The sequence below is a fragment of the Geotrypetes seraphini genome, chromosome 17, assembly GCF_902459505.1.
Source record: "Geotrypetes seraphini chromosome 17, aGeoSer1.1, whole genome shotgun sequence".
In the NCBI taxonomy this organism is placed as follows: domain Eukaryota; kingdom Metazoa; phylum Chordata; class Amphibia; order Gymnophiona; family Dermophiidae; genus Geotrypetes; species Geotrypetes seraphini.
The window spans coordinates 4,182,154-5,150,807 of NC_047100.1; the positions used below are offsets into that span (position 1 = coordinate 4,182,154).

Sequence of the window (968,654 nt, forward strand, 5' to 3'; positions counted from 1 at the left end):
AAGGATATAGAACTGATCAAGGATATAGAGAACATCACTTTGCGTGGAGACACAGTTCTACTTGGGGACTTCAACATGCCCGATGCAGATTGGAACACACTCTCTGCGACTACCTGTGGCAGCAGAAGAATATTAACCTCCATAAAGGGTACACGACTCAAACAAATGGTACTGGAGCCCACTAGAAACCAGGCAATACTGGACCTGGTACTCACCAATGGAGACAGCGTCACAGAAGTATCGGTAGGCGATATGCTGGCCATAACATGATATGGCTTAACCTCAAGTGGGGTTTCTCTAGATCAAATACAGTGACGAGAGTCCTCAACTTTAGAGGCACAGACTTCGAACGCATGGGAGATTTTGTCCATCGGGAGCTGCAAAACCAAGCACAAACTGACAATGTGGAGAATATGTGGTCGACTCTGAAATCCACTCTGCATGAAGCAACAAATCGCTACGCAAAAACGGTCAGCAAAAGTCGGAGAAACAAAAGACCCCAGTGGTTCAGTACTGAAATTTCGGACCTCATTAAGGAGAAGAAAAAAGCATTTATTGCCTACAAACATTTAGGAAAGCAGGAGGTAAAAGAAGACTATCAGGACAGGTCTAAAGCTGTCAAGAAGGCAGTCAGAGAGGCCAAGCTCCAAATAGAGGAGAATCTAGCACGGAACATTAAGAAAGGGGATAAATCCGTCTTTAGGTATATTAGTGACAGGAAAAGAAACAAAGATGGGATAGAACGACTCAGGAAATCGGACGGGAATTATGCAGAATCGGATTCCACTAAGGCCGAACTACTAAATGAATACTTCTGCTCGGTTTTCACCTGTGAGGAGCCGGGATCCGGTCCACTTTTACGGAAAAGGGAAAGCCAGAAAGACCCGTTTCAAGACTTCAAGTTTACGCCCAGTAGCGTCTACTGCGAACTTTCAAGACTCAAAGTAAACAAAGCCATGGGACCAGACAACCTACACCCCCAGGGTGCTCAGAGAGCTGAGGGAAGTCCTGGCGGAACCATTATCTGTGCTCTTCAATCTCTCCCTAAGCACGGGAAGAGTCCCCTTGGACTGGAAAACAGCTAACGTTATTCCACTCCACAAAAAGGGCTGCAGGACAGAGACGGCGAATTACAGACCGGTAAGTCTCACATCCATAGTATGCAAACTCATGGAAACACTGATCAAACAGAAACTTGATACAATCCTGGATGAAGAAGATCTACGTGATCCCCATCAACATGGATTTACCAAAGGCAGGTCCTGCCAATCAAATCTGATTAGCTTCTTCGACTGGGTAACAAGACAACTGGATGCCGGGGAGTCCCTGGACGTAGTGTATTTGGACTTCAGCAAAGCTTTTGACAGCGTCCCACACCGTAGGTTATTGAACAAGTTGAAATCGCTGGGATTAGGGGAAACACTAGCTGCATGGGTTAAGGATTGGCTGAGCGGTAGACTTCAGAGAGTGATGGTAAATGGTACCCCATCCAAAACATCGAATGTGACCAGTGGAGTACCACAGGGCTCGGTCTTGGGTCCAATCCTATTCAACATATTCATAAGTGATATGACCCAAGGGATCAGAGGAAAAATATCATTGTTCGCCGACGACGCCAAACTGTGCAACATAGTAGGTAAAAGCACTATGCCTGACAATATGACACAGGACCAACTACTATTAGAACAATGGTCATCGACTTGGCAGCTTAACTTCAATGCTAAAAAATGCAAAGTGATGCACCTGGATAAAAGAAATCTGTGCAGGACTTACACGTTAAATGGTGAGACCTTAGTTAGGACCACGGAAGAACGGGATTTAGGAGTAATCATTAGTGATGACATGAAAACTGCCAATCAGGTGGAAAAGGCTTCCTCTAAGGCAAGGCAAATGATGGGTTGTATCCGTAGAGGTTTTATCAGCAGGATGCCAGAGGTCATAATGCCACTGTACAGATCCATGGTGAGACCTCATTTGGAATATTGTGTTCAATTCTGGAGACCACATTACCGGAAAGACGTGCTGAGAATGGAGTCAGTTCAGCGGATGGCCACCAGGATGGTCTCGGGGCTCAAGGATCTTCCGTATGAAGTAAGGCTGAATAAATTGCAGCTGTACTCACTTGAAGAACGAAGAGAGAGAGGGGACATGATCGAGACATTTAAATATATCACGGGTCGTATCGAGGTGGAAGAGGATATCTTCCGTCTTATAGGACCTTCTTCCACCAGAGGGCATCCGCTGAAAATCAGGGGAGGGAAATTTCATGGTGACTCCAGAAGTATTTCTTCACTGAGAGGGTGGTCGATCATTGGAATGAACTCCAAAGGCAGGTGATTGAGGCCAACAGCGTATCAGATTTCAAAAATAAATGGGATATTCATGTGGGATCTCTAATGAGGTAAGGGCAGGGGGTGGTGAGCAAAATCAAAGAGAAGGGTCAATAGAGTGAGCAGACTTGATGGGCTTTGGCCCTTTTCTGCCGTCATTTTTCTATGTTTCTATTTTTCTATGTTTCTAAGTGATGCATTTTGTGTCAACGACTAGGATTTGAGCTCAGAGATGGAGAAATAGAAGTTCCGAAAAGTTCTTGGTGTGAAAGCCCGGCTGGCTCAAATGATGAGTGCTGGGTTAGTAACAGGAAGCTGTGGGTTTGAGTCTCAGCTAAAGAGTAGGACTTAAATGTTGAATTTTGTGTCAACGCCTAGGATTTGAGCTGATATGGATAAACAGAAGTTCCGAAAAGCTCTTGGTGTGAAAGCCCGGCTGGCTCAAGGAATAAGTGTTGGGTTAGTAATAGGAGATTGTGGGTTCAAGTCTCAGCTAAGGAGTAAGACCTAAGTGATGCATTTTGTGTCAACGACTAGAATTTGAGCTCAGAGATGGAGAAATAGAAGTTCTGAAAAGCTCTTGATGTGAAAGCCCGGCTGGCTCAAAGGATGAGTACTGGGTTAGTAACATGAGGCTGCGGGTTCGAGTCTCATCTAAGGAGTAAGACTTAAATGTTGCATTTTGTGTCAACGCCTAGGATTTGAGCTGATATGGATAAATAGAAGTTCCAAAAAGCTCTTGGTGTGAAAGCCCTGCTGGCTCAAGGGATGAGTGTTGGGTTAGTAACATGAGGCTTCGTGTTTGAGTCTCATCTAAGGAGTAAGACTTAAATGTTGCATTTTGTGTCAACGCCTAGGATTTGAGCTGATATGAATAAATAGAAGTTCCGAAAAGCTGTTGGTGTAAAAGCCCGGCTGGCTCAAGGGATGAGTGCTGGGTTAGTAACATGAGGATGCGGGTTTGAGTCTCAGCTAAGGAGTAGAACTTAAATGTTGCATTTTGTGTCAACGCCTAGGATTTGAGCTGATATGGATAAATAGAAGTTCCGAAAAGCTCTTGGTGTGAAAGTCCGGCTGGCTCAAGGGATGAGTGCTGGGTTAGTAACATGAGGATGCGGGTTTGAGTCTCAGCTAAGGAGTAGAACTTAAATGTTGCATTTTGTGTCAACGCCTAGGATTTGAGCTGATATGGATAAATAGAAGTTCCGAAAAGCTCTTGGTGTGAAAGTCCGGCTGGCTCAAGGGATGAGTGCTGGGTTAGTAACAGAAGACTGTGGGTTCGAGTCTCAGCTAAGGAGTAGAACTTAAATGTTGCATTTTGTGTCAACGCCTAAGATTTGAGCTTATATTGATAACACCAAGTCTATAGGGGGAGGAGATAACTGCACAGACATAAATATAAGGTATTCTATCATGGATCTGAGCATCACTGGGCTTCTTAATTGGAGGTGTCAACTTATAGAACTGCCCCCAATGAGTTTTGACCTTGTAAAGCTCATTTCGCTCTTCATTGCTCCAAGTACAAATTTGATTTTAAGTTTAACTTTTAACTGGCCTGGAACTCAGATCTGGAAAAGGTGAGTAATGAAATCTCAAATCCAGTCCTTCAGTATCTGGAAAAAAAATGGCAGTTATCCCCATTGCTTTCCTCAATAAACTTCCTTGAATGAGCCAAAGTAGACTTTACCATTCCTGGTGCATTTGGAAAACTCCAGCAAGAATGTCTCAGCCAAGTAGAGTTTCAGATTTCCTTTTGTGACCTTCAATAGGAACTGATTCTGATTTCTCCTGCAGCTGCCGTTTTTGGCTGTCAGCTTTGTGCCTGACCCATAGAAATGGTTCTTAGAAAGGAAATCTTTAATTTATTAACTGAAAATGTTATGCAAGGAAAAATAGCTCTTAAATAATGGATATTAACAGACCACTTCATTTTGGTTCCAAAGTAGATTGTATGGATTTTTTTTTGACCCTGAAGCTTTTTTTTTTTTTCCTGCCTCTTGGATCTGGGCCTGAGCTCTGGTGCCAGAAGCCTTAATTCTTAACTATGCAGAGATTCATTCTCTCTTTTATAACCCTCTTCCAGTCATTGCAGTAACTATTCTTAGCCTTTTAGAGCCCTCCCATCAAGATCTTAAATGTGACCACTGGGTGTAATGACTATTATGGTATTCTCACCAACCTTTCCCTCTCCACTCTCTCCCCAGGGGCAATGAATGCCACTGATCCAAGGAACAGAAGACCTGACCTGGGAATTGAACCCAGATCCCTCCACATATCTGTATATAACACTGGTACTGAGACTGCAACCCAGCCTGGCAATATGATTTCTAATTATTTTTATTTATTTTAAAACATTTTTTTATCTGCCTTTATCCAAGGCGGCTTACGAGTTTCCATACATAGTAAAATTGCAAAATAAAAAGTTTTCATGCAGAATAAAATCACAAAATAAAAAGACATACAATAAGGAGAGGAAAATACAGAGTTACAAAAGTCTGTTTGCATAGTCACAATCTGGTCCTTTTACTAAGGCCGGGGGGGGGGGGGGGTCGGGAAGGAAAGGGGGGAGGAGAAGAAGGCCACCATCACCCCGGGTACCATTTACCCTCACTACACCATCGATACCAGCGTCCAATTCTATCCATACCCAAACTCCACCCATAATCAGACCTATTTTTCGAGTAGGCACCGTGGTGTAGACACCTACATAGTGACTACTAATGTAGGTGCTTACCCGAAAATTAATTTTTTTAAAACATTTTTAATTGGGTTTTAATGGTGCTGTTTAATTAACAGTGCCGATCAAACAGGTTCTCTTTTACTAAGCTGTGGTTAGAGGTTTCTACCATGGCCCGGGGCGCTAAATGCTCCAACGCCACTCCAAGGAGCAGCGTCTGAGAATTTAGCACCTCGGGCCACAGTAGAAACTCTACCGCAGCTTAGTATAAGTGTGTGTGTGTGGGGGGGGGGGTTAAGTTAAGCGCCTACATCAATAGGCGCCCTGATCTAGGTACCTCTATAGAATCAGAGCTAGAATGTCATATATAATAAATCAAAAAAATATCTTTGTCAGGTTGCAAAGAGTGGATTTATTCCTCACAGCTGAAAACTGGACCATATCTCTATCCAGAACACAAGTTTCTCTCTCTCTCTTAAAACTGTAGACGGCCCTAATCTGTATGAATTAAAACCAACATCAAATTAGTTTAATTAATCAGGAACAATCTATTTGTCTTGATTGAGCTCTTTTGCCCAGTTCTGTAATACCTCATTATGTATGTATCACTATTTCCTAACTATCTGCTTTATTTGTGTGCGAGTTCAAATTGATAACACATCCTTCATTCAAACATTGTCTTCAAATCACCATGGTTACTGGCATTTATTTTTCCTGCCTGAAACGGTCCAGCATGTTCATCTGTCAAACATGCGAACGGAGAACGGACCTCATCGCACGAACGACTGTTCTATTCAGACCCATGCTTCACAAATAATTGTGCATGTCAAAAGACCGACACTCGTTATTTGTCTAATATTATCCCCAGAAGTGGGTACATGTCCTGCACTCCATTGCAGAGTGATTCGCCCTTATCAAAGTGGCATATACTGGTGGCAATTTAGCCAACTGAAATCCTGGAAAAGCAGGGGTTGCGGAATGGCCTTTATAATCGCACTGCCAGAGAACTAGGTAAAGAAAGAGCCTTTGGAGGAGCGAGAACAAGAAGTATCGTGGGATATTACCCAAACCCATCACAGACAATGCTATCATAACCTCTTTACAACTCTGACAGCTAGATCTTGATGGGTGCTTAATTATAATTTAGAGAAACATAAGAGTTTTATCTATTGAAAATGTCATTGCTATTTATCTAATATAATAAAAACCCTAAGCGCGCATGCGCACTGTTACCTGAGTGTTCCGTTTTCCGTGAGCTTTAGGTCTCCGGCAGGTAGGAGTGCGCATGCGCGCTTAGGGTTCTGTTTTCCATGCTGTTGTTCGGTCTGTTCCCTGCTCGCCTTGCTGTACTGTATTTTTAAGTTGAAAGACGCGGCGGTGGTTTTTCCGTGCTGTTGCTCGGTCTGGCCTGCTCCCTGCTCGCTTTGCCGTACTGCATTTTTAAGTTGAAAGACGCACGGTGGCTCCTCTCACGATCCCCGCCTGTGTTGGACTTCCGCCGCAGGTGGGGATCATGAAAGGAGCCGCCGCTGCGTCTTTCAACTAAAAAATACACTACGGCAAGGCACGCAGGGAGCAGGCCAGACCGAAGCTTCAAAAATCCCAAAGGCGAGCAAATCCACTGCCCGACAGAGGGCTCCGTTTTGAAGCTATGGCTCTCATTGAACTGCCAGTTGGCCGGCTCCCTTGCCGGAGTTATTTTTCAGTTTACAGGTACCGCCGCAGCTCCTCTCACGAGCCGCACCTGTGTCAGAGAAGACTTCCGATGCAGGAAGGGATCGTTAGAGGAACCGCCGCGGCACCTTTAAACTTAAAAATAACTCCAGCGAGGGAGCTGGCCAGACCGCGGAAGAGTAGGGGGGATGGAGAAATCCTGCTACTGCACAGGGAAATGGAGGGGGAGGGAATGCTGTGGCCGCTGCACAGGGAAGTGGGGGGGAGGGAAAAAAATGCTACTGCACAGGGAAATGAAGGGGGAGGGGATGCTGCTTCGGCTTTTGCACAGGAAAGTGGGGGGGAGGGGAAAAATGCTGCTGCACAAGGAAATAGAGGAGGAGGGAATGCTGCTTCGGCTTCTGCACAGGGAAGTGGGAGGGAGTGAAAAAATGCTGCTGCACAGGGAAATGGAGGGAAAGGGAATGTTGCAGCTACTGCACAGGGAAGTAGGGAGGGAGACAGAAAGAAAGGAAGAAAGACACAGGGGCAGGGAGAGAGACAGAAAGATAGACAGACAAAGGGGGCCAGGGAGTGAGACAGATAGAAAGAAAGACAGCGGGAGGGAGAGAGACAGAAAGAAAAAGACAGGGGTAGGGAGAGAGAAAGAAAGACAGGCATATATTCTAACAACTGTTAATGTAACGGGCTTAAAGACTAGTATTTAATTAAGAGCATTTCCCCCAGTTGAGAACTTCAGTAATTTGTAATTTAACCAAACAGACATGTTGCCGATAGATTCTTAACTGCCCAGATTTTCAAACAAGACAGGCATTGGACCAGGGATGGACACACTCAGTCCTCCTCAAGGGCCACAATGCAACACATATGCATGAGATCTATTTGCATAAAATGGAGCATAAGAACATAAGAATAGCCTTACTGGGTCAGACATCAAGCCCAGTAGCCCGTTCTCACAGTGGCCAATCCAGGTCCCTAGTACCTGGCCAAAACCCAAGGAGTAGCAACATTACAGAATCTCAAAGATTAGCAAGATTCCAGAACCCCAAATAGGAGCCACATTCCATGCAGAATCCTCAAGGAGTAGCCAGATTCCGGAATTCCCAGAGTAGCAACATTCTGTGCTACCAATCCAGGGCAAGCAGTGGCTTTCCCTATGTCTTTCTCGATAACAGACTATGGACTTTTCATCCAGGAAATTGTCCAAACCTTTCTTAAAACCAGCTATGCTATCTGCTCTTACCACAACCTCTAGCAACGCGTTCCAGATCTTAACTATTCTCTGAGTGGAAAAAAAAAATGTCCTCCTATTGGTTTTAAAAGTATTTCCCTGTAACTTCATTGAGTGTCCCCTAATTTTTGACGACGTGAAAAATCGATCCACTTGTACCCCGTTCTACTCCACTCAGGATTTTGTAGACTTCGAACACATCTTTTCCAAGCTAAAGAGCCCCAACCCTTTTAGTTTTTTCCTCATACGAGAGGACCGCAACCCTGGTGAAGGCAGAGCATGAACTAGATCTCACACATTTCCATTGGGGAAATCCTGAAAACCACTCGGGTTGCGGTCCACGAGGACCGAAGTTGCCCACTTATAAAATTAGACATACTGGGACCAAGGGCAGAAATTTGGAAGGGCGAGAGTCTCCCAAATGCAGCTTGGCAGACGGTACTTTCTTTAACTTTGGACAGCTTTGAGGCCCCCTGTAGCATGACGGCTCAGGGCAATTGCACTGTTTGCATGCCATTAACAGCAGCCCTGATTGGAAATAGTAAGATTCCAGTGGCTACTGTTTGCCGTGAAGATGAATGGTACGGTGATATTTTTGAAAGGCTAAAGAGCAAACCATTGGGTATACATTCAGCTGCTCTGGAGAATATTGTGCCTGTAGGTCGAGAATCTGCTGCAGTGAATTTTAGGTAGGAACCTGCAGGGTTTGCTGAATCCCTTCACTATTTCCCATTATACAGCTCTTCACTCATTTTTTTCCTTTTCCGGCTGTCCTCCCCCCCCCTCCCCCTCCCCAAACCAAACATTCCATCAGCTTGACATGTCTTGCTGGGAATCAAGATTGCTCTTCATTTGGGAGGTTTTACATGATGGGGGCAGCGTATGCAATATAACGTCATATCATGTAGGAAAAAGAAAATGTACACTAAATTCCCCTGGGTTGACGTTTCTTGCTTTGCAAACGGTATTTGCAGAGAAAGAAACAAAGACAACAGCTTCCTATAAAGCAAATCTTCATTCTTTTCTTCGAATCAGAGGCAGTGTAACAGCTATCATGATACTTCTTTCAACACCTTAGGTGGGAGGAGGGAAGGAGAGAAAGGGGTATTAGAAGGAAGTCCATTCCTTATAGGTCACAATTCCTTAAACAGTCTCATTATTGAGGGTTTGATCTGGAGATGCTGGGCTGGGGGGGGGGAACTTGAGAGCTGGGGATGTTATTGTAAGTGAGGACCAAGCAGTGAAACCCAATATTGTACTCTGTCCTACCACCTCTCCTGGAAGCGCATTCCAGGTGTCCACCACCCTCCGAGTGAAGAAGAACTTCCTAGCATTCGTCTTGAATCTGTCTCCTTTCAGTTTTTCTGAATGCCCTCTTGTTCTTGATGTCCCCGCTAGTCTGAGGAATCTGTCCCTCTCCACCTTCTCTATGCCTTTTCATGATTTTATAAATCTCTATCATGTCCCCTCTAAGTCTCTGCTTTTCCAGGGTAAAGAGCCCCAGCTTCACTAGCCTTTCAGTATATGAAAGGTTTTCCATGCCCTTTATCATCTTTGTTGCTCTTCTCTGGACCCTCTCGAGTATCGCCATATCTTTAAGGACCAATAGCTATTCACAGCCCACTTTTGGCAGCAAGCATCAGATGGTGATCGAGCCCACAGGAACGGCAGAGTATATTGCAATTCTTGGTAGCTAAAATTTAATGCTAAGAAATGCAAAGTCATGCATTTGGGCTGCAAAAACCTAAGGGAACGGTACAGTTTAGGGCATGGATCTCAAAGTCCTTCCTTGAGGGCCACAATCCAGTCGAGTTTTCAGGATTTCCCCAATGAATATGTATTGAAAACAGTGCATGCACATAGATCTCATGCATATTCATTGAGGAAATCCTGAAAACCCGACTGGATTGCGGCCCTCAAGGAGGGACTTTGAGACCCCTGGTTTAGGGGGGGTGAAGAACTTATGTGCACGAAAGAGACTTGGGTGTGATTGTATGTGATAATCTTAAGGTGGCCAAACAGGTTGAAAAGGTGATGGCGAAAGCTAGAAGGATGCTAGGAAGCAAAGGGAGAGAGGTATGGCCAGTAGGAAAACGGAGGTATTGATACCCCTTTATAAGACACTGGTGAGACCTCATTTAGAATATTGTGTACAATTCTGGAGGCCGCACCTTCAAAAAGTTATAAAAAGGATGGAGTCAGTTCAGAGGAAGGCTACTAAAATGGTGCATGGTCATCGTCATAAGGCATATGGGGACTGACTTAAAGATCTCAATCTGTATACTTTGGAGGAAAGGCGGGAGAGGAGAGATATGATAGAGACGTTTAAATACCTACATGTGCATGAGTCGAGTCTCTTTCATTTGAAAGGAAACTCTGCAATGAGAGGGCATAGGATGGAGTTAAGAGGTCATAGGTTCCGGCGTAATCTGAGGAAATACTTTTTTACCGAAAGGGTGGTAGATGCATGGAACAGTCTCCCGGAAAAGGTGGTAGAGACAGAGACTGTGTTTGAATTCAAGAAAATGTGGGACAGCCACATGGGATCTCTTAGGGAGAGGAAAGAGATAATGGTTATTGCGGATGGGTAGACTGGATGGGCCATTTGGCCTTTATCTGCCATCATGTTTCTATTTGTTTTCCTCTAATGTTAGTAGTTGTAAATTTATAGATAAGAACATAAGAATAGCCATATAAGATCATATCAACAACAGTCCATCTAGCCTGGTATCCTTCTATAGAAGCCAATCCAGGTCACAAGTACCTGGCAGAAACCCCAATAGTAGCAACATTCCATGCGGAATGCCTAAAGGGTTGCAAGATTCCGGAACCCCCCAAATAGTAGCAACATTCTACGTGAAATCCTCAAAGAGCAGCAAGATTCCATGCTACAAATAGCAGGGCAAGAAGCTGTGGTTTCCCCCCCATGTCTGTCTCAATAGCAGACTATGGACTTCTCATCCAGGAACTTGTTCAAATCATTTTTAAACCCAGCTATGCTAACTGCTGTTACGATATCCTCTAGTAACGAGTCCCGGAGCTTTACTATTCTTTGAGTGATGGTAATACTCTGGTAATACGGAGGCCCATGTCGTAGAAACCTACTCCTATAACTGAGGCACCCAGGTTCCATTGCAGAATACCTGCGTAATCAGGTATAAGCGCACCTAACATTTAGGTCCCAACCTTTCACTGCCATAGAGATGGCAGAAGTACAAGTGCCTGACTCTTAGTTGGGTTTTCATGCTATCCTTAATAAATATATACGAGAGAGGTTTACATATAATGGAGGCGACAGGCATGCAAATCTGTCCCATGCATATTCATTAGGGTTATCTTGAAAATTCAACTGGCTGGTAGTCTCCCAGGACACGTTGGAGAATCATTGAGCTGTATTCTTGAAAGCAGGGTCCTGAGGCACCGTTTCTCTTGAAACTGAACCATCTGCCACAACAAAAGGAGTTACATGGAAGAGGAAGGGACCAGGACACCCTGGATCAAAACTCACTTCATGTCTGCAAAGGCGTAAAGTTGCCTTCTGCCTCTTGGTGAGCTATGTGCAGTATTAAATAAAGCGCTTGCAGCGGTCAGATTACTTTATGGAGCCAAACATAATGATCATGTGACACTTTTCTTTATCTTTGAGAATCAAATGTAAATATTCTTATTCAGGCTCATAGAGCTTTCTACACTTTATCTTCACTCTCTTCTTTTCCCTTCTCAACCCACACAAAGCTACGGTCTGTACAAAGTTCTGTGGTTCAATTCCTCACAATCTGCAGATTTTTGCTGCGTTGTTCCTCCTCTCTGGAAATCCCTTCCCCGGGACCTCGGACATGAAGTTTGTTATTAAAAATGTAAAACCGGTCTAAAGACACTGTGGTGAATGGGGGCACTGCTGTTTTCAGTATTGTTGTGGTTTTTTTTTTTTTGGCTAATGTCCAGTGGAAGACATAGTCTTTCTACTCATACCCTTCCCTTTTACCAGAGAATGTGTTGAAATCAGTTAGCTTAGCAGGGTTTAAAAAAAAGGCTTAGCTAATTTCCTAAAATAGAAGTCCATAGGCCATTATTGAAATGGCTTGGAGAAATCTACTGCTTAATCCTAGGATAAAATCTGTTTTACTACTTGGGACCTGGGTTGGCCACTGTTGAAAATAGGTTACTTGACTACATGGACCTTTGGTTGTCCCAGTATGACAACTCTTAAGTTCTTATGGTTTGTTACTGGATTATTCACTAACAGCTTTGTTTAAACCTGCCTGTAAACTGCTTGAATATGATTTTTTTGGAAGGCAGTATATCACACAATTCAAAATAAATAAATAAGTCTGTTTGATGAGCCCTTGAAAGAAGCTGCAGGGCTCATTCTACTTCCAGCAGGCACTAGACAGGTGATTATTTGCTTACAATCAGCATCGCAATTGCGATAAAAATGGTTTGCTCAGAGCAGGGTAGAAGCAGATAAGCTGCCACTGCTGGAAAAGTGGACACAAATCCACAGAACACCCTTAGTGCAGTACAAAAGAAAGAATATGCATTTATATGAAACTATCCTTTTTCAAGAATCTCATCAATACACTGACATAATGCAAACCTGATCTTTGTTCATAACTGGGAAATGCACCCTCCATAGTCTGATCATGTCTGCTTATGTTTTTTTGAGCCATAAATCACAGGATGATATATCCGACCCCTGAAACGACTGATTGGTTATTGTACCACGATAGAACGCATCATACAGAGCAGCATTTTGGCATTCTGGCTTAAATTCTAGCATTATCTCACACTTAGGAAATAAGAGACTTATTTTAATAACCGAGCAGCAAATGAAAACCAGATTGCTGAAAGGTTTCAATATACCTCGCGTAAGCGGTGTAACTCTCGGGCACAGAGGCTGAGCTTGGAAGGGCTGTAAGAGGCTTTATGAAAGTCTGCCTGGATGTTTAAGCTGATATAATGCTGCTAATAAAAGATTTTACTTTGTGCTCTTCATCTTAACAGGATCTCGGTGTCATCAGAAATCACAGCCCTGGCTTTTTTGCTTTTTTTTTTTTTAACACTTCCTCTTGGATTAACAGAAGTATAATCCCAAGGTGTTGTAGTCCATGAATTTGCCAGACCACACAGATCCTTTCTTCGGAGTAAGATAGCAACGAGAAACTGCATTTTAGAAAGATGGTCGTCCAACTCAGAATATGGACACTCAAGTTGGTGGTACAACAGGATCTGCCATTGTCCGGTCTGTTCTAAAATACATGAGAAATGTATGTCAAAATACAGGCGATGTCAAGCGTGAACATCCAATTTCTACAAAATAAGTGAATTTTCTCTTATTTGCTTTTCTGGACAATCTACCAAATAAGGGGAAAAATTTGCTTATTTGGCAAACTGATATTGCATTAAGTATGCCAGGTCTGGCTTAACCTATGGATCAGGTGAGGCCCTGGCTCAGGGTGCCAAAATCCCAGTCCAGTCTACTTTCAAACTTCTAGAGAGAAGATGCTGGCCCTGAGCCAGTGGCTTACCTGGTCCAGCAGGGGTGGGGGGACTTGAGAGGGAGGGGAACATACTGGATCATGAGGGATGGGGGGAAAGAAGGTGAGAGATGCCTGATGGTGGGGGTGGAGGGCATCAATGCAAAAGTTGGCTCAGGGTGCTACCTTGAACCAACCCTTGGGTCAGGGCACTGCCATTTTGTAAGATGTCGGTGCAGAAGCGGGAGTAGGTGGATATTCTCCTGCCTCTTTTCAAAATATGTGGGGTTTGTAATTGCCACAAACTGAATTAGACCCGGATATTATCTGGGAGCCACCATTATTCAGGGCTGTGCCTGTCACTCAGATAGAAATCTAGAAACATGAAGACAGATAAAAGGCCAAATGGCCCATCCACACTAACCATTATCTCTTTCTCTCTCTGAGAGATCTCATGTGCCTATCCCAGGCCCTCTTGAAATCGTCACCTGTTCCAGGAGACTGTTTCACGCATCTACCACCCTTTCCGTAAAAAAAAAGTATTTTCTCAGATTATTCCGGAGCCTATCACCTCTTAACTTCATCCTATGTCTTACGATTCCAGAGCTTCCTTTCAAATGAAAGAGACTCAACTTATGCACATTTACACCACACAGGTATTTAAATACCTCTATCATATCTCCCCTTTCCCACCTTTCCTTAAGTCTGTCCCCATACGCCTTATGACGAAGACCACGCACCATTTTAGTACCCTTTCTCTGAACCAACTCCATCCTTTTTATATCTTTTTGAAGGTAAATCCATGTATCCAGAATTGTGCACAATATTCTAAATGAGGTCTTACCAGAGTCTTACACAGGGGCATCAATCCCTCCTTTTTCCTACTGGCCATACCTCTTCCTAGGCAAGAGGACTGGATATAAGAACATAAGAACTGCCATCTCCGGATCAGACCCATGGTCCATCGAGTCCGGCGATCCGCACACGCGGATGCCCAGTCAGGTGTAGTTTTAGTCACCCATATCCCTCTATGCCTCTCGTAAGGAGATGTGCATCTAATTTGCCTTTGAATCCCAGCACAGTGGATTCCTTAATAACCTCCTTTGGGAGAGCATTCCAGGCGTCTACCACTCGCTGCGTAAAGCAGAACTTCCTGACATTTGTCCTGGACTTGTCCCCCCTTAGCTTCAAACCATGTCCTCTTGTCCGTGTCGCGTTGGACAATGTAAATAATTTATTTTCCTGCTCTATTTTATCGATGCCTTTCAGCATTTTGAACGTCTCGATCATGTCCCCTCGCAGCCTCCTCTTCTCAAGGGAGAACAGTCCCAGTTTCTTGAGTCGTTCCTCATATTCCAAGTTCTCCATATCTCTTATTAACTTCGTTGCTCGTCTCTGCACCCTCTCCAGCAGTTTTATATCCTTCTTTAGGTTGGGAGACCAATGTTGGACACAGTATTCCAAGTGTGGTCTGACCATTGCTCTATAAAGCGGCATTATGACTTTCTCCGATCTACTCGCGATTCCTCTCTTTATCATGCCTAACATTCTGTTTGCTTTCTTTGCCGCTGCCGCGCATTGTGCCGACGGCTTCAGGGTCCTATCTATCAGTACACCCAGGTCCTTCTCTTGTTCGCTCTTACCCAGAGTTGCGCCTGACATTCTATACTCGTGTTCCTTATTCTTACTACTTAAATGCATTACTTTGCATTTCTCCACGTTGAACTTCATCTGCCATTGCTCTGCCCATTTCTCTAACTGATACAAGTCGCTCTGGAGTTCCTCGCTATCCTCCTGCGATCTGATTGCCCGGCATAGCTTTGTGTCGTCTGCAAACTTAATGATCTCACTGGATATTCCGTCTTCCAGGTCATTGATATAAATATTAAATAGGATCGGCCCAAGCACTGAGCCCTGGGGCACACCACTAGTCACTTTCTCCCAGTCTGAGAACTTCCCATTTATGCCCACTCTCTGCTTTTTGTTTTCCAGCCATTTGCCTATCCACCTTTTTATATCTCCCTCTATTCCATGGCTTTGTAGTTTCCTGAGAAGTCTTTCATGTGGAACTTTGTCGAATGCTTTCTGGAAGTCCAAATATATTATGTCCACCGGCATTCCACTATCAATTTGCTTGTTCACGGTCTCAAAAAATTGAAGTAAATTCGTTAAACATGATTTCCCTTTCCTGAACCCATGTTGACTGGGTTTCATCAAGTCGTGTGTATCTAGGTGCCGGACTATGCTATCCTTGATCAGTGCTTCAACCATCTTTCCAGGGACAGACGTAAGGCTGACAGGTCTGTAGTTGCCCGGTTCCCCTCTCGATCCTTTTTTAAAAATTGGCGTGACATTCGCTATCTTCCAGTCCTCTGGTATCTGTCCAGTTCTGATTGTCAGATTGGCAAGTTTTTGCAATAGCTCTCCGATTTCAACCTTCAATTCCTTTAAAACTCTCGGGTGAATTCCATCCGGTCCAGGGGATTTGTCACTTGCTTGGATGGTTAACTGGCCCAGCACTGAAGAAAACTGTGCACCGATAACACCCAGCTCCACTTCTGCTCTGTCCCCAGACTGATTAGTGAGAATTAGCCTGGAAGGAGTAGTTTCAGTTTCTACCTGTGCCTCAGTGTGGAACACATGATATATATGCGCCAACCCTGCTGTCAGCGATGCAGAATGTGGAAGAACATAAGAATAGCCTTCCTGGGTCAGACCAATGGTCCATCAAATCCAGTAGCCCATTCTCACGGTGGCCAATCCAGGTCACTAGTACCTGGCCAAAACCCAAGAACTAGCAACATTTCAGAATCCCAAAGAGTAACAAAAGATTCTAGAACCCCAAAGAGTAGCAAGATTCCAGGATCCCAAAGAGTAACAAAAGATTCCAGAACCCCAAAGAGTAACAAAAGATTCCAGAACCCCAAAGAGTAGCAAAAGATTCTAGAACCCCAAAAAGTATCGAGATTCCAGGCAGAATCTCAAAGAATAGCAACATTCCAGAATCCCAAAGAGTAACAAAAGATTCTAGAACCCCAAAGAGTAGCAAGATTCCAGGATCCCAAAGAGTACCAACACTCCATGCTACTGATCCCGGGCAAGCAGTGGTTTCCCCATGTCTTTCTCAATAACAGACTATGGACTTTTCCTCCAGACCTTTCTAAAAACCGGCTACGCTATCCGCTCTTGCCACTACCTCTGGCAATGTGTCCCAGAGCTTAACTATTCTTTGAGTGAAAAAAAAATTTCCTCCTATTGGTTTTAAAAGTATGTGTAACAGTGGCTTTTCTATAATTGCAAATATACTTTCAGCACATGTAAATGGAATAAAACCATTGTAAAGTCACCTGCCTGCTGCCTCAGCCGAGTCAAATTGCCCAGACCCAGATTGGGGACCTGAACGAAGTCGACCATTCTTTGCCTGTATTCACATTCTGCAGCCACCGAGACCTACCAGGAATCCTGCCGACAGCAACGGGGTCCCATCTGGTCCTCCCCCCTGAGTTGCATGTATGTGACTCATACACCTCTATGCGCAGCAGGGAGGTCAGAGGAGGCTTCCGACATACGATTGGTTTTCCTAATCTGAGTTATAGTGTGAAAAAAAAATGCTGCTTTGGCATTTCGCAAAACCTATTTGTATTCCTACAAAGGATTTAGTCCTTACATTTTCTTATCCTGCCCGTTTGCCGCCTGAAGTGCAGTGGGGAAACAAACAGTTTTCTAATATCCATTTGTTTTGGCATCACATTTAGTGCTTTATATTATCTGGGACTGCAGCTGCCTTCCCCCATTCTTCCTGTAATTGCTCATATCATGCCCTGATAATGGATACATAAAACATTATTTGGGGAGGAAGGGTAAGAATCCTTCAAATAACTACTGAATAATAAGCAGTGGAAGGGCCTGGTAGCCGTACGGTTCGTGAATAAGCTACAGGGAATGCATTTAAAGTTATAAGCCGTGAGAATGATTTAATGCTGGTTCCAGCGGAATGCTCGCCTCTCCTCTGTGATAATGGACAATGCCACTTCTTAGTTTACAAATGGTAACATTGTTGCCTGACTGAGTTCCGCTGGTTTCCACAACCACTGCCCATGGCGAGAAAGGGAGAAGGGCAGAGGGAAGCCGAGGATAAAAAAGGAAGGACGGATACAGAAAATATTTTTACTTCTTATTCTACCTTTCTGGGAAAGCAAAAATAAAAGAAAATGTTTTTAACGAACGCACTAATGGCAGGAAATAAAAAGAAAAATGTGCCAAATACAGTGCTTCCAAGTTTAGCTGTTGAACTGGTTGGTGGTAAGAGCGACTAGTGTACCCTGGTTTTAAGAAAGGTTTGGACAAGTTCCTGGAGGAAAAGTCCATAGTCTGTTATTGAGAAAGACATGGGGGGAAGCCACTGCTTGCCCTGGATCGGTAGCATGGGTTTTTGCCACGTACTAGTGACCTGGATTGGCCACCATGAGAACGGGCTACTGGGCTTGATGGACCATTGGTCTGACCCAGTAAGGCTATTCTTAGGTTCTAACTCTGTAGGGTCTAAAAAAACCTATCCAATAGGTGGTGGTGAAGAGCAGTTTGTGGTAGGGATGACTACAATGTGAGAAACATCTTAAAAAGCTGAACTTTAATCAATCAGACTGCTATTGATCAGTTCTCCCTTCTCCTTCCAAGGCACGTCTGGAGTTTACCAGACAAAGGGTCATTTTGCTCAAGGCATTAAGCCCTTAGTGCAGGGTTAGCATATGTTAATAGGCTACTGCAAGTGGCATAAAAGTGTTTTGCAATAGTTTGCCTATTGCATGAGCTAACCTGCACTCTGAGCTCATTAACCCCCTCCCTCCCCCCCCCCTTTTAATAAAACCGCTATTGCGGTTATTATCATGCCGAAAGCTCCACGCTGCTCCCAACGCTCATAGAGTTCCTATAAGCATCGGGAGCAGTGCGGAGCATTCAGCGCAGCTCCATGTGCTAATAACCGCAATCATCATTTATTAAAAGGGGAGGGGGGGGGTTCTCCACCACCTCTTCTGGGAGACTTTTCCATGCATCCACCACCCTTTCTGAAAAAAAGTATTTCCTTAGATTACTCCGGAGCCTATCACCTCTTAACTTCATCCTATGCCCTCTCATTGCAGAGTTTTTCTTTCACATGAAAGAGACAACTCATGCGCATTTACATTACGTAGGTATTTAAACGTCTCCCCTTCAAAGTATACAGATTGAGATCTTTAAGTCTGTCCCCATACGCCTTATGACGAAGGCCACACACCATTTTAGTAGCCTTCCTCTGGACCGACTCCATCCTTTTTATATCTTTTTGAAGGTGCGGCCTCCGGAATTGTACCCAATATTCTAAATGAGGCATCGATGCCTCCTTTTTCCTACTGGCCATACCCTCTTCTCCCTATGCTACCTAGCATCCCTAGCACCATCAGTGCTCCAGAGAGGCCACATGATAATATTTACCGTGAATCTCCTAAAATCCCAGTTGCGCGACTCCCGTGATGGAACCGCTGGCTTATATCATTATAAAGCTTGCGATTGGATTTATTGGGATCTTGTATGCACCTCTGCCCAAGATAATAGATTGAAACAAAGAAGATGAAAAGTGTCCCGACTACAACAAACTCATACTAGAAATTCAGGCTGAATATCTTATTTTTTTTGAGCTTCATAAAACAAATAAAATCCCCAAGCCCAAGTATCCAAGGATATCTATCTGCTTAAACATCTCCCGATATCTAATCTAATCTAATCCTTAGGTTTGTATACCGCATCATCTCCACGTTCGTAGAGCTCGACGCGGTTTACTATATACTAGAAAGGAGCCCACATCTCCCCTCCTGCACCTCTTTGTACTGTAGCTACATAAAAGTCTCATATTTGGTAAGCCCAGAAAGTCACAACAGTCATATTAAATAAAAAAAAAAAAAAAAAGAAAGAAGACGACAGCCTGTTTATCTCTTTGGTTCAGTGCCGCAATAAGCATTAACAGCAAGAGGAGTGATTTCAGCCCCCCGGGGGAGCAGCTCTCTTTAATTGCAAAGTTTCTGTCTCAGGTCTTCAAGATGTGCTCAGTTGCTTTACTCAATAACCGCGTGGCAGAAACGTTTGTTGCTGTTATTATTTTCAGACCTGGAGAACAAAAAAAAAAAAAAAATGAGTAACCTGGGTAAACTTTTCCCTTTTGCTCAAGAGGTACACACAGGCCCTAGGTCGCACGCACTTCTCAATTGAGGCCAGAGGGCTATGATAGAAATGCTTTGATCGGTAGGATTTAGGAATGGTAATCTGTTCTACTTTTTCCTCTTTTTAATTGATTCAACTGTTTGCTGATGTCTATCTGTAATGCGGATGAGAAATGTCCCATGTTACTCTAGCCACCATATATGGATGAGAAGATAGTGGTTGTTGATTTTATGTCTATTGTGTTTTATGGAAATTTCTTATGAATGTTTGATATTGGAAACCCCTGAGATATTAGGTGGTATACACAATTTTAAAATAAATATTTTGGTGCTGTCCCCGAGGGTTGGAGTGTGAGGAGAGATAGAAACATAGAAACAGACGGCAGATAAGGGCCAAGGCCCATCCAATCTGCCCACCCTAATGACCCTCCCCTACCTTTCTCTGTGAAGAGATCCCATGTGACGATCCCATTTTATCTTAAAATCAGGCATGCTGCTGGCCTCGATCACCTCAAGTGGAGGACTATTCCAGCGATCAACCACTCTCTCGGTGAAAAAGTACTTCCTGGCGTCACCCCTGATTTTCCACGGATGCCCTCTTGTAGCCATGGGACCTTTGAAAAAGAAGATATCTTCTTCCACCTCAATACGGCCCGTTAGATATTTGAACGTCTCGATCATGTCTCCCCTCTCTCTGCGTTCCTCGAGTGAATATAGGCGAATGCAACGGCAAATGTCATAACATGCTGGACATCAGTCAGGTAGGCAAGAATCTAAGTCAGGATGACATGCAATGAGGGTTTTCAGGGGATTCAGTGAATCCCCAGCTCTACAGCCCTGCTTTAAAAACAAAATATTTTTTTTTGTTTACTTATAGCTTGATTTGTTGAGATGGCAGCCTGTTCAACCAGTCAAATTGTACCAAACAAAAAGTAAACAGAACAAAATAAAAAGCAGGTCTCTTGAGCTGGGGATTCTCCGAACCCCCCTGAAGGCCCTGACAGTACTGATCTAAATTTGATTGGCTGAGCTGCAGCTGCCTATTGACTGCTCAACCAATAGAATTCAGAGCAGTGCCCTCAGGGCCTTTAGGGGGTGGGGGAGGAGGATTCTCCAGAGCTTACACTAAAGATGGGACGGGAACAATAGGAAGAAGATCATGAAATAACAAGAGCCATGAAACCCAAGCGAGCACAACGTTTCAGTGTCAAAACGCTGCAGATAGATCAAGGGGAATGAGGATGGAGTAAAATCCTTTGGATTTGGCCAGGAGCAAGCCATTGGAGACTTTAGCAAGGTCAGTTTCTGTGGAGTGAAGGGGGATGAAGGACAGCTCAAGCCGAAAGGCAAATCGAGACAAAAGCGGTAGACAGCTCGTTCTAGTAGTTTGGATAAGAAAGGGAGAAGGGAGACGGGGCGATAATTGGAGGGGCAGATAGGGTCCAGCGGTGGCTTTTTCAGGAGTGGTGTTAACTACAGCATGTTTGAAGGTGTCAGGTGGAGAGCGATATAAGGATATGGCAGATAAGGGAGATGACAGTAGGGGAGACAGGTGGAAAATGGGATCAGAGGAATGGGTATTGAGTTTGGAGGAGGAAGAAAGAGGCAGGATTTCCTCCAGTGATTTCCAGGAAGGAGGAAAAGGCAGCAGAGGACGACAGAGGATCAGCAGGGCAGGCAGGAGGAGGGAGCGATGATGGAGGCAGATTGGTTTAATACCTGCTACAGAGAATATTTCAACAGTTTCACTATACTACTGCATTTTTCATCAGGCAGTGTGATGTAAAAAGAGTCTATCCTTGGAAATATTTTTATCGCTCCACTTGCCAGTTTTCACCAATTACTGTGTTTTACATTTTCAGGGCCAGCAAAATTGCAGTCCTTTTAACATCTGCTCATGTAAGAGTTCTCAGCTTCAGCTTAATAAAATGATGGCTTTTTAAGTTATTGTTCAGAAAGCACTGGCTTTTACCATTTACTGCATTGTATGAAGCAAAATAACTGCAAAATCTAGAACTGTCTTTGCACATTGTAACTCACTGAAAGCCTCAAAACGTTAACAATATTGTACCAACGCTGTTAGATGGTTTATTTCAGCTTCAGTCCCTGACGAGAAGTGAAACATACAAACATGATGGCAGATAAAGGCCAAATGGCCCAGACACAGTATCTCTTCCTCTCTCTAAGACACACATGTCAAACAAAAGGCCCAGGGGCCAAATCCGGCCCGCCTGGCGGTTTTATGTGGCCCTCAGTGACTGTGTCGCATCCAAATGCCTGTCTGTGCAGCCCTTGGCGCTCCAAGCTCCTCGCCATGCTGCCTCAGTATCCATTTGCAGGCAGAAGGACCCAGTCCCAGTGTAAAAGCTAGGTTGGAACAGGGTGGTCCACAGAAGTGCCTGACCGTGCCACAGGTGTCTCAGGGCAAGGAAGGATCTATACTAGAAAAGCTATGCCGGGCAATCAGATCGCAGAAGAATAGCGAGGAACTCCAGAGTGATTTGTGTCAGTTAGAGAAATGGCAGATGAAGTTTAATGTGGAAAAGTAATGCATTTAGGCAGAAAGAACAAGGAACACGAGTATAGAATGTCAGGTGCAACTCTAGGTAAGAGCGAACAAGAAAAGGACCTGGATGTACTGATAGGACCCTGAAACCGTCAGCGGCAAAGAAAGCAAATAGAATGTTAGGCATGATAAAGAAAGGAATCATGAGTAGATCGGAGAAAGTCATAATGCCGCTTTATAGAGCAATGGTCAGACCACACTTGGAATACTTTGTCCAACATTGGTCTCCCAACCTAAAGAAGGATATAAAACTGATGGAGAGGGTGCAGAGACGAGCAACGAAGCTAATAAAAGGTATGGAGAACTTGGAATACGAGGAACGACTTAAGAGACTGGGATTGTTCTCCCTTGAGAAAAGGAGACTGTGAGGGGATATGATCGAAGACTTTAAAAATACTGAAAGGAATCGACAAAATAGAGCAGGAAAAAAAATTATTTGCAATGTCCAGTGTGACACGAACAAGAGGACATGGACTGAAGCTAAGGGGGGACAAGTCCAGGACAAATATCAGGAAGTTCTGCTTCACGCAACGAGTGGTGGACACCTGGAATGCTCTCCCAGAGGAGGTTATTGTGGAATCCACCGTTCTAGGATTTAAAAGCAAACTAGATGCACATCTCCTTACGAGAGGCATAGAGGGATATGGGTGACTAAAATTACCCTAGGTGTACACCTGGCTGGGCCTCCGCGTGTGCGGATCACCGGACTTGATGGACCGAAGGTCTGATCCGGAGATGGCTGTTCTTATGTTCTGTCCCTGTCACTGCCCCGGACCACCATCCCCTTCACCGCCCCATCCCCATTGTTCCCTTCACTGCAGCATCCATATAAGCCTCAGTACTGCAATATTTAGCTTATTCCTTCCTTATAAATCAAAGTTCTGGCTGCTGAACTAGAGAAAGAGATGTTCAGCTGGTAGGGCTTTGTTTATACATTTTTATCAACACAATTAATATACTACTTTATCCTAAAGCAAAAAAAAAAAAAAGGAAATATATAGAATTTTTTTTTTTCTACCTTTGTTGTCTGGTTTCTGCTTTCCTCATCTTCTCATTGAATTCCTTCCATCCACTGTCTTCCTTCTATCAACCGGAAGCTGTGTCAGAGGACAAGCTTCCGCCTACACACATGCGACCGCAGGCAGGCAGGCTTGGCCGGCTTGAGCAACTTACTTTACTAACGCACCACAAAGGTAAGGGAGGGAGATAGATTCGGTATGTAGGAAGGAGGGAGGGGGCCACGCACGTTCCCTTCCTTAACTGCGGGTACAAGGCCATTCACCGCTCCACGGGGTGGTGGATGGCCTTGTCCAAATGCCCGCAGTGAGCACTTCCCCCCCCCATTTCGGCGGGTTATCTGTTGCTAGCCGCGGGTAACAGCCACTGTGTCATTCGCTAATCTATATTTCTACTAAGACTAAGTATCTTAATAGAAAATTCAGCCCTCGACTTAGCCTGTGTCTTAGATTTCGGCACCCCCTGCTCTAAGAGATCCCACGTGACTATCCCAAGCTTTCTTGAAATCAAACACAGTCTTTGTCTCCACCACCTCTTCCAGGAGACTGTTCCATGCATCTACCACCCTTTCTGTAAAAAATAATTTCCTTAGATTACTCCAGAGCCTCTCACCTCTTAACTTCATCCTATGCCCTCTCATTCCAGAGCTTCCTTTCAAATGAAAGAGACTTGATTCATGCGCATTTACGCCACTTAGGTATTTAAATGTCTCTCTAGAAAAATAATAATAATAATAACAATATATAAATCAACCTACAATCAAGAAATGTTATTAGCCAAGTGGTGGAAATGCCCACTGAAAAACCATTTCCTTATAGTGGAGAAAAAGCCTCAACTTTGTTTCATATGCAGATGGCAACCCAATGAGTTTTTCAGCCCTTCTTATTCTGTATCATGGGCAAACAACTCCACTATTTTTCAAAATAGGAATAGGAGGGAACTCCCTGAAGCAGCCATTCTTTGGTGAAACAAGGGCCTTGTTGGACTTGGATACCGGTTCCTTATCTTCACTCTAAATGCCGAACATGCAGGAAGATCATTGCCTCGGATCGCGATCCTGGTTCTATTAACTGCTGTGAAGATAAGTGTAACTTTTCCTTAGGTTCTTTTACCTGTTCCCTGGGATATGTTCCCATTTTGAAAGACATCATTTTTGAAAAATAGTGGAGTTGTTTGAACCATGATACAGAATAACTGAAAAACTCAATGGGTTGCCGTCTGCATATGAAACAAAGTTGAGGCTTTTTCTCCACTGTAAGGAAATGGTTTTTCAGTGGGCATTTCCACCACTTGGCTAATAACATTTCTTGATTGTAGGTTGATTTAAATGTCTCTATCATACCTCCCCTCTCCCGCCTTTCCTCCAAAGTATACAGAATGAGATCTTTAAGTCTGTCCCCATACACCTCATGACGGAGACCACGTACCATTTTAGTAGCCTTCCTCTGAACCAACTCCATCTTTTTTATATCTTTTTGAAGGTGCAGTCTGCAGAATTGTACAAAATATTCTAAGTGGGAAAAGAAATGTTGTGAAATGACGGCTGCCGACTTAACTTTTTGATTTGAGCTGTCTATGGGCCAGCGGCTCAAATGCAAGCTCACAATGAGGGCCATTTTTGATAAGGAAGTCTACAATTTTTAAAAAACCTGAATCTTTTCATGTAGGAAAACCAAGTGCGTCATCTTACTGTACAGACTTTATACAACACGTTGAGGTATTGTGACATCATTAGCTTCTGTCACGTGACCACAGGCAGTAGATAGAAAATGGCCAACACTGATGTTTCGTTTCATCAACGCACTGTCATTGAATTCCTTGTTAAAGAGGAAATCCCCACTGCAGAAATTCTCCGAAGACTTCAGCATGCATATGGAGATGTGTGCATGGGTGCTAGCAGTGTTAGGAGATTGGTGAAACATTTCAAAGATGGAAACACGAGCATCCAAGATCAGCGTCGTTGCAATTGCCCTTGCATTGGCTGCATAGAATGCAACAAGGAAAGGGTTGATGACATCATTAAAGAAGACAGTTGCGTCACTGTCAATAAAACTGCACCAAAACTTGGAACAGGATACAGTGCAGTGCAGGAAATGTTTGAAAGCTTAGGATATTGACAAGTTTATGCCGGCTGGGTCCAAAGTTTTGACCGAAAACCACAGAATTCACAGAAAAATCATCACTCAAGACCTTCTTCAGAGATATCGAAATGAAGGAGATGATTTTACGCACCCTGCCTACAGTCCCGACCTGGCACCCTCTGACTATCTACCATCTTTTCGGCTTTGTGAAGGAACAGATGCGAGGCCAACACTACGAGACGATGGAAGGACGTCCATAAAGCAGTGCGTCTGTGGCTTCTGGCAGCTGGAACGGAGTTCTACTGCAAGGGAATTTTCAAGCTTCCAGAACGATGGGAAAAATGCGTGCAGAGAAATGGCAACTGTGTTGAAAAGTGAAGAAAAGTCTATACATTAAGATGATGTGCTTGTTTTTCCTACATTAATAAAATTCAGATTTTTTTTTTTTTTTTAATTGTTGCTCATTAATTTCAGTAACTTTATTCACCATTTTAGACCACAATAATGTGCATCCAAATCGGCAGCATTTAAATGTGGGAGGAGCCAGCATTCTAATGGAATGGCCACATAGACATGCCAACAGAACAGTTGGGCACCTTAGAGGGCACTACTGTGAACTTCACATAAAAGGGTGCCAGATACACATCTCACCATCTGACCCTTATAATTTATGCTAAGCCCTCTAAAATGCAAAATGCAGCGGTCAAACTGATCTTTGGGCTGAGGAAGTTTGACCACGTGATACCCTACTACCGGCAGCTGCATTGGCTGCCAATGGAGGCGCGCGTAAAGTTTAAATTTGCTTGCTTCTGCTTCAAAACATTACACGGACTTGCCCCTAAATATATAACTGACCTTTTCGTCTTCTCAGCCAACAGACACAAGAGAAGCTCACATTCCAACTTCGTTTCCCCCCCCCCCCAGTGAGAGGTTGTAAACTGAAAAAACACCATGAACATCTTCTCTCGCACCAAGCAGCATCATGGGGTAAAGACCTAGAACAATTGCTTTCGCCCACTACTTATGAGGAATTTAGGAAACGTCTGAAAACACACCCGCATAGAACTTCACGGTATTGCGGTATATAAGCTGTTATTATTATTATTAAAACTCCCCCAAAACCTACTATGCCCACCTGTCTACCACCCCATAGCCCTCATGACTGCATGATTTTGGTGGGCTCACACTTTCCACCATAAATGTTGTGGTTAGAGTGGTTTATGCTTTGGCTGCACCTCTGTAGTTCACTAGCCCATCTACCAGGCTACTTAAGACATCTCTGTGGAGTTCTACTACGCTTTCCAATACCAGGTGCTGGTCTTCTAGACACAGGTATGTACTGTTTCATTAAGATATTTGGGGGGGGGGTGGTAAGAGGGTCAGTGATCACTGGGGGAGGGAGGTCACACCTTAATATATCCAGTAGTCATCTGGTCAGTTTGGCTACCTTCTTGGCACTTTAGACACTTCTAAAACAAGTCTAGGTCAGAACATCTAAGTTCCTTCCAGGACATCTTGCGAAAGATTTGATTATCGCCACAAGATGTTCAAGTCTAAGTCAGCCCAAAGCCCACCTAAATCCAAACCAAAACACACCTCTAACATGTCCCGCAAGACGACTATAATATTTGATTTGAAAATCGGCAAGTGCCGATTTAGATGGTTTTGTGGATGTTTTTGTGTTTTGAAAATGCCCCTAATAGTCTTCACAAGAAACATCAACTGCACATTTTTCCATGAACCTTGTAAAAAGATGAGAGAGTCTAAAACTGATTTCCCCGAGGAAGGTTATCAAAAGCTTGTAGTGTTAATCATTCATTAGCTTTATAAAGAGATTATCTCTCTCCAGTTCATAGTTGGGTTTTTTTCTTTCCTATCTAATAATATTTGGATTGATTTTTCAAGAACTTTAATCTGTGTTCCTGAAATTCAGATTGACTCAGAGATGCTCAAACTGTGTCATTAGCTCTGAACTCTGTTTCAGATTTTTGGAACAACTGTACAGAAAATTCTTGACACTCTGGGAGACTATTTTCACTGAGATTAAACCAGTATTTTCTTATACAGTACTTATTTAATAAAGCTGTAGCATGAATAAATGTGGTCAGCCATTAAATATTCCCACTGAACCACTGTAGTATGTGTGTATTGGGGGGGGGAGGGAGATGTTCTGTGTTACCCCTAAACAGTCACCTACAGCAGTGGCTCTTAAAGGTGACCTGGGGACCACCAGCCAGTTTTGTTTTCAAGATAAGAAGTTGCCTCCGCTGAGGCAGACCAGAGGTCCATCCTGCCCAGCGGTCCGCTCCCGCGGCGGCCCCTCAGGCCTAATTGCCTGAACAGTGTCCCTGACTAAGATATCCCTAATAAATATGCATGAGACAGATTTCCATGCTTGTTATCTCCATTATACATAAATCTCTCACATTCATATTCATTAGGGATCTCTTGAAAACCCGACCGGCTAATATTTCCTCAGGAGAGGTTTCAGAACCACTGGTATAGAGCTCTGGTTTTCATGCATTGTCTCCTTTGTATGCAAATGTATCTCATAAGAACATAATAGGAGCCATACTGGGTCAGAACAATGTTCCATCTCGCCCACTACTTTCTCTCCACAGTGGCCAATCCAGGTCACAAATAGCTGGCAAAACCCCAAATAGTAGCATTCAAATAACAGATAGGATGATAACGATATTTGTACCATCCAACGAAACATCTTATTTACTAAGTAGCCGAGAGGCAGAAAGCTTGTTCTTTTCTAATGTATACAGTCAGTATCCTGAAAGGCAGAGAAATAAAAAGACAGCTATTCCCATTTAAATCAGAATTTTATACTCAAGGGATTTTCCTTGGCTGTTATAGGGGAAAGCACCCTTCAGAGATTCAAGAAAAGGTTAGGTAAGTACCTGCTGGACCAGAACATACGCAGGTAATGCTAGACTCAAGGAGGGCACTGGTCTTTGACCAAGGGCTGCCATGTGAACGGACCGCTGGGCACGATGGACCACTGGTCTGACCCAGCAGTGGCAAGTCTTATGTTCCTGTTCCCTCCCTCTTATTGTAATATGGTAATACCAGCTGCTCCATCTTTCTAGAACAGGCTAGAAGCTGCAAGAGTCATCAAGTTCCACTGTTTTCAGAAATGGCTCTTGAAATCTATGCAGGGACCCATACTGCGAGGTTCCCACCTGCCCTACACTCACCTTTTAAATATGATCAAGCACCGTTCTCCTTAGATAATTTAAGCAATTAAATGTCCTTATTTCCTTCTGCTGCTGAAGTGTGCTGTAGGAGGAGAAGCCATAGAATTCTGTCCCAAAAAGTAGCTGTTTCATTAAGGCAGGGGTGTCCAATGTCGGTCCTCGAGGGCCGCAATCCAGTCGGGTTTTCAGGATTTCCCCAATGAATATGCATGAGATCTATTAGCATACAATGAAAGCAGTGCATGCAAATAGACCTCATGTATATTCATTGGGGAAATCCTGAAAATCCGACTGGACTGCGGCCCTCGAGGACCGACATTGGACACCCCTGCATTAAGGTAACACAGGTGTCTTATTGCCTATATACAGTAGTGCTGCCTGATTCAGGGAAAAAAAGTTTGATTTGATTTGGCTTATGGAATTGATTTTTTTTTTATTCGATTTGCTTTTCCCACCCAATCATGTGTTGTTTTTTTTCAAGCGTCCTGGTGAAACATAGAAACATAGAACATGACGGCAGAAAAGAGCCACGGCCCATCTAGTCTGCCCCCACTAATGGCCCACCCCCTAACTACCTCCATGAAGAGATCCCACATGCCAATCCCATCTTTTCTTAAAATCTGGCATGCTGCTGGCCTCAATTACCTGTTGTGGAAGATTATTCCAGCGGTCAACCACCCTTTCGGTGAAGAAATATTTTCTGGTGTCACCATGAAATTTCCCACCCCTGATTTTCAACGGATGCCCTCTTGTTGCCGTGGATCCTTTAAGGAAAAAGAGATCCTCTTCCATCTCGATACGGCCCGTGACATATTTGAACGTCTCGATCATGTCTCCCCTCTCTCTGCATTCCTCGAGTGAGTACATCTACAACTTACCCAGTCTTTCCTCATACGGGAGATCCTTGAGTCCTGAGACAATCCTGGTGGCCGTTCGCTGAATAGACTCAACTCTCCGCACATCTTTTTGATAATGCGGCCTCCAGAATTGTACCCAGTATTCCAGATGGGGTCTCACCATGGATCTGTACAACTGCATTATGACCTCAGGCTTACGGCTGACGAAACTTCTACGGATACAGCCCATGATTTGTCTAGCCCTAGATGAAGCTTTCTCCACTTGATTGGCAGTCTTCATGTAGCCTCTTCATCCACCCCATCCCCCTTTGCCCTCTCCAACCCCACGCTGGCTCTGTGGTGTAAACAAAATAAACAAAAAAGACTTTTCCTCTCCATTAGCTTCTAGCTCATGCTTGCTGTCTACCAGCTCTGGCAGGATACACATTTTAGATCTGACGTATTGTAATCACAAAAAAGAAAACAGCATTATTTTTTCTATTTCACTGTCATATCCAACATTTCTGTTTCTTTCCCCACTGTCTACCATCTCTCTTTCTTTCTTTTTGCCTTTCTTTCTTTCTCTCTTTTTGTCTTATGCCCTGGGTCAAACCTCTCTATTCCCCTCCACTTAGCATCCCTCCCTTCCTCCCCTCCATTATCATGTGCAACATTTCTTTCTCTCTCCCCATGCACCAGAATCTCTCCCTGCCCTCCACCCTAGGTCTAACATTTCTCCCTCTCTCTTCTCCATGCATGTCTCCCTCCCCTCCACCATATGCAGGATTTCTCCCTCACCTGCATCTCTCCCTTCCTCTCCTCTACCCCATGTCCAACAATTCTTCCTCTCTCCTCTCATCCCCCTGTGCAGCAGCTTTCCACCGACACTCCCCAACCCTCCCCTCCACCCCCAGAATACCTCCGGGGCTCTCAGTGGCAGTGGCCAGCTGGCAGAGGCAGTGCTAAGAGCATTGATTTTTCCAGCCCTTTCCAATATGAACTTACAGAAGTGGAATAACCTGAACCACCCCCCTCCCCCCTCCCTCCCCTTTTGATGCCTCTGCGCTCTCTCGCCATCCTTTCTTGTGTTCTTATTTGACTCTCTGCACCAGTCTCTTTTGGCCTTCTCCCCCGTCTCGGCATTCCGTTACACCCTCTCGGTTTATCCTCCTGTTTTTCTTCTAGCACTGGATGTGACACTGCTGAAACAATCGCTGCGCTGTCTTTTCCAGGTTCACTTGTCATGTGAAAATTAGCAGCAAGTTTCCGAGTGAGGCATTTAGGTGGAAAAGTGTTTCTTGTCAAACACACTGCCGACTGACCCGACAATTTATTGTGCATAAAAATAGGTCAAACTCCACTTCCTAGCCATTTTGCAAGTAAAGAAAATCTTGCTTTCAAAAAGAGAGAGAGAGAGAGAGAGAAAAAAAAAAGATCTTCCATTTGTGAGCAGCCCTTATGCTTTTACAGCAGTCTGTGCCTGTGTTAATGTTCCAATCTCATTTGCACTCAGAATCCCTTGGCTTGGCTTTAATCTTTTGCATGCCTCCTGCAGTCATGCTGTCCTCTCAGATTTATCTGTAGACTTTCTTTGCATTATAGAATAATTCTTAGAACTCATTAAGCCCACATCCACCCTAGCGCCTACATACCAATGGGATTCTATTTTGGATAAACTCTCAGGTTAAGATTGTTATGGAGACAAAGTCCACATTTAAGCTTCCGAGGGGCTTGATAAAGGCTTTTCCTGGCTTAAATAATGCCCCTTGAAAAACAAGCTTCCTGATCTCTTCTGGTAGTTATCTGAGGTGCATAGTAATTTTTGCTTTTGTAAACGGTGCTCTTTCATTTTATGCTCTTGCTGCATGGATTACCTATATACTGCTTTTGCCAATTAAATTGAATACAGAGCAATTGATAAGGGGTAAGACATTATTCCAGCTGCGTTTCACAACTTAAAGCCACAGAGCTATGAACTTTGCTGTGTCTGTCTTTAAACTGTGGCCTTTAGCTGCAAAAATAAATAAACTGGACAAGCTGGTAGCCCTTTTAGCCCTTACCCACGGTACCATGGATCTATGGCACATATGTACACACAAATGGACAAAAACAAGCATAGGCAGTAGGACGGGGCCACTGGGACCTATAAATTGACCAATATTTTTCAGCGTTCGGCTGCAGTATCGATTGAGAGTGTGTCTGAATTCAAGAGGGCCTGAGATAGGCCCGTGGAATCTCTCAGAGAGAGAAAAAGAGATAATGGTTACTGTGGATGGGCAGACTAGATGGGCCATTTGGCCTTTATCTGCCGTCATGTTTCTATGTTTGTTAACCTCATCAGTGATGTCACAATGGCTTGACTGTCCTATACTTAGTTCACTTTTACTACTTTTTGATTCTAGAGAGGTGCAGTAGTTAAAGCTACAGCCTCAGCACCCTGAGGTTGTGGGTTCAAACCCACGCTGCTCCTTGTGACCTTGGAAAGTCACTTAATCCCTCCATTGTCCCAGGTACATTAGATAGCTTGTGAGCCCACCAGGTCAGGGAAAAATTCTTTGAGTACCTGAATACATGTAAACCATTCTGAGCTTCCAAGGGAGAACGGTATGGAAAATTGAATAAAATATGGTCCTTGGTTCTTTTCCTGTCTAGGTGTAAGGGTCGCACAGAGGATAGTTTGGTCCTAACACCTGGGCCCACAGTTCACTTGTGTGGAGTACTGTGGTATGGAGATGAATGATGTCAAAACAAGCTCTTGGGAGCAGGAGAAAAGGGATGATTTAGTAATTTACGAACCCATTAGCCTGGCTTGTAGAGGATTTAAAGGATGCGTGCTGCTTTATTACGGCAAAGTATAGCAGAAAAAAATGAAAGCATATTAGTGACAAAGCAGCTCATTTAGCGATGCTTAAGCCATAATTAAATCTCACTTCAGGTTCCACCTGTCTCTACCTCCTGTTAATTTGACTAGTATCTCACAGAGGGAGCGAGCGCTCTTCTGAGAGTTAACCTAGCTGTCGGCATCCTTTCGTTTGGGTTGATGGTGCTGCAATCCCAAAGGCAGATTACCATGTATTCAAGAAATTGAAGGTAGGTCTACAAAATCCTAAATGGAGTGGAATGGGAAAATGTGAATCCATTCTCCCCTGTTTATTTGGAACTTTACTGCAGGTTTTACAAAATTTAAAATATGAGGATAACTCCCCCCACCACATGCAATAAAATTAAAAAAATAAACTGACAGAAGGGATCTATAAAAATTCCAAATATAAACTCTTCTGCTAGTTAATTGCATCAAGTTCATATAAACCTTTAAATCTCAACTAAAAGCCTACCTTTTAAAAATGGCACTTGATGTGACCTAATTGGATTATTCTTACTTCGGTTAATGCCTTTCTTCTTTTTATAACCTTTTCCATTTGTTGTTTTTTCCTTCTCGTCTTCTGTAAGCTTTGTAAACCTTTCCTTCCCCTGTTACCCTATTTGTGTTCAGTTCATTTCCCTTGTCTTTTGGGGGGGGGTTTTAATTGAATTTTTAACTTTTGCCCTTTATTTTATTCTTGTAAACCGCTTTGACTTAACTTTTTTTTTTTTTTGTAAACAACATCCCAACATGACAAAGTCCAAACTGGTTTACGTGCCCAGTTAACGCAGCCATATCATTCAACAAAGGGTGCCCACATGTTATCAAAGGATTTCAACTGGCCATGTTTAATAGCTGTAAAGCTGGTTCATAGACAACGGCGCGAAAGACAAAGGCGCGCCCGGACAATTGAGACACGCACCGCTCAAAATTACTGTTTTTAGGGGCTCCGACGGAAGGTTTTGTTGGGGAACCCCCCCACTTTACTTAATAGACATCGCGCCAGCGTTATGGGGGGTTTGGGGGGGTTGTAACCCCCCACATTTTACTGTAAATAACTTTTTCCCTAAAAACAGGGAAAAAGTGAAGTTTTCAGTGAAATATAGGGGGTTACAACCCCCCCAAGTCCCCCACAACGCCCCCACAATGCGGCGCGATGTCTATTAAGTAAAGTGGGGGGGGTTCCCCCCCACACCCTCCCGTCAGAGCCCTAAAAACAGTAATTTTGAGCGGCGCGCACCTCCGCGCTGCGCTCAATTGTCTGGGCGCGCCTTTGTCCCGGCGCGCTTTTGACCTGACACCGTAAAGCCAGTGGTCTCCAATGCACGTCCCAGGGCCACATGTGGCCTCCGAAGTCCTCTATTGCGGCCCTCAAACAGTTGGGCTAAAATGCTCTTCGAATCCTGTAAATGTGTTAATTTCAATCTTGCCTACTTGGTTTAGGGCTGCTTTTGTTAAGGCATGTCAACCAATTTAGCGCAATGCGAAAGATTAGCACGCGCAAAGTGCCAAACAACCAAACATGTCCCAAGCTCCACTTACAATACTACGCACTCCTTAGCAAATTAGAAAATGTTCACACTTTTCCTTATGTACTTTCTAATATCATAACAATTCTTGTGTAATCCGCCTTGAACCGCAAGGTAATGGCGGAATAGAAATCACTAATGTAATTATAGACTAGGGGGGTCACTCCATGAAGTTGCATGGTACTTTAAAAAAATAAAAATAAAAAAAGAGAAAATCTTCTCTCTCCAAGTTCCAGCAGGATCTTCATTCTGGTGATATTTTCACATGGTTCTCTGACTTACCACCGCATCGCCTCCTTTTCGTCACTTTTGGAGTAGATCGGACTTCTGGTGTCTTGCAGCATCTCCGAAACTTGAGATCGTTGGTTGTGAATGAGGAAAGTCTGAAGCTAGCTTCTCTCTGGGCTGTGGTCACGGACGCTTTTTTCTTGATTTGTGCATTCATTTAATGGAATGAGAAAAACAATTAGTTTTAAAATGTGACGGCCATTTTCCAACAAATGTGAACCTAGGCACTACTATAATCAATTTGAATGAAGAATATTATGATATATCAGTCAGCATCAGCAAGATGTTATCGCACCGATTTGCCAAACTTCATTCTCTATAGTTTAACAATGTCTTCAGGTCCTCAGCGGGCCACCACACACTCAAACCATCTCATTGTGCGGGGCTTTATGCTCCCACTCGTCATTGGACCCAGTATTCGTTTTACTGTGTCTATATTATAAATATTTTTAAGAGATTTTTTAAAATATATGCTAAAAGTACTTAGCTTGTAGATTCAACGCTAATCGGGAGGGTAGAAACATCAATCACCAACATGTTTCGCCCGTATGATTCAAAGGGCTTTATCAAGGCTCCCTCTCCCTAGATAAATATAAAGTACATCTAAGTCTCCATAATATCACTATCTAACATATATTATCTTAATACTTTAAACTTTTCAGCAATAATGTTCTAATTTACTCTTACCATTTAAATCGCTATCACCAACCATTGCGTCAGAAACGAAGTGGCGGTCACGCTCTTAATCAGCTGATTTATACGTTCCCCAGACGTCGACGCCCCAAACAGACAGGAACGTCGATGTCTGACGTCAGAACAAACTTATTTTCTATGTGTATATATATATATATATATCTGTGGAATTCTCTTCCTATTGAATTACGTAAATAACTTTCTTATATTTAATTCAGAAGTTTATTGAAAACTTATCATTTTGGTTTAGCATTTTCTTAGAAAGATTATTGTCTTCCAGGGTACTCTAAATTTTTTGGATTGGAACCTAGGGAGAGATTCCCAAAGGCAGCATTTACATTTCCTTTTTATTTTATTTATTATTTTTTAATCTTTCTTTATTATTTTTTAATCTTTCTTTATGACAATGGAATCCTTTTCCTTCCGTTTTTAATTTTTGTAAACCGCTTTGTTGTTATAACAAAGAGCGGTCTATAAATACGAATAAACAGACATGAAAGCATGATTCTGTGCCACAACAGCCAAGATAGGAGACATTGCTGTGGATCATTCAAGTTTCAAGCATTAATAAAATTTGATATCCCGCCTATCAAACTTCTAGGCAGTTATACATATTTAAAATTATAAAATTGGGATAACGAACTTATGACAAAAAAAAAAAGACATAGTACGACGATAGGGATGGAGGTACGAAGTACATTTCAAAATAGGAAAGAGAGCCATTTAAGGGAAGTTCAAAAGGGAGGAGATCCCATCTGTAAACCAAAGCTAAAACGAGAGCTAAGCTTTCCCCTTCTTCCTAGTTTAAAAACTTCTTAATTTCTCTCTTGATGTTGCTTGCAAGTAGCCTCGTTCTGTCTCCGCTGAGGTGGAGTCCATCCTTCCTGAATAGCTTGCTCTTCCCCAAGAACATTGTCCAGTTGCGCATGAAGTGGAATCCTTCTTCTTCACACCAGTGCCTCATCCATGCGTTGACTGCTTGCAGTTCCATCTGCCTCTTCTCGTTGAACCTGGGTACTGGCAGGATCTCTGAGAACACTAACCTCTGCGTTCTGGTCTTCAGTTTCACTCCTAGTATCCGAACTGGCCCTTCAGTCCTTCCCTGCTGTAGTTCCTGTTGCTCACGTTGTTTGTCCCCATGTGGATCACCTCCGCCGTATCTTCCTCTTCCACGTTGTTGATGATCCTGTCGATGGGGCTCACTATACCTTCTACCTTGGCTCCTGGTAGGCAGGTCACCAGCTGATCCTGTCTTCTTCCCACTACATGGCTGTCCTCTCTATCTTTTCTTGCCTCTCTAGCCTCAGGTCCATGTCCCTGGTGTATGACCATCTCTCCAGCCGTAGGTCTGTGTCCTCTGTGAACTTCCATCTTCCCTCATCCTGGGATTGGCTTGCACCGGACTCGTCTTCCATGTAGTTGTCCTCCAGGTGGTCCTCACTCACTATATGTGTATCTTGGCAGCTCCACTGTCGATGGTGATTTTCCATGGCTTCTCTGTATGCCTGTTCGATGAACTTCTCTAACCCCCTGACTTCTTCCTCAACAGTTTCCTCTGGTATGAAGTTTTCTGCCTCTCTGCCCTCCTCTTTCACTGCTCGAAGTGCTTCTAGTTCCAGTATTCTGCTCTCCAGGAATCTGACTTGCTTCTTCAGGCCCTCCAGTTCCTCGCATCGACCTCATACATAAGACCGCCTCCCAGAGGAGAGGTAGTCATACGGTGCAGAAAACTGGGTAGCTCAACATCCTGCTTCTGTCTGCTGCATCTATTGCTGTCCGCATGCCGGTTTGTCGTCTGAAGTGGCTTCTCCTTGTGTAGGAATCTATGCAGCATCCTTGGTGTTACTGTGAAGTCCTTTTCTTGATTTTAAACCTGCTACCCTGTTGCATGTGTGTGTCCTCTGTGTCTGCTGTGATTGCCCTCTGCTACTACTGTGTTTATCTACTGCTTGTCTGTCCTGTTTCCCTTGTGGTACTTGCCTGTGTAGGTGTCCTTCCTTAGTGTTTCTTCTTTGCTCGTCCCTTCTTAAGGCCATACACAAAGGTGTGCTCAGTAAGGCGAGCACCTTTAACGCTTGCCTTTGCGCTAAGCTCTGTTGGCTCCTCTTCTTTTAAGGAGAGCTCCGGTGGATGACGTCAGGGGGTGGGAGGCGCTACATCTTGCCGATGCCCATTGCTCTCCCCAGCCTTCTCTTGCTCCTTCTTTCCCTTTCCTGTTCTCTTCTCTGCTTTTCTCTCCTTCTCCTTTTCTGCCTCCTTCTTGTCTGCCCAGGGTGCTGAGGCTGTAGCTTTGACCACTGTGCCACGCAATCCCCCTATTCTGGCCCCCTCATGCCCTTCCTATGACCCCCCTTTGCAGATCCATATGGAAAAACGTAGGTCCTATTCTATGAATGGGGGTGTAAGTGTGTTTTCATGCAGATTTGCCTTTTCTGCCCTGTTTTTGTTCCTTGCATCCATTCGAAAGCTTTTTTTATGCTGAAATTTCAGTCTGGAAATAACGCCTAACTTTCAGTACCATATACAGAATTTTACCCTAAGTGATTTTGGCTTGAATGTTATAGAATAAGTGCTGTACCACTTCCACAGATGATTGCCAATTGGTTTCGCCAATCACATTCTATAGCTTATGCACACAGCTGATGTCTATAGTAAAGCACTAATATATAGATCAGTGGTTCCCAACCCTGTCCTGGAGGACCACCAGGCCAATCGGGTTTTCAGGCTAGCCCAAATGAATATACATGAAGCAGATTTGCATGCCTGTCACTTCCATTATATGCAAATCTTTCTCATGCATATTCATTAGGGCTAGCCCAAAAACCCGATTGGCCTGGTGGTCCTCCAGGACAGGGTTGGGAACCACTGATATAGACTTGCCCCTAACATGCAATACATCATAACCCTGCCTCTGCTTTGCCCTAACTATGCCTCCAGCAACACCTATGCACTCGGATCACTAGAATCTGACCACGAGGAATCAGGTAGATGCTCTGGTAAGAAAAGATTTTCACACATTATGGAAGCTCTGCTTAATCAGAGCATACTTTGATGTCACCTCATTTAAACTCTTGGCTCAGTCTCTGGTCTTGAGTCAATTGGACTACTGTAACATTGTTTACTTGGCAGGAACACTAAAAAAAAATTGCAAAGATTACGAATTGTCCAAAATGCAGCAATAAGACTAATGTTCACGTTAAATTAGTTTGACCATGTCACTGCCTTCTTTCGTGAATTACACTGGTTGCCAGCGGAGACTCGGATTAAGTTTAAGTTTGGATTTTTTGCTATAAAATCTTGTTTGGACTTACTCCTAGTTATCTTATGAATTCATTCTCACTTGCCACTAGTAAATATACTAGATGTTCACATGCCAATTTCACTTTTCCACCCGTAAAAGGATGTAAATCTAAAAAATACCATCACTGTCTCTTATCTTATCAGGCAGCGTCCTGGGACAAAGACTTAAATTTTTTAATTATGACTTCCAACCTTACTTAGATTTCAAGAGGCATTTGAAAACATATCTGTTCACCAAATATATGTTACTCTATTCAGTTGTAATATCTTTCTCTTTTATAAATCACATAGAGCTTCACAGTCCTGCATAAGAACATAAGAAATGCCATCTCCGGATCAGACCTTCGGTCCATCAAGTCCGGCGATCCGCACACGCGGAGGCCCTGCCAGGTGTACACCTGTTGTAATTTATAGTCCACCATATCCTTACATGCCTCTCTTAAGGAGATATGCATCTAGTTTGTTCTTGAAGCCTAGGACGGTCGATTCCGCAATAATCTCATCTGGGAGGGCATTCCAGGTGTCAACCACTCTCTGAGTGAAGCAGAACTTCCTGACATTAGTCCTGAACCTGTCCCCCCTTAGCTTCATTACATGTTATTTTATGTAGAAGTAGGCGCACATTTTTCATGTCTGCACTGTTTCTTGCTTATATGCGGTTGAACAGTTTTATAAATGTTCTGCGCTAATGGAGAACAGATTTTACGATCGGAAAATTATCAAATTACCCCCTATGAGCAATATTGTGAACTAGGTGCTCGCATTTCCACATCCCCTGCACGCGTAAATGTACAGAATATTATCACTTTCATGCATGTTTACTCCCACCCACAAAAATACTGACATAGCTCATGGACACTATTCCACAGCAGTGCATGCAATTTGCATAGTGTGTTTCTGAAAGAGAGCATGGGTGGGGTTCCCAGTTATACGTATAACTTTACAGAATACTTTATGTTTCACACATCCTTGCTTTTATGAAGCCACAATCATATAAGGTCTATGGCTGATGTTATTGCAAGTGTTTAAATGTTAGACACACAATATCAGGTTGATAAGTTGTTTCTCCAAAAAAACATTTCATTTTTACAGCACTAACACACTGAACAAGAACTACTACTAGAGTCAGCCTAGCTGAGGGCCATACATACAGTAGAAGGCCAATAATTGATCTCTATATTGACTCTGTGACACCATTATTCTCACCGGCTTGTCTTCATGGCAGGTGGGCTTGATGTAACAAGGTTGGGATCTATGGCATGATTAGCCAAAACTGTACTTCTGGCTGCACAGACCCTCTCCATGGTGCTGAAATTACACATCCACGCTCTATTATAGATTCATTGAAGACTCAGCCTGGGCAGAGCTTCCTGAAAATCAAGTAACTTATTATTGACTTCTCTGTAGAAGATGTCATTTCTTTGTATAAAAAAAAGCAAAACATTATCATTATAGTCATTATTAACCTTGCTACTAGTACTATTCTTAATACCCTTGCTTTAATGGGTTGATTGTCTCATCCTAATAACAAAGCAAATGAGTAGCAAAGGTTGAATGAAATGGAATACACATCAAACAGTGATCAGCCGTCACCTGCGCGGTGCGATTATCTCCAGTCATCACGGTACAATTGCGTGCAGCTCACTGACTGCATTAGCTTGTTAAAACAGCTTCACATCCACATTAGAATCAATGCGATGCTTCTCATTAAAGAACCGATTAATACACACAAAATGGCTGAGGAATATAAATTGTTCGTGTCTTTGAACAAGCTGTGGATCTATTGCTGGAGTTTACCCCTGGTTGAAAGAAGGAAATTATGGACTCTTGCTTATTCCTTTAAACGAAGGGGAAGTTACAGGCTCCTAAAACCAGTAGCCTGTTGTGAAATAGTAAGGCATAATATATGCCATGTATTTGGCAAGCAGGGGATAACATGGAGATGGTGAAATCATTCACTGCCATTTCAGGCAGGATTTACTATCATTGTGAGCTAATGTTTGATTGTTTTTTTTAGGGGGAGAGAAGGGAAAAGTACAGTCCTAAAAGAGAACTGGAATAAAATAAATATTCCAGATGGTTAGGTACTTACTTAACCTGTCAAAGTTGATCTGTCATTCTTATCCATGTATCTTTTCAGTTCTTCAAAGGATAACCCAAAAATTGAAGTTATTAAAATGACGAAAAAGTCTGCAGACATCTCTCTGTGTACAGAGATTAGTGTTTCCATGGCAAACAGCTACCTTCATATCTGAAGTGAAACTGAATACATTTTTGAAAATAATATAAACTATAATGACCTGTTGAATTAAAAAAAAAAGTCCTAAAATAGTGTACAGGTTTCTCCTGTAGCTTCGGGTTTTTTTCCTGTAAGGACCTGTGAATATGAAATATGGGTGAATACAGATTCTATCCATCAACACCCCCCTCCCCCATCCCCCCTTTTTTCCAAAGGAACAAACTGGTTGCTTAAAGGGGGTAGCTTTAGTTCCCTTTATTCCAATTCACTTTCACTGTAAGCCAGTGGGGATTAGCATGCTCGGGCAAGGTTTTGGGAATACTTTCCAACACAATTGAATAGAAAAGAATGACAAGACTCTTACCTCAAAACACTCCTCCTTCCCAACAATTTGACCCACAGAAAAAAAAAAATGAAGCAGTATCCTAATTTGCTCAGGTACAACCAAATATTGTCCCTGTCCTTTTCCATTGCTTAAATGATGGTATTCTAGAGTTTTCTAGACATAAATGACCTCTTTTATATAAAAGGGAGTGGTAGAGAAAAAGAGAAACATGATGACAGATAAAGACCAAATGGCCCATCCAAAGCATCCACTATCTCCTTACAAGACTCTTTACAACTGCATTGTGAGGTCATAGAGATTTATGGTTATAAAAACAGACTAAAAGAAAACCTATGATATGCCAAAAAATGATAACACCAACCAAAAAACAATTGGCAATAAATGATGACTCCTGCTCAGAACAAACACCTGCGTCTGAGTTTACAACTAATATTGATGTTAGGACTTCAGTATAGGTAAACCAAACACATAGTTTTTGATTTCTTTTATGGCTTATTTTATCCCAGGCAGAAAACTCATAGGTGACAAACACCAGACCCTAAGTCTAAATAAGTCCTGTCCTGTACATCATTACATTACATTAGTAACTTTTATTCCGCCATTACCTTGCGGTTCAAGGCAGATTACATAAGAGATTATCTGGACATTTCCAGAAGAGTTACAGAGTTGAACGGGTTGCTTCGGGGAACTGAAGTGCTTCCTGTGGTGTTTGTTTTGATGGATTTCTTGAATAGCAGGGTTTTTATTTCTTTGCTGAAAGTTTTGCAGTCTGGTGTCGTGATCAGTAGATTGGATAGTTGGGGGTCTAGTTTCGCTGCCTGCATGACCAGTAGACCATCGTACATTTTTTTGCATTTGATGCCTCTGATTGGGGGGGGTGCATGAATGGTGTCTGGGTTCTCTTTTGCCTGGCTGGTGGTAGTTCGGATAAGGTGGTTGTTCATGTAAGCTGGGCTGTCTCCATTAATAGCTTCAAATAGACAGTAAAATTTGAATAGTATTCTTGCTTGTATTGGGAGCCAGTGTGAGTCGAGGGAGGGTTCTTGAGTGGGCAGACTTGTTGGGCTGCCGGCCCTCTTCTGCTGTCATACTCTATGTTTCTATGTTTGGCTCACATCAGAATCAGAATATGAATGGGCCCAGCCACTGACGCTCAAGCCGTGCACTGAAGAATGCTGATGTAGAAGGACTGAGATCGAGATAGACACTAAAGAATTACACAGAATGGTTTCTCGTGGTTATCCGCAGGGACAGATCTGTGACGCTGAAAGAACATGGTACCTTGCAATTATTTCTCTGATAAGCATAAACGAGTGCACTCCCATCAAGCTCCGACAAATACACTTTTTAAGGTGTTTTTTAAAATTTTCCTATCCATACAATTGCTATATGGGAGGTTTTTCCCCCCTGATATTTCTCCTTTATATTTAAGTTGAATCAAGTCCAGAACTGTTAACAATGGCAATAAGAAAAAAAAACAAACAAAACAATTCCCCAAAACCTGGAGCCAGTCTCATTAAAACCTAATTTGATTCAGCGAGAAGAAATGATCTGAGTATTTCTGTAGTGTCAAGCCGTGCTCAGAGATTCTGTCGGCGATGTTTTTGTTCATGAGCTGTTAACAGCAGGCACAGAATTCTGTAGCCAGCCCTAGTATGTTTAAATTTGACACAGTATGGAAGTGAACCACCAACACTCGCGCCTCACTTCAACCTTGCTTTCTTTCATTATCACTGCAGACCCCTCTCTCTCTCTCTCTCAGCAATATCACTGTGCTCGCTGAATACCTTAATTAAACACAATAAAGATAATAAAATAGCATGATTTTCCTGCCTGCAAGCCCGCAGGAGTGCCGGCTCTGTGCTGAGTGCTGTTAGATACTCTCCTGCTGATGCTGTTTTCCTGTGGAGGCTCTGGTAGCTTGGAATTAAACCCCAATGTGTGAAGTGAAGTTCCACAGGATTTTTTTTTTTTTTTAACTGTATAATTCATTCAGTAATAAAAGCGTATCGCTGGTTGATCACGTGCATCCTCGGCTTCCTGCTGGTGTATATTTTAAATCATTTAGGAGACGGTGCATTTATACCGTGAGGTAAGGAAAGGAGCAGTTTGTCAATCTCTTGCAGATCCTACCTCATTTTCAAAGGAAAACTCCCCACAGAGTTTGCTTGTGAAATGTGTGCACTAGGCCTTTATTTTGACCCCACTGGTGCGTGATCACTAACAGCTGCATCTGGACTGGCCCTGCTGCCACCCTTTCTCCCCACCCCCCACCCCCAACATTTACCCCTTCATAAAACTCATTTGATGTCAGAATTATTGACCAGACAGACACATTCTCAGTGGGTGTAAAACCAGGCTGCAGCTTTGTTTATGGGGCAGAAACAACACTATATAGTTTACCAACAATTAAACACAGCTACAACAAGAAACTATACATTGCATTCAGATATTCCCCCCCCCCCCCCTTTTTCCAGGCCCCGCTCTGACAGCTGGGGCCTGAGGTTGACATGGAACTTCATGCTGTTTTGGCTTTAAGACCCAATATTGCTCATCGCCCGATAAGCACATAACCTTGAAGCTCTGGGATACCGTGAGCTGCAACTAATAACCCCCTCTGAACCCCTTTATTACTGCCTTCGCACCAGTTCGTGTGGGCGGGCGGGTGATGCTTTGCATCCGATGGAAAGAGGAAAAGATCTGTGTACCCAGAAAGTGTCCTTTTAAATACTTTTCCAACCAACCCACCTCCCCAAACTACCTTGTCTTGTCCTGCCCCTCACCTTCGGCAGGAATGAAAGATTAGGTTTCTTACCTCTGCCAATCTTCCTTCTTGTAGATCTCCTCTGGAGCCTGAACTGTCAGGTAGTGCATCCATTCCAGCCTTGGCTGCAGAACTTAAAAATAACACCAACCCCCCTCTGCCAGGTCACCTGTGCGGTCACTCCCTTTTGAAGTTCAGTAGGTAGCAAAGCCAGGAGTATCTAATACAAACAGGAAGCACAAGAAAAAGAGAGGCGGGGACTCCCTGACACAAATCAATGCTGCTCATGATAACCAAATACATAATCAACAACCGCCAATAAAAGGCTAAGTTAGGATAATAAGAAACTGAAACATTTCACACCTGCGAAGTTGAGGAACGCATGTAGATGTTTCCCCTTTGTTGATAAAGCTTCACTGGCTCCCAGTTCGCTTTAGGATCCAGTTTAAATGCGCATGCATCATCTTCAAGCTTCTCTATGGAATATTTGATCCTTTTGTCCCCTTATGTTGGAATAGCCTTAGACTTTGCCACTTGAGAAACACACAAAGATATAATATAAGCTAGCCTTCCCTTCTTTAAGGGAATTAAATCTTGCCGGGAAGCTCAGTCGATCTTTTTTTTTTTTTCAAATCTGTAGAGATCTGGAATGAACTTCCCGACTCCATTAGGCTTTTAGGCCAGCTGCAATTATTTTGTAAATTCCTGAAAACTTTGTTGTTCTTGCAATTTTTAAACTACAGCCTCAACAAAATGATAATATAGTTATTTTTCTTATGTACTTTAGTTTTTAATTAGTTCTTCCTTCTCCTATGTTTTCTCCTGTGTACTCTAGTCTTAATTATATGTGAACCGAGTCAAACTCCACTGGGAGATGACCCGGTCTATAAACCAAAGATTAGATTAGATTAGAGTTTACAAAAGCCTCTATTTTCACATATGAATCCCCCAGAAAGCAGAGGTTTCAAGGGAGCAAAAAAATGTATACATGAATTCTCCACCTTGCACTGTTTCACTGCTGGGTTTTACACCAGCTTAGAGACAATGCCAGATCTTTTTTTAAAAATGCTCGTTTCCGCCAGGGCTTTGCACAAAAGATTAAAGGGCCCTTTTATTAAAGCTTATTGTGCGCTAAACGCTGTCCCGTTGTATACCTAAGGGCGCTTAGCGCGAGATGAGCTTTAGCAAGAGGGCTCCTAAGGGAGTAATTTCTCCTTAATCTGCTGCTTTTTTTATTTCCCCCTTCCAATTATTTTATTTTTTGTAATTCCAGCTTTACTAATTGGCAGCCACTTATAGGTTTGCAAAATGGCCCCCATTACGTGTAAAACCGCATCTTCCACATGTTAAAAGTGCCAGAACGCCTATGTGGCAGCTGCCTCATTTTTTTGTACACATGAATATCTACAAAGTGACTGCTCCTGCTGTACATGCCAGGGAATAGATATGGACTCCTGTCCATCTTTTTGTGAAATACTGGAAGAATCCAGCATGTCCCAACGTAGACATCTTAATCCCAATCTTCGCTGGTCCATGCTATCTTAAGCAGCATTCAGGCCAACGTTACGATCCCTCCCTTAGTTTGTGGTAGTGTTGTAACAGCGGGATCTGGATAGACCCCGTTGTCTGCCCACACATATATACATATTTACACATAACCCCCTGCCCCTTCTTTACCCACCATCTTTATACTCAAAAAACACTAAAGAGTCTTTATTTTGGTGTAATTAGCCGCAGCTCAGTTTATTAACCAAACACATAACAAATCTTAACTTCATTAACATAATGAACATTGTATAAACCAGACCCCCGAGCTACCGAGTGTCTTAATTTCTTATTCCCTCAACCCCGCCACTAAAGCAAGAGTCAGAGGGGCGGCATGTCCCTCATGCCCCCCTTTTCCGGGTCACCTGACCCCACCGGGTACGGCTCCCTGCCGTCCCAACATTGATCACCTGATGAGCCTCCTGATCCTGTAGCTCGGGAATCCGCCTCCCAAACTACAACAGCCACATCCAACAAAGGGCGGGAGGGTGGGAAAAAACCGCCCTGGAGGACCTCAGGAGGAGTCGAGTCCTCCAGCGTGCCGGCTTTAACCCCTCGCCCCCGCGCCACTCCACCAATGAATTTGAACTTCCTCAATTGACAGGCTCCCTAGCCTATCCCTGCCTGTCCCCTTATGCCCTTCCCCCGACTACCCTAACTTGCCTACCCCCCAGCCGACGGGCAACATGAGGGCTCTACCAGCCCCGTGTTACTTTATGCCCGTCGACACGCGGTCTCGGGCTCCCATTAATGTTAAAAGACCACTTTAAAAATAACACAGAGGGTCCCCCTCCCCCTTTTCTCATTTCCAGCTCAGCATATTTCACAGCGGGCAGACCGGGCCTCCTGCGGGCAGGGCAAAGCGTCCTTCTAGGATTCTAATCAAATGCTCTTCTCCTGACATCAGCCCTTAATTTTTACAATAGAAACCTGACAGAGACCGCATCATTATCTGGAATAAAAAAGCCAGAGTAATTTGCACTGATGTTAAGAATGATGCTGCGATGAGGCTCGCAATGACCTAGTTAAATCCCGCTCTCGCCAGTGCTGCACTCTATTTAAAAGCCACACTCGGCACCGGGTCATAATACCCATACTGCACGCTTGTTTGCTAATGAAGCTTTTAATGACAAAGCTGAGCAAGGGTGAGAGCCAAGACCCTAATTACAAAGGAAGCCTGACTTCCAGGATTGGCAGAAGGAATCCTTGTATTGCCTTAAACGAGAGAAGCCCCAGAGAGCACATAACAATTACACCTCATCTCTGCTTTAAACTACCAGGCTCATTATTTACAGACTCAGCAGTATCCAGAGCTTTCTTGAAACCCACATTATAGAGCCGATTATCCTCATAACCAAGGTCCAACTGTGTCTTTAAATCGCCAATCAGAGGACTTAAAAAACAAAAAGAATCTCATGTTCCCCAATTTGTTTGACATTTATCTGAGATGCAGGTGGAAGGCACAGAGCTTGCCCGCCTCTCATTCTCTGGGGTGAGCATGGGGATGAGGGCCACAGAAAATTAACAGGAATCCACGCTGTTGGCCACAGATTTCTGCTGGGGACGGAAAAGGATCAACTTGGGATGGAGTGGGGATGAATCCAAAGTGACCTCTAATGTTAACGTGGTGGAACAGTGAGGACATTATGGACTTTGATATTTAAGAAACAGTTCACTTTAACTTTGTTTGCTTAAGTTCTTTCACTAAAGGATTAATAATAAGAATGTTTTTCTTGTTTTTACAAATAGGGGTTCAGTATGGATATGGGAAAGAAAACTGCAGGTGTGGTGAGGGGACGGTAGCAATACGAAGAGCAATGGAGAAGAAGAATTGGGTTGGGATGGGGGCCAGAATAGTTAAGCTCTGGAACGCATTGCCAGAGGTTGTGGTAAGGGCGGATAGTGATTTTAGGAAAGGTTTGGACAATTTCCTGGAGGAAAAGTCCATAGTCTGTTAGTGAGAAAGACATGGGGGAAGCCACTGCTTGCCCTGGATCAGTAGCATGGAATGTTGCTACTCTTTGGGGTTCCGGAATCTAGCTATACTTTGAGATTCTGCCTGGAATCTTGATACTCTTTGGGTTTTGGCCAAGTACTAGGAACCTGGATTGGCCAATGTAAGAACGGGCTTCTGGGCTTGATGGACCATTGGTCCGACCCAAAAAGGCTATTCTTATGTTCTTGTGTGTCCCCATGTAACACCTCTATTTTCTGATCCACATGCCTGTTTATACCATGTATAATGATGAAAAGGGACAGCACTGGGATTGATTGGGAAGAATGTGGGCTGTACCGTCCATGACTATACTAGGAACATCTATTTATGAACTCAGAACTGATACTAGAACCTGGAAAAATACTTACTAAGCCTAAATTGTAGATAGATAACCCAAAGAAATTCTTAGTACATAAAACATCGGAGTATCTACTTCACCGGCCCACAGTAGAAACCTCTACCGTTGTTTAGTAAAAGGAACCCAAAGGTATTAAGAGTTTTTACAAACATCTTTCAGTGGTCCAATCTGAGACCTTCATCAGTGTAAACACTATACAAATTTATACCCATCCAAGTCAAAACCAACTAGGATGTAGCCCTGTATCCTCCATCCACAGCATCACAACACTTGACACATTTCCAAAAAGGAAGAGAAAAATTCAAAACTATAAAACAGTCTTTTTATGGGGCATCAGCATCTCCTTGTTCCTACCTTCAGGGTGATATAATTCAGCATTTTGTGAGAAAGCTCAAGACACACATCGATTAGTTATTTATTGCATTTCATATTCTTCTTAATATATTATCCATTGTTCTAGACCAGGAGTCTCAAAGTCCCTCCAGTTGGGTTTTCAGGATTTCCCCAATGACTATGCATGAGATCTATGTGCTTGCACTGCTTTCAATGCATATTCATTGGGGAAATCCTGAAAACCCAACTGGATTGCGGCCCTCAAGGAGGGACTTTGAGATCCCTGTTCTAGACTCATTTGCATCTGATGCATGCTCATGGCATAAAAACAACATGCATGGTTTAGTACTCACTTGTCCAAGTTCAGTCCTGAAGGGCTGCAAGCAGATCAGGTTTTCAGCATATCCCTAATGATATGCATTTATAATTTAGAAACACAAAGAGCTATATTTGTTACAAATTTATAAACTAAAATTCCCACACATTCATTAATCACTTCTTTAACCTTTTTAAATTTTACCTACACAACACACGTGTTAATACTTCATATCATATAAATATACATAGAAATAACTTACTAAAACCTTAACAACCTATCCAACCAACCCACTAAAAGTTCATTTCAAAACTACTTTATTGTAGTAATGTCCAAATACTGGCATAGCTCTTAAAAAGCCTTTAAAACCTGCGTGACCGATGCATTCGACGTCAGTACCGTGCCATGCTACACTTCAACTGGGTACTCTTTGCCGAAAACAGCGACATGTCGAGCCATCATATTAATAAAGCAGAGTTTTGAAATAAAAAGCACCTTTGCGTTCTTGGACATCTCCACTGTTTGCCTGTTTGCTATCGTCTTGTGGAGGTTTTTGCTTGGCACACTAAAATTGAATTACAGCTGACGTAGGTAAATCTGAGTTCTAGAACAGGACTACTCAATTCCAGTTCTTGAGATCCATAATCAGGCTGCGTTTTCAGGATATCCACAGTAAATCTCATGAGAGAGGTCTGTAGGCACTGTCTCCTCGGTATGCAAATCTCTCTCATGCATACTCATTGTGGATATAGTAACATAGTAAATGACGGCATATAAAGACCTGAAGGGTCCATCCAGTCTGCCCTGTAATCGCATGCATTACAATTTCATGATTAAATTGTCTTTTTTTTTATTTGTTATTTCTGGGCCATAGCCTTAGAAGTCTACCTGGTATTGTCCTTAGGTTCCAACTACTGGAGTTGCCGTTGGAGCTCGCTCCAGCCTATCCAAACCATCTCCTTTGCGGGATTCAGACAATGAAAGTTTGCCCATTCATATTCTAATTAGCAATCCTATGTGTTCATCCCACGCTTTTTTTTTAAATTCCATCACTGTTTTCCTCTCCACCACCTCCCTCAGAAGGGCATTCCAGGCATCCACCACCCTCTCCATGAAAATGAATTTCCTAACATTACTCCTAAGACTATCACCCCTCAGCCTCAATTTATGTCCTCTAATTTTACCAATTGCCCTTCTCTGGAAAAGATTTGGTCCTATGTTAATACCTTTCAAATATTTAAATGTCCGCATCATATCACCCCTGTCCCATCTCTCCTCCAGAGTATACTTCTAGTCTCTTCTCGTACTTCTTTTGGCATAAACCTCCTACCATTTTCATTGTTTTCCTCTGGACTGCTTCTAGTCTTAATATCCTTGGCCAGGTACAGGCCTGGCCTGTCTGTGGACCTTGGGGAGCAAAACTGAGTAGCCCTGGTCCCTTTCTTCCTTTGTATCTTTGCTCACAGAGCAAGGGTTGTCAACCCAGTCCTTGAGACACACCTAGCCAATCAGATTTTCAGGCTACCCAAAATGAATGTGCATGCAGTACCTCCATTCAGTGGCGTAGTAAGGGTGCATGGGGGGGGGGGGTCAACAGCCCTGGGTGCCGTCTTCATTGGGGATGCTGGCGCTTCTCCTCCTGTCCACCCCCCCTTCTCCCCACATACCTCATAGTAACATAGTACATGATGGCAGATAAATACCCGAGTGGTCCATCCAGTCTGCCCAACCATACATGCTCCATAAATTAATTTAGTTTAAATGATCCTTTTTATTAGATATTTCTGGGCCAGAAACCCAGAGCTCTGCCCAGTAGTGTGCTTAGGTTCCATCTACTGGAGTCTCTGCCAAAGCTCACTCCAACCCATCTTAACCATCGAAACCCTCCCCAGCCCCTCCTCAACCGATTGTTCATATACGGGACACAGGCCATGCCAGTCTGTCCTTAGTTCCTCTGTGTTCATCCCACGCTTTTTTTGAACTCTGTCACTGTTTTCCTCTCCACCACCTCTCTCGGAAGCACATTCCACACCTCAAACGGTGTGAACAGCAGGTGAAAGATGCTGCATGCACTGGTGAACATTTAAAGTAGTATGTGGGAGGCAGGGGCACTCAAGTGGAGTGGGGGGGGGAGCATTCAAGCAGAAGGGAAGAAGTTGAGAGGGTGCATGGCAGAGAGATGCAGGGCGCTAACCTCCCTCGCTACGTCACTGCCTCCATTCTATGCAAATCTATCTCCTGCATATTCATTGTGGATATCCTGAACATCTTACTGGCTAACCCCACCCTCCACAATAGCGATTTTTAGTGCATGCTGGTGCACAGAATGCTCTGCTCACTTTGCTCATAACCCTATGAGTGTCGGGAGCAACACAGAGCATTCAGCGCGCCGGCCTGCGCTAGAAACCGCTATTGCGGTTTTGTAAAAAAGGGGGGGGGGGGTTAAGTGTTCTCCAAATACTGGGTTGAGAACCCTTGTCTTAGAGAAGTTCCATGCGTGCTCTAAGGATTAACACAAAACTTTCTGCCTTAATACACTGGTTTTCCACAATTAGAGTGACTGATGATTAGAGAAACAAACAGGATAATTAGCTAAGCCCAATTAACATTTTAAAAATTAAAAAAAAAAAAGCCTGAAAAGTGATTAGTGGATTATTCTTAGGGGTAGTTACAAAAAAAGGCTGCACTTTTCTTGTTTTCCTCATTTCACTTTCATATCGTTTTATTAAATGTGTCTTTGATTATTTCCTTTAACTCTTGTATACCATAATTTCTCCCTCAAGGATAATTTCAATCAGTGAAGTTTCTACTTCCTAACTGCAGCTTCTTTTATTTTATTCTCTACAACAACATGACAAAATAAAAAAAAAAAAAAAAATACTGACAGGTCTTAGTTTAATTGTTTCCACATTTTTTTATGTGAAAGAGAGACAAAGTATACAGAATATACAGCCCTTCCTGAGAGAAGGCAGATGGCAAATTTAGCTCTCCCCCCTCCCACTGACACTCCCTCATGCTTTGTAATGGGAATAAGCAGCTCACACGTGTAATTAATGTGTAAACAAGTTTCATGTGCTAGGTGGCAGTGATAGTTCATGGTCTTTTCTTACCAAAGATTGCTATGGCTGTCTGTACACAGGTGCATGAGTACTAATGTCCAGCATGAAGGCACAGGGCCAGAACACCCAACACCTCCAGCCTACTCCTCTCTGTCATAAGTACATAAGTACATAAGTAGTCGCCTCCGCCGGGGCAGACCAGAGGTCCATCTAGCCCAGCGGTCCGCTCACGCGGTGGCCCATTAGGCATATTGCCTGATCTGCGGTCCTTGACTAATTTTATGCCTACCTCAACACTTATCTCTAAACTTTCCACTGCTCTTATCTGTACCCCTCAATCCCTTTGTCCTCCAGGAACCTATCATCACTAATAAGCAAGAAACTAAGGGGTCAATATTCAAAATTGCTGGTCTGCGGCTACCAGATAGTTAAAATGGGTGGGACTTGAGTACTGCTTTTTGCATCTGATACAGCTGAATGCTCCGCGCTGCTCCCGACGCTCATAGGAACTCAAGGTTTAGTAAAAGGTGGGGAGGTTAGGTAAATACAGAACTAAGTCAGAGGCAGCCCTGGAGTGGACTTCCAAATTTAACTGATAACATGGTATCCAGCACTAAGGTCCATAGTCTCTAGTCTAAACACTGCCTTAACTTAGGTGCCAGCTGTGGCTGTGCTAGACTTCGATGTCTTGCAGGGATAATCAAACCTTTCCCGAGACGTCCAGGATGGAACTTAGATGTTTTAGACTAGACCTCTTTTGGAAGCATCTAAGTGTCAAAAAAAACCTACTAAACTGACCAGATGAGTACTAAAATGATTACACAACTACAGACATATCAGACAAACAACTACAGACAATTCAGAATACAGCTCTGAGACTCGTCTATTCATTGAAAAAACATGATCACATTACTGAGGCATTCATCAATTCTCATTGGCTTCCAATCCAGGAAAGAATACAATTTAAATTCTACTGTATACTATTTAAAACTATAAATGGAGACAGCCCAACCTACCTAAACAACCGCCTCATCCAAACCACCTCTACCAGGCATAGAAAAACACACACCCCATTCACTTACCCCCCAATCAAAGAAGTAAAACGGAAAAAACTATACAACGGACTACTGCACTCAGGCAGCGAAGATAGACAACCAAGTCTCCAACCTATTGACAACAACCCCAGACTACAAGATGTTCAGAAAGGAAATAAAAACTATACTCTTCAAGAAATCCCTTAATAAAGCTTAATACCATGATAAAGCTTAACCCCCCTCTTACCATCCCCTCCCTAACCCCAGATCCTACTTTTCCCTCTCTTGGAAACCTTCTCTGATCTAACGTTGTAACCCTTCTTCCATAACTCTTTTTGTAATCCGCTTTGAACCGAAAGGTAATGGCGGAATAGAAATCTGTAATGTAATGTAAAAGGATTAAGTAATGACACCCCCCATACTTTCCCAGTGGTTACTAACCCCCTCCATCCTCCAAAACTCTGAATAAAAGAGTACATACCTGTCTCTGCAACAGCAGAATCTGCTATGAGAAATTCTAGTAGAGTATCACACAGGATGAGTGGTTTAGTGAATCACAGGGAGGAGAAGCCAGATCCATAAGGCACTCTAACCACACCATCTATGGTGTTAATTATAAGCCCATCAAAATCCTACTATACTGCCATATAGGTGCCATCTACAGTCTTGAAGGCTATTGGGGTGGTAGACAGATCAGTATAGTAAGTTTTGGGGGGCTTACCAAAAATTATAAGGGGTATATAGTGAGATGTATATCTGGCACCCTTTATGTGAGGCTCACAGTAGTACCCTCTAAGGTGCCCCACTGCTCTGTTGGCATGTCCATGTGGCCAGTCCATTAGAATGGTGGCCCCTCCCATATCTAGATAGTGCTGGTTTGGACATTTCTAACTTGGACATTTTTGTGGTTGAAAATGGCAAATAAAGTTAGATGTCCTGGCAAACGACGCTTTGGTGGCCAAGACGTCTAAGTAGGTGATTTTTGTTAAAATATATATAGATTATTTGTACATCCCATTCGGAAATGGGCATTTCTATGCTTCCAAATTTGGATGTTTAGCGGGAAACATCCAAGTTGGACTTAGACGTCCTTTTTGAAAATGGCCTTCCACGTCTATTCAAAGGAATTTTGAATATCAATCCTAAAATATTTCTATTTTGTGTGTTCTGAATCCCCTGTTAATTTATTGTGCAACATTTGGGATTAAAAATCCATGAAAGAATAAAAATAGGCACCAACAAAGTTTATGAAGCTACCAAGACAAATATACTACAAGTAATACATCAGAGAGAAGGCTGAAGCCAACATGGACAGTAAGTTTGTGGCTGCTCGTGCTGAAATTAAAAAGGTACGGGGAAGGGGTGTGTGCATGTGGAAGGAAGGGCGGGGAAGAGGATAGGGGAAGGGCACCACTGCCCCAGGCGCCCTTCACCCTCACTACGCCACTGGGGACATGGAGGCAGATAAAGACTGGAAGACCCAGCATCCTCCTGGCACACTGCCACGAACCCAGCTGATCTGTTTTTCTCTCACTTCTCGACAGCTAGGGATCTTCTGTGCTTATGTTTCTTAAGAGTATAGAAGGCTTTAACATGAGTTATTACACATTATCAGAGAATCGGTGCCTCTGCCAAAAATGAGACAGGCAGCAAACAAAACTCTTCACAGAGCAGTAAATGTGAGACTGAGAGCCCGTCTGAACGGGCAATTATAATGTGGGCTGTGAGGGAGGGCATGGTCACCCATCGAGGGGCTCGTGGATGGCCTGGGATGAGGGGAGCGTGGCGATTCATTGGTGGGTTTTTCCCCATCGAGAAGAGCAGAGATTGGCTGTCTGTGGCTGCAAGGGGAGCCAGGAAGGAGGGCTTTTAAAAGCCAGGACCTCAGAAGACTCGGGATGGGGCCTAAGGAGTCTCAGCCAATCAGGGCCTTCCAAATATCCAATTCTGTAAAGGGTACCCATAATCACCTTATATTAACACTAGATAGGAAGTGTAGTGGGGAGCCACACCCCCCCCTCAAAAAAAAGGGTTACTTTGTAATCCTAAAAAGACAAAATAGTATCCACCGTCCTTCCATTCAGTGCGCCGATGGACATTTGTGGGGTGCCTGTCCCAAAACATTGAGGTTGCAGACTGCCGAACGTGAAACCAGCTAGTTTACTAACATCCATCCTGTCCGTCCTGCCATTCAGTGCGCGCATTTGTCTTGCATGCAATTATCGGGGCGCATTTGACGGGCCACCAAATTACCTTGGCCCTGTACTGGATAAGCGTGATTAAGAAATCCTGATTAGACTTTCTTCAGGTCTCACTCCAAATCTCCTAACGAAGATGTGAAGAATTTCTTCTAGCGTGGTCACTCAGCCGTTGTGCTTACAATCCAAGGATAGGTACCTGGAAGACAAAGGGATTGAGGGGTACAGCTAGGAGTAGAGGTAGGTTATAGGGATAGGATTAGAGGATTAGCGGCAGTTACAAAATTAGTCAGGGACACTGTTCAGGCAATTAGGCCTGAGGGGCCGCCGCGGGAGTGGACCGCTGGGCAGGATGGACCTCTGGTCTGACTCAGCGGAGGCAACTTCTTATGTTCTTATGACCCTATTTCTAAAACATTAGTGTGTGCTATGTGGACCATAGGTTTAAAATAAGACAATCACATTAAGTTTGGGTAAAAGGAGTGGACCCCTATGTTTAGACCCGAGGACATGGAAGGTTAAGCAACTCGCCTAAGATCACAAAGAACCACAGTAGAATCGAAACCCTGGCTTCTTTAACTCTAAAGTTCCCTTTTCTAACCATTAAAAGCTGAGTGGAACGGAAAGACATCGACAGGGCCAAAAATAGACAGTAATCAAAGGAAAATATAAAATCTGTGAAAACAATATTCTGAGCTGCTCATTAAGGGAGCAATTTTCATTAAGCCATTTAGCACCAATCCTGCCTGCTGTAATAAAGCTGATTGGATTTAACTCTGCGGTCCCTGCTGACAGGGTTAACTGTGTAAGTTAGCCAGTTATCCCCTCTCACGGTAACAGGTCATTGCAATTTTACCTCCTCCCTCACCTTTTTTAAAAAAAACTGTAGCGTGGCTTTTAGCGGGCGGCTGCGACAGTAACAGCTGACGGTCATAGAATTCCTGTGAGAATCAGAGCTGTTACCCCCGTGGTCGGTGCTCTAAAGGGGGCGGGGGGGTTAGATATCTACAGGGTGGGACAAAAAAAAGTAATCACCCAGAGCAGGGGGTGGACAACGAGGGCCGGAATCCAGTCGGGTTTTCAGGATTTCCCCAGTGAATATGCATGAGATCTATTTGCGTGCACTGCCTCCCATTGTATGCAAATGGATCTCATGCATATTCAATGGAGAAATCCTAAAAACCCGACTGGATTCCGGCCCTCGTTGCCCACCCCTGACCTAGAGGGGTTTTTTTGCCTTTTTCTCAGCAACTGCTTTGAATTTCAATGAAAATTTTTATGGTACTCATTTAATCATCATCCTACTTATGTATTACTGCTAAACCCTACTGTATTTAATTATCTTAAGCTATGTTGATGTTCCTGACATTTTAGCATTCATCCTAGAAAAAGTGCTACATACCTCATTGCTGAATATCACTATGGTCACCTTCAAAGTATTCCCCTTGGGAAGCCGTCCTCCGACGCCAACACCTAATCCACCCTTCAAAGCAATTTTGGAACTCTTTTTCTGGAATGCCCATCAGAGCTGTCGTCGTATTACTCTTAATGTCATCAAAATGTTCTTCCTTTCAATATTTCCTTTATCTTTGGGTAAGGAAAAAAGGCATTGGGGGGGCCAGATCAGGTGAGTAGGGAGGGTGTTCCAATACAGCAGGGGTAGGGAACTCCGGTCCTCGAGAGCCGTATTCCAGTCGGGTTTTCAGGATTTCCCCAATGAATATGCATTGAAAGCAGTGCATGCAAATAGATCTCATGCATATTCATTGGGGAAATCCTGAAAGCCCGACTGGAATACGGCTCTTGAGGACTGGAGTTCCCTACCCCTGCAATACAGTTATTTGTTTTCTGGCTGCAAACTCCCTCACAGACAGTGCCATGTGAGCTGGTGCATTGTCATGATGCAAGAGCCATGAGTTGTTGGGTGAAAAGTTCAGCTTCGTGCAGCCTTTTCAGCACTTCCAAATAGTAAACTTGGTTTGTCCAGTTGGTACAAATTCATAATAAACAAACCTTCCGTTATCAAAAAATGGTTAACAACATTGTTTTGACTCTTGATTTGGACTGGCGGGCGGAACTTTTTTGGTCATGAAAAATTGGCTGACTTCCATTGTGTACTTCATCGCTTTGTTTCAGGGTTGTATTGCTGCACCCATGTTTCATCACTAGTGATAACACAGCCCAAAATATTATCTTGCCTCTCCAGAAGGTCTTGGCAAACTTCAACTCTTCTTTGCTTTTGTTCATCAGTGAGCTCCTTCGGAACCATTTTTGTACACACCTTTCTCATGCCAAGATTTCCAGTTAAGATTTCCCTGTTCTCTTTCATAAGAATTGCCGTTGCTGGGTCAGACCAGTGGTCCATCGTGCCCTGCAGTCCCCTCACGCAGCAGCCCTTAGGTCAAAGACCAGTGCCCTGAGACTAGCCTTACCTGCCTACATTCTGGTTCAGCAGGAACTTATCTAACTTTGGCTTGAATCCCTGGAGGGTTTACTTGGTCTGCTATGCTTCTCACAGTCGGCTGACGATTTTGACGCACAATTGAATGAATGTTTGAAATGTTTAGTCAGTTCTGCTCATTAGTGGCCACCTTGATCTCTCTTCATCAGTGACGCTTTCTCTCCCCTCAGAAAAACATTTAATCCATTTGTACACTGCCGTTTTCTTCGTGGCATTATCTCCATAAACTTGGGACTAGCATGTCCCCGATTTCACTTTCGCCAAGTTTAACAAGAAATGAAATGTTTGTTCGTTGCTCTAATTCAAGCTCCGTCATACTCGCAATGGCACACAAAAACACGCAAAAATAATGAATGTCACTCAGCAAGACACTGCCACATGTCGACGTGAACACACCTCTGAGACACTGATATACCAAGGTTATTAAACCTTACTGAGCTGTTTGTACAGTACTAACAACGTAAGCACACGGTGGTAAGTTCATGAACTTAATTATGTTTGCAATCTATATGTATAAAATGATACTATTTACACGTGTAGATGTGTTTAAAATATGGGCCTAAATCAAATATTCAAATACATACAACATTAATAGCAAAGTGACAAAAAATCTGGAAGTGCCAGCTGATCAAATGCTTAATATAAGGATTCTCCAGCCATCTGTCCTTGAACATGAGAGTACTATAGCTGCTGGAAGTATTCATTTTAAGCTAGTGTATGCCAAAAAATTGATGATATCTTATCTTAGCTCTTCCCAAAGAAGGCACTGACCTTCCACTGCGGTTCAATCAACAACATGTGGATGGCAATGTTTCAAAGAAACCTTTATGACCGAGTGAACTCCCAACCCTCTCCCAGCTCAACATCGGGCATTACTACATTTCTCCTAGCTGATTTGATTTCTGCTACTTATCCTATGGTTCTCACTTCCTTTCAGAGACCATCTTGCTTGAGATCGTTTCCTGTTCTGTGTGTGATTAGACCTATGCTAGAGTCTGACCCTGCTACCTGAACCTAATTCCTTGTTGGGTTCCTGTTATCCTTTGGACATGGGTTTCTAGCTGTGATCCTGCTATTCTCTCAACCCCATGACACTTTCGGTAGAGTCTCTTTTAACCTTCAAAGTGGCATTCCTATTGTGTGTTCGTTGTACGGACACAGGCGTCGGAATGGGGTGCTATATTATATGTCTGCACTGAGAAACGAAGGCGTGGTGGCTGAGACTGCTGGAGGTCTCAATCAACTTAAAGACACTTCTAAAAAGCAGATACAGAGCAGATGTGCAAGTGAGCAGGAATGATGTCCTATAATGATGGAACTGGAGTTATGAGCAAGTTTCAAACCTTTCAACATCATTTTAATTTGTTCTTGTGGACAATATATCCTAGTATTTTTATTGTCCTTTTTTAAAAAATTTTTTTATACATATTTGCTCACCTGGGGAGTGCATATTAAATAGGGGTTTTATTTTTAACATAAAGTTAGTACCAGCCTCCCCATTGCTTTTTCAAGCTTGGGTAACTTGCTCTTCATGTTATTATGTTTAAAGTTGTTTTATTATATTATGTACATCGCTTAGAAAATTTGTAATAGGCGATCCATCAAGAGTTAAATAAACTTGAAACTTTTAAGCCAACCATCAGGGACCTTAATCTCTGTTGGGTGGCATGGTGGAGGAGGTTGTGAGTTTTGAGTCACAGAAAACCAATATTTTTGTATCCACCTCAGGGGTCAGCCTCGGCCCCATATAATGGAGGACTGATGGTACATTTTTATTTCTGATCTAAAAGTTGTCCTTTAGCTAATAATCCAAATAAAATGGTTAAATTGAGAGACCTTGCTGTGAACATTCTTATCACCACTCACGTCTTGTCTTCTATTCAAATTATTCTAGTACGGAAGGGTTTTGCAGTCAGCCAAAAGATAAGAGATTAACGACTACAACTGTGTAATATAATGAAGAAATCTAAGAAAGATAAAGTGCCATGCTGTAGTTTGATAAACTCTTATTTAATGTCAAGATAGATTAAATAGATTTCCTTTCCTTCTTTGCTCGCTATTAAGTGCCCATATAGTAAAATAACTTATTTAGCTCTGCCAGAATCCAGAGAGGCCGATATTCAGAATCACTCCCCCCATAGCTCGAGGAAGTTGGTGTGCTGGTGTGCCCAGGTTCACCTTCTTTTCACCTTTTGTTTATCACATTTGCACGGCTTTCCCATTTTGTATCATTCAGTTGCACTTCGTGTTAATCTCAAAGCTTTGTTGGAAATAATTCACAGGATTTTGTTCCATCTTCAAGAGTGGTTTTGTTTGTGGGTTATGTTGCACGTGCGCTTGCTCATACCAGTGTAAGTCCACCTTTATGCACGAGCACCTAACTCCAGGCAATGGTGTAAATGCAGATACTCTATTAACCCACATGCGTAAGTGCCAGACATGGTCCGACCTTCTCATGCCCCTCCTAGATCCACCCACCCCCCCCCCTTGCAGTTGCACATTTGGAAACTTGCATGCACAACTTATCGACTAATGGGAGTTATATGTGAAACTGCTTACTGCCAATTAGCACAACTAAAAACCAACTATAGCCAATAAATGGTCATTACTGCCAATTACCTGCTCATTAGCTTATTAATTTCCCCCCTTTTATCAAGTTGCGCTAGAAGTTTTTAATGCGGGCCCACGAGATAAGTGCTCCAACGCTCAAAGGAATTCTATGAGCATTGGAGCATTTACCACGCTGGCTTACACTACAAGCCCCTAGCACAGCTTGATAAAAAGTGCCCTAAGTTATGCATTTAACTGTATAAACTATGCATGATCTAGGTTTGGCATGTGACTTTAAAGAATCAAGGGGGGGGGGGGTAGCCTCTGGGATCTATATACAGGTAGTTGTCAACTTACGACCTATCCAAGTTACGACTGTTTGACCTTACGACGCGACTTCCACTCTCCGAAGTCTCGCTATGCAGCGTGATAACATACGATGTTGTTTTGGCGATTTCATGCAGTAAAAATGACAACGAAGAGGAAATTGTCTCTGTCCACTCCTCAAGCTTTCCAAAAAGGAAAGAAAGGCCATAGATCTGGACACCAAAATGATGATAATAAAACAGTATGAAGGAGGAAAGAAAGTAAATGCGATCGCATGTAATATAAAGTTATCACACTCTACCGTGTCAACTATTCTAAAGGACAAAAATAAAATTTGTGAAGCTGTGAAAGGTTCTGCACCTTTACGGTCAACAGTGATTATGAAGCAACGTACTGGGCCCATCGATGAAATGGAGAAATTGTTAAACATTTGGATGGAAGATCAGATTCAAAAGCGGACGCCCTTAAGCCTCTTTACAGTACAGTCAAAGGCTAGAAGTCTGTTTGGGACTTTAAAGGAAAACACAGTCAAGAATTTGTAGCAAGTACTGGTTGGTTTAAGAGGTTTAAAAATAGATTCCAGTTGCATAATGTTGGGGTGACTGGAGAAGCAGCGAGTGTGGATGAGGAAGGAACTAAAAAGTTTGTTGATAGTTTAGAAGAAATAATCAAGGTGGAGGATTACCTGGCAGAGCAAATTTTTAATGTGGATGAAACAGGGTTATATTGGAAGCGGATGCCAGGACGCACTTACATCCACAAAGAAGCCAAAAGCATGCCAGGATTTAAAGCACACAAGGATAGACAAGGAGGGAATATCAATGGGTTCAAGCTGAAGCCCTTATTAATTTACCTTTAAATTTTCCTGACTATTGAGGCAGCTTTTTAAGCAAATTATGCAACATTGATTTTTTTTTTTTTTTGCTCCTAAAACAGAAAACAAGAGAGAATGATTTTCACATGATTCCACTCAATTGGAAAATAGCTTTCTGTATCTGATTTAAAGTTCAGATTTTTTTTTCTTACTGAAGCATAATGCCTTAAAGAGATTTTTAAAAGTTGTATTTATTGCTGCTATAATTGGAATATTTGGCTTTTCATAATACATTTCATACCTTACCTGGCACAGAGATTGAGACTTTTAGTTAACATGGTTATTGGGATTCTGCGCTATTCAAAGACATTATGAGGGCAGGATTTTACTACTGAGCTGTTTTTAATAGGACCTTAGTTGAAAATATCCATAATTCTCTTGTATTATCGATTTGGCATGAAATAGAAAAAATATTCTATAAATGACTGGAAGCTACAGCTATCTATTGACTATTAATGATCTTGGTAAACCAGCAGAGAAACATCACCTGTTGAACAGACCTGTACAAAGCTAGAAGCTGACTTTTTTATATTTTATTTAGAAATCATGACCTTAGCAGATTTCAGGTTGAAGATTTGATAATATTGCTTATAAAACTTCTGAGCGATGTACATGATAAAAAAAAAACAAGGTCAATATATTACAGGTTAAAAATCTGGACAGAATTGGACCTGATACAAAAGGGAACTGGGGTAGACCTACAATAATTATAGAAAAGAAACAAATACGGGAAAATACAATTGGGTTATCAGGGAAAAGTGTCTATAGCCTCCTTTCACTTCAAGTCTAGTCCAAGCTGTGGGTTTGATTTTGGTTTTTCTTATTAGGGATTGCTTCGTACGTTACGGCCTATTTATTAACCTTTTCAGGACCATAAGGATCGTAGGTCAATTTTTGTGGTTTTGACGACATTTTTATGGTAAAAAGGGCTTGCAGATGCCAAAAAATTGATTTTTTTTGTGAAATATCATTATTTTTATTTAAAAAATCACACTTCTGGCTTATAGACAGTGTGGCAAGTGAATCTTCTCGTCAATCTGGCAACGACGCTAATGAATGAATGTCGGAACCAGTTTGTTTACATAAAGGCAGTATCATATGGAATCCGTACATATCAAATTTAGAACTGTAGACTATCCCAATCAAAATGTATAGGATTTTAAAGTTATGGGACAAATATGTCCCTTGGTCCTGAAAGGGTTAAGGGGCCCTTCTACTAAGGCATTCTAATGTATTTAGCACGCGCTAATGATCAGCACGCAATAAATGTCACACAGCTCATTTTTAGCCCATGTAACGCTGTATTCTGTAAGTTACGCATCCAAGTGGGAGCCTTGCCTATATCCTGCCCAAGGTCCACCCCTGTGTATTGTTACGTGCATCGACTGATGTTAAAATCCTAGCGACTTCATGAACATCATCAAGTTTTCATGGCAGAATACAGAAGTCGATTGCCGGGCCTTTTTTCTGCGCAGTATAATTTTTTTATGTTGTTGCCGTTGTCGCATCAAATATAAGAACATAAGAATTGCCGCTGCTAGATCAGACCAGTGGTCCATCGTGTCCAGCAGTCCGCTTACGCAGCGGCCCTCTGGTCAGAGACCAGCACCGTGAGACTAGCCCTACCTGCGCAATTTCCTCGGGCCGCCGCGGTCGACATCCACCTTGGCGGGGGGGGGGGGGGGAGGAAGAAGACCGTAAACCGCGCATGCGCACTTCCTAGCTACAGCTCACGGAAAACGGACGCACACGTAGGAACTGCGCATGCGCGGCTTACCGTTTTATTATATTAGATTAGGCACCTGGGCCAACAGGGGGGTGGGGATGGGTTACTGCTAAACTTATTGCGGCAGGGAGATCCCTTGCCGCGATAAGCTCCGATTCTCTAACCGGAGTCTGTAACATGGACATCAGTTAGATAATTGGATTCTTTTTTTAGGTGGGTTTAGGTGCGATTCTGTATAGGACGCCCGTGTGCAATTCTCAAAAGCCATTTAGGGCGGCTTGCGAGACCAGGCGTCTTATACAGAATCTGGGCCTAAGTGACTTGTCCATGGTCACAAGGAGCAGTTAGGGATTCAAATCTACAACCTCAGGATGCCGAGGCTATAGTTCACTGCGCCACACACAATTATCAGGAAAGGAATGGAAAACAAAGAAGAAAATTTTATAGTGCTTTATGGTACGTCCGCAACTTGAATCTAAGAAAGGATACAGCAGAATTAGAAAAGGCACAGAGAAGAGCAACAAAAATGATAAAAGGTTTGGGATGAGTTCCCTATGAGGAGAGGGTAAAGCACCTAGGCCTCTTCAGCTTGGAGAAGAGATGGCTCAGAGGTGATATGATAGAGGTCTACAAAACACTGAGTGGAGTGGAAAAGGTAAAATATGGATTGCTTGCTCACTGTTTCCAAAATACTAGGACTAGGGGGCATACGATGAAGCTACTAGGTAGTAGATTTAAAACATACTGGAGAAAATATTTCTTCACACAATGTGTAATTAAACTCTGGAATTCATTGCTGGAGAATGTGGTGAAATCAGTTAGCTTAGCAGGGTTTAAAAAAGGCTTGGATAATTTAATGATTCAGACATTGCCTCCTTGTCTCAGATCAATCTGAGATTAACTAAGAATGATAAAAAAAAATCACGAGAGATTTATTTTGTGGAGGGGACATCTCACGGGTGGATGGTATATGCAGCTCTGGATAGCTGAGGAAGACATAAGAATAACTATAATGGGTCAGACCAGTGGTCCATGTAGCCCAGTATCCTATTCCCACCAACAGTGGCCAATCCAGAAATGACAGAAACACAAAGAGTAGCAACATTCCAGAGCCAATATTGTGATGTCATAATGCCTAAAAACCCAACCTCATCAGTGATGTCATAATGGCTTGACTCTCCTATACTTGGCTCACATAAGAATAGCCATACGGGGGACAGACCAATGGTCCATCTAGCCCAGTGGCCAATCCAGGTCACAAGTCCCTGGCAGAAACCCAATCGTGGCAACATTCCATGCTATGTCACATTATGAAATCTCGACAAGTGTCCTGTAAAAATGTTAAGAGTAATGTAGGTTAGAAGCATTACTTGAACAACTGACAGATCCCACACCTGAATAAGTAATTGCAATTGCTGAAGTTTGACATTGTTTTTTAATTAACATTTTTAGAAGGGTACCTACGTTCGCTAGTGAAAGTCACTAATTTCAGCTAATCATAATTATTTAATTCAATTGTGGGATTTGGAACACCCGAAATGAATGCTTTTACATAAATGCCTAATGTTTTGACTTGCTGATAGCGTGGGCAGTGAAATGCTGTACCTGGCAGAGGCAGCTATCCACATTTACTCAGCCAGCCCTGGGGGTGAAGCTTTGCAACTTTTAGGCCCCTCTACCGCCAGAGTGCTGCATCCAGAAATAACATCACAGCACCAGTTTCTCAGCATCTCCAGGTACAGCACCGCGCCTCTTGGCAGGGCTACATCCCCGCAGTGATGCCTTTGTGTAGCCTATGGATGTACAAGGAAAAAAAAATGTTCCTTTGGCTTTCATTTAAGTGCCTGCAAAAACAAGAAGCACTAAAACAAACTTAAAGCACTGGCATGGGGAAATGGTAGATGAAAATCCAGGAAGATTCCTAATATCTAGGGGTTTCAAGTTTAATTAAAAGTTTGATTAAATCGCAGTTTTCAAATTTCAAAGCGATGTACAGTTAAAAATTAGGGGAGACGACTGCATTTATTACATTAAGACATGTACCAAAACATACAAGTGCAGAAAAGAGAGACAGAAATGGGAAAAAACAAGAGGAAGGGGGTAATTTTATTCATGGAAAGTTCACGTTTTGAATGCGTCTTTGTAGAGCCTACACTTTAATGCTCCCTTAAATGTCTTAAGCATCCTTTCTTCCCTACTATAGCCTGGTAAAGAGTTTTATATCTGTGGAGCTGTGACTGAGAAAATAGTATCACGTCTTGTATAAATTATTCTCAAAGTCGGAATAGAAATATGATTTTTGTCCTCTGACCTTAAAGTTCTTATGGGAGTATAAGTTATTAGGTATCTTTCTAGGAATATTGGTGTTTTAGCTGTTAATATTTTGAATGCTAATAAAGCTATCTTGTATGTGATTCTATGTATTAAAATAGGTAGCCAATGAGCTTTCTGGAGAAGAGGTGTTGCATGATCATATTTTTTCTTATTAGTGATGACTTATTGCAGATTATTTGTAAACGTCGGAATTCTTTCAGAGTAATTACATTATATAAAGAGGAGAGAAGGGAAGAGGACCAGGGGACAGTCATGGTAAAAGTGATGTACAGTAGATGAAAGGTTTAGGAATCAGGGTGGATGTGCTGACCTTACCTGGATGCTAAAATTCTTAGTTATTGGTCTGTAAGTGACACTCTGAAGACTGGCCTTCATGGTCCATTTCTCAGTGAGGTTTCAGAAGAACCAGCAGTATCTCTACAGCTTCTCAGCACAAGAAATAAAACACGTTGGTTTTACACGTCATGTAGGGCCATTTTGACCTATTTTGGACATGTGATGAGGGCGAATTCATTGGAAAAGGAGGTGCTAGTCAAAATGGTCAGTGGTAAAAGGAAGCAGGGGAGACTAAAGGCCCGTTGGCTGGATATCATCAAGAATGGCACGGGAATGGACATCCTGCAGCTATAATCAAACATTTCCCGGGATGTCCTAGACAGAACTAAGTGCTAAAAGGATACCCAAACTGACCAGATAACCACTGGAGAGATTATGTAATGAGCCCCACACACTCCCCCCGTGGTCACTTACCCTCTCTCTCCCCCTGAAAAAAAAATGTATATTTTTGAATGAAACATACAGCATTTGGTATGGGATAGCCTAATAGAGCATCACACAAGTCTCTTAAGTAGTCAGGTGGGTGGGCTAGTGAACCATAGCGAGGAGGAGCCAGGCCTATAAGCCACTGTAACCACTACATTTATGGTAGAAAGTGTGAGCCAAACCCTGCTATACTATCATATAGGTGCCACCTTCAGCCATAAGAAGTATTGGGGTGGTGGACAAGTGGTTATAGTAGGTTTGGAGGGCTCACCTTACATTATAAGGGGTTATAGTGAGACGTACTTCTGGCACTGTTTATGTGAAGTTCACAGCAGTGCCTTCTAATGTGCCTCAGTGTTCTGTTGGCAAGTCTGTGTGGCCAGTCCATTAGAAAGCTTGCCCCCTCCCACACCTAAATGGGCTTCATTTGGACATTTTCAACTTGGACAGTATCATGGTTGAAAATGGGGAATAGTTAGACATCTAGGCGGCCAAGATGGCCGACTAGATCATTTTCAAAAATAAAAAAATTTGACATCCAGCATTTTCAATGTGCAGTGTTTGTTGATTGATAGCCAGTGTTCTGTCTGTTTTGACAGATTCCTGCTCCGAGGAGAAAGAGCTGCACATTATGAGGTCGATTTTCAAATGATTTATCAAGAGAAACTTCAAGAATTACGTTTAAAAACTTATCCTCCACCGACTGGATAAATGCTATACTAGCAATAAGTTGTTTTTAACGATGCAGCAATTTGGACATTTCAGGGGCACTGGTTTGGCTTAGCTGGATCATGGTCAATATCAATGGTACCCAAATAATTTGGGTCACTGTGAAGGGCTGCCCAAAAGTTAATTGGATCTTGATATGGAGAGTTTGAGTTGCCTATGGCCCCCTTTTATCAAACCGTGGTAGAGCTCCAACGCTCACAGGAATAGAATGAACATCGTAGCATTCACTTTGCTGGCCCAAAATATCAAAACCCAAGGATTTGCCCACAGGCAGGATTTTAAAGGATCGAGGCCTTATTGAGGCACTCTTAGCCTGTGAGTTAATTATCCTTCATCTCTACAATGATGCCCCTCACCCCAAGATTTTTGTTATAGCTTATTGGCTTTAATATACCACCTTTCCTGAGAAGCATAGCAAGGTCTTATACAAACTAAAACAGAAGAGGTAAAAGAAAGGAACACCAGTTTTTGGATAGGAAAGAAGATCATAAGCACTAGGAACGCGGGGACTACATACCGTTATCCACAGGCATAATTAATCAAACTCTGCATATGGAATGTTATGTTATGTGAATCAGGTTTTCTATTCCGCCTTTACCTATTCAGTTCAGGAGATTGGGTCATTTACCCAGGAAGTTACAATGGACAGTTTAACACGACCATTCACTAGCCAGTACAACTATTAATACAGTTAGGGCCTAGTTACAAGTTTAAGCAAGTCATCTTTGGCTCATTGTTATGTTCCAGGAGTTAGAAACATAGAAAGATGACGGCAGAAAAGGGCCACAGCCCATCAAGTCTGCCCACCTCACTTACCCACCCCATTAGGTCTGAATGCTGATGACCTAGTTCCTTAACTCTCGTAGGGATCCCACGTGGATGTCCCATTTATTCTTAAAGTCGAGCACGTTGGTGGCCTCGACCACCTGCACTGGAAGTCTGTTCCAGTGATCCACCACCCTTTCTGTGAAAAAATACTTCCTGGTGTCGCCATTAAATTTCCCTCCTCTGAGTTTGAGCGGGTGCCCCCTTGTGACCGAGGGTCCCTTGGGAAAGAATAAGTCGTTTTCCACTTTGACACGACCTGTGATGTACTTAAACGTCTCAATCATGTCACCCCTTTCCCTACGCTCCTCTAGAGTGTAGAGCTGCAACTTGCCCAGTCTTTCTTCGTATGAGAGACCCTTGAGTCCGGAGACCATCCTAGTGGCCATCCGCTGGACCGACTCAGCCCGAAGCACATCTTTACGGTAGTGTGGCCTCCAGAATTGCACACAGTATTCCAGGTGAGGTCTCACCATGGTTCTGTAGAGTGGCATTATGACTTCAGGTTTGCGGCTAATGAAACTTCTTTTGATGCATCCCATCATTTGCCTTGCCTTAGATGAGGCCTTCTCAACTTGTTTGGCAGCCTTCATGTCTGCACTGATGATTACTCCTAAGTCCCGTTCTTCTGAAGTCTTAGCCAGTGTTTCTCCATTCAAGGTATAAGTTCTGCATGGATTTCTAGTACCAAGATGCATGACCTTACATTTCTTAGCGTTGAAGCCCAGCTGCCACGTCGAGGACCAGTTTTCCAACGTGATCAGATCCTGCGTCATATTATCCTTGAGAATGCTTTCATTTACTATATTACAAAGTTTGGCGGTGGCGGCGAACAGTGCTACTTTACCCTGAAGCCCTCGGGTCAAGTCACTTATGAATATGTTGAAAAGGGATGGTCCCAGGACCGAGCCCTGCGGCACTCCGCTAGTCACTTCCGATGTCTCAGAGAGGGTGCCGTTGACCACCACCCTCTGAAGTCTTCCACTCAGCCAATCGTTGACCCATGCAGTTAGTTTCTCACCTAACCCCATCGACTTCATCTTGTGCAATAGTCTGCGGTGTGGGACACTGTCAAAAGCTTTACTGAAATCCAAGTACACTATGTCCAGAGACTCTCCCGAGCAGTGTTCCCTCTAAGCGGGCGGGTGTTGTGAGCAAACTTTTTTCACTGTGAGCTAAAAATATCGGGCGCCAGCAAGTTATGAGCCAAATAAATATGTTGTCAAAGTTGCTGATACATGAGGACGAGGTATTCAAAGGAATTTTAGGCCTACACGCTAAATTAAATAACGTTAAATAATATTTTTAAGAACACAAAACAACGCATTAATTCTTGAAAGTACAAAATTCTTTTTTTTTTTTTTTTTTTTTTACCAGAAAAACTCAAATTTATTTTAAAACAGTCTACAGAAATTGTAGGGATGAAATGATATCTTAATAAATGTTTTACAACAAATGTAGTTATGTCTGTTACATCCATATGTGTAAACTGTAAATTAAAAACAGTCCAGAAGACAATACGTTTGATGCTTTCAATTTCTAGACAATCTATCAATTCCAGCTTCTACACAAAAGTATAAATACATTAAAACAAAATATTGAAAACCATTTTATTGGGCACAAAGTTTGCCTTCAGTGAGAAGAGTTCACTCAATATGTTGTAGAATAATTGTTGTGAAACTGGAATGGAATCAATTCTTCACTCAAGTTAGATATCATCAATATCTTCATCATCATCCCCAAGAAGAGGCGGTCGGAGCGTACGCGAGTCCGGCTGCCTCTCCTTGTTGGCGAGCTGAGCGGACCGTCGGGATCGACCCCCCGCACCCCCTAGGTATGCCTCTGCAAGTCTTGCCTTGCCCGGATTTGCCGCTCTCTTCCGGTGTTACTCCCCCCCCCCCCACCCGACTCTCCTCTCGCCGCCCTGCCATCTGCCGTACGCCTCTTCCGATCGCCCCCCTCCCTGCTCGCACCCCCACCCCGACGTCCGATTCCTCCCCCAGCCTCCCCTTACCTTTGCGACGCGTTACATGGACTGCCAGCTCGCCTGCCTGCAAGCACGTGTGTGCGCTGTGACGAGAAACTTGTGCGCTGCGATGTAATATTTTGTGCGCCAGCGCACGCCAGCGCAGCTTAGCGGGAACACTGCTCCCGAGTCTAACTTTCCCGTCACCCAATCAAAGAAGCTGATCAGATTGGATTGGCATGACCTACCCCTAGTGAATCCATGTTGACAGGGATCCCTTAGGTTCCCCTCGTCCAAAATCGTATCTAGTTTACCTTTAAGAAAAGTTTCCATGAGTTTACATACTACTGAAGTGAGACTTCTGGTCTGTAATTTGCAGCCTCTGCTCTGCAACCTTTTTTGTGCAGAGGAATGATGTTGGCTGTTTTCCAGTCCAGGGGGACTCTCCCCGTACTTAGGGAGAGATTGAAGAGTACTGCTAACGGTTTCGCCAGAACATCGCTTAGCTCTCTGAGCACTCTTGGGTGCAAATTGTCCGGTCCCATGGCTTTGTTCACCTTAAGTCTTGACAGTTCACTGTAAACATCAGCAGGTGTGAACTCGAGTTTCTGAAATGGGTCTTCCATACTTTGCTTTGTTTCCAGCTGTGGCCCGTGTCCTGGTGCCTCGCAGGTAAAGACTGAGCAGAAGTAATCATTCAGTAGTTTGGCTTTATCGGAATCTGTTTCCACATAATTTCCGTCTGGCGTTCTAAGGCGTACTATCCCATTTGCGTTCCTTTTCCTGTCGCTAATGTACTTGAAAAAGGATTTGTCCCCTTTCTTAATGTTCTTTGCTAGAGTTTCTTCCATTCGAAGTTTGGCCTCCTTGACTGCTGTTTTGATCGCTGCAGACTTTGTCCTGTATTCAATGTTTGCTTCTTTTTCCCCGGTGCGTTTGTATGAGAGAAATGCTCTTTTCTTCTCCTTGACGAGGTATGAGACCTCATCAGTGAACCATTGGGGTTTCTTTTTTCTTTGTTGTTTATTTACTGATTTTATGTAGCGGATAGTTGCCTCATGAAGAGTCGATTTCAAGGTTGACCACATGGCTTCCACATTATCAGTTTCTTCTTGAACCTGCAGAGTCTGATGGACGAAATCTCCCATGCATGCGAAGTCAGTGCCCCTGAAATTGAGTACCCTCGTTTTAGTGTGTGATCTAGGGAAGCCTTTCCTAAGGTTAAACCATACCATGTTATGGTCACTGGTGGCTAGCGTAGCTCCCACCGAGACCTCCGAGACGCTTTCTCCGTTCGTAAGTACCAGGTCCAGGATGGCCTGGGCCCTAGTGGGCTCTAGTACCATTTGCTTGAGCCGTACTCCCTTCATGGACGTTAATATCCTCCTACTATCACAAGTTGTCGCTGAGAGTGTGTTCCAGTCTACATCAGGCATGTTGAAGTCTCCTAACAGAACAACGTCCCCCCGTAACGTGATGTTCTCAATGTCTTCAATTAATTCTGTGTCCATGTCCTCCGATTGCCTTGGAGGTCTGTATACCACATCAAGGTATAGGCATTTTTCCCCGCCTCTGGCCAGGTTTACCCAGATGGATTCCCCAGTATACTTGACATCCGTGATCCTGGTTGTCTTGATGTTCTCTTTGATGTATAGTGCTGCTCCTCCTCCTAACTTACCCTCTCTGTCTTTGCGAAGCAGGTTGTATCCTGGTATAGTAGTATCCCACCCGTGAGAGTCTGTAAACCACGTTTCGGATATAGCCACTACGTCTAGGTCTGCATTAACTATTTCTGTTTCCAGTTCTAGAAGTTTGTTCCCTAGGCTGCGTGCGTTAACATACATAGCTCTCCACACTTTGTGTTTACTAAGCTCCTGTAGAGAGCCACCCATTTGAGTTAAAGTGTCTCCTGGCAAATCTTTTGCAATAAAGGACCTAGAATCAAAGTTTTTGGTCGCCACATCAGGATTGTTACTTTCTGCTCCAGTGTAAAAGTGGGTACCCTCCCCCGACTTACCTAGTTTAAAGCTCTTCGAGTTGCATTAGACAGTCTAGAAATGGGCTTTTACAATTACCATTTTAGTTTCTTCAGGGTTGGCTGCCTTGGTACAGAAATGCTTTTAAAAGTTTTCTGAACCTGAGATAGTGGTCACAAGATCGTAGTTGGTTCCAGCATTTTGCTAATTGATATCGGATGGATAATTTGCCTGGTATTGTTGCATGCTGGAAAAGATTTCTGGTGGACTATCAGTTATGAAAAGTTGCAAGCATTAAGACTGGAAGTGAGGATCAGGATTTCAACCCAGCTCTAGCTGCTACAGTACGGACTGCACAGAAGTACTGGAGCAGATGGTGCTCAGCTGGAAGTGTCTCCTTCCTGTTTTAATCATGGAAGTGCTGATATTAAATTGCTTCCAACAGTGACATTCTTGAGATGCGTAAGATCCTTCTTCAGTGTTGCTAAGGAAAGTGAGCTGTAATTTGGGTGTTAGCAGGCTCCTGTCGGCTTAGGTTCCCTCACTAGGGATGCTCTGGTACCTATCTGAGAGCTGAATTCTTGAGCCACGTGCCAGTCTCAGATTAAATGTGAGGTAAGGAGGAGAACTAAGTTGTTTCCTTCATGTAGGGGCTGAACAGCACTGTATTTTTATTAACTTATGCAAGTTTTAAATTGGCCTGGTGGTAAATGGTATACAGAGGACAGAGGTTTAGAAGAAATGGTGGGTAGAATCCTCGAAGAACCCATCTGGACCAAATGAAGCATACCTACCTTATGTGCGGCAGGATGCGGCAGTCACCCTGCTCCTCCCCCCTCCCCAAAACACTCAGTAGAGGAAAAAGTCTTTAAGGTACCCTAGGAAATGAAAAATTGTACATTCTTCCCTGGTGACACACACATTTCTCAGAGGCTGAAGGCCGCAGGTGTTCAGAGTAATTCTTTTTGGAATAAACTGGTCAGAATCAGAGGAGAGAATTTCTATGTTTGTGCAGGGCAGGCTACCTTCAGAACATTACAGATTCATGAAAACACGAGAACTAATCCCTTCTGCTTCTTAAAGTAACTTCTGGAGAGCCCCTTTTGAGTGAGGTGAAATGGATCTAACAGGAGTAATGAGGATTTACACCATGAAACTCGGCTCCTAAGGGAAATGAATTTACTGCAGAGGATCTCAGGGAAAAGCTCAAAGAGCAGAGATAGAGGAGAAAAAGAAATAAGGATTGAAGGGAGGAAAGGGTGCAGTGACAGCTTGTATCATCCATCCATCCGTCTTTTGGCCCCCCCCCCCCAAAAAAAAAAAAAATCTTTCTTTTCTTCTCTGTCAGAGGATGAGTGGAAACATGGTTCATCCTCACATCCTTTCCTTATCTAGCAGAATTTGAAAGGTTAATAAATTATGGGAGTGGGGAGAAATTACAGTCTGGTGTTAATGACATTCATGTGCTAATTATACCTCTTTGGAATGTCACCGCTGTCTGCCCATAAACTAAGGGCTAGATTCACAAAGCAAAGCGATCTTGTATCGATCGGTTTGCGACCCCTTAGCAACCAAATTTCCCTCTGGCCCGATTCACTTAGCTCTCTACCGACCATCCTCCGATCCGCGCATGCAAATGAGGGCAACAGCATGCAAAGTAGGCAGGGACCCGATTCACAAACCAAAAAGCACAGTTACTTACCGTAACCGGTGTTATCCAGGGACAGTGATGTCATCCACAGAGCAGGCAGACTTGCTTGAAGAACTTGATAAAGTTTGCGACTGCCGCACCGCGCATGCACGAGTGACTTCCCGCCCAGTGCAGGGCACGCGTCTCCTCAGTTCAGATAGCTATAAGAACATAAGCAATGCCTCCACTGGGTCAGACCTGAGGTCCATCGTGCCCAGCAGTCCCCTCACGCGGCGGCCCAACAGGTCCAGGATCTGCGCAGTAATCCTCTATCTATACCCCTGTATCCCTTTTTCCAGCAAGAAATTGTCCAATCCTTTCTTGAACCCCAGTACCGTACTCTGCCCTATTACGCCCTCTGGAAGTGCATTCCAGATGTCCACCACACGTGGGGTAAAGAAAAACTTCCTAGCATTCGTTCTGAAACTGTCCCCTTTCAACTTTTCCGAATGCCCTCTTGTTCTCTTATTTTTCGAAAGTTTGAAGAATCTGTCCCTCTCTACTCTCTCTATGCCCTTCATGATCTTGTCTATCATATCCCCTCTAAGTCTCCTCTTCTCTAGGGAAAAGAGCCCCAGTTTCTCCAATCTTTATCTCTCTCTATTTCTGTCTCTCTCCCTTTCTCTCTCTCTCTTTCTGTCCCTCTCCACTCTCTGTATGCCCTTCATGATCTTGTAAGTCTCTATCATATCCCCTCTAAGTCTCTTCTTCTCCAAGGAAAAGAGTCCCAGTTTCTCCAGTCTCTCAGCATATGAAAGGTTTTCCATACCTTTTATCAGACGTGTCGCTCTCCTCTGAACCTTCTTGAGTAACGCCATATCCTTCTTAAGGTACGGCGACCAATATTGGACGCAGTACTCCAGATGCGGATGCACCATCGCCTGATACAACGGCAGGATAACTTCTTTCATTCTGGTTGTAATACCCTTCTTGATTATACCTAGCATTCTATTCGCTCTCTTTGCGGCCACTGCGCACTGTGCCGTCGGCTTCATTGTCATGTCCACCATTACCCCCAAGTCCCTTTCTTGGGTACTCTCTTTCAATAACATCCCTCCCATCGTATAGCTGTACCTCGGGTTTCTGCTTCCCACATGTAGTACTTTACATTTCTCAACGTTGAACTTCATCTGCCATCTCGTCGCCCATTCCCCTAGTTTGTTCAAGTCCCTTTGCAATTATTTGCAGTCCTCTTTAGTCCGAGCTCCACTAAATAGTTTTGTGTCGTCCGCAAATTTTATTATCTTACACTTCGTCCCTGTTTCTAGATCATTTATGAATATATTAAATAGCATTATGCATTATGTAAAGCTGCCCCAGATCTCATTGGTACCGAAAGGAGTAACTCGCTTGTTCATTAACCCTTGTTTCTGTAGTTTTTTGGAATTGATATGTTAAGGGGACATCGTCAAAACGCACAGAGGCTTCCAAGCACATTTTTAAAAGGAACAACCCACAGAATTTCCCTTTACGTAATCGGGGACTGGCTGTTCCATGGGTGCATCAGTACCAGTGAGCTTTGCACCCTTGAGAGAATAAACTAATCTAGATAGGTTTAAAGGAAATCTTAAATGCTTTCTTTTTAAAGATGCATTTGAATCTTAAAAGCTACAGGGCCACTAAATTAGGTGTATTTTTAACCTACTGTTATTCACCTTTATGTTCTCCTTTTCTTTATGGAGTGTAGTTCTTTCACTTCTATTTTGTTCCTGTCACCATTTTATTTGTCTGTGTTAAAGTCTTTTAATCGCCCAAAATATTCTGTCTGTTACTCCCTTTTTTTAAAATTTGTACACCGCCTTGAATTGATGAGAATAATAATAATAATATTTCTTGTATACCGCTATAGCAAAAAGTTCCAAGCGGTTCACAACAAAGGGTAACATACAGCCAATATTTAAAATACAAGATAAACAATTAATATCTGATACAAGATCAAAATAATCAGTTAAAAGGATACATCAGGTAAAAATCAATAAAAGTCAAGACAATAGCTCAATTAGCAAGTAAAAGCTGTCAAGAATCAGAAGAGATTTGATAATAACATGACTAAGAGGAAAACATATCAAAACAGGCATGTTTTCAGTGATTTTATTAAACTTGAAAGTTGTGACAAAAATAAAGCCCGTAGATTTATACCCTCTACAAAATGACCTTCGATCGCCCGCATCGATCGCTCGACGTTCGGATTTCTCCAGGACATGTCCGGGGGTCAGAACGGCTTTTCAAAACCCGGCGATTTGTCCAGGTTTTGAAAAGCTTTGTTGGGCAGAGAGAAGTCCACGACGGTGGGCGGCCGTCATCACGCAGAGTCCTCGTATGTGCGGACTTCCTTCTTGCCCGACAAGAGCAGGCAGTGGGGGCGGGACTAGAATGGGCTCGAGAGCGGTGACGGGTGGAACTAGGCGGGCCTGAGGAAAATCTGGCCACCCTTTACTGGAGTAAAATGTTTTGGGAATTGTTCCTTCTAGGAAAACAACCTAAGGATGCAACTTCCAGAAAAAAATAAATTTGCAGGCTTAAAGTCTCCTCACTTAGCAGTACAAGAAAGCGCTTTTAACCAGTAGCCTAAGTGAGTGTGAAATGGGAGTCCCAGTGCAGGCAGACATAGGCCGCTGAAAAATGTGCATGCGGTCCAGTGAGTTTCATCACCGGAGGGACACTTCAGACAAGTGAAAAGCAACGATTTTCCTTAGCAGAGCTAAGTAAATCACAAGAAAACAAACAATACAAGCCTATAAACAGATGGTTAAAAAGTAAGTAGCTTTGCACATATGGTACTTTCTGTGTATGACAACAGTAATAGTGAAATATTTATTATAGTTGCTAAATATTCAATTCTAAATAACATTTTGTTGAGCTGTGTGTATGCAATGTGGCATGCCGACATACCAGCGGCCACCTGCGTTTGGCTCAGCCGAGGGTGAGCGCCAGAGAGGAGCAGATGCCTCTTGTTAACCCCTGAGTATCAGGATGTCATGACTAAACGTCCCAGCTTCTGTTGGCTGCAGGGACACAGTGTGACAGATACTGTACAAGGAAATGCCCTTGTCCCAGCCTCTCTGCCCGTCACGATCCTTTCCTGAGATTTTGGGGGGATTTGGCTCAGGCCTTTTCACTGGCAGCTCAAGGCAAGTTACAGTAGGTGTTTTCCTGTCTCTTAAAGGATCACATCTTTTCCCCTCTACTGGTTTCCAGCCACATTGTTTTGCTGTAGTGACCAATCAGCCAAGAGTCAGGATTTCTGGCACCTTCCTGAAATAGGAATCCGTAGGGTTACCAGATTTTCTGTCTGGAAAATCCAGACCTCTAGATCCACCCCGTCGTACCCTGGCTCCGCCCCACCACGCCCACGATCCCGCCCTAGCCCTGCCTGCCCTCGTCGGGTAGAACACCCGTGCGTACGTGTATGCATATGCATATGTGATGTCATCACATCATATCCATGCATGCGCAGACGCCCTCCTGCCTGAAGGAAAGCTTTTCAAAAGCCGGACAAAGTGCTGAGGCTGCAACTTTAACCACTGTGACACACTTCTGCAAATCTTCCACCCGAGTTCCTTCTTACACCACATGGCTTACAGGGCGAAAGGGCCGAATTGTGTGTGGAGACAGGGCCAAAGCAGGAAGTAGTAAAAACAGTGCTCAGCGCAGGGTTTTCAGACCCCCAAAATGTCAGTGCCTCTAGCATGTTGCTCAGCCCTGAATCAGCCATAGTGATAAAACCCAATTTGGTTATCGTCCTACTGTACGGTATGAATCTGTGAAGCAGAAAATAGAAAACCAAGAATGAAAAATTTTTTTTCATTTGCATGTATCTTATTTGTGAGTTTGCATAAAGGGGGTATCCTGATATAAATATCTGTTCTTTACATAAGAGAGCTCTAGATTATTGCTGTAAAACTGGAAGAAAAACCCAGTAGACGACTGTAATTGCACTGCTTGTGTATTTCATTATTCACCATTGTCCTATAAGACCTCCAGGATTATAAGACATTAGAATCTTTTGATCATGCCCCTGTTTTCAGAACAGAACGATTAGGCTGCTCACCTCTCAATGTCTCACTTGAAAAGAACAAATGAACTGTGGTTTAAATAATACACCTCTCTGAAGAAGGCATTTTTGACCAATAATGCACCTTCCTATATCAATGTTTCACAGTTCTTTAGAGAAAATTAAATGCAGTATAGGGTTATCATACTCCATTCTTACCATCTTCACTGGCTCTTATTCCTAAGTATTATTTCTTTGCATGCTAATGGCTTCCTCTCACATAATAATGTGGTGACATAATAGCATAGTAACAGATGATAAAGACCAGCATGGTCCATCTAGTTTGCCAGTCAAGTTACCCAGAGTCATACCCTGCCATTCTGTGCAAATATGCAGGTTATCTCCTCTGTGTCTTTGCTTTGGCACTCCATGCAGGTTATACCCTTCTATGTTATTTGTTTTGCCTGATCCCTTCTTCTTACTAGAAGGGGATCCCTCCTGCCTCCATTCTGGCTCTGGGGTGAGTGGGTCATCGGGGAGGGGGGGAGGGGGGCATGGACATTTTTTTAATGGGGCAGATATTGTGCATGTGTAACACACACACACACACACAAACATCTGTGCCATTAGAAAAGAAAAAAAAAAAAGCCCCAACAGCTCAGTGGCAGGAGGCTGCTTTGGGGCTTCCCCTGCCGCTCAACTCTTTGGGCTTCCCCAAACTGGCTCTGCGCATGTGTCCAGTTGTTCTCACAGCGACTGGTCCAACGGGGATTATGGTGAACCTCGGTACAAATCATTTGCATGGAAAATTGTTGGAACATAATCAGCCCAAAAAAATTAGCCTCCATAGAGCTTGCGTTAGTATTTTCTGTTTAGTGCAGGGTTTGCGCACGCTAATTTTCAGCACGCGCTAAAAACGCTAGCACACCTTAGTAAAAGGAGACCTAAGAATGTTATAATGCACCTATATTGTTCCTTAGTGTGACCTCATCTGGAGTATTGCATTCAGTTCTGGTCTTATCTCAAGAAAGATATAGCGGCACTAGAAAAGGTTCAAAGAAGAGCGACCAAGAGGATAAAGGGAATGGAACTCCTCTCGTATGAGGAAAGACTAAAGAAGTTAGGGCTCTTCAGCTTGGAAAAGAGACAGCTGAGGGGAGATAGGATTGAAGTCTATAAAATCCTGAGTGGAGTAGAATGGGTACAAGTGAATCGATTTTTTTTTTTCACTCAGAGAATACTTAAGCTTTGGAACGCGTTACCAGAGGTTGTGGTAAGAGCAGATAGCATAGCTGGTTTTAAGAAAGGTTTGGATAAATTCCTGGAGGAAAAGTCCATAGTCTGTTGTTGAGAAAGACAAGGGGGAAGCCACTGCTTGCCCTGTATTGGTAGCATGGAATATTGCTACTCCTTGGGGTCTGGCCAGGTACTAGTGATCTGGATTGGCCACCGTGAGAATGGGCTACCGGGCTTGATGGACCATTGGTCTGACCCAGTAAGGCTGTTCTTATGTTCTTAATATATAAATTAACACTTCTTGTCTTCTACTGCTAATGTATCTTTCTTTGCAGCCTACCATCCTGGCTTTTTCCACCCCCTTTTCACATTGTTACACCACCTTGAGAACCTCAGAAGCATTTTAGGAACTGGAGGGTAACATGTTTTGATATTGTAGGGTGCACCCACTTTTCTTGGGATTTCATCCCTTGGCATTACTGTTTGAACTTAGCATACTTTAGACTAGAGCAACCACACCCAAGTCTTATTAAGGATCAGAGAAGCAGGGGTCCCAATTCTAGCAAAATTGGTATTAGAAGAAAACTTTAAAATCTCTGAACACTAATATTTACCCACAAATTAAATAGAATTCAGACAGAAAAACAAATGGATTGTAATGATTTTGTGAAGATGGATGGATGGATGCATGGGTTTTCTGATCTGCAGGAAACCTCAGAAGCAATGAACATAAGAAGTTGCCTCCGCTGAGGCAGACCAGAGGTCCATCCTGCTCTCTACTTGCAACCATAATCTGCTCTCTACTTCTGCCAGGGTCAGAGAAACTATTAGAATTTTTATTGTGGCATTTGTAAGGAAAAATCTGCCCGTTCAATAAACATACATCAAGGATTGTGACTAATGCCTCCAGTGGAGTTCGTTCTGAATGCCGAGCAATGTAAGCACACAAGTCAAATCGCTTAAGGTTTCCTGTCGACACGGCAGCGTTCGGTCGAACATACTGTCTCCGGGCTGACTCTGTCTAGAGATGCTGCATGAATGGAAGAACACTTAAAAGGAGATGCCACCATCTGATGGAAAATATCCCAGGCCACATCATTATCCTAACAGACGTGCTGTTTTCCTACACAATGGGTCATTTTTCAGCTGCCTTTCAACAAATGATCCATAAGAAAACAGCATTCTGTATTCCACGGAAATGTGGTTAATTTTTAGATAAAGTATGAGATGCCTGTCATTCTTCCTGAACCAGAAGTGGCTTGCACCACGGGAGTTCCTGAAGTCCACAGAGAGAATTTATTTTATGATTTATTTATAGTTTAACAAGGTGGGTTACAATACCACATTCACAATAAGCATTACAAAAATATAAGACACACAAGTATAAATTTCATCAACGTATCATACAAATTACCCAGTAAAGAATGAAGAGGTACTTGGCCCAGCTCACCATTATCGTTGGAAATCAGAATATAACAGTTGTAGTTCCCATTTCAACTTCTCTCAAGTGAACCCGACACACTTCTTTCTTTGGCGCACATTTGAACAAATATTCTGACAGCTCTTCAGGAGTCATTATGCCATTGTATAGATCCATGGTGAGACCCCCCATCTGGAATACTGTGTACAATTCTGGAGGCCGCATTACCGCAAAGATGTGCTGAGACTTGAGTCAGTCCAGCGAATGGCCACCCGGATGGTCTCGGGACTCAAGGATCTCCCGTATGAGGAATGGCTGAAAAAATTGCAGCTATACTCACTCGAGGAACGCAGAGAGAGGAGAGACATGATTGAGACGTTCAAATATCTCACGGGTGGAAGAGGTGGAAGAGGATATCTTCTTTTTCAAAGGCCCCACGGCAACAAGAGGGCATCCGTGGAAAATCAGGGGCAGGAAACTACACGGTGACACCAGGAAATACTTCTTCACTGGAAGGGTGGTTGATCGCTGGAATAATCTTCTACTACAGGTAATCGAGGCCAGCAGTGTGCCTGATTTTAACACAAAATGGGATCGTCATGTGGGATCTCTTCACAGAGAAAGGTAGGGGAAGGTTATTGGGGTGGGCAGACTTGATGGGCTGTGGCCCTTTTCTGCTGTCTGTTTCTATGATGGGCTGTATGGCTTTGGGTCACAAGGAACAATCAAGGACCACCCTGGTTCTTACCCCCATTGCATGCACTGAAATGCCCATTTTTTTAATATAAGGTAAAGCAGAACTCCGTTTTCATTCAGTGAGGCAAAACTAGGTTCTTATTCATACAGATCAGAATTGGGATGTCCAAACTGGGACATCTCAGGTTCTGCTAGTATTGTAGAATAGGATCTGCTAGGGTTACCAGATTTCACAAAGTAAAAACCCAGACACGTGGCAGAGATTCACCTACAAGCTATCTGAGCAGTACATGTGGCCGGAGTGGACAATGTCCAGGCAGATTACCTCAGCAGACAGACTCTAGATCCAGGAGAATGGACGCTCTCCCCACAAACATTCCAGGCTGTAGTAAGACAATGGGGTCAGCCCACTTTTGACTTAATAGTGACAGCAAAGAACAAAAAGGCGAGTTAGATCTTCAGCTGCAGAAACAAATCCAGAAGTGATGCCCTAGTTCAGCCCTGGCCAGAGATTGGGCTGCTTTATGTGTTCCCCGCCATGGCCTATGATCGGACGGGTGATCACAGGATTGCAAGCCATCCAGGAATAGCAATTCTAGTAGTGCCAGATGGGCCAAGACACCTGTAGTACGCAGATCTGGTCCATCTTCAGAAGGAGCAGCCTCTCAGACTTCTGGTATACCCAGACCCAATTACCCCAGAAGATCCGTTTTGCTTTGATCTTACAGCTTGGCTTTTGAGCGCACTGCGCTAGCCCAAAAAGGATATTCTGAGGTGGTCATTGCTATCCTTCTTAGAGCCAAAAGGTAAGTGACAATTTCAGCATATGCCAAAGCATGGGAGATGTTTTAGCGCTGGTGCCAGGTGGAGCTGACAAGGTGTCAATATTATCCATACTGGCATTCCTACAGGAAGGCCTTGACAAGGGCCTGGCAATAGGATCTCTTTTTTTAAAAAAAAATTCTTCATTTATGGGCAGTAGGATCTCTTAAAGTCCAGGTAGCAGGGCTTTCCTGCTTCTGAGGCTGAGAGCAAAGAGTTTAGTTTCAGAATTGCAAGCACTGTTGTGCAGAGAACCATTCCGAGGGATAACAGAAGCAGAAATAACTTTACATGCGGTTCCCTCCTTCTTGCCGACGGCAATATTGTTGTTTCATGTCAACCAAGAGGTTAGACTACCAGTGTTTCACTCTACAGGGTCTAAGAAGGGTCTAAGAAGGACAAAGCCTTGAAGGTCTTGAACGTCCGAAGACTTCCCTTATATTATCTGGAGTTCACTAACGAGTTTTGCCTCTTCATTCATCTTTTCATCCTGATAAACCAGACAAGAAATGGCAGACCCGCTTCAAAGGCTACTATTTCTAGAGGATATCCTCTGCATAAATTGGTTGCAGAAAACAACCGCCTGCATCGTTGAAGGTGTATTTGACAAGGGGCATGGCCTTCTCCTGGGCAGAATCTCAAGCAATCCCGCCTGAGATTTGTAGATCAGCGACTTGAGCCACTTTGCATACTTTCACCAAATTCTAGAGTTGATGTAGCAGCAAGGGAGGATGTCACTTTTGGCTCCTTGGTACTGTGTATATGCTCATCAAACCTATCCTACACTTTGGGGACTACTTAGGTGCATCCCTACGATTCAGTATACCATCCCTTTTGCACTGGAAAAAGAGATTAGGTTCTTGATTATCTTGATAATATATTTTCTAGTAGATAGAGATGGTATTCTGAATTCCCCAACCTGCCAGTTTTTGATGTGCCTGGTTCCTAGTTCAATGCTTCCAGCTCAAAAGGTCAATTCCCTAGCTGAATTTTTCTGTCAGAATCTGTGTATATAATTTTGAAGGGGACTGTCTGAGCTCCATAAATGTTCAGGCTAATGTTTATTGAAATTTGGCGAACTTTCTTGAAAAGTTGTTGCACTTTATTCCTCCTCTCTAAACTTAGTTGGCATTTATGTGTGAGCAGATCAGAAACATGTATTCAGGGAGATTCCCTGTGTACTTCCTTCTCCTGTCTTTTCATTTTGGGCTCTCGCCAGCTTTGGAACAAACTGAGGGAGACAGCACAGCCCAGGGAGAAGGAGGAATGAAAAGCTGTGATTGACATCTTCGGCACAGTGCTTGTGAGCACACAAGGATAACCCTACGGTTCAGGCAAACAGGAGATGCTACCTCCTCAAGGTAGAACAAGGAAAACAAAACAGGCAACCTATGGAGCTTTATCCTTTTATTCACTCAAGACCCGACATGTATGTGTTTCGGCCGAAGGGCCTGCCTCAGGGGTCTTATGCTCAATCCGAAGCACTTTCTTTACAATTCTCCTCTTAGAGTGAAACAGTCTAAATCTAAATGAACAAATAATGATTCAAAAGAATGACCTTTAAAAGCCAATTTGCTGTAAGAGCAATGTCTTGTTCCTACTAAACAGAAACTGAAACCAGTTTCTGTTTAGAAAAAACAAGACATAACCCTACAGTTCAGCATACCATCCCTATCTACTGGAAAATATATTATCAAGGTAGGAATTAATCTCTTTTTCTAGAATATGAGTTGTACCTATTTAAATACCATGAAAGATCAGAGGATGATTTTTTTTTTTTTTTCCATTTTCCAATAACCTTTCTTAAGTAATTCACTACATTTAGAGCAGAAAAACCTGAAGACACCAATTTATCTCCACAAAACATATGGCGTAGTCAGCAGCATTACAATATTCTTCCTCAAGCCACCTTCCCAATACCATTTAATCCTTCTACGAAATGACTGTCTCTAGGCACTGTCTGAGAGCCGAGTTTAAACATTTAAATATTTACCTCTCTTCTGACAATCAAACATGTGAATCGGTGCCATTAAAATGGCAAAATAAGCAAACGGAGGCCGCAGGTACTGGTTAAAGACCACAGTTCATGTCCTATCACTACTAGCGTGGATTAGAATTTAAATAATAATCTGGTGATGGGAGGATTCCTTTTGACTAATCTGTCATTGCCCATTAGATTTTATATGCAAAGGGGTCCACAATTATCGAGGGCTACAGCATCAGTAGATGCCCGGCAGATCTGAAAGTGTACAGGCAGCAATCCTTGTGTTTTTTGAGAAGAGAGATTCTGCAGGCGGTTGCTATGGCTAAGAAAAAGCGCTCAAAGTGATGAATTATTTGTGCGAGTGAAACTGTGCTTCATTAAGGGATATTAGATAGAGTCATGTCTCAAGAGGGGGCAGAAGAGATAATATCGCTGCTAAATGTTTTGCTCCACAGGGAGCAACTCTGTCTGGTCAAAGCACAGATATCTGCTTGGAAACTAGGGCACGGATGCACTAAAAAAAATGATCGTTGTGGGCCGATTTTTTTGTCCAATTTCCAAACGGTGATCGATGTTGAAATGGCTTCCCATGCAAATGCGTTTCTTGGATATCTGCCATAATCTCACCCCACCAGTCATTGGAAATCCGACCCTGACAACATGCGCGAGCCGGTAGGGGAATCCCGAACAGCTGAGCTGCAGGGGAAGCTCCGAAGCAGCCTCCTGCCACTCAGCTGTTCGGGGCAGGAAGCTTTTTTTAATTATTTTTTTTATTGAGCACAGAAGTTGTGTGTGTGCGTTAGGTACTTACAATATCTGTCCCCATTAGGTGTATTTGAGCAGCCTTCACTTCCCTGGGCCAGAAGAATTTTCCTAATCCATATTCTCTTTGATGACTTGTCTGCTGAGGACAAAACAGAGCAGATAGTGGATGAAAGGACAAATTGTAGAAATGAATTGCATAGGTTATAAAAATAGCGATATAAGCGGCCAAGAGAGGGTCCTGACCTTTGAAATCACTTGTGTGGGGCTATCTGCAGATATTCAAATGCACTTAAACCAGCTATTTTGTAGGCAGAGACGGCCCTTATGAAGTTAAGTGGCAGTATTCAGTGCTTACCCACTAAGTTAAGTGGCCAAATAGGACCACATAAAGCTCAGTTTTATCTTTATGTGCTATTACTCATCAGGTTAAGGTGTCAAATAGAACAGTTAACTGCAAAAGAGAGAGAAAGCTGCCTATATCTGGATGTTCAAGGCCATGTCCAGACTTGGGACAATGCCGGCTGAAAAAAAGTACTCACTAGCGCCAACCACCCTAGCCAGGAGATTAACCGTTCCCCCATGACATCCTGTTAGTCTTTCTTGTCTGTTTGGATAAAGGGGATGGAATTCCTCTCATATGAGGAAAGACTAAAGAGGTCAGGGCTCTTCAGCTTGGATAAGTGATGACTGAGGGGAGAAATGAGCAAAATCCTGAACGATGTAGAATGGGTAGAAGTGGATCGATTTTTTTTTATTGCATCAAGATTTACAAAGACTAGGGGACACTTGATGAAGTTACAGAGTAATACTTTTTAAAACCAAAAGGAGGAAATATCTTTTCACTCAGAATAGTTACGTTTTGGAACACGTTGCCGGAGGATGTGGTAAGAGCGGTTAATGTAGCTGGTTTTATAAAAGGTTTGGACAAATTCCTGGAAGAAAAGTCCATAGTCTGCTGTTGAGACGGACATGGGGGATGCCACTGGATCGGTGGCATGGAATGCTACTATTTGGAGTTTTGCCGGGTACATGTGATTTGAATTGGCCTCCGTGAAGATGTGATAATGGGCCAGATGGCCCATTGGTCTGATCCAGGAAGGCTATTCTTATGTTCTTTGTGACTCTGTAGTAGTTGTACAAGCTGAAAATCAACCCCACATGTATATTAGTCTGAAAAAGTCATAGTTAAGACGTTTTTGTTGCTTTAAAAGGATGACAAAGTCCAGACTTTCCTACATAACTGATCCGATTTCAGATTCTGACTTCCTAACTAGGGACACCTGAACTTCCAAACCCACAGAGTTACCCTGAGCTCAGCTCCTTCTGGAAAGCGTGATGGAAGACCAGGGCAGTGTGATCATGGTGTGAAAATCCCAACGCCACCTCGCCTGCATTAGTTTTCCAGAGTGAATATGGCATATGCTTACTGGAAAAAAAAAATGGCCTCCCCGTTCATAACAGATTTCCTAATGCTGAAAAAGGGATGGTGGGGGGGGGGGGTGTGTGACAGAAAGGTAATTCTTTTTCTGTCTAGAAGGGGGAGGCGGGTCTGCCTCTCTCAAGTTTCAAGTTTCAAGTTTATTAAATTGTTTGATTAAACGCTTTTCCAATTTCAAAGCGTTTTACAAAATTAAAAACAGAATTTTAAAAAAACAAAACAAAACTAACTTATACATAATATTCTACTAAACGTACACGGGTAACATCCATAGGACAAGAAGAAAACTAGAAACAGTGGGAAAAGGGGAAGAAATACAATTTTGTTTAAAGAGTACATAAAAGGAAAAAACATTAGGGAGGTAAGAAAAATAAAAAGGCCAAAAAAAAAAAAAAAGGTCATTAGAAAGTATAATGGTTTATATTTAAGGGAAAAGAAGTTAACTGATATTATTGTGCAAGGAATTAATTGATGTTATTATAAAAGAGAACCGTCAGTTAAATGCTTCTTTAAAAAGAAGACTCTTTAAGTTCTTTTTAAAAGTTTGCAAATCTTGTTCTAATCTTAAATACAAAGGGAGAGAGTTCCATAACATTGGGGCAGTAACAGAGAAAATTGAAGCACGGCGGGTTCCAATAATTTTCAAAGAAGGAACACTTAGGGTGGATTGAGAGGCTGATCTGAGAACTCTGGACTCTCACATGTGCATTAGCAAAGATTGAAGTCACAGTTAAAACACCTCTTGGGCTGACTACTGCATGCTATGCCTGAATGAGCCGTCCCCGAGGGTGTAGGTCTTGATGGAATTAACAGCAGGGGGGAAAAAGATGCACACAGATCACCTCCCCCCCCCTTCCCGGCAGTACAAAGAAATGACTTGTCAATATGAATGCACCCAGTGCTTATTTAGCCAGGTTTTCGGCAGCTAGCAAACCAAGAGCTAGAAAAGGTGAAGAAACGGGGGAAATTAATCTTCTGGGCCTAAGGGGTTAAATTATATATCTTGAAGCAAAATTTAAGTAAGAGGTTAAAAGCAGCACGGGAAAGCAGTGCGGATCTGCCTTCTATAACGGTTTGAAAGTACAATTCATTACCATCTGATTTGTTATACTAAGGTGCCTCTGAAATGGAGGAGAGAGAGAAAATATGGTACTAGAAAATGAAAAGCCAGAAGGGGGGGGGGGGATGAGTAAAGTGCAGGGGAGGAGCAGCCTTAAGGAGCGGTGGCCTGAGATCCGGTAAAGCCTAGTCCAAATCCCACTGCCCACGCACACGGATTTACAAAATAGGGGCACTTCCGTATATACACAATGTCACCGATTGGCATTTGTGCGCACAAGTCCTTAGGACAGAGGGAAATTCAGTAAATAGCTCTCAAAAACATGCACTAAGCAGTGTCCTATAAAGCCTGCATCTCCTCTACAAACTAAACTAAACTAAACCTTAAGTTTATATAGAAACATAGAAATTGACGGCAGAAAAGGGCCATAGCCCATCGAGTCTGCCCATACCAACTCCCTGATTCTTACTCCCCTATAGATCCCACATGAATATCCCATTTTCTCTTAAAATCTGACACGCTGTTGGCCTCAATCACCTGCTGAGGCAGCTCATTCCAATGATCGACCACCCTTTCGGTGAAGAAATACTTCCTAGTATCACCTTGAAATTTCCCTCCCCTGATTTTCAGTGAGTGTCCTCTGGTTACCGAGGGCCCTGTAAGACTGAAGATATCATCTTTCACCTCTATACACCCCGTGATATACTTAAAGGTCTCAATCATGTCTCCCCTCTCTCTTCGCTCCTCCAGTGAGTACATCCGCAGTTTTTTTTAGCCTTTCTTCATACGTGAGATCCCTGAGCCCCAAGACCATCCTGGTAGCCATTCGCTGAACCGACTCAATTCTCAACACATCTTTCTGGTAGTGTGGTCTCCAGAATTGAACACAATACTCGAGATGAGGTCTCACCATGGATCTGTACAGTGGCATTATGACTTCAGGTTTTCTGCTGACAAAACCCCTACGGATGCAGCCCATCATTTGTCTTGCCTTGGACGAAGCCTTCTCCACATGATTGGCAGCCTTCATATCGTCGCTAATGATCACTCCTAAGTCTCGTTCCACCGTGGTCCTGGACAAGGTTTCACCATTTAGTGTGTAAGTTCTGTGTGGATTTTTTTTGCCTAGGTGCATTATTTTACATTTTTTAGCATTGAAGCCTAACTGCCAAGTTGATGACCACTGTTCCAGCTGCCGTAGGTCCTGCGTCATAAAATCAGGCACACTGTTTTTGTCTACTATGTTGCATAGTTTGGCGGCGTCGGCAAACAGTGATACTTTTCCTCTAAGCCCTTAGGTCAAATCTCCTATGAATAAATTGAATAGAATTGGCCCTAAGACGGAGCCCTGAGGTACTCCACTCATCACTGCTGACATTTTGGAGGGGGTGCCGTTTACCATCACCCTTTGAATCCTACCATCTAGCCAATCCCTTACTCATTTAGTGAATGTATCCCCTAATCCCATCGATTTTAGTTTGTTCAACAGCCTGCGGTGTGGGACGCTATCAAAAGCTTTGCTGAAGTCCAAATATATCACGTCCAGGGACTCCCCGGCATCCAGATGACTGGTCACCCAGTCAAAGAAGTCAATCAGATTAGATTGGCAGGACCTTCTCCTGGTAAATCCGTGTTGGTGTGGATCACGTAAATTTTCTTCGTCTAGAGTTTTGTCAAGTTTCTGTTTGATCAGCGTTTCCATGAGTTTGCATACTATGGATGTAAGACTCACCGGTCTGTAATTTTCTGTCTCTGTTCTGCAGCCCTTTTTGTGGAGTGGAATTACGTTAGCTGTTTTCCAGTCTAGGGGTACTTTTCCCATGCGCATGGAAAGATTGAAAAGCACGGATAGTAGTTCAGCCAGAATTTCAATCAGCTCTCTGAGTACCCTCCAAATTTGTGATGAGATGCCTATCCCTGTTAGTGTGCCTCTTGTTTTTTTGTGTATACTATAGGTACTTACCTTAGGCTCAGAAGTGTAGGTTTTACTTGCTTCCCCAGGGTGGATCCTTGCTGCTCTGGTATGTATGTATGAACCCTCCCCCAACTTACCTAGTTTAAAGCCTTCCGAAGTAGGCGTGCTAGTCGATGTCCAAAACCTTTCTTGCCTCTCTTTGTTAGGTGAAGTCCGTCAGGTCCCTGTAGTCCTTGTAGCGCCTCTCCGTGGTCTAGGAATCCAAAGTTCATCTCTAAACACCATTCGCGAAGCCACTCGTTGGTCCTATGGATACGCTCTTCCCTGTCTCTGCCTTTGTCTCTTACCGGGAGAATTGATGAGAAGACCACCTGTGCTCATGTCTGCTTCAGCTTTCTTCCCAGGGCCTCAAAGTCTTTAGGGATGCTGTCTGATGTGCTTCTGGCAGTATCGTTGGTACCTACATGAATGAGAAACATAGGGAAATGGTCAGTAGGTTTTAGAAGTTTGTCTATACTGGTGGTGATGTCCCGGATCCTGGCTCCAGGGAGACAGCAGACCTCCCTCGACTGCAAATCTGGTCTGCAAATTGGTCCTTCGGTGCCTCTTAGCATGGAGTCTCCGATGACCACCACTCTACGCTCCTTCCGAGGGGGGGCGGGTCGAGCAGCGAGAACTGTAGCCAATGTTCTGTGTTCGGAATCCTCCTGAGCCCCCTCTGTTTCATCCTCGACAGTTCCTTCTTGAAGGACGTGAAATCTGTTTTTCAGGGAAAGTTGTGGGGTTGGTGTAGAACTGCCCTGTTTGAGAGAAAAAGAAGAAGAAAGTGAGAATGGGGGGGAGTTTCTTTGTTTGCCAGTAGAAGAGGTTACCAGCTGCCAGGGACCAGCATCTCCAATCATTTCCTGTATTCCGATCGTTGAATTTAGAGCTGTAGGTTTGGGAGTGCCAAGGATGGTCTTGTCGAGGCTTCGTTCTGTGATATGAGACAGTTCCTGGATGGCATCGTCGATGAAGGCCTCATCCTCCCTGATGCACCTCAGGCGTTTCACCTCCTCCCTGAGGCTCCGCAGTTCCTGCATAACGTCCTCGTCCGCTTCTACCTATCTCATCTCGTCTGTCTGTGTAGAGACCGAAGCATACCGTGGGAGGGGGATGGCCTCGGTCAGCACTGAGACATCTGTTCCCCGCTCAGTGGCACTCTCTGCCTTCTGTGTAGAGTCCTTGGCCATCCCCCGGGTCTCTCCAGTAGTCTTGGCGCTCCTAGTTCTCCCTGCCATTTCAAAAAGGAAAAGGAAAAAGAGAAAAGAAAAAAAAATAAACAAAAAATAAAAGGAATGCGAGTCAAGGAAGGAGTGTGTTTGCCTGTGTGCTTGCTTGCGTGTGATAAAGGAGAGTATCTGCTTTCGTGTGTGGGAAGAGAGGAGTGTTTCTGGCTAAATGTGGAAAGACTCTGTTTAGAGAAGAGAGGAGTGTATTTGGATGAATGTGGAAGGGCTCTGTTTAGATGCCCTTCGCAAAGGCACTCTCGCTAAGGCGAGCGCCTTTGCCGCTCGCCTTCGCCGTGCGCCGAACGGCTGCGCGCCGTTGGCTCGCCTCCTTTTATGGAGGAGCCCGGTCGCACGCTACTGATGCGGTGGGGTGGGCGGAGCTACCTCGCCGCTGCCCCGATGTCTCCCTTGCTTGTGCGGGCGCTTCTCCCTTCCGAATCATCCTACCGAATCATCTCCATGGATGTGGAGCTCGGCACGGTTTACAAGAACTTAAAATATAGGAAAAGAAGGAAAAAAAAGGTTTACATGAATTTATATATAGAAGAGAAGAGTAAGGGGGGATAGAATTACATTTTAGTGAAAAGCCAGGTTTTCAGTTGCTTGTGGAATAATTGGAGGGAGCCCAGGTTCCGCAGCGGGGTAGTAAAGTCGTTCCAAAGACCTGTGATTCTGAAGAGAAGGGATTTTCCCAGTTTGCCTACATAGCGAATACCGTGTAGAGAGGGGAATGATAATTTATACCTTTGGGCGAGTCTGGTACAGTCAGGACTCGAGGAGTTATAAGATAGTGGGATTAAGGATGCCGTGAATGATCTTAAAAGCCAACCAATTCCTCTGCTTAATGCTTTACTTTGGGTACCAGACTTGCACCTGCTGAAACCTCGTGACAATGCGGGCACCCAAGTTAGAAACATTGAAACATGGCCCATCCAGTCTGCCCGTCTGCAACATTCACTATCTCCTCCTCTTCCTATTGGCTAAGGCTCTTTACACCTGCATTGTGAGGTCATAGAGCTTTATGATTATAGAAACAGAGAAACATAATGGCAAATATGGGCCAAAAAAAGATAGATGCCTTTCTGCTTTGAGAATGGACGTTTTCTCTACTGGATATCTGGACATCTTTCCCAAGATGTCCAAACTCAGACTTAGACATCCTATCGAAAATGCCCCTCCATTTCACTACTTCCTGTTCTTTTTGAATGTTTTATAGTTAATTTTGATTGTGTACCCAGCTCATAAACAGTTTAGTGCATGCAGTTGATTTAGGCAAATTGAAGAGTTTATTTATCACTCAACAGGGAACAGAAACCTCTAGTGACCAGTGGCTTTATGGCAGCTCTTTCCAGCTGTCAGAGTCACCATAAATTCAGCCTGAGATCTATCCCCCATGGTGCAGGGGAGGTAAATAACAGGCTCAGCAGAAGGCTTGCCATGCATGAAAGGCTCTTGGTTTGCCAGTTCTGAGTTATTAAAAAGTCAGCTTTTAGCTGTAGTTTTAAGAGGTTTTAACTGTTGAAGCTGTTCGGGGCTCACCTGTGGGAAGGAGTAAAATCGATAAAGATGTCTCTGTTCTCAATAATGAGTCTTGCTGACCCTCTTAATACTGAGGTGCTGTGCAGTAGGATATAAACCAGCAAAATGCCATTACATGTCAAAATACCTGAAAAGCCATAGTGCACTGCAGCTTCGCGTGAGGTGAGAATGGTTTGACCAGACATTAAAAGATTCTTTCCATTTGTATCAGTGGAGAAAAATCATTCACCGTTTGGCCCTTGGTGTTCCTGTTTAGCAAAAAAAAAAAAAAAAAAAACAAGTCACTGCTTATCCATTGTAACAAGAAAAAAAGAATGAAGAAAGAAAGAGAAAGTGAAGTTTTAACCGGTGTGACTGTGGAAATAGTTGTGGGCATTGAAGGTCTGTTTTTCAGCTGTTCAGGGCCAGTATTTACATCTGCTTTGCTAGACTCCTGCCGTTTCCAGTGGGCTTTTATCAACAAAACACAGCTTAGTTCCAGTAGAGCAGGGATCTCAAAGTCCCTCCTTGAGGGCCACAATCCAGTCGGGTTTTCAGGATTTCCCTAATGAATATGCATTGAAAGCAGTGCATGCACATAGATCTCATGCATACTCATTGGGGAAATCCTGAAAACCTGACTGGATTGCGGCCCTCAAGGAGGGACTTTGAGATCCCTGCATTAGAGGAACCACTGGTTTTTTTTTTTTATCCTCTTCAATTTCAAGTTCAGTAGGCAGACTCTCTTTTTAGGGGAAGGTCCTTGATATCACCAGTCTACTAGGAAGGGCACAAGCGATCCGAGAGAAAAAAAAATAGTGACTTGGAAACGAGGGCAGGATTTTCAAAAACTTGCATTACAAAGCAACGGTCTGCTACCGCAGTCATTTTGATACAGAATCTAAAAACCCCAAGACCTTCTTAAAAAAAAAATTGTGCGTGCGAATAAGATCGGCTGATAGCAGCGAAGATTTCCTACATTTACAAGTGCCCATCGCCGATGGGCACATGTGCAGAAAAACGCCATAAAAAAAAACCCCACTCTCCTGCTGCACTATTGGACGATTGAAAGGGAGAAGCAACATCGACTTTTTTCAGTTGTGCATAAAAACATCTTTCTCTCCAAAAAAAACTACTATAATTCAGGAAAATCTTGTGATTTGTTTTTAATGTAAAATGTAATCAATGTAAGGGTATCATGCACGCGCTCAAGAAGAAACGTTGGCTTTTGATAGACGGTATATCAAGATATTGATAAACTTGGAAAACTGCGCAAGTGCGGATGCAACGCGGTGATGTCACGTGCATGCATTATTGCTTTACACCAGCAAATGCACAAATGCCGTCCTAACAAGTGAACAGGTTGCAGGGGCAAGGCGAAACTGGGCGGGCTTGGGAGCAGGGCCATGGGTCTGGATTTTTACTTCTGGAAAATCTGGTAACCCTATACATAGCAAACAAGACACAAACAATTAACAACAGGAGACTAAGGCAACAGGGTATTGTGAGGTGCTTATAGTTCAATAGTTCTGGATTAGCAGACACTTTGTTGTCTGAGGCATGCACAGGAAGAGAGTCAGCTGGACATCTTATAGGGATACAGTGGTTTGGGAGAAACAGTCCTAATGATAGCTTGTTCTGAGGAGACAGGTGAAGAGATAGGTTTTTATTGCTTTCCTAAAGCTCAAAAGTCCCAAATTGGACATTTGGCCTTTATCTGCCATATTGAATGTAGAAGCTGTGTGCATTTCAGTTCCTCATTTTTATAATCAGAGGTTTAAGTGCCTGTTTTATAAAAGGATTTTTCGCATTCTCTCCCTAAGGAAACAATTTTCTTTTGAGTATTCACCCTTGCACTAAAAGGTTGAGCAGTTTTTGTTTTATCACTCCATATTTGTTCTACCTTGTTGTTGAACATTAAAAAGTCCTCTCCTGTCTAGGGTGAACCTACCCTCTGGCTGAGGAGCATTAAATATGCTTTGTTAGGATTACATCTGCCCATCAAGTTCAAGTACATTTTTAATGGTTTAATTTGTGGCACAGAGTTTCAAATAAAATTATCAAGTGCACTCCATTAAACTCATTAAGTCCTTGAGGACTGCCTGTGTACAGAGCAGTTATCAGATTCCAAGACACGATAATTAATTAGGCCTCTGTTATCCTTTGTCTGGATTACTGAGCCAGGCCCAAAGGCCTGGTGTTTTCTTCTGAATCTGTAGTTGTATAAGCTTCTTACTAACACTATAGGGGCAAGCCAAGCCCAAGGAAATTTTTTAAACATTTTTTTGCAATGATCAAAAAAAACACAAAGCAAAGTTTTAAGCTTTTCCTGAGCATTTCATGAACAGATTATCACCTTCAAATAGCAAAAAAAGAGAAAGGAAACAGATTAACAAACCATGATTCTTATAATCCAGCAGGTTTCTTCCCTGCTGTAGAATAATGAACCAGGTTGCTTTATATAGAAAGCATTTTACTCACCAGCTATTTATTCTGTGTTGTAGAATGAAGATTAAACAAATACCCCAATCCCCAGCATTTCCTGAAATCATCACATGAGATCAGCTTTGTTTATTCATTTGATGCACTGCCTGTCAAAAAGAGTTTACTGTTAAATGCCGAATTTGGAAAGAAGGGAGGGAACAAGGAGGGATGTCCTATGTGGGTTTGGTTGCAGATATGTTGGTTCTTCATGATCTCTGGCAACTCAGCCATGAAGTTTTGTTGAAGCTTGCTATTTTTCCCACTGTAGTTTTGTATTTAGGGTCATGTTATGTCATACCAAACGTTTTGAATAAAGATGGAGTCACCTGAAACATAAACCAGTGGAAGTTAAAACAAACGAATTCATACAAAAATTAGGGGGGGGGGGGGGGAGAAGCCCCAAAAGTCCCACTTGATAACTGAATTGCAAACAGGACTAGTTTCCATCCTGAGCTAAAAACCTCCAAATGAAACAGAAAAACCTTTAGTTTAAAGCAAGGCCAGACAATTTCAAAGTCTGTAGAGTAATTGAGTGAAGAGCTTATCTTGCAACTCCTAGCAGGGACTATGAAGTGCTGTATTTCACTGGATTCTTCACTGGCCAATATTCTACCCGTTGCACAGGTAGCTTGATGGAGGCGTCGGAATAGGGGCCGCGGTCTCCCCCAAAATTGGTATTGGTTCTGCTCCCTGCCCTACCTCCTCTGGCGATCCCTGGTGGTCCAGAGGCGCAGCAAAGGCAGGAGCCAGCTTTCGGCGCTGCCATCCCGGTCGGCGGCTGCGCAGCATCGCTCAGCGTCAACTAGCGCGCGCGCTCCTGCTCGGCGCTGAGCGGCTCCAGCGAATCTGACAGCGGCGGGGCAGGCGCGAGCTTATCCCCCAGGGTGTTGGCTGGGGCCCTGCGTCAGCGTCCGCGAGCTCACCTGAACCACCAGAACGTTGGCCTCGCGGGATGGTCTCGTGCTCGCAGGCTTTGCTCGAAGGAGCGCGTGCAGCCATCCTCGGCGGGAAAGAGCGCGTGCAGCCACCTGTGGAGAAGAGACAGACTCTTGCTCCCGTGAGTAGGTCTCTGTGTACGTCCCATTGGAGATAGAGCAGCTGAAAAATATTTCTCCAGTGACAGAAGCTGCTGTCATTTGTCTCCTCTCGAGCAAGGCCACTGCCTAGCTCTGCTCCCGTGAGCCTAGCGCGAGCCCAGCTGGCCAGACCCAAGAAATAAATAAATAAACAAAAATGGAGAGAAAAGCAGCTTAATGTGGCCCTGGCTACGCAGTTCAGAGGACAGAAGACTTGGCTTGAAAGCACCAGACGAGCAAAGGTAGGGCAAATGCTTTGTGTCACTTCTGAGAAAGTCCATTGACCTATAGCAGGGGTCTCAAAGTCCCTCCTTGAGGGCTGCAATCCAGTTGGGTTTTCAGGATTTCCCCCAATAAATAGGCATGAGATCTATGTGCATGCAAGGCTTTCAATGCATATTCATTGGGGCAATCCTGAAAACCCGACTGGATTGCGGCCCTCAAGGAGGGACTTTGAGATCCCTGACCTATAGGGAGGGGTCTAGAAACGTTTCTTTTGAAATTGGGATTCATATCCCAATTTTCACATCTTATTCAGCCTGTTTGGGAAATATCATGACTAATTTTGGCTCTTAAAATGTATTTTCTCTTAAATGTGATGATTGATTGTCATCTACTACAGCAGGGTGAGGGAACTCCGGTCCTCGAGAGCCCTACTCCAGTCGGGTTTTCAGGATTTCCCCAATGAATATGCATGGAAAGCAGTGCATGCAAATAGATCGCATGCATATTCATTGGGGAAATCCTGAAAACCCGACTGGAATACGGCTCTCGAGGACCGGAGTTCCCTACCCCCTGTACTACAGTGTTCTTCAACCGCCAGTCTGTGGACTGCTGCCGGTCTGCAGAAATTTTCTGCCGGTCCACAGGGCCGGCACCTCCATCGGGCCCAAGAGATTGTTCTGTAGCTGCCGGTCCTGGGTATGATCAATGCGGCATCTTCAGGCCAGCTCCCTGAGTACTGCAGGCTCCTACCCGCGGCCTGCACCTGACCTGGAAGCCTTCTCTCTGACGTCACAACGTCAGAGGGAAGGCTTTCAGATGAGGCGCGGGACGCATGCAAGGAGCCGCTTCCCACAGCTTTTTGCAATGCAGCACTCGGGGAGCTGGCCTGAAGATGCCGCATTGATCGCACCATGGACCGGCCTAAAGCTAACATGGGGGGGGGGGGAGGGGGGACAGGCCAGAAGGCAAGGCACATGGAAGGAAAAAGACAACAACGGTAGGGGAAATGCTTTTATTTTTTTATTTAGTGATTTTACATCTGCCCTGATTGTCTGTCCTAACTGTCGATTCAGGAAGAAATGAATTTGTTTGGTTTTCTCTGGGGGTTGTACTGCTTTCAGAGTCTTACAGCTTAGGGTTTATTTGTGAATATTAGTACTTTTAGTTTTGGTCCTGCATTTACATGGGGTTATCAGTTTTCTGGTAGGAATGAATGTTGAAAAGCATACAGTGTGCTTTGTGTATTTTAATTTTGTGGTTAATCATTATGTGTTGCTAATATGATTGTATTGTGTGTGTGTGTGTATGAAAAATGAATGGAAAAAATGCTGTTACTATTATGGGGGCGGGAGCGAGGTATGGGGTGGAGATGGGCACGACTTAGCCCAGTGCTCTTCAATTGCCAGTCCGCATACTAGTGCCGGTCCACAAAATAATTATTTTATTTCCGCTTGACCATAGGTGTCAAAAGGTTGAAGAACACTGATCTACTACATTGTTAGTAACTCTTGACCTCTTAACTACACAGAACCAAGGTAATGTAATATATTTTGCACTGTTACGGAAGAAATGCATTTGTTTCTTTTTCTTTGGGATTGTATTGCATGCAGTTTTGATTCTAACATAGTAACCTCCGAACGCCCCCACGCCTCTGCGTCTGATCGCCCCCACGCCTCTGCGTCTGATCGCCCCCACACCTCTGCCTCTGATCGCCCCCACGCCTTTGCCTCCGATCGCCCCCCACGCCTCTGCCTCTGATCGCCCCCGCCTCTGCCTCCGATCGCCCCCGCCTCTGCCTCCGATCGCCTCCGCCTCTGCCTCCGATCGCCTCCGCCTCTGCCTCCGATCGCCTCCGCCTCCAATCCTCTGATCGCCCCCATGCCTCTGCCTGCGATCGCCCCCCACGCCTTTGCCTGCGATCGCCCCCCACACCTCTGCCTCTGATTGCCCCCGCCTCTGCCTCTGATCGCCTCCGCCTCCGATCGCCACCCTGACTCCGCCTCCGATCGCCCCACCGCCTACGTCTCCGATCACCTCCGTCTCCGATCGCCTCCGTCTCCGATCGCCTCTGCTCACCCCCCGGCTCTGATCGCCCCCTCCGCCTTCAATCGCCCCCCTCACCCCTCCGCTGGTCCATAGGTGTCAAAAGTTTGAAGAACACTGATCAACTACATTGTTAGTAACTCTTGACCTGTAAACTGCACAGAACCAATGTAATTTGCACTGTTACGGAAGAAATGCATTTGTTTCTTTTTCTCTGGGGTTGCATTGTATGCAGAGTTTTGAATCTTAGGGTTTTGTTTGTATATATTTTGCACTGTTACGGAAGAAATGCATTTGTTTCTTTTTCTCTGGGGTTGCATTGTATGCAGAGTTTTGAATCTTAGGGTTTTGTTTGTATATATTTTGCACTGTTACGGAAGAAATACATTTGTTTCTTTTTTCTGGGGTTGTATTGCAAGCAAAGTTTTGAATTTTAGGGTTTTGTTTGTATATATTTTGCACTGTTACGGAAGAAATGCATTTGTTTCTTTTTCTCTGGGGTTGCATTGTATGTAGAGTTTTGAATCTTAGGGTTTTGTTTGTATATATTTTGCACTGTTACGGAAGAAATGCATTTGTTTCTTTTTCTCTGGGGTTGTATTGCATGCAGAGTTTTGAATCTTAGGGTTTGTTTGTATATATTTTGCACTGTTACGCCCCTCCGCCTCAGATTGCCCCCCATCTCCGATCACTCCCCCGCCTCCGATCGCCCACCCGCTTCCGTCTCCAATCGCCCACCCGCTTCCATCTCCAATCGCCCACCCGCTTCCGTCTCCAATCGCTTCCCTGCCTCCGTCTCCGATCGCTCCCCCGCCTCCGTCTCCGATCGCTCCCCCGCCTGCGCCTCCGATCGCTCCCCCGCCTCTGTCTCCGATCGCTCCCCCGCCTCCGTCTCCGATCGCTCACCTGCCTCCGTCTCCGATCGCTCACCCGCCTCCGTCTCCGATCGCTCCCCCGCCTCCGTCTCCGATCGCTCCCCCGCTCCCCCGCCTCCGTCTCCGATCGCCCCCCGCCTCCATCTCTGATCACCCCCCGCCTCCGTCTCCGATCGCCCTCCGCCTCCGATCGCTCCCCCGCCTCCGTCTCCGATCGCTCCCCCGCCTCCGTCTCCGATCGCTCCCCCGCCTCCGTCTCCGATCGCTTCTCCGTCTCCGATAACCTCCGTCTTCGATAACCTCCGTCTCCGTCTTCAATTGTCCCCACCTCCATCTCCGATCGCCCCCCGCCTCCGTCTCCGATCGCTCCCCCGCCTCCGTTCGCTCCCCCGCCTCCGTCTCCGATAACCTCCGTCTCCGTCTCTGATGGCCCCCGCTTCTGTGTCCGAGTGCCCCCGCCTCCGTCTCCGATCGTTCCCCCCGCCTCCGATCGTTCCCCTGCCTCCGTCTCCGATCATTCCCCGCCTCCGTCTCCGATCGCTCCCCCGCCTCCGATCGCCCCCCCGCCTCAGTCTCCGATCACCCCCCTGCCTCTGTCTCCGATCGCTCCCCCGCCTCCGTCTCCGATAACCTCCGTCTCCGTCTCTGATGGCCCCCGCCTCCGTGTCCGAGTGCCCCCCGCCTCCGTCTCTGATCGTTCCCCCCGCCTCCGATCGTTCCCCCGCCTCCGTCTCCGATCATTCCCCGCCTCCGTCTCCGATCGCCCCCCCACCTCCGTCTCCGATCGCCCCCCCCGCCTCCGTCTCCGATCGCCCCCTCGCCTCCGTCTCCGATCGCCCCCTCGCCTCCAACTCCGATCGCCCCCTCGCCTCCAACTCCGATCGCCCCCTCGCCTCCAACTCCGATCGCCCCCTGGCTCTGATCTCAGCCTCCGATTGCCCCCTCCACCTCCAATCGCCCTCCGTTGGTACATAGGTGTCAAAAGTTTGAAGAACTCTGATCGACTACATTGTTAGTAAGTCTTGACCTGTAAACTGCATAGAACCAATGTAATGTAATATATTTTGCACTGTTACAGAAGAAATGCATTTATTTTTTTTCTCTGGGGTTGTATTGTATGCAGAGTTTTGAATCTTAGGGTTTGTTTGTATATATTTTGCACTGTTATGCCCCTTCGCCTCCGATTGCCCCCCCCCGCCTACATCTCCGATTGCTCCACCACCGATCGCCTCCCGCCTCCGTCTACGCTCCCCCTCCTCTGATCGCCCCCCTCCTCCGCCTCCAATCGACCCCCACGCCTCCGGCTGTCCCTCTGCCTCTGATCGCCCCCCCACCTCCGCCTCTGATTGCCCCCCCGCCTCCGATTGCCCCCCCCGCCTCCGCCTCTGCTTGCCCCCCCGCCTCTGCTTGCCCCCCCGCCTCCGCCTCTGCCTCTGATCGCCCCCCCGCCTCCGATTGCCCCCCCGCCTCCGATTGCCCCCCCGGCTCCGATTGCCCTCCCGCCTCCGATTGCCCCCCGCCTCTGATTGCCCCCCGCCTCCGCCTCTGATTGCCCCCCCGCCTCTGCCTCTGATCGCCCCCCCCCGCCTCTGCCTCTGATCGCCCCCCCCCGCCTCCGCCTCTGATCGCCGCCTCCGCCTCCGATCACCTCCGCCTCCGATTGCCCCCGCCTCCGCCTCCGATTGCCCCCGCCTCCGCCTCCGATTGCTCCCCCCGCCTCCGTCTCTGATCGACCCCCGCCTCCGTCTCTGATCGCCCCCCGCCTCCATCTCTGATCGCCCCCCGCCTCCGTCTCTGATCGCCCCCCGCCTCCGTCTCTGATCGCCCCCCGCCTCCGTCTCTGATCGCCCCCTCGCCTCCGTCTCTGATTGCCCCCCCCCCCCCCCGCCTCTGTCTCTGATCGCCCCCCCCCCCCCGCCTCTGTCTCTGATCGCCCCCCCCGCCTCTGTCTCCGATCGCCCGTCCCACCTCCATCTCCAATCGCGATTCTATCTCCTATCGCTCACCCGCCTCCGCCTCCGCTTCCCACCTCCGCTCGCTCCTGCCTCTGTTTGCCTCCCTCTGCCTCCATTCACCCCCTCCGCAGCCTTTGATTGCCTCCCTCCGCCTCTGATCGCCCCCCCCCCCTCCCCAATGCTTCCGATCGCCCTCCTGGATAATTGAAACCACGAATATGGAGGGAGAAGTGTAAAGGGAGAAATGATTAAGGTCTGCAAAATCCGGAATGGGATGGATAAATGCTAATCAGTTGTTTTATGTTTTCAAAAATGACTAACCCCCTCTTTTACTAAGGTGCGCTAACCCATTAGCGCGTCTATAGACTAATATGCATGAATTAGCATTTAGTGCATGCTAACTGGTTAGCGTACCTTAGTAAAAGAGGTCCTAAGTGGCATGCGATGAAAGGGTTTGAGGATTCATCAGGGTGTGTTGTTAAGTTGCAAATTCACCATAAACTTTAATCATGTGCCTCCGATCGCCCCCCTCCGCCTCTGAACGCCTCCCTCCAAGTATCAGGGCCTGTTTTTTTTCGATGACAACGAGCGATTCTCAGGGCGGGGGTGGGGGGTGGGCGGGCTGGTGTTTTCTGTGTTCTGCTAGGAATCAATGTTGAGAAGCATAAGTACAGTGTGCTTTGTGTAGTTTAATTTTGTGGTTAACCATTATGTATTGTTAGTAAGATTATATTGTGTGTGTATTAATGACAAATAAATGGAAAATATGGTATTACTCTTCTCCCTCCATTTTCACGGGAGTTAGGGACAGAGCCGGCCCGCGAATATTAAAAAACCTGATTTTAAACAAAACAAAACAAAAATTTGGGTTATTTTAAGCCCTGTACGCCCCCCCCCGTTAAGCCTTACCTAGTGTTTTAGTGGGTTTTCGGGGCAAGAGCAATCTTCACACGCTCCTGCCCCGTGCAGATCTCTCACAGGAAGATCGCTCCTGCCCCCGAAAACACACTAGACCACCATGTAAGGCTTAACGGGGGGGGGCTTACAGGGCTTAAAATAACTCCAAAAATTAAAATTGTTTTTTTTTTGGTTTAAAATCACAAATAACCGAATCCGCGGATGCTGGAACCTTCCTCTGCCTCCAATCGCCCCCTGCCGCCTCTGACCTCCCCCTCCGATCGCCTACCTCCACCTCTGATCGCCACCTCTGATTGCCTCCCTCCACCTCCGATCTTCCCCCCCCCTCTCCCGCCACCTCTGAACACCTCCCTCCAAATCTTGGGGCCATTTTTAGTTTTCAATGCCAATGAGTGATTCTCGGGGGGGGGGGGGAGCTGGGTTTATCTGTGTCTGGGGCAGCGTTTGCAGGTTCCCCATCCCCAACAACAAAAACGCGTTCCCCTGCCTAAGGGTTAGGCAATAATTGTAGCCAATTTGGGAAATTTAGGTCTAATTAATTAATTATTGTGTCTTGGAATCTGATAACTGTTTTACCCACAAATAAGTCTTTGCTTATTAAGAACCAACCTTTACATTGATCAACCTTGTTCCTTTTCAGCCCCTACTGACATGTACATGAGGCTCCATAGTGCATCTGTACACATGGCCCTACACTTCTTTCACATCCCCCAGGGGCTGCCTATATATTGTTTTACATGTCAAAATGTCCTTTCCCCCATAAGCTCCCTGCAAATAAACTCTGGGCAACAGAATTGTTCAAATAAACTGTGGGCGGGAAGGGATTCTCTGATGTATAGAGCCTCCCTAAGGCTTGGCGCACTTCGCTGCCTAATGGCTTCTTAAGGGCCAAAGTTTAAGTGTTGCTGTTTTTGGAAATCAATAACTTGGGGTTAGAAGTGCTTTCTAGAATTTATTATAAAGATTTCCCATGTGGCTCTTTGATCCTACAGTCAATGGTCAATGACACTCTCGGTGGTCCCTAAGAGGTGATCTGCTGGTATTTGTTAACCCTTTCAGGACCATAAGGATCGTAGGCCAATTTTTGTGGTTTTGACGACATTTTTATGGTAAAAAGGGCTTGCAGATGCCAAAAAATTGATTTTTTTTGTGAAATATCATTATTTTTATTTAAAAAAATCACACTTCTGGCTTATGGACAGTGTGGCAAGTGAATCTTCTCGTCAATCTAGCAACGACGCTAATGAATGAATGTCGGAACCAGTTTGTTTACATAAAGGCAGTATCCTATGGAATCCGTACATATCAAATTTAGAACTGTAGACTATCCCAATCAAAATTTATAGGATTTTAAAGTTATGGGACAAATAGGTCCCTTGGTCCTGAAAGGGTTAACACACTTTCTACTTCTCACTACACAGTCCCAACTCTCTCTCTTTTACTTTTGTTCTCTTGGTCTCTACAGTACTTTTGCATTTCCACAACTGCATGCATTATTTTGCTCAAGTCCTCCCAGATAAAGCACAAGCAAGTCTATGAAGTTACTTTCCCTTTAAATAATTTATGTTGACTTTAAAACCAGCTGCAAACTTTGCAACAAAGCAAGCAGTGGGGGAAAAAATGTCCTCGATGGGGACAACTGTATAATGTGCTTCTATAAAACATTTTAAAATTCAGCTGCTTTATAAAAAGTAGCATCTGTACAAGGACTCTCACTTAAAGTTACACCTACTCCAATGCAGGCAAAACCTCTGGTCAGTATTCAGCTGATGGAAAAATGTTGGTCTGAATTGAATTGAATGCTGGGTATTTCTGGGTACCAGCATTAGATAGCTGGGTCTTGCTGGACTTCCTAGTTGTCAGATAAAGCCAGAAATTATGCGGGTCCCAGCCATAGAACCAGATAAGATATTTATGCAGGTCCCAGATGATTATTGGCCAAGACCCCCCACATTTGGAAGCTATGAACCAGACCATTTTGGATCCCTACTTTGGTAATATGCTTGCCAAACATATTCCTATCTCGACTCTGCTTCCTGTAGTCCAGTCTGAACACTTAGCAGTATCGCAAGAAGTCAAGTCCTTGGCACTGCATCGAGCTTAATCTACTCACTCTATACAAGGAGTCGAGTCCTTGGGAGTGCCTTGAGAGGATTCTACACACTCTATGCAAGGAGTCGAGTCTTTGTGAGTGTCTCGTCTCGAGCATAAGCACGCTACTCAATGAGTTGAGTCCTTGTCAGCGCTTCGAGACAAGAAGTTCAAACCCGTTGGGTGTCTCGATCTCCAGCCTCCAGTCCTCCTTCCTCGCATAAGGTGTCACCCTTTCCGAGGCATAGGGCGAAGAATCCTCGACGTTCCTCTCGGTGAGACCTACCTGGTTCGAGGCACAGTTCTCTACATCAGTCGAGGCACCCATCGAGGGATCCATCAAGGCACAGATCCTCTTCTCGAGACAGGCCTTGTTTCTCCATGTCTCGTGACTCTTCGAGGCCTCTAACTCCGAAGTTGAGGACACCGCCTCCAGAACCTTACACCTATACTTCTTCTCCTGCGAGGGATTCTATCCATTCTCTCAGTGAGTCATCTATACCTGCATATTCAGACATCAGGTATCAGTACTCCAGAGAAGCTTCACCTTCATTCTCTGCCTTGCAAGGCGCCTCAAAGTCAACCTTTCTTGGAGCAGATATCTTTTTCTTCTTTCCTACAACAAACGAGTAAGGACCTCAATATTACTTTGGACTCGGACTCCAAATACTCTACGGAGTATTTAGAGGAAATGGGTATGTCTCGTTCTCCTGCGGAGTCTCTTAAATTGCCCATCAATAGACTTCTTTCTCAAACTTTCAAATCTTGAAACATCTTATTCCAGGAAAGCTGGAATCTCGTTACAGGATGGTCCACTTCAAGGGCTCTGAGACATCTCAGTTATCCCATCAGTCCCTTCTCGGAGTCTTCTCTGAAAAGGACCAACCCTGCCAAAGTTTATGGACGTTTGTATCAAAATTCTCTTATGGCGACTAGAGTTTTGAATTACAATTTTGTTTTCATTTCTTATTTCAAGCATTTGGTTGACACACTGCCTGAATATTTCAAATATATTCCTCAACACCGTCTTCCAGGATTTCAGCATGCGATTACCACTCTGATTCAACTCTGCATGCATCTCCTTCAATCTTTGAGGGTCACTGCCTTTTCAGTGGTGATGCACCGGCTTGCCTGGCTCTGCAATGTAGACATGGACCCCAATCTTCAAGATCGTCTGGCCAACATCCCTTGTCAGGGCAATGAATTGTTTGATGACTCCATTGAGGCAGCTACTAAATGATTGTCTGAACATGAGATATCGTTTGCTTCCATCGTTTGACCTAAGCCTTAGCCTTCTACCTCTAAAGGCTTCAGGCCTCTCCCATCTTACCAGAGGCGTTTTCTACAGAGAGCAGCTCCTTATACATGAGTGCCTCCTAAGAAACAACCGTAACAGCAACAGCAAAGGCAGCAAAAACCTCGGACTCCTGCTGCGCCTAAGGCCTCTCAACCTTTTTGACCATTTAATACAGAGCATAACGCCAACGTTCTGCCTCGGTCCTCTCCCCATTGGAGGTCGTCTCCTTCATTTTTACCACTGCTGGGAGATAATTACATCAGACCTCTGGGTGCTGTCTATCCTCAAGGAAGGAAACTCTCTTCATTTCCTCCAGATCTTCCTCCAAGAGAGTATCCTTCCAAGAGAGTATCCTTCCAATTCATCGCAGACCACCCTTCTTCAGGAAGCTCAAGCTCTGCTTTGTCTCCGTGCCTTCGAGGAAGTTCCTTTGGAACAGCAGAGCAGGAGGTTTTACTCCCGTTACTTCCTAGTTCCAAAGAAGACGGGCGATCTGCGCCCTATCTTGGATCTCAGAGCACTCAACAAATTTTTAGTCAAAGAAAAATTCTGCATGTTGTCTTTGGCATCCTTATATCCCCTTCTAGATCAGAACGATTGGTTATGTTCTCTAGATCTCAAAGAGGCTTACACTCACATTCCCATACATTCAGCCTCTTGACAGTTCCTCAGATTTCAGGTGGGAAATCTGCATTTCCAATACAGAGTGCTACTCTTCGGCCTGTCATCATCTCCAAGAGTTTTCATCAAGTGCCTAGTTGTAGTAGTAGCAGCAGTTCTGCAGAGCCATGGTCTACAGGTGTTCCCGTACAAAGACGACTGGCTCATAGATTCAACATCTCAAGGGGTATTGTGGCTCATAGATTCAACATCTTGAAGTATTGTGTTCAGTTTTGGAGACCGTATCTGGCGAAGGATGTAAGAAGACTTGAAGCGGTCCAGAGGAGGGCGATGAAAATGATAGGAGGTTTGCGCCAGAAGACGTATGAGGAGAGACTGGAAGCCCTGAATATGTATACCCTAGAGGAAAGGAGAGACAGGGGAGATACGATTCAGACATTCAAATACTTGAAGGGTATTAACGTAGAACAAAATCTTTTCCAGAGAAAGAAAAATGGTAAAACCAAAGGACATAATTTGAGGTTGAGGGGTGGTAGATTCAAAGGCAATGTTAGGAAATTCTACTTTACGGAGAGGGTGCTGGATGCCTGGAATGCGCTCCCGGGAGAGGTGGTGGAGAGTAAAACTGTGACTGAGTTCAAAGAAGTGTGGGATGAACATAGAGGATCTAGAATCAGAAAATAATATTAAAAATTGAACTAAGGCCAGTACTGGGCAGACTTGCACGGTCTGTGTCTATATATGGCCATTTGGTGGAGGATGGGCTGGAGAGGGCTTCAATGGCTGGGAGGGTGTAGATGGGTTGGAGTATGTTTTAACGGAGATTTTGGCAGTAGGAACCCAAGCTCAGTACCGAGTAGAGCTTTGGATTCTTGCCCAGAAATAGCTAAGAAGAAAAAATTAAATTAAATTAAATTAAATTAAATTGAATCAGGTTGGTAAGACTGGATGGACCATTCAGGTCTTTATCTGCCGTCATCTACTATGTTACTATGTCTCTCCATTTCCATTGCAAATGCAAGCAGTGTCTCACTTCCGGTTCACCACACAATTGTCCCTGGGGGTCCTATAAAGGTGTGTACGTGGGAAACAATTGTGTGGTGAACCGGAAGTAAGACACTGCTTGCATTAAAACAATATGAAAAATCATTTCTGTTCTAGAGCTATTAGAAATTGTTGCAGTTGAATGGGATCCCAAAATACGTATTCAATGTTTTGTAATTTGACAAGACATTTGCATGGAAATTTTAAATAAAAAGAAGCCTCTAGAGCTAGAACTCTTATTCTTAATTTCAAATGCAGCTCCCAAATGACCGCGGCAGCGGTTTCCAATTTAAAGAAAATCTGAAGCAGGGAAGACGGACCCAATGATGTCAAAGGTCCGTCTTCCTTAGTGCCTGCCCGATTCCGATTCCTCCTCCGGGCTCAGCCGCTGCTGCGGATGCACGGGGCAGCACTCAAGATCTCCTCCTGCGTCCCAAATTAAGAAAATGCAGCTCCCGAACCGTTCTAAGCTCCCCTAGGAAAATGGTGTAGAAAACTGAATAAATAAATAACTTACACATAGGAGGGAATGCCCATTAAACTAGGTCTGTTCCACCTGGGAGAGTGACAGCGAAGACTCAGGTATCATGCAAAGTAGAAAGAGAATAAACAGATGATATTTTAGCAGTGAAGATTCTGCAGGACACAAAGAGTTAATTTATTATTGTCTTTAAGATACCATGTGCAGATGAATGCAGAATTGTAACCATCTGATGCAGGGCTGAGCTTACAGCACATAGATTTGTTTCATGACGCTTTCTCTGTTGCGATTCTTTGAGACGACGAGTAGACCTTTCCTCAGGTCTTTTGCCTTTGCCAAGATCTCCTCGTAAGAAACAGCATAATAACAGATTGCAGCCATTGCTACCAGATGTCCAGATAAAAGGATGTGCTGCACGTCCCTCTGTTTTGTTCAGCTCGCTTCGAGCAATATGGCAGAGCAATAGCATCCAATTAGAATAAAAATGATTATCAAGAAAAGATGGAAAGGAATTGTGAGCCAGGCTTCTCTTCTGCTTTTCGAGGTCTCCATTAAAAACAGTTCAGTATTAGCCATAGCTTCTTCTGTGGCATATTGATTTCGCTATGGTTACTTCTAGCATATTAACGATGACCTTGTACATGTTAAAATGAAATTTGCGTTTAGAGCAGGCCTTCCCTCCTGGTCCAACCATCGAAATCGAACACTAAATAATATTTAAGAAAAACATTCTGTGATTGAAGTATAAGAACTTGAGGGAGATGTCTTTCTCAACCAAGTGTGACTTAAAATCCCAGAAGGCAGGTTCACTAATGGTACTCAGGCTCTCAAAGAGATCTCTGTTTATAGTCCAGTGTGTCCAGTGCTTCTAGAAAGAATTTTTATTTATTTATTTTAAAAATTTCTATACTGTTTAGAATTAAACGGTTTATATAATTTACATACATAAAATTATTAAAGAAACATATTAAAACAAACAATCCTCTGAGATCATATCTATAAACTAACACCAAGGCTTATATAAAAAGATGAATAATTCATCAACTATGCCAGAGAAGAAAATTATTAGCTAGAAAAAAGTCGTCTACAAATAATTGCGTCTTCAGTAATTTTCTAAATGAACCCTTTTCACGACAGTTTCGTATTTGGCCCACAAGGGAGTTCCATATTTTAACTCCTGCACAACAGAAAGCCATTTTACCAGTCTCCACAAGTCTCGGGTTAGCATTCGTTTTCAGTAATAAAAAGCCCGAGAGCTGGTCTCGACAGGCGGCTCTAATGCGGAGCTGGGAGGCCCGCGGGGCCGCCTGTCAGAAAAGCTTAACGGGAGGGGGGGGGGGAAAGGGGAGTTTAGGTAGATAGGGAATTAGAGAGGATTGGGAGGAGGTCGTTCTCGCCAGGGGGAGCGACATCGGAAAGGTCGAGTCGCAGCCGCAAGGTTGGGTGGGTAAGGCATAAATAGGAGGGCTCTCGGAGGACCCTAACAGTTTCCGGTCCTCTGAGGCAGATTTCCCGCCCTCCCGCCCGCTAGTTCGAGGGGGTGCGGGGTTTTTTTGTTTTGGTTGGCAGTATCCCGAGCTACTGGTGGTTGGGCTCATCATGGGATGAGCGGTGGGCCGGCTGGGAGCTGTGCCTGGTGGGTTGGTTGACCCTGGACAATGGGGCATGTGGGGACATGCCACCCCTCGGACCCTTGCTTAGATGGTAGGGTCGGGGGCCATTTACATCTAAGCTGGTAGCTCGGGATCTGGGTCAAAATGGTGATACCATTGTGAAGGGTTTAATTGTTATTAATGCTGTTTTGTATATGTTTTTATAATATGTTAAATGTTATGTTAATATGTTTATTCTACAATAAACAGGGCTGCGGCCAGGTTTTTTCCACACTGGTTTGGTGTCTTCTTGGGGTTGGTTAAGGGTATGAAGGGCAGGTATAAATGTAAGTGTAGAGAAGCGGGCGGCTCCAGGTTCCTCTGTTAAGCTAAATTCTCAGAACGTAATGATCTGTTTGGTGAATGACAAAGCATATTATTTTTAAACAATTCTGGTACGATTCCATACAAGAATTAATGGTAAATCATTACTACTTTGTATTGTATTCTGAAAACAACGGGTAGCCAGTGCGATTGTGGGAGATAAGGCAAAATGTGATCATATTTCGGCAATCCCATTATCAATCTTAGCCATGAATATTAGGGGTATCACACAATGGTGGGGTGTGGCTTCCCAAATCAAAATGTGGCACAGGATAGAAGCTGGTAAGGAGCTCAAGCTGCATGACCCTGTTTGGAAAAGAGATTTTCAGGTAAGTTCATGGAGATAGCAAAGGGTTGGATGAGATTGCAAAAACCACAAATGCAGCATCAGCTCTGTAGTGGAAGAAAGGTGTCAGGTTCTCATTTGGGGGATGCCACACAATGGACAGAAAGTCTTGTGAACCTGGATGTATATTTAGCACTGCTCTGAAATGCTGTGCCATGCAACTTTGTAGAAGCGAGACCTCCCACCCCCCACCTTGATGTCTCGTGGTTCCTCTTGCTTCCTTTCTGTGAAATACATTGTGGAACAAGAGTCGATCTTGTTCTTTTTACTCCTACAGCCTTCTTTCATCCTACTGTAATTTTCAAAATCCTATATGGTATTTTTTTCTCCTTTAGTTCCTGTCTCATTTAGTAAGAACATAAGAACACAAGAATTGCCGCTGCTGGGTTCAGACCAGTGGTCCATCGTGCCCAGCAGTTCGCTCATGCGGTGGCCCCCCAGGTCAAAGACCAGTACTCCAAATTCACAAGAAATCTCTAATTCTAGGAGCTCTCAGAAATATAAACGTGGCTTTCCCACTGTTAAAGGAATAAAAACTATGTCCAATTTTCATCAATCATTTTCTTTTTTATTCGTAAAAGTTTGGAATGACCATCCTTCTGTAATTAGAGTTCTCTCTCATCTACCCACTTTTCGTAAAGTACTGAAGACATATTTATTTCAGAAATTTACTAATGATCCTTCTTTTTCAAATAATCAATTATAAAAGATAAAATTCTGGCCTAAAAGATATACCCCCTCTTCTACAAAGCCGCGCGGTAACAGCCCCAAAGCCCATAGAGATATAAAGGGCTTCGGGGCTGTTGCTGTGTGGCTTTGTAGAAGAGGGGAATAGTTTCTGTTGCTGTGTGGCTTTGTAGAAGAGGGGAATAGTTTCTGCTCTAATCTCCTGTATAATTATATTAATATTTGGTTAACCGAGTCGAGCCCTCCTGTTTGGATGAATGCGGTATAAAAAAAAATAAATAAAAAATTAGATTAGATCAGACTAACTGAAAAAAGTCCTTTTCCTGCCCTGAGGTCTTAGAAGTATGTACTGATACAGATTTAATTTCTTCAGCACAAAAAACAAAAATTGACCCTGTTGCTCCACAGAACCGAGAAACAAGCAAGAACAAAAAACACTGTGGAGAAGATGTCCAAGACCCAGGCTTTATTGAAGATACAATCATATAATGCACATGATGAAATGTCTGGGACCCAAAAGATGGGGACTTTGGATCCAACACGGTCCGTGTTTCGACTACCCTGTCTTCCTCAGGGATCCCTAAAAGTCTTAAGGCGAAAACATGTGGATCAAAGGCCAAAAGACGGTCCTGCTCGAGAATACTACGCCATGAAGTGGATTATATGATTGTATCTTCAATAAAGCCTTCGTCTTGGACATCTTCTCCACAGTGTTTTAGTTTCTTCAGCAGCAAATTTAGCCTTGCAACCCCTGGAGTCTCGGAGAGTCTAGCATTCTTTTCACTTTTAAACTTTTGCCTAGCAAGTTGTGTACTGATTTTTAATGCATTGCCATGATCTGAAATTTGAAATTTTTCACTGCTCACTGGGGCAGGTAAGACAGAGGCGAAATAGGAAAAACAGTCCCCATCTTGGTTACTCCTGCTTTTTGCCTCAGCCCGGAGCTGGGTGAAGAGCTCCCTTGGAGGGCTGAGAGGCTGCTTCAGTATTTGTTAGAATTGCTAATTACAGTGTCAGCTACAAAACTATTTTTATTTCTGCATTATGAGTACCTGTAGTCAGCTGAATCGAGACTAGTAACTTATCACAGCATTTAACAGGTCACTGAACAGCTGCAAGACGAGATCTGGTATAGTTTATAGCTACAACAAACTAATGAAGCATCATGAGACCAGTCTTTTGACCTGGAAAAGTCTAATATGGAATTAAAGATACTCTCTTTTTTTGGGTGTAAGCACATAAGTAAAAGATCCAGGTGAACATTGTCAAGTCCTCCCACTTCCTTCTTCTCATAAAAACATCCACTTAACAATCTGTGCTTAAAATATATGGTTTTAATATTTTTCTATAGCTACTGAAGTCGTTTACTGGTGCAAAGGATTTATTACTAACACTAGTCTTTAAGCCCGTTACATTAACGGGTGCTAGAGTAGATGTCTGTCTGTCTGTTTTTTTCTTTGTCTCTCTCTCCTTGCATGCTGCCTGTCTGTCTGTCATTTTTTCTGTCTGTGTCTCTCCCTATGTCATTAGTGCCCTCAGTGCCTCCTTCCTATATCTTTAGTACCCCTTCCTATGTCCTTAGTGCCCCTAGTGCCTCCTTCCCATGTCCTTAGTACCCCTTCCTACGTCTTTGCCTTAGTGCCCCAGTGCCTGCGTACTGTGTCTTCAGTGCCCCAGTGCCAGCGTACTGTGTCCTTAATGCCCCCCAGTGCCTCCTTCCTATGTCCTTAGTGCCCCCAGTGCCCCTTTCTATGTCCCCATCATTATCTTCCAGACTTTGTCCCACCCCCACCCCCGATGCCAGCCTGCCTGCCTGCCTCCCATCTCCCTGAGCAGCATGTATCCATTTAACCCCCCCCCTGCGCCGACCCTACCCGGCACACCCGAAACCCCCGTTGACCCTCCCACCGCTAGACGGCCGACAAACCTCCCAGCTCCAGCAGCGTCCGAGGCACAGTAAACACGCTGCTTCGCGGTCTTCTACTGGCCTAATATCCTCTGCCGCGTCTCTGATCTGATCTGACCCAGTAAGACTATTCTTATGTTCTCATTGGTATTCACTTACAATCATCCAGGGTCACCAGGGCCAGGTTTTCAGGTTCTATGTACTGAATATGCATAAGAGAAGTTTGGAGGTAGAAGCATGGAAATCTCCTTCATGTATATTCATTAGGGATATGCTGAAAACCTGACCAGGGTTCGCCCTGGATGTCTGAGAGTGAAGACCAAGGAAGTAGATAATCAATGACAGTAGGTTCAGATGCAGTTGCACAGCACACAAGCACAAAATATAGATGAGGGATCGGTTCTTTTCTTGGGACACACTCCTTCCCCTCCTTTGTACCTTGAACTTCCTCTGGATCTTCACTGGTATCTTTGACTCTGCAAGGACCCTTTGGATACCTGATACACCTGCTTGGATTTCTTCTTTTTATTCCTTCCTGGCCTGCTATGGACTCTTGGGTTAAGCATCAGTTGGGTAGCTTTCCACCCTGCACCCCTTCATCCCGTTCTCTTCTCCACTCTCATGACTGATGACATCTAGAAACAGCTTTCATCCTGCTGACTGGAATGCTCTCCCACTTGTACTTAAAGTTGTAACAGAACTCAGACCCGACTTAATTTCTCAATACAAGTCAAAGTCAGTGAGAAAGGAGGAGAAGGACTTATCAGGGGGTTGGTAAATGTGTGAATGTGTGTGTATGTCTATGACTGAAGAATGAGAGTGCATATGTGTGTTGGCACATGGGTCTGAACAGCAAGACAGTACATGTATGTGTGCTTCTGTATCTCTTGTGGGGAAATTTAGAGCTGGAGTGGCGAAGTCTACTGCAGGGGAGGCAGGGAACATGAATATGACTCGGGAGGGGGGATCCATGGCAAGGGTGCAATGAATTTATGTCCACCTAGGACCCAATATACTGCCGCTTTCTGTTACAATCAAAGGGAAAGGGAAAAGGGGTGGGTTTTGATATACCACCTTTCTATGGTTACAATCAAAAGGGTTTACATATTATATTCATGGAAAGGGGATGGGGTTTGATATTCTGCTGTTCTGTGTTACATTACAGTATAATGTTAATCCAGTTCTATTTCACTGCCAAACTTTTTATCAGCTTCCTTCAAAAGACATGCTACCAGTCTGACATGCTTTGAGAAGGCGTTTAAGCTAGAGGTCTGCATGGGAATGGGATCGCGGGAATCCCCCCTAACCCACGGGACTCCCACGGGGACCCCCCTCTGGCCCAAGGAATTCCCACAGGGACCTCCTTCTAGCCAATGGGACTCCCACTGGGATGGAAGGCTTTGGAAGAAGGGTTCGTCCATATAATATAATAGACACGTCAGCCTTAGTAAAAGAAGGGGTTTATAAGTGAATTACCTGAACCGAAAACAAAAAAGAGTTCCAAAGAGATTCCATAAGGAAAACAGCAGTGCAAATACAAAAGAAACTGTGGAATTGATGATCCTGTCAGAAGTAATTGTTGCTTTTTATGGGGACGGGCGGGGATGGAGGTAATTGCTTGCGGGGATGGAGAGGATCCGGACGGGTGGGATGGAGAGGATCCTGGCGGGGAAGGGTGGGGATGGAGAGGGGACGGGCGGGGATGGGTGGGATTTCTGTCTCCGCGCAACTCTCTAGTGTAATCGCCAAGTTACCCAAAATGCAATTTTAACACCACCATCAACCCTCCAAAACTGGAGTGGAAACCAAGACCAGAGAGTGTTTGATCTTCTTTTCCCAGCAGAATCTCCCTCTTCCGCCCCTCGCTCATTATTGATCTTCCCAGGGTTGAATCTGCTGCTGGCTGCCTTGCGCCTTCTTCCCCTTAAATGAATAAAAAATGCTCCCGTCTTTGCTTTTCGGCTCTTATCATTGTGTATGATTTAAATGCATGTGCAAGGAATTGACGAATGCCTCCTGCTTGCCATCTCAACTAAATATTCTAGTAAATCAGATGAATATCTCAAGGATCCTTATCTTGCTACAGCCAAGTTAATTGCACTGAATTAAAGTGGCACTAGTGGGGAGGGGGAGAGGGACTTAGATCTCTTGTAGTAACAGGTGCACCAACTTGCACACAAAACACTCCAATTTGTAGCTTGAAGAGTCCTGGATACTTATGCTGCATTGCCATTTAGATGATGCAAGTCTAGATAGGAATTTTTCTAACCTAATCTGAGGAACCATCACTTCCCCAGCATTCCAATATTACCGCTATTATAACTCATGGTTTTTAAACACACAGGAGCGGCATAATCCAGTCCTGAGTTTTACTCTGTCAACACAGTGCATTCCGGATCTTTCTTCCCACAGCTTAGAAAATATTCAGTAGTCAAGACATCTGCTTAGAGCAGGGATGTCCAACCTTTTGGCTTCCCTGGGCCGCATTGGTCAATAAAAATGTTTCTGGGGCCGCGCAAATGCTGCAGCAAGACAGAGGAGGGAGCCGGCAGCAGAGGAAAACACTTGCATCGCCCTCGACCAAAATACTTCACAGGGCTGCAGGTTGGGCACCTCTAGCTTAGAGGATTTAAGTCTGACCGCAGCATTTTGCATTATTTGAAGACGTCTCATATTCTTTTGGGAGATTGCTAGATAGGCAATGTTGCAGTAGTCAAGTTGACCCAGTACGAGGGATTGCACTAGGATTCTGAATGCTGACGTATCAAAGTATGATTTAATGGATCTGAGTTTCCAGAAAGTAAGAAAACCCTTTCTGAATAGGGAGTCCACTTGATCCTTCATAGTTAGGCATTGGTCTAGAGCAGAGTTACTGCAGCATATTTGCAACCTGTCCTTGAGAAAAGGGGTAATCCCGGAGGACTGGAAGATAGCGAATGTTACACTGATCTTCAAAAAAGGATCGAGAGGCGATCCGGGAAACTACAGACCGGTGAGCTTAACCTCTGTTCTGGGGAAGATGGCCGAATCACTGATCAGGGAAGGTATCAATGAGCATATAGAAAAAAATAATCTGATGAGATCAAGCCAGCATGGTTTCTGTAAAGGCCGATCATGCCAGACGAATCTACTGCATTTCTTTGAGAGGATAAGTAAACAATTGGACCAAGATGACCCCGTAGACATCGTATATCTAGATTTCCAAAAAGCCTTCGACAAGGTGCCCCATGAACGCCTACTTAAGAAACTGTGGAGTCACGGGGTGGAAGGGGACGTGCACAGATGGATCAAAAATTGGCTGGCGGACAGGAAACAGAGGGTAGGAGTAAAGGGGTACTACTCTGATTGGATAGGGGTCACAAGTGGTGTTCCACAAGGGTCAGTACTGGGACCACTGCTGTTCAATATATTTATTAATGATCTAGAAACGGGGATGAAGTGTGAAGTTATCAAGTTTGTGGATGACACAAAACTCTCCAGCAGGGTCAGAACTGTTGAGGAATGCAAAGAACTGCAGAGCGACCTGAACAAACTGAGTGAGTGGGCAAAAAAAATGGCAGATGAGCTTCAATGTGGAGAAATGTAAGGTCTTGCACATAGGGAAGGGGAACTCCATGTACAGCTATACAATGGGAGGGAGGGTACTCGGGGAAGGCAGCCAAGAAAAAGACCTGGGGGTATTGGTGGATAACACAATGAAGCCGGCAGCGCAATGTGCATCGGCCTCAAAAAAAGCGAACAGAATGTTGGGCATTATCAGAAAAGGTATCACTACCAGAACAAAGGAAGTTATCCTGCCACTGTATCGAGCAATGGTGCGCCCACATCTGGAATACTGCGTCCAATACTGGTCGCCATACCTCAAGAAGGACATGGCAATACTCGAGAGGGTCCAGAGGAGAGCAACGAGGATGATAAAGGGTATGGAGAACCTTTCATATGCCGAACGGTTAGACAGGCTGGGGCTCTTTACCCTGGAAAAGCGGAGACTGAGAGGGGACATGATAGAGACTTATAAAATCATGAAAGGCATAGAGAAGGTGGAGAGGGACAGATTCTTTAGACTAGCAGGGACAACTAAAACAAGAGGTCATTCAGAAAAACTGAGAGGAGACAGATTCATAACGAATGCAAGGAAGTTCTTCTTCACTCAACGGGTGGTTGACACCTGGAACGCGCTTCCCGGAGAGGTGATAAGACAGAGTACAATTCTGGGGTTCAAAAAGGGGCTGGATGACTTCCTGGAAGTGAAGGGAATAACAGGGTACAGATAGAGGTTTACCTTACAGGACATTGAGCGAATAGGTTATGGATATTTTAGGTTAGGTAGGGAACACTTTCAGGTCATGGACCTGGGGGGCCGCCGCGGGAGCGGACTGCCGGGCATGATGGACCCCTGGTCTGACCCGGCAGAGGTAATGCTTATGTTCTTAAACCTTTTGCAGGGCCACATTTTGGATTTGTAGGTACTTGGAGGGCCTCAGAAAAAAAGAGTTAATGTCTTATTAAAGAAATGACAATTTTGCACGAGGTAGAACTCTTTATAGTTTATAAATCTTTCTTTTTGGCTAAGTCTTAATAATAATATTGTAATTTATAATCAAGAAACTGTTTCATTTTACTTTTGTGATTATGATAAACATACCGAGGGCCTCAAAAGAGTACCTGGCGGGCCGCGAGTTTAAGACCACTGGTCTAGAGTAACACCTAATATCTTCATGGTGGGCTGGATGGGGCAGTTGAGTTTATTGATGCATAGTGGGGTTTTATTGTCAAGCGGGTGAGGGGAGGCAACGAAGAATTTTGTTTTTTCTGGGTTAAGTTTGAGCTTGAAATCTGTCATCCATTGTTCCATCTCATTTATGGCATCGGATGCCTTGGGAATGGTTTCCGAGATAGACTTAGCGAATGGGATGATGATTGTAAAGTCATCTGCGTAGCTGAATAATTTTATTCCCAGTTGGGTTAGTTTCACACCTAATGAGGACATGTAGATATTGAAAAGTAGTGGGGAAAGCGGTGACCCTTGTGGTACTCCGGATGAATTGCTCCAGGTATCGGAGTGATCACTGTTAAAGCGTACCTGGTAAGAATGGGATGTGAGGAAGCCACGAAACCAGTTCAGTACCTCAACCTTGATACCAATAGCGTCTAGGCATTGCAGCATTTTCTCATGGTCTACCAGATCGAATGCAGAGCTCGTGTCGAATTGCATGATCAGGGCATTGAGGCCCTTGCTAAATAAAAGGCGCAAATGGTCTAGGATAGCAGCGATTACTGTCTCCGTACTGAATAGGGGTCTAAAGCCAGATTGAGTTTCATGCAGGAGAGAGAAGTGGTTAAGATATTCCATCAGTTGGGTGTGAACTAATCCCTCCATGATTTTTACAATGAATGGGATAGATGCTATAGGTCTGTAATTGGTTATTAGCGCTGGGGATTCTTTTCTATTTTTTGGGATGGGGTTATTATTATGTGACCGTTGTTAGTGAGGAAAGTCCCATTTTTTAGGTTGTGGGCTAAGTAGTGTAGTAGTGATATTTTAAATTCTGATGGTGCCGCTTTCATAATCTCAGGGGGGCACGTATCAAGGGTGCAATGAGATTTAGAGTATTTGTTGTATAGTTTGGTGTAGGTATTCCATTCTAGATCTTGAAAGGAACTCCAGATCATGTCTGTTGGTATTTCATTGTCATGTGAGTTAGCTATTTAGTAATTGCTGGGGATGATTGTTACATTGTTATTTCTTATATAGTTACTTCTTAAGTTTTTAATTTTGTAATCAAAATATAGGGCTAGATCTTTCGCAGTGGGTAACCTCGTGTTGTGGTGTGGCGGGTGGTGTCAAATAGATTTGTGACTATGTTGAATAACTCTTTTGTATTGATTCCTTGTGAATCATTGCAGGATAGGTTAATTTTGGTAGAGTAGAACGCTTTGCGTTTGTCTTTTATCAGTTGTTTGTAGGTTTTTATGTAGGCTCTCCATTTGTTGCGGTCTGTCAATTCTCCTCTTTTGTTCCAAATTCTTTCTAGTCGCCTAGATAGTAGTTTCGTTTTTAGTAATTTGGCGTCGAACCATTTGTTGTATTTGTTTGCGTTGCTTTTGCTATTATGTATGGGGGCGATATCGTACTCTGTCCTACCACGCCCTCTGGAAGCGCATTCCAGGTATCCACCACCCTCTGGGTGAAGAAGAACTTCCTAGCATTGGTTCTGAATCCGTCTTCTCTTAATTTATCTGAATGCCCTCTCGTTCTTGTAGTCTTCGAAAGTTTGAAGAATCTGTCCCTCTCCACTTTCTCTATGCCCTTCATGATCTTGTAAGTCTCTATCATGTCCCCTCTAAGCCTCCGCTTTTCCAGGGAAAAAAGCCCCAGTTTCTCCAGTCTTTCAGCATATGAAAGGTTTTCCATACCTTTTATTATCTTGTCGCCCCTTTCTGAACCCTCTCAAGTATCACCATATCCTTCTTAAGGTACGGTGACCAATATTGGACGCAGTACTCCAGATGTGGGTGCACCATCGCCTGATACAACGGCAGGATAACTTTTTTCGTTCTGGCTGTACCACCTTTCTTGATAATACCTAGCATTCTATTCGCCTTCTTAGAGGCCATTGTGCCGATGGTTTCATTGTTTTGTCTACCAGTATCCCCAAGTCCTTCTCTAGGCTACTTTCTCCTATTACCAGCCCTCCCATCGTGTAGCTGTACCTCGGATTTCTGTTTCCTACATGCAAGACTTTACATTTCTCTACATTGAACTTCATCTGCCATCTTGTCGCCCACTCCCCTAGTTTGTTCAGGTCCCTTTGTAAATCTTTGCAGTCCTCTTTAGTCCTAGCCCCATTAAATAGTTTGGTGTCGTCTGCTAATTTTATTACTTCACACTTCGTCCCTGTTTCTAGATCATTTATAAATACATTGAATAGCAGCGGTCCAAGCACCGACCCCTGTGGAACACCACTCGTGACCCTCCTCCAGTCAGAGTAGTGGCCCTTCACTCCTACCCTCTGCTTCCTATCCGCCAACCAATTCCTGATCCATCTGTGTATATCTCCTTCCACCCCATGGTTCTTCAGTTTCCGAACTAGGCGTTCATGGGGTACCTTGTCAAAGGCTTTTTGGAAGTCTAAGTATACGATGTCTATGGGGTCCCCTTTGTCCATCCCTTTGTTAATTCCTTCGAGGAAGTGCAATAAGTTCGTCAGGCATGATCTTCCCTTGCAGAAGCCATGTTGGCTTGTTGTCATAAGTTTATTCCTTTCTAGATGCTCCTCGATGCACTTCCGCCATTTTCCCCGGAACCGAGGTCAGACTTATCGGTCTGTAGTTCCCTGGGTCACCTCATAATCCCTTTTTAAAGATGGGCGTAACTTTGGCTATCTTCCAATCCTCCGGGATCACGCCTGTTTTCAGGGATAGATTACAGTCTTGCTGTAGTAGTTCCGCTATTTCCTCCTTTAGTTCTTTCAGTACCCTAGGGTGGATTCCTTGCGGGTCTAGTGTTTTTTTCTTCTCTTATTATGGGTGGCAGAGCTTTCCACAGCTGAGGACCTATGACGGAGAAGATTTCCAAGCCTCTTATACCAATGATTTTTAAGGAAGGTATGGTTAATAAATGCTGATTGGTAGGTCAAAGCTGGCACAATGGGGTATTAATTAACAGATTATGAATGAATTCAGGTGTTTTTTCAAAAAATTTCCTTTTAACAATTTTTAAAAACCTGATAAATTTGTCTGCTGACGTATATATAGAGGAAGATTATTCCACTCTTGTGGGGCCTACACAAGAAAATGTACCGACTCTAGACACTTTCAATCTCAGTTGCTTCACTGTAAGGATGAAAATAATAAGCCCGAGCTACTTATTGAAAGCAATTCACGCGGCGGAATTTATGGCAGAATGCTATCAACTAAGTACTTCGGAGCCTGATTGCGTATACAAAAGGTACATCAACAGCAATTTATAACGAATCCGATATTCCAATCTCAACCAGTACGTTATATAGCATTCTGTCACATGATCACGCCTTCCCAATCTAAATAAGATCCGTACAATCCCTTAGGCCTGTAGGATGAGAAAATAAAGTTGAGGCTAAGTCATAAGTTGGTTTTTCTAGATTCTTCTCCACCTTACAGCAGCAAGTCTTCCCACAGCTGTTGTATCATCTGCCTTTGCCTCATCCATCACTCAGTCCACAGTGATATTAAAACTTTCTTACTGTATGTCAGTGTTTGTATCAAAGGCAAAACAAACAGGTGACTTATCAATGAAGGGGCGAAACAGCCTGAAGAAACTTTACAAATTGACTTCCTCCTGCTACTGGCAACCTTAAAGACAAATCTGAAGCTTTAGGTCGATATTGATCAACTGTTGATATAGGAATACGACAAAAAATTTACAGACCCATGACACAGGCAACACTTGCCGAAACACAGCTGTGTCGGGTCCTGTTTTGTTATTATTAAAGATTCATTTTTACATAGTAACATAGTAAATGGCGGCAGATAAAGACCTGAACGGTCCGTCCAGTCTGCCCATAAGTTATACCCATTAAAAAATAGATTCGGTGGAGACCTTTTTACAGTGTTGTATTAAGCTTGGAACCTGTAAGCTACGAGGCCTCCTTCTAGCAATTTTTTTCCAGAAAAGATGCTGGGGTTTAATCATTTGTCTTTCAATAGCAGAATCAACCAGATTGAAACAGCAGAGTGGCTAAGACACATTATAGCCAGCGAAATGAATGGTAGAGAATGAGAGCAAAGAGCCAAAGGATACTGGATTGCAAATGAATTTAAGAAATAACAATGGAGGGGGGGGGGAGAGATACAGCCATGGTCATTCTAAAGAGAGTTTTTAACTGTAAGTAAAATCACTTTTTCCTTTTTGCTGTGGCTGTCTTGAGGGGATTTGATTGCGATAGCAGAAATTCCCTGACGCAGCGGCATTACAAGCCACGAAATGCTGCCAGCGTCGGACTGATTTAAACACTTAAGAAAAAAAGAAATAAAGTCACGGTGAAGGGATCACAGCAAGCATTGTGATAAATATAAATATCTGAAACCTGTTTTTGATTTGAATATTAATTAAGGTGAAAAATTTTTTGTGGGCGTTTGCTGCGTTTTTGGAGCTAGTATTTAAGAGTGGTTTTGAACCTACTACCCAGTTTTGATTCCATCTTAAATCTCAGCCCCACCTGTGCTGATTGTTCCAAGCTAAGAATATCTTTGCACTGCCTTAAAGTAATGACAAAACCCAGAATGAAAAATATCTACAAGTTTAGGCACACACACACCTGGCATGCCCACATGGAATCAGTCCCACAGCTCTCCAAACGAGCCCAGCCTGGCTCAGCGGGTTAATGTGACGCTCCGTTTTTGACAGCGTGTCAATACAAAGCAATTTAGAAGCGCATGAAAAATCGACCCGAGGTAACAGGCAATTTCTCCGCTCCACTGGCTAGATGGAAGTGGTCCAGTGAGGGCTGGACTAGTGGAGTTAGATCACACTGAACTTTGCCCAGGGGCTGCTGCCAAGTTTATAATTTTTCAGTTTAAAGTGGGATTTCATATAATCAGAATAATCTCAGCCATTCTATAATCCCCAAAATCCCTATGGGGGGGGGGAGGGGGAAGGTTCTTACCACAATGTCCAAATGAAGGGTGAATAGGTTTGACATACATGTAATCTGGTGAGCGTGTTTGCATGTGCCAGTCCGCTGTCAACTGGGGCTATTGAGATACCCTGGCTTTAACCCTTTCAGGACCATAAGGATCGTAGGCCAATTTTTGTGGTTTTGACGACATTTTTATGGTAAAAAGGGCTTGCAGATGCCAAAAAATTGATTTTTTTTGTGAAATATCATTATTTTTATTTTAAAAAAATCACACTTCTGGCTTATGGACAGTGTGGCAAGTGAATCTTCTCGTCAATCTAGCAACGACGCTAATGAATGAATGTCGGAACCAGTTTGTTTACATAAAGGCAGTATCCTATGGAATCCGTACATATCAAATTTAGAACTGTAGACTATCCCAATCAAAATTTATAGGATTTTAAAGTTATGGGACAAATATGTCCCTTGGTCCTGAAAGGGTTAAGACAAACAGGAAGGACAAATGCGAGTGCAGGGGCAACATTAGAAATGGTGAGAAGGAAGCAGACCGTTCCATTCACAGATCTTCCCTTCTGATCAGTTTTTAAATCAACAAACAGGGTGGGACTGAAAGTCCTCGGCCCACTTCCGCTGGGCTCCTGTGTCCTCGCAGGATAGGACACAACCAGCAATAAAATATATTTCCGCGTTTAGTGCATGCTAAAGATTAGCGCTTGCTAAATGCCAAGGCATCCATTTATCCTATGGGCATCTTAGCATTTAGTGCGAGCTAAATCGTTTATCACACCTTCATAAAAGGACCTCTTAGTGCACTGATAACTGTGTAATAAATGACTCCACTAGTGAAAGACTTGGAGGCATTTGGGAAATGTTTTAGGCCTGGTTTGGGAATGCCTTGGAGGGATACAGGAATTCTCTATTTCACAATTTGCATCAATTCCAGAAAACTTGCTCTCGGCTTTTACACCTGCCAGACTTACATTACATTACATTAGGGACTTCTATTCCGCCTATACCTTGCAGTTCAAGGCGGATTATAAAAGAGCTAACAGGACATTTCCAGTGAAGTTACAACAGTTTGGGGTTTTTGGGGTTTTTTTTTCGGTTACAAGGGAGGAGAGGTAGTTGGATTAATTCCGGAAGAACTTGCAAATTGGATATTAAATTGACTGTGTGATATAACAAATAGATTACAGTTAGAGTACAAATAAGATTACGTTACATTTCAGGGATCTGAATACTTGGTTGGTGTTTTGGGGAGGAAGAGATTATTTAAGTGGAGGTTTTGGGGGAGAATTTATCTAGGAGGAGGGGGAAGGGTTGGGTTAAGATATCTGGATAAATTTTTTGAAAAGTAGGGTTTTGATTTCTTTTCGAAAAGTTTTGAAGTCACCCGTTGCCGTTAACAGGTTGGAGATGGAGTGGTTAAGTTTTGCTGCTTGCGTCGCCAGAAGGTTATCAAACATCTTTTTGCGCTGAGTGCCCTTGAGTGGAGGGAAGGCAAAAGGGTTTGGAGTTCTTCTTTGCCTTGAGGTGAGGATCTGGTTTAGGCGGTTGTTTAGATAGTGGAGGGGGGGGGGGCGGAGCCATTTAATGCTTTGAATAATAGACAGTAGAATTGAAGACTTGATTTTGAAATAAAACCTTGGGGGGGGGGATTGTGCTTTTACCTGTTGTAAACTACCTTCAATTTGGATGACAGTGTCTTAATTTGGCTCCCTTTGAAATATAGTTTTGAAAAAAAAAGCATAATATACACATGGAAAAAAGGGAACGGTTAATGGTTCCATCTCTCCATATTATTACGAATAACAAACTTCTCCATCACAGCCCTTTCTCTTTGGAACTAGAGGTATAGGGGAAGGGAGGGGGGTGCACGTAGAGCAGGGGGTATCGACGAAGGAGCAGGGGCAGAGACGAGGGCAGGGGTGGGGCATTAGAGAATGACACGGTGACAAAATTCATCACTGTTCCCGTCCCCGCGGATAACCGCGGTAAACCATCTTCATGTCATTCTTTAAGGAGAGAGGGAAGAATCAGAGTATGAATGGCCACAACCACTGACCCGCAAGCTTTGCTTTGAAGAATGCTGGTGTAGAAGGACCGAGGTTGAAACAGACACTACAGAATGACAGTCTCTGGTATCCAGAGCAGATAGTGTGATGTCATAATGCCTCATTCCACCAGTGCCTAAGAGCCAATCACATCAGTGATGTCACAATGGCTTCATTATCCTTGGCTCACATAAGAATCAGAGTATGAATGGCCACAACCACTGACCCTCAAGCTTTGCTTTGAAGAATGCTGGTGTAGAAGGACTGAGGTTGAAACAGACACTACAGAATGACAGTCTCTGGTATCCAGAGCAGATATTGTGATGTCATAATGCCTCATTCCACCAGTGCCTAAGAGCCAATCACATCAGTGATGTCACAATGGCTTCATTATCCTTGGCTCCCATAAGAATCAGAGGATGAATGGCCACAACCACTGACCCGCAAGCTTTGCTTTGAAGAATGCTGGTGTAGAAGGACTGAGGTTGAAACAGACACTACAGAATGACAGTCTCTGGTATCCAGAGCAGATATTGTGATGTCACAATGCCTCATTCCACCAGTGCCTAAGAGCCAATCACATCAGTGATGTCACAATGGCTTCATTATCCTTGGCTCACATAAGAATCAGAGTATGAATGGGCCCAGCCACTGACCCACAAGCTTTGCTTTGAAGAATGCTGAGATTGAGCAGCAACATTCCAGAGCAGATATTGTGATGTCATAATGCCTCATTCCACCAGTGCCTAAGAGCCAATCACATCAGTGAAGTCACAATGGCTTCATTATCCTTGGCTCCCATAAGAATCAGAGTATGAATGGCCACAACCACTGACCCGTAAGCTTTGCTTTGAAGAATGCTGGTGTAGAAGGACTGAGGCTGAAACAGACACTACAGAATGACAGTCTCTGGTATCCAGAGCAGATATTGTGATGTCATAATGCCTCATTCCACCAGTGCCTAAGAGCCAATCACATCAGTGATGTCACAATGGCTTCATTATCCTTGGCTCCCATAAGAATCAGAGTACGAATGGCTGGTGTAGAAGGACTGAGGTTGAGATAGACACTAGAAAATGACATGGGATTATTTCCCGCGGTTATCCGCGGGGACGGGAACGGTGATGAATTTTGTCACCGTGTCATTCTCTATGGGGCATCTCACCTTCGCTATGCTACTGCCTAGGCATCTTTGTGTCTTTATAAAATTAACCCAAAAAGGTGCAAAAGTTGTGGCTAAAATGAAGCAGCATGCATTTACATAAGTGCTCATAAAATACATGAGATAATGAATATTTTGTAAAGTTCACTGGGCCATTTTTGTTCCACCCAAGAATCTCCTCAAATATTCCCCCCCCCCCAAAAAAAAAAAATTAGACACACATAAACAGGCCATTTTACCCAGGAGATTGTTTTGTAAGCGGCATATTTAAAAGCAAAAATGTCTCCCTAAATTTACCATCTCTGCATTAGATAATGACACGGGGACACACTTTTCCCCGTCCCCGTAAGTTTTGTCGGTGTCCCTGTCCTGTTCCTGTAAGCTCTGCCTTAACCGCACAAACCTCAAACTCTTACGATTTTAAAGTGTTTGAGGCTTGTGAAGATGAGGACAAAGCTTGCAGGAATGGGGCAGGGACAGGAGAAGAACTCATGGGGATGGGACGGAAAAATGAGCTCCCCCGGGGACGGTAAAAATTTGTCCCTAACTCATTCTCTGCTCTGCATTTAATAATACTGTTGTTGGATTGCATTTATGCACATAAATAAGCATTTTTGAGCCAGACACCAGACACCCTATTCTCCGAATTCCTCCTCCTATACACTTCCAAAGATAAACACAACCTGCTACTTGGTGACATCAACCTCCACCTAGAGCAAGAAGACAACCCAACAACTACCTTCAGACCCTCCTTTAATCCCACAGAATTCTGGTTCCACTTCCATCTACTTTCTAATCCTAACACAGAAATAGACTTCAATACTAACTGGATCACCCTCAGCAACCAGATCCTAGAGAAAATCGCCCCACTAAAGAAAGGCAAAAAAAAACCAACAACACTTAATCGACAGGTTGTACAACACGGGACTAACTTCACTTAATGTAAAAGAAAAGTATGCCAACTTGAAAGAATCTGGAACAAAACAAAGAGAGAAGAGGATAAAGCAATATGGAGATCCAAAATCCATGCTTGCAGGAAGGAACTTCCCAATCAACCCTACCATCAAAATCCTAGGAGTCAGCTTAGATCAGCAACTGACATTCGAAGCCCACACCAACAGCCCGCTGGTAGATCGGTCTCCATGGCGAAGAGCTCCACAATCCGCGCTCGACGCTGCCTGAGAGCCCGAGGCTGGAGGGTAGCACAACGAGGGCAAGAGCCCGTAGGATGGTCGACCCTGAGGCACAAGATGCACCAACAGTGCGGATCAGTGATCGAAATCACCCGACCGCACTGAGTGCACTTTTTAAACCCGGTCAAGGGCCTGAAAAAAAGACAAAAAAACACGAAGCCGCGGTGCAAGAAAGGCACGATGAACGCAGAGAAGAGACAGGGCTTTCTGGCTCCGCGGAAAACTTAAGAACTGAAGACCACGAGGAGGGGATGCGCCCTCTAGTGGAGCAGGAAGGCACACCTATGCGTGGGCAGCACTAGCAAACTTTGAGATCTTCAGTCAAGTTTGCTTGAAAAGCTATCTGTGACGGGGCTCCATGGATGACGTCATCCACATGTCGAGAATATGCTGCCTGCTTGTCCTGGGATAAAATACTGTACAGTAAAACCTTGGATTGCAAGTAACTTGGTTTACAAGTGTTTTGCAAGACAAGCAAAAACATTTTATTAAATTTTGACTTGATATACAAGCAATATCTTGCAATACAAGTACATACCATATACACATAGAAACATAGAAAGATGACGGCAGAAAAGGGCCAAGGCCCATCAAGTCTGCCCACTCTATAGACCCTCCCCTTAATACTATACAATGTTTTACCCTGACCCACTTAGGGATCCCACATGGGCGTCCCATTTATTCTTAAAATCTGGCACGCTGCTGGCCTCGATTACCTGTACTGGAAGCTTGTTCCATTGATCAATCACTCGCTCCGTGAAGAAATACTTCCTGGTGTCGCCGTGAAATTTTCCGCCCTTGAGTTTGAGCGGGTGCCCCCTTGTGGTTGAGGGGCCTCTGAGAAGGAAAATGTTATCTTCCACTTCTATACGTCCGGTGACGTATTTAAACGTCTCAATCATGTCTCCCCTCTCCCTGCGTTCCTCGAGAGTGTAGAGCTGCAAATTGTTTAGTCTTGCTTTGTACGAGAGACCTTTAAGCCCTGAGACACGCGTCACATCATCACAGTGTCACATCATCACAACTCAGCCGATGGTTCTTCTCTCTCTGACGCTGCAAGAATGTAGTGACTATTCTAAACGAGTGAGGTCTTGCAATACAAGTACGTATAGTATTTTTGTATTAAAGTTTTTGGGTTGTGGAACGAATCGTCTGAGTTTCCATTATTTCTTATGGGGAAATTCGCTTTGATGTACGAGTGTTTTGTATTACAAGCAGGCTTCTGGAATGAATTATGCTCGCAAACCAAGGTTTGACTGTATATGCATTCATGGATAGGAAAGGCAAAACCCACTCCTCGCATTCGGTGACCTGACAAACGAGGGATGCTGTTTAATACCAAGGAACCCCTCCAAATTTAAAGAGACAGGAAGCAAGAATGAAAAAGAAAGGACCTCCCTTGGATAGCTGGATTACTGGGTTTGGAGGCCAGGGGCTACTAGATTCAGAAGACTGTTTTTGCAGAGTAGAGGTTACTCCCCTCCCCTCCTTGCTCCACTCCCTTCCTCACATCTGGTTGGGTGCTAATGAGAGAAAAAAGAAAACGGGGCTTCAGCGAAAGAATACACACATACACAGAATGCATAAACCTAATTCTCGAACAAACCAACAGTGGAGATGTTCAAAGTTCCAGGTGTGCAACTTGCTTAAAAATGCGGTAGCTCGACACACACGTGTTTCAGCCTCAACGGCATGCCTCGGGAGCCTTTGCTGCTAACTGTCACTGCGAAAGGACAATGCACTTATCAAATTTCACTACTGTGTAGAGTAGCACTTAACATGAGTGGTCAATATATGAGAAATATACCGTTTCATTGATTGATGGCTCGTATGAAAACTTTATCCAGGAAGGATGTAAATTAAAGAACTAAGGCCGGTATTGGACAGACCTACACAGTCTGTGTCCCATATATGGTGATTCAGTGTAGGATGGGCTGGGGTGGGCATCAATGGGAACTCCACTAACATGGAACGTGATGATGTTACTGGCAAGATTTTACGGTAGACGTCCTACAAACAACGGGATGGTTGGATAGGCTGGCATGAGCTTGGACAACAACGTCAGCATTTGGTACCTAGGACAATACCAGACTTTACAGTCTACAGCCCAGAAATATCAAAGAAGAGGCAAATTAATCTAATCATGTCTTTTTTAATGGGTATAACTTATGGGCAGACTAGATGGACTGTTCAGGTCTTTATCAGCCATTATTTACTATGTTACCATGTCACCCTCTCTATGTACTACCCTCTAAGAAGCTAGTAGGCCTTAATCTTAAGGGGGCATATTAAAGGCATGTTTTGGGTGGGATTAGGGTGGGCTTTGGACTTGGATATCTTGCAGGGATAACCTTTTTGAAGACGTCCAAGGCATCATTTAGACGTTCGGAGTTAGACTTGTTTTAAAAACAAATAAGGACCACAAAGGTACCAAACTGACCAGATGGCCACTGGAGGGATTAAATAAAGACCCCCTCCCCCCCCCCACACACACTCCTCCAGTGATCACTGACCTTGTTCCACCCGGGAGGCTAAATGAGGCCAACTGAGGTGGTAGTTTCAGGTGGCACTCTTGAAAGAGCGGCATCTTGCTGACGGCTTTCTCTGCCATTCCCCTTCCCAGCATCTAATGCTTTCACCCTACTCCCCACAATCAGCATTTTTCCCATTCTGCCCCCCCACGCCACCACTAGGGGCTAGAAGAGGGACAGGGAGAGATATACATCAGGGAGTATGGAGGGGGTAGGAGAGGGAGAGATGGCCTTGGGGAAGAACAGAGGGAACAGCAAAGGGAGAGATAGTGAAAGGGGGTCAAGGAGAAATGGTAGAAGGTGTGAAAGAGGGAAAGGGAGAGATGGACTTTGTGGAGGGGGAAAATGGGGGGGGGCAGGAATGGGAATAGGAGGCTGTGGAAGAGGCAAGATGGGAAATGGGAGGGAGAGCTATGGGCTTAGAGAAGAAAAGTAGGTAGGAGAAAAGTAGAAAGGAGTACAGTGAATTTTGAGTGAACAGGGGCAAAAAAAAAAAAATAAATAAATAAAAGGAAAGAGCCAAAAAGGAAAAATCAGTATATCAGAGACAGATACTGTATATTGAGGGAACAAGGCAGGAGGAGAGAGGAGAATTGAAAAACAGACTAACAGCCACTGGAAACAGAAGAAAGTCAGGAAAGCAGACAAGTAACTGGAACGAGCATAATAGAACATGAAACTGTCCAGTGTTTTATTTGGAATTTATTAATTGAAATATGTTAGCTTTGGGAAATATTAATTGCAGTACAAAATATGGAGCCCCTTCTCAGGTTTTGCATTTCACAATGTGTCTGGAAGTAGAGAGCTTTGTGTTCTCAGATAACATTTAAAAAATCGGGATTTTTTTTTGTATGGTGACTTCCATGGAGAAATGTTCTAGTTCTGATCTTCACATTGTGGGGAGGTAGAATATTAGCTTGTTTTTTTTTTTTCTGCTCCGTTAACTTTTGGGGACATGTTCAGCATTGCCATGGATAATTCCCAATCACGTATTAATGTCAAGCGCTATTTCAGCAGATACACATAACACCACCATTTTCGGTGGCAGTGAGTGCATCCACGTTAACTGCACATTGGACAGGACATGCTAATTCTGATCCACACCCCAGTCTCTTGATTGTGCCACGTTTGGTCAATGCTCAATTCCGAACTAAGCAGTTAGTGTGGGTTTTTTTTTGCAGCACTGGCTGCTATTAGTACACTGGCAGTCTTTAGTGCAACCATGCACTAACTGTTGATGCGTGCAAAATCCCACGCCAACTGCTTAGAGCACTTTAGTAAACGAGCACTGTAGTGATGGCAGAGGTATAATATAGAGAATGAGGCAGGGTCTCAGGTAAAAAAAATATCTCACCACCCTTCTCATATCACTCCATGTTCAGCAAAGCATGTTATTTTGCAGCTGAAAAGGTTGCAAGGCATTTCTTACACAACACATATTAAAATAACCTTTATTTAATTGCATATAAATTCCCTTTTTTAGCAGCTGTGAAATGGCATAATTGCCTGCTGTCAGCATCATATTGCATCAATTAAAATACTAATTACACTATATGTTCTGCTTACAATATTCCTTCCCACCCCCATACTGCCTCCCCCCTCCCCACACATACAGACCGTAAACATACGCACCAGGCATATCCAATGTACTGAACATAAACATGAAATACATACATTATAGAATATTAAACACAGTTAAACACAGCACAGGGGCTGGTGACCATTACAAGACTATGGGGCTCATTCTCAAAAGAGAAAAAGTCCCAAAATTTTTTTTTTTTTTTTTTTTACAAAGCCACGGAAGCAGCTGCCTTGCGGTAAATGCTCCATCGCCCACTCTATGGGCAGCCGGTAGCTTTGTAAAAGGAGCCCTTTATTTGCTAAAACATCCAAATTGCCATTTTCAGAACACCTTTGGAGATGGTTTTCTAAGCTGCTTCTTTGAAGTGCATCGAAATCTCCAAGGGGGCATGTTTTGGGCGGGATTAGAGCAGACTTATGATTTGGAAATTTTTCCGCAATGATGAAACATTTGCATAAAATGTCCAGAACAAAACTTGGACATTTAAGGCTAGATATTACAGAAATAAAACCAATGAATATTGTATTAATGTACGTCCTGGTTTAATATGCATGCATGAAAACCAGGCTGTGGGATCACTAGGATAGATTTGGGAAGCCTAGGGTTACCAGAAGTCCTAGAGAATGACATGGTGACAAAATTCATCACCGTTCCCGTCCCCGCGGATAACCGCGGGAAATAATCCCATGTCATTTTTTAGCTTGCGGGTCAGTGGTTGTGGCCATTCATACTCTGATTCTTCCCTCTCTCCTTAAAGAATGACATGAAGATGGTTTACCGCGGTTATCCGCGGGGACAGTGATGAATTTTGTCACCGTGTCATTCTCTATTTCCCCGGACATGTTCTCATTTTGTAGAGGATGTGTCCGGACGGCATTTCAACGCAGTGATGTCGGGTGCATGTGTGCGATGTCATCGTGTCACACCACCGCATACGCAGATGCCCTCCCGACAAGTGAACTGGGCGGGGCCTTACAGAACTGGGGGGCGGGGCCATGGGTTTGGATATTAGTTCCGGAAAATCTGGTAACCCTAGGGAAGCCCTGGCTAAACTTTCACCAAATTTGCTGGTGCACCCAAATTGCCTTGCACTCGGAGAACTTATTTAATTTGACTTGGCCCCTAGAGAATGACATGGGGACAAATTGTCCCTATCCCTGCTGGATCACTCTAACCCCATCCCATTCCCACAAGCTCTGTCCTCATCTGCAGAAGCAGATGAATGTTTGAGGCTTGTACAGTTTAGGCAGAGCTTCCAGGGATGGGACAGGGACAGAACTTGCAGGGATAGGTTGGGGATATTGAGATCCTGTGAGGACGGGAACAGTTTTGTCCTCATGTCATTCTCTGAACCCCCCTATCTGGATTCTGCTGTAAAGAAGGGGGATCCATCCAATCGGCACAAGGCCTGTTGCTGTTTATTCTCACATAGTTACGAATTAAATATTTAGAAGCCACAGAGACTCTGGCCAGGAATCCAAAAGAACCAAGAAAACCAGCTGAGGGCAGAGAGAGAGAACTCCTATCTTCATGGAATATTTGCACGGACCATAGAGGCAAATCTCTTCCATTAAAAGAGGGCCCAGAGTAAAGCCGGAGTTCCGATCTATAAGTGCAGCGAGACGGCTCAGCTGCGCCGTGTAGACTTGGTGAACCGCTCATTAATCAGGTATCCTATGCAGCTGCTCAGGTTGTTGTGGCGCATTCATAAATGTGCCTGGGTGATTTTTTTTTTTTGGTTCCTCCATAGTGTTAATTCCTTTCCTAGTTCAGCAAATTAGGATCCCTTGTCGCAGGACTTTTCTGACTTGCAGATCTGTATCCATTCACTGGCATTTAAATAGGGATTTGGAGAGTTCGAAAAAAAAAAAAAAATGGGAGACAGGAAGCCACTGAGCAGGCGCAGTTTTATGGTGATTTTGAAACCGTATTGGGTGATCGTGGCCAGGAGTTACATAAGAGACATCAAAGTGTTTTCAACAGCAAGCCATGAGATCAGAAATCCACAAAAATATTTTACCCTGTTATAGCATGATTAATGCTCATAAAAATCTGTGAATCTCTACTGAAATTGTGACTAGAGAATGACACGGGGACAAAATCCCGACCCCAAGAGTTTTGTTGCTGTCCCTTCCCCATTCCTGTAAGCTCTGCCTTAACTGCACAATCCTTGAACACTTATGATTTTAAAGTGTTTGAGGCTTGTGCAGATGAGGACAGAGCTTGCAGGGATGGGGCAGGGACAGGAAAAGGACTTGCCGGGATGGGACGTGAAAATGAGTTCCCGCGGGGACAGGGAAAAGTTTGTCCCCATGTCATTCTCTACTTGGGAGAACAGTATAGAAAACTGAATAAATAATTACATTACATTAGTGATTTCTATTCCATCAATACCTTGTGGTTCACGGTGAATGTGAAAAGTTTCAGCCTCTGATAACCAGAGCTGGTATTGTGATGTCATAATGCCTCGTTCCACCAATAAGAGCCAACCTCATCAGTGATGTCACAATGGCTTGATTGTCCTTTACTTGGCTCACTTTTACTACATTTTGATTTCTAGAGTGGTGCAGTGTAGAGAATAACATGGGGACAAGTTTGTCTCCATCCCTGCAGGAGCTCAATTTTCCCACCCCTTCCCCTTCCCCATGAGTTTTGCTGCAGTCCTTGTCTTTGCTCCATTCCTGTAAGCTCTTGCCTTAACCACACAAGCCTCGACCACTTATGATTTTAAGTGTTTGAGGTTTGTGCAGACGAGGACAGAGTTTGCAGGAATGGGGCAGGGACAGGAAAAGAACTCATGGGGATGGGGTGGGAAAATGAGTTCCCGCGTGGACGGAGAAAAATTTGTCCCCATGTCACTCTCTAATTGTGACTTCATATCTACCAAATAGCTCTGCCATTCTCCCAGATCAAGTGTGCCAGGTAATTAGCTTCCTTTTTTTTACTAAAATTCTCACGTGAACCATATCAGACTGGCTGCATTTGGTCCAAGTCTGTACATTGGACACCTAGAGAATACTGAAAAGGTTCCTTGTTCCCGACTCCACTAATGCTATCAAATCTAAAGCACTCTTCTCTGTGTCCCACAGCTATTCCCTTTCTATTGCTGATAGGTTTCCTTTAAACCTGTTCTTTTTAACATTTTTATAAGCGATATTGCTGAAGGGCTGTAAGGTAAGATTTGCCTTTGTGGACGATACCAAAATCTGCAATAGAGTAGACACCCCAGATGGTGTGAATAACCTGAAGAAAGACCTAGTGAAGCTTGAAGAATGGTCTGAAATTTGGCAGCTAAAATTTAATGCTAAGAAATGCAAGGTTGGGTTGCAAAATCCCAAAGGAATGGTACAGTTTAGAGGGCGAAGAACTTATATGCACGACAGAAGAGCGGGACTTGGGGTGGGATTGTATGTGATGATCTTAAGGTGGCCAAACAGGTTGAAAAGGTGATGGCAAAAGCTAGAAGGATGCTAGGGTGCAATGGATGGCCACCAGGATGGTCTCGAGGCTCAAGGATCTATCATACGAGGAAAGGCTGAAAAATTTGTGGCTGTACTCACTCGAGGAACGTAGGGAGAGAGGAGACATGATCGAGACGTTTAAGTATATTACCGGCCGTATCGAGATGGAAGAAGAGATTCTCTTTCTCAAAGGACCCTCAGCCACAAGAGGGCATCCGCTCAAACTCAGGGGCGGGAAATTTCATGGCGACACCAGGAAATATTTCTTCATCGAGAGAGTGGTTGATCCTTGGAACGAGCTCCCGGTGCAGGTGATTGAGGCAAACAGCGTGCAAGAATTTAAGAGCAAATGGGATGCCCATGTGGGATCCCTTAGAGGGTTAAGCCAAGGGAACCTGTCACCAGGAGTGGGATCCCTAGGATAGTAGACTTGGGGGTGGGTCAGTAGAGTGGGCAGACCTGATAGGCTATGGCCCTTATCTGCCGTCATCTTCTATGTTTCTATGTTAGGGAGAGGTATGGCCAGTAGGAAAAAGGAGATATTGATGCCCCTGTATAAGACTGATGAGACCTCTTTTAGAATATTATGTACAATTCTGGAGGCTGCACCTTCAAAAAGATATAAAAAGGATGGAGTCAGTACAGAAGGCGGCTATTAAAATGGTGTGTGGTCTTCATCATAAAGCGAATGGAGACAGACTTAAAGATCTCAATCTGTATACTTTGGAGGAAAGGTGGGAGGGAGGAGATATGATAGATATGTTTAAATACCTACGTGATGTAAATGTGCATGAGTCTCTTTCATTTGAAAGGAAGCTCCGGAAGGAGAGGCCATAGGATGAAGTTAAGAGGTGATAGGCTCAGGAGTAATCTAAAGAAGTTCAATTTTACAAAAAGGATGGTAGATGTTTTGGAATAGTCTCCCAGAAGAGATGGTGGAGGCAGAGACTGTGTCTGAATTCAAGAAAGCCTGGGATAGACATGTAGAATCTCTTACAGAGAGGAGGAGATAATGGTTACCGCGGATGGGCAGACTAGATCAGTATTTCTCGGTCCTGGAGTACCCCCTTGCCAGTCAGGTTTTCAGGATATCCACATTGAATTTGCATAGACTTGATTAGCATACACTGCCTCCATTATATGCAAATGTCAATCCAAGGGAACATGTGAAGAGAGGCGAGTCTGGGGTCTGGGACTTTGCTGAAATGCTGAGCTAATGTCGTCTCGACGAGCAGTCGGTGTAATGTTTAGTATGAAATCTTTGATGTCTGAAACAATAATCCAACCCTAATGATGGATGCCCCAGCTGAAGGCTTAACAATAAGCTTCCCTTATCTGCTCATCATTAGCTACAGATCATAGCCAGAAGACAGAGCAAGACGTTATAGGTAACGGACATGCCTGTTGTTTTTCCCTTATCCAAACAGTTCAAACACTATACAATGTTCCATGATGTTCAAGTCCTTCAAAGCCACAAGTCTCTCCCCTTTCTCGCCGCAGGCTGCTGCTAATAGGTGTACTGGCATCAATGAGAATATTAAAGATGGAAATTCTTTAAGACCTAACGTTCTTTGTTCTTTGCTCAATTACGTGCCAAGCTAAAAACTGAAAAAAACCAGTTACTCTTTAATCTGGCGAGGCTTATTAAAGAGGAATTAGATAACTTGTAAGAGCAGGCTGGTTGCCCAGAAGACGGTAGCGTGCTCTTCAGAAGGAATCATCTGTATTCTCGCGTCCCAGTAGACATGGCGAAGCGCAGAGACAGATGAAAGGTAATTACTGGAGGTTTGGAAAATAACAAGTTTCCCCAGTCCCGCACAGCTGATAGAGAAAGCTTGCTGTCTGTCACTAGAGTAAATGAGAATGTGATAGTCCATATCAGGTCTACTGTACTATCAGATTCTACACTGATTAAGTTATTTCATGTATTTATATCTAAAATTATTCAGAGTTCATATCTGAACCCAAAAAAATATAGTGTGTGTGTATAAGCTACTTTAGAACTTGTGCAATAAAACGCACAATGACCGAGTAAGAGATGTCATGTCACACTGGTGTGTTGGTGAAGAAGATGTCCAGATATTCATTCAAGCCCTAATCAAAACTGGGTGTGAAATAAATTTGCTTAATATTCTGGAACCCAGGGCTAGATTTAAGCACCTCTGAGTGCATAAAGAGAGGGAAGATCCTCTTTTAAGAATATTAGAACCCAGGAATCCCTTCTAAGGATGCAGTTACAGCAGTGAAATAAGCCCTTATTTAATACCCAGGGCTAGACTTAACCTTTTAAGCATCTCTGAGTACATACGGAGAGGGAAGATTCCCTTCCAGAATATTCGAACCAGGGAATCCCATGTAAAGATGCAGCTACAACAGTGAAGAAAATGATCTTTCACTGAGCATGCACTGAGCTTAAAACTTTACTTCCTACTCCTGGCAGGACAGAGGCCCATCAAGACCAGCCTCCTCCAAAATTTGATAAGGAAAGCTGGCAAATTGGGCAACAGTATAATAATGGGTGATTTCAGTGTCAGGGTGGCTTAGGGGGTCGATCTTAACTAGGGGCTTATTTTCAAAGTAGGTCTTATTTTCGGGGAAACAAGGTATTTAACACATATAAAAAGACAAATAAGGGATTAGGGAGCTTCATTTATTATAGAAATGATTACAAAAACATTACATTACATTACTGATTTCTATTCTGCCTCAACCTTGAAGTTCTGGGCGGATTACAAGAGAGACATCTGGACATTTCCAGGATGATTACAAAGAGACTTCTGGGCTTTCCCAGAAGAGTTACAAGAAGAAGAACATTTCCAGAGGAGTTACAATTAGAATGGTGTAGTATAGTTTAGGGCAGTGATTTCCAACCCTGTCCTGGAGGAACACCAGGCCAATCGGGTTTTCAGGCTAGCCCTAATGAATATGCATGAGAGAGATTTGCATATGATGGAAGTGATAGGCATGCAAATTTGCTTCATGCATATTCATTAGGGCTAGCCTGAAAACCCGATTGGCCTGGTGTTCCTCCAGGACAGGGTTGGGAACCACTGGTTTAGGGAATGGGATTGGGCTATTCCAGTGGATATACAATTCGGGATACTGTACAGATAGGATATAGTGCAGTTTCAGTATATATACAGTTAGGGAAGCAGTTGACAAGCTTGGGCTTTGAGGGGAAGGGTAACTGGTTATTGAACAGGTTAATAAGAAGTTACCTCCCCCTTTTCTACTGTGGCCCGGAACGCTAAATGCTCCGATGGTGCTCTAAAGCTCATAGGAATTCTGTGAGCACTGGATCAGTGTCGGGGCCACAGTAGAAACTTCTACCAACTGCTTACTAAATAAAAAAGTGAAGGCAAAATACATTTAACAGCATTAATAGAAGTAGCTGTGAGCAATTGAACATATATATCACTTTTCCTCATAGTCTCCATGCAAGATGACACATTTGTTCTATCGTTCAACTAGCTTCTGCGTTCCTGGAGAGAAGACGTTAGTCAGCTGCTCCTGAAGCCAGATAAACACCGTCTTTTGCTCTCCGGATGGCAGTGATGCACCCATGTCTCATCGCTCATCATAACCTACAGATCGTAGCCAGAAGACAAGAGCAAAACGTTATAGGTAGCAGACAAGCCTTGACTATTACATACAGCAGAGGCTAATCAAAGACACAAGTACCTGGCAAAAACCCAAATACTAGCAGCATTTCATGCTAACTCATGTCTGTCTCAACAGCAGATTATGAACTTTTCCAAACCTTTCTTAAAACCAGCTACGCTATCTGCCAATGTGTTCCAGAGCGTAACTATTCTCCGATTGAAAAAATATTTCCTCCAATTGGTTTTAGAAGTATTTCCCTGTAACTTCAAGTGTACCCTAGTCTTTGTAATTTTTGACGGAGTGAAAAATCGATCTACTGGTACTCGTTCTACTCCATTCAGGATTTTGTAGACTTCAATCGTATCTCCCCTCAGCCGTCTCTTGACCAAGCGGAAGAGCCCTAACTTCTTTTAGTCTTTCATCATATGAGAGGAGTTCCAACCCCTTTATCACCTTGGTCGCTCTTTTTTGAACTTTTTCTAGTGCCGCTTTATCTTTTTGAAATAAGGAGACCGGAACTGAATGTAATAGTCAAGGCTTGTCTGCTACCTATAACGTTTTGCTCTGTCTTCTGGCTATGATCTGTAGCTTATGATGAGCGATGAGACATGGGTGCATCACTGCCACCCGGAGAGCAAAAGACGGTGTTTATCCAGGAACGCAGAAGCTAGTTGAATGATACAACAAAAGTGTTATCTTGCATGGAGACTATGAGGAAAAGTGATATGTTCAATTGCTCACAGCTACTTCTATTAAAGCCGTTAAATGTATTTTGCCTTTCCTTTTTTATTTACTAAGCAGTTGGTAGAAGTTTCTACTGTGGCCGTACAAGAAGAAGGAGACGGTACTACTCGAAAGGGTCCAGAGAAGAGCGACTAAAATGGTTAAGGGGCTGGAGGAGTTGCTGTGCAGTGAGAGATTAGAGAAACTGGGCCTCTTTTCCCTTGAAAGGAGGAGACTGAGAGGGGACATGATCAAAACATTCATGATAATGAAGGGAATAGACTTAGTAGATAAAGACAGGTTGTTCACCCTCTCCAAGGTAGAAAGAATGAGAGGGCACTCTCTAAAGTTAAAAGGGGACAGATTCCTTACAAACATAAGGAAGTTCTTCTTCACCCGGAGTGATAAAAAAAACTGGAAAGCTCTTCCGGAGGCTGTTATAGGGGAAAATACCCTCCAGGGATTCAAAACAAAGTTAGACAAGTTCCTGCTGAACCAGAACATACGCTGGAAAGGCTAGACTCAGGGCACTGGTCTTCGACCTAAGGGCCGCCGCATGAGCGGACTGCTGGGCCCGATGGACCACAGCAGCGGTAATTCTTACGTTCTTATTTATTATAACTATAACTTTTATGTTTTCACACTTAACAATGATACATTGATAAAAATACATTTTATGTCAGGTCTGTTTTATTGAAAAAGAACAATAAATCAGTCCAGAAATAACACTACAGAGTCTCCAGTACAGTATACTTATTATAGCAAGTGGGACTGGATTCCTTAGAACCCCACTAATACAGTTTTACAACCACAAAATAATAGGAAAATATTCTCCTGTCATCAAATAATGATCAAGACATTTTATGCAAAAATATCTAGCAGGGAGACTATTTCTATGTTTTATTTTCTTTCAAAGGGCTTTGGATTCTCAGCCCGAAACCTCAAACCACAAGAATCGGGGGGAATCTGTGATATAATAAAATCCACATATTCATCCCTCAGCTGTAAGAAAAAGACAACTTCAGGAACGAGTAAGAAATCGGAGAGGAAGGAGCTTTATGCAATCAATGGCTTTGAGGGACCCCAGGATGAGTTTTAAAAAAATTTAAAACTTATTTTCTGATCAAGCATAATCAAATTCATGGGATAAACTTCAATTTGTACAGTTTTTCCAATTTTAGGTTTTTCTGGACAACCTTATTGGGGGAGGGATGGTAAAAATTCAAGACTCACAGGAACTCAATGTCCAGGACTAGGGTGAATTAATTTGCTTTTTTTTTTCCACCTATCAAGACCAGGTTACAGATGCATAGAAAGGCCCAACTTCCTCACTATTCATCTTCCACTTTCACTTGACTAATCACTAATCCAATTCTGGTTTTTCTCACGACATGCATGAGTTTTCAGTCTAGTTTTCAAACCCATGCACGCGAGCCAACATGGCACAAACTTACTGCACTTCTTTGAGGGGGTAAACAGTCAGTTGGACAAAGGGGAACCCGTAGACATCATTTACCTCGACTTCAAAAAGGCCTTTGACAAGGTACTTAGGAAGCTGTGGAACCACGGGGTGGAAAGGGACGTGCACAGATGCATCAGCATCAATGAGCATCTAGAAAGGAATAACCCAACATGGTTTCAGCAAAGGAAGATCATGCCTAACGAACTTATTACAAGGACGAAGGAGCCCCCATAGACATTGTATACTTGGATTTCCAAAAAGCCTTTGACAAGGTACCACATGTACGCCTGCTAAGGGAACTAAAGAGCCATGGGGTGGAAGGGGATGTACATAGATGGATCAAAAACTGGTTGGCAGGTAGGAAGCAAAGGGTAGGAGTGAAGGGCCACTACTCTGACTGGAGAGGGGTCACGAGTGATGTCCCGCAGGGATCAGTACTTGGACCGCTGCTGTTCAATGTTTTCATAAATGACATAGAAATAGGGCTGAAGTGTGAAGTTATAAAATTTGCAGACGACCATCACTTTTTAGTGGGGTTAGGAGCAAAGAGGACTGTGAAAATTTACAAAAGGATCTGAACAAACTGGGAGAGTAGGCGAATACATGGCAGATGAAGTTTAATGTAGAGAAATGCAAAGACTTGCATGTAGGACACAGAAACCCGATGGGGGGGCTGGTAATAGGCGAGAGTAGCCTTGAGAAAGACTTAGGGGTAATGGTAGACAGATCAATGAAGCCGTCGGTGCAGTGCGCAGCGGCCTCAATAAAGGCGACCAGGATGCTAGGTATAATCAAGAAGGGTATTACAAGCAGAACTGCAGAAGTTATCCTGCCACTATATCGGGCAATAGTGTGCCCGCATCTGGAGTACTGCGTCCAATTCTGGTCGCCGTACCTTAAGAAGGATATGGCGATACTCGAGAGGGTTCAGAGGAGAGCGACGCGACTGATAAAGGGTATGGAAAACCTAACATATGCCAAAAGATTGGAGATACTGGGCCTCTTTTCTTTGGAGAAGCGGAGGCTTAGAGGGGACATGATAGAGACTTACAAGATCATGAAGGGCATGGAGAAAGTGGAGAGGGACAGATTTTTCAAAATTTCAAAAAATACAAGAACGAGGGGGCATTCGGAAAAGTTAAGAGGGGACAGATTCAGAACCAATACTAGGAAGTTCTTCTTCACCCAGAGGATGGTGGACACCTGGAATGCGCTTCCAGAGGGTGTGATACGACAGAGTACGCTACAGGGTTTCAAGAAGGGTTTGGATGAATTCCTGAAGGATAAGAGGATTGAAGGGTATAGTTAGAGGATTGGATGATTTCCTGAAGGAAAAGGGGATTGAGGGGTACTGATAGAGAATTGCTATGCAGGTCCTTGACCTGATGGGCTGCTGCGCGAGTGGACTGCTGGGCGGGATGGACCTCTGGTCTGACCCAACAGAGGCACTGCTTATGTCCTTCCCATTGAGCTATTTTATAAAGAAAACAGATGTGTATTGTGATTTGGTAATATGTTATTTAAATCAGAGTGATTTTTTTTTTATGAATTCTGCATGAACTATTTCAATTTGAGGGTTTCAGTATTAACTTTTTTACTATTTCACGACTTTTTAAAAACATTGTTATATACTCTGTATTGCTTTTAAGCAAGAATATAAAATTTTAACAACAAGCAATGGAGCACGATATTCTAGTATGAATTTTTTGTGAGCACTTTTGCACTTTACACTTAATCATTTTAGATACTGTGATGGTTCTTGGGAGTTTATTTAGTTTGCATTTATTCCTTTCTCCCCCGGTGTGAATGTTTGACTATGATTTAAATGGGATTTTCATTAGATTGATAATATCAAAAAGGACTAAATGATGTATGGGGCAGTTCTCATTTAGACTTATGTCTGGTGATGGTCACCTATGAGTTACTACCTGAGCCCATAATCCCTTGTTTGTACGCCAAGGGCTCATACTGATGTCCATTATTTAAAGAACTTTTGTAATTATTTTGCATTTTTCCTAGTTCAAGCATCCTACCCGAGGGATTAAGTGTTAACCAATTATAGATTGGATTTGAGATTGGACATTATTGGCTACAACATTGTCCAAAGGGTTAAAATTAGTAGGTGTCTTTAAATTTTCCTGGCGCGAATGGCATCACCAACTTGCTGCCCACGTCGTGTTTGCTCTCCTTCTGAAATAACTTCCTAGGCACGGGACCCGGAAGCGGCATCAGAGAGAGCCAACACCGATGCGGGCAGCGTGTTCGCGATGCTGCTTAGGCTGGGAAAATTAAAGCAATACGGGGGAAGGGGCGCACGTGAGGGGCAGAGAGGGGTACGCCAACAAATCCGTGCAGGATAATTCCGCCACGACAAATGTGCCCTGACAATTATGCACACGGACAAGAGTGCGCAGGACAACTGCGGCCCGTGAAGGATATCTGGAAGGGCCTGAGGAGTCTCAGCAAATCAGGGCCTTCCAGATATCCAACCATAACACTGACCTTAACACCAGATAGGATTTTAATTTTTTTAAAGTGCAGTGGGGGGGGACTTCTCCCATCAAAAAGCCAAAAAAGTATCCTGTTGGGGTGCAATTGTTGGCACACGTTTGTCCTGCATGCCGGCGCCCCGCCAAGAAGGCACCCAGGGCAAACCGCCCTCCCCACGCCACTGGGTGTATGCCATTCACCCATGTACTAAGTGTCCCCAGGCTATGACAGCAGCAGTCATCTGCAGAGATGTGTTTCTCATCTGTCTGGAAGGGGTGGGCCGATGACAACCGTTCTGAAGAGAGCCGTCATTCTCATGACTTATTAAGAAATAATGAAGTGGAGACTTCTGCGGAGGATGGCAATTAGTGTGCTGGCTGAGCTGTGTTTACAAGTAATGCCCAAAGATGCAGCCACTTTCAGAGGGAAGCTCTCTTCTTCCACACACCGGCCGAGATCTCAGAATTCTCATGCACAAATTGGGCTCGGGCGTACTCTTCTTATTCTTTCTTGCCCGTGTCCATCAACGAATGGACTGGATCCTGCGAGACAACTCATTTCTGTATGTCTGCTCTTAATAGTATTACTCATTTGTTTCTGTGTTGTGTCTTTCCTCTGGGAAGGACCCGAGACATTTCACAATTTAATACTTCAATAACTACATACGGCCATCTCTGGGGTGGAAAATTTGGCAGTTTTAAGTACATGCTCATCGTTACAGCTTCCAAAAACAACAATGTCACATATGGTTAGTGTTATTAGAACCCAAGTGCAGGTGACTTAAATGAGACCCAGGGAAATAAAATGACTTTGAGGCAGAGGGTGAGCAGGGTTTGAACTCTAGCCCAAGCGGTTCTACTGTTATGGTTTAATCACTAGACTTTAGAAAACAAAAATGAAGCAGAAAAGCATCGATGCCTCTGTTTTTGTAGCACAGCTCACTACAAATAGATCATGGAAGGGGGAAAAATTAAAGGGCTTCTCTCTTATATAATAATAATAATTTTATTCTTATATACCGCTATGCCCATCGAGTTCTAGGCGGTTTACAACAATTACATACATTAGGATCCGCATTGACATGCCGATTTACAAACAATGTATTGGATTTACAACACCTTCAGCCGAACATGGCTGAAGAAGCGGAAGTGGGAAGGAGAGAAGGAGGAAAGCGGTCAATAGAGGGGGGGGGGACAGGGCCGAATGGGCCGATTTACCACAATTTATTGGATTTACAACAACTGTAGCCGAACTTGGCTGATGAAGAAGGAGGGGAGCAGGAAGACAGCGATCAATAAAAGGGGGGGAAAGGGTCGAGCGTATGGCCAGGTAATTCCAGAGAGGGGGGCGTTACGGGGCTTGTTTGTTGAATATTTAAGGGACAGAACGTTTCAGGCATTACGAGAAGAAATGTTGGCAGGTCGTGGAGCACCTCAGCGCTTGATACTTTGGACCATATTTTTTAATATTTATCTGAACCGCCCCATGTCTGAAATTATTGGGAAGCTGGCTTTGTGTCAGGCATATATGCACATGACGCAAGTCTGCTGATAGATGCTGACCAAAGATGAGGGATCGATGCATGCAGAACATACTTCTTGAACGGAGAAACTGTAACTAGGACTTCAGCAGAACGAGATTTAGGAGTAATCATCAGTGCAGACATGAAAACTGCCAATCAAGTGGAGAAGGCTTCATCTAAGGCAAGGCAGATATTGGGTTGTATCAATAGAAGTTTCGTCAGCCGAAAGCCTGAAGTCATAATGCGTTGTACAGGGCCATGGTGAGACCTCATCTGGAGTACTGTGTGCAATTCTGGAGGCCACATTACAGTAAAGATGTGCGCAAAATTGAATCGGTTCAGCGGACGGCCACCAGGATGATCTCGGGGCTCAAGGGTCTCTCGTACGAAGAGAGACTGAACAAATTGCAGCTCTACACTCTCGAGGAACGTAGGGAGAGGGGAGACATGATCGAAACATTTAAGTACCTCACGGGACGTGTCGAAGTGGAAGATGATATTTTCTTTCTCAAGGGACCCTCGGCCACAAGAGGGCACCCGCTCAAACTCAGGGGCGGAAAATTTCATGGCGACACCAGAAAGTATTTCTTCACAGAGAGAGTGGTTGATCATTGGAACAAGCTTCCAGTGCAGGTGATCGAGGCAGACAGTGTGCCAGACGTTAAGAATAAATGGGATACCCATGTGGGATCCCTACGAGGGTCAAGATAAGGAAATTGGGTCATTAGGGCATAGACAGAGGGTGGGTAAGCAGAGTGGGCAGACTTGATGGGCTGTAGCCCTTTTCTGCCGTCATCTTCTATGTTTCTATGTTTCTATGATAAGGTTAAGAGAAGTGAATGTTTAAGGCAAGAGCAGATGAAATTAAACCCAGGCAAAACAGGTTACAGATGAGTAGACGGGATAATAAATGGGAAGTTATGCCAAGGATTGGAGAGACAACAATTCCATTTGAAAAAGGGTCTGTACTATTAGCCTCAGACTGTGACAGGAGGTTTCATTTTATTGGTTAAGGCTGTTATTTCTAATCTAATCCCCTCTTCTACAGAACTGCAATAGCAGCTTCTAACACAGAGAGCCATGCTGAATGGCCTGCGCTGCTCCCGATGCTCATTGAGTTCCTATGAGCGTCGGGAGCAGCGCGGGCCATTCAGCGCGGCTCCCTGCGCTAGAAACTGCTATTGCAGTTTTGTAGAAGAGGGGGTTGGTAGTAAATCTTGGATGCATATACCGTGTCATCTCCCCAAAAGGAGCTCGACTCGGTTCACATAAAAATTGATATTCAAAGTGAAAGCAGTTAGATTATTTGGATTAAATCCAGGTGCAATAGGTATTTTACTATTGATCTAACATAAGTGTAAGGTAGTCTCTCTCATGTGTTCATCCCCCTCTCTTTGCAGTTTCATGCTTCATTGCATTATTTTCTTAGCACTTACACATGCATGCATGGAGCACATAGCACAGGTGTCCAGTTAAAGAATTACCCTGTACATTTGTATGCAGTGGCGGAGCGAGGCTAGGAGGCACCCAAGGTGGTGGTGACCCCTGTTCCTTCCACGCCAACCCTCCTCTCCACCCCCGCCCTCACACCACACTCTCCCTTCCCACCTCCTGTACCTCTTTAAATCTTTGCCAGTACAAGCAGCTTCTCCAGCCTTCTGCTCGCACTGGCACCGGCAAAGATTTTTAAGAGGTACAGGGTGGGGAAGAGACGACACAAACATGGTATGGGGGCTGGAGAGGTGCTTGTGCCCCCACCAAAATGGTACCAAAGGCAGTCCGCCCCTCTCCTCCTTACTATGTCACTGTTTGTATGTGAGGTGATGGAGGGGTACCTGATTGGCCCAAGATTACAAGAACTCACAGTGAGATTTGAACCCTAGTTTCCCCGAGTCTCAGCCATTTGCTCTAACCATTAAGCTACGCCATGAGGAATCTGGATCATTGTAACACATAATGTTATGGATTATCATCAACTCAAATTTGAATATTAATACAGATTTGCATACAGTGGAGACAATGCATGTAAATATATCTTGTGTATATTGGGAAAGGGACCCTGAGTCAGGTACTAGTCTAGTCCTACTCCCTAGTGCAGCTGGAAGCTGAGGGTGTCCTAGAAGAGGACAAAACAACCCAGAACCTGGAGTTTTAATCCTTCCCCTTTAAGAAATAGCATCTTAGAACCCAGGCTGGAGAGTAAAGGTCCCTTTAAGAACCTGCCTGCAACTCCCAGATGGAAAGCCCATTTTCTGTGGAAGCTTCAGGGGTAAAGGGAGTAACTGGGGGAAATTGAGACCCAAAAGCTCAGTCGACCGAGCTGGGAGAAGGAGCAGCACTAGGAGAGTGACTTCGAAATGCCTGAGGAAGGAAGCAATCTGGAAGACTCTGCAATGGACTGGGAGAATTCCTATGGCCAAGACTTTCATGCTGGAGAGGACATGGACTTGTGCTACAGCCAACACACAAGGTTAGAAGCCGTATTTTAGATTTTTATGTATTTTTCCGTGGGGAAAGATATTGTGCTGTGTGGTTTATTTTTTCTGAAGCCACCGGGATGTTGGCAAAGAGGACTAAGAAGTGAACTGTTGAAGTAACAGCGTGGCTGTTTGGTCAGTAATCCCATGATGTGTTTTTGTTTGCTAAGTTTTGGACAGTGAAAGACACCGGGTAAACTGTTCCATTCAAGTCCGGAGGATTATAAGGGGGCAGCTTTATTGTTTTGCAAAAACGTGGCAATACAGTTGGGAGGGAGGTATCCATCTGTGGGAATGGCTCTCCCTATTCCAGGCTGCACAGGACAGCACAAGCTAAAGCCTAATGAGCAGTGCGAAAATGAAGAGAAGAAAAGTTTGTTTTGGAGTTTTATTTTTTTTCCTTGTGCTAATTGAGCCCTTTTGGTTGGTGGCTGGGACTGAACAGACAGCTTTAACTAGGACTGTGTGGACTGCAAAGTGGAACTCATTTTGTTGTGGATTATTTTTCCCCCTTTTTGCTTTGGCCAGCTGACTTAATGGAAGATTGAACTGTGAGAAAGTATTATCCTGACATGTAGAGATGTTATGTTTGCTGCTTTGCACCGACTGTGAACCTGCTAACAATAAATGCCTCAGGGTTTCTATACCAGTGTGCATGAGATACACTGTGTGGGGTTTTTTAGTGACTATGGTTTGCCTTGGCCACACACCTTTACCTCACGGCAGGGCACCTTGGCTGGGTGTCACATGACCGGCTGAGCTTCCCTGCCACAATATCCATTGTGGAGATCCTGAAAATCGAACTGGCTGGCTATGTCCCAAGGACTGGGATCAGAAACCTCATTTTAAGTTAATTTGTTAAGTATTTAAGGCAGGCCTGCTTTGGACAACTGGTATATTAGTCAGATGTGCTACTGAGATACGAGTCGCAGATCCACTGCACATGGAGGACCTCTCATATACTGACAGACTGAAAAAGCTGGGGCTTTTCTCCCTGGAAAAGCGGAGACTTAGAGGAGACATGATAGAAACCTTCAAGATCATGAAGGGCATAGAAAGAGTAGACAGGGACAGATTTTTCAAATTATGGGGAACCACAAGTACAAGGGGGCACTCAGAGAAATTGAAAGGGGGAAGGTTTAGGACAAACGCCAGGAAGTTCTTTTTCACCCAGAGGGTGGTGAATACATGGAATGCGCTACCGGAGGATGTGATAAGCAGGAGCACGCTACAGGGGTTCAAAGAAGCTTTGGATAGGTACTTGGAAGACAAAGGGATTGAGGGGTACAGATAGGAGTAGAGGTAGGTTATAGGGATAGGATTAGAGGCAGTTACAAAATTAGTCAGGGACACTGTTCAGGCAATTAGGTCTGATGGGCCACTGCGGGAGCGGACCGCTGGGCAGGATGGACCTCTTATGTTCTTATGAACTCTAGAGGTAGGAATAAGGAATTGCAGCTGAAGGGTTCGATGCTGGACTAGTAGAATAATCTTTTTAGCAATGCATAAGCAATAAAATTTATATATATATATAAGAAATAATTTTTAAAAAGAGGGCAGCAGTAGTGGGGGAAGAGAGCAGAGGAATGTTCTATTCATTTGTTGCATGTTAAAATATTTTTCTCACTCTGTCTTTATTACTTTCTCAGAGTGAATTCAAATATAATACTTATATTTTATAGTCCTGAACTGAAAGATTATTCAATTTGTTTTATAGGTCTGGTTTGATAAATCCATTCAATAGTAAACTATATGGTAATTGAAATGCTTTGCTGTGTGAGGAGGGGATGTCTTGGATGGGTATCAGCCTCCATTTCTGAATGCTGTCACTTTGTCACACAGTAAAGTAAATTAAAGTGGATAGACTCACGATTCAGAGATGTGCTTCTGGGAACCTTCTAATGGAGCAATTCACCCTTTCCTCCCCCAGCTACATATGCCCAGTCACATGAACGTGTATGCAAAGTTGCACAGAGGTAGAGACGCGGCTGGGGTTTACAGGATCTGTTGGGAACTCTAGCGTTGCAGAGCTTGAGAATGTGGGTTAAAAATGGAGCCTGAAGGATGGTGAATGAGGCATGCAGAGATTGAAAGGAGACAGTAAATTTTTTAAAGACACCTCCAAGCTTAACAGTTGATAATTTATCTCCCTGCCTGCTTCCAAGTGACACTGGCTGAATTTATAAACTTCAATTTTTTAAAATTATGTCAAAAAGACAGTTTCTTGGAACAGTATCAGAACAGATTCTCTTAAACGGAGTTAACAGACACTGCAAACATCCCAGTACTTTCTTAGCATTTAGACTTAGGGCACAATATTCAAATGCACGGATCTGGATAGCTGAATATTGTTCATAATTATAAGGGGGTTTCTTTCCCTTAAACTTAAGAACATAATCAGGAAATATGGTTTTACAAAGAGTGCAGGATGCCTGGAATGTTCCCACGGTGGAATTGGGATGGAGGAGCAAAAACAGTGACAGAATTCAAAAAGGTATGGGATAAGCACACAGGATCCTTTTATCACAAGAGAAGGAAATCAAAACAAGACTTAAACTCTCAACCTTCAAAAGGGTAATGGGGGGGGGGGATACCTGCATAGAGTAGCAGGTATGGCCCTAAACAAAATGTAGAGGGGGTGCAATTGTGGGGGATTTTTTTCATGGAACAGGTCATTTTTTTTTTAATGGGACAAGTCTAGAGCAATTGGGTTTTACAATCGGTAAAACCCGATGCTAAATAGCCAAGTGATGCTTGGCTATTTTGAATGGGGTTTTACTAATTTGCAAGAGTCAGATCGGATCGGATTTGAAAATGAGCGATTTGAGGGGAAAACCACACGGTGGGCAGTTTTGTGCATCGGGGAATCTGATCCAAATCGATCGCTAAACTGGTCAAACCAGTTTAGCGACGATCGGTAAGTTTTGTGCATCCCCCAGTATGTCGGAAGAGTCTTCCTCTAGCTGTATATGTATTGGAGCTAAAATAAAAGATGACGAGCTAAATACAGTGGCTCTCAAGTTAACCAGCACCCATGGGGATTGATAGTTGCCAGATAAATGTAGTTTGTGGTTGCTTGAGACTTACTATTAAGAATAGGCCTAGCTCATACTATACCCCATACTATGCCATAAACTACAAAAATAATAAGAGTAATGCTAGTTAAAGAACTATTCAAGACTCGATTTAGTCTTTGTGGGAGACCGGTGAAGAGAAAATGGTAAAACTAGAGGGCATGATCTGAGGTTGCACGAAGGAAGACTCAGGAGCAATGTTAGGAAATTATTTTTCACGGAGAGGGTGGCAGATGCCTGGAATGCCCTCACGAGGGAAGTGGTGAAGAACAAATGGTGATGGAATTAAAAAAAGCGAGGGATAAACAGAGGATTCTAATCTAATCTAATCCTTAGGTTTGTATACCGCATCATCTCCACTTTCGTAGAGCTCGACGCGGTTTACAGTAGGAGAAATAGGAAGGAACTACAACAGAGGGTAGAGGTAGAAGTGCAAAGAAAATTTAGAGGACTTGGGATGCCAAGATATAAGAGTTTCCTTGATTCCTAAGTTGGAGGGAGACTTACATTTTTTGAGAAAAGCCAGGTTTTCAGATGTTTGCAGAAAACTTGGAGAGAGCTCAAGTTCCGACGAGGGGATTCTAATTTAAAAAATGAAGGAACTATGGCCGGTGCTGGACAGACTTGTGTGGTTTGTGTCCCATGTGTGGTGATTTGGGGTGGGTTGGGGAGGGCATCAATGGGAGCTTCACTAACTTGGAACACTGAGATGTTGCTGGCCATTCTTGTGGAAGATGGTCCTGCAGGCGGGATGGTTGGATAGGCTGAAGAGAGCTTGGATGGCAACTTCAGCATTTGGAGCCTAGGACAATATCAGGTGGACTTGGCAGTCTGTTTTCCAGGCATATCAAAGAAGAGACAAGTTAATTTAATCATGAATTTTTGATGGGTATGACTGGTGGGCAGACTGGATGGACCGTTCAGGTCTTCTTTTCTGCCGTCATTTTTTATGTTATTATATCATGGTACAGTAGATCTGCACGGCAACACAATAGGTTATGCTTCAGTACCGCTGAGGTCTTCTGAATTTACTACTATCGTCAGAGAGTGTGTATGTGAAGTCTAGTGGATTTCTGAAGGTATATTATTTGAGCGTCTGATCAGGTGCGTTTCTAAAGTTAAGCATTCTACAACGGCAATTGCAGACATGACGGCCATTATAGAATTCATGCTTACTGCGCAGCAACCCAGCTCCTAACTTCTGGAAACGTGCAGAGAATGTGTCTATGACCACCAGAAAGCTTTCAGTTAAAAGCACCAGGGCTCTGCAGCTGCTGGATCGGTGGGGCATTTGCTTTCCTCCCAGCTTATCCATTTCCCATATTTTCATGTCCCCTTAGGAGCGAGGCTTTGGGAGCAACATTTCTGGTCACTACAGATTTTACTGATGCAACACTTTTAATACAAAATTCACGTATTACAGTGGTTTCCAATGCCTCAGCAGAAAATAACCAATAATCCAAAGGATATGACAAAAAAAACATATTGATCACTGCTGGAGAATGATAGATGATGATGTCACTGCTCCTGGCAATAGTCTTGCAAGCTCTCCAAATACTGTTCATATATATAATTATTTCCTGTGTGTGTGGTTTTAGAAGACAGAAAATTATATACACAGCCCCCTAAAACATTAATGTTGGAACTATAGAACTTCCAAATTGGGTTAGACAAGCGGGGTCATTTAATAATGTGCCTATTGTATTGTATGCTTGTTCTATATACGAGGGGGACCGCTGAAAAGTTCTCAGCTCAACCAAGAAGAGAATGAGGTGGAGCCATGAAACTTTTAAGTTATTCCACACTTTTTCAATTGTGTCAAGTGTAGAATTACGTGTAAGTTTCATGGCTTTGCATCATTCTCTTCTTGGCTGGGCTGAGAACTTTTCATATTGTGATGTCACAATGCCTCATTCCACCAGTGCCTAAAAGCCAACCTCATCGGTGATGTCACAATGGCTTAGTTTCCTTATCCTTATGCCCATTTACTAGATGTATTTACCTCACTGAAATTAAAAGTGTGGAACAATTTGTAAGTTTCATAGCTCCACATCATTCTCTTTCTTGGTCGAGCTGAGAACGTTTCAGCAGCTTCTCGTTATGTGAATTTACAAACTAGGCTCTGAAATTCATCGCCAGCAGTGTATAAATTCTATACTTCCAAGTTTCCAACTTGCAATCAAGGGTTAATTTAGTGGTTTACAATTATTTAAAATTAAAGAAGGGCAAGAAAGATATCTATCTATTTAAAATGTGCATATTTGTTTTGTATGTGTCTGCCCTTAATCTGAAGAGAAACCAAATGTTATGTTATTTATATATATATATATATATATATATATATATATATATATATATATTATATATATACATACACACACACACACATGTGGTTTCTCTTCAGATTAAGGGCAGACACATACAAAACAAATACAGTATGTACATAATCTGAAAAGGAATGAAAAAGTTGAACTCTATTAGATCATAAAGAGGGAAGGAAAGAGAAAGTTTTCCTAATTTGCAGAAAGTAATATTTTTTATTGGGTCTGATAAGTGAGAATTAGGTGAAAATGTCTTCAGCTAGAAAAGGCTTTAGGGTGCTTGTAAATTTTAATATTGAGTTCTCACACAGCATTACATCTGCATGGATAAGTTCTGGTAAGAACCAGCATATTTATACCTTTTATGATAAAACGCATTAAATTAATCCTGCAGAAATTCTACCTTTTTTCCAACTCCCAGAAACACCTACACATGTATCCCATAAACACAAATGCTACTCATCCATTTATGTATATTTTTAACATTTTATCTTCCACCTAAAACCTAGGCGAGTTATAAGAATAGCCATACTGGATCAGACCGAAGTCCACCTAACCCAGTATCTGCTTCCAACAGAGGCCAATCCAGGTCACAAGTTCCTGGCAGAATTCCAAAGAGTAGCACGATTCCATGCTACCAATCTCAGGGACAGCAATGGCTTCCCCAATTTCCATCTCAATAGCAGACTATGGACTTTTCTTCCAGGAACTTGTCCAAACCTTTTTTTAACCCAGCTATGCTATCTGGTGCTACACAATCTCTGGTAATGGGTTTCAGAGCTTAACTAGTCTTTGAGTGAAAAAAATATTTCCCCCTGTTTGTTTTAAAAGTACTTCCATGTAATTTTATTGTGTCCCTTGATCTTTGTACTTTTTGAAAAAAAACAAAAAACAAAACAAATAGAAACATGATGGCAGATAAAAGGTCAAATGGTTCATCTAGTCTGCCCATCCACAGTAAACATTATCACTCTCTCTGAGAAATCCCACATGCCTATCTCAGGCCCTTTTGAATTCAGACACAGTCTCTGTCTTCACCATCTCTACTGGGAGACTGCTGCACACATCTACTACCCTTTCTGTAAAAAAGTATTTCTTTAGATTACTCCAGAGCCTATCACCTCTTAACTTCATCCTATGCCCTCTCGTTCCAGAGCTTCCTTTCAAATGAAAAAGAGACCCAACTCATGTGCATAGATTCATGTTTAGCCGTTGTACACTACTCAGGATTTTGTAGACCTCTATCACATCCCCCCTCAGTCTGAAGAGCCCTGACCTCTTAAGCCAGGCGTGTCCAACCCACGACCAGCTCTCCCGCCCTCCGGCGGGTAGTTTTCTGGCCAGCTCCCTTGCTGCTGTTGTCCGCAGTCGGCTCCTCATGCGCAATCTGCGGTTGTGTCTGAAGCATTCCCTCCGAGGCCACGACAGAGAAGGCTTCCGAAGCAGCCATGAATTGCATGCAAGGAGCCAATGCTGTTTGCAGATGACTGCAGCAAGGGAGCCTGCCATAAAATAAACACTCAAAGGGAGGCACAGAAGGAAGGGAATGGCTTTAGCACAGGTGCGGATCGCCGATGGCCATAGCTGCAGATTGTGTGAGGAGCCAGCCACCCACATGGTAAATACCCACCAGAAGAAGGCATGGGAGGGAGGGAGAAGGTCTGGTTGGGACTCGAGAGGGAGGGAGAAGAAACTTTGGACAATGATGAAGGAAGAAGGGAGGGCACATGAGCCATAGGATTAAAGAATGGAGGGAGTGAGGGAGGGAATAGTAAGGGAGATTTAGGTGTCAGAGAGGGAAAGAGATGGTGCACATGGAGAGATGAAGAAAGAGGAGAACTGTTGGGCAGAGAGAGGAGGGAGAGAGATAATTATTGGACATGGTGGTGGGAGAGGAGTGAGGTAGAGATGCATGGGTGTAGAGAAAAGAGGAGAAAATGCTGGGCTAAGGAAGCCTCCTGGATAGTTTTTTTTTTTGTTTTTTTTATGTACAGAGGGGGAGGGTATTACAATTAGTGCCAGATCGGTCTTGGGGGGAGAGTTTATGGGGCCAGAAACAGGACAGAGAGAGAGATGGTAGGCAATGGTCTGAAGGAAGAGGGAAAGAGATACTTGAAGGGAGAACTATTGGGAAGAGAAGGGGAAGAAATGGTGGAACTGGGGGAGGCAGGCAGGAGGACAGAAGTTGGATCTGGGGCTGAGAGGGAGGGAGAAATTTTAGGCCTGTGGATGGAAGGTAGAGAGATGCAGCATCTCTTTTTTCCTCCATTTCATTATTCAGCATCAAGGGAGAAGGAAGAAGAAAAACAGAAAAGAGAAGGAGCAAAATGTTGGACCATGGGGATAGAGGAGGAGAGATAGACCCAGGGGAGGGCAGGAGGGAAGAGAGCTGGAATAGGAAGATGCTAGGGGATGGAAAGAAAGGGACAGGGAGTTATAGCTTGACCAGTGGAGAGAGGGAGGGGGATTCTGAAAGCGGTGAGCCATGTGGATGAGGTCAAAAGGGAAATGACAAGATGAGTGAGAGAGCAGTGAGTACAGTGATAGAAATGTGGTAATGGGGAGTAGATAGAAGGGAATAGGAGGCTGGGAAAGGAGTGAGATGGGAAATGGGAGAGCTAGAGACAGAGAATTTGGAGAATTGAGAGATAGCTGAAAATTTAAAAAGAAGGGTGAGAAAGAAGGTAAGATTTGAGTAGACAGAGGCAGAAAAGAAAGTTAAGAAAGCAGAAAGGGAAAATTCAATACAATGGAGACAGGTATAAGGAGGAAATGGAACAAGAAAGAAGAGGAGAAACATGAATAGCAGACACTGGCAAGATAATTACTTGAAGATAGAGAAAAAGCAGAAAAAACTGGGACCAAGATGATGGAAACACAAAACATCCAGACAACAAGGTAGAAAAAATTGTTTTATTTTGAATTTATTAACTGGAATATGTTAGCTTTGGGATATGTGCATTACAATTATTTTTGTATTCAATGGCATAGTCATACACAGGGGGAGGGACTGGAGCCCAAAATTAGTGATGGGCACCAAAGTTTCTCCCTGCCTGAGTGCAATTTATAAGTACTTGAGCTAGTGGGGATTCCCAAGCCCCGCCAACTGAAGACATCTTCCTCCAGTCCGGCAACTCAAAATCTCCAAGCTTTGCAGTCAATGGCAATATCCTCAAGCTGCCCCTGATTTCATGCATGCATGAAAGCCAAAAAGAGGGCAACAGCTCTGCAATATTGCTGCCAGCTGCAGAAGTTGGAAGGGGGAGGAGGTGGCCATCAGTTGGTGAGGCTTGGGGATCCCTACTAGCTACAGCAGGGGAGATACTCATTTTGAGGGAGCCTAAGCTCAAAGTGGGAGGCCCAAAAAAGCAGAAATATTTACCCTGATTAAACGATCCTCCACGTGCGCTGCTGACAGCTAATTCAGCATCCCCGCTCTGATGAGGCTCACCGTAGCTGTAATAGTGAATGGGATAACCAGGAGCGTGCACCCCTGCTCATCAGAATGGGGATGCGGAAGGCTGTGGCTGCTCCCACTGTCAGCAGTGTACAGGGAGGACCACTCAAGTCAGGGTAAGTATTACTGCTTTTTTGGGTTCCTCTCCACAGTGTCCCTTTAATGAAGGTTTATTATTAGATATGTACATCTTTTATATTAATGACTGCAAATTTGGGATCTGCTCAACTTTTTTTGCTCATCAGCTAGTGTTAGTGCAACCCCAGAAATTTTTTTTTTTTTGTCCAGTGCAGCCCAGGGAAGCCAAAAGGTTGTACACCCCTGTCTTAAGCCATATGAGGGGAGCTCCATCCCCTTTATCATTTTGGTCACCCTTCTTTGAACCAGATTCTGCTTAACAATGAAGGAGCAGGGTGAATGAAGTCATTAATAGTGTCTTTCCAACTTCTTTTTGGCACAAACTGATTTGCGTCAATGGTGCTGTGGGTTGCTTTGTCCCATATTGGCTACAGCAATATTGTCTATCTTGGTTTGCAATAAAAACACAGCTTACATCCAGTAATTCAAAAAACAGCTGCCAAGTTAATTATCAGAGGGATAAGATGAGTTAGAATGACTCCCTTGCTTATTGTTCTATGACTGGTTGCATCTTAAATTTCAAATTTATCTCAAGTTTCTTGCATTGGTATATAAAACTCTCAATGGTTTTCGATCTGTTTCTCTGGGTTCCTTAGTTTTATTTTTTTAAATGTTTATTTCAAATATTTATGAACTAATCAATCCACAGTTCTCAGCAGTACTTAAAATAAAACACACACGTGCTACAAAAATTTTAAAACTAAATCTTAAATCATCCAAACATCATGAAAATTAAAGTACAGTGGTGCCTCACACAACGAACTTAATCCGTTCCAGGAGCAAGTTTGTTATGTGAAACGTTCGTTGTGTGAAACGCGTTTTCCCATAACAATACATGTTAAAAAAAATAATTCGTTCTGTAGCATAAAATATGCTAAGATGACATAAAAAAATATAAATTTTTGGTTATTATTTTTATTTAGATACATCTAAAAACATAATTGTTTTTTAAAACAACACACATTTTTTAAATTTAAAGACAGACTAAGTAGAGTCTAATTTTACAGTGAGAGGGCAGAGTCTCAGCGGCAAAAACTGGGACTTAACTGTTCATTTTTTTTTTTTCTACCGTGTTTCCCCGATGATAAGGCAGGGCCATCAAATAAGACAGCCCCCCCTTTTTAGAAAAAAATGTAAAATAAGTCACCCCCCCGCAAATAAGCCACCCACCGATACCTGCGCATACCCGAATCGGGTGGTACGGTGGGTGACTCCGTGTGGTCCCTGGCACCCCCGACACGATCGGGGCAAGAGGGAGCTCAAGCCCTCTTGCCCCCCCGACTCCCCGACACGATCGGGGCAAGAGGGAGCTCAAGCCCTCTTGCCCCCCCGACTCCCCGACACGATCGGGGCAAGAGGGAGCTCAAGCCCTCTTGCCCCCCCCCCCGACTCCCCGACACGATCGGGGCAAGAGGGAGCTCAAGCCCTCTTGCCCCCCCCCGACTCCCCGACACGATCGGGGCAAGAGGGAGCTCAAGCCCTCTTGCCCCCCCGACTCCCCGACACGATCGGGGCAAGAGGGAGCTCAAGCCCTCTTGCCCCCCCGACTCCCCGACACGATCGGGGCAAAAGGGAGCCCAAGCCCTCTTGCCCCGCCGATTCCCCAACTCCCCGACAATATCGGGCCAGGAGGGAGCCCAAGTCCTCCTGGCCACGGCGACCCCCTAACCCCACCCTGCACTACATTACGGGCAGGAGGGATCCCAGGCCCTCCTCCCCTCGACGCAAACCCCCCCTCCCCCCCAACGACCGCCCCCCCCCAAGAACCTCCGACCGCCACCCCAGCCGACCCGCGACCCCCCTGGCCGACCCCCACGACACCCCCAACCCCCTTCCCCGTACCTTTCTGTAGTTGGCCGGACAGACGGGAGCCAAACCCGCCTGTCCGGCAGGCAGCCATCGACGGAATGAGGCCGGATTGGCCCATCCGTCCCAAAGCTCCGCCTACTGGTGGGGCCTAAGGCGCCTGGGCCAATCAGAATAGGCCCGGGAGCCTTAGGTCCCTCCTGGGGGCAGGGCCTGAGGCACATGGTCGGGTTGGGAGGGGGGGTTTGCGTCGAGGGCAGGAGGGCCTGGGATCCCTCCTGCCCGTAATGTAGTGCAGGGTGGGGTTAGGGGGTCGCCGTGGCCAGGAGGACTTGGGCTCCCTCCTGGCCCGATATTGTGTGGGGAGTTGGGGAATCGGCGGGGCAAGAGGGCTTGGGCTCCTTTTTGCCCCGATCGTGTCGGGGAGTCGGGGGGGGGCAAGAGGGAACCAGGCGGAGAGAGGGCAGTTAAGCGCAGTGCCTGCGCGGAAGGATGCAGCTCGGGCGACTTCGTTGTGTGAAACGAAGTTCGTTGTACGGATCAAGACATAAAGTTCGTTGTGCGCAGCGTTCGCTGTGCGAGGCGTCCGTTATGCGAGGCACCACTGTACTCCATTTGTCTACTTGTAAAGGTCAGTGAAAAAAAGTAAGCTTTTAAATGCTGCCACCCACCCGGCCCTCGCTAGGGTAGCCATAGTGCCATGGCAGGTGACTGCGCCGAGATAAGCACGCCACTCAAAAGGGAGAATGGCTCTTCAGGGTGGAAATGCTAAAAAGGCTGCAAAGGGAGTGATTTTTGCACTCCAACAGAAAAGTAAACTTTCCAAACAAATCTTGCTGCAAACAGAAAAGCTCAGGTTTATTAGGTTCACTTTCCCAAAAGGTTGAAAGCTCAAAACACTCAGGTAAGTTCATGCAATTTACATAGGTCTCATTATCAAGACAAAAGGAAAAAGTCATTTAAAGCAGGCACAGCAATTTTAGGCCCCCGCTCTGTGGAGCATAACCTGCCAGTGGCTTGTGCCAGGCAGGAAAGGGACTGTAATTAATGTTACCAACTCTTAAGACAAAATAAACTCTTGGGTCTGGTGAAGGGCACTTTGCAAGGACTACTGAAGTCCAGGCACCTTGCTGGTTTGGGGCCTGTTGCCAGCCCAAAGTACTACTATATTGTATTTTTTTTTCTTTCTTTCTTTGAGAAGTGGGGTTTTTTTCATGTTACTTTGGGCCTGCTTGGAGTAAGACAGCCCAGAAGGAATTGAACTCTGACTTACTGAAGCCTGGCTGAATTGTTAGAAGCCAGTATTGTGGGGTGGGGTCACAGCATACACCCCACAACTTCTTATAATCCCCAGCAATGCCATATACTTTTAAAGACTTTGGAAACAAAAGACAAAAACCCAAAAGAAACTGTCCCAGTAATCCTTTGCTAGCAGCACAGGTCTTTAAAAATGTGAAAGGTTTTCACAATGCAAAAAAACAAACCAGGCTTTTAGTCTCTCAAACTCAAGAGAAAAAAAAACACCACAAAATGGTTACTTGCCAGCCACAGAGAGGTTAATTTCCATTTCCTCTGAATGCACAGGCTCCGGCTCCGGCTCCAGCTCCAGCTCAAGCTCAGCTACTTCCATGCTTTCAGTACCTAAGCATGGCTCTGGGGTCTATGGTTCCTCAAAATTCTGCCATGCCATCCAGTTTTTCTCTCATTGCTGCTTGGCTTGGAGAGCTTTCTGGAACCACTGCTCTGCTTAGCTTCTGTAAGTTAGGCTTAAGTTTATATAGAGCCACACCCTAACCTAATTGAGAGGGAAGCAGGCTTCAGCTGCCTCTGGCTCCCCCTGGTGGTCACCTGTGAGAATTTCCTGCTCTCTCATAGAAGAGCTTAGGCTGGAGATAGATAGCTCTGGGCACTGAATGGCTTTCTAGTGTGTGTTTTTTTTCTTACTGTGTGGAAGCACTGTTTCTCTCCTTTCTTGGGTGTCAGGGTTGACTGCAAGGTCTGAACTGTAAAAATGCACAAATATAATCTATTAAAACCATTGAGGTCTCAGAGAAACTGTCAGCAGCACAGGTCTTTAAACTGTAAAGGTTTTCACAATGCGAACCCTCCCCCCCCCAAAAAAAAAAAAAAAACCAAAAAAAAAAAAAACCCACAAAAATACCAGGCTTTAGTCTTTCACAAATTCAAAAGAGAAAAAACCACCACAAAATGGTTACTTGCCAACCACAGAGAGGTTTACTTCCATTTCCTCTGAATGCACAGGCTCTGGCTCCAGCTCAGCAACTTCCATGCTTTCAGTGCCTAAGCATGGCTCTGGGGTCTATGGTTCCTCAAAATTCTGCCATTCCATCCAGTTTTTCTCTGACTGCTGCTTGGCTTGGAGAGCTTTCTGCAACCACTGCTCTGCTTAGCTTCTGTAAGCTTGGCTTACGTTTATATAGGCCACACCCTAACCTAATTGAGAGGGAATCAGGCTTCAGCTGCCTCTGGCTCCCCCTGATGGTCACCTGTGAGAATTTCCTGCTCTCTCATAGAAGAGCTTAGGCTGGGGATAGATAGCTCTGGGCACTGAATGGCTTTCTAGTGTGTGGTTGTTTTTTCTTACTGTGTGGAAGCACTGTTTCTCTCCTTTCCTGGGTGTCAGGGTTGACTGCAAGGTCTGAACAGTAAAAATGCACAAGTATAATATATTAAAACCATTGAGGTCTCAGAGAAACTGTAAGCAACACAGGTCTTTAAACTGTAAAGGTTTTCACAATGCAAAAAACACACACACACACACACAAAAAAACACAAAACAAAACACACACAAAAAAACCAGGCTTTAGTCTTTCTCAAATTCAAAAGAGAAAAAACCACCACAAAATGGTTACTTGCCAACCACAGAGAGGTTAACTTCCATTTCCTCTGAATGCACAGGCTCTGGGGTCTATGGTTCATCAAAATTCTGCCATTCCATCCAGTTTTTCTCTGACTGCTGCTTGGCTGGAGAGCTTTCTGCAACCACTGCTCTGCTTAGCTTCTGTAAGCTTGGCTTAAGTTTATATAGGCCACACCCTAACCTAATTGAGAGGGAAGCAGGCTTCAGCTCCCTCTGGCTCCCCTGGTGGTCACCTATGAGAATTTCCTACTCTCCCATAGAAGAGCTCTACCTAAGCTTAGGCTGGGAATAGACAGCTCTGAGTGCATTGAATGGCTTTCTAGTGTGTGGTTGTTTTTTCTTACTGCGTTGAAGCACTGTTTCTCTCCTTTCCTGGGTGTCAGGGTTGACTGCAAGGTCTGAACTGTAAAAATGCACAAGTATAATCTATTAAGGCCACTGAGGTCTCAGAAAAGCTCTGCCAGCAGCACAGGTCTTTAAACTGTAAAGGTTTTCACAATGTAAAAAAAAACCCCCAAAAAACCAGGCCTTAGTCTTTTCTCAAATTCAAAAGAGAAACCCCCCCCCCCCCCCCCCCCCACAAAATGGTTACTTGCCAACCACAGAGAGATTAACTTCCATTTCCTCTATATACACAGGCTCTGGCTTCAGCTCAGCAACTTCCATGCTTTCAATACCTAAGCATGGCTCTGGGGGTCTATGGTTCCTCAGAACTCTGCCATTCCATCCAGTTTTTCTCTGACTGCTGCTTGGCTTGGAGCGCTTTCTGCAATTACTGCTCTGCTTAGCTTCTGTAAGCTAGGCTTCAGTTTATATAGAGCCACACCCTAACCTAATTGAGAGGGAATCAGGCTTCAGCTCCCTCTGGCTCTCCCGGTGGTCACCTATGAGAATTTCCTGCTCTCTCATAGAAGAGCTTAGGCTGGGGATAGACAGCTCAGTGTGCATTGGATGGCGTCCTAGTGCGTGGCTGTTTTTTTCTTACTGTTTCTCTCCTTTCCTGGGTGTCAGGGCTGACTGCAAGGTCTGAACTGTCAAAATGCACAAGTATAATCTATTAAGGCCATTGAGGTCTCAGAGTGAACACTGTTTAGCGCTTCCTTCTGCAAAAGGTTTCAGGCTTGTGAACCTATATAAACATAGGCCACAGGATAGTCTTCCAGTAAAACTGATTCTCTACCTGAGGAGCTTAGATTAGACACCAGCTTTTAAGGTCTTAGGAAAAAACGTAAAACATGGCCTTCTTAACAATGGTCGCAGGGTGCTCAGAACAGTGATTAATATTAATTCTACATATTAATCCCCCGTTATCAAGCTGCGCTAGAGGTTTTACCATGCCGGCCCACACTAAAAACCTCTAGGGCAGCTTGATAAAGGTAGGAAGGGGGAGTATGTGGCACAGTGGTTAGAGCTACAGCCTTAGCACCCTGAGGTTGTGGGTTCATATCCCTCACTGCCCCTCGGCAGGTCATTTAATCCCCTCATTGCCCCCAGGTACACTAGATAGAGTTTGAGCCCAACCGGGACTGATAGGGAAATATGATAAAGTACCTGAATGTAAACCACTTAGGATATATGTGGTATATAAATAAATAAAAATAATTTTGGCATCCTTTGTTACAGTGTAAACTCTGTTATGTGAATATTTTATTGAGAAATTGTCTTGGAATATTTATCATTTTGTTATTATAGACCACATTGAACCAAAGAACAGGCAGAAGTGATATAAAATATCATATTCAATCAAATTAAACGAACCCGTGTTATTTACCACAGGTGCTTTAACAGTATTAGCATATGCTCATGTGATAAGACACTTTAATAAATTCAAGACCATTTCCTTTCAGGAGGAACAGAAGCTCTCCAGCAGTGAAACCAAATGTTCATGTTTGCTGTGCTCATACCTACAGAGTTTATGAGTTATGGATCTTTCACAGGGATGGAAGAAACATGATAATTACCCCTGGCTAGGAAGGTGGCCCTTGGTCATCATATTTATCATCTTTGATGTTTGACAGTGTAACTTGTCTTGTTTTCATTAGCTAGTTTGTCATTATACAAGACAACACAGCTTCTTCATGAGGACTACATCTGTGGCATCTAGATTCATTGGCGTTACCCCTTTATCGCTGAAGATTTTTTTATTGTCATTGCATTATAAATAGTATTAAAAACTTTTTTTTCTATCCCTAAAAATTGTTCTAAATATTCTTTCTGCTCTCACAAAGTGTTAGATTGACAGTACTGGTTTAAAAAAGGGTTTGGACAAGTTCCTAGAGGCAAAGTCCATAAACTGCTGTTGAGACAGACGTGGGAGAAGCCACTGCTTGCCCTGGATCAGTGGCATGGAATGATGCTACGATCTGGGTTCTTGCCAGGTACTTGTGACTTGGATTGGCCTCCATGAAGACAAGATACTGGGCTAGATGAACCATTGGTCTGATCCAGAAAGGCTGTTCTTATGTTCTGTAGGTTAATGCATACCTATAGAATGGATGAAACATAGATAACTGGTGGCCAGAAGTTCACCCTGGTGCTTCCACAGCTGGAGAACCTGCAAATTTAGTGTAGCAGAAGAACATGAAAGAAGAAACGCACCTTGTAAAGCAAGTTAGGGAGAGGTAATCTTGAACCTATATAAAGCAGGCCCATGCATGTTTGATGAAGATGTCATGTTGTATTAGTTTGTAATTAGAAATGTGGAATATAGATGCACTACAATTACAATTAAATATAATATATTCCATAGAGCCTCAGCAATCCATTTTCCTAGTGTCCTTCAGCAGGATAAAACCATTATGAAATAATAGTAAGGTTTCTTATGTTCTTATTTGAGACAGACATGGGGGAAGCCACTGCTTGCCCTGGATCAGTAGCTTGACCTGTTGCTGCTCTTTGGGATTCTGGAATCTTGTTATTCCTTAGGATTCTGTATGGAATCTTGATACTCTTTGGGGTTCTAGAATATTTTGCTACTCTTTAGGTTTTGGCCAGGTACTAGTGACCTGGATTGGTCACTTGATGGACCCAGTAAGGCTATTCATGTGTTCCTACAAAGACCCTCCTGCAGCAGGTACCACTTCTACACTGGAAGTGGCGTCTGATATAACAGTATGAGATGCTGTTCTGGGTCAGAATTGAGCTTCACCGAGTCCATTGTACCCTCTCTGATCATTTCCAAGGGCTGTGGACTGGCTGCCATTGGTGGAGCTTAACAGGAACTTCCAAAAGTAGGACCTCCCAAGCCAATCTGGCTTCTGATTGTTCAGGGACCTCTCCAGCAGAAACCGTTCAACGAACACTAAGTTCATACAACAGACCAGCACCAAACAGGGACATCAGGGGCTGAATATGAAACCGTTACTTTCCAAACAAACCACTTCTCCCCCCACCCCATTTTTATCAAGCTGCACTAGAGAATTTTAGTTAGGTAAGTACTCAGAGCATTTACCACACCAGCTCACGCTAAAAACTTCTAGTACAGCTTGATAAAAGCAGCCCTAAGTATGTGACTACTGAGTTAGCAAGAGGTTTTTTTTAATTTTTATTCCACTTGGTTATGCCTTCCTGTTTCCTGATAACTTTGATGCGTCACAGCAGTCTTTCTGGTAAACGGGAAGCCAAGTTTCAAATTATGTACATTAATATTTTTTTCCTTCAGATGACAAGTTGATTATATAGGCAGAATTAGCACTGCTGCTCCTCATGCTACTAAGTTAAAAATCACTGGATTGATTTAAATACCTTCAAGCAGTAAAGTGTGTAGGGGGAAGTCAGCATCACTTACGGAAAAGGTTTTGATCTTCTCACCACTTCGGTTGCTTTACTGGTTCAGTTGCGTCCCCTGGTCTGTCATAGAATCTGCTGTCACTGTCAGGGTGACATTTCATCTTTTATTCTAACAAAGTGCGTGTGAGGATCACCAAAATGGTTTTCTGCCTACGATAAACTCTTTCCCCACTTTCACCAGTGTTTGGTGATATCTTTCCAGAGAACTAGGGTTACCGAGGGTCCGGACGGCTTTTCAAAATTCAGCACTTTGGGTTTTGAAAAGCTTCCTCAAAATCACGTCGGGCAGGGGAGCATCCGTGCACGCGTGGATGCTCTCCTGCCCAACGAGAGCAGGCAGCAGAGGGGTGGGGGTAGGGGGTGATTGGAGCAAGACTGGGGCGTAACTGGGCGGGCTTGGAGGGTGGGTCCAAGGTTCTGGATTTTACTAAAGTAAAATCTGGTAACCCTACACAGAACCTATAGACACACGGGCTGATTCTGTAAACAGCGCCTAAATTGGCCGGTACCAAAAAAAAATGGCACCAGCCAGGTGTCAATCACGTTTAGCAGCCATTTACAGAATCATGCCTAGCAGTGCCTAAGTAAAAACGTAGGCGCTAGGAATGTAGACCAGTGTTTAAGGCCTGTATTAAAGGCACCTACGTTTCTGGAGAATCGTGCTTAGTGGTGCTTAAGTCATGCTCCGCCCATAAAAATGCCCACATGGCATTAGACACTGCTAAGCGCCATGCAATAGGCACTTACCTATAATAGAATGGGGGTAGGCACCAATGGCCCAATTAAAAAATCTTTTTTCAATTATTGATGCTATTAAGGGGATTTTACCAATTGTTAGGTGCCCTTTAGGGAACCTGGGCCACACAGTCTTGTGAACCCCAGAGCATCCTGCCAGAAACATCTTTCCCTTAGGTACCCCATGAAATTATCATTAGATTCAATTACTACCAGGCCCTTCCTGCAGCCGAGGATGGTGTCAGCCTCCAGCACTGGCAGAAGTTGATTGTTTTATTAAAGGCAGGGCTCCTAAACCTCAAATAGGACCCCACAGGCAATTTTAGAATATGTACTAAGAACATGTGCGAGATAAATTATTATAAACTGAGGCGTATTGTCAAAGCACTTAGACACACAGGGCCAAATTCTGTAAAGGATGTCTGAAATTTAGGCACATCCTGTAGGCAGTCAGCCGGCGCCAAGAACTCCTCTCTTCGCTGGCGTCTTTCCTCTTCTTCTCGCACCTCCCCTCCTCCAGGAATCCCCCCACCGAAGTGACGGGTTCAGGTCTGCACGGACATCGACGTGATGATGTCACACATGCGCGTGATGTCATCGCATTCATATCCGCACACTTCTGGGTGCCTTCCGGTCAGAGTACTGGGTTGAGTGTGCCTTCTGGCTGAAGAAGTCTAATGGCACCCAAGTCCTTCTCCGCCCTTCAACACGCCTACTTGGGAGTGAAGCACCTGTATTACGTAGACTCACATCTAAGAAGATGGCGCCATTCATTTTCTTTTTGTCCTATTTGGGCCTTTTTTTAGATGGCTTTTATACAATTTCCCTCTTAGTCATGGGGGGGGGGGGGGTTGTTATTTATTTATTTTGAAATAACTTTTATAAGAAAAACACTTCTTGCTTATGAAACACAGTAAAAATAACATTTTAAGGTATAAACTTAAGATAGAAAAAATAAAATCCTTCCTTGTTTGCTTCCGAGAGGCCAAACAATATATGAGATGAGGAACTTTAACATTTCAGTAATGAAACAAAAGGTACAATGCATAGGCTTACACTAATTCCTTGGAACATTGATCTAATGGGCATATTTTTCAACCTTTAAAACATAGAAAATTGTGTGCCAAGCACATGCATAGCCCTAGTGGGCTCAAGCTCTGTTGTCCCAAGGATAGACTGGGTTCTGTAAACTAGTCTGTGTGTTCTACCGAAATCAGATTTAGTTCTTCAAACAGCACAATCTCTGCTAGTTCTTTTGCCTAAATACAAATTGACAAAGCATATTATATATTCCGGTACAGTTCGTGCTGGTTACTAATCATATTTCCCTTAATTTGTTCAATCTGCCTATATCCCCCCACAGGAATGCAGAATCGCAGAAGCAAAATTATACAAGAACATGGTGAAAAATGTTTTCCTTCCATGAAACGCCGGCTTTAATGAGACACACATTTACCAGCGAAAATTGTTTTCCTTGTTCTGTGGCAGGAATTTGACTTGTATTTAAGCAAATGGAGAAAACTGTCATAGGCATAATTGTTCAGATTATTTAACCAACTTATTCTGTGAATGTACAAGTGTAAAACCGCAGTGGATAAAATGGGAGAAGCGTAGATCTGTGGTAACAGAACAGGGGAGGAGTCTCTTAACATAACCAACTGGAGCCTTGAGCACTGTTATTCAGGTTATGTTTTATAATTCTTTGTAGAGCAGTAAGCTGTTTTCTTGCTTTGCTCAACAGAGAAAAATCTCAAACTATATTGTAGGTTGATGTATGCAGTGGAGGTTTATCTCGGCAGGAGCACAAATTCTCGGTGTGCTGTCATTATATTCAATCCAGAGAGGGTTTCTAGCATACAAAAACATCAGTGCTAAGTGGGAAGTATATAAGGGATGGCCAGCTTTAGTGAACTTTCCATGCTAAAGCATGCAAATGAACTGCAAGTAGGTTTGCTTCCAACCCAGCGATGCTCACTATAAACTAACGCATCGTCCGACATCCTTTTTCTCACGGAAATGTTACATCAATCCCTGAACTGAAGTTTTAATTTCCATGAAATTGAAAAAAAAAATCACTCATCTTTGAAGATGGGAATCCTGCAATTGGGAGAGTTAATTCAGGGACCCTCATAGCCAGGAAACTTGAGTTGGGGAGCCCTGCACCAAGGTCACCCAAATCAGGGACCAGGTCTACCAGGATCACTGCACTTTTCAATATACCGGTACCCTCTACTATCCCCACTCTCTCTTTATTCTCAAAGAACAACAAGATTTTGGAACGCCAAGTAAAAAACATTCCATGCGGAATCCCATAGAGTAGCAAGATTCTATGCCATCGATCTAGAACAAAAGAGAAACAGAGAAAAATGAAGGCAGATAAAGACTATATGTCCTAACCATGTCATTTTCTATCCCCTGCTCTCCATTACGAGATCCAACATACTTGTCTCAAGCTTTCCAGTTCCCACACCTCCATTGGGAGGCCGTTCTAAGCATTCAGCACCCTTTCCATGAAAAGGTATTTTCTGAGGTTACTTCTGAATCTATCCCCTTTCACCTTCATCCAATGCCCCCTCATTCCAGGGTTTCTTTTCAATGGAGGCTCATCTCCTGCGCATTTATGCCATGATATTTAAAAATCTCCCCCCTCTCCTGCCTGTATATTGTATATATTGAGATCTTTTAAGTCCATCCCTGTACACCTTATGATGAAGTCCACCATCCATTTTAGAAGCCTTCCTCTGGACCGACTCCATCCAGTCTGTATCTTTTTGAAGGTGAGAGCTTCAGAATTGTACACAATATTCTAAATGAGGTCTCACCAGAGTCTTGTACAGGGGCATCATTACCTCCTTTTTCCTACTGGCCATTTCTCTCCTTATGCACTCAAGCATCCTTTTAGGTTTTGCCATTGCCTTTTCTACCTTTTACTAAAGTGTGCTGAAATCTGTGGGGTTTCTGAGGCTTTTTCCTCCTTTGAATTTATTTTCGGATTGTATTTGCACTGCTCATGTGAATGTGTATATATTGCTTATATTCCAACCATCTAATTTATATCCCACCACGCATTGGAACAAGTCGGAAAAGCTGCATCCCCTAACGCAGCACAAAAAAATGGAGAAAAGACTTCAGTGTCCTAGGCAGTCAAAGATCAACCTAGAGCTCACAGCCACAGCGCAGTAGGCTGGCTATACTGGGAAAGGAAAGTGATTTAATGCCACAAGACTGGAGCAGTGACACATGATCTCTGAAGCCAGTGGGGAATCGATTTTAGGGAAAGTTGGAAAAAACACTTTTCGCTCAGAAGAGGCTTGGTAGGACTTACATACGATGTTGTATTCTTTCTATAAAACAACTGCAAAAGAGGTTTTAAAAAAAAAAAACTGTAGACACTCCCTGTTATCAGACATAATATACAGAAATGAGGAATGTAGAAACAAAGAAACAGAGCTTGGTTAGGAACTTTCAATCTATTCCTCTGACAATTTAATTAAGATAGCAAAAGCAATCAGGAAAAATAAGATCTCCCCCTTTATTTCAGCAGTTTTCAGCCAAATGAGTGAAATTGTGGTCTTTAAATCTAAAAGATTGTTTATTCCTGTTTTAATTTGTATAACAAGATAACAGAGCCCAAGGTTTCTTAATTCCGGCTTAAACCATTGATAAGGATGAGCAAAGTACGCCATGCTAGCAGACACTAGGCAGTATGAAGAATTTTCATTACAACTGGAAAACAGGTTCAAAGAAGAGCGATCAAGACGATAAAAGGGATGGAAGTGCTCTCGTATGAGGAAAGGCTAAAATGGTTAGGGCTCTTCAGATTGGAAAAGAGATGGCTGAGGGGAGATAGGATTGAAGTCTACAGAATCCTGAGTGGAGTAGAAAGGGTACAAGTGGATCGATGTGTCACTCCGTCAAAAATTACATGGGGGACGATGGGCTGGAGAGGGCTTCAATGGCTGGGAGGGTGTAGATGGGCTGGAGTAGGTTTTGACGGAGATTTCGGCAGTTGGAACCAAAGCACAGTACCGGGTAGAGCTTTGGATTCTTGCCCGGAAATAGCTAAGAAGAGAAAATTAAAAAAAAAAAATTGGGTTGAGTCAGGTTGGGCGGACTGGATGGACCATTCGGGTCATCTACTATGTTACTATGTTACAAAGACTAGGGGACACTCGATGAAGTTACAGGGAAATACTTTTAAAACCAATAGGAGGAAATATTTTTTCACTCAGAGAATAGTTAAGCTCTGGAACGTGTTGCCAGAGGATGTGGTAAGAGCGGATAGCATAGCTGGTTTTAAGAAAGGTTTGGACAATTTCCTGGAGGAAAAGTCCATAGTTTGTTATCGAGAAACACAAGGGGGAAGCCACTGCTTGCCCTGTATTGGTAGCATGGAATATTGCTACACCTTGGGTTTTGGTCAGGTATTAGTGACCTGGATTGGCCACTGTGAGAACGGGCTACTGGGCTTGATGGACCATTTGTCTGACCCAGTAAGGCTATTCTTATGTCCTTTTTTTTTTTTAAATAATTTTTATTGTTAGTGCAATCAACAGCATAACAGGAAAACAAAAGCCATCTCACAAAATAGGCTATAACAGAGCAAACTGTCCATGGAGGAGAACAGAAGAATCAACCATTTGAGTACAGAAAGAAAATATCCGCGAAGGTGGCCTGTACAGAAGATAAAGATGCGTCGGCTCAGCTGATTACTAGAGGCGTAACGCTCACCACTTAGAAGAGCAGGTGAAGAACTTTTATGCACGAAAGTGGTAATGCCGCTGTACAGATCGATGGTGAGACCACATCTGGAATACTATGTGTAATTTTGGAAGCCACATTATCAGAAGGATGTGCTGAGAATAGAATCGGTTCAACGGTTGGCCACCAGGATGGTCTCAGGACTCAAGGATGTCCCATATTTAGAACGTCTAGGTAAGTTGCAGCTATACTCTCTCGAGGAACGCAGAGAGAGGGGTGACATGATAGAGACGTTCAAATACGTTACTGGCCGTATTGAGGTGGAAGAAGACATCTTTTTCCTTACAGGACCTACGGCAACAAGAGGGCATCCGCTAAAAATCAGGGGCGGGAGATTTCAGGTGACACTAGGAAGTACTTCTTCACCAAAAGGGTGGTTGACTGTTGGAATGATCTTCCACTTTAGGTAGTTGAGGCCAATAACGTGACTGACTTTAAGAATAAATGGGATCAACATGTGGGTTCACTTCAAAGAAGAACTTAGGGGGGAGGGTTATTTGATTGGGCAGACTTGTTGGGCCGAAGGCCCTTTTCTGCCGTCATATTCTATGTTTCTATATGATAGAGACGTTTAAATACCTACTTTATGTGGCATAAATGCACACGAAAGGAATTGAAAGGAAGTTATGGAATGAGGGGACATAGGATGAAGGTGAAAGGGCTCAGAAGTAACCTCAGAAAATACTTTTTGATGAAATGTGATATTCAGCATTTAGGCATCTAAGTTAAACTGTTCAAAGATGGAATTGAGCTTTATGTGGTAAACTAAAGAATATCAGTAGGGTAAGTACACTATCCAATTAAGATACCTCCTAATATCAGGGGATAACCCCACATAAGAGATTTAACTGGGCAGGAACCTCTCCTGCCTGGTTAAATTACTTTGCACATCTGCCTCTGGTATAATCTAATCTAATCTTTGATTTTTTTAATACCGATTAATCCCAACAGGAGGGCTCGACTTGGTTAACAAAATATTAATAAAATTATACAGGAGATTAGAACAGAAACTATATCTTTTAGGCCAGAATTTTATCTTTTATGACTGATTATTTGAAAAAGAAGGATCATTAGTAAATTTCAGAAATAAATATGTCTTCAGTACTTTTTGAAAAGTGGGTAGATGAGAGAGAACTCTAATTATAGAAGGAAGGTCATTCCAGACTTTTACAAATAAAAAAGAAAATGATCGACAGAAATTGGCCATAGTTTTTATTCCTTTAACAGTGGGAAAGCCAAGTTTATATTTCTGAGAGCTCCTAGAATTAGAGATTTCTTGTGAATTAAATGAGACAGGAACCAAAGGAGAAAAAATACCATATAGGACTCTGAATATTACAGTTGCACATTTAAGAACATAAGACCATAAGAATTGCCGTTGCTGGGTCAGACCAGTGGTCTATCGTGCACAGCAGTCTGCTCACGCGGCGGCCCTCTGGTCAAAGACCAGCGCCCTAACTGAGACTAGTCCTACCTGCGTACGTTCCGGTTCAGCAGGAACTTTTTGTCTAACTTTGTCTTGAATCCCTGGAGGGTGTTTTCCCCTATGACAGACTCCGGAAGAGCGTTCCAGTTTTCTACCACTCTCTGGGTGAAGAAGAACCTCCTTACGTTCGTACGGAATCTACCCCCTTTCAATTTTAGAGAAGCCAGTGAAGGGATCTCAGTAAATGTGTGACATGATCATATTATGTTTACTGGATATTAGTTTAGCCGCCATATTCTGGATAAGTTTTAGCCTCCTCAAATTACATTTACTTAAACAAGCATAAAGCGAATTGCCTTAGTCCAACTGAGATAAAATAATGGCCTGAACCAAAACTGCAAAATTTTGCTGAAAAAAAGATGACGTATCTACACTTCTAAGCATCTTTAAACTGAAAAAGCATTTCTTAGTAACATGATTCATTTGATTAGATAATGAGAGTGAAGAATCCAGCATAAAACCCAGAATTCTAGATGAAAAATCAATAGGGGAGGAAATCACCATGGGGGTTGTGAATGAAGGCTTGGCATGACTGAGCAGGAAGCTCTTAAAAACAGAAGAGGAATCTGACTGGTGGAAGAAGAAAAGGCGAGAGACGTCACAATGCAGAAATTAAGTGAAGCAGCAGCAAGAAGCCTGGCATTGTCCAGAGGTTATGCACCCAGCTGATGTGACCATCTATAGCTAATGAATTCCCGCTGAGTGGCTTGAATGCGGTCTGGCTCTGGCCACACCACACTGAACAGTGCTGGAGATCCTGAACTGTGTGATCAGACGAGCCCCAAGCACACTGATCACAAACGCATGGTTAAATTAATTTCCATATGCCTGCAGGGACCAGAACCGCTGCATTTTGACTGATGACCGGTTTGTCAAATTGATCTATTCATTTGGGTATTTTTTTTTTTTTTTTTTATTACTCCCTGACACATATTTGAAACGTAATCAATGCCTGTTACTAATGGTTAAGCACAACTCCAGGGGGAGCATTTCATAGCCCATTATATCGCCAGTAATTGGGAAAACATTACGGCAGACCGAGGAGGGGGTGACCAGTCAGGGCCAGGTGAAGAAAGGGGACCACTGCCGACTTTTCAGATCAAAAGAACAGAAGGGAAAGCTCCTCCCCCCCCCCCCCCCACCTGTGATGAAAGGGTTAGCCCCCTGCCCTTCTTTCACCCCCTCTTTCAAGGGACTTGGTTGAAAACCTTTTCATCTCAGCATTGGCTACTGACCCATAAACCCCATCACTTACCCTTTCATATCCACTGTGGGAATGTCACAGAGAAACAAAGATTCAGAAAACTAAAAAGAAAAACATAAAAGCTATATTCAGACAAATTGTTCAAGAATAATGGGAAGTCCTCATATTAAATCAGGAGATCATTTACCAAGCTATGTTAGCCTTTTAACACAGGAATTATCACATGTTGGTGGTTATTTTAGAAGCTCTAGTCTCCTTTTGGACATCTGAAAACTAGTATTTAGACCACAGGTGTCAAAGTCCCTCCTCGAGGGCCGCAATCCAGTCAGGTTTTCAGGATTTCCCCAATGAATATGCATGAGATCTATTTGCATGCACTGCTTTCATTGTATGCTAATAGATCTCATGCATATTCATTGGGGAAATCCTGAAAACCCGACTGGATTGCGGCCCTCGAGGAGGGACTTTGACACCCCTGATTTAGACGGTCATATTTCATGGATGTCCAAATCCCAATTTTGTCAAGCAGGATATAGATGTGTAAAATGCTACAGTACATCCACCTGGAAAGGGTGTGTGGTCTGGGGGCATCCTAATCTGATCCCAGACCTACTGTATGGTCCTATTTAGACCTTGTACTTGTCAAGTCCTGGTTACAGAAAGATGCTCTGATTGAGCAGCCGTCTACTGGAGGGATTAAGGAGGTTTTGTGCTTTAATCCCTCAAGTGGACAGCTTCTCAGTCAGAGTAAGACGCCTCCTTAATCCCTCAGTGGTTGCTGTCCCTCTCCCTGTCCCCTGAAAGAGATACCAGTCTCTATGGCAGCTTCAGGTCCTCTAAAGAGAACAGCATACGCATCTGCGGAGAAGCCTAATGGTTAACGCAGTTGGCTAATAACCAAATCCACCTTCCGGGTACAGAAAAAAAGGCTGTTGAAGGAGTCGTATTTTTCTGTTCCTGGAGGGCTCACAATTTAAAGAAAAATCACAAACAACTGTAGTCAGTGTCGTAGCGTGGGTGAGAGGCGCCCAGAGCGGTAGCCCCCCACCCCATCCTTTCCCTCCCCGCCCCTCCTGCCACGCATGCGCGCCCCTTCCCTTCTACCTTTTTAACGTTCCCAGCACGAGCAGAAACCCCAACCTGCTGCCCACACCAGCGTCGGCTCTTCCTAGGCACTTTCCCACATAATCACCCTTCTTTGCGATACATTTTCACCGCGTCCTAATACCCTAATTTTTAAACCTGAATTATGCTAAGGTGTTTGTTTTAGAGGTATCTTCATTGTACATGCCATACACCAGTGGTTTTTTTGGAGGGTGTCAGTAATTTTTTCACAGTGCATGCCCCCCCACTCCTTCAAAAAAAAAATAAAAAAATAAATAGAAATTTTTTTTTCTACCTTTGTTGTCTGGTTTCTGTTTTCCTCATCTTCTCATTCAATTCCTTCATCCACTGTCTGTCTTCTCTCTGCGTCTTCCATTTGCTCAGTTACTGTGTCTCTCCCTTCATCTACCCCCTCCCAATTGGTCTGGCACCCATCTTCTTCCCTCCGCTTCCCCCATAGTCTGGCATCTCTGTCTTCTTCCCTTCCAGCGTCTTCTCCCCACTCTCTGTTCCCCATTTCCCTTCAGCGTCTTTTCCCCACTCTGTCATCCCCATTTCCCTTCAGCGTATTCTCTCCACTCTGTCTTCCCCATTTCCCTTCAGCGTCTTCTCCCCACTCTGTCTTCCCCATTTCTCTTCAGTGTCTTCTGTCCACTCTGTCTTCCCCATTTCCCTTCAGCATCTTCTCCCCACCACCACCCTTCAGCACTCCTCACGCGGCCCAAGAATCTCCCTCCCTGGCGCGTTAGTAAAGTAACTTGCTCAAGACAGCCGAGGCTGCCTGCAGTCGCGCGTGTGTGAACGGAAGCTTCTCCTCTGACGCAACCGGAAGTTGCGTCAGAGGAGAAGCTTCCACCCACACACACAAGCGACTGCAGGCAGGCTCGGCTAGCTTGAGCAAGTAACTTTACTAACGCGCCGGGAAGGTAAGGGGGAGGGGGGGAGGGAGATAAATTCGCCAGTAGGTACGAAGGAGGGAGGAGGCCGTGTGCATTCCCTCCCTTAACTGCAGGCACAAGGCCATTCACGTGGCTGAGCCCTGTAGCTTTAACAACCACACCACACTTTTTCCGCTTCACTTCAGGAGATCTTTGAAAGCCCACTTTCTGAGAAAGTTTTGAATGAGCATTCCCCAGGAAGACAAGATTAATTTTGCTTCATAATCAACTTGCATTTCAATTTGACTTCAAATGTATTTCAACTTGATTTGTTCTGAAATTCTGCCTTTGATTAAACTGCTTTTGCTTTATATTTTATCTGCAACGATATGCACTTTGTAAAGTTATATCCATGGACTTACATATTTGTGATATGATTATGGGGGTTTTCGGGGTTTTTTTAAATCCAGGCAAGCACTTTTTAGCTATGCTGTACTTTGCCTGGATCCCTAGGGATAAGCAATTAAAAACCTTCAATATGGAAATGAAGGAATATGCTGTGCTTTTAGGGATTGGTGCCTGAAAAGGCTCCTTCTCCTTGATGCACCCACGTTTGCAATTCCCTGAGAGGACTCGGATGCAGCACTGCTCATAAGGTACTGTAATTACAAAGTACTAAGGAGAAGAGATATGAATGAGGCAGTGATTTTAACCTAACTGAAAAACCACAGGGAGCCCATTTGAAGAACAAAATAACCTAGGAGCGGAGATACAGACCCATTCAGTAGTAGATGAATTAATCCCCGTAGTCTGCATGGAAAATTCTTATTTTAGCATCTAAATGATGTATATTTTGCATTTAAGTAACACAGCCAGAATTGTGTTTGTGTTGAAACTTCTAAAAGACAGGAAAGGAGTTTCTGGTTTTTTATAACCTAAACTCAATACTACATGTTCACAGCTCTTCCACATGAAAATGAATGTAACCTGCCAATATTGACTTTTAACCCCCTAAACAGATATGACCCAAGAGTCAATGACATGGGCACGGTTGGGTTAATGCTAGATCGGGCCCTTGGTCAATTTATATTCCTGGGCCTCCTTTCGCTTTTTATCCCCCCCCCCCACCGCAGGGATCTTCATTCATGGTCTTTACCCCTTCCCTCCTTGCAATGATGTTGCAAAGGTGAGACGTGTCTCTCCCAGCCCTCATCTCCGCATCCCTGCTCCTGCCTGTCACGCACGCCCCCTCCCTTCCCCCATACCTCTAGTTGAAGTTGTTGCTCGTGTCAGCCAACAACGTGCTCCTTGCGACCCCGTCATTTCTCTCTCTGATGTCACTTCCTATGCGTGGCACCTGGAAGTGACATCAGCAGGAGAGCCAACAGGGATGTGAAGAGCACGTTGTTGTCCGCCACAAATAAACTAGAGGCATGGGGGAAGGGAAGGGGGGCTTGCGCGTGGAGGAACTTTGTCAAATGCCTTTTGAAATCCAAATACATAATATCAACTAGCTCCCCTTTATTCACGTGTTCAATCACCCCTTCAAAGAAATGCAGTAGATTGGTGAGGCAAGATTTCCTTTGATTAAATCCATGCTGGCTTTCTCTCATTAATCCATGCTTGCATATATGTTCTGTTATTGTGTTCTTTATAATAGTCTTTACTAGTGCCCGATTCAGGAAAAAAAATTTGATTCAATTCAGTCTACTGAATCAATTTTTCGATTTGATTTTCCTGCCCAATTGGGTAGGTTTTTTTCCAAAAACATCCTGGTAGGTTTATTTTATAGCCTCTTCACCCCCTTTGCCTCTCCTACCCACACTGGCGCTGTGGTGTAAACAAAATAAACAAACAAAAAAGACTTCCTCTCTGTTAAATCCTAGCTCATGTTCGTGGTCTAACACCAGCTCTGGCAGGATACACTTCAAATCTGACATACTGTAATCACAAAACAGAAAATACAATTATTTTTTCTACCTTTGCTGTCCTTTTGCTGTCAAATAATGTTGGTCCCAGGCTCTGGTTGTCTTCTGATCAGAGTCTCCTTCTTTCTCCGTGCCATCCATCTTCCATCTCTGTCCTCCACTTCCGTTTCCCTTCCTTTCCCTGGAGGTCTGACATCTTTCCTTTTTTTCATCTCCATCCCCCTGCAGCTGCAGCGATGGACCCCCACCATCCCCAGATACACCATCTCTCCTTTTCTCAACTACCATTCATCCAGCATCTCTCCCTCCTTCCCCACCATCCCAGGGTCCACCAGCTCTCCCTTTTTCTTCCTGACTACCCTCCTATCAAGTATCTCTATCCCCCACCCCCCTCCACACTATCCTTTGTGTCCAGCTTCTCTTTCTTCCGTCCCTAAATCCCATTGTCACATCTCTCTCCCTGTTCTGTTTTTAGACCCATTATTTATTTCTCCAGCCCACTGTTATATGCACGTCTCTTTGAACCCCACCTTCCCTCCCTCTGTGTACTTCTACTTCCCTCCCCAGAATGCCTGCATGCTCCCCAAGCAGGCCGCCCCCCCCCCCAAGGCCTGCAAGTTCTCCCAGCTTCCCTTGAAGGCCTCCCCCCCCTTGAAGGCCTTCCCGTTCCCACAGCTTCCCCTTAAAGCCTGGCCTGCCCCCCTCCGAAGGCCTGCATGTTCAGCCAGCTTCCCCACTCTTACCTTAATACGGCAGCCTGCAGGATCGCCGGTGCTGTAGCGATCCTTGCAGCTGCCGTCGTCGTCAGCAGCAGCATGTCCCTCTGCCGCAGTCCCGCCTCTCCTCTGGAGGGCCTCTGATCATGCGCAGATGATGTCGCATGCATCCGTGTATGCTAGGAGACCCTTCAGACATGGCCTGGATGTTGGAAAACAAAGTTGAGGCTTTGCAGAGGGTGGGGGCTAGAGGCAGAACAGGGTCTGGCTAGGGACAGAATGGAAAAGGGGGGGGGGGGGGGGTACGTGTCCGGACAAAAATTTTGTAACCCTATGCATAACTTATGACGCTATATACAGAATGGGCGAGTTAGTGCCTGAAAAACAGGCTACCCCATAATGTGTTAAATCATTTTGTGGTGTTTTTGCCTGTTTTCACACTCTATGCATGCATTCACCATTTTTCAAAACTACATTTTTTTTAGGAGTATGTCATAGGCAGAGAATGGTCATGGAAGCATTAACCAGCTAGTGCATTCGCTGGCTTAGCTCCTCCTAAGTGCATGCTTATAGAAAAATCAGCATGGTATCTGCAAAAACATACAAAACCTTATATCCTGCTGCTTTGAATATGATCATAGCATGCAGGTTTTAGCGCTCTTTACTGAAAGGTTTGTAAGACATTCTCACGAATGCACATCCCTAGGCTACAGTCCGCCACAGCGTCAACCCTACAAGTGGTGTGTGATGGAAGAGCACTAGGAGAGTCATTTAACAAATGTCTATTCCATCCAGACCATTCCACTGGCTGCAGTAATACAGTTTCGTTTCAGAGTTAATGCCGTTGTTTACAGTGTATCAAAGTTATGTAGATTAAAAGTGACAATTCAGTCTATCCTCTTGCTTGCTCTAGGTAAGTTGTTAATCAATATGGCACCTTTTTTTTTTTTTTTTTAAATTAATGCTGGCTGTTGCTGCCTAGAAACTTGGAGTTTCAAGCATCACAGCACTAGGAAACGAAAATCTGATGCTGTCACAAGTCAGGGGATGTTAAGGTTTCAAGCTAGCCAGTCAGTTCCACTCAGCAGTGAAAGGTCAGAAAAAATATTCTCTCCCTATTGGCTAAGGCTGTTAACATTTGCATCTCCTCTTCCTATTGGCTAAGACTCTTTACAACTGCATTGTGATGTCATAGAGCTTTATGATTATAGAAACAGAGAAACATGATGGCAGATAAAGGCCAAATGGCCCGTCCAGTCTGCCCATCCACATTAAGCACTATCTCTTCCTCTCTAAGAGATCCCACGTGCCTATCCTGAGCTTTCTTGAAATCAGACACAGTTTCTGTCTCCACCACCTCTACCGGTGTGTGTGACTGTTTTTTTGCACGTGGCCCAACATTTTGGCTCTCCTTATGCAATTGAGGCCTCTACATCCCCCATGCATCAACCTTGAACATCAGGACTTAGGAACCAGAGTTATCTGGACCACCTAGAGGTCTGCAGTCTAGCAAGGTCCCTGTTGGTGTCTGAATGCCTGAAGAGCTGATGTTAGACATTCAAAGGTCCAGGACTGAAACTGGGGAGGCAGACCCAAAACCCACTTGCAGGCTATGCCTCTTTCAGCTTAAGGCAGGCTTAGGGTTTCTCTTGGCAAGGAAGCTCTTGAAACGTGAAGTACTTAAGTGATCATGTGGGGGCCAGACTGTGACTCTAACAACTCTCTCCGTGGAACATAGCCTTAGACCACAGATCAAGTAACTGTCATACAGGTTGCTCTCAGGGAGATCTATCGGAATGCAGCCCTGGGGCCCTTCACCTTGTATAAATATAGAACCACAAGGAGAGATTTAAGCATTGGGGCAGGTTTCTGTATAGCAGCTTCACCTGAGCTTCATTTTGAGAATCGCACATGGGCATCCAATATAGAATTGTATCTGTCCTGATGGACAGATGCCTAACCACCCTGGTTCTCAAACCAGCATCCATGTCACAGGTGCTGGTTCGAGAATCGTGTTGCCGCTTAGCTGATCGCCACAAGGGAATTTCCCTACTGCGATCAGTTTAGCAGCCATAGCAGGGAACCTGTCTCCCCCCATGAAATGTCTGCGACTGCCAGAGTGCCCCCGAAGCTCCCCCTCCCCCCGAATATCCGTGACAGGAGGCGTGCCCAATTTCTCCCGGCAGGGGGATGTCTCGGGGGGAGTGGAGGTGATAAGAGGAATTGGGCACTCCTCCTGCCGCGGACATTCAGGGGTTGGGGGGGGGCTTCTGGCAGGAGAGAGTGGGCATCCCCCCTGACGGTCAACTTTGTGGGAGGGACAGGTTCCCTGCTCCTGCCGCTAAACTAATCGTGGCAGGAAGATTCCCTTGCTGTGATCGGCTGAGCAGCCATATCGATTTGAAATGCAGACCATCATTTTGCTGGCCTACATTTCAGATGCCTAGGGCTGCCTAAGCCCACTTAAGGCCACTTCTAGGCGAAACCACGCCCACGCCTAGCCTTGGGGAAGCTTAAGTGGCCCTACGCACCTCCCTAGGCTCGCAAAAACACCTACAATGTAGACTGCCTACCTCGGGGTGTGTTTTTTAAAAAACGTGCATCCCAACTGGCCGGTTAGACAGCGGTAGGACGCCTACCGCCATCTACAATCGGGACGCCATTTATAGAATTTGCCCCTGGGTGTCCAGCTTTTGACAGTTGTTCACAACCTAGAATTTGACCAGTGTATCCCTATCCACTGCCTCCCAAACCTAGATCCCCAAAGAAGACAATGAATCATATTATTATTTAGCAAAAATGTTTAATCTCTTCCTGATGTGCATGTTTATTTACAAGTACTAAATCAGAAGAACATTAAAATAGGAAATAGCAGGGTATTTACACATTCAGTTTCCCTGAACTGTCAAAATGCACAATGTTCCAAGTCTGAAACAATCACAGCAAGTAAACTCTATATTCTTCTACCAGACTAGTCCCAGTTCTCTGCCCTCTTATTTTCTAACCTCATTTGGTGTTTCTGAAGGACAGTTAAGCAGGTGCTTAACAACCAAAGTCTTTGCACAGAGAACGCTGGTTGCTGAGAAAGAAAAGATAATCACTGGTTTACAGCTCAATAAATGGTGGAGAGGATCTCACTACTGGTCTTGGGCTAGCACAGTGTATCGAAAACTGTGTGCTGCGACACACTAGTGTGCCTCCTGAGATTTCAGGTGTGCCACGGCACATTGGAGAGGAAGAGAGGACTCTCGTGGCAATCAGCAGGTGCCAGCACTTCTCTCTGCCACCCCCTTACTGGCGTCTCAGGGCCTGTCTGAAGGACCTTTGCGCAAGCGCGGATGTCCGCATGTCGTCATCACGGTGACGCCCGCGCACTTCCGGGTGCCTCGAGCTGCAACCACTACCGTGGCGTGAGAAAGTTTGCAGGACACGGAGCTAGCATCTCTCGTCTTCCAAGACAGCAGACAAGTTTGGTCTTCGGGCTAACCAAAGGAAGTGACCTGTATGCAAATCTATCAAATTAATATTCAATGCACATATCCTTAAAAAGAGATCTGACTTAGAATCCAAGACCAGAACTGTTTCCTCCTCTACCCACTCTCTCACCACAAGCTGGTGTTTCATTTATCTGATGTCAATAAAACATTTGCCAAGGGTAATCAGTGAAGATCTCTTCGAGAAACCAAAGCATACAAGTGTTACAGCAAATGAAGAGACATACCAGCTTGGTGACAAGTGAATTATGGTGCAAACCATTAATAGATTTTTTCCACCAGTGGCAATACTGCTTAACGTTTCCTCTGTTTACTGGGTAGCCTCAGTTGTACGAGAGATGGATCTAAGAGCACTGTTTGTTTTTCCTTCTTAAATTCCCACTGAATAGCATGCAAGCACTTGACCCAATCTCCAAAAGACGATAAAGATTATGGGTCCAATATTCAAAAGGGATTATGTGGGCAGGATAGAGTTCTGCTAGGTTAAACCATGCTGGGAGGAGATAGTTAGCGGCCTTGTACCTGGTATTAATCATTAGCAGTTCCTTTGACCACCACTACTGTCCAGGCTAGGGGTGGGCAATCTGTGGTCCGCCTTTAAATTTTACACAATTTGCAAGACCACGGGAAATACACACAGCGTTATCAACCAGAGTTTTTACCATTTTAAATACTGCATTTCACAAATATTTTCTGCAGAGACACTCTAGCAGTGTTTCTACCATTCTTAGTTCAATGTTTGATTTATTTATTAATCACAGAAGGTCTGTGTAGCTGTGTGGCCTGCCAGGGAGAGTAGTAACATTCATGCAGCCCTCTTTGCACAAAGGCTGCCTACCCCTGGTCTGGGCAGTGGATATGGGATTAGCTTGGTTAGTGCCGCTATTGAGTCTGCCGAGCAATCAGATTAATTTAGGAGAGCAAAAAGATGGCCATCGCTATCCACTGAGCTACTTGGGCAATAATTTGATTATTGGCTGGTGCCCAGGTAATATCTGGGATTCTGTGCAGGTCCAGATAATTAGTGCCAATGTCTGGGCACTCTATATCCAGGCTTAATTCAGTTTCTGGCTGCCAGGCTGAATATCAGTCGGTACAAGTCCTTGGATGCTAAAGGAGATAGGTTCAAGAGAAATCAGGATGGGCTCCACTTGAGCTCATTCCATGTGCACCTTTCTCTACTTGCCTGGAGGATGATAAATGTATTTATAGTAGAAGGGATGCTTTGAAAGAACAGAACGCTCTTGCATCACTGGAAGTGCCCCTTTGATTTGCCAACACCGGCCACTGAAAGGATTCCCACTGCGCATGACTGTGTTCTGCAATGTTTTTACAAGCAGGAATCCTGTTGGTCTTAAAATAGAGTTCTAGTGGCTGCCTTGGTCCTGGAAAAAGCTGGATTATTCATGGGTTATAATGCTTTGGGCTGCAACGATAATAGCATTCCTGAGATGCTGTAGCACACGGCCTTTCCAAGTCAGAGCTTTTCAACTTCTCTTGAAGGCACACTTAGGTTTTCCAGATTACTTTAATGGATATGCATGAGATTCTTTTATGCGAATTGAGCTCATGAAGATTCACTTTGGCAATCCTAAAACTTTGGTTAGATACGCCTCCTGGAGAGAGTTGAGAAGAACAGCCCAAAGGAACTCCCAACAGTTTCGAAAGGTCCACTACATAGGCATCTTTGGGGAATTCTTGTTGGCTCAATGGAGAGAGTTGCGAAGAACAGCCCAAAGGAACTCCCAACAGTCTCGAAAGGTCCACTGCATCGGCATCTTTGAGGAATTCTTGTTGGCTCAATGAAACATAACCTCGTGTAAAATACAAATGAATCTGAAGAGTGGTATCACATTAAAAGTACTCACTCGCAATATCTGACACGAAAAAGCAAATGACCTCCTCGATAAGATTTATCAACACCTGTATTCCCCCCACCCCCTCTCCCCACTGGCCCTGCTCCCCTTTGGGGAGCAAGGGGAACCCATTCTAATTTTTAAAAAAAACCTGAAACAATACAATTTCCTTGTGGTCTATTTACACATATCTGTCATTTACATGAATACAGAAAACCTCGAGTACCATTCTAGGAAACAAACCGTCAACAATAAAAACTCATTTCTTTTACAAATAGTGACAAATTAATTAAAACCTGAACTGAACAAGAGATCCAGAAATCTATAACCTCCATCAACCAACACTTGTAGTTGTAAAATATTACATTCATACTAAAAAGTCTTATCATGATCATGCATGTGGTTTGCAGACCCCTCCCCTTCAAATCCCGAGGCGACTTTGCATCCACAATGTTTCTCTACTGTGTTTTTAGTTCCTGTTCCTGAATTTAATGATGTAATGTACAAAGTAACTTCTGGGTTGGGGAGAGGGGTGCAAGCTTTGTTCCATATTAGAATCAGACACTGGAAATTCCTTCCAGATGACTACGTATCTGGCATTTCCAAATAGAAGAATAATCCATTTTCTTCTCTTTGTCTTCCATTCTTTAGTTATCTCTAGAGTACCCCACTGGGGCACAGGTACAGGATTGAAGCCACATATATATATATGTACAAAATATGTATATATATACAGACAATTTTTTTTTTAATTAAAAACTTCATTTGTTCTTACTGGCGCTTGGGTGAATTTTAAGAAAACAACCTTGGTTTGACTTGTGGTGTACCGTTAACACCAGAAACCATCTGGCCTTCCTCTTAAACCTCTAATCAAAGCAGCTTTGCGACTGTTCGTGAAGCCAGCATTACATTTTCTGAATCGTTCTGCATGTGCGCTGGGCAGCATGAAAAACATGGCATGGCTCAAGGGATTTCACAAATGGACCCCCCCCCGGGCATGACTGAAATGAGATGACACATCACCAATTGTACAACTAGAGAGCAGCAATGGGAAATCAGAAAAAGGGAATGCAGGAGATAAGATTTCCCCCAATGGTTGGACAGAGGTCTAAACTGAAGGATGCACGTGGTCAAAAGCTGCCCACTTTCTCCCTTTGCCTGGTCAACTTGTGGCTTGTAAAAGAAACAGTCCTTCAATTTCTATTTAAACCTTCTGTATTAGTCCTCTTCCACAGTTTCATCTGTGGATCACAGAAGATTGGAAGGATATAAAGAAATATAACAAAATTGTATCTGCCCTGATGATAGAAAAAAAACGACTTGTTTTAACGATATTCATGTCATGGTGGCGCTTTGTAGATCATATTTATGATATGAAGACCTATTTACAGATATCCTCTGTATATTATTTCAACCATGCAGACAGACTGCTTAAATAACAGTACAGAAGAAAATGTTCATTAACCAAACATGCAAATAAAGCCTACCGAAATGTGCCACCTCTACTCCATCTCACAAAGTGCTGCACCATTATATTCAAAAGTTGTGAAGCATATTCACAACTTACTCCAATGTGAGCGATCGAACTAGAAACTTTACACGTCAATATCCAGCAGATAGTGGTTTCTTTGCCTATAATTTAGATCCAGATAATCAACACCAAGCCCTACGTCTAGGGTTACCAGATTTTTCTTCAGGAAAATCTGAACCCATGGCCACACTCCCAGGACCCGCCAGGTAGGCCTGTGTCACTTATTTGAGCGCAGTCACTGCTTCATTGTCAAAGGCAGATATGGCAGATACTGGGCCTTTCTGATTAATGCTTTAGGGGTTGAAAATTCACAGTTATATATTCACTGGCTGGCGATGAGCATTTCACTGTGTTAATGTCGTGTTAATTCTGAGGCCTAGGCGCTGGGGGCCAGTTTTACCAAGCTCTTGGTACAAAAGACTTTCTCCAGAGCACATTAGGTTATGTTTTTAACATGCCTATAAAAATGGTAATTTTTTTCCTAAGGTTTCATTGCACAGGTGTTAAGCACTAGAATATTACCGAATCCTACTGGTACCTTCATGGGCTTCCCCTAGCTAGAAATAGCTAATCTTCTGAGCAGTCTCTGAAAAGGTAATAAATAGAAATAAAACAACATTTAAAAAAGAAAATAAATTACATGTAAACAGAGACACAGATGTGCACATATACAATGACTTAAGAGTGGAACATTTGGTACACCTAAAGATCTTGTTTTTCCTCACTGGGAACCACTAGTAAATCAGTCCAGTCTACTGCAGTGTCTCTGGAATCATTTCTACCTGCAGTTCCTCGTTAAACAGAATCAATCTCTGTGGCTCTCAATCCTTCTCCCTAGGAAAGAGAGCAATTGTGCCAACACAGAAACAGAATTGCAATTGCGAAACACAAGGGCTTCAGAAAGAGAAACTCTGAGATCTAAGTGTCTTTGCTAGACGAGGCCTGGAATAACCAGTCCAGAGGATTCCTATCACGCAGAGATGAAAGGGACAAGCATAGGGTGTCCAAAACTCATTGAACATAAGAACTGCCTCTGCTGGATCAGACCAGGGGTTCATCCTGCCCAGCAGTCCACTCACGCGGTGGCCCATCAGGTCCAGGATCTGTATAGTGATCTCTATCTATACCCTTCTATCCCTTTTTTCTTCAGGAATTCATCCAATCCCTTCTTGAACCCCAATACCGTACTCTGTCCTATCACACCCTCTGGAAGCGCATTCCAGGCACCCACCACCCTTTGGGTGAAGAAGAACTTCCTAGCATTGGTTCTGAATCTGTTCCCTCTTAATTTTTCTGCATGCCCTCTCGTTCTTGTGGTTTCTGAAAGCTTGAAGAATCTGTCCCTCTCCACTTTCTCTATGCCTTTCATGATCTTGAAAGTCTCTATCATGTCCCCTCTAAGTCTCCGCTTTTCCAGGGAAAAGAGCCTCAGTTTCTCTAATCTTTCAGCATATGAAAGGTTTTCCATACCTCTTATCAATCGCGTCGCTCTTTTCTGAACCCTCTTGAGTATCGCCATATCCTTCTTAAGGTACGGTGACCAATATTGGACACAGTACTCCAGATGCGGGCGCACCATTGTCCGATACAACGGCAGGATGACCTCTTACGATCTTGTTGTAATGCCTTTTTGATAATACCCAGCATTCTATTTGCCTTCTTAGAGGCCGCTGCGCACTGTGCCGACGGCTTCATTATGTTGTCCACTATTACCCCCAAGTCCTTTTCTTGGGTACTTTCACCCATTACCAGCCCTCCCATCGTATAGCTGTACTTCGGGTTTCTGTTTCCGACACTAAACTTCATCTGCCATCTTGCCGCCCACTCTTCTAGTTTGTTCAGGTCCCTTTGTAAAGCTTTGATTTTCTGTAATCTGCTGTATATACCCTGGAATTCTACTCTTTCACCATTCAGAGCCTCATATTACATCCCTCTACAATACCAGTGTGTCTTCTCCCTGACCTTGAAACACAGGAATGTACCCTGTGTCTGCTCTTTAACACCCACTGGCTACACTACTCCATTGGGAGGCTAAGGACTGACCTGCTTGGATCAGTAGAGTGGGATGGGAGCGAGGGAAAGGAGAAAGGGTACCTCGATTCCTTGCCCTCTCACAGTTCAGATCTAGATCCTTGTAAACCACTGAAGGAAGAAAGGGTCTGAAATGCCAGGGACCTCCTCTGAATGATAATCTGCATAATGAAAATGTGAGAAAACTTCACTTTCTAGGGCATCGGTCCACACAGACATCCAAGAAAAGCCTCCAAAGACTTCAATTGATCCAGAATACTGCAGATAGGCTGATCTTTGCAAAAACGTAAATTTGATCATGTCTCTCTGCTTTTGCAAAAACTTAATTGGGTTCCAATAATTTCTAGGGTTTATTTCAAATGTGCCTGCTTAACATTTAAGATCTTGCATGGCAACTTCTCTCCTTTAATGCCTCTGTCTTAGAATTCTGCAAGATCTGAGATTACTCAGAAATTCAAATTGTCTTGTCCTACGCCGAAAGGCATTATCTACATTGGCATACTAGGGAAGTCTCTACTTTTCAAAATTACTGAGTTTTGGAATAATCTTCCTGTTCAACTGCGCAATCTGGGCTCTTTCCAACTATTTTGAAAACATCTGAAAACTTGGCTATTGTCAAAGTTGTAAATTCCGCTTCTCCTCTTACTATTCCAAAATCACATTGTATTTGTTCTCTTTGCTAATTTTTGTAAACTGTGCCGAACTCTATTGTTTATAGAGAAGATGCGATATATAAGCCTAAGGTTTAGTTTAGTTTTGCTAACACTCAGATTGAAAGCCTCCAGCAAGTGCATTAGCTCCACTTTAAAGAGGCTTCTCCTAATCCTAAATGCCTGAACAGTTCAGGAACTTAAAAGCCCGGATTACATCAGCCTTTTCCAGAGAAGAATGACAGAAAAAAAGAGAAAGTCAGATTTTTCCATGTGTATGGGCACGATGGCAGGGTTCAAAGAGACCTTAGTTACTAAGACTTAACAAAGTAAAATTCTAACATAATGCTGCACTCTGGAAGAAAGCCATTCACTCAGCACTGGGCAGACCATGAGATTTAATCTGGTTCTCATTCAGCCAACCAGTGCCAGAAGAGCTGTGATGGTGGTGCTCAGATAACAACCAAGGGTAGATGGAGGGAGCCAGGTGTTGATCAACTGTGTCAACAGCTATGTGAAAACATTTTTCTACTCAGGGGCAGTGGAACAATTTTCTATTGGAGAGGGGGGGGGGAGCAAAAAAGCCAACCTCACCCCTGCCTTCTCCTCCCTCCCAAGCTACCTAAGTGCAGATGCTATATGGTAGAAAAGATTGGTAGGCCACAGCCTGCTAATCCACCCTATTCTGTTTTCTATGATTTTTCTAGGCTATGGAAGCTGAGACAGAAACGAATCTGGAAAGAAGCACCAGCGAGTTGCAGGTGAATGCTCACAGCACCGAACCTTACTTTTCCTCCATTAACATGGCACCAAGCAGGGCTGGAGACATATTTACTGGCAGAGTCCAACAGGGACAAATCAACAGCCTCAGCATGAGCTCTTTCATAGAGCCAGCTTGCTAAGGGTGTCTGTGCAGAACGTGGGGGGAACAATGGATGTAAACCTCAAAGCGGCAGGCAGAACATCGCTAGCACCGGAGTCACAAGTCAGAGACACAGCCAAGAGCTAAAAATCCACAGGTCAGGTACGTTAAGAGCCCAATTCATCAAGACTCCCCTCCACCCATCAGGCACAGAATGAGACTCGGGCTTTAAATGTTTAAACACGGGCACAAATATTGAGAATAACATAGAATTAGTGGCTTTTAAACAATATTTCCCAGCACAACATCCAAGGTGCAGCAATTTGCCTGTGGGAGATGGGTAAAGGCAGCTGTTCAACAGACTGATAACGGTCTCTTCAAGGCCACACAATTGACCAATTTAAGCCGTTGACAATGCAAAACCTGGTGGGTTATACTTACACAATGCCATATCAACTCCCTTTATCAAGAAACACAATGGGATTAACAAGGAGGGGAGGGGGGAAATGTGCTTCCTTCATTGTTTGTATCCATCTCTATATGGATAGAGAGCGAGGTAGAGACAGATAGATAGTCTAAAATCCAAATAAGAGGTCCAATAAAAAAACAAAACCAAAAACGAAACAACTGCTGAATTCACTGTCACTACACCAGAACGCCTCAATAAATATCTCCAGGGCCCAATCTTACAGTCTCCCTCCCTTCCGCACCACTCTCTTTCCTGAAATCCTTTACTCGTCAGGCACGGAGCATTTAAATTATAGCATATCTTTAAACAAAACTATCATTCTTTTGCACTAAACAACGTTGAAATGAAACATGGCACAAAACGTTGATGAAATATCAAAGCATTTTCTTCACTTAGCAGTCTCTCCGTTCATTTCTTGGTTTAAAATATTGAAAACACTTTTTTTTAACATCCTTTTTTTTTTGTTAACTTTTTTTGTTTTTTACTTAAAAACCCTATTTCATGTAAATTGTGCAAATACAGCAGTAACACTAGTGGCAGAAGGCCAGAGAGGTGGGGGAGGGGGCTGGTTGAGTACAGGAAGAAGAAAAATTGGCTTAGAAGTTAGTGCAGTCCTGTCAAGCCTTTATCATGTGACCTAGAGGGTGTCACATGATCATGGGGGTCCAATCATGCTTCTGCGCCCTTTGTAGTTGCTGCACGGGCTTCCTTACAGCCTCCTTTCTGCCGACTCCAGTCCTCGACAACCGTTCTGCAACATGTTTCCGGCATTACTTCTTGAGCCATTCTATGTGTTCTTTTTCTCTCTCTCTCTCTCTTTTTACATAGATACCTTTAGTGTTTGTGGTTTTTGAAGATTTTGAACGTTGACAGACCAAGCGCTGTGTGTCTGGTGCTGCTCCTGTTGACGGCCTCTCGTTAGGGAATCGTCTCACTCTTCAGCTGCTCAGAGCCATGGTGTCGATGACCTGTTCCAGCTTACTCCGTAGCCTCTGCCTCCGGGCTTGTTCATCTTTCTCCAAAGCAGCTAAAATCTGCCAAAGGAAGGGAGGAAGACAGAAAGTAGCATGAAAAAACAAGAAAGAAACAACTGGATAGTCTACTTTCTCTGTGTATTGTCCTGCTTAGAGTCTCAAAGGTGGGGGGATACACAATCAGAGATAACTTTATAGTCATTTTTACATACATGTGTTTACCTCTGACCCTGACTGATGTTACCCCTCCCCTTTGCAGCAAGAGTTACCCTCATGCCCCTCCCTATCTTGTGTGTCCTTCCCTGATTAATTATATTTTACTTCTTTATTTTGATTTGCATTCGTTTTCTCGTATAATCGTACTCACCTGTTTTCATCCTCCCATTTCAACCCTAATAAATTCTGATTTGCAAGCAACTTAGATAAATTGTATATTTGTGGCAGAGTAAATGAAACGGAAGGGTGAACCAAGTAGGTATAGATAGAGGGCTACTGCACAGGTCCTGGACCTGTTGGGCCACCGCGCAAGCAGGCTGCCGAGCATGATGGACCTCAGGTCTGACCCAGCAGAGGTATTGCTTATGTTCTCATGTACTGAGTACCTCAATGCATCAGGAAAGAACAATTTAAGCCAAAAAGAAGAAAACCGGGGTAAACAGCCATGCGCTACCAATGTTTTATTGGGATGGTTTCTCCAGCTCTGACTCGCTGTCCTTTCATAAAATCATTTATCACATGTGTTCTAGAGGGGCCTAGGCACCCCTTCCTATATGTCAAGTTAACTCTCCACAAGCACTAAACAAGATAAATGGCTTATTAAAAGAAACCCACTGAAACAATCAGTACACAAAAGACAAGGTACTGTCCCTTTCCCCTAAAAAAAAAAAAATCATGTCCTTAGTACAGAGAGCTTGCATTCAACAGGTTCCACGATCACCCTTCCATTTTCTTCTAAGGCTAACCTGCTCCCCTGGCTCTGTTGCTAAGCAACAAGTGGTGGTTCCATTTTATTCTTTTGATAAAGGCAGCAATTTGACCAAACACTAGAGCATAAAACCCACCGAGATCCAGGCGGCCTAAGTAACTCTGTAGAAGTGGAGAGCTCTACAATTATGCAGGGTGCACACACCGTGCCAGACAACGGCATTTCAGCATCAAGATCTCATTCTCTGAACAGGCCAGCCTCTCGGGCTCGGACAGAGTACGGATGCATTTCCTAGAGCTTCTCATCGACTGGAGGATACACAGAAAGTGTACAGGGCCTGGAGGGCAATGCTCCATCTAAGGATTAGCCGGGTGCGTGCAAGTTTTTTTCCTCATGTGAGCAACAAGTTAAAAAAAATGTTGTATGTGAGCAACAAGTTCTAAAACCCAAAACTTTTCCAAATTTTCAAGCATTTTTGTGAGCATAACAATTGCCCTACTGGGACAGACCGAAGATCCATCAAGCATAGTATCCTGTTTCCAACAGTGGCCAACCCAGGTCCCAAGTAGTAAAACAGATTTTATGCTGCTTATTCTAGGAATAAGCAGTGGATTTCCCCAAGCCATTTCAATAATGGCCTATGGACTTCTCTTTTAGGAAATTAATCAAACCTTTTTTAAACCCTGTTACGCTCATTGATTTCACCAGATTCTCCAGCAACAAATTCCAGAGCTTAATTGCACATTGTGTGAAGAAATATTTTCTCCGATTTGTTTTAAATCTATTAGTTAGTAGTTTCATTGTATGCCCCCTAGTCCTATTATTTTTGGAAAGAGTAAACAAGCAATTCACATCTACCCTATCCACTCCACGCAGTATTTTATAGACCATCATTATCTCACCCCTGAGCCGTCTCTTCTCCAAGCTGAAGAGCCCTAGCTGTTTTAGTCTCTTCTCATAGGGAAGTCGTCCCATCCCTTTTATCATTTTCGTCTGCCTTCTCTGTGCCTTTTCTAATTCCGCTATATCTTTTTAAAGATATGGCAACCATGCAAAATCTGTGAGCGACGCTTCTAGAATGTATGAGCGATTGCTCAGATGCTTAGGCGGAGTTGGGTTGGAACATGCATGGGACTCACATGCAATACAGCAATGTAAATTCAGTCCTTGTTGCGCAGAGGAAGTAGGCCTCTGTTTTCCAAAATTCAAAAAGAAGGAGTGGAGGAACTCAATATCATACCAAAAAAAACCCCCTAAACTCTCCACTGAAGATATCTCAGATGGACCATAGTATAACAGTAAAGGTAACGAAGGAAAAGTCAAAACCGAAAGTCATGACATGGGATTAGAACTGAACATAAACAAGATGAAGACCATGAAAGATAAAGATTTTGAGCTCGAAGGTGATAGAATAGAAGCTGTAAAGGATTTCAGTCTCCTGGGCTCTTTCGTAAACAAAGAAGCAACTAGCAGGGAAGAAATACTCTGCAGAATAGCACTTGGTCACTTTTCAATGAAGGCTCTCGACAAAGTATTCAAAGGCAAGGAGGCAACACTCCAAATGAAGATCAGAGTTGTCCGTGCGCTCATTTTCTCAGTGGCCCTACGAGCGTCTAACTTAATTGTTGAAATTGGTGTTAATTGGCACAGTAATTGACTACGTTGTTTAAAACCAATTAAAATGTCATTTTAAAAATGTAGGTGCCTACAAAAAAAAGATGTTGTAACATGTCCACAGAGCCGCCTAACAGCACCTAAGGTTATATTAGGCGTAGTTTACGCCGGAAATGACCTTAGGTGTCGCTAGGCACCTCTTTAGACATAATACTCATCAAACATAGGCTCCGGGAATATAGGCCTTCAGAACCCTAGCCTACATCGCTAGCGCCTATGTTTAATGATAGCCGTGACTCTGCAAACGGCGCCATAGTGTGATTGACACATGACTGGTGGCCTTTTTCTAGGCAGCTGCCGATGTAGGTGCCATTTGCAGAATCCGGCCCTTTGTGTTTTTCATTTGCCGATAATAATGCACAGTCTTTGCAAATAGTCTGCACGCTTAACGTTTGCTCTCATAACGACAAGCCCATATAAAACAAAAATTCCCGTGAACAACATGGGAGACAACATGAAATAAAAATTCTCCATCTCCTTATCCCTAACAGATAAAAGAGATACAAACACAATTCACTGTTTTCACACAGCAGACTTTTTCCAGCACTCCCAGAAACATAAAAAGCCCTGGAAACACAGTGCCACCCAAAAGGGATCAAACTAGTCTTTAGCTGACCCTATTGCCCCCTTCAAATACAGCTGAAGAATTAATTTGTTCTGCAGTCCAAAAAAATGTCAACTTTCTGAACGTACAGTGTTGAACCAGATCATAAGCTCTCTCCTAGAGTCAGAAAGCACACACAGGAAGATTCTTTAAACTTCATGATAAAATCCGAGGTCCCTATTGTAACGATTTCAAAAAGGCGAATCATTCTTAAAGGACCCCGCATGCAAATGAGGTTTGTGGATGTTCACGTTGGCTCGCTAAATTTACTTAAGTTGAGTCATTGGTGATAGCGATCAACGCATGCGTAGAATACACAGCATATTAAAAAAAAAAAAAAACACCACCAAATCGAAGCTCAGCAGGAGAGATGTCCAATCTCTCCTGCCATGTTCACACAACCTTTGGACACCCACCTCTGACAGTGGAAGAGATGCCCACTCCCTCCCACTGCACAATCTCTCGACACTACTACCCACAAAACCACCATCCCCCTTAGCAGGGAGGGATTCCCATTCCCTCCCACTATCGACCAATCTCCCCCCCCCAAAAAAAAACCACAAACGTCCACTCATGCCCCCGACGACCCCCCCCTGCTCCTCCCTACCTTATTCACAAAGTCCGGTCGGAAGAAGGATCCCCTAAATCAATTACAAAAACAAAGGTGCTCAACTTTCGGGGCGCCGACTTCGCACGTATGGGAGATCACGTTCATCAGACGTTACAGGACCAAGCAGAGACCGGCAATGTGGAAACTATGTGGTCGTACCTGAAATCATCCATACACGAAGCAACTAATCGCTACATAAAATCAGTAGATAAACGGCAAAGAAACAACAAACCCCAATGGTTCACTGAAGAGATCTCACTCCTCATTAAGGAGAAGAAAAAAGCATTTCTTTCCTACAAACGCACCCAGAGAAGAGAAACTAAAGTAGAATATAAGACCAGATCGGCAGCGGTCAAAACAGCAGTTAGGGAGGCCAAACGTCGAGTGGAAGAAACTCTGGCAAAAAACATTAAAAAAGGGGACAAATCCTTCTTTAGGTATATCAGCGATAGGAAAAGGAACACAGACGGTATAGTACGCCTTAGACAACCGGACGGAAACTACGCGGTGGTGGATTCAGAAAAAGCAGAACTACTAAATGAATATTTCTGCTCAGTCTTCACCTGCGAAGCACCGGGACACGGACCACAGTTGATGATAATACAAGACGTGAATGACCCGTTTCAGAACTTTGAGTTCACTCCTGGGGACGTCTACAACGAACTGGCAAGGCTAAAGGTAAACAAGGCCATGGGACCGGACAATTTACACCCAATAGTGCTCAGAGAATTGAGAGATGTCCTGGCAGAACCGTTGGCAGTGCTCTTCAATCTCTCACTAAGTACGGGGAAAGTTCCGTTGGACTGGAAAACAGCCAACGTCGTTCCTCTACATAAAAAGGGTTGCAAGGCTGAGGCTGCGAACTATAGACCGGTAAGCCTCACCTCAATAGCGTGCAAACTCATGGAAACACTAATTAAGTATAAAGTAGATACGATCCTGAACGAGGGAAATCTCCGGGATCCCAGCCAACATGGATTCACCAAGGGTAGGTCATGCCAGTCCAATCTAATAAGCTTCTTTGACTGGGTAACAAGAAGACTAGACTCAGGAGAGTCCCTGGACGTCGTGTACCTGGACTTCAGCAAAGCGTTTGACAGCGTCCCACACCGCAGGCTGCTGAACAAGATGAAATCTATGGGATTAGGAGAGACTCTAACTGCATGGGTTAAAGATTGGCTTAGTGGCAGACTTCAGAGGGTGGTGGTCAACGGTACCCTTTCTAAAATGTCAGAGGTGACCAGCGGAGTGCCACAGGGTTCGGTCCTGGGCCCACTCCTCTTCAACATATTCATTAGGGATCTGACTCAAGGGCTCCAAGGCAAGGTAACCTTATTCGCTGATGACGCCAAACTATGCAATGTAGTAAACGGCTATAATCTTCAGGATGCTATGGAGCAAGACCTGCGTACTTTAGAAAGTTGGTCCTTGATCTGGCAGCTGGGCTTCAATGCCAAGAAATGTAAGGTCATGCATCTCGGCAACGGAAATCCTTGCAGAACTTACACCCTGAATGGAGAAACTTTAGCCAGGACCACGGCAGAACGAGACTTAGGAGTAATCATCAGTGCGGACATGAAAGCATCCACTCAAGTGGAGAAGGCTGCATCTAAAGCACGGCAAATGATAGGCTGTATCAAGAGAAGCTTCGTCAACAGGAAACCTGAAGTCATGATGCCACTGTACAGAGCCATGGTGAGACCGCATCTGGAATACTGTGTTCAATTCTGGAGGCCGCATTACCGTAAGGATGTGCTCAGAGTTGAATCGGTTCAGCGGATGGCTACCAGGATGGTCTCGGGGCTAAAGGGTCTCCCGTACGAAGAAAGACTGAGCAAATTGCAGCTCTACACTCTCGAGGAGCGTAGGGAGAGGGGAGACATGATTGAGACATTTAAGTACATCACGGGACGGGTAGAGGTGGAAGATGATATCTTTCTTCTCAGGGGACCCTCGACCACAAGAGGACATCCGCTCAAGCTCAGGGGAGGGAAGTTCCGTGGAGACACCAGGAAGTACTTCTTCACGGAGAGAGTGATTGAGCATTGGAACGAGCTTCCAGTGCAGGTGGTCGAGGCACGCAGCATCTCAGACTTCAAGAACAAATGGGATACCTATGTGGGATCCCTACGAGGTCATGCCAAGGGATAGGGTCACTAGGACTGAATGAGCGGGTAAGTAGAGTGACAGTATAATTACAATTATTCTTTAGGGGGTCAGTAGATTTAAGAGGGTGGGTAAATAGTGTGGGCAGACTTGATGGGCTATGGCCCTTATCTGCCGTCATCTTTCTATGTTTCTATGTTTCTATCTGGTCCAGCTGGCAGGCCCTCCTCGTCCCAGGCCTTAAGTGCCTGGCCTTAGGCCACTCCCTGGCACATCTCAGGATGCACTGGGAAGGGGAAGGCCCACCATTTTGTAAGAGGAGGGCCTGCCAGCCAGAGCAGGTAGATGTCCTTCTGGGAGGGGGGTCGTTGGGGGCATGGGGACAGTTGTCAGGGGGGTTGGGTGACAGTAGGAGGGAGTGGGCATCTCTCCTGCTGCAGGGTGGGAGGGTGGGTAGTAGTGTTGTGGGATTATGCGACATGCCAGGAGAGAGGGGTCATCTCTTCTGCCGATCTTCGATTTGTTTTTTGGTTGGTTTTTTTTTCCCTTTTAATTTGCATGGGGGGTCTGAGTTGTCAAACCTTACTTTCTTGTCAGTGCCTGAGTCCATCAGCGCTCAGGCACTGATCAGAAATTAAGGCTATGACAGCTCAGACATGTTAGCAAATTTTAGTCGCAAAAGTGGCAGAGCGAGGTTAGAGAATCACTCAGCAGTATTAGAGAATCGCTCGGAGTGCTCATTTTAATATTAATAACCTCATTGTACTACATTTGCATGGCAGGATTGGAGACTGCTAGGAAACTCGGAAAAGACCATGGTAAGCCGTTTTGATAATTTGCCGCTAAAATGCTAGCACCGGTTTAGTGAGCATGTAAAAGGCACATTTTAGTTCTGAGAATCTTCCCCTTAAAGTTTGTGTGTGTCACAAAGATTCACAACCTGCCTCTTCTATTATTAATGACCTTTTTATCTTATGGCTTGTTCGAAAGCAGCGCTGGCAAAAGAAGCCCGCGACGGTGCACCAGAGCTAACTGCCTGTCACAGGCTAGAAGGAGGCAGTGCGGTGATTACAGAGATGGAAGTACACAAATGTAAATAAATTATGATTTCCACTCACAGTCAATGACAACACATTATTTCACCGAACAGCGAGAAAGATTATTCTCTCTCATTTTGCAGCAAACAGGAAGCAGTCTTGCTCGTCGTAATTGTCTTAAATGAACAAAAGCAAACAAAAGGAGCAGCTGCAATTTATTAATTCCCTTGGGAATAAGGAAAGGCACGCCTAAGAGCCTCAGAAAAGGCAAAGCAGCGCAGGGCTTCAGGGACGAGGAAGAGGAGGGGGTAGCCTGCGTTTGAGATCACAAAGGGTGCCCAGTTCACAACATGTGAACTAATGAGACAGGTACAGCACCCCGTCCTGTCAGGGTGCTTCAACCCTCTCCGCACCTTTAAAACCATTTCTAAAAACATAGAACGTAAGAGGTGTCCTACTGGGTCAGACCAAAGGTCCATCTCATTCAGTTCATTCTCCCAGGGGAGTTCAGAACAGTTTACATGAATTTATTCAGGCGCTCAAAACATTTTCCCCTGTCTGTTGTCCTGGTGGGCTCACAATCTATCTAACGTACCTGAGTCAATGGAGGAATGAGTGACTTGCCCAGGAGCAGCGTGGGTTTGAACCCACAACCTCAGGGTGCTGAGGATGTAGCTTTAACCACTGCACCACTCTAGAAATCAAAATATAGTAAATGTGAGCCAAGTATAGGACAATCAGGCCACTGTGACATCACTGATGACGTTGGCTCTTATTGGTAGAGTGAGGCATTAGGTCATCACAATCTCAGCTCTGGTTACATGTTGGAAGATCAGCTCATAGGACCTCTTATGACACAAGAGAAATGCAGGGTGTTTGGCACGGCGTCTAAATGAAGTTTCCACAATGAATAAGTCCTCCAAACAATTATAGTGAGAGGCAATGCGTTCCTAAAATCCCCCGAATATCCGGTGTGGATTGAAACGCCCGGACTCGGAGAGCGTTGGGAGACTTTAGTACAGATCAGCGTTGACCGTGGCTGATTCCACTTAAGATAAGTGTTGCCTTTTTTGTGAATTTATTCAGTCATAAGGACAACGGCAAAGTGTTTTTTTTTTAAATGATATTTTTGAATACGCACAGTTGATCTGATTAAAAAATTAATGGATGGGAAGGAGGAGTGAGCATAAATGATTATGAATAGAAATATACAGGATGTGGACTTGGAATGATATATAGATCATAAGAGGTCCTATAATTTGATCTTCCAAGATGTTATGATATGCTCACTTCTCAATATAAATAGAGTATTTGAGGAAAAATTTCAGAAGAAATTAACAATACATATAAATTCCAACTGAGTTCCCAAATAAAAACGGGAAAATAAAAACGCTTTCAGGAAGCGATACCCCATTTTTTCCTCTTGTTCTATCCTTCTCTTCTTCCTTTCCTTTTATTTTTATTTATACCATGTATTTAAAAAAAACTCTCCCTTCCTCTTTCTTTCCTTTGTCCCATACCCATTGCAATCAAGTCCATGTTTTGATCTCAATCCCCCTATTTTTATTTAACTTTTTATTTTTTATACATAATTTTAATATTTTAAATATTTTTTTTTTTACTTTTTATTATTGTAAACCGACTAGATACTTGTGATGGTCGGTAAATCTAAATATTAATAAACTTGAAACTTAACTAGTATAGAGGAGTTCCAATTGCAAGGTTTTTGCATTTGTAAGCAGTTTTGAAAAGTTTGGGGGAAATATTTGTTTAATCATCCTATTAAGCCAGTAGTCCTAAAGCAATTTCTTAATGTGGGTCGGATACAGATTTGAGGCTTTATTTTTGTGATATCTCTATACAAAGAATCATTTGTAAACACATTCCTTAATAGATGGAAAGTCAAATATCCGCGAACCCCGTGTAGGGCGTTTTCTATTAACAAATGGTCCAGCGGTGAATTGGGGTAGGAGCAATCCTCCTACGCACCTGCCTCACTACAGAAAAAGGCTTCCGTGAGTTCTCGTGACAACCTCACGAGACTGCCTTGAATTTGGCATAATCAGCATGAAAATGTTAGCACCCACTTGATAAAAGTATTCTCCATAGGTCCAGATTCAATAAATGGAGCTAAAAATTAGCTTCTGGGGAAGTGTGCTCTGGGCTGAACGCTCTTAACAAAATATTACTGCAAATTTCAACAGCCAAATTTGGACACGAGACCTTACACCACCTAAAATCTGATGTAAATCCTTGGCACACAACCTGGCCGCACTGCTCCCAAATTCTACAACACTGTGTGTAAATCTTTGGAACACCTCTGAACTGCCAAAGCTCCTCACATACCTACAGTCGCTTTTGGGTTGCACGTTAGAGCGGTGGTATTCAACCCATTCCTTAGGGACCACCTGGCCAGTCGGGTTTTCAAAGTCTCTGCCATCCACATTCCTTGTGGATATCCTGAAAACCCGACTTGCCAGGTGGTCCCTGAGAACTGTGTTAAGAGGATTTGGACACAGATCCTTATAGAATAGTATCTAGCCAGATCGGCAGAAAAATCCAAATTAGAGTCACAACTTGGGGAGCCCATTTCTAGAATGCAAGGGATGGTGCTTAGGACACTAATCAATTTTGTTGCTTTCCCCTGGATCTCCTTCAACTTCTCCAGATCCTCGCTGCTCTAGGAGGCTCTTTACTGGCCAATGCATCCCAACAGAAACATGTCAATGTTGTGAAATCTTAGGCTTGAAGGTTCATATTGATCGATAATGGGACAGAAAGGTAGCATAATTCAGATTTCCAGAAAGATTATCTTCTCTCTGTTGACAACCCTGCTTGTTAAAGCAGTGTGTCAAACTCTACAAAGATGACACTCCACCCCCCAACAAAGAAAGAGGGTTTTCCAAGTACCTCATCTCTATACTTGGTGATATACGAGTAAATCTCATGCAGTGCACTCAGGCTGTTGAACTGGCTAAGATGTAACCGTGACTGCTCTGCCAAGTAGGCGCTCATATCCTGGTCACTGATTGCTGGCATTTTTGCGATATCAGCATAATACCTAGAGCAAGCAGAAAAAGAAAAGGAAAAATGATGCCTGTTAGACACTGGAACGAGATCTTGCCTACAGGCAGGAAGTTTTTCTGAAACTAGCAAGGAAGCCAATGTAAACAATAGCATTAAATCTAAAGAAAACCCATACATACTGTAACAATACAGCATTTTAGGATCCTTGGAGAAGTCGAGTACACATTGCAGACTCGTGAGCACACAGCCATTAAAATACAAATTCAATAAATACACACATGAGTCTGTTCATCTCCTCAAACAATTCAGCTCTATCTTGACTTGGAACTCAATAGGTTATATGTCTCGTTTAGCTTTGTTTCTTAAAATTTGAAACAACAAACCACACAAGCCATATCAAAGCAGCTTAAAAAAACAAACAAAATATAGCTATCAAAATACAAGGAGTAGTATTTAACAAAGAAAAGGCAAAAAGAAGGCAAAGAAAAAAAGAGAAAGAGAACCGAAACAAATGCATGAGTGAAAGAGACATACTTTAAAATTTGCATCAGATGGCTCAAGTCCCAGTTAGAGGAACTGGTCCAAACAATATAAAGCACATGAGATCACAACAGCAAAAAGGGTGTGCTAATTCCCCCCTCCACCCCTTTAACAAAAACGTAGCATTTTTTTTTTTAGTTCGGGCCGTGGCAGGAAAAGCTCCGACGCTCATAGAATTCCTATGAGCTTCGGAGCTGTTACTGCTGCAGCCGGCACAAAAAAAACTGTGCTACGGTTTTGTAAAAGGGGTGGGGGGTGGGGGGTATGCACTAAAGTTAACCAGGTACCAGTATGAACATCAGCCAGTGCCAGGTTAATTTCCAGATGACTGTCGATACCTGCAGCCAGACATGCCCAGCCCCTGAATATTTGGGGTCAGCTGTGAGCGGTTCCAATGCCACATACAGTTGTGGGTTGACCGCTGGTATCGGTGGGTATAAGATTACAGTCTGAGGGTGCAGCAAATCAGGGTCACAGGACAACCCCATATTTTGTTCAGTTTCAGTTTTTAACCTTCAAAACCGTTCCGTCAACACTCAGAGCCCAGTAAATGCAACATTCTCCCCCCCCCCCCCCCGTGTTTAGTCAGTCCGTGATGATCTTTGTACAGGGGACACTCACCTTTCCACCCAGCTCTTGTAGTTGGGAATATCCTTGGCGTAGAGCAGTTTGTTGGAGGGAGAGTCCTTGCCCAGTTTGTGCTCTGATGTTGAACAGGAGTCCATGAAGGTCTGGGCCACCACCGAGAGGCAGGCATCGGTAATACTGTTCTTGTGAATGTCAAACACAAACTGGGGGTTCTTAATCACATTCACCCAAAATCGCAGAGGTAGACTGAAAGAAAGAAAGAAAGAAAGCAACCTAGAATGAGATCAGTGTGCTCAGATTGGCCCAAAATTAATAAACGGTGGCTATTAACAAAAACCTGCTGAGACCCTCTGCAACAGTAATAATTAGAGTTCACCTTCATAATCGTGAAACAAATTTCTGAGCATAATCCACGTATTTCTCAGGAGGTGAGGTTTAATAAATCATGATTGCAGAAAGTGAAAAAAAATCCATCATTAAAATAGAACATGACAGCAGATAAAGACTGTATGGTCCACCCAGTCTGCCAATCCATCCCCCTCCTGCTCAGCCTTTCGATCCCTTCCTCTCAATCAGAGATCCCCCGAGATCCCTGCTTTCCTGAATTTAGTGGTGTGGAATCCAGGTTATTCCACTTTAAAGGAAATAAATAGAAAAAAAAAAACAAAAACAAAAGAAAGACAAATAAGATACCACCTTTTTTATTAGACTAAATATCCTCCCTTTTATGAAGTCGCGTCAGTGTTTTTATTATTATTATTATTGCCGGCCGCAGTGGTAAAAATCTTGACCCTCATAGGAATTCTATGAGCGTTGCAGCTTTTACAGCTGTGACTGGCAATAAAAACTCCTAACGTGGCTTAATAAAAAGTGTGGGGGTGGGGGGAATATATTTTTTGGCAAGACTTTGAAAACATGTCGACAAATATCAATTAAGAACGTATCACCTTATATTCATTCCTTTTGTTTTACACTACTTTTTTAAATTTCTGTTTATTCTTGAATTTAGATACCACTCTTATCTCCACCACATAACCACGTAAGGTGAACTGCATAGGGACAGGACTGCATTATACGTGGTTCTGTGTACATGGATTGGGTAGTGAATGCATGGAACAGCCTTCCCAATGTAGGTGGTAAAAATGAAAAATATATCTGAATTCAAGAAAGCTTAGGACAAGTACTTTATATCTTTAAGGGAGATGGCATGGGTAGGCAGACTAGATAGGCCACATGGTCTTTATCTGCCTTCATTTTTCTCTCTGTTTCACATAGATAAAAAGTAGAAATAAAATAAAAACAAAGGAAAAATACCTTTTTTATTGTACTAACTTAATGCAGTTTATGATTAGCTTTCGAAGGTAACCCCTTTTTCCTCAGATCAGAAATAAATAAATGTTGGCAAAATCAGTATATAAGGGAAACATGAAAGCATTTCAGTGGTAGTTGGAGACAAAAAGATGACAAAGCAATTTGAATTTCTTTGTAGTGGGAAAGAAAGTCAAGATCCTTGTTGAGTCCTTATCTTTTTTTATGTTTTCCAAAAACCAATAAAAAAATGTTTTGAACTGAAAAAATATTTTATTATTTTGATTTCAAAAGTCTTACGTTCTTGGGTTGTCTTAAAATTTCCTTTTAGTATTCTCATCATAAAATCATTGGAGCAGTTATCAGTTTTTCCAAAGTGCTGGAACCCACGTGGGAAGAAGTCGTACTGGACTTGGTGCTTACAAACAATGAAAGTGTTTCTGGCATCTGGTAATCACTTCATGGTGTGGTTTAATATTAAGACAGGTGTAGAGAGTGCTCATTGGGACAGTTGTGGCTGTGTTCTGATCGGCTAAGATTTTAAAAATGGTTGAAAATGCAATTGTCTGTTACAACATTTTTATGAAATGTTCAAGGTTTTCATTGGTGGTGTGGGTTATTTAAGAGTAGTTGCTTTTAAGATTTTGCTTTGTGATGTTTATTCCAAAGTTTTTATGTTCGTACTCTGTAAATCGCCTAGTTGTAAACGGTATATAAATTAAATAAATGGATAATAAAAGTTTTAGACTTTAAAAAAATCTAACTTTGTTCAGATGGGGAGTTATGTCAAGAAATTGTCTAGATGGGAGCATCTGAAAAAGTAGGAAAGCAGTGGACAAAACTAAAAGGAGCTATTGTGAGGGCAACAAACCATTTTGTAAGGAAAGTAAGAGGAAAAGAAGGCCACTTTGGTTCTCAAAGGTAAGGAAAAAGAAGCTAGTTTTCATAAATACAAAAGATTGCAGAAAGAGAAAGACAGGCAAAAATAGTTGGAAAAGTTAGAGGCTGGTCGAGTAGTCAGGAAAGCAAAGATGCAAATGGAAGAAAAAATATCTCACATAGTAAAATGGTAAGGCGAGACATTTTAGATATATTAGTGATAGGAGGAAGTGCAAAAAGTTGCCTTGTGAGATTCAAAGGTGAAGGGGAGGAATATATAGAAACTGATACAGAAAAGGCTGACTTGCTTAACAAATATTTCTGTTCTGTGTTCATGGCTGAAGCGCTGGAAGCGGGACCGCAGAAGACAAACATGAATAGGGATGGAAGAGTGGTAGAGCCTGATCGATTTTCAGAGGGTTGTGTTCGTGAAGAGCTAGCTAAACTAAAGGTAGACAAAGTGATGGGGCCGGATGGTGTATATCCGCGGGTGCTGAAGGAACTTAGGGAAGTTCTGGTGGCTCCACTGACTGACCTTTCCAAGGTTTCTCTAGAATCAGGAGTGGTACCAGAGGACTGGAGAAGAGCAGATATGGTCCCTCTCCACAAAAGTGAAAGTAAGGAAAAAGTAAGAACATAAGAATTTGCCGCTACTTGGTCAGACCAGTGGTCCATCGTGCCCAGCAGTCTGCTCCCACGGTAGCCCCCAGTGCCCTGAGACCAGCCCTACCTGCATACAATCTGGTTCAACAGGAACCCATCCAACTTTGTTTTAAATCCCTGGAGGGTGTTTTCCCCTACAACAGCTTCCTGAAGAGCGTTCCAGTTTTTCACCACTCTCTGGGTGAAGAACTTCCTTACGGTTTGTACGGAATCTATCCCCTTTTAACCTTAGAGAGTGTCCTCTCATTCTCCCTACCTTGGAGAGGGTGAACAACCTGTCTTTATCTACTAAGTCTATTCCCGTCACTATCATGAATGTTTCTATCATGTTCCCTCTCAGTCTCCTCTTTTCAAGGGAGAAGAGGACCAGTTTCTCTAATCTCTCACTGTACAGCAACTCCTCCAGTCCCTTTACCATTTTAGTCACTATTCTCTGGACCCTTTTGAGTAGTACCATGTCCTTCTTCATGTATGGCGACCAGGGACTACAGGCTGGTAACTGATTTCTGTGGTAAGTAAATTACTGGAAACACTTTTGATACAGAGAATAGTGACATTTCTGGAATCTAGTATCCAAAGGCAACATGGATTCACTAGAGTCAGGTCTTGTAAGACAAATCCAATCAATTTCTTTGACTGGGTCACCAGAGAATTGGATAGAGTGTGCTAGATGTGATGTATTTAGATTGTAGCAAAGCCTTTGACAGTGTTCCACACAGATGCCTAATAAATAATCTGAATGCCTTCGGCATGGATCACCATGTGATGGACTTGGTCAAGAACTGGTTGAGGAGAAGTGACAGAGGGTAGTGATCAATGGAGATGGCTCTGAGGAAAGTGATATTACCAGTGGAGTACCTCAAGGTTCTGTTCTTGGGCCTGTTCCTTTTAACATTCCTGTAGGCGATGTTGCTGAAGGGCTGACTGGTAAGATTTGCCTCTTTGCGGATGATACCAAAATCTGCAATAGAGTAGACACTCCAGATGGTGTGAATAAAGTCAGTAATGCATTTGGGTTGCAAAAACCCGAGGGAATGGTATAGTTTAAGGGGTGAAGAACTTCTGTGGACGAAAGAGGAGCGGGACTTGAGTGTGACTGTATGTGATGATCTTAAAAAGTGGTCAAAAAGGTTAAAAGGTGACAGCAAAAGCTAGAAGGATGCTAGGGTGCATAGAAAGAGATATGGCCAGTAGGAAAAACAAGGTATTGATGCCCCTGTATAAGAGTCTGGTTTAACCTGCGTCTTCAAAAAGATATTAAAAGGATGGAGTCAGTCCAGAGGAAGGCTACTAAAATGGTGCGTGGTCTTTGTCATAAGTCGTATGGGGACAGAGTTAAAGATCTCAGTATGTATACTTTGGAGGAAAGGTTGGAGGGGGGAGATATGAGAGAGACGTTTAAATATCTATGTGGCATAAAGATGCATGAGGGGAGTCTCTTTCATTTGGAAAGGAAGCTCCGGAATGAGAGGGCATAGAATGAAGTTAAAAGGTGATAGGCTTAGGAGTAATCTAAGTTAATACTTTTTTACAGAAAGGGTAGTAGATGCATGGAATAGTCTCCCAGAAGAGGTGGTGGAGATAGAGATTATGTCTGAATTCAAGAAAGCATGGGATAGGCACATGGGATCTCTTAGAGAGAGAAAGAGACAATAGTTACTACGGATGGGCAGACTGGATGGGCCATTTGGCCTTTATCTGCCTTCATGTTTCTATAATCATAAAATTCTATGACATCACAATGCAGGTGTAAAGAGCCTTAGCCAATAGGGAGAGGAGGAGATAGTGGATGTTGCAGATAGACATTTGGCCTTTATCTGCTATCATGTTTCTATAACCATTTTAGTTTTTGCCCTTTGGGCTGTTTCCATCCATTCCTATTCTTTTGAAGGTACAATATCCAGAACTATAAACAGTTCAATTCTGTAATTCATTCTGCCCAAATTTAAGGCTTGAAAGCATTGCCAGTCTAATAAAAAGTGTGCTAAACTTTATTTTGCAAGCTGAAAAAAAAAAAAAGATGCAATTAAGGACTTTTCTATTAATCTCTGGCTTTCTGTGAGCATCTGTTAGGAAAAAAAGCAGATTATCAGCAGAAATCAGAATTAATATTTGCAGACTTCTGTCTCATAATTAGTCCAGCTGTGTGAGCCCTGCTACCCAGGCAGAATGCAGACACACTTTCCAGCTGCAGTGTTTCAGCAACACTCACCGCACATCTGCATCACAACACAAGTGATTATTCTCCCATTATAACTAGACTGCTGTGCAAGTGGTCAACCGGGTGAAGCCCAGAGGTCCATGAAACTCAACTTCTTTCTAAACTAAACTAAACCTTAAGTTTGTATACCGCATCATCTCCACAGAAGTAGAGCTCGGCGTGGTTTACAGGAATTGGTATTGAAAGGAACTACAATGAAAAGTAGAAGGACTTAGAAAGATAAGTTTAGAGGGAATTAGTATATCGATGAGGGAGGGGTCATTGTATTTTAGAGAAGAGCCAAGTTTTCAGATGTTTTCGGAAGAGTTGGAGGGAGGTAAAGGGAGTGAAAGGTAAAAACATCAACTTTCCAATATTCAAAACGATTTAAGCAAGCAGGATTGACCCCAGAAAAAGAAGGAAGGTCAGGGCAAACATTAGGGTTATGTGGGTTGTGTGTGCCAGTACCAGTGTTGGCACCCACATAGCTCAGAAGGCAAATTTAGGACAAAAGGTTTTACAGTTTATTTTTTTAAAACTTTGCTATACTGCTTAGATCAGTGGCCTACAATACAGTACAATACAAGCCAGAACTTGTGAACATAAGAATAGCCTTACTGTGTCAGACCAATGGTCCATCAAGCCCAGTTGCCCAGTTCTCACGGTGGCCAATCCAGGTCACTAGTACCTGGCAAAAACCCAAAGTGTAGCAACATTCCATACTACCGATCCAGGGCAAGCAGAGGCTTCCCCCATGTCTTAATAACAGACTATAGACTTTTCCTCCAGGAATTTGTCAAAATCTTTCTTAAAACCAGCTACTCTATCCACTTTTACCACAGCCTCTGAGAACACATTGCAGAACTTAACTATTTTCTGAGTGAAAAATATATCTCCTCCTATTGGTGTTAAAAATATTTCCCTGTAACTATTTCCCATCCTACTTTGCATGCCGTTTTCCATTTGCATGCGCGGATTGGATCAAATCGGAGGATGATCCACACAGAGTTTAGTGAATCGGGTCGGAGGAAAATCGGGTCGGTACACGATTGGTGGGCTTAGTGAATCTAGCCCTAAATTCTGTGTTCTAACCTTTGGCCTCAATGTGTTGGGGTCTCTCTGCAGAACGGAGATGAGGCCCAGCTTCCAAAGATGAATTTCCATATAAAAACACCCATCCCGCTGCCTTATAACAGAATCAGCGAACAGAACACAAAAATAAATTAACTCTACTGAGGGATTAGCACCTGAAGATATCTGGAATCATTAGTATTCAAGAATTAACATCCTCAGACCCTTTGGAATTCAGTCTCCCCCCCCCCCATAATTCTTTAATATACAAAGCAAAGTTATAAATCAGTCCAAGTGTTCTAGAGAACTCACATCTCCATTTAAGAAAGAAATTGTTTTCTTCCGTTTTCTCCCCGTGCTAATTGCCTGCAGTTACTCAAGTATATAAAAGCAATTTGGCTGCCACATTATGAATGTCAGATACAGGGATGTACCCCAAGCTTGAAAAACCAGAGGAACACAGGCAACCAGGCTGAACAATTTAAAGGAGACTGCCAAAGGGCATTACTGCCTTCATTTGCAGTTTTGAATCTGGGAAAAGGACGCGGCGGATGGTCTCTGGCATCTGGATGTTCCGGGTGAGGAGAGATTTTGAACAGCAGTCACTAATGTCTGCAGAGAGTATCTCGTGGCAAGCACGAACACAGCCACAATAGCTGTGTTTCCCTGAACATGGGGTACTCTTATAAGTGTTAAAGTGTACCTCATGCGCCAACTTAATGCAATCAGACAAGGGGAAAATGAAATTTATTCAGAAATACAGAGCCAAAATAGAAGGGATGTGCATTCAGTTTGCAGCTTCATTTTGGAAAATTTCATTTGTATGTGTGTAATGAATGCACATTAAATCAAAGTTGCATGCGTATAATCTTCATGTTAATGCACCCAGAGTGGAGCAGGAGCCTAATGATTAGTGCAGTCAGTGGCATAGCAAGGGTAGGAGGCACAGAAAGGTGGTAAATCAAATTCCATCCCCCCTTCCCCCATTTATAGGTGTTAAAAGCTTTGTATATGTGTCATGCTTATTATACATGTATTAGAAGAAACCAACCAAAAAAATATTAAAAAATCAGCCATGATGTGAAAACAAGATTTAAAATCCGTGCACACTCATACCAAACAGGAAAATCATTAGAATGATTGAATTAACCAGGGGAACTGCTGGGATGTGAGAGTGAAGCGAGCAGACACCTCTGAAGTCACCCAAACCTTCAGTGACATCAGAGGAGGTCCTGACCATCTACTATATCTTTGAGCTTCCTCCGCAGTATGCAGCCACGGGTGTGAAGCTGTGGTCGCTTGCCCCTTAGGAACTCCTTCGGAGGAGGGTGGAGCGTGGAAATCTGGGAAAGAGGAAGGGGAGCTCAAAGAGGGCAGTTCATGGACCTACAAGGATAAACATCCTTTTCATGTGGGGGTCCAACTCCTCCCCCACAACCTGTGTGTGTAGAAGATAGTCGCAACCTAGTAGAAGATGCAGTGATTAACCCTCAAGAACCAACAGTGGGGCAAGTATCTTCTTCTCTCCAAGTGAATGGAACTACTAAGGTCAGAAATTTAAAGGTACCTTTACCGGTTAAATTTACAGTTTCATCTCTTAAGAGTCTTCTTCTAGGAGATTTCTTTGAAAGATATTTGAATGGCTATAAATAAAATGGATCAATCTTTGCAAAATAACTTGTCACAATATAGTAAATTTGCAGAAAAAGCTTCAGCAAAATGTTGTCAGCAGGATGAGAAAACAATCTTCTCAGAATAGAATCTATTGAAATGCGAATCTCTAATAAAAACTTGTCGATTGGTTGTAGCCTCGTCAGTAAAGGATAATCTGAGGATCCATATGCAAATCGAGACGGTGGAAAATGCCTCTAGGGCAGCCAATTTAAGACTGCTTAATTTTCCTGTTATTCATGATCTCTTTGCAAGAGTTTTTGAAGTTATATGTCAGACATTCTTGAGTTAGTTCTGGATGATAAAGATATAGGGGCTGATTCTATATGCGATACCTTAGACCCTTTAGACAGGTGCCACATATAGAATTGGGCATACTGACACCTAGCAAGGACTCTAGGCGCTGGAAATATAGGTCAGAGTTTCACAAGCCTACTTTTCCAGTGCCTAGGGTCCTTCATGAATCACAGCCAGCATTGCCTAGAGATGCCGAAGTCTGGCACAAACCATAACCATGGCCACTGCTGGCCTTCAGCATTGCTAGGCACCAACAGGGGCCATGGACCAAGGCACCGGTCAGGTAGGCTGGGCAGCGGGGACTTTTTTAAAATGAGTTTTTAATTGGGTTTTAATGGTGCAACCAATTATTGTGCCACTTAAACCCAATTAAACCAATTAAGTTAGGCAGCGGTTGGGCGGCTACCACTGCCTATCTTAAAGCGCCACGTAGAGGATCTGGTCCATAGTGAATGCTTACCAGGTAGAGCTTTGGATTCTTGCCCAGAAATAGCTAAGAAGAAAAAATTTAAAAAAATTTAAACTGAATTAGGTTGGGCAGACTAGATGGACCATTCGGGTCTTTATCTGCCGTCATCTACTATGTTACTATGTAACTGAACTTTGCCACCTATCCCATGACACTTTAATTTTCTCAGGAGCCTCTCGTGAGGAACTTTATCACAAGCGTTCTGAAAATCTAGATATACTATATCAACCGGCTCACCTTCATCCACATCTTCAAAGAAGTCAAGCGAATTTGTAATGCAAGATCTCCCTCAGATGAACCCATGCTGACTCCGTCTCATTAAATCATGCCTCACATTAAATCAAGCCTCGAACACTTTAAAATCACAAGTGTTCAAAGCTTGTGCGGTTAAGGCAGAGAGCTTGTAGGAATGGGACAGGGACAGGACTCACGGGGAAGGGTCAGGGAGATTGAGATCCCATGGGGACCAATTTATCCCCGTGTCATTCTGACAAATGTCGCAAAGGTGGTGTTCATGTCCTCGGTGGGTTGGATACCTAGAAGCACCACTACTTATCATTGCTACAAGGTCCTGAAGGAAGTCCGGTATCTCGACCCAAGTGGTGTACAGGTGGGGAGGGGAGAGACCTACAAAATAAAGGTAAAACTCCTGGGCAATGCAAATGAAGGCTTGGCGTGTCAGATCTCAGTATAGGTCTAAGCGAGCAGAAAAGAACTACTGATCTCTTGAAACACCTCATACAAGCTGTAGCAGTGCAGCTAATCCATAGATCATGTCTTCAGTGCTTTAAAAATCACGGTTAATGAACAAGTTACAGGGACAACAATAAAGCATTTCTTCTTAGCTTCAGAGTTACTGTCTCAACCTGATGAAAGGACTATGCAATAATTACTGAAAGTTCACCTTAATGAAGAGAGTCCCATTTTCTACCGATGCGTTATAAACACAGAACATGATGATGGATAAAGACCATATGGCTTATCCAGTCTGCCCATCTGACCTTTATTTCTAAATATATACCACCTCTACTGTGTCCCTTTCCCTCGGTGTTTCATGAGTGCAATTTTCAAAGCCGCTTATATGGTCTACCCAAGTTGAGCTCCCTGTCGGAAAACGATCCTCATTCAGTCCTGCTAGCAGTATAGGTTGTCTTTCATAGTGTTTGTATTGACAACTGGACTGTGAGGGGTGTTTAGGTCAAGGAAGAAAGTAACGTGGATTATTCATTTACAATTACTGGGTAAAATAAAAAGTAAGCAAAAGACACTTGAGGGTGTTTAGGTCAAGGGAAGAAAGTAACGTGGATTATTCATTTACTGGATAAAATAAAAAGTAAGCAAGGGACACTCCGGTCTTTGTCATATTACATGATGCCTTGACAGCCACCAACTAGGAGAACTGCACAAAGAACTTTGAATTATTATTATTACGAGCAAGATGGCTTCACTTCCAAATCGTAGCATGACAGACCTTGCATGTCCAACCTGCTATAATCCCATCCTTCCACTTACCAGTTACTCTTCCAGGTGTGCCTGACATCATAATCCGTGATTTGATGCTTGTCCGCTTGTTCATCAAGAAAATCAAACATGTACTTAATGGCAAGGGGCAGGGCGCTGCCACGGTGTGCAGTGCTGAAGATTGTCTCAAACAGGTCATCAACAAACTTCTGTAACGTGCCCTAGGGGGAAAAAAAAATCAGCAGAAAAATGTGGTCAGAGCAATTGAAGGTAGGACCTTATTCATGGCATTTTGTGTGAAAGCAAATCACTAGAAAATGACAAATTCCCAGGAAAATCACAAAAGGAAAAATGGTTAGTACCTTGATGCTCACCAGGTCCTACTTCGGGATGAGGAACCAAAGTAAGAAGCCACTATGGGAAACGGGATGTTGGTCTGAACACACTATTGTCTGACTCAGCAATACTTTTAACCTGTTTATATGCCATCTTTCCTCATTAACATACACCATGAATCTATAGCGCATTCATCTATAGCGCATTCATCAGTTATCCCTTATGAATAATTAATACAGGTCCTCAGCAATACCACTTTTGGCTCAAACAAGCTCATTGCCAAAAAGCTTATCGTGTCCTCTCATCACCGTATCTTCTATGCTCTAGGTATAGATTAATTTTATTTTTAACTTCAATTTATTTGGGTTTATGTACCTGTTCACCAACATGTTTCACTTAGTGCTTTTTCCAAGGCTGAATCCCTATTAAGCTTTACACCACCTCATAAGACCACAGCGTCAATCTGGAACATAGAAATTAACTTGCCTTTGGAAGTGACTTCATCCAGAGACCGAACAAAAAGGAAGGAATGGATGCAAGGAAGTCCACCGACCATGTCCTAGACATTGAGTCTACATTTTTCTATATTTGAGTGTGAATACATCTTCACAACTCACATTTCAAATACAGGTCCCCCTCCGTATTCGCGGGTTCAGCACTCGTGATCTATTATTTGCGGTTTTTATGTTGCTGGATTAACCCCCCAAATGATGTCATCCAGGAGTGCCCATACATTGCTTGTTCAGGAAAAGATTAAAGTCATGTCTCTTCCCCCAGTAGACTCATAGTAACATAGTAAATGACGGCAGATAATGACCCGAATGGTCCGTCCAGTCTACAACTGCTAAATCTAACCTGGCAATATTAAACCCACTTATCAATAACACTATATCACAAATGTAACTCATGTTGCTGTAAGCCGCAATGATTCCCTGGTTGAAAATTGCGGGATATAAGAAGTTGTATTGTATTGACAGCACCGCAAGGAAAAACTACTCTTGCTGGGTCCCCTACCCAGCACAAGAGTGGATCCCTGTTCTCAAGAACTGCAAACTCTGTTCAGCTCGGGGGAAACGGCACCCTAATTCACTTAGGAGATGGAAGAAAATTCTGAAAGGAGAAAAATCAAATGGCCTCCTAGACGAGTAAGGGTTAAGTGACAGGGTTTAAATGACCTGCACCAAACACTGGCCAACTGCTCATTTCCACATAGTCAAAAGGTTCCACTTATATGATTCCTGAACCGAATGACCTTCATTCATAATTCATGTGCCCAAAGCTTCATTGTAACTTGCTGATCTGGTATATTCTATCTGCAGCATCTTATCGTGGCCGTTGCAGATGAGGAAAATGACATGTGAGACGTTCCAGCTGATCTGAATGCTTATTCAGTGTGTGCTTCAGAAAGCAGGCGGTTGTAATCGCATTTTCTCTTCCCTGATCAGTGCACTGTACTGGATATAAGTGCAGCACTAGAGGTATACAAGGGGGTGGGCGGGGGGTAGTGGAAGCATTTTAATAAAAATGTTCTCTGTAGCCCTAGGATTTCTTCTGAGTGCCTAGCACCTAAGCTGCTATCGTCCCACACCCAACAGAGGTCTATGGCAGAAATGAGGCTTCCACAAGATAAGGTTCAGTTTTATTTGACAAATCACTTATATCACTTCCAAATGTTTCTAAATAGAGGAGTATTCTAGTGGTTTGTCTCCCACTGCAGCTCCTTGTGACTCCCAGGGACAAAATAAGTACCTGTGTATCTGTAAACTGCTTTGAATGTATAACCACAAGGAGGCAGTATACAAGTCCCTTTTTCTTCCCCCTATATATTTTTTGAGGTGAGGAGTGGCCCAATGGTAGAGCTTATGCCTCAGCACCCTAAGGTTGTGGGATCAATCCCAACGTTGTTCCTTGTGACCCTGAACAAGTCACTTAATCCCCATTCAAGTCCCATTACCTTTCCCTATAATGGATCATGCTCCAGCATCCTGTGATATCTGTCAAATCATTGCACTATCCATACACTAAAAAATACATAAAAACAAAAAGTAAAGGCAAAATACATTTAACGGCTTTAATAGAAGTAGCTGTGAGCAATTGAACATATCACTGTTGCACACAGTCTCCTTGCAAGATGACACATTGGTTGTATTGTTCAACTAGCTTCTGCATTCCTGGAGAGAAGACATTTTTCAGCTGCTCCTGAAGGCAGATGAGCACCGCTTCCTTTGCTTCATCATGCTTTGTCTTTTTCTCTCTGGGTGGCAGTGATGCACCCGTGTCTCGTCGCCAATAATTCTCTCCACAATCCACTCAGATCTTTCTTCATACCATCTCAGGAACTGGGTCGCATACCTTCACACGCTGTTGCTTGTACAGATCAGTAAGCTGTTTGGGAACCCATCGTGCGCAGACTTTCTTGTATCCGAAGTCATCAGAAAGTACTTTGATGCAACTTCATTCAGTTTACTGGTACAATCCTCCATTCTAAGCTTTGAAGCATCTCCCCCCTTAAAGGCACACACTCTTAAACTAGCTTTAGGTCTGGCTTAAATACTAAACTAAACTAAACTTTAAATTTATCCACCAGGTCATCTTCATAAAAATAAAACTCGACTTGGTTAACGATGCATATGTAACTGGTTATGATAGCATTTTATTTAATCTATTCCTTGGGAACGGGCGACTGGGCTTGATGGGCCATTGATCTGACCCAGTAAGGCTATTCTTTTTTAATATTTATTTATTTATTCAATTTTTCAAATTATTAAACAAGCACTTCAATACTTGAATATAGATTTACATCATTAATCAAAGAAACTTAGTAAACCTAACATCACTTTTATAGTAATGTAAGGAAAAGAAATAGTATAGATTTAGTCCTCAAACTTAAAAATATGGATATGGATCCAAGTATTAATATAATAATAAAGAAAATATACTTATTAATTACAAGAACAGCTCAGGAGACAATGATGGAAACCCCCAATAGCCTGGACTTAGACTGCTGGTAGAGCTATTGGACCAATCATCACTCCCCCCTTCCTTGGCAGATATAAGTTCCAACAATTGCTTTGGTTCAAAAAATAAAAAATGTTTTCCTTGTAGCGAAACACAGCATTTTGCTGGAAATTTCAAAATAAAGGATGCACCTAGGGCCAAAGCTCTAGCTTTATAAAGAAGAAATTATTTCCGTCTCTTCTGACTCACTTGAGAAATATCATGAAAAATCCGGATTGCCGAGCCAAAGAACTTATCATTCATGTGTCTGAAGTAAAGTTTAAATACAAAAGGCTCATTTTACGAAGCCACTTTAGCGGTCTAATGCACGTAATAGCGCGCTGAACTGCCAGCCGCTTCCGCCTCCTCTTGAGTAGGCGGTAGTTTTTCGGCTAGCCGCGATAAAAAGTCACGTGCGATAAAGCAGTTAACGCGGCTTCACAAAAAGAGCCCAAAGTCTCTGTCATGCGCCAAGGCAAACGTTACCAATAGAGTTTTCCTTTCCGTAACTACTTCCAGGGATTTCGCCCCAAAATCTGTTAAGTTCATTCCTCCCTTCTCCGTTTCTCCCCTTTCAGCAGGAGTAGAACTCTCCTGTTTCAGTAGTAAGACTATTCTTATGTTCTTATTCATCAAGGTGGTGTTAGTGGTGTCTGGTTTCCTTTACAGAATGTCTACCTAAATAAAGGCGATAGTTATAGAAGTTCCCCTGTTATGTCTAAGGAGAAGTAATTCCAAGACGACAAGTCTTAAGACTGTTTTGCTACTACTACTATCTATGCAATGATTCCATTTGGTATGGCACCACTGTTTACCTTGGTGGCCAGGAGACGGGTCAGATAGATCTCAGAGACCATCTTGCTGCCTCGATCACCTTCCCGTTGGTCCAGGTGGTCATGGTTTTTTACCAGGTGCCAGAGCTTGGTGCCACTTTCCAGGTCTGGCGTGATCATTGGTGTCCGTGAGCGCAGACTGTCGGGACTGCTTGCAGTTCGCAGCATGCTCTCTGGGGGGGGGAATACAACAAGAACATAAGATGATCAAGAAGATGATCAAGCAAACCCTACAAGGCAGCACCACATCGACAACCAATACCAATATGAGAAAATGTTTGCGCGTGACCTTTCGATGTACTTCTGTTCCTTTATCATTTATAGATATTTACTTTTTCCTAATTTTGGATCATAATTACCTAAGTTTGTGAGAGAAAGGTGTTAATTATTTCCTATTGTATTTTCAGTTACATTTTATTTCATTTCAAGAATTTCTGTTTGTCTCCAAAACATTGGTGATGTAAAAGTGAAAATTAATAAAGAAAATGTTTACGCTTCCCCCCAAGTTATTGAGGGAGGGGCCATGTTTCCACCGACAGTGTTTTGCAGACAGGAAGTGGTAAAACAATGTTTTCTCCACGAATGAACAATCTGCAAGCACAACTGATACAGCGATCATCAAATCAAGGCTGCTTGAAGATTAGTTTTCCTATCAACTGTTTACTCCTAACTCCCAGGAGGGAGAGACAGAGTTTGCTAGTTTTGAGAATCACCTCAGAGTAGAGAATGACAAAGGAACTCAATTTCCCCGATCCATCCCCACGAGTTTTGTCTCTGTCCCATTCCTGTAAGCTCTGCCTTAACCACACAAGCCTCAAACACTTATGATTTTAAAGTATTTGAGGCTTGTGCAGATGAGGACAGAACTTGCAGGAATGGGGCAAAGACAGGAAAAGAACTCATGGGGATGGGGAAAAATTTGTTCCTGTGTCATTCTCTACCTCAGCGTAGATACACAGAGATGTTTGCTTCTAAACAAGTAAGTATCTTATATTCTCTGGTGTGCTTTGCTAGCTCATAACAGCACAGAATAGTTTTGATGTCCTGTCAATGATTACGGTTTAAACCACTTGTTTATCACAAGAGACCCATCCACAAATCTCACCTCTCCCACCCTTTCCAACCACATTTAAACTAAACTAAAACTAAACCTTAGGTTTGTATACCGCGCCATCTCCACAAGCGTAGAGCTCGGCACGGTTTACAGGGTTAGGTTGAAAAGGAGCTACAATGAAGGGTTATAGGAAAGGAGCTAGGAAGATAAAGAACCAAAGAGCGGGAGGTGTTAGATTTTTGAAAAGAGCCAAGTTTTCAGGTGTTTGCGGAAGGATTAGAGGGAGCTTGAAATTCTGAGCGGGGATGTGAGGTTGTTCCAGAGTTCTGTGGTTCTAAAGGGGAGGGATGTTCCTAGTTTTCCTACGCGGGATATACCTTTTGCAGAGGGGAATGATAGTTTCAGTTTTTGGGAGGATCTAGTGGAATTAGGGTTAGAGGAGTTCCAGAAGAGTGGGATAACAGGAGGAAGGATACCCTTTGGGATCTTAACAGGTACTTGTGACCTGGGTTGGCCAATGTTGGAAACAGGATACTGGGCTTGAGGAACCTTCAGTCTGTCCCAGTATGGCAACTCTCCATATTTTAATTCACTCTATATCCTACCCTATGCCACAAAAACACGAACACTGAAGAAAATTACTTATTTCCACAATTATTATAACAAATAATGCAAATGTAGGCACCCTAGACAGTTGCTCTACTGAAACTGTGACATTTTAAAGCCAATTATGTTTGATATGCAATTAATTTTAGCATCACAATAAATTTCCCTTGATTTGTGTTGAATTCCTAAGCTTTAATTAGATGCTAAATTGAGAAAATTGAATCGACCTCTAGAAAGTCCTTTAAAGAAACTAAACAAGGGGGGGGGGGGAAAAAATCCCACAACCCAACCAAATTCTTGTTTTGCAAAGGCTGGTAAAGGGCAGAACTTTTTCCAGCACAATTCTGGTGAGAATGAATACAACTAGTGCCTGTGGGCTTCTATGGTGAATACTGCCAATGTGTTTCATCAGCTGTTTCAGTTTCCAGATGGGATACCATACAGATGTGAGCCAAGTCTAGAAATAAACGGCCAGTTCAACACAGAAGTGGCAAAGCCGCAGTGGAATGGGAGGAACCAGTGCATACATGTAGCAACACGATGCCAGTCAGGTTTCTAGAAAAGCCCTAGGCCTCGCTTGCTCTTTGAGGTACCAGTATAAACATTTCAGGGTGCAGGTACTTCATAGGCGTGCCTTGTATGTCACTCTTGCTATCAAATCATGGTTTCTCAGAAGGCTTTTTATCAATTCTGCTGGAGAGTGACCATAAGATTCAAGGAGTGGGAGTGAGTCCAGGAAAGTGATCTCGAGTTGCCCAGATGATGAGAAAGGGGTAGGGTTAGCAGATGTCTGGATTTCCCCAGACATGTCCTCCTTTTGAGGACATGTCCGGGGGTCCGGGTTTTGAAAAGCTTCCTGACAGAATCGCGTCAGGACGCTGCATACGCACATGCGTGGTCGCAATGCGTGGAAGCCATCTGGGGGTGGAACAGGGCTTGACAGAGGCGGGACTGGGCAGTGCTGGGGGCATGGCCTTGGGTCCGGAACTGGTAACTGATGGAAACTGGATGAGAAAATGTTCATAGAGTGAGCTGAATCTGACTGGATTTTGGCGGGATTGTTTTTATGTTTTTACTGGGGGGCTATCAAATCAGAGAGAAAGAGAGAGATGAGTTAGCAAGCTGTTTACTCACCATATCTGCTAAGTGACTTTGTGAAGGTTGAAGAATTGGAGATGTTATAGGCTGAATTTTGCTTAGGTACCAGTGCTACAGAGGACCCATCAGTTACCTAAAAATGAAAAATGTTGATTAGGACAAGAACACAAGTTATACGTAGCTGTGCAGTGTCAGGAAAAGCTTATAGTAGACAGATCATACTGAGGGGAGAGCGGCAGGAGGCATTCTTAGACACTGCTTGACAGATATTTCAAGTTAACTGTATCTGTCTGAGCTGTAGGAGAAACCACAAAATGATGCACTTAGAACATGTGTAATAAATTCAATTAAGGTCATGGACATTTCACACTCACTCCTGAGGGTGTCTTTCCCCCTCCCTCATCTGCACCTGATCCCCCTAGAAACAATACAAACAATTAAGGCTCTTAGGGTTTAAATGATAAACAACGATAAAACCCCACCAGTGCAAAAAAACAACAACTGAATTATATGTGAAAAATCACCACCTCCTAGGACCCTCTCACTCTCCCCTGGTGCTCTCAGTTTTTTTCATTTTTTCTGTACTGATCAGTAAATTGCACGCATTAGTTATAGAATACCGCTTAGCGCCCAACTAGCGTTGTAATCCGTTGCAAGCAGCGAGTTTGTGGCAACAGTGAGAAAAGGCAGAAGTCTGGCAGAACCTCATTAAAGACCTAGCATTAAGATAAACATTTTCTGCATCTTTCATATTTTTTTCATATTTCAGTACGTGTAATGCTCACGCATAAAATTTACGTTTGAAATCTACACCTATTATAAAAAGGAGGTTTTTCCAGCGGCCTACGATAAGAGCCTATGGATACACGTAGCTCCTTCCTTCACAGCTCCAGGGCAGTACTTCTCCCCGTAGCTTTTGAAGCCTTTTTCCTCCTACTACATGAAGTGGTGTATCTAGGCAGGAAATAATAAGGCAGTGGACTTGGCAAAGACAACTGGGGTTTGCACTGTATGTGTGTAAATGTACAGTCACGTATTCTATATACTAGTAATCTGTCATTTTAGCCCACAGACACTTCTTACATTTGTTTTTTCCTCTACAACTTTCCTGTCAAATATTGTAGTTCTCCCCCTTCCCTCCTCCTCTTTTCTTGAATCATATTTTCCTATCTACTCTAATCTCTTTACTCCAGCAATCTAGTTCTCTAAACTAAACTAAACCTTGGGTTTGTATACCGCACCATCTCCATAGTTGTGGAGCTCGGCACGGTTTACAGGAATTGTGATGAGAAAGGAACTCCAAGGAAGGGCTAGATGAAGATCAGAGGAGAGGAGAATGTTAGAGGGCTAGGATGTCAAAAGAGGGGGGAGTATTAGGTTTTAGAGAAGAGCCAGGTTTTCAGATGTTTACGGAAGGGTTGGAGAGCACTCAGGTTTCGAAGGGGGGAGGTAAGGTTGTTCCAGAGCTCGATGAATCTGAAGGAGAGGGAAGTCCCCAGTTTTCCTGGGTGGGAAATGCCTTTTAATGAGGGGAAGGATAATTTCGATTTTTGGGTAGGTCTGGTGGTATTAAGATTTGAGGAATTCCAAGAAAGTGGAATTAATGGAGGAAGGATGCCGTGGAGGATCTTGAAAGTTAGGCAGATGCATTTGAAGTTCTCTCTATATTTTAAAATATATTGCAATACTGTAAATTGCCACGAGGTTAAAAACATATTTTTAAATAATTTCCAAAATGACTGTTGTACAACAGTGTATCACAAACTATGTGCCACGGCGAGATGCTGGGTGCGTCACAAGATGCTGACGAGGAAAGGCGCTAGTGCCAGTTGACTGCCTACAGAAGAGGCATGTCCTGCAGGCAGTTAGCCGGCCCCCGCGCCTCTTCTGTTCCAGCACCCCCCACAATGGCAGTTCAGGGCCCCATCTGGAGGACATGCATGCGTGTGATGTCATCACATCAACGTACATGCATTTCTGGGTGCCCTCCAGCCGCGGCCCGGAGTTTACTGTGCCGCTGAGTAAAAAAGTTTGCAGGACACTGTTATAGAGAGATTTCTTTTTTTAGGACCTGTTGCTCCAAGTTTGTCCCTGTTATAGTAGATTTTGTAATCCACTTTGAACCTTTTGGGATAATGACAGAATCTAAGTCACAACGTAATGTAATGGTGGTATATCAAGATCATAATAAACTTGAAAACAGAATGAGAGGGGTGGAGGGGTCACCCTGCACTGTCATTTTAATTTATTCTGCCAAAACGTCCCATCTCTTTACCTGATAATGAGTCAAAGTATTAAGCCGCTTCCAGTCATTGTCTATCTTGGTAGTCACATCTTCATCTTGTAAGATGATCCGTGCCATCCTTCCTTGACGCCACTCTGGAGAGGAAAGAAATGGAGGTCAACATACTGAGATGCAAAAACCACCCATAAAAGCACAAGAGGAAACCAGATCCCCGATGCCTGGTTCCTGCAAACCACAGGCACCCCGCTGTGCACTTGCACGAAGCAACCTCAGCAGCTACTGTAAGATCGCAGTCCCATTAATGACCATCTAGGACCCATCAACAGTGCTTCAAAGAGCAAAGACCTGATATTGAGAAAGACATGGGGGAAGCCACTGCTTGCCCTGGATCGGTAGCACAGAATGCTTCTACTCTTTGGGGTTCTGGAACGTTGCTACTCTTTGGGGTTCTGGAATCTTTTGTTACTCTTTGGGATTCTGGAACGTTGCTACTCTTTGGGGTTCTGGAATCTTTTGTTACTCTTTGGGATTCTGGAACGTTGCTACTCTTTGGGGTTCTGGAATCTTTTGTTACTCTTTGGGATTCTGGAACGTTGCTACTCTTTGGGTTTTGGCCAGGTTCTAGGGATTTGGATTGGCTACCATGAGAACGGGCTACTGGGTTTGATGGACCATTCCTGTGATGAAGTTATAAACATTAGAAGAAAACAAGACTGAGAAAACAGCATTCACCTTTAACAATTACAAAGCACTCAGGCCCGGATACTATAAATGGCGCCAATATTAGCGGCCATCTAAAAACAGCTTCCAATCGCGTCAATCACACATCGATGCCGTTTAAAGAATTATGGCTGTTTTTTAAAACAAGGGACTTAAAACATAGGCCAGCATTATGCAGGTCTACATTTAAGGCCCCTTGTCTTGCGCCTATGGAAACGGCTAGGGTCGCCTAAGGGCACTTCTGGTGTAAATCATGCTCATACCAACCCTAGGCGTCCTTAGGCATGCCTAGGCACTTTCATAGGTGCACGAACGGCACCTTAAACATTGGTACCGTTCACCATGTTGATTTTTTTTAAAGAAAGTGCGTCCCGACTGGTTAGTTAGATGGCGGTAGACGCCTACCACTGGCTAACTGTGGGGCATCATTACTAGAATCCAGGCCTCAGCGCCCACATTTAGCAAATTGAAAGTTTTCTTTCTTTGAGTTTCTACATTTAATGGCAAAGCAAGTGGGGAGGGGCAGGTCAGGGAAATGAGCCAAGTGCTCTGCACTGATTTACAAAAGGCGGAGGGTTAGTTTACAAATTTTTCTCATGTGTAAAACATTTTAAAGAGCTCTAATAAAATTGTCCAAAGGTCCATACAGTAGATGCCAATGCATACTTATAGAACAGCATGCTGGGAGGAGGAGTTTGGACGAACCATGGGAAAAGTAAAAAAAAAAATTAAAATACGAGTACGAACATAAGAATAGTCTTCCTGGAAGAGTCAGACCAATGGTCCATATAGCCCAGTATCCCATCTTCTTGAAGGCCAATCTAAGTCCCAAAGAGTAGCAACATTCCAGAGCCGAGACTGTGATGTCATAATGGCTCATTCCAGCAATGCCTAAAGAGCCAACCAACCCAGTTTAAGCGGACTGCTTTAAACTACATTCTTCACCCATGAATTCCAGAGTTTAACTACATGTTGAGTGAAATATTTTCTCTGGTTTGCTTTAAATCTACTACTTAGTAGCTTCATCACATGTCTCCTATTCTAGGTTTGGATAATTTCCTAAAGGAGAAGTCAATAAGCCATTATTAAGATAGCGTGGGAAAATCATAAGAACATAAGAATTTTCCACTGCTGGATCAAGACCAGTGGTCCATCGTGCCCAGCAGTCCGCTCCCAGGTTAAAGACCAGTGCCCTGAGACCAGCCCTACCTGCATATGTTCCAGTTCAACAGGAACCCGTCCATTCAAGATAATGAAGGGAATAGACTTAGTAGATAAAGACAGGTTGTTCACCCTCTCCAAGGTAGGGAGAACGAGAGAGCACTCTAAAGTTAAAAGGGGATAGATTCCGCACAAACGTAAGGAAGTTCTTCCTCACCCAGAGAGTGGTAGAGAACTAGAATGCTCTGCTGGAGTCTGTTATAAGGGAAAATACCCTCCAGGTATTTAAGACAAGGTTGGACAAGTTCCTGCTGAACCAGAATGAACGCAGGTAGGGTTGGTCTCGGTTAGGGCACTGGTCTTTGACCTGGGGGTCACCGCATGAGCATACTGCTGGGCGCGATGGACCTCTGGTCTGACCCAGCAGTGGCAATTCTTATGTTTGCAAAGGTGCTCTCGTTAAGGCGAGCGCCTTTAACGCTCGCCTTCGATGCGCGCTGAATGGCTGAGCGCTGTTGGCGCCGCCCCTTTTAAGGCAGAGCTCCGAGTTCCGACATCAGAGGGCTGGGCGGAGCTGCCTATTGCCGCTGCTCCTCACTCTCCTCACTCTCCTGCCTTCCAACTCTTTGCTGCTGCTTGCCCGGCTCTCAGGGCAAACTGGAAGCAACTGCTGTTGGCTCTGCCTCTTTTAAGGTGGAGCTCCGAGTTCCGATGTCAGAAGGGTGGGCGGAGCTACCTCTCGGCGCTGCCCCTCACTCTCTTCTGCCTCTGTCCCCTCCTCTCTACTCCTCCTTCAATCTCCTGCCTCCCGAGTTTCTGCTGCTGCTTGCTTATTCCTAGGATAAGCAGTATAAAATTTGCTTTTCTCCTTGTGACCTGAGTTGGCCACTATTGGAAAAAGGATACTAGGCTTGATGGACCTTCAGTCTTTCCCAGTATGGCTAGTCTTATGTTCTTATGTGAGCCAAGTATAGGATAGTCAAGCCATTGTGACATCACTAGTGAGGTTGGCTCTTAGGCATTGGTGGAACAAGGCATTATGACATCACAATATCAGCTCTAGATTGTTGCTACTCTTTGGGATCTTGCAAGGTTGCTTGTGACTTGGGTTGGCCATTATTGGAAACATGATACTGGGCTTGATGGACCTTCGGTCTCTCCCAGTATGGAAATACATGTGTTCTTATATAATGCACCTTAAGTCTAGGAGACAGGTAAGATGACTCACCCCTCAACAAAGCTCAATAAACCCATACCATCAACTTTGAACTGAACCCTGAATAATACCAGCAATCAATGTTAATTGCCACAGTAGTAGGGTTATGTGGTCCCACCTAGTACCACCAAACAGAAGCCTGGCTGTAGTATGTTGAACCTCAAGCTGACTTGTGAGCTTATATTTCTTCCTTTAGGTTCATCAGAGGCATTAGGTACCACACTTTATGTGTCAACAAATTTGGGTCAGTCATGTTCATGAATTTGTTTTATCAATTTCCTTTCCTTTCCCTTCTTTTACACCAGCACTTTTCACACTGGCACCTCAAATTTGGGTATTCAACCATGAAGGAGGGCTTTTCACAATCTTAAGGGCCACAATATTCCACAATATTTCACTTTCTCTATATGCACATCATCATATAGCACATTCTTTTAATTCTGTTTAAAATTCCACTCTTTTAAGTCACTAAGTCTGCAATTAAATACTACTTAGTCCTTGTTCTTCAGGTCAACTAGAAAAATGTGAAGATTCTGTGAAAATTAAAATTTAAAGGGTCTCACCAGAGATCTTACATGAAAGTCTTAAGCCAAAATCAGTAGCCGAACTGTAGTCATTTTCTGCCCTGAAGTTACTAATTAAAATACAGACTCGTAGCACCATCCCCATCGTATATTACCACTTTCAGATCCATGAACGCTGTGGTGTTTGACTGATCCCTCTTGTGTCTTTCCCTCATGCAGTCTGTGTGTTTTAATGGCGGTTCACAGACAGCTTGCACCTAACTACTGGTATTATATTAGGGACACGGACAGGAAATGTTCCCTGATGAAGCAGCTTAGAAGTGGCTGAAGGCTTCTCACTTACCGAGATCCATGTCTCCTGCTTTTGGTCTTTGGGAATACGGCACTCCTTTGTACACAGCATCCAGCAGCTTCTCCTTCACCTGTGTGATGGTGTCACAGTTCAGCACCTTCACAGGGATTTCAGGGGCATTTTCATTCTCAGGGTTCACGCAGTTCAGAGTCTGTGAACGTCACAAATGAAGAGATTTTCTAGATGAGTACATAACCATAGCAAAATACCAGCGGAGCAGGAGATCCCACCGAATGCCTCCCCTGAAAAGTAAATGCCTTCAAATTGACAGAGTTAATAGCCCTTTCTGCTGACCTCACAGCTTCCTGACCACATTAGATCTGAATTTGGAAGAACCAGTCTGCACTGTGGAAAGGTGAACTCTGTGGGACCGATACTGAAAATGGCTATTCACTGAATAAATTTAAGTGCTAGCACTAGCATTCACAGAGCAGATATTCAGAGGGGGGGAGGACCTGCTCAGTCGGTCCATAGCTGAATTTTAATAAAATTATATAGTTCCCCAACCCAGTCCAAGATTTTCCCTTTTCTGAGCTCAAATTTAAATGCCTAAAAATAAGTGAAAGAATAGCCGAGCCAAGTCAGGATATCAAAGTTAGATGCACAAACCTACGGGAATTAAAAATAACAATTGTCCTAACATTTCTTTCTAAGAGGAAAGGAGAGGAGAAAATATTTTTTTTTCTTTCTGAGAGGACAGGAGAGGAGAAGAAGACAATTCTCCAGGTAAGTATGCAATATTTTGCTCTGAGCTTTGATAATTTGGGGGATAAAAGCTAAATTGTAGGTTCATTTATATAAGACAGTTTCAATCTTAAAAGAACAAACTTTATTTAACTAATCTCCATAAAATAAAAACCTTTTATAATTTTACACTTTTTAAGCTTGAACTTTCTGCTAGAGATAGTCTCTGGTAGGCAGAGCAGGGTCTAGCTTAGTCTTCATTCCTGTCCACCCCTGGCTCATTTCTTTACTTATAGTCTTAATTTATTTATCACATTTTCTATACCGTTCTCCCAGGGGCTCAGAACATTTTACATTCATTTTATTTAGGTATTCAAGCATTTTTCCCGTTTGTCCTGACAGGCTCACAATCTATCTATTGTACCTGGAACAATGGAGGGTATTAAGTGACTTGCCAAGGGTCATAAGGAGCAGCACGGGTTTGAACCCATAACCTCGGGGTACTGAGGCTTTAACTTTAATCACTGCACCACACCCTCCCCAATTATTCTAATTAAGACAACAGGAGAACTGTTTATTACATATTCTTATTACATTTCATTACTTGCTAAGAATCAAACACTAAATAAACATACAATATAATCCTTAAGATCTCTATACTAGTCTAGTATTCCTAGAACTTTAATAGGGCTTAATTAATTAGCTCAAAAATAAGATGTAGACAATAGTCCAGCAGCAAGAGGGGTGCTATCTAATCTTTTGCACTGATTATATCCCACTTGGCAAGAAGTTATATGTGTATGCTCACTGCAAAAAGCTCCTAGCTCTCAGAGAACAATCTATTCCCTTAAGGCTAGAGTTGCAGATTTGGAGGAGCTGAGGGAGACAGAGAGGTACATAGAGGGATGTTGTAGAGAAGTCCCACCTCCAGTCTGGCTGCCCCAGTGCTGCCCTGGAGGTGAAGTAGGAAATAATCTTGTAGTCAAGACCTGCCCACCAGAGGATGAAATAGCCTCTAACACTGCCCAGGAGGGAAGGGTTAGGACAGCTATTGTAGGTGGTGATTTGATCATTAGGCATGCAGATAGCTGGGTGGCTGGTGGGCGTGAGGATCACCTGGTCTCTTGCCTGCCTGGTGTGAAGGTAGCGGATCTCCCGCATCACTTAGATTCTAGATAGTGCTGGGGAGGAGCTGGCTGTCTTGGTACATGTAGATAGCAATGACATAGGGAGGAAGGTTGTGGAAGCCAAATTTAGGCTCTTAGGTAGAAAGATGAAATCCAGATCCTCCAGGGTAGCATTTTGAGAAATACTCCTTATTCCACGCGCAGGACGTAAGAGGCAGGCAGAGTTCCGAAGTAAGGAATGACATGGGGACAATATGGCCCCGTCCCCATGGGTTCTATCGCCATCCCTGAGTTCGACCTCATCTGCACAAGCCTCGAAGATTGGAGGGTGGCCAATGTTACACCGATTTTTTAAAAGGGTTCCAGAGGAGATCCAAGAAATTACAGACCAGTAAGCTTGACTTCAGTGCCAGGCAAAATAGTAGAAACAATTCTAAAAAATAAAATTGTGAAACATGTAGACAAACATGATTTATGGGGCAGAGTCAACATGGGTTCAACCAGGGGAGGTCTTGCCTCACCAATTTGCTTGACTTCTTTGAAGGTATGAATAAACATATGGATAAAGGTGAGACGGTTGATGTAGTTTATCTAGATTTTAAGAAAGCTTTTGACAAAGTTCCTCATGAGAGCCTCCTGAGAAAATTAAGAAGCATGGAATAGGAGGCAATGTTCAGTTGCGGATTAGGAATTGGTTATCAGACAGAAAACAGAAGGTAGGGTTAAATGGACATTTTTCTCAATGGAGGAGGGTAAATAGTGGAGTGACACATGGATCTTTTCTGGGACTGGTGCTATTTAACTTATTTATAAATGATCTGAAAATTGAAGCAAATGGGGTGATTAAATTTGCAGATGACACTAAACTGTTCAAAGTTGTTAAAAAGCATAGACACTGAAAAATTGCAGGTGGACCTTAGGAAATTGGAAGATTGGGCATCCAAATAGCAGATGAAATGTAATGTGGACAAATGCACAGTGATGCATATTGGGAAAAATAACCCAAATCATAGTTACCACATTGCAAGGGTCCTCCTTGAGGGTCAGGGCCCATGAATACTAAGATCCACTACTCAGAATCTACTGTATGTTCCCTCTTTAAAGATTATTAGTATTCATCGGGATACATCTTTACCGTTACCGCTCCTTCAATCTGGAATTCTCTTCCAGCCCAAATAAGGGCAGAAAACAATCTAGATAAATTCAAGGGAAGTTTAAAATACTTCCTCTTCAAAGACGCCTATGTAAGCTGACTCAGCTCCCCGATTACAAAAGCTATTCCTGTCCTCTATTCTAATTTCTGTCTGCTCCTCTTCTTCCTTTTGTTTTTACCTTGTATGTTTCTTTCCTTTAAATATTGAAGTTCTTCCTATTCTCTTGTTTTCACTGTACGTTTTGTCAGTATGTATTGTTTTTATTAAGTTATGTCTGTATTGTTTTAAATTAGCCTCTTGATTGTTTCCCCACTCGCTTAGAATTTATGATTGGCGTTTTATCAAAATTTTAATAAACTTGGAAACTTGAAACTTAGAAAAAGATCTGGGTGTCATTGTAAACAATACGCTGAAACCTTCCACCCAATATATGGTGGTAGCCAAAACAAACAAACAAGATGCTAAGAATGAATATAAAAGGGATGGTAAACAAGACTAAGAATGTTATAATTTTTCTGTATCACTCAATGGTGAGACCTCACCTTCAATATTGCGTTCAATTCTGGTAGCCTTATCTCAAAAAAGATATAGCGTAACTAGAAAAGGTTCAAAGAAGAGCAACCAAGATGATAAAGGGGATGGAAATCCTCTCGTATGAGGAAAGACTAAAGAGGTGTTAAGCTCTGGAACACATTGCCAGAGGATGTGGTAAGAGCGAGTAACGTAGATGGTTTAAAAAAAGATTTGGACAAGTTCCTGGAAGAAAAGTCCATAGTCTGCTGTTAGACATGGGGGAAGCCACTGCTTGCCCTGGATTGGTAGCATGGAATGATTGTTGCTTACTGAAAGCTTCTATACTGCTACTAATGACTGGGGAGTCAATTCAGATTGATTTACATGAGCTTCGGTAATGGTGTTACAATATAGAGTTAACATTTTCTGAGATGGTTTTCAATACAGACACATATATACCATAATCAATCATCCTACGTATATAGACATATAATATTAATATTGTGTACTATATTCATACTAAATCCTACTTATTTGCACACATAATACCTGTATCGTGTTCTATGTTGTATTCCTAACGGGGACTAGTCAGCTATCTCCTCTATGTTGCTTTATTAGTGAAAGTAGCCTGTGAAGAGGATGGTCTTTATCCCTTTCATGAACTTTCCAGTGTCCTTTTTTAGTTTTAATTCCTTCAGAAGCAAGTTCCACCACCTTGGAACCATCACTGAGAACATTCTTGTCCAAACGCTTTTGAGGGAGGGTATTTCCAACAGGTATTCTTGGCTCGAACGCAGGGTGCATGCTGGTGTATGGTAATGTAGTCTGGCCACTAGATACTGCGGTTCCAAAAGATGAATGATTTTGTGCATCAGCAACAAGATTTTGAATTTCACCCTGCTTTCAATCGAGAGCCAGTGTAACTCTTTCAGTAGCGGGGGGTGGCACTCGTCTGCCTCGATTTTCCCAGCAGAAATCTTGCTACTGCATTTTGTACTATTTGTGACCTGGATTGGCCGCCATGAAGATGGGCTATTGGTCTGACCCAGTAAGGCTAGTCTTGTTTTCTTAGGTGCTTCACTTTTAGATCTTGACATTTAAACTTAGGCATCACTTTTCAACTCAAAACTTAGGATCTAAAGATCAGCTTAAAATGGATGGGTGCCCAAAATGAGGCACTCCACGGTCTTTAAACAGACTTTATTAAAAACTGACCCAAAACCAGAACATTCTTAAGAGGAAAATGTTCACAAGCAGTAAGAACTGCTCCCCTTAGAGCCATAAATCGCCCTGTCCCATTTAGGTACAGAAAGCGATGGACTACCTGGGGGTAGGAGAGGGAACAGGCAAGCAGAGATTTCATTTTCTCATCTACAAATGTTTTCAAGCATGCAGTTTGATATGCAAAAATTGAAGGTCCCAACTTCCCAGGTCCCATACTGTTAATTTGCAAAGAGCTCATCTATGGATGCACTAGCACGAGCGACTGCCCTGTGACCTTGCTAATCTATCCCGCTATTATTTATTTCATTTATTCAGATTTAGCTTATGACTTTCTCGGTTGTAGCTCATTATGCGACTCCAAACTGTCTCACACACAAAGTGATGCTTTACTGAAATTTCCACTTCTGGCCTCTTTCTCCACTAGCTTTTTCCGCTTTGCCAATATAATAGCAAACCACTAGGTGCACCTGTAACCTTTTAGACATGTGCAAATACCGTACTTGTATATTTTCATACTAATTAAGAATGTTCTGTTTTAGCTCATAGCAACCCTTAAGGAATACACTGTGCATCCACTCCTGGTCACTGTTCAAGAGGGAGGTGTGAGTCTTAGGTTTCCAGCAATGGCAGTAATTAACAGAGTCTTACTAGCAACCGCCAATCTCATGAGTCAGCAAAGGTTTATTACTTGCACTCTAGGGCAGGTCTGTAGCCGAATGTGGCTGAGGAAGGGAAATAAGAGCTCTGTAATGCATTTACTGTCTCTCCCAGGTTCATTTGTACACCGCCGTGGGGGACGCCAGTGGACTGGCCTCTGTCTCTCTCACATTCTCTAAGCCTCCTGCACTTTGCTGGAATTCCCAGCAACACGTTCCAAAGCATCGACTGTTTTCCTGCAGACCTACACTGAGGAAAACCTCAAATTCTGGAAAAATCACACACAAAATTCTTATGTTGGAGGTTCATACCTCAAAGCTGGTCACAGTGTGTCAGCCCAACCTCCCAGCTATGGCACTATGACGGATACCGCTTCTATTCTCAGAATTAGCTTCTGCTAACAAGACTTTGGGATCCTCTGCGGGCAGCGCTCTGGAACCTCAGCCACCAGCTGGCAAGACTGAGGGAGCACTTAAGAGTGTGCATGCTCTCAACTAAAGAAACTTTATTCTACCCACTCCTGGCTAAATGGAACTCAAAGGCATCTCCTGTACAACAAATGGACTCCCACAGTAACTCAAATGCCACCAAGATATAACTTCCAACAGTCTCCAATCCTATCAAACGCTCCAAACATAATCAAACTGTACCACATACAGAAATTCAAATGTTATTCCCTGTAAAACTTATCTGTGCTACTTGCTGGAACCCAAACGCTGACCATCACCCATGTACTCTCCTGCATCGTAAAATATGTATTACCTTTATATTATGTCCTGTCAGTACTGCGATTACTGCAAAATTAACAACGCTATGTATGTTATATCTATACTGTGAAAGCTGCATTATCAACTAAGTTATGTCTGCCAAATATGTATATTTCACTCAAGTCCATCTTGTCTTACTGTGAATGTACTTTTGTAACCCGTTCTGGGCTCCTTTGGGAGGACGGGCTAAATAAATGAATAAATAAAGTGCACAATGGGACCATTCAATTAAGGATTTTATGCACGCAAAACATGTTTTATACATGGAAATAAAGGCTCTTTATAAGGCTGTGTATGTAAAAAGTATGTGTACCGAAATTACACCCTTTTCAGGGCACATGTAAGCTTGTGTGGGTGGAATTTGCACAGAGCTTGGGGATGGCTTCAGGTGTCTATTTGATAAAAGATTATATCCATTTTTGAGATATTTCAAAATAGAACAAGCTTCCAACATCAATTCATCTAAGCTATTATCAAACAATGTACAAACTATAGTCCATATTCACACAATTGAGAAGAAACTTTTAATCACAATTATTCATTAATTATAAATTACTGTGTACAGAATCCCTGATATAAAAAAAAAAAACACCAGTGATGAGTTACAAATGAAATAAATAAGCATTCACATTTTTTTGCTAACAACAATGCCCACTCTCCTTCACTATTTCACTGAAACAAAGAATAATCTTAAACCAAGTCCCGTTAAAGTATAATTTCTTCAAAACAGTCCCTTTAAGGACAGTCCTTGGTAACGTTTTAGTAAAATCATTATTTTTCAACCATTTGAAACTAGTCTTGCTCAACACCAGACTATGTTTCGCTGAAAGCATCTTCAGGAGCGAAGACTACATATGGTGTCCCTCAGGTTAGATACCTTTCTTTCAAATCACTGCTTTCAGTGGTGTAATAAAGGGGAAGCAGGGGGGAGGGGCTGTCTTCCTAAGGGCGCAGCACCCCTATAACTGTCCATCCCCTTGGCTCCTCTCCTTGCCATGTATGCACGCCCCTTGCCTTCCCCTGTACTTTTTTTTACTTCCCCGGTGCGAGGCTGCTGACCATATCGGCGCTCTCTCTGATGTCACTTCCGGGACCCGCACCTAAGAAGTGACATCAAAGGACGAGTTGATACCGATGTGGGCATGCTGCTCATGCCGGAGAAGTAAAAAAAGGTACCAAAAAATTAAAAGGGGAAGGGGAGGCGTGTGTGCGTTGCGGGGGAGAAGGGGGGGCGGGGAAGAGGGCGCCACTCACTGTTCTAAATAACCATCAAAAATGGAAGGTCCCAAAAGACCTTCACCAAAGGATTCACTGCAAATCAAATATCTTCTGAAATCGGCAAAAATTTTGAATACATATTTATTTCAATAGTAACTCATCACAGGTGTTTTTATCTGGAATTTTGTACACAGTAATTTATAATCAATGAATAATTGTGATTAAAAGTTTCTTCTAAATTGTGTGAATATAGAATATTATATAAAGACATAAGCACTCATGAGGCCTATAAATAGGCACCTTCTTCTATTCTTCTCATAGGTTCCCCGTTACATCATCCTCAATATGAAAAGCAGAGAAATGAAATTAAGACAAAATCAATGCAAGTTTAAAAAATAATAGTTCAAAAACACACTATCATTTGGCCAGGTAATATACCCCTTGTGTATGAGAAGAGACTGGAAGACCAAAATATGTATACTATGGAGGAGAGGAGAGACAGGGGGGAGATATGATACAGACATTTAAATACAGTACTTGAAAGGTATCAATATAGAACCAAATCTTTTCCAGAGAAGGGAAAATGGTAAAACTAGAGGGCATAACTTGAGGTTGCAGGGAGAAAGACTTAGGAGTAATGTTAGGAAATTCTTTTTGACGGAGAGGATGGTGGATGCCTGGAATGCCCTCCCGAGGGAGGTGGTGGAGTTCAAAAAAGCACGGAACGATCTCTATTAAAGAACTAAGGCCGGAATTGGACAGACTTGTACAGTTTGTGTCCCATATATGGTGATTCGATGTAGGATGGGCTGGGGAGGGCATCAATGGGAATTCCACTAACTTGGAACATGAGGATGGTAGACTTTATGGTAGATATCCTGCAAACAGGATGGTTGGTTAGGCTGGAGTTGACGCCAACTTCAGCATTTGGAACTTAGGACAATACCAGGCGGATTTTACAGTCTATGACCCAGAAATATCAAAGAAGAGACAAGTTAATTTAATCATGAGAATAACTAATGGGCAGACTGGATGGACCGTTCAGGTCTTTATCTGCCATCATTTACTATGTTATGTATGACTGATGAAGGACATGCACTCTCGTGGTGGCTGCCCGTCAAGGAAAGAGTTCACAAAATGGATTGAAGAAACCAGTCACAAGTCCCTTTTCACAACTAGCCTCCATTACAAAAGACTTGCAATCAGTCATTCCATTTCTCTCTGTCTCTTATTTTATTTATTTAATTTTTTTGCTTGACTTCTACATGGGATCAAAAGGTGCTGCGACAGAACTTACTTGAGGCAAGCGGCAACACGTTTCGTCGCTCAGCGCAATTTCATCGGGATAAGGTTTCTTCAATCCATTATATGAGCAGGGCAGATTAGTTTTGGGGATGACAGAGGGAGAAAAAAGAGAAAGGGAGAAAGAAAGAGGTCATTGAAAGAGAAACCGCTCTCTGCTAGGCAGTCCGGTACTTAAAGACCTTGTTAAAAAAGCCGACACAAAAATCAACCCCTCCTCCTGCAAAGTTCTCCTTAGAGAATGACACGGTGACAAAATTCATCACCGTTCCCGTCCCCGCGGATTACCGCGGGAAATAATCCCATGTCATTTTCTAGTGTCTATTTCAACCTCAGTCCTTCTACACCAGCATTCTTCAAAGCAAAGCTTGTGGGTCAGTGGTTGCGGCCATTCATACTCTGATTCTTCCCTCTCTCTTTAAAGAATGACATGAAGATGGTTTTCCGCGGTTATCCGCGGGGACGGGAACGGTGATGAGTTTTGTCACCGTGTCGTTCTCTAGTTCTCCTGTCTACTAACCAGCATTTTGTAGTCAATCTGTTGCCGAATCAACTTGTCTTCGCTTAACGAGTATCTGGCTTCTCCCGTAATGGCGTCGATAGGCCCCTTCTCCATCTGCTGTTTGATGGCACAATAGAGCATGAACAGCGGTTCTCCAGCACATTCCTGAGGGGGCAAGAAAAAAGACAAGATAGAGTAGTTGTTTTCTATAATTTCTAACCCGACTCAATATATTCCTCCATTCAAAAGTTTAGCATAGTAAGGGTCTAGCACAAAGTAGAATCCCAAGGAAAACTGCTGGAATAAATTTGTACAAAGGGAAAATCCAAAAATAAAATTAACTTTTCTATCCTAAAAGGGTAGAACAGAGAGGCATAAAATTGAAGGCTGCAATTAGGGTAGGTTCAACCACTACACAAGACTAGGTGATCGCCTAGGGCAGCAACTTCTCAGGGGCAGCAAAGATGCAGCTGCTATCAAAACTAGAGAATAACATGGGAACAAATTTGTCCCCGTCCCCGCAGGAACTCAATTTGATGGGAGGGGGGGGAGAGAAGAGGGCAAACTGCCCACCAAGTGCCACACCAAAACCACAAAAAAAGATAGAGAAATGTCATGGTGGTATCAGATAAGTTTCTAGGTGTCACGAGTGTGCATTTGCATTCACTCTCAAATAGTATACAGTTCTAGAAACCATGTGCAGGTCTAGTAGCCTTTTAGCTGGTGCTCCACAAGTTCATCCTAGTTTGTAAGCAATCCCTGAGAAATGGATGTCTCTGCTGCTTAATTAAGAAGGTATAAGGGACACACATGGTGACAACAAACACAAGCTGTTTCCTTGAACATTTGTTAACAGATTTGCCATCATGACTCCAGAGCTCAAAATGAAAGAACATGCTTACAACTTTCAAGAAATAGAAACATGTTTCAGAAAAAGCAAATAAGTTAATATTAATAATTGAAAACGAAACATGCACAAGGCAGCTTCTTCATTGGCACCAAACAAGACCTTCTAACACAGGGGTAGGCAATTCCGATCCTCGAGAGCCGGAGCCAGGTCAGGTTTTCAGGATATCCACCATGAATATGTATGAGATGGATTTGCATGCACTGCCTCCTTGAGATGCAAATCTATTTCATGCATATTTATTGTGGCCATCCTGAAAACCTGACCTGGCTCCGGTTCTCAAGGACCGGAATTGCCTACCCCTGTTCTAACAGAAGAGAACTTCACTAAAGCCAATGAACTTCTTGTTCTCTTGACGGCCTACTTCGTCTCTTGGTGCCATCAAGGAGGTCCTGACTACCAAGGTGGCTGATTGAGTTGCCATGTTTTCTTGTAGAAAGTTCTAATCATGTTGACAAGACCTCATTCTGGCCACCTCTTGCATCAACTGATTTAGGGAAAGGAATTGGGACTTGAATACCAGCCTTTTGTAGTTCACAATCTATTTAATGCACCTGTGGCACGAGGGGGATCAAGTGACTTGCCCAGGGTCACAGGGAGCAACACAGGGTTTGAACCCACAACCTTAGGGTGCTGAGGCTGTAGCTCTAACCACTGAACCACACTCTCCTCCAATAGAGTATCGAAAGTGAGCCAAGTATAGAACAATGAAACCATTGTGACATCACTGATGAGGTTGGCTCTTATTGGTGGAATGAGACATTATGACATCAGGGAAAGGTATTGGGCCTTTTTGCAGTTTTACAACCACACTCAAAGTGGTTTACATACAGGTACCTCAAGCATCTTCCCTATGTGGGCTCACAGTCAATCTAATGTACCTGGGGCAGAGAAGGATTAAGTGACTTACCCGGCATAGGGTTTGAACCCACAAGCTCAGGGTGCTAAGGCTCTAGCTTTAACCCTGCCCCACACTCTCTTAAACCTGACAATCACATATCAACAGTACAGTTCAATTGCCATCAAATAGGTTCTAAATATATTAATGGAAAGCAATTAAAAGGAGAAAAACTGCCAATATTTTTCATTTCCCCTGCCCCCACTTCCTTGTCCGAGCACACTGTTCTTTGGTGCATGGTGCAAAAGCTCTTGCTGTCACCATATGCTGTTAACATCTCGTTAGCATCTGTAGTAATTAAAGAGGCAGCTGCTAACAAACAGGAGCATGCATACATCATCCCCAGACCTTCCAACACACGCTTGTCTTTGAAATTATGTTTCATTTGCAAGCGTGGCTTCGTTAAGTCAATATGGGGGAGGAACGTTGGGGAAGGACGGGAAAAGCAGACAACCCGAGTTGGCTGTTGCCAGATTTAGTAACAGCTGATTCTATTAATGCAAAGTAAGTAAAATGATGATTGGAGGACATACAACTCGATCAGCATGACGATGAGGAACTCAAATCTTTCGCCGGGCATGAGGAAAGGGTTATATTTTTCTGCATGGGGTTTGATTGCTCCTAGCTGTAAAATATACATGCCCTGAGAATATTGCTGGAGCAGTAACGGACAGATAAAGAATATATTGCCACTTGTTTGCTGGTCACAGTCTATGTCTCTTTTTCAAGGTGGTTTCTATCCACAGAGATGACGATTCATTTATTTAAATTTCTGTGGCATCTGACCAAAAGCATAACGCAAGCAACTTACAACAGACAACATAAGATCAAATGGGAAATAATAAAACAACATAAAACCAAGACAAAAAATATAAATGAGAAAGTAAAAAACAAAAAACAGCCCCCCCCAAAAAAAAAAAAAAAAATAAGAAGAAAGACAATACACACTGTAAAAACTACTTATAACAGGCAGAACCCAAACTGATAGGACTTGTGGGGGTAATTTTTTTAAAGGGAAGAAGTTATCAACGTGGGCCACTGTTATTTCCCACAAGTTGAGTTATTTTAGCACAGGTTCTCTTAGCATAAAAGGGAACCCTTTGCCACTGAATACGTCCACTAACCAGCCATCCTGTAAGTGGATAGGTTAGGGTGGGCTAGGGACAGATGTAGGGCTGAGCATCAACTTTAGGATCTTCGGACATACCCAGATAGTCAGTGCTGGAAACTGTGCATGCCCTGGTATTGAATAGCCAGGGTTAGGCCAGTCCATATCTGGTAGCAGCTTACCAGACGCTTTCCACCACAGGCCCAAAAAATGGGACCCATGGTAAAACCACAGGAGTTAGTAGCAAAATAGCCCATCTTAACAGTAGCCCACTTTGATAACTATGGCTCTCTGGGGCAGATTCTATAAACAGGCGTCCTGATTGTAGTCAGTGCTAGGCATCCTACCACCAATCAGGACACACAATGTAGGCATTGGTCACAGGTGCAGGGAGACTCCTAGGGACACTTAAGCTCGCCCAAGGCTGGGCGTGGTTTTGCCTGGAAGTGGCCTTGGGTGAGCTTAAGCAGCCCTAGGCATCTCCCTAGGACAGTGACAGACCCCTGAAATGTAGGCCAACAAAATGCAGGCCTACATTTCAAATAGATATGGCCGCTGAGCTGATCGCAGCAAGGGAATCCTCGATCAGATGAGCTGGCAATTCGGGGAGGCCTGCCAGCTCAGATGATCGGGGGGAAAATACCCCTGCAGCAATCAGCTGCGATAGGGAACACCCCACTTCCTCCCCCCCCCCCCCCCCCCCCCCCCGTATAGCAAAATTGGCCGGAGGGATGCCCATTCCCTCCTGCAGTTGAAAACCCCCCCCCCCCAGAAGCAGTGACACCCCTGTGCAGCTTTGGGGATGTCTGCCAACTCAGCTGATTGGGGATTCCCTTGCCGCAATCAGCTGATGGTAAGGGATCCCTCGATCAAGCAGGCGTGATTCTCTAGTCTAACCAGTGCCAGTGACATGGGTGATGGTTAGAGAGTCTGGGTTAGGTGTCTGTCCATTAGGGCAGACGCAATTCTGTATAGGACGCCAGTGTTAAATTCGCAGCTGCTTCACCACCAGTCATGGTATATAATTCACGTCACTGCATCATTTATAGAATACTAACAAGAGTTTTTGACTCCAGTTACAAAGCCATTCTATTTTTTGTTCTATAGGGGAAAAAATACTTTATTAGATCTACACATGAACTGTGTTATTCTAATTCAAACCAAGCTCTGCCGAGTGGAAAAAGACAAAGGCCATTTCAATCAGAACCAAATTCCTACATGTGCTTAATCCAATCTAATCTAATCTAATCTAAATCTTGGGTTTATATACCGCATCATCTCCACAGGTGGAGCTCGACACGGTTTACATGGATAGGAAGCAACGGAACTCCAGTGGGTTTATAAAAGTAAGTAAGAGAGAGGTTGGGTGTGATAATAATAGGGAGGGGACGGGTTACGTTTTGGAGAAGAGCCAAGTCTTCAGAAGCTTACGGAATGGTAGAAGGGGGCTCAAGTTGCGGAGAGGGGAAGGGAGACTATTCCAGAGCTGAGCGATTCTGAAGTGGAGGGAGGACCCGAGTTTACCGACGAGGGAGATACCCTTTGAGGAGGGGAAGGATAGTTTTAATTTTTGCGTGGATCTGGTGGAGAATGGATTTGAGGAATTCCAGGATAAAGGAATAAGAGGTGGAAGGATGCCGTGGAGCATCTTGAAGGTTAAGCAGGCACATTTAAAATGTACCCTGGAGATGACAGGAAGCCAGTGCAGCTTGGACAGGAGTGGAGAGGCATGGTCAAATTTGCTTTTTGAGAAGATGAGTTTGGCCGCGGTGTTCTGGATTAGTTGGAGTCTGTGGAGGCTTTTCTTTGTTAAGCTAAGGTAGATGGAATTGCAATAGTCCAATCTGGAGAGGATGATGGACTGTACGAGTACTGCAAAGTGTTTTTGGTGGAAGCAGGACCTCACTTTCCTCAGCATGTGAAGGCTGTGAAAGCATGTTTTTATCAGGGAGTTGAGGTGGTCGTTGAAGGATAGCGAGGAATCTATGGTGATGCCCAGAACTTTGCTAGAGAACTCTAGTTGTAGGGAGGTGCCTGTGGGCAGTGGGATGGAGGTCTAAATAGAATCCCTGGCACAATGCATCGTGGGAGCCAATTGCCACAGAAGCTCCTCAGTGCATTTTCCCCATGTGGCTGTTAACCAAAAATTACCTGTGAATGTAGATGTGGATTTCTTTCTGAAAACACATGAAAAACTAGAGAAATGAAATTTCTGAAAGTAATACAATAAAATCCTCCAAATATGTGAAACAAGCTTTACTAGCAGGATTTAACACAGAGGTCAGGGAAGCCATTTTCCAAAGGTGCCACAAGGGGCTGTCCTTCTCCCCCATTGAAGTCGCTGGACCACCAGGGATGCAGGTAGGCACAAGGTGGGATCTGGTCTACATAGGAAACATGTACTTTTAACTATTTGTACTTCGCTGATTGTCCAGCTCTTTTCTGTGTAAACCACCTAGAAATCGTTTGATTGTGGCGGTATAGAAGATTATGTTTACAATCGGGTACTCAAATATTTTCCCTGTTTGTCCCAGTGGGCTCACCTGAGACAATGGAGAACTGAGTGACTTGCCCAGGGTCACAAGGAACAGCATGGGATTTATTGGCCTGTAGTTTCAGAAAATCAACAAGTTGAGTAAAAATTAAAACTACAAACTAGCCACCTTAAAATATACATGACAGATAAACAAAGCACTGTGAGCAGAAGCTACACAGTTCAAAGCCCCAAAAATCAGTTTCCCAGCCACTCGGATAAGAATGTAAGAAGTGCGATACTGTGTCAGACAAAAGGTCCATCAAGCCCCCAGTATCCTGTTTCCAACAGTGGTCAAATCAGGTCACAAGTTTCCTGGCAGGATTCCAGAAAGTAGATAAATTCCATGCTGCTTATCTTCATGGAATTTTAAAAACAGCTTATGAACTTTTCCTAACTATTTTTAAACCCAGCTACGCCAACTGCATTTACCACATCATCTGAGAAAAAATTCCATGTGTGAAAAAATATTTTCTCCTATTGTAAATGCGCTACTATGTAACTTGATGGTATGTCCCCTAGTACGTATATGTAAACCAGTTTAATTATACTCACAGAAAAGTGGTATTTCAAGCCTATGACCCCCTTTAGCTTCCACAATTTTTTTTTTTTAAATTTTATTTATTTATTTGAAAATATGTTACAAGCAATACATTTGTTTCAAGAAAAACGGAAAGGAAAACCAATTTCAAATCAAAAACAGACAATATAGGCAACAATACTTTTTTCTTCTTAGACCCCTATATTTAGGGAAGCAGCCAGAGGAATAAAGGAACTTTTAAAATAACAATTATAGGAAAACAAACAATTATAAAGTGGCTTAACGGATCAACTCCTCTTAAGTATCCATTATCCCCTTAAGTCCAGAAATGCCCTTAGCTAGTCTGGTGCATAGAAAATATATTTCACCCCAGCATTTCTAATAAAAAACATTTGCACGGGTATGCAAGTAGAAAAGTGGCTCCTAATTCCTTGGTCTCCTGCCTCATGGAAAGCTTTCAACTTTCCTGCGTTTCTTCATTGACATCAGGATGGATCCATACATGTTGCCCCAGAAAAAGAGTCCGGGCAGTACAAAAGTAAAATTCCATTACTGCATTTAAGGGCTCCTTTTACTAAGCTGTGATAGCGGTTTTAGCATGCAGAACTGCTGCGCGCATTAGACGCCAACGCCAACATTGAGCTGGTGTTAGTTCTAGCCGCGTAGTGCGGGTTTAGCGTGCGTGGCAATAAACGCTATTGCAGCAAGATCAAGCAACATAGCTCTCTCTATTATCGACACAGATTCCTCCAACATTGCTGATAAATTCTCCAAATCCATAGGAACTCCTTGTTTTTGAGATTCTTGAATCACCTGTTTCGCTCCCAGGTTTTTTTTTTAAAAGCCGTAGGTATATAATAAATTTTATTAATTGGAGGAATAACTTCAGGAGTGAATTTCAGGATCCGAGTCCACACCTTTTTGATAAACAAAAAATTGGTGTTCACTCATTCCATTCCACTTAGGATTTTATAGAGCTCTAACATGTATCTTCCCTCAGCCATCTCTTCTTCAAGCTAAAGAGCCCCAACCTGTTTAGCTTCTCCTCATATGAGAGTCATTTCTTCCCCTTAATCATTTTGATCATTCTTTCGATACCTTTTCTGCCAAATCTTCTTTGAGATGCGGCGTCCAGAACGACATACATGTGGTCATATCACGGAGTGATTAAAAAGCACTGTGATGTTCTCTATCTTATCCTCTATGCCTTTCCTAAAAATTCCTAACATTCACCTTACTTCTTTGGCCACTGCCACACACTGGGCAAAGAATTTTAAGTCCTCTGTGATGATGCCTACGACGTAGATCCTTTTCCTGAGCAGTGACTCCTAAAGTCCAACCTACTACTCATTGGACCTGAGGTTTTGATGCGTGAGTGAAGGGGCACTTTTGCTTCTCTCTCTGGCCTTAAAACCTGTCATATTCTGAGAGATTGGAGAAGCTGGGTCTCTTTTCCCTGGAGAAGAGGAGACTTAGAGGGGATATGATAGAGACTTACAAGATCATGAAGGGCATAGAGAGAGTAGAGAGGGACAGATTCTTTGAACTTTCGAAAAATAAGAGAACAAGAGGGCATTCGGAAAAGTTGAAAGGGGACAGATTCAAAACGAATGCTAGGAAGTTCTTCTTTACCCAACGTGTGGTAGACACCTGGAATGTGCTTCCAGAGGACGTTATAAGGCAGAGTACGGTACTGGGGTTCAAGAAAGGATTGGACAAATTCCTACTGGAAATGGGGATAGAGGGGTATAGATAGACCTTATCGGTCCCTCCTTTCCTATTATAAATTGTATTTCTTCCCCCTCATTCCCAATGTTTCCTGTCCAAATTTGTCCAGTTTTTTAAAAAATGATTTTTAGATTTTTATTATATTATTGTTAACATTTTATTATGTATTTTCTGTAAATGTAAATCGCTTAGTAATTATGATAGGCGATTAATCAAATGTTGAATAAAACTTGAAACTTGAAAACTTGAAAGATTACTGCACAGGTCCTGGACCTGTTGGGCCGCCGCGTGAGCGGACTGCTGGGCACGATGGACCTCGGGTCTGACCCAGCAGAGGCATTTCTTATGTTCTTAAAATCCACCTAAAAAAAAGACAAAACTTCCAAGCGTGGAACTCAGCTTTCTAACCGACTCTTCTTGTCCGTGTGGCTTTAAAAAATTTGTATTCCGTGTGTATATGAGGGAAGTACACATGCAACCCCCAGTCTGAAACTGCTCTTTTCTGCATGCTCTGTAAGACGGCTGTTCCCGCTGAACTTACTGCCCAGTATTTCTGCATGTCACTGCATGTTACAAAAGGCTTCGTGTTCAGTGAGCTTTTTTGTACAATAAACGGGAACATCTTTACATCTTGTTCAAAAAAACACGGTTTACAGGTTTGAAAACTGATTTCGTTGCTCCTTTGCAACGTCAGGTCTCCAACCTGAGCACTCTGCATTTTTACGGAAATATAGTTGCTTTTTGTACTCACATAATCAATGTCTAGAGTGTTTCTTAGTTTATTCATTTCTTGTATCTGGACGGATTACAATAGTTAAAAAAGAATAAAATAGTATCTAAAACATTGTGGTTGGAAGACAGACAGACTTGACTGACAAAAGTCCAAGAGGGAGGTTGGGGGAGGGAGGTAAAGTTACAATAAAATTAGCTTTGGGAAAGGATATCGGGTAGGAAAAGAATAGTAGTTTTATCTTTGTGAGAGTGTTAACTAGCAGTAACATATTTTAATTCAAAGACACGGTTTATCCTCAGACACACAAATACAACAGAAAAGGCAAGATGCCTACCTGGTGACATGAATATGTATGAGATGGATTTGCACACAATGGAGACAGAGCATTCAGATCTATCTCATGCATATTCATTGTGGATATCCTAAAAAACCTGGCAGTGTATGTCCTGAGGAACAGATTGAAAACCACTTCCAGAAACCGTATCAAAAAGCCCTGGTGCTAGAAAGGTTTATTGACAAAACACAGCCCAGCAAGGAATCGAATTGACACTCTAGCTTCCAGGGAGGAGGGTAAAAAGGATCTTTGCAATCTTCATCAGCTCATTTCCAACCTTCTTCTGGAATCATACACAGAAAATCCTTTAACAAAGCGACGCTACAATTAAGTGGAAGGCACCATTAATTAACACAGTCTTCTCATATGAGGAGTCCTCCAGCCTAATCGATAAGCCAATAAAGGAAGTGTCAAGAGATTTCAGAATTCATTTCCATGGTAGGACGCCGCACGCCGTCACGCTGCCTCCTACTCCCCAGAGCCACAACAGCAGTAATTCAGAGTCTTACCTTTAAAAACTTGTAGAGTAGAAATGTGAACCAGTTGGTCAGCATCTTCTCAGCCACAGACTCTGTCCTGAAATAAGATATAGAGAGGGGAATTAAGATGCGGAATGAGGAGAACCCTGCTATATCTGATTACCACTAGCAGCCAAGGCTACAGGGCAGGATTAAAATGTAAGCAAATTAGGCATTTGCCTAGGGCCCAGAGGTTTAGGAGGGGATTCTCTCCAGGATGCGTGGTTCAACGGCTCCCAACATCCCAAGGCAGAATTTTGCCCTGTTATGTGAGCTGCTGGCAGAATGAATGGGGGGAGGGGACAACCAGAGCCATGGCTGCCCCCCCCCCCAGGTCTCTCTATAACCCCTACCCTGGTGAATTGTCCTCCAGTTAGCACACAACACTCTTTACCTGCTGCTTCCTCCTTTTGCCAGTTTTTTTTTTTCCTGAAGTTAGAACCTCATAGAGCAATAAAATGCATATATTTTCCAATGGAGGTGAAGTCTCCAATGCATTGTTTGCCTAGAGACCACAAAAAAAATTAATCCTGCCCTGCATGGATACCACTTAACAAGAGATCTCTAAACAGCTGTTCCAGTCCTGGTTTCTGCCCAGTGCATCCATAGAAAGGTTGGAAGTACAAGTCCAACATGGAACTCTTCAACGACAAATCTTCCAAATCTTTGAGTTGGGTTGGTTTTGATTTCTGAGGCAGACCCAGGTCATTAATCATTACTGCCTGTCACTTAATGATATTAAGGAGTTGCTGAGTTAGTCCACTTACATACACAGAATTAATGAGGAAGAGATGAGACCATTTTAATGGACCAACTTCATACATTTGTATCCCTCAATGGGTCGGTGCAGTAAGCTGAATACGCCTCTTGAGAGCTAGTCAGATATGCACTAGGTCGGGCCAGCAAAAAGGTCTCACCTGCAGCTTGTCTGTTACAACTTTAAATCCCAGACACACACACAAAGTTGATGACCTTCAAGAAGGTTACCTAAAATTAAAACAGTTCTTAATTAAGAGGCTTTATGACTTCTAATTTAACAGCTTTATAAAACATATTAAGGTATCTCTGTGGTTCCCACAGCCCCAGGGGGAAGGGGAGAGAAGAGTGATGGGAGCACTAGAAAAATGGGAGGCTTTTACTGCTAAACAAAGCCACAGATAATGAGTTCATTCTCTGTAAAATACTGATTTACTGTAATCACTGATGCGACTGCAGTGAATTGCATTTGCCAGTTTGGAAGCTAATGGGATGAAAGCCTTGTTGGTCTTCTCCCTCGAGGCTAAATTCCTACTGTATGTCATGAGGCAGCCCCCACTGTACCTGAAAACCTCTGGGCTAACTACCGTGTTTCCTCCAAAATAAGCCCTAGTCATAGGCAGCCGCGCTTCCCCCGACCCGTTGCCGAACCCTCGGTTGACCCTCCATCCTTCCCTCCCAACCGATTCTCGCCGACCGCGACCATAAATACCTTGCTGCAGAGGAGCCTCGGGCCAGCAGCACTCACAGGCTGCTTTGTGGCCTTCTCAAGGGGGCCTTCTGTGTACTGATGACATCATCAGTACACCCGCGAGACAGGAACTAAGAGAGGAAAAGGCTTTTTTATTTTTACACCACAGCGCCGGCGTGGGGTTGGAGAGGGCAAAGCGGGTGGGGTGGACTACAAAATAAACCTGCCAGGACATTTAAAGAAAAAAAAACAACAAACCACACCAAATTGGGAAGAAAAGTGAATTGAATCAAATTTTAAAAAAAATCAATTCAATATGCTGAATTGAATCAAAAAAAATTTCCCTGAATCGGGCAGCACTAGTAAACACCTGCAGCTAAGTTATGCTTGGATTGGTCACATTCTCTTAACAGTGCATCTAACTTTTAGGAACGCTCGTGATCCGTCCACGCTCCTCCCCTGGTCATGCCCCCCTTTTGAGATTCACGCACTAGAGCAGACGTCCAGCGCTTTATAGAATGCGCCGACTGAGCTGTGTGCGCGTCTTCTAATTAATGACAATTGGCGTCGGTTATGAGGTGTTAATTGCGAATTATTAGTGCGGATTGGGCTTGTTAAACAATTAAGTTGCGTACGCATATCAACTGCGCACGCCGATTTGCATACACAACGGATGTAGAGAATTTGGTGGTTAATACGCTATGTGTTAGCAAAAAGGGCCCCTTGGAGAACCGTCTTGCCTGGAAATAACAGCCTGCATCAATTCGTGCATGCATTCTAGCGTTACGTGGTTGCTACGCATTAGCGAAGAGGCTTCGGAATTGCAGAGAAAATTTTCAGCCATAATTTTGAGGGTATGACAGGCAGATTTGCCTCATCGGCACCTGCTTTTCCTCGCTATCTGTGTAACTTATTGACTGGACTCGATCAAGACTTCAGTTGATGCTGCCTGGCTCTTAGCGCTTTGAAATACAGCTCCTCTCCAGCTGAGCGCTGCTGATCTGATGCTGTATCTTAGAAATTCCAACAAAGAAGTGGTTTTAGATGAACAGAAAGGGAATTCATCTCACAAGACAAAGTCTTAGATGAACAAGCATAAAATACCCAGTAAACGGTAAGGGGCAAGACAGAATGCACAAAAGAGGTGTAACGCACTTCGATATCCAATTAATGTTTTTAATCCAAAGCAGATTTCAAACTGTTCCGCAATTAAATATTTCCAGCATGTGCATCCGAGAAACCACCAAGCAGGAGGCACATTTCTGACACCTTAAACTGCAGGAAAATTTCCAGTAGTCAAAAGAGGAAAATTTATGGTTATGAGCCATCTGGGGCAGGGGAATAAAATGATTTGCCTGCAGTCATAGAAAGTGGAGAGGACGTGGCCTTCTGGCCCCAGAGGTTTAAACATGAAAACACACCGCCTTCCCCTTCGTGGATGGTAGTACAGCAAATGGACAGAGGGACAAGCTGGGTAAACAGTGATACAGAGATGGCGTGATATGCACAGAGGAACCCTCTGAACAAGAACGCCGGGTTACACACACAAAATATCTATCCCATTATTTTAAAAATGAAAAAAAAGAGTCCCCTACTGCTGATGATGGCCCTCCACAACAACCCCCTGATGAACGTGACACTGGGATATTTCCCAAGGAAATCAAAGGAGAAGATCTGGTGTGTTGCAGTTAGGGGTCCTTTTCTTTCTAAAATATCCTTGTAAATGAGTTCTGAAGCACAGATCTATAAAATATGTATTTTTTTTTAACAGGCCCAGATATCAGCCTTTGTCAGTGGAAGGAAGGTGCCAGGGAAAGCCTGCGGTTAAGCCATCTTAGTGGAGCCACCAGCACCCGTCCCCCTTCCTGACCCCCTCTGCCCTGTCACACTCCCTTGCACCTCTCATTTTCCCAGTGTGAGCTGCATCACAAACTTGCTACCCGTGTCGGCTCTCTGACATCACTTCCGGATCCCGCCCCTAGGAAGTGACGTCATAGGGAGAGCCGACATGGCGCAGGCAGCAAGTTTCTGATGCTGCTCCTGCTGGGAAAATGAAAGAGGTGGAAGGGAAGGGGAGTGTGAATGACTGGGGGGGGGGTCCGGGAAGGAACGGGGGGCACCATCGCTCCAGGTGCCACTCACCCTCACTACGCCACGGATGACTAGGAATTGCGTTCTCTTTTCTTTGAATTACTAGATTCTTAATTTTTTGGGGGGACTGGATTCTTGTTTATCTACTTTTTTGCTGTTTTCTTTTGTATTTTATTTTTGAAGTAATTTTCTTCAAGGTGCTGAGCATTTTGCTGAATGCCAGTGTTACACCTGGATATTCAAAGCTGCATCCTGTACAAACTTTGGCATTGTATTTCCGGGTTTTTGGTTTTTTTTAATTCTTTATTTGATTGATTGATTTATATAAATACATGAAACATTATGTATAGAAGAAGAGCTTAGGAAAACAAAACACAGGCCTAAAAGACCCTAGAGGAATTAATATTTGCTCAAAACTCTTATAGTAGCCCACATATGGGAGGGAGACAATTCACATCTTAGAGAGAATTATAAAAATAAAATGAATGAAAACCAAACTTGTAGCATTACTTCCTCAAATTATTAAATGGACCTTTCTACTTGGAGTCAATTAGGATTGCCTCACGCCAAAGCACTATGCATTGATACCCCCTTTCCTTCAAGAAAGAATTGCAGCTGGGAGGCCCTCCTAAGACTATTTTTTAAATTTAGAGAAGTGACCTTCTTAAGAAGCAAGATTTCCATGTTCCCAGACATTTCAAAAACAAGTCAGACCAGGAGAAGGAGGTTACTTGAACTAAAGCAATATGTGACCTCAATGGGAGCAAAATTTCAACTTAGATATCCTTGTAAATGTATGATCCTTTTGGATCATGGCGACACCAGAAAGTATTTCTTCACAGAGAGAGTGGTTGATCATTGGAACAAGCTTCCAGTGCAGGTGATCGAGGCAGACAGCGTGCCAGACTTTAAGAATAAATGGGATACCCATGTGGGATCCCTACGAGGGTCAAGATAAGGAAATTGGGTCATTAGGGCATAGACAGGGGGTGGGTAAGCAGAGTGGGCAGACTTGATGGGCTGTAGCCCTTTTCTGCCGTCATCTTCTATGTTTCTATGTCTATGTTTCCTATGTATTTCTGGGTTTTTGAAGCCAGCTGAACCAAAGCAGGATAAGTGCAATATTCAGCACTTAAGTGGCTATGGAACACTGCATAGCTGTAAGAATGATTTATGCGCTCCTATTTAAGTGGTTACCCTGGCCACTTAAGTGCTGAATATCTAGGGTTACCAGATGTCTGGGAAAACCTGGACATGTCCTCTTTTTAGAGGAATGTCCAGGTGCCCGGAAGGATTTCCAAAACCTAGCAGTTTGTCCAGGTTCTGGAAGACCCCAAGCTCAGGGCAGTGTCTGGATGTCCGGGTCACAGGGCCAGGAAGTGACATCAGAGGGAAATCCAATGCTGGTGCGAGGAGCATGCTGCAGAAGCCACCACACTGGGTGCCTCCTACCTTTACCACGCCACTGCATGAATATATTACTGTCGTAATTGTTTACTGCCTATTTCCAGATAATATTTTTTGCATACCACCTTCCAAAAAATCCATTCAGAAGCTTGCAGAGATCAGGAAAGGGTGTGTGTGTGAAACTGGGGGATCTACACCATTCTCTAATCTAGCCCCTCTCCTCCTACTATTTTTAGGAGCATTTACAGAAGGAAAACAGTGCTGGTACTAAGTTTCACCATGTACCTGCAGATACTTCAAAAAATCCTCTAAAGGTCAAACACAGACCAGTGGGGTCACCACTTACCTCCTCAGCAGCAGCTTAGGGTGATTCTTGCTCTCCAAGTTCTTCTCAATCAGATCTGAGAGGAGCTGCTTGAGGACGCCGGTGGCATATTCCATCTCTCCCTGCAGAGCCGTCATGATCAAAGACGCCACATTACCACGGTCACGCATGGAGAAGCTGCGCTGAGCTTCCAAGGTGCGGATGAAAGTCAGAAGGAAGTGCTTCTTGTTCAAAAGCTGTCCGAAGAGACTCAGCGACTTCTCTACATTGGCCTGCACCTAAAAATACAGAAATAAAATACTGAGAAATGATGACAGTTAAAAGTCACTCTCACCCAACCGGAATCAGCCTGGCCTAAAGACACCACCCAGGAGCTACCCATGCCAATCTAATACCAGTCCAACTCCAATACACACTGTGGCACCAGCCAGGAGTCCCTGCCACCTAACCAGTATCAGCCCTGCATAATGACAGCAGGAGGGTTAACCAATACCTACATATATTCTGTCAGTGACAGCCAGAAGTTGCTTATCTGGTAGATACAGCCAGCACAAGCTGGCGGCAGTCGGTGTTTTTTTAAAACTCCTCCCCAGTTATTTCCTGACAAATACTGATCTCAAGTATTTCAAATGAGGCTGGTACTGAAGAGTATCCCTCAGAGTCTCTTGGATCTCACCAACAAACCTGGGAAACCCCCTTCCACCCCCCACCCCCCCCCCAAAAAAAAAAAATCAGACAAAGTCAAACCAAGCTGAAGTCCTCAAGGTTCAAGTTCAACTTTATAAATTTCTTTTACACGTCATTGTCCACTAAAGAAGATGAACGTAAGTAATCTCCATAACTTCAATAAAATGGCCTTAAAGCAGGGCTTCCAAAACTTGCCCTGAAGACTCCATGGCCCACTGAGTTTGCAGAATACCCACAATATCCACACCAGGGGTTACAAATTAGGTACTGAAGCATTTTCCCTATCTGTCCTGGTGAGCTCACAGTCTATCGAATGTACGTGGGGCAGTGAAGGATTCGATGACTTGCCCAAGGTCACAAGGAGCAGCACGGGATTTGAACCCACAACTCCATGGTGCTGAGGCTGCAGATCCATCAACTATGCCAGCACTGTATACATCAGACTGCCAAGTGTTTATGTCCTACTGTGAAATACTGCTTTCTCTACCCCCCCCCCCCCACCCTCAACCTCTTTAAAATGCCTCTTTAACTGTCCATCTGAGAAGAAGGTGGAAGGCATGTGCCAGGGCTTCTAGTAATTTTTGTTGAGAAGCATCGAACTGCTTGTCCCCCCTGAGGATTTTGATTTGTGTCTACACACTACAGATTGGTTTCGCAATGCTGGGTTTTCAAAATGTTCACTCCGAGTGAAATCAATCCAGTTCTTAGAGCCTACTGTGAGCGCAGGCGGACGTGGGCACACAGTAGGACCTTATCTGGGGCTCCATTTGCTACCGAAATGAACTAGTTTGATAAGCTCAGAAATTGGTCTTGTTTGACTGGCGATCTTATCAGGTCTCCACAGGAGAGGGAAGAACAGCAGAGAAGCCAAAGAGCAGGAAATGCCATTCTTTCTGGATTCCCTGGGAGAAAAAGCATCTCAGATCTGAATGCACTAGTGGGGGACTGGGAGGGTCAGGAACAGACCCCCCCCAATCCTGATTGATCATTAGAAGACGTAAATGCACAGAATAGAATTTAATATTTAATCAGACTTAAATTTGAACACAATAAAAAATTTAAAGAAGAAGTCATTAATGATGTGAACGGTTGGGTTTAGATCACGGCTGGTGTAAGAGCTCCTTCACAGTCAGCTGTAATCGCTGGTGCTCCACTGATTCTGATTAAAGAGACAAATAAAAGCCAACTTGATTAAAATTGTATTAGGCCTACAGCAGTATATTTGTTTTATTTAATTTTTACTTCGCTTTTTGGATCATTTTTTTCTTCTTGCCGTGGCTGCTCCTTGAGTTCTGCTGGCACTTTTAATATCTCCTATTTCCCGGGTATAACACAGAGAGTGATGGTGAGATGCAAAGACACTGAAGCACAGATTAAGAAAGTGGACAGTGCAGTAATATCCAACAGCATACCGAGCAGAAAAGGAGTTGCATTTGGCCCAATAAGTCCAACAGAACTGGGACCAGTGATTCTTCATTCAAAAAAAAAGAAAAGTCTTTTCAGATGAACCATGGCTGTGAACAAGAAAGGTTTGGACAAGTTCCTGGAGGAAAAGTCCATAGTCTGTTATTGAGAAAGACATGGGGGAAGCCACTGCTTACCCCGTATCGGTAACACGGAATATTGCTACTCCTTGGGTTGGCCACCGTGAGAACAGGCTACTGGGCTTGACCATTGGTCTGACCCAGTAAGGCTATTCTTATATTCTTATGAAAGACAACTAAAGAACCCCGAGGCAGGCTAAAGGCTAAAAAGCTGTCATAATTGGAGATTCAAAGAACTGTGTTTAATTGGTTTAAACTACCATAGCAGAGTAGGGTGATGTACAGTGTTCAATATAAAAAGCCTGGGATAAAAATAGAGGATCTCTAATTAGAAAACGAAGGATGTAAATTAAAGAGCTAAGACTGGTTTTGATTAGACAAACCTGCAGTCTCCCATATATGGTTTTTAAGTGTAGGATGGGCTTGGGGGGGGCATTAATGTGAACTCCACTAATATGGAACATGAGGATGTTACTGGCCAGACTTTAAGGTAGATATCCCGAAGGCTGAAGTGAATTTGGACGGCAGCTTCAGCATTTGAAACCTAGGACAATACCAGGCTTTACATTCTACGGCCCAGAAGTATCAAAGAAGAGACAAGTTAATCAAATCATGTATTTTTTTTATGTTCAAGTCAGTTTTATTGTGAACAAATCATGTATTTTTAAAATGAGTATCACTAATGGGCAGACTGGATGGAGCTTATTCTAGAGACCAGACTGGTCACAGTGAAGAGTACGAGGAGAAGTACAGTATATTGAGGAGGCAGTTTTTAATGGCCCGATGACTGTACAAATTCCCACAGTCCAACAGTCTGTAGTGGAATTTGTCACAGTTCTGGTCTGTATACCTTTCCCTCCCCAACACATTTCATAACAGTTTAGATGCTGAAATTAGCTGCACCCTGGCAATTGCTTCATCTCAGACCAGCATCAATTTAAATTCAAACTCAAAACGTTCCTATTCAAGGATGCATTCAATACGTGAGAATCCTCATCCCTTTCGAGGCTGACTTTGTTCCCCCCTAACCTACTGTGTTTCCCCTCTCCCTCCCTATTTAATTTTTATCTCGATGTTACGATGTACTCTACTCCTCCATATCCTCTTGGTGTCATGTCATTTATTTACTGTTTATGAAATCCTTTTAATTTTTTATAATACTGTTTTTATTTCTATGAAGCATTTTTATTGTAAACTATTTAGACATATTTGATAGAGGATATATCAAGAAGGATTGGATTAGAGGCAGGATGAATTGACCTTGGTTTTGTCCCCATTGAATCTGTGGACGTCTACTCCTACCAATTCTGGAGAAAATGAAAATGCCAATCTAGATATGGAATGGAGCAAAACCAGGCCTGACTAACTTTAAGCCATGGTGAGCCATTTGGTCACCTTAGGAATGAAACAGGAGATGAGATCTATACCTCAATAAACACTCTTGACTGGATAGTTGACGGCAAATCATTCTCAGCCCCCGAGTCCTAGTGAGAAGTGGAAGGACCTCAGCAGAAAGGTTGCCAGCCAAAAGCACTCAATTTTGACTAATTAATAAGACTGCTATTTCTAGGCAGCCTTACTTATATAAATATGCACCAAAATCCATGTCAGAATGAAGCTGCTAGATCAGTGCTTAAACACAATGTAGATTACTAGTCAACACTCAAATCACAGGGAAAAAAAGCTTCAGCAGAGAGTAAAACGAGAATCCAATTTATGTATTATTACATGCACTAAGAACATAAGAACTGCCATCTCCGGATCAGACCTTCGGTCCATCAAGTCCGGCGATCCGCACACGCGGAGGCCCTGCCAGGTGTACACCTGGCGTAATTTATAGTCCACCATATCTTTATATGCCTCTCTTAAGGAGATATGCATCTAGTTTGCTCTTGAAGCCTAGGACGGTCGATTCCTAAATTAAGCAGATGTTGAGAAGGTGATGAGTGAGAAAGGTGAAGGAGGGCAGGAGGTGGAATGAGGAGCCAGAAATACGGATGCTGGACAGAATGAGCCCTTGGGTGGCAAATGAAAGCAATGGAAGGCAGCCCCAGCTGGAGAAACTGCTAGTGATGACAGGTATAAATCTGTTTATGTGAACATTATGGGACCCCTATGGATTCACAGCTGCAGTGTTCCTACCTGACCTTTGTAGAGATGGCTCCCTGGAAGTGGCATTAGCAATGCAGAAACACCTCTAACTTCTAGCAACTCCTAGCTGGTACTTAAGAATCCCGAGGTAGCGGAAGGTGGGCACGGCAATCTTTCAATGGGGCTGGTGGCTTAGTCTTTTGGCTGTTCTAACTTTATATGGCTACTTGCTGAATTTATTTTTACTGAGTTTTTATTTTAGTATGTTTTTAGTTGAATTTGTAGGTCTCATTTTATGTACGTCCATTTGTAATCCGCCTAGTTGATAGGTGGAATAGGAATTTTTAAAATAAATACATACTCGGTAGCTGATTAATGGACTGAAAATGGCCACTAACCAGCTAAGCAGGTGCTGTGCCCAAACTCCGGCCCCGGCCAACCCCTAAGCAAACCAGTTAAGAGCTGGCCAGTCATCAGCAATATTCAATGGCATTAACCAGTTAAGTGCCTATGAATGTTATGCACTGGGTTGCTCAGTGGTGTTTAACCAGGTTAAACCCTCTTGACTGTTTATAAAGACAGTTAACAAATAGCCAATGAGCAGCAGCCTGCTGCCCAGGAGTAAGTCTATACAATCTGCATGCACAGACTCAGGATTTACAGGACATGGAAGCAATCCCGCATTTAGTTTAATAAACAGGGCAAAAAGGTGACACGATAATGACAACAGCTAAAGACCAATTGGACTGACCAAAAGATAATGTCACATTCTGTGTGACATTCAGTGCCAGGATTCAGATGCCGCTGGCTCTTGGTGCCTCAGCTCCAGGCTTCCAAATGCTAACTACAGTATATATCGCCCTGATGTATGGCCCCAGGTGGTTAACCGAAAGCAGAGCAGCAGAGACAAGGTATTAAAGAAATCTATAGCAATGATCTGATCCTGTGATTAATAGGCTGTTCAGGGCACAGAGTGGCACCACTGACTTCAGTTCCTGAGACATTCATGGCAGAAGGAAGGAAATAATGAAAGTGTCCAGGCAGCTATGGGTTAATGAGTGTCCACTGTGCTAAGCCTGGAAAATGCGCGGTTTGCTACAGCTACGTGTCAGCCTCTCACTCCCATCTGGGGTGGCGATAGCTTTATAAAGCTCACATCTTCCCGAGACTCTTCATCAAAGCGGCGATGGCCCCTTTTCACCCTTCCCTCCTCACGCCGACTCCACGCTCACCACCATTTCACTCTGTCGTCAGCAGCCTGCCTCAACATCTACAGTACAAGAGTCTACTGCAGGTTTTATTGCCGGTTTTTAATGAGTGAGCACAGCAGAGCTGGTAGGATAGAATTGTACGGAGTTTTTTTATAAACCCGTGATGAGGTGGTGAGCTTTGGGTACTTGTGTAGTCCCGGCGACCCACAATTGAGGTTTATTTTTCTCCGTTTATTTCTTTATTTATGATTTTGTCAACTGTCCTGTACTTGTTATCTTTGGCGTGAATGAATCCCTACTTTAACTATTTACAACGTATATATTTACGAAATTTTGTTCTTCAAGGATAGAATCACAAACAGACTGGTGTTCCCTCTGTAATATATTAGCTAATTAACAGCAAAATGATAGGAAAATGTCATTTTGGATTTATACAGTAAAGCATCTGCCATTCTAGCAGGACCTCAAAGTATTTTGGACTCAGAGAACTGTTATTATACTATTCGAAAACTTTAAAGGAAAGACTCTCTCTATTCAGGCTTTCGGTTTTCAACACAGGTTACCGCACAAATATCAATTTCTGTTCCACAACTTACCAACATGTGCTGGGGCTTTTCTTGACTATTAATTCTTTACCCTGCACTGTAAATAACTGGACTTTTAAAAAAAAGTGTTTTATATGATAAATCTATCCCAGTGGTCTCAAACTCAAACCCTGTGCAGGGCAACATTTTGGATTTGCAGGTACTTGGAGGGCCTCCGAAAAAAATAGTTAATATCTTTGTTAAAGAAATGACAATTTTGCACGAGATAAAAAAAACCTCTTTATAGTTTGGCTAAATCTTAATAATAATATTGTAATTTATAGCAAAAGAGAAAACACCCTCCAGGGATTTAAGACAAAATTGGACAAGTTCCTGCTAAACTGGAACGTGCACAGGTGAGGCTGGACTCATTTAGAGCACTAGGGGCCACCGCGTGAGCAGACTGCAGGGCACGATGGACCACTGGTCTGACCCAACAGCGGCTATTCTTATGTTCTTATGATATATGATCAAGAAAACTGTTTTATTTTACTTTTGTGATTATGATAAACATTCCGAGGGCTTCAAAATAGTACCTGTCGGGTCGCATGTGGCCCCCGGGCTGCGAGTTTGAGACCACTGATATATATATATATATATATATATATATACACACACACAAATATACAGATGTAATATTTTACAGCACCAGAATCATCTAACTTAGTGGAAAAAGCTTTCTCAAAAAGGAATGTCTTCAAAACAGTTCTAGATCTCAAATAAGTGGGTTGAAGATGCTCTATAGTTTTTGCAAGATAATTCCAGAGAGATGGTGAAATACAAAAGAAAGCTAGTTAATTCATAATGACCTGCATAAACAGTTACAATCCAAAGCACTTCATGGTCCTTTGAGTAGCCCATAGTGCATTTTGCCACTCATCTACCAAACAGAGTGTACAGCATGTGCCCATTTATAAAACTGCCTCTTGCAGCTCCCTCTTTACCTCCATCTCTTTCAGCACCGGATGGTCCTCTATCCCCGGGAAGAGAACTCGCATGGCGTAAGTACGGTAGTCCAGGAACGGGATGCCGGCGCCATCCAAGTCGTTGGTCAGCTCGTGAATATCCGTCTGCAGCTCCGCGAAAGCTGAGTTAGACACAAAGCACAAGTCCGTTTGCAACTAGAGCATTTTTGTTACAAAATCTGTCTTAAAAAGGATAAATATTTGAGGTTTTCAGAACCAAGTAAGAAGATGAGGTAATTCTAGAAATTGAATTCTGACAACTTTTGGCCTGGATCCAATCCAATTTCGTAATAACTGCAATTTATTAAAATATCATTCGGCATGCAAAAAGGAAGGGTTGCTAATAGGCTACTTAAAACCAGCCACACACAGCTTCCAATCACTCAGAGACCCTACGAGCAAAAACGACAAATCCCAACCATTCCACGCATACTGAGCAAGCTCAAAGGCTACAGCTTCTGTGCAGGATGTGATATTTTCTAAAGGACCCCATGGTTTTCCTGTAATTCTTGACAATTTTTGGAATTGCATAGCAGAACGTATGTGCGTGGCTTAACTGTTAGACCGAGGGCGTTTCTTTTCCAATAAATTTGTCAAATGATCTAACTCAGGGGTGTCAAAGTAACCTCCTCGAGGGGCCGCAATTCAGTCGGGTTTTTAGGATTTCCCCAAGGAATATGCATGAGATCTATTAGCATACAATGAAAGCAGTGCATGCAAATAGATCTCATGCACATTCATTGTGGGAATCCTGAAAACCTGACTGGATTGCGGCCCTCGAGGAGGGACTTTGACACCTGTGCCGATCTACCTTCCACAGACCCCGACGTATACTACATCTATTAACCATGTATTCTCCCTGGAAATGCCCAGGCCAACGCTTGCTGTAAACCGCCTAGAACTGAAAGGTATTGGCGGGATAGAAGACACCAATATAATGTAATATAAGTTTGGGTAAAGTTTTTTCATTGTGACTTCAGTATTTTCTTTTTTTTATACTGAACTACAAGACTATCTGACCCATGATCGGGCAGAGATGCCAAAGCACTGCCCGCATCATGTTGGCTATCCCTCTGATTTCACTTCCTAAGCGTGGGGTCTGGAAGTGACATCAGAGAGAGGCGACACCGATGCAGGCAGCAAGTTCGTAATGCTGCTTGAGCAGGGAAAATTAAAGAGGTACGAGGGAAGGGAAGGGGCGTACGCAGGGAGGTCAGTAAGAAGCAGGGGGGAGCGGAGAGGAGGACAGGTGCCTTTGTCCCTTACAAAGACCGTGTTCCCTTATTATGCTACTATCCCCAAACGTCTGATTACACACAAATACCTGTTTCATTAAAGAGCACCACATTCTGGACAATAATCTAAAGAAAAGTACGAGAAAGACAAACGGTTAGGGCTCTTCAGCTTGGAAAAGAGATGGCTGATGGGAGATAGGACTGAAGTCTACAAAATCACAAAATCCTGAGTGGAGTAGAATGGATACAAGTGGATCGATGTTTCACTCCGTCAAAACTTACAAAGAGACTAGGGGGCACTTGATGAAGTTACAGGGAAATACTTTTAAAACCAATAGGAGGAAATTTTTTTTTTTCACTCAGAGAATAGTTAAGATCTGGAACGTGTTGCCAGAGGTTGTGGTAAGAGCAGATAGCGTAGCTGGTTTTAAGAAAGGTTTGGACAAGTTCCTGGAGAAAAAGTCCATAGTCTGTTAATTAAGACATGGGGGAAGCCTCTGCTTGCCCTGTATTGGTAACATGGAATATTGCTACACCTTGGGTTTTGGTCAGGTATTAGTGACCTGGATTGGCTACTATAATAATATCTACTATAATAAAATGCTAAGCGCGGATGTGCACTCTTACCTGCGTGATCTGTGATCTGTGGCCAGCAGGAGTGCGCATGCGTGCTTAGATGTGCCAGTGGCCGAAAGAGAAATTGCGAAGCGGAAGTCCTCCATCAAGAAAATACGGCCCTATCGGATGAAATTTATTTTTAAGTTAAAAGCCGCAGCGGAGCCTCCTCTCACAAGCCGCGGTAGCGCGCCGTGGGATGGACGTGGCCAGAGAGCGCTGTGGGCGGTGACTGCGTGCTGCAGAGGGTGTTCGGGGAGGCTTCCTGGTGGCTAGGAACTTCCGATGTGCAGCGGCACCGCATAGTGTGAGCAATGAGAGGGGGGAAGAGAACGGCACTCTACAGCGGAGGTGTTATTGTCAGACGTGGACTGGGTTTAACGCCGACAAATAGTTGTCCGGGTGATAGGAAACGGGCCTACAGATGAAGGGATGGATTGAGGGGGTTTCCATGGAGACGGCATGCGGACTTTCGCTGGCCAGGTGGAGAGTAGGCTACGGCGGCATGGCTGTGGCAGCTTGACTGAAAGGTTCCTAAGGAAAAAAAAAAAGGGGGAGTTGGTAGTGGCAAACCTGTTGATTGTGAGCTGCTGGATTATGGATGATGGACAGGGGAATTCAGGGAGGATGGAAGGGGCAGGAGAGAGACAGATGTGAGGACCTGAAACAAAAAGATGGCAAAAGGGGTGGCATAGGGTCAGAGAGAGGTGCTAGAGGGTGTGAAAGGGAGCAATGGAAATGGTATGAGGGCCAAAAGGGTACAGAGGACTATGGAAATGGTGAAAGGTGAGGTGGTGGGACTGGGATCAGTGGGAGGCACGATCCGGCCATGGTAAGGTGGGACATGAGTGGTGTCAGGGTATAGGTGGGGCTATTCTAGCACCCGTTACTGTAACAAATGGAACGGATATATATATATATATATATATATATATATAATCTCTGCATCAGTTCCTCTCCACACATAATCCATTGTCTCTCTGCTGGAATGAAGCCCTAGCCGCAGGCTTCAGAGGTGCTTTGAAAATAGCTAATCCCACGATCAATCTCAAGTGGAAACAGGGGGAATTAAGGGGGGAGAAGAGACCGCACAAAAAAAATCTTCAATTTGTATGAAGATTAGTACAGACGGAAATTCTATAAACAGGCTGGACGCCGCGATAACACTCGCATCCAGGACTGGAGAGATAACACAAGCTTTGGAGTCTTGTCTATCCACCTCTAGGGCCAAATCAATGCACCACAGAGAGGGGCATTCATCTCTGGCTTAGATAAATGTATCCCGCTGTTGGAATTTATTCACGGTACTGTAACCTTCCTCCTGCCTTCCTCCCTTCTTTCTGTGTCATTCTCCTCACAGAGGAAAGCAAACTGCTGTCCTCCTCGACCAACTATAGCTTAATAGCTTTAAAGCAAACAAGAGCCCCCGGGGTGGGTGGATTCTACACAGCACACTAATGTCTCCCCTCCTGCTATGATACAGTAATAAAGATCAATTCTATATGTGGACACCTCCTTTTAGGCATCCCAGTGCCGCATGGTGAAAGTCTTTTCTAGGCCAGATCCCATTCTAGAATATTTATGCGACACGGAAAAGGTGCACCTGAAATCAAGGTGCATGCAGTTACACTAGCTACAGCCCTGGTATAACTGCGGAGGTTAAATGTGCCAGGGGCACGTCTAACTTGACAATAATCTCCAAGTTGCACATTTACAGGCGTTCAAATTTGCATGCTATGACCCTTCTGTTCCCTTACAAAAAGGAGCTTAAGGCCCAATATTCAGAGGGGTCGGGTAGGGTGAACTCAAGACAACTTGCTTATGATAAACTACATTTCATTAAACAAATGAAACCGTTTTTGACTCATACTCTAATCTGCAGAGCTTCACGTGCAATGATTTTTTAATGAGTTACTTGACTAACTCATTATCCCCCTCTTTTACGAAGCCGCGTTAAGACTTTTTACCGCCAGCCCTGGCAGTATTAGCTCCGACGCTCAAAGGAATTCTTTGGGTGCCGCACACAGGAAGTGATGTCAGAGGGAGAGCCGACAGGGTCACGAGGAGCATGTTGTTGACCGCCGCGAGCAACAACTTCAACTAGAGGTGAAGGGAAAGGGGGGGGGGGGGAATGCGCGGCAGAGGGGATTGGGAAGGATGCAGAAGGGGGTGGGGGAGGGGCACCCCCCCCCCCCCCCGAGAGCCTCTCACCCTCGCTATGCTACTGCACAGAAATTGAGCGCAGGTTCAAATTTCTGCATGCAATTTTAGCACCATTTATACAGTGAGGCTGTTTATGACTGGCCTCGTGAATGCTCACCGCTCCAACACCCCTCAGCACCATTCCTACATTAGGGAAGGGAAAAAAATGTCCCATGTTTTAACTAAAGAGTTCTAGTAAAAGAAAAGGCAGGTAGGCGCCATATTGTTTGATCATTACAATCCGTATATTAATCGTGCCAAGCTAGAGGAGGTGAACCCCATCTTCCTGCTGCTCAAGTCAATATCAAAGTCACAGTTATCGGAGGGCTAGAAGCGAGGCACAGAATTCACCGACTCATCAACCAAATGAAACAACCCGTCATCCTGAAAACCGAGATAACTGATCTGTAATGGTAGGCTACAAAAAAAAAAAAAACAAAAAAAAAAACCCCAGAGGAAAGTTACGCCTGTTTTTAATTAAAAGTCAATTCTTTCATCTGCCAGCTGTAGAGTTGTAAGCGCCGAGTCTACCAGCTCTCTCTGTCAGGGCTTCTATCTATAGCTTCTATCTTGTTGTGGGCGCCCGTTTCATTCCCCGCCTCTGGGCTGGCTGCAGTTGGCAGGGTCATGGCTCTAGGTGCTGACTAGCAGCGATAATGGGCAATTAAGCTTCTTTTTCAGGATCCTTGGAGGTATTCTGTCCAATTTTCCAGCATCCCTCTGTCACATAATGAGGGACCCCAGCCTATTCAGTCCTTCTCTCCTGCAGCTTGCTTTCTTCTTCCAAAGGGAGAGAGAGAAAAAAAGCAGGCAGAAATAGTTCTGCTTGCTCTAATTACGTCTCTCAAAGTTTATCCTAAAAGAGAAGAACACCAGAGTCCAGCAAGATGTAAGGTGTAGGGATTCCTGAGAAAGAGGATCAATAAGCAAAATGTGGCTGGAAATGAACCTGTATCTCTATCGCACATGTAGACACAGTCTAGAGACACAAAGAGACCTGGCTGGAGACGAATCCGGAAGCCTAAAATTCAGCAACAGCCGGGCAAAAGAGCCAGTGCTGCAGCTGGGTCCTGGCCAAGGAAAACTGCCCACCAGGCAAAGGAGAGAAGCAGCGGCAGGTAGGATGAGGCAGTAGAGAAGGTAGGGAGCACTTGACAGAAGGCTGGAGAGCAGGTGAAGGGGTGCAAGAGGTTAAAGAGGCTGAAGGGAAGGATGCAGAGTGCAACGAGGCAAAGGCAGGAAAAGGTAAACATTCATATACCGCATAGGACCTACACAGTTTACATGAGTAATATAGATAAAATTTGACAATACAAACTATTATTATTAAAACAAATCCTGCACCTCATAAACTAAACTAAACTAAACCTTAGGTTTGTATACCGCATCATCTCCACATTCGTAGAGCTCGGCACGGTTTACAGGAGATGGGATAGAAAAGAACTACAATGAAAGGTAGAGGTTTACAGGAGATGGGATAGAAAGGAACTTCAGTGAAGGGTTAGAGGACCAAGTATGAGGGCTTAGAATGCCAGAGATGGAGAAAGTATCAGATTTTTGAGAATAGCCAGGTCTTCAGATGTTTACGGAAAAGTTGGAGGGAACTCAGGTTCCGAAGAGGGGAGGAAAGGTTGTTCCAGAGCTCGGTGATTCTAGTAGTCCCCAGTTTTCCTTTATGGGAGATGCCTCTTAATGAGGGGAAGGATAATTTTAATTTGTGGGTGGATCTGGTGGTATTAGGGTTTGAGGAGTTCCAAGAAAGAGGGATACATGGAGGGAGGACCCCATGTAGGATTTTGAAAGCTAGACAGGCGCATTTGAATTGGACATCAAAAGGCATAAATCAAACCCTTAACCATACTCATGGCTTTACTTCCTGATCACATTCGTATTCAATTACATAAATGTGTTGACAAAAAAATCAGTTTTCAATAGTTTCTTAAAGCCCATTCCGAGAACACAAAACCATAAGGTTCCAGTCAAGTTATTCCAAAGCTTGACCCCCCCCCCCCAGCCCCCACTGATTGTACACTGCTTTGTTTTAAAGCAGTATATACATTTTTAAATAAATAAATAAAAATTAAGCAAACACGTTGGGGGAAACTATAAAATGGCGCCTACATGTGGGCAGGACAAAGAAGCGCACTTAGCGCCAATTCTCTAACAGCTTTAAGGTGAACCTACCCATTATAGATAGTAGCACAAAGCCACTTTGGCGCACAGAAACAGGCATGACATCTTATGCCAGGCCAATAGCAGGCATATGTTGGCGCGCTTAACTGAATCTTGTAAGCGTCTGATCCTGCTTTGTAAGACGCCCACATTGCTAGCTGGAACGCCCGTGATACACCCAAGCTCCGCCCACTAGTACAGCCCATTTGCTATTATGCAACATCCACCTAGCTATTTAATCAGCCAGAAACAGCTCCTAGCCAGCAAAGCGCTAACATTCAGTGCAAGATGGCCGTTGAATACTAGAACTTAGCTCTCCGTGAAATTTAAAGGGCTGCAAAGCTATGTTTAGCGGCCAAATCAGATTGCTTATATAGCTTGTCTATCTTTCGCTGCTATAAATTTAGCCAACCGACTCTTTAATATCGAATTAGGGCTAGATTCACTAAGGACACCAATCGTGTCCCAAACACTTTGCGACCCAATTCACTAACTTTGTGGCCGATCATCCTCCGATCAGATCAGATCTGCGCATGCAAATTAGGGGAAATGGCTTGCATGCGATTCACTAAACAAATTCAGGCACACCAACTGGGCTGGCCGATCCAAAAACAAGTGACTTTTGAAGACCAGTCGCTTGTGTAAAAACCCTGCTCTCTGCCCAGCTCTCCTGCCCTTCCCTGCAGGGCATGCCCGTGGTTTTAACGTGGGTTAAAAACCACGGGCTCGCGAAGCAAAAAGTAAAAAGTTTTGTTTCTAGCTCTGCCGGGCACCAAGGGCCAGTGCATGCGCACATGGTCTGCACATGCGTCAGGATCGCTGGAAAGCGATCCGTGTGGTCGGTTGGGGGTGTGATTACGATCAACCCCCCCGGCCCCGGATTGGATCGGATCTTTCACCTTGGTGAATCTAGCCCTTAGTCATCTAAGTTTATAGCAGCTAAAAATGGAGCGAATAGTGATGACGTTAAGAAGTGATAAGCAGAAATGCAACTATTCTGCAATTCATGCGTGCAATTGAGCAGTCTTTACAAATTGCCCTTTTTGGCTCTTAAAATCTGTTGGCTACCGCCAGACTTTAGCCTGCTATTCACCACCTCTATATCGCGGAGAGTACATGCAGCCTGCGCTTTTGGCTCCCGTTTGACGCATTACATTGTAACAATTGATAAAGTCTACGTCTCATTTTTGACGTAATAAATTTTTTCCATTATTGATGCATTGGGGGGGGGGGGTTAGTTATTAAGGTGTGTGAAAGCAATAACGTATTGTGCATTTAACATCCACAACATTTCTTATGTTACCATAATGCAAGCTAGTCCAGCATACTGCATAATAATGAGATGCAACGCATGCAAAACCCCTCATGATTATGTAAATCAAATAACACCATAAACACCACAAGCTGCAGTGTTCCAGAAAAAAATAATGCCAGCTTTGTTCTCCCTGCCCAGGAGTATCAGCTGCGAGTTCAAAATGGTTCCTCCAGAGTCTAGCAGTAGCCTCGTGGTCCAGCTACGACGCCTCAAGTTGTGATATCACTTCTTCCCCTAGAACCCCCAGAAGACGTAGGCCTGGGGGGGTGGAAGAAGCACACGTCAGTTCCAGCCCCTTTAAGAACACTTCCTAGGAGAATCGGGCTGCGCGTTTGCAACCTGACCCCTCCTGGGAAAGCTGGATGACGCAGCTTGCAAGGCTGATCATAAGTTATATTACTTGTGCGCTGTGGGAGTCTGTAACCTGCAATACTGAAATATCGCAAGTTTGTGACTCCTGCGGCAAACTAGAGTCGTAAAAATGCCAACATTCACTGCACCTTAGAAAGAAATCGGGTTCCAAATGCTGAAATGAGACTCTGCTTGTGGAGTGCAGAGCAACTCTGTTCAGATTTAACAATGCATAAGCTGAAAATGAAAGTCGGGTTCCAACACTTGACTTGAATTCTAGGGGGGGACTCACCCTCTTTACACTCCAACGCAACTCTGGATTCCAGATTATCCATCTGCAGCTGAAGGCGTTTCAACGTGCGGTCGGCATCGCGGGATTTGCGCTTGTAGGCAATGAGGACAGCGATTATGATGATCAGGAGAAGGCCACCACCGCCTCCTATGCCAATGATAGCTGGCAGCGACAGGAGGCTTTCCGAGTAAATCTGTAGTGTGCCTGGAGAGAACTCAAAGCCTCCAGCTTTAATCTGGTCAGAAAAAGAGAATTCCATTAATCTTAAACCTTAAACCAAAGGACTGACAACACAATTATTGCACCTGCCATTATGCCAGAGAGAAGTCTGGTTCCTCTAAACTAGAGAATGACACAGGGACAAATTTTCCCCCGTCCCCGCAGGAACTCAATTTCACCATTCCCGTGAGTTTTGTCACTATCCCTGTCCCATTCTTGCACAAGCCTCAAATACTTATGATTTAAAAATGTTTGCGCCTTGTGCAGATGAGGACAGGAAAAGAACTCACAGTACAGGAAAATAACTCATGGGGATGGGATGGGAAAATGAGTTCCCAGGGGGTCGGAGAAAAATTTGTCCCCGAGTCATTCTCTACACTACACCAGGTCTTATTGCTTTCATTTCATTGGGTGGGATGTGTGAACACTTGTTGTTTTGCATGGGTACACAGGGAGACAGGAATGGCCATTGGGAAAAAGGAGGCGATTGTGCCTTTTTGTAAGTCTCTGGAGAGACTCCATTTAGGGGCATTTCTGTAAAGGTCCCTAAAAGTTAAGCACCCAAAATCTAGGTAATCAGCTAGAATTATTCTATATAACAGCAAATTGGTACACCTAATGAATTATAGCAGCGTATTGCAAACTTTGCAAAGCCGCAGCTCAAGGCATCCGGAAGTGCGCGGACATCGACGTGATATCACGTGCATGTGCGAAGGTCCTCCAGATGGGGCCCTGAGCCGTCAGTGGGGGATGCTGGAAGTGAAAAGGTGCCTACAGGATGTGCCTCTTGATGGTGCCTCTCTTCCTCCTCGGCATCTCATAGCACACCTGGAGTCTCAGGCGGTACACAGTTTGTGATACATTGCGTTATAGAGTAAGTCAACCATTAGGAACATAAATTTAGGTGCTACCAGTTACACCTGCTCTATAGCAGCTGTAAATGCAAGTGCCAAAATGCCGTAGTTAGAGCTTAGCTAGTCAAGAGCTCCCATGACCCTCCCATGTGAACACCAGTAGAGAACGTAAGTGCACTTAGGCAGCTAATCGCCATTTCACTCCCATTTTGGTGCACTGTAGAGAATTAAGGGGTTAGAATATTGTGTACAACTCTGGAGACCTGATCTTCAAAATGATACAGAAAAGGGGTTATCCAGATGATATGAAGCAAACATTGAAAATACCAATTTTATAAACAAATGTAAATGTTATGACAATACAAAATATCATTTGTTTCCAATAAATATTTTCTATACATATCTATTAATGTTCTCTTTATTCTCTCTGATAGGTAGGAGGTGGTGGGCATAAATGATTATAAAATATATACCAGAAAGGAACTTGAAATGATATACATCATAAGAGGGTCTGAAGATTGATGTCTGTATAGTAATGATATGCCCACTACAGGTTAAAATTGCTGAGAGAATAAAGAGAACATTAATAGATAGGTATAGAAAATATTTATTGGAAACAAATTATATTTTGTATTGCCATGATAACATTTAAATTTGTTTATAAAATTGGTATTTTCATTGTCTGCTTCGTAGAATCTGGATAAGCCCTTTTCTTTTATGATATATGGGGTTGATGTTTTTAAGGCTTGATTCTGTAATATCTTCAAAATGATACCAACAGGATGGAGCCTGTCCTGAAAGGCAGCTACTCAAATGGTTAGTAGTCTTTCGTAGAACATAGGGACAGACTTGTTTCAAGTTTGTTTAGGCTTGATATACCGCTTAAAACATCCTAAGCAGTTCACATAATATAAAACTAAAAGCAGGGGCATAGCAGGGGTGAGCCGTGACTGGGGCCGTCAGTGGGGGGCCCCTCTCCCCAACCCCCTGCTGTGGTCTTCATCTATCATCATTTTCTATGTTTTAACTCATCTGCTACTATTCAAATCCATCAACACATGAAAATACTATCATTTAGCATTTCTATAGCACTGATAGGCATACACAGTGTTGTACAACAACATATTTAAGAGACAGTCCCTGCTCAGTAGAGCTTATAAGCTAAATATATAGAAAACAGAACAAGTAGGGAGTTTCTCGGGGTTCTTAGGGTGAGGTGGTTTTGAGTTAAATGCATTCTCGAAGAAGTGGGCTTTTATTCTGGATTTGAATAGCTCCGGGGACGGAGCTTGATGTACTGATTCAGGTAGTTTGTTCCAGGCGTAAGGTGCAGCAAGAGAGAAAGAACGCAGTCTGGAGTTGGCAGTAGAAGAGAAGGGTACAGATAAGAGAGATCTGCCAGATAATGGAGTTTCCAGGAAGCAGTGTAGGAAGAGACAAGAGAGGAGGGATATAAGCCTTTAAGTGAAATTTCGTACTTAAAAAACTGAAAAATCAACGGCCTCTTGTTTGAGATCTTCTGATAGTTTGTTACTTAATTTGTAATAATTAACAACACAAAAATGAAAGATAATTTAAAGAGACATCAAGTGCAGACACAAAGTCAACCAATTCAGTCTGCAGGAGCTTCATCCTCCCATGAAACACTGCAATGCCTCAAGCTGCTTCTCGTCCTCGTAGCTACTCACCTGTTCTTCTACAACCATAAAAGCTTACTGAAATTTCCACTAAGCTTCAGAAGCAGAGACTGTAGAATTACAAAGCTCTGCGTACCTTTGGTGAACCCAGAACTTGATTTGGGAGGAGCAGGGGTTCTCCATCAGTAGCATCACTCACCGTGACTTTGTGCTGGCCAGTGAGGTTTGGCGACTCACAGAGCAGCTGCGTCTCAGAGACAGTGAGGACACAGGGTGTATCTCCAATCAGAACAGTGTAGTTCAGCCTTGAGTTCCCAGGAGCTGGTGGAATAAGGTTGCGCCCCTGGCAAGATAGAGAAAAAGGAGGTTAGTAGTCACAGTCAGGAGAATCCTTCCATCCTTTGGCTACTTGTTAACATCTGCTATGTGGCCTACAGGTCACACTCAATTAGTTTATTGCTTATAATCAATCAGTCTTGACACAACTTGCATGATCTAATCATGTTCTCACATGATTTCTCTTCTGCTCAAGCAACCACACTTGAATCAATATTTCTACGATAAAAGCTAAGGATAAAGACTGTTTACTACGTCTGGGTTATTCTTCCCCTTCCTCTGAAGAACTGGGCAATTAAGAATCACAGAATAATGCAAGGTGACATATTGTAATACAAATGTCAGTACTGGAGCATCACTCAACAAAATCTTGGGCCAGGTACTGCTTAGTGAGAGTAGCACTCAAAGTTCAAGCTGGGAACAATCAAACTCTGTGATATGTCTGGAGAGATAAATTACTCATCCCTCATGCTCCAACGAGAGTTCTTAGATCTTCCTCCCAAAATTTATTTTTTGTCCCCTCGCTTTAAGACTATCAGCACTCACTGTAACCTCTTTTGCAGTAACTGCCCCCCCTTACTTGGAACTCTTTGCCCCCTCATCTCAGGGAAGAAATAAACTTGGATAAATTTAAGGGACATTTGAAACGTTTCCTTTATAAAGACGCCTTTGAGCATTGACACTAGTCCACCCTCCTCAAATTCATTAAAGGCAGCTTTGAAGAATCCCCTTCCCCTCCCTTATGATCTTCCACCTTTTTTGTTCTCTTTCTGGATTTTATTATAGTTCAGCCCTCTCCCTCATGTTTCCTTGTTCGTTTGTTTTTGTCTTTTATTATTGTATATCACCTAGAATCTAAGATAGGCGATTAATCAAATTATATTAAGCTTGAAACTTGATACTATCTACGGATGACAGGTTATTACAGAACACATTCAGATTTTACTTCAGTGTACAGGAATCAAGGGTACATGGAATAGATCTACTCAAACCCCGCCATAATAATAATAACTTTATTTTTATGTACCGCCATACCACAAACAGTTCAAAGCGGTTTACAGGAAAAGGACAGCGACATTACAGAGAACGTTCAAAATTACCTGGCTGATCCTCATCCCTAAGCACATCGTATGGGGACATAGGGAGCCAGTTCTGGGGGTGCTTAAGTACCCCCAATATTGAGCAAATCCATCAACTCCGGGGTAATTTCTATTGGGTTGAGCACCCCCAGCCATTTTGAAAAGTTGGCTCCTGTGCATGGGGAGGAGGATGGCATGAGGGCAAGGGAAAGAGCAGCTGTCCAGCCTGTTTCCTGGTCTCCGTCTTCCTGTGAAGATACAGTGTCGAGAGGGGGGCAGTCTTATCAGTGCAATGCCATGCTGAACAGTTACAACCAACGCTACACTCATCCCATCGTCTGGTCCCCAGTTTAGGAAAACAACTGATCATTTCCTGAAGCTCTTGAGATGAATACAAAAATACTTCCCCGTGTGTAACTATGCCCCTTTTCTACATTGCACAACTAATTCCCCTTGTCTAGGCAATCAAGACTTGTGGTCGGGTGATTTGACCGATATAATGAGAATGTCCAATTGCAGCTACTGGGCCAACTAAGAAGGACAAATCTCTTTGAAATAAAAGAAAAAAAAAAACCTACCGAAACCAGGGTGGAAAAGAGTGAAGCTCATTTCACAATGTGTTCTAGCTATTTAAAGCCCAAACGCAGCTCCCTTACAGCATCTGTTTTACACATCAGTATAACATCCCAGAGACCACCATAGCCAGAAACAACAGGACCACCTCCCTTCCCTGAGGTCATTTCTGTTGACAAAAAAGCTAAAAGAATCAACAAACTGTGGCAGCCTCAGATTAAAATTCAGAAAGAGTTCCTTGTCACAGAATCTGGAGCATCATCGCACGACTGTTATCAGCTGTCATTTTTTACAGCGACCCAGCTATACACAAGCACACATCACAACTAGGGACTCAAAATGAATCAAGACCTTTACTTTTTGGCAGCTCTGCACTGACCTAATGAAGGGGAGGGACAGTTCTCAAAAGCTAGTTATAAATGTATCATACTAGGTCATGGACATCAAGTCTGTTGAATTAGTTCTACACTCAAAACATGAAAGCCAATGTTCTACAGCTAAGACCTTCTTGGAGCATCAATTTGTCTCATCTCTCTCACTCTCTCTGCCACACACATTTGTGTGCACTCATAAAAATCGCCTTCACTCATGTTTTTCTTCTTCCAAGCAATAGAAACACGGCAGTAAACACTGTCGGCCAAGGTATGGAACATCATCTCATCATCGGCGAACAAGCCGACACCAGACAGAAGAGACCTGGATCTTACCTTGAGTATCAGGGGAGAGCTGGGCTTTAGCTCTAGAATGCCAGTGGAACTCAGTGGCTCAAACACAGGGTCAGGGTAATAGACAAAGTTGGTTGTGTTGATAATTAACAGAGTCTGTACATTGTCCATGATGAAACCAATCTCATCAGGCCGGTCTCCCACTTCTGATGGGATCCGATAAGGGTTGTCGATATAAGGGGCAAGGCACACCATGGTTGTGTCATTGAAAACGGTACAGTTCTACAGAAAAGAAGAGAAAAAGAAATCATTGGATCCACTGACCCCCCAGATACCCTTGGGTCTCAATGAGGACTTGGAGCGGTAGATGCTCTTAAGACCATTAGAAACAAAGTTCTCCAAAATGCCGGCCTAGCCAGGGTGCATTCACATACCCCTGTGCTATATATTTCAGCCAATACTTACATTTTCCCCCTCGGTGTTTCCATATTTTGCTCGTATTCTTGGCTCTGTAACGGTAGCCAGATTGGTCCCAGTTACTGTAAGTGGTGTCCCTCCACTATGATATCAAAAGAAAAAAAGTGATGGAAGAGGAAGTGTGCAGGATTATCCAACCACTGCTTTGCTGCTTGTTCCACTTCCTCTTGCTGCTACTGTGGCATACATAGGTTGTCCCATTAAACTGCAAATCCTGTGTCATATGTCCTGTCCTACAATGCTTTAAGTGCAGAAATTTATTGGCCGAATTACTCATAGGAACCAAAATTATCATAGGGAACCTGTAACTCTCTGCATCCCATTGGGACTACTGCAAAGTTAGTAATAGACATGCAGGAACCTATATCCAGGGCCCTTGCACTCCTTTCTCCTTCCCAAACAGCCTATATTCGATGGTTAATATGCTAATGGTTCTTTGAGTTTGTTTTAATGTCAGTGGTCGTTTCTTGCTACCCCTTCCCCAGAAAGCTGCTGCTCTAGTTTACATCATGCTGCGTATATCCTTGAAAAGGTCCAAGACCAAAATCATCTTAATATTTGTCTTTACTCAGTTGTGTGTTCAAAGGCCTGATGCTAGTGTTCAAATCCTTGCATAACATGGCGTCAGGCTATGTGATGGCTAAGCTTGCTCCGTACGTGCCAAACCGGTCCCTCCACTCCTAGGATGAAATGCACCTCAAAACACCCCTTGGTCATGCCCTTTGACTGCAAACCGCCAAATGACGTTCCTACTCCCATTTCATACCGAATCACTGGAATCGACTGCCCTCACAGATCAGATCTCTTGAAGGACTCATCAGTTTTAGAAGAGCAATAAAAACATCTCTCTCACCTAACTCCCCTGCCCTTGACCGATGGATTACAAAGAAAGTATATTGGTTATCAGAACCAGTATGTGTCGCGGAAGGAAAACTTGTATTGTAACATCTTGCACTATAAGGATAACTATGGCAAATTGAAACCGGTGAACTGTATATTATGTATATTAATATTAGACCCCTAGTACGTGTCAAGTTAGGATAAAAACTTGTACTGAAATTATGTTTGTTAACCTGTAACCCATCCCTATATCAAGGAGAAAAGACTTCTTCCACCCCTGACAGTGCTACCTGTTGATGCTCCATTCAGGATCGATCTTCAGGATGGTAGGGTCTTCGGTGTAGTTGTATTTCACTTCGGGGTTGTCCAGCTCTGCTCGGTTTATATTAATGACGATCTGGGCCCCAGCAGCACTGGCCCCTGCTGGTGTTTTACAGCGGATCTCTCTGGAGCGTCGCCTAGAAAACATGAATATATATAGTCACTCTTCTCTGAAATCATGAGACCTGGTCAAGGAGTTCTAGGGAATGAGTAGAGAAGAGGGAAGTTTGGTTTGTTCACAAATCTCTGCTCGGAGACATAAAAAAATTGCTGAAGAAGGCCACTCTATGAAAACTACAGTAATAACTGTAATGATGATAATTAGCTGAAACCTACAGTGGTTTTGCAATGGAATGAGTATAGTTATCACACAATGTGGGTTCTTTCCTACCGCGCCCTTAATCTCGCACTTTATCTCCTCTACCTATGGATCCCCCCTTCCTCCTCCCCAGTCTGTCTTTCTCCTCCAGCCCTTTTCTACCAGTTCAAAGCCACTAGCTAACCTCCTTCCTTGGTAGAGACCACGCAAGAACAGCACAAATCCTGTGTCATCAAAGAACTGTCTTTGAGGTGCTTGACCGTTCTGTTTTAATTTAGACCTAAAATACCTGGTGAGTTCATCTGCCTAGCAGCTGGCTGTGATCTTAAGCTCCTGTATTGTATTTCCTTTAATGGAAGACATTAACCAATAGAGAATATAGAATAAAGTGTAAACGAAGGGCTGCCAGGTCACCCAGATCACAAACGATAATGATTGGTTTTCTTCTACTGTGTTCAGGGACTTGTAGTTCTAACATCCCAAAGAAAGAAAGGACGACATTACCATGCATGCATTAGGATTGGCCCAATATGCCTTGAGGACCTGCAACCATGTTCTTTTCTCAGTTTTTTAGGAAGGTTATGAGACGTGTGAATGACCTTCTCAGCCTGTTTTCATAAGGAACCTTTGAAGCAAGACGAGGTGAACCCTCGGGTGCCATTTTGTAGCCAAGACCACAAAATTAAATACATAGGCAATGCATGGAATCACGAGGCTTCGAGATCTCTCTCTGTAATACCTAATCTATCAAAATGGGAAGAATATGGAAGTTCCACAACTCCCCCTATACCCCAGATGGTTGCAAATAGTCAAAAACCAAACTCAGTGCCAAATGTCACTCTCATTACAGATATGAAAACCTTTAACATACCAGCACTTCCTCTCTCCAGTCATGGTCAACAAAAGCCAAAAGGACTCATATGATAAGAGAACTATTTAAGGATCCACTCTGCCAACACGCACAATCCAGCTCCAGGTTATTTTCTGGCTCTTGGAACTGAAGCACCTCAAAGAATAGAACAAAAGCTCCAGCATACAGTAATGGGACCCTTACCATGAAAATGCGCATGGCCGGCCTCCGATAGTCACAGCAACATCACTCCCTGCGTTCAGGTGGTAACCCTCGACAGTTATCCAGGTTCCTCCAGAGAGAGGTCCACGGGAAGGGGTTACACGAAAGAAAGTGGGGGTCTAAGGAGAAAAGAAATGCACAAGAAAGAGAAGAAAACAAACCATTAAGGAAACCCATAAGGCTGGAGGTGGGGCTAGTGGTGGATTCTTCCTGGCTATTAGGCCAATCTCGTGCTCTTAATGCCTCGTCTAGGAGTTCACACGGATGAGATGCTTCAAGCAAATTCATGCCCAGGAAACAAATTCTCAAAAACGTTTGATTTCTGCCACTATTTCATCCAGACTTATTTATAAATACATTTTTCCAATAAATGTAATAATTCTGAAGTCCAGAGTTTGTCCTCAAAACAGGTAGCAGAATTTTTTATTTATAAAATGAATTTGACTGCACCATCAAGGAAATTTTACAGTTTTAAATGTCTTTATTTATTATAATATTCACCCCCCCCCAAAAAAAAAGGACAATATACAGCACAGGTGAAAAGGGGATAGTGTGGCGCAGTAGGACAGACAGGGAAAAATCCTTAAGTACCTGAATAAATTCATGTAAACCGTTCTGAGTTCCCCTGGGAGAAAATTGAATAAATAACCATGGAAAGAAACAAAGGCACTTACCACAAAAGTGAAAGTTTTGGGTGATATGGCCCTGTAGTCTGGGGAGCAATCCCTCACACACACTTCCACATGCAGCTCATGGGTCCTCACCCCGCTAGCATCCCCGATCTCACAAACGATTCTATAAAAATCAAAGTAAAAGACGGTGTGAGACTGGCCACTCCAACAAGGTTCCTGCCATGGAAGGCCCACCTGTACTGTAGAGTATGAAAAAAAAAAATCTGTTCTCTTATGCACACAAATTGCAAGCATTCCTCATGACAAACTCTTCATTCCAACAATGATTTGTTTTTAAACTATAAAATCATAACTGCAATTTTCTGGCAGATCCTCGAGTCTTCTGGAACGTGGAAGTTCTTGCTGGATTTCTTACCATGCTAAAGCATCAGAGACCGCATGCACACTTGTGAGAAGGAGATTCATATCAGGATTCACAACTGCAGAGTAAGAAGTTGCCCGCTATAAAGAAATAGAAGGGATATTTCCAGGGCCATACGGATCTTCTAGTGAGGATATCAAGATTACCACTCCAGCACCCAGTTTAGGAGGCTGCAGAGGAGGTATGCCCCAGTCCCGCCCCCAATCTGCCAAAGTGTTGGGTTTTGAAAAGCCATCCGGATCCCTGGACATGTCCGTGGAAATCCAGATGTCTGGTAACCCTAGCATTGGTTACTTGCAAAACTGGACCTGCCTGAAGGTACAATAACTGCAAATTCTACTTTGCATTCCAAGTTTATTGATATACCATCCATCAAAACATATCTAGACGGTTTTCAGTCAATAAAATACATTTAAAAACAGATATTAAAAAGGGAATCAAAAAAAGTTCAGGAAGTCTGCAGAAAAAGTGTGATTTAACTGCAACATTCTTTCATAGCACAAAGTCCAAGTGTCCAAGGTCCCAAGTGAATTAAAATCAATAATGCCGACCACTGCATGTCATCCTTTAAAAGGAGTGGAATACGGTGTGTAACTTACAGGCTTAAAATAGACTTGCTTTTCTGAAGTGGGCTGTGAACATGTGAGGCTCTCTCTAGGTATTATGTACGCTGTTTTAGATTCTTTCATTTGTAATTTTTCAGCTTGTATTTTGTATTTCTTATCTTTTCATTAATTTTTTTTTTCAGGGCTGCATTTTGATTAAAATTTGTAATGTTATATATGACTCCTTTTACGAAACGGCAGCAGAGGTTTCTACTGTGGGTCAGCGAGTTAAATGCTCTGATGCTCATCATAGCGTCGGAGCATTTACCTTGCCGGCCCGCAGTAAAAACCTCTACTGTTATTTAGTAAAAACCCAGCGTTAGTTATTTATTTTCCCACTGCAACTCCTTGTGATTCTGGGCAATGAAGGATTAAGTGACTGTGAGTCTGGTGTAAGCATTTGCGTCTAAACCAGGGGTGTCAAACTCAATCACAGAACGGGCCGAAATCTAAACACAGGCTAAGTCGAGAGCCAAATACGATCATGTTATTCCTCTTCTCCGCAAAGCTCATTGGCTGCCCGTCACCCACCGTTCTACCTATAAAATATTACTTCTTGCCTTCAAAACAAAAAACACGCGTCAACCAGTCTTCATTGATAAACTTTTAATTCCATATGCATCTAGCAGGACTCTCCGATCTAATAATTAAAAACCTACTCACCATTCCTCCAATAAGAGAACTTTTCTATGACACTACACGCAAATCCATAGCCTCTGTCACAGCTCCCACACTGTGGAATGCTGTTCCCACTGATCTTCGTCTAGAAAACTCTTTAGATAAATTCAGTTCCTCATCAGAGACGCCTTTACCTTGTAAATACTACTGTCTTTGAAATTCGACCATCCTTTACAGAAATCTTAAGGCAACCAAAACGCTTTTTTAGAAGCGACCTCCCCAGCCTAATTGTACTTCCCTCTCCCATTTCCCCTTTTTTATTTTCATTTTCATCTCAATGTATTTTTTAATCTCTCCTTCCCATCCTCTCCTAATGTATCATGTACGTTCATGCGTAAATGTTTCCCCCCCCTTTTTTTTTTTTTTGTTTAGATAGTTTTACAATATATTATTATAAACTGTTTAGATACTTATATGATAAACGGTATATCAAAAATAAAGAAACTTGAAACTAGATCCTTCCTTGCCCTGAGACACCTGTGGCGCGGTCCTTCTGCCTGCAAATGGATACTGAGGCAGCATGAGGAGGAGCTGGGACCGGGCACTTAGATGCGACAGTGTCACCGAGGGACAGACAATTTGGACCCTGGGCCTTTTGTTTGACATATGTGGTCTAAACCAGTGCTCTTCAACCTTTTGATACCTATGGACCGACGGAGATAAAATAATTATTTTGTGGACTGGCACTGGTCTGCGGACCGGCAGTTGAAAAACACTGGGCTAAGTCGTGCCCATCTCCACCCCAGACCCTGCCCCCATAATAGTATTAATTGTAACACAATTTTTTCCATTCATTTCCAGTCGCCTCGGAGAACCCAGGAAGACGCCGAGTCCTCCGAGGTCCCGGCTTTATAAGCTCCGCCCAGCCGTTAGCCCCGCGCCTCGCCTATCAGGAGGCAGCCCAGCGGCGGGAAAACTCGCCTACCACTAAGCTGCCCCCCTGCTCACCTAAACCCGCCCACTCGCGCAGAGCGCTCGTCTCAATGGGAGGCAACGCGGGCCCTCCATCCTCGCGTTACAGCCGCCCATCGAGACGAGGGCTCTCGGGCTCTCCTTAATTGTAACACCATTTTTTCCATTCATTTTTCATATTTATATACACACACACACACAATATAATCGTATTAACAACACATAATGGTTAACCACAAAATTAATATACACAAAGCACACTGTATGCTTCTCAACATTCATTCCTACCAGAAAACAGATAACCCCATGCAAATGCAGGACCAAAACCTCAAAGGACTGATATTTACAAATAAACCCAAAGATGCAAGACTCTGCAAGCAGTACAACCCCAGAGGAAAAGAAACAAATGCATTTCTTCCTGAACAAACAGCAGATGTTGTCTCTCTCCCTCCATGCTGTGCCTTGCCTTCTGGCCGGTCTATGGTGCGATCAACGTGGTGTCTTGGGGCCAGCTCCCTGAGTGCTGCATTGCACAAAACTGTGGGCAGCGGCTCCTGGTGAGCGTCCCGCACCTCATCTGGAAGCCTTCCCTCTGACATTGTGATGTAAGAGAGAAGGCTTCCGGTTCAGGCGCAGGACGCATATAGGAGCCTTTTCCCAGTCAGGGAGCCGGCCCGAAGATGCTGCTTTGATCACACTGTGGACTGACGGCTGAAGAACACTGTCTTCTGCCCGATGGACACGCTGGCCCAGTGGACCGGCTGAAAATTTCTACGGACTGGCACCGGTCCACAAACCAGCGGTTGAAGAACACTGGTCTAAACCATACATGCGCAAATGCTCAGTTACATTAGTATTCTAGAAAGGAAAGTAAAGAGGGTACCTACTTCCCTTTTTGGGATCGGCTCCTAATAGGTGTCACCTAGGGACACTTTTAAAGAATTAAACTTCATACCCTGTTCACCTTGAGCTCAGGTTTTGAAACGTGAGTAATTAAAACCATTGAACTCAGGTTTTGAAAGGTGAGTAATTAAAGCATTATAGAATTTGTAAACTAGAACTTTATCAGGACAAATCCCAGAATTCACTAGGACAGCAGATACAGAACAGAGTATGAGCAGAGGATGCCATGCTGCTTCGCAAAAAGTGTGGAGTAGACTTTGCTGTACCCTCTGCAGTAAAAGGTGTAGGAAAATTTTTTAGAAAGTCACTCACTGCTCGGCGCTGATATATTCCCGCTCAATGGGGATGCAAAGGACCCTCCCAACCCGGACCCCAAAGCGGATGTCCTCAAACTTCAGTCCAAGATTTTCTCCAGCAATAGTCAGTCGGGTCCCACCTTGCCGAGGGCCAGTTTCAGGCGACAACTGCAAAAGAAGAAAACAAATTGTGAACAGCGTTGACGAATTAGGCAAAAAGAAGTCCCTATATCATAGCTGCGTGATGACCCACAGGTTAGCTGCAGACCCAAAGGTCCAAGTCAAAAGAACAACTCTCTGGGGACAAATATCACTCTATAGAGTGCTCAGTGATTTTACGGTCATATCAAATTAATGTGCTAGCTGTAATCGCCACTTTTTTTTGTTTTTTTTTACAGCAGGCTGCTGCAGAGGGGAAGTGGAATGTGGTGCTCATGATGTGTTCTGTGCTTTTGCTCCCATCAGACATTGACATAACATCCAATGACACATTATAACTAAAATTTATAGTCCCTTCTGACTGAAAATAATTCTACTCAAAATCAAAAGGAAACTGCAGCTAAATTAAGCAAATCTGACCAGATATTCCTTTATATATTTTATTTATGTATTTATTTAATTATTCAAAATTTACTGTACAGCACAGTTACTTACCATAACAGGTGTTATCCAGGGACAGCAGGTAGATATTCTCACAAATGGGTGACATCACCGACGGAGCCCCGGTACAGACCACTTTAAGTCTTTAGAAAGTTTGCGATAGCCCGAACCGCACATGTGCGAGTGCCTTCCCACCTGATGTAGGGCGCCCGGTCACTCAGTTAAGATAAGCCAGCTAAGAAGCCAACCCAGGGAGGAGGGTGGGATGTGGGAATATCTGCCTGTGTCCTTGAATAACACCTGTTACGGTAAGTAACTGTGCTTTATCCCAGGACAAGTAAGCAGCGTATTCTCACGAATGGGTGACCTCCAAGCTAACAGAGATGGGATGGTGGGAGTGTCGGCCTAAGAAAATACATGTTGTAAATACAGATTGGCCGAAGTGTCCATCCCGTCTGGAGAAAGTAGTGAGAAGTGAAAGTATGAACTGAGGATGAGGTGGCAGCTTTACAGATTTCCTCAAAGGACATAGATCTAAGGAAAGCTACAGAAGCTGCCATAGCTCTAACTTTGTGGGCTGTGACACAACTCTCCAGTGCCAGTCCAGTCTGAGCATAGCAGAACGAGATGCAGGCAGCCAGCCAGTTGGAAATCATTCTCTTGGATACAGGATGCCCCGACTTGTTTGGATCAAAAGAGATGAAATGTTGGGGAGATGTTCGTTGTGGCTTTGACCGGTCAATATAGTAGGCCAAAGCCCGCTTACAGTCCAAAGTATGTAAAGCAGTTTCTCCAGCATGAGAATAAGGTTTAGGAAAAAAACACTGGTAGAACAATTGACTGAGATGAAAGTCAAGTGACAATTTTTGGAAGAAACTTTGGATGTGTACGCAGAACCACCTTGTCATGATGAAAAACTGAAAGGTGGATCTGCTACTAATGCTTGTAACTCACTGATCCTTCTGGCAGAGGTGAGAGCGATAAGGAAAACCACTTTCCAGGTAAGAAACTTGAGATGAGCTGTGACCACTGGTTCAAATGGTGGTTTCATCAAGTTGGAAAGTACCACATTAAGATCCCAGAAGACAGGTGGAAGCTTGAGAGGTGGTTTAACATTGAAAAGTCCCTTCATGAATCCGGAAACCAAAGGATGAGCAGTGAGAGGTTTTCCCTCGACTGGCATGCGAAAAGCTGTAATAGCACTGAGATGGACTCTGATAGATGTAGACTTGAGACCAGAGCCAGACAGATGAAGACGATAATCCAACACCAGTTCCACTGCCAAGGATGTTGAAGAAGACACCAGGAAGAAAACCGAGTCCACTTTTGTTGGTGACATTCCTGAGTGGCTGGTTTCCTGGATGCATCTAGAATCTGATGAACAGGCTGATGTTGGCTCACCCTCCATAGTGACTCCTTTGAGTTTTTTAACGTTCACTTTTGAAGAGATGAGCAACGAGTGCAAGCTTCAGCCCTGTGCTCCAGCCCCAGACACTGGAGACACCAGCGGTGCAGGTCTGTGATGGAAATAGAGCGAGCACAGCGACCACACTTTTTAAAGCCCGTTTGAGGTTGGGACATTGAGGGAAAAACCACCTTAGCTGAGGAAGCAGAACAGCCCCGCCGAGCCAAATCCATGTGAGAGAAAAAGTTAAAAAAAATTATTAAAAAAAAAAAAAAAATAGAAACAAAGTAAGAAAAACCAATAATGACTAAAAAGTCAAAAAAGAAAACCGCAAGAGTGGGAAGGCAGCGAAAAATACCAACAGATGTTGATGAACGACTCCTTACGCAGAAACGAAGAAACTGAGGGATCGCGCGCCCTACGTCGGGTGGGAAGGCACTCGCGCATGCGCGGTTTGGGCTATCGCAAACTTTCTAAAGACTTAAAGTGGCGATGCACTTTTAAAGTGGTCCATAGTGGGGCTCCGTCGGTGACATCACCCATCTGTGAGAATATGCTGCCTGCTTGTCCCGGGATAATGGTAGGACTTTCAAATGGCGCTAAGAGGTTTACAGACGAAAGTACAAAATTAGAAGAAAAAATACTGTACTGGATACAGTGATGTAGTACGGGCATGGGCCCATCCCCACTCCTCTCCTTGCGCGTGCATCCCTTGCCTTCCCCTGTACCTTTTTCTCTTTCCTGGCGCAAAGTTGCTGCCCATGTCGACATTGGTGCTCTCTCTGATGTCACTTCCAGGACCCGTGCCCGTTCTGCGCCACTGTATCCAGTACAGTATTTTTTTTAAAAGGTACAGAAAGGGAAGGGGGCGGAGAAAAGAACAGGGGAGGGCTGCCACCACTCTGGGCGCCACTCCCCCATTTCTACGCCGACTGACTGTATATATAATATAGGAATCATTACAGATTGGACACACATAACCTTTCAATCCATAACCCTACTCCCCACTGCCATCCAACCCAGCCAACAGATTAACCATTCCCCTTAACTATATACATGACATCCTGTTTGTCTGTCTTGTCTGTTTAGATTGTAAGCTCTTTGGAGTAGGGACTGTCTTCTTCTTTGTGACTCTGTACGTCTAGTAACGCTATAGAAATAATTCACAGTAGTAGCGTGAAGAGTTTCAGTCTTTGGGAAGCAGAGCTGAGCTTGTGATGTCATAATGCCTCATTCCACCAATAAGAGTCAACCTCCTCAGTGATGTCACAATGGCTTGATTGTCCTGTACTCCCCACTGCCCTCCAACCCAGCCAACAGATTAACCATTCCCCCTAACTATATCCATGACATCCTGTTTGTTTAGATTGCAAGCTCTTTGGAGCAGGGACTGTCTTCTCTGTGACTCTACGGCGCTGCGTACGTCCTGTAGCACTATTAATAATGTACTGTAAAACACTCAATACGCACCTTCCAAAAAATAATCTATTCTTTTAAAATTCTAGCAGCAGGCAGTAATTGCACTCCCTAGCTTTTATTGTCTCAGGGGCATCCTCCTTCTGATTCCACCTCCAGAAGGCAAAAAAACCCCCAAAGACTACAGATGTAGACAAAGTGATGTTCAGCAACACACCTCTGTTTTCTCCTTGGACACAGACGCTGCTGCTTCCAAGGGGCCGATGGAGTCTGATGAGATTCATTTAGCAAAATTACTTCCAATAAAGCGGACAGGTGTGGCGTGACAAAAAGCAGTATTATGACTGATGAGCAGTGTGGAGGGAGCCCGGCTACACCAATAACGAGGTAATTAGGCCAATTTTACAGCAGATTTCATTGCCTCGAATGCGGCCCGTCAGTCGTCACACACCTGCAGTCACTAAATTGAATTAATGTGTCCTGGTGCCGTGCTGAAGAGTCTGCTGCTCAGAATTTGGGAGCCGACGTACCTTCTCCATGTTGAGGAAGGCCTAGCTTTAACGTCTGTGTCCGATTCCTTCCTGTTTTCGAGAAGTTGAGTTACCTTTTCAATACACTGAAATTAAGGGACGTCGGCAGATGAGGCAAAGATCTGGCCTGGACCTAAATCTGGGTTCCAACCTCTATTCTGTAGTTCTACCAGTGCTTCTCATGTTTTGTGGAAAGCTACAGAATCGCTTTTGGTACCACGCCTGTTGTATGACTCTGCCATATCACATCAAGTGTCAGGATTTCTTCTCACTGCAGAAAAACACTGACTAAGGCAAGTCATTCCCTGCTCTCTCCAGAAGATAGGGGAGAGAGACTTGGAGAAGGGCTCGTAGAGAAGACACCCTCTCTAGGCTTTAACATATGGATCTGGAATGGCCAAGTTGTTGTCCCCTCACACCCTCTCTAACCCATCACCCACCCCATGATTACAAAACCCCCTCGCTATTCTCATGCACTTATATCATCAGCAATAATGTTATTAATAAATAAAACACAGACACTTTATTGATGACAATAATCGGGCCGCAGTTTTGTTTATTGGGACTACCAATAAGCAATGAACAATTGCTTCACCCCGAGCTACAAGACATTGCACTTTTACAAAACTCACAATTGTATTCCCATATCAGCAAGAGCCTGGGGGGTGGCATGGATCTCCATGCCCCTCTTCCGTGCCACGGGCCTCTAGACATATTCGCTCACTCGAGCTCCCTTCCCCTTAACCGCTCATCCCCAGATGAGCCTAGGGGTGTAGGCATGGACCGCCATGCCCCTCCCCTTACAGGTTCACCTGACCCGCGGCCTCACCACTCAACTGAGCTGACTGCCAAATCCCCGCTCATCTTCCGATGAGCTCTTGGGCTCTTCTATATGAACAGGTGCCAACTAGACATTTTAGGGCCAGGAGGAGCATCCTGACCTGGAAAAAGTCCATGAAATGCTCCCAACAGGAATACAAACCCTGGGGTACAGCGTACCCTGGCATTTGAGGCCCCCTAGCTATCCAAATCTTTCCTCTACTCCACAGTAGGTGAGATCTGGAAGCAGTGATGCTGGCGTGATTTCCTGATCTTTGCAGGCTTAGAATATCACAACAGATCAATTCTCCATCCAAATAAATCAAATTTTAAGCAAACTTTATTATATCAACTACAACACACAAAAATAATGTAAGAATCACAATCCGCCACGGCCATATTGTTTCTCAGCAAGAGCTATACAACCACTTAAAAGGCATTATATACCCCTGATGCATCCCATGGTACAGCGAAATATGGCCATGCAGGTTATGATTTTTAAAAAGTTGTTCTATATGTTGATGTAACAAAGTTTATCTAAAATTTGCTTTATTTGCTTGGACAGCTGATCTGTTGCAATATTCCGTGTTTTAGTTGCACGGATCCTGGCCTCGCTTGTTCATTAACCAGTTAGTCCCGAATTGGCAATCTAACCAGCCAGCTCGTTAAATCGCCTTAAATGTTGAAACCATTGACTTTAATAAGATGATAAGAACAGAGCAGAAGGGTATTTGGAATAGAGCATTTGGAACGACGGGCCAGTTAATCATGGCCAGTGCTAGGAAAAGCAGAAATCTCGGTAGTACATGGATTCACAAGAAAGCTCTGACAGCATCCCATGTTCCTGGATGATAAAGTGTCTTGAAATATATAAAAGAAACTGAGTTACATCAAGTTTACCACAAAAATGTGACAAACCACACTCCATTTGAAGTATAAAAATGGACAGTTCGTCATTTCTAACACCAAGATTCAACGAGAAATCTTTCAGGGAGACTGTCACCATTCTTGTTTTCTATACATTTACTCTACTGACTACTCTTAGTGTTAATCTTGAAGAAAGTAACGGCTTGTAGAGGACCTGAAAATCTATAGTTCCAATGGCTACCAATTAGCAGAAGAACTCATGTAAAGGAAGAGTTGTCTAGATCAGTGGTTCCCAACCCTGTCCTGGAGGACCACCAGGCCAGTCGGGTTTTTGGGATAGCCCTAATGAATATGCATGGGGCAGATTTGCATGTCTGTCACCTCAGTTATATGCAAATCTCTCTCATACATATTCATTAGGGCTATCCCAAAAACCCGACTGGCCTGATGGTCCTCCAGGACAGGGTTGGGAGCCACTGGTCTAGATGACATCAGGAAGTCTTTTAGCCTGGACAATTTTGTTCATTTACTTAATTCATTTATTGGGATTTATTAACTGCCTGTATGAAGCGATTCACCCAAGCAAGTGTACAGCAACATAAGACTTACCATTTTGTTAACGTTATAACAATAATAAAATGAAAAAATATAAGCACAAATGCAATCAATGAGGTAAACTTGGAAAAAGAAAAATTGAAAACTGGCAATAGGATTAACATGACACAGTATCGGAAATAAACACATTTAGCAGCATAAACATATACGTTTAAAATGTGGTAAGGCAACCTTCCTTAAAGGAACAGGAAAACATCTCTCTGACTCATGACAGTTTAAAGGAACTTGAATTAGAAGGTATATATAAATAGCTAGGAGTAGAGGAACATCCACAATCCAGAACAAATTATTGAGAGAAAAGATCATGAAATAATACTCCAGGAGATTAAATTAAATATTGAACAGAGCATTAATATCACAAAACGAGACACAAACTACTGGTCAGTTGGCAATTCTCATACTTTTCTACAGCTTTGAAGTTGTTAGACTGACCTCTTAAAGACCTTGAAAAATTGAATGTATGAACAAGAAACCTCCTCCATGCCCACAAGCTCATGGATAAGAATCAGTGTATGCTGAAAATATACATTCCTTGAGCTGAATGAGGAATGGGCCTCATGGAGAGAGATTATATATAAAGATCTACTTAAAAGCTTCAATGAATCCAAATATCTAAAAGGTACTGAAGTAAACACCCAAAATTCAAGTCTATCATTAAACTCGCACAAGCATTCTGACAAGTAGAAGGCATAACTGACAGCACAATAGTACACGAAGGGAAGAAATTAGCTGAATTTGTGAAACAAGTGAAACCAGAAATACAGCAGAAAGCCTGTCAATCCCCATTGCTTTCTATGGCAACCTATTAGAATTGCAGAATATTAATCACTAGTCCATTTCAAAAGCCCTACCTTCAAATAGTGGCACATGACAATCCTGGAATACAGAGACAGAGAAAAATACCTGAATAAAATGGCAAAAGAGGTCACCAAAAGTGCTTTTAAGAAAAAAAAAAAAAATCACATGTGCAAACAGTGGACATTCTCGCCACCCCATGCCTCATGCAAAAGGTCATGGATTTGATATGCCGTCTTTCTGCGGGTACAATCAAAGCAATTTACTTGCGCTAAATGTTCCTAGTGGGTTCACACTCCACATGTATGCACCCACCAATCACCCCATCTACATATCTCCTTTCTGCCCCAAATGGTAGGCAGATAGTGGTTAGCCGAAGTAATGGGTCATTCTCTATTTTAAGCCTCACCACCTGCTGTGGAAGAGAATTCCAGGCATCTACCTACCACTCCTTCTATGAGAAAATCTCTCCTGATGTTTTAACTTCTCTCCTTGCTGCTTCATTTCATGTTCTAGAACCTCTTTGTTTTGGGGAAAGATTCCTTTGCTCCTTACTATCTTCTAAGAATTTAAGGGGGTCAACATTTAAGGCAATTTAAACAGCCAGAAAAGGCTCCTGGCCAGTTAAATTGCCCATTCAGGGCTAACCACTCATTTTCAGCAGCACTTAGCGTTGAACTGAAAACCGGCTGTTTGGTTATGTTCAGCATTGGCCAGGTCCAAAGGTCATGGATTTTGATAGACCAGCTTTCTGAAATACAAGAAAAGCAGTTTATAATTGTTATACACGGGTGGCCCTCTACATCCACAAAGAGGAATTTTCTAGACCCCTTGCTCCTAAATTGAACCCAGCTTGCAATCTGATGAGATGGAAGCCAAACTTTCCTGTTAGTTGTAGAGCAGGAGTCCCCTCTCCAAACTGGAAGGAACCATGAAAAGTCTGTACATATAGAAGCCAGTCCTTTCTTTACATGGTAACCCTTAGCTGAATATCACACTTAAGCTTTGCTCCATGCCTAAATATGGCCCAACATAGAATTTCCAGGTGCATCACTGGTGGCGGTCCTATCTCCTCTCATCCAGAGTATATATATATTCAAGTCTTTTATACACAGCGCCTTAAGTTAGGCACCTAACTTAAGTGGCAAAGCCATTTAAAATCATTTTAAAACAAAAATGTAGATACCTACGAAATGGGCGCATACGTCATGCTTACTGTGTCAAAGTAGGCATGGTTAACGCCGGAAACGACCTTAGGCACATCCATAGACACGATTCACGTCAAACATAGATGCCATGGGCACCTCGGAAACCCTGGTCTACATTTCTGGCGCCTATGTTTGAGGTAGCCACGATTCTACAAACGGTACTGTTGCGTGATTGACACACAATCAGCGGCCATTTTTTAGGTGGCCACTGATACCGGCATCGTTTGTAGAATCCAGCCCAAGTCTGTTCTCATATGACTTCTGGTGCAGACCCCATACCTGCCATAGAAAGATGTAGTCCACCAATATAACATAACCTTCTAATTCTTCTATTTATCGCCCTCAGCCACCTACAGTAGATGTATCTAAAACCTTCTTTTTTACACCAAGTTTGGAGCCAGATGTTAACAGCTGGATGTGTGTTTTAGCTTCTCATCTCTCTTACTATGAGCAAGTATAACTTCTGAAAAAGCTACAGCATTGTCTAAGGCAGTGTCTCTCAATCTTTTTTAGCTCTGGCAAACTAAATGGAGCAAATGTTTTTCACGGCACATTATAATTGAAATTATAAAATTGCAAAAACCAACAAAAAATGAATTAAATGTGAAAGTTATTTATCTAAAGTTTTTTAAGCTAAGTATGGGTAATTGTAAGAACGGTGAAACTAAAGCAGTTAGAATAGAATTGCTAATCAATGCAATGGATCAGCTTGTTTTTGAGTTGCAAATTAACTCAAAACGCGGCTCGATGGTTGTCAAGCAAACACACATTTCATTATCCACCATCTGTAGTTGTTCTCTTTTTTTCAATTTAATTTCTTTCAGAGCTAAAAATCCTAGTTCACAAAGATAAGAAGATCCAAACGGTAACAAAGCCTTGATTGCTTTGTTGCTCAGGTTAGGATAGCAACTACATAAACAATAAAACTAAAATTACTTGATGTTAATTTTCAAGGATCAATCACGTCAATTAATGATGCTTGCCTGGACGGTTGTATCCTTATAACACTCATAACATTGGCAGACTCTTGCATACACAATTTACATGTCATCTATTCTTAGTGTCCAGGGTGGTCCACAGCCCTCTCCACTCCCCCTTCGAGACTGGTTTGCCATCCACCACCCTTTTCAAGGCCAACTTATAGGAAGGTAAGGATCACCAGAATGGGAATGCTTGGAACACAATAACTGAAAGGTCTTCCAGGTCTTAGCATAAGATGCAACCATCACAGACTTCTTAGCCCTAAGGAGGGTCATAACCACAACCTCTTCCCAATCAATGCCGTGCACTCAAGAGCCATGCCATAAGACCAAAGTGTTCCAGATTCTCCATTGGAACCGTGCCTTGACTGAGGAGCCCCTGATGAATAGGCATGGAACAGTTTCATGGATCTGCCTCTCTGAAGGTGCACCAGGTCTGAGTACCAAGGTCTTTGGGGCCAGTCTAGAACCACCAGGATCACCAGACCCTGATGGGCCTGCAGTCTTCTGTGCCTTTTTTGGGCACTATGAAGTATAAAGAGTATCTTACCTCCCCTCTTCAGAATTTGAGCTCTCTCCAAGTTTTCCGCAAACATCTGAAAACCTGGCTTTTCTCAAAAAATGTAAGTCTCCCTCCAACTTAGGAATCAAGGAAACTATTATATCTTGGCATCCCAAATCCTGTAAATTTTCTTCCCACTTCTACCTCTAAACCCTCTGTTGTAGTTCCTTCCTATTTCTCCTACTGTAAACCGCGTCGAGCTCTACGAACGTGGAGATGATGCGGTATACAAACCTAAGGATTAGATTAGATTAGATTAGTGTATACTTATGAAGGGGATTTTTAGAAATAAAGTAAAATTCTGGAATCTCTCGTGGCACACCCAGAATCTCTTTGGGGCACACCATTGTGCCATGGCACACAGTTTGAGAGACACTGAAGTGTCTTTGCACTGTAGAGATTGTATTTCTAGCCAGGCCATTTGTTCCCTGGTGGATTGCTATACTGGTTTCTTTTCTTTTCCCTGGTAGAAAGCATGCAGAAATACTTTGCATCAATTGTAAATTCTAAAATTGTTTTCCTTGAGACTTCAGGGTGTGCCCAGTGACACTGCACACCTACCTGCCTTCTGATGCCCTCGGGAGTCTGTTAGGGAACAGAACACGAACAAGAGCCCTCTCTGTCTCAGGCTCTGACCCCCTGGGGAACATTTCATCTCAACTGCCTTTTGAAGCAGGCAAAGTGAAAATATCTCCTTAGCCTATTAGTTTGTAAATGAAAAGCTGTTTATATAAACATAAAATCTATTTCTTAACCGCATTACCTTTGAATTCTATACGGTTTACAAAGATTAACCAAAAATACTACAAATAATGAATAAAGAAAATAAGAGCCCAGAAATTTTGAGAACAAGTTTTCAATGGTTTGCCTGCCTCTGCTTCAAAACCATAACAGATTCATCCCCAATCTACCTGTCGCACCATTTTGAATTTCCAGGCACCACTTGCACACGTAATACCTATCTGTTTGCCTTCCCCTCCCTGAAGGGCTGTATCTACAAGAGATTCCTTGATAGATCACTGTCATTCCAAGTAGGCAAATGGAATAAATGTCTAACCACCCTCATTTCAAATTCACCCTCCCACCAATCCTTCAGGAAATCAATTAAAACCTATCTCTTTGATAAATTTCTCCGACTCCTTCCTGCCTCATTGTATCTCTGAAATGCTTCCGGATATACCTAACTGCTCTCGGCTTACTAATGTAATTTGAAAGTTTTTTCTGTATCATCGCTGTCTGTGTACAGTCTCTTCCTCTGTAAACTGCTCTGAACTGTTTGTGGTATTGCGGTATACAAAATAAAGTTATTATTATTATTAAAAATAAGAAGCTGAAGAAAGTAAGAAAGATTTGAAATCCTTATTCCATATTGCAGCCTGATAGGAAAGCATGTGATCATGATATCTTTTAAGTTTACAACCCTTCACAGTAGGGAACGTCAATAAGGCTTTAGAGCTTCGAGTGTGTTTTTGAATGGAAAAACAGAATAAATCAATCATATAAGACGGGGCTTCACCCACTACTACTCGATAATAGATGCAACCCAACTTGAAAATGACTAGCGCCTCAACCAGCAGCCAGTGCAGTTCTCGATAGAAGCGAGTAACATGATCAAACCTTTTAAAATTGTGCTCTGTCAAAGTTAATATTTACTAGGTGCTACATTTCTCAATACTGCTTCAAATTGATCTCTTTAGGAGTTCATTTCATAATGAAGGAGAATCCAGACAGTGAAAATATGTCCTGATTTTAATCTGGGAAAATCATAACACTGTACACACTGTTCCTTCCACTTTACCTCTAACCTCAGCAACCACACTGAATCAGCAAGACATCCAAGGTCCTTGGCCTTATACTTGAGTCCACACTATCATATGAATCTCAAGTATCCAACTTAAGGAAGAAAGTCTTCTACAATATGGAAAGATAAGACTTATCCAACCCTTTTTTCAAGAGCACCACTTTGCTCTACTAACGCAAATACTCATACTGTCCCAGCTGGATTACTGCAACTCCCTCTATATGGGCCTAAACTCTCCTCTCCTGAGCAAACTACAGATGATACAAAACACGGCGATCAGACTGATATTCAAACTAAAAAAAAGTTGACTCCGTCTCACCTTACTATAAGAACTTACACTGGCTTCTCGTCAAAACTCGTATTGCCTTCAAGCTATCATGTATAATGTTCCAAATTCTATATGCAAAGAAACGCAGAGCCGCTCAAACTTTTTTGTATATTCCTGGTCAACATCAACCAGGAAACTACAGTCACTTCAACTACTCTTTCCAGCTCCCAAAGAGGTTAAACACAAAGGCACATTCGACTCGCTCTTCATTTATCTTGGCACCAAGACCTGGAATAACCTGCCGACATCAGGATGGAAACATTCTACAACAGATTAAAATTATCTTCTTTAAAAGCATACACATACGACTCAAAACACCCAATTATCACTAAATCCCAAACCTAACTCAAGTGTTATACCAGTACTCGGTCCTCCTCAAACTGCTATAACATAATGTTACTGTTGCCAGAAGTTCATGAAGCCGGCCCTCGGAGCATCCCCTTGTGACCAACAAGCTATTGACTCTTGAGAAAGGCATTTCTTGCCGAAACACTGGCAGTGTCGAGTCTAGCACCATTGTATTATTAATAAAGTCCTGATCTGTTGAACTATATCATGGTTGATGAGCGACTTCTGGTTTTGGATGACATAATGTTGTACACACATCTGTAATATCTTATATTGTAAATCGCTTTAAACCTATTTAGGCACAGTACAGCTCAGGAATACTGGATTAGATTAGATTAGATTAGAACATCTGAAATGAACTGAAGCAGGCCAATATGCAGTGCTACTTAGCCAGTGGCATAGCAAGGGTGGGAGGCGTCCACGGTGGTGGCACTCCCCGTGCCCTCCTCTCTGATCCCTGCTCCTTCTGCACCAATCCCCCCCTTCCACATTCACGCCATCCCTTCCCACCCACGTACCTCTCCAGCGCGAGCAGCTTCTCCGCCTGCTGCTCTTGCTGGCTTTCCTTCTGATGTCACTTCCTGGCCCCATGACCTGGAAGTGATTTCAAAGGGAACCAGGCTGGCACAAGAAACAGACTAGAGTAGTTGCTCGAACTGGCAAAGATTTTAAAGAGGTATGGGAGGACGGAGAAGGGAGGACACGAGCAATAGGTAGTGGGGGGTGGGGGTGGCAGAGAGGTGCCAGCACCTCCGCTGAGATGCAACAATGTATCCTTCCTCTACAATGAGATGTAACTTTTTCCCCTATGATGGTGCATGGGCTTCTTATCTTATAAATCGCCTAGAACCTGTACCGGATAAGTGCGATTAAGAAATCCTGATTAGATTAGATGAGATGAGATGAGATTAATGTGAGGGGAATGAGAAATCAGAAGTATGCAATAACAGAATATCGTCCATATAATAATATGTAGAGATACCAGCATCCTAAATGGTTGTAGTAAGTGGCCTCAGAAAGATTTTAAATACAAAGGTGACAAGGTTAGATTCTGGGGAGGTGAAACAGTATAATGAAAATTAGCCACAAACAAGAGCATCTATTATACCAACGGAACAGAACCGTGGTCTCGTTTACAATGGATTGTATATCGATGGAAGGACTCTCCGAGGTAAGATTCCTAGGGGTGAGATCAGCCTCAGTGCTGGATTTAGAAACCCAGGTAAAGGGTTTGCTGAGGAATTAATTTTTCCATTTGCTCGTGTTGTGTAGGCTGAAGCATGTTCTTTCAGCCAGTAAGTTTCGATCAGTCCTTCAAGCCCTGTGTATGTACCGAATTATTGTAATACCATCTAGGTAGGATTTCCAATTAGGATTTTGAAATCAATACAATTAGAACAGAATGCAGCGGCTAGGTTAATTACAGGCTGCTCAATGAGAGAACATATTAGCTTGTCCTTAATAGGATTGCACTGGTTACCTGTAAGTCTCAGTATTCATTTTAAGAAGCATAAAGCTTCAAATTGCCCAGGAGCTCTGTGTGAGAAATGGAACATTCACATTTCCTGGGGTAATTTAAATGCACAGCGCATATGAGGAGCCAATTAGGCAGCCAGGCAAAATAAGCCTTCTTTTGAATTTTTGAGGTAGTGTTAAAACAACGCAGGGGTTAGTGCCTCCCCTCGCGGGTGGGAATCCAGGGGCAAACTGATGAGATAGCCGACACTCGTGCACGCCATGGAGCAAGGGCAAAAGCTAGAATGGGGATTTTTTCCAAATATGTCTGCATTCCCAATGTAAAATGGGAACTGCATATACAATTATTAGTGTGGTCCCCCCTCCCCTCCCCTCCCCGATCACACCATCCAGAACTCTGCATCCTGGTCATGTACATGCGAAGCTTTATGAAATCTCCAGTTCTGCAACTTTACAAACTATATAACAGCCATACTGGGGCAGACCAGTGGTCCATCCAGCCCAGTTTCCTGTTTCCAACAGTGGCCAATCCGGTGTCAGGTCAAAAGCGCGCCGGGACAAAGGCGTGAGCAGACAAAAGAGCGCAGCGTGGAGGTGCGTGCCGAAGAAAAAGACTGTTTTTAGGGGCTACGATGGGGGGTGTGGGGGGGGACCCCCCACTTTACTTTATACAGATCGGGGGGCGTTGTGGGGGGTTTGGGGGGTTGTAACCCCCACATTTTACTGAAAACTTAACTTTTTCCCTGTTTTTAGCAAAACTTTGGTGTGGTTTCTGCAGTTTTATGAACACAGGTTTCTCTAGCTCTGTCAAACCAGTGCAGCACACGTGCATCTCAATAGGAAGCCTGACTTTTTGACCTGTCCTACGTCTGTATGTATATATGGAGCAGGCGCAGCAGATCCAAGCCTGGCATACGGCATTCCTTTTTTCAGACATTTAATGCACGATCTGAGCGGGCAAGATTGAACTTAACAACTTTCCAGGACTTGAGGAACACTTCAGTCAACTGTTTGAGGGTCACAACAGGACACTTTGTGGACCTGCAGGTTGAAGACCACAGGCTTAGGTGACATTTTCAGTTGCACTCTCCAGTTAGCCCCAAGCACACAATTTAAACAGCCAGAAGCCATTTCTGGCCATTTAAATCACTTTGATTGTAAACCACTCTTAAACCATATTTATAGGGTGATATATAAAGTACCTGAATAGAATACTGACTCCTATGTGTTTATATGCCAGAGGTAGGGTTACCAGATTTTACTATGGTAAAATCCAGGCCCATGACCCCACCCCCAGGTCCATCCTGTTCTGCCCAAGTCACGTCCCATTCCCTCCTCCCCCGGCAACCTCGTGCTTGGAGCCACGTCAGGAGGGCATCTGCGAATGCGCAGATTTGATGCAATGATGTCATATGCATGCACACATGCATGTGACATCACCGCGTTGCACCCGCGAAAATGCCCTCCCGATGTGGTCCCAAGTTGGAAGCTTTTCAAAACCCGGACAAAGTGCTGGGCTTTGAAAAACCATCCGGACGCCCGGAAAGTCCTCAAAAAAAGAGTAAATCCAGACGTCTGATAACCCTAGCCTGAGGCAGCATAGAAAATACGACGTATTGAAATATCTTTAATTTGGAGTAAAATTTAGACCAGGAGAAGGTACAGTTCACAGTCAAAATGTTTTCCGTTCTCCTCGTGGCTTGTGGTAGTATTTTTAAAATATGTTGGGGGTTGGAAGAAAGGGAGTTGGTTAGCTGGATGTAGTAGTCTTGATCACTCTCTCCTCAAAAATGGATTTCCTGTCCTATTAACCCTCTTTCTTCCTCCCCTCTTAAAGTCAATCAATTTGTACCTTTGCTTAATCTTTGTAAACCGCATAGAACTTCACGGTATTGCGGTATATAAGCTGTTATTATTATTAGTCTTGTTTGACCAGTGTAAAACAATAGCTAAAGCGCAATACAAACATGTTTTGGGGTTTTTTTTCACTTCAAACCACCACCTTTTCTCCCTCTTTAACCTCACAATCAAAGACCTCTTCCTGGTCTGTTTACTGAGAGTAAAGTCACTAACATGTAAGAAGCCCATGATTGCAACTGAAATCGTCTTTGTTCCATGTCGGTGCAGTTGAAAGAAAGCCTACCTCTGCTGCTCCCCAGATGAGGGATTTGGGTTTGTGGGTGGGGGGCCTCCCCGTACCTTGGTAATCTTGGGCTCCGTGCACCGGCTGTTGCCGCTGCTGGCGTGCATCCAGCTGGTCTCGTGCACAGGGCAGTGCTGGCGCAGGGAGCAGCGCTTCTCACCGACACACCAGCCACACTCAAATCGAGGATCTGCCTTCAAGCACAGCCCGCAGCTCTCACGCAGTGCGGGGCATTTGTACAGGTGAGCTGGAATGAAAAGGCAAGACCAACCGTTACAAAAGCAACCTGACCACTCAACTGTGAAATTGCCTTCCGCTGCCCCTAACTTATGTGCTCCCTCGGAGATCGCAGACCACTTTTTGAAGCTACTTTCACTGAACTCTCTGCGCTTTCCCCAACTCCTTTCCCCTTTTAACCCTGGAAATCTCAGGACCAACCCCTGACCCCCATCTCTACTGTGTCCTTAATCCACTACCCCAGTCCTGGGCTCTCACTGCACCACTCTGCATATTCCCCAGACCCTACCATCATATGACCACTGCATTACCTAAGTCCGGAACTTTCTGTCACATCCCCTCTCCTCACTGCCAGGTACAGATTATACGCAAACCTTATCGGGATACCCCTGTTTTATTTCATTTAAATCTCACCGCATAGCATTCTGTGCCAGCTATGAAAAGAGACTGTGAGATATTAAGAAGAAGAATACAGACGTACATATATTTTTCAATTTCTGTGTTATAACTCAATCCTCTCTGACAACCAGCACAAACTCCTGCACTAATTTAATTTGGCAGAGCAACTATTTCAAGTCACCTATTTTAAACTGAAATGCACTGACTGACATGAACCTAATTAATGAATTAATTAAAGGAAAAGCTATACAGTGTGAGATAAAGGAACTTTCCTATATACACAGAGAGACAGACAGTCCGGGAATGAAACAAGAAGACGACCCTGTCTGCAGACAGACAGACCTGGCATGAGACAGGAAGAAAATGCTGTATGCAGACAGACAGACCTGGCATGAGACAGGAAGAAAATGCTGTATGCAGACAGACAGACCTGGCATGAGACAGGAAGAAAATGCTGTATGCAGATAGACAGACCCGGCATGAGACAGGAAAGATCCTATCTGCAGACAGACAGATAGACAGACCCGGCATGAGACAGGAAAGATCCTATCTGCAGACAGACAGACCCGACATGAGACAGGAAGAAAATGCTGTATGCAGACAGACAGACCTGGCATGAGACAGGAAGAAAATGCTGTATGCAGACAGACAGACCTGGCATGAGACAGGAAGAAAATGCTGTATGCAGACAGACAGACCTGGCATGAGACAGGAAGAAAATGCTGTATGCAGACAGACAGACCCGGCATGAGACAGGAAGAAGACCCTGTATGCAGACAGACAGACCCAGCATGAGACAGGAAAGATCCTATCTGCAGACAGACAGATAGACAGACCTGGCATGAGAAAGGAAAGATCGTATCTGCAGACAGACAGACCCGACATGAGACAGGAAAGATTCTATCTGCAGACAGACAGATAGACAGACCTGGCATGAGACAGGAAGAAGACCCTGTATGCAGACAGACAGACCCGGCATGAGACAGGAAAGATCCTATCTGCAGACAGACAGATAGACAGACCTGGCATGAGACAGGAAGAAGACCCTGTATGCAGACAGACAGACCCGGCATGAGACAGGAAAGATCCTATCTGCAGACAGACAGATAGACAGACCTGGCATGAGAAAGGAAAGATCGTATCTGCAGACAGACAGACCCGACATGAGACAGGAAAGATTCTATCTGCAGACAGACAGATAGACAGACCTGGCATGAGACAGGAAGAAGACCCTGTATGCAGACAGACAGACAGACCCGGCATGAGACAGGAAAAAGTCCCTGTATGCAGACAGACAGACCCGGCATGAGACAGGAAAAGGTCCCTATCTGTAACCTGTTCTGAGCTCATTGGGGAGAATGGAATAGAAAACAAATTAAATAAAGAGGTCCCTTTCTGCAGACAGACAGATATATCGTGAAATAAGACCCCCATCTGCATAATGTTAAGTTAAATATACTATAATCTGTCTGAAAGCATTTATCTTCCATATAATTCTGATAGCTACGTTCACATGATGGAAACCCAGAAGTTTCAGCTCCTCTACCTTGAATATTCTGAGGGTTGTCGATGACAAAGTTCCCATTCCATACAACCGACAGGTTCACAGGAAGATCACTGATGTCATTTCCTTCGTAGGAATACTGGAGAAAAAAACAGAAACAAGAACAGTGGCCGGTTAGACCCAGATTCGTGTGGGGAAAGCAAGAAGAGGGATCAGACAGACACTGCAATATAATTCACACCTTCATGTGGAAAAACTGGGGGGGCGGGGTGAGTGAGAAATGCCAAAGTATAAGTACATGGTAAATGTCAGCGACCTGTAGAGTCCACCCAGTCGGGGTTGAATTTGTTTGCTCTTCTTCATGACTAACAGTTTCCATAACACTCCATTTTACCAGGGTCACTGTTGGAGGCAGGATGATAGGCTTGATGGATCTTTGGTCTATCCCAATAGGGCAACTCTTAGATTCTTATGATATTCAGTGGCTAGCCGGCTAAGACCACCATTTTGGGTGGCTTTATTTGGCTGCTAGCCACTGAATATTAGCAGAGACTGGCTATATCACGCAATATAGCCGGTCACCAGCCAATCCGTTCAGCCAGATATTCAGTGAGAGATAGGTGGCTATCTCCCACTGAACATCGGACAGTCTGCTATGTGTTATTTATAAATTAATCTCTTAATATTGCGGAACTTTCCTGAGCTCACTTTCTCCTGGTCCAAGACAATTTTCAATATATCCCAAATCCTTAATCCTCTCCCTTCACAGCTTTGAATCCAGTTCATTAGAAAGCTAAGTTGACGCCAAGAGGTTACCAGCCTATTGCACATACCCCGACTGGAGAAAGTGAAGATCTGGTGGGCATGGGTTCCCCATCATGAATTTCTGGTCTGCCGACACCATTCACAGTATGTCAGTTTCCTCACTAATAATGCTCTACATAACATCATATTATATACTCAGTTTCTACACTTCACCTACGGCCTGGCTGCCCTGGGTAGGCCTGCTCTTGTTAGCAGAAGCTAAGCAGGCTCAGGCCTGGCTAGTACCTGGGTGGAGGACCACTGGGGAATACCAGGTGCTGTAGGCAGCAGCAACACAATGGAGCTACACACTGTGCAGGAGAACGCAATGGCAAACCACTCCTGTACTAAGAACTTAAGAATAGCCAATGGTCCGTCTAGCCCAGTAGTCCGTTCCCCATGGTGGCCAATGCAGGACACTAGTACCTGGCCAAAACCCAAAGAGTAGCAACATTCCATAATCTCAAAGAGTAACAAAAGATTCTAGAACCCAAAGAGGATCAAGATTCCATGCAGAATCTCAAAGAATAGCAAGATTCCGGAACCTCAAACAGTAGCAACGTTCCATGCTACCGATCCAGGACAAGAAGTGGCTTCCCCCGTGTCCTTCTCAATAACAGACTATGGACTTTTCCTCCTGGAAATTGTCCAAACCTTTCTTAAAACCAGCTACGCTATCCGCTCTTACCACAACCTCTGGCAAAGCCTTGAAACATCACAGGGAGGATTCCTCATGGTGCCTGGTGGTTGACTCAAAGGCATACACACACAGTTTTACTTGTTTCACTACCAGACCTCCAAAACTGGATCATGCTTATCCCATTTCTAGTGTTCAATCTGCTACTTTCATTGACTGTGCTTATGTTTATATTAGGTCATTTTACTAATGGTGGGCTGTACACCGTCTTGGTTGAATCCCAACAAAAAGGTGGCTAATCAATTAACTGATTGTTAAACTCGTGCTTCCTACCCTATGAGTCAGACTGGACAGAAGAGCAGCTATTTAACCCTAAAAATACCTAATTTCTGTCTCCCTACACCAGACCCATCTGTGGGCTACATTCCAGTATGGGGGCCGCACATTTTGGATTAGTCAATGGAACCCATTAATTTGCAAAAGGAAAAAAAAAAAAAACCAACCCAAACCCAGAGCAGCAAGATTTAGCCATGACGAGCGATGTGAAAGCGTAAGTGAAAATGGCATTTTCAATTTGTACTCTGACATGTCTCATTTGGGGCTCTCGCATCTCCGGTACGCATCCCAGCCTGCAGCTGTCCTAAACATTTATTTTCATCTCCTCGCCTTGCTCCTCAGAAATGAGCCACACTGGGGGAGAAGCAGGCAGGTAACACTTTCCATCTCAGCCTAAGAGAGATGGACAGCTTACGCTGTGTGTGGCGAGTATGTGAGTGCACACACACACACGTGTATTATATGCACACATGTGTGTGCGTATACGCATATCTATCTGTATAAAGGCAGGCAGGTACACAGAAACACACAATACACACCACTGCAAACAGCGCACTTCCTTTCAAACCACTGTAAGGTATCGTTCTACCTTTCAGCTGATGAATACTGCTGCCAGATGACTTATATCAACAGCATCAAACGTCATTTCAAACAAAATGTCCTCTTTCATTTCATTTTGAAAATGAAATGCAGAATAACATTGTTTTGTTCATTTTTGTTTCATTTTCAAGAAGATCGCTTACCAGCCCTATTTCAAAGTCGCCTGTATGACTCTAAAACAAAATGGTCACAGCCTCACAGCTACAAGACACTATTGTCAAACAGAGACCCAAGGAAGTCTAGGAAAAGCAGCGTAGAATCTGTTTTGTTACTTGGGATCTAGCTAGGTGCTTGGGACCTGGGTTGGCCACTGTTGGAGGCAGGTGCTGGGCTTGGCGGACCTTCAGTCTGTCCCAGTACAGCAGTTCTTATGTGAGCTTATAGTTCCTTCCCCAACTTTTTTTGTTTTTATTGTAACCTCCCCTTTCTTTATCCTTCTTGTACCCATTTTTGTTTGTATGTTGGTTGAATTTTTTGTTTTTGTTTATTGCCTTCTTTGTCATGTCTTTGAAATTTTTCTTTTAATTTTCTTTTAATAATATATTATTGTAAACCGCTAAGACTAACTGTGGTTGTATTTGTGGCACAGTGTTCCCCTGCGAATTCACGGTTCGCAAATCGTGGACTCAGTCATTTGCTGACTCCTCTTTTGGTCAGAAAATACAGGGAATGACCGAGTCCACAAATTAGCCTTCTGCATAGCCGATTCCTCCTCCTCTTCCTCTCCCCCACCCCCCCCCTCCCCCCGGTCAGCCAATCACCACCACCTACCTCCCTCCCTTGGGCTTTCTGCTATTTTTCCCATCCCACCCTCGTGGTTTCATTTTACTCTAGCGTAGGATCTGTCAAATTCCAAATGACGCCATTTTCTACTATTGTCAATCTGCTTTTGCCTTTTGATTTTCAGGCTCTTGCACAGCGTCAGTCGTTCCTGAAGAAGGGGGAGTGCTCCCCCAAAACGGAGTCCCGTTGGACGGTTGGTGACTTACTGACTGCTTATCAGAGAAGCTAAGTATCTTCTTTTGACTTCAATAGATTGAATTTGGACACTTGGTTCTTTTGCCCCCCTGGTTCAGGGGAAGAGACTGCTTGCAGTGCACGTTTTGACTTGTTTGCACTATAGCACTTTTGAGTTATTTAGCACTAAATTCACAGAGAGCCCTAGGATGTTTCACAGTTGACACCTTCTAGGTGCGAACCAGTGGCAGCCGTTTCCTCCGGAGGTCGGAGGTTGGTTGTGTGACTGAGGGCTCTCTTTATAAATTATTCTTTAGTTTCAAGATTATTTCAAGCGAGTAATTCTTTTACTCCAATCGTTCGTGCGGGCAGTCTCTTCCCCTGAACACAGCTTTTTCCTTCTCGGGGCTAGGGAGATTTGTTTTTTCAATATTTTGTTAGCTCCCTATTTTTCAGGTTGTTTTTTGATTCAGAAATTCCAAATGAGGCAGAAGAAATCCAAAAAGATAAGAATTGCCGTACTGGGACAGACTGAAGGTCCATCAAGCCCAGCATTGTTTCCAACAGTGGCCATCCCAGGTCCCAAACACCTGGCAGAAACCCAAAGAGCAACAACATTCCAGAGCTGAGATTGTGATGTCATATTGCCTCATTCCACCAATGCCTAAGAGCCAAACTCATCAGTGATGTCACAATGGCTTGATTGTCAAGTTTCAATTTGGTGTAACACACTTGAGTTCCTCCTCCCCGCCCCAATCTCTACCAAGTCGAAAATCAATTAGAGATAATCAGTTACAAATTAAGCACCCTACTGAAAGGGTTCCCAGGTATATTGCATCATTGTGTCATGGGCAGATCACATTTTTTTGAATTCCATCACCGTTTTCCTCTCCACCACTTCCGTCATGAGGGCATTCCAGGCATCTACCACCCTTTTCGTGAAAAAGAATTTCCGAACATTACTCCACATAATAGGGATACATTTTTTTTTGACCATTAATGTTTCTTTGACGGTGAATTTTAATTGGATTTATTTTCAGGAGGGTTAAATGTAGAGTTTTTTCATTGCAAGAATAAATACAGTCACTGGGCTTTACACTAACCATCACTCAGGTCAGCCAATGGTATCCTTGCCACCATCTGGAATAGCAGCAGACTGAATCCAGACGTGTGCACCCATCTGCTCAGCTCAAACTGATCTACTCTGGGAGTATCACAAGAACGAACAGCAAGAGTGAGGAGTTGGCCAGAACAGGAAATGGACCTCTGTTCCAGCCAAGGAACAGCATTTCCTGCAAGAGCAGAGATAAGGGCTGACAATCGCCTGCTTGTGTGAGATGGTCATTTAGCTGGCAGGCTGGCAGATCTGATAAGGGGAGTTATACTGAAGCACGGTAAATTATTAAAACCCCTTGTCCAGGATGTTCTTACATGAGCTTCTGACGGCTTCAGGAGCTCCAGGGAAACAAATGTCTCTTCATGTGATAACAGAGCTCATAACTCTCAAAGACAATTTGCTTTGCTCAGTGTTTGCCAATCCTTCTCGCCAAACTAGAAAAATTCATTGTTTCTACTGTGAACTTTCTGCTTTGCTCCAGGACAAAGAATGACCAAAGCCCTAGATGCAAAGTGAAACAAAAGGCCTTTCCCTGCCAACACTGTTCAGTGTTTCTGTGTTACAGCTTTCTAGCTGAACTAGATTTGTTCATAATATAGTTTTCTCTGCTCCCCTATGGCAATCTCATTTATTTATTATTTATTTTAGTATTTATAGACCACTTATAGCCTAAGTGGTTTACATTCAAGCACTCAAGTACTGGGTCAGACCATGGTCCATCTAGCCGAGTAGCTGGTCCTCACATTGGCCAATCCAGGTCACAAGAACCTGGCAAAAACCCAAAGAGTAGCAACATTCCATATAGAATCTCAAAGAATAGCAAGATTCCAGAACCCCAAAGAGTAGCAACATTCCATATAGAATCTCAAAGAATAGCAAGATTCCAGAACCCCAAAGAGTAGCAACGTTCCATATAAAATCTCAAAGAATAGCAAGATTCCAGAACCCCAAAGAGTAGCAACGTTCCATATAAAATCTCAAAGAATAGCAAGATTCCAGAACCCCAAAGAGTAGCAACGTTCCATATAGAATCTCAAAGAATAGCAAGATTCCAGAACCCCAAAGAGTAGCAACGTTCCATATAGAATCTCAAAGAATAGCAAGATTCCAGAACCCCAAAGAGTAGCAACGTTCCATATAGAATCTCAAAGAATAGCAAGATTCCAGAACCCCAAAGAGTAGCAACGTTCCATATAAAATCTCAAAGAATAGCAAGATTCCAGAACCCCAAAGAGTAGCAACGTTCCATATAGAATCTCAAAGAATAGCAAGATTCCAGAACCCCAAAGAGTAGCAACTTTCCATATAGAATCTCAAAGAATAGCAAGATTCCAGAACCCCAAAGAGTAGCAATGTTCCATATAGAATCTCAAAGAATAGCAAGATTCCAGAACCCCAAAGAGTAGCAACGTTCCGCGCTACTGATCCAGGGCAAGCAGTGGCTTCCCCCCATGTCTGTCTCAATAACAAGACTATAGACTTTTCCTCCAGGAACTTGTCCAAACCTTTCTTAAAACCAGCGACGCTACCCGCTGGCAATGCGTTCTAGAGCTTAACTATTTTCTCTGAGTGAAAAAATATTTCCTCCTATTGGTTTTAAAAGTATTTTTCCCTCTCTGTTCCAGTGGGCTCACAATCTGACTAATATAAATGGGGCAATGGAGTTGTTGTTACTTGCCCAGGGACACTAAGTTTCTATATCCAGCCCTCAGAGGGGAAAAAGGGGGAAAATGGGTTATCAATATCTTCTGCCCCAGAATCTGGGAATTTAAGAAGGGAAGAGATTTGGAATTTAGCATTTAGCTCACATCTTTTTCAGTAGTAGCTGAAGGTGACACACATTGAGGTACACTAGGTGTCTCCCCCGTCCCCAGGGGTCTCACAGTCTTAGTCTGTAGCTGAGGCAATTGAGGGTTAAGTGATTTGCCCAAGGTCAAAAGGAATCTTAAGAACATAAGAAGTTGCCTCCGCTGGGGCAGACCAGAGGTCCATCCTGCCCATCGGTCCGCTCCCGCGGCGGCCCATCAGGCCCACTGCCTGAACAGTGGTCTCTTTAATTTACCTCTAATCCTGTCCCTATAACCTTACCTCTACTCCTATCTGTACCCCTCAATCCCTTTGTCCTCTAGGTACCTGTCCAGTCCTTCTCTGAAGCCCTGTAGCGTACTTCTGCCTATCACATCCTCCGGCAGCGCGTTCCATGTATCCATGAAAAAGAACTTCCTGGCGTTTGTTCTAAACCTTTCCCCTTTCAATTTCTCCGAGTGCCCCCTTGTACTTGTGGTTCCCCTTAGTTTGAAAAATCTGTCCCTGTCCACTTTTTCTACGCCCTTCATGATCTTGAAGGTTTCTATCATGTCTATCATCTTGAAACATAGAAACAGACGGCAGATAAGGGCCACGGCCCATCAAGTCTGCCCACTCCATTGACCCTCCCTATCTATCTTTGCGGATAGATCCCACATGTTTGTCCCATTTGGCCTTAAAATCTGGCACGCTTCTGGCCTCAATAACCTGAAGTGGAAGACTATTCCAGCTATCAACCACCCTTTCAGTGAAGAAGAACTTCCTAGTGTCACCGTGCAGTTTCCCGCCCCTAATTTTCCACTGATGTCTCCTTGTTGCCGCGGGACCCTTGAAAAAGAAGATATCCTCTTCCACTTCGATGCGACCCGTGAGGTACTTGAATGTCTCGATCATATCTCCCCTCTCTCTACGTTCCTCGAGTGAGTACAGCTGCAACTTCCCTAACCGCTCCTCGTATGGGAGCTCCTTGAGTCCCGAGACCATCCTGGTGGCCATTTTCTGGACCGATTCCAGTCTCAGCACATCCTTGCGGTAATGTGGCTTCCAAAATTGCACACAGTACTCCAGGTGCGGTCTCACCATGGATCTTGCTAGTCTAGTCACTCATAGGATTGAATGACCACCAGGGTTTCCTTCCTCTAGTCCTATATGCATTCCAAAAACCCAAAACGTTCAGCCCACTCAAGTTTCAAGTTTATTTAACCTAAGTGCCACCATTGCATGGACTGTTGTTTTGTCTCAGGATCATAGTGGTGTAACCACATTTCATCAACAGTAAATAGTCGTTCCAAAAAGTTGGTACCAGCTTGCTGAAAGTGCTTCAAAATCAACTTGGAAATGTCCACTCGACATCGTTTCTCATCAGCATTCAATCATTTGGGCACCCACTTGGCTGACAGCTTCTGCTTACCCAGCTGCTCATGGATTATACACCCAACACATTCCCTGGATATCTGTAGTGTCTCAGCAATTGTTTTAGCCAATATTCACCAATCTGCCTAAATCAGATGGTCAACAATTTCAGCAGTTGACACTGTTTGAGGCTTCCCAGAACTTGCTGCCATCTTTGGTCTCAAAATCTCCACCCTGAAGGTTTGCACATTTCTTCACTGTGGAGTACGATGGGCATTTGTCACTCAACGTTTGCATCATACATTCATAGATTTCCTTTGGAGTTTTCTTCTGCAGGAACAAGAACTTCACGACAGCTCAAAAGTTCTACATTTGAAAAATTTCACACTTTTCGTTGACATGGCTCAATCAATTATCTGAAACAATGTCAAAACACAGCGTTACGATTCTGCAAACTGGCACTTTGCAAAATAAAATAACACTCTTTTCAGCTACAGTGGCAAAATAAATGCTCAGAGTTTAGAAAGTTGGTTGAACTGAGAACTCTACAGCACCCCCTTTTAGTAGACCCACCTGGGTAAAGAGTTTAGGATTTTTTACTTTAACTTTACAGCAGAAAAATTCTATATGGAAATGCGAATGTGGTTTTTGACATTAAAAAAGGCTTAACATCACAAGTACCATCCTTATTCCCATCTTCTCCCTAACTCGCCGATACTACTCTTTACCTTCACAAGAAATGACCTGTGATCTTACTTTGTAACCCTCCTTTTATAACTCTTTTGTAATCCGCCTCAAACCGCAAGGTAATGGCGGAATAGAAATCTCTAATGGGATGTAATTAGGAGCAGTTCCTAATTCAGCAGGTTTGCATGTGGTTTCAAGCACCACTATTCTACCCTTTAGTGTGATGGTCTTACTGCACATTTTTCCATTCTAAAACTGTTTCTCATCGGGAAATAGGTTAGCACAGGAAAAATCAAATCTAAACTACCATGTTAAATGATATCATCTCCTCAATGGATTGAGAAGATGGGAATGGGCCCGTTGCTGAGGTGAGACTTTTCCTGTATGAAAAGCAGCTTTAGCATCAGTGTTTTCCATTTTCTTTGTAGAGTTACATCCATTTTATGTTCTTCACACAGTTCATTCTACGCTCTCTCTGTCCTTCCCTTTTTTCCTCTCTCTCTCACTCCCTTGCTGTCCCTCTCTCTTCCTGGCCCCCCTTTCTCCCTGTCCCTCCCCTCTTTCTCTCTTTCTTCCTGTCCCTCTCTCACTCCCATTCCCACCTTCTCCTTGTTCCTCTCCCTATCCTTCCCTCATTCCTTTGCTGTTCCTCTCTTTATCTTCCTTCATGGTCCTCCTTTCTTCCTGTCCCTCCCCCTCTCTCTTCCTGCCTCTCCCCCTGTCCCCCTCTCTATCACTCCCTTGATGCCCCTCTCTCTCTGTTCCTATCCCCCCTTTCTTCCTGTTCTTCTCTCTATCCCCCCTCTCTCCATGTCCCTTCCTCTTATCCCCCTCTCTCTCTCTTTCCCCTTCACCCTCTCCTCCCCCACCTCCCAAGGCTGTATATCTGCAGGAATAGCACAGCTGCAGCCTTGGCCTATTTTTCTGTAGCTGATGACCTCAACTCCTTTCTAGCACTGCGGGGACACCAGTAATGTACATGGTGTCTCACTGGAGTCGAAGTGTAATCCATCATCATTTTATCTGCAGGAATTTAATTGGATCCTACCAAAATCTCTTGATACTCCTTTCTCACTTTAAACACTGCTGCAGGGGCGATAAATGTGTGCACTGCTAGTGAGAGAGCGAGAAGGTTTCTCCAAGAGAATTTCTTGTATTGTAGGATTCAATTTTCATTTACATGGCTGTATAATTACAGATATATAGAGGTGTATGTTCACAAAAGGCCGTCTTTGTGATTTATATTCTTCTGCAAATACATTCCAGGCAAAATAAAATACACAGAGCCTTGCTCTTCTCAGTGCTTGGGTTTATCACGTTCACTTTTCACAGCTGGATCTATGTTCCTTCCCCTGACCCTGTTCCTCTCAGCATGTGCATAGCACAGCCAGTAACCAGAGCAAAAGGGGCAATTGCCCTGTGCTATGCATAACAGAGGGCCCCTAGGTAAATTCTGCCTGGAAATGCAAGCTACCAGTGCTACTGTGCCAGTCTTAAACCTCTTCCAGGTTCTCCAATAAGTTTCAGGTTATTTGATATACCGCAAATACAACCACAGTTAGTCTAAGCAATTTACAATAATAATATATTAAAAACAAAAAAATTAAAAAGATATAACAAGGGAAGCAATAAACAAAAACAAAAATACAACCATCATACAAACAAAAATGGGTACAAGAGGGATAAAGAAAGGGGAGGTTACAATAAAAATAAAAAAAAATTGGGGAAGGGAAGGAGTGGAATAAAAGGGAAGGAAAGTCACAGTGAAATTCTGCCCAAACAGTTAAGGATATAAGCTAAGAAGTCAAGAAGAAAGGGTGATCCATAGCATGAATAAAGTAAAGAAAAAGGTCAAGAGTGGAAAGCCTTAAAAGTCACAAAAGATTTGTTGATGCGGAGGTAGTAGGGTAAGGCATTCTAAAGAGTGGGAGCCATAATGGAGAAAGAGGAATTCCTATGAAAATTGAGAAATAATTGCCAAAATGAAGGGACAGGTTACAGACATAAATTGTGTACGTGCTCCATGTCTCCATTTCTCAGCTAAGGCCCAAGAGGAACATGTGTTTCTCCTTCTTGTGGCGGTGGCTCCAGCATTGGGTCCAGGGTAGTGCAGCATGCAAATCAGGAAGTCACGGAGCAGGGGGCCGTCCTCAAAAGTTTGCCCAGGGCCCAACAGGCAGTTAAAATGTACCTGCCTGGAGTGAACATCCCTGCCAAAGAGTTAGAGCAGCAGAATGAGGACCAGGGAGTTCAAGATTCAAATCCCAATGTGGCGTCTTGTGCTTTTGGGAAAATGTTTGACTCTCCATTGCCTCAGATACAAACTTAAGGGGCAACTCTATACCATGACACCAAGACGTAGATGCCAAAACAAGTGTGTGGCACTCGGGCATACTGTGTGGCACTGGCAGGCCAAAATATAAGTCAATGGTTGGTGCAAGTTGGCATACTAGTTGTCTGTGTTGCTTGGCAACATGCCCATGACCCGCCCATGCTTCACTCATGTGTACGCCCCTCGCACAAACCCCCAAATTATGTGCACTTCTCCTTCCATATTCGCGGGGGTTAGGGGTAGAGGTAGCCCGCAAATATGGAAAAATTGTGAATAACTTTTAGGGTCGACTGAGCCACACCTGCTGGTGGCACCTCTCTGCCCTCCCCACCCCACACACACACTTTGCTCGCGCCCTCCCCCAACTCGTACCTCTTGAAACTTTTGCCAGCGCCAGCAACTTCTCCGGCCTGCTGCTTGCATCAGCCTAGCTCCCCTCTGAAATCACTTCCGGATCATAGGGCCAGGAAGTGACATCAGAAGGAAAGCCAACGCCAGCACCAGCAGCAGCCAGAGAAGCTGCTCATGCTGGTAAAGATTTTAAAAGGTACCGGGGGGGGGGGGGGGTAGGAGGGGTGCAGGTGTGAGGGATGGGGAAGGAGCAGCGAGGTGCCACCACCCTGGCCATCTCCTACCTTTGCTACACCACTGCTCAGGCACATCCTCCTCACCGTGTGCTCTGAAAGCCCAGAATTCTGGCAGGACCCTCCCAGAGCTAGTTAAGAGCCCTGTCCTCCCAGTATACGGCTGCTACCTGCGTCCATCATGTGTTCAAAGAAGCTAATTCAGGGGCAATAAAACAGCTGTTTATCTTTTCTATAATCAGCAGCAGCAATAGTGCCACATACTTTAATGCCTAGTCAATTTGGGGGGGGGGGGGGGGGGGCAGTGCACATGCTTTTGAATGCACACACATGATTTTGTTTCTCCAGCTGAAAACATGTCCATGGTAACACATCTTTTTAACCCAGCTTGGAATGCCCATGCTATGAAATCCCCACGGTGCTTTTAGCCACCCTTAGGGGGAGGCAATTTTTAGACACTTTCAAAGCCATTTTCCTGGCTACATTAACCTGTCCTTGACATTTGCCTAGCACCAGATGTCTGCCTGCTTACCAAGCTTACGTGCATTGATTATTCTTAATGTTCACTTGTCTTGCGCAGAAACACGTGTGGCACTCCCTGAAGCCAGATGCAATATGGACCAGCAGTCTGGAAGAAATCTGGTTTTAAGAAAGATCTGGACAATTTCCTGCAGGAAAGACACGGGGGAAGCCACTGCTTGCCCTGGATCGGTAGCATGGAATATTGTTGCTCCTTGTGACCTGGATTGGCCACCGTGAGAACGGGCTACTGGGCTTGATGGACCTTTGCTCTGACCCAATAAGGCTCTTCTTAGGTTCTTATGACCTCCCCATCTTTCCTGCCCATGTCTGCAGCACAAACTCAGGCTCTAAATTTGCTAGAATGGGCCTAGGCTGCCAAGGATGCTCACCAACATTCATTCTGCATCAGATTTTAATTCAGTATCTCTTGGTATTCTAATTCATAGCATTCTTTCCCCCCACTCCCCCGTGTGACCTTAAAATATGTGCCTTGCCAAAGAAAAGAGAGATACTTTTTAGAAGAAGAGAAAGCAAGAATGGCTGAAACAAATTGCGTGGTTGGTATCTAACTCGCCTCATCCTCCTTTAGCAGCTGAATTACTTCTGAGCTTTTTCACTGGGCACTTTTTATTATTTCCTAAGAGGCACTGGCTGCTTTGCAATCTTGACAGAAAAGCCTGAACAGAAGGGTCTAAGTCCAAAGAAACGCTAGTTGAGAGCCACAGATAAGAGGCATGAGGGAGGTGGGTGACCACGGGTAAGGATTTAAGGACAGTCCAACACAATACTCAGATAACCTCAATAATAAAGAAAAACATTTCCTCGCCCCTTTTCCACATGGCTAACACAGGTTGACCAGACATTTCCAGGTTCAATGGCAGGGACCAAGTCACAATTACTGCAAACTCCAGATCCTAAGGGAGATCTAGTATCCCTAGGGAAGAGCTTTTCAAACTTTGATTGCAACCACAAATGGGGTTGAAAAATCTGCATTTGGGATCACGACCAGTGTCAGCCCTCCATAGAGAGTCTCTATCAGAGACATCATCGAGGTGGCCAAACAGGTTGAAAAGGTGACGGCGAAAGCCAGAAGGATGCTAGGGTGCATAGGGAGAGGTATGACCAGTAGGAAAAAGGAGGTATTGATGTCCCTGTATAAGACTCTGGTGAGACCTCATTTAGAATATTGTGTACAATTCTGGAGGCCGCACCTTCAAAAAGATATAAGAAGGATGGAGTCAGTCCAGAGCAAGGCTACTAAAATGGTATGTGGTCTTCGTAAGGTGGATGGAGTTGGTCCAGAGGAAGGCTACTAAAATGGTATGTGGTCTTCGTAAGGCGGATGGAGTTGGTCCAGAGCAAGGCTACAAAAATGGTATGTGGTCTTCGTAAGGTGGATGGAGTTGGTCCAGAGGAAGGCTACTAAAATGGTATGTGGTCTTCGTAAGGCGGATGGAGTTGGTCCAGAGCAAGGCTACTAAAATGGTATGTGGTCTTCGTAAGGTGGATGGAGTTGGTCCAGAGCAAGGCTACTAAAATGGTATGTGGTCTTCGTAAGGTGGATGGAGTTGGTCCAGAGGAAGGCTACTAAAATGGTATGTGGTCTTCGTAAGGTGGATGGAGTTGGTCCAGAGCAAGGCTACAAAAATGGTATGTGGTCTTCGTAAGGTGGATGGAGTTGGTCCAGAGCAAGGCTACTAAAATGGTATGTGGTCTTCGTAAGGTGGATGGAGTTGGTCCAGAGGAAAGCTACTAAAATGGTATGTGGTCTTCGTAAGGCGGATGGAGTTGGTCCAGAGCAAGGCTACTAAAATGGTATGTGGTCTTCGTAAGGTGGATGGAGTTGGTCCAGAGCAAGGCTACTAAAATGGTATGTGGTCTTCGTAAGGTGGATGGAGTTGGTCCAGAGGAAGGCTACTAAAATGGTATGTGGTCTTTGTAAGGTGGATGGAGTTGGTCCAGAGCAAGGCTACAAAAATGGTATGTGGTCTTTGTAAGGTGGATGGAGTTGGTCCAGAGCAAGGCTACAAAAATGGTATGTGGTCTTCGTAAGGTGGATGGAGTTGGTCCAGAGCAAGGCTACTAAAATGGTATGTGGTCTTCGTAAGGCGGATGGAGTTGGTCCAGAGCAAGGCTACTAAAATGGTATGTGGTCTTCATCATAAGACGTATGGGGACAGACTTAAAGATCTCAATCTGTATACTTTGGAGGAAAGGTGGGAGAGGGGAGATATGATGGAGACGTTTAAATACCTACGTAATGTAAATGCGCATGAGTCAAATCTCTTTCATTTGAAAGGAAACTGCAATGAGAGGGCTTAGGATGAAGTTAAGAGGTGACAGGCTCCGGAGTAATCCGAGAAAATACTTTTTTTTTACAGAAAGGGTGGTAGATGCATGGAACAGTCTCCCAGAAGAGGTGGTGGAGACTGTTTGAATTCAAAAGGACCTGGGCTAGACACGTGGGATCTCTGAGAGAGAAAAAGAGACAATGGTTACTGTGAATGGGCAGACTGGATGGGCCATTTGGCCTTTATTTGCTCTCATGTTTCTATGTGGTGGGGGTGGGGGATACGTTTTCCTGTGGCCATGCAAATGGAGTTGCAACCACAGAAAGTTTGGCATTTTCTGCCCTGGAGGTAATGCTGAGATTTTCTAGAAAAGAAGCAACTGAAGTCAAGTAGGTAAAAAAATTACTTTTTTTTTTTTTTTAAAAAACCTGATTTACACCAAAACTAGAAAATATGGCTGCAGCCACCATCATCACTGGCCACAATGGTTCATATTATTCCACAGGCCTGAGTAAGCAAAATCAAGTTTAAGGTCTAAGTGCAAACTAAGTATAAAATCATTATGTTGCTGATTTCTAACCTTGTATGACTAAAAGTAGATGTTTCATCGACAGCTTAAAAATCTGTGCTTATGTGACTATGTGGTGTCAGTGCAAACACAATCAGCGACATTAGAAAGACTGTCAAACCCCAGAGGCTTTCCCTGGTGTGAAGTGGAGCGTAAACTGTTAAAAACAGAGGGGGGGGGGAGGGAATCAAAAAGGAACAAACACGACAGGACTGAAGTAGAGTGGAAAAAGCTTGTACTGTACACGTTTGCTGAAAAATACTATTCGTTTGGAATTTTAACAAATCAGTCAGCGATCTTCAAGCTCCTCTGCTCCTGGCCAGGAGCACCTGAAAATCTTTTCTTTCCAACGTTTGTCAAAGGAAGGAAGATCAAAGGTCCTAAGGTGGCAGGGGAAAAGCACCACAGGTGAGCAGGAAGGTCTCTTTCGTGGGTTTCTGCTAACTGCAAAGCAGGACATCGGGATCACAACTCTCGGGGGAGCAGAGAGGCCAACCAAAGAGCAGCAGAGCCATAAAGACCAAGAAATATGTGATGCATTTGAAGTGTAAAGCAAGGAGAACAGCCAGCAGGTTGACCGGGAACAGCAGCATCCCCTAAAGACGCTGCTGTCTATCAAGAAATTAGATCCATATTCTCTGGGCTGGAAAGCTCTGTAAAAAGAATTAATCTACCGAGATTCAGGGCAATGAACTTCCTTCAGAGGTTTCATGGCCTTATCGACCCAGCTGAGTCGGAACACATGCATATCCCCATGTCATATCTGCTCCTCTGCAGGGCGCAACCTCTGAAAACAGAAAGCCATGGCCAGTCTCGTAAATACCGACATACAGGAATACCGGCCTCCACTCCCTCATGGGGAATAAACTCTAAACACACATGTTTCACAGAAATTCAACCAAACACACAGAGATACAAATATCTACCATACATTTTCTTCTCCCTTAGAGAGCACAAGCAATGAAGTACCTAGACATGTAGCTTTCTCTCTCACATTAACATTTTTTTTCCTGCTGTCAACAGTAGAGTAGATTTTACAGTGGAGATACAGAAATTATCCAAATACATCAGGCAAAACGGAAAGGCTACAACACCCCAAGCATCAGGGCCCCTGGGACTGAGCTGTACAAGTTTGACTATCTTCTAGTTATCCATAAGATTTCATTTATCTCCAGTTCTGGTTAAATAAGCATACGAGTTAACATCTTAATCCTACAACCAACTCCTTCCTGTTATACATTACATCTGTACCTATCCACCCCTTGTATAGGATCAGAGCTTGTTTTGAATTCTGCCACAGATACAATTTTCACCATCTCTTCCTGGACCATTTCCTCTAACTCAGAAAAGAATTATGGATTGTTCCAGTGGCATAGCCAGATACCCAATTTTGGATGGCCATATTAACCAGCCCCCCTGGCTCAGCATCTCTCAGACCTCTTCCCCCACCCAAGCAACCAGGCATCTCTAAATTTTCTCCCCATCCCTCCATCCCTTTAAACCCTTCAGTTCTTTGCCGGAAGTAAGCAGAGATTAAAATCCGCTGCTTGCACCAGCCCTGAATTTTATCCTCCGATGTGGTCCCATGTATATGGAAACAAGAAGTTGCTTCAGAAGGAAGGCTCGGGACCTGTGTGAGCAGTGGGAATGAGTCACTGCTTGCTGCCAGTGAAAAACTGAAGGGTTTAAAATGTAAAGAGGATTGGGGATGGAGTTGAAAGATGCTGGCTATTCCACTAGTTTGTTCAATCAAGAAGAGTTTGATGCTTTCTCAATAGGTTATTTGGGTGTCTATACAACTTCGCCTCTATGGATGTGCATGGTCTGAATATGCATTCTTCTCAATCTCCCCCCACCCCCCAAAAAAAATACTCCACACCACCTAAAGACAGCAAACGTACACCCTCCCTGCCCTGTCCTCCTGTACAAACAAACTCAACAATGCAGGATACACAACAAGCACACTCTCCCTATACAGCTCTGGTCCTTGGATTATGGACATTATCCCCCAATATACACACACACACCACAGACTTGCACACAAGACACACAAACTCCAAATTGTAGAACATGTAGAACAGATAAAAAGAAAGGTGAAAAATAAAAGAGGGAGAAGATGCCTAATGGGATAAGAAAGGTCAATAGAGGAAAATGAAGAGAATAATTTGGGAAAGCAGATCTGTCCTGGCTCATGAAGGAGAGAGTAACTGCACACAGCAGGACCGGAAGAACTCTAGAAAGTTCCTGGTGCCCAGCTCCCACCCAAGGACCATTGCTACAAAGAATGGACTGAGTGGGTAGAAAAGAGATACAGAATCAGCTCCAATCCCTGGGAACTTTTGAATGAAGACTCAGGGTGCCAAATCCCAGATCTGGTTCTACGCAGACCAGATAAAATGCTGTTGACTAGTAACACAAACTAGAGACGTGCATGGAAAAAGGTTTTGTGGGGAAGGTTTTTAGATCATTTTCTGAACTTTACACAGTTTGTGCACATTTTTTCAGTTAATTCATAGGTGCAGTGGATGCTTGAGAACCCCCGATATTGAGTATAGTCTTTGGGGGGAGAAGGGGTACCACAGGTTTAGTTTAAAACCACCAATCATTTTGACCAACATTCAAATCCTGTCATCTCTCCTATTGAGAGCAGGAGTTGCAAACATACCCACACACTGTCCTGCTGGCATCATTAGACCAAGACTATTCTACAAAAGCAATGAAAGCAACACCAAGATAGACCAAGACTATTCTACAAAAGCAATGAAAGCAACACCAAGATAGACCAAGACTATTCTACAAAAGCAATGAAAGCAACACCAAGATAGACCAAGACTATTCTACAAAAGCAATGAAAGCAATACCAAGATTGCCCCATCCTAAAGAATGAGATTCCGAGCCCCAGTGAGTAACGCCGAGTGAGATTTCTCTGGTGGTATCAGGTTAAATCTTCCCGGAAATCTCCATTGACCTCTCCTCCCCACAGCAACATGCTCTCTTTAACCTCAATTAGTCTCTGCCCTCGTCAGTCTCCCACCAGTCAGTAACTTTCCCACTTTGGCCTCGTTCTTTCCCTCTTTCTTTGACAATCCCTCCTTACAACTCCCATTCTCCTGCCCAACTGCCTAATCCTGTCCTCACTTATTCTCCTCCCCCCCTCAGTAACTTTCTCCCCTTCTTCTAACAACTGCCTGCTCCTCTGCCTCAATCCTTCTTCCACCCTCCAGGTATCTCAACCCCCTTAAGCTATATCAATCTCCCCCTATTCATCAGCAACCTTCTCCTCTTGGCCTCAACTGATCGATATTTCTCCCCCAGAATCTTTCCCTTCTTAACTCCCTTTTCTACCCCCAGGAACCTCCTCCTTCTGCACCTCAGCAATAACCGTTTGACTTTTATCACAAGCTACCTTCCTCTTTGGCCTCCCACATCTATCCTCCCACAGTCCCAGCAACCTCCACCTCACCTCCAGCAATCTCCTGCAACTCGTTGCCCTGAAACCTCAATTTCTCCACTATCCAGCAAACTCTGCCCCCCCCCCAAAGGGTTACCCCCTATTCTTTTTCATCCACTTTGATCTCCATAGACTCCCCCCTTAAACACAAATCAAGCAAACCTCTGGCCTTCATCATCTGCTCCCCCCATCAACCCCATCTTTCCTTAATCTCAATTACTCTTTCCGCCCCTCAGTCCCCCTCTGTCTTTGGCCTCAATCACTCTCTCCCTTCCCTTCAGCCATTAACCCACAGCTCATTCTCTTCACTAGCCTCTCATTATTATGATCAAGGCTTCAATTCTTTGGCTGGAGGGGCCTGAAAACCTCTGTTAACCATTCTACTCTAGTAAAGCCAACAGACGAGAGAAGGGGCTCACTGGTGCAAGGGTGGGGGTCTTCTGTGCGAGACCTATGCACAATGCATGAGCAAATCTAGTTTTACCATGTCATAAGTGAAGATTAAAGGGATTTTAACCCCAAATTAAGCAGATTACAGAGCAGTCATATATTCAGGTAACTGAAATGCTTGTTATCTCTTCAAATTTAGTGTTCAGTTTGCTTCAATCCTACTCCTCCACGGGCTAATCAACCAGCAGCATGTAAGCTCCACAGTCCATTAATAATAAACTTTGTAAAGAAACTTCTAGACCTAAGAGACACGAAGAACAGCTCCGCTGTTTACCTTATTAAATCATGCTACTAATTAGCTTATATGATATGGAAGTTGAAATTTTAGTTTTTACATTTGTCCTCCTGTTGCTTAAACAAGTAACATTTTCCTTTAATCCTTCTAGAATTAAAAGCAAGACATCCAAAGCCAGCAGCTTCCCCCAAAAAACACCTTGAAATAGGATAAAACAGATTAAGAGCTGAGAAATTCAAAGAAAGCCGCTAATGTACCAGCTTTAGCAGTTCCTTCTCACTGCCTTCATGTGCAGCGTGTCCTTGGGAACAGGAATTGTAATTAGTTCTTCTGTATTTTGAGTAATTAGCAACTATAACCAGCTACATGTGTGTGACAAATGACTTTTATTAAGTAACTTTTGCAGCAACCGCGTCTGTAAAGATCTGTGAGACACTCCTTCAATGCCACTTTTAATGATTTAATTAAAACAGCAGCTTCACCTACAGGTACATGTCTCAAAATGCCATCTCACCCAGGTACTCTGCTTCATCCTTCTCTCGGCTGGTCTCATATCAATGCAGCTGAGCATTTTCCACTAAGGTTTTTAAGCCGTCCTCCCCAGGTCGTTCTCATCTTTGTGTCCTGTCCATGATGATGTCACTGCAAATTACCACTGACCAACAGCACAGTGACACCATTAATTAAATTAATGGTAGCAGGATACAGTAAACAGTCAGAGCTTGCAAATCAAATAAATTTTAGATTATGGGAGCTAAAATGCATTAAAAAGATGCAAGACAACGTGTTTTGTTTCTTCTTTTGGGGGTGTCATTATTCCATTTCTCTATTATGTTCTTCAAGAAAGGATAAATTTGTCTAATCAGTGGTGGGGTGAAATAGACCTTGCAAACAGCTATTGAAATGTTGTGTCATCAGACCAAGGGAAGAATAGAGTGTGGACCCTCAAAATCATTAATCTGAAAGGTCCCATCGACCACATAGATTGGGATGAGAGATGCCAGCTTTCAAAATCTCAGTTTTATAGCCATTCAGGACGGAATTGTTAATTAACAATCAGTCCATAATCACCTCCAAGACAAATGTTCAGCATTGCTCTCTGGAGAAGATGGCAGATTGAGAGGTGGGTGGGCTACACTGAGAGAGGCAACAAATGGGAACAAAGTCCGAGATACAGTGCAAATAGCTGCACAGTTTTGAAAGTAGCAAGTACTCTCTGCATGGAGTTCTATGGAGGGCGAATGGGCCAGCTCTGTAAGCTTGCATGGCTCAGCCAATGCATTTGGTACCGCATAGAGCACCACAAGAAACTTCAGAGGCCTGGAAATGGAAGGACTTGTGCTTTGCTTTGTCTATTGTGACCAGTCAGTATTTCACAGTGTTGCCCTCTTGACAGCTGAAATTAAAATGGGACGCAGAGCATCTTTGAGGCTGCAGTGAAATCATTTTAAATAGCAACCTTTCATCCCTATGGAATATTATCACAGAGCAAACACTGCTCCTCCTCCTGTAAGAAGAGTAAAGATGACGAAGGGGAGGGATATAGAGAGAGGGATCACACATTTTAATCATATGACCCTGACTGTAGCAGGGTCACTAAAGGTTATGGGCTTGTCCTTCTTGCAAGAAGCAGGCCAGGAAGAATGGCTTGGCCTGTACATCTCCTTCCATTGAGTCAAGCTTTATTTTCTATAAATTGAAGTTTTAGTTTAGTATAGAGAGCAACAGATCAGGCCTGGAATGAATGTACTCATGCAAAGAAAAAGGAGGGGAAAAAAAACCCTCTGCACAAAGCAACTTTCCATGGCAGGGAGCAGAGCCAGTGCCAATTTAGGGGAAGGCCACAGCCCCTGTGCCCCTCATGAGATCAAGGCCTTGATTCTTTGGCTGGAGAGGCCTCAAAGACCCTGTTAACCATTCTACTGCAGTAAAGCCAGCAGATGAGAGAAGGGACCCACCGGTGTAAGGGTGAGGGCCATCTAACTGTGCGAGACTTGTGCACAATGCTTGAGAGTGAGCAGGTTTAGATCCCCAGCTGCAAATCTAGTTTTACCATGTCATAAGTGAAGATTAAAGGGATTTTAACCCCAAATTAAGCAGATTACAGGGAAATCACATATCCAGGTAACTGAAAGGCTTGTTTTCTCCTCTTTGAATTCAGTGTTCAGTTGGCCACACTGATAGGCTTCAATTCTACTCCTCCATGGGCATTTGCAATCAGCTCCCCCTCAACTCTCATGCTCAGTTCCGTACTTGGGTGCTTTCATGTCACACACAAGACACTCACATACAGAGTGCAGGGAAGCACACCACTCTGTCAATGTTAAGTGCTCCCAGGAGCAATGGCTACAACAACACAGCTATTAGGTGTTTATAAAGAACTGATAAAGAACTGCATCATTGAGCACCTTGACAGACTCAGTCTGATGAGGACCAGCCAGCACGGCTTCAGCAAAGGAAGATCTTGCTTGATGAACTTGCTGCACTTGCTGCCTATCTGCTAAACAGGCAGATAGGCAAAGGCGACCCTGTCGACATTGTATATCTGGGTTTTCAGAAGGCGTTCGACAAGGTTCCGCATGAATGACTACTTCAAAAAAAATTGTGAGCCATGGAATCGAGGGTGAAATACTCACGTGGATTAAAAACTGGCTGGCGGATAAGAAACAGAGCGTGGGAGTAAATGGGCAATACTTGGACTGGAAAAGCGTCACCAGTGGAGAGCTGCAGGGTTCGGTGGTTGGACCCGTGCTCAACATCTTTATAAACAATCTGGAAATTGGTACGATGACTGAGGTGATTAAATTTGCAGATGATACTAAGTTATTCATAGTAAGTAGTGAAGACACAGGAGAATTGCGAAGATCTGCAACGTGACATAAACACGCTTGAGAAATGGGCCGCAACATGGCAAATGAGGTTCAATGTGAATAAGTGTAAGGTGATGCATGTTGGTAACAAAAATCTTATACACGAATACAGGATGTGGCGGTATACAAAAATAAACTATTATTATTATTATTACTTGGAGAGACCCCCCCAGGAAAGAGACTTGGGAGTACTGGTTGACAAGTTGATGAAGCCATCCACGCAATGCTAGGAATGATTAAGAAGGGGATCACGAACAGATCGGAGCAAGTTATCATGCCGCTATACCGGGCCATGATACGCCCTCACCTGGAATACTGCATCCAGCACTGGTCGCCGTACATGAAGAAGGACACAGTTCTACTAGAAAGGGTCCAGAGAAGAGCGACTAAAATGGTTAAGGGGCTGGAGGAGTTGCTGAACAGCGAGAGATTAGAGAAACTGGGCCTCTTCTCCCTTGAAAAGAGGAGACTGAGAGGGGACATGATCGAAACATTCAAGTACTGAAGGAGATAGACTTAGTGGATAAGGACAGGTTGTTCACCCTCTCCAAGGTAGGGAGAACGAGAGGGCACTCTCTAAAGTTGAAAGGTGATAGATTCCGTACAAACGTAAGGAAGTTCTTCTTCACCCAGAGAGTGGTGGAAAACTGGGACGCTCTTCCGGAAGCTGTTATAGGGGAAAACATCTTCCAGGGATTCAAGACAAAGTTAGACAAGTTCCTGCTGAACCGGAACATACGCAGGTAGGGCTGGTCTCAGTTAGGGCACTGGTCTTTGACCTAGGGGCTGTCGCGGGAGCGGACTGCTGGGCACGATGGACCACTGGTCTGACCCAGCAGTAGCAATTCTTATGTTCTTATGGATAATTCTGGCATTTCACATAAGTGCTGAGCAAAACCGCATTGTATAAAAGGCAACCTCTTGCCTGATTCACTGATTTAGCATACAAGCTAGGTGCAAATAGTCCATTTTGGATGGGGAGGAGCAAGGAGGACAACTGCCTAGGGCCACAGCATCACAAGGGTGTTCTTGGAAAAGCCTTGGGGCACCAGCCACTGGTTGAGAAATATCCTTAGCTTTTGCCCTGACCTGTTGAGCTCACAACAGAAATTTGGGAGTGGGTCCAGAGCTCATTAGCAGGTTATGCGTCCTTCAATTTTGAACAGGCCTGGATAGGGTTACCAGATGTGTGGATTTATCTGGACATGTCCAGACAGATTTTCAAAACCCGGCACTTTGTCTGGGTTTTGAAAACTCTTGAACTCAGGGCTGTGTCTGGAAGGCATCTGCCCATGTGTGGATGCCCTCCACACGCAGCCCCGAAGAGATGGGGTATGTGTAGGGCCGGGGTTGGGAGGCGGAACGGGGCAGGGCTATGGAAGGAACAGCGTGGGGCTGCGGGTAAAATGGGTCAGGGTGGAACGGGGCGGGACCACACAACCTCTTTTTTAGAGGACAAATCTGGTAACCCTAGGCCTGGGGTTCCATATAGCACTGAAGACCAGGAAAATTGTCCTAGTTGCAATCCCCTGACACCAGCACTGTGCCGAGGGCCCCCAATATGTCTGTCACCAAGCCTTCTGGGGCAGACGTACTAGAGGTTCTCTACAAGAGATTCTATGGAAAATTACGATGCCATTTCACACACCAAAACCCTCTCTATAAATCTCTACCCTCTGCTTACTGAACAATGTTCCAAAAATTCACTAGTCAAGTGTGAAGACCCTTCTTCACCTCCGGTTTAAATGTCCACTTGTAAATCATTGTTTTGGAAACGCTCTGAACAACTGCACAGCTGATGCTATAAAACCATGTACTCCATCAAGGCGGCCATGTTTGCAAGTTTCTCCACACAAAACAAAATCTGATTTGTCCCCACATCTGCATATGATGTTATGTGGCATTACAGAGTTAGAACCCATCAGATAGAGTGTGAATGCTCAAAGGATTTCAGAGGAAGCAGAGCTGCTTAAATAGTTTATAAACAAATATCTTGCAATAAACTTTAATAGACAGACACAGGGAGAACTATTGCTTGTACTTCTCTTGAAATGCTTCACAGTCCTACGGAAAGGCACATGCGAAGTTCTGAGGCACGGGATGCCCCTGGGAGGGCAAATAAGGTGGGCAAGGCTTACCGAGGTGTTCTGGCACTGGATGCTAGTGCTGTTGAAGCGAAGAGCCGTCACCCGTGTCACGCTCCCCGGGATGTGGAAGATGCACTCGTAGTTGCGCTGGCCGGACTGCGGCTGGGGGAGATTCTTGGCGGTCAATGTGATGGGTTTCACCACACCCACTGGGATGTAGATTTGAGTGGAGTGAAGGATCTGTGGACAGCTCTGCAGAGACAAGAAAAACATCAGCACGTGAGAGGCCTGGAAACAGGCTCCAAACATATTTTTACTGAAAGCCTGCCAAGCTTTTGCTTTTTCTTTTATCGTTATAAAGTTATCGTTGCTACTTTATGCACAAAATCTCCAACTGCAAACCACAGAGGACAGACAGACTTTATGTTCAAATCTATTTTATTAAGCAGAAGGAAATACAACAGCAAGAATAACTATGGTTTACATTTTCATCAAACAACCGCGGAGGGCTGGACTCTTATGCCCTCCCCGGACCCACCTCACCCCCACCCCGCAGCAAAGAAGCCCCAACCCCCCGCCCTCCCGTCCCATCCCCCCACAGATACAGAAACTCAGAGGCAGGGATCAGCAAAGACACTGAGAAGCACAGAATCAAAGATGAAGTCTATTCAAAACACTGACGGTGCCAGAGACACAGGCTCATCACTCAGGAGAGTTTTATAAAACACCAGAGTTTATTGAGCATTTTTGTTTTGCTCTCAGTAAATTTCCTGACAGTTGGTCACCCTGAAGAAGACATAAATGCTTTATCTTACAGCCAGACAAGTACAAGAAGCAAAAAACAGATGCAAAAAAGCTGTTATTGCCACCATAAAACCCTCCCGATGCATCCTTATTCTGACCTGTGCCCTCCTCTGAGCAATTTAAGTAATCTTCACAGTGTCTGTGGTGTCCCCAAAGGGGAAGGAACGCCCTTTGCAAATACAAATGAGCTTGGCAGTGTCTGGCTCCTCCACAGGGCAGTGCGGCTGCTGTGTTGGTCCCCTTCAATGCCCAAAAAGAAACGGCCTGATATTCAGCAGCTGTTGTTGTCACTTTAAAAAAATGGCATCTGCAGCAGTTAAATAAAATCTGCTCCTTTCTGGCTTTGAAATAGTTTCTGAACCGGCTGATTGTGTTGATATGAAGGTGGCTCAGTAAATGCTGAATAAACATAATCAAACTGCGGTAAAAAATTAATTACCAATTATCTTGCTGTTGCATTCTCAATTTATAGAACATAAGAACAGCCCTACTGGGTCAGACCAACGCTCCATCAAGCCCAATAGGCCGTTCTCACGGTGGCCAATCCAGGTATAGTGAATGGGTTCTTCTGTGTCTGATTGAGGAGGATTGATTTAGTCTGTTATTCCAACCATTTTACAACTGTCAACATGTAAACCATGAGTGGGGTCAATGCAGTACCATACATGTCTAAATGTTGATACTGACATGTGTATGTTGGGATTTCTGATCTAGCTAGGTACTTGGGACCTGGGCTGGCCACTGGGCTTGATGGACCTGCGGTCTGTCCCAGTACAGCAATTCTTATGTGAGCCAAGCACTGGACAATCAAGCCATTGTGACATCACTGATGAAGGCATTGGTGGAATGGGGCATTATGACATCACAAGCTCAGCTCTGGAATGTTGCTGCTTTTTGGGTTCTACCAGGTACTTGGGACCTGGGCTGGTCACTGTTGGAAACAGGATACTGGGCTTGATGGACCTGCGGTCTGTCCCAGTACAGCAATTCTTATGTGAGCCAAGCACTGGACAATCAAGCTGTTGTGACATCACTGATGAAGTTGGCTCTTAGGCATTGGTGGAATGAGGCATTATGACATCACAAGCTCAGCTCTGGAATGTTGCTGCTTTTTGGGTTTCTACCAGGTACTTGGGACCTGGGCTGGTCACTGTTGGAAACAGGATACTGGGCTTGATGGACCTGCGGTTTGTCCCCGTACGGTAACTCTTTATGTTCTTGTGTGTCTGCCATTTCAGAAAGCTACATGTCTAAATGCTACAATTAGGAACGAAGTCTGGAACAGTATGACACAACTGAACTGGTGGGACAAAAAAAAATACCGGGGAATGATGAGAGTGACTTCCCCTTTACCACTCAAGTAGAGCACTTTTCAAACCAATACCTTTACAAAACCTATAGCAACATAGTAAATGACGGCAGATGAAGACCTGAACGGTTCATCCAGTCTGCCCCCACATTCGATCCCCCCCCCCTCCCCGCATCCCCATCCCGGGGAGCAGCTGTAAATTCCAGCACTGATCTCGGAAATAACAGATGCACACACACCCCTTCTAAAATAGGAAATGCATCCCCAACCCAAAACACATCCACACCCCCACATCCTTGCCATATGAACACTCTCGTGATTTAAGATGCAAATCCTGGCTTCTTAAAATTGGATTTTCAACGTGTATCCGATATACAGATGTAAACCCAGAATTGCTGAGGATATGATAAACGAAGTACGGATAAGTATCAGGATGTACGTAAATCTAGGATGAACACAGAACACAATACAGGTATTATGTGTGCAAATAAGTAGGATTTAGTATGAACATGGTACACAATACTAATATTATAGTGTATGTGAATATACGTAGGATGATTGATTATGGTATAAATGTGTCTGTATTGAAAACCGTAGCAGAAAACACTAAGTCTGTATTGTAATACCTTTACAGAAGCTCACGTATGAATTGAGTCCCCAGTCATTAGTAGCTGTATAGAAACTTTCAATAAACACAAAGAAATTGCAAAAAAGGCTTCTACAATAACCCCCAATAATGTATTCATGTAAGGCTCAAATATTGCTGCTAACATTACGTCTGTATACATTGGTATATTCAGTGACATTTACTTAACAAATACCACACTGAGTATACCAAATAATTTGAAGGTCCAGATTCTATAAACAGCACCCTACGGCCTTCTAACTTCATTGTTTTAATTGGCGTGCTAATTGACTGTGCCATCAAAAAAAAAAAAAAACTAATTTAAAAGTTGTTTTAAAAAAGGAAGGTGTCGGAATGACGTCTAAGCATGGTGCCTAGGGTCAAAGTAGGCGTGGTTAGGGTTGGCGATGACCTTAGACGCCGCTAAGAACGATTCTCCGGTAACGTAGGCCTTTAAAACCCTGGCCTACATTACTGGCGTCTATGTTTTTTGCAACTCTGTTAACAGCGCCTACATGTGACTGACAAATAGCCAGCGCTATTTTTGAAGGTGCTGGCTGATACAGGCGCACTTTGCAGAATCCAGCCCGACATGTCTGCATTGGTGCTTCAAACGGTACCTCCACATCCCACTAAAATGTCAACTTTTCTGGCAGTCACAATTAGTGGAAGCGTCCATTTAATTAAACAAAAAAAAACCCCACAGCGGCAGCACACAAGGATTTGTGTGCGAAGGTGCCGACATTTACAGGTCAATACTACATCTACCAGCCGCCAGCCTCAAAGTTTGCAAAATTGCACATCCATGGGGAGCCAATTAGGAAGGCCAACTCCAACGCTCGAACTCTTGAGGTGGCTGCAAACACCAGACAGTTAAGTACAATTGCCAGTCAATCACTACTCCAAGATCAACGAGCGCTTAGCTAACAATTATTCACAGCACGAAGTGCCGCCAAGGAAACGTACTAATGTTGTGAAATAGGAAATGGACTTATACTTGCAAAGTTCACCCAAAACCCACCTCCTGAGAGCTGTGACTGCCCCACACAGACACCCGTGATTAGTGACTTTTCTGAAATACCTCCTCTGAACTGCCTGCTCGTTTACATAAGGAAACCAGTGTCTAAATGGCACCTGACCCTTCAAAAATGTGCTCTGTTTTTAAGTTATTCTGGTTCAGGACAGAATGAGCAAAGGATGACATTAAACTGAATCGTGAAAAATACTCACTGCTGCCAGATACCTAGACCCACTGCATCATTTCCTCTACCATAATCTCTCCAACCCTGAAATGTCCTGCCTAAATTAGATTGTAAGCTCTTCTGAGCAGGGACCGTCTATTGTATGTTAAAATGGAAGTGAATGTTTACCAAGGGCCACCGTGAAAAGGTGTAACTAGAGAATTGCATGGGGACAAATTTTTCCCCATCCCTGCAGGAACTCATTTTCCCATCCCCGCAAGTTCTTTTCCTGTCCTTGCCCCATTCCTGCAAGCTCCGTCCTCATCTGCACAAGCCTCAAACACTTTAAAATCATAAGTGTTTGAGGCTTGTGCGGTTGAGGCAGAGCTTACAGGAAAAACTTGCGGGAACAGGGAAATTGAGTTCCTGCGGGGACAGGGAAAAATTTCTCCCTGTGTCATTCTCTAGGTGTAACGTTGAGCTTTGAAAATGGGGTCGTGGTGAGGGAGATGGTTCACTAGGCTCTGAATATTACGGTGACATCTTATTCTGCAGTTTTTGTAGGCTGCAGGAATAATTAATTGGATCAATGCAAAAATGACCTAAGCATATCGGCACAGAAGAGATCTGTGTGTTCTGCAAAGCCCACATACAGAGACCTCTGTGTAATTCCCATGCTAGGCCAATTAAAGATATTGCAACCTGCAGAGAATCCAATTTTCTACTGGGAGGGAGAGCGGCACTAAAAGAGAAACAGGCCCTTACGGCTCATTTCTAAGAAACACTGGGTGCAGGTGAACCTCTGAGCCTGTACACATCTGTTCCCCACTGAATTCCCACCTAAGCCACGAGAGATGTGGGGAGATGTAAAAAATAAACAGTTCAGAATGGAAAAACAGCTCCTTTCCTCCAAGGGCTGGACTCAGCAACAAATGATGCAACAGCTCGGCCTTGCTTGCAGGAGCTCCCTCTAGAGGCCATAGCTGGAGGGGGCTGTGGATTCCACACCAAGGACCTGCTGCATAGCCAAAGGGGGAGGGGCGGGGAGCGAAAGAATAGCATGTTTTGCAACAAATACCAGCTGCAGCCAGAAATTGCTACTTTGCTTAGGGACCTGAGGTCTCCAGACAATCTCCAAGCAGAGTCTGTAAGCTCTAAAGTGTGGAGATGGGAGGGGGGGGTGGAGGAAGGATTGGCATTCCTTTCTCTGGCAACTCTGAATGTTTGTCAAACCAGCAAAAGCATATCTCTTCCAAGAAAAACCACCCGACCCTGGAGAGTTACCTGCTGGCGGCAGAATTGCTAACCATCCCTCTGTGATCGCACCCAAGTTTGCCCCTTTTCTCACACTGTCACCATCTCAAAATTTTCTAAACTTACAAAAACATTTCAGAGAGGAAATAAGGCTGCTCTTAAAAACTGCATTTTAGAGAGACCTTGGACATTTGAAATGCCCACATGGCTAGCCAAACGCAAAACTGTTCTCTAAAGGAGGGAACTCCATGATGGAAAGACTTCTCTGTATCAAGAACAATTCTGCAAAAATATTGCTGAATGCACATAACAGCATTCCAGCAAACACACATAAACTAAAACTCAAACGCTCAATCATATCGCTTTTGGATTCCCTTTCTATAAACAGACTCATTCATTCGTTAGTCATATCACATATTGTATAGTACATGTCACACACTTTCAAACGTATACCATATATTAGATTTCCAGGGTTGGCGTATTTTTGAGAGAAAAGAATGAATCAACCCTCGTATAACAACATGTTGGCACGCACAGATATAAAGTCAGCAGTTTAGCAGAATTCATGGAGAAAAAAAAAATAAGGAGCTTCGGAACTTCCACATGGAAGTGTTAGCGCATTTTCGAGAGAGATTAAAAAAAAAAATAGTTGCCATGACTCAAAGATATTTTACAAAAGGCCTCTTTGGCATTTAGCAGAGGCTTCTCTCAACATTCCATGTAAACTAGGTCTTCAAACTATCTTGCAGGTGCCTTCTAAGTGTATACCTAGTATGTATTAATCAGAATCCTATTTTTAACCTCTTTCCTTCTGAGGTTTGGAGTGTGCATTTCCTAAGAAAGGTAGAACTGTGTCTCCCAGAAATCTACAGGCGAGAACCCACCAGCACCCCACATAGGAGCGGCTCCCAGTGATCTGTGACCTTGTTGACAGCATGCATGGATTAATTAACTGATCTCAGGAGAATGCCCAGACACTTCTTGTCGAAAACATATTTAGTGTACTGATACTGCCATGCTCAGAAAAACAAGAAACAACGATTCAGCATAGACAAGAGCGTCAGGACCATACCGCATCTCTACAGAATCCTGTAAAACAGAGTGTGATCTTGGAGAAAAGACAAAATAATCACTTTCTAAGGTTTCAGCTAAAGGGTTTCTCTAGAACTGAACTGAACAATACAAAGCTGCCTCGTTTCCCATGTTCAGAAGAGTTATCTCCCACACGCCTACAAAAGAACTCAGGATGCTGCCTCCACTGGCCTGGAGGGTAAGAAGGCCTGAGTGGAGAATCAAATCTAGGTCCCTGTGCGTGGCAGTGGGTAGACTACACTCCAAGGATTATTATACCAAAATCATGTCCTCTTATTTCTTGGGGAGAACGTCTTGGGAATGTAATTTTTCTACAAGTTACTCAAAAACTCACAGCATTTGAGGCCTAGTTTAGAAAAGAGGGAAAGGGAGGCAGAAGGGATTTGGGGTTTACCTCATACAAATTCAGAACTAGCTCAAGGCAAGTTACATTCAAGTACAACAGTTATTTCTGCTACTACTACTATTAATTATTTCTAGAGGCAGCGCTGTCCAGAGTCACAAAGGAGACAGTCCCTGCTCAAAAGAGCTTACAATCTAAACAGACAAACAGGATGTCAGGATAGGGGTTTACAGTTAGAGGGGATGGTTAAACTGCTGGGAGTAGAGTTATGAGTTGAAGGCTGTCTCAAAAAGGTGGGTTTTCAGCTTACTTTTGAATAAGGGAAAGGGTGTGGTGGACGGACTCAGACACATTATTCCAGGCACACAGAGTGGTGAGCTGAAAAGAATAAAGTCTGGAATTGGACGTGGAGGAAAAGGATAAAAACAATTTGTTTGAGGAACGGAGTTCTCGGGGAGGTGTATATGGAGAGAGAAGAGAAGAGCTACAGAAAAGAACACACTTGCAGGTTTATAATAGGAGTTTGAACTGTATGTGAGGATGGATAGGGAGCCAGTGAAGTGATTTAAGGAGAGGGGTAAGTTGAGTGTAGCAAGGTTGGCAGAAGATAAGTTGTGCAGCAGAGTTTTCTACAGATTGCAGGGGGAGAGGCGGTTAAGCAGGAGACCTGTTAAAAGTAGACTGAGAAACGGCTGCAGTTGATCCAAAACACTTCAGCCAGACTAAATTTTGGAAAGAAAAAGTTTGATCATGTGCCACCTCTATGGAGGAAACTACATTGGCTTCCATTTCGATTGAGAGTTCAATTTAAATGTGCCTGTATTCAACAGAAGAACCACCACCACCACACAACCATTTCAGCTTAGGAATGGAGGAACCTGGGATTTACAGCTATCACGGTTTCCAAAATGAAAACAGAGTACAAGAAAAGTCATGCAGACCAGGGTTCATTAACCCCAATATCCTGTCTCTGACCGTGGACTGTAACAAGTCCCCCAGCAGGTCCCAAAGGTAGATCCATTTGCCATAGCTCATTTTCAGGGATAAACGATGGCTCTCCCAGTCTAGATGCTACATAATTTTCACATGGACTTTTCCTCCAGGAACTTCTTTAAAGTTCATTGGAATACTGTTGTGCTAGTCGTTACTTCCATTATATGCAAATCTCTCTCAAGCATATTCATTAGGGATATCTTGAAAACCTGACTGGCTGGGGGTCCCCCAGGACAGGTTTGGGAACCACTGATATAGTGTATAAAGTGAGTGCTTAGCTTAAGATGGGAGCTGAAAACTTCCAAATTCTCCCAAAGCTCACCAAATGGTGACTGAACAAGATTTATCTAACGTCCAGCATCCGTGAGCACCAAAAGTCTTTTCTCCCATAGGTCAGGGGTAGGCAATTCCAGTCCTCGAGAGCCGGAGCCAGGTCAGGTTTTCAGGATCTCCATAATGAATATGTATGAGATGGATTTGCATGCACTGCCTCCTTGAGATGCAAATCTATCTCATGTATATTTATTGTGGATATCCTGAAAACCTGACCTGGCTCCGGCTCTCGAGGACCAGAATTGTCTACCCCTGCCATAGGTCATAGATCTTAGTTAGATAAAAGAGAGAAGCATAACTGTACGATTATCCATATTAGCTGCATATAATAGTCTATGCTGGACAAATATTTGGAGGGTTTTGTATGATAAAATATAACATGGTAGACACAGTATACAAGTGCAGCTAATCAATACAATACAACACAACACAACAATATGATATGTAACATTGTAGAACCTAGCATGGTAGACATGGGATGGCAAATATTGTGTAGTGGGTATAGCATGAGAATTTGTAGCATGGTAGTAGTATGCAAGATACAACGTATCATATCGTACAGTGAGAAACGGTGATAGTATGAGAAAATGTGTCAAAGCGTTGTATGTATGGTGTGGTCGGACTTAGGTTGTAACCTTGGTTGTGAGTAGCTTGGTGTGCAAGTGTTTTGCAAGATGAGCAAAACGTTTTATTAAATTTTAACTTGATAAACAAGCGAGTACGTACAGTAGACGTGCGTCAGGTCATCACAACTGAGCCGAAGGTTCTTCTCTCTCTGATGCTACGGGAGAGTAGTGAGGTAAAGTATTTTGTATTAAGGTTTTTGGGTTATGGAACGAATTGTCTAAGTTTCCATTATTTCTTATGGGGACATTTGTTCTGATATACGAGTGTTTTGGATGACAAGCATCTTTCCGGAACAAATTATGCTCGCAAACCAAGGTTTTACTGTACTAGATAGTATGGTGGGATGTTGCTCTGGTTGATTGACCCCAGTTAATATCAATGGAACATTAGGCATGATCCCATTTGAAAAGGAGAACCTCCCTTCTCCCCAAAGATGAGCCCTTCCCTTCCATAGCTTCCAGCAAATCATACAATGGATAACGGAGCATTGTAGGCCTGAACCTGTGAATCCAGCACAACCCATGAATGACAGCCAGGCAAGGGCTTATGTCTTACAGAGAAAGCTAAATTACTGAACGAATGCAGTACCCCCAGTCCCTAATCTCGTCAACATCTGCCTAACCAATTAGGAGCCCAGCAATATGTCACTCTGCTAATCGCTTTCCTAGCTGGGGCCCAGTCTGCAGAGAATGCCTAGATGTATGAATGGTTGACTGGCCCAGCCTTAATGTCTCCCTAAAGCCTCGGCTTGCTCAAACAAATACTCTAACATTGAGGAATGGGGGAGATTAATGCCCCGTGCGAACAGAGTTTCACTCACCGCTACAAGGCACTGAGGCCTCTCTTAGCACATAAAGGACATCTGACTTATTTTACTCAACAAGCAAAATCTTTAATGAGCATGCAGCAGAAAAGATAATGAACATATGGAAAGATCTTAAGGGGAAAGGGTTTGGCTTCTAGACATTGTGCTTTAAAAGAATTTTCTTCCCTCGTTCATCTCTTCCCATCTACTCTCCTCCGTCAGGCATGAGGCCCCGTTTACAAGGTTTATAAAATCTGAGGATTTTTTTTTTTTTTACAAAACAAAATATTAGCAAACTCTAATCCAAAATTAGTCTGTCTGTAAATCAATCTGCTTAAGTTTCCAGACTAACATCTGTTTTAATATATTCTTTCAACTTCCCTTCTTAAGAAAGTGCTCTTAGGCTTTATTCTCATAACCAGGACCACCATGGAATTAAGTGCTGCGCTGAACAGACAGAAAGACACACAGTAGAGCCATGTGGCAAGGATTCAGTGTACAGCTTCTACTATTAAATTAAAGAGAAAATATACCACAGCTATGCAGTAATCAATGAACATGTATATTACTGCCACTGACGCACTAACAGGAAGGGTGGCTGTTTTCATCCCCCCCCAAACCCCAAGAAGCCTAGTCTAATGGCTCTCTCTCCCCCCCATTACCCAACCAATTCCCCTGCCCCAGGTATTAAAAATTATCCCTGGTAGTCTAAGTAAGGGAGGGGAGGAGTGGTTTGAGCTACTGGCTCAACACCCTGAGGATATGAGTTCCCTCCCAGCCTGCTCTCTGTGACTCTGGGCAAGTCATTTAACCCTCAATTGCGCCAGACACCATAGCTAGATTGTCAGCCTGCCAGGACAGATAGGGAAAATACCTAAGAGTACCTGATTACTATTCAATGCAGTGTAAACCACTTAATAAATCCCAATAAATAAAGTAGTCCCCTCCCTTTGTCAATCCAACCCCTTACCCAGATATTTTAAAACGTTTCTTGATGATAAAGGGGATGAACTCCTCTCATATGAGGAAAGACTAAAACAGTTAGGGCTCTTCAGCTTGGAAAGGAGACGGCTGAGGGGAGATAGGATTGAAGTCTACAAAATCCTGAGTGGAGTAGAACGGGTACAAGTGGATCGATTTTTCACTCCGTCAAAAATTATAAAGACTAGGGAACACTCAAAGCTATAAGGAAATACTTTTAAAACCAATAGGAGGAATTTTTTTTTTCACTCGGAGAATAGTTAAGCTCTGAAGCTGGTTTTAAGAAAGGTTTGGACTATACGCTGATGGTGGCAGAAAAAAAGCAAAGACTTCACTATAATCTTCCAGGACAGATCCTAGACTGGTCTAGCAGGATTCAGGAAAGGAAATTAACAGGTACAAATATTATCTCACCTGTCATCTCACTAGACCAATCCAGAATTGTGGGATGTAGCAAAGGTTTATTCCACATGGCAGGAGGAAATAAAGCAGAGAAGCCCAAGTCACTGCTCTACAAATATCCTTGGAATCCCTGCTCTCGCTTCTGTCCAGCTCCATTTATTGCTATTGAAAAGGTGTATACTGTATATACAACACTATATGCTTCTCAATGGATCAACCTCTATAACACTATAAAGTATTCCTACTTTTCCACTGAACCCTAATAATATTAACTAACCCACCTAGAAGCTACCTAATTATCTTATCATTAATACTAGGTGGAATGGAAAAGTAGGAATACTTTATAGTTTTATTGAAAATGTGTGACAGGCTTTCTTTAAATCTACCAATACATTTTTATCTTAGTTCTTGAAAAAGGGGGAGAGTGTGGTGCAGTTGTTAAACTTACAGCCTCACCATCCTGAGGTTGTAGGTTCAAAACATAGAAGATGACGGCAGATAAGGGCCATAGCCCATCAGGTCTGCCCACTCTACTGACCCACCCCCAAGTCTACTATCCTAGGGATCCCACTCCTGGTGACAGGTTCCCTTGGCTTAACCCTCTAAGGGATCCCACATGGGCATCCCATTTGCTCTTAAATTCTTGCACACTGTTTGCCTCGAACACCTGCACCAGGGAGCTCGTTCCAAGGATCAACCACTCTCTCGGTGAAGAAATATTTCCTGATGTCGCCATGAAATTTCCCGCTCCTGAGTTTGAGCGGATGCCCTCTTGTGGCTGAGGGTCCTTTGAGAAAGAGAATCTCTTCTTCCATCTCGACACGGCCGGTAATATACTTAAACGTCTCGATCATGTCTCCTCTCTCCCTACGTTCCTCGAGTGAGTGCAGCCGCAAAAATTTTTCAGCCTTTCTTCGTACGATAGATCCTTGAGCCCCGAGACCATCCTGGTGGCCATCCGTTGCACCGACTCTACTCTCAGCACATCTTTTCGGTAGTGTGGCCTCCAGAATTGCACACAGTATTCCAAATGAGGCCTCACCATGGTTCTGTATAATGGCATTATGACTTCAGGCTTCCGGCTGACGAAACTCCTGCGGATGCAACCTAACAACTGCTGCTCCAAGTCACTTAATCCCCCCATTGGCCCAGGTACGTTAGATTGTGAGCTCACCAGGACAGACATGGAAAAATGCTTGAGTACCTGAATAAATTCACTTATTTCCCCTGGGAAAATAAATAAATAAATAATGCATAAAAATATATAATGAACATGATAAGAAGAACAAGAAAAATCCAAAAAATTAGCATAACTGAAGATATTCTGTTGCCCTGCTGTAAACCCTAGGAATTTTTTGAATTAAAATCATTTTAGTAAAACATCAGAATAGCTGGTAGTTGTTCATACTTATTATTTCAATAGGAAAACTATTCCGTTCCAGATCCGCCTGATAAGAGAGCAGTTTGTCAAATATTTGCTTAAAGTGGACATTTTTGACGGCAGGACATTTTTTAAAGCAAACTAACCCCCTTGAACTTAACATTCACTTACAATCAGGAAATGAAACCAGATAGAGCTTGTGCTTCAGTGCTGACCCGTTCAATATCCTTTATATATCTTTATATTGTCAAATGCTGCTGACTTGCAAAGCCAGCCTAATTAAACTGTCGGCTGGCCACTCTAGCAAATGCATTACTGTTAATTAAACACAGATCAGTTAGGAAAACTCCAGAGAGGCTCTTGCCCGCATGAAACACATGCATGCGCATAAGAGAAAACTCTTACGATGTGTACCAAAAGTAGCCCTTTTGGAGACACTGCTCTGGGAGAAAACCTTACACAGATTTATACCCTGAGGGGTCAATTCTATAACATAACATAACATAACAATCAGCTTATATACCGCAGGACCATAGAGTTCTACACGGTTTACAAAAAGTAAAATAGATAGAAAAATTAGTTACCCAAATATTTGACAAATAAGTATGTTTTTAAATGCCTCTTTAATTCCAAGTAAGAACTGGAGGACATAATCAAACGATCCAAATCCTTACCCTATAAAGCCGCCTGGTAAGACAAAAGATGTTGGTGATTTTTTTTAAGTTTACAGCCTTTTACGGGCGGAAAAACAAAATTCAGATGCAAACTTCTCCTGTGTTTATTAGTTGCAAAAGATCAATTAAATATTTGGGGGGGTAAGACCAAACAAAACCCTGTAACAAAATCGAACTTAAACTTCACCGGCAACCAGTGCAATTCCCCCCAAAAAGGTGTTATATGGTCATACTTCTTCAGTCCAAAAATCAATCTAACCGCAGCGTTCTGAATTATGCATAGTTGCTGAATATTTCTCCGAGATACTGCCAAATAAGCAATATTACAGTAATCAAGTTGACTTAAGTTTAAGGGATTGTACCAAGAGTCTGAACGATGAAACAACAAAGTAAGCCCTAATAGATCGAAGCTTCCAGAGGGTAAAAAATCTCTTCCTAACCAAAGAGTCTACCTGATTCCTCATAGTCAGGCCCTGATCCATTATCACACCCATGTGCTGAGTGCTATTTCTATGTCGTCTTACATAAGAACTGCCATCTCCGGATCAAGTCCAGCAATCCGCTCACGCAGAGGCCCAGCCAGGCGTAACCTGGTGAAAACTTAGTCACCCGTATCCTTCTATGCATCTTTCGAGGAGATGTGCATCTAACGTGCCCTTAAATCCTAGAACGGTGGGTTCCGCAGCAACCTCCACCGGGAGAGCGTTCCAGGTGTCCACCACTCGCTGCGTGAAGCAGAACTTCCTGGCATTTGTCCTGTGCCTGTCCCCCCCTCAGCTTCAGTCCATGACCTCTTGTCCTGGTTCCAAAGATTCCATTATAGAATTCTGGTGTAAATCAGCATCAATTTGCCTACATTTAGGCAGATCCATTTACGTTATGTCAACGGTTGCTCCCTATGATCCTGGGCAAGTCACTTAATCCTCCACTACCCCAGGTATATTAGATAGATTGTGAACCCACTGGGACAGATGGGGAAAATGCTTTAAGTACCTGTATGTAAAACCGCTTTGAGGGTTCCTTTTAAGGTGTGCTAACTGATTTAGCGTGCCCTAAATGATAAGATGCCCATAGAATACAATGGATGCCTTAGCACACCTTAATAAAAGGAACCCTGAGTGTGGTTGTATAGCTACAAAAAGGCGGTATACAAGTCCCAATCCTTTTCCCTATTCTGTAAGTTACGCAAATAAAGGTTGGCCCCACCCATGCTTCTCTCCTGTGAATGCCCCCTTGCATTTGTTTGTTAAGAGACTTGATTGTGTCATCTGCACTGAGCACTGAACTAGCATCTACATGCATGAATGTACGCTTATGCAATATGCCCGTAAATTTAGATACCGCATTATAGAATGAGGGGGATAGTTTCTGACATTTGTACCACAACAGACAACCAGAAAAAAACATGCATCATTTCATAATAATGGTAAAACCCAGGTTGCAAGGGAACGCAATTCAGGGGAGAAGCAACAGATGAGATCCATCAACAGTCCTCCCAAGCCAAAGAGACACCTGTTGAAATGGCGCGTGAAAGTTGTGTAGGTGTATTCACCCAGGCAGCAAGGGAAAAGGTCTTCGGAGCAAACTTAAAACACACTGTTTCTGAGAAAACCACTCAAGAGCACTGATTCTCCCTGGGGGAAGAACTTTTCTTAGACCAGGTGCTCCAGCTGTGTCATCAATATTCAGCCTTTAATCTCCCCTGTGAGCTCCTACTAAATCACATCTTTTCCACATGGCAAACTTGCAAAGTTACTTTTGGGAGTGGCGTTCGTGTCTCGTTTATCTAAAAAAAAAAGAATACGGGGGGGGGGGGGGGAATACTTTCCATTCAACTTTAAAAATGATTCCTGTTATGTTCTTTTTTTTAACAGATCAAGAGATTATGTAGAGACAGAAAAGTTCCACAACAGTGCAACCCTCAAATAGAATAAATATTACACATATGGCTTCTTCTTGATCTACATTTGATGTCTTCATTTCCAGCTTATGGTTGAAGTTAAACAAAATTAATCATGGCTGGTTTTCCCTTTAAGCTTCTAATAACTTCAAATAGTCATCTTCTTAACCTCCTATTCTGTCTCCAACGCACATTTTCTCTGCTGCTTGAAGTGGGGAAATATCATGGCAGAACTCAATATAGTAACAATAAACTACAAATCAAAGAGATGTTCAGTGAAGCACTGCAAGATTCCCCCACTCCCAAAATATGAAGTCCTTTCTTGAGATTCATAACAGCTTGTATATATCTTATCTGTTTCCTCAATGTTGATTAACAACCTTCTTAAAACAGAGCTCCAGAGGTGAAATCAATGCACTCTATTGCCAATTCTGAGTGGGACAAGGAGGGAACTTGAAACCGAGGAACCTCCCTAAATGCCCACCACTGTTCTCACATTCGATCGGATTGGACGGGTAGGAATTCTGAAAATCCCTTCGGAGAGCTACAGTTTGAGTTAAGGTTATAAAGTATCCTTCCCAAAACAATTATCTCATATGGAAAATACTACACGACAGCGAATGGAGTTCCTGGCCAGGCAGCTTCTCCCACTCCAGGCATCTTGAGGAGAAATACTCGGCATGCCTTAGTAAGGCACAGTTATTTCTTTGACTCTTAAAATCAAGAACAGAAAGCTAGAAACTAAAACCTCAGCATCCTCACCTCTTTCTCAATTATACCATCCCTACCCTTCCTTCAGAGATCCTGCACGCGTGTCCTAGGCTCTCTTGATTTTGGACCGCATTTTTGTCTTCACTGCCTCCACTGGGAGTCTGTTCCAAGTGTCCACTATTCTTTTCTGTAAAAAAATATTTTACATCTGAACCTACCCCCTTGCACTCTCTCTGAATGACCTCCTTCTTCTATGACCTCCTTTCTACCAACTTCTTGGAGTTATTTGAGCATCTATATCATATCTTCCCTATAATATGAATTTATAGGCTCAACATTCAGCATGGTTTGAGCAGGAAGGAGAGTCCCCTGTCTGGAATAAACTCCCCCCCCAACTCAGGCAACAGAACTCTTTATTGACATTCCGTAAAATGGTAAAGACCCTCCTCTTCAACTAAAGGTCTCCCTCAGTCTACACCCCCCCTTAAACCCCACCTCTCTCTTCTCTCCCCTATTTAACTTCTCCTAAATTTCAGTATAGTCCTCTCTTAGTCTGTACTCTGATAAATTGTCTGTACTCTGAAAAATTGTTTGTACCCTGATAAATACTGCACAATCTTGTATGTCCAAGCATCTAAACCTATTGTACATCTTATTTGCCTAATTACTTCTACTGTGTATGTTTACTTGTAGACCATTCTGAGCTACTGGGAGAACGGGATATAAATCTAAATAAATAAATAAATAAAATAAATAAATACTTAAACCATGTAGAGTGTGCCAAAGGCCAATACTTAGCAGCAGTTAACCAGTTACTGCCACTACACATCATCTCCAACTGGATATCATAAGAAGCCAATACAGGAGCGGAGCTGGGGAATAGCCAAGAAATGTGCAGGCACCAGCAATATTCAACGTCCGTGCCAATATAGCTAAAGGCCTGAATAGTACAACCAAAAAAAGCTGTCCTACTGCATGGAATGTTGCTATTCCTTGGGTTTTGGCCAGGTTCTAAAGACTTGGATTGGCCACCGTGAGAATGGGCTACTGGGCTTGATGGACCATTGGTCTGACCCAGTAAGGCTAGTCTTATTTTCTTAGCATTAGACTCATGGTACCTTGAGTCTACTCCTAGAGCTCATGGCAGACATTTTGAGGACAGAGCTGGCTTGGCAGGAGTGACTGGGGATTACTTCTACCCAGAAGACACTCCCTAGACCACAAGTAATAGCATGGTAGAGCCAGGGGTGGGTGCTTCTGGAAGGGAAAGGCAGAAAGAATGGTGCTGTCTGAATATGAGCACCAGTTACAAAATGGGGAGCTGCTTTCTGAGGATTCCAGAAAGGAGGGCTGTAATTTGGGGGGTGTTTCAGTGATGACACTGATGCTCTTGGTGGGGTCTGAAATGGTGTTGATGCTCTTGGAGGGGAGAGGAGGGGTAAGTTATGGAGCTCTTACAAATCTCTTTATATATGTCCCAACCCATATTTATCCGAGACCCACCTAAGTTCCAGCAGCCAGAATAAGGCCGATCACATCCAGATATTCAAAGCCAGGGCCTAGAAATGAGCCAGCATTGGTTTGGTTTATTTATTTATATATACCTGCCCTTATCCAGAGCGGGTTACAAACTTACATACAAAAATATAAGATTACATCAAAAAAATACATACACAATCAACAATAAATACTCCCACAACACAGAGCAAAATATACAAACAATAAAATACATGGGTGACCAGCACCTGCATTGAATATATCTAGGTCTTATTTCATCAGCAACAGCCAACACTTAAAAAAAACATTGACTGGCAGTAGATGAATATTGACTGGTATATCATTTTCCTCCCAGAATTAATAATAAGCTAAGCTGCGATGCTCTTAATATAACAGTCTCCTGTACTGTTTTAATTTCTTGCCAAAAAGACTCGATATTGTGAAAACAGTACTAATAAAACAGTTTCACAAAAGAAAGATGCACTATGTCAAATGGTGTATTAATATGTTGATCGGTACACCAATGGTGGCCAGCGTTTCACAAGTCTGCTGCCTCGAGGTGTAGCGTGTCCGATGAAACTTTAAATCGGACGCTAAACGCATCTCCTACATCCAAAGATCAACATAAGATAAGTTGATTTTTCATCTATCTGTAACATCTTCCAAGCAAAGCATAACACAGCACTGCACTTGTTTCAATTTAAGGAGGTTTTTTTTACCAGTGAGGTGAACGCTTAACCACCGCTATTCCACCATTGTGGAGGTGGGAGGGCCCTTGTCTGAGGCTTTTTCCTCATTCAGCCTGTACTGTCTTATTAATACACCATTTGACATAGCGCATCTTTCTTATGTGAAACTGTTTTAATTTCTTGCCAGTTTTGTTCCAAAATCATGTGAAATAAAGAAAAGAATACAACCACACTTGCAACTGGCAGTACAGCCAAGGGGTTAAGAGCGCAGATCCTGTGACCCTTGACCTCTCCAGGTCCAATTCCACACACCATCACCGCAGCACCACCTCACCCCTCCCAGTATGCCAAGAAAACTGCACAGAGCGCTCTTATGTTCTGCAGGAAGAGACCTTGGAAACAGCTATCTGGCAAATCGCTCCGTGATAAGTATTAATCACACGGATGTAGACACTGATGGGAGGAAATCTGCCTTGTGATTTCCTGATGAGCCACACTCGGGAAAGGGGCTGGTAAAAGCACTGGTGACATCAAAAATCTTTTAATTAAAAACAAATCACTCATTAGAATAGCACTTCAGAGGCGCACAGCCATCATTTGCCTGGACATTAAAACCTCTAAAGAGAATGAACCACTTCAAGCCTTCACCTTGCGTCTACCAAATTGACCCAGGCGTGTTGTAAAAAGGGCCAAGTAAATTGTAAAGCGTTCTCTGTCAGTCTTTTAATATTCTATTATTAAAATGACACAAATTAGCCAAGGGTCTGACTGCACTGAAAACGTTATCTGATGTGGTGAAACACAACAATTAAGGCAGTAAGGGGGGGTCTAAATTGCTCAAGTAGGGCCACGAGCCTGCCAATCAAGTTTACCTCATGGCTTCAAAAGGGCCTAATGCAGTGCGGCATGAAACCCAGCTCCGCTTCCCGCTCCTCACACGCTTCTGTTTGAAATCATTCATCCATTAGAGAAGCAACTGCTTATGCAAATTAAGGGCTGGCTTTACTAGAAGGCACTATTATCATGCTATTGACCACAGGATCCAAATTATGCAACCCTGGATTCTACGTACGGTACCTAGATTTGCCTGCCAAAATTTGGCCGCGCTCCCAACATGCGCATTCAAATGAATTGGCCAATGAGCCAACTATCGCCAGTAAAGGATTTGCAGGCGCATCTGGCATAGCCACCAGAGGAGCACTGGCGTGTCGGGGTGTTCCAAAATGTTCCACACGTTCGCCTAGCTCTGGCGCCAGTATTTACACCAGGTTTCATCAGGTGGAAGTCTAGTTCCAAAAGTTAGCTATGGGAATCTATACGTCTGAAGGGCATGTGCCATTTACAGAACCCTCCCTTCCACATGCCAAGGTCTGGCATCTCCCCGCTCAGCTACTTACCTGCCCGGTGGGTCCTCCACATCTACAGCATCAGAGACGGTGCTAAAGTCTGCCTCTCTGGCTGACGGACCTACCCTCTGCTGCATCGTGCCCCACACAGCGGAGGAAAGGTCTCGCTGGCCAGAGAGGAAGCCTTTAGCACTCTTTCTATTGCTGTAGCAGTGGAGGACCCTGCAGGCTGTAAGTAGTTGAGCATAAGAACATAATAGCCTTACTGGGACGGGCCAATGGTCCATCCAGCCCAATATCCCATCTTTGCGGAGGCCAATCCAAGTCACAAGTACCTAGAAGAAACCCAAATAGCAGCAGCATTCCATGCGACCGTCCCATGTCTGTCTCAACAGCAGACTATGGACTTTACCTCCAGAAATGTATCCAAACCTTTTTAAAAACCAGCCACATTAACCGCTCATACAACATCCTTCTGAAAAGTTGAGGGAGAATTTTCAAAACTTAATGGTAAAATCTGATGGGCTGCTACTGAGGTCACTATTGTAACGATTTCAAAAAGGTGAGTTATTCTTAATGCAAAAGAAGCTTACGGATGTTCATGTAGGCTCACTAAATTAACTTGAGATGAGTCGCTGGTGGTAGCGATCAGTCCAATCACAGATTACATCTTCATATTAAAAAAAACCCCAAAACCAAATCGAAGATCGGCAGGAGAGATGCCCACCCTCTCCTGCTGCACTCGCACAACCTCAGAACACCCATCCTTAGCAGCGGGATTGATGCCCACTCTCTCCTGCTGCATCGCACAATCCCCTAACACTACTACCCTCCCCACTCGTAGTGGAAGGGATGCCTACTCCCTCTCTTTGTCGCCCAACCCCCCCGACAACTCCCTCATGCCCCCAACAACCCTGCACCCCCACCCCTCCCTACTTTACTGATGAAGTCCGGCCGGAGGGATGCCTACCCGCTCCGGCTGGCAGGCGGGACTGCTCTTTCCCAGTGCATCCTGAGATATTCCAGGGAGGGGCCTAAGGCTCTGATTGACCCAGGCAAAGGGACCTTAAGCACCTGGGCCAATCAGAGCTTTAGGCCCCTCCCTGGATACACTGGGAAAGGGCAGGTCTGCCATTTTGTAAGAGGTGGGCCTGCCAGCCGAAGCAGGTAGGTATCTCTACGTGAATAAGGCAGGGAAGGGCGTCAGGGGCATAGAGGGAATTGCCAGGGGGGTTGGGCAAAGGCAGGAGGAAGCAGGCATCCCTCCCACAGCTCAGACCTGTCGGAAATTTTGGCCACAAATGTGGCACAATAATGTTAGGGAATCACTTGGCGATGATAGTGAATTGCTTGGAGTGCTTATTTTAATATTCATTGTACATTTGCATGGCATAATGCTAGGAAACTTATGATAATGTGCAGCTAAACCACATGCATGCTAATCTGGCTGGAACTGGTTTAGCAAGCACATGAAAGGCACAATTAAGTTTTGAGAATCTTCCCCTTGGTTCTTATGTCCTTGCCTTCTATATGAATCACACTGTCTTAACGCAAAATAATTTACAAGCCTGAAAGATCAAAACAGTCAATATAGCAAAGCAATAACATAAAAAATATTTCCCTTCCAGCCACTTATTTCCCCCTGGGAGACTATTCCAAACATCTACCACCCTTTCTGTAAAGAAGCATTTTTTTTACATTACCCCTAAGCCTATCACTTCTTAACTTCGTCCTAGGTCTTCTCAGACAGCTGATCTCATTCATGCTTTAGAGATGGCAGAATGTGGTGGCCACATTGCATGCAGTCTATTCCAAACAATCGTCTTAGTTAGAGTTAGAACAAAGAGTGTGGCAGAGCTGGGATTGGAACTCCTTCGCCTCTGAGAGTTCCCCCGTGCTCTACTAGCCGGATCCTGCAGTTTGACAACACACTGAAGGAACAGCTGGTATTCTATATCCTAATCATCCCTGGACTCGAACCAAGTGCATTCAGAATAAAAGCTCGCCTCAAGGCAGCACAAAGCTTTATTCCAACAAGGTTATGTAAAACAGTTGCAATATTACAGTGGAATAGATTTGCTGGGCAAAGTACATATTAATCAAAATTTGAGATCTGGCCAACAAGCTTCTGACTGAATTTTTAGAAAATTTACCTGCTAAAGCACTAAAGCATGCCCTTTGTGTTTCTACCATATTCTGTACAAGATGAGGCAAAAAAAAGCCCCTAGAGATTGTTGTGTTTTGGTTTTTTTTTTTTTTTGGGGGGGGGCCTTTTCTCAGCAACTGCTTTGAATTTAAATGAGAAATTTTGCGTACTTACTGCAGTCAAACAACATTTAATTATCTTTTAGCTAGGTTGATGTTACAAACATTTTTCCACGTTAAAAATGTTCCAAGCTAGATATAATAACTAAACTACTTCATTGGTTACATTCAAAACAGAATTAGAAAAACAAACTATTCTTAAATTGTATTTTGGAAAAAAAACCCCAAGAAACAGGCTTTGTTCTGTGGTCAGCAATTGAAAGTACAGTATTTCCTGATGTTGCCAGACAGACGCAATTTCGGAGGAAGGTGTTCCTACAGCTTAAGCCTCTGGTTTTGGCGATAGGAGCTGGCTTCTCCCTTAAATTTCCATGTACACTTCTCTTTCCGTATTCACACTGGTTAGGGGCGGAACAGACCCGCGAATACGTAAAAACTGAGAATAACTTTTTATATGTTATTTGCAGGTTTTTTGTAACAGCCACCATTAATAGTATTGAAATTGCAAATAACAAAAATACAGCTTCTTTCTTCCCGAAGATCCGAGGGTTGGGAGGCAATGGAGAAATCATCGTCTTCTCGCTAGTAAAGAACAAAGAAAAGTCTACTCGGAAGAGAAGTAGGGGGAAGCCCAGCGAAGGAAATTCCCAGGGCGGAGACTGCACATAAGCGTTCTTTCGCAAATCTAGGCAGCCTTCCTTCTTCAGAATTGGCATTATTATTACTATTGAAAGGTCACTTGGACACACAAAGTCAGAGGCGTGAAGAAAGTACAAGAGGTTTATTACAGCACTCTAGTGCAAGAGGTTTATACCGGACTCTAGTGCAGTTAACAGCCTGCCTACTAGAGTGTTAGAATCAGGAAATGCACGGACTTTTATGCCCTTTTCGCAAACTAATATATGCAAAAACTACAATTTTCATTTGTTACTTCTATAACTTTTCTACAATTATTATTGGTCCTAAGCCAGCACTTATGATAGGTTCAGGGATACAACTTATAGTCCTATAGGAAACTAGCTCATTTCTCTGCTTATCTAAATCTTCCAGGTCTAAATGTTAAATGTACAGAAGGGCAGGGTACATCATGGCTCAAACTCTTATCTATTTAGCTTACAATGTGGTAAGGCAGGGACATACATTTTAGGCAGATGAGGTCAGTAGATTGTACACTGTTTTCAGCTATGTAGGCCAGAGCAATATTTTAAACAACAGTTAACTATTTCATGACCCTACACTATTACTGCATTATATTTTCCTCACGGGACGTGATAGACGACCCTTTGCTCTTCCCGCTTTATAAGTGCACAACTAGCTGCTTCTGTCTGCGCACTTTATTTTCATCGAAAAGGGCCCGAGGCAGAAGAGCTTGCCACGCTTTTTATTTATTTAGTGTTTTGGGGTAGGTTTTATTTTTTTTATTTGCAGTTTGGTGAAATCGCAGCGTACTTTTGTTTAATCGCATCTGAAGCTGGAAAGCAGCGTTTTTCTGTGTGAAAGCTAGGAAGCAGCAAAATTTTAATTGGTACTGTACTTTACTAATGGATAATGTAATTTTGGGGGAGGAGCCAGCTTGCCAAAAACGCGAATAAGCAAAACTGTGAGTACTGAAACCGCGAGGGAGAAGTGTAAATGTTTGATATCTTATGGAAATAATAAATACATTTTTGTGGATCCATCTCAATTAGAGAATTTTCTAAAAAGATAAAGCTTTGCTTGAGAAAGTTTCTGAAACTAATATAGCGGTTGATGATAACAAGTGACATTTAAAAGTTGGGCCTTTGTCTGTTTGTGATGGCATAATGAACAATTTCTTGGATACCTTGTTTTTTTGCTCATATCAAGGTACTAGACAGCCCCAATGATGTGGACTAGGTCAGTAGTAGTGTTTTATTTTTAATTCACTTCTTTTGTTATTCTGATGTACCTGAATTTTGTTATGTATGTAACAAATAGAAACAAAGTTATATTAAAAAAAAAAAGTTCCAAGCTAAAACAGTAAACGTCATTCATAAGAACATAAGAATAGCCTTACTGGGTCAAGCCCAGTAGCCCGTACTCACGGTAGCCAATCCAGCTCACTAGTACCTGGCCAAAACCCAAAGAGTAGCAACATTCCATGCTATCGATCCAGTGCAAGTAGAAGCTTCCCTCATGTCTTAACAACAGACTATGGACTTTTCCTCCAGGAATTTGTCCAAACCTTTCTTGAGATACAGCAACCAGAACTGAACACAGTACTCAAGGTGAGGATGCAAAATGGAGTCATTATCATATCCTCAGTCTTATTTAACATCCCTTTCCTTATAATCCCTAGTGTCCTGTTTTCATTTTTTGGGGGGCTGCCACCACACACTGGGCAGAAGATTTCAGCAAAGTGTCTCAATGATACCTAAATCTTTATCTTGGGTGCTGACTCCTAAGTTAGACTCTAGCACCTGCTAACTATAATTTGGATTATTCTTCTCACTTTGCATTTGTCCACATTCAATTTCACGTCTTCTAGAGAGAGAGAGAGAGACCGTCTCCCTTTATATAGCCAGCTTAGTATAGCGAATGCCAGTTCATATTCAATAACTCTTTTAACACCAAAAGACAACTCATCTTCCTTCGTACAATCAAAATTAAAAACAGATAAGTACATAGTCCGCTAATAAAATGTGTTTTAGTTTTTAATTTTTCTGATGTGCTCTAAAGTGCCAGGGATGGAAAGGCAATCACCACTTGTCACGGAGAAAAAAAATTGAACCAAGATTCTATTATTTTTTCCATTTTTATCTGTCTCTTTAAAAGATTTATAAGAGAATTCGTACAGGGCCTAATATTCAAAATCACTTATGCTGTCAGCAGCCGATACCAACTGCATTAATGCTTTTTTAAAAATACTGTCGGCATCTGCATAGAAAACTTGAGGCCACATCAGTCTGGTCAAAGCTCTCAGTTGGGAGGGGAGCTTGGTATTCCAGAGCTGTGTCTAAAATGCTGAGCAGTGAAATTCAGTTTCTCTGTACAGAATTCTCTACATGGCGCTGGGATGATCCACACTAAGCTAGTATTAAGCTGCTCCGCAGAGAGCGCTGGTGAGAGGTAGCTCCACCCACCCCCCAGAACTCCTCCTTAAAAGGGGAGGGGCCAACGGCCCTCAGCCGTTCGGTGCATGTCCAAGCGTTAAAGGCGAAAGCGAATGTTAAAGGCGCTCGCCTTAGTGAGATCACCTTTGCGAAGGGTCTTAAGAAGTGACGAGCAAAAGAAGAAACACTAAGGAAGGACACCTACACAAGCAAGCAGTAGATAAACACAGTAGTAGCAGAGAGCAATCACAGCAGACACAGAGGACACATACAAGCAACAGGAGTAGCAGGTTTAAAATCAAGAAAAAGACTTCACAGTAACACCAAAGACGCTACATGAATTCCTACACAAGGAGATGCCACTTCAGACGACAAACCGGCAAGCGGACAGCTATGGATGCAGCAGACAGAAGCAGGATGTTGAGCTACCCACTTTTCTGCACCGTTTGCCATATGTATGACTACTTCTCCTCTGGGAGGTGGTCTTATGTATGCAGTCGATGCGAGGAACTGGAGGGCCTGAAGAAGCAAGTCAGATTCCTAGAGGGTAGAATACTGGAATTAGAAGCACTTCAAGTAGTGGAAGAGGAGGACAGAGAGGCAGAAAACTTCATGACAGAGGAAACCGTTGAGGAAGAAGTCAGGGAGTTAGAGAAGTTCATTGAAAGGCATACAGGGAGGCTGTGGAAAATCACCAACAGTAGTGGAGCTACCAAGATACACCTACAGTGAGTGAGAACCACCTGGAGGACAACCACAAGGAAGACGAGTCCAGTGCAAGCCAAAGCCAGAATGAGGAAAGATGGAAGTGCACAGAAGACACGGACCTACGGCTGGAGAGATAGCCATACACCAGGGACACGGACCTGTGGCTACAGAGGCAAGAGAAGATAGAGAGGACAGCAATCGTCGTGGGGGACTCCATCATCAGACAAGTCGACAGCCACCTAGCGGGAGGAAGACGGGATTGGCTGGTGACCTGCCTACCAGGAGCCAAGGTAGAAGATATAGTGAGCCGCATCGACAGGATCATCGACAGCATGGAAGAGGAAGATACGGGATTGGTGATCCACGTGGGGACAAACAATGTGAGCAGCACGAACTACAGCAGGGACCAGTTCCGGATGCTAGGAAAGAAGTTGAAGACCAGAATGCAGAGGGTAGCATTCTCAGAGATCCTGCCGATATCCAAGGCTGATGAGAAGAGACAAACAGAGTTGCAAGCAGTCAACGCGTGGATGCGACACTGGTGTGAGGAACAAGGATTCTGTTTTGTGTGCAACTGGACGACGTTCTGGGGGAAGAGCAAGCTATTCAGGAAGGATGGACTCCACCTCAGCTGAGACGGAACGAGGCTACTTGCAAGCAACATCAAGAGAGAAACAGAGAAGTTTTTAAACTAGGAAGAAGGAGAAAGCTGACAGTCGACCACGAGTCAATGGTTCAGGAACCGGTATACCCAGAGAATACCATGCAGGAAGATAGCAGGGAAGACTCACTGGATCATAGGCAAGACAGAAATCCTGACAGATCGAGGGACACAAGAGGGAAGGAAATGCAAGAAAGTAACAGGCCGCAAACTCAAGTGTATGTACACAAACGCAAGGAGCCAAAGGAATAAGATGGGGGAATTGGAAGCTATGGCACAAAAAGTTAACCTCGACATCGGCATCACAGAAACATGGTGGAAAGAGGAAAACGTCTGGGACACTGTACTACTGGGATACAAGCTATACTGCAGAAACAGAGTGGGTCAAAAAGGTGGGAGTATTTATTGCCCTATACGTCAAAGAGGGAATTGAGTCTACCGGAGAGAACACGCCGGAAACGAAAATAAGGTAGAGTCTCTATTGGTCAAAATTCCAGGAACAAATGGAACAGAAACTAAGATCGGCATCTACTATCGACCCCCGGCGTAGTCCAAAGAAATTGATGGAGAAATGATGGACGAGAGTAAACGCAACTGCAAGGGAAGCAGTGCCATTTTGGTCCTCCATTCCCAAAATGAATGCAGGCCAGCATTCAGCAGAAGATGAGAAATGAAACCACTGAAATTAAAAATGGAGAGTTTTCCAGAATCAATACAGGAAAAAAAAAAAAAGCACCAAGAACCTCAATGAAAACAAGATCTCCACAGCTCTTTGGTTCAGCAGGAAAGAAAACTCTGGGATTATAGGGAAGAAATACGTTGTGTTTTTCATAATGCACTTAGATGAGATATAATCATTTTTTTAAATAAATAATCACTGAATGCATAAGCTTGGGCTCATGAAATTTATCAGTTTCATCACTGTTGTTCCACGACTCAGCTGAGTAATTGAACATGCGCGCACACACCCCTCCCCCAGCCCTCCCTCCAGGGCTCCGTCTCTGCAAGAGCAAAAGGAATTGAAAAAATCAAATCAAATTAATTGTTCAGAGTCAAGAGTGTTGACCTATTCAATCTGCTTCAAGGAAGCTGGGAAGACAAATAGTTCTAAGATCATAAACAGCTCAGGGTGCGTGAGCCCTTTTGACATTTGGAGCAAATTAAGAATGGCAGAACACCTTTTGCCACCTGTCCATAAGGTCAGAGTCCCTCAGCGCCCAAAGAAAACCAGAAGTCTACGTAGTGCATGCCGAAAGAGGGGGAGAACCCAGATGGGCAGCAGGTCATGCAGGACTGAACAGGGGAACAGTTGCCCTTCCCTCATGGGCAGTTATTTCAGAAGCCCTAATCACATTTTGGATGTGAATACACCTGTCTTTAGAAGTGTATCTTATATATACGTCTTCATCCAGATTATAGAAAGCTGGATATAGAAATGGACACATCCAAAACATGCCTAAAATATCAAAAGACACGTTATGTTGTTGTGTCAACCTCTTGATATTTTAGACATCGACAATTGCAAGACTGGTGCAACTCCCACACTCAGCCAGAATACAGATCTATTCCTTTAGAATCCTTTTCTAAAATACAGGTGGAAATTGACACATCCCAACCTGAAGTTCTTTCTAAAATCCACCCTGAAATGCTTAACACTAGTTGTGCAGACAGGAAGGGGCCGGACATGAGTAAAATCACTCTGGCAATACACAGACTGCATGATGGCAGCAAAAACACAAGCCTTGGAAATGGAGAGGGGTGAACCTCTGCCCGACATAGACATCTTGGATGTTTGTCTGAATAATTGGTTTGTTTGGGTTCTGTAACCGACAAGGTGCTCCACCGCCTCTGTGCATACATCCATGGTCAAATGCCTAACCAGGACTGTTGTCTAGGAGGAACGAAGAGCAGATTGGCAGTTATTACCAGGCAGTAATGCATTCCGAAGTGGGGCAATGATGTGGCTGATACAGGGGGAGCTCAGAAATCTGGAAAAGAGTCTTAAGCAGCTGGCAGGACATGGGGGTTGGGCTTTGGTTAGTCGTGGATGCTTTTTGATGGTACAAAATGAGTAATGCAAGTTTGATTAATTCATGGCAATAGTTTTAACGTGGATAAGTGTAAAGTGATGCATGTCGGTAACAAAAATCTTATACATGAATACAGGATGTCTGGTGCGGTGCTCGGAGAGACCATCCAGGAAAAAGACTCGGGAGTACTGGTCGACAAGTCAATGAAGCCATCTGCGCAATGTGCTGCAGCGGCGAAAAGGGCAAACAGAATTCTAGGAATGATTAAGAAGGGGATCACGAACAGATCGGAGAAGGTTGTCATGCCGCTGTACTGGGCCATGGTACGCCCTCACCTGGAATACTGCATCCAGCACCGGTCGCCGTACTTTAAGGAGGACACAGTACTACTCAAAAGGGTCCAGAGAAGAGCGACTAAAATGGTTAAGGGGCTGGAGGAGTTGCTGAACAGCGAGAGATTGGAGAAACTGGGCTTCTTCTTCCTTGAAAGAGGAGACTGAGAGGGGACATGATCGAAACATTCAAGATAATGAAGGGAATAGACTTAGTAGATAAAGACAGGTTGTTCACCCTTTCCAAGGTAGAGAGAATGAGAGGGCACTCTCTAAAGTTAAAAGGGGACAGATTCCGTACAAACGTAAGGAAGTTCTTCTTCACCCAGAGAGTGGTGGAGAGCTGGAACGCTCTTCCGGAGTCTGTTGTAGGGGAAAACACCCTCCAGGATTTCAAGAGAAGGTTAGACAAGTTCCTACTAAACCAGAACGTATGCAGGTAAGGCTAGACTCAAGGCATTGGTCTTTGCCCTAAGGGCCGCCGCACGAGCGGACTGCTGGGCACGATGGACCAACTGGTCTGACCCTGCGGAAGCAATTCTTATGTTCACTTTCTTTGTAGTTTTATTTTTTTGTTTATTTTTTGTCTCAGTTTTGGAAAACATTAACATTACATCATATTGACGTTTGCATTTTAGTACATTTTGGCTTTTCTTGCTCTTCCTTTTTTCTTCTTTATTTCTTTTCATCTTTCCTTTCTTTCTTTATATTTTCTCTCTTTCTTTCTGTCATCTTCTTTTTCTTATAGAATTTGTTTCTTACAATTTTACCATGTCTATGGTTCATGTAGTATTTCTTCTGGTGATATTTAACAGTGTCCAGATTTCTAGACAATAAAAGGCTGCCAAATAAGGTTCAGGCTTCCATTAAGGTATGTTCTTCTCCTAATTTATGATAATTTATAAATACTTGTATACATAAAACAATGGGGTCCTTTTACTAAGGTGCGCCAGCCGTTTTAGCATGTGATAAATATTATATTCTATGGACACGTTAGCATTTAGCTTGCGTACCTTAGTAAAAGAGGGGGAATGAATGCTTCATTATACATGCACATTCACAAGAGTCGTCAGCACAAATAGCATCTGCTTGAAGTAATCTATCAGGAGTGCTGCAGGGATCTCCATTACCGCCTACCCTTTTTAATATTTATTTGATCTCCCTGGCCAATTTATTGCAAGACTTGAAAGTCACATTTTTTATTTATGCGGACGATATCAGCATACTTTTGCCAATGTTAGCCTTTTCAGACAGGTATAAAAGCTCAGATTGCTGTTTTTCTAGCGCAGATAGAACCGTTGGATGTTCAGATTTAAACTCAAGCTCAATCCAGAAAAAAACTAAATTTTTTCTCACAAGTCCAAATGATAGCATTGCAGATAAAAAGCTTCCAATTAACAACCAGAATTTTGATATAGTCAGCTCAACTAAGATCTTAGGGGTGACGTTAGATCGCTATTTAACGTTAAAAGATCATCCTGATCTTATGATTAAAAAAAATGCTTTGTGATCCTCTGGAAACTGCGTACTATTAAAAAAATATTTTGATTTTGTTTCTTTTAGATTATTAGTCCAATCTTGAATTCTATCTGCTCTTGGTTATTGGAACATATCTACTTTGCATTCTATAAGAAAACCTTAAATCCCATTCGAATAATACAGAATACGGAAGTGCGCTTGATCTATGGATTAAAAAAATATGATCATGTGAGCCCCTTTTATCAGCAACTGCATTGGTTGCCATTCGAAGCGTGAATTATCTTTAAATTTAGCTGCACTTGCTTTAAAGCTCTTTTTGATCTGACTCCAGGATACCTATCCTCCCAATTTAAAGTACATAAGTCGAATAAAAATACTCACAATGTCTGTATGTTTATGTTCCCATCTGCAAAAGCTTGTCGCTATAAACGATTTTTAGATAAGACTTTCACTTTCTAGTTAGGAAAAATGAATTCCTGGTTAATTCCTCCGATTTCTCAAACTCAATCATATCAGGCCTTTAGAAAGTTATTGAAAACCTATTTGTTTGATAAATTTGTATCATGATTATTCTCTTGACTTTGTTTACATGTATGCTTCACTGATTGTACAGTTCTTCTTGATTGTTAACTGCCCGGAATTATGGTTGGGAACTTATGGTTGGGCGGTATACAAGAATAAAGCTTATTTTTTTTTATTATTACATTTGGTTCCTTCTTTTTTTCACATTCATTATAATTATATATTGTCAACATTTGCAATGGTTTACTTCTTCTCTCTCAAACCACACTTTTGTCGTCTCTTTCAATAATTCCACATCAACAGCCATTCAAAATAACTTTGGCATCCCTCAAGGATCCATACTGTCTCCCCTACTCTTTAATATTTATCTGGCTCCTTTACTGACATTATGCCAGTCTATTGGTCTCACTGCCTTCGCCTATGCGAACGATATACAGATTATCCACCCTATCGATGCTTCCAACCCTTGGGACATGGAGATAATGATATGATGATTTAAATGGGGATGCTCCTTGAGACAGCTCTCTGGCGAAACGCTAAATTCACGTCGGAGCCCCAAGTTTTCTATATAAGATAAGTCACTTTAGGCTTTTAAGAGTTCACTAAGATTAATTTATTTATTTATCACAAGATAGCCAAATAATGACCGATGAGGAGGCTGGCTATGTTATAACTCCAGCTTTACGTGAAATATGATGTAGGAGAATATCCGCTGAGGTTATAAAAATCAAAGTATTTTGTACTCCAGATACTTATTCATTATATTTTAAGAGTTTATTTATTAATGAATATACAAAAATAACTTTTTTGATAGTGTGAAAGAGTGAAGCACTGATCGACTGATTGACTGTCATATATATGTTGCATATTTAGACATTTTTAGATAATCTATTAATGTTTATATGTTTAATTATGTTTTATTATTTATACATTTTTATATGGATTTGTGTGTGTTAATATATTTATGCTTCTTATACTGTAGACTCCTGATGCAGGCCGGTTAGTCTTTACGTGGATGAATAAAATACTGTAGAACCTAGAGGTCGCCTTCGTTGTTTCTTTCACTTCTCCGATGTGAGACGGTATTTTCTTCTGTGTTTGTCCTCCCAGGACACAAAACCCGGAATAGAGCTGAGGGTTTTAGACTCACTCGGAGTTCTGGCTTATGAGATCCATTTTGAATTATTTTATCTGGGTAAACTTGGTGGCTGAAAAGCCCCCGACCTCCACCCCCCTCATGGGTAAAAGCGTCTGCACTACTTCACAGTGTATTTTACCCAGGGGCCCCCAAGCAACAGGCAGAGATCTCCTTTTTCAGCGTCAGTTCGTGCCTTACACAGCTCAGAGAGAAAGACGACGGCAGCTGAATCTGGATGTCTGCACCACTGTGCAATGTGCATCTAATCCAAGGATTAATATTTTATTTCAAAAGCCTTATTATGCCCATCGCCGTCCTCTAATTGCTGGAGCAAAGCAAATGAAGAACAACAGTTTGGGCTTCCCAGTCCAGATGATGTATTATCTAATTAATAAAGTAAGATCTATATTCTCTGCAAAGACCAATTTTTATTCTTTAAGCAAAACAGCAGAAAGATAAATTTAGCAGTGAAAAGCATAAAGTTAACAGGGTTTAATTTCTCCTTGTACTTCTGCCAGTGCAAGAGAATCACCCTGATCACTTTTGGGCAAAAGAGGAACCAAAGTAAACGGACCCATTCCAGTGGGTGAAAGCAGAGCCCAGAAAGGTGGCTCTGTGGCAGTGCTGTGGGCTGCCAGGCAGGAGATTTGGACCCATTCCCAGGCCTGGTGTCTGCTCTTCAGGCCAGCTGTGGGGGCCCAGCAAGCGATTCCTACTCATTGCTTATAGCGACATTTATTGGCCAGACAAAGAATTTGGAAGGAATCATGATCCGTGGTCTTTGACCAAAGACTTTCATTACAATGACGGGCAAGATGGGAGCAAGATTAAAAACTAGAGGAAAATCCCTAGGTAGTTGAGAATGAAAAATTATGGCTGAGCTGAAAGCGCAACAGAGCAGAAGGAAAAAGCCAAGCCAATAAATAAACAAACACTTCTATTTCACTGCAAACTATAGAGCTTTGTGCAGCACAAAAATCAAGTTTGTATTTGCTTTTTTTTCCTGAAATTTTCCTAATTTTTAGGGGGGGGGGGTTGTTTCATACATTCATTTTAATAAAAATTATTAACATGAACTAATCAATTTAATGCAAAATTTATAGACTGGTGCAATTTAGGAAGCACTAATGGGTCCTTTTCCAAAGCTGCGGTATATATTGGCTTTAGCAGACCCTTTCATGAGTCTCTTCCAGGAGCTAATGCCACAGCTGTAAAAGTCCCCAAATTTCTCTTTGTTTCATTAATGGCCACATGCTAATGGTTATGCCTTTTCTCCACTGCCTCCACCCTTTTCCTCTACTGCCAACTCCCGACTCCGCCCCATCTGCCTTGCTGCGCCATATGTCTGGGTAAACCTGCCTGAATCAGTACACCAGATTGCATCTCTGACAGTATTCAAATCCAGGCTCAAAGCCCACTTTTCAAAGCTGCGTTAAGGCCCTAACCCTCCCAACTTGTCTGTTTCTTATTCCCTCTGCAGTCCCTCTCTACCTCTTCATCCCTTTGTATTTCCCTTCATGAGGAGCATATATAGATCCACCCCGTGTCCTATGTGTCGGCAGTCATAATTAGATTGTACATAAGAACAGCCTTACTGGGTCAGACCAATAGTCCATCAAGCCCAGTAGTCCATTCTCATGGTGGCCAATCCAGGTCCCTAGTACCTGGCCAGAACCCAAAGAGTATCAAGATTCGATGCTACTGATCCAGGGCTAGCAGAGACTTCCCCCCGTGTGTTTCTCAATAACAGACTATGGACTTTTCCTCCAGAAACTTGTCCAAATCTTTCTTAAAACCAGCTACGCTATCCATTCTTATCACAACCTCTGGCAAAGCGTTCCAGAGCTTAACTATTCTCTGAGTGAAAAAAAATGTTCTCCTATTGGTTTTAAAAGTATTTCCCTGTATCTTCATCAAGTGTCCCCTAGTCTTTGTAATTTTTGAAGGAGTGAAAAATCGATCCCCTTGTAAGCTCTTTCGAGTTTAATGTACAGAGTTCCATACATTTGGTAGCTATAGAGAAATAATAAATAGTAATAGTTGTAGTAGGATATCAAAGCAGTCTACAATACATTGAATAGTAAAGCAGGTACTCTAAGTATTTTCCCTATCTGTCCTGGTGGGCTTTGTTGCCAGTACTGTGTGGCTACCTATTTTGTAGAAGTTAAGGGCTCCTGAATTATCTGTGCACCAATCAGCGCATGATAAGTAACTTGTTAGTGCAGGTAAGTACCCTCTTCGCCCCTGATATGCCCCATAAAAAATTCCTCTAAATATTTACCAGGTGGTTAGCACGCACACATGCAAAAGCCCCTGCGTGGCACTGCAGAGTTTCCCACATTAAGCCAGTTTTGCTGCTTCAGGCACAGCTTAGTAAAAGGACCCCCGAAATGCAAACTTAAAGGCACATTCCTCTTCTACTGCCCGAGGTTAGCATGTGACGGTATGATGCAGCCGTGGTTAGAGCTCTAGCCTCAGCACCTTGAGGTTATGGGTTCAAACCCCATGCTGCTCCCTGTGACCCCGGGCAAGGGACTTAATCCTCCACTGCTCCAGGTACATTAGATAGATCGTGAGCCCACCAGGACAGACAGGGAAAATGCTTGAAGTACCTGTATGTAAACTGCTTTGAGTATACTCCTCCCCCCCCCCCCCCCACAATGCGGGTGGCAAAGGAACCGATTATTAGCATTCAAGATTACGTGCCGGCCTCCCCCTCCCCTGCAAAAGTATGTGTTGTTCAGTCCTTTGGGTTTGCGCTTCACTGGGTCTCTCTTGTGTGCATGTGATGTACCTTTCTTGTGTGTGTTTATCCATGATGTATGGAGCGTACATGCATTAATGAAATCCCCTTCTAAACTTATCCTCAGTGTTTTCTTGTATAATGGTGCAGATGTCATTAGCATTTCCTGTTCAGTCACAGCACGTGAAACACCTAAATGACACCTTTTCCTTTCCACTGGCTTATCGATCCCTATCCTCCTTGTTCTTAGCCTTCCTGGTGAATCTATAAATTAGAAACATACCGGGAACAGGACTCTCCAGACTATGAAAATAAACGATGGCAATGCTGGGCTGAAGGTTGACCGATGTCAGAGGGGCATGGCATGGTAACCCTAAGATTCCAACTGGTGACCCCGCTAGTGCATTCTGCGAGGAGACTGAGCGCTCCACAAGTGAAAGTGATAAAATGATCAGGGCACTGATATATGAATATGTGTGTCAACAAAGGAAGAGGAAAAAACAAAAACAAAAAAAGGTGAGAAAGAAATGGTTATGGGCAGAGTGAAGGAAAGAAAGGGATGAAAGATGACTGCATGGGCCTGAGAGGTTAAGAGAACAGCAGAGAATGGGAGAATATGAGATGGTCATCCTGTAGACAGTGCACACTCCTTCCCTTCCCCCATACCTCCAGTTGTAACAACTTCAACATGCTCCTAACGACCCTGATGGCTCTCCCTCCAACGTCACTTCCTATGTGCTGCATCCTGAGGTGACATCAGCGGGAAAGCTGACATGGTCGTGAGGAACAACTAGAGATATAGGGATAGGGAAGGCAGGCTCACATGGCAAGAGGTGGAAGGGGCGGATAGGAGGAGGGGTGCTAGCATCCCCACCAACATGGCAGCCATGGCGGACTGCCACCTTCGGCACCCCCCCCCCCCCCCTACTATGCTACTGTCTGCAGATATGTTGCATCTGAGGCAATGGAGGCATGCATCCATGGAGTTAGCAGAGAGGGATCCATTAAAAATCCAGAGCTGGAGGGGCTGGGAGAGGTGAGGGCTCTAAAGACATAAAACCAGAGTATCCAGGAACTAGGCCTCCTCTACCAAAGGGGTGCACAAGTCTAACTTCAGCAGCTTATCAGGTGATGCAAAACTAGCAGTATCCACAAGTCCTTCATGCAGAGAATTAAATTTCTGCTTTTGTCTTACCTCTGCCGTGTTTACTTGTCCTTCCAGGAAAGAACATTCTGCGGCATTATGGGTGCAGATGTGTCTGTATTTGCACCAGTGGCACGGAAAGGAGCCGTTCACGCAGGACAGGCAGCTGAAAATAAGGGAAGAGGCACACATTAGACCAAACCCCTGCCAAAAGGCATCGGTTCCTGAATATGCACAGAAACTAGAAACACTGCAGAGCCATCTTACCACAGAGGGAACTGAAAATGGCAGGTCTGTCAGCTTCCCAAAGCTCTTAAGAGTGAGATTTAGGAAGTGGTCTAATCTCCCACTGAACTGCATGGAAGAAAGAGTATTCACTGAATGCACAAATTTCAAAAATGAAAAAAAACTGAGGGGGCATGAGCAGTTCCCTGGGAAGGAGGCGGAGTTCAAAAGATGATTGACAGCACTCTAGAAGCAACTTGTGAGTTCAGATGCAAACCCTAGCATCCAGGGCCACTAGACACATTGCACTAGAAATAACATTTTTGCTTTATGGTGGGAAAGACAAGAACAAGCTAAAAACTCTTACAAATATACCCATCTTCATAGTGTGGCACAGTGGTTAAAAGCTACAGCCTCAGCACCCTGAGGTTGTGGGTTCAAACCCACGCTGCTCCTTGTGACCCTGGGCAAGTCACTTAATCCCCCCCCCCCCCCCCATTGCCCCAGGTACATTAGATAGATTGTGAGCCCACCGAGGCAGAAAAGGAAAAATGCTTGAGTACCTGAATAAATTAATGTAAACCCTGGGAGAATGGTATAGAAAATTGAATAAATAAAAATGTTTAAATTACTAGTAATGGTTATTACCATTATATAGTCTTAATGGTCCTTTGTTCTGTCCCACTATGGCAATTCTTATGTTGTTATGGATAATATGGTGAAGTCAGTTAGTTTAGCAGGGTTTAAAAAAGATTTGAATAATTTCCTAAAAGAGAAGTCCATATTGAGGCGGCTTGAGGAAATCCACTGCTTATTCTTATGATAAGCAGCACAAAATGTGTTTTATTTCTTGGGATCTAGCTAGGTACTTGGGATCAGGGTTGGCCACTGTTGAAAACAGGATACTGGGGTCTGATGGATTATCGGTATGTCTCAGTAAGGACATAGAACGTAGAATGTAAATTAATGAGCTAAGGCCGGTACTGGACAGACTTGCGCGGCCTGTGTCCCATATGTGATGATTTGGTGTAGGATGGGCTGGGGAGGGCATCAAGGGGAACTCTGCTAGCTTGGAACATGAGGACGTTACTGGCCAGACTTTATGGTAGGTATAGCATGTGTAAGCATGTGAGTTCATGTATGTGTACTCTCTGACACACAGCTAGTTTGGGGGTGTTGGATGTGTAGGCCATTGTCACCCCCATCTCATCTCCATTCCTCTTCCTGCTAGACAGTATTTGACTTTTTCTCTGAGTTATTTGTGTGTGTATCACACATGTAAAGAGTTATATAGTAAAATAATAAATGACGGCAGATAAAGACCTAAACGGTCCATCCAGTCTGTCCATTAGTTATTCCCATTAAAAATACATGATTAAATTAACTTGTCTCTTCTTTGATATGTCTGTAAAATCCGTTTGGTATTGTCCTAGGTTCCAAATGTTGAAGTTTCCCTCCAAGCTCACACCAGCCTATCCAACCATCCCTTGGAGGGAAACTTCAACATTTGGAACCTAGGACAATACCAGACGGATTTTACAGACATATCAAAGAAGAGACAAGTTAATTTAATCATGTATTTTTAATGGGAATAACTAATGGACAGACTGGATGGACCGTTTAGGTCTTTATCTGCCGTCATTTATTATTTTACTATATAACTCTTTACATGTGTGATACACACACAAATAACTCAGAGAAAAAGTCAAATACTGTCTAGCAGGAAGAGGAATGGAGATGAGACGGGGGTGACAATGGCCTACACATCCAACACCCCCAAACTAGCTGCGTGTCAGAGAGTACACATACATGAACTCACATGCTTACACTTTTCTTATCAGCATGCAACAATGGTGACATCATCAAATTTATATTGCACAGAAGAAAGGCCTGGCAATCTGCTTCCGTATTCTGCTACAAAAACTTGACGATGTTCATCAAGTCGTTAGATCTCAACACGAGTCAATGGCACCTAACCACCTTCCCAATACATACACAACGACCTCCACAAACTCCCTGCACTCCTCCACCCCCCCAGGCTCCCACATGAAGGCCAACTGCATTTCCTACAGACTATACGGCACTACTGTTTTAACCCAGACTGGGGTTTTACTACCAGGGAATTGACCTTGTCCAGAGCTGTGTACGTCGATAGAGTTTCTGATACAACATTGCACGTGCTCACCCCAAAAGGATCCAGGAAAAACATGGGACCCTGACCCCAAGCCAGCCTTACTCTTCAACAACAAGAAGCCCAGGCCTCTTATCAGATTTCATTCTCTCAACATGGCCCCCATTCTCCTGCTGTCTCAACTGGGGTGAATTGTAGACTTTGTAAGCAGCTTAAAAAGAAACCACCACTCTCCGTACAGAACAAGCAGACCCATTGCTGGGGAAACTGCGTATTAATTCCAAAGCATTCATATGAAAATTATAGCCATGCAAAGGTTGAAAAATTAACATTTCATCAGCGCCGTGGCTTTCTTCGCCTCACAATAAATCGTGCGTTAGGCATGCATTTGTATATGTATGTGTCTCTCTCCCTCTGCCTTCTTTTAATATCCGTTAAAAACGTGCTTATAGTAATTGGATTTAATGAGTTTTACTTGTGCTTTGAAGTTTTAATGTCAGAGAACAGAAAAAGGTACTGTAAGAACGAGCAGAGCTTTTGTGAGTCAGGCAGCATTGAAGCCGTTATTGTTCTGGAAAAAGAATGGAACCAGGGTCCTCTTTCGTGGGCTCATAAAGGAGGTCGAAAATTACAGGGCATCACCAAGGTGCACAACCGCACTTGTATCCCCTATGCATCAGTCAAAGGAAAAGCCTCACACAATCCCCCCTTGTTCAATAGCAGCGAGGATGTGCTGGTGGGAAGCAGACTGAGGCCAGAGAAGTCTTTTGTGTTGGAGATATGCTGTCATCAGAGGGAGATAAAAAGGTCTCCCCCCCCCCCCCCATGTATCCAAGTTTTACACTGTCTGGAAATCAGATAAGCTCAAAGGAAACTGAAGCCTGGGAGGGGGGGGGGGGAGAGGCTGTTTTACTAAAGTGTGGTAAAGTTTTGCATTTACCATACGTTAAATGCAAAAATTAATTCACGCCATCTGTGGTAAACGAAAAGCCAAATTCAAGGAATGCACTTACCAGAGTCACAAGCTTGTAGAAAACAACTGTGTCAAGCCAGGGGTTTTGGTGCCTGCGTTCCTTTCATTTCCCTATAATTTTGTCTCTGTGTGTTTGAATATGTATACGTCATTAGTCATTTTAATAGAGACAGATAGATGGATATAATTTTATTTACACTGGAGACTTCTTAAATAAATGGCCTCGGCATTCGGTAAATGCATTCATTTAACAGATTTACAATACTTATTAGATGAAGTAAATAGGAATTGGAAGGGCTGTGCATTTCGCAAGCTGGAGAGTTCCGCGGCTCAGAGTAAGAAGGGTTTGCATCATTCAAATATCTGAGAAAAGTGTGGGAAGAACCACTCGGATAAAAGCTCTCATATTTTAAATACAATGTTCCCTTCCCTGCTTACACAGAGAATCCAGGGCGCATTACTCCTCCCCCCCTTTTTTTTTTTGTTTTTTTTACAAAACCAGAGAGCGTTTTTTTATTTCTGGCCACGCCGGAATTAGCTCCAACGCTCATAGGAATTATATGAATGTCGGAGCTGTTACCACCATGGCTGGCGCTATAAACCATGCTACGGTTTTATAAAAAGAAGGTGAAGGGGTAAGTGATGGCTATCTTTTGAAGCAATGAACTCAGGGGGATCAAACTCATTTTCTAAACATCTTGAGGGCTTCCCATAGAGGACTGGAGCACCATTAGAAAAGGTAGAAGTGAACATGCCGGGCTGCAAACTGCAGAGGTTTAGGCACAGCAAGACGGGCAACTGCCTCGGGTGCCAACATTTTGAAGGCACCGAATACCCTGGACTGCACAGGAGCCTGATTCCACTTGCTGTAGGGCCATGCTCTGCAATATCCCAATGAAAAAAACTCCCCCTCTCCATCACTTTCCAGTCCTGCCCTTAGGCATCAACATTTTCAATCCAATCCTGGGTGCAGCCCTTTGCAAATTTTTGATGCCTCTTGGACTGGATGCCTTGGCGAAGACTTCCACTCAGACACAAGTCTGGGTAACACAGAGCTAGCTGGTTTCAGTATAATCAACGTCTTCCCCTTTCATCATTCAGTCGCTGCGAAGTGGCTTCTCTTCCTACTGGATAGGACCCAGTAGGCTCTTAATTTGGAAAGCTTCTACCTCAGTAGATCTGTTGATGGACACAGGGGATACCAATTTGTGTCACTTTTCCTCGAACAGACTAACAGGGCTCCCCTGTGCAAAGTTAAACTCCCTGAAGTCTTCTTGGGACATAGCGAAGTCTATTTTGAAATTGGTTTCTAAAAGTACTTTACTGGGAACGTCGAATATAGACTATTCACCATTCCATCCATTAAGGGCTGTAAATTTAAAAGATTTCATCAACGTCTTCTGTCTTACAAGCGGCATCTTGGGACAAGGATTCGAATTGCTTAATTATGTCCACTGACACTTAACAATTTAGGTGACCTTTAAAAACATATCTCTTTACTAGATCATTTGGCTAGTAGCCACATTCCACTCACTGTATTCTTTCTTGTTTTTCGTATACATTTTTGCCTTTCTGTAAACCGCATAGAACTTAACAGTATTGCAGTATAAAAGCGAGTTTTTTATGTGATGTTATCTTACTAAGCTGCACTGCCCTCACGGCTAAGCTCAATTAGAGTAAACAACTGTAAAAACACCGCCTTTAGCGGCCATCTGTAAATCCTGCTCTTCAAGAGAAGAGATACTTTTTTCCACATTAACATCACTTGGTATTAATTAGTATCTCTCACCTATGACAGTGATATGCAATTATAATACGAAGTACTCTACTGCATTCTGCACTTATATCTGGCTGTTTGTCTAACCTCGGCACACATCGCCTGCTTTCACTAAAAATCAGCTCTCCCACTTTAGAATTTAAGCTGTCTTCCTGGGATTTTTTTTTTCCCTCCTTCCTCACATCAATTACACACCATAGGTGCCACCAACATTGAAGATTGCCAAGTACCTGAATAAATTCATGCAAACCGTTCTTAGCTCCCCTGGGAGAATGGTATAGAAAATTGAATGAATGAATAAATAAAGATCCTTCGCTGTGTCCAGGGAAAGGTAATTTGTGCTAGGTTTAGCATCCCCAATAATCAGGAAGACTTTCCAGATACTCCACTAACAGCCATCACAGCTTTTGGCTCGTGAACTGTGCAACCTGTAACACATCCTTAACGGGGAGGGGGAAATGCTCTAAAAGGTGCCCAAAGTTAGGCTCTAGGACATCCTGTTTCCAATGGTCGCCAACCCAGGTCCAAAATACCTACATTCCAGAGCTGAGATTGTGATGTCATAATGCCTCATTCCACCAATGCCTAAGAGCCAAACTCAGCGATGTCACAATGGCCTGATTGTCCTATACTAGGCTTACATAAGAACTGATGTACTGGGACAAACTGAAGTGTCCATCAAGCCCAGTATCCTGTTTACAACAGTGGTCAACCAGGTCACAAGTACCCAGGCTAGATCCTAAATAGTAAAACAGATTTTATGCTGCTTATCCTAGGAATAAGCAGTGGATTTCCCCAAGACATCTCAACAATGGCCTATGGACTTCTAATCTAATCTAATCTAATCTAATCCTTAGGTTTGTATACCACATCATCTCCACGTTCGTAGAGCTCGACGCGTTTTACAGTAGGAGAAATAGGAAGGAACTACAACAGAGGGTTAGAGGAAGAAGTGTGAAGAAAATTTAGAGGACTTGGGATGCCAAGATATAAGAGTTTCCTTGATTCCTAAGTTGGAAGGAGACTTACATTTTTTGAGAAAAGCCAGGTTTTCAGATGTTTGCGGAAAACTTGGAGAGAGCTCAAGTTCCGAAGAGGGGAGGTAAGGTTGTTCCAGAGCTCAGTGATTTTGAAGTGGAGGGAGGTCCCTAGCTTTCCTTCTCTTTTAGGAAATTATCCAAGCCTTTTTTTAACCCGCGCTAAGCTAACTGATTTCACCACATTCTCTGGCAACAAATTCCAGAATTTAATTACATGTTGTTTGAAGAAATATTTTTTCCTATCTGTTTTAAATCTACTACTTACTAGCTTCTTCTTATGCCCCCTAGTCTTTGTATTTTTGGAAAGAGTAAACAAGCCATTTATATCTACCCTTTCCACTCAACTCATTATTTTATATACCGCTTATCATATCACCCCTGAGCAGTCCCTTCTCCAACCTGACGAGCCTTAGCCGCTTTAGCTTCTTCCTCAGAGGGAAACCAGAGATCTCATGCACAAATCTGGACACCCAAATTTTGGTGACCTATACCAGTGGTTCCCAACCCTGTCCTGGAGGACCACCAGGCCAATCAAGTTTTCAAGCTAGCCCTAATGAATATGCATGAGAGAGATTTGCATATAATGAAAGTGACAGGCATGCAAATCTGCTCCATGCATATTCATTAGGGCTATCCTGAAAACTCGATTGGCCTGATGGGCCACCAGGACAGGGTTGGGAACCACTGCCCTATACAGTTTCCAAGGCTATGTGCTGTGAGCCAGATAAATGAATGCTAGGACATTGCACTTTTGGTTCTGTTTTTCTAAGTCCAGTACCAACCGGATTCCACAGCCTGTGTTCATCGAAAACAAAAGAGGAGAGTATAGAAAACTCCTGAAATCACACAATCAGTACGAAAGCAATGGAGACAATAAATTTAGTTTGGAGAGCTGCACAGTAGAGAATGGCATGGGTAAAAAGTTTGTCCCCACCAACTCAAACTCCACCTCACTAGTCCCCTCATTTTCGATAAAAGACAATCCCGTGCTTTTGTAAAAATGAGATTTTCTACTGTTGCGAGGAAGGAGTTTTGAGTTTGCGAGGACAGGGTGGGGATGGAGACAAACTCTGTCCTTGTGTCATTCTTTACGATACAGTTCATAAACGATCTTACAGCAAAGAGAGGGATATAAGATCCTTAGAAAACCAGTCGATCCAGAGAAGGTAAAAAAGCCAAAGAGAACTGGGCACTCACCTGAACAGTAAAAGACAATGAAACTGTTGCCCAAGTGACTAAGACATCAAAATCACTGCTTTTACATTCATTTCTCCCAAGTTTCAAGTTTATTATGGCTTGATATACCACTTTAATTGATTAAAAGTCACAACTGACAACAATATAAGCGTCAATAAATCCTCAAATGCACAACTTATATCCTTTCAGGGAGCTATGATTCACAAACACTTCTCACCTGATAGTGTAACTTTCTATCAGCTGATAGAAAGTTACACTATCAGGTGAGAAGTGTTTGTGAACAATATAAGCGTGACACAAGCACGAACAACGGTACAGTATTTTGTGTTATAGTTTTTGAGTTCTGGAACGAATCGTCTGAGTTCCAATTATTTCCTATGGGGAAATTTGCTTTGATATACGAGCGCTTTGGGTTACGAGCATGTTTCTGGAACGAATTATACTCGCAAACCAAAGTTTTACTGTATTTCGTTCAAAACATAAAAGCCCATATTCTGTAAATGGCACCCAAGTTAAGTGAAAAATGCCATTTAAATGTTTTAAAATGATTTTCAAGGCGCCTAAAAAATTGGCACCAGAATTGTGCCTCTTTAGGTGTTTTACAGTGCCTAATGCCAATATAGGCGTGGCCAATGCTGGAAGTGGCATTAGGCATGATTCACGTCAAAGGCAGGCGCTGGAAATGTAGTTCCTTGAAAACCCTGGTCTACCTTTTCCCAGAGGCACGATTCTCTAAACGGCGCCATTGTGCGATTGACACATGATCAGCAGACGCTTTTAAGGCGGCCGCTGACAATGGCGTCGTTTAGAGAATCCAGGCCGAAGTCATGACGGGCTGGATTCAGTAAATGGCTCTAAATTTAGGCACCACGAAAAGATCTGCGTGAAACTCGTATTCTATAAAGGGTGCTTTATAAGTGTCTTGTAAATTCTTTGAAGCCACAGCACACTAAACTCGGGGCCGCGGCCATTGACGTGATGACATCATGCACATGTGTGATGTCATCATGCTACCATCCGCACATGCATGGAGACCTACCAGATGGGGCCCTGAGCTTGCTATTACTACGCCAGTGGATAGCCCTCTCCTCCTCACCAACGTCTCACAATCTCGCCAAGGCACACAGTTTGTGATGTACTGCTTTACAGAATGGCGCTTAGCACCATTTCCTGCACCCAGTTTTAAGCGCAAGGACCTATGTCTGCTGAAACCTAGCGGAAATCCTGTTGCGCAGCCCATGAATTCAATAACACTGCGTCAAAGGTTTTGGAATGTCCCTGCCTCGTTCCTCCCCCTCTCGTGGGCATCGCAGCAGAAGGCGGCACAAGGCACGTGCTCGTCCTGATGCAAAGCCACATCGGTTAACTGGAGAAGGTCAGGAAGTGACTCGAAACGTACAGCATATGCTCGATCATTTTCTGTTCCCTCCTGCAGTTCACACATCACTGAGCACTCCTTAAACCGCTTCCCTCCAGTGCTTTCGTAACCTCTCTTTCATGAGATTGTATATCAAGTTACTAAAACCTATAAACTTTAAAAATGTATAAATTCCCTAGAATCCGGGGGAGAGGTATGGGGGGGAGGGAGGGGGGAAGGAAGCAACGGGAGAAGATAAGGCTCCCCTCTAACCTTGGTATGGAATCTTTTTCCAGCAGCTTCGGCTTAAAAACAAACAACTACAAATAAAAAAAATGCCTAAAACCTTTTAATGGTCCTGGGTAATTTGATTCTCAAAGATTTAGCTTGACTTTTTAACGCTAATATTTTTGTTATGTCTGTCTGTGTCTACGCTCATTCTTTCCTGACGTTATGTTTTAATCCGCCCAGAACTCTAAATAAACAAACCTGCAGGGAAAAGTGCAGGATGTGGCACTACAGAGAGCATCAGCCAATTTTCAAAAGCAGCTAATTCCAGAATTCTTATCTGTAATTCAGATGAGTTGAGGAGATAGAGAACTGGGAGGCATTTTGGGGGGAAAGCCAAAATTTACACCAAAAGCACGGAGAGGCCACTGAAGATAAGCCAACAGGTGTCATCCATTGATTTTTGTAGGGTGGCAAGGCAGTTGAATACCGTCTCCTACTCAGTGGCTGGTGGCTAAGACTGAATTTTTAACCAGCTTTTGAACTGGAAGTGTCACTAGATAACTTTTGCTATCTTGCTTTGAACAATGGCTTCCGAGTCAGTTGACCAGAAATTAAGTTACTCCTCTGGTCTGAAGCAACACTCCCTCTTCAATTTTGGCCCAAATGACACAGCATTAAGGAATGGTGCAGTCCTTCTTCAAAGCATCTTATCCAAAGGTGCTTAATAAGATTTTCTATAAACTCATTTTCTAGTTACCGGCACACTGGCTGCTCCGAAATCCACGTCCCATGTCTTGGTCTCAAGATCAGCCCCTATGATCACCTCCACTGACTTTCATGTAAAAAAAGCACAATAAAATGTCAGTAACTGAGATGGTCCCTGTCCCAGCGCTAACGGTGTACAATGTTGGAAGGTTTAATTCCGTACGAGGCTCTTCTAGTGTGTCTAAGGCTGTGAGTGCTGGTAGGAGAGGAGGGATGGGGAGCTAGGGGGAGGGAGGATGCATTACGGCACCCACTGAAAACCTCATACCAGAGAGATTTTTCATTGTCTCTGTTTATGAGAAGGCAGACAGCAAAAGCTTCTCATTCAGGACTCTCAGCCTCAGCGTGAGGCAGACTCAGGAGCTGTGTAATTGCATCAGCAGCTACAATCCTAACTCTATGGCTACCGCTGTGGACTTTATTATAAATGAATATAACATATACAGTGTATGAAGTGAGATAGTGCAGAGTGAGAAGGGAAAGGATGGCGAGACAAAAGGTGACCTAGCGCTGGGTTTCCCAGCTCTTCTGGAGATTCAGCCAGCCAGTCAGGTTTGCATGAATGTTACAATGAATATGAATGAGGTAGATTTGCATACAGTGGCATAGTAAAGGGGGTGGTGGTGAGGGGATCAGTCTGCCCTGGGCGCTATGTTGGTGGAGGTGCCGTCACAACTCCTCTTCTAAGCCCTCCCCTGCCTCTTTCCATTCCTCCCCTCCATGCACGCGCCCCCCCTTCCCCCATACCTCTAGATGAAGTTGTTGTTCACAGCGGTCAACAACGTGTTCTTCGTGATCCCGTTGGCTTTCCCGCTGATGTCATTTCCGGGTGTCGCATATAGGAAGTGACGTCAGAGGGAGAGCCGAAGGGGTCGCGAGGAGAACACTGTTGACCGCCACGAGCAACAACTTCAACTAGAGGTACAATGGAAGGGGGGAGGCCACCACCCTTGCTACGCCACTGTCTGCATATTCTGCATTCTCCGTTGTATGCAAATTCATTTCATATAAATTTGTTATGGATATCCTGAAAACCTAACTGGCCCAGTGGGAAAAGGAAACACTGATCTCACGTGTGCCTGGCCTAGGTTTTGCTGACAGAACCATGTAGGTGACAATTCAACACTGAAATCTCCTATAAAGAGGAATAACCTTATGTGAGGAAGGGCCTCAGAAAAGTTTAGGCTGTCAGTGACAAGTGACCAGTTCTGGAAAGTGCATGATTCCTGTTTTGGGTGTTTTGTTGTATTTCAAAGCTCCAAGTAAGGAGAAGTTTCTCAGGTGTGCCCAGTGAAAACAGTAGAATCCCAGTTAACCCTGATCACAATGGGAATTTCTGACCTGGTGCAACAAGGACACTTGAGTTGGATGTACCTTAAGACTATCACCCTTTGCAGTCATCACATTGTTAACCGTTTAGATACCTGCATGATAAACGGTATATCGAAAATAAAGAAACTTGAATCTCACTTGTCTATGCCGAGATACACAGAAGCAAGTTAGCCAGAAATAATAGTCTTTCAGACTAAATTAAACTAAAACGTTCTTCATTTTTTCCCCATGTTGGCAGGCTAAGGTCAATGTTGCCTAGCAACTCGTGTCATGACCAGGGTCACAGATCAGCCATTAGCAAACCTCATCAAAGTCTACTGGCCCAGTCTGGCAGGATGTAGTCACAAGCTACCCAACAGAACGTGGTGGTAACAAAATGCTCCATTCTTTGCCGTCCCCCACGTCATTTTTTCTCTCCAAGAACGAGATCAGAATTCATTAATTAACTAATTTCTATTGGAGTTAGAGAGCCCAAAAGCAAAATGTTACTAACATGCGAGCCAAATGCCGCTCTTAGCAACCCATGGCTCGTAACCTCTTGACCCATCAAGTCTGCCAACAAGAGCAGTCCTGCTTCCCTACACTGCAAACAGGATGGCAGCATCCAGCATCAACACACACACACATCTGTGTCCAGTCCCCTCGCTCTGCCCTCATGCACACACAGTTCCATAACAGCTATCAGGGTCTCTGGAATCACAGCAAGTGGAGGGGCAGAGAGCAGGGGGGTGGATAGTGGAGGTGAGTGGTAACCGCAAAGCAGGAACAAGACAATTGTACATAGGCAATTTATTTTCTGTCAGAAAGAAGTGTACTAGAAAGCCCTGCTGAGCGGAGCAGAAAAGACTGGCCTTCAGCAAACATTTTCCCTATATGCTGGTCCCAAAGGCACAGGGCTACACAGAACAGCAACAAAGGAAAACTTCATTACCTACAAATTTTAAATATAAGAAACTTGGTGGAAAGGAACAAGACATTTGGAGGAGCAGTGGAGGTGTGTATGCTGATACACAAGGTCACTATCATAGTGTGGCTGCCCCAGAAATGAGAAGAAAAAGCTGCATTTTGGGGTGAGGAGGGAGCTGCAGGGGCTTGGGGGTCAGTTTTTAAGTGGTGCTTTGTTTTCAGTTGACACTGGCACCCGCTGAATCCTACAAATAGGTGTGATGGGGGGATCCTCAACAGAGCATGACTGCAGAACTCCCTGCTGAGCAGTGTGGGGCTGAAGACGTTAGCAGGAGATCTCTATATACTGTTACATGGCAAAGAAAGAACAGCAGTCAACTCAGGGTTATTTTGAAATGGGTATTATTTAGCTGCGTACAGCAAGAGGGGTAGGGAGGGGTCTTCACAGCAGCAAGTAACCAGGGCAAAAAAAAACCTACCACAAATAAGCAACCTCTGTACAGGGTAAAATTATGAATGTGCAGAGATTCAGCCATCTAGGGGCAGAGCTGGCCTCTCCAAGCAGAGGTGATTTGGAAGACGCTTGAATCTCACAACAACTATTTTAAGTACAGAAATAAGAGGTCTGAACTCATTCCTAACCACGTTCTGCTTCTTTGGTCACTCCCCTTTCCTGGAAGATCAGGGGTTTGCTTTCCTAATTGATTTTCTGGAGTTCACAAAGCAAAGGCAGTATCTTTAGTGCTTTCCTCTTTCCTAGCTTAGCAAACCCTTCTGAGCTGTCCTAGAATTTAAAGCTGCAGTGAAAATCCAGAGGTACACAGATGTGTAAAGACACAAAGTCCAAGTCAGATACGAGGGCGATTTGAATAGTTCAGTAAAAAAAAAAAAAAGTTAGACAACGGAGTCTCCATCGAGGGCTAGACACTTACCCCTTCTTCTACAAAGCCATGCGGCAACAGCCCTGAAGCCCATAGAAATTTAAAGGGCTTCAGGGCCGTTACCACGGCTTTGTAGAAGAGGGAGTTAGTCCAGCGAGTTTCCAGCGTTTTTCATAACCTAATTTTCCTACAATGGAGACTCTCTTGTTTAATTTGCTTTATTACCAAACTTTTCAAACCACCCTCATAGCAGAAGGTCCGTCCTATAACTGGAGTTTAGCAACTGCCAGCTCATTTTGTGGTAATGCTAACATCCTCCGGCAGACCCATGGGGAGCTGCATTTGGTTTTCTTAGCTAAAGATGTTCCCCCTGTGACAAGAGCCCAAAAGGACACGGCGAAGGGCTATTCATGAGCAATCATAAGATCACCTTTCTACCAATCCTTTCCCAAGCCACCCTCCAGCAATATAACAGACCCATCTGCAAAGTGCTATGAGATGCTTTATGAGTGGTGGGGGCAGATATTAAACTGTAGATGGAGACACACTCAGCTAGATGTAACACAAGACTGTTCTCAGGCTCCTGCCAAGATATCATAACCTGGCATAACCACAGTTCTCACGGTGTGATAACCTAGCTGCATGTCCAAGCTATTTCATGGGACATTTCTGGATTGGGTGGTATAAGCACGTCAAAGTGTCATAACACCATAAAATCCAACTCGTGGGGGGGGGGGGGGTCTTGTTTCTCTACAGAACAAATTGAAAAAGGGTCTTTCAAATGTTAAAATGAGGAACTCTCCCTCCAGTCAAACAAAGACTATCCACCCTACCAAAGGGAGGTTCTAGAGAAAGTGGAATTCTTTGTGGACTATGACATCTGCTTTGGGACTACAGAAGAATTATCCAGCAGAGCCTTGGAGACCACAGAGGTTGAAGGAGATACGAGATAGAAAATGATATGGGGACAAAATTTTCTCATCCTGTCCCCCCCACTCCCCCGGAATTCTTTTCCTTTCCCTGCCCCATTCCTGCAAGCTCTGTCCTCATCTGCACAAACCTCAAACACTTTAAAATCATAACTGTTCGAGGCTTGTGCAGTTAAGGTAGAGCTTACAGGAATGGGACAGGAACAGCGACAAAACTCGCAGGGACGGGATGGGGAAACTGAGTTCCTGCGGAGATGGGAAACAAATTTGACCCCATGTCATTCTCTAATATGGGATACTTCTACTGGAGGTCTCATGAAAGGTGTCAGATCCTACATAGAATCCCCTTTACCTGATGATGGCATCCTTCTTCAGACCTTCACTAACAAAAGAATCCTATTTGCAGCCCCAAACTCAGTAACAATATATTCCATGACAGCAATCCACCACAGTGCAAAACCAGCAAGCTGCATGCCGGGCTCTACACTCATTCGCCCCACCAGTCTATCATAGAGAAATCCCATTCAGAAGGCAAAAATTCAGAACTTACGACTGATGGACGCTGCAGTTGTAGAAAACAAAGTCCACGCTTGCAAATTTCTTTCCTGTTTCTTTGGATTTCAGGTAGAGTTTCACCATTCGCTTATCTCCTGAAAGTAACAACAAAAACACAGGTTGTAAAGCAGCCACTCTTGAAGGTCAATCAGGTAAAAAATTAGTTACTGGAGACTTTCCAGCTCAATCCAATCACCACAGAGTTTTGATTTCACGTACACTAGAAGGGGGTAGGGGGAAGCATGAACAGAAAGGCTGAGCCAGAGGCTGTGATCAGGGCATTGCATGATGCCCAGTAGCACTGGAAGCACTCATGAAGTGAGCTGCAACCTGCTCTCTTGGCTAAAGCAAGATATGGCAGCATTTTATCTGTATATAAAGTGCAAGACGAGCCTGACATAAATATGGGAACATCTCTCCCCCATGAAGGATTGAATTTAGATAGATTCACAGGTGATGCAAATTAGAAACGAGGGAACCTGGGAGGCTCATCACAGCTAAATTCTGAATGGCTGAGAGGGTTAGCATACAGATGACCGTGAACCTCCACCTCCATCTTTAAGCTCACTGGTAGATCTACTGCCTCTGCACCCAGAGGTTGTGAGATCAAATCCCGGTACTGCTCCTTGTGACAGTGGGCAAGTCACTTAATCCTCCAGTGCCGACCGCTTTGAATGTCAGCTTTGAAATGCCAAAGCCACCATTCCTCCCCTCAAGGGTCACCTGTGGAGTCTGAGCTCTTAAAAAAAATAATATCCTCAGAGTATCACTGCTCAAATGTGGAAATCAAGAAAAGTACACAATAAACAACACTTCACAATTAAGGGAACAGAAACTAGCAACTCACAGGTGATATAATTTGATGAGTGTGCTTTGATAGATTTTGGGGATGTGCAAAGTCAAAGAAAGTATAGTGCTGAAGAAAAGTACATGTGCCTGGATGCTTCTTGTCCTGTTTGGGAGCAGGTGTGGTGGACAGCCCAGGCCCATTCTAGGATTAAGGGGTTCATTTGCATTGTAAAGGGATACCCTTATCCTAATTGTGAAGACCACCCTCCAACTAGACCAGTATCCTGCAAACTTTCTCGAGCCGCAGCACACCAAATGTACTGGCTGCAGCTCGAGGCATCCGGAAGTGCACGGATGTCGCCATGATGATGTTGTCACAAGCATGTGTGACGTCCGTGCATGAACGAAGGTCCTCTAAGCGGGCAACCATCTGCATGTCATTCTTTAAGGAGAGAGGGAAGAATCAGAGTCTGAATGGGCCCAGCCACTGACCCTCAAGCCTTGCGTTGAAGAATGCTGGTGTCGAAGGACCGAGGTTGAGATAGACACTAAAGAGTGACACGGATTCTTTCCTGCGGTTATCCGCAGGGACAGGAACAGTGATGAATTTTGTCACCATGTCATGACTGAAGTATTTGCATTTACCTCCCCCCCTCCCGGTCCCGACTTTTGCAATCCAACTCCATCTTCGCCTAACCCTCCCTGCAAGGAAAACCTAAAAAAAAAAAAAAAGCTTACGTGACAAAATTACTATCCTATCAAGCAGCTTATTTCAGCTGGGAATTACTCCCCTTTATAGGGTCTTCTTCGTCATACATGCATTTCAGAGGAGTATTAAAAACATATTTGTTCAATAAATTTCTAGTAGAGAACTAAACCCTGTGTCCTCTTTGCATGTCTCATATGCTCCTCAAGACGATGGAAAAAGCTCTATGTACAGACTCATTCAATTCTTACTACCTGCTCCCATCACTTCTCTTGCCTCCTTATTTTGGGTCCCCATATCTATATCTCTACTAATATTCAAAAGCTGTTCATTTATTTGGGTTCTTCTCGTATTACCTTATCATATTTGTATTCGACTCTGACCTTGTCATGATTCCTATGTTATTTGTTCTGTATCCTCACCTCTCGTGTATAGTCTTCTACTTAACCACTGTTAACCGCATCAAACTTCATGGTGTATTGCAGCATACAAATCAAATTTTATGCTATGTTAATAAAGGTAAATAAAGGACAACAGGGAAAAGTTCCTGCAGCTTCAAACCCTCTTCCCTACCCCAGGAAGATTCTCATCCCCTGCCCAAGCCCTGTTACAAGGCCCCTCATACGTGCACTAAATCAACATTGAGTCCCTGAGATCTCATGTTTCAGGAATGCAGAGGTTAGCAGGAAGTCCACAACATGGACCCCCCTGACACAGTCAGATGTTCCCTCGCTGTTATGCCTTCATTTCAGCACACACCGTGAAACATTTCTCATATCCCTAGAAAAATAATGAAAGGTAGCAAAAACAGTGAATCTCCTTGCCCATCAGCTGCAAGCTCTAGAGGAAGCCCGACAAAGAGCAGGAGAGAAAAAGAATAGTGATTCCCGGGGTATTAGTTCACCTTTTTTATTGTTAGACGTCATTTTTTTTAAAAGAAGGAAATAGCTTTCGGGCCAGGACCACTGACTTCAATCAGGGACTGTCACCATAACTGTCAGAAGGGTAAGTTTTGTTGGACAACTCTTTTTCCACAGTGCACTTAGCGATTACAATAAAAGGCCGAGATCCTGAGAAGTCGGTGTTTACATTCCAGCAAAGCTCCCAGAGTCACTTCATCCGCTGATGCCTTAGGCTAGATTTACTAATGGAATAAACTAAATTTAATGTAACCCCATTATTTACATCGGGGCCTATTTTGCAAAAAGTCATATTAATCACTTCAGGGCGTGTCAGTACATTTAGCTCTTAGACTGTAAGACTTCTGAGGATAGTGAAATACCGCCGACTGCACTTGGAAATAAACTGCCTTTAGCAAAATCCAAACAAATAAACCGAAAGTCCTGGGACCAGCAAGGCACAACCGCTTTAGCAATATAATGTACATTTAAATGCACAGCAAGAGTTTGATCAAGCTCTGGCCTGAACATTGGGTTCAGAGTCTGGTGGCCACATACAAGATTTCTCCTTCAGCTGTTGTGAAGAGAGTCGCAGAGTGGCGAGATATACAGATCCTTAGATATAAGAGGAGGCAGACACATCTCTCCGACTTCTGCAACTCCACCATGCAACTTTAGTTGCCTCCACCCTGGAAATATTATTAAGTCCGGGGACGTTGGATATATTTTATTTATTTTTAAAATTTATACACTGGTTTAACATACAGTATATAAGCCACAAACACAACACACACAAAATAAATCTTCAATGCCACAAACTATGTAGCATAATATAGTCTCCAAATTATACCGATAACAGAAATGCTGTTGAGAGAAACAAGTCAGCACTTGTATATCTTTTTCTGCTTCCTATTTGGCCTTCCGAAAAATGTTGAAAACCTATTTGTTTGGCAAATATTTTCATTAATTTGCTATGATCGTACTATGTAGTTTAGAATTCCTTGGTTTTTAAAATTCCATCTGTTAGGCCACAAGAATAAATAGCCTCCAACCTTCTAACAATAATCAGAATATCCTTCAACATCTAGAACTTCAGAAAATTCCATTTCTCCCACCTTTTTGCTTCAGATTACCCAAACCGAAATGCTAGAGGTGGAATGTTTTTCTTCTGGATGACATTTTGCTCTGCAGCATCTTATCACCATCTCCGAGGGTTTTGGCATCTAGGTTCACAACACTGCATCCTCTTGGATTCCCAGGTCCCTCCTATGTCTTAACAGCAAATATTGACACCTTCTGACAATCATCACTGCGGACTACAAAATAGCTCCATACACCACTGGCTACTTAGCTGTTCCACAGGCGTACTTCAGTTCATATTCAAAATGTATATTCCTTTTCTTTCAGCTGCTTCAGCTGTACAGAACAATTTACAGAAATAAAGTTCAATTATGCAAGACATATGTCTACAGAATTCTCTCAAACTCCACTATGCCTTTACAAACATCAGATAGAAAGCCTAACTTGACACTCTGAGGGAGCAGAGGTCAATACACTTTTAGCAAGCAGCAGCAGACAGGGTTATAGTTATTAATGAGGCATTAGGACCATCACAATCTCAGCTCTGGTTACCAGAGACTGAAACTCTTCACGTTAAGGGGAGAAGTTATCAAAGTGGACTCCTGTTAAGATGGGTTATTTTATGACTAATGTGCTATTGTAGTACAGGTCTCATTTTATGTAATAAGACCTAGTTAGTAATAACCTGGGTTAACGGTAAAATAACACGTTTTCATGGTAGCTCCCTCCACCCCCTTTTGGTTCTTTGCTCTGGCCTTTGCCATACCGTTTGCAGTCCCAGTTTCTGCCTCCAGTTCAAGCTATATTATGCTTGCCTTGTATTTTATTTCAAGACCATTATCCGTGACACGTCGGCCAGCCTTGTATATATTTTGAGTATGCTCTGCAATGCCATTCCTTTATCTTGATTGTTGATTTTATCAGTAAATGATCTTTTAGTGACTGTGTTATATATTTATTCTTTCATCTATATCATGGCTGCTGTTTGCTCATCCACATACCTCGCATCAAGGGCTTTTGTTGATATGACATGCAAGTCACATACATACATATACATTACATAAATAAGTACACACACCAAGATTATGTCATGGGAAGGAGCAGGACTTGGGGCTTTTATGGAGTGTGGAGAGAGAGGAGGGAACATGCTGTTTAGGAAGGTCAAAGATAGAAGGTCCTCCTTCTTCCATTAAATGTTACCCTGTTAACCATACAATCCTATGAGCACTTTGATTAATAGTCTCTTAGGAGAACTTTCTCTTTTATCCCATTTATTGGATAAAGTAGTGTAGTTAGTGTCTTAGCTCACTTTAAATGAATAAATAGAAATTAAAAAAAGAAAATATACTATCTTTTTATTGGATTATTTTAATACATTTTTGACAAGTAATTGACCTGAAGAAGGCACTGCCTTTGAAAGCTTGTCAAAACATGTATTAAGTTACTCCAATAAAAAAGTATCACCTTATGTTCCTTTCAATTATTTCATGTTTATTATCCTGCTTATTGGCAGCCCCCTGATACTGCAGCGAAAATAATTACCACCACCCAGGCTTCTCGCTATTCAAAGGGAAAGAACAGTGTTATGGAGCCGACCACATGAAAGAACTGTTGAATATATAAGAAGTGTTGTATATTGAGTACTGTATGAAATTCTGGTCGCCAAATCTCAAAAAAGATATAGCGGAAAGACTTCTCCTGCTTGGGGAAGAGAAGGCTAAGGGGGGATTTGATTGAGGTCTACACCAGAGTTCTTCAACCACCAGTCCGTGGACCTGTGCTGGTCCACATAAATTTCCTGCCGGTCCACAGGGCCAGCACTTGCATCGGGTCCAAAACAATGTTCTTCCACCGCCAGTCCACGGTGCGATTGATGCGGTGTTATCTTTGAACCAGCTCCCTCTTCCTCACTGTTTCAGTGCACAAAGCCATGGTCAGTGGCTCCTATGCACGTGTCCTGTGCCTGAACTGGAAGCCTTCTCTCTGACGTTGCAACGTCAGAGGGAAGGCTTCCAGATGAGGCACGGGACGCGCAAGGAGCTGCTGCCCGCAGCTTTATGCATTGCATCAGTGAGGAAGAGGGAGCCGGCCTGAAGATAATACCGGGGGCGGCATAAAATGACCAGGCGGGAGCAGGCTAGAAGGTAAGGCATAGCATGGAGGGAGAGAGACAACAAAGGTAGGGGGGAATGATTTTATTTTTGAATTTAGTGATTGAATTATGTCAATTTTGAGAATTTACATCTGCTGTCAGTGTGCTTTGTGTAGTTTAATTTTGTGGTTAACCATTATGTGTTGTTAATAAGATTATATTGTGCATCTGTGAAAATTGAATGGAAAAAATAGTGTTACAATTAGTACTATTATGTGGTCAGGTCTGGGGTGAAGATTGGGTAGAGATGGGTGGGGTCTGGCCCACGACTTAGCCCAGTGTTCTTCAACCACCAGTCCACGGACTGATGCTGGTCCACAGAATAATTATTTTATTTCTGCTGGTCCATAGGTGTAAAAAGGTTGAAAAACACTGGTCTACACAATCCTGAGTGATATAAAATGGGAAAAACTAAATCAACTTTTTACTCTTTCAGAAAGTATAAAGGAGACACTTCATGAAGTTACTTGGTAATACTTTTAAAATGAATAAGAGTAAATACTTTTTCACTCAACAAATATTTGGAAGTAGGATACAGGGCTAGATGGGCCATCAGTCTGAGCCAGAATGGCTATTCTTATGTTCTTAAGTGCCATACTGGTTCAGACCAAGTACCCTGCTTCTAATACTGGTCAATTCAGGTCACAAGTACCTGACAGAATCCCAAAGAGGAACAAGATTCTGGAATCCCAAAGAAAGGAGCACGATTCCATGCAGAATCCCAAAAAGGAACAAGATTCTGGAATCCCAAAGAAAGGAGCATGATTCCATGCAGAATCCCAAAGAGGAACAAGATTCTGGAATTCCCAAAGAAAGGAGCATGATTCCATGCAGAATCCCAAAGAGGAACAAGATTCTGGAATTCCCAAAGAGGAGCAAGATTCTGGAATCCCAAACAGGAGCAAGATTCCATGTAGAATCCCAAAGAGGAACAAGATTCTGGAATCCCAAACAGGAGCAAGATTCCATGTAGAATCCCAAAGAGGAACAAGATTCTGGAATCCCAAACAGGAGCAAGATTCCATGCAGAATCCCAAAGAGGAACAAGATTCTGGAATTCCCAAAGAGGAGCAAGATTCCATGCTACCAATCCCAGGAATAAGCTATAACTTCCCACATGTCTATCTTAATAGTAGTCTATGGACATTTCCTTCATAAACTTGTCTAACCCTTTTTAATCCCAGACACATTAACTGCTGTTACCACAACCTCTGCCAATGATTCCAAAGCTCAACTATTCATTGAGTGAAAAAATATTTTCTCCCAGGTCTCCATCAATAGTTTATGGACTTTACCCTCCAGGAATTTGTCTAATCCTTTTTTTGTACCCAGTCACACCAACTGCTGTTGCCACATCCTCCAGCAACAAGTTCCAAGCGAATTATCATCTATCTGTTTTAAATGGACTTTCCTGAGAGACTCTTCTGATTTACCAAAAGGAGATCACTGGAATTAATAATATTGGCAAGGTGTTAATTTTGCCCTAACATGAAAGAGAAACTGATCTAGTAAAGCTGCACCAGACACAGAGAACACTAGAAAGGAATGACGATGCACAGATCGCATTGTCATCCCTTTCCAGTGTTCTCTGTGTCTGGTGCAGCTTTACTAGATCAGTTTCTCTTTCATGTTGTGGATGATACCAAAATCTGCAATAGAGGAGATGGTGTGAATAACATGAAGAAAGACCTGGCGAAGCTTGAAGGATGGTCTGAAATTTGGCAGCTAAAATGTAATGCTAAGAAAGGCAAAAACCCGAGGGAACGGTACAGTTTAGGGGGTGAAGAACTTATGTGCACGACGGAAGAGCGGGACTTGGGTGTGATTGTATGTGATGATCTTAAGGTGGTCAAACAGGTTGAAAAGGTGACGGCGAAAGCTAGAAGGATGCTAGGTTGCATAGGGAGAGGTATGGCCAGTAGGAAAAAGGAGGTATTGATACCCCTGTATAAGACTCTGGTGAGACTTCATTTAGAATATTGTGTACAATTCTGGAGGCCCCACCTTCAAAAAGATATAAAAAGGACCAATCTGTATACTTTGGAGGAAAGGCGGAAGAGAGGAGATATGATAGACTCGTTTAAATACCTAAGCATGAGTCAAGTCTCTTTCATTTGAAAGGAATCTCTGCATTGAGAGGGCATAGGATGAAGTTAAGAGGCGATAGGCTCAGGAGTAATCTAAGGAAATACTTTTTTTACAGGAAGGGTGGTAAATGAGTGGAACAGTCTCCCGGAAGAGGAGGTGGACACAGCGATTGTGTCTGAATTCAAAAGGGCCTGGGACAGGCACATTGGATCTCTGAGAGAGAGAGAAAGAGCTAATGGTTACTATGGATGGGCAGACTAGATGGGCCATTTGGCCTTTATCTGCCGTCATGTTTCTATTAATGTGCATAAGACTCCTGTTCTTAGGTGCGGCCAAAAAGTAGTTTAACTCACAGGACTGTCACTCAGGGCATATACAGTGCAAGAGAGGCTCCGAGCTTGGTATCAACAGCCAAAAGTTTTTCACTGAGGTTTCTCATTAGCAGGTCAAAAGATTCAGTCAATTATACAAACAAATCAATATTTTAATATAGGTAATACAGTAGCGCAAATACCAACCAAGCAGTTTCAGCACTGCAGGAATTGGGGGGGGGGGGGAGAGGTAAATGAAGAAGGGTTCCAGCCACCCACAAACTGCATTGGTAGCATATTATCTGCTGAAGAGGCCCAGGGCCAATGAGCTATAGAGCACAGAGGTGCCTTACTGCACCGTATGCTTGGAACAAGCTGCCCAAATCCCTACGGTGGGCTCCGTCTTTGGCAGTGTTCAAGTCCAAGTTAAGTTAAAAACCCACTTTCAACTCCTAACTCCTCTCACCTTGGTCTCTGCATCCCTAACCCTATCTATCTGTCCAAGTTAGATTGTAAGCTCATCCGAGCAGGGACTGTCTATAAATGTCAAAATGTACAGCTCTGCGTACACCTTTCAGTGCTATAGAAGTGATAAATAGAAGTAGAATTTGTCAGAACAGATATCGTAAGGTCCTGCGGTAGTCATGCACCTTCCTGCTATACAGACAGGAAACCCGTGCAAGGCGCCAGGCTCCTGCAAGGCCTCTCAGTGCATGCTGGCCGAGAGGCCCACGCTATATCCTTACATCTCAGGAAATAACCTGCCACAATCACAAGATGGCGGCTGTAGCACAGTCCAGGGCTTCATAATGCAGTAAAAAGATATGAGAAGGAACTGAATGGGAAATTTCATGGGAGGAGATGACCCCCCCACTGCAAAAAATTTCCAAGGGGGTCCAGAATTTGAACTTATATCACTGATGTTGTACAAGCATCTTAAATTATGGCAGATAAAAACCAAAAAAGGCCAGCTGTTCCATTCATATTGTATTATCCTCAAACGCATTCAATGATTCTAAGGCTGTGACCGCCACTAGTTTTCATAGCATTAAAATCTACAGAGAAATGAAGGTGATGCAAATAGTTATTTCTGAGAGCTTTCTACGATGAAACTTACTACATCTGTGGCCACCTTTGGAGAACAACTGCCTGACTCGGTACGTCAATATCCGTCTCTCTTCAAAGCTGCCATTTGTAAAGCATCCATAGCTGTCATTCCCTCTGTAATTCCCCACCCGAGCACTGTGTATAGATTCACCCTTTTTGTCCTGTTTGTATGTCAAAATTAGATTGTAAGCTCTTTCGAGCAGGGACTCTCTCTTGCGTGTTAATGAACAGCGCTGCGTGCGTCTAGTAGCGGCCAAACGACTTTGCAAAAAAACTTTTAACAGTGCAGACTTCATTCAAACCTTAGCTGTATGTTAGCGGAACACAAAGGCTTTACATGACTAAAGTCTGGATTAAATAATCCAATTGGTCTAATCCTACTATGCAAAATGCCATTCCTTAGGCATTAAAGGACAGAGTTTCTCAGCCTCACAGCTAAGCTTCGAGTCAATATTTTCATAATAATCAGATGCAGCTCAGCCCAAATGGCAAACACCTGTGTAAAGACGCTTCCTTAAAACTTACCCTGGCCTCTGGTGATGGGAATGACCTCTTTAGCAGATGGAGAGCTGCAGTAGATCCTTCCATCTCCAATTCGACCTTCTGACTCCGTGAAGTCCTCAAAGGAGCAGTTCACCCCAGCTGCAAGGTCAGGGATATTCCAAGCTTGCAAAACCAGCTAAAATAAACGGGGAGGAAGAGTATGAAAAGAGCGCCAGACGGCATGAAACCAAATACACCAAACCCCCTGAGAAGACAGAAGGCCTAACACCAAGCAAAGAGCAAAATCCTGCGTCTTAGTATTTCTATGAGAAAAAAAAAAAAATCTGGCCAGCGAGGTCACTAACCCCGCCTCTGGAGTCTAATCAGCAGTGCAATGAGCCGAGCTGCCTAAATTCAGTTCCTGCTCCATTTCACACACAGACCCAGGTCAAATTTACCAGCTAGCAGTTTTCTGCTCTCTCTGGGGCTGGAAAATACAAGATACAGAATTTTTCCAGCTCTAGAAAACTACCTTCTCTGGTTCCTAGTTTGCAGGTACGCCAGCTGCCCTGAATCCAGCTATGGGAGGGGGGGGATTTGCAGTAAAATATGGCATGGCTATTGTGGCTCTGCATAGGCTTAAAGCAGGGGTGTCAAAGTCCCTCCTCGAGTGCCGCAATCCAGTCGGGTTTTCAGGATTTCCCCAATGAATATGCATGAGACCTATTTGCATGCACTGCTTTCATTGTATGCTAATAGATCTCATGCATATTCATTGGGGAAATCCTGAAAACCCGACTGGATTGCGGCCCTCGAGGAGGGACTTTGACACCCCTGGCTTAAAGGATAAAGAGGACATTGAGATGAGCTGGACTCCCACCCACACCCTCTTCTGCAGGCTTACATAGAGGCTGTGATAGTTTGAGGCATACTTTCAAAGCACTTAGGCTTACAAAATTCCATTGTAACCTATGGAACTTTGTAAGCCTAAGTGCTTTGAAAATGAGCCCCTTTATCACAAAATAAGACTTTGGGGCAATTCTATAACTTGGCATCAGCCATTCTCTCTGTCTCATGTCCTAGCCTTTACCCACTTTCTCTCTCTCATGTCCCCCCACCCATGCCTTCACCCAGACTCTTTCCACTCACCAGGAGGGGGAAAGGCTGCCATTTGGAAGAGGCAACCTTTTGGCAAGAAGGAGTGTGCATCCCTCCTGCTGATTTTTTCATGTGAAGATACAGGGGGGATGTCAGGGGGGTGTTGAGGTGAATGTAGGGGTGGCGGGCGGAATGCTATTTTTGGAGAGGGGCTGGGGGATCATGGAGGTTCCCATGGTAATTTTTGAGAAAGTCAATTCGTTGAAGACAAATTACACTTGGTAGGGACTTCCTGCATCCTACCAACTGTTGTCCTACCACTGTCGTCCTATCAATTTTATCGTACCAATTGTCGTTCTACAAATTGATTTTCTACCAATTGTCGGGATCCCAAGTCATACAGTTAAAATACCAAAACTTAAGATCTTTGTTGATGAAATTACAAAAAAAAAAAAAATGCCAGACTGTAAAATTGGGAAAGGCCAAGTGACACACAAGCTTTACCTACCGAGACTTCTGACATGGTGACAGAGATATTTTTGGGCTGGACGGTCAGATGGACGCACTGCTGCAGGTCGGAGGCGAACCTCTGGGGTTCATCAGCTCGATCACATTTGTCCTTTCTGGAACAGCTGAAATTGCAACATGAACCTGTCACAACAGTTCTAATAATAAACCTCCTTCCCGACAAACATGTTTTTCCAAATTCAATCAAACATAAAGGCCTCCTTTGCTGACACTGATTATCAGCTTCTATTCTATTGACCTGGAAAAATTTTCCTCTTTGCATCTTAGGCATACAGGTTTTATTTTATTTTTTAACATGCTGAAATAAAGCTTTTGCTTTCAATGCCTACTTAGTCTGTAAAAGGCTAATTTGCTTTGGAGGAGTGATTTAATTAAAGGCCATTTTGTTTTCAAACATGTAAAAGTGATTGTGGCTCTTTCTTTCTCCTATCAGCCAGCGAACCTCAGCCTGCCATAGTGCTACTACCTCTCCCACAAAGGCTCCTCAACAGGTTCCCTTAGGGATTTCTTGCAGGAAAGGGAGGCGGGGAGGTGCTTTAATTAAAATGATCCACATGTTAATCCGTGGAAGCCGAAGTCTGCAGCGACACCCACCCAGGCCCCTGGAAAAGGGCTGCGAAATAACATGAGAAGCAGAAAAATGATACTACACCATCTCCATCCCACCCTCTAAACCGAATTCTCAAGGACAGGTGACTGTGACAAGTTCAGAATGGTAATAGGAGGCCAGTCACCAGCACCACTAAGACTCAGTGTCCAAATCTGATCTTCCCCATATCGATTCCTTCTGAGCTGTTGATGGAACTTTTTTTTTCCCCCTTTTCATTTTATCTCAGCCATTTTCTCCTATTTCTTGAGGCCTCCAGATTAATTAGAACCAGATCTCGAGCTTTTCCTTCACGGTCCTAGGTTCCTGGAAGCAGCTCGTAATCTGCAGGCTGGATATCGACCCACCTGTTTTCCGGGAGTCACAACTTCAATATGTAAATGTTAAAATGAGAGACTGCAAAGCCCTGTTAAAACTGTTTTCAGAGCAGAACAGACTGTACTGTTGTTGCCCCAAAATAAATTCCTTTAAACTTCTCCTTCACGTTTTATGTTAGAAACTGCCCTCCTTAATTTGGTTTGGCGAAAGTTAAGCCAAATTTACAGCAGGTGAAATTCTGCCTTCACGACCTTGCTCATCTTTCCTGGGTGAAAAGTAGCCAACTCAGGAAGCAAAGTCCATTCCCAGTGGATTTTGTTGGCTCTGTGTTGCCCCCCCCCCAAAAAAAAAAAAAAAAAAGACATATTTTTGCCAGATAAGCTCTCTTAGTAGTACTCACATGTTATGAAGAACACACCAGCCACAGTGGGGATCCTTGGAGCCCAAACACATGGCACAGCTCCTGTACTGCTCACAGCTCTCCACCGGCACCTGACTGACCTGGAACAAAGAGAGAGACGAAATTTAAACAAAGAAACAAGGAACCCTGGTCCCTTTCAAACAGCAAAAGCCTGACCTTTAGCAAATTCTCATGCTGACCCAATAAAACAGTACCGCTACATGGGAAAATGCCCAAAACAGGGACAAATTACAGTATTTGCTGGCGTATAGGACGCAGTGGTGTATAAGATGCATCCCTTTTTGTACTTTTTTCATGAATTTCCGTAATGATTTACTGTACTAATTTTATAGTCATTTATGTCTATAAAAAATGTAACCAGGGAACACTCTAGTTAGGTCCCTTTTAATCTTCATTCTCAAAACCCAGAAACAATGTGACGCAAGTGTACAGTGCGTACTTGTGAGACTTTGCGGCTTCCGAGAGAGACCAGAAACAACATGACAGTATATTAATATAAACCAGACGTTTTCGACTTGACTGAAATTTCAACTCATAATTTTGATTACCGGTGCATAAGACGCACCCCATATTTTAAGCATATTTTGAGGGGGGGGGGAGTGCGTCCTATATACCGGCAAATACAGTAGTTTACTGCTTTCACAAAATCTCTATAACAAGGAAACCAAGAGCCCAACTCAAACCCTGGTCCAGAACTTCATGCAGGGCAGCCTCCCACTTTCTGCCATCAACTTCCCTGCCCAGCTCCTCTAAGAACATAAGCAGTGCCTCCGCTGGGTCAGACCTGAGGTCCATCGTGCCCAGCAGTCCGCTCACGCGGCGGCCCAACAGGTCCAGGACCTGTGCAGTAATCCTCTATCTATACCTCTCTATCCCCTTTTCCAGCAGGAAATTGTCCAATCCTTTCTTGAACCCCAGTACCGTACTCTGCCCTATTACGCCCTCTGGAAGCGCATTCCAGGGGTCCACCACACGTTGGGTAAAGAAGAACTTCCTAGCATTCGTTTTGAATCTGTCCCCTTTCAACTTTTCCGAATGCCCTCTTGTTCTTTTCTTTTTATTTCTTTTATTTTATTTTAAGGTTTCACTTCATTTTACTATTTAATTTATAAATGGCTAAGCCTGAAAATCCAGGGTTTTAACTTAGGGGGGGAGGATGCAGTTTTCTGGATTATTTCCTTAGATGAGGCATCAACAGCCGTACCAGTTCAAGAGTCCAAAATATCAAAACACCAGTTTCTGGGTTTCATCCTTACTCTCTAGCAAACATTGCTTTTTGGTTCCAGCATATTTCCGATATTTCTACACTTTTTGTACAAAAATAATATTTTTTATAATGTGAACTCTTTACTCGGGTCAGGCCCTTGACCATCAGCAAACTTCCATCCAGGGTCCAGTCTGGAAGCATCTTTGTTTCACAAGGGGCAGGGTAGGAGAAGATTCACTCAGACCTTTGGGGGTGAGAGTAGCAAGGCAGGTGGACATTTCAAACCCTTTGAGCATAAAGACCTGCTCAAAAGGTCAACTCAGTGGATGCCAGATTTATTCGCCAGCAAGGCTGCTTTAAGTGACCTCAGTGGACGCCGCTTCAGCGCCAGAGTGATGCAGATTATGAAACAGCAAAGGAATCCAGGGGAGAAGGGAGGAGGTTTCTCAAGTTTCAAATTTATTTAAAAATTTTATAAACCATCCAATCAGCCTTCTAGGCGGTGAACATTATGTTAAAAACATATATGGGGTAACTATACATCCTTTAAAACAATAATCATTATTTAAAACATTTAAAAACAATACAAAAACAAACAGGAACAAAAAAGGGAAGAAGGATAGAACAACAATTTATCAAGTAAGAAAGAGAACATATAGGGAAAGAACAAAAGGGAGGGTATCTAAAAGTATGTAGCCCTAATGAGAACCAATGATCAGCTGTGCCATCGTGCACCTTGGTTGAGATTTGACTGATCCAGAATTCTGCTTTTTTGTGTGCGATATGTTTAATTTTTCTACTTTAGATTTTATATTTCATTCCTGCTGTCCATTTTTTTTTTTCTTGCTGATTCTGTGGTTCTTTTCTACCTTTCATGACTTATTATTGTGAACCATTCAGAAACACGGTTTATGACACAATTTATCAAATTTTAATAAACTCAGAAGATGTTTGAAACACAGCTGTTTCTGGAGACCTGGTACCTCTCTCAGCTGCCTGCTCTTAATATCACCAAGGAACATCACCTATACATCTTTCATCGCAATCTGAGTACTAACTCAGTATCCTCCCTCCTCCTCTGACCTCTCCCCCCAGACACTTACCGCCTCACGTAACACCGCCATTTGTAACACTGCTGTACCGAACTAATAACAAATGTAACTTGCCAAAATTAACTTCACCGTATACTTAGGCCCTGATTCTCTAAAAGTGCGTCCCGAGTTTAGGCAGCTGTAGGTCTGATTGGCCAATCAGACCTTAGACTTAGTGGGGATGGGCGGACCCGCTATGCCTAAGGCCTGATTGGTCCAGGCTTCTAGAGCCTGGGCCAATCAGGCCTTAGGCTTCGGTGGGATGGGCCGGGAAGGGGCGAGCCCGCCTCATTTCGACCAGGCGGGCTACAGGCTGGATGGGCAAGAACCGTCTGGCCTAAAGAACAGGTTAGTTTGGAGGTTGTTAGCACCGGGGGGGGGGGGGCGGGGGGGGGGCGTCTTCGGGCAGGAGGGATTGGACACCCTCCTGCCAGCAATCGGTAGTGTCGGGGTGGGAGGGAAATCGGTAATGTCGGGGGGGGGAGGGAGATCGGTAATGTCGGGGGGGGGGGCGGTTGGTAGTGTCGGGGGGGCGGTCGGTAGTGTCGGAGGGGGGGCATCCGATCGGACAGGTCGCGGCCCGCTATACTTATTGCGGCAGAGAGATCCCTTGCCGCGATAAGTATAGCGGCTGCGTCTACTTACAATGTAGACCAGCATTTTGCTGGCCTACATTTTAAGGTTTCTTCCTCTACTAGGGAGACGCGTAGGGCCACCTAGGTTCGCCTAAGGCCCGCCTAAGGCCCTTAGGTGAGCTTGGGCGTCTTGCGGGTCTCCCTAGGCTCCCGGAGGCGCCTTCAGGCCTGCCTGGGGAGCATTTTTTTAAAAAAACGTGCATCCCGATTGGCTGATTAGACAGCTGTAGGACGCCTACAGCTGCCTAAACTCGGGACGCACTTTTAGAGAATCAGGGCCTTATTGTCTAGATTGTATAGGTAACTTGACCGAATATGTATCGTCTAAAATGTAAATGTAACATTAACAAAATTGTAACTTCGCTGTAAATGTACAGTCTCTTCATCTGTTAACCGCATAGAACTTCCATGGTAATGCGGTATACAAGAATAAAGTTATTATTATTATTATTATTAACTGAAGACCATTATGCGGAAAGGATGTGGATTCAAATCTCCTTCCTCGAGGTCTGCCGGGGAGAGAGAGCGTACCTTTTGAGCAAGGACTGTCTCTTCTATGTTTTGATGTCCACCACTGTGTATATCAAGTAGCGCTATATAAATGATTAGTATACTTCTCCCTCCATATTCGCTGTGATAGGGGATTAACAGAACCGCAAATACTGAGAAACCGCGAATAACTTTTTTATATGTTATTTGCTGTTTTCCATTAAAAACCATCGTGAATATGGTGAAACCGCGAATAACATGGTGGGAGGCCTGGCCTGTTTCTGAAGGTGAGGCAAAACGCGGTGAACAAAGTGCTGGGAATCAGCGATTTTTCTATGCAAGCTGATGTAATTTGGGGGGAGGAGCCAGCAAGCTAAAAACCATGAATAATCGAAACTGCGAATGCTGAAACCGCAAATACAGAAGGAGAAGTGTGCACTTCTCCCTCCGTATTCACTGTCATCGGGGATTAACAGACCTATGAATACAGAAAAACCGCAAATAACTTTTTCATATGTTATTTGCTGTTTTCCATTAAAAACCATCGTGAATGTGGTGAAACCGCAAATAACATGGTGGGAGACCTGGCCTGTTCCTGAAGGAGAGGCAAAACGTGGTGAAGAAAGTGCTGGGAATTGGCAATTTTCTCTGTAAACACTTGGCATCAGCGATTTCTCTATGCAAGATGACGTAATTTTGGGGGGGGAGGAACCAGCAAGCTAAAAACCATGAATAATCGAAACCACGATTGCTGAAACCACGAATACAGACGGAGAAGTGTAGTAGTAGAATACTGGTTGCATTTGAAGAGGCCAGTTTAAAACAAGAGGTTTTCAGTACTGCCCGAAAGGCAATATTGCTACTATTTGGAGATTTTTCATGGAATGTTGCTACTTAAGGGCATAGAGAAAGTGAATAAGGACAGATTTTTCAAACTGTGGGGAGCCACAAGCACTAGGGGTCACTCAGAGAAACTGAAAGGGGACAGGTTTAAAACAAATGCTAGGAAGTTCTTTTTTACCCAGAGGGTGGTGGACACATGGAACGCGCTTCCAGAGAATGTGATAGGCCAGAACTCTGTACAGGGGTTCAAGGAGGGTTTGGATAGGTTCCTGGAGGATAAGGAGATAGAGGGGTACAGATATAACTAGAGGTAGTTTATAGAAATAGGCAGAAACCACTTCACAGGTCACGGACCTGATGGGCCGCCGCGGGAGCGGACCGCTGGGCGAGATGGACCTCGGTCTGACCCAGTGGAGGCAACTTCTTATGTTCTTATGTTCTTATGTTCTTACTCTTTGGGTTTCTGCCAGGTATTTGTGACATTAATTGGCCTCTGTGGAACCAGGAGACTGTGCTAGATAGACCATTTGTCTGACCTAGTATGGCTGTTCTTATGTTAAAGAATGCCAAGGTTGACCCCTTAAGACTCCGCAAATGGAAATCTTGCAAGAACAAAAACCTTTGTGGAGAAGGCGATGTTTAAGATGCAGGTTTTATTAAAATCACTAAAATAATCCACATAAAAATATATAGGACCCAAAACATCGGGAGCTATGGACCCAACACGGTCCATGTTTCGACAATGCTGTCTTCATCAGGGGTCTCTAAAGGTCCTGATATGGAAGCATGTGGATTAAAAGCTAAAAAAAAAAAACCCTGATATGTAACTCTGCGCAAGTTAGGATTTCTCAAAGGCGGGAGGAGTTACACGTCCAACTTGTGTGTCACGATTTGCACCAAGTTTCAGCTGGCATAAGTCCTCACGCTGAAAGCTGGACATAGGAATCCACTTCTACAGTGTGCTCATCCAGGGTGCCCTTTATAGAACAGCGCTTACTGTGGATTCTTCCCAGTGCCTAAATGTGAGCGCCATTCCCTGAATCTGGTCCTTTGTGTAATTTCTTCAAAGATTTTTTTTGTGTGTAAAGCAGGCTTTTTCACTAGGAAAAACCATTATTAGCTTCCTTCAAAAGGCAAACTGCAAAGTTCTGAGAGCATGACACGCAACCTGGAAATTCAGATTCAAGGGCACTTTCTCATTCTTATTTTTTACAGCAAAAGCATTAGTATTATATTAGGTAATTGTAGTAATTTTCTACCTTTATGTCTACCAATATTTTGCATAGCAACTTCAAATTACTGGCAATAATTACCGGGGTATTAATTGTGATTTCTGACATGTTAATTAAGAAATGTTAATGAAGGGCCCTGCTATGCTATAATCGTATCTATGCATAAGAATTTCTTGTTGATTCAATAAAAGATCTCAGAGTTTCCAAAGTGACCTTTATCTCCCAGGCCCAAAACTTTGGAAACACTGAGTCATAAAACTAATTGTGGTTGCACTTACAATACCCGATTCCTGACTGTGTCTTCTCACTATCCAAGCAATGTATGGGATGATCAGAAAGGATGCAGAAATATCTAACACACATCGTTAAGAATCAAGCCTGGGGCTTGCAGGGAGAAATCTGTCAAATGTGTAGGTGGAGCATGCAGGGGGGGGGGGGTCTCATTTCACAGCAGGTCATTGGCCAAGGCCAATCATCAACGCAAGCATGTATTGCGCCAGAGACATCACACTACCTTTGGTGAAAAAAATGTAAGAGTGGGGTGGAAGTAGCATTTCTGATAGAGAATGAATGCCTTGGGAGATTAACGAGTGCTCGGCGAGTGAGGCGCAGTGGTTAAAGCTACTGCCACAGTACCCTGAGGTTGTGGGTTCAAACCCATGCCGCTCCTTGTAACCCTGGGCAAGTCACTTAATCCCCCCCATTGCCCAAGGTACATTAGATCGATTGTGAGCCCACCAAGACAGACATGGAAAAATGCTTGACTATCTGAATAAATTCATGTAAACTGTTTTGAGCTCCCCTGGAAGAACTGTACAGAAAATTGAAAAAATAAATAGTGCAATAACCAGAGCGGAGATTGTGATGTCATAATGCCTCATCCAACCAACTAGAGCTAATCTCATCAGTGATGTCACAATAGTTTGACTGTCTTTTACTTGGCTCACTTATACTACATTTTGGTTTCTAGAGTGATGCAGTGGTTAAATCCCAGCAATGCTCCTTGTGACTTAATCCTCCATTGCACCAGGTACAAAATAAGTACATATGTAAACCGCTTTGAATGTGTACCCACAATAAAAGCAGTATACAAGTCCCATTGCCTTAGGAAGCAAGGGCCAAGAACTGTGTCCCAGGGAGGTGCAGGTCAGCTTATAAACTATTTTCTGTTCTTTGGTTAATGCAAGAAATATTACTTCAGCTTTTGAATCAAAGTTTTCTGCCAAAGCTTGTGCAGAGATGTCAAACTCTGCCTACTGTTTTTCAGCGTGTGCCATGAGAATGTGCGCAGCAGTCTCATAAAAATTAGAGTGGATTTGTTGGCAGGTTCAGAAATAGCAAATTGGAGTGGCCACTCAAGTTTATTCACAGTCACAATTCATAATTAATGGGTCTCTCTCTCTCTGCAGACTGTGCAGTTGCACGGTGACCTGAGAAATCTCATCAGGTGACTTTTGCCGCTCTGCACATGATGGATTATCACACAAGCTGCTGAGCGAAGTTCTTGCTTGCAAGGCTGGCGGTGGAATGAATGGACGGATGACAGACGGACAAGGATTGCTATTCTAGAAGGAGAAAGGTACTATAGTGGAAGTGGGGGATAGTCCATTTCTTCACCTTTCTCCATGTGTCTGCAGTATTTGAACAGTGCTGGCATGAACAAAATGAACCTGGTGGTATTACCGAGACTATACCACATATCAGACACAGCAAGGAAGTGGCAATTGGGAAGAGGTGTGAGTAGGAAATCTTAGCTCGGACACTCTCCTTTACAGATCTGCAGAAGAGAGAATGACACGATGACAAAATTCATCACCGTTCCCATCCTCGCAAATAACCGCGGGAAACCATCTCCATGTCATTCTTTAAGGAGAGAGGGAAGAATCAGAGTATGAATGGGCCCAGCCACTAACCCTCAAACCTTGCATTGAAAAATGCTGCTGTAGAAGGACTGAGGCTGAGATAGACCAGGGGTGCCCAAAAGATTGATCGTGATCATACAGTAGATTGCAAAGGCAACAGGAGTTGATCGTGGAGCCCATCCCGGGGTCCATGATAGACTCGCATTGCCTTTGCGATCTGTTTCCTCAGCGCCAGACCCATGGCCTTCTCCCCCTACCCCCCAATGCATTAGAGAGGAAGTTCCGGGCCAGCCAATCACTAGCCCGGAACTTCCTCTCTGATGTCAGAATTGACATTGGGGTGGGGGGGGGGAAAGGCTTGTGGTCTGGCGCTTGAACGCACCTGGACTGTCATAGAGGAAGCAGGGAGAAATAGGCAGTAGTGGCTTGGGGGGCAGGGAGAGAGAAAGACAGAAAGAAAGAAAGGGGAAGGGAGAGAGAAAAAGAAAGAAAGAAAGGGGAGGGGGCAGGAAGAGAGGAAGAAAAAGTTGGACTCATGGAGGAACAACGAGATATTGGTTGGGGAATGGAATAAGGTCTGGAGGAGAGGAAGCATTCAGGAGGCAGAAAGAATGAAATATTGGATTTACAGTCAAAAGAAGGAAGTGCAACCAGAGACTCATGAAATCATCAGACAGCAAAGGTAGGAAAAATTATTTTATTTTCAATTTAGTAATCAAAATGTATTCGTTTTGAAAATTTATATCTGCTTTTTATATTTTGTACTATGGTCCTCTTTTACTAAACCATGATAGTAGTTTTTAGCGCAGGGAGCCTTTGAGCGTTGGGGGCAGTGAGGGGTATTCAGCGCAGCTCCTTGTGCTAAAAACCGCTATCGCGGTTTAGTAAAAGGGGAGCGAGTATATTTGCAAATTTTAAAATCATCTGCCTTGATCTCTTTGAAAAACCCCCAAATATAAATGATAATTAACATTTTCTCTGCGTACAGTGTGCTTTGTGTTTTTTTAAATTGTATTGTTGGTAGATCATTTTGACTTGCTCATTTTAAAAGTAGCTCGCAAGCTAAAAAAGTGTAGGCACCCCTGAGATAGACACTAAAGAATGACATGGGATTGTTTCCCATGGTTATCCGTGGGGATGGGAACAGTGATGATTTTTTTTTTTCATTGTGTCATTCTCCACTGCAGAACTGAATGCTACAGAGTCTGAGATAAGAAGCGAGACCCGGAAACCTGCAACAAGCACAATGCCAGCTGCGGAAACCCTGAAAGAACAAGTTATTTTTGCATGAACAATTTCTTCTCAGCTTGTGACTCTTTGCATCCAGTTTGGCCTGAGCTCTCCTCCCAGAGCCATCCCAAGGGCTGTGCAGAGCATCTCACATGGTGCAATTCCAGCTGAGGATACTCCATGCTGCTTCGTGACAGGATCCAACAATCAGTATCTTGCCTTTTAGAGAGCATAGCTGCCTCAGACCTTCATAATGCTACAGAGCTGTTCAGGAAGAATCTCATTCTCAATCAAGTCTATCCCGAGGGATCTGGCATATCCACTGACAATATTCCAAAATCCAGAGTGCTTGGGAGCTACTGTAGGACCAGCTGGCGAAACATTGCAATCTACTGCCTTTCACTTGCACGGGAGAACGTGTCTTCCCTCCACATAACAAAACGTCAGCACATTGTGAAATATTCTTTGATGCCAAGACCTGAAGCAGGCCTTGAAGAGTTACAGACACATTATTAATTGCTCTTCGAGGTTTGATTAAAATCCTTCATTTGTTTGGTCCTTCGAGCTCTGTTGTGAGTCTGTATTTAATTACTTTTCTTGCAGCAGCGATAACAGCTGAGATAACTCTAATATTTTGTTTTATTAACCCACCAAAAAGTTATAAGAAAAAGTTCTGTTCTGTGTCAGGCACACAAAAGTACAATTAGAAGCAAAAATAAGCCTGAACAAATAAAACAAAATCCGAAACGAGGAGGGAAGAAAGCAGCAATTACAGTGGATCCATAAGGAGATGAACAGACGAATCCAATATAAAGAGGTAAAGGGGCCGGGACTTAATATACTGCCTTTCAGTGCTTATAATCAAAGCAGTTCACATTATTTTATTATTATTATTCAGGTACTTATTTTGTACTTTGGACAATGGAGGATTAAGTGACTTGCCCAGGGTCACTGCACAACTATCAGAATTCCTCCACCAGATAGATGGTTTCCATGACACCCAACATGGCTTCAGATCACGCCATAGCAGTGAATCACTCCTTCTCAAACTAACATCAAAGGCAAAGACCTACCTGAGCAAAGGCAAACAAACAATCCTCTTACAATACGACAAGGTAGACCACTCGTTGCTACTCCTTTATCTAGAAGAGTCCTTCAAGGCTCCCCTCTCTCACCATCTCTATTCAATATCTTCGTAAGTGCCTTGGTCAACATGTTGCCGACCCCAACGTTCACACCTCCTACACAGATGACTTCTACCTCCTATGTGTGGCTAAAGACTCGGAACCGGACACAATTCAGTACATTAATACAAGAAGACTTAAACTCATAGTCTCACCAGCGATTCCTCAAATTGAACAAACAGAAAACAAAGATGCTCTGGTTTGGCAGCCAAAACACAGCACCTCCACGGGAAATCACCTTGAACACGGGCGAGCAGATACCTATAAGCAGAACATCAAAGGTGCTCGGGGTAATACTCAACTCAGAACTGACCATGAGAGATCTAGTCAAGAAGGTCTTCCGATTAAGACAGTTGAGAACAATTAGGTCAGCCCTAAGCCCCAAAAATTTCAGGACAGTGGCCCAAGCAGTTTTCTTCCCCTACTTGGACTACTGTAACTCCCTCTACTACTGCATCACAGAGAAAGACCTTAAGAAACTGCAGGTACTCCAAAACACAGCAGCAAGGCTCATCCTTCGCAAAACCAAATATGAAAGGCCAAGCCCACTGCTTAAGGAATTGCACTGGCTACCGGTTAAAAGCAGGGGCCAGTTTAAACTTGCATGTATGACCCATAGAGCCATATATAGAGAAAACTCAGCCGGACTCACTTCTGCCATCCCAGTCTTACAGTCCTTCAGTGACTCGAGGACAACTCAACGCTGGAAGCTACCACACCAGGTCCAGAGGAAAGCTCTCTTTGAGACCACCTTTGAATTCCAAGGACCCAAAGTCTGCAATGAACTCCCAAGCGGCCTATGACGACTTACCACACACTTCCAATTCAGGAAGGCACTGAAAACACATCTATTCTCTTCACTACACTGATCTGTTACAATGTATTCATGTACATGTGGTATACACCTCTATATCATTTCTAATATTATGTAAACTGCAATGATTCCTAGTCGATATTTGTGGGATACAAGAATCTATATGGTATAGTAAAGAGCTGCAGTGGGACTTGAACGCAGTTCCCCATCTCCTAGCATGACCCATTAAGTTACTTCTCCACAGGAAAGTTATGCAGGCTTCAACTCCAAGCTGTGACTAACAAAACATGGCTGTGGAATTATGATTCCAATGCCCCAGATCTTTCAGCCCAGCTACAGGTCACCAAGCAAGCTCCGGTCTACCTTAGAGCAGGCTAGCCTGAGTTTAGAACTCCATTGGGAATTAAAGCTAAGGAAATAAGGCAAAATTAGACTCTCACCAAGGCGTCAAGCTACTTGATATATCTGGCTTCTCTGAGCAGACTTTCCAAAACTTGGTAGTCTGTCTGGATTTTAGAAAGCCCCGACCTTCGGCTGCATCTGGAGGGTCTCTGAGCATGTGCGGATGACATCACATACATACACATATATCGGGACAGTAAGGGAATTTTTCAAGTACCTTTCTTATTTCTAATCTTAATGTATATTTTCTGTAAACCGCTTAGAACCTAACGGATGTAGCGGTATATAAGAAATAAATTACATTACATTACATACATCCACACATGCTCAGAGGCCCTCCAGACATGGCCCGGAGGTCAGAGAAGAAAGACGATGTGGGGGTGGGGCTAAAGGCAGAACAGGGCAGGACAAGGGGTGGTGCTGGGGGCGGAAAGGGCAGCGCCATGTGTCTGGGTTTCTATGTCAGAAAATCTGGTATCCCTACCTGTGGCACACTCTGTTCCCCTGCTTAGAAATGTAGGAACCTGAACTTAGCAGCCAATGGCTGGTCTAAATTTAACACCCTATCTTACAAACACCTAATGCTAAATTTAAGTATCTATAATTGGCTGAACATTGATATCTAAAACATAGTACACAACCTCATTTCTGTGTTCAAGTCCAGCATAAATTACAGGTGAAACGGATTTGCAGCCTCCTTCACCCCCATCCTGATATGTCTGTTTATATCACAAGGTTTTCCGAAGAGTCTTTCCGCAGGCTGCTTTTGCAAAGAGATTGGGTACCGGCTCCTGCTTTGAACTCTTCTTTCCACTGCCCACATGCCTCTGGCCTGATATGCAGCACCCGACCCTGCATGCAACTTTTGTTAATCAATACAAATGATGAAAGATCTGATCATCATGGCTCAGAGCAAGGGAAGCTGAAAGTGACTCCCAATGCTGAAACTCACGCAGAAGGGCCGGCACAATCCCAGCTCACTTCTCGGCTGGAAACTGGGTCTTCAAAGTTCCCTGCACTTCATTTCCTCTCTCCATTATCAACTGCTTTCAGACTTTACCTACAAGCTGTGCCAAGAAAGTGGGGGGGGGGGGGGAGGTGGCAGGGGACAAGAGAAAGGACAGGAATGGAGAATCTGAACAAAACGACTGTCACAGTCTGCTGGAGAGCAAGAGGTACATTCTTCTCAGCAAGTCGAGGACCCTGTAATCAATCAAGTCCCTGCAGAACCCAAAGACACTTAAAAAGGGGCTGTCACACACAGCTCTACCTTCCCACCAACACACACACACACACATATATATATATGTACAGGCCAGAAAAGAAAACCACCACCTTCAGATATGACAAACAACAGTGAGCATCTCATCAATTTGCCTGGTACCTGAACGTGACAAAGTAATGCACACCGCGTCGGCAGAATGGCTTCAGGGCGCAGCTCAGGCAGCTAATCCAAGTTCACTACTCCACATATTAATGTCACTAAACTGCAGGGTTTGCTTTCTTGTCATCTGACCAAATTATTTTTTAAGGCTCAGTCTACAAATAATAAATAAATAAATACGGGGGGGCAGAGGGGGGGCCGGGTCATAAAGCAAGAACAGAAATTTGTATGCCAGCCAATGGGGGTTGAGGCATTTGCAGAGCAGAGACATAAGCCAGCTCCCCTTTCATGACCTTCCTCTCCCCAGCCTTGAAGAATGAAGATCATAGTGTTCAACCCCCAGATAACATTTGCCAGCCCAATGCAGGGTCAATGCATCTAGTGCTTGGATAACCTCTGGTCTCACATCTGTGAAACAAACTGTACATAAGAATGTAAATTCTCATGGGGCTGCATGGCTCAATGAAGCGGAAATGGTGTTTCAACTCTAGGCCACCAGTTCAAATGCTGCTGGGGCTGTTGGTCTAATCCCTTAAAGACGTCTGATGTTCTACGTAAAATGAGTTGGTGATCTCAGTGCAGGTTCCAGTGAATGTATCCACATCGTTCTACAAAACTGGTGCCGTCTCCCTTTGTAGGCCTATCACTTTTTCAGAGGTTCAACATACTCTTTCAAACTCACTCCCCAGTCATTATACATGAGATATCATATATCTAAAAGAGTGGTGTCAAAGTCCCTCCTCGAGGGCCGCAATCCAGTCGGATTGTCAGGATTTCCCCAATGAATATGCATGAGATCTATTAGCATACAATGAAAGTAGGGCATGCAAATAGATCTCATGCATATTTATTAGGGAAATCCTGAAAACCCGAATGGATTGCGGCCCTCGAGGAGGGACTTTGACACCCCTGATCTAAAATAAAGATCTATTGAACCAGACTAAATAACATTTTAGAAAAATACTAGAGGGCTACAAATTCCAGATGTTTAGTCATTTATGTTGAGGGCTTAGTACTTGTTTCAGTAAATCCGTCACACAAATTTGTCCCCGTCGGAACTCAATTTCCCAGTCCCATCCCCGTGAGTTTTGTCCCTGTCCCATTCCTGTAAGCTGTGCCTTATCCACAGAAGCCTCAAACACTTATGATTTTAAAGTGTTTGAGGCTTGTGCACATGAGGACGGAGCTTGCAGGAATGGGGCAGGGACAGGGAAAAATGTGTAGCTGGAGATAGGGACCTCAGGAGAATTTTCCAAGCAGGAGAACAAAAATACTTTGTCTTTGGAGACTTGAATGGATTTTCAAAGTGAAAGTATGTGCATAGTTTTAAAATTACCCTCCCAAACCACCAAGCCTCAATCTGTCTTAATCTTTTTAATATTATAATCAATTCAGTTTGGAAATATGCATATGATGATACTTTTATTGTGTCAGCATGTTTAATTCATTATGCTACTGTGTTAGTGTAATATTTCATTGGGGCTTTTTTGTAAGCACTCTGAGTTTCTTGAAAGAGCAAGTAATCATCTTTTAGTAAACAAATTAATAAAATTATAAAACTAGAAAGCCTCAGCCCAAAGGTTCCAAAGCGACCTGCCAGCATCTATTGTTTTCAGCAAGCTCCTGGGTAATTTTCGTTGCAACACGTTTTGACGGCTTTGTGAGACAGATGCAGGAAGGCTAAGAAGCAGATTTAATAAATGATGCCCAATATTAGGCTCCAGGATGATCCACACTAACTAAGCAAGTATTCTGCAAAGGGTGCTCTTCATGGGACAATCTATTTGGGACACTAATTTAGGTGGAGTAGATAAGAACATAACAATAGTCTTACTGGGTCAGACCAATGGTCCATCAAACCCAGTAGCCCGTTCTCATGATGGCCAATCCGGGTCACTAGTACCTGGCCAAAACCCAAGGAGTAGCAACATTATAGAACCCTAAAGAGTATCAAAATTCCATGCTACCGATCTAGGGCGAGCAGAGTAAATACTGGCACTCAACTAAGGGCAGTTAGGTATGCAAATTTAGATATTCTATAACGTCAAGCTTAATGCCTGACCTGCTTATGACCCTCCCATGGCCACGCCCCTCTGGAGCAGCATAGTACAAAATTTAGGCATGCATGTTATAGAATAGGGCATAAGAATTATTGGCTGTAAATAGATTGCACTCTATACAGAATCCAGAGGTGAGTGGCTAAAGCACAAGAGAGCATCATGATAGCCAAGTAAAACTCAGTCACCACCTCTTGTTCTAGCTTCCCTTTGGAAGTAAAAAGATATAAGATGAAGCAATGTTCAGGTAGCCAAGTTTTCCATACCAGAGGTGGCTGAATTTATATTTCAAAAGTCTTTTCATTATGAATTACTTTGGAGATCTTGTTTGGAAGAAAAGGACTACACACAAACACACACCAAAAAAAAAAATCTTGTGTTTACGAGCAACCAAATTGATATGTAAAAATATTAATATGGACAAAACATTGACCTTGGATTTAATTGAGATGCCAAACACGTAATACTGGCATGACCTCGGGCAAATTGAAACTCAAGTCTCCAGAGCAGCTTTAAATTACTAGGCCACCCGTCACCATTCTGGGCCAAGAAAATGCCTCATCTCATAAACAGGGTTGATTCTATTCAACTCTCCATGTCTTCTCTCCGCTATTATTTCCAATTCATCTCAGTTACCACAAAATCTACATCATTAACATAAGAATATATTTGCATTAAAAAAAAAGAACATTTATTATGGGGAATCCATTGTCTTTCTCACAGAACATGTCTGTCCTAATACAAAGTAGACCACCACACCTTTGCCTAGCAACAGTGAAGTTGCAAGGCAGTCAGCAACCGAAGTCAAGAGGTCATTTCAGCTACGTAGCTGTCTTAATTGTATATCTTCAGTCGAAAAAAAATGCACCGACATGCAGTTTTTATCCTTTGGTGCATTCCAAGCGTGAAAGTCAAAAGCCTCTTTTCAATCTTCGATTCACTGACTATACCTCTGTAAAAATGTTTGCCGGGAGCATGAAGATAATACACACAGTAGATTACTGGCCTGATGGAAAAATCAGGCATCTGTTCTCAAGAGTTAACCACTTAAGAAGCAGTACATAGGCTACCCCAACAGATCATGGCTAACCAGCAATGTGCATCTGATAAGCTTCTTGAAACTTTGCTTTTAGATTTAAACATTTTTATTGATAAGTGGAAACATACAAATGTCATCCAGACAATTGAAAGCAATGGAAACAGAGTCTTAACTGACCAATGAACAAAGGAATATCATCAGTGTTCAACAAATTACACTATTAAATTAAAGCCATCCCCAATCCCAACGGCAAGATAAGAATATAGAATCATCTGTATTGGGGCCCTGGGCTTTTATGGGCTACGATGATCAGTAACACAAAGTAATTCTAGTAAGTTTTCTGTAATCATGAGTTGATGTCACTTTAGCATCCAGGCTAACTATTTTGGTGAAAATCTTTCACCCTTAGAAGCACCAATATAAATACATAAGAAACATAAGAAATGGCTTCGCCAGATCAGACCCTAGGTCCATCCAGTCCGGCGATCCGCACTCGCGGAGGCCAAGCCAGGTGTTCCCTGCTGAGAAACCTTCTTTACTCGTATCCCTCAATGTGATTTGTAAAATAAACTGCTGGCATTTCTTCTTTTCATGTTAACTCCCTCTTTGTTTCTGATTCTTATTTTATTCTCCCTGAGGATCCCAATTGGTTAAAGCAACAACATTATTTTTCGTTCAGTACCTGGCACTGAAACCCTTCAACCTAGAAAGCAAAGGCCATTTGAGGTCATAAAAGACAACTGGTGCCAAGTAGGTGGGAGGAGAGACTGGTCCAGTAGGTGGTAAGCAGCACCTATTGACTGTCTGCCTGTTATTACATAGAAACATAGAAATAGACGGCAGATAAGGGTCACGGCCCATCCAGTCTGCCCACCCCAATGACCCTCCCTATCTATCTCTGCGAATAGATCCCACATGTCTATTCTTTGAAGGAAAGAGGAAGACAGGAGAGCTAAGGGGGGGGGGGGAGCCAAGGTAAAGAAAAGCAAAGCCTCAACTGACTGAATGCTAAGTAGGCAGAAAAAGTGAGCCCGGATGCTGAAGTGACATCAACTCATGATTTCAACACCTGCAAGCAAGACACTCAATCATAACTAATGACCATACATATGTATGTTACCTCCTGAAGGAATGATGCATTTATATTATATCCAAATGCACACAAATGTATGTAGCTTTATGTATATTATGAGGATTAGTAATAGCTTATCTAAGGGCGGAAGATTTTGCATTATTCCATCACACAGGAGAACAGGTAAGCGGCTGCAGAACCTACAGCTGGGAATTGTGTTCTTCCAGTCAGAGGGTTCACATGAGTAGATGCACCTCCTGTCTCACGTATTCACAAATGCCCCTCAGCCCTGTCATTCACGTTCAGTGTCATTGCTTCCTACCAGATTTTAGACCTGCAGAAATAGTTGCGATTCATCCAGACAACTGGGTCAGTCCTACAGCTGCCAAACAAGACCTACGAGCCAAAGGTTTCAGAATTCACTGTGGTCTCCATTAATATGTGCTGCAAAGGGATTCCGGGTGTGCCATGAGAGATACGTCACGTAGGTGAGTCTGTCCAATGCCTCTCCTCCTTTCTGCCCCCCCCCCCACACACACACACACACCTCTGTAAATGTAAATTTAGGCTTACCAGATGGAAGAATTTCCAAAACCTGGCAGTTTGTCTGGATTTTGGAAGGCCCCCGAACTCAGGGCCGCGTCTGGAGGCCTGAGCATGTGCGGCTGTCAATGCAATGATGTCATGCACATGAGTGTGATGTCATCAGTTGACATCAGCGCATGCTCGGAGGCCCTCTAGACACAGCTCCAAGTTTAGTGTGTCGTACCTAAATAAAATTTGCGACTCACTGATCTACGTGAACGAGGACCCACAGGAAGGGCCTCCAAGTGCCCTTGAATGGTCTGAAATGACAGAAGCCTAATTATTTCAATAAAGGTGCATTGCAGAGTTCAGTGGTGTAGCAAAGGGGGGGAGGGAAGGGGCAATCTGCCCCGGGCACCGTCTTCCTAACGACACGACAACCCCTCATCCTCTCCGCCCTCCCCTGCTCCTCTCCTTGCTGCGTGCGTGCATGCACCTTGTCTTCCCCCATACATTTTTTACTTCCCCCGGTGCGAGGTTGCGGCCCGCAACAGCATCGGCGCTCTCTCCGATGTCACTTCTTGGACCCGCGCCTAAGAAGGGACGTCAAAGGGTGAGCCAACACTGACGTGGGCATGCTTCTCACGCTGGAGAAGTTTAAAAGGTACAGGGAAGGGGGAGGGGCACCACCACCCCAGGTGGCACTTTCCCTTACTACGCCACTGGCAGAGTTGTAGCTCTAACTGGGGAAAGGTGGGTTTTCTGCTGGAGGCACAGTGGCAGGGGAAGGTGGCGCAGTGGTTAAAGCTACAGCCTCAGCACCCTGAGGTTGTGGGTTCAAACTCTTGTCAAGTCACCTAATCCCCCATTAGATAGATTGTGAGCCCACCAGGACAGACAGGGAAAAATACTTAAGTACCTGAATAAATTCATGTAAACTATTCTGAACTCCCCTGTGAGAACGGTATAGAAAATTGAATAAATGAATCAATAAATTTTGCAATAATGAAAACAGTTCCTCCGTTAGATGAGAATAAGAAATTCTCAGAAATCATTCAAAAGACTAAACCAGACCCCCCCCCCCCACCGCAAGGCACCCACAAGCTTCAATGCAGTACATTTTAATTTGTTCTGCTCTGCTCTATGAGAAAAACTAGGGAAGAGCCTTGTCACCCTCTTCATAGGACCCTTTCACCCGGTTTCCCAACCTTTCCAAGCCCAAAGCACGCATCAGCCATCGTACAGTGTGCAAATGGAAGACAACTAACCTGGTCAAATGCAAAGCTAGGAAAGCACTCAAATCCTCAACCCAAGAGGCTCAGAAGGGGAAAGAGGAGGAAGTATTTGCATACACTGCAACATTTTTACGGTACAAAGTAGGACCCAGCTACCCATACTGTGCATGTTGCCTTGCTTGTATGTAGGACAGAGAAAGGCCTGTGTGACTGCCATGTGCTCAGAAAAGGCTCCTGAACGTTTCAAGAGTCTTCACTGGTGTTCCTTGTTGCTTCGAAAGGCCTCAGCTAGTAGTCACTTCCATGGCACACCTGATCTTGTCTAGAGGCATCCCAGTGCACCATGGCACGTTGGTTGGGAAACACAGCTTTCCCCTATGATAAGAGAGCTCACATACCATTACCAAAACAAGTACCAAGTGAGGAAGAATTGAAGGACCAGATGGAGTTTACTTTTAGGAGTAAAACAGTACGTCTGTTCTAATACACAGCAAAATCATCTTGGCGGCAGAGAGCAGAGGGATCAAATAAAGGCTATATTCTAAATTAATCGCCTCTATCCTGAGAGCAGTTTACCCCTTAATTTGTGTTATAAATATGAGAAGAACCCATAATGAATGCAAGCTGCCTGGAATAAGAATTGTACAGAAAGTATAGGCCTATCTCATCCTGATGTGTGGTTTTTTTGGAAACATACTTTGCTTTCTACATAGAATCAAACTGTACAACAGTTTGGCATTCAGTGAGTAATGCAATGCTCTGATAACTTCAGCAGGAGTTTTGCATCCCAGTGACATTTCAGGTGTGATGTGGCAAGGGTTACTAACACAAAGGGCAAAAGCTGTGGAATCGATGATTTGGGTCCACAACACAACACCTTCACTATGTGCAGGATACCCACAAAAACTCTCCTCGATTTTAAATGGTTACAAAATCAAAACTTATTGGAATATGTTTATTAATAAGATGACGACAAATACAAGTCCCAAAAAGTACGGTTAGCAAGATCTTACACAATCGCTTGCACTTTCACCCTTGTAAGCTGTAATTGGTGCAGAAGTTACAACCTTCAGACAATGCAATGTGACAAAATGACCAGATGTTCCTCAAGTGGCCCCCGAGATCATCAGATATTACTGTTTGTGACTTTTTTCTTTTGGGGGTACATAACTCCACTACCCGCAACTATGGATGATCTGCAGGAATGCATCACTGAAGCTATAAACGTAATCACGCCGGATATGCTTCGGAGAGTCTGGTCCGAGCTCGATTTATCGCATCGATGTTTGCCGAGTAACAGGTGGGGCGCACATCGAGTGTATGTAATCAACAGATACCATATGAAACTTTATGAGTTGATGAAACTGTAGCCTCAAAGGTGAAAGAATATTCCAATAAATTTTGGTTTTGTAACTGTTTAAAGCCAAAGAGTGTTTCTGTGGGCAACCAGTAGTACGTGGATTATTTTATTGACCAGCAAACAGAATGGAAACAGTCACCTCTGCACAAATAGCAGCAAAGTCCGCAAGCCTGGTCTTCAAACCCACTTTATTAGCAACCCATGATAAAATCCATGCACAAAACAGTCCTGTCAATCGTTAACTGCATATGGCAAAAATCATGGACTTGACACGGACTGTATTTCAGCTAAATAACCTGCATCAGGCATCCTAGAACAAATAATGAGGCTGGCTATTTAGCCGGAACCCGGTCTGTGTCGAGTCCATGATTTTTGCCATATGCTGTTACGACTGACAGGACTGCTTTGTGCATGGATTTTATCATTGGTTGCTAATAAAGTAGACTCTGCTCTGTTCCTTTGGGCCTTATTTTACTGACCTGCATCACTTTATTGTGAAGACTTTTTAATCAACTATTGTATCAAGATCATCGATTCCACAGCTTTTGTCCTTTGTGTTGGTTTATCCTATTCTCCTGTGGAATATTTTGGTGAACTTCTTTGCTTTGCAAGGGTTACTAAAACATATTCTGTCTCCACAGGCTAAAATAACGTGATCAACGCTTTAGAAAAGTAGGTCAGGATTAAAAGTGTCAGGTGATACCGCATTACTGGCCTAACCTAAGACTTTCTAACTGGTTTCCGAGATTTGTTCTGTCTTCATTAACACATCGTAAACCACAAGGGTGTGTTTTATGCTTTCCAAAGAATTTTAAGGGGGGTGTTGAAGTCTGACTTCTTACTTGGGAATCACCAGGAAGCTGATGTCCAAATTTTTTGGTGTTTGTAGCTTCATTTAATCTCAGCAGCAAGACTGGGAAAAGGTGAACCACCAGCTGAGGGGCTGAGTGATCCTGCTTGTGTGACTGTCAGATGTGATTGAGAAAACAGCTGTGATATTTGCTCTTGGCTATAAGCTTCATTCAGTGGATGAGGCTTTTATAGTACACTCTTAAGGTGCAACTTTGGCTCTCTATGAACATTTTGGTGTTCAACAGTCTTCATTTGGCACTTGAACCATCCCCCCCCCTTTCCGCGTTCTTTTGCCAAGGCATTTTGGTCACTTACCTGCTTCTCCGTCATGGCGTATAGGTACTGGCGATCAGGACTCAGCACCAAATCCCTGAGGATCGGACTCCCTTCATCAATGGCCAAATTCTCATATTGTACCACCAGGCTCCCACTGGGACTCACCAGATCCACAAGTATCTGAGGGCAGAAAGACAAATACTGTTGAGAAATGAGATTTTATGAGTTCTTTCTTCACCTGCATTAGCTGAATTTTCATTTTTTATTGCTAGGAATGGGGAGAGGGGTTGGAGCAGACTCCTAATTTGTCTTTTTTAACCTTTTCCTATCGTGTGTTTCGGATGACGGGACATTCCAAAAATGACATAGACAGTGGATAAACAGTCTGTATGGACTAATAAAGAGCCAGGAACACAAAATATTTGAATTTACAGACTTATGACTTATTTACATTATGTTTACAATAGCTGTAAATGAAACGGTGAATAATACAAAACTTTGCTAAAATAATTACGATTGGAACCAGCGTAACGTAAAATTTATTGCGATAGGAAAAGGTTAATGTTTCGTAAGACCACTCGACACCAAGCTAATGCCAGCTCAGTATCAGAGATGTCCTGCGCCCAAACTTATGTCCACTTTATTTTAAAATGTGGTGGCAAGAGAAGCTAGATTAAGCCATAAACCTCGTTTTCAATGACGCTGCGGGGAAGGGGGCAGACAAATGACATAACCAAAGAACATTTACATCTTTATCAATTTATATAAATCATTCATCAAAATATTTACAAATACGTTTCTGTATTAACGTAGATATTCATCTAAAACAAAAACAAATTTATAGAACATGAGCTTGTCACGCCGTCACTAAACCAACAGGGCCTACGTATCCTCACAGCAGGACCCGAAAAAACTACCCACCCACACGTGTGTTTATGTCAGGCAGCAGAGATGCCCTTCAGCTCTCAACAGCTCCAGTATTTATTAGAGATGTGAAAACACTGAAATGTCAACTGGTTTCCATCTCTCTGATAAATGCTAGTATTGTTAAGAACACCTGAACTTGCCTACAACTGTTTACTCCTGGGGGAATACACATACACACTACACACACACTGTAGAAATCTGCATGTGTTACACAATTCAGCATGGGGCCCAAAAGAAGGAAGACGCCACATGGCCAGGAAACAACAGAAGACTTTAATTAAACCCCCCTTTTAGCACCAGCCACTGCGGTAACTGCTCCAACACTCGTAGGAATTCAGGGGATAAGTGTAATCTGTCAAGGCTCTATAAATCCGAGACATCCGTTAGCTTTCACACAGTCTTTTTCCTATATATCTTATTTATTTATCTAAAAACTTATACCACACTTAGGGTTACCATATTTTAAAAAAGAAAAACCCGGACACATAACCCCAACCAATTCTGCCTCCAGCTCCACCTCTATCCCCACCTCCAGAAAGCTTCCACTCTTTGCAATGAGCACTGACCGCATCTGGAGTGCCTGGAGCATGCGCAGATCCATGTGATGTCATCTACGCATGCTCTGAGGCCTTCCAGATGTGGCCAAAGCTTATAGGGGCTTTCTAAGTGACCCTGTCAGAGTATTCCATAGTAGCACCCCTGCCACTGAGATTACCGAAGCCCTTATTTTCACGTAATCTTCCTTTGCCAGATCTCTCATTTCTTCTCGATCGATTGCCATCATGTCTCCATATTGTTCATTTCAAATAATCTCATGGGTAGAGGTCAGTAGCAACCCCTACAGCTGGCTCACAGACAAATTCATGAGTACTACATGGGTCTTGGCCCTACCCAGGAGATGTAAGGACACTATGACCCTCAACTGGCCTTAGCAGCCCAGGCCATAATGCCATCAAGACACTCACAAACCACTTTCCCTCCTTCCTAGCATTCACTCTTAGGGGTGAAACCCCTTCCAGTATTGCTTTATTGCCCTCTTCCCCAAAATATCCTACCGCTACAAACGTACCTGAAGGACATCACCCCTCATTAACATCAACAGGCCACTCCTTAGTGCTGTGAAATTTCATCTCTTTCTCTCTGAGCTAAATCACATTTGCTTCCTTGGGTCACACCATTTGAAAGGTTTTCTATTTTGCAGCAAGAAAGTAAAGAGGCATAAGGAACTGTAACCATTACCTCTCCAAGGATGCCTCAGTTCGAGGCTTAGCTAACAGTTTCCAGGACCAGCTAGAAAACCATTTTCCTGTAGCTGTGAGCAGCATATGCTTAGGGATTTCACATGTCTTTGTGCCCATTTTACAAAAGGACTTTGAGAAAATGCAAAAGTGCTCTCTGGATAGCAGATCCCTTAAAAGAGAACAGAGAAATCAAGTGCTTCTCTTCAGGTTCCATTAGGATGAAGGGAGGGATTAGATATGAAAGATGGACTATGTCCTAGCCTCTAACCCTTATGAACTGGGAAATTTTACAGACACTGTTCCCTCTAAGCTAAACAGAAGTCCTCCAACTGCACTGCTGCCAGTAGGGAGTAGTGCTACAATATTGTGTTTTTCAAACACTAAGGATAGGCAGGTACCTTGCAATCCTGCAGAGCTTGCTTATTCCTCACTACTGAAAATGTGACAGTGAAAACAGCACCACCTACTGGCAAGAGGTATATGGAGGACTCCCGCTCAGCTTAGAGAAGTGGTCTCAAACTTGCAGCAGGGGGCCACATGCGGCCCACCAGGTACTATTTTGAGGCCCTCAGTATGTTTATCATAATCACAAAAGTAAAATAAAACAGTTTCTTGATCATATGTCTCTTAAACTATAAGTTACAATATTATTAAGACTTAGCTCAAAGGAAAGATTTATAAACTATAAAGAGTTTTACCTCATGCAAAATTGTCATTTCTTTTATAAATCACTAACTATTACCTGTACTCTTTATAAATCTCTAATATCGTAAAGCTATAAGGTGATTTAAAGCTATTAGAGATTTAAAAAGAGTACAGGTAATAGTTAGTGATTTAGAGAGAAGTGACTAAGGACTGCATTAACAATTGGTTAAGATTTATCAAGTGATTTCTTTTATAAGACATTAACTATTTTTTTTTTCTGAGGCCCTCCAAAAATGTGACCCTGCAAAGGGTTTTAGTTTGAGACCACTAGTTTAGAGAGAAGTATTTACTAGGTGCTTCTTATGGTGTTTGTCCGGAGCAGGAGGGAATGAACTGGGAAGACTTCTCTACGAGGAAAGGCTAAAGCAGCTAGGGCTCCTCAACTTGGAGAAGAGACAGCTCAGAAGTGATATAATAGAGGTCTGGAAAATACCGAGTGGAGTGGAAAGGGTAGATGTGAATCGCTTGTTCACTCTTTCCAAAAATACAAGGACTAGGGGACATGCGATGAAGCTACTAAGTAGTAGATTTAAAACAAACCGGAGAAAATATTTCTTCACACAACGTGTAATTCAACTCAAATTCATTGCCAGAGAATGTGGTGAAATCAGTTAGTTTAGCAGAGTTTTTAAAAAGGTTTAGAAAATTTTCTAAAAAAGATGTCCATAGGCCATCTGTTTTACCGTACTTCTTGTGATCTAGCTAGTTATTTGGGACCCAAGTTGGCCACTGTTGAGAACAAGATACCGGGCTCGATGGACCATTGGTATGACCCAGTATGACTGTTCTTATGCTCTTACGTGAGCCAAGTATAGGTCAATCAAGCCACTGTGACATCACTGATGAGGTTGGCTCTGAGACACTGGTGCAATGGTCAGGCCCGAGACACTGAAGGCACCAGAGATGTGGGTCGGTAAGGGAAATCGCACGCTAACACTGGCTACACTTCTTGAAGCCCATGACCGGCCGGGACATAGGAGGAAAAATAGCTACTGCAAATTCGAAGCCCGCAGGGCGCGTGACAGGCCCCGCTGTCAGTCGACGAAAAAAAGTCAACTTTTTGGTTTTTTTTTTACAACGATGAAAAGAAAAGCACAGCGACACAGTAGTAAGAAAATAAAACACGAGCCGCAGTGAGAGAAGGCACGAAGCAAACTAAGTTCAGCGCCAACGCGTCAAAGATGGACTTCGCGGCTCCGCAGGGAACTGAGGAGACACGCCCTGTTCTGGGTGGGAAGGCACTCACAACATGCGGGCAGACTCGAAACGTCTGAGTTTCTTCAAGCAAGTCTGCTTGCGAGGCTGTCCGCATCCGGGCTCCATGGATGACATCACCCACGTGTGAGAAGAATAGGCTGCCTACTTGTCCTGGGATAATGAGGCACTATGACATCATAATATCAGCTCTGGAATGTTGCTCTCACTGGGGCTTTGGAATCTTGCTATTCTTCAAGTTTCAAGTTCAAGTTTAACCCTTTCAGGACCATAAGGATCGTAGGCCAATTTTTGTGGTTATGAAGACATTTTTATGGTAAAAAGGGCTTGCAGATGCCAAAAAATTGATTTTTTTTGTGAAATATCATTATTTTTATTTAAAAAAAAAATCACACTTCTGGCTTATGGACAGTGTGGCAAGTGAATCTTCTCGTCAATCTGGCAACGACGCTAATGAATGAATGTCGGAACCAGTTTGTTTACATAAAGGCAGTATCATATGGAATCCGTACATATCAAATTTAGAACTGTAGACTATCCCAATCAAAATTTATAGGATTTTTAAGTTATGGGACAAATATGTCCCTTGGTCCTGAAAGGGTTAATAAGGTTTTTGATTGATTGCTTAATCATATTTCTGAGCAATGAACATAATAAAAATTACAATATTTGGGGAACAATACAATACTTAACAATAATTAAGTCCATACAGGACTATTAACAGGCTTAACAAACCCATAAACACAAGGAAGGAAAGGGAAGTGAACTACAAAATATTTAAAGGAAAAACAAAATTCTTTTGAGATGCTGGATTGTTGCTACTCTTTGGATTTGGGCCAGGTACTTGCGACTTGAATTGGCCTCCATGAAGATGGGATATTGGGCTAGATGGACCTTTGGTCTGACTCATTAAGGCTAGTCATATGTTCTTAATTACAGACTGGACTAACCTCAGTCACACAGTTACAACAGAGAAAAGCTACTGACTTTTGGATTCTTTGCAAGAAAGGAATTATAAATTTGTATGTATACATTGCAGAAGTCTCTGAAAGATGCCATCTTTTTGCTTAACGAAGAGTGCAACAAGCACTGCGGAGAGCTGGATTATTACACCATGCCAAGAGAAAACCAAGGTCGACTCAGCCCTGCTCCACTGGCGTATTTGTGAGAAGCTAACAAACCCCCTTTAATTATCACCGCTGCTTCGAACGGCAAAGCTGCAGAGTCCTGCGCGCTGACTCCATGCCCAGGGGATGGTGTGAGGTTGCTATGGCAACATCATACAATCTGCAACTTCCCGTGTCCAAGGAGAGCCCGCGGGAAGAGCCGGCAGCGTGCCTTGCGCTGACCTGAGAGGAAACATGGTTGCAAAGCAACATCATGTCAACCACCCCCTTTCCCCTCCCCCCCAATCACTCTGTGCTGAAGCATCTGAACCACAGCTAAGCAATAATTTGTAATTCAGCTTCATAGAAACAGTTGCCATGTTATACCATACTTAGAGTACCATGACTATTAGACATGTAATAAGTAACTACATGAATATTATTTGCATTCTCAAATAGATTTTAAGGGAAGTACCCAGCCTTTCCTCAGGTAACGCTAGGAGCAAGGGTGAGCAATGTGTGTGCTTCCCCAGGGTGAAACGACGGGCTTGGGTGAGGTTAGATCAGGAAAGGCCAAAACACAACTAGATTGTACAATTTAAGGGGAGAAGAACTTGGGTGTGATAGTATGTGATAGTACGATAGAAAGCAAAAGGATGTGACTGTTTTTAAGAAGCTTTTGAAGAGACATCTTTTTTGCGACATGAACTATGGGTGCTGAGGACTTTATTTGCTGAATTTCTATATGTTGATAAAATTTATATATGTCCGATTTATGGCTGTTTTGTAATATTTTATTGTGAATGTGTATTGTAACCCACCTTGTTAAAGGGGGCCTATAACCAAATAAACCATGACGATCTAAAGGAGGCCAAACAGGTTGACAAGGCAACGGCAAAAGCTAGCAGGATGCTTAGGGAGAGGAATGGCCAAGTAAGAAAAGGTGGCGATGATGCTCTCTCCTCCTCAGTGCCGCAGTGTGCAGGCATCAGCCCCTCGCACGTCCCGCACCTGATCCAGAAGCATTCCCTCTGACGTTGTGATGTCAGAGAGAAGGCTTCCTGCTCAGGACGCACGTAGGAGCCACCGCGCGGCTTTGTGCACACTGCGGCAGTGAGGAGGAGGGAGCCGGCCAGAAGTTAACACCGGGGGCGGCAATGAAAATGGGCATTGCATTGCAGGCCGCATAAAATGGCCAGGCGGGCCGGATTCACCCCACGGGCCTTGAGTTTGACACCTGTGTTTAAGACCTAAACAGGATGGAGTCAGTCCAAGGGAAGGCTACTAAAATGGTTGGACTTAAAGATCTCAATATGTACAGTATACTTTGGAGGAAAAGCGGAAGAGGGGAGATATGACAGAAAAGTTTAAATATGCACGAGGAGAGTCTCTTTCATTTGAAAGGAAGCCCCAAAATGAGAATGTATCTGAATTTAAGAAAGCTTGGGACAAGCACTTAGGATCTCTAAGGGAGAGGACGGGATAGGAGATAATATGGATGGACATACTGGATAGATTATACGGTCTGTATCTGCCCTCGTTTTTCTCTGAATGCATTTTCAAAACTATCAGTTCAGTATACTCCAGAGTCCTCTATAAATGTGCCTGCATAGCCTTCAAGATTCTACATGGCGTCCTCCCTCCCGTTATCCCACTCTTCTGGAATTCCTCAAACCCGCTCTCGACTAGATCCTCCCAAAAACTGAAACTATCTTTCCCTTCTATAAAAGGTATATCCCGCGCAGGAAAACTTGGAACATCCCTCCCCTTTAGAACCACAGAACTCTGGAACAACCTTTCATCCCCGCTCAGAAATTCTAGCTCCTTCCAATCCTTCCGCAAACACTTGAAAACTTGGCTCTTTTCAAAAATCTAATCACCTCCCGTGCTCTAGTATCCTGTCCCCCTCTATCTCCTCAGTCCCTCTCCTATATCCTTTCTTTGTAGTTCCTTTCCTTTCAACCTCTGTAAACCGTGCCGAGCTCTGCGCACGCGGAGATGGTGCGGTATACAAACCTAAGGTTTAGTTTAGTTTAGTATTTAAAATTCAGTCAATATTTCTTTTAAATGCCAGCCACAGCGTTTAAAAATATTCCCAGATGTTCAGGGCTGGCCATTATCTGGATAATAATGTTTAATGTGCAGTAGGTTTCCAACCACCCCAGTTACGGGATAATAACGATATTCAGCATCCCCATCCGATCTGCTATCCGGATCAACACAGGGCCAACAATTTCTGCAAAACTCTTACATCAGGCCTGCAAAAAGCGCAGATCCAGTTAATGCACTGAAACAGCATCACAGTGGCAGAATAAAACACATATCCAGCAGCGCTTGGTCATATTTGCAGCACTGCCGGACATACGGATTAAGCCACTGCCGGTGCTTCAATTTATCTGGCAGCCACCGAATATCAGGGTGCTAATACTTAAGTAAGACCCGTTTGAATATTAGATACCAAACTGATAATACGAAAAATGTTCACTGCAAAAACAAAAACCTTAATCCAATTAATGATTTTAAAATGAGGCCCAATATTGTTTCTAGATAAGTACTCTCTTCCGTTATCTCTATGAAATAACATTATCCTGCCTCACTAATTCTTATTGATTTGAATTTTATTACTTGCCTTTCCAAGCATCAGCTCAGCTCAAGGCGAGTTACAAATTCACATACTGCACAGCAGGCTTTCCCCTGACCTAGTCACTAGACCTAGTCTCTAATCTGTGGTAAAAACAGCCCTAAAAGCTGTTCTGGAGTTATAAGGTCCTATAAAATCTCTCTTCCCCCCCCCCCCCCAAAAAAAAAAAAAAAAGAGTAAAGTGGTCCACATTTGTGTCATAATCCAAGAAAAAGGGACCAAGACTTAGAATTTGAGTTATTCAGCTGGCTAAGTACCGTATGTAGTCGAATATAAAACAATCTGAATATAAATCGAGGTACCCTTTTCCCCCCCAAAAGGAAAAAAGGTCAACTCAAATATAAGCCTGGGGGAGGGTTTAATATTCATGTGCTCTGCCAGGCTCTCTACCCTGTCCCTCCTCCCTGCTCTGCCAGGCTCTCCACCTTGCCCCCCCCCCCCTTGCAGGCCTGCACCGAGCCTGCCGTATGACATGCTGGTCCAGTGGTAGGCAGGAACAGGAGGGATCCCTCACAATCTTCTGCCACAGCAGACTCTGACAATTTTTTTTTACCTCCCTCCCGCCTCCCCGCGTACCTTTTTGAATCCCTGGTGCTCCAGCGGTATACTGGGCAAGAACGAGCTTTCTGCGCTCCTACCCCATGTAAAATCTGATAACTCTACATACACTCCTTTGCCATACAGGAGATTATGAGCTTTAAACCAGCACCCCAGGGGCACTGTCCGGCAACTAACTATAACTAACTTTCCAGCAAGGGCAGAATATACGGCTTTTTTTTTGGGGGGGGGGGAAGCTGCCCCACTGATTAACAGAACATTTGTATACCGCATTACCCTTCAGATCTATGCAGTTTTAACAAAAGTAAAATATAGCTACAACACAAAATGAAATACATTTTCAGTCTTTAAAAAATTTCCTAAATAAATAAGTTTTTAATAGTTTCCTAAAATTTTTATGATGTAGATGTAAAGAATAATTGACGAAAATCAATATCCCAAGTAGCTGCTTGAAATAACAGTAGTCGATTATGATATCTTTTATAGCGGTAATGTTTGGGTGATAGAAAATCAAAAAGGGAAGCTATCCGAGTAGAAAGTCTATGATGGGAAAAAATTATTAGAAACATGACGGCAGATAAAGGCCAAATGGCCCATCAACGGTAACTATTATCTCTCTCTCTCTCTCTCTGAGAGATCCCACCTACCTATCCCAGGCCCTCTTGAATTCAGACACACTCTGTCTCCACCACCTCTTCCGGGGGACTGTTCCACACATCTACCACCCTTTCTGTAAAAAGTATTTCCTTAGATTACTCCGGAGCCTATCACCTCTTAACTTCATCCTATGCCCTCTCATTGCAGAGTTTCCTTTCAAATGAAAGAGACTCAACTCATGCACATTTATATTACATAGGTATTTAAATGTCTCTATCATATCTCCTCTCTCCCGCCTTTCCTCCAAAGTATACAGATTGAGATCTTTAAGTCTGACCCATACGCCTTATCACGAAGACCATACACCATTTTAGTAGCCTTCCTCTGGACCAACTTCTCCTTTTTATATCTTTTTGAAGGTGGGGCCTCCAGAATTGTACACAATATTCTAAATGAGGTCTCACCAGAGTCTTATACAGAGGCATCAATACCTCCTTTTTCCTACTGACCATATCTCTCCCTATGCAACCTAGCATCCTTCTAGCTTTCGCTGCAACCTGTATTAATATCATCACATACAATCACACCCAAGTCCCGCTCTTCCGTCGTGCATATAAGTTCTTCACCCGCTAAACTGTACTGTTCCCTCTGGTTTTTGCAACCCAAATGCATGATTTTGCATTTCTTAGCATTAAATTTTAGCTGCCAAATTTCAGTCCATTCTTCAAGCTTCACCAGGTCTTTCTTCATGTTATTCACACCATCCGGCGTGCCTAATCTATTGCAGATTTTGGTATCATCCACAAAAAGGCTAATCTTACCCGACAACTCTTCAGCAACATTGTTTATAAAAATGTAAAAAAGAACAGGCCCAAGAACAGAACCTTGAGGCCCACCACTGGTAACATCCCTTTCCTCAGAGCAATCTCCATTGATCACTACCCTCCGTCGCCTTCCACTCACCCAGTTACTGATCCAGCCCATCACTTTGGGACCCATCCCAAGGGCACTCAGTTTATTTATTAGACGTCTGTGTGGAACACTGTCAAAGGCTTTGCTAAAATCTAAATACACCACATCTGGCACACATCCTCTATCCAACTCTCTGGTCACCCAGTCAAAGAAATTGATCAGATTTGTCTGACAAGACCTACATCTAGTGAATCCAAGTTGCCTCCAGTTCTGTAATCCACAGAATTCCAGAAACTTGACCATTCTCTGTTTTAAAAGCGTTTCCATTAATTTGCTTACCACAGAAGTCAAGACTTACCAGCCTGTAATTTCCTACTTCTTCCTTACTTCCACTTTTGTGGAGAGGGACCACTTCGCCCTTCTCCAGTCCTCCGGTACCACTCCCGACTCTAGAGACTCATTGAAAAGGTCAGTCAGCGAAGATACCAGAACTTCCCTAAGTTCCTTCAGCGCCCTAGGATGTACACCATCCGGCCCCATCGCTTGTCTACCTTTATTTTAGCTAGCTCCTCACAAACATAACCCTCTTTAAATCGATCAGGATCTATTACTCCTCCATCCCTACTGATCAACTAAATAGGCTTGAGCCAAACACTGTAACACATGCAGCCGAACTTAAACTGCACTTGAGCTTCCATGGGGAGCCAATGCAGCTCCCCGTAATAAGACGTTATGTGGTCTGATTTTTTTATTTATTTAAAAAACAGACGAAATGCTGCATTCTGTATTAATCAACATCGAGTCCAGGTTTTTTTGGTTGACTGCCAGATGTACAATATGGGCAGTTCACTCTTGAAACTATGCAGCACCTAATTTAGTGACCAGCAAATAATGTACAGAGGACTGCAGAAATTTAAACTATGACGTGCTATTTACATTTCTCAAACAATAATGTGTTATTTGCACCCGAGACAAAGGTCACACAGAGCATCTCCGGGAGAAACAGGATTTGAACCCTAGTTTCTAAGGTTCTCAGTCCCCTACTCTGACCACTGGGCTAATCCTGCATGAAGATAGTGTGCAAATTATCTTTATTTTAAGGGAATAAGTACTGGCCATATGCATTAGCAGGAGTTTTGCTGGTCTAGGAAGTTTCTGCTTCAGTAAAGTGACAGGCAAATCCTGCAAGATGAAATCTTAGCTTCAAGTTCCTCCCACTATTCAACTCGCTCCTGGATGCCCACGCTCCCTCCAAATATATCTAGATATAGAAGCGCAAAGCCTGTAGGTGTGTGCACACCTGACCGCTTTCACACGCCAAAGCGAAAGGTCAACGAGGCGGGTCAGCAACAGTTCAGAAAGGTTTTTCCCCCCGACTGCATCTGACATCTCACATTCAGTAATGGCTTTCATGCTGGAAATTGAGTTAAGATGTTCCTAACAACAGCACTTTTAAATCATACAGACAGTAAATGCATTAGGAAAGGCTGTAGTAAGAATCACAGGGCACTTGGGGAGACCAGGGGGGAGCAGAAACTCAAAGGCTCCTTCTCTAACACAATTGGCAACCCTGGGCTGTGACCGACTTCTCAAAGCTAACGCAATATCCAGTCAACTTAATAAAATCCCTTCAGAGCCCTCAGCACCCTCCAAGGAAATCATTTAAACATGGCAAATGAGTCGCTAACTGAAGGGAAAAGAGGGGGGGTTGCGAAGGTGGCAGAAAAAAACCCCCAAAACATTCGTTGATGTCTGATAAACACAAACCACAAGCTGGGACAGACCACAAACAACAAAATCTTCTCAGAAAACTGCTTAATCCAAGTGAACTTTTGTCATCGGAGGGGATTCAGTCTAATCAGGGGTCGATACTTAAAAGGGTTTAACAGAGCAATTCAATACAACACAGCGATTCTCTACAAGGAATCTATGCGGCTTATTCTTGAGTTACAACATTGCGTCAGTTCTTGTGTTGCTTAAGCGAAGAGGTGAGGAGAGGCTACCTGGTTAACTCCCACTGAGCTGGCCGTCCTGTGGTATTTAAAACAGTTCCACTGACTCCTCTGGCCACCAAAGCACTAACCAGCTAGGTTAGGGGTGGTCCAGGTGCGGAGCCAGCACTAAACCGGTTAGCGGAGATATTCACTTCGCTAACTGGTTAAGTAAGTGGATAAAGTTCAGACAGATAAAAGGCTGTTCTCTCAATTGTGAAAAACTAAATCAATATATGCTGGTTATGTGGAGAAATACAAAGGGAGAAAAGGTAGCGAGGGTCGGGGGCTACAGAGGGAATGACAAACACATGTGGTGCTTTACAAATTGGTAGGGTTAAGACTTAAATGCAGTTTCGAAAAAGTGGGCCTTCAGCCTAGACTTCAATACATAGAAACACGATGGCAGATAAAGGCCAAATGGCCCATCTAGTCTGCCCATCCGCAGTAACCATTATCTCTTCCTCTCTCTCTCTGAGATCCCACGTGCCTATCCCAGTCTCTGTCTCCACCACCTCTACCGGGAGACTGTTCCACGCATCTACCACCCTTTCTGTAAAAAAGGATTTCCTTAGATTACCCCTGAGCCTATCACCATAAGAGACGGAGCTTGTCGTATCAAGTCAGGCAGGTTACTCCAGGTGTATGGCACAGCAAAGCAGAAGGGATGGAGTTGGGAAGAGTACAATTGCTGCACTTCCAAGTTTCCAAGTTTAATTTGGTTTTGATTAATCGCTTTTTCTTAATTCAAAGCGATGTACATTAAAAATTACAGTATAAACATAGTAAAACATTGAAGATAGTTGACTGAACTTAAGACAAAAAAAGACAATACTAGAAACATATGGGAAAGAGAAGGCAAGAAGTTACAATATAAAATAAAGATGGGGATCACATTTAGGGAAGGAACATGAGGAAGGGGTGAAGCTTGGTCCTGAAATTGATTTATGATGAAATTATTATTAATTTAAAAAGGCATCATTAAATAAAAATGTTTTCAGATTACTCTTGAATTTCTCTAAATTGACTTCTTGTCTCAATTGGTAAGGTAAAGAATTCCATGTTTGGGGAGCAGTGACGGAAAAAATAAATTGGCGTCTTGTGTTAATGATTTTAAGTGATGGGATTGACAGTAGATGTTGGTCGGTAGATCTTAATGTTCTATTCGTGGTGTAAGGGATTAATGATTTATATATAAAAGCCGGAGTTTTGAGAGAAAGAGATTTGAAAGTAAGCAAGCTGAGTTTATAAATGATTCTGTGAGTAACAGGAAGCCAATGGGCTTCCTTAAGAAGTGGAGTGACATATGAATTTGCCATACTGGATCAGACCGATGGTCCATCTAGCCCAGTATTCTGCTTCTAGCAGTGACCAATCCAGAGCTCAAGTACATGGTACATTGCCTGAGCAGTGGTCCCTGACTATTTCTATAATCTACCTCTACTCCTATCCCTATAACCTACCTCTACTCCTATCTATACCCCTCAATCCCTTGATAAATTCATCTGACTCTATTTCTGCCTTGATGCATTTCTAAAACACTTCCAGGAAAAATTTGATTCATCTTACCATGCTAATGTAATTTTGAAAGTTTTTTGTAATATCGCTGTCTGTATACAGTCTCTTCCTCTGTAAACTGGTCTGAACTGTTTGTGGTATTGCGGTATATAAAAATAAAAAGATATTATCATTATTATTATCATGATAGAGGAATTTTAACTTACTGGCCTCTACCAAGGCCAATTTTAATTCCTCTCTTGACAAATTTCATCAAGTTTGCTTCAGGAATCTGCAAATCCTGGGGCAAGTGCCACTTTATAGCTGCTCTCCCATACGGCGAAGAGACTCGCCCAAGGTCACACATGGAACTCATGAAAGCTGTTATAAACTGTTTTAAAGACATGGCACAACTCCCTCAAGAACCACCAGATACAAAAATAAATAAGGCTCTGGCGCAAGAGGTTTCCAGTATCGGGAAGATGGCTTTCAGTGGTGATGCATCTGCCAAAACGGAAATGACTCAGGCACTCTCCCAAGAGAAGAAGCAGACACCCGAGTCAATCTACCAATTCTGTGGGAGAGAAGGCAACTTTCCAAATCCAATCAGCCTTGAAAATGGTAATTAAATGGGAAAGGAAGCTATTTCCACAAAATGTGTTTATCTATTTATTCGTCACCTCTACCAGACCACCCAAGGTGAATTACAAGGATGACATTGTAGAAAAGAACACATTCTATCCCCACCAGAGATAAGTTACTATCCGCCATCTCCGTCCGCAGCACTGCATCTTCTCACAACTCCACGGTCAAGCTCTGACGGCAGATAGTTTGGTCCAAATCGTACTTGCTGAGGTATCTTATTCAAAAGTTGAAGCGACAACTAAAGAGACGCTAAGCTGTGTGAACTGCAACCTCAAAGCCTTTAGAAGCTGACCTCAAAGCCTCTCAGCTCCTCAACACAGCCAAAAGATGCCGAACCTTGAACTCTAAGACTGAGGGCTGGATTCTCAAATCTTACCGTGCCTGTAACGATGGTCGCAAAACTCACCACCCTGTGTGCAGTGGCATAGTAAGGGTAGGAGGCACACCCCCCCCACTCGCGCTCTCCCTTCCCCCTCCCATACCTCTATATATTCACCAGCACGAGTGGCTTCTGCAGCATGCTTCTCGTGCCAGCATTGGATTTCCCTATGATGTCACTTCCTGGCCCCCTGACCTGTAAGCGATTCAGAGGCTGCCACGAGCAACAGGTAGAAGCTGCTCACGCTAGTGAAGATCTATGGAGGTACGGGGTGGGGGAGGTTGTCTTAAGCGTGGCAGAGAGGTGCAAGCGCCCCCAGGGCAGTCCAGCCTCCCACTCCCCCCCCCCCCCCGGTCAGTGCCTGTGTTCAGCATCATGCAACTTTTACCTATGTTTTGAAATATAAAATGCTGCTCTTTACAATTAACAGAAGAGTGCAAAGACACAAATTGCTAAAAGTTAACATCTTCAGCCCCTCACCCACTCCCACCAAAGGCAGGCTCTCAGCAGCAGCTGTTTAGCATGCAAATGTATGTATACCAACATTACAAACAAAACTGAGGTTCAGCTTAATTAAGGCGGCAGTGGCTCCGATTCACCTCCAGCATCGAGATAGCATCACCTGAGGATTATTTTTAGGCAGTTTTACAAAACAAATGTACTTAATTAAGAGAGAAGGACCCTGAGACGGCTTCAAGAGGCAGCGATATCATCTGCAGGCAGCCAGTAACTCACAATTACATTTTTAAGGGCTGCCATTTATTTCGTTTTTTATAATTGAGAGGGAGGAGAGATGGAGGATGAAGGGTTTACAGATGAGTCTATTCACATATCTTCACAGAGTACGAACAATGGGGCCCTTTTACTATGTCAAGCTAGTAAATGGACTTTCCACACCTTACCAGGGGACTTTCTCACACACCAAGCGTCACCGTATAAAAGCCTTTTTTTTTGTTGTTTTAACTCATTTTCTATCTCGTTCTCCCCAAAGAGCTCAAAACGGTTTACAGGTTAAATTTGCCTTAGTTACGGTACAAGTTTTTATCCTAACGCGACACTTATCGAGGATCTTGTATCAATATACATTTCTTTGTAATCTATCGGTCGTGGGCAGGGAGTTAGGTGTCGAGGTATGTTTTTATTGCTTTCCTAAACTTATCGTATTAAAACAATAAATATTATAAATATTCTGTAAACATTATAAGTGTGGAACTTAGCTTCAAACAGCAATGAAACTTCACAATCGTGATCTCAACGGGACCCGTTTCGCCCGTGGCTTCGCCAGAAGATCAAGAAAAATGACTAGAACTGAACATATTCCAACCACATTTAAAAATCCAGTGACCAATTGGCAGAAAGCTTCACGTGACCCATGTCACGATGCAATCATCCTCACTAGGACTTGTGCTCCGTAACTAAGCTAAGTTACAGAATATTTATAATATTTATTGTTTTAACACGATAAGATTTTGCATTAAGGTTGGTGAGTGGTGATTGATAAATGAATCCCCCGAATGGATCAGCTTAGGCTGCCCTAGTGAGTTGGGGGACTGAATTTCTGAGGTCTCACCACAAATGAGTTTTATATTTTGAATGAAAGCTCAGCCTTACCACTCTTTTCCGTATTGATTAATGAATTATTTAGGATCTTTGGCAATAGTTATTTCACCCCACATTTTTGTTGTTACTCTTTTTTAGAGGACCGTCCAGATGGATTTTGCAAACCCGGCACTTTGTCCGGGTTTTGCACGATCCTGGCTCTGGAGGGCCTCCGAATACGTGCAGATGTGATGCGATGATGTCATGCACATGCGTGCATGAATGTGATGTCATCGTGTCACAACCACACAGGCTTCCAGACGTGGCCCTGAGCTCCGGGAAAAAAGTGGAGAAGAGCTTTGTGTGAGGGTGGAGCCAAGTGTCCTCTTTTTTTTCCTATCAAAAATATGGTAACCCTATATCTGAAGGACCTATAAAGCCAAGAGCTTTGGCACCCTATAAGGGATTAACAAGATCCAGATAAGGGGATCATTAAAGAACATGAAAGGAAGCTGAAGGAGAGGATGCTAAGGAAGATGAAAGGAGATCGCAGTGCTAATATAGCCTCCCTTTTCCCCTTTTCTTTTGATTTTCAATCTCAATGTATTTTTTTTTTACCTCCCTGTCCCTCTCCCTCTTCCCCCTCTGTTTCAGTCAGTATTATTTGACACATAATCTCCTTTATAATTTTATTTAGAATTCTTTTATTCGTTTTTGTTTTTATTTAACTTTTTAAGCATTTTTCATTATTGTAAACCGTTTAGGTACTCTTTGATAAATGGTATATCAAGTGACAAATAAACTTGGAAAAACTTGGTCCAAGGGAGACTTGGAATTACGGACAAAGATGGAGCGGTTTGGAAGGGTTAGAGGAGAACAGTCATGAGAATTCTGAACAGTCAGAGGAGCCCCATAGAGAATAGCAAAGAGCCCTGGAGCCAATCTGCCCCCCCCCCTTTTTTGTGGATTCCTCCTTTCAGCACCCTAAAGTTGCAAGGACAGTCAACTCTCCTGCTGCTGCAAGCACAGAGAGAGACCTATTTATTTGTTTTCTTTTCCTAATTGCAGCTTAGATGAACACAATAGATAACAGAAATACGAATCTATCTATTAAAAAGGGAGAAGAAAAAAAGACTTTTTTTGTTTCTTATTTAAGCAGCAAGGAAAGCTAGATTCTAGAGTAATTGCATAATTGCACTATTACAGTACTAGTCAAAGGAGGAAAAAAATGTAGGGGAAGTTTTCTCTGCAAAAAAGAAACCATCGCTATGTTATCACATAATTATTTTGACTAGACATCTGTAAGAGTGTGAAGCAAAATCTTTGGAGGCAGTAAGCCCAGCAAGAGGGAAACTGTGTTTAGGTGCTTGGGACCTGGCTGGGCCACTGTTGGAAACAGGACACTGGGTTGATGGACTTTTGGTCTGTCCCAGTACAGCATGTCTTATGTTATGTGAGCCAAGTCTAGGACAATCGAGCCATTGTGACATCACTGATGAGGTTGGCTCTTAGGCACTGGTGGAATGAGGCATTATGACATCACAATCTCAGCTCTGGAATGTTGCTACTCTTTGGGTTTCTGCCAGGTGCTTGGGACCTGGGTTGGCCACTGTTGGAAACGGGATACTGGGCTTGATGGACCTTTGGTCTGTTCCAGTGTGGTAATTCTTATGTTCTTATGCGAGTCAAGTATAGGACAATCGAGCCATTGTGACATCACTGATGAGGTTGGCTCTTAGGCATTGGTGGAATGGGGCACTATGACATCACAATCTCAGCTCTGGAATGTTGCTACTCTTTGGGTTTCTGCCAGGTGCTTGGGACCTGGGTTGGCCACTGTTGGAAATGGGATACTGGGCTTGATGGACCTTTGGTCTGTTCCAGTGTGGTAATTCTTATGTTCTTATGCGAGTCAAGTATAGGACAATCGAGCCATTGTGACATCACTGATGAGGTTGGCTCTTAGGCATTGGTGGAATGGGGCACTATGACATCACAATCTCAGCTCTGGAATGTTGCTACTCTTTGGGTTTCTGCCTGGTACTTGGGACCTGGGTTGGCCACTGTTGGAAACGGGATACTGGGCTTGATGGACCTTCGGTTTGTCCCAATATGGCAATTGTTATGTCCATTTAAATTTAGGGTGATACATTCCCTGTCCTAGGTTGTCAAAATAGCTAAAAAATTCTCTGCAGAGCTCAGCTGCTTTGCTTCTCTTTAGGCTGCAGCCACCCAGCTGAATACTGGCCTCTGATTTTGTTCTGGCTCCAATTTCAGTTTAGCCGAACTGCCAAGCAAGGGTCAAAAGAGCTCATTAAAGAATTGTACCCAAAGATAATCTGAGCTCAGCCAAATTAATCACAATAATAAACACACACACTACACTGAGTTTCAAAAGCATTTTGAAAATCCTTTCATCAACAAAGCAAGGTACAACAAGCTAGCGTGCTGCCCCCTGCCCACTGTCGTTCTTGTCTTTTGCTGTTGGGTTAGCATCCTCAAACCGTACGCAGATCCAAACACCATCCAGGTCCTGTTGACTTACACAAATCAATTCTTTTATGAGCATTACTACTAATTAATAATGAACAGAATGTGTAGAGACCAGGCAGAGAGAGGCAAGGGGTGGAGGTGGAAGATATGAGATCAGTGGGTCCCCCCCCCCTCCCAACACCGTCTCAACCAATATTGTCCACATTTTTTTTCTCAAAGTCAATTACACTTTATAAATAATGGGATTTGCATCTCAAGGGTCCCTTACAGGGAAGAAACAGGAGCTTGAATATCTCTCGACCATCCCGCTAGACTTGCAGGGGTGTCAAAGTCCCTCCTCGAGGGCCGGAATCCAGTCGGGTTTTCAGGATTTCCCCAATGAATATGCATTGAAAGTAGTGCATGCAAATAGATCTCATGCAGATTCATTGGGGAAATCCTGAAAACCCGACTGGATTCTGGCCCTCGAGGACCGACTTTGACACCTGTGCGCTAGAGGATCCCAACCTCTTCTATTGCTGTTGATAAAGGGAACGGGAATGGGGACATGTACACTGCCTTTTTGTCGCTTTGGCATTTCAAAGCTGACATTCAAAGCGGTGGGCACTGGAGGATTAATCTCCCTTTTTTTATAAAACCATAGTGTGGACTTTAGCATCAGCCACGGCGGCAACTGCTCTGATGCTCATAGGAATTCTATGAGTGTCAGTTCTGTTACCTCCACAGCAGGCGCTAAAACATAGTAGCATAGTAAATGACGGCAGAAAAAGACCTGAACGGTCCATCCAGTCTGCCCATAAGTTATACAGTGTTACCGCTGTCATTCGCAGCCGGCGGTTCGCAGTCCCAGTCATTTGCGGTATTTTCCAACCACGAACTGCCAACCAGAAGCAGACAGCTAGAGAGGCAGGAGAGAGCAGCCGGAGCGCCGGCGAGTGAAGGAAATCACTCGCTGTATGCTCTGACCGCCTCTTCCTGCACTAAAGTCAGGCCTTACCAATCAGGAGCTGCGTGTCAAAGCAGTACCCAAAGTACCCAAATTTCTAACCTCGGTTTACATTCAAGTCAGCCTTTTTTCGAGGGGAAAAGGTTACCTCTGTTTATATTCAGATTGGTTTATATTTATATACCAATGCTAGGAAGTTCTTCTTCACCCAATGGGTGGTGGACACCTGGAATGTGCTTCCAGAGGGTGTGATAGGACAGGGTACGGTATTGGAGTTTAAGAAGAGATTGGACAATTTTCTGAAGGAAAAGGGGATAGAAGGGTATAGATAGAGGGTCACTATACAGGTCCTGGACCTGATGGGCCGCCGCGTGAGCGGACTGCTGGGCATGATGGCCCAAGGAATGGTAAGAAACAAACTTGAAAGCCACTTTGTTCCTTGGAGGATGCCCTGCTTGGAATTCCACTCTCTCTCTCTCGTTTCACTATTTCCACTTTAAAGATGCATGCCTAATGACTGCAATGAATCATGCAGTCATTTTTATAATCGCAATTAACTTGACTACAAGTATTTGTAGCGCATCTAAACTCTAATAAACAAGGAGTTATTAGAAAGTCAGCAATCCGTGAGGTAGTTCATACCTCAGACTGCCGCCCAGAGAATCAAAGGCCAGTTGGCATTTTGCTCCAAACAAGTTGGTTATAAAGATTTAGGGATTTCTTTCCTTAAAAATCACTTGCGTTCTTTCTATAAAACCACAAACTATCAAAGGAGGTTTATGATAAAGGGCCTGGATTCAGCCAGCTTTTGCTGACCACTGCCAACGTGAATATCTGGTTTCATTTATGGCCATGGTAACTTAAAACGGTTAGGCCGATATTCCGCACTAGCTGATTAAAAGCATGGAGGGCCATTTTCGAAAAGGATGTCTAAGTCCAACTTGGATGTTTCTCGTTAAATGTTAAATATCAGAAGCACAGAAACATCCATTTTCAAAAGCTGAACTGCTAGATGTTCCCAAAAAACTTTATACCCTATTTTCAACCACAGAAACATCCAACTTGAAAACAACCAAATCCATACTATTTGGACAGAGGAATGGCCATCAATGAGATGGACTGGCCACGGAGACATGCCAAAAGAGCAGTGGGACACCTTAGAGGGCACTGCTGTGAACTTCACATAAAGAGTACAAGAAGCACATCGCACCATAACCCCCTTATAATTGGTGACGGGATAATCGCGCGCCGACAAGCCAGCGCTGACAATTCAGCGCAAGAAAGAAGCGCGCCACAGGAAAACTTGGTTTTAAAGAGCTCCGAAGGGAGGTTTGGGGGGTACCCCCCCCCTACACTTTACTGCATTGTGTTCATGCTGCCGTTGGGGGTGTGGGGGGGGGTGCAACCCCCCACATTATAGAGAAAACGGAACTTTTCCCGAAAAAATCAGAAAAGGTTCCATTTTCTCTATAATGCAGGGTTCCATCCCCCAAACCTCCCCAACAGCAGCACAAACACTATGCAGTAAAGTGGGGAGGGTTCCCCACTCACACCCCACTTCGGAGCTCTTTAAAATTAAGTTTTTCCGGGGTGCATTTAAGACACTTCTAAAACATGTCTAACTCCGAACGCCTACGTTCCATCCAGGACGTCTTGGGAAAGGTTCAATTATTGCTACAAGATGTCCTAGTTAAGCTTGCCAAAAGCCCGCCCATTACACGCCTCTCAACACACCCCCTGGAACTCTGAATGCACAGCGGGTAAAACACCTCACTAGACATCCAAAAAACAGCTTCAGAAATTGGCATTTGGATGTCCCAGTGATTAGGACGTCCAAGTGCCAACTTACGAGTATGATGATTTTTGGATGGGTTTATTTTTTTGATTATGAGCTTCTTAGAGTTAAAGATAGGTCTGATATTTAGGCAGCCTGTTTTAGCCACTAAAGATAGCCAGTTTGATGCTGAGTGTCTGTATTTGGCCTGCAATCTTGTTCAATATTAGACACCTACCCCTTAATTCTATAAAAAGTGCAAACATTGCATGTGCAATTCAATTTAAAAACAAGCTGATTAGTACAGGTAATTGGCATTTTTTAAATTCTCGTTTGTATTAAGATTGAGTTACAAATAGATAAGTGAAGGTATAGCACTCTCGGCACTCTTGATAATTGGAATTTTAATAAACACACCATAACTAAAATGGACCTCATTCCTAAGCCACGGAATATGGGGAATGATTTTAGTCTCTGATTTACTGCTAAAGCTCGGAATAATACTTGCATTGTGCCAAAGAGAGCTTCTTTCATAAGATGTAACATATATAGGCAACTTGACTAGGTATGTTTGGAAGTTCTTTTTAATCACGTCTATAGCACCCAAAACAATGGGAGATATTTCTCTTATCTTTCTGCCACATTTTCTTAGTCTCGGACTGCATTTCTTGGTACTTGAGGATCTTCCCTCTCCATGCGATTCACTTGGGACCTACACCTCTATATAAGCAATGCTGTTTTGGTGTTTTTCTCTTTTATCACTCTACCCAGTTTTCTGGCATCGAGCCTTTTATCAGGCAGGATGGGGAAGTCCCAGGTTATCTTGACCTCTTTGTTTTCCACAATTCTCTTAGGGTCATGACCCCATTGTTTTTCTGGTACACTGATGTTGCAATGCTTACAGAGTTTCCAACAAATGAGAAATGCCATCTTGTTGTGTCTTTTTATATTAAAAAAAAAAAAAGAACAACTTTCTGCAATTAGCTCTTTGCAGCCAGTCACGAAATGAGTAAGGTTTCGAGCTCTTTCTTACAGAATCTACAGATGTTGCATCAGTTTTTTCAATGCCTGCTATAAACCATCTTGTCCATAATCCACTGTCCTGGGCTACAACTATCAATTACTCATCCTTAGGTTTCAAGTCACTTCTCCTTAACCATTTAAGTGTCCAATGTTGATCCACAAATGGTTCCTGGAGTAAAAATTGTATTTCCCACTGTACTTATGCATTTGCCACTTGCTGTTTCTCCCCTGCTGATCCAAGACCTTAAAGAGGGTTTTATTTATCTTCCTTTGCACATTTTGTTGCTTCCTTCTCTTTTGGTCCTGATGCGTTTTCATCCATTCCTTCTCCTTGGAAGAATGCTTGTCCAAGTTTAATGATGGAAGTTGATTCTGGACGTTTCTTTCATATTTCAACACCTTTTGTGCATTGGGATCTGAGGATGCCATTAGATAAGTATTCATACAACTTCTGACTGCCGTATCAAGTGTACCAGACAGTCTCTTACTCACTAGCTCGCTAATACTCTCCTCGTCCCCAATGAACATTTCAATTGGTTTTATCCTTCAAGCTAAGAGTTTTCAACCTTCTAATTTATAACTGAACTTTATAATAATTCATGATTTTCCAAATGTTGTCCTTGGCACCCTCAACTGTGTCTGCTTCACAGGACAATAGTGATGACAATTCTTGAATCCTATTGACATAACTAGTCTAAGAACCAGGTTCCTTTACATGTTTTGATTGCTCTGAAAGCCAGAACTGGTCGAGATTCCTAAAAACAAGTCTGGAAAGAGCCTGAACTAACACTCATAGTTGATATTGAGATCTCTGATGCCGATGACTTGGAAGAGGACTATCCAAAAATAAGGGCATGATGTTTAGGAGGAAGGAGAGTAGGAAAGTCTTTTCCCTTCTTCCTTGGGTTTCTCTGCAGTAAGTACCGGCAAAAAGACACAAGAAAACCTAAGCACAGTGCACTGCAATTTGATAGGAGCAACCATTAAAATGGATGCAGCATCTGTGAGATCATGTTCTGTAATGATAGCTGGGAAAAAGCAAAGAATTTTGTCTCTGCTATTCCTTAGGAATAGGAACGAAGGGTGCTTCCAGACCCCCACCCCCATTCCTTCTGCTTCCCTTACAATTAGCTCCAGCAGGCCAGAGGTCACATCTAATGATGTGATTTTCCTTGACAATATGCGCCTAGTGGAAGAAACTCTCCTCGCACCGAGACGAGTTCAGCATATGCAAAGACACCGTCATCGAATTCTATCAGCTGATCTTCTGCTCTCCAGAACTTTATAGCCATTCCCCCAGGGGAGAGAGAGCAAAGGAAAATCCACAGTAGGGTGAGTGAAAGGTAGAGGTCTTTTGGATCACCAAAATTAAAAACTACTCCAAATAATGCCATCAGAAACATGCTCCACAGCAAATGTTTCCATGGAGACAGCATACTTCCCTGCATGCAAAACTCAGCTGGGCTCCTGAGATCAAAACAGACCTACAAAAACCGAGAGGCACTGCAGAATTCAAAAGTCAAACCTTTTTTACACCAAGCCACAGCACTGCCATCATTCGAGGATGTTAAATCGCAAGGAAACCAAGAGTGGTAAAAAGAAGTCTGCAGCATGGACGGTAAAATTTAGTTAAGATACGGAAACATAAGTGAGGCAGACGGATAAGTTCAGCATTGGAAGAACGGGTGCACCACAGCTGCCAGGCTTTATATTGAAGACAGAACTCTGCGTTTCCCAATCTTTTGGGATTCAATCATTCCGGTCTTCCTTGGTGACTGTAAAGGGCCACATCTGGGAACTGCAAAGTTATCTGGTAGCTTGATGCAAGCCCTGGTGGTTCGCCAGATGTGAGAAACATCTTCAGGACTCACAGGATTAGGACACAGACCATATTGTACAGGGAAAAATAATACACTGTGCACATCAAAACTCAGAATATTTTTAGTTGCATATGGTTACCATATATACTCGAATATAAACCGACCCAAATATAAACCGAGGTAACCTTTTCCCCCCCAAAAAGAGGAAAAAAGATTGACTCAAATATAAACCGGGAGTGGGGGTGGGGGGGGATTGATAGTCAAGTACCCTGCCCGGTTCTGCACCCAACCCCCTCCCTCCCTGCCCTTCCAGGCTCTGCACCCTGTCCCCCTAAACTCCCTCCCCCCTCTCTCCCTCCCAGCCCTGTACCTTCTTTCCCTCCCTCCTGATGCCTTGCAGGCCTCCGCCAGGCCTGCTTAAGACTTGGTGGGCCAGGACAGGAGGGATCCCTCCCACCTCCTGTCCCAGCTGACTCAAAAATCTTTTACCTCCCCTCTTTTATCTCCTTTAAAATCCCCGATGGTCCAGTGGTGGGCCAGGACAGGAGGGATTCCTCCTGCCTCCTGTCTCAGCAAACTGTGCCTTCCTTTACCTCCATCCCACCTTCTCCGCATACCTTTTTTAATCCCCGGTGGTCCCGCAGTGAACTGGAGCAGGAGTGGACAGCCGCTAGTGATTGACTGCTGCAAGTTCTTGCAGGCCTCAAGAGAACTCGCTGCAGCCAATCACTAGTGGCTTCAGCACTGGAGATTTATGCTCATAGTGAGATACCCCTGTGATCATCAGGAGCACTGTCCAGTTAGCTTCCATTATCCAGAGCTAAGCAGACATCTTTAGCACAGAAATAGGACGGCTACTTATGCAGTTCTATCTTTATGCACTAGCCCATGGCCGGTTAAGTCTCTGAATATTGGCTTAACCGGTCATGCTTTAGCAGGCTTTTAAAAACTGGAAATTCAATGCCAAACCCCACAAAGGGCCTAGTCTGCCCATCTGCAACATCCACTATCTCATCCTCTCCCTATTGGCTAAGGATCTTAACATTTGCATCTCCTCTTCCTATAGGCTAAGGCTCTTTACACCTGCATTGTGAGGTCATAGAGCTTTATGGTTATAGAAACATGATGGCAGATAAAGGCCAAATGGCCCATCTGCAACATCCACTATCTCCTCCTCTCCCTAAAGGGCTAAGGCTCTTAACATTTGCATCTCCTCTTCCTATTGGCTAAGGCTCTTAACACTGGCATTGTGATGTCATAGAGCTTTATGATTACAGAAACACAGAAACATGATGGCAGATAAAGGCCAAATGGCCCATCCGCAGCATCCACTATTCTCCTCCTCTCCCTATTGGCTAAGGCTCTTAACATTTGCATCTCCTCTTCCTATAGACTAAAGCTCTTTACATCTGCATTGTGATGTCATAGCATAGAGCTTTGTGAGTATAGAAACATGATGGCAGATAAAGGCCAAATGGCCCATCCACTTTGCCCATCTGCAATAACCATTATCTCTTCCTCTCTCTAAGAAATCCAACTCGATATCCCAGGCTTTCTCGAATTCAGACACAGTCTGTCTCAACCACCTCTTCCGGGAGACTGTTCCATGCATCTACTACTCTTTCTGTAAAAAAAGTATTTCCTTAGATTACTCCTAAGCCTATCATCTCTTAACTTCATCCTATGCCCTCTGCTGTCTCTGTCTGTGGTCCTGCACGAATAGCCGACCCCTGCATAAATTCAGTCTTCTGCCTTGTTTTTGCTTTTGGAACCTGTGTGCACTGTTAAAAAAAAAAAAACAACCACCCTCTTTTTATTCAAGCATTTAATAAATTCAAACACGGCTCTCTCTCACTCCCACCCCTTCTTTTTTGTCACAGTGCTTGATGCTACTTTGTGTGCTTATCTCTACGAGGCTCTGATTAATTCTCCGTGACTGGCAGCGGCACAAGAGTTGGTTTTACACCGCTGCCATACTTCAAAGACACTGACTTATCTGCTTGAAACACACTTTCCAACCTATTCACGGAAACCCTTTCGGTGCCACAGGGCACATACAGCGGCAGCAAGAGAGGGAAAGAGAAAGAGCTGAACATGTGTTATTTCATTTTTTTTTTTTTTTTAAAGGTCCCTTTTTTTTGCCAGTAGATCACCTGCTGCGCTCAGCAGCAACACCTGCAGGAAAAGAAGGGAATAGCAGCCATTATCAACATTACTTGCCATGATACAGAGGCTGGGCACCTGTCGGAGTACTGGTTAAGAATGTAAGGAGATGCTTACAGATGTTCAGAACTGAACAGCTGGGAACATCAGCACGGGCTGTGTGTAGTTCTGAAACAGTGCACAGACAAAGGCTGGCTTCATAGACATTTCTTTTTAAAGACGCATTTGGAGTATAATAGTCCTTTTAAGGACTGTAATGGAACTTCGCTCCTTGCTTTTCTTATTCATTTTAATCTTTTCTACAAAGTGCTAGATTATTTATTTTTTGTTCCCTCCCTTTTGTCTTGATCCTTCTCCCTCTCTTTTTCATTACACAAATGTATTTCTACCCTTTTTCATTTTGTTTCGGTAAAGTTAATGTTCGTCTATGTGTTTGACTGTTTTAATAATTATAATTTGTTTTTAATGTATGCCTTTCTATTCTTTGTTTTTATATATTATGTAAAACCGCTTTGAATTTTGATAAGGCGGTATATCAAATTATTAAATAAACCTGAATTCCTGGTGGTGGTTTTCTTTCTGCTAGTCCATTGTTTACACAGGTAAATGGCTTTTAAAAAGACAAGTGCCTTGAGGATTTCTCCCAGCCTGCTACGTTTACACACTTAAATCTGTTACCCAGGTATGTTACACTTGTAAATAAAAAGCACATTTAGAGAGTTCATTGGAGCAAAATCCCACCCCATGAGGTGCAGCTTAAACATCAGTGGTCTTTGTAATATTGTCTCTCTCTCACAGCTGCTGCATACGTAGGGAAATGCCATAATATGGAGTCTTGATTTAGCTGTCACAATGGGGTACGCTTAATGCCACACTCAGTGGCGTAGCGAGGTTGAGCGGCGCCCAGGGTGGTAGCACCGCTCCCCGCCCTCATTTCCTTCCCCCCCTGCATGCCCACTTCCCTGTGCCTCTTTAATTTTCCCAGCGTGAGCAGCATCACAAACTTGCTGCCTGCATCGTGCCGGCTCTCCCTCTGGAGGCGCGGGACCCGGAAGTGACACCAGAAAGAGCCGAAACCAACAGGAAGTTCATGACACTGCTCGCACTGGGAAAATGAAAGAGGTGTGAGAGAAGGGGCACGTGCATGGGGGGGGAGGATTGGGAGGATGGGTGCTGGCGCCCGGGGCGTACCCCCCCTTCACTAAACCTCTGGCTATGCTATAATGGTTGTAGAGTATACTTGTTGGTACAGAATACTAGTGTGAAGGCTCATCGGGATGAGATATAGAAGTTTAAGTGTTTCTGTGCATCTCTAGCGGATTGCCATCTGTACCCCTGAAGCAGGCTTCTCTTTAGATGCTGAAACAAGATAGATTGATCATTTTATATGATTGTATTCAATAAACTCTGCTTTATCTCAGGTTGATGTGTACAAGTGTTAAAGTTAACTAGGCACCAGGTGACTGCTGAAACCCAGATATTCAAAGCTGGGAGCTGTGCAGGCCTGGTACTCAACAGCCAGAGTCGGTCCAAACGGCTCAGATGCCGCTTACCATTGCAGGCTGAATATCGGACAGAAAGTCTTTACAGTCAAGATAAGGGCCTCCTGAAAATGGAACATGGCAGTTACGTTTATGTGCTTCAGATCACAGTGGGGGGGGGGGGGGGGGGTGACATGTTTTTATTCCAGCCCGGAAGAATGTAAGCAAAGGAGCCTTAACTTTTCAATGCAAAGCATTATACTGAGGTGCTGGACTGCATTACGCATGATCCCAGCCTTTCCCAGATCTTGAAACGATTTTCATCTTTTCCTGAACGTTTCTGACCAGAAGTTTTATTGATGCTCAGTGTTGGCTTTCGACAGAAGAGCCTCAAGAAACAATGATACAAAAACCCTAGCACAGAAAATTGAAACTTTTTTCCTGATAAAGCACAGGTTGCCCCGACAAAGATCAATACTGTGCACAAATAAATTCAGTTTTCAGCACCACATCTGTCATTTCCAGTTGCTTTTTCCATTACTGAAACCTCAACTGCATCTTGCACTCCCCCACAGCTTACATTTTGGCTGAGGCGAGAAACGAGTCTATCAAATTCAAACATCCTCAAACTGGCCACATCTGGCCAACATTTTGTTCCTGGGGATGCAGATAAAGGTCACAAACCATGCAACTAGAGCCTCGTGCGCCCCTTGGGAGAAGCAAATTTCTTCCTGACTACAGAAAGAACTAACTACGGTAACTGCCTAGTAATTACAAAAACCTGGTGGTGTACGTGACATTAGACCATCTGATAAATCCAGTCCTGGGGCCAAATGTTTTTTTTTCCCATAGGCACGGGTTGGGGCAAATCATTTTAATAAATCAATTTCTGCTTTTCCAACTCCCGTCATCCTGCACTCTCTCATCCTTTACACTAGTGCTTCTGGAAACGAGTGGGTAATCCAGGATGGGACCATAACCTCTTGAGGATAGTAGTTATGGATATTTGACTAACTGGTAAGGTCAGGATGTGACCAATCAGGAATGACACAGCTTAGAATCTGAGGTGAGAGGTGGAACGGTGATATTTAGGGGACGGATAACAGCTTTGAAATAATGATTGTGGCTCACACCAATTTTCTGACACATGGTTTGCCCCCCATAAAGAAAATGCCACAAAAAAATTAAGAATTAATGCAAGAAAGACCACTGAAAGTGTTCTCTAATCCTTTAAATGACTTACACAAATGAAGATATAGAGCATGGGAAAGAAACCCAGGCAACCAAAAGGAGGTGAAGGAGGAGGAGATGAGTAGCAGTCACGGGTCACAGGGTTTCATCTGCCCGTGGTACAGCAGCTGTTCGTTCAAGAGCAAACACGAATCCACAGGACGAAAGGAATCGCTTTGACCAGCAGCTGTCCTGAAGCAAGTCAAAGGAGAGGTTCTGGGGCTCCACAAACACACCAGCCCAGCATCTGCGCCCGTTACCACTCGGCAAGAGCGCATAACAAGAATTTAAACCTTCTTGGGCCAGCATTCCTCTACTTTGAGAGATGTGTGAGGCCTTTTTAACTGGGCTCTGGCATCTGTGTGCATCTGTTAGTTCCATCTGCTCAACTGCTGGCATTATGAAGCCACGGAGATACTGTTTACTACTAGCCCGATTCGTGGACAAAACCTCACAACACGTGAGAACCATTCAACACACACCTTCTAGATCAGCTCTCACAGGGGCACCAAATAATGCTCAGAGCTGCCAAGTTACCCATTCCCGAAGGGAGACTTTTTGGCTTCTCCTGGATTTCTGCCAGTTTCATCCTGGGTGCATTATGGGACCTGAAGCACCAATTTTAATGCATAGAATCATGGAATCCATATTAGGGTTACCGAATTTTCCCAAAGGAAAATCCAGACTCATGGACATGCCCCCAGAGTCGCTCAGTTCCGCCCCATTCTGCTTGTGGGAGGTTATGTGTGCGGGTCTCCAACCCTCCCCTTCCTCCACCCAAGAGCCTTCATGTTCAAGCGCTCGGGAAGGTCCAGTCGGCTCCACCCGCTTTGACATGTTTAGTCAGAGGGGCAGTACCAACAGGGCCTCTTGACCGATAAGACTCGAAGGCTCTGCGTCAGCTGGAAAACACAGGAGAGTCAAATCCACAGTGAACAACACTCAGACACGAAAGAATGGATAAGTCCAAAAAAAGACTGGTGAAGCTCTGAGAATTCCACAAAATCCTTTATTCCTTAAATTCAAAATACATCGACTCGACATGCGCATGTTTTGGCCCAAATGGCCTGCCTCAGGTGTCTATAATCATAAGTACATACATTAATAAACAAGAATTCTCAATAATAATATAACATACACATACAAAAATTAAACTAAAAAGTTAAAAGAAGGAAATTTTAAAAAAATATCTTATAACGCCAATCAAAGGAAAATAAGTGTATCTTCAAAAGATTGTTAAAATGACAGAGGACCAATTTTTATCAAGCAGAACATATAACGTCAATCAAAGGAAAATGAATATATCATCAAAATAATGATGAAAGAAAGAGGACCAATTATTATCAAACAAAACATATTATTTAACATATCATAAAAAATATCTAAAATATAAACGTATATATGACAAAACAAAAATAAAAAAATAATAGAAGATCACCATCACATATATATCATATAAAAATAAACGGTATCAATAAACGGTGAAAGATGCTGTACATGATCCGGGGGATGGGAGAGGGAGAAATGTTGGATGTGGTAGTAGAGGGGGTTGGAGAGATGCACCATGGATGAATCTCTCTCTTTTTCTCTCACCACTCCCTTTGTAGCAAGGGAGGGAATGAGAGAAAGACATATGGACAGTGAGAGAGAGAGGGAGACATGTTGAGAATGGGTGTGGAGGAGAGAGGAAGAAAAGTTGGACTCATGGAGGGATAGGGAGAGATGTTGGTTGGGGAAGGGAATGAGGTCCGGAGGAGAGGAAGCGTGCAGGAGGCAGAAAGAAAAATGTTGGATGTATAGTCTGAAGGAAGTACAAACAGAGATTAATAAAATCACCATACAACAAAGGTATGGAAAATGATTTTATTTTCAATTTAGTGATCGAACTAAACTAAACTAAACTAAACCTTAAGTTTATATACCTGTGTCAAGTTTTGAGAATTTATATCTGCTGTCTATATTTTGCACTATATTTGTCTATTTTTTTTGTAACTGTTCCTGAGGTGACATTGCATATTTTAAAGTCATCTGCCTTGACCTCTGAAAAAAAATCCCAAATATAAATAATAAATTAACATTTTCTCTGCATACAGTGTGCTTTGTGGTTTTTAATTTTGTGGTTACCATTATGTATTGTTAATAAGATTATATTGTGTGTATATGAAAAATGAATGGAAGAAATTGCATTACAATTAGTATTATTATTATGGGGGTGGGGGCAGGGCTTGGGTGGGTCTGGGGCAGAGCTTGGGCAGGTCTAGGCAGAGAATGGGCAGGGGTACTTGGTTGATATTTGTTAGACTTAGTGGATACTTGACTTGAAGAAGTTGAGAAACACCATTCTAGAAGACTAGAAATTGACCGGTTCATACGTAACCTACAGAAACATTCTGCTGATGATAGGATAATTTGTTATCAAGTGTTATGCTGAGAATCTTAATAGAATTGGTAAGTTGAATTGGTGTTGATTTAAGGCAGATTAGAGTGATTGCATGATCTTTATCGTTACATGGAAATATTGCTTTAGATTTAGAGACATTTAGGAATAACATATTGTTGGTTAACCATGGACTGATTTTTTCAAGTATTTTGTTGATGTCTTGAATATCGTTTACATCAGTCAGATCGATGGGGTGAAGCAGTTGGATGTTATCTACGAACATCAATTGTACTTTTTGTTCATGGTTAGGTCAGCCATTATATAGAAGCAGAAATCTCCACCCAACCAAAAACTGCCCCGTTCACTTACTCACGCACTGAAAATATATACCACAGATCATTCTCCTCTTCTGTCTCTTCCCTTCTCACCATCCTCCTCTGCCATAAGGGTCACAAAGACTGCAACCGGTGCTTCCTCTTTTGGCCAGCAAGTGTTGGACATGCTCTTCACGTCCTCCATAAGCATTGCGCTCTAGAACAGCCAACCAAAACAGCCTTGGTCCAGAATTATACTTTGGTCTCTCACCAGAACTTGTCTACTCTTTGTTCTACAATAAAGACTTCATGTGTACAGTATGCCTTTAGTGACTAAGTCCCCATTACACTGGAACACAGTTACTATAGAAGTTAATTCAGTAAGAGAGAGATCAGCATACACTGCATTCAGGGAAAGGACTCTTCACTTAGAGTACGGTAGGTTTCTTTTTATTTTTGGAAACTGATTTTTCTAACTCGTTGTACCGGCTCATTTTTCTACATCTTCCTCATATCCTCATGCCTGCACCAAACATATCAGTCCAAAGCAGTAATGGCACACTGGCTGGTGGATACAGCAACTTCCTTAATTCTTCATCCAGAGACTACATGTCCAGTAGAAGTAACTCTGCTATATAATGTTACTGCAAGAGGAGAAATTCAGAACAACGCTAGAGAAATTTTCACATCAAGCTCCAGAGCTTCATCAGCGCCTGCTTGGACAGAACCGGCAGTGCATAAATCCTAGGAGATAAGCAGTTGTCAAAGTGGCTTAGGGCTGTCTGGCATTGACGCTTTGCTACTTCATGGCCCAGAAGCTCAAATCCCCAGAAGCCCTCAGCCTCGAGAAATCAGTTCTGGCTGAGCGGACTGAAGACCGATACAGTAAATGTCTGGCCACTGCAAATTTTACTCAACAAATTGGGAAGGGAGGCAGATGCTCAGAGATCCTGTTCTATAAAAATAAAAGCAGGTAAGTAGAAAGAACCGTTATCTCATCGGAGAAGAGCCCCCCTTCACTCGTACGCATGTTTCAATTAAGAGAATGGAAGGGGAAGAAGAGACAGCCTGTGCTCTCTGAGGAAATGGATGGAAAAGATATCCAGTGAGATAGAGTATTGGGATCTGCGTCTGGTACACCTGTACTGCTAGTGCTACAAAGCGTGGGCAGGGCTATACAGACACAAGTAAGACAGACAGAGACAGTCCTGCTCAAAATAGACACAATGAAAAAGTGCTGGGAGATTAATGTTCCCAGAAAGGTTAATAGGTCGACTGAGAAGAGAGCTTGCAAAGACTGTTCATCTATTTATTTATTCATTAAGATTTATTTTTGAAAAAAATTCAGTCAAGGCGGTGTACAGCACAGTCATAAGCAATGTGCACTTAAAAAAAAAAAATTATATTCTCCATAACCTACAATTCTATGCAGATTACAAATTATTCAGGTACTCGAACATTATTCCCTAAATGTCCCAGCGAGCTCCCACTCTAACTAATGTACCTGGGGCAATGGGGATTAAGAGACTTGCCCAGGGTCACAAGGAGCAGTGCAAGATTCGAACGCACAACCTCAGGGTGGCAAGGCTGTAGCTCTAACCACTGCCCCACATACTCCCACTAACCACTTCTGGTGAAACAGCTCAAACATCAGCAAATATAAACCTAAGCAAGTTATGTGGAGCCCGAAAGCTTGTCTTGATGGGCAATTTTAACAATGGGCTGGAAGCAGTGGCGTAGTAAAGGGGGTGGACCGCCCTGGCTGCCATGTTGGTGGGGACACTGGCACCTCTCCGCCCCACCACACCACGCTCGCATCATCCATCCCCCCCCCCCCACCCCGTACCTATGTATATCTTTGCTAGCGCAAGCAACTTCTACCTGTTGCTTGCGCCAGCCTGGTTCCCTCTGAATCACTTCCAGGTCACAGGGCCAGGAAGTGACATCAGAGGGATATCTAATGCTGGTGCGAGGAGCATGCTTCAGAAGCCTCTCATGCTGGCAATGATTTAGAGCAGGGATCTCAAAGTCCCTCCTTGAGGGCCGCAATCCAGTCGGGATTTCCCCAATGAATATGCCTTGAAAGCAGTGCATGCACATAGATCTCATGCCTATTCATTGGGGAAATCCTGAAAACCCGACTGGATTGCGGCCCTCAAGGAGGGACTTTGAGTCCCCTGATTTAGGGAGAGGGGGAGGGAGAGCATGAGCGGGAAGGGGAGGTGTGGAAGGAGTAGGGGTGCAGAGAGGAAGGCGTGGGGGTGCGCCTCCCCCAAACCAGTCAGTTTAAATGTGCATGCATCGTCTTCAAACTCTTATTTGGTATCTTTATACCGTTAGTTCCATTAACTTGGAATGGCCAAAGATCTTTGTTCTTGAGAAATACACAAAGAATAAAACTTTCTTTCCCTTTTTTTAAGGGAATTAGATCTAAAGGAGCATTGGTGAATTCTTATATATTTAAGCTAACGGAAATGAGGAATGCTATTCCACTGATAATAAGTGCAGTGGTTTGTGAGGAGGTTGCTACTGCTCCACAAACCAATGTGCTGAATAAAAGAATACACAATTGTGACACCTTCTTGCATCACACAGTATCAGTAATCTAAAACATTTAACAGGAAGGAACAGCATTCGATGATATAGTTATGATCTGTGTAGCATATACCAGATATACCCAACAGTATGGAGAAACAGATAAGGGAAAGTCTGTAGATTAGGGTCAGGACAGGAATTCAGGGGGATGTTCAACAAAAAGCAAAGAGATATTGAATTAAGGAGGTAGATGAGAGATAGGCATGATTAATTAACCCTTTATTTGGCATTGTTGCTCAAAAGCAACGTGCGTCTTCTATGGCTCTTATGGGAGAGGGTAGGTTTTTATGAAAGAAAGAAAGAAAGAAAAAGTTGGAGTTGATATGTATAGTATCTTATGGCATCTCCAAATGCCTGTTACTTGACCATGTTGCTCTCGTTCAAGATCAAATTATGTAAAGCAGCCGTTTTCATCGTCTGCCATTAAAGGGTTAAGGGAAGGCGTGGCTTCCACTGACTAAAGCTGGAGTGTTTTACGACTAAATGGGACTGCTAAAGCAGCAAGAAGCAGAATTTCACTCTAGTACAGACGCTCTTAATCCTATCATCGGGACACCCCAAGCCAGATTTTCAGGATAACCGCAATGAATATGCATGAGATAAATTTGCATGCACAGCTTTATTGTATGCAAGTCTATGGGTATCCTGGAAACCAGACTGGCTGGGGGTGTCCTGAAAACCCTGCTCTAGAAAGTACAACTGGCTCCAAATTCACCCACTACAGCTGATCCACTCCTGGGCTTACCCTATTCCACGCAGATATCTGAAGTGAAGTCCTAATGAAAAACAAGACTACAGGTACCCAGTGGTGTAGCGATGGTGAGTGGTGCCCCCACCCCAATTTCTTCCCAAACCCGCTGTTGTATGTATAATCCCATTCCCTTCCCTTCCCAGGCGAGAGCAACCTCATGAACTTGCTTCCCTGCGTCGTGTTGGCTATCCCTCCGATGTCACTTCCTAGGTACAGGGCCCGGAAGTGATGTCAGAGAGAGGTGCTTGCAGAGGAAAAATGAAAGAGGTATCTGACAGTAAATGGGAGTTAAGAATTGAAAGCTTTTAGCTTGGATTTGAAGACTGCTAGAGACACATTTACTCTGGCAGCCTGTTCCAGGCATGTGGCACGGCAAGAAAGAAGGGACTGAGTCTGGAGTTGACAGTGGAGAAGGGCACAGTTATGACCATTAGGCACCTCCTCCAGTGTCACCCATGTCCTGCGCCATTACAGCTCGATTGGTTTAACAGAGCACATGCGACTCTTTCGTAAAAGACATCAAGAGACAGCAAATGAGATTGTATAATGACAGTATGATCTCAAGACGAGGAGTACTGTATGTGAACAGAGGAACATGTTTTTCAGAGCATGCTTATGTTGCATTTATACAAAACTTTTCATGAGAAGATATTTTCCATCAGAGGAAGAGCTGACACTGGACCCATGGTAATTAATAATACAGTAGATGTCTCTTTCTAAAAGTAGCATTTTTGCATTGCTTCCCAGAACCCCAGTCCCTCCCCATGAGCACTGCAGGAATTAAATGCAAGGTTCTCTAGAACAGTGGTTTCCAACTCTGTCCTGGAGGTCTACCAGCCAGTCAGGTTTTAAGGATAGCCCTAATGAATATGCATGGAGCAGATTTGCATGCCTGTCACCTCCATTATATGCAAATCTCTCTCATGCATATTCATTGGGGTTATCCCAAAAACCCAACTGGCTGGTGATCCTCCAGGACAGGGTTGGGAAACACTGCTCTAGAGTACAGGTACAGAGAAGCTTTGGTACCAATGCATAACATTCCCCAGAGAGAAAGAAGGGAAACTCATCTGAAGGTCAGAAACATTTTCAGATGGATAACCACGAGCGATTCTGTTCAAGCAGTGCATCCCCTGTAACCTTGAAACTTTATTCACACAAGGCCCAACAAGGCAGCCATATCAATTCACCAGATCCATGAGGAAACTGGACTTCCATCAGAAAGCTTGCACAAATGCAGTGACTGTAGCAGAAGCAAGCAATGGGTTCTGGGTAACCTCCTGCTCTGCACCGAAGAGAAAAGGTACAATGGGAAAAGAATGACAGAAAGAACATAAGAATAGTCTTTCTGGGTCAGACCAATAGCCCGTTCTCACGGTGGCCAATCAAAGTCCCTAATACCTGGCCAAAACCCAAAGAGTAGCAACATTCCAGAACCCCGGAGCAACAAAAGATTCTAGAACCCCAAAGAGTATCAAGATTCCACGCAGGAATCTCGAAGAGTAGCAAGATTCCAGAACCCCAAATACTAGCAATATTCCATGCTACCCGATCCAGGGCAAGCAGCGACCTCCTCCGTGTCCCTCTCAATAAAGCCACTTATGTTATGCAGAAACTGGGAAAACCGCACTGTTAAGGGGAGGGGTAAACGCGTGAGCTAGTCCTACAGAAATTACAACCAGGCTTCTTTCTCTAGGCCTGTCCTTTGCACAATATTCAAGTAACAGGGCCCCCATTGTCTTCTGTGCATTCAGCATGGACTCTAGGAGCAGTCGTAGCCCTTTAACCCCTCTGCAAAAAACAATTCCACATTAACCGCATATATTATGTGCTACGCCTACAGCCGCAGTACATGAATGGAGTAACACTGCGACACAACATGGAGAGCAGTGGGCTCGTAAAAGTAATGAGATATCATGGATTATGCATTTAAGGGTGGACAGAACAGGCTGACTATTAATTTGCCAGCTTGGCTTGCTGCATCCTTCTCTTAAAAGGCTTCTTGCTTCATTATTTATAGAGCGGCTAAAGAGTACAGCAGATAAGTCACATGCTCACACGCTCCCTGTGCCAAACAGGTGATAAGATGGGGTCATGGGGAGGGAGGGGGAAGTGAATTTAACAGAGAAAGAACACAATGTGAGGTACGGGAGGGCTTGAAACCCGGTTCTCACAAATTCTCCTTGGCTGTTCCTGTTTTATCTGTCCACCCTGCAAAGCATTGGGAGGAAATGAAAGCCACAGTTTTAAAGCTTTTTTCCAAGCAGGGAGAAGCTTTCTCCTCACATTAAGTAGTGGGGGGCTAGACCAATGTGTTTGGAGAAACTCAGAGAGGATTTGTTGAAGAATTGTCCCAAGTTTTATAAAAAAATTTGATACAATCGCTTATCAGGATTTCTAAGCGAGTTACAATAAAAATAATTTGGGGGCTAAACACCTCTTTTACCGACGCATAGCGCGGGTTTTAGCGCCGGCAGCAGCGGTAACTGCTCCAATTCTCATAGGAATTCTTATGAGCGCCGGAGCTGTTACCACTGCTACAAGCGCAAAAACCTGCGCTATGCGTTAGTAAAAGAGGAAGTAAAATTAACATAAATTTTTAAATGCGGATAACAAAACGAAACAAAGACATTTGACTAACAGGAAACGGAAAGTATGAAAGATTGAAGTACAATTGTAAAAGTAAAAAGAGTACATTTAAGGTAAGAACTAGAGGCTCGGGGCTGAAAAGATGCAACCTGGAAATTGGTACGACAAGTGAGGTGATTAAATTTGCAGATGGTACAAAGTTATTGAGAGTAGTGAAGACGCAGGGGGATTGCGAAGATCTGCAACGTGACACAAACACGCTCGAGAAATGGGCTGCAACATGGCAAATGAGGTTTAACATGGATAAGTGTAAGGTGATGCATGTCGGTAACAAAAATCTTATACATGCCTACAGGATGTTCGGTGTGGTACTTGGAGAGACCTCCCAGAAAAGAGACTTGGTAGTACTGGTCGACAAGTCGATGAAGCCGTCCACGCAATGTGCAGCGGTGGCGAAAAGGGCAAATAGAATGGTAGGAATGGTTAAGAAGGGGATCACGAACAGATCGGAGAAGATTATCATGCCGCTGTACCGGGCCATGGTGCATCCTCACCTGGAATACTGCGTCCAGCACTGGTCACCGTACATGAAGAAGGACATAGAACTACTCAAAAGGTCCAGAGAAGAGCGACTAGGATGGTTAAGGGGCTGGAGGAGTTGCCATACAGTGAGAGATTAGAGAAACTGGGCCTCTTCTCCCTTGAAAAGAGGAGACAGAGGGGACATGATTGAAACGTTCAAGATAATGAAGGGAATAACTTAGATAAAGACAGATTGTTCCCCCTCTCCAAGGTAGAGAGAACGAGAGGACACTCTCTAAAGTTAAAAGGGGATAGATTCCGTACAAACGTAAAGAAGTTCTTCTTCACCCAGAGAGTGGTGGAAAGCTGGAACGCTTTTCCTGAGGCTGTTATAGGGGGAAACAAGTTTCAAGTTTTATTTTGACTTGATGAATTGCTTATTTACTTTACTAAGCGATTTACAAATTTAAAAAAGGTATAAGCATATACCAATTTGGTCATTAAATATAATGGGTTTAACTAACAGACTAACAGATACATAAGGTAAGAAGGGCAGAACTATAATTGTTTTTATTAGAATATAGGAGAAGACATGAATGGAAAGAACAATAGGGGGGAAAAGTAAAAAATAAGGAAGGACTAAAATAAACTTTGAGCATAGCTAAAGATTAAAAGCGTCTTTAAAAAGAAAACTCTTCAGATTGCTTTAAAGTGACTGAAGTCTTTTCTTCTCTTATATACCGAGGTAAGGGATTCAATACAAAGTTAGACAAGTTCCTGCTAAACCGGAACATATGCAGGTAGGGCTAGTCTCAGTTAGGGCACTGGTCTTTGACCTAGGGGCCGCTACGTGAGTGGACTGCTGGTCTGACCCAGCAACGGCAATTCTTATGTTCTTATGTTCCTTAGGAGCTTATGGGCAAAGTCTAGAGTTGAATGTTGCCACAATGTAAAAGCTTAATTAAACAGATGACTTTTAAGTAGACCTTTAAAGTGGTCAAGATTTTTTCCCTCTCTCAGATAGGTGGGTAACAAATTCCATTGTTGAGGAGCAACAACAGAGAAGATGTCCTGGTGTTTGCTATTAATTATTTTTAAAGATAGAATTAATTTTCTAAGATCCATCTAAATGCACGGGAGGGCTCATTGGGAATGTTAAACAAGAATTGCATCTATGGAGGAAGGGGATGATAATGGTGGGACAGGAAGTGCTCCGACGCAGCTGCCATTCAGCTGGAAGGAAGAAGTAGTGGTAGATGGACAGGAAGTGCTTTAAAACAGCTTCCTAATTGAAGCTACCTTGAGCTGGAAGGATGAATACATGGTATTGGAACAGGATGTGCTCTGAAGCTGAGAATGAAAGGAGAAGGAAGTGATGGATGGACAGGAAGTGCTTCAATAGTGCTTCCAGTATAAAAGGATCATTAGGCTTGGAGGAGGAGGAAGTAGAGGGACAGGAAGTAGTGGGATGCTACCGTCAACAGAGAATACACTCCTTGAGTAGTGGCACCTGTACTCCCCAATCCTATTCTACTGAAAGGATTGCTCCGTCCTCATTTGGGAGATCTTTCCAGCGCACTGTGCCAGAGCTGACTTAACTCTCATAATATTGCTTTGCTAAATGTACAGTAGGGCCATAAAGCAATCATTTTTAAAAGGGGCCTTTTAATGATCATAGCAAGCCAAGTACTTCTACGCAAAGCACACAATATTTATTTCTTTACTCTGGTATCTTACAGCCTGCCATAATCAGCCTCATTTGGCAAATGTGTATGATGGACTGGGCTTTCTTGGTTGCCAAGTCCTAACAATGAGGCATCGATTTCCTTCTCTGCTCCCCTCCGAATGGTTTCTAATGCTGTTCAATTAATGGAGACCTACTTCTCTGCTCTGTTCGTGTACAAATTGAGAACAGGATAAGCCATAGATGAAAGCAAGATTACTTTTACTGACAGAACAAAAACCCATTCGCTCCACAAGCAAAACCTTGAAAGATCACCCATGCAAAGTGTCATCAGTCTATGATAGCTGAAAAATATAACTCTTCGTGTCTTTAAGAGAAGCAAACAGTTATTACTAATGTTTCACTGCATACTATAAAAAAGGCACATGAAATCTACTCATATACGTAGCAGATCCCGGGCTGAGGTCATGAACTTGGGACATAGGATGGAAGGACAGAGGAAGGGAGGGAAAGAGATAATGAGGTGGCGGAGGGAATAGAAAAGAAGAATTGTTGGGCATAGGGAGGGAGAAAAATGTTGGGACATTGTGATGGGAGAGGTGTGAGGTACAGATGCATGGGTAAGAGAGATGAGAGGGAAAATGTTGGGGGGTGAGGGAACAGTGGGACACATGGAAATGGATGCAAGAGGGAGGAATATTGGACATGGTGGTAGAGGGAATGGAAGGAGAGAGATGCATCATGGTGCTGGAGAAGGGTGATCGAAGGAGAAATGTTGGGCATGGGGGCTGGTGGGCAGAGGCGAAAGATGCTGCACAGGGTTTGGGGGATGAGACAGGGAGAAATGTTGGACGTGAAACAACTCTGTGCAGAATTACAGTGTCAAAAGTCTCAAATAGTTTTTCTTTATTTTCCATACGTACTTGAAGCTTTGTTTTTGTTCTAAATGCACATATACCCATATCACATTAAAAAAATCGTATCCCAAACCTCTCTTTACCCATTTTGGCTCTTTGCAAATTTTGGATCAAACATTTACAATAAAATAGCTCTTTGCTTTAAAAAGTGGCTTAGGGGAATGGTCTTCTGAAAGATCAATGCAGCTTCGTAAAAAGGGGAGTTTAGAAATTTTATACATAAATAAACATAATATAATTATTAGTTATTTCTTTTCTTTTACTGTAATGCTGAAATTTGAACTTTCCCTATGCTATATTTTAGCTATAGTTTAGGGTTTGATATATTTCATTTCTGTTTACTAGCTGAGATTTTCTTGTTGTCTTGTTATTTTATCCCTTAAACCTACAGCTCGCATTTGTTATTGATGGGGAACATTATAGATGAGCATTGTTGTGGCAGAGCAAAGAGTCTGCTGAGAGAGAGCCTGGAGAATGGAGCAGTTGCTTCTTTGTGATAAATGGAAGGCAAAAATTGATGTCATCTTAAGTGAAGGAATTATGGGAATTGTAGTGCCAAGGAAGTTCGGCTGGAAGGGCCAGCTTAGGGCATGGTTGGAGAAGAGAGAAAAATCTTCAGAGAGAAAGCGGGTGGCTACAAGTCTGAGGGTACAGAACATAGGCAGGGGAACAGAAGAGAGACATGAAGGACAGAACCTGTCTGCTACGCCTATACAGTTAGTTATTTTATTTGATATACCGCCATTATTAATAAAAAAAAGTCAAAGTAGGCGGCCGTAGAGCAGGAGATGCTTGACTACATTGTAAGTAGAGGCGGCTGCTATACTTATCGCGGCAACGGATCTCCCTGTCACGATAAGTATAGTGGCCGCCAGTCCTTCCCCCTAAATGAACGAACGAGGCAGGAGGGTGCCCAACCCCTCCTGCCGGAAGATCCCCTACCCCCGAAGTTCAGTACAGGAGGGTGCCCCCACTAACCTTAAAAGTTGGCCTGCCGGATGGGTCTTCATACCGTCCGACCGGCAGGCCTTTCTCCGTCAAAATGAGGTTGGCCTGCCACTTTCCAGTGCATTGTGTGATGCACTGGGGAGGGGCCTAGTCCTGACTGGCCCAGGCACCTAAGGCTCCTCCTCCTATGGGCGTGGCCTTAGGCACATGAGTCAATCAGGTCTAGGTCCCTCCCCGGTGCATCCCACAATGCACCCGAAAGGGGCAGGCCTGCCTCGTTTCAGCTTTTGAGATGAGCGTCCTATACAGAATACGGGCCAAAATGTCAATCAAGGGCAGGAAAGGTTTACAATATCAAGAGGTAAGAATAAATAAAGTAAAAACAGGAGAATAGGGGAAAAAGAAAAAAAAAATGCAAGAAGAAGAAAGCAAAAGAACAACTAAACTGAAGTGTTAAGAACTAGAGTCAAAGGCAGTTTGAAATAATAGCCTTTCAAATGTGATTTATATGATTTAAGAGATTTTTCTGTGTGCAGATATAGCGGAAGGGAGGTCCAGAGCTTTGGGGCCATGACAGAGAAACTAGAATCTCTGTAAATGTCTAGAAAAGCTGCTTAATTGATGGGATGGTCAATAGGGATTGATTGGAGGACCGCAGCTCCCTTCTAAGAGAGTATGGAATCAGATATAAAAATAGAGGAGAAACAGAATCCAGTATCTAAAAAGTAAGTAGGTTATTTATAAAGAATCCTGAAGGAGATGGGAAGCATGGGCTCAGTTTTGAGAAGCAGAGTAATATGGTCACTTGTCCTTTTTGGTTGGTTCCTCTGCTGTGAACCTCTGCCGGGAACTCATTGGGGGTTCTAGAATCTTTTGTTACTCTTTGGGATTCTGGAATGTTGCTACTCCTTGGGTTTTGGCCAAGTACTAGGGACCTGGATTGGCCACCATGAGAACGGACTTCTGGGCTTGATGGACCATTGATCTGAACCAGTAAGGTTATTCTTATGTTCTTATGAGTGAGATCAACAACATTATTTAGTTAACTTTCTATTCCAGTTCCTCCATTTTATTTGCCTTTCTGTAAATTAAACCATAAATAAATTCCCGGATAGACTACAAGCACAATAAATTCTGTTTCCTTTTTACTACTGAGTCAAAGACTGGCTCTCTCTAATTTGAGCCCATTACCAAAAGTTTAATAAGTAGCTAATGTAAACTAAAGTTGTGTTTCATTACACTAGCTGGCAGTGGAGTTTAAGGCGGTTGTCGGCTCATACTAAGAGGATAAACAAATCTATTTAGGTATTTATTTAAATTTACCTCGCACTTTACCACAAAGAGATGCATTTGTCAGTGTGCAATCTGTTCATTATGAATTAATGCATGTTAAGGTGATTCGTACACATTAAGCACTTTTAACGCTTCTTTTAAAAAAAATGTTATTAAACCAAGGGGACCTTTTACTAAAACGCATTAAAGTCTGACCTTGATGCACCACCAATACTCAGTAAAGGTAACTATCCACATACCTTAAGACAGCAAAAAGGCTGCCAAATGCATGGATATCTAGTGGCGGTGCCCGAAAAGGGACCACCAACTTCTGATGAGTGCTTCTCTCCCTCCCCCACCCAATCTTTTTCCTCCTTACACGTGATGAAAAGTCATGTAATACCAAAAGCAGAGGTTGATGCGTATTTTTGCAAAATGACTTCTATGATAAATATACTCAATAATTATGTTTTTTACCATGCTTTGCAAACTATGTTTTACCATCTCTGTCAGATAATGTTTGCCACATCTGCTAACTTTTATTATACTATTTCCATGTGACCCTGGGCAAGTCACTTAATCCCCCCCCCATTGCCCCAGGTACATTACATATATTGTGAGCCCACCGGGACAGACAGGGAAAGTTGCTCGAATACCTAATAAATTCATGTAAACTGTTCTGAGCTCCCCTGGGAAAAAAATATAGAAAAGTGAATAAATAAATAATGGCAGCATGAAACTGAATGCACAGCTGACGATGCCTGTGTCCTGTCACTGATTATTTCAGACTTGATCAGACAGTGACTAACAGAAGGCATCAACTATAGACAAGTATATCATGAACACGTAATCCAGCTCTCCTGTGTAGTAACTGCACACTTAAAAGTCAGATAACTGTGCATAAGCCAGAAGCCATAGGCAGTGTGTAAGTGTCATTTTTACATGACCTCTCGGGTATTCATGAATGTTTCATGATGGAAGACAGAACTTCTTGGGTTTACATTTATGCAATGCCATGTGTAGAAATCCCTGGAAAGCTGCTTGGGGGTTAAAGTCAGCGACCAAATACATTTTATCATGGGCACATGTACAGAAGGGTCATTTATACCATTCAGTTTCAATCTAGTTACATTAAACAGTGTCACATCTGTCAACATCAGTAAATTGCTATAGTTTGTTGGCGTTATGAATATTGATTTAAATAACAATATTTTCTTCCTTGGGCCAAAAGGTCTCAGCAGCATGGAAGTCTGTGTACATTAATCTTGCTTTTACTGGGGTTATTTTCGGTAACGAGAAGATCCAAGAGCACTGGTGTCTGCTTTCAGCCTCCCGCTCTACCCAAAGCACGAGGCATCTTCCAAGATGGATGGCATCAAGTCCGCTGCAATGCCATTTTCTCTTTCTTTCTGGGCATCTTTTAACCATTTTTATGAAAGTATTAGGCACCCTAGATGGACCTTCAGCCTTGTGCCACCCATACAATAACTTCAAGCACACAGTCTCCTCTCCCCAAGAGCTTGGTAATTGAATTTTCAGACATTTCCACAGCTATTTTCATCAGGAAAAGCAGCATTTTGAAGAATACCCACATCACTGGGCATGTTATGCTCTTTGACCCACTTGCAGGATTAGGAAAGGATCAGTATTTACACCACTACAGAGAATGACATGGGGACAAATTTTTCCCCATTCCCGCAGAACCTCAATTTCTCCATCCAGCCCTGCGAGTTTTGTCGCTGCTCTATCCCATTCCTGTAAATTCTGCCTTAACCGTACAAGCCTCTAACACTTACGATTTTAAAGTGTTTGAGGCTTGCGTAGATGAGGACAGAGCTAGCAGGAATGGATGAAGTCAGTCCAGGGGAAAGCTACTAAAATGGTGCATGGTCTTCATCGTAAGACATATGGGGACAGACTTAACCCTTTCAGGACCAAGGGACATATTTGTCCCATAACTTTAAAATCCTATAAATTTTGATTGGGATAGTCTACAGTTCTAAATTTGATATGTACGGATTCCATATGATACTACCTTTATGTAAACAAACTGGTTCCGACATTCATTCATTAGCGTCGTTGCTAGATTGACGAGAAGATTCACTTGCCACACTGTCCATAAGCCAGAAGTGTGATTTTTTTAAATAAAAATAATGATATTTCACAAAAAAAATCAATTTTTTGGCATCTGCAAGCCCTTTTTACCATAAAAATGTCGTCAAAACCACAAAAATTGGCCTACGATCCTTATGGTCCTGAAAGGGTTAAAGATCTCAATCTGAATACTATGGAGGAAAGGCAGGAGAGGAGGAGATATTATAGACACATTTAAATACCTACGTGGTGTAAACGTGCATGAGTTGAGTCTCTTTCATTTGAAAGGAAGCTCTGGAAAGAGAGGGCATAGGATGAAGTTAAGAGGCGATAGGCTCAGGAGTAATCTACGGAAATACTTTTTTTTTTTTACAGAAAGGGTGGTAGATGCGTGGAGCAATTTCCTGGTAGAAGTGGTGGAGACAGAGACTGCATCTGATTTCAAGAAAGCCTGGGATAGGCACGTGGGGTCTCAGAGAGAGAGAAAGAGATAATGGTTACTGCAGATAGGCAGACTGGATGGGACATTCGGCCTTTCCCTGCCGTCCTGTTTCCATGTTTCTATAACCATAAAGTTCTATGACATCACACTGCAAATGTAAAGAGCCTTAACCAATAGGGAGAGGAGGTGATAGTGGCCATTGGCCTTTATCTGCCATTAGGTTTCTATATTATTTAAAATGTAATAACAGAAAGCAGCACCTCACTAATCTCAGTACTGACTGTGGAGGAAAAAAAACATTGTTTGCAAGGCTACCTATGCTCTTTTCCATTTGGGTTATTTTTTTTTTTTGTAACATTATTTCAAATTCTAATGCCAGAAAGGTGGAAAGTAAGTGTTATGAGTGTAAATTAATTTTTCACAGATTGTCTCTTCGCAGTTTTCTCCTTTGTACAGACAAAATTTGCGAACTAAACCCAAATGCTGCGTTGCTATTTTCATTGTACTTCTGAAAACGACCGACACATACGTATAGATGTTTCTTTATGAAAAAGGGTCTACTGTTGGTTTAGTTAAGAGTCCAACAGCTATTAGAAAAGAACAGAGACTCCTGATGCAGGCCATAAGGCCGAAACACAAACATGTTGAGTCTTATTTGCAGAATTAAAAGCATCCCAGCAATTTTGGTCGCCTTCACTTTTCCTTTTGGCCAGTTAAAAGTATTACAGGACACCCAAATACTTAACCTCACTTGAAATCTAAGAGATCAACCGAGTCAGGAATATCATTCCTAGATGTCCTGGACACTCAATTTTAACCTATTGAAGTCCATCCATTCTTTTACTCCTACCATTACCATCTGTAACCACTCAACTGCAATCCCAAACTCTCCCTCAAAAGGAAAGAACTGTATATTGTTGGCAGAGTCTTTAAGAGACCCCAAATTTCTGTAAACAAAGCCTCAGAAAGGGCAGATCCCTGTGTAACACCCATCTGCACCATTCAACAACAAGATATCTTCCCATTAACAATCATTTCTTGCTGCCGATGGCATAGAAATGATGAAAGCCACTTTATGACCACCCCTCCAAAACCGAAATTTTCCAGTCTGCCTAATTAAATTTCACGATCTAACGTGTCGAAGATAGTCGAAACATCAAGAAAAACTGGTAAGTATTCTCTCCCACCGACCATACCACTCCGCAATTCATCCAGCATTGAAATTAACAATGCTATAATGTCTGTAGAATGCATACTGTTGATCATCCAGGATATTATTTTGTTTTAGGAAATTGTCCAAACTGTTTTAAAACCCTGCTAAGCTAACTGCTTTTACCACATTCTCCAACAACAAATTCCAGAGTTTAATTATATGTTGAGTGAAGAAATATTTTGTCTAGTTTGTTTTAAATCTACTACTTAGGTGATTCATCGCATGTACCCTAGTCCTAATATTTGCACAAAGAGAAAACAAGCAATTCACATCTACCCATTCTACTCCATTCAATATTTTATAGGCCTTTATCATATCTCCCCTAAGCCATTTCTTCTCCAGTCTGAAGAGCCCTAGCCAAAGAGTATGAATACCGGCCTGACAAATTTGCAATATACACTACTTATTTTTAGAATAAGCTTGACTACACATTAGCCGAATACCTTGTGGTCACACACAGAGAAACCAGGAAAGACCTCAGCAAACTCAGAAGAACGACCACAAATCATACATAGAAATAAGTAAACAGAAACTGGCTTCCTGCTTGCTTTAGCCTCACCTCCACCCCCTCCCTTCTGTTCTATGCAACATAAGAAAACAATATTAGGAGAGGAGCTGGTTGCATACACAGAAGGGCTCTTCTCTGCTGTGTCTCACCCTAGAGTGGGGTTACCCAGACATGTCCTCCTTTTCGAGGATATGTCCGGGGGGGGGGAGGGGGGTCCGGATGGCTTTTTAAAAAACCCAGCACTTTGTCCAGGTTTTGAAAAGCCTCCTCTAAATTGCCTCTGCCATTTTCCTTCTGGCCCAAAAGGAATCTTTATCAGATAACTTGTAGCTGTTTATACGGCTGCTTTCTTAAATCTTCAAAATTGAAAACTTGCTGTAAAGATAATTTTGACCTTCAGATTTAAGTTTCTCTTAGTAGAGATTTGAGATTACTCAAGACATATGGTGGCCTTTTTTTTTTTTAAATAAATACAATAAAAACATGAGGACAGCCAGAATTTCAGCATCTCCCCTGGAGGGCTTTTACTCTGTCCTCTTTACCAGGCTGCGGGGAACAGGAGACATCAATGGAGCATTGAGTGAGCATGCCACAGGGTTAAGAATGCTGAAGCACCTTGCAAACATAACCAGAAGTGTACAACAAACCAGCCATTGTGGAAACATCCTTTGGACTCAGACTCCGCTGAGGTCAAAGAATTTCAGAGGCACCTGAATGCCTGTCTTGCTGCTATTTACCAGATTTCTACACTGCTCTCTTATACATATTTTATCTGTATAGAGATGGCTCGACCAGGCGTGCAGCACTCTTTCCAGTCACTACCAAACCTGTGCACTCTTTCTACACCCATCCATTCATTTTCTGTTGACCTGACACATTTCTTTGCGGTCTGTGTCTCAAAAATGGCAAAAAGTCAGGATCAAATACATATCTCATTTGATCATGGATTGATAATAAGTGCAATATTGGACAGACTGGATGGATGGTTTAGATCGGTACCAGTGAGTCTTTGAAGGGACTATGGTTGCTGTCTTTGGAAGATAGGGGAATCTATAGTGGCCAGAGCTCTTGATATAGCATTGTGCTGCTGTCAAGTCTGGTCGAATATTTGTTTTGCCTGAATTTATTTATGGAGTGAAGATTAGCAACAGTTTTTGCTTTTTGCCATGATTCACCGTCCTCGGCAACTATGAAGATAAGTACCCGACTGCATATTTATTAGTATTGAAGATATTGGAAAGAGTTGGTTGCTTTTGTGGAGTTTGAGAGACCACTGACTGTGCTAGCTCTATTGAGATCTCTTTTTCTCCACTTTTTTGAACTCTTGTATGTTATTGAGCTGTTTGGCAACATATATGCAGTGGACCTTTGATCATAGCTGTCGTGAACTACTATAATATTGCTGTTTGTATTAGGTATTTATCTGCCCAGTTCACATCCACTACTGCTCCTTGTGATCTTGGATTAGGGTTAGTCTAGGGGTTTCCAAACCTGTTCTGGGGGAACCCCAGTCAGTCAGGTATTTAGGATATCCGCAATTAATATGCATGAGATAGATTTGCATTCCAAGAAGACAGTGTATTCAAACTGATGTCATGAATATTCACTGTGGTAACCTGACTGGCTGAGATTCTCTCAGGACCAGTTTGGGGTTAGTCACTTTACCCTTTTTGTTTCAGGTACAAAGTCACATTGTAAGCCCCCCAGTGTCTAGGCGACACAACCCAGAAGGTTGAGCTAAATGCAAATATATATTGCACAACTTCAAGAAAGAAATACCTTGTTTGCAGAAGTTTACTCAAAGTTTAGTTGAAGTCTGTCTCTTGGGTATTTCCCAAAAAGAGAAAATATACACCTGGGCCTTAAAGGGTAGAGTGTGTTGAGTTGGTTCTCAGGGTCCTCTAGGATAAGAGCTACTCAGTACACTGCCCCAAGACGAAGCACAGTGGGTAATGCTCAAATGCCAACGGTAAATGGCTCTACAAATCACTCGCCCCCAGCTCCGCAGGAACTGCTGCCCCCTATCCAGCAGTTCATGGATCATGTAGCAGCATTCGACACAGTGTCATCTGACAAAATCTTCCTGCAGCAAGTTGCAAACGCAGGGAATGGCTTCGTCATTTCCCCCGACCTCTTACAAAACACTGTTCCATCCTTCCACCTGCCACCCTCATTACTAGATGAAACATCCCTTCATCCCCTTGCCCTTACCCTCATTGCCACATATCTACTTTCCTTCCTTGGCTTCTTCTCCTCTTCCACTGAAGCGACAACTGTTCAGCAGTCACAACTCACTGACTTCACTGCCTTTGCCCTTCAAAACTCTCCTGGCACACTGCCCAGCTTCTATTGTCTTGTTACTCAGAGCAAATATTTCTATTATTATTTCAATTATTACCCAATCAGTGGGGCGCGAGTCGAGACTGATTTATTGCAGGAAACCCAACAGCATGGAAATCAATGCAGTAGCAGTCACCCTCTGCCACCAGATCAGGAGGTTCCCAGACAGCTGGGGGGGGGGCATCCTATAAATTAATTCCTCGCAATCAGGGTGGGTTCAACTATTACTCTATGTTAATCAGAGTCCTCTCCCCCTCCCCAACTTTAGGAAATGGAAACCATAAAACGAGCCCGCTACCCCTCCTTCTCTGATTTGCAGAGTTTGCTGTCACTGATTGTGTTCATACAAGGGATTTTGCACCGGATGCATCACCCTTTTTTTGGGGGGAGGACATGTTCAGCGTGTTCTGTTACTACTGCCCATCACATTTTACCATGCTACCTGTACCTGCTTCAAGGATCTTATAAGCTAATCAAGACAAACACACAACGCAGGTACACGGGATTCTATTTAGGACAAGGAAGCATTAAAGATAGTATTTCTGCTGTAGAAGTCTGCCTGGCACTGTTATTAGGTTCCAACTACTGGAGGTGCCATCAAAGTTCACTCCAGCCTTTCCAAACCATCCCAAATTATTGTAGCTTCTGTCGAAGCCCTCCCCAGCCCAATCATGGTTGAATATGGTACACACAATGACCATACAAGTCTGCTCGGTTCCGGTCCTAGTTCTTCAATTTATACCAGTCACTTTCTGATTAGATATCCCTCTGTGTTTGCCCGTCGGGGAAGGCCACAAAGCAGCCTGTTCAGAGATGCTGCCGCTGTCGATGTTTTGAAGGCTTCAGAGTTGTAGGTATGTCAGGCTCACGGTGGGAGGATCGGTGGGGTTCCGCTGCACAGAAGGATGGAAGGGAGGGAGGGAGGGATAGAAAGATGCTGCCGCTCTTTTTGAAGGCCTCGGAGCTGCTGCAGAAGGGGATGGGTGAGAGGCGAGGAAAGATGATGCACATGGGGGGGAAGAGGAAGAATTGGAGTGGAGGAGAGGAAGGGAGAGATGATTGGCAAATCAGGCAGTGTCAGGGTAGCTTTGGGGGTCGGTCTTATTTTCGGAACAACACAGTAGTTACACCTTTATTTGATTGTTGCAGCTTTCTATATTTAGGAGTTTATGGCCTGCAAAGGCCACTGCATGGCCACCTTCTGTTTATCTAAGTTCAATTACATTTCTCCAGTACTTACGCAGTTACATTGGCTTCCTGTACAAGGACGTGTGAAATTTCCGACACTTACGTTAATACATAAAAGCATGGAGCGATGATGCTCCGCTCTCACTTGCTCCTTCTCTTAGGAGTCATTTTAACTAAGCTGTGGCAAAAAGTGCACCCTTAAGTGGGTCTTTCCCCAAGTGCTAAGACCATTTTACTGCCGCCATAAAACAGCCTATTTTCTATAGCCCTCCTTTACAAAGCCGTGCTGGCATTTTTAGTGCCGGCCGTGCCGGTAAGAACTCTGATGCTCATAGGATTTCTATGAGCATGCGTGCCACTGTTTGCCAACGCAGTAACTGAATTTTCTCCTACTCGCGCTTTCGCCAGTGCACTGCAACCTGGCAGGTACAGCCCCGAAACCCTAAAACTCGACACACAAGAGCTGAAACACAGCTCCAGGCCTCAGCATACATACAGCTGGCTGCCGCTCCTAGTCTGTGCAAAACAGAAACAGATGTGGCACTTCAGTCATTCCTGCTATCATCCCGAATTGCAGAAATCACTTGTAAGTACAAAGCCTTTCTTCCTGAAAAGGCACCAACAGCAGGAACTTGAAGCCAGAGAAAGTCAGAAACTGTGGCTGAACAAAACCTCCTCTCTCACTCCACAAAAATGTATTTTCCACTGTACATCTAGAGGCAAGCAGAGGGGGAAATGAACATAAGATCTGCCGCTGCTGGGTCAGACCAGTGGTCCATCGTGGCCAGCAGTCCGCTCCCATGGTGGCCCTTAGGCCAAAGACCAGCGCTCTACTGGAGTCTAGCCTTAACCGCGTAAGTTCTGGTTCAGCAGGAAGTTGTCTAACCTTTGTCTTGAATCTCTGGAAGGTGTTTTCCCCTATAACAGCCTCCGGAATAGCTTTCCACTCTCTGGGTGAAGAACAACTTCCTTACGTTTCTACAGAATCTATCCACTTTTAACTTTAGAGTGCGCCCTCTCGTTCTCTCTACCTTGGAGAGGGTAAACAACCTGTCTTTATCTACTGAAGTCAATTCCCTTCAATATCTTGAATTTTTCAATCATGTCCCTCTCAGTCTCCTCTTTTCAAGGGAGAAGAGGCCCAGTTTCTCTAATCTCTCACTGTACGACAACTCCTCCAGGCCCTTAACCATTTAGTCGCTCTTCTCTGGACCCTTTCGAGTAGTACTATGTCCTTTTTCATGTACGGCGACCAGTGCTGGATGCAGTAGTACAGGTGGGGGCGTACCATGGCCCGGTACAGCGGCATGACAACCTTCTCCGATCTGTTTGTGATCCCCTTCTTAATCATTCCTAGCATTCTGTTTGCCCTTTTCACCACTGCCGCCGCACATTGCGTGGATGGCTTCATTGACTTGTCTACTACTACTCCCCATTCTCTTTCCTAGAGGGTCTCTCCGAGTACTGCACCGGACATCCTGGATTTGTGTATAAGATTTTTGTTACCAACATGCATCACCTTACACTTATCCACGTTAAAACTCATTTGCCATGTCGCGGCCCATTTCTCGAGTGTGTTTATGTCACATTGCAGGTCTTCGCAATCCTTCTGTGTCTTCACTACTCTGAATAACTTTGTATCGTCTGCAAATTTAATCACCTTGCTCGTTGTACTAATTTTGAGGTCGTTTATAAATATGTTGAAGAACATGGGCCCAAACACCGAATCCTGCAAGGGGAAGCATCCTCCATCAAACAGTCCTGCATCTCTTCGTCTTCCACACAATATGAGCTTCCTTACAAGATGCATCACAACAAGCTTTGCAGTGATACTGGAAGCTTATCTGAGACTACAGGCTTTTGGGTCACAAAAGGGACTTCCTTCTACCCAGTGGAGACATAAAGTGAGTGAGAAGGACGGGGGGGGGGGGGGGGGCTTCCTAATCTACTCATTGCATTCATGGAATTAGTTTCTCAGGCACTGTAACAGCCACATGGTTCGTCTGCATCTTGTGAGATATCAAAGAACCCCGAGTGACCCAAATGTAAAGAATGAGTCAATGGGGCAGCCAAAATACTTTCAAATGGAGAAGAAAGGCGTCTGGAACTCGATGGAATCACCTTTTGCCAGACACTGTGCAAATTCCATCTGCCTCAGGCCTAAATATTTTATCCGCCGTAACATAGCCAGGATGTAGTTGGGTCTCTGACAGGGCTGGAAGTAATTTGGATGGAACTGATAAGTGTCCACTATCCTTCACCAAAATCATATTGTAGAATCCTCTGAAGAAAAACCTGGGTTTCCTTCATTCCACAGCTCAGGATTGAGGCCCAGATTCTCAAAACTTTTAACGCCATCGCTAAACTGTTTTCCGGCGGTTTAGTCTGTACGCAGTTTAGCGGCGGATTATCAAAAGGGATTCTCTCCATCTTTAGCGAGGTTTCTAGCAGTCTCTGACACTGACATGCAAATGGGCTCTTCAACATTGAAATGAGCTCCCCGGTGGATTCTTAAAAAATGCCGAGCCAAAAAAGCGACTGGTCCAGGGGTGCCAGTTAGTGTCAGAGACTGATAGAAAGTCACTATATTGTGATGCAGTAGGAGAGATGCCCATTCTCTCCGCTGCATCACACCACCCCTTCCCTACAGCAGCGGCGGGAATGGCGACAACACCCCCCCCCCCTGCAGTGGGAGAGATACCCACACCCTCCCGCTGCCCTAAAATCCATGCCATGACACGTCCCCCTCGCTTTTTTTGATTTGCTATCAAAATGGCTGCGTTAGTAAACCGTCGCTTTTTAAAGCGGGTTTTTGAGAATCCTGGCCTGAGAATGCAGGAGAGGACAAGGTGTGGTTTATTGCCAATTTATTTAAGAGAAGAAAGAATTTTAGATAAATTTAAGAGCAACCTTAAAGGATTTCTTTTTAAAGATGCTTTTAGCGATTAATTGATTTTTTTACATTTTATATTGAATCTTTTTTTCATTCCATTTCAAATTTCCGTACCTCTCCCTATTGTTTTTATCCTTAAATGTTTCTTTTATATTGAATTGTATTTCTTTCCATTACCTTACCTATTTTTGTCACGTATGTTTATTGTTATATTGTAATGTTTAGTTATGTTAAGTATTTCAGACTATTTTGATTTGTTTTAAGTTGTTATAAATATGTATTTTTACCCGAAATCTGTAATTGATGTTGTACATCGCCTAGAACCTTGAATAGGCGATCAATCAAATCTTATAATAAACTTGGAAACTTGAAAAAACTTGGTTTATCAGAGCTGTAATCCCTTCCCCTCCAGTGGAAGAAGGGTCTTTTATAGCATGGAGACATGAGGAGAAGCATTTTAGATCATACTGTAAATACATTACATAACATATCACTTTTTTCAAGATCCAGTGCTTGACAGAAGGTTTATATAAACAGGGGAAGCAGAAGATATCCAACAAATACCCCCATCAGAGGATTGGCAGATGCCAAAATCACAACTGGAGTTGCACTGTTGTCCAAACAGAAAAATCCCAGCAAAGCCCCTGTTCGAGTTTCCCACAGTTTCTGGAGAGCCTCTGCCTCTAATGAAATACACATTGTTCCATGAGATTCAGAGAACAATATTTTGAAATCCCAGCTTCCTCCTTTCTAATCCTGTGACATGTATGAAAAAGTTTAACTCCTGCACTCAGAATCAGGGCTGCCTAAAGACAATGCAGCTCTAAAGTCAATCCAACACATCTGTTTATGTCCTGCGCATCATGAGAATAATTCCATTCTGGGGCATCTCCATTTAAACACACTAAGGTTCAGTACCTGGCTTGAATGAAACATGGTCCCCAGAGCAGCTCAGGCTTCCGAACTCAACCTCCAGCCACTGAGCTCGGAGGTAATACAGGGTGGCCACAAAAACACTCCTTGATTTTAAATGGTTACAAAACCAAAGTTTATTGGAATTCTCTTTCACCTTTGAGGCTACAGTTTCATCAACTCAAAGTTCCTGGAGGAAAAGTCCATAGTCCGGTATTGAGAAAGACATGGGGGAAGCTACTACTTGCCCCGTATCGGTAGCATGGAACATTGCTATTCCTCGGGTTTTGGTCACTTACTAGGGACCTGGATTTGCCACCGTGAGAACGGGCTACTGGGCTTGATGGACCATTGGTCTGACCCCATAAGGCTATTCTTATGTTCTTAAGTTTCATATGGTATCTGTTGATTACATAAACTCAATGTGCGCCCCCACCTGTTACTCGGCAAACATTGATACGATAAGAGAGAGAGAACTGAGCTTAAAGGGAAAGAAGTTAGATAGTTACACAATGGAAAGAGGTCTAAGAACCCTAAACAGAGGGGGGTAACCAGCAGAGAGTCAATTACTACCCTACACAAAGGACTATAGGGGGTAAACAGCACGGAGCGGCAAATTACATCCTAAACAAAGCCCTGGAGGGGGTAACTAGTAGAAAGAGGCAATTACTACCCTACACAAAGGGCTAGAGGGAGTAAGCAGCATGTAGTGGCAGGTACAAATTTAACCACCTTACCGTGCGGGGAACATGTGCTATGGCCATTTATATAAATTTAGTTCATACCATTTTCAGTAGAAGCTCACACAGTGTGTTATATTCAGGTACACTAAGGCCTAGATGCATTAAAGTCAGCGTTCGCCGCTAAAACAGTTTTAACTGCTTGAGGAATGATCACATTTGCCCACCCATTTGACAAATCTCTAATTCTATCTGGGGTCTTGATTATTGCAATATTATCTACTTAGCATCCTATATGAAAACCTTAAATCGCATTCGAATAATACAGGATACAGCAGTGCGCTTGATCTTTGGATTAAAAAGATATGATCACGTGAGCCCCTTTTATCGGCAACTGCATTGGTTGCCATTCGAAGCAAAAAATTCTCTTTAAATTTAGCTGCACTTGCTTTAAAGCTCTTTTTGGTCTGGCTCCAGGATACCTATCCTCCCAATTTAAAGTACATAAGTCGAATAAAAATACTCGCAATGTCTGTCTATTTATGTTCCCATCTACAAAAGTTTGTCATTATAAAAGATTCTTAGATAAGACTTTCGCTTTCCAATTAGGAAAAATGAATTCCTGGTTAAGTCCTTGGATTTTTCAAACACAATCATACCAGGCCTTTAGAAAGTTACTGAAAACCTATTTGTTTGATAAATTTGTATTATGATTATTCTCTTGACTTGTTTACATGTATGCTTCACTGATTGTACAGTCCTTCTTGATTGTTACCCATCCGAAACTCATGATTGGGCGGTATACAAGAATAAAGCTTATTATTAAAATGGTTCACCATGTGTATTTCCCCTCGATCGCCCATTTTCTCATCCGGCCATGCAAGTTAATTATTCAATATTAAAACCCCATGCAAACTATCCGAGCAATTGATGCACTAACATCACTTGGCGATGCACAAAAACAAAAAAATTGTGCTTGCTGATTCACTGACCAATCCTCCTTTCTGCATACCTTTGAGCATCCTAAAGCAGGAGCAGCAGCAGCACTCTGGCAGCGAAAAGCCTGTCCTAAGCGCTGTCTCTTGCTGGCTGTCTACTGCCATTGCTGCTCCTGCTTTAGGAGGCCCGATGTCAGAGCTCACGTGGGGGAGAGGGGGAGTGGTCAGGAAGTGCTGCATAGGCACCAGCGCTGTGGGTACCCTCAGCTCCGTGGCTTTAGGGGACTCCCCGAAGACTGGAATTATTTCCCCTTCTCCCCACCATCGTACGGCATCCCCCTGGCCTCCCGGTCTTACTTTCCAAACTTAATTACGGCCTGCAGAGGATCCCCAGTAATGTAGCGATTTTAGAAGGCTGCCGTCAGCCTCCGCTGCATGTTCCCTCTGCCGTGGTCCATCCCAGACCAAAACAGGATGTGATGTCGCAGAAGGGGCGGGACCGCAATAGAGAAAAACATGCAGTGGAGGCCAATGGCAGCCTACTAGAATCGCTACATCACTGGCAATTCTGCCAGAGCTGGTGTTAAGACAGCAAATGTTAGCTAGGACCTAACTGAAAGAGGAAAAGTCTTTTTTTGTTTATTTTGTTTATACCACAGTGCCAGCGTAGGTAGGAGAAGGCAAAGGGGGGAGGGTGGGTGAAAAGGCTACAAAATAAACCCGCCAGGATGTTTGAAAAAAAAACAAAAAACAAACCAAACACCCAATTGAGCAGGAAAATCATATTGAAAAATCAATTCAGTAGGCTGAATCGAAATGAAAATTTTTTCCTTGAATCGGGAGGCACTAGTGAGCACACGCAAGCCCACCACCACCCTTCACATCACTGGCATAAAAAAACTTTCGTCCGAGTGACTAACGTGAAGCCAATTACAAAAATGCTACAATCATACTCAGATTTAGTGGAAAATTTTGACAAGCCAATCCAGAAAACAACACTTCTGTCATTGCTAATCAGTTCTTAGTCCATAAATTACAAGCCAACGTTTCACAGCACACAAACCGCTTCCTCGGGGCATAACGGACTTTTCACTATCACCAAAACAGATTGTGGCCTGGTTTCCCATTCCTCCCATTGGAGAAGCCTACCTGCCACATTCAAACAATTTTTTTTTTTTAATTCAGTCTTGAGTCAGGCTAGAAACTGCCAGAATTCAAACGCTGACCAAGGAGCAAGGCCTACCTGGCTTGCACCCGCATTTAACGAAGGGCTCATTGTACACGCATATACTGGCTATTCATAGTCCTATATGCAGGTGCTGCTTTTGGTAAGCTTGGGGGGGGGAGGTGGAGAGGGGCAACAAAACAAAATTATTTGTTTTATTTCAAAGCTACCAATTCATCCAGAAACATTAAGCCTGGAAATGACTGCTCTACCCCTCTCTCACCTCATTCAAGGTATTCCAAATTCAAAAAACATAATTACATTGTATGTAAGGGGGGGTTTTTTTCCCCTCAGTTCAAAGTCTCAGGGAAATGAAGGTAATTATACTAATAATTTAGCTGGAATAATTAAAACTTTAATTAGTATAATTTTCCACCCTTTGGCCCCCTGCATCGCTCCAGATCTGTGTGATGATAGCACCACTCAGCCCCCTCAGGCCCTTTAAGGGGCTCTTTGAAGGACTGCTGGGCTGAATACAATGCCTTGTTTCTTTCCAAGCTATTAATCACAAGCCAGCTTTTGAAGGTTACATGAGAAATTCTTTCAGCTTTCTCTTAACTCCTCGTGTGCCAGAAGAGATCCCTTTAGCAAACTTGCAGGTTGTCAATGTGAATAGTGCACTATGGGCTCATTTGATAAATCACATGTGCTTCACTGTTATCAGTGCCACATGCATTGCTTTAGTAAATCAGAACCTCGTCAGTGCAGTGTGTGCTCTTTTGTAAACCACCTCCTTCCTTTTACGTGCTATCCGTGCTTTGTAGGCCTTTGGTACATCCGAGCCCTGTCCGTGCTATCAGTGCTGTGTAGGCCTTTGGTACATCTGAGCCCTGTCCGTGCTGTGTAGGCCTTTGGTACATCCGAGCCCTGTCCGTGTTATCCATGCTTTGTAGGCCTTTGGTACATCCGAGCCCTGTCCATGTTATCCGTGCTGTGTAGGCCTTTGGTACATCCGAGCCCTGTCCGTCCTATCAGTGCTGTGTAGGCCTTTGGTACATCCGAGCCCTGTCCGTCCTATCAGTGCTGTGTAGGCCTTTGGTATATCTGAGCCCTGTCCGTGTTATCCGTGCTTTGTAGGCCTTTGGTACATCCGAGCCCTGTCCGTGCTGTGTAGGCCTTTGGTACATCCGAGCCCTGTCCGTGTTATCCGTGCTGTGTAGGCCTTTGGTACATCCGAGCCCTGTCCGTGCTATCAGTGCTGTGTAGGCCTTTGGTACATCCGAGCCCTGTCCGTGTTATCCGTGCTTTGTAGGCCTTTGGTACATCCGAGCCCTGTCCGTGCTTTGTAGGCCTTTGGTACATCCGAGCCCTGTCCGTGCTATCAGTGCTGTGTAGGCCTTTGGTACATCCGAGCCCTGACCGTGCTACCCATGTCTTTGTACATCAGGGCCTTAGTGCTATCAATGCTGTGTGCTCCTCTGGTACATCAGAGCCTCATCAGTGTTATCGGTGCTGTGTACCCCTTTGCTATCGGTGAAGAGCAGCTTGTATTCCTTTGGTAAACTGGTGCTTTTTTTAGTGAATGAGAACATTCTGCCGCTAGCATGGAATGGAAAAATAAAACAGCCATGAGAAGGGCAAAGAACGGGAAAATAAATCTATTAAGCAACGGATTCCTTCTGAACGCGCTTCAAGAGAACAGGTGAGAGGAGCTTACCATTTCCGCATAAAAGCTATTACTTATAAAATAAAATTGTTCCCACAGGCAAAACTAGTGTTCAGTACCTTTGAGGTGTTTCTAAAAATGTACAAACAACTGAAGCTTTAAAATCAAAATCAGTAGAACATGGTGAAGCTAAGGAACCAAAAGCATATGAATTCCTGGAGATAATTCCTCCCCCACTCGCGACAGGAGATTAAGATGCATCTGAAATGTCCACAGCAGGACCATAAAAAAGAATGACAGATGCGGTCACTGGAGAGTATCATTTATAAATATTTTGTGATGTATCCTGTTCAGATAATAAGAGTAAGAATAAGAAACAAGAAAGCTTTAGGAATTAAAAAAAAAACCCCGTCCCCAATTTCATATAAATATTACTTGACTTCTAAATGAGATGTAATTACCTCAACAGGGTTTTAAAGAGCCTCGTGCTTGTGAAACCCAGAATGACAACGGATCATAATCACAGGTCATATCATACTCGTTTATAATTATGAGGCCTGGTGTTAAGAAAGCCCATAAAGATGCCCAGCCAATGCAGTAACTCCTGCATTATTACTCCTGGTGGTGCAATTCTGCGTTTTCCGTGGAGGCATGAACACAGAGAGGTCCGAGCAAGACGGCGTCACTGATGCAGAGTGCCAGGGACCACACGGGCACAAGCATCTGTTTTTAGGCAGCATTTATGTTGGTGACTATATGGGAAGAGTGCAGGCATGTCATCCAGCCACACAGTATCCCATTCGAGTCTGGAACCTTCTCTGGTGCTCAGTTCTGTGCTCCAGCAAACAATGGGCTTAGCCCCTGAACTTGTCTAAATGCATTTCTGTTAGGAGTAGGCCAAGACAGGATAGCTTTCAGCGTTAGCATGTGCTGAGGCCCTGTGTTTCCTCGTTGTTTAGTTCCCAGTCTGTCTGCTAAGCCCCGGTTGTTCTGCACTGCCACTGTAGCAAGAGACAAGGAAAGAAAAAAGGGGAGATGATTCTGGAACCCAGTAAATTTCAGCAGATAAAGACCTTCCCAAGCAGGCCAGAGTTGAATCTGGTACTCTACACTAGTGCTGCCCAATTCGCCGATTCAAATTGATTCACCAATTCACATTGGAGAATCGATTTGAATTGATCACTTTCTAAAAAAAAAAAAAAAAAAAATTGACTCACCGATCACAGAACACTATCACATCTGTCTCTTCTTCAGGCTGAAGAGCCCCAGCCGCTTTAGCCTTTCCTCATAGGGAAGTTGTTCACTCAATCTACTCCTAAGCAATTTAGCCGCACTGTTTAAAGCAGTGTCCCGCAAACTTTCCGGCCGGTGACACACTAAACCCAGTGCTCTGGCCGAAAGACACCTGGAGGTACGCGTACCTTGACGTGATGACATCATGCGCATGCATGACATCATCAGGTCGATGCACACACATATGCCCTGACCCTGATGCTGTCGCTTCGGTGGGGGGGAACCTGGAGGGGAGAGGAGCCAGCGAGAAGGAGAGTCATCGGCACTGGCTGACTACCTACAGGATGCGCTTCTCAACGCAAGAAGCATGTCCTATAAGCAGTCAGCCGACACCTCTCCTCCTCACCGGCGTCTCATCGGGGCACACAGTTTGCAATACACTAGTTCAAAGGAGAGCAGCTAATACTCTATCATCTAGGCATCTTATTGGCACCTAGCTATAGCGTAAGCTTGTAGAATTTTATATATGTATTTAGTTATTTATATCCTGCCTTTCCCGAAGCGGGTGACAATAGACAATTGCCTTGTCTTTATCTAAAGACTTCAGCACCTTTGCCCAGGGACTCTGAATTCTGAAACAGCCTTGCGGGCTTTTGTGAAGAGTCACCAGGTGGAAGGGAATCTGGTGTGCTAAGCAAAATGAACTAAATAATATCAGAAGAACAGCAGCAAGAACATTATTAGGCTACACCACTTGGGTTGTTCCAACACACAAAGGTCCTGCCTTCCCACAAAAGTGACGCATTAGCGACAGCAAACACCAAACGGTTGGAGCCACCAAAAATCCCTTAGGGACGGACCATACCTTTGAACGACAGACCAGAGCTATAAGTCACCATTTCTGGGAAACCTCACTCAAATACTAACAAAATGTTTTTCTAATAACATTTGTGGGTTTTTTTCCCCATTTAGCACAGAAGAAGAAAAAAAAAACAACAAACCCTTAGTGCTGCAACTGAAGTTGGCAGGATTTTCAAATTAATTGACTACAATTTTTCATGACAAACATGTTTAGTTCAAATTTGGCAGCCTTCCCGCTTGGCTCCCTGCATGTCCCCAGGCACTTCTATAAACCTCAAAAAACTTCATAACAAATTTAGGAGAGCGAAATATTTCCAAATGTTACCCTCTTCCTGCCAACAAACCAAAACCTTCTCTCATAATTCCCTTCTCGTTAGTTGGGCAGCTGAAGTATTCTAACGTTTTCAGAGAATTTCTCGTTTCCTCGTGACAGAGACCAGCGTCATCTCGTGAGTTAAGCTCATTCTTCGGCCATGGAAACTGGCATACAAACTATTCCCAAAGGACTTGGGGGGGGGGGGCGCATTTGAATACATTAAAAATGTTACATCAAATTCCAATTACTAAAAATATCCCCCATTGCATACAATTAATATTAAATTATTGCAGCTATATGACAAAAAAAGATACACTTTAAACCAACTGTTGTATCATTTTGAGATGTAAATTCACAAATAAATCCTGCATTAGCACCAAAACACAAGAAATATGTATGGAAATCACAATTGATATGTGTGTGTGCAGTGTTGTAGTAAGGTGGGTTGAGGTGGAGGGGGGGGGTGTTCCACCCCGGGTGCCATCTTGGTGAGGTACTGGCGCCCCTCCCCCCCCACTCCTTCCCACTCCTCCGCGGGTACACCTTGGAAAGCCCCCCTCCCCACCGCACCTCTCTCTCTTCAGTGGCACCAGCAACTCTAACCTGTTAACCTGTTGCTCGCATCAGCGTTGGCTCTCCCTCTGATGTCACTTCCTGAATTAAGAGCTACAGGGTAGGGAAGGGGTGTGCGCAAGGCAGAGGAGGGAGGGAGAGGGGCACCACCCTGGCTGTGTCTCACCCTCGCTACACCACTGTGTGTTTGAACCCACCCCTCCCCATGTTGAACTTTCCCTTGCAAATATGTGCTTTGGGCTTCTTTTACTAAGCCATGGTAAACAGTAGCACACGCTTACCGCAGCTGAAAAGGCCAAGGAGGTAACTTGTGGTAATTTTGCAATTTGCATTCGCACAGGGAGGCACGTCTGGGGAGTGGAGAGTGGGCGTGTCTGTGCTACTCAGTTAATGCAGTCACATTACTCCACGCTAACCAGTTAGCGCAGGATTAGCATGCGAGTCTTTACTGCATACAAAGTAGATGTTGGCAAATGCACACACGCTACTTTTTGTTAATAGTCGCTTACTAATGGCTATGGCTATTAATTGGGAAAATTGGCCATTTGGGGGGGGGAGGGTGTACTAAAAATGGCCTTACCTTGCAGGAAAAATTGCCTAAGAGCGGGCTAAGGCCACTTTTTGGCACAGTTTAATAATAATAATTTTATTCTTATATACCGCCAACGCCATGGTAGTTCGAGGCGGTTTACAACAAGAAGAGCTGGACAATCAGCGAAAATAGTTACAATTAAGTCGTCGAATACATGTGGAGAGGGCGGATACAAGTTGAGTGGGAGAAAGTTAGAGTGATAGACACAGTGTAGGGACATCGAGTACATGTAGGAAGCATACATAGTAAGGCATTAAGAGTTCTTGGTTACAAATCGGTTGGACAGGTTTGTTTTAACTAGTTTTCTAGAGTTAAGATAGGATGAGGAGTGTTTAATGATGTTACCCAGCCAACCGTTCTGTTGGCCTGCCTGGAAAGCAAGAGTTCTGCCCAGGTTTAGTCAAAGGAACCCTATATGAGTTAAGTGGGTACTTACCAAATAGCACTTAGGCGGGATTTTGGCTATGCTAGCCATCTTCTTTGCTTAAGGCTTCGTTTCAGGCTTCAAGTCCGAACAGGGGCTTCAACATTTCAACGTAATCACTCATCAGGTATCATATGCTAAAGGACCCCCGAAGAAGGCAATTCTTTTGTCGAAACACGGCCTGTGTAGGGTCTAGTTTCCACTCAATAAAGACTGTTTATTTTACAATCAAAATTTTATTACTTATCTCCTGGGTCCAAGACCTGGTTCTACTTTGTGTGCTTTTGGACACTCTTGTCTGTGTTGTGGGATCTTGGTCCTTTGCCTTTGGATTTTGGGCTCGCTGCCTTTGCTGCGCACCCTTCCGGGGGAGTTGAGGATCACACTTGGAAAGACCATTATGGTCAACATTTACAAACATAATCGCCCCTATATCCTTTATGACATAAGGCAACCAGAATAACACACAATACTCGAGAAGCAATCACACCAGGGACTTATACAGAGCCACATTCTCAGTTTTGTCCTATAATCCCCGTTTGTCATTCATAACATTGTACAGTATTCTCTAATACCTTCAACTGGCAACCGATGCAAATCACAACAGGTGTCATGCGTTCTTCTAGCATTCTTCCTGTTAGGGGCTGCCAAACTGTGAATCCTTTGCAATACCTTTAAAATAGTGTTTCTCAAGCCGGTCCTCAGGACACACTGAGCCAGCGGGTTTTCAGGATACCCATAATGAACATGCATGAAATAAATTTGCATACACTCTCTTCATTGTATGCAAATCTCTCTCGTGTATATTCATTCTGGATATCCTGAGAACTCCCCCAAAAGCACACTGCAGTAATCCAGATGTAACCAACTAATTATATAGCACAGCCTGAAAATCCTCAATCGAAAGACATGGTCTTAAGTCTTTACAATTATCCTACATTACACAAAGCCTTTATACCTAACTGTGTAATATGTCTATAAGGCATTCTGTACTAAAATGATCCTGACAAGTTAGCAAACAGCTCCACTGAGAATACCAGGGCTTGCATTATAGAATAATGTGTAAGTTTCAAGTTTATTTCTTATTTGATAAACCGCCGACTGACACAGCCATCTGAGCAGTTCACAAGGCTTCACAATCTAATCAGGTACTCTTAAGTATTTTCCCCATCTGTCCCAGTGGGAGGATTAAGCGACTTGCCCAGGGTCACTAGGAGCGACACTGGGATCAAACCAACAACCTCAGGGTGCTGAGACAGCAGTAACCAAAGGGACACATTATATTAGTAAACAAGGTCATATATTTGTCACCAGTAAAAAAAACAAAGTAAGAATGATGCCTTTATTAGAATGGGATGAGCTTTCGCTGGATCTCCCCATTCCCACAAAATGAACCCACTGCCTGAAAAAGGGACATTTTATCCCTACAGTTAATCCATTCCTTATTATATCAAATCATTCCCTATTCAGCTACATTCTTGGATTTCTTTTAGCAAACAAAACAATTAGAACAGTGTCTCTCAAACTATGTGCCTCGATGAGATTCCAGAGTTTTACTTTAATTTTAAAAATTCCCTTCATTCTGTAAATATAGACTAGAATAGATAGACATGTACATCGTGTATGCAAGAATCTGTCAATGTTATGAGCGTCTCTGTGCTTAAGGATACAACCATCCAGACAAGCATCATTCTTTGACGTAATTGATCCTTGATAACTAACAGCAAGTAATTTTAAAAACATAAGAATTGCCTCCGCTGGGTCAGACCAGTGGTCCAGCGTGTCCAGCAATCTGCTCCCATGGCGGCCCTTAGGTCAAAGACCAGTGCCCTAATTGAGACTAGCCTTATCTGTGTACGTTCAGGTTCAGCAGGAACTTGTCTTGAATCCCTCCGGATGAGCGGTCCAGTTTTCTACCATTCTCTGGGTGAAGAACAACTTCCTTACGTTTGTACGGAATCTATCCCCTTTCAACTTTAGAGAGTGCCCTCTCATTCTCTCTACCTTGGAGAGGGTGAACAACCTGTCTTATCTACTAAGTCTATTCCCTTCATTATCTTGAATGTTTCAATCATGTCCCCTCTGTCTCCTCTTTTCAAGGGAGAAGAGGCCCAGTTTCTCTAATCTCTCACTGTACGGCAACTCCTCCAGCCCTTAACCATTTTAGTCGATCTCTGGACCCTTTTGAGTAGTACAATGTCCTTCTTCATGTATGACGACAAGTGCTGGATGCAGTATTTCAGATGGGGGCGTACCATGGCCCGGTACAGTGGCATGATAACCTTCTCTGACCTGTTTGTGATCCCCTTCTTAATCATTCCTAGCATTCTGTTTGCCCTTTTCGCCTCCGCCGCTACACATTGCGCGGACAGCTTCATTGACTTGTCCACCAGTACTCCCAGTACAGCACTGGACATCCTGTATTCGTGTATAAGATTTTTGTTACCGACATGCATCATTATTTTTTTATGCAGTAGGTAACCTAACTTGAGCAATAAAGCAATCATGGCTTTGTTACGATCTGGATCTTCATATCTTTGTGAACTTGGATTTTCAGCTCTGACAGAAATTAAATTGAAAAAAAAAAAGAACGCATGCAGATGTTGGAGATGATGAAAAACATGTTTGCTTGTTGACTATCGAGCCACATTTTGAGTTAATTTGAACTCAAAAACAAGCACATCCATCACATTGATTAGCAATTCTATTCTATCTACTTTAGTTTCACTGTTGTTACAATTACCGAAACATAGCTTAAAGAACTTTAAATAAATAATTCTAAAAGTTAATTTTTTTGTTGGTCTTGCAATTTTATCATTTCAATTATAATGTGCTACAAAAAACATTTGCTCCGTTTAGTGTGCCAGAGCTAAAAAAGTTTGAGACACTGAGTTAGAAGAAAGAGAAAGCAAAAGAAACTAAACTTGAAAAATAAGTTGAGAAAGTGTGCAGAGCATAGCTATTTGAATTCTTTTTAACCCTTCTCTGTGTGTATATATGCATCACTGTTGTCTGTGTGTGTGTCTCTGCCCTGGAGGAGACAGAGGTTGCAGAGTTTCCAGAAATTACATGAGGCTGGCAACAATAATAAAATGGAGCCACATGTTTATGGAAGTGCTTACTTACTTTACCATCTTTCGCAGGCAAATGACAAGATGGATTGCAATCAACATTAGAAGTCACTGTTTTACAGATTTCAAAGGGTGCATCTAATATTTTATCTACCAGGTGCCGCTGTATCAAGACAACAGGTACTGCCATAATTTTCTACCACTAGCAGGCAGTATAAACAGAAATCAGTAGCAAATTATATGATAGAGTCACAAGGTGTGACGGTATTTAGCAATCGTGAAGAAAGCTATATGGCTAGATGTTCTCTCAGGGTTTTTTCCACAGCTGGCACTGTGCTTGTTGCAGGTTTCCAGGTCTCGCTGCATCTTGTTACGTAGAAACCGACATTTCAGCCACCATGCTGTGTCTGAATTCAAAAGGGCCTGGGATAGGCACGCGGGATCTCTTGGAGAGAGGAAGAGATAATGGTTACTGCGGATGGGTAGACTGGATGGGCCATTTGGCCTTTATAGAAACATAGAAACATAGAAATAGACGGCAGATAAGGGCCCACGGCCCATCTAGTCTGCCCACCTTAATGTCCCTCCCCTACCTTTGCCCTGTGAATAGATCCCATGTGCCGATCCCATTTGGCCTTAAAATCAGGCACGCTGCTGGCCTCAATCACCTGTAGTGGAAGACTATTCCAGCGATCAACCACTCTTTCAGTGAAAAAAAATTTCCTGGTGTCACCTCGTAGTTTCCCGCCCCTGATTTTCAACGGATGCCCTCTTGTTGTCGTGGGACCCTTGAAAAAGAAGATATCTTCCTCCGCCTCGATGCGGCCCGTAAGATACTTGAACGTCTCGATCATGTCCCCCCTCTCTCTGCGCTCCTCGAGCGAGTATAGCTGTAATTTGTCAAGCCGTTTTTCGTATGGTAGATCCTTGAGTCCCGAGACCATCCGGGTGGCCATTCTTTGCACCGACTCCAGTCTCAGCACATCCTTGCGATAATGCGGCCTCCAGAATTGCACTCAGTATTCCAGGTGGGGCCTCACCATGGATCTATACAATGGCATAATGACTTCCGCCTTACGACTGCCATCATGTTTCGGTGTTTCTATGCTGTGGCTTTCTGAAGATATTATACTACAGAATGGATTAACTGTAGGGATAAAATGTAAAAGAAAGCCAGAGCTTGGTGGCTGAAACGGCGGCTTCTACCTGACAAGACGCAGCGAGACCCGGAAACCTGTGACAAGCTATATGGCTAGATTTTCACAGTAGAATTTAAAACAAAAAAACGAAATATGTGCTGTGCCTATTCTTGTGTTTCTGTGTATGCCTATCACTGGGAGAGGATAGAAGAGTGACAGCAAATTCCCAAACGGCTGTTGTCAACGGATCAATGTTTCTTTGCTGCAGGAGTTGGAATTCCTTCTCCCACAGAAATGTTTCAGGCCATTTCTTAGTCTTCATTTCTTTGGAATTCCTGCTCTAACCTGGCCCATTTTCAAACTTCAGGCATCTTTTTTTAAGCCATGCTAAATTTGATCTCGTGATGTTAAAATTTATAGAAAATTGCTTTTCCCTCATGCTCATGAACAAACATTTTGAATCTCTTTTGTATAATTTTCCAACATTCCACTGGATTGAAAAGAATAAAAAGTGGCTAATTTGGGGAACTGAGAGCCTCTACAGAGAACCCTAAACTGTGTTATTACTGAGTTTGAATTTCCAAATGTTCAGGGTCACCACCTGACAGGTTTGTCTATAGGTCACGAGTCCACATAAGGAGAATGGCCGCAGTTGTGCTGTGCAGAGCTGGCGGCACTCGCTAATACTTCCCTTGCAAGTTGGCAAAGCCAACTGAAAACAAGGAGTCCCAAAACCGACAAGCCAACAAAGCACAGTGCATGGCCTGACTTCTCCTGGATATCTGATGCCCTTATCCATCCACAAGAGACAGGCGGGAAACGTCTGATTTACAGTCAGGGTTGGCCTGACAGCAGATCAGATGGAAGTTGTGGGAACAGTGCATGCTGGGAAATCTAGTGGCTACGGTATCTCATGTTATTTAGATATCCAAACCAGATGAGGGGCTTAAGAATGAAAAATATTCCCTCTGTAAGACAAGCAGGGCTGATAACCCACAGACACTAATAGGAAAATATAACAGCCTGCACTTTACTGACAGGCAGTCTCTTGGAAGGCTGTCGTTATTTTAAACCTCTAGGTCTGTGGATTTCGTGATAAGACTATCATAAATGCTTTCTTAATATCATACACATCGCATTCTGTCTCCTGCTCAGCATTCAGAAACATCACAGCCTGCTCGGAAGAGAACAGATACAGAAAAATGACTTCCACGGCGATACCTGGGGTTAATGAATGATTTCGGCCAAAATAGTCCATTTATAAAAACCTTGCTATAACAGAATGTGTACGCCCAGCAGAATTTAAAATTCCAACACGAAGACAGACACACAGTCTATTACGCAGAGCATGTCAAGAACCATCTTTCTCGGCTACGTCTTCATACCATCAACTGTCCCAGAGGGAAGTATGTTCAACCCTCATGTATGTCAGAACCAGTGATGCTCTGAAAACGTGTGAGGGGGGCAATGCGCCCAGACCTCATGGTAGGGAAACTGACCGCGGGCGACTGCTGATAGCCAAAAAATGATCCTTCAGAAGAGAAATAAAAACCATGCTCTTCAGGACATTTATCAAGACAGACCCATGATATAACCAATTACATCCTTCTATCCCCAGGACCTAATAAATACCAACCAAATAACCATCTTGTAATCTTACTGGATAGGACCAGAATGCCTCTTTTTATAATCCGACTAGAACTGTAAGGTAATATAATATAATGTACTCTTGCAGGCATCTCCTCTCCACTCTTGGCCATTCATCTTCTCAATGGAAACTGTATTTAAGCAACCTTGAATTATAAGATACGAGAAGGTGCTGAAAGTTCTCAGCCCAACCAACCTACTTCCGAATTTCTGAGTATTTTGCCACTGTAGCTGAAAAGAGTGTTATCTTATTTTGTTAAGGGCCAATTTGCAGAAATGAAATTCTATGTTTTCACATTGTTTCAGATCATTGATTGAACCATATCCACGTCTTCTTGGTTGGGCTGAAAACTTTTCAGCGCCCCCTTGTACTATGCAATTACTAAATTATTATTCCTGCACTACATGGCTTTCCTGCCCATAGCAGAAATTTTAACTAGAAAATAACTGTTATTTGGATCCCAGCTTGCATCCTATGGCAGACACTCAAATGTGATGCAGCATTCACCGGCAAGAGAAAACAGATGTTCCTGGCAGGTCGGACATCAAAACCAGCAGCATCTCCATCTTGTGCCTCTAATTCCTCAAGGTCAATTTTATCTCTTTGCTCGTTCTTAGTCTTCAGGGTAGTGCAGGGTCAAAGACAGTGGACACTGATCTGATCCACCTTCATAACTGGAACCAGAAGCTCAGAATTAAGAATGGAGTGACATTAACAAGACACGGAGTTGGTGGCAGCCTGAATGGTTGTGGGGGGGGGGGGGTGACCTTGTGTCTCCGTCCTCTTCTTCTATCTCTTCTTTTTCTTTCCCTTTCCCTTCCTTTTTTCTCTTAGCTCAGCCTTTAGTTCTACATTGAGCCCCACTCTCATTGGTACCCTGGGGTTGAGGAGGGTGAGGGAGGGGTTCTGGTATGTCTGGGGGGGGGGGTCTGTACGTTCTGTTGCAGGGAGTGGCTGTTGGTGTGTCTGTGTGGTGGTGATTGCAGTGGATGATCCTTTTGGGGAAGTTTAAATTCAAAACGGTGGAAGGCTACGACACTTGATGTCTTGTTATATTGCACTTTCTTGTTCCATTGAGCTTCCCCTGGACGAGCCGAGCTGTGCTCCGTTTTGCTCTCTTGTCCTTATGAGACCCTGGCTGGGTTCGGTTGCGGGGGTTGATCTTATTGTTCTTGATGTTTATCTCTTGTATTTGGACTTATTCCCATTACTGCTGTAGACTTTGTATTATATCTGGTTGTGACTTTTTTCACTTTCAATAAAAATATGTTTAAAAAAAAAAAAAAAACAAGACACAAGCTGAGGGAACTGATCTTGTGCTGGCCTGTGGGATTCCACCTCTTACGCAAAGTTTCCAGATTACGAAAGCAGCAATGTGACTGTGTTGTACTCCAGCAGCATGAATGTCTTATTTCTTTAAAATACCAGTGAACAAAAAAGTATTTACAGGGCTTATCCCAGAAAGAGTTAAGAAACGAAATACCTCCTATTCCCATCTCCAGCTCTTCCACAAAGAAAGGCATCAGTGCTGCCTACCACCCATAGTCCTCCAATTGATGCAACAAAACCTCAAATAAAAGCCAAAACTGACTCAAAGATGAATTGCCTTCTCACCGAAAATCCATCATCTTAGGAATGAAACAACAAGAATGAGCTCCCCTCCTGCAAAGAATATTTTACTCTATGGAAAATGTAGCCAGCAGGCAGAATTTGTATCTGAGCTGATGTGGTCATTCTATAACATATGCGCCATTAGTTACACACCAGTTCTGCATGTGAATCATTAACGTAATGCCATACATGAGTATATATAGGATGACGTTGAGGCAGAATTTTAAGAAATACACACACAACCTATATCGTGCATATTTTACAGTTAGATATCCAAATAGGGCTCCAGTGAGGATCTTACAGAATACTATACATGTATCTATAGGCATGTATTTGAACAGTTGCACTAGTATTCCATAAGGGAAAGTAGATGCCTTCCTTTGTAGAACAGGCTCCTACCACGTGAGAAGCAAATATGTGGCACTACAGCTAAAAACATAAGAATAGAAGAGTTGCCATACTGGGACAGACTGAAGATCCATCAAGCCCAGGATCCCGTTTCCAACAGAGGCCAACCCAGGTCCCAAGTATCCAGCTAGATCCCAAGAAGTGTGCAAAATGGCTTTGTAAACTTAGGTCATTGGTATGACTGTGTAGGTGTTGGGGGCATGACCTAGATGGCTCACTGCTGGAGTCACAAAGTACACACAGTAAAGATCATACTCTACATACCCTGCCACTGTAGATATAAGAAGCATATGAAATTCATGTATATAATGTTTTTCTTCAGAAGAGGTAATCAGATCCTTTGCAAATTCATATTTTAGAAAAAAAATGCACAATCACTTTCAGGATGGATGTTCTAGCAACACACACAAGGCACAGGGAGCTCAAGAGGCCTTGCAAAGTCAAGGAGAGACAATGAAATTATTAAGCAAAAACACTAAGGGAGGTTGGGAGACTTTCCAAGTTCAACTAAGCTATATAGCTGGAATCCGGACTTTGCATCCAAGGCAAGATTAACTCTTTGGTGGATCCTAGATAAAGAAACACAATAGGGAAGAATCTTACAGTCAAATTATTAGAAACAAGACAGAGGACTTAACGAAGCTCTTTCAGAAAGACAGATCTACTCTGCAGCTGGGGGTAGCACCAGTCCTTGAAGTGGCAGAAACAGGGCCGACAGCAATCTGAAGACTAAATGTCACCTAGGGTGGCAACTACTAAGGGACTGCATTTAATATGGAGTTAGGGGTTGGTACAAGAGGCCATTAGCAATTCAGAGAAATACAATCATTATAGTTTGAAAAATGGATGTTTTACATGATAATGGGATGAAATGATATAATCATAGAAACATGATGGCAGTTAAAGACCAAATGGTCCATCCAATCTGTCCATCTGCAGCATCCACTATCTCCTCCTCTCACTAACTGATTCCAGATGCTTGATCCACTCTTTCTTGAATTCAGATACAGTCTTTGTCTTCACCGCCTTTTATCGGGAGAGCATTCCATGCATCTACCACCCTTTCGTAAAAAAGTATTTCCTTAGATGAGTTTAGTAAGTGTGATGGTTAGGTTAGAGCAGCCAGACTGATTTTTCGACAAACAATTTGAGAGGGTTAGTCCACTGGCTACCATAAAAAAGAAACTTAACTTTAAGGGTCTTTGTATGGTACATAAAGCAATATATACACCTGCCACCCTATAAAGGCACAAGCACCAAAGGAAAATCTACTTTAAAATTATTTTTTTTTTTAGTTTTAGTAATCGCCAAATTTTCAGAATTTGAGATTTCACAAGTTAAACAATTACATCATAATTCTTCTTGATTTTTTTCACAAAATAAATATTACAGGCTTTAACACCTTCTGCCTTGTCTTCCTCTTTTAGCATATAAGCCCGACCATCACCACATGACAGCCATTGCTCAGTCCCTTGTGATCTCCAATTCTCACCCTTTTAACCTTTGAATCACCACCACAGCACAATTTATTGTTTATTTTAAAAATAGGTCAGAGGTTAATGTTCCACAGAAAAAAAAAAGGCAGCCTGAGAGTTTCCAAATTACTAACTGGTTGTCTAGGGAACAGATCCAAACAAAACTATTTCAGTATATGGAGGCATTGAGGCCCTGTTAGTGGACCACCCAGGTAGCTGGTCCAGTTCCACATATAGATATACCAGCTGTGGGCAGTAGCTTAAACAGCAAGAAAGCAACAGGAGGTTAAAGGGTCACGACTCTCTCTTACCCAAGCTCTCCAGATCCAAAGATACTCATCAATAAGATAAATATAATTTAAGGATCTCTGTTTAACAACTTCTGTTTACAGGAAAACTTGGCTAAAACACAAATTCAGTTAAGTACAGAGAGGCCAGACTATTACAATTGTCTCACTAGTCTTGGTGGATGTGGCAATTTTTCGTCTTCTTAGGTGCCATCGACTTATGCTAGAGTCCTAGTGACTTGAAGAATCTAAAAGTAAATCAGTTTTGTGCTTCTCCGGTCAGGTCCTCCAGCGTCATCCACGTTTTCAACGTGTCCAGCCATCTGATTGCAGGTCGCCCTCTTCGCCTGCTTCTTTCGATCTTTCCAAACATGATGTCCTTCTCCAATGATCTTTCTCTTCTGACAGTATGATCAAAGTAAAACAGTTGTAAGTAATTTGGGCTTCGAGTGACATAGCCAGTTCAATCTCTTCCAGAATCGATTTCTTAGTTCTTCTAGTTGTCAAAAGCACGCATAAAATCCTTCTCCAACACCAAAGCTCAAATGAGTCAATCTTCTTTCTGTCTTCTGTCTTGTTTCCATAGTGTCCAGCTTTCGCATTCGTAATTAACCACTGAGAAAATGAGTGCATAGACAAGTCTGATCTTCATTTGGAATGTTATTTCCTTGCCTTTGAATACTTTGTCGAGAGCCTTCATTGAAGAGTGACCAAGTGCTATTCTGTGAAGTATTTCTTCCCTGCCAGTTGCATCTTTGAGGAGACTGAAATCCTTTACAACTTTTATTCTATCAACTTCAAGCTCAAAATCTTCATTTTCCATGTTCATGATGTTATTTATGTTCAGTTCTAATCCTGTGTTATGACTTTCAGTTTTGACTTTTCTCAATAGATGCAGCATATCTTCTTTGCTGCTGGTGATGATGGCAATTATTACAAAACTGTTTTATGAGGAGACTTGATATTGGCTTATACTGTGCTATTGCAAGAGACAAAGCTGAAGACAACAAGGCTGGAATGACTTAATTGGGCACATAAGACAGATTTTGGTATACTTTGGATATTTATGGAGGATGGTGATGGGTAAAGAGCTGAGAGAAGGTGAGGGAAGTTGGTGTTTGGTGTATGAGAATTTACACTTGCATCTACCCAAAGTGGACAAGCTTCAGTTTGGCAGACTGGATGGCCCATCTTAATCCAGTCCGCTGTTATCTGTCTTACCATGAACTCATTTTTGCACAGGATTCCATGGAAGAGCCTCAGCCTACAGCATCAACTCATTTTTTTTCCAAAAGACTAGCTGGTTTACATTTCATTTAGAGGGCAATTCTCAACCCTTCCACACATCTTGCAGGCCCCATGGATGCCGTTAGCAGATTTTGCAAGGGAAAATTCCTTTATGAGGTTATTGTATCAGGAGACTTTTCCCAACATACTCTGCAGGTGAAAGGCAGAAGGAAGCAAGTGCAGGAATGTGGAAATAAAATACCCATGTGCTCTTCCGCCATCCTGTACCCATCACTACCAACATTCTCAAAGGTTTGCATGCTTTTCCCTACAGAGGCCCTGGAGACATTTTCAAAGGGACAATGGTAGGGGTTTGGAGGTAATGGGGTTAAATCCCTTTACAAATTGTCATCATAATATAGAGAGGTACAACTATAATACACTGATACGATCTTATATAGAACACAGCTATGTGTCAATACCAACACACACAAGCATACCCATCCCATACAATGGTTTCAGCAACTTAATGTATTTTTAGGGAAAATATAGTTATCTTAACAAAAGCACATACATACCCGTGCAAAGAGTTTAAATGCATTTATATTAAAATTATGTGGTAGTCCACTTTTAAAGAAAATACATAGAAATAAATAAATAAATGAAATAAGGCGATACCTTTTTTATTGAACTTATTGCATTTTATGATTGCCTTTCAAAGGTAACCCTTCTTCAGATCAGATTAGAAATAAGTAAATGTTGAAAAATATTAATATATATATATATATAAGGAAACATGAAAGCAGTCCAATGACAGTCTCACAGGAAGAGGGAGGGGTGGGTAAGGTGAGAAACAGGGTAGGCGAGACAGAGAGACATGGATGGGTGATGAGATCTTTGTGAAGTCCTGTGTGGTGGGTGTCAAACTATTTCGTCATTTTGATTTCATTTTTAAAATTCTTTGTGCTCTCTCTTCCGTCACAAGGAAGAATCCCACTTCTGGGCTCAGAGTCCTCTCGCACTGTACAAATCCAGGCATTTATAACAGAAAATGGCGGAAGAGCACATGATCACCGTGCAAGGGGTCAAAAGTCATAGAGGAGGCACAGGAGGGTGGAGCTTCTCCAAGTCTGAACAATTATAAGGAGACAGTCTGGGGCCAGAGGGGATTAGAAGCTTTGTTCTGGGAAGCTGTTTTAAGTTGCTGGAAGCACATAGTGGAATTCTTCTCCGATATCTCGACGAGCACTCCCGAAATACCTCTACACACTCCTGTTCTAGCACCAGCCGCCTACAACATAGCACATGATACACAGGGCTTAACTTACAAAGGCTCATATCAGAAAGCACACTAGCAATTAAATAAGCTCTGTTCTTTTTTTTCCATTATTCTTTAAAGAATGAAATAATAATTACAAAAAGGCAATTTCTCAGCTCACAGCACATTTTTTATAGACAGTGCAAAATGCTGACTGTATGAAAATGTATTCTCCAGCAAAAACACACACACAAATATTTACAGAACCACATCTTTTCTCTCTTTAACAACAAAAAAAATAGGCTGAATAATCGTACATACAGCAAACCACAGTGAGGGTAATTATATAACAGAGCACATTTTAATTGTGCTGGTATCTGGTGCCTGTTTTAAGCCTATTCTATAGGATAATATGTAGAAATAAAAAGAAATAAAACAGGCAGAATCCAAGTGATAACAGACTATGTCATGTTTTCTCTCTCAATGTTCTTCCACACCTTGTCATACTGTTCACCATCTTTGTCCCAATACACTAGGACCAGGGTCTCTCAAACTGTGTGCCACGAGAGATTCTAGAATTTTATTTTATTTTTTAAAAATTCCCTTCATAAGTATATACTAGAATAGATGACATGTACGTCGCCATGCGCAAGTCTGCCAATGTTATGAACGTCTATGTTCGTAAGGATACGACTACCCAGACAAGTGTCATTCTTTGATGTAATTGATCCTTGAAAACTATTGGCGAGTAATTTTAGTATTTTTTTATGCAGTAGTTATCCTAACCTGAGCAACAAAGCAATCAAGGCTTTGTTACCGTTTGGATCTTCTTATCTTTGCGAACTTGGATTTTCAGCTCTGACAGAAATTAAATTGAAAAAAAAAGAGAATGACTGCAGATGGCGGATAATGAAATGCATGCGCCTGCTTGTTCACTATCGAGCCACATTTTGAGTTAATTTCCACTCAAAAACAAGCACATCCATCATATTGGTTAGCAATTCTTTTCTATCTACTTTAGCTTCACTGTTGTTACAATTGCCCATTTATAGCTTAAAGAACTTTAAATGGATAACTCTCAAATTTAATTTTTAGTTGGTTTTGCAATTTTTTAATTTCAGTTCAAATGTGCCGCTGCAAATATTTGCTCCACTTAGTGTGTCAGAGCTAAAAAAAAAAGTTTGAGAGACACTGCATTAGATTATACTTTACTATACACCATATTTGCCATACTAGGTATACCATGCTACAATCTCTCATTACCATTCTGCCACTCAGTGTTTACTCTGCCATGTCTTCCATGCTGTGCACGCTTGCCTTACTATTTTTGCCCTGTCATGTTTCACTTTTTCAGCCATGCCTGCCATGCTATGCTCTGCCATCCTACACTCACCATGCTAAGTCTCACCATACCATGTTTTGCCATTTTGAATATCACCATATTTTTGTTAACTATGTTTGCCATCTCTATCCGACAATGGTGGCCTTGCTATTTTATACCATATAATGTCTGAGATGTGATGCAGAGATTATAATTACAGCCTCAGCACCCTGTGATTGTGGGCACAGGCCTACATTGTCCCCTGTGACCCTGAGCGGACCACTTGACACCCCATTGCCCAGGTACATTAGATAGATCGTGAGCCCACCGGGACAGACAGTGAAAAAAGCTCGAGTAACTGAATAAATTCATGTAAACTGTTCTGAGCTCCCCTGGGAGAACAGTATAGAAAATGAAATGAAATAAATACTGTGAAGTCTCTCTCTCTCTCTCTCTGGTAAGCAGAGCTGAGATTGTGACATCATAATGCCTCATTCCACCAATAAGAGCCAACCTCGACAGTGATGTCACAATGGCTTCATTGTCCTATACTTGGCTCACTTTTACTACATTTTGATTTCTAGAATGGTGCAGTGGTTAAACCTACAGCCTCAGCCCCCTGAGGTTGTGGGTTCAAATCCCACACTGCTCCCTGTGACCCTGGGCAAGTCACTTAATCCCCCCATTGCCCCAGGTACATTAGATTGTGAGCCCACCAGGACAGACAGGGAAAAATGCTTGAGTACCTGAATACATTCATGTAAACCGTGAAATTAATTAACCGTGAATAGAAAATTGAATGAATAAATAACTAGAGCACAGTTAGATTAGCTTTTGAAGGTAATCCTCCTTCTTCAGATCAGAGATAAACAACTGAGGAAAATCATAAAAGGCCTACAGCCACTCGAAAACCACTTTGAAAGCTAATCTAACCATGCTCTAGTTACTAAAAAAAAAAAAATTTTTTTCACTTGGATTCTTTTTGTTTTAATTCTTTTTAATATTTCTACATATTATCTTTAAGAGTGAACTAACATGGCAATTCTATAAAGACAAATAGGGGCCTAATCACGAAGTGGCATGGGACCAGGCAGGAAGCGCAAAGGAGGTCGCGCTCCTGCGTTGTGCACCACTCTGCAACAGAAAGGCAGCCGCCCAGCAGGAGACCACGCCGGACCACCGCCAGTTAAAAAAAAGGTACCGTGGCGGGGGAGGTGTATTCGCTCCATAAGACGCACCCACTTTTCCATCCCCTTTTTTGGGGGTGGTAAAAGTGCGTCTTATGGAGCGAAAAATACAGTAACTTTGTGTGCTCCTTCCCAGCGTCTGGGTAAGCAAAGGGTTACACATAAAATGAGGTCTGTGCTTAACCCTTTCAGGACCAAGGGACATATTTGTCCCATAACTTTAAAATCCTATAAATTTTGATTGGGATAGTCTACAGTTCTAAATTTGATATGTACGGATTCCATAGGATACTGCCTTTATGTAAACAAACTGGTTCCGACATTCATTCATTAGCGTCGTTGCCAGATTGACGAGAAGATTCACTTGCCACACTGTCCATAAGCCAGAAGTGTGATTTTTTTAAAAAAAATAATGATATTTCACAAAAAATCAATTTTTTGGCATCTGCAAGCCCTTTTTACCATAAAAATGTCGTCAAAACCACAAAAATTGGCCTACGATCCTTATGGTCCTGAAAGGGTTAAACAATACGAGTTAATAGTAAAATAATACATCTTAACAGTAGTAGTCCACACTGATAACTATACCCCTTATACTGTAAGATTATTGCTGAAGGGATAAACATTTGAGACAATGAAGGAAAGAGTCTATTTAATTAAAAACCAGGAACAACATGTTTTCAGCTCTCCTTCACTGTGCTATACTCAATACAAATGTTTTCCAGGCCAGACTTGCACGTTCAGTTGTCATCCTATTAATGCACAGAAAGCATTTCACTAATAATGTCAACCAGGCTTTGGCTGAAATATTCAGCCTTAGAACTGTCATAACCTTCTTAGAAGTCTCTCACATTAAATGTTCATGAAAAATGAAAAATAAATCACAGGGTGAACTGAAAGCAGCACCATGGGAAACTTGTTTCAGGTTGCTGAAATGCTACAGAAGGAGCGTCAGTGACAGAGATACTGGGACATGGAAAAAGGGAGAGAAGGATGGAGAGGAAGAGAGAAAGATGGAAAGTGGACAAACATCAAAAGAAGGAAGAGGAGAGGCGATGAGGAAGAGAAAAAGTGATTGAAAAAGATAACATAGTAGAGAAGGGTCTACAAAGGCACAGCGAGAAGAGTAAGCGTGATAGAAGGAAACAGTCTGCCCCCCGTGGCACTTATACCATGTAGGTGTAGATTAGTGTATTGTTCAATTTGATTCTTCGATAATAATTCTACCATCCTTGGAAAAGAACGCATGCAAATTCCGATATTTAATCCACCTTTCTCAGTATCTCTCCCCATGTCATGCTTCCAACTTTTCCAATAATCTAAACAGCTATATAAGTATTACTGAGGAGAACAGGACCTGAGGGATCCACTAGCTCACCCATGCAGTTCAACATCTTCCTCCAACCATGGGGGCAATTAATCAGAAAACTGGGATGGGAATGCACATTCTCTGGCAACAGATTCCAGAGTTTAATTACACGTTGTGTGAAGAAATATTTTCTCCGGTTTGTTTTAAATCTACTACTTAGTAGCTTCATTGCATGTCCCCTAGTCCTAGTATTTTTGGAAAAAGTAAACAAGCGATTCACATCTACCCTTTCCACTGCACTCAGTATTTTATAGACCTCTATCATATCGTCCCCGAGACGTCTCTTCTCCAAGCTGAAGAGCCCTACCCACTTTAGCCTCTCCTCATAGTGAAATCGTCCCAAACCTTTTATCATTTTGTCACCCTTCTCTGTATCTTTACTACCAGGGTATAAACTCTATAGGAAAGACAGGACGTGCAAGAAGGGTGGAGGAATAGCGCTATACATAAAAGACTCCATTCACTCGACCAGGATGGATATGGCGACGAGGGCAGAAGGTTTGGAATCACTATGGGTTAAGTTACCAGGAAGAAAGGGAGCTGACACAAAATTGTCATGTATTACGCTTGAATTGACTCCCTAGTCATTAATAGCGGTATAGAAGCTTTCAATGAATAATAACCACATTATGCTAGGAGAAAGGATCATTCTGTTGCTCCAGTTATTTTCATGTGGCTCTTTTAAAGCAATTTTTCTGGGGCAGAGCTATTACTCTGCTCTGCTAAGGGCACTGTAATCACCCTTCTTCCAACTGACTCACCTCAGCCTCAAAGTTGGCACTATGGAGAAGCAGAAAAGAGCAGTTACTGCACTTCACCTCTTCTGAGCTCCTTCACAACACACAAGCTCTCTCATTACATGCCATCACATCCAGGAATTTAACTACGTCCCTTGAAAAAGAGATTTAACACGTTTGTTTATTTTCGAGGAGCACGTGAAGTCCTGACAGAAGGAAGAGAATGGCTCAATCAAAGCCAGATGCATCACCGAGGACAAGCTCCGCGGTGGTCAGAGGACTGATCAACCACGCTGAGATTCTGTCTTCCCAAGCTCAGAGCACAAACACAAAGTCCAACGTGTTCGTGGAACATGTGATTTCTAGTCCATAATTTGCCACATTTTTCCTATCCCCTTAAAAGAAATGTACACTTTAAAAATAATCACTCCTAAATGGGGATGTTACACTTTAGGTACAATAGAGAACGGCGCACGATGACTTTTTCATTCAGTGACTCAACTCAGTCAAGGAATCGATTCTGATCTGGCTGTTAAGAGTCTTTAGACTTACAATTTTAAGGTTCAGTGCTTCTATTATGTTTTTTTAAAATTCAGAGTCATTAAAGAGCCTCACTCAGGGCCATAAAAAGTCATGTGAGCATTAGGTCCAGGATAACAGTCTTAAGAACTCTGCACAAGCCAAGCTTCAGTGATTTAAATCTTGGTTTGGGAAGCTTATTCTTCTACCTTTCGAAAGCATACAAAATCAATTCAAAGAGCCCGAGCTGAAGGAATGTCTACAGTACAATGGTCTTTTCTTCTTCTGCATTCTTCTTTTGCCCCATAGACCAAAAACACTTCCAGGGTGTAATTCTGCTGAAGTTAAAAATCATCTTTAGGTTGGCCCAGTGCCTCAAGTCCTGTGCGCTGTCATGCAGAAGCTCTCCCATTTTTATTTATTTATAACTTTACATATAAATTTCACAACAATAAATCTTGCTCCATGAAACACGGAGAAGGAAAACTATTCAAAGAATCTAAGAAAACCAATCTTACAATATAACCAAATCTTAACCTCCTTCTTAGACCACAATATTGGGGGGAGTGGTCAACATATATAAGAGAGAAAAATTAAGTATATATTTTTTCCAAAAAAAGCTTAGTGGAATTAAAACAGCTGCATTAGTTTAAAATAGCCCAGGTTTATCGTTTAAATAAAATATGGCGTGAAACGGTGGAAGCTGTGTATTAAGTGCATTTGTCAGAGAGACCCAATATAAAGGTGTCAATACCTCTTCCGAGAAGTCCGTCTATTGCAAAAAAAACACACATGGTTTGCTTGCTGGAAGCGTGGCTGCTCAGTGACTTTGAGCCCCCGTGTGCTTGATTTATTCTTTCAAAATCTGTTATTGGTTAACGTCCGCTGAGCTTTTCTAGAGCTCGTGTCACCAATGGCAGTCAGTCATCCTTAACAGCGCCCTGATTAGACAGGATTTCCGTTAACTGTATTCATCTTCGTGAAATAAGTGGCAAGATGTTGGAAGCACTCAGAGCTACAGTAAAGCGAAAGATTGCACCACAGAGATGACTGGTGAATCCCCCCATCCCTCAGCAGGAAGAATCCAAAATGAATGACTGCACCACACACATGTCAAAAGGTACGGTGAATTACAATGGACTAAGCGTCGCCCTTCAATCACTTCTGAAGCCTAAGTCTCAACACTTCATTTCTAATCCTTTCAAGATTTTTTTCCGCGCTCTTTGGGTTTCCACGCTGTCTGCACCTCCATTTCTCTCTTGATTTATGATGGCTTTCTCCGAGCCTTAGTATTCGAGGCCTGAACAGCCAGAAGGCTCCAGTTGCATGCAGTTACCATGGAAACCAGAGAGGTCAGGCCGCGGAAGATCATCTAATGGCTGGTTTACCAGACCACTAATATTTCACACAACTCTTTAAACATAAAACATTGCATATGCCTGGGCTATGCATAGGGCAAATATTGTTGGTTTGGCTTCCTTTCCAAATTTTTGGGCTGTTTTTGCAGTGTATTTTAGTCAAATTTGGGCTTAGTGTGTTCTAACGCGAGACTTTCCTACGTGCTACACCCAAATTTAATGCAGCACATTTTATGACCTGCAAATATTTATAAAGTCAGCGTTTATCACCTCCTCTTTAGAATGCATTAAATGTTCCCTTGTTAACCCTGTATTATGCACCAAGCATAACGTTCTAGTCGGATAATGCAGGAATACCCTTTTTCTTCCCATGACACACCATCTCTAAAATCTATTTAATGTGTACTTAAAGTGTGCACAAACAGGCAAATTACCGCAAAATGCGCTAACATGTCTTGCGATAGCCTGGTTTCCTGCACTAATGCCACGTTACGTGCTTAATTGTTTTTAGAAAAAAGGCTCCTTGATTACACAGTGAAACGTCCATCTCAGGTCAATGTACAACATTTTTAATAAAAAAATTTTTTTTACATGTGCTAAAATTTTTTTTTTTTTTTTTTAAACATATATTAACATGCATTGATAATTTTATAAGGAGACACCTAGTTTCAGGCACTAAGAATACATGGAAATATAAGTTGTTTAGTACATACAAAACTTCATAAAATACTGAAAAGTGTCAAAGTAAAGACTTTCATTGTGGGTTTACCGCTGCAGGTTGAATATTACCTCCATGGAGAGTTGCTGGGTCCATATGTTCAGATCCTGTCCTAACACCGACTTTAAGATGGTTTAAGAAGAGGCTTTTCACTAGCTAAAAATTCTAAACACACACTTTCACAAACGTGATTATTCCAGCTTCATCGATTTGCAAAATAATTTCCCATGAAACATGGAAAAGCATTATGTTGGCTTCTCCCTTGAAAAGGGGAGACAGAGGGGACATGATCGAAACATTTAAGGTATTGAAGGGAATAGACTTAGTAGATAAAGACAGGTTATTCACCCTCTCCAAGGTAGAGAGAACGAGAGGGCACTCTCTAAAGTTGAAAGAGGATAGATTCCGTACAAATGTAAGGAAGTTCTTCACCCAGAGAGTGATAGAAAACTGGAACGCTCTTCTAAGGCTGTTATAGGGGAAAATACCCTCCAGGGATTCAAGACAAAGTTAGACAAGTTCCTGCTAAACCGGAGCGTACACAGGTAGGGCTGGTCTCAGTTAGGGTACTTGACTTTGACAATACAAGAAGTTCCGAACAATGTGCGGTGGCGGCCAAAAAAGCAAACAAGATACTAGGAATTATTTAAAAAAGGGATGGTTAACAAGACTAAAGATATTATAATGCCTCTGTATCGCTCAATGGTATGATCTCACCTGGAGTATTATGATCTATTCTGGTCTCCTTATCTCAAGAAAGATATAACGGCTCTAAAAAAGGTTCAAAGAAGAGCAACCGAGATGATAAAGGAGATGGAATTCCTCTCATACGAGGAAAGACTAAAATGGCTAGGGCTCTTCAGCTTGGAAAAGAGACGGCTGAGGGGAGATATGATTGAAGTCTACAAAATCCTGAGTGGAGTAGAACGGGTACAAGTGGATCGATTTTTCACTCCGTCAAAAATTATGAAGACTAGGGACACTCGAAGTTACAGGGAAATGATTTTAAAACCAATGGGAGGAAATATTTTTCACTTAGAGAATAGTTAAGCTCTGGAATGCATTGCCAGAGGTTGTGGTAAAAGCAGATAGCATAGTTGGTTTTAAGAAAGGTTTGGACAAATTCCCAGAGGAAAAGTCCATAGTTTGTTATTGAGAAAGATATGGGGGAAGCCTCTGCTTGCCCTAGATCGGTAGCATGGAATGTTGCTACTCTTTGGGTTTTGGCCAGGTACTAGAGACCTGGATTGGCCACTGTGAAAATGGGTTACTGGGCTTGATGGACCACTGGTCTGATCCCTTAAGGCTATTCTTATGTTCTTATTTTCCAGGCAGAATCTCAAAGAATAGCAAGATTGCAGAACCTCAAATAGTAGCAACATTCCATGTTACTGATCCAGGGCAAGCAGTGGCTTCCCCCATGTCTTTCTCAATAACAAACTATGGACTTTTTCTCCAGGAAATTGTCCAAACCTTTCTTAAAACCAGCTATGCTAACCGCTCTTACCGGAACTTCTAGCAATGTGTTCCAGAGCTTAACTATTTGCTGATTAAAAATCTATTTCCTCCAATTGGTTTTAAAAGTATTTCCCTGTAACTCTTAAAGGTAGAATTTTAGGTAGGACTTGAATGTGACTAGCTCAGAAGAGCAAGTGGGGATTGCAGAACCAAGTGTCAAAAAGGGGCAAGATTAGACTAAAGCAGAGGTCAGAAGGATCCCTGCATGGGGCAATAAGAGGGAATGTAGTGAGGAGCTACACAGTGAAGGGTCTTGAACTGTACCTAGAAGCATATGGGAAGCCAATGTAATCACTTGAGACCAAGACTGGCATGGTCACAGCGATGCTGAAAGAGGACAAACTGTACAGCTGAAATTCTGGAGAGAGAGGCTTCAGTGGAAGATCTGTGCGAAGAAAGCTGTGCAATTTGAGTGGAGGTGATAAAAGAAGGGTACAGCGTGTATTCAGAGAGGAAGGGATTGATTTTGGTTGCAGAAAATGAAATGACATGTTGCTGCAGTGTTTTGGATACATGCAGAGGTGTAAGAATGATAATGCTATTCACAGACATGGAATAAAAAGTGATATAGAATATGGGGGGGTGAAACATTCCATCCTTGCCATGCCCTTAACATGGTAGTGGGACATCCTCGTGATATGTTAGACAAATAGCCTGAGATTACATCTGGAAGTAATCATCCTAAAGATGGTACTACAAGCTGTGGCAGAGGGGGGAGGGAGAAAGAGAGGAGGGAGAGAAAGTAGGGTGGGGGGAGAGAGAAAGAAGGGAGGGAGAGAGATAGAGGGGAGAGAAAGTAGGGAGGGGGGAGAGAGAAAGAAGGGAGAGAGAGAGAAAGAGGGGAGAGAAAGTAGGGAGAGAGAAAGAAGGGAGAGAGAGTAAAAGAGGGGACAGAGAGAAAGAGGGGAGAGAGACACACACAGCCCTTAGGAACACCAATTGATAATGGCGGAGACACCACCAAAGGACGAGAAATTTAAGACAAATAAGAGGAGAAAGTCCCAAATTGCCAATGACCCAGACACACTCAAATGCACTCAAGTAGATCATTTATAGTCACCATCTTAGGCTGGGGGCCACATAGCCTGGTTCCCTTCACGACCGTAGAACCACAGGCCCTTGACTGACCCAGAGAGGAGCTTGGATGAGCAGTATGCTATGTTCTTCCTGAACAAATAGGCGGCAATCATATGCAACCACCACAACTTCCACCACAATCCTGGGGGTTGTGAAAGCTCTTGTCAAAGCATCTACAGCCCTGGCTGACCTGGGAGTGGAAGTCCTGACCCAGGAAACAAAATCTGAGCTTTGCTTACTACCTGATCAATAAGGCCACCTTGTAAAGGGGATCCTGTGAACTCAAGCAGAGGAAATGGAAGCTACGAGGAGACCAGATAGCTGCCACCAGCAGGACATAAGGGAGAATACCAAGTTAACACACGTAAGAACCACAACGAGGTCAAGTAAGAGTGATACAGATTTCACTGCTGAAAAACAGTTTAGGAAGTGCTGTAGGTTGAAATAATTTTTTGATAGGAAACCCAATAGTTTCTGTGCCATTCCGGGCCATGACAAGACTCCAGCGCCTCATGGCATGCAAGTCTAAATGTGAGAAGGAACATTTTCTCTCAACAACAGCATCTGTTCTCCATGGCATAAAAATTGCAAGGCCTCTCTGTCACACAAGAAGCCCAAGGACACTCAGTATGTGTGTGTGAGTCTGGGGAAGGGGGAGCAGGAGTGCACATCAGCAGAGAGAGAAGACAAATATGCTAAAACCTCCTAGACTCTAAACCACAGCTGGCCAGGAATATCTCCCCTTACAGCTCGGTTGAGCCCCTTCAGTCTTCAAGCTGCTGGTCACAAAAAAGGTTCTCCAAACAATCGGAAAAATTCTTCAAAAGAATTCTAAAAGCCAGGTCAGCCTCCCCAGGGACATCAACTCTGAACCCCCTCCAGCTGTCAATATATACATTTTATCCTTCCGCTCATTACAGACAGTTGAGAAAAACCATTAAAATAAGTGTTAAGAGACTTATTAGTTCAGTTTTCCGAACAGAGTGTTTACATTTCTGAAAGAACAGCAAGGTGGAGGAATGGCAGGGAAGCTGGAGACAGGAGCCCTATTTCACATCACAAAAATACTGAGCAGGACGTGTTTGGGCAGTTAGTCTCCAGAATCCACTGTGACCAAAGCCTAAAAGAGGTTAACCTGTAAATGTGTGCAAGAGAGAGGGGGGTAACGAGAAGCCTTAGTCAGTGATTCCCAAAACTGTCCTCAGGGGCTCCCCAGCCAGTCGGCAAAGAATTTTCAAGAAAGAGTGAATTTAATGGGGCTTCTTACCTTGCTTGTACTCACTTGACACTAGTTTATTACACAATTAAACTGTTTGTTTGAGTGAGGGTTGGGGTTGGGTTTTTGTTGGGTTTTTTTTTTTTTTGGGGGGGGGGTAAACACAGTCATCAGATTTATTATAAGAACTTATAGACTTGATCATGTATTTACCCCTACGACCTCTCAGATTTATTAACTCCATAATGTCCATCAAGATCAAAATCAATTATTTCTTCTTACACCAGCTAAGTCACCTTTTAAGAGCCTTCTACAATTTAGCCATAACTTTAAGGAATTCACTTCTCGAGTCCCTTAGACATAAGCCCGGAATACAGATTTGAGTTGGTGCTCAGGCCGCACTTCTTTAAATTAGCATTGGAGGGCTAGCCCTCAGTGGCATAACCTTAGGATGTGTCGACTCAATCTCTACAATCTATAACGTCATCCTTCTCTTACTTTCCCTCCCTTACATTGGTAATTTCTTAGGTAAACTGTCTTGGTTGTACCACAAAAAGATGATAAATCAAAAACAAAAACAAAACATAAACCTGTAAATACAGATAATACACATGCAGACTGCAGCCCCTCCCTAGCCATCTTGCTGTAACTGCATTGAAGGTAATCGTCCTGAAGAAAGCCACAGCAAGATGGCAGAAACATCGGTCATGCAAACTTGGGCACAGCACTGCCCAGACAGATGAAAGAACCACAAACGGAGCATGTTTGAAAAGGAAGTACATAGTGAGGGGATGAGGCTGGAAATGAAGTCTTAAGACGAAAATAAAACTAGATAAAATTCTAAGTGCAATGGTCCATCGAGGCTAGCATCCTTTCGTCAACAATAGCCAGTTTAGGTCACTTGATAGTGCCCAGTAGTTCCTGTCGTACCTGAAACTGCAACCTGCTCTGATTTAGAAAAGGTGAATTATGAATTTAAAATCAAAATGTCTTGTTACTCATTCCCAGAAGCAGTGATCTCCACAACCATTGATCTGCTCTGTGTTAAACCGACTGTGCTACTGGTCACCATCATCTACTTTTGTAAGAAATTAGACAGGATGTATTCTTTTAAATCTGCTACAGCTTTAATGCTTCATCTCCAAATATCTTCATACAGTGTGACATCCTTGAATTGGTTAACCATGAACAATCACCTCTTAGCACAACTAAACATCCTGCATATAAGGATAATACTACACAGAAGACAGATAATCTCTTCCAACAGAAAAGACGCATTACACTGTACAAAGATCTTCCTTTAAAAAAAAAATCCTCCAGTCTAAGCGTGAGAGCTCTGAAGCTGCTAATGCAAGCTTCTCTCACTTTGTTCCAGCTTCAACTTAACAAAATAAGCGGCAAAAACATTCTCCTTTATTAAAAGGGCCAAGACCCGGCTCCCTGGGGGAAAGGTTATCAGCCAAGGCAGGGCCAGAGGAAGAGAGGGGCTGCAAATGTGAGAGTGAAGAAAAGAAAAGCTGGCTGCAGAACAGAGACAGCTGTGCTAGTGAACCCTTGGCTAAGAGAGACACCATACCCTGAGCAAGTCCTCAGGTTTGATGCATGGGTCTTGGCCATGCGACAAGTCATAGGATATTCCAAATGCAGGAGAACTGCAGGCGACGTCTAAATCTGAATAAGGCAGTGCCCTCTTCAATGGACGAAAGTAAAGGTTTGCAATTGGTGATATCCTTTCATTACTAACTTAATCCACATAGAACCAAATGTTGTTTTTGTATATGACAGAAAATAAGTGTTTAGGTTTGTACATGCAGAGCTGTGATAGTAGTTTATACAAAAGGCTCACTGAAGAAAGTGCTTGATAAAATATACTGCCATAAAGAACCCTAATTGAGCTTGGTGGCACGCATGCCAGAAGAATCAACTTTACAAATCAACAGGTTCAAAAAGAGCGGCCTCATTTGAGGCTCTGCATGCTAGGTCATAGGTCATGTTAGGACATATGATGTCATCATAATGCGCCCAGAGTTTTGTTTTTAAAGGTGGGCTCCGCACCCTCATCCATTTGAATTCCATCAGAAAACTTCTGCCACAAGCACTGAAATTAATAAACCTAACTGCTCGTTCTTTCACCATCTAACCAGGACCTGAGAAGAAGCTATCAATCTGTCAATCCTTTTGAGTCTGGACCCAGTAAGATTTCCCATGTTTACTGCATGTCCTGAGGGTCCAAAGCATTTACTCTAAAAAATAAATAAATAAATAAAATAAGGTTCTCAAAGCAGGCTGGTTGCCTGAATACATCAGCTGGGAAAAATGGGATAGGACTCGGGTTCTATTTTGTTGGTGTTCAGAGCTGGGACCATGACTATAAGGCAGTGGTTCCCAAACCTGTCCTGGAGGACCCCCCAGGCCAGTCGGGTTTTCAGGATAACCCTAATGAATATGCATGAGAGCGATCTGCATATAATGGAGGTGCCAGGCATGCAAATCTGCATATTCATTAGGGCTATCCTGAAAACCTGACTGGCCTGGGGGTCCTCCAGGACAGGTTTGGGAACCACTGCTATAAGGGTTGACTGGGAACATTAAAGGTGAAGTTATTGGACTGGCGCAAGACATACCAAAGTGAAAATATTAGCTAATAATGTTTTCAGTAATCAAGAATGAAACTTGGAGATGATCAGATGCCATAAAACACTGGCAGCTAGTGATCCAATGCATTATTCCCACTTTAGACAGCTGAGCGATTTTTTGTTTGCGGCTACCCAAAAACTCCACCCTAGCCCCAGCAGGATCTTATGGCATGACGACTCCCCAACTACCTTTCCCGGTCGCTGTAGTTTTAAATCTTTGGGCAGCCGCCTTGCAGTGTCAACAAGCAGGCCTACACCGGAAGTCTTCATTCTACAGCAAAGCTGTGCAGCGGCTGCCCGCAGGTTTAAAATTACAGCAGCTGGGAGGAGGTGGGTGGGGGAGTAACGCCACAACTGACTCTTCTGACTGCCAATTCCAACGCTTATGATTCCCGTGACCCGCTAAGCAGATTCCAGGAGGCCAAATTCTTTTGGTGGAGTAGTATGGTTGCAAAACAAAAACTTACGAAAATAAGAAGAGTCTTACTGGGTCAGACCAATGGTCCATCCAGCCCAGGATCCCGTCTTCATGGAGGCCAATCCAAGAACAAGTACCTGGCAAAAACCCAATTAGCAGCCGCATTCCATGCTACCGATCCAGGACACCACCCAGAAGTGGGGGCCTGTGACTTAAACTAAGCCAAAATGGGAAACCTCAGCTGGTCCACACAAGGAAAAGACTGATTGATAGCATTTTGTCAATTGTTTGGGGGGGTTTCAGTGTGTCTTCTTTAGACTTTTATTTGGGTTTATGACTGTTGAGTTATTAAACTGTTTTTACAAACCCGTTGTTTGGTTTTACTCCTTGTTAGCTATTATAATTCTTTGTCTCTCTGGACTAGATCACTTATTACATTAGGCCAGTGTTTAAAAAAGCTCAACAAGCACAGCGTGGAGTCATTCTGAGTCACAGATCTATAGTTTAGAAGTAGAATCAATACCTGTTTTTGTAGCAGGTGAACGAAGCGAGTGCCAAGCAGCATACGATGATAACTATCCATCACGGAGAACATAAGAACAGCCTTACTGGGTCAGACCAATGGTCCATCCAAGCCCAATAGCCCATTCTCATGGTGGCCAATCCAGATCCCTAGCATTGGGCAACGAGTAGCAACATTCCATGCTAACAATCCAGGACAAGCAGAGGCTTCCCCCATGTCTTTCTTAATAACAGACTATGGACTTTTCCTCCAGGAATTTGTCCAAACCTTTCTTAAAACCAGCTACATTATCCACTTTTACCACAACCTCTCACAGTGCGTTCCAGAGCTTTACTATTCTCTGAGTGAAAAAATATTTCCTCCCGTTGGTTTTAAAAGTATTTCCCTGGTCTTTGTAATTTTTGACCGAGTGAAAAATCGATCCATTTGTACCCATTCTACTCCACTCAAGATTTTGTAGATTTCAATCATATCTCCCCTCAGCCTTCTCTTTTCCAAGCTGAAGAGCCCTAACCTTTTTAAGTCTTTCCTCATACGAGATGAGTTCCAGCCCTTTAACATCTTGGTCGCTCTTCTTTGAACCTTTTCTAGTTCAAAGAAGAGCGGCCAAGATGATAAAGGGGTTGGAACGCCTTTTGTATGAGGAAAGTCTAAAAAGGTTAGGGCTCTTCAGCTTGGAAAAGAGAAGGCTGAGGAAAGCTATCAAGCAACTCTGCCATGAATGGTGTCACTATTGACAGGTGAGGCAGTCCCTCCCTCTCAACTGGGTCCCAAGTAACCAATCTCCAAGCAGGAGTCACTTGCATGTCAACGAACAGCTATTTCTGTTTACAGTATTTCAGTTTCATATATTAAAAAACCAAAGAAACAGAGAAAAATGATGGCCGAGAGAGACCATGTGGCCTGTCCAGGTTGCCCGCCCATGCCATCTACTCTTCCTTTCACTCCCTTACAGGTCCTCTATACTTGTCTCAGACTTTCTTGAATCTTCTCCACCATCTCCACTGGGAGGCCATTTCACAAATTCATATTCTAATCTAATATTATTGAACCAGTCCTTGGGATAAGCGCCGTTTTCTCTCCCAGCTGCCCTGCTGAGGGCTTTCTATTATGTAAATTTATTCTTACAACACCTGGTTCAGTTTTGCAAGAGGCATGCAAGCCTAGGTTAAACCATAGATATGCAGAATTACTGCAAGTTAGGCTGGTTAATATCATATATGTCTTGTAGTGAGCCCCTAATGGAATATCTGACATGCACCGATGTGTTCACTTCTCAGTGCAAATCCATATTATTAAACTGTTAAGTGAACATCTCAGGTCTACACTTACTTTATGCCTGCCATACAGTTAATCAAATCTTAAGCCCCTCATTCAAACGAGAAAACAGCAGAAGATTAGTGGTGTGGACTGGTGTGTATTACTGCCTTTCATATTTGGAGAGATGAACGAGAAGAAGGGCCATTACCAGGGCTTAATCCATCAGGGTCTGTTATCTACAGCCCTCAATTAGAGCAAACACCGGCATAGGAATCCTGGCAGTGAGCCTGCTACCTATCAGAGAAGCTCCCGCTAATGAGAGCCATGAGAACGAGACAGTGGTGACGGAGAGAAAAGAACAGACTGAAGCAGGATTTCAAAACCACACACATCTTTCAGATTTCAGTCTTGAGGTCTACGCTATGATTTACCTGAACTACATCAACGGCTTTCAATGCTTTTTCATCCCAAGCATGACTATGTTTTACTTAGATTCAAATCCTACATGATCGACGGAAGGTTGGTCTCTATAGACCTCTGGTCTGCTTTCAACCCATCCAGCTGTTAACTATGAACTTGATTTATTCAGCCATGTTAAAAATCAACTGCTGTAATGTGTGTTAATGGCCGGTTTTAACACGGTTTATGCTACACAAGTTGGAGCACCAAATTCCCAAGGGTCCATCTCAACTCTGCTTGTCCGATTCGAGAAACAGGGCTTAATTTCTGGGGGAATGGTCTGAAAGTTCAGTTTCTACATTTCATTTTAGACTTCACAGTAGCATGGGTGTTCTCCTTCATCCCCTTTCTCCCAGGCAAGCTGTGGGGATGAGGAAGGGAGTGAGTAAGCCAGCAGCAGAGCAGAAACTTCTTAATGCAGCCACTCTTTGCCTGCTGCTCTTCCCTCCTCTTTCGGCTCCACTTCCTTTCTGCCTACAAAATAGCAAAGTTTCTACAGCTCGTAACAGGAAATATCATTAGCAGCGTAGACCAAAATAACTCGACAGGCTGGGTGGGCCAAATAGACCAACATTAACTGTGGGCAAGCTCTGGTCATGTGATTAGTATCGTATTATACTTGAGAATACTAGGAAACCATAACCATAAACTATGATCTAACTTTTCCTAGATGAACAAGCACATGAGACAATATCTATAGTAAATGGGTCGCTAATAAAGGGATCGGTCTTCAGGTTTGAGACTTTTGAGAACAAATTTCTCCTGCGGCCATTCACAGTTATTTTTATTAAATGGCCTCATGACTACATGTTGCCTGTTTTTCAACAGGCAAAGGGAATCCAATTTTTATTTCCCCAAACACTAAGAAATCTATAGCCGAGACCTCAACAAGGCCAGAGCAACGGTGCAGAGGATGTCCTAATTTGACCCTTTCAAAGCAAGAACCCAACTCTGTGAGCCAAGTGGAGTTTCGTAACACTGCATGACGTTCCACTTAAGGCATGTTTTGATTAAGGAGATCTCAAGGAATGAGCTAAATGCATTTCAGTTTGTTTTATTCTCTTTGCTTGTAGATCTGGTTTTCATTTAGAAGCAGTAGGACAACCATGGGGCAAACTTGTTTTCTGTGACTCACTTCACAACATTCCCATTTGGATTTCCACACTGGTTTCCATGCACTGAAGTTAGACCCTTCGAACATTAAGAGCTCTGTTCTGAAAGGTGAGGCCACTCCATTATTCATTTTCCAATTTAGAGAATTATTTCACAGTTATGTGCAGTGGCATCACTTCCACCCAGGTCACGCCCATATTTTTTGAGGTGGAATCTTCCCTGTGATGGGAGCCCTTAATCTTAACTTCTGCCACTGGTTGTCTGGTAAGAGTAAACCTCCGGAAGTACAGTTTACTGGTCTCATCTACCTAGGGTTGCCAGATTTTCCAATTGAAAAATCCGCAATGCTTCTTTGGCCACTTTTATGTTTACTCTCTTTTAGTTTCTTTTGCCGAACCTGGTCCTTAAACATGGTTACGACTACGGCACCTATTTTGTGCCCCCTTCTTTTCAAAGCGCTGAAAATTGTCCTCACCAGGTAAAGGCACAAATCAAGGTTGGCCCACAACTTAGTCCATGTTTTTAATTTTGGCCCACTATGTATTTGAGTTTGACACCCCTGCTGTAGAAGAACTGATTGCCAAATGTGGCTCTTTGGTGCTGGATGGATGACATGTAAGAATGCCAAGCTTATACCCTTAGCCAGGGTACACCATTCGTCAGTCAGCCTTAGTGATGCTAAAGTCCCTGCTGTATTCGTTATTTCAAGATCGGCATGTCCCTGGAACACCCTGTGTGTCTGGGATTGTTCTCATTTATAACGAAGTGAAGAAGAAAAGAGCTATGTCACCCGACTCGCGAGTTCCACCACACTTCTCTGCAGAAAACAGAAGCTTTATTTAAATATTGTAGTTCTTCCCTCTTTCCCACTTGTTCTTTGTCAACGTCTACTAAATTAACACTGTCTTGTTTTTAATATTTTAATTCCAAAATGTTTTGTTACTTTTAAAGATTCCTTCTTTTTATTATTGCTGTACACCGCCTAGAAATTTGAATAAGCGGTATAACAAATTTTTTAATAAACTTGATAATCAAGAGTATTCCAAAGCCCTGCTACTGGAGAGAACCCTCGGAATCAACCCCACTGCAGTCAACAGCCAGTGGACATGGCTGGCAATGCACATGATGTGCATAAAACTAACCCACTTGGAAAAATAGCCCCCAAGACCATCCCATGGAAATCCAGGAGGATGGTGGTGGGCTGATGCAAGTAGACCAGAACAAAGAGAGCGGTATATGCATGACCCAATAATCAAAAAAATAGTTAGCCCCCTAAATGTGGGCCCTATTTTTAGCCAACTTATGATCTTAGGTTTACGGCTAAAAATTATTGTTAAATTTAGGAGCTTGAAAGTTCCCACTTATGGACTTAGGGCTGCCATTCATTTGCTTAGATTTATGAGTTTACTTATAAGCCTAGTGCTGAAAATCAGTGCTAAGCTCATTACTCTGTTGCCCTCCCTAAATTCACTCTACTTTTTCTGCTCCTATTTTGGGGAGTCAGTGACAATTTGAGCATAAATTTAGGCACTTGGGGGGGTGATGGGACTTGTATAACACTTTTTCTGTATAGTTTACACAATCAAAGCAGTTTACCTATTTTAGACAGTGGGAATTGAGCTCACAACCTCAGGTTGCTGAGGCAGCTGTTCTAACCATTAGGCCACGCCTCCATTCCTCACCACCACTAGACCATACCTCCTCTTAGCTCTTCCAGGATATCCTAGGCGGAACCTTAGGCGCATGAGCCAGTCAGGGTCTTAGGCCCATCCCCGTGCATCACATTATGCACCAGGGAGGGAAAGGCCCAACACTTTGGACTGGCGGGCCTGAGTTTCCCTCCTGCTCCAACTTCTCTGAAAAGGCAACGGGAGGGGGGGGTTCGGGGGAACCTTTGGGAGTTGTCTGTAACCTGCCTAGAAATCTAACTGATGAGGATTCAGTGGGATATAAGATTGCACTTATCATAACGTAAGCCTGCAAAGAAAGCAAACATGCATGGATTGGATGCACTTCACAAAGTGACTTCAACCACCTGAGGTCATTTCCAATACAGTCACACTTGTTCGGCTACAGGTGACCCTGGTACAAAATCTGATGCCAAGTTAGCAATGCCTCCAAATAGACAGCCATAACCTCTTTTTTCCCCCCTTCATTTTGTAAAACGCTAAAAAGAAAAAGCAGCTAGTTCACACAATGAAATCCTTTAATCACAGTCACGCTCCCATAGACCACGCTTTTGATTAGACCAAATCTGAGCTGCTTTAAAATAGTTATCTTGCTTGGCTAGTCAAGCGGCCATCAGATTCTCTCTAGCTTTCTTATTATTCCAAAAGATTTGTCACTTTACAAAATCTCCCCAAGGTCAGCAAGTGAGTTTATTTGCCTGTTTAAAGGTTGCATTTCTAGCACAGAATTTCCTATCAAAATATACACCTGCATTCCGGTAACCAAGGTAAGTCTCCGAACTCACAATGACAGAACCCACCCCTCCAGAGGGAGAGTCTCAATCAAACCCATATCCCACAAAACTCAGACAAAAACAAAGCAATCCTGCCCCCCTTTTTACAAAACTGATCCCATAAGACCCCTCTGGTTGAGGTTCACTCTCCAAAGGCCATCTTATCCGTATAGGCCAAGTCTGACACTCTGAAGGCTCTTTCATCATACAGCACACAGCTCTACAGAGCAAGCAATTAGCACTGCCAACCACAGCAACCAGCACGCAGAACTAGTACTCTGAAACCCAGAAAACAGCAGTCCAAAACAGCAACTGGAAAAGTATGGGAGGTGAAGGGTGGATGGTCCACCCAGGGTACAGTCTTTGTAAAGGGCGAGGGGACCCGTTCTCCTTAACGCCCCCCCCCCCTCCTTCCCAACACCCCCTGCCACGTGCCTGCACCCCCTTCCTGCACGAGCACCATTACGAACTTGCTGCCTGCGTCGGTGTCGCCTCTCTCCGACGTCACTTCTGGGAAGACATGACGCGGGCAGCAAGTTTATGCGGTTGTTCTTACCTGTAAAATTAAAACGGTATGGGGAAGAGGAAGGGTTAACAGCTAAGAAAGGGATCTGGGTGTCATTGTAGACAATACGATGAAACCTTCTGCCCAATGTGTGGCGGCCAAAAAAGCAAACAAGATGCTAGGAATTATTTTAAAAGGGATGGTTAACAAGACTAAGAATGTCATAATGCCCCTGTATCGCTCCATGGTGCGACCTCTTCTGGAGTACTGCGTTCAAATCTAGTCTCCTTATCTCAAGAAAGATATAGCGGCGCTAGAAAAGGCTCAAAGAAGAGCGACCAAGATGGTAAAGGGGATGTAACTTCTCTTGTATAAGGAAAGACTAAAACGGTTAGGGCTCTTCAGCTTGGAAAATGACTGAGGGGAGATATGATAGAAGTCTACAAAATCCTGGGCGGAGTAGAAACAGGTACAAGTGGATCGATTTTTCATGCCATCAAAATTTACAAAGCCTAGGGGACACTCGATGAAATTGTAGGGAAATACTTTGAAAACCAATAGGAGGAAATATTTTTTCACTCAGAGAATAGTTAAGCTCTGGAACGCGTTGCCAGAGGTTGTGGTAAGAGCAGATAGCGTAGCTGGTTTTAAGAAAGGTTTGGTCAAATTCCTGGAGGCAAAGTCCATAGTCTGTTATTAAGAAAGACATGGTAGCACGAAATGTTGCTACTCTTTGGGTTTTGGCCAGGTACTAGTAACCTGGATTGGCTACTGTGAGAATGGGCTACTGGGTTGACCCAGTAAGGCTATTCTTACATTCTTGAGTTCCTATTACTGTTATAAGCAGATCTAAGGACTCCCATAGATCTAGGTAAGTGTAGCCTTTGCTTTCCACCTGCTCATTCCCAGATGAAGGGGGTGAAAATTCCCCAAACTAATCAATAGATGTTTTATTAAATGTATTCATCTGGGGATTTTGCTGGCCTTTATTCAATGCATCCAAGTAGACTAACATGGAAACCACACTCCTAATTTTTCACATTATCTGAAATGCTTAGGCTCCAGGTTTGATGTATGAACACGCTTCTTCCTAAGGGCACAGAACAGGAGGAAAACCTTTCATATAAATGATGCAGTGTATACACCAAATGCAACTCCAAGCTGTCTAACGTTTCCGAACCCGGCCAGACCTTTCAGGAGAGTCAAGCAGAAATACGATTCCAGCCCTGAAGAAAAGATATTCCAGAGAACTAAGCCAAGAAAAAGATCAGAGTAAATCTCTGGTAAATCTGAGCTCAGCATGCAGTAAAATCCTTTACCACCACATGTAAGCCCAGATTTTGCCACATTTTAGAAAAAGGACCCCTAAATGCATACTGCCAAGCTCTGCCCACGATCCACCCAAACTGTATCCCTGTCAATGCCTCCCTCCAGCACACACACCATCGTGCAATGGCAGAGACTTTTAGGAAGGCTCATTTGCATGTATAATCACTGTTTTATCTGAAAAACTCCTTTGTACAATTTCATTCTAAGAAGATCATTTAAAAAGCCATTTCCATAGCTTAATTACACACCAAAGAAATATTTTCTCCATTTTGTTCGAAATGTACTAATAGAACTGGTAAAAAATACATGCATACAGCTTTTCTAGAGAGAGAAAAAGCATTTCCAAGGTCATGGTTAAGGAGGAATTTTCACATATGAAAATATAATCATATCCAAGTACTTTAAACTAGTGGTTCCCAACCCTGTCCTGGAGGACCACCAGCCAGTCAGGTTTTCAGGATAGCACTAATGAATATGCATGAGAGAGATTTGCATATAATGGAAGTGACAGGCATGCAGATCTGCCCCATGCATATTCATTAGAACTATCCTAAAAACCTGACTAGCTGGTGGTCCTCCAGGACAGGGTTGGGAACCACCGCTTTAAACCACTAACCCCCCCTTTACAAAACCGTAGCAGTTTTTAGTGCCTGCTTCGGCAGTAACAGCTCTGATGCTCATAGAATTCCTATGAGCATCAGAGCTGCTGCCGCTGCGGCTTGCACTATAATACGCACTATGGTTTTGTAAAAGGGAGGGGGGTAAATTTTTATACCCCCAAAGGGTAGGCGTGAATGTAAGCACACAGTTTCTCAGCAGAATATTTTCAAAGCAGATGTATATATCCATCTTTGCTCTGAAAACACACAAAGCTGCAAAATCATATGATTATCTGCAAAATCACGGTTATTAGCGGTATAAGAGAATTAAATTAAAATCTGCAGTCTGCAAAATCATATGATTATCCCCTGAATGCTTTAGAACCAAAGTAAGAAAAGAAATCAGCTGAAGACTCATTATTATAAATGGCAATATCACCCCCAGAGTGAACCGCAGAAATACCACTAATTAAATTAGAACAAAATGATCTCATTAGAATCCGAGAAAAGCATTTCTGTCCCTGATGTCCCCGTTCTGTGGGAGTCCAGGAAACAGAGAATAATGGAGTGGTAAGATGCACTGAACAAGTGGAACGATAAAAGCCTCAACTCCATCCATCTGACTTTGTCCCAGATGAGGGAATGTATTCCCTCTGCGCTCTCGTCTTCCTCCTTTTAGACCTGTGTTTCTTTCATTGCTCAAGATAGAGCAGGCACCTGAAACGGTTAGTAAGATAAAGGCTGAAGCAAGACATTGCATTCATCTTCCATTAATGGTGCCTGAAATCATTAAGAAATCATGCTGTTTCTAAAGGTCTCATTCAGAGTGTCCCTAATATTATTACAAAGACACACTACATATCACACGGGTAACCCTGAATAGAGGACATCATTCACTATGAACCAGGAAGCAGCCAATACTGAAGAGTAATACTCCACATCGGAGAACTGAATTCTTATTTTTCTCCCTATTTATTTGTTTTAGGTATGATTGTGGAGCAAACTTATTCATCCTGGACTTTCCGTCTGCATCTCACAAGCTATATCAATGGCAAATTCTAGTTACTTCATTCTATCCACAGTTCCTGGGCAAGATCAGTAGCCGTGGAGGGCCATTTTCGAAAAGAAGACGATTCCAGCTTGGATGTTTCCCACTAAATGTCCAAAGCTGGAAGCACAGAAACATCCAATATGTTTGTTTGTTGTTTTTTTAAATCGCCTACTTGGATGTCTAAGCTGATAGGACTCCGAACCCTTAGGATGCCTAACTCTATGCCCCATTTTCAACCACAGAAACATCCAACTTGAAAACATCTAAATCCAGTCTATTTGGACGCAGGAGTGGTCATCATTGAGATGGATTGGTCACAGAGACATGCCAACAGAGCAGTGGGACACCTTATAGGGCACTGCTGTCAACTTCATATAGAGTGGCAGAAGTACATCTCACCATAAACCCCTTATAATTTATGGTAAGTCTTACAATACTTCCCCAAAACCTACTATGCCCACCTGTCTACCACCCCAATAGTTCTTCTTGCCGAGGTGGCACCTACAGAGCAGTATAGCAGGGTTTTGTGGGTCCACACTTTCCAGCATAAAGGTAGTGGTTAGAATGGCTTATGGGTCTGGGTTCTCCTCTCTATGGTTCACTAGCCCATCCACCACGTTACTTAAGACTCTACTAGGCTTTCCCATAGCAAGTGCTGCTGTTCTAGAAAGAGGTACGTACTCTTTCATTCTAAAGCTCCGAATGTCTAAGTTCCAGACAGGATGTCTTGGAAAAAGTTCCATTATCGCCACAAGACATCCAAATTAAGCACGCCAAAGCCCACCTTAAAACATGCCCTTACCATGGTTCTCAACACGCCCCCTGGAACTCTGGATGCACAGCATTGAAAACGTCTTGCTAGATGTCAAGGAAAATGGTTTTGATTATCAGTACTTGCACGTTCTGGCGATTAGGACGTCCAACTGCCAAACTTAGGCAGTTTCATGGACGTTTTAGCTTTTTGATTATGAGCCCCATAGGACTTAGTGAAATGACTATGTATGACTTTCCTAGCTTCAGTAATCAGTAGAGTATGATGCATATTTCCAGTCAGCTAATTATACTCTATAATATTTGCTCATTTCATACTAAAAGATTTATATTCCACTGATCACAAAATTCTCAGCTTAATTCTAGCAAAAAGACATTTCCAAATATACAAAGGGCATAATTACATTATAATATCTGATCAGAAATATCAAAAATGCAACCCAAGATAAAACTATTCTAACTGCATTGCAAAACATTCAATAAATCATGGTCACCCTTACCCACCCTGAATCCAGCTCCTAAAAGCATTTTCAAAGAGGGCAGACTTTTACTCTCTTGCGGGAGCCCATCAAACCATTCTGTGGACTTATATCAATAGTTAGATAGTTCCAGAACTGACGTACAATGATAAAAGAAAACTACAGATACATGATTTGCATGCAACTTTCAGAGGACAATCTAGTAATCATCCGCAGCACCTCCTATCTCTTCCTCCCCCTAAGAGATCCCATGTGAATGTCCCACACTTTCTTGAATTCAGACAGTCTTTGTCTTCACCAGGAATCAAACTGAAAAATTGATTCAATAGGCTAAATCGAATAAAATCGAACATTTTTTCCCCTGAATTGGACAGCTCTAATTGGTAGTGGCTGGATCTCTCTCATTCAGTTGATTCTGGAAATCACTTTATAGCAGCATGGCAGTAGCAAGTGGGCAGCCCAGCTCTGTAGCACTGCTTTTAAAGATGGCCCAGCAGCTTCCATAGCTCTGTTGTAAATGTCATGAATTTTTACAGCTCTCTCATCTTCCTCTAATAAATGCTCTTTCATTGGCCTTTTTTTTCTCTCCGGGCCTCACATCTCCTCATGGATGCTTTTATGAGGGGCACAAGGAAAGACAGGATGCAAATATTTTGTTCAAAGCGAAGTGCAATAAAAGCATAAAACAACATTTAGACAATTTACATAAAACTGAATGCAAATGAGCTCGCACTGCCATGCCCCAGTTCTCTGCTGTAGTCCAGCTAAAACAGAATATGCTTTAAATGGAACAAGCTTGGAGAACCATAAATGTGGCTTAAATCTTGACAAAGAATTTGGATAAGCTGCTTGAATATCTACCTTGTAAAACACCAGGAGAGATACAGCATGGTCCACTCAAGCTCGGTAATGTTTCCAGCGTTCAGAACATAGAGAGTATGTTTATGTTTATTAAAAGTACTTATATAACGCTTAATTTATCAAGCAGGATCAAAACAGTTAAGAAAACAATTCAGAAATTATTGTTGCCTATTGTTCTGTATATTATAAAATTTTCAATAAAGATGATTGAACTAAGAAAATAAAAAAACCTCCATTAAAATAGGAAAGAGAAAAAAAGAATATCAGAATATGCAAAACAACATAACTAACTTACTTACAATGCATCAATGATATATAAATAAAATCACAAAAAAAATAATACAATACAGATTGAAACACTGAATTCAAGTCCCATCATTGTAAAGAAAAGGCCAACTGAAAATAATAGGCCTTAAAATGTCTTTCCTCAACTCTATGGTTACCAGACGTCTGGATTTCCTCGGACATGTCCAGGGGACCGGAAGGCTTTTCAAAACCCAGCATTTTGTCCGGGTTTTGAAAAGCCTCCTCAAATTGCGTTGGGCAGAGAGGAAGTCCACGCGTGAGCTGCCAGCTAATTGGCCGCCGCTAGAGGCTCTGCCCATGCCCTTTATTTTCCCCTGGTGGTCCAGTGGTGAATCGTGGCAGGAGTGATCTTGCTTTGCTGCTAGATAAGTGTCTGCCCGTGAGTTCTCGTGGGCCCGCGAGAACTTCTGGCAGCCAATTAGCTATCGGCTTTGCACAGGCAGCAGCGAAGGAAGATCACTCCTGCCACGATTCACCACTGGACCACCAGGGGAAAATAAAGGTGCGCGGGGGAGGTGTGAGGGAGATGATAATAATTAGAATCTACTGGGACAGGAGGCAGGAAGGATCCCTCTTGTCATGGCCACCGCTGGACCACCTTGGACTTTCAAATTTCACTCTATTTTAACTTTTATATACTGTGGAAGAAAGGCAGGAGAGGGGAGATATGATAAGAGATGTTTAAATACCTATGTGGCATAAATGCGCATGAGCCAAGTCTTTCATTTGAAAGGAAGCTCGGGAATGAGAGAGCATAGAATGAAGTTAAGAAGTGATAGGCTCAGAAGTAATCTAAGGAAATATATTTTTTACAGAAAGGTTGGTAGATGTGTGGAACAGTCTTCCGGAAGAGGTGGTGCAGACAGAGACTGTGTCTGAATTCAAGAGGGCCTGGGATAGGCACGTGGGAGCTCTCAGAGAGAGGAAGAGATAATGGTAACTGCAGATGGGCAGACTGGATGAGCCATTTGGCCTTTATCTGCCATCATGTTTCTAGAACCCTAACGCTCTAAGATATCACAATACAGGTGTAAAGAGCCTTAGCCTATAGGAAGAGGAGATGCAAATGTTAAGAGCTTTAGCCAATAGGGAGAGAATGAGATAGTGGATGCTGCGGATGGGCAGACTGGATGGGCCATTTGGTCTTTATCTGCCTTCCTGTTTCTATGTTAAAAATAAATCTCATAGATGCATTTGCCAATACGGTATATCAAATGCTAAATAAACTTGGACAGCAGAGAATCACAGACTCCTTTATTCTCTCCCCATCACTCTACCTGTTGAACCAGAGCTCCTAACAAGGCTGCAGGCCTTCAAAGGCTTTTCTGATGGCCACTTGTTTGCGCCCTGCATTTCATTGTTGGTAGGGAGTTTCACTTGAAATGCTACACCGGACAAGAGGCAGAATGAGCAGCTGGGATGTTGGCAGCCAAAGCAATTCACTCACCAGCGTGCCAGCCACAGAGACGCAAGTGATGTTGGCTGGTTGGAAGAGAAGGGGCTCTTCTGGCTTTTATCTCTGTGTGATGGTGCACATGAAAAGCTTCTCTTTTTCAGCTAATAAAATCCCCCAGGTAAGCAGCAGCAGGGGAGAGTCAGCAGCAGTGAGCTCTATTCTCTCCGTAGGCTTTTTCGTTCAAACAAGATCTCAAAGCACTTCACAGAGAACCCTATGTACAGCCACCTCTGAGGTGGACGACAAAAGCTCAGATCACGACAGTTTCCACAGGGAGCAAAGATTATTATTACTAACCGTACATAGATACACTGAGAAACAGGGAAGTAACATGATTCAACCAAGGACTCTGTTAGTGACAGACACTAGAACAGAACTGCGCTATCTTTTCTCTGAATGAGTGCCATACTGGGACAGACTGAAGGTCCATCAAGCCCAGTATCCAAACGTGGCCAACCCAGCAGGACCTGGCAAGATCCCAAAAGAGTAAAACACATTTTATGCTGCTTATCCTAGAAAAAAAAAACAACAGTGTTTTTTTCCAAAATACATCTTAATAATGGCTTATGGACTTTTCTTTTAGGAATTTATACGTTAGATTGTGAGCCCACAGGGACAGATAGGGAAAATGCTTGAGTACCTGATTGCAAAACCTTGATAGACCATATATAAAATCCTAATAAAACTCGAAACTCGCTTTTTTTTTTTTTTTTTTTTAAACCCTACTAAGCTAACTGCTTTCACCACATTCTCTGGCAACAAATTCCAGAGTTTAATTACATGTTGAATTCCAGATTGAATAAAGAAATAACTTTCTCTGTTGTTGTTTTTTTAATCTACTACTTAGTACCTTCATTGCATGCCCCCTAATCCTAGTATTTTTGCAAAGAGTAAACATGCAATTCATATCTACCCTTCCACTCCACTCAGTATTTTATAGACCTCTCTACCTGTGCCACTTCACTCATAAAAGAGAAGGAAAAATAATTACAATATCATTTGACAGGCAAGAACACAGAAATCATGTCCAAGAACATTCACAGCTGTAGATAACAGGGAGGGGGGGGGGGGGGCATACTAACAAGAAGGCAGCCACCCAAGAAGAAATACTTTATCTGTGCACATGAGCAGAGACATGTACTAGAGGTCACATCAATACAGTACAGCAGACTGAGAATATAAGGCAGGGATGCGTGAGATGTATTTGCATGCAGATAGATCTCACGCATATGAGGTGGTGCTGAAAAGTTCTCAGCCCAACCACCTTCCACTGCCACTGTAGCTGAAAAGAGTGTTGTTTTATTTTGCAGCGCCAATTTGCAGAATCGTAATGCTATGTGTTGACATTGTTTCAGATCATTGATTGAACCATGTCAACGAAAAGTGTGGCATTTTCAAGTGTGGAACTCTGAGCCGTCACGAAGTTCCTATTCCTTCAGAAGAAATCTCCAAAGGAAATCCATGAATATATGATGCAAACATTGAGTGACAAGTGCTCATCATACTCTACAGGAGGGTTGTCCAACGTTGGTTCTTGAGGTCCACATTCCAGTCGGGTTTTCAGGATTTCCTTAATGAATTTGCAAGAGATCTATTTGCATGCACTGCTTCCACTGTATGCAAATAGATCTCATGCTTATTCATTTGGGAAAGCCTGAAAACCCGACCTGGCGAGGACCGAGGTTGGACACTCCTGCTCTGTAGTGAAGTGGTGTGCAAACTTTCAGCATGGAGATTTAGAGACTGAGGATGCAGCAAAGTCTGGAAGGCCTCAAACGGTGTCATCTCCTGAAACTGTTGACCATGTCCTTTGTCTGATTTTGAGAGACTGGTGTGAAAAATCAGCTAAAATAATTACTGAGACACCACAGATATCCAGGGAACATGTTGGATGCATAATCCAAGAGCTGTTAGGTAGGCAGAAGCTGTCAACCAAGTGTTTGAACGCAGCCGAGAAATTACATTGAGTGGACATTTCCAAATTGATTTTGCAGCATTTAAATATATATAATATTAGTGACACGACGTACTAAGTATGTTGAACTTAGGGATGAATATGTGGAACAGCTTGGAAGTTTCTTGGCTCCACGTTATTCCCTTTTTTGGTTGGGCTGAGAAGCTTTCAATGGCCCCTCAATAGTCATTGTGGAAATCTAGAAACCCCAACGGTGAGGGCCAAAGTCAGACATCCCTGAAATAAGGGGCACACAATAAAATTCTGTGTGGAGGACAAGCCTTCCTCTTATGACTGCACTTCATCAGCATGCCCTCGGTATAATGGGCACACAGTGGAAATCAACAGTTGTCCCTCGAAGATGCTGTTCAGGGAAAGATTCCAGACTGTGCTCACCTGTCTGCACTAAAGTGTAACGCAAAATGTCAATTGAAAGTTCTCGCTAATCAGTATAGTTTATGGTCCAACTGGTCTCCCACAGTGCCGCTTCTCCCCCCCCCCTGCAATCTGTACAAAACTCTGCTGACCGACTCTAGCAACCTCACTACACTCAGGCCACCCCTCTCCTTAAATCACTTCACTGGCTCCCTATCTGCAAGGGGATATCTACCGATGGATCAAACACTGGTTGGCAGGCAGGAAACAGAGGGTTGGAGTAAAGGGCAAATACTCAGACTGGCAATGGGTCACGAGCGGAGTTCCACAGGGGTCGGTGCTAGGACCTCTATTGTTCAATATATTTATTGATGATCTGGAGACGGGGACAAAAGGTGAGGTTATCAAATTTGCTGATGACACCAAACTCTGTAGCAGGGTTAGGAACACGGAAGACTGTGAAAACCTGCAAAGGGACCTAACGAGACTGGAAGACTGGGCAAATAAGTGGCAAATGAGTTTTAACGTAGAGAAATGCAAAGTCATGCATGTAGGGAAAAAGAACCCGATGTTCAGCTACAAAATGGGGGGAACACGGCTAGGGGTGAGTAACCTTGAAAGGGATCTGGGGGTGATGGTTGACACATCACTGAAACCATCGGCGCAATGTGCGACAGCCTCAAAGAAAGCAAACAGAATGCTGGGCATCATCAAAAAGGGTATCACAACCAGGACGAAGGAAGTCATCATGCCGCTGTATCGCGCAATGGTGCGCCCGCACCTGGAGTACTGTGTTCAATACTGGTCGCCGTACCTCAAAAAGGACATGGCGGTGCTCGAGGGAGTGCAGAGGAGGGCGACTAAACTGATAAAAGGTATGGAAAATTTCTCTTACGCTGACAGGTTAAAAACGCTGGGGCTATTCTCTCTGGAGAAGAGGAGACTTAGAGGGGACATGATAGAAACCTTCAAAATCCTAAAGGGCATAGAGAAGGTTGACAGGGACAGATTCTTCAGACTGTGGGGAGCCACAAGCACTAGGGGTCACTCGGAGAAATTGAAAGGGGACAGGTTTAAAACAAATGCTAGGAAGTTCTTTTTTACCCAGAGGGTGGTGGACACATGGAACAAGCTTCCGGAGGAGGTGATAAGCCAGAACTCTGTACAGGGGTTCAAGGAAGGTTTGGATAGGTTCCTGGAGGATAAGGGGATAGAGGGGTACAGATAGAACTTGAGGTAGGTTATAGAAGTGGTCAGTAACTTCTTCACAGGTTGCGGACTGATGGGCCGCCGCGGGAGCGGACCGCTGGGCAGGATGGACCTCTGGTCTGACCCAGTGGAGGCAACTTCTTATGTTCTTATGTTCTATCCTCTTTCACATACACTTCAAGCTCCTATTGCTGACCTACAAGTGTGTTCATTCTGCTGCCCAATATCTCTCCTCACTTCTCTCTCCTTATACACCTCCCAGAGAACTGCTTTCCTCAGATCAGCTGCACTTCACCTCCACTGCTAATTCCAGACTCTGTTCCTTTCATCTAGTTGCTCCTTATGCCTGGAATAAATTACCCGAGTTTGTCCGTCAAGCCCCTTCCCTTAATTTAAAAGCAGACTGAAAACCCACCTTCAATCCATAACCATACTCCCCACTGCCCTCCAACCAAACCAGCTGATTAACCGTTCCCCTTCACTGTATCCATGACATCCTGCTTGTCTTGTCTGTTTAGATTGTAAGCTCTTTCGAGCAGAGACTGTCTCCTTTGTGACTGTACAGCACCGCATACGCATGGTAGCGCTATAGAAATAGTAGTAGTTATTAAAATTTTCTATAATCCAGTTAATGGGTCACATCAGTTTACAATCTAAATCATTTGGAATATTGGGTCCGATATATTTATTTTAAACCTGCTTATCTGGTTCACATCATTCTTATTTTAATTAGAAACTGTCAGCTCAAAACTATCCCTGCTCAATTTAGCTTTCAGCTCAAATTAGAACTGATCTATGGGTCTGATTCCCATTTTCACCTTCCACTCAGCCAAACTATTTCAGCCAAAAGTCCGGTTTTGTGCATCTTAAGCCCAATTTATGTGTCACTCCTAGGTGATGGCTGGGTATCTCTTATCTCCCCAGCATCAGAGGCTGTCGGTGCTTCCTCTATAAGAGTGTATCGCAAACTGTGTGCCACCCGAGATTTCAGGTGTGAGACACTAGGGAGGAGGAGAGGTGACAACGCCAGCTGACTGCCTCTCGCGGTGAGAGGCACATCCTGTAGGCAGTCAGCAGGCACCAACCACCTCTCCATGCATTTTTCCCTTCCAGCACCCCCCCACTGGCGGCTCAGGGCCCATCTGGAGGTCCTTCACGCATGCGCAGATGTTGATGTGATGACATCAACGCATTGACATCTGCACACTTCCAGGTGCCTTGAGCCACGACCACCACGTTTAGTGGGCCATGGCTTGACAAAGTTTGCGAGACACTGCTCTACAGCATCCCAGATCCAGTCGACCTGAGTCACAAAAGGGCTGACCAGAGAATCAAACGCAGGCCCTCCAGGGGCAGGATTCAGCATTTTCCACTGCCGCCTGCCTGGTTCAACACCATAACATAACATTGTACTTATAAATCACATAACCATTAAGTTCAACACGGTGAACAAAAGATTAAAAATAACATAACATGAGGATGATTTAAATTAGTTTGCTAAATATTTTGAAAAAAGATGAGTTTTCAATTGAATTCTAAAGTGCTTGTAAAGAGCAAGCACTACGCAACAGTGGCCTAAATTCCCTGTCATAGAAAGCAGCCTGAAATGCTAGTGTATGTTCCAAGGATTTCTTGCTCTTACAACCTTGAGCAGAAGGAAACTTAAAGAATGCATGCAATTCTCTCCTATGTTTATGGAATGCTATGAGAAATCTATCGGTCAAATAGTTTGGAGCAATACCATACACAACTTGGTAAGAAAGACAACCCAGCTTAAACAAGATACGTGACTCCACTGGAAGCCAATGCAACTCATGGTAGAAAAGAGTCACATGATCATATTTCTTTGGACCATAAATTAAATTGACCCCCGTATTTTGAATCAGTCTAAGCCTAGCCATCTCTTTCTTGGTACATGTCAAATAGACACTGTTACAATAGTCGAGAAGACTTAGAAGTAACGACTGAACTAAAAGTTTAAAGGCCAGAAACTCAAAATATGATTTTAAGGTACGCAGCTTCCACAATGTGTAATAACCCTTCAGCACCACAGCATCTCCTTGCCTTTTCATGATCAAGTGTTGATCCATAACAACTCCCAATATTTTAATCGTTGGATTGATCTTATAGAGTGTTGAGTCTATAGTAATTGATGGTTTCAAGTTTCAAGTTTCAAGTTTATTCAATCTTTTGATGGATCGCCTATAACAATTACTAAGCGATGTACATATAATGATAAAAGAGATAAGAAACTTAACATAATAATTAATTACGTGACATAAACTAAAAACATTTAAAACGTACTTGAGGGGCAAGGAAAAATTAAAAAGTTACAATTTCGGGTTATATAAGAAAAAAGGGAAAGTACAAAAGGTAGGGTAAAAAGATAGAACAAAATGGCTCAAGCAAACTTCGTTAACTTCTTTAACAATAAAACCAGATCATAAATAATTTAAAAAAGAAAAAAAGAGAAAAAAAAAAAAAAAACTACTAAAGGTCGAAGGCATCATTAAATAGATATGTAAACTTCTAGGTGGAGACGCAATAAAGAATTTGGTCTTATTATGATTTAATTTGAATTTAAATTCTTGCATCCATGATTCCATCAGTTTCAGTATAGATTCAATTATTTGGGTAATATGAGATATAGCTGTATTACAAGGAATGATGATCGTAATGTCATCGGCATAACTAAACAGTCTACAGCCAATTTGTTCAAATGAAATCCCAGAGAAGATAGATGAGTGGGGAACCTTGAGGGATAGCTGATTAACTTGATAGAGTCTCGATCCAAGGAACCCTTTGAACCACGAGAGAACATTACCTTGCAACCCTAGGGCATCTAGGCAGGCCAGTAACTTGATGTGATCCACCAAGTCAAAGGCACTACTCAGATCAAACTGAAGAACCAATCCACTCCTACCCTTGCTCAATGGATGATCTAACATTGTAGCTATCAGCATTTCTGTACTCCAATAAGTTCTGAAGCCAGATTGAGAATCATGGAGCAAGGAATGTTGCTCAAGATACTTCATCAACTGAATTTGGACCAAACCCTTCATAATCTTTACAAAAAAAGGGGATCGAAGCCACAGGTTGGCAGGTAGTGAAATAGATTCATTCTTATTCTTCATTATTTGAGTAATAACTATATTACCCTCCTCTTGTGGAAATTTTCCTGTCTTCAAAGAATCAAATAGCCAATCCAATAATTTTAATTTAAAGCTTAAAGGTGCCTCTGTCATAAGATCTGAAGGGCAGGGATATAATATATATACAATATGAAAAAACAATGTGAAAAAACATCCTTTTTGAACAAGTGCAGCAACTCATTTGCGAGTAAAATCAAGCCTCGTTCAACTCCCTTTTATGGCATGGAACTTATTGGCAACCAAGCAGCTGCTAGTCTTAACATTTCTGGAATCATTACAAGAAATGCAGTATACAAATGGTTCACTTTCTGAGCATCTCCTAATAATCTTTCCCGCACAGATTTCCCCTCTGCTAGCTTGTCTTCTGGGGTTCTCTGGCTCATGCATCATCTAAGCAGGAGATAGGCCTTATCCAAGGAGACAGGTATCCCGTCAGGGTGATTTATTATAAGTATGGACAGGATATAATACCGCAACTTCCAAATGTCCCTCATTTATTCAGGGAAAGACCAGGAGAGATGGACAGACAGACAGAAACATGGCAGATGAGCACAGGTCAAAAGAATCAGTTGCCATAACATTTAGCAGGTGGAGAGGGGGCTGAATCTCTGCCAGCTCCTGCTTGGGCACCAGCTGTTACTGAAATGTCTCACTGATGCCGGAGTAGGGTCATAGTTCTCAGCTTGGCAATTTGTAATGGAAAGCTGTTCGGTCTTTTGTCGTCCTCCGAGGGAAGGAAATGGCCAATCCAGCTGCCTTCAGGAGAGCTCAAATCTAAGAAACGGCCCCCCTCTGCATTCATCATCTTCTTTCCTACATAGAGCAATGTTCAATGATCCTGTATCTGTCACCTCCTTCAATTACAGTCACAGTACAAACAGCGCTTCCCACAAGGTCCATCTGCCTTTGTCTGGTTCGGACTTTGAATTACAGCATATTGCCATATCTACACTACAAGCCAGGTCACAAAAAAATAAAAATTAAAAGTGTTCCAATCTCTTCATTATATTCCACTGTGCATTTTAGAAAGGACTGTCAGAAATTATCTACAAACCTTGATAGAGACTCAGCTAAGCATTTTAACTTCCAAGGCAGAAAATAAATCCCCACTTCCCCTTCTTCGATCCTCTCTCCCTCCAGCATGATGCCTGGCCCTTTTCTCTTCTTTCCTCCATACCCTCCAACCTAGGGGATAAAAGCCTACCTGCCTTTCCATTTGCTACTCCACCATTGTTGCATTTCAATCATGTGTCCACTTTTTTTTTTTTTTTTTTAAGGTACTTCGAGAAACTTTGCACCTTGGGTGACTTTCCTTATTGTCCACTTCTGATTACAACCCTACCAAAGAATGAGACGTACCCTTCACACTGTCAGCTCTGGAGTGACACCAAATTCAGGATAAAAGAAAACCAGATCCAAGACTCATAACAGGTCTTGCACGCCGCCAACAGGCCAGTTTTCAAGATATCTCTAATGAATATGCATGAGATAAAATTGCATACAACAGATGTATTATAGAGGTCAAGAAATTTCAGTCTATGAATGACACATGCCCACTGAACTCTCAGGACTTTCATAATGAACATGCTTGAGACAGGTTAAGAACTTTGCTGCGCCGGTGTTAAAGACTACTGATGGGATAGTCCAAGTGTCAGGTGCTCACACTGCCAAATAGAAGATTCCAGATCAGTAAGTTAGATTGTAAGCTCTTCCGAGCAGGGACAGTTTATAAATGTCAAAATGTACAGCGCTGCATAAGCCTTTCAGCATTATACAAGTGATAAGTAGTGGTACTTGAGTCAAGTCTTCTACTTCCTTTATTGGAAGACAGACAATCTCAAAGACCTCCAGGAGGATATCATAATCTTCCCTCAAGGGTGACATCCGGGACTGGGATTCAGGGTCTGTGAGTGCAGGATTCTGGAAGGAGCCTTGGTGTACAATCTCCAACTCTAGGCCCTCACTATTATGATTAGGCATGCTGGATATAGGTAGGGGGGAAGGATATGAAATATCCCTGGAGAGTTTCACCAGATCCCAGCCTTGTTCCAATTGAGCTGGAAGAAAATATTAGCTTTTTTTTTTTTTAAAGGGTCACAGATAGGAATGGTGTTGAAGATTAGGGCATTGGGAAAAATCCGTGCTCAGTGTTATTTGACAAAGGGTGCTCCGGGATGAGGACTCTTTACTGAACAGTGCTTCGTACAGATCTGCACATCCAACTTTGGGCATGAGGACTTACACCTGCTGAAACTTAGTATAAATCCCGGTGCACAAGCTCAGTGCGGATCTCCGTTATTCTATAATAACACTGAGCCTAAATCTTGTGAATAATCCCTGACCCGCTTATGCCCTTCTCATGGACAGGCCCCCTTTTGAAATGTATGTGATCCAATTGAGGTCCACATTGTTACATAAAAGCAAATAGTCGGATTCATGCACAAATCAATCAGTACCAATTAAGAACATAAGTAGTGCCTCTGCTAGGTCAGACCAGGCGTCCATCGCGCCCAGCAGTCCGCTCACGCGGCAGCCCATCAGGTTCAGGACATGTATAGAGTCCTCTATCTATATCCTTCAATCCCCTTTTCCTTTAGGAAAGCATCTAATCCCTTCTTGAAACCCAATAGCGTGCTCTGTCCTATCACACCTTCTGGAAGCGTATTCCCGGGGTCCACCACCCTTTGGGTGAAGAAGAACTTCCTAGCATTTGTTCTGAATCTGTCCCCTCTTAGTTTTTCCGAATGCCCTCTCGTTCTTGTAGCTTTCGAAAGTTCGAAGAATCTGTCCCTCTCCACTTTCTCTATGCCCTTCATGATCTTGTAAGTCTCTATCATGTCCCCTCTAAGCCTCCGCTTCTCCAGGGAAAAGAACCTGCCGTTGTATCGGGCGATGGTGCGCCCGCATCTGGAGTACTGTGTCCATTATTGGTCGCCGTACCTTAAGAAGGATATGGCGATACTCGAGAGAGTTCAGAGGAGAGCGACATGACTGATAAAATATATGGAAAACCTTTCGTACGCTGAAAGATTGGAGAAACTGGGGGTAACATCCTTCGTTCTGGTTGTGATACCTTTCTTGATAATACCTAGCATTCTGTTCGCCTTCTTAGCGGCCGCTGCGCACTATGCCAATGGCTTCATTTATTTGTCCACCAGGCTACTTTCACCCATTGTCAGCTTTCCATTCGTATAGCTGTACATCGGGTTTCTGTTTCCCACAGGCAAGACCTTACATTTTTCTACATTAAAGTTCATCTGCCATTTATTCACCCACTCTCCCAGTTTGTTCAGGTCCTTTTGTAAATCCTCACAGTCCTCCTTAGTCCCAACCCCACTAAAAAGCTTGGTATCATCTGCAAATTTTATAATTTTGCACTTCGTCCTGGTTTCTAGGTCATTGATAAATACATTGAACAGCAGCGGTCCAAGTACTGACCCCTGCGGAACACCACTCGTGACTCTTCTCCAGTCCAAGTAGTGGCCCTTCATTCCCACCCTTTGTTTCCTCACCGCTTGTTGATTCTGCTTGAGTACCTGAATAAATTCATGTAACCCATTCTAAGCTCCCTTGGGAGAACGGTATAGAAAAGTGAATGAATGAATAATTAAGCCATTAGAGTTCATTAACTAATTATTTGCACGTGGATTTGGGATCTGTGCTCAATTTTAGGCATTGAAATTTGGGCGACCATTGTCAAAATCAGGGGGGGGGAATGATGGCTACAAACATTTTTCATCAGGCAGTGTCACCAAAATATAATAGAGTTCCAAAATTTTGTAAAGCACTATTAATTTTTATGTGGTCATCTGTCCATCTGTCTGGCACAGGAGCTGTCCAAGCCATGGTGCTGATCAGTGGTGAAATGGGCTTTAGCGCCCCTTGAGTTTTATTGATCAACCTTCCAATCATTTCAAATTCATTGATTTGTCCTGCCCACGCCAAGCTCACTTGGCAGTAAACTGGACAGATGGAAAGACAAGGAAAATCCAAAAGGCAAGGCTGGTGTGTAATGATTAACATGTAAAACTTTTCACCTGCCGAAGACAGGCTGAGTGTATGATGCACATTTTCCAAATTCCTAGTCCAACAAGTACTGTGAGATATCTAGACTAAATACTATCACGGTTTTCAGCAACACTTAAGATGCACTTGTATAAATAAATATTTCCTGACTATCAATGCAGCTGAGCGTGTTTATTGACAATTTTACTGGGAAATATCTACTGAGCCAAATTTCTTTTGGAAAAAAAAAAATCAGATGCATCAGACAAAGCTAAATTTGCCTATATAAAATGTATAATTTTGCACATTTAAAAAAATGAATTTAATATGAGTAAAGTACAAAAAACAGTATGCATTACTGATAAGCACCTAAAAATGTAATGGTGCCATATAAAGTTAAACAAGATCCCTTAATATCACTTAAGCAGCCTCAAGTGTAATGAGCAGTCAATCAATTAGTGTCTGCTGTGAGCGCATAAACTTGCTAGCCACTATCAAGCTGACATGCACACACAAGGAACTAATTCTGTATAGCGTAACCAGAACCGTGCATGCAAATTTCTGTGCAATGCCGATCTGCGCGTACAACATTTGTTTAACAAGGTAATCAATGTTGAAAATTGACTCTAATTAGAATTTGCACACACAGTTTTCTAAGCATATTCTGTAAAGTAGTGTGCCTAATTCTAGTCCGCAAATCTCAAAAGTGGGTGTGGCCAGGGGGAGGAGCATTCCTAAAGCTCAGACGCACTGTTATAGATTATGCCTGATCTGCACACAACTTAGGTGCAGGTATTTAGGCCTGGTTTTCATTGGCATAAATGGGTGTACCTAAAAGTTAGTCACGCATATAAATTCTAAACATGATTCTATAAACTTCACATAACTTTGGAGGCATTTTATAGAATCGCACTATGCGCCTTACAGAACGGTGCACAGCCAGGTGCGCGTGCAACTATTAATGAGTGCCAATTAACATCAGTAATTGGTTAGTACCCAATTATTGATGTCACTAAGCTTGTTAAAGCCATGAATTTGCACACACACACCTTGGAATGCAAATCTAGGTGCCATATATAGGACTCAGCCCTTTGTTCCTGAACTTGCTTGTATGTATTTATTCCAAAATGAAGATCGCAATAGGAAGACATTCCCAGATGCAACAGGTATCCCAAGACCAAGTAAGTCCCTCTGAGAAGAGCCTTCAACACCCAGCATAAACATTTTGGGCCCGATTCTCTTTTGGTCACTGACACTGGCAGCCTCCTAAGAAGCGGCCGCCAATCGTGTGTCAATCATGCATTGGTGCCCAAAAGAATCACATCTACAGTCCTGGTCCGTATGCCTGAAATACAGACCTGCATTTTAGGAGTCTGTCTCGCGTCTACGTAGACACATAACAACACAAAAGCCTGCTCAAGGCCAGTTCCGGGTGAAGCTACACCCACGCCCTGCCTTGGGCGTGCTTAAGCATTGCTATGTGTCTACGTAGATGTACTCCAGAGGCCTACAATGTATGCATCATGCTTTAGAGCAGTGGTCTCAAACTCGCGGCCCGCCAAGTACTATTTTGAGGCCCTCGGCATGTTCATCATAATCACAAAAGTAAAATAAAACAGTTTCTTGATCATCTGTCTCTTTAACTATAAATGACAATATTATTATTAAGACGTAGCCAAAAAGAAAGATTTATAAACTATAAAGAGTTTTACCTCATGCAAAATTGTTTTTTCTGAGGCCCTCCAATTACCTACAAATCCCAAATGTGGCCCTGCAAAGGGATTTTTGTTAACTCAATCCCTAGGGTTGCAAGGAGACCACTGCTTTAGAGGGTTTTTTTTAATGTGCCAGTAGAACGCCTACCACCACCTGCCATTGGGACGTGTGTTTTCGAGAATCAGGCACTTTGGGCTGCTTTTACAAAGCCGCTGGCCGCGCTAGCCACTACCACCTCCTCTTGAGCAGGCAGTAGTTTTTTGGCCAACACGGGGGTTAGCACCTGATGAAAAGTTGCGCGGCTTTGTAAAAGGAGCCCTTTGTAATCAACACATTTTACAACAGGGAAAACTGTACCGACATACTGGAGGAACTCGCCTCAAATAAAACCATCAGTGATTTCAGGCACCTTAAAATCACAAAGATGTTTCCCGATTGCTCAGTAAGTCAGCAAAGGGTATAAGAACATAAGACTAGCCTTGGTCAGACCAATGGTCCATCAAGTCCAGCAACCCGCCCTCACGGTGGCCAATCCAGGTCCCTAGTACCTGGCCAAAGCCCAAGGAGTAGCAACATTCCATGCTACCGATCCAGGGCAAGCAGTGGCTTCCCCCGTGTCTCTCTCAATAACAGACTATGGACTTTTCCTCCAGGAACTTGTCCAAACTTTTCTTAAAAATGGCTATGCTATCTGCTCTTACCACAAGCTCTGGCAATGCGTTCCAGAGCTTAACTATCCTCCGATTGTAAAAATATTTTCTCCTATTGGTTTTAAAAGTATTTCCCTGTAACTTCGAGTGTCCCCTAGTCCTTGTAATTTTTGACAGAGTGAAAAATTGATCCACTTGTACCCGTTCTACTCCACTCAGGATTTTGTAGACTTCAATCATATCTCCCCTCAACCTTCTCTTTTCCAAGCTGAAGAGCCCTAACCGTTTTAGTCTTTCCTCATACGAAAGGAATTCCATCCCCTTTATCATCTTGGTTGCTCTTTGAACCTTTTCTCGTGCTGCTATATCTTTCTTGAGATAAGGAGACCAGAATTGAACTCAATACTCCAGGTGAGGTCGCACCATGGAGCGATACAGGAGCATTATAATATTCTTAGTCTTGTTAACCATCCCTTTTTTAATAATTCTTAGCATCTTGTTTGCTTTCTTGGCCGCAGATACACTTTGGGCGGAAGGTTTCACTGTATTGCATACGATGATACCCAGATCCTTTTCTTGGGCACTAACCCCCCAGGTGGACCCTAGCATCTGGTAACTGTGATTTGGGCCCAACAGCTCTTCTCAATGGCCAAGACCAATATAATCCAGCTGTTAATAACATCACATTATTAATACATCTGATTAAAGCCCCCTGCAATAAATTCATCAGAGAGAATTCCAAGAGGTCTCAATTAGGTTTTCCCTGTCAACATTACAGGGTTTTCTAATGGGTGCCTCTAACAGACGGATGGGGAATGGCAACACGGTGCTAATTAAAGTGAGACCAGGCTTCAGTCACTCCACCAATAAACTAATTAAAGGTGTCACTCCTCTCAATGGCACTTGAATGCTTGCCAAGCGGAGTGGGGCACCATTCAGAATGCAACCCCTGCCTAGACAGCGTTAAGTAGGAACAAGCATAGCTGCATACCAAGAAATTGGTTTAAAATAAAGATACAACTTCTTTCTGCGATCCCCGCCTCAGAAAAAAAAAAAAAAAAAAAAGAATCCGATTACTCCTGTGAGAGGCCGCAGAGAAACACAGCACAAGCCCGGTCAGCAGCTTTGCTTTAACCCTTCCACTACTGCTGCTGGCTACATTGCCATCACCTGCAAGTGCTGCTTTTTAAAAAAACTTTTCAAAATGCCCCAGTCACAAACGTTGACCTTGGTTTTCTCCAGAACTTTGAACCCTTAAGTACAAATGACAGAAACTGGAAAAGAGATGGCACAAATCTCACCTGGATGAGAAGCTGGTTTTAAGAAAGGTTTGGACTAGTTCCTGGAGGAAAAGTCCATAGTTTGTTATTTAGAAAGACATGGGGGAAGCCACTGCTTGCCCTGGATCGGTAGCATGGAATGTTGCTACTCTTTGGGGTTCCAGAATCTTGCTATTCTTTGAGATTCTGGAATGTTGGTACTCCTTGGGTTTTACTAGTGACCTGGATTGGCCACCGTGAGAACGGGCTACTGGGCTTAATGGACCATTGGTATGACCCAGTAAGGCCATTCTTATGTACGAAACACATGACAAACGTACCACCAAGCCTTAACAACAATCAAAAACACAATATTTCTCTCAATGCTTTAAACAGGCTGCCAATTCAGTCAAGTAACTGTTCACATAATAAAAGGCCTACTGCAACCCCCACAACAGAACCCAGCTTGCTCAGTCAAAACTGAATTGCAATGATTTTGCTGCACACTTTGTCAACAAAATTAGAAGTGTACGCTAGAATTTACAGACAGTCACACCAGACAACTCCCCCCCCCCCCCGAAGCATGAGAGATGCCCACTCTCTCCTGCCACATCGCACAATCACCCGACACTGATAACCCCTCCCCCTTGACAACAGGAGAGATGCCCAGTCCCTCCCACCATCGATGCCAAGCAATCCTCCCACCCAACATCCCCACCTCGGCAGCGGAAGAGATGGCCACTCTCGCCACCCCCCAACACCCCCCCCCCCTGGCAGCAGGAGCAATGCCCACTCCCTCCCGCCGCCCCCATGCCCCTGACAATCCCCAACCCCTCCCCTTACCTTGCTTTCGATAGTTGGCCAGAGGGGTGCCTACTCCCTCCAACCAGCAGGCCTGCCTCTTCAAAATGGCGGGCCTTCCCTTCCCCGGTACATCCTGGGATGTACCGGACAGGAGCCTAAGGCTCTGATTGGCCCAGGATGGGGAGTGGGGGATTGTTTGGCAGCGGGAGGGAGTGGGCATCTCTCCCACAGCTAAGGAGGTGTCGGGGGGGGGGGGTCACTTTATGGTGGCGGTGGGAGTGGGCATCTCTCCCACTGCTGGGTGGGGGGGTGCCAGTGTCGGGGGTAGCCGCTCAGTTCTGCCCATCCCCACCCAGTTCCACCCCAATCAACGCCCCATTCCTGCCCCTTTGACCTGTTCACTTGTCGGGAGGGCATCTGCGCATGCGCTGGTGTTGCGCGTGATATCACCACATTGCATCTCAGCATGCACAGATGCCGTCCCGACATCGCTCCTAGCTGGAAGCCTTTCAAAACCCGGACAAAGTTTTGAAAAGCCATCTGGACGCCCGACATGTCCTCTAAAAGGAAGACATGTCCAGGGAAATCCAGAAGTCTGGTAACCCCAAACTAGATTCAACACTTAGTCTGATCCCCCCCAAATCCAAGCAACCTCCAAGGACTGCTTCTATCATTTGTGACAACTCTGCTGCCTCTTCTTACATTGAGAATGCAAATCTAGTCTCAGCTGTGCATGCCACGATAACATCAAGACTAGATTACTGCAATGCACTCTACACTGGTCTGACGGCACCAGCTCCAGTTGATTCAACCTGCTGCAGCAAGACTACTAGAAGGTCGTAAGTGACATGACCACTTCATACCATTTTTTTAAAACTTCACTGGCTACCAATACAGTACAGGGCTAAATTTAAAACCCTGCCTGATCTTCAAGAAAGAGAGAAAGAAAGAAAAGAAACATGTAATCCAAATAATATACTTCCTTGGTTTAAATATTGTTTATGATTTCATCTCGTTCCAGGGACTTGACAGATTAAGAGTCTGAAGAATTCATAAATCAATCTTTTCAATAAAAGCTTTGCCCTGAGAAATGATATGAGGAATATTTCTATTAGAAAAAAATACAAAGCTACTGACTTGCTTCCTAACTGACCTTGTTCTGCCTAGGTTACATGTGCATGAGGCAAAACCTCTTTCATTTGAAAGGAAACTCTGGAATGAGAGGACAAAGGATGAAGTTAAGAGGTGATAGGCTCAGGAGTAATCTAAGGAAATACTTTTTTACAGAAAGGGTGGTAGATGCATGGTAGAGGTGGTGGAGACAAAGAATTCAAGAAAGCGTGAGACAGGCATATGGGATCTCTTAGGAAGAGTAAGCGATAGTGGATGTCATGGATGGGCCATTTGGCTTTTATCTGCATTCATGTTCTCTTGTACTGGGATCACACAACAGACACTACAACTGGGGGGACACCTGTTTCCAGCTTAGACAAAACCACATCCAAGGCTGCAAAATGTGAAGCTTTCTTTCCAGAAGCTATGCAGCTCCGGCAGACTATGTTTTCCTCTGTTATTCATCTTTGGCTCTTGCTCTGAGGAAAGATTTAATGCTCTTTAAATTGTAAACCTGACCATGTTGCCAAGGTGTCAAAGTTAAGTGAGCTTTTGAACTGAAAAGGAAAAGCCTTCTTTCGAGCGCTTCCTCCACAGGGAAGCTTATCAGTTCCGAGTGTGGTGCCCTATGCCCTCCTCTCTGATTTATTCTATTAACAGGGGTTTCCCGACTGACCTGGCAAAGGGGCCCTGGGACGGATGTGGGATGCAGCCATTAAGATGTATCTAATTAGCTAAATTCTGTGAAGAAGCCGTTAATCCCAAAAAGCTGAGCACAGCAGAATGAAAAATGCACATTCCGTGTACTGATGTCCTAGAGACGGAATGAGGTGGCAGTGAAACTGTGTCATGCCAGTCCTTCAAACAGGAGCCTTTCAGAGATAAGAATAGCCTTACTGGGTCAGACCAATGGTCCATTAAGCCCAGTAGCCCATTCTCATGGTGGCCAATCCAGGTCCCTATTACCTGGCAAAAACCCAAAGAGTAGCAATATTCCAGAATCCCAGAGAGGAACAAAAGATTCTAGAACCCCAAAGAGCATCAAGATTCCATGCAAAATCTCAAAGAAGGGTGACCAAGATGATAAAGGGGATGGAATTCCTCTCATATGAGGAAACACTAAAAAGGTTAGGGTTCTTCAGCTTGGAAAAGAGATGGCTAAGGGGAGATATGCTTGGAGTCTACAAAATCCTGAGTGGTGTAGAACGGGTAAAAGTGGATCAATTTTTTACTGCATCACGATTTACAAAGACTAGGGGACACTTGATGAAGTTGCAGAGTAATACTTTTCGAACCAATAGGAGGAAATATTTTTTCACTCAGAGAATAGTTTATGTAGCTGGTTTTAAAAAAGGTTTGGACAAATTCCTGGAGGAAAAGTCCAGAGTCTGCTGTTGAGACATAGGACGGTAGCATGGAATACTGCTGCTTTTGGGGTTTTTGCCAGGTACTTGTGACTTGGATTGGCCTTCCTGAAGACGGGATACTGGGCCAGATGGACCACTGGTCTGAGCCGGTAAGGCTATTCTTATGTTTTTATGATTTCCAGAGTTTAATTACAGATCAGTTCTTATTACCGCATGGCATACATCCCTCCCAACCCCCCTATAAACAACTGTATAGAGAGAGTCTTTTATTTAACTTTTCATTGCTTTGTTAATATTAGAACATAAGAATTGGCATACTGGGACAGACTGAAGGTCCATCAAGCCCCGTATCCTGTTTCCAACAGTGGCCAATCCAGGTCACAAGTACCTGTCAAGATCCGAAGTAGAAAAACCAATTTTATGTTGCTTATCCAAACCTTTTTTAAAACCTGCTAAGCTAACTGATTTCACCACATTCTCTGACATATAAAAGTCAGCCTTATCTTTATGCAGTAATCCACAGCCAGTTAAGTGCTGGATATCACAGCAAGGCCTAGCATTGAATCTTCAGTCAGCAAAACACTGATCACTGCCAGCTAAGTATCAGGCCCCATATGTTAAGACGAGTACCATCTAGATAATGATGATTTACGACAAAAGAGAAAATTAAACTCAACTATGAATAAATTGCATGTAATATGAGTGACCAGTATGAACAAAGGGAACTGTTTGCTTTGAAACCAGGATTTTGGAATATACGGTTTGATTTGTTTACGCTCGTGTTTATTAAAACCTTGATATACCGCTTGGGCTGGTGAGCTGATCACAGTGCTATAAACAGTAAAATTAATAATCTTGACGAGGACCCCAGTTAAAATACGATAGCAGTAAAATATGACAGCTTCAATCACAGCTATAAACTGCAGTGAACTGGATTATTTCAAGATATGTTGCCCTGAAGCAACCGATAATTGGTAAACAGCAGCCATTCAAATTCAGCTGATGAGGATTGCAAATTTTGAAGGAATGAATTCTAATGTTTCTAGCTAAAACATCTACAGCTTAAAAACATACTGAACATATTAGTTCATCAAAGGGTCTTTCTCCTGTAAATAAGAATTCTAAGAGTGTATATGTCTTATGATTCTGTTGCTGATTTTGCTTCTTTTTTTGGTATAACACCCTCCCCTCCAAAGAAAAAAAAGCCCAGTAAGCCTTGGAAAGTTGTTCCGCTCCAAAGCACATAGGCAAAAGCCTCATAACTCTAATAGTGTGGGGGGAGGGGAATTAAAAGGCTGCAGTGATGAAACACACCTCAATACAGAAACAAAGAAACTGCAGAATCTGCAAAACAGAGGCCGTAGGATCCAGCTGCTCTCCCCAGTGACTGGAGGAAGGGGGATGTTTATTGTCCTTAAAATCCTATTCCTGGCTAAGTTAAAAGTTCTTTCACCTGCACTTCGGCAATTCAGTATAAGCACGCATACAATACAAATTCTACTGCCACCCTCTACAAAGCCCTGAATGGAGACGGACCAAGCAGATCTAAACAACCGTCTAATCAGGAACAACACATCTCCAGACCAAGGAGAACACAGGCACACTTTACCCAACCCCCAGTCAATGGCATACGAAGCAAAAAATATATATGACGAACTATTAGCCACCCGAGCAGTGAGACTAGACTACCACCTCTCCAATCTGCTGACCACAACGCCCAACTTCAGGAAACCTTCTGGAAAGCATTGAAACATGTGCTATTCGAGAAATTTGTCAAATGATCTAACTAAACCTTCTCGACCATTCCCCAGATCCCAATGCATATTCTAATTCTTTTTGTAAACTGCCTAGAACGGAAAGGTATTGGCGCAACAGAAGACACCAATGTAATGCAATGTAATATGTGTTGCCCCATTAAACTTGGGGGACCATGACAATCTGACTCCATCTGCCACACCCCAGTGCAGGCATCAGCCAGCCTCCAACCCCACCCCAACTCCTTCACTGCCTTGGGAACCAAACAAACATGGCAGGTAAACAGTACATTGGAATTCATTAGCAATAATAGGGATGACGGAACAGACATTATGAGTGGTAACAATCTGGCTGCAGCTTAATTAGACAATATATAATCAACATTATCAACAATATGTAAGGACACCCAAGCCTCCTATGAGTCTCATAGCATAATTTAAATGTATTTATTAAACAGTGTTATATCTTGCTTAAAACCTAAGTGGGTTATAATAATACATCCATAAAATCATATTTTGTTGTTAAGTGCCATCGACTCATGCTCGAGTCCTACCAACTTGATGAATTGCAGATCTAAAAGGAAATCGGTTTTGTGCTAGTCCAGAAAGGTCCTCCAGTGTCAACTCCATGGTTGTTTTCATTGTGTGGGGCTGGGTTTTGGGGGGGCTGATTCTGGGGTTGGAACCACTCATCCTTTTACCAGATGGAAAATCTGGTAACTCTAGTCCTCCAGTGATCTCTCTCTTCTGATGATGTGACCAAAATAAAACAGTCGTAACTTCATCATTTGGGCTTCGAGTGACTTAGCCAGTTTGATCTCTTCCAGAATCGAAAACTTCCCATTAACCTGTGTCTAGTTTGAGGATTTGTGGTTATAAAAAGTTCCTCTCTCACATTTCTCAGAGATCATTTCGATATCAGACAAAATGCTATTTGCCTATTCACCTTCTTTGATTCCGTCCCTAGATCTTCAGCTGCATACAATGGTGAGGGACAATGTCAAAAACTATAGACGCAAAGACCGACTGAACAAGTAGACGGAGAGATCGCACCTGGCAGGTCTAATGCAAGAGTTATAGACTGCTGAATGCCATCCATCAATTCTTTGTGTATCATGCCCTTTTTTCAATTCAGAAGGAATGAATATTGAAAAGGACTGAATGGTAGCCTCCATGTCCAGGCTTTTCTCTATGATGGGTCATAAAACCTGAATTGAGTCAAACAAGTACCAGAAAATGCTCACGGCTCACTGGCCTAACCTCAATTTGTCTGGCATTCTAAGGTGGACAGGTCACTAAAAACGTGACCTCATCAAGATTATCTCCTGGTGCCTCCCCTATTGGTTGGTTTTGCATTGGTGAATAGTCAGCTCCAATTTTGCCTTTTCAGTTGCTACACTACCTAAGAGAACACCATTCTGGGATTGCCCTTCTTTTGGGTTGCAACTAATTCACTGGCCCTTAAAGCGCTGGCAAAAAAGATGACCCTCCAAAGATGACTCCCCAACTATGGCTAAGGCTTGACATAGCTTAGCAAAGGATGATCGGGCACCTTTGGCCTATTTTTGACCCTTGCCCTGACTCCATCTCATCATGTTCTTAACTATGAATCCCCCACAAGGACTGCCCTGACCCACAACCTTAGAGAAAAAGGTCACAGTGGCCCAGTATGCTACGACCAAGCCACGGGAAATTCCCACCCTTTTGGTGTAAATGATGTATTTATTTCATTTTAAAAATTTATTACTCACTATATCCCACAATTCTATGTGAGTTACAAAGCACATTCACAATTTAAATACATAAAAGCAAAAACAAAGCCAATATAATAACATGCTAAAAACTAATGCAGAGACATGTATGAACAACATAACAATTCTTTGTACCTCTACAATCAGTTGTTTGGGTATGGAGGCCTGATGCCAACCCTTCTCAAGTAAGAAAAGACCTCACCCTGACAAAACCTCTTAAGCAGAATCTCCACTGAGTTGCAGCACTTCCCAACCAATCAGATTCCAAGGTGCCATGACTGCAGGTCCACTGGCAGGGGCAATTCCCTGGAAAGTGCCCATTTGGAGCAAGAGAAAACAGGACAAGACATCACATGAGCAGGCGCCTGAGTTTAAAGTGCAGAAGTGCATCGACTTGGACTGGGGACGAGGTAGGGCAATGGTAGCAAGGCAGAGAAGGGAAACGTTGGTCGTGGGATGGAAAGAGAAGATGCGGCGTTGAGGAATAGGGAGGAGAGAGGGCTATTCTGACTACCTGGGGAGAGGAGAAAGGGAGGGTGTGTGGGATGCCGGCATCCTGGGAGAAGCTAAACTAAGCGGGGTGAAATTAAACGTTGCTGGAGTACCGGAGATGGGGCTTTGTGCACTCCAGGGGGCGGAGCGCACGTCTGAGGGTTTCCCTAGGCAGTCAAGTGCCCTTGGACTAGCCCTGTTAGGAGTGAGAGAGAAGAGGTGTTGCTGAAGAAGAATCAGAGTCCCATATTAATATTATCAATAGCGACCTACTGTCCTTTTGATCACTTTTCTCCTCAACAATGAATTTCCTGTCTAATTACTTCTCTTTCTTGTTCCCCTCTTGAAGTCAGTCAATTTGTACCTTTGTTTAATCTTTTGTAAACCGCATAGAACTTCACAGTATTGCGGTATATAAGCTGTTATTATTATTATTATTATATTACCTATCTATACCAGTGTTTCTCAACTCGGTCCTGGACTAGCCCACTTAACTTGATTTGCATACACTGCCTCCATTATATGCAAATGTCTTTCATGCATATTCATTGTGGATATCTTGAAAACCTGACTGGCAAAGGGGCTACTCCAGGACTGAGTTGAGAAACACTGAGCTATACAGTAATGTTTCCTCCACTCAAAATAGGAGACAAATCCCCGAGATGTCTGAAAACAAAGGCCAGTGGTGCCAGATGCCAGCCCTAGAAGTTCAAGAGAGCAAGAATTGCAAAAACTATGGAAAATAAAGATGATAAAGGATATGAAATTTTGCCGGCGAAGGACAGGCACAGAACTTTCTGGATTGGTTGGGGGGTTTTTTGTATCCTATTACCAAAAAAGCAAACACATAAGCACCACAGTGAATGGTAGCTCCTGATAAAAGCCACCAGAAAAGGCAGAAGGAAAAAAGAGGCCATGCGGCGAGGCTCAGGGAATCTTCAAAGGTGCTTCTTAAGGTAAGATGGAGCTTTAGACACACAAATGTCCTGTTACACAACTGCCCATTCAATAAGAGTAAACTTAACGCACATGGCCTGTGTCTGTGTGGGTTTGCTCACTGTTTCAAGAAGGCACGATTGCAATGTGGTTTGCAATTGGGCACAAGTGTTTGAAAGTTCTAGCAGATGTCAATGTTAATGCACTTTTTACCTGGAGCAATTTTCAAAATGGAAATATATGCACATACTTTTGCTTGAAAATCTCAGGAAGACCATAGAAAGCATTTGCATACTTTATACCCATGCATTATCCTCAAAATGCATTAGACTGAAAATGCCCAAGATCCCATTGTAACAAGAGACACAAAGAGTGGCAAGATTCCTCTCTTATCCAGAGGTCTTCTCTGAATCCGGGTGTTAAGATGTGGTTGAACCACTTTGAATCTCCTCTGCCGCAAACTCCCACATATTCATGTCCATAGTCCAACAGAGCAGTTTCTCCAAAATGAACAGACAAGGACTGGAGGAATGCAGGGCCCAGCTGGCCTGTCATCTCTCCCAGAAAGGAACGTCCTGCTTGGCCCAGTTCCCAAGTCTAGCCTGACCTCCATTCCAGACATGACAGCTCCTGCTGATTGATTAACACTTTTGGCAGCCTGGTTGTATGAGAAGACATTTGTTCATGACATAATACGGACATTATCCTAGTGTTTGCTCCTGAGCGTTCCATTCTTGAGTTCTGCCAGGCATTTCCACTCGCTGGCTCGAAGCTCTCGGCCTTGTGAATTTTAATTGTAGAAGAACTGAAAATGTATACAGGAGAGGTATGGACAGGCCCACACACTCCTATCTCCTGCCAAGGTCCATCTTGGCAAATTAAATCCGATATTAAGTTATGAGACCAAAAAAAAAGCAAGAACATGGAAACTACGTCACAAGTATGTTTCAGTGCTGTTCAACCCTTCTGTAATGTTCATTAAAACAAATACAGTAAAACCTTGGTTTACGAGCATAATTCATTCCAAAAACATGCTTGTAATCCAAAACACTCGTATATCAAAGCAAATTTCCCCAAAAGAAATAATGGAAACTCAGACGATTCATTCCCCAACCCAAAAACTTTAATACAAAATACTGTACGTACTCGTATTGCAAGACCTCGCTCGTGTAGAACAGTCATTACACTCCCACAGTATCAGAGAGAGAAGAACCATCGGCTCAGTTGTGATGATGTGATGTGTGTATACTGCATGTACTCATATTGCAAGACCTTGCTTGTGTATTAAGTTAAAATCTAATAAAATGTTTTGCTTGTCATGCAAAACACTTGCATACCAAGTTACTTGCAATCCAAGGTTTTACTGTATACCCTATTTCTTAGTTGTTGTATCATAACTAAACCTTTGTGATTTCCCATGTTTAAAAGAGATGGGCTGGCAACTCTTTCGTGGCTGAGAACAAAACAGGGTGGAACACGATCTGGATGAGAGATCAGTTTAACAACCACAATAAAAAGTAGGCAAGTCCAAAAATCTTTGTAGAATAAAAGCCCGTGGGGAAAAACAGGACCCAACACGGTTCGTGTTTCAGCAAGGGCGCCTTCTTCAGGGCTCCTTATCAACACGTAAGGGAAGCAATTTTTCTACCCACTTTTTCAAATCTATAAATTTTGTGTCGATAAGGAGCCCTGAAGAAGGTTGTGTTCTACCCTGCTTTGTTTTCCGCATCTCATTTGTAGTGGAACATAATGGTCCTTTTTGTTGTTTGGCAAACTCTTTCATGGCTACCGTCTCACAAGTGACAGGGCAACCATGATCTCCTGAAAGGCCTGTCACCGTTTTATGGCAGCTACCGTCTTGATGTCACAAACCGCATCTACTAGATAGAGTCGAAGGGACGGGCAGACAGGACCCTTGACCACCCATCACTCCACCTTGTTGTATCTCGCAAACTCTCATTTAGTTACAGCAAATAACATAAGGACATAAGCAGTGCCTCTGCTGGGTCAGACCAGAGGTCCATCCCGCCCAGCAGTCCGCTCGTGCAGCAGCCCATCAGGTTAAGGACCTGCATAGTAATTCTCTATCAGTACCCCTCAATCCCCTTATCCTTCAGGAATTCATCCAAACCCTTCTTGAAACCCTGTAGCGTACTCTGTCGTATCACACCCTCTGGAAGCGCATTCCAGGTGTCCACCACCCTCTGGGTGAAGAAGAACTTCCTAGTATTGGTTCTGAATCTGTTCCCTCTTAACTTTTCCGAATGCCCCCTCGTTCTTGTATTTTTCGAAATTTTGAAAAATCTGTCCCTCTCCACTTTCTCCATGCCCTTCATGATCTTGTAAGTCTCTATCATGTCCCCTCTAAGCCTCCGCTTCTCCAAGGAAAAGAGGCCCAGTTTCTCCAATGTTTTGGCATATGTTAGGTTTTCCATACCCTTTATCAGTCGCGTCGCGCTCCTCTGAACCCTCTCGAGTATCGCCATATTCTTCTTAAGGTACGGCGACCAGAATTGGACACAGTACTCAAGATGCGGGTGCACCATTGCCCGATATAGCGGCAGGATAACTTCTGCCGTTCTGGTTGTAATACCCTTCTTGATTATACCTAGCATTCTGTTCGTCTTTTTTGAGGCTGCTGCGCACTCCGCTGACAGCTTCATTGATCTGTCTACCATTACCCCTAAGTCTTTCTCAAGGCTACTCTCACCCATTACCAGCCCCCCCATCGTATAGCTGTACATCGGGTTTCTGTGTCCTACATGCAAGACTTTGCATTTCTCTACATTAAACTTCATCTGCCATTTATTCGCCCACTCTCCCAGTTTATTCAGGTCCCTTTGTAAATCTTCACAGTCCTCTCTCCTCCTAACCCCACTAAAAAGTTTTGTGTCATCTGCAAATTTTATAACTTCGCACTTCAGCCCTGTTTCTATGTCATTTATGAAAACATTGAACAGCAGTGGTCTGAGTACCAATCCCTGCGGGACACCACTCGTGGTGTGAGTGGCATGGCTTACAGGCCATATGGAGGAATGAAAAAACGCTCCCAGCCTCCCATCTCATTAACAGTGGCGCAAAGAGGGTGAGTGATTGCCAGTGGGTAAGTCACACAGGACACAACTACACCTCGGTAAGTTCCTGCTCATCTTCCTTGTTTAAACTCCAATCTCTTTGGAGAGAGAAACCAAATCTCTGTTCTATATCCACCACTCCCTCCCAACTATCAAAGGCATCCTGGAGAAATCTCCCTGTGCAAAGCCTGAACTGTGCCATATCCCCTTTCAGCCATTACAAAAAACATAATAATAATTCCCTGGTGAGTTTAAAGGAGGGTCCAGTAGGAACGACATTTATGAGCTTCAGCAGGGATTCAAACTCATGTGAAATACAACTGAGCAACGACTGAGTGCCCACATAAACATGGCAGAGGTTGTCTCCTTCCAGTGATGCAGTCTATGAAGAGACTGGCATATTTCCTGGGAGACAAGAGACCCAATCGCCCAGAGCTCCCCAAGAATATCAAGTGTCTGATGAGGCCGTGCAATCCTTCTCCAGCTGGCGTGAGGTCAAAAGTTTCCAGCAAGTAGAGTGAAACCGCCATAGCAGTGTACACATATCAGTATCATACTCAATTCATTTATTTATATTTGATTTATGCTCAGAGCAAGTGAAAATATAGTCACAGTGTCAGCCATCTGAATTTTAACATTAGACATAACTGCTTCAGTACCCATGCTACCATCTCGGTGTCCTGCAAAATTGCTCATTTATCTTTTCCTTTCTGTATCTAGAGTCCTGTTCTCACACCTAATCGATAATAATTGATAGCTTACCATATTGGGTTGCGGTTAAAATACCAAAAAGCGTGACAATTTCTCTCATCTTGAGTGTTTTGCAGCAACACTGATACCATTCCAAAAGCACCAGCTAACAAAAATGTACTAAAAAGCCACAGAAAATAAAAGTTTCATCTTTGTTTAGAAAAAAATAATCTGATGATATGCTGAATGCCAAACACTCTGAGCACAGTAAAGTAAAAGCTCTTTATTCAAGTACATGTCATTCTAATCTGATTAAAATATGAGAATCTCACAAAGCAGCAACTTGGAAGATTGAAGAGTCCTAAAAAGGGTGTAAAAAAATGACACTTTTTAATCAGTCCATGCGCAATTTTCCTTACGTTGGTCGCGCTTATCAAGCTGCTACTGGATCTCAACAGTCTGTATGTTCTACCACTGTTTGCCCACTTTGCTGCCTATTAGGGTGTTTTACGGGGGCCCTCTGAAAAGTTCTCAGCCCAACAAAGTTGGGGGGCAGTCTCCATCGAAGACTACGCTTAGGGCCCGATTCTTTAAAGGCCGCTGAACACGGTGGCTGTCTAAATCCCACCTAAATAGACACTTGGACGATCAAAAAGACAGGTAATCCAAGTACCGATAATCGAACAGGGTTTTAGACATATCTAAAACCAGCTTAGGCCTTTTGACTCCTCTATGTGCCCAGAGCGAAAAAGGGCAGCCATAGTCGAAAAGTTTGACAGGTTGTCTGGAAAGAACTTATACGTTTTGATTTAGACCAAGTCAAAACGGGTATATGTGATGGATCAGGCTACTGAGCTGGCTGTGGCTGCTGCGATCAGCTCAGCGCCCAGGCAACATGCCCCTGTAACAATCATGGCAGGAGGGATGCCCAATCTCTCCTGCCTGAAAACGCTGCGACCCCCCTCCCCCCCCCCCCCAAATGATAGCAGCAGCAGAGATTCCCAATCTCTCCTTCCCGCAGCCATCCAAATGATTGCCGACAGGAGAGATGCCTCATCTCTCCTGCTGACACTCCTGACTCCCCCCTCCCTGCAAGTTCGCCAGCAGGAGGGATGCCCAGTCCCTCCTGATGACACTCTCCCACCCTCCAAAGGTTGTCCACTCGGAACACCCCACAAGGCCACCCCCACCTGAACCCCCCCTCTAACCTGTTTTAGATGGCCGGCCGGACAGCTCCCATCTATGTCCAGCCGGGAGGCCAACCTTTGCTGAAATGGTGGGCTGCCCCTTCCCGGTACATCTGGGTGCCATTGGATAGAAGACAACCTGGATGGTGTCAGATAAGGCAGAACCGGATGCCCTCTGCAAAAATGTACCAGGTGACCTCAACTGCTCAAAACACGCATGATGGGACCAAGGAAAATATTCAGAAAAAAAGAGAAATACAGAAAGCCTGCTGATGCCCCCCACAGTTGAATACTGTAAGGTCTAATCAAATCTCACTGCAAACAGTTTAACCAAACTTTAGGCTGTTATCAGAAACTCTGGGACTGGCTACATTCAGTATCTGGGTCGCTGCGCTTTCTGCGGTGTAAACTGATATATTTCCTCATGTTTCCTTTATGTCTCTTCTGCTCTCTGGGGTCTTTTCAAGATGTTAACTCATGCAAGAGTGGGGACCAGGCAAATAAAGACAGCAGGTCTGCTTAATGGCTCTTTATGCTGTATGCAATGGACTTTTCTGTTCACAGATTAATGCTGCCTCTGTTAACTCCTGCATGGCCAGAAAATATTTCAGTTGCTCCCAGAGTGTGGCGCAGGGGTTAAAGCTACAGCCGCAGCACCCTGAGGTTGTGGGTTCAAAGCCACGCTGCTCCTTGTGACCCTGGATAAGTCACTTAATCCCCCCCCCCCCCCCGTTGCCCCAGGTATATTAGATAGATTGTGAGCCCACCGGGACAGACAGGGGAAAATGCTGGAGTACCTGAATAAATTCATGTAAACCATTCTGAGCTCACCTGAATGAATGAATGAATGAATGAATGAATGAATGAATGAATTTGGTAAATCTTCTCTCAGGCTTGAGGTTTATTTTTGCTACATCAATACTAGGGAGCCAAATTCACTGTCCCATCTACAGCCCTGGCAAAAATGGATCTCACAGGTCAGGTGGAGGGATCCCCTTAGTGCTTCACATAGAGGGTCTTCTCATGCTAGATTCTCCCCACAGACTATTTATGCAAAACCTAGCAGAGAAAGTAAACCATAGGAAACAATAAAGCAAATAAAAACATTGAAGGGCTCTTTCTAACCCTCACCCCCCACCCTGCAGGAGCAGCCGCAGGACAACCTAATGAAGTAGATGGGGAAGAGCAAGCGGGCGTCAGAAAAATGGATCGTGAGCAAGAAACAGCAGCTTGTGCTCCTATGTGGAACTTGCCAGACAAAAACACAGTCCCGTTGGACTTTAGGATGAAATAATTGGATGCACGAGTCTCTCCTTGTAACACTGCATCGATTTCCTCCCACACCCTCCGCGCCTCTCTCAGAAGCAACACAACAGACCTATTTAGAAACCTGCAATTTGGAGTTCAACGGGAGAAGAGAGATTCTCAGAAATGTGAGAGCACGTAACAGTTATCGATCTCTCTCTCTCTGTCTCCACCTCCATCATCATCTTCCTCCTGTTTCCTGGGAAGAGGCAACTTTTCAAAGAATCCTGACTTTCCACTGCTATGTCTGGGGAGCCCAATATGGCAACGTGATTAACTGGAGAACTGGGGGCCAACTAGTTTCCTGGTTCAGCCTAAATAATTTACAAAAAATCTGTTTAAGACTTGATGAATTGATGCCACTTATCCATTACAACGTTCTGTACGTGGGTGTGAAAAGCCCCAAAGTGCAGCACTCTACTCAGCCTCCTTTTCACTCACATTTTGGGATGGTCCATAGCTGCTGCTTTTCAACAAAATGTTTTCATCTGAATTTGGGTTAAAAAACAGAGAATTCCAAGACTCATTCTTTCTCAGTGACGCCCTGATGTTATACAAGTGTGGTAAGATCAGAATTCATTGTCCCAATTGGAACAAAGATTCCTCAGAAATATTTTAATCTTGCAGTGTACAGTTCATCAGAGCAGGACCCTACTAATCATTTCAGAAACTTACAAAACGCCTCCATGGAGACAGGGTGAAAGGCACAAAAGTCTGCCTTCAGCAAGGCTGCGGGAGCGCACAGCTCGAGGATAATATTCAAAAGTCCCTATGTGTTCAGTGCTGGAAATAGCCCCATAACTGTGTGATTATTATATGGGGAATCCTAAACAGAAAATAAAGTAAAACCTTAGATTGCAAAGTGACTTGGTTTGCAAGACAAGCAAAACATTTTATTACATTTTAACTTGATATACAAGCAATGTCTTGCAATACAAGTGCATACAGTATACACACATCACAGCTGAGCCGATGGTTCTTCTCTCTCTGACGCTGCGGGAGTGTAGTGACTGCTCTAAATGACTGATGTCTTGCAATACATGTATGTATAGTATTTTGTATTAAAGTTTTTGGGTTGTAGAACGAATTGTTTGAGTTTCCATTATTTCCTTTGGAGAAATTCGCTTTGATACACGAGTGCTTTGGATTACAAGCATGGTTTCAGAACGAATTGTGCTCGCAAACCAAGGTTTTACTGTACATTATTTTGGAAGTGTCCCCATATTTAAAAAGCAGCATTTTTTTACACGGTTAAATTGTCACACACTGGAACAGTCATTTATGTTTATTAAAAAGTCTTTATATATACCACTTAACTACAAATTAAGATCAAAGTTAAAGAAATAAACATAGGCTTACAATTTTGAAAATAACCAAGTTTTTAAGTTTTTGCAAAAGGATTGAAAGGGCTATATATGGAGAAAGCTCGACTGGGCTAACTTCAGCCATCCATGTTTCACACTCCTTCTATAACTCAAGAATGACTCAGTGCTATAAATTACCTCTTCCCTCTCCATGTCAAGTTCTTCAAATCCACCTTCAAGTTTCAAAGCCCCAAGATTTGGAACTGCCTTCCGACCTGCTTATGTTAGACCTCCTCTTATCTTCAATTTTGAAAGGTGCTAAAAACACATCTGTTTTCATTATAGTCTTGCTATGATGCATAATGTCTATGTTGCAAACCTTAAGTAAGCCACAATGATTCCCAGTTGACATTTGTGGGGTATAAGAAACCATATGGCATGGTATGGTAATTAGAAAATTAATGGTATAAAAAGCAAAACTTATAGGGTTGCATGTATGTTTGATTTGTTGAACGGTGCTTAGGTGGCAACTCTGGCTGTGAAGAACTAAGGCTGATACTGGGCAGACTTTGCAGAGTCTGTGCCCCATATTATTCGGTTTAGGATGAGGACTTTAACAGAAACTCCAGTAATTTGAAAGGTGAGGACTTCTACAGTTGGTGTCGCAGAAATGACTAGATGGGTTGGATAGGGTGGAATGGGCTTCAACAACAAATAGTTGGGTTAGTACCGGGCAGACATCTACGGTCTATGTCCAAGAAATACCAAGGACAGACAATTTAATTATGAATTCTTCTCGATTCTCAAATATGAAAGGATTACACCTTACTTTGTTCAATTACACTGGTTACCAATTTCTGCTAGGATAACTTATACGCTCTGTATATTGGTTTTTAATATTTTACATGGCCTAGCTCCTTCTTATTTGCTGGATTTAGTTTCCTTAATGATTGGTAGACAGGGTCATACACAGCAAAATCAATTCTGTTTACAATTTCCATCGCCTAAATCAATTAAGCTATTCCGTCAACTTAGTGCTTCTTTTAATTAACAAGCTCTGACTATTTGGAATAAACTTCCTCTCACTGTTAGATCAGAAACTGGTTATTTAGTTTTTAGAAAGCTTTTATAAACAGTTTTATTCAAGAAATTTTTTTAACTGATTGGTTTTATGGTTTTTTTTCAATATTGCCTGGTTCGTTTCCGGTCATCTGCTTTATTGTAATCCGCCTGGAACCCATAAGGGCTATGGCGGAATACAGAAAGCTTTGTAATGTATGTGACTGTAGGACAGACTGGATGGACCATTCAGGTCTTTATCTGCCCTCATTTACCATGTTTTTTTTAACCTTCCTTTTATCTTTCTCCGTCCCTAAGGGAAGCTACTGTATATGCATATTATACAATTGGAATGGTTCCATTTGTTTTCTCTTCCTTTTTACTTTGCACTTATTCTGTGCTAGTTGCATTTTCTGGTGATTTTAATTCACAGAAAACGTCAATGAAAGGAAAATCAAAATTCAAAAGATTGCTTCTTAAAAACAGAAAGCAGCAGGGAAAATCCTGTATAAATCTCCTTTTGCCCCCAGCAGGGTTCAGATTTAGGGCTCTCTCTGTATTAGTTTCATGCTGAATGTCTAGAAACCCCTAAGGACTGGCCTCCAGACGGGCTGGTAGGAAGCGGCTGCAGGAGAGAACACCACAGGCCCTGTCACTCAGGCTCATGACAGTGTGGAACTAACTTAACCAGCTGCCACCAAGCACTACACATTGGAGGGGACAGAATTAGATTAATAGAACAGCAATGCTATTAACTTATACGCTACCGGCATTCAACAGATAATCAGATAATACAAAATATTAAACACACAAAAGCAAAATTACAAGATGCTAAAACAACAGATCGAAATGCATAAGAACATAAGAATAGCCTGACTGGGTCAGACCAATGGTCCATCAAACCTAGTAGCCCGTTCTCACAGTGGCCAATCCAGGTCACTAGTACCTGGCCAAAAACCAAGGAGTAGCAATATTCCATGCTACCGATCCAGGGCTTCCCCCATGTCTTTCTCAATAACAGACTTTGGACTTTTCCTCCAGGAATTTGTCCAAACCTTTCTTAAAACCAGCTACGCTATCCACTCTTACCACAACCTCTGGTGTAACTATTCTCCGAGTGAAAAAATATTTTCTCCTATTGGTTTTAAAAGTATTTCCCTGTAACATCATCAAGTGTCCCCTAGTCTTTGCAATTTCTGACGGTCTGAAAAATCGATCTACTTGTACCCGTTCTACTCCACACAGGATTTTGTAGACTTCAATCCTATCTCCCCTCAGCTGTAGAGCCCTAACCTGTGCAGTCTTTCCTCATATGAGAGGAGTTCCATCCCCTTTTGGTGGGGGCAGGAGAGCAGTGGAGTGGGGCAGCTCCTCCCTCAGATCATAAAGCCTAGTCCCAAAGCAGAGAGTGCTTGCATAGGCAGTTGTGTAAGCCACTTTTTGCCTAAATCAGGATCTCAGTGATTTCATGTTGATTTTAACTGAAATCTCTCCAGGTTCAAGAGAAAGTTGCATGAATTTCCATGTGCAAATATGAGGTGGGGGGGGGATATTTAAGAATTCTTTTAGTCTTGCCCCTGTCTTGAGGTTGCCCTGGAGGCTTTACTCTCTGGTTTCCAAAATCTCATGATCAGATGGGAGAAAGCAATCTGACATGTAGCCTGTGTTAGGGAAGATGTTCCGGGCTGAGAGTGAGGCGGACTGAGTGAAGGAGGAGGAGGCGGTGCCGAGCCTTCCCTCTATTTTCCATTCACACAGCGGTCTTTATATTAAACCACTGACATTGTGAGCATGCAGTGGAAACACTTGACCCTGGGGACTGCAACGAGTGCAGTGGGAATCCCGCAGGATGCAGAAAAGAGACTTTGGATACAGACTTGGAGCAGAATTGGATGATGTCGTTAAGAACATGAGCATAGTTGCTGTACAGGGTGCCGTTGTGTGCAGAATTGATGGCAATGGAGACTGCAGCCCGAGAACCATCTTCAGTGATGTAGACAGAGCTGGGTCCAGAAATAGGCTTCTGGCATTCTGAGCCATCTCCCCGTCCCCCACCCCCAACCCTAGCCTGCATTCGCTGACTCTGCCAGGCAGCCCCACCTATTTCTCCTGTTTTCCCCTAGCCAGCTGATTCCTTGCACAGATAGGAGCTGGAGGGTTTCCCAGTGCTTTCAGCCCCTGATTGATGTGCTCTGCGGCTGTACTGGTAATTTTAATAGCATTCCATTTAAAGAGTCCCTGCTGTGTACCTGTGAATGTTTTTACCAAAAGCATGTGCTAAGCTATTTCTCTCTCCTTTCCATGGATGACTTTACTGAGGTGTTGGGTACAAAAAACAATCTTTCTCTTTGGCCCTCTCCCTAACTCCCTACAGTCGCCCCCTTAAAGAATGACACGGGGTCAAATTTTTTTCCCCGTTCCTGCAGGAGCTCATTTTGTGATAGTTTTGGAATCATTTTGTGATAGTTGTGGAATGAAACTTTGCAGTTCCTTGTTGACATGCATCCCAAAATGGAAGGACATGGTGGTTTTAAAATGGCAGTGAGAGTGGTTGATGTCTTGAACCCGTGTGATAGAGGAAGAACCCTGATATCGCATACTCCCACCTTGTGACCCAGCTAGCAGAGCAGACAAAATAGAGCCCTTGTGCAGGAAATGCATGAAATTTCAGGTTTATATAGCTGCAGTACAGGGGAGTTTGAATGTTATGGGTACATGAAGCAAACAATTACTTCTAATGGAGGCAAGATCTTGTACTCCTCAACTGCATAGGCTTCATTGGTTGCTGGTATGGCCCAGGATACAATTGAAAGTGTGTTGTATCTCTGTACAGGCTGGCTGTAGTAACATTTTTTTATTTATTTTTTTTTTTTTTACAAGGCCCTCTTTGGACGTCATAGAAGGGGCTGTTGCAACTCCCTGCTTGGCTTTGGTCCACCTGACCTATACATGCAATAAAATCTTTTGCTACAAAGGTCCTGCTCTTTAGAATGAATTTCCCAGGGTTGACTTGATGAACTTAGTTAAGTTAATTTAAGGGAGCAGTGAAATGCCTGCTTGTTTTAACAGAGGCTTTTGCAGAGAATGATTAATATTCTTATGGTCTCCTTATCTCAAGAAAGATATAGTGGTGCTAGAAAAGGTTCAAAGAAGAGCGACCAAGATGATAAAGGGGATGGAACTCCTCTCGTATGAGGAAAGACTAAAACAGCTAGAGTTCTTCAGCTTGGACTTGGAAAGACCTCCCAGGAAAGGGACTTGGGTGTTCTGATCGACAAGTCGATGAAGCTGTCCACATAATGTGCGGTGGCAGTGAAAAGGGCGAACAGAATGCTAGGAATGATAAAGAAGGGGATCACGAACAGATCGGAGAAGGTTATCATGCCGCTGTACTGGGCCATGGTGCGCCCTCACCTGGAGTACTGCATCCAGCACTGGTTGCCGTACATAAAGGACACGGTACTACTCAAAAGGGTCCAGAGAAGAGCGACTAAGATGGTTAAGGGGTTGGAGGAGTTGCCATACAGCGAAAGATTAGAGAAACTGGGCCTCTTCTCCTTCGAACAGAGGAGATTGAGAGGGGACATGATCGAAACATTCAAGGTACTGAAGGGGATAGACTTAGTAGGGTTGTTCACCCTCTCCAAGGTAGGGAGAACAAGAGGGCACTCTCTAAAGTTGAAAGGGGATAGATTCCGTACAAACGTAAGGAAGTTCTTCACCCAGAGAGTGGTAGAAAACTGGAACGCTCTTCCAGAGTCTGTCATAGGGGAAACACCCTCCAGGGATTCAAGAAAGTTAGACAAGTTCCTGGTGAACAAGAGCATACACCGGTAGGGCTAGTCTCAGTTAGGGCGCTGGTGTCTGACCAGAGGGCCGCCACGTGAGCGGACTGCTGGGCATGATCCAGCAGCAGCAATTCTTATGTTCAATCCCCAGAAGCTACAAAATGAGTCTGGATAAGTTCTGGACTTGACACTGGGTTTTACTGGAAGTTTAAAATTACCACATGAAACCAGAATTCTGATTGACCTGCAGCTCTTACAGACTAATTATGGCACAGCTTTTACTGACAGGTATCACTGTGTCGGCGCCCACAACTCAGGAAGAGGGATCCTAAGTAGAGAATGGCACAGGGGACAAATTTGTCCCCGTCTCTGCAGGAACTCAATTTTCCCATCCCCGTGAGTTTTGTGCTGTCCCATTCCTGTAAGCTCTGCCTTAACCGCACAAGCCTCGAACACTTGTGATTTTGAAGTGTTTGAGGCTTGTGCAGACGAGGACAGAGCTTGCAGGAATGGGGCAGGGACAGAAAACAAACTCATGGGGGACAGGGCAGGAAAATAAGCTCCCACGGGGATGGGGAAAAAATTGTCCCCGTGTCATTCTCCACTTGAGAGAACTGAATAGAAGATTGAATAAATAGATAGTGTGAAAAGTTTCTGTCTCTGGTAACCAGAGTTGGTATTGTGATGTCATAATGCCTCATTCCACCAATAAGAGCCAACCTCATCAGTGATGTCACAATGGCTCGATTGTCCTATACTCGGCTCACTTTTACTACATTTTGATTTCTAGAGTGGTGCAGTGTAGAACAGTGGTTCTCAACCCTGTCCTAGGGGACCTTCCAGCCAGTCGGGTTTTCAAGATATCCCTAATGAATATGCATGAGAGAAATTTGCATATTCATTAGGGATATCTTAAAAACCTGACTGGCTGGGGGTCCCCTAGGACAGGGTTGAGAACCACTGGTGAAGAGAACAACACGGGGACAAATCTGCCCCCCCCATCCTCACAGGAACTCAATTTCCCCGTCCCATCCCCGCGAGTTTGGTCGCTGTCCCTGTCCCATTCCTGTAAGCTCTGTCTTAACCCTTTCAGGACCATAAGGATCGTAGGCCAATTTTTGTGGTTTTGACGACATTTTTATGGTAAAAAGGGCTTGCAGATGCCAAAAAATTGATTTTTTTTGTGAAATATCATTATTTTTATTTAAAAAAAAATCACACTTCTGGCTTATGGACAGTGTGGCAAGTGAATCTTCTCGTCAATCTGGCAACGACGCTAATGAATGAATGTCGGAACCAGTTTGTTTACATAAAGGCAGTATCCTATGGAATCCGTACATATCAAATTTAGAACTGCAGACTATCCCAATCAAAATTTATAGGATTTTAAAGTTATGGGACAAATATGTCCCTTGGTCCTGAAAGGGTTAACCGCACAAGCCTCAAATACTTATGATTTTAAAGTGTTTGAGACTGGTGCAGATGAGGACAGAGCTTGCAGGGATGGGGCAGGGACAGGAAAAGAACTTACGGGGACTGGAAAATGAGCTCCCACGGGGACTGTGAAAAATTTGTCCCCGTGTCATTCTCTAATCCCAAGTAACAGTCTTCCTAATTAAACAGGTCCTGTAGCTTAATAATTCCAACACCTAGAGATCTAAGAAATTTATCAAGCAGAGGGCAACCTTTGTCCCTCAGTGAGTCATGCCTGAAAACGAGTCACATTAAGTCTGAATGAGTTGAAAGATTCTACACACCAACTTCATCGTATTTTGCGAGGGGTTAAAAACCTTGATGGCAAGGGAGAGGCACCCTTAGGATGCAGACAAGCTGGGCATAGCTATCTTGCTTGAGAACAACCCACAACTTCCTCCAGCCCAATCCAAAATATTCTTACTTGTAAGCAAAACTCCAAGGATTAAACATTTATCACGTTCTTTAAAACCACAGTGCCTGCGCTGCTCCCAGACATGTCACCGATACCCCCCTTCCTAGAGCTCTGTGGGTAAGGGGAAATTTTTCCTGTTTCTTTCTTCATTTCAGCTATTTCCTTACATTTCAGCTTGCATAAAAAGTGAAAATGACCAGAATGAAAATGCTCACACACCAGTACAATATAATCTTATCAAGTTTTGGGAGAGATGCCCAATATCTCCTGCCGCCAACCAACATCCCCTCAGCAACGGGAGAGATGCCCATGCTCGCCCGCCGTCATGCAACACCCCCCCCCCCCCTCCTTACCTTACTTTCAGATGGCTAACCAGAGGAATGCCTACTCCCTCTGGCCAGCTGGCCTGCCTCTTCTTAATGGCGGTGGGCCTTTGGCTCTGATTGGCCCAGGCTGTTTAAGGCCCCTCCTATGGGTGAGGCCTTATGTGTCGGGCCAATCAGAATCTTAGGCCCCTCCCCAGATGCATCCAGGGAGGGGCCTAAGGCTCTGATTGGCCCAGGTTGTTTAAGGTGTTTAGCGACCGTGTTAAAGTTTTGAGAATCTGGCCTTAAGTGATTATCTAGAGCAGAAGAGCAATTAGCCACAGCGCAGTCAAAGCAAAAACAACAGATCCTCAAAGCCACAAAAACTCAAAGAACCAGCAGCACCTTTTTTTTTGCCTGCAAAGAGAGTGGAAAGTTTTCAAATAGCCCATTTACCTGTCTTCTGAAAATTGCCTTTATTATACACAAAAGCAACATTCGATATTTTACAGTGTGATGTCCAATTCTGTGTTTTTACAGGACTGTGCTGGGAGGTTTATTGTTGCCAGGATTATGATCGTTCAATTTAATTATCACAATCTCAGAATGAGGTCATTAGGCCGAAGACTTGCCCTGGGGCACCAACTACTCTTGGATTTTTCTAGGACGATCTATTATACTGGCATTGTAGAAACACCTTTTCTTACACATTTTGCTCCAGGTTTTCAGCTGGCTCTAGAAATTCAAACACAGACTCCTAGTACAGCAGCCATTTTAATGATTAACTGCAAACCATGGGGAACCCCCCCCCCTAAAAATCCAAGCAAGCCCTTCACAAGCACCCCAGGAACCCTGCACTGACATCTGCACATCTAGAGGTTGTCCTGACCTCAACTGCAGCATAAACCTTTATCATTATAAATATGTTTAGCATGTAGGAAACCTTCCCCTGCTCCAGAAAACCTGCGTAGATACACAGAAGGCCCTTCATTCCTAACAGCTGCAGTACAGAATCAGCAAAGGAAAGTCAATCCTATGAAACTTCACCCGAGAGGAAGGTGCCTGAAGTGATACCGTTACACATGTAAATTATACTAGGTAAGAGTTTCACGAGGGTGTCATGCCCTTATGCCAGTCTTCCCAAATCCTTTGTGCTTCATGATAAATCAACATTTTTTTGAGCAGTGAAATAATGAAATTGTAAGCCTCTTCCTCCGGGACAAATTACCACATGGCTCCTGAAAAAGAAGGACTGACTAAGATATCCCTTGAAAGCAGTGGAAGTAAGGAAGAGAAATTGAGACATAAGAATTGCCATACTGGGACAAACCAGCATTGCACTTCCAACAGAGGCCATCCCAAGTATCTAACTAGATCCCAAGTAATAGATTTCATGCCACTCAACCCAGGAATAAGAAGTGGATTTTCCCAAGACCATCTTAATAATGACCTAAGGACTTCTCTTTTAAGAAATTATTAAAACCTTTTTTAAACTCTGCTAAGCTAAATGATTTCACCACATTCTCCGGCAACAAATTCCAGAGTTTAATTACATGTTGCGTGAAGAAATATTTTCTCCTGATTGTTTTAAATCTACTACTTAGTAGCTTCATCGTATGCTCCCTAGTCCTAGTATTTTTGGAAAGAGTGAACAAACCATTCACATCTACCCTTTCCACCCAAGTCAGTATTTTATACATCTCTATCATATCACCCCTAAGTCATCTCTTCTTCAAGCTGAGGAGTCCTAGCCACTTTAGTCTTTCCTCATAGGGAAGTCCCATCCCTTTTATCATTGTTGTTGCCCTTCTCTGTACCTTTTCTAATTCTGCTATATCCCTTCTGAGATATGGCGACCAGCAATGGAAGTAAAACACGGATGTCTGAATCTATCCTCCTATTTCTGGAGCCATATATTAACCCTAATTATGATCATGTTTAACCATCAGCTAGTGGGAAACAGAGCAATGCAGATACTGAAGCATTAAGACATGATAAAGATCATCTGAGGGCAGGGAAACCCAAGTTCCATTCTCTCAACTTTAGGATAATCTCCTGGATACCTGGGATTAAAGCCCTTTAACAGAGAGCAGGCAGAAGGATACTTCTCACTCTTGCAACCTCTTAACAGTTTAGAAACAGAAGACCAATGATGAAGAAAGGGAAGAGCAGCACAGGCTAAGATTAGAGACAGAGGAAAAGAACAAATTTCTGCATATCTGTCTGTCATCTACCAGACACAAATTTATGTTTAAACTGTCAAGTGAAATAAGAGAACCATCAGGCACTGGCGCCTTAAGTCACTTTCCTTCATTTTTGCTAATATTAGTATATCATAACAGAAGTTTATAGCAGAGTTTAGCACCCCCCCCCCCAATTAGTAAGGCTGAGGTCACATGATCAAACAAGCTTAGCAAATGATTATTGTAAACAACCAGATGTTTTGACATCATCCTCTCCACATTTAGGAAGAGCACCATAAAATCAATCTGTGATATATGCCACTTTTTCTTAATAATGAAAAATGATTGCTTCCCCTTCTTCTTCCAGGCATGGAGCAAAACCAGAACTAGATCTGTCTCTGTGGGTTGACCTGGATGAGAGGGACATCACAGTCACCAGTTTTCCAAAGCCTTTCTGACGAACCAAAGATTTGCTTGCATCCGCACTGGACCTGGCTCATCTCCATAAAGAACAGAACATTTCACCCTTCCAAAGAGTAATGGGCTCAACTGAAAGCAGCCAGCCAGCACAGACCTTGAATTCCCCTATTCCTACCCCCTTTCTCGATTCTTCTTCTCAGGTCTCCTTGATCTCACTGTATCTCTCTCTCACATGCATTCAACAGTAGATTAAAATTCCAGCAAGTAGGAGCCCTATTTGCATTTATTGTACCATACCATTAACTAGTGTCAGGTCTATCCATACTCTGCCTAGCACACAAAAGCAAGAGCAGTCAGAGCCTGCCATACAATGGCTCAGGATGCCAACTCACTTCACTATTGCCATCTTCATTTTGAATCACAATTTTTAACATGCCATGATTTGTGAACCATGACGCCTTTGTTTCACATCAGAAAAATTCTTGGAACCCAAGGAAAGTTATAAAAATAAAGAAATCAGTGATTCAAATTTGAAGATCAGAAGCAAAGTAATTAATTATAGCAACTCCCTTCCCCCCTACTCTTCAGGCAGGTTGCAAGGACACTGGGTCACTCTACAGCAAGGGTCTCAAAGTCCCTCCTTGAGGGCCACAATCCAGTTGGGTTTTCAGGATTTCGCCAATGAATACTCATGAGAGCTATGTGCATGCACTGCTTTCAATGCATATTCATTGGGGAAATCCTGAAAACCCGATTGGATTGCGGCCCTCAAGGAGGGACTTTGAGATCCCTGCTCTACAGCCTCCACTAAGTAGAGATCTTACCTTTTTGATTCTCCCGCTCCTGGTCCCAGCGAAAATGACTGTATGTCCCCTGTAGTCATAGGCAGCTACCGAGGTCATTCCATCCTCTTTGTCCAGGAAAAGGGGGATTCCCTCAATGGTAACCATGCCACCTAGTGGCTGATTGAAATCCAGACCACAGAAATTGTCATCGATCTGTAGAGGCTGTAGAAGAGGAGGGGAGGGGTAAGATGGATTTGATCATTAATCATTCTATACATAAAGTTACAAATAATTTCCAATGAAATAAAGGAAACAAAAAAAGATTATAGAAAGCAATGAGCATGCATGGCAAATTACACATTTGGACCCATATTCTATAAACGGTACCTGGTTTTTTTAGGTGCTGGTAGGTGCCCAAGCTAAGTGAAAAACGCAGGTTAAATGACATTTTAACTGATTGTCAAGGTGCCTACTGGCACCGGAATCACGCCTCCTTAGGTGCTTTATGGTGCCTAATGCCAATGTAGGCACAGCTAACGTCAGAAGTGGCATTATGCTCCGTAAAGCACCTACGGAAACACGATTCATGTCAAAGGTAGGTGCCAGAATTGTAGGCCTTGAAAACCCCGGCCAACATTTCTGGTGAAAACCCAAAAAACTCTGTGGAGTGACGATGTTCCCAAATGGACTTTATTTGAAAGTATCAAAGTTCCAAAGGTACACTAAAATCATCCACATAAAATAATTCCATCCACATAAAAGTAAATCATCCACATAAGAGCCTTAAAGGACCTAGTCCGCTAGGGATACAGGATCCAACACGGTCTGCGTTTCGACAAAAAGTCTTCTTCAGGGGTCCCTGGGGGTCCTATAAAGGTGAGTACGTGGGAAACAATTGTGTGGTGAGCAGGAAGTGAGACACTGCTTGTGTTTGCAACATTCTAGAGCTCAAACTGTGATGTCATAATGCCTGATTCCACCAATGCATAAGCTCCGTCCTCATCTGTGTAAGCCTCAAACCCTTTAAAATCCTAAGTAGCAAAAAAACAAAAGGAATTGACCCCCAAATATCCACTAAGAAGAAAATCCAGAGAAAACCAAAAAAACTCTGTGGAGTGACGATGTTCCCAAATGGACTTTATTTGAAAGTGTCAAAGTTCCAAAGGTCCACTGAAATCATCCACATAAAATAATTCCATCCACATAAAAGTAAATCATCCACATAAGAGCCTTAAAGGACCTAGTCCGCTAGGGATACAGGATCCAACACGGTCTGCGTTTCGACAAAAAGTCTTCTTCAGGGGTCCCTATAAAGGTGAGTACATGGGAAACAATTGTGTGGTGAACCGGAAGTGAGACACTGCTTGCATTTGCAATGGAAAACATTTCTGGTGCCTACCATTGCTGGAGGCGTGATTCTCTAAACTGTGCTGCTTCATGATTGACGCACGATTGGCAGCCGCTTTTAAGGCGGACACCAATAATGGCGCCGTTTAGAGAATCCAGTCATTAGGTTACAGAGCAGGTGCCATTTATGCGCTAAAGCACAGAATTTAGATGTGTCTATTTACGAATGCCACAGGCATAAGTGGGCAGGCCTAAATGTTGGCGTGTACGCACCGACTTGCGCTAATTTAAACATAAAAACATGATGGCAGATAAAGGCCAAATGGCCCATCCAGTCTGTCCATCTGCAACATCCACTATCTCCTATTCTTCTTGAGAGATGCCATATGTTTGTCTCACGCTGTCTTGAATTCAAAGTCTTTATCTCCACCAGCTCTTCCGGGAGACTGTTCCACGCATCTACCACCCTTTCTGTAAAAAAGAATTTCCTTAGAGTACTCCAGAGCCTCTCACCTCTTAACTTCATCCTATGCCCTCTCATTCCAGAGTTTCCTTTCAAATGAAGGAAAACTCGATCCGTGCATTTAGGCCACTTAGATAGTTAAACGTCTTTTATCATATCTCCCCTCTCCCGCCTTTCCTCCAAAGTATTCAGATTGAAATCTATGTCTGCCCCCATTAAAACTATTTATTACCCGCCTAAAATCCTTGGCGGTTTACAAGAAACATTCGTAATCATTTAAACAAACAAAACTAAAAACACTCCCATAATCCTAAAATCACCCGTATTCTCACATATCATAAGATAACCAACATATTCTACTTTGGAATCTGGGCACCCAGATATTGTTACGGAATCACATTCAGCTTGCTGCACGTTGACGTCTTACTTCTCGCACCCTTTATACATTTGCACCCTTTTTACAAAACCATAGCATATTTTCTTAGCACCGGCCGCGTCGGTAACAGCTCCAACGCTCATAGAATTCCTATTACGGTTCTGTAAAAGGGGGGGAGGGGTTAATTAGATCAGTGTTTCACAAGCCAGTCCAAGGGGAACCCCTCCCCCCAAATCCAGTCTGTTTTTTTCTGAATGAATATGCACGAGACAGATTTGCAAAGCAAGGAAGGTCCCAAGAACAAGTAGAACCGAAAGAAGGAAATAATGGAGGCGAACAAGGTATAAAACTTGCCTGCCTCCATGATTTCCTTTCTTCAAGACAGATGTGCACACAATGCACGAAACCCTCTCCTTGTGTGCCGATTGCGTACTATCCTTCCTCAGGGGTTTTCCATTCATAAAAATATTTTAATGTTAAAAAAAAAAATTGTGTTAAAACATATGTCTGGTCTTTGTAGACTAGCTCACCAGGATCACTCGTTTCTAGTGTCAGTGTATATTCGAGTCAACCTTTTTTTCCTCCTTTTTGGGGGGGAAAAGGGTCACCTTGGTTTATATTCGGATCGGTTTATATTTGAGTAAGTACCCTATGTAAGGCCCAGAGTAAAAAGGAATAATTTATATTTCAAAGACCATAAACAAAGAACACACTATACAAAATAGAACAAATTCAAAATATAGACTATATAGTGAAAGAATTGCAAATGTTCTTAGACAATTCTATCACTATATAGTGTGCATTTTCTTGAATCTCTTATGTTTCAAAAAGCCAATTAGGAAGAAACCAAAACCCAAGAACCGCTGACCATACAACCCGGACTGGTGAAATGCACTGCCCGGAGATAATCTACATTTTTTACTTTGTCCCTCGAAGTCCAGCCCAGCCCAATATTTACCCCTTCTTCTAAAAAGCCAGACTAGCGGCTGCCGCGCGGTAACAGCCTCGAAGCCCATAGAGATTTAAAAGGCTTCGGGGCTGTTGCTGTGCGGCTTTGTAGAAGAGGGGGGTTAATGACAGACTATTACCCCAGTAGAGTGAGAACGCTTTTATCCCACGTGTCTGGATGCTTTTGCTTTTTCTGATGACAAACCACACAGCAGCAACACAGAGTGTGTGCAGAAAAGCAGAAGAGGTTTTCTTTCAAAAATGTAATATTTACTTTAGTTTGAAATGTAAATAAAAAAATGGTGAAAAAAATTTAAAAAAGGATGTTAGGAAAGGTTTTTTATGCTGGCAAATAGGAGAATAAATCCATGTGGGACTTTTATATAAGTAAAATGCCAGTCACATAGCATCACACTTCAGACAAAGGCAAGAACATTTCGACAGGGGAGGGGGGCTGAGGGAAAAATAACTTAATTCATGCCGATTCTTTTAACCGCTTGCAGGCTGGCAAGTTCCCTAACGGCACATACACTGCCTTCTAAAAGAGAAGCCCATTACAGACCATTGGCCATCTGATGAGTTGACTGTGCCCAGATGGCAGAGACAGCTCTCCAGAGTGTCCACTCAGTACAGCCAGGCACTCAGCGTGGCAGTATGTTACCAGCGCTAACTGAGGCACTCCTGAAAAAGCACTAATCCTCATCCTTGGGAACAAAAGCACTGAAATGTTTTTCCTCCTCAATTAAGCAAGAATTTGGAGCCCCATGGGGTCTGAAATTTGGCGGCTCCCACTGTCCATCTGCTAGATGTGTGATCAGCTTAGTGAGGCAAAGAAAAAGTATTGGCGTGGAGGAGGAGGAGAGTTATGTGCAGGATCTGGGATCCAGGCCTGCTTGGTGTGGCCACTGCATTTGGTTTGCAGACTTTCTTGGAAGCTGCACCACCAGCAGAATAGCTGACCTCGGTTACACATGCAAAAAACACAGACAGACCCCTTCACCCAATACAGAAAAGTGATCACAGACTCGAAACAGAAAGAGACAAACAAAACTGAAATGAGAACCCCAAGAAGCCAGACTCTACCTGCAATGCAATACAGGAGAAATTGAAACCAAAATTCATTTCCTTTCATATGGGGCAAAATACAGAGATACACTTTTCCTCAAAACTAAGGAAAAAGCAAAGACTTTGCACAAAAGAATGAGCAGGAGAAACTCTGTATAATCCTGGGGAAAAGAGAAGAAACAGCAGAGAGCATATAACATATGCTGTATCCTTCCATCTGACAGGAAAAGTACTTAGGGAGCATATTATTCTTTCCTTAGCAAAAGAAGCAGATGAATCCAGAGACCAATGGGTTAGCATACATCTACCAGCAGATGGAGATAGAGAAACTGATTAACAGGTGGTCCTATTGGTTGGTACGCTCCCTGTATCTGCAGTATTGCTCTTTGCCCAAGCATCCGGAACCAGAAATATGGTTAACAGGTAAAAAACGTCTTTCCCATATTAAATTTCAAAGGTAATAACATAGAATACAACTACCAACTATAACAAATCGTCTAAAACTCGTGAAACAGAAACCGAGAGCTGACAGACAGAAAGGGTGGGGCGCTGGATTTATCTGCCACGTCTAAAGGAAAGAAAATTAACAGGTAAGAACATAATTTTCCCTTAAACACTGGCCACTGTGGCTGAATTCAACCCAGAAATTCAGTATCGGTTCTCATTCAGGTACCTGGCACTGAATTACCAGATGTGGGACCGGCCATTTATAATCAGCAACATCGCAGGCTTCTCCCCTCACAAAACAAATGCATGTTTCATTAGAAGTCAAAGGTATCCTACGAAACAAAGCACTTTGCCCCTGTCATTAGATACATTACATTAGTGATTTCTATTCCGCCATTACCTTGCGGTTCAAGGCAGATTACAAAAGGAGTTATCTGGCCATTTCCAGAGGAATTGAAGAGTAGAGCGAGTTGCTTCAGAGAATTGGGATGAGTCTTGCGGTGTTAGTTTGTCTTTAAAGATTTCTTGAATAGAATGGTTTTTATTTCTTTTCTGTACGATTTGTAGTCTAGAGTCGTTATCAGTAAATTAGAGAGTTGGCAGTCTAGTTTTGCTGCTTGTGTGGCTAGAAGGCCATCGTACAGTTTTTTCATTTGACGCCTTTGATTGGGGGATGAGTGAATGGTTTGTAGGTTCTCCTATGTTTGGTTGAGGTAGTTTGGATTAGGCGGTTGTTTAGGTAGGCTAATGCTGAAATCAAGACCTATGCATTGCCCTGTAAGTCACACATAATGAGTTCAATCTAAATTTAGTTTCAATTCAGGCTTTTAACCCATTGAAAATTTATTGTAAACATCCATCCAAAGAACCTGGAGCAGCATCCTGATCCTTCTTAACTTCCACCCATCGTTGGACATCAGATCCAAATTGTCTATAACAGAAACCAAGCCCTGTGGAAGACCAGATCGAAAGCAGTCTCTGAACCCTGACCACTCCTAACAACCCTTCGAGATCTATGTGATAAAAGATGGGCTTGTGGCTCACCTAATCCCCACAACTCAAAGTGAGGTATAATGAACATATGTAGAGATGTAGTAAAGGGAAGGGGGGGGGGGCGGTCCGCCCTGGGCACCATGTTGGTGGGGACACAGACACCCTTCCTCCTCCTCGTCCCATTCCTCCTCTCCACGCATGCGCCCCCTTCCCCCCATACCTCTAGTTGAAGAAGTTGTTCGCAGCAGTCAACAACATGCTCTTTGCGACACCGTTGGTTCTCCTGCTGACATCACTTCCAGGGTCATGAGGAGCACGTCAATGACCATCGTGAGCAACAACTTCAACGAAAGGAAGGGGGACGCGCATGGCAGGCGGGATCAAGGAAGAAGGGTAGACACGTATGGTAGGCAGGATCGGGGAAAGAGCAAGGGGGGGTAGAGAGGAGGGCAGGGGAGGGTTGCCACCAACCCAGACGCCACTCACCCTCGCTACGCCACTGATGTGTGATGAAACGTATGAAGAAATTACAAAATACCAATGAATTCAATAACAGAATTAATTTGCATACAGAATGCATCTAGGCGATTAAACAAATTGCCTGTGCAATCAGATAGGTCTTCAGACCTTTCCTAACAGTGTAAACACCTGCTACTGGTTGAAGTAGCATATTCCACAATCCAGGTGCATAGATCGAGAATGTCCTACATTGAGTGAACAGGCTCCCACCTTTGCTTAATGGTAGAATAACACGTCTTGTGAACACAACCTAACTTGATGAGCAGAGAGATTGGTTTGTATAAGGTAGGCCAGATAGATAGAAGGTTAAGCACAATTTTAAATTATTTGTTTATTTCTGTGTTGTTGTTAGGTGCCATCGACTCGTGATTTCACCACCTTCTCTGACAACAAATTCCAGAGTTTAATTATACATTGAGTGAAGAAATATTTTCTCTGGTTTGTTTTAAATCTACTACTTAGTAGCTTCATTGCATGCCCCCTAGTCCTTGTATTTTTGGAAAGAGTGAACAAGCAGAATGGGGCAGCAGCTGGACTCAAAGCAAAACAATACATCATAAAGCCACCACAGACTAAGAGGGAAGTGGGCAACTTTCAGATGTCAATTTACCTAGATAGATGGCAGATCTATATATAAGTAAATAAGACCAGGCTGAAATATATAAACTTATCTAAACAAAGAACCAGGGCAAAAAGGCCAGTCTCTGTCATTTGCAAAGAAAAGCAGCAGAGAAGCCTTACAGCTCATTGCGTTACCATTTGATTGGGCTTACACAAGTTCCTCAAGCAGTCGCTGAGACGAAACCCGTAGTGTCACGCGTTCTAGTAGGAGAGCACTTCTTTGCTGCAACTAAGTACATTTTTTTGCATTTTGACGTTTTTTGCATGTTGACGTTTTTTGCATGTTGACGTTTTTTGCATGTTGACGTTTCATTAGAATGTTATATACCCTGTTAAAACCAAATCAAAATACAAAGCAACAGACAACCAAGGAGCGGAAGCAGAGTTCCTATCAGCATCGGGGGCAGCGCAGAGCATTCAGTAAGACCCTGCGCTAATAACTTCTATCGTGGTTTAGTAAAAGGGGGAGGGGGGTTCGTTTTCAAACCTTTCTTATATTTTTTTTGTAGGGCCGGGGCTGAGTTTCTGAGGTTTCAGGTGGTGCAGAATACTGCAGCGAGATTGATATTAAAAACACAGTAACAGTTAACTCAGGGGTAGGGAACTCCGGTCCTCGAGAGCCGTATTCCAGTCGGGTTTTCAGGATTTCCCCAATGAATATGCATCGAAAACAGTGCATGTAAATAGATCTCATGCATATTCATTGGGGAAATCCTGAAAACCCGACTGGAATACGGCTCTCGAGGACTGGAGTTCCCTACCCCTGAGTTAAATGATGGTAGAATTTATTTGTTATTTATTCAATTTTCTATATCCCAAGGAAGCTCAGAATAGTATAGAAAATTAAATAAATAGTGTGAGAAAAAAGTTTCTGTCTCTGGTAACCACAGCTGGTATTGTGATGTCATAATGCCTCATTCCACCAATAAGAGCCAACCTCATCAGTGATGTCACAATGGCTTGATTGTCCTACACTTGGCTCACTTTTTACATTTTGATTTCTAGAGTGGCGCAGTGGTTAAAGCTACTGCCATAGTACCCTGAGGTTGTGGGTTCAAACCCTATGCTACTCCTTGTGACCCTGGGCAAGTCACTTAATCCCCCCATTGCCCCAGGTACATTAGATAGATTGTGAGCCCCAAAATGCTCAAGTACCTGAATAAATTCATGTAAACCATTCTGAGCTCCCCTGAGAGAAGGTATAGAAAACTGAATAAATAAATGTTCTTTCTAACTTTTTAAACTGGAAAGGGAAGATTACTGGGAGGTTTAACACACTAACAGAGGTTCCAGAACTGGTCAGGAACAACATACTGATAAGTCAAGAGGAAGTTCCTAAAATGGCAGTCAAAAGCTGATGAAAAGCAGAAGGGCATTGCCCATAAAGCAGTGCACTCTATGGCAAAAACGCTTAAGGAAAGCTTTGAAACCCCATCAAAATCAACAGAGTGAGGCCACCGCAGTGTCTCAGGTGCCAGTAAAAACCAACCTGAAGGCGCCATCTCTGAGAATTCAGAACCACCACATTCAGCTGGCGACAGAACAGCGCTGCAGGGCGTATACAGGAGGGATCCCTGCATTTTATCTGAAGGTCTGCCAGTGCTCCTGAGGCAGGTCGATACACACCCCTACCACGCCTTCTTCCTAGCAGGGCAGCTGGGCTCACAAGGTGCGATTCTTCTTAAGTGAGCATGAAATTTCTTACAAGGACTAACTCTGGCTCTACATTCAGTAGCAGGACTTGCTTTTCAACTCCTACCCTAGCTGAAATCATTTCAATGCACCTTTTCTAAATGCAAGCTGACCTTAAGTTAGTTATCTTCTGTTTATCTTCCCTGTCCATTTGTTCCACCCCTGCTTACCCCCTATGTCATCTATTAAGATGTTTTATGGTGCACTTTGTTGATATCATAAGTAATAGACTATGCCATAATGTGTACTGGTTTACGGCTGTAATTGTGCACTGCATAGGTTTCAGCTAATTCTTGCTGCAGGTGAGTTTCTTCAAGCAGGCAGTAAATAAATCTACATGCAAAACACGCTCAAGATGCTAATCATATCTGCTAATGACACGCTAATCATATCTGCTTTCCGGTAGGCGCCTACTGAGATAGGCACCTACCACCCAATTACAAAGTGCCAATTTGCTTGTTACTGGCAGCAGCTCCAATCTAGGCACATAATTGTAGGCGTCTTTTATAGAATCAGGGCCTATGTACTATACGTTTAAACTCTCCCGATTATTCAGGAATTTTCGAATCTACAAATATTCTAACGTGAATTTGGAGCATTTATGAAAAAGGAATCTCACATTAGGACACATTAACACCATTAATGTGTGTTATTCGCCCCAGGTCCCATTACTAACAATACACATTACCTCCCCCCCCCACCCAGTTTCTATAAATGGTACCCAAACTTTGGACGCCAATCCAAGATGCACACCCAATTAACCCCTTCTTTTATGAAGCTGCGTTAGGGGATTTTTATCGCAGGCCACAGCGGTAAAAGTTCCGACGCTCACAGGAATTCTATGAGCATCAGAGTCTTTACCACTGCGGCTTCATAAAAGGGGAAGTAAATGAGCAAAGAACCCAATTAGTGCCAATAACTGTGTTCTAATTAACACGGCACCAATTTGGAACTGGGCGTACATTTTTTGCTATGAGCTGTCCTCTAACAACTGCAACACATAAGGGGGCGTGGCCACGGAAGGGACATGAGCAGATATGGGGCGTTGCTAAAATTTGGGTGCAGTATTACATTATACCGGGGATGTGCACCCAAACTGGACACCGGGAATTGCACCTTATCATCAAGGCGAACCACATTGCAAAAATAACGTTTAATAATAGAAATAAAGACTTGGCATCAGGTACATCGTCGCCGCAGCTTTTGCCTTTGGTTTCCTGTTGCTTGACGTCTACTGGAGTTCAGTTGGATTTCTTCCTTTGCGCCTACAGAGCAAACCCAGCACTGTACAACATTGATAAGTGCTCACACTGTATAGTATGGTTTGATGCTTCTAGAAGCTGGTCATTTGGGGTTATTGCCCCACACCTCTGGAATAACTTACCTACTGATCTGCAAGTAAAAATGGCCTATAAGAAATTTAAGACTGGTTTAAAAACCTTCCATGACACACAGGTTTTCCTTTATTTTGGATGTGCTAATCAGAGCATCTATGATTTTCTTTATTTCTTTGTTTCGTTTGAATCTAGACTAGGAGCCTCTACCTGTCTCTGAATCCGAGTTCTGCAATTATCTCTTGTGGTTTTTTTTAATTGTAGGTTATTTTGTTGTTAATGTCTTTTTGCAGGATATTCAGCTTTCATTTGCTATATTGTGCTTATGATTACAGATTGCTGGTTTGTGTTTATGCCATGCTACAAATTTTACATTGTTTGATTTTAAAATTATAAGCTGCTTAATTATTTTAAATAGGTTGAATACTAAAATTGTGAAACTTGAGGCTTCAGGTGTAAGTACCTTCGCAAAAAGGCTTACAGTCTAGGAGGGTATCGAAGGTAATGGGAAATTTGAGGGGCTAATACTCAGAACCGGCATGCTATTTTTTTTTTGTACTGTTAAATGCATCATATCGTTATATGGTGGTGAACATCTTTGTAATGCTTTTGGTGCTGCGTATTATTTGTGCTTAACCTTTTCAAAATCGTTGTAATGAACACCTTGTGATTTTTTTTTTTTTGTATTATATTTTATCCAACCTCTCTGTGAACTGCTGTGATGCAATTTTGGCCATTCAGCAGTCTATCAAATTTTAATAAAGATAAGATGGAGCCAGCAGCACGAACTATGCCACCGGAACAGTGCAGAAAACCATTTCACCAGTGCTCAACGCAACTTGATGAATTACAGATCTAAAAAAATGATCGGTTTTGTGCTAATCCGGTAAAGTCCTCCAGAGTCATCCCCAGGGTTGTTTTCAACATGCCCAGCCATCTGATTGAAGGTCGCCCTCGTCGCCTGGTTCCTTCAATCTTCCCAAAAGTAACATCCTTCTCCAATGATCTTTCTCTTTTGACGGTGTGACCAAAATAAGACCTGTCTTAACTTCATCATTTGTACTTCGAGTGACAAAGCCAGTTTGATCTCTTCCAAAATTGATTTGTTAGTTCTTCTGGTGGACCATGGCACACATAAAATCCTTCTCCAGTACCAAAGTTCAAATCTTCTTTCCGTTTTGTCCAGCTTTCACATCCGTAATTGACCACTGAGAAAATGAATGTGTGGACAATTTTGACCTTCGTTTGGAGTGTTATTTCCTCACTTCGAAATACTTTGTCAAGAGCCTTCATTGAAGAGCGACCCAGTGCTATTCTGCGGAGTATTTCTTCCATGTTACTCGCTTCTTTGTTTACAAAAATCCCAGGAAATTGAAATCTTTTACAACTGATTTACATTGATTTGTTTCCAATAAAATGTGGCGTCAGGCAAGGATACATCTTGTCACCTTACTCGTTTAGCCATCTTCAGAAAAGAAAATTTGGAAGAAGAGCGTAGGTTTCAAAATTGGTGGCCGAAATATAAACAACTTGTCCTATGCAGATGATACAACGCTCATCAGGAGCAGCAAAGAAGACATGCTTTATCTACTGAAAAAAGTCAAAGTCAAAAGTCATAACATGGGATTAGAGCTGAACATAAGACAAAGATCATGAACAAGAAAATGATGAAGATTTTGAGCTTGAAGGCAATAAAATAGAAGTTGTAAAGGATTTCACAATTTGAGAAGTTCAAAAGCTGAGTTTCCAGCAAAATTCCTAAAGATGTTCTAGCACCTGAATACATGACAATTTCAGAAATTCTCTCTTCTGCCAGGATCACCCATCACATGAGCTCACCTGGAAAAACAAAAGCTGACCATCTCCCAAATACAGCTGATCCCTTACAAAACCAAAGGTACTAAAGCAATAAGAATATACATTCCCCAGCTTCGAAATTCCTGCATGGGATTCACACCAGCCAGCTACCCCAAAAGAACATTACAAGATCAACAAAGAAAAACCAAACAAGGGACAGGGCAGCTTGTGGGACTAGGAGACAGCTGCAGAGAGCCTGTTCCGTCCCGTCCCGTGGAGCCCTTGAGTTACAATACACAGATATGTCTCCTGAACTCTTTCAGACTCTGACACTGCATGCAGGCTTTGAAATGGAATGTTTCCATTAGGCTGCAGGAAGCTGGAATTAATTGTCAGTAAAAACACAGGCGGGTCTGGCAGGAGGGCCTGGAGCCTGTGTTCTCCCTATCTCCCACTTGCCAGGCCTGGATTAATTCAGCCACACAGTTACACCCTGCAAAAAAAAAAGAGTATCTGAAAGAGGAAGAGATGAATTCCATGCCGGGGTCTGAAATGAATTAGCTGAAGTTACTCTCGCATTCTCTTCAGCAATCCCAAGCCACAGTGGGGTACAGCAGCGACCACACTGCCATTCCTTCATGTCAGGCTCGCTGTGTGACCTCAAGCAAATCACAGCCTCCAGATGCTGAAACCTCAATTAGAGGCTCTTTGAAGGTGGGCAAGGCAGGAAACTGGGCAGGTTGTGGAGCCAAGAAGTAGGCTGGGCTCTTGGAGCTAAATTAATTAGCAGAGGAAACAAGACCCAAGAATGACAGGGCACTAAGATTTAAGAAGGACCTGCTCAGGACTGGTATAGATTGGACCAGGATTACCAAATTTCCTCTATTTAAAAAAAAAAGAAAGAAAGGATACCTGGCCACGCCCTGTTCTGCCACCAGCCTTGCCCCCGCATGAACCTCCCTGAGCTCGGGACCGCATCTGTGCATGTTGACGTGATAATGTCATGCATGTGTGTGCATGCATATGACATCATCATGTTGACGTCCGCACATGCGCAGAGGCCCTCCAGACGCTACCTTAGGTCGGGGACTTCCAAAACTGCTGGGTTTGGGAAACTCCTCCAGGCACCTAGACAGTCCTCTAAAAAGAGGATATGTCCAGTCTTCCCGGACGTTTTCAAGTCAGGCTCTTATCAGCAGGAATGCAGAGAGTTCCTGAGTGATAACATTTTCTAATAAATGTCTCAGTTTTCATTCCAAGCATTAGGATAGTTATTGCAGTCAGACGAAGGAATGAAGGACGAGTGCTGCCCCCCCTTTCCCGTAGGGCACTGGCAAATCATATCCTCAGTAAGAACATAAGAATAGCTTTACTGGGTCAGACCAATGGTCCATCAAGTCCAGTAGTCCATTCTCAAGGTGGCCAATCCAGGGCAAGCAGTGGCAGGTTTATTTTGTGACCTCTTCACCCCCCACCTCCCCCCCTTTTGCCCTCTCCAACCCCACGCCAGCACTGTGGTTTGAACAAAATAAACAAAAAAGACTTTTCCTCTCTCTGTTAGGTCTTAGCTCACGCTCGCTATCTAACACCAGCTCTAGCAGGATAGACATTTCAGATCTTACATACTGTAATCACAAAACAGAAAATACAATTATTTTTTCTCTACCTTCCACTGTCATATCCAACATTTCTTTCCCACTGTCTACCATCTCTCTCTGTTTTCCTGCCTTGTGCCCTGGGTCAAACCTCTCTATTCCCCTCCATGCAGCATCTTTCCCTTCCTCCCTTCCATTATGATGTGCAACATGTCTTTCTCTCTCCCCAAGAACTCTCTCTCCCTGCCCTCCACCCTATGTCCAACATTTCTCCCTCTCTCTTCTCCATGCATATCCCCCTCTCCCACTATATACAGGATTTCTCCCTCTCACCCCTTTTACCTCTTCTCTCCTTTCCTCTCCTCCACTCCCAACAATTCCTCATCTCTCCTCCCATGTGCAGCAGCTTTCCTCCCCTCCCACCCATTCCCCTGTATAACAGCTTTCCATTCCTTCCACCCTCCCATCCCCCTGTACAGTAGTTTTCCATCCGTCCCTCCCATCCCCCTGAGCAGCAGTACCCCACCGACTCTCCCACCATGAGACCCGATATACCTCTGAAGCCTTCTAAACCAGCAGAGGCAGTGGTGGTGGACAGTCAGCAGTGGCATCGCTCTGAAAGAGCTACTCGCGGGCCTGCCTCACTAGGGCTTCCCTCTGCCACATTATAAGTGATGTTAGTGACATGGAAGAGTGAAGGCCCCAGCAGGGCAGGCTGCGAGCAGCCCATTCAGAATGATGCCGCTGCTGACCATCCACCACCGTGGCTGCTTTAGGAGGCCTCGGAGGTATAACAGGTCTCCCCAGGGGAGCGCTGAATCTGAGAGTCTGATTTTCTCGGACAAAGAATCGATTGAAATTGATTCACTGAAGTGTATTGGGCAGCACTAGTGTCCTTGGTCTTTGTGTGAATGGGACCAGGGCTACAGCAGTAACCATTCCATAAGGAATCCACAAAGAGTAGCAACATTCCAGAACCTCAAAAACTAGCAAGATTCCAGAACCCCAAAGAGTAGCAACATTTCATGCAGTGGCTTCCCCCATGTCTCTCCAAATAGCAGACTATGGACTTTTCCTCCGGGAACTTTTCCAAACCTTTTTTAAAACCAAATGCATTAACTGCCCTTACAACAACCTCTGGCAATGTGTTCCAGAGCTTAACTATTCTACGAGTAAAAAAATATTTCCTCCTATTTCTTTTAAAAGTATTTCCCTGCAGTTTCATAGAGTGTCCCCTAGTCTTTGTAATTTTTGAAAAAATGAAAAATCTATTCACTTTTACCCATTCTTGTTACATCACCAATCTCACATTTACAGTACTAAGTAATTCTTAGGATACATGCAAAAACGTGACAGGAAACATCCTTCATCAGGAATTGGGCTGACACTAGCCTGAGAAAGGCACCATACAGATTCACATGCAAGGAGGGGGTTCAGAGGTGCTAGCCCCTCTATATCCCCCAAGTTAGGAACTCAAATTGTAATGCTTTCTTTCAATAAGCTTCAGTTTATGAGGTGGCTTTTCTGGCAGCCCAGATACTGACCCTTCCTCTTCCTGTTTGGGGAGGGGGCAGCTGCTCAAAACTAACAGGGGTGCTGAATACTCTAATGCAGGGGTGTCCAATCTTTTGGCTTCCCTGGGTCTTGGGTCCAATCCTATTTAATATCTTCGTAAGGGACCTGGCTCAGGGACTTCGAGGGAAAATTACATTATTTGCCGATGACACCAAACTATGCAACATAGTAGGCAAAACCACAGTGCCCGACTGTATGACGCAGGACCTACTCTTACTGGAACATTGGTCCTCAACTTGGTAACTAAGTTTTAATGCCAAAAAGTGTAAGGTCATGCACCTTGGCAGCAGAAATCCATGCAGAACTTACATCCTAAATGGTGAGACCTTAGCAAGAACTGCAGCAGAATGGGACTTGGGAGTGATCATTAGTGAAGACATGAAGACTGCCAATCAAGTGGAGAAAGCTTCCTCCAAGGCTAGACAAATGATGAGTTGTATCCGAAGAAGTTTTGTCAGCCGGATGTTATAATGGCGTTGTACAGATCCATGGTGAGACCTCATCTAGAATATTGTGCACAATTCTGGAGACCACACTATCAAAAAGATGTGCGGAGAATTGAGTCGGTTCAGCGAATGGCCACCAGGATGGTCTCAGGACTCAAGGATCTCCCTTATGAGGAACGGCTGGGTAAGTTGCAGCTATACTCACTCGAGGAACGTAGAGAGAGGGAAGACATGATCGAGACGTTCAAATATGTCACGGGCCGTATTGAGGTAGAAGAGGATATCTTTTTTCTTAAAGGACCTAAGGCGACAAGAGAACATCCGTTGAAACTCAGGGGTGGGAGATATAGTGACACCAGGAAGTATTTCTTCACTGAAAGGGTGGTTGATCATTGGAACAGTCTTCCACTGCAGGTAATTGAGGCCAGCAGCGTGCTGGATTTTAAGAGAAAATGGGATAAGCATGTGGGATCACTTCAAAGAAGAAATTAGGGGGGGTCATTAGAGTGGGCATATTTGTTGGGCTGTGGCCCTTTTCTGCCATCTTCTTCTATGTTTCTATGATGTACAAGGTGTAAAAGTCTAGTCTTTATTGGAAGAAATACAATGGAGCGTTCATTCAAGATCACAGGATCCCTAAAGCATATTCAACCCTCCATCCCATCCATATCTTGGTGGGAGATTTGAATCTATTTTTATCATGAGGAGGGGATGGGGGTCAAAAAGCTGTTTTTGACCCATTTAGAACTGAAAGCCTGCACTAAGCAAAAGCTACGTAGTTCTATCATTTATATATTGCCGCAATCCTTTGGCAAGCACAGTCTGAAGGTATGACAGCCATTGGCTAGAATCTTCTTAAAAAGAAAAACAAGCAGTCCTTTGAACCGACAAGGAACGGTGGGAGCTGAATATTTAGTTGCTTCAAGTACAGAATGGAAACACTTTAGAAGCGATGCCGGCAGATATCAGGGAACATAAGATTCCAAAATATTTCTCTTGCCGAGACTTGCCCAAGGGAATGAGAATGAAACAAACCTGGTTCAGCCTTCCTCTCAAATTAAAGGCATGTTCAGACCGTCCCCCATGTGAAAGTAAAAACAGTGGGAACTGTACAACACACACTTCCCCAAACATGAGGACTGGAAATGCTCTCCGTTAAAAACACACCTGAGAGATTAAAAAAAAAAAAAAAAAAAAGAGTCTTCAGTGAAAGTATCCAGTGCACATTCCTACCAACCTGGGATCATGCACCACACCCAGACCAGGATAAACTCTGTGAATTGAAGAAGCAGCCTGAGGCCACTGAGAGAGGCTCGAAGGGCAGGGCCAACATCAGCAGCTCTCTCTGATAAGTGCGGTAGAATGAAGTCATTTTCTAGTTTTTTCATCCATATCACCAGATGTTGTGCAACCCCTGAGGAAACTGTCTCTAATAATAGGTTGGGCTGGAATGTTAACATCTGGCACTCTTCAAAGCTCCACTGAAGAAAATTAAAGGACCGAACACATAAAGAGAAGGTCACGTGGAACAGCAGAGACTTCCTGCAAAATTATAAACTCTATATTCATCACTCATGCCACACAAATGGGTCCTTAGATTTTACACCAGCAAAAAAAAAAAAAAAAAAGTTTTCTTTAACCCCCTCCATTCCTCCTCTCACCCTACCAAATGTCAACCTTTCCACTCCTCCATCCTGCCCAGTGTCAACCCTTCCACCCTCTCCTCCATCTAACCCAATATCAACCCTTCCACTATCTCTCCCATCTATCCTCTCTGGTATCAACCCTTCCTTCTCTCCATCTTTCCCAGTATCAACCCTTCCATTCTCCTATTTCTTCATCAGGCCTAGTGTTCACCTTCCACTCCCCCTCCCCTCCATCCTACTTAGTGTCAATCCTTCCATTCTTCCTCTCCTCCATCTGACCTAATATCAACCCTTCCACTCTCACTCCCCCCTCATCCTCTCCAGTATCAACCCTTCCTTTCTTCATCAAGCCCAATGTCAACCCTTCCACTCATCCTTCCCTCCATCCTTCCCAGTATCAACCCTTCCACTCTCTTCATCAGGCCTAGTGTTGACCTCCCCTTCATCCTGCCTCTTGTCAACCCTTCCACCCTTCCACTCCTCCACCTGACACAATATCAGCCCTTCCACTCTCCATTCCCTCTCTCCTATCCAGTCTTGGTATTGAGCATTTGAGGGTCAAGGATCTACTATTGTCTACGACAAAGTCAGTAGAAATGTGAGGTACAGCAATTTCCTCATGAGCAGCAATTGTAGAGGCCTATCAATAATTCAGAGCTTGCCAGCTCTTACCAGTTTATTACTTACTAGCCCAAGGCGAAGAAGCAGCAGGCTTCAGCAAGGTCTCTTCTGTGATGATACTACCACGGACCTGTCCTGCTTTCACTTAATAAGACGTTTTACTCCCAGTGTCTCTTAGTCGCAAAGGTTTGACTAAACTAAGGGTACTGTTGGGATGCTACTCAGTGAGGCTCCTGTAATTGGGGGGGGGGGGGGGGGGGAGAGGGCACCATAAAAAAGGTACCCAATGTGATTGACTGGAGAAGGGATTCTTTTCACCCTGGCAGTGCCACGGGCATCACCCTTTGCTGAGGCTACATGGAAATAAGGAGCTGAATACTTTTTTTTAGAAAAGTGACCTGGTGTCATATGGTGCACGTGGCTGCTGAAATGCACTAACTTGATCCCAAGAGGCAGAGCAAGGAGCGCAGACTGCTTCATTTCCGATTTCTACATTTTGGAAGCAATTCTGAAAATCTCCTGAGGACCTTGCACTGGTTGTCAGAGGAAACGCGTATGCACACTTTCAATTTCAAAACTACCCAAAGGGAAAAGTCCTTATAGGGATTTGCACATCTTTTTCTGCAGATGCTTCTTCACTTGAGAACATGTACATTTGCTCATTCAAAACTGCACATTTGCAAGCCTCATCCTAATCCTGTTCCCAGGAGCACTCTGTTCAGTTGTAAGTAACAGGCTGTGTGTTTCAATGAGTTCTTACTTTCACCCATGGGGAGGAGGCGGTTTGCAGAAACTCTCTTACCTGTGCAATTTATCACAAAAGTGAGCGTGTAGCACCTTTTCTTCTGGAGCTTGTAGGGGGCAGGGAAGGAGCGTGTGGAGGCTGGGGGAGGGGAAGCGGAGAAGAGGGTGGGGGAGAGGGACCGCTGCCCCGGGCGCCTCTTGCCCTTGCCGCGCCACTGGCTTTTTCTGTCCTTGGAGAACCCCAAATCTACGCTTGTAGGTGATGGTAATGAAGGATTAAATGGCTGGTCCAAAGACACAAAAAGCATCAACTTGTCTTTTTTTCTCTGAAGCAACACGTCTGCATGGAGCACACGCGATAGACATTATTTAAGGGTTCACTTAGCAGAACACACAAAGCCAGCACATGCTTCGTGGTCACCCTGCTCCTCACTGGCCGGCAATCATAAAGTAGAAAAACTTGAGCACCAGGAAATAAACCACTTAAGCTATACGTAGTCTATAAATGCTAAAAATAAATAAATTAATATTTATGCAAAATGCTAATCTGTACTGTAACAGTGTAATATTTAGTGTTACTAGAGCCAGCGTGCTATTTGTGAAAAATATAGTTTCTATAGTTTTGTCTTATTAACTATGTATGTGCATCTGTAATCCACCTAGAAACTGATAGTGCAGAATAGAAATATTGCGAATAAATAAATAGTCCATCTTAACTAGAGGAAAAACGGTTTAGACAGCCCATCCACCTTATATTATTGAACCAGGTAAAACCCACTTAAAAGTGACATGCCCCTCAGTCAGCCTGCAGGCTGTCCCGGCTCAGTGCCTGCTCTCATGTCAACCCTAAACTCCTCCTCAGCCACCGAACCAGAAAGTTCCATTTTCTTGTCATGTTGGTGAACCGCCCCTGCAAAAGCCTCTCTTCCCAACTTCTCCCTGCATGTTTTTCATCAAAACGCCATTCTAACATTCCAAAACTTAACTGTTCACCACACTAACACAACGTGAAAACGGCTTGGCCTGGAGTCCCAGTGGCAGCACTGCGCAATTTCATGGAGGTGTGGGTAGGATGGTTAGATCCAGCCCCTGCTACCTGGGTCAGCGTGGTTCATGGATTCTGCAGAGGCAGTAATTCCAGCCTTGGCCTGGGAAAGGCTGCTTCCTCAGCTACTACCAGGCTGGTTTAAAAATACTTTTCAATTGTGCTCCAGCAAAAGCCATCAGCCATGTGTCTCAGTCAAGAGAAACTGTGGTGCCATGGCAGGGTGAGATGAAAAAGGGAGAGGGTTGAAACAGAGCACAGCTCTCTCTGGGAAGACATGAAGCAAGACTCACTGTTCTATGCGCCCATTAGGGTGATCTTTGACTCCTCTCCTTCTATGCTCAGATCCAACAAACCACTAAAACCTTGTCACTTCCTCCTCTATATTACAAAAATCCAACCTCTTCTCTCTGAACATACTACCAAAAGCCTTATCCACGCTCTCATCACCTCACGTTTAGACTACTGCAACGTACTTCTCTCAGGTCTCCCATGTATCCATCTCTTACCTCTTTAATTCATTGAAAATACTGCTGCATGACTCGTATTCCATGAGAGCCGCTGTTCTCACATAACCCCTCTCCTCAAGTCACTTCATTGGCTCCCCATCCATTTCCAAATACAGTTCAAACTCCTCTTACTGGCTTACAAGTACATTCACTCTGAAATCCCCCAATATCTCTCTTCACTCATCTCCCATGCTCCTCCCCGTGTACTCCATTCATTGAGCAAGCCCCTCTTATTGTACCCTTCTCCTCCACTGCCAACTCCAGACTCCGTCCCTTCTTTCTTGCCTCACCATATGTCTGGAACAGGTTGCCTGAATCAATAAGTCATGCTCAGTCTCTAGCAGTCTTCAAATCCAAGCTAAATTCTCACTTTTTTGAAACTGCTTTTGACTCCAATGAGTGAACTGGCCATTTAACCCTACTCTCTGGTTTTCTATCTATATTTATACTACCCCCGTTTTCCCTCCACGAGACAGATCCTCCTACCCTGTCAATAAGGAAAATACTACCTCTATTCTGGAAACTGTTGGACTTAGAAAAAGGTACAAACATATTTATTCTGGTAGAGCATTAAATGTTCTGTTATTGCTCACACAGGCAAAATCTTAGTTGCATCTACATACTCAAGATGGGTCTTTTCTGATCCAGTATACAGGGCCACAGAAGCTGATAGGTCAGGACAGCTGTTCGAGAGAGACCAGCAAGCTCATACTCATGGCTGGATCTTCTACTAGTTTCAGTGAGACCAACTTCCAGTCAGCAACTCACCGAAACATACAGGGTGTGATCAACTGATCAGTACGACTGGACATCAGCCTAATCTGAAGGGGAGAGGAAGAAGATATTGAATAGAAAGGGGCAGTGATAGGATTTCAAGCTAATGAACATCTGGCCGAGACTCATTATAGCAGATTTATACACATAATGGGGGGAGAGGGGGTTTGGCATCTACCTGGATTCCAGGGCAGGGGAATTTCAGTCTCATGGAGCAGGAGGTGGATTCTCCTTATTCTCCAGGCTGCTTGTGTCCAGGGCGAGATAAGAGGGAATGACAGACAAGGGAGGGTAGAGCCATAAAGTCAGTCCATATCACTTCCTCCATGAAGTGAGAAATGTTGCCAAGACAACCTTTGATCCGAGAGTCTTGGGCCACAGCCTTCAGACTCCAGGGTAAAGAGGAGCCGAAAGCAAAAGTATGGGGGGGGATGGGAAGATGATGGCTAAAGGTGGGATTCCTCTGTCCCGGAGAGGGTCTACACTAGCCAAGTGAGGGCTGGGCACAGATTCTGCATGAAAGGGCACAGGGATATGATAAGGTATGAATATGGAACAGTCTGTCTGCTTAACATCTGATTAAGATTCATGAGGGGTAAACTCCTAAATGCACAGAGACTGCATCAATTTTCCTTCTCCAATTTTAACAGGTTTATTTCCTTTCAAGTAGAATTCCTGTTAGGCAAAAAAGCCAGTCTGCAATGTAGTAATTCTATTATGCATAATACACAAGGACACTCACACATGCATACATATACACACACTCATATGTGTGGATACACACACACTCACTATGAGACAAGCTCAACTGGCACACCTTTACCAGGCAGATTCAGCCAGCAGACATACTACACTGCTTTGATTTTGGATAACCGAACGCATAGCGATTAGAATAACTTTTCTACCATATTGTAGTGCAAGGTTTGTTCACCTGGATCTTTGCAAACTTGGGCCTCTGATGTAAAGGGGACCTAGAAATTTATAAATTTGGATTTAAAAAAAAAAATTTAAGCACCACTGGGAGAATAAAGAGTGAAGGTTCCAGAAGCAAACAACTCTTGCATTTCCAGCATCAGCACACTTTACATTTCAAGCCACCTCTCAAAGAGAAACCTGCATGTCTGCAAAGACAAAGTTGCCCCTTGTGCCCTCCCCATCCCAAGCCCTCTTCTCTGCCTCACCCCCCTGCCACACTTGTGCCCTGCATGCATTTTAGTGGTGGATTATCAAAACAACTTATCGTGAGCTTTCTACCAGTCTCTGACGCCGCCATGCAAATGAGCTCTTGAATATTGAAACGAGGCGAGGCTGGACTCATTTAGAGCACTGGTCCTTGACCTGGGGGCCGCCGTGTGAGCAGGCTGCTGGGCACGATGAACCATTGGTCTGACCTAGTAGCGGCAAGTCTTACGTTCTTATGAGCACTCCGGTGGATTCTTAAAAATCACCGAGTCATTCTCCAAGAGCGGCATCAGCTTTTGGTGACAAAAATCAGCGACAAGTCCGAAGGGGGAGTTGGTGCACGTACAGTGGTTGCCAGTACAGTGAAAGAACAGAGATGGACAAACAACCACAAGGACCGGTCGAAAGCAGCCACTGAAACTACCAGGGAGGCAGCATCTGAGCCCTAGCAGGGGGTTGGAATACACTGGAATAAATTCTTTCGTGAAGAAATTGAAGAATGTCACTGTGGGTGGAATGGCAGCCACAATGCGTCACGGTTCCACTGGGCAAGCAACAATTAGCCGTGGCTTAATAAATGTAGAGCAAACAGGAAAAGATACTTTTAAGAGCTCTTGTCATGGGGTGCAGCCCCTAGGGATTAACTCACTAACTAAACACTGCTGTGACCGCAGCACAGAGATGCAAAGTTACCCAGTTCCAGGCTGGAGATTCAGAGACAGTCCTGGTTTTGAGCTTATATTCCCAAAGCAGTGTGGGTTTCTGGTGCCTGATCTGGTCCATTGAAATCGATGCTGCAAGTCCCATAATGCAAAGGGGGGGGGGGCCATGTTTAAATAGTCACTCCAAAGCCAACAGCGCAGAACCCTAGAGCGCAACAGTGCTGAAAAATGCCTAACCAATGCTCGAGCTAATTCTATTTAAAGTTTATGCACAGTGAAATCATGCTATGAAACCGAAAGAGGGGAGCGTTTTATGCCCCTGGCCGCGTTGGATGTGTTGAAGCGGCTATATGAAGAGGTGGCGTGGTGAAGATAAATACCTCAATGGAGAAGAGAGATTGAAAATGTGAACAGGACAAATTCTATTAAGATAAGTATATTTTGAAGCCTGTTACGTTTTGGCCTTGCGCTGCCGATACTTTGACTCTGTGGACTTGGAAGGAACGGGTAGTTACTCTCGAGACTGCAGTTCCGGATTTTATGAGAAATAGTACAAATGATTAGGGTTTATTTTCTGAACGAATTACACTATTTTTGAAAGAGTTGGAAGGGGAGGTTTTTATGCCGATGATTAAAGCAAGGAGCTCACTTGATATTTATTGTTCCGGGTCCGAGGCTTTTCATACCCCTGATAGGGATCTGTGCCAGCGGTTAATTTGGTGGCCATTTTCTATACTGGTGTGGCGTTTTATGCCTGCCGCCTGCACACAAGAGATTCACAGTAAGCAGGGCTCTTGTACACTTTTCCAGATGAAACTGGCAGACCCACATCAAACGTGAGCCTTTTAAAATCAGTTGCCTTTTAAAGCTCATATTTAAAACCAAGATAAACAAATATGGAGCCCACAGCAGAGCAATCAGGCCTTCAGAACCTAGATGAAAACAGAGAATCACCAATGAAAGGTGAGAGAAGAAAACCTGGAATCCCAAACTTCACACTACTGGCTCCTTTTTCTGACCGGACCCTGCAGTGAGACCATCGGTGGACAAACAGGACAAACTGAGCCCATTCATCAGTCACTCGCATCCACATCCCCATCACTGTGGAAGGAAGGGTGGATTCGAGGGACCCTCAGAGTCAGGCCAGCATCTTATAAATAGCAACGCCCCAGGAAGACATCAACCGAACACTAAACAAGAGGCACAGGAAGCCAATGGTTTTGCTCCTGATGATACAGTGAGCATGTGGCAGAGAGGAGATGCCGCCAGACTGGGTTTCTCAGGTCTGCGTCTTCGCCATTGGGATCCAAGGCCTGGTGGGCTGCAGGGCTGGTTAAGATGATGTCAACAGCAGCCTCACATCATTATAGAGTATCACATTCAAAATTCTACTTCTCACCCATAAAATCAAATACCACCAGATTCCTGCCTTTATAGACAAATATTTAATCCCGTACACTACGCTTGAATGATCAAGATTTGCTTGTTGTCCCTTCCAGCTGAGAAATATTTTACGATACCACCAGAAAGTCCATCTGGAAGACACTTCCCCTGCACATAAAACAAAAGAGTCTTCTCTCACATCACTCAGAACAAAACTCAAAACTTTTTTATTCAAGGATGCTTACAATCCCTAATCCAGGAGCCCTTTCCTTTCCATGGAATAATATTCATTTTAGGTTTGGAACTCCAAACGCCTCTTTAGAGGCGAATTAACTCCTAATTTTCTACCCATCCCCTTCCATCCTTTATCATTTTTTCTATCTCGATGTTTTTTTTTATCACCTTTTGAACTTTCCTCCCCTGTCGTGTCAGGAATATCATGTGGTGGAATATTTTTTAAATTTTTAATATTTTTATTGACTATAAACCGTCTAGATAAATTTTAATGGACGGTATATCAAAGAAATAATAAATTTGGAAACACAAGCAGCAAAGGCTGGGGGGGGACTAGCCTTTCCCACTCTCCTGCTCCCCATCCAAGGCAGAACAACATCCCTTGCTCCACACGCCTTCTCTGTCTCAATCTGTGGCTCAAAAACCCCTCATCTGCTGCTGAATATGCAAAAGCATAAATGTTTATGCTGTTTACTCCTCTCTGCTTTGTCTCAACAAACTCTCTGGGAAACGACAAATACAGCTGCATGCCCGTCGCCTCTGAAACCTCCTCAGCCAGCACCACTCCGCAGCAATCACATCCTCACCGGCGATAAATAATTACACTGACAATTAGCTCATTACCATCAAACCGCCTCGTTAGGGATTCTCCAGCGAAATACTCCTACGGTTTTCCTTTCTAAAGAAAGGAGACCATGTTTGCTTGGTGGTCCAGTGAACGGCATGCAGCATGCTGCTTTCTGCTCTGCGGTCTGGCTTCCCCCAATCCATGATCTCATGGCACTGAGGTACTAAATGGTTAAAGAATACAGCATGGAGATAAAGGGATAAGAGTCCTGGGCTTCTCCAGGGCCTTGAAATGCTCCATCCAGCCGATACATGATGTGACTGTATAAGTAAGCCCTAAGCACCAGTGTGAGGATGGGTGGCTGTGCTTTTTTACAGCTGACTCAGAAGCAGAAAATGAAAAAAAAAAAAACCCAACAAAACCCAAAAAACAACCCCCTCCCCAAGTGCCAGTCCTTTCAGTCAAGTGTCATCCCGTCTAAGCATAAGAGCAAATCACACATCACCCAAGAAGCGTCCATCATCTCAGAAAAGGCAGAGACCAGGGTGCCCTGGAAGATACATTAACTGGGGCCTAGGACATTGATATAGGCTGGCAGGGATTTCTTTCTGCTTTGGAGCACCTTGAAAACCAGTCCGAGCACTAGCTGACCAGCCGCCCACATCTATGGTCAGTGAATTGTAGCCTCCTACTGCAGAAGACTAGTGTAGGATCACGGCAAAGAGGCAACGTCATCGACCTGGAGCCTGGCTTAGGTGCAGAAGTCTCCGAAAAGCAAATAAAAGGACCCGCGCCATCAAGAAGGACATAACGGTTCAATGCCTTCGACTCGGTAGCAAGCTGGAATTGAGCTGCAAAAACAACCATCCCACGTTCCAAAGGGTTGCTGTAACAGAAAGCCTTCCTCCCTCCAAAAAGCAGCGTCTGGCACTGTATCCGAATACCATGCTTCCAGCTCATTTACTGGCGCAATGAGGGAGCCGACAGCAAACTGGAAGATTAATACAAGTTACTTTTATTAATCAGGAGTAATCTGAACGTCAAAACATTACAAATGTTCTCGCTGTCTCCTTCCTCGCCAGTCGAGAACAGCATCACTTCGCCCATGTGCCATCTCATTACTTGCCCTTGTTCACTAAATGCTAAAGGTCTGAATATGAATTTCTTCCTTTGCATTGACCTCGGATGAGAAGAACCTCTCTGTACCTCATAGCAAAGATGAAAGGGGAAACAAAAGGTCAGGGTACTGTACTGTGGCCTTACAGCTAAGCAAATCCCTGCCAGGCCCATTGGGGTTGAAGGAGAGAAGCCAGGCCATGAGGCCAGTCACACAATGTGCAGAAGAAAATAAAATTCCAGAATCAATATGTGGCCAAAATATATTTAGAAGGAGCCAGGGCTTACATTTATTCAGAGTACTATGGAGGCATGGTAGATAGGCCGATGCGGAGCATTGTCAAGGCAGGGCTTATATTTATCTATAAATATAGAAGGAGCCAGGGAATTGTGGAGGTGGGGTTTAAATTTATTCACTTATATCTTAAAGGAACCAGGGAATTGTAGATGTGTGGCTTATATCTGTCTATACATACATAAGGGGCCAAAGCACTCACTCCATATATTCCAACTAGGACACTTCGTTCCAGTCAACCAAAATCTATTAACCATTCCGTCTCCAAGACATATAACTTACGACACAACGCGCAAGACCATTTTCTCCGTCACCGCTCCCACTCTTTGGAGTGCTCTCCCATCATATCTCTGTCACAAACCGTCTTTAATCAAATTTAAGTCTAATCTTAAAAACTTTTTTATTCAACGATGCCTACCAGATGTTCCATATTTAAACTAAGACGTACATACAAAATAAATCAGAGGTATTTGTAAAACTCCTTACCCTTTTTTCCTCTTGTAATTTTTTCCTTATTTTCTTTCCTATCAAGCTATTGTAGTTTTTCCCGGGTCTCCTCCACCTTTTTACCTTAATGTATCTTTCTCTCTGTTATTGCGTCTACCTCTAAGTAATTTTATGTAATCCTCCTTCTTTTTACTCCCCACTAATTTATTGTAAACTGCTTAGTCTTACAATGAGCGGTATATCAAAACCTTCATAAGCTTGAAACGGGGCTAAATGTATCCATTTATAATTTAGAAAGAGCTGGAGATATGGTTGATGGTAGATATGACTGAAGTCTACAAAATCCTGAGTGGAGTAGAACGGGTACAAGTGGATCGATTTTTCATTCCATCAAAAATGACAAAGACTAGTTATAGTGGAATACTTTTAAAACCAATAGGAGGAAATATTTTTTCACTCAGAAAATAGTTAAGCTCTGGAACGCACTGCTAGAGGTTGTGGTGGGAGCGGATAGCGTAGCTGATTTTAAGAAAGGTTTGGACAAGTTCCTGGAGGAAAAGTCCGTAGTCTGTTATTGAGACAGACATGGGGGAAGCCACTGCTTGCCCTGGATCGGTAACACGGAATGTTGCTACTATTTGGGGTTCCAGAATCTCGCTATTCTTTGAGATTCTGCCTGGAATCTTGATACTCTTTGGGATTCTGGAATGTTGCTACTCTTTGAGTTTTGGCCAGGGGATTAGGGACCTGGAATGGCCACCGTGAGAACGGTCTACTGGGCTTGATGGACCATTGGTCTGACCTAGTAAGGCTATTCTTAGGTTATGGTGAGGACACAGAAGATCCAAATTGTGGATTGAAGCAAGGCCCACTCAGTGACAGCACTACACTGCCTTTTCCCCTCTCCTCAGCCTCCCAGCATTTGCCCTCATCTCAGAACTCTGCCCCTCCCCGGTGTAATTGGCAGACATCCCTAGTGCCAGCAGCAATGAAGTTTTGCTGCTGATGCCACCAGTTCCTTAGCTTCCTTCTACTATAGTCCACCCTCAATGACATCACTTCCTGTTTCTGTCCAGCAGGATGCAGGGGGGACCAGGGACGGCAGCAAAACCGAATTGATGCCAGGGACGCCTGTAAACCGATTGGATCCCTTTAGGCTGTTATGCAGTACATAAAGTTTTTAATAAACAAACATAAATTGCACCATGGAGGGATGGTGTTCCGAGATAGGAGGGCAAATGACAGAAGGCCTCGGAGGAGAGACAGCAGAGATGCTGGATCTGGAGTAGGCATTTTTTAAAAATCCTGTATTTTGTCATATTTCTGGGGGAGAGGAGTGTGGAAAGGCTCATTCACTGCTACCAAATGTGTGAAGTCCTGGCAGCGTATGCACAATAGAGGATTCAACTGGAAGAGAAACAGGTCTATGAAAGATGAAGAAGCACATCACTGCTTACTGCTTCTTGAGGATGAAACTAGCCAGGACTCTGCCCAAGATCCTAGGTGTGTTAGTCCGAGAATGGCCCGACGCCTGCTTGCATCTCCAAGGGAACGAACCCAAGCCCCAGGGAAGGAGCCTGAATCTGTCTCAGTTGGTGAAATGCCGGACCTCGTGTTCAGGACACTGTTGCCACTTCTTGATTATTCATTTCTCACACAGATTCTGTTCTTTGTTAATTTCCCTTGTGGGCTGCTGCTGAGTGACGACACCAAGTTAAAGAAATGATAATTAACACCAGGATAGGGAACGCCAGGTGGTGCTCGGTAAATCCTCCGTCCCCAGTTAACGAGGATCTAGGACGATCCCAGCTCCCCGATATAGTGATTACCAATCCCCCACAGAGAGGTCACACACCTCTTCGCTGCTCAGTTCAGACACTCCCTGGCTACAAATTTAATTTTCATACAAGAGGGATTAAGAGAAATATACATCTCTCTGTCCCCAGCGTTTGTCTGCTGTTTCAGCACTGTACTGCTCTGGTGAAATTTCTCTCCTCGATGAACTCTTGAGGCCCCCTTTGCAGTTCCAGCAGTCTATGGATTGGATAAACCAATTCAACAGAAACCGCTTTGAGGTGGTGATCTAGTCTAATGGAAACCCCCCTGTTCTCAATGCTCTAGCTCCCTGTTGCTGCATCCCTGGTCTCTCTGTACCTCAGCTGACTATCTCCTGAGAAAGAGTCTCACTAAAGCATTTATTTGCAAGCCATCCAAAGTTTAGTGGGTGCAAAATTGATTTAATATGTTAATCTATGAATTAACACATGTTAAATTGATTTGCACATATTAAAAAGCTCTAATTCACGTTAATACAGTTTTTCCACTATGCATGTGTTCAAAGAACTGAAAAATGTCTGAAGATCAAAGGCAAAAAATCTGAAAAAAACCAAAACAAATAGTTTTCCCTGCGCGCCCCTAATAAAATCCATTCCCTCGCCTCCTACTTTACTCCCCCACATCTCAGGATCTCATGCAATTTGGGAGCCAGATGTTGTCGGCCAGGTCAATGGATGGATTTTTCTGCCCTGTTACAAAGTCTAAACTGGCTGTTTGAATGAGAGATGCCGATTAATTTCTATCCCTCTTTGCTGATTTCTCTACATGAAAGGATTAGATTGTGGCCCTCTGAGAACCAGAGCCTCATTTTTACTCAACAAATATTGATGGGAACCTGCATGCTTTAGTTTAAAGGCGGTCTGTCTTTGCATTCCCGAAGACAGATTTATTTTTTTTTTTAACACTACTGTGTGAAGTTTGGTTTCCTTGATGAGAGATTAATAGTGGATGCAGTTCACGATTCGAGGGGGGGGGGGGGAGGAATGGGTACAATCTAATCTCTGCAAAGAAAAATGTCTACCGGCACACCTCACTCCTGCTCTGAATTACCCACTCTTTTTCTGATGCAGAACTCACTCTGAATGTCCATTCATAACAAAGTACAGGTTTAGTCAAGGGGTCCTAGATTTCTTTCAGGACCATATGCCTCTATGTTTTTGTAAATATATTAAGCTTTGCAAGTCTGCAGTCTTTGTAAATAATCAGGGAGCCAGCCCCACTCTCACAAGTCACCCTGAGAGGACACTTCAAGATAAGAGGGCTCTGACCAACTCTTTATAAAGCTACCTAGCAAAAAACACTAGTGAGTAATTCAGAACTGGTCAAACTGGCTCTGCATTTCTCTCTCTTTACTCAGAGAGGCTCTTTCCATTCTCTTGCTGCGTTTTCTTTTCCTATTCATGCTTGGATTGCAAATGTGCATGGAAACCAGTGAGCTTACTTCTATGTCCTGCGGCAACTTCACAATCTCTCTCTCTCTCTCTCTCTACTGAAACGACACATTTCTTCACAGTGCTGGATGCCACGATAACAGTCAGTCATTGCTAGGCTGTAGCCACACACTGAACATTGGTCAAATTCAAACCAAAGGGTTTCTACCAGCTTCACTTAATCCCAAATGCAGCAGCAAGACTGAGGAGAGTTTCAAGTTTATTAGGATTTTATATACCACCTATCAAGGTTATCTAAGCGGTTTTTACAATCAGCTACTCAAGCATTTTCCCTATCTGTACCGGTGGAACATAGCACACATAGCCTTACCCCCAAACAGGGCCCAATTTCAAACTATATACAGTCAAACCTTGGTCTGGGAGCATAATTCGTTCCAAAAGCATGCTCGTAATCCAAAGCAGTCGTAAACTCCAAACTTGACTACTGCAATGCCATTTACTTATGCCTAACAAAAAAAAAAAGTCTTCAAAGACTCCAGCTTATCCAGAATACTGCAGCCAAGTTGATCTTTGCAAAAACGCAAATCTGACCATGTCTCCCCACTCCTGTCCAATCTCCACTGGCTCCCAGTGATTTCCAGAATCCATTTCAAATGCTCCTGCCTGGCTTTTAAGATCATTCACGGCATCCTTCCTCCCCTAATCCTCCTCGAGTCCTACCAGACCCGCCAAAAGATATAAACTATCCTTCCCCTCTCTAGGCGGTATTCTCTATGCAGGTAAACTGGGAAAATCTCTTCTCTTCAAAATCACAGGTCTCTGGAACGACCTTACCATCCCGCTGCGGAACCTGGGCTCTCTCCAACTATTCCGCAAACAACTGAAAACTTGGCTCTTCTCTAACATGTAATTCTATTTTCCCCCCTTACTCTTCCATTCTATATATAAGTTCATGTAAACCTTTTCCTTTCTCTTCTTATATTTTAAGTTATTGTAAACCGTGCCGAGCTTCACTTCCGTGGAGAGGATGCGGTATATAAACTTAAGGTTTAGTTTAGTATATCAAAGCGAATTTCGCCATAGGAAATAATGAAAACTCAAGTGCGATTAACCCTTTCAGGACCATAAGGATCGTAGGCCAATTTTTGTGGTTTTGACGACATTTTTATGGTAAAAAGGGCTTGCAGATGCCAAAAAATTGATTTTTTTTGTGAAATATCATTATTTTTATTTAAAAAAATCCAACTTCTGGCTTATGGACAGTGTGGCAAGTGAATCTTCTCGTCAATCTAGCAACGACGCTAATGAATGAATGTCGGAACCAGTTTGTTTACATAAAGGCAGTATCATATGGAATCTGTACATATCAAATTTAGAACTGTAGACTATCCCAATCAAAATTTATAGGATTTTAAAGTTATGGGACAAATATGTCCCTTGGTCCTGAAAGGGTTAAGCTATGGGTAAATTGGGTGTGATACTTCTATTACATTACACACTTGGTGTAAGGTGTGTGTGTGTCGTGCGTGCCTGAACTGTGGGTAAATTGGGCATGACACGTTTATTACATTCAGCCACGCTCAGCATAAGATATGCGCGCATCCACTGTGGGTTCCGATGATGGGATGCGCGATATGTGCTTGCACTGCAAGACAACGCTCGATTATCGAGTTAAAATTTAATACAATGTTTTTGCTCGCCTTGCAAAACACTCGCAATCCACGTGACTCGCTATCCAAGGTTTGACTGTATTTCATTATTAAGGCTGTCAGTCTAAACGGGCCAGAGAACTAAATGAGTAAGTTAGCCTTCTGCACATCCTTTCGAGGACCATCACTATCTGTACCCTCATCAAAAGAAATTACACAATATGATACCTGCCAGTAAACCTTCTCAGGAGTAGCCCCCACACTCTAACTCATTCGCGGAGGGGCTAGACTGAACTCAAGACAACCTATACTTGGGTGCATTCCAGGCATTGATGAGTCCCACCCCCTTGACGCCTGGGATAGGCATGCGGGATTTCTCGGAAAGAGAAAGAGATAATGGTTACTGCAGATGGGCAGACTGGATGGGCCATTTGGCCTTTATCTGCCATCATGTTTCTATAATCATAAAGTTCTATGACATCACAATGAAAGTGTAAAAAGCCTTAGCCAATAGAAAGAGGAGATGCAAATATTAAGAGCCTTAGCCAATAGGGAGAGGAGGAGATAGTGGATGTTGCAGATGGGCAGACTGGATGGGCCATTTGGCCTTTATCTGCCATCACTTTTCTATAATCATAAAGCTCTATGACGTCATAATGCAGGTGTAAAGAGCCTTAGCCTATAGGGAGAGGAGGAGATGGTGGATGGGCAGACTGAATGGGACATTTGGCGTTTATCTGCAATCATGTTTCTATGACGTGCACTTCTTCCTGTTGTCAGGACCTGGAATGTCTGGAAATGCTTGAGCGGGAGGATCCATGGAGTGTTGATGGGGCATAGTCTTTTGCCTGAAGATGAGGGTTTTGTAGATGAATGGATTCGGGGGGGGGGGGGGGAGTGGGGGATGGATGGAGATGCTGTATTATGTGTTTGGGAGGGAAGTAGGGAGGTACTCTGAATGGGTGGAGGGGGGGGGTGCGCACAGGGTGCAATTATGGCTTGCTACATCCCTGCTATTCATCCACCCTGCCCTCTCCTCCTCTTCCTGCCTTGGTGTGTTGACTATCTCAATGTCTTTTTTTTAATTGGATTAATGTCAGAGATTTTTACATTTTAATATTATTTATCTTTTGCTATTTGTCAATGATGCTTATCTGTATTGAAATGAAAGTACATCAGATAGCAAGAAATAAATAAATAAATATTGGGGAAATGGCTTCTTTAATGGGTAAATAAGTGAATTAGTGCTTGTGTGTTTTTAAGTGCAAGATGAATGTTGAAGTGAAGATGGCATAATAAAAATTAAATTATAATATTAGTGCTGTAATATTTAAATAGCTTCTTAGGTAGATGGTGTGAAGAAATAAATAACGAGAAAATTTCTTATTAAAAAGGTGTGAAGAGAAGGGTTGAGAGCTAAAGAAACCTGCAGAAAACTGAAAATTTATTTTTCTGTTCCTCTACTTCAGCTCAGAGAAGGCTTTACTGAAATGTGGGGTGTCCATATGTTTCCCCATCTTATTGAATCTTTTCAGATCCTCTGTAGATACCCAGAGATTGGAGCTGGGATTGAGGCCCAGTTTGCTGAGTCAGGAGGCAACCCCAGAGTCATAATATGATCATTTTCAACCAAAACCAGATTAGCGTGAAAACAAAATCAGATCTAAGCCCACTGCTCCTGACAAACTACTTAACTTGTCAGCCAGCTGTTCACCATCTATCCAACAGCCCTGGAAGACAAAGCAGGCCATTTCCAGTCAACATCTGTCCAGGTTTGTCTGTGCTGGAAGGAGGGAAGGAGATCGTATCATGAAACTTTCTAGTCTTGCTTCCACAGAGAGAGAACGTCAGTTCTTCAAGTACTTATCAGTATGGCTCGGAAAAGTCAACATTTTCAAGCTCACTCATAATGCTGTGACTGTGTCTGAATTCAAGAGGTCCCTGGGATAGGCAAGTGTGATCTCTTAGAGAGAGGAAGAGATACTGGTTACTGTGGATGGGCCATTTGGCCTTTATCTGCATCATGTTTCTATGACCCTTGACTACGAAGTCTGCTTTGAAGGGCTGCTGCTAGCTTTCAGAGGGTCATGCATCGTGTTTGAGCTTAAGAGATATGAATTTTAGATAACAAGGGTCAACTCACTCTTTACCACTAACATGGCAGTGATACAGAAGCTCCAATCTTATCCTCAAAAGAGTAGGGTTACCAGACATTCATGTCCTCTTTTTAGAGGATTGTCTGGGCCACGACAGACTTTCCAAAACCCGTGATTTTGTCCGGGTTTTGGAAAGCCCTGACAAGCTCCAGCCATTATCTGAGCATGCGCGGATGACGTCCACACACATCTGCGCATGCTCCAGGCCCTCCAGATGAGGCTGGAGCTTGTCTGGAAGAAGCAAGGAGGCTGCGAGGGCGGGGCTTGGGGTGGAACAGGGCGTGGTCATGTGTTCGGGGTTTCCCAGAGAAAAAAATATGGTATACCCTACAAAAGAGCCACAGATAAAGGCTGGTCCAAGCAGCATCTTTAGGCAGCCAGAAGCTCCGGCCATAGCTTCATTCCATCTTTCAGTTATATTTTAGCACAAGGAATTCTGACCCATCAGCCTGGTCCCGCCTTCACATTTATGAATGCAGCCAAATGGGGCTGGTTCCTCTCAGAATCAAGCACCAATTTCATTAACCACCATACAAAGAAATTTGACTTCTGAAATCCCCCAGCCAGTCACTGTGCGCTAAGTATAATGTGCCAATTGGCTTCCTCACCCACTCTCCGCCCATGCCAGGTCCCTTAGAGACAAATTCAGAAAAATGCAAAAAAATGTGCATAAGAATAGCCTTACTGGGTCAGACCAATGGTCCATCAAGCCCAGTAGCCTGTTCTCACGGTGGCCACTCCAGGTCACTAGTACCTGGCCAAAATCCAAGGTGTAGCAATACTCCATGCTACCGATCCAGGGCAAGCAGTGGCTTCCCCTGTGTCTCTCTCAATAACAGACTATGGACTTGTCCAAACCTTTCTTTAAACCAGCTACGCTATCCGCTCACCACATCCTCTGGCAATGTTGTTCCAGAGCTTAACTATTCTCTGAGAGAAAAAAATATTTCCTTCTATTGGTTTTAAAAGTATTTCCCTGTAACTTCGAGTGTTCCCTAGTCTTTGTAATTTTTGACGGAATGAAAAATCGATCCACTTGCACCCGTTCTACTCCACTCAGGATTTTGTAGACTTCAGTCCTATCTCCCCCTGAGCTGTCTCTTTTCCAAGCTGAAGAGCCCTAACATTTTAGGGCATGGTGAACTCTTTATAAAATTTCTTGGTTCTCTGATTGTGGCCAGGTGTATGTTGATCTTGTAAGCTAGATATAGGTCTTTTTTTATGGGTGTATTACTTTGAAATATTATTGGGAACTGATATGGAAGAGGGTACGGGATAATTTTTGACAAACGAACTGAACTTACTTATAAAACAAATTATATTATGATCAGTGGCTTTGCCCTCTTTGCTCTGTAAAACAAGCAGGGCGCGATTTGTTTGATGTGCTTATGGGTTCGGCAGTTACCTGTATGGAAAGATAAAGCTGTTTTGTCACTGAATGCTTGATGGGCTTACACGGAAATACGAAGAGGTCATTGCTATAAAGAAATGTGAGATTACTCCGTCCAGGAAGCTTTAGGATCCTTTAGATGCTTTCTGTTGGTTACAGAGTTTAAATTTTGCATCTTTGCTTTTTGGAGTGTTATATTGCATTTTAAACGAATAAAAAAATTTTAAACACGAAAAGCATGTTTATGAAATGAGAAAATTCACTCCTTAGTCATCCGGTCCCCTCTTATCACACTTCGTATGTTAGAAATAATTGCTTCTTCTATGGAATTAAAAAAAAAAAAAATCAGGATATTCACGGATGTTACAAAAGTAACTCAGGACCACATAAAATTATTTCTAGCTATGCGGGAAGATGCAGTAAAAATGGGAGCAAATTTCCTTGTTAATTAATTAATTAATTCAATTTTCTCTACCATTCTTCCAGGAGAGCTCAGAACAGTTTACATTCATTTATTCAGGTACTCAAGCACTTTTCTCCGTTTGTCCTGGCGGGCTCATAATCTGCCTAATAATAATAATAATAAGTTTATATACCGCAGTACCGTTAAGTTCTATGCGGTTTACAAAAGATTAGTGAAGTACAAGTTGAGTTAACTTAAGGGATGTGGGAACAGTAGGGAGAAAGGGCAGGAGCACCGTTAGAGAGGGGAAAGAGAGAAGTGGGTCAGCTGTCTAGGTATTTCAGGAACAGAATGAGTTTTGAGGCTAATGTACCTGGGGCAGTGGGGGGGATTAAGTGACTTGTCCAGGGTCACAAGGAGCAGCGTGGATTTGAACCCACAACCCAGAGGGTGTTGAGGCTTTAACCACTGCGCCACACACTCAGGTAAAATAAGCTGCAACAAAATATGTTTAATTTGCACCAGAGCAGCTTTTTGGATGCAAAAAATAATTGTTGCAAGTTTGAAACAGAGCTGTAAAAGGTTTAATCACATTAATGCCTATTCCTGTATTTAATTTTGTTACTACAAAAGATCTCCTTATCTTACTTTCCTTGTTTCTCCCTAGGGACAGATGGGCGATCTAAGGAAGAGTTCTAGATAATTTCTTAATGATCACATGGATTTATTGTTTCTTTTATATTTCTTCCATATTGGTTGTGAATTATTAACATGATTATATGGTTTGATAAAATCATATGTATTCTTCAAGAAATAACGCTCTGTATGGCTGTATCAAGAGGATTCTTGTAATTTAATGTGAAATGCAAATAAAGAAATAATAAAAAAGAAAAAAAAATAATAATAATTGGTTCTTCAATGGCTGTCATCCTTACACTTAATATCTTAAGAGACCTGAGGCCTGGACCCAGATATCCTGATGGAAAACATCTCAGTCTAGGAGCAATGAGCCAGTTCTTCGCATGCACTCAACTGACGGGGCTGGGCCGATTGCATGGATGAGAGCTCGAGGTGTAATCCTGAGGATAGAAACGGCAAGAGGAAATGGTACCCATCAAGAGGTCCAGAGTTGGTAAAATCCATTCAGCCAGCCTTAAACCACTTCACAGCAAGAGAAAAGTACTTTACTACTACTATTTAACATTTCTGTAGTGCTGATAGGCATATGCAGTGTTGTATAACATATTTAAGAGAAAGTCCCTGCTCAGTAGAGCTTACAATCTAAATTAACAGAAAACAGAACAAGTAGGGGATTAGGGAGTTTCTTGGGATGCTTAGGGTGAGGGGGTTATGAGTTAAATGCATTCTCGATGGGATTTCACTCTGGATTTGAATAGTTCCAAGGATGGAGCTTGACCCAGGCGTAAGAGAGAAAGAACAAAGTCTGGAGTGGGCAGTAGAAGAAAAGGGTAGAGATAAGAGAGATTTGCCTGATGAACAGAGCTCCCGGGGAGGAGTGTAGGGAGCGACAAGAGAGATTGAGGAACTAAAGAGCGAATACACTTGTAAGTCAATAAGAGGAGTTTGAATTGTATGCAGAACTGGATTGGGAGCCAGTGAAGTGACTTGAGGAGAGGGATGATTTGGGCATCGCAACTCTGGTGGAATACAAGTTGCGCAGGAGAACTCTGAACGGACTGAAGGAATGGTTACGCAGGAGGCCAGCGAGAAGCAGGTTGCAATAGTCTAGGCGAGAGGTGACGAGGGAGTGGATAAGGGTTTTAGTTCTGTGCTCAGAGAGGAAAGGTCAGATTTTGGTGATGCTACAGAGAGAGAAGCTTCGTCTCCTATTACCCTCAGGCTTATTCATTGTGGGTATCCTGAAAACCGAGGGACTGGGGTGAGAATCCCTGGATTACAGTGAGTAACTGAAGATATGTGACAGAGGACCGAGTCCCCCAAAATACACAATCCAATATTGCATGTATGTATGAAGTGCAAGACAAGTGGGTATTAGTGTTTAGGGTTTTTTCCATGATCCTTTACAACCCCTGAAGTGGCATCTGTACTTCTGCTCCCACCCACCTCCCCACTCAAGGGAAGGAGGATTTATGGAGGGTTGAATAGGGAAAACTTGTATACTGCCTTTTTGTAGTTATACAACCACACTCAAAGCAGTTTTCCTATCTGTTTAGGTGGACTCCCAGTCTATCTTATGTACCTGGAGCAGTAGAGGATTAAGTGACTTGCCCAGGGTCACAGGGAACAATGCAGGGTTTGAACCCACAACCTCAGGGTGCTGAAGCTGTAGCTCTAATCATTGTGCCATACTTTCCTCCAATATGATATCAGAAGTGAGACAAGTATAGAACAATGAAGCCATTGCGACATCACTGATGAGGTTGGCTCTTATTGGTGGAATGAGGCATTATGACATCAGGGAAAGGGGTTGGGCCTTGTATACCACCTTTTTGTAGTTTTACAAACACATTCAAAGTGGTTTACATACAATTTTCCCCGTCTGTCCCGGTGGGCTCACAATCCGTCTAATGTGCCTGGAGCAGTGGAGGATTAAGTGACTTGCCCAGGGTGACAAGTATCATTGTGGGGTTTGAACCGATCTGCCAAGGACACATCGCAAGCTCAGTTTCAAAGTCCACTTCCAAATCGGTGGCTCCTGCCCTGTCTAAACTCAGAGACATGGTGATTCTCTCGGTTGTGATTTCACGGTTGCCTGGCTGGCTACAGCCCATATGAAGAGGAAGGAAAGTGTCCCGGCTCTGCTTACAGGATCCAGTCCAGTAGCCGCACGGGTGACTACAGAAAGCAGTCCCATGAATTCTCCCAGACCAATGGAGAGGTACCAGAGCCCCAGGAAAATGTGTTTTCTCTTCACAGGTAGAGAAGACAGATCATAACCTCTCTGCCACTTGCTTAACATGAATGCAGACACATGTTTCGAAAGCACACGGAACAGAAAGAGAACATCTGCGATACACACAGGGCGTTGTAAAGCCACATTGGTCAATGAAGATGAAGCCAGAACAGGAAAGCAATACGAACAGAGGCCCAAAGAGAATAAATGAATGTAAAACCCATCCTTCTTCCCTCTCGAGATCTGGTATTAGATACAAGGGACAATGACGGTAACTAGGATAAATGCTTCTCTCTCATCGAAAAGAGTAATCTATCCTCCCTGTAAACCAAGGCTGTGAGGGCTGGCGCACTGAAGCATGTTATTACTAAGATCTGCAATCAGATTATCTCCTCGATAACTCCCAAGAGTGAATTTAGCGTGTGTGGCATCCCCAAATCAAATGAATGTTCAATTAAAATACCAGTGTGCCCCCATCCCCTCCCCTCTGCACCAAACATGGACCCTCTCACTCCATCACTAAGAATGCAGACATCTGTGGCCCGACGCTGGCTCCAGGAGAGCGCAGTCTTCTCATTTTATCCGCTCAAATGTGGAGCTGAAAAGCGAAATGATTTCTTAAAATGATACTTATGCAAATAGTTATCCCTATGTGTGTTTATGCATGCATGAGTGTACAAACGCATACTCTGCAATGATATTGGCCGATATTGTGCAGTCCACGAGTTCTCACACCTTCCATATATGTTTCATGGCAGCTTCAATTTGCTGATTTTGAGTTTATGCCATTTCATTGTATTTATGTTTTATTTGGTCTTTTAACAATGTTATGCTCTTATCAAAATTGTAAGTTTCACGTTAAGAACATAAGAAGATTAAAGAATAGCCTTATCTGGGTCAGACCAATGGTCCATCAAGCCCGGTAGTCCATTCTTATTGGTGGCCAATCCAGGTCCCTAGTACCTGGCCAAAACCCAAGGAGTAGCAACATTTCAGAATTACCAAAGAGTAACAAAAGATTCACTAGAGCGCCAAAGAGAATCAAGATGACACGCTACCGATTCAGGGCAAGCAGTGGCTTCCCCCGTGTCTTTCTCAATAACAGACTATCGACTTTTCCTCCAGGAACTTGTCCAAACCTTTCTTAAAACCAGCTACGCTATCCGCTCTTACCACCACCTCTGGTAACATGTTCCAGAGCTTAACTATTCTCTGCATGAAAAAATATTTTCTCCTATTGGTTTTAAAAGTATTTCCCTGTAACTTCATCGAGTGTCCCCCTAGTCTTTGTAATTTTTGACGGAGTGAAAAATCGATCCACTTGTACCGTTCTACTCCACTCAGGATTTTGTAGACTCTCAATCCTCAGCCATCTCTTTTCCAAGCTGAAGAGCCCTAACCTTTTAGTCTTTCCTCATACGAGAGGAGTTCCGTTCCCTTTATCATCTTGGTCGCTCTTCTTTGAACCTTTTCTAGTGCCGCTATATCTTTCTTGAGATAAGGAGAACAGAATTGAACGCAATACTCCAGGTGTACACTACCTTCACAAAGGCGGTTAATAAATCCCATTAAATAACTTACAATACAGAGCAGCACTAAGTTTGTAAACTTTAAATGCCAGTGCCAATGCACAGAACATTCGATTTGGTTTTGAACACTATGGGGCTCATTTTCAAAGCACTTAGACACACGAAGTCCTGCAGGTTATTATGGTACTTTGAGTGTCTAAGTGCTTTGAAAATGAGCCCCTAGGGTTGCTTAGCAGCAGGATAGGCGACAATCTTTGAGAAACAACCCAGTAGCAAACAAGTTTTTAGAAAGAGGGTAGCAGTTGCTTCTTTTTTAACTATGTATCTGAAACAATAAAAACTTAAACCTATTTGATCTGATCCAATCTAATCAAGATTTCTTAATCGCACTTATCCAGCATTGGTTCTAGGCCAGTGATGGTGAACCTTTTAGAGACCGAGTGCCCAAACCGCAACCCAAAACTCACTTATTTATTGCAAAGTGCCAACACAGCATTCAGCTGCTGGGCAAAGGGGTGGGCGATGTGAGAAATGTCCTCAGGCGTGCGTGGAGAGGGGGAGGGGAGCAGCCCGGTCCCGCATCCCTCTGGCTTTCTAGTACCGCGTTTCCCCCAAAATAAGACACTGTCTTATATTAATTTTGGGTCCAAAAATGCACTAGGGTTTATTTTCAGGGATGTCTTATTTTTTTTGTGTCCAACGATCATCTCTCCCTTACTCTCCTCCATCCCAATTTTTCCTCTTTCCTTTCTTCCCTCTCCCCCCCATGTGTAGCATCTTTCCTCCCCTCTCACACATCCCCTTGTGCAGCATCTTGTGCATCATCCTGTTGATGGTCTGTATGAGGTCCTGAGCCGCCAACACGGGGGGAGGGGGGGATAGTGCAGAAAAAGAAGAGGCACGGAGGAGAGGCACTGGTGGCGGCTGACTGCCTTAAGGATGGGTGACCCGTCAAATGACCGCAGGACAATTCGCTTTCCAACAAATGCACCCTGACATTTGTGGCGGTAGATACTATTTTGTTTTTTTGAGGGTTACAAAGCAACCCTCTTTTTTGAGGAGGGAGGGGGACCCTCCCCCACTACACTTTAAATATTAATTTGCTCTCTAGTGTTAAACCTTACCCCAACACGAAGGCCCTGATTTGCTGACACTCCTCAGATCCCGTCCCTTGGGAGGAGTCTCAGCAAATCAGGGTTTTCCAGATTCACGGCCTGCATTTGTCGGAGCGCCACTGTCCTGCGTTCATTTGTCGGTGTACCTCACGATGTGCATCAGTCCTCCTCCCCAGTTTCTCGCGGTACACCAGAGTATGGATAGCAGCACTGAACATATGGATTAATCTAAACCAATGGTTCCCAAATCTGTCCTGGGGGAACCCCAGCCAGTCAGGTTTTCAAGATATCCCTAATGAATATGCATGAGAGAGATTTGCATACCTGTCACTTCCATTATATGCACATCTCTCTCATGCATATTCATTAGGGATATCTTGAAAACCTGACTGGCTGGGGGTCCCCCAGGACAGGTTTGGGAACCAACACCAGTATCAACCTTCTACTTATGCCTATCACCATGCCAGCCCTTCTCTTTTTCAATGGACAACCCCTTGTGACTTCTCCAGGTCATGCAGGCATAGTCTCAAGTGCAAGGTGATGAGAGGATCTGATGCCTTCATCACAGACTGTCAATGTTTGCACAGAATGTGTTCAAGCAGTGTTAAAAAAAACAAAAAAAAAAAAACAAAATACTTATCCACCAGAGAAAAAGAAGGCAGAGCATGGAAAGTGCTGAGTAGATGCATGTTTCCCTTCATGCTGTAGTTAACCCCTGTCAGGAAGATTAAAGCATGAACACTTACCGAGTTGATGCAGCTCAGCTCTTTGTTCAGGAGCCAGGGCAGCGAGAGTTTGCCTTCCCCTCTGTAGCAGGACTGGGTTCGCTCCTTTATCATGTCCTTAATCTTCTTCAGGGTGAACAAGCAGAGAACAGATTCCTTGGGCGGTTTAACCCGATTTTTCTGACCCTGAGCAAACACCGTAAAAAGAATATCTTCCCCCTCTGAAATTCCCAGATCCCTGGCCAGTCGTTTCCCAGGCTTACTCAGGTAGGCATCCTGGATCAGGCGGTATTCTATGCCATCCTTGACGCAACCAATGGGGAACTCCACATACGAGTAAAACTTTGGATCATCCACGCACAAACGCACAATCTTGGAGGTGAAAAACTGCTCCCCAGTGGAGTCAGGCGAGGTTAGCTGTGTGTCGAGCTGCAAGGTGAGATAATATACAAGCTGCTCACTGCTGAAACTGTAGATATAGTAGATGTCAAATGTGGGGAACTTGGACAGTGTATCAGATGGAATTTTAAGCTGAGACGAGACAAATTCATCTTGATACACAAAACCAAACATCTCAGCGTTTTCCTCATCAGCCATCAGCTTACGACTGGAGAGTGTTGGAAAGTATTCAGATTTGCCGTCGATGGGCGTTCCAATGAAAAGCTTATTGTGTCCGTTGGGAACTTCGATGATCACGCCAGACATAGTGCCAGATTCGTTCACACTGGAGAGGTAGTGCTCCTTACGGTGGTGGGGTTCACCAAGTTTAAAGAGGTCATCTAGGCGCAGGAACTGGCAGATCCCTTGGGAGGCGCTCCCACAGGCAATCAACCGGTTCTTCCAGTAATCAATCAGCAGAAGCTTATTTACGTTGTTGGTTGGAACAAGCCCATGTGGGCAGGACTGGACACTGGGTGGGGGGTAGCACTTCTCGTTGTCTTCCACGGGTCCTGTCACATGGGCTAGCAACATTGTCAAATTATTAGAGAGTTTGTAAATCCGATTTACAGCTCCGGCATAAATTTCCCCAGTTTTATTGTGGACCACAAGATGTGTCAAGCTCCAGTCAGTGACTGTAAAAGTTCTAAAAGTTTTGGGGGTTCCTTCCATTAACTGTAGCCATGTGCTCCCCAGAAGAATGAAGGTCCAGACATTAAAAGACAGGTGATGCCTCATTTGAAGCCCCATTTCAGTAGACATTTAGCCAAGGCTGTATCCGGCCAAATAAAAATAAATTAAAATCGAAAGAAATAAAAATAGGGAGAGGGGATTAATAATCTAAGGGATCCTTTTGGTTTGAAGTCTTCATTTGGGTCATCTTTTAGAGAGGCAATATGCACTTCCCTGTGAAAAGAAAAATAACCAATCAGAAAATTGTCCTTTCAAGTGCAGGTACAAGAACACTTTATCACTTTCCTAACAAATTTCCTTACGCTTTGCCAAAATTAAAGATTCTATCCCAACATGGTTGTATGTTGAAACTGGATCAGCAGAAGCTAATAGAAGGTCCTAAATATGGATCTATAGTAAAATTCATTTATGTTACTCAAATGAGTTGGAAGGGGTAATTAGGGGCAGGAAGAGCAGAAAAATATCTTCTGTTGACTGCAACGTAAAACCTAAAATTGTGAACAAAAACAAAAAAAAAAAACCCAAAAAACAACCCAACAACATGGGGAGAGAAGGGGGGAAATGGAAAAGAGGTGAAAGGGAGCATCCCTTGGTCTTACTACTTACATTTACGCAGATCATATTCAAATCATTGTTGCCCTCACAAATGCTGACTTGAATCATAAACTAGCAACTGGTTATCCACACCAATTCAAACTTAATCCTGACCAATCTAAGATCTTGCCAACAGGCTGCTCTGTAACGTCATCTTTGTCTGCTCCACTCCTTATATCAGAAATACATCTTCCATTATCACAAACAATTAAAATTTTTGATGTCACTTTTGACAACACAATATCGTTTCACGAAAACCTGATTTTTTCACACCCAGGTTGATATACTCAGCATGACACATTTATTTTACAACTTCTGTACTTATAATATTCATCCATTCTCTAGTTATTTCACGCTTAGATTACTGTAACACTCTTCATTATTGTTCCAGGTCTCAAGATCTTCACACGCTAAAATTAGTTCAGAATTCAGCTGTACTTCTATTTACTAACTCTCGTAAGACTGACCGTGTTACACAGTTGCTTCAATCCGAACACTGGCTTCTACTTTCACATCATATCGCCTATAAAATACCATTAGTGTCGTACAAAGTTTATCACTATGGCCAGTTTTTTCATCTTTCCTATCATTTAATACTAGTCGCATCTCTCTGCTCATCAAAACATAATTGTCTAATTGAAGCAGCTCATCGACAAATCTGCCTTGAGTGACTCTTTGTAAATTTTCTGTGTTAATGGGCTCTGGAATATGCTTCCCCTTGCATTTATATTTGGAATCTTCTCTCCCCCACTTTAAATTAGCATTAAAAACATTCTCCTTTTCAGATGCATATGATAACCATTAATACTACACATTATAGGGAAATTACATAAGATTAGATTGTGAACTAGAGAATGACTCAGTGAGAAGATTCATCACCGTCCCCGTGGATAACCATGGGAAACAATCCCATGTCATTCTTTAGTGTCCATCTCAACCTCAGTCCTTCTACACCAGCACTCTTCAATGCAAGGCTTGAGGGTTAGTGGCTGGGCCCATTCAGACTCTGATTCTCATGTGAATCAATTATAGGACAGTCAAGCCATTGTGACATCACTGATGAGGTTGACTGTTATTGGTGGAATGAGGCATTATGACATCACAATATCTGCTCTGGACACCAGAGATTGTGATTCTTTAGTATCCATCTCAATCTCAGTCCTTCTACACCAGCATTCTTCAATGTAAGGCTTGAGGGTCAGTGGAACGGTGATGAATGTTCTCACCTTGTCATTCTCTATTGTGAATCTCTCAGATGACTGTGACAATGTCCAAGATATCAAATACAAAATACAATACATACATTTAAATATTTGAACAGTATTAATATAGAAGCAGATCTTTCCAGAAAAGGGGAAAACAGTAAAACTTAAGGACATGAATTGAAGTTGTAGAGCAGCATCTCGCAAACTTTACGAAGCCATGGCACACTAAACTGATAACCGTGGCTTGAGGGCATCCAGAAGTGTGCGGACAACGACATGATAATGTCATGTGCATGCATGATGTCATCACATTGAGGTCCACACATGTGCAAAGGCCCTCCAGCCAGGGAGCCCTGAGATGCCAGTGGGGAAGAGGGGGAGGTGCTGGAAGGGAACAGGCAGAGAAAGGCGCCAGGGAGGAGGAAAGGAGCTGGCGCCAGCTGACTGCCTATAGGATGTGCCTCTCGCCACGAGAGGCACATCCTGTAAGCAGCAGCCGGTGCCAGCGCCTCTCCTCCTTGGCGTCTTGCAGCACCCTGGAATCTCGGGTGATACACTGTTGTAGAGTGGTAGACTTAGGAGTAATGTCAGGAAATTCTTTTTCTTGGAGAGGGGTGGGTGATGCTTGGAATGCCCTCCTGAGGGGAAGCGATGGAATTCCAAAAAAAGGATGAGATGAACACAGAAGATCTCTAATTAGAAAATAGATGGTGTGACTAATTCCTTTTGCTCCCGTTTTATTTATTAATTTTGTTTTATCCTGTTATGAGTCTATTGATTTTATTTTATGTTTTATTATTTACATTATGTAATCCCTTTTAATGCTCTGTAAACCGCTAAGAAGTTTTGATTTGGCGGTATAACAAATTTTTAATAAACTTGGACTAACACAAAACTTAAAATGGCTGCATGCGTGTGAAACTTAGATGGCGAGTCCGGTTGTGAAGAGCTAAGGGATGCCAGGCAGACTCGTACAGTCCGTGCCCGTATATGGCAACAGAGGGGACTTTGACAGCAACTCCAGTAGCTGGAACGCGAGTACAAGGCTGGGCGGACTTTTACGATCTGTGTTCCGCAAATGACAAGAGACAGTTTTGGATAGGCTGAAGTGGGGCTTTGACAGCAACTCCAGTAGCTGGAATGTAAGGACAGGGGCTGGGCACAATTCTACCGTCTACGTCCCAGAAAGGCCAGGATCGAGAATTTTATATCACATTCACATTTGTTGGTTTAATCATGAATTGATAGAGAGTGCGACTGTTAAGCGGACCGGATGGACCGTTCAGGCCTTTATCTGCTGTCATTTACTACGTTACTACATTCAAGAAGCATTTATCCATTTCACAGCTGTTGCCCTAATCATAAGTTCCCTATCCGCCAATTTTCAGTGGCATTATCCAGACAACGCCCTGTTACTATCGGGCTCGTGCCACGGCACAGCATGGGCATTCTGCGAGATTCATGTACTATCTGCAAAGCCATGCTGTTTAATTCAGACCAGTTTATAAATAGCAGCTAAATCTCACAGTTCTTCGTAGAGCCAGAGGCAGCCTCTGGTGTCTTCGTATATTTAGTACCTTTTGCTATATAGGCAGCAGCACTGAATATATGTAATATTATTTAAATGCCACAGCCAGAATTTTTAAAATAGGCTGACCATAAGCTTTAAATATTGGCCCATGAATTAATTATTCTAAAATTAGGGGGGGGGGGGGGGAAGCTTGGAAAGAATTCCAAGTGACAGTAAAGCTGACAAAATACACCTCACTCTTCTGATACCTAAGCTAGTTTCCAACACAAACAGTTCATTCAATTCTAGTCATGTTGATTAGCCCTTTGAGACACACCACGCCAGTCTGGATATCCACAATTGTACATGTATGAGACATACTTGCATATAGAGGAAGTACATGCAAATTTATCTCATGTATATGCATTCTGGTTATCCTAAACACCAGACTGGTTTGTCGTGTCCTGAAGCCCGGGTTGAGAACCCCTGGACTACAGTGAGTAACTGAAGAAAAGTGACGCAGGAGAGAGTCCCCCAAAATACACAGTCCACATATTGCACGTACGAGGGTTCTTCAAAAAGTTTCTGCACTTTTCATATTTTGGTGGGAAATGGTTGGGTGGCGGGAGAAGCGATAAGAGGGCATGTCATACAATGTCATGTGACAGGCAACAGGGTGATTATGTGGATTTGAGATGTTTAATAAATAGTATTTTTTAAAAAAATAATAAAAGTGCAGTGATTTTTTGACGATCCCTTGTTTTTATGAAGTGTCATGCAGTTTTCCCATGATCCCTTACAATCACTGAAGTGGCTCTGAACTGCTGCTCCCGCTTCCCACTGAAGGGGCGATATGATTTAAAAGGATTTCTCTTGTCCCACATCCTCATCCATAATCATGGTGTGGCCTGATAACAGGTTTCAAGTCACAGCCCAAAGGTTGAGAACCTCTATTAAGGCTCGTCTCCTCCCGACAGCTACTGCGGTGCACACAGAGTGACAGATGAACCACGAGGAGCTGAAGGTCGAGAGAAAAGCACTGAACACTGGGCATAGAGCCAAAATCAACAAGGTGAACATATCAATCGGAGCAAAACTAACAAGAAACTATTCATGGCTGAGTGCACAGCTGAAAACTGTCCCCTCTGGAGGAACAATGCCTTTGCTATTTTTTGTTGGGTTTTTTTTTTTTTTTTTTTCAAACTTGGTCTGCTTTGAAAAATTTTAAAAGTCATCCAGTCAACATTTCCTCTCCAAGGGCTGGAGATGGCAGGCCACATATTATAAAGCCTCAAAACGTAGCCCCGAGCTATGGAAACAAAAACATTGCAAATGGGAACGGCTCTGGACAAAGAAAAAGGGGGCAAAAAACCTTACGAACCGCCTGGAGCGGATACTCAATAAATCTGACAATCAATGCCTTTACAAGGATTTGTGCTAAAAATAAGGTGCCCCCTCCAGGCGCTGCTTCTCATCCTTTCGAAACAACTTTGCCATAACCCAAACAAAAGATAAGGACACACCAGTGGCAAACGCGCCAACCCGAGCTCTACAGCCATACCAGAAGACAGGGACCGACAGAGCTTCCTGCCCTGACAAAACCCAGGGCCTTCTAGGCTCATTTCTCCTATGTTTTACACAAACGGTTACATCAGATCAAAAATCTTTTGATTCAGAGCCAAGGCCACAGACTGTAAGCGGCTCCAGACAGGGGAGCTGCTCAGCCCAGCACCATCAGAACGCTTACATTGCTAAATCTGCTGATTTCAGAGCCATATCTCCTCTTTTACTCAGGCAAATGTCCTCCTCCCCTCCCCCAGCAACCCCCACCCCATTATCCCCAGGTCTCCCTAATAAAATTACCTATAACTGCAATTAATTTACTTGACAGCTGAAGACACCCTCCTTTTACCCACCCTCGCTCTCTGTTCCCTGGGTATAATGTAGTTAAGAGAGCTATGCCGCTGCTTATAGGAATGCGTGGATCCCCATTCTAGACAAAATGATCTCGCTTTCTGCGCCTTAAGTGGGCCATTTTCAGTTTGCCAAGGAAAACTTTCTGCAGAATTGCTTTTTGAAAATGGCACCGCAGGCTTCTGCCACAAGGATTCCTCATTACCCAGGTAACTCTGCTCATGGAATGAATACGGGGTAAGGAACACGTGGCATAGCTCAGCCCTATATGTACATTACCTGAATTGTTGTAAAACTGCTCTCAACATCATTCTTTCCCCCTCTACTTTGCTATATACCGTCTTGTGCATATGTTTAGAAGCATGGTAATTAAATAAATAGATAGACAAACAAGGAAGTTACAATTAATATTCCCTCTAGGCCAGGGGTCGTCAATTCCGGTCCTCGAGAGCCACAGGCAGGTCAGGTTTTCTGGATATCCACAATGAATATGTATGAAATAATAATAATAGCAATACCGTGAAGTTCTATGCAGTTTACAAAAGATTAAGAGAAGGCACAAAATGATTGAACATAGGAGAAGAGAGCGAGAGAGAGTAAAAGGTCTAGAAAACCGATATTGAGGAGAGGGAGAAGTACGGGTCAGTTGTCTAGAAACAGATTTGCATGCACCACCTTGAGATGCAAATCTATCGCATGCATATTTATTGTGGATGTCCTGAAAACCTGACCTGCCTGCGGCTCTCGAGGACCAGAATCGCCGACCCCCTGCCCTAGAACATGATACAGGTCATATCACATATGCACGGGTGCACAACTTCGGCCCCTCGAGGGTCATAATCCAGTTGGGTTTTCAGGATTTCCCCAGTGAATCTGCACGAGGTCTATTTGCCTGCCCTGCTTCCATTGTACGCCTATTCATTTGGGGAAATCCTGAAAACCTGGCCTGGCGAGGGCGAAGTTGTGCACCCTGACATAATGCCTTATTATAGAAAACTGCCCTGGCTCCCTGTTGGAAGGCAGAGTGTTTTTTAAACTAGGATTTTTATGTTATAAAGTATTATATGGTTTGGCTCCTGGTTATTTGATAGAGCATTTTAAATTTCCAAATTCAAGACGTTCTCGGCACATCTCATCTTAGTTTGAATTCCCTTCGGTTAGGGGTCGTCAATATAAAAGATGTAACAACCATTTGCTATCAAATCAAGCAGCTATTTGGAATTCTAATTTTTTGTCAGCTTTTCTCCACTTCTATAATTCTAGATGAATTTTAGGAGACTGTTAAAAACTTACTTATACAAAAAGTTCTCGTAGAATCTCTTACTGTGAATCTAAACTTTGTAACTCACTGTTGTCTTTCAGCTCTTCTTAAACCTGTTAACCTCATAGATTTGCAAGGTTTTGTGGTATACAAATGTCATGTTATTATATGTGCAAATAAGTTGGATTTAGTATGAACATAGTACATGTTACTAGTATTATATGGGCACACACGTGGGATAATTATGGTATAAATGTGTCTATATTGAAATCCATCTCAGAAAACACTAACTCCGCTCTGAATTGACTCCCCAGTCATTAATAGCGGTATGGAAGCCTTCAATAAACATGTGTTTGCTCACCTGCATTGGCTTTTCCTCTGGTCCATTTTCGCTGAAAGTGTGCGCACATAGATTTGAATATTGCAATCTATTTGCTGTGCTATTTCTGCCCAGAGCTAAATAAGATACGCCCCCGGAAACAACACCTCTCCATGCGGCTGAAAGTCTGCACTGAGGGAGGGTCATTTTCAGATGGATAATTAACGCAGATAACACAGCTACAACACATTTTTGGTTGTTGGTTTTTTTTAAAAAAGATTATGACAGCTTAGCAGTGAAACCATGAGGAGGGGGCAGGCAGAACTGGGATCTCATCTGCTCATCTATTGAATAAAACAGATTGGGATAGAGCACAGAAATAATTCTGCTTCCTGCTTGTTTGCAAGTCTCTGGTCACTTTCCTTCTGTCATTAGATCTCATCGCCTGAGGGCTCAGACTCTGCTATTCCCATAACAAGCAAGTCTGGTTTCAGCTAATGACACCGGTAAGTGAATCCTTCAACCTCACCCCCTCCTCTGGAAGATAACCCAGTCTCCTAGCATCTCCAATGTTCTGAAGGAACCAACAGCCCAGTCTCCACCCCCTAAACCAAAAAGGCTGGGTTTGGGTCCATGTGTGCTCAACTGGCCCAGAAACGGAGGGAGACTGAACACTGCGGAGGGCTTGCAGGATCAAGCCTGGCTTCTGCTGTTTTCTGTACTCTTACAAATGTCCTCATGGTTGCAGAAGGCTGGGTTCAATCTGCTCACACATTTCCTTGTGATTCTGGGCAAGCCGCTTCACCCTCAACCGCTTCAGATGCAAACAGACGTCCTTATTCGTTAACATAAGAACATAAGAACATAAGAACTGCCTTCTCCGGATCAGACCTTCGGTCCATCAAGTCCGGCGATCCGCACACGCGGAGGCCCTGCCAGGTGTACACCTGGCGTAATTTATATTCCACCATATCCTTATATGCCTCTCTTAAGGAGATATGCATCTAGTTTGCTCTTGAAGCCTAGGACGGTAGATTCCGCAATAATCTCCTCTGGGAGAGCATTTCCAGGTGTCAACCACTCTCTGAGTGAAGCAGAACTTCCTGACATTAGTCCTGAACCTGTCCCCCCTTAGCTTCATTACATGTCCTCTAGTCCGTGTCAAATTGGACAATGTAAATAATCTTCTCTGCTCTATTTTGTCGATTCCTTTCAGTATTTTGAAGGTCTCGATCATATCCCCACGCAGTCTCCTTTTCTCAAGGGAGAACAATCCTAGTGTTATAAGTCTGTCCTCGTATTCCAGTTTCTCCATACCCTTCACCAGTTTTGTTGCTCGTCTCTGCACCCTCTCCAGCAGTTTTATATCCTTCTTTAGGTAGGGAGACCAATGTTGGACGCAGTATTCCAAGTGTGGTCTGACCATTGCCCTATAAAGCGGCATTATAACTTTCTCCGATCTACTCGAGATTCCTTTCTTTATCATGCCCAACATTCTATTTGCCTTCTTTGCCGCTGCCGCGCATTGTGCCGACGGCTTCAGGGTTCTGTCTATCAGCACACCCAGGTCCTTTTCTTGTTCACTTCTTCCCCAGAGTTGCACCTGACATTGTATACTCGTATTCCTTATTTTTATTGCCTAAATGCATTACCTTGCATTTCTCCACATTGAATTTCATCTGCCATTTCTCCGCCCATGTTTCTAACTGACACAAGTCGCTCTGGAGTTTCTCGCTATCATCCTGCGATCTGATTGCCCGGCATAGTTTTGTATCGTCTGCAAACTTGATGATCTCACTGGATGTTCCTTCCTCTAGGTCATTGATATAAATATTAAAAAGGATCGGCCCAAGTACCGAGCCCTGGGGCACACCACTAGTCACTTTCTCCCAGTCGGAGAACTTCCCATTTATGCCCACTCTCTGCTTTCGGTTTTCCAGCCATTTGCCTATCCATCTTTGTATATCCCCCTCTATGCCATGGCTATGTAGTTTCCTGAGAAGTCTTTCGTGTGGAACTTTGTCAAACGCTTTCTGGAAGTCCAAATATATTATGTCCACCGGCTTCCCACTATCGATTTGCTCGTTCACGGTCTCAAAAAATTGGAGTAAATTAGTCAAACATGATTTCCCTTTCCTGAATCCATGTTGACTGGGTTTCATTAAGTCATATGCGTCCAAGTGCCGGACTATGCTATCCTTGATCAGTGCTTCAACCATCTTGCCAGGGACAGACGTAAGACTCACAGGTCTATAGTTGCCCGGTTCCCCTCTCGATCCTTTTTTGAAAATTGGGGTGACGTTCGCTATCCTCCAGTCGTCCGGTATCTGTCCAGTTCTGATTGTCAGGTTTGCAAGTTTTTGCAATAACTCTCCGATTTCAACCTTCAATTCCTTTAAGACTCTCGGATGAATCCCATCCGGTCCAGGGGATTTGTCGCTTTTAAGTTTGTCGATCTGATAGTATATCTGGTCTAAGTCCACTTCAACTGTGGTGAGGCTGTCTTCTATTTCTCCTGCAAACACTTTCTCCGCTTCAGGTATTGTTGAGGTGTCCTCCTTCGTAAAGACGGACGCAAAGAAGGAATTTAGTTTGTCTGCGATTTGTTTATCTTCCTTGACGTACCCTTTTCTTCCCTGGTCGTCCAGGGGTCCCACTGCCTCTTTTGCAGGTTTTTTCCCTTTCACGTATCTAAAGAAGGGCTTGAAGTTTTTGGCCTCCTGGGCTATTTTTTCCTCATATTCCTGTTTTGCATTCCTCACCGCCTTGTGACATTTCTTCTGATCATCTTTATGTTTGTTCCAGGCTTCGGTTGTCTTTATGCATTTCCATTTTTTGAAAGAGTCCTTCTTTTCTTTTATGGCTTCCTTCACCTGTATGGTAAGCCATGCCGGTTCTCTTTTGCTCTTTGTTCTCCGATCTTTGGAAATCTTCGGAATGTAGAGATCTTGTGCTTCTGTGATAGTATTTTTCAGTAGTGTCCATGCCTGATCAACCGTTTCAAGTTTGTCCATCATCTTCTCGAGTCGTTTTTCTACCATGGCTCTCATGCTATCGTATTTACCCTTTTTAAAGTTCAAGGTGGTGGTTAAGGTTTTGGCATGTTTCCCTTTCCTGATGTGTAGTTTAAAGTTGATTACATTATGATCACTCGTTCCCAGTGGAACTATGACTTCCACTTCTGTTATCGGTCCCGTGAGGCCATTTAGGACCAAGTCCAAGGTGGCGTTGCCTCTTGTCGGCTCTTTTACCATTTGTTCCAGGAAGCAATCCCCTAGCACCTCCAGGAACTTGGCTTCCTTGCCGCAGTTGGAGGTTGCTAGTTTCCAGTCTATCCCTGGGAAATTGAAGTCTCCCAATATAATTACATTGCCTGTCTTGCATTCTTGTTTGATTTCCTCCATCATTTCTGTGTCAGTTTCCTCCGCCTGTCCTGGTGGACGATAGTAAAGGCCAATTTTCGTATCTGCGCCATATTGACCAGGAATTTTGATCCAGAGTGACTCCAGCTTCTCTTTCCTTTCTGTTTTAACCATTTCAACAGAATCTATCCCCTCCTTAACATATAGAGCAATACCTCCACCTTTCTGCCCTATTCGATCTCTTCTATACAGTTTGTATCCCTGTAGTACTGTGTCCCATTTGTTTTCTTCATTCCACCATGTTTCTGTTATGCCAATGATATCCAATATGTCACGTCTTGCTATTGTCTCTAGTTCCCCCATTTTGTTACCCAGACTTCTAGCATTTGTATACATACATCTAAGTTCTCTTCGTGTTACCTTTTTGGACCTTCTACTCTTGGCCGTCCCTGTAGCTTCAATTTTGGTATCCTTTACTGCTCCTGTGTTATCACCCTTTTTTGCTGTGTGGTCGTCCCCTCCTATGTCTGAGTTGTCCCTTCCTGCTTTTTCTCCCTTATTGGCTGTGAGGTCGTCTTCTCTTGTGTAGGTGTAGTTGTCCTTGGCTTCTTCGTCGGGGCATCCTGCTATCCGTACCATCGACCGGTGGTCGACTGTCGGCTTTCCCCTATCTTTCAGTTTAAAGCCTTCTCGATTGCCTTCTTCATGTTGCCTGCCAAAACTCTTGCTCCTTCCTTGTTGAGGTGTAGTCCGTCCTTTCTGTAGTACTTGCTTTTTCCCCAGAACGCCGTCCAGTTGCGCACGAAGTCGAAGCCTTCTTCTTCGCACCATCGTCTCATCCAGGCGTTGATTACTTGCAATTCCCCTTGTCTCTTTCCATCCGCTCTTGGTACTGGGAGGATCTCGGAGAAGGCCACCTTCACCTCCCTGATCTTCAGTTGTAACAAAAACCCCATGTCCTCTCAAGGGATTCTAATTTACTTGCAGCGCTTAATAACTAACTTAACAGTATAAATGTGTTATCCTTTTAAATGTGAGTTTCTAAATGAGAGTCTTAGATTGTGAGTTGTCTGAATTCAGGGAAAAACTTACAGTACCTTCATTTACTAATGAAAAGGCATGAGCTTAGTCCAGACGGACAGAAAACTAATTTCACACTGCCTTGTCAAGTCACTTTGGGTGTTTACTAATGGTTACTGCAGGGTCTATTTTATTCTCATGTGCTTTTAAGTAAATGACCCTCTTTACCTCCTGTTGCATCAGGTACCCATTTGGATTGTAAGCTCACTAGGACAGGAACGTACTGCAACTAAATTCTAATAGTGATGCAAGCTGTCTTGAGCAGACCTCGATAAGTCCCGGGCTGCGGGTTGCCATGGTGACTAGAATAGAGACAGACAAGAGGGATGCCACTGCTTGCCCTGGATCGGTAGCATGGAATGTTGCTGCTATTCGGGTTTTAGTCAGGTACTTGTGACCTGGATTGGCCGCCATGAAGACGGGCTACTGGGCTAAATGGACCAATGGTCTGACCCAACAAGGCTATTCTTATGTTCTTATCTAGGATTTTCTGGCATTTTTTCCTGCCATGCTGGCTCGAACAGGAGCACCATATGGTCCTCAGTGAGTAAATGCCAGAACTACTGAATGGGGCTTGCAAAATTTGAGACCTTGAACCCAGAGCAGCAGTTCTGTTCTGGCACCAGGCTTAGCAGATGAGAGTCAAGGCTAGTAGGGTTGGCTAGTTTGGGCAGTGATGAGGGAAGGAGGTGGTGGCGGCTGGCTAGTAAGTTGGAGAATTTGAGGGGTGGCAGGCTAACTGTCTTGGGTAGTGTCTGCAGAGAGGGCTGACTGGCCTAGCTGAGGAAGTGGCTGTTAAAAGTGAACATCCAGTTGGAGGATAGGCTACTGACTGGCTTCCTGAGTAGTGACGGGGCGGCTGGGCAGTGATTTAGGGTGAAAGATAGCTGGCTGGATGGATGACTGTATTGGACTGAGAGACAAGAGGAGTCTGGTTTATGAATTAGAAGAAGATGAAAGTGAGAACAGGGCGAAGCCAGGATGTAATAAGAGAGAGTGAAATGAAATTAGATTAAGGAAGGGTAGGGAGATGACAGCTTGGGGTGGGGGGGCTGCTGCCATCAATATAGACTGCCTTTTCCCTTCTCTTTCCTTGTGTTTGTTTGGCATTCTTTTTTAACCCACCTTAAATAAAAATGCCACCATGCTGCTCCAGCCAAGAAGTCCTCAGAGGAAATTCTTGATGAGCCTCAAAAGCATCCTCCAGAGCCTGGAGGGAGGGGAGGAAGCTCCATGCCACAGGAACACAGCTAAGGAGTCCCCAAAGGCATCTATTCCCTGCTCACATGTGAAGCCCAAGGCTACTGGAGCTTTTAGTTCCTTCTTTATCTGCTGTATCAACTACCTTCACTGCTAGAGACAGAGAAAATCCCAACAGGCTACCTGCTGTACAGTGCATGGATCAGAAAATATACTCTGTCTCCCCCTGCTGGTGGGAGGATATATTCCCCACTCATTTGGAGTGGTCTGGCATGGACAAAAAAATAATATGTTTTCATTGAACTGGAGGTGGATACATGGAACAGTTTCCCGGTGCAGACATAGCCCCTTGTTGAAAACCTGAGCTAGGTGAGTGAGAGGAGAGGGAAAATCCCTGGGTAATTACTAGTCCTGTAGCCTCATGCCCCCAGAACTCTACACCAAGTCAGAATAGAGAGAAGGTGTACACTTATCTAGTTACAGCAATTTATGGGATGGCTGCAAAAGTACTGCCTGCTGGTATATGTCAGAAACCCTTAGAGAGTGTGTAGTTTATGCCTAGTAGCATTCTGTGGAGGTCAGGGGTACAATTCCAATGATAAAACACCCCTCCCTAACCATCACTTTACAAACGAATGAAGCCTCATGACTGTGCTAAAAGCCACAGGAAATAGAAGAAAGCACCCACCCACCTCCCACCCCCAGCGAAAGCAGCATTTGAATTCTATACCTCTTACAGATGTTTCTACTATAGCGCCCCTTGCCAGTAAAAGCAGTTAGGAATCTCCAGCCTATAATTCACAGGCTTTTGAATTTTGTAATTTTTTTTTTTTAATGTTGAATTATATAATGATCTATATTTTGGGGTGAAGTGTCCTTAGCCACCCCTAATATACCTTCTATTTGTTGATTCTTCAGACCCTCTGAAATGCCACCAAATGTTCAATTAAATTTTCATAACACTTGGTTTTATGCATCTAAATCTTCATCGGGTCACTTTATGGGAACTTATATCAACGCCTATATTTTTCAAAACTATTTTTCAACTTTTTTTCTTTTTTAACAACTTTTCTTTATTAGAAAGATATGTTGTACTTATCTTAGGTGGTGAACAACAAGGGATAAGTTTGCCAACATGTTTCACCCTCGGGGGGCTTCCTCAGGGCTCCATTCCCTTGGTATCACTTTGACTTCACGACGCGACCACCCAGTATTTTTAACAAGATTGTGGTTGAGACCTTCTATTAGAATTCATTGTTTAAGCCTAATACTAGAATTATATAATGAGCCACAGCCAGAAACACACACCTGAGATGTGATTTTCACAGTACCAGCACCTCCGAAGAAGTCGGTGATTATTGGTCACCAAAAGCCAGTATCACGCTTAGGGAATCACATGGCAATGATAATCACCCAGCATGCTCCTTTGAATATGGATAAGCCCATCTTACTACCATTTTAATATTAATGACCTCATTGCACTACATTTGCATGGCAGAGTCTGAGACTACTAGGAAGCTCAGAAAAGACCACAATGAACCGTTTTGATAATCGGCCTTTAAAATACATGTATTCTAAACCGGCTGGAACAGTTTAGCAACCATCATTAAGAGCATGGTAAGTTTTGAGCATCTTTCTCTCAGTTCTTTTTCTAAGTGTTTGGGCCAACTCCTAACTCTACAGAAAATTGTCAAGCCTTGGCATAAACCATTTACGGAAATGACCCCTCCAACAGCTGTAAGGATGAGGCCCACTATTATGGATTAAATAGACTACGTGGTCACAGCACTTGGCAGCCATCCAGCCCCAGCTCACACCCTTCCTGTACATTCCTCCAGTATACTTTGGGTAGAGCAACAAAACCATTCATAAATCCCTGGGGCCCATCTCAGGAAACTCTACTAATCCGGAATGCAAGGTCCCGACAATGACAGATGGCTGAAGACCGGCATCAGCTTGGGGAATCTCTCACTGCTTTCCCATCCAGGTCTACGGAGGCAAGCAAGCACTTTATTTCCCATGGCCCAATCCACAGCCATCAGGACTGAAGAAACCCTACAACACACTCCACTCCAAAGACACATCATCCATGGGAATACAGTTCTGTACAAGAAAAATGGATATATCAAAAAATACCATCATAAAAAGTTGAAAGGGGATAGATTTCATACGAACGTAAGGAAGTTCTTCTTCACCCAGAGAGTGGTGGAAAACTGGAACGCTCTTCTGGAGTCTGTCAAAGGGGAAAACACCCTCCGGGGATTCGAGACAAAGTTAGACAAGTTCTTGTTGAACCGGAACGTACGCAGGTAGGGCTAGTCTCAGAGCGCTGGTCTTTGACCAGAGGGCCGCCGCGTGAGCGGACTGCTGGGCACGATGAACCACTGGTCTGACCTAGCAGCGGCAATTCTTATGTTCTTATCCAAAGTGAGTGTGAGTGATAATATCTAAGGTTCCATTAGAGACAGACAGTCTAAGGCAGATGTAGAACCAGACAGAAACTCACTTCCAAGCAGTAGAGCACTAGGGTGTAGCACTATACATCTGATGAAAATGTAGAAACTAACCTTCCTGTAAGATGCAACACCTCTAAGTGCCTTCTATGATTCCACAGATATGGATTTATACTTCCATAGTATACAACGTGACATGTGATTTTAGAAGCCCGAGGCGTTTTTCACGTGCTTAGCAAATAAAATTTAATTCAAATCGCTATGGGGTCTTTTTACAAAGCTATGGGAGAAAGTGTGCCCTTATGCAGATCTTTCTCGCATGCTAAGGCCATTTTTAACCCTACTGGAAAATAGTTGGTTTTCCATTTTCTGAATTAATGGTCACATGGTAATGTTTGAATTAGAAACTCAAGTCATTTCCAAACATTAGCATGTGAGCCCTTATTTCCACCCATTTTGTATGCAATTAAGTTTCATGTTTATTAGGGTTTGATATACCGCTTACCAATCCTAAGCAGTTTACAAAAAAAAAAAAAAACCCTTTAAATTTAAAAAAAGGTTAAAAACGGGTAAAATAGACAACACAAACAACAATATAGAAACATAGAAATAGACGGCAGAGAAGGGCCATGGCCCATCTAGTCTGCCCACCCCAATGACCCTCCCCTACCTTTCTCTGTGAATAGATCCCACGTGTCTATCCCATTTGGCCTTAAATTCAGGCACGCTGCTGGCCTCAATAACCTGAAGTTGAAGACTATTCCAGCGATCAACCACCCTTTCAGTGAAAAAGAATTTCCTGGTGTCCCCGTGCAGTTTCCCGCCCCTGATTTTCCACGGATGCCCCCTTGTTGCCGCGGGACCCTTGAAAAAGAAGATATCTTCTTCCACCTCGATGCGGCCCGTGAGATACTTGAATGTCTCGATCATGTCACCCCTCTCTCTGCGTTCCTCGAGTGAGTACAGCTGCAACTTATCCAGCCGTTCCTCGTACGGGAGATCCTCGAGTCCCGAGACCATCCGGGTGATACAAAAGGAAAACACTTTTGGGACACATTGTTTCCAAAAATAAAAAAGGGGCGGGATGGGAATGAACAAATTGGAAAGAGGATAAGATAGTTTTAACAGCCCGATTCATACTCCAAATGCATCTTTAAAAGAAAGGTTTTTAGGCTTGCTTTAAAATTTAGCCAGGTTAATTTGTTGCAGTGTAGGTGCAAATATAGAGAAAGTTGTTTTACGGCTCGTGACGTAAAAGATCTGGCGGATGGATGGAGTAGCCAGGAGACGATCGAAAAACTCTCCACGCTAATCAGTTAGCACGCGGCAATGTTAGATGCGCTAACTGATTAGCAAAGAAATGCCCACTCAAAAAATAAACTTTGGATGGAAAAAAGACATTCTGGCACTATGTTAAGGCTTCAATTCTAGAGCTATTTATTCATTTGGAATGTTTGATAACCTGCAGATTCATAGAAAATCATGGCGGCATAGAGATAGGGTTACCAGATATTCCCAAAGGAAAATCCGGACCACTCCCCCAGGACCACCCAGTTCCGCCCAGACCCCTTCCCGATGCGATTCTGTCAGGAAGCTTTTCAAACCCAGGACAAAGTGCCAGTGTTTGAAAAGCCGTCCAGACCCCCCGGACGTCTGGTAATCTTAGACATAGATAAATAAAAGAAAATGTATATAACACTATTTATTACAAGGGGTGACTACAGTCAGACTGTATGAATACAGAAAAGAGAGGTCAGGAAGGCCAAGAAAATTATCCCGGAAAACTACAATTAACTGAACACAGCAGGTTAAGAGCAGGATGAGAGTTTAACGAGAGCCAGAAAAATGGCACAGAAAAGTATCGTCCTGGACAGGAACAGGCTCCACAAAGGGCAGGTTTAAACCTTTTGATTGAGGGCCAGGAGCTTAGGAGCAGAGCCCAAGTCCTTTGAGATCAGTATAACACGTGTTCACAGCTGTCCGTCAAGTGTCCTGGCCACACCACTCTGAGATCCTCTTCTCCGTTACCCTACTGCTGAGCAATTCAAAGTCCACCTATGACCACAGGTAAGACACATCCTCAAAATTTCCCTGGCAACTATGAAGCGCCAACAAATCTTAAATTCCCATTCCACACATAAGAACTGTGAGATTTCAGTGGGAACAGCAGGAGGACAAGTGGTTAAGGGAAGTGGGAGAGGGCCAGATATCTGCAAATGTTTAGACAACAAGCAGGGCTGGAGTGAGGTCAGAGTTTGGACAAACTACTCCCTCGTGAGATCCAGATTTTCCTCATTCCTTTTCCAAGAACAAAATTATTAGCAACAATCGTGGTCTCTCTCTAAGCAAACACTGCTAGTCAAAAAATAGATTCACCGCCCTAGATCCCATGTATCAAGGATCTCTTCAACAAACTGCTTCTTCTCTAGACGCATCCGTATGATGTACGCTGGCAGTTTTAGTTCCAAAGAGTTAATGGAAGACAAAGATATCCCTTTTATTATCAGGCCAGACAAATCTATACTCTCTAGCCTCCTCTGGAATTCTCCCCCCCAATATATTAGAGACAAAAAAGATATTAGTCGTTTCAAAACTAATTTAAAAACCCTTCTGTTTAAAGATGCGTTTACCTCCTATATGGAATAATTGCAGTGCAGCAGTCTTTCAAAAAACAAAACAAAACAAAAAAAACCCTCCTAATGTCTTCTCCTTTCATGTTTCTCTCTTTTTAAAATGATTAATATTGTAACCTGACTCCCTCTTCCCTTCCATCCAGTTGAGTCCGTTGGTCTGTAGGTCAAACCCCCTTTTTTTTTTATTTTTTATTATTATTATTACTTTGTATCTTAACGTATGTTCAAATTTGGATTTTATAGTAATTCGCTTAATATTTTATTTGTTATCTTTATTTTGTATTTTATTGTACATTCAAATTTGGATTTTAATGTACATCGCTTAGTATTTTATGTATAAGCGGTTCATCAAATTTCTAATAAACTTGAAACTTGTTACAGAGTGCTTTATCTAAGACATTTGGGGTCAGATTCAATGAATGATACTCAAATTTAGGTGGGCTTAAGTGCTGTTCAAGTTTTGAAGTTTATTAGGTGTCTTATAAAACTACCTATCAAGGTTTATCTAAGTGGTTTTACAATCGGGTACTCAAGAATTTTCTCCGTCTGTCCCGATGGGCTCGCAGATTTCAGGTTCTACCACTTTTATTCTCTCATACCTACCACGTCCAACTCACCAGAGGGCTACAATGCTATGTTGGGGGAGCAAGAGATCATGCATGACATTTGCTAGTGTGTCTCTTCCAAGGGAGTGGGGGGGGGGGGGTTATGGGCTGCTGACTATTCGCTGATATGCGATGGCATGCCAGATGAGGCATATTAATGACTGGTTTAGAGGTACATCTTATTTCTCTGCTGCTATCTCCATATCTTGTTAGCTATTTATTACATATCTCAGCCCCGGCTCTCCGCTCCATGGTGGCACAATACCCTATAATTTGCCCCTGTGAGGCGGTGGGTTTGCGGTTGTTTAAAATTGTCACCTGTGATTTCTCCATATCTCCCGATTCAGGGCAATTGTGATTTCCTGCCTGGTCTACGGAGTTTGGCTTTTAAGGATTACAATACATTTTCCAATTGTGTACGGAAGAAGGGCATTTTGCCTCCTTTGCTTCCTTGAAACGCATGTTTGGATTACCAGAAATTGATATTTTTGCATATTTTCAAGTCCATTGCCTGCCTGTCATTTAACGGAGGACTGCCGAGAGGCCTTATCAGAGATGTTTAGTCTCTCTGCTCAACAACTGATTCCTCTTCGATTTCACCATGTGGGATTACGTGATTGTCAACCTGGCACTAATTTTGAGATTTTGGCAGCAAGCTGGGTGGAGGATCTTCAGTGTACTGCTCTTTCTTCCCAACAAATGCAGCAAGTGTTGAAAAATTTGAGGAAGGTGTCTTCCAACATTCTGCATTGCAACTTAAGATCATTCTCCGTCTTTATATTCCACCTATGCGAGCATACCGAATGGGTATTACTCCAGTTCATAACTGTTCTAAGTGTGCTCAGGCTCATGCCACACTGGGTCATATGTTTTGGTCCTGCCCCCATATCATTCAGTTTTGGAATCGTTTGGGTCAGTATACGACATCTATATGGGGCAACCGGTGGATACCAACCCCAAGAGCACTTTTTGGATTTTACCATATAGCATCTCCTAAGCTTAAATGACTGTCTGCTTTTGTGGCAAGAGTGTTGCTACTAGGCAAGAAGGCCATTTTGTCAAATTGGTTGTCCAATGAGCCACTGACTTCTAGTCAATGGAGATCGCTGATGATAGTAAATGCCAATCTGGAATGTAGGCAATTTGCTGATCTTGACACAGGTCCTAGTCGTTGCTTTTCTTTGATTTAGGAACACTTTTGGATGGATCTCACTGCTCAAGCTCGGAGATGGTTACTGAATTTGTGACATTGCTTGTTTTATGCCTTGTGTGCTCCTGGACTGGTTTATTTGTATGGAACAAGGGGGGGGGGGGTGTCATAATGTGCGTATATAAAAGAAAATGGTTATACTTTGACATGTTAACCTGCACTTTGCAATTCAATAAATATATTTAAACATAAAAAGATTTGGATGAATTCCTAGAGGTAAAGTCAATAAACCCTTAATAAAGTAGACCCAGGGAAAGCCACTACTCATACCTGGGTTATATCTCAAGGTATCTGGCTACTTTCTGTAATTCTGCAGGTATATGTGACCTGGTGGGCCCACATTTAGAAACAGGATACCAGGATAGATGAACCTTTTTAATCTCAAAATTTCAGCTTACAAAATCCACTCCCACCTTCCCAAATCGGTACATGAAGAGGTCTATATTCATACAGGAACTTTCACCTGTAGTGCATTCATCCAGATATTCAACACTCTGCTCACAAGGCACTATACGTCAAGAATGGTTCTTGTGTCAACTTGCTAACATGTCTCCATTGTTAGAAATAATGTAAAACCAGGAAAACAAGGCAGGTGAGTCATCGCAGCTCAGGAAACCGCGAACAGTGAAGTAAGCACAGCAAGACCTCAGAAGGCTCTTTACAGCAACTCCAGTTCTGAAGTTTAAGTATAATGCCAGCCGAGCAAGGCAGCGCTGCCGTGGACTCTCTCCAAGTTTAAATTTACTTCCCTGTTTATTTCATACAGAGATTCAACCATCAGAAATAAAATCCTTCCCCGCACTGATGTTATATCAGTAAAAGGCTGCCTCGGACGCTGAATGGTTTATGTGGGTGCATGTTAATAATTCCAGACTTCATCTTCATTCATTCTCATATTTAAAAGCAGCACTTCCTAAAATGATTGATTTTAGCCAGAAATAGCTCCAATCCTGACCTTGGGCTTTACCGCATGGATTCTCTACATACCAAAATGCAGAAACAATGGGACAGAGGTTTAAGCAGCAAGAGACCATGTCATCGGTCCTTTACCACTGAATCCTAGCAGAGGAACATTAAAGAGGTAATTCTATAAGAACAGCCATACTGGGTCAGATCAATGGTCCACCTAGCCCAGTAGCCTTTTTCTAACCGTAGCCAATCCAGGTCACAAGTACCTAGCAGAAACCCAAAGAGGATGCATTTTGTTGCCCCATTTGTTTAAATCTTTACAGCAAAGTTATTTTCAGAGAAGCAAATTTGGAAGGAGAGAACGTTGGTTTTAAAGTTGGTGGTCGAAATATAAACAACCTATGTTATGCGGATGACCCAACGCTCATTGCCTGTAGTAAAGAAGACATGTTGTACCTACTGAGAAAAGTTAAAGCCAAAAATCGTAACAAGGAATTAGACCTGAATATAAATAAAACAAAGATTATGAACAAAAATTATTAAGACTTTGAGCTTGAAGATGACAGAATAGTTGTAAAGAGTTTGAATTGTTTGGGCTCTTTTGTAAACAAGGAAGCAACCAGTAGGGAAGAAATACGCCACAGAATAGCAATTGGTTGCTCTATAACGAAGGTTCTTTATAAGGACAACTACTATGGGGATGACTTGGGGTACAGGTGAATATTTTCAATGCAGTGACAAATTCTGTCTTAGTAGGCATGGCCAGTGGAAGGGCTGGCCATTTATCCTGCAGGGGAAAACCAAAATTTGATAACCACAAGGTAATATTCACTTTGCCGAGTGTTATTGTGTAAGCTAAATTCTGCTGTCGAGATGAAAGGTATCTTTTTTAATTTCACTCTTGAAAGCGGAACATGGCAAAACTTACACGTGACAGCACAATAGAAAAGTCCAAAAAGTCGTTTCCACCCAGAATTTTTTTGTACTTATCCTGATAAAGCTAAGCAGCAGGGGAATTTATACAGAGACCACAGCAAACAACTTCAGTACGAAAATTCACTTCTTCCGTGGGGGGGGCACACACAAAGGTGTGTCAGGCTGGGCCATATCAAAATCCTGCCTTCTGATCATTTTTGTCAATGGAGGAGAGTAAACAGTGGAGTTCCACAGGGGTCTGTACTGGGACCGGTGCTATTTAACTTATTTATAAATGATCTGGAAATAGAACGACTAGTGAGGTGATCAAATTTGCAGACGACACTAAACTGTTCAAAATTGTTAAAACGCATGCGGATTGTGAAAAATTGCAGGCGGACCATAGGAAATTGGAAGACTGGGCGTCCAAGTGGCAGATGAAATTTAATGTGGACAAATGCAAAGTGAGGCGCATTGGAAGAATAACTCAAATCACAGTTATCAGATGTTAGGGTCTACCTTGGGGGATAGCGCCCAAGAAAATGATCTGGGTGTCATGGTAGACAATGTGATGAAACCTTCTGTCCAATGTGCAGCGGCAGCCAAAAAAAGCAAACATGATCCTAGGAATTATTAAAAAAAGGGATGGTTAACAAGACTAAGAATGTTATAATGCCCCTGTATCTCTCCATGGTGCGACCTGGAATATTGCGTTCAATTCTGGTTTCCTTATCTCAAAAAATATATAGCAGCACTAGAAAAGGTTCAAAAAAGAGAGGCCAAGATGATAAAGGGGCTGGAACTCGTCTCATAAGAGGAAAGACTAAAAAGGTTAGGGCTCTTCAGCTTGGAAAAGAGAAGGCTGAGGGGAGATATGATTGAACTCTACAAAATCCTGAGTGGAGTAGAACGGCTACAAGTGGTTCGATTTTTCACTCCATCAAAAATTACAAAGACTAGAGGGCACTCAATGAAGTTACAGGGAAATACTTTTAAAACCAATAGCAGGAAATATTTTTTCACTCAGAGAATAATTAAGCTCTGGAACGCGTTACCAGAGGTTGTGGTAAGAGCGGATAGGGTAGCTGGTTTTAAGAAAGGTTTGGACAATTTCCTGGAGGAAAAGTCCATAGTCTGTTATTGAGAAAGACATGGGGGAAGCCACTACTTGCCCTGGATCGGTAGCATGGAATGTTGCTATTCCTTGAGTTTTGGCCAGGTACTAGGGACCTGGATTGGCCACTGTGAGAATTGGCTACCATCGGTCTGACCCAGTAAGGCTATTCTTATGTTCTTATGCTCTCCCAGCTTTTCCTTGATGTGGATTACCGTAGTGGAACCTAATCCTATTTAATTTGGTTTTTGTTTTTTTATTCGTTTTAATTGTAAACCGCTGAGATTGCCTTCTGGTTTTAAATTGAACTTGAACGTAACAAGAACACACTATACGTTCTCTCCTTTATGGGTTTCATCAAGTGTGTCTTAGGACTACTCTAGCGCTGGAATTTCAATGAAAGGTATATTCCTAGACGTGTGCTCAATCTAGCGAGGGGGGGTTACAGTTTAATGCGGCCACTCAGCATGGTCGAGCCCTTTTTCTCTTATTCCACCTGGAAATTCTGCACGTGAAGCAATAAAATGGTGACTGACATTAAGGACTCCAGGCAGCCTTACTTTCCAGTCTTTTACTTTGCATCCAACTGGAAACTCGGCTCACTCAGGGTAATTCCCAATCACAGCTAGCAGACATAAATCTTGCTCTACAAACATGGCCGCCATGGATACAAGGCTTAGGAAAACCTCCAGGCGGACACCTTGGAGAGGAGCCCAGTACCAGAGTGGTCTGTATGTTTAAAAAAAAAATAAAGAGAGAGAGACACACACACACACTGTGTCCATATAATGTTTCAATGCCAAACCAAACAGAAACAAATATACCTAAAAATACATTCCATTCTTCTGAGCTTACATGTAACGGAACAAGTTAGACTTCCTGATTTAGCAAAGAGACATCTCACTCAACTGACAACTCCTCACACAGAGAAATAATCTAATCTACAATACCAGCAGCTCTTGGCTTTATTTATAGCAAACTGAGCTGGATTTCCCGCACCTTATTTCCTGTATTAATTTTTCATTTCCAGGGTGAAAAATGAGTATTTAAATCAGTCATACCACTCGGAGGAAAAAAAAAAGAATTCATTTAAACTCTCAGCATATGCTGGAATGGTTTAGCCTAGCACGTGATGGGGGTCTCCTGGTTGTTTCTATAAACTGCTGTGCTCAGCTCCAACCAAAACTAAGGCTTTGGATAAATAGTTCAGGTGCCCATTGGACATAGAACCCAGAGCTCGGAACCGAGACAGTCAGGAGAGGACTTGCTCGATTCCAGCAATGTTTTAGACAAGGTTCTCAATGCAGAAAATTTGAGAAATACCTGCAAGAGAGATTACAAATATCACACTGCTTTGTGCTGTAAGTTTAAAATCAGGACTGGCCAAAAAAAAAAAAATTAAATAGTCTCCCTCCTGGAGATGGGTAGCTTGGAAACCGTGGGCAATATCCTCTTATATTCAGTCTTCCTCTCCCCACCCACCCTCAAGACTCCTTAACAAAACTAGGGAGGGCTGCATATGGTCTCCAGCTACTCTTTGGACTTTAGGAGCTTGCAGACGTTCCAGTTTCAAACCCTTCCACAGAACAGACATATTTGTCCCCTTGCCACAACCTGAACTTCCAATTCCTTCTCCCCGGTCTTCCAGTCCTCTGCCCACAAACTTTTCTGGATTGTGACTACTGGCCTCTCTTCCTGGCTTCTCATCTGCAGGTCCACATCTGCTTTTCCTGCATCTCCCTTTCCCTGCCCCACTCAAGAAGCAACCTGGGCAACCTTTTCACCTAACACCCTCCCCCCCAGCAACAAACCGTTTTCCATTTGCATAATCTATAGTCTAACGTTATCGAGAAAAGCAAAATCAACAGAATTAAATAAAAAGAAGCCCCTATTTCACCCTAACAAAGTGGAAAGAGACAATTCACAGCACGTGAAAGAGTAGAAAGATAGAAATCACTCTACAAAAAAAACCAAGCTGCAAGAGGCTTTGTAGTTCCTGCTGAGGCCAACTTAACAGATTGGGGAAGGGGACAAAAGAGTTTCCCATGCAGCGAGCCTGAAGAGCGTCAGCTTCCCAAAACAGTTATGCATCAGTCCTCTGGCAGGTGGACGCACAGAGGAGGAGCATTACAAAGGCTGTGAAATGAGCAAGAATGCCGCTTTCCAAATCCCTTCCTGGAATCTGCCTGCAGTCACAGTCTGGTCTTTTGGCTGCTCCTGGCACAGTGCCAGGGCCAACACAGGCCGAGAAGGGCATGTGAGCCTTCCAGAGTAGATACACGTAACCTATACTTAACGCAGCACAATGAAGGCTGGTACGGATGGAAAGGCAGCCCAGATGTTTGCAGCTGTTAGCACATGTAGAATAACTTCCGATTGCTTGCAGCGTCAAGAAAAATGAAACCGGAGGGTAAGAGCATATTATGCTCTACGTTCTGGAGAAAAGAACATCTTCCCAGATGGGCAACAGGACTCTGGCAGGAGGCAAGCAGAAACACGAGCCAACATCTTTGCCGTCAACATAAAAGATTTAATCTAAACAAAATACTGTTTTGTTTTCCCAAAAAAAAAAAAGAATGGTGGAGAAAACAAATAGCAAGTGCTGGGAAAGAACAGGTCATGAAGAATAACAGATGATCCAAGTTCAAGTCCCGCTTCAGCCGCTGACACTTCCGTGACCTTTGACAACTCCGGTTACGTCTCGCTGCCACAGAGGATCATTTTCAGAGTCACTTAGCCATATTAGAACGTGATAGCTCTGTCTGAACACTGTGCTTCTCTCCCCGATGTAAAAACCACACAGTTCTCCACAGGGCACAGGTCTGTAGCGGGATGGTGAAGCAGCGTTTCCGGGGAACATTTTGGGGAAAACTGTGTCAGCACCTTTGAAAACCTCAGCACAAAACAGCAGCTGTGGAGCAAAGCAGACACTTCATCCAGTGTGAAAATCGGCATAAAACAGCCCTAATATTCAGATACTAATGGTGAACGTTTTGCCCCCCACCACCCAGATATTCAATTCCGGGACCTAGCCTTTTTTTTTTTTTTGAGACACTAACACGGTGTATCGCAAACTGTGCGCTACAGCAGATTCCAGGTGTCCTGCAAGACACCGGCACCATAAGACGGCTTACAGAACGTGCCACTTGGCACATTTTCATCTTTGTTTTCCATTCCTTTCCTGATAATTCCTAACATCCTATTAGCTGCCACTGCACACGAAGGTGGCGCTATCGTTTCCAGCAAATTGCCACGGAAACTGGACTGGAATGCCGCAAAGAAGGGACTGAACTGGTCAGCAGCCGTTCCAGCTGATTAAATGTGGTTTGGAACCACATGGCCTATTTGAAAACTGTTCTCCTGCTCTCTAATTGCACGTGAAGGTAATTTACTGTAATATTCTCTGGTTTAAGACTCTATGGCATTTTAGATGTTTGAATCCTGCCACATGAACTATAAAAAAATGTTTACAACCTATTTTTGGGAAGCCAAGATTCAAACATCTAAATGTGACCAGCTGCGACAGCTGGCACATGGCGTTGTTACTATACACTAGCTGTCACAGCCACTGACAGCACAGTTGCACACTTCCCAAGGTGTCAGTACATACAGCCTTGCTACTGGCAATCCATCAGCGTGGGAAAAATTCCAAAATATAGTACCACCATTCCCCCCCCTCCCCCCCTGGCATCAACACAATCTCTTCACCCAACCCCCAGGCTCTCCGGCCATCCAGGGTCCATCTCTGGTGTTATAGTGGAACAGGGCTCCACTCCTGCCTGCCTAGCTCCATGTGTCAAACTGGTGACACTGACCCTTTAGCAGTAGTTTTGCAGTACTACCATTAGGGGTCAGCCTTCCATATAAGGGCAATTTGAAGGTCAAGCATGCCATCTTCAGAATGTTCTCTTGTCCTAGAACAAGCAGGATAATCAAGACTGACTTCCACGAAGAACCTCTATTACAGGTAGGGTAAGTTCACTCTGTGCTCACCCTGACTATGCTGAGCTTTAACCTTCCTCTCCCTACCTTAAGACGAAAGCCCCTGAGCTACATGCGACACAAACTCCTTCCAGTGCTCTCTCTCAGCATTGTCAACTTATTCCACACTCTTCTAGTTAAACAGCTAAAAACAGGTTACAATGGTTAGAAAACTACCTGGATGAGGTAACATAGCAAGGTCAACAGGTAGGTAAAGCACAGTAAGGTATGTAACGTTAGACGAGGGCACAGTATGAAAGTGACAAGAGCTGATCTGAAACACGTCAGTCTTACAAAAGACCAGGGAGCATGACTTGAGAAATAGGGTCTACCTCAGGTTCCCATCCGAAGGCTGGTTCAAAGTAGTAATCTGATGTTAAAGGGAGAGTGTGGTGCAGTGGTTATAAATCTACAGCCTCAGCACCCCGAGGTGGTGGGTTCAAACCCATGCTGCTCCTTGTGGCCCCTGGGCAACTCACTTAATTTCCACCCCACCCTCCTCCCAGGTACATTAGATACTGCGCTCCCCGGGGAGAACGGTATAGAAAATTAAATGAATAAATATTCAGCAGTGAGTTCCATAAGGTTGTCTCTCTCTCTCTCTGATACTATATTTCTTAAGTTTCAGCACAATTAATTAGGCTTTGGCCAAAGAACTCAAAGAGTGGGAAAGTTCACATCGAAAGAGATGACCACTGCGGTAGAGTGATGCCCGACTTTGAGAAACCTAAAGGCCTTTGAACTTGGCTCAAGGCATTGTGCGCCACTGTATACATTTACACCCATTTTCTCCCAATCAGCGGCATTCAAGCTGCAGACACTGTGGATGGGTTGCGTGTGCCAACTGAGGCTGTTTGGCATCTCTTTCTACAGGGAGCTGAACTAATCCAGATGGGAAATCGCACATGCTTGGATGACTGTAGCAAAGGCAGGGCGGCAAAGATGGGATTGGAGATGATGAAGCATCATTATTAGATTTCAGCTATTTCCTTCTGTTGCTATTATTGTGATTATTAGGGAAGGAGACGGGATTTTGGATTTAATTTGCACCTTTTTCAGCTGTAGCTCATAGCAAGATACATGCAGATACAATGAGGGGCTCATAATCGAAAGAGAAATACGTCCAAAAACCGGCCTAAGTCGGCACTTGGATGAACATTTCTCAAATACGTCCAAGTGCCGATACTAAAACGGGTTTTGGACGTATTTCTAAACAACCTAGGCCTTCATAGTGCCGCTGAATGACCAAAGCTAAATGGGCCATTTCAGGAAGAGTGTCGAGGGTGGGAGTTGGGCAGGACATGGGACGGCTTAGACTTAGTGGTACAGCGTGTATAACCAAAAGTTATACAACCCACGATCGACGGAACTTGGACGTTGTGACTTAGACCATGTAAAACATGGTCTAAATCACAAAAACCCACCTAAACTTACCAGATAAGCACTGAAAACACATAATACAGACCCCCACACACTACCCCGGTGATTACCGACCCCCCCCCCCATCCCATAAAAATATTAATCACCTTAAATTCAGCCTCCAGACCATCATCACCTGGCCGCCTGGCATAGGAAATCCTAGTCGTCCAGCACAGAGGCAGCTTAAGTAGTCTTGGGGGTGGGTTAGGGACCCACAGAAATGAGGATCCATGCCCATAAGCCCCTGTAATCATTGCATTGATATTGATACATGTGCACTCCCCTATACACCCCAAAACCCTTTTTTACTGGCATATAAGTGGCTCCTGCAGCCATAAGGGCTATTGGGGTGGTAGATAAGTGGGTCTAGGGGATTCTGGAGGTGGTTTGGGGGGCTTACCGTAACCTATAAGGGAGCTGTAAGGTGTAGAAAACAAGGCACCCTTTTTGTGAAGTTCACAGCAGTGCCCTGTAAGGTACCCCACTATTTAGGTGGCATGTCTGGATGTGCAGTCCATCACTTTGCAGACCCCTCCCATGTCCCAACAGGGCTTGTTCTAGGCATTTTGGACTTGGACGGAAAGTTGGACGATTTAGTGGCTTGGACGATCAGATCGGCAGGACGTATAATTAGACGATTTTCGAAATGAAAATAAAGTTGGATGTATTTTTCAAAAATGTGTCTTACTTAATGAACTAAGATAACACTCTTTTCAGCTACAGGGCAAAATAAAGCTCAGAATTTAGGAAGTTGGTTGGTTGGGCTGAGAACTTTTCAGCACCCCCCTCGTATTCAGCTGCGCATAACTAGACATTGTCACCAACTATACCTTCTAATCACCTATAACTGAAACTAGCTAATTTGAGGGTGGGCCAGGGGCAGAGTGGAAATTTAGCCAGGCCTGGATTCTCTAATCTGCGCCGTTGTCTGCAGCCAGCTTAAAAGCGACCACCGATTGCATGTCAATCACGAAACGGCACTGTTTTGAGAATCACGCCTCCAGCAAGGATAGTAGGCGCCAAAAATGTAGGCCAGCGTTTTCCAAGCCTACATTTCTGGCGCCTACCTATGATGTGAACTGTGCCTCCCTAGGCACTTTCCTGCCGCCACTTCCAGTGCTCGTCACGCTAACACTGGTGATAGGCGCAGTAAAGTGCCTTTGGAGACACGATTCTGGCTCTGGTTTCTTAGGTGCCCTGAAAATCAGTTTAAAACATTGCTTAAACTGCGTTTTTCACTGACCTACCAGCGCCTAAAAAAACGGCGCTATTTAGAGAATTCGAACCTTAGTGGCAATATTCAGTCCGCTAACCAGCAAAACTGCTCTCCTAATATGATGTGGTCAGTTAACTAAGCAGCAGTCTGAGTATTTCCTGGTGCCTGGTTAACTTATAGGTCTGCAGTCACGCTCAGATTTGATTGGATTTCATAATTTGATATGCCTTCTTTCTTATTGAAACTTCATAGAAACATCAAACAACCCGAAAGGACATTATTAAACATGACCTATGTTCTTCATTCCATTTAGAATCCTAAGTCTCCCCCCCCCCAAAAAAAAAATGAATCCTCCTTCTAAAACAAATGAACCAGATCCATCGGCCAAGAAAGCCAAGCTGCGAACAAGGGTCCGTTACCTAGAACGGAACTACCCTCCACCCTCACCCCTACCCATATTTCCACTAAAGATGAACTAGCACAAAGAAGGGCACCCCCGCTCCAGGTCTAAAAATCTCCCCCACCCCTAAGGCGTAAAGAACAAACAAACCATGCCAGGGGGGCAAATTCTGCAGACCCCTGGAAATGGACTCTGGAGCCAGCCCATGCCAAACGAATAGAGAAAAAGGGGGAAAAAAAACCCCAAACACCTCAAGAAATGAGCGATATGAAACAGGGAAGCAAAGAGAAAGCGACACTTTCACACTTTTAAAGCAATTTACAAGAAGTCGTTAAAAAATAAAATAAAAATTAATACAATACATAAATAATGCAACTGACATTGAGGGGAGAATTCATAATCGTATTAGTGTGTGCCCTTTGATGAATTTTCCCCCCATCCCGCCCCCCCCCCTCGAGTCCCTCTTATAAGAATCTAATTAAGATACTCCAAAGGTATTTTGAAACATCCAGGTTTTCAAGGCTGTTTCAAAAACTAAAAGTAGCTACTTAGGCTGTTAACCATAATCAGACAGAGAATTCCTTAAAGATGGACCTACATAACTAAAGGCGCAATTTGAAGTTGATGACAATTTAACTGTGTTAGGAGACTGTGATGGGGTGTGCATCCCACCACCAGAAACCCCAAATTAAAAGAAGGTGGCCTCAGTGAAAACACACTACCCAAAAAGAGCACAGATTTAAAGCTGGGAACAGATACCATTGCTGAAACTCATTTGCATGCAGATTTGCATATGAGCATTGCAAAGATACTTGGGAGCTCGATACTCACCCCAAGGGAAAAAGGGGTTAGAAAACAAGACTCCCAGGGCTAATAACCTGCAAATGAGGAGCTTGTCAAGAGCTCTCAGGTGACCCTTGAGGGAATGAATGCTGGCATTTGCTTAACCCTCAGTAAGCCAAAAGGATCCTGACATGGCCAGAGTATGGCCAAGGACTTTGCCCTGTGGGGGCCAGAGTGGGCCCAAGGGTATTCAGAGTAACTGGAAGTGACCAAAGTGACCAGAAGTAACTGCTTGGCAACCAGAGGTGACCACAGTAACTGGAAGTATCCAGGGTTAAATCAGCCAGTGGCTGGAAGCAACTTCTAAGCCACTCACTGCCATGTAAGTTTATACCCAAAGGAACGGAGGGGTTAAAAGTGACTTGCTCAAGATCACAAAAAGCCACAGTGGCTCCTCCCGTTCCTAACCCACTGCTCTAACCATTTGGCTGCTCCCCCAAGTGGTTCAAAATGCAGCAGCCAGATTGATAACGGAAATGTTGAGATATGAACTTATTACACCTTCTGCCCTGTGCATTTAGAATTCAGTACAAAGCAGTGATAATATGTCATCAATTCTTATAGGGTACAATTCCTGAATTCTTTAAGAACGTGGTGACTAATTATCAACCGAAAAATCATTGCACTCTGTAAATTCTGCGCTACTGAAAGTGAATGTTAATCCAAAATACGTGAAAACCAACGTAATGACCTTTTGTTGTGCAGGGGGGTTAAGATTGTGGAACTCCCTCGTTGGGCAAATACGGAAATATAGTGATAGGAGCACATTTAGAAAACTACTTAAAACACAATTGTTTGTAACTGCGTTTCTTTAAGTAGTGATTTTCCCTGTTTGCTGATTTTCCAAAGGATTTGATTATTTATGTTCATGTGTTTTATTTGTGATAAAATTTTATGTATGTAACATTTTTGTAAACTGTTTTGGCTTATAAATAAAAATCTCACACATGTCCTTATCTGTAAGGTCTGTGGACGCTTTTTACGTGTGGACTTCCAAGAAAAATATTTCCATTTGAAAACATGAGTTGGGCAAAGTATGGCACTAATCTGCCCTATTGTTCGTGTCATCCAAAAGTAGTCATGTGTGGGTTGGAAGACTGCTTGTGGTTCGGGGTTCTGATGCAATATTACAGACAAATTACAATTGTCAGTCAAATGTCTCCTGTTGAAGTTGGCTGCATGAGCTGAATAAAAAAAAAAAAAATAAAAGATCTGGAGTCACGTACAAAAAGAAATGCCTTTGAAAACTACCCTAAGAAATAATCTCCAAGCGAATTAGGCAACAGAGGACCACAGAGGATCTCACAAGAAGAAAGTCAGAAGGAAGTGTAGGAAAAGAAATGCTAATTCCTCAAAAAACACACAACGGCAATGCTGCAGAACTTTCTTCCAGACTGAATAAAGAGGCCACCTCGTCGCTTCTGAAAGCTTGTCAGAAGGATTCATAATTCTACCTTGAAAGGAAAACTCCCAGGTGATACAACATGAATGAACTTAAGTCTTACAGCACTACAAACTCCAGTTTATTTTTAGCTCTCTCTTTTTTTTTTCCAACGGCTATGATCGTAAGCGCTCAATGTTCCATTACTCAACTGTGCTTCGAATCAGCAGAAACTATTATTTCCCTTAACCAATGACCGACACAAGAAAATCAAACCTAGGGATAAGAGACAAGAATTGCTAAAAGAGGGGTGAGTACCAAGTGATTTTCCTCAACATCGCATGGAGAGGAAGAAGATCTTCAGGTACCAAGAGATCAAGGGAACATGGCAGAAAGGTGCCGAATATTCCTAATTGTATTGGGTGCAACTGGCTTGATGAAGAATTTTTGAGAAACACCTTGACATATATTGCATCCTACGAACTTCAGAAAGGAGCCCTCTGTCTGTCACATGCACATATTAAGGCGAAATGAGGTTCATTCCTGTTCTTTTATGTGCAAAATTAATTCATATGAGACACTGTCTCTTCTGCCCCCAACCACAATTAAAATCTGTGCTGCCACTGGAACATCCATGTTTGACACTCACATTTAGTGAATTTATGGGCCTTTAATGCACAGCGAATGCAAGAAAACAAGCTACCACACAACTGGGTTAAAGGATTTCGTAGTGGTTTACCCATTATCACACAATAAACCGCACGTTGCTTCATTTTTCTATCGGGGTTGCAAGCATGGTCAGAGAATGGACATGCAAGAATTAGCCAGCTAGCTCATTATATATACCCCATGCTAACCGGCAAATGCAGGGTTAATACAGGTGCACTTACCCCCCTTCCTAAATAGGAGGCAGTACGCAGTCCCACATTAACATCCGCCAGGTCCTGCACGCTCACTGCCACTTTACCATGTGACCAGCATTAGAAAATGCTGGCTCTGCCCCCCCCCCCCCCCATTGGTGGTCATAATTTGCAGCCCCCACACAATGTATTACTGCATTATGACGTGGTGACTACAAATTTTACTGCAGTTTAGTAAAAGGGTCTTTTAGTGCCTGGAAAAGATTATGGAATACACAGCAGGGTCACAAATACACACTCGCTGTCACACCACAGAACAGGTGCAGCGAGGGGAGGAGGGGGGCGAGAGGGGGGAAGACCGGCCCGGGTTCTGGCACACCTCCTCCATGTGTTCCTCGTGACTGCGTCAGCTCTCCTGCTGATGTCACTTCCAGGTGCCCTGCGTAAGAAGTGACCAGTGTGCGAGCTGATAGGGGTCGTGAGGAGCACGTTCATGTTGTTACTCGGGGCGGTGAACACTTAGTGGTGCGGGGGAAGAGGAGAGAAGGGAAGGTGCGCCTCTCACCCTTGCTAAGCCACTGGTCGCATGCACACAGCCACAGCGCAACACAAGTACAGTACAGACAGTAATGACACAAGCTGACCACCCTGCCTGCACATCTCAAGACAACCTTTAAATACAAGGAATAACTCTGTCTCTGGTCCTTCTGCAGACACTGCCAAAAAAACAGTGCTAAAATTAGGATCACAGAGGATCTGTACAAAGCACCAACTAATTTCAGAGAGGCCACAAAAGTAAAGTGTGTGCCAGGAGGGCAGAGGCTTATTTAGGGAAACTGCTTTTAAGGTCTGCTGAACTGCCATCTTTAAACTTCCTCCTCAAACACGCAAGCCTACGTATCCCCACATGAAGTGGGGATCTTCCCCTCTCATCCCCCCCCTCCTTTGTCCTCTCTCCAGATGCTGATCCTGGGTATCTGCACATCCATTCCCTCACCCCTACTTCGGCAGCTCATTTCTAACAACTCCAGAATGGAAAGAAGAAGAAGAAAAATACCACTTGACTGTCGCATGGGCCAGCATTTTGTATTCAATAATCCAACAGTCCAAAACCAAAACTTTTTTTCTGTGGCTGTTATCTTCCCCGTCAATATACTCATATGACCATATCACAAGTTTCTGAATCCTACAGTCTCTGTTTCACCCCACCCTTCCCCCGATTATAGCGTGTACCGGGCCATGGTGTGCCCTCACCTGGAGTACTGCGTGCAGCACTGGTCGCCGTACATGAAGAAGGACACGGTACTACTCGAAAGGGTCCAGAGAAGAGCAACTAAGATGGTTAAGGGGTTGGAGGAGCTGCCATAAAGTGAAAGATTAGAGAAACTGGGCCTCTTCTCCCTCAAACAGAGGAGATTGAGAGGGGACATGATTGAAACATTCAAGGTACTGAAGGGAATAGACTTAGTAGATAAGGACAGGTTGTTCACCCTCTCCAAGGTAGGGAGAACGAGAGGGCACTCTCTAAAGCTGAAAGAGGATAGATTCTGTACGAACGTAAGGAGGTTCTTCTTTACCCAGAGTGTTAGAAAACTGGAACGCTCTTCCGGAGTCTGTCATAGGGGAAAACACTCTCCAGGGATTCAAGACAAAGTTAGACAAGTTCCTGGTGAACAAGAGCATACGCTGGTAGGGCTAGTCTCAGTTAGGGCGCTGGTCTTTGACCAGAGGGCCGCCGCGTGAGCCGACTACTAGGTCTGACCCAGCAGCGGCAATTCTTATGTTCTAAGTCTACAGCAGGGCTTTTCAACCCAGGCCTCAGGATCAACCCAGTCACTCAGGGTTTCAGAATATCACAATGAATAGGCATGAGAGAAATTTGCATGCACTTTCTATCCCATGCATATTCATTGAGGGCATCCTGAAAACTTGACCAATCCCAAGGACTGAGTTGAGAACCCCTGCTCTAGCGGTCACGTCTATCTTGAGGGTGGATGATGCAAATTTCACACTGGTAGCTATTACTTAGTGAGTTTTATTATTGAAAAAGTGGCAAATGAGCTTTAACATAGGGAAATGCAAGGTCATGCTTGTAGGGAAAAAGAACCCGATGTTCAGCTACAAAATGGGGGATCACAGCTAGGGATAAGTAACCTTGAAAGAGACCTGGGAGTGATGGTAGACACAACATTGAAAGCGTCGGCACAGTGCGCCACAGCCTCAAGGAAAGCAAACAAAATGTTGGGTATCATTAAGAAGGGTATCACGACCAGGACGAAGGAAGTCATCCTGCCACTGTATCGTGCAATGGTGCGCCCGCATCTGGAATACTGTGTCCAGTACTGGTCGCTGTACCTCAAGAAGGACATGGCGGTACTTGAGGGAGTCCAGAGAAGAGCAACTAAACTGATAAAGGGTATGGAAAACCTCTCATATACTGACAGACTGAAAAAACTGGGGCTGTTCTCCCTGGAAAAGCGGAGACTTAGAGGAGACATGATAGAAACCTTCAAGATCCTGAAGGGTATAGGAAAGGTAGACAGGGACAGATTTTTCAGATTATGGGGAACCACAAGTACAAGGGGGCACTTGGAGAAATTAAATGGGGACAGGTTTAGAACCAACGCTAGGAAGTTCTTTTTCACCCAGAGGGTGGTGGATACATGGAACGCGCTTCCGGAGGCTGTGATAGGCCAGAGCACTTTACAGGGCTTCAAAGAAGGTTTGGATAGGTTCCTAGAGGAAAAAAGGAATTGAGGGGTACAGATAGGAGTAGAGGTAGGTTATAGGGATAGTCAGGGACCACTGCTCAGGCAATAGGCCTGATGGGCCGCCGCGGGAGCGGACCGCTGGGCGAGATGGACCTCTGGTCTGCCTCAGCGGAGGCAACTTTTTATGTTCTTATGTTCTTATTTTACAAATATTTGTATTTTTTTACTCTATTATTGTATTTTGTTGATTGTCCAGCTCTTTTTAGTGTAAACCGCCTAGAACTTCTGGTTATGGCAGTATAAAAGAATAAAAGTTATTATTATTATTATTTCCCTTATCACGCCACGGAAGGAGTTTGCTGGGCAGCCACTGTACAAATACAAGAGCCACTATCTGAGGTCAGTTCACTGCCTGCTGATATGATTTGATGACTCGGCAAAACCTTTGCATCATAGTTTATATTCCCACGACTTTGTGTAACTAGGAGTTCCCACAGTGATAACGCATCACAGTTGCCATTTTACCACCTGGACAGAGTGTTCTGAAGTTTGACCGTCACCTGGGGGATGTGATGATTACCTCGGTTCCAGGTACAGTACATCTTAGTCCACACCTACCAACACATTACCGTGTCCTGTTGCTCAAGTCCATGTATGATTCTACATTTGCCCATACAGCATCCAGTATCTTAAGAAACATCTGGACCTTGGTAAGCATTCATCTTTTCAATTTGCCAGAACCAACCACTTCTAACCGCATGACCTTGCAAGGTGGTCTTGTCAGGTATGGTAATCATCCATGTTTCTCTCTCCCACTGGTGTGCTTTCCTGAATGCATACAGTCTCAAGGTTTTCTTTTCATACAATTTCCAATATTTTGTCATCTGCTTGTTCTCTCCTCCAGTGTTTCCCGGGGTTTCAAAAATATAAATGCACTTTGCTTCAACATGAGAAACAGATTTTCCAATTGCTCAAGCCAAAGTTTCTGCCTCAATCCCAGAGCGCCAGGAGATTCATAAGTAGAAAATTCTGGAAAGTTTGGCAACTTATGAAGTTAAAACAAAAATCGCACTTCAAACTGTAGGGCACTGGTTTGTCTTAAGCCTCTTTAAGCAGCAAAATGGGTATACCACACTCAAGATGGCTGTTTCCAAAAAGTGGTTGCGGACCTAATATATGCCAGGCTCACACTCAAAGACGACGCAGAGCTGCAAAACTCTAGAACAGAGAGCAAACAATAACACAAACATGACAGCATCCAACATGGAAGAAAAGTCAAGCCTGCAGCGAGCTGGCGGCCTGAATTCAGACAGCTGGGGGAGGAAAGGAGAAGGGGGGGCTGGGAAGTTTCAGATCCAGCATAATGCCAACAAAAAGCACAAATACTTCCTCATCAAACATTACAGCAGATACAAGAATGCATATTCTGGTCTGTTTTCCTCTTGCTGTCTAGTGTTCTCGACTTGCAGTGTTTTTGCGTGTTCCACTGCCGGTGTCCTGAGGCTGCATTTCACAAGTTTCAAACACCTTCCATTCCAAGCACAGCAATTGATCTTCCTAGCTTGCACAGTCAGCTACTTCCCACTATGCCCCTCTTCCCTGAAAACAGGGCATGGATCACTCTGTCCTGGCAACAAAGGTCTCGCCAAAGACTTGGCCCAGGACCCTGGACAGGATATTACTCAAACACTAGCCCAAGCATCTGAAAACCACATTAAAATAAATAACTCCTACTAGTCTCTAAGGACAGCAAACTGCCCACACCCTCCCTCAAGGAGTACACCTCAAACAGATGTGTCAAGGGAAGGATTTCAGCTGTGGAAGCTCTAGTTCTGTTTGCAAAAGAGATTTAGAATAAAAATAGAAGAATAGCCGTACTGAATCAGGTCAATGGTCCATCTAGCCCAGTAGCCCATCCTCATGGCGACCAATCCAGGTCACTAATACCTGGCAAAACCCCCAAATAGTAGCAACATTCCAGAACTGATATTGTGGCATCATAATGCCTCATTCCACCAATGCCTAAGAGCTAACCTCATCAGAGATGTCACAATGGCTTCATTGTGCTATACTTGGCTCACTTTGGCTGCATTTTGATTTCTAGAGTAACGTAGTGGTTAAAGCTACAGCCTCGGCACGCTCCTTATGACCCTGGGTAAGTCACTTAATCCCCCCATTGCCCCAGGTACATTAGATAGATTGTGAGTCCACCAGGAAAGGCAGGAAAAAAATGCTTGAATACCTGAATAAATTCATGTAAATCGTTCCTAGTTCCCCTGGGAGAACAGTAAAGAAAATTGAATTTTTATTTTTTTTTAATAGGTATAAATCCCGGTGGGCAAGTAAGGTGCAGTTCTACACTCTGACCTGCCCATGCCCCTCCCATCATCACCACCTCTTTTGCAGATCTGCGCGGAAACACTTAGGCACTATTCGATAAATGGGTGCGTGTGTTTTCGCGCAGATCTGCCATTTCCGTCCCGTCTTGGCACTTTGAGTCCTATACAATGCTTTTCCATGCTAAAAATTTGGTGCAGAAAATAGCACTTAATGGTTGGTGTCCCATATAGGATTCCACCGTAAATGTGCAAATACGTTCTACCAGTTTATTTATCCACAGACTCACAATCCGCACGTGTTGTAAGTTTTGCAGTTATAATGTTCGAAAGTGCTGCATTCAATCACACGCATTCACGCCTGCATACTTACAATGCTTAACTGACTGTATTGCTTAGCTGTCATAATTTACTGTCTTCTGCAAATTCCCCGTGCTCTGCATGCCACCACGCTTAAGCACGCCCAAGGCCACTTCCGGGCGAAACCACGCCTATGCCCTGCCAATGTAGGGGTCTGTCCTCGCTCAATTTAAAAAAAACAAAACAAACAAACATGTGTCCCAATTGGCTGCTAGACGGTGGTAGGATGCCCTGCAATCAGGGCAGGCGTTTCAAGAATCAAGTCCTCAAACAATATCAACAGATCCAAATGTACAAAATGTATGTATGTTAGCAAAGCGTCCAGAATCCAGTTCCATCATTAAACTTGGACAGGGATGAGCAGAAAGAATGTGTGAAAATACACCAGTGCACATAGGAAAAGACAATTCATTTTGTAAACCACTTAGAACTAAGTTTATATTTGCAGTATATCAAATAAACCGAACCAACAGAATATGGAAATCAGAGGTGGGGAAAAAAAAGAGAATTTGATAAACAAGGAAAAAGCAAGTGGCAAATGGACAAACTTGTATAAGGGAAAATATAACATATCACCCTAGGAACATGTACATGGATCAAGCTCAGATACTTGAATAGTGAGGAGAACTGAAACCCAAGGATGAGAAACTGATAGCTACAGCCCAGGATAACATATTATGGATGAGATGGTTCACAGCGGGATACAAAAAAAAAAAAAATAGTGCAACAGACATCTGTACGCTCTATAAAAAAAAGAACTGGAAACGGTTACTCATCTTGCAGCTGGCTGCAAAATGCTGATGGTGGAAATTTTCTATATAGAAAGGCACAACGAGGGGGCACATCTCATCTATTGGAAGCTTTATAAACATTCACTCTACCAGAGGAAGAGGGGGATCGCGACGGAATTGTGAGGAATGAAGAGGTCAAGATAACCTGGTACATCCCCTATTCCATTCGACAGACCATGGCAAAAGAGAAAAACACCAGAACAGCATTAAGAAAATGTGGCAGAAGATACAGAAATATTTCTCATTTTGGGTGCCGCACGCTTGATCAAAAAGAATTTCCAAGCTTTCCTGGACACATTGCCTCGCCACGTTACATCTTATAAACTCCAGAAAGCTCTCTTTTGGGCAACTCAAGCATTTAACAGTAAATCTGGGAGGCCGAGATCACACTCCACATACCCTGGCTTAGAAGCAAGGTTCATTATTGTCACAGTTATGTACAAAACAAACCTATTTGGAGACATTACCCCCCTGAGGTATAGACTGAAGATTTGATGCAATGAAGTGTGCTAGGCTTTGCATATCAGCTTGGTTTTAGCACTGTATAAGTGCATATAAGACCCGTAACTTTTTTTCCTAAGTCCTAGAAAGAGCATGATTTTAAGAAAAACACAGAAGTGAAGGGGGTTGCTGAAGAGAGAGCAAAGGGCTGAACTGTTGAGAGATTAAAGCATTTACAGTAGAGAATGACATAGGGACAAATTTGTCCCCGTCGGAACACAATTCCCCTGCCCCCGTGAGTTTTGTTGCTGTCCCTGTCCCATTCCTGTAAGCTTAGCCTTAACCGCACAAACCTCGAACACTTACGATTTCAAAGTGTTTGAGGCTTGTGCATATACAAGGACGGAGCTTACAGGAATGGGGCAGGGACAGGAAAAGAGCTCGCTGGGATAGGAAAATGAGTGCCCGTGAGGACAGGGAAAAAAAAAATCTGTCCCCGTGTCATTCTCTAATTCACAGGTCAGAGTACAAAAAAAAAATTTCACATGGGTACCTGGAGTTTCATGCATCTGCACACATGCTGGAAGGATGTTTTGGGTTATGCAGATGAGCGAACGTGAAGCTCCAGGTGCCAATTACAAATGCTACTAGCGCAGATGTGTGCGCATACACTCGGTGCATTCTCCCATTTAAGTACACATTTTCTGCACTGAGCCTATCAATTAAAACGTTGGCGCTACCCTTGAATTAGGAAGCTGTGCTTGAATGTATCTGCATCAGCTTCTGTGCCAGTTCTGGGGTCTCCTGCGTCACAAGACTCGCAGCTCCTGTTCCTTCTAAAAACATAGACGCTACAGTCCACTGACGGAGCACAAGCACGGCTTATCTCCAGTGACCTGAAACCTTCTCCAAGGATAACCACAGAGACCTGGTACTCGTAATACAGAATTCCATATGACAGAGGACAGCCTTCACCATGGATAAAAGGGTCCTTGAAAGATATACTCCTTTATTAAAAAAGCTGATGCTGTCACGTTTCACCCTCAGGCTGCATCAAGGGTACAATGATACAGCAAATCCTACTGTCAAACACAAAGTTATTTCGGTAATATGTCTCACCCAGCAAGATAGTCGTCTTTTCATAGACTGACTCATGCTGACTTGTACTCTAATGCCATGTGAGAGACACGCAGGGCAGTCTGATAATGATGTTTTATTCTGTTACTGAAATAACCTTGTGTTTGGAGAGAGAGAGTAGAAATGCAGCCAGGCTAGACTGAAGAAGTGTGCCCCTCACCCAGAGCCAAAGCCAAAGCTACCACAGGGAGGGCACTGCCAAAGGAAAGTCATAAATCTACTAGCAATATTCCCTATGGAAGTCATGTGCCTTTGTTTATTACAGCAGAAACCAGGCAAATGATTTTGTATTGCCCTTCTGCCACCCCTCCTCAGTATGTCCCTGAGCCTCACAGAGAGGAGAATTTCAGGCCTAGAAGTTGCAGTGATGGATTTAAAAAAACATAGAAACTAACAGTTCAAATCCAAACCACACCCTCCCCCCCCAATGATATTCCCTGTAATTGATTCTCTGTATCTTCGCTGTATATGTACAGTCTCTTGCATTGTGAACCGCTCTGAACTATTTTGTGGTATTTGCGGTATACAAAAATAAAGTTATTATTATTATTATTAACTTTGACCCTGTTACTAAGCTGCGATAGGCCCCAGTGCACCTAATTTAGCTTAAAATGGCACACTGTGGATGCACTGAATCGGAAGCCAGGAACAGGCCTCAACGATAAAAGGACGAAAACGTACAACGAGGAAGTCGTGAGGACAAGATGTCAACAGATCAGCCAAGGGTTGTATGGTTCAAAAAACTTTATTGATGGATATGTCACAATACTCAAAGACTCGACACTGGCAGTGTTTCAGCGTCTGTACCTTTATCAAGAGTCTGGAGGGTGTGATCCTCAGTTTTTACTTGAGACATTAGTTCTATGCTATTTTCATCACACTCTCCAGCGTTTTACCCCGAGTGCGTGTATACATGGTGCCTACAGCCCAAGACATACTCTTGATAAAGGCACTGCCAGTGTCGAGTCTTTGAGTTATTGTGGCATACGGTACCCATCAATAAAGTTTTTTGACATCTTGTCCTCGCGACTTCTTCGTCGTACACTGTGGATGCACTAAGGCATCCTTGGATAACTTCCAAACCTGAATGCACTAAGTGAAGGCGAAAACATTTTTTGGGCAGGAAGGAGGTGGTGTGTCTGGGTGGCAGAGAGTGGGTATTATTCTGCTAAAAAGTTAGCACAGCTACATTGACATGCGCTAATTGGTTGGCACATGGATGCTGAATGAGCCCTTACGGCCTACAAAACAGGTAGCGTTAAATGCTGGTGGGTTTTTTTTTTTGGGGGGGAGGGGTTAATGATTACCCTCTAATGACTACCTTAGTGCATAACCATTAATACAAAAAGGCCATTTTTAGGGCTACAGCAAAAATGGCCATAATGCACAAGGAAAACCTACAAAAGGATGTGCAAAGACCACATTTTAAAGCATCTTACTAAAAAGGACCTCTTATCTCCTGTTACCTTAGATACTGAAGTCTTTGCACTACAAGCTTACCCTGACTTTAAACAAGCTAGAAATCCCCAAAATTAAAATCTCTGGGGCTTCTGAGATGGCAAACGGATGTCAGTGAACAGATTATCATCCCCAAGTCTTACGTAAAAGTAGGCAGAGCAAAGTGAGGAAAGAAACACTTTCAGTCTAATATAAGTGACCAACAGTTGTAGAACTTTTTATTACATAATGATTTTGTTGGTAAATGTCAAGTTAATTAACAGCCCATCCATCTCTTCTTCTAATGGTATTTGGTATTTAGCACATTTTCATAAGTCTTTAGGCAGCTGATACACTTTGGTAAATCAGGAATTGCTGCGCTCACTGTCAGAGCCCCCCCCCCCCCCCCCCCCCCGTGAATACAGTCAGTTATATAAAAGACAGTTTACTTTATATATACCAGGAAAGAACAAGATGCAGGGAAGAACATTTCTAAAAACCGAATGAAAGAAAAAAATTAAGAGGACCTGAGAATAAGATTCCATATAAAGAGGCAGCAAAACTGGAATATCTCTGTGGAATTGGACTCCATTCTGCTGCTTTAAGTTTCAAAACACAAGGGATAGGTTCCAGGTCACACCGCGGGAATTACGCAAAAAAAACAAAAAAACAGCTTCCTAATGTTCAGCAGTAACATGCATGCCATTGGTGCTGAACATCGGGAAGTTATTTTTCAGAACCTACCTTGCTCATGCGCACAAGAGCTGCCAGGTAAGCAAAGTTCTCGTGCACATGCCCAGTGGAACCGGGGAGCCAGGAGGAGGACACCCACTGGCTAAAGGCTAAGAACATAAGAATAGCCTTACTGGTCAGACCAATGGTCCATTAAGTCCAGTAGCCCATTCTCAGAGTGGCCAATCCAGGTCACTAGTACCTGGCCAAAACCCGAGGAGTAGCAACATTCCATGCTACCGATCCAGGACAAGCAGAGACTTCGCCCATGTCTTTCTCAATAACAGACTATGGACTTTTCATCGAGACTACGGCGGGAGCTCAAGGCAGCCATTTCCTATGAGCGATCTGCATGGGGCAGGAGTGTGGGAAGACCGCTCCTGCCCCGAATACCTGCTAGACCACCGGGTAAGGCTTAAGGGGGGGCTTACAGGGCTTAAAATAGCCGGGGAAGGCAGGGGTTAGGGGCAGAACCAGCCCAAATATTATTTGCGTTTTTTTTAATATTCGCGGGCCGGCTCTGCCCCTAACCCCCATGGATACGGAGGGAGAAGTGTATATTTAAAGAAAACATGAAAGTACTTCAGGGATAGGAAGAGGGAGAGATGGGTGGGTGGTCAGGTGATAGGATGAGGGAGGGAGGGTGGGTGGGCAGAACAGTTTTAAATGTCTTTGTAGTGGGAAAGAAAGCCCAGATCTCTGTTAAGTCCTCTCTGGTAGGTGTCAAAATATGTTATTTTGATTTCATCAGGTTTTACATTCTTGGATTGTTTTAAAGTTCCCTTTTAGTATTCTCACCATAAAACCATTAGTGCACTGGTCAGTTTTTCCCAAAGTGTTGTCCGCCAGAGGTGACATCCTAGTTGGTATTGCAATTCCTTGGAAAGTGGACTAACACGGCCACCATCAAGGCAGGCACTTGCCGATGCCTATTTTTTTAAATTGATTTTTTTTTTTTAAACGACGCAGTCAATTACCTTGCCAATTAGAGCAATTAATTTAAGCAGCAGTAGGCCGCCTACCACCGCCTAACTTGTTTTAATTGGCGCGATAATTGACTGTTTAAAACTGATTTAAAAACTCGTTAAAATAAAGTAGGCACCAGAAAGCAGGATACCTAATAGTGCCTTGCACCTAAGTGGGCGTGGTTAGGGGGTGGAGCAGGACTTGGGCACCGTTCGGCTCGATTCACTAAAGAACTTAGGTGTCTGCAGCGTAGGTCAGCAAAACCCTGGCCTACATTGCAGACGCCTATGGTTTCCAGGAGGCGTTGTTAGCCGTGATACTTTAAACGCTGCCTACGCACGATTTGACATGCATCCAGCACCGTTTTTCTAGGCGGCTGCCGATTTATGCACCGTTTACGGGATCTGGCCCCAAGTCCGTGTACTAGAGCCGCTTAATTTAAGGGACACAATCAAAAAAGGCGAAATTTACAGCCACGCTAATAGCCTTAGCGTGCAGGAAACTCACGCATTTGGACACGCACAGCCCATTTAATGTAATCTTCCATTTGTGAGTCGCACATGCCTATACTACCGGCAGCTACATTGGCTGCCGATGAAGGCACGCGTAAAGTTCAAATTTGCCTGTTTCTGCTTTAAAGCAATACACGGACTTGCCCCCCAATACATTACTGACCTTTTCTCCTTCTCAACCAACAGACACAAGAGAAGTTCACATTCCAACTTCGTTTCCCCCCCCAGTGAGAGGTTGCAAACTGAAAAAAACACCATGAATTCCTTCTCTCACACCAAGAAGCATCATGGGGTAAAGACCTAGAACAATTACTTTCGCCCTCTACTTATGAGGAATTTAGGAAACCTGTTCTTAAAACATTTTGACAACTGATCCACTTATCTCTTTCCTCTCAATAGCGACCTACTGTCCTTTTGATCACTTTTCTCCTCAACAATGGATTTCCTGTCTAATGACTTCTCTTTCTTCTTCCCCTCTTGAAGTCAGTCAATTTGTACCTTTGCTTAATCTTTTGTAAACCGCATAGAACTTCACGGTATTGCGGTATATAAGCTGTTATTATTATTATTATACAGCTTAGTAAAAGGGCCCCTGAGAGCGTCATGTGCATTGTATTCCTGCAGGCTCCATTTTAGGAATTTGGACCTAGCTGCGAATAATGGGCCGTATTCTATATGTGGCACCCCAAAAAATTAGCCCCCAACTAGAACAGCCTTTATAGAGCAATTCTATAGAATTGCGCTACTCACCAGTACACATCCTACTCACCAGGCGCATCCGTTTAGGCCAAGAAAAACCAGGCCTAAATACTTATGCGCGGATCAGGCATATTCTGTAACAGTGTGCCTAAGTTTTAGGAATGGTCACGATCCTATCGTGCTCTTCCCCTGGCCATAACCCCATTTCAGAGTCACGCACTACAACCGACGCGCGGCACTTCAAAGAACGCGCTCACCAAGTTGTGTGCATAGCTTCTAATTAAGTGACAATTATCGTCCATTATGAGGTATTAAATCACTAAGCATCAGCACCAATTAGGCATGTTAAAACAATTAAGTTGTGTGTGCAAATTAGCTGTGTACACAACTGAGGCACCATATACAGAATTGGGGGGAATGTGTATTAAGAGCAGCGGTGTGCTGTAACATGACAATGCATGTTAAAACTAGCTATTACACTAGAGGTCTGCACGGGAACGGGGATCGCGGGAATCTCGCGGGTCCCACGGGGTTCCCGTGGGAATCCCCCCTATTCCACGGGACTCCCACGGGGACGGAAGGCTTTGGAAGCAGGGTTCGTCCATATAATATAATGGACACGTCAGCCTAAGTAAAAGAGGGGGTTTATAAGTTAATTACCTGAACAGAAAATTTAAAAAAGGGTTCCACCAAAGAGATTCCACAAGGAAAATAGCAAAAGAAACTGTGGAATTGATGATCCTGTCAGAAGTAATTGCTGCTTTTTATGGGGACGGGCGGGGATGGAGGTAATTACTTGCGGGGATGGGTGGGGACGGAGAGGATCCTGACGGGGATGGGTGGGGACGGAGAGGATCCTGGCGGGGACAGGCGGGATTTCTGTCCCCGTGCAACTCTCTATATTACACTGAAATACCATAAGTGCTACCAAATAACAGAAGAATTAAAGCAAAGAACCAGAACGCCTTTTGTTCTATTTTTCATTTCTAAGTAGAAAGAAGCTTCTTTGAAATCCCTTAAGTCACCCAACCCTAAAGAAAATGAAATAATTCTGTGCTGGGAGACGCCCGAACCCATAACCAGAATTACAGTGAACCGCACAAGACCGAAAAGGCGTGAAAGAGCTTTTTATGCCTTGTGAAAAAAGGGTGAGACTCTTAACAAAAATTAAACAGTGAAGATCTATATAATTTTTTTTTTTAATGCATATTTTTCTATTGTGGAAGAGGAAAAAAAAGATTTCCTAGCAAGGATTTTTATTTTCAGCTTTACTGTACAAGGTTTGGAAATCAATAAACATAACATTTAAAAAAACGTGTATACATCTTATTCTAAAAATAAAAACAATGCTACCTCTAAGGACGCAAACCTAGGAGTGAAACCAAACAGGAAGGGGGCTGCAACCAAGAATCAAGTGTGGGCCACTCCTGCAATGCTCAGAGCACACAAACTATTTGAACAATGGAGTTTGGTAAGAGAAACCCCCACAGCTTAAGATACTGAAGTGCCGATTAGCAAATATGAAATGCAGAATGCCTTTACTGTATCTTTCTTTGAACCAGACGGGTTTCCACCTTTTAAAAAAATGGTTCACAAACAACTCTGAAGAAAACATGAATCACTCAATGCATATCAGCTCCCAACAGCCATGCAATTAACAGAAGTTTTTTTTTCACAGTATAATTATACATATCTTAATGTAATTACCATCCCTGTATTTTGTACATTAAACAGTAGGCAACCTAACGGAATGGAGACGTTTTCTGTGGCTGTAGATTCCTGGAAAGAGCAGATTTTAAGCAGCTTTGCCTCGGGAGTATCTTTTTTTTCTGTACAGGGGAAGAAATAAGGACAGAAGGTTGATTCTTTGTTATTGCAGGGGGGGGGAAGAGAAAAAGAAAAATAAGAGACCAACCCACTAGACTTCTTTCCCTAACCACACACATTATGAAGACAAAATATAGGAAGGTCATACCAGAAAAATATATATATATATACACACACACAATACCCCTGTGAAGCCTTTGTTCGTTCCCTCTCATCCATTACCCATCCCTCCTGGCTGAAAAAGCCACCCACTTGCCCCATTCTTAGGAGGGTCATTAAGCATATTGAAAATCCCCATGCTTTGTCCGCCGGAGAATACAGAAAGAATCCAAATTGGATTCAGAATTTCTGAACCGCAGGGGGGGAAAAAAAAAAAGTTCTCTCTATCAACAGAGACAGAAGATGCCTGAGGGGAGAGAGGTTTACTGCACAGGTCCATCACTGCTCACAACACACATGCTAAGCTTTACGCTGTCGTAATTTAAAATGGTAAAAATATGTTTTGACTTGCATTGGATTTTTCTGCTTTGCTAACTCATATGCAAGAAATCTCTTAGTGCTGTTTACTTCATAACTCTAGGTAGCTGCCATTATATCACTGAGGACTCAGTGTTTTGCCAAAATCTAAAACTGGCGGCTCAGAGGTAATGCTACAGCAACTCCCGGCCCTCAGGGGCTACTACAGGTTTATTAAGGAACCCAGGAGGGCTTCTCCCATGTGAATCCCTATAACTGTGTAAAAGCCCCAGTATCTTTGGTGTTTGCAAGGCTATTTGGCAGGTGCTCATAAGACGCATCTTTCATTCCTTCCTACAACTCCATTCAAATAATCTTAAACTTTTAACGGTGTTCTTTTCCCAGACATGTAATTGATCATAATAAATCCCACTGCGGCAACCGATTGCCTTCCACAAGCCTGCATGGCATCACAAATACTGCAAAGCTTGGCCAACATGGAGGGGCTCTGGGGGTCCTACCACCATTCTCTGGCATAAAGTAGTCTTTTTCTATGTTAGTTTCAGCATCAGGGGTGGAATGTTCCCAGACAGTTAAAAAGAGGCGCTTGCCACCTGCCGTGACCCAGGAAAGACTGCCACTGCTACAGAAGGCTTGGACTGGTTGACAGCTGGCAGGGTAAGTGCCTCCTTGGCCTGCTCCCTCTCAGTAGGGAAGAAAAGAAAATCTGAAAAGCAAAAAAAAAATCTACAAATTGAGAAAGGACAGCACAAAACTGGAGCATGAAAAATTGTAAATAAGGAAAACGTAAGTGAAAAACGAAATACAAAACAGACCCAACGTAACAGATGGAGGAGATGGGATTTGATATTCCGCCTTTCTGTTAATTACAATCAAGCCAATCGTTCAGGGGTCCTTCTACTAAGCTGCAGCAAAAAGTGGCCTTTGCGCCACTTCCGTGGGTCTTTCCCGCTTGCAGCCATAAAATAGGCCGATTCATTTTCTTTTAGTAATGCTCATGTCCTAAATACCATTCTGAGACTTTATATAGTTTATATTCTCTTAGTTTTACTAAAGCATAGGTTTTCTCAACAAACCCCCCCCCCCCACACACACACACACAAAATAGCATGCGTGTCATATAAAAAAGAAAAAAATAATTGCCTCAAATTTCTGAACACGTTTGTACTGTTCCTGCAGCTTGTTATCCATCCTGTGTAGCATGTGTTCTTAGTTGCCACATTTCATATATGTTAACGAAAACCATCTCAGTTTTCCGTAGCTTGTTATTGATCCTGAAAACTACTGTGTACATGTCCTTGTAACCCGTTCTGGGCTCCTGGGGAGAGCGGGCTATAAAACCGAAATAAATAAATAAATGGGCGCCTAAACATTTTTAGAAGTTATCCCCTCACCATCACCCATTTTGTAGGAGGTAATAGTTGACATGGTATCCCTATACCAACCACGGTAGCAATTCCCGCGTGCCAAATGCGACGCGGCCTATTTGGTTCCTATGGGCTGTGTTGCATTTGCCATGCTGGGGCTTGCTACTGCGGCTTTGTAAAAGGGGCTCTAAGCGCGCTAACTGGTCAGCACAAGAACGCCTCTGCCCACGAGACGCACCACAAAAAAATAAAAACATATTTAACCCTTTCAGGACCATAAGGATCGTAGGCCAATTTTTGTGGTTTTGACGACATTTTTATGGCAAAAAGGGCTTGCAGATGCCAAAAAAATTGATTTTTTTTGTGAAATATCATTATTTTTTAAAAAAAAAAAATCACACTTCTGGCTTATGGACAGTGTGGCAAGTGAATCTTCTCGTCAATCTGGCAACGACGCTAATGAATGAATGTCGGAACCAGTTTGTTTACATAAAGGCAGTATCCTATGGAATCCGTACATATCAAATTTAGAACTGTAGACTATCCCAATCAAAATTTATAGGATTTTAAAGTTATGGGACAAATATGTCCCTTGGTCCTGAAAGGGTTAACATGCAGTTAGTGCGCGCACGTTCTGAAGTTACCGCATCCCAAGGTAGCTGCGTTAGGGCCTAATGCAATTCTTAAAGGACCCCAAAAGCGGCAAAACCCCCCCCCCCAAAAAAAAAAAATCCATTTCAAGGTTACAAATAATTTTTACTTCAGCTCCTAAAAGGTTTTGCTTGAAGCTGACATTTTTCACCCCTTTGCAACATTATAGGATGCCCAATTTTACACGTCTGCAGCTCATTTTTCTGCCAGTCCTGAGCAAACCACTGGCAGCAGGCAAAATGCTCTGGGGTTGATTTTTTTTTTTTTTTAGTAGTTTGTCATATCATTCACTCTGGAGGTAAATTCCCAACCCTTTTCTTAACCTCTGGGGCAAAAAAAAACAAACAATAAAAGGCCTCTGGCAGTTTGGTTTCCCATCCCCCTGACACCCGATGCTGACCGTTGTGTTCTGTTTGAGAGAAGTTCTTTTGCAAACCAATGGTTTCTTAAGAGAACAGTCGGGCACAGAGTCTATTCATAGTCTGAAGACAATCCAACAATCTGGAGAAACGGCGATAGGAATCCACACTAAACAGATCCTTGGCCAGCTTGGAATACACTCAAAGCTAAGGTTCTCTGGTGCCTTTGTAGAAGAAACTTGGTAACCAGCGATTTATTTCAACCAACACTGAATAAATTCAAGCAGCCATGCAAACATATAGATTTTTACTAGAGAATATAATGATTTCCCTGTAATATTCTGGCATTAGGCAACACTAGAAATTCCAGAAGAGTACAAAAGGTACGATCTAATCTTCTAAACGCATTTCAAACAAAAGATCCATTGTTTCAAAGAAACAAACACCGGCACCTTTTTTCCCCAGGCATTCACTGATGTTGACTTTGCCAAAGTCTATCAGAGCACAATTTTATTTGCCCTGTTTTCACTGCTACTAGCACAAGACATTAATCAGATACCGGGCAAACATATTTGAAAGAACAAATAAGTATCATTACACCTACAACGACGGACGGACGCTCTGGATTTCTGAGCCATTATAGCAAAGAGGAGTGAAAAGTTGGGCACTGCAGATTTACAGATGCGGTTACCTGCTTACGCCTCAGCTCCTAAGTCAACCTGTTCATAGCCCCCTTCCTCAATGCCCCAGCAGCTCCTGCCTCCTCTAAGCCTTGTAGGTAACACATTATACTCAATGTCTTGGAACCGAAGAGCGGTGCAGTGAGCCCAGGGCACCGCTCCGAGAAGACCTGGTCAAGAGCTTCAGATTTCGAAGCAAGATGCAATTACATTTCCAGCTTCATTTCAAGGCTATTTCTTCAAAGGGGGGGGGGGGGGAGAACAGATTATTCCTGCTAAAATTTTAAAATTGATCTTTCATGTCATCAATGCAAGGTAGAAACAGGTGAGGACCTGATAAAGGCACAATTCCCATTTGTAATCCTCAAAGTTTCAGCTCCCAATTGACCATAAAGAGTGAGAAACCTTATAAGCAGGAATCCATGAGACCTGGTTCTATTAGGTAAGGTCTCTGGTTGGTGAAGAAAAGCCACGGAGAGCCCACAAAGCAACACCTTTCCCAAGTTCCTGGATTTCCGGCTCATCATATTAACTGCCTCTAAACATATATCATAAAACTACGTACTTAATTGATTTGCAAATTAGAATTAGGACAGAGAAAGGCAAAAAGGAAAATACAGACATGTGACACTTGGGAACCATTGACAGAATTCTATCAGTACTGGTATTAAAAAAAAGAAAAAAATTTGGCTCTGCAGGTTCCCACACTTTCTCTTGGATCATCATAAGAATTTTGCAAAGATGTAAGGCCAAAAGTCCCTTCTTAAAATGTGAAACATGTGACTATCTGTACTCACACCCCAGTCTTCACATCTCAGAAATCCTCATTGCCAGGAAAGCAAAAGAACCATCTAGACTTTTCCCAAATATCAGCTTCCCCAATTTCCAGTTTCCTGCTCTATTATCAGTTTGTCATTAAAAAAATGCACACTTTTTATAAAATAGATTTTAAAAGGGCTTATACTGTAAGACTTTCTCAAAATCTCCCTGTTATAGCCATACTGTCTGCCAAGATTCCCACTGGGGGGAGTGAGGGTGTAATAAAGAGCTTTGCCCCCCCCCCCCCACCACCCCCGGTAAGGAATGGCAGAACAGGGGAGCTCTCAACCCGTTTAAACGTTAACATCTCAGTAGGGACTACATAAAAACAGAATCGAATAAGGAGCATTTTGTTTGTTTGGTTTTCAACTGCAAAATTAATTATGCAGACTGTGCTCTGGCTGGTGGATGCTTGCAGCTGAATCTGCCTGGCCTGGGCCAACCCACCAGTGAAGCTGGAGAGTGGGGCCAGGCAGGATCAGCGGCTACGATGAGGGATAGACGGAATCACAGCCCACGATCCTGCAGGAGGAACTTTTCAAGGGAAAGAACCTCCTGGGGGAAATACCACTCTAATGCCAGCCCAGGCAGCTTCTGCTTGCTATTCCCTGGCATGTTGGCATTTTCCCCACATCCATCTAACCGGTGCAGCTGAGCCTTCTAGGGAACATTCAACGTCTTGCAGCCCATCTCTTTCATGAGACAAAACCAGGCGGATTGCTACCAGCATGCAGAAAGTTTTGCTTTCCAATTAGGCTTAGGCTATGGGTCATGACCAGCTCTCCTACCCCTTCCCCACCCCCAATACATTCACCCACCCTGCTGCCTTCCCGAGGCATGTACAGTGTGCATCAGAATGCACTTACAGAGGAACATGCAAGCAGCACTTCTTCCCCTTATTAACCAGTCCATTCACACACACATACATGTAATGCTAGCAGAGAAAGAGACTAGGGGGAGGGGTCTGTAGAAATCCACCATCTCCAGGCTGAGCCGCCTTCTTTATCAGAACGAATGTGCATTTAAGTATGTAACCGCACATGTGTGCCAATGGCCACGCTGCATACAAAAAAATCCCTTACATGCCTGTGCATGCTGCCAAACTGGGTGGGAGAGGGAGAAAGAACCCAGTCTGTCACCCACGAGTCGCCTCCCCCTCCAAAAAGAAACACCTCGCTACTATAGTGATAGTGGAAGGGGAAGAAAATGGCATTATTTTCATAAATCATTTGCATTCCTCCTTTTTGCACCTTCGTCTTTGTGTGGTTGGCTTCCTGCAAGGCTCCTTATATGCAATTAAAACAAATCGAAATACTGACACTTTGCATCTCAGCTTCACCTACACACGGACTGGCATTACAATATACCCCAAAATAATAGCAAGGGAAAGCAGAGAGAAGAGAGACGCAGTCACAAAGTTGTTCAACTCCAGATGGTCCTCGAAAGCGGTTTTAAGGCTCGGCAGGAGAAGTAGCCACTGCATCAAAACTAAAGCAGTTTGTAAACGCATTGGCAGCCCCCCCCCCCCCCCCCCCAGGGAGATTCTTTTATATCAAAAGCAAATAGCTAACGGGGTGAGGGGCAGAGCGACCACCCGCTTCTCCAGCCTCCCCATATCTCATGTTTTAAAGGCCAGAAGGAGCAATGCGAAGTGGAAAGCAAAGCACCTCCATCCATTTTCCCCTATAAAAGAGATGAGCAGAATACTGAAGCATCCTCTCTGGAAGAAGAGCCATAAAAGGCTACGCACTGCAGGCTAGTAACAAAGGGTGGGGAAGAAGCCCAGGATCCCTCCACCCATCCAGAGCCCTTGCCTCAGAGTTTGCCCTCTTTCACTCCCAGGGCAGGCTGCACGTTTTCAGTCGAGACTCTGCAGCCTTTCCTCTTCGCCTGGGTCCGGATCATTGCATCCTCCTCGATTTTGTCGCATTTAAAGCCCCCCCACCATACAATTTCCTCGCCTTCCTACTTTGTGCTTGGCTGCAAGGGAAAAGCAACGATGCCCAATTGCAAGAAAAGTGCCCGGCCGCCACCGCCACAGCCCCCGGCTACTTACGGCGAGAAGCGGGCGCGCGCGCCATCCTCCGGCGCCCCGAACTCCGGGCTCGCCCTCCCGCGCTCCACCGTAGCCGCCGCTCAGCATGAATGGGATGGAATGCGGCGCAGGCTTCCCAGGGCAACTCCAGCCTCGCTCTGGCTCCCCCCAGCGAGCGCGAGGCGGCGCGCGGCTCGGCCTCTCACCTGCAGCTGGCGCCCGCGAGGGAAGGGGCGGGGCCCGCGCGCCTCCTCCTCTTCCAAGGGCGTCGAGCGTCCGCCAGCGCCGCCCCCGCCGCAGCCGAGTCTTCCAAACCCAAGTTGACTCTGACATCTGACGGCCCTTGCATGAAGTTTCCTCGCTCCTCCACCTTCAATACAAGCCCTGCTTGCTCCCAATAACAGCAGCCATGGCTGAATAGGAGGACAAGGAAAATGAGACAGAGCAACCGAGGTCACATATCATTTACAATCTTATATGGTAGAGAATTTAGTGACTTTTTTAATTCTTATATTACTTTTATATTAATACAGAATCATAGCACCACTTTTCGCCATTGATGTACTTTGGCTGTCACGTAGGGGGGAGCAAAGGATAAAGGCCGTTAAATTGGTAATTAGGGGAAGGGGATAAACTCGGAATTAACAGTAGTATACATGGGGTTAAATTCACTAACCTTCGCTTGATTAGCATACAATGAAAGCAGTGCATGCAAATAGAGCTCATGCATATTCATTGGGGAAATCCTGAAAACCCCTCGAGGAGGGACTTTGACACCCCTGATCTAGATCTTGCAAACTATCCTGAGGCACGGCGGGCAAACAGCAGTCCACAACTGGAGAGCACCCGGAAGTGTGCAGAAGTTGATAGGTTCAACTTCCACCAACAGAGAATGAGAGCAGTAATCAGCCTCCGTAGGCATCACAATAGTTTCCTTCCATCAGTTTTTAAGTAAAAATACGAGATAGCATTTGTTGATGAAAAAGAGCATTTCTTTTGGAATCAAATTCACAAATAAGGAGAGGCCCGAAGATCACTTCATTTGAAACAAAGATAACATGACGGCAGATAAAGGCCTGAATGGTCCATCCACTCTGTTCATAAGTTATACCCATTAAAAAGTACATTATTAAATTAACTTGTCTCTTCTTTGATATTTCTGAGCCATAAACTAAAGTCCACCTGGTATTGTCCTAGACCAGGGGTAGGCAATTCTGGTCCTCGAGAGCCGGAGCCAGGTCAGGTTTTCAGGATATCCACAATAAATATGCATGAGATAGATTTGTATCTCAAGGACGCACTGCATGCAAATCCATCTCATACATATTCACTGTGCAGATCCTGAAAATCTGACCTGGCACCGGCTCTTGAGGACTGGAATTGCCTACCTCTGTCCTAGACTGTCGTACTGCAGGGATAACCAAAAGTTTTACAAGGCTGCCTGGACGGAACTTATACATTGTGACTTAGGCCATCTAAAAACAGGTCTAAGTGCCCAGAAGGTATCCTAGTGATCACATAACCACTGCAGACACAAAGGAGAGACCCCCACACACTCACCCAGTGATCAATGGCACCCCCCCCCCCACACACACACACACACCACCATAAAAATCAGAATAAAAACATACATACCTGCTTCCAGAACATTTGGCATAGGAAAAGTCTAGTAGAGCTGCACAGAGGTGGCTTAAGTAGTCTGGGGGATGGTCAAGTTAACCATAGAGGGAAGGACCCAGGCCCATAAGCCACTCTAACCACTGCATTCATGATGAAAAATGCGAGTCCACCAAAAAACAAACCAACAACCCCTACTTTACTGCTGCACCTGAAGCCATAAGGGTATTGAGGTTGTAGACAAGTGGGCATAGTAGGTTGGGGGGTGGTTTCACCATGACCTGCTAGGGAGTTGCAATGAGATGTTTATGTAGCAAGCACCCTTTTTATGAAGTTCACAGCAGTGCCCTTTAAGGTGCCCCACTACTCTGTTGCCAAGTCTGGGTGGCCAGTCCATCACATTGCTGGCCCCTCCCACATTCAAAAGGTCTTGTTCTAGGCGTTTGGGACTTGGATAATTTTTGAGGCAAGAATGCGGTATAAAGATGGACGACTTGGTGGTCTGGATTAGAGAATGACACGGTGACAAAATTCATCACCGTTCCCGTCCCCGCGGATAACCGCAGGAAACCATCTTCATGTCATTCTTTAAGGAGAGAGGAAAGAATCAGAGTATAATTGGACACAACCACTGACCCGCAAGCTTTGCTTTGAAGAATGCTGGGGTAGAAGGACTGAGGCTGAAACAGACACTACAGAATGACAGTCTCTGGTATCCAGAGCAGAAATTGTGATGTCATAATGCCTCATTCCACCAGTGCCTAAGAGCCAATCACATCAGTGATGTCACAATGGCTTCATTATCCTTGGCTCCCATAAGAATCAGAGTATGAATGGCCACAACCACTGACCCGCAAGCTTTGCTTTGAAGAATGCTGGGGTAGAAGGGCCAAGGTTGAAATAGACACTAGAAAATGACATGGGATTATTTCCCGTGGTTATCCGTGGGGACGGAAACGGTGATGAATTTTGTCACCGTGTCATTCTCTAGTCTGGATGATCAAACAGCTGAACGTAGAAGTAGGCGATTTAAAAAATATATATTCTGGACGTATTTTTCAAGAATGGACTTTACACACTGTTGAGTTTGGGCGACTAGCGTCCTAGGCCCAAAATAAACTTAAGACAGTTTTTTTTAATTATTATTATGCCCCTCCATTTGAATTAATGCCCATTCTAGCAAGTGGCTGCGGTCACGGTTATCTCCCTCACATGACGGCACGCACTACCTGCGTATTATGGGTGGTTATCGGCATGTAATTCATCTTGCAGTTAGCGCATAACCCTGCATTTGTTTAGAATTAACATTCACATTTTCATAGCCTGCACTGCCACTCTGGACGAACTGAAGTGGAGGAAGAAATCTTTTTTCTAAAGGGTCCCACAGCGACAAGAGGGCACCCGCTGAAACTCATGGGGGGAAGATTTCATGGAGACACCAGGAAATACTTCTTCACCGAGCGGGTTGATTGATCAATGGAATGGTCTTCCATGCCAGGTGGTCGAGGCCAGTAGCGTGATCGACTTCAAGAATCGATGGGACAAACAGGTAGGGGTACCACAGCGTTATGCTTTAAAAAAAAAAAATGGATACCCCAGGTAGGGGGACTAGTCTTGAGTGGGCAGAATTGTTGGCTTCCAGCCCTTATCTGCCGTCATACTCTATGTTTCTATGTAATAATAAAAATATACATAAAGTGATAAAATAAAACTAAGAGAAACAACTTCATCATAAAATTCACAGCAAGCATTTAACCTTTGTTAACATACACAATCCACTGAAAGGGGCCACTGTAGAGAAGTGATCCCAAACAAAGAGGCAACAGACCAGGCTTCCACAACAGAATCAGAGCCCTCCACAAAGCACACCATGCGGAGCCAATCCTTGGACACAGGAGTTAAGAATGCAATAAACTTTATTTCAGAATATGAAAGCAGGCACTGAATTTTGTGTTTCGGCAATGTGAGCTTTCCTCAGGGGTCCTGTTTCTCCTACAGACGCTGAGAATCGTGCCTTGAATGTTTTGGGTTTTGTGTAACATTGGGGGCACCTCGGTGGACATTACATCTTGCATAATGAGACTCCACTCCTGGTCCCTCTCGGTACAAATGAAACTAAATGAATCAAAAACAAAATTACTCTGGCTCGGCCCAAAGTTAGAACACCTGCCCACCATCTTCACACTACCCACAGGCGCTGCTCTGCACCTTGAGTTCTCAAGCAAGGTCCTTGGCATCACTATTGATTCTTCTCTCTCCCTCAACGACCACCTCAACTCCTTGGCAAAATCATGCTTTTTCAGCCTCCACATGCTGAGGAAAGTAAGATCCTACTTTCGCCAAAAACATTTCGCCGTCCTCGGCCAATCCATCATCCTCTCCAAACTTGCCTACTGCAATGCCATTTACTTATGCCTAACAAAAAAAAGTCTTCAAAGACTCCAGGTTTATCCAGAATACTGCAGCCAAGTTGATCTTTGAAAAATGCAAATCTGACCATGTCTCCCCACTCCTATCCAATCTTCACTGGCTCCCAGTGATTTCCTCCAGTAAATTATCCAAACCTTTCTTAAAACCAGCTACGCTATCCGCTCTTACTAACCTTTGTTGCCTCCTACTCAACCAGTCAGTCACTTAGGAGCAACTTAAAAATCTTCTTCCATGCAAAATCAATTGCACATGTGCTAATTTGTAGATTAATGAGTATACGATCAATTTGCACGGCATTAAGTTCCAATGTGCCCAGAAAAAAAGTTACGAAAAAAAATGGGTGAAACAAATTGAAAATAAAAAATCTAGAAAAACCTAAAAATGAACCACAAATCTTTTGGTTTGCACATTCCTACTATGTAATGATGTGTCTTTCTGTCTAGTACGAGTATGTTCAAGATACTGTACTTTCAAATATATGTTTTAATATAACATCTGCTTTCTCACCTGAACAATAATATCCACAAGAGGGCATTACGAAAGGAAACTGTTGTTCCACTATTACTTTTCACCTGATCAATTTCAAATTGTAACATAATGCCACCCCCCCCCCCCTTCCCACACACACACACTCAGAATTTAAGAAGTCAGTAAAAGAGGGTGCTGAAAAGTTCTCAGCCCAATCAACTTCCTAAATTCTTTTCAGATCATTGATTGAAACATATCCACGTCATTCTCTTCTTGGCTAGGCCGAGAACTTTGCAGGACTCCCTGGTAGTGTGAAGAGTTTCAGTGTCTCGTAACCAGAGCCGAGATTGTGGTGTCACAATGCCTCACTCCACCAATAAGGGCCAAGCTCAGTGATGTCACAATGCCTCATTCCACCAATAAGGGCCAAGCTCAGTGATGTCACAATGCCTCATTCCACCAATAAGGGCCAAGCTCAGTGATGTCACAATGCCTCATTCCACCAATAAGGGCTAAGCTCAGTGATGAATGGCTTGATTGTCCTATACTTGGCTCACTTTTATTACATACAAGGGGGTGTTGAGAAGTTCTCAGCCCAAGCAACCAACTTCCTAAATTCTGAGCATTAGTTTGCCACTGTAGCTGAAAAGTGTTATCTCGGCAAGAGGGAGAATTAGAAGTCCTTACGCATGCGCAGATGCAAGCTCAAGGCAGACCGGAAGATCTTCTAGGCACCAGCATGATCTGCGCCTGCGTGCCGGTGCCAGACGGGGAGGGGGGTAAGTTTAAGTTGTTCGGGCGGGGGGGCTAGTTCGCACGGGGGGGTGCCGGTTGAAGCGAGGGGGCTTTTGCGAGCGGGGGGGAGCAATGCTGATTATCGGGGGTGGACGTATCAAAGCGAGTTTCCATTATTTCCTATGGGGAAACTCGCTTTGATAAATGAGCATTTTGGATTACGAGCATGCTCCTGGAACGGATTATGCTCGTAATCCAAGGTACCATTGTAAATGAAAAAGGATGGGTAAAGAGACAAAAAGTTAGGGAACGTTACCCACTTAATTTCTACTTAACAGTGTTCCTTGTCCAGATATATTCCAGAGTGAAGTCATGTGATTTTAATTGGGTCCTTAAACAGCCAACTTTTTAGTAAGCCTTTGAACTTCTTAAGTAATTTTTCTTCTCTTATGTTGAAAGGAAGCAAGTTCCAAATTTGAGGAGCTGTAACAGAAAAGATCATATCCCTCCTTGAATAGACGATTTTTAATGAGGGAATTACTAACAGAGATTTTTCTTCTGATCTTAGAGATTTTACAGGGGTGTATGGAATTAGAAATCTTTCTAAAAAGGCTGGAGCTTTATTTACTAATATTTTATGTGTGAGTAAGGCTATTTTGTAAGTAATTCTATGGTTTGCCGGTAGCCAATGATTTTCTTTTAACAAGTGGGGTTACATGATCAAATTTTTTTTTCTTTTCATGACAATTTTTATTGCGGTGTTTTGGAGAATTTGTAGTCTACGTATTTCTTTTAAGGCAGTCCCTTTGTATAGGGCGTTTCAATAGTCAATTTTAGAAGTGACTAGGGAATGTATTAAGATGTTTAGTGATGATTTATCGAGAAACGCAGACAGTGATCTAATTAATCTTACCCTGTAGAAACAAGTTCTTACCAGTGAGCTAATTTGATTGTGGTAGTTGAGCTTTTGGTCTGATAACTTTACAGCACTTCCCTGACATTTTTCTATGCAAGAGTGCATGACTTTCCATCTATTAAGGGATGTATTTACAAACAATTTTTGGGCAGAATCCTATCTTATCATGCCGGTATATGGGATAAAGCAAAAACGCTGTTGTATAATAAAATATAAAGATGTCTGTCCATCTCACCCCTTCCAGCCTTTCAACTGCAACCTAAAGACACCATTGTATTTGATTGTACAACAGCATCTTTTGCTCATATAAGTGGATCTTTTTTTGTACTTTTAAATGCTATTTGTAAACTCAAACAGTTGCGATGATTGAAGAGTGAATTTCAGCCTTTTAAGCGTATGGCAATTTCTGGCGTTTGGTCTGATAAACTAATTCCTACTTTGAGCACTGTTTGTGGATATGCTGGTGAATATGTATAAATGATAGAAACATAGAAATAGACGGTAGATAAGGGCCACGGCCCATCTAGTCTGCCCACCCCAATGACCCTCCCCTACCTTTCTCTGTGAATAGATCCCACGTGTCTATCCCATTTGGCCTTAAAATCAGGCACGCTGCTGGCCTCAATAACTTAAAGTGGAAGTCTATTCCAGCGATCAACCACCCTTTCAATGAAAAATAATTCCTGGTGTCCCCGTGCAGTTTCCCACCCCTGATTTTCCACGGATGCCCCCTTGTTGCCGCGGGACCCTTGAAAAAGAAGATATCTTCTTCCACCTCGATGCGGCCCGTGAGATACTTTAATGTCTCGATCATGTCACCCCTCTCTCTGCGTTCCTCGAGTGAGTACAGCTGCAACTTATCCAGCCGTTCCTCGTACGGGAGATCCTTGAGTCCCGAGACCATCCGGGTGGCCATTCTCTGGACCGACTCCAGTCTCAGCACATCCTTACGGTAATGCGGCCTCCAGAATTGCACACAGTATTCCAGGTGGGGCCTCACCATGGATCTATACAATGGCATAATGACTTCAGGCTTATGGCTGATAAAACTCCTGCGTATGCAACCTATGATTTGCCTTGCCTTGGATGAAGCTTGCTCCACTTGATAGTGAGAGATATTACAGCCACGTCTTTCGTTTTTGCCTTATATAGTCAATGATATTTATTTAGACATTGGCGGTTCAATCTTTGTTTCCCTGTATCGTGTGGATTTCTGGTATATGTGATAAACATTTTGGTAAATTTTATATTAAGTTCCAACACCTATCTAGCATTTAGAAAATTGTTAAAACATACTTGTTTGGTAAATTTTTTAACTAATGAATTATAATTCACTGTGAATGTCCAGTATCTTTACTCTGTAAGCATCTTGTTATGTTCTTATTTTCATTTATGTCTGAAGCAAATTTCCTTATGTATCTGATTTCTGGTGACCTACATAATTTGCATTCCCGTCGACTGGATTAAAAAAAAACGGTGCACTCGGGGGAATTTATTTCTGTATCCAGAGCTCTTCATGAGCTTCAAGGAAATTATGGAGGAAAAGATAAAGGTGAATACTACTTCATTATGGAAGCTTTTGATTTAAGCTAGATCCCCTTTGCGGGCCAGTGTGGGAAGGGGCAGATGCCAGGCACTGTGTGGTACCCATAAGTAGACTAGGAACAGCACATAGTGAAACCAGTAGTTCCCTCTCTGAATGATATTTTCTTGTTGGTATAAACATTGTGAAAACTGAGCTCCTTTGCTTGAGGAAGTACCAGGCAACAGTTTAGTGTGCCCTAAAGAAGCTCTAGTTAATCACAAGACAGACTTAAGCTTGTTCAGTTTTGTTTAGAAACCAAGGCACTCCTCACAATTGCTTTTGAGCAGTTTTCAAGTCATGTGAGAGAAAACTGTGCCGTGTCATCTGATCTGTCCATCTGAACAGAGCCTTAATAAAACCCACAAATTAATTAGGCCCAAAAAGTCAGCAAATAAAGTGAAGCAGGGCCCTCTGGCTTCTACCCTCATCTGATTAGTGTGAAGCCATTTTTCAGCAGGATTCAAGTTGAAAAGTGCCAGAACATCCCAGCCATAAACATTCTTTTTACCATTCTCCCTTTCCTCAAAAGCTGAGCTCCAAATGAGCATACCACCTTGTTTCTATTCTCCACATCTCCCCAAGCCAGCTGAAGCCAACCGCAGTGTGACCAGAGAAAAGGGAGATTCGCCAAATGAAGTAGACCCCCTCCAAATGCCATCCACGTAGTTAATAGTCAAGGAGAGTGATGCAAAAAAAGCAGACCTGCTTCCACTAACATTGGCAGCCGCTGAAACACTAAAAGGCCAGAGGCAGAAATCAAATGAGGCTCTAAGAAACCATGTAAAACTGTTCCCTCCTGGTCATAGATCTTTGTATACCCATCTTCTGTGACTACACATGTCATCTTTTTTTCCCGTTTAGCAAATGAAATGAATGATTGTGCCTTTGCTTTCTTCATCTTTCACCTGGTAACTGTTTCATGCATTATCATGGGAAGTCATCACAGGGAAAGAACTTGTTTTGGTTTTTTTTGCGTCCTGTCATTTTTGTGGATAGTGATGCATAAAGCAAGACACTGCCTAGATTTTCACAGCATAGGCTACGTTCAGAGAAAGAAGTGAAAGGCTTGGGGACAGGGGAAGCTCCACAAAAACAAAACTGCAGTAAGGGAAGGAAAAACCCAGGTTACAAGACTCGGCCGTGGTTCCTACCTGCTATAAGTTATAAACATAGAAAATGACGGCAGAAAAGGGCCATAGCCCATCAAGTCTGCCCACTCTAATGACCCACCCCCCTCGACTTTACCCCCCTAGAGATCCCACATGCGTGTCCCATTTACTTTTAAAATCTGGCACGCTGCTGGCCTCAATCACCTGCAGTGGAAGTTCATTCCAATGATCAACCACCCTTTCGGTGAAGAAATACTTCCTGGTGTCGCCATGAAATTTCCCACCCCTGATTTTTAGTGGATGTCCTCTTGTGGCCGAGGGTCCTTTAAGAAAGAAGATATAATCTTCCACCTTGATACGGCCCATGATATATTTAAACGTCTCAATCATGTCTCCTCTCTCTCTCTACGTTCCTCGAGTGAGTACAGCTGCAATTTATTCAGCCTTTCCTAATACGGGAGATCCCTGAGCCCCGAGACCATCCTGGTGGCCATTCGTTGAACTGACTCAACTCTCAGCACATCTTTTTGGTAATGTGGCCTCCAGAATTGTACACAATATTCCAGATGAGGTCTCACCATGGATCTGTACAATGGCATGAGTGTTTCACATCTACCCTTTCCACTCCACTCAGTATTTTATAGACCTCTACCATATCACCCTAAGCTGAAGAGCCCTGGTCGCTTTAGCCTTTCCGCATAGGGAAGTCGTCTCATCCCTTTTATCATTTTTGTCACTCTCCTTTTCTGATTCCACTATATTTTTTTTGAGATACGGCGACCAGAACTGCACACAGCATTTGAGAGAATAAAGTATGTGGGTTAAATTAAACCGTGTGTTGTTTTTGTATATCTTAGAGGAAAAAGACCATGGAAAAGAAAGGAAGTTTGTGAACTAAATTAATCCTGTGTATAGAGTGATAAAATATTGTCTGCTCGAAATAGCTTTTGAAGAAAAGGTTTCGTAAAGAGTTATTGTATTGTTCTGACAAGCTGAAGAGAGAACTGCGGTGTTTGGTTTGAAAAGCTCTTAACTGAAGTATTGCAAGAGAAAGAAAGGCAGAATGGTGGAGGGAGGGAGGATACTTACCTGTAAGAGGAATTCTTCATGGAGAACAGGACAAAACAGCCACACAGGTGTTCAGGTGAGAGAGCCAGAAAAGTCTCCCTTTGGGGATCAAGGACTGCATCAGGGCAGCTCTGTCCGGAGACAGGGTGTGGCCAAAGCTAAATGAAATGGACAGGGTGGAAAGTCTTCCAAGGTTACCATTTATTTAGTTAGTTATTTAAAAATATTTCTAACCCACCTATCAAATCTAGGCAGATAACAGAATCGCATACAAAATCATGTTTAAAATACAAACATAAAATCACAAAGTCAATAATAAAAGCATACGTCATTATTAAAAGCAAACAATCACAAAATCAAGGATAAAAACAAATTCAATAACAGCTGATAAATGCAAAAAAAAAAAAAAAAAAGCAAAAAATGCTCTGAATCACACTGCTGCAAAACTAGTTTCCAAAAAGCGCTCAAACAGTACAGTTTTCACCGCCCTTCTAACCTGTAACAAAATATTCGATTGGCGAAATGACAACGGCAAACCGTTCCACAACGCCGGGCCCTGCGCGGAAAATACAGATTTATGGTTCCCTGTAAGTCGCACAGCAACTAAAGACGGAATTTTCAGTTTCAAACTATCTGATGACCGTAGCTCAAAGCAGTTACAGGGGAAGAGACTGTCTACAGACAGCGACATTACAGAGAACTTTTGAAATTACATTAGCATGTTAAGCTTAGTCAAGTTTATCTGGAAGTGTTTTGGAAGTACATCAAGGCTGAAGTGGGGTCACAGAAATTTGTCAAAGAGATGAGTTTTGATTGACTTCCTAAACGTTTGGTACGAAAGTGCGTTTGAGATGAAGTTGGTTAAACATTTGTTCCATTTGCCTGCTTGGAATGATAATGTTCGATTGAGGTATCTCTTGTAGGCGAAGCCCTTTAGGGATGGAAAAGCGAACAAAGTAGGGAATTCGAATTGATGAGACAGATAGTTTGGGGATGAACCTGTCATGGTTTTGAAGCAAAGGCAAGCAAACTTAAAAATGACCCTTTGCTTCCACAGACAGCCAGTGTAGTTTTTGTAATACGGGCTTACATGGTCCGATTGCACCAGTGCAACCATTAGGCAAAATGTAAAAAAAACACAAGCAAATAGCACAGGAGTAAATATTCAGCCTGCAAAGATCTGTGATTTTTTTTTCACCGCCATGTCTCAGCACTGGCATTGATTATCCAGATACATGTGGCCAGCTGGCACTTAACTGCTTGACTGCCAATATTCCAGATTGGACTGCTATTTATGCAGGCTTATTTGGCCAACTAATGTAACTAGTTATGTGCTGACTCCGCCCTTTGACCTCCCCCTGCTGATTCCATCCAAAGTCCTTCCCTGGACTGCCCACTGAACAACTACTTTCGGTTTAGGCGGTTAATCCCGATATTTAGCAGCAATGTCCAGTCTCATGCCACTGAACTCCAACAGATAGCTGCATACAGGCAATTTAACTGCTTTGAATATTGACGCCTATGGAGGGATTCTGTAGATGGCATTAAAGAACATAAGAATAGCCTTACGGGGTCAGACCAAAGGTCCATCAAGCCCAGTAGTCCATTCTCATGGTGGCCAGTCCAGTTCTCTAGTACCTGGCCAAAACCCAAGGAGTAGCAACAATCCAGGCAGAATCTCGAAAATTAGCAAGAGTCCAGAACCCCAAATAGTAGCAACATTCCATGCTACTGATCCAGGGCAAGCAGTGGCTTCCCCCATGTCCTTCTCAATAACAGACTGTGGACTTTTCCTCCAGGAAATTGTCCAAGCCTTTCTTAAAACCAGCTACGCTGTCCGCTCTTACCACAACCTCTGGTCCTGTTCACGTAAGACCTCCCTCGGCTAGAGTTTAGATCTATCTTTTCCAACCCCCTCTTTTACAAAAGTGCGCTATGCTTTTTAGCACATGCTAATCACGTGCTTAATGCATGCATGTTATCCTATGGATGCATTAGTGTAAAAGAGGGCCCAATTAATTACAACCAATGTCTAAGGGGTTGATAGTCGAAAGGGTCCTATTCACTTCAATCCCGCTGAACGCTGGCAAATTTTGGACACAGAAAATCGTCCTACCAGATGCTCAAGGCGCCGAAACGAAACAGAAACAACAGATCCATATGGAAACACACATGCTCCAAAGAAGGCGTGGCCATGAGAGGGGCGTGGGCGGGTCAGGGATTTTCTCTTAAGTTCACAGTGTTCTAGAGTGTTCTGGATCTTGTGCTCCAGGATTTACACCTGGTTTTACTTGGTAAAACTCCTCAGCTCAGAATTGGGTGTGTATCCTATGCACTATTTTCTAAAGGAAACGTCTATTATGAGAGAATAACATTCAATGCTGATATTTTTTTCGCCACTGAACTATGAGCCCTGAATCCAGGCCCTAGAGTACAATCTTTCCCTTATACCAGCACATAATTTCCAAATCCCTTGTAGCACATTCTGTATTTTATAAATGCTTCTCTGGGATTGTATTGCACTGAAGTCACCCTGCCCAGACTTCCATTGTATGGACCCGTTTCCATCCACTATTTGATGGGAGAAGCTGGAAAGATCCTAGACCTTCTTGGCCAAGTAACGGGGAGAGGAGGGCAGCAGCAGTTTCTCTCTCATGAATTACAGGCTTCATAGACATCAACTATACTGCAAATGTCCGTGACAAATTCACATCCCTGAGGCACACTATCCCAAAAGTGTTTTCACTCTGGTAGCTTAATTCCAGCTTTTTCATAGAGCTGAACATTTTGGCTTTTGCAAGCCACATAGCAGGAGTCTGATCAGTGACAGCACGTGGCGCTTGCCCAGAACCACCAAAGACGTGAATCATGTCCCAGGTACTGGGGACATCAGCCTGGCTTCAGCAGCATGACTCAGCACTTGGAGAAATGGAGCAGGAGGGTCATGCGGCCCAACCTTGGCATCGTTCTCACATGTTTTCGATGTGGTTTGGTGCAGAGTAGATGGAACAGCCTCACTTCTCTTGCTGTGCTTATGTGCCTTGAAATGCAGCATTTTCTATTAGAGGTCTTGGCGGGCTGTCTACATTACTGTTAATTACATCTGTTATTTTTTTTTTTTTTTATACTGCTCCCACACAGGGCTATAAAACAAATGAAACAAGCATCCCAAATGGTAGTGAAATCAGGCCAGTGCAGGGCTCAAGACAAGCAAGAGAGTGAAGTACTCAGGAAGTACTGAGGGACATGTGGTCCCTGGTAGCCAAAGGCTGGGTAGACTGCGACCTGGATCTTTGTGCAGAACCAGCAGAACCATTAGGCAGACCAGGCGGTCACCCAGGGAGGCGCCTTCTAGGGGTGGCAAACAGCAGCTGGTGTCACTCAGATAACTGTTTTCCCTGTTTAAGATTTTCACGAGTGATGTGCAAAGAAGTGTTTTTACAAGATCATTCTGGAAGGAATGAGATTAGACTAGCCAGCCATTATGGATGGGTTTATTAAAATGTGGGGGGTGGGGAGCTAGGGGATTGAATGGTAATGGGGGGTAAGCATAAGAATATAAGAGTAGCTTTACTGGGTCAGACCAATAGTCCATCAAGCCCAGTAGCCCATTCTCACGGTGGCCAATCCAGGTCCCTAGTACCTAGCCAAAACCCAAGGAGTAGCAACATTCCAGAATCCCAAAGAGTAAAAAGATTCTAGAACCCCAAAGAGTATCAAAATTCCAGGCAGAATCTCTACCAAGAGTTATTTGGACTTTTGGCATCTGACTTCCTGTAAAAAAAAAAAAAGGAGAGCTTTGAACTTCATGCATAATACAGAAAAAGAATCTGCTCGTGTGGAGGTGATCAGCGTGACTTTAAGGGACACCGAGTGGCCCAAGTTGACCCTCCGCTGGTTAATTGCTTCCGAGTGCCTGCAGGCAAAGAACAGTTTCCACAGAAAAAGACCTTTCTAATAGGAGGTCATTTACCGTCTTGTTAGCCTCCTCTTTGGTTTCACTGCTTATGATCTAGGCTCTGTGAAAGGACCAAGTCCCAGAGCTGCACTTTCAGCCTGACAGCCTCCCACAGGCTCTAAGTGCAGACACAGCAGTCCTGGCATAAAGAGTATGGCAGCCCATTACTGACGCAGGAAAAAATCACACAAAGGTTATCCCATCCCAGAAAGGTCAAGCAGTTTATAGGCTTGATATTCTTTAATGTTTTAAGAGGTAAACATGCTTGCTTCACTGAGTCTGAAAGTGGCTATGCACTTGTGGTCAAAGCATCTGTTTTCAAGGAAAGGATGAAGGAACTCATCTAAAAGACGATGAGAGTGTTTGGTGGGAGTGTAAAATTTTGCAACCTCTCTGGAAGAGGGTGGTGGGCACTCTGTCCCAATTGTTGCAACTCTTCCTTCCTTTCACGGCCCAGGGCTGTTTATTGGGTCTTCATAATATATGCTTGCATTCCTGGCAAACTAAACTTCGCCGGTGGGGTTTAGCAGCAGCCCAAGTGCTTGATAGCCAGCCAATTGGAAAAGATTGGAACCACCTAGTCTATTGGATTGGTCCTTGAAACTTCAAACTTTGGATGCAATGGAGTTATCTATTGCAAAACGACATGGATATTATCTTTCTTCTACCCGGACTTGGTCTCTGATTATGGACAAAGTGGACTCTTTGAACTAAGTTTACTGCTGGGGGTGGGTGGGGGGAGGGTATTGTTTTGATTTGTTGAGATGACTTCCTGAAGAACCGACAGGGGGTTGTCTCTAGTTGGGGGTCATGTTTTCATGCTTTGGGGGCTGAGATACAATTGTTGCGTGGATATCTGGTTTCTAGTTCTTTATTATGATGCTGTGCTTTTCATTTCAAGTTAGTGATGTTTTTCTTTTTTCTAGTTACATTTTGTATATAGTAGTGGTGTAATTTGTTATTCACTTCATGCTGTTTTGTATATTTTGTTTCAAAAACAATAAAAATCTTTAAAATTTAAAAAAAACAAATAAAAGACGATGAGAGGCACCTGCACGTTTCTGATCTGTAATCATTCCCGTGTAGGGTTACCAGATTTTTCCAAAGGAAAATCTTGACCCATGCGTCAGGATGGCATTTCAGGCATGCGCCGAAGCGACGAGGTTGCACTAGTGTGCGAATGCGATGTGATGACATCACACGTGTGTGTGTGTGACATCACCGCGTTGCATCCGCGCATTCATTGGAAGCTTTTCAAAGCCCAGACAAAGTGCTGGGTTTTGAAAAGCTGTCCGGTCCCCGGACATGTCCTGAAAAGGAGGACATCTCCGGGAAAAACCCAGACGTCCGGTAACCCTATTCCTGTGGGTAATATGAGAGTCTGGTCTACCTCTAGGTAGTTCAGGTGTTTGCAGTCATAAAGAAAAGGATCAACCTGTTTCAGATAGGCTGGTGATACAGATGTGGCTCTGCGGTTGCGGCCTTCACCTTCCACTCCAGCTGCAGGAGGCAACAGGGTGTGGCCAAGATGATAAAGGGGATGAACTCCTTACGTATAAGGAAAGATTAAAAAGGTTAGGGCTCTTCAGCTTGGAAAAGAGACAGCTGAGGGAAGACGTGATTAAGTCTACAAAATCCTGAGTGGTGTAGAACGGATACAAGCGGATCGATTTTTCACTCCGTCAAAAATTACAAAGACCAGGGGACACTCAACGAAGTTACAGGGAAATACTTTTAAAACCAATAGGAGATTTTTTTTTTTTTTCCCACTCGGAGAATAGTTAAGCTCTGCAACCTGTTGCCAGAGGTTGTGGTAAGAGCGGATAGCGTAGCTGGTTTTAAGAAAGATTTGGACAATTTCCTGGAGGAAAAGTCCTTAGTCTGTTTATTGAGAAAGACATGGGGGAAGCCTCCGCTTGCCCTGGATCGGTAGCACGGAACGTTGCTACTCTTTGGGGGTTCTAGAATCTTTTGTTACTCTTTGGGATTCTGGAATGTTGCTACTCCTTGGGTTTTGGCTAGGTATTAGGGACCGTGAGAACGCGCTACTGGGCTTGATGGGCCATTGGTCTGACCCAATAAGGCTATTCTTATGTTCTTATGCTGCACTTCAAAAAGCTTCCAAGTTAGCAGCTTGACACGACCTGGAGCAAAAGCAGCAACCCAGCTGAAAGTGCATAAGCTGTGAAATGCAGGTGCGCGGGTAGTTTTTAGTCCTGGGGAGTTTACTCGGGTAACTGCTTAACTATTTGGGCAGATTCCTTTTAAAACTGTCCTCATCTTGCCTCCACTCTCTCTATATATTTTCCTAAGCAAAAAAAAAAAAGGCAAATATTTTTGGTTGCTTCATAGGAACAACCAAAGTTCTATCCAACCCAGTATCCCCTTTCCAACAGTGGCCAATCCAGGTCACAAGTATCTGACAGGATCCCCAAAATACAATTGGATAATCCCAGGGATAACTGTTCATTGATTTATTTTTTTTTCCAGTAACTTGTCCAAACCTTGCTTTTACCACATCCTTAGCAATGAGTTGAGTAAACAATTGATTTGCATTTATCTTTCCCACTCCATCCAGTATTTTATAGATATCTTTCATATTTATTTTTTACATTTTCTATACTGTTCTCCCAGAGGAGTTTGAAATAGTTTACATGAATTTATTCAGGTGCTCAAGCATTTTCCCTGTCTGTCCCGATGGGCTCACAATCTATCTAATGTACCTGGGGTAATGGGGAGGATTAATTGACTTGCCCAGGGTCACAAGGAGCAGCATGGATTTGAACCCACAATCTCAGGGTGCTGAGACTGTAGCTTTAACCACTGCACCACATTAGAAATCAAGATGCAGTAAAAGTGAGCCAAGTATAGGACAGTCAAGCCATTGTGACATCACTGATGAGGTGGGCTCTTATTGGTGGAAGGAGGCATTATGATGTCACAATACCAGCTCTGGTTACCTGAGACAGACACTTTTCACACTATATATTTATTTAATTTTCTATACAGTTTACGTGAATTTATTCCGGTACTGAAGCATTTTTCCCTGTCTGTTTCCCTTGGCTATCTTATCTCCAGACTGAAGAGCCCTAAACTCTTTAGTCTGGCCTCATAATAGAGTTGTTCTATCCCCTATATCATTTTGATCATCCTACTTGCTACCTTTTTCTTCTTAATAATATTTTTTGAGATGCGGTGACAAGACTTGGGCACAACGGTCAAAGATGAGTTTACAATCTGGAGCAACGCAGAGGCATTACGACGTTCTTTGCTTTATTCTCTACGCTTTTTCTAATAATTTTGCTTGCTTTTTTAGCCACTGCTGCACACTCATGTGTGAAGCAACTTGACATTTAAATCTTTCTAGATTTATGCTCCATACACATAACATTTGGCAGATCTGTCCAGAGGATGATTTACCTTTGGCATCTCTGAACAACCTAATTTTCAAGCGCAAAGTGATTTCCTAAATTGAATTGAAGATTGGATAGTTATGCAGCTAAATGCAAGCATCCATGTGTTAGTGACGCTTCTATGTCAAATACCATACATCTACTTTTTCTTTGAAGGCTGCCCTCAGGTATAAACAAACTGTAGATTTTACACCCACTTTCTCTGTCATTGCTTAGAGATTTGAAAATTCAGTCTAACACACACAGTTTACCAACACTGCCTAAACACATACCGAAGGTCCATCAAGCCCAGTATCCCGTTTCCAACAGTGGCCAACCCAGGTCCCTACGTAGATCCCAAGTAGCAAAACAGATCTTATGCTGCTTATCCTAGGAATAAGCAGTGGAGTTCCCCAAGACATCTCAATAATGGCCTATGGGCTTCTCTTTTAGGAAATTATCCAAACCTTTTTTAAACTCTGCTAAGCTAACTGATTTCACCATATTCCCCTGGGGATGAGCACAAGAATAGCCTTACTGGGTCAGAACCATGGTCCATCTAGCCCACTATCCTGCTTCTAGCAGTGGCCATCCAGGTCACAAGTACCTGGCAGATCCCCAAAGAGTGGCAACATTCCATGCTACCTATCTATCCCAGGGCAAGCAGTGGCTTCCCCCATTTCTATCTCAAATTTTAGGAGCCTGGGTAAATATTGTGACGTGATTTTTTAAATTTTTTTTTTTTGTTTTTGACTTTCTAGTCAACGCCTGAGCCAATCAGTGCTCAGGCACTGTCAGAAAAGTTAGCCCCGGAGTAATGAGCAGCAAATTACTCCTGCGATTTTAACCTGGCATGAATTTGCATGCTCATTACTTTGATTTTTCAGCACTGGATTCATGCTAGAGTTCCCTCTTATCAGGAATCTTTTGAGCATCTTCCTGTCATATTTTCACTCCCCATTATTGTCCCTGGCTCCTCCTGCCACCAAAGCAGCCCTGGGTCCTCTCAGGCCTCCTACTGTAGGGGGCAGCAGGGACTCCTGCTGGGGTCAGCTGCAGCTGCAATGGCTCCTTCCGGATTCTCTAGGGAGCATTATTTTAGGCACCTGGGAGAAACAGTGCTGAGATTGTTCCAGCACTTGTATATACATTATATAAATTTATTTGCATTCATTTTCAAAGGCCCCTTTAATTGATTCTTGGAGATGGATTTAAAATGATATCATGACTTGTCTGAGATCAATGCATCCATTAAACAAGAAGCAGTTTCTGAGTTGCACAGCTTGAAATGCCATCAAATGTACCATCCTCTGTTATTATTTTCCACTAACCACCATCCAGGGCCGAGCAGACAAGAGCAGAACGTTTATTGCTCAATCAGTGCTACAGAAAACAAAAGCATCTCTTCCGCATCTACAGAGCTTGGCTTTAACATTATAGGGGGGAACGGTAAAAGGGACCTGAGTGGGTAGAGCAGGGTTTTATGACTCACCTTGGCACTTATAGCTTTCTCCTAGGGTATAAAGTAGACCCACAGTAAAACAGTACCCATAGCTATGAAATGCATTTAGTTCTTGGGATGAGATTCATTTTTTTGGCTCCCGTGAGAAACGGTGATAAGATTTCTCCAGCAATGGACATAAGATTATGTTAGCTGTCGGTATTTATTTTTGAAGGACCTTTAGTTGATTCTTGAGATGGATTTTAAATGATATGTTTATGTTTATTAAAAGTTTTAACGACACTTTGATTTATCAACAGCACGGTGTACAAAATATATAAAAACAAGATAAGATAGGAAAGCAAAGAAAATACAAAGACAAAAAAAATTTAAATTAAATCAGAGTAATTTATAAATCTAAAAAAAACTAAAAACATAACAATTTTTGTTTAAATCTTGTTTAAATAATTGCCAAAAAGAAACGGGATCCTAAATCACCAATCCTCTCATAAAAATGCTAAACCAAAAAGATGTGGCTTAACCATTGTATATTTACCAGTATATTGACATGTAAAGATCCTGATGTAGCTGCTTAGCATCACTTGGAAGTGGCTGGAAAATGTTTTCTCATCTGCCAATGTCACTCTGCTCCCATAACCCCTCTCCCAAAGTCCCTTAATTGACTCCCTATCCATTTCCATGTAAAACTCTCACTCATTCTGCAGCTCCTAAGTATCTCTCTCTCCCGCCCTGCCCGGAAAATCTCGGTTCCTCTAGTAAGTCATTCCTGATTTGGTGTAGTATGGGCTGGGGGAGGGCATCGATGGGAACTCCACTAACTTGGAACATGAGGATGTTACTGGCCAGAATTTACAGTATATATCCTGCAAACAACAGGATGGTTGGATAGGCTGGAGTGAGCTTGGATGGCAACTAGGAAAATACCAGGTGGACTTTACAGTCTATGACCCAGAAATATCAAAGAAGAGACAAGTTAAAGTTAATCATGTATTTTTGGATGGACCATTCAGGTCTTTTTATCTGCCGTCATCTACTATGTTACCTGGCAGAACCCCAAAGTAGCAACATTCCAGAGCTGAAATTGTGATGTCATGATGCCTCATTCCACCAAGAGCCAACCTCAGCAGTGATGTCACAATGGCTTGATTAGATGACAACTTCAGCATTTGGAACCTAGGACAATACCAAGTGGACTTTACAGTCTATGACCCAGAAATATCAAAGAAGAGACAAGTTATATTAATCTTGTATTTGGAATGAGTATAACCAATGGGCAGACTGGATGGACCGTTCAGGTCTTTATCTGCCTTCATTTACTGTTACTATTACAGCAGTGGATAAGTGTACCCGTCTCCTCCGCCACCAGTTCCACAATTCTTTACATTTTGGTTTACCCGACGCTTGGAACAGACCTCCTGACTCAGTGCTTCATGCTCTGTCTCTAGTCCTATTCAAACCCAGGATACAGTTCCACCTTTACAAAGCTCCCTTTTACTCTTAACCCCTTAGTTCTATACCCATGTTTATTTAACCATTCCCAAAATAAATGTAACTTCCTGTAAACTGCCTTGGTTGTACAACAGAAAGGATATATATCAAGTCCATGGCCCTTTGACCCTTAACCCTTGTCTGTCCAGATTGTAAGCTCCGTAGAGCAGGGACTGTTCTGTATGTGTTTTGTCTACAGTGCTGTGTATGTCCAGTAGTGCTTTATAAATAAGTAGCAGAATTATTTATTTGGATTTATCTCACACCTTTTTCAGTAGTAGTTTAAGATTAGCTGCTGTATGTTCATGTGCACTGAATATTTTCCAGTCCCCAGAGGATTCATAATCTAAGTTTGTACCTAAAGCAATGGAGGGTTAAGTGACTGGCTCAAGGTCACAAGGAGCTGCAGGGTGATTTGATCTGGGCTTCTCTGATTGCCAGCCTGATGCTCTTGTAACCACCAGGCTTCTCCTCCACTCCCCCGCTGGTAAGAAGAATTCATGTACCTTTACATCTCAGAAAAGGATCTGCATACTTTTGTACTTCCTAACCTGTGCAGATACCTTTTCTGACAAAAATTAGATGCACAAGATTAAAAATTCAAAAGTATGTGCGATTTTCCAAACTCCACCCCAGAAACTGCTCCTCCTCCAGTCCATGCAAAATGGTGCTAAAGCATATTCTTCCCTGCAGCTGTTGACAATGAGCCCCCCCTCCCCCCCCCTGCAGCTGTTCTCTCATGTTTATATGCATTTGAATACTTCAGGATTTACACAGAAGGATATATAGTCAAGGTGGGGGCTAAAGGATTAATTTTTCTTCTCCTCCCTCCCGCCTCCTAAGTCAAAGCCTTCCATCACTACAGCCAAAGAGCTCTACTTAAGATAATCTAAAGAACTGAGAAACCTTTGCAATGCACTTGTCCACTGCTGTAATTCAGATATAGTGAAGCGATTCACACTATAACCGACATCTTCTGCAGTGCCCGGAAACCTTTTCTCTAGATTAATCCCACTTTGCACACCCAGGGTCCAAATCTAATCAGCAGACAAAAATTAAAGGGAATATCTGGAATGCTCCCTCTGCCGTGTCTTCCCCGAGCTATTCTAGCTTCCGGAAGGATCCGTCTTGCTTACTCAGCTCAGCTGATTAAGTTTCCATGCTCTAGAAGTTACACAAGGAAGCCTGGGCCATGGCAACCTGCCAAACAGTAATCCATTACCGAGAGGAACAGTATCAATCGCAGTGCATGCATCGATCAGCGTGCCTCTTATCGGCCATACAGCCATGTTCGGTCCTCAGACCTCAATGCAATTAAACATGTTCAGGGCTTGTCCACCCAAAAGATACTCCAATCTATTTTCTTGAAAACTATAAAAATGCAATTCAAAACCACTAACACATGTTCACTGAAGTACGTCTCTTAGATATCTTGATAGATAGATAGAAAGATAGATACTGCATGTATAATGAGATTATCTAAGAGACTTACTTCAATGAACATGAGTTTGTGGTTTTGAATATAATATATATATATATATATACATACACACACCCCGTATTTCCCCAAAAATAAGACCTACCCCAAAAATAAGCCCTAGCATGATTTTCAGGGTAGATCTTAATATAAGCCCTAGTCGATGGCAGCAGCAGCACACGGGCTTCCCCCCCCCCCCACTCCCCATCTCTCCCTCCCATCCGAACCGCGAGACTGAAATAAATACCTTATAACAAACTGGCAGTGTCAGCAGCAATCTAGACAGGCTGCTTCACGGCCTTCTAACACCTGGGATTCCTCTGCCGCATTGCTGATGATGTAACCCTTTTAGGGGGGTGGAAAAAGTGTGTCTTATGGAGCAAAAAATACGGTACATAAGTTCTCTGTCCCCAATTTATGACAAAGGCCACTAGCGAACTTTGAAGCAGCCCTCTGGACCGATTCCATTCTGTTTATATCTTTTTGAAGGTACGGTCTTCAAAATTGCACACACTATTCCAAATGGGGCCTCACCAAAGACTTATCCAGCGGCATTATCACTTCCCTTTTCCTACTGTCCATTCCTCTCTGACTGGCTGGGTTCCTCCAGGACTAGGGTTACCATATGGCCCCAGAAAAAGGAGGACGGATTGAGGCATCCAGGTTTTACCTCCAGTGAAAGCAATGGAAGTAAAATCTGGATATCTCAATCTGTCACAGGCCTGTGAATCACTGCAGTGAGGCACACTCTCGCTGAACCCACGGACTTTATTGTAGACTTGTTAACCGCAGCTTCCGCAGTGCAGTTCATATTCTCGTGTTTGCATAGCAGTTTGTGTGTGAACTTTAGTTCTGTGGAAAGAGGTAATCAGGTGCTTTGCATACTTTTGCATCTCATTACTTCATTAGCACAGGGTTTACAAGTCAAATCACAAAGAGCAAAGGAGGGAAACAGCCAAGCAGAAGAGTCAAGGTCTTCCATTCCGTGCTACTAATGAGTTTAGGATCTCTTAAGACCTCAGAGCAGCTTACGTACAGTATAGTACTGGGAATGCTGGGAGGAGAGTCGGAGGCCATTGCTTAAGGGTGATTCCTTGTGGTTGGAGTCAGGCCCCTGTCCTGAGGATGTCACTAGAATCAAATAAGGAGAAAAAAAAATCCCAGGTGGTTGTGACTGAAGGGTCACAGCACCACATCCCAGCCCTGGTTCTGAGAGAGCTGGAAGTCCACAGGAGCAGGAGGGGAATTGCATTGTAAATGTCTCTCTCTACATTAACAGCTGTCTCCAGATACTAACTAGAAGGTACATTGTTGTCAGCCTGCACATCTGTGAAGCTAAATTTTTGTCTCAGTTGCTGCAGCACAGCTGGGGTGGGGGGGAAGCTGTGTGTAATGGGAACTAAAAGTCCTGTATTCAGCACAGATACCAGCTTACCTTGCAGTACAGGCTGAAATCTATGCAATGTCACTGCTTAAAACAAACATATAGCAAAAGCCCAGGGTTGTGTTTTTTTTGTTTTTTTTTTGGGGGGGGGGGGGGGGGGGGGCGGGGGGAACACTGTGTCATTTCAAAGCAGCTCACAGGAAAGTAACCACTGGGCACAGCAGAAGCAGCAACACCAAAGATGGATTCAGGGAGGGAAGGAGAGCTGTAAAAATCAATTACGCTGGAGGACTTCAGTGGCAAGAAAGGACTAAAAGGTTGTCCATCTATAGGCGATTGCAGAAGCTTTCTGTAGCACAATGCAAGTATTTATTTAATTCGTTTTCTATCCCACTGGTTTTTTACTTTGGTTTATTTATTTATATCCTGCCCTTACCCAGGGCAGGTTACAAAATTACATTAAAAAAAAAATCGACAATAAATTATCTACAAAAATACATACAAAATGGACAATAAATACACACACAATACAAGAAACTATCAACAACACAAAGCAAAAATACAAACAATAAAATACATAGGCGACCAGCACCTTTGTCCCATTGTCCCCCAAAGATCTCAGAACGGGTTACAGGTTACTCCGACACTGCAGCACTGTACTGAGCCACAATCATACCCTGTGCAACACAGCTCCTAGTGCCCCCTCTCTGCCCACTACTCTGCGGCCAATGGGCAGGCAGCATTGCCCCTGAAAACGAGGGCCCTCCATAGAAAGTCTCTCCATTCTAGTGATGTCATCGGTTGGCACTTTGGATGGATTATTTCCTCTAGAGCTCAGACTAGCCTGAAAAAGGTCTTTCTGAGCATGTGACAGTCACCCCCTACCATGGTGGCCACTTCTTCCTTCTGTTTGCTCTGCCAGGAAGACGCATCCTCCTGTTTCCTTGTCTTCCTTTATTTTATTTTTCTCTACTCCTCTTACACCACCTCTGGAATTGTGCTCCACACGCTCTGGGTAAATCTCTATAGATCGCTTAAAGGTAGGTGCCAAGATGATTTGCAGTAAGCATGTAATGGCCATTAAAGAACACTAACATAAGTTCACATTTACACCTGCGCCAGCTCATTGGCATTGAAACATTTTTTTTTTTTAACATAGTAGATGACGGCAGATAAAGACCCGAATGGTGCATCCAGTCTGCCCAACCTGATTCAATTTAAATTTTTTTCTCCTTAGCTATTTCTGGGCAAGAATCCAAAGCTCTACCCAGTACTGTGCTTGGGTTCCAACTGCTGAAGTCCCCGCCAAAGCTCACTCCAGCCCATCTACACCCTCCCAGCCATTGAAGCCCTCCCCAGCCCATCCTCCACCAAAAGACCATATAAAGACACAGACAAGTCTGCCCAGTACTAGCCTTAGATCAATATTTACTATTATTTTCTGATTCTAGATCCTCTGTGTTCATCCTATGCTTCTTTGAGCTCCGTCACCGTTTTCCTCTCCACCACCTCTCTCGGGAGCGCATTCCAGGCATCCACCACCCTCTCCATAAAGTAGAATTTCCTATGTGTGTAAATGCTGCATTCTAGAACACGTGTGCAAGAGCTAGGCATGCCCGTTCCAGGTCCATGCCCATGCCCCTGACCAACCAATAAGATCCCTGAGTATATTCGATGGCAGGAGAAGATACATAACTTTAAAAAAAATAAATAAATAGAAACATAGAAACATAGAAATAGACGGCAGATAAGGGCCCACGGCCCATCTAGTCTGCCCACCTTAATGTCCCTCCCCTAAATAAACTGTTACGCGGCACTTTTTTTCCAGATGAAATATAAGGAGTGAAACTATGTTATTAAGGAAAAAAGGAGAAGATAACAAGGTGTGGTCGCCTATGTATTTTATGGTTTGCACCTTTTGCATTGAATTGCGGGTGTATTTATTGCTGATGACGTTTGTATTTAGTGATGTAGTAGGGGCAGGATATAAATGAATAAACAAACAAACCAAATCCATGCTTCTCTTATGTCAGGGGTAGGCAATTCCCGTCCTCGAGAGCCGGAGCCAGGTCAGGTTTTCAGGATCTCCACAATGAATATGTATGAGACGGATTTGCATGCACTGCCTCGAGATGCAAATCTATCTCATGCATATTTATTGTGGAGATCCTGAAAACCTGACCTGGCTCCGGCTCTCGAGGACCAGAATTGCCTACCCCTGTCCTAGGTCCATGTCTCTCACAGGTCCCCACCCCCTTAAATCTAATTCTAGCTTCTATAGGTAGCCAATGCAAAGATCTTAACAAAGGAATAACATGATCATATTTGCTAGCAAAAAAACAACAACAAAGGACTGCAGAGTAAAATGTTCAAGCTGCAGAAATTTTATTTAAAGTCAATAAAACATAATCCAAAAACTGGCCCTCATGTGCATAGGGACCGGACCCAGCAATGGTGTTGAAATAAATCCGTAACCGCTCCTGGGTGCAACTTGTACATTTTACTCTGCGGTTACGGATTTATTTCAACACCATTGCTGGGTCCGGTCCCTATGCACATGAGGGCCAGTTTTTGGATTATGTTTTATTGACTTTTAATAAAATTCCTGCAGCTTGTACATTTTGCAGTCCTTTTTGGTTTTTGCTTCATTTGATTACTGCAGACCCGTTGGATTTCCCTTTGTATTTTGAATAATTTGCATTTATCCAATCAGGAGGGCCTTATTACAGCCGACACTATTCTATAACCTCTTCAATGGCGTAGTAATGGTGAATGGCGCCCTTCCCCCTCCTCTTTCCCTGTCTCCGGCATGAGCAGCATGCCCACATCAGTGTCGGCTCACCCTTTGACGTCACTCCCAAGGCGTGGGTCCTGGAAGCGGTGTCAGAGAGAGAGCCGATGCCAGTGCGGGCAGCAACCTCACGCCGGGGAAGTAAAAAGGGTACAGGGGAAGGCAAGGAGCGTGCAGCAAGGAGAGGAGGAGAGGTGCCACGCCCTTAGCAAGACCTCATGCACGCCTTTTGCGCTAATCGTAAAATTGATCATGGCTTCTAAATGAGGTGAAGATGTACTTAATTAAGTCATTTTATAAAGAAAGTACCTATTATCCTCGTCGTGTCTGTCTGTCCATCTGTAGGCAAGTATCAGCTGTGCAGGCACGTAGAACAAGCAATGAAGAAAGGCGCCAAGAGCTGGACGGGGAGGTTGTTCTGTAGAGAACAAGGCCAGAGTCAGGCAGACTTCTTCGCTCTGTGCCCTGAAAAGCAAGGCCAAATCAGGATTGAGTAGGCAAATGTAGTATGAAAAAGAAGAAAAGAAAACAGATGGATAGCCTAGCTAGTTTTAACAAAGGTTTGGACAAATTCCTGGAGGAAAAGTCCATAGTCTGTTGTTAACACATGCCTGCCCTGGATCGGTAGCATGGAATGTTGCTACTCTTTGTGTTTTGGCCAGGTACTTGTGATCTGGATTGGCCACCGTGAGAACGGGCTACCGGGCTTGATGGACCTTTGGTTTCACCCAGTAAGGTTATTCTTATGTTCTTATATGAAGAACACGATCTTTTATCCAGTAGACTCCCAGGAAACAACGCCCGATGTGGCTGCATTTCACCACAAAAGGCTGCATCAGAGGCAGAGCAGTCTTGTACATAGATATCCCTGAAAATCGGATCCTGCACTGCAACGGGGCCGCCCACGCTCACTGTAACTGGGGCTTGGCTGGGAGCACAGCGGGTACCTGCCAAAAGGACCTGGGAGAGGACGGTGGTGGGGCTAGAGCATCAGACACACCTAACTCTTCCCAGCTCATTTACTTCTACTTTTAATTAACTTTGCAAATTTGAAGCCTCGCTGCCCTTACAATGGCTCCTTTCAGGGTTTTCTCTTTGATATTACTAGCATAAAGTTCTAAGATTGTCTCTATTCAGAACTGTGGGAAGGCTGCATTGAATACCTTCAAACCACAGATTATTGCTCAACCTGTCCTAGAGAACATAAGGATCGCCATACTGGGACAGACCGAAGGTCCATCAAGCCCAGTTTCTTATAGTGGCTAATTCAGGTCACAAGTACTGGCAGAAACCTAAAAGAGTAGCAACATTCCAGAGCTGCTATTGTGATGTCATAAAGAACTCATTCCACCAATGCCTAAGAACCAAACTTAAGTGATGTCACAATGGCTTCATTGTTGTATACTTGGCTCACATAAGGTTTCAAGGTTTTATTAAAATTTGATTTAATCGCTTATCTAATTTCTAAGTGAGTTTACAATATATATAAAAAAAGAGCATGAACATAATAAAAATGCCATTAACAAAACCATTAATAATTAAAAAAACAAACAAACAACAAATTACAAAGAAACATCAACTAATAATTGGCATATTAAAAAGATAAAAGAGACAGATAGACGGGAGACAAAAGGAAATAGGGTTAGAAATAGCCAAACTGGGTCAGAGCAGTGATCCATCTAGTCCAGTTTCCTGTTTCCACAGTGGCCAATCCAGGTCCCATGTACCTGGCAGAAACCCAAAAAGTAGCAACATTCCAAGCCAGAGGCCAGAGAGAAGGTAAGGTCTGGAATAGAGAATGACACGGTGGTTGTTTCGAACATGCTCACTTGGACGTTTTGACTAGTAAGACATCCAAGTGCCAGTTTATGTCTCTTTTTTTTTTTTTTTTAAGAGTCCATTAGCCACACAGTGGCATAGTACGGGAGGATGGCCCACCCCATGTGCCATCTTGGTGGGCCATCCCCCCCTCACTGCCACACTCGTGCCCTCCTTTTCCCCTGCCATACCTCTTTAAATCTTCATCAGTGGAAGCAGCTTTTTTAGCCTGCTGCTTGCGCTGGCCTAGCACCCCTCTGAAATCACTTCCGGGTCACAGGGCCAGGAAGTGACATCAGAGGGAAAGCCAACACTGGCGTAAGCAACAGGCCGGAGAAGCTGCTCGTGCTGGCAAAAATTTAAAGAGGTTCAAGGGGAAGGGAGTGGGCGAGTATGGTGTGGGGTCAGGGAAGGAATAGGGGTGCGGAAGGAGAGGGGGTGGCTTCGTCACTGCAGACATCCCTGCAGAGCAGAGAGGCAGCTTACTGGTAACATATCATAATATAACATAAGAAGTGCCATCTCTGGAACAGAGCCTAATTCCATCAAGTCCGGCGATCCGCACACGCAGAGGTCCCGCCAGGTGTACCTTGACATAGTTTTAGTCCATATCACTCTAAGCTTCTCATAAGGAGATGTGCCACCTTATGCCACTCATAAAGAGATGTACATCTAACTTACCCTTAAACCCTAGAACAGTGGATTCCGCAATTACCTCTTCTAGAAGAGCATTCCAGGTGTCCACCACTCATTGCGTGAAGCAGAACTTCCTGATATTTGTCCTGAACTTGTCCCCCCTTAGCTTCAGTCCATGTCCTCTTGTCCATGCCACATTGGACATTGTAAATAATTTTTTATCCTGCTCTATTTTGTTGATTCCTTTCAGTATTTTGAAAGTCTCGATCATATCTCCTCGCAGTCTCCTCTTCTCAAGGGAGAACAATCTAATCTAAACCTTAAGTTTATATACCGCATCATCTCCATGAGTATGGAGCTCGACACGGTTTACAAGAACTTAAAATAGTGGGTAGAGAAGAAGAAAAAGTCTCTTAAGTCATTCCTCATATTCCAAGTTCTCCATGCCCTTTATTAGCTTCGTTGCTCATCTCTGCACCCTCTCGAGTATTTTTAAATCCTTCTTTAGGTATGGAGCCCAATGTTGGACGCAGTATTTCAAGTGTGGTCTGACCATCGCCCTATAAAGCGGCAGTATTACTTTCTCCGATCTACTCATGATTCCCTTCTTTATCATGCCTAGCATTCTATTTGCGTTCTTCGCTGCCACCGCACTTTGCGCCAACGGCTTCAGGGTCCTATCGATTAATGCGCCCAGGTTCCTTTCCTGTTTGGTTTTTCCCAGAGTTGCACCTGACATACTATACTTGTGTTCCTTATTTTTTCTGCCTAAGTGCATCACTTTGCATTTTTCCACATTAAACTTCATCTGCCATTCTCCAATCGGCTCAAGTCGCTCTGGAGTTCCTCACTGTCCTTCTGCGATTTGATTGCCTGGCATAGCTTTATGTCATCTGCAAACTTGATGGTCAGTGCAGTGGACTCTGATCCAGGGCACTGATGTTTATATGCCACTGTAACTCTGTTATTTTAAATGCTGAACACTCAGGTTTGCAGGTGGCTTTAATTTTTATTTTTGTTAAGAAAATTATGTTTTTTGGAGCCACAAATTTTTTCTGTTAGAAGCTGGTACAAAGTCTTTTAATACCCTAACTTGACTAATGCAGTTTCTCTTATGCAGGTTTGTTCTAAACAACTTATTTAAAAAATGCAAACAATACAAAATATGGCAGCCAGATTATTTTTTTTTCTGCACATAAATCAGATAGAATCATTCCTCTGTTAAGTTCTTTGCACTGGCTTCCAGCTGAAGCATGAATTCTTTTTAAGATTTGTACAATGGTACATACAAGTATGTCTGGCTCGGCTCCATCCTATCTATGAAATTCTATCTGCATTCCAAATAGGGAGATTTCCAGACCAAACCAAGATATTTGGACGCCTCATTTTCCTCATCCCAAGGGCAGTCATTCACAGAGAAATGTTATTCATACTATTTCTTATCAAGCAGCTTTCCACTGGAACTCCTTACCTAGTCACAGTAGGAGAAGAGATTCTTATCTTTGGTTTGAAATGCTCCTGAAGTCATATCTTTTAAAGAAATATCTGGACCTGGAATTGCAATACATGTTGTAGATTTTTCTTGTAACATTATTCACGGTGTTTAATATCTTTTGTACCTCTCGATTATAATAGGTTAAATTAATTGTGATCCACAATGAACCTGGTGGTATTTGTGGAATATAAAAACATTTTGTATAGTATAGTATGGTATTAATATTTAGGTGTGGTAGGTGTATATGTTTTTGGAGGTAAAAAGAAATATATAAAAAGTTGAAGTGGGATTTGAACCCAGGTCCCCTGGTTTAAAGGCCACTGCATGGACCACTAGCCGACCCGTCAGACCTGCTTACATCTGTGATCTGAATGCCCATAAAATCCGATGTTGTCAAGGAGCCTACTTTCTCTTTCTAGTGTGACTTTCAGAGGTGAGAGAGGGAGAACATAAGAACTGCCATCTCCGGATCAGACCTTCGGTCCATCAAGTCCGGCGATCCGCACACGCGGAGGCCTTACCAGGTGTACACCTGGCGTAATTTATAGTCCACCATATCTTTATATGCCTCTCTTAAGGAGATATGCATCTAGTTTGCTCTTGAAGCCTAGGACGGTCGATTCCGCAATAATCTCCTCTGGGAGGGCATTCCAGGTGTCAACCACTCTCTGAGTGAAGCAGAACTTCCTGACATTAGTCCTGAACCTGTCCCCCCTTAGCTTCATTACATGTCCTCTAGTCCGTGTCAAATTGGACAGTGTAAATAATCTTCTCTGCTCTATTTTGTCGATTCCTTTCAGTATTTTGAAGGTCTCGATCATATAGGAACACAATAGGAGTATTAAAGAGACATTATACCCAGTGATGTAGAGGGGGGGGCAGGCCACCCCAGATACCATCTTGCTCGGGGTACCAGCACCCCTCCTCCTCTCCGCCCCCATTCCTCCCCCTGCCCCACGCGCACCCCCTCCCTTCCCCTGTACCTTTCTTTAACTTTGGCGTGAGCAGCCACCCACTTGCTGTCCGCGTCGGCTTCGGCGCTCTCTCTCTGACGTCACTTCTGGGATCCATGCCTAGGAAGTGACGTCTGAGAGAGAGCGCCAAAGCTGACGCAGGCAGTAAGTTGGTGGCTGCTCGCATCAAAACTAAAGAGGTACAAGGAAGGGGTGCGTGCGTGTGGGGAAGAGGGTGTGGGAGTGGCCCTCCCAGGTGCCGCTCACCTTCGCTACGCAACTGCATCGGTTGCCCTTCTTTTTTTTGACTCGAATGTTTCTTCCCATTTGATTATTCCTCTTGGATGTCCAAAATTTGGGTGTCCCCCCCTCCCTTGCTATTTGAATGAACATCCAAATTCTGACTCAGACATTTTTGGCAAGTGGGTAGCTTTTTGGCCATTCTGAGAGGTCCATCTGCTTTCAAAATGAGTACCCAAGTGTTCTCACGTGACAATGCATGGGAGAGCCATGGCCATGGGGGGGGGGCCTCGGAGACTGGGCCCCCCACCCCGGAACTGCAGTACCCCTTTAAGCGGCTGGCGGGGATGCCAAAGCCCCACCAGCCAGTTCCTGAGGCATGCGCAAGAAGTCCCACGCTGGGGGATAAGCCATCAACTTCTATGTCAAAGAATTAGCTTCCAAAAACATACGCCTCTGCACGTTAAACCCTGCTTATAAATGATTTGCCAGTATTGCTGTTTCCTTTCCAGTAATTCCATGCAAAATGCAATGCACGCTGCAAGATAACAGGGTGTAGAAAGCAATCAGTGTGTGACTTGTCTGTAGTTAATTGGGGGTGATGATAATTAGCAGTATATCGCACACCATGACAGCTTCATGGTAGAGCCTGGTAGCCCATCTGCTCTTCAGGAATACCCATGGCATCCTGTCCTGGTCAGCAGTTGTCTTGGGGCTGTGGGGAGATTGCTTTTCTATTTCTTTTTGAAAGAGGGCAGCTGGGCTGTGTTTAAGAGCTCCTTGGTGGCAGAGTAAAACAATGCATGCCACTTGGTTTTCTGAGCATATTACTTATCCAATCCCCAGCTAGCAATTCAAACCAGGGAGCAGAGAAATGAAATTAATCAGGGGGAAAGGAAGTGCGGCTTGTTGGTGGGAAGGAGCTGATTACTTGTAGGGTTGTGCATTGAACTGGCTTTGAATCATTTCTCTTGGCATCATCCGTCTTGATCTACAAGAGCGGCCTGGATAAATTATTTCCTGTTTGGGTGTCTAATCAGAAAAGAAAAAATACGATGTATTACATTGTCTGGAAAAGGCAGCATTGGAGATTAAAAAAAAGCACTGCCACTGATTGTTCTCCAGGAGAGACTTCCTCTTTTTTGGCTAAATTTCTGTCATTGCATCACTTGACACTCAGTTTGAACAATTCTTCCTCTTTTTTGGCTAAATTTCTGTCATTGCATCACTTGACACTCAGTTTGAACAATTCTTCCTCTTTTTTGGCTAAATTTCTGTCATTGCATCACTTGACGCTCAGTTTGAACAATTCTTTCTCTTTTTTGGCTAAATTTCTGTCATTGCATCACTTGACGCTCAGTTTGAACAATTCTTTCTCTTTTTTGGCTAAATTTCTGTCATTGCATCACTTGACGCTCAGTTTGAACAATTCTTTCTCTTTTTTGGCTAAATTTCTGTCATTGCATCACTTGACGCTCAGTTTGAACAATTCTTCCTCTTTTTTGGCTAAATTTCTGTCACTGCATCACTTGACGCTCAGTTTGAACAATTCACAAGCAAAAAGTCCCCGGTACTTTTTGCTGTGGTTTTTAATCGTATAATTTTTTTTTGTTTGTTTTGATTTTCTTTTAGTCCCTCCTCCAGGGATTCTGCAAATTACTGCCTCCGCCACTGCCACTGGAACATCATTTCCATTTCTAGCTGGCCTCAAGGATTTCTTCTTCGGTGGATTTATTCCCTCTCCAAAATTGCAAGAAATTAAATTTGTACACAATAGATGGACTCTTTGTTAGATGTACAGATAAGCTGATGTGTAAGCTTTACCCTTTTTTTTTTTGGGGGGAGGGGGTCTAGCCCCTTACTTGAAACAGTTCTCAGCTAATGACTCAATCACAAGTTTCTGACCACATTAAGCAACAGAAAAGACTGAAAGGAACCATAAGAGATCATGCAATTCACCTCTGCCTATAACCAGGATCCCCTCAATCAAAATCAGTCACCCCAAATAGATGATTTTTGACCTTTCTTTCAAAGCCACCTATGAGGGAGATTGGTTCTTCAATCCCCCCTAGTGCCGAGGATCTTCTCAGCTGGAAAGCTCTTCCCAAGGTCTAACCCTGTCTTCAGTGGCGATGGGAAGCAGCTGATCACCATTTTCTCCGTAACTTGCCTTTTTACTTACAGCGAATGTGCTTTTGGATTAGTTTACTTGATTTCTTGATATACCACTTCTCAAGACCCTAATTGGACACCACAAAGCAGTTTACGAAAGCCACCGTTTTTAATATGTCCCTCCCGCCATGTGGAAACGGCAACAGTTGTAAAGCAGAGTATTTCCTCACAGCGGTAATTGGCATTGTCGCCAAAAATGACAGCTCTTCTATAAAGTAGCATCAGAATGTGGGCGTGACACGATGAGAATATTAGGCACACTTAATCTGTTCTAGAACGTTGGCAGCAGCCTCTTTGCAGCGTTGAAATGAGTGGGAAGATACGAGTGGCAAAAGTGGCATAGGAAAGGGGGGCAGGGGGGTGTTTGAATTCCAAGTTGTTCAAGTTCTGGGGCATGGGAGGAAAGATACAAAAAAATGAAATGTAGAAAAATAAAATCAGAGGAAATTAAGGACCCTTTTATTAAGCTGCAGTAGAGGTTTTTAGCACAAGCGGCGCAGTAAATGCTCCAACACTCAAAACCTCTACTGCAGCTTAATGCGTCCCCTTACCTTACCGACGCGTGTGTGTGCTGTGAAGAGAAACTTTGCGCTGCGATGTAATATTTTGTGCGCGAGCGCAGGCCAATGCAGCTTAGCGGGAACACTGGTTGTGACTCCCTTTTTTGGTAGCTTACTCCCCCCCCCCTTTTTGTCAAGCTGCGCAAGAGGTTTTTAGCGTGGGCCGGCAAGGTCTGGCTTGTTTAGTTTTACAATGGGTGTATTGATGTACTGCTCACTGCAATATGTAAGATGCTGCCTTTTCCTAGGTACTCATGTGTGACGTGTGGTTTGTTACTAAAAATCATGTTTTTCTTACAGATGGGGGGGGGTGCCAAAAAATGATGGGCCCCGGATGTTACATATGCTAGGTACGCCACTGTATGTAAAGATACCAGAAAGCTGGCGTAGCAAAAACTTCTAAGTTTTGAGTATTTAACCCTCCCACAATCTCACGGGCACTCGTTTCAAGTTTATTGAGATTTTGATTTAAACGCAATATCAAATATTTTCAATGCGTATAACAAAAATAAATTTGGGGAAATAAATAAAACCATTTGAACCAGTGTTCCCGCTAAGCTGCGCTGGCGTGCGCTGGCGCACAAAATATTACATCGCAGCGCACACGTTTCTCGTCACAGCGCACGATCGGAAGAGGCGTACGGCAGATGGCAGGGCGGCGAGAGGAGAATCGGGCGAGTTGGCTCATAACTTGCTGGCGCCCGATATTTTTGGCTCACGGTGAAAAAAGTTTGCTCACAACACCCGCCCGCTTAGAGGGAACACTGGTCACAACCATAACCCCAAAACTTCATTTTACCCCATAATTCTACCTAGCTTCATTACAAGTTCTTCTCTTCCTAAATTCTAGTTCATCCCTCCTGGATTCCCCTTCCCCTTCCTGGAAGCTCAATAATTGTTCCAATTGTTTAGGATCATGAAAAATATAATCCTTGAAATTGTATCTGACCAACGCGGGGAAACTTCAAGATAGAAAGGCATCCTGAGAGCAAGAGTTCTCAGTTTTAACTTTAGAAATTCCCTATGGGTCACCTGGGTCCTTTAGGGGGAAAAAAAAATAAATCTGGAAATACAAAAATCTGGGAGCCATGGACGTATACCCTTCTTTAACGAAAGTAGTTAATCAGAACCAAATCTCTCTCATAGAAACATAGAAAAATGACGGCAGATAAGGGCCATAGCCCATCAAGTCTGCCCACTCAACAGACCCACCCCCTAAGTCTGCTCTAGAGCCCCCGCTCTAACTGACCCATCCGTAACTTCACCCTCTGAGGGATCCCACATGGGCATCCCATTTACCCTTAAAATCTGAAACGCTTTTGGCCTCGATCACCTGTATTGGAAGCTTGTTCCAGTGTTCAACCACTCTTTCAGTGAAGTAATACTTTCTGGTGTCGCCCTGAAATTTCCCTCCCCTGAGTTTAAGCGGATGTCCTCTTGTGGCTGAGGGTCCCTGGAGAAGGAAAATATCTTCTTCCACCTCGATACGCCCGGTGATATACTTGAACGTCTCAATCATGTCACCCCTCTCCCTAAGCTCCTCGAGAGAGTAGAGCCGCAACTTGTTCAGCCTCTCCTCGTATGAGAGATCCCTGAGCCCCGAGACCATCCTGGTGGCCATCCGCTGAACCGACTCTGCTCTTAGCACATCTTTACGATAATGTGGCCTCCAGAATTGCACACAGTATTCCAGATGTGGTCTCACCATGGTTCTGTACAACGGCATGATGACCTCAGGCTTCCGGCTGACGAAACTTCTACGGATGCAACCCAACATTTGTCTTGCCTTAGATGAAGCCTTTTCTACTTGACTGGCAGCTTTCATATCTGCACTGATAGTCACTCCCAAATCTCGTTCTGTCACAGTCCTAGCTAAGGTCTCACCATTCAAGGTGTAAGTTCTGCACGGATTTCTACTGCCGAGGTGCATGACCTTACATTTCTTGGCATTGAAGCCCAGCTGCCAGGTCGAAGACCAACGCTCCAATAAAAACAGGTCCTGCGTCATACTATCGTGTAAATTGGAGCTGCTCACTATGTTACATAATTTGGCGTCGTCGGCGAATAGTGTTATTTTACCTTGAAGCCCCTGAGTCAGGTCCCTTATGAATAAGTTGAAAAGTAGAAGGCCCAAGACTGAGCCCTGCGGCACTCCGCTTGTCACTTTCGACGTTTTAGAGAGGGTACCGTTAACCACCACCCTCTGAAGCCTATTACCCAGGCAATCCTTAACCCATGCAATCAGCGTTTCTCCCAATCCCATCGATTTCATCTTGCTCAACAGCCTACGGTGAGGGACGCTATCGAATGCTTTACTAAAGTCCAGGTACACTTCGTCCAGGGATTCTCCCAAGTCCAGCTTCCTTGTTACCCAGTCAAAGAAGCTGATGAGATTGGATTGGCAGGACCTACCTTTGGTGAATCCATGTTGACTGGGATCCCTTAGATTCTCCTTATCCAGGATCGTGTCTATTTTTCGTTTGATTAGTGTTTCCATGAGTTTACACACTATTGATGTCAGACTCACCGGTCTGTAATTCGCAACCTCCTCTCTGCAACCTTTTTTGTGTAGTGGAACGACGTTAGCCATTTTCCAGTCCATGGGTACTCTCCCCGTACTGAGGGAGAGATTGAAGAGTACGGATAGCGGTTCTGCCAGGACATCACACAACTCTCTGAGTACTCTGGGGTGTAGATTATCTGGTCCCATGGCTTTATTCACCTTGAGTGATGTCAGTTCGCAGTAGACGTCACCGGATGTAAACTTGAAATTCCAAAACGGGTCTTCCGCTTTTTGCTTTGTCTGTAAGTGTGGACCGTGACCCGGAGCCTCGTTGGTGAAGACTGAGCAGAAGTACTCATTCAGAAGTTCAGCTTTTTCGGAATCTGATTCCACGTACTTCCCATCTGGTTTTTTTAGGCGTACTATCCCATCCGTGTTTCTTTTCCTGTCGCTAATGTATCTAAAGAAGGATTTGTCTCCCTTCTTGAGGTTCTGCGCTAAATTTTCTTCCACTCGAAGTTTGGCCTCCCTGACTGCCGTTTTGACCGCTGCAGCCCTGGCTGTGTATTCTAGTTTGGCTTCCAGTTCATTCCTACGTTTGTAGGAAATAAATGCCTTTTTCTTTTCTTTAACAAGGCACGAGATCTCAGCGGTAAACCATTGGGGTTTATTTCTCTGCCGTTTATTTACAGCAGTGTTTGAAAAGGCAGCCATCATAGTTGCCGTCTAACTGGTCTCCTGGGATCTCCTTTGATGTTCACAAACACTAGGTTTGAACCTCAGGAGACCTAGTTGTGATGGGCACTGAAAATCTTTAGCACTGCTGTACATCAAATCCCAACTGCTCCCTTGACATTTTAATCATCTTAACCTCACCATTGCAAAACGAAGGTACAAGAGTATCAAATCTTGCAGAATGTGCTCAATTATAGCAAACATTTAGTTACAGAGAAATAAGTTATTTTCAAATGTTTTTACCTTTTTTTTATGTTTTGTTTTATGGTCTCAAGGGAGTGATTCTGGTTTACAGAGCCTTTTGCCTCTGGGTCACTCGTTCAAATCTGACTCAGGTTAATACAGCTGAAAGCTATTTATATCTAATATGAAAAGGGTCGGCGCTCTCAGGCGACTTCCAAGCACACAGGTAAATGTCATCACAACAAAAACCACTATTAGAATTTGGTCCCAGTTGACGCAAATACTGGCAACCTCTGCAAAAGGTCGACATATTCTCTCAACATAAGATAAGCTCATTGTCTTTCAAAGGTCTCTATAACATACATGCAAATACAAGGTCTGTTCAAAAAGTTCCATGAATGATTTTATAAAAATGTTATTAAACAAACAATCTTACAACTTATTCCATTGGGTCCCTTTCAAAGTACTCCCCTTCCCTACGTATATGCTTTTCCCAACGTTGCTTCCCCTTCTGGAAACAGTCCTTAAAAGCATCTTTAAGAATCGCCAAAAGTTGGTGTGTCGAATTTTGCTTTATGTCTTCAATGGTGTCAAATCACTTTCCTTTCAATGTGGATTTAAGTTTAGGAATCAAGATGTCAGCAGGGCGGGCTCCGTTTCTGGCAATGTTCAAGGCTCAGTGAAAAGCTCACCTCTTTGAGAGTGCTTTCGACTCCTAACCCTTCTCACCTTGGATTCTGTATCCCCCAACCCTCTATGTCATGTCTGTCTGTCCAAGTTAGATTGTAAGCTCTTCCGAGCAGGGATCGTTTATAAATGTCAAAATGTACAGCGCTGCATACACCTTTCAGCGCTATATAAGTGATAAGTTGTAGTGGTAGGAGCCAAGTCAGGAGAGTAAGGTGGCTGGGGAAGAACTTTCATTGTGTTTCTGCTCAAAATTTGCAAATTTTGACACATTAAAAAAAAAAACTTTCCACGACTCATGACATGTTCCCCATAAATCACTTTTAACATTTCATAAGTTTCTGTAGAGGTCTTACCCAATTTAAAACAGAACTTCACGCTGTAGAGCTGCTCATTGAGCTTGCACATGATGAAAAATAGCCAGTCATGAAAAAACCCTTTGACGAAAAAAAGATATCAACAAACAGAAAAAGGAGGCTACTCAACGCCGCCTAACATGTCCCAAAAGAACTTCCCGTTGGTGCACAATTAAAACTGTCCTGGAACTTTTTGAACAGATCTCATATAGCCCAAGACATTAACCAACAAAACCATAAACACAATTTGGTACTAAAAATAATTTGGACAAATTCAGGAGGGTCAAGCTATTAATTCCGAGAGCTAACAGGTGCAGAAACACGAAGGAAATCTATTGACTGTCATTGATTCTGCCACAAACTATATTCCCTCCCATATAAATTTTAAAAATGAGACCAGTTCCATTTTGGGATTGAAATAGAGAACTTGAAGCATCTTTGGAGAAGTAGGGGGTAATATGTCATCCATGAATCATTTGTGAAATGTTTTAGGACCACAGGAATGCACCATAAAATCAAACACAGAAGATATAACATTGGTGAGAAAATTACAAAACTATCTCCAGATGTCAACCAAGTGATACAAAATGTTGATTTAGTTTTGAGGAGAAGAGCCCCTCCATTCATTTATGATGCCCAGAGGTCGCAGCTGAAAGAGGTCCAGTAACAAGACACAAAGAAAAACAAGCAGAAGGAATTATAGGGCAAAAATTGGCATGGAGAGGATCTCTGAAAATAAGTCAACAAAAGTTCTTCTCGTATAGAAATAGTCTGTAGTTTCCAGCTGTTCCTCTCATTTCTATGTGAACCTTTTTGTCGAGATTATATCCTGCACCACCTTAAAATCTGAGTGGGTTCCAATAGTACATCCATAATAAAACGAAGACATCACAATAACAAATGCAAAACAATAATAAAGCCGATTCAAATGAATATCTCATCAAGGTTACCATCTAAAACAAATCTCTCTCTTTTAGGCATATGAATGATAAATTTTTCAGTTCAACAATTCAAGTGTTCCCCAATTTATCTCAAGTGACACAAAAGAGAAGAAAAGATTTCCTGTTATACAGATTAAGGGCTCAAGCCTTGGGGGGGGGGCATCTTTTGTTGTGAAATTTCCTGCAAAATGTTGTTATTTCCTTAGAGGGAAAAAAATTATCTTTTCTTTGAACCAAAACAATTATTAGAGTTTATTGTGGATAAAGAGGGAGGAGTGACTATTGGTCAAATAATATCGCCCACAGTGTAATGAATCAGCCGTCAGATAATGTTTTCTAAGACTGTCCTTTAGATTATACAAGGTGGCCACAAAAACATTCCTTGATTTTAAACGGTTACAAAATCAAAACTTATTGGAATATATTTATAAATAAGATGACAGCAAATACAAGTCCCAAAAAGCACGGTTAACAGGATCTTACACAATCGCTTGCACTTGCACTGCAATTGGTGCAGAAGTTACAACCTTCAGACATTGCAATGTGACAAAATAACCAGGTGTTAAGTGGCTCCCAAGATCACCAGACATTACTGTTTGTGACTTTTTTCTTTGGAGGATACGTACCTCCACTCCTTGCAACTATGGATGATCTGCAGGAACGCATCACTGAAGCTATAAACGCGATCACGCCAGATATGCTTTGGAGAGTCTGGTCCGAGCTCGATTATTGCAATGATGTTCGCCAAGTAACAGGTGGGGCACACATTGAGTGTATGTAATCAACAGATACCATATGAAACTTTATGAGTTGACGGAACTGTATAGCCTCAAAGGTGAAAGAATATTCCAATAAATTTTGGTTTTGTAACCATTTAAAATCAAGGAGTGTTTTTCTGGGCCACCCTGTATATCGTTTGCTTTTTTCTTTCTTTTTCCTATTCTTGGATCCTTTGCTTTGTGGACTATATAATGAGTGGAAATTTTCTTATTGTTTTTTTCGTTGGATTTCACAATTAAGAACATAAGAACATAAGCAATGCCTCCACTGGGTCAGACCTGAGGTCCATCATACCCAGCAGTCCGCTCACGCGGCGGCCCAACAGGTCCAGGACCTGCGCAGTAGCCCCCTATCTATACCCCTCTATCCCTTTTTCCAGCAGGAAATTGTCCAATCCTTTCTTGAACTCCAGTACCGTACTCTGTCCTATTACGTCCTCTGAAAGCGCATTCCAGGTGTCCACCACATGATGAGTAAAGAAAAACTTCCTAGCATTTGTTTTGAATCTATCCCCTTCCAATTTTTCCGAATGCCCTCTTGTTCTTTTATGTTTTGAAAATTTGAAGAATCTATCACTTTCTACTTTCTCTATGCCCTTCATGATCTTGTAGGTCTCTATCATGTCTCCTCTGAGTCTCCGCTTTTCCAGGGAGAAGAGCCCCAGCCTCTCCAATCTTTCAGTGTATTCATGAATTTCATTTTCTAAATCTGTATTCAACTAATGTTTGCAATTTGAAAAATTTAATAAATAAATAATTTTTTTTTAAAAAACAATAAAACAAATCTCTACAGGCTCCTCTTACAAAGCCATAGGAATTAAATGGGCTTCGATGGGCTGGAGAATCACTATCCCGTTAACCAAACCTTTTTTAATAAACGCCTATGCAACAAATTGTGTTCCGAGTAGCTTTTAAAACATCAAATGAGATGAAACATCCCGTACAGATTCTGGCAAAGCATTCCACAGAACTGGCCCTGAAATTTTAAATAAAGATTCACACAAATATTAAGACCCCCCTTTTATCAAGCTGTGTTAGGGGTTGTTGTTTTTTTTTTTTTATTTTATCACCGGCCACGGTGGTAAAAGCGCCAATGCTCATAGGAATTCTAAGAGCATCAGAACTTTTACCGCAGCAATCGGAGCTAAAAAAAAATCCCTAATTCGGCTTGATAAAAATTGGCCTAAATTTTATCAATTTAACCCCCCCCCTTTCATAAAACCGTGGAAACGGTTTTTAGCGCAGGCCGGCGTGCCGAATGCTCTGAGCTGCTCCCAACGCTCATAGGAACTCTGTGAGTGTCGGGAGCAGCGCAAAGTATTTAACGCGCCAGCCTGCATGCACTAAAAACAGCTTCCGCAGTTTTGTAAAATGATGGTGCTTCCAACAGCTCAAGTTTTTCATTCTAAAACCCTCCCCCTCTCCCTAAATATTTTGAGATCATTGGGCCAATATCCTAAAACATTTCACAAATGATTCATGCATGACATATTACCCCCCTACTTCTCCAAAGACGCTTCAAGTTCTCTATTTCGGTCCCAAAATGAAACTGGTCTCATTTTTAAAATTTATATGGGAGGGAATATAGTTTGTGGCAGAATCAGTGACAGTCAATAGATTTCCTTCGTGTTTCCTCTGACAACTGGCCAGTACATTAATCACACGATGAATGACCCCAAGTGATCCTAATGCATTGTATGAAACAACATTAAAAGAATCAGACATATTACTGTAACAGCATTTAAAAAAAAATTACAAACTCTTTCTGAAGTATTAAATGACATAAATGAAGAATATGAATTGGTTTTGTGCTCCAGGCCTTCTGAAACTGCATTAATATTATTTTCATTAAATTGTCTTCAAAGCAGTTCGGCTTGATCTGATTTCATTGAATCTGAAATTTATATGCCATCTTTTTGATCCATCAAAGAAGTGTCCAGTGGAGTTTAGGACAAAACAAATTGCATTTAGTGCATTCAAATAAGCTCTAGCAATACACAGAAGCATATTCAAACTGAAATGAAGACGCACATTCACGGTCTTCCATCAGAACATGCTCACACATACGTGTGCATGTGGTCTCCCTACCCGCGTCATGCTGGAGAGGAGAAAGCTAGAGGTTTTGCAGCTGTTGGACAGTGCCACCCAATAAGGATGCTGCCAGTTTTGCCGTCTCCTACTGCGAGTCCAACAGAACTTTGGCCACTCTCCAACTGGCCACCACCCAACAGGAAATACCATCGCAGGCAGGATTTCAAAGACTGAAAGCAGATCGCCATTGAGCTATGACAGCTGCACGCCTTCCTCTGCTGTTCTGTAGCACACTCTTTGTTGGGCTTCATGATTCACATTGTAAACGAGGTCTGAGCAGGTGGTAAGAGAATAAGCCCGTCTGATTTGTGAATGATTCTCCAGCTCCGTGTTAGAGTGTCTACAGAGCTAACACTGTGATTACCGAAACAACTTAGAAATTAGCCTCTTTGCCTTTAATCATGGCCATGAATGGCAGAAGGCTGAAGACTGAAGAACAAAGCAACCCAGCGGGACTCATCTGACATAGGTGGAGGTGTGTCCGGAGCAAAAGATCTCAGCTCATGCACCCAACCAGCTGGATTTTCAGGGCTTCCCACCCCCCCCCCTCCCAGTAAAGATGCACGCAGTGCCTCATTGTGTCCTAACGATGGGGTTGATATTCATTGGTCCACAGTCAAACTATGCAAATGAGTGGAACATGTAATGATTTCTTAACAAGCAAAGACACCACATTACAATAAATTGAATTTCATTTCTGGACCACAAAATCTCACGGATCGATGCAGTTCACGAAGAGTAAGAAACTGGACAACCACAGCAACTGTTCTAGGTCTTTTGGGTGCCGATGGTGTTTTAAACTATTCAATCTTAGGCCACTGCATCAATTGGTGATACCCGCCACCATATCAACCACTTACAAGGACATAGGAATGTCAAGGTAAGCCAAACTATACTGTCTACTCTTCAAAGTAATTAACGGTACTGCACCCACCTACCTAAATGACCGCCTAAACCGTAACCTTCCAACCAGAACAAGAAGAACACTGACATCATTCACATACCCACCACTCAAGGGTACTCACCGCAAAAAGCTTTATGATAGCCTCCTGGCAACACATGCTGCAAAACTCGAACCTTCCATCACCAGATTGTTAACCACAACATCAGACCTCAAGACATTCCGTAAAGAAATCAAAACACTGCTGTTCAAAAAGCATATACAATCTACCTAACCTCCCTCACCCCATCCCCCAAGAAACCAAAACACTGCCGTCCAAAACATCTTCCGATGTTATTAAGTCTTTACTATCATTCTGTTATTAAGTCTCTATCCTCAAACTGTATTCTCTATTGTCATGTACCATCCTGGAAATGTCCAGTTCTCTTCTTATGTAATCCGCTTTGAACCGCAAGGTACAAGCGGAATAAAAATCACTAATGTAATGTAATGTAATATGACTACTGCTATGGCTACTAATTATTTCTAGGGTGTTGCCAGACAAACGCAGCACTGTACAGAGTCACAACTGAGATAATCCCTGCTTGAGAGAGCTTACCATCTAAGAACATAACAATAGCCTTACTGGGTCAGACCAACGATCCAAGTAGCTCACTGATGAGGTTGGCTTTTATTGCTGTAATGAGGAATTATGACATCACAGGATCAGCTCTGGTTACACTAAAATTTATTTATTTAATTTTTCATACCATTCTCCCAGGGGAGCTCTAAAGAAAAAGAGAGAAAAGAAAAGGAATGAAAAGAAAACGTGAGAAACCATGAGATTAGTACTTTAAACAGTGAGACCCCTTGGGTGTAAAACCTGATTGAACCTATTATTTATTGTAAAGAGACGAGTTCTTCTCTGAAGCCGCTTTAAATCCTCTCCCCCTCTCTTATCAGATCTGGTTCTTCTCCTCTTGTGATAACCTATTTGCAAAATTATGACTGCTGGAAATTGTTGTTTCCCTGCTGTTAAAATTCATCTTTATTTCTTTATATCAGCATCAAGAATCTTAAATAAACAGCTGATGTGAGAGAAAAAATACAGTATAATCTATTTATGCTGCATCTACGTTTATAGAAGGGAAACAGCTGGAGTAATAAAACAGATTTGGTGCAAGATTCTCCCTAACCTACCTATAAGAGAAATTCCCTTAGGGACTTTGGGCTAAACCGATCGTGTACCGATCAGTTTGTGACCCGATTTCCCTCCTTCCCAATTCACTAACCTCTCCTGCGATCCGCTTCCGATCCGCACATGCAAATGAGGGGAATGGCATGCAAAGTAGGCAGGGCCCCGTATCACCAAACAAACTTGGGACACTGAGTGGGCTGGCCGATCAAGAGAAGAAGTGACTGCTGGGGACCAGTCGCACATGTCTCTGCCAACTCTCCTGCTCCATTGCCGTCCTGCACTCTGCCCTGATCTTCCAGCCATGCCTGCCAGTCTCAGTTTTAAAAAAAAAAAATGCAAGCCTGTCCAGTCCCGATCTTCCAGCCCTGCTTTCTCCCCCATGTCCTCTCTGCCGCCTTCCCTGCAGTATGAGTCCGTGGGTTTAAAGCGGGGCTGCACGCCACAGTGCAGCCCTGCTTTAAACCCGCAGGCTCGCACTGCAGAGAAGGCACAGAGAACAGGGCATGACCAACTGACAGCGTTGGCAAAAAGGAAGAGGCTGCCGCCGCCGGGGAAAGCCCTTCCCTGGGAGAGTAGGAGTCGGGGCCCCGAAAAAAAAAAAATCCCAGAAAAAAACACAAAACCATAAACGGACACAAAACGCATGCGCAGACCATCTGCAGGGAAAGCAGATGGTCTGCACATGTGTCAGGATCGCACACTAGCGATCCGTGCGGGCAGAGGGGGGGGGGGTTCCTCCGATCACCTTCATTACAATATTTGGCTGTTGTGAATTGTTCGGGCCTGCTGGAATCGGCCCCGGAAGTAAGGTTAGTGAATCTAGCCCTTCGAGTTCACACCGCATTTCTCATCTACTGAAGTCTGCTAAAATTAACACCTCCAAAGTCCCAATGCCCTGTAGGGTAAGAACATAAGAATAGCCCTCTCTCCCTTATCTTTCTTTAGAGGGTTGGCAGGAGGGATGCCTACTCCCTCCCACCTGCTAGCCCGCCTCTTCAAAATAGGCGTTCCCCTCCCTGGTGCATCCTGGTATGCACCGGGGAGGGGCCTGAGGCTCTGATTGGCCCAGATCGACTAAGGCCTCTCCTATGAGATGGTTTGGATAGGCTGGAGTGAGTTTCAACAGCAACTCCAGTAATTGGAACCTAAGAACAGTACCAGATAGACTTCTGGGGTTTATGGTCCAGAAATATCAAAGAAAAAAAGACAAATTCAATTTAATCATGAATTTATAACATGAGTAACTACGTATTGGTCAGACTGGATGACCGATTAGGTCTTTCTCTGTTGTCATTTACTATGTTATGTAGAGAAACTGCTGACCTAATGTTATTCAGTCAGCTATCTGGATTATGCCTGCATCCCCCTCCCCCATGGATAACCAGAACCATATGCAACTTAAGACACCAGTGCAAAATACCTCTGTTTTATTCAGCTACATACCATAGCTGGTGTTTAAACACAAACCTGATCACAACGGCTGAATATTATAAAGACAGGATTAAGACTGTTTGTACACAAAAGATACCAACACACACAAGGCTGATTCCAGACTGTTCACAATGCAAAGCTTTGTTCTCCAGAACTGGAATGAAACAGCCAGCAAAGCTGGGAATATCCAGCACTTCCTCATAGCAGCAAGGATAACACAGGAGTCTGAATCTCAGCAAGAAGTTCTTCAAAGTACTTGCAATTAAAGTAATTAAACCCTTTCCAACAAAAAAATGCTCAGGTTGCAATTAGATGCATTACTTTCACTCTTTCAAACAAATCTAATAATTCTTTAAAACGTTGCATCAGTGGCTCATCACAGTTCGGTCTATACTTGGAAAAATATGATCCAGGAGTTTGCCAAAGCCTTCCATGAGATCACCGGGTTTTCTGGGATCTGTTACTCTTGTAGGAAACTCAGGCTGTCCCAAGTTAATTCAAGATACCGAAAATAACAGAATTTCCAGGAGATAAAATGTTTGCAACAGTGGTAGATTTGACTCTTGACATCATTTATGTTTGGAGGGTGGATTCTTCCTCTGTGAATTGCAGGTCAATGATGTCAGCTGGCTAGTCCAAAATAGCAACAGTGTTGCATAGTTGCTACTGCTGCTGGATCTTATTTTGGCGCCTGAGGCGCTTGAGCCAATCAGGGACTTCCTTAGGGCTCCTCCCTAAGGAAGTCCCTGATTGGCTCAGGCGCCTTAGGGAGGCTGTGCAGCACCGTTTCATATCTGCGAGGATCATGTTGAAGTTGTTGCTCGCAGCGGTGAACAACTAGAGCTATGGGGGAAGAAAAGGGGGCAAGGGGAGGAGGGGGAAGAGGCAGGGGTGGAGGGGTGCCGGTGCCCCCATCAACATGGCACCCAGTAGGGTTACCAGATTTTCAAACGGAAAATCTGAACCCCTAGACCCGTCCCCAGGCCTGCCCCATTCCACCCATCCCTGCCCTGTTATGCCCCAATCCCATCCCCAATTCCGCCCTAGCCCCCCCCCCCCCCTTATCAGGAAGGAGGGCATCTGGCGATTTGTTGGAAGTTTTTCAAAACCCGGACAAAGTGCCAGGTTTGAAAAGCCATCTTAAACCCCAGACATATCAAAAGGAGGACATGTTCAGGGAAATCCAGATGGCAGACCCCCCCCTCCCCACATACACACACACACTTACTATGAAACTGGGGAAGGGCTAAACACTACATCTTGCTACCCCTCTAGAGATAATATTCCGCACTAGCCCTGCAGAGAAAAGTGAACACAGTGCAAAATAGTGCAGGGTCCGGGTTAGCAGGATCTAGAGAAAATGTCATATAAACTAGTATGGTCTCTCCTCGCCAAGGGCCGAGTGCAGGTGGTGTCTCTGAGCTGATGCGCTAATGCCACACTCAAATTCAATTTGGATGCCAGGCATCTTATAAAAATAAATTATAACAACAGTCCAGATAGGCTTTATTACAGGAAAGGCTCTTGATAAAAACCAGGCGATAAGATGAAAAATAAATAGGAAGAAGCCAAGAGAGGGAGGGACAGGAGAAGGTGAGAGACTGCTGCAAAGATCACGATTTGCTGTCACAAAGTTTGTAACTGGGTACCACACTGCCATCTACTGGACCACACTGGAACTTGGCTTTTGTTGAACTCTCCTCTTCACACATGGTTTTGGAGGTAATTTTACAATTGAATAGACATGTCAATAGCACACGCTTACCTTTTCCCGTGTTGGATATCAGCAGATGCATACTTTCATTCTGAAAATTACTCCCAAGCTGAAAATTACTCCTGAGGAGTTATGCCTATTTTTCACCTGGCATTAATGCCCTGGATTCATTTACGAGCATATGAGTGGATCTGCGAAAGTAAGCACAGAAATTCAAACTCCTCACCAGCCTTACCTCTGGGAATTTCTCCACTCAGTACAATGAAAGTTATGCATCTATAGGTTATACAAACCTAACTTTACAAGCATATCATATATGCAATTTTGTAAATGCAAAATTCATGCCTAAAACTCATTTATGTGCTGAAACAGCTTTCATTATTATCTTTTTTTCTGCATTGTTATATGGACTTAACTGCATCTGCACAGGTAAACTAACACAGACAAATCAAAGAATGGGTATAAACTGGTTTTAATTATACCATTAAGCATCCTGCATTTTAATCATCTGGTCCACATTTTCTGATTTTCATATTGTACCTTTTTGGGAAGTGTCAACTGTCCATATCTTCATAATGTTCTATCATTAAACTATCCAAACTGATCTGACAGTGTTGTGTTTTAAGCTAAATCTTCACTTGCCGCTTCAGGGATTATGTTTCTCCTCTGTCATTCTGGTTGTTAGGGCTAGCCTTAGTGCTTGAGGGATATAAGAAGTTAGAATGTATTGCTGTGAACTCAAGAAAAGACACCATTTAAGGTGCAACCTGGGGTGGGGAGAAGTTCAAGGGCAGGGTCAAACGCTGAACCATGGGCAGGTGGGGTGAGATGCTGAACCCAATGGCAGAGAGGAGGTCAGTTAAGTGCAGGGCCCCTAGGAGCACAGGGCTTGTATGGCCACCCCCTACCACTCTTGCTTAGGGCCAACCCTGCTAGTTACTCTCTGGTAGTGGTGAAAATTTGCACCTATAGTTTTTCTTTTCATTTTACAGAACTCCCAAAGCCCTGAGATTTAGTTTGGTCAGTGATATTTCTACAAAACATATGTGTTCCTGCATAATCAGGAGCCCTGCCCAGGCTCCACCCCCTTTGCAAGTATGCACTATGTAAATTAGGCAAGTTTTGCAGGACAGACTTAGGTCCCCCATTAGCACCTTCTTGGATAAATGCACACGTCTGCAGAAGTGCTCATGGTCTATATATTTACATATGTAATAACCATGCGCATATGAATGCCTTGAATACAGAGTAACCCTTTACATGAGTTGCATTGAAAAAGTCTATACATTTTATTGGGGAAAGGGAATAGAGACTTGTACATTGCCTTTCTGTGGCTTTGGCATTTCAAAGCGGTGGGCACTGGAAGATTTCGTGACTTGCCCAGGGTCACAAGGAGCAGCACTAGGATTTGGTCTCACAACTAAACTAAACTGAAACTTAACCTTATATACCGGGTCTTCAACCAAAGGAAGCTTGAGGCGGTTAACGATAAATTAAAAAAATAAAGTCAACTGAAATACAAGAGAGTTAGTTTCCAAAATGTTTAGCGAATTAAAAAAGAGTTTTTAAAAGTGTATGGAAGAGTTGGAAGGAACTGGGACACCTCAAAATTGGGGGGAAGTTCATTCCATAATTGGGGAAATTTAAACGCCAGAGAGCTGCTAAAATTCTTAACTCCTTGAATTTCTTTCCTAGAAGGAAGAGAAAGTTTAAATCGATGAATGTCCCTCGCTTATGAAAATCTATAAACATTCCATAGCAGAGGAACAAGAGGAGCAAAGATACCATATAAAATCTTAAAAACAATACATAAACACTTAAACTGAATTCTAAAATAAACCGGGAGCCAATGGAGAGAGAAAAGCAAAGGAGTCACATGGATGCAGAGGCAGCAGTTCGACCATATGTGATCCAAGTATAAGACAGTCAAGTCAAACGTCTGTATAATATGTTGCACTTATTTTTGGCTTTAAAATGAATAAAGATTCTAAAATGGGGAAAAAGGGGGAGGGAATTGGGTATATTTGCTTTTAGTGATAATGTTTTATTATATATTAACTCTGTAAATTTTGGTTTTGTTCTTGTTGTATTTGAAATGATTTTTTTACTATTTTGTTTGTATTTGAAATTTAATAAATATGATTTACATTAAAAAAGACAGTCAAGCCATTGTGACATCACTGATGAGGTGGCTCTTAGGCATTGGTGGAATGACGTATTATGACATTATAATCTCAGCCCTGAAATGTTGCTACTCTTTGGGTTTCTAACAGGTACTTATCACCTGGATTGGCCATTGTTGGAAACAGGATACTGGGCTTGATGAAAGAGGAAGGGAATGGGGGGACTAGCATACTGCTTTTTTGTTGTTTTGGCATTTCAAAGCGGTAGGCACTAGAGAATTAAGTGACTTGCCCAAAGGAGCAGCACCGGGATTTGATCTCACAACCTCTGGGTGCAGAGGCAACAAGTGAGCCACATCCCTTCCAGTGGAAATCATCTAGTGTTTATGAAACATTCCTGGGGCAGAAGGCAAGCATTTGTACAAAACTGGCATAAATTCTGAGAAACTGCCAAAACGCTTTAGCAAAATATGGGAAAAATCTTTACCATTTCAAGAAATGTTCTCTGTTGGCTTTCAGGGCTCCTGGACACTCGCACTGAAACTCTCATAAAAATGCGCGATTTGTCAGCTATCTAAAATAAGGTGCAGAGACAGACGTTTTCTAAAATAAAACCTGAAATGTTCAGGGATCTGGATTTAGATTCTGCCTCCGTGATGGCTGGTCCGCTCTGAGGAGGCGGGGAGGACAGAAGAGAGGGATTGTTGCCATGGCGATCCCCGTGGATGTACCACAACTGATGCAAAGTACTAGGCAAACTTTCATAGCCCCCTCCCCTGTTTTCTGTGCACAGACATATACATGAGGCGGGGGCCTCACTAAAGAGCATCTCTGTGAACATTTAAATAACTGAATACCAATCTTGCCAGAAAGCTAAAGTCTTTTTTTCCTGCTCAATATGAAGCCCTTAGACAGAACCAATGTTGTGTAGCTGAAAATACGTGGGGAGAGCACAGAACCATAAGAAAATAAGAGTTACCATACCAGGACAGACCAAAGACTCATTAAGCCCAATATCCTGTTTCCAACAGTGGCCAACTCAGGTCATACGTACCTGGCAAGATCCAAAGAGATTTTATGCTACTTATCTTAGGAATAAGCAGTACATTTTCCTCAAGTCCATCTAATGCCTTATGGACTTTTCTTTTAGGAAATTATCCAAACCTTTTTTAAACCCCGCTAAGCTAACTGATTTCACCACATTCTCTGGATGTGTCCCCTACTCATGCATTGCAACATTACAGAATATTATAAATTGTGCGCACCAAGTTACTACATCCGTTAGCCCTGATTTAAGTGGATGGATTTAAATGTAGGTGCAATGTCAACTTGCTCTACCATTCTATCTTGGCACCAAGATGCTATTACGGACTTGACACTTTGGGGGAAATTCTAAAACCAGCGCTTATACTTAGGTGTCAGTAAACGCCCTGCTGCGCCTAAGTTAATTGAAAAACACCGTTAGAAATAGCAAGGTTGAAGCGTCCGACACCTTGATAAAAGACACCAGAATTGCGACTAGGTAGCTACTTTAGGTCGCGGAATGCCAAAGTAGGCGTGGCCAATGCTGGAAGTGGTGTGGCATACATTTCCAGAAAACCTTGGCCTACTTTTCAGCCGCCTATCTTTGCCGCGGCTTCAGGGAGTCCTGCTGGCTCAGCTGATCGGGGATAAATTCCCCCTGCTACAATCAGCTTATAGCCGCTGCGGTGTAGTTTTAGGATCCAGCGGCAAAGAGAGGCGGCTGAAATGTAGGCCACAGGGTTTTCCGGGCCTGCATTTCAGCCACCTATCTTTGCAATCAGGCGCAGTTCTGTAATCAGCACCAGTGCTGGTTAGAGAATCCGTAGCATCAAGTCATTACTTCAAATGCCAAGTTATAGAATTGCACCCAAGGTGATGGAAACCTGCTAATTTACTCATTTCCACTAAGACCTGAAACCTGTACTGAGCTATATGGGGAAACGGGATAGAAACCAAAATAAATAAATATTGTCATTTCCACCACCTCCTGTGGGAGGGCATTCCAGGCATCCACCATCTTTTCCATGGGAAAGTATTTCCTGACCTGATTTCTGCCTTGGCCCTCCTGCAATCTAAATTCATGTCCTCTAGTTCTAGCAGCTGCCCTCCTCTGGAGGTTTGTTTGCATATTGATATCCCTTAAATATTTGGATGTCTGCATCATATTACCCCTGTTTCTCCTTTCCTCCAGGGTGTACTGTACATTTTCAGGTCATCAAGTCTCTCCTCGTGCGTCTCATGGTACAAACTCCATACCATTGTCATCTCTTTTCTCCGAACCGCTTTGTCTTTTTACGGGTATGAAGAACATGAGAATGTCACTAGTACCTGGGCAAATACCCGAGTAGCAACATTCCAGAATCCCAAAGAGAATCAAGATTCCAGGCATAATCTCAAATAATAGCAAGATTCCGGAACCCCAAACAGTAGCAACGTTCCATGCTACCGATCCAGGGCAAGCAGTGGCTTCCCCCATGTCTTAGAAAACTGTAATACAGGTACGTCTGCATATGCAAGCCTAAGTCCAATTCTTCATTCTCATAAACTGAACGTGGAACTGGAAGGGAGGGGTTTTTTGGCTCAGTGGTTTCTAATAGAATCCCTTCGATATGTGCACGGTGCAGTATCATGGTGTGTTGCTATGACATTTTTGGTGCAATAGGAAAGAATAAACAGGACAGATGTGAGAATTATGAATAGCTTGGCAATCCCTTATGCTCCTGCTCCCCAAATAAAACTCACATACACCTTCCTTGTACACAACACACCCTCCACATAGCACACATACACACATATTGTGTAATTTTTTTTCCACAGACTGGAAATATTATGCAAAAAAAAAACCAACAAACCCTAATGGAAGAATGGACCTCCGATGGCACCAGGTGCCTTTCCTATCAAAGCTGCAGCGAGGGTATTCAATTTTCTCTTCAAACGCTTCATTCTGAAATGACGATAGAATTCAAAGCCAGGGGTAAAAAACGTAAATGCAAAGCTTGAATGTGTGAAGATTAAAAGCATGTGAAGAGGGAGGGGCAGAGAATTAAAAAGACAAGGGCTTTGGTAGGAATTAATTGAATACAATGACAAAAAAAAAAAAAGGAATTAACAGAGCTCCTAGCAAAATGATATTTGTTGAATTAACCTTTTCTAACTAGTAACAATTTAAAAAGCAGAGAAATCCAATTGTGTTGTTTTTTAGGAGACCAAACTGAAAGCGGCAGAGATCCCGCTCTGTTAGCTGTGCAGACAAGGACCGGAGAAAGGCAGCTAATTAGTTATGGACAAAAGCAAAAAAAAAAATAAAAATAAAGTTTTGTGTTATAAAATGCTTAGACACTAATTAGAAGCTAACTATTCTCACTATTCACTGCCAGTGGAAGACCTTTCCTTCTGTCTGAGCCCCTCCATGGGTGACTCCCCCCCCCCCACCTGTTTCAGACACCCATTGAAAACGTGTCCTCTGCTCCCTGCTTTTGGTAATTCATCCCCTTTCTTAATCAACAGTTCTGCACAATCTGGACATTTCTGCAAAGGAGAATGGGGGGGGGGGAAGAGAAGGTGTTATACCCCTGCCTGAAAGTTCTAGCGAAACTTTTGTTTGTCTTTTAATGCCTAAAGATCTGTAGCAATATTCACTGACAAAACATATCAGCTCTTGTGAAGTGCTGCTGGGATGATCTCTTTTCTACTGAAAACTAAAGCATTTGTAAATAGTAAAGTGGAAAGTAATTTTTCTGAGAATATGCATATTTATTTACAATCTTTTTGAAGGAATTCAATCAAGGCAGTATATGACAAGTGTAAGTGTGTGTGTGTTTCTTAGGATTACCAGAATATTTTATTTCCCCCCCCAATGGAAAATCTGGACCCATGGCCCTGCCGCCCCCCCCCAGGCCCACCTATGCCCCATTCTGCCCCCACCCCACCCCCTTGACCTGTACAAGCAACGAGCAACGTCAGCCAGCATTCGTGCATGCCCTGGTGTGACGCATCCTTGTGCGGCTGAAGAAGGAGATAACTGGGATCTCCCGCTGACTCAGAAGGCTACCTTCTGACATCGGAGGGAAGGCTTCCCTCCGACATCGGAGGGAAGCCTTTTCGGGTCAGTTTCGGCAGGAGGGGTGCATGAAGGAGGGCAGGGGATCCCCAGCAGCCGCGATTAAGGAAGAAGGGGGCGGGAGACTCGCACAGTGCTGCGTACCCCAACAAGTGGCTCGTGTACCCCCAAGGATACGCATACCGTGTGTTGAGAAACATTGTTCTAGGTCAGCACCTGGTTTAGACTCTTTAAGATTTCAACACATTCTTCTAAACAAAGGATAGAAAAAGAATGTGTTTTTTTTTCCCCACCACAGGACTAGTACCAGTAAATATGATTATATTATCTCTTGACCTTCGCGGGGGGGAGGCAGCTAAACTTAGAATCTTTGCACCCAAACCTTTCTCATTAGCCACTGTCTGCACTCAGGTCCCATTTCATACAGAATAAATCAACCCTAGTTGCCAGCAGGAAAAAGGCATTCTTTGTTGAAAAGCTGTTGTGTTAATGTATACAGCACACACCAACGTACAACATTGCACAAAATGTCCCTGGGGGCGTAGGAGAGTCAATACTCAACACTCTTCTGGCTATTTGTCTTGTATCATCGGCAGTGACCATCTCCATCACATCTGTTAGAATGCTGCATCTCTTTGTATTGATCACATTGTGCATTTTTTTGGAAAGGCAGTTTATAAAACTAATGAACACTGTGATATGAATATTAATTATCCCAAAGGTCACTTGGTATAAATGACCACCTCTAAGCTTGTGCTTGGCCTGCTCTTCATTTGCCGCAGAGGAGGAAGAGGAGGGATGAAGGTAAGTCACTCTCGGTGACTGGTTTTATTCTTCCCTGTGTTGGCTAGTCTCTTGACACCTGAAACAGGATTTCTCTAGGTCAGAGGCATTAAACTTATTAAGCAGAACATTCAAAACGGTGAACCAGAGTCGAGGGTAATTTCCAAAAAGTGCTGTGTATAATCCAGTAGCACTATAGAAATGATGTCATAATAGTGGAAGAAGAGTCATCTCATGGTCTACAAGTTCCTACAAGAAAAGTCTAGAAGCCATTATTAAGAACATAAGAACAGCCTTACTGGATCAGACCAATGGTCTATCAAGCCCAGCAGCCCGTTCACAGAGGCCAATCCAGGTCCCTAGTATGTGGTCAAAACCCACGGAGTAGCAACATTCCAGAATCCCAAAGAGTAACAAAAGATTCTAGAACCCCAAAGAGTATCAAGATTCGTAAAAGTTTGGAATGACCGTCTTTCTATAATTAGAGCTCTCTCTCATCTACCCACTTTTTGTAAAGTATTGAAGACCTATTTATTTTAAAAATTTACTAATGATCCTTTTTCAAATAATGCTCTGAAAGGACATATAAGGGCATCTGAGGTCTTTTCCCCTCTTTTTGTACACATACCTGAAGCCAGGATTTATAATTTTTTGTTTTGATTCATATTTGGATATATGGGAGACCACTGTGTTATAGGGGGGGTTGTTTGTTTGTTTGCTTTTTTTTTTGCAACTCTGCTTTTGTGGTTTATCTTTTGATTATTGTTTGTAGAGATTTTTTGTCTATTTTTAACAATTAAATTAGGCATGTAACTGGCAGTATTCTATAATCAATGCTCAAGTATGGACCGGTAAGATTATAGACTTGTTTTCTTGTCCGGCTATAATTTACATAACATAACTTTATTCTTCTATACCACCATAGAAACATAGAAACATAGAAAGATGACGGCAGAAAAGGGCTACAGCCCATCAAGTCTGCCCACTCTACTGACCCACCCAATTTAGTCTGTGTGCTAATGACCCAATTCTTTAACTTGATCTTCGTAGTGATCCTACGTAGGTGTCCCATTTATTCTTAAAGTCAGGTACGCTGGTGGCCTCAACCACTTGCACCGGAAGCTTGTTCCAGCGATCTATCACTCTTTCCGTGAAGAAGTACTTCCTGGTGTCGCCATTAAATTTCCCTCCTCTGAGTTTGAGCGGATGTCCTCTTGTGGCCGAGGGTCCTTTGGGAAAGAAAATGTCATCTTCCACCTCGACACGTCCTGTGATGTACTTAAATGTCTCAATCATGTCCCCCCTCTCCCTACGTTCCTCAAGAGTGTAGAGCTGCAGTTTGTGCAGTCTCTCTTCGTACGAGAGACCCTTGAGCCCCGAGATCGTCCTAGTGGCCATCCGCTGAACCGACTCGACTCTGAGCACGTCTTTATGGTAATGTGGCCTCCAGAATTGCACACAGTATTCCAGATGAGGTCTCACCATGGCTCTGTATAGTGGCATTATGACTTCAGGTTTCCGGCTGACGAAACTTCTTTTGATACAACCCATCATCTGCCTTGCCTTGGATGAGGCCTTCTCCACTTGTTTGGCAGCCTTCATATCTGCACTGATGATTACTCCTAAATCTCGTTCTACTGAAGTCCTAGCCAATGTTTCTCCATTCAAGGTGTAAGTTCTGCATGGATTACCGCTACCAAGGTGCATGACCTTACATTTCTTAGCGTTGAAGCCCAGCTGCCAGGTCGAGGACCAGCATTCCAATGTAAGCAGGTCCTGCGCCATACTGTCTTGCAAGTTGCTTTCACTTACTATATTGCATAGTTTGGCGTCGTCGGCGAATAATGTTACTTTACCTTGAAGCCCTCGAGTCAAGTCCCCTATGAATATGTTAAAAAGGAGTGGACCCAGGACCGAGCCCTGCGGCACTCCGCTGGTCACCTCCGAAGTCTCAGAGAGGGTGCCGTTGACCACCACCCTCTGACGTCTGCAACTCAGCCAATCGTTGACCCATGTAGTCAGTGTCTCGCCTAACCCCATCGATTTCATTTTATCAGCCTGCGATGTGGGACGCTATCAAAAGCCTTACTGAAGTCTAAGTACACGACGTCCAGAGACTCTCCCGAGTCTAGCTTTCCTGTTACCCAGTCAAAGAAGCTTATGAGATTGGATTGGCAGGACCTACCCTTGGTAAAACCATGTTGACTGGGATCCCTTAGGTTCCCCTCATCCAAGATCGTGTCTAATTCACGTTTAAGTAGTGTTTCCATGAGTTTACACACTATTGATGTGAGACTCACCGGCCTGTAATTCGCAGCCTCTGCCCTGCAACCCTTTTTGTGCAGAGGGACGACATTAGCTGTTTTCCAGTCCAGGGGGACTCTCCCCTTACTTAGGGAGAGATTGAAGAGCATGGATAATGGCTCCGCCAGGACATCAGCCAGCTCTCTGAGCACTCTTGGGTGCAAATTGTCCGGTCCCATGGCTTTGTTCACCTTGAGTCTTGACAGTTCGCTGTAAACATCAGCTGGTGTGAACTCAAATTTCTGAAACGGGTCTTCCGCGCTTGGTGTTGCTTCCAGCTGTGGCCCATGCCCTGGTTTCTCGCAGGTGAAGACTGAGCAGAAGTATTCATTCAGTAGTTTGGCTTTATCAGAATCTGCTTCCAGATAATTTCCGTCCGGTGTTCTAAGGCGTACTATCCCGTCTGTGTTCTTTTTCCTGTCACTAATATACTTAAAGAAGGATTTGTCACCTTTTTTGATGTTCTTTGCTAAAGTTTCTTCCACTCGAAGTTTGGCCTCCCTAACCGCTGTTTTGACCGCTGCAGACTTGGTCTTATATTCAATGTTAGCTTCCCCTTTCCCGGGATGTTTGTAGGAGAGAAATGCCTTTTTCTTCTCCTTGACGAGGTACGAGACCTCATCTGTGAACCATTGGGGTTTCTTATTTCTTTGTTGTTTATTTACTGATTTTATGTAGCGGACAGTTGCCTCGTGTAGGGTCAATTTCAGGGTTGACCACCAATCCTCCACACTATCAGTCACTGCTTTGTCCTGCAGCATTTGATGGACGAAATCTCCCATGCGTGCGAAGTCAGTGCCCCGGAAATTGAGTACCTTCGTTTTTGTTTGCGATCTAGGGAAGCCCTTCCTAAGGTTGAACCATACCATGTTGTGGTCACTGGTGGCTAGCGTTTCTCCTACTGAGACCTCCGATACGCTTTCCCCGTTTGTGAGTACCAGGTCCAGGATCGCCTGGGCCCTAGTACCAATTGATTGAGCCGTACTCCCTTCATGGACGTTAATAGCCTCCTGCTACTACAAGTTGTTGCTGAGAGTGTGTTCCAATCTGCATCAGGCATGTTGAAGTCCCCTAGCAGAACAGTGTCCCCCCGTAGAGTGATGTTCTCTATGTCTTCAATTAGTTCCGTGTCCTGTTCCTCCGATTGTCTTGGAGGTCTGTATACCACTCCAAGATACAGGCATTTTTCTCTGCCTCTGGCCAGGTTTACCCAGATGGATTCCCCGGTGTACTTAACATCTGTGATCCTGGTTGTTTTGATGTTCTCTTTGATGTAGAGGGCTACCCCTCCTCCTGACTTTCCCTCTCTGTCTTGGCGAAGCAGGTTATATCCTGGTATAGTCATATCCCACCCATGAGAGTCTGTGAACCAGGTTTCGGATATTGCCACTATGTCCAGGTTGGCATTCACTATTTCTGTTTCCAGTTCTAGAAATTTATTCCCTAAACTGTGCGCATTAACACGCTTTGTATTTGCTAAACCCCTGTGGGGAATTTCCCATTTGAGTCAAAGTGTCTCCTAGTGAATCTTTTGCAATGTGGGTACTTACCTCGGACCCAGAAGCGGAGATTTGGCTCACCTCATCAGGATTGTTACATACTGCTCTGGTATATAAGTGGGTACCCTCCCCCAACCTAACTAGTTTAAAGCCCTACGAAGCAGGCGGGCTAGCCTATGTCCGAAGACGTTCTTACCTCTGCTGGTCAGGTGAAGTCCATCTGGTCCCTGAAGTCCCTGTAGCGCCTCTCCATGGTTCAGGAATCCGAAGTTCATGTCCCGGCACCATCCTTGCAGCCACTCATTTGTTCTCTGGATCCGCTCGTCCCTGGCCTTTCCCTTGCCCCTAACAGGAAGAATTGAAGAGAATACTACCTGTGCTCCTGACTGCTTCAGCCTCTCCCCCAAAGCTCCGAAGTCTCTAGGTATGTCTTCCGGGGCGTTCCTGGCTGTGTCATTCGTTCCGATGTGGATGAGCAGCATGGGGAAGTGATCTTGGGGTTTAAGAAGTCTATCAAGACAGGCAGTCACATCTCGTATTTTGGCTCCAGGCAGACAGCATATCTCCCTCGATTCCATATCCGGCCTGCAGATTGGTCCCTCGGTGCCCCTCAGCATGGAGTCCCCGATGACTATTATCCTGCGCTTCTTTTGGGGGGGTCGATCCGGTGTCCCCAGAGATGGAGCCGTGTGTTGAACCTGTTCCTGTGTTGCGTCGGTAGTCTCTTCCTGCAAGGCCTGGAATCTGTTCTTCAGGTTAAGTTGTGGAGTCGTTGTGGAGCTACCCTGGTAAGAAAAAGAAGAATTAATCAAGCAATTTCTAGGCGGTTTATACAGAAGAAGGCTGGACAATCTGCGAATTACAAAAAAGTTGGTAGCTGAGGCAATGAAGGTTTAGGAGCCACAGTGAGATTTTTTGAGCTGTGCTTCCCTAGTTAACCCACTGATCTAACCATTAGGCTATTATCAATTTCTTTCCCAATTATTCATAACATTCTATTTGCTTTTATGGCTAAATATTACGGTACATGGAAGTATCAGTGACATACCAAGGTGCAGAAGAGAAATTCTGCAGGTCAAATTCAGGATTCTCTAGTATTCTCATACATGTTCCATGTATGGAACCCCTAAAGGAAGAGGTGAGACTGTGATACAGGGAAGTTGGCTTTAATTTCATTTTTTAAAACTAGGCAATACTGGAGGGGAAGGAGGCACCTTTATTTTTATGATAAATTATTTTCTGGTTAAGGTAAAGTTTATCTGCCAGAGCTATTAATTCAAAAGAAGATACAGGAAATGTTAAATGAGATCGAGGGTGTACAAAGCCAACAGGGCACATCGCTTAGGGTGAAGTATTCCTAAGTGGTACTGTTACAAGGAGGAGATTAGAGATTTCTGAATAGAGAGCAGGTGGAGGAAGCTGAGCTAGCTCAGCTGTATTTAAATGAAGAGCAGACAAATGAATGTTTCCAAATTACCCAAATCAACTATTAATAATATGCAAATTTTAGATAGCAGCAAAAAAATAATACTTAAAATTTTAAATATAAGAAAGTTAGAATGTATGACACTGAAGCTGAAGGCATAATATTTATTTTATTTTCTGTATAAAATCTTATATACTGCCAAAGTGGTGCATATCATTTGAGGCAGTTTATGCCAAAATAAAATACATCAGTAAAATAATACAAATACAATTTTTTTAAAACCCACGAAACACATTCTGAGTTGTAAGGAAGCCCAGGACATTGCATCCTTTGGTTGACTGAGTAATATGCAGTGTAGGAGCAGCCAAAGGAAAGCTAGAAAAAAAGATAATAATCCTATTGGAAATTGCCAGAGGTTGTGGTGGGAGCAGATAGCATAGCTGGTTTTAAGAACGGTTTGGAAAAGTTCCTGGAGGAAAAGTCCATAGTCTGTTATTGAGAAAGACACGGGGGAAGCCACTGCTTGCATGGAATGTGGCTGTTCTTTGGCATTCTGAAAGCTTGCTATTCTTTGAGATTCTGCCCAGAATCTTGACACTCTTTGGGGTTCCAGAATTTTTTGTTACACTTTGGGATTCTGTAATGTTGCTACTCCTTGGGTTTTGGCCAGGTACTACCAACCTGGGTTGGCCACCTTGAGAATGGGCTACTGGGTTTGATGGACATTTGGTCTGACCCATTAAAGCTATTCTTATGTTCCTGGACAAAGGAGATGTATTGTTACTGTTTGACACTCTTCTATCCAGATTAGCCAACACTGGTATTTTTGACACTGCATTACACTGGTTCTCCTCTTTTTGAGACAAAAGAACACAGAGTGTACCACTGGGGGGGGGGGGGGTCTAACCTGTCACAACCCAAACTACTTAAATACGGCATACCTCAAGGTGCTTTGCCCTCACCGCTGCTTTTGAACTTGTTAGACAAGTTCTCGACATCATTTTAAAATACAGCATTAAGAATCACTCCTTTGCAGACGATATCCAACTCTACCTCACACTTGGAATGAACTGAGATGCACAAATAATTAAAAAAAAAAAAAAAACCACAACGAGGCTGTCTATCCGAAATCAAAAACAGGATTACATAGAGTATGACGGCAGAAAAGGGCCGACGGCCCACCAAGTCTGCCCACTCAAAGAACCACAAACAAGCTACAACTAAATGCATCCAAAACCAAACTTCTCTGGAGTCACATGAAAAACTGCACTCGCCCACCTCCTTCTCCTGGGATAATGCAATCCTCATTGCTAAGGACCAAGTTCACAGCCTAGGAGTTATACTTGACTCTGACCTGTCACTTACGAGCCATGTCTCCCAAATTGTTTCAACCTCTTTCTACTACCTACGCTAACTACAGAAAATTTTGAATATACTTCTCTGAAGCAGAATACACACAACTGCAACACTTATGTCAAGTGGCTCCTACCACAACCAGGGCCCATGTAAACTATAACTCCCGATACCCTCCTATGTCTGGGCATTTCAATCCATACCAGATCTTCTTTGGGGGATTCAAAGGCCCTGATGCTGCAAAGTGCGTTTAAAGTTTGGCGTAGTTTGAACGTCCAAGAGAGGCGTCCTTTGTAGAAGATTAAATGAATTGAAGTACGCCCATATTGAAGCCTCACCCATTCCGTTAGGCATGAGTTTTCCCAATGGGCATCCATGAAATTGTGGATGTGCCTACAAAGTGACAGCCACATCCTTTGGATGTCCATATGCCAATTATCACTCATTGAAACTCTTAAATGGCTCATTAACCACTTAGTTTGGACGCCTAAGTCTTGCTCAGCATTAGGTGGGATTTAGGCGCCCTTTATAGAATCGGGGCCAAAATATGCTGCCTTTCTAAAGAAATCTGAATAAAGAATGTGTGTGACTTAGAGGGGATATGATAGAAACTTACAAGATCATGAAAGGTATAGAGAAGGTAGAGAGGGGCAGATTCTTCAGACTGGCGGGGGCAACAATAACTAGAGGGCATTTGGAAAAATGGAAGGGAGACAGATTCAGAACAAATGCCGGGAAGTTCTTCTTCACTCAAAGGGTGGTTGATACCTGGAATGCACTTCCAGAGGAGGTAGTAAAGCAGAGTACGATTTTGGGTTTCAAAATGGGACTGGACAAATTTCTGAAGGAAAAGGGGATTGAAGGGTACAAATTAGAGGGGTACTATACAGTACAAATGCTTTAGAGTAATAGATCACTTACAGGTCATTGACCTGGGGGGCGGCCACGGGAGCGGACTGCTGGGCATGATGGACCTATAGTCTGACTCAGCGGATGCAATGCTTATGTTCTTATGCAACAGTGACTCATACAAGACAGGTGGAGCGAGGACTTCAATTAAAGATAGGTCAATTTTAACAGTATAGGAACAGTTTCTTTACCCAGTGTAAGAAATCTAACATTTGAGTTAGGTCTTATTTCAGTTGTAACTATTCTTTATAAGTTATCGTGGAAGGTTCCCAAGATAGCATGTAGGAGATTTAGTCAAAGTTGTTTTAGGGTTAGCAGTTATTATTGTGGGTGCTAATTAAGTAAAAATATTTTTTCCCCACTTCCCTGAAGTTTAATAATCCCACCATAAGCACATAAGCACATAAGCAATGCCTCTGCCGGGTCAGACCTGAGGTCCATCGTGCCCAGCAGTCCGCTCACGCGGCGGCCCAACAGGTCCAGAACCTGCGTAATAATCCTCTATCTATACCCCTCTATCCCCTTTTCCAACAGGAAATTGTCCAATCCTTTCTTAAACCCCAGTACCGTACTCTGCCCTATTACATCCTCTGGAAGCGCATTCCAGGTGTCTACCACCCGCTGAGTAAAGAAAAACTTCCTAGCATTTGTTTTGAATCTATCCCCTTCTAATTTTTCCGAGTGCCCTCTTGTTCTTTTATGTTTTGAAAGTTTGAAGAATCTGTCTCTCTCCACTTTCTCTATGCCCTTCATGATCTTGTAGGTCTCTATCATGTCTCCTCTGAGTCTCCGCTTTTCCAGGGAGAAGAGCTCCAGCTTCTCCAATCTTTCAGTGTATGAAAGGTTTTCCATGCCCTTAATCATTCGTGTCGCTCTCCTCTGGACCCTCTCAAGTATTGCCATATCCTTCTTAAGATGCGGTGACCAATACTGAACACAGTACTCCAGGTGCGGGCGCACCATTGCCCGATACAACGGCAGGATGACTTCTTTCGTTCTGGTCGTAATACCATTTTTAATAATACCCAACATTTTGTTCGCCTTCTTCGCGGCTGCTGCGCATTGCGCCGTTGACTTCATTGTTGTATCCACCAGTACACCCAAATCTCTTTCAAGGTTACTTCCCTCTAATACTAATCCCCCCATTTGGTAGCTGAACATCGGGTTCTTTCTCCCTATATGCATGACCTTGCATTTCCCTACATTGAATTTCATCTGCCATTTATTTGCCCACTCCTCCAGTTTGCTTAGGTCTCTTTGTAGGGCCTCACACTCTTCCGTAGTTCTGACCCTTCTACAGAGTTTAGTGTCATCCGCAAATTTTATAACTTCACATTTCGTCCCCGTTTCCAGGTCATTAATAAATACATTGAACAGCAGTGGTCCAAGTACAGACCCCTGCGGAACTCCACTCGTGACCTTTCTCCATCCCGAGTAGTGACCCTTCACTCCAACCCTCTGTCTCCTGCCTGCCAACCAGTGTTTGACCCATCTGTGTACGTCCCCTTCCACCCCGTGGTTCCACAGCTTCCTAAGTAACCGCTCATGGGGTACCTTGTCAAAGGCCTTTTGGAAGTCAAGGTAGATGATGTCTACAGGTTCCCCTTTGTCCAAATGGCTGTTTACCCCCTCGAAGAAGTGCAGTAAGTTTGTTTGGCACGATCTTCCCTTGCAGAAGCCATGTTGGCTCGCTTTCATCAGCCCATTTTTTTCTATGTGCTCACAGATGCTGTCCTTTATCAGTGCTTCTACCATCTTGCCTGGAACCGATGTCAAACTTACCGGCCTATAGTTTCCCGGGTCTCCTCTTGACCCCTTTTTAAAGATAGGTGTAACATTTGCTATCTTCCAGTCCTCCGGTATCTCTCCAGTTTTCAAGGATAGGTTGCAAACTCGTTGGAGTATTTCCGCTATCTCATTTCTTAGTTCTTTTAGTACCCTAGGATGGATTCCGTCTGGGCCTGGTGATTTGTCGCTTTTCAATCTATCTATCTGTTGGAGGACATCCTCATGGCTCACCTCTATTGCCGACAGTTTTTCTTCTTGATCACCATGGAAGATCACGTCGGGTTCCGGTACATTGGATGTGTCCTCGCTTGTGAAGACTGACGAGAAGAATTTGTTTAACCTGTCAGCTACCTCTTTTTGCTCCTTTATCACTCCCTTTTTATCTCCATCATCCAACGGTCCTACTTCCTCCCTCGCCGGTTTCTTCCCCTTAACATATCTGAAGAATGATTTGAAGTTTTTTGCCTCCCTGGCTAGTCTCTCTTCGTATTCTCTTTTCGCTCTCCTAACCACTTGGTGACATTCTCTTTGGCTTATCCTGTGTTCATCCCAGTTTTCCCCAGTCTGGTCCTTTTTCCATTTCCGGAATGATTTTTTTTTGTCTCCTATCGCTTTCTTCACCTCATTGTTTATCCATGCGGGGTCTTTTGTTCGGTTTTTTTTTGCACCCTTTTCTAAATATGGGGATGTACATATGTTGTGCTTCTTGCACTGTGCCCTTGAATAGAGACCAGGCTTGCTCTACAGTTTCTGTTTTCCTTGAGCTGTTTCTAAGTTTTTTTCTTACCATTGCTCTCATAGCATCATAGTTCCCTTTCTTGAAGTTGAGCGTTGTCACTGTGGTTCTTTTGCCTTTTGTTGTACTTACTCCTAATTTGTACTGGATCATGTTGTGATCACTGTTTCCTATTGGCCCTACTACTTCCACTTCTTTTGCAGGTCCCCCTAATCCGTTGAGGATTAGGTCAAGAGTGGCATCTCCTCTTGTTGGTTCCTTGACAAGCTGATCCATAAAGCAGTCGCTCACAGCCTCCAAGAATTCTGTTTCCCTCGCACAGTTTGAGTTTCCAATACTCCAGTTTATCCCGGGGTAGTTGAAATCTCCCATTACTGTCACATTCCTGTTGTTGCCTTCCCGCCTCAATTCTGCCGCCAGATCTTTGTCGTTTGCTTCCGTTTGTCCAGGTGGACGATAGTATAGACCCAATCTTATGTCAAGGCCACCTTTTCCTGGTAATTTGACCCATAATGACTCCAGTCCTTCCGCCTTTGGTTCTATATCCACTCTGGTCGAGGGAATGGTGTCTTTTATGTATAGTGCTATTCCTCCACCCTTCTTGTTGGTCCTGTCTCTTCTATAGAGTTTGTACCCTGGCAGCACTACGTCCCATTGGTTATCCTCGTTCCACCATGTTTCCGTGATTCCAATGATGTCTAGGTTTTCTTTTATGGCTATGGCTTCTAATTCTCCCATTTTGGACTTTAGGCTCCTTGCATTAGCGTACAAGCAATTTAAGTCCTGGTCTTTTCTTTTCTCTGGGATTACATACCATAGTCTGGGTAAGAAATGAGTAAACCCATTGGTGGGCATTTTCTAGAAGGGCTCGTGCTGATGGAATGGCAAATCTTTTTTCACATTGTGATCATAGAGTCAGTTAGGCATATAGGTTGATAGTTCTCCCTATATATAGGCTGAGACCATTTTCAACAAAGAATTTGAAGGCTGGAGTCAGAGCTTTGACGATGCAATGGTTCCAGATGGGTAGCTAGTGTATAGCGGCCCAGTCCTGGCGTGATGGGGTCATGGATGTCCAGATTTTTCAGTGGGCAAGCTGCTGCATTTTGCACATGTTGTAATCATTGTAGGTTCTTTGTAAATAGCCCCACAAACTCCCCTTAAAATCTATGGTAAATCAGGCCTGTCTGTGAAGGCAAGATCATGCGTGACCTCTAGACCTATGGCATCATCAGTCTACCAACTTTATTGCATCTTATTTCAGAAAAAGGTTCAACATTTCAATCCTTCTTCATCTTTAAAAGATACTTTCATCAAGTTCTGGCATTATCGTCTTACTCCTATTACCATCCCATAATTACCTGGGAGCATTTAAACAATTTATAAACATCTAAGAATAGAAGTCATACTCACTTTTGTTATGAAAGAAAAGAACGTTCTTTACAGTTTCCAAACAAGACGATTCCAATGAATAGTGCAGTTTCAAGGATTCCATGATGTATGCAAATCAAACTTTGACAAATGTGCCCCGAACAATGCAAGTAGAGGTAGACTGCAAAATCTGCACATTACAGAAAGTATCATCATTATACAGGAAGAGGAAACATTTTAATGGCATGGAGAACTAGTGAGGACACATGGGAGGAAAAGCTTGGAGCTTTTGGAATGTGGACAGAGGAGTGTTCGAAAATGAGTTCTTTAAGGGTACAAAAACCCCCCAATGTTATAAGTATTTTTTTGCAACAGATACTATTGCTTGGTATCTTTTCTGGAGGAATCAGGCATGTAGGTTTTAGATCACTGAGGAGTCAGTGCAGAAAGAAACAAAAAAATCTGAGCAAAGGACAGAAAATAAGATGGGGGAAGAGTGAAAAAGTACTAGGGGGAAGTTGCATTTTCTCAGTGATTATCCAATCAACCTATTTTAATTTGTTTGCCATCAGGAATGCTTTATGAGTGTTTTATCAGTTAAATCCTAAAAAATAGAAGTTTCAGACATAAGGAAAAAGGTTTCACTGGATTAAGTTAATATACGAGTATTTGTGACCAGGGTCCCAGGGTTATGTGCTCTTCTTCAGGTCAGAGTAAAACGAGTTAATAGGATAAAGGCTGGCTTTCACTATCATCTCAGTACATAGTAACATAGTAGATGACGACAGATAAAGCCCTGAATGGTCCATCCAGTCTGCCCAACCTGATTTTAATTTTTAAAAAAATTTAAATTTTTTCTCCTTAGCTATTTTGGGGCAAGAATCCAAAGCTCTACCCGGTACTGTGCTTGGGTTCCAACTGCCGAAGTCTCCGTCAAATCTCACTCCAGCCCATCTACACCCTCCCAGCCATTGAAGCCCTCCCCAGCCCAACCTCCACCAAACGGCCATAAACAGACACAGACCGTGTAAGTCTGCCCAGTACTGGCCTTAGTTCTTCAATATATACTATTATTTTCTGATTCAAGATCCTCTATGTTCATCCCACGCTTCTTTGAACTCCGTCACCGTTTTCCTCTCCACAATCTCACATGGCCATCATTTCTACCTATATTAGTGAAATAAGACAAAGACACACTGTTCTTCTCTTCTTTTAAAAGGATATCAAAAATTTTTTTTTTTTTAAATTTCTTTATTCATTTTAAAGACATAAGTGCAAAATAAAATACAATCATATAATTTTATAAAAGCACTTAACTACAATTACAATTATAATCTATGACAAAAAGATTATCACCCCCACCCCGTAATTATATCTAAGAACTAGACTATAATTGAGAATTGAAAAATACATTCCAACCCACCCACCCTGGATATGTATGACCAAAGGGCATAATCAGCAATCACTCTTTGCAAACTTTTGTCAATGGCTCCCAAATATGGCCATACATCAGGGATATTATAAGAAGTTTCTGGATATCCAAAATTCTGAACTGTGACCTGACAGTCTAAGGCACCATTAAAACAAACCAAGGCCCAGATTCTCAAAACCTTACACACTATCACTAAACTTGTCTTCCGACGGATTAGCAAAATGATTTAACTCTGTCTTTAGCAAGGTTTCCAGCGGTCTCCGACACTGTCATGCAAATGGGCTCTTCAACATGGAAATGAGCACTCTGGTGGATTCTTTACAATTGCCGAGCCATTTTCTAAGAGCGGCGTCAGCTTTTGGTGACAAAAATCAGTGAATGGTCCAGGGATGCCAGTACAATGACAGCACTGTTTAAAATCACAGCATGGCAGTGTTGGAGACTGCTAGAAAGCCAAATGGCCCCTACCCTCCAGCAGCGGGAGAGATGCCCACTCTCTCCCACCACAAATAACCCCCCCCCCCCCATGCAGCAGCGACCCCATAGGAGGGGCCTTATACAAACTGGGCCAGAGCCTCAGGTTCCTCCCCAGTGCATCCCAGGACGCACTGAGGAGGGGAAAGCCCATTATGGAAGAGGCGTGCCAGCTGGCCGGAGGGAGTAGGCATCCTTCCAGTCAGCCAACTAATCCAATGTACAGGGGAAAGGGGTCAGAGGAGGGGGGATGTTGTGTGGCAGCAGGAGAGAATAGGCATCTCTTCTACTGCTGGGAGTGGGGGTTGCCACTACAGGGAAAGTGTTTGTGGTGAGAGAGTGGGCATCTCTCCCACTGTTGGGGTGGGGCGAGTTCGCTTGGCAACAGGAGAGTAGGTATCTCTTCCGCTGCAGGGGGGAAGTGTGTTGGTTGGCAGCGGAAAAGACTGAACATCTCTCCTGCTGTTGTTGTGTTTTGGGATTTTGTTTTTTTCTTTTTGTGTTTATTCTGCACATGTCCATCGCTATCACCAGTGATGGGCACATACAAATTTAGCGAATTTTTGCTACTCTCCGCCAACCTCATTTACATGAGCGTTTTTCGGAGAATGACTTGCTTTTTTTAATTTGTTACCAGAAATGGCTGCGATAGCAGCCCATCATTTTTTTACCGCGGTTTTGTTTTTTAAAGAATCTAGACCCTAGGCCCAAGTGAGGATTGGTAGGATTAAAGTTCTAAAATATTGTCATTCTTCCATTTCCACGGCAGGAGCTTCTGGGTGTAGCTGACAGGCAGCGAAAGCTCACACACAACAATAAGAAGTTGTGTGGGAGTGTTTTGACATTCAGGCTCTTTATTTCTTTCACTTTCAACAGAGCTTTTAACAATTCTCAATAAAAGGAGGGAGGGGGAGGAATTGCTTCTGCTGGAGTGACTCCATCCTTGCTCTCTCTTGAGTTCTCGATCGGGTAGTGAGCATTTTCGCATGTGCAGACTTCAGTCTCTAAGCTAAACGATCCCAGTCTGCAGATGAGAGCAGCCTACATCACAGCGAGCGGCATTTTCAAAGCCAGCTGGTTGAAGCTCAAGAGGGGTGTATTATGAATTTGCAGGGATTGTGTGTAAAAATGATTGCCTAATGTCTTTTCATGCATATTTTTACCCACAGAGAGCACAGGCGTTGCTGGATGGGCTTTAGACTTGTGTGTATACTTTTGGATTTAATAAAGAAATGTGCACACGTTTTTTTCAACTGGTTTCTTTTTTCTTTCCAAAACTGTTTACTAAAGCAGACAAAATACAAAGAAACCAGCAGATACCACATTTTCCAATATACGCAAATACAAACAGCTAAAACATGTGAGGACAAGTAGAGTCCAGGCTTGGGTTCTTAAAACGCAGACTTGGCCAATACCCTCTTCCCCGACTGATGACCCTCCCCTCCCCCCAACCCTTCCTCAAACAACTGGGGTACCACCGGCTTCCGTAACCTGTTGACCACTTGACTTTTGATCAAAGGGGGGTAAGGTGTCCAAATAAGATGCCCAAATAGATAAGAAAATCTTGCAAAGCAGATGGAAGTGTGTGCAGGTATTTTCAGTGGAATAATTTTCAAATTAACAGTAGACACATGCTTTCCCTTTGAAAATTTGTACATGTCCTGGCTGCGCAAGTTAGGTGGGCTGTTCAGAATTATCCCTTTTAAGAACCATTTTCAAATGGATCTATCTGCCTAAAAAATTACATGCAACTAGACGAGATCATTTGAAAAATGCTCCCCTCCCCCCAATGTGGATACACAACGCCCTGCATTGCTAGTCTAAAATATAAACACTTGCCCTCTGAAGAATTAGGACTTATTTATTGGCTCAATTTTCTATACCACTCTCCCCAGAAAGCTCAGAACAGTTTACATGAATTTATTCAGGTACTTGAGCATTTTCTCCATCTATCCTGACAGACTCACAGTCTATCTAATGTACCTGGGGCAATGGGAGGATTAAGTGACTTGCCCAAGGTCACAAGGAGCAGCGTGGATTTGAACTCACAGCCTCAGGGTGCTGAGGCTGTAGCTTTTAACCACTGCACCATACAATACTCTTCTAGGCCTTGAAGAAACACCGACAGTATCTTTCTCCAAAACCATCTCTTGTCGATACCACATTTCCTATACAAATCTACATTTCCCTTTTCAGTATTCTATTTATGTCATACAATAAGTAAGGAATAACAATGCATTATCGTATGGGTTATATGCTCATAAATACACATCCCCCTGACTGTATTATGCTGAAAGCACAAAGAAACAGCTAATAAAGTACAACCTACAGTCTCACCAGTATCTAATGGTGTTTATAAAATATTTTGACTGGAAATTATAGCGCCAGTTTATCAAAGACACAGCATGCAATGCTTGTAACAGAAAGGCTCAGCCTGGCTGAGAAAGTTAGTCAAAGCACTCTGCTTCTCTAACCAAGTAACACTGTGAAAGAGCAATGAGATTAACCTCCCAGTTACTACTACTGCTTATCACTTATATAGAGCTGAAAGGCATATGCAGCGCTATACATGTTGACATTTACAGACAGTCCCTGCTCGGAAGAGCTTACAATCTAACTTGGACAGTCAGAGATGACATATAATAATAATAATAATTTACTGTTTATATACCGCCAAAGCCAAAGTAGTTCGAGGCGGTTTACAATAAAGAAGAGCTGGACATACAGCGAAAAAAAAACCCAATGAAGTCTTTGAGTACGTGAATATTTGTACAGAGTAAGGTAACATTGTAGGGGCGGGTTTACAATAAGGGCTGGTCATACAGTGTGGGATAAGCAGTGAAGACTTTAGGAATTCTTGGTCACAACTCGGTTGGACAGGTTGGTTTTAACTAGATTTCTGAAGTTGAGGTAGGATGATGAGTGCATGATGATGCTGCTTAGCCAGTCATTCTGTAGAGTTGCTTGGAAGGCAAGCGTTCCGTCAAGGAATCTTTTGTATCGGCAGGTTTTTATTGTAGGGTGGCTAAACATGTGTATTCTGCGTGTAGCCCTGGTGGAGCAGTCTAGTTTAAAGTGGGAGACCAGGTATAGAGGGGCCAAACCGAGAATGGATTTGAAACAGAGGCAGGTGAATTTGAACAATACTCTTGCCTCCAGGGGCAACCAGTGGAGTTTTTGATAGTAGGGGGTTATGTGATCCCATTTCTTTATGCCGAAAATCAATCGCACAGCTGAGTTTTGTATGATTCGGAGTCTTTGAATGGTTTTCTTGAGAGACCCCCAGATAAATGATATTGCAATAGTCGAGTAGGTTTAAAATGGAGGATTGCACCAGTAAGCGGAATGATGTTGTATCGAAGTACTTTCTGATGGTTCTTAGTTTCCATAGTGTCGAGAAGCCTTTTTTGATCAGTAGCTCTGAGCGCATATCTAGAGTGAGATAGGATTTTTTATGGTATCGACAATAGGGAAGTTCTGTCCGTTCAGGGTTATTGTAGTATCTTTGATTTTGTCATTTGGGCTTGCCAGGAAGAATTTGGGTTGGGGATGCAGAAAGCAAGGTAAGAGGAGTTAGGAGTCAAAAGCACTCTCAAAGAGGTGGACTTTTAACTGGACCCTGAACACTGCCAGAGACGGAGCCCGCCGTAAGGATTTGGGCATAGGGCACAGCAAGGCAGAAGGGACGGAGTCTGGAGTTGACAGTTGAAGAAAAGGGCACAGATAGGAGGGATTCACCTGCCGAGCGGAGTTCTCGGGGGGGGGGGAGGTCATAGGGGGAGATAAGTGAAGAGAGATAGTGAGGAGCAGCTGAGTGAATGCATTTGTAGGTACGTAAGAGGAGTTTGAATTGTATTCAGAAATGGATGGGAAGCCAATGACATGACTTTAGGAGCGAGGTAACATGACTATCTACTAAACCAGTGGTTCAAACAGGCTTTTAGAGCAGTGTTCTTTAAAGCAAGTCCCAAGGGGTCAGTGCCATAGTAAGTGACAGCAAAGTCCTGTCAGATACACAGCCCTGGGAAAAGTGAGGGAGCAGACTCTCGGGCCGCTGTGATAAATAAATGAATGACTGGGACTGGAAGTCTGCTTTCCTCACCGTGTCTTCGTCCTCACCAGCTCAGTCTAAGGCCTCAGATGGCACTGAAAGGTTTCCTGGCGCTGGCAAGCACAATGAATGCACATGAAGCAGCAATGAAGCAAAACTGACAACGTGGCCACTGAACCTCCACATCTGATTAGCACTTGAAACGCTTGACTTGAACTCTTTCATGCATCTTCCAATCCTGACATTTTTTTTTTCTTTACATCCAAATTGAAAAGCAAATATGAATAATTACTTGAGCTTCCCTCGTGTACACACTTCAACTTAATCTTCATTCCTTAAATTTTAACTTAGGTATTCTAAAACTGAAAGTAAGAGTATGTAAGATTATATGGCTCAGTAAAAACCCATAATCCAGTCATCTTGAAGTCTTGTAGTTAACAACATAAGAATTGCCCTACTAGGACAGAACGAAGTTCCATCAAGCCGGATGGACCATTCGGGTCTTTATATGCCGTCATCTACTATGTTACTATGTTACTATGTAAGCCCAGTATCCTGTTTCCAATAGTGGCCAATCCAGGTCCCAAGTACCAGGCAGAAACCCAAAGAGTAGCAACATTCCAGAGCTGAGATTGTGATGTCATAATGCCTCATTCCACCAATGCTTAAGAGCCAACCTGTCGTCATCTTCTATGTTTCTATGTTTCAACCTCAGCAGTGATGTCACAATGACTTGATTATCATGTACTTGGCTCACATAAGAATGACCAAACTGGGTCAGACTAATGGTCCATCTAGCACCAGTATCCTGTTTCCAACAGTGGCCAACCCAGGTCAAGTTCCTGGCGAGATCCTAAGTAGCAAAACAGATTCTATGCTGCTTATCCTAGGACTAAGCTGTGGATTTCCCCAAGCCATCTGCTTTCTCTCCTATGTTCAGGGTTCAATAGTTTTCTAAATCAACAGAGAGAGGAGGACTGATGCAGGTTAAGGGGCTGCCATGGTCTGATCAAATTCAAAATTAAAAAAGTGAAATTTGGACTCAGGCCTCATGATTGCTGTATGGGTTTATTTCTCCATGTATGAATCTCGTAAGTGCCAGAGAAGAGCTAATGTATTCCAGCACTCCTCGCTCTAATCTGACTCATGAAGCATAAAACTGTGATGCCACAATCAGAAAAGCTGACTTGGGAACTGCCAGAATATTCTTTAACAGTGGCGATATGTATTCTTTTGAAAGGACACCAGAAATGTCAATGACATTCAGGGCTTGATTTGTAAACGTAAAGGAAGTGGAACTGCAGACAGGGCTGACTCAATCATTAGCAAGACTAGGTGGTCACTTAAGACAGCAGAAAGCAGCATCAGTCAATGCAAAACAACTGATCTTACTGGCCACAAAGAGCTACTATTTATTTATTCAATTTTCTATACCATTCTCCCAGGGGAGAACAGTTTACATGAATTTATTCAGGTACTTGAGCATTTTGGGGCTCACAATCTATCTAATGTACCTGGGGCAATGGGGGGATTAAGTGACTTGCCCAGGGTCACAAGAAGCACTGTGGGGTTTGAACCCACAACCTCAGTGTGCTGAGGCTGTAACTTTAACCACTGTGCCACACTCTCCCCCTTATAACCAGCTCTCAAGTTTACAAAGCAGTTTACCCTGTCTGTCCTGGTGGGCTCACAATCTATCTGATGTACCTGGAGCAGTGGAGGATAAGGTGACTTGCCCAAGATCATAGGGAGCAATGCAGGGATTGAACCCATAACCTCAGGGTGCTGAGGCTGTAGCTCTAACCTCTGCGCCACACTCTCCTCCAATACAAGGGAGCCAAGTATAGAACAATGAAGCCATTGTGACATCACTGATGAGGTTGGCTCTTATTGGTGGAATGATACATTATGACATCAGGGAAAGGGATAGGGGACTTGCATACTGCCTTTTTGTAGTTTTACAACCACACTCAAAGCGGTTTACATACAGGTACTTCAAGCATCGTCTCTGTCTGTCCCCTGAGGCCATGGAGGATTAAGTGACTTGCCCAGGGTCACAGGGAACAATGCAGCCATAGCTCTAACCACTGTACCATACTCTCCTCCACTAGCAGCTACTTAACCTGCATGATTATAGGATGTTGAGTTTTAATCATCAAAATTTTCTTAAAGTTGCAGGCTAGGAGCCTAAAAGTTAATTGAAGGAAGCGTAAGGCTGAAGTTGTTCCAGGGCGCCTGATACCATTTCACCAGCTTTTGCCTGTAGACCAGGGGCAGGAGCAACAGGACCAAAGGGACTGGATGACTCTTCTCTGCTCCAAGTCCCCCCACCCCGCTTCTCTGCAGGCTGCCTGGAAGTGAGGGGCTGGAGCACCTCTGCTGCTCTGGAGTCTGAAAGAAGTGGTGGAACCGTGTTCCAGGCTGTCCCCTTAAATCATGACCATGTTTCGTATATAATTTATGTTGGTTTTAATACAAAATAGGGGAAAATCCCCATTTTTTGTGCGTGTGTCTTAGTACACTGACCACATGACTCCAAAGTGAAAAAAGGAATCTTAAAATCATGAATAATAAACAATTCTATAAAGACATGGAAAATGAAAACGTTTGGCCCACAGATCCTAAACAGTTGACATTCAGAAAAGCACTCTTTCTGTATCAATATGATTTTTTTTTTATTGTTCCTGTGAGAAATTTTCTAACCTTTACTTCTCGCCTTGCCTAAATTTCACTGGAAACATCTCACACATCTACCTCACCCCATGTGATAATGATTCAGGTCAATTCAAAACTACAGCTATGAGCAGCCGTAAGCTTTCAGGAGAATTTGTCTAGTTATATTAGCTGCGTCTATTTAAAAGACCCCAAGAAAACAGGAAATTAAAAGTTACTGAAGCTTGGGGAAATCTTTCGTTAGATAGGAATGAATGAATAATACTTTTTTTTTTGGCATCTTCATACATCAGCGCTTTTCACAAATGAAAACACATTCCCCTTAGGATTAAACTTGGACTAACCACAAGTCTTCAGAATCTGAAAAGCTGCTTTGAGTGGAGCCTTGTAGTTGGCCTCAAGTTAAACCCTACCCAAGTACAGCCAGTGATGTTCCAATGTCTCAGTCATAGGCTTACAATTTTGCTTTGTAGGAATGGATTAACCTGAATGTAGTTCGTTACCCGTTTAAAAGTTGGATTATTTTATTTTGCATCCAACATTTTAAAAGATTTCAGTGATTTCACCCAAACGAAGGCTTCTCCTAGGCACTCTGCTCTACACCTATGAAGATGACATGCATCTACTCACACCAGTTGAACCACACTTACCCGCAGCGCTGGATAAACTTGCTACCAGTATAACAGCAGTTCAAAGTAGGCTAAAAACAACAAAAGTAACCAGATCCCAAGTAAAACTGAGGTTCTGAGGAACTCGAACACAAATGGGTACACACCCGACATCAAAATCTCTTCTGGAAGATATGAACACTTTAAATCAAGAACCCTGGGGTACAGCTACACTCAACATGCTGATCTCCCTAAATCTAAGCAACTTTCAGGAGCTACCTCTATCATTTGCGATAACTATACTGCCTTTTTCCAGACTGAGAAGTCTTGCCAGTGTGATTCAGGATGTTGATAGAAGGTTGTAAGTAACATGAGTACGTCACATCAGTTCTACAAAAATTTCACTGACTACCCGTACAATCTAAGGCTAAATTTAAAATGTCTGACATTCAAGGCCCTTAAAGGAAACGGGTCAGAGTACACAAACAGGATACCCCTCTAGACACCCCCAAGATAAGGTCCTCCCAAGAAGTATCCATAACCACACCCTCTCCGAAGAACATCGCACCATTGAGTCTTCTCCTATGTAGCCCCCACACACCCCAGGTGAAGGCTTGGTTCTTCATCCGAGCCTGTAACATAGGAAGCCACTAAACTAGTTACCCCCATTTTCTTGCTGTAGGCCTTGGGTGGCTTTCTTCAAAAAGGTGGCAAAAGAATCCCAATCAATCAATCAATACATTTTATTCTAGTTAAGGCTTTGATTTAAGAAATAAGAATTGCCCTACTGGGACAGACTGAAGGTCCATTAAGCCTAATATCCTGTTTCCAACAGTGGCCAACCCAGGTCCCAAGTACCTGGCAGAAACCTAAAGAGTAGCAACATTCCAGAGCTGAGATTGTGATGTCATAAAGCCTCATTCCACCAATACCTAAGGGTCAACCTCATCAATGATGTCACAATGGCTTGATTGTTCTATACTTGGCTCACATAAGAATTGTCATACTGGGACGGACCAAAGGTCCATCAAGCCCAGTAGCTGTTTCCAACAGTGGCCAACCCAGGTCCCAAGTACCTACCAATAGCTAGATCCCAAGTAGTAAAACAGATTTTATGCTGCTTATCCTAGGAATAAGCAATGGATTTCCCCAAGACATCTCAATAATGGCCTATGGACTTCTCTTTTAGGGAATACAGGAAAGCAAAAAAGAAGCCTGGAGCTTATGTGCTGTCTTTCAGTGATCAACAAAATGTACTTATTTTCTGCACATACATAACACACATGTACAGTAACTGACATACAGTGTGTTCCAGCATATGCACGGTCCTGTCTCTCCAACGCCTTTGTTTTTCAAACCTTGATGCGTAATCCTTTCTATAAATTGTTTTTCCAGAGCAAAGATGATAATGTCCATCAGTGGGCTGGAATCTTATTATGTCTGTTAATGGACAATAGAAGTTTCATTGCTGGTGAAAAGTTCAGGGTGACATTATGATAAAAACCACAAAAGTAGAAACTGAGATGTACAGTAATTGACAAATTGTATTTACAACGATCTTTGGATTTTGTTTTGTATAAACACATGAATAACTGCAAGAGGTGTTTCATATTTACTTAGGGCTCCTTTTTACAAAGGTGCGCTTGCCACTACCGCCTCCTTTTAAGCAGGCGGTAGTTTTTCGGCTAGCCCGCGCTAATCCTGTGCGTGCGCTAAAAACACTAGCACACCTTTGTAAAAGGAGCCCTTAGTGTGTGGGGGGGAGGGAGAATTAATGTGCATATTTTTGAAATGTTCACATGGTATATATCTAGAATTTTAGTTTCAACAGAGGCTTGGATCCGGTTCTCATTCCACTCTAGCCCTAAGCAGGGGTGTGGCAGAGCTCCAAGTTCAGGAAGCATGGGAAGAAACCTCAAATATGCCATTAATTTTCAATGCTGGCTATTAAAGACTTTCCATGTTTGAGAGAGACACTAGAGGTTTTAATGGGAACGGGATTGCGGGATTCCCCCAGGCTCACGGAACTCCCATGGGGAAACCCCCAGGCTCACAGGGCATGGGGAAACCCCCTCAGGCTCACAGGATTCCCACGGGGCTGGAACTGGGGTTCCTGAGGCCTTGAAAGAGAATTTAAAGATAAACAAAATGATGGAAAAACAAAATGTCCAACCAGCAACAGAAAGGGAGATGTTCATTTTGAGGGGGGCTAAGCTCAAAGTTGGAGGCCCAGCTCCTCTCATGGTTATGCCACCAATTGTGTTTAGTACAAAATGAAGTACATGCTGAGTTTGTTTTGAGGTTTCCAGTGCAGTTTTGGCACATTTTTCTTGTGCAGCCATGGTTCTGAAAAGTGCCTCTCTCAATTCTGCTTTAAATGATTTTGATGTATTGTTCAATTTTTTTTACTCATTGCTGCATTAAAAATCATGTGTGTATGTTGGAAGGACCTCTCACAAGTTACCTATGCCAGATGGTGGAACCAGATTTGTTTGCTCTACAGATATGAGCTTTATATTGGCCAAAAAAATCCAACTCTATTTCTTTTAACAAGAAATGATGGACTCTACAATCACATGACCTAATGTCTATTCTAATTATTTCCAGTGATGTATGCATCTCTTATTTCTGTTCACTGTTATTAGTTTATATTGTACTTTATTGTTGATTTAAATAAACCATAAGACTTAAAAAAAAAAAAATCAAAACTGTCAGAAGTAATTGCTGCTTTTTAGGGGGGGGGACAGGAAAGGACTTGTGGTGTGGACAAGTGTGGACTGAGGGCTTCAAAATAGTACCTGGTGGGCCCCATGCGGCCCATGGGCCATGAGTTTGAGACCGCTGGTTTACACTAAACTGGGGAAATGAAAAAGGTTTGACTATAGCACGTAGTTAGTTGAGAAAAGTACTTTAGTCTATGGAGAAATTCTCAATAAGTTTGTTGCATTTCTCTTGCAGCTACATTTCCTGCAGTCCAACAAGACCAATTTCTTAGACCATAAGGAAGGTCATTTTGTAACAGGGCTTCCTAACTTATTTATTTAAAAATTTATATACCGCATAATAACTATGTGGTTTACAAAATTACATGCATGCATATTTAACAAATGCTAAACAGGTTTCAACAAAAAAAACACAGGGCGTTAACAGTATCATTATCAAAATCGTCTTTAAATTTATCCTACAAACCCAGAAGTGCCTCTGCTCATCAGGGTAAAAGTCCCATCCCCAGCTGTACCCCTAGAAATGCTTCCACTTATCACAGGGTAAAAGCTGTGTGAAATGGCTGACTTTGAAATTTGCTTTATATTGTTTAAGTTGAATGCCTCTTACAGAGAGGTATGAGATAATGTATTGTATCCTTGCACAAAGTTATTTTCTTGGTAATTTTAGAACATTTACTGAGCCTCTCAGGAGGGGACCTGGAACACTGCAAGGCAAGAAACAAAAGAGCTTTCTGATGCACATGAAGTCAAATTATAGAAGTCTGTTGTTTTTTTTTATATTAAAATGTAATTTTAGTGCTGTTTATCCACAGGGAGCATTTTAACTTGGCCAATTTGTGCAAGCCATCTAAATTGAGAAGTTCCTATATATCGAAACAACTAATATTGAATATCCCAGCACACAAATGCTTCTAATCTCACACCAGGTATGGAAGACCACCCAGTGTGCACCATTCACTCATACTCAGCACATCTATATAGTTGAGAGGGAAAAAAATCCAAGTCTCTCTCAATCAGGAAGGATAAGCACAGACCATCAGGTTTAAAAAAACAAACAACCAAACAAATTCCACTCAAATAATACTGAGCATCTTGCAGAAGAAAATATTTCATTTCTCCGAGTGGGCCCCTGTCACTAGCCCCAAGTTCCATATTGGTTCTTTCACAGCTATCTTTCTTAATTTCATACCTCTGGCTCTCTTGTGTCCATCAATATGTATCAGGTCCATAGGCAGCCCAATGCTTTTTTTGTTGGGGGGGGGCAAGCTCCACCCCAGACCCCATCCCCATAATAGTAATAATTGTAACACAAAATTTTTTCCATTCATTTTTCATATATACACAGACACAATATAATCTTATTAACAATACATAATGATTAACCACAAAATTAAACTCCACAAAGCACACTGTACGTATGCTTCTCAAGATTCATTCCTAGCAGAACAAAGATAACCCCTATGCAAATATGACACAAAAAACTAAAAATACTAATAAATACAAATGAAGCCCTAGGATGATTCAAAACTGCATGCTATACAACCCCCAAGAAATAGAAACAAGTGCATTTCTGGAAAATATATTACATTACATTGGTTCTGTGCAGTTTACAGGTCAAGTTACTCACAATGTAGTAGATGACAATCAATCATCACATTGAAGAGAAAATACATTTTAAGAGCCAAAATTAGTCATGATATTTCCCCAAAAGGCTGAATAAGATGTGAAAATTGGGATATGAATCCCAATTTCAAAAGAAACGTTTCTAGACCCCTCCCTGGACTTTCTCAGAAGTGCATTTGCCCTACCTTTGCTCGTCTGCTGCTTTCAAGCCAAGTCTTAGCCATTTGCTCGTTTTCTGCATCTGGAGTTATTTCTTGGGTCTGGCCAGGGGCGCAGAGCTAGGCAGTGGCCTTGCTCGAGAGGAGAGAAACGACAGCAGCTTCTGTGGGGCTCTGGCCAGGGTCACTGGAGAAATCTCCAATGGGACACAAGAGTCTGTCCTCCACAGGTGGCTGCACGCGCTCCTTCCCGCCCAGGATGGCTGCACGCGCTCCTAAGAGCACGAGACCATCCCGCTGAGGTGAGCTCGCGGACGCTGAAGCCGGGCCCCAGCAAGTTCAGCTGGGCACGTGCTCGGGATGCTTTTCGGACGGCTCAGAGTAAGTTCGATCCGCTCGGGGGCGGCTGCGCGAGATCGCGTTTCTTCAACAGCTGAGCAGCAAAGAGCAGGAGCGCGCGGCGCTGAGCGGCTTCTTGACTGTCTCGCGAGAATTCGGAGGGAAGTGGGCCGGGGCAGTGCCAAGTTGGGGGGCGGCTATGCGCCTCTGTAAAAGAGGCGTTAATGTATGATTCATGTTGGTATAGGAGTTTATATTTCTTTTTTTAATTACAATTCACATATATCCACTTACTAAAGAAACATGGAAATAAAAAAAACCCTTTTAAATGTAGCATATTTCTATTAGAAATAATATACTTCTCCTAGATTAGGCCACAAGGAAAGGAATCCAAAAGTACCCTAGTAATATCATTAAAGCAAGGCAATAACAATCATCAGCGCTAATTTTTATATACCAGTACCCTGGAATACCCTTCAACCTTAAGCTAGAAAGGCTTTCAATTGTGCAGGAACAAAAAATATATATATTTTAAACCCTAAACCCCTCTTGTACAAAGCCCTTTATGGGCTGCGGGACCAGCCACTAACACAGCTTTGTAGAAGAGGAGGTAAATGTGGCCCCTAAATCCAAGGTCTCATCCATAAGCAAGAAAAGATTATATATTTCTTTTAATGTATGTTTATTTGTCTGAGTATCCCCTGAAGAAGGCATTTTCTACCTGCCGAAACTGGGGTCCAAGTCAGAACTTCATTTCAACAGGACTTTGCTTCAATGGACTACTGTTGATCTAGATCACTGGTTCCCAACCTTGTACTGGAGGACCACCAGACCAATCGGGTTTTCAGGCTAGCCCTAATGAATATGCATGAGAGAGATTTGCATATAATGGAAGTGAGAGGCATGCAAATCTGCTCCACGCATATTCATTAGGGCTATCCTGAAAACCTGTTTTGCCTGGGGTAGGCAATTCCGGTCTTTGAGAGCCACAGACAGATCAGGTTTTCAGGATATCCACAATGAATATGTATGAGATGGATTTGCATGCTCTGCTTTCTTGAAATGCAAATCTATCTCATGCATATTTATTGTGGCTATCCTGAAAACCTGACCTGCCTGTAGCTCTCATGGACCGGAATTGCCTACCCTGATCTCGATCACATGCATAGACTTGTTTAGAGACCGTTTCTATTAATTGAAATAAATTATCATCTTTCTTGCCTTTACTTTATTTTTCACACAGCCTAAGGCAAGAATCTTCTTTCCTTTTTCCTGTGCTGTTGATCACAGGGCCATTGCATCTCATGCTCTCATTTCCAAAGTCTCAATGTGGCTAATGTCCTATCTATGAAGGACCAGGATTCCCTCTTTTGCTAGTAGCTGCATCAAAGGTTAATGTGGCTCTTCCTCAAAACATCCATGCTCCTGTGTGATAAATGCAAGTTCCACATGTGAGAACCAGGGGACTGGTCTCGATTCCCAATGCAGCTCCTTAACCCTCCATTACAAAAACATAAGAACTGCCTTACTGGACCAGAGCAAAGGTCCTTCATGTCAAGTATCCTGCTTCCAACAGCGGCCAACCCAGGTCCCAAGTAGTAAAACAGATTTTATGCTGCTTATCCTAGATTTTCCCAAGGCCTGTGGACTTCTGTTGTAGGAAACTATCCAAGCCATTTTTAAAACTTGCTAAGCTAACTGATTTCACCACATTCTCCTGCAACGAATTCAAAAGTTTAGTTATACGTATGAAGAAATATTTTCACTGGTTTAAATGAGTAGCTTCATCGCATTTCCTCTAGTCCTAGTAGTTTTGGAAAGAGTGAACAAGCGATTAACATCTACTCTTTTCACTCCACTCATTATTTTATAGACCTCTTATCATATCATCCCTGAGTTGTCTCTTCTCCAAGCTGAAGAGCCCTAGCTGCTTTAGCCTTTCCTCATAGTGAAGTCATCATCCCTTTGATCGTTTTCATCACCCTGCTCTGTACCTTCTCTAATTCAGCTATATCTTGTAAGCCCACTAGGGACAGAGAAATTACCTGCATAAATATAAACCGCTTTGACTGTAGCATGGAAAGGTATTACATCAAATCTCGTTACCATGCCCTTCACCATCTGCATTTATACCTTTACAAGATATTCAGTGTTATACAAGCGCAAACTCTTGTCAGAAAAGAACAGAAGACATTTTTGCTTGTTAAATTTGTAGTTCAACACTAATGAACTGTGTATTATAGATTTTGCTGTTATCCTGCAATGTCCTGGAGCAGTGGTTCCCAACCCTGTCCTGGAGGACCACCAAGCCAATCGGGATTTCAGGCTAGCCCTAATGAATATGCATGGAGCAGATTTGCATGCCTATCACTTCCATTATATGCAAATCTCTCTCATGCATATTCATTAGGGCTAGCCTGAAAACCTGATTGGCCTGGTGGTCCTCCAGGACAGGGTTGGGAACCACTGTCCTGGAGGATGTTCTAGTTTAGGGGTCTCACAGTCCCTCCTTGAGGATCGCAATCCAGTCGGGTTTGCAGGATTTCCCCAATGAATATGCATGAGATCTATGTGCATGCACTGCTTTCAATGCATATTCATTAGGGAAATCCTGAAAACCTGACTGGATTGCGGCCCTCAAGGAGGGACTTTGAGATCCCTGCTCTAGTTCTTCTCTTGTTACCCACTAAACTGTGCAGGCTTGTGGTTGATGCACATTGGGTGGTCTTGCATTCTTAATATGATATTAGAAACAATTATGTTGGAAAGTTCCTATATAGCCCAGAGCAGCTTGGTCTTAGTCTGAGCTGTCTGCAACATTGGGTTGTGAGGTGCCTAACCAAGGGCCCTAGCAGCTCTAGGCTGAGCTAGACCTAATACAGGAGACATCAGAATTGCAAAGAGATCTAGTGCTTAGATTCCAAAGATGACTAGTCACCAACAGACCAAGTTACTGACCTTGGTTACATAGAAACATAATGGCAGATAAAGGCCAAATGGACCATCCAGTCTGCCCTTCTGCAGTAACCATTATCTCTTTCTCTCTCTGAAAGATCCCACTTGCCTAGCCCAGACACAGTCTCTGTCTCCACCACCTCTTCCAGGAGACTGTTCTATACATCTACCATCCTTTCTGTAAAATAGGCTCCTACCATCCTTTCTGTAAAATACTATCACCTCTTAACTTCATCCTATGCCCTCTCATTTCAGAGTTTCTTTTCAAATGGAAGAACATGACTCATGCGCATTTACAATGCGTAGGTATTTAAACCTCTCTATCATATCTCCCCTCTCCCACCTTTCCTCTAAAGTATACAGATTGAGATGTTTAAGTTTGTCCCCATATGCCTTATGATGAAGACCACATACCATTTTAGTAGCTTTCCTCTGGACCAACTTCATCCTTTTTATATCTTTTTTAAAGGTGCAGCCTCCATAAATGTATAAAAAGGAAAGATCAGTTTCGGAAAGCAAAAATTCTGTGTATATCATCATATTCTTAAACTACTGGGACAAATCAAGTTTTTCTTTTCTTCTCCTACGGGGTTTTTAGTAGACAATATCACAATATCCAAAGTAGTAGTGGAGGAGACTAGCTTTTCCTCTCAACATGACATACCATAGGGCTATGTAGAAATTGTTCACCAGAAAAGGTGAGAAATGGAACATATTAAAAATGTATAATCTGCAACACCGAAACGCAATATGCATAAAACAGGTTGAAATGAAACAAATCATCAGTCACATGATGTTAAATAAGAGAATTAAATACAACACAATATTATTAGAAGTATGTTAGCCAGGAATTTTGCAGTCACTGTTATAATTCATGTACGAAAATGCCTCTCTCAAATTATGCCTTCCAATGTCGGTTGAAGGCAATTTTGAGTGCAGTTTTTTTTTTTTTTTTATCATCAGCCAAAAAGGAGCTTATATGTTATCTCTCAGCACCGTTGCCATATAAACCAGTAGGGTGTTTTTTTTTTTTTTTTTCATAATTTGAAAGCTAGGATTTTCAACTTAGCACAATGTCTTCCATTAACAGCTAGAATTGCCAAGGCAGAGGATTTGACATGCATGGCATTACAGAGCTTAAAACTGTGACAAATCATCTTGCAGTTTCATGAATAGGCTGGTCTGATGCAACCTTGCTAAAAGTCTTTTCATGGGAAATTTCATTTACTTACATTCATCTAATGAAAAGAAGAACCGCTTGCCATTTTAGTGTGAAACAAAATCTGTATTTATATATATATATATACACATACATACACACACATATACATACACACACATATACATATACATATACATACACACACATACACACACACACACACACATATACATGACTCTCTCATACAGAGACGGATGGTCTGAAACAATTTGGCAAGCACTGATGTACACGATCTTTATGTTGTGCAAGTCTTGAAATATGTATGTAAAGGCGGATTAAAAAATGTTTTAAATAAAATAAATAGAGTTAGGACTGGGGTTTGTGATGGTCATAATGTTCTTCCTTTATATATCAGAACTAAAGCAATTGGAAGATTTTGCAATGTCAGGAATTCCATCAGTACACTTTGTGGAGGTTTTTCTCCTTCATCAGCTACTTGATGTGATGTTTTTCTGGGGATTTAATTTTATGCTGTGTCAGAATGTGTTTATTTGGAGGATTTTTTTATTTTTTTGGGTGGGGGGCACCTTACTTTTTTCACCACGTAATTTTATTCTGTTTCTGATGTTATTGAACAATCACAGATTCTTTATATTGAATCTATTGTATTTTGTCTTGTACAATTCTCTTATACAGCTGGATTATAAATCCTCTATTACATTATAACCTGCAAACTTTGGGGACATGGGTTCAATTCCCACTTCAGCTCTGGCCAAGCCATTTAACCCTCCTTTACTCCAGGAACAAAATAACTGTCTGTAAACAGTTTTGATTGTAACCACAGAAAGGCAGTATATCAAATTCCAACCCCTTTAAAAATTCAATTAAAACTGGCCTCATCTGACTGTCTAACCTCCTAACACCAAACAGGTCCCTTCTACTGACGTGAACTAGGCGAAGGCTGTATTTGTATTGGGGAACTTGTTTTCTCAAGGTTTTCCCAGTGGTATCTTGTAAAAGTATCTTAAAATGTCAGAAATATCACAAGTCCACTACTTGCATCATTTTTCCTCCAGATTAATGTGCAAAAGCAAAACCAATAAATAAATTCCAGAACCTATATTGCAATAACATGATTGCTCAAAAATGTTAAATAAATTCACTTTAATATGAATGTTTTGGATTACAAGCATGTTTTTGGCTCCGGAGTAATCTGAGGAAATACTTTTTTACGGAAAGGGTGATAGATGCATTTATAAAATGTCTACTATATATTTTCTGGATTGTTAAGCTCAATAATCTAAGAAATGACAGTCAAATCAGGTCTCATGAGTTATTCACCATTAAACTATCAATCCCCAAGATAATTCACAAAATAAGGTTACCCTGTCCCTTCTCTGATCCTCCTTGGTCTTCCATTCCTCCAGAACAGATGACAGCTCATCCTTCTGCCATTCACTTTGATCAGAGCTCCAACAGTCTGGGCTTCATCTTCACACTATGTCATAGCAAGATCATTTGCACAGCATCCCTAGAGGAGAACCATCTCAGGCTTCAGTGGCTCATTCTGATCAAGAACCGGGTCTCACTGGTGTCTTCTAGGCTGCCGTCCCACCTAGTTTCTGTCTTCTGTCCAGCTATAATGCTTTCACCAAATGACCTTCTGTTATGAATCAAGAAAACCTAGACCCTTACATAAAGTCATTCTTTGGAAGAAAAAAAAATAAACACATTTTCATAAAAGTGAAGCAAATAAATATTTTTGAAGATGGGCAGATATTTCTTAGACTGTACAAACATGAAGCTTAGTCCTTAATATGTTGCTGGATTGAGAAATGTTTATGACGGTTAAGAGTTGAAATTTAGATTATCATAAAATGTAAATATTGTGTTTTACACTCGAAATACCTTGTCTATTTCGATATTATATACACCCCTTAGATTTAAGCAGTTTATAAACTTTTTAAATAAATAAATAATATGTTAAGCATACAGAAAGGAAGGGCTGGACTTGAAGGACCTTTGACCTCCCTTCAGACCTGCACTGACTTATTTACTAATGCTTAATATGCAACAACACTTACACAGGGGCATAAATATGCAACCCCCCCCCCAAAAAAAAAAAATCCTATATCAGAAAGAGGTTTTATGAAAGAAACAAAAAGTAAAGGGTATGAAAGGCACAGGAATTCCTTTTAATATTCCAAGCCTTTGCAGAGCTGTTGAGAAATGCTTTTAGATTCTTTGTGGCAGCAGATCAAAATCCCAAGGCCGCACTCTGTAGCAGGGCTTCATGGAGAATGCCTGGAGGATGGAACACTGGCAGCGGGATTGCGCTTTCGGTTTTATTTAAAAAAAATGAAAAAAAGGAACCTATTAAATAAATGGCAGTGCTTTTATGTTAATGGCATGTTGATAACTAATTTGGAATTATAGTGGAGCTCCTGATCCTTATGAGGAAATTATTGTGATCAGTTGTATTGCAATGCAATTAATAGCAAACAAGAGGGAAAATGTGCGATTAAATAAGGGAAACTGTTCTCACAGTCTGTCAGTCTTTATGGGAAGAAGATCTGCCACATATTTCACAATACAACAGCTCCTTAATTCACTCAGGCCTGTTGGCGTGGGATTTGCTAACATTTACTGTGAGCTGAAGTTACAGCAACTGAAACAGCAGTACTTTAAAGCAACAGAATGAGCATAAAATGTTGCGACCACAGCGTGATGGAAGTACCTGCAGCAAACCAAAGAGCCCGAGGTTTTGGACTGGTTGGTGAATGGTCTGAAAGTCACATGCAGCTCAGGGCTTGGAGATCCTTTTTTTTTTTTTTTTTTTTAATGTTACCTACATGAGATTTCAAGTTTCAAGTTTATTAATTTTTAATATACCGACCATCTACGGGAATCTAGCCGGTTTATAATAAAATATTAAAAGAAGAATAAAAATAATACTAGTAGGGAATAAGTTTAAAGAGAGGAAGGGAAGTGTACATTGAGGACATAGACAAGACGAACTGGAGAGCGATGATATAGAAAAGAAGGGAGGGGGGTAAAGTTACATTATTAGAGGTTGCAAACTAAAAAAAAAAAAAAAAAAAGTTGAAAGGAAATGGAAGGGAAGAGGATAAAACATTGGGGATGAGATCGCTTCTTGAAAGCGGTTGGCTAAAATGAAGATGAGAAGGTTCAAGAGCAGTAGAATGCATCTTGAAATAAGAATGTTTTTAAATTTGTCTTGAATTTATCGATTAATTTTTGGTGGCGGAGTTGAGATGGCAGAGCATTCCATAAAGTTGGAGCTACTACTGAGTAATTAGATTTTCTGGTATAGAAAAATTCCTTTATGGAAGGAATAGAAAATAAGTTCTGATCAGCTGATCTAAGAGACCGTGAAGAGCGGAAAGGGGTGAGAAGCTTATCAAGAAAAGAAGGTTGATGGGAATGTTTGATTTTGAAGACTAACATAACAGTTTTGTAGGTAATGCGATGTGTAATGGGTAACCAGTGAGCTTCTTTCAGAAGAGTGGCGACATGATCATATTTCCCTAACTTATAGATAAGTTTTATTGCTGTATTTTGAATAAGCTGTAGGCGTCGTAATTCTTTTTGAGGAATTCCGTTATAGAGGGAATTACAATAGTCAAGATGAGAAATAACTAGAGAGTGAACTAGGGTTGTGATTGCTTCAGTGTCAAGAATGGACGTTAGGGAACGTATAAGCCTAAGCTTATAAAAGCAGGTTTTTACCACTGCATTGATTTGATCATGAAATATTAAATCAGTATCGATGATTACCCCGAGTAGTTTTATTTTAGACCAGGGGTAGGCAATTGCGGTCCTCGAAAGCCACAGGCAGGTCAGATTAGGTTTTCAGGATATCCACAATGAATATACATGAGATGGATTTGCATGCACTACTATCTCATGCATATTTATTGTGGATATCCTGAAAACCTGACCAGTCTGTGGCTCTCAAGGACCGGAATTGCCCACCCCTGCTCTAGAACAATCCATTAATTTTTCAGGTAATATATTTGTGAACCTTCTCCTGGATAGATTGTTGACTTACTGTTCTCACCCTTGAAAATTGGCCAAAAAACCTCAGAAACAAACAAAAATTCCTATAAATGACAACACAAAAATGTTATTATTTTGTTTGATTTATTATGAATGTTTAAATATTTTCACCTTCTATAATGGCCACTTTACCTGCACAGAGTATACTCACTGGCTGTGAGTCGCCTGTATGGGATCCTGCCGAAAGCCAGCAGAGCGGCGCTGTGATTTACTTAAGATTCAGAATAGTGGGCACAGATAAACAGGAAAAGCTTTAAAAACTCAAGACATTAAAGAGCTCCTCAGAAATGAAATAGCTCTTAATTTTATGAAAGCTCAAAATTGTGCTGTCAACAAAATAATTGTTTTCCTTGTGCGGCTGCTATGATGGTACTAGTCTCAACCAGACTAGATTTACTGCCTGAAAGACATTCCAGCTGTTTTCTGGTCAGTTTCATTTTCAAAGCCATCACAGCTCTTTGCTTATGTCACCTGCATCTCTTTCACATTTACTGATGGTCTTTGAATGTTATAATCAGGGGTTTTTTTTTTCCTCCTCAGTGGCAGAATTTCCAATTTCATAAATACAGCTTATTATCCAGGTTTCTGGAAAAGAAAACATATCAAATTGCTAGCCCATGAAATGTATAAATAATTACTCAAGCAAATTCTGCAGATTGATCCTGAAGCCTGGGATTCTGTCTGCAGAATGATGCAAATTTACTTTTTTTTTTCCTTACATTCTTAAAAATTAGCAACAGGACAACCTAAACAGCATTTCATTTGATTTCTGTCTTGGCTAAGCTGACCTAGCTTCACAATAGACTGTGCTTCCAATGGGGGTTGAGATCAGGTTTAATGTTACAACTGTGTTTGCAGAGGCTTAAGACCACTGTATAATGGCTTAGTTCTTGTAAATCTTGTTGGCTGAAGCAGACTAAAAGTTAGTGTTCCCTAGCAGGTGGATCTGTTTGGCAGGCCAAAAAAGAAGACCTGGCAGGCAACACAGAGGATCCAGGCGGCCCAGATGTTGTGTTCTTATAGAGCTTTAGGCTTAGACCTAGACTAAAGAGGGAGAGCTCACTATCGATTGGTTACTGTGATATATCTTGGCAATGTGAACAGAATTTACGGGACACGGTGGATGGACAGACTGGTCTTTTCTGCCATCATCAACTGGCTCTTAAAAACCAAGAATGTCGTAGTACGTAAGTCACTGCCAGTGGAACTAACAGGTTCATGCAAAACACATCAGACTTATTGTTGTAGCTGGGGGAATCTGGAATTTACTGCTGTTTTAAAGAAACTCACTGTGCTTGGCTTCTCTCTAGTGACACAAAGTTTGACATCTCCCACATGAAAATTCTCTCGCTGCCTTCCACTGCCACTGTCTATATAAACTAGACGCACAACTTTACACGTAGTGCACAAAGATGAGCACCTGATTTATCGCATAAAGGCACGGATTCTTGAAGCAGCTGCCAGTCGTGTGTCAAATTGCCTACTTTGGCGTTCATCGGCCTAAAGCACCTCCTCGGGCACGATTCTGGCGCTGGTATGCACCTCAAATCTCAAATTAAAAACGCCATTTGGACTGCATCTTAGGTGGAGGTATGGGCACCTAGAAAATGAGTGTCAGTATGAGAATCCGGCAAGCGCACTTTAATTTAATAAGTGGCTGTTAACTGGAGTTAACAACCAAGAATTAGCACACCGCATTCAATCTAGGAATTGGGTTTAAAAAGCCACCTTCAAAAATTGATAAGGTGGGCACCTATGCAAAAATATTACTTGAGTTCTAGAATACGAGTTGTTTCGTATAAACGACGCTCCGCTGTATTGCTTTTTTCCTTCCTCCGTTAAAAAAATGTAGGGCTACAGCTCATGAGACACAGACTGTATGATGCATGGACAGATGCCGATTCTGAGGAATGCTCCATATTTTGGGACAGAGCTGAAAGAGGGCCCAATTGTCCCTTTTCCTGGAACAATCCAGAACTCATTAGGGTGGACAAGCAGAATTCTAACATAAAACCACTCAGTGCTGGTAAGTTCTTGCCTAGAGAATGACACGGTGATAAAATTCAAACAATCCCAAGTCAATCTTTAGTGTCTATTTCAACTCAGTCCTTCTATACCAGCATTCTTCAATGCAAGGCTTGAGAGTCAGTGGCTGGGCCCATTCTTCCCTCTCTCCTTAAAGAATCACAAGGACATAGTTTCCCGCAATTATCCGCAAGGATGGGAACGGTGAGGAATTTTGTCACCGTGTCATTCTCTATTCTTGCCCTATTGGGGATAAAATTTATTGAAATCATGCAAGCACAATAAGGTTTTCTGGATAGATTAGGTTGATCTAAACTTAAAGTCATGCTTCCAACTTTCTTCTCGCGTTCTGAGATTTGCGGTTTTAACTTTCTTTAGGAAACAGGCAGTGAGGTAAGTACTAGAACACAACGGTTAGGAGTTAAAACCACAAACTGGCTTGCCAGCACCAAGTGACAAGGAGGAAATTCCAGATAATTATCTTTCCTTCCAGTTCATGGAACAAAGTTTAGAGAAAACATTTTGGCAACGAGAGTCATTCCAGCATCTAATCTGGGCTTGACAGAAACCCACCATTGCACATAAGAAACCCAAATGTGTTTAAATAAGCTCAAAACTAAAATAATAAAATAAAAACAAATGGTAAATTAAGTGAATTAATTAAGTGAAGACATCAAAATATGGTCAAGAACAACTGGTTGCACAGATGAAATAAACACAATCATTCGGACAAATCCAACATCCACCAGGGAGTGCTCTGTTCATCTGCCAATCTGGATTCTCTCAACGGGGTACAATGCAGACCAAACATAGGGAAACCAGGCCACTGCTTTGTAGTAAACATTTTAATAACTGCAGCCCACCCCCAACATTTTGGAGATACCAGTCCATGCAGAGGTATAGATGAGTACAGATCGTTTTTCCCCTTCACTTGTCCTTGTCAGAAAGAATTAGTCATGCACAAAAGCCGAACTTCCACCCAGTCTCCATATCCTCAGTGCCGGGAATTATCCATGGTTAACCAAGAGATCCTGAAAAACAAAAACAGGAGGGGCTCAGTCTGCGCCTGCTGGCATTAAGAACACCACTAGGTCATAAATCCCATAAGCACATGAGCTTACTACTATACCAAGACCCCCTGCAAAAGATAAAGTACGCTGGTTTACAATAAAAAAGGTATAAACAGAGCACTTTATCCCAGTACAGACTCAGAAAACATACACGCACAGTTAAAAACCTTTGTTAAGTACTGTATTAGTCACAGCATCCAAGCAACTGAGCAAATAATCACGCCTAAGATGAGGAAAATGCGTTTCCTTGTCCAGTCTGGCAATCCTTTTAGAGAAGGCCTTCCCGATTAGACCGTGCACTTAGTTTTACAATGGCCTAGCTCTGTAAAATCTCGCACGTTCAGATATTCGCCCATCTTTTGCTGTTTCAATACTTTTTCCATTTGTTATTCATTTATCCCTTACCAGCTTTTCTAATTCTTTTTAGTTTCGATGGTATTTCTACTGTGTTTAGCATTTGGAAGTTCATCTAATTTTTTGATAAGATCAGCGGAAAGCCAGCCAATGAAATACTTGCCATCCACTCATATTTCTGAGCCTCACTGCCTTCCTCAGCCTCCCCTCCTTAGGGTTTATTTTATTTAGCATACTTTTCTTCCTTAGGGCTCCTTTTACAAAGCCGTGGTAGCGGCTGTGGCTACAGTAATCGCTCCGACGCCCATAGGGATTTATTTATTTATTTGGTTTTATATCCCATTCTCCCAGGATATAATTGGCATCAGAGTGTTTGCCACGCGGCAGCTGCTACCGTGGCTTCGTAAAACGGGGAGGGTTAGGTAACTGCAGAGAGGTTTACAATATAAAATAGCCCCAAAATGTCCTACTGCAGCAGAAACTTCCCCTTCAAATTCAAATGTTTTTCAACAGAATGGAGCTCCAGAGCTTCAAGCTCACAAAGCAGAATTCATTGAGCCAAAAGCTCAGTGGTGTTGAAGACTTTGTGAATGTGTAAGAACATTTTGAACACAAAAATTAGGTATTAACTAAGGAAAAAACAACAACATTACACTAAGGGATTTTCAAAAGTCCTGCTAAATGTTTAAATAATCAAAGTATTTTGAAACAATTTAAGGGGTCCCCTTTCCCCCCCCCCCATACACCATGTACAGTACAAACCAACCTATGGGAAAACAAAACATACAAATGACTTATCTTTTCAGTATTAACACAGAAATCAACCATCACAGAACTCAGATTTCTGCATTTCAAATCTTATAATTCAGCGGATAGGCACTAAGGCCTGGATTCTGTAATCAGTCATTATTGGCAGACGCCAGTCGCATGCCAATCACACAATACTGCCGTTTACGGAATCACAGCTATGTGAAAGGTAGGCGCTGGATATGTAAGCCACGGTTTTCAAGGCCTAGATTTCTGGCACCTACCTTTCATGAGAATTGCATCCACTGAGGCGCCTTACGAGGCCTGATATCACTTCTGGCAGCACCTATGAGGATGGCTGGCACAGGAATCCGTAAAAAAAGATATCCCGGCTAAATGATGTAATGAGGGCACTCACACTTGTGCAGATCGACAGCTTAAGTTCCGAGAGAGCCATGGCCCGAGTATGATCTCAATCTCACAAATGTTAGTGCTAATCTTCTGCTTACTTTGACATGTTGCAAATATTGATTTTCCTCCTTTGGGAGGGCGTATGCGTGTGTCATTGACAGATTGTGCAGGTTTGACTAATTTATATGCTTGTTCACTCCCTGCACAGTGAAAAGAGACCACGAAGCATATTACATCAGTAAACACTCCCTGTTGCCTTGTTACCTTTAGCTGAGGAACAAACTTGGCTGTTTTTTGGGCGGGAGGAAGGCCAAGTGACAGCTTGCATGGTTCAAAAGTGAGAAGAATCTCTTTCTGGAGACAGAATGATGGCATAATAAATGACCCTCCCTTGCTATGATAAATATTGTAGCTCTCCCTTCTTCCCCTCTTCTGTCTTGTTTGCTGTTTCTCTTATGCTTTAGATCCCTAGCTTGGGTCAAATTAGGACAAAAACTTATATTGAAGACTGTAACTATGGCAAATTGCAACCTGTATATTATGTATGTTAGCTTGTAACCCGTTCTGAGCTCCTTGGCATTAGGCTTAATAAGGCGCTTCCATAGGCGTCATCACAGCACTTAGGCGCCTCCATTTTTAAAAAAAATGTTTTTTAATTGGCATAGCCAATTAGTACACCGATTAAACCAATTAAGTTAGGCGGTGGGTAGGGCGCCATTTTTAGGGCTTGATCTACCACGCAAAAGAGCAAAAAGAACCAAAAGGCCAAGGAACTAGTCTCTCCTTTAACCATGCTTCCAGCACAGACTTAAATTTAAATCTGCCATTTCAATGTGCCTGGAAGTAGACAGCCCTTCAAACTGAGAGACATGTCTGTCCTTTCAGCAGATGGGAATCCGAGTTACTGAACTGTGACCGCCAAGCACCGCTATTCATCCATAAACCAGCACATTTAAAACCACCCAGCTGCACAGGCAGCCGTAGTCTTTAACCTCGCAGCATCCACAGAGCCGCCAATAAGCACTCCGAGCCTTGGCAGCGCGTCAGACAACAGACGCTTCTGCTCGGCGATAACTGAAAGCTCCGCTTCAGTTCACAACATCTTTTGACCTCTGCAAGAAAGGAATTATGAATACACAGAAAAGATTAACCAGCCAGGAAAACTCAGACTAACACATTCCAAACAAAATACAAAGTCCTTTGGATTCTTGAGCAGGAGAATATGAAAACGCTTTGGTGGCGCTGTTGAGTATTCCCAGGTGGTGACTGTTCAAAAGAGGCATTAAAGTCTTAAAAGGAGGCTGTGCCCCTCTCCATTTTATAGATCATGCTGTGAGGGGTGTCAGAGCCGAAAATATGATTTACTGGGGGCTTCTCCCCCCCCCAAACCCAAGCATACTGATTAGAACAAAGAAAAGCTAGGTCTCTGTTCAGTACGGGCTAGGCCTCTAGAACTCTGAAAACGTAATGCATTGATTAAAGCGATTTTCTGAAAACTGTTAACCCTGACTTTTTATTTTAGGAGAAAAAGGTCCTTCATATCTTGTCTGAGTGACTGTGTTGCTTTAATTGCCGAACGCAGAATAGTTTAAGTGGTCCTCGCTGTGCAGTCGGCTTTCAATAGACTGCCATGACTTCTTACGCTTCTATAGCAGCTCTGACCTGAACTCTCAGCGAGCGGCAAGAACGCAGCCCCGGAAAATCCATCCCAGCCTCATCTGCTGCGTGGAGCTGATCCATTTTCTATTGTTCTTTTTGTTAGGCTGCTACAGAAAAGGAGGGAAAAATACAGCCCAGAGCAATAAGTCCCATCAGCATATCCATTTGTACTTCCCCTCCCCGAAAATGTGTTCCATTTGAAACGAGCTATTGTACATCCTTAAAAAGCTGTGTTTTCATTTCCGATTCAACGCCACGGCGATTTTGTTATAAATGTCTGTCATTTTCTTATAAAAAGTGGAGGATCACTAAACACAGCATGAATTCTTTCTTTCCTGTTAAATACCCCTATCATTTTTTTAAATCTTGTGCTATTATTACCAGCAGGTACTGTTGGGCTCCCAGTGATTAAACCACCAGCACTTTTTGAAGCCAGACAATAGCTCAGTGCATTTGCAAGTGATTCTGAAAACAATGCCACTCACTCGATTTCTTTCTGCAGCTGCTCTTCTCTGAGGCCCCGATGCGCAAAAGCCTTTAAAGCGCTCTTACTGGCATGGAAAGCTGTCCTTCCGATGCAGAAAAGGGTTTTCCATGGCTTCTACAGAGGAAGTGTGTGTGGTGTGTCTCTGTGCTGGCAGGAGGCAGCACAGCCGATGGTAAATTTCCAGGTCTTCAAATCTAACTTCTCTGCAGAGACTTAAATACAGACACCAGTTGTGATGGTGATTTGGGGGGGAAATCCAATTTCCAGTAGGCATCAAATGCAGAGAAAAAGGTGATTATAATGGGAGTTTAATGGTCTTAGCCCAGACCATGTCCAGTTTCTTACAGAAAAGAATAGTCAGCAGTCCAAATCTAAGACATTTTGCTGAGAAAAGACACTTTGTTACTGGGGACATGCATATGCCTTTTGTTCTCTCTGATAAGCTGCTTTGCAGCCAGAAACATAACAGTTTCCTTTGTCCCTAAACTTCCCTGCTGCAACTTGGACAAGAGGCTGGAGCGCTGGGCTCTCTAAATGGCTTGGGAAGCAAGTCCAAGAAATGCCCATTCCCAGCCTTTCAAGACAATGATTTAAGCCTGTTTACTGTTAAGCATTTGGCTCAAGTAGAGGGAAGCTGCCTTTGAAGATCTGGTTAATTCCAGTTAGGGTGTGAAATAGCAACGCAGAATGGAGTTTTTATTGTACGCATTGATTTATTTAAAGACTTAGTCCGTACTTTGTCAGATGACCATTTAGATAAATGCCTTCTGTCCAGCATGTAGTTTGCCTTGAGCTATCACTGGCCATCTAAGGCCCACATATCTTTCTCAATGAGGTTTATTTACTCAGTAAACACCTTCTAAAATGTTAGCACAATTTAGTAAATAATAACCTAGTTTGCACCTCAGGCAATGTAGGATGACGAGACTTGTTTAAGATCATAGAAGGCCTCAAGAGGATTTGGGCCTTGGCTTTCATTGTTCTGAGCCTGGTTTTCAACCTCAGGTTAGGCTTCTGGCCCAGTTACCTCTTCATGATGCCAACAAGTATCTAACACATTGACTATGACATGACCAACAATCTCCAAACGTCAATTGACTTTTAGAACCAGGCTGACAGAATCTGTCATAAATTCAACCAAAATTCTATGTCAAGTTATCCGTTTACATATGCTAAAGTTTCAGACACAATATAAAACTAAAAACAAAGTAATTGATAAACATATTGGGGCAACTGTATAACGGAGAACCTCCAATTAGGTGCCTAGAGGGCAAATTGCAGGAGCTTATTTTCCTCTATAGAACACTAACTCAACTAGGTACATCTAACATTTAGGTGCTTGGTGGTGTAAGTGTGAGTGCTTAACGCGTAATTTACAATATTCTGTAAGTTGGAGCTCTACCTCTGCGTACAACCCTCTTGTAAATATGTGCTATGTAAGTTAAGCAGGTCCTTGCAGAACTCATATAACATAACAATCAGCTTATATACCACAGGACCATGAAGTTCTATGCGGTTAACATAAGAACATAAGAATTGTCGCTGCTGGGTCAGACCAGTGGTCCATCGCGCCCAGCAGTCCGCTCACACGGTGGCCCCCAGGTCAAAGACCTGTGCCCTAACCAAGACCAGCCCTACCTGCGTTCGTTCTGGTTCAGCAGGAACTTGTCCAACTTTGTCTTGAATCCCTGGAGGGTGTTTTCCCTTATAACAGACTCCGGAAGAGCATTCCAGTTCTCTACCACTCTATTCCGCCATTACCTTGCCAAAACCCAAAGAGTAGCAACATTACAAGCAAGCAGTGGCTTCCCCCATGTCTTTCTCAATAACAAAGACATGGGGGAAGCCACTGCTTTCTTGGAATGTTGCTACTCTTTGGGTTTTGGCAAGGTACCAGGGACCTGGATTGGCCACCATGAGAACAGGCTACTGGGCTTGATGGACCATTGGTCTAATCTAGTAAGGCTATTCTTATGTTCTTATGCAGAGACAGACCTCAATAGACCTCCATTTAGAAAAGAAGATGAGCGAGATATGATTTAAATATCTCTGAGAATAAATGCACAGCAGACGGTTCTCTTTCAATTGAAAGGAAGCTGTAGAATGAGAATGCATAAGATGAAGTTGGAGGGGGACAGACTCAAAAGTAATCTAAAGAAATACTTCTTTACCGAAAGGGTGGTAGATATGTGGAATAACCTCCTGGTGGAAATAGTCGAGGCAAGAACTGTATTTGAATTGAAGAAAGCATGGGAGAGGCATGTGGGATCTCTTAAGGGGAGGAAGGGATAGCAGGATGATGTGGATGGGCCGCATAGCCTTTATCTGCTGAGATTTGCTCCGATTCTGTGCAGCAATTTAGTGCCATATGTACCCTGTGGGAGTTTTTCCTGCCAAGAGCAGTGATATTATTTTATTGGCCTTGCAGGACATTGTGTTACTGTTAAAATAGTGTGTGTTCCTACTGAATACGCAAGACTAATCACAGCTGCTACAAAAGAGCCTATGGCCACCTGCTTCTAGAGTGACATGAAGATATATTAGTCCTTTGGTCACATGCCTTTGGGCAACTTGAGGTGATTTCAATAAGAGATGCCAGTTTAAATTACTGTAGCATTTGTAGACTTGGTCTGTATCAAGGGTCAGCTCTCAACGAGTTATGGAATAGCTTGATTTCCCTGGCATTGATCTATTCAGAGGCCATTTCCCAGGTTTTTGAGTCTAGATAAGAACAATTTAATGTGCCGCAGTAAGAGAAGAGCACAAGAAACCATACTGTGTCCCCCCTCAAAAAAGAATGAGGATAGGAGTGACCAAACCTTCCCCCCAAACATATACCGTATACGATCCAAGGAGAGGATAAAAATACCCGCCTTGAATCACTGCTGCCCAATTAAAGCACAAAGGTACAAATTATTCCCAAACAAAAAAAATCAATCTGGCCTCTGAATGTCCCTCTATATTTGGCGAATTTAATTATACAGCTACCACTATTATAAATTCACTCAAGTAGTACATTATGTCCACAATATCTAACAGGTCAAAATTCAGCATTTCTTTAAACTCTGTCTGTCCCCAGCTAAATTAGATCTGGATTTTCCTATCCAGGCACCTTGCATGCCATATCTGGGTCTTTGGCTCTGCCTTCATACTTAACCAGGCAAAGTTGCCACCGGCAATGAATGTTACTGGTCCCCACACAACTCCCGGCTCCTCCCTGTGTACTCCAGCAGTCAGAGGTACTGTTTAGTTAAGTGCAACCAAATGAGACATCCAGCATAATTTAACCATGTAGGGATGAAGGACAGTGAATCATATTTCCCAGGATACCACTCTCCAAATTAAGCAAGGATCTCTTTTCAAAGAAGTAATGATGGGGTCATTATCAATAAAGGAAACAGAACTGGGGACTAGCAGAGAACCATAACGATCGCTAGCATCATTCCTCTAAGCTTGGAGGCTTGCGTTTCCTGGACAGAGCTGGGGGGAGGAGTGTATTCAAGACAGTTACAGTTTAGAAACAGTTAAAAACTCAGCTGTTTCTTACAACGTTCCTGTGATGTATTTTGTTGATTCTGGAGCAGAACTTAATTAAAAGTGAAACTTTTATTTTTGTGATGTTCAAGCACATAGGGATCAGAGATATTGACTCTTGCTTTCCTGCCCTGAAATTTATCATTTCCCCTTGCTTCCCAAATTTATAGCCTTTCTTCAAAAGGACTGAGGGGGGAATTTAGTACAAATACACAAAAAACTTGGTGCAAGAAGAATTGTGCTCTGGAATGGAAAGAACAAATCTGCTATTGTTTCCCAGTGATAAGAGGGGAAGAATTAGCCAAACCTTTTCAGCACTTCCTCATTAAGGAATGCCAGTACCAAGGTTCGTGCCCTGTTTCTTTTCAACTAAGATGCCTCATTTTATCATCTAAATTTGACCCTGTTGAAGAGTTCTGTGACGGTTCATTAATTAAAAGATGGAGTGGAGAAGAGGCCCGGTTCAAATCCGGCTGCTGCTTCTTGTAATCTTGGGCAAGTCATTTAACCCTTCATTGCCTCAGGTACAAACTGAATGTTAACTCACGTTGAGCTACTACTGAGGGACATGCGAGCTCAACTTACAGCCCTGAATTTGTATCAAGGTTCACAGACTTATTAAGGACCTACTGACTAGCAGTTAATGCTGCTTAGGAAAGAAGACAGAATGTGCAGAAGATGATTTAAATCCTGCACACCTTTCATGAGAAAAGAAGAATGGCCTAATGGTTAGAGAGGTGGTTGAGATTCAAATTCCATTTCTCCCTCTGGCACATCCGGTACCTTTGGGGGAGCTATTTTACCTCCCCTCTTGTGAGCCCACTAAACTTGAAATGCAACTCACCTTGAAAGATGAGAAAACTAAGTAAATCGCTCCCAAAACACTTTGCTACACCTGTTAAATGGCCACTGGTGAAAGCAATGAAGAAAAGAAATCGACTATAACTGAAAAAAGTAATTTTGATAATTTAGCTCTAGGATTCTGCACAAAATGAAGATCTGTTCTCAAAAGTCAGTTTATACTTCTTTTTAGTGTGTGATGACTAAAACAAAGCCAATTGATACCAGAGTCGGATGCACAAAGTCTCAAGATCATAAGAATAGTCTGACTGAGTCAAACCAGTAGCCCAGTCCACGGATTGTGACTGCCCATCTTGCTCCCTTTTGGGGTCTCAGTAGAAAATGTGATTTAGCCAATCTGTCAGATCAGTTCTTCCCCCTAGTAAAGGTTATATATGGTCTATCGTGAAAAATAGTGTGGAGCTGTAAAACGTGTACACTCCTGGCTATACACTGCGCCTGTGAGGAATAAAATGCAGACGTGTCTATCAGATGCCACATGTCTCTTGTTCTGTAATAACAAGTCTGTCTGCAAATTTCGCCCTCAAAAACGCTTTTATGGACGACATGAGCAGGATAGCCTCTGGCCCGTAACTTCTGCTTAAGGGTTTCAGCCTCTTTATAAAGTGAGGAACAAATTTCGATGTATACGTAAAAATTGCCCTATCGGAAGCGTAGTCTTTAGGCGATAGGGGCGAGAGCTGGTAAACTTAAGAGAGTTGGTTTTATCAGGAAATTTATGATGGAGCGTGAAACGTAACTCCTCCTTTTCTTTGACATTAACAGGATCCAAAAATGTTACTTTGTGAACATCCCGCAACGCCCACAACATGAACTGCAGATGAGAATTTGCCGAGTTAAGCCACTCCATGAATGTTTGTAATTCACCAGCAGATGATGTCCAAATAAAAAAAGATATGATCTACACATCTAAACAAGTGCCTTGATGCATGACAAATATGTTAGTACCTTAGCAGTTTTTTGGAGCTTTTAAGATCTGAGAGTCAGGGATGACTGAAATGACTAGATCAACAAAGATGCATGATCAAATGTTTTCCATAACAAGATCATTTTTATAGACTAAAGTGCCAAATGATTTAGAAAAAGCTTTCAGTTTACTGGATACTAATCAGATCTGCTAAGGTACAATCAAGCTTTATGTATAGTATGGGGCTACAATGGTTGCAGATGGTAGCTTGTCTTTGTATTTCATTTTCAGATATGTGGGTTATAAACATTTTAAATAAAATATTGGACAGTATCAATTATTAAACTTGAACCTACTACCATTTCAATGAAAAACTATTTCCTGATGTGACTACTAAGTCTACGTCCCTCAAAGATTCATATCAGGACTCAGGTTCTAGAACAAGGGATTTTCAACTACCCAGTTGGGTTTTCCCCAATGAATATGCATGAGATTTATTTGCATCCAGTACAGACAGTATGCAAGTATAGCTCCTGGGGAAATCCTGAAAAAAACAATTGGGCAGGTTGCCCACCTCTGTTCTAGAGCTTTGTAACTTTCCTCATGCTCCTCACCTTTAGGGTATCTCATATGGCTTCTGATGAAGACTCCATACCATTTGGAAGCCCTTCTCTGGAATGCCTCCTCGGTGTCAATCCTTCTCTTATGACTTTTGTTAGGATACAATTACTACATTCTTCTCACAGACTGAAAGTTCATACCCTTCTCTCTCCATTTCTGGTAACAATGACTTCTATTTTTAAAAAATCAATTAAGTTTGATAAAGATATATCTTCAGCTAATTCTCCTCGCTGCCCACTACTTGGTGCCAGGATAATGGATAGGATTCTGCTAGTGGGTGTATTTTTCTGAGATCTGACAATGCTGACAGTGTTTTGGCATATAGCTAGCTCAAAGATTTATGCCATGGATGCAAGAATATGGCATCATTCAGAAGTTGATGGGTACATTTTTCAGCGGGGCATCCCTAATTAAAAAGATGGAAGCAGACAGGTTCAGATTGATAGGTTCTGTGGTCAGATACTTCAGGTTTAGTTTGACAGAATATAAATTACAGTTGGAATCTCTTTTAAGCATGTAAAGGCAGGGAAACATAATAAAATCCTATTTTTCCATTTAAAAATTAAACACATCAAGTTTCACATCAATGATAAACTTGCAGTCACTCTTGGGGGGGGGGCAGTAAATGGCATTATGCTCTTTCTTTAGAAAGGTAGCATTTGCAGGATGAGATCTTGGACTGGTTGAGACAGTTCTTTCAGATCAAGAAGCCCGGCTTTCCCAGGATATCTTGCCTACATAAATAATTATGAGGACTAAAGACCCCAATATACTGTAGAGACTTGGGGGCTGAACAAACATGAGATCTGAAGGTGGGCAAAGCATATAGGTGATCTTTCGCTCAGATATTCCATGTAATCATGGCTGCTTATTATAGAGATGCAATATAAATGGTTGCACAGAGCATTTAAATTGAAGCAGGTGGAGACAGATCATGCCCAAAATGTTTTCCTATTCTCTTACTTTGTCCTTTACTGCAGTAAATCTCAAGCCAGGGGTTTCAGGAGGGGAGTAGCAGCCTGATGGTTAGTGCAGAGGGCTGATAACCTGGGGAAATGGGTTCAATTCCCACTGCAGGAAAAGTCCATAGACTGTTTTTGAGAAAGACATGGGGGAAGCCACTGCTTGCCCTGGATCGGTATCACAAAATGTTGCTACTCTTTGGGGTTCCGGAATCTTCCTATTCTTTTAGATTCTGCCTGGAAACTTGATACTCTTTGGGGTTCTGTAATGTTGCTACTCCTTGGGTTTTGGCCAGGTACTAGGGACCTGGATTGGCCACCATGAGAATGGGCTACTGGGCTTGATGGACCTTTGGTCTGACCCAGTAAGGCTATTCTTATGTTGCTCCTAGTGACCCTGGACATTGCCCCAGGTACTAAAACCACCTTAGATTGTGAGCCCATTAGGCACAGAAAAAGTACCTGCATATAAAGTGTACAGTGCTGTGTACGTCTAGTAGCGCTATAGAAATGATCAGCAGAAGAAGTACTCCTCCTCATGTCTATAGCACTGCAGGTACTTTTTTTGTCCCTAGTGGGCTCCCAATCTATGTGGCTTATTTGTTTTCCACAATGAATATGCATGAGATTTATTAGCATGCACCGACTCCAAAAGCTTCTACCTGTCGCCTCATCTTCCTCTATAGTTAGTCACTGTTTCTTTACGTTCAAGTACGCTAGGTATTCCCTCTCCCTGGAGGGCTCACAATAGCGGGATTTGAACCCGGCAGCTCCGGATGTCAGTCCTTTGCTCTAACCACCAGCTCCTGCTCCTTGTTTCTCCAGGCCAAACCCATTCCTCTTCCACTCCCATTCTCCTGGCCTACTTGCCCTGCCATCACTATGCCCCTCGGCCTCTTTTACCTGCTCACATCTATTTTCCAGCCAACTGCTTCTATCATCACTAGTCCACTCTTTCCTACTAAAGCTGCAACAGCTATGAAGGGAAGGAGAAGAAGTTATGGGAGAAGGAAAAAGGCTGGCTAGGAGGGAGGCAGGCATTAGCAGCTGATGGTAGTGGGTTGGTAAGCAGAGCCACAGCAGAAGGGAAATTCTGTGGCAACTGCAAAAAAATCAGAAAGCAGAGTCTGTGCGATTTGTACTGGTTGATCTCAGCTCACAGATGGATAAACATTTGGCTGGCAAAATAAATAAGCTGCATTTTCTGAAATTTCTTTGAAAGTAAAATTGGCTAATAAACACAGTGGAAAGCACTCAGCAGCTGAATATCATGCTACAAGGAGTACACAGCACTTTACAAAGACATGTAAGAGTCCCTGCTCCCAGAAGCTTACCAGCTAGTCAAAAAAGACAGAGAAGACATACAACAAAACCACATAAGAGGCTGAAAGATGGACTAGAGCAGGGGCTATAACTTTTAGGTGAGAAACAGATCATTTTTTAGCAATATAGGAATCAGCTGTATCTGTGCTTAGGTTCCAGCTTAAGCAGGGACAGCAGAACTACCTTTTTGTAGTGTGGGCCCACAGAATAGGTGGGTCTCCCACACTCCTCCCCTTTGTCCTGCATCTCTCTTTCACTCTCCTCTGACCCTGGATCCAGCAATAGCCCCCTCCCCACTCTGCCTTAGTATCTTCACCAGCATAGCAGCAACACACTTCCACTTGGCTGCGTTAGCCTTACAGGCTTCCTTCTGCTGCATCCAGGAAACAGGAAGTGATGTCAGCAAGAGTAGTGTTGAAGAACAGAGAGATATGCAGAACAAAGGAAGGGATTTCTAAAAGATGCCGAGGTAGATCAGAGAGGGGAAGAGCTTCCAGCCCACTATTTGAGAGAAGAACATAAGACCAATGGTCCATCAAGCCCAGTAGCCCGTTCTCACGATGGCCAATCCAGGTCCCTAGTCAAAACATTCCACTCTACCCTATTATGAAATATTGATTTTGATAATACAGTATTAATATCGATGGCTTGTAGAAGATCTTTATTCAGCCGTATTCCTACATATTTCAATTGCGTTTGAGACCATTTAAAATTAATCTCTCCTATATCTGCTATGATGGTATCATCATTTTATAACATTTTTCCAGTTTATTTTATTTTCTGTGAATTAGAGAACTGATTGACGAGATCCATTAAAGTTTTAATAGAGGAATCGGGGTGTGAAAGAAAGATTAGTAAATCATTTGTGTATGCTGCAATTTTGGTTTCTATCACGGTTGATTTAATTCCTTTGATTCTCTCATTTTGCTCGATTGCTATTAATAAAGGTTCTAATGCTAAGTTAAATAATAATGGAGACAATGGACAGCCTCGTCTCGTAACTCTACTTAAATAATACAGATTATAAGGATTTATTTATTTAGATTTTCGATGTTATTTGGAAACAAGATATTTATCCATTAAAGTTAGTTCCTAATTTAAACCAATTATTTTAAACAAAGACCATTCCATCCAGTCAAATGCTTTTTCAGCATCCAGGAATAAAGCTATATATAATGAAGATTGTCTCCAGTGAATCTGTTTTGCATGAATCCAACCTGGTTCTTAATATTAAGGATCCAAGAATTTTGTTTCATCTTAGTACTTTATACTGTAAGTATTACTAAGAAGAGATATTGTTCTGTAATTAAGAGACCGTGGGAGGAGAAAAAAGATGGCGTCCTAAGTAGGGCACATATTGGAGTGCTCTCCGTCAATGGGGCAATTTCTTTTGAATTAATACAATTTCTACTGCTATTCAATGCCCAAAAGACGTGGGAAACAGAGGGGACTCCCTCCACTTACCTCTGTCTTCTCCAACATGCGACAGACTGTAATGCCATCGTTTACTGTCCAGCCAACCACTTTGGGCGGATCTGCTGATGAGTCTAGGGGAAGACTCAGCTTGGACGGCGATTTATCGCTGAGCCCAAGAGAGCCACACATGCCCCCTATGCCTGGAGGAACATTGAGGGACCGGTCTCTGTGGGGAAGCTCCCCGAATGTAGCGGGAGAGACGCTACCGAGACCCAATGTTGACCCGGAAGTGTTAACATCAACGCCGACGATTCCTGCCGGGGAGTCACAGCGGTTAGGGAGTAGTGAAACCCGAACAGCAAGTGGTGGAGAGGCTGAGGGAACCCAGGATGGGGGGGTGGGGGTCGGTCAATAGGGCTAGCGGTATCCCTTTTTTTTTTCTTCCAGTGTCTCTGTAGATACCTGAGCCAATCTGCGCCAATCTGTGTGTGGAGCAAATTAATACTACAATTTTAATACCATATAATTTTGCATGCTAATTATTCTGAGCATGCCGTGGTCATTTGATGTCACAAGATTTGTGGTAGAATTTGATTCTACTGCAAACTTTTGAGCATCGGTCAACCAGTGTGTCAATAGCTTTTCTTTTCGGTTGGTTAACAAACTATAGGCAGTTTGTACAAAAGTTCTCATGAACATTCGAAGTGAATATCCTGAAATCAAGGCTGGATTGTTTCAAGTTTATTAAAATTTTTTGATGGATCGCAATATCATGAATTCAAAGCGATTTACAATTTAAAAACAAGGTCTTGGGGCTCCTTTTACAACGGTGCGTTAGATGCCTTAATGCGCAGAATAGTGCACGCTAAAATGCCATGCAACCGCCTCCTCTTCAGCAGGCAGCAGTTTTTCAGGTAGCTTGCGCTAATCCGGTGCGTGCGTTAAAAACGCTAGCGCACCTTTCTAAAAGAAGCCCTTAGTTATTAACTACAACAAACACAAGAACATTATGAACTGACACATAAGGGAAGTAGGGAGAACTACAACAAGCTTAGTAAAGATAACATGAAAGGTAAGTGAGTGGATTTTGCCATTCCCAAAATGCAACAAACCTTCATTCCCTCCCAAAGAAAAACACAAAAATATGCAAGGAACATCACAAGTTGAAAAGTGTCAACTAGTCACTTTGGCTCCTACTATCCACTGCAAAGTCTCTCCTCCAAACAGAAAATTAAGCAAGAGCCCCAGAACTATTTTGCTGCTCTCTGATATGCTAAGGAGCCCTCTGGCTAAGAATGGACAGATTACTTGGGGAGGAGCATGCGCCAAGCTCTTATTTTGCAATCGCTACGATGCACAGAAAAGAGGCTTCAAGTACTGATCTGTTCCGAGACAAGATTGTGCTGTGGGTTATATATTAAACTTTGTGGAATATTACTATTTGCGGCAGCATCTTTAACTTGTTACTGAACTTATTTTTTTATGTTATGAAAGGAATTTCAAAGTAGGAATGCAGGTGCTTCTAGAGCTTTTGTTTAGCAGGCTGAAAGAGCCGAGTCTTGACACCTTCCAAACAGAAGAATGCTTTGGGGAACAGTCTCTTGTTGTCATGTCCGTTTCTACTAAGGCAATGGCGGGATGTTCAGCAGAATTCACAGGTTCAAAGGAGAATGACAAGAGCTGTGAATGCACTGGGCTGAGAAGACCAACCAATTTCACCTGGGCCAGCTGAGATGGGAAATGAACCAGTAGCCTATAGGTGAAAGGTTCTGCAACACTGATCATTCCCTTGAGTCAAGTCAGTGTGCTGACAGTAAGAAAAACTGCAGGCTGTGCCAAAGGAAAGGATTCCTCTTTGTATGCTGAGAAAAGATCTTCTAGTACTGTTGGGGCTTTCTGTGTGTGCTATGGGTTTATTGCTCATTGTTTCACTTGTGCACCAGAGCCAGAGAAAACATATTATTCCTTCCTGGTTTTCATGAACATCTTACAAATAGTGGCAAAAGCAATAGTTTAACCTATGCCTATCACCTTTCATCATCTATTTATCTGTGTAATGCTTTTGTTCAAAATGTCATGCAGAAAGACATAAAGAGCAGGAGCAGTTAATTTTCCTCTAATCAGGTTCTTACAATGAATGGGACATAGATGGGGGAATTGGCCAGGTAATACATTATACAACTTATTGCTATTCTTCTTTCTGCTAGAAGACACAGGAACTGTCTATACCATAGCTGTTGCTTCCCATTTGTCACAAATCTGCATAAGGATGTCACTCAAAATTCTGAACTCCTCTCCTTCTGCAGTGGAGAACAGTCCCCTCTTCAATTGGTACCAAAGCAATCAAACTCCACTGAAAGAGAAGAAAAGAGAAGGAGGGGCATGGGAAACTTCCCCGGTAATGAACCATATTTTGTTCTGCTCTGTAGCTTATGAGAAAAGAACAATGATTAAGAACAATCAACAATGAACAACAATTTTAGAACATGAGTAGCTAGGAACCAACCTGCTAAGTACAACTAATAGCAGCCATAACTCACCCCCCCCCCAAAAAAAAAAAAAAAAAAAAAAGTAAAAAGGGAACAGGAGCCTTTATATTCCTGCAGAAAAAAACAGAAGAGAGCCAAGATGTCTGAAGCAGAAATCAGGCGTATCAAAGATCTGCATAGGGTGAGCTGTACAGAATCCTAAGTCTACTAACTAAAAGAAGATTAGCAAGGAATCTTTTATTCTGTAGCAAAGACTTAGGATTCTGTACCATAACTGATGTACCAAAGCAGTGCCAGATGTCTAGGGAGGGACAGTACAAAGGACCCAAAAGCAGCATTCTCTCAAGCAACCACATCCACTCTGTAGAACTTCATAAAGGTGTGGAGAGTAGACCAAGTAACTGCTCTACAAATTTCATCAGGCAAAACAGCCTGGGGCTCCACCCAGGAAGCAGCCACACTTCTAGTTGAATGTGCTGTGATTGAGATAGGGGGCTGCTTACTGCAGGCAATGTAGGAAGAAGAAATTGCAATGCAAATCCATCTGGCAATCAAAGCTTTGAAACTGGACTGCCTCATCTTGATTGCTGGTCAGCACAAAAAGGTGGTCAGAGAGCAAGGAATCAGTCTTTTCCAGGTAGTGAAGGACGACTCTACGTACATCCAGCTTCTGCAAAACTCTGTCTTGCTTCGCCGAATCCATAGGGTAAAAGGTGGGTAAACAAATCTCCTGACATGGAAGGCAGAAAAGGCCTTCAGTAGAAAGGACGGTACCATCTGCAGAAAAACACCAGACTCTTTGAATCCGAGAAAAGGTTTTCTACAGGAGAGAGCCTGTAAGTCTGAAACCTACCTTGCTGAGACTATGGCAACCAAAAACACGGTCTTAACCATAAGATCCAAGAGGGACACGTCTGGAAGGGGCTCATAAGGAGCCTGAGACAGACCCTTCAGAAGAACATTAAGGTTCCAAGATAGGAATAGTCTACGCAGTGGGAGACGCAGTCTGAGCGTCCCCCCCAACCGAGTAACATCTGGGTGAGACGTTAGTGACTGCATGTCTCTCCAAGCTTAAAGCACGAGATGCCAGCTACTTGTACCTTGAGAGATGAAACCGCTAGGCCCTTTTCAAGTCCAGCTTGCAAGAAAAATAGAATCATTGGGATGAGAGCCCTCTCAGGCTCCACCTGCTGGAACATCTGTACCTCCAGACATAGGGAAGCGTCTTTCATGCCTCTTTGTCTGTTTACATACACTACCGTTGTGGCATTGCCTGAAAACATCCTGCTGCCTTCCCTATTAGGAAGGACTGCAACTCCTTCAGCGCCAAACAGAGCTCTCAAGCCTACAGGAGTATATGGAAATTGAGCACTACAGATCACCTTTTCTGTTTTCTTTGTGTGTCTACCTTGATAAGGTAGGATCTCGTGTTTGGATGTGCTGTCCCCTGAGGTGGAGTCAGTGCGCTCACAGGCAGTTCAGTGCTTACCGGGCCTGTTAGGTAGGCGTTCCACAAGACTGTCAAAATCAGAAAAGTCTTGCACCGGAGACCCAGAGGACCTGTGCAAGACCCCAGGTTGTGGAATAAGGGCCTCCTCCGCCATCACACACTTGTATTTCTTCTCCTCTATACTACCTACAGAAATGTGTTTTAATTCAACAAAAAGGTTCAGAAAAAAAGGGACATTTTTTATATTTCTCCAAAAACTATTCTTCCATGTAATAGTGTATCATTTGTTCATATATCAAATAAGATAGCCTGTGTTAAAAGTCATGTTGAACCACACTTACATAAACAACAGGATTTCCTGACATTTCAAGCCAGTTATAAAAGACTCAGCTACTTCAACTCTGATCCGTAAAAGATTTTCTTAGATTTAGTGCCAATAGAAAATCCTTGTAAATCGAGCCTAAAGAGTTTTAAGTAAAAGACATGAAAATATCTTACGGTACTGCTCGTAACTCATATTTCTTCATTTTTGTCTTTGCGGTAGCAGACTTCCTCGCCTGCACTGCTTTCTGCAAAGCTCCAGGTGAAAGTTAAGAAAAAAGTTTGTGTTTGTTTCTGTTTCACTGCTTCTGAACCACCAAGTTCACACCTGAGCTTGTCTCCTGGAACTGCTTAATAGGCAAAGCGCATATACCCAGAGTGTGAAGTTGCTTTCAGCAATCAACTAGAGTTAACCAAAGGAAGACGCTAATCAAAATTGCTTCTGAGAGCTAAAGACTGCAAAAGAAATCTAGTGGGTGAGGGCTTCTGAGAAGCAGATTAAAAGCCGATATCCCTTGAAAATTAACTAGTCAGGTCGTGGTGGACAGCTGGAAACCGATAGCTAAACTAAACTGGGAGAGGTAATCAAAAAAGACACAATGGAGGAGAGCTTGAAGGACAGACCCCAGACAGGAGCTTAATAGGATGCCGAGACTTGACAAGTAGAAAACTAAAGCCTTTTGCTTTTACAAAATGGCATTTGATGCACCGCCTTCCTACCCGTATTAGGTAGAACTAAGGAAATGTTAAAAATGTGAGAAACATAAATGGCTCCGTCTTCCAAAGTCACCTCATCATTTTATCAAGTGGGAAACTAGCTGGACAGGACCAGCACAAAATGACAGGCGCATTTCCCTCCACTTTCAACTCTCTTGCTGCCGCCCTCTGCCATTAGGACTTTCTTTGTGTGGCTAAGTGGCATGCACTTTGTGCTGTTTGCTTGCATATGTACATGAAGCGTGCAAAAGAAGACAAATACCACTCCAACACACTATCGTTGATATCAGTCCTGAATATACAGGACCAGTTTCGGTAAGCGGTGCCTAAATTTGGCTGCTGGAAAAAATCGACATCCAATGCTAATCTATAAAGGATCTATAAAGGATGCTTCCGATTCAATTTCTATGCCAAGGGAGCTCAGAATGGTTTACATTAATTTATTCAGGTCCTCAAGCATTTTTCCCTATCTGTTCTGCCAGGCTCACAATCTATGTAATGTACCTGGGGCAATGGGGGGATTAAGTGACTTGCCCGGGGTCACAAGGAGCAGGCTGTAGCATTAACCACTGCGTCACATGTAGCACCGATTCCCGCGTCCAAATTTGAGCACCAAGACCTATGCCTGCTGAAACCAAGTGTAATTTGGGCGTGCATCCATGGTATTCTGTAACCCTATGCATACACTTCTGGAATGTCCCTGACCCACTCATGCCCCCCTTTTGGGATGCGCATTAGAGAATGACATGGGAACTCATTTTCCCGTCCCTGCTCCATTTCTGCAAGCTCTGTCCTCATCTGCACAACCCTCAAACACTTTAAAATTATAAGTGAGTATGTCTGATGGTTTGGCTGGTTTGTGTCGCCTGGAGTGTGTGTAGCCCCAAGAGTAGGAGACCCTTGGGGCTGGGCATGCTATATTATTAAAAACTTCTATGGGGCCTCTGAGGGAAGCGGGCTGTTCTTGCTCCTGGACAGTCATGTGTCTTACTGGCATACTATGTATTCTTGACGATGGCTGTTCTGTTCCTTATCATTGCTGCCTTTGTTTGCCTATATTATCTTTGTATCATGCTCGTTTCTCCTGTTGACTCCATAACAAGGCTTGTGCGATTAAGGCAGAGTTTACAGGTAGGGACAGGGACGGGATGGGGAAATTGAGTTCCAGTGGGGATGGTAGAAGGAGGGAGTGAGAGAGGGTGCCTATGGGTCTATAGCTGAGGTCTCTGTGCATCTGAGTGAGTGCAAAGGGTAGTTGGGGGCCTGTGTGTGACCGAATGGATTTAGGTAGGGGACTATCTGGGTGCACTGTGTTTGAGTCAGCGTAGAAATACCTACAAGTGTGTGGTTGGGATCTGTGTGTGAAAAATTGGGGTAAATGATTGACCTTGGTTTGATTAACGAGTGGTCGGGTCCACTGTTCGTCACCCATTTCCTTTCTTCTTTTCCCAATTAGTGTTTTCCTTCCCTTCCCTCTCTCATACCACCTTCTTTCCATCCATCCTATGAATCTACCTTCTGTCCTTTCCCCTTACATTCACATAGGCTTATCACCTCCCTCAGGCTACCGCCTGTATTTCTAAGCTTCCCACCAGTCTCATCTGTTCTCGCCCCAACTTCTCACACACACCTCAGATTTGCTCTCACAATATCATCCTGTTAATCACAAGCTTACTGAGCTCAATCTGTCATTGGGAGTGGGTATGGGTGGTAATGAATCTCAAGTCCTGGATTTGAAACACATTGACTTTAGTCAAATAGAGAATTAACTGAAGGAATGGTTGGCAGGCTGAGGGGAAATAAGAGAAGTAGAAAGTAGAGCTTTATTTAAGAAAAGTAAATAAAGGAAAAGAAAGCCGATATAAATAAAGCTGAAAGACCCCTCAAAAAAGAAATCAGAAATGGTAAAAACTTATGCAGAAGGAAAATGGCTAAAGGTGACAAGGTGAGGTGACAAACATTTTTATTACAGTATATTGGGCAAAAGAGATAAAACTGCAAGTCTCAAAGATTGAGGACCAATAAGTGCAAATGATCAATATTTCTGTGTTCAAGGAGGAAAATCCTGGAGAAGGATGACTCAGCAGCTATGCTGCAGAAGAGTCTGAGAAACTGAATCTGTGCATTTGCAAGCATGGTGAATGCATCAAACCATTACTTTAACAAATAAAGATTTACATATTTATGTGTTTCTAAATCTTTAAGAAACACAAAGAATGTGCTGCTTATTAATAATTGGCTTGAGTTATCATCCGAATGTTGCATGAATTTTCAAATGGGATCACATTTGCAAAGGTTTGGGAAACACAGCTTTAAAACAAAAGGTATGAGGTAGCAAGCAGGCAAGGTCAGAAAAGGCCTCCCTGGGAGATGGAGGAGACCCCCAAATGCAAAGCTAGAGACCAACTGAAGGCTAAGGCCTAGATTCACTAAACTCACCAATCTGGATCGTTGGGCGATTTGTGGCCGAGTTCTGCTGAGCGACCGAGTCGCTACAGATTCAGCATGCAAATGATCCGATTGGACGCACGCTGTGGAGCGATCGAGACGCGTGCGGAGATTACCCTTGTTGGTTGTAGATGGCATTTGCGCAAGTGCTTGCGAGCTCAAAATAAAGGGGGAAGGGGGCTGCAGTTTACTTGCCGGCCTTACGCTATCACTGTAGGCAAAAAGGGGTTTTGCACCGATATTATACCTATGACAGACATTAGCACATTGAAAATGTAGCAAAAAGAGCTATTAATTACCCCGCAGCACTTCAGAGCAGAATCCTACTGCCAATGATTTCAAGTTTTGCGCAGCCAGATTGTGGAACAGAGCACGCTTTAAACCCGTGGGTTAAAACCACAGCTCACTCTGTGCTTTTTGAAGAATATATAAAAAGGGAGTCATGCACAGTTTATTTTGATGGTTATTTTGTAACCTCAATACTGGGATTTCAGGGCGGCAGAGAGCAGGAGTCGGCAAGGACAGCAAGTGGCTGGTCCTCAGCGGTGGCTTCATTTTGGATCGGCAAACCCAATCAGTGTTTCTTATTCTGTTTAGAGAATCGATGGCTTACCACTTATGCATTCAAAATCCACTTTCACAAGAAAAATCTAAGAGATGTCATATAAAACATGAACAGTGCTGCTTTGGTTCAGATAAGGTGTGCCATAAAAAATGGAGGAAAAAGCCTCAGACTGAAGCCCTCCCACCTCCACAAAGGTGGTTGGGTGGAAATCTCACTGGCAAAAAAACCTCCATTGCACTCCCAAAGTATAAAAACCTTAAGCAGGGCTGTCTGTACTGGATGATAGAAGAAAGAAACTTTCAACTTATCTTCTGTTGATCGGTACACGGACGGTGGCCAGCGTTTCGCGAGTCTGCTGCCTCAGGGTGTAACGAATCCGATCAAGCTTTAACCAGGACGCCGAAACGCATCTCCTGTGCATGCCATTTCCCCTCATCTGCATGGGCGGATCGGATCGGGACACGATCGACGCCTTTAGTGAATCTAGCCCTATAACTATGTAGCAGGAATGAAACTGGGCAGACTGAATGGGTCTTTTGGTCCTTACCAGCCGTCATTTTCTCTCTGTGATGGATACATGTACGTATAGTTCCTCAGGGAGCCAAGGACTATCCACCTCAATATTATGTATAAATTAACCTTTGTCCTCTTTGCCTGTCATAATTAGATTATAAGCTCTTTCAAGCAGGGACCGTCTCTTGCATGTTTAATGTACAGCACTGGTAGCGCTTTAGAAATAATAAATAGTAGTATAGTGCTGGATGGGCTACATATGAGGGTTCCAAATGGGCAGCATGCCAAAATGAATAGGACAAAAACTACCAGAATATGTAGACGACAGCACAAATTTGTCATTTTTGAGACATGTACAGAGACAGACACAGGAAAGCTAATAGGCATGCTTATTTCATTCTGAAACAAAAATACTATCACATCGTGGTGGCTACATATATTCCCCAAGTGCTAAAAATAGTCTCTAGCACTGTCATCGCGTTTGGATGAAATGTATGTCAGACAACCAAATCCTTATTACGACTATTAATTAAAATGCATGAAATTCCATTCCAGATTACATCAGGATATACGGCAGCTTTCATGTTAACAACCTGCTTTATGTTAAAATCATATTATGGAAAATGTCTCTGCAAGAAGTCACAATTTTTTTTTTAATTTATTCAGCGACAAACCCCAGGGAATATAAAATGCCTTCCCATATATTACATAACACTCTACTAACAGCAGTCAGGCGCATCCAGGGGAAAAATCTTGCATTTTCATTCCTTACCATCAGTTGCATTTCTACGTATTTCACCTTTAAAAATGATAGTTACAATTATTCTAGCCAACGCCGCTTTCTCATTATTTATGACAAAAATAAACAGATGTGGCTTTCAGCATGTGGGCCCTGACCCTCATTCCTTTATTGAGTCAAACTCCCCCAGCAGCATTGTGATCTCCATGGTGTTTGCACAAATCAAGGACTTAGAAAGAAAAGGACAGTGAGAATGCGACCCACCTAGCTTTCTACGCTATGTACATGCAGAGCATCAGAGGCACATCTCAAGCACTGTGGTGGAGGATGTGTGTATGTATGTGTGTGGCATGTGTTGCACATGTGTTTGTGTGTGTAGGTATGTGTGTGGCATGTGTTGCACGTGTATGTGTTTGTGTGTGTATGTATGTGTGTGGCATGTGTTGCACGTGTATGTGTTTGTGTGTGTATGTTATGTGTGTGGCATGTGTACATGTGTTGCACGTGTAAGTGTTGTGTGTGTTTATGTATGTGTGTGGCACGTGTATGTATGTGTGTTGCGCCCCTTCACATGCACACAGAACATGATGGGGTTCATTTTATGAAGCGTATTTTATGCATGGAACCAACCTCTAGTAAAACGGCGTGGGGGTACACAGGGGGTCGCAAGCAGATGCATTAGAAGTCAGCATGGTGTTCCTGGGGCCAAGGTTTGGGTGCATATATCCATAGAGTGTCCACAAGCAGCAAAAGCATGAAGCTGCCTCTCCATTGGAGGAGAGTGAGGCATAGTGGTTAGAGCTAAACCGCACACTGCTCCTTGTGACCCTGGGCAAGTCACCTAATCCTCCACTGCCCCAGGTATATTAGACAGATTGTGAGCCCTCTGGGCGATAGAGAGAAAATTCTGGAGTACCTGTCTTCCTGAATTTGTATTCTAGCTAGTCTTTTGTAAACCACATTGAACTCTACGGTAATTGCGGTCTAGAACTAAATTCTTATGTTATGTTATGTTACCTGATTTGTAACTCATTCTGAGCTCCTTTGGGAGGATGGGCTAAAAAAAAAAATAAATAAAAAAAAAAGCAAATAAATAAATGATTATACGTCTGCATTTGTGTGCTAATGGGGATAGATCTGGGAACCTATTTCATAGAGGGATATAGGCACCCTGTTATGATATTTCTATATATATGTAGCATGAGTATATATTACGATTAGAGAATGACACGGTGACAAAATTCATCACTGTCCCCGTCCCCGCGGATAACCGCGGTAAACCATCTTCATGTCATTCTTTAAGGAGAGAGGGAAGAATCAGAGTATGAATGGCCACAACCACTGACCCGCAAGCTTTGCTTTGAAGAATGCTGGTGTAGAAGGACCGAGGTTGAAATAGACACTAGAAAATGACATGGGATTATTTCCCGCGGGTATCCGCGGGGACGGGAACGGTGATGAATTTTGTCACCGTGTCATTCTCTAATTACGATTCCATCCCACTTCTACCTCAACTACCCCGGGAATGCCTCCATGCCTGGTCTTGCCTTTTTTTTTGCACTGAGTCTTAAGTGCTAGTCACTTGACAAAAGATGTTAAGTTTTATGGACAATTCTGAATGGAAAAATGTTTTGGAAAATTTCTCATGTATGTTGTTTTTTTTGTACACCCCAAGTGGTAGAAAACCAGAGAAAATGGGTCAATATATATTATTTTATCAGCTTCTCAAGGTTCTCAGAAAGCCATCATACATAGGGGGAGCAAGACAGTAGTCAAAAGCATGGAGTGGTGATGTTATGAGTTTGGTATGACACTGCGGGAACTAATAGAACTTGACAGTACGAAGCGTGGTAAGGCATGGAAGTGCATTAGGACGCATGACAGTGCAAGAGCAATACATTCTGGGAATGATAATATACGCTGGGAATGGCAAAGTGTGGAAGTATCAGCAATGACCATACGTGGTATAGAAAGGTAATACATGACAACATGGGTTTGGTATGTATGGCAGGGCATGGGAGTATGAGTGATGGTTGATCTTGCCCGTCTTCATCTTTCTGTAACGTCGTGTAATTTATGAACACAAGAACACAAGGAGCCGAAAGCCAGAACTCTCCCATCCACCACAAAAAGAAACAGGACCCAATTCTTCAACTCTTAACCGCCACCATAGAACCATTCAGGCCTCAGGCAACGGCTCCCTCAGCTGCCAGATCGGAGCAACTGTCAAACTGGAAATCGGTAGGTGAGCTCAAAAGAAGCAAACACCAACGAGACTGGAAGTCCCAAATGAAAACAGCAGAGACAGAACAAAAAACCAACAAAAAAGAAATTTAAAAGAAAAATCAACAAAGGCAAAATAAAACAAAAACAAAAGCAGGACAAGGGAGACAGCACAGAAGATGACCTAACTGGCCGCCATCTTGTTGGAATATTCATTTCTATCTCTATCTCTACCTCTGTCTTTATATTTTTATCTTTACTTTTCATAAATTGTTTCTTCAGGTACTTTAGTTAGATTGTGAGCCTTTGGGACAGTTAGGAAATTTCCAAGTACCTATCTTATTTATTTTTATTTATTGTATCTTTTAATGCATCATTTTTGTAAACCGCTTAGAAACCTCACAGTTATTAGCGGTATATAAGAATTAAATTAAATCATATGAAGGCTAACCTTTGTTTCCTTACCTTTCCAGCTACTACGTTTGAGAACAAGAGCTGCCTTCTTTTCCTTTTTCTAACACAAAAGTTTGTCGCCTTTAAAATAGCTTCTTTCAGTTGTTCGACTTCATTCAGCTGTTCCCATCCAACTAGCTTTTCCTTGAGGTATACTCCCATCCTGACAAGATTAGTTCTTATGAAGTCTAGAACCTACAGTTCTAGGTCCTCTTCTCCTGCATCTTAATATTGAACCACACCATTCAGTGATCACTAGTTGCCAAGTGATCATCCATCCTAACATCAGAAACAGTTTTCCCATTTGTAAGCATTAGGTCCATAAAGCACAGTTACTTACCGTAACAGGTGTTATCCAGGGACAGCAGGCATATATTCTCACACATGGGTGACGTCATCTACGGAGCCCCAGCGCGGACAGCTTTTTCAGCAAACTTGCTAGAAGTTTCAAGTTTGCACACTGCACCACGCATGTGCTAGCCTTCTCGCCACTAGAGGGCGCATCCCCACCTCGTGGTCCTCAGTTCCATATTCCAGCAAAGAAGCCATCCCCGGGGAGGTGGGCGGGTTGTGAGAATATATGCCTGCTGTCCCTGGATAACACCTGTTACGGTAAGTAACTGTGCTTTATCCCAGGACAAGCAGGCATGATATTCTCACACATGGGTGACCTCCAAGCCAACCAGAAATAGGGCAGGTGGGAAGATGGCAATTTAAGAAAACAGGTTACGTAACACCGACTGGCCAAACCGGCCGTCACTCCTGGACAAGGAGTCCAAACAGTAGTGGGAGGTGAACGTATGAACCGAAGACCAGGTGGCAGCTTTACATATGTCCTCCATAGGAGTAGAACGGAGGAAAGCAACCGAAGCTGCCATCGCCCGGACCTTATGACCCGTGACTCGACCCGAGAGCGGGAGACCAGCCTGAGCGTAGCAAAAAGAGATACAAGCAGCTAACCAATTGGACAAGGTACGCTTGGAAACCGGATGTCCTATCCGATTAGGATCAAAGGACAAAAATAATTGAGGAACCTTCCGATGAGACTTAGTACGTTGGAGATAAAAAGCCAACGCCCTCTTACAGTCAAGCGTGTGAAGCGCCGTTTCACCATGATGAGAATGGGGCTTTGGAAAAAATACCGGAAGAACAATGGACTGATTGAGGTGGAAATCAGACACAACCTTAGGTAAAAATTTGGGATGGGTGCGAAGAACCACCTTGTCATGATGAAACACCGTGAAAGGAGGGTCCGCCACCAAAGCCTGCAGCTCGCTAATCCGACGAGCGGACGTGAGCGCAATCAAAAAGACTACTTTCCAAGTGAGAAATTTAAGAAGAGCTTTATCGATAGGCTCAAAAGGAGGTTTCATCAGTTGAGCCAAGACCACATTAAGATCCCATACCACAGGGGGAGGCTTGAGAGGGGGATGAACATTCACAAGACCTCTCATGAAACGAGAAACCAGAGGATGTAAGGAGAGGGAACGACCCTCGAGATGATGATGAAATGCAGCAATTGCACTAAGATGCACTCGAATAGAAGTCGTCTTCAGACCAGAATTCGCCAGATGCAACAGATATTCCAGTACCGAAGACACAGGGACTGAATCCGGATCCAGGTGGTTGGTGGAGCACCAAGAAGAAAATCTGGTCCACTTCTGGGAATAACAAAGCCTAGTCGAGACCTTGCGAGAGGCCTCTAAGATTTCCCGCACAGAGTGAGACACCGGAATCGAAGTCAAGTGGAAAGGAACCAAGCGGTCAGATGTAACGACTGAAGATTGGGATGTAACAGCGAACCCCGACTCTGAGACAGCAGAGAGGGAAAGACAGGCAGAAGCAGAGGCTCCCTGACACTGAGTTGAAGAAGCAGGGAGAACCAGTGTTGTCTTGGCCAACGAGGCGCAATGAGAATCATAGTGGCTTTGGTCGATTTTAGATGAACCAGCGTTCTCAAAATCAGAGGAAAAGGAGGGAATGCATAAAGGAACCTCCCCTCCCAGTCGAGAAGAAAAGCATCGGCCTCGAGACGGTCCTGGGAGTACATCCGAGAGCAGTAGAGGGGTAGTTTGCAAGTCTCGGGTGAAGCAAACAGATCCACCTGAGGAGTCCCCCATCGGTCGAAGACCTCGCGTAGAACTCGGGAGTTCAGAGACCACTCGTGCGGCTGGAGGAGACGACTGAGCTTGTCTGCCAGACAATTCAGCTCCCCCTGAATGTAAACCGCCCGCAAGAAAATGTTCTGAGAGACGGCCCATGTCCAAAGCCGCAGGGCTTCCTGGCACAGAGGCCAAGAGCCCGTCCCGCCTTGCTTGTTGACGTAATACATGGCCACCTGGTTGTCTGTTCGAACGAGAACCACTCGATCGTGCAGGAGGTGACTGAAGGTCCGAGCGGCCAGATAAATGGCCCGAAGTTCCAACACGTTGATGTGACACAGACGATCTGCGGCCGACCATAGGCCCTGCGTTCGTAAACCGTCCAGATGAGCCCCCCACGCATACTCCGAAGAGTCCGTGGTTAGGACCTTGCAATGCGGAGGGACGCGAAAGAGCAAACCCCCGGACAGATTGGTAGAGCTGGTCCACCAACGGAGCGAGCGTCTGAAAGACGGAGTCACAGTCACGCGTCGAGACAGTGGGTCGCGGTCCTGACGCCATTGTGAGGCCAAGGTCCACTGAGGGATCCTCAGGTGCAACCGAGCAAATGGGGTCACTTGGACCGTCGACGCCATGTGCCCCAAAAGCACCATCATGCGTCGAGCCGACACTACTTTCAGTTGCGAAACCTGTCGGCCCAGGTGGAGCAGGGCCTCCAGTCGCGGGGAAGGAAGGAAAGCCCGGAGGAGAACCGTGTCCAGCACGGCCCCTATAAACTGGAGGGATTGAGTCGGCTGCAAGTGAGACTTGGGAAAGTTCACCTCGAACCCCAGACCCTGAAGAAACGTGATAGTCTGTTGGGTCGCTGAAATAACCCCCTCCCTTGTCGGGGCCTTGATCAACCAATCGTCCAGATAGGGAAAGACCTGCAACCCCCGGGAACGCAGAGCAGCCGCGACTACCACCATGCATTTCGTGAACACCCGAGGGGACGAAGCCAGACCGAAGGGTAGTACACGGTATTGGAGGTGCAAATCCCCGACCTGAAATCTCAAAAACTTCCGAAAGGCGGGATGCACCGGAACATGGGTGTACGCTTCCTTCAAATCGAGGGAGCACATCCAGTCCCCCTCGTCCAACAGGGTATATAGAATCGGAAGCGATAACATACGGAACTTCTCCCGGACCAGGAACTTGTTGAGCTTCCGAAGGTCCAAAATGGGGCGCATGTCCCCGGTCTTTTTGGGGACCAAAAAGTAACGGGAATAAAATCCCCTGCCTCGCTGGTCGGGAGGCACCCTTTCGACCGCCCGAAGGCTCAACAAGGCCCCGGCTTCCTCCCGAAGAAGGGTCAACTGGCTTCGATTGGACGGGCACGCCCCGGGGGGCCTGTCTGTAGGCTGTTTGGAGAAGTTTAACGAATAGCCCTCTGAGACGGTCCGGAGCACCCATGCGTCTGACGTAATCCCAGACCAAGTCTCGGCAAAAGCCGTGAGCCGACCCCCGATGGGTAGGGGGTTGAGCGACCTCGCGGCGGGGGCCAGCCCCCGGCCGCTCATCCCGTCAAAAAGACGGCGCCGGTTTGGACACCCCCTGCGCAGCTGCTTTGGCGGGTCCCCCTCTACCCTGTTGGGTAGGGCGACGGGGTGGAGGCCTCGAAAAGGCCGGTGTAGATTTTTGAGGGTACCGCCTAGGCGGCTGTTTAAAAGGCCTCTGAGCCGGCGGCTTAGGCTTTGGACGAACCAGAGACGCCAGCGAGCGTTCCTGCTCCGAAAGCTTCTTGGTGGCCGCATCCAGGGAGTCGTCAAATAACTCCGACCCGATGCAGGGTAAATTGGCTAAGCGCTCCTGCAAGTTGGGGTCCATCTCGAGGGTCCGTAGCCACGCCAGCCGGCGCATGGCTACCGCACAAGCCGAGACCCTCGAGGCAAGCTCAAAAGCGTCATAGACCGCATGAAACAGATAGAATCTGAGCTGGGACAGGTTTGACGCAAAGGCGGCAAATTTAACCTTGTGCGACTCCGGAATCACTCCCTGAAAATCCGGCAGATCCTTGACCATGGACCTGAGGTAGGAAGAGTAGGCGAAAGCATAGTTGAGGACCCTTGAGGCCATCTGGGAATTCGCGTACAGCCGACGGCCGAATTTATCAAGGGTCCGACCCTCTCTCCCCGGGGGGACAGCAGCCGAGACTCTAGAAGGCTGCGTGCGCTTAAGAGCCGACTCCACCAAGAGCGACTGATGGGAGAGTTGCCCCTTTCCAAACCCTTTAGGGGGAAGAGTCCGGTATTTGGATTCCATCTTGGTGGGCACTACCGCCACTGTAAGAGGGGTCTCAAGGTTCCGCAGCAAGGTTTGAAGGAGGACCTTGTGAAGTGGAAGGCGGGGGGATTCCCGTTGAGGGGCAGGAGAATCTTGTTCCTCCAAAAATTCTGAGGTATAGTGCGAGCCTGCCGACAGGTCCACCCCCAAAGCCTTCGCCATGTCATGGACAAACTTGGAAAAAGAAGATGTCCGTGCAGGCGGGGAGGGTGACCGAGACTTCTCAACCGAGCCGAAAGGAGAGGCCTGGCGAGAATACCCGACCTGACCCCCGGACCCCGAACCCCAAGAGGCACGATCCCGTGACCTCGAAGGAGTCGGGGACACCGTCCGGCGAAGAGACCCCCGTGGGGAACCCCCCGGGGTACGGGGTATAGAGGCCCGTCCCTTCCGCCTCGGTGAGGAGGCACGGGAACTCTCCCTGATCGGGGACCGTAAAAGATTTGGGTTGTCGAGGCGGAGTTCCTCGACCCGCAAGGCTCCGGTCTCGGGCGGAGTCGAGTGACGACTCCTCAGAGGCGAGGCTCGAGACCGCTTCGACCGTTTAAGACGGTGCTTCGCCCGAGGCTTACTCGAGGGCGAGGAACCCCGTGACGACCTCGGGGACGAGGAGGAGGAGATCCGGCGTACCCGGCGCTGCTTGTCTCGGGATCGCACACTGACCTCGGGCTGTCTCACCCGGATCGGGTCCGAGGGAAGCGTCGAGGCCGAGGCCGAGGGAGCTTCGGCCGCTGAGAGGCCGGTGCCCGAGGCCGAGGTGACCACCTGCGGGGCCCCCGAGACCGAAGACGAGGCCGAAGCCTGTTGCAAGGTCTCAATGGCCCCGGAAAGCTCCGAGGAGATCAAAGCGCGAAGCAACTCCTGGAACGCCGGGACGGTGAGACCCTGAGGCAACACCTGGGGGCGCTCCGCAGAGGGCGACCTCGGTTTCGAGTATTCCCTCGGGGCTAACCCCTTCGACACCTTGGGCTGGGTCGAGATCGACGGTCCCGCCGACGACGAGCCCGAGGATGGCTTCCTGGTAGATGAAACTGAGGAAGGAAGTGGAGACTTACCCGGGGCTTGCTTCTGCGAGGCAACCGGCTTCGCGGGAGCCGAGGGGTCCGACGTCGAGGCCGAGGTCGAGGCCGGGGCCGAAGCCGAGGCCGAGCTCGAGGCCTTCCCCGTCGGGGTATCGACGGCAAAGAGATCCGCCATGCGGGCCTTGCGCCGAGTAAGGGCCCGTTTCTGGAAGGTGGCACACTTAGGGCACGATGCTGTAGGGTGATGGGGCCCCAAACACCGAATACAGCACCTGTGAGGATCAGTGATGGACAAAAGTCTATCACACTTACCACACTTCTTAAAACCCGTAACGGGTCGGGACATGGGCCCAAAACAAGGCCGGGAACAAACGAGGTTCCTCGGCCACGGCTACCGGGAGCCCCCGGAGCGAACGAAAAAAGAGTATTTTTTTTTTTTTTTTTTTTGAGAATTAAAGAAAATAAAGAAAGAAAACAACGTTAGCGCAGCGACCGCGTCGAAATTCCGAACACAGCCGCGGCGACAGAAGGCAAAAATAGCACAAATTTATCCACAGGGCTTCTGGCTCCGCGGATGAAAAAGAACTGAGGACCACGAGGTGGGGATGCGCCCTCTAGTGGCGAGAAGGCTAGCACATGCGTGGTGCAGTGTGCAAACTTGAAACTTCTAGCAAGTTTGCTGAAAAAGCTGTCCGCGCTGGGGCTCCGTAGATGACGTCACCCATGTGTGAGAATATCATGCCTGCTTGTCCTGGGATAATACTTCTATCCTGTATGGGTTTGTTACTACCTGCCGGAACAATTCTTCCTGCAGCAAATCCAAGATCTCCTTGCTTCTAGATGACCCCGCAACAGGGACGGTCCAATCAACATCCGGTACATTAAAATCACCTACTAGTATTACTTCCTTTTTCATAGCTATCTTTTGAATGTCTTCAATTAAATCTTTATCCATTTCTTCCGACTGTAAAGGAGACCTGTATATCACACCAACCGAAATGCACTTCCCATTCCCTCTTTCCATATTAACCCACGGTGCTTCTTCCTTGCCCCATATGTCCTGCAATTCTGTCACTTTAATATTACTCTTAATAAACACGGCCAGTCCTCTACCCTTTTTGCCTACCCTGTTCCTCCAACTATAACCAGGTATAACTTATATCCCAGTTGTGGTTCTCCATGAACCACGTCTCTGCGACTGCCACTAAATCTAAATCAGCTTTTACAACAAAGCAATGAGTTTGTAGTAATTTTTGAAGAGATGGCTAGTGCTATGTTACGATAGTCAGGGCTAGAGAACAGCACTGAACTTTTGGGAAATGCACCTGTTTTTATGCAACCTCTATTTTGAAGGTTTGCTGTGCTGTTGATTTTCCTAGAGGAAGGTCTGATCAAAAGTGCAAACTATGAAAACTCAAGTTCTCCAAAACCGAATATCTCACTATCTAACCCTTGGAAGCCCCATCACCCCTGCTGGCATCAGTGATGTATCAACCAAGAAAATTCTGCTTTGAGCTCCCCTTCCTCACAAATCCATTTGCCATGAGCTGTAGCTCTTCAAAAGTTGTAATTGATAACCTACTGAGAGAATCTGAGAAAGCACAATGGGAGTTCTCTTCCCACAGCCACACTCTAGCGATCAATAAAACATAATCCAAAATGAATTGCACAAGCCTGCACCGTGCTCAGCTCAGGAGCTTATTTGCCGAGAGGAATAATTCATCAACATTATGCAGCAGTCAGGCACTGAACACATAGGTTGGGTTAAAGACCAGAAGGACAAGGTTGAGAGTCGTAGCATAATCTTGTCACACATGCCGTGATGGACAAAACCAGATAAGACACAACTATTCTGTGACATTGAGGGCACCCCTTTGATCAGATCAATATTCAGGAAACAGGGATATTATCGGGACAGACTCTGGTGGCCACTCACACCACAGCCCCCGGTCTACTGTGAAGAGATTTAGGAAAAGTTTGCTTCTTAGCAAATAACTAAGGTTTGCAAGAAAGAACAGTCCTGAGTGAGATAATAAACCCAAAGTGAATGGGGATTTGTATATCATCTTTTTGTGGCTTTGGCATTTCTAAGCTGACATTCAAAGTGGTGGGCACTGGAGGATTAAGTGACTTATCCAGGGTTACTGTAAGGGTGCGGAGGCAGCAGCTCTCTACCAGTGAGCCACACCTTCCCACAAAGAATTCTGATTAATTGCAGAGGTACCAGGGCTTCTCTCTGTTAAGGATTCAGATGAAAATTGGCAGGAAAACTGGAATCTTAATGAATCTCTCATGAGGAATAACCCTGATACCTACTTTATTATTATTATTTATTCCCAACTTTCTATACCGTTTCATCTGTTAAGCAGATAGAGGCAGGTTATAAAACTAAAACATAATCAGGGAAGGAACTCCAGTAAGTGACAGGAAAGAAATACAGGCATACAAGGACATATAAAACTCTCAAGCAATCGGGCAGCAGTGGAGACCAGCCCATAGTTAGATCAGGAATTGTGGGGGGCAGAAAGCATATTCAAAAAGCCATACTGGGACAGACCAAAGGACCATCAAGCCCAGTATCCTGTTTCCAACATGGTCAACCCAGGCCCCAAGTATCTGGCAGAAACCCAAAGAGTAGCAACAGTCCAGAGCTGAGATTGTGATGTCATAATGCCTCATTCCACCAATGTCTAAGAGTCAACCTCAGCAGTGATGTCACAATGACTTCATTGTTTTATACTTGGCTCACATAAGAACATAAGAAGTGCCAAACTGGGACAGACCAAAGGTCCATCAAGCCCAATATCATGTTTCCAACAGTGGCCAACCCAGGCCCCAAGTATTTGGCAGAAACCCAAAGAGGAGCAACATTCCAGAGCTGAGATTGTGATGTCATAATGCCTCATTCCACCAATGCCTAAGAGCCAACTTAATCAGTGATGTCACAATGGCTTAACTGCCTTACACTTGGCTCTCTACCAAGTAAGATGTGTGCATAGCCTTCTAAACATACAGTATATGGGCTTTCAGACAGTCCTTCAAGCTACAGTTACATCACAGCTAGGTTACTTCAATGCATTAACTCACTGGTGTTTTGCAGTCATCTCTTAAACATCATCAGGCAGCCCAAAACACAGGGGATCGAGTCTTCCCTCTCATTTATCAGTATCATTGGCTACCTGTATGATACTGCTTTCAATTTAAGATCCCTTCACACAAAGCACTGCTTGCAGGTATCTCGCCTTATCTTAGCTCCCAATTTTCCCTCTCATTTATCTGTGAGTTATTGAAAAACTAATTTTCAAGTACTTTTGACAAGTACAGCAAGTTGGACACAAAATAATAACTACTGCAGATTGAGGAATCAAATGCAGGATTTTAAGGAGGGGCAATCAAAGACCTTCAACCTCCTTCCAAGCAACAGGAAAAACGCCCAAGTTAAGGCTAGTGTTAATAAATTAGGCCTTGATATGGAATATTCATCCATGCTGATGGAAAAGAGTCCGAAGGACACATGATGAACTTGAAAGCCTAGTATCAGAGAACTGAGCTTGTAGATCAAAATTAAGCCCAAGTGATCATCTTAGATTTATTATTTTTTTTTTTTTTAAAGAGCAAAACCCCTGTATATGTCACAGGAGGAGGGTTATTAGAACGGAAAACTATAGGCACACTTCCTCTACGAGACATAACCTTGAATTTAAAAGCCTGTTCATCAGCTGTCTGGGTTAGAGAGGAAATAGACTGCGTGCATAGGGAGGTATGACAAAGCATAGAGAAAAGATTTTATTCTTTTTGACAGTATTATCCATTTCAAATTTAAAAAAAAAAAACAAGCTTAGGAAGGCACTGGCAGCAAAAATGGGAGAGTTTATGGAAAACAAATTGAGACGTTACAAATCTTCAGATATAGGGACATCATTGAAAAGTCCTTTAAAGAATGGCTTGTCAACTTTCAGCCATACAAAGGCTGTAACCACACAAGGAATCCCCAGCAGAACTTACACACAATATTTGCTCTAACAGACATTGACAATTTTCTCATTTTATTTTCTCTGGCTTCTTGGGGGAGAGAAGTGCCAACTTGTTTCATGTTCGGCTTAAATCAGGCATGCAGCTTCCTTGGAAATGAGTTTGCTTTGCATGTCAGGCTCAATGATACAAGGCTGCTTCTTTCATTATTCACAAGTCATTTCTCCTGGTACCAATGCACTTCTGGGGTAATGTTCAGAAAAGGTCAACAATGCCAGGGTATTTCAAGGTGAAGCTTCAGTAACTGTCTCCAAGAGCCATCTCTCTTCTTCTGCACTATCACTTTGCAGATGATTTTGCAAATGCATTCACTAACAAGATAATCCTTCTGCAAAACTCTATTCCATCAAGCATTTTGCCACCCTCAGACAAATAGTACTTGTTTATTCATGTAGTGCCTTTTCATCTTTTCAAACCCCATCACAATCTGAGATTCTTAAGGTTATTGCTTCCATCTACTGCTCCTGTACCAAAAGGATGGAGTCAGTCCAGAGGAAAGCTACTAAAATGATGTGTGGTCTTCGTCATAAGGCGTATGGGGACAGACTTAAAGATCTCAATCTGTATGCTTTGGAGGAAAGGTGGGAGAGGGAAGATATGATAGACACATTGAAAAATGAATGAATTGTGTCTCTTTCATTTGAAAGGAAACTCTGCAATGAGAGTGCATAGGATGAAGTTAAGAGGCGATAGTATTTCCTTAGATTACTCTGGAGCCTATTTTACCGAAAGGGTGGCAGATGCGTGGAACAGTCTCCCGGAACAGGTGGTAGAGACAAGAGACTGTCTGAATTCAAGAAGTTGTGGAATGGACACACGGGATCTCTAAGAGAGAGGAAGAGATAATGGTCACTGCGGATGGGCAGACTGGATGTTTCTATAATTCTATTATCTTCACTCTGTGATTATCATGAATCTCGCTAAAGTTATATTTCCATCTGCTTGGAAGTTGGCTACTATTTATCCTCATTAATTCCTCTGATCCCAAACATCCAATCTTGCAGCTTCCATTTTTATCAAAACTTCCTGAAAAGATTGTGGCCACACAACTTTTCTCCTTCCTGGACAAGATAAACAGCCTTCATCCTTGTCAATCTGGTTTTCATGATCATTTCTCCACTGAATGTACTTTGATGACCCTTCTAGATTTCATTCATTGTACTCTTGATGGTGGTAGAGAAGTAATTCTCATGTCTTTTGATCTTAGTACAGCATTTGATTTAGTTGATCATGACATTCTCCTCTTGCGTCTTAAAGAAATTGGAATAACTGATGCTCCTTTCCTGTGGTTTCAATCTTACCTTCAAGACAGAACTTTTAAAGTACTTTGGTCAGGTGCTTACAACCTCACATTTGGAGGTCCACAACACTCTGTCTCGAGGCTTATTCTCTTTAATATTTTTCTTTCCCATTAGCTCTGTTTTTGTATATACTCGAATATAAACCAACCTGGATATAAACCCCCAAAAGAGGAAAAAAGGTTGACTCGAATATAAACCACGGAGGTTAATATTCAAGTGCAGTGCCTTGCCAGACTATTCCCTCTCCTTTGCTGCTCTGCATCCAGCCCCCTCACTCCCTCCCTCCCCGTCTCTGCACCCAGCCCTCCTTCCTCCCTGACAGGTTCTGTACTCTGTCCTCCATTTCTCCTGATGCCTTGCAGGCCTCCACCTTCTTTTTCTCTGATCTGAAGAAGGATTACCTTTAAAAGCTAATCTAATCATGCTCTAGTTCGTCCAATAAAAAATATATCACTTGGATTATTTTTGTTTTCTTTCTTTTTCTTTCTATATATTTCCTCTAACAAAGGAATGGCCAAGGGAATCTGATACATAGGAAATATCATTCGGTATTCGCATTCTCATTTCAGTCTGAGAATTGGCAGACCTGTTTTATCTGCCATCATGGCAGTTTCATGTTAACTTTCTAAAGATATACTTTTGATCATTATTGACACCAGTTTAAGGACATTACCAGGAGTCTATCTAGTATATATTTCCTTGTACATAAATATACAAAACTAAATCAGAAGTCATTTAAAGGAGACATTAGCTTCTATGGTCTCATTTTGAATGCTGACATATCTGAAGTTAATTGGAGAAAGACCTATATCCAACTGATACTTAGAGAGAAAATTTCCAGGAAATGGTGTTAATGAGTCAGTAGGAGGCACTTTCATCTCTCAGCCAATACTGAACCTACGCCACAATGTGGCAATGTGCTGCTGACGGTGTTATATTTTTGGATGATATCTGAATCTCAACCTAGGGACATTACAAATTCCATGACAATTTTCACATTAACACTAGTGCATGGCTTAATTCCAGCAGAAGTTGTACAGTCTAGTGTGCCAAAAATATGTGAAGAGAACCCAATTAAGATCAGAAAAATCTGCTTTGTTTTGGATTGCAGACATATCTTCTTAGACTACTGTACAACACTTCTAATAGAAAAATGTACAAATCCAAAAGTAATAACAAATGAATTTGTGGATGAAGAAGAACAGTATGCAATTAAGACCTGAGCTTCAAATTCGGATCTAGTTTTATTTATAAATCGCTGTTCTGGGGAGGTCACGTGATGGCCGGCACCTGATCGGACGCCTGATCGCGGAGCTCCGTCCTCCCTGCACCATTCGGCTCTCCTAACGCCTGTCGCCGCCGATAAATTTTTGAACATTTCAGCTCCCGCACTTCTGGGTTCGCTCCCGCTGGGCTGGGGAGCGTCTGGTGCGTGAATCACGGTGGCGGCGCGGGGGATGCCGACTCGAGCCCCAAAGGCCCCAAGAAACAGCGTGGCACCGGCTCTCAAAATGGCGGGGACACAAACGGAGGCTCAAGCGGACCGCACCTCGGATGAGGTGCTACAGGTATCCATGCGGAACCTTTCTCAGCTTTTAGATGATAAACTGGCCAAGCTGCACGCTGCCATGGATGAAATTAAAGATGTGCTGGCTGGCCATGCGGCGCAGATCCACCAGGTGGAGGACCGGGTCTCGGCCCAAGAAGACAGAGCGGTGGTCGCCGATGGCAGGCTTGATTCCTTGGAGACCCGAGTGTGCCAACTGCTCGAGAGAGTGGAAGACCAGGAGAATAGGGCCCACAGAAAGAACCTCCGTCTGATAGGGCTCCCAGAGTCAGTTAAAGATTCTGAGCTTCTCCATGTGGTGGAAGGATGGCTGCCGAAGGAGCTGGGCCTGGCGGAGCAGGCTGGCCCGGTGGTGGTAGAGCGGGTCCATCGTGTTGGTCAGCGTCGCGATGGAGACGGACCGGGCCGCCCGAGGCCGGTGCTGGCCAGATTCCATAATTATGCCATCAAAGCACGCCTGTTGGACCTGTTCAAGAAAAATAGATCTCTGTCCTATGAAGGGGCTAAGATTATGCTATTTCAACATTTCTCCACCAAAGTTGCGGAGCAGCGTAGGGCTCTTACGCCGTATTGCTCGCAGTTGGTCACGAGGGGAATAAGATTTGCATTTCTTTACCCCGCTAAGGTGAGACTAACTCATGAAAATCGGACTTTCACCATGAGCACGGCGGAAGAGCTGAAAAAGTTCCTTGAGAAGCTGCCGACGTCCCCGGCGTCTCAGGAGCGCTGATGGGCGTCTGTCGTGTGATTTCGGGTGGTGTTTCTTCTATCGAGTGGCTCTGGTCATCCGACAGTGTGGTGCTGACTCTGCCTTGATCACGGCTGCTGGGGGTCTATGTTTTGCTGCCGCCTGTGAGACCTGCTTGCGTGGCATGACTCCAGTCTAGCCAGTTTCCTTGAGCTATTGGAAGCCACATCGCCTTGTCGTCCATCGGAAGAGGAGGACCTGCGCTATAGGACTTCTGGCCTCTGGACACTTGGTTTGAGATTCTGTTGAGTGCCGGTTCGAGAGATTGCCAGTTTGTTGTTTATGCAGCTCTCTTTGCACTGTTTTGATATGGTTTCATATGCCTGGGTGTTTTAACCCTCTAGAGTTTGTGTGGGGGTTCTCACTTTAGTTTTCTGTTGGGGGGCTGGGTGGTGGATGGGGGGACGAGAGTGTTCGTGTGAGAAGGGAGTGGGGAATGGAGGTAGTGCTGGGGTTTTGGATGTGTGTGTGGGGATTGTTTGGTGTACGAATGGTTGAGATGCGTGGGGGGTCTTGGGGTAGGGTTGAGGGGATGAGAAACTTTGGGATTAAGGTGGGAGGGGGGTTTTGGTGGGGCAGGGGTGGGGGGGGATGCACCTGGGGTCTCTGATCGGTACTGTAATGATAATTCAGTGGGTGGCATGCCGGTTTAGCTGGGAGGCCGGCGCTGCTGCCCCACAGACTTGTTGTCTCTGGGGGGACTTACTTCTTACCAACTGCTATTGTGGGTTCTGTTAAGATTGCCAGCTTCAATATAGATGGCTTGCACTCCCCAGTGAAGCACAGCAAACTACTTCAATACTGTAAAAAATTAAAAGTAGATGTTTTAATGCTTCAGGAGACTCACCTTAGCGTGACAGAACATGTTAAACTAAAGAGGGATTGGGTAGGGGAAGTAGCTTTTGCTTCATATAACTCCAGACAGCGAGGTGTTGCTCTCCTCTTCCATAAAAAGCATCCTTGTACTATGCACAAGGTAATACAGGACCCTGAGGGGCGTTATGTGATCTGGGCAGGAGTTTTCTTGGGGAAGAAATATGTGTTTTGTTCGCTTTATGCACCTAATGTATACTCTCATAGATTCTTTTCTGTATTAGTAGCGGCTTTGACGCCTTTTTCTGAATACCAATTGGTATTAGGTGGGGACTTTAACATCACGGCAGACCCACTTGTTGATTGCAAGCCACCTAAGCCTCGCTTGAAAGGGGGCGAACACAAGGGGGTGAATTTTGTGCTGCACCAACTGGGTCTGATTAATGTCTGGCACACACTGCATCCTACTGAATCTGACTTCACTTTTCACTCTCAAGTGCATGATGTTCACAGCCGATTGGACTACCTGCTGGTGGCTCCTTCTTTGCTGGCGGGTATTCCACAAGTGGTGATTGAAGATGGTGTTTTGTCAGATCACCACTTGGTTTGGCTGGAGCTTATTGATAGGCCGGGGTCCCAGGGGTCAACTACTAGTTGGCGTATGAATCCCACGTTATACGAAGATGATGAGTTTAAATATTTCCTGGAACAGCAATGGGATTTCTTTGTGAACGAAAACCCCGTTTCTGATGTATCAGAGGTGGTGTTTTGGGAGGCGAGCAAGGCAGTCTTGCGTGGTAAAATTATTGAGTATACCACCCGCAAGCGCAGAGCCCAAGATAAGACACTGTTGGACTTGACACACCGTCTGGCCGCGCTGCGTGGGAGTTTACATGCCCCGGGTGTCACGACAGCTCGAAATCAGTATTTTGACCTACGTAGGCAAATTAATGATTTATTGGCAGACAGAGCCCTTAGAGATATCAGATTGTATAAATATCGCCTCCATCGCTGGGGTAACAAAGCGGGGAAATTGCTTGCATCTTTGGTTGCCTCAAGGGCTCCGAAGCGCCTTATCTCAAGGATTAGGGCGCCTGATGGTAGAGAGGTAACTGCCCAAGCTGGGATACAGCAGAGTTTTGTTGATTACTATAGGGCGCTATATGATAAGGGGACCTGTGACACAGGACAGAGGACGACTTTCTTTCAAGACCTACAGCTTCCGTCCCTGGGACATGAGCAGCGAAAGGTGTTAAATGCCCCGGTGCGAGGGTTGGAAATTCAACAAGCTATTCGGGCCTTAAAATTGGCTAAAGCCCCTGGACCCGACGGATTGGGTTCTGAATATTATAAGTTGTTGGGGGTGCCCATTTCAAGCCCTATGTGGGGCTCTTAGTAGAGGTGACCTGCCTCCGCATAGACTAACTCACGCCAATATTGTGGTTCTACTGAAACCGGGTCGAGTGGAAGATCAACTGGGATCCTATAGACCTATTTCTCTGCTCAATCAAGATATCAAGTTGTTTGCTGCTATTATGGCGGCTCGTCTGGGTCGGGTTTTGCCCAATTTAATTCATTCGGACCAGGCAGGTTTTGTGCCGGGCCGCTATTCTTCTGCGAATGTGCTGAGGGCGCTTTCGGTGCTTCAAAATCCTGGACTTGTTGGGCAACACCCGGGCCAGCAGAACGCTCTTATAGTTAGTCTAGACGCGGAAAAAGCGTTCGACAAAGTGTTATGGGATTATCTTTTTTGGGTTCTTCCTCAGTTCGGCATTATGGGAAGCTTTCTGACTGGGATTCGATCATTATACGCTCATCCTACGGCCCAAATCCTGATTAACGGGGAGCTTACCTCTTCTTTTGAATTCGAAAGGGGGACGCGCCAGGGATGTCCCCTCTCCCCGATGCTTTTTGTCTTGGCCCTAGAGCCTCTTGCGGCTAAGCTCCGTCAGAGCACCGACATGCGTGGTATTTAGTTGGGTTCACAGGAATTTAAAATTAATTTGTTTGCGGATGACATGCTCATCTTTCTGGGAGATGCTGAAGAGGGGGTTACTCGATTAATAGATCTTATACAGAGATTTGGAGCCTTTTCCGGGTTGCGTATTAATTTTGATAAGTCGGAGGCTCTGGCGGTCCGCCCCCCGTGCACTCTATGGAATGATCCCTCCTTCCCGCTGCAATGGTTTAAGGGTACGCTCAAATATCTGGGAATATATCTGAATGCAGATCCGGGGGTTGTCTATCGGAAGAACGTACTTGATAAATTAGATGCAGTCCAAGCTCTGTGTAAAAAGTGGATGGAGTTTCCCCTTTCGCTCCTGGGACGCGTCGCCCTTATTAAAATGGTCCTCTGGCCGAAGCTCCTATATCCACTACAAATGGTGCCCATTTGGATCAAACAGAAAGATGTGCAGGCTTATAGGGGGGTCGTTTCATCCTTTATGTGGCGCTCTCGTCGGGTGAAAATTGGCTATAACAAACTGATTAGGGGGCGCGAGCACGGTGGTGTGAACTTGCCCAATTTGCGTCTTTATAATGTTGCTGCATTGTTGAGATGGGTGCATGAATTATATATGGGAGTTGCCAGGTTCGCCCCGATTGGATTCTGGTACCTTTTGTCAGCTCCGGTGTCAGTTTTTAACCTCCTATGGCCCTTCTATGCTTCGACCCTTACGAATGGCCTGGTGCTGGTGGCGGTCTTCCTTGGGGGGCGCGGTGGGTCCTTCGCCTTTTACGGAATTGGTGGGTAACCCTAAGTTTCCTGCTGGTTCGTTACATGCCTTTTTTGCCTCAGTCCGGACGTCTGGGTGCCGCTTTGTGGGGCAGGTTGTTGAGGTGGGGTCGGGATCGGTCCCCTCTTTTCTGGCATGGTAAGGTGTGGAGAGGCAGGTGGGGGTGGGTCAGAGTCAGCCCTAAAAGTTATTTGCGATTTTTTCAGATTTGCGGCCCAGCTCTGCCCCCAACCCCCCGTGAATATAGAGGGAGAATATCCAACCGTAAACCGTAAACCGTTTAAACCGTACCAATTTTCTTCTAGTGGCCATCTAGTTCCATGGATTATTCAAAGGCTATCCTGGTCTCCAAGTTTAGAATTATTGAAGGTCACAAAATAAATCAAGGTATTTTAAATAAATGATTCTGCAGCCATTAAGCAATAATTCTTATGTCCACACATACACACAGGTGTCGTTGACTCGTGCTCGAGTCCTAGTGACTTGGTGAATTATAGATTTAAAAAGAAATCGGTTTTGTGGTAGTCCGCTAAGGTCCTCCAGCGTCATCCCCATGGTTGTTTTCAACACGTCCAGCCATCTGATTGCAGGTCGCTCTCTTCATCTGGTTCCAATATTCTTTACAAACGGATCGAAGGAACCAGGCGAAGAGGGTGACCTGCAGATAGCTGGACACATTGAAAACAACCATGTCCCCATGCTGGAGAACCTTACTATATAATATTCTAAAAGAGGTGAGAGAGGGAAAAATGTCTATGTGACCAAAATGATCAAGATAGACAGTTCTGGGTTAACTTCAGAATTGAAGGGATCTTCAATAGACTTTGGTTCATCCATTATTTTATTACAACAGCTAAACCCAGATGAGCAGAGCTCTTAGAGTAACATGAATCATGTTTTCATCCATATAACCTTTCAAAAAAAGTCAGAGCTATATTGTTCACTGCATAAAGCAAGAAAAATCACCTGGCAGTGTCATTTTTTAAGTTGATTTGGGGCAACGTCAGGCATTCCAGTGCCCTGAGGCTAAGGTAGTATCATGTTGAGGAGATAGAAAGATCAAGAGACTCACCTCGGCCTAAAGCATTACAATCAAATGAATCATATCTAGTTTCCTCTTGTGTCCAGTGATGGAAATGGGGACCACCATCTCTGATTAAGATTCCCCACTAGCTGGAAGAGCAGACCACCACCTCCAAGGATTTCCTCAATTTTACTTTCAGAGCCCACAACAATAGAGTCTGCCAGTGTTTGTCCCACTGCTGCGATGCTTTCTGAAAAGGGACACGTCAGGTGACCACAGTCACAATACTGGCTCATTAAGTTATTTTCACCTGTGGAACTGTGCTCTCTGCAGATGTTCCCACCCTGGCAAGAATGTGGTCGCACACACACCAGGTTTTCTGAGAATGGGCTTATAACAAACCAACACAAACACCTGCGCTCACCTTCTGAGCTGCCCTCACACATCGCTTGTAATCTTTTGCCAGTTCAGAGCAGTTCAGCACTTCCTGTCTATGCTGTTGGTAGCACTTCAGGATTTCAGATTGGAAGTTCATGCAAACAGGCTCAAAGTTTCTTTTCCTAGGAAGAAAAAGACACAATTATAGCAAATATACACACATTGCAATCAAATTTCAACCTGGTTCAAGTTTGCTGCACTTTTTGCATTTTACTAGACTTCCTTTATTTGTGGTGGTTTTGTTTTATATGGATAGTTTTGAAACCCTCCAAATACATATACACGGTATATCCTTAGCCAGATACAGCCTACAAAAATGAACACAGTACTCTTAAGTGAGGCCTTACCAACAACCTGTACCTAGGCATCAACGCCTCCTTTCTTAACATAAGAACATAAGATTTGCCACTGCTGGGTCAGACCAGTGGTCCATTGTGCCCAGCAGTCCGCTCACGCGGCAGCTCTTAGGTCAAAGAGCCTTACCAAGGCCTTATCTGCATGTGTTCTGGTCCATCAGGAACTTTCTTCTGCTAGTTATGCCTCTCTCTATACATCCTAGCATCCTTGTCACACTGTTTCGTCGCCTTCAAATCCTCAGACACCATCACTCCAAGGTACTTCTCCCCATCCATGCATATCAGCCTCTTGCCTCCCAGCATATATATCTCCCTTGGATTTCTACTCCCCAAATACATCACTCTGCACTTCTTTGCATTGAATTTTAGTTACAAGACATTAGATCATTCTTCCTCCATCTGCAGATTCTTTTTGATATTTTCCACTCTCTCAGGGTCATCCACTCTGTTACAAATCTTGTATCATCTGCAAAAAGGCAATCTTTTAACCCATTATTTTTCCAATAACCAAAGTGAGGCTTACAGGCCTGTAGTTTCCCGCTTCATCGCTGTGACCCCCATTGTGAATGTTTACTTGTAAACCGTTCTGAGCTACTGGGAGGACGGGATAAAAATCTAAATAAATAAAACCACTCTGCATCTGCAAGCCATGTCTCTCCTTCCCCAAGTCTGGAAACCAGCTCAGGGTGACCAGATCCTCATTTCCACCTATCTCTACCCTCTAAACCTCAGCGCTGTAATCATGACTACTTCTAGTAAAGTTCAGCACTCGCAATTAAGGATCCCTCTCCCTACCAAGGAAGTGAAACCTATGACACTTTAGCCTTAAGGATGCCCTTAGTTTTAACATCTTTTACTTTTTCAAATATTTGGACGGTGTAATTAGATTTTCTCTGGAGTGTCTTTTTCTTTCTAATATCATTTGGACAATCTCTTGAATATATAAGCTACTGTGTTCTCAGTATTAACCCTTTTTCTCCAACATTTGGATATTTTTTTTTGAGGACAGCACCTGAAAACTGAACTCCTGTCATTTACTCAGGGAGCGGCACAGAACACTTACTCTTCCATTGTTCCAAGGCCTAAGTTGTATTTCTCGGATAAGCAACATAAAATCTGATTTACTCTTTTGGGATCTTGCCAAGTACTTGTGACCTGAGTTAGCCACCGTCAGAAACAGGCAACTCTTGTATGTTAGTACATGATGCAAAGCTGTTAGGTCCAGGGTGACAGGAAGGGAGCAGGCAGCCCAACACATCACTACCCACTTTCTTCCCAAATTCATATTTACGAAGTGTTTGAAGGCTTCCCTTCTTCCTCTTATAGGATAAATATCATTTGGTTTGACGTGAGACAGCGTTATGCGTTGATTTCACCGTTATATGGCATGTCAGTATACCAACATTGGCTCTTTTATTATTACAAATGTAATTGTTGTAAACTGCCTCAATCAATATCTTTTGCTTAGCAGGTTATAAACATTATAAATAATACATTAATAAAGGGGGTGGAGTGATTTAGAGGGTCTCGAGGGGGTTATGGAAGAGGCCCTCGGAATGCAACATGAGGCTGAAACAGGCTGGGTGCATGAACAGATTGGAAAGGGTGCAGCAGGGGGATTGGAGGAGTGTGGGGAGAAACACCAACTGACAACTGAAAGGATTCTAGATCTTCCCCTGTGATTCAAAATCCTCTCTTTCACCTCCCTGATTCTGCTCTCCTTCCTCCGAGATGCCTTCTCTTGCCATCTCCCAAATCCTTCCCCTCTCTCTATTCCCCTCTCCTCCCTTCCCAGCACCAATCATTAATATCTATTTTTCTTCCGAAAAATGACCAAATACAGTAGACTTTCTGTTAACTGGAACTCAAGCAACCGGCAAAAAATAAAAAAAATCTAAGAAATACTGTAATACTTTAAATAAAAATGAAAATAAAATCAATTTCTGGCAGAAATTTAAGTGCAAACTTGGCATGTCACACCCGAGTTCGCCCACGCTTCACCTCTATATCTGGTAGTTTGTCTGGAACAGATTATGGTATGGCATAGTATGGGATATAGTATTAGTTAGCAACCAGAAACTACATTTATCCGGCATCTACAGTATTAATCCCCATGGAGTCTACTGGAAATACAAGAACTGTCGGAAAATGAACACATTAACAATTTACATAATGTAATATGAAAATACATACAAAATTATGCAATTTTGCCATATTAGACGCCACATTTTCCAACTCTTGCTTAAGCATCAACCCTTGAATTTCCGTACGAGTAACGCTGGTTATTTAATGATGTGCATAAAGCCATGTGGTTGCCAACATTCTTCAAATACTGAGAAATCTTTCATTTCAGATCCCAAATGATGATTAAATTCATCCTTTCTAGAAAAAAGAGGGAGCTGCTACTTAAATGCAACAAAGAGCTTCTTTCACCTTTTCATTCCTTTGACAAGAGTTCACTACTGTACATTCCGATACAAGACGGGGAACCAAATCTCATCTCTCTCTCTGCATTCCTTTACTTTATTTAATAAATGAAATCTCATCAACTTATCCTTCTTACATTATCTCGGCTGACATCAATCTGATAATATTGGCTTGGTGTGCAATCGTGCTATTATATGTTCTCCTGATATTTAATTTAAGAGAAACGTCTGCAGCAGGGTGAATATGTGAAACAAGCTTTTTATTACTGGCAACAGTAAGGATGTTTGCAGTGAATTAGACATTTATCTTAGTCAGGGCCAATCTAGAGAAGCTGCTTCTTAACCCTTGCGTAGCTCTGCAAACAGCAAAGATTCCATGACAGCTATGACATTCTTTTTAAAAAATTGGATGCTTCCGTGCTAATACAGAAAAACCTTGGATTGCAAGACAAGCAAAACATTTTATTAAATTTTAACTTGATATACAAGCAACGTCTTGCAATACGAGTGCATACAGTATACACAACTGAGCCGATGGCTCTTCTCTCTCCGACGCTGTGGGAGTGGAGTGAGTGTTCTAAACGAGTGAGGTCTTGCAATACGAGTACATATAGTATTTGGTATTAAAGTTTTTGGGTTGGGGAACGAATCGTCTCAGTTTCCATTATTTCCTATGGGAAGATTTGCTTTGATATACGAGTGCTTTGGATTACAAGCATACTTCTGGAATGAATTATGCTCACAAACTAAGGTTTTACTATAGTTTACAAAACAGGTTTTGCTGAAATTTCCTTAGCAATATGAACAGAGTGCTAGATTTCATAAACTATTTAAAAGGAATATTTGTAAGCCGATAAACTGAGAACAGCAGCCCTTCTCCCTTCGTTTTACCTCCCCCCTGTCCAGCAGCACCTCTTCCCTGCTCTCAAACCACAGCTGCTTCTGTTGCATGGTCCTCTTAGGGTGAGTGAGGGTGGGAGGAGGGAGTTGCCGGCGTATTCTCCGCCTCCTTGCGTTCGTGGTCACCATTTCAAACTCCACATGCGTAGTAGGAGCCAGAAAACCGCCACAGGCTCGTTCTACTGGCACAGAGCTATGAATAACAGATGCAGGGATCATGAAGTTTGACGTGCGCATGCACGCTTAGGGTTTTATTATAGTAGATACATTTAGAAAATGTACTGCCAAACAAGTGAAGTACAGACTGTATTATGCTATTAACAGGTCTTCCTGCATATTTGTGGGGTCGGCACTCACAACTTCGATTATTTGCGGTTTTCATCTCACTCGGCTGACTCTGCCCCGAGTGACATCATCCTGGGTTGGTGAAAGAAAAGTTCAGGGCTTTTTTTCAGCGTGGTCGGGTAAATGCCAGCATTAAAGAAGTTGTGAGACTCACAAATGGAAGATTAGATTAGATTAGTGTGTGTTTTGCTTGGATGCCAAGGGAAAATAAGCCTTACTGGGCCAGACCAGTGGTCCATCATGCCATGAAGTCCACTCACACGGTGGCCCTCTGGTCAAAGACCAGCGTCCTAACTGAGACTAGCCCTATCAGCATACGTCCTTGTTCAGCAGGAACTTTGTCTTGAATCCCTGGAGGGTGTTTTCCCCTATAACAGACTCCAGAAGAGCGTTCCAGTTTTCTACCACTCTGGGTGCAGAAGAACTTCCTTACGTTTGTACGGAATCTATCCCCTTTTAACTTCAGAGAGTGCCTTCTCGTTCTCCCTACCTTGGAGAGGGTGAATAACCTGTCCTTATCTACTAAGTCTATTCCCTTCAGTACCTTGAATGTTTCGATCGTGTCTCCTCTCAATCTCCTCTGTTCGAGAGAGAAAAGGCCCAGTTTCTCTAATCTTTCACTGTACGGCAACAAATATAATTATTACTGTACATATTTTAGATGAATTAACACTCCCCCCCCCCATTATTGCATACAAAATAGCAGTGCTTTGTGCTGAAGATATGTTGATGCTGCCACTCAGTGGTGAAAATGGTCCACCAGGTCTGTCCTGGAAGATACAATCCTAATGTTCAGGTTATGTTACTTTTTCATTGCTTCCATCGCCAAATTCATAAAGCCTTCATGGTGGTAAACAGAAGTGAACTCTCACCAGAAAGAGACAAGATCTGCAGAGGTACTTTATGTCGCCACTATGCAGGAAATGCTGGCTGAAATCACTGACAGCAAGATGTGAGGGAAGGAAAAGTGCTAGATCTACTGAAATACCCTAATCCTACAATCCAACTGATACTAGCCCCATCCAAATTAGAATATAGAAATATTACAATTTTCTGATTAAACAGTGCTTTACATTACCCACCGAAAAGAGAAATATGCACGCAACATCCTTGTATTAAGCAATGATGCACTTTTCACCTGCCCTCACTTATTCTTTCTGGTTCTATATTTACCATACTGTATATACGAGGGATATTCAATAATTTATCTACCCTCAGTAGGAAGAAAAAGACTTTTCAAAAAAAAATTTATTTTTTAACATAGTCCCTGATAACGCCATACACTTCATCTACATTTCCTTTAATGTCTTTAACCCCTTTGAAAATAATTCTTCTGTTTGACCTTCAAACCAGGACATCACAGCTTCCTTCACCTGAAAACCACTGTCCACAGAGAGATTTCATGAAAACTTGGAACAGTCCGATGGATCTAGGTGGATGGTTCAGCTGCTGAAATCCATCTTCTCGGATAATTGTCGTGAAGAAGCAGCACACCTGCTGCGAGTTTTCATGGTCTTTTCTCCTTGATTGACTCCCTCAAAGTGATCATTGTATTGGCTTAACTCTCCCCGGTTATGGTTGTCTTGTGAGGCATGATCTTCAGAAGCAAAAGTCCTTCATCATCCCAGAAAACAGATGCCATGACTTTGCCTGAAGATCTTTCTGTCTTGAACTTTTTTTGGGTGGCGGATAACTTGTGCTTCCATTGCAATGCATTGACTCCATTTAGGACTCAGGATCTCTGTTAAAGACCCAAGTCTCATCTCCAGTCACCAAATGATGGAAAAAAATTCACTTGGTTCTCACGGAGCACCACCAAGTTCTCCTGACAGCACTGGGGCCTCGTGGCCTTCTGACATGGCGTCAGCATTTTTAGAACTCATCTTGTACATGCCTAACTTTTCATGAATTATTTTCCAAACTGTATTGCCGAGATGCCCATTTCTTCACCTATTCATGAAACCTTAATTTATCTGACTGACAAAATTAAATCCTCAACTTTCTTGCACATTTTTGTGGAAATTGCTTCCACAGGCCGTTCAGTGTGAGGGTCATCTTCAATGGACTCTCTACCCTACTTAAACTGCTTGCTCCAAAATTTACTTTGTAGGATGATGGGGCAGACTCACCATAAACTGCAATCATGCATTCATGGATCTCCTTTGGGTTTTTCCCTTCTTTTGTGAGAAATTTTTATCACTTAACAATGCTTCAAATCTAGCAATGTCTTACTTGAATCGTACGAGGATTCTCCTAACATCCCATCTCTTGGAATGTTAGACTCGCACTGAGCCGCATCTGTGAATAAGTAACCTTGAGACATGTCACAACATCCACATTTGTTTCAACGTTTGCTACTTTCTTTCATATTCAGGTAGATAAATTATTGAACACCCCCCTCCTACCATCTGTATCCTAAGGAGTTTACAATTCCACATACATAATAAATAATCAAAAAACAAATAACATTACTAAAAACAAAATATCAATACTATACATTCTTCTCTCTCTTAAAAATTCACTTGGAAGAATAAACACTAGTCCTAATGTGTTTGCATTGTTTAACTAAAGAAAGATTTTTAAAAAAATGGGTTTAATAACTTCTTAAATTGCAAAGCATTATTTATGTATTCAATTTTCTATACTGGAGCTCAGAACAGTTTACATGAATTTATTCAGGTACTCAAGCATTTTTTCCTCTGTCTGTCCTGGCGGGCTCAAAATCTATCTAATGTACCTGGGGCAATGGGGGGGATTAAGTGACTTGCCCAGGGTCACAAGAAGCACTGTGGTGTTTGAACCCACAACCTCAGGGTGCTGAGGCTGTAGCTTTAACCACTTTGCCACCTTACAAGAGTATTCCTTAGCAAGGGTCCTGCTATCAAAAAAAAAAAATAGAGGGCATTTGTTTTCGCATAGTTTGTCTTCAAAACTGAATCCAATGATAACCACAGAGTTCTCCGATCTCAATGCCCTATTTTAAACATACATGGCTTCCTTAAACTAAAAGGATGCAGATGAATATAAAACCTGATGTACAATCAATAACCCACTGTGTTGCACCCTATACTCACAGGCAACCAGTATAGTAGTTTTAATATCGGTGAAATGTGAGTGAACCTAATGTAATTAAGAGAATGAGAATGGACTTTTGCAAGAGCCGCACCTTTATCAGGAGTCATGGAGTATTCAAAAACATTTTCAGGGTACACACACAAATAGCGGGGCCTTTCAAAACAAACAAACATCTAAGTCCAACTTGGACGTTTCCAGCTGAACGTCCAAAGTTGGAGGAACAAAAATGGCCATTCTCGAATGGAAAACTGCTAGACATCCAAATATACAAATATTTTTTGAAAATTGTCTTAGACGTCTTGGCCACCAAGACACTCCATTTTCAAACAGAAAAACATCCAGGTTAAAAATGTCCTAATCTTGACCATTTGGATGTGGGTGGGGCCACATAGACATCCTTAGAGGGCACTGCTGTGAACTTCAAATAAAGGGTGTCAGCTGTATCTCTCACCATAATTTATGGCGAGTCCCCCCCCCCCCATTAACAAAAAACCCTGCTATACCACTCCAACCCTACTATACCACTCCAAAAGCATGTATGGCTGCAGGTGGCACCTATTTGGCAGTATAGTAGGATTTGGGCTCACGTTCTACCATAAATATAGTTGTTAGAGTGGCTTATGGGCCTGGGTTGACTAGCCCCCCCCCCCCCCCCCCCAGGCTACTTAAGACACCTGTGTGCAGCTTCCCCATACTAGATGCTGCTGTTTTAGAGACAGGTATGTACCTTTTGGTTCTCATTTTTGTGTGGTGGAAGGGCATTAGTGAGCACTGGGGGAGTGTAGGGGGTATCTTACCTTGATGCATGCCATGGTCATATGGTCAGTTTGGGCACTTAGACCCTTCTAAAACAGGTCTAGTTCCAGACGTATAAGTTTCGTCCAGGATGTCTTGCAAAATGTTTATCGTTGCAAGACGGCCATGTCTAACCCGTCCTTGAGACCGCCCAAAGTCTGCCCATCTCATGCTCTGGACGCAGAGAGGCTGGAACATCTCGCTAGACGTATAGAAAGACGGTTTCAACGTCCGAGTGCTGATTTAGGATGCTTTTTGAATGTCTATGTTTTTTGATTTGGGGCCTGATAGGATCTAATTTTTCCAATGTTTTCTGCCTAAGGAAACTTATCTTCAATAAATGTAGCCCATACTGTGAACTGGCTTTTCACACACCAAAGGAGCAGCGTAATTGATTCATAATGGTCAGGAGGTCATACAGTTCACCAGCAATCAAAAGAACTGAAACAATCATCTGAAAAAGCAAGACTGCTGGCCGCCTATTGTCCAATTCAGCGCAGCCTGCTTTCAAAACCATCTCATTACCAAAAGTCAACGCGGCCCCAGCCAAAAGAGACCGTGTCCTAATTTATATCCACCCTCAGGTAGAGATTCTAAAAAAGGTGCCATCAAAGACATAGCAGAGCTCTGGAGAATGCCAGCTATGACAAACAGCGTTTCCACTGTTAAAATCATCATTTCCACCTCCGATAGAAATATCGCAGTGTGCTGCATTTAATGAAACATCACTTATCTTCTGACTTCTTTACAAAACCCAACAGACTCTCCTGGATTAAGAAAAAGTCAAGAGACTAAATGCAAAGCCAGGCTCTGCCTTTGAACTCGTCCACTCTGTTGTCTAAAGAACTGGAATAAGTGCATATAATATTTTGAAACTGGCTGAATAAAGCAGGGTAAATCCATAAGACATATGAAGCACAGAGTGTGGCGTAGTGGTTAAAGCTACAGCCTGAGCACTCTGGGGTTGTGGGTTCAAACCCACGCTGCACCTTGTGACCCTGGGCAAGTCACTTAATCCCCCACTGCCCCAGGTACATTAGGTAGATTGTGAGAGGGAAAAATGCTTGAGTACCTGAATCAATTCATGTAAACCGTTTTGAACTCTCCATGGAGAACGGTACAGAAAATTGAATAAATAATTGAGCTACTTTGGGCCAACCACTATTTCAAGTGAAAATCCGTATCTTGTCCTTGATTCCTGCATTACCTTTTAACCCTTTCAGGACCATAAGGATCGTAGGCCAATTTTTGTGGTTTTGACGACATTTTTATGGTAAAAAGTGCTTGCAGATGCCAAAAAATTGATTTTTTTTGTGAAATATCATTATTTTTTTTAAAAAAATCACACTTCTGGCTTATGGACAGTGTGGCAAGTGAATCTTCTCGTCAATCTGGCAACGACGCTAATGAATGAATGTCGGAACCAGTTTGTTTACATAAAGGCAGTATCATATGGAATCCGTACATATCAAATTTAGAACTGTAGACTATCCCAATCAAAATTTATAGGATTTTTAAGTTATGGGACAAATATGTCCCTTGGTCCTGAAAGGGTTAAGGGCTAGCGCACTTTAGATTCTACCTCATGGCGTAACTCTAGCCACACCGGGGGGTTTCAGACGTATGAAGTCTCTCTCTTTAATGGATTTTTGAAATGTATCTCCCTTCAATGAAAATTGTTGTCTAAGGAAGAGTTTAGTTCCATTTTTTCAGTATTTTGATCGATACTTATGTTGGAATATGACTCTGTATTTCTTGAGCAAGTAGCTTTTTTTTACTTGTAATTGTTTGTTAAACTAATAAAATTAAAGAAAAGAACTTCTGCTACGCACACATTTTTCGAGCCGATTCATTTCCTCAACTATCACGTTTTCCATCTTGATTTCACTGTATCACTAGCAGATTCATTTCTCCAAGTGAGCGGTGACTTGGGCCTTTCAAACCACAGCCGGTTCAGCCATTGCTCCTGCTTGCGATTTCTGGTATGCTAACACCCGAGAGCATAAAAAATGAATAGCCATCAATCCTTTTTGCTTTGCTGTTGAAACTGGAGATTCATTTTTATTACTGGTTCAAGACAGGTAAAATTAATGTGCCTGCACCAGGAAATGACTTCACCAGCAGTGAGGAAATGGGGGGTGGGTGGGAGAGTTTGAAAGACTGGGATGATCGACATGGACGTTGAAACTCTTTTGAGAGGCTGATGTCAATGGGTGGATAGGGCAAGGGCTCTGTTCCCAAGCCTTGGCATGCTGCATGGAGAGTGCTCACAGCCTTTGAGTTGGGGTTTAGTTGTCCTAGTTACTGCATAATGGTAAAATCTAGCAGCTTGACTTAGATCCCATGACGGTAGGACTGAAGAACGTACGGACTGGTGGTTCCCAATCAATGATCATTGATGTTATAAATAGGATGAGTTGCGACGTAAGTGAAAAATCCCAGGTAGCTGTAAATGAAAGGCCATGAACCTCAGCCCAGTACAGGCTGGTTCCTACTGACCCAAAGGCCCAGAGGGAACAGAAGAAAACTGACTCCCACCAAAATATTATTATTTCAGCTTTCAGCCTACTAGCTAAATCTTGATGATTAATCTTAAACATGCAAATATAACATTTTGACTATAATGCAATTCTATATTAAGAGACACCAATAGTGAATAAGTCAAAACATTATGGCTCCGTGAAGTTGCTTAAATCAGAAAGAAAAAGCAAGCCTAGTTCCCCTTAGGCTGAAAAGCAATATAAATGTGGTACTTTATTTGCTAAATTTCTCCTGAAGAACAACCATTTGGATCAAAAGTATAATAAAGTGCTTACAGCCCTACAATCTCAACTGGAGGCATTTTCAAGTCAATGAAATACTAAAATTTGATGTAGTCACTGAAAGAAAAAAACATACCAGTTAATGAACCCTGTATCAACATAAAGCATTCGCTCTCCCGTCTTCATTCATTCGAGACACTAGGGACATGCAGTGTCAGGCAGCCCGCAGAAGCGCTCTGCTGGGAAAAGTAAACCAAGGTTCACAGTCACAGACATGATTCTTTACACAGCTCTGGACAGATATCACATTAATCTTCAGAGCAGGACTCCCAGTTACTTGCATTCTCCGTAGGTGGATCCTACGGTTGCTATGCCATTCTGCAACGCTCTGTATGCCAGCCAGCAAGGGCACATTCAGTTAAGACAAGAGGATGAAAGCTCTATACTGAGGCATGATTCATGAGCAATGCCCTTTAGAACTTTTTGAGGGGGGGGGGGTGTGATTTAATTGCTCACCTTTCCAATCCTGAGCTCAAGGTGAGTTACATTTCATATTCAGTGTACTCTTTTCTTACCCTGGAGGACTTACCCTCTAGATTACAAACCTACTACCCTGCACTAATATACTGTATTAGTAAAAATGTTTCACTGATATTGCAAGTTAGTAAATCTAGCCCTAACCCCCTCTTTTACAAAACTACGATAGCGGTTTCCAGCGCGGGGAGCCACGCTGAATGGTCCACGCTGCTCCTGACGCTCATAGGAACTCGAGGCTTAAGTCCTTACCTGAGATAATATCTTCATATCTTAATAAATGATCTAGAAACAGGGACGAAGTGCGAGATAATAAAATTTGCGGACAACACCAAACTATTTAATGGAGCTCAGACTACAGAGGACTGCGAAGAATTGCAAAGGGACTTGAACAAACTAGAAGAATGGGCGGCGAAATGGCAGATGAAGTTCAACATTGAGAAATGTAAAGTATTACATGTGGGGAGCAGAAACTCGAGGTACAACTATACAATGGGAGGGATGTTATTGAATAAGAGTACCCAGGAAAGGGACTTGGGGGTAATGGTGGACATGACAATGAAGCCGTCGGCACAGTGTGCAGCGGCCGCTAAGAGAGCGAATAGAATGCTTGGTATAATCAAAAAGGGTATTATAGCCAGAACGAAAGAAGTTATCCTGCCGTTGTATCGGGCGATGGTGCGCCCGCATTTGGAGTACTGCGTCCAATATTGGTCGCCGTACCTTAAGAAGGATATGGCGTTAGTCGAGAGGGTTCAGAGGAGAGCGACACGTCTGATAAAAGGTATGGAAAACCTGTCATATTCTGAGAGATTGGAGAAGCTGGGTCTCTTTTCCCTGGAGAAGAGGAGATATGATAGAGACTTATAAGATCATGAAGGGCATAGAGAGAGTAAAGAGGGACAGATTCTTCAAACTTTCTAATAACAAAAGAACAAGAGGGCATTCGGAAAAGCTGATAGGATACAGATTCAAAACAAATGCTAGGAAGTTCTTCTTTACCCAACGTGTGGTGGACACCTGGAATGCGCTTCCAGAGGACGTAATAGGGCAGAGTACGGTACTGGGGTTCAAGAAAGGATTGGATAAATTCCTACTGGAAATGGGGATAGAGGGGTATAGATAGAAGATTACTACACAGGTCCGGGACCTGTTGGGCCACCGCGTGAGCGGACTGCTGGGTATGATGGACCTCGGGTCTGACCCAGCAGAGGCATTTCTTATGTTCTTATAAAGGAGGGTGAAAGAACTTGACCAAGACAACAAGAAACATCACTGGGAAACGTGGCATACAAAGCCTGCTCTGACCATTAAGCAATACTAGAGGTAGTGGTTTGTTTTTTTTATTACAAATCTGAGATATTTCCTGTGCATTGTAACTCATCTATTATGGATGTTAGTTATTAAGCTGCCCAAGAAAACCAGTAGGAAAGAAGGAAGTATTGATGCCCTGGTATAACACTCTGGTGAGACCTCATTTAGAATATTGTGCACCATCCTATTTATATCAAAAGGATATAAACAGGATGGTGTCAGTCCAAAGGAAGGCTACTAAAATGGCCAGCACAAGCGTGTGAAGATAAAGATTTCAAAATGTATACTTTGGAGGAAAGGCGGGAGATGGGGGAATTATGATAAAGACATTTAAATACCTACAGGACATAAATGCAGATGAGGCGAGTCTCTTTCAATTGAAAGGATACTCTGAAATGAGGGGGCATAAGATGAAGGTGAAAGGGGATAGATTCAGAAGCAATCTCAGAAAATACTTTCACCGAGAGGGTGCTTGGAACAGCCTCCTGGTGGAGGCTGTGTAGACAAAAAGTGTTATCTTAATCAAGAATGCTTGGGACAAGTATGTTGGCTCTCCAAGGGAGAGGAAGGGATAGTAGATAGCATGGTTATGCAGACTAGATAGGACTACTGGGCATGATGGACCACTGGTTGACCCAGCAGCGGCAATTCTCTGTTTCTTACAAGTTTATTAGCTTTCTGATATACCACCTATCAGGGTTACTATATAGGCAGTTTACAATGTTCAATAAACATAGTTATAGGCTATTAAGTTTAGAATGGAATAGCATCTCCCTGCATTCCCCCAAGAAATACTTGAAGCAAAATCCCCACCATCTTTCAACTGATGGAAGGAGAGTTTTCTGAAAAGTATCCCTGTTGTCTGGGGTTGGGAACATGTCTCCTGTGGATGCTGATGGGATTGAGGGAGCAGAAAATAACCCCCCTTTTGCCTCCCTGGATCCAACTCGAGATGAGGTGAAGAAAGGTCAAAAGTAGTTCCAAAAAGGGTCTTGACTGTCAAAACAGTGGTCTTTGATTTGATCCACTGCTTCCTTGATCTTTTCTCCAAAGAGATTCCCTCTCTTTTAGGGCAAGTCAGACAGGTTTTTTTTGCACATCAAATTTAAGGTCCAGTGCCTGAACCAATATTCATTTCAAGCACCTATTATAATGGCCACTAATATTCAGTAATAGTAATCCAGCCTCTAAAATAACCAGTGATATTAATTGATGTATGTAGTCTGGATATTATATTTTGAAGAAAAAGATATTACTCTTGTGCATAAGACGCCTCAGCCCCACCACTCCACCGCAGAAAAGAATTTTATCACGCGGGAAGCATAGTGTGGTGCTTCATCATTGGCTGTCTACACTTATTTTTTTGATGATATTCTCTATCGTATACTATTTGCTTATATATCCTTTAATGCTATTCTGCAATGCTTCACTTATAGTTATTTTTAGTATTAGTGATATTAGTACTAGATAGTTAAAATAGTACTTATCTCAGCCAAACCAAGGGAGCCAGACCCGACATGTTTCGCACGGCAATCGTGCTTTTTCAAGGGTCTCCCGAGGTCGCCGCCGTCATCCGACTCCAAAAATTTAGTAAGCCAAAGATCTTTACTAAATTTTTGGAGTCGGATGACGGCGGCGACCTCGGGAGACCCTTGAAAAAGCACGATTGCCGTGCGAAACATGTCGGGTCTGGCTCCCTTGGTTTGGCTGAGATAAGTACTATTTTAACTATCTAGTACTAATATCACTAATACTAAAAATAACTATAAGTGAAGCATTGCAGAATAGCATTAAAGGATATATAAGCAAATAGTATACGATAGAGAATATCATCAAAAAAATAAGTGTAGACAGCCAATGATGAAGCACCACACTAAGCTTCCCGCGTGATAAAATTCTTTTCTGCGGTGGAGTGGTGGGGCTGAGGCGTCTTATGCACAAGAGTAATATCTTTTTCTTCAAAATATAATATCCAGACTACATACATCAATGAACCAATATTCATAGCAGAAGCTCTAAATGAACTTTTGGAAATCATTATAGGTCAACATGACACTGTGTTTCCCACACTCCCTTTCTCTTGTCCGCTAGTCTTTTAAGCAGTCATATATAGTTTTCTTGGGAAGAAACTGAGAAACCTTCTACATTGACCACAATGCTCTGCATGTGCAAGAAGATAATGCAAGGAACAAGCATCCAAATCCTTTTGGCTTTCTTGAGAAAAGAATCAGTCGCCACTGACTGGTCTGGTAGCTGCTACTTCTGAAATCTGAGAGGCTTTGTAACTGTATACATAAAGATAGCTTTTTTGCTAACAGGTTGCACAGGGAGGGCAATATCCCATATCCTCATCTATCCATCCTAAAAGGTGCCTTTCTTTGTAAGAAGTTGAGAAATTGAAGAATATATAGACATTTTTCTTGATGTAGAAAAAATAGATCTACTAAGAACCATGAAAAGGAAAATCTAACACCTCATGACTCAGCATAAAAAACCGGCACCGAGGTGGTCCTATTCTGTAAAACATCATAGAAACAATGTCATGCCACAGAATGGCTGCCTGAACTGTAAGCTCCGTAGGGGCCGAGTAGTTATACGAATTCAACGGCGTTTCGAAAAGAATAATTTTCTGGCGCATTATACCATTTTCTTCCGCTAGTGATGACAACTCGAAAGAAATTAGAGAAGTTTTGTTTTTCTGCAGTTAATGAGGAAAAATTGATGGGAGAGAGTAGTGGACACCTGCTCAGGGAAAAAAAAAGATGGCGCCAGGACCCTCCGAGTTGGAGGATAAAGACCAGACTACGGATTCTGTAGGAGGTGTGGAGCTCACAGGTACGACTTTGAAGTCCTGGCTTCATGAATTAAAGGAGGAGATAGTGGGAGTTCGAAAAGATGTTAAAGCAGCAATGGCGGAGTTGCGTATGGAAGTAGCCCACGGAGGGCCATGTGGCAGAGCTTACTTAAGAAATCATGGCGGTGTGCTCAGAGACAGAGCACACGGCTTCCACAATTCGAGAGTTACAAAGTCAAGAAATGCTGAAAATCCTGCACATAGGCAGTGCATCACTCCAGAGCTCTTTGCTTACATTTCTCCAGTTTGGGCTTCATATGATATCACCCAGGTTTTAGGGCACCGATAGTCTCCTCGCCCTCAGAGAAGCAAGTCTTATCAATTGATTTGCCCTTAATGCTGAAATCAGATCCTGCATACACTATACAGTTACCTTAAATCATTAGAACTCGTGGCATTTCTAGCTGAATAATACTGGCCAGTCGAACTAGAAGATGTACCATCATCACTCATCTATGACTATTTCACGAATGAACTACCACTACAAAGGCAGAACCGACATTTGACAACATTACTCAACCTCAACGAGGCTAGTAAAATTGACTGCTGAAGATAAAACTGTTTTCTTTATCTCATGACAACACGCGCCGATCAGGGCTTTATCTGATGATGTCAAAAGCACCGAGATGAAAGGATGAAACAAATCATCCATAATCAGCGCTAACTCAAGAGGGAACAATGGAAATTATTTCATAAACTGAGATGAACATGATTTTCAGATCCTTACAAGGTACATTTTTATCAATCACTGATAGTGATTAACAGTAAAAAGAGGATTTAATCAAAAAGTACATAAACACGATCTTATGTTGAAACACCACAAATTAATGACCGTGGATCTTTGTTATTAGATGATAAAATTTCAGAATAAATTATTCTGGCCAGCACATGATTTGGGCCTAGTCTATGGAGTTATAGTATTAAGAAGTTTATCAAAATCCTTCATTGAAATAGTATGCGCACTGGCTTCAAAAATTTCTCAGGACCAACATTTCAAGAACTTGATTAACTTTAATTAGAAGTATAGTGGAATTTAACTACCTTATTTGGAATTTTGGTTAGCTATCATAGGCTAAATTCTCATCGGAAAGCGAGCTCTTTCTAGTTCACAGAGATGTCTGAGGCAGCTTCATTTGGGGTGGAATATGGTTGCTGGAGACTTCAATCACGTAAATATTAAGGAGCATATTCCTCTATATTAGTTGAGTTCTACTGGCTGCTAATCCTGAAGAGAAGGCAATTTAAGGCATCGTTATTAGCATAGGTGTCCCTACAGGGTGGCAACTGCCACCCCAATTTCAGGCAAGCTATTTTCCCCCCGTTTCTGACCACACCAACGGACCATAAGTGCTCTGTAGGGCACAGAGCATGGGCAGTTAAAGCATTGCATTGACGTTGGCTTACGTGGTCCGCAAGCAAGCAAAATCATTGCTTGGTCCTCCATGCATGCCACCACAGTGATTGCTTTGCAAAGTGCACGGACTACCGGACTTTCTCAGAGGTCATTTTCAAAAGGGAAAATACTTTCTGTTCGAGAACGGGTGTGACTTATGGACAAGTTAGGCAATCTATTACAAAATCTCTCTCAAAGGGTCTGGCAGTGGAGGAATTTCATGTCGCTCTTCCTTGGAAGCATCAACCTAGCTTGCACCTGTGTGTGTGTGTGTGTGTATTTATTTATTTATTTATTTATTTGCTTGTAGTATTTATATAGTACTTATAGTCTAAATGGTTTACATTCAGGTACTCAAGCATTTTCCTTCTCTGTCCTGGCAGGCTCACAATATCTAATGTACCTGGGGCAATGGAGGATTAAGTGATTTGCCCAGGGTCACAAGGAGCAGCATTGGATTTGAACCCACAACTAGGGAATGACACGGGGACAAATTTTTCCCTGTCCCCGCGGGAACTCATTTTCCCGTCCCGTCCCCACGAGTTCTCTTCCTGTCCCTGCCAGCTCTGTCCTCATCTGCACAAGCCTCAAACACTTTAAAACCATAAGTGTTTGAGGCTTGTGCAGTTAAGGTAGAGCTTACAGGAATGGGGAAATTTGAGTTCCTGCCAGGATGGGGACAAATTTGGCCCCTCAGGATGCTGAGGCTGTAGCTCTAACCACTGTGCCATCCACTCCCCTTCCACTGGTATTAGGAGAGATGTCTGAAATTGCTTATGAAAAAAAGTGGGTTCATATAACGCAGATAGAAGTCTACATTCAGAGAGAGTGCCAGCGAGTCCTGGGATGGGAGCAGCTCGTTCACCTGTGACATACGTTTCTACCTTCTCCCAGGTGGTGGAATAAGCCTCCTCAGATCCTGCTCACTTTATGGAAACAAATGAAGACTTGTGGGGGAAGAGGTCTGCGTTTGGACAGGCTAAATAAAATAAAATACATGAAGGGCAGAATTACTACGTTTTTCTTTAAACAAGCACCTCTGTGAAACAGGTCCTAAGTAAAATGATTGCAATCTTTGGTCTCATCCCCACAATGACTCTTGAAAATCATTTCTAAGAGGAGTAAAAACATACCGAGACATTTAATACAAAAGTTGTATTTAATGAAGACAAATTTTGTCTTTGAAAAATGTCCTAACTTTCAACAGATACAATATGCTTGGGTTCCTATTTGATATCCCTCCATCTGTTAGAGCAGTTCTGTCAGTGGCCAGCAGGAGGCAGGGTTTTAGTGCCTTGCATATTGCACATTGCATATTTAGCAAACAACATACATGGGGTGCGAAAGAAATACCGTATGCAGTCAGGAGGTACAGTTTAGGGGCCCTGCAAGCACATATGGCTGGAAGGAGGTAGAGGGAGCAGAAGCCACTATGGGGGGTAAATCAGTCTGTGGGGGCCAAAAGAGGGAATGAAGGTTAATACTGGATTCAGCTCATGGAGTGGAGAGAAGAGTGAAGATCAGGTTGGGGAAGAGTGGGGATGAACTAAGGAGGAAGGGAGCGAGAAAGCAGACAAGAGAGGCAAGGTGGTGGGGCCCCTCAAATATCTGTTTGATTTTTAATGTGATTTTGTTGTTATTATTTTAAACCACTGTGGGAAGAACTTTTTTTTTTTCAAGAAATGTTATATTTCTATCCCACATGACAACTTGATTAAATACTGTTGTAAGCCATCTTGAAGTTTCTTTTTTAAAGGGGGAGGGATAATCCTATCACCACACGCCTTTTTCAGATTTAAGCTAGCAATGAAAGAATATATGCATTTATAGGGAAACTAGAATATACCTGACTTGTAGGGAAAAATAAAACAGAAAAAAAGAGAGACAGAACTTTTAAGTATAAATCTGTAATGTCTGCACTAAGCCTTCATCTCTCCACTGATTTTTCACCGATTCAGCGACTGTAATAGCATTTAATCCTCGCGAGCTAATCTAAATGTAACACTCAAAAAAAGACAAAGGGATGATGCAGAACGCTCGTCTCCTGTCTTTTGGGAGTCTGGCTTTCTCCCCACAGAAAGCATATTAATAGAGCTTGCAATGAAATGCTATTTTATTCTCTGTATCATGGGAGGGATTAAAGAGATGCTGGGTCATGGATTTCTGAGCATTCTGAATAGGATGTGTAAGGCATTGGGGTGTGGGGGGCAGGTGGAGCGAGTTGGAAAGTGCTATCTTTCGTGGGTGGTTACTGATGTGGACAGATTGCTACAACACGACAGGGAGTGCAGTTTTGGTTTACAAGACTTGAATTTTTCTAGTTAAAAAAAATAATAGCAAATCGTAACACTTTATGAGAGATTTCCAGTTTCCAGAATGGCAACATACATGCAGGAGGACACTGAAGATCTCGGCTCAAGTTCTATTACAGTACTATGAGGCTCTAAAGCAGGGGTGTCCAACCTTTTGGCTTCCCTGGGCCACACAGGCAGAAAAAAAATTTTCTGGGGGCCGCACAAGCGCGCAAACGCTGCAGCAAGACAGAGGAGGGAGCCGGCAAGACGCAGCAGAGGAAAACACTGCATCACCCTCGTCCGGGGCTGCACAAAATGCTTCACGGGCCGCAGGTTGGACACCCTAACGCGATATTGCAGACTGTGGAGGCTTGGAAGGAGAGCATGAGACATGTGTTCTCCCGAGGACAGCAGGATTATTGGTCCCTCATTCAATGGAGTCCACGCAAGAGATTTCACCACAAGTTTGATTAGCCACACCTGAGCAAGGTAACTGGTCAAAGTGCAAAGAGAGGTCATAAGTCATGAGCCTTGCAACAATACAAAAATGACTCCAGCAGTTCTGATTCGGAAACCTACCTCTTTAATTCTTTCCAGCAATTTTGATATATTCAGCCAACTGACTCACTCGACTGAACTTTTCACAACTTCTAGCTTTAAACAGCCCTAATTAACAGTGAGATGATTTCTTACTACATTGCAAAATAACTTGTTTTCTGACAATGCACCAGTGCTTCCCACAGTAATTCTTGACATCTAGGATGGTGTTTCCATTTCATCGTTTGGGTTTCATTACCAAACTGAACACGCATGTCACGCCCAGGTTCCATATGCTGGGGTCTCTTAATTGGGATTCCTCAACTGTGGATAGATTGTTGTAATTATCCTACAGCTCCAAATGTAAGTCAATTAAAGAAGATACTTCCTAAGCGCAGTCTTAGTCATTTTCTTTCCATGGCTTCTTCTGAGCCCGATCCCAAAGGGACATGCTTAATCTGTTTTTCATATTTTGTAGTCATTTCCCATAAAACTATATACAGTGTAGCAGTGCAGTACAAGGGTTCGTAGACGGAGCCTCCCTTCTCCCTCCTGTGTGGATTTCAATTATGAGCCCATTGAGTTTGAACTATTGTAAGGGAAAGGCAAGAGAGATGGGATTCAATAAACTACCTTGTGGTTTATATATTCTAGAAAAGCGCTTACTTTGAACCTGGGGCGATGGAGAGTTAGGAGACTTGCCCAGTGTCGCAAGGAGCTGCATAGCATAAGAACTGCCATACTGGGACAGAGCGAAGGTCCGTCAAGTCCAGGATCCTGTTCCAACAGGTCCAAAGTACCTAGCTAGATCCCATTTTATGCTTCTTATCCTAGGAATAAGTAGTGAATATCCCCAAATCCTTCTTACGGACTTTTGTCTTAGGAAATGATCCAACTCTTTTTTTAAACACTATCTATTTTCACTACATTCTCCAGCAACAAATTCTAGAGTTTCATTTCATGTTGTTTTAAATCTACTACTTATAGCTTCATGGCATGTCCCCTAGTCCGAGCATTTTTGGAAACAGCAAACAAGCGATTCACATCTACCTGCTCCACTCCACTCAGTATTTTATAGACCTCTATCATATCTCCCCTGAGTCGCTTTAGACTTTTCTCATAGGGAAGCTGTCCCATCCCTTTAATCATTTTGGTCACCCTTCTTTGGAACTTTTCTAATTCCGCTATATCTTTTTTGGAATGTGGCGACCAGAACTGCACAGAGTCTAGGTGTGGCTGCAGCACTGGGAATTGGACCCAGTTCTCAGGCCACTGCAGTACCCATTAGGCTACTGCTCCACTCCTACAATTATGATACTGCTCAATTTTTAAATATTAAATCATTTTTGTACTCATTATTCTATAGGATCTTCTTAGTATCTGTGGTTTTTATCATGCATCATACAAATGGTTAAATATTTAGGATGCTACGGCTGTTGTCGAAAAAACTAAAATGTACATATGGCTCAGGAACCTTCTTCAGAACAAGTGTGTCATGCTGGGTCTGAAGAGTGGCCCAGAGAGACCAAAGACCTGCCTTCAACAGTGGTGATCCGGATCCATTCCTTCTCGGGGGCTTTGAAATAAAATGTGGCGATTCCTACATCTGTGACCAAAGAGGGATTTATGAAATCATGAGTGGTGGAATGCTCTTTCAAACAGAACTAGGGGATTATGCTGTGAAATAGTAACTGATTTTTTAAAAAATTTACAATATACTCAAATTATTTGGTTCACTAAAAAAGAACAGTACAACAAACGACATACAAAACCATAAGAGAAATGACTTACAGTTAAAGCACAAAAACCACTAAATAAAAATCGCTATAAATCAAAGTAGAAGAAATATGGAGAACACACATAAATGAACAAAAGAGAAACAGCAGATTTCAAAGAGCACAGTTAAGTTGTAGAATCTGTTGCTGGAGGACGTGGCATCGCTTTTTATTTTGCACCATCCGAGAATCAGGGAAACTTTTCACTGAATTATCATATTTTCTACCGCAAGACTATTTCAATATTCCTGTGAACCTAAGAAACTAAGGCTGTATCTTTCACGGCCAGTAAGGCAGATCACTGGGACAAATACTTGCATATTGGTCTCTAATTCATCTCTCCTCACACGAGTAGGACCTGAATCCCAAGTGGCATATTTATTCAGTTTTCTATACCATTCTCCCAGGGGAGCTCAAAACGGTTTACATGAATTCATTCAGGTATGCAAGCATTTTCCCCCGTGCTTGAAAGCAAACTACAGGGAGACACAACCAAGGCAAGCAGAGATAACGATTTAAATGTAGATCATGAAATGGCTAACGGCTTAAAACGACAAGTTCATGGGGAGGGCCCAGATATGCCCATGCACTCCTTACATTCCCCGTCACATCTGGACACTCCCGTCTCTTTCCCAATGTGTTTGTACACTTCCAACATTTTGCAAACTCCTGGATAAAACTGAAGGGGACTATTGTTGGTTGACACTCTCTACACCAGTGTCTTGCAAACTTTTTTCGCCACAGCACACTAAACTCAGGGCCGCTTCTACAGGGCCTCTGAGCATGCACGACTGTCGACCGGTGACATCACATCAATGTCTGCACATGCTCACAGGCCCTGTAGACAATCTGCAGGGTTTTGGAAATCCCTCCATTGCCAGGGGGGCAGAGAGGAGGAGAGACGCCGGTGCCGGCAGAGAGCGACTTGTCTTTTTCACGGCACACCTGGAATCTCACCACAGCACTCTGTTTGCGATATAGTGCTCTACAGAGACATTACGGGAAGCTATATGATGCAGCCACTGACATCTTTCTGCTACTTTCACTTGGTTTATACAAAAGGTAGTAACAGCTAAATTCTTCCCAATCTTTGGGCAAAGATCTTCCAATAGTTTGCTGAAAAGTTCTCATTTATCTTTACTGAATTGAACGTCTTATGAACTAAAAATGCCCAAGCATTAGAAAAGCCTTCTTACTTGATGCGTAACTCAGCATTTGTGGCAGCGGTGTGGAACTGCTCCGATGCAAGCTTGTAGATCTCAGCATTCTGAAATGAAGCAAACATCGCTCATCACTAGGGTTTATGCCTTGTGTGCGTTATGGCCACAGCAAACAACGCTCATATTTCACAGTAAACACTACACTGCTGTGTTACAGCTTACGTGTGCAAATACAGGATGAAAAATGACATTCGCTTCATTGATACCCCATGCAGAGAGGCCTAGATGTCTATTTTAGGCCCAACGTGTAACACATAAGATCTCATTCATTCTTGTTATGTTTGAGCAGAGGGTGATTTGTTTGCCTGGCATCTCAAAAATAAGCAAATCGGGATGTGTTTTGGCATGTAAAATCTCTCTACATAAATCCTATGCATTCATACAGTTGAAAATTATGGATTAAGCCCATAGGTTTTCTGCAATATTCATTAAAATTAATTAGCCAGAACAATCACATAATATCCTCTAACGAGTTCTCTTTAGCCAATCACACATGCCAGTGGCGACACCCACACTTTTTGTCAGCTCCATAATCATTTATATTGCTTCACAAATGTTGGAGGGGTTTTTAAAGGAATTTCTGGTGATCGGCTGTATTCTTCTTAAACTCAGGATTCTAACGTCAGATGAGCTCTGAAAATGCATGTGCTAAAAATCATTACACTCGGAGGGGAGGCAATTTTGCAATGTTTTCCTCCGCTGACCGTCAAACATGTCCTTCATATTAACATTGAGTATCACCAAAAAAGGGTTTACATGGATTTCAAAGCAGTCGCTCACATCCTAGTGAACTTCACAGCAAGCTATGACAGAAACAGTACTCTATGCAAAGAAAATGCAATCTAAATACAGCAAGGTTTAAAAAAAAAAATAATAATAATAATTACAATCTAGAGCAGTATTCTAACTTGCTTTTATAGCGCAGATGATACAACTACAAATCCCTTTTTCTTCTCCAATTTTATTTTTGGATATAATTTTTTTTTAAGTCTTAAATGCACCACAGCCTACACCAATGTTTCATATATTGTAGCATCTTCTGTTCTTTCTCCTGCGTCTCTTGGGAAAACTAACAGTACGGTCTGTAGGCCTATCGTTAGTGCCAGTGTTGCATCAACTGAGAAACTAAGAAAACCACCATCAAATTCTCCGAAACAACAAACGCAAATCACCACCACCACCATTATTTGGGATATGCACTTAACCAGGCTGAAGTGAGTGGCAGATACGATCAGCACAATTAGTACAATTAGATCAAGGCACTGTTTTAAGATGTATTATGCTCTGTAAAACATCTCTGTACCAATAAGGTTTTTATGCTGCCTGATGTGATTGTTCCAGCTTATATCGTCTTCCTAAATTAACCGTAAAAATCATTCACTGTTTTGGGCAGATTTTGTTCTCTTTATCGAAGATTTATCAACAGCTAATATTGTCTGAAATTGTCATGGAAAAATGCATTTGTGAAGCACTGTTGAGGCCGATACAAGGGGTCTCTGAATAATACAAAAATTCAAACCTACCCAGTCTGGTTTTCAGAGAAAATGTAAGAGCAAGATGTGCACACTCTCATTCTCTGAAGTATATAAATATACCTCACAAATATTCACTGCACATATCCATAAGGGTAGGGTTACCATATGGCTCCAGAAAAAGGAGGACGGATTGAGACATCCAGATTTTACTTCCACTGAAAGCAATGGAAGTAAAACTTAAATGATTCAATCTGCCTTCCTTTTTCTGGAGCCATATGGTAACTCTTCATAAGGGAGAGGGATGCTCAAGGGCCTGGGTTCCCTCAATTTGGGCTCAGGAGACCTCCACACATCTACAGATGGTATGCGCATGCATGGAGATCGCAGAAAAGCGATCCATGCTGGCAGATGGGGGTGTTCTTCCAATCACCCCCCCATCTGCATATTTTACTCTGCAGAATTCGTTGGGCCTGCCCGGATCGGGCACGACTGGTTGTTGAATCTGGCCATAAGTGCTGGGATTGATTCCACAACCTCCCTATATTTGGAAACAGAATTCTGCCACAAAACACGTCTTCCCACAGGGCTAAAACGGTAGGCTTTTACAATGCCCAGTAAGAAGTCTAGTATATTCACCACAGCAAAGTCAAAATCTACAGAGAAAAGAGCAGTGCAGAGATTGGGCTCACGATCCCTACTCAGTGTCTGCTGTGTTGCTGAGCTGCATAGAAGGAAGGAATGTTTTTGTAACAAGAGTTAAAGACTTGGTGACGACATCTGAACTCATTGGTACAACTGCTACTACTATTAATTATTTCTATAGCGCTACCAGACATGCAGCGCTGCACAGAGTCACAAAGAAGACAGTCCCTGCACAAAAGAGCTTAGGATTTAAACAGACAACACAGGAAACTGAGTTGTCTGGGAGAGAGAAGAGAGGAGAGATATTGAGGGGCAGCAGAATGAACATACTTAGGTCAGCAATAGGAGCTTGATTTGGATGCCAGTGAAGTGATTTAAGGAGAGGGGCGACACGAGTGGAGCCAGGTTGGTAGAAGATGAGTCGTGCACAGATTGCAGGGGGCAGAGGTGGCACTGTGGGAGACCAGTTAGAAGTAGACTGCAGTAATCTGCTCCCTGCACCCTAAGACTTGAGCTCATCACACCCAAAACACACTGAAACAAGGCCAATTCCAATACACATGAACAGAACAGGTTACAAGGTTCAGTTCCTGCAAATGATCGTGCCCCAAGCCATATTCACTATCTCAGAATTGGCGATGTTAGTCTAAAGAGATTACTTCCTTTCTTTGGCGGAGAAAACTGTATAATGTGTTTTCATAGTAGTACTTAGTACATCATGGAAGGAACATGACCAGGGCACCAAACTAGGTGCCATGTGTTAATGAAATGTCTCCCGACGGAAGGAATTGGGGACATTTTTCCGGTTGTACAAAGAGAAGTGAGCTGCCCCTCAATGCCCCAGCGACATAGCAAGAACCAATTTTGAAAACATCTGGTATTCAGAGCTCCGTCGTCTTGACAGCAAGCCTGTAGATTTGTGGACAAGCTGTCATACAAATTGTCAGGTTTTCCCAGAGAAGATCAGACCCATGGCACTATTGTCGCACACATCAAAAGGCATCAATGATGAGCCAAGGATACAGACCGCAGATGTGTTACTTCTTCCAGCTGGGGTATGCTAGTTTTATGTTCATAACAATGCACTACTGGAAATGTTCTCCATATGGGTCTAATGAGAGGGCTAAGCCCTTCAAAAAGAATGACATTACAGCTCCTCTTTATTATTAATTTACCTATACTTGGCTTCGTTCAATCTTTGGTAGTCTTGAAAAAAAAGTCATTTTATGTAAAGTAACGGTTACAATTCCTATTTCCAGTCTCACTAATTAGAATTCTGAACTGTCAAGCGGTTGAGATTGATTCGGAGTTACTCCAAACTTGCACAGTAACAAGATCTCTTTTTGACTGGGTTGTATGGATTAGTGTCAGCAGAACACACCAACCCAAGCAAAACACATCAACGCAGCAATACCACAACCGTGGAATAACTTGTTTGTAGGAAGTTTCGCAAGGCATTAAGGACCTACCTGTTTCCTAATGAACAATGTTTGAAGGTGGATATTTGTTGGGGAGGGAGGAGGACGGGATTGAGGGTCTGTTGTGTATCTTTATTACAGCAGACTCTCAGTTAACCGGCACCAATGGGGACTGATAGATGTCGGATAATTGTTGTTTCTGGTTGCTTGAGAGTTACTGCTAAAAATAGGCCCAACTATGCCAGACCATAAACTGTTCCAGGCATGGAGTAGGTAGAGCATGGGTGTATTTCAATTTTCACCAAAAATTGATCTTATTTTCATTTAAAGTATTACAGTATTTCTTTGATTATTTTTTCTGGTTGCAGTTCCAGTTAACCCACTTGGGATGTGCTCTCTTAGGCTTCTGCGACTGAAAATCATTTATTTATATATTACCTATCAATGGAGGTCGTCTAAGCAGTTTACATTCAGCTACTCAAGATGATTGCTGCAGTTGCTCGAGTCTTACCAAATCTGAATAAGTTTCAGCCATCATGCTGCAGCTTTCTTCAGGGCATGCTGTAAGGACTGTAGGGGTTTAAGGTTGGTAGCTTCCTCAGGAAAGAAGGAAGTTGAGAGCAGAAAGTTTGTTGATCACAAAAGAAATTTAGCACAAAAAGGACTGATGCCGAGGATGAATATCTTCTTCCTCTCCCCACCAAACCTTTAGAATATGACCTCAAAAATTTCTCCTTCCTCCAGAGGCAGAACTCTCACAATGAATTTCCTGCCTCATTCCCACTAGAATGTAAAACTGTGACTATTGAACTTTCCCTCCAAAATTCAAATGTATGATGAACGGACTTTCCTGTCAAAATCATACCACTTTCTTGAGGAAGCTATGCACCTCAAACACCAGCCAATCAGGTTTGAGAAAGACAAACTGCAGACCTCACAACGTACCCTGAAGAAGGTCATAGCCTGATGGCTGGAATGTCAGCTTCACTGGATGGCTGGAATGTCATGGCAAGACGCAGCCAACTAATCACCTGGGTAAAATATCAAACCCGCCTGCACTCTTTTCGCATTAAAATCCCAAGGTACAATTACAGTAATCCAAGAACAACAGACTAATCCAATCAAAGCACTAATGGCAGCATTGGCAGAAAAGAACAAACAGTGAAAAATGTGTAAAGCAAAAGAATTTGCTTTATAGGACAAAAATTGTAAAAAGTAAACCACTTCTATTGATATGGCAGCGAGCTTTGCAATTTGCTGGGATCCACTGTACACATTAGGCATCCTAGCACTTACCACAGGACATCTGGTTCATGTTATTTACTCTAGTAAAAATGTAGTAATCTTTTGAAAGCAGGTGCATGGTAGTATTCACTTCTGAATGCTGCAAATGGGAGGATAAGTGTAGAGCTCTCAAAGGTTGATTCTTTGGCCTGGTTAAAGGCCTCATAAACCAGAGTCTGTAAGTGTAGCCACAAAGCAGAGCAATGTTACTGTAGAGAGACACGTGTAAAGTGGCAGCTATAAGGCAAGGCAGGCACTCAAGCAAACAGCTCGACATCGGAATGGGGATTGCTCCAATAGAGCACAAAATTTGTCTGAACAAGTGTGTGGCTCTTCCTTGAGTTTAACCATCGTTGGAAAGGCCACTGGCAGAGCAATGACCTTCAGCCAGACCTATGTCGGAAGCACTGTAGAGAGAGTGGGAGATTCAGCCAGGCTGCAATGAGCCTTGTCAAAATGACATACTGGGACGTCGATTTGCATAGCAATTTCTGCTGGTAAAAAAAAGCATGCTGTCTGAAAACTGGCCATCATATATGTGTGTACATGATTTCATATGCAAACATGTTCTTTTGCTCTCATTGTAGCACAGATGTTAGAACATAAGAATTGCTGGGGATGGGGGTTCAATTCCCAGTGTGGGTGTCTGGGATACTGTTTCTAGACATGGGAGAAACAACTGCTTGCCCTGGAATGTGACTTGGATTGGCCATTGTTGGGAAAAGGATATGGTTTATTAATCTTTATATACCGCTTTTAACAAACAGCAGCAAAGCGGTTCATATACAATAAATCAGAAAAATAGAAAGGAACTTCAAATTTATACAGGTATAAGATCAAGAAAAGGTTAAAAACATGTACATTTTAAAATCAATCAATCATCCTAACACAAGCCTATAATCCGAAGACTGAGATCTAACAGAAATAAGTAATGAAAACATTAAAAGCTACTGTAAATAAACGAGTTTGTTAAATGTGTGAATTTCTTTGGTTTGCGATACACTAGAATAGGGTACAGTGCAGGCAAATCTTTCTCATGCATATTCATTGTGGATATCCTGAAAACCTGACCTGCCAGTAGATCTCGAGGACCGGACTTGGGCAGCCCTGTACTAGAGGGTTGCAGAAGGTGTCCAGAGTCAACCGGTTGTAGCTGCATTATCTAAAGCTAATTGAAAAGATGAGATGTCAGGTACATGATAAGTATGGAGATAAATAAGTGACTAAAGGACTCAGAAAAATATGAAAAAGCAATGGGGCCAGCACCGAGCCCTGGCGCATCCCGCAGGGAAAAGTCCAGGAACCAGTGGAAAAAGTTATGAGCCGTATCACATAAAATCAATTCCTGAGTAAAATTCTCTAGAAACCGTTTTTGTTGAGTCTAATTTTGAAGCCTACTATCAAGACCGATTAAATCTCTCTATCCCGTAACATGACATCCTCTTATCTGGGGTCTGAGTAAATGACAATGCAGGTTACTGAAGTTAAAAGAGAAAAGTAAATTTACCCTATTGAGAATAATGGGGTTTGTGTTATTATTCCCCCCCATATAGGCCACAGGAAATGCCGATTTAGGTTTCTAAAACTCTTAGATAACATAAGAACATAAGAAGTTGCCCCCGCTGAGTCAGACCAGAGGTCCATCTTGCTCAGCGGTCTGCTCCCGCGGCAGCCCATCAGGCCTAGTGCCTGAACAGTGGTCCCTGATTAATTTTGTAACTTACCTCTAATCCAATCCCTATAATCTACTTCTACTCTTATCTGTACCCCTCAATCTCTTTGTCTTCCAAGTACCTATCCAAAGCTTCTTTGAACCCCTGTAGCGTGCTCCTGTTTATCACATCCTCTGGTAGCGCGTTCCATGTATCCACCACCCTCTGTGTGAAAAAGAACTTCCTGGCCATGTTACTAGCCGTGGCTTATCTAAGAGTTTTAGAAACCTAAATGGGGTGGCCTATACCAGTGCATCATGCCCCCCCCCTTAAATACCTCCTCCTAACACGCTGTGCAGGGCAGGAGCGATGTTTGCAATCTCAAGCCTCACCCTGCGCCCTTCTTGATTGGCGGCTGTCGGTTCTCGCAAACAAGCACAGGAACAGACTCCAATTGAAGGAACGCTATTAGCTTGAGGAATGCCTGAGATAAGCACTATGAAAGCACTGGTTTGCTGGATTTCAATTTTGAAAGTTTAATAATAATCACTGAAACTCTTATTTGTGGGTTCACTTTATTATTTGTAAGCCCATGATGGTGCTAGAGAGGCTTGAGATAGAGCCCCTCATATAGAGATTTAGGCCTGGAACTCTGAGTTTCCCCAAGTCCTGATAGCTTCTACTCTTGCACTGAGGGTACAGCTAATCACACAAAAAATTTTATTTTCTATAGGGGCCATTTGATCCCGGTTGGCTTTACAGTCTTGTTACCCAACATCCTAAACTGGAATAGAGGGATTGTCCATATCTTTCTGATTATTTACCCTCTGGGAAATTTGTATTGGTGTCAGTTCTCGCGACGGCAGCCAATCAGGAAGGGCGCAGGGCGAGGCTTGAGATCGCAAACATCGCTCCTGACTTGCACAGCGTGTTTGAAGGAGGCAGGCGCAACCGTCCAGCAGGTATTTAAGGGGGGATGATTTATTGCTCCACTAGGCCGGTTTGCAAAATCTATGTATATGGCAGAAATTCAAGTGATGTTTTTAATTGCAATTGTCAATTTATTGATACACTTGTTGTAAGATGTAAAAATGAATAAAGATTTATAAAAAAAAGAAATGACTTGCCCAAAGACACATGAAGCATCAGCGAGAAAACTAAGATTTGAACCCTGGCTTCACTAAGAAACGAGGGTACTTTGAATGCTTTTGTTCTGCATGATTTAATCATTTATTTTATGCTATTTAGTTTTAATGTATTTCCTGTTATTTGCTGATCATCTTATGGTGCATTAGATTTTGTGTGTTATGTCAGAATCAACTACCACTTGCAAAGTAGAGATGGAGTGAAATCTAGTCTAGGCCTCCAGTCTGTAAACTCAGTAGCTAATACCTTCACCAAGCATCTTCTTGCAAGCCCATTCAGCCTGGTCCTCAAAGAGAGCTCCCCCCAACTCAAAGAAAGCCCGAAGCAGCAAATGGTTCTAGAATTTCTTTTTAACTTGTCTATTAGCAAAGCATTCAAAACAGGATGAAGAAGCTTTCAAGCTGCGTCTATAGAAAGAGGAAATGCCAAGGTCTAGCTATGCTTCACAAATGAAAGCAAAATTATAAGTACATAAAAGCAGCAGCTAATAAGAAAGATTTCGGCCCCTTGAATTTTCCATCTTTCCAACCACTAGAGGCATGAAAATACCTACTAAATTGATAACCCTTTTTTCAAACTAACACTATTAAGCTTCATTATGGCTTTCTAAGTGCTTTTTTTATCAGATTTCCCTGGCCCCCTTCTTTCTCAAGTCATAAGCTGAATGTCTGATGTTATTTTTCTGTTTTGCTCCTTGTACTGTGCTTGAGTTTTATGGTCAGAAATGATGTAGCATTTTGTGCCGGGCAACAAATCTTTGTTCTTTTCGGAAGCAATTTCATAGCTACTCACTACTGTGCACAGGAAAACTATTATATATGAACATTCAAACCCTGAACAAGCATCAATAAAATATATCAAGGTAAAGTTTTCCATAGAAAAAGAATTTCAGGGAACCAGGAGTCATGATATGAAATTGGAGGGAAGAAGGTTCAGCAATGGTAGAAACCAATATTGTGACACAGAACAGATACAGAATTATGGCCGATGGTCTAGTCTGGAATTGTGGCTCTGGACTCTCTTGGGAGAGGTTTGTAATTGCTCGCTCTTCTATTCTTGTTCTTCCTGTATTGTCATTTTGCTGATTGTAATTTCTTGTCTGGGCCCTTTGCCATTCTCAATAAAAATATATTTTTTTAAGAGAAAAGTGAGAAGACAGCTTTGCAGTGCACCCTTCAAGGCTTCTGGAGAGGAAAGATGACAAGGAAACTCCCCCAAAAACCCTGGGAGACAGAGGTAGCAGAATCGAGCAACACCGCAGTCCATTGGGTTGATATGGGCAGGTCAACAGTAGTCACATGATCAAGTAACCTTTCTAGTTTTAGTAGCTGTTTGGATTATAATAATGCTTTGTTAGGGGTGGAGATCTGAGAAGGAAGAGGCAGTATTGGATTGACGGATGGAAATTTGTATAATAGTGCACACAGGATGGTAAAGAACCAAAGAGGTAAAGCACAAAAAGGGAAGCTTCTAAGTCCAGCAGATGGACAGACTGGATGGGTCAGTTGGTCTTTTTCTGCCTTCAGCTACTACATTAAGGGCTCCTTTTATGAAGGCGTGTTAGGGCCTTAGCGCGCCCTAGTCGCTACCGCCTCCTCTTGAGCAGGCGGTAGTTTTGGGCTAGCACGCGCTAATCCGGTGCGTGTGTTAAAAATGCCAGCGCACCTTCGTTAAAGGAGCCCTAAATCTGGACATTTCTTTTTAAATATACACATTATTAGTTCTGAAGTTTGTTTCAAACGGAGAATCATCTCACTGCAACTGCAAAGGACACGCAGAAAAGAACAGGTATCTCCGTGGGCTAGACAGAATCCATATATCTCTGCAGCTTTCAGAAACAAAATCTGGTGATCATCATGACAGAATATCTTTGCATATGAGCATATGGATAGCTGTGACAATTACCGACTAAAGAGTGGATTTTTTTGGCCCTCAGATCCGCAGACAGACTTTTAATGTTCATTTACCTTTTTTGTGAGAGAGAGAGACTGTCTTGACCAAGGTTGCTGCAAACTACAACCTGCAAGGCAACATGCCACACACATACCATAGATGCTTGAATATAAACTGATCCGAATATAAACTGAGGTATCTTTTCTTACCTCCAAAAAGGGAGGAAAAAGGTTGACTCAAATATAAACCGGAGGTTATCATGGTGAGCCAATCTATAAAGACTGTTCACCTGCCCTCATCAGCAAACTCCTAAGTCACTAAGCATAATACAAATATCTGTGATGCATATATCCCTTTTTTTCCCCCACCTTTGATGCCTGGCTATTTTATTCATGTTTATCCCAGTTTCTGCTTTCTTCCATCTTTTCTTAATTTTCTTCCAGGGTCTTCAGTCTGTCTATCTCCTTTTCTCCCCTTCACTTCCTCTCCTACATCCATCTCTGACTAACGTTTTCCTTTCAGTTTTTTTCCATCTATTTTTCTGCATCTCTATCTACTTCTATGTACAGCTTTCCATCTCTCCCATCCTATTATTCTCCAGTTCTTTTGCTAACTCTTCCCTCTCTCCTCCCTTCCAGCATATTCTCTCTCTCTTCCCCCCTTTAATTTCACTCTTCTAACCAGTATCTACTGTCTTCCCCCGCCATCCTGCATATCCTTTCCCCTCTTTCCTCCAACACCTCATGCTTTCGCTTTGTCACTTCCAGCACTATCTACCTGGGGCTCTGGCTGTGGGGAATGGAGTCGCTTACCCGGGGCATGTCCAAATAGCGAGACAAGCAGTTGATTCCTCCCACCGGTAGCCACAGCGATCGTCCATGCTGTTTACTGGCCGCAGGGAGAGTGAGGAGTCAGTAGCGCATCTGGATTGCAATGAGCCGAGTTCCAGTCCTGCTAAACCGGCTGGAAATGAAGAAAACAGACACCGCAGGGGCCTTTCTTCTTGCCAAATCACTACAGGCTCTGCCGAGCTCGATACCACCCTTCAAAATCAGGAAGTAACCAGAGAAGGATGGGATCAAGACCGGCAGAGCCTAGAGTGTCTTGGCAAGAGGGAAGGCCCACACAGCGTTTGGCTTCTTCATTGTCAGCCAGTTTAGCAGGACCAGGACCAGGTCCGAATGCAGGGCTTATCGCAATCCAGATGTGCCGCTGACTCCTCCCTCCTCCCGGCAGCCAGCAAACAGCATGGACAACCACCATTGCCACCACTGGGAGGAATCAGCTGCCTGCCTCGCTTTTCAGACCTGCCCTGGACACACTACTCCGTTCCCCACAGCCAGACCTCTGGTAGCTTTAAATTTAGATTTTTTTTTTTTTTTTTTAAAGTTAGAGAAGTACTCGAGTGTAGACTCAAATATAAACCGAAACCCCCATTTTGGGGCAATTTTTGGGCCCCAAAATCTCGGTTCATATTCACGTATATATGGTCTGTAAGAGGGTGTGGTATGCAGCAACATTAAACACATACATATTCAGAGCTTAGAGCCCTCCTCTCTCTGTTGGCGCAGCTGTCCCCTGAGGTCTGCCACCCTAGGCAGATACCTACTTTAAGCCTTTTCTTTTTTTCTTATGGTAGGAAGCCAAAATGATGCTGCAAGTATATACTTAAATAATATACTGCCAGCCTGTGAAATCTCTGTATTTTCATGATATTTTCCTCTAATGGAGCTCTGTAACAAATGCAAGGTGTGATCATCTGAGCCAATATGTTGTAATTGCATAAAACTGCATACTTGGGTTGTTTTAGGGTTTTTTTATTATTATTATTAAATTTAAAAAGGAGCTGCTAACATTTATTGTCAAAAGTGGAATAAGTGTTCCTGCCAGTAATCACTGGCACGTCTATTATATGTGATATCATGGTAAACAAACAGAAAACAAGAGTGTCATGTTAAGAATTCTATTCCCCAGAAATATCAAAGACAAAGTAATGCCATTGGAATGGTCTTCCCTCTCTTTAGGTGGGCTTGGCTGCCACTCTGCCTTCATTCATAGGGTTGGGAGGTATTCATGCTGTCTGGAGGACTGTTAGTCCAAAGTCGTTTTTGGTCTGTAGAGGGCGATACAGGCAGTAGTGCCTAGTGAAAGTGTGCAGGGAGGACCATGTCGCCGCTTTGAAGATGTCTTCTACTGTGATGGAGTGGAGGTTGGCCAATGTGGTTGACATGGCCCGGAGCTGATGCACTGTGGCCTTGTCCCTTAAGGTAAGGTCCTCTTTTTTGTAGCAGAATGCAATGCAGTCTGATATCCAGACGGCGGGGGTGCATTTTCTAACTGGGGTTCCTGGCTTGTTGGGGTCCCAGGAGACAAAGAGTTGCGAGAACATGCGCCAAGGTTGAGTGTGATACAGGTGCAGTCCAGAGTGTGATGCTGCTTCTCCAGCTGGGTGGCTTGTGGCCCTGGGTAGGACGGGAGCATGATTGCTTGGTCGATACGGAAAGAGAGAAACTACTTTAAGAAGAAACTTGGGATGGGTCCTGAGCAAAGTGTGGTCATGTTTGAACTGCATGTAGGGAGGTTAAGTCACTAGAGCCTGCAGTTCGCTAATGTGCCTAGCTGACGTGATGGTGGTGAGGAAGAGGTTTTCCAGGTGATGAGTTTGGAATCTGCTATCTCCATGGGTGCTCCTTTTTTTTTTTTATAATTCTTTATTCATTTTCGTATGTCACAACAAGTTCATCAAATAAACTCATATGGGTGCTCCTTGAGGTGAAAAAGGATGACACTGAGGTCCCAGGTGGGGAGAGGGGGGCGGTGGAGGTCACAGTGGGGAGATGCAAGTTTGAGTCCCCTCATGAATCTGGTCACCAGGGTGTTTGTCGTGAGGGACCCTCCGTCGATGTGATCGTGGAAGGCAGAGATGGCGCTCAGATGTACTCTGATGGAACTTGCTTGAGACATCCGGTCAAGAGGTGTAGCAAGTACTGAAGAACAGATGGGTCCAGTTGTGTTGCCAAACACCATGCCTGGAACTGCATCCATCTCAGTCTTTACGACTTTCTGGTAGCTGAGTGTCTGGCTGCTAGCAGGATCTCTGTGACCTCTGGCATCAGCCGGAGTGGAGCAAGAGTCATCCTTTCAACATCCAGGCCGACAGGGCCAGCGTTTGTAGGTCAGGGTGCAGCATTGTCTTTGATTCTGAGTGTTCGGAAGGCAAACTGGTGGCTGTACTGTCAGACTGTGAAGGAAGGGGAACCGTGACTGTCTGGGCCAGTGTGGGGAAGATAATCAATGCCCCCGCCTGCATGATTTTCCCTATTGTCTTGTGGATCAGAGGAGTAGGTGGGTATGTGTATAGCAGCTGGTGGCCCCAGTGGATGGAGAAAGCATCAGAGCACAGGCAGAATAGGTATGGACCTTAAAACAGAAACGTGCGTACTTCATGTTGGATTCATTGGCAAACAGGTCTAGTCCTGGGGTGCCCATTTCCTGAAGAGGTCTTGAGCCACGCTTGGGGGTGGAGGAACCATTCATGTGGGTCCAACTTTCGGCTGAAGTTGTGTGCAAGGGTGTTGTGGATGCCCAGAAGATAGGTTGCCTGTAGATTGCAGTTGATGGATAAGGTGAATGCCCAGATTTTGTAAGCCTCCCTGCAGGGGGAAAGGGAGCCCATGATGATGTAAAACATCGCCACTTAGATGTCCATCTGGATGAGGATGGTCTTGTTGGAGATCCACTGGGTGAAGGCTTATAGCACTTTTCCAATGGCCTGGTGTTCCAGGAGGTTGATGTAGCATCTCGCCTTGGACTGGGAACAGCAGCCTTTGGTGTGTAGGTGCAGGAGATGTGCTCCCCAGCTGACCTTGGACGTGTCCGTCATGAGGATGAGCTGATGGAATGGAGGCTGGAGGGGTCTTCTCCTGTAGACTCTGTCACCAGCTGAATGGGTAACAGCATGGCTACCCTGTGTGTCATGGGTTGACGGTGCTGGTTCCATCCTTTCTTGAGGTGCTACTGGAGGGGCCGCATGTGCCAGAGGGACCACAGTGCTCCAAGAAGCGTAGTGTCCTTGCTATGATCCTTTCTGAAGAGGTTATGTGCTTCGCTAGGGTTAAGATCTTCTGGCCTCTCGGGATAGGTAGAAAGACTGTGCTGACGGGTGTTCCAATTTTGGCTCCGATGAACTCCAGGGATTGGGTTGGTTGCAGATGCAATTTTTGCAGATTGATTAGGAAGCCAAATGTTTGGAGCAGACTGATTGTGATGCTGACTGCCCAGGCTTTTTGTGTGCTGAGGTTCCTACTAGTAGCCAGTCATCGAGGTATGGGAAGATGCAACTGCTATACATTTTGTGAAGACTCTTGGAGTCAAGGAGAGTCCAAATGGGAGGCCTCAAAATTGGTAATGCTGGTCTAGGACAGCGAAGCGCAGGAACCTCTTGTGCTTTTTGTATAAGGGGATGTGCGAGTATACATCCTAGAAGTCTAGGGATGCCAGCCAGTCATCCTTCTGTATCATGGGGAGGATGGATTCCAGAGATTGCATTCAGAACATTTCCTTGAGGACACACCTCTTGAGGAGGTGCAGGTCTAGGATGGGTCTGAGACTGTCTGTCTTCTTTGGGATGAGGAAGTACCATGAGTAGAAGCCTTGGTTGCACTCTGCTGGCGGCACTGGTTCTATGCTTTTGCTTGTAGCAGGAACTTGACCTCCTCAAGGTTGAGGTGGGGCTGGGGTACTGGCTTTCTGTGCCACTGTGGTGGTCTGCTCAGCGGAAGCAGCTTGAACCCGATGTGGTAACCTCTTTGGATTATGCTGAAGACCCATTTGTCTGAAGATATTGTTCCCAGACCTTGGCAAAGGAAAGCCTGCCTCCCACAGGTGGCGATTTTCCCTGGGGCAAGTCAAAAGCTATGACCTGCCTTGGTGGAGGTTGTGGAAGGTGGATTTTGTTGCTTTCTGTCTCTTGGGCAATGCCTCTGCCGGTAGGGCACGCTATAGGGGCAATGCTTTTGGCGCTAAGATTGCCATCTTGTGGATCCCTCATGCTGTCTTGCGACCTGGGGGTGTCTGGTTTTTGTGTAGCCAGTGGCTCCTCCATGAAGTCACATAGGATCTGCAGTCTGTGCTTGCAGGTCCTCGGAGACATCTGTAAGCAGAGTGGGCAGACAGCCATGAGGTGTGCTTGGCTCAGGCACCAGACACAGACTTTGTGGGTGTTTGCGGTGCTCATCTTCTTCTTCCATGTTGGGCAACGTTGGAAGCCTGGTTTCAAGGACCTCTTCTTCTGGTCATCCGTTTTCATCTTGTTATCGGTTGTGTTCTAGGAGAGCAGGAACTGTCTGCTGGGCAGCGGATGGTAAAAACTGAGGCCACGAGGCTGTAGCATGGGCATATAAAGGGGGGCTAGCACATGCTCAGAGGAAGGCTACAAATTACCTTCCTCTGAGCTCTGGGAGAGCGAGTCCGTTTGCAGGGCACATCGTTGACATCACAAAGGGTGTCCATGGAGAACATTTGTTGCAGATGGAAAAGAGCCTTGTACCCAGCTTCCCGCTGATGCCCAATGTTTTCAATGTAATATGAAAATTAAGTTAATTCTTTTCAATAACCTATGTACATCTTTCTCCTAACCATTTGGCACCTTCTAATTCACTGACTGCTGAATGTTCTCATTTCTATCTATACTCTGTAATTCGCTGATTGTACAGCTTATCTTCATTGTGAACCGCCTAGAAGTCGCAAGATTATGGCGGTATAGAAAAATAAAGTTATTATTATTAAACTCAAAAGCTCAACTCTGGTCTCTAAAGTTTTGCACGAGATGGGGAGAGGGTTCATTCTAGAGAGCGACTGTATGCTCCAGTGTACATACAACATTTGAGGCAGAGGATTTGCTTGGACACGAGAAAATCCCTATCCCAATAAAGATCACTCATTGCACTGATAGCTCCCTGGTGTCTTTGAGACCAGTTGTCTTAAAAACAGACTTCCTTATCATGAATGCAGTTCAAGGATGCCAATAAATAATTCAGTTTGACTTAATCCATGTTCTGCATTTTTCATTTCATCTTGGGATTTACATGACTAGAACAGCAGGATCCAACAACTGCTTGAAAAATAGCATCTCTTTTGCATCTACCTCCTGCAACCAGAACAAGAGGGATGTGGCAGACGTTCTTTTGGGAGAATCTATTCATTATTGGAGCCGGAACTCAAATGCAGCAACAACTTCAAAAGAAAAATATGAGACTGCTTTCATCATTATCCAAGCCACCAGCCAGAACCCTTATCTTCTTGGCACCAAAAAAGTGTCATTTTGTTTTACTTCCTTTGATATGCCCCTATAGCCAAAATAGGTCTGCCGTGGTTAATAAAGCTAAAAAATAAATATGCTCTGCAGTATATGAACTAATAGCAGCCGTCCCAAACAACTCTCACAATAGCCACTATTAGAGAATATTAATACCAAGAAATGTCACAATCAAATAATCAATGCAACTCACAGGGAACTTAAGATACATAACAGGCGCCAACATGTCCATCTCTAACCAGAATATTTGATATTTTTGCCAAACTTCATCCCCACTAATTCTAAGGCCTGATTGGCCCAGGTGCCTACAAACCTGGGCCATCACACCTTAGGGTTAGTGGGGATGGGCGGACCCGCTTTGCCTAAGGCCTGATTGGTCCAGGCTTCTAGAGCCTGGGCCAATAAGGCCTTAGACTTAGCGGGGATGGGCCGGGAAGGGGCGGGCCCATCTCATTTCAACGAGGCGAGCCTGTCTGCTGGACGGCAGCAAGACCCGTCCAGCCAACCAACATTTAAAGGTTAGTTGGGGGGGAGGTTAGGGGAGGTCATTAGCATAAGGGGTCCAGAGGGGTTAGGGTTAGTGTATCCGGCAGAGGGGGTCCGGCTTTCTGGCAGGAGGGGTTGGGCACCCTCCTGCCGGCGACTGTGAGTTTGGGGGGCGGCGTTCCGGCAGGAGGGATTGGGCATCCTCCTGCCGGCGATTGTGAGCTTGGGGGGGCGGCGTTCCGGCAGGAGGGGTTGGGCACCCTCCTGCCGGCGATTGGGAGTTGGGGGGGGCGGCGTTCCAGCAGGAGGGGTTCGGCACCCTCCTGCTGGCGATTGGGAGTTGGGGGGGTGCGGCATTCCGACAGGAGGGGTTGGGCACCCTTCTGCCGGTGATTGTGAGCTTGGGGGGGCAGCGTTCCGGCAAGAGGGGTTCAGCACCCTCCTGCCGGCGATTGGGAGTTGGGGGGCGGCGTTCCGGCAGGAGGGATTCGGCACCCTCCTGCCGGCAAACGGACAGGTGGCCGCTATACTTATCCCTTGCTGCAATAAGTGTAACGGCCGCATCTAATCTAACCCGATTCTCTAACCGGCTGCTGTAACATGGACACCGGTTACAGAATCGGGGTTAGTGTAGGCCCAATTCTGTATAGGACACCTCTCCCGGACGTCCTGTACAGAATCAGGGCCTTAGTGTCTCCAAAATGGAACCAGTAAGCCAGTAAAAATGATGCTTCATTGTTCAAAGTGTCTTTATTTTAAGTTAAAAAAGCCTTCCTTCAATCTTGAGTCATTTTAGTAATGTCTGGATAAAGCCAAATTCTTTGACCAAAAACCAGTCTGAGAACTTCACGACAGCATTAAGCCGAGTTGATCGAGCACCAGTTTGAATATCGGCTGGTGCCCAGATCAGTTCCAGGTCAGCACACATTCCCAGGCTCTAAATATTGGGGATTAAGTCAAGTGGCTTATTAGTTGCTAAATATTACACCCTGCATGTCTTAATCCCAGGCAAGTATGTTGCGTCCTGGTCTTTTCCCACTTTTAATTGATAATTTCCCTAATTTTTGTAAGCTCATGTTTCCCTTCGACAGATCTGTCAGTTCAGACTTTTTCAACCAACAATCTGCACCACTTTGGTGGCTACTTCGTAGACTGTTTTATTCTGTCTGTATCCTTCTACAGATACGTCTCCAAAACTGGGCAGCCCTTATCTGGCTGCTTTTCTTTTATGGTATTAATTATGTTCCAGTTTCCTAGTTCAAATCACTGGTTGTGTATATTCGAACCAGAATTTGACACCAAGGGTTTTTTTTATAAGAAGCAAAATAAAATCACAAGGCCACCACGTAAGAGAGGTAAAGGGTTTTTTTTTTTGTTGTTTGTTTATTTTTTTTGTGGGGGGGGGGTGTCATTTCACTCAAGTGAACTTAGATGCCAAAGGTGATACAGGATCTACATCAGGGGTGTCAAAGTCCCTCCTTGAGGGCCACAATCTAGTCGGGTTTTCAGGATTTCCCCAATGAATATGCATGAGATCTAGGTGCATGCACTGCTTTCAATGCATATTCATTGGGGGAAATCCTGAAAACCCAACTGGATTGTGGCCCTCAAGGAGGGACTTTGAGACCCCTGATCTACATCATCTTTGGAAGCAAACAAGATATTGCAAACCTGCTTTCAACATCATATGAATTTTTGTGTTCAACATGTTATTACACAATATCAAGGGATATTTAATCTATCTAGCTTCGAGGCTGAAAGGCCTCCCCTCCTCCCAACACTTTCAAATATCTCAGAGTGCAACACTTCAGGAGACGAACAGATCCTACTTTAGTTTTAGAAAATTAGTAAAAACAAAATTATTTAATTGATTTGTAAGTTAAGGATTTACTGTTTTTACTTTTATACTGTATGTACGTACTGATGATTTTATATTGTGTTTTATTTCCCGATTGTCCAGCACTTCTTGTTGTAAACCGCCTCAAACTATTATGGCTTTGGCAGTATATAAGAATAAAATTATAATTATTATTAATTGCTCCACTGTAAGGGGTCTTTCCTGACAATATATTTTAACTAAAAGAAACAAAAGCATAAATCACTTTAAAATTCAGAAATTATAAGCATTTCATTGTGCATATCACTGGTATGTGGTAAATTTTTTACTTCCTAAGAATGATGCTTAATTTTAAAAAGTTTAGTTGAATAATACTTTTTATGCTAACAAATATGAACCTGAAAAGCAATAACATTTTCAGTAGAGCCCTCCAGTGATGTACCTTACATGTTAGTTACTTTCACAATAAAATGTATTAAAAAGAGTCTAATTACAAAGCAGTTCTATTTGGAGCCTGAATTATTAAAGTTAATATCGTAGAACTAATGAACACGATTGTATTTGAGAAGGCAACAGAAGAAGCTGTGTTGGACTACATAACAGATTGCGGGGATGAGATTACAGCATATGGCTCCCGTGGCTGGACTGATTGATACGATCCTGTCAGAGTAGCCTCTACAACGCTTACCTTCTTCTCAATGCGTTCCAACTGCTCCTTGTGGAAGGCATCCAGGCGCTTAAGCTCCGTCTCTTTGCATTCTAGCTCCTTCGCCTACAAAGAAGAATATATTTCTCATGAATACACATGTATACAGTTGTAGGCCTAAAACCAGACGGAGACCTTTCATGGGACCAAAACAACATTTATTCTGATTGGCAAGGCTTCATCCAAATTAGAGGCCAGATCAGCCACATCCTCACCTTGAGACAATTTTTATGTTTGTTCCATACAAGGTTAACAGTCTGCAAGCAATCCGCAGAGCAAACAGATTTGTAAAACCCAAAAGGGAATGAACAATGCAAGCAAACTGCTGAAACACCAGAAATAATCAAATTAAGCCACGAAAATCATTAAGACACTCTAGGTCATGCTATACTTGACCATTATTTTTGTTAGTCAACCTCAAGATAGTGTTTCAAGTGCTACATGTCCTCAGCAGCCTCAAAACCTGAACATCAAAGTACCTATAAAACCTTTCTTTGGATTTGAAGGCCTTTTTACCGCATTCTTTTAGATGAAGTAAATATACATTTAACCAACTTTATTAAATTACAAGCAGAACACTTTTACACCTGAGAAGTCTCTGCAGGACATTGAACGTTCAAAAGGCAGTGTTCCTGGGCCATTGCTCATGAATGTTCACCTACAAAGCAGCGCACTGAACTTCTAACAGTTCTGAATGCCGAGGAAAAGCATACCAGTGAGATATGATTAAGCAGTCTGGAAAGAAAAGTACCCCATGGGCTGAGACCTGTCATTTATAACTGGTACTCATTGTTACGCAGAAAAAATGACATCTGAAGGCATGTTTCCAGCTGTTCCTTTCCTCCTCTCCACAGGAGAAGGTTACACAGGGGTGCAAGTGCTTCTTTTAGGCTAAGGATGTGAAGAAACAGCCTACTAAGACTTTTCTGTATTCCAAATGGCAATACAATCTGGTTCTATTAGTCTTGGTATGGAGGCTCTGAAAAGAAACCTTGGCAATTAACTAGTTATGGAGGAATAAGGATGCCTCCTTAAAACTCTTTTGAAACTGAAAATGTGGCTTTCCAGCATTAGCCCATGCAAAAATAAAAAAAGAAGAACTCTGTCCAACAAAGGTGCATCTGGGTCCACCTGGTTGGAACATATGGACCACTATAAAAAAAAGTTATATACTGCCAATGTTCTATAGATATGGGAGAGAAACTGCAAAATAACAGTAATGAATGTTGGCTTTTATTTCTTTACAAAATGTATAGCCCATAAGTGGGTTCCAAATATACAGGCAGTCCCCGAGTTAAGAATGAGTTACGTTTTTAAAACTGTTCTTAAATCAGATTCTTGCTGCTTACCTCTGAAAAGGGCCAGCACACTGATCTTAACTTGGCCATTCATCGCTCCTGAATCTGCTACAGGAGCCTATGCCAGTGAAATCAAATGAGCCGCCAACGCGTTCTTAAGTACGAGTTGTATTAAGTCGGGTGTCTGTAACTCGGGGATTGCCTGTACGTACATAAATCAATTTTAATCCCCCCACACACACATAATTAAAACAAACAAATGTAGCTAACGATCACAATAAATCTCACATACTGAATATTCCTATCCGGCACCAGCTGCATCTCAACCAGTGCTATGTCTCCCCCCAAAAAAAAAATTTAAAAAAAAGCCTGCATAAATAAGGATGTTTTCAAAAGCTTCTTAAACCTCTGCAAATTATCACTTAACCGTAGGATGATTCATTTAAGAGATGGCTTGACTTTTCAACAGTTTGTGATATCAGCTAATGAGAGACTCGCTCAAGGCTCTGGTTTGGATTGTATCACTGGCACTGCTGCCACCTGTGATGTGTCCTCTGTTATAGTTTGTTCGTCTGGGAGAAACTGGCACTGCTGCCTGAGCCTACTTGACATTGTAAAAGCATAATATTAAAAAAAAATGGGTGAGTGGGTAGAATTAATATAAATGGGCAACAACAATGTTTTGGTTGACAACAGACCTATTCTGAATTTTTTAGGGCTTTTTAGTGCAATCTCCAAACAACTAGAATGAGCTCTGGGGGGTTGACGTTAGATTCCAAAGGGCAGACTAATCAGGCCTGTCTTTCACTAATCCCGCACTGCAAACAGTAACTGTATGTTGGTGCATAAACAGAGATCCTCCATGGAGGCTGATCTCAGGTGGGACACCAAGACTTGACATGCCCTTCTAGGGTCAAGCCTGCTTAAGCCTCTGTGCAAGGGATGCAATCTGCTAGCCAGACAATGTGCATTCAGCTAAGGCAGTCTCACGTTTGTTGGGATTTTCCAAAGGCTTTTTAGTCTGCTCCATGTAAAAGGCGAGTTGTTTTTTGCAAGGCACATTCACTTTTGTGAACATGTGGCCTTGGAAAAATTTAGGAAGGACAACTGCCTAGTTAAAGTGGAACTCCAACACCACCTAAGGCAGGAACTTAAGGTGCATGTGCAGAACCCACCCTAAAGGCATTAAAATCTTATTCACCAAGACCTAAAGCTAAAACTAAACTTCAAACCTGGTTCGTATCTGTCTCTGTCCATTACACCATTTATTCTTATATTTATTCTAACTCTGTCTGTACACCGCTTAGACTTCCAGATAGGCGGTAAATCAAACTAATTGAGTGCCACCAAAAATAAGACCATCTCAATGTTTTTCCTCCAATGAACCTACTGTTCTAAAGCAGATTTTATCATACTTAAGTCCCAAAATATAGCAGGAGACTCAACAGAAGGGAATTGGGTGACTTATATCCCGCCTTTTTGTGGCTTTGGCATTTCAAAGCGGTGGGTACTGGAGTGACTTGCCCAGGGTCACAAATTTGATCTCACAACCTCTGGGTTCAGAGGCAGCAGGTCTACCAGTGTAATGGATGCATATATTTTAGAAACCTTACATTTGTGAGGGCTGCTTGCCCTTGGAGAAATATAAATACAAAAAAAGGGGATAATTTCATAAAAGGGTCCTATTTCTAAAAAAACCATGCCTAACCGTGCACAAACTAATATCTGGTCTGAAGAAGGTGTAAATGAATGCAACTACATGTCAGGTTTCTAAAATATATGCATACATTACAACTCTGCCCCTGGGAACAGCTAAGCAAACCTGCATAACAGCAAGCAGATCCCAGGGTTATTTTAAAACAGCCATTTTCCAGCTGCAAAGCATGCTTTAGAAAGGCACCGCCAAAGAGGGAGGCCTCTTGGTTCTCCAACAGCGCTCACCACACTTGATTTGTGAAAACAAGCCGGATCCAAAGAGTACTCACCCACTCCTGCAAATCCGCAGTCTTGCAGCGACAGAGAAAGAGAGAACAGTAGGAAGAATTCAGTTAAGTGTTCATATGTACCTGGGGTTACAGAAAACTAACAGTACCCCAATCTGTTCCATCACACTTGTTACGTAGCCTTTTTTTAATGGACCATGTGTGAAAGAATTCAGATGGAAAGGTGACAAGCTGAGGTTCTGAAAGCCACAAAACTTAGAGACTTGAAGAAAGCACAGATGTTTATTCAGCATATGCAGACCCCTGAGCCCCAAGCTGGCTTCAGAAGTCCTGAAACCAGGAAGTTTCAGAGATATTTATACATTCTTCTGACTATACAACTGAATTCTAGAAAAAACTTTTCACGTGTTACTTTTCTTAACAATCATTGGTCCTAAGCTCACACTAGCAGGTCACTTATCTAAACCCTGCAGTCTTTCTGTTACATGTCCAGGAGGGCGGAATACAATCATGTATGCTGAGATAGCTATAAGAAGCTAGAATGCCCAAGCTAAAACACCCAGGGCAGGCAGGCTAGAACATGAGATAAGTTAGGTCTGCAGCTAAACATAATTCAGCATTTTATTAAAGAGAAAACTTAGGAAAACCAGTCCCAGACTCTTCAGTTCCAACTGAGCCACATATTAGTTGCAATTACCATCATAGGAAATAAAACTAAATTACTCTGGAATGATGTCAGTACAAGTAAGCAAATCTAATAGCTTTAGACATTTCAAGAATAGGGTTTCCTTAGTCAATGTCACTGGTCTATTAAAGGTGGAGAAGAGGGACCACAAGACTAGCCATACTGGATCAGACCAATAGTCCAGCTAGCCAATCCAGGTTCTAAGTACCCGACTGACATACCATAGGACTCTGCAGCCACGTGGGCAGATTGAAAATTGCTTTCCCTCCCCCAAATAAAGAGCCTCACTCTATCAGGACCTTTACTTATATTCTTTGTTTGGCAAAAAGCTAACAGAATACCATTCGGGGGATGGGGGGATAATAATACGGTGAATATAGCTCACTACTTCATAGTTCGTTACATGATGGGATTAAGCAGGATTTACAAAGGAAGTTTAAATGGGTTGATGGGCAGTGGGGGAGTAGGGTTAAGGATCGAAGGCTATATCAAAAAGGTGGGTTTTCAGTCTGCTTTTAAACAAGGGAAGGGGCTTGGCGGTCAAACTCGGATAATTTATTCCAGGCATAGGGGGCAGCTAGACGAAAGGAACGAAGACTGGAATTGGCAGCGGAGGAGAAGGGTACCGCTAAGAGCAGTTTGTCATTGTTGAGACAATCAAAGAATAGACTAAGGTAAATGATTTGCATGTGGATATGTATAATCTAATTCTGTATATAACACCATTGCTAAGCTCTTTTGTCAGAACTCCTGTTACTCCTTGTCTAAAGTTCATATATCACACAGATCAGGTCGCTAGACTCACTAATGACCTTCCGCAGAGCAGTAAAGACCTTCCTCTTCTGCCAATTGGGCCATTAAAAGCTGCCTCCTTAATATACTTCTCCTAGTACTCTTCGCTATGACCAGTCTGGTCTCTAGAATAAGCTCTGTTATTGTCTACTGTAACCTATTTGTTGTCATGACTAGTCTGTTTTCAAACGATTGTGAATGTCTACTTGTAACCCGTTCTGAGCTTCTGGGAGAACGGGACAGAAATCGAAATAAATAAATAAATATTGAAACTGGAGTCATTATGGGTCAAATTACCAGGAAAAGGTGGCCTTGACATAAGATTGGGTCTATACTATCGTCCACCTGGACAAACGGAAGCAAACGACAAAGATCTGGCGGCAGAATTGAGGCGGGAAGGCAACAACAGGAATGTGACAGTAATGGGAGATTTCAACTACCCCGGGATAAACTGGAGTATTGGAAACTCAAACTGTGCGAGGGAAACAGAATTCTTGGAGGCTGTGAGCGACTGCTTTATGGATCAGCTTGTCAAGGAACCAACAAGAGGAGATGCCACTCTTGACCTAATCCTCAACGGATTAGGGGGACCTGCAAAAGAAGTGGAAGTAGTAGGGCCAATAGGAAACAGTGATCACAACATGATCCAGTACAAATTAGGAGTAAGTACAACAAAAGGCAAAAGAACCACAGTGACAACGCTCAACTTCAAGAAAGGGAACTATGATGCTATGAGAGCAATGGTAAGAAAAAAACTTAGAAACAGCTCAAGGAAAACAGAAACTGTAGAGCAAGCCTGGTCTCTATTCAAGGGCACAGTGCAAGAAGCACAACATATGTACATCCCCATATTTAGAAAAGGGTGCAAAAAAAACCGAACAAAAGACCCCGCATGGATAAACAATGAGGTGAAGAAAGCGATAGGAGACAAAAAAAAATCATTCCGGAAATGGAAAAAGGACCAGACTGGGGAAAACTGGGATGAACACAGGATAAGCCAAAGAGAATGTCACCAAGTGGTTAGGAGAGCGAAAAGAGAATACGAAGAGAGACTAGCCAGGGAGGCAAAAAACTTCAAATCATTCTTCAGATATGTTAAGGGGAAGAAACCGGCGAGGGAGGAAGTAGGACCGTTGGATGATGGAGATAAAAAGGGAGTGATAAAGGAGCAAAAAGAGGTAGCTGACAGGTTAAACAAATTCTTCTCGTCAGTCTTCACAAGCGAGGACACATCCAATGTACCGGAACCCGACGTGATCTTCCATGGTGATCAAGAAGAAAAACTGTCGGCAATAGAGGTGAGCCATGAGGATGTCCTCCAACAGATAGATAGATTGAAAAGCGACAAATCACCAGGCCCAGACGGAATCCATCCTAGGGTACTAAAAGAACTAAGAAATGAGATAGCGGAAATACTCCAACGAGTTTGCAACCTATCCTTGAAAACTGGAGAGATACCGGAGGACTGGAAGATAGCAAATGTTACACCTATCTTTAAAAAGGGGTCAAGAGGAGACCCGGGAAACTATAGGCCGGTAAGTTTGACATCGGTTCCAGGCAAGATGGTAGAAGCACTGATAAAGGACAGCATCTGTGAGCACATAGAAAAAAATGGGCTGATGAAAGCGAGCCAACATGGCTTCTGCAAGGGAAGATCGTGCCAAACAAACTTACTGCACTTCTTCGAGGGGGTAAACAGCCATTTGGACAAAGGGGAACCTGTAGACATCATCTACCTTGACTTCCAAAAGGCCTTTGACAAGGTACCCCATGAGCGGTTACTTAGGAAGCTGTGGAACCACGGGGTGGAAGGGGACGTACACAGATGGGTCAAACACTGGTTGGCAGGCAGGAGACAGAGGGTTGGAGTGAAGGGTCACTACTCGGGATGGAGAAAGGTCACGAGTGGAGTTCCGCAGGGGTCTGTACTTGGACCACTGCTGTTCAATGTATTTATTAATGACCTGGAAACGGGGACGAAATGTGAAGTTATAAAATTTGCGGATGACACTAAACTCTGTAGAAGGGTCAGAACTACGGAAGAGTGTGAGGCCCTACAAAGAGACCTAAGCAAACTGGAGGAGTGGGCAAATAAATGGCAGATGAAATTCAATGTAGGGAAATGCAAGGTCATGCATATAGGGAGAAAGAACCCGATGTTCAGCTACCAAATGGGGGGATTAGTATTAGAGGGAAGTAACCTTGAAAGAGATTTGGGTGTACTGGTGGATACAACAATGAAGTCAACGGCGCAATGCGCAGCAGCCGCGAAGAAGGCGAACAAAATGTTGGGTATTATTAAAAATGGTATTACGACCAGAACGAAAGAAGTCATCCTGCCGTTGTATCGGGCAATGGTGCGCCCGCACCTGGAGTACTGTGTTCAGTATTGGTCACCGCATCTTAAGAAGGATATGGCAATACTTGAGAGGGTCCAGAGGAGAGCGACACGAATGATTAAGGGCATGGAAAACCTTTCATACACTGAAAGATTGGAGAAGCTGGAGCTCTTCTCCCTGGAAAAGCGGAGACTCAGAGGAGACATGATAGAGACCTACAAGATCATGAAGGGCATAGAGAAAGTGGAGAGAGACAGATTCTTCAAACTTTCAAAACATAAAAGAACAAGAGGGCACTCGGAAAAATTAGAAGGGGATAGATTCAAAACAAATGCTAGGAAGTTTTTCTTTACTCAGCGGGTGGTAGACACCTGGAATGCGCTTCCAGAGGATGTAATAGGACAGAGTACGGTACTGGGGTTTAAGAAAGGATTGGACAATTTCCTGTTGGAAAAGGGGATAGAGGGGTATAGATAGAGGATTATTACGCAGGTTCTGGACCTGTTGGGCCGCCGCGTGAGCGGACTGCTGGGCACGATGGACCTCAGGTCTGACCCGGCAGAGGCATTGCTTATGTGCTTATGTTATGTGCTTATGTACTGTACCATCATTACTGAAGTTAATGTTCATATATCCATCAAAACTGCTCACGTAAACCGCTCTGAATCGACTTCCGTCATTAATTAGCGGCATAAAAGCTTTAAATAAACAATAAAATATGCATGAAACTTCAGTGTCTGCTGGACCTGAATGAAAAAAGTGTTACGAGGCGAGTTTTTGTTTTAGAAATGGAATTAGGAATGCCTCGAGTCTTTCACATTGGCTTTTAGAAAAGATATTTTTTAAATAGAATGAATTGGCAAGATGAACAAACAAAATGCTAAGTATCTGATCTCTGCATACTTGTTTTTAAAACGACTAGTTCCTGCACAGGAAAGCATGACAACAGGTGCCTGGAAAATCCTTTCAATAAATAACAGCCGTGCCAAACCTGCCGCACATAAACAGCAAAAACGGATTTCTAGATTTTGTTCTCTTCTCAAGCAAATGACAGATGTGAAAATACCAACCTAAAATATAGCAAAATGGATGTGGCAAACAAGCAAAGCTACTTTCCAAGTGGAGACTCGAGAAAGGCCAGATTCTCTTCCTGGCCAACACATTCTTTAGCATTAAAGGGCAATTTTTATTGTAGTCAACAGCAAAGCGGCAAAGTCAAACTGTTCTCAATACGTGAATGCCACAAGAGAGGAGGAGAGCTAACTTTATTTCTTTATGTCACCTTTTGAGAATCTTAAAGCAGCTGACAATAATAGAGACCATAAAATCAACAAACCACAATCAAATCATTCCTTCCCAACATCGATCGTGCCATATAACCTCCCTGTACAATTTCTTCACAATAAAAAGCACATTTCCCATCCACCCACTATAACTAAAAACATTCTCTCTAACAACCCCATCTCACTAATGCTTCTCTGCTCTACTCATAAGGCTGTGCAAAAGAAATAATTTTAAAATACTACCTAAAAGCCAGCAAGCCCTCAGCATGAAGGTTATAATTAGAAAGCTTGTTTCACAAAAGAAGGGACCGACAGAGAAAAAAACAATTTCGTTGATCTAATTGCTCTAAGTTATTGTACTGTAAGAGGTTTGAGCAAATCCTCTGCCTCAAGCATTGCATGTGTACTAGAGCACTGTTCCTCAACCTTTTGACACCTATGGACCAGCACTGGTCCGTGAACCAGCAGTTGAAGAACACTGGGCTAAGTCGTGCCCATCTCCGCCCCAGACCCCGCCCCCATAATAGTACTAATTGTAACACCATTTTTTCCATTCAATTTTCATATATACACACACAATATAATCGTATTAACAATACATAATGGTTAACCACAAAATTAAAATACACAAAGCACACTGTATGCTTTTCAACATTCATTCCTACCAGAAAACAGATAACCCCATTCAAATGCAGGACCAAAAACTAAAAGTACTAATATTTACAAACAAACCCTAAGATGCAAGACTCTGCAAGCAGTACAACCCCAGAGGAAAATAAACAAATGCATTTCTTCCTGAACAGACAAATCAATCACTAAATAAAAAAATAAAAGCATTCCCCCTACTGTTGTCTCTCTCCCTCCATGCTGTGCCTTGCTTTCTGGCCTGCCCCCTGGTGTTATCTTTGTGCCGGTCCATGGTGCGATCAACGTGGCGTCTCCGGGCCAGCTCCCTGAGTGCTGCAGTGCACAAAGTTGTGGGCAGCGCATCCCGCGCCTCATCTGGAAGCCTTCCTTCTGACATTGTGATGTTAGAGAGAAGGCTTCTGGTTCAGGCGCAGGGCGCGCGTAGGACCCTTTTCCCACAGCTTTGTACACTGCACCACTCAGGGAGCCAGCTCGAAGATGCTGCGTTGATCGCACTGTGGACCAGCGGTTGAAGTACCCTGTACTAGAGCATACAAAATCACTATCTAGACCAGTGTCTCTCAAACTGTGTATCATGGCACACTGGTGTGCCCCAAAGAGATTCCGGGAGTGCCACAAGAAATTCCAGAATTTTAATTTCATTTGAAAAATTCCCTTCGTAAGTATACACTAGACTAGGTGCCATGCAAGAGTCTGTCAATGTGATGAGCATCTATGTGCATATGGAACCAACCGCCCAGACAAGCAACATTCTTTATCGTGATTGGTCCTCGAAAACTAAGGGCAAGCAATTTTAGTTTTATTTTGATCTTTTATGCAGTCGTTATCCTAACTTGAGCAACAAAGCAATCAAGGCTTTCTTATCTTTGCAAACTTAACGATCCTTTTACTAAGGGTGTGCTAGTCATATTAGCGCGCCCCAAGGCGTCCATAGGATATAATGGATTTTCAGCTCCGATTGAAATTAAATCAATAAAAACAGAACAACTGCAGATGGTGGATGATGAAACGCGTGTTTGCTCTTTGACTATCAAGCTGCGTTTATTTGTACTCAAAAACAAGCACATCCATCATATTGATTAGCAATTCTATTCTATCTACTTTAGTTTCACCATTTTTACAATTACCTATACTTGGCTTAAAGAACTTTAAATAACTCAAATTTAATTTTTTTGTTGGTTTTGCAATTTTATCATTTCAATTATAATGTGCGGAAAAAAACATTTGCTCCGTTTAGTGTGCTACAGCTAAAAAAAGGTTTGAGACACCGATTTAGAATATACTCTCATGCAAAAATGTAGAGAGCAATTAAACTTTTTTCCATCCGCAACAAATGGAGATCTGCAATCTGTAAATCTACAACTCCATTAATAATCTCACTGCAAAATTTTGGATAATTAGCAATCTCCCCGTTTGCTTAAATAGGTTAAAATTCAGGAGACTGCAGTCATTTCAGAGAACAAAGGCCAAAATCATTCTCATCTTATCATGAAGGAAATTTTTGGTTCACCTTTATCCACATGTTCATTCACCCCTTCAAAGAAATGCAGTAGATAGGTGAGGCAAGATTTCCCTTGACTAAATCTATGTTGGCTTTTTCTCAATCCATGCTTACGTATCTGTTCCGTCATTTTGACACCTACGTCAGACTCACTGGTCTATAATTTCCCGAATCACCACTGGAATCCTTTTTAAAAATCTGCATCACGTTGGCCACCCTCCAGTCTTCTGGTACTATGCTGGTTTTTAAATCACACTACTTAGTTTCATCATCATTTGGGGTCACGAGAATTATTAAGTATGGGACTGGCTCATGCATTTTATATACACCTTTCTGTGGTGTTAAAATGGGGTCACATTAGTTTAAAGTTTGGGAAGTACTACCTTTTCAAAAATTAGACAGCTTCCCCTAGACCCTCTTTATTTTATTCAATTTTCTATACCAAGAGAGCTCAGAATGGTTTACATGAATTTATTCAGGTACCTACGCATTTTTCCCCTATCCCCTATGGACTCACAATCTATCCCTGTACCTGGGGCAATTGGGGGGGGGGGAATAAGTGACTTGCCCAGGGTCATAAGGAGCAGCATGGGTTTGAACCCATAACCCTAGGGTGCTGAGACTGTAGCTTTAACCACTGCGCCACACTCTCCCCATCACACACCACACCCTTTCCCTGATAAAATATACTCTTCTTGTCCCTCATTAGAAGTCTTATATCATGACTGCCTGTTGTAGAAATTCATTTCCACTGACAAAGGCTTAGCGCCAACATATCACTATCTCTCTATCAAATCTCCATCTTACCTCTTCTATGTTGCTCAAAAACATACATCTTATTACTAATAAAAGTTTTCAAATTTTTGTGGGTCTTGCAACCAGCAAACCATTTCCCGAGTCACCAAGGCCTTTTTTTTTCTGTGCCCATTGCTGCATTTCCATATCTGAAAGGAATCCCCCACAGTAACTTTCTTTTTAGGAAGACTGGAGACAAGGTTTTTCATTCAACACTTGGGGTTGTTGCCTTCCAAGGATATGTGCTTATAAATTGAGAATTAATGTTTATGGGTTGTTCTGAATGACATGATTGCAAAATTAAAACCAATTATTAATCATCTGATTAGCTGCTGGATGGTAGCACTAGAGAATTAAACATTTACAAAAAAATAAATGACCCACCCTCTTGCGTTTCACGTCTGGAAGTGGTTTCCCCACTCTCCTTTGTCTCAGGTTGATTCCCTCCTTGGTATTTGCATGCTGGTTTCACAGAGCTGTATACAGCTAGTGTCAGTACAGATGACTCACAAGGCTTTAAGTTAAAGATGAATGCATTGTAATGGCCTGCTTCTCTCCCACTCTCACCCCCACGGAGAGGCAGAAGGCAATTAAAAACTCAACCACTGCTTGATAAACCTTTTAAAAGCTTTTACTCTTTAATGTCCAACAATCCTGTGCCTGTATCAACATTATTCAAACCAAGGGTCATGAGCTATGGGGGAGATTTCAAAGTGTATCTCTATCACACCACAGAGGCCTCAGAGAAGTAGAAAGCATACAATGGCTGGCACATACGATTCAATTTTAAAAATACAGAAATAGGGAAAAGGCTCATTGAAAGCTGCCATTTTGTTAAATGGCTCTCTGAGTGAAAAGGTTTGAATCACTTGCTTAAGAGTCCCTACAACTGTCACACTACCCTCAGGAACCTCTCTAAAAATAGAGAAAACCTGTAAGGTTCTCAGTTATGCTCAAGTCTACCCTACCTTATGAACCCCAAATCTTCAACCTACGGGAAAAACCTTCTGTAGCATGAGACAACTAAGACTAATCAGAAACTTCTTCCATGATCATCACTTTGCCATAATGACACAGATGCTTATGCTATCCCAATTAGACTACTGCAACTCTATGTTGGCATTAATTCTGACTTCATGCACAAACTACAACTGATACAAAATGCAGCAATAACACTAATATCCAAAGTGAAAAAATATGATTCCATCTCACCTTACTACAGTAGATTGCACTGGCTACCTATTAATGCTTGCATCACCTTCAACCTATCATGTGCAATGTTCCACATCCTATATGCAACTCCACAGAACCGCTGAAAAACCTTTTTGTCAACTCCTGGTCAATATCAGCCACAAAACATAAAACATTTCAATTGATCCTTCCCTCTCCCAAAGGTGTAAAAAAACAAGCGCATATTTAACTCACTACTCACCTATCTCAGAACCAAGATCTGGAACGATCGTCCAACAATAGAACCTAACTACCCCAGATTTTGAAAGAAACTGAAGACTTTCCATTTTGAGAACATATACTCCACTGATACTTAACAAGTATGCTAACATTTTATCCTTCCAGAAACCACAAGAACTCCCTCCCCAAACTCTACATAAGATAAGAAAATAAGAATTGTCATACTTGTCAGACTGAAAGTCCATCAAGCCCAATATCCTGTCTCCTACATTGGGCAATTACACTTGGAAAGAGTAAACAAGAGAGATTCACATCTATCCGTTCCACTCCATTCAGTATTTTATAGACCTTTATCATGTCCCCCCTGAGCCGTCTCTTCTCCAAGCAGAAAAGCCCTAGCCGCTTTAGCCTTTCCTCATAGGGAAGTTGTCCCGTTCCTTTTATCACCCTTCTCTATACCTTTTCTAATTCCGTTATATGTTGTTTTGAGATATGGTGACCAGAACTGCACACAGCATTCAAGGTATGGCCGTACCATAGAATGATAACACACTGAGCTGAAGGTTTCATCTTAGTTGTTTTGAATTAATGCTACCTTCCTATCATACAATGGCATCCCCTTCTATTTTTCATTTATTGAATTTATTATGCAAACCACCCTGTGATGTTCACAGTAAGTACGGTATATTAAATTGAAATAAACCATAAAATCTAGGTAGGTTTTCTACACAGTCCTGTGCCATTAACTAACTAATACCACTAAAAATGGATTTAAATTCCATCAAATGCTGGCTTTCGAGGAAGTTATCGTGCACAATTGTAGCTAGTTCTCTTCCTATTGACTTGATTGCTGACTAAGCCCTTCACAGCACTTTACACCATGGAAAAAGGATTACTTGAATTTACTGAAAAACAAACTAATTTTCTCTACTTTTTTGTATTCATACTGTCACATACTATTTCACAAAAATAAAATTTTGAAATTAATTGTTATTTTCTAAGCAAATCTGGCTCTTATTCTGATTCCTTGAAGAGCTGCCTTAGGGGTAGTGAAAGCTTCACTTACTGCATGCCAAATAGTGATCAACAGATAAAAACTGCTTTAATATATACTTTCTTTTCGCTTTTTTTTTGAAATAGCATTTCATTTTATACTGAGAAGAGTAGCTTAAAAGGCTAATCCTGATTTCAAATGAACCACCTCCAGAGCTTCCAGCAACTGCTGGGTGCACTGTTAAGATTGCACAGGCCACAATGGATAGAGCCTCCCGAGAACTTGGTCTAGAGTCTCTGCCAAGATCACGTGCTAGAAGGCTTGGAGGGGAATAGCCCAAACGAGGAACGGCTGAAAAATTTGCGGTTGTACTCACTCGAGGAACGTAGGGAGAGAGGAGACATGATCGAGACATTTAAGTATATTACCGGCCGTATCGAGATGGAAGAAGAGATTCTCTTTCTCAAAGGACCCTCAGCCACAAGAGGGCATCTGCTCAAACTCAGGGGCAGGAAATTTCATGGCAACACCAGGAAATATTTATTCACCGAGAGAGTGGTTGATCCTTGGAACGAGCTCCCGGTGCAGGTGATCGAGGCAAACAGTGTGCAAGAATTTAAGAGCAAATGGGATGCCCATGTGGGATCCCTTAGAGGGTTAAGCCAAGGGAACCTGTCACCAGGAGTGGGATCCCTAGGATAGTAGACTTGGGGGTGGGTCAGTAGAGTGGGCAGACCTGATGGGCTATGGCCCTTATCTGCCGTCATCTTCTATGTTTCTATGTTTAAACCAAAAAGCTGTCCTTCTACGAAGACCTACCACACATGCAATCAGAAATGCTTGAATCTATCGGGGAGCCTGTGTCTGGTGGGCCAGCTGTAAACTGGCTGCTATTCCACCAAAGAGAGAAAACCTGTGGCAGCATTTACAAAAAATAAAAATAAAAAATGCTGATGGCAGGAGGGAGTTGGTATCCCTCCTGAGTTTTTTCTCTGGGGGGAGGGGGGAGGGGAGGCCGCAGCAGAGCAGGGCAGGCAGAAGAGATTGGGGCCTTGGGGGGGGAGGGTGTCAGGCAGATCTCTCTTGCCTGCTCCAGGACTCTCCTGCTCTCTGACGCCGTTCTCCGCAGTGCAGGCATGCTTTAAAACCAGGGGCTTGCACTACAGGGAACGGCAGTAGAGAGCAGGAGAGTCCGGGCGCAGGCAAGGGAGATCAGGGCCTGCGGGGGGTGTCGGGCAGGGCCGGTGTGTCACGCTGGTGCCCAATCTCTCTTCCCTGCTCGCCAGACTCTCCTTCTCTCTGCCGCCATTCCCCGCAGTACAGGCCCGCTTTAAAACCACCGAGCTACAGGCTCTGTAACACTGAACCAATTCTATCGAGTAATCCAATACCCCAAATGTTTGCCTTTAAAAATATATATAAATTTCAGGCTAGAGAAATTCTTTGATACATGCAATGCAAGGCCGGAGTATAATCACACCAGAATTTCAGAAGTGCTAATGTTCAAAGCCAATTTTTATTAAGCCTTTTGCTCAATCACATTAACTCTTAAGCTCTAAATTTTTGTGCTTTTTACCGAGAATTGAAATAAGGAGTAACAAGTGTTTAAATTCTTAAAATTTTCTATGACCATCCTTTGCTTAGTAGTTACAAAGCCTCACATCTGGAGCTAACATTTTCCATTTATCTAAAATAAATCATTCACATGTGGCATTTACTGACCTAGTAGCTATGTGCCAGGTCTTTTTTTTTTTTTTTTTTTTTTTACTAGTTATGTTCTGAATAGGATTTTCAAGGTGAGTTGGAATGTATAATGTCCCTCCTTTATCATTCCTGTCTATCTGGCCAGAATCCGTTTTTCACAAGTGCTGAATATTGAAGACTCTTAGACCATGTCTGGAACACTTTCAATTAAGAGCTTTAAGACAGTGTACATTAGGATTACACTGGGATTAGACAGAGCAAGAGCTAGTCTTACCTGGCCCTTTGGAGTGATTTTCCAGATTAAAGTCCCTTCAAAATGGAACGGCCTGCTGATTCTGTTAAATTGTGAACTGCAGAAATCCTTCTTCTGCAGATCATCCTGAATGTGCCCATCATATGCATTCAGCTTACATGGCGGTGTGGGACAGATGTTGAGAACAATGGAGGACAGATATGGCACCGAACAAAAAGACCAGATGTGAAACAGCTTGCCCTTGTGGTATAAGGCTGTTGCCTTGTTAACAGGACAAGAAAGAAGTGCTGTGGAATTCGCTCAACTGATTGGAATCGATGCCACATCTCAACTTTCATTTGTGTGTTCACTGACTAGAATTAATGTTACATCAGAGGCTAAATGGTGCAAAGGGGCTAAAGCAGGAGAATTCTCATCTCACGTCTGGAAAAAAAGACAGCAGAAAGAAACACCAAAAAAGGTGAAATCACTACTTCCTATTTTCTGAATTTTATAGTATCCACAGCCAATCATACTGTTCTGGATGAAAATGGAAAATCGCTTTTGTCTTCTTGAAGTAGGATGAAGAACCTACTGCAAAAGGATGGAGTCGGTCCAGAGGAAGGCTACCAAAATGGTGTGTGGCCTTCGTCATAAGGCGTATTGGGACAGACTTAAAGATCTCGATCTGTATACTTTGGAAGAAAGGCGGGAGAGGGGAGATATGATAGACGTTTAAATACCTACGTAATGTAAATGCGCACGAGTCGAGTCTCTTTCATTTGAAAGGAAGCTCTGCAATGAGAGGGCATAGGATGAAGTTAAGAAGTGATAGGCTGTGATCTTCAGTGCAAAATTCTTATCCTCCTCCCTCTATCGATGCTCAACATTAAGGGAGAGCAAAAGATCCGTCATGTAAATACATACCCAACATCTTGTGCAGCTCCAAAATTCCTCAAAACTAATGCTTCTGACACCAGATCAGACATACGAGAATAAAAGAGCTATCCTCTTTGTTCATAAGATCCACAAAGCTCCCTTTTTTCTCATCTGAAAATACAGATAAATAATGGGTTTGTTACGAGTATCGGCACCAGATCAGGTTATGCAGCAAGACCACTGGGGGGCTTTGATCTGGGCCATCTTCTGGCATCTAGGCCAGGCATACTTTTTCAGCCGTTAAGAGGCGAATAGAATAAAAGAAAGGAAACTTTAAGGTCAACAGAAAACATGACTAGAAGGCTAAGAGGAACAGAAAGGTCTCATGTGATGACAAAGTGACATCGAAAAAACTATCTATAATAATAAAATGCTAGCCATGCATGCGCACTCTCGCCGCGTGTTCCCTGAGATCTGATCTGTCGCGCTAGGTGAGAATGTGCATGCGCGTTGTACGTCACCAGCCGACGATCGCCTCCACAAGCCGGGACTGGGGCACAAAGAGCACCTCCTGCCCCCCCAGGACGAACTGAAAAACGGAGCCGAAAGGAGTTCAGCAACTTTCCGAACCAGCTCTTGCGATGACCCCGCCACCCGGGACCTGAGTCCTTTGCCATCCCACCCTTCCCTTCCCGCGGACCCGACTATGAACCTGACGATTCCAGCGTGTGCAGCAGTCTTCACACGCTGCTTCGGGCCCTTCTACTGCCCTGATTTGCTCTGCAACGTCTCTGATGTCATCAGGGACGTGCTAGAGTAAATCAGGGCAATAGAAGGACCCGAAGCAGCGTGTGAAGACTGCTGCACACGCTGGAATCGCCAGGTTCATAGTCGGGACCGTGGGAAGGGAAAGGGGGGTAGAGGAAATGCTAATGCTGCTGCACAGGGAAGTGGTGTGGGGGGAGGGAATGCTGCTTTGGACAGACAGACAGAGGGAGGAAGGGAGACAGAAAGAAAAGAAGAAAGACACAGGAGCAGGGAGATACACAGAAAGACAGACAGACAAAGGGGGCCAGGGACAGAGACAGACAGAAAGAAAGACAGTGGGAGGAAGAGAGAGACAGAAATAAAGACAGACAGACATATATTCTAGCACCCGTTAATGTAACGGACTAAAATACTAGTTTTAAATAAAATGAGAGAGAGAAAATATTCAAACAGAATGAAGACATCCATGCAGGTAAAAAAAAAAAAAAACAACCAACCAACTGAGGAGGTCCCTTGAGACATTGTATGAGAAGGGTGGCACATACATGGTGAGTTGGTCAACGCTTTTAAAGAAAAACTAATCTGGAAAATTTTCCCATGCTGACTCACCCAGATGTGAGAACTTGCTGGCTTGCTTGTTCTCAGAGAAAGTACATGGCTACAGCTTGTGTGACTTCCAGAACACTCTACAACTAGCAAATGGTACAGAATTTCAGGAAACAAAAGTTAAATGTTCTTTCAGACAAGAATGAGAATTAGCCAGCTGAACTGAATTTTAGAGGCAGAATGAAACTGAACCAATGGCAGGGAACAGGTTAAACATTTTCAAAATACTGTCAACCATTAAGAGATCAAAAGAAAGATTCAAATTCTCTTAAATGGTCTGCAGTGTCAGAGGGTGGTATTTATGGTTCTGCAAATACAAGTGAACATGCTGAGATAAAAGGCAACAGTCCAAAATTATTTCTTGGCACTTCAGAGCTGAAACAGTGCCTTTTAATCAAAAGTACGTTTTCCCTTTTCTCTTTGAATAAATTTAATTCCTTCCCTAGACATAAATGTACAGCACAATGTAATGCGTGAAAATAGTGTGCGAGATAAGGTAGAGATGAGCAGCAAACCAGAAAAATAAATGAAAGTGGCCAGAAGCTCACACTTAGCGTACTTTGGCACCTTGATGCCTTTTGTCAAGCAAAATTCTGCACGTGCAAAATCACAGTTCATATAAAGTTGGGTCTAAGCCTGTACAGGAGGAGGAAATGACCCATCGCCCTCCTTTACTGCCTGTGTCTGCACATAGCACGTGCAAAATTCTGTGTGTCCTGAGGGGGTGAGGAATTCAGCACAAATTCTGCACTTGCAGAACTCCACCAGGAGTAGGCACTGCAGCTCAGGGGGCTTCCTTGAACAAGACTGGATTTTAAAGCAACCAAATTATGTAAATTAACCTCCTCTAACATCTGCAGGGGATGCAAACAGTAATAAACAATCTGGACAAGGACCAAGGCTGCAAATTCTCTGGGGACCCGGAACTATCTAATGTGCCCAAACGTACATCACTTTGATCTGATACTGAAAACATACAAGCAAAATCCCCCCTCCCCCAAAAAAATCATCACACGCATGACTAACTGGCCAAATGCAGAACAGACCTCATTTGCAAAAACTATTCAGGTTCTTCAATGAATATGTGGAAGAAACAGATGTTCTGGGGCAGTCTGTGCACACCATCAGTGCAAAAGAAACCTTGTCTAACGATGCCCCTTTACTGCCACCTACAGGCAACCTGTCACCAACACCTTTTTAAAAGAGACAAATAAGAAATGGCATGTTTACTGTTTTCTCTTTTTATTTTTATATGCAATTAATAACAAGCAATTCAAGCAACATAAATTTGATATAGAAATATTGAAACAAGAAAATTATAAAAGAAAAACCAAAAGAACCTAAATAGTATTTACCAACCAATAGTAGGCCACAATTAAATGAGGGTCTAGAGATCTCTTTTTCAAAATTCTTGACCACTACAATAGAAAAATCCCTAAAAAGGATATTTCAAACTTAAATGTGAGATACAGCCAGAGGAATAGTCAAGATTTCTTCTGTCCAAACCAGAGACACCATTTTGTTACTCAGGAATACAGTCAATTGAGAACAAAAGAACCGCCATACTGGGTCCACCTAGGCCAGTCTCCTGTTTCCAACAGCGGCCAATCCAGGTCACAGTACTTGGCAGAAACCCAAATAGTTGCAGCAAGCAGTGGCTTCCCCATGTCTGCCTCAAAAACAGACTTTGACCAGAACTGTGAACAATACTCAAGGACAGGACGCATATGGGGCATTACAGAGGTATTATAATATTCTTAGATTTATTTACCAGCCCTTTCCTAATAAGTCCTAGCAGCCTGTTTGCTTTTATTGCCACAGCTGCCCATTGGGCAGAAGATTTCAGTGTAATGTCTACAAGGACACCCAAATGTTTTGCTTAGGCGCTAACTCCTAAGATGGACCCTATGCATAAGGTAACTACGATTTGGATTATTCTTCCCAATGTGCATCACTTTGTATTTGTCCACATTAAATTTCATCTGCCATTTGGATGCCCAGTGTTCCAATTTCCTAAGGTTTGCCTGCAATTTTTCACAGTCCGCATGTGATTTGACAACAGTTTTGTGTCACCTGCAAATTTGTTCCAATTTCCAGATCATTTATAAATAAGTTAAATAGCACCGGTCTCAGTACAGATCCCTATGGCACTCCACTATTTACTCCTCCATTGAGAAAAATAGCCATTTAACACTATCCTCTGTTTTCTAATCTAATCTTCCATTTGTGAGTTGCACAAACCTAGTCAAGTTCTAGGCGACTGATTAGAGATCAAGTGGGGAAGAGGGGAAAAGGGAGGGGCAAGGAAAGGCAAGAGGAGGGGCCTCGGTGGAGGGAAAGAAAATAGGCAAAAGAAAAAGCATTAGATGTCGAAGAAATGAGTTTTCAGTTTTTCCCGGAAGGAAGTGTAGTTGATCTCCTTCCTGATTACTTCAGGGAGGTCATTCCAGGTTTTTACACCCAGTCAGGTTAGCATGGAGTGGAAGAGTCGCTTGTAGTGGAGGTTCTTTGTGGATGGCAAGTTTAGTTGAATTCTGGATGTGGACCAAGCCGCTGAGAAAAACTGAATAAGGGGGCAGCTGAGTTTCTGTGTAGTATGTGGTGTAAGATGCATTATATTTTCAACTTAATCCGGGATGATAGTGGAGTCAGTTGAATGAATGCTGAGATTGAATCATATTTCTTTAGGTTGAAGATCAGTCTTATGGCTATGTTCTGGATGAGCTGCAGTTTGTGGATAAGGGTAGGCGGAGTTGCAGTAGTTTTCTGTCCAATAACTAATTCCTAATCCACAACTGAACATTGCCTCCTATCCTATGAGAATGAGAATATGGAAAATCATGAGGTAACTTAGAGGAGATTGCAAGGCTGGGGGCACTGGATGTGAAATATGGCATACTGCTGAATAAGTTCCCAGAGACATGGAGGTGCTAAACCAGTGATAAACCTGAATAGGAAGAGAGACATGAGCAGAGTGAGATGGGGGTCTTTAAGTTGTATCAATTTTTATTGGAGAAACTGCAGAAAAAACATAGAATAACAATCAGAAAGAAGTGCTCAAAGTTTTCAACAGAAATTAATCAAAACCCCCCGTCTCGTCTTGTATCCGTTGATATTAAAGGGGCAAATTTTATAACTCCTGGATGTGCAACTAGGAGTGAGAGGAAACGCAGAAATGAGGTACGAGTTTATAAGAGTAGTTTGGTATCTAGACTGAAAACTGGATTCTTAATAAGGTCAATAAAGATGAGCAGAATTTGAAAAAAGAAATGATGCTGCCAGGTGAGCTAAGATTACCGGGAGAACCAAGAACAAAGAGACAGGAAAGGAGTGTGGATCCAAGTGGATATAGCACATAGACACGAAGAAAGATGACACTGAAAGGAAGAGAGATACTCGATAGAAACGGGTTCGTTCTGATACCTCGAATCTCCCAGAAACAATAAGAATATGGCTGAACAATTCCAATGTGAATCTAACTTGTTACGATCTCACTTAATGTCAGTTAACCCTATTAAAACTTGGTCATGATATTATTTTCTTCTTAAAGCTACTTAATTATAATATTTTTCCTTCTAACTACAGTGTAAAATCACTTAAAGAGACACACTAGTGCCTCTGAAGTACTATTGCAGTAATAAATCCTCTAATCCTACTTAATAAGGCACTCTACAAACCAAACAAACAGTCTTACACACAGAAACAAAGAAAGTTCTGTTCTTGTGGTGACCGGAGCTTAGTAGACCCCATCTTAGCATATTAGATCCCGGCTCCAGAAAAATGAACATGTAACAGATTACTACATTAAGCTTTTTTGGCTGAAAATTGAGCTCAGAATTAAGTATAAACTCTTGCTACTGGTTTACCTGAGTATACAAGGGTGTGCCCCGCAATATCTGATGGACAAGTGTATTTCCTTACATCGTGTTGCAAAAGCTGCACTTGGCAAGACAACGTGACCTGGTGATCCAAGAGCTGAGCCTGCAGGCGGTGAGAGTGGGGGCATTTTCGTGTTGTGGTCCAGAAGAGTGGAATAGACTCCTGTCTTGCATTAAACATCAAAAAAATTTGGATGCCTTTAAGAAACTGTTGAAAAGACGTCTGTTTTGTTCTATGAAATACACAGTATGAGATGTTGGTCAGTGAATTTTGAGTTGTATTAGGTTGCTTGAGATTGATTCTTGGTATAGGAAAAGTGATTGTATTGCTATTATTATCAGGCTGGTATTTTATTTTGATTTTATGCTAAATATGATGTCTGTCTTTCTTTCTGTCTGTCTTTCTACCTGCCCGTCTTTCTTTCTGTCCTTTGTCTGTCTGTCTCTCTCCCTGCCCCTATCCCACTTCACTGTGCAGCAGCATTTCCCTCCCCCCCCCCCCACTTCCCTTGCCGCGATATAGCATGCAGGATTAGTTTTAGTCTCTGGCCTCCCTGCTCTCCACCTCGATCGAAGGAAAAACGGCCCTTTCGGCCGAAGTTTATTTTTAAGTTTAAATGTGCCATGGTGGCCCCTCTCATGATCGTCACCTGCACAGGAAAGCAATTGTAAACAACATTAACTTTTAGTCTGCCGACAGAGAACACTATATGAGCTGCAGCAGCAGCAGATGGAAGGGGGTATGATTGAAATTCTACACATGTGCCTCTTTGATGCATTTCTATTAATGTCCAGCACATGTCAGCAGGGAGATAAGATGGCAACATCATGTCCAAGAAGGCAGCTGTAGAATGGGATTCCATGTAAAACAATGTCAGACACTCAAATCATGAGGATGGGTTTGTGCTAAAGCTGCAGTGCAAGGTGCCTGATAAGAGCATTGAGGAAGCAGGAGGGAAGCTGAAGATTTCGGCGACAAGAGGAAAGAAAGGAATTGAGATGGAAAGTGCATGATGGTTGGGATGAGGCGGGAGGAAGAACAGCTCTACATTCGTAAGCGCCTGGCTTACCCTGCTGAGCAGGAGAGATAGAGCACAGAAGCTTATTTATGAAAAAGTGGGCAATCTCTCTTATTTTTAGTCAATCCTGTTTAATCCTCTTCTTCAGATTTTTTTTCCCCTACAGTTTAGAAAGTGAACGAGCACTTCTAAATTCCGGTCTGTGGCTTCTAGAAAATACTATGAACTCTGCTGAAGTGACATTCCCAGGGGACAACTTCAAAATTTCTGAGCCTTGGAAAACTTGGTTGTGTTAAGTTTATTTATTATCAGTCAAGGCTTCCTTTCTTCCCATGCAATCTACTGAGGACTTGATATTTAATATATTTATGTGGGTAAAATATTCTCTCACCATCATATATATTCAACAGGCTAAATTGTTGTTCACTACAGGGAGGCCCAGAACAGGCTACTTCGATATTCAACACTGACCAACTGCAGAAAATCCATACAACTGCTTGGCCTAAATCTAACCACACAAGATTTGAGGTGTTCAGATTTAATTGGATATTCAGACCCATGATTAACCAGTTAAGTGAGGCTGGAGAGCCAAAGAGACTTAACATAGAAGTGTAATACTGGGTCAGACCAAAGCAGTAGGGGGAAGGGGAACAGACCACCCTGGGGCTGTCACTTCTCCTCCTCTCCGCCCCACCCTGGTACCTCTTTGCCAGTGCAAGCAGTATCTCCAATCCACGTTGGCCTCGACTCTGAAATCATTCCCCGGCCGCTGCACCAAAGTTTCATCTCACTTCCAACAGACGCCGCTCCAAATCACAAGTACCTGGTGGGCGGGTTTGCTCAAGATCTACCTTAACAACCAATTACGGCAAAGCTTAGCAATCTTTTTCCGCTACAACCCCACAGTGGCCCCACCAAGCTGAAAAGCCTCAACCTCTTTAGTCTTTCTTCATATGAAGTTTCCATCCCTTTAATCATTTTGGTCACAATAATATTTCAGTGAAACAGTGGTGCATGAAGCTGGTAGGGTAACAAACTTTAAAAGGGCCTAGGGGAAGTGGAAAGGGTCTTTTGAGGGAGAGGAAGGGATTCTGGAGTTTAGAGTTGATATAGATGGGCAGAGTTCATATTTGCTGTCATTTTCTATGTTTAAGAGGGCTTGGAGTATTCACAGAAGATCATTAGTTGCAAAAACTGAAGAGACAGCAGAAATATCATGTAGCAGTTTCCATTTAAATGCTGTACTTGAAAATTTTTTTTAAAAAGATGTGGGGGTTAGCAGAATGAATAGGAAAGTAGAGATAATGAAATGCTGGAAAGTCAGGAAAGTGGACAGCCAGATCTAACAGGCTGTGATAATAGGATTCACCAGCAGCCTGGTCTGTCTGACAGGCTGAGAAGACAGTAAAAACCAAAGTTCTAACGGAAAAGCAGGCATTCATTTAGCCAGGCTTGGTAATGTACACATAAGACCTAACAAATCAGATAATCAGACAAAAATCACAGTTATATAGTCCAGTGGTCCTTAAAGCTGTCCTGCCCCCCCTCCCAGTCAATTATGGTTTTAAGATCTCCCTCATGAATATGCATGAGGCAATTTGCATATAAGAGGTGACTGGCATTCAAATCTACCTCATGCATATTCTTGAGGGAGATCTTGAAAACCCAACTGGCTGGGGGTCCCCCAGGACAGGTTTAAGAACCATTAATATAGTCTATTAAACATTTTTTTTGAATAGACATAAGGGGAGCTGGGTGATCTTAGAACCTCACCTACTCAAGACAGCAGAAACATATTTATAATTTGAGAGGGGAAAGATGTGGCTCACTGGTAGAGCTGTTGCCTCCGCACCCAGAGGTTGCGAGATCAAATCCCAGTGCTGCTCCTTGAGACCCTTGGCAAGCCACTCAATTCTCCAGCGCCCACCAATTTGAATGTCAAAGCCACAAAAACTCCCCATTCCCTTTCTTGCAAATGGTCCTCCAACAAGCCTTTGATAGTGCGCTCTCACTTTAGACTGGTTCTTTTTTCCTTTGAAAATGAACTACAAATCTGTAAAATGAACCCATACCTTGTCTACTAAATGGGCCATAGACAATCACCCTGTAACACAGCAGATCTTCAAAGACGCTGCTCAAGTGCTGAGCAAACCTAGGAAGTACAGCTAGATGGCGCTAGGTAGTGAGGCTGCTGTGTTAGTCCACTTGAATGCACACAAAAAATATTAATACATAGGAAAAAAAAAAAATCTATATATATATATATATATATATATAAATAAAAGGTCATACATTTTTACTGGACAACCTTAGTAAATAAAATATGTAAATAAAGATTTATTATTCAGCCTCCCAACCAAGAATATTCAGGAAAAAAGGACCCTTTCATCCTTAATTGTGGTTAAATCAGGAGACTTCCATAAATAAGCAAACTCTACAGCCATACTGAACACAAGACCTACAATTGTTCCGAAGAGTCCACAGTAATTCCTTTTTAGCAGAAGCAACCAATATAAAACAGATCTCAAACCGGTCATGTGGCAAGAGAATGATGCAGAGACCAGAACCTCAGCTCCCATGATTTAGCAGCTGTGGCCTTCCAAGCAGCCAGGACAACATGCCCGATGTCTGTGCAGCCCATCAGCTTAGTCACCTGAGCTAACAAAGCCCTCAAGCAGAGGCACATAATCTGCTAATTATAGTCAACAGTTCCAAAACTGAATGGTAATGAGTTATCAACTCAAATTGGCAACTAATTCATTTATTCTAGCATTAATTTCAAGCCTGAATCACAAGCAAAAGAGATAACAACCAAGTACATAGTGGGAGGGTCATCAAAACAGCCTTGGTAGAAGTAGCTATGCTTTAAGTTTTCAAATTGTCACCGTCAACAAGCTGAGCCAGTCTTGGTTTTATACTCCTTGTTTACAGTTCTTAAAGAAATTGGAACTGCTCAATTTGCCCTTTATGACATGGTGACTATCATCTAAGCCACATTTTGCCACTACTTTTTTCACCCTCTTCTAGATGTCCTTCTAGAAAGCTGCTGCTTCTTTCCTCTGCATCCAGCTGATCGGATATTGCCCAATGATCCTGTTAGAGCATCATCATCAGCAATTTCAATTCGAATAGCATAGATGTCACAAAGAGGTTTCATGGTGTAAATTTGAATTCTGCATCTTCTTTCACTCAATGGTTTCACCACAAGACTGTACAAGCGGACCAAGATGGCAGCAACAAGACCTTTTATTATATTTGAACATGGAACTGAAATCAAAACTTGTTGGAAAGCAGACCCAACATGGGCCGTGTTTCAGCTATAGAGCCTTCCTCAGAACTCCTATTATATAACAGATAAAACTTGTACATATAATCAATACATATGATAACAACAAAAAAGAGGAACTGTGAAATTGTTTCACTTCTCTAGACACAAAACAGTACATGCACATGATACAGGAGAGTGGAGGGACGGGAAGAGAAAGAAATGAGAAGTGAACCAATCATGGTTCCTCTCTTTTGTTACTATCATCCATAATGGTTATATGTACAAATTTTGTCTCTTATATACAGTAGACTCTCAGTTAACAGACACCCTTAGGAATTGGTAGATACTGGATAAATGTAGTTTCTGGTTGCTTGAGAATTACTATTAAAAATAGGTCTAACTAATACTATACCATACCCTTCTGATCTGAATCACTCTCTCTTCCTCTCTATCAACCCCCACCCCCATTTGTAAGTTGCTTCCTTCCCACCCTCCTTTCTAGTCTGGGTTAGTTTCTCCCCCCCCCCCCCATACACACTTATGGGTCCAGCATCCATCCATCTCTCCTTCACCCTGTAGATTCAGTATCCATGTCCCTTCTTCTCCCCCACCCCCCAACACTGGGTTCAGTATTTCTCTCTCTCCCTTCACCCTGCAGGTACAGCATCCATGTTCCTTCCTCCCCTCCCCCCCGCAAAAGAGTCTGCCATCCTTCCCTAAGTGCAGGTAGAGCCGGTATTTCTTACCTGTGCTCTCCCAAAGCAGCAGCACTGTAAACAGGCTGCTTGCAGCCAGCCCCATGGGGCAGGGCCTTTCCTCTGCCGCATCAGAACTTTAAATTCAATTTAGGAAAATCAAAAATTGCTGCCGCAGGTGCAATTTTCAGAGAAAGAACAGCCCAGGAACCCCAAAACATAGCAATTTTAGGGGTGGTGGAACTTGGGCTAACTCCCAAACTGCCCAAAAATCACTTTTGAAACCCCCCCAAAAATCGCTGTGACAGGCTGTCAGCCCTGTACTTACTGTGCCATTCTGTGCTGAGAGCTGCAGTAAGGGAAGCTGAAACAGCTTACAGGGAGATTATCTGATTCAACAAGCCTTGCAAACTGGACTGCTGGTCTTCTGACTGCCCCTCCTCCCACTGCCGAGGACCTCCGCCACCCACAGAAGGCGCCGCGCATGCGACCTGGTGGAGGAACGCAGTCAGCTTTGATCCCAGGCACATCACCACGGAGTCATGCAGCCTACGCTCAAACCCACTAGCGGATGAACCTGGGGTGAGCCCCGACCTGAAATCAGGCTATCCAGGAGGTGCACTGCAAGGAAGCCAACCCCCTGGAAGCAGGCTTTATCCATAAAGTTTGTAATCTCCTGAAGCCAGAGCTTTCCCTGCCGGGAATCTCTGCAGCACGAGGACGTGAAACATGTAAAAATATTGAGTGGAAGAAAAATCAAACATGAGCAGAAAAGATTAGCTCCTAGAGTCTTCACTTGTAGAAAAGCAACTGGAAATCTGAGGGCAGTCCTGAGGTTAGAGGGGAGGGTCTGACATGGTTTGCATAATCCATTTGTCCAGGAATAGAGCGAAACTGTACAAATGGCTCATTCCCAGAGTGTCAGATCAATGTCTCTGACAGCAACTAGCCACATCCTCCAAACTCTTGCGTTCTTGTTCCACCACAATCTGTACACGTCATGACATCACAGATAAAAACCAGGGAAGTCAGAGTCTTTTTTACCAAGCGACAGAGCCTGCAGGCTTATTTGACCTGTCCCACAACAGAGCCAATGCCCCCAGTGTCCTTAGGACACATGATAGCCTTCAAACAGGGACTCGCCTGGGGGTCCCACTTTACCGAGACAAAAGCAGCAACCTTTGATTTGGATAAGGTTTTGCCAAAGGGACATTCAGACTCACTTTCAGGTCAAACATTTTCCTAGAAAAGTGTGTTTTCATGTGCAGGCCCCATGGAGTGGAACAAGTTGCCTTTGAATTTATGAAACTATTCAAGAAACATTTGTTTTGTTTTATGAAATATGGCGTAAAAAATTGAACTCATGCTGTGTAACTGAATTATGCCATTTGGTAATATGTTGGATTGGATGGGTCAGTTAATATGTGGTTTTAATTCCTTGTTGTGTATGTTTACTTTGTGATCCGCCTTGGACAAAGGTGGACTAGAAATAAACAAAACTAAATTTACACTAGAAAACCATTAGATGAAAAATTCCATACATTTGCACTTGAAATGTGGGGACGATGGAGGGCCAAAGGCACAAGATCTCAGGTCAGTTCCTCCACAGCTGTTTCAACAAACCTCCTTGGACATGGAATCACATTCAAGCCACAAAGAAATCAAGCAGTCCACAGAACATTGCACAAACATACAGACTGACGCTGAGCTACAAACAGTTTAATGCTGGCAAGTTAAGAATAATTCACTAGCAGCCCCTGTAGGAAGGTCACTTGGCAGAACTGAGCTCAGAAGACCAGGCTCCTGAAGAAACAAACATTTTTTAAAACGCCCCAAGAAGATACCGCCCTTTCTCTGCCAAAATTTCTCTTTCGTTACATAAAAAAATACAATTTTATTAATCACCTTCTTGAATCCAAAAGTTCCATCCAAGGAAATGCTCCACATAAAATTATTACAACACTTCTCCTGTCTCTCTGGCAATAAAAATCCACACAAAAAACAGCAGAGCAAAATCAAGGGAAAAAACAAAACAAAACTGGTTTATACCCCGATTCTGTGCCACCTACAGGAGCTGTGTACAGTCGTCATTTGTGAAATTCAGTCAGCAGTCCACAGGGCCACCGAGTTTCCATGAATCAACGAAGCTCTCAAACATGGCTAAACATCATTTATACTTCTGAAATACTTTTTACATACACCAAAAGATTAAAGCAAGGATGCACTATACCTACCATTACATGTATATTTCTCACAGCAGGCCACGCTCACAAGGACTTGATGGTCTAGAGGAGTTTTCAAATGCACAGAGCAGAGCTCAACTGGCAATAACTGTAAGCAAAGTGAATGACATCATAATGCAATACAGCTTCTCTCAGTGTGACATCGCCATCACAGCTGAGGCAGGCATATGCTGCTGGACTGTGCACAAAGGCATTTTGCTGCTGCCCCGTAGACACACTGCGAGGGAAAATTCAAAGTGCAAAAAGAAACAGCTGGAGGGAGCTCTAGAAAAACAATGGCACAAGCAGTGCATAACACTGCTGCCTGATTTGCCGATTCACTTTCTAAAAATAAAAAATCGGACTCACCGATTCAGTGATTCCTGGACTCCTGACATACCTCCAGGCCTCCTAAAGTCGCAGCTGCGGTGACTGGCACTGATAACGCGGCAAAAGGAAGCCCTGGTGGTGGTCACCGCCACTACTGCTGCTACCTTAGGAGGCCTGAAGGGGGGTGGGAGGGAGGGATAAAAACTGCTGCACAGGGGGATAGGAGGGATGGTAAACTGCTGCACATGGGGGGGGAGAGAGGCGAGAAGAGGAAGAAATGGTGGAGATGGGATGGAGGAAAGGGAGAGAGAGATGCAACAGAGGTAGACAGGGGTAAAAGGGAGACATGCATGGAGAAGAGAGAGAGAGGGAGAAATGTTGGGCATAGGGTAGAGGGCAGGGAGAGATGGTGCATGGGAAGAAAGAAATGGTGCACATGATAATGGAGGAGAGGAAAAGAGAGATGCTGCCTGGACGGGAATAGAGAGGTTTGACCCAGGGGGAGAAAGAGAAGCAAGAGGGAGAAAGAGGTGGTAGACAGTGGAAAGAAACATATAGCAGTGGAAGAGAAGGTACAGAGATGGAAGATGGATGGTGAGCATAGATTAAGAAGAAAACGTCAAATGTGCAGGAGACCCTGGTGAGCGAGTTAACAGAAGACAAACAGAAACCTTCAACTCTTAAGCCCCACTCACTGCTGTCAGATACATAGACCCTCTATAATCTCCCCAACCATGAAATGTCCTGTCTAAATTAGATTGTAAGCTCTTCTGAGCAGGGACCTCTATTGTATGTTAAAATGTACAGCGCTGCGTACACCTTTCAGTGCTATAAAAAATAATAAATAGTAGCAGTATGGCAACTGTTATGTTCTCCAGAAAAGCACCAACAGGTTTATAACTGAAAAGGGAAAGTGAAAGGGGATTGGATTTGATACGGTTACAATCAAAGCAGTTTACATATTATATACTGGTACCTATTTTGTACTGGGGGGGCGCAATGGAGTGACAAAGAGCTGCAGTGGGAATTGATCCCAGTTCCCTAGATTCTCAGACCACTGCACTAGCCATTAAGCTACTCTTCCCCAGGTTATTATTTCTGCTGTAAATGCTAATCCCACCTCTTGCTTTTCTGAAGCTCTCACTGGCTTTCCTCTTATTAATCAGGCTGAGTGTTTCAGAATGCATTACGGCACGATGACAATTTTTCTGTATTTTAAATCAGCAGGGCTGAATCTGACAGCCCCCTGAACAAAATGAATAGGTTTGTCACATTGCATATTTGAAATTGCATGCAAGGGACATAAGCTGAAATACAGCTTACATGCAGAGCAGGAGAACATGTAGGCCTAAGAAATGGTGCTCTGCACCTTTAGACAAAAATCTTGCAGTTTTCATGTGAACATACAGCAAATATGTCCTGGAGGGAGGCCTCTGGTCCAAAAAGTAACGAGTGGATGGAGAATATTGACGGTAGTTGATGTAATCTTCATTCGGCCCCCTGAGGGGCAGAAAAGGGAAAGGATTAGAGGAGAGCTTTCAGCCCCTGCTGTTTTGGGTGGGGATTGTCAGTTTGAAAGTGGCCCCCAGACAGAACCAGAGTGCCAAGCAAAGAGCCAAGAGGTAGTTAGATAGAAAGAGAGAGAGGTGGCCAAGACCCCTCTCCTGATAGCTTGATAGAAAAAGAGAGAGCTAACTTGATAGAGCAGAGAGCAGGCTTTTATACCTTGGAATCTTATTCTGAATAGAGAAAATATTGTATCTCCCAGTATCTTTCTGTTTAGAATTTGTAAACTGTTTGAGACAATGGTTAATTTAATAGACAAAGGAGGGTGAGAAAACCTGCAAGCATGGTGATGGGATTAAGTCTCTGGCTTGATCTGTGCACCATTGTCCTAAGCACCCTCTTAATCAGACATTAACACCTTTTAGCTAGCCATGATTCAAGCAGGGCTACTTGAAACTTAAAATATATCAATCAGGGCTACTTAAAACAGTTTCCCTGCACTAAGGGTCTATCTGCCTTCCCATGCCAGGGTCAGATTGATATAATCTCCCAGAGGCCTCTAGGCTGACAGGGATTACTCATATGGGGACGTGGGGGTGTCTGGTAGTGGTATGGGGCAACTTCTAGGTTTTTATTGTGCCCTAGGTAGCACAGTTGTTATATTTGTGCAATACCCTCGAAAACCTCTGTATTGTTGGTCTGCTTAGAGAAAAAGAAAGTTTAACAAAAAAAGGGAATGCTAGCCACTAGATCTTTTTAACCTGTTCTCGCATACAAAAAACTTCCTTTTGGAAGCATGTTATTACAGGCTACCCCCAAATTCCCTTTTATCTCCTGAGGGGGTAAATCAAGGGTGGCAAGGACGCTGTCCAGCACCGACTCTCAGATGAGAAGCTGAGCAGATTCCAAGCCCTGTGGGAATACGGTGGCTGCCTGCTCTATTGTGATTTATATCGCTACTAACAATGCAAGGCAGTTCATCAGCGACTGATTATCATGCATTAGTTTTCTTTCAGGTCTGAATAATAATCAACTGGACTGATTAAAGTTTTACGCTGCTGATCAATACGAATATGCTGAAATTGTAACAAGATCAATACCATCTTTCACCATTACTGTTAGAAAGAAAAGAGTCATCCCTCTGTAGCATAATGCTATTCCCTGCTCTCTTTATTTTCCATCAGTGCTAATGTGCTTATTATCCCTGGTGCTATGTGATCAGAAGCCAAAATGAAATTGGTTTAATATTCAGCAAATGGTCTTTATTTGCTAATGTGTGGGTTAACCTTCCCACACTGGGAATAGCTGTAAATATTTTTTTATACAGATTTATAGCTGGATTTTTCAAGATATATATATATATATATATATATATATATTTATCTATCTCTTGATTAGGAAAAACAGACACTTTGAACAAAATTAATCCTAAGAAATAACAAACCTTCAAAGACCTAAATCAAGGGGGAAATAGGTCAAGATCTTATGATAACTATAAATTTAAAGAGGTGTAAAGGGGAAGGCCAATGCTGTCTCTGGGATCCATCAGTCTGCCCCAAAATGGCTATTCTCATGTTCAATACAATAGGACAGCTGTAACAATTTTGTCCTCAGTGACAGAAGCAGTCAGTTCAGGCCTAAAAGTCAAAGTGCAGAGGACAGACTTAAAGATCTCAATATGGTGAGAGGAGATTTAATAGAGACGTTTAAATACTTAGGTAGGCGGCAAGACTCTTGCAATTGAAAGGAAACTCTGCAATCAGGGGGCAAAGGTTGAAGGTGAAAGGGGACAGACTCAAAAAATGGAAAGGGAGGTGAATGCATGGAACAGTCTCCCGGTGGAGGAGATGAAGTGTATCTGAATTTAAGAAATTCAATCTCTAAGGGAGAGGAGGCCATTAACCACATGTGGCCACAGCCACTGTTGGCCGCAATGATACTCTAGTTTAGAACATTGTTACACTGTCTGGACACATTCCTGATTAGCCAAAGCCACTGTTGGCCGTAATTTTATCTTTCTTTTGGGAAAAATACATTCTACTTTGCAACATTGTTACATTAGTACAATACTTTGGATGCAATTCCGTTCTGACGAATACACGTTAAAGTAAATCAAATCACAACATTTTAATGTTGCGCCCAAAAAGCTCCAAATGGTAGTATAGAGGTTTTTGAGGCACACGTCATTACGCTGTACATTCAGATCTTTTTATTCAGAGGCTTCCAGCAGCTTGTTTTTGCCGCGCAGATTGCTAATGGTGGCATTTTTTCCACAACGATATTTCTTGCCTTTATTTGTAATTGGGAGCTTTTTGGGGCGCAACCGTAGTAAGTGGCGTTTATTCTTTATCACTTAACAAAGGTTTGCTTTTCTTTTTTACCACTTTTCTATATATTCGTTGGCCTTGTATGTGACTCGGCAATGGCATCTTTTGGCTTTGGCTTTTATCATGGACTCTATGAATTTTGATTCGTGTCTTTTGGTGATGGTATCACTAATGGATTATTTAGCATAGTGTTGATTGAACATCCTTTGGCCATGTTTTAATTCTGCTATTCCATGTTTCACCTATTTAGTATTGTGTTGTGTTTTATCTACTTTTGTGAGGTTAAAGTATACATCGGATTTCAATCTGGTTACTTTCACACAATCCTTTGAGGTATGTTGAGTTTGTTACATTTCCTCAGTATAAACTCCCTTGGCCAATGCAATTATCAGGGCAAGATATTTTACTGAACATGTTTTACTTATTATACATTCTAATATATATTTTATTTTTTTTTACATTTTATCTATCTATCTATCTTCCCAAGCACAGCAATACATCATATCAAAACCTAAAACCACAGTAAAATGGTTTCTAAGGAAACTATGACCAAATATGTATACAAAACATAATTCTATGTTTATTCTATAGATATTCCATACATTTTCTAGAGGAGAGATATCACTTTTCCATCTGTTAAAGGCTGTAAATTTAAGAGATATCATCAACGTCTTCTATCCTATCAAATGGCATCTTGGGACAAGGATCTGAATCATTTAATTATGTCCTCTAGCACTTACCATCCATTCAGGTGACATTTAAAAACATATTTGTTTACTAGATCCATCTTCTGTAAACCGCATAGAACTTAATAGTATTGCGGTAGAAAAGTGAATTTTATGTTATGTTTTTTATGCAATAGCAGTGGGAGGTCACTGTAAATGAGGGCCACAAAAATAGACAGCAGGATCCGTGTGTTGGAGACGACTGTGCTACCTGCTTTTTACATCTTATCTGCAGAGCAGAGAGTAATGAGGTTGGTGTCTCATTGCTCACTCCTACTAAATGAAGGCTATATTTTTGCTGTTTTGATACAGGTTTTAAACTAAATTACGAATCGCTACTGGAAAGAAACGTGATTTTCACTACAGAGATGGTTTAGGGTAAAAGACCAGAGAGCCATTGAGTCTAGTCTTCCTCTGATCCCCCAGGATAATCCAGATTCATCCATAGCTAATTCAGCAGCAGTGATCCTAAAAATGGCATTTGGCTGAAAAGCGCTAGGCACACCTGCTAATACCTATTTTTCTGAAAAACCTGTCCAGTCTACTTTAGGAACTGATTTAAGTATTGTAGCCATGACTGTTTCTGCCAGCAAAAGGCCCCAGAATGACCCCTCTGAACCTTTTTTTGCCTGTTGCTCCTGGAATCATTTCTCTCATTTCCAGGACTCCATGAAACAAGCGTACGCTGGCAAAACATTTCTGCAGTGCCGCCTTTCTGTACCCTGCAGCACATTTGGACTAGAGATGCTAACATCAAACCAAATTTTGGCTATCTCCAAGGGATAACAGTGTACCTTATGGATAGGGTGGATGTTTCCAGGTGCTTCTAACATTTAAATGTAGATTAACGGTAGATAAAATCTATGGGCTCCTTTTACTAAGCTGGCATTAGTTCTAGCCGCTCACGCTAAAATGCTGCGTGAGCTAAAAACGCTAACGCAGCTTAGGAAAGAGATATTTGTGCTGCTGGGGAATCATCAACACAGAGTGCTGAGTAAGTACTAGAGCAGGGGTAGGGAACTCTGGTCCTCGAGAGCCGTATTCCAGTTGGGTTTTCAGGATTTCCCCAATGAATATGCACGAGATCTATTTGCATGCACTGCTTTCAAAGCATATTCATTGGGGAAATGCTGGAATACGGCTCTCGAGGACTATCAGTGTTTATCAGGCCAAGCCTTTAGTCTTGCAGGTTTTTATTTTGCTGTATGTCTGAACTCACCAGCTGGGCAGCTCTTTGTCTTTCCTCATTGGCATAGGCCCTCTCCCACAGAATACTCGAATTCAGTTTCTCCTCGGTGGCCTCACGTTCTCTCTTTGCAATCTGGGCAAGTTCATCCTGGATGATTGCCTGCTCCTGCTCGTACCTGCAGCAGCAGTAAGAAGATAGAAACTTAGGGGCAAATTCTGTAAAGGACACCTAAAAAGTTAGTTGCCATTTAGATGTCCAGAAGCTGAGCACAATTCTCCTATGCATAGACGCACAATAGAGAATCGCACTCGGCAGCGGCCAGAGAATTTAAGCACATCAAGAATCAACCAATTAGCATCTATCCTGCCTCTTGTTAAAGTTCGTTTGATAGGCCCCTTGATGGAAGTACTTCCCATATAAAGGTAATGGTCCAACCAGGGGACAGCAACCCAGTTTGAATCTACAATCGGTTGGGGGGATTGGATGTTATAATATCTAGGGTATGTCCTTTTTCACGTGTGGGACCAGATGATTTTAGGTCTAGTTGGTTGTCAATGAAAAATATTTTAAAATTGAGGATGTTTGTATTGTGTAGAGATTCTGGCAGTATATTTAAGTCTCCAACACTATTGCATTAGCAAGTGAGGTTTGATATGAGTTGTTGTAGTTTTGAGATATTATGTGATGATGGTCTGGGGGGGTGGGGGTAATAGATGAGGTCATATATTCTAACTGCAATTTTAAAAAAGTTCCTATAGACTAGAGCAGTGGTCTCAAATTCACGGCCCGGGGCCCACATGTGGCCCAACAGATACTATTATAGCTAAGAAAAAAACAAACAAACAAATTTTTAGATTGAATCACATTGGGCAGACTGGATGGACCATTTGGGTATTTATCTGCCGTCATCTACTATGTACTATGTATTTTGAGGCCCTCAGTATGTTTATCAAAATCACAAAAGTAAAATAAAACAGTTTCTCAATCATATGTCTCTTTAGTTATAAATTATAATATTATTAAGACTTAGTCAAGAGGAAAGATTAACTATAAAGAGTTTTACCGCATGCAAAATTGTCATTTCTTTAATAAGACATTAATTCTTTTTTCTGAGGCCTTCCGAGTACCTACAAATCCCAAATGTGGCCCTGCAAAGGGTTGGAGTTGGAGACCACCAATCGCCACTTTGATTGTAACCAAAGGAAGGCAGTATATGAAATTCCATCCCTTTCCTTTGGACATGCAACATGTAGCTAGCCCTTCCTCCTCTAGAACCGTGAGCACTCAGTACTTCTTCAGAGTTTCAATACGTCACTAATCCATATAGATGGAAGCACTGGCAGCAAGAGCTGTCTCCATTTCTATGCTTTTTTCCCTATTCTCAAGCAGCAACGCAATTTGTATAGCCACACCCCTGCGAGGAAACCACACTTGGACCCCTAAGGAAGACTTTCAGGTCAAAACACGGCCCGTGTTGGGTCTTCTATATCAAGTTGTGGATGTTGTATTGACTCTTCCATTCCAATAAAAAGTCTACATCAGCAACATCAGTCTCCACAGTTAAGAACATAAGACTAGCCCTTACTGGGTCAGACCATCAAGCCCAGTAGCCCATTCTCAAGGTGGCCAATCTAGGTCACTAGTACCTGGCCAAAACTCAAGGAGTAGCAATAAACTTTTATTTATATTGACTGGAGTTGCCATTCAACAGATTACATTCAATTGGAAAAATCATAGCAGATTAAATTACAGTTTCTGGTGGAATTCTGTGTGTCATATATATAAAATGGAGCGCACAATAGCAACACAAAGAGGATATTTTGGTAAATTTCAGAAGATTTAGGGACCATTAACAGATTTTTGTAATGAGTAACAACATTTTCCCAAAGTAAGATATTTGACATGGAGGGGTGTGGGTGGGTAATAAATATTAAATCCTATAATGTATAAGAGTATTTAACTGTTTTTGATGTATTGGGAATGGAACTTTTGTAAGGGGAGGGAGGGTTTTCTAACTTGATATCAATTGTTTGGATACTAGGAATAGTTCATAATATTCAAAATATTATAGAATATAGGTATTGGCTGAAAAGTTATATTTTTAATGATATATGAAAGTTAATCAAGTTCGAATGATTTTTCTTATACGCTTGTTGTAATATGTAAAAATGAATAAAAGAATTTAAAAAAAAATTTCCATGCTACCAATCCAAGGCAAGCAGAAGCTTCCCCCCATGTCTTTCTCAATAACAGACTATGGACTTTTCCTTCAGGAATTTGTCCAAACCTTTCTTAAAACCAGCTACGCTATCCGCTCTTACCACATGTTCCAGAGCTTAACTATTCTCTGAGCGAAAAAATATTTCCTCCTATTGGTTTTAAAAGTATTTCCCCCCTAGTCTTTGTCATTTTTGATGGAGGGAAATATCGATCCCGTTCTACTCCACTCAGGATTTTGTAGACTTCAGTCATATCTCCCCTCAGCCGTTTTAATCTCTCTCTGTGGAGCCTCAGGGTCAATTTCTTTGGTTGGTTCCATTTCTATGCTGCCATAGGATTTTGGTGCAATCCTTTGAAGAAGTCAGCCAGACCATCACACTTTGTATAGCTATGAAAATCCAGACGTAGGAAATACGACATTCGGGTCCTTATCTGCCGTCATTTACTATGTTACTATGTTTTTAATGTGTAGCAGCAGGTTCATTATGGATGACAGACAAGTAAAACGTGATTTTAACAAGACAAAGGTTCTTTGATCAGAAGACCATTCACCCAGCCCTCTTTCTCTGTCTGCAGTATTATAGTATAAGTCACAATAATGTACAAACTCCATAATTTTGATATTGTTTTAGGTCCTTCTGAGAAACTTGATAGGTAAATTGTTAAGTTGCCAAGAAAGCTTTCACAAAATTGAGACTGGGAGAACAAATTACATCCATATCTAGACAGCAACGATCTAAAGATGACATATTTGGATTATTATAATTCCCTATTCATTGGTTTCCTGAATACACTGAATTTGAAAACTGCACTTAGTCCAAAACTCTTGTCAGAATGAAAGTTGGGTGGAGGAGGGAAGACTTATATGTTCTTTGACTTAAATATTAGCAGAATTAAAAAAATAAATAAATAAGATATTAGCAGAGACCACTGCTCTAAGGCATACAAGCTCTGTAGACACCACCTATAACAAAATATTGAAAATTAAATCTGAGCTTTCATATTAAACAAGTCAATCATGCTGATCTAGGTCTCAGCAGGATATTTAAAAGCAATTTTATGTACACAATCCAGATAAATGGCTTCTCCGCCAATATTTATTTTAAAAATCTGTATTCCGCACTATCAACATTTCCAGGCGGATTCCAACAATACGTAAGTTAAAACAGAAAAATACATAAAACCTTATTCATCTATACATAAAATCTGCCTTCAGTTTATCCATCCATTTATCCCAATGACTCTGTACTACCCATCTTGTCCCCGCTATACTCTGCAAATGCACTGTACTATATGAATAGCATTATATAGCATCCTATCTATGTAATTTGAGTACAGGCAGTCCCCGGGTTAAGACTCATACTTACGAAATGGGGTCCTGCTTCTCCCTTCCTATCCCAACACAACCCCTCATCCTCCCTCCCTGTTCCAAAGCACCCGTCTTCCTCCCTTCTGTATCCCAAAGAGCCCCTCGTCGTCTGTCCCTCTCTCCGTTTTGTGTCTCAAATTCGTGCCTGCTTCCCTCCCTCCTACAGGTGTTTTCCTCCTCTGGCCAGTGCCTTCCTCCCACCTGCACTTCTCTTCACAAAGCCACGAGCTGCGGCTCCTGCTGACCCAGAATCCTTCCGTCTGGCATCAGAGGGAAGGCTTCCGGGTCATTCGCGAGCCACGTGTAGGAACCGCGGCTGCGGCTTTGTGAAAGTGCATCTGGGAGGAAGGAGCTAGTATGTTTTAATTTCTTTAATTTTAAAATATTTGAAATCTTAAATAAATTACTGTAATTTCCTAGCAGATGACAGTAAGGAGAAATTAGGTTCCTAACTGCTAATTTACTTTCTTTCTATAAATCCATGTGAAACACTTGTATTCTACCTTCCCATTTTAAAAAAACCCAAAATTTAACAAATGAAAACCCATTAAAAAAATAAATAAATAAATAACTCCTCCCTCCATATTTGCAGGGGTTAGGTGCAAAGCCTGGCCGTGAATAAGAAAATTCACAAATAACTTTAGGGCCGATTCTGATCCCCCCTCCTACCCGGACCTCCCCACTTACTTTTTAAAGTCTGGTGGTCTAGCAGTGAAGCGGGGCAGGAGCAATCTTCCTAAGCTCCTGCTCCGTGCAGAGGCAGAAACAAAAATAGTTGCCACAAGACCATGGGCACTCACGGCAGCCATTTTTGTTTGTGGCTCTGCATGGGGCAGGAGATCACTCCTGACCCGCTTCACTGCTAGACCACCAGGCTTTAAAAAGTGGAGAGATCTGGGAGGCAGGGTGGGTCAGTGAGATGAAACCCAAAGTCACATGTGCCGAACCTGTGAATACGGAGGAGGATCTGTACTGTTCCTCACTAAGCTCCAGCATTACCATCTTTTTTCCTATAAAAATTTTGCAGATCACTTGATTAATTTGATAACCACTTTCTTACCGCCTGTAAAGATCATCTTCATTCACTGTACGTTTACGGCCAGAGCTGTCCGCTGTTGGCTGATGGGCCCGAGGTCCTGAAAGAAAAGATCATACAGGGTCAAATCTCAATATCATAAGAACATAAGAATAGCCTTTACTGGGTCAGTCTAATGGTCAATCCAGCCTATCCAGTCAGGTCACCAGCACCTGTTAAAAACCCAAATAGTAGCAACATTCCAAGCTAACGATCCAGGACAAGAAGTGGCTTCCCCTATGTCTGTCTCAATAACAGACTATAAGTTTCAAGTTTATTAAAAATTTGTTGTACATGCAATGTCAAATACTTCAATGTGTATGACAGTTTAAAATTAGGAGACAAACAATTTTATACAAATAAACGTAAAATGTATACATACAAATAATTACCAGTACAAAAGGAAATGAGGGTAAACTACAATCTTTAAAGAAAACAGAGATACATTTAGGGAAAAAAACATCTGGATGTTTCCTCCAGAAATTTGTCCAAACCTCCATTGCACATCTCCGAGCAGCAGAAAAGGGGGAATGATCAAGATAATGGTCTCCTTGCCCATGGTGAATTTTGTAAGCTAATTTAGAAAGAACTTCAGTTGTCTTATAGAACTATTATAAGGCTAACATTATTGCTTTTCATTTAATTTATACTAGAACTCATTTGAATGAAATACATAACATGACCGTGTGGCTCATTTTCAAAGCGCAATAGGTTTCTCTGGTGCTTTGAAAATGAGCCTCCAAGTGGGCACAAAAGAAATGGTAGAAAATTACTATAGTATTTCAGAAATTTTGCATCAAACCGTCTTTGAGCTGCTACAGGGAGCTGCAAGCATTTCTTAAGTGTAAGAGTGCACTTTTCTCCACCCATATCCAGGTTTTCAGTCAAACCTGAATTCGGTGACACTTTTAAATAGTAAGAGACACCAATGACATCACCTACATTACAACAGAAATGCCATTATAGCAGACTCTCAGACGAAGGAGATGAATCAGAAAAGCGCAATAACCCAAGCAAATTCTCCGATCCAATAATAAGCAAACAAACCAAAACTGCAGAATTGTACACGGTGCAGGCAAATTTTATTTTGACAAATAAATCTTAACTAAAAACCTTTTACCAGACGGGGGACCCAATAATAAGCAAGCCACATCACATTACCTGCAGTTGGCGGTACAGATTTGCCTGAAGCTGGGTGAGCAGTAGGTTCTGTATTCCGTGGTGGTGGAGATACAGTAGTGGAAGTGATCGTACTGCTTGGTTCTCCTGCAGCATGGGAGGACTCCTTCATTCGACTAACCACCTCTTCTGACAGCTGCATTAGGTGGTCAGAAAAATTGGGACCAAATTAGTTTTTTGGAAACAGACATTTTATAAACAGGGAAGAGATCCAGCATATTGACACTCAATTTAATCAGTTAAAACATAGGGTCCATAACTCAATAGATCGCACATCTGGCTATGGACTAGTGCGCGATAGCAGTAAAGTAGGAAAACTAGCACACCTCCTCAGCATAAAACTAGCTTTACAGCACGTGCAATAATTTACTGATAAATCCATAGAAAGCCTCTATGGTTTGTTTGCCTCCCCCTCAATCTTTATTTAAATAATACATCGTTCACATCATCAGTTTCATCCAAGAGTATACTCCTCCCTCCGAATTCACAGGTTTAGTACCCGCAAATTCGGTCATTCAAAGTTTTTTGCCCTGGACCTCCACCTAGTTTTTAAAGGCTGAATCGCTGCGTCCCGGACCTCCCCAAACCTTACCTGGTGGCTAGCTGTGACATAGGGCAGAAGTGATCTTCCTACCCTCCTGCCCCATGCAGAGCCATCATCAAAAATGGCTACCATGAGGTCCTGTGGTCTCATGAGACTACAACAGGAACTCACGGCAATCATTTTGATGATGGCTCTGCACTGGGCAGGAGCGTAAGAAGATCGCTTCTGCCCCACGTCAATGATAGACCACCAGATAAGGTCCAGGGAGGTCTGGGATGCAGGAGGGAGGCGGGGTGGATCAAAGTCGGCCCTAAAAGTTATCCGTGATTTTCCATATTCACAGGCAGGCTCTACCCCCTAACCCTTGCAGATTCAGAGGGAGAAGTGTCCATAGAGTGCAAGACCCAAATAGATAACCAGTACAATTCAGACCTTAGCCTACAATGCAGTCACATGGCTATGTTAGCTCAGAGCTATTCAAAACAAGTGATGTCAAGAGATGATAAAAAACATTACAGATTCTCTGGATTTACTGGAAATTTCACACTGAAATAGAGATGGAGCCCCCTGTAATCTGCCAGCAAATTAGAAGTTTCTGTATCGGTCTCAAATACTTGTTCAAAAGATGCATTACAAAAATTGCACTCCGACTCTGTACAGCATCGACAAGGGTTAAATATAAAGTAATGCCTCCACCTCCATAATTTGCCAACAGATGAATCCCTGGAAATAAGAGTGGTTCCGTAGGATTGGAGAAGAGTTGATGTAGTTCCTCTTCACAAAAGTGGTCACAGAGACAAAGTGGGAAACTACAGGCCTATAAGCCTTACTTTGGTTATTGGAAAAATAATAGAAGCATTATTGAAGGACAGGATAGTGAAATTCCTAGAATCCAATGGATTACAAGATCCAAGACAACATGGCTTTACTAAAGGTAAATCGTGCCAAATTAATCTAATTGAATTCTTTGACTAGAAAACCAGAAAATTAGATTGAGGAAGTGTGCTAGATATAATTGACTTAGATTTCAGCAAATCCTTTGACACAGTCCCTCATGGGAGGCTCTTGAACAAACTTGACTGGCTGAAGTTAGACCAAAGTGGTGAACTGGATTAAAAACTGGTTGACGGACAGAGATGCCAGAGGGTGGTGGTGAATGGAATTCACTCAGAGGAAGGACAGGTGAGTAGTGGAGAACCACGAGGATCGGTGCTGGGGCCGATTCTGTACAATATATTTGTGAATGATATTGCCGAAGGGTTGGAAGGAAGGTAAGGTTTGCCTTTTGGCTGATGATATACCAAGATTTATAATAGGGTAGACACCCTGGAGGTAGTGGAAAACCAAAAAACGGTCTGTAAAAGTTAGAAGAATGGTCAAATGTTGGACAACTAAAATTCAATGCGAAAAAGTGCAGTTATGCATTTGGAGAGCAGAAATCCAAGGGCACTGTATGTGCACAGATGGGGTGAGGGACCTCGGGCTGATAGTGTGAGGATCTAAAGGCAATAAAACAGTGCGACAAGGTAGTGGCTGTAGCCAGAAGAATGCTGGGCCATTTAGAAAGAGGAATAACCATCAGAAGAAACGAGGTGCTGATGCCCCTGTACAGGTAGCTGGCAAGGTCCCACCTGGAATACTGTGTTCAGTTCTGGAACTCATATCTGGTTATGGATGTAAAAAGACTTGAAGCAGTCCAGAGAAAAGTGACAAAAATAGTATGGGGTTTGTGCCAAAAGATATATAAGAGAGGAGGGATGGGGTGTTATGATAGATGGTTAAATACTTGAAAGGAAAATGGTAAAATGGTAAAACTAGAGGGCATGAATTGAGGTTGTGGGATGGCAGACTTAGAAGTAACGTTAGGAAATTATTTTTCATGGAGAGGGTGGTGGATGCCTGGAAAGCCCTCCCGAGGGAGGCAGTGGAGATGAAAACGGTGACGGAATTAAAAAAAAAAAAAACCTGGAATGTACCCAGAGGATCTCTAATTAGAAAATGAATGGTATAAAACAAAGTAAGGCTGGAACCAGGCAATCCTGTATGGTCTGGGGAGGGCTTTGATAGTAGCTCCAGGCTGCAGTGGGCTTCAATGACAACTCCAGCAGTGGGAATCTAAAGACAGTATTGGTGGACTTGTATGATCGATTGCCCAGAAATATTAAAGAAAAGACAATTTAACCGTGAATATACTGTATGAGGTTGACTACTGAGTAGACTGGATGGACCATTCGGGTCTTTATCTGCTGTCATTTACTAAGTTACTATGTAGACGGCAGCACGGACACACCATACATGTTTTTCAAAATCAATTCCCTGGCTGTTTTGCTTTTACTTGCGAGATGGAAGCCTGCAGTGAGCACTCAGCGTAATTAAAACAATATTCTGTCATAGAATTTCTGACTATTGAAGGGGTCCTTCCAGATGAAATTCAGGTTATTTATGGCGATGACTCTGCTGATATGAGCATTCTGGGCCAAAAGTAAATGGACCAGGAAGGGCTGATTTATGTGATCAAAAATGAAGAAGAATATCTGCGTCAGCAACAGACAAGGCTTCCGTGAGAAAGGTTGGTGAACTCATAAAAGACAATCAGAGGCTCATGCAAAGTGCTACATAGCAACCCTTTCAAAGACCGATTGAGAAGAGTTTGAAAGCACACACACAAAAAAGCTGTTGCAACACGATAGGCCTCACAAAGAGGCAACCGCAAAGTTGGGTATCAAAGCCTTACCTTGTCTACCGTACAGACCCGACTTAATGCCATGCAATTTTCACCTTTCGGCAAAATTAAAGTAGTGCTCAACTGAAAAGAAGAGGTGAGCAACTAGTTGAAGAGACAAGGTGTACAGATCTTTCACAACAGTTTTCAAAAACTTGTCCATCATTGCCAAAAATGTGTGGTGAAAAGATACATGGAATAAAAGAGAACGTTTTAAGCATTACTGTATTTTCATTTCTTCTGGGTTACAATATCTTCATTCAAACAGATGTTATGGAGGTGGAAGCATTACTTTTCATTTAACCCTCGTACATGTCTACCACTACAAACCGTATTACCAATAGGTCATATCAACACAGTAATACTAATTTTTCTCTATTATGCCAGGTTGTCTGATCCACATTGCCAGTTCCTTCAAGCATCCTCAGGGATCATCTTATGAAAACAAGACTTCCTTGATCATAACTCTTTGTCCTCAGGAAAAAAACATAATAGCCATGTTTTTTTATTTATATTTCTTCAACATTTTGTTTACCATTGACTCAAAAACAATTCTAGAATTAAAACATTTAAAAATAGATACAACCAACATCAAAATTTACAATTTGAAATCCTTGCTTATTGCTCTTTAGTGGACCGATCACTGTCCTGATTTACACTTCAATATACTCACTGTCTAAGAAAATCCACATCTCTCATCTTCCAAAAAAGCAGTCTACTCCAACTAGAATAAGCATGCATTTGGGTGCATCCGCATCTGGAGTACTGCGTCCAATATTGGTCGCCATACCTTAAGAAGGATACAGCAATACTCGAGAAGGTTCAGAGGAGAGCGACACGTCTGATAAAAGGAATGGAAAACCTCTCATATGCCGAGAGATTGGAGAAACTGGGACTCTTTTCCCTGGAGAAGAGGAGACTTAGAGGGGATATGATAGAGACTTACAAGATCATGAAGGGCATAGAGAGACTGGAGAGGGACAGATTCTTCAAACTTTCGAAAAATAAAAGAACAAGAGGGCATTTGGAAAAGCTGAAAGGGGACAAATTTAAAACGAATGCTAGGAAGTTCTTCTTTACCCAACATGTGGTGGACATCTGGAATGCGCTTCCAGAGGACGTAGTAAGGCAGAGTACGGTACTGGGGTTTAAGAAAGGATTGGACAATTTCCTGCTGGAAAAGGGGATAGAGGGGTATAGATAGAGGATTACTGCACAGGTCCTGGACCTGTTGGGCCGCCGCGTGAGCGGACTGCTGGGCACGATGGATCTCAGGTCTGACCCAGCGGAGGCATTGCTTATGTTCTTATGGGTGGCTATTTGGATTTCTGCCAGATACATATGACCTGGATTGGCCTCTGTGTAAACAGGATACTGGGTTAGATGAACCTGGTCTGACCTAGTAAGGAGGATTACTATTCTTATGTTATTAAATATTATGAATGTTCTTTGTTTTAGGTTGGTTGGTTTGTTTTTACTAGGAATTAAAAAGAGTATTGCCATCTATGAGAAAGTAGGGGCCATTAGTTATTCAAGGATCTTGTTTTTAGCCGTGAAATTTCCATCAGAAAGCATTTACCAACCCACTTCCTCCTCCCATCACTATGATGGTGATGGCCTACCAAAACTGCCAAGCAGCCTTGCTTCTAAAGAGAGACGTAAAAGCCTCAAATTTCTGACTTGCCTAGTATTCTTGGGTTATCTCTGGCACTAACATGAAAGCAGAAAAAAACAGGACCACAAATAAGAGTCCTCACCCCAGAAACTGGATTGCTTAGTAGCTATGCTCAGCGAGGTTAGTTCATTTTACACTCACCTATATCTACTGCTGCATATGGGGGAAGGAGGCACAACTGTAGTCTCAAATTTAAAACCAAAGTCATCAGAGGTGTATAATTTTCACATTTTACCCACACTTTTGAGAAGTACTGTATGCTAGCAAGTGTTTTTTCTCTCGACATTGCACTGTGACATATTAAGCTTCATTTGTCTTATAGTCCCTGATAAATATATAACCCCTGAAGAAGGCCCATGTTGGGTTCTGTGAATATATGAGATTGCATAATAAATTTCACAAAGCTTTCTCCAGGCGAAGAATCATCTTTTTAGCCCTACATTTGCTTCTATTGACTCATTTTCATAGTTCATTCAGCCTTTGGAACCTGCCCTCATCATACAAGTACATTTAAAACAGTTTCATATTTAAACACAGGATTTAGAGCAGGGGTGTCCAACCTGCGGCCCCATGAACTATTTTGTGTGGCCCCGGTTGAGGGCGATGCAGTGTTTTCCTCTGCTGCCGGCCCCCTCCTCTGTCTTGCTGCAGCGTTTCCTCGGCCCCAGAAACATTTTTTTTCGGCCAATGTGGCCCAGGGAAGCCAAAAGGTTGGACACCCCCTTGATTTAGAGCAGGGGTGTCCAACCTTCCCTGGGCCCCATTGGCCCCCAAAAAATGTTTCTGGGGGCCACACAAATGCACAAAGGCTGCAGCAAGACAGAGGAGGGAGCCTGCATTAGAGGAAACCACTGCATCGCCCTGGACCAAAATACTTCACAGGGCCGCAGGTTGGACACCTCTGATTTAGAGCATCTGTGAACTGTCCAGTAAAGAGAACCCTAAGCAATCATGCATTTCTGTAGGATGCTGCTGGGTATCATCTGGCTGCAGAAAAGCAAGAGCACATCCGGGTCTTCCTTCCATGGCTGTCAATGGAAGCAAAGGCCAGACGCTGAGCACTGCCCAGCTGCCCTGCAGCATCCCAAAGCAGTGTGGGATTTGTAGTCCTCGGTTTTACCCCTCCCAGAATGCACCAGGACCGGCTGGTGCGAAATCCCGGAGCCCGGCCTCCCCTTCTCCTCCCGGAGCTCCCAAGTAGCCGAGGCTGAAGGTCGGCCTGTTGCTCTTCCGGGCCGCGGCGGGCGCGCGCCACAAGGTCGCTCAACCGCCCAGCGTCGGCCTCGCGGCGGCCCTGGTGGGGGGGGGGGGGTCAAAGGGACGCGAAGCGTGCTCACCCGGACGCCTCGCAGCACCCGCACCCGGTCCGCCTCGTCCAGCCCGAAGGACACCCTCCTACCGGTGCTCTCGCCGCCACCCATCCCCGCCGCCGCAGCTCGGGAGCGTCGCCGGAGTAAGACGAGCCGCGAGTGGCTGCCGTCGGAGCGGCGACCAATCGCTCCCGCTTTCACTGCGGGGTCGAGCGCGGCCGCTGCTGGGAGTTGTAGTGCGGGGGGCGGGGCTGCTCGCGCCAGAAGCGCTAGTGGCCGTTTAGTGGCTGCCTCGGGCTCTGCACGTGCTGGGGGCGGCGCCCACTTTTTTTTTTTTTTTTGCATTGTTTTTGTGGGCTGAAAAGTCAAAAATCCACTATTTCCATTACAATGGCGCCATCTGGTGGAAACGGTAAAAATAGACTGAATGTGAATAGGTGGCAAAAAGCAAAAAATCCACTATTTCAAATACAATGGCGTCATCTGGTGGAAATGGCAAAAATAGACAAGGAATGTGAATAGGCTTTTAAGTCAAAGATCCAATATTTCATTTAGAATGTCGCCCTCTGGTGGAAACCATGAAAAAGGACAAGGAATGGACTGGAAGTGGAAAAAAACTGTATTAAATAAATAAATGTTTAAAAGAGTTGTAATATATAATGTTTAAAAAAGGCAATCTAATCAATATCAGCATTCAGACCATATTAAGCTGCTAAGTGAGTCTGTTTTCTTCCCGATCTAAAATCTTGTTGATGTTGCCTGGTCGCCGTTCATGCTTTGAAGGCGAGGCTTCCTATGGCCCATAGGAGAAAGAGATGTTTTTAGCTGTCTGAGCCACTCAGCTACCTGCACACACTGGCCAACGAGCCTGCGGTTGCCGCTCTGTGTGCAAACATGTAGTATGGGATGTTTGCAAGCTGCCATAGGTGTGGGGAGCTGCGGTCCCGCCCCTCCTGTGACGTGAGAAGAGGGGCGGTACCGCGGCAGAGAGAAGCCAGCTGGGAAGCCCCGATGGTAGCTTGGCAGGCTGTGAAATTGGGTAAATTGATGCCGGGAGGCCAGGGGGAAGCAGGACAGAATGAGTTCCCGACTGCCACTCCCCACTCGCCCTATAAAGCAGGAGCGGCAGCGGCCGGCCAGCAAGAGGCAGCGCTGCCGATCGTGCTTTAGGGGGGGAGGAGGATGTTTTTTGTTTTTGAACGGATTGGAACCGATTCACCCGAAATGAACGGGTGAATCGATTGGAATGGTGAGTATGCATTGATTCGTTGACAGATCCACATACTGTACTAATAAAGGTTTGAATCTACATCATTCATCCGATTGCAATGCCTATGAAGTTGTTTCCATCATAAATGTCTTCTTTTTGGGCGCCGCTTTTGGTCCTCTTAGTCGGCGCTGATATACAGGTGTTTTTGTTTTGGGTTTTTTTTTTTTTGGGGGGGGGTTAACAGCCTAATACCCTTCATTATTATGGTATGAATGCTGATAATTATTATATTGCCTTTTTTACACATTACATATTACAACTGTTTATTTCACTAATGATTACATTAACAGGTGCTCTCCCTGGCCCACTGCATGCCTTCCAGACTTTCTCCCACCACCAAAGCCAGCCTCCTACCTCCCTCCCTCCCCCCTGTGCAGTAGAACCCTTGAGAGCATGTTTCCATCTCCCCCACCATTACCACAGCCGTGCAGCCAACCCCACTGACCCTCCCATCCACTGCAAGACGACCGACAAACCTCCCGGCTCCAGCAGCGTCTGCAGCACTCTAAATACAGTCCTATACTGCCTGTGATTCCCTCTGCCATGTCACTGGTGATGTCATCAGGGACGCATCAGAGGAAATCAGGTCAGTAGAAGGCCGGGAAGCAGCGTATTTAGAGTGCTGCGGACGCTGCTGGAGCCAGGAGGTTTGTCGGTCGTCTCGCAGTGGGTGGTTTGGATGGGAGGGTCAACGGGTGCTAACATTGACTTATCTGAAGAAAAATGGGGCATATTTTGGATAATTAAAGAACCCATCTGCTCGCCTATGCCTAGGGCTGGGCAAGGGAAAATACTCACCCAAAGAGATAAAACACTACCCATACCAACACCTCAGCCCAGAACTACCGCCAGGCAGGGAAGGTTCAGTGAAGAGCAAAGAAGTACCTATTTGTTTTTGCCGGAGTTTGAGAAGGGAGAATGGGTGAAGGGAACTAAAGGTACTCGGGATAGTGTTCCTAGGGGGAAGAGGCACCACACATCACCTGACCTTCATGGGGAACACAATTCCAGGCAACACCAGGAACATTCCAGTCCTCCAGTTAGGCAGGAACAAGCTACACCTGTTGCTCATTATCCTAAGGCTTATAGGGACCAGCAGCAGTGCTCAGAAAGGAGGTTGCCACTGAACCAACCCACGCTGTACCAGAGGGGAAGGCCTGGAGACAGGAGACCCGTTCCAAGAGCCTGGAGCACTGCACCTCAGCCTAACACCCAGGTCAGATCTAATTGTTTAGAAGCTGAAATGTTAGAGAAGTGCATGAGAGAAGCTTCAGACAGTGAAGACTTTGTAGACCTGGAAGAAGGCATGGACTATAAAGAAGGAAGTGATGATTCTGACCAGTGGGCTATGGAAGCCAATGGGGTTTAAAGAAGTTAGGCTGAGTTGGGGTTGTGCTAGTTAATATGCTGATAATCCGCTCGGTCAGCACCGTGTGCCCTGGGCTCTTTCGGTCATTCCTGCTTGGGCGCAGCCCGGCCTAGGTGATCACACTGACAATATATATATATATATATTTATATAGGCAATGGGGGACCATAGCTCTGCAATAAAAGCGTCCCCAACGAGCACATTGTATAAGAAAAGCCAAAACTCATCACTTAGTACCCTACACACCTTTAAAAATTCACCTGTGTTCAAATAAATATATAGCTGCTTTAAGCAGAGGAGAACATGCAGAAACCTGCACTAAAGGACATCTGCTTACTTAAACCAATTAATATTGGTTAGCAGATGTTCTTCACCACCAAACACATGCTCAGTATTTGAAACCAATTTAATGAAACCAGCTGCCCTGGTTTGGCTGATTTTGCGTTTGTCAGTCTAGTGCACACACCAGGGTCTGTATATCCCCCCCCCATAGAGGGCTCTGTCCATGCTGGATTCACTTTTTTTTGTTCAAATCTATTTTATTAAGCAACATTAAATACAACAGCAATAATAACCATGGTATGCATTTTCATCAAACACCCGCGGAGGACTGGACTCTTATGTCCTCCCCGGACCCACCATACCCCACCCCCCGACAAAGAAACCCCTACCCCCCACCCACCCCTCCCCATCCCCCCACAGATACAGAAAAACTCGTAAGCAGGGAACAGCAGAGATGCTATTGAACCTTGATTTAGAGTTATTTCAGGACAATGACCTCCAACTACCTGATAGTATAATACCTTAAGGAACTTTTCCCATGATATGTGAAATCAGACCGCAGCTAAATTTCTGAAAATAAAGGAGGGTAAAGAACGCGTATTGGGACTGCATGGACCAGAGGATGTAGATACACCATCTCACTGCACCGCCTGCATAGCCGAGCCGACTGGGTGAGTGCTTTTTGGCAACAAGCACACAGTACCCCACTTAGCATCCATGTGCCACTAGGACTGTGCACATGTCAACTAAATGGTTGAAAATCAGCCCACAAAATATTGAGCGAGACATTCCACCATCTAGAAGCTACTCAAAAATCCAGCACAGATTCTACTTTACCTACTCCGAAAGCAGCCAACAGCGTTCACACACTTGGTTTTAGTCTGCTGAACAGAACATCAGAGAAAGTACAGAACACTGTGTTTTTCTAACAGGGTTGGCTTCTCATAACTCATCACACTAGAACCTCACCAGCAGGGTTTCCGACAGGGCGATTCTGGGAATAGATCTCTCTGCTTCAGCACTTAGCTTGCAATCCATATTGCTGCAAGACTACCTGTAGCAGCCCAAGAAAGATGAATGCTTCTACTTGTTACTTCAAGCAATTTAGCTGTTTTTACCGCCACTCACATTGGGAAAGATCGCACCCGTAATTTGGCATTAGTGACAGTCAGTTTGAAGGGCGGCCCTAACACAGGTGTAGGCAATTCCGGTCCTCGAGAGCCGGAGCCAGGTCAGGTTTTCAGGATATCCACAATGAATATGTATGAGATGGATCTGCATGCGCTGCCTCCTTGAGATGCAAATGTATCTCGTGCATATGTGTTGTGGATATCCTGAAAACCTGACCTGGCTCCAGCTCTCGAGGGCCGGAATTGCCTACCCATGGTTTGACTCAATTCTGCATAATTCCTAAACTACAGTGAGTTGGGAAGTGTTATTTTGTTTATAGAGAAGATGCGGTATATAAGCCTAAAGTTTAGTTCCATTGTAAGTCACTTTGAATAATCTAAGGATTGTTGTATGATGAGTGAAGGAGTTAGTGCACTGCAGCTTCCATTCCCCAGGTATAAAGACCACCTTAGACTGCGAGCCCATTCGGGACAGAGAAAGCACCTGCAGATATGTCTAGAAATAATAAACCAATCCCTATTAGGAAAGATACTCTTCAACCATCCATAAAAACCTTTCCTAATAGGGATTGAGCGTTCACCTTTATAAGTAGCAGTTTACTAAAGATAAAGAGATCCACTTCATGACTTCAGGCAAAAGATTCTTATTTCAAGGAAAAGTATTTACTGGAAGAGAAATTCAACAAATGAAGACCAAACAAAAGTACAAATCACCAGAATTTTAAAATAGAATAATTCAAGAGTCTTAAAAACATACATACACACGACAGGCAATTTTTTAAAAAAAAGAAACAAAAATAAGTTCCAGCTTGTGATTATTGCAACAGGGCGACAAGATCTAATTCAGCTGGTCAAACTGTGCATTCCCGCTCCTTGCTTTTTCTCATTCGTTGCAAAAGTCCTCTTTTTATACAGCAGTGGATATATTAAATACAATATTTCAGTTTCTTCAAAACAAGATAATTTTCTCTCTTACAAACATAAAAATATACATTACTCTTACAGCTCTTGACCAAGTGCTTCTGAGATATTATGGACATGGGCAAAGCAGTTCTAGTGACAAAGCTTCACAGCAGAAGACTGGATGGAAAGTCAAGATAGACCCAGGCTGGGGGACTTTACATTCAAATTCAGTGATGCATAAGTGGAACGTATTGCCAGGTGATCTAACTAGTCACCTTTGCTCAGGATACTATTTTAAGACAGTTCTTGTACAGTAGAACGAGATTAAGATCATCACTCTGATTGCATTATTCTTCGATTATGCATACTGAGCTTCCTACTCTATTTTCTCTGTGTACAAACTGCTATTTCATTCAATACATTCAGAAATTTATGAGCCAGATCTCACAGAAAAGCCTCACATGCTCAGCTTTTAAAACCTATCTTTAATGAGAAGATTTCTTGCTGCTGAGAATTTAGAACTCTGGTAAACTAATAAAAAATACCAAAGGATTTAACGAGCACAAAAAAAATCAATTATAACAAAACAAAAGTCAAACAAAGGCGGTCAAGTTTGGAATATTTCACTCTTAACACCTGTCAGCAGGCAGTCAACCCATCCAAAAATACTATTGTGGAACAAGCAGCATATGAAGGATAATAAAGACATTTTCCCAAGTTCTGATTAAGCAAATCTCAAGAAATTGTAGTGAATGTGCAAGGCTGAACCAGACTGGAAGCACCTACCAACAAGTAGTGTGGCAGACGCTTCAGGAAGCAGATACTGGTACCCCTGCGTTCTTAATTGAAGACCAGACAGACTAAGGAAAATCCATTTTCAATTACAGATGCTAGTCATTTTTCATCAGGTAATACCATCCCTTCTAGTGTAGCCAGGGAGCACACCCAAAATGCTTCCCAACATGGGCCTAGAATTGTAATTCACTTTATGAATGAACAGCCCTGCTAGGTTTTATGGCTGACAGGAATGGAAAAATTAAACAAGTTTATTTTTTCATCTATCAGATGAGAAAGACTGTTTTAAAAGGAGGCCTCAGCACCCGCTTCAAGTCCAAAATACAAACATCTTCAAAAAAGAGCCAAAACTTCAAAAGCAGGAGGAGGAACCCACTTCAGGAGAACTAAATAGCTACTCCAGTACTTCCAAACTCAAAACTTTGTATTAAAAGTACAGAAAAATTCCCAAAGCTAAGAATCCCACATCCTTGAAGTATTTAATTTCTTTTTAGAATTTTGGTTTTCCTTTAGTCTGAGCAGCAAAGACCAACAGGGAGAAAGGTGTCCATGAAAAAGATGGAGAACAAAGTTCTCCCAACTTGGATACCAGCCTAGGAGAGATTCAAGTGTTTGACTAAAACCTTTGCAATAGCGATCCAGGTATCCAAGTCTGCCAGAAGCATGCTCTTAAACAGGTTGTTATACATATCATTTTATATAAGTACCTGTGTTATAGAGCAATGGTTCCCAACCCTGTCCTGGAGGATCACCAGTCCAGTCGGGTTTTCAGGATAGTCCTAATAATCATGGAGCAGATTTATATGTCTGGCACCTCCATTATATGCAGAGCTCTCTCCTGCATATTCATTAGGGCTATCCTGAAAACCTGACTGGCCTGGTAGTCCTCCAGGACAGGGTTGAGAACCACTGATATAGAGCACGCAGACCAAACCCAAGTCTATATACAAACAGACTATGTCCAGGTTTCAAAATCATAATCAGAAAACCTAGCACTGCAGCGAGAACCATCGCCTTGTATTCTACAAGAACAGATCGCACCGGCAGACTGTGAAACTACAGCCTTGCAAACAACCCACCGCAGCCCTTAAAAGTGCCAGCATGTGAACACGGACTTCATTACCGCACACTGTGTGCAACCCTCTAAGTGAGAATGCAAGTACAGATGTATGACAGATTTTTCATCCTTGATTTGCACCAGAGCTCCATCAATACTATTTGACAAGATAGCAAGATTCAGTGCAGCTTTGTCTTACTCCATGGTACCAGGCGACATGGATGGGGCAGCGACAGGTCCCATGTGCTCCTGAAATGGTTATTTGCATGTATCTCATCTGCAGCGTCTCATGACATCAGGGCAGCAGCAACAGCCCAGTTGGAAAGCATTAAGCGCAACAGAGTATCTGCAGAAATGTCCAACCTAAGTGGTCCCTCTATTGCCAGAACCTGCCGGCCTCAAGATTAAAGATGTAACACTAACCTTAAAGGGATGGACGCAAGTCTCACTCATTGTTAAAACTATCTGTGCCTTGCATTAATGAAAAGCAATTCTTCTACAGCTGGCAAAATCTTGGACCATCTGCAGAGCCCGATTCCGCTCTCAAGCAACTAAATCCCATTGCTGTGTTAGCGTTCCAGAGCAAAGATTCCCAACTCAGTCAGGTCGGGCTTTTAGAATATCCAGGATGAAGTTTTGCATGCAGCCTATACATATCCTAAAAACCTGACTGGTTGGGGGTGTCCCGAGTTGAGAATCGGTGTGCAATGAACTAAGAATGGTGCTTGATGACACTCTAGCCCTGAACTCCAGGGTACAGATTTTTAAAGCACACATTTTCCTGCCTCCATTTCAGTCCCAAAAGTTTCCTACATGGCTGCAAAGCTAGTTACTATCTTAGTTGGCTGTTTCTGAAGTTCCAAAGCAAAAAATTTTGAAAGTAATAAAAATATAATTGTTTCCAAAAATGATGCGAGACTGCAGAATCAGTCCAAGATGACAGTTTTATCGTTTCCCAGACTTTTCCTGTAAAGCCAAGGTTCACTAAGCAGTTCTTGTTCTTCTTAACCTCAACAAAATTCCTGCCAAGTTTGAAAAAGCAACAGCTTCTTGATTTTCTTTTCACTCAGACGAAATGGTCTGATTCACAAACACCCTCAGCCTTTGCTAATGACTTGCATACAATAAAGCATCCTAAGACCACATCTGCTCATCAGCAGTAGCCAATAGGAACATCAGCCACAATGCCCAGACCATGCAAAGCCTTTTCTTCACTTGGGGATTGGCTAGCAGCAGCATCTGACTTGTTTCCTGCAAGCCAGCATGCAGCAGATCCTCGGGACGCTGTGCTCATCCCTACAGGACTTCTGTCTACCAGTGTCTCAGACAGGTGAGGAATTCAGAATTATGGTGCAAAAGACAACTATTTTACTTATGGTCCATCATCTTGCAAGATAAAACTTCTGTTCAAGAGAGAGACCTGGAAATGCTGAATTACTTAGTTATGTTATGGATTTATAAAATCCTAAAGAAAAGAAAAAACCTCCCCACCCCATTCCACGATTGAAATTCTTCGAACGCAGGGAGGTTTAAAGAGATGCACAACTCCCACACATCATATCCAGCCTTCCTTTATGCATTTATAGCTTTCCATCTGTCGCTATCGATACTGTTAATGCTACCGACATGATGGGGCATAGAGGCCACATCATCCAGGTAGGCTGCAGTGTCAATCTGAGTGCTGGAATAATAGCCAGAATCAAAGCCTTCCTTCCGGGCCACCGCATAAGCATGTGGGAGGTGCACATCCGTGTCCTCTGGCTCATCCACTTGAGTTTTGTAGGAGAAGAGTATCTTTGGCTCAGACCTGCAATTGAAAAGACATCCATGGGGACTGTTAGCGGGGAAGCTGGAGCAGGTATGATTTAACCGATGAACTCCGTGTCTTATGTGTTTCCCTCCTTTATACAGTTTTTAAGATAGATCCTTTTGGTTTGTATGTTGTTTTAAACTGGATTCCTGTACTAATGTAAATAGAAATCTCATATATTCCACTGAACCCTGAGCTCTGTATAGTTTACAAATATAGGTTTCTATTTTTACGGAAAGGTGGTATATGCGTGGAACAGTCTCCCAAGAGGTGGTGGAAACAGAGATTGTGTCTGAATTCAAGAGGGCCTGGGATAGGCACATGGGATCTCTCAGAGAAAGAAACAGATTATGATTACTGCGGATGGGCAAACTAGATGGGCCATTTGGCCTTTATTTGCCATCATGTTTATAGAACCGTAAAGCTCTGACATTACACTGCAGGTGTAAGACCCTTAGCCAACAGGGAGAGGAGAAGACAGTGGATGTTGCAGATGGGCAGACTGGATGGGCCATTTGGCCTTTCTGCCATCATGTTTCTATCTTTTTAATATAAGAACCAGCTATACAGTAGGAATTACAATCACAATAAAACCACCTAATAAAAATCAAGTAAGATATTCTTAAACAGTTTTCTGAATTTACATAAAGTTGTCCTCCCTTATGATTTTATGTAAACAGCTGAGATTTTAATTATATTGGGGTTTATTTTATAAAGGGCACCTTAATAGCCTCAACAACTGGGAAAAATTAAATTGTATGATAGGTGCTTATCTGATTCTATAAACGAGAGGCACCTATTGCATGGCACATAGCAGCACCTCAGGCCTAAGTGGGCATTTCTATGGGCGGAGTGTGACTTATCTGCTACTAAGCGCGATTCTCCCCAAAAAAAGGCATCTGAAATCTGGCCTTTAAAACCCTGGCCTATGTTTCAGGTGCCTAAGTTCTTAGATAGGCCACTAGCCTCAATTTTGTAAATGGCGCCCAAGTATGATTGACACACGGACGGCGCCGTTTATAGAATCAGTCCCATTGTGTGGTGCATCAGATAAACTGGAACCTTGAACCTTGTCCTGATCTTACTCCTTGGAAGGTCAGAGGTTGATTCTAGGTGGCATCAGGGAAATCCTCACTGGTTTTGTTCTGCTACAGCAGGTCATATAATCCATAACTGCATCTGATACATAAATGCTCAGATATTGGCGGGGGGGGGGGGAGATATAGTCTTGCCGTAATCCTTCATGCAGCTCCTTTATTCCTCTTAGAGACAGAAAAAAAAGGTGGCATAGCGAGGGTATACGGCGCCCTCCCCTTCCCCCATACCATGTTGCACATTACTTCAATCAAATGGATTCTCGAGGGAATTTATCACGTTGGGATGTACAATGGGCGTTTCATGGCTTAGACACCTTGATAGAATGTGGATTAAGAGACAAATGCCACCCTTCCAAGATCCCAAAATACTCCTTATAGCTTAAATGCCAGTTTGGATAATCAACCAAACTGCTATGCTCAATCTGTACTTGGTACTCACCCGAAGAAGCCTTTCAGGAATGCCCCGTACATAAGGGGGGCAAAGAAACTGAAGTAGAGCAATGTGGTAGCATCAACGCAGCTGTTAGACAAAAGGAAAAGAAAGTCAGACAAACATTTTTAATCCGCCTTTATCCAATGCAGCTCACAGTATTACGTACCCATTTCAGGATTTGCACAACATAAAAAAATCACATCTCAACTGCTCATCTACGACATTACTTCAATAAAGCAGCACAAAGAAAGTAAAGTATTCTCAAGAAGCAGAGTATTAGCTTGAAAAAGCTTGAACAAGGAGCCTGCAGCTGTAGAATAAATATTACCACTATTACTCTACAGGAAAAGGTGTGATCAGTCTTCTATACATACCACAATCCTTCAATGATACCTGCACACAGCAGGGCACTGCCCAGACCTTGGACCAGATTCAACAGAGAGAGAATTCCTGCATATATATAAAAGCTCTTCCTTGCTGGGAAAGAAATAGGAAAAGAGAGAGGTTAGTTAAGATGAAGCAGGTGGTCTAGAACTTACAAGGATGTCCAGGAGATCTGAGTTCAAATCTCACCGCCGACCCTGACCATGTCATGCAAAGGCTGTAACACATTCCACAGTGGACTATTAACTACTTACATGGCAGCGAAAGCCTCTCTTTTAAAGGTGTTTTTGGAAGGATCACGATCAACGTGTATATCTGAAGAAAATATATATATTTTTAAAAAAATGGAAGCTTATTTCAGCAAAACCTGGAAAAATAAGTGATTCAGAGAAGGGCTATGTAACATAGTAAAAGACGGCAGATAAAGACCCAAATGGTCCATCCAGTCTGCCCAACCGTACATGCTCCATTAATTAATCATTTAAACAGTCCTTTTTCTTAGTTATTTCTGGGCCTGCCTGGTAGTGTGCTTAGGTTCCATCTACCGGAGCCTCTGTCAAAGCTCACTCCAGCCCATCGAAGCCCTCCCCAGCCCATCCTCAACTGAATGGCCATATACGGGATACCAGTCTTAGTTCCTTCAATGTAGACCCATTCTTTTCCAATTTGAGATCCTCTGTTCATCGCACGTTTGTTTGAACTCTTTCACTGTTTTCCTCCTCACCGCCTCATTTACGTTCCATTCTAATCTCATGTTTTGACTTTTCTCAGTAGGTAGAGCATGTCTCCTTTGCTGCTGGTTGTTTATATTGGAAACCGACACTATTCTTCCAAATTTGCTTTCCTGATTTGCCCTTGCCCCACTCTGCTCTTCTTGCTTTTAAGCTTAACTGCTAAGCATGTGACCAGTCTTCCAGGTTATGTTGATCACTTCTCAAGTCCTGAAGGACATATGCTCTTTGGCACATCATCTAGGAAAAGACCAACTCTTCCTTCTACCCCTTCTATAATACCACTTATGGGGGGGAAGGGAATTCAACTCATTCTTTTCTCCGTCATGTGAATTCCTTTTATCACTACCTTCTGTTATCTATGAGTCAACTTATTTATCCAAAGCATGACCTTGGGACCAACCCCAGGCTGCTTAATTGAGGTCATCTCATGTAGACAGTAGCAAAGATTTGTTGTTGAATTCCAAAGAAACACAGTGCAAGTTCTTGATCTAATTCCCTGGCCACCCAACTGAGTATCTATTTGAAATGTTTTATAAAGATGCAGCATTCTCTAGTTCAGCAAGCTGAAGAGGCTGGAAGGCAGTTTTACGAGGGGAGGAAGCTAACAGTTACAGCCAGGCAGAAATGTAATTCAGGAGAAGGAAATGACCTTACCAGGAAGAAGAAGCAGGAGCTGACAAGCCAAAACTGCCTGCCACCATGCCCATAGATGTTGAAGTCTGCTGCTGAGAGATGGGAATCAGGATACAAGATCTCCAATGTCCCCTAAAGGAAAGGAAAGCGAGGCCCTTCTATGAAACGTTTCCAGTATGGTTAGTGATTATTATGTTAACTTCTGAACTAATGGGGCAGTTCTAAAGCCCAGGTGGTAATTTACACTTGCATTAAGCTGGTAAATGTTTCCATATAAGTGAGCACTCGCACATCCGTCAGCATATCATTTAAACACTACTCTGCAAATACCCAGCACATTCTTGCAATGGGGGGGATGGGTGAGCTCCCACTTTGCCACATACCTTACAAAATACTGTGAGTTACCCATGTCCCTGCCACACTTATGCCAACAAAATGGCTTGCATTAAGTGCACTTTATGCATGAATTATTTAGACACACAAACTGTTGTAAATTCTTTATGAAGGAATTTTTATAATCATTACCCAAAGCTATGAGAGCATATACACACACTTTTGGGTTTATACCTTGATGCAAACTCTTAATTCTTGCTGTATGCATCCCCCCAAATTTTGCAAACGGTGCCTTAAGTTGTGCGCAGAATTCACTGCGCACACAACTTAATTGGCCTAATTGTTGTCGATAACTTGCAATTAACACCTCCTAATGTACACTAATTTAAGGTTCCAGACGCAACATGGAAAGCCCGATTCTAAGACAACGCCAGTTCTAGTGCGCAGATTTGATAAGGGACGTAGGTGGATCGTGGGCATTCCTAAAAGTTATGCGCATTACTACAGAATACGCCTGATCCACGCAGAGCTTAGGCACCAGCAGGACTAACTTTAGTAGCCTAAAAGTGACGCGACACGCTTGGGCTAACTGATTCTGTAAATATATGCACCATGTAGTATCGCACTGATTTTTCGGACAAAATATATAATTTAGGAGATACTGCACAATGTGAATTTTCTACACCAACTGTTGGTCTTCATGTGCATAGACTAACCTATTTGGAGACTCTGTCCTCCCCAAAAGATATAAAAAGGGACTGATTTATGAAGCACATGTTACCTCACATCTTGTGGAAGGCATTAACCTGAACGTGTACAAAGCTCAGCCCGCCACTGAAAAGTCATCAGGCACTGATACTTAGGGGTATCCAACCAGTTGGATTTCCTCATTGAATATGCACATTCATTGGGGAGATCCTGAAAACTTGACCGAGTTGCAGCCCTCAAGATCTGAGGTTGGACACCCCTGCTTCAGATTATCATCTGGGCTTTGTTCTTAGCAACCAGAAACTTGCAGTAGTCACATGGGCCTCTCTCCTTCCTAGATCCATCAATAGTCCCAGAGCGGGCAAATTCAGAAGCAGCACCGTGTATGGCTAGCCAAGGTAAGGGCTTCCAGTGCTTTCCTAGCTTCTCTTTTCATCGTAGGCGTACTCGCGTCCATATTGCTTGCACCATAATGGTCGGCCTTCTGCAGGATACTTTTGAAACCATTGATGTTGTCCTCTTAAAACTCTGACTTTGGGGTTTTTTTTCTTTTACAGTATTTTCCTATCATAACGGACCCAGTAAAAAGAAGCTGTCTTATCAGGATGCTAACCCTACAGGAATCATATAACTGGATTATTAGCTGGTGATGGTATTGTTAAGCATTGATGCACTGTGCTAGCGATTCCTTCAGCACACTAGATCATCTCTGATACGGTGCATGAATTTTTGTCGTTGTGTACCCTGGACTTTTCTATTGTTACGCACTGCTTTGGAGGAATTAATTAGCCCAGAATGGCAGTCTAGAAATACTTACGATAAATTTGTACTCTCACCTGTGTCACAGAATATCCCAGAGACAGAACTGTGGTGATTGCCAAGACACGTTTAATACTAGACTTGCTTTCAAGGTGACCTAAAACCAAAAGGCAACAGAACAGGCCACCATAAGACAACGTGATGCGTTTTATTCAGAGTCTCACCAGCGAATCAAGGATTCCAGAAACTGTCAGCAGGTGGCAGATACCAATCCCAGGGAAAACACCAAATGCACCACAGGTTTTGATTCTTGAAATACGCTTGCTTATTTGGGAGGGGCATTTATTAACCGCCTTTTTTTTCATGAGGGAATTCGCTCACAGTGGTTTTATAATAGTAAATCAGATACTCAACTGTCCCTGGGGCAATGGAGAGATTAAGTTACAATGAGCAGGCTGGGATCAAACTCCCAACGTGTGGTGGACACTTGGAATGCGCTTCCAGAGGACGTAATAGGGCAGGGAACGGTACTGGGCTTTAAGAAAAGATTGGACAATTCCTTGCTGGAAAAGGGGATAGAGGGGTAGAGATAGAGGATTACTGCACAGGTCCTGGACCTGTTGGGCCGCCGCGTGAGCGGACTGCTGGGCACGATGGACCTCAGGTCTGACCCAGCAGAGGCATTGCTTATGTTCTAACCACTAGTCTATACCTCACTCCATTCTCTGCCCAGAATGACAGAAAGAGTGCGGAACATAAATCTTGTAAACAAAAAATGTTAACTGAAAGGATCCATTTTGATAAAACATTATCACAATCAAACTAGTCTGGCCATTTTTGAATTTTCTGCAGCCAACATTTGAACATACAGCCCATACTATTTTGCGTTCAGATAACAGTCCTCACCCCCACCCCTACCACCTCCTCCGTCAGGCTGTTTTCCACATAGCCACCGCTCTTTCTGTAAAGAAATACTTCCTCAGGGGATAAACACAGAAGTTATCTCTTATCTTAATATTATGCCCCCTTGTTCCTTTCAATTGAAAGAGACTTGCCTCCTGTGCTTTCATACTGTGGAATAATTTAAATGTCTCCATCGTACTTCCCATCTCCCACCTTTCTGCCGAAATATGCATATTAAGATCTTTAAATCTGCCCCGATACCCTTTTACCCTGATCCTTTTAAAAGATGTCCTCTGGACTGACTTCTTCCTATCTATATCTTTTTGAAGGTACAGTCACCAGAATTGTAAACAGAGACTTATACAGAGGCACTATCACCACCAACTTCTTGCTGGACGATCTCTTTCCCATGGGGAAGAAGTCAATCCATTTGCTCTTTTATAAACTCCAACACACTACCTAAGCCTCTTGAAAACCAACTACAACCCAAGTAGTGTGTTGCTGCTTAAAATGAATCAAAATCTACAATATTCAAAACATATACTTACTTTCTTTTTCTTCAAAAGAAGGGAGAAAGACCTCAGCTGGGTCAGTGAGCGGTAATGGCCAACGCACTGCTGATTACCCACAATATTCAATCACTGGTCAAAAAACCTCCCTTGTATCTTATTTGAAAACAGTTTTCAATCAATCATCCCTTCATTACCATAGGAACAATGGCATCTCCAAGAAGAGCATGCAAAATTACAGTTATTGTGGACACCCTTCCCCCGACGAAGCACTTAGCGAAATGGAGAGCCCCGTTGAGATAGTCACATGGGATTGTTCCTGGAGATAAAAGATAATGTCAAAGATAAGTGGCTTTTTGAGTAAGAAGAGGTTTTGAATTGCATAGGAAGAGATTATTGATTGAAAACTCTTTTCAAATAAGATACAAGGGAGGTTTTTTTGACCAGTGATTGAATATTGTGGGTAATCAGCAGTGCATTGGCCATCACCGCACACTGACCCAGCTGAGGTCTTTTTTTCTCCCTTTTTTTGAAGAAAAAGAAAATAAGTACATGTTTTTTCAGTCTATAAAAATTGTTTTATGTCATTATAGGTTATTTGAATTTATATCTTGATTAATTTTAAGCAGCAACACACTACTTGGGTTGTAGTCTTTTGTAAACTAACCAAGAAGAGATTATCCTTGCCAAGCATCCTCATAGGCGAGCACATTCTTACAATAAAACATACCAAAGGCGAGGCCCAATATTATCACACTGAGCTCAATGGCCAGAAGGAAGAACCTCGTTATTTCCCACAGAATCTGAAATGAGAAACCTACAGTTATAAAGCTGATCACAAATGGTCTCCTTCTTAGCACATTGATAGTAGTTATATAGGAATGGGGTGGGATATGTATAATTTTTAGAAATATGAATTGAGGAAATGGGGAGGGATTTATCATTTATGATTTGATATATTGATGAAAGTTACAAATGCTATGTAATAATTAATTATATTATATGTGATTTAATTGTTGTAAGAATGGAAAATTAATAAATTAAAAATTAAAAAAAAACCAAATGGTCTCAATGAGAATGGTTATGACATACAACTTGAGCCCTGCAAATCTTACTGCAAATTTATTCCTATACTGTTTGGAGATCATGGCTTGAAAATTCAAACTGATTCTTATCACACATTTTTCCTTTCCTACAGATTAGCTTTTTACCTTGCTAATCATTTTTTCTAGTAGATAGGTGTGTCATTCTAGACAATAGGGCATTCTCCCCATGCTCATGAGCTATGCAGAAGGAATCTATTCCAGGTTTTCAACTCCTCCTCCTTCTCCAGAGGGCTCTGCTGCCCCTTCAGTTTGTACTAGAGAATGGCATGGTGGCTGTTACCCGCGACTACGAACGGGTAGCTGCAGGTAACCTGCTGAAAAAGTGCTCACTGCGGATACAGGGACAAGGCCATCCACCGCTCTGTGGAGCGTTCCCTACAGTTAAGGGAGGGAACACGCACGGTCACTGATCACAGCAGCCCCCTCCCTACCTACCCAAATCTATCTATCTCCCTCCCTCCCCCTTATCTTTGCGGCATGTTTTCAGATTGAGTAACTTCTTCAAAGCCATCGGAGCCTGCGTTCCATCACATGCGTCTGTGGGTGGAAGCTTCTCCTCTAACGCAACTTCTGGTTGCATCAGAGGAGAAGCTTCCGCCCACAGACGCATGCTACTGCTCGCAGGCTCTGACGGCTTTGAAGAAGTTACACAATCTAAAAAGGTGCCGCGAAGGTAAGGGGGAGGGAAAGAGATAGATTCGGATAGGTAGGAAAGTGGCCATGCGAGGGGTGCCGAAGGGCGGTGAGGTGGCGAGAGGGCAGGGTGGTGGAGGAAAGGAACAGACGCTGAAAGGAAATGGGAAACAGATAGTGGGGAGAAGATGCTGAAAGGAAAGGGGGAACAGAGATTGGGGAGAAGACGCTGGAAGGGAAGAAGACAGATGTCAGACTATTGGGGGAGCGGAGGGAAGATGGGTACCAGATCAATTGGGGGGGGTGAAGGGAGAGGCACAGTAACAGACTGGAGCAAATGGAAGACGAAGAGAGAAGACAGACAGTGGATGAAAGGAATTGAATGAGAAGATGAGGAAAGCAGAAACCAGACAAAGGTAGAAAAAAAAATTCTATTTATTTATTTTTTGCTTTAGGATAAAATAGTATATTAGTTGTGTTTATAAAAATGTATAAACAAAACCCTGCCAGCTGAACATCTTTCAGCAGCCAGAACTTTGATTTATAAGGAAGGAATAAGCTAAATATTGCAGTACTGAGACTTGTATAGATGCTACGGGGACGGGGCGAAGACAGTGGTTGCAGGGACCATCCCTTCCGTCTCCAAACTCATTGATCACTTAACTCTTTTGAAGTTGCATTCCATTCAAATAAGTATATTAAAAAAGGAGAGGGAGGGAGGCAAAAAAAGAAGATTTAAGAAGTACATGTCAGGATTCCAAATAACATTAGTTTGTACAATAACTGGAAGTTTTTCTTCAAGTAGGATCCTACAGCACTTGGCACATATTAACATCTGTACCCCAGAGGCAAGAAGAATAAAACTGGAAAAAACAGGAAGTAACCAATACCAAAGAATGGAAGAGGAAGTCATGGCCGATAAAGAAGGAAGTGCCAAACTTCCTCCGCCTGTCCTTACATGCCTGAATGCTGTTTCACACTCACCTTATCAGTGATTATAGCAACACTGGAGGCACTGACCGTCATCGAGACGATGGCTCGTGCAATTCCCACCAAAGCCACCACGAACACCTGGAAAAGGCACCTAAGATCACTACATGTGTGCTTAACCTTTTATACAATATTAAGTCCTGGGAGAGAGAAAAGTTCCTCTCCACCAGTTCATTTTCTGGCACCTAAGTGCAATTCTATGAGGAAATGGCAGCATTTTACATAATTTCAGTCAAAATCCTAGACAGCCGTCCTGTATATGATGTTTCCAAAAATTTCCCTAATATTCTAGTTTCTACAACCTCTCTCATGTTCTTAATATCACCTTTACATTTCTCTGTATCACTGAAAGTACAGTGTGGAGTAAAATAAGGCAATTATATCTCTGCCTGCATCGGGCTTACAATCTAAGTTTGTACCTAAGGCTTGAACCCTGGCTTCTCTAGTTCTCAAACAAGAGAGATCATGCTTGCTACCATTGTAGCTAAAAGCAATCAGACCAAAGTCTAAAAGGTTACTATATAATATGGGTTTTTTTAAAACCAAGCAATGCTCCAGTGTTCTCCCCCCTCCTTCCCAGGTCAACTGTTCCCCAAAATTCTGCCAACAATCTCAGAATTCACTCTGCCACTCTCTCCCCACATTTCCCAACTGGTTCCCTTCTCTCCCGCAGAGCTGTTCTTCCTGTACTGCATGCCTCTCAAATACATGAGCTATGCAGCACTCGAAATTGTGCTATTTTCATTAGTCCCACAATAAGAACGCAGATGGTCAGGTACAGTGTGGATCAAAAGACGATGCTAGTTTTCAGATGCATTTCCTCTTCCCACTGGCTCTCTGCCCTGATGTGCTCACGTGTGCCAATATTTGCAAAAGCTGAAGTGATCAGCTGGAGATCATGCACCAGATCTCCTCTGGAACCCTGTAATCATGAACCCTAAATCTGGCCACCACTTATAACTGTCATAAGGTAAATAGGACCACCTCCCTCACCTCCAGCTGGCTCAGGAAACATATACTGGCATGGCAATTGAACATGCACCCTTTGCATGGTATTGCCTCTGAGATACTAAGTCAGCCCAGCTCACATTCTTGAACGGGCAAAAATGTACATTTGCCACACTCACACCGGACATACATAAAATAACCTTCAGTGTGGTTCTTCTGATCCTGGCCTGTAACTTACCAATACATAGAAAGTCATGAAGATTGGGCTGGAGCTGACCTGAATCTTTCCTCTTGCTGAGGGCAATTTCCAAAGCAGGAATGCAAAGAAAAGTACATTAGGAATCAGAAGTACGAGATCCCAGTATCTTACTCTGTGGGATAAAAATTAAAAACAGAAATGTAAACTGTTGCATGCTGCACTGAACCTAGCCTACTATTCCCTTCACTGCAAAACACAGTAATATAACAGATAATGGCAGAAAAAGGCCAGCTAGCTCAGGTCAGCCACGTACAGCGTGCAAGAGCCACTGTGCACTGTCCCGGGGAGAGTGTGGCGCAGTGGTTAAAGCTACAGCCTCCGCACCCTGGGGCTGCGAGTTCAAACCCATGCTACACCTTGTGACCCTGGGCAAATCACTTAATCCCCCCATTGCTCCAGGTGCACTAGATAGATTGTGAGCCCACCGGGACAGACAGGGAAAAATGCTTGAGGACCTGAATAAATTCATGTAAACCGTTCCGAGTTCTCCTGGGAGAACGGTATAGAAAATTGAATGAATGAATGAAGCAGCCGCCAAGCCAGAAGGAAAACGGACATGCGCTTGCAGGGGACACTAATTCTCCACAGACTGGCAGGAAATTCTGCTCTGGAAACCATTCGGGAATACCTGCCCTGAGGCAAGTGTGTGGTCTCCAGTGCAGGGACAGGTGGAACCCTCCAAGTAGATGGTTATTACAAGATCCTGTCCACCTTCTGCTTCCAGAAACAAGCCTCTATTAAGAGTTCTATTTATACCGACTGACCAGAATTTTTTCTTTCTTTTTATTTAGTGTATCTGTTAGAGTAATTCTTGTTAGCATCTCCTTTAAACAAAATATATTTTTGAGACGACTTTTGTAACCAACATCTATGTTTCTTTTATTTTTGTTTCCTAAGTACAGTGGGGTGGTTGATTATACCCAAGTATTGCATTTCCGCATCAGCTTTAGAGCTGAAACTGGTGCTACAGAAATTTCTATTGTGTTAAAGGGGAATTTCCATAAAAATAAAATGCCCTCCCAAGTACACAGGGAGAAGGTTCCAACTCATCTTCCCCTTGCCTGCTTCTGTACTGTACAGAATCAGAACATGTCGGCAGGAACGAAGTCCTTGTTCCACCCAACTCTCAGGCTGTGGTCTTCTTGCCGCCTCCACCACTACCCCGAGCATGCTTGAATTCTGTCACCAATACGGCTCCTTCAGCCCTCTTTTTCCACTTCCATCCCTACATTCATGGGATGACCTCTTGTCTTTAATGTTTTCATTCTATGTAAACAATTACCTTTTGTACTTTACCAAAGCCTGACAGATCACCCCTTTCCCTTGTTGCTTCTAGTGCAAAGGTAGGCAGCAACCATCCTTGAGGGCCACAACTCCATTGGGTTTTCACAATGAATATGCATGAGATTACAATCTATTTAAATGTACTGCTTTCATCTAGAGCTACACCAGTAGCCATGTTTCAATGGACTTCCTTTACACAGCCTCCAAACTGCTGTATTTCTCACCTGGATGTTCCGATATCTTCGTACAATACTATCAGACACTTGTGTGGAACTGTAATATTGACATCACTGATTGTAGATGATGTTGTTGGCAGCACAGATGTGACATTTGTCCAGATTATCACAGAACTTGTGACATTGTCATACAAGGTAAAGGTTGGCAAAGGTGTCAAAGATTCAGACATCCTGCCTATAACCTGGAAATGAAAAAAAATATATATCTCTAATTACAAGGTTCAGTTTTAAACAATTTTATTGCACCAAACAAGGCAAAGCATAAACTGGCTGAAAATTTAGCATTCAAGGTTTGGTATCTACATCAAAAGGTCACTGGGCCGAGACTATTAAGTACCAACATTATCCACCGATACACAATAACCTAAAAAAAAAGATGAAATTGGTGGCCAACTCGCAATGCCTAAGTCAACTCCTTCTAATACACTCAACCAGTCTCTCTCAAACTTTTTTAGCTCTGGCACACTAAAAACAGAGCAAATGTTTCTCGCGGCACATTATAATTGAATGATAAAATTGTGAGACCAAAAAAAAAAAATTAACCCCTCCTTTTACAAAACCGTAGCAAGGTTTTTATTGCCGGCCGAAGCCGTGACAGCTCTGACACTCATAGAATTCTTATGAGCACCTGAGCTGTTATCCCCCGGCCAATGCTAAAAACCGTGCTACGGTTTTGCAAAAGTGGGGGATAAATTTGAGAGTTATTTATTTAAAGTTCTTTAACCCCATCCTTTACAAAGCTACAGAAGCATTTTTAGCAGCGGTCGCGGTGGTAAGAACTCCGACGCTCATAGAAATCCTATGAGAATTAGAGTTCTTACCGCTGCACTGAAAAACGCTAGCGTGGCTTTGTTAAAGAGAGCCTAAGCTATGCATGGGTAACTAACAATGGTGAAACTAAAACAGATAGAATAGAATTGGTAATCAATGCGATGGATGTGCTTGTTGTTGAGTGCACAGTAACTCAAAACGCAGCTCGACAGTCAACAAGCAAACACGTATTTCATCATCCACCATCTGCAGTCATTCTCTTTTTTTTTTTTTTTAATTTAATTTGTCGGAGCTGAAAATCCAAGTTCGCAAAGATAAGAAGATCCAAACGGTAACAAAGCCTTGATTGCTTTCGTTGCTCAACTACTGCATAGAAAAGAAAACTAAAATTACTTGCTGTTAGTTTTTAAGGACCAATCACGTCAAAGAATGATGCTTGTCTGGGTGGTTGTATTCTTATGCAGACAGATGCTCATAACATTGACAAGACTCTTGTTTCTGCTATGTAGATGTCGTCTAATCTAGTATATACGTATGAAGTGAATTTTTTAAATAAAGTCAAATTCTGGAATCTCTTCAGAGAACACCACTGTGCCTTGGCACACAGTTTGAGAGTCGCTGCACTCAACCATACACTCTACTCAATATTTGCTTTATATAAATTCTTAGATCTCCGAGATGTCTCTTTAGCGATCATAGTTTCATTGCTGCTAGAGAGGTCTTGCATCAAATCATCACTGATCCTTTTAAAAAATTGTATTTTTTCTTTTCTTTATAAATATAGTATTTCAATCATTTGTAACATCTCAACTATAAAGTGCAAAACCGCGGCTCATTTATTTCCAGTCGGTAAGTGGGTTCATTCCGCCGACTTGTCACATGTTTCGCTTTTGCTGTCTCAAGGTAAGACGCCCCCATTTTCAACAGAGCAAGAGATTAGCTGTGGCATCGTGAAAAAAGGGACGTCTTAACACTGAGACAGCAAAAGCGAAACATGTGACAAGTCGGCGGAATGAACCCACTTACCAACCGGAAATAAATAAGCTACAGTTTTGCACTTTTACACTTTATCAAATTTGAGATGTTACAATTGCACACCAAAACCAAACACTATAATATTTAATAATCCTCAACCCAAATAACTTTCTTATATAAGACTTCCCCCAACCTCCCTACTTTAACCCATTCCTCCGCATCCCTGTTAAATCATAAATGGCAGAGGTCCGTCAACTTTTCCATCCGAGTTTCTCCCACCACACGGACAGAGATGGGGAATCCACCTTTTAATGTCCAACGATTCACAGTGCCTCCAGCTCCATGCGCAGCTCTCGGGCTGAAGAATGCAAAAAGCGTACCGATAAATACAACAGCCTGATGCAGTCTACATTACAGAGAGCAGCTTCATGCCAGTTATAATGCTTCAAGTTTTACAGCTGACAAGCAAAATTTGCAAAGCAGTGCAAGCAGTTTACCGGTAACACTGTGGCAGGCCTGGAACAGCGTGCTCCTGATGCGTGCACCAGAGAGCTGACTTATCAAGGAATTCTGCACTTAAGTAACAAAAGGACAAGGATCTCCAGAATCAGGAGAGAAGAGAAAGAACAAGAAAAATCAAAACCACCAGTGCTCAACTACATTAAACATGGAAACAGATGGCCATTAAAGATCAAAATGTCCTCCCCTGTTGTATTACTGCTGAGTTTTAGCCAACCTCCAATTTCCCTCTTACATTCCCACCACCAATGGTCTCTCTATTTGCCCTAAGTTTCCCTGAATTCTGTTATTTTCGCTCCTGTACTTCTGTTGGAAAACTGTTTTGTGTTATGCCATGCCATCTACGAAGCGGTAGCTCATTTTTCAAAGTTTTTTATTAGCTATCGCAGAAATACGCAGACATCAAAGGCAACGCTGAAAACAAGCAGAACTCCAGAGAGGTGGAAGGCAGGAGAATGAAAGGAACTGGTAGACAGCCAGCAAATGACTCTTGTATGCAGAAGACTTGTCATATCAGTGACCTTCAATTATGCAAATATAGATTTCCGTGTTAGTGGTGCTTTGAAATTCTTTTTCAGCTGATGACACAAAACATGGTATGAAATAGAATCTGAAATTTGCCCGCCAGCCAGCCTTTAAAAAAAAAAAAAAAAAAGTCATTTCCCAGAAAATGGAAGATGTAAAAAAAAGAAAACAGAGGCAAATTACAGGCGTTACTGTGATAAGGAACAAAGATGACTTAACTAGTTTTATAGAAGTGTGTCCAAGGTGAAAGCAGCCTCAAACCGCTGTACATAGCCTCAATATGAGCTACAGGGCTACCATCAGCTCATGACAGATTTGATTTGAACTGAGAAAAGGGATAAGACTACGCTTCCGAGGAGGAGTAAGTTGAGCACTCGGGAACTTGAGTAACTTAACTTAAGTAACTCTGATATTAATGGCTATCGCATTATTTATCATCTCTATAGAAAAATATACTTGGCACGTTAAATGAGCCTTCGCAAAGTAGCTCCAGGAGCCACTAGTCTGGGGTGACAGTCCATTTCCAGATTTGGTTTGCAAATCTGGGACACCAGGATGCAGCAGGTCTCCCCTGGGCATCTTTCCATCATAAACATTATAAAAGAACATAAGGTATTTTAAAATACAGGAAGTCTATGGATGGGTTAGCGTTTAGCGCACGCTAAAACGGACCCCGAAGTTCCTTAACACAAAATACATTAACAGCACTGCCAAAACTCAGAGCGTATCGGCCCAACCTATGAAGGGCAGCCATTAATACGACATCAGAATTGAGAACAAAAAATACACAACAAACAGGGCCAACACAGATTCCTAAACTTGTCGCTCAGATCAGTCACACGTGCAAAAAAAATAAAAAGAGATGCACACCTACCAAACCCCAAACAAACAAAATGACACACTAGCCCAGGGGTAGGGAACTCTGGTCCTCGAGAGCCGTATTCCAATCGGGTTTTCAGGATTTCCCCAATGAAAATGCATTGAAAGCAGTGCATGTAAATAGATCTCGTACATATTCATTGGGGAAATCCTGAAAACCCGGCTGGAACACGGCTCTCGAGGACCGGAGTCCCCTATCCCTGCACTAGCAGAATCACTTTGGCCACACATACAAAATACTTGTGTATCTTAACAAAACTGTCCGCATCAGAGAAAATATACAGTATAAGGACCAAGACAAAATTTGGTTAAGGGATTTTTTTTTTTTTTTTTTTTAATAATTTTAAATTTGAAACAAAAAATTCCATACAATTACCTGGCCAATTCAATCTTGGCTTTTTTTTGTGTGCAACACTTTTATTAAATAAACCAGCGGTACAAAGAGCACATTCAAAAGCCCAATACCATTTGAACATCTGAACCCCAGGTATAAGAAAAATATGTCTCGTTTACAGATTTCAACCTTTGGGCTCCTTTTACTAAGGTGCAGCACTGAGCTGGCGTTAGTTCTAGAAGCGTAGCGCGCGGTAATTTCCTGCATGCGCTAAAAACGCTAGCGCACCTTAGTAAAAGGAGCCCTTTGTCTCTGAGAGGAAGTCATGGTTTGAAACCTAGTCCCCAAAGATGCAAAGGTTCTGCATACTCCAAGCAAGTTACACAAATGTCAAATTTTCTTACTAACAAAATGTATGGAAAGAGTTAGTTTCTGTGGCATTTATGTTATAGAACAGGGATCTCAAAGTCCCTCCTTGAGGGCCGCAATCTAGTCGGGTTTTCAGGATTTCCCCAATGAATATGCATCGAAAGCAGTGCGTGCACATAGATTTCATGCATAGTCATTGGGGAAATCCTGAAAACCCGACTGGATTACGGCCCTCGAGGAGGGACTTTGCGATCCCTGTTATAAAAGGTTTGCATGCACAAGATGTAGGAAAGGATATCTCAGATTCTGGGGCTGAGATACTGTCTATAGCCAGAGACCAAAAAAACATGTTGAGAACTACTTAAGAATGCGGCTGTACTTTACATTTTAATAATAAGAAACACAACCGGGCTGCTTTGGACACGGACTCTTCCATAGTAGCACAACTAGGATTTAAAGCAGAGGTGTCAAAGCGGAGAGACAAAGACATCTAGGCACTATTTATCACTTATACAATGCTGAAAGGCGCAGGCAGAACTGTACATTTTAACATTTAATAGACAGTCCCTGCTCGGAAGAGCTTACAATCTAACTTGGGACATATAAACAGCCATCTAGGGTTAAAGATGCGGGAAAACAAGGTGAGAGGAGTTAGAAGTTGAAGGTAGTGAATAACAGAGGGACAAATTGCCCCATTGCCTTAAGCTCTGCTTTAATTACACAAGCCTCAAACACTTATGATTTTAAAGTGTTTGTGGCTTATGCAGATGAGGACCGAGCTTGCAGGAATGGGGCAGGGACAGCGACAAAATTCGTGGGGACAGGATGGGAAAATTGAGTTCCCGGCGGGGACAAGGAAAAATGTGTCCCCATGTCATTCTCTAGTTCAGTGGTTGTCAACCCTGTACCTGGAGACCCCCAGCCAGTCGGGTTTTCAAGATATCCCTAATGAATATGCATGAGAGAGATTTGCATAGCTGTCATTTCCATTATATGCAAATCTCTCTCATGCATATTCATTAGGGATATCTTGACAACCCGACTGGCTGGGGGGTCCCCAGGACAGGGTTGAGGACCACTGCTCTAGTTGAAGGCAGTCTCTCAAAGAGGTGGAAGTAAAGGCAGCATGTCTCAAGCCGTCCTCCTTTTTTTGGAGCCCCGTGCAACAGCAAAATAGCTCAGGGGAAACAGCGGCTCTTAGGTCCGCTTCTTACCTCGGCCAGAACCGACCCGGGGCAGTTCCCGTCCCGCCTCCTGCAAGGCAGCAACAAGGATCAGGAAGCTGGTGCCACCGCATAACCCGCCCCCCAGGAAACTAGGAACGAGAAGTTTCGTTCCCCTGCTGGGAAGAGAAGGGGGCGGGGCAATTTCATGAGGGGGGGGGGGCATTTCGTTTCCTATTTGCAGCCCTACCTCCACTTTTCTCCAGATCTGACAGATCTAGAAGGCAGCCTTGATGGAGAAGATGTGGCAGGAGCCAGCAGTGCACCCCCAATCCTGAACAAACCCTTTGAATATCCGGGAAGAGGTGATTTCCATTGGGTTCAGCACCCCCCTCCCCACACACACACTAATTGTGAAAAGTTGGCTCCTCTGCTTGAGATGTGTTCCCTGATCACAGCTTCACCCACATCCATGCTTTTTTTTTTTTGGGGGGGGGGAGGGATTTCCTGTTGGGAATTCGCCGAGCTAGTTGCCAAAAGTGAAACTGAAAGTGAGGCCATCGGAAACTAACCCCCAAAAGTCTCTGTTCGCCTCGAAGTACACCAACAGCAGCCGAGCTCTGCCCTGACAGACTCCCCCCCACCCCACACCTTAGAATTAAGGGGTGGGGAGCAGCAATACCGGAGGGAGGTTAAAAAAGCACCATCAGTTACCTTAGACTGAATTGTTGGGAGCAAGAGGGTTCTCCCACCCAGGGAGAAGCCTTACGATCGCCACCCCGAGGTATCACGAGGAGTAAGGCTTCTCATCCTCCTTCGGTCTCCGGTGGGGAGGGGGGCGGGACTCGGAGATCCCCGCATAGATTGTCCGGGCGGAATTCAGAGCAGTTCGATCGTGATCTCCCCCCCCTCCCTCCTTTTTTATTACCAAAGCGTGGAAGAGGATTTTAACGCTCAATGCTCTAGGCCAGTGGTTCCCAACCCTGTCCTGGAGGACCACCAGGCCAATCGGGTTTTCAGGATATCCCTAATGAATATGCATTGAGCAGATTTGCATGCCTATCACTAAAACTCTCATGCATATTCATTAGGGCTAGCCTGAAATCCCGATTGGCCTGATGGTCCTCTAGGCTATTAGCGTTAAAAATAAGGAGGGGAGGCGGAGCAGACCTACAACAAGCACTTCCTATGTTTAGCTAATATGGGGGCGACCGCCCCGAACTTCCGCAGCAGGCTAAAGACCCCACCCACCTCCGCGAGCTGACCAATCGATCTCCTGCCACGGGTGCTCCGCCTCTTGCGAGTTAATATTCAGGAAGCTTCGCGGGCTTTGACAAGTCACGTGGTTAGTTTGGCGCGAAAATTCCGGTGACTTGGACCGAAGGAGCGAATAATGGCTGTAAGTACCCCCGGGCTGTGGCCCCTGGAGTTCAAACCCCCCCCTTCCGTGGTCCCGGTTCCGGGCTTCCCTCTGCTGTTCTGGCCGCTGCCTTGGGAGGAAGTGATCCGCGGTGGGAGATATTGAGGGGTTCAGCTCATGCTGTTTAAAAGAAAAAAATGACCCCCCCCTCTTTGGACACGTACTGAAGACCCTCGATCCCCCTCGATGATGCTCCGCGTTACCTTAAATCATGGACTCTGCCCTTTTAGGGGAGTTTTTTTTTAAAGGGTGCTCCTGGTTCCCATATGTCAAGTCTGGAGTGTCTTTCTTTTGAGATGCTTAGTTAATATTAAAGGATTTTTCTCGGTTTTTTTCAATTGTCTGGCTGGGGGGGGTCCCTAATTACAGGTATTGCTCAGTTTTGTGCCATCAGGGTAACAAAGAGCTAGCTGCCTCCTGGACTTCTTAGGGCCTAGTATGTGATCATGGCCATACCTTTTCTCTGGGTCAGTAGTCAAGATATGCCAGGGTCGCAACTTGTCATGAGTGATAGGGCTTGTGCTCCTGAGGCTTCTGTTGGGGCTTTGCAGTAGTTGGGGGCTGTTTATAAAAAAAAATAGAGAGAAAGAAAGAAAATCTTAGTGTAGGAAGTGCAGCTGTGCCCAGAATGATAGCGATAACCTGTGGGTGCTTAAAAAAGAGGGAGAAAGAGCTGTCATGTTTTTACTGATGGAAAAGAAATCCTAGTTGCCAGCTGTGATGGAGGAATTGCACAAGGGGATGCATGGATTTTGCATCATGTTACTGACACAGAATCCCATAGTAGCACAGTAGGTTTATATTTCCAGTGTGTGTTTTCTCGCATCCCCCTGGGGTTACGTGCAGACTTGTGGGGGGTCACGCATGGAATATATTAGGTTTGAGCTTTGGTATGGGAATGCAGAGGAACTGCTGAAAGCCAACTGTCTTTGTCACAGTGACTATTTATTTATTTTATTTAAAAATGTATATACCGTTTAAACCTAAACGGTTTACATATCGTTACATACATTATTCAGTAAGACAAATAAAATCAAACAAACATTAACATATAATCATCGGAAAATCACGTAAAGTGCCCATCAAAAGAACAGTCACAAAGATCGGTTCCTAGAAAAATGCATTAACAAATAGCTGCGGTTTTAATAGTTTTCTGAAATTACCCTTCTCATAACATTTTCGTAATTGACCGACAAGTGAGTTCCACCGCAAAAGACCATTTTACTGATCTCAGCATATTTTGGATTAGCATTTGTTTTCAATAATGCAGAATTCTCAGAACGCAGAAACCTAGATTGTAAATAGTTTGCCATCTTACTTTAAAAAAAATTCAGATATGGTTCCATATAAGAATTGATGGCAAATCATTATTGCTTTATATTGAGATCTAAAAACAACAGGCAGCCAGTGCAATTGTTGGAGATAGGGCGACATGTGATCGTATTTAGATACGCCTGTTATCAACCTTGCTGCTGCTTTATTCTGCACAACTTGCAACGTCCTGCATCTTGTCTTAGTTATTCCAAGATACAGGACATTGCAATAGTCAAGTGTAGATAACTGTGAACCTAACCAGTTATGTCCAGCAATGATTGTTGATGTCTTGTTACTTCTAGGTGGATTTTGCTTTTGTTGACATGCTTTTCCTTCACATTAGGATTCATCGGAGTCCTTCACCGTAGCAACAAGCCCCAGCCGCGGGTCTCGGCGTGGGGATGCCCTGACCTCCAGCCCAGGGCGTGACCTTCCACCCTTCGAGGATGAGTCTGAAGGTCTTCTGGATGGAGGGGTTCTCCCAGATGAAGACGAGGATGGCGAGGAATTGATTGGGGATGGCATGGAACGGTATGGAAGGAGTAGGGAATAAGCACTGAAGACCATTCTGTTGCACAGGGTCATGAAAGTAACTGATTTGGCAACAGAGAGCCACAATTCAAGAGTAAAGATGAAAAGAAGGGGGAGTTGAGTGAAACAGTCACCCTCTAATTTTGAACTTGATTAAGCAAGATGAGCATCTGCTTGGCAGAGAAATCAAATGTAGTTGGATGGGGGGAGTTCTGTGCCAGCTCCTGTCCTCGTGACATAGCCTGCAACATGGGGGAGAGATTCAAAGCCAACAGGTAACACAAACTCTCTTGGATAAGGATTGATAACTCCACAGATGGTCTTTTGTTCAAATTCTTTATTCATTTTTCCATCTAACGTCAAGAACACAATATTACTTCATTAAAACCCTGTAAACATCTCTTGTATTTCTTTTAACATTTTCTTAAAAACACATTTATACCCTCCCCTCCCCCCTCCCACAAACATTTTAATCAAAAATTTCATATAAATATTATCAATTGATCAAACCTTAATATAACTTTATACTTTTTCCCCTCCCCCTTTTGTTGCATGAGCTGACTGGTGGAGCAGTTGCTTTCTCCCTGCCGTTGGCTTCTAGATTACTATGTATAAGTGTTCTTGTGAACCTTACTTTTCAGTATTTTTCCTTCATGTTAAGACATACCTTTTCTGATAGGCGAGCCCCCCCCCCCCCCAAGTATGGAATTGAATTAATCAGATGCAAAATATTTCTGATCAGCAATGTGATCTGTATTAGAAATGAAGGCACTGATTTGATCCTTTCTACTGAGAAACTTGTTGTGGCACATTAAATGCTCACAAAGGTGTGCATCTAGGTAGTAATTTGGGGTGCTTACGTCTGTCTAGGGATTACCGTGCCATCCCGGAGCTGGATATTTACGAAGCTGAGGGCCTGGATGATGAGGATGTGGAAAACCTGACAGCCAGCCAGCGGGAAGCAGCAGAGCATGCCATGAGGCAGAGAGACCGGCAAATGGGTCACGAGCTGGGCCGAATGAGAAGGGGGCTGCTTTACGGTACGTGCGGTATCAAATGGGGGTGATCTACAGAGCTTTTACCTAGGGAACTAAATAGGACTGAATCACCCCACCTTTCGCCTCTGAGTAATGTTCTCGCATTGCTGAGAGGTGGCTGTGAGGAAAGCCATTCTGGCATGCAGGAGCCTGTAGGCAGTGGGGTAGTAAGGGGGGGAGGGGTTTCAGTCCTCTCTACCCTCCCCCACTTCTTCCCCGCCCCCCACTGCTGCATGTGCGCGCTGCTTTCCTTCCTCCATACCTCTGTAATGTTCCTGGCACCAGCATCAACCCCCCAACCAGCTGTTGCACCAGCGTCAGCTCTTCCTCTGACTTCCTGGACCCCTCCTGCAAGTGACATCAGAGCCAACGCTGGCACAACAGCAGCTTGGGGGTTGCTGCTTGCACCAGGAATGTTAGAGGTATGGGGGAAGGGAAGCAGCACATGCGTGGGGTGGGAAATCGGGGGTGCTTCCGCCCCCCTGGCCCCTCTCACTCTAATTTTACTGACTTAAATGTTGTGGGTCTTGACCCGCAGACAGTGAGGATGAAGACGAAGACCGTCCAGCCCGGAAACGGAGGATGGCGGAGCGTGCCGCTGAGGGCATGGCTGAAGAAGAGGAGGATATGATAGAGAGCATTGAGAATCTGGAAGACATGAAGGGACACACAGTGCGGGAGTGGGTGTCCATGGCGGCCACCCGGCTGGAGATCTATAACCGGTTCCGGAACTTCCTGCGGACTCACGTGGACGAGCGTGGACACAATGTCTTCAAAGAGAAGATCAGCGACATGTGTAAAGGTAAGGTCAGCAGGACTTGATCCAATCTGTTGGATGGCGATCAAGAGTCGGTAAGCTAGAGAATGTCTAGTTGGTCTCAGATTGGCCTCTGCTGCGTCGTGGTTGAATAGAGCGGCATAGGTACGATGAGACCTGCGACGTCTGCACTGCTCAGCATCCCCAGAGGGACACTTCTTTAGTAGGCTCCAGGGCTGTATCGAATATCTATATTCGATTCATCCTCAAGTAGAGCTTCAAATATGCAATTCATATTCACCCAAATAGTGCTTTAAATTCAAATATGAATAATCTGGGACTGTACTGGGCTAAATCCTATTGTTTTATTTATTTAAAACATTTTTAATCTGCCTTTATCCAAGGCGGCTTACAAATTTCCATACATAATAAAATAGGCAAAAAGACACACATCGATTAGAGGAAAATACAAAGTTACAATATTCTATCTGCATAGCTTCTACATAACTGCCTCCTAACTAATTCTTCAGTATCATCATTCTGCAAAAAAATTTGATTAATAGCTTAATCTTACTTCTAAGCGATGTACAAAAAATAAAAAGTTTAAAAACATACAGGGAGGTACAATATATGCAACATGGACTTAACATGCAAGACTTACAGTGCCAATGGAGAAGGGAGGTGAGAAATACAATATGAAATAGAAAAGAAACAAATATGGGAAAAACTTAAGGTTTGGGAAAGAGAAAAGAAGAATTAAAGGATTATGAAATGGCGATTAGATTGGAAAGAAGCTTATCCTAGCTTAAAGAGTCGGAGATCGAAGGCATCCTTAAAAAGAAAACGTTCAAGATTGCTCTTGAACCTGTCGAAGGCATTCCTCTCTTAAAAAAGTGGGAAGAGAGTTCCATGTTTGAGGTGCAGTGACTGAAAAAATATTTTGCCGTCTTGTGTTAACGTGGAGATGATGCGGCATACAAACCTAAGGATTAGATTAGATTAGATTAATGATTTTCAGAGAGGGGACTGTTAATAAACGATGATCATTTCATCTGAGCGATCGAATGGGGGCGTAGGGTATCGGAAGTCTGTCAGTGAAAGATGGGGCCTTGTTGAGAAGTGTTTTAAAAGTTAATAAACAGATTTTATACCGCAGTAACCTCTCAGTTCAACGCAGTTAACAACAATCAAGAGACTGTACAAGCACGGTGTATTATAATCGCATTCAGAAGAATTTGTCAAATAAGTAGGTCTTTAGCATTTTTCTAAAGGAAAGATAAGAGTTGGAGTTTTTATCAGAGAGAAAAATCTATGGAAAAATCTTTTGTCCATGCAATGTAAATAATCTAAAATGCCGAGAGAAACATTTTCTGTCAGTAAATTTAAAGTGATCAATAATATAATAAGGCCATGAACTGCTAAATTGGAGCCTCTTGCACCCGCAGAGAATAAAGAGAGTTTGGTGGTGAATTACGAGGACCTCGCTGCCCGTGAACACGTTTTGGCCTACTTCCTCCCAGAGGCTCCGGCCGAGATGTTGAAAATCTTTGACGAAGCAGCCAAGGAGGTCGTGCTGGTGATGTATCCGAAGTACGACCGGATTGCCCGGGAGATCCACGTTCGCATTTCGCATCTGCCTTTGGTGGAAGAGCTGCGTTCACTGAGGTAAGTGATCTAGGGCAGTGTTTCTCAACTTGGTCCTGGAGAACCCCCTTGCCAGTCAGGTTTTCAGGATATCCACAGTGAATGTGCATAAATTTGATTTGTATGCACTGCCTTCATTATACGCAAATTTCTTTCATGCATATTCATTGTGGATATCCTAAAAACCTGATGGGCAAGAGGGGTACTCGGGACCGAGTTGAGAAACACTGCTAATCTAGGGGCGGGGTGGGGGGGAGCTGTCAGAGGATAAAGCAAATTCTGAAATCCCCATAGTGGGGGCAGTTTGTGCTGGCGGAAGAGCTGAGCACGTGTCCTGACTTTGGGCACAGCTGCTGCAGCATTTTTTGAATACTTGTTTTGAGCTTTCGGGAGTTTGTACCATTAGCTGAACTAAGTATTTTTTTGAGGATTTGCACAGGATCTGAGAGGGTTGCCTCAGTCCGGGGTTCTCGTCATACAAGACTAGGCAGTTGCTTAGGGCAACAGCTTCTGGGTCAGGGGGAGCAGCACAGAACAGTTGCAGTATAGATGCTGAGAACGGTACAAATTCGACAACTATCGGTGGGTACTTTTGTCTGCAGGAGGGGTGGGCGATTTTTAAACACATGTTTATGTGGTCAAATGACTTCTGGAAATTGTCCTCATTTGTGCATCTGATACAAATACACCAAAGCTTAATATTTTAAAAGCATCACAGATAGGAGGGCTTGAAAACTGAGGGGAGGGAGACGGGACAAAAGGATGAAGGTTCGCTTAGGGAGCCCAGTACCTAATCTAATCTAAGCCGTATCGTATCCTGAAGTAGGGGCTCGACTCGGTTTACATAAGACTTCAATAAAAGGGGAAATCATGTGATTAACTAAAGAAAAGACAATTAACACTTCGAGTACCATTTCCCCCTAGCTGTTGAAATAGCACTGTTTTGCTCCAACCCTGCTCCCGAAGTTAGTGGAGTCGGAGTGAACCCAATGGATACTGGTCTTGCTAGGATCGAAAGTCCGCCTTCAAAGAATGTGACGGGTGATCGCTCTTGTCTCTTCTTGGAATGTGACGGGGAATTGTACAAGCCACTCATGCCCTTTTGCTCTTCTCCTCAGGCAGCTTCACTTGAATCAGTTGATTCGCACTGGTGGGGTGGTGACCAGCTGCACTGGGGTCCTGCCTCAGCTCAGCATGGTGAAGTATAACTGCAACAAGTGTAACTTCATCCTGGGTCCCTTCTTCCAGTCCCAGAACCAAGAGGTGAAGCCGGGCTCTTGTCCCGAGTGTCAGTCCTTGGGACCCTTTGAAATAAACATGGAAGAGGTAAGATTACCAGCAAAAAGGCAGTGCTTGAAAGGGATCCAGAACAGGCTTCAGATCCTGGGTCTTTATAATAATTAGTGTCTGGGAGGAATGGGGGAAAGCAGTTTTGTAAAGAGGTGTGTTAAAAATTAGCAATTATAGAGTAAGAAGAAATGCAGAAAGCATGTGAAAATTTAGGCCCTGATCCTAGAAGCTCTGTTCTTGTTCTGGATGTCTGATGTTTTATAAAGCCAGAATACAGATTTCTAAAACTGCTTAGGTCTGTTATGGCAAGGGGGCATAGTGTGAGCATGTTTTGGGCAAGACTAAAGAAGGGGCATCCAAATAAAAGATGGGCATCTGTATTTAGACCTGGTACTTGGTATCTCCAGGTTACAGAAAGGTGTTCCGATCGCATGATTATCCATTGAATAGAGAGAAAGTAAGTCACCATTGGTATTTTTCTGTTCCTGCTGAGCTCACTTAAAAAAAAAAAAAAAAAAAGAAGCTGTGAGACTTTGACAGCCTCTGGTTCTCTGCCAGGTGCTCTAACTGTTAGGCTACTTCTCCCAGTGGTGTAGTAAGGGGGGGTGAAGGAAAGTCTGCCCCAGTCCTCCTCTCTGCCCCCCCTACAAGTTTCAAGTTTATTAGGATTTTATATACCGCCTATCAAGGTTATCTAAGCGGTTTTTACAATCAGGTACTCAAGCATTTTCCCTATCTGTCCCGGTGGGCTCACAATCTATCTAACGTACCTGGGGCTATGGAGGACTGAGTGATTTGCCCAGGGTCACAAGGAGCAGCGCGGGGTTTGAACCCACAACCCCAGGGTGCTGAGGCTGTAGATCCAACCACTGCGCCACACGCTCCTCCGTATGTGCATGCCCACCTGCCCCACCCTTCCCCTTCCTTGTACCTCTGTAACATTTGCAGCAGAAGCAGCAACCCCCAACCTTCTGCTCATGCCAGCGTCGGTTCTTCCTCTGATGTCACTTCCTGGACCTGCGCCTAGGAAGTGATGTCGGATGAAGAACCAACGCTGGCGTAAGAGAGGCAGGTGTGATCCACAGTAGCAGATGAAGGTGACGGATCAGACAGGATGAAGATTGAACTTTCATTAATACTTTTGATACAATACTTTTATTTACTTAAAATATTTTTAGGCTTAAGTATATATAAAAATATGAATTAAGTGTGGTGCAATGGTTAAAGTTACAGCCTCAGCACTCTGGGGTTGTGGTTTCAAACCCACGCTGCTCCTTGTGACCCTGGGCAAGTCACTTAATCCCCCCCATTGCCCCAGGTACATTACATAGATTGTGAGCCCACCGAGACAGGAGAAAATGCTAGAGTACCTGAATAAATTCATGTAAACCGTTCTGAGCTTCACTGGGAGAATGATATAGAAAACTAAGAAATTTGCATATATAAATGAATAAATACATATTTAAACAGTTAATAATTAAAACATTCACAGTTCAAGATTCTTATTAAATATGCCTATATAGTAAGAAAATGACTCAATTAAGTGTGAAAATAAATCTTTGGATTTGTGAAGAAATAGGTCAAGGCTTTCTAAATTTCTGTTAATTTTATTCACTTTAAATTTTAATTTTTTTTTTAATTTGACATTTTTTTAAACTTAAGATGTAGCTAATTTTATTCTATGTTTTGACTCTGTGAACCATTCGGCTTTCGGCCTCTTTTACAACAGCCACGAAGCCCTTTAAATCTCTATGGGCTTTGGGGCCTTTGTGAAAGAGGCTGTTTGATTTGATTGGTTGCCCTATTTATAGACCATAGTCATACGAGAAATGACTTCCTCTGTGTTCTAGCTGTGTGTTTTCTTAGGGGGGTTGCTTTTTGCTTTTCACTATAGACTGTGTACCAGAACTATCAACGAATCACCGCACAGGAGAGTCCTGGGAAGGTAGCAGCCGGGAGACTGCCACGCTCCAAAGACGCCATCCTCCTTGCAGATTTGGTGGACAGCTGCAAACCAGGAGATGAAATAGTAAGTGCCCTGCTGGTATGGTGGGGTGAGCCCTGGAATCTGCCAGAGGGGAAACATGGAATTTGGGGATCCTCTGCCACCTTGACATGTATGTTTGGCATTTGCAGGTTGTAAACTTCACTATTTTCCCATCAGAAAAAACTGGCGATTGCCAGTAATTAACAAAGGCCACCTTTTACTAAGGGATGTTAGCGAGTGCCATGCGTCAACCACACCAAATCCCATAGGGATTGAAAGGGCTTCTGTATGTTTGCTTATTGTTCGATATATCACTTGCTCCAACACTTGGGTCATAGCGGTTAACAGAATTTAAAAAACATAAAATTAGGAAATGAACTCCAAAAGAAGATAGGAGTCACATTCTCAGCAAAACAGATTAAAAAACTCGATAACGGCTACAATTACAAATCTCTTATAAGAATCACTATCCCTACCAAATGTTCCCCAGCCTCTGACTAAGCAGAAGTAAGAGAACAGAGCTCGGGAAAGAGGTTTTGGTGGGAGTGGATAGCATAGCTGGTTTTGAGAAGGGTTTAGACAATTGCCCTGGATCTATAGCACGCACTGTTGCTACTATTTGGGGTTCCGGAATCTTGCTATTCTTTGAGATTCTGCCTGGAATCTCGATACTCTTTGGGATTTTGGAATGTTGCTACTCCTTGGGTTTTGGCCAGGTATTAGGGACCTGGATTGGCTATCCGTGAAAACGGGCTACTGGGCTTGATGGACCATTGGTCTGATGTAGGAATGCTATTCTTATGTTCCCCCTAGATGCACTAAAGTTGGCGATCCACAAACAATCATCGCTAAACCCAATTTGACTTGTTTAATGACCATCGGATTTGCCAACCGGATGCAGAAAACGGCTCGCTGTACGGCTCATTATCCGATCCAGCCATGCAAATAAGCTCATTAATATTGAAATGCCACGTAAACTAGTAGAGCGGTTGATGGTCTAACATGACTTCCTGATGCACAAAAAAGTGATTGCTTTTAGCGATCCCAAAAAAGCGACATGTCAAGACCAGTCGCTTACCTATGCCACTGATACAAAAATTTATAATATGCCAAACCTTTTTCTTTTTAATGGGCACAGATGCTAAAGGTTTATATTCTGAGCACAGAGCCTATGGGAGGAAAGTATTCTACAACATTTTCTCCCACTTCCTCTAACAAAAGGCCTCATTTTTTTGTGTCTTCCTGGATAAACATCATTTAATCCCTCCCCCTGCCATTGTACTACCTATCAGGAAGAGGCATTACCTGTTGCATCTTCTTGAAATATCTCTAAATCGCAATTTGTTCATAATTTAAGCTTCTGCCTGCCAGTGTCAGTTCACGTATACAAATCCCAGATCAACAGATAGTTTTTACGTTTTGGGATAACACTTGGGTCTCTCTTTTGTGCTCCCTACCTTTTAGGAGCTGACTGGAATTTACCACAATAACTACGATGGATCTCTGAACACATCCAATGGGTTCCCGGTGTTTGCCACCGTGATCCTGGCAAACCATATCACCAAGAAGGATGATAAGGTGGCTGTTGGAGAACTGACCGATGAGGACGTAAAGACCATTGTGGCCCTTTCCAAGGATGAGAGGATCGGCGAGAGAGTGAGTAATATTGGTTGCTGTAGCGAACATGCTAGCATTTGATCCACGGACAGAATGCAGCTTCCAAATGACAATTACAAGGGCAACACAGCTGTAGTATGGAAGTTGGTTCATGAGCCATAAATGGTGACCAGTAATGATTTGATCCTTTAAACATTACTGATTGGTTTGAGAGATGGGATTTCTCTAACCAGTTTGATTTTTGTGTTCTTTAAATTTGGATCAAACAGGTTTTAAGTAAAGCAAGCTAAGTGGTTCAGAATGGTAGTGGTCTACTGTCTTGTTTCTCGGTACAAAACTTGGAAAATTAGTTCATACAATATAAGCAGTAACAGGGGAGCTGAGTGTCTGTGTCCTGTTGGCCAGTTTGTTTTTGTTTATTTAATTAATCCAATTTAGATCCTGTTCTTCCCAAGAAGCCCAGAATAGGTTACACAGTAATATATATAACCGGAAAGTTCAAGAAAGGGATAAAGACCATCCTCTTCATAGACTACTTTAGCCAATAAAACAACATAGAGACAGGTGGAGGATTTTCCACTTGGGTTCAGTGTGTCTCTTCTGTGGTGATGCCCTCTAGGTCTTTGCTAGCATTGCTCCCTCCATCTATGGTCACGAGGACATCAAGAGAGGACTCGCCCTGGCCTTGTTTGGAGGAGAAGCCAAAAACCCAGGTGAGTCATCCACGCTCTGTTTTGGTCACCGTCTTCTCCCAAATTTTGTACACTTGGAGAGGTTGTTTGGGGGTTTGCTTTTTATTTTGCATGATATTCTGATATAATTAGATTAGCAACTTCAGCGGCACACTCTGAGCTCAGTCACTTCATTGCCCTAAGCTTTATGTACACATGAGAAATATTTGTACCTTGATTCTAATGGCTTCCTCGGGATTCTAGCTGTGTATTTTTATAAGGGGGGGGGCTGGTTTTTTGTTTTTGTCTGGTACTTGGGACCTGGGTTGGCCACATGGGTAGACGGACCATTGGTCTGACCCAGTATGGCTATTTTTATGTTCTAACAGCTTCACCTCTACCACCACCTACACACATAATATTAACGGGGGTTGGTCAAGTCCTGTTGCCAGTTAACCAAGTCATAGGTGACCAGTTGTGCTATTCTTCTCACCACCCCCCAGAACTGGTTTATTTATGAAACTTTCTAATGTTCTAGTGAATATTTGCAAAGCTTTCTAGATTTCTGAAATTCAGGAAGGGGTGGAAGGTGTCACGATCTGCCTTATTGATTTTAAAGAATATAACTTCAAGATCTTGATTTCATTCTTATTGTAAACCGCATAGATTCCTCGTAGAGAATTGTAAAACTGCATAGATTCCTTGTAGAGATTTGCAGATTATAAGACACTGTATTGTATTTTATTTGTGTTCTGTGTAAGCATTAATACATTTAGCTGAAACTCGAGAAAAGAGAAGTTCTTGGTGTATTTTCTGGTTTTGTGCCTAGGCGGAAAGCACAAGGTACGCGGGGACATTAACGTGCTGCTGTGCGGGGACCCGGGCACGGCCAAGTCTCAGTTCCTGAAGTACGTGGAGAAGGTGTCTAGCCGTGCGGTCTTCACCACTGGACAGGGGGCCTCTGCTGTGGGTCTGACGGCCTACGTCCAGAGACACCCAGTCACCAAGGAGTGGACGCTGGAAGCGGGTGCCTTGGTGTTGGCTGACCGAGGGGTCTGTCTCATTGATGAATTTGATAAGGTCAGTGTTGTGTGACCTTGCGATTGTAAAATCAGGTTGAGAATCTGGGTGTGGGTGGAACAATTAGTGGTAACAGTGGCGTAGTAAGTGGGAGTGTGGGGGCACTGCCCCCCCCCCCACTACTGCAATCACCCCTTCCTTTCCCTCTTTAATGTTCCTGGCGCGAACAGCAACATCAACCTGCTGCTCACACCAGCGTTGGCTCTTTCTCTGATGTCACTTCCTGGACCCGTGCCTAGGAAGTGTTGGAAGAACAGCCAATGCTGGTGTAAGCAGCAGGTTGGGAGTGATGCTCACACCAGGACCGTGTTAGAGGTATGGAGGAAGGGAGAGAGCGTGCATGGGGGACGGGGAGAGGTGCCATTCGCCCTCACTAAGCCACTGGTGGAGAAGCAGGGGCTTATATTCTGCATAGCTCAGGCAGATGGTGGTAACCATCTGCTCCTCTGTAAGGTAAGGGATTTGGGGGATTGTCTTCTAGACCTTCAGAAGCATGTTGAGATGTTCCCCTCTGAGTGTCGTATCATTCTCTCTTGCAGATGAACGATCAGGACAGAACCAGTATCCATGAGGCCATGGAACAGCAAAGTATTTCCATCTCCAAAGCCGGCATCGTCACCTCTCTGCAGGCCCGGTGCACAGTCATAGCAGCTGCCAACCCCATTGGTAAGCTCTGGCTGTGCCAGTTAGATCCTATGTATCTTGCTCAACAGTTTTGGCAGGGAATAGCTGTTGCTCATTGGCTACAGCATCATTTGATTACACAAAAAGATATCGGAGTTAATAAACTCCACTTATACTTTGGATTAGAACACGTTTCAACAAGGATATGTAATATAATTTTCATTAACCTTTTTTTGCCCAACTCTGTTAAGGAAGAGGTCTCTGCATTTAGTCATCTTAGAGGAGTTAAAAGTAGGAGATGGAGGAATGTTTGAACCTTGTATTAGTGTGCGAGCAGTGCGAGATAGCATGGGACTGTATCCTGCTCTGAAGAGGTAAAGGATGTATGAGTATGTCGAAAATACTTGTAAAAGACTAGAGAGAAGAAGACATGGTAGAATACACAGCGTGAAAGCTGTTCCCTTCTTTCTAAAACTAGATTGTCTTACTCAGGTGTCACATTGTTTCTTAAGTCCTTGGTGCACAAGTAGTTCATATCCTGGCTAAAATGCATTTCAATTTTTGTGCTTCCTTAGGTGGTCGCTATGATCCCTCCCTGACCTTTTCAGAAAATGTGGACCTAACGGAGCCTATTGTGTCTCGGTTTGATGTGCTGTGTGTGGTGAGAGACACGGTGGATCCTGTTCAGGTGTGTGTAGCTGATGCTGTGCAGAATTTGAAACACTGGGCTCATCAAAAGCTAACCAGATCATGAAGGCTTAGGACCGGGAATCCTCATTTCTGAAGCTCCTTGTGACCTTGAGCAAGTCACCTTAACCTTCCCTTGCTTCCAGTGAGATTTTGGAGTCCTGCACTCATATGGGCTCTGTAAATTCAGGTGGAATGGGTAGGGAGAGCCCCTCTGTATCCTGTTGTAAACCTTTTATAGCCCAATAGTTTTGACCCTGGGGGTGAGTGATGCTGTTTACTAAATATCTTTCTGGGTCTTGATGCTGTTCTCTAGGATGAGATGCTGGCCCGCTTTGTGGTAAAGAGCCATATTAAACATCACCCCAACAGCAAGGAGATGGCCAACGATGAGTCAGAAGAGATGGTGCTCCCCAACACTTATGGAGTGGATCCCATTCCCCAAGAGATTTTGAAGAAGTACATTATCTATGCCAAGGAGAAAGTGCACCCCAAACTCAACCAGATGGATCAGGATAAAGTTGCCAAAATGTACAGCGACCTCCGAAAAGAGTCTATGGTAAGGCCCCTGAGGGGGAGGGGAGAGAGGAAGCCCTTCTGCCTTCACCTTGTAAATGGATAATCCCTTCTACCATACAGTGGGGAGTAGAGGGAAGGTTGTCATTGACGCTCAAGTTGAAATCATTAGCTCTCGGATGGCTGCTGGGAGTGCGTTCTTAACACTTTCCTGAAGGTGGTGCTGATCATTTCAGATCACAGATGGTCTTATCCTTTCTGCACAAAAGAAAAGGCAAAGGAGAAGCTGAGGGTTCAAATCCCAATTATCCCACTGAACCAGCTTTTGACTAAGCATGTTGCTTAAACCTCATTGCCTCAGTTAGAAACTTGAAGGTAGCACATGTTATATAGGACATGTTGATGTTTGTAGACAGCTCCCATTTACCCAGTGGCCAATCCAGGTCACAAGAACCTGGCAAAACCCCCCAAAGTAGCAACATTCTAGAATCTCAGAGTAGCAAGATTCTGAAACCCCAAAGAGTTGCAACGTTCCATACTATCAGTGGCTTCCCCTATGTCTATCCTAACAGCAGACTATGGACTTTCCCTCCAAGAACTTGTCCATACCCTTTTTTTACCGTCTACATTAACTGCTCTTATCATATCCTCTGGCAACTATTTCCTCCTATTGCTTTTAAAAGTATTTAACTATAATTTTGAGTGTCTCCTTGTCTTTGTAATTTTTGACGAGTAAAAAAAAATCGATCCACTTGTACCTGTTCTACTGCACTCAGGATTTTGTAAACTTCAGTCCTATCTCCCCTCAGCCATCTCTTTTTTTCCAAGCTGAAGAGCCCTAACCGTCTTAGTCTTTCCTCATAGTGAGTATTAGGTAAGGTGGTCGGGAATTGGGGGGGGGGGGTCAGGGGGTTATGAGCAGGAGGAGAGACTCACACTTGGCTGTTTCCCTTCCTGTCAACAGGCCACAGGCAGTATCCCCATAACGGTCCGTCACATAGAGTCTATGATCCGTATGGCGGAAGCACATGCCCGCATCCACCTGCGGGATTATGTGGTAGAAGATGACGTCAACATGGCCATCCGCGTCATGCTGGAGAGTTTCATCGACACGCAGAAATTCAGCGTCATGAGGAGCATGCGCAAGGTACCTTGGGAGGGGGTTGCGAGATGGGAAGGGCAAGTTGTCTGCAATAAGGGACATATGCACTTGGAAGCCAGAGAGTGGTTATAAGATATTTTTTTATTTAAAAATTATTTTAGCACGCTTGCAAGTGTTTCACACGAATGCATACCTAATTATCAAACAACAAAAAGAGACTAAAACATAATTCAGATTCATAAAAGTTCTTCAACTTCAGTTAAAACACAAATAAAAACAAACCATATCATAAAATCTGCATAGTTAAACAATCTCTTCTTTGCAAATGCTGATTAATAAATCATAAAAATGCAATCACAAATAACTGTTCCTTAAACTGAAACCAGTTTACACACAGTCGCTATTGGCCCACCAGGGCATTCCACATTTTGACACCATCTCTAGTGTCTGCATAATTTCCCTGCGCTGCTGGAATGAATAGCTTTTGATTTTCGGATCATAAAGATCTATTAGACTTATAGCGTGTCACAACTTGTCGAAAGTACCTTGGTGTTTGATGGTAAATAGTCTGGACACAGAAACAACTTTATGTTGCACTCAAAATGCAACTAGTAATTAAAATAATTGCTTCAGAATTGGCCTATTATGTGCCATCCTGTCAACTCCCATTACTAACCTAGCTGCGGCATTTTGTACCAATTGTAACGCTCTCCCTCTTGTTTTTGAAATTCCAAGTTAGAGAGCGTTACAATAGTCTAACCTAGACAGAACCATCCCTGCACAACAGTCTGAAAATCAGAAGGCAAAATTAACAATTTCAAACTTTTTTTTTTTTTTGGGGGGGGGGAGGTGCTTATGAAGGGCTGGATTTAGTGAATGGTGTCAAAACGTAGGCGCCTGGAAAAATTGTCCTTGGTGCTATTTCATAAAGGATGCTCCGGGATGAGCACTCTAAAATAGTACAGAATGCCGATTCCCATGATCAGTTAAAACTTGGGTGTAAATCCTGGCATGCAAGTTGAACACCCATCCATGGAATTCTAGAACACTGTGCAACTTTTAGAAATGCCTCTGACCTGCCCAGTTATGTATGTGGAGTCTGTCCATAACCCCCTATTCTTTATCGTCCCTCCAGACCGGCACAAATGGATGGGTTTACGCTCCTCTGCCAGCAGGTGGAGACAGAGAACACACAGCATTCTAACAGTACAAGTGGGCTGTGCTGTCCCTCATAGTCTGTTCTCAGTCTCCAGCAGGTAGAGTTGGTAAGCCTGTGCAATCTTCTTTTTAGGCCTTGGCAGAGTCTGTTGGAAAGGCTAGGCAGTGGCTTATTTCCTTTTTTTTTTTCTTGTTGGATGGAGCTGGGGTCCTGCAGAGGGTCAATTACACCTCGGGGGTGTCACACTCGGCCGGCTGAGTCTCTCCTCCCTATTTCTCCACCTCCCTCTTGCCAGGGGGGCAGAGACTATAGTTTTTGAGTGTCTGTGGGGTCTGCTCCTATTCATTTAAAGTTTTTATTTAAAAAACAAAAAGACCCGAGACAGTGTGTTTTGTGTGCCGGTTTACAGGGACTGTTTTCATTCATAATTTTTTATTTTTTTCTCCCATTCAGTTGCCGGTTTCATTCAGCCTGCCATTAATTGACCTAGCTGAGTAATTAAGTTGCACATTTTGGCACCATATATAGAATCCAGGGGGATGTGGAAGGGGGGCCTCCCTGGGCATATGAGAAACCTGACTGCATGTGACGCATGTGAAAAGTGGCCAGAAGGGGAGCTTTGACGTGTGGACCCAGATATGATACGAGGGGCTCTTAAGTCTCTTGCTGCTGTGTCTCCTTAAGAGATGCGAGATCACTCTCCTGTTCCCTGGCTGGTGCGTGGTCAAGCTGGTACTTAGTGTAGATTTGCTGCTAGTGACTTGAGGGGATAGCGCTCAACTGCTTTATCTGCCACGGAGGACTGAACCCTAAGTGCAGAGCATTAAGAGACCAGAAAATGCACACAGGCTTCTAGCTTAACCCCTGCAGACCTCCTTCCCTGCTTCACTACCAGAATAGATCATCCCCTTTGGATTGAAGGGTGGTATATATTTTTTTAATTTTTTTCTATTATTGAGCTCCGTTGCTGGTTTTCCAAATTCAAAAGAGCTTGTGTTTTCCTTGTACTCAAACTTCACTTCTTCTGTCCTGAAGCCTGAGGTATTTGCCTTTTGATGTTCATTTGAGACCTGTTTAGCTTCACTCTGTGTCCTTTGCCGACTCCCTCTTCATCTGTGTGTATTGAAGTCCACAGTGGTAACAGATGTGGTTCTCTGCCCTGGCCTTAGCATGAAATGATTGAACTGTAGCATCTTGCCCAGCTCATGGTAACCTAGCTGTGCTCCTCTGCCTTTTTCCCATAGACGTTTGCCCGGTATCTGGCTTTCAGACGTGACAACAATGAGCTGCTGATGTTCATTTTAAAGCAGCTGGTGGCAGAGCAGGTGACCTACCAGAGGAACCGCTACGGAGCGCAGCAGGACACAATTGAAGTGCCGGAGAAGGACCTAGTGGATAAGGTAAGATGTTTCTGAGGTCACACAACACGAACACAACTCTTGATCTTCCCAAGGCCTCACCAGCAGAGACCAAGAGCAGGTGAAGGACATTTCTCAGCTGTGGGTTATGTCTCCCCTCTCTCTGGTGGTCTCTGCATATTTGTCTGCCACTTCCTGATCTGAACTTCTCTAGAAGTGGTTTGTCCTATTAGTTACCCTACGTGACAAATGTCAGTGGCTCTTTTTGGGATTCTCTTTAAAAGAGAATGGTAAAATGTTGGGGCTGAAGGGGGTAATACATGGGCCGCTACCAGCCCCTCCCCCCCCCAGTGCATCAACGTTATTTGATACTTTTAAGAGTACCTCCCCCACCCCAATTACTTGTCCATGTTCTAAAGAGCTTAGAACTCAAGTGGGTGTGGGAGATGTGACTTGTTAGAGGATAGAAGGAATGATAGATAAGTGGTAGAGCAGGATTTAAAACTATTGACACTGTTCTGGGCTAGCTGGCTCCAGGAGGAAATGATGACTACAATATTTGGGTTTGGGGGTGAAGCAGACAGTATCCGTAAGGAGCAAACTGTTATCCCAGCCTCATCCGTCAACTTCCCTGCCACCAGCCTGCTGTCACTTCTGGTTACGCAGTCGGCAATCTCCTGCTTCCAGAAACCTTCGGCACCCAGATTAACTTCTCCTGGGCGCTATCCAGGTTGTTTTTCATATTTAATGAAGGATGACGAGGTGAAGCCCTGCAGCTGCCATGCAGTAGGACTGCCTCATCCTCCTGGCAGCCAGGATTTTGTCTGTGCAGAGGAACTCATTGAGCTCAGAATATTCACTTTCCTCCTTGGACTGCTTCAGAGAGAAATTCTTTTTAGCATTGCGCTGACATGTCACCTTGATTGTAAATCCAGGTTTCAGCAATGGGGAGGGCACAGTGACCCTGGCTGTCTCCATCCTCGGGGCAGCTCGCTCCATGTCTGGGGTCTGCTAGGTTCTTCTGAAAAGAGGAGACTAAGAGGAGACATGATCAAAACATTCATGATAATGAAGGGAATAGACTTAGTAGATAAAGACAGGTTGTTCATCTTCTCCAAGGTGGAGAGAACGAGAGGGCACTTTCTAAAGTTAAAAGGGGATAGATTCCGTACAAACGTAAGGAAGTTTTTCTTCACCCAGAGTGTGATAGAAATCTGGAACGCTCTTCCGGAGGCTGTTATAGGGGAAAACACCCTCCAGGGATTCAAGACAAAGTTAGACAAATTCCTGCTGAAGCAGAACGTGTGCAGGTAAGGCTAGACTCAGTTAGGGCACTGGTGTTTGACCTAAGGGCTGCCGCGGGAGCGGATTACTGGGCACAATGGATCACTGGTCTGACCCAGCAGCAGCAATTCTTATGTTCTTTTTTTACCCTCCTGCTGAATAAGCTTTGCTCACCCACATTGCAAGGCCAAGTATGGGCCTATGCCTGGTTTGGTGATGGGAGAAGGTGCTACCATAGTGTTATGGGGTTCTCCAAAAGGTCAGAGGTCAAGGCATATTTCTTCTGCCCTTCCCGAGTGTCTGCTCCCTAAAAAAAAAAGCCAGCCAAATTTGAAGGGATTTTTAGCTGTGACCCTTGTTCCTTTGTGCGGATCAGTCATGTGTGTGAGGAGTGGCCTAGGGTTAGGTGTTGCCTCAGCACCTGAGGTTGTGGGATCGACCCCAATGCTGCTTCTTGTGATCCTGGGTAAGTTGATTGTATTGTTTCTACCCTACAATACAGAATGTACTGCTACCCCTGTAACCAAACACTGTGGCCCGTTCTGAGCTCCTGGGTAGGGTGAGATATAAAATTGAAATCAATGTATGTATGTAAAACGCTTTGAATGTTTAACCACAAAAAGGTGGTCTACAGGTCCCATTCCCTTCCCTTTCTGCCTTTAATATCAAACTCTCTGGATGCAATCCTTGGGCTGTTTTACACTCTTGATTGGGTTGTAATTATCATCACAGTCCTTGAAACAGGCTCTTCGTGCACACAACTGCTTAATGTTTGTTTTGTTTTAAGAATTTCATATTCTGCTTCAACTGGCAACAGATTCAAGGGGTTACAATAAAAATAACAACGTTGGACGGACAGAAAAGTTATAGCTAAAACTCTCATAGAGGTAATTTAAGTAGATAAAGTTGTGTACCCTAGGGGCAATCCGTGACACCAGTGCTTTCCGAATCGGTATATAACTTTCAATGCAGAAGACTACTACTACTATTTATTATTTCTATAGCGCTGAAAGGCCTACGCAGTGCTGTACATTTTAATACACAATAGACAGTCCCTGCTCAGAAGAGCTCACAATCTCTAATTTTAGACAGGACATTTCAGGGTTGGGGAGATTATAGTGGGTCTAGGTATCTGACAGCAGTGAGTGGGGCTTAAGAGTTGTAAGCCTGTAGCTTGGATTTGAACACTGCCAGACGTCAAGAGCGAGATGCGCAGCGAGGAGCAAGTTGCTCCAGATTGGGTTAGACTATTTAATTTTGTTTGTTTTCCTTTCCAGGCTCGCCAGATTAACATTCACAGCCTCTCGGCGTTTTATGATAGTGAACTCTTCAAGCTGAACCGATTTGTTCATGACGTGAAAAAGAAACAGATTGTCCAGCAGTTCTGAGCCCTGGCTTGTACCACAGATTAGGGAAGGGGGCAGCAGGGTGTGGTTGGGATCTGTCACATGGACCAGTGAGATGATCCGGAAGGGGAGGCTGCTTTTGCCTTCTCCCCCTCCCACCACTCTTTACTGCTCTGTCACTGAACTCCACTCCATTGAGAAGCTGATGAATGTTTGAACACATGGAGTGGATTTCTGTTTGAACTGGCTCCAGTCACAAGTCAGTGAAGTGTAACACAGTGAATGTGTTCCACCATCTTCTGCTGTTTCTGGCTCTTAGTAGCATGTGGCCTGAAGAGGTGAGAATATCCGAAGCGTCGCTTAAAATGCAGAAACTGATCCCCAGAAACAAGTCTGTTCCACCTCTCTCCTGGTATTCAGAGAACATGCATTTGTTTTTCCGATGGCCACTCTGGAGGCTGAGCTGTTAATGCTTCGGCACACGAGATATAGAGCTTTCTTGGACTTGCTGTTTCTACGGAATTTTCAGTAACGCCTGGCCTGGTTTCTTATCAGACGGGGCAAATGTTGGAATTGTTAAAATGTAGTTTTAATGTTTTTTTAAAGAATCTGTTTCGTTCTCTATAGAAGTGAGAATTGAACTGCATTTGGCCCAGTTTTTGAGGGGGGAGGGGGGGACACGTGAGGGCATGGACAAACATTTGACTGGTTTTTCATTATACCAGAAAGCGGCACAGGGACCTGCTGAACTTGGCCAGTGTTTGACTAGAGATGCAGCAGTGGGTAGCATCCTAGAACAGAGTTCTCCAGCATGTACTGTTAAAATCTGGCCTGGGATCTCATCAGGTTTTCAAGAGATTGCCAGAAAATACTCGAGTGATTTACACGTGCCACCCTCCATCACATGAAAATTTCTCTCATGTGTATTCATTGCCGATGATCCTGAAAATTCCAGTGTCTGAGCTTGGCGAGGGCTTGTTGTGTGAATTTGTTACTTAAATGCCCCTTAAAGGGGAACTCTGCCATGAGGGTATTAGATCATGGGCTGTTTTATTAATGCTCCACTTTCATCTCTAGTATTTTGTACACATTATTAAACTTTGAGAACATGAATGGAGATGTTGTCATTCCTTTATACCCGAGGCGTTGGTCTCTGTTTAAATAATCCTCTCTTTGGTGCTGAGACGGGGGTGTGAGCATGTGTCCTTTTTCCTTCTCTGTAAGCTAGAACTCCAAGGCATCCTTTTAAATGATACATAACCCTCTCCACTCGCCCCCCTCCCTTCTGCAGGCTGCAGGGTTGGATTCAGTGCTCTTTAGTTAAAGTAAGTTGTGGGTGGAGCCCTTAACACGTGGGACATTCCATGTCAAGAGGTCCAGAGCTCCCCGCTCAGCCATCTCAGAAATTGATGACACTTTTCAGGAAAGGATAGCGTATATACTTAAATATAAACAGAGATTTTTGGACCAAAAAATGGTCCAAAAACGGAGGTCTCTGTTCATATTAGTCTCCCCCCTCCACCTCCGACAACCCCTCTGAACAGGCAGACTTTTGCTGCCGTGATCAGCATATGGCCACGCCCCCACCGGAACATCAGCTACTGCTCCCTCCCAAGCAAGAGGAATACCTGCGCACCACCGGAATGTCAGCTGGCGCTCCTTCCCTCCCTAGCAAGCATAACTAACATCCCCCAGGCCTACTGTGACCTTCTGGTGGTCTAGCAGTGCGTTGGGGCAGCAGTGATTCCTATTCGCTCCTGCCCATTCTTCCTCTGCACTAAAAATGGCCACCGGGTCTTCGAACAGCAGTGTCGCAAGGCTCCCAGCATTAGCTGACATTCCATTAGGAGTTGGGGCATGGGCGGTGATGCAGCAGAGAAGGAGCTCTAGCTGATGATCGAGGGGTTGCAGGCACAGATGTTTCACTTGGGAGGGAGTTGACGTTCCGGTGGGGTTGGGGCTGGGGCATGGACGACGGGGTGTGGGCATGCCTTGATCATAGCAGCAAAAGTCTGTCAGTTCTGGAGAGGCTTGCAGCAATGGTAGAGGGGTAAGACTACTAGAAGGGAGGGTGGTAGGGTATCACAAGGGAGGAATGGTAGAATATAAACCCTGGGTTTATATTTGAGTTACCATTTTTCCCCTGTAGTGGGTGCTTCACTCTTCGTGCGTGCACCACACAAGCATACCGTAAAGGAAGGAGATAGTGCTGTAAAAGTACCAATGAGGTATTTAATGACCTAAAATTCTACTTGCTGATACTTAATTACATAAGACTATAAGCATTGTAACACTGGGACAGACCAACGGTCCCTCAAGCCCACTATCCTGTTTCCAGCAGTGGCCAACCCAGGTCCCAAGTACCTAGCAAGCTCCCAAGTACACACTGGGGGGGGTTTGTTTTTGTGAGAATGGATTTTGATTGTAACTTAGTTATGAATGATTAATTTAGGTCTTTCTTTTGTGATGAAGCTCTTTTCAGTTTTAATTTTGTATTTTATATGCAATCCACTGAGAACTTTTGTAAGATTTGGCTGTATATCAAATTGTAAATAAACATTACTGCAGGTAGCACTTTTCGATATATTATCCCTTTTTGTGGTTAACTTGGCTCACTGTACAGATACATTCATGGACTTTTACAAATCCTCAGCTGTTCTATGCATTACTTACTCTGCTTGTCCATGCTAAGAGTGCTGAAGATTTGACGAGCAGAGTAAGTGATCTACACATCCCTCTCACTTGCTGAAGTTCTCTCATCCTAAAGTAAAAAGGCAAAAGGAACACCCCTACGCAGGGACTTGACCAGACAGACGTAGGAGTCGACTTCTCCAACCAATAAACTTTTAGTAAAACTCTTTAATTCAACACGGAGCTGTGTTTTGATGGAGGCCTACCTGCCTCAGGAGTCAAAATTTATGCAGTAATCCAATTCTACTTAAGTTAGATAATGAGACGGGGACAAATTTTTTCCTCTCCCCGCAGGAACTCAATTCCCCGTCCCATCCCTGTAAGCTCTGCCTTAACCGCACAAGCCTCAAACACTTATGATTTTAAAGTGTTTGAGGCTTGTGCATATAAGGAGTGGTGCATCCAGAAATGGGGCAGAGACAGGAAAAGAACTCATAGGATGGGAAAAAAATTTGTCCCCGTGTCATTCTCTAATTTAAATAGAAGTTTTGGATAATCTACGCAGATAACCAAATCATCAGCTTCTCAAAGTAACAACATTTTGACTCCTGAGGCAGGTGCATCTCCATCAAAACACGACTCTGTGTCAAAGCAAAGAGTTTTAATAAAAGTTTATTTTGGTTGGAAAAGCTATCTGTCTGACCCCTACTTCCTCCTAAAGTGTACTACTCTTACAGCTCCAACTTATACTGATCAAGGCGGAAGTGCAGAACATTGTCCAGAAAAGCCGACGCATTCTCAATCGCTCTCAGCTAGGGTTACCAGATGGATTGAGAGATCGAGCTTTAACACCCAAATATCTCAATCCGTCCTCTTTTTTTGCTGGAGCCATCTGGTAACCCTAGGACTCTGCTGTGCGAGAAGCAGGTCCATTACATTACATGCTAGCCCGCAAAACCTAACACATCGATGCAGTTCACAAAAAAAAAATAATAATAGAAAACTGGACCTTTCCAGTGAACTACAAATTAGACATCAATTAATTCTCTAAAACTTTTACAAACGAGTGATTTCAGTAACTTGCTGTAATGTATATAAGAACAGGACCTGCCAAATAAAGAACGTAACTCCCTCATCCCAGCTGGCTGCCTGAAAAGCCATTAAATGGGGCTGGAACTTATACACACAACCTCGAACCGGGGAGAAAACAAATAACGCGGTATTACACAATGGACGGTTTGTTGTAAAGAATTCTAGCATATTCAGGTGCATGACCATAAGGTTTTATAACAAAGTGTTCCCAGTTTGAACTTCACACGGGCCTCAAATGGGAGCCAGTGAAGCTCTGTGTAATCACTGTTGGCTGATGTCACTTACGCTGCTGTCTATGGAGAAGCCAAAATCTCAGCATCTTTGGATTATATATCTATACTGGTTCACTATTCAAAAGTATCACAACCTACAGACAATCTAATCTGCCTAAACATCAAGCTGCTGTTTATAAAATGGCCTGATTTATCTATTAATGACCTTTTGAAATATCTATAAACAGTAATGTGACCTGGCATTTCAATGAGGCCATTCCCTGATTAATTGGTTTCCTCGGCAGTGGTGGATGCAAAGCCTGTCCTGACCTAGACTAAGCACATAGGATCCTGAAATACAGACTTGAAGGGAAAAAAAAACCCCAAGACTGTAATGAGACATACATCAAACGCACAAAATAGAACATGATGGCAGGTAAAGACCAGTGTCGGTTCTGTTTAGACCCTGTTAAAGTACGGAGAGATGTGCCATGCAGTATTCCAGGTTCCAGCCCTGATTAAATCAGTTCAGGAGGAGACTGCCTTGGTGGTAATTCATCAAACACAAGCACTAGATTTATTAGAAATAGTGCAATAATTCCAATATCTACCAGTCATATTTTACCTATCTTTGTCAAGTAGGCAATAGATAGAAGACATAAAAGATCATTTTGTTTTGAAATTCAATTGGACAAGTTATAGCTCTGAAATCGTGCGCAGTCCATGGAGTCGTGCTGAATTTATATCCCCACCAGTTTCTGAGAGGCCTCTCTCAGCCCGTACAGACCCGGGTCAGCCCTGAAATACCCAGGACAGAGTTCTGTATGATTTAGGTCCGTTTGGCTTTTGTTACCCTAACTGAATTGCTGCAAACCCTCTGGCCGTGTTATACCCCCTTCCTGATGACGCTTTGAGCGAAACTCTAGTCGAAGGGAGGCCAGTAATCCAGTGATTTTGGGGTTTTTTTGAGGTCTCACAGATTTTAGTGATTAAATGTCCAGCATTATTATCAAGTTTCTGCCCCCATTAACGGGTTCAACAAACCAGATAAGTAGTGCTTATTTCCATATGCTTTATGTTAACATATTAATGTCTATATGGAGGGCAAGAAGAGGGACACTTAAGGTGCTATGATGGTCCCTCTGTACAACCATTGCTGGCATTTTTTATGACACTGTTTGGGTGGTGACTGGGCAATGTATTTAAGTTTGAAATTGAATGTGCACATACCACTTCAGTATCCTTCATTGAAGGTTTTTTCTTTTGTTTGTTATATTTATTTATTTTTGAAGAAGGAGGCTGGTGGAGATATACATTGTTTTGCACTTTAACACAAGCAATTAGGATTGTTGCTCCTGGACTGTGTTTTGATTTAGGGTAGACCAGCTCAGCGATTTTAGAACTTCAGCAAGGTGCTTACGAAGAAGGAGATTGTCTTGAGGACTTAAGTACAAAAGGCAAGGCTGCTTTCTTATTTGCAAACTTATTAAGGGATCCTTTCAACAAGCTGTGGTAAATTTTGCACTTATGTAGCATTTTGGCATTAATCTTGCAGTAAGTGCTGGCAGTGGGGCAACATCTGCTATATATTTACTGCACAGGACAGAATTAAGTGCAGTGTCTGATAGCATGGGCACTGCAATGCTATCATGTGTTGCGTAGAACATGACAAACTTCTGGCCTTGGTGCTACTGCCACCTCTCACGCCATGACACCACCGTTGCCCTCCCCTAAGCCACCACCCTGACATAACATAAAAATAGCCTTACTGGGTCAGATCAATGGTCCATCAAGCCCAGTAGCCCGTTCTCACGGTGGCCAATCCAAGTCACTAGCACTTGGCCAAAACCCAAAGAGTAGCAACATTCCATGCTACCGATCCAGGGCAAGCAATGGCTTCCTCTATGTCTTTCTCAATAACAGACTATGGACTTTTCCTCCAGGAAATTGTCCAATCCTTTCTTAAAACCAGTTACGCTATCTGCTCTTGCCATACCTGGCTCCTCCTCACTCAAGCATGCGGATCTCCCTTTATACATCTAGGGTCTTCTGATTCCCACTCCTGCAGCCCAGCTCCATCACTTTCCCAAACAATGTCCCCTGTCAGCTAGGACGCTCCCCCCTTCCCTACTTGGGGGTCTGAACGGTTAATATGTCTTCCAGGGTGGCAGTAGTCCCTCTCTGTTCCAGCTCAGATTGGTGCCTCTTCCAAAATGATGTCTGGTTCCTTGTGGTTGTCTCGTGGTACTGCAGTCAGCCTTGCCACCTGAGGTACTAGGCTGGTGCCTGTCATCTTTCATACTGTACTCCTATAGATGATATCCAAACCCACAACAATTTAAAGCTTCAAGATGATATTTTTGGATATATCACTTTCTAGATGAGTTATCAAAGTGGTTTACTCTTGTTGAAAATATAATATAGACTTTATAAGGTAGATATATGAAAAGAAAAGTTATATCCCTTGGTGAAGAGAAAGGAGGGGGGTGCAGGAAAGAGAACTTAAGTGTTCTGCTATCTGACACACTCAGCACAATAGATAGGGAATCAACATTGCTCTAATTCACAAACTGCAACTCATCCAAAACATTGCCATAAGACTTATCTTCAACCTGAGAAAATATGACTCAGTCACAACCTTCATCAAACTGGCTACCCATCCCATCACAAATAACATTCAAAATATCTTGCATCGTTCACCGAATACTTTATGGAAACTCTGCGGCCCCACTCGTTCAACTCTTCTCAATAACATGGTCTACTTCCCGCAGAACCCTCAACCGGATGCTACTAAATCTCCCATCCACTAAAGATGTTCACTACAAACGAATTTTCCACTTCCTAGGAGTCAAAACTTGGAATGGCCTTACAGAAAAGACCAGACCTGAACCTTGCCACATCATCTTCTGAAGAAAACTGAAAACCCATCTGTTCGATATTTAATCTCCTTTACCCACTCTTCTCTCCCATTCCCTTCCTCTCCCTCCTACCTATCCACCTCCTCTCTCTCCCCTCTTACCTCTCCTTACAGTTGCCTTGAGCCTGTATAGGTATGAGCGACTCACAAATAGAAGATTAGATTAGATATTCTGTTTCAAAACTTCATAGAAGTGGTAAGTTTTGAGAGGCATTTTAGATTGTTGAGGTAAGAAAATGATACCCAAATAGGAAAGGAGGGAATTAGGACCAGTAACGCTAAGGAAAGGCTTACCAGTAGGGAATGAAGTAGCAGGAAAGCGGGATCAGGAGCTACTGGGACTGGGCTCTTCCCTGTGCCAAATTCTACCCAGTGCCTCCTGAGGTTCCAGGCCATTGTGAAATGATGTCCTCATTCCCACAGGGAGCAGATGGAGGTGGGGAGCCTTCATCGTGGGTTATTCTTTCACCTGACCTCCCCCTTTCCCCCTGGGTGCACTTTCATGACAAGCAGAGAGTCCACAGTCTGCCAACTCACTCCTGGGAAGCTTTTTTTTTTCCAAGTGTGGCTAATTACTTCCTTTTTCCCACTGCAGCTGGAGGGAATGGTGGCCTCTGACCTGCATTTGTGACAATTTCAGCAGTGAGAACAAAGTGGCCTTCTGAAGCCCAATTCTTGGGACAACCTTCACTCCCTGTTTTGTGTTTCGTCTTCATTGTGGTTGAGCTGTTGGGATTAGAGGTCCTTTACATCACGTCTGCTCAGGCCTCCCTCCCCCATCACTGCTCTCATTGGTGCCTGAGGTGCTCTTTAGGACCCCGGGGGAGGCCCGGCCGGGCCCGGCACTGCGCAATTGAGCGCTGCCAGCGCCGGCTCAGCCTCTTGCAGAGCCCGGGAGATGCCCGGAGGTGCGGGGGGCGGCCCCGATCTCCTGCTACTGAGGATCCAAAGGGCAGAGATGAGCCCCCTGCACCGTTTGCTCGTTGCCTTCGGTGAGTATTTGGCTTTTTCCAGGGGGGGATGGAGAGGGCGGGAGGAAAGGAGAAAAAGGGGGGAAGCAGCCTTTGTTTCGTTTGGGGCAAAGTTGGGAAGGTGTAAAGGAAAGAAAAGGAACCGTTTGGGGAGGGGGAGGAAAAGGGCAAGATGAGCCCGTGCTACGTTATTTTCAAAGGCAATCCACATGGAGCACCTTCATGTCCCTGATGCGCTGGAATTAGGGCCTTTTGCATCACCCTTGAAAATAATCCACATCATCCCAGCTGGGTTAGTTTGTTTGAAGTGGTTCTTAAAAAGTGATCACTGTTACCCCCACCTTTCTCCTCCTCACCCTTCAACACAGAAGTGGCCCTATTTCAAACATCCTCAAATGATTCTTTCAAATCTTTTCCTATCAGAACACAGAGTAAAGGAACTGGAAGCATAATTGCTTTGGGGGGAAATTGCATCTGTGGGGATGCTAATTTTAATGGGAGTCTCGATTAGAACAGTGATCTGCCTGCAAAAAAACTCCTCCTGTATTTGAAGTCCTTTATCTTGTCTTTTCCTTCAGGAGGGCTTATTGCCAATCCTCTTGTCAACCAGCTTTTTCTCAGGTTCCTGGGCTGGGGGGCTCTGGGCAGGTGTGTACATACAAAGGGCCCCAGCACAAGCCAGTTCTACAATGACACTGCCACCAGCTGCTGCCACCCTAGGGCGGCGCTTCTGGAGGCACACCAAGGCAGACGGGTTTTCTGGATCACCGACAATGAAAAGGTGCATGTGACAGATTTCCGTATAATGGCTCTCTGCTCTGTGCAAATTTGCTGAAAACCTCTCTTGATGTGATGCTAGGAGAGGACTGAGAAGCACTACTTTAGGGTGATTATAGAACTGGTGCGTGAAAAGTAGAGAATGACACGGTGACAGAATTCATCACCGTTCCCGTCCCGTGTCATTCTTTAGTGTCAATCTCAAGCTCAGTCTTCTTCAATGCAAGGCTTGAGGGTCAGTGGCTGGGCCCATTCAGACTCGGATTCTTAGGTGAGCCAAGTATAGGACAATCAAGCCATTGTGACATCACGGATGAGGTTAGCTCTTAGGCATTGGTTAAATGAGGCATTATGACATCACAATACCAGAGACTGTCATTCTTTAGCATCTATCTCATTATCAGTCCTTTTACACCAGTATTCTTCAATACAAGGCTTGTTGGGCCCATTCATACTCCGATTCTTTCCTCTCTCCTTCCAGAATGATATGGGGATAGTTTCCTGCAGTTATCTGGGGGGACAGGAACGGTGATGAATTCTCTAGTGAGACGCACCTCCTTAAGCTTCTGTTCCTCATCTCTCTTCTCTTCTTTCCGCTTCTGTTGTTCTTCTCTTCAGTGCTGCATTTTCTCTTCTCACTGTTTTGTGGCTTTTCTCGGATTTTGTAGCTCTTTCTCCATGGTAGTCTATCCTGCTTTTCCACCACTGTGTCCTATTTCTCCATCTTTCATGTCACCTCTTTAACGCCTCCTCTCGCAAGCCTTTGTTTCTCTTTTCCTCTCCCTGACCTTTTTATCTGTTTCTTCAGCATCTGCAACATTCCCTCTGGCGCTGCCCTCCTTCAGCCAGCCTAACCAGGTGGCCGGAGCCCATCCAGCTGCTCATCCTATGCTGTCTCTGCCAGCACCACAAACCTTTTCAGAACGCGCAGGCCGGCATTTCCTGGCAGCTGATTCACAGCCCCCAGAAGCAGCAGCCAGAAATGCCGACCTCTGGGTTTTCAAAATGCTCACAGAGCCCCAGATGGTGTAGAGGTCATGGGGCAGGCACTGGGAGGGATAGAGGTTCAGACCACCATCTGGGTTTACTGGCTGTTAGCAGGTCTGGCATTGCTGCAGTGGTGCAGGCTGAATGACAGTTTGCAGCATTCCAGGCAGCTGGGCGCATGCTGCATGACCATGCGTGTGTGCACTTTGCAGAAAGCCACCTTGACTGTGGCTGCTGGGATAAAAACGTGTTAATGAAGGCATGTCGAGAATAATGCCGCACCTTGATTAGAATATGATTGAAAGCAATTACTGATCTTTGCTGTTTTACTCCCCGCTGACCTTTTAAAATTTCTCTGCATCACCGCTTCTGCTAGAGTGGCAATTTTGCACAGAAAATAACTTCTCTAAGTACACAAAAGCCAGATCATTCTGCTGGGCCTTTTCCCTCTTAAAAATCTACCTTTGTTGATGATCATAACTTATTAAACAACAAGGTCCCAAACTGCAAAAGGATGTAGAAAATGAATTCAGGGAAACTCGCCAAAAGATTTGGTCATAAATACAATAATCAAATAAATCAGTACAATATCAAAAATGAAAAGAATGAAACAAGTTTTACAATAAGCGTCTAGTGTCCTCTCGAGCTACCTTTTGCACAAGGGACTGCTGCAAGCTGCAGCCATTTAGTAAAGGAAGGGGAATCGCGAGGGGGGGGAGGCCCGTCCCAGACGCCATCTTCCTAAGGTCACCACACCTCTCCTCTTCTCCGTCCCCCCTCCGCTCCTCTCCTTGCCGCGCACACCCCTTGCCTTCCCTGTATTTTTTTTACTTCCCCGGCACGAGGTTACCACCTGGCGCCTATTTTGGCATCAGCGCTCTCTCTGATGTCACTTCCCTGGACCTGTGCCTAGGAAGTGACGTCAAAGGGCGAGCCAACACTAATGTGGGCATGCTGCTCTGGCTGGAGAAGTTAAAAAGGGGCGGGGAAAGGAAAGGGGGGTGCACGGTGGGGGGGAGGCCCTAGACCCAGTGGTGTAGTAAGGGGGGGAGCAGTCCGCCCTGCTTCCATCCTCATTTCTGTTCCCCACCGTGCGCATGTGCCCTTTCCCTCCCTCGTACCTCTTTAATTTTCCCGGCGCGAGCAATGTCAGCTCTCTCCGACGTTGCTTCCGGGTCCCGTGCCTAGGACGTTGGAGGGAGAGCTGACACAACGCGGGCAGCAAGTTCGCGATACTGCTCGCGCTGGGAAAATGAAAGAGGTGGGGGGGAGGGAAGGGAGGTGTGCGTGCGGCAGGGGGGCCAATGCCTAGGCCAGAGAGCCTGCCGTCTGTGTCACTCCACCTCCCGCAGATCAATTCTAGCTGCTCTGTGGACTTGTCTATTAGCATTCTGCTGCTCCTGCCACAATTGTGAAAAGTGGTGGGCTGAACCACTGAGGTTCAGTCTTTCAAGATGGCGGCAGGAGAAGCAGGATACTGGTGGATGCCTTCCCAGATTAAATAAATATTATTGGTTCATGGGGACAGGTCTCAATGCCCTGGTCCATAGCCCCAGGGGATAGGACTCTGTTTTCACTCCCTCTTGAGCTACCCAGGGCTAAGGGCCTGTGTTGCACTTTTTCTCCACACGGTATCTTTATTCCATTCCTAAAGAGAGTACAAGAAATGCCAAAGTAGCATTTGCCAAAAGACCTGCTAACAGCTAGTAAACCCATCTGGTGGTGAAAGAGGGCCCAACCTCTATCCCTCCCAATGCCTGCCCCAGGACCTCTACACCATCTGGACCCAATGCCAAATGCCACTGGTGCACTTTCTTCTTTGTTAACATTTTTTAAAGCCTTTAACTCATGGATTGTATGCCTACCACACTATCCTCTAGCATGGTGTTTTTACTTTAGATCATGAAAATATCCTTTTTTTTTTTTAAATATCTTTATTCATTTTTACATTATACAATCAAGTGTAAAAGAAATCAAATCATACTGTACATTCTTCACTTGAAATTCTACAATCATTTTATACCATAGATTATCTCCCCTCCCTCCCTTTTCATATATTACCCCTCATAATGTCATAAAACCCACTCATCCCCCTTCCCTCTACACATATTTAATGGGGATAAATACAATTATTTATTATAATACTCAATTAATGGTCCCCACACCCCTTTAAATTTCTTATAATAACCACTCTTAATTGCCAATGTTTTTTCCATTTCATACACTTGACAAACCGAACTCCACCAAAAACAATAATTCAATCCCCTATAGTCTTTCCAATTATATGTTAATATCCTTGTTCTAGACGTGGCTCTAAAGGTTAAGAATGCCATAGCATGCTTGCTAATTTCATTCCAAGAAAAGATGGTCTTGGTAAATCCTCGTATAGCCGAGAATGTTAGTGGATTCTGGTTTTAACTGTAACAACATTCCATAAAAAAGTGGGATTTTGATACTGAGGGTTTTTTCCTAGGTTTTCAGAACATTTTGCTTCTTAGAATATTATATCTAAACTCATGAGTATTTGTGTTGTAAGAGCGAGTAAAATGTTTCATTGTACTTAATAATTGGTGGGGTGTCTATTTCTTATAATTTAAGAAAATGACCCATGAGAGCATTTCCACATTTAGATACATGGGAGACTTTTACGAGTGATGTCTACAAATACTGAAGAAGTGAAAAGATCTGTTCTCTTTGTCTTTTGTTGAAGGGCCTCTTTGTCTTTGCCTTGCTGCATCTGAGGAGCCCACTGTGGACCTTCTGACCTCAACTTCATTGGTAGACTATGCAATACCTCACCTGGAGATCCTTGAATCTTCAGAGCACACAAATGGGGGCGGTAGAGAGCCCGAGGCTCTACCCAGCCTCCTCCAGGCCTTCCAGGGATCTGGCTTCTCTAGCCAGGAGAATGAAGAGGAGGCCCTGATATTACAGTCTCCCCAGTACTTGTGGGAAGATGGAGGAGCAGTGAATGAAAGCAACTTGGATCTTGGGCCTCCATCAGGTAAAGGTTCCTCTTTCTTGCAAGAATCTCTGGAAATCATAAAACTATAATTGGCATCTGCATGTGACTGCTGTGCTCAGTGGCATAACAAAGGTGAGAGGTGCCCCTCCCCTGCTCTCATCTCTGCTCCTCCCTCTTCCCTGATCCCCCCCCGCCATGCGCACACCCTATTCCCTTCCCTGTACTTCTAATTGTTCACTGCCTCGAGCAACAAGAACTTCAGTGTGCTCCTCACGACCCCGTTGGCTCTTCCTCTGACATCACTTTCTATGCGCAGCACCCGGAAGTGACATCAGCAGGAGAGATGACATCACGAGGAGCACGTTGAAATTGTTGGTCACGGCAGTGAACAACTAGAGGTACGGGGGAAGGGAAGGGGTGAGCGTGTCTAGCGAGGGGAGGAGTGGGAAGAGAGGAGGAGAGATGCCGGTGCCCCCACTAACATGGTGCCCGTGGTGGACCGCCACCCTCCCCCCCTTACTACGCCACTGGCTGTGCTCAGCCTTTCCAAAAGCCAACTCTAGGGTGTAAAATATCCCAAGATAGAACGGAAGAAGCAGGAAGTTGGGGGCGGATTGGGGGAGAGAGGAAACAAATACATTGAAGGAGGGAGGAGGAGAGAGCGAAGAAAAGCAAATGTAAAAATACAGCAGAAGATGCAAGAAAAAGCCGACAGAAATAGAGAACTAAACTAAACCTTAAGTTTATATACTGCATCCTCTCCGTAAAGATAGATCTCGGCACGGTTTACAGGAACTTTAATATAAGGAAGGAAAAACATAATAAGAATTAGTGATTATAAACAGGGCAGCGAGATTTGCATTTTTGAAAATAGCCAAGTTTTCAGATTCTGCAGCAGGGCAGGAAGGTTATTCCAAAGCTCAGTGATTTTGAAGAAAAAAGATTTCCCTAATTTTCCCACATAGATGACGCCTTTTAACAAGGGGAAATATAGTTTAAGTTTTGGGGTGGATCTGGTAGTGTTAGGTCTCACAGAATTCCAAGATAGTGGAATTAGGGGGGGGGGGGAAGAATGCCATGCAGGATCTTGAATGTTAGACAGGCACACTTAAAGTGAACCCTAGAAATTACTGGAAGCCAATGAAGTTTTGACAGAAGCGGGGAACGATCAGCCTAGCCGCAGTATTCTGGATCCGCTGAAGCCTTTTCTTGGTTAGATAGATGGAGCAAAAATCTCATTAAAGAGTTGAGTAAAAAACTCCAACCAAACAAACAATGTTTCTACTCCTAAACATTTTTAGCCAGTGAGTAACTTTTTCTTCACTATTTTTCCACCTTGGCTTTCTCAGATGTGCTAGAGCTGTAATGTCTAATTGCTGCCATAATAGCTGAGAGGTGAGAACATTTACACAGAGGTGATAACTGCTTTGTTTAATCCCAAGTGCTGCCGGCTCAGCTCATTTGGGGAGAAAACAGCAGGCGGCAGTGCTTCTGTTTCTTTTCAGAATCTCTATCACTGCTGCCATTATTGCAAACCTCAGAAAACTCGGGGTACGGCTGCCCTTTACTGTAGACTAATGACGTGCAAAGTCTGAAAAGAGCCCAGGCCGCTGGGGAATGAACATGAGAAAAGAGTGTAAAAAACATGCAGAAAGCAATATAACTAGAATCTTGAAGAAAAAAGAGAAGCAGGCATGGAAGTGAGGAAATGAACCAGGCAATGTTGCTATTTTGTTAGCAACTTGGTATGAAGCTGGATATCAAAAGAGCTACGAGCTCGTGAGTTCTGTTATCCATTCTGTAGAAAATAGTTTAGAGATGTGGGGAAAATGTGATGTAAAGTAGTGACTTAAGCTAGAATAGATTTGATAATATATTGAGTCTGTCCATCTTTTTTCATGGTAACACTTTTAGAAAGTATCTACACACAGAAATATTATTTGTTTATTATTTGGGTTCATGTAACTCATGGTAGTGTACAGCAAGGATTAATCAAACACAAGCAAGAGACAATTGCAACAGTAAAAATATTCAGATTAAGGTCAAGATGATGTTGAGAGTAGACGCATGATCGGATCTCTCTCCCTGAGCGCTTGGCTGGTGGACGGATGCTCAGGCCAGTGTTGACTTTCCCTCTGATCTGATTTCCTAGCCCCGTGACCCAGAAGTGATTTCAGAAGGAGGCAGGTTGGCACGAACAGCAGGCCAGAGTAGTTGCTCGCACTGGCAAAGATTTCCAGAGGTGCAGGGGGGGCGGGAAAGGGAGGGCACAAGCGTGGTATGAGGGGTGGAGAGGTGCCAGCGCCCCCACCAAGACGGGACCCAGGTCAGACCACCCCACCCTTTACTACGTCACTGGTTATGGAGCTATCTCTTCTAAAGTGGACTCAAAGGGAGAGATATTGTGAAGACAAATTGGATTAATTAGAAGAACTGCAGACTACCATAAATGGGAGAACTGTGTTTTTGAGGAAAATTAACAGAGAGAGAATTTGAGACTATTGAACTTTCCATGATCCCCAATGTTATCAGCGGTGGAAATGGCTAAGAAATACTTTTGAGTGACGTTGATGATTCCAACTGAAAATATGCTCCCGATTGTATGAGCACAATATCTTAATATTCGGAGTGGGCTGGTGAGCTCTGTGTTGACTGAAATAGTCAGATCTCCTCCAGGAGAGATGAATTAAAAAACTCCCTGGCAGTTGTAGCTGATAGGACAACTCTTGTGACATTTGCGTTGAAATATGATGCGTAGAAACATGGTTTTTGATCTTATCTAGGTTCAGTAATTCGTATTTTTCCTGATACCTTACAAGTGTCACAAAAAAGAAGGAAAAGGTTCTTGGCTCTTCAACCAAGAGTTCTTTCCCCTGGTGCCACTTATAAATTGAGGTTTTCTGCAAAATGTTGTATAATTTATGGTGGTAAACATTTTTGTTGTTTTGAAGCAAAGCAACTAATAGAATTGATTGTGGCCAGAGAAAGTGGTGTTTTTGTGAGTTCCGTCAATCATAGATTAGCACAAACCAGCTAGCAGTCATTTGCAGTTGGTGCTACTATTTTGTAATATGATTTTCTTCTAGATATTAACCTCCCCCCCCCCTCTATATTGTGGGCTAAATAAGATAGAATATTTTTTTGGCGGTATTTTCTATACCTTTTTTTTTTCTTGGATCATTTCTGAATCTGTATTCACGACATATGTATGATGCTTGTTTCTTAATTTAAATTCAAATTAAAAAAAAAAACCAAATTACAATACAAAGAATGCATAGTATGCTATATTGCAATGTCAACACAATACACAATGAAACATAAACACAGGATGGCAGATCTGCCCATCCGCAGCATCCACTATCTCTTCCTCTCCCTAAGAAATCCCACTTGCCTGTCCCACACTTTCTGGCTCCACCACCTCTACTGAGAGATTTATTTGCTTAATTTTATATCTCATCCTCCCCGACGAGCTCAGAACGGCTGACATGCATAAAGCACTGACAAATTATGAATTTACATTTGTACAGTAATGTTAGATATACAGAGTCAAGTTTAGCATACAATTTGGTCATCTTAAGTTAACATACGGTTGTTCTATCTTCAGTTAACAGAGTGGCTCTAGTTCAGCGTACATTAGAATACATATGGTTGGGAGGGAGTGACTGGATTTATGGGAAGAGGTAAGTTCTATTGCTTTCCTGAAATTCAGAAGCCCTTTGAGGGATCTGATGTGAGGAGGCAATAGCTTGGTAGGAAATCGGAGTAGGAACATCATCTGACACTCTGGAGTTGGAGGGCGCAACCAAGAGGTATTTGCAGACATGTTCCTCCTAGGAGTAGAGAGGTTTAACCTAATCCCCATCATCTGGGCTTTCTTGCTGAGACCCAGGAACACAACTTTGGACTACTTTAAAATAATCATAAATTACAAACCAAAATGTTTCTCATCATCAGTACAGTAAAATCTAATGAGGTTCATTTAATCACTGGAGGCTCTGACTGCTTTCTATTTTCTGTTTTTGCAGGTTACACTTCTCCAGTGTTGAGAGGAGATGAGACCCATTCTAAAGTGGATCTCTGGGAAACAGCAACTCTACAGCTGGTCACAGACACAACAGACCATGCGGTGCACACAGCTTCCTCCCGATCACTGGTGGAGGAAGAAGCGCTGATCCCATTAGGCCAGGATGGACGAGCACACATCCGCAAGACACATTTGCATCACATTCTTCTTGCTGACTCTAGAAACAAGGAGGAATCCCCCATTTCTGTGCTGCTGACCACAGCCTCCAGCAGGCTTACTTTCGAGACCCAGCCAGCAAGGAGAAAGGAAAGCCCAAAAGAAGAGTCTGGGTCTAAGAATCCATCAGGTTACGACCCAGGCACCAATGTAGAACCAAGCTTGTTGCCGGTGTTCCCTGTTCTGCTTGCTACAGCAGAGGAATCAGGGAAGATCCAAGAAAGTGTTCCAGAAGATCTTTCCAAAGTGAACCTCGGGATGGGGCAGCTGGATGTGGTGCCAACTGAAACTGCCAAAGACGAAGAACTTCCCCTGGAGATAGATTATGACACTGTGGCTCCCGTGGGCTCCCCTGGCTTCTTGGTACCATGGGATGAGGCAAATCAAGTGCTTCAAACCCCTTCCAAAATCTCTAGAAAAGTCATGACCACCCATACCCCACCAGGCAATCGTGAGAACAGGGGTATGCTCAGGGCAGCTTTGCCCACAGAAGAGCCACTGCATTCTGCACAGGTAAGGGAGGATAAAGTACTACAACAGAAAAACATAGAAACATAGAAAGGTGACGGCAGAAAAGGGCTACAGCCCATCAAGTCTGCCCACTCTACTGACCCACCCCATTAAGTCTGAGTGCTGCTCGACCCATGTAGGGATCCCACGTGGATGTCCCATTTATTCTTAAAGTCGAGCACGCTTGTGGCCTTGATTACCTGCGTCGGAAGTTTGTTCCAGTGATCCACCACTCTTTCTGTGAAGAAATACTTCCTGATGTCACCTCTAAATTTCCCTCCCCTGAGTTTGAGCGGGTGCCCCCTTGTGACCGATAGCCTAACTGGGTGACAGGCTATTTATTTCTCATGTTCCCTAAGAAAGTATATTTGTAGTCTATCAAATAAAGGTGAAATGGCAAAATACCACAGAGGTGTGGGTCACAAATAACACTTAACTGGTCCTACCCTTTAGCACTGCCAATTCCAGGATGTCATCTGTTTTGGTAGAACTAAAGAGCCAGAACTGAAAAACTGTTTGGTGCTAAGGTTACGTTTTTTGAGCCTGGCACAAGAAGAAGGATCCATTCCAGCTTGCTTATGGTTGGCACTGAAGGGGTGGCCCAGGAGAAGGATTTTTGCAATCCTCAGCTTGCAAGGATTGTTCTTCCTGGTGAAAAGATCAATAAAAGACCCCCCTTTTTTTGACGTATGAATATTAATCCACCACCTAATGTGAGAATTATTTTGGAAAATTTGAGTTGCTTTATGTCCTGAGCTTTTTCCCTCCTTTATAGAGTTTAAGCATATATAGGGGCATCAAAGGTGTCATTAATTGGCAGGAAGGCACCTATGTGCACTAGGCATTATTCTATAAGCTACTGTCAAGTGCCAGATTGCCATACTACAAGCAAGTGGAGCAGTGGCATAGCGAGGTGATCACCCCCCAGTGCCACCCACACGCCCCTGCCAGCCACTAACATGGCATATGTAAATATCGGTGCACCACTGCCGACTTATGCCAGTATTCTTTAACAGAATCTTTGCGCCAGGAGACCACTGTAGGATTGGCATGGCGTAATGGCGTTTAGACTGAGGGGCCATGTGAAAGCATTGTTCCGATGGTATGTTGCGAACATTATTGACAAGCCGTTTTTTAAAATTTTTCTATGTTGGATTCTCAGTTCTGTGTTCTGGGCTGTTTAACTTTGTAGCACCTGATGAGAACAGTGTGAAGCTGGACCTGGGCTTGGTCTTGGTTCCTGGTGTGTCTGCCCGTCCATCTCTCTCTCTCTCTTTTCTTTTTTTTTTCCAATAAAATTCTTTGTGCACGCGCGCATGTGCTTCCTTCCAGGTGATGTGCAAAGACTGGAGCAACCTGGCAGGGAAAAACTATGTCATCTTGAACATGTCTGAAGACACAGACTGTGTAAGTGAGCATTTACCGCACTGGCACAATGAGTCCCTGTGATACAAGTGAGCTCCAGATTGAAGCGGCTTGGTCTGTCCTCCTCTCTCTGTTAACGCCTAGGGGATTCATTATTAACATGCATTCAGGCAATAACGCACGAGATTTGCCACTCAATACATCTCAAATGGCAATAATGTTAGTTTAGGTTACCACATGCAAAACACCTCGGGGATAATAGGTGACTATAGCCAGCCAAATAAACCCCAGAGTTCGATCATCTGCACTGAATATTTGGCGCTACTTTCAGTGACACTGGCCTTTGGAACTTGTGCAGGTTCCGGCCGGGTCCAAGCTCAATATTGGCCAGAATCTGCCTAAATCTAGAGTCCATTGACACACACACAACAGCATTTTGAGCATCAGTGTGGTTCTTGAAATGACCCTCTTCACGGATTTCTAAGGGAGAGGAAGGGATAGTAGATGGCGTGCGTAGGCCATATGGTCTTAATCTGCCTTCATTTTTCTAGGTTTCTGTTAGGGTTATCTTGACTGCTTAACCTGTTTGCAGCACTTGCATCCCTTATCTGCCCCTTATTGTCCTCTAGTAACCAGATCTTCTATCTGATAGTGTGTGCAGCACGAGCTACTTGAAGCTCCAGGCCAGCCACTAGTTTAATACTTTCCCAGTGTTTCTGTCTCTCTGTGCTGGATAACTTAACTCTGGATTTTTCTATGGAATCCTTGGTTGTATGTCAGTGTTAGAACATAAGAACATAAGCAGTGCCTCCGCCGGGTCAGACCATAGGTCCATCCTGCCCGGCAGTCCGCTCCCGCGGCGGCCCAAACAGGTCACCAGAAGGGGCTCCATTGCCACCTTGGTTTCTCATTTAAGTCCTATCTTCCCATCGTAGTCCTAACCCTCCGATCTTGCACATGCACGACCTGTTGGGTTTCTTTACTTATTTCCTGGTTAGCTTTCTATACCTGTGTTACATCCCAGTACCTCTCTCAGTATCCCACGATCCCTTTATCCCTCAGGAATCCGTCCAATCCCTGTTTGAATCCCTGTACCGTACTCTGCCTGATCACTTCCTCCGGTAGCACATTCCAAGTGTCCACGACCCTTTGGGTGAAAAAAAACTTCCTTGCATTTGTTTTGAACCCATCTCCCTTCAGTTTCTCCCTTCAGTTTCTCAGGGTAACTGTGTTGCCAGACAATCTAGAGGGGAAAATCATAGAGGAGACAATCTGAAGAATGTCTTTACTGTAAAGTGACAATCCTTAGGTTCATACTGCAGACCATGGACACATTTTAATTTTTCAACTTCGTAAGGCAGAAGAAACCCCTCCGATAATTCAGTTTTCTTTCTTGCAGGAGATGTTTCGATTGCAGAAAGGACAACAACTGCTGTCCATGATGGAGGGAGCTTTCTCCAGAAAGTCAGAGCAGCTACAAACAGCATGGATGATTTCTCTGAGCAAACCCAATGAAAACGACAAACACTTGCTCATGACATTAGCTGGAGAAGAGGGTGAGTGCAGTGGCATAGTAAGCCCCCCTCTCCAAGCCCCCCCGCTCCTTCCAGCTCCACACTCACGCTTTCCCTCCCCCCCCCCGGTACCTCTAAATCTTCGCCAGCACGAGTGGCTTTTCTCCAGCATGCTCCTCGCACCAGCATTGGATTTCCTTCTAACGTCACTTCCTAGCCCTCGTGACCCGGAAGTGATTCAGAAGGGAATCAGGCTGGTATGAGCAACAGGCAGGAGACGTTGCTCGCACTAGCAAAGAACTACAGAGGTATATGATGGGGCTGAGAGATGCTGGCACCCCCATCAACACAGCGCCTGGGGGGGGGTCTGTCCCCGCCGCCCCATACTACACCACTGGGTGAGTGACCAGTCAATGGTCACATGTGCATGGTCATTCTGGACAACTGTTGGGTCATAGTGATAGTCATCAGCTTTTGAAACGTCTTAGCTCCGGAGGTGGTGGTTTGCCTCCACTGGTTCTTTGCTATCGAATGAGTATCTATCTCTGACTTTGCATTATTTATTTGTTTATTAAAAAATGTATACACTGCATATAACTATTATTGCATATAACATAGACATGTCAAAACAACATCGTTAATCGTCCCTGTTATAATAGGGATAGAACACAAATTCAATCAATTTAGAAGTACAAACAAGCTTTAAATCATACACTGTCAGAAAAATTCTTAACATAAGAAGGCATTGGCAAATAATTGAGTTTTCAGCGTTTTCTTAAAATTCATCATCCCCAGGCAAGGCATTTCATAGTTGTACGCCAGCCACGGATATCATTGATGCTCCAATCCCAGCATGTATAGTCGACATTCTACCCTCCAAACTTGTAAGAGTCAACATAATTTTCTTTTTCTTGCATCATCCTACGGAATGATGCCCTTCATATGAACCCATTTCCTTTATAAATGTACCTGGAATGAACTACTGGTAATAGGAGAATGAGTCACAAATATTTTGCTGACGTTTCTGTTTCTAATATTAGGTTTGATCCCTATAAATGATGTTCTCACTGCTCTAGAAGACATCAAGAGAAACCTAACAGAGGTAAGGAGTGTTCTAGTTTGGAAATTTCTCTAGGGCATAAACTATTGGTTGGCAAGTTGCTGGCTGTTTGCATAAGTAATTGTACTGACAATTCAGTGTCACTCCCTCGAGGCAGTTTGGGGATTTGTGAATTTGGTTATTCATGAGTCTCCAAACAAGCAGCTTCCCTCCCGCCTCCACAGCTTACCTTTAAAGCCCTGGTGGTGTAGCGTTGAAGCAGGGCAGGAACGATCTTCCTATGTTCTTGCCTTGTGCAGATTCGGTCTAAAAAATGGCTGCCGCAAATTCCTGCGGTCTCGCGAGACTGCCACAGGAACTCGAGACAGCCATTTTTGATAGTGGAGCTGCATGGCAGCGTAGGAAGGTCGTTCTTGCCTTGCTTCACTGCTACACCACCAGGGCTTTAAAGGTAAGCTGGGGTTATTGGCAATTTTTTTTTATATTCGCGATGGAGCGGCACCCCTAACCCCCATGGCTATGAAGGGAGATGCGTATTGGAGCCTTTTCAGCTGCTTCTGAAACTTGGTACTAACGCCAGTTGAAAAGCCGGACATGTGACTGCTAGTATTTTGTAACCTCTGTGTGTAAGTGCTGGTCGTGTCCTTGACCCACCCCTCTTGCAGTTGCAAAATGGTGCTAAGTGACACCAATTACTACCTATTATTGGTTGTTAATGCTAATTATGTTTATTGAAAGCTTCTATACCTCAACTAATGGCTGAGGAGTCAATTCAGAGCAGTTGGCATGAACTTATGTAACGGTGTTTTACTATAGAGTTGCGTTTTCTGAGACGGTTTTCAATACAGACACATTTTATACCCTAATCAATCAACCCCCACCACTTGTGCCCTCCCTTCCCCCCAATCTTCGCCAGTGTGAGCAACTTTTCTGGCCTGCTGTTTGCCCGCCAGCATTGGCTTTCCCTTTGACGTTATTTCCTGGCCCGTGACCAGGAAGTGATTTCAGAGGGGAGCCAGCTGCAGGCTGGAGAAGTTGCTTACGCTGGTGAAGATTTAAAGAGGTGTGGGGGGAAAGGAGGGTGTGGTGTGGGGAGGGGGCGGAGAGGTGTCGGTACCCCCACCTCCCCCAGCCCTCCTTACTACGCCACTGGTCCTGAGATATGATAGTGTCCTATTTGTAAAGGTGAGCATGCCTCTAACCCCAGTTGAAGACTTGACCATTTTATTCCCTCCTGTGAATTCCTAGCTAGGCATTCAGAACTATTCAACCATCACTAGCTGTCTGTCACGGCCCAGTCCATCCCACAGTGATTACGGAAAGCTTTTTGTCATGCTGGTCATCATCGGCTCCATCTGTGCCATGATCATTGTGTCTGGTCTTATCTACATCTGCTGGCAGCGCCAAGTGCCTAAACTGAAGAATATGGTGAGTACTGGATTCGGCAGAAGGCTTTGACCAGGGCGGGTGCAACCGACAAACCCAAGATTAGGGTTACCAGATGTCTGGATCGCCCTGACCATGTCCTCCTTTTCAAAACCCGCTCCTTCACCGCCCGTACCTTTTCAATTTTCCAGGCGAGAGCAATAGCATGAACTTGCCGCCTCCGTCATGTTGGCTATCCCTCTGACGTCATTTCCTAGGCAAGGGGCCCAGAATTGATGTCAGGGAGGCGACACTAATGCAAGTAGCAAGTTTGTAATGCTGCTCGGGCAGGAAAGATGAAAGAGGTGCGAGGGAAGGGCGCACGAGAACAGTGTGGGGGGGAGGGGGAGAACGGGTGCCTGCACCCTGTTGAAAGACAGCACCTGCAGCGGTCTGCCCCCTCCCTCCTTACTATGCCATTGACAACAAGCAAGCTGTGGCCGAGACCACCTTATTGGACTAACTCAATACTTTTGGATCTCGCCTGCATTTTGGGGGTAATTCTTGGTAGATCATCCAAAGTTATGTACCAGGATGACGCGTGCTAAGCGTGGATTCTGTCGTAATAGTTGCATATGCGATTGCTATTATAGAATATTAGCAGAAATCTCAATTTACACATGAGCGCTTACACCAGCTCAATGGCAGAAGCAAAAATGCTCATCTCTTAACAGTAGGTAGTTAAGTGAATAAATGCTAGTGTTCTATAACCCACATGAGTAACTGCCTGACCTGCCCCCGTCTTGCTCATGCCTTTCTCAGGTCCACACCCCTCTTGGAGTTGCACACAAAGGGAAGTTACATGCCAATTAGCACCAATTATAGCTAATGATTAAGGCCAATTAGCATCTAACTAATCTATTAAATTATGCATGCAACTAACCTTATTCTATGTTGCACATGTAAATTTATACACTAGTTGGAAATCTGTGCGCGCAAGGTTGTCGAATTAGGAGGTTTGTTGGTTCTCTTTTCTACAGATTCAAGTAGACTAATATGGCAGCCGTAACAGTGCATAATGGTAACGAAGCTTATGCTGTTTACTTTGTATCTTACCTTCCTTTCAGTCACATGGTGAGGAGTTGCGCTTTGTTGAGAACAGTTGCCACGACAATCCAACTTTGGACGTCACAATGGATGGTCAGTCAGAGATGCAGGAGAAGAAAGCCAGCCTGAATGGTGGCACTGCGGCAGCTCCTGATAGCTGGAACATTTTCCTAAATAAGAAGATAAAGGATGAAGTGGACACGCTGGAGGAAGACACTCACCTTTAGGGCTGTTTCCAGCAGATGGCAGAAGCCAAGGGTCACAGGAGGGAGCTAAGAGACATCTTGGAGGAAGGAGAGCCACTGGAAGACTTCTTTGCAGGACTTGGCAGTGTTCTACATGCTGCTGCCGGTTTTTGGAAAGCCCCCTGTTAAATTAGTTGGTAGCACCGATCTAGCCTGTGGTAGCGTCATGTCTTAGCACATGCCCTCGCTAACATTGCTTTCTGATAGTATCAATTGAAACAACTTCAGTGTTAACTTGTATCTCCAGCTCTCAAGGAGTTTTTGCAAGCATGGAAACATGTATGTAGTAAGCTGCAGCTGGTCCTGACTGTCCGCTTGTTTCTCTAGTCATGGAGCTATGCTCGCTGTTTAAAGTCCCATTTTCAGGATTTCCACCTTTTCTGTAGCGTCTGGCTATTATGTTGAAACGCACAACCCTGAGAGACTGCTGCTATTTCTTCATACTGTGCACCTTACTGAAGGCAAAACACAAATTCCTAAATGCCTGGGTAACATGCTATCATAGTAAATGATGGCAGATAAAAGACTAGTGTGGTCAATCTAGTCTGCTCAGCAAGCTTGTTAGAGTTTTAACTGTGACCCCTTCTTCCCCCAATGCCTTTGACTGTTTTCATGTTTCTTCAGTCCTGGAGGTGAGGAGTGGCCTAATAGTAGAGTGGCTGCCTCTGCACTCGGAGGCCTTGTGACCCTGGGCAAGTCACTTAATCCTCCATTGTTTATGTGTAGACCGCATTGAGTGGTTCTAGAACTACTAAAAGGTGGTATACAAATACCTTTCCCTTTCTCTGTATGAGCTGTTCTGGGAACATAGTGTAGGCCAGAGATGTGTGAAATGTTTTGCATCAAATGTGCAACCCCCCTGTCTCCCCCTCCCCCATTTGCAAAATAAAAACTTCATTTTTGGAACATCCTGAAGCCTCTTGTCATCAACGTACTAATTGTGCAATATTTGGACCTGTTTGCTAAAAGATGCATTTTCTTGTGCACAGATCAATTTTGCTAAACCTAACGTCAGTTTCTTGAGTACTTACTGTGTTTTTTTGTCTTTGCCTGTGAAAAGAGTACATTCAGCCCTGTGGCAAACGTTTTCACACAAAAAAGGTGAATGTGCCCATTTCTCGTAAAATTCTTTTCAAAAGGAAGAACGGGCTGTTCAATGCTACCGATCCCAGGGCAAGCAGTGGCTTCCTTCATGTTTGTCTCAATAGCAGTCTATGAACTTTTCTTCCAGGAACTTGTCCAAACCTTTTTTTTTTTTAAACTCAGCTCCACTCACTAACTGCTGTTATCAGATCCTCTGGCAATAAGTTCCAGAGCTTAACTATTCCTCCTCAAGAGTTTTCCTTGAGACAATCTTTATTTCTATGAATTCAAAATATAATACATATGAAACCATATACATAAAAGGTCCTGTAAATGGAGACTTTTGTGTACCCTGGTTTTGAGGCTTCGATTTCTCTACGACCCATAACCACACCTGGAGGCCGAAACACGGACTGTGTCGGGTCATCAACGGGATCCTTCCACAATAAGGACATTTCATTTATGGGACCTCTTATTTATGTGGCTTTATTTAGAAATAAAGATTTGTCTGCTTTCTCTTGCACAACCCATGGGCTAATGCTCTAAAAGCCCTTTGGCATGTGTAAAACAGTTTATAAAATTACCCCCACTAGGTGTATAAAAATATCAGTAAGAACAGTAATCGATCTGGGTGCCACATCTCGATGTAGCTGTGTGCCCAGTGGTGGAATGGGCTGAAATCGGTTTGTACTTAAGCCTCAAAACAGTCTATTTGTATATCTCATTTAAATTTTCTCCTAAAAAGTCTTTTCAGTTTATTAAAATGATGCTTTGAACAGATACGGTAATTCTCTGATTTGATTCCCCCATACACTGAGCTATACTGACACCTTGTGGTTGCTGGAAATAAAAACAATGGAAAAATAGCTGTCACGCGCATGGGTGATTTAATCACTTCGATATCCACATATGCGCAGAGACCCTGAGCCTGCTTTCACTATGCCAGGGGGAGGGGGGTTGCTAAAGGAGGAGCGCCGGCTGACTTAGTACATACAGGATGTGCCTCTTGCTGCAAGAAGTACATCCTGTAAGCAGTCAGACGGTGCCTGCACCTCTCCTCGCTTGCGTCTCGTGGCACACAGTTTGCGATACACCGTACTACACTAATGGTGGACTATGTTAGGGTTACCAGATTTTACTCCTGTAAAATCCAGATCCATGGCCTCGCCCCCCAGGCCCGTCCAATTCTACCTGGGCCCCCCCCCCCACCTGTTTTCGTGCTCAGAGCCGTATTCAGAAGGGTATCTGCGCATGCACAACACAATGAAGTTACACGCAAGCGCATGACGTCACCGCATTGCATGAGCAGATGCCCTCCTGATGCAGTCCGAGTTGGAAGCTTTTCAAAACCCGAACCCAGGGCCATCTGGCAACCCCTTGGACTTTACTTCCATTGCTTTCCCATCCTCCTTTTTCTGGACTAAATACCAACAGGAGTTTATACCAATAAATTAATATGCTCTTCTAGGTAAGATCATCAAAACATCAGCATATGTCTTTTCCAATGAAAACCAATTTTATCCAAAACAATATATGATAAAATAATAAATTAAAGATTTAGTGTTACGGCGCCACTAGGAGAACTAGTTTGGGACCATCATGAAACTCTTCAGTCCCATCTCAGCTATTACTTCTATAAATGACTGAAATCTTCTTATGAAGTACCTGATCCTGTTTCTTTATGACTTTGCTTCAAAAGTGATTTGTGCTCATAGTGGAGCCCTGGGGTCTCAAACTCGCGGCCCAAAAGTAAACTAAAACAGTCTCTTTAGCTATAAATGGCAATATTAATTAGCCAAAAGGGAAGATTTCTGAACTATAAAGAGTTTTTTACCTGATGCAAAATTGTCATTTCTTGAACAAGACATTAACTCTTTTGAGGCCCTCGGTATATTTATCATAGTCACAAAAGTAAACTAAAAGAGTCTCTTTAGCTATAAATGACAATATTATTATTGAGACTTAGCCAAGTTTTACCTCTTGCAAAATTGTCATTTCTTGAATAAGACATTAACTCTTTTTTTTTTTTTTTTCTGAGCCCCCCTACAAATCCCAAATGTGGCCCCGCCAAGGGTTTGACTTGAGTCCACCTAAGGCCGTGTGAGCCGAGCAGTGACCGGAGGCACCAGCCTGCCGCTGCTCGGCTTCGTGTCCGCTTGTCAGTGGCTAATAAAGTTGCTCGAATGTGGGACTTCCGGAGGCTGCGGCCTAGTCGTCCGGCGCGTCGCCAGGGTAACGGGCGACCGGAAGAGGCGGGGCGGCGGAGCTGGGGAGATTTTTCGCGACCGAGCGAACGAGTCTCGCGCCAGCAGCAGCAGCAGCAGCAGCGCCCGTTCCGCTCGCCCGGCCCAGCCTCCGCTTGTTCAATGTGCCGCACCGGAGCTCCGCCCCCCTGGCCATGGACACCAGCGACCTGTTCACCAGCTGCAAGAAGGGAGACGTCTTCCGCGTGCGGTGAGAAGGGGGGGGGGGCAAGTGACAGTTCAGCAGGGATGGGGGGTATGTGGTAGCTCTACAGGAATATGGGGGAGATAGAAGATGTGCAGGATTTGGGGTGCTGTGAGGCAGGTGGGAGGGGGAGACCAGTTCAGCGGGGGGGGCAACTGACAGTTCAGCAGGGATGGGGGGTATGTGGTAGCTCTACAGGAATATGGGGGAGATAGAAGATGTGCAGGATTTGGGGTGCTGTGAGGCAGGTGGGAGGGGGAGACCAGTTCAGCGGGATGCGGGGGGGGGGGGCAAGTGACAGTTCAGCAGGGATGGGGGGTATGTGGTAGCTCTGCAGGAATAGGGGGGAGATAGAAGATGTGCAGGATTTGGGGTGCTGTGAGGCAGATGGGAGGGGGAGACCAGTTCAGCGGGATGCGGGGGGGGGGGAAAGTGACAGTTCAGCAGGGATGGGGGTAATGTGGTAGCTCTGTAGGAATATGGGGGGGAGATAGAAGATGTGCAGGATTTGGGGTGCTGTGAGGCAGGTGGGAGGGGGAGACCAGTTCAGCGGGGGGGGGGGGCAAGTGACAGTTCAGCAGGGATGGGGGGTATGTGGTAGCTCTACAGGAATATGGGGGAGATAGAAGATGTGCAGGATTTGGGGTGCTGTGAGGCAGGTGGGAGGGGGAGACCAGTTCAGCGGGATGCGGGGGGGGGGCAAGTGACAGTTCAGCAGGGATGGGGGGTTTGTGGTAGCTCTAGAGGAATATGGGGGAGATAGAAGATGTGCAGGATTTGGGGTGCTGTGAGGCAGGTGGGAGGGGGAGACCAGTTCAGCGGGATGGGGGGGGGGCAAGTGACAGTTCAGCAGGGATGGGGGGTATGTGGTAGCTCTGTAGGAATATGGGGGGGAGATAGAAGATATGCAGGATTTGGGGTGCTGTGAGGCAGGTGGGAGGGGGAGGTAAGTAACAGTTCAGTGGGGATGGGGGTATGTGGTAACTGCAGGAATATGGGGGGAGATAGAAGATGTGCAGGATTTGGGGTGCTGTGAGGCAGGTGGGAGGGGGAGACCAGTTCAGCGGGATGGGGGGCAAGTGACAGTTCAGCAGGGATGGGGGTATGTGATAGCTCTGCAGTAATATGTGGGGAGGAGATAGAAGATGTGCAGGATTGGTGCTGTGAGGCAGGTGGGAGGGGGAGGTAAGTAACAGTTCAGCAGGGATAGGGGGTATGTGGTAGCTCTGCAGGAATATGTTGGGGGGTAGATAGAAGCTCTGTGGGAATGGGGCAAGCGGCAGCTGTGCAGAGGTGAGGGTGGACAAGTGGTAGTTCAGCAGGAATTGGGGGGAGGGGTTAGTGGTAGCTCTGTAGGATTGTGGTGGGGGAATGAGGATCAGATTGGGAGGTGACTCCTGTGCAGTGAGTGGGGGGTCTTATTATGTTCCCTTGATGCATTTATTCCCTGGCAGCAAGTAGGTATTTGTTCTCTGTCCCCCTTGGTGAAAAGCTTCTCAGTGGTTCCCTGTGTTGTCCTTCTAGTGCTCTTCTGCTTGTTTACAATCCTTTTTTTTTTTCTTCTTCTTCTGCTGATGTCTGCTTTGGATCTCAGCCCAGTTCACAGACTCATAAACAGCTGATCACCCCCTAGAGCTGTCAGAACTGTCCAAAGCACAAACAGGCAGTACTATAGACTCACAGATGTATAGTTTTAATTTCTTCTGATCTTTATAATTGGGTATACATTATCAATAGTAAATGATATTTAACGATTACATTCTTCATACTCTCAAGTGCATTGCAGTGTATGGGTTTTAAGGGTTGCTGTTAGCCTCAACATGTAATTTTATGCTTTGCACTTGTTTTCTAAGCTATAGTATTGCGTTTTATGCATGTCATACCCTGCCTCACTGCAACATGAAAGCGACCATGGTTTCATTCAGGTATATCCTTTCTTCACTAAATCCTAGAAACTGCTAGAAATCAACAAGTGTGAGATTTTTTTGGGTAGGCATCACACATAATTTGTTCTGAATATTAACTTGTCCACACCAGTCTGTTTCATTGTAAAAGCAGGGCATAGATTTAGCAGCCTAAATAAATGATGGATTAGTGGAATAGTATTTTGTAAACCTGGTAGTTTGAGAGCTGTTGAAGAAAAGTCTAGGTTCACTTCACTGTAATAATTATAAAGTTTTACGAATTCACATCTCGCATGCAGAAGGAAATCTGCCTTGCCATAAAAGTTAATGCTGGAAAACAGAGACACCTGTTTAGTCTGTGGATGATGAAGACTTAGGAGCATGACATACTTTAGTGTGGAAAGGTGCTGTGTATGTCCAGAAAATCCTTTCTAGGATTTTTCAGGGGTTCTGAGAGAGCAGTTTATCCTTGTCTGAAGTCAGCAACCCCCTTCTGTAACGAGAGTGCTTATATAAATACTGTATATTGTTTTATTGAAAGCTTCTATAGTGCTGCTAATGACTGGGGGAAATCAATCCAGAGCAGTTTATATGAGCTTTGTAATGGTGTTACAATACATGAGCTTCTGTAAAGGTGTTACAATACAGAGTTAGCGTTTTCTGAGTTACAGCCCTCATAATCAATCCTCTTTCTTATTTCCACCTATAATATATAATCATCTACCTTCTTATACATACACTAGTCTTTAAGCAGCTTGGCATTTAATGTACGCTGCTTAGTAGTGCACCTGTGTAAAAGTCCGCCTTAGATTGTTGAAAGAACTGAAAATTTTGTTAGAGACTGGAAACACTCAAATGAGGAAGTTTAGCAGGGGGAACAGGAGGACGAGCTCTGTACAATGTGTGCTGTGCACTTCAAGCTTAAAATGAAAGATTACATTTTTTTAATGGATTCTTTCTTGCAGATATCTTGTTGAGCAGAGAGACGTGGAATTGAATGTCCGTGATAAATGGGACAGTACACCTCTGTAAGTTCTAAGAAAATACTGATTTACTGTCCCTCTTCTTCTTTCCTGCAATTCATGTTAGGTGTATCTGTCTAGAACCCCTTTTTTATTATGCATCCCTTTTGATCTTATATTTATTTTAAGCTTTATTTTATTATATAGTACTTATTGGAAACTGTGTAGCCAATATTTGATAGACGGTATAACAAAAATTAATAAACTTGGAACAGCAGATGAAGAATGATTAATTTTTTTTTGAGGGCAATTGACTGCGTTTCATTTTAGTCTTTTGTCTTGGATTAGAGCTATTCTCTACTCAGCTGTGGCCCCATAATACTTTAAATATATGTTCCTTTATAATAAAATTAGAACTCATAAAAGCAAGTCTTATTGTATTGTGTATATTAAGAAACTGATGTAGCATGGGTGCAGGCTATATAAACGGTATACACAGTGAAAAAGTAATTTTGGAGAAGTCGCTGAATCCTCCTGTTTATTCCAGGTGCTACAGCAGAAAAAGGCATGAGCCAAATCCAAATATCCCTTGCCGAATGTCATCTTTGAATATTAAATGTTTTGTGAACAGACATGAAATCAGGAGATTGTTGCATGTCCAATGAGCTTACCATTCTGTCCATATACAAAGCTTGAGGGCTGGGCTCTTTCCAAAATTGTGAATACGAGTATTTTGATGTTGCCATCGCTGTCCAGACAGTGGTGCTGAACAGCGGTAGAATCTGGCTGCTTCTGATTTGTCTGTGGCAAAACTATTTAGGAAAGTGGGTCTTTAGCGTTGTCTCGCTAAACATCCCTGAATGGTGTCTACAGGTTTCAGACATGTATGATCTATGTTAGACTGGTTACGAACATAAAAAATATTGTCGACATTGAGCCAGTGTCCTGAATAGACAGGTTTCATTCAGTTTACCAGCACAGCATGATTTGCTTATTTAAAGATTCTTTGAAAAATTCAGTTTTGTGTGTTCTTGTTTTTTCTTAAGTCTTCCTCTCCGCTTCTTTTGTTTGACAGATACTACGCTTGTCTTTGTGGACATGAGGAGCTTGTACGCTATCTGCTAGCCAGCGGTAAAGGCACAGCTTATGGTGGGAACAAGAAAGTGAGGTCACTGCATTAGTGTTACAGTTAGCCGGGAACAATGACAAGTAATACAAGAATGCTGAAGAGCGTCATAGTACATGACGGCAGATAAAGACCTGAACGGTTCATCCAGTCTGCCCATTAATTATACCCACTAAAAATACATGATTAGATTAACTTGGCTCTTTGATATTTCTGGGTCATAGACTGTAAAGTCCACCTGGTATTTTTCTAGGTTCCAAATGTTTCTTTCCCACTGTATGCCATCTCTCTCGCCCCCTACCTTGATGCATTGGGTCAAACCTCTCTATTCCCCTCCATGCAGCATCTCTCCTTTCCTCCATGATCATGGAGCATTTCTTTCTCTCTCCCCATGCACCATCTTTCCTTACCCTCCCCCTTTGTCCACCATTTTTACCTCTCTCTTCTCTATGCGCCGCTAGGGCTTCCCTCTTCTGCATCACCAATAACATTATCAGTGACGTGGCAGAGGGAAGGCCCTGGCAGGGAGGGCCACGCAGAAGCCCGTTCAGAGCGCCGCAGCCGCTGCTGTTTTAGGAGGCTTTGGAGGTATGTCAGGTCTCACCAGGAAGTGGGTTGCTGAATTGGTGAGTCCGATTTTCTCGGACAGTGAATCGATTCGCATCAGTGAATCAGGTAGCACTGCTGTCAACCAAGGCTCAGCATGTTGCTACTGCTGCATTGCACCATGCCACATTATGGCCATTCCCATGCAATCAAGAATGGTACATCCCTGTTTTATTGGGTTGTGCCTTGCTCCCACCAGTCATCCCCATTGCTCCCTCCAACATTTCCTGTTTCACTCAGTGATAGCTGACCTGTATCGCAGTGTACAGGTCACTGGTCCATACTGGCCTATAGTCAACAAATGTGCATATAGACAACTGCCTGTTATATAAGATGGGGTGTTTATACTCCTTTTCTACTCTTTTTTAAATTTCAATAATTTCTAGAACATGTTACATTTTTATCCTTTATTTCCACTTACCATGGCTTTATTTGGTGTTCTATCTAACCACTATGGTACTAAGGGGTTAGAGTTGAATCTGATTTTCAGTTATAGTTCATTGATTTTACTTTCAGAAAGCAAAAGAAAAAAGAGCCCAAATAAATGAGAACCATGATTCTCTCTAGGGCAGCTCTGGTTGGTTATATTTTGAGTTTGTTTAGCTCGAGTTGAGTCACTATAAATCGAAGTGGAGCTTGAGGATGGGTTAAAAGTGAGCATGAATCTTGTCAGCAGACTGAAGCATCTGTAACTAAGATGCCAAAGGGGCTTTTATAGCTTGAAAGTTTTCACTTTCTCATCATTTGTTTTCTGATTTTTTTTTTTTTTTAAACTGTGTTTAAAAAACAGTACAGAACAGGCCAGCCATGGGTTATTTGGTGGGGGGGGAATTGAAAACCTGGTTTGGAGCACTGTTTTCTGATTTTAATTTAATGGATTCAATTTCACAACTTTTCTGAAAATGCTGCATATCAAAGCACGAAGCAATTTAAGAAAGATGGTTAGACAACTCTGGTCCTTGAATGTCACGTCAGTTGAGATTTGAAGTTATCCTCACTGAATATGCAGAAGATGCACTTACTGTGTGGATATCCTGAAAATCATTGCCTCAGGCCTTATTAACTAAAGTTTAAAGTAGTTCTTTATTTAGTGTAGAAGCAGGAGATTGCCTTATTTCCTGGTGTGCATGTTATTCTTCATTTGGCAAGTGACATGTTCATCCCATACTGCTCGTGTTCTAGGTTGGCATTTATTTGCTATCCCAAAAATTGTGAATATATCCAGCTCTGCGGACATTAGATTTTTGTAAAACTAACTGAGTAGATCTTTAAATGGTTGGACTCGGGGAGTATAATATAGTCCCAGAATCAGCTGTGCTTGAGCTCCTGAGGTCTTAAAACAGTGAAGCCCTGAACTTCATGAATTTAGATCTATACAAGATCAGTTGATTTCTGTTACAAATGTGCATTTTGTTGAAGTTCTTTTGCTCTTGTGTTTTTGTTTTTTTTTTTTTTACTGCCGTGTGCTAGGGGCAAAGTGTGAAGCAAACACTTTTGATGGGGAGCGCTGTTTGTACGGTGCACTGGATGATACCATCCGGAGGCTGCTGAAGGACTACAAGCAGATCACTGCCAAGTGCATGCAGCGGGATTACTATGATGACTTCCTGCAGCGGTGAGCGTGGCATGCACATGTGCCGTCTATCGGGGGTGGCCTACAAAAAGAGAAGATCCCTGGCCATACTTTCCACCAGCCCGTCAGCTCATTCAGTTGGCTGAAGCTTCTGTCAGCACCTCTCACTTTGTACAGGGGCATATCAAACTATTCCAAGGGAGCTGCTTAGATTATTTCTGTCTGTTACCTTTAGAAGAAAAAGCTAAGGATGTGAGAAGCATCCAGACAGGACTAATTACAAAAGAAGGCAATTGCTTTTTGTTTTAAGTATTCTTGACCGTCTCTTAGTTAATAGGTTTGGTGATCTGGGGTGGATTTTCCTGGAACATCTCTTTGCAGTTTCTTGTACAGGGAAAGAAAGTCTTATGGTGAATAGAAACAATGAAAATGAAAGAAACAAACATGTAACTTGTGAGCCAATGAGAACAGCTATGACTCTTGGTACTGCTCCATTACCATTATAAGGCTGACTGTATAAAAGTAGGCGCTAAGATTTATGATCTGATCGCATGCTTACATCATTAGAATAACAGCATATCTGCTTGTCTGTTGGTGAGTCTCAAACCTGTCCTGGGAGAACTCCAGCCAGTCAGATTTCAGGATATCCACAATGACTATCCACTGCCTCCCATTGCATGCAAATCTAACTTGTGAACATTCATGGAAGGTATCCTACAAACCTGACTGGCTGAGTTCCTCCAGGACAGGTTTGGGAATCACTTTTCATAAAGGCACTTAGTAAATCCCTCCCCCCCCCACAAAAAAACCCAAGCCAAACCTATTCTTATTGCTAGGTGCATATTTCTAATAGCGCATGGTTTGCAGATGAGCTCCAGTTATAGAATTACTCTCCCAAGAGGCATTAGTTGCAAAATGATCCTTGTCTTAACTAGAACTATCTCTGATTACCAGATCTCCTTTAAGACTTTCCTATTTCATTCATTTGACCAGCAGGAATCTAATCTAATTCTCAGTATTATATACCAAATCCTCGCCTAAAAATAGGAGCTTAATTCGGTTTACATAATTAGATCACAAAGAAAGATCCGTTAACCTTCATTGGAGGTATAGCCTAAAAAGCGATGAAACAGTGGTTTTTAAGGTTTTGGAAAAGATCTGAAGAGTTAAATACAATCTAATTTCAGGAGGTCGTCCATTCCATATCGCAGTTGGTAAGTATAGAAAAGAGAGTGAAATTTTACTAATGGACTCGATTCCTCTCAATGAGAAATTATTCATATGAGTTGTTCTCGTGCCCGAAGATCTCATGGTGTTGAGAGATTAAGGCATCAGAGGAACAAATAGTCCATGTAAAATTTTAAAAGAGATTACAGGCACATTTAAATTGAACTCTCAGGTGAAAAAGACTCTCGCTGCTTCTGACGTTAACCCCTTTGGAGACTCGAGGCAAGATGCACATAGCTCCAGTAACACGGTAAAAAATAATGGGAACAATTTTGTTTTGCTGGGCTATGCTCAGCACAAAAAACATGCAAATTATATGCTCGCTATTTAGAAACATGATAGCAGATAAAGGCCAAATGGCCCATCCAGTCTGCCCATCTGCAGTAACCATTATCTCTTCCTCTCTCTAAGAGATCCCACTTGACTATCCCAGGCTTTCTTGAAATCAGACACAGTAAAAAGAGGAACTGTGCCTGATGCCTGCGCAAAAGAGCAAATTGTGCAGGTCCAGTGCAGTTCCTGATTGCCGGAGTATTTTTTCTTTAATTTATAACTTGCCTAGGATCAAACCCACAATCTCAGGTTGTTGAGGCAGGAGCTCTAACCACTGTGCACAGTGTGCAGAGCAAAAAAAAAAAAAGGTCTGAGGTTGAGGGTTTTCTTTGTATGTGTGTATTGATGCTTATCAGAGCTCAGCACAGATGTGTACAGGTGTGCAGAGTAGCTCAGTGATTAGAGCTCCTCAGGTTGTGGGTTTGATTCTGGGCAAGTTTTAGAGTGATTTTGGACGTAGCTGTTGTGTCTGTTAAGTGAGTGTATGTCCCGTGCCTAACAGCTGAGCAAGACATACCTCGTACTCCATATAACAGATACACAGACCCCTACGGTAGCTCCAAACCTGCCAGAAAAAGAACCCTTTTGAGCATTGGAGGCAGAGCTGCCTTGCAAGTAAGACTGATTACATCCAGTCTTACTTGCATGGTAGGCTTTTGGGCATCAGGGCCTCATGGAATTGCTGTTTTCTGTAAAAATTTTCAGACCCCGATTCCATAGCAGTTTGAGCCAGTCCAGCTTTTAGTTTAAGATTAAACAGACACACACAGGCTTCTTGCTTGAGAAGATGGCTGTGGGCTTAATGACCACACCAGAGTTTAGAGGGGTCTTTTTGATAGCCACAGAGATGTATGAGGTATTGAGAGAGATCTGCTTTTGCTGGTGTTTGGATAAGAGAAAATTGAGCCTATCATCTCGTTACTATGTGGCTTTGCTTTTCTCCATGTGCAGGCTGCTGGAACAAGGCTGTCATAGTGACACCGTCTTTGTTGTCCATGGAGAGACGTTCCGTGCCCACCGCTGTATCCTCAGTGCCCGCAGCACTTACTTTGCAGAAATGTTTGAAGCTAAATGGAAGGGAAAAAATGCAATTGGACTGAAACACCCTTTGGTAAGGCTGGAGGAGGAGGTGGTGCTCATTCAGGAAACAGATCAGCACAGCTAGACCCACTTTCACTGCTGACAGTGCTATACTGTGTACTCTCAGCAGAAAATGCTCTTTAGGTTTAGAACACCAGCCTAAAAATGTTTCTGTCTGAAGCAGTAGAAATCTGCCAAAACCATGGAAGGCAGTGCTAGACAATGTTTATTCCAGCAACTGGAGTCTGGTGTGATGCTGAGAAAAATGGCAATGTTCTATTTCTGGGGTCTCTAAGAAACTTCTGCTGTATATGTACAAAAAAACCCAACAGAACGCTAAATTTAGGCAAAGAATGTGTCTGCATATAAGGAATTCTGTCTCCATGAAGTCAGAGTATGTTCGGTCACACAAGCATCACAAAAGAGTCAGAATGGTGGTTTAAGGGGGGGGAGGGCAGTCTTGCTCTTATTGTATAAAATTAAGCACATATCCTGCTTTTTAAATTACTCTTGTGTGGTTGATTCCAGATTAATCCTGCTGCCTTTGGCTCGATTCTGCAGTATCTGTATATGGGTAAGTGACTTGCTGCTGCTTATGGAATCCATACAGAGTCAGTATTACCAGCTGCCTACTTTCTACTACTGCTACTATTAATTATTTCTAGAGTGCTCCCAGACATACGCAGCGCTGTATAGACTCACAAAGGAGAGAGTCCCTGCTCCGAAGAGCTTAAGATCTAGACAGACAAACAGATGCTAGGTTGGGGATACAGCTAGGGGTGATGAATCTGCTGGCAAGGGTGGTCCATTTCTGTTCCATTTAACTTTGGATGCGGAGGAAGTTTCTCCCTCTTAAGCTGATAGTTGTTCAGAGCTCCCAGTGAATTGGACTGAAGGGGAGAGATCTTGTAGCCAGTGGCTGCCTCTGCAAGTGCTGCCTTTTTAAAAACTGTTTTATCCTCCAAGTTGCATTGTGTTTCTTTGAGCTTCCATCGCGGTTAGAACTGGGGCTGGGACATGGCATCAAGATCCTTCATTATTTTATTTTTGGTTCATTAGATTTAGCTCATACCTTACATTCAGGTACACTGTTCCTCGAGGGCTTACAATCTCATCTTATACCTGAAGCACGGGGGGTTGGGAACAGCAGCAGTATTTGTTAGGTCAGTGCTCTAACTACTAGGTCACTCATTCTTTAGGGTCCTTCCTGACCAGCACAGAAAGGGTTGGGTTTATGCTCCTCTGCCAGTAGGTGGAGACATAGACACTAACTTTTGGCTACAGTACAAGTGGGCTGTGCAGTCCCAATTACACTCAGTTTTTTCTCAGTCTCCAGCAGGTGAACTGGAAAGATTGTGCAGTCTGTGCTGAGATTTGTTTGGGCCTGATGGATCTGATTTAGTGAATCTTTCTTCTCTCTTTTGCTGTTCAGACTGAGCTTGGGGGTCCTACCGACCTCAGGGAGTGCCACACTCAGAGAAGTTGAATCCGTCCGTCCCCCTCCCATTTCTCCCAGGTTTTCTGAATTTAGAGGAGCCTTAACTGTACGCCTGGCCACCAGCTAGGCACAGACTACAATTTAGAGTGCCTGTGGGGTCTACTCTCTTGATACAGCTGGTGAGCTATGAGAAATAATTAAAAAAAAAGACACAAGTTCTTCGTCACCCAGAGAGTGGTAGAAAACTGGAACGCTCTTCCAGAGTCTGTTATAGAGGAAAACACCCTTCAGGGATTCAAAACAAAGTTAGACAAGTTCATAATGAACAAGGATGTATGCTGGTAGGATTAGTCTCAGATAGGGTGCTGGTCTTTGACCAGAGGGCCGCTGTGTGAGTGGACTGCTGGGCATGATGGACCACTGGTCTGACCCAGCAGCGACAATTCTTATGTTCTTATGTGAAATAAAAGGAGCATACAGTGGTCCTGAGGCCACCGTTTTGTACGGCGTTGTTATGCATAGGTTTTTGGCACATTCATTATGAGCGCTTCAAAACAGCAGCACAAGTGCATTTTATGGGGCACCAAGTGGTGGATGCGGCTGGCGGGTGCATGAAATGTTCCAGCCGCCTTGAGGGGGACCTAGCTTCTGATGTTAGTGTGTCAGGCTCCCCTTCACGCACGCACAGCTTGTCGGCAGGAGGCGGTGGTAATGCCCAGGCTTCACCTGCCGCCCACACTAGGGTTTCCTCATCTGCTGGTGGTCTGGCAGATTTGGTATTTCAGACCGCTGGGGAGGCTGGGGATTCCCTTACTGCTATGGCTGGAGTGGTTAGCGGATTTTCTTTAACGGCAGGGGTGAGTTTGGCTTCAGTGCCGCATATTATTTCAGGTGACAGTTTGTTGATGGTCCTTCCCTCAGTTTTGGTGGGAAGTGTATCCTTTTTGCCCACAGCCTCAGGCAACCTTCCTCCTGTCTTAGAATGACAGGAACAGGTCTTAAATGTGTGTTCTGCTCCTGCTATGATTTCTGGATTGCCGCCAGAATTGTTTAGCCCTGATTTTGTGTTAGCCATGTGCAAGGCTTATTTACATGCGGCTGGGGGTCCTGCTTAAAAAGCAGTGGCATTTGGTTTGGCTGGTTTAGCTGGCGAAGTGTGGGGCATTCTGAAAGGTTCTTGTTCTAATCGGTATCCAACAGTGTTCCATGGTCCGATTTTGGACTCTTTAAGTTGTCTTCTCCGTGCGAGTTTGGAGTTGGTGCTTGTTCAGTTTAGTTGCTTGCTGCTTGGCTATTCGTAAAGACTGAGTGTAAGAGGGACACTACAGCCCACTTGTACTGTAGCCAAAAGTTAGTGGCTCAGTCTCCACCTGCTGGCAGGGAAACGTAAACCCATCCATTTCTGTGCCAGTCTAGAGGGACTAAAAGAAAGAAAATTAGCATTTGAATATATACGGTAATTAAAATAAAAAAGTTTTTAAGAAGTCATCTCACTTCCAAATGCCTGTTTGAACAGGTAAGTCTTCAACAGTTTCTAAGATACATCATAATTCTGAAAAATATGTAATTCAACAGGCATAGAATTCTAAAGTTTAGGGCCATCTGAAAACATCAATGGTCTATTCTCATCCAGTTTAAGGTCATGAAATAATGGTGCAACATATTATGTGTTCAGAAAGCGTCTATTGTATGTTTCAACCTTCAGAAATGAGAGAAGGAGGGGTGAGATTTATGTTTTGAGATGGGAACTGGGATATCTAGGTTGGGCTATCTCCTGTTGTCTCTTGCCCTCTTAAATAAGGAGCTGTCCTATCTTTCTGTTATGTGTTGTAAAGTTCTGGTTTAGGGTGATGAGATCTTGCTGCTTCTCTGGCAGGTCGCTTGGACATCGATGTGGAACACGTGGAAGACTGTAAGAGGTTGGCAAAGCAGTGCAGGCTTCAGGACCTCATTGAGGAGCTGGAGGTCAAATGTAAAAAGGTGTACGAGTTTGGTAAGACTTCCTCACTTTACACAGCTTCTGGGTCCTGAGTGGCAGGAGGCTTCCCCTGTCTCTTGGCTGTTCGGGTGTCCCCTGCCGGCTCTGTGCATGTGTGTGAGTCGCTCTCACAGCAATCAATCCGATGGGAGAGATAAGGATTACAACAAACCTCCGTGTGATTCATATACATGCAAAATTTTTTCTACATCAATAGCTCTTTTAGAATCGGCCAAAAATCAGATTGGAGCGGACCCATACAGTCTTACCGATCCTATGTAGTGCATCTAGCCCCCAACGTTCAAAGATATGCCATTTTAGCATTGATGACTCGGGTATAGAGATAAACGATAGATAAGGACGATTTAGAGTTTTTCTAGTTAAATGCTTAACTTTCAATTAAGTCCAATTAACGTCAATTGTGGGGTGTAAGAAAACCAATTAAGCCTATTGCCTAATTAAATGATATTGACGCCTACCGTTAGGCGAACTTTATTTCTAAAAATTCTAGACCGTCTATAACTAAGCGGTTAACAGTTAAAACATTCAGAATAGTTCGAGGACAGTACAGTTTCAAAATGCATTCAGTTACATCATAATCACATAATTTATTCCACTTAAGTTACGTCAAAAACTCAATGAATTTACTTAATATTCATCCCCACTTAATAAGGTGCAATAAGTGCACTTCAGATTTCTTATCAAATATGCTTATTAGCAAAGCATAGAATCAGGGCTGAACTGCTGACAAGCAAAGCACAGCCTTCTGCAAAGACTTGTCTTAACTTTCCCCTTTCTGTTCTCTTGTTCCTTTCTTAGTGTCTTCCAAGCCTGGGACCTGGGTGAAAGTGCTGACGATTGAGCCTCAAGGTAACTGTAGACTGCAGGAGGACCTGGCTCTGCTAGCAGACTGCGCCCTGCCTGCTGAACTCAGGGTAGGGCTCTGCTGAAGATAAAAACCTTGCTTCCCAGTGGGTTTAGTGAAGCTCCATTTCCCTGTGCTCTCTAGATCAGACATGGGCAAACTACGGTCCGTGGGACATATCCGGCCCGTTTAGTTTTTTTAATCTGGCCCGCCGAATTTGGCGGCCAGGTTGAAGATCTCGATGGAGCCGTCCAAGCGGGCCACGGCCAAGCGCTCTGAGCGGCCGCAGTAATGCAGACAGCACCCGGTGCACCTGGAACTCTCCCATGGCTGGCCACAGCTCTGCGAGATGCACGCGTCAGGCCACTGGCCAGTAGTGGAAGTGACACCCAGGAAGTGGAAGTGGCTCTTCATCTGGCCCCTCTGTCAAATTTAAGAACCCATTGTGGCCCACGAGTCAAAAAGTTTGCCCACCCCTGCTCTAGATAAAGCTGAAACTCCCTTCCTAATGCAGAAATCTCCTGTTAATACTTTCTTGTTTTGGAACAGATCTTCCAGCTGCTCATGTTAGGAGAAATGTCTGTCTTTTTTGTTTTGTTTTTTTAACCCGAACTAATGTTTACAGTTGGCTGTGGAAAGGACAAATATCCGTTAAAAGCTCATGCTTCTGGGTGGGGAGCTTCACACTCTTACAATTGTTCTGTATCTTTGTGTTGAATGTTTTAAAATGTAAGAAAGATGCCTAAAACTCAGCCATCACCTCCCAGTGTCTGAATATACAGATACAAAATGCTAGGTTCTGAGTTTAGAAAAGGAATCGCTGTGGCCTAACCATTTAAATTGAGAAAATCATTATGCTTTGTACAGGTCTCTGGTACAGCTGAAACTTGACTATTGGGTGCAGCCTAGTCGCCTCATGTCAAAAAAGACATAGCAGAATTGAAAGTTTAGAGAAGGCAAAAAAAAAAAAGAAATAGCAGGGATCAGTGGCGTAGCAAGGGTGAGAGGTGCCCTCTTCTCCCTGCCCCCATCCCCATCTGCTCCTTATCAGCCTCCTCGTGACTCACACACTCCTTCCCTTCCCTGTACCGCTTCTTTTGTTTTTTTTTTGGGGGGGGGGATTTTATAATTTTTATTTAAGTAGAAATTTTTAATACAAAACATACAACAATCTGAATACAAATCACAACTGTAAATGGGATTAAACGACAAAAAAGTCTACTGTGTGGTTTCTTCACAGATCCCAACTATAGCAAACCAAAAATCCCCACCCCATAAGCACTCCAGTGTCAAAAATTCAAAAGAGCACTTCGAGCTCTATGTGACAGACTGTCCCATATAGGAGCCCAAAGGCCCAAAAGTTTCTCCACCGACCAGGGCCACATCCAAATAGTCAATTTTTAATAGAATAAACAGTTCATTTCTCCACATAGTCCCCCCGTACCTCTTTAATGTTCCCAGTGCAAGCAGCAACCGCAGTCTGCTGCTCGTGCCAGCATCTGATCTTCCGTTGACGTCACTTCCTAGGCGCGGGTCCTGGAAGTGACATCAGAGGAAGAGCCGCCGTTGGCACGAGGAGCAGGCTGGATGATGCCCTGGGCGAACCGCCCCCTGCCTCCCCCCCTCCCCCCCAATATTACTCCACCGGCAGGGATAGAGCACCTCCACTTATAAAAACAGGTTAAGGCTCTTCTGCTTGGAAAATGGATAACAGGGGATAGAAGCTTCTAACTTAATGTGCAGATTAAAAACATTGCCTAGAAAGTATTTTTACTCTATCACAGATATATTTATATAGAGTACTTATTAATTAAACAAATAAATAAATTGTGCGTGAAGTTCTCAGACCCTCAACCTAAGTTCTTTAGTGTTCAAAAGCAAAGGTTGCTTTTGGGACCATCACAGCACTCTCACGGTCCCACATTGCCGTTCCAACTATATAATAGACTTCATATTGAATCATTTAACATCACTTATCTTAATCTACAAGGCAGTGAATGGTCTCAACACAGCAATCCAGTGTCAAAGCTCAAATGTGTTCATTGGACTGACCGCCTGACTTGAGTTTCACCCTTTAAATGCTTCATCAGGAGGGTGACGCTAAGAAATATATAACCAATAAAAAAAAACCCATTCAAATACACTCACACTAGATAACTGTAGCAATATAACCTAAAATTCATTCTTAGAAACTGAAAATATTGTCCAATCAATACCTCAACTCGGCTCCTTTTCCATGAAGAACTGTTCCATTCAAACAATCTTACACCAAGCCTTTTTAAACCGAGAGAAGGGCATTGGAAAGAGCATTTCCTCTCAGGATTATCCACCAATCCACTGCTGGTTCAGCTATCACATCTGAAACCAATCGATTTCAGCATTTAGCCCTCTCGGATGTAAAGTTTGCCATTCAAATATAAATCTTTGCTCTTCCACTAATAAATGTTGAGACATATCTCCACCAAACAATCTTTTAGCCTGTATATTTAACATCCCCCTCTGTGTGTCCCATATCGATCCAGTGGGACACCAGAGGGACCTGCAGTCGTTCTGGGCGAATCTTGCTCAGATCTTCAGCAATTTTCAGTTTTATAATTCTTTTTGTGTGACCAATGTCAAAGAGACAGCCTAGGTTCTTGAGTGACTGACCCTTACAGGAGACTCAAAGTTAGAAATTTGCTATTGCCTCAAATATTACAGGACTGACTGACTGAAGGAGGCCCTGCAAGAATTGGTCTGCAGGAGACTTAGAAGTACTTTTCTCTTTGCATTCCAGGTGCTGTGTACCCTAAAATGATAAATATATATAATGCGTGTGTGTGTATATGTACTTACATTATCTCTTCATTCTTTCAGGTCGGATATGGAGAGCTGCCATTTGATAGTACAGACAATTTCAACTGTTGCCCAGATGTGTGTTTTCGTGTGGCAGATTACAACTTCCTTTGCCATAAGGTAGGAGATTTATTGGGGTGCGAAGTAATTTGAGATCAGTGTGATAAACACACTAGGCTGTCTCTCTTGCCGTTCTCAGTTGGAAGGAAGTTGGTATTGTGGGATAATTTTGCATTGATTGTTAACGTTTTAAAATTGGGTATGATAATTATCTTTTAACTTATAAAGTCTTGCATGACTTACCCCCTCTTTTACTAAGGCGTGCTAACTGATTTAGGGCATGCTAAATGCTAACGTGCCCATTATATTCTATGGATGCCTTAATAAAAGGATCCCTTAACTCCTTTTTGCATTGAAGCTTTTTGATCTGTTGTCTCCTACAAGGATTCTCCATTCTGCAAATGCATTTTGACTGCATGTGGACTCTCTGTCTACTATGAGGCTAAGACATGAACAGGGCCCCTAGGCACACAAGTACACTGGGCCCCCCCCTGCCCCGCCCCACCCCACCCCACCATGCACCCCGGTGGAAACAGGAAGCTGCATCCGAGGGAAGCTTTGAGCAAGCAGCACCACTTGCACAATTACAGTTCCTGTTGCCTTTCTTACCCACGTTGCTTGCTTGTCTTACTTTCTGTCGATGGGGGGGGGGGCACATTGCCGATCAGGGTGGGGCCCGCGTTGCCAATCGATGCTGGAGGGGCCCATCGCTGTTTGGAAAAAACAATGTTGATGCCCTCCTTCATCGGGCCCCTCCTGACCATTTTGGGCCCTAGGCACGTGTGTACTTGGCCTATTGGTTAATCCTGCCCTGGACATGAACACGCTTTTTTCTATTGCAACTCTATTGACTTTATGTATCGTCCATTTTATTAACCTTAGCAATAAAACAAATGATGGAATTCTGTCCCTGTCCCTTTTTGGCCGTTTCGTTAATGTGGTTTGTTCAGTTTGGCCTTTTGTGTTTGAATCTTAATGTGCTGCTGTTGAGGTGAGATTGAAACCAAATCTTAAATTTACAGGCTTTTGAGATTTCTCTGTATTTAGCATGTGAGTTAATTTGGGATTTTTTAATGCTGTTTGACTATTGTAATATACTTTCTGTTTTTAGATGTGTTTTTTTAATGTTTAACATTGTTTGAACAATTTGTTATATTGATGATAATTTTAGGGATTTCTTGTATATTTGTAATTTACTTTTTTACTTTTATTTTTTTTACTATATCTTTTTATAATATTCAAATATTGTATCCTCCCTTGAAAAAATTCTTTGGAAAGATGAACAATAGAAATTCTAATGATTAGTTTTCTTAGCACAATGATAAAAATTATATATGATTGGGGTGGGATTTGATTAATTATTGGAAACATGTTATATAAAAAGGGGAAGGGATTTATATTTTTATGTTATTGTATAATATTTATCATATTATATTTTAAATAATATGAATTATTAATGATAATATAATAAATATGTAATAATTAATAATATTTAATATGATTCAATTATTGTAAGAATGGAAAATTTATAAATAAAAATTTAAAAAAAAAAGAAATGTGCCCAGCAAACTTGGGGCAGGCTGGATTGAGCTTCATTTGGATTTTAGATTTGATTACTCACCTTCCCAAACCTGAGCTCAAGTTGAGTTAATAATAGGTAGAGTAGGTAGTTCTCTGACTGAAAGGATTTGTACATTTAAGTTTATCTTGCTGAAATGGTGCTAGCTTTTTTTATATCTGTCCTTTACAGGCCTTCTTCTGCGGACGGAGTGATTATTTCAAGGCCCTCCTGGAAGACCATTTCTGTGAGAGCGGAGAGCTGCAGACACAGCCCAGCATCCCTGTGGTGACTCTTCACAATATCTCTGAAGACATTTTCATCCGGGTCCTCTACTACATCTACAGTGACAACACAGAGGTACAGTAAGGCCAAAAAGCCCCCTCACCTCTGCTGTTGGCCCTCTTCCTATTTAGACCTTCAGTTTTGATTATGCTCAAAATCTTTACTATGAGCTCACCATATAAGCAAATAAATATAAATAAGAATGGAAAATTGTGTTAAGATTGAAATTCTAGCAGACTTCAGTGAGCTGAAGATATTCACATCCATTTTGCCATACTAGTTTAAGGATCAACATTTACATTTATTTCTTTGTTTAATATTACGATTACTACTTCTTATCATTTCTATAGTGCTATTAGGCATGCACAGCGCTGTACATCAAAACATAGAAGAGGAAGCCCCTGCTTGAAAGAGCTTACAGTCTAGTTAAGACAGACAAACTGGACAAAAAGGTGCATCTGTACACAGTGCTCAGGTGGGGGAATTGCAGAGGGAATACAAGACAGGTGGACTGGAATTTGGAATTGAAAACAGTTTCAATATGCTCGCCTCCTATATGTATTTATTTGATATGTTTGCCTCGCCAAGCAGCTCGAAACAAGTTGAAAATAAAATACAAAACATAAGTTCATAAATCCCCCCATCCCTAGAAATGTGGTAGCTACTTGCTATTGTTTCTCAAATAGCACTTTATAGCATCCAAAAATACTGTAGAACACAATATTGGGCCTTTTTGGTTGTACAAACAACTGAATCTTGCCACTAGATGGTAGCACAGAGCTTGTTGCAGCTCTTGTGCGTGGAAATAGCTGAATTTTTCTAATTTATCTATTTCAATTTGTTTAGTACTTTGCTTGTGGATTTCTTGGTTCTTCATGTTGCTTCAGTACCTCCTTTTTGACAAGTAATTTACTGCATTTTAAAAATGAATTTTGGTGTAGCAGAACATGACATCGTATTTCTTGGCCCCTGTCCAATACCAGAGTAAGTAAGAAATGGAAAGACTTGTACTCCTTCTGTGACTCCCAACTCCATAGACTGCTGCTTTCTATGGGAAATCTCTTCAAGCATAAATCCATGGTCACAATGATATGTCTGGGCATGAATTATGAAAGTACAGGCAGTCTCCGGTTCAAGAATGTCCGACTTATGTTGGACTCGTACTTACAAACCGGGGTCCTGCTTCTTCCTTCATGTGTCAACGCGACCCTCTTCCTCCCTTCATGTTCCAACATGCCCCTCGTCCTCCTTCTCACTTGCCTCCCTCCCGCAGGTGTTACCTCCTCTAACTGGCTCCCTCCTTCCTGCTGCACTTCTCTTCTCACTGGTCCTGCACGCAGCCCTCAACTGACCCAGAAGCCTTCCAAGAGAGATGGAAGGCTTTAGGGTCAGCTGTGGACCATGTGCAGGACCTGTGGCTGTGGTTTTGAGAAGAGAAGTACGGCAGGGAGGTAGGAACAGGCCGGAGGAGATAACACCCACGTGAGGGAGGCAAATGATAAAGAGGATGAGGGGCGCATTGGACATGGAAGGGAGGAATAGGGGAGCGTTGGGACACAGAAAGGAGTGAGGAAACTTCAGACAAAGGAGGGAGGGAGGGGAGCATGAACTTGGGACACAAGATAAAAGAATGGAGGGAGTGAGGGAAAGATGCTGAGATGGGAGAGGGAATAGAAAAGGAGAATTGTTGGGCATGGGTGTCTGAGTGAGAGGGAAAGAGATGCTACACATGGGAAAATGAAGAAAGAGAATTGTTGGGCATAGGGAGGGAGAGAGAAATATTGGTCATGGTTGTGGGAGGGGCGTGAGGTACAGATGCATGGGGAAGAGAGAGATGAGAGGGAGAAATGTTGGATGTGGTGGTGGAGAGGGAACAGTGGGACAGATAAAGAACCCTCTAGATCAGGGGTGCCCACACTTTTTGGGCTTGCGAGCTACTTTTAAAATGACCAAGTCAAAATGATCTACCAACAATAAAATTTTAAAAAAACACAACGCACACTGTACGCATAGAAAATGTTAATTATCATTCCTATTCCAGGGTTTTTCAAAGAGGTCAAAGCAGATGACTCTATGCACTATCACCTCAGTAACAACCATACAAAAATAGACAAATATACCCCCCTCCCTTTTTACTAAACCACGATAGCAGTTTTTAGAGCGCAGGGAGCTGCGCTGAATGCCCAGCGCTGCTCTCGACGCTCATAGGCTCCCTGCGCTAAAAAACTCTATTGCGGTTTAGTAAAAAGGGACCTTAGTGTAAAATATAGACAGCAGATATAAATTGAGACACATTTCGATCACTAAATTTAAAATAAAATCATTTTTCCTACCTTGTCTGGTGATTTCATGAGTCTCTGGTTGCACTTTCTTCTTCTGACTGTGCATCCAATCTTTCTTCCCTTCTTTTAGCCTGTACGCTTCCTCTCCTCCACACCTCATTCCCTCCCCCAACTTTTCCTTCCTCTCCCCTGCCCTTTCTTTCTCTCTGCCTCCCTTTCCTTTTTATCTGTTTCTCTTCTTTCCTTCTGTCTCCCTGCCTGCCCTTTTTCTTTCTTTCTTTCTCCCTGCCCTCCCCCAAGACACTGCCACTGCCATCGGGGACCCAAACTGCCATCGGGGACCAGGACCCAAACCGCCACCAATAACAGGCCCAAAAGCCGACGCCAATAACACGCCCAAAAGCCGACGACGCCCCAACCTGTCCCTGCTTCGGCCGACCAGCATCGCGAGGAACTGTTGGGGGAAATGCTGCCGGGTCCTGCCTTCGCGGAAACAGAAAGTAGGCAGGACCCGGCAGCAAGAAGAGGAAATGCTTCACTAACATGTCTCCCGCCTTAGCCTGTAGCGAACGCTTGCTTCAGGGCTCTTAACATGTGCGTGCAGGCTTCCCTTCTCCCCCCTCCCCCTCCCCGGGCATAACTTCCGGTTTCGGAGGGAAGAGAAGAGAAGCCTGCACGCACACGTTAGAGCCCGGAGCATAAGTTCGCTAGGGGCTGAAATCTCCAAGCCGGTTTTTTTGGGGTTTTTTTTAATGTTCAGCAGCGGCAGATGACAGCTGGGCGGACCGCCCAGCTAAAAGGCCCTAGGGAGAACACTGGAGAGGAAGGCTGATCGGCCCGTAGATCAGGACGGCAACACGAGTGCGATCGACTCGAGTTGCCTTCCTGAGCTACTGGTCGATCGCGATCGACGCGTTGGGCACCCCTGCTCTAGATTTTCTTTCTATTTAAACTACAGTACTTTATTTTGAGGACTGTTTCTTTAATCTTTAATGGTTTTATAGACTGTGTCCTGTACAGGATCCGAGTTGCATACAAATTCAACTTAAGAACAGTTAAAAAACAGAACCCATTCTTAACCCGGGGATTGCCTGTACATTCAACTTTCTTTTTTGGGTTATGAGGATATAATTAACTTTATAATGAGTTTTCAGTTGAGATTTGGGGTTTGGGAAAGGTGGGATAAAATTTCAAAGACACATAGTTAGTTACCTGTTATTTGCATAGAGGCAAAATAAAACCCTAAGAAGATTTTCCGTCTCCTAAAACTGAGTGAAATTTCCTAATGCCTGCAAACTTGGTCACAGCAGAGAGAGACATTTAGAGAATGGGGAAGGGCCTTCTTGGAGACCTGTTTTAGGTGAATGCAAGTAAACTGCTAGTGTTTACAAACTCGTTTTATGCTCACCCTTGTGTTTGAAAATAGTCCTGTTTTTTTGTGAGCTTCCAATTGCATGCAATTGCTGTAGCTTGAAGTTTTGTTCCTCCATTCCTCTTCTTTTCCAGTTATCTTTTGCAGTTTATCCCATTTTGCCTTTTTAAAGACTTCACGAGTGCCACCTAGCATGTGGTGCTTTGTTCCCTCCCTGGTTATTGGCTTTGTACTGTTCATGTGGGAAAACACCAATTGGTTTGGGATTTAGGCCTTCCTGATACCTCTCTGAAGGGCTCTTCAGTGGCTCTGCTGCTGGAGGAAAATGAAAAGCATTCTCAGTGAGGAGGGGGGAACCCTAAGATCCAGTCTAAAAATGCCTGCATTCCCACCACTAAAAAAAAATAAAATAATATAATTCCTGTCTCATAAATTTGTCTAAGTGCTAGTTATTTCAAAACAGCTACAGGTTTCCTGCATCACTTCAGCCTGTTTAGAATTGTCCAATATTTGGGGAAATTACACCTGTACCATTCTCACTTATATTTGCTAGGATTAGTCTGTCGCTGGAGGCAAGCCAGGTGAATGCTGGGGGCGCCAGCTAAAGAATTGCCAAATATGAGGCAGCTTCTTTCCTCCTGTGGCCCTGTTGGCTTTGATCGTAAGCTAAGCTACATGAGCAGTGTGGGACTCCGTTGATACAGTTTAGACAGCTGAACTGTAAATATATTAGGGGCTGTGGGAGGAACAGCAGAGGTGTCTGCGCAGGCACTAGGACTGTGGCTTGATGGAGAGAGGTGTGAGACAGAGCAGGGACCTGGAAGTAAGTTCTGATAAGGGCACATCAGGAGGGTCCTGATCTGTCACACCCCCAGTAATTGCTGGGTTAGCGTACTCAAGCAGGCTTCTTGTAATCCGTTAGTATCAGTGGAAGAGAAAACAATCCGATATAGCTTGCCGTAGTGGCACAGTTAACCCTCTCTCCTGGCGGCTCCTCAGCCAGTTTTCACATAACCTAGTTGTTTTTAATGGCATATAAAATTAATAAATCAAATGAAATTTTTTAAAAAGAAAAAGCAGACTTGCCTGGTGTATAAATTACCTGGTATCACAGTCCCACTACTAACGAACTTTGTGAATGGGCATCTGATTTGATTTTATTACTTAATATACCGCTAATAACCAAAGGGCTATAGCAGTTTACAATTCTAAAAATAGCTCATTATAACAAGTTACTAACTTAACAACATCTCCTTGTGCAACAACAATTATTATTATACTAATGATTCCATTCCACCACATCCATAGGAGCCACCCTGGAATTGGAAAAGTGTCTAGTACTGATAGATGAATATAGAACTTTGTAGGAACTTAAGAGTCCGTAGCAAGGTTTCGGTGAGCTCAACAACCCTCTGACAGAAGCTAGTGGCAGGTTCTTAGAGAACATAAGAATAGCCTTACTGGGTCAGACCAATGGTCCATCAAGCCCAGTAGTCCATTCTCATGGTGGCCAATCCAGGTCACTAATACCTGGCCAAAACACAAGGTGTAGCAATATTCCATGCTACCGATCCAGGGCTAGCAGAGACTTCCCCCGTGTGTTTCTCAATAACAGACTATGGACTTTTCCTCCAGGAACTTGTCCAAACCTTTCTTAAAACCAGCTACACTATCCGCTCTTAGTGTATATAAGGAGCCAGGCTTGTCAAGAGTGATCTTGCCCATCAGATCCTCCCAGTTTTCAGCACTTTGCTCTATGAGATGCACTGAGTCTACTCTAAGCTTAAGCTGAGTCGGGTGTCCCGGGCCATAGGAACAGCATTAATACGTGAGCCTGTTGTTTTATCTGGAGCACTGCTTGCCCCCAGATCTTGAATACAGCATAAGGAAAAAGTTTGATCTAATCTCACTTTGGAAGCTGCATGTGTGCGCTCTCTTTTAAAATTTCAAGGGGTTTTTTTTCCCCTCAAGTAGGAGGATAGACACCATTGACTTCTCAGATGATTTCGTTCTACTTGAGCCACGACAAATGTGTCTGAGCATATCCCACTGTTTGCAGCTCTCTCTAGAGAATGTCTATGATGTCTTGTGCCTGGCTGACATGTACCTGCTTCCCGGGCTCAAGAGGTTGTGTGGGAAGACCCTGGCCCAGACTCTTGATGAAGACAACGTGATCGGCATCTGGAAAGTAGCAAAGCTCTTTCAGCTGACCCGGCTGGAGGACCAGTGTACAGAGCACATGGCAAAAATCATTGAGAAGGTAAAAGGTCTCAGCCACCAAGGCGTTATGATTATGTGCTTCTCCACCCTTGAAGGCAAGAGCTGACATAGGCATTGGATTTTCTTTTCCACACATAATTTTAAGTAGCAAGTAATATAAGGAACAGAAAGTGAGCGTTTGATAAGCATGAAAGTGTCTCCTCTTTAATTCTATGTCCAGTTTATTGAACACAATGGCGTTGTAAGGGGGTGGGGGCGATCCACCCTGAGTGCCGTCTTGGTGGAGGCGCCAGCACCTGCTCCCCCTCACTACCGCGCATGCGCCCCTTCCCTCGTACCTCGTTAACGTTTGCAGCGCAAGCAGCAAACCCAACCCGCTGCTCGCGCCAGCATCAGCTCTTCCTCTGACGTCACTTCCTGTTTGTTTATTTTGTGTGAATTTCCAAGATCTTTAAATGTGGGTTCGGTGCAGGGATGGTGGCAATATGATTGGGATGGGGATCACCGTTCACACCTCTAAAACCACTGAATGTGGGACAGACATTTTACTTTTTTCATGGTTGCTCTTTTATAGATGGTGGAGTTGGAAGAATTTGCAACTGTGGTGAAAGAAGACGCTGAAGCGGTGGAGGAGCGTGAAGAGACCGACTCCATCCCGCTTATCGATGACATCCGTTTCCACATCACCAGCAATGTGCAGACTTACAGTGCTATCGAAGAAGCCAACCAGAAGCTGGAAGCCTTGGAGAGACTTTTGGCTACTCTGGGGCTGGAGTGCTAATGGGTTTAGATAGCTTCATACCTTGTAAGATGGGTCAGGAGACATTGAAGTCCCCAGGCAAGGTGTCTTTATTGGCTTTTAGTTTCTCTCTGGTTTTTCTTACTCCTTTCCTTTTGTTTCTTTCTTCTCTCATTTGCTTTTGCTTGAGCTATTTGCATGGTTTTGATCTGTTCTGGAGATGGAGGGTAATCATTTCAGGGCTGTGGAACAAACACAGCAGGACAGGAACTTCATCTTCTGACCTTTTAATGTCAGCTCTCTACCTGCTGGCTTTACTACTACCCCCTATTAATCGATATCTCCTAATTGTCGGCTTTGTGTTTCTAAACCTGAAGATAGCATAATTGAAGGAAAAAATTATGACATGAAGCAGCCTCATGTCTCAAAATAAGTTATTTTTCCATTGTGTTGACATCATGTCGATCTACCAGACAGAATGAAATCCTCAACAAAAAGTGACAGTGCTTTGTATCAATCACTCCAGAATCTCATCTAAAATTATCCTTGCTGTATATACATATTGGTTTTGGACTGCCATGCTTTGTGAGTTGTTGGGTCTTCAATACTGCATGATCTCTAGAATGAATAACAAAGACGAAAATGCTGCATAAAAAGAAATCTGAAGTGGAAATGTGAAAAGTAAGCAAGGTGCATTCATAGGCCAGAAAAGCCTCACAGTGTTTATAGTCATCTCCCTAAACATACCACTTGTTCAAAATTTGTATATACTTGAATATAAACCGAGGTAACTGTTTTTTCCCGAAAAAGGTTGACTCGAATATAAACTGGGGGTTGGGTTAATATTCAAGTGCAGTGCTTTGCCTTGCCCTGTCCTGCCAGGCTCTGTACCCTATCCTCCCTCCCTCCCTCCCGATGTCTTGCAGGCCATCACTGGACCTGCTGCGAGACCTGGTGGTCCAGCGGTGGCCGGGACAGGAGGGATCCCTCCCGCCTCCTGTCCCAGCCGATTCTAAGAATTTTTTACCTCCCGCATCCCCTGCGTACCTTTAGCTGATTGGCTGCCGTGAGTTCTTGCAGCAGCCAGCTAGCAGCTCTACACAGGCAGGAGTGAAAGGAGGTTGCACCTGCCGCGATTCACCACTGGACTACTAGGGATACTAAAGTTACGTGGGGGAGGTGAGAGAGAGGGGAAAAAATTCTTAGAATCGGCTGGGACAGGAGGCGGGAGGGATCCCTCCTGTCCCAGCCACCGCTAGACTACTAGGTCTCATGTCAGGCCTGGCAGAGGTTTCAGAGGGGGTCAGGTCAGTGCTGACCCGAATGTAAACCAAGACCCCCATTTTTGGGCCATTTTTTTGGCCCATAACTATTGGTATATATACAGTACATGACTCCCCAGTTGCCAAACAACATTAGCTGTATTAAAAGTGAAAACAGGGTTTGCTTTGGTCACCCAAACCTTTCTGCCAGGTGTGCCTAGTATTTCCTGTTTGGATCCTGGGATTTGTGCCTCGTGAGTTATGTGTGTTTTGCTTTCATTTTGGTCATATTTTGATTTGATTTGATTTGGCGAGTGGGGTTATGTACCTTTTGAATTTTTTTTCCCCCAAAATTTTACTATGCAAAAATGAAATGTTTTTTAGAGTAATGATTGAAAAATGGTGATGCGCTACTGATCTCTGTTGATTAGACCTGAATGCATTTCCTGGCTGCAAGTTTTCTCATTGAACCAACTTTGTTATGATACTTTTTGCAAGTGATTCATTTGATTTTCTTCCTCTCCGGGGCCCCTTTCCCCCCCTCCCCAACCTCAGATTTGCGCTCTAGAGGTAAACGTAACTTTAAAAAATAGTTATTTCCAGCTATTAGTAGGGTGTGTCCTGAGAGCTGCTTCCTGCTGTATTTGTGTCATTGCTTAAAAATGTATGTATCATCCATGTATCTCCTTCCGTTTAAGAGAGAGAACTGCAGACTTGTGTCAGGAAACTGCAGTTTTTAATGAAAATATGGAATGGGACAGAGAGCAATCCTTTATCTTCCTGGTTATAATGTAGTCAATTATTTATTCTCACAGTATGCAGATGAGGTCATTTATTCTTTTGTTGGGGCATTGTGATGTCTCTTGCTGGTTTTGTTTTGCCCATTAAAAAGGAGGAGCAAAGCCCCTGGGACCTGTGTATTTAAAACAGCTGTCCCTTCTCCAGTCCTTCCTCTGATTATGCCACCTTTCTCTTCCTGCTACTCCTCCAGTAATCGAGTCTGACTTTTAACAGGAGATAACTGGAAGGCATGAAGGCTAATGGGAGCCTGACACTCCTTTTCGTAGCTGCCAAGGCTGGCACATGGACTGTCCTTAGGTGGCAGGAAGGAAGTGGCATTTGCTGATTGAATCTGTGTGCCAGTTGAATTTTAAGGATGTAAAGACTGGAATCACTGATAATTAAAGCACCTCTAACATGTCCTGGGCACTGAAAGTATTCCCAAACCTGTTCTGGAACCACACCTGCCCTCTCCAGTTGGTCCTCATCTTGGTTATATGGAAATTGTACTGCCTCCTGTCCATTCTGTCCTCCCGCACAGGATTGCCAGATTTTACGTCATAAAATCCGGACCTGTAGAACTGCCCCCAGACCCACCAAATTCCACCCATCCCCGCCTTGTTAAACCCCCAACTGTGCCCCCCAGCCCCACCCCCTACTGCCTGTTCATCAGGCAGGAAGGCATCCGCGCATGCGCAGATGTGATGACAATCTATGCCGCCGCACACCCTCCTGATGCAATTTCTTTTCAAAACCCGGATCATGGGGAAATCCGGATCACTGGTAACCCTACTTCTGCATGTCAATTTATGGTGAACTTGTATAGGTATTGGGTGGCAATAGCAGGTTTTTAATGCTTGTATTTCTACTACTTTTCACAGGGAAGAAAAGGGAAAATGGTGCAAAATCCCTGGTAGAATTTTTTTTGGGGGGGAAGTGGGTCTGTTCATTAAATAAGACATGAAGAAAAAGTTTCTAAGCTAGTAAATTGCCCACATTCCTGACGATGCATGATGGTTCTTGGGGTTTTGCAGGGGGAGGGGGTTTCAGCCTATTCCATAAATGCAGTGTTCACCCCAGTATTATTTCAGTAATTGAATGCAAGCTGATAGCAGATATGCTTCTTGAAATTTAGGTACCATGGTTGATGATAGCTACTGGGAGCCATGAAAACTGATTTGACCATCAGTCAGAAACCCCTTTGAAGACTGGTGGTCAGATGACTACCAACGTTTGGACAGAGGTGGCAAAATTAGTTCACATGGTCAGCACGGAGATCTCTGCTATAGGGATGTGAGATGCCAGAGGGTTTTATGTTGTGAAATTATACATACTTGGGAAACTCTTGGTGTGTTTGTAAACTCTTTATCAATATTTGATATTTATTACACAGTGTGTCCAGTACTTTATCTTAACAGAACGAAGGAATGTAGGTGGGAGATCATTCATGAACCTATAAGTCATCTTATAAGCAAAATATTGAATTTGGGACTTTCTGGATCACGCCCCCTTCTCAACTCGCTCATTCTGTTCAAATCTGATGACTAGGTGCTTAACCTACCATTATTCTAGGTTTCTTCTGTGATCTCCCTGGCACTTATTGCTTGCAGGTAATTTATTGATGAATTTGAAAAATTAGGGTCCTCAATTTATTGGATTGTATGTGTGTGATTTTTGTTTTAAACCTGTCTGTACCGCTTACAATTAATTTCTCATTTATTGTCATAAAAGCAAAGGGTTTTCAGAATAACTCATGTTAATATATTTTAAAAAGTAAGTTGTATAAGCATGAATGCAGCAATATATATATATTTCACTACACTTTCCTCTTTCCACCAGCTTGGTTAATTATCCCGACAAGAGCTCTGGTGTATTTTTAAAAGGTTAGAAGTCTCACCCTATGGGTTGTGTGTGCATTTTCACAGCTGAAGTCTTTTTTTTATCCTGTTTGTATGCTGGAGGAGGCAAAGAAATCTTTTTGTCCTCCTTTCCACTCCAAAAGAGACATTTAACCACCTGCAGTACAAAAGAATTAAGAAAGTTGAGGGGGTTTTACATTTGCTTCTATTTTTACTCTCTTATGTTGTGCATGGGCTTCTATTTTTTGGAGAGGGGTTTGGATACAGCTGCTGCCATTAAGAGGGTGGATCCTGTAATGCTTCACTTGTGTCTGCAGCCACCTGTAGAGAAGCCAGTGTGAAAACGTGGTTTATTTTTTTTTTCCTGTCTTTTTAGCACCAGCCGAAGAGAAAGTGAGGTTGTAGATTCTGCAAGGTTCAGATACAGCCCTTCAAAAGTGGGGCTCTGGCTTTTGCAACTTTTCCACACTGCTGACAAAGATTGACATAATCTAGGCCGGTGCTAGGCATTTCTGGGCTTCAAGAACTGTGAACAGGTGTGGTTTTCTGAACATCTGCACTAAATATATACATTTATGTTAACAGTCTGAATATTTCATATTGCTAGACAAGTGGGTTGTATGGGCAGACTAGATGGGCCATTCGGCCTTTATCTGCCGTCATGTTTCTATTGAGCACCAGACCTAGTTGTGGCATCCTAGAACTGAGGTTACCTACTGTCCTGTCAAAAAGCTGAACCAGATTATATAGTGTTGTGTTCAGCATTACATAAAAACCATGAGAATAAAAGATGAGTATGTTTGTCATCACCCAAACCTTGCAATCCATCCATTCACATGCTTGAGCTCTGGAACTCATTGTAGAAACAGGTTGTAAAAGCAGTTAATGTACCTGGGTTTAAAAAAAAGATTTTGACAAGAACTGAAATCACTATTAAGTTAGACTTGGGGAAAACCACTGCTTATTCCTGAGGCTAAACAATGGAATTTTGCTACTTTGGGAAATCTGCCTGTACTTTTGCCCTGACCTGACCACTGTTGCAAACAGGACACTGGGCTAGATGGACCTTTGGTGTTATCCGGTAAGGCAACTGTTATTTTCTTATGTGAGTGAGTACAGTGTGAGAGCTTTTTCTCTCAATCTGATCTTACATAAATCTAGATCCAAGGTTTAACAGTATTCAGTGTTTGTCAGTCTCCGTGGGGAAACAATTCATTTTTAGTAACAGCAGAATATTACTCTAACCATGGCATGCTGCCTCGGACTCCTTGACTAGTACAATCTGCTGGAGAATTTTGATTACAGCATTCATAAAGTACAGCTTGTGTGACAGTCGGGGGTATAGTTTGCAATTGATTAGCTGTAAACACTAAAATAATTGCATAAAGTTTGTGGCAATTCAAGTAACAATTTTGAAATTATGAAATAAGTCAGCTGGATGGTTGCAAAGCCTAGGGCTATTGTATACAAATTTATATCCTGAAAACCTGAGGGGCTAGGTGTGTCCCGAGGGCTGGGTTGAAACCCCCTGTTCTAAAGTGATTTTCATCCTGACCTGACATTTTGATGCTGTTTCAAAAGCTTCAAAGAGAGACCTACTCATGTAGTTTCTACCCTCTCCCTGTGACCCGAGTTCAGCGGCTTTGTCCTGAGGGTCAGACTCTGCAAATCGCTCTGCCTTGCCCTGTTGGCCCAGAGTTCGAGAATCTCTCCCTAGGGCCACCAAGGAGTAAGGTTTAGAATTTTTGTCTCTAACGACAGTGATTTGGCCACTATGGAGTAGTGAAGTGTTGCTTCTCAAAGCTGGAAGTCTTCTGTAAATGCAGCCTACTTCCATGTTCATAAACTATATGAAGGGTACTTTTGAGATCTTGGAGGATGGTCCGTCAAACTTTCATTTTGAGGGGAGGAATCCAGGATAGAAGTGTTGGATATCCTCCATGTCTAATTTAAATGGCTCGGTAGAAGAAATGCCCTTAATAAAATTGGTGAGGTAGATGTCATCCAGTGGAAACTTTACCTTTCTGTGGAGAGAGGTCTGTGTCGGACAGTAGCATCCTCCTCATTAGATAAATCCTCTAGCTCATATTCAAACCCCAATACTGCTCTGACCCAGAGAAGTATTCCAGGGCGGAGGTCTGGGTCTGTGCCTGGCTAGCAATCAAGGCCTCAATGAGAGTAGTTGCTTGTGAGTGACAAGACCCCCAATGATCTTAAATGCCTTGGTGAAGGTTTCCCCCTGAGGCACTGCAGCTTGATACTGAAGCAGCTAATATAGACTCTCTGAAGTATGCCAGAACATGGATCTCACGGATTAGTTGCCTGACCTGTGTGCCACCATCAGAGCTGAGACATTGTGTCAACTGACGTAAGGAACAAGTGTCTTCATTCTCCAGTTCCTCTTCAAAGACTACCACTGCAAAGATCAAAGGGTGCAGTAGGGGAGGCCACATCCTCCTAAGGTGTATCAGTGGTGTTGGAGGCTAGTGTGAGCCCTCTGACGTTGAGGATAGGTGCTCCTACATTCATGGCAGCTACTGCTATCTCTGTTCTCAACATCAAGCCATTGCTTCTTTGTCTGTCTTGGATGTATACCTGAATCCTGTTTCTTGGTGGGTAGAAATTGACCAATGTTTGCTGCCAGTGGCTTTATGAACACTCAGTATTACATTACATTGGTGTTTTTTATTTTGCCAATACCTTGCGGTTCTAGGCGGATTACAATAACAGGAGATTCTGGTCAGATCCAGAAGATTACAAGATAGCTATTTGGTTGGAACGATTGGGCTCTGGAGATAGATTGAAGTAACATGAGCTTGACTTGATAAATTTCTTAAGTATTGAGGGAGATTGATGACCTCCTGCTATCAATGCAAAGCCAGTGTCTGGTGAGGTTCTAGGACTCCCTCAAAACGTGTTTATTTTCCCAACTTGCATCAAAGCAAAATACAGGGATAAAGCTAGCATGGCTGTGCCCTTCTGCTCTCCATAAATAGAGAAAATGATTCTCCTGTTCGAACTGAGTGCAGTGCTGCAGTTAGTTGGTTGCTAGAAGCTGAGGGAAATCTTGATTTATTTTCAAAGCATAACCACAGCAGAATGATTTTCATTTTATGCTAATGAAGTTCATACATGGAAAGCCCTCAGATGAGTTCCTCTAGAGTCAGCGACGATGACTCTAGAGGCAGCACACTGCCAATATTATGGCATCAGTCTTGACCTTCTTTCTGCTCTTTGCTGTTTGGTATGCTGGCATTATTCTCTCTATTCAACATGAAAAAAAGCATGCACCAGCCCTAAAGCCTCTTTTCCCCAATCTTCCTGGAATAAGCACCACATACCATGTGCTCGCTCTTGTCAGTCAATTGCAGTGGCGATGAAGTGGCATGCCAGCTGCATCCTCTGAATGGGGTCACGTCATGTGCTATTACACTTTGAAAGGAAAGGGATGCTTACAGTAACAGCTGAAAAGCAGAATAGATGAAGAGAAAGCAGAGTTTTGCAGATGTGTGCGCATTCAGAAATCTTAGTAGCTACGACTGATGCTGAATGATTCATAGGGCTGGGAGGCAGGCCTTCCAAAGCAAACAGATCATCCCCTAAGGTAGATGATGAGAAAGAAGCAGGGAGCACATTCCAGTAGGGCAGAGTCTCAAATCATACTGTATTCATTCTGCTCGACTGTACTACAGAGCTCTTGCATCTGGAATTTTATGTCATATGAAAATGAGATTGAAGGAAGACAACACATCCCTAGAGACAAACACTTTGAATTGTGCATTTCCTTACACTGGAATTCTTGGCTTCATCTTAATCTGTGAAAGAAACCCATGCTTCCTTATGCCAGACCTATGTAGACAAATGCATTCAGCAACCAATGCGATTTAACATACTTAGAGACCAAATCTATTACATCTTTAATGCTAATATCAGCACCCAACACATGGCTGCCACAATGTTTCTGAATTTTTGATGTGGTGTAATATCTTTAGCTTTCTTGTGGAGAGGTCCCTGACTAGCACTGAAATTTCTTTCATCCCCAGTATACTGTGCAGTGTTCTCACAAGGTGATGTCTGCATGCAAGGAAAGCAAAATATACAAAAATTAGAAATAGAAAACTGCACATCAAGAGAATTTGAAAATAAATTAAATAATGATAATTGTGCTTGGTAAAAAAACACTATGTGATGCCGCTGTCAGGCCAAATTAAAAGTGTTTCCCATTTACCTCATAGCACAACCCCCCCCCCCCCTCTCCTCCATGGCATAGTTCAAATTAAGCAATCAAAAGAGTAGTAGATGGAAAAAACTACTTACCTTAAACGTTCTTCATCATGTTGCTGGAGAGGTTGTAAAGTGCCATGACATCATCCAACAGCTAGCGGACAAAATCCAAATGTTCCCAATCCCATGCATGTCAAACAAAAAAACAAAACAAAAAGCAAAAAAGGCCACAAACACACAGAAAAAAATAATTCATAAAATCTAATACAAAATAAGTCCCCCATCACTCTTTTTATTAGTAGCAATATAGATTTTATTCTTTTTTTACAGTCCTATACTTTTACACATTTTCATCACTAAAAAGAAACATTACTAAACTGTAATACTTTATAACAAACAGTAAGTCCATAAATAATTATTTAGAAATTAGAGCAGATCTTTATAAGCAGTAAGGCAAAGAATGCAAACCCAAGGACAATTTGAAATATAAAAGTTTCTCTAACGGGTCATTGCAATACAAATGGCCTTTGATGTTGCTGTTATTAATGCAATCGGAGAATACATCTTCGGCTATTGCTCTGTAATACATGTGCTGAATCTGGCTAGTGGTTATAGCTCGTTTGGTCCCTTCATTTTTCTGGTATACTTCCTCAGGTTAATGACCAGACCTGCAGAATTTTCTTCATGAATGATCGGGCGTGTCCCTTGCCTAATTCTGTCCTTAGGAACAAGCATTTTGCTAAATTCAGAGACTGAAGGGCAGTTCACCAAGATATCCTGTGCCCAATGACAAGCAACACCACTGCATTGTTTTCACTCTCTGCCACATGCCCTTTTTCCCAAAGATTTGAGCTCTTGGGATCCCCCCCCCTTTTTTTCCATTTCTAGAATGAAGGGAAAACTGAAACCAGCTCTCATCTATCTTGCTTCTTCTCAACAACCAGGTTTTCTTCTTACATAGGCTCTAATGGAATTAGCCATAGGTCTCTTCCCCACCCCCTTATTCTAAGATATATACAGTATATTATGTGGAGGGACATAATCAAAAAATAGATCTAAGTCCGTTTTGGGCCTAGAGCACTAGTCGCCCAAAGTTGGCAATGTCTAAAGTCCATTCTCGAAAATACATCCAAAATATATATATATATATTATTTTTTTTTTTTTTTTTCGAAAATCGTCTACTTCTATGACCAGCTATTTGATCGTCCAGACCGCCAAGTCATCTATCTTTATACTGTATTCTTGTCCCAAAATATCATCCAAGTCCCAAACACATAGAACAAGACCTTTTGGACAGCAAAGTGATGGACTGGCCACCCAGACATGGCAACAGAGTAGTGGGGCACCTTACAGGGCACTGCTGTGAACTTCACAAAAAGGGTGCTACATAAACATCTCACCACAACTCCCTTACAGGTCATGGTGAACCCCCTCCACAAACCCACTATACCCATCTGTACAACCTCAATCGCCCTTATGGCTGCAGATGCCACCCATATGGCAGTACAGTAGGATTTTGGTGGGCTTATGGGCCTGGGTCCTCCTCTCTATGGTTCACTAGCCCCTCCCCCTGACTACTTAAGACACCTGTATGCAGCTCTAATAGGTTTTCCTATACCAGGTGCTGATGTTCTGGAGGCAAGTATGTTCATTTTTAGTCTGATTTTTATGGAGGTGGGGTGGGGGGGGGGGGGGTCAGGGTTCAGTGATGTAGTGTGTGTGGGTCTGTACGTGGTCATTTAGTCACTTTGGATACTTTCTGGGCACTTAGACCTGTTTTTAGATCACCTAAGCCACAAAATATAAGTTCTGTCCAGGCAGCCTCATAAAACTTTCGATTATCCCTGCAGTCACATCCTGCCTTCACCACTCCTCCTGAAATGCTCCTTTCAGCTCTGGGCATACAGCAGCATTCTAAGGCCTACAAAGTCCATGGATACATCTAAAAATCCATTTTGGTTATCGGCACTTGGATGACCTGTCTTTTAGGTCATCCAAGTGCCGATTTTGGCGAGTTTTTAGATGTATTTCTGTTTCGATTATGAGCCCCATACTGTATATAATATGTACATGCACCCTAAGTTATATGGGATAGATATATAACATACTTTCATCCTCCGTATGTGTGTGTATAATTAAGGTGACCCTGGCAGTTTATTCTGGGTATCAGTGTATCTTTCTAGGCTATGAAGTCTATTCTGTAACAAACCAAGAAAGGAACAGATGCTGCATTTCCTAGACTCTAGAGACAGCAAAAGGACCATGTATAGTCTCCAGTGCTTCGCTATTGCAACTTTTTTTTTTTTTCCAAATATGAGTTCAAGGTGAGTTACCTTAAGGTTCAGTAGATATTTCCCTGCCCAGAAGGCTCAGAATCTCAATTAGTACCTGAGACATGGAGGGTCAAATGACTTTAATCTGTGAAATGTCCATGGGCGAGCCAAGACTTGAACCCTGGCCTCCCAAGTTCTCAACTTGCTGTGCTAAATACTACAGTACTCTATTCCCGGTAAGGTTCCATTTTCCCTCTAGGGCCAATATGACTACTAGAACTGTGACCTGTGTCTGGTCTGTGGCCCCACTGACTTTAATTGATTCTTCTTAGGTATGAAATAAAAGTGTATGCCATGCTTTTGTTTCATTTTTGACCACAGCTGCTCCTAGAACTATTTCAAACACTGCTCTACGAAGAAAACCATCTCCCCCAGTCTCTCACACGGTCTAGGATAACCACAAAGCTTTTCTTGGGCATCATAACAGCTGCTAGCTATGTTCTAGATAAGCTCATGCCTAATGAATCCCCCCCACCCCTCGCCACCTCCACCCCCTTCCTTCTTCCAATACACACTGAGCGCAGTAGCTTTGCAATTCTTAAAATAAAAATGAGCCCATCAGCCACACTTGGCTTTGCAGATGTTTGATGTCTTTTGTGTGGGAGAGAAATCTTTCAATCAAATGCAGTCAGAAGCTATGAAAGA

At 43.3% G+C, this 968,654-nt stretch overlaps 6 protein-coding genes and 2 long non-coding RNA genes across 20 annotated transcripts; 4 read left to right on the top strand and 4 right to left on the bottom strand.

The window, feature by feature from the left end:
- Positions 1-83,339: 83,339 nt before the first annotated feature.
- LOC117351137 lies at positions 83,340-93,250 on the bottom strand. Its single transcript, XR_004537340.1, has 3 exons — positions 92,971-93,250; positions 90,638-90,758; positions 83,340-83,426 (listed from the first exon to the last, which is right to left on the bottom strand). It is a non-coding gene; the product is annotated as an uncharacterized LOC117351137 (long non-coding RNA).
- A 502-nt stretch (positions 93,251-93,752) lies between these two features.
- On the top strand, positions 93,753-160,343 carry LOC117351440. Its single transcript, XR_004537410.1, has 3 exons — positions 93,753-94,291; positions 95,736-95,809; positions 159,919-160,343. It is a non-coding gene; the product is annotated as an uncharacterized LOC117351440 (long non-coding RNA).
- Positions 160,344-186,018: 25,675 nt separating this feature from the next.
- On the bottom strand, positions 186,019-715,313 carry PLXNA1 (plexin A1). 5 transcript variants are annotated; one of them, XM_033926178.1, is made up of 35 exons: positions 714,622-715,313; positions 682,525-682,664; positions 661,411-661,566; positions 581,391-582,713; positions 539,896-540,078; positions 397,107-397,247; positions 376,258-376,358; positions 374,913-375,036; positions 373,349-373,502; positions 363,687-363,786; positions 349,444-349,558; positions 314,404-314,604; positions 290,708-290,804; positions 288,582-288,772; positions 272,649-272,800; positions 268,860-268,980; positions 268,168-268,304; positions 266,764-266,931; positions 265,622-265,715; positions 265,199-265,438; positions 262,703-262,846; positions 259,794-260,028; positions 251,591-251,733; positions 244,551-244,807; positions 239,251-239,317; positions 229,978-230,124; positions 229,453-229,509; positions 220,803-220,962; positions 216,869-216,972; positions 214,630-214,726; positions 211,818-212,008; positions 207,721-207,890; positions 197,684-197,896; positions 196,406-196,556; positions 186,019-186,599 (listed from the first exon to the last, which is right to left on the bottom strand). In XM_033926178.1, the coding sequence occupies exons 4-35, from the start codon at positions 582,567-582,569 to the stop codon at positions 186,504-186,506; spliced, it is 5,730 nt and encodes a 1,909-aa protein (XP_033782069.1). In that variant the 5' UTR covers positions 582,570-582,713; positions 661,411-661,566; positions 682,525-682,664; positions 714,622-715,313; the 3' UTR covers positions 186,019-186,503. The 5 variants fall into 5 exon arrangements, with proteins under 5 accessions (XP_033782069.1, XP_033782068.1, XP_033782067.1 ...); XM_033926177.1 differs by lacking the exon at positions 714,622-715,313 and adding an exon at positions 700,892-701,023; XM_033926176.1 differs by lacking the exons at positions 661,411-661,566; positions 682,525-682,664; positions 714,622-715,313 and adding an exon at positions 635,243-635,407.
- A 10,669-nt stretch (positions 715,314-725,982) lies between these two features.
- CHCHD6 (coiled-coil-helix-coiled-coil-helix domain containing 6) lies at positions 725,983-858,324 on the bottom strand. The gene is made up of 10 exons (XM_033926714.1): positions 858,122-858,324; positions 851,826-851,979; positions 850,650-850,725; positions 846,031-846,175; positions 814,248-814,268; positions 810,947-811,030; positions 792,086-792,156; positions 769,516-769,651; positions 749,767-749,806; positions 725,983-726,186 (listed from the first exon to the last, which is right to left on the bottom strand). The coding sequence occupies exons 1-10, from the start codon at positions 858,203-858,205 to the stop codon at positions 726,173-726,175; spliced, it is 825 nt and encodes a 274-aa protein (XP_033782605.1). The 5' UTR covers positions 858,206-858,324; the 3' UTR covers positions 725,983-726,172.
- A 4,525-nt stretch (positions 858,325-862,849) lies between these two features.
- On the bottom strand, positions 862,850-929,491 carry TPRA1 (transmembrane protein adipocyte associated 1). 3 transcript variants are annotated; one of them, XM_033925897.1, is made up of 12 exons: positions 929,341-929,491; positions 886,071-886,175; positions 878,648-878,841; positions 877,119-877,251; positions 875,927-876,013; positions 873,934-874,006; positions 871,869-871,948; positions 870,013-870,123; positions 868,879-868,939; positions 868,615-868,717; positions 868,247-868,327; positions 862,850-866,707 (listed from the first exon to the last, which is right to left on the bottom strand). In XM_033925897.1, the coding sequence occupies exons 3-12, from the start codon at positions 878,827-878,829 to the stop codon at positions 866,473-866,475; spliced, it is 1,146 nt and encodes a 381-aa protein (XP_033781788.1). In that variant the 5' UTR covers positions 878,830-878,841; positions 886,071-886,175; positions 929,341-929,491; the 3' UTR covers positions 862,850-866,472. The 3 variants fall into 3 exon arrangements, with proteins under 3 accessions (XP_033781788.1, XP_033781786.1, XP_033781787.1); XM_033925895.1 differs by lacking the exons at positions 886,071-886,175; positions 929,341-929,491 and adding an exon at positions 884,909-885,203; XM_033925896.1 differs by lacking the exons at positions 886,071-886,175; positions 929,341-929,491 and adding an exon at positions 884,246-884,341.
- MCM2 (minichromosome maintenance complex component 2) lies at positions 884,498-908,200 on the top strand. 3 transcript variants are annotated; one of them, XM_033925892.1, is made up of 16 exons: positions 884,498-884,559; positions 887,272-887,459; positions 888,330-888,499; positions 889,035-889,298; positions 890,699-890,918; positions 892,016-892,223; positions 894,082-894,216; positions 895,639-895,830; positions 896,411-896,504; positions 897,292-897,542; positions 898,082-898,208; positions 898,742-898,854; positions 899,170-899,412; positions 900,334-900,516; positions 902,875-903,030; positions 905,550-908,200. In XM_033925892.1, exons 2-16 carry the CDS (start codon positions 887,452-887,454, stop codon positions 905,658-905,660), a joined length of 2,475 nt encoding a protein of 824 aa, XP_033781783.1. In that variant the 5' UTR covers positions 884,498-884,559; positions 887,272-887,451; the 3' UTR covers positions 905,661-908,200. The 3 variants fall into 3 exon arrangements, with proteins under 3 accessions (XP_033781783.1, XP_033781781.1, XP_033781782.1); XM_033925890.1 differs by lacking the exon at positions 884,498-884,559 and adding an exon at positions 885,333-885,593; XM_033925891.1 differs by lacking the exons at positions 884,498-884,559; positions 887,272-887,459 and adding an exon at positions 887,492-887,734.
- Positions 913,319-930,486, top strand: PODXL2 (podocalyxin like 2). 2 transcript variants are annotated; one of them, XM_033925893.1, is made up of 8 exons: positions 913,319-913,462; positions 917,916-918,209; positions 922,196-922,923; positions 924,253-924,327; positions 925,685-925,841; positions 926,840-926,901; positions 928,108-928,287; positions 929,352-930,486. In XM_033925893.1, exons 1-8 carry the CDS (start codon positions 913,369-913,371, stop codon positions 929,556-929,558), a joined length of 1,797 nt encoding a protein of 598 aa, XP_033781784.1. In that variant the 5' UTR covers positions 913,319-913,368; the 3' UTR covers positions 929,559-930,486. The 2 variants fall into 2 exon arrangements, with proteins under 2 accessions (XP_033781784.1, XP_033781785.1); XM_033925894.1 differs by lacking the exon at positions 924,253-924,327.
- Positions 930,487-932,878: 2,392 nt separating this feature from the next.
- On the top strand, positions 932,879-957,620 carry ABTB1 (ankyrin repeat and BTB domain containing 1). 4 transcript variants are annotated; one of them, XM_033926255.1, is made up of 12 exons: positions 932,879-933,113; positions 935,977-936,039; positions 937,049-937,122; positions 939,176-939,320; positions 941,790-941,949; positions 942,447-942,492; positions 945,233-945,349; positions 946,154-946,269; positions 949,056-949,154; positions 950,845-951,012; positions 956,651-956,851; positions 957,386-957,620. In XM_033926255.1, the coding sequence occupies exons 1-12, from the start codon at positions 933,058-933,060 to the stop codon at positions 957,590-957,592; spliced, it is 1,452 nt and encodes a 483-aa protein (XP_033782146.1). In that variant the 5' UTR covers positions 932,879-933,057; the 3' UTR covers positions 957,593-957,620. The 4 variants fall into 4 exon arrangements, with proteins under 4 accessions (XP_033782146.1, XP_033782147.1, XP_033782148.1 ...); XM_033926256.1 differs by having other exon boundaries at positions 932,880-933,113; positions 937,049-937,104; XM_033926258.1 differs by lacking the exon at positions 932,879-933,113 and having other exon boundaries at positions 936,011-936,039; positions 937,049-937,136.
- The last annotated feature ends 11,034 nt before the right edge of the window (positions 957,621-968,654 follow it).

Coding starts and splice junctions, on each gene's coding strand:
- PLXNA1 (XM_033926178.1), bottom strand. CDS start 582,569: ATGTCTACTGAAATGGGGCTTCAAATGAGGCATCACCTGTCTTTTAAT. Junction 397,248..539,895: donor GGAGCGGGAGAATCAAAAAG/GTAAGATCTCTA, acceptor TTCTGCCCTCAG/ATACTTGTGGATCTGGTGAG. Junction 197,897..207,720: donor CACACCTGGAAGAGTAACTG/GTAAGTGGAAGG, acceptor TCTTTCTTTCAG/TCTACCTCTGCGATTTTGGG.
- CHCHD6 (XM_033926714.1), bottom strand. CDS start 858,205: ATGGGTGGCGGCGAGAGCACCGGTAGGAGGGTGTCCTTCGGGCTGGAC. Junction 846,176..850,649: donor GAAGATGATCTTTACAGGCG/GTAAGAAAGTGG, acceptor CTGCTGCTGCAG/GTACGAGCAGGAGCAGGCAA. Junction 769,652..792,085: donor AATGCTGAGTTACGCATCAA/GTAAGAAGGCTT, acceptor TTTTCTTCCTAG/GAAAAGAAACTTTGAGCCTG.
- TPRA1 (XM_033925897.1), bottom strand. CDS start 878,829: ATGTCTGAATCTTTGACACCTTTGCCAACCTTTACCTTGTATGACAAT. Junction 868,718..868,878: donor AGAGAGGCTTTCGCTGCCAT/GTAAGTAGTTAA, acceptor TTTCTTTCCCAG/CAAGGAAGAGCTTTTATATA. Junction 866,708..868,246: donor TTCCTGAAAGGCTTCTTCGG/GTGAGTACCAAG, acceptor TTTCAATTGCAG/GTCTGAGCCAAAGATACTCT.
- MCM2 (XM_033925890.1), top strand. Junction 897,543..898,081: donor TCATTGATGAATTTGATAAG/GTCAGTGTTGTG, acceptor TCTCTCTTGCAG/ATGAACGATCAGGACAGAAC. Junction 898,209..898,741: donor AGCAGCTGCCAACCCCATTG/GTAAGCTCTGGC, acceptor GTGCTTCCTTAG/GTGGTCGCTATGATCCCTCC.
- PODXL2 (XM_033925893.1), top strand. CDS start 913,369: ATGCCCGGAGGTGCGGGGGGCGGCCCCGATCTCCTGCTACTGAGGATC. Junction 913,463..917,915: donor CCGTTTGCTCGTTGCCTTCG/GTGAGTATTTGG, acceptor CTTTTGTTGAAG/GGCCTCTTTGTCTTTGCCTT. Junction 918,210..922,195: donor GGATCTTGGGCCTCCATCAG/GTAAAGGTTCCT, acceptor CTGTTTTTGCAG/GTTACACTTCTCCAGTGTTG.
- ABTB1 (XM_033926255.1), top strand. CDS start 933,058: ATGGACACCAGCGACCTGTTCACCAGCTGCAAGAAGGGAGACGTCTTC. Junction 937,123..939,175: donor CGGTAAAGGCACAGCTTATG/GTGGGAACAAGA, acceptor GCCGTGTGCTAG/GGGCAAAGTGTGAAGCAAAC. Junction 939,321..941,789: donor TATGATGACTTCCTGCAGCG/GTGAGCGTGGCA, acceptor CTCCATGTGCAG/GCTGCTGGAACAAGGCTGTC.